Source organism: Aspergillus luchuensis, chromosome 3, assembly GCF_016861625.1.
Source record: "Aspergillus luchuensis IFO 4308 DNA, chromosome 3, nearly complete sequence".
Classification (NCBI taxonomy): Eukaryota; Fungi; Ascomycota; class Eurotiomycetes; order Eurotiales; family Aspergillaceae; genus Aspergillus; species Aspergillus luchuensis.
In genome coordinates this window covers 3,515,472-4,587,647 of record NC_054851.1, presented here as the reverse complement: position 1 = coordinate 4,587,647, position 1,072,176 = coordinate 3,515,472, and the positions used below count along the sequence as shown (strand labels likewise).

Genomic DNA, 1,072,176 nt, shown 5'->3' with positions numbered 1-1,072,176 from the left:
CTTCTCCCATCCCCAACAACCCAGTGGAGAGTACGAGAACTGCTTGCTACTGTTGGCTTTCTTATCAAAATTCTGGCTCACAATGACTTCTGGATCGGCTGATGCAGGTTGGATACATGGAGCGTTTGTGGTAAGTATCAAATCTGAACAGACAATAAAAGCGCACGACATCTAATGAAGGTTAAGAAAGTAAGTAGTTCGTCGAGAAGTAGGATAGGCTGATGAATAATGAAGCTTTGCGTTTGCTTCAGGAGGTAAGTCAAACCCATAGAAGAGTATCTTGGATGCGGTAATAGCTGACAGGGATGTGATATTGGTATAGCGGGTAAGTCAGCCTTCCAAGTAAGAGTATGTTGAAAGCGGTAATAGCTGACAGGAATATGATATTGGTATAGGTGGTAAGTCATCTTACTAAGAAAGAGTACCTTGAATGCGGTAATAGCTGACAGGGATATGATATTGGTATAGCGGGTAAGTCATCCTTCCAAGTAAGAGTATGTTGAATGCGGTAATAGCTGACAGGGATATGATACTGGTATAGGCAGTAAGTTATTCTTCTAAGAAAGAATATTTTGAATGCGGTAATAGCTCACAGGGATATGATATTGGTATAGGTGGTAAGTCATCTTTCTAAGAAAGAGTATCTTGAATGCGGTAATAGCTGACAGGGATATGATATTGGTATAGTGGGTAAGTTATTCTTCTAAAGAGAGTATCTTGGATGCGGTAATAGCTGACAGGGATATGGTATTGGTATAGCCAGTAAGTCATTCTTCTAAGAAAAAGTACCTTGGATCCGGTAATAGCTGACAGGAATATGATATTGGTATAGCGGGTAAGTCATTTTTCTAAGAAAGAGTATCTTGGATGCGGTAATAGCTGACAGGGATATGATACTGGTATAGGCAGTAAGTCATTCTTCTAAGAAAGAATATATTGAATGCGGTAATAGCTGACAGGGATATGATATTGGTATAGGTGGTAAGTCATCTTTCTAAGAAAGTACCTTGAATGCGGTAATAGCTGACAGGGATATGATATTGGTATAGTTGGTAAGTCATTCTTTTAAGAAAGAGTACCTTGCATGCGGTAATAGCTGACAGGAATATGGTATTGGTTTAGGATGTAAGTCATCTTTCTAAGAAAGAGTATCTTGGATGCGGTAATAGCTGATAGAAATATGATATTGGTATAGTTGGTAAGTCATCCTTCTAAGAAAAAGTACCTTGGATGCGGTAATAGCTGACAGGAATATGATATTGGTATAGGCAGTAAGTCATCCTTCCAAGTAAGAGTATGTTGAATGCGGTAATAGCTGACAGGGATATGATACTGGTATAGGCAGTAAGTCATTCTTCTAAGAAAGAATATTTGAATGCGGTAATAGCTGACAGGGATATGATATTGGTATAGGTGGTAAGTCATCTTTCTAAGAAAGAGTACCTTGAATGCGGTAATAGCTGACAGGGATATGATATTGGTATAGTTGGTAAGTCATTCTTCTAAGAAAGAGTATCTTGGATGCGGTAATAGCTGATAGAAATATGATATTGGTATAGGATGTAAGTCAGGCCCGTCTTAAAGCAAGTCATAACTGCCATGGCTGTCCTCTGTCCCTTTTTGTGTTGTTAATTATAACGTCAGGATCAATGGTCGTGCGAAACTGACACTGAAGTCACGAACCTCATTGCTGGTTGTAAGAATAAATTCATCCTCGGGACACGCATGCTTCTCGGCTATCCAAAAACCGCTTTCAGAGTATGTGTATGTTCAATACTTCGGAACCGAAACATTCTGACTTTAAGCAAGCAATATTTCCGTTCTAATCACGATTCTGAAACTATTAGCCATTACTTGGTTCACCGAGCCATAGACAATGCATATATCAGCATAGACCGACGCCAGTCGTCCACATTCCATATCTCCAGCTACTCAGGTAAACAGGCCCTTTTCTTTGGTACTTTCATCTCTTATTAATACAAACCTATGAGCAGATCTGCAAAAAGAATACAAAGAATCAGGATATACCCATCGTTTGCCGATTATCAATCGCTTTGATGTGCTTCGTCAGTGGCTTCGGCTGTGTGACAAGCAGCATTCATGCATGCAGGAAGTGCGTCAGGTCGTGCCAAAGCGCGTCATTTTCGTTGGAACAGATCATTCAGATCAGCTGCAACTCCAGGAGTCCGCACATATAACACAGCCATTTGACTATATAACGCTATCGCACTGCTGGGGCAAGCCGACCGATGAGGAGATGGAGAAATTCCGTACCACACCTCGAAACTACCAGAAACGACTAGAGGGGTTCAGCTATCCCAGCCTTCCAAAGGTTTTCCAGGACGCTATTACAGTGACCCGAGAATTGAACAAGCAGTATCTTTGGATTGATGCTCTCTGCATCATTCAAGGTGACCAGAAAGACTGGGAGCAGGAAGGTGCAAGGATGGACAAAGTATTTGCCTCTGCATACTGCACAATCGCGTCAAGTTCAGCATCCGGTTGGAACGATGGCTTCCTCAATCGCACCCAGGATTTCAGTCAATCAGAGGAAGTCAGCTCCGATCAAAAGATCATTGATGACTTTTGTAAGCTTGTTGATGAAGGCCAACTGCATACACGGGCCTGGGTGTTACAAGAAAGAGTACTTTCCCGCCGAACTATCTATTTCACTGCGCAACAGACATATTGCGAATGTGGAAGGGGAGTTCGTTGCGAGAATTTCACCACATTAGGATGGTAAGTCCGCTTCCCTAAAGTCAGAGAAATATCGGTTGACCTACTGATTATGTTAGTCCCCTTACTAGATTATATCTACTTGACTCACGGTTTCCTGAGCGGCTCGTAATCGCAGGTTATAAATCTGTAGCCTTATTTCTCCAAGAGCTTATCACGGACTACTCTCGTCGTGATCTTACCTTTCCGGAAAAGGATAAGGTAGTTGCATTTTCCGGCATAGCTGAGCGTATTAAGGAAGCTCTAGCTACTGAAGTCAAATACGGTGTCTTCCGTTGCTTTCTTCCTCGGCTCCTCTTGTGGAAGCGGGCTGGAACGGAGAAAGATCGAATCTCTTACGACGATGATCGTGTGCCGTCGTGGTCTTGGATGCTTTATAATGGTAAAATTGACTTTCTAACACAATCGGATCTTCAAGTCCCAAGGCACCAAAGCCTAAGCTTTGACAACTCCGAGCGCAGCATCAATATCGAAGTTCGACAACTTGAAGATTGTTATACGCGAGAAAGGGATGGAGAGCATATAATATTCACCAAGACAAAGAAGGTGGAAGTTACAACGGAAGTCGAAGCTACGAAGGAAGTCGAAGTCGGCGTCCTACATTTCGACATGGGTTCGGCGGCCGAGGTTGAGTCTCGAAACTGTGTCGTCATCGCATTGAGTCGAGATGACGATAAGGATGACCCTAACAAGGAATACTATATACTTGCCGTACAAAGAACGTTGGGAGAGGAAGAGTATGAAAGGCTGGGAGTTGGGCGAGTGCGAGCATGCTACGTCTCGAAAGGAAGTACTTCTGGGAAGCTTCTGTGACCTGGCCGTTTCCCTCTTTTCCCTGTCATTGGACAAAAGCAGCACGATAGTACGATGACTCTTTTATTGCTCAAGTTGAACGAACCGAAGTGGGATTTAGACGGAGCTTTCTGGTCTTCAGCAGATAGTTAGACGAAAGGCAAACTATCAAAGGTATTTCGGGTTAGTACTGTATCTCATCTCTGCTTGTCGTGCCGTCATGAAGTCCACACTTGCTCTGGGTATATCGACGGTTGGGGTATCTCGTATATAAGAATCAAAGCACCGTATAATCAAATCATTCCTGTTTTAGTTCGGCGTCTTTGGTAATCACTGTGTAGAAGAGACCTGGGATCATTAGACTCATTCGCGATTTTACTCTTCTTGCACTGTCTCTTTGGACTGGCCTAACCTATGTTGGGGGTCTCTAGGGATCTGAAGACTTCAAAAAATTTGGGCTAGATGCTTTTTGACCGCCTGCTTCCTGCGCTCGGCAGCTTCACTGGCTTCCGAGCTTGACATGCCGCGACTGACTGCATATCAAAGATAGGCTGAATCTGTCCTGGCGATAGGTGTGGAGACATCGCTGTACTATTTTCTGCACCATGGTATAGGAACTGTGAAGTGGTTTGCAGAAGCCAAAAGCAATACTAATGTGGCCACCTGAGCGTTTTTCCGGACATGGAAGCTTCTAGATTTCTGTCATACATATACACGTACTGTAACATCAAGGAAGTAATGTTATCATACTTACAAAACGGGACCAACAGCGCCAAGGAGTCTGACATACAAACTAAACGTATAAGGACTAGCGCAGAAAGGCTAGGGATTGGGAAAGAGGCAGAGCGTCAAGGGGTAGGCATGGTAGTTTTGCAAACTACTGTATGAGACAGAAAAGTACTGTATGACCCGAAGAGTTGTGCAAAGTACTGTATTGCAGAGAGGACCGTTGAAGAGAGAAATTCGTATATCAAACCATCGTGAGTAAGTGAGGTGTTGTGGCTGTCATTGTGTGCCGAGCGGGCACTAGTCTCGGCCCGATGGCGATCCCGGCAGGGGTTACCGAACCCCATCCCACAAACACCCAAGAAACAGCGACAATTTTCAGCGACTATGACTTTCGCCCAAGGATCCCAGCAGCAAGAAAACGCCGCAGGCGCGGCCTCGACGGAGAGGAAAATGAGCCGATCGCGAACCCTGAATTTGCGACCGGCGGAGAAAGCAACGGGCGGGTGACGAACCAAGACGTCCGACAGTATTTCAACAGCTTCAATGAGGCACTCAAACACCAGACTGAAATAATTGAGACAGTGAGGGCGGAGGTCCAAGAACTGAAAGCTGAACAACAGCTCCTGCGAACCCACAATAAGGAACTGCAGGAAGAAATCGAAGCCCTACGGGCCAAACTGGAGGCACAACCGCTGAACGCCCCCGTGAACAGATCCTGGGCGGAAGTGGCTGCTGGCAACCCTCAGCCAAACCCAGCGAGAACCGTCCCGCGCCCCAGGAAGGAACCCAACTGTGTCCGAATTAGTACCGCACCAACCCTCGATCAAGATGTTGACAATGACCGATTCTCAAGAGCCCTTCCTACTGAAGCAGCGAACACGCACATCAGGACCGCCCTGCTGAACGCAGAGACCACCAAAGAAGTGCAAGTCGCGGGCATTGGTACTACCAAAACGGGGTATGTCATCCGATTCCGGGACACCCAGTCTGCTGAGACAGCCCGGAACAGCACCGAGTGGCTGGAGGAGTTGGGAAACAACACCAAAGTAGTGAAGCCCCGGTTTGGGATCGTGGTTCACCGAGTCCCAACTGAGGACTTTGAACTAGAAGGAAACAAGAAACAGGGAATCGAGAAGATTATGGCTGAGAATGACCTCCATGACAAGAAATTCCGGGTCGAAGATATTGCATGGTTGAAGAAGAGGGACATGCCTTTAGGGAAATCAGCCTCGATGGGGGTCTGGTTGGACTCACCGGAGGCAGCAGAATGGATTATAGATAACGGAATATTAGTGGGGCAAAGGTTCATCGGGAGCGTGGAACCCTACCGGGTGGAGAAGAAGAGGTGTCGCCGCTGCCAACAATTTGGCCACCTAGCCTGGTCATGCAAGGAACGAGTGAAGTGCGGACATTGCGCGGGTCACCACGACCAGCGTCACTGCTTCCCAGGAATAAGACCCAGATGCTCAGACTGCAATGGAGAACACCCAACGGGCGACCGGGCATGTCAGGCATCCCCTAACCCCAGTCCATTCCAATGACGGCAACCCTTCGCATCTTACAGTTGAACATCATGAAATCGAGGGCAGGGATGGAAGCCCTCATCAACGACCATCAAAGCCAAAACCTGGACCTACTTCTGATTCAGGAACCGCCAAAGACAGCATACCACACCCATGTTAACCACAGTGCTTGGCGACTCTACCGACCGACACACCCGGAAATACCGCGGTTCCGCAGCCTCCTCTATGTCAACCGGAGGATCTCCACATCATCACACCGCCAGATCCACTGCAATCACCCAGACGTGGTAGGCATCAAAATCTGGACTTCAGAACTACAGTACCTGGTATTCTCAATCTACATCCCGCCAATAGCGATGCATGAGCCGTTCGAAGCCAGCAGCGCCCAGGAGATACTGGAGGAAATCCAGAAAATTATCCAAGAACATACAGAGCAGAATAGCCGTACGACAAAACTTATCTTAGCAGGCGACTTTAACCGTCACCACCCTGCATGGAGCCATCGCGCGGTCCATCACCGCTTCGCACAACATGCGGAGGAACTGATCAACTTCTTTCAAGCCCACGAGCTACAGTGGTGCCTGGCTAAAGGCGACATAACATACTGGTCCCTTAATCAACCGGGAAAGACATCAGTTCTCGACCTCACGCTTACCAACGATGTAACACGCTTGATCAAATGCCAACTCTACCACGACCACTATGGGTCAGACCACCGAGGAACATATTCGGAATGGAATCTCCAGGCAGAGCAAACTAGAAAGCCCAAACCGAAAAGGGCGTATGACCGAGCTGACTGGGCCCGAGTAGCTCAAGATATACTAAGACAGATCGACCCACCTGTGAATATTCAGTCGGCCCAGGATCTAGACTACGCGGTCAACAACCTAATCCAGACCACAGTAGCTGCCCTAGACCGACATGTGCCGGTGCAGGCCCCGTGCCCATACTCGAAGCGCTGGTTCACTACGGATCTCAAGGCCCAGCAGATTGAGGTTAACCAGATCCGGCGACGGTGGCAAAACAGATGCGCCCTGCTAGGGCCTAACCACCCAATGACGAAGATACTTTTCGAAGAAATGCGGCAGAAAAGACGAGAGTGGACCAGAGCAATTGAGAAAGCAAAAGGTAGACACTGGAAGGAATTTCTTGACAAAGCCGGCGAAGGCCATCTGTGGAAAGCAGCTACTTACACGCGGCCCCGGGATACCTACATGAGCATCCCCACCCTCAGAGTAGGCACTGAAGAGGTGACAGATAACCAAGGGAAAGCAGAGGCATTCCTGCAAGCCTTCTTCCCCATGATGGCTGAACCCGAGCCAGAGGAACTGGTGAACCCCGCGGAGGAGCTACCATGGGAACCGATTACTGAACAAGAGATCTACCGGTCGCTCAGAGTGGCCAAGGGGACTACAGCCCCTGGTAGAGATGGGATCCCCACGCTTGTCTGGAAACACTTGTGGACCTACCTTAAAGATATTATCACCATGATCTTCACGAAATCAGTGGACCTGGGCCATCACCCCAGACAATGGAGGCAGGCGCGGATTGTCGTGCTGCGGAAACCAGGCAAACCCGATTATTCAGCCCCGGGGGCATACCGACCGATCTCACTGCTCAATACCCTAGGGAAGGTCCTGGAGGCAGTCATGGCGCGCAGGCTGTCGTACTGGGCAGAGAAACATGGACTTCTTCCAGATACACAGTATGGAGGCAGGCCAGGACGGAGTACAGAGCAAGCCCTGCTTGTCCTTGCCAATGCGATAGACCGAGCATGGGCACAGTCCAGAATAGTCACACTTATTGCGTTTGACCTGAAAGGCGCGTTCAACGGAGTGTACCAGTCTAGCCTGGACGTTCAACTACGGGCCAAAGGCATTCCGTCAAAGGCCCGACAATGGATCAGCAGCTTCATGGAGGACCGACAAGCTAGTATCACATTCGATGACTTTGAAACAGACGACCTTCCCCTAGGAAATGCAGGCCTGGCCCAAGGATCCCCACTCTCGCCAATCCTCTTTGGATTCTATAATTCAGATCTAGTTAATCAACCGGTCAACAGTAATGGTGGAGCATCAGCCTTCATCGATGACTACTTCCGCTGGCGGATCAGCTCGTCAGCGGAAGAGAATATCAAGAAAATCCAAGAAGAGGACATTCCGCGGATTGAACAATGGGCGCGTCAAACAGGCGCGTCATTTGCCGCTGAAAAAACCGAGCTGATTCACTTGACCCGACGCAAAACGGCACACAGAATCGGACAGATCCGGATGAACGGCCAGGTTATTCAACCAGCCGACACTGCCAAGCTTCTAGGAGTCATCTTTGACAAGGAGCTGCGGTGGAAAGAGCACGTACAGAGAGCAGTTCAACGAGCAAGCAAGGTAAACATAGCCCTGAGTGGGCTACGGCACCTTCGGCCGGAACAGATGCGCCAGCTCTACCAGGCCTGCGTGCTACCAGTGCTGGATTACGCATCCACAGTCTGGCATAAACCACTCCGAGACAAGATCCATCTGAGGCTTCTTGAGACAGTTCAACGGACCGCCCTCATCCGGATCCTGTCGGCCTTCCGGACAGTATCCACGGCAGCTCTCGAAGTCGAAGCCCACATGCTGCCTACCCACCTGCGACTCAAGCAACGGGCACAGATAGTGATAGCCCGCTTCAGCACCTTACCGGAAGACCACCCAGTCCATGATGTCATCAGCCGGGCAAGAGTACGCAGCACCCAGGTCGGCAATAGGGCGCGCTTTCCCCTGGCAGAAACCCTACGAACAATGAACCTCACGCGGCTGCAAGCCCTGGAAAGAATTGACCCCAGACCACTAGCACCTTGGCGAGCCCAATCTTTCACCGATATTGAAATTGAGCCGGATCGGGAGAAAGCACAGACCAATGCTCTAGCAAGAGCGGCCACACCCAACATTACAGTCTTTTCGGATGCCTCGGGCAAAGAGAATCAGCTAGGAGCCGCGGCGGTGGCTCTCGACCACAACCAGCGGATCGTAGGGTCTCGACAAGTCAGCATTGGTTCGATGGAGTTCTGGTCCGTCTACGCAGCTGAGCTAATGGCGATCTACTACGCGATCGGGCTGGTTTTTCAGCTCGCGCAGAAGAACCAGAGATCCAGAGCAACAGACGCAGAACCAGCGACAATCCTTAGTGACAGCATGTCGGCCCTGCAGGTTATCAAAAACTCCTGGAACAAATCAGGCCAGCGTATCATTCAGGCGATTCACCAGTCGGCCGGGGAGCTCAGGGCGCGAGGGATCCCACTGCGACTACAATGGGTTCCGGGTCACTGCGGCAACCCTGGAAACGAAGCAGCAGACCGCCTAGCCAAAGCCACGGTAGGGGGTGAAAAGAGACACCCCTTTAGACATCTTCTGTCACGAGAGAAAAGGTACATCCGCAGGAATATTAGCGACGAATGGCACCAAGAATGGAGGGCCTCTCGAAACGGAGGACATCTCCGCCGCATTGATCGGGCCCTACCGGCCAACCGGACCCGCCGGCTCTACGGCTCGCTCCCCCGAAACCGAGCCTACTTACTCACCCAACTCCGGACCGGCCACTCATGGCTGGCGACACACGGAAAACAGCGCGGGCTCCGAGACGATGAGAAATGTGAATGTGGGGCAACGGAAACCGTGGTCCACGTGTTAATCGATTGCCCGCGGCTTAGTGGGCTACGCCAAGCCCTCCGACGGAAGATTGGAGGGGCATTCAACAATATTTCAGATATGCTGGGAGGAGCAGGACAAGGTAGGGAGGGTAGGTTCCAAGATGGTCCGCAAGACAGTAGCGTCCTCGGGGCGGTCCTGGACTTTGCGGAGGCATCGCAGAGATTCCGAAGTCGCGCGCCACGAGGGCGGCAAAACACAACCCCAGGCACTGGCCACCACAGGCCTTGACGAGGCTCCAAGTTCGTCAGGAAAGTAATAGTCTACGAGGAATGGATGTACATAGAGTGTGGAGATAGTAGTACCCTGCATGTCGCTCAGGCGAGGGGTCAGCGTATGAATCAACAACAACAACTACTGTATGAGACATGTCGATACAGTAAATGCACCACGATTGTCAAAGTAGCGATACGTTCTGTTCGGGGTTTCCTATTCAACCTTCTTTTTCTGATACTGCCGTACTAAAGCAGACTCCAAGAATATGCCAGCAGTGGTCGGACTCAAGGATTGTCGACAGAATAGCGGAAGAAAGAGACTCGTCTGTCATTGAAGAGCCGAAGACAGCTGCCAACCAGGATCGAAAAACTCGTGCCGACAGGGAGCGTGGACCACGTCCACGAAATCGGTTAGTTCCCTGCAAGCCACACACCGTGGTGCTCGCGGTAAATAGTGACCAGCTCGTCGGATTGCCCGGGCAGCGGATTCAGCACACTCAGTTTCACTCTCTGGTGTGTCCAAGTCACGTATAAAGTTGTACTCTTCCATGTTATTGACATTTAAGATTTAAAGCTTAGCTAAAGTCTCGTCAGCCAAAGCCGCTGACTCTGACTCAAGCACACTCGAAGGCATACTGTATTACATCCCATCTTCTGTCCATTGGCTAGCCAGAATCCGGTCTACGAGGCATTCTCTTCTTCAACTTGGGTCGCGGCCGGAACGTGTTCATCAGATTGCACCGCAGCTATGAGACTCATGGTCATTCGCCTATCTTGCAGATACTGAGATATATTTCCCCACTCCTCGTTTTGCAAATGAAAGGCCAACTGCCCATCCGTAGGGTCGCGCGACTTCCCCTTGGAAGACAATAAGTTGTGCTACATGCTCCCTCCTCAAGCGGGAGGAGCTATGGACGCACTATCCCTTTTAGAATTTCTAGTGCTATCCCCACACTTTACACTCCAAATTGGTTCTGTAAGATTCATGAGCGCAGTCAAGGTTTGTAGGCACCGTATGGAAACTGTATGTTATGTGCATCCCCATGTCACAGCCATGCTGATTAGCGGTGGTTTCTCTGGCTGCAATACGATGTTCACTGTGTAGTCAGGCCCACCTAGTACAGGAAATGTTACTGTATGGGTAGATCTTACTTCACTGTAATAGGCGTACACGATTACTATTGTGACATTAGCTAATGCCAAGGAGCAGGGTGTCAGCCTGGCCGTAGCGCATCTCGCCAGGAAGATCGACATCTTGCATAAGTATTCTCCAACCCACACCTATTCCATCCACGTCCACTAAATGCAGGACCAACATTGTATCAAGCCAGTCGGGAGCCAAAGTACCGTTCACCTCACATATTTATTACTGTACCCAATGAACACATTCATTGTGAAAGCATTTTCCCGTTTTCCTTGTGCGATTTCCAGATCTCTCAATACACAACCAAAAGTCGAGAGCCTGAATAGCGTCTGCTGGTTACTTTTATTGGCCTTGTTGGCGCCGACATGTGCGAAGATGATCTTTTCAGAAACGGATGTGTTGTATGGGCATGAGCACTGTGTGACACCACGGCATAGTCAAAAGAGCATCTAATGGATGCAATAATTCTGCTGTATGCACTCAGCAGCCATCTCACTTTTAACCAGTAACTATAGGCCAGCAGTCTGATGACTTGTGATAGATGCATCTGTTCTTTTTTTTTTTCTCCACAGATCCTCCCTAAGTGGTAAGGGCTATCGGCTTCCTACTGAGATATCCTTGCTTCGTGCTATTAGGTTCCGTCTTATCCTCCCGGGGTTAGGATCTGCTTCCCAATACCCTGCATCAATCTTTACATCGGCCGGTGACATTAAGACCTCAATGCCCCGGGGTTCGTAGATACATTGACGCCTTGGCCAAAATCCGAGATGTGAAATGAGTGGTTGCCCTTGGCCATTAACCCGGGCGGACTATTGATAATCAAGATGCAAGGAGGGTGGATATCTATTACCCCATGTAGATCGCGAACCACTACGGCAGTGACAAGTTAAGTGGCTGTGATCCCGCATCTGACTCTCTCGCGAGACCATGGTACTTTGATTCGTCGATCCAGTTCTCGCCCCGCGACTGTTCCCCATCTCAGATAGCCGGCCCCACTGTGATGGGTTTTGGAGGCAGAATACTATTGAATGAACGGTTGAACTATGCTGAAAGCCCTTCTATGCACCCTGGTATGTTCTCAATCGGGAGGAAGGATGATGAGGCAGTGGAGGTGACAGCCAGAAGAGGTAGCGGCGCAGAAGGTCAAAGTTAGAATGTAAGGCGACGGCTAGAGGTACTGGGTAGATAAAGCGAGGACGTAAGCATACAAAAGGGGGAATTCACACGAATAAGAAATATGAAATAGTAAAGCTAGAAACATCAAGAGATATATAGAGGGTGAGACCACCGTCAGATTCTCCTAGATTTACCGTGCCTTTCACCTAATTCCATCAGCGTCTTTGTGGCTATTAGGCTGAATCCTGTCATTGCTTCGGTGGTGCATTGAGTTGCATGAAGCCGAAACCTCCTGCTTGCAAACATACACATCGGAGACACACCTTCCTTCCTGCATCTAGACAAACAACCGACGTATAACGCTGCGGCTGCAGTACGCCCCGTCGCCCATCCTACGCTCAGCAAGGACTCTCATCACCGTAATGTACGAAAGCATGTGCTCCATAATCGACGGCATCCCTGGACGACGTGTCCTCCCGTGAGTTGCCTCCGAACCGTACCAACAGATGCAGCTTCTGACATATTCTGTCTCTTACAGTGTAAGCTCCCAGTCCAATGGGCCTCTCGTGGCAGACATGAGCGAGGATCGTCGCCTGCCTCCGCTCCCGTGCGTGGAGCCCTTGCCCCGCGGACCCTTAGACCCGTTCAGTGCCAACGCCTATGCCTCCAGCGCTTCAAGATCTCGGTATACCTGCTCGGGTAGATCGACACGGCCGGCAGTAGAAAGGTGCGTTGTGGCCATTAGTTCATCGGCACGCTCGGCGGGGTGTTCCTTGCAATCCGACCAATCCCAGCAGGTGTCCATGTGGCTGCAAGACCTTTCCTGTCCTCAAATTCTGAACCTCATCGCCCCCACGAACATCAACCGCAAGCCGCCGTTGCAGCAGCCGTGCGGGCGGAAGCGCAAGGCAAGCACGGCCCCAGCGGGTTCGGATAACCAAAGGGAAAGGCACAGAATTGCAGAGGGGAACCGACGGAAGAACCTCAGCCAGCTGCACCGTGAGCTGGACCGTCGCATTCATGATTTCTTCCTGGAGCAAGCCGGTTGGAACCCTTCCAAGGGCCTACCAGAATCCAAGGAACATATCGTTCAAGCTGCCATCTTCCTCATTGACTACATGGCCTGGTTGATTAAGTACTTACTTCGCCAAGAGAACAAGATGCCACGCCAGCTGTTGGAATACCTAGCGCCCCCGCTGCATACAGCAGCAGCAGCTGGTGTTCAGTCTTCGGGAGCAGAGCCAGACTTCCCAGCAGCAGTTCGGGAGACTTCAGGAAAGCCAGACGTTGATGGAGCGTAAACAGGCGCTCGAGCTCCAGCTGAGTTTTATGGGCACATGTTACGACCTCCAGAGAGCGAACCTTTGACTTCTTAGTCCCTGGACCAATACTGGTCATCATCGCCCGGCTTCGCATACGGGCCACATTCATGCCTGTCTATGGCATTAACCCCTTATTCCCTTGCCCTGAATCGGTGGATATGCTACTTTACAATCCCGGGAGGGTCCTTGTCATCTTTTACTGTGTTTCCCGGTACAGCAGTGGCGTGAGTTACCAATATCTGACTGGAGACACGCAAAACTACTTGCACAGTGGTCTCTGGACCGCCTGGTCGAATTTAGTACGGATTTGATCTTATGCTTCTCGTCTATCACACAGTGGAGAGGAGTGGGTAGTTTTCATTAAAGAAAAGGAGAAGGATAAAAAAGATGAAGCAATGACAGGAAATGGCTTAGTCTGATAATCTTGCTTTGGTATTCTGGCCAGTGTTTCTCTTTCGGGATATTTTCTCTTATATGTAGAAAATTGAGCTCGGTATCTTTATTTTGTGAAACCCAATTCTCTTCCAGAGTACAACGAATCGGAACCCTTGTAACTAACAGTTCAAGGTGAAGTGCTTATGACAAACCCAGCGAACAAGTACACTTAGATTGCCTATAGCTGGCCAATTTAAGTATGATCTAGTAGGTATTGTATAGGGTGTTTAGTCCCTGGGTAAGAATTTTGCCCGATCGTTAGATACAATGGCATCATATTTGCGGGAAAGGCGGCTAAAAGGTTTAAAAAGACGCAGGTTGGGGGGAAAGCTGAGTTGGAGGTGGAAAAGGATTTGTTGGTCTGGCCATTGACACCATTCTATTTCTAGCCATCTAGTCGATTCCGCAGAGGGTCTCTCTCCTTACTCATAGAATCCATATTAGCCAATCGCCTCTTGTGTGATCCTGACACGATGGAAAGCAGGTATGCTCACGGAAAGTTCGCTTTCGTCATTTCATATTCTCGGAGACCCCACTAGAATTCACTCAGACCCTGTTCATGGAAGAGGAATTTGACCAAAAAAGAAAATAAAAAATAAAAAGAAAATAAAAAAGAAAATAAGATAAGAGAAAAAGAAAACACCCCCTAAATCGATGTTCTAAGCAGGGTTAGTTCCGTTTCCTCCGAGAAATTGAGATTGGCGGTAGACTTTGGTTGGGCAATTGCGAGAATATTGTTCTGCTGTGACGCGGTTATCAACGATTAGTCTTTTGAGTTGCGTGTGAACCGAACTCGGGGAGAGCCGGTGCAACTCATCGAATGTCTTAAGGGGAAAGAAATACTATTGCAAATAAATACAGGGATCGTGACACGTAACGACGCTTTTAGTTTCCTTCGCCGGCCTATCGTACTCCTAGATGCTCACCCCTGGTCTGATCCAGTACACACTCCATGACGAGGTCTCTCGGATACAGACATTGGATCGTGACCAATGCAGTCATACAGTAAGAATTCATTTGCCGCTACTCATATATGAAACGCGCCAGCAAACGTCTCACTTGTATGGAAGGGATTACAGTGGCCCTTTGCAACGGTCAAACCCCGCGTTGGGAATCCCGCGAAGCTATAAACATAGTATTAGGCAGCAGAAATCAATGTTCGCATTCCATCGACGAGACTTTGCACAGATTGAATCGATCCTTTTATGGCCCCTAGCATCTACCAAACCCCGCTCGACTGTAATCGCAGCATCTAGTGGCCCATCCGGAACCCCGTCAAAGTGAATCCTGCATCAATCACCAGACTTTCTCCATTGATAAAGGACGCGGCGGGGCTACAGATAAACACGACCGCATCAGATACCTCCTCTGGCATGGCGATTCTCCCGAGGGGACACAGTTTCGCAATTGCCTGCTTCAGGGTAGGGACGTTGCTGGTTGTCTTCTGCATCATGGGGCATCGGTCCATGACGGGCATACAATGTTTACACGGACACGATGCTCAAAATTGTCGACGGCGGCAGTTTGGGCGATCCCGATGGTCGCCTGCTTGGATGCCGTGTAGGGCATCATGCCAGGCACTGAGATCAGGCCATTGATCGAAGACAGCACGACGATCGACCCGCGGCCCAGACTGCGGGTCATGTTGCTCCGCGTGCTGGTGTACGAGTGTGGCTCTTGCAGCGACATGGCATGGGAGACGGCCCGCAGCATAGTCCCGCGGAGTGCACGCAGTAGTCAATACGCCCGAGCTCGCTCACGGCGCGCTGGACCATATTGTCGACGCTGGCCTCATCGGTGACGTCTACCATTAGCGACAAAGCACGGAAGTTGGAGTGGGAGGCGAACTTTTGACACTCCTGGCGAGTGAGATCTGTAGGAAGGTTCAGGTCCGCCAGGAGGATTGCTTCGACGCCGGCTACGGCGAGAGCGAAGCAGACATCTTTCCCAGTGCCTGATGAGGCCTGCAGATTGAGTTCTCAGTCACGTTCAATTTAATATTCGCTTCTGTGGGTTCTTGATACGAAGGAAGCAAAACAGCGACGGCCGACTTACACCAGTCACAAGGGCGATTCCACCGTTCAGTCTGGTACCCGCCATGAGAAGTACAAGGACGGGTTGTGGCGAGGTGGGAGCAATGCAGATAACGGATGACCAGTGGACTGTAGAAGAGGCGAGTTTTCACTGCCCTTTTTCTGGCTCGGTTGTGGGAATGGTGGGAGGAGGGAGGGTGGGGGAAAAGGAGGGAAAGCGCAGGATACTAGTAAATGATCGAGGGGGGAAGGATAGGAGGTGGGAATGGAATTGAATGAAGAGAAGGTGGCGGCGGGAAAGGGCTCTAGCTTGATGCACGCTGGAGGCTGCGCCTTGCACTAGATACAAAGGGGAGACGGACCCCTGTTCACATGCTGTTTCAGGTAAGGGTTCAATATACTATGAGCTCTGAGAAGACGCTGCATCTACGCGACATTGACCATACGAACAAAGCAATTAGAAGGGTACCGACGGTGCGAAGGAGACCTGCTTACAGAAGAGACCTTCGAAGACAAAAAAGAGCCCCGCTTAAAGGAGATTGTACGGAATGTCCGGCTCGTACATCACCGCTATGGAGGGTTGGACCCGATGGAAGAAAAGAACCCTGCAACGCATGCGGCCTAGGGTGGTCCAAGAAGAAAAGAAAAACGCTAGCGTATGGCATCATCCATGAAAGGTAGGCACTATGAGAGGTACGCGTATTATCCAGCTGGGCACAATCAACAAACCCGGAAACTCTAAACCAGCAGGTGTCGATGAAATTACCTTCATCAGACTATGAGGGCTTGATCGTTGCCGATTGCAAATGTGCAGGATCGAATGCTGAGAAGTTTGAGATTCATGCCAAGAACGAGACCTGCTCATAGCCAAGATGGGTAAACCGGTATGGTATGTACCGGCATAGAGCAGGAATGCCCAGCCCGTAGCGCCTGAGTGGCTTACTTTCCGGCTAAAGAACAACTACGATCCAGCATATTTAGTTTGTTTTTGATATACTAGAGTCTATTTCCTGCGATATAGTGCAGCGTCTTAACGCAGCGTTGGATAATCTCAACAGGACAACAACATGTCCGTTCCGTTGCCGGAGGTGCTATCTTCGAAATTCGCTGCCTGGGGGCGACAAGTACGATTTTAGCAGCATCAACCAGGCCTAGAGGGTATATACGTAAATACCCACCTCTGCAGTGAGGGCGGCCTTGACTCCATTCGAAATGGATGCTGTGTTGTCTTTTTCTCCTCTTTTGCTTTGTCCTTTCCTGTTATTTTTCTTCTACCAATCTACCACCAATTGAGCACACTTCCTTAGCCCAGTAACCCAGCATTAGTCGTATGCATATCGTCTATGTTACCCTTTGGAGGCCGAACCGACGAACTGGGGTGGATTAGTAGCTTCAGCATGGTGGGGCGTTATGTGCTGTCCTCCTATAATAGACAGCCAATGGGCCTACCGAGCAAAGCCTACAAGCACCATGACGTCTCCCCTCACCCTCGGTGGTAAGTTGCCAGCGTTGTCCTGAGCTTGCGCGACTAGCCAGCTAGCGCTGAGCCTGTTGCATCCATACATCCTTAACTGTTTCGTTGTATATTCTGATGAGTGTTCCAGCATGTTGATTGGATGTCTAAGTCAAGAATAGCATTTCTGGTTATCATCAATTCTCGTATTATCCCTGTTCGAAGCCCTGTGGAGGGGCTCTCGTATGCAAATTCGGTGGTGTATGTTTTGATGACATTCGTTGCATCGGTTGGACACCCTGGGCGGCCCAGGAGACTCGATCTGGATCCGCAACGGCCGCATAAGCGCCTTCCATCCTTTTAGCTTTTCTTAATGTAACCCCATAAAATATCCTATGCCCCAGGTAAGTGAACAGTCAAATGGCGCATAGACGTGTTGCCCGCATAGAAAATATATACTGTGCGATAATTGACGGATAGCAATTGTGGCGTTTGTAGAAAGGATTAACAGATGCATAATGGTAGAGGTGGTGTGAAGATCACCGAGTCTCGGCCAGTCGAACAATCTAGATCAACAAAGCAGGGTTTGAGTAACACGACCCAAATACGGCATAGAGTAACCAATAATCAGGGAGGGCATTGAAGTCCCCAAAGTTACAAACCGTAAGTGCTTTGTTTCAACGAGTCGAGATTTGCGACAGGCATTCAGTCTGTGCCTGAAAATCTGCGATCACCATATCTGTGTAGTAAAATATCGTCTCCTTGCAGGAAGGGCACAACAGGTCCTTGCACTTTCTCACTTCCAGCCAAACTATGTGAAATGTTGCATGATTCGGATAATAAATACTGACGGATGCGACAACAGAAGCTCGGACTGCACATCTCATTTTCCTTTCCAGTTCATATAGAAATGGAGGGAATCTCTGTGCATATTACCGTTGAATACGCAGAGGCTCTTTCACTGGAACCAGCTTGGTCAATGGTGACCAGGATCAATGACGTTCCAGGTTAGTATAACAATGGTGCGATGTTAATGCCGCTAACGAAATTAGTCGGCTGCCGTATTCTAGATCAAACAAAGGTTGACGGAGAGTGCCTGATCTGGTGGTCTCCTTTGATAGGCATGAGTCCAAACTTTCTCTTCGACCAGGATTACCAGTCAGCCGAGACAGAGTCTGACGCTGATCAATCAATCGATTCGTGTCCGCATCCACCTGACCAGAAGGATGGCATGCCACGACAGGATGTACACCGCCCGGTGCCATCGATACGTAAGTGTAGGCTCGTCTAGATTCAAAGCAAGATTGGCTCACAAAACTGCTGTCGTTAGCTCTGTCCGCTGCCCTTACGCCAGAGACTCAGTGGTGATGGATGGATTGTTTCCGTCCACAGGGCCTGAAAAAGACCTTAACCTGAAGTCCCATGAAGCCTTGATTAAAAAGTTTATGAATGCGCCATACCATGATAAGCAGTTTATTAGGAGGAGTCTTGTTCTGTCGTATTGTGACTTTAGTTGACAAAGTATGAAATCTCCGTCCAGGGAGGCGTCATGCCAAAGCGCCGCTGAGAAAGAACCCGCTTCGTTGTCCCAACCCTCGTCACCAGATGATAGTCCAGCATCTTAAGAACAGACGAATGTTTGTATAAGGGCTTTTTTTCACGGAGCGTCTCAGATGTGCTGGAGCTGAAGGAATCTATTCTCATTATTATACTGCTCTGTGTAATGTATCGCTTGTTTGAACCTCAGTACGATATGTATGGTAAGCTATAAATCAACAGGTGTTATTTGCAGCAATAAGATATGCGTCTATGCCCTTCACCTATATCCTACTCTTTCGATTTTTTACTCCCCAGCCAAAACACTGTAGGGATATGCCTGATATGCTATAAACAAATCCACGCCTATTCATGCAGTAGGCAAAATGCTCTCATCAGTGGCATTCCACGTCGCCCAAGATGACACAGTAGCCCAGACAAAGCGGAAGACACGTTTGAATCAGGCCCTGGTTCGACTACCTCCCAGCGTGAACTAATCAGATGCTACTGCCGCCTTGCCCACCACTGCCGCGATCTTTCCTACCAGCAGGTACGGCTGGCTCAGGATGGGAGAATGCCCTGCGCTACAGCGATCAATTTCCGCCCTGGCCAACTCGGCAAATGTCTCCTAGAATGGCACGGGTACTGCCTGGTCTTCCTCGCATAATGGGTAAGTGGATGGAAGGTACTCATACGCCGCGCGAGTCGTGGGTGTAGTTTGCAACAAGTAAGACTGAGTCGTCATACGGGACTCCCACCAGGCTGCCGCAGCGTCCGGGGGATCGCTGTAGAGGTTTCGGACTGCATTCTTGATGCGGAAGCGTCAATCCGCCTGGTTCAAGGACGAAATCTTTAGTTTGTGGTTATGCGTCAGGAACAGGTGAATACATACCCCGACTTCATTGTTCGGAGATTCGCGGAATGTCTCCTTCACCGATGCACCCCTAAGTAGAACAAAGGCAGCGTAATAGAATAGGTGCAAAACAGCGCCCCCCTTCCCTCTTTCTGACGCAAAGCATGGGTGAGGGATCCGGAGAAAGCTGTGCTGCCCATAATGCCTCCGTAGAAATCCATTACAACAATAATTGACTTTTCCTTCTCTTCTATCAGCTGCTCCAGGGCTTCTGTGTTAGTTCGTGCGTTGTCCTCCATTGTGCGGGCGGCGAAATCACTGGCATTCATGTCGAAGCAGCTGGGAAGAGGTAGATAGTTGGCTGGGTAATTCAGGTCGCGAAGACCGGTCGCCAACTTGGAGTAGACGAGTGGGGCCTGGAAGGAGCCCTGAACAGCATGACCGAGAGCTTTCAGAGGCTATGGTATTGAACTAGACGATGGGCCGATAAAAGAGCGATGGGTTAGGTGCAAGGTTGGGGGAAAGTGAGAACATGAAATTGTCGAGAGGTTGTGAGAGTGAGGAAAGATATAGGCACTCGGGCAGAAGGCGGGTGGGGGATGGGGGTGGTGTATGATGCGCCCCGCAGAGACGCAGTATTCATTGGTTCATTTCCAGGCGTGCCTACGTGCTATTTTTGAATAGCCAACAGTTGGGTTGGCACGAATTGATTGATCAAACAATCAGTCCTCTCTTGTTTCTTCAAGCATAAATTTCGCTAATTCCATGTCAGCTGCCACGGCATCGCGTTCGGTCCTCGAGTTCGGTTTTCACTGCCACCTCGTCAGCCGGCATGGGACCGATTCTATCGGGTACCCTAGTTTACTGTTATAATCAGAACGCACGAAATGCAAATCATGTGAGCCACGGGGCCATGGGGAGGTTGGCGCGGAATTAGAATACCTAGCGACATGAGGCGCGTTTGATTTATCTATTGATGGCTCGGATTCCAGGGCGGCAATGACTATCACGCCCTCATGGACCAAGATCCCGTTAATCAAGGTGATAGTAATCATGATAATCCAGATCCTACATCACACGTACAGTAGAGCAAGTATGAAATGTAATCGCACTGATCGCAAAGCATAACACTCTATTTTCCTCGGATCCCTGTACCACCTTCTAGATTATTGTAGATCCTTCGAAGGGGTTGGTGAGGAGTCGGTGGAACAGAATCTCCTGCTTCGAAGCTACCCAAAAAGATCATGTTCTCTGATGGCAGAAGTTCCGTCTCTCCCGGTAAAATACTCTTCCTGACCCTAGCAGACTGCTTCAAACGCGCGTGCCTACGGGCTGATATTAGCCTCAGCCTGTTTGAGCGATCGACTCCTTCACTTTCAAGCAATGAAGATCCGGTCCCGTTAATTTGTCCCTGACTTCAGACAATACTTCATTGCGGATTTATAATTGGCCTTGCAAATTGGGGGTGTTTCGATACAGTGCTTAAGCATTGTTGAGAGAAACCAAGCTCTGGTTAAGCGAAAGTCGCGCGATATGTTTTCCCTTGCCGCTCATTATTCCGTCTGTCCAAGTATGACTGGTGTTGAACTGACTATGGCAATATCTGGGATTGAGGCCTTCTTCTTAAGGCTAGAGTAAAACGATGCAGAGACAATGTATCTGGAACTGAAGCAGGATATCGAAGCCAAAACGGTCAGTCAGAACTATGCCTAATGTTCTCATCATCCCTGATTGGTTCGCAGCGGGATCTCGACCGAGCTTTGGATGAATTGCAGAAAAAACGGCCAGGTCAGAAAAGGGGACTAAATCTGGGAGAACGGCCGCTCCATCTCATTCGATCAATTCTCACACTGGTCATTCTATACCTCGAGCCGATCAAAGTTGTTCGGCCGGTACTACAGTCATCAGCACACAGAGGGCAGTGCCGATTGCAGGTCGAAGAATCACACGCCAAATTACTAGGTCATCTACTTTGCCCGGTGATGACGAGTCTCCGCCGTCTTGGTCAATCGCCTTCATGGAGTCGAATAGTGTTGTCATGCTGTCGCCTGATGATTCATCGTTTTTAAACCGAGCTCGCGCGGAGGACACGGCCACGGGTGCCGCAAGCCCTCCAGATTCACCGGATGGTCTTCGTATAGCTCCCGCGAAGACAAATATGCTGTATATCAGCTATCTCACCCTATGACCTTGCGGCTATCTAACCAGAAGATGGGCATGGAGATATGCTTGATGTTAACCAAGACTTGGTGTCTTAAAACCCCGACTTCATGGTGTCAGGACATTGATGGCAAGGGCTGACAACATGGGGTATTCGGGTTTGGACCCAGTTACGCCAGGGGATGATCTTTTGCTGCTATCACAGTTGACGTCTCAGCTGGATATCACCGTGAACATGGGCTTACAACCACAAACGTGACCTGAGTTCTGGGTGGAATGGTTGGGTATGTTTGTTACAGCGACCGTCCTGACGTGCCCGCAGGCTTGGAAGCTCCCACTAGAAATGAGAACGTAATCCTTCCGAAAGCTTGAAACGGCCGATGGCTCCCACAGCTCACCTGCATGATAATCTCGATAACAGCGGTTTTTCCGCAAGACTATCGGCTCCGGGTACCCCAACGTCAACCAGGATCGCAAAGAATCTGCACGACAATGTCTCCGGCCTAGAGGACATTAATGCACAGCCTCGGGTGTTCGTATCATACTAGACACCTATGGTGGATTGGAGTCCACATAAACAGTGCAGTTATCGAGACACAGTTGGTTGAGACCAGGTGAGGCAGCCTGGCAGCCAAGATCGCCGGCGCAGATCCCCTCCGAGCCATCGAATATGACCGACTGTGGATCCGACCGGGGGCAGCACGTCGTACGGTCGTACTACGTCACGTCACGTGTTGGTTCTTGGCGCACGCGCTCCCGCTTCAGCGCCAACAGTACCTTCGCCACCCCAGCAGCAGGTATCTTCCTACCCAGGTTCCAGAAATGATTCATTTGTAGCTGTGGTGAGTAATACGAAGGATTTTCTATTCTACAGCTAACTCAGAGCACAGATGCTGGGGTCGCACAAGTTATTGAAGTTGGATTGCAACTTTTGTGGAACAATTTAACCGGCAGGAGCCTCGCCGGACAGTTGCTGCAAGATCACGAAACTCACTTTTCATCAACATGTCGATGACGCTCATCGGTGTTCACTTTGAGGGCCTCTTCACCAAACGTACGGTGATACGCTCGGTCAGAGCCCCTCTAGCGTGATTTTCCTCCATCCGACGGCAATCTGAGCCACCCTCCAACCCAGCCACATAGCTGACAAATGAATCATTTTTGAAACCTGAACTTGCTCCCTCAGGCATGCGTAGGAAACCTTCTTCTGTAGGCAATGTGGCAGTCAAATTCTGACTCGACATCTGGACGCTCCACACCTTATGAATCCTATAGCCTTGCCCGTCTTGGTTTAGGATGCCTCCATTGAGGGTGTGGAGCGGACTTGCTAGCTTTGGCGAACTTCGCAGTCCAAGAGTCGGTCTCGTCCTCAGGCCATATCTCATAGCAGAATTCTTCTGCGCCAGGCACAGTGGGGTGCACCAGTTCGATCTTCTTGACGCAGCACGATCCTCTTTCCCCCTTTAAAATTGGCTCTTCGACTGCTTGGTAGTTTGTCCCTCCATGCGGGTTGAATCTTTCGGGAGGTGGAGGCGTCACGACTGTGACTGTTCCCCCGTCTTGTGCAATATGAGAGGCAAAAAGAGCCGATGCGCCGTGCATATATCTGCTCCAACGTTGCTTCGATTTATGGAGATGCCGACATTGCGGATGGTCATGGACCATGAGAGGGCCCATCGCCGTGGTTAGCGTCTGCATCCCGTGTGCGTCTGCCCATTGCTGAACGATGGCACGGGGTACGCCGCTCCACATCACCTGGCGGCCCGGCCGCCATGCGGTTCCCTGGAACTGTTCGCAGATCTGGATCGCCTCTGCGGTGGTGAGGTCTTGATGGAGATACTCGATGCCCACTGACGAGCACATGTGGTTTTGCCCGACCAAATCCCACGTCCAACGCGGTGTCTGGGATCGGGCTGATGGGCAAGGAAGTGGTCGGTGGGGCGATTAGAGATGATCTACGGTCGCATGTGACGTCATCATGAGAAGATCCACGGGAAGAGCCTACACCTACATCTCACGTCCGCCATCCAGCAAACATGCTATGGACGGCATGGGATCTAGATGTCAGAACATTTATAAAAGCCGACCCACCAGGATGGTCCTCTTATGCTGCCAGTCGTTTAGGCAATGGCGTTGGATAATCCCAGCGAATTCCAAAGATGAGGCCAATTCGGGCTGACCAATTCGGAATGAATGTAGGTAGATTACGTTTTGGCTGACAAAGGCGAGTTGTTGTTTCACCACATAGAACCCCAGTTGGTAATAGTCCTGATTCATTCTCAGGGGTCTTCGCATATTCCCGAAGCCATCTGATAAGAATGCAATGCATTGGACCAATATATAGACATTGCCTCTTATCAATGGTGGAAGATATGGACAATGGCAGTATATTAATTCGCAAATAGCGACCAGCTAGTATCAGCTACTGTCTCTCGCGGGGAACCCAATGCCTATCGGGGAAGCTGGATAATACCCAATCCAGCAGTAACAGCCTCTGGCGTATTCTATCAGGGCAATAGCGCGCACCTGGAAGGGTTAAAGGGCGGTCTGAGCTCCGTTCTTCACTCGCCAGCACTTGCTCTACGCTCCCGCCGCCCTCATGCCCATGAAATCGCCGCCTCATTGTTCAGAAACTTCAGCGATCAACCATAACACCTCCTGACGAAGAGGCCCGGTGCATTTCAACGATGGGTAGAAATAATGCAACTTGTCAAGATCCTTAGCCAGCGGAGCGAAAGGACCTTGTGACCAGATGGGTGTCAAAAGCCCGCTTCCAATCCGCGCCCTTTTCCTTCCGTCACGCATGGGAAAGCAGCGACCACTGCCTACTCTGGAGGGGTCATACACGAATGTTGAGCAACAGATTGCGGACTGACAAACGGCGCAGTGGAGTTGCAACTCCAGGAGAAGGAACCGTATCGGTTGCAGCCCGGCTCTATCGGCAGCAAGAGGAAACCAGTACCATTGAGCCTGTAGACGATTACCGAAGAGCCTTCAAGGTGCTGACTAAGAAACATTGCCGTCCTACGCTCCTCAACCTCAATTGCGACAGCCGCTATCTGCTGAGTTAGCATTGTCCGATACAAGAATAACAGCGCAAGAAAGACACACCTTATGTGTCGTGACAAGGGTACTTACTATGAGACGCTAGTAAGCGGAAAAGCAGCTCTCGCATTGCCATGGTCTTCCAGAGTCGCTGGGACGGAGTATGAGTAAATCCGAATGCGTGCCGATTGTCCCAAGGCAACAAGGCATCGCGCCCGTGAGCACGGCGACTTTGATGGCGAGAAACGGACCTCACTGTGCGATTGCGTGCGGCTAAACAGGTGCCATACTGCAGATCTACCTTCTCAGTTGTCCAACAATGCGCCCTGGGGGGCCGACCCACGAGCTGGGGCTAACCTATTGGTCATTCTTGCTCCACAGGGGCGCTGCTGACAGCTGGCCGTCCATTCTTTACAGAAGGATCCGTATGTTTCAATTTCCAGGGGCACCATAACAACGACCGTGCGACATCCGTGCCACGAAGCAGATGTACCTTCCACACTAAATACAATGGACAAGTTCTCTTCCCACTAAAACCCACCATGTCTGCTCAGGCGGTGTTTTCGAGCTTTTTCGGGCGACCGGAATGGTTGTCCACAATCAGTGCACCAGCTATGTACAGCGCTGTCATGCTGCCGAAGGCCAGTTCTGCTCTCGAAAGACCTAGTACAAAGCCCGCAGTAGAAACGTCTGGGCGTTTGTCGCACGGATGGAACAGGAACAGAGCGGAAGATACTCGGCTTAACAATCTGATTGTCACTAAATAGAATTACTAAGCCTTACAGTCTAGGCGGGTGAGGTTCTGGACAAAGGCACCCCTACCATGTTCTCTTTTCCAATTCGACAACTCGTTCTATCAAAGCCGTGGACAGTTCATACACAAACTCGGGGTATTCTTTTCGAGCGTCATCAAACTGCCGGAATTTCTGAAGCGTACCGAGATGTCGAAGAGCAAAGCGTATGATAATTTCACGTAGGTCTGATCTTGGCGGACACTGAGACCCATACACATCGCTGACAACCGTGAGAAATCCGCAGTCGTCCCAGTTATTTTCCATGTTGGAATTCAACTTTCTTTTGGATATATCTTTCAATCCTTCAATCATATACTTATCGGCTATAATATAGATTTGCACATTGGTCTGTGCACGCCTCCACTGCCTTGAAAGAGCATCTTGGGAGATACGCTCTGTCGGTAATATTCCCTCTTCGTTCGCAGCAGATTCATTATCCGCAGCTGGATCATCCGTATCGTCAGGTGAGTCATCGTAGTCCGCACGGTAAAGAAAATCAAACAACTTGGATACGATGAAAGGGTCATCGTGAATGTTGATGACGCGGGATTCAGATTCCTATGTATGTGGAAGTTAACGACCAGGCTTTGGGTTCTATCGCCAACCCATTTACCTCGAAATTACCATTTGCCGCCTTGTCGAAAAATGGCGACTGTGGGCACACAATGCAACAATGAACGTGGAAGGTTGAAGATTGGCATTTGACCGCGAGATCTGAGAACTTCCCATCCTCTCGCATGCTATAAATCATGTCTTAACCCATGTCTCAATACCAAGATCGAGGTAAATTACCGCGACAACAGTGCTTTGAGGGTATCAAAACCCGCAGACATGGTGCGTCAGGATACCCCCCGTGGAGTTGCTTCACTATTATTCTCCTGACGAACTTCGTGTCTCGTCAAGAACTGTCATGGCCTGTGGGAATGGAGATGGTCACATGACCTGACCACGTCATCATCTCCTTCCTGGCTCCAGGTTTCTCCCGTCTGACCTTGAGTAGCTGGGAGCCGGATCAGGGTAGGGCCGACACCCCGCTTTTTACCGGCCCTAGAATTGTGTTCGGAAACGGATTTACAAGTAACCCGTGCCAACCTGCTCTTCTGCCGTCTGCACACCATGCATGCCCTCCCATGTCTGCCAATTGTTTTTTCTGTATGTGTGGTCGAGCTTTCCGTATCTCCTTGTCTACTTTGACAAAGAAGCTAGTTTATTTATCACTCGGCTCCAGCTGTCTCTGCGGTCATACTTGGATTGTAGCGTGATGGGCCCGATATACATACTAACAATATATGTTACACCATAGGAACGTTCATTAGAAGGGGAGAGTTTAGGCTAAAGCTGCTTGAATTGTCGTTATCTAGGCTACGTACGGAATAGCTGTGCGCGAGCTGAAGTAAACAAAGTGTATATGGTCACGTGATGCCGATAAGCAGCCTTGCCTACTAGGGAGTAGGCGCACCAACATCTTGTTTTCACGCTTGCTATGAGTTTAAATTCCAACTTGGCCTTTTTTTTGACGATTAGCTCTATGTTTACCATCGTGTCCGGACATTTGACTCGGCACACATGGTGTTTGTGCTGGATAGTGGCAGTCAGGTAGACAACAGAACGTCGCACGTGTAGATTTTATATATTGTATGCTTTTCAGTACACGGGAAGTAAACGCATTCTCGCGAATTCGAAAACAAACAAGTGCACCACTGCGATTTGCCCGATCTTCTTGACTTTCTAGAAGATGATCAAGAAGAAGCACAAAACCTTGGATTCCGACCCATCTAGAAACTTGAGGAAATACTCTTCGCCGTCGTGATAAGTCGTATGCTTGTGCGACACCTCATGCCGACTGACGGCATGGACGTGTGCCTGCTGGCACGTTCCAAAAACTATGTTGCAAGACGAGCATTTATAACGAGAAGGAGGAAGATGACATTGCTCCATATGAATCCAAAGATCCAGCGTCGTATCGAAAACCTGATCGCAACGATTCCACTGGCAGAGCATCCTTTCGCTAATGACTGCGTATTAGTCAAGCGTGAAAACAAAGTCTATCAACAGCCAAAGCAGACGGAGTGGCGTTTGCTGAAATGACGGTTGTAAGACAACGCTTGAGTTGACCATCTTGACTTACCCGGCGCTATTGATCATCAGAGACAACCCAAGTATAGATGCTTGTTGTGAGCTGGTTGTGTATAAGCAGCGTGCTAGAGCACCTCTGGAAGAAACTTCGAACCACGATGTGATTCCGACTTTGTAAGATATTCTTAGCCAAGCACCCTGACCTTGATCAAGGAGGGAGGTATGGCCTATTTTTGTGCGGTGCATACCTCTTGTTTTACCTGCATACACTAGGCAGGGCACGTAGAATTGACGTCTAAAATATCTTATGACGAAGTACCATCCTGCATGTGTGTAACATTCCCAAAGATCCGCCTCGCTAGCCTTGTGAAAACCCCTCCATGCCCTGGCGGGTCCACACCGGTGGCAATCCCACCTGCCCGGCAGAGAGATAGGGGTTGCTCAATATATGTGGACTTAGCCTTTCAGTGCTGGACAACTCACCATGGAGAACTGGTAGCTGGCGGAACCAGCAGCACCTGGCGCCAGGAAACAACCGTCAGGACCGGTTGGCTGCGAGACTGGGTGGGTACTTGATCACTTTTAGCACCACACCTACAGTGCGGACACGCCGCCATGGAGGTCGCCAGGAACCATTGTCGAAAGCATAAAGCTAATGCAGTCTATTAGTCTGCTGCTACATTAGCATGAGACTCCAAGGCACTATGCGAGATGGGGCCACATGCGGCGGCACCGCTGTAGGCTAGATAGCCATCCTGCCCGTAAGAGATGCGATACTGAAAACTCAAGCAGCTCAAAGGGCCGACTCAGCAATGCCAATAACAAATCAACGGTTGGGCGGCCTATCTGGTAATCCTATACAAACGATCGTTTTCCAAGCAGAAGATATCTTAACCATCAGAAGTCTGAGCAAAATCAATTTTTATATACAGACTACAAATGATATAAAGAACTATCAGATACTATTTGAAAATCTCTTTAAATATACTTAGTAGTATATTATATTACATTATCTGTAGTCTATCTGTCTTTAATAAAGGTTCAATATATTCCATATGAAGGAGAATTATGAAAATCCGAAAAGGATTATGAGTTATCTACTCTTATATATATACTGTATATGTAAGTTAGAGCTTCTCAAGTCTAGTATTGGCTGAGATATAATAATATCAAAAAGACATCTTCTATATGGGATAGCAGGATGGGCCGCCAAACCGTTGTTTACGTTCACTAGCTAGTTAGTTATTAGTCAGCTGACGTCCCTCTTTCCTACAATAGGAAGCCAGACGACATTGAGCGATAGTATGGGCCGAAGATAAATTCCCTCATTAGACCCACCTACCATTGTATCAATATCGTTTGAAATCCTTTTTTTTTTTATTTTTTTTTCTCCCCCTCGTTATTTCTCGTTAAGACAACAGAACCCTGGGATCTGGACACTTGGGGTCACCGCAGCATCTAGGCCTCAGCCGGCCTATACTCCGGCCAGTATATGATGGGCCTGCTGGGCGGGCGCCTGGAGGGTCATTGTTGCATCTGGCATGGTCTATCTCATTGCCCATAGCAACACGCCTCCACTCCTGCTGCGAGTCCTCGGGCTGTCGCTGTCCGCCGTTGTTATGCTTCATGTCTAAGGGGTCTCTGTGCGATTTGGACCCATGATTGGCGCCATCATGCCCGAAGATGCCGGGTACTGGACCATGCTGGGGTTACACGAGAACTTGGAAGTTTCTGATCTGTTGATCACAATTTTAGGTGATTATTCTTGACCAATCTCGGCTAGTATCAGATCGCTCTAGCGAACACGTGTTCAATAAGCGTAGCTGATATTGACAAATATATCATCGCTTGTATTTATATGCTTACCAATGGAGGAGCATGGTCTTCTCGAACAAATGGACGTCACTTAGTGCTTGCCCCTGCGTCACTACAAGGCATCTGTTGAGTGATTTCCCGCAAAAGAAAACTCTTTTTCGAGACCGGGTATCAGTTAGGGCCCGATCTCTTGTCGCGAACTGCGCCCTCTGCGAGGCGGACTGCTGCGCCATTTCTCTGTTCGTTGCACGGTTCTGGGCCCATTGTTCAAAATTCCCAACCGTCGGACGCTGTGAGCCATCCGATAGGCGCAGCTGATAGCATAGTACTATAAGCTCCGCGGTGTACACCGTTCGGTGGATTCATTGAGCCAATTATTAACCACCGTGATGCCATAATGCTCTGGTCTTGATCTTACCTTTCTGTGTAGCTTCAGTGCAAGGAAACTTCGCTAGCCATTCTATCTCTGTAAGCTGAGCTTGAAGTATGATTTCTTCTTGCTGTATATTTTCAAAGAATTCCGAAGTGTCGGGTAAGTCCCGGTCTTGGTCGCTAATAACATATCTACACATGCCAGATTCTCCTAATACGGAACAAGAACTGCATGACTTCAGTCGATCACTCAATGCCGACCAGATCACTTGTATGAATAGCACAGGATAGATTAAACTTGGTTTTGTATAGATGTTTTGACCATTCAGTAAGTTCATAGCTCTTCTGAGTACCTGCAACAGAATGGATGATTCATTGCCCTGACTTTGCGATTGTGACAGTTAAAGCAAGCGTGAGTTCGTCGTTTCGCCATGCGCTGCTTAGCATTGGTACAGACTTCAGCCCCATCCATTTTGGAATTGTCTGCCAAGGAAGAGAAGCTCACATCACCTGGCACCATTGAAATAGTGTTATGGCTGTTATTGAGTGAAATAAAACAATGACCTTGGAGATTCTTAAAGAGCTGGTAGTGAGTATACGTTTGAATTATCACAGCAAGTGCGATAGGTAGACTGTCCTTTGATCATCAATGAGAGGCCGGTTAGGTGCACTGTCCATGGTTAAAGATAAGTGCTGCTGAGAGTAATGAGTAGCAAATCTTCCCGTTCCGCGGAGCTAGGTGGCAAGATTGACATGAAGGATGCAACCGTACTAAGTTCTCGGGTGCACTCAAATCGCAAATAGTTCGACGGTTAGGTGGACTAGAAGGATGTGAGATGGGAACACGGCTCCTGTGCGCCGCTCCCGGCGGATGGATCTTCTGTACTCGGAAATACGTTGACACGTGCCACATTCAAGGTCCATATAGATGTTATATGAGTAACGATAACTCTTCTGCAGAATGAGTTTTATAATTTGCCAGGTATGACACTTCAACAGAAAGAATGCCTGGAACCCGAAATAGGGATTGCAGAACAGCGATATTGCATAGCTCATCAAACAAACTAAACATCGAAACTGCCATGAACAAGATGATGCAACAAGTTGTGGCCATAAATACTTCTATCGCACCACTTTCATGATCGAAAATACCCGGCCTGGAGCCCTCAGAGGCTGACATCACGATCTATGGCCGCGACCCATGTACATTCCATCTGTCCAGGCTTATCTTCAGTTGATATGAGAAGTGACCGTAAGAGGGGGTACTTACATAGTTAGGAAGCCATCGATTCCATTGTGAAGCTCCTCACGTGTCAACGCGCATTCAAGTAATGTTCTTTCGCGTGTCCATCCCAGATGTTTCGTCATCAAATCAAGGGCGAGGGCCTCTAGACCATCGAGCCAGGTCTTTAGGAACCTCTTTTGTAAATGGGTAGAGTATTCCGACTTTAAAGGAATCCTATACTGATGCGAAGCCACATTGATAAAGCCATGATTTGATAGTTCACTGTCATACCGTTCAGGTAAACTGAGCTGTCTTTCATCTTTATAGTAGGCTGTCTGTAGATCTTTGTAGAAACTATAAGCCGGGCCTTTTCGGTTGTAAAGATCGAGTGTGATTCCGTGAAGCTCGACCACTCCACATGGCATACAGCATCTGTAATGAACTTTGGTTAGCTGGGTATGTAAACATAGCCTCCTATACATACCTAAATGCTCCAGCCAATAGACATTTCAGCAGTGAGATGTCACCGCCGAGGTCATTGATATGCACGAGGCTAACATCCACGTATGCTTCCCACCAGTCAGGTTGTGTAAGATCGATAATGTAAAACTCACAGTTCAAGGGTACCCTATGGATAAGTTAGTCCAAGACTAGATCATTATGCCACAAACATACTCCGAAGGCTGCATATACACAAAATCAAAGCCAACAACCTTTTCCAATCAGCTTGGTCATTATTGACATGGGATCAATCATGATTTACCCGGCAACCAGGGTTCTTGTCAGCTATAACCGGGATTAGTTGTAAGGCTTCAGTGGCAGAGATGAGAGCCATACCAAAGGACATTGCCCACAGACCAAGGCCAGTTCTCAGATCAAGCACATAACCCGTTCGTGGTATGATCGAAGAGTGTTGTCTACACTGCTCTAGATCTTGAAATAGAGAGGCTTGTTCGCCTTTCCACAATCAGATCAGTATCAAGAATAAGAGTAAGTTAGACTTACATTGCCGCGACCCTTCATACTGTTATAATCAGTAATGTTCTATTGATGTGAGAGGAATACCAAAGTAGAAAAGTATACCTCAACGATAGGCCAGGGGTGTCGGTCGCCATGTTTCTGAGGATATTCTCGACCACATCGTGTTTCCCGTTCTTTGTAGTCATCCCCTATAGGTTCGCTAAGCTAGAAGATCTACTATTAGAAAATCATGTAACTCATGTGGGACACTTCTTACATCTCCAAATGAGCCTTAGGCTCATGGGTTCCTGATGAGTCTTATTGGCTCATTGAAGATGAAAGAATAAAGGCTTGGGCGAGGACAGGGTCGGGGCATGTAGAAGAAATCCAGGCCTTATGGGCGGTAGTCCTTAGTATTATTACCTCCAGCTATGTAGAGTCCAGAACAGCCCCACTCTACAGTGAAGATAGAATTTAAACTACTACGTGACAGGATATCGGACGAAGATTCACTGAACGTTATATGGCCCTTTTATATTACATATAGCGTATAATTGAGTTTATACGCTTCTGGCTAAGATGTAGCATGCTTTGATAAGCAGATGACATCCCTGATCTACGTTATCACCCCCTCATATACTATTGGCCGGTGCTATGCAGTCCTACTTCCTGGGTGTTATGTTAGATCACGTGCCTACCCCGCTCACACCACAATAGAGCCAAACGAATCTCTCCGCAGTATTACAAACATACAACACCTTTAGACTCAACTCAATATGGAGGAAGGTGGATATAGTTTCCTTGAAGGGGTATCATCGCCATCTGAAAAATCCATCAGAGATTTAAGGACTGCTCAAAAGGGGGAAAGACCAACGATAATTGGAAACTTCACAGTATGGCGAAATCCCGATTCAAAGTTCTCCACTTTAGTCCGCGACCACATGCATCGAGGAGCTTCGGTATGTTATCCTTTTATGCATGTTGTATTAATCTTGTCTAAAACATACTGAGTATTTTTAGTCCCTGCTCTTCTATTTGGGAAAGGAGCAAAATAAACATTACATAGAGCCGAGAATTGTCCGTTACGACGGTGAGAGCACTCAGCCGCAGACCTTTGTCATTGGTACTCCCAGTGACAAGAAATCTCGGCTTGTTGTCCTATTTCGGCCACTCGCTGAAGAGCTCTGTAGTGGGAATGGATTCTTCGAAATATGCTCTGGCTCCTTTGCTTGGGATGAACATCGGGTATATGATTGGTTCCAGCCGGATACAGATCGGTCTGGATCAAGGTGGGAACCAATTTCAGTCGGCTATAATCGGGTTTTGGTTATCCAGGCAGGCACACTGGTTCGATTTAGTCCGGGTAAAAGCCCGTGTGATTTCGTATGCATGGGCTACTCCGACAGCCAGGCGAACCTTACGCGAAGCGACATTAAGTTTGAATCATTGGTTGCCCCGTTCTTACGACGTATCCCTGAACATAAGAGACTCCAGATACTTTGCAGTCCTGTACTACCAGTCCAGGATCAGGGATACCAGAGCCTTAGAACAATGGAGCACAGCAGTGATCCACATCTCTCTAATCCAAACACGGAGTTCAACCCACCTTTCCGGAAAGACTGGAACACAATTACGCAGGTTATCAATACCCTGCGCAACGAGGAACAACAAATGATTCGTTTCCTTAATGGCGATCGATTCGAGGACATCTTTGCAAGCAACCCACCGAGTAAAATCTTCAGAAAAACCCCCAAGTCTGAGAAGCTTCGTTATTTGCTGGATGTCCAAGCGAAGACCTGGCAGTATTTCAAGGATTACCCAGATTTTAATACCAGAAAAGACAATAATAAATTCTGGGAAACTATCTATCGCGAAGGCTTCCGTGGTGGAATGCAGAGTGCCTTTGCGTCTAAATACCGCTATGACGAGGAGAGTACACGAGCTATACTAAATCGGGGTGGAAAGATCCAGGCTCTCGCAAGCGAGCTTGCGGAGCCTGGAGTAGCTCCATTCCTTCTTCCGGTTGTTGATCGCCTTGGTGAGATTTCATACCCCAGTATTAAAAGACTGGGCGACGAGATAAGGCATCGATGTCCCGAGACATTGCATGCAAGTTCATTGATACGTGGAAAATGGGAACTGTATGCAAAGACATATCAGATGTTTATAACTTCTATGGAGACAGGCATTTATTCCGATTCCCCTACCCGTATGTAAAGTGTTTTCAGCGGTGGTTTTGACCAGGTCGGCGTTTGTTAGGTAAAGGGAAGAAAGAAAGGGGCAAGAAAGAATGATACCCTAGCCAGGGTTACCTATCACCTACCATGATTGGGGGTCACTTGGTTTTTGAGTCTATATTGTGGGGCGGATTCTCGAATATGGGTGCATTCAATTTGCCTTTACATAGTACGACCAGCCGCACATACACGGAGTAGGTAGACCGAACAAGTACCAAGTTTGCCCATCTGACTCGGCCGTCTGCGGCACCCTGGCCCAGGTTGCTACGTAGTACCCTACCCTGAACGTAAGCAATGGAAACAGGATGGTTGCAACCAGATGATATACTGATACTGTATTTCCATTAATAATATGATAATGAACCCTAGCTGTTTCGTAATTACCAAAGGAGAAACCACTTGACTATCACGCCTTGCATATCTCAAGTCTGATCGGCCTTCGCCGAGGATGACCCGGACCTTGGATGGCCCGTGATTACAGAATGGGTAAGAAACAGGCCCGAATTGTAAGATTATTAATGATGATGCACTGGGACGACGCCGGGTAAGGGCCGATCTATGAAAACCTAACACGGATCACTCGAATTACGCAAAATTTAGGAAAAGGACAAAGGATGGGACCTTTTCCCAATCAGAATATTCCTTAATACTAATATTATATACTCTGCTCAAAAGTCGGAAGTCTATCACTTTTTATGATATGTCTCTTAATTCCACGTTAGTCTCTTTGTCCTATCTAAAGTAGGTTGGTCAGAAGGGAAGTGACAGGCATCAATACGTGGAGTACCAAAATGTCTCAACTCGCCCCGAGTCAAAGAACCGCACGAGCAGCTTTATATAACCTCGGGTCAACAGCCTGGCATCCCGGCGCCCTTGATCAAGTACATCTTGTGACCGAGCCAGTGTTCTCGCAATCCAGTCTATTTCCACTGGCAGCCGAGACAACAGCCTGGCACCCTAGGTCCCACGCTCGACTTCCCTTTGCGACCGAGCCAGTGGCCTTGCAGTTCACTCCTTTCTTACCTGCAACTGAGCCACCGGTCTGGCATTCCAATACCCAAGCACAACTTCCCTTTGCGACTGAACAACCAGTCCGGTATTCATGCTCTCAAGAACGAACCCTGTTCGAACTAGCTACTAATTAGAAATCATAGGTCCAAAGAGCAATTATCATATGCCACTGAGCCCCTCCTCACGCATTCTGAATCCCTGACCGCACGTTCCCTGCTGCCGAATTACCCAAATATATCCGATGTCGAACATGAATGCGATATTATAAGTATTATGGACGGGATACACAGCTGTATAGGGAACCTTGACTTCCACGCTGCAGCTTCACTATTAAAATCGATAGAGAGTGCCAGCCTCTATAGTCATCATGCTAGATATTACCCAGATCTACAGTTTGATTACAAACAATACATCCAGCAAAAGGGGCCGGGTGAATTGACAGTACACGAATTCTGGAAAACGTACAATCTTTGCTGGATAGCCTTTACCAAGGCTACAGACATTGACCTACTTGAGGACTTAGGGGACACTCTTATACTTATCTGTGATGGTCTTGAAGGGAAAGGTCTGGTGGACTACCAGATAGGTATTTGGGAAGAAATCATTGTCGCCTGTTTTATTAAAAGGAATAGAGAAAGAAAGCTAAATGTATGGGAGAGAGGGTGAAGGTGCAAGGACAGATATCCGCACGCGACAAATATACAGTTTCATATAACTGGCAGCAATGGAAGATACGCCACAAAAGAAGGTGGAAAAGATTTTGTCTTCTTCTGTCAGTAGTTTATCATAAAGCGATGAAAGCTAATATCAAAATCGTGCAGGTATATATGTGTGCCTTCAGACTAAGTAAGAGGCTGATTTTCTGACTTGACGTTTCCAGGCTAATCCCGTCTCTTCGTGCTCTCGCTATGCCCCCACTCCTCTCATGATTTCATGTAAGTGGAGGCTTTCACTGCTTTGCCTTCCCCGGCCTTGTCAAAAAAGTGCTCCCAACGCGATGCCTTTGCCTTTTCGATTGTTTGAGTCCTTACGTGCCGGTTTTGTCGCATCTCCTGGAAGAGGTATATCAAGTAGATGTTCGTCAAGAACCTTGAGTTTGTAATAGGTGTAGAATCAAAACGTGAGGTAAAGTAAATGGAGAGGCTACATCTTCTGGTACAAAAGAGATGAGCAGACGGGTTCAGAAGGATGCTCTCGGTCCAGTTTCTGATGAACCAAGTTCAGGAGGCATGTATGAAAGCAAGTACCAGTCGTGAAAGAGGCTTAGATATATATATACCAACAACATAAGCAAGTAACATTGAGGACCTGAGCGTCCCCCTCATCAAGACCGAACTAAGGTTTTGGCACTTTGTCCACTCCGATAATGGAAGATTATGGTGCGACGAATATAAATAACGAATGCGCCTGATGTACCACGATCGCTAACATAAGTACATGGTTTTTAGGGCGTGAGGCAACAAGCAAGTAGGGAGGTCAAGAAAGCATGGCCTGTGTGTACCTCTTGAGGCCAGACAACCCACTAGCGTCACGCTCACGCCCCCTCGATATAATTCCGAAATACTAGGGCGTTTACTGCCGGCAAATTTCTGAGACGGGACGTTGCTTCTAACGTATTTAGAACTTTATTGTGCTATGTGGAAAGCAATCGATTATCTTGGCAGTTAGTCACATTGGCCCGTAGCAGTCCATAACCAAGGTTTCGATGTATGGGGGCCACTACGAATTGTAGGTAAACGGATAGTTTCTACTGTAGGCAGGGTGGTAGTGCAAGGCACGATAACTCTTCCTCGAAAGGAAGGACTGTAAGGACTACTATGACCACTTATTGACCAAAATTAGAGCATATTCAGATGATGCAGTACGCACCGCGGCTGCCCCCCAACATTCATCTCAACGTCATCAGACGCTTCATAAGTAATGGAAATCTCGGTTGCTATCATCCGGCTGCTACGAGAAACGGCCGAGAGGTGCTTTCGACATATTGATCTAGCCTGGTCAATTTGCGCAACCGTGATGTAGTGGCAGCCTAGCAGTTTTGCATGCGATGGGGCTCGCAGATATTGGCAAGCCCCGTGACGGATGATCTGCCCTGCCTTTCAAGACCTGAGACATTATCTTTGACACCTGAAAATGTTTCTGCCTGGGTATGGTCACATGACTTGTGGCCCAAATTATCAATAAACCAGTTTAGCCAGATATAGGTCTTAGGCAACCTAGGCAACCCCGCGAACCAGCAATCATTGCACAGACCGCCTTCTCTTGGGGGCCTAGTGGGGCGGATTCTCATTGGTTACGAATCAGCCCTCCGCAGTCGGCTTTGCCATACCTAAGGATTTGCTAATTGGCCTCGTCACCTGACAAATTGGGTCACTACGTACATCCCGCAGTGTCCTCACTATTCCTCGGTCTCTACCGCTGCGGTCCGACGGCAAAGTCACTGCGGCGCTAGTACCGTGGGCCTTGTCACCGTGGCCCATGCCTGCGTTGTCGTGTCGTCGACCTACCAAAGATGCTAAAGTGACGTTCCGGAAGCAGTCTCAAAGGGGACGATCGTGCCCTGTAGTGTGTAGAATTCTTGCGTCGAAATGGGGTACTCCCTCAAAATAACCCGAAAATCGTCTAACTACATACAGGCAAATTAGAAGTGCGTTTAATCGTATTGATGGAGCCAAGCCATTATTCCCGCATTGAACGGGGAAATGGCTTTCTCCAAGGATGGCATTTTGTCCAGCAGTTGTCGAAAGTCAGCATCACCCATAAGGATTTCTATATTTCACACTACATAATCCTGTAGGATCTTTTGGATGCGCCGTGATTGAAAGCGTGCGTTCTCCAACCAGCTCGCGATTGCATGGTCTCTCTGATACCTAAAAGACAGTCTCAGGACAGTCGCATGGAACTCACCCTCTAAATCGCTAGTGATACAATCATCTTTAAAGTGTCCCAAGGTGCTTGTTTATTTCCATATATCAGGAATGGTATCAGCCAAAGAAAATGCTAACCTGGTAAGGGTCTAACTTAACCAAGAACACGTGATAACCTTTGCTAACCGTTTGCTAGTATCATGATCGACATATTAAGCAAGGTGCAGGACTATACGTTCTAAGGTTTTACGGGGCTAACTGCGCAGACTTCTAGGCAGCATGAGTCATCTTCATGCATAAGTGATCTTTGACCAGTTCCTTACTGGGAGTTGAGTATCTGTGACTGCCTCGATAGTCTCCGCATACTAGACATAGTGTAAAGGGTAATCACCGTAACCCATTGTTGGACGGTCAGAGTACCCGAATAAACCCGCAATTTCAACCCCAATGTCCTTGCGTATCTGCCCCAGAGACTGAAACCGTTCGAAGACGATAGCGAGGCCTCCATCCTTGTCGTCGAACTGGATCGCTTCCACTGACGGATGTCTACCTATGCATATGACTACATTTGCGGCTTCAAATGAATCGCAATGTCTGATTGCTATTGAACGCAATGAAGGTGGTAAAGGAGTTGCACAGTGAGGGCGTTGCACTCCACATCTAGTCTCTGAGCAGGGAAGTTCCTGAAGGATCCAAAAGTATCTGGCTTCCCACAGGTTTCTTACGTCACGTGCCCTCCAGTATCTGAATATGTCATGGCTCCAAAATGGAAATTGAAAGAAATGATCTCAAATTGCTCTGCCGAGTTCCCTTTCCCTCAACCAAACAATGCCTACAGACATTCTCTGGCTGACCTGCATTGGCTTACTACGTAATCTTATTGTAAAAAATACATACCTACACATTATCACAAATTGACCCGTGCGCGAGAGAATAAATAGATCACAGAGCAACTTCCCTTTACGTCCAAACACCGGTTGGTCGACGCCACGATAATGTCTATGAAGGTTTGATGAAGTTGCTTTCCAGTTGATCGGTGACTATTCAGTATCTCACATTCATCAAGATATACAGGAAGAAATACCGGCCACGGCTCTACCAAAACTTCCTTCCCTACTTACTTAGTCTAGACTGTCGGCCGAGAGAATGTAAGACTTCTGCCTCGCGAAACGAACGAAGTCCAGCCACAAGTATGTGGTCAATCTCAAACCCTAACTTGTACACAACGGCGCCGGATCCTAGCTCAGATGTATATTTTGTGAGTTGCTTCTTGTTTTTCGAAGCAATGAACGGATTCGCTTTGAAACCGAAGTAGCTTTTGTATTCTAACCAGTGACACAGGTGCCCCTGAATAGATATAGGTCTCAGAAACCGGATATCAGGTGTTGGATGTAGTTGTACTTCTTTCTGCTCTCTCTCTGTCAAAAACTGATAGCCAAAATATCGCAATTGGTCGATAAAAGCTGTTTCGTGGAGTCTTGCTTGCTCCATTTTCTTTTGCATTTTCTTTTTTGCCTCTGCTCTGCCTTCGGGGGTGTTGTCGGGCGGCAGCAGTCGAAGAGCAGCTTCAATGAGCGCCAAAACGATCATACGGTCCAACTGCGTGTCAATACGGCCTAACAGCATATCAACGTCGGGTTTCGCAAATCGGAGGCGACATGCCATCTTGAAGACGGGTTCGACCGTGCCTCGGGGTATCCCAATATACGGCGGAACAGAATCATCAATGACCGCTCCAATCATCTTCACCTGCATCTGTTGGATTCTCTTTTTGCGCTCGTGCGGTGAGCTCCGTAGATGCGTACTACTGTCTGCACCGCATGATGTCTGTGTACGGTGATTATTCGAGCTCCGTATATGCTGTTCTTTTGAACGAGCAGATTTAAAGAATCTGTTGCACTCGTCACATCGATGCCTAGGTGACTGTAAGTGCTGTTTCAGAGAATGCTGATCAGGGAACCGTTGGTCGCAGTCAACGCAAAGGGGCATGTTGGACTGAGAAAGAACTATCTGGGATAAAAAATGAAGCATTAAAATACTTCCACAAGACTAACACTTGCGCACGTTCAAACAGAGCTTTGATCTTAGCACTGCTGAGGAAGAGCTGTGTTTATAGTGGTTTAACCTCATGACAGCGAAGAAATTACAAATTACCCAGGCCCTCGCATTGACTCTAATTGAACACGTCATGTACCTTGAGATGAGGTGTGATAGGCAGAGAAAATTGTTGGTGGCGGCTAGAGCATGCATACTGATTGGTGTGAGAGGGTTCTTAGCCTGTAACTTGCTAGCGCGGGCACATGTATTCGTTCAGAAGTAGTAACCTTAAGAAACGCGAAGACCGTGGAGTAAACGTGTCCAAGGCTAACTGGCTGCTCGGAAGCGGCTTATAAGGCGAGAGAATAGGCACTGGCCTACTAGATGCTATGCGGCCCATCAAAGGAGTGGACAAAAGATTCCGAGTACCGAGAGGCCTACGCTGATTTTGATTTTCAATATCTGAGGGGCTTTCTTGGCGAAATTCATGGCTTGACAATAATTGCCGTCATGGACCTGGAGAGGTATTTCGGGCTTTAAAAACATATGTATATGAATGGTTTGCTAGTTCATATATATCCTGGAGCATGAGAATGCCCACTACGGTAGCTTTAGACGATATGTTATACTACCACAGACTTATCTCAGCCAATCCCGGCCTCAGGAAGTTACTGATATAACAGGACATTTGAAAAGCATAGCTGGCTCACTATCATCTCTAGAAGTAGGATACGCAAAGTTCGAAACCCCCAGCAAGCCGTACCGAAAGACCCATCAATTCATCCCATCATATCCCAGCGCGCCATTACTCCAGAGCATTCTATCAATAAATTCGTTTCTATTCAACACAGCCCGCTACTGGAAAGTATACCTGCTTTACAAAAATATAAATACACTTAAAGAAAACCACCGGGATGCTCCCCACGGTATCAGATACTTAGGCAATGCTTCTCCTTAACATACCTCCGCCAATGCATGTCATGGGATGTTAGTTCGTTGCAGTAATTACAATAACTGTCATTCAAATGTTCATCCCGGAAGTATCGTATCAGGCCCTTGTAGTAGGCGTATTACTTGACACGCCGGTTAGCAGATCCTGCCGGGTCTCCATAACATTAGAAACATGTGCGAGGCATATCTGCAGTTCGGATATCTTCTGCGGCTGCCCGCAAGGTGGCTTCGTGCGGTGAGGGCGACGTAGAAAGGGAAGAGGCGCCTGCAATAAGCGAAGGGCATTCTGCAATTGGAAGACTACAATAGGGTTGCTGAAATCCCAGTGGCAGATATTCCTGGTACACATGGCCATGATGTGGCTGCCGCACTAACCACATGCAATATTGCTGGGCACGTTGTATGTCGACCGGTGATGCGACAATTATGGGCTGCGTCACAATCGGGGCTTGATCTTGTACGGGAGCTGGTGCTACGTACAGGCTCTGGACGGCATGAGAGTCATGAATCGGCGACGGTGTATAAGGGAATTTTGCATGCTGAATTGAGAGATGCGGTTCATTCGAGATGGGAATAGCAACTTGGCCTGGATCTGAATCTTTGGTAATTGCATTCCTTGAGGATGATGGAATTATGGTTTGTGAGGAATGGGACCTTTCTTGATGCTTGGTCAAAGTCGTCTTGCGGCGGAACCTCCGTATTGTTAGAAAATCAGCGAAGCCATGACTGACTGTATCCTTACATTCGTTTACATGTCGACTCCTGAGAGATATATGGCCGAATTCCAGTATGCATTTTCCGATGACGGGCAAGACTTGATGACTCGTGGCGGTCAGCGCTAGGAGACAAAGGTAGGAGGATATAGTACGTACGTCAGAGAAAGCTTCACGGCACTCTCTGTCTTCACAAACATGAGGTTTTTCTCCTGTATGGATCCGCGAATGCACCGTCAAGGCACTTCGCTGGATGAAACTTTTATTGCAGTCCTTGACAGTGCAATGATACGGCCGTTCATTGGTATGTATACGGTAGTGCCTGCACAGGTCTGCTTTGCGGTTGAAGACCTGCTTCCGTAAGCGTGATATTTAGTCTGGCGTAATGGATGATGGGACTAAGATGAAACAGAAAACGATCCGAAGAAAGGGTATACCTTGTTGCAATGCTCCCAAAGGCAGTAATGACGGCGCCCACCACTATGTCCCATGATCCGAGGGATACAGCGCCGGTCCAGGTTTATGGGAAGGTGAGCCGCTACTTAGCGTAAGAGGAAGTTGCCCGACTAGCAATAGAGTAAAACCACGGCGAGGCATCACAAGGCCAGAGGCGCATAAAGGAGCTGAATGAGGAAGTCAGAATGTGGATAGAGGGAACTGATACTTTATAGTGATGACTCGAAGGAAAGCAGGGTAAATGTCAAAGGGGGTGAGAACTATGAGGAATGATACAGGTGACAAAAATGGGAGTAAATCCCCCCCCCCCCCGGTGTGTGGCACCCACCTACGGTAGCGCGGAAATGGGGAAAAAGTGGGTGGGAAAGACAAACAAAGGAGATCTGCAGGGACGCACCGAAACAGAAGTACTACTGGTGTCCAACTCAACAAGACATGCAGTCTCGACATAGAGGCAGGGTGTCTGGACAGACACGCTGATTGGAGGCCGAGTCGCAGGCTGAACGACGTATCATACCGCAAGCACACTGAAGGGTAAATGAGGCGTCCCACAGGACCAATCACCAGCTGGGAGGTATTCGGGGATGGCGTTGTGTTTGTGCTTCCTTAATATGCGCTACTGGATGAGCGGTCTATCATAGGTGGCACGATGAATAAGCTATCCACACGATAACTAGGCTGACTCTGTAAATGAATCCAATTTACATACAGGAAACCGTTTTGGCTGCTACGAATAGTCACCATCAAATTTTCAGATAGTAGAAAGCTTTAACCTGAAATTCTCGCATACATGTAAATGAACTCGGTACGTGATCTATCTCCAGGGCGATTGTCATTGCCTGTGACACCTTGCACATACACTGTGCTCATGAGTCTTACATCTTTGCAATGAAGAAGCATCATGTACTTGCTCTGATGCCAAGTTGAATTAGGGAAAAGTCAGCAGGGGAAAAGCGCTAACGGTCTGTAATATTTATGACAGTACTGTGTATATCGACCTCTCCACTTTCGAAGTGCCAAACAAAGGATTTGAGTGGTACTTCTAACCACCAGCTGCCTGCGGATGCCGATCGAAAATCATTCCATATAATGGGGGCCGATGCACTTTATAGTGTTTGGCCCAAGAAGCATGCCTTATGATACCTAGAGTGTATAACAGATCTGCACATATTAATTGTGTATGTTTTAGTAACAATCAAGTTCAAATTCCATTGCCCATGACAGACATTGGTCACCAATCCAGCGAAGATCGGATGGCTGCCTACTGTCCAGTTAGTTGCCTTATCCCGACCACAGACCCCACACTAATCCAACTCCGGACGTACTTGCATACCGCGGCCTTGACCCGCACAGCGGACGGCTCAAATTGTGGTCTAGGCCCAAATTCTAAGTGGCATATCCTAGCTTCTATTACCCGGCTGCTGCCAGAAACGGGGGGGAGGTACTCTTGCTATATTGAGATGGCCGGATTGATCTGCGCAATCATGATGGAAAGGCAACTCAAGGACTGATCTATATGCGTGAAAGGCTCGCACATATTGCTAAGCCCGTGACAGTTACCGGCAAATTTTATTGAGTGGGTATTTGCTGCCATGCCCCTTGAAACCCAGGCTGGGTAAAAGACAAGTTTTTGTTGGACCGTAGATCCCTATTCTCTGCATCCTCCCGTGGCTCAGATAACACGGTGGAACAGCACGGACAGGAGGATCACGCGGCAGACATGATGTTCGATTTCTGCATAGAGAACATAAGAAAATTTCGGCTCAGCCCCTACTTTTGCCCGTGGGCAAGGCAGTAGCCAGTTCTCTGCAAGGACCTTCATTTGGACGTCGTGCGTTTCCAGCTGACAGCTCCACTAGGGAGTCGGTGCAGCGTGGGCTACAGGCGCTGGCATTCACACGTCTGTCCTCATTGGTTGGTAGCAATCGCCGCCGTGTGGGTCACGTTTGGCGCACACATCCGCTGTAGCAGCTAGCAGCGGCACGGCGGTGTCGCCGAAATAGCATTTCACAGGTGTGTATTCCCCTATTAAAGCCATGCATCCTCAGCCTGCCAGCATATGCCTGGTAGTATACTAAGATCTCTTGGCTGTATTTTCCTAGGTTGTCATTGATGTCTTACTTGGGATGGTATCACGCAGTCATGTGTATCATACTGTTTTGGCGGGCATATGTTAAACAAACCTCAGGCTCTCCTCTGCAGTCCGTTACAGTATGTGCATACTTCGCTGATCTATATCAACGTAGTGCACACTGTCTTGCTAGGATTGTGTAACCTTAAATTAATACAAGTTTTGTGGAACTCATAAAGATAAATGCAGGAAATCAGAGGTAGGAAGTGGAGAGCTGGAAAATGAATGGACTTTCTTCTGGGCGCTTGGTGAGAACCCCAGACAGGATAATGATGAGACAATACTTGAATGGTGGACTTTTCTCGCGAGCTTTGCTTCACTCAAACGGGTTACTGCAGAGTAGTATGTAGTGAGCTACTTCCTGATCCGGCTAGTAGGGCTTATCCTGGTAACTCATAATTTTTTTTTTCCTTTCTTTTTTTTTCCCATCACACCTTACATAGAATTTAATAAATACGCAGTCAATTAAATAAGACATTAGTTTAACGCTTTGACCAGTGGATGAAGATAGAAACATATACGGAGAAGATCCTGCGATGTCTTTTCGGTGACCTATATAAACCTACTTTTCCCAATGCCATGCCCATATTAGTACACGCATCAATACCGGCATTCATTTTATGTTGAAGCGATCAAATGATCCAAGATACTTGGCTCACTCGATCTAAATTGGCGCGCTCTGGTGACCATCAAATCCAGCAAAGGCGACCTAAAATTCTTCCGGCGATGGACTTAAACAGTGAGACAAGTATTTTCCGCTTAATGGAAGAAGTAAAGTCAGGTTCATTGTCTAAAGATTGCCAGTTTTCTAATCATCAATAGATTCAGGATCAGAGCTCTTGGATGCTTCTATTTTCGAGTGCATACCGAGGTTCTACCCACCAAGGGGTCTCACTACCTTCCTCTGAAGAAATAGATTACGCTCTTTCGCTTCAGAGTAGCTTGTTGGCCGCCTTACAGCAGTTGAGAGCCATTCTATTACAAATAGAGCTCTTCTGGGGGTGTGAAGAATGTTTGTCTTGAACGCCTTGCCTGTATGAATGTTATCCCACGCAGCTACTGCATTGGCCAAGCTCAAAGGTCTATCGAGCCCACGCTGAGTGGATACTGTACCGGTATGGAGGTCTATGGTAGAAGATAAGACAGCTTGAGGGGAATTCCTATATTAGCAGTATGCTTACTTCCTAGCTTATAAAATCTTCAATTAAGTGGTGACGATTGACTCCAAGGAAAGACGAAATGCAAGAAATACCGTCATTATCTCTTCCTTGAACCGAAAAAAAAGCATTGGTTTCTTCACAAACCGACCCTCGCGTTCTGGAGCAAGGCCATATCACCAGAAAACCTTTATGTTTTCAGGTTGGTAACTAAAAATTCGTTGGCAGGTAACACACATTAATCTTCCAGTTAGCATCTTTGAGAGATACTAAAGGTCCTTTCCAAGCTTATCACGCGTCAAAACAGCGAAGGGTTCAAAGAACTCGGCGAAAGTCATGGCTGACAATAATTGCCGTCACAGATCTGGAGAGGTACTTCGGGCTTTTTTAAAACATATGTATATAAATAGTTTGCTAGTTCATATATATTCTGGAGCATAAGAATACACTGCGGTAGCTTTGGATAATATTTCATACTACTACAGTGACTTATCTCAGCCAGCTCCAGCCTCGGGAAGTTCTGATGTAATAGAACATCTGAGGAGCATAGCTGGCTCACTATCATCTCTAGAAATGGAATACATAAAATTCAACCCTTCAACCCCCAGCGAACCGTACCAAAAAAACTATTAATTCATCTTATCATATTCCAGCGCACCATTGCTCCAGAGCATTCTATAAATAAATTTATCTCTATTCAACACAGCCCGCTACTGGAAAGTATACCTGCTTTACAAAAATATAAATACACTTAAAGGAGGCCACCGCGATGCTCCCTACAGTATCAGATACTTAGGCAATACTCCTCCTCAACATGCCTCCGCCAATACATATCATGGGATGTTAGTTTGTTACAGTAATTACAGTGACGGTCATTCAAATATTCGTCCCAGAAGTATCGTATCAGGCCCTTGTGGTGGGCGTATTGCTTGATATATCAGTTAGCAGATCCTGCCGGGTCTCTATAATATTGGAAACATGTGTGAGGCATATCTGCAATTCGGATATCTTCTGCGGCTGCCCGCAAGGTGGCTTCGTGCGGTGAGGGCGACGTAGAAAGGAAAGGGGCAGGCGCCTGCACCACCACTCCCTTGGCGGGAGAGTCGTCAGTTCGGACCGTCCTCTCCACGGGAATTGTTCGCTTTCATCGTCGCCCGCGTCGCGGGCCGCCTTCTAGGACATCACAATACAGCCGTACAGCCTCAGTGGCCTCATTGCGTCGCCGCCACTCGTCTTCTACTGACAAAGAGGTGGGCCACGTCATAAGTTTGCCTATGAGGGAGGTTTGTTGTGGGAGAAGGTGCTCTGTGGCTTGGATTTGTTCCTTGGCCTCTTCGTCGGGAAGCGAAGTGCCCGCTAGCTGTCGCTCAATGTCGAGGACCGCCTGCTCCTCGTCGGATTCTTCCCGCACTCGCTGGCGGAGGGCATACAGCAGCCGATTCCGCGCATTCGTGACCTGTCTCTTCAGTTTGGCAAGTCGATCTGAATCTCGACCAGTCGTTTTCCGACGACGCTGAAGCCTCCGGCTGAATGCATCCCGCTTCTGAATGGCTTTCCGGAGCTCTGGATCTTGTTCGACTGTGGCTTTCTGTGCATCAGTAACTTCTCGGGGCCGGCGTTGGTCAATCCATCATCCCATCCGTGTGACAGCGCGCATCATGGCGGAATCTGGCGCAAGGTCCCTCATCAGTGCCTGCATATCGGTGCCGATTCGTCGAGGAAGGTAATGGTTCAGAAACGTTCGGATGTCTACATGCTTCATAATCAAGTTCTGCTGTGCATCACCTACAAGCCCTAACAAGCGTAGTCGACTCTTTGCATTAGTGTCGGATCAAGGAAGGGAGTCCAGGGAGCCATGGGCATGTGCCAGCACTTACCACTCTCATTGAGGATGGTGCCGCCACCGTACCGGAATCGATGGGCGAACAATGACCACTTGAAGCCGGCAATCTCGCCAAAATTCTTGAGCTGTTATCATCCTCGTAGAATTGCCAGTCTCGCTTGATTAAACCTTTGTGGTGGGCCACTTCATGAGTTTGCCTATGAGGTACGTTCGCTGTGGAAGGAGGTGCTCTGTGGCTTGGATATATCTCTCACCCACTCCCGCACACCCTGCCGGAGGGCATACAGCAATCGATTTTCGCGTGTTCGTAACCTGTCACTTCAGATCGGTGTGTTGAAAATCCTTCAATCAGTCCTTTTCCGGCGATGATGAAGTTTCTGGCGGAATGCATCCCGCTTCCGAGTGGCTTTCTAAAACTCTAGATCCTGATCAACTATGGCTTTCCACGCATCAGTATGTTCTCATGGTCGGCTGTTGCCAATCCCTCGTCCTATCCGTGTACGTCTCGCGACATTACAAAATCCAGCTTAAGGCCTCTTTTCATTGCCTGCACATCGGTGCCGATTTGGAAATTCACGAGCAGTTCCGGGGAGCTTCGCCGGACCGCAGCGGAAGATATCGAGTAAACCCTCAGGGCCACTGCGGGATGTGTGCAGTGATGACCCACTTTGTCAGGTCAGAAAGCCAATCAAAATTTGCCTCTGCTACTTGGCAGGGACGACTGCGGTTCAGTTGGAAGTTGCTCCGTGACCATTGGACATCGCATTACTAGACCCGCAAGCAGGAGACCCACTACCGTATCAATTTGTCAGCACCGCTGTGATAACTAACGTAACCCACGGTTAAACGGCCCACACGGTTAGGCGGCCCATCCTACTATCCCATATAAAAGATGCTTTTTTAAATCTATTATATCTCAGCGAATACTGTATTTGAGTGGTTCTAATATTATAGATAGATTATATATATATAATATATATATCTTATACATTCTTCGGATTTTTAAAAATATTTATTTGTACTAATAGATCTTATTTTTACATAATACATATAAAATACAGGTATTGTATTATGATAATTGATTATATATATTTATAAGATTTTTAGAATTTAGCTAAAGATTCTTTATATTATTTTAAATTTAGATATCAAAATTCATGTCTCCTCGACTTTTGATGGTTGAGATATCTTATGTTCAAAAAGGATCTTTTATATAGTATTACCAGCTGGGCCGCCTAACCGTGTGGACGGTTTAACCGTGGGTTACGTTAACTAGTTAACTGCACCCCTTCCGACGCCTTTCTCTCACGCGAGAAAGGACACATCCGCAACAAGATCAGCAAAGAGTGGGAGCAGGAGTGGAGGACCTCCCCAAAGGGAGGACACCTCCGTCAGATTGAGCAAGGCCTGCCCGCAAGCCGCACACGCCGGCTATACGGCTCACTTCCCCGGAACCGAGCCTAACTCCTCACGCAGCTCCGGACCGGCCACTCATGGCTCGCGACACACAGCAAGCGACACGGATTTCAAGACCACGCACAATGCGGGTGTGGAGGAATAGATGTACTGATCGACTGCCCGCAACTGAAGGGGCTGCGCCAAGACATGCGGCAGAAGATTGGGAGAGCGTTCAACAACATTTCAGAGATGCTGGGAGGAGCAGGTCAAGGTAAGAAAGGTAGTTTGGAAGATGCTCCGCCCGACAGTAGCATCCTCGGAGCGGTACTGGACTTTGCGGAAGCATCGCAGAGATTTCGAAGTCGCGCGCCATGGGGGCGGCAGAACACAACCCCAGGCACTGGCCACCACAGGTCTTGACGAGGCTCCAAGTTCGTCAGGAAAGTAATAGTCTACGATGAATGGATGTACATAGAGTGTGGAGATAGTAGTACCCTGCATATCGCTCAGGCGAGGGGTCAGCGTATGAATCAACAACAACAACAACAAGTTAACGTTAAATGAGTTATGCAAGGCCACAATTGTTGCCGCAGAAAGAGCGACCGCCTCGCTGGGACTACAGGCGTTGACTCACGGCCCAGAGCAACCCATTATGCTAGAGAATCAATGTGAAAGAAGTTACTGTGGTCAAGCAGTAGGCAATTGATTCGTTTTAGCGACAGTCTAACAAGCATCAAGCAAGTTTCCTCGGCGCCTTTTTCAAAGTGATAAGGTTCTTTGTCTCACAGAGGCTAGTCGTGTGATGGGAGTATTTCTAGCTTCTTTGTAGGCTTACTAAAAGCCAATCATTAGCAGCTAAAATGACACCTGATCATGTACATGCAGAATAAAAGAGTGTTTGGTCCATCCTATCTGATGAACTATTATTCACTTCCACATCGACTGGAAAATGGCAGTCTCCAAGGATGGTACTGTGCTCTGTCGAATAGTTGTTGGATGTCGGCATCTTGCATAAGGACTTCCACATTCCACGCTGCATAATCTCGCAACATCTTTTGCGGCTTCTCCATGTATTCACGTTTCTCTAATACGAACCCCAGCAACCGCAGACGGGTAGGGGTGATAACGTAACGGGCAGGAGGATGACGGACAATAAGAACTTACTAGTACATCAGTTCGAGTTGATCATACGTGAATGCCAAGATCGTCCTCGCGTATGAAACACATATTTGGAAGGAACCCGATCGAAATTCGCAGGTTCAACCTGGATATCCTTACGTATCATTCCCAGATGCTGATGCTGTTTGATAAAACGACCGATGTGTCCATCCGTGTAGTTGTACTGAATTACTTCCACTGTTGGATGCCTGCCGAAATAAAATATTATATTTGGTGCTTCGGCAGGATCACAACGTCTGATAACTATTGAACGCATTGATGGAGGTAATGGGATTTGTGTGCTGAGAGTGTTGCACTCCACACCCAGTTTGTGGAGAACAGGAAAGTCTTCGAACGATCCAAACCTAGGAGTATTATCGTATGCAACACTGTTTTTACAGACTTCAACAACAAGTTCCTCCAGGCTTTCCTTGTGAGTAAGAAGAGCTGCATGTATGTCTCGAGAATTGAGAGGAATAGGTGTTCGAAATATCGGAAAAGATAGAGGATGGAGATACTGGAAGCTCACTAGACACTTGCAGCTCCTGATTATCAGGCATAAAGATTCTGTGTTGAGATTGCATTCATCGAGCAAGATTTGTTTGATCGGAAGATTAAGTGCAGATAACTGTACTGTATCGCAATAATGTTTCCTCAATGATAACAGAGATAGCCGCGGGAAAAGATGAATAATTTTCCATATTGCAGGCCCACTCTGTACACAGTAGAGCTCTTCTAGATGTTGAAATGGAAAATCACTCAGCATGGACAAGAAATAGAAGTCCCCAGAAATTGCAAGCTGCCGTATATTTGGTATCTGTGGTGATAGCTGGGGCAAGAATTTATATAGATATACAGACTCATAAGGCAGAATCTCCTCAATTCTGTCAAAAGAGACTGACTTCACATATTGCCCGGCATTATTTTTGATGATAGTTTCCAGGAACGACTGCAATCTTCTCCGAAACAGCGATGTCTTGCACTCCACGTGGAATGAAGCAACAAGGAAGGAGAGCGAAGTAGCATGAAGATATCGAGAAACGAGGCAAGTTGATAGAATTGCTGAAAAAGGTAAACTTTGGAAAATCATTGTCAGGATCTCGGGAGGTAGGTCGTAAAGCCCAGCCATAGATTAGATGAACTGATCGGGTAATTTAGCAGCACAAGTATCATGGCCTGCGTAGCTGGAGTCCGGGTGGTTTCTCGGTATTTAAGAACGCATTTGACCCAGGTTGTCGGACTTACGGCACTGATACTAATTACAGATAGTACTAGTAGTGGGCTGGCAGCCAATCAAGGCACCAAGAAATGCAGGAAAGCATGATGTAGCCGCTGGTGGCAACATACATCTTTGAAAATTGTAGCTCCATGAGTCAAACATCTATTGTACATGTACATATGGAGTCGATTTTGTTCGGAATCTTGGGGAGCTTTTGTTATGTGCTTTCATTGCATTAAATATCATATTTTGACTATTAGAACCTCCAGAAGATGGATGGAGACAGTGTCTGACCCCCACACGAAGTCCTTTCGAATCAAAATGCTCGGAAAGACCCAACCAAAGCTTCGCCATTGTGTACCAATTGTGGCAAGAGAGTAAAGAACATATAAATAGTGCAAGAGACTCGTTAGATTAGCAAAACCCTGACGCTCATGTTCGAAGGCCATGGACATCCCCAGCATGCCTCCGCAAGTGCATCTCGTGCAGGACGGACAGATTACAAAAATCACATTTCCGGTCCTTCAAATGTGACGTTCGAAAATGCCTCTTCACTCCATTATAGTCCGAGTATGTCTTGGAACATTGAAAACATCCAAATGTTTGCTCTGCATTCGGAATATGTTTCCCACCAGAGGTATGTTCCTTCTCCCACAACGCAGTCGGCTGCGTTTTCGTCTTTTTCTTTCGAGTTGACGGGGGTAGAACTACATCATCATTGTCGCACCGCGCAGAGCGCTTCGGTCGTCCCCGAAGGGGCCCACCTTCCTGAAAGCCGCAGTATTTTATACCAGCCGCAACGGCTTTATTACGCCGTGTCCACTCATCTTCCAATGAATCGGTGATAGGCCAAGTAAAGAACGTCTCCACAAGAAGGATCTGTTCCGATGGCATTGCAAACTCCTTCCGTAATACCTCGCGCGCGGGATCGTCACTGACAGCTCCGCCGGTCAGCTGTCTTTCTATGTCGGTTACCGCCTGTTTCCGACTGAAATCACGGCGTATTTCCTTCCGCCGTTTATCCTGCAGACGTCGGCGCAGATTGTGGACTTGACGCTTCTGGTCCTCCAGCATCGCCCGCAAGGCTGGGTCATGAGGCCGGTCACCGCACTGGCTTTCTAACTCGTATTGCCAGCGCATGGCCGATTGCAGTTCTGGATCTTTCTCTACTGATGCCCGGTCAGAGTCACTCAGGTATCGTGGTCGCCTCCGATCAATCCAACGACTCATCCGGGTCACAGCCCTTGAAAACTCTTCATCAGGATTCAGACCGCACATGATCTCCTGTAAACCAGTATGCCGACGGGGACGATAATGCTTAATAAACGTGCTGCTAGTGGCGTGATTCATGATCACATTGCGTTGTGCTTCACTGACAAAACCTGGACAAAATTCTTAGTATGCCCGCCATATAAAGGAGAATCTTGGCATTTGTAGTTCACCTACCACTCTTGTCAAGTAAATTCCCTCCTCCGTAACGGAACTGGTGGGAGAAAAAATGATTAAGAAAGCCGTGTATCTCACTAAACGTCCTGAGCTGTGCATCGAGTGCGCTTCCACTCATGGGCGTCTCCCACAAAATACAGGGCTGACCATCGATCACTTGGACTCTTGGGAAGACATAATAATTATCCATATCTTTTTTCAAAGGAAGTGGCATTTCCTGTCGGCCGCCCTCAATAAGCAGTCTCCGTAGGTCTTCCATCGAGGTCAAGTGAGGCGCTTCAAACGCTTGGACATAAAATAATATAATCAGAAGCAGGACATGCGGGCTGAAGACAAGTGATACGCCGTAGACAACTTCGGGTAGTGTGAACGTGTTGCTAAGTAATCAGTTAGTCCGAATGTAGCAGACAAGCCTTGAGATGTGTAGCTAGCTGTGTACGACACCGGGTACTACCTACAGCTTCGACATGCCCAGAACGCTTTTCACAAACTCAGGCTGAAATTCGATCGTCAACACTGGAGGTCCTCCGTGCGGATCCTGCTGAAGCGACAATTGTAGATGCTTGAACTGAAGATCAAGAATTGCGTGTTTCCGGTTGATGGTAAATAGCCCTATAGTGTTGTACAGACACAGAATAATCCGCTGGAACCCCAAGTAGAATCGCTTTTCCCGAGTTGAAAGGATTGTCTCGTTGAATGGGACCATATCTTCAATATACACAGGAACATTTGCCCGTGGTTGTTTCTCAAGGCCACGTTTATCGATCAAGTATCTCATGCCCTGTCCATTTTCGTCAGAGCAAGCCTTGGGTAGGGGATGGAGAAACAAACCGTGCGAACCGCCTCACCCATCTCTTTGCTCATCTCATGCTTAGTAACCCGTGTGTAATAAATTCGAAAGTACTTCCAATCCGCGTCAAGGGCGCTGGCCTTTTTGTAGCCTTTCTGACGGCGACCATCGGGACTGTACTCCAGCTTTAAACACCAATTCAGAAATCGATGCATGTCATTTGGAGACGCTTCACGCAGTGCATCTTCCGCATTCCCCCACTTTAGATCGGCGGACGGCTCCCTTGCTTTGACTTGGCAGAACCTGAGATGAGACATGTCCGTCAGTCAATAGTAACTCACTGTAAGCTTTTAATGATGTCCTGGTCACCTACCAAGCCCAACGCTCTTTCAGTCGATGTTTCAACTTCTTCGTGTCGTTAGACCGGCCGTAATCTTCCGGCACCTGGGCCAGGTCCTCATCCGTGTCATCGTCTGGGACTTGATACCGGGCCCGGTGGATACGTTCCACACCCGGCGAGTCTGCTTCTGACGGTTGTGTTCCAGTGCTTGGACTTGACTTCTTCCGGTTAATCTTCTGAGCCGCTGGAGACGAACACTCCGGCTCAGTAAGATCAGTTCCAGAGGAGTCAGGCTCGAACGGTCTATCATTGTCGGTATCGATGGGAGAGGTGCAAGAGGATTCGCTTGTGACTCCGTGGTTGTTGACATTGGGCCTCCTCCGGCAATGCATGGCTGGAATATTTCGCCTACCATGCGAAGGAACTGCCACACAGCTCGAGATGCTTTAATGCACGATTAAATAGAAGGCAGCACGAGGTAAGACCGGAGGGAGAGCTCTGAAATAGTAGTTGTGTCGAAATGAGGACAGAGTGTTGGACGGAGGGCGGTTGACAGGAAGGTATTTATAACCATGGCGGCTGAATGCTGGCCAGAATGCAGCTAGCAGGATGCTTAAGAACGCCATTTTTGGCGGCCCCCTCCCCTAGAAGGGGACCAGAGAGGAAATAGTGAAGATGAGCCCTCAGGAAACTAAGGATGTAAGCGCGCACGAAATAGCAGCCTGAGGCAGGAACGGTGGGTGAGTGGTGCGTGGTCGAAAGAGACGGGAGCGTGGCGGAGGGATATTGCTGAAAGGCGGCCATTTTTGGCATCACCTGCCGCCGAAAAAGGCAGCGGAATAGCAAACCGCAATTCTTATCTAGAAAATAAAATATTAATTAATAATAATAATTTTTTAGAAAATATCAAGTAAAGACAGTCTATCAATAATAATCTAGAAGATAACTTAGTTTATAGTTAAGAATAAAATCCTTGGTTTATTGCAGGCATTACTAGAAGAAGAAATATTATTAAAACAGTAAAAATATATAAAGATTATATTATTTAAAAAACTAATTAAAAAGAACTAGTCTTGAACAAGAAAAGAGAAGTAAGACTAAATAATACTACACAGTTATTTATAAGTAAGTGCAGACAAGTATTTCTGTAGCTAAGCTTCCAAATATATAATTATTTAAAGATAATATTATTAAGCATTAAGAACAGAATTAGGTGAATATATAAGAAAATATTCTTATATATTCTATTATATATTATCAGATCTGTTATATACCAGTACAGTAGTTATAAATTATATTATATACTTGTCTGTATACTATGATTATATAATATATAATTATTTCAGGCATTGTAAGAGCAATCTAAAATTATACTAAATAATAGTTTTGGTTTTACTTGAGTGCTGTCCTTATCAGTACTTTCTGCCTGGTAAGTCTGTCTTACTAGTAGGTTAACTAGCAGGGGTCCGTAACAATGATCTTTACTTTCTTATAACTAATTCTAAGTATATATATAGATTACTATATTTTAATATTCTTATGAAAAGAAATACTTTTTTGAAAATATATAATTTAGATATAATAAATTATACTAGATAAGAAGTATAATTAATTTAAGCTTTCTAGGGTATCGAATATATAGAATTTTTAGAATTTTAGATAAAAATATTAATGTATTACTTTATATAATACTTATTAGAATAAAACTTAATACTATAATCTTTATTATTATAATATTTATTTTTATAATACTTATTAAACTTAATTAAACTTAGTATCTATAGAAAAAAAAATTAATTTAATTTAAATTTTACGGAGCAGTCTTCTTTGTGTTTCGGGTGACTGGCGCTTGGCTTCAGGCTGGACCTGATCAGCTTCCTCTCAATGTAGTAATGTAGTTCTAGATTCCTCTTGTCGTTGAAGCTTTAAATGGCAATGCTCTCGAGTTCCTTCCCGATATTATATTCGTTTTGTTCCCTCGTTATGAGCCTATTCGTGAGGCCTTTCACGGAATCTATCTCACTTGGCACTTAGCTAGACTGCAATAGCAATGTAGAGAGGATGGTGGTTTGAGCCCGACGAATAATGATGCAACAATGCTTCTCGGTAATGGGTTCACGATGTAGAACATGTGGCCAATCACCAGCACTGGAAGAATTCACCCAACGCCCAAGGTTATATATATTGATGGACTTTCGTACAGAAAGCCCCAGGAAACATACCGATCAGCGCCATGCGCAACCCATTGAAACCCGCCAGCAGGTGACTCCTAACAAAAATCGCGATTGACTTGCGCCATATGGTTTTCGAGGTCCTTGACGTTAGTTGTAGAGGGGTGAGGATTAGGAGGGCGGGGCGAAGAGATAGTCGAGGCGATGTAGAATTTCATATTTATATATAGTGAGGTGGAAATGGGACAATGGCAGCAGTATGGAACATTCCTTGCGCGCTTCAGCAGGAAGGTCGGTCAAAGGAAGTAGTCAAACAAAAGCTTGAAAATGCAACATAGACTTCTCAATGCCTCCAATCATAATACACACACACACACACACACACACACACACACACAAAATTCATTAACGCCCGGCGGCTCAGCCGAAAGGGTATGTCACAGATCCATTTAACACACTTTCTAATGGACTTTATTGCGAATGAGTGGCATACGCATTGAAACGGTGAATTACGCGAAATCAATACCGTGTACGGGTTCGGTGGCGGCTCGCTTGTGGATTTCAAGCCAATGATATGCATTGCACCCAGCAGCCTCACTCTTTTACCCCTCTTTCCAGCCGAAGTGCCTCTTATCACCTTTCCATTTTCACATCTCCTTTCCAGGTAGAACTCTTAATCGCATATAGAATTAGGCTCGTATCCGCTAGCCGGCATGAAGTTTACCTTCTAGGGCCTTTCTGTCGCCTGCTGCCCTACAATGTCAGATCCAGACCAGTACACTGTTGGTTGGATATGTGCCTTGGAGACAGAATACGTCGCTGCCCGAGCTTTTTTCGAGAAGAAACATCCTCGCCCGGAGACGCTTTCGCCAAACGATAATAATCACTACACGCTGGGGGAAGTCGGCGGTCATCGGATTGTTATTGCCGTTCTGCCAGATGGAGAATACGGGATATCATCAGCTGCTGGGGTGGCTAGGGATATGGTCCACAGCTTTCCGAACATCCGATTTGGGCTCATGGTTGGGATTGGTGGTGGGGTGCCTACAAAGCATGACATCCGTCTTGGCGATGTTATCGTGAGCTCATCTCGAAATGGGAGAGGTGGCCTGCTGCAATACGACCTCGGTAAAGAGTTGCAAGGGCAAGAGTTCTATCAAACCGGGTTCTTGAACCAGCCGCCGCCGATTCTACGCACAGCTGTCGCTGGGCTCCAAGCACAGTATGAGGAGGAGGGCCATCAGTTGAAGGAGAGCATTCAAGCCGTGCTTGAAGGCAATAATCGACTGAAACGGAGATATATGCAATCTCCTTTCGAGGCCGACAGACTTTTTGAAAGCCAGTTTGCTCATCTGAATCCCCATGCCAACTGTGGCGAGATTTGTGACAGTTCAAACTTGATTTGTCGACCAAAGCGAACCGATGAGGAATATGACCCTGCTATTCACTATGGCTTGATAGCATCTGGGAACAGAGTGATCAAGGATGCAATATTCCGTGATAAGCTAGCAGCAGAGAAGGATGTTTTATGCCTTGAAATGGAAGCAGCTGGATTAATGAACCATTTCCCTTGCTTGGTTATCCGTGGTGTTTGCGACTATGCCGACTCGCACAAGGGCAAGGAATGGCAAGGTTGGGCTGCAATGATGGCGGCTGCATATGCAAGGGATCTCTTGTATCAAATTGTCCCCCAGCGGGTAAAGGCTGAGCGAAGAGTCAGCGAACTATTGGATGGTTAGTTATAGCTACCTTTCAATAACTTCATCATCATGCTTAAAACCTTTTACTAGGAATCAAAAGCCAACTGGCTAACGTATCCAAGGACATCGACAACCTTCGTTCGATCACTAGCGGATCGGCGCAAGAAGTACATGCGCTTGCCGAGAGCATTGATTTGAAGGATCTACCAGTTGCTACAGGAGCTGAATTTGGAACATATATGGATCAACACGAAGAAGAATGCCTCCCAGGGACCCGAAAAGAGCTTCTCCTCGACATTCGAGATTGGGCTGTATCAGATCAAGGAAAATGTATTTTCTGGCTGAATGGTTTGGCCGGAACTGGCAAGTCCACAATATCACGAACCGTGGCAAAAGACCTTCAGGAGCAAGGGCTGTTGGGGGCGAGCTTCTTCTTCAAGAGAGGTGAAGGAGACCGCGGTAACGCAGCTCGCTTCTTTCCTACTATCATCCAACAGCTATTTACCAGAATCCCGGAACTTCGCGCTGCTATCCTGCAGGCGATTCGGGATAATCCGAGAATCTCAACCATGCCACTTAAGGAGCAATTTGAGGAGCTTATTCACAGACCACTCCACAGTTTAAGTCAATCTAGTCTCCAGAGCTTGCGTCTTGTAGTTGTGGTTGATGCACTTGATGAATGCGATCGTGATGATGATATTAAAGTCATCCTCCAGCTCTTGCCACGAGTTCAGGATGTCAACTCTCTTTGTTTACGATTTTTCATTACCAGCCGACCCGAGCTGCCTCTTCGATTAGGCTTCAATGCAATTGACCATCGTGACCTAATCCTCCATGAGGTACCCAAGCCTATAATAGAACGTGATATCTCGATGTTCTTAAAAGAAAAATTTGTTTCGATAAGGCACACTCGATCCCTCTCTTCAGACTGGCCTGGCTATGTGAATGCCCAACGCCTTGTTACCATGTCAGTCCCGTTATTTATCTTTGCTGCCACGATATGTCGTTTATTTGAGGATTACAATCTCGATCCCGCGCAGTGTCTCACCGAGATCCTCAAATACCAGAATCATGAGTCAAAGTTGGATGGAACATATCTGCCAGTGCTGGACCGCCTGGTCTCTAAATACAATGGAAAAACACAAAAGCAGTTGATTCAGGGGGTCCGAGAAGTTGTCGGCACAATTATTCTTCTTGAGAGCCCATTATCATTTACATCCCTCTCAAAGTTCATGGGAATCTCCACGCAGTCCATCCCTGCCAGACTGAACTCACTGCACTCTGTCCTGTATATACCGAATAATGACATACTACCAGTGAGGCTCTTCCATCAATCGTTTCGAGACTTTCTTCTTGACCCCAGCACTCGCGGAAAAACTCCATTTTGGGTTGATGAGAAGGAAATGAACCAGACAATATTTATCTCGTGTCTTTCTGTCATGCGCGAGTACCTCAAGAAGAACATATGCAGACTTGGAAGCTATGGAACTAAGCGCAGCGATATCAATCACAAGTCTATTGACCACTATTTACTACCAGAGCTGCAGTATTCCTGTCGCTATTGGATTCACCATTTAGCTCGAAGCAACGACCCGATGAGCCAGGTTAATGATATCTTAACATTCCTAAAAGAGCACTTCCTTCATTGGCTGGAGTCAATGAGCATTTTAGGGATAACACCTGAAGCAATAATTGCAGTGAATTCTTTGCTCCAGCTGACCAAAGTATGTATTAGACTAGGTTGTGGCAGCCGACTGACTAACACTAATGGGAAATCCAGGATACATCCAGTAATGAGATGTACGTCTTTCTCTTAGATGCGCGAAGATTTATCCTAAAATTTGCACAAATTGTTGATACGGCACCATTGCAATTGTACAGCTCTGGCCTGATTTTTGCACCACATAGATCCTTGATCAAAGAGAGCTTTGAGAGAGAACTTCCTGCTTGGTTATCCAGAGGTCCAAAGGTAGAAGAATATTGGGATCCAGAGATGCAAACGCTCGAGGGCCATTCTGGCTCGATTCACTCGGTCGCCTTTTCAAATAACGGGCAGCTGCTGGCATCCGGCTCGGAGGACAACACCATCAAGCTGTGGGATGCGGCCACGGGCGCTCTCAAGCATACATTGGAGGGCCATTCTGATTCAGTCATCTCGGTCGCCTTCTCAAACAATGGGCAGCTGCTGGCATCCAGCTCGTATGACAACACCATCAAGCTGTGGGATGCGGCCACGGGCACTCTCAAGCATGACATAAGCACTGACCATGTTGCCACCGACATTCAATTTTCTGAGCAGCTGCCATTATTGATTACTAATATAGGGTCTTTCGATATTCGAAATTGCTATGAAAGCTTCTCAACTTCGTCCGAGAAGGTGATGGAGATTTCTCTGGCAGCAGGGCGGTGGGTCACTGTTCAGGGTCAAAGAGAGGTATGGCTACCTCCAAATTATTACCCTCAGTCGTCAACGGTCAAAGACAGTACTATTGCACTTGGGAGCACGAGCGGCAGAGTTGCCATAATTGCGGTCTCGGTCATGTGAGGTATCCTGTGCTGAACTGCATTCCTAGCTCTCTTATTTTAAGGTCTCTTTTCAAAAGAAGGGTAAGGGAGACCGGGGCTCTATATAGCTATCTGCAGATTAATAGTGTTCGCGATGTTTCGGGCTCTATCAGTAGGTGGTGGCCAATCACCGATACTTTTGGGTAGTGGCGCGAAGCAAGGTTGACGTGCATCCATGGACCTCAGTCATGTGACTACGTGCTGGAATTTCTTCCCAAACGTAAAGGGCACAAGTGCATAAGTAATCACGTGAAGCAATGAAAACGCCCAAAGAAATCCCGTTTAACACAGGTCGTATTGTAACGAATATTGCTCAAATAGTCGGCTTGCGCTAGTCTCTTGGCAGTGGGGCTGGGAAACAATTGTCATGTGTTCGAAGGTCAGAGGAATATCGGAACCGGCTATACGGGTGCGGACTGTATGACTGTATGAGAGAGGACTTAGATTAAGGGGAAGGCTAATTCGTAGTGCTGGTTGATAATGAGCGCGATATAAAACGGTTGTTGTGTGCCGAGCGAGAATTATCGCGATGGCGGACCCACCCACGGGTGCTCCCGAGCCCCTTGGGAACATGACCACACTGGGGAACGACGCGCTGGAAAACTCTGAATCAACGACCACGCGCAAGACACGGAGACAAACACGCGCAGACAACCACCAGGATCAGGCGAACTCACTAAGTATCGAACCAAGCACCGCAGGTACCAACACACCCGGTGACCACCAAGGAAATCCGGCAGATCATCGAACACCTGCAACATACCATTGAGAAGCAAACCACGTTGATCCAGGCCACCAGAACTGAGCTGAGAGAAGTGAAACACAATCAGAGAGAACTACAAACTCAGAATGAGAAACTACAAGACGAGATCCAAACGCTCCGAACTCAAATCGAAGGGCTCGACGCACCGAATCCAACGCGATCGTGGGCCGCCGTAGCAGCGGACACGAACATCTGCGAACCAAGCAAGAACCGACGCACCGAAAAGGACAAGAACTGTATCCGAATCAGCACCCAACCGTTGCCAACTGACACAACCGGTATATACACCAATACTAATGAAATTGGCCGTTACCTCCCCATGCCGTCTGCGAACAACCACATCAGGACCGCCTTACTGAACGCACCATCCACCCACGGGGTACAGGTAGCAGGGGTTGGAACCACCAAAACTGGATATGTGATCCGTTTCAAAGACCCCGAGTTAGCTGAGACTGCCAGGAACAATACAGAATGGTTACAGGAGCTGGGCCGTGAGACAAGACTGGTAAAACCACGTTACGGGGTAGCCGTACACCATGTCCCAACACAGGGGCTGGATCTAGAGAAAGACAAAACAGGAGCCATCCGGAAAATTGCACAGGAAAATGATCTCCAGGAACGTGGGTTCCGAATCGAAGATATCGCTTGGCTTAAGAAAAAAGACAAAGCATTAGGGCCGTTCGCATCACTGGGGATCTGGTTTGACTCAGCGGAGGCGGCGAACTGGATGCTCGACAACGGCCTTCTGATCGACCAACGGTACATTGAAAGAGTAGAGAATTGTGAAATTAGGAAAAGACGCTGCTTCCGCTGTCAAGAGTTTGGTCACCTCGCATGGTCGTGCAAGGAGACACCACGGTGCGGTCACTGTGGCGACCAACATGAGCGAGCGCGATGTCCTCCAGGCGTTAGACCACGCTGTCTGGACTGTAGAGGAGAGCACGCAACCGGCAACAGCCTGTGCTCCGACGCCCGCTATAGCGCCCCCCGCACGATGCTAGAAAACAACCTTCGAATCCTGCAATTGAATATGATGAAATCGAAACCCTGCATGGAAGCCCTTATCAATGATAACCAGACCCAAAACCTGGACATACTCCTCGTCCAGGAACCATCTACCACTATATATCGAAGCCATGTGAACCATAGCGCATGGAGACTACACCGACCAACAGTAACAAGCGATTCTGTCAGATTCAGGAGCCTTATCTATGTTAATCGGAGACTCTCTACGTCCTCCTACCAACAGGTGCACTGCGACCAACCTGATCTAACAGCAATCAAGATCCGGACACCCGGACTACAGATTCTGGTCTTCTCGGTGTACATCGAACCTATACCAATGCATAATCCGGGAGAAGCGTCAGCAAGACGTGTACTATCAGCCATACGTGACACGATACATAGTACTCTACAAAACACAAAAAAGACCACTAGTCTCATACTGTCAGGAGACTTCAATCGTCACCACCCGGCTTGGGGTGGTAACCATGTCCAATCCCGTTTCATCGAAGATGCGAGCGAATTGATCAATTTCTTCAACACCTACAGCCTTCGGAGCTGCCTCCCACGCGGCACGGCAACTTTCTGGTCACTAAGCCACCCCGGTAGAAACTCTACTATCGATCAGACATTGACGGACCGTCCGGGGATGCTTCTCAAATGCCATCTTTACCATGATAATTACGGCTCCGACCACCGAGCAACCTACTCGGAATGGAGCCTCCGAATGCCGCGCAACCCCGACACCAAACCAAGGAAGGCGTACGAACGAGCCGACTGGGAAAAGATTGGATGGGATATATGGGGAAGCATGAGGCCCTGGGAGACGCCAGACACAATTGAAACACTCGATGCCACGGTGGAGAAACTTATTCTAGCGACCGCGACGGCCATTGACAAGGACATCCCGAACCTACAACCGTCACCATATGCTAAGCGTTGGTTTACACCAGACCTCAAAACCCAACAAAAAGCAGTAAACCAAACACGGCGTAAATGGCAAGAGAGCTGCGCAAGGGCAGGACGGGACGACCCCTACACTAAGCTACTCTCTGAGGATATGCGCCAAAAGCGCCGGACATGGACACGGGCAATTGAGAAAGCCAAAACCGCACATTGGAAACAGTTTCTGGACAGAGCAGGGGAAGGGAGGCTTTGGAAAGCGGCGACATACATGCGGCCACGCGAATCCTGGAGCAGCGTTCCGGCTCTCAAGGTCGATAACCGCAGCGTGACTGGAAACCAAGAGAAGGCCGAAGCATTTATGGATACATTCTTCCCGACGATGGCGCCGGCCCAGGAAGAGACACTCATACGAATCCCAGCGGAACTTCCATGGCAACCAATTACAGAACTCGAAGTCTATAGATCCTTACAGGCAGCGAAGAGCTCGACGGCGCCCGGAGAGGACGGACTCCCGATGCTGATCTGGAAACGGCTGTGGGGACACCTTGGAAACCTCATCACGCGAATTTTCGCAGCATCGATTGACTTAGGGTACCACCCCCGAAAGTGGAGAAGCGCCCGGCTTGTGGTTCTACGTAAACCCGGGAAGTCTGATTACTCGATCCCGGGAGCGTACCGGCCGATCTCACTGCTGAACACACTCGGCAAATTACTTGAGGCGGTAATGGCCCGGCGGCTGTCCTACCTCGCAGAGCACTACGGACTTCTCCCGGACACCCAGTTCGGCGGACGTCCGGGGCGAACAACCGAGCAGGCCCTGCTGGTGTTGACTAACGCAATCGACCGGGCGTGGTATGGACAGAGAGTAGTTACCTTGGTAGCCTTTGATCTGAAGGGTGCTTTCAATGGCGTGAACAAGACCAGTCTTGATATTCGTCTCCAAGCTAAAGGCATTCCTAAGGTCGCTCGAAGGTGGATTGCAAGCTTCATGAGCGGTCGACAAGCCAGAATTGGGTTCGATGACTACTGCTCCGATGTGATACCGCTGGGAAATGCCGGGCTGGCGCAAGTTTCCCCCTTATCCCCTATCCTCTTTGCTTTTTTCAACAGTGATCTGGTGGACCAACCAGTCAATTTTCACGGCGGTGCATCAGCCTTCATCGACGATTACTTCCGTTGGCGGGTTGGACGATCTGCTGAAGAGAACTTGGCTAAACTCCAATCCGAGGATATACCCCGGATTGAAGCCTGGGCTCGGAAAACAGGATCGAGCTTTGCTGCCGAAAAGACTGAACTCATCCATATCATCAGGAAGAGAAGGGAACAATGTCGAGGTCATATCACACCATAAACAGCAGCGTCATCACTCCAACAACTGCAAAGCTCCTCGGCGTCATTTTTGACCATGAACTACGGTGGAAGGAACATGTGCAACAAGCTGTCAAGCGAGCTACCAAGGTCAACGTGGCGATTGGGGGGCTGCGGCAGCTTCGGCCTGAACAGATGCGACAGCTATACGAAGCGTGTGTCACACCAGTTGTCCAATATGCGTCAACTGTGTGGCACGACTCACTGCGAGACAAAACACACCTGAGACAGTTACGCACCGTGCAGCGTACGGCACTTATTCGCATTCTCTCCGCCTTCCGAACGGTAGCCACATCCACTCTCGATGTCGAAGCTTATATACTACCTATCCATCTTCGCCTACGCCAGCGTGCTCACACCACCATCACTCAACTCCACATGTTTCCGCGGAAGCATCCAATCCGGGAAGTCCTGCTTCGGGCCCGGAGACGACGAGATAATGTCGGATCACACGCCCGGTTCCCGCTCGCGGAGGCTCTGAAAACCATGAACCTAGAAAGGCTCGACGACCTGGAAATGATTGATCCAGCCCCACAATCACCGTGGCGGACTGAAGCCTTCTCTAAAATCGACATTGCGACCAATAGAGAAATAGCGATGGAGTAGGCGGAGGCAGCACGGTCCGAGTCGGACCTTGTGGTGTACTCCGACGCCTCGGGGTGCCAAGGCCACCTGGGTGCCGCAGCCGCAGTCCTCGATGACTAATCGGTAACGACTGGGAGCCTACAGATACAGGTCGGACCCATGGGTTAATGGTCGGTGCATGCCGCCGAACTAATCGGTATACTTTATGCGATCAATCTTATCAATAAAATCGTGCTGCAACAGCGGAGAGCCGGCCAGAAACGAGCGAGAACAGTCACTATATTCAGCGACAGCATGTCAGCACTGCTGGCTATTCAGAAACCCGGTAGTAAATCAGGCCAACAAATTATCTATGCGATCCTTCAAGCAGCCAAGAATACGAGAACACACGGGGTTACGATTCGATTGCAGTGGGTTCCCGGACACAGCGAGATCCTCGGTAACGACACAGCCGATCGGCTGGCCAAAGAAGCAGCCATATTTGGCAAGACACACCCGTTCTCTCCCCTGCTCTCGCGTGAAAGAGCATACATCAGGCAAGGAATCCTTACTCAATGGGAGCAAGAATGGAAAGAGTCCAGGGACAGCGGCCATCTTCGGAAAATCGACAACACACTGCCAGCAAAATACACCAGACGACTCTACGGAGCTCTGCCAAGAAATCGAGCATACCTTCTGACCCAGATACGGTCTGGACATTTCTGGCTGTCCACGTACGGAAAGTTGTTCGGCTTCCGCGATGATGACCAGTGCCTCTGCGGTGAACGGGAAAGTATAATACACGTCCTTCTAGATTGCCCGCTGCTCAGAGACTTACGTCGAGAGCTCCGGGCAAAGGTCGGTGATGCGCTCAATAGCATGTCAGTCCTGCTGGGCGAATCTTGTCAGGAGGGTGGAAGTAGAGTCAGCAACGCTTCGCGCACTAAGACAGTCGAGGCCGTCTTGGATTTTGCGGAAGCATCCCAGCGATTTCGAAGCCGCGTGCCATAAGGGCAGCTAACTAACATCAACGGCGCAAAGGCCACAATAGGCCCCGACGAGGCTCTAAGTTCGTTTAAGAAGTGGTACAGGACCAATGTTTCTTAAATAGATACATATAGTGGTAGTAGCCTGCATATCGCCTTAGCGAGGGGTCAGGGTAAATGAAACCATCCATCCATCCATCCGGCTATACGGGTGCGGTGGTGGAGATTTTGATTTTGGGAGACTTCAACCGGCAGGACCAACTCTGGGGAGGAGACGACGTGTCTTTGAGAAGACAAGGTGAAGCGGATCCAATCATCGACCTCATGAACGAATGTGCTCTCAGTAGTCTTCTCAAACGAGGCACAGAGACATGGCATGGCGGAGGATACAGCGGGGACTGCGAGTCGACGATCGACCTGGTCCTGGCCTCGGACAACCTAACAGACTCCGTGATTAAGTGTGCCATACTCGGGACGGAGCACGGCTCGGACCACTGCGCTATTGAGACCGTCTTTGATGCCCCCTGGTCGCTCCTACAGCATCAGGGACCACTTCTGTTGAAAAATGCTCCATGGAAAGAGATTAATGCCAGGATAGCGAACACTCTTGCCGCCACTCTGGCGGAGGGCACAGTGCAGCAGAAAACCGATCGGCTCCTGTCGGCGGTATCGGAAGCGGTGCATGCGTTAACACCAAAGTCAAAACCATCAGCACACGCGAAGCGGTGGTGGACCGCTGATTTAACGCAGCTCCGACATATACACACATACTGGAGGAATCACGCCCGCTCCGAGCGACGGGCGGGACGAAAAGCACCCTACCTGGAGACAATGGCCCGAGGCGCGGCAAGACAATACCATGATGCCATCCGGCAACAAAAGAAAAAGCACTGGAATCAATTTCTTGCCGACAATGATAACATATGGAAAGCCGCTAGATACCTGAAGTCGGGAGAAGACGCAGCGTTCGGGAAGATCCCGCAGCTCCTCAGAGCGGATGAGACCACGACCACTGATCATACGGAGCAGGCAGAAGAATTGCTGGCCAAATTCTTCCCGCCCCTGCCGGACAACATTGACGATGAAGGGACTCGACCACAAAGAGCGCCCGTCGAGATGCTTGCCATGACGATAGAGGAGATCGAACGACGGCTGATGGCGGCAAAGTCTTGGAAGGCACCTGGCGAAAACGGTCTGCCAGCAATAGTCTGGAAGATGACTTGGCCTACGGTCAAGTACAGAGTCCTGGATCTCTTCCAGGCGTCGCTGGAAGAAGGCACGTTGCCAAGACAGTGGAGACATGCGAAGATCATACCGCTCAAAAAGCCGAACAAAGAGAACTACACCATTGCCAAAGCATGGAGACCGGTTTCGCTCCTCGCGACGCTGGGCAAGGTACTGGAATCCGTGGTCGCAGAAAGGATCTCACGCGGTGGAGACTCACGGTTTGCTCCCGACCAGCCACTCCGGTGGGTTGAGGCATTCTGCCCGGAACGAACGGCGGCTATCCAAATCAATGGGCAATTGTCTGAGGTCCACAGCCTGCCACAGGCTGGACTGCCGCAGGGCTCGCCGCTGTCCCCGATCCTATTCCTCTTCTTCAACGCAGACATCGTACAACGACAAATCGACAGCCAGGGAGGTGCGATCGCGTTCGTAGATGATTTACTGCGTGGGTGACCGGACCAAGTGCGCAGAGTAACCGGGAAGGTATTGAAGCTATTATCAATGAAGCACTTGGCTGGGAGAAAAGGAGCGGCGCGACTTTCGAAGCAGACAAAACAGCCATTATACACTTCACTCCCAAGGCTTATAAATCGGACAAGGGGCCCTTCACCGTCAAGGGACAAACCGTTGAACCCAAAGACCATGTCAAGATCCTGGGCGTCATCATGGACGCGAGACTCAAGTACAAGGAACATATTGCAAGGGCAGCGTCCAAATGCTTGGAGGCAGCGATGGAGCTGCGGCGACTTCGCGGCCTCTCTCCAGCAACAGCACGGCAGCTATTCACATCGACAGTGGCCCCTGTAGTGGACTACGCCTCTAATGTCTGGATGCATGCATTCAAAATAAGGCCACGGGGCCGATCAACCGAGTTCAAAGGGCGGGAGCGCAGGCAATCGTCGGGACCTTTCTCACCGTTGCAACCAGCGTCGCGGAGGCAGAGGCTCACATTGCCACGGCGCAACACCGTTTTTGGAGGCGGGCAGTGAAAATGTGGACGGATCTCCACACGCTCCCAGACACCAATCCGCTCCGCCGAACTACAGCTCGGATCAGGAAACTCAAACGGTGAAACCGTTCGCCGCTGTACCAGGTGGCAAACGCGCTGAAGAACATTGATATGGAAACACTGGAGACGATTAACCCGTTTACATTAGCACCATGGGAGACACGTATGCAGACCGATGGCGAAGCCATGCCGGACCCACGGGCCGTACCGGGTGGGTCAATACAGATCGCGACCAGCAGCTCGGCACGGACGGGGGGATGGTAGGATTTGGGGTGGCGATCGAGAAGCAGCCACCTCGATATCGAAAACTGAAATTGAAGACCTTTTCCATGACACTGGGCGCAAGATCAGAGCAGAATCCGTTCTCCGCAGAGCTAGCGGCTATAGCTCATATATTAGATGGGCTGGTGGGACTGGAAGGTTTCAGGCTCAGGCTGCTCACAAGCAACAAAGCGGCGGCCCTCACGATGCGGAACCCTCGACAACAGTCAGGCCAGGAGTTCGTCTGCCAGACGTACAAGCTGATGAACAGACTGCGGAGAAAAGGAAACTACATCAAGATACTTTGGGTCCCTGCCAGCGAAGACAACAAACTGCTGGGCCTAGCTAAGGAGCAGGCCAGGGCCGCGACCCATGAGGACGCTATCCCACAAGCACAGGTTCCCAGAATGAAGTCAACAACCTTGAATCTCGCACGATCCCAAGCTGTCACCACGAAAGCCTTGCCAGAGGACGTAGGGAGACACGTCAAACGAGTGGATGCAGCACTCCCAGGAAAGCACACGCGACAGCTGTATGATGGATTATCGTGGAAAGAAGCAACTGTGCTGGCTCAACTCCGGACCGGCATGGCAAGATTAAATGAGTATCTCTACCGGATCAATGTCGCGCAGACAGACCAGTGTGCATGCGGACAAGCAAGAGAAACCGTGGAGCATTTCCTCTTCCGATGTCGGAAGTGGACTACGCAACGGATCGCACTGCTACAATGTACTCGAACTCACCGGGGCAATCTTTCCCGCTGTCTGGGCGGGAAATCGCTTTCCGATGACCAGCAATGGACACCGAACTTGGAGGCAGTACGAGCCTCAATACGATTTGCCATTGCCACGGTAGACGCGCTTCAACTGCCGAGGATAGGATGTTGAACACTTGAAGAAGAACCTTCAAGCCAGTCTATTAACAAAACTACTAACCCACAGGGATCCTACGATATTGACAGTTGAGAGAACATATTCTGAAAGAGTCTATGTATGGGCTCGAAGGAGATACCGCAGATGTACATTAGAACCGGTGTTGATAGATCAGTGATAGTTGCCCCTCCGGCTGAGCCGCCGGGCTTGAATGAAGTGTGTGTGTGTGTGTGTGTGTGTGTGTGTGTGTGTGTGTGTGGGTACGTTCAAGGATGAGGAGCCCCTACATCCGGAAACACCACCGCCAGGGCACATGCTGCGTAAGGATACCTTCCATTGGTGATCCCAATCTGGCGGCGATACCGAACACGCTCAGTAACATTCCCAAGTACATCGGCCGTTGCCTTAACGGAACGCTCAGCCCGACGATGCTGAGAGCACCTTGATATAAGCCAGCAGCACCAGCCCCTGTAATCGCTCGACCGACAGTGAAAGCCGTGGACCTCGGACTAGCAGCACATACTACGAATCCCGCTTCTCAGGTCAACATGGTAGGCACGAAACATGGACTAGTCGTTTAAACTCCCCTTCAAACAAAACAGCGATACTAAGATAAGTTGACTTTGCATCGAAGAGCTGAAACACGTTGCCAAAGGCGGGGTTGAACCGCTGTCATCGTCAGAAGATAGGCTGAGCCATACTAACCCACAATCAAAGGCTTGAAATTTAGTGGAGATACAGGCGGTCTCGAAATTCCTTTGACCTTCAGACACATGACTATTGTTTCTCAGCCCCACTGCCAAGGGCTTAGCGCGAGCCGATTATTTGAGCAATCTTCGATACAATACAGTGTGTATTGGTCGGTAACTGTTAAGACGGTTTGGTTGTATATCATGTGACTTTTACATGCTTATAACCTCGGGCCAGGTTCCAGCACACAGGACAAAATGCAGTCACATGACTTGAGTACCGGAAAAGCTGGGGCAAGTCAATGGGTTTTATCGCTGCTCTCTAGAAGTATCGGTGCTTTGCCACCACCTACTGAAGGGGGCCCGAAATATCGCGAAAACTTTGGTAATTTCTGTAGATAGCTATATAAAGCCCCAGTCTCCCTTACCCTCCTCTTGGAAAGAGATTTGAAAAATAAGAGAGCTAGGAATGCAGTCCACCACAGGGTACCTCACATGACTGAGAACGCAATTATGGCAACTCTGCCGCTCGTACTACCAAATGCAATAGTGCTGTTTTTAACTGTTGATGAGGAAGGACAATAATTTGGAGGTAGCCATAGCTCTCTTTGACCCTGAATAGTAACCCATCGATCTGCTGACAAAGATACCTCTGCCACCTTCTCAGAGGAAGTTGAGAAGCTTTCATAGTAGTTTCGGATATCGAAAGATCCTATGTTGGTAGTCAAGAGCGGCAGGTGCTCCGAAAATTCAATGTTGGTGGCAACGCGGTCAGTGCTTATGTTATGCTTGAGAGCGCCCGTAATGGTATTCCATAGCTTGATGGTGTTGTCATCTGAGCCGGATGCCAGCAGCTGGCCGTCGCCTGAGAAGGTAACTGAGAAAACCGTGCCAGAATGGCCCTCTAGTGTATACTTAAGAGTGCCTGTAGCTATATCCCACAGCTTGACAGTCTTATCCCCCGAGCCGGATGCCAGCAGCTGGCCGTCGCCTAAGAAGGCGACTGAGTAAACCGCGCCAGAGTAAACCAGGTCAGAATGGCCCTCCAGTGTATGCTTAAGAGCGCCTGTGGCTGCATCCCACAGCTTGATGGTGCTGTCATCCGGGCTGGATGCCAGCAGCTGGCCGTTGCCTGAGAAGGCGACTGAGCTAACCGAGCCAGAATGGCCCTCCAGTGTTTGCATCTCTGGATTCCAATACTCTCTACCTTTGGACCTCTGGATAACCAAGCAGGAAGTTTTCTCTCGGAAGTCTCTCTGATCAACGCTTTATGTGGTGCGAAAATCAGGCCAGAGCTATACACTTGCAATGGTGCCTTATCAACAATTTGTGCAAATTTAAGGATGAATCTGCGTGCATCTAATACAAAGACATGCATCTTATTACTGGATCTGTCCTAGATTTTCCACCACCGTTAGTCGGTCAGCTGCCACAAGCTAGTTTATTACTCACTTTGGTCAGTTGGAGCAACGAATTCACTGCAATTATGGCTTCAGATGTCATCCCCATAATACCCATAGCTTCAAACCAATGAAGTAGGTGTTCGTTTAGGAATGTGAGCACTTTGTCAAGGATTCTGGCTGGTGCTGAGCTCTGGGTAAGATGGTAAACCCAGTAACGACAGGCGTACTGAAGGGCGGGTGGAAGATATCTTGCTATAGAATCCAGATGTATTTCTGTTCGGCTGGTCCCATAGCTTGGCAGTTTGCAAATATTCTTTTTGAGATAACGGCCCATAACAGTAACACATTGGCTGGCTATGAGCTCATGCTTTGCCTTTTTATCCACCCAGAATTGAGCCGTAGCCTCTTGGTCTTTCGTACGATCATCCACCAGATAGTCGTGGAAGGACAAATGCAGGGTCCGTATAGGTAGTCTTGCATCGCTGGGTATAGACAGGACTGAATGAAATGAATCCAGATGAGCCCTGATTTGACGTTCTAGACGAATGCGACGTTCCAGATAAATGCTGCTATTGTGTTCTGGTGTGTCAAGCTACAGCTCCGCAAGAGAGTTCAATGAGAGCGGATTAGCAAGAATAATAATTACACCAATGATCTTCTGAAACTTTTCAATCAGTTCATTCCTGCCCGTAGCATCCTGGACAAGAAGTTGGTTTAGAACCGGTCGGTATGTGCCATCCATCTTTGATCCTGTAGAACTAGTGGAAAACTCCTGAAGCCGCTCGTCCGGGTCAAAACGCCTATCCGCCACGAAACGACACACCGTGGCTGCAAAGATAAAGAGCGGACAAGCCATTATTGCTAAGACTTCGATTCTTTTATCTCCAGGCCAGCCGGAGGGGAGATCATGCTGGCGCCTCTGCTGTATTTTTGAGAACTCTTCTCTAAGATATAAAGCGATGTCATGTTTTATAACATCAGCATCCAAACTCTGCAGGACAGTATTTTGGTATTTGCTTTTATCAATTTGGTCGAATCCCAAACGGATGGGTAACTCAGGCAGGCTTGTTAAGAAGAACCGGATTGCCATATTTGTTGCCATTTCAATCTTGGGTAAAAGATCGAGGATGATCTCCACGTCTTTCTCTGGTTCGCATTCATCTAAAGCGTCGACGACAATCACGGTGGAACCCATGGCTTCACCATGATTGACAGCGAGTAATGGCTGTAACATGAGCTTATCAAACTGCTCTCGAAGTGATTTTATTGGAATCGTAGGATCGTTTTCAAGAGCTGTTCGGATTCCAGGGACCATTTGAGGGATGTGGACTGCCAATTGCTTCATAATTGTTGGAAAGAACTTTACTGCTGAGCCCCGATCTCCCTCGCCCCTTTTGAAAAAAAAACTTGCCCCGAGGATGCCATCCTCTTTAAATAATCAGCCTACCGTCCTTGCAATAGTAGACTTGCCAGTACCGGCCATTCCGCTCAACCAGAATATACATCTGTCACCGGACCTACCCCAGTCCTGCACCTGTCGAAGCAACTCGGTTCGTGTTCCAATAAGGCATTCATCCTCATGCTGGTCCTCGAAGGAGCCAAAAAATGCGCCTTTGGCAAAAGGAAGATTTAACATATCAACTGCATCGCGCAGATTTTGGATATCCACGGTCAATTGATCGAGGTGATTCAGAATAGCCTCTGCTTCCTTTTGGCGGCGCACATGCTGGTCCAGGACCAGCCACTGATGCAGGTGGGACTCCTCTTCCTTGATCAAGGCCTTGAACTGCGTAAGTGGCTGGCCTGTTATAGTTGTTATACTCTGCACAATTTCTTTTCCCTTGTTGGATTGTTGTACTTTCCATACTTCGGCAGAGTATCGCAAAATTGCCACATACACACGGACAATTGATCGTTCTTTTTCGATATTCACTATGACATCATCTCTATCCCCATAGAACTGTTCTTCCATGAAGGCACAACGAGTCAGCAAATCCGCCAGGTATCCCGACGAGTCGAACAGAGCCCCTTGGAGGTCTGCATGATTTTTAGCCATCTAAACCATTAGCTGATTGTCTGGCTTGGCTGGTGCAAGGACCGTACCGTTAATCCAAGGGAAACTATCGCCCAAGCACTGGAAGCGTACCCAGTCGGATCAAATTTCACAATGTTATCGAGAACATCTTGGAAAGACAGCACTGAGTTTAATATTTTATCGGCTGTGGCCCGAATGCCATCCTTTCCCTGTTTTTTCTTGTACTGCGCCTTTGTTGCCTCAACTACCTCATCCAGTATCTCTCTCGTTCGTGCATTGCCAGCATCCCCTGACTTTGTCCCGGTAAGCGGGAAAAGGTTCGGGTCGCTCTCTGTTAACTCGTCATACGCCATCTGCCAAAAGCTCTTCGTATTATGGCCGCTGGGTTGGGAATTGTCATATTTAGAATTGGAAGGGCCGCCTTTTGCGTCCGGGTTTGCGGTGACGACTGATGTGCTTGATTTCAGGGCAACAAGAGGTGTATCTTTGTCTCTTTTTCGCCCTTTGAAGACAGTCTTCCAGTGTCCGAAGAAGCCGTGTCTCTTACTATGGATAGAATCACTGGGAGTATCCATAGTCACACCGGCGGAATTGCTTTGCAAGGAGATCTGGTCGCAGAGATGCGTAGTAGATGTGGCTGGAAACATAAGTTAGACTGTAAGAAGGGAAAGAGCCACGGAGAATCTGGCTATTTCCGGGGGAAAGAATAATGGCTGAAGACAGGGGAGTGGTTTTCAGCCAGCCATTAGCTGCAGAGAGGCCCAATTTTGACGCGTCATGCTTGTTTGCTTTTTCTCTAGCTCAAATCTGTGGTTCATGTTTCACACCTGGTGGTTGGTGCGGCTTCCTTGGAGCTCAATTGAGTCAGAGATAGGTGGTTCAAACATCCACCAGAGATGGTTTACCCAATTTGGTGACTACCAGTTCCCATGTCCTCACCAGGATCATGCTTGGAAGGGAGAAGTACCCTCCGAGGAGGGGTGGGGATGAAAAGCGATGCTACAGACAGCATCGTCCAAACAGGGAGAGCCACGATTGAGGTTCAGCAGCTGGTCGGGCACCGGAGTCATTATCGGGCCGTGCTGACAATCGCGGGTTTCGTTCCGCAAACACCACGTAGCAGGTTGTGCTCCCTACCACAGAGCTCCATCCCACATGTATCGAAGATGCCGGCAAATCTGAAAGCTCCACAGCTCGAGCAGATTCAGCATATGATCGAGAACGGGTCGTCGACGAGAGCTGAAATCGCCTTTGCCGCTGGTTGTAGCAAGCAAGCTGTAACATATATCCGTCAGAACCTGGAGGCGTTTGGCAATGTCAGAGCCCCCCGGAATGGCGTCGGCCGCCCTCGAAGTATCACCCCAACGATGCTTGAAGCCGTGTTGGAACGCTTGAAGGAAAAACCAACTCTCTATTTGGATGAATTAGTGGTTACTATATATGATGATTTTGGAAAGCGTGTAACTAAACAGAGTCTAAGCAGGGCACTTGCTTCTATTGGATGGTCGAATAAGGCGGCTCGGCAAAGAGCAAGGGAACAAAATGCAGATTTGCGAGACTTTTACCTGCATAGTCTATCCCCTTACTCGTCAAACCAGCTGGTTTACGTGGATGAGTCGGGCTGCGATAAGAGGATAGGATTTCGGCGAACTGGCTGGTCTCCCCTTGGTGTTACACCAGTTCAGATTTCTAAATTCCACCGTGATCAACGTTATCAGATATTGCCTGCCTACACTCAGAAGGGTGTTCTCTTATCTCGAGTTTTTAGAGGCTCAACTGATGCCGGTATGTTTGAGGATTTCATCGAGCAGCTTCTCCACCACTGCAACAGATGGCCAGCGCCGAGGTCCGTAATCATTATGGATAATGCATCCTTCCACCGTACAGAGCGGGTAAAACAGATGTGCCTGAATGCAGGAGTTAAGCTGCTATACCTGCCACCCTATTCTCCAGATCTTAATCCTATTGAGGAGTTCTTCGCTGAACTCAAACAATTCATCAGGCGGAGGTGGTATGAGTACGAAGATAATCCAGATCAAGGATTCGACGCTTTTCTTGAGTGGTGTGTTGGAGTTGTTGGTTCAAGGGTGCAGAGTGCTGAAGGCCATTTTCGGCACAGGTGTACTGATAGACGAATATATATAGCATTTCACGGCTGTACCACACATATAGGAAGATAGCTTATGTAGATTAACCAAAGACAACACAATTGTTTATCTTATCAATCTGACTCCCCACCATCCGCATGACAATAAAAGTTGTCTACCCAGTATCTGATATCTCTTACGAATCGACGAGCAATGCCCCATTTTACTCCCCGATTCTTGAAGTATTCGGGATCGCTTAACTCATCGATCTGGTCCAAGTCTAACCCATCACCCAGAGCCACGTCACATGCTTTACGAAATTCATCCTTCCACGACTCATTCGCAACCTGTGACTGGCAACAGTCACAGTAGGCCTGGACATTTGCGTCACGAAATCCTGCTATTTAAAGTCGCGAAGCCTTGGTGGAACAGATGGACGCGTCTTCCGAGGTGGGTGGCGATGATGACATACCCGGCTGCGTGGCCTGTGCGGGAAGCACATTTGTGATGGTAATCGGCGGGTAGGCTGACTCTGATGAGAGGCGACTACGACTCTTTTGCCCTTCAAGCCGCCGCCTCTCAGCCCTGTAGATCTGCTCACGGAACATGCCAGGCACATCTTCATGGGATTCTAATCTCTTCCCACTCTTCACGTACCGGACCAGGCTCAAAAGCTCATCTCTGTACAGTTTATAATGTTTCATCCCGTATGGATCCTGCCAACAGTGCGGCCCTAACTCACACGAACCGGGACAGCGCATTATCATGTAGACATGCTTCCAGGCCGCAGGCTCTCCAGTTAGTTCCTCCTCCGTGTTGACCTCCCGATCAAGATCCTGAAGCATACCCTGGGTGGCAGAAGATGCACCTCGCTTGTCAGTCGCCCTGCGACTGGCTGTAGAGTCCTGGTTGTCATCTACATAGTTGAATGATATTAAGAGTTTCAATTTCTTGCCGGCAAGGAAGTGATGGACCCATTCGAGAAGCTGTCTCTCGATATCAGGCCAGTCAATATCTGTTTTATCAAACTGTCGAGTAAGTTTGTCACGCCGAGGAACCGTCACCACAATGGACGTGTCGTCCAATGCAATCTTTTTGTGTGGATATTTGAGGCATAGCTTCTCTCTCAATATTGGTTGGAGGAACAGCCTCCAATAAAATCCAGGGGCAAGAACCAGATCTTGTTCCGTATCTTTGATCACAGTCTTTGTGTTGAGAGTAACCTTCCATTCAATCCAATAGTGAATACAGGTGGGTGGGTCCTCATCATACGTCTTCCCTTCAACCCAGTCTCCGTACTGGAGGAGCGGAAGTTTATCTGTGTGGGAGGCGCGTGGTTGAGGGGCGGGATACTCAAAGGAGGTCGGAGAGTTGGCGTTGACAAGGCTAAGACTTGACGGCGAGGAGGTACGACTGAAATTTCCGGGAGTGGGTGCATACCATGGCGACTCGTCGCATCGCCACGATTCGTTTCGGTATGTGACGTCATCATTTCCAGGGCTAAATAATCCCGAGCTCATCTCTTTAGTGATCGAGACTCCTGTGGTTAGCAATATCGGGTCAAAACTCGCACACTACGCTGCCTCAGCAGCTGTTGTTCGCCGGCGAATAACGGTTAACAGCTGCAGGCGAAGAGGATTGGGAAACGACCGTCTTATTTTGTCACATCAAACAATAGAAAAAGTACTGTGCGTTTATCGACTGCATGAGTTACAACAAGGCAGCGATACGTGGTTGCCAGAAAGGGGAAGTTGATGCCACATGGCCCGTCTGCAAGGGACCAGGAACAGGCGTTCCTAGCTCCCTGAGATCTACGGTGCCGGGGCGGGAGGTTCCATGTACTTCCATGGGTATCTCCCGTGGTTAACTATTGTCGTGGTGGGATTGTGCGGATTTAATAAGCCATTAGCATAAGGGCACAATTCAATACCGTTTTATATATATTTCAGGTATTGTACAATCAAAATTCCTGGCCACCCTCATTCTTAAGCGCGTGGCTCTCTATAACTTCCCCGCTAAGGTCTTGGCAGTGGGGCGAGAAAACAATCGGTCTGTGTTTCAAGGTCAGTGGAATTTCGAGACCAACTGTACTGGGCACAGCGACGCTGACAATTGTAGTATCGAGGACTACCAGAAAATGTTCCACAACACAGAGACGCGATAACGATTGCTAGCCGTCATGTCTCCGTTAGCGCTGTAGTCTGGTATTTTCTACCTTCAAAGTGAACATTGTCAGTTTCCTCCATCGATATTTCAATGTGACATGAGCAACTGGCGATCAACACGCCCAATTGGATACGTAGCAGCATCGGTCTCAGCCTAAGCTGACAGGCCACTTACTATGCCAGCCAAGAAGCATCTTGGATCATGGATCATGCATGCCAGGAGCAAAAGGGGCCACGGAAGGAAGGCTGTGCAGGCAAGCGAGAGGGTCTCTGAATTTTCCCTACAAAACTTTCTGATCCCCTGTGATAAGCGGTAAATGCAGTTTAAAGAATCCATACGAAATCTACTATCACTGAAGACACGATTGATAATACCATCAAATACTGCGCTCTACCTGACTACCTCACCACATTGGGGGCTGAAATTCACAACCCTCATCTCGTTTATGCAACTTCACCCGCCTGCTCTTTACAAAAGGCAAAACGCCTGATTAATCATAGCTCATTGCCCACTGCTTAGCTGCACCATGTCACATTCAGAGATTGTCTTGTAACATTCCGACAATGCTCACAGGGACCACCGAGTCATTAAGACCTGCGTTGGAACGATACAACATCGGATAAAGGTATGCAGGAAACGACCAGACCAGAAAGCTTCCGACCCAGAGAAAACCAAATATCCGTTCACCGCGGGACGCCGTCCTATTGCGAGACGGCCCGCCACAACGAAGTATAACAGAGTAAGCATTGATTGCCAGATCTTCCAATATTAAACCGAAGGCCTGCGTGCAGAAGAACTGCACAGCCCCGGAGCTAGATGGCAATAGCCCCGATGATAAGTCAATAAGAAAGTGCATGAAAGCTGAGGTTGCAAACACCGTTACAACTCTGGCATATCGATCGGCGAGCGTCCACAGCTGGAAGCGAAAAATATCGCTTGCAAAAAATCGAGAGATGGCGCGGAATTTGTGAGAATTTGATTGGTGCCACACGCGACTATTCCGGTATTAGTTGAATACCAATAAAGAAAAGAACAGAGTTAGAGGGGTTTTTACCTCCACAGTCTTCGCAGACTATATGCATCCGACAAGGTTCCGTACAAAGGAGGCCAGTCCTGCGGTTTACTCCACCTCGCAAGAACGCTGGTGAATGCGAAGAGATAATAGAAACCACCCTGACTGGCCAATAAGCCTATGCCAGCTGCAATGCCCGAAAAGACTCGAATGGCGATCTCTTCCGCAGTAATTTCGGAGATCCTCCGAACCAACGGCACACGAGATGCAACGAGGAAGCGAGATCCCACTTCAGGATCGCCCATCGAGCCGAGCACATCGAGGGCCAGGTAACTGAGGAGGATAATTCCCGCAGATCGACGGAGAAATGCGGCTCGGTCGCAGGTGATCGCCTCAGGAACATGATTCACTTGCTCAGGCGTTCCAATGCATCGCGCATTGAAGGCCGCCCAGATACCAAACCGTACACGGGCCACCCAGGTTGCATTTAGCGGCTCGGGCGATTTCGCCGCGGAGGGGTCAGCAAATTCCCAACGCGTCAACAAACCTATGTCGATATAATGAAGCAGTAACATGACCGAATAACCACCTGCCAGGCTGGCCCATGGTGTCCGAACGAAGTATCCCAATGCGGTGGAGATACAATGGCCAGTACATAGTGCGACAATCACCAATGCGCCAGGCCTCAGGCTTGAAGGGGCCGAGGTGAAGCCCAGTGTGGTCACCACCACGGCAGTTTGAAGGGAAATTGATAAGAAAGGATTCAAGGGCATTCTCTATACTCTATTGCTGGACTTGGGGGTTTTTAGCTGTCGCAAGGTTGTAGCAGACAAAGCAGGGAGCCAAAGAGTATCTTATACGTTAAGGGAAAGATCAGAAATTGTGAATAGGAGGAATAGAAGATGGTTATGTACAGTACCTTTGGCCCAACCAAACAAAGGAGCAGGGAAGCTTGGACACCTTCTGGCCTAAAGTTGGGGCTTATCAAAGAGTAAGGGGCGAACCCTTGCACCAAGCACACCCTGGTCCAGTCTACATGGTGATTGAGGGTAGTTACAGTCTTTGCCTACTGCAAGATTTTGACAGAACATAAAGTACTGTATAAGCCGCCATCAAGATAGATACAGTTTAATTCTGGAATAACACTGAGCGTCCAGAACACTGTCACCTCCCTATCTTGCCGCTCTTGTAAAAGAGCCGACTCTACGACACACGCTATCACCGACGTCTCTCCCCCGAGAGGATGAAAGACGTGGATGCTTATCAAAAGGGAAATCCGTGGAAGCAATATACTGAACCATAAGCAACTACAAATTTCATACTTATATAACATGAGTCCTAGTTCTGAATGCGACACGAGCAATCAAGGCAGGCAGCCTCCAGCCGTTCCAGTATCCTTGACGACAATCGTGACGTGGCGTGCTGATTGAAAAGAGCGCTCACCAGATACTCAACTGGGATTCTATGGAACCAGTGCAATAGAACTAGCTTCTTCTCTGTACCGATTAGCCAGGTCCAACATCAAGTCACCGTAATAAACAGCCCACGCTCTCTGTAAGAGACCTTCGTCTCGGCGACAACGCAAACATGTGATATACATACATACCTTCCGTACTAAGACAAAGCGGTGTTTTGCGCTGGACATTGGGAGGCCAATAGTGGTGGTCCTTTCCGAAACGGGCTTGGAGATACTTGGATACCAGTCTCGTGATCACGAAGCATTCCAGTCTTTCTGCGTGGTCGAGAGCGCTTTTGAACAAGCAGGATGTGCCGGGCGTTCTAACATATATGCCAAACGATGGGTTACACTCCACATGGTTTGGTGTCCCAGATACTGGCCGTGAGGCACTCGACTTTTGCGGCAGTGTTTGACATTTGCCTGACCACATGTCAGCATATTCCTGCGGTCAAATCAGGGAACAGCGTATGAGATAGACTCACTAGGCCTTGGGTCGAGGAAACGGCCGCTGTATGCCTGCCTTGCTAATTTAGGGTCATCCTGTGCGGTGTCTAGGCTGGCTATAAACCGCAAACGGCCACCAGCATCGTGGTTCGGTAGGATTGACGGTCGATACACTTTTGTATCTCTGGGGATAATGACCGCCTTCATTGCTGAGATTTTAGGTTGAGGTTGAATCCGGCGAGCCATGAGGATGGGAGTATATAGAAGATGCAAAGTCGAATAGATGCAAATACCGCGGTTGTTCAAGTACTGATGTACTCATGAGCTGGCCCGGTACACGTGTTACCGGCTGGCCCCTTATAAAGAGTAAGTTGTGGATACTGTACTGAACGGACACACGACGCTTAACGTCTATAGGTCGGGCTGAATATCATCTCGCATGGATATGAGAACATGTTTGTAAATCTCCAAAGGCTGAATGTGATTCTGGGCATGGTGGAGTACTGGACGCATGCTGCAGGAGTAGTCCAGGACCTCCTCTACTCGACTTTCGCATGAGACTGTGGCTGGGCTGCTCTGCTATGTGAGACAACATGGGGCGCGAAACATAATGGTTCGTAGGGCATCTGGACAGTGCGCTAAGCTCGATATGCTCTAGCGCACGTTGCGTAGTACGCTAACTCCTTCCAGCAAAGAATCCCATGGCTTACCGCCTCCAGCCAATGGTGGGGGCACTGCCCGGAGGAGCCAAGGGAACATTCGCCGTACAACTACTGGGTCATTACGTCAATTCCTTTTATACCGGAGAAGCAGAAAGTAATGCCAGCAACTATCCCTAGTCGACTTTTGAAGGGAATACAGGAGCCTCAGGAATCATACAGCATCTCACACAGTCACATGACGTCTGCATTAGCGAGGGCAAGCAGCTGTGTTGCGACGCACTGAATGTGATAGTGCAGAAAGCACGGAGCGAAGACTTACTCCTCGTACCGATTCTACCTAGCCACGGTTGCTCAGACATGATGAGTAGCATGAGTGAGCATCCTACGTGACCGGTCACCTGACGCTCACTTGACGGTTTGTCAATTCACCATTTGCCTCCCCTAGGCTCAGTTGATTAATGTGTAGGATTACTACCAGTACAGCATATATTATGGCTGCGGTCCGTTCTGGGACTATTCACTGAGAGCGGCAAAGCCGTATCTGTACTTCGAGATAGAGTTCTGCACGCCGGCTCTACCTAGTCCAGTAGAGATAATCACTGATACGAAAAAGAAAAAGACTATATCATAAGGTCTGACTGGATGAGGCGGGGGCTTCTACGAGTAACATACGCATGCTCTGAGTATTGCATCTAAGTGATTGTGCTCTGGCTAACATCAGTCATGTAACGTAAGTTTCCGAATGATAACATGTAGTACTGTAATCAGGAGTCGCCCGATGGCGATCAGATTACCCGCGCTCCAGGATGCCGGTACCACCTGTCATCCGAGTCTATATGCTTTAAGAAGATCAGCAATTTCTGCATGTCCCATCTCATGAGCGGCCGCCAGTGCTGGTCGCCGGAAGTAATCCCCTTCAATCACGACTCTTCTGTCCTGAAGCAAACGTCTCACAACGTTGAACTGTCCCGCATACACCGCCCAGCACAGCGGACTGCGTCCAATGAGGTCCGCCCGGTTGACATCCAGCTGAGGATCTTGAAGGAGGAGATCGACCACATCATGATGCCCGGCTGCCGCGGCCCGGCATAGTGGGGTCTCGCCTGCCAGGGTTGGGAGATTAATGTCCAAGCGATCCCGGTGCTCGAGGAATAAGTTCACAATCTTGGTGTGGCCTCGTCCCGCTGCCAGGCCCAGTGCCGATGCGTTTCCCGCGCAGATTGGATCCAGCTGCAGATCGTCTCTCGCAAGCAACAGTCTGGCCATGTTAATGTCTGCTTGATGCACGGCCCACACAAGTGGAGTCCAACCGGTCATGCCCGGTACATTGATATCCAGTCTCTCCTCGCAGAGAAGTAGCCGTGCTATGGTTCGGTTCCGGTACTGGATCGCATGATGGAGGGATGTTGATCCATCCCGGCCTACAACATTAAGATCGAGGTCGTCTTCGCATAGCAGCCGCTTTGTCAGAATCTCGTCAGAGCGCTTCGTCGCCCACCAGAGTGCGGTCCGCCCACATGTATCTCCCACATTTGCATCCACCTCTGGCGCAGCGAGGAGCAGCTTGGCAACGGACAGGTACCCGCGGGTTGTGGCTTCATGCAGAGCTGTGAACCCGTCGTCGTTCCGGCCGTTTAGCTTGATGTCTGGTTGGTTGAGCAAGAGCGTGAGCAAATCAAGATCCGCCATGCCTGCGGCTAGATGTAAGGGGGAATTCCCGCTGGCCGTGCGCACATCGGCATCCGTAGGGGCTTCCAGCAGAAGCTGGCAGATGCGGTTCCTGCGGAGGGCAACGGCCAGACATAATGGCGGCATTTCTTCGTATATCTTCCAGTGCCCATCGGCACCGCAAAGCGAGACATCAAGGTCACTGCGTGTCAGGAGCAGGGCGACGATTCGTCTATTGTCTTTGATGATGGCACGATGCAGGGCGGTCATACCAAGACAATCCTGCGCGTTCACATCAAGGTCCTGCTTCTGAAGCAAGAGCTGCACAAGTCCGTCATCGTTGTGCAGAACAGCATAGTGCAGAACCGTCCGGTCCTTCAAGTCTCGTGCTGAGACGTCAATGTCGCCATGCGCTAGGAGCGCGCGACCGCCGCAGCCAAAGTCTTTGCGCATGGCGTACATCAATGGCGAGGCTGACTGGCCCTGTGGATGCATCTCAATTCTCGCATCGGCCAGAAGCAATCGCAGAATGACGAGGTGCCGATGCTTGATGGCATCCAGCAGCGGTGTCTTGTTGTCTCGGCTTCCTGCGTTGATATCCGTACGGGCATCTGAAAGCAACACCTGAACAACCTCTACATCCTCCCTCCGCACCGCTACACCAAGCGGGGTCAAGCCCAGTCCCTCGCCGCGGCAGTTGACATCAATGCCGTCGTACGAAAGCAGCCATCTCACAACGGGTGCCTGTCCGAACATTGCGGCAACATGAAGAGGTGTGTAGCCATGGAGATACACATTGACGCGGGCCCGGTAATAACACATCGTCTGGACAAGTTCCAGCTTACCATAACGCGCCGCCCAGTGCAGCGCCGAGCTGTTTTCGAACCGTACGTTGAAGCGATAGAGCACCGGTAGCAGCTGTCGATGTACATGCGAATTGGTGAGACACAGAGAATGGATGTCCTTGGCCCGCTCCAGATGGTCCATGACACAAAGTAAGAGCTCTCCCGGTAGGTCCAGCAGCAACATGCTGGTCATAGGAGGTGGTAGGTGTTCTTGGGATCGTGCAAAAGAGAGCTTGGCTGAGATGTGGTCACACCAGGAGGTAACAGCGAGGCTCTAGGAAGGTACACGCGCCGAGATGGGCCTGTTGGCTCCTCGAAGCAGCTGGGTTACGATACCTTTATACCGTGGCGTCCGCGTACCTGGCTTGTGGGCCTCGGCAGGAACAAATATATCCCAAAGGATCTCTTGAGAGGCGTTGTCTCTAATGGAGCCAGGCTGCGCTTTTCATGTAGATCAGTCCCACAACTAACGTCTCGAGAACCGTAAATCCATATGATGGTATGCAGCGGCGATGCCCCATATGAGGGCACGCACTCTCTCTGGATGCCAAGGCCGTTCCCACACACATGGCTGATAGCAAGCAACCTTGCAATCCCGTGCCATGCTATCTCACACTACCACTGCATCTAGAATGCATGGGAGTGCCTCTCGGATTTCTACTACCGCGTGCTAGTATAGATTGATCCAGATGCCGGATGCCGCATTCCGGTATGAACAGTCTAGAATTCGGGAAACTCATAGTGGAAGAATTCAAATTCAGGCATGGCTTATAAGGCGCTGCACAGTACGATATTGTAATTAATGCTGCAACATTCCAAAGTATTGGCTGCATCTCACAGATCAATAAGCGTATCAACGCACAGAGACGCGCGGGATGTTCCACGCTCCTCTGCAGGACACTCATTCTAACACGGACCGAGTATCTGAAGCTAGAGCTACAAAGGGCAGGTCAACTTGGCTGCGGGTCAAAAGCGTGGTCGAATTTGCTGGAATCAAGAGGCTCATGCAGCATCTCCTCGTCCATCCATTGTTCGAACGCAAACCGGGCTGCTGGCAGGCGGTTGTACAGGAAGATCTCGAAGAAATCCGGGGGAATATTCTGCAGCAACCGGGGCCGGAACTGCTGCAGGACCGCCTCCATGGCTTCAAACTGGGTCTTTTTCAGCGTGCGGTAGTCCGTCATGGACGATCCCTCCTCGCCGGAGAAGTAGCCCACGCCTTGGGGAAGGAAGCAGAGAATGTTAGGAGACCCAGCGATACGCGCGAGCTGTTTCCACGGCCATGCCCGCTTGCTCCACTCCTTGACCTTCTCCTCCACCTGGCGATAATCCCGAGCGTCCGCCGGGAGGCCCTGGATGATGTCCCCGACGGTCTGGCCCAACGGGTCCGGGCAGCCCCTCTGGCTATGCTGCTGGCGCAGATCGTGGACATACCAGCAGGTCAACGCAAGCCCAATCCGAGACGATTGCTCATTGCTTTTGTGCCACAGGCCCGCCTCAAACACGCCCGCCGCGCTGCGGCCAAAGGGACGCGTCGTATCGTGCTCTCGGGCCCGCAAATGTGACAGCTGGCGCTTGATCCCCACTAAGACCGCAGGTGATGCGATGTTGAATGTCAGCTGAAGCAATCGATCCGCTTGTTCCCATCCCATGGGTACCCCGCCCAGCGGCATCTGTGCCACTCGCTGCCACGTGCTGGTCAGATCCAGAGCTCCACTGCGTCCTGTCACGGCAGACCACCGCCGTTCCGCCTTCTCGTGACGTGACAGGCCGGTCAACCCACCAACCAGTGACGGTGGCTGACTGGTACGGGACTGGAGCACCTCCGCGACAATTGTCTGGGCCAGGCTGGACCGGAAGGTGTCCGGGGGATCCCCCTGCACGGGAAGCCCTCCTGCCCGCTGCGCCATGGTCCAGAGGAAGCGGGTCTCACTGCGATTCACCTCCCCATCGGACCCGAGGCACTGATGGTCTACCTGCCATTCGGGACAGGGTTGCTGGCACTCGCGCAAATGCTGGGACAAGGCAGTTGTGGCGGCCTGGCAGGTGGAACAGGCCTGTGGGCGCGAAACATCGTGCGCGGACGGCTCTTTGGAGGCAAAGGAGTAGTGCACGACGGCCCCGGTGCTAGTCTGGACTTCTATCAAGGACCAGTTGCCGTGCCTGCTGTCGGGCAACAGCAACGTCCGTGGGAGAGGGTACAGCCGGAGCGAACCCCGGTGGAGCTGGTCCTTCCACCCCACGTCCCCGATCCGCAGATTCTGGGCATGGTGCTGCCGGGCCAGCCGCTCCCCCAGGAGGTCAACGCTGAAGTCTGAGAGACCCCCGGGGGTGCGCAGTTCAGCCAGCAACCGGCTCACATGGGCGCGCGTCAAGGATGCTCCGTAGACTGAGATCGAGTCGTCCTCCGACAGGCCGCGCGACAGGGTATCGCGCAGCGCAGCCCATTCACCCTGCCAAGCGGCTCCAGCATCCCGGTCTGGGCTGTCATGCCGGCCGTCCGCCATGGTCGCATTCGTGACCGTTCCCTCGTGAATGCCAGGCGTCACTGGGGAGGAAGGGAATGCATTCAAGATGGCTTGGCTGATGTTTTCCGGAAGGCACCAGCTGTCTGCCAGCCTGGCGGTGTCGGCTGTGGACAAGCTCGGGGAGGACGATTGCGAGAAGGGCGCGACATCACCAGGGTCAATCGGCGTCTGCCCCGTAGACCATGATGGCTGCATCTGCGGCTCCGGCCATTGAGTGTTCTGCGGAACAAACAATGGATCCAGGCGTGCGCGTTCCGGGGCCTCGGCATCAATAAATGTAATTCCGCAGCGGGAGCCGGACCGCCCGGGGACGCTCTCAGATGAGCCATCAAGAGACGGGGTAGGTTGCTGCATGGAGTCCGCGGAGGTCTCGTGGAATTCCCGGAGCAAGTGGTCGAAGGCAGCCCCCGCGCCCGGCTGGGCGAGCGGGCCACCGCACAGATCCGTGGCCTCCAACGCTACGAATGCATCGTCGCGCCCAGACTGTTGCTCAGGGCCATCGGCCGTACTCCTGTCGCTCTCATCCGTATCCGACATAGAGCCCTGACAGACCGAAGCGAGCTGGTTTTGCCCGCAACCTCGATCTTCCTCCCGGCCGCCGGTCCCGCTACCACTACCGACGCTACCCTCATCGTCCAGTTCCGGCAAGACGCAAGTCAGTCCCTCCACATCCCCGCCTTCGTGGAAGCTTGGGATGGAGTGCTGCCACTCGGTGACCAACGGGCCGAGCTGCCTACTGCAGACATGGTCGGCCGGTCCACCGGCGACCGCGTCGACCTGATTGATATCGGCGGTTCGCCGGCGGGCCACGGCTCTCTCGGTAGGAGCTGCAGATGTGTCGATCCACTCCAGCTTGCGTTTAGAACCCGCCAGCAGTCCCGGCAGTGGGTTTTGCGGACTGGTCATCGCAATATCGCTGAGGTGGGCTTCGATGGCCTGGACATAGTCGAGTGGGTTGGACGAGGTCGGAAACAGCGCCATGCAGGGCTGAAACTCCTCATACATATCACGCAGATAATTCAACTACAGGCACGGTCAGCATGCTCTGCTCTGACGAGGCCCGATCCACGGCCTGTGACAAGGTCTCACCTGGACGTGAGCCAAGCGAGCTAGGGCCGTCCGACCTACCAAGATGTTTGCGGTACACGTTGTGCTTGCGCACCCTTCAGTCCACTGGCCGCACAGTTCCACGACCAGAGGTTTCTACCAGTGGCCCGTCAGTTGCGCCCCAAGGCCATGAGACCATCTGGACTCACCGCAATCTCCCAGTATCTCCTCTGTTCCAACTTAGAGGCCATATCTCGCTGGCCACCACGGGTCCGCGTAGGAGCTTTACCAAACGTCCAAACACAACACCCGATATGCAGCTGCCCCGCAGACCCAGAGGTCTCCTTAGATTCGCAGTCCTTTGCTGTGGCATCTGTGATATCAATCACGGCCATTCTTCTGGTTTTAAAGCTGGGTGCATATTCCTGGTCTCGACACAGTCGGCGAGAAGATCGACGCTCTTATAGCGAACCATGCGTGTCTGAGAGAGCTCCTTTTACACTGCTTGTTGGTATCTGTCAACGCCGCCATCGGACCCGATTAAGGGTGCAGGACGCCGCATTATTTCCAGCCGGGGGCGGGGGAGGGACAAGGAGAGTATGTGTACCATGGTTCCTGCAGTGTACCTTTCACAAATCCCGCACCATTATTACATGATTAAAATGGTGAAGTTACATTGGCGAACTTCCTGTCAAGATGGCACTACCTCCAACGGCTCCCTCCTCTGGCACTTATGGAATTGGCCAGATCGGAAATATTTCTTCATCCCAGAACCCCGGCCGTCACTTACAGCATAGCCAGCTGGGCAACGGAAGACATCGCCTTCCATATCTTTCCTGTGCGGAATATACATATGGACGTCAGTCCCCGGTGTCACACACAATCCCTGCTTGTCGACTGCTGCCATTCGCCGCGTTTCAACGGCCTTCGATAACACTGCCTGGGAGACTGCGGGGCAGTAGATGGGGATAAGGTCTGAAGACCCATGCGCTAGTGGTAATTAGCGGCTAGGGCTGAGAAGCCCCAAGATCCAATGTTGACAACCATGGATAGCGTGTGGTGGGAATCCTGCTGCCTCTTGCATCTCAAACAGGATCGGCAGGGCCCACAGATCTACCCGTGACTACGGACTCACAAGCACTGTTTAGTCCGGCATCCGTAGTCTTTGCTCCAGCGTTCATTTTCCGGATACGTTCGTGAATGATGAAACCGCGTGGGATGATGCAGCAGAAAATGTGCCAGGCTATGACGTCTCTTCCAGCCCTGCAGGAATGGGCGTGTTCAAGATCCCTGGACGGGTGGGAGCCATGAAAAGAGCAGTTTCTATCCCGGTATGATAAGCGTCAATGTTGCCCAAGTTCCAAGGCTCAGAAGTGTTGGGAAAAGCTTCTTCGACCACATGGGTGGCCAAATCTACGTCCGGTTCACCGGTCAAGCTCGCTGGCAGCAACGCCGACGTCTAGAATGGCCTAGTTGACAGAAATTGCCCATTGCGCTATTCCCCTTCAAGACATCTGATGGCCAACCCGGGATACCGTAGGATCAGGAAGCAGATCAGCAGCGGGTGCCCGCTCCGCAAGTGGACTCGGCCAGAAGACCACGTGGATCTCGGATTTCCTCTCCGTGAAACTTTTCATCAACAATAGCATACATTGTGTGGGAACAATTGAGTTTTCAGCTGTTGCGGAACGTGGCATCGGACGGTGTCGATCATCTCTACTCGACGACATCATCCGCCGCATTTGTAAGCCATTCATGAGCGGGCCCGCAAATCCCCGTGGGGCTTCCTAGCGACTGATCCATGGAGATTGGTGCCTGCTGCGGTAGGCGGTTAATATACATCGTACCAGAGGTACAGTAGAGCCGGGAATTGATTTGCTTGGCCGCCACTGCAAGCACAGGAGTGGGAACAAGTGATTACCCGTAGCCGGCTAGCTTAGAGAGGAAGTCCCGGTGTTCGCCTCAGCCACACACTAGTGTGAGTAAATTTTCTTGTATAGATTACAGAAGTCTAGACAAACTCTACTACACTGAACGGCATCATACAAGCGACTCGCGTTAATTCTGCAAGAATTGAACGAGAAAGAGGGGAGAACACTCGCTTGCCAAATGACTCAACAAAATACAGCAGTGGGGATTGCGGGTCCGATCAAAAGCAGCACCCAGCAGATCTCGCGGACAGCCGGTGAACAGACTACACTAGAAATTCTTGCAATGAAAAACAGTGGTCGCACACAGAACACGGCCCAGCTCGCTGGTTGGCCTGCCTGCGTAATCCCATTGACACCGAAGCTTCTTGTGCAAAAGGCCATTATTCGTAAGTAACCTGGGCCTCTTCTGCTGCACAAGCTATTGCGTGTGCAATCTGGACCATCCGCCTGGCCTTCAGTCGGGTTACCCGCAGACCCCGCCGCAGCGCAAGTCGGCGCTCACACGCCACGCACTCGTCCCGGGACGCGGCTCCAGGTTCAGTCACGCCGTCTGCAAGCGACAATCCCTGCCGATGCAGAAACCAATCCATCGGGTTAGGGAACCCGCCCACGGGGACCTGTCGCCCGTCGTCCAGCCGGAGTGATAGGGAAACGGTGTCGCTCAGACGGCGGACGCGGAACCGGACAGGGACGCAATACCGCCCGCACCTTGCGCAGGTGGCCCCATCCGTGACGCTGATGCCCAGAGGCTTGCCGCCAACGACGTAGTCCATCTGGCATGCATCGACTCGTTGGATAGCGCTCAGAAAGACCTCGCCGGAGACCCGGCACCGAATGGTTCCGACGCACCAGTACGACGGAGTGCCCGTCTCGCGCTCCGGAACGGAGACCAGTTCGAAGAATAGACTCTGCGCGAGGAGCCTCAGCAGGCACTGGCGCCCCTGTCTCCCCACCCCCTGTTCGACGGTTTGCCGGATGAGATCGTCCATGGCATGGGCTGCATCAAGGCGGGGCTCCGGTCCCGCAAGGCAGATGTCCAGTCGAGACAAGGCGTCCTGGTCAGCCGCGGCCGCCTGGTTGCGGAAGCGATCCCACAATGTCTTGCCGTCCATGGTCTCGAGGAAGCTACGCAGCACCGGCCAGACGAAATGGCTACGGGGGGCAGGTGCGCACGACCGTTCGGGACCGGGACTGTTCGCGCGGGATCCTCGCGTACCCGTGCCGATGGAAATGAGAATACCAAGTGGGGGTTGCCAGGACCACATGTATTGCAGTTCCTGGCGACAAAGCGCTACTGGGTTGTTGTGCCGCAGGCCCCCGTCCCAACAGGCGCCCAGCGCGGGCAGCACCAGCGGGCGAAAAAGCCTAAGGCATGTCAGCCAGCCGACCAGTCTCGCAACCACCGGACCAGCCACTGATTTGGGGTGCCACCTACAGGGGGACGGCAGATGTGGCGCGGGCACTACATCCAGTCTGTCAGTCACGCAGCCTGGGTTGCGGTAGAAGCGGGGATGCTGACCTCTGCCAGAGCAACGGCTCTTCCTCCGGCGTCTTCGCAAGCACACTACGGTAGCCTGGCCGTGACGTTTACTGAGTTAGCCAAGCACAAAGCGGTCAGAGCTACATGAGGTTGCCACCCGGTCAGGAAGGAACTGAGGAACTTCCCGACCGTCCAGTGCAAGGAACACGTAAAACGAAGTCACAATACCGTGCACGCACCAACATTGCGGGGCCGCAGTGTCGCGGCTTTATAATTAGTCACTAGTGCCGTACCGTCTTCAGTGGTGGTGGTGACCGCGACCTTGGTCTCTAACCTACTCTCTGGGCTGAAAAGCCGCTGTGTATCGCTATAGTGGGCGCGGAGAAGCGATTCGAGCTCGTTCGCGTCGTATAGCCCTCGGCCCAGGGCACTGCGTATCATGCGGCGTGGCCATGAGAACAGACGACTGCATGGTGGACCCTGGAAGAAGTGGAATAGCAGGCGCTGAAAAGCCTCCAGACAGTCTGTCACGGATCTGTGCTTGGCAAAGATGTCGAGTATGATCAGCCCGCCTGCGGTACAGGTGTCAGTCACCCAAAACGGGAATGTGCCACGCGCTGGGGACTATGGTCAGGGAAAAGGACAGGTTGTGTTGCCATCCTCACCGGCACTGGTGCCAAATGCGACATCAATCAGCCCCGGAAGGGAGCATTTGGGCCCCAGGATGAGTTGCAGGCCCAGCAAGATTCGGATGGGGATGACGCCACGAACGCCGCCCCCATCCACGGCGAGGGCACGCACAGCCGCGGTGGGAGGCAAGAGAACCACCGATGTGACGCATGGAGCTTGACACAGTGGGCAGGTCTCGACGACAAAGGCCGACTCTCTCCGCGGGGCGGGTCGACCGTAACGCTCGATGCAGCGGTCACACAGGGCATGGCCACAGGCCAGCGGATGTTGCGGGCGGCACAGAAGGCAACCCAAACACGTACGGTTGCTGTGGAGACGTTCGAAAATCGCCCGCCATTCGGCCAGGTGCTGCACATGGAGCGCTAACGGAATCACGTCCTGGTCCAGCAGGCATGCATGGGCGTCAACCAGCCGTGACTCGATCGAGTCGGCGCGAGCCGTGGCTGTAGCGGAACATGCAACCCCCCGCAGCGCGTCCAGGCAGGGCTGTCGGTAGCGTTGGCGGAACAGATCGCGCGGGTGGAATCCTGGATGCGCAAGTCAGCCTTGGCCCGCCCAGTATATGTACTGCCGGGCGTGGTCGAAGAGATCGGGGCATGTGCACGACCCGACAGCCGCGCGTGGGGGGTCTTACCGTGAGTATCCGGCGGGTAGGCGTCCAGCAGGAGACTCGAGGCGAGGAGCTGGTCCTGCGTCTCGGAGCCAATGGCCTGCGTCTGCTCGAGAAAGTCCCCGATGCAGGCAGCCCACTCGGCTGGTCGGGGCTGGGGGCGGCCCGCTGCGATCAGATCAAACGGCTTCTGGTGGTCCTGAGCCGTGTGGCGGATAGCACCCTCCAGAAAGCGGGCCAGATGACACGCCAAGAAAGATGTCTGTGTCGTCACTCGCTCCCGGGTCGCCCGGTCCAGGGCTTTGAGAATCTCTTCCTTTACCGGGCGATACCTCGCCTCGTCGGAGAGCACGTCGCCCCGTGACACCGGAAGCAGATGCACGCTCGCGTACAGCTCTGATCCGTCCAGTTGCTGGAACAAGGCCTGCCCATCCGACTCGGACACCTCGTCCGCGTCAACCAGGACAATGATACGCGTCTGCAGCGACGGCCGCGTGGCATCACGGCCTGCTACCGCCCATCGATTCAAGAGGCGGCGAACACTGGGCAGTCCCCCGAGGTCTGCAGCAAAGATGCATGTGACGTGAGCAAAGGGAAGCAAGCACCTTGCGACAATGACGTCCTGCAGCGGCAGAGCCGGGTCAGAGCTCCAGGTAATGGGGATCGGCTCGTCGCGGGCCAGCAGCTCGGTGTCGGGCAACTGGCAGTCCCGGAGCGGATCCCCATCAGCGAAGAGAATCGGTCGTTCTGTGGGCCACGTGCGGTGATCGACCCGCAGGTTAAACCCTCCGACTTTGCGTGATGGGTTGTCCGGGAACAGGTAGCGTAGCGCTCGGTCTTTCCGGCTCCGGCCCAGGAAGCAAACCAAGGCCGCCTGTGAGGGGCGCCGAGGGGTGCTTGCCGCCGTCAGCTGCCTCGGCCGGGTCGCATCATACAGCAGGGAGGCACCAGCCTCCTCCGCCACGAGAGCCAGCCAGGCTGTCTGGGGCGCGAGCCGCATCGGACCGGACCGGAGACAAACAGACGCACGTGCCGTACAGCATGTAGGCCATGGTCGGATCCTCAACCAGGAGACCGTGACGCGCCTATATATTCGCCCGTATCATGCCATGGCTTGCATTGGCAGCCGCCAGAGTCGTGGTGCTCTGGGTATCTAGCCCGCGTTCTATTTCTGGCTACCGCCGCCGTTCCTGCTGCGTCCCAGGGCACGCCCGACCAGCCCGACCAGCCTCAATCTCGTCGCCTCCATGCCAGGATAGACGTCAAATGATCCGCAGGGTGTCTACAATATCAACTAATGACCGCCTTTGTCCCAAGGCAGATACCACTGGTAGTCGCTATAGCCCTCATTGCATTGTAAGTAGAGAGACTTTTTTTTTTTCGTCCAGGTCGACATCCTATTCAAATTCCGGATCAGCCCATTATAGGCCCGGCCAATCATTCTGATCAACGTTTTTGGCATCAACGGAAATGCCCAATATAATGCCCGGTGAACCGGTGAACTGGTGAATATTCCAAGTCAATGGGGTCAGTCTACAGGGTAGCAGGTTGATAGGTGGCGGATAATCAAGCATCTTGTAATTAGGTCGGAACCCAACAGTCAAACTCACGTAACTGACGCTGACCCAAACAGCATTTCACGTGAGCTCCCAAGGCAAATAGTGTACTACGCGTCATACGCTATTCCGGATCTGATCTAGCGCGGTCTGGCGGAACCATGCTAAGTGACGGGCGGCCGTACGCGCGGGCGCGTGCTTGATGTGGGTAAACAGGTAAACATACCCAGAAGCGTGTAGACTATATCACGAACTGTACTCCTCTCAACGTCCCGTTGTCGGGGCAATCGTTAGGGAGCTTCTGAATGAGTTGATCTGCATTACGCTGTTGCGGCGACGATTACATCTTCCTGGTCTGGGACTGCCATGTTCAGGATACCTTGACAGAGATGGCCAAACAGGTCCCAACCCGGAGTGTACAGTACATATGGACAACAGCGACAATGTACCAATGTAGCATTCAATGTGACGTCATACATGATTTCTGTTGTGGCTAGATATATATATGTAAGTGTGGGGATGATGCTCTTTGGAGCAGCTGCGCTACTAGCTCTGCGACATATATATTTGTGGCCGGTTGCCCTCTCCATAGCCGGACCAGCCAATATATCCTTATTGCATGACAGTCGTGCTACAGAGTAAAATAGTCATCGACTGTAGCAGTGCAATTACCTACAGTAAGAGTCTCAATGCATACATCATCAGGAAGGCTGGAAGGGTGGATGGTAACGTTACAAGCTGGACTATTGTAAGCAGCTCCGTACACGCGGTTGCAAATATGGTGTAAGAGCGTAGTACTGTTGTACCCTTGGTCTAGTTTGTGTAATTGCATGATGATCAATCCAATTGCTTTTTAATCCAGTATACAACCAACGCCCTCTGAGTTCAATACGATCCATATGATTTATCGGAGGCTTTTTACACGTATAAACGCACCCCTTCCATGTCGATGGTCCACGCCTGCCGCGGTTCCAAAGTGAAGACAGGCCCTTGTGTGTGGTCCGCAGCTGATTTGTCAGCATAGCCGACGCATGCCGCCCGGCAGCTGGGACATGTGACTCTCACCAACTGCGTCTCCTGAGCTTGGCTTTCATATGTCCGTTTCACATACTCTTCAAGGCAAGCCCGATGGAAGACGTGCCCGCAGAGAACTGCCACCAGGCTATTTACATGGCTTTCAAGACAGAATACGCAGGTGAACGGACGAGACCCAAGCCGGGTAAATGAAGTATGGCTGCGCTCTCCACTGCAACTGTTCTGTGGGTCCTGAAGAGTTGTCGACCTCTTCGTGAGCAGTCGGCTGCTGAGCCTGGTAGCATCCGTGGTCGTCAGACCCTCCAGGGCTCCTGAAGGTGCTGTAGAATGGGCGGCGTCTGTATGACTTGGTGGTATGACTATCTGGACTGTAGCCGGAGAGTCATTGTGTTCTGGTCGCGCGCGATCGTCCGGCTCGCTGTGAAGAGACAGTGGGCGGAGTTCATGGTCGTGTGAGATCCGTGACGGTTGACGTTTTGGGCCTATGCTCACCGTCAGCACCATCGACAACGTTATCAGAATGCTGCTTACCGGAGGAGAGCTTTCCCCTCCCTTTCTTCGAAACCCGCATGGTACCGTATCTTGGGGAACTGCGTACAGCCCAGTGGTGCCGATTATTCAGAAAAACATTCAGGGCGGCGCAGTGCCTCTGCAAACTGGGAGCAGAGATCTTCTACTCTAGGTTGTACCTGAACGTAAGGCTATTTATGCCGTATTCCTGGATCAACGGGTCAGGACAGTAATATTCGCGCAAGCATCTACAGTTGAAGTGCTAGACCAGACCCACACCCGACGCCGTGGCTTGTACATCCCAGGATGGGGTGTACGGAACAGGCATCCCCTACATCTACGGGAAAGGCTATAAAGGGGGCCCATCCGACTCGTTCCCGACTACTCTCAAGCTCTTAATCCGGACATACAGTATCATGGATGCTACGTGGGCTCAGGTATGCAGACTTGTTCGTTTCGATTCGAACCTTATACTTACCTTTCTAGTATTTGAGAGTTAAGATTGCAGAGATCCTATTACTTCTGCGCATTCATTCAAACCAATTTTCGTGTTTTGTTCTTGTGGTGAAGGGTGTTCTGTTGTACCTAAACCCGCTGTACCCTGGGCTAATCCGGAATGTGACCCTCATTGGAATCAGTATATGTCTGGTTCTCTACCTTGTCCGCAACGACCGATGTATCGACCAGTCGGTCCTATCTCGTGCAGACGGTGTAGTGCTCGCTGGGTTCTACATTGTCACGTGTCTTGTCAGTCTAGTAAACTGGCTATGCCCCGGAATCCTACCCGAACCGAGAGTCGCCACCGAGGCGACGATGATAACGGTATATTTATCGTGGATGGTACAGCGGTGGATGATGTGTACTGCGCTCTGTGCTGCCAGTCATGGCTCCCCAACAATCTGCAAACAACTGCCTTCTTTGTGACGCCTGTCTGGTCCTCGTGTCGCGCCTCTGCATCTATATTTCTGGTGTCGGCAATACATACTGTATCCCGCTGCAGCACATTGTCGGTTTTCTCTAAGACAAGCAAAAGCAGTACTACGATACTGTACTGTACCTAGGGTCCTGTACAAGCCATTCTCTACTCACGAACTTCATACTTAGAGTGCGATGGTACGTTTGGATTAGCGGGCAGGTACTATAAGACTTCCTGAGACTCGGAATGTACGTAGCTGAGCTATAGTATCTTTACTAGGTGCTGGAATAGTGTGCTATGTTTGAGCCGTACTCAAGAGATGAAGGCCTTGGAAAGCCTTTCCTGGTATACCGTATCCTGAGACTGGGGTTTGACTTTCTCATGTGGAAGACGACCTACAGAGGAGCTAGAAAGTGGATACCATATTATTCATACAATGGGCTGTTTTCAAACCCGAAATGCCAATATATGCTACTCCAATACTATGTTAGCACATGGAGGAATGTAAATGAATTCTATGTTGTTATGGCGAGGCTGGGTATGCCCCAGGACACAGGACCAACGAAAAGCCATTCATCACGTGGCCACTAGCTATTTGATGGACGGTAAACCTGCAGAAATATCTTCGTTTGCCATTACCCCACACGGCTCGTATACGTCCAGGATTTGGATATACCAACTCTGTCGGTTCCAATATGAATTCAGCGACAGGTTATCCTGGAGGGGGATTTTTTGGGTATTTTGATACGATGAACGCATTGATGCTCCGTCAGCAGATTCTAGGTACTTAATGCTGGGCCCGGGTTTGGTGGACTAGAAGTTAACAGAGAGTCAATCAAAGCGAATGCGAGAGTAGTATTTCCGGACATCTCTGAAACCGAACTCATAACTGGGAGGGAAACAGTCGAAAAGGAGGGTGATTACGGTCTGTTATCCATCACTTACCCCTCTAATGATGCTAACCTCTTCCAGCGAAAACTCACTACTATGCGTATATAACTTGTCCAAAAGAATCCAGCGGTTCCTTTGATGTCCTCGCTAGGAGCGAATCTGAAGAACGGAAAGGTGCACTGTTTGACTTACTGGAGCTTCTGGAGAGGAAGACATTCGCCATCATGGAGAACGTCTGTGCCGCAAAGGAATCCTGAGAAATGCACAATTGGGCCATACGTTACTCACCATGGAGACCCACCAGGGATATGGGTTAGGCGCTAGAGCCAACAGTTTATAAACACGGTTCTTGGACTTACATGATCTTTCAGGTTCCTTTGTTAGTATGTAGTTAGTAAGATCCATCCTGAGATTGTCGAGTGAGCTGAAAGCGTTTCACGGTGGGGCGCTGAGGTAGCAGTTGTCCGGTACGGTTGACGAAGGTATTGTGGAACCTATGTGGAAAATCGATCCTTGCCTACCAACTTGGCTCTATACGACCTGGAGTTACTAAACTCTCCGTAATATAATGGCCGCAAGGTATAGAAAAGGGAAGAAAGGCATCTCGCTTAGCGGGCTAGCTTCCAACCTTTGAGTGTTCCTAGAATGCTGATTCTGGGCTTTTGGATCTAAGATACCGTAATCTTACAGACGTATTATTACCGGACAGAGCCTACCGGTTATGTGCCAGCGAGTCTTGACAGGCTAGCGTACCACCTGGTTAAGGTTCGAACACAACTCGTCTGACATATAATCTAGTACTGGAACGGTTCAAAACTGTGCAATGCGGGGCCGTAGTACGGATGCGTACTACACTGGCAGTTGGTAATAGAAAATCCTTCGTGCAGTTCAGTATGGATTGCCACCGCCCGGCCGCAAATTGTCCATCGACTTCTTTGGTTGTTACAAAGGACCTAAGATCATAGTGGAAATGTATCTGCGCCAGACAGCAGGATTTTAATAGGACAACGCAGGAAGCCCTCTCAAGCTATGTGTTGTGCAGCTGCTGCGCGGCGCGCGATCTCCCATGGTCCAAGGTGCCACACCAGGGCTTCGATATCGCGCTCGGGAAGACGTGTTTTCTCGCTTACGTGAGCCCAAAGCTCCGACTTGTATCTGTACAAGGCACGAGGATCAGCTCGCCAAGTCAACCGTATCTGGGGAATGACGGGTCACGCACTGCTGATACCAGTACGCTATGCTGTTCTTCCAGCTCTCGTTCCACTCAGGCCGGTGTCGGAGGAAGGCGTACCGGCATTCGCATGCCTTGGGAGTGCGGCCAGGTAAATGCTGACTAATCTGTTCCCACCTCTCTCCATGATCGTGCATGGCAATGACAGCGGCATCCTCATCCAGGGCCCAAGCTGTTGGTGGCCCCTGGCCGGGAGGTTTTGGGAATGCCCGAGCCAAGCTATTCAGCTTTGCCCGTCCACCGGCTCGCCTGATGGATGGATCTCCTGCAGAGTCCGCCTCATTGTTGTTTTTGTCAGTCGGGGCAGCTTCAGGATCGACGCTGTTCGAGTCCACGCTGTCCACTGCACTAGGCGGGGTCGCTTGGGCGGGGTCGCTCAACAGGCACGACACTCCTGGGGGGGTGGTAGCAGCAGTGATCGAAGGCCCTGTTGCCACATTCGATCTTGTGGGGTAGCGGCTGCCTGTGCTTTTCGGGAGCATTGATGTCTATCGATATATTTTGGATTAATCCTAATTGAACTCTTTGGCTTCCAGTTTTATAGTGGCGAAGATGATGAAACCCTTGTGAACAGCTGGGAGGATGGCATTATATAATGGTGATTAATCGTGTTACTGTGAAAACTAGCGCTGTTCTCGCAATTCCCCTGTCCGGGACATTGTAGGATTTGAATCGCAGTGATTTCACATGGAGCATCTGCTCACGTATTCTACCCATGATGAACTAGGTGAACTTTGATACATTGCCAGCTTGGAGAGTTTGGAAATTGTCCTTGGATTACTACTAAGAGTAGAACAGAGAAGGCGCTTCTTGACTCGATCTACTCCACCATTATGGACGGATCGCGACGAATGCCTACTCTGACTGTACTGCCAGTCTCAACTTGGAAACCTGCTTATGGACAGATCAGTATGTACTGTAAGCAGACCAGTGATACAACCAAAATTAACTGGAATAAAAACTGTATAGCATGTCCATGTCGGCCACTGACTCTGCCATATGAGTAAAGGACCAGGGTGGTACCAAGCTGACTCATGGGAGACGGCGGTGGGACGGTCCAAGAGGGCATCCACAGGTCTAATCCAAAATGATAAGATAACCAGGCGCAAACTAACCATACCCAGCCGCATAGTAAACTATAACCTCTGACCGGCCAAGATCAATATCGCATTCCAATGGCGAGTCTGAATTGGGCTCATGTCATTCTAATCATTTCGGGACCTATCACGAGCGATACGCTATATACCCTCGGGAATCCACAATAGCCGAGAAAAGTGACCCACCACCTTCCATGCAGACTGTTGTTATGTGTTATGTAATCGGAGTACTTGGCATGAGGAAAAGCACAAAGTTCGGACCGGGGACTGTTACAGCAAAGCCCACGGTCCCACCGTTCGCATAATGGGCTGGCAGGCTAGAACAAAGCCATGACACATATACAAATGCCTTCTGGGCACAAGTCCAAGTTAGGACGTTAGGCATCATATAGTACCTGAAACAGATGGGAAACAGGGAGGTGGAATCTGTGCTGGTTCAGATAACTTGATTCTTCCATTGTCCTGCAGATATTCGCCTGCGAGCATACTATGCAGTGACTTACTCGGCAATACTAAGAAGGCGACATGCTCAACAGCAATAGCTGCCTTGTTATGGAGTGCCTGCCTTCAGCCATTTACAAGAACGGTGGACCTGTAGCTGATTTGTGAGATTCCAGTATTACTGTAAGAACTACCAAGTAGAACGCCCCATGGCTAGATCTTCCAGTCAATGAGCCCTGAAAAGCCACAGCCGTCATCTCTCACAACGCATTTTCAGAGGTCGATAGCCAGTGAGGGCACCACTCATTCCGTAGATGTAGCGACTGATATGAATTGGTGTACGGATTCGGTTTTGTTTCCCTTAATGGGACTAGGAATACTTTCGTGAGCTGGAATTCTCAAGGATATATGAGCCCATACATACCTGCTGCACCCTTCCTACCCTCTGGACCGCTGGCTCATCTCTCGCTTTGCTGGCATCAATAATTCGAAACCCCAATAAAAAAAATGCTTCACACGAGCCACCTAGCCCTGCCGTTTGTGTTCGTTCTCTACATTCCCTTTGTTTGGGCATGGATCCAGGTAAGCGAACGTCTAGGCGGTAACTATCAAAGACGTCACTAAGCACAAAACAGAGCTTGCAGATTATGGACGCTGTTCACGGCCTACCGGAGGGCCAGCCAGGATATGTGCGCAATTTCAGTATGTTTCCGGATGATACTGCAGCCATTGTACAGTAGACACTGAGGCAACTAGCTCCGGGCACAAGCGGGACCAACCCCATCCTCGACGATAGTCCACAGGCCCTGGTTTGCGGAGACAATCAACGCGTGCCGCTCCAGCAGCGCCAATGGCCTCGGCTTGAGGCACTGCCGGGCTCGTTGATATGTCCGCGCTATGCGCCAGGCACATGGCACAATGGTTCCGCTATGGGGGAGATTCACTGGTACGGCGCAAACATCCGCGACGTGCCTGATCAAACCACACTGGCCGAGCTTCGAAAATCCCCCCTGCAGGCGGGCGAGAAAAGCAGGGTGGGAGATCACGACAGCTCTGCTGTGGATGCTAAGACAGCAGAACTGGCAGAATATGCATTCCCGCCTGACGCCGGTTCGGAATGTCAGCACGCGTTTCAGGTCCCAGCACAGGCCACTGATCTTCTCACGGTGTATTGGATGTGGAATACGACCCAAAGACATCGTGACGGCTTTTTGGTATGACCTATAATGATTTAACCCTGCACCTGGATCTGCACTCATACGGACTCCTAAACACTCGTGATAGATATACATGGCCTGCTTCGATATCCACATTATTCTTGAACACGAATCTGACCAGCTCCCAACATCGAAAATTCATTCCACCAGCCATCCAAGTCCAGGCCAGGCAAGTGCCACGCCACATACCGTACATAAGACGATCGAGAATCCCAGTCCGAGCATGAATCAGGGCGGTCTGGGACCGTCTTTCTCGGCTGCTGACTGGACCGGCAGTGTCATTTCAGCAACTTGCTCTGCGAGCCTTGTAGGCAGACGGGCGGATTGACTGTGGTCTCGCATGTGCTAATGCTTCAGCAGGGGTTGTTCTGCTCGCCCGCTAGTCCGACTCTGCCTAGCGCCACCGCCGCAGGGACAGGTCCCCAGTCAACAAGACCAGCGGATACACCTACGGTGTCCAGCGCCCTAGCAATGATAGCGTCAGCAACATGGCTTCCAAACCCGGTTGGCTCTGACTCGTGGCTCCGTGTACATACCACATCAACGTCTCCTTGGCGTTCCCGGAGCCTACAGGACCTTACTGTTTCGAACACACTGGCTACTGTAACAGAGAGCGATGCTCCCTCGACGGCCGCCCTTGATACGGAGACAGTGGAGACATCTTCGACATCCACGACGCTCCATACAACATCCACAGGCTCCAGAGACGACATAGGTTCGGCGTCTGATACAGGCCCTTCTCAAGTCCGTGCCACTGCCACCAACAATGTTGGTTGGGGCAGCATTGTCGAATCCAGCTACAAGACCATTGTTTATTGTTCTTTTACGGAGCGCTGTGGGCATCCGGGTATTTCCTCATCTTCTCTCCAATCGGCCTGTGAGGCCCTTGTCAAGGATGGGTATGTGGGATGGTTCCCTCCAGAACGGTGGCGGTGGCTAACCTCCAGTTCCAGGTGCGCTAACCCCTCTGTCGAGAGTAACGACTTCTTCGGATCGTTGGAGTTCACTGCCAATGACCAATTGACCTCCTGCACGGACTCGGCACCTTTGACCATCGAGGGTTGCCAGGATGGTTTCAGAGGTGCCGCAAGCTATGTTGACAGCCAACTAGCACGGAGCGGTGATCTTGCTTGTGCAGGCTTCGTCAACATCGCAAATGCCGCAGGCGATGAAGCAGGGGCCGTTACAGTGAGCGGCATATGCATGCCTGATTTTCCAGCATAAGGACCGTGTACACGTGCTGGGTCTTGCTCGGTCATCTACTATATAATGCTCTTGATTATGTAGATTCGCTTTAACAATAGACGAGTCAAGCTCCTGCAATGTGGCTATCAGAGTCAAGGCAACCCTGACACTGGTCTTACTACTGTAACCGTCTATGATATTTCGTAGTTCGGAGCCTGGTGAGGGCTGCCTCTTAACAACATTGTATGTTGCCGTGGAACGATAAAAAGCTTCGAACATGTCCATATCATTCTAAGCAAGAGTAGAGGGTGCGGAAGTGTGAGCTTGAAGGGCGGGCTGGAGCTGGACCGCCCCGTGACATACAACATACCGGGAACGAGAGGGATCATGCCGGGGAACCCGCTCGTAGCCCTTGACTAAATCTCCATTTCCGGCGCCAGTGCGCTCCACAGTGAGCATCGATCCGCTTGCTGCGGCGGGATTGGCTCCATCGCGGTAGTGTTTGTCTGTATTTTGAGCCGTTGCCCCAGGCCGGGCTTCCACGCTTCCCAGCGCGGTGCTTGGCTACGCCTGCGAGGGTTCGGATCCAGTGCCTTCACGAAACTGATCCAATAGTCCATCACGGTGGCGACCGCATTCGCGTTGATCCCGTTGTAGCTCGTGATCTCGCTATTACCGGCGAAGCCGACTCCGAAAATGGCGCTCAGCTCGAAGATATGCGGCACACCCAGGCCTTCATCGACCAGCTGGGGGGCTCGCACGTTGTATCGGTAGCTCCAAACCCTGCCGGACGGGAGGTGATCTGCCATGGACGCTGCGATGCGATTGCCCGGGCACGTAAAGGCAGCGTCACCATAGGCGGCAGACGCGGACGGGAAATAGGCTGCATGATCCGCCACGGGTCGCATGCGAGGATATGCATCACCGATGGCGGCCAGGCTGGCAGATGACAGCCCTGGGTAGTTGGCGTTGAGAAACCGCGACATGTCAGACGCGTCGCTGGCGTTATAAGCAAAGGTCGACCCCTCGTTGGTGTCGTCACCAACGAGCACGGGAATTTTCACGGTCTTGCCCTGATCGAAGAGCCGAGACAACTGGTCTTGCACCACCGCACCGTCAATGACGGGCAGAAAATACCACAGCGGGGGCGGATCCACGGCGGCGTCTGGAAATGGGTCCACCACGTTGCCCTTCTGTATCGCTGCCAGGTCCGCAGACCGAAGACACGCCAAGGCAGACGATGCATCCGAGCAGCCAACGCGATGTACAAACCGTGTGTACTGGAATTCCATCTCGGCAACCGTGCGCAGTGTGGGCCAGAATGGAGACTCCAGCACCGCACCGGCAAAGAGTCCCTCCGCTCGGCCGCCATACGCGGTCATATGATGCGTTACCGAACCCGCGCCGGCGGAATCACCATGAGCGATAACGTGGTCCGGGTCGCCCCCAAACTACAACCGAGCAGGTCAGCGCCTGCGCTATAGCAGTTCGGACCGTGACCTACCTGGCTGATATGCTGCTTGACCCATGCGAGGGCCTTTCGCTGGTCTAGCAATCCCACGTTCAGGTCTCCATCCCGCCGGATCTCCTCGCTGGCCAGGAATCCCAGGGCCCCGACACGGTAGTTGAAGTTGACGAACACGAGGTCGTAGCCCGAATGTTGAATGACGTTCGTCCCGTTGAAGTTGGCGTTGGAGTTGGATGCATAACCGCCGCCCTGAATGTGCACCCACACCGGCAGTCTGGAGAGGGTGGTTGCGTGGGAGGGGGTGAACACGTTGATGAACAGACAGTCTTCCCCCACAAGCGGGCTTATCTCCTCTCCGACGCCGATGCAGGTTGGCCCAAACTACGCCGCCGCCCAGTCTGTCAATACGCGCCTTGATGGGAATGCGATGGAGGGTCGCCTACCTCGAATGCATCCTGAATGAATGATGTGCTGCTCGGATCCCCTGGTGCACGGAACCTTTGCTGGCCCAGGGGTGGTGCTGCGTACCTCATCCCAAGGTATTCATCCACCCCGGCAGGCAGTCGAACCCCACGGTAGCGAGCATAGCCCAGATCGACCTGGGGAGAGCCGTCCACGCTGACCGCGCAGGCCCCCAGGAGAATGACCAGAGAATATTCCCAATGCATCAGAAGCGTAGAGAGAGAACTGCGCAACTATTGTCTGCTACGATGATGCCCCTGTGCACGGCCATTACTGAGCCCCTTCCCTATCCACGTGACCATCGATAGCAGCCAGAGGCGCAGACCTGCTCCGGTCGGCAACCGCGTCACGGGACTAGAAGTCAAGCATTCCTGCCAAGGCGGGTGGAAAAGAACCTGGTGGCTTGGTGGCTGTACGTGGGAGTGATTTTGCTTCCGTAACCCAACGACTGGTTAGCGCTCTGCCTGATCCTGTCCAGACAAACGCAAAGTGGCATTCAGTTGCATGACGCGTACATTTGTTTCTAGACTGGCCCCCCTCTCAACGAGTTTGCACACAATGCGCGATAATCTCTCCCCGCCACAGAGGGTCATACTCGACCGGCAAGGCAAATCCGTCCATCACTATGGAGTTGTCTCTGGGATAGATCGCCAAGAATGACTGCGTCGATCGGGTTCCACTTGCGGAAAAAGCTTGCAACACTGCTTGGATTATGGTTGGCTGTAGAAGATAGATCTTACGGCCGAAAATGGTTACGGGGCGTCCCATCATCCGTTTCGGCGGATCGCTCCACCGACGCTTGTCGGTTTGCCGCTTTGGGCCAAGCTCCACCGGTGACCTTGGGAGTTGGATCTGATCGAGAGGTGTAAAAGCCTTACCACATCCGGAAAATCCCCCAGAACCCACCTGCTGGGCCCTAGTCGGCTGTGGGATTGGGCGCGCCGTAGATCGATGACTACAATACATGCCTTCCGGGACATTGTCCGGACCAGCCTGGAACAGTCCATATGCTCCAGCTGCTCGATTCTGTTGTGGTGCTGCTCGCTCACCGCTAGGAGTTACTATTGTCTCAGGCTCGAATAAGACAAGCCTGCTCCCCCGTGCTTGAACAGTGTTGATCGCGGGAAAGTCCCAATCAAATGCGCTTGTCGTGATCATGTCGTCGGGATCCAATGTACAGCTTGAACAGAAACAGTACCTGCTCCCGTACTTTGAATCTAGCGTCGCGGTTTTGAGCACGATCGGCGTCTGCCTAACCGGAATTAGTCTTTGGGCCATTGCGATCACCCGTTTCAGTCCTCTACATGCGGTCCCGTTGTGCACATCAATCGCCTGTGCGGTCGCAAACGGTCTCTGCTACTATGCTTTCTATACAACCAGTGCACCGCTACCCGAGGCCATCGCTAGCGTCTTCGCAGATATCTTCTGGTTGGTAAGTTCGTGCTCCGGCGAGTGACCGGCCCGGGCGTTGGGGGCGGGAAGCGAGAGCTGACCCAAGCCTGCAGCTCCAGGAAGCGGGGTTGCCGCTGTACAGCTATCAGATCCTGGTGCACATGCTCCATGGACGCGCACGGTGTTTCTACAAGAGCACCTTCTGGACCGCGCTCAGCATGGTGGTGGTCATACGCATCGCCATCGCCACCATGCGCGCGATCCAGATCCTCGACGGGTCGGTGCCGCTGACCAGGGCGATCAACTTCCTTCATATCGGTTACTTTAGCTCGATTGCCATCGCCGAAACATACAGCTCCGTCTTGCTGATCGGATTCCTTCGGAAGGCGTATCAGACGGCGCTGATCGTTTCCTCCATGCGACCGGTTTTGAGGTATCTGTTATGGTCGACTGAGATACGCCTCTCGGGCCTCTGTCTGGTCGGCATTGTGCGCGCTGCGACGTACCCATTCCAGCTTGTTGAGCAGCATGCCGTGAATATCCCTAACCAAATTGACCGTTTTGTCTACTCCCTGGAGTGTCTATTTCCCGTACTTCTGATGTGAGTGGGTTCGCCCCTCAGCCATCGAACCTTGGCTTACCTACCTTGCTGCCAGCATTGACATTGTTGTTCCAAAGGACCGAGGAGCTGGTGAATTACATAAGATTATCTCGGTCTCCTCTCGAGATGTGCACCACGCTAGACGTTCTCTGCCCTCCCCGCTGGATAGCTGGTCTTCAGCCCCACCGGTGCCGGATAAACAATGTACCAAAGGTATCACAACACCCGAGTCGACTGACCTGACAGTCAGCTGCCGGTGCCATGATACGCAGCCCCGCCAACAAGTCTGATGAAAGATGCGTGATCTTTCGTAGCCTTGACAAGCTACAATATGACCGACAGTGGCTATGAGCACCCTGCAAACCACCAAAGCTCATGGAGCGGGATCTGGACGACAGGGAGATGGTAGTCTGAAATTATTGAGTCCTCGTCGCGTAGAGAGCCTATGATAGTAGCTGAATATTCCATGATACGGTCGCGAGCACCAGTCAGGCGGCGTCTTTCGTGAAAGTGACCATGGTCATTGAAACGCTATGGTAAACAAAAACTGTTAGTGGCGAACAGCAAGACCAGAGGCTTGATACTCAGCCTGCGGGGACGAGAAAGCTGAACGGCCCGTTGATCTTCTATTGACAATCGGCTGTAAGCGACCAACGATCTTGAAGAGTGTCCGACAAGATCGCTCAACAGCCATAACAGTCATATGGGAAATTTACCCTTCAGCACCACACACTTTTCACCAATCGGGGATTGGGCTCTATGATATATTAGATGGCCTTCAACATATCCCAAGTTTACTCTCCATAGAGTATTTTCTGTACTGTTCGCGAAATTGGAGCGTTGATGATTGGTCTGCCTAGGTGGACGATACTCAACAGTACGTGGGTAGTTTTGCTCCTTAGGCTTCATATCTCAATAAGATTTCATAGTCCTGCACCTGTTACCTAATTAAACCACTGCTTAACACCGGTGATTGTTCTTCTAAGCCGTAGGATCCGACAAGGAACTTTGCAAGGGTATTATCTACACCCAAGAACTGTTTCCCATGCTTCTATTCTAAGAAGGCAAGTAGGCCCAAGATTGTTGCAATGTTTGCATACAGAGATAGCATGGCCCGTTCCCACACTTGGCGCTTGTGTACAAGCGTGTCTCAAGAGTCAGCACGAACAGGCCAAGAGCTTTCGTACAATAATCTATTCTTAGTGAGTCTGGCCGATTGCAGAGCCCTGGATGGAAATCCAAGTTCTCAACCGATAGCCATGGATAGCTCTTTACTATTTTCTGATGATCACACCAGTAGGCTCTCCCGGGCCAAGGTTTCAGGCTTGATTGAGTGTGTTCCCCTACATCATCTGATACTAATGCAAGTAACATGCAGCATATAGTCTAATCACAATTCAAGCGGCAAGTATGAAATAGCCCAGAATGGCCAAGCGGCCACAGTATCTGTGCAAACAATGACATAGATATGAGGAAGTAGCAGAGAATATCCAGGCAGCTGACCCATGGCCTCTACATAGCGGAAGGTGATACATACCAGAATACAAGAGCCTGGAATGTCGTGGATAGCATACGTAGGAGAATCTGTAAATATAAATGAGGCCTTGTGCTTTGCTACTTAGCCATCTCAACCTTCCAGGAGTGCAGGGCTCTGGGACATCAAGTAATACGCAACTGCACCCGATAAAGGATTGCAATGGTAAGTGGACTGCATGTTCCTAATGAAAACCTCGAGCTTCTGCTATGGCAGTAACTTAACATAATGTAGGACCACATGCAACCCGCATCCAGGGACATCAATGAGTTCGTAACGCTCTCGCCAAGGTTCGGAACTGCTATTAGCTGACACGGGTGCAGGCCCTTTCTGGAATACCACTTGCAGCAATATTTTCCGCCCTCCTGTGCTGCATTCCTTTTGCAACGGTTGCTCAGATGCCGAACAGAGGAACCACTCCCAGTGTCAGTCCCAGAGACTACTTTGCACCATGTCCGACTCCTCATCGGTGCCCACAGTCTGTCTTCGTTCCTCACCGGACTCGGCGTTCGGCTGTGGCTATTTGGCCCGGCCAGTCCAACCATGGCCCCTGAAACCGAGCCTGTAGGCCGCCTGGCGGACTCACTCCACGCGCTAATCCGGGGCACAGATGCTGAAGGAAGTAGCGAAGCGAGGGAGATGGCATTGATACAGCTCTGCCGGAAGGTTTGGTCGGCTTTGCCGGCATCGAACATCTGGCAGTGCCTATCACCCGAGGCTTCCGATACACTGAGGCAGGCATATCAGTTTCTCGCAGTCTGTTCATATCCCATGGAGGCACAAGCAGACCTTCCATGGCCAGAGCTCGATGCTTACTGCCATTCCCGATGCCGTGGGGCCTCTCATGAGGCAGCGCTGGTTAGTGCATATCCTCTGCAAACAAGCACACGACTCGTACTCAGTGACATCGAGTGCCTCCTTCTGCGAACCCATTCGACTTGTGTCCACCATCCATCCGGCATTCTAATCCTGTCTCATCTCCGATCACTCCTCTCAAATCTCACTAACGTGGTCGTTTATCTTTCGAGAGCTTGGTTGGACCGCAGTTTGGAGAGTCAAGATCCCATTTTCCTGGCACCTAGGCTCTACTGGGTTGGCGGAGCCTTCCTAATGACACAGAACTATGCTGACCTGGTCCATACTGGGAAGCAGTCAGCGTGGTGGCCTTTTGTCGCCATGCTGCAATGCCTCGCTCATGAAATCAACCTTTCAATACAGACTCTTGACGCGTTCCCGGCATCATCTCCACCTAGGCGTCTTCCTCGGATGGACACCCCGCTGTCACAGTCACTGAATGAAGTGCATACCAATTTTATTCTGGTGTCCCTTGTGGAGTGGATTGGCCGGACACACCCTCATTAGCTAGTGTCTTATGTGTAACTCCCGGTTATATTATTGGGGTTCACTGGAGGAATGAGAGTCTCACCGCCATGCTCTGCGCGCTGGCAAACCAGACCCTATGAAGCTATTCTGCGTTGCTTGTAAGCATCTGCTGGAGAGCGATTTATGATAGCTTGGGTAAACCAGACTGGGAAACAAGATACCTTTGAGTTATGTTCTACTAGTGTGTAAGGTATGAAATATCTTTGCAGCTTTAGGGAAGATGTAATTTTGCTTGAGCAATCTGTTAATGCTATTCAGTCCACTAGGCTCCAGAGACTTGACACATAAGCAGTTTCATATCACTAGCACTCTTGACTGGAAGAATACGAGCCGATTCAGCAGAGCAGGATGTTGTTGGGGGCTTCACTCATGCATGGGCCATTCTGAAGCAGTGATAGTAGCAGTGCCGGCCGAAATCTGGAAACCTCAAAAGCCTCGCTACTTAAGCTTAGCAGAGACTATGCACAGCTTGCATGTCTTTATATCGCTGGATCGAGCCCACCATAACCAAGAATCGTCTACAATTTCCTGGTATGTTGGCCTGGAGTTGTTGCAGCGTCAAGGATGAGACTAATATGAATACAGTTCAGTATCTTCGGTAGATGGTATTGGCGGAGAAAATGGACGTTACAATGGTGCTCAAGAAGGAACCATCGTTTAAGCATAGAGCCGACGTCACCCTTGGGGAGGCTAATGCGCGCTTTCCAGCGAGCTGTACTGCTAGCTGAGAAATTCAATTTGGCAAGGATGTCGCTGCACAGTAGCAGTGGCCTATCGATTCCCTAAGCAACACATGAGTGCAGTGATTGTTGCTTCGCACTATCCTACCTTCCATACAGTACCAGTCCCTGGTCCATGACTCCAGCTGGTTCATGTCTTTGCCAGCCGGCTTTAGCATTGGAACAGCACACGGCTTCTCAATTTCCTCACTGGCCGCTCCTACTCACCGCCTTTCCCCTTTACCCGCCTGTTCACCCGTCAGTACTACTTACGGACGAGTATCACTTCGTATTCTGGAATTATGGCTCACGCATGTAAGATCAGTATGCAGATTTCCTTGCAGATTTTTTTCTTCAGGCCCAGACTAATCGACCGATGCGTTGCGAATGAACCCGAGGCAGCTGCATTGCATGAACAGCGAAATCCGAGATGATCCGGTGCCTGTTTGCTCTGTTTGTTTGTCTCTTCTATATATCCGGCCGAGTCGCTTGTCTGTTCTCTTAGCTGATCTCCGCTTTCAATACTTTGATAGACCACTATATACAAGACACATCCGAAAGCTCACAAATATTTTCAAGACTTGTAAGCTTGTTGACCCTCTCCTGTATCATATCCACATTAGTCATGGTCACATCGACACGAGAAAGGATTAACATAGACGATCTTCTCGACCCCGCCCATGCCAACGATGGAGAGAAGTTCTGCGACAATCGAAGGTCAGATGCTTGCAGTGAATGCTTTGCTACTTCTCACTGAGATAGAGTATAGACCGTCGCGTCGCTTTTCTGGCAAGACCGAAAAAGATACAATCACACACAAGATTCAACCTGGGTCGAGAGGGGAGAGAATGCTGCCTCGCAAGATTTATGTTTGTCCCATGGTAGGATGCTCCAAAATCTTTCCAACTTATGCCAAGAAAATGAATCATTTTCGCCGGAGGCACCTTCCCAGTGCGACCGAGGACCGTCCTAAGGCACAGTTTTACAATCCACCTAGCCTCGAAAGTCACCAAGCAGCGACCAAAGGCTGCCAGAATAGCCACAGCTGGAATCGTGTTCGCGTGAGTTACCCAAGGCTACTGTCAGTACCACTACCGTCCAATCCTATTGACAACTATTCGTGGTCTACAGAGGGACAGTGGTCAGCATATATTGGAGCCTCATGATTCAAAGCGCCAACCGGAAAAAAAGGGATAAGTGCAGCATATCCCAAGAGATTGAGGATATCTTGCCTTCTGGATCCCGCTTAGCTTTCAGCAGCGCTGGAAGATGAAAGCAATAACCAGTGATTACTGTTTTTAGCTTCATTAGGGGTGGAATTAACGCCGCAGGCTCTTGGGGGCGAAGAAAGAAGAGCTGGACTCTAATAACTTTGTGATTACCGTTCATACAGTATGAATCTCACGCTCCAGCCATGCGGTCATACAGCCATCGCTTTTAGCGCTATGCTTGGTCAAATGTTTTGTCTGCTTCATGGCGCTCATCGAAATATGCACTACAATCGAGTACTTTGGCCTGCTCCAGGCGTTGCATGTGCTTAATGTGTCTGGCGGGAAAGGTAGTTATCATACCTGCTACCTTTTGCACATGAAAGGATTTACCTGCGCAGACTACGGTCACAACCATCGTCTGTTGTGTGCATTCCATGGATTGGGAATGGCCCACAGCTACCTTATCCCGATCCTAGGACTTTTCATTGGCGGGAAAAACACAACGGTCGAGTACTTCTTTCGGCTTGTAGTATACAATAGAAATTATATTCCAGAGGCCGAGCTATAACATGTAAGCCATGACACCAGCACCCCTGGTACGTTGATCGACTTGTCTGTAAAAGCGGCCTGCAACATATAACATGGGTGTCACTAAATCACCTGAGCCTCTTACGAATAATCTGGCAAAACTTTTGGTAAGCTTCCAGTGTCTATTCGACATCCATTCCAATTAAGATACAACAGACGAAAGGTAGTTTATACAACCTGCCCAAGCAGATCATTTGCCACATATGTAACCGCTGGCCACTGTTGAAGCAGTACTAGAGCCAAGGAGTGGAAAGGCTGGTATCCACTTCTGTGAAATCGTATATAAACGCACCAATGCTGAAACGGTCGTCCAATTCTCGATAAATCTTTCGCCGCTGGCTCAAGGGGTTCGACCATATGGCACCTATAGCTTCTTCATCCAATGCCAGCCCCAGCCGCCCACAGGATACCAACAGTCTGGTCCTTGAAGGCTGGGGGCAAGGTTTCATGGTAGGATCCCTAGCCGTGATGACTGTGATTACCGCAGCGAATATGAAGTCAAAGAAGGTCATTCATAAATTCATTATCATTGAGGTAAAGTATCTCATCCACCTGTGAATGATGAGCTTATCCTGAAATCTTTAGTTGCTGCTAGCTGCTTTCCACGGAACATTCATCTTTCTGCATGAACCAGCATATGGCTGGTACTTATCCGCCAGCGCTGTTAGTCTGAATGTATCGGCAGCTTTACACAATCTTATTGCCTGGATGAAGGCTCGATCGTTCTTTAATATTTGGGGCAGTCGGTTCTATCTAGCAACCTTGCTGCTAGCACAGGTATACTGGATCCTGGAGGGCTATGCAAACTTCGCCTTCTTCAACTACAATAAACCACTCTTCATAACAACTAGATATTTTGAGCCCTTGTTCCGGTAGGCCCGCTCTCGGCTGCAGCCCCCATGTTAGACTCGCTTGTTCTGCTGTGCTAACTGTGCGGACGAAGGGATCCCTGGTGGATCATCGCGACCTGCTTGCTGTTTTACAATATTAAGCATGCATATCGATGTACCTTTTGTGACCTAATTCGCACGAGTCCCCGATTCGGCATCATGATATTCCTGCTGGTCATCTCCGTGCTTCTGACTATTGTGGATAGTTTTGACGTCCTCGGTGCAGTCCACCTCGCCATTCCGACTGGCGTGGAACCTATTTGGAAGGTGTGCTCCGCTTATTAACATTAACAAAGCCTGTTCTGCTCACTGACACTCGTGGTGTAAGTTTGCTCTTGTGTCCAAATACCTGTGTGACACAGTCATTCTAGATGACTTCAAGTCTACCCTGGATCGGGTAAGCGCGGCTTTCTTCTCCAATCTTCTCCAGTCAGAGAGCACCCCCTTTCACCCCCGAGGACCTAATGGAGAGGCTCCAACTCGACCCGACTGTATTCACGTCACACACGAAATCCGCACACTAAGCGAGTCGCCATAATATCATGGTAATGGCTCCTGGCGGCGAACAACTCTGATGGCTCCTGCCATCTTGAGGTTAAAGGAAATCAAAAAGCAGGCATTATTCTTGTGGGATTCATTACCATTACGAATATTTCGTGGGATACTGTTCGGAGCACGAGAAGTTAGCTTTGTTCATAAGCAAAAGATAGTTAACTAGTTAACCAACTAATCCAGTGTTCATGTAAGTGTGCCAACAAGCACAGTTCGTTAAGAGATGGTTAGCGGGTGACGCGTAGTAAGCTAAGCCTATTACGGTCATGCGGTGGCTTCAGTGGGGACACGACGGCACCTGCCTGGGAAGCATATCTACCGGGGTAAAGATAACGGGAGACATACCCGACGGGAGAATCCAGAATTCTCCTGATACATACGGCACCGTAGGTACGGCGGGCATTGCGGTCATCGCGCAAAGGTGAACACCAAGAATTAGCATTTGCCCCATGGCTGCTAATTGCCCTATCTGTGGTCAGCAAGTCATCATCAAGGATGTGATGGAAACAAACACAGTTCAGTGCCACGCAGGCGATCTTGGTTGACCATTGAGTCCTGCGCTACTGGTAACATTGCAAACTTCTTTTCTATTTGGATCAATTGGAATGCTGTTTCCCATGGAGAGTACGCTTGATTTAATCGAGTTCTGCTATGAGGGGAGGCTGCTTCGGTTACTACTTATTGCCCGTTGCTGATGCGAGAGTTGTGGTTGATGACGGATATACACAATGCATGCAACATACAATCTGGGTCTGTCCTCATTAAACGCAGGCCATATCAGTGAATTTCCGTTTGTGTCAGTTAAGTGTGAAAAAAGCGTCTGCAAGTCGTTGGCTGCTGTCTTCAATACAATATAGCAGTGATAGATATGTACAATATGACGTTTAGCGCAATGTTTAGCAAAAAAGCACCATTTATTGTTATTATGATTATACAATATATCTTCTATTGTATAGACATATATCTGGTGTGCAAGATAGTTATACTTTGCTTTGTTATTGGAAACCAGGGCAGAGCTTCATTTGGACGAATATTGTGTGCTAATCTCATCTAAGTAGGAGGTCTCAATAGAGTTCTAATCACGTATGATACGCGCATCTTATATGTCTCCTACGGCAAAGCTTGTGGCAGATGCTGTATCTCCAGTTTGAGGGTGATCTGCCATTTGGACTACGGTGATGTTTCAGGAGTTGGCGTATGCGAGTCGATTGAGGAGCTGCAGGAGATGATTTGCACCACAGCGTCATCTAGTTCAGGCTTTGTTTGGATGGGTGAAATTTGTGGCATCTGAGCTTGGGCAGCTTTTCCAATCCCTCCCCAGCCTGTGCAATCGTACGCTTTTCGAGGTTCACGATCGGTAGTACGGGCTGGCGGGAGGCGATACGCAGGGATAGCACCATGGGAGAAACGAGTGCGGACCGATACTCAGGAATTCCTCGAGACAGAAACCGAAGCAGGCGGATGCATGCAATTTGCAGTAAGTACTCCGGCACGGAACAATATAAGGAGCAATCCAGAAGCAGCCACCACGAAAGCCTTGCCGGAGGACGTAGGGAGACACGCCAGACGAGTGAATGTAGTATTCTCAGGAAAATATATCTATCAGCTGTATATTTGATTGTTGTAGAAAGAAGTAAGCATACTGGCTTAACTCAGGACCGGCATGGCCAGCTTGAATGGGTATCTCTACCAGACTAATATCGCGTGATTAGATTAGTATGCATGTAAAGATATGAGGAATATTATAAAGTATTCTTTTCCTTTTGAGATTCATAAATGGACAAGGTTTAAACCCGAGTGTGACAGGCGGTCCTGTGGCGTAGACTCATGTCGTCGCTGATCATTTAATTTGTTCTGTCAGCCGCAGCTTCCCCAAAATGTGACGTATTCATTAGGTGTATTGAGCCGACATGAACATGGCATTAACATTAGGTCGATCAGCGCCATTTATCATCCCGAGGCAATGACTTATAGTCCCTCCTATATGAATGACGATTCACAATTTCAGCAAACCGAACCATGGAACAGAACCTTCGAATATGCCCCTACCCCCGGTAACTGGGGTCGCTCACCCACGCACTACTTCATTTATATATATATAACCGTTTGTTTCGCGAACAACACCATAAATCTTTGAGGGATGTTAGGTGAAACCTCCAAATTGATATTGACTATGGTCTAATAGATGAGAAACAGGCAACTGGGTTACAGGGTCCAGTTGGTTCCTTCGGCTGCAAGCATCCCTAGATACCATATTCCCATTAGCACAGTAAGCTGACCATGGCCTCCAGCTGTCCAGGGAATCGCCGAAGAGACAGCTAAACGGCCGTTTGTATCGATACGTTTGATTGCAACCAGTTCGGTATTAGTAAGCACAAACCCATGGCGCGCTTTGTGTTGGCCCATATAGAAATTCACCTGCGCCAGGACCTGCTTGTACTGTTCTTGAAAGAAGGCGTTCTGCGAATGCCGGTAGTCAGAACGCCATTTCCACGAGACCTTCATGTCTCCTGGGGCTCGGTTCGTGCTGTCGGCGTAGGTCCCCCCCACGACGACGAATGCAGTGTCTGGTCGAAACTGGTCGACGTACGCTGCAGAGCCTCCGCCGTCAAATGTGATCGGCACAAGGTTCAGTTGCTGGAGCCGGGGTGCTAGTTCCTCAAACCCGGCTCGAAGTGCGCGCCTAACACGCGGTTGAAGCAGCTCGGCAAATCGAAGGTGGAAATGAGGCTCATCTCTGATAGCGGCAGGAGGGGACCTGAAAGGATCGGACACGATCTGCTTTGAGTTCAAAATGCCGCCGTATCGTTGAATAATTGTTGCATAATTGAACTCTGGCCAATCGACGACCTGAGAGATGTCCCCCGCACCATAGCGGGGGTTCGTTGTATTCCGCGATGGGGCAGCACCTTGAATAGGAATTGCCGGGAGGGCAACAGAGAGATACTGCAGAAGAGACTGGTTGCTCATATTGTAGTGGTGCTGTATCACACCTGGTGAATAGGACTTAGAAGCAACGGCTCCACGTGGTAGATACCTATTGGTAGCTGATCGTCGAAATAGACAAGAGGAATGGGAACAGAGAATCAAAATGGAAGGCTTGGGGGAAAAGGAAGTGGATATATAGGGAATGAATCTCCAATGTTACATTTCTATTTGATGGGGAAGCAATGTTGAGGGGTTAGCACGTAGGTTGATTGGTGTGGTTGCACAATAGTAAGCGCTCACTTGAGGTGCATATCTTAGCAAAAGCAGAGTGAAAGAAAGCGCTCACTGGAACGTTGGATCAGGACCATGATCGATAGGACCAGAAGCACCCGTATTCTCATTCAGAGTCACAGCGGGCGCTTACATGCAGCCAATGAAACAAGTCCCACTTTGAGATTCCCACCGGCGGCAATGTAGTGGATCTGATTCGCAAGATCCAGCGGTTGGGCCTCTCGCGATCCATAACTAGCAAATTATTCAAAACCATTTAACTTACGTAATCCCGCTATTATTAACCACGACCTGTCCACTTTTTGTTTTCTGACCTGCTCCGACCTCCTTGATAGAAATATGACTTCTCTTAGGACAACAATGCACCTAAGAAGCGCTCTCTTTGAAGAACATGGACATCTCTAATATCAATATTATCAGGCAGATTACGTGCTCTGATTCGTCTGCAATATTCGAGGCAGAGCTGGATGGACAAAAGTATGCATTGAAGCTTTTCCACGACAACGGCGACCCTGGTTATACCGAAAATGGTCGTGATTTGAACAGATTTCGCTGCGAGTTAAATGCTTACAAGAAGCTTCTGGCTTCTGGTGCCTGTGCACGCGGTTTCGTGCCAAAATTCTACGGCTACATCAATCGGATGGATCCCGCAGCATTTCAGCCTGCTTTACAATCTTTCGCCCGAGACAAGCTATGGCCGAGAGCAATATTGCTAGAATATTTCCCAAATGCAGAGAGTTTGAACTGCGTGAACTACTCGGATGCGCTCTATCCCCAGGCAATTGAGGGCATGCATGAGATACACAGGGCGGGTGTTCACCATCGAGACATCTACCCCAAAAACCTTCTCCTTGTCCGTGGAAACCCCGACAGGCTGGTCTGGATTGACTTTGATGTTGCAACGACCTTCACCGATTTTGAACCTGAACAGCTGGCCCGCTGCGACCACGAAATTGCGCTTGTGAAGGGATTTGCGGAAGCTCTGGTATGGGTTTCGTTGCTGTCTACATTGGAATCATTTAGTGTGCTAACTACCGAATACAGAGAGATGACCAGGCTGAGGGACTCCCGCCGAATACAAAATTCTATTAAGGGTTCCATAGGTGGTTATATATCGTGACAATGTTTGGTAGCATTTACGCTTGCTTTCTTGTAACAGATATCAGTCGGGGCGGAGTTTCAAGCAAGGGCCGTTTTGGTTTATTTTACTCCTTTGTACAACCATGAATCATCATCTATATTTCCAAGAGCCGTTCTCGAAGCCAATTGGATCCTACCTTAGCTAGACCATTTGCGCTGCAATCCTCGTCTAAAATAATTTCCGCCAAAACGCCGGGCATGTCTCCGAAGCAGGTAGATTCTCCACAAGCAAAACCGGTATACAGTAAATAAATATGGGCAATCAGCATTGCCATTATCATTCTAAGGGAAACACTGTGATTTCTGTCGTACATTTGTGACCATAGAGGCAGTGAAGGCGGTTGTTGAATTGCAGCATGGCGATCTCGGAGCTCTGCGAACGCCAAGGCTAGGATGTTGATTCTGAGGGCTAAGACATTTATGTATATTGAGGAGTCAATTGAGGTTTGTGTCAGAGACAACAGAGGAGTGTCCAGGGATGGTCAATAAATAGTTGGCATCAAAAAACGATATGATTTTCCACCTGCTGCACAGTGATTGGTTGATCATTATCAAAACAGTTCTGTCGAAACTTGGAGACGGTGATCCGGAACGGGTTAGCACCCATCGGAATTATTTCCGGGGGTGAAGTCGCAAGAGTGCAGGTATAACTGATTTCGAAATTACTGTACCCTGCATTTCCTTAAGGCTGTGCCAGTTCGGAGGGCTTCAGGAAATGACTAAGTTGCTGAATTACATGATCTCTATCGATTCAGCCTGACTAAAGGTTTTGATTTTCTAACTATGCGATACAGCTCGTATATATGCAAACTCTTGAGCTTCAAAAATGATCAATTATTTCATCATAGGAGGTAATTATATTGAATTAATGATAATCGATCCTTTCGGCTTGAGCAAGGCGATGAAATGCCGGCTTAGTCAACTCCCGCGGCCACATCTTCGAAAAAGTTGGGCACCAGGATACGTGATGCACATAACGTAGGAGTCGCAGCCTAACATGTAGTTATTCTGCCAAAGCAGCAAGGAGGCAATTTGGTGTTTCAGAGGCAGGAGGGATCAGGGTAAGTGGTCTCTGTGTCTCTTCTTGTGCTAACAGGCAGACGTACCGCATTATCTTCTGGCCGCGGCTGGCGTCCTTCGGTCGGTAGCGGCAAGGCTCAACGGGGCTGGAAATTTGACCCCTGGGGAGCCGCGCATTTTGCCCCTTCACCCCATGTTACACTACTCCACCTTTTTAGCATATCATGGCGGGGTGATCAGCGACAGGTTGCTTATCGAATAACAGATAGGTTGGTAAGGAGCAAGGACGCCGAAGCGCTCGCGGTATCGCTTTTAGACATGGCTTTCGGCTGGGTACCGGTGCGAGGACAAAAGTACGTAACACTCCTGCACAGACCCTCCCACTGCATTAGCGCATGCAGCAGGATCACAAGTAGCCCAAACTATCCTCCGGCCCCAACCTATAGCCGTTGTGATGATGATCTCGAAGTGATTTTTATTGATAGCCTGGACGAGAGTGACCTAAAGCAAGATGGATGGTTAAATCCCCTGTCAGAGGCAAACGACCCTTGATCTTAATTCCACATTTGGGAAAGATTCCGACGATGCGGTATTTTTGAATTATAATCCGTCAGTACACCACGCTTGGAATTAATTTCAGCATCATTCTAGTGGGATACATATGCGCGTGGTTTTGAGGCTTCTACTACGCCGACTTAGTCCCACCAACTCGCTAACCTTGGCATGTTTTGTTTGAACATGCTATTTTGATACTGCTTTGCATGAATGAACGATGTTTATGATAGAAAATGCTGATGTATTAGCAATCTCATAGTCGATCTATTATCTATTTAATATCAGAACTTCAGTTTCTTCGGCTTTCAACGTCCTTTGCCAAGCTTTTTCAGACTCACAAAGAAATACTTTTGCCGTCCTGGGAACACTTCCTAACGGTTCTTATATCATTAATTTCAATCATCTAGAGTTTCATATAAAAAGCCAAGAAGATATTTACCATATAGGTACTGGTCAATATTGGCATAAAACACCAAAGAGTATTTTTGGGGGCAGGCTCATTTCGCAGATCACTGTAGGACATTTACTGGAAGGATCTATGTATGGGCTTGATTGATTTAGTATGATAGACTATATACATTACGACCTGTGTTTATCAATCGGTGATAATTGTTCTTTCTGCTTAGCTGTTGCGCGTTAATGAATAATGTGTGCGTGGACTCACTGGGTTGCCCCCAATCCAGTTGATGATCCTGTCACAAGCGGGAGCAAGCGCTGAGGTGTCGTGTGCAGAATATATCGTGGGAAACATGGTAAAACCAGGAAAACACGCATAACACTCGGTTCTAAAATATCAGGGCATTTGTTCCTCCTGTGAACCCTGTATCACCTTTGATTCTGTGTGTATTCGGACCGCCGAGAGACAAAGAAGAAGCTGTGTCACATGCCGAAAAGACAGAGACTAGGCCTTACGCTGCCGCGGTAGATCTGAACGGCGATCCGCTTGACCAACAGTTGCACAGGAATCACCGCATGGCAGTAAACCCGCACAGTCAAATGATATAGATAGGTATAATAGTTGAGTCCTGTGTAGTAGCACCTCAGAATAGAAATTCAACCAGATTTAACGTTAGTAAGGCGGACGTGCCAAGAAAAAATCATCGATGACGACGCACGGCCAATAAGGAGTTACGGTAGGAACTGTGATATTTTTTTGTGATCCCGGAGCATTAATAGCAGTTAGGGGCTACGGAAGTCATTGCGTAGGGTGCTCAGTACTATAAAGGTTTACTGTTTTTTAGAACGAAGTACGTATCTAGCAAGCGGCAGTCCCGTTGAACTGATAGGGGACAGAAGACCGTGAAGTATACAATCCAAGACCGGATAGGCACCGAATACAGTAGAGAATTTGGACAATGTAAAGCTAAGAGAGTCGCTGTGTAAATCAAGCCAAATATTGGTCGATAGGACTTCAGGGTGCACTATCACATCTTGGCACCTCATTCTCCTTGTCGGGCTTCACCAAACGCGTTAACAGAAGGTCCAGCCAAGGACCTAATCCCACACAAGCTTTGCTATTCATGGACAACAGCACACTATTGTAGTCGGATACTATGGACCAAAGTTCGACAGGGCTAGCAACAAGTGCTACAGCACGAGCAAAGTTCTGTGCGTGTTAGGCAATGATCCACACGCTCAGCTGATATCAGACTTACCATGACTTTTGTTTGGCTACCAAAATACCATTGTCTTTGTTCTGGTTCATGCTCGCTTTGGTAAGAGACATACTTCTTGCCACTTGAAACATCCGAGAATATACTGAACAGTTCTACCATTTGTTCGTTATCTGAATGTATGAGTGTTACATTGATCGCTGTGCCAGTCCCTGTGATGTATGACTCCACGGGGTGGCCATTTGATATGGAGGCTCTATGAAGAAGGGCGTGAAAATTCTGTCCTCGTGAGATTTACTTGCAGTTCCACAGCGGAATAATACATACCAGAGCCATGTCTACGGATTCAAAAGTATAGGATTTCCCACCAGATGGCACCGTTTCTGAATCCTTGTCTTCGATCATTTCTGGTGGCCTCACCAAAGCGGTCATGAAGTCCAGCCAGAGGGCCAACTTTGATTCGAGGTTGCCCTCGCAAGTGACTTCAACAAAAGGAGGTCTGGTATGTATCCTAATGGAGCCTCCAAGTAGCTCGCGTTCCGCGGCAACGCCTAAAGCACGTGCAAAGTCCTGTGCCGGTTAGGGGAGATAGATGGTTCCCAAGAGCATCTACCTTACCGTGACATATGAATTGTGTTTGAATCGGAGTGCTCGAGTGGTGGCAGCACCGCATCTCTGTTCTTCTTTCCTCCGCCATTTGTTGTCATTTGTAACGGCGTTGATCTGGTGCCACACACGTTCATCATTGCTCAAAACGCCCGCGATTATATCACATATCAAGGCCATATTATGATCACGTCTCGAAAGGCCTTTACTAGGTTGATGAGTCGTCCACACAGCCGACGCAACTTCTCCTGTCTGTAGGTTGGGTTTTCAGCACGTATTTCGAAAAGTGAGACGTCACATTTACCAGCGTGAGGACGGCATGATGATGGTGTGTTATAGAACTCGCACTGACAAGTGTATAAAAGTCCTGAATTGTTAACCGAGAGGCGGGTATACGAAGGCATCGGAGTGCAACTCACTAAGGCGTTGTCAGTGGACATGAAAGCAAAGTCCTTTGTGATGCCATCATTGGTTTCGGTTAAATTCCACCCGTTCTGCAGCAGATGCTGAATATCTCCCGTGAGCTCTTTCTTAGCTTCGCTGCCAACCACATCGCAGCAAAATGTCCATAGCGGTGGTGGAGCCATAATTTTACATGTAGGAGTGGATGGTCTCGCTGGAAAGTGATTCAGGGGATAGGAGATGATGTGAGGGCGGGGTAACTGTATTATGTGAGCCGACAGGTGGGGTCGGTCTTGGCGAGTGTTGTTGGATCGGTGGCCACCCGGCTTTTTGGTGCAATTTCTCAGAAACATAGTCAAACCAAGATTTCTGGATTGTCGGTAGCCAATAATTAGGAGGGGAGTTCTCCAGAAAGGTCTTTGCTTTCATGAACGCGCTATAGCCCGAGTCCCTATCTCCTAATTCAAGACATGCCCAGGCCATGGAAAGTTGACAAATTCCCGCCGCAAAGCCTTCGTCCTCAAAATCGGGGTATTTCTCCACCAGTGCTAACGCCGCGACCCATTCACGATAACCATCCTCAAATCTGGAGGTGAAACAATGTAGACGAGCACGCGCAAACTGACACCGTACGTGCATGAATTGGTCAGTTATATCTTTGTTTTCCTTGTGGAAGTCAAGTCTGGAGTCGCATAGGGTCGATAAAGCATCTATGTAGCATCCATCAGCAAGATAGGCATCGACAAGCGCTAAAAGCAGACGTTTCGCCTTCCGTTGAGGCTGATAATCCTTAATGAGTTTCCTATTTTCTTCCTTTAGGAGCCTGAGAGCTTTTGCGGGCTTGTTCAGGTCACAATAGACATCTGCCAGTCGACACACGATATTGAGGCGGAGGGTCTTCACCTGCTCTGCATACATTGGCGCCTCAAACAAGGTGCCCTCAAAACAAGTCTGAGCCGATTGATGGCGACCGTGAACTATGAATATCTTTCCCATGGTGATACTAATGTGGGGTGAAAGAAGGCGACCCATCTGACAGCGTGGTTGGAAGGGCCGCGCTGTAGCCTCGAGTAACGCGCGCGAATAATTCTCCTGTTGAACCAAATTCTCAAGGTGGGACCGCCATAGGGAATCCTCAACGGCCGCTAGTCTTTCCTCCATTCCTCCTTTAAATAGGTCGGCCATCTCTTTAGGCCTTCGATCATTGGCTGTGGCGATTGCAGTACGTCGTTCGTTTTCATAAGCCTTGGTATCGCAATAATATTTGCTAATCGCCTCTTCAGATTTCTCAGGACTGGAATTCAGTCGATAAAGGTTGCTTTTTTGAAGGGCAACCAAGCCATGCAGATACCGAGGCAGATTACTATGCTCCAATAGGCGGACGGCAAGATCTAAAGCTTCTGCGAATGAGTGGTTCGACTGGACCACGGCAACGATGGCCTCTACTACGGCGCATTTGTCGCGCTCGGGGAGATCAGATGCTCTAACACGACGAGCCATTTCGATGAAGAACGGACCCAGATCCTTTCTAGTTTGATTGACCCTAGTAAAGTCAGCCATGTGGTACTATCTCGGACTTTGCAGTTTGGTTATACCCGGGTTCCCAGGCATTCTCTCGGGGAATCATCCAGCAGAGGAGTCTCAGTATATCGACATCGCTGATATCATTCAGAGCCTGAGGTTGGCTACTCTGAGCAATCTGCTCTTTTGTCTTCTTGACCCATTCTAAAGCCTCCTGACTAAGCCCAACATCTTCTAGCGTCTCCTCAATGACTTCGCCGCTGCTTGACCATCGTTTTTGACTCTCGTGCGCCAATCTGTTGAAAAATGTCTTGGGAGGCTCGATGTGACGTAAGCGTTGACCGACTTCCTGTATGTGTTCGATTATGACATGAATCGAATGACGCAAGGAAAACAATTTGTTTGGCGTAATGGAAATAATAACGATTCTCCCGAGGCGCAAACCTCCGTATTCGTGAGCTTGTACAAGTAGAGCGTTATATAACATGTTCCCGTAGAAGGACCTCCTTTCCCGTATTATCTGCGATTCCTGCCCATGTGCAACACGTTGAAGATACTCAAGATGGCTAGCTCGTCCCAGTGTTATGCGGATAAATTCATCTATGGTCTGGGAGTCTGACTTCAGAACGAAGTCAACGTGTTTATCAAGTTCAGCCATCAATTCTTTGCACTTTGCTCGAGCCACTTCGTCAATATTGATCGTTTCCTTCGCGACCGATTCGAGGTAGCCGCGAGAATTCTCGTACAGACTAGATCCCTCTAACTGGCTAAATGATCTCTTAGGCATGGTTCTCCAATAACAGCTGTCGCATCTGGCGGAAAAGGAGGCCTGGCATGAAGTGAGAGGAGCGGTCACAGCCAAGTAGTGAGCGGCTACGGAGGGCAATCAGTCAAGTGATGGGAGTGATCGCAACCAAGGTGTGAGCGGTCACAGCCAAGTGAAGAGCGGCTACAACCAATCAAGTGCTGGGAGTGGTCCCAACCAACTTAGTGAGCAGTCACAGCCAAGTGGAGAGCGGCTACAACCAATCAAATGGTGGGAGTGGTCACAACCAAGTTAGAGATGGAAGGCTGTCCTTGGCGGAAAAGTAAATAATTAGTAAAATTGGGGAACCCTCAATATGTCAACCATCAGCTCCAGCGCCCACTTCCTTTCGAACAACATGAGGGGAAACGTATGGCTGCTGATCGCTTCGTATGCATGCAGGACATCAAGGATGCCGCAAGGTACATTATCAATTTCCCTAAACTCTACTACTAGTATTTATCGTCCCTCATCTCCTCATCGCTTCTCTTATAGTATTTACTTCTAAATAAAGCTCTTTGTGACTAGCGTTCATGGTTGTTCTGGCATCCTCTTCTCGGAGAGAAGCACTCAGTCAGCCTTAATCAAGGCTCGAGAATTGGAGGTAACAAGAAACTAATCTGAACATCATTGTAGGACGGGAGGGAACCTTGACACTCTCCTCGACTTGCTGACGATTGCATGGACCATGTCTATCCCACGCGAGACCAACACCTCCTGGATTGTGGTACCACCTCTGGAAAGCCACGGCCAGGTGAATGCATCTCCCCTTGAGCGTATAGAGTACGAGGCAGCCCATTCATTACTACATTTCCGCGGAGACAGGGAATTGCCCCAGCTTGTTCACGGCGGTCGGAATGAGGAACCGCAGAGATTGATCCACTCCTTTGGCCACCGTGACACTTTGCTGTCTGGCCTTTCTCGACGGTCCAGAGTCCGTCGCGCGACACAGGTAGGTCACAAATACAGATCGATCGTTATTGTTCCTAACAAGCCTCCGACCATACCAGGCCTGTGATCAATGTCGAGTTCGGAAAGTAAGATGCGATGAGAAAGGGCCGAGGTGTACACATTGCGAGGAGTACGATCTGTCATGCGTCTACAAAATGCCGACTTATAAGTTAGTTGTTCTCCTCGCTCCCTGCCGGGTATTATGTATTTGTGTTGAGATCGGGACAGAAAGGACAGAGAGCTCCAACAGCTCCTGGATCGGATACGAAAGTTGGGCGAGAGCTTCGAGGAGCGTTTATCATCTGTGGAAGATGCGCAGGTCAAGCACAGCTTCCTGGTGATGAAGCTGAACCCTGGTGCCATTCTCAGAGAGCAGCCTCTCCAATACTTGCGCAAGGGAAACCTCCCCGGTACTTTCGAGAACAGAACGTTATCTCAAGGTGGGAATGATAGTAATATAAATCCAGGCGCCGACACCCTCAGCAGTAACCAGGTTTTCGTAACTGGCAGAAATAGCCAGTTAGCCTTTCCCGTCGAATTTATCACTACGGCTGAGAGGTTACTAATATGGCCTTCCATCAGGGAATTCCTACCTGAGGGGTATGACGACGATTATGTGACAGAGTTGGAAGAAAGTCACGGCCTCATCCGCGCCTACGGAAGTGGTGAAGGTGACGAGACCAGTGAAACTCCAAAGGCATTAACCACATCGACCGACCTCAGCACTGCCGTGGGAGAACAGTACATGTACCACCCCTCCATCCGCGAGCCATGGGGTGGCATCAACCAGCCGCAATCGAAGCTCGCGGATAATGGACTAGATGACGCTGGCTGGGTGACAGTCGGCCCGAGTGTGATACGTCGCTACTTGAACAGTTATATGGAGCACTTGTATAAGTTCCATCCATTCCTTTGCGACACAGAAATACAATGGAACGTTGAACGGTTCATCACGACATACTGTCCCAGCACCGAGGACCAGAAGCAGAAGAGTGGGAAGCGGAGGCGCTTGTGCGATGCTCGTCAAGATACAGGTTGCTATGCGGGATCTGCAGTCACCATCAGGCCTGGGTCAGGGCTCAGGAGGGTCGAAAAGTCAATTGACAATGCCATAGTCTTGCTGGTCCTTGCGTTGGGCAGTATCTGCGAAGTCCGGGACCGACCGGTCCCAGGTCCCATCGTGGATCACATCATTGACCTTAGGGAAGAACGGATCCCACAGACTCCGGGAACATTGTCGCGCAGTGTCCTTCCTCCCGGAGAAAGAGACTTGATAGTTGCCTCGCAAATTGATCGCTTCCGTTCTCATTTTATGGATAACGGTCGAAAGAGTACCATCATCGGGAACCATGATGTCATTCCTGGATTGGCGTTTTACGCCTATGCAGCCAGTATTCTTGGAATTTTCCAGGGCGTGAATAGTCTGCAGCATGTCCAGGCGGCATTGCTCGCGGGCCTGTATTCCGGCCAACTGGCTCATCCTTTCCAGAGCTATGGGTGGATCTCCCAGGCTGCTCGAGCCTGTCAGGTATTGGTTCGATCGTATGGTTTACCAGTCACTTCAATGTTGAGAAAAGGGCTAATCTGTACAGACAACGGTATCGGGAGATGCGTGATGGTGCTGTGAAGGACCTTTACAATTTTGCGTATTGGACCTGTTTCCAGCTGGAAAGGTAAGCTCATATCAGTATGATTTAATCGCAAGGCTTAATATCCAATCAAGTGAAATTCTGGCCCAGCTTAATCTCCCTAATAGCGGTATTTCGCTGTACAGAGATGATGTTCTTCTCCCAAGCGGTCGTTTCACTCTAAACCAGCGAGACATTACCACTGTAACGAGGATGATGTCTTTATACTCGGCGCAGATCTTCCTCCAGAAGACTCTTTACCACGTCCATACCGAGTTGTACAAAGTTGAAGGTAGGATTTCTACTGATGTAGGATAAGCAGACTTTAGTAATGGCAAACAGAACATGACCAGGGTTACTGGTCTTCCACTAAAGTGGATATCTTGAGCAGCATACTTGAGCAGTGGCGAAGTATACTCCCCGATTTCCTGAGATGGGAAGATGGGGATCCTCCATCGGACGATATCAAAGTTGCCAATATGCGGTCTGAGTATTATAGTGCCCGCTACCTTATTTACCGGCCTATCCTGTATTACGTTCTCCACCTCGCGCGACAACCAAAAGTCCCTGTTTCTGGTGCCGTAAAGTCCTGCTCGAAGTCGCAGCAGGTCGCTCTTTCGATTACACAAAGCCAGAGTGCTACCAGCATGGCGCGCCTGTCCAGCGAGGTTCGGCCTGCGCTAAATCCGCCGCCCTCGGATCAGGCCGGAGGTGAGGGTCCGTATACGTACCGCGAGCTACCGTCGGAACTGCGTCATGCATGCAAAATTTGCATCGATTCTGCGATTTTAAGCACGGAGGCTTTTGATGGCATCAATGGTCGACCAGTGGTCACTAATATCTTTGGAATGGGTCATGCGTATGCTGAAACTCCGTTCAAATAGTGTATACCTGTTAATCAGATGGCAGACGATGTGGTAAAATGCTGGTTCTGTTAGCAACCCATAATTCCCGCCTATCAGAGTTAGTGGAGCGAAAAGCCCTCCAGCGGCTTCTTCAGGGAGCAATCAAATCCCTACTGCAGAGTCGTTACACCTCTCCTACTCTGCGAATCAACGCGGAAATCCTCGGCGATGTTTACGAAAGGGTTTTCGGGGAGCCCGCTACTGTCTCACAAGTAGGGACGTATTGATCTTCCTTCGCTCAGTGCAACGAGAATTAGTTAGCTTCCCACCGATGATTTTCGGCTCAACGAGCTGTACACAGACAAACCTTCAAACTTGGCAGTTTTGGGACAGCGGAACTAATCAGGAAACGCCAGGTAGTCTAGTCGCAATACGCTCAAGGACCAGACGGTATCAAGTGACCGGAACCATAGAACACCAAAAGCCACATTATACATTCCAGATAGCTCAATGTTGAGGGCACTTGGCGTTTTATCTTCTTCGCGTAGAGGATGATGGTGGTGGTGGTGCCCCTGGTTATTCTAATGCCCGTAGTATCATAGGCTCGCAGGCAGCGTGATAGGACTGAAGGAAACATTACTTCAGCATTGAAAGTTAACCGTGTCAATTTTTTTTCTTCATATTTCTTTGTATGAATAGATATGGAGAAGACTCACAAGTAGAAGGCAGATCTTGGTGACGTGAAGGGCAAGGCAGCTGAACTGAATGAGAAAATTGAATCATGTAAACTGCGTCACTCATCAACTTAAGCTATTTAGGCAGAGAAATCTAATAAGTATTATAGCCGTTCGTTGAATGGATTGGACAGACGGCTACAATCCCCCCTTAGATCAACGGAGGAGGCAAATCTCAAGCATCGCGTAACAAGTGCATATTCTACTTCAAAGCTGGGATCCCGTTCAGTAGAAACTGACTGCACACGGAAAATAACAGGAAATGAATTGACCTAAGGAAGCTGGCTTATTACCTAGTATTACTAGTCTCTGGCTTCAATAGGCTGTGAGTCCGTTCTAGCTAGTGCTCCATAGGCTAGTCTCGACCCCACTGCCCATCGATGACTATCCAGGATTTAAGTTGGCTCAAGAAGCTAACCCCCTGTCCAATCATCGTATGTATCATTATGGAGGGCCTAGTTGATAGTGACATGTCCCTACCACCGATAGTACAGTAGAGCGTAAATAATGGTTACTGGAATTTCGAATTCTTTTCGGTTGTTGAGGGCGCGAAAGTGCATCATTTGAGGGCCATGATTGGATGAGGCGAAACTTACTAAAGTTAGACAGCGTGGTCGCGTTGAGGAATGAATGGCATAAGGTAGTTTAACACGTAATTGTGAGGCGATATCTAAGCGCAGAGACCAATGAGCCAGTATTATGTGCGCCTCTGAAAATGATGCAGTTCAATACATTTACATTGCGGACCAAAATACATCAGAAACCCACATGTCTAATCTCTATAAACCCTTGGGGGTGCTCCCTGAGGCAATGACGCAGCCACCCAGAATAATCTCGGAGGTCCCTCCGACACCCCTCCACCGGACATTCAAAACTCGGTTCAATCAATCTTTCCCTGACTTGGGTGGTTTGCTTGGTACCTTGGCCGGGAGAGATCGGCTGAGATGTTCTAGCAGGACCTCAGTTTAAACACACGATCATTCAGTAGTATAAGATATTATTGATAACAGGATCATTACCTCGTATTATTCTCAATGTCGGTATCACAGGGTTCCATGTCAATCGGAAGAGCAACCGTATTTAATAGGTTGGAAATGTTGAGCTGCCAGGGCTTTGACGACATTTTATGGGAGGCGCAAAGGGCAGGGTAAATAGACTTAACTAGCAGTGAAAGATGCTAGCTCTCTGCGATGTACATGCAGGTAAGAGGATGCTTTTATTTATAGATTGCTAAGAAGAATCGCTGAAGTGTTGCGAAATCAAATGGCCCCATACTCTGTATAACCGAATAAAAAACATAACGCCGCCATGTTCAAGGGGATGTGAAAACATGTAGCGTTGAGTGCCTAGCTGTATTGCCTCCTCGAAAGAACTACATGAGTCCAGACCAACCACAACTGAACACTATTAGCTTACGTAATTTCTAATCTCTACATTGACGTAGCAGGCGCGTATAACACCGCCGGAGTCAGAGAAGTAATAAAAGAAAAAGGGAACAGGTCCAGCGCCTCCACTGAAACGGACGGTCGGGCCGAATTGGCCAAATACATTGACGGCACGTCAGACGCACCTCGAATATATCTGTTAAAGAGGAACTCACGTTGTTAAGACACTGGAACGTGTAGGCGTACGAATTGAAGTTGAACGATGTCGATTGAAGACATACGTCGTAGTTAGGCAGGGCCTGTCTGCGTTGTTTCTTGTGGACTGAACATATTCGGATTGTCTCAATCGGGTCGAGCAAGGGGTGGCCGCCCTGGCCTGTAGGCTCATTTTTGATGAGCCCCACTCAGCGACAAGTGCGGGTCTGCCTGCGACGCCATTCCCTCTTATTGAATGACCTAACTAATTAATCAAAACTCTGACCGGGGGTGACGCATCCATCAGAGGCGCCCGGAGGCGCGAGTGAGCCCAACAACTGACTGCAACCCTCCATAAGTGGAGACCATTCTTCCGGGATTTCCAAAAGTGTTGGGTACCGGTGTATCGAGTCCGGTATGGAGAATACCTCTTCCCAGGTGATATGATCAAGCCGAGACATTACATTCAGGAGGGTAATCCAGATACCTGGCTTTCTCAACGATAACTCTATCCAATACAGCTTTTTACCGTGCCTAATAGTGTTGATTAACCGTGACGTTTTGGGTAATCCGTCCGCCCGGATAAAGTCCTCTAATGTACCACCTCTCGAATGATAGCGCCGAATGAGATATCGTACAGCAAGAGCACGAAGAAACCATTTCCTTAGGTCAGTACCCCGGTCCACGGTGAGAAATGCCAACCTCGGATCTTCACCAGCGGGACAAGCTGCTAGAATAAGACCGGTCGGATCCAGGTTCGTAAAATACTCCAGGATCCGGGAGGTGTAAGGTATCGCACTACGGAGGAACGCGTCCGCAGTGTCCGAGCGATGGTTGCCTGCCATTACTAGCCTCTCTTGCGGGAAAAAGGAGTCGGCTAGAGTTGCCTGGGTCTCTGCTTTGACCAGCCCAGGTGGCACTGTTCGCGAGAGGAATCTCGAGGCATTGTACGCTCCTGCAACGAAAGGGAGGCAGTATTGGTCAATGTGTAGGCCAATGATATCCACCGACACTCCCATCCACATCAGGATGCCGTTTCCGTTACCTTCCTCTATCCAGAGCCCGCCATGTGCAATAAAGATCTGATCAGCACGAATTCGTATTTCAAGAGTGCTGATTTGACTGTCTCGCAGCTCATTATCCGTTCTGATCCCTTGGGATCCGGGATAGACTTTGAATAGACCGTTCTCAGCCCCGAGGCCCCCTCTAATAGGCCTCCAGATGGAGATCCCCTGGACGCAGGGATGTGCCCTCCGGGGTCTAGTACCCGTGGAATTTGGGGCTAGCTTGTGAATGATTGGTCCTTGCCGGACCAATCCTTGAGCCGTACCAAAGTGCCTAAGAAGAACAATATCTAGCTGCATGATTGGGTTAGAAGTTATGAAAACTTCGGCCTATGCTGACACATACGTTGAAGCCATGCTCCATAGCTTGCTGCCACTCCTGTTGATGATCGGCAGAAGTCAAGTGCTCCGCTGAATCTGGACGGTCAGGATGCCCAAGTGCATTCTCTTCAACAGACAAAGAATGTACAGGAGATTTTTCAGTTATTACCCCACTATTAATATATTCATACCCCTGTTGGTCCATGTCCACTTCATGGTCGTTGTGCGTATATTGTTCGAGCAGGTCATAGCTCGACTGCGGGGATGATCGGGCTTCCAGCTTGGCAGAGTTTGAGCTTATGTAATACGGTCCAGGGAGGAGGATGAGACAATCAATGACACATTACCAGTCACAGACTTTAGAGAGGTGGCCTAGAACAGGACATATGCTGGGTCGCTTAGAAACCACCTGACAACACAACCAATAGAATGTGATCAGCTGCTTGGTATTGCGCAATTCCTTGGGAGACTGACAAGCCCCCGTCCACCTCCCTTTATCCGTGTCCGGAATAGTTCAGTGTGGTATGCTCATTTCAGAGCACAGTATTTCGGAGATTGCATGCAGGCGGAGAGACCGAAGAACGGATCATCCACTGTCGAAACGTATCACAACTGCCCAATCATGAAGGGCCGGGAAGAACTTCGCCTGCGGTTGATCTCAAGCCTTCCATGGCTCAGGCCTTGTCCAGGATTCCCTGGCAAAGCTCCCCTGTGTCATACGTCTCAGTATGCCCCGGCGTATTGTACTTTTATCAAGATGCGGAACTCCTGAAGAGAGGATCATGCTTTGGCCGTCATAGTCACTGTACATATGATGCGCTAGTCTTGCGCAAGCGCACACCGTCATTTGGCGGACACTGCATTGCCTCTGTTACGCTGCTCTAAACTCGCTTGGACCATGGCCTACAACTTCTGCAGTGGCTACCGGAGTCCGCTCTTGATGACAGTAAGTTCACGCGGCTACTCGTCCACTGTATGCTCATGGGAACGGTAGGACTCGTCCCAGCGATTGTCCTTAGGCAGTCTATTATCTAAAGCCCCCTCTAAGGCCTCTGACCGCGTGCCCTTCTATACGCTTCCTCCCTCGTCTGCATTGAGAAACAAATTACTGCCCTATGAGGGGCTCGCTACACTGCCCTCCGGACCAGCAAGCCCCGTCTTGACGTCTTCGCCTCGACCAGCGCTCGAAACGTATCACCATCCACGGTGCTCGAAAGGTCCTCCCAAGACTACACTGTTTGAGCGTAGTCGGCATTATAATGAGAACGATCTGAGTGAACCGGAACTCCCCATTCTCTCAGTTTCCCAATACGAGCCTCTCGCCAAGTCCACTATTGAACTCTTGTACCTCAACCATATGAAACTGTCCATATGGCCTCCACGCGATATCTCCGCCAACCGCATCACTGTTCGCAAGTTTTGTAGACGGCGACGGGATGAAGAAGACCTGATAATCGAGTTTCCACAACCAATGAATTTTGTGAGCTGCCTTCTCCTCAAGGACATTCCATTACGCAAAGCCCTCCAGCCCTTTGTTTTGCTGGCTCTAAGGAGCTTTTATGAGCCATACAGGAGCTACAGGAGCCGAATCCGTCTTTCAGAGCTTATTCATCACCTCTTGAAGGACCTCACTGATCTTTATTTTCTCGTTCTTTCTCTTCATGCTTTAAACCTCAACATGTCTGCTTGCCGTTTTACATATCCTGGTGGGAGGCTAATTGGATCGTCGCCAACTGAGCGATCCTCGCTGCGGAAGTTGATCCAGGAACAGCGACCGAATCCAAGTTGGGCCTATTATATGAAGAGATATCCACAGATGGGTGGCTTCAAAAAGGATGAGTTGGAGTCAGCAGCCGTGAAACTTCCAGGGAACCTGATCTTTGTATTTCGAAGTTATGCTGAGGGAGCGTGAGAGTCATGCAATAGTGGGTTGTCTGGCCTCAAGAGATACACACAGGCCATGTTTTCTTGGCCCCCCTACTTGCTTGTTCCTTCACGTCCTGAAAGCCATGTACTTATGTTAGCGATATCTGTTATTTCCACTGGCCGCACCCCTTCATCGTCTCATTCCACAACTCAACGCCTTAATTACCACTTGTAACACGCCAGGTGCGAGGTAGCGATGTGGCCACTAGAACAACATACTTCTTGGCCTCTTCTAGCGCTGCCTCTCGCTCCTTCTGCTGCGCCGCCATCTCCGCCTGATGCTTCTCGCGCTTCTGCTCGTACCTGGCTAGCGCAGAATGTGCCTTTTTGACGGTGCCTTGGCTGATTCTTCCCAAAGGTGTTTTTTGATTCTTCTGAAGGCGATTGACTGAGATCCAGCGAAGGCAATGCCTATTCAGCGTTAAGATAACATGCAGATGGCTTCTCGAGAGCCTCAATGAACACACACGCCAACTACTCAGAGGGTAGAGCGTTTGACCCATGCGCTGATTCCTTGTCTAGCCACTATTCCGCATACATGGCATCCCCATGATGTTTAGTCGGGTCATCGACGATGTGTAGAATCTCGCTCGCGGGCAGGTCTTGGAAGATGTAAAAGGGCACGGCAATTGCGAGAAGAAATCTTTCTTGCAGAGTAGCAAATGGAAAGAGGTATAACGGACAGATACTGCACTTAACGGGGTATCTGAGCCATGCAGGGCATTAGCGAGAGCAAGGAGAGACGGGATCAGCCTGGAAACATCAAGTCAGGAAACTAGCCTCTTTCTCAGGAAAAAAAAAAAAAGCATCCATATACCTGCACACTATTGATTTTACCTTTCAGCTTTATGACAAGGTATTGAGCAAAGAAGACGAAAAGACTCTTCTGTCTTCTTTGTTTGGCGTATCTTCTAGTGCTGCCTGTCAAAGGAAATTGCATGTCTTACGCGTGCAAATACCGGTCTGTGCGTCTTCCGAGTCTCTTCTATACATTTAGCTCTCTAATCCTCTTAATAAAGTAGGAAATAATGATGTCTTCCCAAACACCTATCTGGTAGTCTACCAGACCTTTCTCTTCGAGATCATCACAGAGAAGTATAAGAGTGTCCTCCAAGTCCTCAAGTAGGTCAATGTCTGTAGCCTTCGTAAATGCTATCCAGCAAAGATTGTACGTTTTCCAGAATTCGTGTACTGTCAATTCACCCGGCCCCTTTTGCTGGTTGTATTGTTTGTAATCAAACTGTAGATCTGGGTAATATCTAGCATGATGACTATAGAGGCTGGCACTCTCTATCGATTTTAATAGTGAAGCTGCAGCGTGGAAGTCAAGGTTCCCTATACAGCTGTGTATCCCGTCCATAATACTTATAATATCGCATTCATGTTCGACATCGGATATATTTGGGTAATTCGGCGGCAGAAAACGTGCGGTCAGAGATTCAGAATGCGTGAGTAGGGGCTCGGTGGCATATGGTAATTGCTCTTTGGAGCTGGAATTTCCGATTAGTAGCTAGTTCGAACGGGTTTCGTTCATGAGGGCATGAATACCGGACTAGTTGTTCAGTTGCAAAGGGAAGTCGTGTGTGGGAGCTAGGATACCAGGCTGGTGGCTCAGTTGCAAGTAAGAAAGGGTTGCACTGCAAGGCCACCGGCTCGGTCGCAAAGGGAAGTCGAGCGTGGGGCCTAGGGTGCCAGGCTGTTGTCTCGGCTGCCAGTAGAAATGGATTGGACTGCGAGGTCACTGGCTCGGTCACAAGATGTACTTGACCAAGGAAGCCGGGATGCCAGACTGTTGATTCGAGATTATATAAAGCTGCCCGTGCGGTTCTTTGACTCGGGGTAAGTTGAGACATTGTGGTGCTTCACACATTGACATCCGTCGCTTCGCTTCTCACCAACCCACTGTAGATTGGACAAGCATCTAAATGTAAAAGTCTAAGACATATAATACTGAGATAGAATTCGACTTATGAGAAAAGTACATGAAGATAGTAAATAAGAAGCGATCTGATTGGGGAAGCTTTCATTATTTCTCTAGTACATGAATTTTCGCTGATCCGAGTTATCCGAGGTAGGTTCCTATACATCAGCCCCTACCCTGCGTCCTAGTGCATCATCGTTAATAATATTACAGTTATGGCCTGTTTCTTTCTCCTTCTGTAAACACAAGCCATCCAAGGTCCGGGTCATCCTCGGCAAAGGCCGATCGGACTCGGTTTATGCAAGGCGTGATAGTCAAGAGAATTCCTGTTTGGTGGTAATTTACTAGACCGCTAGGGTTCCTTATCATAAGATTAGCGAATATACAATTTCAGAATATTATCTGGTTGCAACCATCCTGTTTCTATTGCTTACGTTCAGGGTAGGGTACTACGTAGCAGCCTGGGCCAGGGTGCTGCAGACGGCTGATTCAGATGGGCGAACTTGGTACTGTTCGGTCTACCTACTCTGTACGTGCGGCTGGTCGTACTATGTAAAGACAAATTGAAGGGACCCATATTCGAGATTCCGCCCCACATTATAGACTCAACGACTAAGTTTCCTCGAATCATGGTAGGTGATAGGTCACCCTGGCTAGGGTATCATTCTTTCTTGCCCCTTCCTTCCCTCCCTTTACCCAACAAACGCGGACCTGGTCAAAACCACTGCTGAGAACATTTCACATACAGGTAGAGGAATCGGAATAAATGCCTGTCTCAATAGAAGTTACGAACATCTGATAATTCTTTGCATACATTTCCCATTTTCCACGTATCAATGAACTTGCATGCAATGTTTCAGGACATTGATGCCTTATCTCGTCGCTCAGTCTTTTAATACTGGGGTATGAAATCTCACCAAGGCGATCAACAACCGGAAGAAGGAACGGAGCTACTCCAGGCTCCGCAAGCTCGCTTGCGAGAGCCTGGATCTTTCCACCCCGATTTAGTATAGCTCGTGTACTCTCCTCGTCATAGCGGTATTTAGCCGCAAAGGCACTCTGCATTCCACCACGGAAGCCTTCGCGATAGATATTTTCCCAGAATTTATTATTGTCTTTTCTGGTATCAAAATCTGGGTAATCCTTGAAATACTGCCAGGTCTTCGCTTGGACATCCAGCAAATAACGAAGCTTCTCAGACTTAGGGGTTTTTCTGGAGATTTTACTCGGTGGGTTGCTTGCAAAGATGTCCTCGTATCGATCGCCATTAAGGAAACGAATCATTTGTTGTTCCTCATTGCGCAGGGTATTGATAACCTGCGTAATCGTGTTCCAGTCTTTCCGGAAAGGTGGGTTTAACTCCGTGTTTGGATTAGAGAGATGTGGATCACTGCTGTGCTCCATTGTTCTAAGGCTCTGGTATCCCTGATCCTGGACCGGTAGTACAGGACTGCAAAGTATCTGGAGTCTCTTGTGTTCAGGGATACGTCGTAAGAACGGGGCAACCAATGATTCAAACTCAATGTCGCTTCGCGTAAGGTTTGCCTGGCTGTCGGAGTAGCCCATGCATACGAAATCACACGGGCGTTTACCCGGGCTAAATCGAACCAGTGTGCCTGCCTGGATAACCAAAACCCGGTTATAGCCGACTGAAATTGGTTCCCACCTTGACCCAGACCGATCTGTATCCGGCTGGAACCAATCATATACCCGATGTACATCCCAAGCAAAGGAGCCAGAGCATATTTCAAAGAATCCATTCCCACTACAGAGCTCTTCAGCGAGTGGTCGAAATAGGACAACAAGCCGAGATTTCTTGTCACTGGGAGTACCAATGACAAAGGTCTGCGGCTGAGTGCTCTCACCGTCGTAACGGACAATTCTCGGCTCTATGTAATGTTTATTTTGCTCCTTTCCCAAATAGAAGAGCAGGGACTAGAAATACTCAGTACTCTGTATAGATGTAATACAACATGCAAAAGAGGATAACATACTGAAGCTCCTCGATGCATGTGGTCGCGGACTAAAGTGGAGAATTTTGAATCGGGATTTCGCCATATTGTGAAGTTTCCGATTAACGTTGGTCTTTCCCCATTTTGAGCAGTCCTTAAATCTTTGATGGATTTTTCAGATGGCGATGATACTCCTTCGAGGAAACTATAACCATCTCCCTCCATACTGAGTTGAGTCTAACGTTTTGTATTGTTTTATTACTGTGGAGAGATTCGTTTGGCTCTATTGTGGTGTGAGCGGGGTAGGCACGTGATCTATCATAACATCCAGGAAGTAGGACTGCATAGCACCGGCCAATAGTATATGAGAGGATGATAATGTAGATCAGGAATGATATCTGCTCCATTAAAGCAGGAGACTACAACGATGTGACAGGATAACAGACTACGACGTGACAGGATATCGGACAAAGATTCATTGAACGTTATATGGCCCTCTTATATTACGTATAGCGTATAATTAAGAGTTACACGCTTCCGGCTAAGATGTATACGCCCAGAGCACGGTATGTTGCGCTGTGTTCTCGCGATGGAAGGGCTCAACCCAGTTAAAATCTCCCCTTCTCCCTAGTAACCGTAATTCTCCGGTAAAGATGATGCTGTGTGATTATATCTATTACCTGCTTTGAAGCCAGCGTTTCTTCGTTCAACACGATTACTTATTCTACACATTACCTGCTTCACTTTGTGCTGGTACTACGGACGCCTGGCATCTCGGCTTTCTATATAGAAAGCTTTCCCAAATGCCTCCACAGATGCCAATCCAGGACGTGGCATACTGAATGTATTCGGTTCTTTTGGATTTCTAACAGGGGCTTTTAGCCACAATTGTTTCGTTAAGAGAATGCTTTAGGAAGGTGGGGCTTTCTGTTATTGGGCACAACCTCCCAACTACTCCGTACATACACACATTACCGTTTCTATTATCGGGGGAGAAATTATTTGCCTTCTACACATATCACACCCTTGGTCAGAGCTGTGTAACTCCGCTAGAGTGTGTACAAAGACCGGACCAGGAAAGAAGAGTAGCTGGTAGTAGCCGAAGATATCCTAATCTCAGTTGCGGAGTGAGACACAGTATTAGATTCTAGTTGCTCTGAGCTATTGAATGACGCGAGGCAGCCGTCACCACCTTTGTTACTACTGGTGATCATAAGGGATGTGTACCAAAGTGAAGTGGGCTATTACCCATGATGCCCACCAGGTTAAACCAGATACGAGGAGAGAGATACTTTAGATTTGATAGAACCAAATGTACATACACTGCTGCCAATGGTTCTCCTTCCTAATCCATATACAAAACATAGGCGTATACTCTTACATTCAACCGAGCTGTCTTGTTATACGAGTGTCATGCACTGTATCGATCACCTAAAGGTGCGATCTGCTGAGAAATTGGTATGTGTAATCGAAGATTACAGTTAGGTGGGGCGGTTTCTACGGGATAACCCTCATGAAGTCAGAGCCCACTTGAAGGATCTCCTACAAGAACAAGAAAGGGCCCATATGATTGGTGTGAAACTTATGTTATCTGGTAGGCGAGTCATATCCTCTATATGTCGGTCACCAGGCTAACCATAACAATCTAGGTAACGAAGATCCTGGAAATGGACCGTGATGCGGAGGGCTGTGATTGGTCACTTCCTGGCCGTGATCAGAAATATCATGGGCAGTGGTTCGGACGGCCTTAGCTTGAGTCGGGAAATGGTACAATACAGCAAGGGAGGGACGGAGGGAGGGGATATAACACGCCAAGTAAAATAGCCTGTCATCTGGTGTCATGATTCAAGGATTCCTAGAGGCTGTTGGTCTTATAGCTATTGTGGGGCTATTCTTCGAATAGTATGTGTTTCGTTTCTCGTATATATTACATACGAGCCATATGTACGGAGCAGATACCATCAGGTACTGGTATATCATTCCTGGTCCGCAACGAGCAGCATCGGTGGGGCTGTTCTGGACTTTGCATAGCTGGAGGAGGTAATAATACTGAGGACTACCGCCCTTAAGACCTGGATTTCTTCTATATGCCCCGATCCTGTCCTTGCCCAGGCCTTTATACCTTCATCTTCGATGAGCCATTCAGACTCTTCAGGAACCCATGAGCCTAAGGCTCACTTGGAGATGTAAGAAGTGTCTCATATAAAATTACATGATCTTCTAATAGCAGATCTTCTAGCTATAGCGAACCTATAGGGGATGACTATAAAGAACGGGAAATACGATATGGTCGAGAATATCCTCAGAAACATGGTGACCGACACCCCTGGCCAATCGATGAGGTATACTCTTCTACTTTGGTATTCCTCTCACATCAATCGAACATTGCTGATGATAACAGTACGAAGAATCGCGACAACGTAAGTCTACCTTGCTCTTATTCATGATACCGGTCTGATTCTGAGAAGGCGAGCAAGCCGTTCGACTACAAGAACTAGAGCAGTGGGGACACCAATTTTCGATAACAACACGAACAGGAAATGTGCTTGATCTGAGGACTGGCTTTGGTCTATGGGCAATGCACTTTGGTATGACTCTCATCTTCACAAATCAAGCCTTACAATTAATCTTGGTTATAGCTGACAAGAATCCTGGTTGCCGGGTAAACCGTGATTGATCTCATGTCAGTAAGAACCAAGCTGAATGAAACAGGTTTTTGGCGTTGATTTTGTGTATATGCAGCCTTGGGAGTATGTTTGTGGCATAATGATCTAGTCCTGGATTAATTTATCCATAGGGTACCCTTGAACTGTGATTTTCACATTATTGATCTTACACAACCTGATTGGTGGGAAATATATGTGGACATCAGCCTCGTGCATATCAATGACCTCGGCGGTGACATCTCGCTGCTGAAATGTCTACTGGCTGGAGCATTCAGGTATGTATAGGAGGCTATGTTTATGTTTACATACCCAGCTAACCAAAGTTGATTACAGATGCTGTATGCCATGTGGAGTGGTAGAGCTCCACGGAATCACACTCGATCTTTACAACCGAAAAGGCCCGGCGTATAGTTTCTACAAAGATCTACAGACAGCCTACTATAAAGATGAAAGACAGCTCAGTTTACCTGAACGGTATGGCAGTGAACTATCAAATCATGGCTTTATCAATGTGGCTTCGCATCAGTATAGGATCCCTTTAAAGTCGGAATACTCTACCCATTTACAAAAGAGGTTCCTAAAGACCTGGCTCGATGGTCTAGAGGCACTCGCCCTTGATTTGATGACGAAACATCTGGGATGGACACGCGAAAGAACATTACTTGAATGCGCATTGGCACGTGAGGAGCTTCACAATGGAACCGATGGATTCCTAACTATGTAAGTACCCCCTCTTACGGTCACTTCTCATATCAACTGAAGATAAGCCTGGACAGATGGAATGTACATGGGTCGCGGCCATAGATCGTGATGTCAGCCTCTGAGGGCTCCAGGCCGGGTATTTTCGATCATGAAAGTGGTGCGATAGAAGTATTTACGGCCACAACTTGTTGCATCATCTTGTTCATGGCAGTTTCGATGTTTAGTTTGTTTGATGAGCTATGCAATATCGCTGTTCTGCAATCCCTATTTCGGGTTCCAGGCATTATTTCTGTTGAAGTGTCATACCTGGCAAATTATAAAACTCATTCTGCAGAAGAGTTATTGTTACTTATATAACATCTATATGGACCTTGAATGTGGCGCATGCAACGTATTTCCGAGTACAGAAGATCCATCCACCGGGAGCGGCGCACAGGAGCAGTGTTCCCATCTCACATCTTTCTAGTCCACCTAACCGTCGAAATATTTGCGATTCGAGTGCACCCTAGAACTTAGTACGGTTGCACCTTTCATGTCCATCTTGCCACTAGCTCCGCGGAACGGGAAGATTTGCTACTCATTACTCTCAGCAGCACTTATCTTTAACCATGGACAGTGCACCTAATCGACCTCTCATGGATGATCAAAAGGAGAATCTCCCTATCGCTCTTGCTGTAATAATACGAACGTACACTCACTACCAGGTCTCTACGAACCTCCAAGGTCATTGTTTTATCTCACTCAAAAAGAGCCATAATACTATTTCAATGGTGCCAAGTGGTGTGAGCTTCTCTTCCTTGGCAGACAATTCCAAAATGGATGGGGCTGAGGTCTGTACCAATGCTAATCAGCGCATGGCGAAACGACCAACTCACGCATGCTTTAACTGCCACAATCGCAAAGTCAGGGCAATGATCCATCCATTCTGTTGCAGGTGCTCAGAGGAGCTATGAACTTACTGAATGGTCAAAATATCTATACAAAACCAAGTTTAATTGATCCTGTGCTATTCATACAAGTGATCTGGTCGGCATAGAGTGATCGACTGAAGCCATGCATTTCTTGTTCCGTATTAGGAGAATATGCCATGTGTAGATATGTTATCAGCGACCAAGACCGGGACTCACTCGAGAATTCGGAATTCTTCGAAAACTTACAGCAAGAAAAAATCATACTTCAAGCTCAGCTTACAGAAATAGAATGGCTAGCGAAGTTTACCTCCACTAAAGCTACACAGAGGGGTAAGATCAAGACCAGAGCATTATGACATCACGGTAGTTAATCATTGGCTCAATGAATCCACCGAACAGTGTACACTGCGGAGCTTATGGTACTATGCTATCAGCTGCGCCTATTGGATGGCTCACAGCGTCCGACGGTTGGGAATTTTGAACAATGGGCCCAGAACCGTGCAACGAACAGAGAAATGGCGCAGCAGTCCGCCTCGCAAAGGGCGCAGTTCGCGACAAGAGATCGGGCCCTAACTGATACCCGGTCTCGAAAAAGAGTTTTCTTTTGCGGGAAATCACTCAACAGATGCCTTGTAGTGACGCAGGACAAGCGCTAAGTGACGTCCATTTGTTCGAAAAGACCACGCTCCTCCATTGGTAAGCATATAAATACAAGCGATGATATATTTGTCAATATCAGCTACGCTCATTGAACACGTGTTCGCTAGAGCGGTCTGATACTAGCCGAGATTGGTCAAGTATAATCACCTAAAATTGTGATCAACAGATCAGAAACTCCCAAGTTCTCGTGTAACCCTTGCTAGCATGGTCCAGTACCCGGCATTTCCGGGCATGATGGCGCCAATCATGGTTCTAAATGGCACAGAGACCTTGTAAACATGAGGCATTACAACGGCGGACAGCGACAGCCCGAGGTCTCGCAGCAGGAGTGGAGGCGTGTTGCTATGGACAATGAGATAAATCATGCCAGATGCAACAATGACCCTCCAGGCGCCCGCCCAGCAGGCCCATCATATACTGGCCGGAGTATAGGCCGGCTGGGGCCTAGATGCTGCGGTGACCCCAAGTGTCCAGATCCCAGGGTTCTGTTGTCGTAACGGGAAATACTGAAAAAAAAAAAATAAATAAATAAATAAAATAAAAATAAAAAAAAGAATAAAAGAGGAGCAAACGATATTGATACAATGGTAGGTGGGTCAAATGAGGGAATTTATCTTCGGCTCATACTATCGCCCAATGTCGTCTGGCTTTCTATTGTAGGAAGGAGGGACGTCAGCTAGCTAATAACTAACTAGCTAGTTAGTTAATGTAAGCAACGGTTGGGCGGTCCATCCTGCTATCCCATATAGAAGATGTCTTTTTGATATTATTATATCTCAGCGAATACTAGACTTGAGAAGCTCTAACTTACATATACAGTATATATATAAGAGTGAATAACTGATAATCTTTTTCGGATTTTTATAATCCTCCTTCATATGGAATATATTAAACTTTTATCAAAGACAGATAGAATACAGATAATGTAATATAATATACTACTAAATATATTCAAACCGATTTTTAGACAGCATCGAAGAGTTCTTTATATTAATTGTAGTCTGTATATAAAAATTGATTTTGCTCAGACTTCTGATGGTTAAGATATCTTCTGCCTGGAAAAGGATCGTTTGTATAGGATTACCACATGGGCCGCCCAACCGTTGATTATGTTATTGGCATTGGCTGAGTCGGCCCTTTGAGCTGCTTGAGGTTTCAGTGTCGCATCTCTTACGGGCAGGATAGCTATCTAGCCTACAGCGGTGCCGCCACATGTGGCCCCATCTCGCATAGTGCCTTGGAGTCTCATGCTAATGTAGCAGCAGACTAAAAGACTGCGTCGGCTTTGTGCTTTCGACAATGGTTCCTGGCGACCTCCATGGCGGCGTGTCCGCACTGTAGGTGTGGTGCTAAAAGTGATCAAGTACCCACCCAGTCTCGCAGCCAACCGGTCCTGACGGTTGTTTCCTGGCGCCAGGTGCTGCTGGTTCCGCCAGCTACCAGTTCTCCATGGTGAGTTGTCCAGCACTGAAAGGCTAAGTCCATATATATTGAGCAACCCCTATCTCTCTGCCGGGCAGGTGGGATTGCCACCGGTGTGGACCCGCCAGGGCATGGAAGGGTTTTCACAAGGCTAGCGAGGCGGATCTTTGGGAATGTTACATACATGCAGGATGGCACTTCGTCATAAGATATTTTAGACGCCAATTCTACGTGCCCTGCCTAGTGTATGCAGGTAAAACAAGAGGTATGCACCGCACATAAATAGGCCATACCTCCCTCCTTGATCAAGGTCGGGGTGCTTGGCTAAGGATATCTTACAAAGTCGGAATCTCATCGTGGTTCGAAGTTTCTTCCAGAGGTGCTCTAGCACGCTGTTTATACACAACCAGCTCACAACAAGCATCTATACTTGGGTTGTCTCTGATGATCAATAGCGCCGGGTAAGTCAAGATGGTCAACTCAAGCGTTGTCTTACAACCGTCATTTCAGCAAACGCCACTCCGTCTGCTTTGGCTGTTGATAGACCTTGTTTTCACGCTTGACTAATACGCAGTCATTAGCGAAAGGATGCTCTGCCAGTGGAATCGTTGCGGTCAGGTTTTCGATACGGCGCTGGATCTTTGGATCCATATGGAGCAATGTCATATCCCTCCTTCTCGCTATAAATGCTCGTCTTGCAGCATAGTTCTTGGAACGTGCCAGCAGGCATACGTCCATGCCGTCAGTCAGCATGAGGTGTCGCACAAGCATACGACTTATCACGGCGGCGAAAAGAATTTCCTCAACTTTCTAGATGGGTCGGAATCCAAGGTTTTGTGCTCCTTCTTGATCATCTTCTAGGAAGTCAAGGAAGATCGGGCAAATCGCAGTGGTGCACTTGTTTGTTTTCGAGATCGTGAGGTTGCGTTTACTACTCGTGTACCGAAAAGCATACTATATATAAAATCTACACGTGTGACGTTCTGTTGTCTACGTGATTGCCACCATCCAGCACAAACACCATGTGTGCCGCGTCAAATGTCCAGACACGATGGTGAACGTAGAGCTAATCGTCAAGAAAAGGCCAAGTTGGAATTTAATCTGATAGCAAGCGTGAAAACAAGATGTTGGTGCGCCTACTCCCTAGTAGGCAAGGCTGCTTATCGGCATCACGTGACCATATACACTTTGTTTACTTCAGCTCGCGCCCAGCTACTCCGTACGTAGCCTAGATAACGACGATTCAAGCAGCTTTAGCCTCAACTCTCCCCTTCTAATGAACGTTCCTATGGTGTAACATATATTGCTGAGTATGTATATCGGGCCCATTACACTACAATCTAAGTATGACCGCAGAGGCAGCTGGAGCCAAGTGATAAACAAACTAGCTTCGTTGTTAGACTAGACAAGGAGATACGCAAAGCTCGACCACACATACAGAGAAAAACAATTGGAAGACATGGGAGGGCGTCAGACGGCAGAAGAGCAGGTTGGCACGGGGTACTTGTAAATCCGTTTCCGAACACAAATCTAGGGCCGGTAAAAAGCGGGGTGTCGGCCCTACTTTAATCCGGCTTCCAGCTACTCAAGGTCAGAAGGGAGAAACCTGGAGCCAGGAGGGAGATGATGACGTGGCCAGGTCATGTGACCACCGCCATCCCCACAGGCCCTGACAGTCCTCGAGGAGACACAGAGTTTGTCAGGAAAGTAATACTGAAGCAAATCCAAGGGGAGTATCCTGAAGCACCATGTCTGCGGGTTTTGACCCGCTGCGAACCAGTGAGGGATAATGAGAACATCCGGCATAGTTCTGACTGACCATTTTGGCTTCGATATCCTGCTTCAGTTCCAGATACATTGTCTCTGTATCGTTTTACTCTAGCCTTGAGAAGAAGGCCTCAATCCCAGATATTGCCAAAGTCAGTTCAACACTAGTCATACTTGGACAGACGGAATAATGAACGGCAAGGGAAAACATATCGCGCGACTTTCGCTTAACCAGAGCTTTGTTTCTCTCAACAATGCTTAAGCGCTCTGTCGAAACACCCCCAATCTGCAGGGCCAATTTCAAATTCTCAATGGAGTATTGTCTGAAGCCAGGGACAAATTAACGGGACCGGTTCTTCATTGCTTGAAAGTGAAGGAGTCGATCGCTCAAACAGGCGGAGGCTAGTACCAGCCTGTGGACACGCGCTTTCGAAGCAGCCTGCCAGGGTCAAGAAAAATTTACCGGGAGAGACGAATCTCTGCAATCAGAGAACATTTTGCCTACTGCATGAATAGGCGTGGATTTTTTTATTAGGCTCTCAGGAATATCCCTACAATGCTTTGGCTGGGGAGTAGAAAAGCGAGAGAGCAGGATAAAGGTGAAGGGCATAGACGCATATCTTATTGCTGCAAATAACACCTGTTGATTTATAGCTTGCCGTACATATCGCCCTGAGGTTGAAACAAGCAACACATCACCCAGAGCAGAATAATGATGAGAATAGATTACTTTAGCTCCAGCACATCTGAGACGCTCCGTGAAAAACAGGCACTTTACAAACATTGGTCTATAGGAAGAGGAACTGAGTGTGCATTGTCCCATACCAGGAACTCGCCTAGAACACAGTGCAACTAAGCCCGGAATTTTCAGACGTATGCACCTTTGGATAGCACTGCTTTCTTAAGATGCTGGACTATCATCTGGTGACGAGGGTTGGGATAACAGAGCGGGTTCTTTCTCAGCGGCGCTGTGGCATGACGCCTCCCTGGACGGAGATTTCATACCTTTTCTATTAAAGTCACAATCCGACAGAACAAGACTCCTCCTAATTAACTGCTCATCATGGTATGGCGCATTCATAAACTCCTTAGTCAAGGCTTCATGAGACTTCAGGTTAAAGTCTTTTTCAGGCCCTGTAGACGGAAACAATCCATCCAACACCACTGAGTCTCTGGCGTAAGGGCAGTGGACAGAGCTAGCGACAGCAGTTTTGTGAGCCAATCTTGCTTTGGATCTAGACGAGCCTACACTTACGTATCGATGGCACCGGGAGGTATAGATCCTGGCGTGGCATGTGCATTCTTCTGGTCAGGTGGATGCGGACACGAATCGATCGATTGATTAGCGTCAGACTCTGTCTCAGCTGACTGGTAATCCTGGTCGAAGAGAAAGTTTGGACTCATGCCTACCAAAGGGGACCACCAGATCAGGCACTCTCCGTCAACCTTTGTTTGATCTAGAACACGGCAGCCGACTAATTTCGTTAGCGGCATTAACATCGCACCATTGTTATACTAACCTGGAACGTCATTGACCCTGGTCACCATTGACCAAGCTCGTTCCAGTGAAAGAACCTCTGCGTATTCAACGGTAATATCCACAGAGATTGTCTCCATTTCTCTATGAATTGGAGAGGAAAATGAGATGTGCAGTCCGAGCTTCTGTTCTCGCATCCGTCAGTATTTATTATCCGAATTTCATGCAACCTTTCACATAGTTTGGCTGGAAGTGGGACAGTGCAAGGACCTATTGTGCCCTTCCTGCAAGGAGACGATATTATACTACACAGGTATGGTGCTCGCAGATTTTCAGGCACAGACTGAATGCCTGTGGCAAATCTCGACTCGTTGAAACAAAGCACTTACGGTATGTAACTTTTGGGGGCTTCAATGCCCTCCCTGATTATTGGTTACTCTATGGCGTATTTGCGTCGTGTTACTCAAACCCTGCTTCCTTGATCTGGATTGTTCGACTGGTCGAGTCTCGGTGATCTTCACCACCACCTCTGTCATTATGCATCTGTTAATCTTCTCAACAAACGCCACAATTGCCATCTGTCAATTATCTCGCAAAATATTATTTTCTTTGCGGACAACACGCCTGTGCACCATTTGACTGTTCACTTATCTTGGACAAAGGATATTTATGGGGTTACATTAAGAAAAGCTAAAAGGATGGAAGGCGCTTATGCGGCCGTTGCAGATCCAGATCGACTCTCCTGGGCCGCCCAGGGTGCCCGACAGATGCAACGAATGTCATTAGAAGATACACCACCGAATTTGCATACGAGAGCCCCTTAACAGGGTTTCTAACAGAGATAGTACGAGAATCGATGATAACCAGAAATGCTTTTCTTGACTTGGACATCCAATCAACATGCTGGAACGATCATCAGAATGTACAACGAAACAGTTAAGGATGCATAGATGCAACAGGCTCAGCGCTAGCTGGCTAGTCGTGCAAGATCAGGACAACGCTGGCAACCTACCACCGAGGGTGAGGGGAGACGTCATGGTGCTTGTAGGCTTTGCTCGGTAGGCCCATTGGCTGTCTATTATAGGAGGACAGCACATAACGCCCCACCGTGCTGAAGCTACTAATCCACCCCAGTTCGTCGGTTCGGCCTCCAAAGGGTAACATAGACGATATGCATACGACTAATGCTGGGTTACTGGGCTAAGGAAGTGTGCTCAATTGGTGGTAGATTGGTAAAAGAAAAATAACAGAAAAAGACAAAGCAAAAGACGAGAAAAAGACAACACAACATCCATTTCGAATGCAGTCAAGGCCGCCCTCACTGCAGAGGTGGGTATTTACTCTCTAGGTCTGGTTGATGCTTTTAAAATCGTACTTGTAGCCTCCAGGCAGCGAATTTCGAAAATAGCACCTCCGGCAACGGAACGGACATGTTGTTGTCCTGTTGAGATTATCAAACGCTGCATTAAGACGCTGCACTATATCGCAGGCAATAGACTCTAGTATATCAAAAACAGTTTAAATATGCTGGATCGTAGTTCTTCTTTAGCCGGAAAGTAAGCCACTCAGGCGCTACGGGCTGGGCATTCCTGCTCTATGCCGGTACATACCATACCGGTTTACCCATCTTTACCGTCAGCGCGAGCGTGGTGGCGCTGAGACCGAGTTCACCGAGGAGGAGCTGGAGACCACCATGAAGAACCAGTCCCCTGGTTCCCCTCAGCTGTCCATCATGTCCTCATGAGCAGGTTTCGTTCTTGGCATGAATCTCATACTTCTCAGCATTCGATCCTGCACATTTGCAATCGGCAACGATCAAGCCCTCATAGTCTGATGAAGGTAATTTCATCGACACCTGCTGGTTTAGAGTTTCCGGGTTTGTTGATTGTGCCCAGCTGGATAATACGCGTACTTCTCATAGTGCCTACCATTTTATGGATGATGCCATACACTAGCGTTTTTCTTTTCTTCTTGGACCACCTTAGGCCGCATGCGTTGCAGGGTTCTTTTCTTCCATCGGATCCAACCCTCCATAGCGGTGATGTACGGGCCGAACATTCCGCACAATTTCCTTTAAGCGGTGCTCATTTTTGTCTCCAAAGTCCTCTTCTGTAAGCAGGTCTCCGCACCGTCGGTACCCTTCTAATTGCTTTGTTCGTATGGTCAACGTCGCGTGGATGCAGCGTCTTCTCAGAGCTCATATTATATTGAACCCTTACCTGAAACGGGATGTGAACAGGGGTCAATCTCCCCTTCTTTGTATCTAGTGCAAGGCGCAGCCTCCAGCGTGCATCAGGCTAGAGCCCTTTCCCGCCGCCATCTTCCCTTTATTCAATTCCATTCCCACCTCCTATCGTCACCCCCTCAATGAGTTACTAGTATCCTGCACTTTCCCTCCTTTCACCCCACCCTCCCTCCTCCCACCATTTCGACAACCGAGCCACAAAAACGGCAGTGAAAACTCGCCTCTTCTACAGTCCACTGGTCATCCATTATCTGCATTGCTCCCACCTCGCCGCAACCCGTCCTTGTACTTCTCATGGCGGGTACCAGACTGAACGGTGGAATCGCCCTTGTGACTGGTGTAAGTCAGCCGTCGCCGTTTTGCTTCCTTCGTATCGAGAACCCACAGAAGCGAAGATTAAATCGAACGTGACTGAGAACTCAATCTGCAGGCCGCATCAGGCATTGGGAAAGATGTCTGCTTCGCTCTCGCCGAAGCCGGCGTCGAAGCAATCCTCCTGGCGGACCTGAACCTTTCTACAGATCTCACTCGCCAGGAGTGTCAAAAGTTCGCCTCCCACTCCAACTTCCGTGCCTTGTCGGTAATGGTAGACGTCACCGATGAGGCCAGCGTCGACAATATGGTCCAGCGCGCCGTGAGCGAGCTCGGGCGTATTGACTACTGCGTGCACTCCGCGGGCATCTCTGGTAACTCGCGCACCCGCACCGCATCCCTGAACATCGACGCATTCGACCGATCCATGAGAACCAACTCCCGCGGGACTCTGCTGGTGCTGCGGGCTGTCTCCCATGCCATGTCGCTGCAAGAGCCACGCTTGCACACCAGCACGCGCAGCAACATGACCCGCAGTCTGGGCCGCGGGTCGATCGTCGTGCTGTCTTCGATCAATGGCCTGATCTCAGTGCCCGGCATGATGCCGTACACGGCATCCAAGCACGCGACCATCGGGATTGCCCAAACCGCCGCCGTCGACAACTTTGAGCATCACATCCGCGTGAACATTGTATGCCCGTCATGGACCGATACGCCCATGATGCAGAAGACAATCAGCAACGTCCCTACTTTGGAGCAGGCAATTGCGAAACTGTGCCCCCTCGGGAGGCTCGCCATGCCAGAGGAGGTATCTGATGCAGTCGCGTTTCTCTGTAGCCCGGCCGCTTCCTTTATCAATGGAGAAAGTCTGGTGATTGATGCAGGCTTCAGCTTGACGGGGTTCCGGATGGGCCACTAAATGCTGCGATTGCAGTCGAGCGGGGTTTCGTAGATACTAGGTGCCATAAAAAGGATCGATCCCATCTTTTTCAAAATCTCTTCCATGAAATGCGAGCATTGATTACTACTGCCTAATACTATGTTCATAGCTTCGCGGGTTTCCCAACGCGGGGGTTGACCGTTGCAGAGGGCCACTGTAATCTCTTTCATGCAAGTGAGACGCTTGCTGGCGCGTTTTGTATTAGAGTAGCGGCAAATGCATTTTTACTGTAGGACTGCATTGGCCATGATCCAATGTCTGTATCTGAGAGACCTCGTCATGGAGTGTGTACTGGACCAAACCAGGGGTGAGCATCTAGGAGTACGATAGGCCGGCGAAGGAAACTAAAAGCGTCGTTATGTGTCACGATCCCTGCATTCCTTTGCAATAATATTTCTTTCCTCATTAAGACATTCGATGAGTTGCACCGCTCTCCCCGAGTTCGATTCACACGCAACTCAAAACACTATTCGTTGATAACCGCGTCACAGCAGAACAATATTCTCGCAATTGCCCAACCGAAGTCTACCGCCAATCTCAATTTCTCGGAGGAAACGGAACTGCCCCTGCTTAGAACATCGATTTAGGGGTGTTTTCTTTTTCTTTTCTTTTTCTGTGTCAAATCCCTCTTCCATGCACAGGGTCTGAGTGAATTCTGGTGGGGTCCCCGACAATTATGAAATGACGAAAGCGAACTTTCTGTGAGCATATCTGCTTTCCATCGTGTCAGGAACACACAAGAGGCGATTGGCTGATATGGATTCTATGGGTAAGGAGAGAGACCCTCTGCGGAATCGACTAGATGACTAGGAATAGAATGGTGTCAATGGCCAGACCAACAAATCCTTTTTCACCTCCAACTCAGCTTTCCCCCCAACCTGCATCTTTTTAAACCTTTTAGCCGCCTTTCCCGCAAATATGATGCCATTGTATCTTGGCCGAAATATAGGCCTACTTGAGCTCAGATTTACAGGGGCACACAATCACTGGACTTCTTACGGCCATCTCTGGCGGTGCTTTTCGCAGAATGTTACCGTACATTTTTCATTCTCTTTACCCCTTATAGACTTCCCGTTTTCTTGTCACTACATACGTACCTTCAGAACTTAAACATATATATAATTATATGTTTTAGAATCGTACTGAGGTTCAAGACATGCTTGGAAATGACCTACAAAGGGGTTAATAATCTGGCTGGGCTGATATATCAAATTGTTTATACAAACATTTCCCTAATTGCATTCATAAACCTGATACATAAAGCAACATTCAAATTCAAACTCTCCTCGCGCATTCCTCGCCAGATCCACAGTCAGCGAAATCTGGTGAAGGTTTACGCTAATGCGATGTGACGGTAAAATACAACTTCAGGGAAACAGGGTACCTCGAATGGGCTAGCCAGTCGGTGAATCGTCCCAACCCACAACTGAATAATATATATAACAAGAGGGAAAAAAAAAAAAAAAAAAAAAAAAAAAAGAGGAGGGGAAGAAAAATAGCATACGCCTTCTTGTACAAGTGAGATCCATCCCCTGACTATGCTCACTTGGTGTTGATACTGTGGACAGTAAGATTGGTGTCTTCTCCGTTATACAGCCATATGGTGAAGGGGTACTTCCATGCTCGGAGGTTCTCTAAACAGGGAGAAAGCCTACAATCTAACAATTGAAATATCTCTGCCTCTCCAGCAATATTTCAGGCCGTCATGTAGTAGAGGGAGGCTCATCGAATTTGTTCTAAAACTAGCTACCCTCTTGCAGCATGAGCCATTTTCAGTGAGACTAGGGTTCAACTCTCGGATATCTGAACCCTTCGAGTATGGGCCACTTTTACTGTAGTCATCACTTGAGGCAGCATCAACTGTATCAATCAAAATCTAGAACTCGCTCAGAAGTCCCGGCATCGGGCAGAAAGGCACTGATCGAATTACCCCCAGTACCATTCCAGATGATATGCTTTACGTCAAGACGGATTGTAGTAATTGAGAAACCCTACTCAGATAATGAACCCAACTGATCTGTGATCCGGTTTGCGTAAACAGGGTACTGGCTTCAATGAGTGGTATCAGCATTCAAATAAGCAGGTGAGTGGGAGAACTCATTGTTATATTCAATAGAAATTGTGAGTGACCGGTAAGGGAGCACTGATCAACTGCAAGATTCAACGATCGGGCACAATTCTTACCCAGGGACTAAACACCCAATACAATACCTACTAGATCATACTTGAATTGGCCAGCTATAGGCAATCTAAGTGTACTTGTTCGCTGGGGTTTTCATAATCACTTCACCTTGAACTGTTAGTTACAAGGGTTCCGATTCGTTGTACTCTGGAAGAGAATTGGGTTTCAGAAAATAAAGGTACCCAACTCAATTTTCTACATATAAGAGAAAATATCCCGAAAGAGAAACACTGGCCAGAATATTAAAGCAAGATTATCTAACTAAGCCATTTCTTGTCATTGCTTCATCTTTTTTTTCCCTTCTCCTTTTCTTTAATGAAAACTACCCACTCCTCTCCATGTGTGTTAGAAGAGAAGCATAAGATCAAATCCGTACTAAACTAGACCAGGCGGTCCATAGACCACTGTGCAAGTAGCTTTGCGTGTCCTCAATCAGATATTGGTAACTCACGCCACTGCTGTACCGGGAAACACCGTAAAAGATGACAAGGACCCTCCCGGGATTGTAAAGTAGCACATCCACCAATTCAGGGCAAGGGAATAAGGGGTTAATGCCATAGACAGGCATGAATGTGGCCCGTATGCGAAGCCGGGCGACGATGACCAGTATTGGTCCAGGGACTAAGAAGTCAAAGGTTCGCTCTCTGGAGGTCGTAACATGTGCCCATAAAACTCAGCTGGAGCTCGAGCGCCTTTTTACGCTCCATCAACGTCTGGCTTTCCTGAAGTCTCCTGAACTGCTGCTGGGAAGTCTGGCTCTGCTCCCGAAGACTGAACACCAGCTGCTGCTGCTATATGCAGCGGGTGCGCTAGGTACTCCAACAGCTGGCGTGGCATATTGTTCTCTTGGCGAAGTAAGTACTTAATTATCCAGGCCATGTAGTCAATGAGAAAGATGGCAGCTTGAACGATATGTTCCTTGGATTCTGGTAGGCCCTTGGAAGGGTTCCAACCGGCTTGCTCCAGGAAGAAATCATGAATGCGACGGTCCAGCTCACGGTGCAGCTGGCTGAGGTTCTTCCGTCGGTTCCCCTCTGCAATTCTGTGCCTTTCCCTTTGGTTACCTAAACCCGCTGGGGCCGTGCTTGCATTGCGCTTCCGCCCGCACGGCTGCTGCAACGGCGGCTTGCGGTTGATGTTCGTGGGGGCGATGAGGTTCAGAATTTGAGGACAGGAAAGCTCTTGCGGCCACATGGACACCTTCTGGAATTGGTCGGATTGCAAGGAACACTCCGCCGAGCGTGCCGATGAACTAATGGCCACAACGCGCCTTTCCACTGCCGACCGTATCGATCTACCTGGGCAGGTGTACTGAGATCTTGAAGCGCTGGAGGCATAGGCGTTGGCACTGAACGGGTCTAGGGGTCCGCGGGGCAAGGGCTCCACGCATGGGAGCGGAGGCAGGCGACGATCCTCGCTCCTGTCTGCCACGAGAGGCCCGCTGGACTGGGAGCTTACACTGTAAGAGACAAAGTATCTCAGAAACTGCATCTGTTGGTAATGTTCAGGGGCCACTCACGGGAGGACACGTCGTCCAGGGATGCCGTCAATTATGGAGCACATGCTTTCGTACATTACGGTGATGAGAGTCCTTGCTGAGTGTAGGATGGGAGACGGGGCGTACTGCAGCTGCAGAGTTATACGTCGGTTGTTTGTCTAGATGCAAGAAGGTGTGTCTCCGATATGTATAATTGCAAGCAGGATGTTTCGGCTTCATGCAACCAAATGCATCACCGAAGCAATGACAGGATTCAGCCTAATGGCCACAAAGACGCTGATGGAATCAGGTGGAAGGCACGGTAATTTTAAGAGAATCTGACGGTGGTCTCACCCTCTATATATCTCTTGATGTTTCTAGCTTTACTATTTCATATTTCTTATTCTTGTGACTTTCCCCTTTTGTATGTTTACGTCCTCGCTTTATCTACATAGTACCTCTAGCCGTCGCCTTACCTCTAACTTTGACCTTCTGCGCCGCTACCTCTTCTGGCTGTCACCTCCAACATCGTTCCTCCCGATTGAGAACATACCAGGGTGCATAGAGGGGCTTTCAGCATAGTTCAACCGTTCATTCAATAGTACTCTGCCTCCAAACCCCATCACAGTGGGGCCGGCTATCTGAGATGGGGAACAGTCGCGGGGCGAGTACTGGATCGACGAATCAAAGTACCATGATCTCGCGAGAGAGTCAGATGCGGGATCACAGCCACTTAACTTGTCACTGCCGCAGTGGTTCGTGATCTACATGGGGTAATGGATATCCACCCTCCTTGCATCTCGAATATCAATAGTCCGCCCGGGTTAATGGCCAAGGGCAACCACTCATTTCACACCTCGGATTTTGGTCAAGGCGTCAATGTATCTACGAACCCAGGGGCATCGAGGTCTTAATGTCACCGGCCGATGTAAAGATTGATGCAGGGTATAGGAAAGCAGATCCTAACCCCGGGAGGATAAGACGGAACCTAATAGCACAAAGCAAGGATATCTCAGTAGGAAGCCGATAGCCCTTACCACTTGGGGAGGATCTGTGGAGAAAAAAAGAACAGATGCATTTGTCACAAGTCATCAGACTGCTGGCCTATAGTTACTGGTCAAAAATGAGATGGCTCCTGAGTGCATACAGCAGAATTATTGCATCCTTGACTATGCCGTGGTGTCACACAGTGCTCATGCCCATACAACACATCCGTTTCTGAAAAGATCACCTTCGCACATGTCAGCGCAAACAAGGCCAGTCAAACTAACCAGCAGACGCTATCCAGGCTCTCGTTTCTTGGGTGTGTTGAGAGGCCTGGAAATTGCACAAGGTAAGCGCGAAATTACTTTCACGATCACTACGGTCATTGCGCAATGGATCTATCAGGTAGACATTAATTCGTCTCCCGACTAAGTCCATACAAAGTTGGTCCTGCATTTGGTGGACGTGGATGGAATAGCTGTGGGTTGGAGAATGCTTACGTAGGATGTCGATCTTCCTGGCGAGATGCGCTACGGCCAGGCTGACCCCCTGCCCCTTGGCATCAGCTAATGTCACAATAGTAATCGTGTACGCCTGTCATAAAAAAGTAAGATCTACCCATACAGTAATATTTCCTGTACTAGGTGGGCCTGACTACACAGTGAACATCGTATTGCAGCTAGAGAAACCACCGCTAATCAGCATGGCTCTGACATGGGGATGCACATAACATACAGTTTCCATACGGTGCCTACAAACCTTGACTGCGCTCATGAAGCTTACAGAACCAATTTGGAGTGTAGAGCGTGGGGAAAGCACTAAAAATTCTAAAAAGGATAGTGCGTCCATAGCTCCTCCCGCTTGAGGAGGGAGTATGTAGCACAACTTATTGTCTTCCAAGGGGAAGTCGCGTGACCCTACTGATGGGCAGTTGGCCTTTCATTTGCAAAACGAGGAATGGGGAAACATATTTCAGTATCTGCAAGATAGGCGAATGGCCATGAGTTTTATGGCTGCGGTGCAATCTGATGGACACGTTCTGGCCGCGACCCAAGTTGAAGAAGAGAATGCCTCGTAGACCGGATTCTGGCTAGCGGATGGACGGAAGATGGATGTAGTACTGTATGCCTTCAAGTGAGCTTGAGTCAGAGTCCGCGTCTTCAGATGACGAGACTTTAGCTAAACTCTGAATCTTAAATGTCAATAACATGGAAGAGTACAGTACAACTTTACAGGAGACTTGGACACAGCAGAGAGTGTAAATGAGTGTGCTAAATCCGCTGCCCGGGCAATCCGACGAGCTGGTCACTCTTTACCGCGAGCACGACGGTGTGTGGTTTGCACGGAACTAACCGATTCGTGGACGTGGTTCACGCTCCCTGTCGGCACGTGTATTGTCGATCCTGTTTGGCAGCCCTCTTCGAGTCTTCAATGACAGACGAGTCCCTCTTTCTTCCGCGATGCTGTCGACAACTCATAAGTCTGACCACTGCTCGCATATTCTTGAAGTCTGCTTTGGTACGGCAGTATTAGAAAAAGAAGGTTGAATACAGTACAGTAGAGCTGTGCAAGCAAGTGCTAGGGCCCGAGCACCCTGGTACTCTTATCAGTATGAATAATCTGGCATCGACCTACCAGAATCAGGGACGATTGAAGAAAGCGGAAGACCTGGAAGTACAAGTAATGCAAGTACGCAAGTGAGTGCTAGGACTAGAGTACCCTGGTACTCTTACAAGCATGGCCAATCTGGCATCGACCTACAAGAAACAGGGACGATTGAAGGAAGTAGAAGAGCTGGAAGTACAAGTATTAGAGCTTCGCAAGCAAGTACTATAGTCTGAGTATCCTGATACTCTTACCAGCATGAGCAACCTAGCCTTTTCATGGAAAGGCCAGGGAAAGGTTCCAAATTCTCTGGCTCTGATACATAAAACAGTGTGCAGAGCTCCGCCGCAACCTGCTGGGTCCAGATCACTCAGATACCATATCCTCTTCTGATACTCTCAGTGACTGGGAGACAGCGGTAGATTCCCCGATATGGTATAGCTGAGAAAGCATACTTGCGTTTTCTTTCCTTGCCTTTCCTTGTCTCTACTTTTTTCAAAGACCTCCCTTAAATGGAGGGTCTGGGATGGCTGATGTTAATATAGAAGTTGTCTTCAATAATAGATAGTGGTCGATCATTCTAGCAGAGTCATCACCCTGAGTAATATGAATACGTTATAGAAGTATTTTTGACGTCGTGTCGAGAGGCAAATGATACCACCGTTCGTTATGACTCTGTAACACACTTACCGTTATTGGTTAGCATGCGGATTTCAATCTTGGCAGTGGGGCCTCGAGAAAAGAAAACAGTAACACAGGCGGAAGGGGATTCTGAATCTCACGGTAAGGTAGCAACCGCACAGGAGAATGGCTGGCAACGTTGCTTTTCATGCTGGCGAATGGTGGAATTAGATCATGGTTGCAACCATATGACATTCGACGCCTTGTTCCCTTTTTGCCCAACCTCTACATCCCTTTTATATTTGTTGTTGCTGTTGTGATTTGAGTTGTCTTCCCTAAGACTCCAAATCTGACGGAATTCGATAATAGCTGTCGCTGCGGGGCCGAATTCTGCTACAATTGCGGAATGGAGGGGAAGAATTGCCAGTGTGAGCAATGGAACGAGCATGGTCTCCTTGCACGTGCATATCAAATCATTGATCGAGAAGCAAACCAGCCGGCAGCTGCGACGCCCCGGCAAGACGCCGACGAGGCCATTCTGGAGGGTCAGCTCGTACCGGAGGCTCACGAGCCTCGCTTTCAAACTCAGGGGGTGCAAGCTGAAGACGCAATTGTGGCAGACGAGGAATCATCTGCAACTGTAGAAGCTCCTCCTTTCCCCACTGCTCGGACAGCACGAGAATCTTTGGTTGCAAGAACTGTCCAAGAGCTCAGAGACAATCATGACTGCGGGCATAGCAAATGGAAATACTTACGTGGGCCTCATCGATGTGAATGGTGCTTTCATCATTTGCGGGAGTATATATTCGAGTGTCGTCAATGCCGGATTCAAGCGTGCAACCGGTGCAGAAGGAACAGACTCTCACCGAAGTGAATATAAAAACGGGTTTCAAAAGTAAAAGATATTTAACTAACAAAATATGTTGAAAGGTGCCAAGAACGTTTTTTGGATATAACTGTATACAGACTAGTTGCGAGAATGCTAGGGTTTGAAAGAGTTGGGGAGAGTCTAGGTGGGCATGGTGGTTGTGCAACTTATTACTTAAAAAAATATATATTCTTTGGTATTTCTTGATTGTATCAAGGTGTTCCGCTACCATAGGCTTGGTTTCGGGGCAGCTATCCAAAACTGCGAAGTGCTCAAGCCTGGCTTGAGTTTTCTTACAGAGAATGATATGTCCAGTGCTGGTACAGGTCGGGATTATCTGGGGACAAGGTAATTTTTTAGTTTTCCGTTAGTAAAGGTGAGTATCGGGTGTAAATAGGGTAAGATGCTGGTTCTGTTCGACCTGGAAACTGACGGTAAGGGAGGAGTAGGGTGCTAGGATGGGGGAACTGGGAGGCTGGGGTGAAAGGAAATAGGATAAAGGATAAGTACTATCTTAATACAGCATCCAAGTGGTTTGATTCTGGGGAACGCGGGTTTGGCCGCAATGACGCTTTATTCTAGCAGTGCCCTTTTAATTAGATAAAGGAGAACACAGGACCCACTTATTGCATTTAATAGCGCCTATTATCGTGACCAAATCATACTTGGCAAGTGTAGAATAGTCCGGATCAAGGTGTACAAAACGGTGCTAGAGTGCCTTCTCAACTATAAGATATAGGTTGAAAGATACCTGTAAGTAGCTGTAGGAGTGGTAATTCTTGGCGTTTAACTCATAGGTCCTGAGAGTATAGTTATGTCTCGCATTCACACGCTCGGGAGAGAGACTAAGTTGTCTAGGTACTCTAAGAAGTCAACTCTATCCTAAATCGGTAGAGCTTTTGATCCTGCAACTCATACACTAAACGGAGAAGGGGCGGTCTTGGAATAACGATCTGCAGTGGAAAGCGGCATGAACAATGAGTAACTGGCGACATATATGTTATAGCACCGCGTTCTTGGACGCGAGGCTCGGCGAGGAGATCAGGTATTTCTATACAAGTGCGTGACCGGACTCTGGACTTTGCTTCTACTAAGCTCCCTGCCAAGCCTTCTACCTGACGATTCCATGCATCCTCTCTCCTCTGGGCTCAACTGGATACATTCCCTCCGCCGACAGACCAGGTCATCTAGTACTTGGGGCGATTGGGATCATCCTGACCGACCTACATCAGTGGAATTCCAGATCGTACAACACGGTGGCCACAGCTCTGCCATCGATTTGATGCCTTGTCGATTACAGTGGGCGAAGAAAGAATCAGCCAACGAACGGGAACAACTGATACGCGCGGTTTACGAGGCCTCGTACCTCCGAGCGGAAAACGCCTACTACCGGAAAGTACGGCGCGCCGCCATTCTGTTTCAGGCCGATATCGCGTCCATTCTACTCAGTCATGACTCTGTACGGCAGTTGCGCGTGTGTCTTCAGCAAATTCAGCAAGCTACTGCCCAGCAAAGCAGACGGTCAATCTGGCGGCGACGGAGCGTGTTTGGGTCACCAGCAGTATCCAGCGCGAGCCTCCTCTGCACCGCACTTGAAGATCTCGAGCTCGCACTGAACCGGCTTGACGACAACTACACTAGGCTTCAGAGAGCCCACGCAGCTTTCGCAGAAGCTCTGCGACAGATTGATCAAGAGTACGCAGATTTCTTCTCCATAAAGTTAGGCAACGAGCCCGCGCACTTCTAGTTCAAATGCCAGGTACGACCTGGAGTCAAAGCAGAGGCACTACCTGTCAATCGTAACACAATAATTTCCGCAATCATTTATAACATTCCAACGGTACATAATGTACATACGTGACCATAGAAATCAGCTGGCAGAGGCGGTAATAGCAAAAATATCATCAAAATCAAAGCAGTCCCGGCGACGGCCACAGTATTCCCGGGAACGAAGGCATATAGGCTTTTTACACCTGACCAGGTGCATAAACATTGCTTCTTATATGCTGTTATGCTCCTTCTCTTGGAAGCGTAGGTGTGAGCAGCAGTTAGTGCCTTTTGAACCTTGATCGGACGACGTAGTAGTTGATGGGGACCGCCAACAGATGTAGCCAAGGATTTCCAGTATCGTTTCCAGTAACTCATGCTAGCATTCATTCGGTCAGCCGCGCACCAGAATGGTCTATGTCTCGCATACCTCCTCAGCAATAGCTGCATCAATTTCCGTACACGAGATAAGCCAGTTGACCGCCTCGTGCTCCAGGCTTAATGAATCAATCCACCAATCGACTTGGTCAATATCCCAGCGTCCAGTCGTAGTCCGAAGATAGGGGCATTGCTCTAGGATCACCTGCAGCATCTGCCAAACCGCTGAAAGTGGACGCCGATAACCACGAACGTGAAGGATGTGTGAGACAGCAAGATCAGTGAAACCGCGAGATATGAAGTAAATCAATATAATGACCTCTGCATCTGACCACCGATCGTCCATTCTGTGGTGATGGCTGTAATAGCAACTTCTGCGGCCCCAAGCAGACGGAAATGCGCAGTGATGGCTATCCCGAAAGGGGTGCCACAAGAGACCTCTGCATGGACAATAGTCATACGAGAAGCAATGTGAGCTAGAATGGCAGGTCGTTAGCGCCCAATTCAACACTGGCTGTATCATTGAATACACCTAATCATCTCTTGTTCCTAACCCCGCCGAGCCTGTTCCACTGAAGAACGGACAAGGCACGACTAAATCGCCCTTATTGGGGTCTAGTGTACTACCTATTAGTGTATCTAGTGTCGACCATGTCCAGGTGGTTCTCTCAATAGTACGTATACTGTTACCAGCTTTCTCTTGGTAAAATGATGAATATAAAGAATAAAAATTACATTGCGTTGCAAATCCGAGTACGTATCCAAAGGAACGACCCAGGCTTGTGGGTGTGAGACCTGCTAGACGCGAAATCTGCTGATTACATGTACATGGACCACTGTACAGCTCAAAACGCATGCAATCAGCATAAATTAAATTTCGTGTTCGGACACTGTTCATGATATGATGTTCTTAGGCTTGCGCATCTTGTGCACAGTGCTCGTCCTTGTCTTCCATCAGCGCATTATCTTCATCACATAGGGACATTAATTGCTTGGGACCGGCAACCACCACAGCATGTCTCAGATGGCCAGGAACGGCTGCTGGATCAACTAGGCGGTGCCCTGTAGAAGTCAGTCTTGCATAGACGAAGTGAGGATGGCTGTCAAGGTATTGCTTAAAAAGGCGACGCGCGCGGGGCAAAGGCAAATAGTACACAGTTGCCGGTGTTCCCATCTCGTACAGAATGCCTTTACCCTCTGCTCCTGATGATCCTGGCGATGACAGGTCTTGCGGCCTCTTCCGAGTCTTCCACCCTAGAAGCCCGAGCCGAGAGTGCGACGGGCCAGCAACCGGTGCCACCGCGGTTGGAGGACATTTGTGTACTGGTGTATGTTGGGGGTGGGGAGAATTTATTCGTGTGCTGGATGAACTGAAGGGATTACTGTCGCCTATCCGTACCAGCTCCGCCGAATCAAAGAGCGGCCTCCTGGGTGGCTCACCATGTGATGAGGCGGCTGGGGAACCATACCTAGACGGGCTGTAATCGATTCGTTGCCCGGGTGTGTTACCATTCTGCCATACATCGTGCAGCAGCGGCTCGGCACTAGTCCTCCGCCTATCCGTTTCCAGGTGACTGCCATTGGTGGCGAGGACCCTCCTTGGCTCGTGACACATGGAGGGGGATAAGAGATGCACACTGTGATCTGGGCTATGAAAGGTGGCAACATGCTGAGATGGAAGGAATCTATGCTCCTTGTTTCGGGCCTTGTACGTGTGCAGGGACGCATTTGCGACCGGTTCGGATAAGGTTGGAAGGTTGCCAAGGAACGCCTGAAAGATGTCCCGAGCGACCGCATATGGAGTTAGGTCCTCTCCTGCAACACAATCCCGGTGGGTGTCTATATTGTGCAGCGTCAGGAACGGCTGACTTTGCAAAAAAGCCATTTCAGAGGGCATGCCGCACCGATGGCGCAGCTTCCAGGGGCCTGTCCCATTTCGGGTTAAGTGGGGCTCTTGGAAGTGTCCCTGGCGTTGACATTGAACTGGTCGGAACCCCCACTGCTGGAGTATCGCAGCAATTTTGGGTGTACGAAAGCCCTGCGACCACGCAAGATGAGCCAGGGCCGTCCAACAGCGCTTAGATTTCTCCCGCGATCGATGGACGCGTCTTGCTGCTCCACGACGGTCGCGTAGAGGCATGATGCTGACCAGATGGGGGAAGCACCGCATGGTGAATAGCCATAACCGTCGGTATGCGTGGAGGAACGTCGCTCGGCCATTTTTTGTATGCGGTTCGGGTGCGCTGTAATAGTGCCAGAGGCAAGTTTGGATTGTATCCCCAGGAGCATCTGGGATGAGCCTTCGCAATGCCAGCGCACACGGCAGGAGATATTTCGTATCCTCCATAAACGTGCGTAGCGACGGAATGATAGTCGCTACAGAAAGAAGCCGACGGGCAAGGAGCGCACGTCTCTCTGGGTCTGTCACTCCCGGAAAGAGTACGCCTATCGACAGGAGGCGCCTGATAAAATCGTGGTCAGTGGTAGACCATACCGGCGACCGGCCCTGCAACAGCCGAACAGATTCGGCATCCAAATCGGAGACATGTTGGGGGCCCATGATATAGGCCCAGACATTCAGGATGTGCTGGATGTAATGCGCATGCTCCTTGCACTATGTCAGTCTGCATTTCTGGTTGATCTGCAACATTTGGGATGTTGCGGGTTTCCTACATGTGGGCATTTCATACGCAGCAATCGGTTGATGTTTCCCGCCATGAACCCAGGACGGAGCCCAGGAATCCGCAGCGCCTGAAGAAGCATGTTCAGTAACGGCAGGTCCTGTTGCCGGGCCTGGAGCCGCTCAATAACCTGCTTCTCCTTCAGACTCAATCCACTTAAACCTGTCTCGCCATGGCCAGCGAGCTCGTGTTGTCGGTACAACTCTAGAGTATCTTCATCCGGTATGAGCTCCGAAATGGAAGGGCAAGGGTGGTACCTCAACACCATTCCTCGAGGAAGAAAGAAATGTTATGCCCATGACACCGCTTTACTACTCACTAGGAATGCATAATAAGCATGCTTCTAGTGTCAATGGGCGGCAGAGCTTACTCTGAACCGAACTTGCCCATTGCCGTCCGTGTTTCATGTAGCTCTTATATATCTTTGGGAAGACAATTATGATATCCAAACCCAACAATCAATAGGCGCTGATTGTACCCCGCTGTACCAGCCAGGGGCGCCTTACAGTAAAGGAAAAAGTATCTTTTTGCAGCACAAGTTCTCGGAGTTTTAAAGTAATGTGGAGCCTACCTTTCTCTACCCTGGCTATCTCTCCGGTGAGAAGTCTGCCGAGCTTCTCTCAGTACTGTATTCATATGAACGTTCAGTTTAGAATAAATTCTGTCTTTGCAACGGCTTGAAACCCGACTAATTTTCTTTTCTTTCGCTTTTCCCCCCCATTACATTAGAAACCCAGCAGTAGCTTGGACCGGCCGTATAATTGGAAAGATACAAATCACTCCACTGCGATCCTGCCGTAACTTCTCCGTACCTGCTTCGTCCCTGGGTGAATACAAGGCTTAGCTGGCTCAACAAATGCCGGAACTGTACTTCTGGACCAATAATGCGCCGCATACCGGGCTCAACGAGTACGGTACCCATCCAGCCTGCCGTATCACGCCCTTTTCGTCTCCTTAGACCATGCTTGCTGTTTCTATGCTTAGCTCAAGAGCTATTCCTCAGTCTATTCTGGAGCCACTCTTCTTGACGATTCTCGAGATAGGCACAGCGTACAAGGCAAGCTGCCGCTCGCTTGGGGTGCATTTTCTTCACGAGAGTGGCCCAGGGTGTGTTTTGACGACGCAGAGCGAGTAATCTTGAATCATCCGCAGGTGTCCAATGGCTATCGTGACGCCTATGCTGTTCAGCGTACCCTAGGTCCGGGGCTGTATTCGGGATTTCGGCTGTCGACGGCTCCTGTTGGGTAGACCTTTTGGCCTTGTCGGGGATGGATCTCGGCTGCGTGGAAGTTGATACATCACACTGAGATGGACCGGAATGTCTACCGTCGACGCTCATGTTTAGCAATCCACTCGGGTTCCAGTGCTTGTTTGGTGAATTCCTTTCACAACTTTGATGGACGTGATTGTTGGAAGACGACATTATCCACAATGGTGGGGAGCGCCAATGCAATCGGCTTTCAGCGGGGTCTCTCGTACGTAGAGGATGTTCTCAGATACAATGTATAGAATGTCAGGATATAGAAATATGGAGGGAATATACAATCAGTGAAGGGTACACATAGACAGAATTCGCCCCGGGCAGATACTATGGACTGCTCGCTATATTAAATTGTCCGTACGGGCACCTGGGTATTTGGAATAGCGTCTCACCGGATATCAATTTATTCTTGATTCTCTATGTCTGGCTAAGCTCCCCTCGGCTCGGTGCTTGACCTAGTTTCCCGTGCCACTCAGCCTGCTGAACTGTACAGAATTAGTGAAAAGGTTTGTTATGATAAAATGTATGTTCTTGAACGCCCTAATTCTTACTCTAGGTATGTCTAATTATGTTATGTACCGACAGGCCCCACTCTATGCATGATTATGCAAACGTTGTTATTACCACTGCTGTAAGTGGTGTGATTTTACAGTACTGACTCAGTCCTACCAGTACCTGCTCCATCAACTCGCCGTTTGGGCAGATAATTAACACCTATGAACATGTCTTGAGAGTATGATTCATCATTTCACTTGATAGATCCTGTATAAGCTGATGATATTGCTACCTTGGTACTGGATAAGGGGTGATTGGGTATATTCCATGCAGTGGCCCCATGTGTTTGCATCGCGACATGACGTTCTACATATACCAAGAGCAAGTAGTGCATGCATTCACCCCTTCAGACGAAGAAATCAAGGTCTGTGTAACAGGCCGGATATCCTGGAACACTTTCCCCAACCTAGTATGAATGCTTATATAGCCTGGGATGCAAGGCTGCAGCCAAAAGCCACAATAGCACAACACATGGCCCCTAAGCTATACCGGCTCGCGGATCCCCATTCCATCCGAGCAATACCCGGAATGCCACGACGTACCTCCTCCTCAATAGAAGACTGCAGAGTGCCTAGAACACCGGAGGATACTGTGAAGCATACCAGGCCGCACAGACTGGCAACTGCCATCATGAGCCACTTCAGCCTGTGCACACAAGCCCACGACCACCGTGAAAAAATTAGGACCAGGGTCACGGCAACAGATATCAGTACCAGACCAATGGCCATTACAGACCGGGCACCTCTCCTGGCCGTAACAGCAGCCGACTGCTCAAAGTTTTGTAACTGTGAAACAGAGTCCCCCAGCACGAGTTGCATGGAAGGAGGCAGAATAGTTGAAAGGTTTGCCGGGAACGGATGACACACCCGACGGCTTGGACCAGCCTGAAAGCACAGTGCTTGGGTACCGATAGAAATCCAGTTGGATTCACTCGTATCACCTGTCAAGATGCCAGGGCGATCAGGAGCCGTGGTTGCTGTGAGGAGAGGCATATTACTAGCTGCTGTGGTGGTCTCAGCAATATTGTCATCTATGCTGGCCGATGATGCTGTGACGTAGGTCTCGCCCATGGTATGGGCCTTCTTGCCGCGCTTGGACAGGAGGCCCTCCCCGTTTAACTGAGAAACGTGATTAGTTATGTTCCAACTCAGTTGCTGCACATTGTATCACTGCAGATGCTCAGTAGTGGTTACCAACTCACATGAAGAGTGGCCACTCCCGCCTGCTGAACAGGGGGTCTGGTCAAGAATAAAAGAGCCAAAATGTCGGCCACTAGGGAGGCTGCCAGAAGCCCTGCATATATGAAGGTAGCAATTTGCCTCTTCTTTCGGGTCTTTGCTGCGGTGGATGTAATTGGGGCCAGGGCATCTTCTATGGTCAGACGACCAGTGGGTGGTCGTGAAGACATATGCCGTCCTCCTCGGGTGCCGTTGCGTGCAAACTGGATGTGCGCCGGCCTTCCCACAGTAGATACCATATTGTATTGGTAAGTCCTCGTCACTATGTTTTCGAATGACTTGTTTTCAGCTGCGGCGCTGATGTTTCTTCGATAGCATGCAAATACATACAAGTTAGGTAAAATCGTGCCGGTCTAAGCGCCAAGTGACAGTTGATCTTTTATATGTATAGAGCAGGGAGAGTCTCTGCAGATAGCCGGTTTCGAAAAATCTTTGCGGCTGCTAATTCATCAAGGTTAATCGCAGTACCCTGAGCTCTGCCAAGCCTCACACATATCAGTAGGGCTGCTAGGATCCACTGCTGGCTCATGAAGTTTGGAAATGACATGACAATTGTGGGTCCACCAAGACAGTCTGTGGAGAATGGAAAGTGTATAGTCGTACAGCATAATATTGTTCAGGTTGCATGATGCCTGGCGACTTTAATGATATAAAGCCCGCTAATCCTCCGAATGCATTCAAGTGCTTCCATCTATACCTCCTGGACTACACAAACAAGCACCAGCCGCAATACTTACAGGGCTCCAATTCACACGCAGGCTTTTTGCTTTCAAAAACTTCTATCGGCCTCTATTCAAATCCCATGAGCTCATCATACGCAAGGCAGCAGCCTCGGCAAACAGACCTCACGATGCCCGATGAAAATGAACCCAGCCCTGCTCGGCTTGAAGACGTAACCATTCCAAGTCCTGCACGGATGGGATGCAGCACTAGCCCCGATCCGAAGGCGCTGAGCAGTGGCAGGGACCCGGTAACGCCCTCACCAACGAGGGCAGCACTGGATTCCGACGCAATCCGGCCAGCCGCAGACCTGCCTACAGTGTCCTCGGCCAGGATTCATGCTCAGCCGATGCTGTTGCCGAGTCCGATCCCGCTTGGGACCTCTAGATCACCCTCCATCACTGTGACCGATTGGGACGCATATTCTCGCCGAAACGCCGCAGCTCGTATCTTGACATTGCAGTTAATCGGTTGTGTGGACAACGATGACAAATTGCGTGATGAAGTTGCCTCCTGGTACCAAGAGTAAGGCCGAGACTACAAAATTGACTCCAAGCTCAAATGCTGACCAAGTTCCCAGATCTCGATTTCAGATATGGTCTCCACTGGCATCGATGATTGGTATTAACTGGAGACAGGTGGAGCAACTCTGTTGGCAGATGGGGAAGGAGGAAATTGTCCGGCGCGCTACGAAGCGGGTGTAGACCATGATATTTCAAGTTTTGTTACGCACTTGAATTTCGAGGATGATACAACAACATTTATTTTGTCGCTGTAGAGTTAAAAGAGCGCGAGAAAGGCACTCTTATGGTGGATCTAGATTACTGTACATTGAATGTGTCAATATCTCTTATTAGACCTTTTGTAGAAGTAAGTCCTTCTCACAGTCCAGCAGAAATCTCAACGGGGCATGTTATCTCTGCCACAGTGCTGTAACCCTGGAATACTGCGAAGCCCAACATGATGTCGCCGAGAATATGTTCCCGCGCGACGACACGACGGTTCGCGTGGAGCACGCCAGGAAGCGGGCCATGTAAGTTCACGTATGTCGGGCAACAAATCGGGCCGCATGTTCCCCGACAGTTGGCTGGCTCCGCATTCCGGCAACTGGCGTGGTCGGAGGGTTTGGTACCGGGCCTGTCTGCGGCGAAGGGCTGTGTGGTACTCGCAGATCATCAGAGCGGGTATCTGAAAGCTATGCAGCTCGCGCTCGAACCGACAGGATCGCGACCTTTGGCGTGACTGATGCGAGATGCTTCTATATTCGGACACGTAGGTGAGAGGGGCTTTAGCATTTCTCACAGAACAAAGGACACGGTAGCGGGCCCCGAAAGGAGTCTGTATGTGTCCCATGATCCTCAGATACTGTAGGTGCGGCACAACAGGTGTTTCCAGCTGTACTGTTTCCATGACACTCGACAAGGTCTCCATGACAAAAGCTCCTTCAAGGTAGACGTCCATGCCTGCAAGATCATGAGGTTGCCCAAACTATTAGGTCCGCTACTTTGTTGATGTACGAATTGCCTTGGGGCTGACGCAAGAGCATCCTTCTAAAATGTAATTCTTCAGCATACGTTTGCCAAAGATGCGCTGTAACCTCTCATGAGTCAAACACTAATTGATTGTGTATTGCCCCCCCGGTAGTATGACTTGCCTGCATACACAGGCGGCCCAGCCGCTCTGATCCGTAGTGGAGACTTTCGGGTATATGGTTATTCCGCGACCAGTACGAGTGACCGGAGTACATGGCTATGCCGCATCGGGGTAGGGTAATACGTGCGATACGCTTTTCCTGCTACGGACTAGCGTATCTCCCGCGTTCGGTCTACGGTGGATTGTGGCAACCGATGGCGGATTCACCTACTCGCTGCAACCCTAAAGAGAAGATCTTGTCAGATTGGGTTTGTGATTATGCCTGATATGAGTATTAGATCATTCATTTATACCGCGCCTTCATCACAAAGGTATCTATAAAGTATGGCACTGTCATGTGTTGAACGCATTGTTCGTTCCTGCAGGGTTCCAATCAGAAACTGCCCGACATGACGGAAAGAAACAGTACCATCCCAGGAGTACGCAATGTCGCCCGTCGTCGAGAGACCATATTCCGGAAATGCCATGAGCTCAGCAAGTTCGGAGTCGGTGTTTGGGTCGTAATCTGCACCGGGGCGCGCGACACAATGTTCAAATCATCCAACACTGCGCTTTTCGAACAGCTGGACCGCCAAATGGTATGTATGTCGATAGCGCTGGCGATACAGTCTGTATTATAGCCGATGCAGTGCTGATCTACCTTATTGCAGATCCGGGCTTCCCGCCGGCCAGTATGGAAGTACAGCAGTGACTACGATCGGCTACCGCGCGGAAACCGACCACTGCGATTGATTGACCGCCTCAGGTAGCGAAGCAGCATACCATATGGAGGCTGGTACAGTCTACAGCATCGTCTTAGCCCGGACTATGAAGACGTCTGCTTCACTCCTATCATTAAGCGGGAACAAGCGTCCAAAGTTGGCAGAATGGGGTTTCCGCTGTGACACTGGCGATGTGCGAGCGAAGTCATCCAAGGACTAGTCTTGTCTCATTTTTTTTTTCAGAACGTTGTACATACTGTAGTATTTTTTGAAGACGTTAAGCAAACTGGAGGATGACTGACTGATCTCCACAAATGGCACAGATAATCAGGCACGTTATATGTACATGTAGAAGGACCCTTAATTATGGTGACACATGCCGGTACAGTATTGATTTTGATCGCCAGAGCTGGGCAAATATGGATTAGTAACCAGCGAATGTTCCTTTGCCCCGATAAATCCATGCCATTCGCGTATTATGTGGTTAATCTGAAAGCGGGAGCTGCGAGTATCTTTCGTGCCACGACGGATCATAACCAGCAGTAATGGTGACTGAGGACCAACTACTGTATCCATGCTTCCGTAAATTAATCAGTTCAGGCGAAATTCTTTGCCTGTCAAAGTCAAGCTTTCGAAATAGCCAAAGCCTGCCGTAATCGGCATGAAGATATAGCATAGAATATCCTTCCCCCGCGTTCCACATCACAAAACAATCAGATTGACTCTTTCCGAGAAGACGTACTGATTTCCTGATACCAGCGCAACCTACGCTAGGATCTTATTAGGCGGGTATCGAACGCTGCGAGATTACGAGCAGACTGTTAATCATGATAAGGCAATATCAAATAGCACTAGGCGATTGTGAAGCAATCGGGTTTACTGTGAATTGGCCGGTACGTTCTATGTTATTTCGGAGCAAATTGCTCAGGTCAATGACATAGCCCCTTGGCCCTATCGTTTCATGTTGGGTAGGTACTGGCTGTTTAGACCTTTTTTTTTTTTTTTTTTTTTTTTTCTTCCCTCACAATTCAAGGGGTAAGCTTGGTAAATGATGGGTAGATCCAATTGTCCACCACAGGTGATGAAGGAAACCTACAACTTCAAGGAGATTTACCCTGAGGGTAGGACACATCGATATGATCCGAAGTAGAATATGCTCCTCGCCCTTCAATCCTACCCATATTACACCAGCAATGTGATGCATTATAGGGAAAGGCCCAGAAACTGATTGGAGGCGTCCTAGCAGGTTCCACGCTTTTCGGAGGGCTAGTTAACTGCCTGGCGCCTGGTTAGAAGGTATAAAATCAACATTATAACCCGTCACTGGTCTTCGGAATAGGTCTCTAAAACCCCTACAGATTGCCGGTTGCTCATCCAATACATACCTTCACTCTATCAAAATGCCTAATTTGAGTCAGATTTCACGGGAAGTCTTTGATCTCATAACGGCATTACTTAGCCCAAATCCCACCAAGAAGCTGGCAGACGCCCTTCTATTCAGCGAAAGCCAAGAAAATATACTTTGGAGAGCGATTTTCAAGAGCGATGGGTGGATCGATAAAGCTTTCGAGCTAGGGGCCTGCCCTGTTCTTGTGGGACCAAAATTACATGAGATCGGGAGGCCCAGCTGCAGAGGCTCTCATCGACATCACATCCTTTTATCGACGAACGATGATGCAGGCGACCTTCAATATTTCCAAGATCTTCTTTTTAAGTCTCTACGAGAAGGTTATCGTTATGAGCCAAGTGAATTCAAAATTATCCTCCCAGAAATCACTTTCGTCAGCCCAAACAAGCGGGAGATGAAGATCCCAGAGATAGCGCTCTATGTGCATGACGCTATCTTGCCTCAAGAGACCCTCGTTCTTTCGGGGAGAACTATTCGGAAACTCTTTGAGAAAAGCGCTCTACGGACACAGTACTCTTTTGCAAGCCAAAAAAAGATCTGCACTGTACAAAGCCCAGCCATTTACGGTGTGGGAGGGAGTATTTCAAAACCCGAGCAGCTCCTCCCGATATGTGGCATGCACCTCGTTTGTCGCGGAAAGGAGTGGCTGACAGTTTTGACAGTACCAAAATGTCCTTCTGTGTCGCCGGTTACCAATGATAGTCATCTCCGGAGAGGTCGTATCATAGGTTGGGAAAAGAAAAGGCGGTGATCGTGTTGGACGTTTCATAGAGAGTGAATCAGACCACTAACCTTCGACTTATCATAAAGTATTAGCCTTGGATTTCTTGCTGTAATATACTATTATGTACAGTACCAACCCGTAACTGTCCTTTTGAAGCTTTGGTTTTGCGTTACCCCTCACTCGTTCACGGATAACGTTGTTCTGGTTCTTCCTTCGCTTTATGCTCAAACTGTCGCTAGAATAATAAGTCAAGCGTCGCTTGTTAAGATGGACAATCACTCTTCCGTCAATAATGTAACCACTGTAGCGTGATATGTCCTACAATTATTCATTGGTTATTCCAAAAACATGGCTACTGCACAGCGCATTTGCACGTTGCAAACGTTGCACGGGTAAAATCTGCCGGTATAGCTCTCCAAGATCTGGTTAGACTTCGCTGAAGGAGCGAGCTCTCCCATTGAGCAAACAGTGCAGGAGTGCGATAATACCACAACCAGTCCCTATGGTCTGTTGGGACCTTATTACCTCCTTCCGTCATCAGCATTGAAAGTCTTGTCTTCTTGGTTATGAGACGTTCCGGATGCTTTATTGACTGGACAGACAAGCAATAAGCTGTAACAAGGTCTTGGTATCATTGCAATCATTTCAGGTTCGTCGATCCTATAGATACCGGTGAATTTAACTGCTCGAGAGAGGGCTAATCGCCAACCCAAGGCTGACATGCTTTCTGGATTGTTTTCTTTACATTGCATTCAGTTGAGAAATCCCAAAACAACTTGACTTACGCTTACCTAGTGGAGTGAAGCAATTCCCTATAGCACCGTGGGGTGATGACAAGATATATATGGGAAGATCAGCTTAAATTAAGTCGATATATATCGCTTGCCCTGAACCTCAGACTGGGAAGCAGATTTTATGAAGGCGAAGGAGTCGCACTTGGGCTGTGGTCATATACACGAGTCACTGTCATCGGACGGACGGAATAAGCTCAATTGGATGCAGTGCCTTTGAATTGGCACTATTTATCTACTAGCTAGACATGTACCATGGTTAAAGATATCTAATTAAGACTTCCACCACCTAAAGTGAGCGTAATCCATCAAGCCCCATTGTTATTGGACAGGGAGATAAAACTCTTTTGTCTTGTGAGTAATTGGAAATCACATAAATCATATTCCGGTTCTGATGCGGGGTTTCGGTCCCGGTGGGGTTAGATGTTTTCCGAAAAAGGCATGACCCGCTCGACCCCCCTAAGCCTTACACACTCGGACATAGCCGCTGTGACGGAGTTCACACTGCTATAGTAAAGTAGCTAGATTTGTACGGCTAGAAGGAATTTAGATCTCTTGGCCAAACCGCTCTTACACATTTTTGAGTTATGTATTGTTCTTGCTTATTTTCTGGTTTCTTCGAAACGAAGGGCCTCAGATGTATGAGCCTATTGGTCTTAGCTATGTATAGTGTAAACTCTTTGTAATCCCTGGATCGTTCAGTAATTGCCTCTTAGTTCGCCACTTGCCTTCAATTTATATAGTCGTATGTCAATTGACAAGCGATTAAATGCCACCCTACGTAGTACATGTCAACACTATATACTGTAATGTTACACCGAGCCATGCTTCCATCTGATGCCAAGCCTCGTCTAGTGTGGACGCGCGTTGGGGTTGGTGAAATCAAAGAGTGGAAGTGGTGATACCGGTTTCCGGATCAGCTGTAAAGCCAATATCTAAAAAGTCCGTTTCAAGTGAGGTACAATACAACTTTCCGTTGGGGTTACGAGAATATGGTTCGTTTGGAAGGGTGGTGTCGTAGTATTAAGAAGATATCAGATACATCTGGCGGCCCAAGTCATACTTCACATGAAAGTGCAATGTGTCTGACAACGCCTTAACAGATCTGTACAAGTTTATGTAGCCTATTTATAGATCAGAAGAACAGGCGCGGTCTGCTCCGCCCCCAAGAGCAGAATTGACAACTCAGGAAACACAGTACAGTAGGTCTGGCATAAGCTGTTTTGCAGGAGGCAGCATCTTTTATATGTACCGAGACATTCGAAATCGGCTTCCGCCCCAAACACTCTTTAATTCCTTAGAAGCCCCACTTGTAGATCTTTAGCGCCTTGGCAGTTATGATGATGTTTTGTATGTTACCAGCACTGTATAATTCTGGAACTTTCTATTTCTTACACTGACATAGAAGTACAATACAGGCAACCAACGTTAACGACAATACGCAGTCTGAATTCCGTTCGTACCACCTTATTTATGTCGATGAGTCGGGATGCGATAAGCGAGTTGGCTTCAGGCGAACGGCCTGGTCCCCTGTTGGAGTAACACCGTTGCAAATCTCTCGGTTTCATCGCGGACAGCGATATCAAATACTGCCAGCGAATGCCGAGGATGGTGTTATGCTTGCCCGTGTGTTCCAGGGATCTACTGATGCATCCATATTCGAAGATTTTGTGGAGCAGCTGCTTCATCATTGCGGGCGGTGGCCGGAGCCCAAATCTGTGCTGATAATGGACAATGCATCATTTCATCATACCGAGCGCGTGGAACAGATGTGCAGCGACGCCGGGGTGAAGTTGCTGTACCTGCCTCCATACTCACCAGACCTCAATCCCATTGAGGATATGTTTGCAGAGTTGAAGGCCTTCATTAAGCGTAACTGGAAGGTATTTGAAGAGGACCCGAGCTCAATTTCGATGTATATCTAGAGTGGTGCATCGACGTTGTCGGTGCCAGAAAGCTGAGTGCAGAGGGGCATTTTCGTCATGCTGGGATTACTCTGGAACACTGCCCTGCCTCTGAGCTTCGACGGGATCCACCAGTGATCCAACACCCCGCTTTTATGTCGATCAGGACCTCGATGACTAATCGGGACAACCCTGCGTGTCAAGAAGTCAGAGGTATCATTTCAGATGATATGTAATAGCTACGCCCTGATAAAACCTCTCAGAACTCAACTGTAGCTTAGACTTTGAGCTTATCTGGATAACTAGCAAATGATCTTCCTAGGTTTGTCTATAGCGCTTTACGAATATCATGTTGAGAAACTGGCCTTGTTGCTCAATATTAATACACACCACTTCCTCTTTTTGCTTTTTATACGTTCTCGAGACCATGATTGGCCCTCTAACCGCGACAGCCTCCCAGTTACACGTGTCAGATGACCTTTGCAACTCCAACCTCAGATCTGTTTCTTGGAATATTTAATCCTGCAGTTCTAATGCCTCCTCTATCTTCCGACCAAAGTCTCACCACTTTATTGGATTAATATACAAAATGACCTTCACGCACCACGACTATACGGTCGCGTGGATCTGCGCCTTGCCGTTGGAACTAGCAGCAGCGAAGGCCATGCTGGACGACGTTCACCCTCCGCTTCCCCAACCAGAATCCGACCACAATGTCTACACACTTGGGAGAGTTGGCAGCCACAATGTAGTGGTGGCCTGTCTGCCTGGCGGCGTTTATGGGACGATATCCGCTACAAGTGTTGTGTCACATATGGTCTCTACCTTTCGGAATATCAGGTTCGGGTTGATGGTGGGTATTGGAGGTGGAGTCCCGAGCCACAGTGCTGATATTCGCCTTGGTGATGTTGTGGTCAGCAAGCCAACTGCCACTTCAAGTGGTGTTATCCAATATGACCACGGCAAGACACTACGCGGCGGTCGATTCCAGCACATCGGGTCGCTTAATAAACCTCCTCAAGTGCTGTTGAAGGCCGTGTCTCAATTAGAGAGTGATTACATGACCGGGAAAAGGCTGACCAGCGAAATTTTGGACGGTGTGCTGCACAACTGTGATACGATGGGAGAACAGTTTTCGCGACCAAAAGACGACTGGCTATTCCCAGCAACATACAATCATGAGGGTAGCGAACACGACTGTTCGGCGTGTGATCAGGCCCAGTTAGTTAACCGTCCTAAGCGGAGGACTGATGACTCTTGTATTTATTATGGCTTGGTTGCTTCCGGAGACCAGGTCATGAAAGATGCCAAGACTCGCGATTCCATTGCTCGGGATCTAGACATACTCTGTTTTGAAATGGAGGCTGCTGGGCTCATGGACGAACTCCCATCACTAGTCATTCGCGGCATTTGTGACTACTGTGATTCGCACAAAAATAAACAGTGGCAAGGATATGCTGCGCTTGCGGCTGCTTCGTACGCTAAGGCACTTCTGTCGGTAATTCCTACTTTTCACCACAAGGAATCACGTGATCCGAGGAAGCCAGTTTGGATGGTCCCCTTCCGGAGGAACCCACGGTTCGCAGGCCGGGAAGACGAAATCACCAGAATTGAAGAATTGCTTCTGCAACAGAACGGACCTAGCAAAATTGCTATCTGCGGACTAGGCGGTGTTGGAAAGACGCAGATTGCACTTGAACTGGCCTACCGCATGAGAAATCGAGACCCTAAATGCTCGATTTGCTGGATTACATGTACCAGCTATGAAAGCGTGGAACAAGCCTATATGAACATCGCCTCGAAGCTTAAAATGACTGATATAAAACCAGCAGAGGTGAAAGGAAAGGTTAAAGCTTATCTTAGCGAGGAGAGTGCCGGGAAGTGGCTTGTTATCTTTGATAATGCAGATGACATGGGAATGTGGAGCACAAACAATACTACTGATACAGTATTGACAGACTTTCTTCCTGAAAGTGAGCAGGGCCATACTCTCTTCACCACGCGCAGCCGTAAAGTAGCTGTGAAACTAGCATCTTCCCATGTGATCACAGTCACTGAGCCGAACACAAGACTTCTGTTGAAATTTTAGAGAACTCACTGGTTGAGAAGACATTGCTTAATGATCGTATTACAGCTCTGAGCCTTCTTGAGCAGCTGGCTTGTCTCCCTCTGGCGATCACCCAGGCGGCAGCGTACATCAATGAAAACAGCATTGGTCTCTCTGACTACCTTCAGCTTCTACGGGACCAGGAGCCACATGTGATTGAACTGCTGAGTGAAGAATTTGGGGATGAAATGCGCTACAAAGACATCCAGAACCCTGTTGCTCTGACATGGTTTATCTCCTTCCAGCAAATCCAACAACTAAATAAGCTGGCAGCGGACTATCTGTCATTCTTTGCCTGCATCAATCCTCGTGACATTCCACAGGCCTTACTTCCCCAGCCAACCTCGAATAAGGATAAAACCGATGCTCTTGGTCTTCTCAAGGCCTTCTCCTTTATTAGTGAGGGGAGTGGGGACAGTTCTCTCAATCTACACCGACTAGTCCATCTTGCGACTCGGAACTGGCTGAGAGAAAACCAACAGTTCAGCCGGCCATTATTAAAGACTGCTGACCAACTGAGTGAAGTCTTCCCAAATAATGACCATAGGAATCGGCAGGTGTGGCGGGAATACCTACCGCATGCTCTTTCACTAATAGCAGAAGCTGACTTCCGAAAGGAGCAAGATAAATACATCCATTTGGTCGACAATATCTGTAGGTGTCTGTATAGTGACGGACGATGGAAGGAAGCAGAAGAGCTGGGAGTGCAGGTAATGGATATACGCAAGAGGATACTGGGGTCAGAGCACCCAGATACTCTTACCAGTATGGCGAACCTAGCATCGACATACTGGAAAAAGGGACAATGGAAAGAAGCAGAAGAGCTGGGGTTGCAAGTAATGAAGCTTCGCAAGCAAGTGCTAGGGCTAGAGCACCCTTCTTCTCTTACTAGCATGGCGAATCTAGCATCAACATACTCAAATCAAGGCCGATGGAAAGAAGCAGAGGAGCTGGAGATACAAGTAGTAGAGCTTCGCAAGCAAGTGTTAGGGCCAGAGCACCCTTCTACTCTTACCAGCATGGCCAATCTGGCATCCACCTACCACAATCAGGGACGATGGAAGGAAGCAGAGGAGCTGAGAGTGCAGGTAATGGAGCTTTGCAAGCAAGTGCTGGGGCCAAAGCACCCAGATACTCTTACCAGCGTGGCGAATCTGGCATCAACATACTGGAAACAGGGACGGTGGAAAGAAGCAGAAGAGCTGAGAGTGCAGGAATTAGAAATATGCAAACAAGTGCTAGGGCTAGAGCACCCAGATACTCTTACCAGCATGGCGAATCTCGCATCAGCATACTCCAATCAAGGACGATGGAAAGAAGCAGAAGTGCTGGAGGTGCAAGTGATGGAGCTTCGCAAGCGAGTGCTAGGGCCAAAGCACCCAGATACTCTTACCAGCATGATGAATCTGGTATCGACATACTGGAAAAAGGGACAATGGAAAGAAGTAGAAGACCTAGAGGTGCACGTAATGGAGCTTTGCAAGCAAGTGTTAGGGCCAAAGCACCCAGATACTCTTACCAGCATGGCGAATCTCGCATCAACATACTCCATTCAGGGACGATGGAAAGAAGCAGAAGAGCTGGGAGTGCAAGTGTTAGAGCTGCGCAAGCAAGTACTAGGGCCCGAGCATACTTCTACTCTTACCAGCATGGCGAATCTCGCATCAACATACTCCATTCAGGGACAATGGAAGGAAGCAGAAGTGCTGGAGGTGCAAGTGTTAGAGCTACGCAAGCGAGTGCTAGGGCCCGAGCATCCTTCTACTCTTACCAGCATGAATAATCTGGCCTTTACATGGAAAAGACGAGGTACGATTAGAAGTGCCCTCGCTCTGGTGAAACAGTGTGCAGAGCTCCGCCGCAACGTGCTTGGTCCAGATCACCCAGATACCATATCCTCTTCTGATGCTCTCCATGACTGGGAAACCGCGGTAGATCCCCCGATATGGTATAGTCGACAAAACATACTTGCTTTTTCTTTTCTTGCCTTACCTTGTCTCTACTTTCTTTCGAAGACCCTTTTCAAGAGGAGGGTCTGCGATACTTGATGTTTATATGGAAGATGTCTTCAATAATAGATAGCGGTCGAACACTCTAGCAGAGTCTTAACCTAGTAATATGGATACATTATAAGAAAATATGTATGACGTTATGCTCTGGAATAATTGATACCACAGTTCGTTATGCCTCTGTAACACACTTACCGTTATTGGTTAGCGTACGGGTTTCATTCTTGGCAGTGGGTCCTCAAGAAAAGAGAACAGTAACACAGGCGGAAGGCGATTCTGAATCTTACGGTACACACAATGAAGAGAAGACTTTTCTGATCAATGGATTACAGTGGAACAACCAGTTATAGTTTCTATCTACCTACATATCCAGGTTCTCTAAGGCAGAAGCAGCCATAGACGAACAGGCCTAGGCAAGGGAAGTGCTAGGCCCTGAAGAAAGAATAATAAACCGGCAATAAAACGGATCCAAACATTCCCGGGGCTCACAGAGAGGACCCCCGTGTTCAACTGTGTGAGGTGTTATACCCACCAACATTGAGGCCAAAGATTGTCTGATTATCACATTGATGAGGATTATCACTCAAGCTTGCCGAAAACCAAACCGGCTCCCACGAAGTAACCGGCACCTGATAGGATGAGACGATCCCATTCGCTGTGACAGGATTCTGGCTCAGCCGGGGCGCGTGGCATGGGTCTTGCGCCCCAGACCTGTAGAGCGTGTAGGGTCCGTGGAAGCGAAAGACTACAGTGTCGCCTGGTTGAGCTACAATAAGCGATGGTTCGAACAGCGAGTTACTGCGATTGCCGTCATTGCCGTTTATGGGCATAGCCCCCACATCGACGATGAACAGGTGAATGGTGGCTGTGGTGTCGGTGAAGATAATATCGGCGGTGCTGTTCGGCTGCGGACCGGTTGTCTGCGATGCGGTTAGGCTTGACGAGGATTCGGCATGTTCGGGAAGAGGGGCCGTCGAATTTTTACCAGTCTCGGGATTTGTCTCGTCTAACTGGGATGAGTGTTGCTGTGTTTGAGACTCTGGCGGCCGAGAAGTTGTTTGCGATAATGTCTGTGACCGCCAGGACGACCCTGTCATCTGATCCACTGTTGATGCTGCAGTGGCTTCCATGGCGGAGGTGGCCGTCGGCTTCGGATTCAGTCCCATATGTGTATCAGGATTGGTTGTTGCCGCAGCACCGGGGTGGTTAGTTAACCCTACGGGGCTTTGTGTTGTTACCCATACAGTTTGGGTGACGACTGCTGCCGTGGTCCTGCCGGTGTCAACGGTGGCAGTAGATGTGTGTTGCGCGACCGCAGTGCCGTCATGCGATGTGAGGGATGGGGGTAACACGCAGCTAGACCCTGTCAGCATATATAGTCATCCCGACAAGCCTATGCTGTACGCAACCCACCTCAATGCCGGAAGAGCCGCCATGGACAGAAGGGCCGGGAGTAAGGCCACTTGTTGGAACATCATAGATATAGCTCCCACGACAACACTACACGCTCTTACAGAAACTAATACAGGACTTGCAGCAGTTTTTATGCGAACCTTGGTTCTTATCAATATCGTAAAGGCCTTCTACAGGCGCATAGGGCTTTTCTCTTTCGCCGGATGTTACGCCGACTGCCCTGCATACTTTATCGATGGTATTAGTACCCCTATCTCTGCGGTTACTTTGCCGAAACTGCAGCAGTTTTGGCGAATCTGCCATTTCACTAGAGGCGTCAGTTGCTTAGAATTGTGCGCATCTTACTGAACAGAGGACTGATGGAATTGATCTTATAGCTGGGATACCCAGGTGGTGGTTTTTCAGACACTGCCAAACCCTGATATTAGGGTCGTTCTCTGCGTCAGATACTGTGTCCTCGGCGTTAACTGTACCTGCCCTATTGTACTATTGAAGTTGATCAATAATCCAAAATTCTATACTCCTTTATATGGTAGTGACCAAACAGGTACGCCACATTGATCTCTCAACTCCAATAGGAAAACGCGACCCGGCTTAGCGAGGGTTAGGTTGATATGCTATGACTGGGGAATGTATATGAACCGCACAGGAAGCTCCTATGATCAGCAACATATGCATACATGCATTCCATATGCTATCCTTACATTGTGGGATGCACGATCAAAGGTTATTGCATGTGAATACACGTCGTTCTAGTAACGGATATTCTCTGTGAAATGCTAGTACTGCATCTCACTACTGTCCATCCTGTATATATTCAAGCAGCCAACCCTTTGATGTCAGTAGAAGTAACTCTGTTCTTTAATGGCCTGGTTCTGTTGCTGCTATCTTCCCCATCCAGATCAGCAGGTGAATGCTCCCCAGAGATAAGTATCTGTTGCAATCAGATGCATGTATAAGTCTAAGAAGCTGACGGCAACAGTATTCAATCACATGCCGTTGACGATGTTAAACATTAATAAGGCCCAATCAGTGGACTGCCATGATCGCGATACTCAGAGGCGATATGCGGGATATCTTTGGCTTGAAATCTCACTCACGCACCGCCTGAACGAAAAGCTGAAAACCCGGTGGTTACTCGAAAACGAGCATCAGCTTCACCAAGCTCTGATATGTTGCCGTGTAACTGGACCAGCCCTAGAAGATGCACCTTACTTCAGCAATAGTTCTGCGGGGATATACGACTTCCACGGAGTCAGGGCACGCATTCAATTTCTACGCCAGCGACTGGAAAAGGAGCAAGAGCTCATTGACGAGACCAGGCAGCATCGGAAGGCAGTGGGATACGGAAAAAGCATAAGGTTTTGCCATATGTGCATTGATTCGGCTGAAGCTCTATTCAGTATGTCGTGTGGCCATCAAATCTGTTGTCTATGCATGTCAAGTTTCTCGAGTCGGATTGACAGCACCAGCCAGGCACCGTTGTATGAATGTGGTTTGTGTTGGAAAAGAGCATGTGCCCTGAAAAGCCATTCGAAGCAAACTCCTTAAACCCAGCGGAGAACAAAAGCTTAGTCAGCTACCTCTTACTCTGCTTTTTGGTCTCATAGATCAATCAATGTCATCAGCCGCTGGGATAGAATAACCACCACGAGCGTCCTTGACTCTTGATATCTTATTTGCACACTAAATACATATGACCTCATTAGCTAAACTTACATTCAATTTCGAGAATATATTTCACGTTCATTTACTTGGATACCGCCGAATAGGTCGGGATTTATAACTCATGAGTATCAGTCATAATACTATAGCTGCTTACAAGTGTATGGATCATCTATATTCAGGCTCTTACGAATGCGAACTAAGCCAGACACTACTCCGATATATCGCTATCTTAGTAATACTGTATGTAGGTCAGTCTATATCAAGATACAACAATCAGGGGAGAGTTCTCATTCGCAAGTAAACAACCACGCTTTAGCAACGTCCGCCGGTCTACATCATATGGACATCAGATCAGAGCAAGCCAAGTGAGGGGTTGCTGGCATGCATATATTGTAACTTCTGTTTCTCTCCCCGCTCCGCGGGCCTTTATTTTGTTTCCGCGGTTGGAGTCACATAAAGTGGTCGTTGAGAACCACTACCAGGTTGTATGTGTGAAAGAAAGTCGCATTGCTACACTGCTGGGGCCAAACTAGAGGCTGCTCTGCGGCAGTTGGATGCATCAAAGTACTATCACTATATGTCATTGTTGCCATCAAATTACCAGTATATTTCAGTGAACTTTCCCCAGGCGGCTGTCTTCGCCGTTGCGAATATGGCTTATTCGAAAAGTTACCCAACTGGCCAGATCCACTTCCGCGCCACTGGCACAGCTTTGAGATTTCTACTATGCTGTAACAACCACAATTCTTGTCGTCCAGCAACTCGAAACATCTCGCCACAACGCTTGTTGCGATGAAGTTGAGAAATGACCTTGACTAGGCTCAAGGTAACTATACACAGCATAATCTCTACCCCCTACTCCCTTTCAGAGCTATTCTCCAAAATGTTACAACGCCGATCCCCTAATATACAGTATCCTATGGCAGTACTGTACAGACGGCGATTGGGTTCTACAATAACTCAATCTTTCTGTTCTATTATCTCAGCTACAAAATGTAGATCTATAAGGCCAAAGGTATATCTGATTTATCACAATGTCCCAAGGATCACGAAAGCATCCAGTTCGGTTGACAGAAAACGAGGCTTCCAACACTTACGCACAGAAATTTGGAATTTCTAATCAATCTGTTTACAATGGTATATATCCATGTTCAATCCGGGAAACAGATGTATATTCCGCGATATCCACAATCACTAAAGCTACCAGACTTTGTGTGCTGATCACTATCAGACCGTCCTACGGCTAGCGTGGGGAACGCGTCAGAGACATTGCTTTTAGTGCGCGAATGCCACTCTTAGAGATCAGCTCTAGGAGCTGAGTGACTCTGGCTAAAAGCCATAATAGTCAAAGAACTCCCGCTGCCGGCAGGTGGTTCCAGATCAGCACGCAGGACTGGAATGCTGCATGGATAGATCCAATGGCCTCAAAGCGGGAGCAAGAGCAGGAAAGAAAACGAGTCAAAAACCTTCAGGAACGGCTTAAGCGACGAAAAGACCGTCTTACCCAGGGTCTTCACGACTACGCTCTCTTGGCCGACGCCAAGGTATATATGCTCATCCAGGACCGCCGAGGTGGCATAACGGAGTACAGAAGCACCCCAGACCGAAAATTTCCGCCGACATATGCACAGATTGTACGTGAAATACATGCCAGTCAGCTCATTTGGACGCTAATTGATGTATCTATAGAGGCGACTCTTCCCATCAGCCAGCCTCTTGACGCCTGAGAGCTTCGGGGTTGCTGTCAGTCAACCAGCAAAAAATGATCAGTCTAACAAGCCTATCGAGCACTTTCTGGGCCCGACTGTGGAGGCGTTTGCAGACGGCCGAGCGATGATTGGAGAGACCTCCGCTCCGAGCAATAACCTTGCTCATGTCCTGCCGGAACCAACTCTACAAGTGGGACCCACATCGATGCCACTGCTCACGGAGACCGATGTGCAGTCCTACTTCACTTATACAGAATGCTGAGCACTGTCCCCATAACCCCCTCATGGAAGAAGACAAGCGGGATACATTCGGCATGAGAGTTCGAACCCTTTTCTTCGATGTCTTCCCTTCCTAGCTGTATCGCCTATGTTCTGTCTGCAAAATAATCATTGTCCCACCAGGATCAAAAGAAACAATCGAGCACTTGTATTTGGCATTATGGTACATGTTTGGATTCTTAGTAAACGGGACATAATTCATCTCCTTCGAATCTATCCTTCTACGGGTATATAAAACATAGCCGGATTGCTCCTTACCCAAGCCTGGCGGCATCCATGCTGGTATATTACCACATCATGCAATACCTAGTCCAAGCTCAGACATTCTCCCTCTTCTACCGACCCTCTCAACAGCTATAACAGCGGAAAACCTTACATGGTCTTCTATGACAGACTCCTATCGAGTTGGGGTGGCACATTGTCAAGACTTCCGGGTATAATTGTGCCAAGACACCCTAGCTTACCACGCGTCATCTTCTACCACCAAATGCGGCTTAGCGTGCACTTGTAACACGATTGCTGATTCATACTCTCCAACAAAACTGAACTAAAAATAGTTGTGGCCGCTGCACCGAAGTAAGCTCCCTTATTACAGAGAGTTAAACCAATCACATATTACGTATAACATGGTTCTTATTATGGGGATACATTATTGATCATTGTCTTGTTATTGCCTTGTACAATATTCCCCGGAGCGGATTTACCATGCAGCGCTTGGTCTCCTACTTGAAACGGACAAATTTGATCAGGACCTGGCTAGAGCAAAAGCTATAACTGCTGAGTATACTCAGGTGCAAATGACGCAATCTTTGTAAATCACAGGAGGGTCTTGTCAAACCTACTCTAATCGCTCACATGCTGTACGGAATTCATGTGTCTCCCGAGTTTGACTAGGTCGGGCTGGAGTGTCTGGGTTCAGGTCTTGACTGCGGACTTTCATGCCCTCGGGTGCGGTAGGCTAAAAAATAGAACTGTCTTCATTTTAACAGGAGTGATCTTAAGGTCATCTAACATTACTGTGTCACAGACAAGCCTGAGGGCGGGGGCAAATTGATATTTCGTTATCAGGAGAGTCAATGGTGCAAAAGATGTCTTTTCCAAGATAAGTACTACTGCTTCCTGGTTCCACACCGGTCGGGATGTACTTCCACTTTGCCTCAATGCTAGACCTTATTTTGCTCTGGCAAGGCATCCGTAGGCGTTTTTCCTGTTTCTGAGGCACGCAACAGATGACAAGTATGGTTACATTCTGGAGAGACAGGAGTGCATGTCCTGCTCCATCTGGAAGTGGGATATACACCATGCCTGAGAGGCTTGTAGACACATGTAGTCAAAGCAGAACTTACGTTCAATACCAAATGAGAGACAAATACATTTCTTCCTTGTCTCCTTTGAACCAACGCTATGAGCCAATGACTAGGGATGCTGAATACTACAATTTAGTCGCTCACATGCCCTATTCAACATCTGCAACTTCTGCGGGCTATCCAGCGCCTGGTCAAAGGAACTGTAGTATAAAAGCTATGACAGTTGATGTTACATACTGCCCTGCACGAAGACTAGGGAATACTGTGTAAGCCAGTGACCGCACACGCCAGGGTATTCTTAAACCTTGTCCTACGAATATCATATTGTTCTGTCAACGTCATATTGGTATTTGACCACCCGGCGCTCACTAGCGTTCGGCGGCCATGAGTCGAAAGGAAAAATTGCCTAAGAGGAACGTTCCTCGTGGCACAAAAGATAAAAGCAATGAGAACAAGTTCTCACCATTACAAGCCAGGGAAGACTCTTCATCACGTCGGGACGCGGACGGGGATGTACAAATGCATCAATCAGAAGGGGATGCAGCAGAACCTCAAAAGCATAGGGAAAAGCACCGTCAGGGCTACAGCCTAAAGCAGCGCGCGGCCACGACCCGGATCCGGAACTGCGGTGACAAGGATTATTACGGCGTGCTGGGGCTTGAGAGGACCTGTGACGCACGGGATGTCCGACAAGCATATCGAACCTTGGCCCTGCTGATACACCCAGACCATAATAAGTATGATGACGCAGAAATCGCATTTAAAAGTGAGTGTTCAAGTGGTCAGCAACATCGTAATCATCGTCGTGGCTGCCGCAAGGTCTTATTAGATTATCACTGACAAGTCTGCCCGACAAGAGGTTGGCCAAGCCTACCAAGTGCTCAGCAATTCGCAAGAGCGGGCCGCCTTTGATAAACAGCATGACCGTTATGAGAACAAAGGAAGCATCGATCCACATGACCTCTTCGGGGAGGAGTTCGCGGACAATGCTTCGGGCGACGAGTCTAGCGAGGCTCACTCAGCTGATGAAGAAGATGGACCAGAGACCCCTGACCACGCCGTTTTGGAAGTTTACTCTGAAGCTACTACCTATGTCAATGAATATCTCGCAGCGAAAGACACGTCCGTCGTCCACGAGATGCGTGAAAAAATCAACGACCTCAACCGGAGAATTAAAGAAGACAACCGGAAACACGGCCGGCCTGAAAATGACTTTCTGATCAAGATAGACCTGCTGACGGGTGTCCGCAACGAATATAACAAGGCAACTGACATGGTCCAGGATGGAACTGCCAGCGGAAAACAGTCGGAAACGCTGCGTAGGATTGTGAGCCAGTTTGAGAATGCGCGAAAGGGATACGGCTATCCGGAAACCTGGAAGCTCCCATCAGCCATTGGCAACGGCGACAGTAATAACAACCAGGGGCCTGGCAAAACCAACGATGCGCGCCGAATACTTGGCTATCTGCCACATGTGGGCAGCCAGCGAACCATTTTCTTCGTGGAAAGCCAGCCTAATGGAATCGCCATGAAGCGGTCGCAGGACATTGGATATGATGCAACTAGGTTGTACCTGGAGCTCCCTGAGTCACAGAAAAAGGATGTCCGTTATTCGCAAAGCCGCTATGGGAAAGACCAGCGGGGCAATTATGATCAGATCCTGGGATGGGATTGTCGAGTTCCGTCCAATATGTCTCCGTCTGACTGGGAATACCGACGAGCTCTACCTCCTTCGTATGGCCTGGTCCGTTTCCACAACGGTTCTGCGGACATCCTGAGCCGAACCGCCCTGCGCAACGTGCTTGGGAGGGAGGCCGCTGATCGAGAAATTAATACTTTCTATGAACAGCGTAATATGGCTCCGCCGTGGGCTCAAATGCCCTCTCGTGGACGACTCCCTGGCCGCAGTTATGCTAAGATTCAGGGGCCATCAGTGGCCGACAGTGCAATCAACGGACAGCAAGGTATTGAGCCAACAGTGAGAGTTAAGCGTAGCAAAAAGAGCAGATATACAGGTGGATCCCAGGGAGATGAGAATCAACAAGCCAGTTCTTCAGTAGGGGAACGCGGTGGAGAAGGCCAGGGCACTACAGATACAATCCAAGCCGTTATGGAGACGAACCGACTCCAGATGCAGGCCATCACTGATGCACTTGCTCAGCTAACATCGCGGCTTGCTATCATGGACCAGGCTCGGAATACCCTTCCTGGCTAGTACTAGCGTGAATATGTTATGAAGCAAGGCCGTTTTGAGAGGACTTACCGAGTATACTGGGAATGGTCTCCAATAGAGAGAACCCGCTATGTTCGAATGTCTCGAGATACCTGAGGTGGAATCACGTTTGCCATAAGTATGCAGCACTCAGAACTGTTGGTCTTGGTTTTGCGTCAAGCTGGACACTTACGGCCCCTGCTCTGGAAGGTACTTGCATAGTTGTCTTTCCCAGTTTACCATATAAATGTTCGGCGGTGACTTAGAACTGAATGCGTGTGCTTCAAGCATCATAATATACTGGCTTAGCCAGAAAGGCTTTCATACAGTTTGTCATATATAGTGTTTGATATAGAGCCACTCCTTTGATGTATTTTATATATTCCTTCTACCAAACGTCAAAAAGTACTTTGATATATATACTCTGGCTTCTGTAACTGAAATGGCTGTCAGGAACATACACGCCGCTGCACATATTTCAGTATCCCATGTGCCGTTGCAGCAAGTAGCATCAGCAAGACCTTGACATACACGAGAACTGTGTACTCATAGTGCGGGTTCTCGGCTTGCCACAGCATCAGACGTCCAGGCACTGTGTCTTTGAGGATTCGAAGCGGGACGGTGGCCGAGTCATTCGTTCCATTGCCGAAGATGATGGGACACAGATCAACCATACCAACCCTCCTTTTGCCACCAACACGCAGACCTTCTCCCCCAGCCAGAGGGTTCCATCGGTTATTGTTCCAATTTCTTATAGCATAAGATAGAACATCACCTAAGAAGCCACCGTGGTATAGTAGAAACGCACAGCCGAAGACTGATTGCTTCATGTCTTCAAGGGGTACTTCAAAATGCCATGAGCCAGCTTCCATGAGCACCATTGGGCCATGGGATGCTCGCATATGTAGTGTATCCTGGAGTTCCCACAAAATTAGTAGTGTCTTGTCTCATTAATGGGTAGAAGCTAACCCGGTAATCAACGGAACCAATCGCGGCCAAAGGGAAGCGCTCCATCATTGGCTCTATGATGGATCTATTATACTCGGTCCTAATATCTGTGACCGAACGAGAACTAGAAGAGATATCAACTACACTCGAAGAATTGGAATAGAAAACCCTGCAGGCTGTTAGTCCTCTATTCAGGTCATTACTCCTTTATATGATTTCTACGCCGTGTTGCGCATATAGACGGCAGAATTATCTGCCTGTTATGACATTCCCTGCTGTCTTGGGATACATTACCATACCATTTTTCTTTCTCTGAGCCGTACTAGGAGGATCCAGTTCGTTGCCGCATACAAACGTTGGACCCTCATGCCAGGGGGAAGAATATAGCATTTAGAATAAACGATCTGCAGTCTGTGCACTCTACTGTGACGGCTAACGGGCTCATTTAGAAAGAGAAAAATAAAGGGCTATTGCCAGTATAATAAGATATAATCCTGGCCAAGTTCTCTGCGGAGATTTGTACAGTCGAGAGTTGGGTATTCCTTCTATCTATATGCTTCAAAATAGGTGACAAAGACGCTCCCGCTAGATCCCATCTTTCTTTTTCATACTTCAGTATTATTTTGTCTATATTACTTCGCATATTTGTTCCACATTTTCTTATGTTATAGGACCACCTGTAGCCACTTTCCTGCTTTATGGGTCATTTGGTACGGGTATCTGCCAACTGGTAAGGCACGGAACCCAGCTAATAATTGGTATCCGTGTAATTATCCTTCAACCTGCAGAAACAAGTGCATATGACATCGGTAGAGAAGCTTCATTGTGTCTGATACGTGCATCATTGTTCAATCATATTAAGGTAGATTGTGAGAGATAAACAGCGTCATAGCCCGCCTATTACTCCTGCCTGTGGGTGGGTTTCGACCTTGGTGAGCAACGCATGTGAGAAGAGCAAAAGATTTCGTGTCACAGCGTACATGAAACTGTGCGGCAATTTGGATCTCTCTATGACTTATATTAGCGCTAGCTATCGCTTCGGAAGGCTAATAGTAGTTTTGTTAAATCTCCACTCTCATAATATTCCACTAGGTTACGCTTTGTCTTATTCTCATTATCTGGACAGTACATTCATTAGCTTCTGGTCGTGAGGGTAAGCTCTACAGATGATCCTTGGGCGAACATATTTAGAACTGCAGAATGAGGCGGCTAGGGCATAGACGTGCCCCCGTCATCTCGACCTAGCTCGTTAGAGACATTGCTAGACAGCTTGTCTGTCCTAGGCCCTTTGCGCCCACTTTCATCTGAGACCGAGGCAGATGAACTGGATGGACAGGTATATAATTAGTGAACCTCATTATCCGCACGGCGTTAATTGCATTCAGGTGTCAGATGACTTCTGCGACCATCAATTACAAGACTGTGCTCTATTCATTTGTTGACCTACCTCTAATAGATTTAGTATTTTTCAAAGCCCCTAGTGTCTGATATTATCAGTGCGTATGGTCCAACTATTATTGTGGGCCTTATTTCTCGAGGTAGACGATTAGATCAACCTTCAGACTACATCTAAAGATACGTCTTATGCTTCAGATCAGAGTTAGATGTAGGACCTCCTGATAGAAAGAATATACTCAAAGCAACCCGTTCCAGATACACTAGTTGAATTAGTAATAGTCGACCGGATCGCTAAATATCTGTTCATATAAGATTATGTACCCTTAAACAATTCCAGCATCCTACCATATTAGTCTTCTATAATATACAAGGTCCTACATATTAACTCTTTGGTAGGTTGAATCGTTCACTAAATCGGTTCCGTGAATATTCATACTGTAGCACCCAACAAAGCGGTAGACCTAGTTGATGCCCACTTCTTCACAATATCAATAACGTCGCTTGAGGAGAGCCAGGTTTGCCATATGCCTCACATCAGACATTCGGGCTTGTTTGAAGATACAGTAGATCTCGCGAAAGACATTGACAGCTATTCATTCTGCAATTTATTGCCAGGCGATTATTGGCAACCGATCATAATTGGTCTCCTGTTCTCGCTGCCTCGACTTCATGGGCTGCGGTCGAGTCGTCCTCATCAGTAGGAGGATTAGAGTCAAAATCCTTGGCTGTTATCTGAGTCTTGCGTTGGCCTGTCTGGGCCGCTATGTCTTAGCTCGAACAATTCATCGTAGAATCGGGTGAAGAGAGCTGCCAACCTTCAAGTTCGTAAGGAACGGAAGAAGCAGTTTTAGTTGCGGACATTAGTGGGGAAGTCATTCGGGAGAGGCACCGGGTTAAATGGGAGCGATGTTCTTCTAACAGGTGAGTAGGTTGCCTCACACGGAGGGAAGTTCCCTTGCGGTGGGTCAAGCTACCTTGGGCACGGGAAGTTCCCTCCGATGGGCGAAGAGTCCCAGCGCATACGCATGAGGCGGGCGCATTAGCGCTTACAGAGAATGAGTCCTGGCTTTGCTGTCGTGCACGCGCCCCTAGGCCCTGTTGCACGTATCACTCCGTAGGATTTGAGACCAAGCCGATTCGTCACCGCCTGTGGCGGTGGCGTAGTGGTAAGCGCTCCGAGGTAACTTCCAATAGATGCGGGATTGGTCACCTTGCTATTTGGAGGTGGTGGGTTCGATTCCCATCGCCGGCACGACATTTACCACAGCAATGAAATTCGTTGCCACAATAGTACCTAACCCTTCCCCTTATGGCAGGGTGGCGAGGAAGAGAAACAGTCACAGGCCTTGGTAAGGCTCCAGATTTGTCAGGAAAGAAATAGCTTACAGCAAAGACGTGTATCGAGAGAGATCGCTATACAGTGAATACCTGTATTCGCCCAAGGAGTTGGATTCTAAACCATAAACCACTAGGCTAGGTGCGAATTCGTATTTAAGTATAGTGGGGAAACCAACACGAGGCGGATGGGTCAGCGTATGAATATACTACGTACTTATCTGTGGCTCCGCCGTCGCCAATATTGTGGCCTTCGGCCCAAAACTGTGTCTTTTAACGTACTGAGATTTAGAGGCCCTCTGCATTTCTTTTGCCGATGACAATCTGGCAGACTGTTCATAAGGACTTCAAGTTATGAAGGCAGCTACTGTATAAACAATGATCCTGCATTTACTTGAGAATTTTTCCATAATCACATTACTGCCAGTCTATATTATTCATTCACGCGTAGGCGTGCAATTCCTCTCACCTTCATTATTAGACAATACAAAGTCGTTTACGCTTGTGCAGTTCTCTACACGGATGCCTTCCGGGTGGCTTCACCCGCCTTTTCATAGGTCGGTGATTCAGTTTCGAGCAATGAAAGTCAATGATCAGGGCCCGTCCCAGCTCGGCGTTCCACAGAATATTGTCCGACCGGAGGTCCTGGTGTGAGACTCCCAAGGAACAGATCTCCTTCTCAGACCTCGCAATCTCACGTGTGATCGTAGTGTCACGCTCTATCTTATGTATGGGCTCACCCCCCCAGGCCATGATGAGCATGTGGCAGATCTCGCCAGCTCCATGTACGAAGTAGGATTTGGCCAAATCGATTGCCCCCAGAAAAACAGGAACAGCAGAAGCCTGTGCTTGGTCGAGTACACGGTATACGACTTCTTCACGTTTGACCTCCTCCCACCGTCGGGGAGTTGTTCCTTTACCGACCATAGTATATCCATATGCCGTATATGTGACTTTAAATGGGACTCCCGATGCGCCACAACCCCCCATTGGTGTACAGTCTCGGTCGATATTTTCATCTAGTTGCTGTTTGAGTTGCTTGATCAGTGTTTTGGCATTGATGGGGTGTTGGCTGCTGTCCCCCCCCTGTCGGTGGAGCATGACATTTGGGCAATTAACATCCAGCTGACCACCTCGTTGCAGGCTACGTAGACATTTCTGCGTGCAAAACTGTGCAGTGTGCTGCTGACCTTGGCTGCCGATCGGGGTATATTGATCTCCCGCCAGATGTGCTGATCGTTGAGCAGATGGAGACGAAGGAAAGGATGCAACCTGACTGAAGCCACGCTTCCTTCCTCCTGGAGCTTGATCTGCGTCAGAGTCAGAATCATGACGTGGTGTCAGATTCGGCGACGCGCAGCTAGCTCGAGACCGGGTGGGTATTCGACGGATGTCGGCAGGGGGTGGAGCAGGAGACGAAGACGGTATATATTCTGATGTAGTAGGTTCGGAGCTCGTATACTCCGATGCTGTATGTTGTGAATCGGGCGGGTTTTGTTGCAATTCCGATTCTGGGATCTGGGAACGTGTATGATCGAAACTTGTCTTCCATTTTGGCAGCTTCTTTGTGGCATTCCGCCACTCCTGGTCACGATATTGTGAGCGGAAACTCATGAGGCATAAACACAAGACCCGAGCAACAGCTGTTAGCGGCTGTTGTAAAGAACCCAGTTCATCATCCGGGTTAACTTCCATGTTGGGTTCACAGAGATGATAGTATAAGGTGCCCGGATTATCATAGGGGACCCGCAGCAAAACCAATGCGAATCCATTAGTCAGATATGAGTACTCGAGCCCTTCCTGGAGCATGACATGATACTCCTGAACCACAGCCGAGCCGGTTAGCCAGGCCGCATTATATCTCAGTTTCTCGGGCCCCTCCGTGGGAACGGAGTCCGGTCTGACCACTTCATCCCAGAACTGCATCGGTCGCAAACCCGCTCGAAGATTCTCCACGGATAGTTTATGGGGCGGCTTGTACTCAACTGTCATAATAATTGTATTTTTATCACCGTCGACCCGGTGGATACAATATTGATCCGGTCGGGAATTCGCCGATTTATCTGTTTTAGACTGGTCGGCGTCAACCGCATCGAGGGCATTTGCATGGTTATCGAACTGAATTCCATTGCCTAACTGAAATTCCTCTCGAGCAGCACGTATCCTGCAGAGTTCCGTGATAATATCACGGACATAGTTCTCCACCCCGAATCTTTCATAGCTTTGCAGATCCTGCTCACTGCTTATAGCTCTCTTCTTGAACTCTTCCCCAAACCCCTTTAGGACAGTACGCGACGGAAACACTTGTGCAGCAGGTTGTCCAGGCGGTGCTAAATAAGTACAAACGGAGTGATAGATCTCTTGCTGTATGGCTGTGCACTCGGTCCAAGGCAGAAGTTGCAGCGGACAGCGCTTCCCCTTTGGCGCCGGAACCGTTCCCGTCGTAGAACGGGACGGACTTTCGACTCTCAGGCATAGAGAAGTATAGTTGTGACAGTATCGAATTAGCTCTGCAAAGGTGGTTTGTCGTGTTTGCTCTCTTTCCTGGTCCCTTTCCTGCTCTGCTTGCTGCTGATGTTCCTCAGCTTGTCGTTGGCGTTCCTCAGCTTGTCGTTCGCGTTCCTCAGCTTGTTTCCTAAGCTCTGCTTCCCGCTGGCGTTCCTCCTCTGCCCTCAAATAGAGCGCTTGGTAGTCGGGTGGGCTGCTGTTTTCCATTTGCTTGATGGGGGTTATCAAAAAGTGTTCATTCGGTTGACGCTCAACTAGGCGGGCATGCGGAGAGGTCGCTTGGCCTCGGTCGGTCCCGGTCTTATTTTTTGCCGTTCCAGCCAATCATAATTGGTGGCTGTGCGGAACCCTGGCCTCAAGTAGCCACAACATGCATAGTTTACCTGGCGTATTGCCCCTTGCAAATACGGCCGCCGGCGAGTGCAGAAAACTCGCAACTTACGTGTCCAACACTTTGGAACAAGAGTGCAAGTTGTAAACACCATCATTGGCGCCCCATCATTTAGGACCCACCGGTCCCCTATCTTCTTTGAAGCCCCACCGCTTTTGAAACCCCACCACCTTTGCACACCCATCAGCTTTGATTAGCCTTATTTATTGTTCAGTCTATCGATCCGATTGTGGGATCCTTTTCGGGCTCTTGCGCTATTAAAACTTGCATCCCGACTGACCTTTTGTGACCAGCCGAAAATGGCTGCCCCCCAAGAGTGAAGGGTCCCCCGCAGTGGTCATCTTATAAATGACAATCCTGTCTCCTTCCCTTCTGTCCATTGATGCTCCTCAGCCATTTCTTCTTCCCATAACCTCTGCCTGCCGTCGTCGCCAGTCACCTCACGATCCTACCCTCTCCTGGTCTCTCTTTCCAGTAGACCGGTCGCTTGACTCCCTCCCTTGAGCCATGGCCCGCTGTCCACCACATCACAACATTGGCCATAGCAGCGACAACGACGGAACCGATAGCAGTGTGTCTTTCCGCCTAGACTCGGACAACGCCGTCGGTGTGGATTTCCCGATAGACATCACCGATGTCACAACTCCGACTTACCTCTACGGCGAGTGGGTGGAGACAAGGGTCGAACCTGTCGGAACTGCTCTAGGCAGCGGTCTACGGGGAGGAAGTCTCACGGGAGTGAGAAAGGATCTCTTTCTCCAAGCCGCATGAACGCGGACTCAGGCTGCAGCTCTAAAGGCGGTGGTGTAAAGTAACGCCAGCCGTGCCCGATACCCTGAGCAATGGTGTTCCCAGTCGAAGTCCTACTGCTTTAGAAGGCGTCGCGAAACAAAACGATAATTCGGGCACCAGCTCCAGTGATGATGATTGGAGTGACAGTAACTCTGCCAATGACTCTGACACGGACCCTGACATTGGTTCTAGTCGAAAGATTGATCGACTCAGCAATTTGAAGACACAGGTCACAAATACACGGAATCGACCGCTGCATGCCCCCCTGCAGCGTGTGCGGGAGGGGATGGGGGATAAATCCAAGCCACAGAGCACCTTCCACAGCAAACCTACCTCATCGGCAAAGTGATGACGTGGCCCACCTCTTTATCAGTAGAAGACGAGTGGAAGCGATAGAATGAGGTCACTCGAGGCTGCACGGATGTATTATAATGTCCTGGAAGGTGGCCCGCGAGGGGGACGATGACCAAAGCGAACAATTTCCGTGGACAGGACAACCCGAATTGAAGACTCCCAGGGAGGGGGCGGTGGTGCAGGTGCCTCCCCTTTCTACGTCGGCCTCAACGTACGAAGCCACTTTGCAGGCAGCTGCAGATTAGCCTCGCACATGTTTCCACTGTTCAAGCAATACTCTCACCACAGAGGTTTGACATAACACTTTCGATACTTCCCTGTGGTGGGCTGTGTTGAACAAACCCGAGTGTATTTATAGAAAATGCACCTTGGGCAAGCCTTTAGAGTATCTTGCCACGTCCGGTACCAATATTTGTTCTCTCGGAACAATATTGATTATCATCATAAACTCAATAAGCGGAACATGGTCAACGCGCACTATGTATCATCAGAGTGGTCTCAGAGCGCATGTTCTCCAGGCTGATTAAGTCGCACGAATTTGGATGGACGACCGACCAGGTCTTTGGCCTGGAATGGACGCCAGTTGGTGGTCGTACGCCTGTGCCGGTCGTGCGACCAGCGTCCTAAGACTATATGGGTCGGGCGCACAAGGGCTGGCGTACCTGGTGCTCAGTCACAGGACCTACGCATCGCACCGAACGACCCAGTTCGTCAGCACCCAGGTCCACAACTCCAGCTCTCTGTTCCGATGCGCCCGACCTGTATGATGTTGAGACGCTGGTCGTACGATCAGCACAGGCGTACGACCGCCAACTGGAGTCCACACCAGGTCTTCGGCCTGGTGTGGAATGTGATTGCGGATTCGTGATTGAGTCTAATGGGGATATAGCATCAGGCGAGGGGCCAGCGTATGAAAATCCGAGAACGACCGCGACGACGACTATGAGCAATAGCTCCCGAGCCAGCGTTCCATGTCTCGCCTCTGGCCGTGATGACATAAGCGTTGCACCTCTTGGCTTGATATGCCTGACCCAGCAAGATTCGTAGAACATTCTAGAGATCTGTCTGGGCTGAAACCAAGGATCTGAGTGCGTTTGTATGACCCAGGTTGCTAGCACTCAGGTCAACAATAGCAGCCCTCTGCTCTGGTGCACTCGACCCTATAGGTAATCAGACCCTAGGCCTGCGTTGTGTAAGAACCTCAGGCAAAATTTAGAAGGCTCTTCGAATTCCGCTGGTCAGGCGTCATCAAGCAACTAGAGGTATTTATGTAATCACGGCCAGATGCGGGGCAGGGAACGCTGGCTTTGGATAGATGTATACAGCAGCTTACGACGTGTCCCAACGCCATAGATCTAATGCCTAGCATGCTTCAGATAAATAATCTTTAGAATAAGTCAAGGAGCATGGGCATTTGCGCCGTCGTTGGACGGGTCACCGTACGAAATCTTGCCATCATCATCTGTCCGGACTAAATGAGCTGGTAAAACAAAGGTTTTGAAGTCACCATCTACAGAGTTTACCCACCCCCCCCTCTCCGGTGCCTCGCTAGTTCGATGAGTCCCACCCCTCTCAGAAAAAGAAAAGAAAACAAAGAGTGTTCCCATCCACGCTTCACTAGATGCAAAAGTTGGGATAAATACTCTTAAAGCGCTCGTCATCATGTCTCTCCCATATGGTTGCTTCGAAGTCAACAAACAGCGCGTGGGTCTCTGGGAGAAGACTCACATGGTTTTTCCGCGCTGAAAGCTGCAACATGCGCATGAGGCCCTTCATCAGGGGCCACCTGCGGGAACAGGCACGGGCGACTACGCAGAGCTCCGCGAAGGCGCTCTTACGCCCCAGGTCACCGAGCTCGCTTAGCAAAGTGAAAAGCGCCGTGCTCAGGCAACTTACGGTGGTAAGACACATGTAGTCAATCCCCCACTTCGCGCGATAAATGCGGAGGAGCTGAACAACGGATTTCGCCGCGTCCAGGCAGACTTCTCTCGCTGCAAACGTCATGCCTTCGGTGCCGGCCTTAGCAGCATCACTTGGCCCCTTGAGGGATCCCCAAAGATTCATGATACTTGCGTGGTAAACCATGCTGCTTGTTGCATGATTAAGATATCTTGGCACTGTTGGGCAAAAGAGGGTCCACTTACTGTAAAGTAAGAGCATGCGGTACTGTAACCTTTTCCGGAGTAAGACACTCCGGCAAATTATCTCTCCATCCATCTAATCTTGCCCGTATTTTCTGCAAAGTGCGCGGAAGACTATCTGGGGGCGGTATCTGGCCACTGCCAAAGACTAGTGCACTCGCATCCGTATTGATGGTGCTGAGCTCGCAGAGGTTGTTGAACACACAAGCGATATGTGACTGAACGGGACTGGCTTCGCGTGGATACGGAACCCAGGTCTCAGCAGGGCCGTGGTCGCATGGGAGAAGAGGTCGATCTGGCTGAGTAGTTGCGAGATACTTCATCCATGTGATCGAGGTAGTTCTGCGCGCTTTGAGTCAGGACAGGCAGAAGGAAGCCCACTGAAGTAAATTAACACGCACACTGAGATATTATATATGCCCCAGATAGCATTAGTCGCAGCACGACCCTCTGGTGTTAAAGGAGCTAATTCCGAGTATGTTTCTGTGTGATCAGCGGCCAAACTGCGAAGCTGACCTAGATGCCACCATGCAGCTTCGCCCTTTCCCAGTGCAGCTTTGCTGCGGATAGCCAATCAGTGTTATGGATCATAGATGTTGCCGCTGGCGGATGGAAGACCCACCAGATGGTAAACACCCCGCAGCCTTGCAAGGTAGTCAAGTCATGCTGACCATCCATTCTATCGTACCATCGTTTCGCCTCCTCGTAAAAATGAAGCCCCTTTGAATTGAGGTCGGTAGGGTCCGCGTACGCTTCTGGGTGATCTGAATAGAACTATGTTAGGCAATCGGTGATTAGTGTCTGACAAGAGTCCATCATACGGGCAGCACTTACGCATGCTTCTGTAAGAATGCAGTTCATCAGAAACGGAGAACAGCACTGGGAATTGAGATTCGCTGCCTGAGCATCGCGGAGGAAAAGGTCACGATCGATCCAATTATGGAAAGGCTGACTCCACGTAAGCCAGAGTGAGACCAGATGCGATACAAATTCATCGGATTTGGTGACCGACGTCCAGGGCTCTGCGGGGACGCGATAGACGGGAGAACTGTGCAGTCGCTTGATAGTCAGAGCGCGATGTGGGGATGGGCGATGGAAGTCTATGGTGTTGGATGGCGATCGCGTGCGGTCGTACATGTCGGCCCCAACGGGACTCTGCTGCCGAACCCCATCGGTCATGGCATTTTTAATGTAGAGCTGTAATTCGGCAGGGGGTGCTTGACTGCGGATGAGACCTAGCAGCTGCAGGGCCTTGTCATCGGAGCTGTCGCGCAGCGTATTCACCAGCTGCTGCAAAAACCCACGCTCTGCTTCCAGTTCGTTAAGCTTGCGCTTGTGGGATAGCTTCCGTCGCATATCCTCGTCTAGGTCGAAGACACAAAGGGTCTGATTTTTGATGCATCGGTCACACACCGTGGTTCCGCTTCCGATGGAACACTATCTCAAGTTCAACATTACTAGGAAGACATGAGTAGGGAGAAAAGGGCTACTACCTTGCATTTTAAGCGCTTGCACTCGCGACAGGCAGTTGAAGCCTTTTGTTTGGGTAAAATAGGTGATACAGAGACATTCGTGTTGAATGGCATAGGCCTGTCAGCAGTTTCGGGACGCAGGGCGGGGGCAAGAGGCTTATGGAGCAGGAAGACTCGGGGCGGTTGGGAACGGGGAGGAGTTGACATGTTTAGTTTGAGTGGGTCAGATATTAAGAGGACGAGAGGGTTGTTAAGGAACAGCTCCTCGAACACCAATTCGACAGCAATGACGGGACTGGGGAGTGAGGGAAAGATTCATTGGATGGATGTCATCTTCGGAAAGCGGCCATCCTTGGTAGAGCCAATTGATCCGTGGCCGGAAGTCGCTTTCATCCACACAGCCGTTGCGTTTGCCGCAGGGCGACCGGCAGCGGCCACGATACAACAGGGTTTAGTAAGCACGGGCCGCGACAACTACGCGAATCTAGATAGCTAGAATTGTGTCTCCTGCCGCCCGGCTAAGAGATATCAAACACCCTCGCTTCCCAACCACTTGATGGCTGTCTCACACTACCATGTGAATCATTGTAAGTAAACAGATAGCAGGAGGGAATGGTCGTCTTCCAAGTACGTTGCCGGGCATTATAAGCCACCATCTCATATCATCCTATCGGGGTGAGGGATGACGCAGCTGGTATTTAAAAGTCTGTCGGGTATCGAGACCTGATTGGAAACATTGCCGCTTGGAGCAGGCTACACTGCGCTAAAGGTTACACGGGAGCGGGAATGCGCTACCATACTTGATTCATTCCCCGACAACCAGGGAAGGGGCCCCCGGGTTAATGACATCAACGACCGGCGACTTCCAACCTTCGCTCTGATTATCTGGCTACCAAGTTACTTCATGGCCGTTTTTGCGCCACCCCAAATCAATGATGGGATTTGCAAATGATTTCGGCCTCCCTCCGCTTTGTGCGATGGAGGACACGCTAGAGTCGTACCCCTTCGGTGTCGCGGCGCCCAATGAACCCTCCTTTACACTTGCGCCCGAGCATTCGGCCGTTGGGGGAACTGCCAAGCAGCCCTGGGTCCCCGAGAGCCCAAGGGACGTTATTCCCCTGGCCTTTCGCCCGTCTTCCCGGCTGGATTTTGTGGACCGACCGGGCTCATATCGCTATCCATCTTCATCATCGTCATCCCGCGAAGTACAGGGCTCAGCTGGCAAAGTTGCTATTCCCCGCATAACGTGCGACAGCAGCAAGTCGCAAGTCCGGCGGTGCACAAAAGCCTGTGGACCATGTCGGCAGCGGAAGATCAAGTGTGACGGGAACAAACCGGTCTGCCGACCGTGTGTAGACCGCAATGTCAGTTGTTTCTATACAGATGTTAAGCGGGTTCGCGACCGCAAGCAACTATCGGTCCTGCAGAGGAAGGTCGAGCAATATGAGCGGCTGTTACATGATTTGGAGGAGGTCGACGGGAATGTGGCTAGGCGTGTTCGAACGGCTCTCAGGGTAAGTCTCAGTGCGTGGCCATATGTCTCCTAGTCTCAGGCTCACTGCCGAAATCAAAAGGGGTTCGATGCAACGTCTGCTACTGCTGATGACGGCGATTCCGACTCTTCGAATTCCTCAGTCGGGTCGCTGAACGGGCTAGACTTAGTCCAGGAGGACTTGAACCGAAGCGAAAAGTCCGTCGCTACCGGATTCTTTGGGAAAAACTCGGAGGTAGCGTGGATGCAGGGGCTTGAAGATGAAGCAAAGAATCGAAGCTGGAGGAAAGCAGAATCACTGGATTCCGAGGCCAGTAAGGCTGTCAGGATCCGACTGCCACTTCCATGCTCGCAGATGCAGAGCACAGAGATTTCAGCGATCACCTTTTACTTGGACGATATCAGTCTCCCGTTGTTGGACTCGGTTGATCCGTACGAACTTCCGCCGAAGGGTCTTGCTGACCAGTTTTTCACAGCATACGTGGAGTCGGTCCATCCTTCGTTCAACGTTGTCCGGAAGACGGCCTTTGTACTCCAGTACCAGCGGTTCTTCAGTCAACCGACCCACCCCTCGCGACGTTGGCTGGCCATTTTGAACATGATCTTCGCTATTGGGTGTCGGTATTGTCAAGCCGTGAACGGCGGAGCAGACGGCGATTACGACGATCTCGTGTATATGAACCGGGCGCGAAAGCTGGCCCTGGATGAAGGTTATATCTTCAAACATGCCGATCTTCAGCAAGTACAGGTCGAGTTCCTGATGGCGCTATATCTCGTTAGCAAATATCAGATCAATAGGCAAGTGAACACGACAGCCGGTGCTTAAGGGGATCCACGCTGACACTAATATACTGCAGGGCATTTACGTTCTCCGGTATGGCATTCCGGTCCGCCATATCGCTGGGAATCAACCTGCGCTTTGTGGACGGTCAAACGGAATATCCCGCCAAAGAGGCTCGTATTCGGCTGTGGTGGTCGATCTTCCTCCTCGAGCATCTCCTTACGGCGGTCACTGGCCGGGCCTCTTGCATGGGCGAAAGCCTCAGTGCCACGCGATTACCAATACCGTTCGAAGAAGAGGCCTTTGGCAGACCGGACATACTGTCTCTTTTTCAAGACTCCGTATCACGTATCGACCGCCTCAAACTCACGCTCCTTCAGACGGAGGAGGAAGCGCGTGCCAGTGTGTCCTGGCTCGCATCCTGTGAACCCAGCCCGTCACTGTTCTTTCACTGTCTTGTGGACCTAGCTGCCATCGGGCAGGATATCATCATCAACGTTTATAGTATTCAAGGTGTCCACGACTCTGGGAGCCAGATTGAGCAGCGAATCCGAAAATATAGCAGTATTCTAGACATGTGGCTCAGTAAGGTTCCCGAGGCCTACCGATTCACCTCGGTGAACAGCGATGGGGTAGACATTCCGGGTGGCAACAACAGCCAATGGAAGCGAGAACGCATTTCCTTAGCCATGAACTACTACAGCACTCGTATCATGCTTTGCCGCCCGTGCCTCACGCACACTGGTTCGCCATTGAGTATTCGGTCTGCTGATCCAGAAGTTGCCCAGCATTCGTGCCCGAATTCACGCCCAAACTCCAGTAGTTGCACGCAGTTCCGCTCCAGTATGGCCCTCATGTGTATTCGTTCCGCCCGCTCCCTCCTTGCATGTCTTCCTCAGACACCAGACATCATGTGGATCACTGCAATGACTCCTTGGTGGTGCATCCTCCATTACATTATGCAAGCGACAACCGCTATTCTTTGTCATCTTTCCAGCTGGCCATCTGGGCCCAGCGAACACCCCGCTCATCCCGTCTTCTCCGATCTGGGGAGCACGGTCAGGGAGATTAAGAAGGCCATGCGCTGGCTCCACCACATGGCATACAGACATGCGGCTCCCGGACGCGCATTCCGGCAGTGCAACAGCATTCTGCGGCGTATTGCCCCGAGCCTGGGTATTGACCTCAGTGATCTCCCAATTGCAGAGACTACTGGTGAAGATGTATCACATTTGATTGGCAGCATTGACGAACGCAAGGTTAACAAAGTTCAATCTGCCCGAGATGTTTCAGCACCACATTCCAATTGACCCTGCGTACGTCACGATCGAGCCTTATTGAATAGGAAAATTGTTGTTCCGTAGACTCGGCAGAAGCAGGGAAACTACATCCAGCAGGAATTTCAGGAGGACTCTGTGCCAAGATACTAAAATGGGTTTTGGACGTCCGCATGCACAATAAATCGCTAGCAACGCTTCCCAGCCACCTCTATACATTGTCTGGTTTCCAGCAAGCTTTTTCCAATATTGACTTAAATATTCGCAGACTGTTCTTTCATCTGCTGGCCTTGTGTGTTGGATTCAGATAGTTCAACAGCGCTAGATTTAGGTATGGGAGAGTGAAGACGTTCAGATGTTGACAGATAGCCCTTTTGTATGGCACGTGACCCAAGCCATCCACGACTGAAGCGTCTAGATCTCTGTGGGCTTTACGCTTCTTCTACATAGATCGGGTGTAATTCGGAAGGAATCACAGACAGATCGGTGCCTGCTAAGAGTTTCAACTTACAGGCTAACCATATACGGACTAGGTATGTGTTAGGTTTTGGCAAAGGGAGCCAGGGAAGGATCCGGAGTAGACAGGGTGGTTGTGCAATAAAGGATGGAGCTTAAGTTCATGGGTTCATAGTGCCTGCTCTGAGAGCATCACCAAGGAGCTAAAAGACGCAAAAGTGCAGCTTGACATAGGCAGACTCCTGAGTTCCGATCCCTTATTGGCCACTAGAGCGTGTAAGGATCCGCAATATAAACAGCCAGATATCTAATGCTTTTTCAGAGCTACATAACGGAGTCTGCGAAGAGAAGAATAAATGCCAATTCAATACATCGATCGTTAAATAGGTGATGGGATATACTGACAGTCACGTGGCCTGTCTATATCTTCCTAACTACGGGTGTTGATGACCAAGCCCTAAAAAGCCGGAGGGAGAGCCCCAAGGGGGTAAACATTCCTGGGGGAAAATGTCCCTAAGGGAAAGAAGGTGCTGGAGAAAAACGTTCTTGAGGTAAGAACCCCTCGAGGGAAAGTAGGCCCTGGGGGGAAACATCCCTGGGGTGAAAATCCCCTAAGCGAAAGGGGGCCCTAGGGGAAAACGTCCGTAAGGCGAAGGTCCGTAATGAGTACCGGCGCTAACGGCCAAAAGGCGCAAAGAAATCGTGAGAGGATTCATTCTACAAAGCTTTCTTGTCGGGTGTGGGCAACTGCCGCCTCTGGAGTGTGGAGTAATCTTACACCATCTAAACATATATATTCATTCTTTTAGTGCACTACAAAGATATTTTTCCGGATTATACAGAGATTTCAATGTCAAACATTCTTGTACTGTAACGTATCTGAGGTTCAAAGTGCCCGCTACCACCGCCCCAATAGCTTATATCTTGGCCTCCCCCATCTCATATTGAGCAGCTAGCTCGCCCCAAGTTATTTCTCTTAGTTTCGGGTACCTCGTATTCTTAAGAGCTCGTTAATATCACTAATATTACAGTAACAGTCATAAAGGCTGCCTACCAACTCTTTGCGCGACGGATGCCACTGACTGTTAGAGTTGAGTTTAAAGACCTGGCCATTGTGCTTCAGGCGGATAACCAGTGCAATGTCTGCTTCACACAAGTTGCAGTACTCAAAAGCTTTTAAGAACAGGCTGTTCTTTCGTCGAGTATGTTGTTGATATGTGGATCGTTTGCTAGTGGATCTCCGCCGTCGGATGTTTCTCGTCTTCGCTGCCATTATGTTGATCAGGCTTTTGAAATTTCGTCGAGGTCTATTAGAGCCGGGCCAAGGGCTTCTGGATCTGAGGATTATTTATTTCAATATATACAAGAAACTTATCAGACATTGGACCTTTTCTAGAAAGAAGACATGCGCAAAAGCGAAGATGGGCAAAGTGGGAAATTCGCTTTTTGACAAGCGATGAGGGCCACGATTTTGAGCGCTACGCACCAGTCTTTGACGTAAAAGTCTTCATAAAAGTACTGATCTAAGGGCCTAGATACATGAATCCTGAAACTCGAGATCGACTCCATTTTGATATCGCTCATTTGGATGCAATACCTAGCAAATCATCCGCAAAGGCCGCCTCTCAGGTGTGGAGAGGTTAATGGTAACTAGTGGCTTAGATAATGGAAGATAAGTTAACCATCATGTTGACTCTACGCTTTGGCGGCCGTAGCCAAGATGAGGTCAATACGATCACTCTTTTTACTCTACTTCCTTGAGCCAGTGCATGCATTCCGCTGGTCATCGCGGTGTGTCTAATCATAAAAAATAGTTATGGGTCTTCTCATTGTTCTCCCCCTTTGACGTCTTCGGCTGCGGCTGAGTTATCCTCATCAGTTGTAGGATTGGAGTCAAAATCCTTCTCCGTTTTCTCAGTCGGCCGTGGATAGTATATTTCCTATTTGGTGTTAGTTTCCATACCGACAGCAAGCATACCAAAAACGTACTAGTTGCGAGGAAAGGCCTGACCAGAATCCTGTCGAATCGGAGAGAAATGTAGTGACCTGGCCAGACTCTCGAATGCGAATACCCAGGCAGACGTCAGCATCACACAGCTTGCTGTATTCGTAGGCCTTTCGTAAGAGGCTCTTTTTACGCCGGTCTCGTTTCTGTCGCATCATCTTCTTGGGTGAGGTGGGTGACTTAGGTGACTTCTGCTTGTTTGATTCCTTTGACATTGTACAGAGTTCCGCGAGTTACTGTAATCTATAGGTACTGAAGTCCTCTTCTTATCTCCTCATCTCAAATCACAGACCCTCGCAGTGTTTATTTATATTTGACTACTGAAGCGTTTAGGTGGTCTACTAGATTTTTGACCATCATTAAGGAATATCCGAAGTAGTTCAACATGTTCAACTATGGCACCAGATACACAGTTATTCTGTCGCGAGAGCGTTGCTTGTGTTGAACACGGCTACGGTGCAACAGATGTTGAACCCAAAGAATAGGTTACAGTACTGTAATGTTATTACTGAAGAGTTGAGCAAAAGACTCATGGAGGACTGTGTTCAACTGGCCTTGCCCGACTACTGTACTGTCCCATCCTCTGTCCAGATTGCCGCAGTCTCCTTGGTTTACGCTGTCCCCTCAGATTACTACTGCTCGCCTAAAGTGAGTAGATTAGTCTTTTGGATAACCAAATAGAGCCTTTTTTTTTCTCCAAATCTTGATAGCCAGCGTAGCAGCTATTGCTTGTGGCCCTGCTACCCTTGGCCGGGCCGGGCAGGGGGAGGAGGTGGGGGTAAGGGGCAACTACCATGAAGGGGGCCTAATGGGTATGCACCCGTGCTGCGTGCTCACCCTTGGTGAATAGAATAGGTGATCGTGAACTGGCACCCCGTGCGCCGGCGTTTGAGACCGACACTAGTAAGGTACTTCATCCCTGACCTCCACTCATTGGTGCCGTGTTAGCCGAAGCTGAGAGCACCCTTATATTCCATCATTGTAAGAGATGGTCTATGATATCTATTTAGATTGCCTGTCTGCCACCCCGTTTCTCCTTTCGCATACAAATTGGATCGCTGTCACCCAACGTCATCACCCCAGCTCACCCCAGCTCACCCTCTCCGCGCGACCTCTCAGCCGACCGGTCGGCTATAAGAGACATGGAAACTGCACACATCTGTCTCGCGCCTTTACAGGCTTGGATCCCCCATTGTTTGGCAGTGCAAGACAAGACCGATATCCGCCATGGCAGCACGACCGCGAAGAATACAGAAACGTCTTTCGGATAGCCCGAAATCGAAGCGCCAACAACAGAGTCGCCGAAAAGATAACTTGTTCTTCAAATCCTTTGAGTACTGTCACAAGTGTGATGCGGATATATTCATCATGGTCCGAAACAAGAAAACTGGCCAAATCCTATTCTTTAACTCCGACAGCAACTGGCCCCCATCACTGGAGGAGCTGGTACAATATTCTCCTATAACAATATTAAGAGTACTATTTTGATAAGATGATTTATAGGCTTCGTATTATCCAAAGCCGAAACAGATCACGTGGAAAGAACTAGCTGCTAGATACGCGATCAAAGAGTCGCAGAACGTACTGAGTGGCCAGCAACAAGCCCAGGCAACTGAAAAAGTTCATAGTGCTGTAGCGGGGTCGAGAAATGAGAGTGAGGTTGTGGCATATAGAATAGATTGCGAAGGCCCCGGAACCGCGAACGACACTAGAGTTTGCAGTTGAGCCTCAACTGGTACAGTAAAGCAGACATTATATACCCTGATTTATCATGTTACCTAGGTCTTTGTCGCGAGGGTTTGGATTGCTTCGTTTCTACTAAACGGAATAGCACTGATGCTTATTGAGCTCCGAGCCTACTCCAGCATTTCTGCTGTATTATTGTATTGCTCAGTATAGACCTTATTGACCAGATAGCCAAGGCCATGCTGCCTAGTATTTAGCCGGAGATCTCAATAGAGCGTGTCAATAATTCCAGTCCAGCTGTGCTCCGTTTCCTACCTCATACTCTACTCTAAGCTTGTCCAGGTCTTCGGGCTATATTTGCTACACCAGCAAATTATCTGACCAGACTACTTCGTCAGGTCTGAAGATTAATCTGGAATGTGTTTTTGTCTGGAAAGATAGCTAGTCTACAGAGACTCTACATTTCTGGAGGGGCTATGGTAGTCTGCTAAGACTTCATCGGTCCGGGAAGATAATTCTGTCCTTTTGGACCATATATAAAATGCGTTGGATAAGCGATTCTTCTTTGATTTTGGATCATTTCAAACGTGCATGTGAAGTGTAGCTCTAGATCAAAAACACGCGCAGCTCCCCAAATGCTGAGAATCTGGTATTTCTCGATAGCTCCATGACAACATGCATTCAAACTTTTCGCTCCGCCGCCTTTTTTGACGAGACGGATGGTTTAGATGGCATTTGCGGTGGTCGAATTCAATAGGTGGGTCGGCAAGAGGCAGACTCCCGAAAAAGTCACATGATACGACGCCACGGCCATACCCTCACCGGCCATACAAGCCGACCAGTAATTTCTTGGTATGGACACTCATGGGGAGGGAGCCTGTGCACAACCTTACATCGGCTCACGGGGGATAGGGTGTTGAAACGACGTTTTAGGTCAATACTGAAGTCGTTGATAACGCTTGATTCTTCGCTATCTTGGCGCGCTCGAGAGGAGCGGTTGAGGTTACGGAGTTTACGGGTCACGTGACCTCGGCTACTAGTAATCTACTGAGATTACGTCCAACATAGGGTGTGGAGACAACACCCCTCAATACAAAGCCATAGCTTCTTCGGGTTGATAACTCGAATAGGATCGACATAATGCTGTTAAAAATCATTATATAACTAAGCCCTGGCCTTCAGTGGTGTCAGGATCGGCATTTGTTATATTAAGACGGCTGCCTGCTTTCCTCGACATAGGCTTTCCTTTCAACACTACCAGCGGACTAGAAGCCGTACATACTCGAGCCGACGATGGTGGGCATCCTCTATTATTTCCGCGAGCGCGGAGTAGCACAGAAGACAGACAAGCTCCACCTATTCAGAGATATGATAATAGCAAGGCAGCTGGCTCTGTCCATCACTACTTGTGGTTTCAGAAGCACCCTTATATATTTATTAAAAAAACGCTGTATCAGTTTTCTGAAATGTCTCTTTCGGTTTTGCTCCTTGGCTCTACTGTATCTTGAAAATATATAAGTATATTGTTCAGCTCCGCGTCTGCTCATCTTTTCTATTCACCGGCCTCCGTCCCTGCTATATTCTTGATAGTGAGGCCCATCGCACGGATTCTCACTGTAAACCCCTAGGAAATCCCTCTCAGGCACCATACTTCCGGATCCCGAGATATCTTCCGAGACTATACATCCGTGGGGCCGATTGGGGCGGTATAGTCCGCTAAAAGCATTGCCGAGCGAAGTCCCAGCTGTATAATTTCATTTAATAATCGCTTGTGAAATGCTGCTGCGGTGTCAAAGTCCACTACCTCATCAAGATAATATTTGATAGTATTAGACGCATGATCCGCAACTTCATCACGAACAGACAATGGGGCTTGGTCTATTTACAGTATAGAGCGTTTAATAATAAAAATTAACATTCATATTGCTGGAAACATACTGTTGATTGTATTTATTCCACCCCGGCGAAGCACTTTCAGTGTCAGATTACACGCCTGACCCGCCTGAATTCCAAGTCATTTAAGGATGCGACTCCATACAGCTGGTTGCAAAAATGGCGCAAATGTCAATACACTTCATGTTTCCCTGAAGGTTTCGGGCTTTACCATATCAGGTAAAGTCTCGGAACTACTATAATCCGGGTATCCAGATAGTACACAACGAAACTGTAAAATATCGTGATGTTGTACGAGTTATCCGTACCGCCCCAGTATCGATCAACTAGAACTAGAAGCTTCTACACGAACTAGTCAAACTCCCATATCGGTCTGGCAATCACCTTCCACCACCACCTTCCTGTTCCTCTTTACCGTCTGTCGTCGAAGGTGCTCATTGGGGCAACGCAAGAGCTAAATGGCGCAACACAAAATGACACTCATTATATTTCTTTTCGGCCTGCCTGGATCAGTCCCTGGTATAATGAGTAATAAACACATGTGAGAGCTAACACTGAGGGATCCTCGTCCTAGGCTTCTCGGCAGGATTCTATGCATTGATGATACGACGTACCCCCCCCCCCCCCCCTCAATATCAGCAGCTACATTCCTTCTCAAGCTTATACCTGGAAACGCACTTCTTCGTATGCTCCTACTCTCGGTAATTATGACTGAGAATGGACCCCTTCTGAGTATAGTTTATGCCCTTCCTGTGAACGTTCCCTGCCGTTAGTTTCACAGTCCAATCAAGCACGGGCCTTTGATAGTGTTGAACTAGGAAATAGAGTACCTGGCGATGAAAATCCCTTCTATATGCTGTATATTATTGAGTGGAGAGTGACTCACAATATCAGAGTCTTGACAAAGGACATGGAATAAGATCTAGATGTAGTATCTAGTTCATACTGGCAGCAAATCAAGCAAAAGGCGGAACGCGTGTTGCTCCAGAATATACACCGTGATCGCCGAGTGAGGCTTGATGATACTGTGGTTGTGGTTTCTGTAAATGAACGCTCGCAGCGATATTACAAAGCAAGTTTGAAAAGGCTGACATCGATTGGACAGCTATATATAAGTATATTCTCATGTGGCAAGATCTCCTTCATCGGCCCAAGGAAATGCTTATGGTCTCCATCTTCATCAATTATAGGGAGGACAACTCTTCGTACAGGCGGACAGGTAAAAGAGGAATCTCTTCAGTAACTAACAGAATGCTTGCTTCGTCTACGTGACGACCAGATTAATGCAGAGGAATGCTCCGGGCAACCGTGAGTTTGGTGATATACATATCGGAAAATGAGATCCCCAGGGCCTCCTTGCCAGTACGAGGGCCAGTATTGCTGGCAGGGTCCGGTGAGTAAAAAGTATTACTGGATCAAAACATCACTGAGAACCCTTGTTATAAATGTGGAACAAGGGGGTATCCTGGAGACCCATGATGATGTTCTAGCAATGTGCGATACAGCTATATGCAGAAAATTGTCAACGCCTTTCGAAACAAAGCCAGGTTTCCAACAATCTCATGTCAGGCTCAGCTCTTCCGCAAATAAATATCAGTGTCCATCTATCTCAGTCTGCACGACCTTCAAACTCTTCATTACTGGACAATGAAACGGCTCCAACTATTATCCGGAATGAGTTCAACAACATTCATAGACCGCTTGAGGGAGTAGTGGAAAGTTATGTTAATTAGCATCTCTCGTGGGTGGGTACAGAAAGTTACAAAGAGAATATAAAGAAGGCGCGTGATATAGCGTCAAAAGCTGTTTTGATATTGCTCAGATCTGCGGGGAAAGCCCGGACTTTATTTCTTAAATATGGGATGGCAATCGGTGCGGCTCGCAGGTTCGTTGGTCATACTAGGCTTTGGCTCAAGCTGAGGGCCCAAGGCCATACTTAGTGTACATGATAATTCAGTACAGTCACAATGGTCATACTCGTTGCATTCTCGAGGCACGGTTGTGCATAACAGATATCAGGACTTGTTCTAAATAATGCATCCTTCCGATCAGATTAAGCAGTTGTGCGTGCTGGGGTCAAGCTCCCATACCTGGCGCCATATTTACCAGACATCAATCCTTTCAAAGAGTTCTTTGCCGAACTTATTGTTATATAGAAAGGTTTGGCCAACGCCTAAAATGTGTCTCAAGGGGATTACCATGTCTTTCTTCGGTGATGCCTTCACAAAGTTGGCACAAAGACAAAGAGTGCCGAAGACATACCAACCCATCACATGTTGACCCTTTGATTCACCTACCGTTCTCACTTCTGGGTGTCTTCGCGACCCGCCGGTAGTCATTACCCGCTCACGTGAGGTTGAAGTAAAGAATGCTCAAAGCAATCACAGCTCAAGAGATCATGCGATTATGATCGATCCCCTCACATAGCAGGATCGGTTTCCCAGCGAAACCGGCCTGAAAGAATCCGAGGTAGGCATGGTAGTTGTAAAGGACATGGCAGAGGTTTTCAGTCTGTACGGTGAATGAGCGCTTCTACTGCGCCGTCAAAACCCCAGAATTTCTCTTGCTCTCGGTCGCATTGTAGACAGGAGCTGCAGACAGATTCCTCGGTCAACTGTAGTCTTTTTGTAGGGGTATAGAAAGTAGATTGTGGCTGTGATAAGAGCATGCTTGGAGTAAGTATCTGATTGTGATCTTGGCTTCTGATATTCTCGTCTTCTTTCTGCAGCTCCTTTGCCTCATAGATATCCCAAGCTGGGTGTACGATGGGATCGAACCCCCATCCGAACTGTGCCATCAGTAGACGATGCTGTCACACGTTTCCTGATATTTCGAGTTGTTGCTTAGAGGTCTTCCTTAGATAGCTGTCGGAAGTTTTCATATAAGGTACAAGTTCTTGTAATAGTGTGTGGCGAGTGATTTTAATAATTGATCCTGGTCTTCTGACCTCTAAAAGGGTTAGTATGATTCTATGGTATTTATCAAGCCACACCCGTGTCTACTGCGGTTCTAGACATAAGCCACTAATGTCAGTTCTACGTATCGGTTCCATATGTAGAGGAGCTGCTACGGAGCCCCTGGCGCGCCCTCTAAATGAAACTGTACGATGGTGAATTTCACCAGCTAATAACAGAATTTACATGGCTGCCGTATTAGCGACGTGTCAAGCTGTAAGCAAGGAAGTCAGAATGTGGGGGTCCCTCATCACGAGTCGCAGCCCGTTATGTACAGTAATCACACCCGAAACAGTAGCTGACTCTATTCAGCGAGCATATTTGTGCTGCCTTGAGTCGTATGAATTCAGCAGAAGTAAGAGGTTGCGAATGTTAAAGAGAAAAATGGGGGGTGTGATCAGCAAGGAGAGAATTTTCGGCTAGCAAGAATGAGAGCCTAATTATGCCTGTCGCATGTTTCTCTTGCCGATCATGCTTTAAGTACATTGCCTTCAATAGTATTTTACTGTAACACACAGGAGAGGGTCTTCTCTCTTATGTTAACCAATAACATGATTCCCTTAGTTGAGATTACTTACCAGCTCACGTTGTAACAACCTTGACAGTAAAGTCAAGCAGTTTCTGATGAGGCCCTACTCTCTATTACTATAACGGACTAGACCAGATTGTGGCTGCTTATGCGTTCCGCATGACATTTTCCGAAATGCCTCTCAGCCACTTACTGTATGGTGGTAAGTGGTACTAAAGCCAAGAATCAAATCCATCAAAGGACTGATGTCATGTCTTCGGCCCGTTTGTTCTGCCGCGAAGAGATCAACAACGCGTAACGCAGCCATAAAGTGAAGACTAAGCCAAAACACTTGCAAGGTATTAACCTCAACAGAAGCCTTCAGAGAGCCTTTTCCAGAATTAGACATACCATCTACTTTATGCTGCAAGCAATATGGTTCCTTCGCAGGCGAAAGGCTTGAGGATCTTGGCTCCAGCTCCCGATGCAAGGCCTTCTCGAGTGACAGACGTGGCTGTTAGGCCAGCCAAGAGAATATCGAATGCGTGTGATGCATGTAAAAAACGAAAGACCAGAGTAAGCATCAAATCTGCTCTATTCTTTTTTTTTCTTTTTCTTTTTCTTTTCATTTTTTACCCTATTTTTTCTTTTTGTTTCTACACAATTTCTGATTGATATACATCTACAAGTGCCGTGGAGATCACCCATGCGATAAATGCACTCAAGCAGGTACAGAATGCTTGTTTGCCAGAGGCGTCGACAGACGCAAAAAATTTGCGTTGCACAATACTGAGGAGGAGCTGAACGCGATCCGGTTGCTTCTAGATCAGTTGGTGGCCGCCTTCGACAGTGGTAATAAGACAGATATTCAGCGGCTCATCGACATAGCAAGAAATAAATCGAATACTAAGAATGATGCTAAGTTGCATAAGTGGTGCAGCCTCCAGGTATACAATAATACTTCAATAAGTACACGCAGGGTGCTAAATGTTACCCGAGGACCTGCAATCACAGCTTCGCTTCTACGAGCAGCTAACCCATAATTTATCGGTGAAATTCGGTACTGACGTTTCCAACTATATTGCACATTCATTGAAGGTGAATACATCTCTTACGTATTTTCAATGGGCTTACCAACATTAGCTACTATATTAGAATCCATCATTTGGATCACTTCCCCCGTGAACTAAACGTCTTGTCAGTAAAACTTCTGGTTAAATTGCTAGTTGAGTGAGGTTGCGAGGCGAATGAGCACGACAGGTTTATTGATCTATTCCAAATTTCGCAAGGCAGAAGCTTTTAATTTAGTTCAAAGTACAATTCGAGCACGAAGGCACTCCATGTCAAAATGAGTTTATTTATAAACCGGTCCATTATTACCTGTGGTTTCCATGCTGACCTCTAGCCCCAACCGTACCAACGACCCGCCTTCTCACCGGCTTCTCGCTGTTCACTGTGCCATCGCGTGCATTATTAAAACCAGCGTTGTGGGAAGTTACATGGAGAGCTTCCTTCGCGATATTCGTGATGTAGAGTAAACGTAGAGTAGACGACTCAACAAGCTTAGGACTCGTGGATCTTCGGTTCAGTGGCTGCCGGTCAGGTACATTGACTGTCTGCCGAGGCTAGCATCGCATTCTCGTGGGTTGCTTTCCTGTTGGGTCCCTAAACAGGTGGATCACAGTAATTAGAATCAACAGTGAAATTGACTATATTGTAATTTGTGCTAGAAGAGGTTATTGAAGGATCAATACTCGGGTTAATATGTGGTCCTGCACCTACTGTATCCTGTTTACAGTTCATTAAGTGTCAGACTGGATTTCGAAAATGCCCTTCTGCACTTGATTTCCTCGTGCCCATGGTATTAATGTACCAGTCAAGAAAAGAACCGAATCCTTGTTCAGGATTGTCTTCATATGTTTGCTAATACTGTCTTATAAATATCTTAAGCTCTGAGAAGGTCTCTTCGATAGGATTTAAGTCCGGGGAATATAGGATAAAATATACTACCTTTATACCTATTTATAAGTATATCTCTTCTATTTTCTCTGAGTTATAAAAGGGTGTATTATCTACTATAAGTACTGAATTCGATTCTGGCCATCACCCATGGTATTGAAGCAGTTTCTTAGTAGAGTCTTCAAACACAGAAGCGTCAGTTGAACCTCGAAAAATGCGAGATATAATAATTCTATTTCAAGAATATGCCGAAAGAATTTGATACTGCTGATCACGGTAGAATCTAGCTACTTGCATAAGTGTTATTATAAGAAGAGACTAGCTTGTCTTCCTGAAGTCTATACTCTTATTATAGCTGGGTTCATCGACAAACAAAAGATGGTACAAGGAGAACTCTGATATATAGTGAATATAGTTGTCCCGCAAATCTGTATTACACTCATTTGCTTTTTGTAAGTAATCTTTTTAGACCAGCCTTCGCGTTTGAGAGCATGACTGATTCTGCACGTTGAAACTTGTACGTGGGACTCGTTCCACAAAAATATGGCTATTTTATCAGGGCATAAGTACGGCTTTACCAAGAGATGATCATACAGGGTTTTAACCATCTCTGACATGAGATGGCGTGGACGCCCACGCTTAATGGGAGGGCTCTCAAGCCTCCGAATATGTTCAGGTTGTTGATATGCCTAGTGACGGTACTTGGATGGCAGCCAGCTGCATTTGTAATTTGTGAAGGGGTGAGTTCATTGCTCAAGATTATGTCACGGATGACTCTAGAGTGGATGGAGCTAGATTAGGAGCCATCTGTGATGTGGAGGATGATCGACGTTATTCTCTCGGAATAGGATCTTGGTGGGTTCATGGGCTATGACCACGTGGCGGAAGGATGGACCTGTACACTGGTATACAGGTTATGTAAATTTTGCTGAGTAATAAGATATTTGTTACCACCTGTTACTGGCTTTTTTGAAAATAAAATACCGGAAGATCTTACAGAAGTGGCTTAGCGTACCTCGGATCAAGTTTCCGGAACCATTATCAACAATAAAACATTTGCGCCATTTTTGCAACAGCTGTATCCGCGATTTAAATAGTTAACTATCAGATATTTGATAGCCTTCTGCGGTACACTTGGGCTCCCGAAATATTAGAATATCCAGTTTATCTCTCTTTATTTTTATCTGAATATCTCTCCGGTGCGCAGAAATAAACACAGTGTAGATATCCGCCATATTTTTTATTATCGCAACGAATATATCATCGTCGATAGCCAATGCCATCAGCTAACCTAATAAGTCAAATATCAGGTTTTCCTCATGTTCCATCACAAACCTCTTCCTATATTCGTATAGAAAAAAATTAAGATAATCTACTTTAGATCTAGTACTTACATTCTCGGCTTTCGGTCCTCACCTTTCGTGTGAAGGAGGGTTATAATAGCGGCGAGGATATGGCATTCACTAAGAGTCAGATTACGGATAATATAAAATTCAACATATTTTCAAAGAATGGCGTTGGTCTCTTTGTCGCCCTCAAGATACCCGTCATCCGTAACACTAGATGTATCTGACTCGCAGTCGACATCACTCGCAGTTTCCAGATCGGAGTGGTGGCTGAAAATATTATTTAGATCAGATTCTTCTTGCTTGCTCATCTCAGTATCTTTACCTGTTATATAGTTGGAAACCCCAGAGGGCGCCTCATCTTCCGACTCATTAAAGAACTCTTGTATTTCGTATAATTACTGGGATTCTTAGATCCAGAAATTTTCAGGACTCATCCATCAGGTTGAATATTAACAGTATGTCTTGTATCAAACAATGATACTGCTCGGCAGGCGGAAATGCTCGATAAATTGAGACCAGCTAAGACGTATAGTCGTTGCTTCTCATCGGCAAATACCGAGTCGCAATGGGCCATGCGAGTGACAAGAAAATGTAGAAGGTCATCTGATGCTGCTGTAGGCTCGGGCAGAGGGTGTGCTAGTACCAGCCAAGGACTTTTCTATCTTCAGTCAAAGTCTGGAAAGATTTGCCTAACACTTCATATAACTGGCTCCCTATAATAAGGTCGGGTGATATGTTCCGCCTTGATGGGTTTGAGCCTTCGGTATTCTTTGACGGTTGGCTGTCTCCAGTGGTTCTCGGAAGAGAAGATCCAAGCATGAGAGCCAGGTACTCTTCGCCTAGGATTAACCAACTGTACTGAAAGGCTTCGCTGACAGGACTTGCTAAGCTACCTACTGACTAGCAGTCTCTGACTCAGCACAAGGATGTGTGAACTGTGTGCATGGGCAACAATCTATCAGCTACTATCTTACATCGTATTGGTTTGGCATTTCATGCGAAAGGTGTGTAAAGGGAGGAACCATGTGATCAACTTAATCGTAAATGTAGGGCGTAATGAATCATCTGCGCATTACCGCGATCTCAAGCAAGCTCATATCTGGTAATTGTGACACCAAATGTCTCTATCTGAACTTCTTGATGTCCTCCACTCGAACATCTTTGATCTCGAATGTTCTCACCCATGGTCGATACACAGGGACGAGGGGAGCCTGTAGGCGCCGCCTCCCACAAATTGAATCGAGATCTATTTCGAAACATGTCCAGTAGGCATCCTTCAGTTCACGCGTCCATGGTCCCTAAAACGGTTAATTGCAGAATCCAGGTGATTGAAGAGCATTAGACTTACCGAATAATGGCAGAGTTTCCGAAAACTCTTCAAGAAAGTTGTCGCCTCTTGCCAGGATCGAAGTTGTGAACCGCCCCGCTTCAAGTACTCGTCCAGGCGGTAGCCGTGCTCACCCCATGCCTGGTATACCCGGAAACCCTCTCTGCCTATAGCCAGAACAAAGCAGTGTGCAAAGGATGTATAATTCATGTCGCGGCTGTGGCGCTCACCGCGTTCGATCATTTCTACATCGACAAGACTCACGCCTAGCACGGTGGTCTTACCGATTTTACCGTCGATTGCCGCTTTCTTGGCCTGGGAGAATTGCTTTGGCAGATCGGATGAATTCGTGCTCGAGATATCTGCCATGGTAGGGAGCCCACCTAAGGAACGCGATTGCCATTTCAGAGCCATGTGCATGGCTTCTGATTCTCGTGAAGAAGCAGACAACAAAACGAGTGTAGTAGCAAGTTTGCAGGAATTCCAAGGCAAGCGTTCAGCAGCATAAGTCTCCATCACCTAAGGTTTTCTCCCAGGATAATTGTGGATTCTCCACGCAATATGGACTGTTGAAGAGTGGCAAGTTTAGTCGAAGCAACAAGAAGGCCATCGCTAAAGTATGCTTTAACAGCACGGTCTAATTCTTCTAGTGGCGTGTAGGGAAGTCCCATCCTTGCCCGAACGGCAAGTGTTGCTTCATCTTCGCGCTTTCCCCATATTCTTTCCAAGATGTCATCAATTTCAGCTGGTGTAGATGACAGCCGTCCAGTCAGACGGAGAATATCACAGGTCGGGTGATCCGGCGGTGGAAGTGACCGCCCCGTCGAATGAGATCTGTAACTTGCTGTCAGATTATGCCTGTATAAAAGCTTCTTGGGAAAGGATGCTGACCTCGAACTCTCAGGCTTCATAGCTACTCGTTGTCTCTTTGGCCTGGGAAGTGGCATCGTATCAAATCTGACCGAGACCCGTCGAGGACTGGGTATTCACGATGGTACCGGAGAGAAGAGAATTTCGCCTTAATAATTGTATAACGCGGGTAGTGGAAAGAAGCAAATCCATATAGCACGTTTCTGATAAGGCCTCGATTTGGTCCGCAACCCCGCTTGTACGTCTCTGGAATTGTTAGTCATTTCTGGAGCCACGTCGACAACTCTCCCGCAGCGTGCATAAATACAGATTCCATTGGATTCCTTGTTTAGATAAAGCCCTTGATGCTTACATGATCTGACCAGAATCTTTCACATTATTCTCTCTTGCAGGCTAGCCACAACACCTATTTGCTTCCAATATGAGCTTCCGGTGAGATACTATACCTCGAGCCCTAACTTGGCCAGTTTATCCTTTATCTTGGTAACTACTAAGCAACCAGAGTGCTAATCAAATCCAAATAATACAACTGCTTGCGAATGGCCAAGAAACACAGAGAATATCGCTTACAAGTACTGTACAATCCCTGCAAGAAATGCTACCTGTAGAGGTGCAGTTTTTCCATAGACTTTGTGGTATACAAAAAGCGACTGCGGTGTACCACATCATAGCACCTGCCGCCATAGAGCGGTCAATTAAAGAATAAGAAAAAATGGGCGATTGGTGGGATGACACACGTAGCCAGTCAGATCGGGATTACTCGCAATAGCCGCCGAAAAAACATCTTCTATGCAAGGAAACACAGCTGGCTACCAACTTACTATAAACGAGAAAACATTATGAATTCTATTTCCTTCCTGCTCTGACTACTCCGACAAGCTTCATGCCCCAAATGAGCAGCCATATTATAGATTTAGATCGGATCCGGGGTCGGGATTTGTAGGGTGAGTGGGTACTATTCCATAGCCTTTCTAATCTTACTTTGCCATTTCTATTGGCACATTCTGACGGCAATGGCTGATGCATGGCCACGTCATGCGAGACCTACATATGCGATCACACCGGGCAAAGCATCGTACCAGCAAGAGCCTGATAACTGGATCAATTCCTCGGCTCCCACACAGCAGCTCGCATTTGCTTGTTCATAAATAGCGGCAATGATAACCTTTTCTTTTGTTTTCTATAGGACCCACCTTCTCCTACCTGAATAGATCCACGAGCCCTTGATGGTGAAAAAAGGAAAAAAGAAAGGAAAGTCAGCAGTATCCAAATCCGCTGATACAGCTGTTGTACCTACGGAGCCGGTTTCTGCGTTGTCAGAAAAATGAAAGACCTGGTCCTTAGGTTAGATACTACGGTTATTAATCTTATCTCATATAATTACTGACATCCAAATTAGTCAATTTCTCAATCCGAAGTACAGCGATTTGTCCATCAAATGTGGCGATGAAATCTTTCCAGCCCATCGGAACATACTCTGTCCCCAATCAAAGTATTTTGAGATCGCTTGTAGTAGCCAGTTCAAGGTGAGGCACTCCATTTCTTTTCAGCCGTTATCATGAATTTGACGTTAATTATTATAGAAAAGCAACGGTGAGATCATCATTGAGGATAGCAATCCTATGCTTGTCAAAAAGACACTCGAATTCTTGTACACGGGCGACTATACTTATAACGGTTCTCCAAATACCCAAGCTCTTTTGAACTCAAAGAATAGTTCTGAATGCTCGCCCCAAACATGGACAGAAAATGATGAGTTAGATGCAGACACTGAACAATATTCAAGCCCATCTCGAAACCCCAATACCACAAATTTGCAGGGCTGTCATGCCTTCTTTCACGCTCAAATTTACGCACAAGGTGATTATTTTCAGATCAACGAGCTTAAGAAGAAAGCAAAGGACTACTTTATGAAACCCTTCTTGGAACATCCCGACCGACATTCATTCAGCTCCTCCGTCATTGAAGTTTACAGCTTAACAGGAGAGCACGACCGTGGCCTAAGAGATCTTGTTGTCCAGCTCACGACCGATAACCTCAAGACTTTGAGGAGTGGGGGTGATCCTATATTCTGCAACAGTCTTTTGGCATCCGTTCCCAATTTCATGCTGGATGTCTGTCTTTCGACCTTGGACAGGTGTGCTGAATATCAGAGGCAGCAGGATGGAATCTGGGGTAAATAGGAACTTGATTTCGAAGCGCGAAAATATGTCGAATAATCTGCAGCTGCTCAGCTTTCTATTTGTTGTGCTACTTCACCTGTTGGTACGGTGACAATGCAGGGCTTCAAGCACCAAAGCGGAGTAATGGTGATATTGACCTAGTGGGCTTATTGAAGGGCATGCCTCGTCGGAGCTTGTTCAAGCATTGTCTCGTTGACAGAGACAGTGATTGACGCTCTTTTCAAGAATGAGCTATTTTACCCGTAATAGCCCGAACAGACTGGGAAACCTGCCAGACATTTTACATAGGAGATTGATTACAATATTCGATTTGTAGTTATATTTTAAGTCATTAGGTTACGCACCATCCTGTAGCTCAGGCATGGAAGGGATACAGATCTCGGCATGTGCTTCCACAAAAAAGCTGCAGTCGCCTGTAGCACAATTAAAGAATCCTTTGCGCTGCTTTTCCCTGCCACTTTCTCCCCACCTGCTTGGCTGATTACACAGACACCGTGGGTTCTTGCCAGAGATGCCTATCGAATCAGCCCAGCTACGGAATGTTCCGCACCTTCCACTTGAATAATAACTCCGGCCACTGTGCCCGTTTTGGTTCCACGGTTTGACAACTTTAACGAAAGTCGGAACCCTACATATCTTGCTTGAGGGGCTAGTAACGCTGTAAAATAAAGTCGGTCCCGCCACACATGGTAGCAGGAGACCGACCGGGGCAGGTTGCAGCTGAGGCGTTAAAACGAGTCTTGATGGCGATGATACAGGACCTTCCACTGAGGTAGGTTGACTTGTGTTGGCTGGACGGAAGCTTTTGTAACAAGTTGTGTTCGAACAGTTCTTGTCGGACGAGGTTATTTGATGGACTATCATATCGTCAGCGTAGAGGGAAACGATGGCGCTTATGGAGGTATACAAGCTGGGTTCTTCTCGATTCTGCTGGTGGGGGAGGGCCCCTTACCCTTCCTCCTACCAAGACACCAATTTATAAGCTCCATCTTCAAACGCTGGTTAAGCCAAATTTTTGGAAGAGAGATGATATATAACAGGAGGTAAAACACTGAGCATGACCTACTTGTGCTTTAAATATCCAAATTTTGGTAGCCTTCGCGGTCCGCAATTTCTGATCATGCGGCGTCCGGAGTTCGTACTCGCCATTCTGCCTTGTCGATGCCTCCGTATTTCCGAATCAATAATGTCAAGTCCATGATAGGCTGCTTTTCCCTTTCGATTGAGCCTCAAAGCACACGATTCACAACATAGGATTGGTCTTACACAGATTATACAGGCTCAGCCAAATATGCGTTGTCTCACGGCGTCCCGCCCTAAGCCTCATGGCCATAGCTGACCTCATCTTCCTTCCCCCTTCGGGACGTCCAAGCTCCCAGGCGTTTCGTAGGCCATGCTAGACTTTCGTAATTCTGCACTCCAATTAATATTGTAAGCCAGATACACCCATTCAGAATATGTATTAGATACCGACGAACTAGGATTACACAAGAGACACGTAGACGAGGCTATATTTCACGTCAGCTCAGACAACACTAATGGCCGATAGGCTGCCGGGCGGCTTTCAGTCTATGGCAGCCAAAGTAGCACCGAGTAAGCTCACTTTCAGTTGGATTATTTGCCTGCATGGCTGATATCAGCTGAATAATCTCCCTTCCGCCTGCCAAGCGCAAGTTCTATCAAGGCACTTCCGCCGGAAATATATTCGCTATACATGAAATGAAGTAGCACTTGCCAGGCTTTAGAGGGATAGGGTTTCCAATACTAGGAAATTATTGCAACATTGCCCCCTGCACGCGAAGTGGAGAGAATCTTGCTGTCGTGATCAAGTGCGCCAATACAACAGAAATCAAGGGCTTGCATAGGTCGCCTATGCCTTGCGCTATGCCGCATAACCCTTCCTGTTGCCGTAGATTGCATGGTGCTGTGTTTTAGGCATTGGGGTATATGGTATGGAATTGGCAATCAGGGTACTAAGTTGTCAACAACATGGCGCTGCCTTGTGGGCCGTAATCGTGCTTTCTTACCTAGCCACGATGGCTGGATTCACAAGAATGAGTCAAGAAAATCAAGGGAAGAGCCTTTGTAAGCCACTTCTTGAGTAGGGTCACGCTTTCCAAATGAGTCACACATTGATCATAATAAGTAGTTCCATGGTAATAACCCAGTTTCTTCTATGGCCCGGAGGGATGGTATACCGTCTCTACCAAAACAGTATATATAAGTGCGTCCAGATCGTGTAAGGCCACACCACACTCGGGAGGCGGCAGCTGCCCACATCCGAGAAGAAAGTTTCGTGAAATAGATCCTCTCTCGCGGTTTCCATACCAGTCATGCCACGTGACTGACAGTCTATTTTGTCACGTATTTATGCATCGGTGTTATGATGTATTGAGTGCAAAGTCTTTTCTCTAGGCGAATTCTTTCGAGTAGGTCTTTAAAAACGCATTAGACTCCTGACTAGCTATATCTCGGATACTTACCCGCTCTAGTGGGCAATGATGAATCAGACTTTAGAAATATGCCTATGCCAAAATTGCACTTTTGCGTCATTTAGCTCGTTGGCCACTTTGGCCCTCCTTTAATTTTCCATAACAGGCCACGGGGTTAGTTTGTAGTCAATGCTCTGTATTAGTTTCGTGGGGGCATACCGTCGTTCCTATCCGCCTGCCCTGGGGGTCGACCGCTTAGTCAGTATTGAGTCATCTAGAACAGAGATAACGTAATCCACGGTCGCGCGGCCACCACTCTGGTAGGATTACCCGATATAATCTGAATGAAACCTTTGAATCAACAAAAATTCATACATATATACTATATAGCTAATTACTAGGTGGTTTAGAGCACTATGTACGTTTTTGGCTAATACTGAACTATTCTATACAGCGTAGAGACACGCGCGAGGGGCTTTCTGCAGGTTGAGGTAGCTGCTCAACCTCAGCCTCGACCTCTGGATATTGCTTATTTTCAACTTCTTCTAGTTGTATAACTGTCTGAGCATCTTCAATGGTGGTGCCTTTCTCGTAGACTATCTGCTTCTTTAGTAACATCTTTTTTTTTTTTTTTTTTTTTTTTTTTTTTCTCTTTTTTTGAAACTGCTTTGTATAACTACCACGTAGTTCTTCATTTTCTTTAGTCAGTAGGATTGACTTTGTTATTGTAAACCCGCATACTTGAGGAGCTGCCGTAGTATAGATGGTGTAGGTGAATTGGACTTGCTTATCAATTGCGAAGTAGATGTGACACAATATATTGATAATTTATATTATGTTTTATATTATGTGGGGTTTGAAGTACTGAGCCACTTGACTGGCTATCCACACTTTTTAGGTAATATTTGTTTGATCAAGCACTTGATTAGGATCTAGAGGAATTAGACCTGTTGATCTTCTTTATATCGTATTGTGGCAGTCTTACTCTATCCCCCACTTACGCAGGAAAGTGGATTCATACTTGAAGATATACGGCAGCCTGTGTGCATACAATTTGCTGTGCCTTAACACATTATGCCCTTATATCGAGTATTGAGCTATCAGGTGGGATAGTTAACTATACCCGGCCGCTTACTACTAGTCAGGACGACATATAGTCACGTGGTCCGGTGTCGAACTGGATCGTTTTCCGTCAATCCGACCGTCTATCGGATATGAGTGGTCAATTCTGCTTCCGCATTGTCATTATCGACGCAATCTGTCTAACGTGTCCGCCTTGTCAGTACGAGAGCATTACCAGGAACCCGTGAACAACCTCCAAATTAGATGGCTGAATGCCTGTCATCAAGACATCGATAACGTCACTCCGAGTTACCTATTTTATCTCATAGCAGAGGTTGTCAGCTACAGCTACTACTCATTCTTGCCTACATTATCGTGTTGGAGGGTTGTTCTACCAACGATCTTTTCGGATTCCGCTCTACAATTTCTGCACGGATACATTGACGGATCCGTAGGAAGCAAAGCCTTGTCCGACGAATAGACGATTCTAATGTACAGCAGGTCCAGGCGGAAGAAGCAATAAAGCGTCTCCCAAAGCATGTCATGAAGGAACCATTAAAGGCTACGGACGGAATATCTTATCTCTTCATACGTCGTGAAACCTTATATTCCAAGCCTCAGTCTTATACGTACCTCTAACCCCAACGATTTGACTGCTTTTCGTAGCGCATACGTACGTACAAGCACTTAAGTTGACTAACTACATACTAGATAACTCTAAAATTTGTTTTTCAGTCTAAGATAGAGAGGGATGGTTTCTTCAAGGATCTTATACCTGACAGAATTGCTCTGTACCTGTCTATATTCCTATCCTCCGATCGCAGGTATTATCCTACGTGCGGACCTGAAATCCTCATGTGATACGGAAGCAACCACAACGACCATATGCCATCTCCCGTCGGCCACACACGAGTTAGTTTCATCCAGAGAATACAACCAACCATTGGCTTGTTGTAGTTGAGAATGCTCCTTAACGGCTCAAGGTCTCCGCTTGAGTCTGGAATATGACTTGAGCATAATCCTATATGTCATTGCTGGCCTCTTACAAAAATATGTGAAAGACCGCCTCCTATCTGTACGATTTTGACAAGTGGCAGAAAAACTGGTCTCAAAAGGGATACGTCTCGGAATAATCTTATTCCAGGCCGGCTTGGTTATGCCGCGAGGTCCGCCAACATGCAGCCCCTAGGAGCACCTGCACCGGAATGGGTGTGTGGTTTGTACGACACCAAACACTGCAGCTCTTGAAACTACGCCTGCTCCGGCTGTTGAAGAGCTGGATTGCATATTGCTTGCAATGCGTTCAACACCCACAACGACCTACGTAAGCAACAGTACCTGGACTCGGGCGCGCCACCAAGTTCTTCGTGAGACTTGACAGATCTGACCTCGTTGCCAACAGTATCGATAGTGCCGTGTGGTTGTTGTCGTAGCCCCGTAATTCTCAGGGTCATGGATAGCACGATGCTCCTTTAAGCTTCTTTGTAATACTTCACGGCGACTTACATAGTGTGCCATTCGATGCTTACTGTTCCCTCCACTTTTCGCTTATCCTTACTGGCATGGATAACAGCATTATTTCACTGATTCGCAATATCGCGCCTGGAACGCCGAAATCTACCATGGGACAGAAAAGTCGGCTTATTTGGTAGCCCCTTTCTGCCGAAGATGATCTGTCGAGTTTAGCAAGGTAACACCGACGCTGGTTGAGGGAGGCTGATAGGCTGTTCTTTGTTTGACAGGCTTGGCGGAACCAGGTCGAACAGGCTTAGCCCCAGTGTTTCTCTGGAAGCAAACATGCTTCGCTATGTATATAGTAGACACTACTGTGCAATGTAGTCCAGCATTGTCTCTTCTAGACCATCTGTCCCTCCGCCATCTTCCTATCATCACATACCGGATGAGAAGCGCCAGTATCAGCCAATCATATCTACCGGGCAGTTCAATCCATCAAAGCCGCCGATATTCACCATGAACAAAGCGACAACAGAATATCCACACCGACAGCTGCTCCCTAGAGTCTCCCTCGGGAAAGTAGGCCACTCCCACTCTCCCGTCCACACTCCATCCAAGCGCAGATCATTCGCGTGCACAAATTGCCGGGAAAAACACATTAAGGTTAATATTGCGAATTAACTTACATTGATGAGGCTAACTAATTATAGTGCACCGGTCCTCCATCCTGCGAAACCTGTTTTCTTTCTGGGCGAACTTGTGTGTTCGAGCCCTCCAAAGACCGACGAAGAAAAGAAGCTCTGCGACATGCTGAAAGGGCAACAGAAGGATACAGAAACGCCCTGGTGATGGTGATTCAGACATTCAAATGCGGTGCAGATCAGGATGTCCGTGATCTGGTGGATAGGATGAAACAATCTTCTTCGGTTGACGACAGTCTGGCAGAGCTGCAAGAAATGACCCATAGAGAGAAGTAGGATGCGCATTGACCACATGTACTTAGCGTTTGTCGCTGGGAGATGTTCGGCGCCTTGGAGAGTCTTCTCCGAGCAACTGACCAGACCCGTAGCGGGTATTGAATTCATTTTTCTCTGCCCGCGCGGGTGGCTCTTCTCCTATCCCGACTTGTCCACGGAAGTCCCGAGATAATTGCTGTAGCGAAGTGTCTGACATTTGGCCCAACCACTGCGCCGATTTCGAGCCAGTGATGATATGCTTGGCGGAAATCAGATCTCCAATGGTAGATACCACGAGCTGATGTGACTCATCTGAAGATGTCACGTCCTCAAAGATATTCGTGCGGGCTCTGTGTGCCAAGTCGGAGGCCTCTGAACAGACATTAAGACATTGTATAATGCTTTCCCTCTCCTCTTTGATGAGATTCAAGTTTGTGGGATCCTTATACATTATGCCCTGTTCCGACATTTGTCTCAGTCGGTTTGTCAGTTCCATCAAACGGGCCTGGAGTGCCTCCGAGTTTGATGAGACTCTTGCGCCAAAGTCAGTGAGCATAGCGCTGGTCAGGTTCTGGGATTGACCGGATATATCATCATTGCCAGAACCAAACTGTATAGATATATTCTCACCCTTAGAATGGAATTGCGGAAGCTGTTGCTGGAAGTGTGCAATGACTTGCGCAACATGAGTACATATTGTCAGGCATTGCTCAGTGCTTTCCTTCTCCTCCCTTATGTCTTGTAAGTGAAAAGTATCAGACCTTTGAACAGGACCCCCGTGCTGATCGAGCGATTGCAACCTTTCCTCAATGTTTTGTAGATGCTCCTGAAGGTCAGACGTTGCTTCCTCGATCATGGTCTTATACTGGTCGATGACAGTGCTGGCAACAGTGGCTTGACGACTGAGTATAATGAGTCAGAGTCAGAGTCTCATAATCGTTGTAGGACTCATATATCTTACAATGTGGCTCCCCCGAGAGCGATAGAGATAGTTGCTTTATAATCAGCAAGAGTTGTTTTCAGATCACTAATATTCCCACCCATGTACTGTTATCTAGCCCAGCCACGAAAGCTTGTGCGTTGGCCGTTAGAATGGGCCACACAATGGCTGATAAGCTCTGTGAACTCGCTGCATATTTTCCCACATCGCAGAAGAGGTAACTTCAAACTGGCCAGCTCGGCTTCATTGTCCCTTACTGCCGGGATTAAGGTACCGAGGACCTATGTCAAAGAATCCAATTCATATCGTAGCTCACGAACTGTTCGCTGTGTGTTTTTGAAGCCCTCGACTAGAGCATAGAGCTATTTGCTCGCTTCAAAGGCGAAAGTTCAAGCGCAATCAAGCTGGAGGCCACGGAGAGAGCATCCGCCATATTGATTCGTTCTGCTTGGAAGAGGGATTGAAACTGATAGGTAAGACGTAAAGAAATATATATGTTAGAGGTTCTACCATATGCCTTGGAAGCTGTGGTTGAATTTGAAAATAATCCGCTGGCTTCTTCTAAATTCAATCATCATCAGTGGGTGAAGCACGAGGCTCCCTGTGAATTAGTCGGGCGGCTACAGAAACGCTGCGATTGAGAGAGACAAGGTTCCGTATCAATTTTAATGACCGTCCGTTTCACGTCCCATTTGCGATCACAACGGAAACCGGAGGGACAAATATGTTGCGACCCTCATCAAGCTTTTCATGTATCCGTATCTCCTTCATGGAAAATAATGAAGCCCCGCCAAAGTAGAGACCCGTTCACTTGGTTTAGCTGATGATTATACCGTACGATCCGAATGCGATCGTAGCGAAAATACATATGGTAGTACTGAGCTTCGCTACCAGCAGTCCAAGACCCCGCAATAAAATACGCAACTGTCAATACGAAAGTCGACCAGAGCCGCCCCTGGAAGATGACTTATCTCATTCTCCCAGCTAGACCTCCGAAAGAGAAGGCTTAGTTTAGGTTTCGAAGTCAGGCAGCCGAATCAATGACAGATGTATGGTCGTTGGCGCCGTGGTTTGGCCAATCATGATGCTGATTGACGCGTACAGAAGAGGGAGTCGTTACCTGTACTGTCCCAAGCAATCCGCACGGAGACGCAGTGTACGTTGATCAACGCCTGTTGTGGCGATTATCTTCGGTAAACAAATATTACGAGTTGAGAAACGATTAGACAGGACATCTAGACGCTCATCGTGTGCTAGAATCATCTAGTGAACTTGATGCGGAATCCGGTTTGAGCTTTCCATAAAACATAGGGGGTGGGCAAGGAAGGGGGGGTGGTGGTAAACTCTTATTCTAATATGGACGTAGCCTTGTGGTTTTCAGTGGCTTATTCGGACTTCCACCAGTCAGATTAATGGCAAACATTGAAAAATCAGCAAATGTTCTCTGTGATAAGGAAAAGATCTTTTCTTGAGGGGTTAAAAATCTCCCACCTTGACATTCAAGTGATGACATGACACTAGAGCTCGCCAAAGCCCGCCCAAGCCCATGGGTACCCGCCAAGAACCCAACCCATGGGCGGGTTTGGGTCTTAGTCAGCAAACCCGTTGGTGGGTGTTGAAGTGAGAATAGATTGATTGTTTGTTTTTTTGTTATCCTACTATCCTTACAGGGGCGGGATGCCTCATATATATATATCTCTGTTCCCGATCCCTGCTAATGTGACATCACGTGATATTCAACAGGTTTCATGGGTTTTTTGGGTCCGACTGGGTTTTGGGTACCCGCCCATACCCATTCGTACGGCGACGCGGTCTGATGCGCCGCTAATTCGATATATCCAAAATCCATAGTGAGGAAAAAGAAAAGAAAACACCAAAGGCGCGAGACAAGAGCCAGCTCACCATGCTCTATAGCTGGAAATCTTTTTCTAAGCTATCCATATTCATAGAGTTGGGACAGCAAAAACCGCCAGCTATTTATCATGATCTCATCCAGTACTACTTCAGCGAGGCTTATGTCCTTTCCATTTAGCTCTCTGACGCCAATTAAGGCGCCCTCAGATTCTATTCCTTCGTCCGATTTTCCCACTTCTCCTGGAGCATATTGAGAAGTCCACAAGGATTTTGAGCAGGAAGACAACTCCATGGAAAAGAGCTATACATGATGCCTTGCTTGCAGCTAAACAGAAATTGAGGGAATGCTATGACAAGACTTACCGGGACCATGGATTTCTGTACGCCATGGGGACAATGCTTGCCCCGTAGTACAAGCTCTCTGCTTTGGTGATACAGAATACTCGAAATGCCACAGTGAAACATTGAGAACCTACCGAAGTTACCTGAGGAAAGGCTTTCACCAATACCAACAGCAGATCCCAGATCTATCTTTCTATACCACCATACATCGGTCCCAGCAACAGACATCAGAGTTAGACCAGCTACTCGTGCCGCGTATCTCTTTGCCGAATGATAGGAACCAGCTGGACGAGGTTGATCGGTATCTCCAAGAAGGTAAGCTCTTGGTCCGTGTATATTTTGCTTTTGAGTGGCGCTTGACCTCCCAAGAGATTGTGCCGCTTCCGCCCCGGGCGTACTGGAAGGAATATGAACATGAATTTCCTGTTCTTTCACGTTTAGCGCGCGACCTGCTCGCCGTGCCAGCCACCGGTGCAGGAGTTGAACGCCTCTTCAATAGTGCTAGAGATATCTGCCACTATCGCTGAGGATCTCTCCACGTAAAGACCATCCAGGACCTGATGATGCATATGTGTGCCCAGAAGCTCACTTTAGACAGTCAGCAACTCAGTCATCCTGAAAAACGATACCAATGGCAGAAAATCAAGTAACGCGCGAAGAGGAACTGGCCCTTAAGGCAACTGAAGAAGAGTTTGATCTGATTAGTGACTGCGAGGAAGACGAACTGGATGATACGGAAGAGGCCAGAGTAGAGGCTATAGAATTAGAAGAGACAGAGGGTGAGCCAGTAGTAACAAGGATAGAGAGGCTATCCAGGAGTGTCCCTGAGGAGCTAGATAGAGAAGATGAGGGAATGTCCTTGCTTCCACCCCTCTGATCCAGCTTCGTGAGAGCTCACAGAAGAGATCATCTGTCAGGGTTACTGTGCCATCTAGTAGATTGCAATGGTATGAACTGTATTAGTGTCCGGAACTAGACAAGAGGAAGCTCACTCTAGTGTCATGTTATTCAAGCAAAGCTGGTTAATTCTGATGGCCCTCCCCATGTCTATGACCCGGGCCAAACGTAGTGATACAAGAATCTCCCCGAAAATTACGGCACAATTAAACTTGCAAAATCACATGATTTTTATTTGCTTCTGTGGGTTACTTGGCAACCCATTTGGGTTTCTGGGTTGGGTTATGAAAATCCGAGCCCACTGTTGAATATCACGTGATGTCACATTAGCAGGGATCGGGAACAGAGATATATATATATGAGGCATCCCGCCCCTGTAAGGATAGTAGGATAACAAAAAAACCCTCAATCAATCTATTCTCACTTCAACAGGCGGGTTGGGGACCCCGGAAACCCAGCCTGGGTGATCCGTGGGCGGCTCCAGAAAGTGATAACCCAACCCAACCCGCGTTTTGGAGAGGTCTACATGACACATTGGTTTATCACGTGATATAGTACGGGGATCGTAATCTATGGTTCGATCAAACCGCAACCAGTAGCTTTCCCTTCAGGATGTCTATGAATATGACATGGCAGAACTAGCGGAAACGTTTTAGTGCACTTTCGAATGATCTGAGTAGCGCTGATAAGTTCCCGGGCCGCTTGCACCCTGACACGCTGCTATTAGTAATCGAGCTTCGGCCTGTTCAACACATGCAACTCAATCAACCCTCATCACCAAAACTAAGGGGCGCGATCAGAAGTCTGAGAATCTTCTATGCACAGCTCCACGCATAATTTACCATAAAGATCAACTTCGGTACATGGGGGAATCGGGTTTGCGCCGTTGCCCCATATTCCCTCTTGCATAGCGTTCTAACAGTATATTCTATCTTTCGCCCTTCCCAAACATCTAGCCATCTTACTCAAGTAGAAGGTACCTGGCTAGTAACCTGACAGTCCATGTCATTTAAGCCTAGCTATACTTATCAGATGAGATATCTCAACGTACTTCACAATGCTTGAAATTGGAGGTTGGGACGTGTGCCCTTTGTTGCAGATTGTACTTTTTTTCGCTGGTACATAATCATGTGAAACAAGTGCCTGCTCAGTGCTCAGAGCTTATTTAAATTTCGGGCTCAATTTTTCAGCGTATTGGCCGAGAATACTGTTGAGTTGGGACTCGAAGGTCATAATGTAATTCACCATCGCGCGGCCCATCTTGTAATGCTATATTGAAAGCTACCTTTTTAGTACTATGATACATATATAAACAACAACAAGACTTTAGCTCTGTGTCTGGAGATCAGAACTACTTAGAGAAATTTAGATACCTTTTTTGTCAAAATAACTGATTAGTATTATTTTCCAATTGAGATACAGGTAATTTATATTACCGGCTTATTCATATAGGTAGACGTTTTTTAGAGAAGTATAGGTGGTGACACCGCTCTTACAGAACGAATCGTACCTTTAGATATTTAAGAGCGAGCGAACACCATCCACACGGCGAAGCAGACGTACCTTCCTTATTAAGTACAGCGTATAAGACCTAGTCATATGAAAACCCACCATGTCTATTCAGGCGGTGGTCTCGAGCTTGTTTAGGCGATGCGCTCCGTTGATATATTCCCTCTTGGATCACAAAATCATCCTCCGCAGCAGTATCACTTTTCGCAGCGGGATCATCCGTAATCTCTGGTGAGTAATCACAGCTGCACGATAAAGGAAATTAGAAATTCTTGAAATAATGAAAGGGTCACCGGGAATGTATGGACGCGCGATCTAGCTTCTTATGTGGAGGTTAACGACCAATCTCTGGTGCCACTGCTACTACAGTATTCCTAAAATTAACATTTGCAGCCTTGTTGAAAGATGGCGACTGTGGGCACACAATGCAACGATGAACGTGGAAGCTTGATGATGGGTATCTGACTGAGAGGTCTGAGAACTGCCTACTCTCTTGCATGCTTCGAAGTACGTGTCAGTTCATATGCAAACCAAGATCAAGGGGATTTACCGAGACAACTGCGCTTTGAGCGTATCAAAGCCTGTAGTCTTGATGCATCAGGGTTTGTCGTTTGGGATTGCTTCACTTTAGAGTGATGTAGTTGGGCTTTCAGCCTCCGGCCCCTTAGCCGGATAAACACTTAAAATCCAAAATTAATGTTTGCACCAATCAGAATGCCTTCGTGCTGGACTCAGTTAGCGTGGACTGTCAAATTCACTCCTCGCAAATCATCCTAGGAAAAGGCTCTCCTTTATATCGAACCCCTATTGCGAAAAGTATTAAAAACCTCATGATTCAGAATACTTGTACCCCCGGATATTGCTTTCATCTGGGCGACTGTGGAGATCCTTGCCGCGGTTATATTACCTTGGTAGTAGTATTACTGTCACATAATGCACGACGGGTTCGAAATCAAACATATGTACGCAATGGCGTGGCGGAGCTCGACAGAATTAGATTTTATCTTCACAGCGGCATAGCCTGACATTTCCCAAGCAAACGACGGCTGACCCCAGCTCGGGGTATTATATCAACATCTAGCAGCCGTTTATAGGATTACCGCCACAAGGTCTCCGAGCCGACAGCATTCCACCACAAGCCACCTCAACGTACGGGGGAAAAATTATAAGAAATAAAGAGAGAGAAAGGGAAGGAGAGAGAGTAAAGAAACGAAAACAATAAAAGAAACTGCACCGAAAGGCAAAGCCAGTCAAGGTTTCGCTTCTATATGATACTCTGCAACCGCATCGTTGCTGTCACGAAGTATTCCCACAATAACTGAAACAGCCATGGGATAATATTTTCAAGCTAACACAGGTGGTAAGGATCCCTCAGCACTCCGTCAAATCCCACCTATTTCTTCCCACTAGGAGGAGTATAAGTCGAGCCACCATTGCCGTTATTGTAATAAGTGCTCCCATCGGGGTTGGAGTAATAGTAGGACCCGTTACTGGAGAAGGAAACTCGTCAGAACTGGCTTGGCAAATTTGAGGTCGGGCTAGAGGAATAATAGTTTGGGGATGGCATGGAACGGGATGACACGACTGACCTGTTTGAGTAGTGGTAGGAGTTTGAGTTAGAGCTGCCAGAGTAGTCGCGGGAGCACCAATGGTTTCCCTTTTGGACATCATATCGTTAGCTAAGGTTTTGGATCTACAAAAGATGGTGGTACTTACCTTACTATTAGTACCGGAGCCCTTGTAGCTGAAGTCTTTCCCAGACCTGGGCATATTTACGATTTGATCACTGATAAAGTAATGTATGGGTTTGTTGATGCAGTTTATCTTTAAGAAGCTAGAAGATGCGCTGCTGCTGGTGGAGGAGGAAGAGTGAGGGAATGAAAGTGAGAGATGAGAGCGAAAGATGTGGATCGGACAATTCTGAGTGAGGGGTAAGGCAGCAACGTACCCTTGGTCCCGGTCGGTTGTGTTGATCATGCAGGTGGGATTTTTGACATTTCCTTCAATGTATTATGCACACGAGTGGATTCATAGTACTATAATGGTTTTGCTACATATCAGTTATCGACATGGTTCTTTTGATACCGATGTGAGGATATGTTGCTCTATGGACCTACGTTATCAAGGAGACAAATCTTAACTCAGAAATTCGCTAGATGTCTAATCTCAACATAGGAAGCAGTGTAATGCGTTACAAGTTTTAGACCAATGCAAGAAAGTTCACAGCAATGCCCAAAGTAATTAACGTCTTGTGACATGGACTGACCCTAGGACTTCAGTAACCGGTATACCAAGACTGCCCCAATACTTTGAACAGGCCAGTAGCCGATCTTGATATAATGTCCAGTTTTAGGAGATGTCCCAATGTAACTTATCCAAATTCCGTACAACAGAAATATAAAACACGTAGCGCTTAGTCAAGATAGACTGTACTTCAAAAATGGAGCTCTTGCCAGCGCATCTGCCTGGATACCCCAAATATGCTTGCCTAGAACGGCTAGTCTAGGGCCAAAGTTCTTCAAAACGAGATCAATGTCCGGAGCATTGTGTTGGAGCGCTTGACTGTACGTATCGTCCGTCCCAAACGTTGCAATTTCCCACATCCTCTTCCACCCTTGGATTGCCATGGCTGCATCCGGAAAATCATTCCGGATATTGGTTGCAAGCATGTAAAACGAAGATCGCTTGGCATGAAACCTGGGATGCTTGTACAGTTGCACTGAGGCAAAGGTTGTGAATGTATATAGTAATTGTACGGTATGTGGAGATTCGACTTTGTGAAGAAGAACGATCATGGTTCCCCCCAGCTTGACATGCTCCAATCCAAGCGCCAGCTGTGTCAGGGTTAGTCTGCTGGCTTCTCGATGCTCGCGGTAGGTGGCCCTGTCGTGGTTCCTAAGCACCTGACCATCACATATGACTAGATCAAAAGCCTGTCCAGGCTCGAATTGACGGGGTATAAATTTTCCAGCGTCTGGATGATCGTTCGGGATATCCAACCCGCCCATATCCGCAGCTAACAGGGTGATGTCAATGAACTTCACCGAAATATTAGGATGCTTAGGTAAAAGGACATTGTGACCTCCTTCACGCCTTGGTAAGCTGAATCCTATAGCTCGCGCTTTGGGATTAACGCATAAGGCTGTTCCAAGAAAGCCTCCCGGTGCCATGCACATGTCAAGGATACGTTGTTTGTCCGGATAAGGACTATTAATCCGGAAAATATCCGTAAGCTGTTGCATGTCATGTCCAATTTCTTTCATCATTCTGAAGAAATGCTTGGCTGTTTTCTTATCAGCATTGTCTGCTGTTTGACGCTGCTGTTCGAAGAACCGATCACCCGCCGGATTTTCCCAACCCTATCTTACTCGTCAACTCAAGGTCCTAGAAATGATCGGCTTAACCTTACCTTATGTCGAAGCTCGGTTAGTCGCTGAAACTCCGGCACCTTATCTAGCAGGTATTGTGCTATGATCTTGGCGGGACTTTGGATCTCGCTAGCCTGAAAGGCGGATGCCTCGTGATGGTGAACGGTACCCTGAGATGCGCCATGTACGGCAGAGACGTGCTCATACGCCTGGCACCGTTTATTATCTGTCGTTGGAGACATTTCGTGCAGGGAAGCGGTATGTACTGTAGAAGAGAATCTGTACGGAAAGGGAATGGGGAATTGACTATATATGTAAATGCAAGCCGGGCTGATATTGTTGAATATTAACAGCCAATGACCGATCACGACGAAGATAGTTCTCTCGCACGGTGTATTGACGTGGCGTTGGCAGGTATTTTGAACGGCGCGTCAGCCAATAGCGCAGGCCGAGGTGCTATCCAGATGTCATCTGCCGGCGGGAACCAGGAGATACACACTATTGTCAGGCAGCCATACATGACAATGATTCCGAAGTGTCTGTAAAATGGTATATAGTACATGGACTAGTGCGATACGAGAGTGAATGTACAAGGCGACGTGTTGGATTAGAATATCCAGTAACTAACCTGGAAAAGAAAGATTATCAATGTAACTATACAAGCAGTATTGATGGGGCTTAGTACTAAAAACAGCAGAGACTAAGAGACGATCCCAAACTGCGTCGTCGGCCAGCCTTATGACGAAATGATCAGAAAAAGGGCAAGAAGTGACAGACGGCTTTCTTCACTCCTCAATATTTACAAAACCTCATCTTCTCCTGGTGTTCTCAGAAGTTCGTTCTTCCGTCTTGGACTGTGCCGCCCGAGTCAGACCCAGCTACCACGCAATAACGATCGAGTCAAATGGACAACATAATCCAAAGGTTGTTCTAAAATAGAAGTCATACTCGTCAATACCAGAGAACAGCGAGTGTCTGCTAGCATGTTAGAAAATTAACGTGGAAGTCGGCAGGTATAGCTGATTGCAATCTCGTCTAGATGCAGTAACGCAGACTGGTAGCAGTGGCGTAGTCAACTGAACAGGTGAGATTATAATACCTGGGTTTTTATGGTTCTTGGAAAATACTGATCTCATTCAAAATAATACTTGTGCCTACATTTGAGCGTGGAAGAAGGCATGACAACTTCGAAAAATTTGTGGGGTTGGTATTGGTTTTTCGAGATGGGTTTCAATATTGTTCAGTGTCTGTGTCTAACTCAAAATTATTCTCTGCCCATAATAATCATACTATTATTTTTTATAAGTATTTAAATCAATTCCATAATTATATCTGAAAAGAACTGGAGTATCTTACCTTAAAGTAATTACTATTAGTAATTTAAAAATACTCCCATTAGGGAAAGAGCATATTCCGATAAATTAAAAAGATTTAGTTATTATATTTAATAGATTAATCACTGTACTTTAGATTAAAAAATTAACTGATTAGATAATAGTATCATTTAAAATAAGATTATTAATTATAGTATCTAATTTAAGGACCAGTTCTTTTATCTTTCTGATAATTTATTTATTCATAGAAACCAGCTCGGTAGGTACAACAGCTATATTAATAACTATAATCAATACTAACTGTCTTTTCTTTCTTCCTCTTTTTCTTATCCAAAGCTCATAAATTTCTTCAGACAGGAGACGCTGTATTTTATCTTAGATAAAAGAAAGAGTTATCAGTACTCTTATTCATAAATAAGCTAATGTAACCTGCTGTAAAGGAGTCAGGGATTAATTTAATTATCAGCTTTTTATTGATACTATGCTTTGCCTGGTAGAATAATATCTGTAGTCTTGTATAACATAGCCATATACCAGCTATTACTATCAAAATATAATAATATAATAGCATAGTAAGAGCAGAAAAGCCATAGAATAGTACCCGGTTGCTTTATAAATCAGACCCCGAATCCACTCAGGATTCATGGTATAGCTGTTCTATTAAAGTATAAAGCCTGTTGTAGTAATCAGAACATGAAAAAAAAAAGAATTCTTAAAATTATCTAGTTTATGATAAGTTAGTTACCAGCTGGATTTCCTTGTAAGAAAAGATTATTTATTTCATGGCTATTACGAGTAATCCCAAGCTGACCGGCTGCATGTGTCACCACACCAATTGCTCATTTTTCTTTCTTAACTGGTTGCTCCATGCCGGCTACACGTAACTTTATTTGCAGGGATGGTACAGTACTTGTGAGAACTATCCTTTGCGTTTCTTGGCCACCTGCACGCAATCATAGTATTCGGATTTGATCGACACTGATGTTTAGTAGTCACCGAGGTGGAGATTCACTGGTCAATTTAAGGGCTTGAGGTGTAGTATGTCGGTCCTATGAGAAGTTATACCTCAGAACTATGCTGCTTCTTGAGGGGACATTCCCCAGCTATCCGGATACACTGAGAATGTATGTCTATGTTTGATCCCTCGCATCAGCAGCCGACAGTTTCCAGTACCACAACGAAACAGGCTCATCTTAAGCAGTCCGAGGCAGCCATGGCAGTTGTGCAAAGTAGAGGTTTATAGTCTGTGCAGTGATTGCTGGCCCTCCAAGGGTGAAGGGATCCCAGCAGCGGTCGCCTTTCTCATCTCCATTTGACAAGCAAGGTCTGTTAGTGCACAAAAGGACTGGTGCGACCGGGAGGCTTGCGGTCAGACGAAGCGATGACTCCGGTGGACCAGTCACCTCTACCCCTCAGGCCCCACTTGCCTGCAGTGTTCTTTTGTCCGCAGTCCTCTCATGAATATGGCTAGATACCGTAACAATTGGAGGGTAGATGAGCTAGCCTATGCAATAAGCGAAATTTTACACCATTATAGAAGAAGATGCAGTCAAAAGTGTTGCCTGAACGAGGGACTTCTAGGCTACAATTTCATCTAGTCTTAGGTAAGTCAAATCGAGCTGTTCTACTGGCTGCGAGGTCCGGAAAGGGCTCCGAGAAGTTCAATCCCACTACATCGGCGACCGGGCTTTTTCCGTGCGGGGCAAGCGTTCTGTCATACTGTTGTTGCGGAGTTATAGGCTAGATATTGCCCCTCCTCTAATGGGAGGGGGTTCTACTTGGTGATTGTCGCAATCATGCCAATGATTAATAGAGCAAATCCTTTAATGCGCTGCATGGCCTTGGATAATGGAGCCCGGCATATCCGGGCGCTCCGATTAGATGTGCTGGGCCAGTGATCCACAGAAACTATTTTCATTTGAACTGCTAGAGTACTCGGCCAAGTTGGTAGGGTCAAAGCGCCGCCAGGATAAGCGACACGTTGCAAAACCCCTTCTTGTGTTTGCTGAGCTGTAAGTCCCATGAGTCAAACATGTGTTAATCTTTCCAACCCGACTGCCTCACTCTATTTTGGTCAGATATGAGTGGTTTCTAGCAGATCAAAAGCAGAATACTTTCGAGAATCTTATAACCTGCAACCCTGTAAGCAATAGTGCGCAGATGCGCAGTGACAGTACCACAGATGTGGTAACCATACAGACCATGCCACAACAACACTACCTATGGCTTTCTATCAAATGGGCAGTTCAGTCGCCAAACTACTTTCCACTTGAGAGCTAGTAGCATCGAAGAGCTGAACACCAACTATGACAGAGAATGGACAGGGCCCGCGGCTCACTATAAGAACCAAGGTCGCAAACTGCTCATGATTTTGAAAATGATGTACTATCACCGATTCACTCTGTTATCTTAGCAAGGGAACCAATCGAAGCTTTACTGTCAGCAATGCCTTCCGCAACTACAACCGTCTTATCCGTGAAGTCCGAGGCCGAGGCCCAGGCCCCTGATGTTCAGGCATTTTTAGGCTTCTTTGCCCAACTCAAGGAATTATCTCCCACAGTGGGCTTCAATATGATTCTGACAGTCCATGACGAAAACATGACACTGCGGAGCCATCTGAAGTCCAAAGAAGAGCAAGTCATCGATCTTGAAAAGAAGATAAGAGACTGTGATCTGAAGAAGGAGACAGCCATCAACGAAATGTTCCTGATGAATGAGAAAGAAAGGCGGCGCCATCAAGATACCCAAAGTCGTGCGCAAGAGCTTCAAAAGACCCTGCAAGAGAAAGACGACCTTATCAATGCACAAAATGCAGCCCTGGACACCAAAGAAACACAGATAAGAAAAGCAAAGGCCGAGTTCAGAAAACAAACGGAGGTTTTGGTGCAGGCGCAACAGGACATCAGTGCCCTACAGGGTAATCTCAAGGCGAGGGACACTATCATCGACCAACTAAAAGCAGCAGAATCGGGATTAAAACATAGCCTTTCTACTACTAAGGAGAATGCAAAGGCACTTGAGGAGAAGAATTCGAACCTTCAACAACTGCTGGATAACACTCGTGCCAGACTCAACACGATTGAAGGATTTGCCTCTGGGTTTTATGAAGGGGACGAGGGCTCCCTGTAAGTGACACCTGAAATCACAGTAGAAGCTATAGTATACTAATAGCTTACAGGATAGATGATTTCACTGGTCTGTGGCAGTTTGCCAAGACAGAGCTGTACTCCCAGTTCAATGTCGACTTCACTACAGAAGCTATCTCGGTACGTATTGACAGCAAGATATCAATTATGGCTGACTGATCTATTTCCTCAGAACGGCTCAGCGTGGACCAATCTAAAACGCTGCGATCTTGTCCGTAACTACCACATTCCCCTACCTTGTTCGAATACCCCGCCAGCGAAACAAATCCGCTTAGCAATTATTCTTGCTATCCTCGCGAGGGAGATCGACAAATATATCTTCCAGCCATGCTACATCATCCCTGAAGATGCCCGTATTCGGAAAATTCTTGGTGATCTTGCCATGACTGACAGTGAGAAGGAATCATTTTGCCGGTCTGTCCTGCAGTCAATTAATACGCAAGCCCAAGAAAAAGCTCTTTCGTCGACTATACAGACTGTCGTTGGCCGCGTGCTATCATACATTGACGATTTACTGACAGAGGCACAACATATGTCAATGCGCTCTAGTTTGGAAAAGATCGTGCGGAAAGCCGCAGGAGTTTGGCAACCCATACGACATGCCAAGCGAAGATATGAGCCAGATTTCGAACAGCCAGGACCCGACGAGTATTGGCTTCCCTTTACTTTGGACGAGAACAGCCGACCGGAGGCACAAACTGCACAGAACACCCAGGATGAGAATGCTCTAACAATATTTCCGCGCCTTTCAGTCATAGAGAACAATCGCATGACATTACACACCGTTGTAATCCAGCTTAACAGATCATCACCTCTCTTCTGCGCAGCGTCCAGTGAATTACCAAAGGCGACATCCAATTCTAGCGTGGTTCGAGTCATGGCAAAGACTTTACGGAGCAAATCTGCCAACTCCAAAGGTGCAAACCAGCCAGACGGACACCCAAGTGGTACTAGAAAGGCATCTGGAAAATGATGAATGATAGTTACAGCAATACGGGAGGCTAGTTTTATGGGCCCGCATTCAAAATTCAACTCCTTTATTATGTCACCTTAACGCTACCTTAGACTACTTTAACAATGTCCCTTTAACCTTATGCTTATTGCGCTAGCTCATAACCGATTAATAGCAAAGTCTCTTGGCATATAGTGAGAAACTATGTGATTTCGTGCAAGACTTACAGTAATGATCACAATACATGTTATGTCCCACTTTCTCAATTCATGGAGAAACAACCTGTAGACCTGGTATCCTGCTATATGCTCTATATGCTATGGTAGGTATACATAATACACCTAATCAAACACTTTCTGCATTTTTAGTGTCTCTCGCAACTATTTGTGATTCTCTATTTTAAAACATGATGAAGTCCTAGAATCATGAAGCGAAAAGATGTACTCCGCCTCGCTAAACAGGGGAGAGATATGTATATATCTCCATCGTTTGACGTTTATCTACCTACCTCCCCCACCCTAAATCTTGTAGTTTAATATCTTCGATCGTCTTCCTTATATTTGCCTATAGGAAGGCTTCAGCATTAGTTAGCACGGTGGATTAGAGAATGAGTTTTTTTTCGGTAATGGAGTAATTTTTTATTAGTAAATAAGTATACTTGTATATGGTTCAGGCTGTTGATAGATCGTGCGAAGTAGTCTTGTTCCGGTTAGCGCAATGGTCCACGTGTGCTTTTTCCTCCAGCAGACCCCGCGCAAGACCCGACGTTTCACCGCCAGAACGCCTTACCTGTCAGATTCCCTCTTCGCGTTGTTAAGAACTGCCCTAGGGTCAGAGACATAGACCAAGGAGCTTGCCTTGGCAGTTCCAGCAGATACTCACTTTTTGTCTTCATGCTCTACATCGTCCTGTAATACTTCCCTTGCAGATATGACTTATAGGCCCTTTCGGAAAAACTTATATCGCTGTTTCTCGAAGAGCAGCGCAGGAGCGTTGATATACGGTTTGAACCATACTGGTACCCCACTCTCAAAATTTGAGCTTCTATCCAATTTTCGGCAACATAGCATCTTTTACCAGAACAAACCCACGGCCCTGGTCTCCGCCACTGACCGCCCCATCGAAGCCCTTCATCGCGCTTTCGTGAAACACTACCACTCGGATGACCGAGCAGATGGCATTTGGATCGCAATTATTTCGGTCCCAGTGGGAGAAGACGGCACGTTGCCTTGCCATCATGCTAGGGACCTTGCTTTCGAGTTGGGGTATAATCCTGATGATGGAGACAAATTCATGCACGAATACATATTTGAATGGGAAATCGAACACCAGTATGTCGAGCACATGGTTTCTGTCGAGACACTTTTGAACCGCGGGCTGGATCTGGATGCCTTTCTCCAGCACGATCGCTTGCCCAGCCTTCGAGACTTCCGAGACTTGATGATCAATATGATTGTGAATCCTCGCGCGGACGGATATTCTGCTGGAAGAGAACTAGGTCGGATGGCGCGGTGCTTTGGTGCTAGAGCTCCTGTGGAAGAAATCGCACGTAGTTTTTTGACGGACTGTCCCGCAAACATCTCTGTCGACCACGACAGACAGTTCGTGACATGGAAAAGGAGTGGATATGGCTCCGTTGATATGGACTTCGAACACATTTACTGGATAAGACAGGGTATCGACGAGGTCCTTTTTGATTTATGGCTTGCAGACAGCTACTTCATGGAAGATTGTGTTGCACATGCAGAGCTGGCCAATGACTTGACCTCCGAAATGGAAATACTGTGGGAGCTTTACTGGGAGGATCTTTGCTTCGAGGTGCGGAACGGGGTCAAATCGGATTCTGCCACAGATGAAGCACGAAAACTGCGGTCCCGGGAGCAGGAAATCCACGATCTGATTGAGAAACACGCGGTATCTATAGGTCTGTGATTACGAGTTCTCGTAGTAATGCATAAAGAAGTTGGTTCGCCAGGTTTCTATGACCGACGCTTGCTTGAGGAAGTATTCGAATTGCAACACCACGTTGAAATGGATACCTGCGCCATTCCTATCTGAGAGACAATGCCATACCGCCTCAGCTGCGACTACAGCCCACATCTTGGGTCGTGAGCAGGCTACCCAAGTTTCAACCTGTGCCGAAGGCTGCGGACTTCCCCAAGCTAACTGTGATACGATCTCCTCGTCAGAGTGGACACCCTGTCAAACTACGTAAGAATTCAACCACGAAACGCTGTAAATTCGTATAGCAGTGACAAAGGTACCCAGCATCCACGGAATTGACTAGTCCTTTGGGATCAGTAGCTAGCATAGGGGCATCTGCCTGATACATACAGCGTAACAGTAGGGGAACACTATCAGCAACCCCATGACTCTGGGAACTACCCCAATCTGTTATTCATATCGCCGGTCGCCCCTTCGGTAATTGCCCTTGATACGCACTGGATTGAAAGCCGGTCTCTTCTTGAGCCAGGGTCTTATCGCAGTACTCTATATGCTGTTGTATCAAACCACGTAAGCCTAACCAAGTGTTTCAAGTTGTCGGGGCGCAGGTCATGCTGACATGAATACATTGGAATTGACAAGCAGTTATCCTTGCGCGATGAGCTTCTAGTAGGATTGAGAGATCTGTTACTTGCTTAGCCTTACCGGATCCATGGCCAATCATTGGGCATAAAAATCTTCTTTAATCTGGCTGGTTGCATGGGCTATTTCATCTACTCTCCAATCGTTACTGTATCTAGCTATATTCATGCTTTAGTCTTAAAAAGATGATCAGTAATCTCGTTACCTGGAGATATTTTGCTCCGGATAGTCCCTGCGATGAAGCGATAATGAGTGGGTGACTAGACTCAGTCAAGCGAATCTCATTTGCAAAAAAAAAAAAAAAAACCTGTAATGAGGAAGAGCTCACAGAACAGCAATTGGTAGTTGTGTTGCAAGACAACCCTAGCAGTTCAAGCCACTATATCGATTACGCGGAGGCATTTCTACTAAGTTATATTGAAGACTTAATATCAGGTCTGCATTCGCTTCAATGTCAGGGACCTCTCCGCTCGGTGTTATGGTAAGTTCCCCCAAGGATGCAAAAACCGATCTCCAATCTGACAAGCCGTAGAACCAAACAAACACTACCACAATGCTATCGAAGATTGTTTCCGCTATCATGGCTGCGCGTTCAACATGATAATATATGGTCGGCTTGAGAGGGAAATTAACAAGTGGGACGGGATAGACAACAACAACACGGCGATACCTAAAGATCACTTCGAGGGTAATGACGGTGACTATCGGAGATGTGGGATGTTCGGAGAAATACCAGATGAACCTTTGAAGAGGAACTATTCCCGAAGAGCGTTGCAAATGCCTGCTAAGTGAAGATCTTGCCTCCGTAATCGGCGTGCAACACTTCGACAGAGTGGACGAAAATACGAGGGCTCCGACCAGTAAGGTTCGGTGCAGGTAGAGCTATAGCTTATTGACAATATCTATTCTGATTTTATTGCTAAAAATTACATTATGATGTAACAATATCCTGTAACATGGATTCGTCGTACAAATTGCTTGTGCCCGTCAAATTCCTCCGCTTCCGACCCAGAATTTCTCCAAGAGCCGCACTCGCTCTGGATATACATATTCCGGAATGAGTAGTTCCCAGTCCTCATCTCCGGAGCTATCCGCATCAGGATAATCAACAACAGGGTGCGTGATGCTTCGGAGACATGCTTCCATTGATGTGGTGGTGTCCGGTTGCGGCAACGGGGTTACAGTGATCAAATTGCTTGCTACCGTTTCCAGCTGCTTGGTGCTTTTTCCAATGCGTGATAAACTGAGTTAACAGGAGAATTTACCAGCAATTAGAGAATAAAGTGGTGTTAAAATGGTAACAATCAAAGGTTCCGCAAACGGCAGAGATCAAAGACAAGGTCAGTTCGTGTTGAGTAACAGTCTACGGACTCTAGAATATGTAATGCTGCCTGCGTTCAGAATAACAAAAACTTTCCCCAAGTATAAAGAGCGCAAGACGGAGCTGGCAATAAGGTAGGAAAGGAGAACACGAACATCAAGAAAGATAAAAAGATGCCTCTTCCAGTCTCACATGCGAAAGTTGACCACGTTGATGCCCTCACCGGGCGCCTCGCAGCAGTCGAACTGAAAGAAGAAGAAGAAGCAAGGAATACAAGAGGCTTCAACCCATTCGCACCTTACCTCGAGCAAGGCTTGCCCCGTTTTGTGGAACACTTGACTCGAGAAATAATTCCAGAAAGACTCAGCAGTTTGCGACAAACTCGTCAACTCCTGGTGGACGAATCTTGCCCGCTCTACCGGGCCGGACGGGAATTCCAGGTAAAACATGGGATCTCGGAGGCAAGCTTTCAGAATTGGAAAGAATTGCTGTGTGGATGGCTGGACTTCCCAGTGATTCTGTTACTCAACCCCAGTCCATTTGATGTACTGGGGTATGAGCAAATGGTTCAGCAATCGCCAACGCTGGGGTGGTTGGAGAAAAACCTCGAGGTATTGAAGCTTAAACTACACGACGTGATCGTAATGGATACGTTTCCAATGGTCACAGATAAATTGCTGGGGTCAAAACGGTTCGCAGAAGATTTGGCTGAGTTGGTGACAGACTCGTTCGAGCTTACGTGGACGTGCCTACGGTACATCCACCCGCAAATTGTTATTTCGTGCCAATGCAGCAGCAAAGTCAGGAACGACAAATGGGGATCTTCTGGGGACCTTAGGGCGGAGGAGCTGTCTTCTTCGGAAGCCGGTGCGCGACAGGAACTGGTCAAGATGATGGATGTCGACGGGCATCAGATGTTCGTGGTGCAAGGAGTTCACCCACAATACGTGATGCAGCATAATCAGATGATGGAAGAGGTGCTGAAGAAGTTGTTCACGAAAGTTCTGGGACCATTCGGGCGGTGGAAAGAGCGGCGGCTGGCCGAACGGAGGGAGGCGGCCCGGGCGGAGGTTATCCTGGGGAAGGAAAGCGTTAGGGATGGGATGAAATCGTTGATGAAGCAGATGCAGTTGTTTAATCAGATCTGTAGGCAGGAGGGTAGAAACAGGGCCGAATTATCGGATGCAGCGAAGAGGGTGGAGGAATGGCGGAAGCAGATAGAGGGTTGGTTGGATGAGATGGACGACTGAAGATCATGATAGCCGCATAGAAGCCGGAATATTGAGGTACAGAAGGTAGATGATAAATTACGTATATATATAGTAATGACTATGGGACGGCGATGAACTTCTTTTTTTCCTATCGAAGTTCGTCTGCTGGTTGAGTCTCAAGCTCCAGCATACCTGTATAGAATTCTGGCTTCTACCGGGATATTGCTCTGTGAAGCGTCTGGTGACCTCTAGCCAAGATAAAACTCACTTCTTCGTCAATGTTCTTAAGATGCCTGGTTCCTCTTCTGACCACGGCATGCCTTTCCTGGACAATATGGCGGACCGCTTTTTGCCATCTTTGGATGGCCCTTGTGTGTTGCCGGTGATTGTTACACAACAATTGTAGGGAGCCCCACTTGGTGCTCCTTTGACTCCAGCCAGCAGCATATTCAAGAACAAGGAATGCCACATCAAGGGGCTACCACATGACCCACGACATGCCGCTGTTGGGTATTGGATTGGCCGATCCAAATGAGACTCCTTCGTTCGGTGGTAGACGGGGAACAAGACTGGCAGACGAACCCGCACTGGCGGACACTATATTGTGGCTGTGCCGACCACAACGAAGCAGGTTATGAGAATACAACTTCTGCTCCCGCACTATTGCACAGTAGACTACGTCATGTTGTGGCGCAGTAACCAGCTTGCCTAAGCTACATTCCTGATTACCTGGCAGCCTCAGCAGATAAAGGGATAGGGAGCTGTCCCTCAGTCTAGGATTTCCCTCGACCAAATCACCATACTCGCCATCCACAACTTCATGGACCTGGCCGCTGGAGTTGCCGGCTTTGTGAGTCTGGGACTCCAGGTGTCCCAAAGCATCATCACGTATTACAACGGATGGCGACATTGCAGAGAAGATGTGGACGACATCTGCAATTCTGTGGGCGAGATGCGTCGGATGCTAACGATTTCTGGAAGAGACAGTGAAGCGAAAACCTCTTAAGAGTTGCAATGGAACGGCAGACTTCGAGAAGTTGTTGAAGAGATGTGAGAACACTATGCGGAGATTGGACGCGAAGGTGAAGAAAGTCCAAGACAATACAGCGAGCAGTGGCTTTATTGCTCGCGCCAGGTCCGAGTGGGAGAGGGTTAAATACCCTTTAAAGGAAAGCACCATGCTGAAACTTCGAGATATCCTTCAAGAACAGAAATTGGATCTGATTCTCATTATCAACGTGTTGAATACGTAGGTCATCTCGGTACCCTTTGGCTTTCAGATATTCATTGATTATACGATATACTAGTGATGCATCTTCTGCTGAAACAGAGACTCTCGCTCAGCACATGTCTCAATTGTCGTGTAATATTTCTCAATTGGAGGCCGATGTGGGAGAGAACAAGAATATTTTGAAAGCGTCCGTACAAGGTTCGTGTGGCGTTCCATGATGAGAGAGTATACGAAGACAACAGCTGAAGCGTCCACGATCGTCACAGACCTGAAGCGGAAAGAAGTCCTCGGATGGATCTATAGTCAAGATCCATTTATGCTCTACCAATCTCGAGAGTCTAGGAGACATCCCGGCACCTGCCAATGGTTCCTTCAAGGTCGGGAATACCTGCAATGGAGATCTACAGGGCCACTACTGTGGGTGAAGGGTGAGGGTGCGCATCTAAGTGCCCAACTCACTTACTGCACTTGACTAATAATTTTATCTAATAGTTGGTTGCGGAAAGTCATTTCTATGGTAAAACCCGAATACCATCATAGGTGGTTAGTTATGCTTGGAATGCTAGCTAACTTCAAATTTAGCTCTGCAGTAATTAGGCACCTGCAATCCTACTGTACAGCACAGTCTGACAATATCCTTGTACATTTCTTCTTCTCATTTGCCGATTCCCACCGGCCTAATCCGCTTCTGTGCCTCTCGTCCATATTAAGGCAAATGTGTGTGAACGATCGAGTCCTCCAGAATGTCGAGGAACTGTACGAAAAGTTCAACGGATCTACAGCAAGCAGACCTCTGGAGTATCACGACATCGAACTCGCGCTGGATTCGGCCATTGCGTGCCTCCAGCAATGCAAAGAGGTATGTATTATCCTTGACGCTCTCGATGAATTGCCTAATGATCCCGACGAATACCAAAGGAGTCGTGTTCTGAGTTGGATCAAAGCAATTGCTACCCGCTACCGGCATGTGCATATCCTATTTACGAGTCGAAGTAACTCAAACTCTCGAGATATTGAAGATTTCGTAGGTACTATCCCGTCAATAGAGATCGTTACCATAGATGCGATGAGCAATCGTGACGACATGTTCTCGTACCTGGAAGCGCAGTTTAAGAAAAGCCACGTCCTGAACAAAGTGCCTGGCCATTCTCTCTCACAAACCCTCAACAGCATGATCAGTTTGTCTGGTGGAATGTAAGTACCCCGTTTCTTGTCGAAGTACCTGAAACGATAGACATCGCTCACAATGACCTCGCAGGTTTCTATGGGTCCACCTTCAGATGGTAGAGCTCACGAAACTACCTACGCCCAGACTGAAAGATATCGACCATATCCTGAAAACTATGCCACCGAGACTGGACGATACGTACGTCAGAATGCTACAAAATATTCATTACCTGCTTTCAAGTGAAGCAGCAAGGGCCCTCCTATGGCTTTCACTTTCCCTCAGACCGCTTCGCCTAGTCGAGGTCAACGAGAGCTGTATTATCATGCCGCAGAATAGGCCAGTTATAGCAGAAGAAGACAGACTGGAGGGGGAAGGGATCTTGCCGTGTCTATCCGGACTTGTCCGCCGGACCGGAATTGACAACAAGTACCTGGCTCTTTCCCATTTCTCAGTCAAAGAGTTTCTCACTTCTGAGGCTCTTAAGCATGACACCTGTTCATCATATGGGTTCCAAGATAATTCAGCACATGCTTTGATTGCGGAAAGCTGCATTACATATATTAATCATTGCTATTGCAGTGAAAATCGAACAGGCAGTAGAACGGATCTCGAACAGTTTCCCCTTCTTGAATATGCATGCCGCTATTGGTTCGAGCATATGATTTTGGCCGGAGGTGAAGAGCAAATGAGTCTGGCTTCTTTGGCATCCACCCTCCTTCAGTCGGGCGAGAAGTGGAAATATGTCACATTGATATATAACCACATGATTCCCGATGTACCCTTTAGTTGCGCTGCTCGACAATTGACTCTTCGCACACCTCTAGGGTGGGCAGCTGCTCTGGGTCTTGAGTCAGTGGTCCATCTTCTCGCATTACAACGGCCAGCTGATCTTCATATGATACAAGACATCAGATTCGATCCCAAGTGTTTCCAAGTACAAGAGCCGTGTGAGGAGTGCTACATGATCAGATTTTACCCCACTAGCGGTACAGCACTTATGAAAGCTGCGCAATTCGGACATACGTCGATAGTAAAGCGTCTCATAAATGATGGTGCTGATATAAATTCGAGAGGAGAATTTGGTAAAACCGCTTTGTCAATTGCATGCAGATGCGGGAATACCGATCTAGTCAAATATCTTCTGGACAGTGGTGCCAGTCCTTCTGGTGTTCTGACGGAAGCCATACGTGGATCGTCCACCCTGATTTGCCAATTATTATTGGACGCCGGGGCCGTGGCTGATGAGGAAATAAAAGGCGAAATCCCTTTGATAGTGGCAGCTGAATTGGACTATGATCATATTTGCCAAGTTCTTCTGGATTATGGCGCAGACGTCAACCGACTGATAGAGGTCGACGATTGGGAAACGTGGGATCCCGCTATTGCAACTGATGCATTGACTGGAGCTACTATGTTTGGCAATATTGAAACAGTCGAGCTACTTCTCTCTAATGGGGCCCATATCAGAGGTAGCGCTCTGGCATACTCTTTGACTGGAGTGGAGGATGGGCCGTCTGATAAACACCGTGAAATCTGTAACATTCTGATTGAGCACGGGGCTGACATGAATCCAGATCTTGGGGCTTTCTTTAATACACCGCTCGCCATGGCGCTCTATAATGGCTGGCTGGATATTGCTAGATGCATGATCAGTAAGGGTGCCCGAATTGAGCCGAGTGATCCTACTTGCCTTTTAGCAGGTAATATTTTGGTCGCAGCAGTTTCCAGCGTGGACATGACTCGTGAAATTCTAGGTATTGGTGTTGCAGCTGATTCTCCAATCGCAGCTGTTCACCAATGGGCTTGGGGGATGGATGGCGATGCCTGCAATTTTACTACAGCCCTCCAAGCTGCAGCATACCATGGACATGTTGGGACCGTGGAACTTTTACTTGCAAATGGTGCCAATCCAAACGTCCTTGGTCCCCCATACGGAAGCACCTTGTTTTCTCTTTTCGCAGGAACCTGTTATGCCATAGAAAACATTGGGCCCGAGTCACACGAAAAGGAAGCGAAGAAAGCCTATAATCTATCCGTGAGAGACAAGACGATCCAGATCTACAAAGTTCTGCAGGAGCGAGGTGTCCAAAATATCATCCCATGGGGCTCTCTGAATTACGACGCGTATCGTACATGCGTGCGCGGGATCAAATATTCATCAATCAGGACTGCTAATGCTATGACTCGCTCCATCGACGAGGAAAAATTTGCCATTCTCTCCGGAGGAACCTTTTGCAGAGTTGTGCGCAGTTAGAGAAATGAAATTCGCTTGACGGAATAACCATCAGCATTGGAAACCGATCAAGAAAACCTCCAATGTTCTATAAATTAAGGGTACCCAAGTCTTCCGATAACAATCTCTTCACGTCCTGACATACATTTGCAACGCTCTTAGTTTCTTGGTGTCAGATAAGATAGCAGAGAGGTGTTAAATTTGGCTATGGGTCTTCTTACCGCAGTAATCAAATATAGTCTGCCTTCACCCTACCATCTTGTCCTCCTCTAGCACTAAACTCTACATGTATAGCTAGCATCTGACATAGCGCGCTCGATCATTTTAGAAAAAAAAGGAGACTAAACGTCTTGGCTGTGGTACAAAACAGTCTCAAAAGGGGGCAAGTAGATGGTCGGCTTGGTACTTGGTTGGTAGTCACAGCCAGTTCAAACGCCGACGACACGGAGCCGCCAAATGTGCGCCAAGTTGCATTGGTGTTCTGATAAAGCTTGAAGGTGTAGACCATCCAAAGAATAGGGCATGCAGACAATCGGCAGCGCCCCTTTCAAGTATTCCCCATGACAACAATGAAGAATGTTCTGGCGTTGCGAGCACCATACTACAGTCGTCAAATCCCAGTCGCGTCACAGTCCGAGCTCAGAATTTAATTTTAAGGCCAAATTTAATTTTAAGGTCAATACCAGCTTAATCGCCACACAAAACGTCGAGACAATTGCCAGGATATTCCTCGACTTGGTAGATCTGTCCGAAATCATGTTTATGGATGATCCTGCTTACATAGAATGTTGCTGTCGTCCAGCTGTCGCTACTGGAAATGAGCGCCCAGATATCCACTCGAGCAAGCAAGGAGGTATGCAATCAGATTCCTGAGTACCTATCATCGCACTACCCTTCATGAGATCAACCTCTGTGATTTATATATGAGCGTCTGCTTTTGACAGAGATAGGGTATGACTTCGCTGGTTCCGGTGTCGGCTGGGATGGGCTTGTTTAAGTTCACTATTCCCAGCTCTATAAGTCTACCAATCTAATCAGACATTATAAGACGGACCTGCAGGGAGAACAATTTTTAATTTAGACATACTTCCCGTAAGCCCAATTGCGTTATTCCCAAAATAGTTACATCAGGCGCCACAAGAACTCTTCAAAAGCATCAGATAAACCGTACTTTGGACCATTGAAACTATCCAGGTGCTCGCAAAAATCCTGAGCGAGCGTTGCTTAACATCACTGCGGATGTAGTAGGGCACCACAGCAACACGAACCCCAATGTAGGAACATTTTCATAGAACAAGCTCAGTAGGAAATCGGGCATACAGAATGCTGCTCACAGGGAACCCAACGCTGGATATCGCCTCGAAGATGGGATTTGTGCACGGATGACTGTCACCACATACTATTATCTACAGCAAGGAGGTATAGTGACTCACACCTTAGCAGTGGAGCGTATTGATCGAGTTGGGAAGATCCAACTTCTCCTCAGTGCAGAGCTCTCGTAGGGCGTTGGTGAGAAAGTTCTTCAGTACCAGTTCGAAGACGCATGAGAATATTAAGGAAAATAGTTTGTACACAATATCGCAGGACAAGTTGGATAAGAAGAACGCTATAAGTTCATAAGCACGAACCCATCCCGTGTTTCGAGACAAAGAGTTACTCTGAAGACAGGGGCTCAGGTATGTGCTAGCCCTATTGTCTCCCCGTTGCCTACGGGCCGAGCCAGTGGTTAGGCATGAGAATATCACAATGTATACAGGCTGGTCTCCTCGATGGCGTCTGTCTTCAGTCAATTGTGGGAGCAAAGAATTGCATCCAGTGAAACCAGTTTTGTCACGTCCAATTCCCATCGCCGAGATATGGCTTTGGTTGTCAGTCATAGTGGCAGCACTTGATCATTCCTATCTGGGGACCAGCTAAATAATGAGGACTGGCCAGTAGAGGCCCATAACTTTCTCCCCAGCGTTTAGAGGCCTGTGAAGTGGCTAGGTCAGGAATTTGCACATGACGCATGCCTTGCGGTATGTAAGGGATGGAGTCTGTCGGACTCCACCTGTATCCTCTTATCAATGTATTTTTCCACTTCCGTACAATGACATAGCTTAAGAAACATTGCTGGCGCTCTGCTTTCCTCCAAGGAACTATCACAATAACCACTAGTAAGCGGCCTCGTGCCGTACTGCGAGAATGAAAGAATCTACCCGACGATTAGCTGATCCACTGCTATCACTGAAATGGGTAGGGATTGGGACTGATCTAACCCCTCAAAACAGTAATGGAGATACAGCTTCATAGTATCAGAGAGCTGACATACCTTTCGGCTATCCAGTTGTTACCGCAAGCGTTGTGATACCACATTGAAATTCCTGGGCCACGCAACCGCAGACATCTAGACTGCCCTAGGAATACGCCGTGCATGACGATTGTAGGCAAGGAGGGGCCAGTTATGTGCCTGTCTCGAGAGCTCAAGCCTTGCGAGGAACTTACAGCTTCTATCCGCCGGCGATCCCTTGGGCATGACAGCAGGCGAGAACGTTGAATCCCATTTGCATTTGGCTCAGGCGAATTTCACAAAATACCTTGGACCTTTCAGTTGTGCAGAAAACCCACAACGGCACAAGCTGGGTTGAATTTCCGGGTAGAAGATATTGACATGACTATAGAATACAGAATACGGGACGTTACTATCGACGGCATATGCAGGGTGATGTGTCTGTCACACCTGCCGTCCCTACTATGCTGTTACCCCGCATATGCCCGCTGGTCTAAACCCTGGATCGCGTTGGCTACCATGGGATGTCATCATTCGAGAGCGGGGCCTGACACGTGGCAGGTAACTAGATGGCCTTTAACCTCCTCGCAGGTTCAAGCCTTGCATTCCCTTCTTAAAAGAACTGCCTTGGACGCTGGGTGTCTGACCATATGAGCACCGCTGTTTCCTTACCCCGCCTTGATACTTACGTACAACTCCTGCATTGCTAAACCCATTCGACAATGACTCCTGTCAAGATAGCGAGTATCTCTCGCGTGGATCTCAAGGGCTTCGAAGAAACTACACCATCGATCACAGATGTCAAGCACCTGTCATCCTATAACTGGATAGATTCTGAGACTCCTACTATTGCCATCCCGGGCTGCCCACCATTATGGTCACCACCGAAAGGTACCCGAAAGGTACCAAAAGATTCTGGGTGTATTTATATAGCTCAAAATGCAGCTCGACACCCAGAAAGCCCTCTGGAACCTCTGTTCCGTGCTCTATACACAACTCACCCTTCGTTCGATATTGGTGCCGTTGATCTCGTAACAGATCGAAATAACATCCGCAAGCTCCTATCCTTTATCAATCCTAGTCTATCAAAGAATGGGCTTGAGCCTTTCACCATCGAAGTGGAAGTCACGGGCAAGACGGCGGTCTTCTGTCGTGCAGAGACCGAGACAGTTAGATTCCTCGGACCCAGAGACTTTGTGGGCTTTGGTCATGAGTTTGAAAAGGCATACACCCGAGACCAAGTTAACGGAAGTACTGGCCACCATAGGATCATCAGTTACTTTTTTGGTGGGCTCAGACTCATCGTTCGCTATGAAACGGATGGATACATTGATCCGTTATCGGGTTCCCCTGTTGTCGGCATGGATCAGGTTGATCTATCCAGTATGATCCAGTCGCTATCTCTTCGTCCCTCTAAATGCGTCCCCTGTGGCACTTCGGGGCAGTCTAAGTTGCTGCTGAGGCATGAGGGTCGAACTGTGGCAGCTGACTCGATACTTGAGATCAAAACGCGTGTGGCTCATAAACCGATCAGCGTACAGGAGGTCCTTCCCCAGCTCTGGGTATCGCAGACCCCGAATATAGTACGCGCATACCATAAAAACGGGGTGTTTGCACCACCAAAAGTGGAGAACGTCGTAGCTGAGATTAAGAAATGGGAAGAATCTCATCGAGAAGACCTGAGGAGACTAGGTTCACTGTTCAAAAAGTTGATTGACATAGTGAAGAGAAGCGGGGGTAAGGCTTCTGCGCGATATGATCGCCAGAAGGATAGGTTAGAGGTCTGGACAGCTGCTACGGTGAAAATGCTACCGGATGACCTTTACTCGAAACTGGACTATGGTGACGCAGAAGATGCACCCCATGAAAGAGCGCCAGCCGGATAGGGCCCCTCGGAAACCATGCTGAAGATCGGTCATACTCTATAATATGGACATTCAATGATCCCTTACCTAGCGTCATTCGTCAGGTTCGAACGCAATTGTCAGCCACAGGGATCAGAGTTTACTCACGGTGATATCCTCTCTTCGATGTTGTCGCACTACAAGGGCTTGAGTCAGGCTACCGATTCTGCTTTCGGTCTCTGCCGGTTGACTTGGCTCAGTATCACACTCTCTGCGAGACATACGATTTCCTCGGGGTTGATGTGTTGGGGGGTCAGACCATCGACCACATTTTTGTTGATCTTCGAGCCTGCAAAACAGACTACGAGCTCGAATATAAGCGTTACCGCGTTAACAAGGGTGATAAGACCTTAGCGCGAGACGCAGCGTTTTGACTTCTGTTTCTGATACTTAGAGTCGAGTTTAGGGATGAGGCAAATGACAGTGCGAAAGCCCATAATGCGGTGCTATTTATTATGTCCCATCCAGGTACGTTTAAATATCGCACCAGAACAATACTGCGTGCGGCTTATGAGTAACCATTCGTAGTATCTCATTCTAGTAGTGGTCATTATGATGAGGATACGGTCGATTCGGCCTTTATCGAGCTCCTCAACGCTCTAACCTCTATAATCCCTGGGACCCGCAACTGGTGGCGCACGTACAAGAGGCGATTCAAGTTGAGTTGGGGTTCAGTGGAGGGTTTTACTGACAGAACAGATGGGCTGTTCGAGCACCGACACTCAGCTTGTCAAGGTCATAATGGAGTGCAATAGACTTCTAAAGGTTCAGAAAAATTGCGTCATTATGCAAGAAGTGTCTGAATCAGTTGCGAGGATCAAAGGAAATCCTAGTTGTCCGATGTCTGGCCCTATACACTAGTAAGTGCCGGGCTTAGTCTTGAAAATTAAAACCCATAGACTATTCTGCTAACAGAAATAGTCGTCCTTTAGTAAGCCAGTACGAGACTAAGATGTTTATAAGGTTTCTCGAGTATGGATTAAATATATAGAGCGCGGGCGCAAGGAAGCAGGCAGTTTTGCAACTCTACATTCTTACGGTTCCTACGACATGAATGATCCCGTGAATATGGCACATTTTGCGCTGATAATCGTGTGCCATGTCTCTGTTTTACTGAAGATCAATCCATCATCAGCTCTGGATCAGTGGGTGCTGGGGTTATTGGAGTAAGAAAGTGGGATGGGCCAGGATAATCCCGAGTGCTATGCTGTTTTGATTAGCAGCGCGAAATCTTAGGATAGAAAATCATTCCAAAAGTGCTACTTTTCGACCCCAACTCCTTTCGTGAATTATCTTGCCTGATTTTCTCGGTTAATCTGAGCTGCTTATTGCCTTATATGATGGCAAACATTCGCCATAGCCTAATCAATATGAATTTGTAATGCAGCCATCAGCGCTCGCCAGCGGTTGCACCGACTCCAAGCTCACTGAATGTGGTACTGTACATAGTGTTAGCCGATTCCAAGGAAGGTGCGCTCATCGTGCAATCTACCTACCAAGAGTCGAAGACATACCCTGACGTTGGGGTACATCTGATGCGATTTCACCTGGGAGCCCACAACCACAGTGTATTTCCAGATCTGTCTCACCCGCAATTGGGTTGTTTTCCGCCACAAATACTCTCTCGAGACTCTCCCGAGTTCGACATCAAACGCATTGCGGAATGCCGGTGTTGCTGAAGCCTCATCTTCCGTAGGATTCTGGGATTGCTGGACAGCAGTTGGCTGTTTATCCGAGATCGGGATGTTTGCTATAAGGATAGGGGGTTTGGGTGGAAGAGGGCGTGAAAGGCTATGTGGAGCTGGAGGAGCCTTGTACAATTTCCAACGGGAAGCAGACACAGTAGTTTGAAGTTTTGGAGGAGGAGGATGGTAGAAGCTGATACTATCAAAGCTGATATGCATGATTTTGAGGATCTTCAAAAGCTGTATCGATTGGTGAGGGGAGAAGAAAGAAAGAACAGGGGATTTTATGCTGAAATTGCAGTGTATAACTGATTGTCTGAAGCCCAGAGACGAGGGAAGTATCTATATTACAATTGACCTAGCGGATGGACACATTGTTACTTCGCGGATCATGTCTGATATCCATGTAAGCATTTTATTAGCCAGCCAGCACTGTTGAATTTCATCATCGCCATACAGGGCCCCTACCATAATCATTTCAGGACCGAGAGCCTGTATGGTGCATCGGCGCAGATGTGTATTGTAATGCACAGGGACTTCGGAATTGTGGATACTGATGAGCAGGGCATAATCCCAATGGGGAACAAGCATCTAATCTGCTCTATGACCCCAGCTAAAGACGCTCACCGACCCCGCCCCAAAAAGGCATGTTGCGGACGATTTCTAAGTTCTTCTGAAGACCATAGAGTAGCATTTAAGTATTATAATCTTCTCGTATTCAGCCAACACGAAATCATCGACTTGGTCCTCTTTATATAATAGAAGTAGGTCTCTTCCAATAGATCAGAGACAATTATTAGTCACACAATATCAACATGATTTACATCACCCACTCCAGCCAACTAACTGAATTCTCTGGCGAGGAGGTTTCTGGATGGCTGGAAGGCTGAATAGAACTGCAATACCAACCAGATTGTCACAGTAGAGCGAGGTAGTTAGATGATATCCATTCTACAGCCAGTCAGAAATTAGTTTCGAGTCTAATGATATAGCAGGTGACTTGTCCTGAGGTTGATAATAAAATATACTATATAATATATTTCTGCTATTGGTGCTTGGTATTCATGAATAGATCAGGAAATTGCATGTCGACATACTATTCGTAGTCTCGTAGTCTCATCAACAACAAGAACCAGACCCTGAGAGTACCCCACTGGGAGAAGAACGTGCCGTGGACAAGAGATTAATTAGCTATATTTACTAAAAGAAACCCTTTCGGGGGCTATTAACTTAGGAAGACAAGTGGTCTGGTATTCTCCTGTAAACGCTTAGCGATTCTAGCGGTCGAGTTGAGAATGGGGGCCAAAGGGGGCTGTAAACTCATTTCCGCGGTGCCAGGCCCGGAGTAATAGCATCAAAACGGGGCAAATAGCCGCAACCAAGCTGAGCTTTAAAGGGTAATATCAGATGTATAAGGGAGAAGTTGTTAAGCAATGTACTTGCGGTTTTATATAGTTGCTAGAGAGCCGTGAAGACGGACCCGGGTAGTAGTTCCCATTCAGGCATGGCGTGGTCTAGTAAGTCTAAGAGAAATGATACTAATCCACAACAGGAAGCCAGCGGATGGGTACTAAACTCGAAGGATACGGTTGCTGAAAACGGCAGCGCCCTGATGAATATGAATTGTCCGACTAAGTGTGTAGGACAATATCATGGCATTCCCGGCGCCTAATGTCAAGTTACCGCACCTTCTGTATTTGGCTAGGTGTACCTATTAGAACGCTGCAACATTCTTCGTATGGTGCCATGTCATAATCACACTTATTCTTGCTTTCACCAGAACTTCCTGTGTAGCATGCTACACGAGAACATCCTCTCACTTTTACTAACAGGTTCCCAGAAGCTCAATCTAACTTCTAGCTTTCCCTTCATTGCATTATATGTTGAGGCATCTGCCAAAGTAGGCTTAGTCACGTGCCTAGCGCCCAGACCGCCCAGACCGACCACGTACAACACCCCCTTTCTTGCTCTGCGAGAGCACCTAGATAGCGACAATTCAACACACTCTTTTGCGGTAATTCGCATTCGTTTTTGATTGTTTCGTTGCTTTGCCTTACTGGTAATCTCGCGCCTCAACATTATATCATATTTTAACTCAGTGATTTAGTGTGTTAGCGTGGGTAGCTGAGAGCTAGAGCCTTGGAACGTTTTTTTTAGAGATTTCTGAAACTATATCAGCTCCATATATCGAGCTCGAGTATTATGCCTGCATGCTGCGTCACAACCAGTAAGTGCTGCTTTTCGTACCATGCCTCATTTCCACGGTATTTCCATACACCCTCTATTCCAATTTTATAAAGTCTCCTTTACTGACAGATTCTGTCAGACAAAAGTAGCATCTATATGAGACTTGTATCCTTTCACGGCGAAGACCGCTGCTTCAGCTTTTTGGAGGCAATACTACAATATGTTAGAATATCTCATGAATTACGCCACAAGAAGTATACTTATGGTCTTCGAGAATGATGATAAGATCTGATGTAGTCCGAGCAAGGGTACGTACCAGATTCTTCAATGATGATCATTATTTTCAGCCTTTCATCCCGTCCGTAGCTGCCGGAACCAACGGCTTTGCAATGCTGTTGACTTTCGTTGCGGGAAAAAGGGCTCCATTTCCTTCCAAGATAACCCATAGTTTTTCAGTATGACAATGAGCTGATCTTCCACCTTTGTGAATCTTCCTCCTGTTCTTGGGTAACCCAGGTCAAGGCTAGAGGGACTAGCCATATCCGCACTTACGTGAGATTCGTCAAATTCAGGATGATGACGATCTTGTCTCCTGCATCCTGAGCACAGTGAAGAAGGGCGATATGTAAGGGTATCATTGCAATTTCCCGGCAGTATCTCGAGATAGCCACACACCGGTACCCTTCCCCGAGAGCAGGTATCTGGGCTTAGAAGGTCGGACCAACTACCCGAGCTATGCCGAGAGATAGATTGTGATGTGCAATCACATGAAGAGCAAGTGCGGGTAGTAGGCGTGGCAGTAAAGACTGGCGAGATACGTTGTGGATAGCGCCCTGTAGACTCTGTTGAATGAGACGCTGCAGGGTTCGACATCCCCCTTGAAGAGCTGGTCAGATGTCTGATGTGCCTGCGTTTGCGGGGACGCATCCCACAAACACGCTTGCGTGGATTGGTTAACGGTGCGAGGTCCTCTCCCGATTCGCTGGACTCTGTCCGAAAATCTGTGTCGCCAGGGTCATCATTGTCTGAGCCAGATTCTGCTAAATTTGCTTGCATCAGAGAACGGCGGCGTCGAGAGGGCACTACCACTTCAACAGTTGTTCTTCTGGGTCGGCCCGAGATTTCAGTGCTTTTTGCTTGGTTCTCCAGGAAGTGCATGTCGGCCCTTGGTCGTTCAGATGCCAAACACGTATCAGAGTGCTCTGACGTCGGTGACATATGTTTTGTACCTTGACCATTTAAACAACAAGGGGAGTTTGTCAGATCCATGCTGCAAGATCGGTTGCAACCTGGGATCTCGGGTCAATAAACATCTTCAGTTTTCTTGGACCAGAGCGAAAATAGGTTTAATGTGGATTATCTTACAGTCTTCCAGATTGGACGATCCAAGTTTACTCGGACTCCCGGGTTGTTGATCACCGGAGGCTAAGATTAGTGGTGCGGATTTTGCCTCCACTGCCTTGCTCGTGGACCTGAAATTGGAATATCCCGAATGGGATGCTTGTGGTTCAACGGTTGAAGAACTGGGTGCACATTTGCTATTACCACTTTTATTGCGTGTAGAAATGTGTTCGCCTTGTTCTTCTCGTACAGTATTTATCTGTTGTGCATCCGTATCCAGGTGCGCGACCTCTGCCCTTTCTGATGTGGAAGCCAGGAGTGCCTTTACACCTGGAGATATATCTTCAGGTTTGCCTCGTAATGAGACAGAACCCTCATTGGCTGGAGATGTAGGTGGGGGCTTTCTGGGAAGGGGATGGTTACCATGCATTGTAGTCGGTAACTGGGGGGCTTTCGAGTCTTTCTTGTTATTTTCTGTCTCAGAGTGGACATGAGAAGGCATAGAAGTTTCATCTGTGCGCGAGGTGAAGATTTTAGGCTGGTAGAAGCGAATGTGATTCATCCCGGCTGGGTAGAATAAATCCACGGTTGTTGACTGCAGCAGGATGATGTGAGGGCTAGTAGCATATAGACGCGACAGGATGATTCTGGTAGAGGCACTCAGCCAGGTTTGATGCTCAATACAATTTATATCAGGGAGCATACCCTCCTTTATACGACTGGGATGATGTTATCCACGGCAAAGGGACAAGCTTCCTGCGTCATCCTATACTTCATTGCTCTTATGCTGTGGCAAATTGTATCATCGCCCATTCCAATATAACATTCTTCGTATGCTGTATCTCAAGTTTAACTCGGGCTCAAGAGTGACGCAAGTGTTTAGCGCCTCCAAGAATTTTCTATGCGCGTATGGGGCCGTCGTGAAAATTTCCCAATATGTATAATTAGTATCAGTCTCCAAAGTCTAGAAGCAGGTGGTTTCATATCCACGGAAAGGGTAGTTGACCTGCAAGAAAATTTGGCGTAATCAAGTACAACGCGGCTGTAATTCTTTCTGAATATTCTGGAAAATATTCCACCCTGCAAAAGAATTTGTCATTTTGACCAAGCTGTAAATGAGGTTTTACTGAATAGTAGCAATTTCCATGAAGTGAATCTAGTATGTAACTACTGTACCAGACTGTGTCTAGTACAGAAAAGTCATCGACTTTTCTATCGAAAACGAACCATATGTCAGAAGTCTAGTATATTCAAAATCCGCAGATCCTCCTTACCAGCCGATACTTTAAATGTATGTAGCTGGTTATTGATGTTGTCCCCTGCTACAGTAATAACAAAGAGAATATTCAATCCACTGGAAAACTCTATTGTCCGACCATAGTTTAACTGATTGTTCTAGCCAGAATCGGGACCTTTAAAAAGTTTCCAGATCTTGATTCTGTCTGTCAGGCGAACGTTCCAATGACATCACAGATGTTTAAATGAATTATCATAGACAGTTTTTGTGGCCGACGAACTTGTGCGGTATGTAGGAAATTAACAATCCTGGGCCAGACCAGGGGCGGGGGGCGGCGCTGCTGAGTGGGTGGAGAAGAGGGTAATAGCAGCAAGCCTTCTTGCTGCAAAAACAGCCAGAGCACTCTACCACTTTCGGAAGCGTAGTTGCCCCGTTGGGCTAGAACTACCCACCAAGGAGACCATGGTCGGCTTGATGGGGCAGGGCCCACAACCTACCAGAAAGGGAAGCCGCAAAAGCGGCCAGGCTGCACCGGAGGAGAAATTATATTTAAAATAATAATATTCTCTGTCTATACAGAAGTCAGATAATAAAAATTTATAAATAAGTTATAATTCTATTATATTACCTGTAATAATATAAGTAGAAAAATAATATATTTAATTTAGTAGTCTAACTTATAAGCTAATTATATATAGTAAATATTAATAAAATATTTAAAATTATATCTACTTTAAGTAAAAGCTGATACTAGAAAATTTATTTTATAATTAATATTAGCTCTACTGATTCTTCTTATTTTAAATATATTATTAAAAAATTATTTAAGATTATAATAAGTTTCAGACACAGATCTTCTTGCTGTATATTAAATAAGTATAATATCTTAAATATATATAAAATTAATAAGTTAAATATTAGAGAGAAAAAATATAAATAATAATATATTTATTATTAATAAGCTGATAAATAGAATACTGAAATTATAAAATTATAGTAATAGATATTAGACTTTAATTAAATACTTGAATAATTTAATTAAAATTATATAGTTTATTAAAAATAAATATAAAATAAAGAATAGATATTATAAAAATAATTATATTATAAAAAAATAATTTAATAACAAACCGCGATGCCTCTATTAATATAAGACTTTAAATATAATAGATTTTATTATAGATACTAAATAGATTCAAGTTTTTTCAGGAATATTATTAAAGAATAGTCAATACTGAGAAATAATTTTTATAAAAATAGCTAATAGAAAAATAAGTAAATTTAAGATATTTTTTATATATCTAGTACCTGTTCTGTATAAATAAATTTTTTATATTCTAATTATAATTAATACTGATTATATATTAAATATAATTATTATTTTAATAATTATTATATTAATAAAGTAAATCCTAATGATTACTACTCTATTAAGAAATATATTTATTGGCTTAAGTCTGATAATATAATAATATTTAATTCTAAAATAATTAATATTAAGTTTTTTATCTAATATATTTAAATTATTGTAGCTCAGGAAGAATAATAATTTATATTAAATATTTTTTTATTTTACTTGAAAGGCTGGATTCTTATTTAATATATTAAGTTATTTAAAAAGTTCCAGGACTAGATAATATATAAAATTAAAATATAATATATAAAAATTAAATATAAGTTTAGATATCTGGTTATTAAGATAAGATAAAAGATATATTAATTGAAATTTAGATTTAAGAAAATTAATAAGTTCTTATTTATTAATTATTTAATTTAAAAAATATTTTTTCTCTGAGTAGCTGGTACAGCCGATAAAAAAATACTAAAAAATAAAATATAAAAAAAATTTAATAATAATCTTACTTATCTTATCTAACTATATAAAGATAAAATACTTGAAGATTTTAAATATTATTTATATATAGAAGAAGCTGGCGCAAAATATTAATAATAATTATTTAATAAAAAAAAAGACTATTTTAATTTATATAAATATACTAGTAATAAATATAAATATTATAATGAATACTCGGAGCTGGCAGATAATATAATTAATAAAAATAAAAAAATTTCTGTAAAATCTTATAATTATTATAATATTAAATTTATTTAATCCTGTTGTTATTATAGCAGTGATTATTAAAATTATAAATATAATAAAAAGAATAAATAAAAGTGTTCTGATTAAAATATATATTTTATAAAAAAATATATTAAAATAAATAATAATACTAATAAAGATATTAATCTAGTAAATTTATTAAAGTCTAACTTAGATTTTAATATATTTTTTATAACAGAAAACTAATATTTTTCTCAAGGATAGAGAATACTGAAAATATATTTAAACTTTTTTTTATATTTATTATATAATAATAAATATTAAATTATATAAATATAAAGTAAATATTATAGATATTTATTATTTATATAACTATATCTAGCAGAAATATTCTTATTTATTTAGATATTAGTTCTGATTTTATGTATATTTTATATAAATATCTTATTATTTATTTTTTAACTGCTACTGTTTAATATAAATTAATTATTTTTAATATATTAGAATCTGATATTATAATAGACAGAATTATTTCTTTTAAAATTTTACTAGCTGATAAATATTTAAAGACTGATATTCTAATATTTAAGTATATATTTATTAATATATTATTTAGTATTAATATATATAATATAAATAGTATTATTATTAATTTTCTGAAATCATAAATTCAGTTCTAAGATATATATTCTATATTTTTTTAATTTATATATAATATACATCTGACCTCCAGGAAGAAAAGAGGTATTTATATAAATTAGAATATAATAATAAATTCTAATATAAAATATTTTTTATTAATAATATATTTTTATTATATTTTAGATAATATTTTATTATAATTTAAGCCTGTCCTGCAGGTCAAGCAGGATATTAATTTATTTAATAATTTATCTAATATATTTTTAATAAATAATAATTATATACTACTTTACATGAATTTAAAAAAAAGTTAAATTCAGATATATTATGGATAACTTATAAGGTATATATTAAATCCTAGATTAGTAACTATAATAATAACTGTTATATATATTATATAAATTATAACTAAGTTAGAAGCTGATATTAATAATAATTTTTTATAGACTGATTCTAGTAAGATACTTAATAATATTAATCTTGATAATATTAAAATATTTATAATTATTTTTAAATTTAATCTTACTTTGCTGGCTGATACTAATATATTATTTATATAAAAAAAAATATATATTTCCTATATAAGAGCTGTATTAAATAAATATTCTTTATTATTTTAACTAGAGCTTAACTGTTTTACTAGTATAGAAATAATGATTTTATTTTATAATAAATATAATATTAAAGATTTGAAACAGAATCTGTACTTTTTAATATATAAAAATTATATAATAATAAACAGTATTTTAGACTCCTTATAAAAAATAAAATAAATTAAAAAAATATTTCTTAATCAGTTCTTTCTGATATTTTTATTAATCTTTATTATCTAGCAGTATAATAAATCTTGTATTATTATTAATTTATAATATATTAATATATATCTAATTCTGAATACTTATCTACTATTATAATAAAATAATATATTAGAAGCTCTAGACAGCTTTATTATTTTTATATTATTAAATATTATTAAGAATTACTTTTAGTAATCTATAAGGTATAAAGACTACTGGAAGATAATATTTATTATATTATATTAAAAATATAAACAATTAATTATTATATTTATAGAACTTATCTCTTTTTCTAGATTTTTTTAAGTAAAAATAGAATCTATATTAAATTATTATCTGTGGGACTTTATATTAGTATATATTAATAATATTATTATTTATAGTTAATCTTTAGATAAATACTTAAATTACTTGAATTCAGTTCTTGACCTTTTTTAAACCAGTAAAATAATATTATTTTTTATAAAATATTATTTTATATATTTATTAATTAAATTACTTAGTTATTATATTTCATGTCTAAATATAATTATAATAAATAATAAAATTATAGCTGTATATCACATATAATTTTTATTAATTATTAAAAATCTTAAGACTAATATTATCTTTTTTAATTATTATTAATATTTTATTAAATGCTTTGCAGTTATAGCTAAATTATTATATAAATTTAAAATTTTATAATTATATCCAGAGTCAAGGAGTAGCTGTACTTATAAAATATTTATTAATTAAATATTTATTTTTATTTCTAATAATAATAATATATTATATTAGCTAATTATACAAAATATATAAATATAAAATATAATAAGGAATTAACTGATTACTGCCCTGATATTTATATATTCTAATTTTTTTAAATTATTTAAATTCTATATAGACAGAAGTAAGAAATAGAGCTTTAAAATTATTATTTATTAAATTAATATAAATAAAATTAAATACTCTATTATATATCTATTAAAAGTCTTGTTTTTTATAAAATAAAATTATATTATAATAAAATTAAAATATATAGCTTTTATATAGATTCTAATTAAATTACTTTAATATATAAATAAGATTATTTTTATAATTATAATAAATTATTTTATATTAATTAATATATTCTAGTCTATAAATAAACTATGCAGTACTTGTCTGAATTACTAGATATTATATTTAATATTTTATCTTAACTAGATAATTATACTATATTAAAAAAGATAATTATTTTCTAATACTGACATGCTGTCTTACTTTTTATTAGATATATATAATTTTAATTTTTTATTTCTAGATATTATACAGGCTTTCTATTATTTAATTTAAGATATTAATATATATATTACTATTAAATATCTCAGATTTAATCCTGACTTTTAATAGAAATTGTGTAAGTATATTATCTCTAATTATATTTTTATAAAGATTTTTAATTAATTTAATCTTAAGTCTGATGTATTGGAAATACTGATATACTATAATTTTAAATTATATAATAATATACTTTTTAATATATAATATAATTTATCATGCTCTTGTGTACCGCATGTATTAAATAAAAAATAATTTATTATATATTATAATAGATATAATTATTTCAGTATAAATAAATTATATATATTACTTTGTAAAGAGTTTTTTATATTATATATTAAAAAAAACTTTTAATATTATATATTATAATATTTTATATATACTCAGAGTATATATAGTAATTATAAATTCTATAATTAAATACAGTCTATAAAGACTCCCAGTTAATTATTTTATATTATTATTATAGATTTTATAGTCAGCTTATTTAAGAGTAATAATTTTAATATTATATTTATAGTTATAGATAAATTTATATATATTATTTATTTACTGTTAAAATAAAAAAATAAAAATATATTATACTAGATTATAGCTATCTGGAATAGAGTTATTTATAAATAAGATTTATCTATTATAATTATTTTTAATTATAATAATAAGTTTATAAATAATTAGTAGCATAATCTGATGAATATAATATATATCTAATATTATTTAATAATTATATACTACTCTAGTATAAACAGCCAGATAGAAAAAATAAACTAGATAATTATTATTATACTATACTATCTTATAATAAGATAATATAAATTATCCTGGAAATAGTACTTAAGTAAAATATAATTTAATATTAATATATTTTTATCTGATATAACTAGTATCTTTTCTTTTAAAATCTTGTATAGATTCTAACTGTATTTTATATTATATTTATTTAAGTTTTCTGATAATTAAGTTATATTTTTTATTAAGAATTATAATGCTATCTGCCAGATAATACTAAATATTTTATTTTTTATATAAGCCTGTATAGCTGATATTTTTAATAAATATTATAAATTAATTAAATTTAAAGATAAAATATAGCTGAAGATTATCTGAAAAACAGAAATTAGATATATATTATTAAATTTAATTAAATTATTTTTTATTAAACAGGGTCTATTTAATATTATTTAATAAGTAGATTAACTAGTATATAAATTATATTTATTATAAGATTAAATTATTTATTTAATTATTAATATTATCTATTTTAAATAGATTTATAAAAATAACTTTAACTAGCTGAGATTAGATATTATCTTAGTTCTACTAGTCATAATTAATAGCCATAAGAAATATAAAATTAATTATATTTTATAAATCAAGATTAATAAGATACTATTGCGGTGGAAGAATAGAAAATAAATCTAGAAATTATTAGATAATATATAAAAGAATATTTTTAAGATATTAAAAATATATTAGAAGAATCAATAACAGTAATAAATATTCTGCTGTATATAAAAAGCTGCTGTATCTATATTTATTTCTATATTTATTTATTATTTTCTGATTTTATTTATTTCTTTTTTACTTATTTCTCTACTTACTAATTAACCGGTTGATTCTGCTGAGATCTAATATATATTTACTATGAGTCTCTATTTTATTTTAACTCTTATCTTATTTTAACTCTTATCTTATTTTAATTCTTAATCTTACTTTTTCTTATTATTTTATACTTTTTTCTATATTCTTTTAATCTCTTTTATTTCTAACTTCTTTCTAAGTCTTCATTTCATATTTTATTTTTAAATAAAGCAGTATCTTCTTTACTTGTAATATATTATTTTTTAATAATCTTTTTAACAGTAATAGTAAAAGTAATATAATAAAAATCTTATATTATAAAATAACTGATACTGACAGGAAACTTATAAAAACTATTAATACTAGTTTTTATAATCTACCAGTCTAGTATAATAGAATACTATCTGCTTTTAATATTTTATCTAATAAAAAAAATTAGATTTATCTATTACTAGATAATAGCCGAAGCTGTAAGTATACTAATTAATAAATATTAATTTTAATTATAATATTAAATTATTAATATATATTTATCTCACAGATGTATGGGTTTATATTATTTTATATAATAATATTATTATTATTTTTATTTATAGCCAGTATTAAGCAGTTAATTTTATTAAAAAAAATTATAAATTAATTATATCTTACAAGGTCTAACAGTGTGGTTAAAGAAGAAAAATATTTATTATTTTTCTATTATTAATAATTACTATGTACTGGATAGAAATCTTATATATAAAAATAAGAATTAGATTATTAATTATAAATATTCTATGGAATAAATAATTATATATAAAATAGTTATAATTAGTGTTAATACTCTTACTGAGTAACTAATAAATATTTATAATATTAATTAAGTTAAGTAAAGCTATTTCTATATTTTAAATATAATTATAAATTTTTTTATTAAGATAAAATATTCTATAATTATTAATTTTCTGGTTGGTATTATACTGGCTGACTTGAAATATAAAATAATTTTTATAGTTAATAAGACTTTATATAATTTTTATAAGCTGGTTATAGATTTTTTTAAGATAATTAATTTTAATTTTTAGTAATTATAAATAATATGAATATTACCTGGACCTGCCCTGTCTTTAAAATGATTTAGAATATAATAAATATATAATAGTAAATAAATAATTTTACTATTTATCTAGTATATTTCAGGGACAAGTTTTGAGATCTAAATTTATTTTTAATTATAGAAGAAGTAGTCAGAAAAGCTATAATATTATATCTGGATAATATTATTAGTAAAAAAGTTATTTAAGATATCTTATACACTGTTAAATAGAATTAAATTTTTATTTTTATTATTTAGGCCCGCGTGTTCTCTGTATACTCTATTTATGTTTTCTATGATATAAAGTCTCTTGATTTTTCTTATATATATATGTCTTATATGCTTTCTTATTTATTATATATGTTTTATATGCTTTTCTACTTGTTTATGCTTTGTTACTTGCTTATGATATCTTTTACTTGTTATGTTTTTTTATTTATATTTAGATGCTTATTATTATTATTATCTGTTGAGGATAATAGCTTATGTGAAGCGGCAGTTTGTAGTGTACCTTCCTGATTAGGAGGTAATGAAGATGCTTCTACTGTCTCTGTTAGATAGCTCTAGAAAAGAGAGAATTAATTATTTGTTTTACTTGAGGTCTTCTTCTTCTTCTCTGCTTAGAACTAGATTCGTTTGCTCCAGAACGGAGCACGGGCCACCTCTCGTACATGAAACTCCGGTAACCTCTGGGGAGAATCATCAGCAGGGCGAACAACCAAAGGGCAGCCATCAAACAACGCACGTAGGTCTTAACACCGGATCGGGTAGAGAAAAACTTCATTCCAGCTTCGGTCAACTTCACATCTTCAAGGCCGGCCTATCATAGAAGATAAGTCATTTTGTGGGTGATGATGAGCTCGGCGGGCTGCAACACATACAATGGGTCCCGTAGGCACTGCTCGTACTTCTCCGCCAAATGCTCTTGATATAGCTTGGTGGCCCCAGCAGATACCCAGGATCTTAGTCTTTGGTGACTCCCGCGCAGTCCTACGGAGGAAGTCTAAAACACCAAGGACCCAGGGCTCCGAGGATGAGGCATCGGCTTTCCCTCCACTCAAGACGATCAAGTCATACTCTTGAGGATCGGGGAAACTTCCTTCAAACACGGGATCGTACATATCGACTTTGGCGTTTGGTGCAATAACATCAAAGGCATCTTGATAAGACCCGCGGACATCGTTCCAGAACTCATTACCAGGAGGTGTGTTGATGAGGACTGCGATGCGTAGTGGCGATTGGTTGGCCATTGTGCTGGATGCTCTGGTAGTTCCTGCTACACTGCATGGACAATATAAGCTTTCCAGGATGCTAGTCCTTGTCTATGCTAGCGAAAACTGGCGGATACTTATACTCTATGATCTACTGGCTGTCGTCTACGCCGTACCCGAACAACAGTCTTTGCTCTCCAGAGAGACAGTACATCGCACCCGCACACCTGTTATAGTAAGATCTCCTTCGCAGAGCTGATTGGGTCACCAGAAATACAGGCCGCCACGAAATACCGAGCCGTGACTGACAGGGGCAGAGGCAACTGTTACCCCAACCGGGTTACCGAGAGCGATCGAAACTCTGGCCGAAAGTGGATCTGGACCCGTAAATTACCCGATCGGGTGCGCGAAAACGATGCCGAGCGGAGATTTGACATGGAAAGAGGCATAGGACTATAGTCAAAATAGCTGGTCAAATCACATCCTTTGTATTATTATGCTTGGGACAGATAAGGCGAGAATCCTGGATGCTCCAGAACTGCCAGTGGCAAAGCAAATCACGCAGGCATCACATTAGTATAAAGTTGATCTATTCCTCCCCAATACTCTGCCTTCAGTCTTCCAACAATCAACACAGTATACTCTTCCTCCAGTCCATCAAACCATGTTCTTTGCCAGTGCACATGCCGAATCTGATGAGGAGGTGCTCCTCCAATTCATCAAGGAGAACCCTCTGGGTATGCTCATTACGGGCATTGACTCCTCCGCCCAAGACTTTCTCCAATGCACCCACGTCCCCTTCGTGCTAGACCACCCCAAGACCGACGAAAACCCGTCGTCCAATCCGCAACTACGTGCCCATATCGCCAAGCAGAATCCCCAAGCCAAATCCATGCTCGAGCTTGCCAGCGGAGCACCACCGAGCATCCTTCCGCTCGAGCGCGATGTCTTGGTGGTATTCAACGGACGCCATGATCACTATGTGACCCCCAAATTCTACACTGAGACAAAGCCCGACACCGGCAAGGTTGTCCCGACGTGGAACTACTCTGCCGTTCAAGTCTACGGGAAGCTCTCCCTATTTTATGATTCCAGGACCCCCGAGGCGGGCGCCTTCCTATCGAAACAAATGCACGATCTGTCAGAGCAATGCGAGCGACGAATCATGGGATTCACCGGAGGGGACCGACCGCAGCCGTGGAAGGTTGCCGACGCTCCTGAGCGATACATTGAGCTGATGCAGAGGAATGTGGTAGGAATCAAGATCGAGATAACCAAGATCGAGGGCAAGTACAAGATGAGTCAGGAGATGAAGCCCGGCGACCGGGACGGCGTGGTTAAGGGTTTCGCAGCCATGGGAGGAGAGACTGGGAAGGCTATTTCAGCTTTAGTGCAGGAACGGGGAGAGTTGATTGATAGGAAGAAGGCACTAAAGTCTTCGTCGATAGAATAGAATAGCATAAAAGGATATATGCTATTTACTCTGCCCCGAATAGATCGGCGATAAAGCATTTCTTGATCCGGTTTAGCGTGTGAACATTTGACTGGTTGCACAAGTCACGTGCATCACATCAATAGTGACTCAACCCCCACCATTGATTCGGCTCCCATCCGACAGACTGGATGGGTTTCTGCTACTACAGACATCAGAGGTCGAATTAATGGAAGTTAATACGTCTCCCTCATCCTAATTTTATCACATGTACAAGCCTGCGCCACCCAGACCCAAAAAGACAAACATCATCCGCTCCCGCAATGGCTGTCGGAGTTGCCGCAGCCGCAGAACCAAGTGTGATGAGCGAAAGCCCACATGCGGGACCTGCGCACGACTTGGAAAGATCTGTGAATATGCTAGACCAGCTTTCAAATTTCAAGTCGCGACAGTCGATGATCCAAAACCATCACCAAAGCAACTAACATCCGCAACAACATCCAGTGTATCGTCAGAAGAGACAAGACCAATACAGGAGACAAGCCCAATACCGACTGAAGACCAGACATTGGCTGTCCGAGCTGCAGAATATGTCCCCTCCATCGGAAGCCATAGCATTATCCAGTCATTGCAAATGACGGACCGCGATGTCTTCTATACCACCTACTGGGAAGGATCTTGCTTACCAGCCTTGCACCCGATATTCCAGTTTGCCACTTCATTGGCCACTGACCATCCCATCCTCAACGACGCCCTTTTGGCCCTATCCGCGTGCAATATCGGGCGCCTTCATGCTGAGCGCAGAACACCCTCGGCCGGCACGATGTGTTCAATGAGTCCTAGTCTCATCCACCAGACACGGAGTCATCTATACTACTCATCCGCAATCCAGAAGTTGGCCATCATGCAACCACAAGACTACCAACGGAACTCAGTCACAATATTAACTGTTCTTGTTCTGTTCGCTCATCTGGAGCAAGCCATGGGCAATTTCCAGGGCTTTTACACTCACGTCCGGGGGATGATGAATCTTCTTGAATGGCATGAAGACGTCAGAGACGCAGCCACCAAGTCGCTGCTTGCTTCGTGGATGCAAATCCGCTATGTTGTATGGTGGGCTCGAGCCTATTTCAGTTCCCTAGAAGTTTGTCAGCATCTTCCATCGATACCCTTACCAGCCTCTCTGTTAGACGTACCCCAGACACTACATGAGCGGCGTGTGAAAGTCCTTAGCATCATGTGTGAATCACACCGATTGAACTTCAGTGCCGCACTGCAGCAGTTTCGGAATTTTCGGTCAGACGACGTTAGTGGTTCCGACTTCGACGAATGCTATGCATATTGCACTACTCTATTGCACCGAGAAGCGGCAAAGCTGGATGCGTGGGTGTTGCAACTTCCGCCATCCGAGCAGCCAATTTACGAGCTCAACGACACAGACAGCACTACAATCCGCTTCCAGTCCCACGATGCCGCGCTGAATTATGCATACTACGTAGTTGCACGAGCCATGCAGTGCACGGGTGTTCTGCGACTGCTTTATGACCGCGAATCCGCCCTTCACGGACCGAAATATAATGAAGAGGAATATTGGGTTCAGACATTAGTCCGGATTGCACAGTGGAGCGATATGCAAACGTCCATTACCAGAAATAGCTACACTATTGGGTTCTCGGGCTTACTCTTGGCGGGTATTCTCCGATGCCAAAGTCTATCAGTCGGATTGGAGATCCAAGACTGGTTACAGACGCTCATCCATCTGCAACCAACCGAAGAGGGGGCGTTTCCTATCTATCAGACCTTCAATGTGGTCAAGATTATCAATCAACAGAGGGCACTCGGCCGGGATGTTTTTGCTGTCACTCTGCCAGTGGATGATGAAGGTGGAACACCCAAGCTTACTGGATACAACAGCCAGTCGATTACAAGCCTTCATTTCCATGGGAAAGACCATAATCTCGATTGTCTTTTCCAAGATTGCATCTCTCTGGATGTCTGATTCACTCGACAATGGAATAACCCTTTCCGTACATTCAGTCGCATGTTGTACGCATCATTACTGGAGTATGCATCCTCCCTGACAGACGGTCAGGTGGTTAAGCGAAGCACATCCGAAGAGTGCCCTGTCGGCTCCCTCAGAAGAGAATCGACGCTTTCGCGTAGATCCTTGTACAACTTACATGAAGGCCACAAGGAGATCGCCCGCAAACTGGCCTTTCGAACTCCCTCCAGAAGAAATTCCAACACGGCCAATGTAAAACGACAGCCGCCTTGAGCCGGCTTGGGCCGTGAGGAGGCATTATCATACATCCATCCCGCCGCATTAATCCCACCACTCAATGACCGGCTAGGGTCACTAATTGAAACGGGTTTCTAACTCACCCGGACAGTGCTGGATAATTACAAAACGGAATTTTCCGAGCTTTACACACTTCAAAACCCCTAATTATCCTCCGCCGGCGTTGTCCGAAACAGACTTGCTTCTGGTCACAGAGATCTGCGTCGCCAAACCGGAGGAACAATTGGAGGAACAATGCGGGACAAAATCGAAATACGGCCAGGTCGGTTGATTGTTCTTGGACACGGGAAATTCAGCTCGCCCGCCCGCGGTCTGTATGGCATGGGTCGAGCATGTGCCTCATGTGTTGTATGGATTGGATGGGGACCCGATGCTCGGGTTCTCCCACAAGGGAGGAAATAAATGGAAGTAACGAGCTATTCTCGTGCAATGCCTTCTGTTCATTTGACGCAAATTTATAATTTCATTTGCAAAATGCCAGACAATTTGCTACACCTGTACACATGACTCGAAGCGATAACATGATCTCTATTGGCCATTACTATGCGAGCTCTAATCGATTGCATTTAATCATTTGCGACAGAAGGGAGTGCAGGTGGTTGAATGTTAGAAAGGCCTTGATCTTATTTAATTTACCATGTCTCTTGCGTTTGCGAGCGAATTCCAAAGGGGCAATACATAGGGTGATCCACATGGAGAGGCCAGAGCAAGATAGGGCTGAAGTCTGACTTGGTCTATCAATGTGGGTCGTAATTTGCGTGAAAGCGTTATCAGTACGCATCAAGTGATTGGATGGAATACAATAGTTCTAGCTTTCGATAAAGGACAATTGATAAGGAGTATTGATTGCACCGTCTCCTAAAGGATCGATTGATTTGGGGAAAAGAAAGCATCCATCTTCCTATGCTCCTCAGGTTGTGTACAATGTTTGACTACGCTTGGATTTGCTCACTCAAAGTATGGACACAGTTGTGCTTTTATCAGTCACATCAAAGCGGTTCTCACGCTTCTTATCCATAAGTTGCATGCTGTCGCTAAGCTGCAGCAACCCAATTTCGGAGCGATATAGCACTAATTAGTTCATAGCCCTGCAAGCCGCTTAGTTATCTGCCAGGTGGACTACGTATTGCGTCATCTAAGATAAGCGCCCAATCCTTTACCCTGACCATAGCGGATCGTAATACATGCGACTACTAACACGAAATGTCAGTTCTAGACAGCCTTATATTTGAACTTGGCTACAATGACCGTTTCCGTTCCTTGGGGTTCTGATTAAGTTCGAAATGTTCTTGGTAGAGTATGGAAAGTACTGATTATTATCAACCGTCTTCAAGACAAAAAAAGATATAGATATAGAGCACCTACTGATCTATTGCACGTTGTGACCGCTTTGGTATGGATCTAATTACAGGAGCACATTCTATGTCGCTAGGGCACATATCAATCTAGTCAGTGCCATTGGGCAATTTCCAAGAAGTCAGTTGACGTGCGTGCACCTATCATGCAAGTACCCCGCATCTAGTCATGTATAAGAAGCCGAATACCACGATGTCAACCACCTCATCAACATAACCCCTCAGAAAAAATAATAACATTTCATACATCTTCAATTGAATCTAGAGCTCCTCAAACATTCGCTACGATGACAAGAAAAACGACCTCCAAGCTCAAGATTCTTATGATCCATGGTACTATCCTGACTCTAAGCACGGATGCCATTATCACCACTGACCATAAATACTCTCGACAGGTTATACTGAGAGTGGAGAGTTTTTCCGCGAAGAAGTACTTGACCTGGAGAAGGCCCTTATCGAAGCCTTTCCAGCAGCGCCTGCCCCTGGATTTCATCCGGATTACCCGGATGGTGTAGAGCTTGTGTACCCTGATGGCACCTTGAGACTTAAGCCCACCGACTGGGAACACTATATACCGGGAACCGACCCAGGTTATGGATGGTTCTACAAGGTCAGCGATGACGATGAATTTCCAGGCTTGCCCGATGCACTGGAAAAGCTTGGTAATATCATGCGCACTCAGGGTCCCTTTGCCGGGGTGATTGGATTTTCCCAAGGAGGGTTTTTGACTGGGCTCATCACGAGCCTGCTTGAACCAGGCAGGAAGAGTGTCTTCGAAAAAGCCGAAGTCGAGAGTGGAGGTATTCCGTTCCCTAAGTCATTTGATGGAGTCGAGCCTATCAAGTTCTCGATCAGCTGCTGTGGTTTCGCTGGATTGAACCTTCGATACAAAGCCTTCTATTCCCCCAAAATTTCAGGGCCAATGCTTCATATGAATGGGCAGTTTGATGATGTTGTGTACTACAAAAGAAGCCGCACTCTGATTGATGCGACCACAGGTGCTGAGAAAGAGAAAGTGCTCATTCACCCGGGTGGTCATTCTGTGCCGACCAGCAAATTGTATACGGATGCGATGATCATGTTCATCAAAGGGAAACTCGCAGCCTAATGTGGCTCTTATGGGGTTACAAACTGCTATATACTATTTGAGCGGCGAAGCACCTGTATAGCCAGCACTTCAATGGGAAGGGATGGAATGCATCGGAAATCTTAACCATACTATTTCTCAACACTACCCAGGAAATTCTGAATCTGAGTAGGGAGGCCAATTTCACATGGTCTACATGGACAGGCACACAAGAGGAGCTAATGTACGAGGACTGTGGTCAAAAATGATCTGGCTCGGTGTCATGTGGCCTCCAACTAGTGACCGCATGCTTTAGCAATCGTCCTGTGTACCTTTCTTTCACTTTAATTGGCTCTGTGGACCAATGATCAGTCAGAAGCTCCAGCAGTCATTCACATTATAACATACATAACCCATGAATCTTACGTAGCAGCCTGTCAATGCATGGGTTCGAGCGCAACCTAGAAACCTTATTTCAACTCTTCATAAGCCCCAGCTGACAGTGTACTCTTCTTACCTTACCTTTCACTCCAAAGGTCTGCTTAGTTGAATCGTACTACGAAGGCATCCGGTTTTCTAAATGGTAAGCAACAGTCATATTTTCAACCTATCTTCAACAATATTTTCTCGAAATTTTGCAGTACAAGATCGTGGACTTTTTGAAGCCATATGCCGTGGTTCAAGTGGTGGCCATGAGAACCTCCAACCACTTCAGCAGAGCTCGTTCTTGATATAACGTCCCTGCTCGTCGTCGGTTTCAAAGTTCAGTTCGTCTGTTAGACATACGGACCCGACTACTGTGTCGAGTGCTCCTTCACCCACGTACTTCAGGGCTTTTTTGACCAGTGTGTCCTCATCAATGATGTCGGCTACATCATCTATATTGCTTTCTTCAATTCCAACGCTTTCGTCATCATTTTCGTCTTGGTCCTTCTCGTCTTGACCACTCTCGGGTTCCTCGACTTGCCATGTTACTTCCCGAAGGAAGTCTTCGAAGGAGTTCTCGGCGTCGAGAATTGTTGATGACAGCTCTTCCGGCACGAACTCGGGCTGAGGCAATGGTGCTGACGTGCTGGATAAGTCGGTTATCGGCGCGATTTCAGACTCGGGCAGTGGGTCGAACACAGTTGAAGACGAGCTAACGGACCCAAGAATTTCCTCGATGCAACAGGCAGCTGCCTGTATGCTGGGATCGTTCTCGATTTCCTCGTACACTTCGGGCGGAAATTCGCTATTTATCCAGGATAGATGGCCGTCTATATGTTCTTGGTCGTGCTCGAGGTTGAGCGTCAGTTGGTTGTCCCCGAAAATGGACAGATTCAACTGCGCCGGACCCTCTCCCACGAAGACATAAAATTGAGCCAACTGGCCCACTACGATCCCACCGTAGAGGGCCCTTCGGCTTCCATGGTCATTCTGTTCGTGGTACGATGCTGCCAAGCGATTCTTAAGGGGAACCTGCAAAGCAGGCCAATCGACGTCTAGTGGGCCCGTAACATCTTTCCATACGAGCATAATAAAGTTGATCTCCCTGAAGGGGTACTCTCGGTGGCTGACAATGACATGGCTCAGGTCGTAATTACGGAGCCCAACAAGGTCCGTTTGCTGATCGATAACCTCCATGTCAACCTCGCTCAAGCAAGCCTGCATCCGACCGAGCCACGCATTCGGCGAATGAATACGGCTCGGTCGGGGGGCACGGCTAGGCCGAGAGTACGGAGTCGAACGTCTCTGATGCCGTGCACACCTCTTGATGTGCCCCTGTGAGTTGGATATCGTGGAGCTCGCAGGGTCGGAACTTGAGCTGGTAGTGCCGGTGGTAAATTGTTCCAAAGACTGGTGGAGTTGTTTCGAAGCATTGTGTGCTTTAGGATTCAATTCGTCCTCGGGGCTGTCGTCTGGCGTCAATGGATACATTGGCCGCATGACGAGGCTAGGCCTACTCAATACTTGTCTGTAGAAGGCGGGACGAGGCATGGCGGTGGTCTCTTCGGGGCTTAGAAAGGCCTCCGAATCTGCCGACATAAGTGGCGGACATGAGTACCGTCCAGCCCGGCCTTCATCAACTTCATCAATCAGACTTTCTTCGCTGATACCGGACACTTGATTCAGCAGATGTCTATTTGTCTTGGCCCATGTCTCCCTCTCTGATTCGTTTGTCTCTTCGACGTTGCTTTCTCCACGTTCCATGCCGGCGCGTATTGCATGTCGTTTCGTATCAAGCTCAGAGTGCTTGGGTCTGTCCTGTCGCTTGGGGCGTGAGGCAGGCATATTGTCTGCTCAGAGCTGCTTTGCTGCAGTGAACACTTGCTCTGATAATGTCTTGATGCGATAGTATAGTGTCTTGCTACCGATACTGCAGGAGACAGGAAACATCTTGGTCCCTGGAGAGGGAATCGGGATATAAAAGGGAGACTTTCGCTAGCGGCATGACAGTGACAAGCCCGTTGAGCCCTGCCCATTGGTTCTAAGCGCAATGCGATGAATGGCAATAACATTTCATGCATGATAATAGACAGTGCAGTTGTATTCTGTGGCGAATTCCAGTCAGGGAAATGGGATAACAACGGTTAACTCCCTCCTCGAGATTTAGCGGAGGATGCGCCGTCTTTTGATTGAATTGCTGTGCAACCTCGTTATATTTTTATCCAATAGCAAAAAACCCTCATTATGCTACAGTAGCGTGAATGATTGGCTCGGTGAAAGACGGGACGCGTTTCAGGGCAACTAGTGAGAAGCCGTGAATACACTCACTGTCTCCAGTGTACTCCGTACCGGGGATTCACAGCTGTCTGTGAATGTATGGATACCTCAGGCACTGATATGCTACAACTACTATTTTGTAGTCAAAATCAAAGGAAATCAGTATCAAACTTAGCTGAAACAGGTGCTCTGTTGTGTTATTCTATCTAGTATGATTTCATTCCACAGACTTTATCTATCCTACCGCAGTGAAGCAGACATGCCTTCCACCCAGCTTCTTCTGCAGGGCTCAAATCAACTTTTTCCGTTCCGGCACAATCTCAACTGGTCATGTGACCTGCTGGCAGGGAGACGTGCCCCGTTCACAACCCCATTGTTTCCCCACAATCCATCTGGAGTTTACCAGATTACCTGACCAAAAAATATGGGGTTTATCGATTTCATCAAGGACATTTTGCGCCCGGGCAATGGCGTGGATTATCCCAAGCCGGGTGACATGGTAACAGTGCATTACCACGGCTATCTTTACGACCCGGCACGGTCAAGGAACCGAGGGCGTCGGTATGTTCCTAACAATCAGGGAGACACGGCTTGCCGTTTGTTTTACCATTACTTGCATGGCCTGGGCTGTTCTTCATACTGATATTGGTCTCACTATAGATTCGACAGCAGTATTAAACGGGGATTTCCTTTTACTTTCAAGGTCGGCGTCGGCCAGGTGATCAAAGGTGCGTCAGTGCAGCAACCCCTGCAGAATGTTAGGCTGATCAGTTTTAGGGTGGGATGTTGGTATTTTGGGGATGAGTCTGGGTGAAAGAGCCTATCTTACATTCGGCCCGTATGTCTTATTCACCATGGCTATCTCCTTTCAACATGTCCACTACTAACCATTCCATATGTATGACAGTCACTTTGGATATGGCGAGAGGTGAGTTTTATTCTATGGGCCATCATTTGAAATTTGCGCTGATTTGTTTGCCAGGGGAGCTCCTCCGTTTATTCCAGGCAATTCGACCCTCGTTTTGTAAGTTCTTACCCCAAACCAAGGCTTTTCTTGACTCACAGTCGTGCAGTGATGTCCAGCTACTCGCCATCAATGGCCGAGGGATTGAGTCGGATGATTCTGAATAACTGTACACTACTATCCAACTTGCTCATTAATGTTCACATCATATACCATTTCTTTCTTTTCCACATCATTTTGCGCTTCAGACATACAGTGCCTCATCACCTCAATCTTGCTCGATGTATCTTATTCTTGATCACACTCATGTTCTAATTTTCGCTCCCATCAAATGATTGCTGCTGCTGCACGTATAACCTCTGCCACCCGCGATGGCTGACTGAGCTGAGGCATGTGGCCAGCACTGCACCGCTCGATCTGGCTCCCCGCCAGATTAGCTAGTTGCTCTTGGAGGTCCGCTGGAAGAGCATTATCACCCTCACAGACAAGGTACACGCTGGGCACATCCCTCCACCCAGCGTAGGGCACCCTGCCATTCCAATCATCAGCCGGCTGAGGGGCAAGCATAGCCAGCCACTTTGTCTTCTCTGGCTCAGTAATGTCGTTGAGAAGCAGCACCTCAGGATTGACGCAGTACATCGCACCTCCCTGTCAAACCACACGTCAACCAGATATCTTCACAATAGGGGACGAGAACATAAATAGGCGGGATAACCAACCTCAACAACAGCAAATGGCAAATCCTCGTGTTCATGACCTTCCGGGAAAACCGCCGCAGCCAAGAAGACAATCTTAACGACTCCCCCTTGTCCGACAGCCGACTTGCTCAGGCCTTCCATGGCAGCGCTGCCTAAAAACCCACCGGCCGAATGCAATACGAGAATGACCTCTTCTCCGCGGTGCACGATGCTCGTCAGATGGTCGCGCACGGCGGCTATATCATCGGTCATAGCCGGGTTTCCGGGCGAGGTGCTGCCCGTGCTGGGTAATGTGCAAATTTCCGTCTTGAAACCATCAGCCTGCAGGAGATCGCATACGGGAGTGAAGACTCTGGGCCCCTCCCAGAAACCCGGGACGAAGAGGATGGTGGGTGCCATTTGGCCAAAAGGTAATCGTACGGTTGGAGAGGTTACGGTGGTCAGACTATGGGTGATAGGGAGGGGGCGGCTGTGGATTATATGGATTTAACGCTAGCGCATTATGGTAGCCTAGATGAGAAAGGGGTACAAGGCTGTCACTGGGGACACCATATACTGCTAAGTTGCATTGTGTACCTACTGGGGCTCAGCGAGCCAACGACGTTCTATGGGCTACAGTGGCGTATAATGCGTAGACATGGGGTATTAGTTGCTCCACCCAAACAAAGGAAAGCTGAACATCCACTTTAAATCTCACGTCAGGCGGATGGGTAGCGACTCCGATTTCAGCCTCTTCTAAGCATGGACAAGGTCGGGATTAGACGGATAAATGGGCCAATGAAACCTTGGTAGACTGGCTTATTAGTGATGCGCTAATTGCTAAGCTTTCTGATCGCTTATTTTCTTCCGTCCAATCGACTAGCATTAGCTCGTACTCGGCTCATCGCCGTCTGTCAGTGGGTTGTAGAGAGACACAGTACGGAGTAGGCTAGTCTTACTTGTATAATCATATTTTTTGTTTTTGAAGCAGCCTTACGTGGTAGATTAGTGGATCTTACCCATTGACTTGACGTTTAAGCTTACTGTGTCACTGGGTTTTTGGTTCAGTATGTGGTGGTATTTGGCAAAGGGAGTATGTTCGATCGCATATATAGCATTGTGTACACTATGAGACACTGCATAGTAGTTTATTAGTGCTAAATGTCGGCAACAGGGCAGGTAAGATGAAACTTGCAGTTGGATCGCCAGTCTGCAATCCAAAATATGTTGCACGCCATACTGGATAAAGGATATATATCTTGCCCAGTCGAGATGGGGGAACCGTGAGCATATTCGTCCGCGGGAATAAAGGCTGACAAATTAGATAGCACATCATACATGCTTCTTATAATCATATAACCGAACTCTAATGAAAAATCTAAGGTTGACACCTAGATTCGCCGTCTGTTAACCTGGCCAGTCCGTAAAGAAAGCTCTTGTGGAACAAGGTATACTTTTCAGATATAAGGCGAAAGTGTTTGCAACAAATATCAAGTACGGCCGGGTGGCGCAATGGTAGCGCGCTGCCTTCCGGTAGTGGATGTGGCAGTGGTTGCGTGTTCGAGTCACGTCTCGGTCGTTCTTTTTTCTTTTTGCATCTATCCCCGCCTACCAGGAGTGAGTGACGGCATCATTTCTTTTTATTGGCTATAACTATCTTCTTCTCCCCGATTTCCGTAAAATCTGATCCATAGGTCTCCATCAAAGTGCACATGGCTTGCGGCTCCGCCCTCACCATATCGCCATGGCATCGCAACCGTAAGGCACATTATGGGAACAATGGCCTGCATCGAGCATCGCACGTAGCCACATTATCCAACTATCATGTATCTTCACCTTATATTCCCAGTTCTCTATAATGGTGAAAGATCCAGCTGGTCACGCCACTGAGGAAAGAATCATATCAGCAGCCTACAATGCACATATTAGCAGCAGCACCATGCCCTCATGCTCCAATACCTACCTGTTCAGCAACACCATACGTAGGCGCCTGATAATGCGCCGCCAACGGTAGTGGGAATACACCAGAGTCCACAACCCTCAATCGCTCAACCTGATACACCCGACACTCAGTGTCGACAACTTCCCCCATCGCACAAGTCCCCGAGTAGTGAAAGCAACTACCACCACTCCGGTTCGCCCGGACATCGATCGCCTCATCAGACCAATTGTCACGGAGGAAATCGTCGACTCCGAACTCGACAGCATTGAGACCCTCGACGGCCTGTATGGCATGCGCAGTCTCCCGCACATTCTCGTACATCGCCGATCGGTCAATCGGGGATGCAAGGAGTCTGGGATCCAGCACGGGGGCGTCAGCAGGGTCAGATGATCGCAGCGTGAGAGTACCCCGTGATACTGAGTCGACAAGAACGTGCATGAGGCTGATGACGCGCTTACCGGGCCAGCCTTCGAGGGGTTTCTTGCGGGTGGACGTGTCTACGGCGGTGTAACTGATTTGATTAGCAGTGCTTTCTCGTCAGCGCGTTTTGAGGAATAGCGTACACGATAAAGTTTTCGAGTTGCATCTTCCCCTCAGCCAAATACCGACTGCGATCGGCTGAGCTCAGAACTTGTTTGGCCAGCTCTTGTGTCTTTGCATCCGCAGGTGCAAAAGACATCCAGTCGTATGGCAAGCCTGCTAGCCAATGGACTTGATCGGTTTCCATCTCCCCGTCACCTAGGGTAGCATTGTGCTGGTCAATCGTCCAGTAGGTGAATATATGAGGATGGTCAGCATAGTTCTTCCCCACGGGGAGGTCTACGACTGGAGTGATGTTATGTCGCTGCAACTCTTCTGCTGGGCCGATGCCGCTGTCACTGTTATTAGGTTTTTCTACTCCCAGAAGCAGTAAATTTTAACTCACCTAAGAAGAAGGATTTTGGGTGATCCATATGCCCTGCGGAGAGGATCACCTCTCTCCGAGCCCTGACATGCACACGCTCAATCTTATCTCCTACTGATCGCGCAATAACGGCGCCTTCCGCAGTCCTCCCAGTCATGATGAGCCTTTCCACAGTTGAATTCGTCCAGACAGTGACGTTAACTCCCAAAGGGTAGCTACTCGCAAAGCTTCTCAATCCCGCATAGGTGGAACTGAAAGCCTCCGAGTACCCCAGCTGCTGTCCACTATTCATATCATCCACCTGTTTGCGACCGAGCAATTCATGAAACCTACGGCTCTTCTCCCGCAACGGGTAATTGCGTGGCTTGCCACTATTTGTCGCATGGCTGACCTATACAATATCAACAAGTACCTCATGCAGTGGGCGGGTGCGATAGCTACCTTAATCGGTCCACGATCTCCATGAGAATCAATCGTGACACAACCCCTCTCCTTCATCTCCACAGAAGGATACCACGTCTCGACCCTCTTGAAATATGGCAAAAGACCATTCCACGACCATCTCCGGTCTCGAACAAGATCTGCCCATTGGTCACTACACCAACAGAGCCACATCAGCAACAATTTTCGTAACCATATAACCGTCAATAGTATGAAATCTCACTAATCAACAGCCGGCCCGCGCGTAAACACCTGATAATTCACCCCGGACCCTCCCCCGACAAGCTTGCCAGAGGTTAGACACACCGTATCACCCCCGAAAGCGCGCTCCTGCGGCACCGAGCGATGGGGCCATTCGATATCCGAGCCGAATCCTGCCACGAAGCCCATTGCGCCGGATGTCCGATCATCGTTCTCGACGCCGGCCTCAATGAGCAGGATGCGCAGACCAGGACGGCTTTGTGAGATTCGACTCGCTACCACGCAGCCTGTTGCTTATCAGTATGCGGGGGAGATATTGTGATTGGGGGATTACCTGCGACACCTGCCCCGACTATGATGAAGTCGAAAGTTTCTTCTGCCTTCATGTTGTTCATGTGAGGTATGAGATGACTTGCAGACACAGTAGAAGGGGGAGATTATATGCATCTTGCAACGGGTGATTGATATACTTGCAGCTACGGGTGGCCTGAAGGGCAAGATGGTATTGATGATACTTAGACCTCGTCCGCTTGCGGAATAACTGACCAGAGAGACGTGGACGGCTGTTACACGAGGAGAGTCAGCTCTTCGTATAGTATGTCAATCGCCATCCGAAAGGCATCACACGGCCAATGAAAGAACACGAAAAAAAATAAGCATATCGTTACACCCAGCTTCAGCAGGCTTTGGCATTAAGGCGTGCACTATGACCGCATGAAGGCTGGTCTGGACACAGAAAAGAGTTGAACCCGAAACCTAAATGCGTGAGGGGAAACGGCGTCTCCGCATCAAGTTTCCCCGAGTATTAGTGAACAAGAAACACAGTGAGTAGAAAGAGGTCTTTATTCCATCATCATGTAAATCGTCAACATCATCTCATCTATTCTACATCTAAGATCGCAACACTCTTGACGAACCGACGAACCTATTTCCAGGTATCCTCGGTAACCGCCCACGGACCCGGGGGCACCTTATCATTCCACTCACCGCGCGGAGGGCGCCAAAGCAAGAGAATCGCGGGCGGTTGACATTCATGCACCAGCCTGTTCCACTCATCACTGGGATTCTTCTTCGCAAAGTCGATGTTCAGACTGATCACGCGCTTGTATCCGCTCTCTTCATACAGCCAGCGACCGATGGGACTGCCCTCGATCCAGCTCTCGTATCCTAGGGGATCGATCCTCTCGTGGCCCCATTGCATGAGGAGTCGTCCTACGCCTCGACGGCGGTAATCGGGGTGGACGCCCATGGCATTTACGCCTATCCGGTCATCAGTTAGCTCTCTTCAAGTAAAATAGAATAGATGGAAATAAAGAGGGGAGGATATACCAGCATGAGGCCTCTGCAACCAACACTGTCTCGGAAAGAAAGCCTGACTGAGCATGCGACTAGCATATTCCGCGCGTTCCGAACCCTCCGGGTACCAAGTACACGACAGCGGTTGAGGGCCATTGGGAAAGGGGTTCTTGTGAAAGATGAGCCATTCGCAGCCGCCGGCGACGCGACCGGTTTCGGTATCAATCACATAGATGAGATGGGAGGCAGGATTCTTCTCGTGAGCGGCCCAGCGGATTTCCGTGTCGAGGGCTTTGTCTTTTACGCGGTCTTCTGCGGTATGGCCGCTTACAGGGTGAACGGCGGTGAACACTGGGCTGTTGGTGGTGGTGGTGGTGGTGCGACCGGCGAGATTAGTTTGAAACTCTACTGTACGGGGATGGGAGGATAGGAGGGAGGATTGGGGGGAGGAGATTATTGAAGGAAGAAGGAAGCAAAGGAATGAGTGGTGGTAAATTGCGCGCTCACTTACTTGTAAGGGTTGAAGTTGGCCGACCAGAGAACGTCGACTAGACGGGCATATTCCTCTTTGGTGTGGATTTCCCGGACTTCGAACTGCGACTTGGTCATGATGGGCTGGGCTGGCTGGCTGGACTCTTGGGAAAGGATTGAATGATGGATGGATGATTGATTGAAACGGGGAAATTGAGGGGCGCGCGCGGGATGAGGGGAAACAACAAGAGAAAGAGAGAAAAAGTATCTGACTTGACTAATAGAGAGTAGTGAATGGAAAATAGATTAGTTAGATTAGTTATCCTTACTAAATTATCTACCAACTAATGAACTAATTTAGTAGCCGGAAGCCGATGTTACCCTGTCACGGACGGACTAAATGAATCCCTCTTCTAAATTAAAAAAAGGAGTACTATGGTATAAGGTAGACTATTTTAGGGCGACACCACTGGTAAGTAGGGGAAAAGTCCCTGAATCAAGCGGAAAATTGCGCCATTTCCCGAGCTGTTAGTTAGTCAAAAACATCCAACTAGATCTCGGCTAGCGGGCCCTTGTAGTGCTTCCGCGCCCATCCCACATAGTAGACGATACTGATGAGGGTAACTCCCGCGAAAATGACAATGCTGTAGTTAATATTCTTGGGAGCAGGGTGGTTCTCCGGTGGCCAGCACCCGAAGAACATCATGATGATGGAGTAGGCAATGGCAAAGATGTTATTTGCCGTGCCCAACCACCCTTTGACTCGGAAGGGCCCCCAGTTGAGGACACCGCCGCCTTGACCCGGCTCGGTGAGGTCGCCGCGCAATCTACGATAGAGCAGGAGGGTCAGAGAGATCATGTACGAGGCAAAGAAGGCCTCCAACACCAGCGACAGAATGATGTTCAGCACCACTGCCGACCCGATGTTAATCAGGCTGAGCAGACCGGCCGCGATAACCACCACCAACGTGCTGTGGAAGGGCACTAGAGTCCGTTGGTTCACCTGTAGATAGGAGCGATCGCAATTAGAATATTCCTAACAAAACGACCTGAGGGGCGAATAGAGGCTAGGCCCATCACTTACCTGTCGCACCCAGCGCCAGCCGGGAATGGCCTGCTCGCGGGAGAATGACCACAGCATACGACTGCCGGAAGAGATACCCGCGAGTCCTGCACACGCTTGCAGAATAGCCATCATACTGGAGAGAACAACCGCAGCACCCTTACTGCCCGTCGAGCTCGCCAGCATGTACATGAAGGGATACGAGGCACTGGATTCCACAATCTTCAACAGGTCTCCAGCGGTGAAGAGGAAGGCAATCAGAATGGCAAAGCCAGTTGCGCCGTTGATCATGAGGGCCAGCAGCATAGAACGGGGGACCACCCGACTGCTGTTGGCGACTTCTTCGGCCATCTGTAAGGGGTTAGTTTGGCACCTGACTCAAACAGCGGCTAAACACCGAGAAGGAAGCACTTACATGAACCGCGCCATCAGTGCCTAATGAACACAAAACCCGAGTCAGTATATCATGTTGAAGTTAATTAGACGCGAAGTCTGCCTTACCAACAAACGCAGCCACAGTGCCTTTTAACCCGATAAAGGTAGCCAAGGTCAGATCACCCCAGCCGCCATAATCGAAGGATACAGTAAAGATCGATCGCGGATCGGCCTTGGGCCCCAGATAGACGAGCGGAACCAAGACGGCGAAGAAGCCAAGCACATGGACAAGAAGGATAAGCACTTCAATGACCGGCAAGATCATCCCCAGCCAAGTATTGAGAACTGTGCAGATGAGCAGAATCGCCCACATGATCAGCGTGATGTGCCATCCTTTGGGATCATAGCTGGGGATGTTCATGGCAATGGTGCTCTGCAGCACACTGGCGGCCAGGTAGATGGCGGCTGTGGGGGCTGCTGTCCACGCAATAATGCAGACCGAGCCTGGATTGTTTCCTTGCGTTAGCTAATTCGGACCGCGGTTCGCATACTCGGCACATGGAGTCGCACACATACCAGTGACATGACTGAGAAACTTCCTGGCCGACCTGGGGGCCAAGATGCTCACCCAATGATATTGTCCGCCCGCCTGTGGTGAGAAATTAGGCTCATTCTCAGCTGCAGGAAGTGTCGGACACATACCGACGGCATCATGCTTGCTAGCTCCCCCATCGAAATGAACACGGAAATGATGCCCGCCCAGACCCCAAGAAAGCCATACACCAAACCGGCGGGACCACCACTGCACGAGGGTTAACAAACAGTTCTCTTCAAGGGTGATAAGATCATTCCGTGGTAGGCCTTACTTGGTGAGTCCCAAGCCAATGTTCCTAAATATCCTATTAGCACGTAGAGTTCTGACGGGATAAAAAGCAAGGGGGAGTGGGGAAACAAAAAGAGGGGTAAAAGAGAGAAGAAAAAAAAAGAAAATTGAAAAAATATCGCATACATTATAACCGCTTCCCAAGTCAGCATCAAGCTGCAGGCAAACCCGACAGTACTCGTTAGACCAAATCGTCGCTAGCAAGGGTAGATCTCAGCGGCTGATGGTAGTAGACTCTCGGGGATAACGTGTGTGTTGGTTACCTTCAACACCTCCTTCTTCCCGACCCTGGCCAGCTCGTAAGCATCGTTACTAAAGGTAGCCTTGCTCGGCGTGCCAGAATCCCGGTTCGTTGGAGCACGCAGCTCGATCGAATGTTCAACATCGCTGTTCCTGGCCATTTTGGGAACTCGTCACGACCAGTCCAAGACGCAGGCAACTAGACAAGTAAGAGAAAGGTGTGATTTTGAAGGCATGGATTTTAAGAAACTGATTCGGAGTCATTTTATGCAAGCGCGGCCGGATAAAATCCAACGTAGACGGTAAACCCTGCAGGATTGCCACACACAGTCCTGCCATTAGACCAATTATCGGCCGGATTACCCGAAGAAGCAAAGGGTCCCTCTGCGTTATCGGCTGCAGAAACTATCGTGCGATGATTGGGGGCCAGATGCATTGCAAGTTGGGGGCCGTTATTTCGATATCTGAAGGATGGCTGAGTGTGAGGAAACGAAATTGCACCCCCGGTGTGTTAGTAATCTAGACTATCGAGAAATGTTCAACTACTACTAAATTAGACGATCTTGGCTGCCGCGTGTCTCATATGGGCGTAAATTGGAATTGGAACGCGACCAGGCGACTCCGGAAGGAAGAGAGAAAGGAATGAAGGCTGGCAAGCAGGGGGGGTGGAGTTGGAAAGTGGAGAAGTAGACAGGGAGGGGAGGGTGTGCACCACCAGTCCACCACCACAACAATGGGACCATCCAACGTCAGCCCTAGTCTATTAGCTGTCCATCTTGTTCGGGTTGGCCGGGAAAGCCCACCCACCACCACTACGTACCACAACCACCAACACAGCACAAAACCAAGAAGCATATTAGCCAAGGCAGCTCGGCTACTCAAGCAGTCTTGGCCATAAGCAGTAAGGCCGAGACAGCCAACCGTCTCACATGTATTGACTGGAATTTCCCCATTAGGGTTAGATATTCCTGCAGTGTGCAGAGAGGGCGGCCGCTAGAGAATCCAGGCGGAGGGGCGCAGAGCCATAGTGCGACGCTTATAGGCCGACGGCCTTGGCGATCATCGGGCCTCCCCGACTAAACTTTCCGGGCGGCACGCGCCAGCCCCAGTGGGATCCAGTCTTATCCAGCGTATCCTGTCGCTCCTGTGTGTCTCCAGTGCGACCCGTGCTCCATCTCCGCTCGTGCAGAGCATGTTTGCTTGCTGGGCTGTGTATGGGGCTGTTCACGCACTGCTCACAAGTAGGATCTGCCTTCTCTTCAGCCAGCGGTCTTATTTACCTTATATGCCTAAAATCGTTCAATCACGATCAGTTTCGTAGCCAGCCAAAATCCTTCACTACCTGTGCCTTGGAATCCGATTCGGTACCATGAAGGTTATTTTGTTTCACGCCTGAAAGTCATGACAGACCATTCTGCAGCAATCAAGGTCGTGACATGCTTCCTCCTCATCGTCTCCTTCATCGCTGTCGTAGCCTGTTTGACGACAAACTGGCAGGTTCTGAGGAGGAAGGTGTCTAGTGTGGCGCTCCTTTTGAGCACTTTGGTTAGCTAGCTCTCTCAGATAATTTGTTTGCTTCATGCCATCTGTATAGTAAAACTGACTGTCAGTAGATCGCATCAATTGCCTCCGGGGCAGCTGTATCCGTCGCTGCTACTCATGGCTTGGGACAAGATTCCCCTCTCTCAGATGGCCAGGTGGTCGTCATGCAGAAGGCCCTCTATTCCATGGAGGTGCTGTATGTTTTGACGCTGGGACTGGGAAAGCTGTCTGTCATGGTTCTCTTCTACAGTCTGCTCTCGTCGACAGGCCAGTCGAAGTCTGTCCTGGCAGCGACAGGTCTACTTTTGGTATGGGTTGTGGTGATGGCCATCGTGGTATGCCTACAATGCCATCCACCTGAAGTTTGGAATATCGTCGGCGGAAAGTGTCTTGACCTGGTAAGTAAAGTCCGATGTGCTAGTCCAGCTGAGAAAACATTGCTAACATCTACAAGTCCGGGATTTGGATAGCATTCGGAGTCATGAACGTCTTGGTCGAGATTATGATCATCGCAGTTCCATCCTTCATCATATTCCGCCTGCAACTGGGTCTGAAGAGGCGTTTAGTGGTAATAAGCTGCTTCGGTATCCGGATCCTGTATGTCGCAATACTTTACCAAGACTTCGACACTTCTGACCTCTCTTCTAGGGATATCGCGGGCAGCATTGTACAGCTATGCTACGTCCGTAATTTCAAGCTTCACGCCGACTCTCCTCTACCGACCAATGTCTGGCAATGGGCGATTTGCAGTCAAGTGCTTCAAACAGTGGCTATCCTATCTGCCTGTGTGCCATACCTTCGAGAATTTCTGGAGTCGTTCCCTAGTGGTATGTTTAAGCCGACGGAGCTCAAACATCCTACGGTGCAGTCGGCATACAATGCGACCAAGTGTTCGGACAGTGATATAGAATTAATGAGACCGGAATCGACAAAAGATACTTAGTTAATTAACTTGAATTTCACAACTAAATACATAAATCTTTCCATTGTATCATTTATTCTTTGTAATATCCCGCTTAACCGTTTACTTGCTGATGGCGGCAACGGTCAGCTCATCCATCTGACGGACGTTGGCGTCAGCAGCGGCACGCTCAACGTTGTTGGTGGTAGGGAGGGCAAGAGCCACAGCCGAGAAGGCGACGAGGACGAGAGTAGCGACACGCATTTTGTGAGATGTGGGTGTATTGAGATGGTTGGTCTCGAAGTGGAGGCAGGAGTCTGTCACAGAGCTATGTTAACCAGAGGGACACTGCAGAATGGTGTCCGCCAGATTGAGGTGAGCATACCTTTTGTGGTAGGAGGACTAGAAGTGTTAGACTGGAAGACTTGAGGGTTTGCTGCTGAATGAACGAGGAGCGAGGGGGGATTTGAGGGGATTACATAGGAACCAGCGGCGGAGGACCGGCAAGGTCCGAAGACAATTGATCCGGTGGGATAGAAGCAGGCCGTCACATAGTGGAGCCTCAGATAGCGAAAGATTACCTGTTTGCGACGCTACTATCAACCGGTGTGCCGTGCTGACCAGCCTTGCATTAGTTTGAGTTCTTTCATGCAAAGTGAACCCACATCGCCGACAGCCCCATTGCCGGCATCGCATGATGTGTTCCGGAGCCGACGTTCCATCAGAATTGTGACAAATGTGACAAGGGCTCGGTGTTTAAAATCTGAGCATTGCGTTGACCCCCGACGCCCCTCCGGCTGTCAAACCCCTCCATGCTCATTCCCCCCTCTCACAATGTATTCCTACGAGAAAGTCAACCGTGACGACGACAGTGACCAGGGGCTTCTGGCTGAGGACTCGGAGAGAGTCGCACCTCAGCCCAGAGTCTCCAGATTCCCCAGCTGGACGAACGCTTTGCTGCTCTTGGGACTGTTGTTTTCGCTCTCACTGAACGTGGGATGGTTTGTGTTCCAGAAGGGTCACAATGTCCCTATTCAGGACTTGGATCCTGATGCGGCCATGGCTAAGCAGCGGTCTCCTTACAGTACGTCCTTATCTCACAAGCTTCAACATGAAGTTTCATCTCTAACATTGCTTCCTATGACCAGCCGGTCTGGCATGGGATACTCACCTGCCTTACTCCCACCACTCCGAGTATACTAGCGAGAACAAGACCCATGCGGATGAGATGTGGGAGAACCTGAGCATGGACCCCATGGTTATTGCTCCCACCTGGGAATGGGCTCAGAGCAAGGGTCTGTCGGACTCTTGGGCTTTCCCTTGGGATCCGAACCGGAGGATCTACTTCATTAAGGTGTTCCATCAACTCCACTGTCTGGTGAGTAACCGTCGCAACATTTCATACTCGGGGTAGACGCTGACATTCTACTTTTTTCTACTAGAAACTTATGCGCCACTCTTACCATGAACTCTGGTCCGGACAAGAAAGCTCGATCCCCGCTCCTCATATCGAACACTGCCTCGATTCCTTGCGACAGGATCTGATGTGCAAGGCCGATGATACCCCCATGCCATCTCTTCAGCTGCTGAATGGTGGTGGAGAAGGCCAATTGATGCAATGCAAGGACTTTGATAAGCTCGTGGCCTGGTCGAAGGCGCCGGAACGCAATGCCTGCTACAAGCGACTGACCGACTACAAGCCGATCGTCCATAGCATTGAGCGCTATGCCTTCTGTCCTGCGGATAGTGAGCACTACCCGACAATGAGCAAGTATTTCGAGGAACACGGGCATTATGCCGATCCTTTTTCGGAATAGACAAGGGCGAGGCTGATTTGGTTCGGCTGGGGGAGAGGGTGAGAAACTAGCCAAGAAGGGCAGCCGAGGGGAGGGGAAAAGGGACTTTTAGCGCAGAAAACCCTAGTCAGCACCTAATTTAGCTTATTTAGCTTCAATGCAATTAAGAAAGTAGCAACGTTTAGTGGCCAGTAAATCTGCAAGCCCCCCCCTGCAAGCCCACTGGGGGCCAAACAGTACCACCTTCTCTTTTCTGTTAGTCTATTAGCCTGGTCTGAGTGGACAAAGTACTTTATCTGCTTATCTGCTTACTGTCAAAGGAGCATCAAGCCTGATCAGCCTCGGTCTGAGCGCAAACCCTTTGCTCGTCCGATCTTCCCCTCCATTCCTTTCATCCCGTTCCTCTTTTTTTTTTATCACACATCGGCTCCTCCCTTTCAACTTCAGTCTTCCTTCCCATTCCATTAAGTTTTGCATCATCCTCCCTACCTTCTCATTGGCGGTTACTAAACCAGTCCAAAATGGATGAGGAAGATGGCCATTGCAAAGAAACCGAGGTCACCGTCCAGTCGACGAGCCCCGTGGACTCGGCCGATTATGATCCTTTTGACCCCCAAACCCGCTCCACCACGTACAAGTGGATCACCGTCGTCCTTGTCGCGGGTTTATCAACCATGGTGTAAGCTTAAACCCCCATCAATAAACTCAATGTCAAGGTGTCTGACAGTTGCGCCCGGGAAAGTCAGTTGTCCACCATCATAGCAGCTCCTGTCTCCCCTTCCATTCTGTCTCATTTCCATTCCGACAATGCCCTCTACCGCACCCTCATTGTATCCATCTGGGAACTCGGAGAAATCATAGCGCCATTGCTATGGGGACCGCTCTCTGAATTGTATGGCCGACAATGGCCTCTGAATATTGCCAATCTCTTCTTTGTGGCCTTTTTGGCTGGAACTGCTGCCAGTACCAGTATTCAGATGCTGATTGCCTTCCGGTTCCTGAGTGGTGCGGCGACCGCAGCATCAGCCATCGGTCCTGGTATCGTCAGCGATCTCTTTCCCGAGGAAAATCGCGGACGTGCCATGTCTATTATGTCCTTGACCGGTGCATTGGGACCAGTCGTAGGTCCTATCATCGGTTCCTATCTGGGTGAAAAGGCCGGATGGCGATGGGCATTCTGGTTACCGACTATTGCGACCGGGGCTCTGTCCCTGCTCATTCTTGTCGTGTACCGTGAAACGTACAGCGTCACTCTCCAGAAACGCAAAGCCAAACAGCAGGGCCTTGAAAGTGGCACTGAAAGCCCGGAAGATACAGAAAAGACGGCCAGCCACGTATTTTTCAAGACTATCCTCCGGCCACTCCGTCTGCTCATCCGGTCTCCCATGCTAATACTTGTTACCTTGTATCTCAGCGTGGTCTATGGTTACACCTACCTGGTGATGACAACCATCGCAACACTGTTCCAGGATGTGTACGGCTTCTCCGAGGGAGCATCCGGTCTAGCCTTCCTAGGACTGTGTCTTGGGCTCATTCTCGGGGCCTTCCTGTGCAGCTTCCTGCTAGACCGCTATGTGCGCACAGCCCGGGCGCGGTCCGGCACTTCCAAGCCAGAGCAGCGCCTGCCCCCTGTCCTGATCGCATGCTTCATCATGTCAGGCGGCCTTTTCCTTTTTGGCTGGACTGCGCAGTACCATGTCCAATGGATTGCGCCAATTATTGGCACGGGCATCATTGGGTTTGGGCTGGTGTCTACCACCATCACTTTGCAAACTTACGTCGTGGACCTCTTCGGCATCTACGCCGCGAGTGCTACCAGCGCAATGCTGGTTCCCAGAAATGCCTGCGCCGCATTCCTGCCCCTTGCAGGACCGCCACTGTTCAAGCACCTTGGATATAACTGGGGCGGGACACTTTTGGCGCTGATTGTTTTGGTGTTTTCGTTGATGCCCTTGATCTTCATCAAGTATGGCGAGAGACTGCGGGGAAAGAATTTGCTAGATGCTTGAGATGTCGAGGGTGTTTGTATAATATGTTTAGTATGACAAAAGCAAAGCATGAATATGATAGTATTGATGTTGTTTGGGATTGATCCCACTTTCGCAGTTCTTCCCTGTTTTCGACGACCAAGTCACGTTATCCTTCTGCGCGGTCGCAAATGAGGCTGTGCTCCTAGGGCATCGATACAGAAACAGTCGCAAGAGATACCCTTCTTGGGCTCGAGGATGATGCCATGCCCAAAGTCTAACACTACAGCAATGATGCTTGTTGGTGCCCTGTAGGCAGCAGGATTGCGATTCCCGCAGCCATCCGTGACGCTCCACCTTCCAAGCTTCTGACAGGTCCGTGCCAACTCATGATCCTTCCGATTGACCGCGGATAAGTATATAATGCTCTGGAGGTGCAGTTCCAGACCAATGGAACGCCTTGTTCACAACTGTGCTTGGACAATAATATGTGACATGTCGATCGAAGCTCTCGATGGCACCCGAAGGAGTATGGTTTGCCGTTACCATGGGTAAGGCTGTGAACTGCCTCAATTCCTATTCATTGATCGAGGCGGTTAGACCACTAGCTATGCAGATCTGCTCAGCCCAAGTGGACTTAGTTGATCGTGGCGCCTTCACTGTGGATACGAGACAACGAATCGCAGACTCCGGAAACCCGTGGCTGGTGAACTGTCCGCACTATGCGCAGCAGATACTTCTTTTTGCTTCCCTGTTTAAGGGCTTCAGCTGCGCTGGGACGTTACTGCCATTCATACTAATCTAGGGCTGGATATGACGTACTGCTACGGAGTACTGCATACTTGTTTAGGAAGGCCTTGCGGGGGACCGATCACAGCGAGTTTGAATGGGTGGCACTGAATGCTATATGCTATACAGGCAACAACACCTCAATCTGAATATGGTATCCAGTATGTTGAACGCACATTGTTATGTGCATATAATGGTCTGTACCTTCAAGTCTGAAACTCCAACTTTAGCAACGATCTTAATCTTCTTTCAGTCTCAGAACCATCGTTGCAATGCTACCGCTTCTAATCTCAGCAGCTGCTGCCCCTCTTGCCTCTGCCCTGGAACTTCCCCAAGGTTATGCGCCAGATCCTGTCTCCTGCCCAACAAGTTTACAATGGATTCGACCGGCAGTTGGACTCAGCAGAGATGAATTGGAATGGGTCGAAGGGCGCAAGAAAGTCGTCCTGGGCTCACTAGACGCATATCTGGAACGACTCAACCTGGACGACTTTGACACAGATGAATACATCTCGCGTCTCAACTACACAAACCAGACCCCAATTATGGGAATGGCCATCAGCGGCGGGGGTTTCGGGTCCGCCTTCACCGGGGCAGGTCTAATCCGCGCTTTGGATGACCGTCTTCCCGCAGCCAACGAGCAACGTACAGGCGGACTTTTGCAAAGCATGACCTATTTGTCCGGTCTGTCCGGAGGATCCTGGCCGGCAGTGTCCTTCCCATCCTACAACTTTCCTACTGCAGACGAGATTGTCGATTACTGGAAACCGGAGATTGACCGTTTCCTCACAGTCACAAACACCTCTGCTGAAGCTGCCACCGAAGTTGTTATGTTCGAACAGATTGCTGCAAAGCACATGGCTGGCTTCGAGATAGGTATAAGCGATTATCTGGGGCGGGGATTTGCGTATGAGTTCATACCCGGACAATCCGGGGGCCTCAACACCACGTTTTCGGGAATCCGCAATCTGAGCAACTTTATCAATCACCAAATGCCGATGCCTATCATCCACCTTGCTTCAGTTGAACCGGAAGATGCTGAGTACTACGACCTTTTGGTGCCGCCATCTAATGGGACGATTGTAAGTAGCACTCCTTTTAAATAAACGACCAGCTCCAAGCTAATTCGGTTAGTTTGACTTGACTCCTTTCGAATTCGGCGCTTGGGAAGGAGATGTGCATGCATTTACACCCACTGAGTGGCTCGGAAACCAGCTGTCCAACGGAAACCCAGTAAATTCAAGTACATGCTGGAAAGGGTTTGATCGGTCCTCGTAAGTAACTCAGAGTCTTTCGTCTCGCACGCTTCTAACCTCATCCTAGACTGGTCATCGGCACTTCCGCCGGCGCCTTCAACTTCTGGTATCTCGAAAGCGTCTCCAACGGAACCCTTGGCCAATTTGCCAAACGTTCCACCACCCATAAGTCCTCTCTCGCCAAACGACTCAGCAAACCTGCCAACCTGAACGGACTCGTCGAAGCGTTTGCCGACACCTTCGATCTAAACCTAACAGAAGTTGCCTACTCAACATTCCCCAACCCATTCACCAACCTCTCCCTCTCCACCGGCAACGCCCACACATCCCCAACCCTCAAACTCGTCGACGGCAGCGAAACAGGCCAAACGATCCCGCTTTGGGGTCAGATCCAGCCTGCACGCAATGTCGACTTCATAATAGCCTGGGACGACTCCCAAGACGCAGACCCATACTCCTGGAACAATGGCACAAACCTCTACAACACATACCTCGCCGCCAACGCAACAGGACTCCCCTTCCCCGTAATTCCACCCTCCAAGACAATGATGAACCTGAACTACACCCTTCACCCACAATTCTTCGGCTGCGACGCGAACCTCACTACCACAGGCGACGACCGTTCCCCGATTGTGCTGTACATGGCCAATGCGCCGTATAGCGCATACACGAACTTCTCGTTCTGGCAGACGGCGACGAGTCGCGAGCAGATGGAGGACATCTTCGTCAATAGTTTCGACATTGTGACGCAGGCGAATGGGTCGTGGGATGGGGAGTGGGCGGAGTGTATCGGGTGTGCAGCTGTGGAGAGGAGTTTGAAGAGAGTAGGGATGGAGAGGACCAGGCAGTGTGAGCGGTGCTTTGAGAAGTATTGTTGGGATGGGGAGCTGGATGAGAGGGAGCTGTATGAGAGCGATCCGGGGGTTTTGAACCCAACGTTGATTTTGAATCCGGGGGTGGGGTTTGAGGTGTGGAATGCTACGAATCCTTATTGATTGTCGCTATGATGTTAGGCTGAAAAGCTGGCAAGGAGGCAGTTTGTTGTTAAGACTCTATGATTAAAGATGTGATGATTTCTCATGACTACTATATAGACCAAAATGATATGATACTGCTAGTTGGCTCATTTCTATCATATTTGTTCTGATAATAACTCACTGTATCTTCATCATGCGACATATATAGACATCTAGCTACAGACGCAACACAACCTTCCCAACCTGCCTACCCTGCCAAACATACTCAACAGCCTCTTCCGCTTGCTCAAACGGAAACACCTTATCAATAAGGTCATCGAGCTGCGTCTGCGAAGCCGACAGTGCCTCACAAAAGTCCTCCATATCAATCTTCGAGCCCGCGTTAATGCCCCTTTGCAGGTCAGTAAAATTCTCCCGTTTCCACTATCTCGCACAACACTCACCTAAGGTTGATCCTCCGATCAATAAGAGTTGGCACCAGCTCTCGCAGCTCAGACGGATCCTGCTTCCCAAGATATCCCACCTGACTGACCACCCCGCCACGACGAGTACATCGCATACTTTTGACAAGGGATCCCGTTCCGCCATTCTCCACCACCAAGTCCACACCGACACCATCAGTAAGCTTCAACACCTCTTCATCCCACTCCGGCGTATTCCTATAATTAACTGTCAAGATAGCAGAACCAGAATACTTCTCCTTAATAGCCTTCAGCTTCGTATCACTCGACGATGTCAGAATCACACGCAGACCAGCCGCGAGCGCCAACTTTAGCGCAAACATGCTAACTCCCCCGGTCCCTGAATCTTTCGTCAATCTCAAACGAACCCACTACTTAATATAAGAATGAGGACTCACCCTGCACCAAAACCGTCTGCCCTATCCTCATCCCCTTCAACGCCGACCACGCCGTAACCCCCGCACAAGGAATCATCGACGCCTGCACCCAATCCAAATAAGTCGGAAGTTTACACAGCACACTCTCATCATAAACAATGTAATCCGCCATCACCCCGTCTTCATCAGCAGCCAGCCACGACCGCTTCGTCGCACGCTCTGTAATCTGCTCAGTATCTGTGATTGGCGCCGCGCGATCCCCAACAGCCAGGGTCTTCACTTTGTCCCCGGTGGCTATGACTTCTCCGGCGGCGTCGTTGCCCAGGATCCCGTGGGGGAGAACAGGCCATGGGTTCCCGCCGTTGGCGATGTTTGCGTCGCGGTAGTTGAGGGCCACGGCGTGGACCCGGATGAGAACTGCCGTGGGGGATAAGGGGAGGGGGAGTGGCTCTGTTATGATGTTCACTTTGGGGGTGTTGGGGGTGTAGTCGTCTGTTCGGCGGACGGCGCGACGGTGGGTGGGTTGTGTGGAGGACATCTTGTTTGATGGATTTTGATGTGGATGGAGTATCTACGGAAGAAATATTGATTGTTTGTACAGATTCATGCTTTTGTCAGTTGTTGTATTCTTATATACCCCGCGTTCTGGATGCTTTGTTGCTGTGGTTCGGATGGGACAGCCGAGCCGGTGGGAGAAGAGGGCTTATGAATCAATCCATGGGGTATCCGAGATCCGACATCCGAGACAATACTCGGGTTGGTAGGATACCCATTGTTCGGGGTTCACAATAAAAGGCTAAATACAAGGAGGTTAATTGCTCACGAAAAGCTATGATTTCTAAGCTTTCAGGGATCGGGGGCTATGTGTACTTTTGAGCCGTCCCGCGGCATACCCGGACAGATATTATGTTCTCCGCCAGCGAGAGATTGGACAACACACCCCCAGCCCGCATCCTCAATTCCACTCGCAGCATTATGCTAGCGTTGACGTCAATTGCTATATAATCATTATAATAGCGCTGAATGATTATATGTATCTCCTCGGAGCCCAGCATTCTGTCCGGTTTCTGGAAGTGCCAGACATCGTCATTTCCACGTTAACTGGTAACTAGTTTAGTCGGGATGATATACCAATGATGTAATAGTGGCCATTTGCCAGATAAAACAATCAGTATATAACCACCACTTCTGCCAAACATATACTATATCTATCATCAAGATTGTATTCACATAAACAAAGGACGGGTCTTGATCAATTTAGAACTCAATATTCTCCACCCCTTACAGTAATTCCACCGCTATCCATCATGGCCGACCAACCTCCCATGGGCCGCGACTTCATCGACGCAAAGAACGTTGACCCCGTCGACCACAATGACCAGACCGATCCCGAAGACTCCGCTAGCCAGCCTCGTTTCCCGGGCCCCGGTTCGAGCACAACTGCCCCTTCCACCTCGAAGCCGCATTCAAACAAGTTGTTGAACAAGCTCGATCCGCGGTACGACAGTGATGTTTTGGAGTCGGAGCAACAGGAGAAGGAGAAAGTGCAGCGGAGGGGTTGGGATTAATCTTGCAATGATACTTGATATGTCAAGATAGATGGGAGAGAGGAGGATGGCTTATGATCATGTATACATGTTTTCGAATTTCCCGAGAGAGATGTTTCCGTGATAATATTATACTCATCAATCATGCTACTCTGGTTATATATTGTACAATATATGAAGGAAAGGTATGTAAGAGCTCAAGGTATGAAGGATAGGAATCATGCCCCGTTGATAATTGCGTTGGCGATCTTCTCCGCAAGCATATCTATTCCGCGTTAGTATCCGATCCTCATCGAACCACAAGGTAAAAGGTATAACTTACAGACGGTAGACTGAGGGTGTCCCGGCGGCAAAAACGGGAATGCAGACGCATCCACGACTCTCACACCCTGGACTCCATACACCCTAGCCTGACTATCCACCACCGCCATCTCATCGTCAGACGTGCCCATCTTGCACGTACAGGCGGCATGCCAGAGCGTCATGACGTTATCCTTGATCCACTGGAGGATCTGCTCGTCCGACTGTACCTCCAGACCGGGGTTATACTCCTTGCCAATGATGACTGGCGCCATGGCCTTGCTTTGGAAGGCCGCGCGAACACGCTTGAACATGGCGATGGCGACCTCCTGGTCGGATTGGGTGGCGAGCCAGTTGGGATTGATGACGGGGAGGTCATCGGTGTCAGCCGAGCGAAGCGTAATGTTGCCGCGGGAGGTCGGGGTGATGAGCACCGCCAGCATGGAGGCGTACTGGTACCCGTCTTGGGGCTGGTTAGTGAGAAGGTTGGACACGTTGCCCATGTATCCGGCACCGGAGATGTACTGTACTGCATTAGCTTGTCTGTAGTATGATGCATACATGCAAAAAGTAACACATACCTCCGCCTCAGGCCAATCACTCGGGAAGGAAGCCAGTTGTTTGGTAGTCTGGCTGCTGAATGCACTACGCAGGGCCGCCGGGATCTTCTCCCAGGCAAGGTAGTCCGAGATAGGGTTGGTTAGTGGGCCGTTGCCGAAGCCGACCATGTTGATGAACTGGCCGACAATACCTAGGAAGTCATTGGCGATCGCGGTGAAGGTCTGCACGTTGACACGATACGAAGGCGCAAAAAACGGGTGATCCCACATGTTCTGACCCACGCCTGGACGGTTAGCTACAACCTGAATGCCGTGTTCCTCGAGCTGGTCTTGCGGACCAACTCCAGACACCATGAGCAGCTGGGGAGACTGGAAGGCACCCGCGGAGACGATGACTTCGCGGTTCGCCTTGACGGTGAAAATATTACCTCCGGAGCCCTTGACCTGCACGCCGGTCGCCTGTTTCTGGTTGTTGAAGATGATCTTCTTGGCGAGGGTGTTTGCGTACGTGGTCAGTGTGGACGGTTTGTTCGCAAGGAATGACTCCTCGGAACTACTCCGGATCTCGCCGCTGGGGTCAATGGTCGATGCGCAGTACTGGCCGCCCATCAAAGAGCCAAGGTTGAAGTCCTGCGTCTCGTTAATGCCAATGGCTTTCATGCCAAGGTCCATCCATGTCGAGAAGGGCATTGCGTAGTTCGCGTATGACACCTTCAGCGGACCACCAGTGGATTCATACGCGCTGGCATCATAGCCAGCGCTGGCATTCTTGGCCCGGATTTGAGTGTTGGGGGGAGTGAATTTCACGCTGGTCTTGTAGAAGGGCAGCGTCTGGTCGAAGGTGTAGCTGCTGTCATTGACGGCAGTGGCCCATTGCTCCATGGACTCGATGGTTGGCCTGGCAGACCGTTAGTGGGATCATCTCTGAGCTGTTTCTAGCAGAAACACAAACCGTTGATAAATCATAAAGTTCATCGCGGAGCTGTACATGCGTTAGCTTTGTCCCTTCTGAGCGACATGCGACACCTACGATCCACCCCAGCATTTCCCCCGAGCATAGTGAATGGACCGGCCATTCGCACCAGGAACATTCTCTGCGACGAATCCCCAGTCGTGAGCAGCAGCGGTTTCTGGGTCCGATCCAACTGGTAGCACGTCCGCAGCAGGCACCTCGGCCACCGACTCGAGTTCATATGATCCTCCAGCCTCGATCACTGCCACCTTGAAATTCTTCTGCGCCAGTCGAGTTGCAATAGTGTTTCCACCTGTACCGCCACCAACGACCACGTAATCGAATTCCGGTTCACCAAACAGGCCGCGCTCGTCATAGTTGTGCGAAAGAGTGTCCGGGTTGGCAATGGTCCCGGTGACCATGCACTGTAAAGCGAGTGACAAGAGAACGCGACGGATCATCTTAGAGAATTAGTGACACGATATAACACGCTGCGAAAGGACTTACAATGAGTGAATCCGAGGGAGCGACTGGGATGGACGCGGAAAGAACGACGCGCTTGACAGGGAATGGTGTACATTCCGTCGGCATCAGGGGTTAAGTATGCTGCATGATCCCCGTCGGTCCGACCAAGCTGAAGTGCTACCTACCATTCCGAACTAGGTTTCACCTGCCTGACCCCTGTCTGGATGTAAGTTTACAATCACAATCGAGCTCACGGACATAGGGTTCCTGATGCCAGAATGGGGTCAGGATGAAACGGCTATCCGGGCGGGTGGAGATCACCCGGTCGGAGATGCACTTCAATCAGGTATGGCCGCCCTATTTATCGGGCGCGCGGGCGCAAATTTGGGTCGCCCACATGGATTCTCCCAGCAATAAATAGTATAGCTCAAAACCTAATGTTTGTTGCTCCTGAATTCTGGTTATATTTGGCCTACTGCGTTGTTTGTTTTCCTTCCGGTCGGATGATGTGTTAGGGTTCAACGGTCGTCCGTTATAATAGCTTTCTTGCATCGCACTACCGTCTGTTCCGAGTGATTGTCTTGAGATGAGGATCGTCTGCAATACCATGATTGAGATGGTATTCTCTTCTTCAATTCTTTCTGGCAACTAAATTGGCTGTACACCAACCCAATGACTGAAATATCAGGCGTGTAGGTCACTTGTTACCCCTGCCTAGGCAATTTCCCTTATCCCTTTCTGGTGACAACCCAGGACGACGCGCAATGACCTCCAAAGATGTGGTGAATGGTCGTAGATATACTATGAGTCTTGTAAGTGAGGATGTAAATATAGTAGGTCAAATCGTGCTATTGATGCGCTGGTGGCGCCTACACTTTGTTTATGCATAAATCAATGTGTTATAGGCCCACACTTCAGCACAGTCGAGTAAAAGTGGTTTTAGATCAACAACAGTTTACCAAGTATGGGCACAATTCGACAAATTTCGCTAGACTTCGAGATCTACTTCTACGGACTGCTTTGACCAGTTTCAGCAGCGTCATGTTCAGGTGGTTGCCAGTTGCCAATCCCGAGGCCGCTGCCCAGGTTTCCCAATGCGGTAATGGTCGCGAACCACTCTGCTGCAAGCTGCAACTTCGAGTCGCTGTCACATCTGTCCCAACACCATCATTCACTGGCCTGTCTTCAAAAATATAGTTTCGAATTCTTCCGATGCATAGTCAGGGTGTAATTTCCTTCCGGACCTGATCAACCGTACAGGTGTTCTCACGAGCAAGCAATAGGCACCATCATCCAGGATAATTCCTGACGGCTACGACAGATCACAGCAGACCCTGCAAGGCTGACAGGCTGACAGGCTGACGAGATACTGCCAGCCCCAAATAGAACCCATGTGTAACGATGAGATAAGATGACATACTGTTAAGAAGCACCATCTCTTCAGCCCCGTGGCAACTGGCCAAGTGGAGAGAGCAGACATCACATATCGATCAATGGCCGCAATCAGGCTTCCAAGCCGCATGCCACTTCATCCCAACATTCCAGACACAAATCCGAGGCACACCTTATTCCCAACAAGAAGCGACCTTCATGTGTCAAGGATCCTCAGTTGAGTCAAGCGCTGAGCCGCTACGCCAACCAACGACGGGCCTTCTTTTCGAGGGATCTGCAAAGCCGCGGCGATTTCCCCTCGTTAAGCGGCCTAACGAACCCCAAAACTTAACCCGTTCAGAACATCCGATGCCCACATGAACCCCCCCGGATTCTCAATCACATGCGATTGGCAAGAGAAACTTGCCTATTCGCATTCGGAGAGGGCCTCCCGCTGCAGGGTGAAAATCCGGCACTCCAGCAGCCCTATATAGCCCATCCCACCCCTTCCTCCCCCCCACAAGGGTATCCTCGCAGATGAGTTGACCACCACCCTTACCACCCATCATGAGCGGTACACACCCCAATCCTAAGGATTCAATGAAGTCTACATGGCGTCGACTGGATCGCGCCGAGTGGAGCGTCTGGCACTGGTTCTTCGAGATCCTCGGCGTGCACCCCAGCAACCTCGACAAGGAGGTCCCCGTGCATCCAAAGACCGAGAAGGTTCCCTACATGAGATCATGGTCTCAGCACCTCTGGATCCTCTACCATGCCCTCCTCCCCCTCGCCGTCCACCACGTCTACGTCTCCTACACCGGCCACAATTTCACCGCCGTGGGCGCCTTCATCCTCTACTCCGTCGCCTTCAAGCTGATCGCCATCCACCAACTCCAAGTCATGCGCCGCATGGGCCACGTCCTCGGTTTCCTAGACGGCGACCAGCACGGCCGTGACGGCGTCCCCGACGTCGGAGTAGCCAAGGTCGTCCGGTCCCTGCTATCGACATCAACCTTCCGACCCATCATGACGGTCTTCCTCAGCTACCGAGTCAGCCAAGCACCGGCCCAGATGAGCTGGGGCTGGCTACCACTCGAAATCGGACTATACGGCATCATCATCGACTTCTGGTTCTACTGGTACCACCGACTGATGCACGATGTGGGCAGTCTCTGGAAGTACCACCGGACGCACCACCTGACCAAGCACCCCAACCCACTCCTAACCCTGTACGCGGACACAGAGCAGGAGTTCTTCGACATCGCGGGCATCCCGCTGATGACATACTTCAGTATGAAGCTGATGGGAATGCCGATGGGGTTCTATGAGTGGTGGATCTGCCATCAGTATGTGATGTTCACGGAGTTGGCGGGCCACAGTGGATTGAGGATGCATGCGTCGCCGCCATCAACGCTGGATTGGTTGTTGAAGTTGATTGGGGCGGAGTTGGTGATTGAGGATCATGATTTGCATCATCGCAAGGGATGGAAAAAGAGTCATAATTATGGAAAGCAGACTAGGCTGTGGGATAAGATCTTTGGAACGTGTCATGAGCGGATTGAGAGTCGGGAGGAGAATGTGGATTATGAGAATCCGGTTAGGATGCCGATCTTTTAGTCTTGCGGTGGGGAGGTGAATAGAAGGGGGGGAAGGAAGATATGTTCTTAGGGATGGGTTGTATTTATGGATGGGAAAGATTGTGATTTATTGTTCATTCTTGCGGGAGTTGTATATAATGATGACTTTATGGGATGGAGACTAAGTTATGAATATATGCCTTGTTATTTTCGTTAAGGTGTCAATTAGAGTGATAAACATGGGGTGCAGGAACCAGAACCTTGTACTAAAGAATAAGGGGCACTGCCCCGCATGCCTCTCCGCAAGCGAAGGGCACCAAAATAGCCGCGGAGTTATTCCCGGTAAACAGATGAACAAAACATTCCAATCTTCCCACCGATCACTCCACCTAATCGCCAATTCTACCATTGTGTGACATTGCACAATGGCATCCCAGCGGATTCACCTCATCGGACTTGGAAGCATCGGGACCCTTATCGCTCACTCGCTTCGCTCCCTCCCCGCGCCCCCGCCTATGACCCTTCTGCTCCATCGCGAGTCGGCATACCACGGCTTTCTCTCTGCGGGGAGCAAGCTGCGTCTCCAAATTGGAGAAGACGGACCAACACAAGAGAGTACCGGGTACGACGCCGAACTCTTGCAGGGTGAATCGCCCATCCATCACCTAGTTGTAGCGGTCAAGGCGAGCGCAACCATCCCTGCTCTCCGATCGATCCAGCACCGGCTCGGACGGCATTCCGTTATCTGTCTCTTCCAAAATGGCCTAGGGCAGATCGAAGAGCTCAATGAGCGCCTATTCACAGACCCGCTGACACGACCGACATACATGTTTGGCATTATGCGCCATGGGGTCTACATAAAAGCGCCGTTTGAAGCCGTGCTGGCGGGGCTGACCGGATCATGTGCTCTGGGGATCGTCAACGATGGCCAGCAGGCATCCTCATTATCATCTCCATCAACAGCATCCGCCCAATCTCGATTTCTCATCGACCGGCTGGTCGAAGCACCGATCGTCCGATGTTCCGAAATGCCGTGGATGGAGCTCCACCAGGCCCAGCTGTTGAAACTGGCGACCAACTGTGTGGTCAATCCATTGACGGCACTGCTGGATGTGCGGAACGGCTCGCTGTTAGCTAACCCCGAGCTGCAGGAGATGCAACATCAGCTTCTCCAGGAGATCTCGCTGGTGTTCCGTCGTCTTCCGGAACTTCAGGGTCTACCCGACGTGCAGGAACAATTTTCCGTAGCCAGACTTGAGGAGCAATTGATCGGGAACATTGAGAAGACGGCCAGTAATTCCAGCAGTATGCGGGAGGATGTGCGAGCAGGTCGAGCCACGGAGATTGCGTTCATCAATGGATGGATAGTGCGACGGGGCCAGCAACTGGGGCTGGAATGTCCTACAAATCGGTGCCTGACCCAGCTAATCCTGACTAAGACTAGCCAAGGACGCTAAGGCCGGCGAGAAATTGGTGTGGAAAGGGGACACTGGGTCCAAAACAAAACAAGCATAAGCCCCCAGCAGGCTGAAATGGTCCACAGTCCGTTTTCAGTTTGCGGTATCAGGGTTAGACCAGCAATAGACAGTACACCGGTAGTCGCTAGATGACTACTACTGTACTTCTCATAAGCATGCTAACTAGTACTAGTATATATGTCTCGAGTAAATGATAGTCAGGGGTTCATTGATGGATCATATGTCCACATTGAGCAGCATGTTCTTTACCATCAGGCACTTGGGGGCCATTGGGCACGGCGTCCATTACTAGAAGCGGATCGATAGTGCCAGAGTGGTCTGGCTGGCGGATCGAACCAGGCGAAAATTCTATGCAAATCCTGCAGAAAGATTTGCAGGCCTGACTAATGACTCGTGCGCATGACGTCAGGGAGGCGGAGTTCAGCCTTGGCGTGCGAGGGGCTCTGCATATGCTGCCTCAGGCAGCAATCACTCGACCCCTCAGAAATCTGGCGAATATTGGGAATTAGGAATGAGACGTGCCACCATCATACTCAACAGATGCCATGGAAGTCATATACTCCCCGTCAAACTAAATACCCGCCTAGATACCCTCCTGGCATGTCCCCGGTGATCATTCAATCGGCAATCGCAATGAGGAATGGCAGCCGTTCACGGTGGGTCTCCCGAGTGCAGGACGGATAAATCGGATGCTGGCCTAGGAGCCACACCAGTGGAGGCAAGCAAGCTGTTTTCGTTTATTATTCAGGCTAGACCCCCATCGCTCAGTCTTTGTTGGTCCCTGTCGGTCCCTCTGCGTGCAAGCAAATCCTGTTATCCCTGGCTCCAGGGCCCCGTCGTCCAGATCAGACCAGATCCTGCTCCCCGCTGGCTGTCATTATGTCTCCCATCGACGAGCAACTAGAGATGGCGGAGGTCGATGCTCGGCCCCATACTAATGGCGCGAGCAAGGAGGAAGGCCTCGAGAGGCCATCATCTTCAGGCACCACTGGCTCGACCAGTTATAGTAGCTCGATTGAATACAATCCCCAGCTGCACACTCTCCATTCGCGAAACACTGAACTCGACCTAGAGCGTCATCGCACGGCCACTTCCCATGCCCTAAGCAGAATCGAAACCCAACGGCTTCAGCATCAGTTGACCGTGGGTGAAAGCGTCAAGTCTCGCGCCTCCCGAGCGCCCTTACCTCGCATGGGCGCCAACAAGGATTATCCACCCCCTCTTCCCGATCGAGAAGACTATGTCGTCGAATTTGACGGCCCCGAGGATCCTCTATACCCCCAGAACTGGAAATTGGGGACGAAGTATGTCATCGCAACCCCGTCGCGCATAACAGGCATGTTGATCGGCTGAATACTGACTTATGACTCGCCTAGGATTTACATCAGCGCCATCCTCGCCTTCACCAGTATCTGCAGTACCTTCGATTCGGCTATCTTCAGCTCCTCTACCACCAACGTTGCGCGGGTGTTCGGTGTAGGCATTGAAGTCGCCACCCTGTCGAGTTCGTTGTATATCTGCGGTTATGCGTCCGGACCCTTGGTGTGGGCACCCCTCTCCGAGCTGAAGGGACGGAAGCCACCCATTCTGGTGGCTATGTTGGGATTCGGTATTTTCAACACCGCTGTCGCTGTCGCCAAGGATTTGCAGACGATCATGATCTGTCGCTTCTTCTGTGGTGTCTTTGGCAGTTGTCCGCTGGCGGTTGTGGCTGCCGTTTTCTCCGATATCTATAACAACCGCACCCGTGGTGTCGCTATTGCCATGTTCTCCAGCACAGTGTTCCTGGGTCCGCTTCTGGCTCCATTTATCGGTGGTTTCATCAACTCATCGTACCTCGGTTGGCGCTGGACCGCCTACATTCCCGCGTTCATGGGCTATGCCGCCTTCGTGTTGAACATGTTCTTTTTGAAGGAATCCTATCCGCCGATTATTCTGGTCTCAAAAGCTTCGGAACTGCGCCGTCGCACAAAGAACTGGGGCATCCACGCCAAGCAGGAGGAAATCGAGGTTGACTTGCGGGAGTTACTCGTCAACAACTTCTCCCGTCCCCTTCGGCTGCTCTTTGGCGAGCCATTGATTCTGGCGGTGACAATCTATCTCAGTTTCATCTATGGCTTGTTGTACTGCTTCCTGACAGCCTACACACTCGTCTTCCAGGGCGTGTACGGCATGTCTGCTGGTGTTGGTGGATTGACGTTATTCGGCATGGTGGTTGGTTTGTTCATTGCGGCCTCCTATATCATTTTCGCTAGTCGGGGGTACAACAAGAAGTTAGAGGCCAATGGGGGCATTCCCGTCCCTGAATGGCGTTTGCCGCCTGTGATTATCGGTGGTGTGCTCTTCGCTGCAGGGCTGTTCTGGTTCGGTTGGACCGGTTTCACGAAGAGTATCCATTGGATTGTACCCACACTGAGTGGATTGTTCACTGGATTTGGTCTGTTGATCATCTTCATCCAGCTGTTCAACTATCTGATTGATACCTACCTGATGTTGTAAGTTGCCTAGGCTTGTCCCTTGCCGATGAACCCTGTACTAATCAATCTTCCAGTGCCGCATCGGCTATCGCAGCGAACACCTTCTGTCGTTCCCTGGTGGCAGCCAGCTTCCCCCTCTTCTCGCGTCAGATGTTCAACAACATGGGCATTCAGTGGGCCGCCACGCTGCTGGGCTGCGTGGCGTCTATTCTGGTGCCTATCCCGGTTGCTTTCTATTTCTATGGTAAGAACCTGAGGAAGCGGAGCAAGTTTGCTCCGTTTTATGATAAGGTTGCCGAGTCTCATGCGGAGGATCCGGTGGAGGAGAACGGCGTCGCGGAGCACTAAAGGGATCATTAATCAACAAAAGTTTTGCATATAGCTATTTGGGCGATTGCTATTTTTCATACCCTGTACATCATTAATATTAATGTGGATAATCTGAATATTGATAATGATTAGACGCGCGTATCCCGTACGATGTTTGGTAGCAGTGTTGTGTTGTTCGGTGTTGAGATGTTGGCGGCAGATGCTATCAGGACTGCTTGCTTGTGCCTTTACCGCCATCTCTGTACTCTTCAGTTATGTAGGCAATAATATCCGCAAATTTATGTAATCAAGGTGCTGTAGTGTAGTGGTCATCATGAAACGTTGTGGTTTTCCGCAGCGCCGTTTCGACCTGGGTTCGATTCCCAGCAGCGCCAAAACTGGCGACTGGCTTGATTACTTCTCTTTACTTTTTGCGTCTCGATCAGTGATGGTGTCTGTTTCATCTTCATCAGCATCCCCAACTTTTTTTTTTTTTCTTTTTTCTTTTACTTGTTTCTATCGTATTCATACTCTATTCTTTCACAATGGTACATTGTATATATACTAGCTGATCTACCTCCAGCCATTTGCCAAATATGAACATTTGAAATACAACACGCCTACAGGCAAGATAATGCCCACCTCGCACAATTAGAGCTGTCGCTTGGTCCTACTAAACTAAGAGGCCTTTGCTGCCTGATAAATTAGACCCTGAAGATCTCGCACACTCAAACTTCCAGGGAGCCTCTCCGCAGTCCGCACAGGCAGAATCACGTGCGCGACTGGTGCCTGGAGGCCCACCCAAGCTCTGACCAATCACATCACATCTGGCTCGGCAATTCCCCCAGAGCTCAGGCAGCAGCAGCCACGGGAGCCTCAGGCTGGGGCATTGCAGACAAAACAATATCACCTTCCACTAGATCTCCGCCTCATGCTCACCTCTATATAATCATGTTTCTCCCATCTCTCTTGTCCGTCTTCTTCAAGCATCATATCACGAGTACCTTCCGCTATCCGGAACTACTCCCCTCTGCCTCTGATCCTCCTGACTAAAATCTCACGACATTATTGCTCTTATCCGCTACTCTCACTACCTCCTATTCCCTCAATTTCACTGTATCTTTTCTCCCCTTTCTCTCCTAGTTTCATCCTTTCTCACATCTCACATCTCCCATTTTACTCATCACCATGACCGGCCAAGCTTTCAAGGGCTTGGTCATAGCCGTTGCTGGGTCCTTTCGCGGCTATACACAAGGTGAGCATGTCTGACTTCACCGCCAGAAGTCACATACTGACTCTACGCTCTTGCAACAGCAAGTCTGAAGACTATCGTTCAGCGTCATGGGGGAACATTCAGCTCAGCGGTAACAGAAGATTGCACCCACCTAGTGACCACTCAGAGGGAAGTGGACAACAAGAGTGTCAAATGTGAGTACAAGCCGAGCCTGTCTGTACCCCTTCTCCTGACAAATTATAGACACGCAGGCTCGCAAGGTCTACACCTGCAACATCGTCTCCCTGGACTGGCTTATCGAGTCAGACAGTGAAGGAAAGAAGTTGGATGAGAAGAAATTCCTGATGGGCTCCGACGTCAAGAAAGATGATGGACCGGAAAGTCCAAAGAAGCGTACCTTAGAAGAGGCTCTGGGAATCAATGAGGATGGAAGTACGAAGAAGCTCAAGGACGCACAGACGGTTGGCACCAAAGGAATCAACGTTCCTGTTGATGAAATATGTCCTCTTCGAGGTAATAGGCACCAACTCTTGATCAAGTTGGAGGAAAAACTAACCGTTAATAGTAACTCATGCCGTATACATTGATCCCACTGGCCTCATCTGGGATGCGACACTTAATCAGACGAGTGCGACCAATAATAACAACAAATTCTACCGCATTCAGCTTCTCCACAGAAACAACGAGTTCAAAACTTGGACCCACTGGGGCCGGGTGGGCGAACATGGACAAAATGCTTTACTGGGTAATGGGAACTTGGATGAGGCAGAGTATGAGTTCAAGAAAAAGTTCAAGGACAAGTCAGGCTTGACCTGGGAGAAACGCTTGGATCCACCAAAGAAGGGTAAATATACCTTCATTGAAAAGAACTACGAGGACGACACGGAAGACGAAGACGAGGGTGAAGACAAAGTCGTCGCGAAGAAACCCACCAAGCCCAAGGTAGAGGAAGTGAAATGCACCTTATCGCCACCTATCCAAGACCTCGTGTCATTCATCTTCAACAAGGATCTTTTTCAGTCCACCATGGCCTCCATGTCCTACGACGCTCAGAAATTGCCTTTGGGAAAACTGAGCAAGCGCACCCTCCAGAACGGTTTTCAGGCACTGAAGGATTTGTCAGAGCTTATTGCCACACCTGCCCTGGCGAGTACAAAATATGATACTAGCTTTGCTGCCGCAGTGGAGCACCTCAGCAACCTATACTTTACCGTGATCCCCCATGCGTTTGGACGCAACAGGCCCCCAGTGTTGGGCAACGACACATTGCTCAAGAAAGAGATCGAACTGCTGGAGGCATTGACGGATATGGAAGTTGCGAACAATATTATGAAAGAGGCCAAGAACACCGATACAGTTCACCCTCTCGACCGTCAGTTTCAGGGCTTGAATATGCAAGAGATGACACCATGTACGTCTTATTCCTGGAGCCTTGTCCCTTTGACTAGTACTAACTCTAAGCAGTGGAACACACATCAACCGAATTCATTGAGCTGGCCAACTACCTCAACCAGTCTCGCGGTCACACCCATGGCATTCAATACAAGGTTCGCATCTGATGTACCTTCTCTAATGAATCGAGCTAACCGTAACAGGTCATAAACATCTTCCGCATCGAGCGCCAAGGCGAGAAAGACCGGTTCCAATCATCCCAGTACTCCAATATCAAGAATTCCTGTCGCCGTCTTTTGTGGCACGGTTCCCGCAGCACCAATTTCGGTGGTATCCTAAGCCAGGGTCTACGTATTGCACCGCCCGAGGCCCCCGTCAGCGGATACATGTTCGGCAAAGGTGTCTACTTCGCGGACATGTCGACCAAGTCAGCGAATTACTGCTGCTCTTGGGGGAGTGGAAACCGGGGGCTACTCCTCCTTTGTGACGTTGAGGTCGGCAATCCCATGTATGAGCTGGACACGGCAAGCTACAACGCGGGCCAGGAAGCGAAAGGGCAGGCCAAGATTGCTACCCTTGGTCGCGGTCGGTCGATCCCTGGAGGATGGAAAGACGCTGGCTGTGTCAACGAAGATCTGAAGGGGGTGTTGATGCCCGATGTGCAGGTGCCAACCACTAATGCCAACTCGAGGGGGCTGATGTACAATGAGTACATTGTGTATGATGTGGCGCAGATCCAGCAGAAGTATCTGTTCCATGTCAACATGCGGTAGTCTGGCTCTTGTTTTAGATTTCGGTTTTATGGTATGGCGCATATATTAGCTTAGCGGCGGCATCTGGAGCGGATTATGGCGTTGAGCAAGGTCTCGGGGTTTATTTCATAACATATCCGCCCGGAATTAGGAGTTATGGTTTTAGCTGACGCACCTGCATAGCTAGCATCCTACATGGCAGGCTTAATTGGGTATAACAATATGAAATGGATTATTCTTAGCTGACGATGATGAATTATCTCAAGGCAACGGAGTATCTGACTGTATCTATTGTTCACCTCGATCCTCATGATCCTCCAAGGAAAGAAGTAGGTAGGGCACGTAGGCAGCAGCAGCGAAGGATCTGTAGGCTGCTTGGCTACAGTAAATTTCGCGACAAATTATAATGCAACACACATCCAGTTTGCTGACTACTGGTCCCACCGACGATCTTCCTTCTCATCCATACTAGCACTATTTCCCTGACGAAACCCCTCCTAAGTGATGACCAAACAGGCCGCTTACCCTGCCTATATAGGCATTCACAAAGAAGACATCCCCCGAAATGAAAAAGTAGAAAGTCAACTAGATTAGAACATGTAACGAAAAGAAGAGCACGCATGGGGGTCGTAAGGGATAGACGAGACAACGAATGGCCACGCGAAAGAAATATTGAGGATTTAATTTTATTGGATGGACCTTGATGCTTACATGCGTTTTGCGAGCCGCCATCTCAACCTTGCATGGGAAAGGATTCTGGGCGCTTGGAAATGAGCCGGAGTCACCGAGCTTATAAGAATAAACTCCATCCCCTCCAACCCACAATCCCTTACCTCAACCCCGCAAAGGGAACCTCATCTTCTCTCATCATGCTAGTCTACCTCACCAACTTTTTCATAGCATGGCTCGCCTACTTTTGGCGACCCAAACAACAGCCCTGCGACAGTTTAACACTGCCGCATATTCCCGGGGTTGACATCATATCCATGACCCGCCAAGAGGTCTATAACTACAGCGTAGCAGCCTCTCCGCCATACAGTCTCGCAGACATCCACAATCTCAACTTCTGCAACGTATCGCTCACCCTGACTCACCCGGGTGAAAATGACACTGTCGCTGTCTCCGTTTGGCTCCCCCTCGCCAACTGGAACGGCCGTTTCCAGGCTACTGGTGGCGGCGGCCTCGCAGCCGGCATCATCGGCCTGGCCTCAGCTCGCCCAGTCAGCCAGGGCTACGCAACAGCTGCAACAGATGGCGGTCTCACCTTGAATGGAACCAGTAATCCCCAAACGGGGGCCTGGGCTCTGCGTCCCGACGGTTCCATCAACACCGCTCTGCTAGAGAACTTCGCCCATCGCTCCATCTATGACATGACTATCATAGGGAAGACCCTTACCGAGCGCTTCTACGGATCTCCGCCAAAGTACTCCTACTGGACCGGCTGCTCTACCGGCGGCAGACAGGGATACTTTGCCGCGGCAAAGTATCCGAGTCTCTTTGACGGAATTCTCGCCGGTGCACCAGCCCTCAATTTCCCACGTTTAATCGGATATATGTCCTGGCCGCCGATGCATATGTTCCAGTCCGCAGCGCCGCCGCAGTGCGTCTTTGACACATTCCTAAAAGCAATCATCGACAAATGTGATCCACTCGATGGAGCCACGGACGGGTTGATATCAGATTACAACCCACAGAGCTGCCCATTCGATCCCGAAACACTCGTCGGCCAAATGGTACCATGTCCGGAGATGGCCTCAGATTCTCCAGTGACCATCACAGCCCAGCACGCCACCCTCGTCAAGCAAATCCTGCAAGGTCCCGAACTCCCAGATCACCCCAACCTCTGGACAGGACTCCCACCGGGCGCCTCATTCCGCGGAACGGCAAACACCGAAGTAATCAACGGATCGATCGTCAGACCCGTCCCCTTCTTTCCCATCATCGGCTGGATCAAGAACTTTGTCTTTCGGGACCCGAGCTACAATGTATTCGATATGAATCTCGATGACTTTGACACCGTCTACCGTCTCACGCTGGACGCCTACAACGGCATTTTCGGCTCGGATGATTTCACTCTCTCTGATTTCCGTCGCGCAGGGGGGAAGCTGTTGACCTGGCATGGGATGGCGGATGAGCTGATCCCAGCGTCGTGGACGAATGCATTTTGGGATAGGGTTGATAGGAAGAACGGTGGAGATGCGGATGAGTTCTATCGAGTGTTCCTTGCCCCTGGGCTGGGACACTGCTCGGCCGGATATGGGCCGAACCCAGTTGATCCGTTGGGCGCATTGGTGCGCTGGGTGGAGGAGGGAAGTCCTCCTGATCGGTTAAGTGCGGCGACTGTCAGGGCGGATGGGGCGGAGGTGACAAGGGAGTTGTGTCGGTATCCGGCGACGCTGGTGTATGATGGGCATGGGGATGTGAATGATGCGGGGAGTTTTTCATGTCGACCCAGAGAGGCATGATCAGATTCTATATATAAAGACTATATCTTGTCGTGGTATTTGAGAAGGCTAGATGTGGGATTTTTGCACTAGCTTAGGGCTGAATGACTAGGAATAGAATATGACCTTCGGGATTGAGCGTTGTTGTTGTGGCGTATTCACAGATTGACTACTATATCAGGCTTCAGACAGGCTAACATTGCATGATTTACTCCGATTTACGGAACACATACTGGTATGACTTACTTGGTCAGACAATTGCGGCATACATTCTACGAGCCATGACAAATGAGTGAGTACCCTGAAGGAGTAACATGTCTGCATGATGACAGAGGTGAGTCTCGGATCAGTGCCAATCTCAGTCTCCATCTCGGGAGGAGTGGATACTAACTACATTGGCAAAATAGAACAACAACCAAAAGAAAAAAAAAAATCACAAAAAATGGAGCTGCGGGGAATCGAACCCCGGACCTCTCCCATGCTAAGGGAATATTATACCACTAAACCACAGCCCCATTTGTTGAAAGACAGGGGTCTATATTCGCTATATAATATAGGCCATGCCACAAAGTGGATCGAGGGGAGAGCTTGTCGGGGTGTCCAGAACCCTATGGAGGGCGGCTGGTGGTCATAGACTTCTTAGTATTATATGCTTGAGTAGAAAGTGGATGTCTAGGGTAGTTTTTACCAATTGGTGAGGGACGATTGAACGTTGTTTATAATGAATGCACTGTTCAGGTAGACAATTCAACTTTCGGAAATATATTCCTCGGACGTACTGAGTGGTTTGCTCAATTTGGTTATTCAAGGTATTGACTAACCCTAGTCGATCATCAAAGAGAGATACTCTCCCCCCAAACATGAGGAGAGCCGGCGACTTGACCAAGATGTGATCCAGTTTCAACATATATGATACGATGAAAAGGCACTTAATTCCACACCCAATGCAATCCAAGCGCACCTGAGAGAACCGAAGTTCCTCAGTTACGTGCAAAAGTCTTACGAAAACCTGAACCTGTCCAGCCAGATATCCTTACAACTGCGGGGAAGCAGGTAAGCATCAGCAACAAAAAATCCTGCGACAAGACTCAGCCACCAAGAAACACCGGGCAATCACAAGATCTCACGCTACAAATTGCAGAAGCGACCGTAACAGCATCACGATGGCGTTCTGCAACCTTGATCGGAGGCCGCTGGTCCAGGTCACACCAACCACAATGCATACCCGAGAGCTGAGCAGTTGAACTAATGCACCATCCCTGCAGCATCTCTGATTGAAGAGGGAGGCGATAGCGCAAAAGCCAATAAAAATTAGATTAATTATGCAGTAACGGCACGACCCCTCCTTCAGCTACCCTACCATATAAAACAGTCGGGATTTCGCTCAGCTAACACACTGTCCTCCTCGATGCTATTATGTTCGATCTCCCTATCGCCACCATGCCAGTAACGTTGTGGACGGGCGCATTCGTCGCCCTTACGAGCGCATACATTTTCATCTCATTCTTGACTCGCAAGAGCAAGCATCCGCCTCTACCACCCGGTCCTCGACGAAAGCCTATCGTGGGTAATCTCTGGGATTTGCCCGATCCAAACCAGCAAGATTGGCAGCACTGGCTGAAACACAAGGATCGCTATGGTACGATCAAGCACCCAAGTAACCCTGAAGCGAAGGGCTGCATGTCTGACTGCCAACAGGCCCAATCAGTTCCCTCAGCATCATGGGCCAAACCATCATCGTCTTGAACGATGCCCGACTAGCGGTGGAACTACTCGAGTCACGATCGTCGATCCACTCCTCGCGTCCACAGCAACACTTCGCAGAGATGTGAGACCACAAGACCTACCTTATAATATCGTAGATCAATTGATGAATTGTACAGGGCGGGCTGGAACAACGTCCTCGGAGCGGTGAAGCAGCCTCAGCGCATCCGAGCAACGCGCAAGAACCTGCATAGGGAGATCGGATCCAACAATTCGGTCGCTCGATTCAATGAGATCCAGATAGCGGAGGTGGGTCGGTTTCTGCTGAGGGTACTGGATGCGCCGGACAAGTTGATGCAGCATATACGCAAGTGGGTTACCCCTTACCATACATTGTTTTCAACCACTAATACTGAACCAAAACCACCAGAGAGGCGGGCGCAATCATCCTAAAAGTAGGATACGGATATACCATCGAACCTCATGATCGAGACCCATTGGTTGATCTGGCCGACAAGGCAATGGAGGATTTCTCGATGGCCATGCTTCCAGCCACATGGGCAGTGGACTTCTTCCCACCCCGTAAGCCATAGCCTGCAGCTATACAGGAACAAAACAGACTGACTAGTTAATCAGTGAAGTATCTCCCGACCTGGTTCCCAGGTACAGAGTTCATGAAGATCGCACAACACTATCGAAAGAATGTCACGGCATTCAGCGATATCCCTTATGCATTCGTGAAGGAACAGATGCGAACTGGCCGCTTCGTACCGTCTTTTCTCTCCAACCTCCTCGAGAGCAGTGCTTTTGATCCCGGATCCGAAGAAGAGAATACTGTCAAGTGGTCTGCTGGATCGCTCTACGCCGGGGGAGCTGATACGGTAAGGACCCCCCCCCCATCCTGCTTGCTCCCGATCCAATGCCGTACTTACTATTCAATCAACAGACCGTCTCCTCCATAGCCAGCTTCTTCCTCGCCATGGCTCTCTTCCCCGAAGCGCAGCGCAAGGCACAGGAGGAAATTGACACCGTAATCGGAACAGACCGCCTGCCGCAGTACAAAGACCGGGAACAACTACCTTACATCAACGCGTTAGTCAAAGAGACGCTCCGATGGCATCCAGTGGTACCTATGAGCGTCGCCCATGCCTCGACCGAGGATGATGTCTGCGAAGGATACTTCATCCCCAAGGGATCGTCAATCCTCGCCAATATATGGTCAGTTCTTCCCTCTACTCCCTCTCTGATCCATATAATTCTCACCACCAACTAACATCATTGCAACGCATACAGGGGTTTTACACACGACCCAACAGCATACCACGACCCCATGACATTCAAACCCGAACGATTCCTAGGCTCAAAACCGGAACGAGATCCCCACTTCCTTGTGTTCGGATTCGGTCGTCGTGTCTGTCCGGGAAAGACTCTAGCTGACGTAAATGTGTATTTCACCATCGCCCAAGCCCTCTCTGTCTTTGAGATCTCAAAGCCAGTGAAGGATGGGAAAGTTGAGGATATTCAGCCGGAGTTTCTCCCGGGAGTCATCAGTCACCCAGCGCCGTTTAATGTGTCTATTCGGCCGAGGAGTGCGAAGCATTTGGAGTTGCTTCGGTCGTTGGAGGAGAGGTATCCTTGGGAGAAGAGTAATGCGGAGGATTTGGGGAATGTGCAATATTAAGAGGAGGTGCTGGTGGAGATGGTTTCATGGTGGGTGGGCTGAGACGGTGGTGGCTAGGGCTGTTGTATATTGGCTGAGTGAAGAGTATATTTCGTTCAAGTCCAGTTAAGGCCATCGGATATAATGTTACAGTAGTATCTATATAGGTATATTCCATCCATGCAACTGTAAGCAAGGAGATGTCATATACCAATCACCAACAAGCAGATGCGCCCGCCTTATGACTTCGTCTCTTCGGTATTCGGCCGTCTGAGCCCCTCCATCAGCCACTCATCGAACAAGAACTCTGTCGCAGTCGGTCGATCCTCTGCATTCCACTGCAAGGCCTTCCGAAGCCACCGGAAGAACCCCTCTTTATTCTCTCCTGGAATGTCGGCACCTAAACTTTCCAGAGAGATATCCGGGATCGGCGCCAGGTCCTTCCAATTGCCTAGAGATGTCTAGTTAGATTGGACTTGACTTGAAAAAGTATTTCGTCTCACCCTGTTCATCCCAGAAAACATAAGCCAGTTTGCACCGCTCGCGGAAACTCGCCGGAGGAGGTCCCATGAGCGCTATCATCTCCGCAAGGTGTACTCGGTCATCGAAGATGCCATCTGCGTTTCTGCCGTCGAACAGGTGACGAGGACTTACGATGTCCCATGCCTACAATAAAAGATTCAGCATGGAGACAATGTAGAATAGTTCTGAGGGGGTAACTTACCACCATAGCAACATTCCATATATCGACCTTGTAGTCCCAGCTCTCTTTCAAAACAACTTCAGGCGCTCTGTACATATTCGGCATAATGTCGTCGCTGTTTTCAACATCGCCAAAGCGGGCTTCGCCGAAATCACAGAGTAGGGGTAGCCCGTCTCCCCGGGGGTTATAGACAGTAGTTAGGTAGATAGTTCTGTCTTTGAGCACCTTCCTAGGTGATGGATCATTGACTTCCCGTTCTTCGAGATTCTCCAGTGTCTTAGAATCACGGATGGGAAGGAGCAAATTATTCAACTGAAGATCTTTCCCTTGGATTAGTTTAACAGTTAGTGTCGTAGAAGTAGGAGTCTTTACCGGTGTGCACTATATGAGCAGCAGAGTGCAGAAAGTCCAGAATTATCAGTAGCTGCCTGATACAAGACTTCATCTCGTCCAGAGTCATTGTTTTTCCAGGGATGTATTTTTGCAGGAGTGTATCTGCACTCATACCCATGGGTTCATGAACGAGACAAACATGAGGGCCGTGGGGCCCGGTGATGGTGAAATGATCGAAGAGCCTGCGAACGAGATCGCTCCCTGGATGCTCAACTTCTACAGCATTTATGCGGTTGTAGATCTCCAGCTCATGGTTCTTTTTTTGACCAGTGACATAGATTTTGAGAGCAACATATTTCGAGTCACTTCGATAACATACTGTCAGGGATAAGCTAAATGAAGAGGGGGTTATCTGACATACTGCAGGTCGCGACTCAACCATACTGTCGAAGTCACACCATAACCCAACTTGGCTAGTACTTGGTACCTGTTATTCAACACTTCGCCCTGCTGCACGGGGTAGTACTTTTCTGGCCGGTATGTGGGGAGAGTTTCTTCCTCAATCTCTATACTAGAATCAATAAGGAGGTTTGTAGTGGGGAATACTCTCAAGGAGGACATTGATTGAGAAGAGTAGCGGATTGTTTGATACGACGCGCGTGTGAAGATACGGAGATGTGGTGTTGGGGTAGGTACGCTAGGATTACAAGGGATAGGTAACTCGGCGCGTGGTATTCGCAGATAACGAGCGCATTTGGTGATGCGGCTTGCCATGGGGATAATCGTGGTTAAGCTACTATATCTAGATAGATCGTGTTGTTGACGGGTCGGTGGAGCGCGAGATCCATCGGCCATCCAGAAAGGGTAGGGTATTTGTATAGATGACATAAGCAGTATAAATTGTAATGTGCATGCATAACGTATGTGGACATTTCGACCTGATCTGTCTGAGAGCTAGGTGCTCACTATCGTGAATGAGTTATGGGGAGAGAATATGTGAGTGTGATCCTCCTGAAAATTTACAAGAAGAGGTTAATAATGCTATAATTACGCAGTGTTATACAATTGCACTGAGAGAAATGCAAGGACAGCACACATCAGGCAACCGAGACCTAATCAAAGCCCTTACTGACTGCTATATAAATATATCTTAAAGTTCGCATCTTCCTCTCTTTAATACACATACCGAAATCTCGTATTCTCCTTATCAGTCAGACCAGCCCACTTGGCCTCATCCACCATCGAATCCTCCACCTTACCATACCGGCTATCCCGTCTCCGGTTCTCCCACACATAGTATGCGAACAACACGACAGACATGACAGCTGCCGCTGCCTGGGTGGCCAGCACCGCAATTTTCGCGGGACGGTATTCAGGGGCGTCGCGGGCTTGGAAGGTTTGAGGCCCGATGATGTTTCCGACCGAGAAGGAACCGGCGATCAGAGCACTGCTGAAAGCACGCTTCGTATGACCGGCACAGTTGGCCATGGTCCACTGGTACAGGATGGGAAGAGTGGCAACAATGGCATTGACCAGGTAGATACCGATGAGAACACCGGCTTTGTTGCTTTTGGGAAGGAAAGAGAGGAGGCCACCGCCGATAATGCCGGGAATGGTGCAGAAGGCGTTCCATGCCCAGCGGTGGGAGGTTCTGCGAATACCAAAGCCAACCAGGAGGGTGAAAAAGATACTGACGATGCCGGAGGGCATGTTGAGAAGGGCGGAGATGGGACCGGAGTATCCAAATCCGGAGATGAGAGTGGCGGAGTAGGTGGTTACGACACCGCTAGAAACAGAGATCTGGAACGAGATTAGCTTGAAGTAGAGTGCAAGGTGGAATAGGATCATTCCTACAAGTATGGTGATCAAGACCAACAGCCAGAGCTGAATGTCAAGCACGGCTTCCCAGATTTGCTTAAGGTTGATAGTGCTACTCCACACTCCCGTCTGGTTGACACTAACGTGCTGCAGGAGAGCCACCTTTTCTTCCTCAGACAGCCACTTGGCCTTCATCGGGGTGTCGGGAATGAAAAGCAGAGTGAGAACGCCAATCAGCACAGTGGCCAAACCAATGACCAGGAACATGATGCGCCATCCGGCAAGGGTGGCCCCGTGGTGAACATGCTGAAAGCCAAAGGATACCAGACCACCAATAATCTGCGCTACTCCCAAGCCGTTATACCATAAGGTGAAGCGAGGTGCCTGCTCGCTTTTTGTATAGTACTGACTGCTGATGAGCATCAGAGACGGTCCGATTGTGGCCTCGAAGATACCCAAGAAGACACGGGCAGTGAGGAGGGTCGCATAGTTTTTGGCGCCTGCGGATGCTGCAGCAGCAACTCCCCAGAGAGCGACATTCGCACCAAGCCACTTGGCGGCGGGAACTTTCTGGAGGCAGTAGACTGATAGTGAATAGATATCAGCCCGGTATTCATATTTGTTGAGGTATTTAGGTACATGACTTACTATTAGGAGCCTCGGCGATCAGATAGGCCAGGAAGAACCACGTTGCGGTGTTGGTGTACTCATTCCCGGCGAGGTGCAGTTCTGTTTTCATTCCCATGACGGCAGCATACTGTGTTCCCCCTTGCGTCAATGAGGCGTGTGTTGGCGGAAAGCTTGCGACGACTTACGTTAAGCATGACCTTGTCCAAGAATTGCAGTACATAGCAGCAGAACATAAAAGGTATCAGATGCCAGTCAATCTTTCGACGCAAAGCCCGCAGATCGATCTGAGAGCTGTCGGGGCCGGCCGCATGGCCCTGAAGATATTCCACAGCATCGTCAGTGCGATCCACAGGCAGAGCCTGTGATAAGGCACCCGGCAACTTTTCCTCCATGTTGTATCTATGATCTTGTCGCCGAAGGACAGAACAGAAACAAAAGCAAAGAGAAAAGACAGGGGGCGTTGCGGGAAATAATCGAAGAGTTAGAAGCAGTCAGAGAAAGGAATGCTGGGATGGGAGGTTACATGCAGGATCCTGCAGGCAAAAAACCACGGGAAGTGCAACCGGATTGGCCGCAGGGATACCATTGGGTTCCAGTCGTTATAATATATTTGTCAAGATAACTGCCTGGCCACTTCATCTTGCAGAAGTTTGTGAATGCTCTGAAGTCTACGCTAGACCAGGGCTCGAGATTTTAGTGCGCGCGATTCAGCCCGGATTCTTCTGGTCGCCGAAGGATTTTGATTGCGAACCCACCAGGATTCATATCATTGAGTACGGTTTTCTCGGCATGACCGAAGTTAATTGCTGAAGGATCATGATTCCGAACCCTCCTTCAGCTCTAAGGACAATATTTTACCCCTTGTTGTAGGGCTTCAGCATGATCCTGCGATGCCCAGGATCGAAAATCTCCCTCCAGCCAGCGCACATCACGACCTGCATAATCACTACGCAAATATCCTCTCTTCCTCATGCCTCCTCTCTCCTTTTCCTTGAATTTCTACATTTACTGCCAGTATGGGCTGGGTGCACCATGCTTCGCCTGAAGTGGAGGCCGAGTCGCAATACCGCCTGATTTTAGGGGTATGCCTGGGCTTGACCGTGTTGATGGTTATTACTGTCTGCCTGCGCCTAGCAATTCGATTTAACGCCCGCCGATTGGAAGCGTCCGACTTTGTGATGCTGGTGACTATGGTGGGTTGCCTTTGGTGGTAGACGATCCGACCGCTAATTAGTGCCAGGCCTTCAGTATCATATACAGCGCACTGTGCATCGCTCGTGAGTCGAACAAGCTTTCAGTACACAACAACTGCTGAGGATCAATAGAAAGCAGATATGGACTTGGATTGCCCTTGTCGCTGCGCCCCAAAGCAGACCTTCCAGATTACACAAAGGTATGCGATATGCCTATTCCGATTGAAACAGAGTATTGATAGACACCAACAGCTCAATTATGCCGGTCGCCCATTCTATCAACTCGGAATTGCTGGATTCAAAGCTTCCCTCTGCCTCAACTATCTGCGATTGATTTCCGGAACGTCCAAGAATTACTACCGAATCCTTATATGGGCCGTAATAACCATCTCGACACTTGGTCATCTTGCGGGAACCTTGGTTCTGGTATTCGACTGCCAGCCGGTGAGAGATAATTCTTCCCAGTCTCAGGGCTAGATTGCTGATAAGGCGATCGAAAGGTTGAGCGCGCCTGGAATCCGAATATCTCAGGATCCTGTCTCCCAGCAGGGCCAACATTTTATGGTTTAGCCATCTTCACCATCATCTGCGACATCACCATCATTATCCTTCCCATTCCGCTATTGCTCCAACTGAACATCAAGACAGCACAAAAAGCAGGAGTGGTTTGTCTGTTTCTGTTGGGGTTGTTCACCACGATCTGCTCGATCCTCCGCCTCACACAAATCCATCGGGTGGCTTATGGCGATGGAAACTCGACCATGTTGGTGCTGTGGGGCACAATTGAGTTCAACGTCGGGGTGGGTTTCCACGAGAGAGAGAATAGGATGATGCACCGAGCCACTGACAAATTGGATTAGAACATTGTAACTTGTGTTCCCTTTCTCGCCCCTCTGCTGAAAGGTGCGGTGCGCGATTTCCGATCGTACAGTGGTCGAAAAGGGTACGATAGCCGGAGTTATGCTTTGCAGACCTGGTCCAAAGATCCGCGCTCGCAGTTACGGTCGACAACTTCGGCGGCGCCGCAACCCAAACGCACGCCCAGCGAAGAGCTTATCCTCGAAAGTGGGGGCATCGACGAGGGAGGCATTCATATGACGGTGGAGCTGCGTGTGTCGCTAGAGAAGAGGCCAACAACAGAGGCCAGAGAGTGATGCCCATACTCTTGCCATCGACTGATGGCGCCATTCCTTGAAACCAATCTCTTAAACTTTCGTTGTGTATATTAATCACTCACTGGGTCTTCCTCTTCTTCTGTCCTATCAAGCGCAACTTTCCGGCGATTCCTGAATAGTGCAATGCAGGAATCTTAGTAGGTGCTTAGCACGACGAAATCAATAGTGCTTACGCTTCTCAGGATCAAACCAGAGCGGGATCATATTGGGCCGATGTGACAGAGACAAGCCAATGGAGTCGAGCAGAACAGGCCAGACCAACCGCCCCCGACGGGATCTTCCCGGCCATGAAGCCCAGATCCATCCAGGAGGAATCCTGTGCGTCCCGTGAAACCTTAATGGTGGTCCACTCGGGAAGTCATCCCCGGGCGGCCACCGAGCTGTGTTCCGCACACGCCAGCTGGCCTGTTGGTGAGAGACGGATAATCTGGCCGCCTAGTCGAACCAGTAACTGGACATTAGTGTCTGGCCGGTGTGCTATTTGGCTACTAGTGAGTTGACAGCACTATCAGAATGGAATATGATCCACTGCGGACGGACAGTGACAGATTGACACCGGAGAAGGGACCACGGTGGTAGGGCTAGAGACCGGCGCTAAGGTCTCAAGCACGACGCCGTCCCCCACGCGATGCCGGCCTAACATTCTTAGTGCTGTTAAGGCTCTTTTAGGGCCGGCCTTGTTTCACCTCACGCATTAGACTGGCATGAGACATCCAATGTAACTTTATTGCGTCGTTATTACGGTTTAATTATGATTAAATTAAGGTTGGCAAAGGTTTTCATTGCCTAATGGCGTGCTATATCCCAGCTACTGGTCGTCAACTTTACCAACATTGTTCGTTGTCCTCAGCAGCGCAGAAACGAGTCTCTGGTTCCTTGCATATTCAAGGATATGATACTTTCCAGAAGCAACCTATAGTGATCAGTGAATGGGCATCAATCTCATCGCGCACCTACCCTAATCTAACTGTAAAGGATAAGCATAAATTATTCAGAGACAAACACGAGCCTTAGCACCAGCAAGCCCTAAGGCCAGCCAACTAGTATGATTTCGCCGGCCTGACCCATCCCAACAATGTCTTACACTCTCTTCCCATTGGCAAATTCCCATACGATAACGGTTCCACCAATCCAATTCCTGCGCGCCTGCCACATAAGTCACCGTCCGACTCCAACCGGCCCTTTGATTACAGCAGTATTACAGCGATGCGTCTTCAGGTAAAAGAGTCAGGGGATGAACCCGTGTTCCCGTGGAACCGAACATCCGTGCCTCTTCGCTGCCCCCATCATGGCTGATCTTCCCGTTCTCATCGTCGGTGCAGGCATCAGTGGCCTCCTTCTGGCCCAGCACCTCCAGAAAATCGGTGTCCCTTACAAGATCTTCGAGCGCGATGCCGCTATCGATGCACGAAGCGGGGGTTGGGGATTGACGCTCCATTGGGCGCTCCCTGCACTGCGGGAACTCCTCCCGGAAGACCTTGTGCAACGCCTCCCAGAGGCATATGTTAACAAGGCGGCTGCTGCCCGCGGTGACACCGGTCGCTTTTCGTTCTTCGATCTCAAAACAGGATCAGCGTTGTACAGTGTCCCCGCTGCGGAGCGAATTCGGGTCAGTCGCGTTCGATTGAGGCAGCTGGTGGCTACGGGACTTGATGTTCAGGTAAGACACATCTACCTAGGATGGAAACGATTTCATTCTTCACTTTCGGGCCCTCTGACCAAACCTGTAGTGGAATAAAACCCTCCGGAACATCGATTCATCCGCCGACACCGTCACTGCGCATTTCGCAGACGGCACCTCCTACACAGGATGCCTCTTGATCGGCTGCGATGGATCGCGATCCCCCACCCGCGAGATCTTGTACCCGGACAGCCATGAGATGAATCCACTACCGGTGCAGATCCTCGGCGCAGCTACTCTATATACAGCAGAGGAGATGGCAGGCGCCGCGGATATTGATCCGTTCATTTTTCAGGGCTCGCATCCTGAATCCAACGTCTTCCTGTTCTTCAGCAGTATGCATATACCACCCTCCTATCACACACCAACATGTGCACAACAGCTAACTTATAATTCTTCAATTAGTCCTCGACAACCCCAACAACTTCGCAGAAAGCAGCAAGGACAAATACGAATGCCAGATCATAATATCATGGGCAGATTCCAAAGACATCGCAGTCCCCAGCGACAACAGGGATCGAATCGCGCTGATGAAATCTTTGGCCTCGAACTGGGCGGAGCCATTCAGGACCCTGGTCTACGGGTTACCCGAGGACACAGAGGCACGGTCAATCCGCATCGCGGACTGGATGTTCCGACCGCTGCAGAATCGCTCGCATCCTAGAGTTGTGCTGATGGGTGATTCGGCGCATACGATGACTATGTGTATGTTCATACAATGCTGTGCTGTGCTGGGTGGGAGGATTGCATGCTAACAGTGGTATCTAGACCGCGGAGAAGGGGCCAATAATGCCATCGTTGATGTACTGGACTTGACTAGACGTGTGGATATGCGTTCTCTAGGGTGAGTATCAGCGCTTCGCGGGATGTACAACTAGATACTAACTCATCGTCCAAAACAGATCCATGTCGACACAAGCACTGCGAGATGCATTGGACGTCTACGAGAATGACGTCTTCAGGCGCGCAGAGCCCAGCGTGCTCAACTCGCGTCAGGCCTGTGTCGACGCTCATGACTTCACGCGGATCCTGGACGAGAGTCCACTGGTATCAGCCCGGGTGCTGAAGGAGGATGCCACGGAGCAGAAATCCTAGCAGAGAACCTTCCAATTGAGTCCCGCATAGCCAGCATGGCATAATGAACCTGCGTTCAATAAATCCAAGAAAATAAATTCTCTATGCATCACCAAAACAAACACAATGTACGAGTACAAGGTACCAGACCTATTCCACATGCCCTACTTTTCAACCCCAACGAAGCAACAAAGCAACGTTATGCAATATGCCCATGCACGATACCTCCCCTCACGCAACCCACACTTCATATAAAATCATCACCGACCACCCAACCCCTCATGCGGCGCACGACCAACCTTCGGTTCCCCAGGCTTCCCACCCCTAACAGCCTCCCGATCCCCATCAGAGACGAACATCGAGCGCCCAAGTTTATTCTCCCCGTCAATAGCCTGCTGGTCTCCCTCGGGAGAGTATCTCTGCTCCTTGCGTGGCGACTGCATCCGGAATGTGAGCAAGGCGCCGGAGATAACCGCGAACATGGTTAGGAAGGCGGTATTCCGGGACCTATCAATCCATTGGATATCATTAGTATACGATGGTGTAGGTGAAGGGATAGAGTGCGGCTCACTTGGCTCCGGATGACATGCCATTTCCGTAACTTAGACTTGGGTTCGGCATGGTTGTTGGTTTGGGAGTTAGATGATGATGTATGCAGTATGTACCTAGTGACCACCAATAATGGCTGTTGCTGTTGGGAGATAATACTTGCTGTTTAGGTCCTCTTATATTTGAATCCGGACGGTCGCCACGATGACACAACCATGACTGCGGTGGGATGTAGGTTTGGCCAGACTGTGTTAAGCTTTGGTGAGCAGTGTGTAAGGTTTGGGTGGTTGTGGGTTGGGAAGATGATTCCGGCGGCTGAGCTCGGATGCTTTTGATTCATTGGAATTGATTTACTTGCAGGTTTTGTTGATATCTGTAGGGTTAGATGTCCAGACTGGTTTACGCTATAGATGTCTGGGGACAATTGTTGGAATTCTTATGAGCGGGAGAACTGGACCGATCCGTGATGGTAGAGTGGGAGGTGACGATGCTAGCGGTTGGGTGAAGGAACTCTCTAATCCGGATTGTAAAAAAGGAAATTAAATCATTGCATCGTTTTCTTTTGTATCAGTTGAGGTAGTCGTATCGGATGTAGCGGGAAAAAATGCAAAAAGATATGACAAGAGTGGGATTCGAACCCACGCCCCTTTCGAGACTAGGAATGCTCCGAAGAACATGCGTGATCAGATAGCCTGACCCTAGCGCCTTAGACCGCTCGGCCATCTTGCCTGTTGCTTGAAATAGGTTGGCTCCCTTGGCTATAGGAGCTCTTCCACTATCCACTACACAGAGGGAGGTTTAAGTTTCAGCTTGTCGCATTCACATGCTAGAGATGATGTCTGATGCTACGAGGTGCGAGTCCTATTACGAAATAAGATGTGCATATTGTGAGACATAGCGTTGATCTCAATGATTGACAACCTAGTAAAGTGTAATGGTTAGTTCGACGATAGATTGACCAGGCCATTTACTTGGTTGAATCGAATGTATATGTCTCAGGAGCCCTTTCGGGAAATCCCAGCCCCAGATGGTTTAGTACTCTCCTCGAGCGATCATTCTACTATTCAGCCCTCTCCGATACGCATGACCGCAGCAGCGCTATTACTAGTAGGCACCCACGAGTACAGACTGTTATGTAGTCGAAATTGATCGAATGCAACCCTACAAGAGACTATCTATCGGCTGCTCGCGACCGAGCACGATCTCCTACGTAACCCAAAAATTCCCCATAAATGCACCCAGAGATAACATGGCACGCATCGGACCGGACAGCATTGATACCGAGCGGAGATAGACTCTCCGCAGGATGCGCCGTAAAACAGTGATTGTATACCCATTTGGGAAACTCACAAGGGGGATAGTGGGTCGCCGAAGAGATTTGCTGTGCAGGCCGGTTGACGATGACAGAAGGAGAATACACTGTAAATCACATCATCCTTATTGTCAGTAGAAATAGAACATAATATTCATGATCGACAGCACAGAAGAGACTAAAGGGGTAAAGGGGCCAGGAACAGGAGAGTTTCCCTCTCTTTGCTACTCCACCCCTAGGCAGGCGCCGGCACAGTTATGAAGAGTAGTTCATGGAACCCACTCGGTCGGATCATCACCGTATCGTTCTTCTGGCTTGGCCGAATTTTGAGTGTACACATCGAGGTGAGGACCGAGGATCAATGTGGACGGAAACTGCGAGCATAGCCAGAATTGAGCTAATTTCCAAGGGAACAGCTAGCGCACATATATGCACTAGCCAGCTAAACCACCCATACACAATCAACACCTTCTGATTGTAGCTAGTAGCAACGGTGCCGGAAGACTTGGGAAGATGGCACACTAAGTTTCCGATTTGTCAATGGGATATTGGGATGAATGTTGAGCATTATCATTATCCGGAAGCAAGTATGTTTGCTAGTCTTGGCGACGCTGCGAACGATTAAGGATTTTCAGTTTCTCACTGCCAGTGCGAAGAAAAAACCCGGGGAGAGGAAAACTGGCCAAGCAGTGCCAATGTGCGCCTTTTGCTTGGATTGATTCAGACGCGTCATCCCAGTTCTGCCAGTGCGAGATGTGATTTGCATTGTCAAATCAATCGCACCACACTCCAGTCTCCAGCACGCCTAGCTCGGGAACGAGCACGAGCCAACAGGGCCAAACCCCCTCATGGCATGTTATTTAGTCCAACGTTCGCTAATTTATTTGATGCGTCGACGGTCTGAAGGCAGCAATCGAATTGCCAGTAGGCCTGCCTAGCTTGCGCACGAAGGGCTCGTGCACCTCGCGATGCATTCAACGGTCAAAATAAGGGTATGAAAAGGATCAAATATATTGAATCCTGCCGTTCCCACCGAATGTTTTGCTCTTGGCATAAGAGGGGAGGTGAGGGGAAATGAGGAGGCGTGAGGGGAAATACGAACCCGCTGACTAAATGAGCCCCTGAGCTTCCTGGACTTTGAGCACGAGGCGTAGGATGGAGCTATTCATAGATGTCGACGGGGGTGGCCCTTATGCTTTCTTTGGCTTTGTTTCGGCAATTATACCTAGGCTCTTGTTGCCATGGTGGAAGAAGTCCCAACCAATTACTCGGGACGCCGCCTCCCAAATTTCTGCCTGGGAGGGACACTAACCAGTACCCCAGGGACTAGTACTACGCATAAGGGGTGGTCGACGGCAATGGAGCACATGTGATAGGATCCCCCAGGCCTCCCAAGGACTTGGTAATTGAGGCGATCTTTCATAGGCAAGGCGGGGCGACATTCCGAAAGGGAGGTGACCCCCGATGTTGTAACTTGTCTCTCAACTGGCCAGCCTAAAGAACGCCACCATAGTACTAGTCACGCAAGAATTTCACTCCACCGCCTGCCAGTCATTCGAACAAAGGCATTGGGGAAACAGAAAAGGCTATTGAGCTCTGGTACAATTTTTGTGCTTTTTTCCACACTCTCATGACCACCCCCGCCTCGCGTCGGTTCGGGAATCTCAGACGAGAGTCTAAATCTCTTCGCTGTGCCGCGCCATCTCTATATGACACTGACTCGGCACACCCAATCAAGTTATACTACTGAACTCATTACACAGGACATGCACTTAGCCGAGTAGCGTCCACACAGATTGCAGCCAATGCCAAAGATACCATTTGTCGAGAGAGGAGTGTTGGACCACTACAATGGGACCAGGTGGATGTCACTGTGCGGTTTTCTTTTCCAGCTGCGCGCTCCACGAGTGATAGGGCTGAAGAACAGTGTCACCGTGAACAGACTCAGAACTAGCGAAGGTTTTAGAAGGCTAAAAAGGACGCACACCTGACGCACAGAAAAGGATCATCGTGTTTTCCACGAATCTACGGCATACGGCAAGTCCTCCGTATCTAGTCCGGCCCGCGAAATCCGTAACCATGGATCAAGGGCCGTGTCTGACTCTAGTCATCCACCCCCCTGGAGATCCAATCTCCACCAGCTTAGATTGATCCTCCTTCTTAAAGAGGCAAACCGAAGGCAGACCGTGCTTCGAAAGGTTCGAAGCTTCTTTATCCTCCCGCCTTCTAACCGTGGCGCGTCGCGAGGTGATCACCCTAATCATCCCTTTTTCTCTTACCGGGACTCCGCACCATGGACCGACCCAACCCGATAGTGGTTGCGATAAGGACAGGATTGCAATTTGTAGATCAACGAGCACAGGAGCTATTTAGAAACCATCATCGTTGGTGCCTGCGATAGCGCACAACAAGTGCCACCTTGAGTGCCACTCATAAACGTGGCCGGAGGCGGAGATTTTTCTACCTGCGCCCGTTTATCGCCACCACAGCCAAGCGCAACACGGGCAACGTAGCTTTCCGACATTGTCAACAGAGTTTCTTGTCAATGTTATTCTTATTCAACTCCTGGCCCGATACGAGGATCAACACAAGGAACCAAGCAAGACGCGATGAAAAAAAAAAAAAAAAAAAAAAAAAAAAAAAAAAAAGTCTGGAACCAGGGACAGGTCCGGGGATACCCGACCCATGAAGTAAAAAGTAGCAAAAGTAAAAAAGTACTCCGTACTCCTTCCCAGCTGGGTTTCTCGCCTTTTCTTCCATGGCCGAGGATGAAACCCGGAGCCACTTTCTGACTCGCTTGCCGGCTTCCGACTGGCGTTGGTCGCCCCACGTGGGCCTGGCAGGAGGATTACTATTATTCTATATTATTCTGGTCTTATTTTGCATAAGCCCACACACTAGACAAGGTCAACGAACAAAGAAAATAAATGAGAAAAAGTCAAAAAGGCAAAAAGTACGGAGCGACGTGAACCCTGAGCCTTTGCCAAGACAGCTACTGAGATAGCGTCTTTTTTTCTAAGGCAGCGAGTGATTCTGATGCCGAGAAATCGAAACCATCACCACTTGTAGTTGTCTGATGCCCTCGACATAGCTCACGATGGTCCAGTAGCCCCAACCCGAGGCCCCAGCAAGCAGCAGTAGTGATTGTCAACCGGCCGATAGGGATTTTCATGCCAATAACAAGCTTCGGTGGCGTTTCTAGGGTTTTCCTCTAGCGCTAGAACCATTGGGACCATCGCATGGAGGTCGCATTCTGAGCCGTCTCCAGGGGGACTATTGCCCTCTTATAAAGCTTGGTTGAGACTAGAGAGACCCCGTTCGCTGCGGAGGTTCAGATGGACAGCTAAAGGAGCCAAGCTCGCTCCCAAAACCTCCCAGGTGGAGATGGGACCCCCCAGTCGTCACGGAAGATGATAACTCCTTTCGGCACATGCCCGAACCCGCCCCGGTAATTGCAGTGAGTCGTTTCCGTAAAATCCGTCGAATCCACGGTACCCTCGATCGACACTTGACGCGACGTTCCTAATTGGACTTAGAGCGGGTGAGGGCTCCTGGCCACGCTGCCTGCTAGGACCAACCCCAGGGGGTGGAAGGACACAGCGGTTATATAGGTCAAATGCCGTCGGTGGAAAGGAAGCCTGAAACAATTCCACCCCCGGTCACCTTTCCCCATCATGCTGTCCCTGGCGATCCAGTCCTTACTGTACGAGGCAGACGCCCATGCGGCTAATCCGGCCCTGCAGCGTCGCTCGTCCTCGTCGAGTACCCAGGGCGAGGCTGTTATGAGCCCACTGCCGAGTTTGCAGACCAAGGGCTTGATTGTTATCTCAGCGCTGGCCACCGTCTCACTCATTTGTACTCTTTCCTTGTTGACTTTCTTTACCTATCGTTTTATTTTCTGGAAACGCCACTACAAACGTTACATCGGTTACAACCAATATGTCGTGCTCATGTTCAACCTCATTCTGGCTGACTTCATCCAAAGTCTGGGCTTTATCATCAGTCTGCGATGGATCCAGACCAACTCGGTGACGGCCGCAGACCCTGCATGCTTCTTGCAGGGCATCTGGCTGCAGATTGGTGATCCCATGAGTGGTCTGTTCGTGCTCGCCATTGCTGCGCACACTTTCATGCACGTCACCTTGGGCTACCAGATCTCACACCGTCTTTTTGTTTCCATCATTTGTGGGCTCTGGCTCTTTGGGGTTATAACGACTGTCATTCCGATCGCAGCACACGGTCGGTACGTCTGGTATCCGGCTGTAGCCTGGGTAAGTTGATCTTCTCTTTACAATATTTCGGTAAGTCACTAACGTTCTTTTACTCCAGTGCTGGATGACCCCCAAGTACGAGTCGATGCGTCTGTGGACTCACTACTTTTGGATTTTCGCCTCGGAGTTCTTCACCGTCGTCCTCTACGCGATCATGTTCCTTCAACTGCGCAAGAGGATCGCCGAGTCAGCCATCCTGGGCGAGCACAACTCCGAAAGTCTGACCCGACTCAAGCGTGTCATTTTCCACATGGCGTTATATCCCGTTGTGTATATCTGCCTTACCTTACCTCTTGCCGCAGGTCGAATGGCTTCTGCCAGTGGCCATTCCCCCAGCGTTCTCTACTTCTGCTTTGCTGGATCCTTCATGACTCTGTGTGGCTTCTGTGATTCCCTCATGTACACACTGAGTCGCCGCAGCGTGGTGCTGGAGCCCGAAGCCAGGATCCATGGCAGCAGCAACAAATACTCCAGCCGACCGAACAAATCGTCGGTCGCACACCACTATGGCAACAGTATCGATGGCAAGGGACCGACCAACACCACGATTGCGCGCGGCCGCAGCGATTCCACCGAGGAGATGATCGGCAAGGATGGGTTGGAGCTGGCCCCGATGGGAGTGGTGCTGCAGCACACGACGATCGAGGTCACCCATGAGGCGGCCTATGACTCTGCATCAAGCAATCTAAGTGGCCAACGCGAGCGAAGCAGCATCTACCATTAGACTCCTAAGCTGCCCTGATGATTCTATACCTTCTATTTGAGATTACCGGCCGAACACCGTGGCCGGTTTATAAGATTTTAATCCAGTCGCATTGCCATCCTACTACTCGACCAGTTGAGAAACTGTGTTCTCATTCCTTTGCATTTGCGACAATCCCATCTCGCGACAGATATGCGAGCATCGCGCGCCCGCAAGCAATCGTCGCTGACCGATTTGCGACCGACGCGGGCATTGCCTGAAGGTCCCTCCGTACACATTAGAGGACCGAAACCCTCACTGGGTTAGCGACGACCCAGCTCCGCCACTAGTAGCTGGCGCGGTCATACCACATGCGCCGCGAAACACATCGGAGTTTATTCGAAAGCAAAGCCCATGGCGATAAAATGCCACTTACAATGGGCAATTCTTTTTTTCCAACTCCTAACCGATAACCCAAGCCAGACAGGCTTTGCAATGCTTTGACCTGCGCTGGCCACGCAATGAATGAGAATGGCCCCCTTGCTAATAATCCTCGGGGATAATGATTTTGGCGGAGGACAACAACATCTGCCATCTACACTTCACTGTACATATTTCCTTACTGTCATGATACAAGTACAAACGAATGTAAACAAAAAGAATTACCACAATGATGCTGTACCATACATCATAGACTCGGAACATAGCCGACAAGCCAATAGGAATGAACCCCATAATTGAGTTGTCCCAAACCCCGCACGGGGGACAAGATCTAAGGTTATCTGCATCTTGTTCCCCCTTGCTTCCAGCCCGATTGCACCTCTCATCTATCTATCTCTACCCTACTCCCAGTTATACATATGCATACATACAGCCATCATGTACATGAAAGAAATCTACACCGACTCCACCCCCTCAACCCTCCACACCTTCATCCAACAAAACCCTCTCGGCGTACTCACCACCGCCATTCCCTCCCCTCTACACCCGTTACTCCAATCCACCCACATCCCCTGGGTTCTCGACATCCCTCCTCCCACCACCACCACTGATGATACCAACAACAAGATCAAACTCCGCGGCCACATCGCCCGCGCCAATCCCCAATGCGCCGCCATCCTCGACTCCCTAGCCACCCAATCTGAGGCCATCCTCCCCACCGAAGTCCTCATCCTCTTTACCTCCCCTTACCACAGCTACATCACCCCGCACTTCTACACCACCACCAAGCCCCAGACCGGCAAAGTCGCCCCAACATGGAACTACGCCGCCGTGCAAGTCTACGGCCGCGTGCGGATCTATAATCCCCGTTCGGAAGGGGAAGGGGGTCAACAGGCCTCGATGTTTCTGAATAAACAGCTTCGTGATCTCTCGGCGCATTGTGAGGGGAATATCATGGGGTATACAACCACCAGCACTAGTGATACTCATAACAACCCGGAGGAGAAATCATGCCCACGAGCATGGACCGTCGACGAAGCGCCAGAAGCATACATCAACATCCTGAAGAAGAACATCGTCGGTATCGAAGTGACAGTGGAGCGCATGGAGGGGAAGTTCAAGATGAGCCAGGAACGAGGGGAAGGGGATCGGGAAGGGATACTGAGGGGTTTGGATGGGATGGGAGGGGATGTTGCGAGGGGAGTGGCGGGGATGGTGAGAAGTTATGCCCCAGGAGATAGATAGAAAGTAGGTGTGGAATATGAGGGGTAAGTTGGGGGAGGAAATACATCAACGGCAAGATGGCCGAGCGGTCTAAGGCGCTAGGGTCAGGTGTATCTGATCAGACATGTTCCTTCGGAGCATTCCTAGTCTCGAAAGGGGCGTGGGTTCGAATCCCACTCTTGTCATATCTTTTTGTATTTTGTTTTTTCTTTTTCACACCTCCCTTGTATGAATCCGTAGAGTTAGAAGGAGAATAGATTTTATAAATCGTGTTTTTTTTTTTTTTTTTTTTTTTTTTTTTTTTTTTCGCTTGGTTTTGATGTCGTTGGCCTTCTTAATTGGCGATGTCTTCTGTATCATCGCTGGCGAGACTACAAGATATTTATTACCGATAATTCGTACTCGACTCAACCACCCACATTTACACTTTAGAGATCAGGACTAACCACATACGCCCTCTAACATTCATTTTCCTTGCATCGTCATCCTCGAAAGCAGGAGAGATCAAATACTGCTACCCCGAGACCCATATGGTCCCTATTGTCACCGGGCAAGTTTCAACCCGAGAATCCCCAACAACGTCGGTATAGGAACAGCATCACACCGGGCGCTGTATCCTAGAGAAAATACAATAGCCCATATGCTGTCATAAAAAACCAGGTACACTGGTGTTGGCTGCTTCGAACCCCACTGTGGCTTACATGGCATGCTTGGAAAGAGTGCATTATCATTTCCCCACTAGAGCTGCATATATCATGTTGCGGCTTTCCGACGGAGCTGTACAATTTATCACCAAGTTAAATGATTGTTACTAAAGTAGACTAGACCGGCCACTAGCATACCTAGCACTATCGCGAATCATTATATGAATATGACAGATTGGTTTGGCATTTACCAGGAGGGTGGCAGTAATGTCTCGTACACTGATCAAGGAAGTTTTCGACATCGAAATCACACAGAGTCCGACCCCTCTGAGCAGCCACTGTCTGGGATCATCGTGAATGCAATCGACACTCTGCCAAGCTCATCGCCCCCTCGTAGACAGTTTCCTCTCCCACGACATCTCCCGCATCGCCTTAACAAGCTTCGTATATTGAAGGAACGATAGTCGACACTAAAGTCATCTGCTCGTCTAGTTGTCTAGGTATACTGCTCTGCGTCATATCAGTGACTCATATCCGACTGTTGCCTCAGCCTAATTTTGAGCTCGAGCCACCAGGGATCTAAAGTCAGGGCTAACGACTGAAGCGCTCACGGCCGATACGGAGTCCGTCGGCACAATGAACCGAACCAGAGTGATAGATAGCTTCATCTAAAGGATAACCGGATTAGGCAGCTGTAGTAGTGAAAATGAACTATCGTGGATAAGAGAAATGAGAGTATGAGGCGGTTTGTCACTAGCTTGGGTTCTCAATAATAGGAAAATCAGCGGACGGGTGGACTGAGCGCTGGGTGGACTGAATTGGTTAGGGAATTTATCGAGATTGGAGAGTGAGATATAGTGGACCCTGATTTGACTTCTCTCGTAAGGTGAGAATGGCATTTAGAGTTATCGCACTTCTGCTTTTTTTCCGAGTTTGAGTAGTTACTTTCTATTTGTAGAGATCGATTGCTAGGATTGGGTGCCCTGCATCACATCTCCCGGTTGTTCGAGTCCGTCTTAAGGTCAAATAAGAAGTCCAGTAAACTCCAATTACCCCTTTCACCACGAGCACGATAGTAAAAATCTGCTTATGATAACGGCAGAATTAGCCCCTCGATCCACCTTATACGAAGTGGATATAGCAGTTCACGGCCAGGGTGCGAATCAGGGTCTTGCCAAGAGCTCTTCGATCTCTAGGCGAACGGGCCGATAACCACGAAGGAGGCGCTATTGCCAGGGATTAAATTGCATTGTGCTGTGTCAAGGCCCGTTGAACAAGGCTGTGAAACCTTCCAGGACCGACAAACTCAAATGGCCAAATGCTAAACCTTTAATAGCAACTGTCTTATGTTTGTTCCAGTCGAAGGACGGCTAGTTAGCTAACATTAACCGTGACGGCTTATTAACAAACTCCATCGACCGCAATGATTGCAGGCGTGGAAAGGCGCGGATGACACCATGTCATTGGATAGGGGAGCAAGTCCGCGGTGACTAATGAGGGCAAGATTTAGCGCCGGTCGAAGAATCGGGTGTCTCCGCCTGCATCCGAGCGATGCGAAGCCACGCCATCCCACGTTGGGGTGTCGTCACTGCTGGGTTTGCAAATGGTGAACGGCATGCAGTTGTCATCTCAATAGCAAAATGGCTAGTTATGATGTTCATGTTGTAGTTAGTCAAGATGCCATGTCAGAGGCCATGCTTTTGCCAAGAGTCATCATTTCCGGTATGACCGACGGAGTAAACCCCCGTCTAATCCACTAGTTCGAGGGAGGGAATAGTCTCGCAGTTCTTCTTCTTCCTCCTCGGGGTGGCGGATAGAACAGTTCTTCATTTGATGGTTGCCTGCCAACGACCCACTTGTCTAAGTTTCCCCCTTATGGGATTCGTTGGTTGCCAGACAAGAGCCTCTTCACAGCCCAGCGCTTGTCAGCAAAAAAGCAACAGCCCCAGGGTCTGAAGGCTGACATTGGAGCGGGTCTCTGGCGCTGGATGGCTTTCTGTTAAAAACTCAGGAACAGGCCAAGACGAAGCGACCGCGCAAGGCTGAGCACTTCTCCGACTTCCCCGTGCCCCTCCCTGCGCCTCCCATGGGCAACTTTTTTTATCCAGATCCATCGTTTCTGCACCGACCATATAAGACGCTCCGCTCCCCCAACTTCCCCCCGACAGGTTCGCCCCCAAATTACGTGAGAAGGGAAATCATCACAGCACCACCATGAAGAGCACCACCCTTCTCTCTCTGGCCTGGGCCGCCCAGTCCGCCTATTCCCTCTCTATCCATGAGCGCGATGAACCATCTACGCTTCAGTTCAATTTTGAACGTCGTCAGATCGCCGACCGGTCCCGCCGGAAGCGATCGACGGCTTCAGCCGACCTTGTTAACCTGGTATGTTGACATCCCGAGTCCGAATCAGGGGAATTGTGACGGTCGCTAATGCACGTCTCTAGGCGACGAATCTTGGCTACACGATGAACCTCACCCTCGGCACTCCCGGCCAGGAAGTCAGTGTGACGTTGGACACCGGCAGCAGCGATCTCTGGGTCAATGGCGCCAACGCGTCCGCCTGCCCCTGTACCGATTACGGCTCCTACAACTCGAGCGAATCTTCCACCTACACCTTCGTGAACGATGACTTTTATATCGAGTATGTCGACGGCAGCGAAGCCACGGGCGACTATGTCAACGATACCCTGAAGTTTTCGAATGTCACTCTGACGAACTTTCAATTTGCCGTCGCATATGACGGCGACTCCGAGGGTAGGTTCCCACTGTATACTCACCAGTTTGTTTCCACAATTTGCTAACTGCTTTTCATGTAGAGGGAGTCCTCGGTATTGGATACGCCTCCAATGAAGCCAGCGATTCGAGCTACGGTGGTGGTGGTGAATACACCAACTTCCCCGAAGCCCTCGTCGATCAAGGCGTGATCAACTGGCCGGCCTACAGTCTTTGGCTGGATGATCTCGACGAAGGCAAAGGCACCATCCTGTTCGGCGGAGTCAACACCGCCAAGTACTACGGCAGCCTGCAGACCCTGCCTATCGTCTCCATCGAGGACATGTACATCGAGTTCGCTGTCAACCTGACGGCCGTGCACCTCGAGAAGAACGGCAACCCCGTCTCGGTCAACAACAGCGCCACACAGTTCCCCATCCCCGCCGTGCTGGATAGCGGCACTGCCCTGACCTACCTCCCGACCTCCGCCGCAGCCAGCATCTACGACGCCGTCGGTGCCACCTACATGAGCGAGTATGGTTACGGAGTAATCGAGTGCTCCGTCAAGGACGATGACTTCACCTTCCTCTTCGACTTTGGATCCTTCAACATGAGCGTTGACATCAGCGAGATGATCCTCGAGGCCAGTTCCGACATGACCGACATGAACATCTGTACGTTCGGACTGTCAGTGATCGAAAATGAGGCCCTTCTCGGCGACACTTTCCTGCGCAGCGCATACGTTGTCTATGATCTCGGCAACAACGAGATTTCCCTGGCCAAGGCCAACTTCGACCCCGGCGAGGACCATGTCCTGGAAATCGGCACGGGATCCGATGCCGTGCCCAAGGCGACGGGAGCGACGGAACCGGCCGCCACGTCGACGGGCTCGACGGGCTCGAGCGACAAGTCGGACAAGGAGAGTTCGGCTACAGTGCCGCGCAGCCAGATTGCCTCGCTGGTGGCGGGAGTCGTGGTTGGCGTTTTCTTGGTTCTGTAAATATAGAGATTTTACGTTGCATCTTGATGATATACCATAGACCTTCCTAATTTTGCCCCTCACTTCATGGAATGTTTTTCTGTTTCTAGCTTGATATCCCGTTGTTTGATGCTCAGTTGAATGAAACTCGGAATGCAAGATCTGATCGAATAGTTTGTTTCACTGCCGCGTGGCTGGTCCGATCGGCACGAAGCCAGTTAAAAGAGCCAATCATACTTTGTGATGATCTGTCAACCCCCTTGCTACTATAATTATCATATTATGCCGGTGTGACCTATCTCATTGGGCTGTACCCACACCGTTGATGTCGCCCGCGACCGGGGAGTCGGTAGCCTACCAAGATCAGAACGGCTTTCTTGAACTTTTGCCGTACTTTCTTATATGGGATGTGGCTGTAACGAGTCAGTTTCAGTCTCTGGTTACAGGATTGAGTATCTTTATGATCAGTGCATGCTATTCGGATGATGACGTAGTGTAAACGTTGGTAGGGCGTTTAAGGTTTTGTGCCTGTCAACCTCACCAATCTTATCCGACTATCATTTCGAACCTGAAGACCCCCCTCCTCTGGCAGTGTTTCCTTCGTCAATCAGAAAGTTCGGCATTAACGGGCTTGTTGTAGACGGTCGGGAGCAATCTATTGTTCATCACCAGGATTGCATTAAGGAGATCCTACTCGAATGAAAGGAAACAAACTCACGCAGAACCTGGATGGGGCGAAATGAAGCAACACCGAGCACAGATAAGAATCTGATATATCTTCATCCCAACCTTATCCCGACCAGTCTTCTCTTCGACAGTCACCATGTCTTTCCTCCCCCGCCTCCACCTCTTCGAGATCGCCGACCAGCCATGGTGTCCCCACAAGGCGATCGAATATGCCCAGCTATGCCTAACCCACTGCTGGAATTTGCGCCTACCGCCAGTCGCTAAGGTCTCTTCAGCCGTGGTTGCCTGCGAAGTCCTTGCAGATAACTTCCCCGACCTCTCGTCCTTCACGTTTGTCGATCTGGGCTCGGGCGCCGGTGGCCCATCCGCCACCTTTGAGAGACTTCTCAACGCCCGCCTGCGGGCTCAGCACCTCCCTCCAGCCCAGTTCCTGCTGACCGACCTCAATCCTCACCCTCGCGAATGGGCTGCTCTCACCAAACAGCAAAAAAGTATCTCATACATCTCTGAACCAGTCGATGCGTCAAAATGTGGTCGATTGGTCCCACAAAACCGGAAGGAATGCCGAATGTTCAACGTAGCTTTCCATCATTTCGACGACCCGCTTGCTGTACCCATGTTGCGGAGTGCGATTGAGTCGGCTGATGCATTCATGTATGTCATTAACCCCATACCTATGTCTTCAGATCGAGTATCAACTATACTAACAAAGATAATCAGTATTTTCGAACTCACCGCACGCGATCTCAGCTCGATGCTAATATTACCAGGCCTGATACTGATCGCATGTCAATACACCCTGCTGCGATTCTGGCGGTCGCCCTTACATTTGATTTTCACATTTGTGTTGCCTTTGGCACCTCTGCTGATGGTTTTTGATGGCTTTGTGTCTATCATGCGCTGTCGGACTTCGGATGAACTCCACGATCTGGTCAGACGGACGGATGCACCTGGTTTGGAGAACTGGGAGTTTCGGTCGGGGAAGTCGCCGGTTATGTATCCGACTACGAATGTGCATTGGTTTATGGGGGTGAAGAAGACGGCGAAGTAATTTTGCTGAGAGGCAGTCTGTCTTGAGTCAAGATTAGTTCGGTGCTATGTAGTGGGCTGATACTATTCTAGACATCAACATATTCGTACATTGACAGAAGTCGTATGCTAGGTAAAAATTAATAAGATGACGAGATGAAATGATGATTATAGGAATCCTTGCAAATATACTGCGGATTTCCTTTTCTAAAGTGCACAGTGTACTTATTCCGTCATTGTCAACATCTGGTACGCTATATAGGACCCAAGCCGCGTCGGCTCAGGAATTAGCTGCCATGGCCCATTGTTATGCTTTAATGCAAATGTCAACCATAGAACGGACGTCGACCAGGTCCCGACATGGCGGCACTTTGTGATCGAAGAGATGATGTGGCTCTGAAGGTATACATGTCTAGTGCAAGTTAGGCCACTCAACAGCCGATGCCGAGGCCCTAAAACCTACTAGCAGATAGTGGGAAGATAACCACCACTCGGTAAGCCCACGTGCTTTTCCTGCTTGCCGATGAGAACTTAGAACGTTCGAACGTCAGGAGATTTATCTTACAAAGGCTGAGTGGCTGACGCAGCCAAATGCAAGGACCCGGGAAAAGGATCGCATTCAGCCTGGGGTACGACTCGCGTCTCCACACCCCATGTAAGCGAAATGATGGCTGCAGCCGAGACATGACAGATGCCCTATCTTGTGGTGCCGTGGCTTTTTTGAATCAGGGAGATGCCCACGTGCATCGATACTCTGCAGCTGCTGGTACAACCCAACGGTATCTGAGCATGTCGTATACACAATAATGCACAACACAGTGATGGGCATGTATATGGCTTTGCATTTCTTTGCTTTCCCAAGAGCACGGAATGCCTACAAATTGGCATCGCACCCACCTCTTGCTGGTGTTATTACTGACTGAACGGTTTTTTGCCAATAAAGTGGGAGTATCAACATGCACCAGGCTTTCACTACCCTATCTATACTGGCAGTAGCCTCTTTAGCTGATGCTGCTGCCATTGAAGCCCGCTCACAGAGCTCAACTCCACTGACTCTCAATCCCTCATCTACCACAACCGGAGTTGATTGGTTTCAGACCACGCCCGAGAGCTACCAGGGTATGTGCTTAGTGGTTTTGCAGACTTGTGTTAAGCTAACTTCAAAAGGCACGACTGCAACCGGGGTTGCTCCCTTCTTAGCCGAGACAAATCCTGCTCCATTTGGACAAAAGACTCTGTCTCCCAACGACCCGCTGGAAACAAGCGAGCCGATCAAGGGGGCTGCTGGCCGCAATATATTCCATTAAATGGGCAACCTAAGGTACATATCTTAATGATGGATTCCCCATTGTTCTCGATATTAAGCCCGTTACTAACTCACACAGCCCTTACCATGTACCCGATGGCTTCGGAGTTGATGAATATCCTCTCCCGCAAGGATCTAACATCACCCAAATGCATATGATTCACCGCCATGGTTCTCGGTATCCTTCATCCTCAGAAGGTCTGGCCTCATGGGCCCAGAAAATCATCAATTCTACTGCTAGCGGTAACAACTTCACCGGCCCACTTTCTTTCCTGAACGATTGGGACTACGGACTGGGTCTAGAGATCCTCGTCCCCAAAGGCCGTCAGGAGCTCTATGACAGCGGCGTCCTAAACTTCTACAACTACGGTCACCTTTTTAATTCCAGCTCGGCCCATAAGCTCGTAGCGCGCACCACCACCCAGGACCGCATGCTCAAATCCGCAGAGAACTTCCTCGCAGGCTTCTTTGGCCTTGAATGGACAGAAAAGACTAACCTACTACCAATGATAGAAGGTGTTGGCTACAACAACTCCCTAATTGGGACCTACTCCTGCACCCGCGCATTAGAGTACATGGCCTACAATGCCACCACACCCCTATCAACGTGGAAGAATATCTATCTCAAAGAGCGCACCGAAGCACTCCACACTCTGACTGGATCTTATAACTGGACCACGACCGACAGCTACAACGCGCAGAGTATGTGCGCCTACGAGACCATCAGTTACGGCTACAGCCAGTTCTGCGAGCTTTTCACCTTTGAAGAATTCGAAAACTTCAACTACTCCTTCGATATTGAATTCTCCAACATGGTCGGATTTGCCTGTCCCGCAGGCCGCGCGCAGGGAATTGCCTGGGTAGAGGAATTTCTCGCCCGTGTGGAGGGTCACTTACTCCAGACTACAGGCACCAATGCCAACATGACCCTGGACACTAATTCTGTGACGTTCCCGACGGATCAGAATCTCTACCTTGACTTTTCACATGATGCGGGTATAGTCGCTGTTCTCACTGCGTTTGGATTCAGGCAGTTCGCCCAATACCTGCCTCCTACTGGACCTCCTCTATACCAGCAGTTCAAGGCTAGTAACATCGTTCCATTCGGTGGACGGACGAATATTGAGATCATTAGGACGCCTCATAAGGTGGCTGCTACGCGTCCTGCGGGTGATCAGACAAATGCCTATGTGGATGGCACCGGGGAAACGTTCTACGTTCACTTTTTGCAGAATCAGCGCACGCTCCCTCTGCATTCTAGCTTTGCGGAATGTGAGTATCGCGATGATGGTTGGTGCGAGCTGTCTACGTTCATGAATGTTCAGAAGAGGAGTCTGGAAAGGTCTCAGTTTGAGTATGCTTGTTTTGGTAATTGGACTGTGACTGAGTATGGGACTGTGACTGATGGTGTTCCGGTTTGACGCTGCATCTCGGATATCTATTATAGAGTGTGGAGCACAGACGCTAGTGTGGTATGGGCATTCAATATTTGTCGGAATATAAGAGATCCGAGATCTAGAGTAGCAGTACTTGCGTTATATAGTGGCATTACATCGTCTTGTACAGATCAGTTCTCAGGAACCGGATGATCCGCTGCTTCAACGCCCGCATGCCAGCGATATTTTGCAGCTGGATGATCAGCCGGCGGGCCGCTCTGCCCTTCCTTGCCGTAGATGTTTTCGCGGTACGTTCCCTTCTTGACAGTGTAGTCATCCCAGAAGAGGCCTCTCTTACGGAGTTCAGGGATCAGCAAGTCAATGATATCCTTGAAGGAGCCGGGTTTGATAGCATACGCCTGGATCTGTTAGCCAACTCCACTCTTTAGCCCTCTCCAGGAACATACCAGGTTGAACCCATCCACATCCGCCTCATTCACCCACCGTTCCATCTGATCCGCCACCTGCTGCGGCGTTCCCACCGGCGTCGCACCCAGCCCACCAACCGTGATATGTTGACCCACAGTAGCCTTCGTCCACTTCTCGACCTCCGGAGTCGCCTTGGACCAACCCTCAACGGCAGACCTATCACACAATCAGCACTTCTCCCACCCATCACCAAACACAAGAAGCTCCTACCGAATAGCATTACTCTCCACATGCCTCAACTCCTCATCTTCGCCATACCGATCGAGATCAATCCCCGTCCAGCCCCCAAACAGCGCCAACGCACCATCAATCGACCCAAGACTCCTGAAATACCTAAACTTCTCCCACGCCTCCTCCTCCGTCCTCCCAAGCACCGGACACAACAGCGCCAGGAACTTAATCCCCGCGGGATCCCGGCCAAACTGCGTCTTCGCCGTCTCCCGGATCTCCGCGATATTCTTCGCCACCACGGACGGACTATGTCCCGCCACGAAGATCGCCTCGGCATGCTGTGCCGCGAACGCCTTCCCGGCTTTGGATGTCCCCGCTTGGAGGATCACGGGTGTGCGTTGCGGACTGGGTTGGCAGATGTGGGGGCCGGGGACGGTGAAGTATTTGCCGGTATGGTTGATTTCGCGGACTCGGGTTGGGTCCGTGTAGATTCCGCGGGTGCGGTCCAGCACGACGGCGTCGGAGCGCCAGGAGGATTCCCATAATTTGTAGGTCACTTTGATGTATTCTTCGGCTTGGGCGTAGCGGTCGTCATGCTGTGGGTTGTTAGAATCAAGGGTGAGTTTTTGGTGGGTGAGTGAGGGAGGGGGGGTTAGGGTACCTGGGGTTGTTGGGTGTGGCCTAGGTTACGGGCTGCGGAGTCGAGGTAGCCCGTTACGATCTGGGTTGGTTAGTTTGGTGATTGTTATTAGTTGGTTGGGTGGTGCTTACGTTCCATCCTATCCTGGTTTTGATGTTAGTTTTGGTAAAGACGACGATGGCCGTGAAGAGTGACTTACCGTCCCTTAGTGAGATGATCAATAGTAGAGAGTCGACGCGCAAGATGATACGGCTGCTCATATGTCGTTGTGACTGTCACCCCGAAGCCGATATTTTGTGTCGCGGCCGCCATGGCAGGTACGACAGCTAATGGCTCGTTAACGGGCCATTGCGCGCCAGATACAATGGCTGGTTCGAGGTTGCGGGGGCCTTTGTACACGTCGTAGCCGCCTGGGGAGGTTACTATCCATGTATATTCTAGAGGTATTTGGGGATAAGAGCTACCTAGGACATCTGCGATGAAGATTCCGTGGAACTTGGCGGATTCTAGAAGCTTTGCGAGCTCAATCCAGTGGTCGATGTCGTTGAATCGGTGCGATTCGTCCTCTGGGTGTCGCCACAGTCCTGGGGACTGGTGGCCACTACCTGGGGTATGTTAGCGATTGAAGAAGAATAAATTTGGGGGTGCGTACACATTTCAACGAATGCATTGAGGATTAATTGTTTGCGGGGTCGAGATGTAGCGTTGTCGGTAGCCATTGTGCAGGGTAGATAGGTTAGGTTGGCGAGAGAGAGGTGCTGGCTTAGGCTTTTGGAACCGGCAAATGCTGAGTCTTCGATATGAACTATAAGAAAATAAGGCCAGTTAATTATCAAGATATCGTTCAGAGATCAACCGCGAATAAGTATGGACCATAAGTGTGCAATTCAGACCTCGCCGGAGGGGATGTTCAGTAGCATCACAGTGGGCCGGGATGACGTGATGGGGAGATGAGGGGTCGCCCATTAATGGGGAATCACATATCTAATACAGCCCCAAATAAGAGCAGGGATCATTATGAATCTCTTTATCTGGAATCTAAACACAACGATTTCTGGTCGAGAATTACATGACCTCGGTAGTTGGTCGAAAACTTGGCACAAGCCACCTCGGGCTCCCGGAGCATCCACCCCTGCCCTATCTTTGGTCCTCTTCCGCCAACTATCGTCCCTGTCACGCAATAACTTAACTTTATTGACCTTACGCTATACGGACAATCATGCACGTATATCGGCCGAATAACTTTAAATCCAGATATATTATCCCCAGGATCTTGGAACACGGTCCAAGCACCTCATATGCATAGACTATCGTATCATCAGGGAACACAATGTTCGCTGTAGCATACAATGATCGGCGGATAGCGTGATAGTAGCGATAATGTGTGCTGTGTTGTAGATCTTAAAGGTACATTTGCCGGGGTGCCTCCACATAGTCAGCCTTGTCTTTCTGCCGCTGTTGAGTGCTGCATTGTCTAGCCACTGGAGTATCTTGACAAGATGTCAGAAATTCAAGCTCGTGCAGCAGGGGCATCTGTGCAGCCGCCACTGTCCCAGGCTGTTGGATATGTTATTGTCGTGGTGCTAGGGCTCATCATCGCCGGTGGTATGTTCGCCGAAGATAGACAAGTGATGCAGCTGACAAAACAGTGATGATGGTCATCACCAGAATACTCAAAGAAACAACAGGCGAAGACAACAAGAAGACTGAGATGTACGTCCCATAAGGATAATGGGCTCTCACCTGCTAATATATTCAGGTTCATGACTGCCAATCGCACCGTTCGAACCGGCTTAACAGCGTCCGCAGTAATATCGGTATGAGTCTACCCTCGGTAGCGGTGAATTCCTGCTAAGTGAACAGTCCTGGTTATGGACTACAGCAATGCTAGGAGCATCGTTTGTGGGGTACGATTATGGTGTGGCTGGTCCTTTCTGGTTCGCCGCAGGCTGCAGTCCAATGATTGTGTTTTTCGCCTTGATCGGGATATCCTGCAAGAGGAAGATTCCGGATGCACACACATCGCTCGAAGTGGTCCGGATCCGATATGGTAGGATGCAGGGAATTCATGCTTATTGACTTGATACTGATGCATTTAGGTCGCATTGCACATGGGGTTTTCATGACCCTGTGCTTGATTAACAACATCTTTGCCTGCGCTAACATGCTTTTGGGTGCTGCTGCCGTTATATCAGCCATGTGAGTGCTTCACCGAATTCTCGAATCTTACTGACCATATAGAACTGGGATGCACATCATTGCCGCGACGTTCCTGTTGCCTGTTGGCGTTACTGTGTACACCTTCGTAGGTGGCATCAAAGCAACGTAAGTGTCCAACTGGAGGAAAAATACACAATGCTTACCAGAGAAGATTCCTCACGGACTACTTTCACACCGCAATAATCCTCATTATTGCATGCTATCTCTCTATCAAAGCGTTTAAATTTGAAGAGGTCGGCTCGGTCGGCAAGTTATATGAGCTCGTGCAAGCTGCTGCGCAGCGCCATCCTGTGTCTGGAAATCAAGATGGAACATACCTGACCATGACTTCGAAGGGTGTACGTACTATAGGCCATGTTGTTGTCTCTGCTAACAAACTCAGGCTATCCTGTTCGGGATTCTCCATATTTGCTCCAATTTCGGCTTAGTGATTGTAAGTATATACACACCAGTCTCAGGAATGGCTAACATTTCTCTCAGATGGATACTAGCTATTTCATCAAAGCATTCTCCGCCGCTCCCTCCTCCGTAGTACCAGGCTACACCATCGGTGGGATTGCTTACTTTGCTATCCCGTGGGCCCTAGGAACCATTATGAGTTCTCTTGCCCTAGGCCTTGAGAATACGTCTTCCTTTCCGACGTATCCCCGCGTAGGTACTGTCCACCTTTGATCGTCGAAGATGTTAATCAATGCAGCGCATGACCTCCACGGAAGTCAGTAATGGCCTTGTCCTTCCATACGCAGCCATGACTATTGCTGGGAAAGGCGGGGCGGCGGCAGTCCTTCTTATCACCTTTATGGCAGTAACTTCGACCCTCTCTGCGCAAGTCATCGCCGTCAGCTCTATCCTAAGCTTTGATGTATACCGAGAATATATCAACAAGGAAGCATCAGACAGAGACATTATACGTGCCAGTCACTTTGGTGTGATTTTCTTCGCTGCCTTTTCTGCCGGATTCAGCACTATGCTCCATTACGTCGGTATTGATCTTGGCTGGACACTATATATGCTCGGTAAGCCTCCACCTCAATTCAAGTTGGCGCAAATACTTATGAGGATAGGTGTGGTAACATGTCCTGGGATCTTTCCTATGGCATTCACGATCCTTTGGCGCCGACAGAGCAGAGCAGCCGCAATTCTGTCCCCAATTCTGGGAATGGCGACCGGCATCGGGGTGTGGCTTGGCACAGCGCAGCACTTTTATGGTGCAGTATCTGTCAGTTCAACAGGACAGATTCTACCTTGCGTCTACGGAACTGTAGCATCTGCTTTCTCGCCAATAGTTTACTCTGTCGTGATCACTCTAGTCAAACCACAAAGGTATGACTGGGCGGAGTTCCGCAAAGAGAAGCTGGGACTCGAGCGACTGGATAGTGATAGCGATATCACGGTGAATGGTCAAGGTAGTGAAGCACAGCACACTCAGTCCTCGTTTAATCCCCAGGAGTTGAAGAGATGGGGTCGTATTGCTGCATTTTGGTCGATTGCAACTTTCTTGGGCCATTGGGTGTTGTGGCCACTGCCGATGTACGGATCGAAATATGTTTTTGGGAAGAGGGTGAGTATTTGTCACCACTACTCACGCATGATGATCGGTGAAGTGCTAACAGAATGTCAGTTCTTCACTGCTTGGGTCGTTGTAGGAATTATCTGGTTGTGGATCACAATGCTCGTGGCGATATTTTATCCCCTTATTGATGGGGGAGTGCAGCAGATGATGCAAATATCTCGAGGGCTGCGTGAAAGGAAGAATGCAGTCACGTCCTCATCAGTGCCATCAGTGACCAATGATACTCCCGAGGTGTACAGAGTGAATGAGAAGTCTTGATTATAGTGTAATTTCGTGGAACATTCTGAGTCACAGGGGGATGTCTATGGACCCTGCCTATGCATGATCGGCAGCAAATATGAATGTTAAGTGGTGACGCTATTTTTGCGCGTGTAAATGTTCATAAGAGACCGCTGTCGTTTGTCGTTCAGTTTGAAGACTTCATCACTACTATAATCGAGTCGGTTGCTTGTCTACATATATATTGGCCTTTAATATATCATATCCATGTTATCCTATGTTACACATTTCCTCACGCAGCAATTATTTATATTGAAGGATTGCTTGGGCTGTCAGTGCTGGATAGACAGATTGATCTCTCAGTCGAGAAAATCATGGTTCTGCTTTGCGGTGTCTGCAAATCAGGTCTCTCAAGGACATCAGTCGAAAATGGGACTGAACTTACTTACTCAGCTAGGGTAACTACTTGATTATTTGAGACATCCAGTCACTGTAACAAGGCACTTATCAGATCCTCCGTCATATCTGCTATTTATGTGGATTTTCCTTCTGGCCTTTGTCCCGAGGCTGCACTTTTGGGAATCTAGACAGATCTTGGATATAAAAAAGCCTTCCCTCGACTTCGACAGATATTGTCCAGCTCCGGAACTTGGCTACAGACTTGAATGATGGCTGCGACATTGCCACTCGAGCTGCTCCAATTGATTGGAGACAGTCTGAAGAAAGAAGCAGTGCCCCTATTCCCCTGTACCACTGTTTGCCGCTGGTGGAAGGAGGCTTTTTTGAGCCTTTCATTTATTCTCGGGTTGTGGTTTGTAGTACGCATGCCAATGAGAAAGCACCGGTGTCCGGAATACCTATTGATGTTTTTGAGGACATCACTTCACAAGCTGGAGCCGCTCGTCGCATGATGATTCGGGCAATTGAGTATCGGGTATGTGTTCCGTATAAGCTTGAAAATTGGTCTGGCTACATGTATAGCCACTATGACCCAGCAAAAACATTTGGACGAATAATGAACCAAGCCTTCCGATCCGCAATCTTTGAGATCTTCCGTGTGCTCAGTGCGTGGCCCCGGTCCAGCTGTCTCTCTTTCGACGTGGGGTAACATAGCTTCCGCATTGGCCAGCAGGGAGTATGTTACAAGATATCACATTGTACGCAAGACTAAGATGCGGAAGTAAATTATATTCCGATCTGTGAGGCACCTCTCTAAATAGTTGCTCTAGTCCTCCCCACAACTCACCTGATCACAACATGTTGTTGAACTCATCACAAGTTTGTCTTTCCTTAATCCGTCCAGAAAGACCTGTTTCTCTGCCGAGGAAGGATGGGTTTCCGTCTCACAACGCGTCCCCTCTGGCGGCAACTCCCCCGTGCGAAAGTACGTCCTGATATGATGCTCCGTACACACCGAACGGGAAGCATAAGAGCAATGCCGCAGCGAATGTCAATAAACCAAAGAGGATACATGAGGGAAATCGGGATGAACATACACCTTCAGCGTGCTGCTCCAGCACCACGGACCGTTTGAACAAGGCGGACATAGCATGGGCGCTAATGAAGCAGTTAGCATATCCCAAATGACAATAAAATTTACTTCAGACATACTCAGCAAGTGGAGTTACTGGATCCAGAGTATTGCTGACAAAAAGAATAGGCGTAGACATATTTTGAGCACCGATAGGCCCTTGCCGAGAAATTAGCATGCACCTGAGCTAACAGCAATATGGACAGTGCAGTGAGCGTACCTTCGAAAGACCCCGGACCCTGACCCTTCCAACTAGCACATTGCATATAGAAATCTGCAAATGTATCTCCAATCCAGTAGCTGCTCTCCATCACTGGCTGGAGGTATAGTTCTGAATATTCCTCTTGCGTGATATTGAATAATTTCTGACTCAGATCCAGACACGCAATACCCTCTGTGACTTCAATTCGAGAGCCATAGCGGCAGGCTTCACGGCATGGAGCAGAAGATTGGCATGCAGAATCGAGGCAGTGAGCGGGCTGTGTTTCCTCCCGTAGAGTAGCTTTCCATGCTGCCATGCTGCTTGCGTTTCGCTGTTCAAGGTCTGATAGGATCATAGCAAGAATAGGAAATAGATCATTCGGGGCATATAAGGCAGTTTTGAGCAAAGTTTTGACATCGGAGTATGTGATAATCTCAGGACTGGGTTGACTAGTCCAGAGCGGACTGGCTTTTATGTCTGCTAGGATGTCAGTAAGGCGCTTCTGAAGATAGCTTATCGTTTCTGTTTCGCCTTCATCAGTAGACATTGCATTAGCAGACGCATCAGCAAATGCACATCGGGGATATCCGGCTCGATGGCAATAGCGAAAGAAACTGTCTACTACGAGATCTGCATCGCGGAAGGAAGTAGAGAGATGTCCTGAATACCAGCCTAGTGCGTCTACCACTCCGTCCAATAACATCCGATGAACTTGGTCTGGGAAGAGGCTGGCGTAGGTAATCCCTAGAAGAGTTCCATACGAGTAGCCCCAGTATTGTAGCCTTGCATTTTGGTTCGAATCGGGCTGCAGTAACTGGGCAAGATGGCGCAGGTCATGTGCTGTGCTCCAGGTATTCATGTAGGGACCAATACCAGCACTACCCTTCGCGGTATCTGTACATGCGGTACCGATAGCCTGCATGCGAGACCAAAGATAGTCTTCTGCATGCTCGGAGCTATCAACTAGACCTTCGGCCTGTACAGTCTCCTTCCAGAGATAGCTGGACAGAAGATCCGGGAAGCATGACAGAGGGGGCAGGGTGTTTCCGACTCCTCGAGGATCAAACGACACGATATCGAAATACCGCTCTTCCTTATCAGAGCTCTCAACGATGTTCTGGATTTCTTTCCCGCGGTTGAGGATCTCTTGCACTCCTGAATCACCGGGGCCACCTTTTGTGAAAGTGAGTAATCATGACATAAGGTTTTCAAGCTATCTAATGTTGTAGGAGTAATGTGTACCTGGATTGATTATGATGGAGCCACCGTAGCGTTTGTCACTATGGTCGACCTCCGTGGAAAGCTTGATGATGGCCAAAATGACGGTGTCATTCTCAGTGGTATCGGACCAATCTAAGGGAACCTCAAGACGCGCGCAGGAATAGTTCTGGTAGCAGGGCACGAAGTTGAGGGTGGACGCTGGAGTAGTCTGGTAAGTTCTTTTAGAATACGGAGGAGACCAAGATAAAGATATGGAGGGTGTATGCATACGCTATTCCAGGTGAAGTTCCCAACTTGCGCCATGGCCGACGGAATTGTAGGAGATGGCGTTGTCAAAGGAACTAGAAAATAAAAATGAAGGAATTCGAGGCCCGAGAGGCGAGGGCGTAGAGGGCCTGATAGATACCCGAAATTGTGGCTGATGTGGTAACTTTGTGAATGATATCCTTTAGATAGCAGTGTAACGCAGTTATTTATATTTTTATTATTTGGAAAGCCTACTAAACGTCACGACGGGAAATTCAATCAACCTGGAACTGAATGCTTACTGCTACTCGAAATCAGAAACGCAGTAGTACAAACTCTGGGCGGAGGAACTAACCGCTGCGGCCTTGATCGACGGATGCGCCCGGTACGCTGTTGATCTTACCCCCGGAGATATCCCATCCCAAAGGGTCTACAAAGTGGCATTACGCGCACACTTGCCTCAGTATGATACAAAAAGGAAGAAAGAAAGCACAATATGTCAATTCCTATATGAATTTATTGCCGGAAGTATTCTATGGTTATGAAATTGGGAGAGGCAGCCCAGCGGACGACACGAGCCACCAACATCGAACCAACGCCGATTGTCTCTAGCTGTCCTGTGAATACTCTATGCAGAAAGAACCATAGCTCCATGAATTCGCCATCTGAGGCGAACATGCATGAAGGAAGCTATATGCCAGGATCTTGGACTATATCTCTGTGATACAGTGGCTGCTCGGCTTTGTCTTTCTTTTTGTTTGTCCTTGAACTATTGTAATACTAGCCCATTCCACGCCGGCGATTGATCCCTGTAAGCACACCACATATTGACCCTAGCGCATAAAAAGCTGGAGTTGATCAGGGCATAACATGCCAACGGCAAAAATGCTTGAAAGATTGACCTAAGGCCTACCATATGCAGCAAGCCGCTGAGATGGTAGTTCACAACCAAATGAAAAGCTAATTAAAGACAGACTGTTCGAATCAAACCCAACCTGCTGCCTAAAACAGCCCAGCCTCCTGCTTGACCGCCTCCAACCAAACTAAATCGTCGGCGTACGTCTGATTCCACGGATCGTCACCCTCATACGCGAACAGCCTCGCCCGATCCTGAATCATTTGATCCGACGGTCTGCATCCGTTGGCCATTTGCTTGCGAATAAACTCCAACAAGTCGCGATGGACATCAAAATACCTATCCAAAGCAGTCGGTACATCCCACCGAAACGGGATCTCATCCTCCTCTTCATCCTCCTCCCTCGGCATAGGGAACACAACTGACGTCCTCCACGGATCAGGCGTCTGCGCCTCCCTCCCAATTAGATACGGGGGTATCGCATTCTCAACGAGCCTCTGCACTTCCGGCTCAAATCCCCAGTCGCCCATCCACTGCTTCATGTCCGCCCCGTGCTTGAAATGCTCTGCGACATGGTCGACTCTCTCCTGCCAGGATTGGAATGTTGCACTGCAGAACCCGCAGCGGGAGAGAATCTGGTGGCTTCGACTTTCTCGCCAGGTGTTCATTGTTCCGTGGAAGGTATCGACGCGGTGGGTTAGTTTCAGGTGCTGGCGGAGGTTGTCCTTCCGAGTGAAGATGCGCTGCTCGGGTGGTTTCTCCAGACAGATGCTGTAGTTGTGTACTGTTTCGAGATGATCACCATCTACATTGGTTTCCTGGCAGAAGACGCACGTGGGTGTGCCGTTGTTGTCGATAAGCCCGCCTGCCGGAGAACAGCGCCATTGGTCGACGGGAAGATGAAGGGCTTTTTCATGGCGCTGCCAGTCGTATTTCGTTGCGAATGTGTCCGCACAGAATGTACACTGGTAGGGCCGACGAGTCCACTGGAGGCGATTTGCATGGCGGATGTGTTTCCGACGATGACGACGAGATTGTGGGCGATGAAGTGGAGTTGGTGGGCGCTGGGGAGGCCTGTGCGATGATAGGGCGACTGATATCTCGGAGCTAGATGACTGGCTGCGAGCACAACTGCTAATGGAAGCATCTCCCTGGATGAAGGAGCCACTGGAGTCGTTGCTTGACCAGGCGTACTGGGGAACGGTGTATGGCGAGCTGTCTGATAAGGCAGGGATATCGCTATCGGCGAGAGCTCGCAAAATGTCGTCCGTGGCTGCGGCCTCACTTTCTGGTGGCGAGCTCCTCCAACGTTCCATGGGGGATAGAAATGACGGGCTCTGACGGGCAGACATATACCCTCTGGAGCGCTTACGCCGTCGAGCGTTAATGAACCAGTTGGAGACTTGCGCCCGAGTCAGGCCGGTGCGTTGCGCCAACTCATCCTTCTCCTGTGTCGTGGGATACGGGTTCTCCGGGTGGTTGTTTAGCCATGATCTGAGAGCTCTCACGGCCTCCCCGGATAGACGCTGATGAGGGCGGGCAGGACGGGCAGGCCCGCTATCTGGAGATACTGATGTCGCATCTGCCTGGGATTCAAGCGGAGAGAAGCTGTCAGGAAGCTCCGACGGTAGCGAGAAGATGGGATCTACGCTAGCGGGGTATAAAACAGGGTCTTCATCGTACAACGGTGGCAGGGATAAGATATCATCACATAATTTAGGGAGCGCCTGGTGAGCGTGCTCCATCTGGATAATGTGCGGACATGATCACCAGAATACGGACCTAGATCGAGGTGATGTTGAGGTTGCAAGCGGACAAAATCCTCTGCGCCCTGCCATTGACATCCGCTCCACTTGCCGGCTGTCGGCCGCCTTCCATGGATCCTCTTATTCGTCGCTTGTCCCGACTGTAGCCGAGATCGGAGGGCGATAGTTAGGTAACTTAATCATAAAGTTTGTACGGAGTCTTGATGCAATTAGTTTTGACTCACTCAACTGCACTGTAGGTTTCATCTTGGCAGTTAGGGTTATCACCCTACTAGCGTTTATCTTAACCTCTTCTTCAATCCGTAGACATTCATAGCAATCGCGTCACCTACATCATCAATTCAGTATGACTTCTACGTCAACCACCACTGCCGTCGAATGGCAGCAGGGTCCCCCGATCGAGCTTGAGTCGAGGGCTCCCAAAAATGCCGTCGCGCCAGTCTCAGACCCCACTGACGAGGTCATGGAAGCCTCACGTCTGGCCGATGCCGAAGTTCCTGAAGGAGGAGCAGGGTGGATAGTTATCGCAGGTTGTGCAGTAATCACCTGGTGGTTTATCGGGACGTCCTACTGCTGGGGTGTGCTACAGGCAGCGCTGGTCAAGGAAGGAGTGTCATCTGCATCTACTCTGTCTTTCGTGGGCTCATTAGCACCAGCGTGCATTTCGTTTCTGGGAATTCTCAATGCTCGCGTGATCCGCAAACTAGGTACCAGGACGTCGGCACTCCTGGGTATTTTCCTACTCGGGCTGGGAGAGATCCTTAGCGGATTCGCCGTCCACGAGGTTGGCGGACTCTTTGTTACATCCGGTGTGGTGATGGGACTCGGAACGAGGTACGCGCCACTACTCCTACTGATAGCGCTTTGCTTTTGCTAATGAAGTAGTATCTCTTTCATGGTGGTTTCAATCACACCCGCACAATACTTCAAAGCAAAGCGCGGCATTGCCAACGGTATCGTATATGCAGCTGGTGGCCTGGGCGGTGCCGCCATCAGTTTCATCCTGGATGCACTGCTATCCCGCGTCGGCACTGCTTGGACGTTCCGTATTCTCGGATTCATTACGATGGGAACCGGTCTCCCTGCAGCTTTCCTAGTGAAGCAGCGAATCCCGATCCCCCCGTCTGCTTTCGTTGAGTGGTAAGGACATCCATATCCTCACAAATACCTCACGCTGGACTGACTCCCAACCCACCAGGCGTCTATTCCGTGATATCCGCTTCCTGCTCCTCTTCGCAGCCGGAGCCATCGCCACATTCCCGTTGCTCGTTCCGCCCTTCTTCCTGCCCCTGTACACCGACTCCCTAGGATTGGGCTCTGCCGCAGGTGCTGGTGTCGTAGCAGCGTTCAACTTCTCCTCCGCTTTAGGAAGACTGACCTGTGGATTTGCCAGCGATACCATCGGCGGACTCAACACGCTGTTTGTCTCGCTGTTACTCAGCGCCCTGAGTATGCTGATCATCTGGCCTGTCTCAACGTCCATTGGACCGTTGGTCGTGTTCGTGATCATCAACGGGATGGCGAATGGGGGGTTCTTCTCTACTATTCCTACGGTTGTGGGGAACGTGTTTGGGTCTGCTAGGGTGTCTGTTGCCATGGGTATGATTGTTACCAGTTGGGCCGGAGGGTATCTTTTGGTGAGTGCAGTGCTGTCGATATGTCTTGGCATCGGGATGCTAATTGGGATATTCAGGGCTCCCCAATTGCGGGCTACATTCTGGATGCCTCAGGTGGCGAGGACGCCGGGATCCAAGCGTACAGACCGGCCATTCTGTATGCGGGTTTCATGGCTTTAGGAGCATCGATTTTGGCTGCTTTTATACGCTTAAAGACGGATACACGGCTTCTTAAGAAGGTGTAGCTTACATTCGAACCAGAATCAACATAGGATGCCTTGTGAACTGAATCGTATTAATAATTTGTTGGGTTAGGGGGATGTGGTTATATAAAGTAGGATGGTTGGCGAGACAGCAATTGAACAGGACTGCTGGTGCAGGTCCTAAGATTCATCGAGGATACCTGAATAAACCCAGTTTACCATCAGTACTCTTCATTGGTACACCCGACTGCAAAGCTAAGTGCAAGGTGTCGTCCGCCCGTATCATCTACCAACGAACCCACCCCCACTACCACCGGTTCCTTAACCCCAGAGTACCACCAAGCAAACAAAGCAGCAAAATAATCAGGACAAAATGTGACAATAACCACCCGACCAATAAGCCACAATAACAAAGTGCACAAGTTACAACCCCAGGAATGCGACGTTGCCGGATCCGGCCAAAACACCCACCCTCATCCACACCCAAACTACTGCCTATTGGCTCAACATCCAACCCCAGATCCAGTGTGACCTGACACTGCATCACAAATCTCGAGTTTAATGGTAGTTATAACCCTATTGGTGCGTTCCTGGATGGTTTGTTAGGTGGGGACCGTTTCTATGGAAGCATGAGATGCCACATTCCGATGCGGGAATGGGAATGTAGCGTAGATGGAAATCACCGATCAACACAACTCAATCTTCCTTCCTTTCTCTTTTCACTTTGCTGCCGCTCAGTGAGCAGAGCAGATCAGTTTCACCACAGAAATCACCATGTTACTGCGAATATGGCACATCCTGTATACCTTCATCGTAGTCGTGCAGGCCATTGACTACGATGTTGACGATCCAGGTATCACTCCCTTCATAACCCTCTACTTCACGATCACCAATCGACTAATTTGAATAGACTCCATCAAAGCAGCCTGTCACTCCATCGCCCGCCAAATGCTAACCCACTACACGGGCAACCAACCCGGCGACAACCCAGGCAACCTCCCGGACCCCTATTACTGGTGGGAAGCCGGCGCCATGTTCACAGCCCTCGTGGAATACTGGTACCTCACCTCCGACGACACATGGAACAACATAACAACGCAAGGAATAACCTGGCAAGCCGGGCCCAGCGGTTCCTTTATGCCCGCCAACCAAACCCGCACCGAAGGCAACGACGATCAATCCTTCTGGGCGTTCGCCGCCATGTCCGCCGCCGAGAGAAACTTCCCCGACCCTCCGCCCTCCTCAGGAAGTCCAGGGTGGTTAGCGATGGCGCAAGCCGTATTCAACACGCAAGCCGCACGCTGGGACACGAGCACCTGTAACGGCGGGCTACGGTGGCAGATATTCACGTTTAATAATGGGTGGACTTATAAGAATACGATTTCCAATGGGTGTTTCTTCAATCTTGCGGCTAGGTTGGCGAAATATACCGGGAATAGCACGTATGCGGACTGGGCGGATACAGTGTGGGATTGGACGGGCGAGGTAGGGTTCATGACGGATACGTATCGGTTTTGGGATGGCGCGGATGTGAGTAGTGGGTGTGAGGATTGGAATTATATTGAGTGGACGTATAATACGGGGGTTTATTTGTTAGGGGCTGCTGTGATGTATAACTTAGTAGGTTATCCTTCAGTTCTGTGGTATTTGGACAGAGTGTATTGTGCTAACGATGTGGCAGACTGAATCACCTGTCTGGAAAGCCAGGACAGAAGGGATCCTCAACGCCAGCTTTGTCTTCTTCCAGGACGATGTAATGTACGAGCGGGCATGCGAGCCCGTTAACACATGCCAGGTCGATCAGCGCTCTTTCAAAGGGTACCTTGCGAGGTGGATGGCTGCGACGACGCAGATGGCACCGTTCACGTATGATCTGGTGATGCCGAAGCTGCGGGCCTCGGCCAAGGCCGCGGCGGAGACATGCACGGGAGGTGAGCTTCAGGCGACGTGCGGGCTGAAGTGGACGGATCGGAAGTGGGATGGGATGGATGATGTGGGGATACAGATGGCGGCCCTGGAGGTGATGCAGTCGACGTTGATCAGTCGGGTTGATCCTCCTGTGACGCAGGATACAGGGGGCACGAGTAAAGGCAATCCAGCAGGAGGAGAGCCGGGACCCGCGCCGGCGCCAGTGCCAGAGGGTTTGAGGTTGGAGATCACGAAGGCAGATAGGGCGGGGGCGGGGATGATGACGGTGATGCTTTCGATGATTGTTATTGGGTCCACCGGGTGGATGGTTTATGAGTGAAGTTGGTCGAATCTTTTGGGTTTCATTATGTACATGTTCATATTGTCATTCTTTATGGTAACTATGCTGGACACAGAATTACTTTCCTACAGGAATATACTCGTTGATACCTTGGACTGTCCACAGAGCAGGGTGCTTGTCTCTCGCGCTCTCCATACCAACCAACATGTTGTCCAGTGCTTTCGTATGTCCCTTCTCGTAGCCTCTGATGCGGAGGTACTTCAGTTGCAATGGCAAATGATCCACCAAGACGATATCACCCAACTCACCCATCCGAGTAGCGAGATACCACAGACAACTAACTCCCAAACTCAAGCTCCTCAGCGACTCAAACTCCTTCAGCACACTTTCATCCTCAGCATCCTCTCGCACCTCACTTCCACCAGCAGCGACAAACTGAGACAGATGATCATCAAACTCCAGATCCAACACCTCCAACGTGGCCCTGTGACGCAAGACAGCCTTGATCAAACTGTACCGGTCAAAGAACTCTGCAAAGCCCGCATAGCAGCCACCGTGCACAACGGAGTACTTCAGCTCCTTCAAGCACTTCATTGCATGGATAACCTTGCACAACAAATCCGACTTGAAATCGCACCCCCTCAGATCCAAACGCGAGATATTCGTCGAAGAGGGCAGAAGCAAACCTTCCAGCGCAGCACTAGTCGCAGTCCCAAAGCCCTGAATGGCCTGCATCCGTAATGATTCGATGCTGGGAAGGGTACGCACTAGCTCAATGCAGAGACAGAGGTCCTGGGGCGCACAGGCGCGGGATCGCGCAATATGAAAACTGGAGGCTTCTGTAGTTAGAATCTGGAAATACTTGAGATTGGCTAAGTAAGAGATTTTCGTTTCTCCATTTTTGATGAAATGACCCAAACTGGCGCGTTGAAGGAACTTGGCTAGTGGGTACTTTTCAATCTTGGCGGCGGAATGATGGTTGTCGGAAGGGTCATCAAATCGGGGGGATGTGTATTCCCAGAAGGGAGGAGATATGGCGAGAGAAGTTAGGTTTGGGGACGATGCGATGAGGAGGACTGCCAGGGCCTGAGCAATGAAGGGGGATTTGCCGTGATAGGCGTCCTCTTGGGTGCTGACTGGGGTTAGATGTGTCGTGTTCGTAATAATAGTAATAGGGAACATACTTGTAGTAAGTGAGATACTGCCAGTCCTTAGCATAGTCTATTTCCTGCATGGCCATGTTGAGTAGTCTCTCCTGTTCAGGGCCGATGAAGCCAGCCCGGGTGGCGGCAACACGGAGACGCTGCATGTCGCCTGGGTCGACAGGGCGATCGTACTCCCGTGGTTTGTAGTTCAGCGGAGAGCGAACAGGAATATCCATTTCGATGTGGCGAACATAACTGGCGAGGTTACGGTCACGCAGAATGTCGAGGAGGATGCTATATGCATGTTTCAGGTCTGGTGTGCAGGTGATGCGGATACAGCGGTATTTGGTTTTGTTTACAAGGTCATTGCCGTGAATGAGAGTGAACAGTGAGGGACTGAGGAGAGAAAGGGAGTAGACATCTCCGCTGTGATCGAGAAAGGAGATGACATGCAAGAGCACGTCAGCGGGGAGGATGGAGAGGACTGGCATGATTGTGGGGATTGGATAGGAACAGGTGAGGTTGGAATACACTTGCATTACTCGCCGCGGCTGGAGGGGCGGACTTTCGGCGGCGGCACATTCGGGTGGTCCCACTCGCACATGAGGGGGACGTGCGAGTGAACTCAGCTGCAATGGTCTAGGCCCGCCTCTTACCATCTCGCCTGTTCTATTTATTTTAATTTGAAGTTAATATTCTGGCTTTTCATAACAATTAGATCTAGACCTGTTCTTGCGGGGAAAGCTGAATTGGGATAATATAAAGATGGATGTCTGAAAGTTTCGTGGTTCATGCGATTGCTAAATGTCAACATACTCGATGTAGATTGATTCATTCATCATATAGTCTAATTACTTCAGTTTCCTTTTTCATCTACATGTCTAGCAGCTGGTAGGTTATTATATGTGTCAGACTGCAAATTAGAGAGTAGGTCTGCGGGCGCTTTCGAGACCGCATGTACTAGCGTGGTTTTGATTACTAGTCTCGCACTTACACTCACCATATGACAAGCTCTAACCGGTGGAATCATTAGACCTTCAATATACCACGATATGAACCCTTTTCGTGATATGGATGTAACTAACCAGTGCCTATCGGTGTAAGACGCAGGTAACAGAAGCGAAACTCAACCCTTTTCTAATCATAGCTGTAGCAAATGGCCTAATGAGTTATCGGCTTATCTTTGATATTTGACCTAACTTAGAGAGGAAACATGCCCGCAATTCCAAATAGCTGCCTTTGAACTGAATCGGTAAAGCCTTACCAGATCTTTATTCACTCATGATATCTCATCTATTGTTGGTTGACTCCTCCCAAGTTCTCTCTTGAAACGTGACAGACTGTCAAATCTAATTTGTTCGCTAGGAATAGATATCTTAAATAACTTCTCTGAATAAGTCAAAAAGAAACTAAAACAGTAAGCCATATCATTCAGGACTTTTTGCCATCATCTAGGTCGCTGAGAATAAAGATCGTCCGTGTAATTGACTAGTTAAGAGTAGTTCCGCCTTGCAACTCAGCCTTGCATGATCTAGCCATTCACGTACATCCTGCCTATAAGCTCTAATATGGGATATTCAGGTGTTGTTTTCTTGTGGAACCATGGAAATTGAATTCCATTAACAAAGCTACGCAAGATTTGCTCTGCTTCACAGCAGGTGTCTTCATAGCGATCACACGAGGCTACCTCAAGACAGGACCTAACTGACGGATGTTAATATGGAAAGTGAAATGACAGGACTTCATAGCTTATATTTATACTCGGAATTTTGTTACAATGGACTGAGACGAGACAGACTACATAATCGCATGAATGTATAATACTATCGGCTCATTATTCGGTATTCAAAGAAGATGCGACCTAAAAGTACCAGAATTTGTCAGAGACCCTAAGAGCATGATACTGCGAGATCTTCTGGTACTCGAAAAATACCTCCTCTCGTGGATGGACTTCAAGCCAAAATGCGGGTCTATAATGCCTGGTGCTCCAAGACTGCCCTGTATCGGATACCACCCGCTCTCAATTTCTCAAATGCCTCTTCAAGGCCATCTTTGGTAAGAGGGAAATTCATGATAGTCGGTTTGATATCATGTCGCGCAGCAAACTCCAATAACTCTTGCAGATTGCGCCGCGAAGTGATGAAACATCCCTGAATCCGTATCCCCTTCTGACCGAAGGGAACTAGAGGGATAGGAGTAGGTTCCAGGGTCACAGAAATATGATAGATCACACCATTTGTATCAACCAAATCAAGTAGACTGCGACGAAAATTAGTCAGACAATTTGGGCATATCAAGATGATAAATATCATGCTTACGAGGCATAATCAACATTGGAGCTCCCCCACAGCAGAAGATGTTTGATGGGTTTTATACGGACACCCCCCTGGATACTGGGAAAGGGATAGAATTCTGATGCTCCAAATTCTAGCGCTTCTTCACGTTTCCTTTCTGAGCCTGAAAATGCCACCACATTGTATCCAAGTGCCGCAGCAAGCTTGATCGCGAGATGGCCAAGACCACCTATTCCCACGACACCAACACGATCGGACGGGCGGATTCCATTGTTAGTCAAGCAAGCCCAGACCGAAGCACCAGCACATAGAAGTGGTGCTGCATAAGCCGAATCGTATCCATCCGGAATGGGATAGACGGCATCGGCATCTTAGACAGTTCCGTGGCTGAATGATCCAACGTCGAAGTCATGTTGGCCATATGCTCGCTTTTCTCTGCAGTGATTGTCACAACCTTACGAGTCCCATATGCATTAGTTTCAAGTCTGCATTCACGAAAACGTGGAATAATCAACATACCACTAAGACAGTTGTCACATCTTCCACACACACGTCGGATAAAGCCGAATCCAACCCGGTCACCGACCTTTACACTTGTTACGCTGGAACCGATGTGCTTTACCACACCTACTCCCTCATGGCCAAGAGCTTGGTCGCGATGGAGGAAGTGTTCGTCTGTTCCGCATAGGCCGGAATGTGTGGTCTCGATAAAGACATCATTGTCGCCAAGTCGTCGAGTAGTCACCTTCTCCACAATAGTCCCTTCCGGTGATCCACATAGGACTTTAAATTTGAATTCCATTGCGGCCTAAAATGCTTGCTGCTTCGAGAGGGGACAAGATGTCGTTCTTGCGTGTATAAGCTCCTCAAACCAAAGGTGACAGGAGAGCGGGGCTTGGAAGGGTTCCCGGAGCCAACAATCCATGCAATGGCTTAGCAATGGCAATCTAGTTCTGATTTGTTAAATGGAACAAGGCGGTGTGGATTACTTCCTTAAAGCCGTGGGATTGTCGCAGTCCCTAATGGCGTCTTCTGGCTTATTCTGGTCGACTGCATATGCTAGTATCCCTTTTTGTCTTTTTAGGTTCAAGCGAGCAGCGAGAGTGCAGCAAGGGCGCATTCAAATTTAGATTAGATTCGAAAATTTGAGTTACAATACCTTAAGAGAGTATGAAAGCAGAAATTGTAGATGACTAGAGCCGGATGAGATGTGTCTAAATTTACACCTTGTCGTTCGTGTCCCGTAGTTGAGCTTGGATTTCTCTGGTACCCCTAGGTTGCGTACCTCAGTGATCTATGCTCATAGTTTTTGTGCTGCACCGTTACCATATGCTCGACCTCCTCATCTCACCAGCCTAGCGTATCCCCTTTTTCTTACAAATATCGAACGATCGTGTTTTAAATTGGCTGACTCTCCAGGATAGAAGATTATTGCCTTTTTAAACCAAAGGGAGAAAAACACGTTTTCGAACGTGGTTGTCCTGTGACATGGATATTGACGATTGTAATGAGTCAAGCAGTGAGGAGACCGCATGCATCGAAAGTGCTCTGTCTATTACGCCAGTGAGATAACGCACAAGGGTAGAAGGAATTGCCAACCAAGATCATGAATCCGGTAGATTCCATTATGTAAAGGGATGCAAGAGTTCCTGATGTGTTGTACCACATATCTGCACGAACCGTGGCGGTGGAGGCGGAGTGAACTGCACCACGTCATAAGGCTTTATGCATGGTGTATAGACGAAAGATCTTCAGATAAAAGAGATAGAAAAGGGAACGTAAAAAGATATTATCCTTACTCCTTAGTTCAGATAACCTGTTTGGCATTCTTGATGTTACCAGCCATATATGATCTATAACATAAAAGTAATTGTTTCAGTATGCGTTCTGTGTCACGAAAGCTTTTACCGCCACTATCCTTTGATGAATACCTGCTTCACGCTGTTTTTTTCAAGAGTATTCAGGCTTTTCATATGGGAGGGTGGCCCTGTATGCTAAATCTCATACTAGCCACTCTCGCCTCCACTTTGGCAATAGCACCCATCAGTCTTCTGAGCTTTCTTCTCCTCGTCTCATTTACTTCGCGTCAAATCAGATGTCTCTCAAAGCGCGACCAGACCGTCATAGGGAAGCCTTTTCTTTTTCCTGCCACGCTTGACCATACTCGCCTATCACCTATCAAAAACAAATTCACCTTCAATGTCTTATTTGTCGGGATACCGATAGGACTCAGCTGCCGATTCGGGCGACTGCTTGCCATTGATGCAGAAGATGTGCATGAGAATAAATGCAGTGAGGGATCCCTAGTTCTAGCTTGGTTGAGGTCCCTCTTTTCCAGCTGGTTTAGTTTTGACTCGGCAAGATACCTCCACCGTGGAGATGGCACACTCAGCTTACAGATCAAGTTACGTAAATTTTTGAAGGAGCATGTATGCCGTCTGATGTTGTGAGACTGAGAGCTAAGCTGACATGTATTCAGAATGAAGACCCTGTTAAATGGCCTTACGCGTATATGCTAAGCGTACCGCGGTTTTTGTGGTGGGAACGGAGCGTGGTGACATGGTGGTATCTTTATTCACCAAGCAAGGAATTAGATGCGGTGATTATGGAGATCAACAACTCATTTGATGAGAAAAGAAACGTCTTGTTCAGGGTACAGCGTACGAACACGAATGCTGGAAACCCAGCAGGGAACCATCAACAACACGTGAACCTTAAGGAGGAGTACTTAGATAAGGGCGGAAGGGTATGTTCGCTGAACCCGCAACGTGACACTTACGCCTACAAAGCGACCTGGAAGAAAGAGATCTTCGCCAGTCCATTCGAAAAGGTCGGAGAAACCGTATCTAGCACGTTCATGGATCCTGTAGCGCCTGCGTCATGGTTGGCAAATCGTTCTCTCTCAAACACGACCACTCTAGATCCCTCTGGAAGTCCTAGAATGATAGCCAGGGTTAGGTGCAAGATACCACCCATCGACCCGAACCACGCATCGTCTTTCCAGATCTTCCGTCTCCTCTTGACTTGGACTGTAAATATTACCTTGACAACCCCGAGAATTCTCTTTATAGCTATTCGGCTTCACATCATGGACCTTATGAGGATGATGGATCGACCGGATATACGGCCTGGGAGCGAGCCGAGACGGGCGACTAACGGGGAAAGGAAAGTTGCATCTCTCAGAATCCCGCATGATGTTTTGGGCTAGATTCTAACCTATTCAATAGGGCGCTAGAAACCTTCTTCCGAAACTACCTCGAACACATCGTTGCCTCTTATCCAAAGAACTTGGAAGTCACATACATACCTTGCAAGTCAGTATCGAAAACCACAATCTGTCTGAGATCTATACAATACTCAAAAGGCAACGATCCCATGCAGCTGAAATTCGAGGTTATGGATCCAGCCTTCTATTCCCGAATCGTCAATTCTCCAAACGCATGCATTGCTATGGCGAAGGAAACGAAGCCTGGAAGGTCGCCTGCTGATCCATTATCCTCCCCGGTCATTGCCTCCGATATACCTCTAATCATACAGCTATTAGAGGTGACCGTCAAAGACATTAAGAATTACGATAAAGCCAGCTCCGGACTGTCGTCACTAATATTCGCTCTTCGCCGTTGGCTGACTCCCTCATTCATGGATTCCTTTGTTTGCAATGTCCTCCCGCCCCATATGCAAGAGCACTACATCTCATGTCTAATCCAACTATGGGTGGAGAAAGTGACTTGGAACCTTCTGAGTCCTCATCAGATATACAGCGTGATCAGGGCTGCGGTGCTGCAGTGGGCTATTTGCTGGATACTGTTCCGCATGGTATGACAGTTCAGGTGCCTAGTGGTGAAGATGTCACAAGAAGCAAGCTGAGGACACCGGGGCTTCTGGTAAGGCAAGGCCTGTCGCATGAATTCGAGACGACTGTCACACGTGAGCTCATGCAATGTCGTGGAAGTCGGGGTCGACAGTGGAAAAACGCCTCCTACATACAGTGCCATGAGGAATAATTCTTTTGAGGTGAGCACGGTTGCTGCAAAAAGTAAACAAGAGAAATGTGACTTAGGATCTGCGCTATAGGTGGCGTTTTCGCTGAAGGTTCTGCATTATTCATTTCCCATCATCACAAGCACAAATATGGACCAAGATACAAGCCCACCATTCCAAGAAAGAGGCCTAGTTACATTCATGAATGCCCAAGCACAACGCAATGACTATGGGTGTAAGCAGGTCAATACACCCTATAGCTTTTGAAAAGATGAGATCGGGACTAAAGTCAGAGAACACCGCCCAGGCAGTCATCCAATTTTGCGCACAAAATAAGAGCCGTGGGAGAAGCATAGTAACCCAGAGTATGTCATTCATTAAGTGTGTAAGCTTCGAGCCGTAGTCGCTGTAGGTTAAAGCGGCGAGTAGGCATGCGGGCACCATGAAGATGGGAAATCCGGCTGCAGCGCTGGAGAGTTGGAGGTCCGGGATGGCTGGGTTAAGATTGGGAATCAGGCCGATTCGACTCGTAATTGCAGCTGAGTAAGAGACCTACAATGTCTCCAATGTCATGACTAATACACTCGCTACTTAGTTAAGTCTTGTTCAAGTGAGTCAAACAATGAGTGAGAACTCTCTCTGCATCACACCATGTTGCCGTTGGGGAAAATTCCTTGACATTGCCAGGCTGGTCAAGAGGAAAATCGCTACAAAGCCTCCGCAGCTATTCAAGAGATATTGCCATCTCTTGCATGTAAGGCTAGCCCCGAGCCGCGAGTAGTACTTTGAGAGGCAGTGTTAGCATGGAAAATGTAGTGAATCGAGACGAATTATAATAAGTCGCGAAATAGGGAAGAGGAGCTTACAGGACTGAAGTCAGTGTAGTATATGACGTCTATATACAGCGTCTTTCGTCGTTGGATTGTGCACAACCTATGCAGAATATTTGCTTGGTGTCTAGCACGGCGTAGATGATATAATGAATTATTGCTCATGAACAGCTCTTGTTACAGTACAATTACAGCTCAAATCAGATGGATGGTCCCCTTGCCGAAGCTGCATCCTTGCTTCCTCGGCAGATATTTTGTATCGTCCGATGGAACACTCAGCGTATCCCTACTTCTGACATAATCCCACTCCCCTTCAGATACTCTCCCCCAGATAGGCTCCTATTAGAATTTTCTCTGCACACACAGTGCCCCAGCCAATACGATTTCGACAAAGAATCATGTGATCTCCATATATATCAAATCGATACCCTTTTTCAAACGATATATTATGGCAGCGTGGGTATGCATTCTTCAGAAAACGGGAAGGAGGAAACTTCTGTACCCAAGCTAACCTGGCAATCCTTACAAATCCTGTCATACTCTCTTCCTGATTGCATTTCGCATGGTATGACCAATGGCACTAGTCATATCGAGTGCAGAATCTCTCTTCTGCACATTTCCTCTCTACTCCATCTTAGTCTTGGAAGCTTTTGCTATCATATGATTTTTGTTCATTTGTCTTTCACCACAGATTAGTGTGAATGGAGAAGATTGACAATGAATACTTTTATATATGCCTCTGCATTTGGGCTTTTAGCTCTCTATATCGTCAGACTTAGCCACCTCCCAAAGCGAGGTGCACTTCCACTGCCCCCAGGGCCGAAGGGTCTGCCCCTGGTTGGTAATATACGCGATCTCCCGCCGCATGGGAGTAGAGAATGGGAGCACTGGTTAAAGCATAAAGATATCTACGGTAAGTCAATCTCGTACGAGTTTTGGATCCGTCTATTGAAGCTGAATTACCAGGCCCTATCAGCTCTGTGTGGACACCGGGAACCACTCTAATCATCATCAATGATGCTAAGGTTGCGATTCATCTTCTGGAAAAACGATCGTCGCAGTACTCATCCCGGCCTCGCATGATCTTTGGCTGTGAATTGTGAGTTCTGAACCGTGATCATTCTACAACTTAGTCCATTGCTCTAAGAATGTTCAATGTTGGGGATAGGGCGGGATGGGAGCGCATGGTCACAATGAAGCGCAACCCTATCCATGTTCGGGGACAGCGAAGACGGATCCACCAATACCTGGGTTCAGCTAATGCCCTCTCATCGTTCTACACTCAGCAGGATATTGAAGCTCGGCGATTTCTTCTTCGGGCTCTCCAATCCCCTGAAAGACTCGTGGATCATATTAGAAGGTATATATGATGCCCGTATAATCCAGTACCACGTAGCTCACAGATTGAAACAGCCAAACAGGAGCTACCATATTGAAAATTGTCTACGGGTATACCACGCAACCTCACGGCCGTGATCCTCTTGTTGATCTTGCGGATACATCGACGGAGCAATTCGGAAAAGCACATACGCCAGGAACATGGCTTGTGGATAGTTTCCCTCTATGTATGTATTAGACTCTCCGCACCAACAGAACCTAATATTTGTTGTCATAGTGAAATATCTTCCACCCTGGGTGCCCGGAGCTGGCTTTCAAGCTACAGCCCGCGAATGGAGATCCACATTGGATAAACTGACTGAGCAACCGTACGCGTTCGTCCAACAACAAATAAAGAACCGGACGTTCCAGCCATCCTACGTTTCCAAGCAACTCACTCAGGCGGCACCCGACCTCAGTCCAGAGGAGGAAACGGAAATCAAATGGTCGGCAGCGACACTCTACGGAGCTGGTGCAGATACGGTCAGTATGCCGTCTTTAAACATTAGGAAGAAATAGTTTACATTTAGGGTCGGACTGACAAACGTAGACGGTATCCGCTTTATCATCCTTTTTCCTAGCCATGGCCCTCTTCCCTGCCGTTCAGACCAAAGCGCAAGAAGAACTCGACCGCGTTGTAGGGACCAGTCTCCCCACAACAGAAGATCGCGCAAACCTGCCATATACCAACGCAGTCGTCAAAGAAGTCCTCCGGTGGAATCCTGTTACTCCTCTTGGCGTTGCACATGCTTGTACGAAGGAAGATGTATATGAAGGATATCGGATTCCAAAGGATGCAACCATCATCCCAAATATATGGTGAGTTGTCTAGTATCTGCTGTTTTTTTGCCATCCTCATCTGGGGCTCCAGGGCTTTTCTACATGATCCAAAAGTCTACTCAGATCCAATGACATTCAACCCTGAGAAATTTCTGGACACTGAGACCCATCACGCAGAGAATGATCCCCATAACCTTGCCTTTGGATTTGGTCGTAGAATATGTCCCGGTCGTGGGTTTGCTGACTCCACCATATTCCTTACTGTCGTGCGGTCGTTGCAGGCTTTCCGGATTGGCAAGCTTGTCAAGGATGGAAGGGAGATCGAACCCGCTGTGGATTATCTGCCTGGAGTAATCAGCCACCCTAAGGCTTTTGCAATCTCTATCACACCCAGGAGTAAAGAGCATGAGTTGTTTATTCGTTCCGTTGAGATAGAGCATCCGTGGGAGAAGGGGGATATCGTCATTGTTTGAGATAATTGGTCTTGAATACATATCCTTGGGCTCTTTGTTAGTCTATCACCATCATATGCCTTGTCCAAAAGCTTAGGAGCTTTATTATAATCGTTAATAAACTGATGATGATGGCAGCAAAGCTTGAAACTTTTACCATTTAAACTTCATTCTCAGACTGCTGCTTTTTCACAACGGCAAGCTTTCCATTCAAGTGCCACCCATCCAAACATATCAATACCATATTCGTCACGCTATAACGCACCCTGCAAGTAATCGAAATAGAAAGTTGCGCATTATCCTAGAACAGGAAATGGGACTTGCCGCCTTATCATCCTGGATGTATTGTTACCTTTGCAGTAGTTTATGTAGATTTGAATACTTTCCCCTGCAGGTAAAGCCCCCCAGCTACGATACTTCGGGAATGCGAGGGGTTAAAAGCAGCGAGAAACGCAAGGTAGTACGATGACGACATTTTACATGAGAAAAGACAACTGTATGAGCTGTGTACCTAGGCTCTAGAGATCTCTCAATGGCATTTGTACGTAGGGATCTCCGTGGGCATTAGTGTACCAATGAAGATTAAGCAAGGCCAGTGTCTCACAGGATATCCCCAATGGCCCCGTTTAGCCTTTGCTCTGAATTTTTGTCCTATCCAAGAGTATCTGAAACAGACTGCCATGGCTCATCTTCTACGCGGAACAGCCTTCATCACTGGAGCAGGCTCTGGTAGGACGACAGCACCACGTGTATCTACCAGCGAAGCTAAAATAAAACAGGTATCGGAGCCGGTGTGGCTCATAAATTCATTCGGAACGGAATATCCAAGCTAGCGTTAGTCGACATCAATTCTTCCAATCTTCAAAAAGTCTCCGAGTCGCTGAAACAAACATCTCCTCATGTGGAGCTGCTAATCGCATCTCTTAACGTGACGAACGAAGCACAAGTCAACAATGCGGTCCAGAAGGTCGCCACAAATTTCGGTCGCGTGGATATTGGAGTTAACTGCGCTGGAGTTGGTGATTCAGGAAAGCCCACACATCAATCATCCCTAAGGGACTGGCAGCGGGCAGTTGATATTAACCAGACGGGTGTGTGGCTCTCGCAGAGGGCACTTGTTCAGCAGATGCTTACTCAGACGTATATAAGACGATCATAGCTTTATGGGTATAGGTGCTGATGAATTACAGATCGTGTGGTACTCGACGTGGTCGTGGGGTTATTGTTAACGTCTGCTCTTCGCTAGGCATTTCTGCCTCGGCTACGGGTATGTCTTTTCCTGCATATGTATCCTCGAAACACGGTAAGCTTTCCTGAGTTCGTGGTATACTTTGTTTATGGCTTATGCAAATCTATAGGCGTGATGGGACTTACGAAAATGGTTGTAATACCCATTGAATTCCAATATCATCATCTCAGCTAATTAATGGCGTAGGATGCTAAGTACTACGCTTCGAGTGGAATCCGCATAAATGCCATTTGCCCAGGGTATGTCAAGTCTCTCCTTGCTGCTTCCATTGCAGTTTCCTGAAGAGTATACAGATTTGTGTATACGCCAATGATATCGGATGCAGTAGACTCGGGGGTCTTTAAGGAAGAAGTCGAGAGTTCACCGATAGGGAGAGTAGCCGATATGGAGGAGATCACAGACTCGATTTTATTCTTGGCATCACCTATGAGCAGCTACGTCTATGGAGCAGGTTTAGTTGTTGACGGGGGATATGGACTTTAGTTAGAGGTACCTTGAGACCGAGATGATATTTTTTGGCACATTCGCTTTACATTACGTCTAAAATTATGTTTCTGCGCCTCGTAATCTTGTTGCACATTTCTTCACAATCAATTGTAAGATATTGACATATTGATGGCTCAATGCTATGCTTGTTAACATCTGAATGTCTCTTGCCAAACATTATGGATCACAGTCTCGCTAGCCCGAATCTTAATACCGGCTAAATATATCTAATAATACCAGACCTTAGGGCTTCTATCCTGCAATCCTGCCTTGGAACACCATATAGCCCAGAACGGCCCAAATCACACGCCCACCAATAATAAACCCCGATTACAATTCTTCAACAGCCAGCCCTTGTCCCTCAACGGCCGTGCGTCAAGTGACAGATGCCCCGTCAGTGCACTAATGCAGCTGAGCGGGTCGTCAGACGGCACAACTGTGTCGATGGAGGGGGTGGCCATGCATGGACGTTTTAGTGACACCAAAATGTAGCCATCCAACAGCTAGCGTGACGATATTGCTCCTACCACTGTCCATATTAGACTTCCCCACTACCATAATAGGCCTTCCTCAGCCCGCCCGAAGCACAAACTAATGCAAGGCTGTCATTGCAACGTAACCGAGACTCTTGCAACCCCCTCATGAGTCGAGCGGTAGTGTTGAGGAATATCCTTGCGCGTTGTGATCAGAGAGGGGAAGAGTCTACTTAACAATAGTATATAAGAATAGTACCACCTTATAGGCACATCCCCTCCCCAACCTAAGCCCAACTCTAACTCCCCAACCCATACATCCAGCCACACCACAATGCCCACCATCCTCCTCACTCTCCTCGCCCTATTCACCCTCCGCCTCCTCTACGAATACAAACGCGACCGCAACCTCCCCCCAGGCCCACGTCGCCTCCCCCTAATCGGCAACCTGCACCAAGCCCCTCAAACCCTGCCGTGGCGAATTTTCGACCAATGGAGCAAAACCTACGGGCCTATAATGTCCGCCCAATTTGGGCGCCAAACCCTCATCCTAATCACCTCACCCGTCATCGCACGCGATCTTCTCGACAAACGCGGCAGCATCTACGCCGATCGCCCAGATCTCGTCATGGCGAATAACATCACCAAGGGCCTGCACATGCTCATCCGGCAATATGATGACTGGTTACGACTTCACCAGCGACTGGATGCTCCGTTGCTTAGTCCCCGCGCGTCGAATACCTACCACCCCATACAGGATCTGGAGAGTAAGCAGCTCATGTTTGATTTGTTGCGGTCGAATGACTTCGATGCGCATTTCGAGAGATATAGTGGGAGTTTGATGTTCGCGTTGGCGTACGGATTCCGACTTCTCTCGCCAAAGGGGCAGGAGTTGCGCGATATGCGTACCATTCAGGGAAATTTTACCTACGCAGCGAGAGTGGGCACGTGGATTGTGGATGCGATTCCGGTGTTGAATTACTTGCCGGCGGTGGTGGCGCCGTGGAAGAGGCTGGCGGAGAAGTTGTTTCAGCTCGAGGCGAGTGTGCATACAAGACATCTGGAGAAGGGGTTGAGTAGTGAGGCGTGGAATTGGTCGAAGGAATTCTCGGCGTCGAAGCATGCGGAGGGGATGCCGCGGATGGATTTGGCGTATAATTTGGGGATTTTGGTGGATGCGGGGTTTGAGACGACGTGGGCGGTGATGAAGATCTTCGTGTTGGCGATTCGGACGGATCCGCGGTTTGTAGCGGTCGCAAGGAAGGAGTTGGATGAGGTGGTGGGTGAGGATAGGATGCCGACGTTTGAGGATCAGGAGAAGTTGGTGTATGTGCAGGCAGTTGTGGATGAGACGTTGCGGTGGAGGTCGATGGCGCCGGGTGGGATACCGCATGCTGCGAGGAAGGAGGATACTTATATGGGGTATCGGATTCCGAAGGGGGCGACGGTGATTCCGTTGTTCTGGTCGATGTGTCTGACTGATGAGCCGTGGGATGATCCGCTGGAATTTCGGCCGGAGAGATGGTTCGGGGCGACTGGGAAGGAGGATGGCCGGTTTCGCAATTTCTTTGGATATGGGCGGCGGATATGCACGGGTCGGCACATTGCGAGGAATTCGTTGTTTCTACTAATGGCTAGGATTCTTTGGGCGTTTGATATTCAGGCGCCGCTGGGAGATGATGGGAAACCGGTACCGGTGGATGATATGGCGTTTGATTCAGCTTTTGTGTCGACACCGGAACCGTTTGAGGCGCTGTTTGTGCCGCGCAGTGAGAAGACCAAGGCGATCGTAGAGCAGGAGTGGAATGAGACGGAGAAGGACATGGCGGTGTTGATGGATAAGGTGCGGGAGAGCCAGCGGGCGCTTGGGTTGGATATTAGGGCGTGATTAGGGGGGATTCGGCCAAGGAAATAGTATAGCATTAGGTATATGGTATTAAATATGTACGATGAAGATGTAGCCTCTATGCAACATAGTGTATGTATGTGTAGCAGTTATCGATCCAGCAGTCCGATCCGTTTGGCCACCCAGACGAATATTACAGTCAGTCCGAGGATGAAACCTAGAATGCTAAACCACCAAGTGAGTGAGTTGTCCCCATCATGCGTCTTCCCTGGCACTCTGACATTCATTCCGAATAAACCCGTGATGAACTGCATCGGCACGAGAATAGATGCAAGAACCGTTAGCTTGCTGAGTGCCGATGCAATACCGTTGCGCATGCGTCCGGAATCGAAGTGAACCTGGGTGAGGTACTTGGACTGCAACCGCGAGAGCATCTGCTCGGCCTGCTCAAGGTTGGCAATCATGGTAACGACGTGATCGCAGATGTCGCTAAGGTACAGGGCAACCTGCGATGACGAGGTGTCGGAGATATCGCAGTGCCGCGCAAAGGACCGGATGACGTCGATCTTGTCGTGCAGCGGCTGACGAATGTTCATGACCTCCTTGCGCAGTTTGAAGATACGCTGCAAGGCTAGTCCCATGTCGTCCGGTCGAGTGATGGAGACGGAGTCTTCCACCGTTACAACACCATTTTCGACACGACTGATGAACGGGGCAAAGCCGTCAACAATGTCATCACTGTCAAGCGTCAGTAATCATCGCCGTAACAGAGCTACAGGAGTAGTGGGGCTTACATCAGGGCATAGCAAATCCAATCGCTGGTCAACAGCAGATGACTGCTGTGCTCCTTGATACGCTGTCGCACATGGCTAGTGTGCAGACTGGGGTCGAAACTGAAGCTGAGAACGCCGCCCCGGAACACCACGGCGTAGAGGTTGTGCGAGACAATGCGTACCCCAGTGTCCGTCTCGAGTCGGCGCGGCGGTCGCAAAGAGAGAAAGTAGTAGTGACCAAAAAGTTCGATCTTTTCTCTGGTTTCACGGGTTTTGATATCCTCCGTAGTCAGAGGGTGGAGGTTGAAGAATCGGGCTAAAGCTTCAATGTCTTCTTCCGCTGGAGCCGTGATATCAAGCCACCATAGGCCACTGTGGGCCCCTGTCTCCAGAAGGAGGTCAAAGGGCTTATACACAGAGCACAAGTCCTCGATACTGGAGGCCTCAATCGAGGTATTTAGCTGGGAGGTGAAGAAGTTGATGCGACTGACCGCTGCCGGCCGGGGCTTCTCCAGCCGGGGGTCGGGGGTCGAATCAGATGACATGATTGCAGCCAGCAGGGCGGGCTCCATCCCTGGGCGGGGGAGGCCGGATTGAAGATTATGGGCACAGCTGGAATGGAGAAGACATCAACGGGGATCCCAAGGGGGAAGCGCAGCGCATCCTGACGATTTGTGTGTGCGATGCATGAAGCCCGATGATGCGATGAAAGACAGGGAGAGAAGAAAAGTCGAGCCGGAGCCGTGGCGGTGCACCTGCCATCCCGCCTGTGGGCCAATCAGAACGGGATCAGGCCATCCACGTGTTACCGCCCGGTCAGTCTCTCTGGAAAGTTGATCAACGCCCTTGACACTTCACAGTCCATCTCTTGGATCTATCAACTGTGCAAGTATCATCTAAAAACAACCGAGGCTCTAGAGGTCCTCCCTCGCCCTCTCGGAAGCTGGCCAATCAGAGAGGCGGTTCGCCATCTCCTCCGCATCGCCGCATTCGGCATAAACAGCACGTGACAACCAGCTGGACAGAAATCAATAGGACGAACTGGTGATGTCAAGTGAGTCTACTATACTATAGCCTATCTCCAGTAGAGGTGCTCTCTGTGAATGTGCCCTTGAAATTTCGATTTCCCGAGCATGATGAATGCAAAGTATTTCCCCATTACCTCACTCGTAGATGTCGACGTCATTGCCAGAACGACGTTCGTTATCAGTCATTTAATCCATATTATCGTGATCAATGCCCATGTTCCATCCCAGTTCATATACAACGCCAAACCTGAACGCCAGAATCAAATATACCGACTTAGGGTTTCATCGTGGTCTGGCCGCATGCCCCACCCAGCCAATACCGCGTCAGCAGCTGCACAGCATCTGTGTTCTTCCGCGTGAAATCATACAACTTCGAAGCGCGGATGTTAAGCATCGCTCCATCAAAATCGGCCTCTAGAACACGGGCATGACGGGGGCCCATGAGGGAAAGAACCAGCATCTACAATACTAGGATTAGTAGAAGCCTTTAATGGAATCTGGAAGAGAGAGACTGTACCGGAGCAACAATATGCAGTCGTAGTGTGTTGCTTCTTAGACGGGCCCTCATGATGTCTGTAATTGTCATGATTTCGCCACGGAGTAGTCTACCATCACCAATAGCATCATTTTCCACTATTGCCTTGATGTGGGGCAAGTTCTCGTCTGGGTAATCAGTCACCGAAACAGCATACCAGTTAAACTTCCCACACTCCAGTAATTGGCCAAACTTGAAATCTCCAATTCTAGGATGAAATAGTCAGAGAGCCAGCTAACATACCGGAAGAGTGGGGAGAGAAGTCACATACTCTCGGTACACACCATACGGAGGGTTTTGGGGATACTCGCGCTTGGCAGACCCTCTGCAGTCATGGAAGTGGTCAAAGAGGAAGAGCTCCAACGCACGAGTGTCCCACATGATATTATCCGGGGTCAGCTCAATCTGAAGAAATTCGTCTTCCTCAACTGGAAGAGGCAGCTCCTCTTCGTACGGTCTGAAGAAAGACGGCCGGTCCTTGGTACCCTCGAGGGACAAAGGAAAATGGCGGATACCAGCCGCCTTCAGGTCGCTTGGTTCGACATGCATATTAGGTGTTTGCTTGATGCGCTCCTCAACCTTGGCCAGAGCATGCCGCCGAGCTTGTCGCTCAAGAAGAAGCTGTTGATCAGACATGTTGACTGAGTCCTAAGAAGGTGATGATGAGAAAGGAAGAAAGGGGGATAACAATGGATGATGAGAAGGGCGGAGAGGGTAGGAGGGAACTTTAAAAACGGCAGGTACTTGCAACGGGATTGGGTGGAACACTGGCTGCCTGGCGGACGGCGGTTCTGCCTAAGGCATACAGCCTCGTCGGGCTACTCTCCGAGTGGCTGCAGCTACGCGCCAGGAAGTAGTGATATGGTTTCAAATAGCAACAGGGCGTAACTCATGTGTCTAATATCCCATTGGTTATGACTAGTTATCTTGTGCGAGTGACTAATGGTAAAAAGGGGCGTTAGCGCGAGACATAGCAGGACGCCCAACATGATTCTACAAACTCGCCAAAGCCCGCAAGGCTGCTATATAATTAGAGAGAGTCGATGTACTAGCTGAATACTTTAGAACTAAATGCTACCAGTTATAGAACAAGCTTTCAATTTTGTGGGAATTCTCAAGGATGCTGTTAAAATAGAATGAGGGTGGGGCACAACCTTCGACGGTCAAATAAGCTAATACGTACCCACGCCTATACCAAGGGCCCTGTCTTCCTGCCACCTAGTACTAGCTAGCCTGGAAATTTCATTCAATCGATCAAGTCCTTCGTTCTCTCTAGAAAAGCAAGATGAGATAAACGTTGCGTTTGGCTGGTCCAGGCGCCTGAGCGCCTTGGTCCTATCATTAGCGTACCCTCTCGCTCCTCCCCCGTGCCCGTGTCTTTCCTGGGTGAAACAATACGAGTCGTTTCCCTTGCCTCCATTTTACATCTCTCCGGGAATATACGTATTCTTGGACAGTGTCGGAGTCCAGTCAAGATCTGACTTGATACAGTGATAGGCAGCAGCGGTCATAGCCTCCCCTTCACTGGTATCCATGCGCTAAATGAAACCACTGACCTCCACCGCGGCGGTAACTAACCGCTAGACCCTTCAGCCGCTCCATCCACCGTCTTTTACTGGGTGCCTTGCTAGTTAGCTGGTCAGAATCCTTCTGTGCTATATGAGCGTGCCATTGCATTGGGTGTCCACGCAAAATGGGCGCGTAGTAGTGAGCACACCCTCGCTGGAATTGTCTATGCCGGCCTTGTGATCTTGCCATATAAGGTAGGGCAGATGTGACTGTCGAGAATACTGCCTAGTTCCCATCAACATTTACTCTCAAATACACAACAGACATGGCTAGCAACGACCGTCTCCCGAGAAACGAGACTGAGTGGAGGGAGTGGGCCGCTTCGCATGAGGTGTCTAACTCAACTATCCATGATGCTCCGCTCACGTCTGGATCGACTATCAACCACCAGCAATACCTTCTACTTCATGTTCTTTGGAAGTCCTCCATGGCCAGGCAACTAAAACTGGAACAGTTTGGCTTAAAGGAATGGAAACAGAAGGCCGACAAACTTCTAGCAACACTCCAATCCTGGAATAGCTACCACCAGAGCTTCACCAGCAACGCTATCCTCGAGGGAACCTTCGCCTTGGCTAAAAAGTACCAGTCTGAAGCCTCGGGGTCCCTCGATGAGAGGTTTCGTTCAGATGTGGCATTTACTCCTGTTTCCCATCGCACGCGTGGCAAAATGGGTGGATTAGAGCGGAAGATGAGGGATGTACAACTTCAGACCCCGTCTAAGTCAACGGGAATGATACCAAACACACCAGGCGAAGAATCGCCTTTCCATTCACCAGGACCGAGTGAGATCTCGAATCAAATGTATCCCCAAACGGAAGATGAGCAGATTGTTAATTCAGCACTTGTGGACTTTTTGAATGCCCTGAGTATACACTTTCCTGAAGCATGCGACTGGACTCTACATCGGAAATCTTTCAAGGCAGATTTCGAACATGCGTCGTATGAAGCACGAACTGATGGCTATCTCAAGGGAGGGTCTTCTGGGAAGGCGCGGGCATTGATTGAAGTAAAGCCAATGCTAAGGGAGAAAAAGCGAATTCCGATCTGCATGCAGGAGGCTGCTCAGATGGTTGCTTGGATCAAATCAGATCCTGATTCTACTGGTGTGTTGAATCTGCCGGGTCGGTAAGTGTCTAGCTTCTTCTTGGATTGCCATTTCTGTCACTAACCACCGTAGTCGTCTTCACGTGTCACAAGACCGTCATCTGATTTACCTTATCTTCGCTGAGTATGATGACAAGTATATTCAGTACCTCAATAATTCATTGCCACCTGGATCACCACGCCCGTTTCTCAAGATGCATGAATTTGGTCCCTGGAATACATTGAACCGAAGTGACATGGGGAACCTTGGCGGAATTCTTCTTGCGATTGCCTTGCGTGCCTATGCAGAGACCAACTCGAGTACTTGAAACGAGAAGGACTGGCTGAGACCTGGAACAATAGCTGTGAACACTAGCAGTGGTCTGCGTGTGTCACTGGGAGCACTCAAACAGTCATTATCAAGTTACAATGTCTTATCAGTCTTGACAATGGTTACCGACGTGGTGACTGTGAGATTGCAGACGATATCACATCAAGGCACTGAATGCGTTCAATCAGATGTGCCTGACATTCTCATGCTAATGGGAGAACGGCCACCTGCTGGGCAGTAATGTCGCTCACCTGCACTTCCTAAGGCGTAAAGTCCAACGTGGTTATTTCCTTCTCTTCCCTTTCTTTCTTTTTTTTTTTTTTTTCTTTCTTTATTTGTTCCTTTCCCACTTGTACTCAATATTATGGTGTTGTATCCGGAACAGGACATTGCCGTACGCTGCACCATTATTATGCCGCTTCCACGCTCTAGCAATCTATCTTCTTTCTTTCTTTTTTTTTCTTAAAAAAAAAAAAAAAAAAAAAAAAAAAATCAGACACTCATACACCTTCTTCCGCACTACCGGGACAATAATTCTCCCACCCCAACATAGACCAGCGGGGTAAACCCCACCAAACACACTAATCGTAGTGCAGACCCTCGTGCTCTAGCAGTCTACGGGATAGATTCCGAGCGGCGGAGATACCGCCGGAACAGATTCCATGTCCATCAATGCCCGCACCCCACCGGCAAAACACATTATGTAACTGGGTAAGCGCTTCTCCGGTCCTCCCACGCCACCCCAATTACCCAGCACAATGTCAAGGCATAATTTCCACCACAATTGCCCCAAAGCCACAGCCGCATTACTATGCAGCGTCATATGCATCCAGATCCACTCCCCGGTCAGGGACTGCATTTACCCCAGACCAGACCTGAGCAGACCCACCACAGAATCCCAACTTGACTCACCGATATAAAACCACCGATGTCACCGGCACAAAGCCCATCATTCTTCACGCAATTGCACCCAGAAGCCTGTAAATACCATGATTAACATTATCATCGTCGGCGCCGGCCTCATCGGCCCCCGCCACGCCCAATCCGTCATCAACAACCCCTCCACCAATCTTCTTGCCTTGGTTGACCCCTCTCCAAGCGCTTCATCCGTGGCTAAAACCCTCAACACGCTCTACTTCCCCTCATTATCAGCCCTCCTCTCTTCTGTACCAAGCATCCCGCACCCAGACGCCGCCATCATCTGCACCCCCAACCACACGCACGTCCCCGTGGCTCTCGAACTCATCAGCCACAACATCCACATCCTACTCGAGAAGCCCATCAGCGATACCATCACCACCGCGCTTCCCTTACTCCAAGCACACCAGAAGCACCCAGACGTGAAAATCCTGATCGGCCACCACCGGAGATTCAACCCCTACATCACCAAAACGAAGGAAATCCTCGAATCCGGATCCCTGGGCTCCATCCTCGCTCTATCAGGCTTATGGACTCTCTACAAGCCAGCATCCTACTTCACCGGCGCTACCTCATGGAGAAGCGATAAGACCAAAGGCGGTGTATTAAGCATCAACCTCATCCACGACGTGGATCTCCTGCACTACCTATTCGGCCCCATCACGCGCGTCTACGCAGAGAAAACCCTGCCCCAGCGCGGTGGCCCAGATGGTAATGCAGACCACACGGCGGAAGAAGGCGCGGCGATCACATTCCGATTTGCCAGTGGGGTGGTGGGTACCTTCGTGGTGAGTGATTGTGCGCCGTCGCCGTGGAATTTCGAGTCCGGGACGGGTGAGAATCCCATTATTCCGAAGGTGGGTGGTGAGGGAGGAGGGTTTTATCGGGTTTTGGGAAGTCGGGGGTCGTTGAGTGTGCCGGATTTGAAGAGGTGGAGTTATGATGGGGTGGAAGGGGAGAAGGGATGGAGTGAGAAGTTGCGAGTGGAAGAGTTTGAGGTTGATAAGGGGGTGCCGTTCGATTTGCAATTGGAGCATTTTGTGCAAGTGTTGGAGGGGAGGGAGACGCCCAGGTGTGATGCTGTGGAGGGATTGAGGGCGTTGGTGGTGGTTGATGCGGTGAAGAGAGCGATGGAGAAGGAGGAGGTGGTTCAGGTGGAGAGTGTCGAGGAGATTTTGGCTAGGAATCAGTAGTTCATAGGAGGGAGTGAGGCGGAAAGTAGAGATGTGTTAGCCTCGTTGATAGTGTGATATTAAATTAAACCGCATAAATCTACTTATTCGAAACAGACTGCTCAAAACTCGAATGCACCATGATCGACTGATCAGCCGTACTTCCCCGCTCCCTTTCTACCGACTCCAACGAGTGCGGCTTCCTTAGACTCGTACTCGTCGTAACATGATTCGTGAGTCCGATCTCTTCATCATCCTGCCCATCAAACGTATACTTGGTTGACAGGACACTATGCACACGTCGACCGGCTGAAGGCGTGCCACCCCCATTGGCAATGCCGCTCCGAGACCGCCACGGTGTACTCGGATGTGTTGGCTTGCTATCCTGGCTCGAGGAGAGCTTGATATGCGCTAACCGGACCAACGGGGCGAGATGAGGCAAGCAAGCACAGACGATGGAGAGCCCAGGTTCGATGGTCGACCAGATGAAGACGGGACCGAGGGTCCAGGTGACGTCGTTGCGTTTGGTGAATTCGTCGACGGAGTAGATACGGACGATGCTGGCGACGCAGGCACTGCAAGCCAATATAAGTCCTAGTGCAACTAGGTTTGAAGGGTACAGAGGAGAGGAGACTTACAAACTTCCTACGGCCAGGATACCGCTTATAGCGACCTTCTTGCGGCGATTCATTTGCAATTTAGCGATCTGCGGGAAAGGAATCAACAAGACGACGATATCGTTGAGCATGTTGATTATCCCCAGCGCTAAGAAGAAGGTATCGGTGTCAATGCATGTGCCACTTGCACCGCCGAACTGGTCCCAGAAGTAAGAGGCGGGTTTACATGCCGTGGCCATTGTGACGCAGATGATGATCGGGTAGGATAGAGTGAGGAAGAAGCCGAGGTAAATGCCGATGCGCAGAGAAAGGTCTGCGTGGGAGGCCATGAAGACGCGGCGGTAGAAGAAGAGGATCGAGACTTTGGAAGCGGCGCATACAGCTGAGTATACCATGACGTAGATATAGAGGATCTGAAATGTCAGTGCACGAGCTACAGTGCTATGTGTGGTGCTGCTAACCCTGAATAGTGCCATCAGCTTGGTGACGCTAATAGCCCAGACATGTTTGCCGGCACCGAAGAAGCCTCCTGTTCTCGTCAGTTTCAATTGTTACAAAGCAAAAGCTTGCAATGGCTAAGCAGGCCTTACCGGAGATACTCAAACCGGAAGTCGTGCAGATAAACACCTATACACCGAGTACAATTAGCTAATACATTTCGAAATATATTTCTGGGAGAGATGTCACCGCACCAATGCAAGTATAATGACCCAATCATCCATCATAAGAGAATTGTGCAAAACCCGCCGAGCAACAAAGCGCAAGACAACCGAAATGACAGCCAAGCACAGAATAAAAATCACGACTGCATTATCCTGCTGAACCCTACTATCCGTCAAATCAATATTATCCGGAGGCTCGCCGAATATAGCGACAATGGCAGGATCTACGGCCATAATGGTCCGCCGACCGCAACAACAACACAACAACAGCAGCGACAAGAAAAACTCACAAGCAGGTTCATCAACAGGAAACAGTGGTATAAAGGCGACCAGGAATGGCCCCTACGGACGGCTGAGCATCCTGGCAGCGGGAATGGCGCATCCTAAGATCGGCCGACTAGCTTGGGGGCCAGACATGCAACCCAATCAACAAAGACACGGATATGACACCCGTTGCAAGCGGATATTAAGACAAGCCACCGTCTTTTTAGCTCAACGCTGACAGCAGCGACACGGACCGATAATTAGTCGCCGGCGTGGGGCCCCAGAGACACACGACCGGGGGCGGATTCCTTCGCTTGCCCTTAGCCTCAACCGATACTCCAAGCGAACAGGCGATGCAGTAGTATCGGGCCGGAGGACGGTTGTCAGTTACTGAAAAGGGATAATGTGCAATAATAGCATAAGAAGCTATAGTAGTCATGATCATGACAACCTGGAGGAGGTAGCAGTGAGCACAGCTAATTCTGTTCATCCCCACTACTAGCACTCTTTGCAAATCGAACTATCTCCCCTTAGCTGTACGCCTAGATAAACCAGAGGGGCAAGTCCCGTCCGACTGCCTGCTTGCTGCGACAGATAAAAAGTCCAGAGAAGAACGGATCAGCCTTGCCTACTGCCAATCCGACAATCTTTAGCCCCCTCCTCAGCAGACAGCCATGGGTTCCATCGCCCCCGACGTGCCAACCTTCACTCCGCTCGAACTCATCGGCCCCCGAGGCTACATGCGATACGTGTTCACCTTCCCCCTGGGCGAACATTACGTGCTGGACGATGTGTCCAGAGTCCTGAAAGCCGGCTACGACGGCGCAGCCCAGCGCCTCCCCATTCTAGCCTGCAAGGCGATTCCCGACCCGACCGCCAGACAGGACAGTGTAATGCAGCTGCAGATGCTAGGACCCAATGCAGAAGAGACCATTCTAGTTAAGGACCTACGAACGCAAGAAACAATTCCAAGCTATGCCAAACTCAAAGCCCGACACTTTCCCGTGGACGCCTTCGACGCCGACACATTGTGCCGTCGTGACATCTGGCCAACAGACCCAGGCGAGCACCTCCCCATCTCGCTCGTCCAAGCCAACTTCATCCGCGGCGGACTGATTCTAACATGGTGTATCCTGCATATGGCCGGCGACGGCACCTCATTCCAGACATGGATGCAGATTTGGGCGGAGGAGTGCCGTCGCGCACAGGGACTGAAAATAATTCATCCTGTCGTACTCCCGCCAGCCATTTTCACAGACCGTGAGAAAGTCATGCGCTCCTCAGGGCGTAACCCAGGCCGAATAGAAGACCATCCGGAATACGTCGTCCTCCCGTTCAAGCCACCCGAAGGCTTGCCGCCGAAGATGCTGGCAAAGAACCACCGGGCTCAAGTTTTCTATTTCTCTCCGGCGGCATTGGCCGCGTTGAAGAAGGAAGCATCGCCCAAGAATGCATCGGAACCAACAGACGTGCCGTGGATATCGACGAACGATGCCCTGTCCGCGTTGCTCTGGCGAACGGTAATGGCCGTCCAGTGGCCGCTAGAAACCCTAGAGAATGTCAACCAGGATCAAGAATCATTCTTCAACATCGCCCTGAATGGCCGGTTACGAACTGATCCTCCCGTCCACCCGAACACGCTTGGCTGTTTTCTCGAATACATCGGTGTGTCAATGCCCGTGCGCAAGATGCTCACTTCTGCCCACTTGGCCGATCTAGCTGTCTTGATCCGGAAGGCATTGCACCGTGTGAGCGATCAGCACACGGACGACGTCATTTCCTTGATTGAGCAGCTCGACGATATTAGGAAAATATTCCCGGCGTCACTGGTTGATCTGCCTGGGTTCAATTGCATGTTGACATCATGGGTCGACTTTGCATTGTATAATCTGGATTGGGGTACACTATTAGGAGGACATATTGAGTCGGTGCGGGCGCCGCATGTCGGGGTGATCAATGGGTTGCAGGTGGTGTTGCCGAATCCGCGCGAGGGAGGAATGGAGGTTCTGGTTGGAGTGGCGGATGGATGTTTGGAGAGACTGCTTAATGATCCGCTATGGATGAAGTATGCCGTGGCGCGGTGAGGTGATGTGGTAATCTCTACCGGGATATGTATGATGGTAAGTAGGACGTGTTTTTGTACCTAGGGAAACTAGGGATGTCAACGCAGGCTGTATGTAAAGCCTTAGCACATGCAGCAGGTTCAGGGTGTCGCATATTAATTGCGTATCTGGTAATAGAAATATAGCATTAAATTAAATGACATAGGGTATTATAAGAAGATATACAAAGCAAACAGATCCAAAGTCCCTCTGCCCGTATTTGCAACATATTCAGGGGAGGTGTAGATCACCACTCTTGGCGACGCTTACTCGGAACTACGCTCCCTAGCACAGGATAACCATCCAGAGCCTCAACTGGTATAACTGCAGGGTGCCCATCAGGAAGTGTAAGATTGGGGTGATTCATCAAGGAATAGTAACTATTTCCCAGAAGTTCTTTCAGAGAGCTATACAGATTCAACTGTTCCAGCTGACTCTTTGCCTCAACAGCTCGTTTGTTCCATGCGTAGAAGTGGGAAACTGCCATCAACGCATCCGTTTTTCCTATTCGCAGCATGCCCGAACGAGGAGGTCCGATAAGGGTTTTAGTGAAATAAGCGTCGTCAAGATAGCGATCAAAGTGTTTCTTGTCGGAGTTAGCCATGAAAACATCCGTGGCCTTTTGCGCGGGATCTTCGATGAAATTCCCTAGCTTAAGCTTAGAACAGATAAGGCAGCGGCAGTCTATATGTGTCTTGATCTTGTAGTCGGGTGGCACGAGAGGAGGAGACTGGACATAGTCAACCACGTATTTGTTCAGAAAATGTTTAAAAAATCGTCGTTGCTTAGTGGTGGAAGGGCTCCGGGACGTAATGACGTTGTCACAAACACCTTTTGCCACTGGCAACAGAAAGTCGGAGAAAACACGACCCATGTCGTTTCCTCGCAGATTTAGAGCAAACTCCGTGAGGGTATCGAATAATACCGTGGTATCGATGTCATTAATACTACCTATCCGGAGCACCTTAACAACCGTATCCGGTTTAACGCTGAAAGTCAAGGTATGTTTCCGGGAATAGGCAAAGGTATGCTCGTGTACAATATGGAAAGCGCGAGCAAATGGCGGAAACAGATATTTGATCATTGTATCAACCGCACCTTTAAGGTCGAGATCATCAGTACGGGAGTATTCATAGGCCGAGACAAAGAACGAGGCAAGAAAAGCGCTGTTCTCAATCTTAGTTTCCAGGAAAGGGTGGATTCTAGTTCTTGTTAGCGTGATAAGTCAGGAATCAGTAGGCGTCTATCTACCTTGCGAATAACTTCTCCCGGGGCAAAGTGGTTAGTAACATCGCAAGTTCGTGGCCACCACGAGCTGTGTCCCTCGGATGTATGGAAATTAATTTGCTGGCAGTAGTGATGTCCCAATCGAGCACGTCGGGCGATACCTCCCGGTCTTGTTCCTCGCAAATCTCAATATATTCCCGGACCAAGCTATCAAGCCAGGCGTATCGCTCAGAAATCAAATTATGGATCATTGGAGAACGGTGTTGGACCTGAAATACATGCTCCACCCTAGAAAGTGTCAGGACGCACACGCTGTACATGGTATAGGTGAACATACGCTTCGCGGACAGCTTCGAGTCCATGTTTCGCCATGACATTCGCGATGTTAGTAATCTGAGAGGGCGAAACAGTGCCGTGAAGAGATTCAACGGCTTGGCAAAATAGAGCCACGTCATCAACGTCAATGGCTATCTGCATGACCTTGTCAATCATCTCGGATGGCAGCCACTTTTTTTGTAAGGTCATTTTGCAGGCCTGGACCAGATCCCACTCCGTAAAACCTTCATCAAGACATTCTAAGACGGAACGGTGGCACTCATCTAGAATTTCTTCACCATTATCTGTGGAGTTCTTCAACCGGTGAAGTATGAAAGAAAAGCGAAAAGCCTTTGGGACGATTATGGCGCCCTATGACTTTATGAGGATCGAACATACACAGAATACATCAAATGTGGGAACCGAAAGCTTGACTTACTGTCGCTCGATAGAAATGGGTGGCCTGGGCACCCGCATTTCCTGTAAAGCCTTGGTATTCTTCATCATTCGGGTCTCGATTCGAAAAGAACCCGTCTTGGATAAGCAAATCCTCGTGGAATGGGAGATGCTCTGCGACAACAGTTCCGAGCGCATCCACTACCTTTAAGAACTCTAGATTGGTCTCAGTCACGTCTATCTCATAGTAAGGCTTCCGATGACAGCTATCGTATGGTCCCTCAGCTGCGCCAGTTTGGGTTTTCTCAATATTGGCTAAGTATATGTCGAACTTAAGCCTCTGGCACGCATTTTGCAGTTGTGCAAAACGAGCTTGGTCGACTCCTTTCAGTCGATGAAAGCTGAGCTCCGCACTAGTATACTGGTGCTCGAAAGCGTAGACGAGTGCTGGCGGGCAGCAGTCATCGACATAACGATCCCAAGCTGGGTTGTCGGGGTGAATCTTTTCGTCAATGCGACAAGCCCAGTATCCTAAGAGAATGGCCAGTTTGTCTGTCTGGACAACGGGCATCCTAGCCCCAAGCGACGGGCGATGGATCAGATTGTACACCAGAGCCACTCTATATCCAGAGATGACCGGCTTCACCTCATGGATAACATCCGCATACCAAGCAGCCCAGGAAAAGCTAAACTCTGAGGATGGCGCACTTCGCCATTCGAGCCTGGTACCTCGGTGGGATACAATGAGATCTCCGCCTTCGTGCTTCGAGGGAAGGTATACTACTAATGTAGCAAACATGCCATCGGCCTTCTCAGAATCTTGGTGTGGGAGGAAGAATGCGCCTTCTTCGTAAATCAGTAGCTTGTATAACTCCGCCTTGACCTCCTCCGATTGAGCGGTCAGGCCCAGGCCGGTGACGGCGTCATTCACCAGAATACCGATTTGCTGTTGCCAGTGGGGACTTTGAAGGGAGAACTGGCCAGGGTCGAGCTGCCATGTTTTGCGGACGGATTCGTCGACCAGGGTTTCGGAACCTTTCCCGTAGGGACTGCGATCACAACACTGGACGATGGCTTTTGCATCATCGGCTGAGATGGGAAGTCGAATGTTGCCCACGCCTGGAATGTCCAGGCCAGGCAAGGCAAGGCCCAGCGAAGCTTTCCCGGCTAAGAAGGATCCGGAAGATTGGATGGTGTCCAAGGTGAACAAGAGTTCTTGCTTGAGGTCAAGGTGGCCATCATCTTCGAGCAATTCATCCGAACATGAACTCATATTGCCTCTGTTACTTGCATAAGCTGGGATGGTGGGTATTGAGATAGAGGGTGTGGTGTCAAAGTTCAACCCCTTAGACGAGAGGGTTATCCGGTCGCGAGTCGCGTCGCGTTACATGCTGGAATTAGTGGCCATCGGGCAAAAACCAACCATCACATCAATCCCTGTCACCTTGACATTATATCACAATTTTTTTATGACTCGCCCAATAGCGTGGATGTCTGGATCAACTTGACATTCTGTAGTATACCTGCCGGCAGGCCGGACATTCTCTTACTGTGTAGGATACTGGAAGTGGAAATGCGACGACGGATACCATCCACCGACAGCAAACCCAACACTCATCCAGGGATCGTCAAATGCGGTTCCGTGATACTTAATCCTCCTTTGACTCGGACAATATCTCCTTAACTTGTGTGGAGGCGACTCCGGGGAGAAGATTCCGAGTGCTTAGTTACCCCTATTCCTCCTTCAGCCGTCAAGTTCTATATATAGCTTCAAGATCATCCACGCCAATCGACCCCGACTCGAGACTGTGATGCCTGTCGATCAACGGATCAATAACCGCGGCCCGGGAAGATGTAGATGCTGAACTCCGTACAAATCGACTATTTAGGATCAGAGAAAGGGAAAATCCGCGTCTAACCAGCTCACCACAGACGCAGGTTTTTTTTTTTTTTTTTTTTTTTTTTTTTTTTTTGGCTCGTGCCCTGCGCCGCCATGGAGCACAAAGCTTGGTAGCAACATAGCAGCATGCAGCATGTAGCATATGACATCCTGCCCATAGACGACCGACACGAGAAATAAAGCTCTTCATGCAATTTCCCTGGAACAGACGTTCCATGGATCGAATTCGGGTCGCGCGGTCTCCGGTTCCCCCGCCAGTTGTGACTCCTCCCACACACAGCAGCCCCTGAACGCCCTACTGATGGACTAGTAGGTGCCCCTGCAGGAAATTAGCCGCCATCCACTGGTTATCTATGATCCAAGGATAACTAGTAGTGGGTTAGTTTCTTCCATCGGGCAATTAGCCAAAGAGAGGATGTCAATTGTCAATCCCGCGCAGATGGGAGCCGACAGCTCGGGTTCCCCGACTCTTCTCTTGGGACGGATGGAGAGGTAAGAAGTCTATTTATTTGTTTGTGTGCGTAAGTCATCGACCCAGAATTGGATGCCTTGGCAGCTTTCCGGTCAACCTCCATACCAATCGGCAAGAATTCCTTGATTGGCGCTCGGTCGCAAGCAGTGGGGATGAGGGCAATCGGAATTCCCTGATGGCGTTTGGACGGGACAGGCGTTTCCTGTCTAACTGGATGTAGGGAATCGATTGCGAGTCTGTCCTACTGTGTTGCAAGCTAGCAGTTGCCCGACGAGTCATGCTTTCTCCCTGCAGCGCTCGTCGTTTCCTAATCAATTCCTTCCATCCGGTTGGGGGGACCCAGTTTTTGTTGCTTTAGTGCGTCAGACTTGCAATTGCGGGGACTACCTTTAGGGTTCCCGGCGATTATCGGCAATTCCATCTCCCCTTCAATTTTCTCTTGCGAAGCGCTTTCTTTATCCCAGGTTATGTTGCCAATTCAATAGTCAGAATAGCTGGACTCTTAGCCTCTGTGGCAAATACGACCTCCACGCAGTAATGCTCAAATGAACGTGGAGTGGACATCTCGCTTAGAAGCCGCCAAGGCGCCGAAGACCACTTCAGGACAATCGCTATCAGTAATTTCCCCGTTCCTCCCCTGCGGCCAAATGAGGGTCGCAGAATGTTCGACCCTCTCCGTTTTCAGGAGTTCTAGATTGGCAGATCATGGCGACAGCGGTGTGTCATCCGAGGGTACGCATGCTGTTGGCAGTCCTGATCCACCCTCCGGGAAAACCTTTGCATCGCACCAGCGAGTCAGGGCATCGACTTTAGCCTGTCGGACGTTAGCGCAACTGTGGGGACGCATGAATACAGTTAGATGGGCTCCGTTTGTCAAGCCAAACGGGCGATCACTTAAGGTTTAGATAGCAAAGGGGGGCTCTCGTATTCCCGGCTACCGAAGTGGAAGAGATGGCGACTCCGTGCCACGAGCCATAGTTGTCTCGGCGTGCTCGACGATATCCCTAAAGAGTGTTAGACCAGGTACTAGCAGGAATTTCATCGCAGCTGCCATGATGGCGGCGACTTAACATAACCGTATTAACTCCCCACTCATGTCCACTCCCCCATGTTGCCTCAAATTTATGTCTGACACCCATGTCCTTGTCTGCACCACAAGGCTGATATTGACTCTGCTTTCAATCGTGACGCCATGGCCATCTACGGTGGTGCAGCGCCTTCGCTGGCGGGCAGTGTCATCATGTTGACGACGCTGGCGTTATTGACTTATGGCCTGCGGGTTTACTGCCGAGTGACCAGGAAATCATGGAGTGTGGAGGATTGGATCATGACGGCTGCATTGGTGGGTTGGGAGCCTCGAAGGTCTTACTGGTGGCTAATTTTCCAAGGTGCCTTTCGCCGTGCTAGTAGCTGGATGTCTTGGTGGTGCTTTCAATGGCATTGGTATTCGTGATTCTGTATTGGCAGAGCCACAGAATGTCAAATACCAAGGAGAAGGACAGAAGGTAGGAATTGTGCAAATACGTTCAGCTACATAGGACTGACTCTCCAGTTTTTCCTCATTTTCGAAGTCGGTTACTGTTCTGCCATTATTCCCATCAAGCTCAGTATCAGCTGGATGTTGATCCGAGTGGCCGAGGGTCGCAAAGCGTACCTCTACGTGCAATACGTGGTGATTGTTGTCTTTGTGCTGATGAATATCATCGCATTAATCTTTATTTTGATTAACTGCATCCCTGTTGAGTACGACACCCGACCTTTCTGAGCGTAACAACCGATGTTGACTTTACAGGGCGGCCTGGGATACCTCACTACTCGCCAAGGGAGGACACTGCCAACCATCCTACGTGTTGGCCGATGTCTACTACGCCTGCACGGCTGTTAACATTCTCACTGACTGGGTGACGGCTTTCATGTACGGTCACTTCCAGCTATTATCGAATTTCACTGACTAAAGCAGGCCTGTACCTCTCCTATGGAATGTCCAACTGAACCGCAACACCAAGATTTCGATTGTCGGCCTAATGGGCCTGGGTGTCTTGTAAGAACAATTTCTTATTCATTTACGCCCTGGTGAGCATGAACTAACTAATGGTCTCCACAGCGCCTCTATGTCCGCCTGCGTCCGTCTCAAATACACCGTCGCCCTAACCAGCCAATCCAACTACCTCTACAGCGTCACCAACGTGGTGATTTGGGGATTCGCCGAAAACGCCCTGGGCATGATCGTCGGCAACGTCGCGACGCTGCGCCCACTATTCCGCATCCTCCGCGACCGCAAGACATCGTCGAACAACCGATACAACTCCCGGGGATACTACAGCTCTCAGCGCACGGGACCGGCAAACCTGTATTCTCGCAATTACGAGCTGGCTGAGCAGGGAAAGCACACCAACAAGATCACCACTACCTCGGTACCCGATCATACGCGACGACCTAGTCAGATGAGCGATGGAGATAGTCAGAAGCAAATTCTTGCGGGCGGAACTCCTCCGGGCGATACGGATATTCTTGTTAGTCGGCAAGTTATTGTGGCGTATGATTAGCATTGGGAGGTTGGTTTGCTGGATGGTTGGAGTTGGGGTCTCTTATACTACGTTCTTTGCATAAATTTCCTTTATGTTTATAACTATAAATTCTACAAAAAAAGTCACATATAGAGGTTCAATATTTTTACAAGCATGAGTGGGCTCATAGAAGCAGGGTAAGATTTTTAATTTATTGCTGGGCTAAGCAACGCCAAGCCTTAACGGCTGCAGTGGGGGACGCAATATATGCGCGAGTCAGACAACATTTTAACATCACTCGGGAATGTGATACATCATACGATCAGGTTTGCACAGCGTGGTGAGTTAGATTATTCTTTGCTTGTTCTGTCGTCTTCTTGTCCTTGTTCTAGAAGTTGATTAGCCTGTATGGTACTACTGGTACTTTGTGGGGTGGCACCACCGCGAACTGCTCTATATTTGCTACTACTATTGTTACTATCTCACATTCCGCAGTAACAAGTTCACTCCATGAATTGATTGACAACAAGAGATTGTTCTGCGAAGCTTGCTTTATTTATATATTCTTTGATATCCTGCAGAGTATGTATATCATATATACTTGTGTCGATTGGGCATCATACTATTCCTGTACCCCAAATACGACTTTGGAAACCTAATCACACCATATTAGATAGTATAACCAGCCTCTTTTGGACAATCAGCAGGCACTAAACTGGCTCTATCATGATATCATCAGATCCTGCTAGCATCTTGAACTTAGTAAGTTGTTCTCACTTCTCCACTAACTTTCTAATGCATCCATGAAATCTATCCAACCACCCCATAGTATACAATATAGTACAACTTAAAATCCACCCACTCACAAACAACTCTACTCTATTCAACCTCCAACTCCCTCACCACCCCACAACCCACATCATAAACCACCCCATGAACCTGCACTTCCCCCCTCTCCACCGCCTCCCTCACAACCTCCATTCCCTTCAGCACCTTCACCCCCTCCAACACATTCAACTCCACCAACCTGACCCCCCTCTCATACTCCCCATGTATTCCCCCCAACTCACTCGCATGCCTATCCCTAACCCTCTTCACTGGCCTCAACCACGCATCCAGCACACTCTGATCCCCCTTTCCCTCCTGAGAAGAAGAACTAGCAAGGACAGCCCCAACCCCCCCACAACACGTATGTCCACAAACAACCACATGCTTAACCCGTAAATGACACACCGCGTACTCCACCACCGCAGCGCAATTCACATCCTGGCTATTCACCACGTTGGCGATGTTGCGATGCACGAAGACGTCGCCTGGATTTAGATCGAGGAAAGTGGTCTCCGGACACCGTGAATCGGAGCATCCTATCCAGAGGATTTGAGGGTGTTGGGCGCGCGCGAGGGTAGGGAACAGGGAGGGGTTTTGGAGGGTGGTTTTTGCGGCCCAGAGGTGGTTGAGGGTTAGGGCTTTGGTGTATGTATCTCCTTCTTTTTTAGAGGCTTGGGGTGTGAGGTCTGTGTGGTTGGTTGGTTGGTTAGTGAGGAGGCGAGGGATAGATGGAGGGAGGGAGGGAGGGAGGGAGGAGGATGTACCTGTGACGGCCATGGTTGGTGGGTGTATACCTAGTGGTATATTGTATGGAGGTTGACGTTGGAAGTTGGTATAGATGGAATGTGGTGATGACTTGGTAGTATGTAGCAAAAGACTGACGATGAGGAATGAACTAAATACTTATTTACTACTCATACAGAGTGCTACATAACTTTCCTCCTTTCAGAATGGGATACTGCCAAGTAAGCATGCCGTATACCCGTCCCCTTTCCATCCATCATCTATCACCAGATGATCTAGATTGCATGATATGGATCGATATATACACATGACACTACCTTACAGCGCATAATCTCTACGTCCGGCACATCCCATTCGTCCATACACTCAGAGCACAGACTTGTTGCACGATCGGTGAGGCATATACACACTCCATCTGTAGAGATATGATATGCGAAAAGGGATGAGCATGAGGGATTAATATACAGATATTCAAGGGATATACTTCCGAGGTAATTCTGGATCAATCTATCGGCTATTGCGGAAATATAAATAGTAGTTGTGATGCTCTTATCAGGTCGATAAGGAGATGAAACGCTAGTGTTCGGGTGTGTCGGCACTGTCGGGTTGTTTCAGGGTTGATATCTCCCCCATCTGACACAAAGTGTACATTACTCTATCTGCTCGTTCAACCAGGGATCTTTGAGGAGCTCTCTTGCCGTCTTTCTGTCCTCTGGACGCCACTGGAGTATCCCCCTCATGAAATCTAAAAACATCTCCTTATTCCTGCCTTCGAGAAACTGTTCTGATGCATCTAGCCCCCCTGTCTGCGGTATGGTTATGTCTTGTTTCCAATTCCCTGCTTGGTCTTCAGTATCTCACGCTAGACAACTCAAGACACGCAAATGTAACTTACCATCTTCAGTAAAGAATTCATGACTTCGTTTTCCACGCTTGAGCATATCTGACGGGGGAGGTCCTATGAGACCGATCACCTCTGCCAGATGCGCACGGGTAGAGTACCCTTTCCCGTCGGGGTCATTTCCATTGAACATATGCTTTCCTTCGAATAAATCCCAAATCTAGTCAATTCGCGTTAGTACCCTCACGACAACAATAGTAAGGAATGAGAACGTAACATACCATAACACCCACATTCCAGATATCAACGGGATAGCTCCACTCGGTCATCAACATTACCTCCGGTGATCTGTACACATTCGGCTGGGCATCGTGATCTTGCTTCTCATCACCTCGTACTGCAGATCCAAAGTCACTCAAGACTGCGCGTCCAAAAACCCTGGGTAGTTCGAAACGCCGGGAAGCATATACTGGTGCGCTATTTACAAATTTGCGGGGTGAAGGGCTGTCCATTTCAGCTTTGGTGAAGGCTTCGAGTATGGAGCTGTCTGCAATTTCTTGCAGAATGTTATCGCTTTTGATACCTTTTTTAAGTCGTCAGCATTCATCTCCCTTGTTAATAACAGGGCTGGTGTACCTGTATGAACAAGCTTGCATTCAGTGTGCAGGTAATCAAGTGCAAGGAACATCTGCATGAGACCGGCTTTGAGCAAATCTTCGGTGAAGCGATGTGTGGGATTTCGATAAAGTAGATGACGAAAGCTCTCCCACATGGGCTGCTGGACGAGACAGTGATGATTGCCGCCATTGCGAGAAATGGTGAATAAATCAAGAGCTGTTCTCACGTGCGCATGGCCAGGGTGGGATGACTTGTGCTCTTTCAAGTGATTATAGATTCTGAACTCTTCTGCGTTGTCTTCATCTCGAGTGTGAACTTTCAGTGTCACATATCGATGGCCCCTGGATATATTAGCAGATGAATTGCCACATCTGGATCCGACCTACTCGAGATCACGGGCGAGCCATGCAGTTGAAGTAACGCCAAATCCCAGCTTGCCAATGACTTGGTATTTGGAGGCAAAAACATCACAGATATTCACGGGATAATATTGCCCCTTCTTGAATCCATCGAATCGCTCTTCATCAAGTATCTCCGCCGCAGGAATTGTGTCCCATCCGCTGGTCGGGAAACACATGGGACGGGATGGAGCCCTGCGGAAAGAGTTTCTGACCAACCTCAACAGTGACGCCATCTGGAAGTAAGAAGGAACAGAGTGATATGAGAGTCCGTGACTCTGATGAAGAGGATGGGAGGGTGTATGTAGTTGCGGAATAACTGACCCCAACAATGCATATGGCTGCAAGCTAATGCACCACGTGAAAGCATCCCTTCGTCCCGCGTCTGCGAATCCCTTTGGGGGTCATCCAGGCTATTTACAGGTAGATTAGATTTGTGGAAGTTTGGACATTCACATATTTGTGCCAGTTATTGGAATATTTTGTCATGGGTATCAATACATAAAACACCTATCTGTCCAGGAAATCGCCACACATGCTCCGATTCTATCTTGAGGGATATTCCTTCGTGCTCAGCATACAGGACGGCAGCTGCTTATGACTGGTCCCGCGACACCTCAGCCACAAACTCCATCAAACCAGGCTTAGAAGGCGTCTGGTCCGATGTCCATGTCTGAGACTGCAAACTCGGTGCCTTGGTGGCGCCCGATCGGCCAAACCCTTCAAGTCCTCGAAGCGGAAATGTTTCCACCTTCAACTCCTCCCGTGACAAGCTAATCTTCAGCTTCTTACTTCGGCCAGTATTTGACAATGCCAGTAGTTCCCCGTGGTGTGGGTATGCCGCCTCCCAGGTCAATTGCTTATCCCCCTCGGCGCCCTCTTTCTTGGTGTTTTTGGCCGTCTTCGAGCCTTGAAGCGCGATGGCCGACACGATGTCCAATTTCACGAAATGCATGAGAGCTGCGGCTGCTTCATTCTGCAACCCAATCCGACCGGGAGGCTGCACTTCGGGATGGTGAGGAAGGTCTATGGAAATGTCGTAGTGGGTGCCAAAAGGCGGTGATACCGGGTTGGTACGGATTTTCACGCGGAAAGAGCTCTGAGGGGTGATCAAGTGGCCGGAAAATGTCGATTCGAAGGGCATCAGGAACTGTTGCACCAGACTCTCTACCTTCGGAACAGCCTGCACCTTCGGGAGGCTGACAGACGCAAAAGGCAGGGCGTGGAAATCACGCTCGACTCCTGCAGCGCGGAGAACCCGGTATATATCATTCATAAATAATTCCAGCCACCTGACGTGCGAGCTGTGTTGGAGATAGGCCATGACGGGGCGCAAGAGCTGATACTCGGGGGTGTGCCGACGTTTCTGAGAGAGCGGGGGCGGCGGTTGAGTCCTGCGTCGCAGGTTCTGGCGATGTGCATACGCCAGCAGGATCCGAATGGAATGAGAAAGCCCATTGGCAAGGACATCGTGTTCTGTTGACTCAATCTTGTCTTCGTCGGGCGTTTCACGGTCGGCATCTACCAGATCCAGCAAGATCTCTTGCTCTTCGGATATCGGTACACGGACCAGGTTTTGCCGAGTCGTCACACCCTGACTTCCCATTATACGTGCTTCGCGCATCAATTCGTGGAATAGCTCCTCCTCGTACACTGTGTCGCGTGCTTGCAAGATCCTGCGCTCAACCGAAGCCGCATCGGAGATCGGATCCGGCATTTTGGAGCATCCCGTGAGTTGTCCGCGGTGCTTCACACGCACCCGAACAGTTCTCGTCTTCTGTGGTGCCAACCCCTTATCCAGTATTAAGCTTCCATTGTCAGCCCTTCGTAGAGCAGCAAGACCCCGGTCGCGGAATATAGGCGTAGCTATACAATGCAGTCAGCAAAATTCCAACGTAAGGACGTAGCAATCCTACCTTCCAAAAACCCATATTGTACTCCCAGCGCAGTTCTCTCGCGAGGCAACCTGCAGACCTTCCATCCCTTCTCCTTAACCGCCAGCACCTCATCCCAGTACTTCGTCTCCGAAGCGACCTCTTCTTCCAGTCGTGTCGCCGAATTGAGCAATTTATTCGCAGCAGCATTGAAGTTCTGCGCCCTCCAGCCCCGCGACACAGTCTTAACATCCTGCACAGCGGCCTCCGACTTCGGCGGCGGTTCCACAATCTCCGCATTCAAGGACCCCAGCGGCGCAACCTGCTTCAAGAACGTCGACATAGAAGTCTCCGCCTGACGAGGGGTATGCTTAGAAAGCAAAAGCGAAACAAAATCTAAAGCGAACAGAGCTTCCATATGCGCCTGCCTTCACCCGTAGCAAACCATTAGCTCCGTTGCCCACTTATTGTCAACAGCAGACACCTACTTACATAGCGAACTGCAGGATCTCGGCCCGCCGCTTGTACAATGTTTCCAGACGCTCGGTCGAGTCCACATCCTCGGCAGGTTTATCATCCACGTCTTCCTCCTCCCATGGGTCCCGGTTCTTGTCCTCTTCGATCTTGGCAAGCAATGTCTCTTCGTTCACGTCGCGGAAGGATCCCCATCGGGCGTTGATTTGGGCGATCTCGATTGGGAGGGTGTCGGGGCGGTCGGGCTTCTCCGTGAGCGGGCGTAGAGGAAGGCTGAAGGAGTCGGCCATGGTTGTGGTCCGCTGCCGGAGAGCAGGTTGAATTGAAGGTATACTATTGTTTGATAATGGAGTGATGGTGACGGATGATCGCATTGCTGATAGGAGACACGTGACTGCTCTGGAGCTAGGGGCTAGTCCGGATATGGACTGGTGTGGATGGTGGGTCTGTATGCCTCAGGAAGAAACCCCTATGGATATAGTGCCATTGGATATATTTCACTTTAGGGTTTCAGTTGCTTCATGCACTATCACTAGGTTATCTGAATAGAACTTGATGTATCCTGAGCAATGTCAGATAGCCCTTATTGTCTAAACAATGCTCGGGTCCCTCTCCCTAAGGCATAACCGGTGGCAGCTTCATCGGCGATAGCCAACTCGATAAGAATATGATATCCTAAGATGCTTCAGTATAGCCATTATTCGAAAAGCAAAGCCTTAGATATGTTTTCCTCGCTGTGAAATACTGTTTTATATTTTTATGCATATTAATTGGACCAAATCAGACTATGAACAAGCCAATCATATGCGAAACCTAGCCACCCCGATACTACAGCCGGAGAGAGATACCTATAGGTGGAACACACATGCGATACAAGCACATCACATGCCTTCTCGCAACTAACCAATACACCCCGCTTCTGCCTGAACCTGTCAATACATACAGTTGAAGAGCGCTTCACGAACACCAGATCTCCAGTCTCCATCAGCCTGAATATCCCCTTCAAGAATCCCATCAGCAGCCATCGCCTCCACACACACTCACTGACAGCTACACCCGTCCAACATGCCCTCCCGCAAATCCAAATCCAACCCCAAATCCAACCTCCCCCGCAACCGCTGGTCCATGTACCCAGCCCTGCACAGCGACGTCCTCAACCACCTGAGCTCCTCCCTCCCAATCACCTCGCTAACCTTCCATCCCTTCGACGACGCCACCAGCAGCAGAAAAGAATACGACACGAACATCATGGGCCGTTTCGTCTGCTCAAACGACTCATGCACGTCAACCGGCTGGACGAGCAAGAAGATCGCCATTACGATCCGGCTGTACTCAGGGGACGAGTACAATGCAAGGGTGTATCATCAGCGCTGTAAGAAGTGTAATTCGCTTAGTCGGCCATTTTTGGACGAGGACAGCTATGCGGAGAGGATTGCGTATCGCATGAAGAAGTGGTATGGGGTTGATGTGGAGAGGCCTGTGTACGATGAGAGGAAGAGGACTAAGCCGCATAATAGGGAGTTGTGTGAGGGGTGTAAGGCTGGGAGGTGTTCGTTTGCGGAGGGGGTGTGGGATGAGGATGATAGTTGGTAATGGGATTGGTATTTGGTCAGTCTGGTGTTATATCACATTAAGTAGGAGCATGGGATATTGAGCGATATTAGCAATGACAGACATGATACAGTTTGCTTGGGTACAGAGTTCCCAGTAACTATGAAGCAATACAGCGATAAAACATGTACTTCACTGATCCTAATTTTGAAGGTATCGACTAAGCACCTCCAAGCAAATCAAAAACAGATAACAAGAGGTGTCGTTCAATCTTGGGAGGATGCTTGTTCAGCTTCATAGCTGAGAACACAGCCATCTGGGCACCGCGCACGCTATACTCCATACTCAAAGTCGTATCGTCCTGAATCTCAACATACTGTCCCACCAAGGCCAAATTCTTGCTCTGGGAAGGCATGACTTCAGGGCGGAAGTCATGACGACGGGGCATCAGTGGTGCCGTGGCCATGGGCATCAGAACAGGCTTTGTGATCGAGTTCGGGAGTATGTCATCCACTGGCATTCCTAGCTGGGATAGCACCTCGGTTAGAATCTCCTTGCCGGAGCAATGACACATGGGCTTGTGGACAAAGTTTCCAGTCTTCTCGGGATGCAGCCCATAGCCCCAGAATACATCGACGGAGGAGGGCTGGTCAGAGCATACGGGCTGACGCGGAACGCTGATGCTAAGGCCCCAGTTGCTGTCAGAGAAGGAAAGCAGAGCCCCCGTGCCGGGCTTGTTGTTGGTTAATTTCTCGTAGCGTTCCATAAAGTCGCTGTTGCGGAGGGTGACGGTGAAAGACTCCAGAGTCGACTGGTCAACGTTGTTGTGGAAGTTGAACGGGTTTCCATAGTCCGTAGAGGCCTGCATCAGGTCGATCCACAGGGCCCAGTCATCATCCAGGAACTCTTTGTCATGCTGGGGTACAGGATTCGGGGCCTTGTCGTTTGTTCCCCTCTCAGTTGCAGAAGTTGTTGATCCAAGGGTAACCATCACAAGGTCCTCGGGCCGCACATCAATGGTCTTTTGTTCGCCGTTATCTTTGAGGATGATCCCGGAGACGGTAGTCTGGGCCTCTTTCGGGTTCATTTGCAGGCTTGTGACCTTTGCGTTGAAATGGAAGTCGACTCCCTGCGATTTCAGATATGATTCGATTGGCATAACAACTGACTCGTAGATTGTATACTTGGTTCGATCCAAAGCTTTCACGTCATTCAAGCGTTCAATTTCAGCCAGATGTTTACATAGACATCTTCTGAACTCTGCCAGGCTGTGCCATGGCTGCATAGCGAAGCTGTATACTATCAGCCTTGTAACAGTGGTAATTCGTAGTATCAACCTACGTAGTAGACCACAGCGTCCAAAAGTTGGTCTTGAAAAATGCCTCGTCGAAAGCGTCCTGGATGGCTTTCTCTCCGAGAATACGCTCATTTTCAAGCATCAATTTGATTAGTTCCATTCGATACTTAGGTCCAATCTGGAGACTTTTGGAGTGGAGGCATTCTGGGCCTTTATCTCCATGCTTTATGAGACGTGTTGGCGCTGCTCGTTTGGGAGAAGTTGCTCGGTCAAACTCCTTAATGCTATCAAGGAGTGACTGCTTTGGATTGTCGGCGCTGGGAACAAGGGAAAGAAGGTGCTCTACGCATCGATCATGGAAGTAGGGCAGGCTTCCAGTGTACAGAACGTAACCGTTCTCTGCATCGCCGCAACTTTTTATGCCGCCACCTGCGTGGGAGTGCACATCAAGGATATGGATGTTCGCTGCAGGAACACCCGCGTCATGAATGAGGTGGACTGCACCGGCCAGTGATGATATTCCACTGCCTATGAGCCAGGCCTGCGTGGTTTTTGGGTCCCGCTTCAATCCGTTTCCGCGGTTCATCTTGAATATATTGATTACTTCTTATCCTCAGTCGTTGTTGTTCGATGATATAAAAAGATACAAGGGAACTAACTAACTGTGTGAGAATAATTGTACAATCGTAGACTATGTACTGAGCATGTTTGGATATTAGTGGGAAGTGGTTGCAATACTCTTGATTGCTCAGAAGCCACAGTGTCATGATATCATCACGAAGAACCGACTGTCATGAGACGGGATGCAGTATCACGAGAAACCGGAGTACAAACAGCATAATCGGTGCACCCAAAGGATGGTATTTATGACTATTGGCCGGAAGGTGTCTTCCATTTCCGTCAGCCCAGGAGAGCTGTCTAGCAGATCCCTCCACGTGTGGGAAGGGCCCGCGGTTAGGGAAACCTTAAGTTGTGCAGCTTCGTGATCTAGGCAGAGCCATCCATGGCGGGATCAGCCACGTCTAATGGAACGTCGGGGTTGCGGCATGACAAAGCCGTCAAATCGTATGATTTGCGTCAAGCAATTGATACGTTGCACGACTGCAGAAGATGTGAACGTCCTAGTGGCCAGCTTGGAGACGTTTCCATGTCACCTATGTAGGTCTTCTCATCTACCAGCAAAACAGCGACTGTCTGTTGGCACTTGACAGAATGTACAGATAAGTAGGTTCCCATCTCCTGCTGTATGGTTGGGGCTACAAATTCCTTGTCGATCTGATGATTTCCATGGTGAACCAACCGAGGTTGTGTAACCAAAATCTCAGCCATGCCTTTCCTGTCATATGCCCGTGCGCTGGAACTGAGGAGGCAATTGCAAGGAACCAGAGCTGAGGTTATCTGTATCGGGTGCGATGATTATGCGACAAGCATTCGCCGATGGAGTGATACCTGCGAAAAAGAAGCTGTATGTGACTACTTTCACTCTCCTCCTGGCCGCTTGAATATAGTTCTGACCAAGCACAGGGTGCCGTTGTACGTGTAGCAAGTACAGCAGAAGTGGCTGAGGTGGTCCGGTTCTGCCGGAAGCATCACATCGACTTCGTGGTCGAGGCTGGTGGACACTCCACCACCGGGGCTTCTTCGTCGCATGGGGGTGTGGTAATCAGCTTGGCTAAGATGCGCAAGGTCTTGACAGACCCTGCCTCTGAGACGGTGTGTGTCCAAGGAGGCGCGACCTGGGATATGGTCAATGACTCAACTGCTCCTTACGGGCTAGCTGTGGTAGGCGCCATCGCCAGTCACGCTGGGGTGGGCGGGTCAACATTAGGAGGTGGCTCCGGATGGCTAACAGGGCAGTACGGCCTGATTGCAGACCAGCTGGTGGGTGTCAAGGTGGTCCTGGCCGACGGCACCATTGTTGAAGCATCAAACGAGGAGAACCAGGACCTATTCTGGGCGATGCGCGGAGCTGGACAAGCTTTTGGTATTGCTACTGAGTTTGTATTCCGTGCCCACAAAGTCCGAGACACGTTTTTCGGAGGGGTGATAGAGTACGATGTGGATACGCTACCAATGCTTGTCGATTTTGCGAACGAGTTCGATCGACGTCAGGATCCGAACAGTGGCTTCCACTTTGGATTCGCACATTCACGAGATGAGAAGCAAATGGTATTGCGGGCTGTGGTTTTCTACGACGGGTCTGCGTATCAAGGCGGATTATTTTTTGGACCCATCCTATATCAAAACCCTCTGATGACCCCTCTGACCAATCATACTGGCATGAGGACGTATATAGAGATGAATTCAGTTGCTAATGTCGACCCGGTGCCAGAAGGCCGCAAAAGCATCAGTGGTGCCAACATCATGCGACCGCTCGAGACAAGTCTTTTGCAAGATCTTTACAGTCAGTTCGTTGAGGCTCTGCATGCGTACCCTCGTATGGAAGATAGCGTGTTGATGTTCGAAATTCTACCATACAAGAAGACTGTGGAGGTTCCTGTTGAAGAAACTGCGTGTGCCAATCGAGGGCCTTATTACAGCGCCCAGCTCTTATTATGCTGGCATGACTCTGAGCTGGATGCGAAGATGCATGCTCTTCAACGGAGTATTATCTCCAAGATCTTGGAAGCGCAACGAGGCATTCCTGATGATCATGGTGTGGCATGTCCCAATCTTGCAGGTAAGTAGCTATGATAAAGCTGTGCATAAAGAGCTCTCTTGCTAATGTCTGTAGGACATGACGTTAGTGTCGAGAAACTGTACGGTTCTAACCTGCCTCGATTACAGAAGCTGAAGAGGAAGTATGATCCACATAATGTATTCCGCAAGTGGCATGATCTACTTGCACCAGCAAAGTCACATGTAGAGCAGACGGACAAATCTTAGTATCTGAGTTAACCTATTCAAGTGAGGGTTGTGCTAGTCTGGTGAGAATTGAATAACAAGGTCGCTTCATCGTCACAAAGAACGACAACGCCGGTCTTCACTCCCCGGATTGTGTACTATGTCAGGCAACCCAGGATGTAGAGGATCGTCAGTGACTGAAAGAGCAGGCACATTGGTCGGTAATTAAGTCTGTATTTTGCCTCGAGGCCATCTGGAGAGTTAGGCCATTCCTAGCTGCCCTGGGAAAGGCCTGCTCATTTCTCCGCGGGCTTTGTTGATTTCTGGATATACCTCATTTTAATTGTCGAGAGAGGAACTATAACGGACTGCTATAGCCATTTCACTCTCTACTATGTATGATGCTCTCATTGTATGCAAGTATAGATCTCAGGAACATACTTCGTTTCCATCATCAGTCTCTTGGAACTTGCAAGGAATGTATGAAGGCCCTACTCGGCCGAACCAAACACCTACTTCCGAGTTGATGCCGTTGCCGGCCGGATAATACGCGACTGTTCCTTCCAAGCGAGAGGTCTGAATACCGTATGTCGTACTCCTTGTCATACGATAGGCACAAAGCAGTTAAAAGAATTGTTAATAGATGTCATTTATGCGTCAAGCGAGAGGGGGCGTCTTTGGTCCTCTGGGACGCCGAAAGTTTCCCCGCTCCAGGCCCGGCGTTCGGCAACAACAGCCCATGTAGGGTTGTACGGAAAGCAATCCGGAAGGCAAAAGCACGTATAGTAGAGGGTATAAAAGCGTTATGATCTGTTGATTTTCCATGGTGAGTATGATCGGTCATGATAGTATTGATCAATATAAGGTTCTGATTAACAGAAGAAATGAGTTCCATTAGCTCAGATTTCGACGCAGAGTCCTGGTCAGGAAGGCCACTAAATGTAGGGTGAAACATTGCTTCCTAGACATGACCATGAGTTGCTGATGAAGAAAACTACTAGGTCATATACGCTGGACTTACAGAGCTCATCAGCGATAATTCCAGCGGAAGAGTTGCAATTGCTATCCGGAACCTGACCGATCTGGTCGACTTTCTAGTGTGTACTTGGCATGCTCCGCGTCCAAATGTTTCAGACTATGCAACCGACACCATCATCACGGAGCTGAAAAGGTACAGGGAAAAGCATTCCGAAAAGATAATTAGCGCTGCTCTGCATCAGTCTCTTGTCTATAGATGCCCGTCGCTATGCTCGCGACTATGGAGCGAACTCGACATTGTCCCGTTGGTTTTGGACCATAAGGACCGTGAAAGACAGCATAATGACCAGGGCGAGCTGACAACGTTTGCCGGGTGGCATAAGAAGGAGCTCGACGAGCGAGCAGATTCAATGGTGCGGAAGTGTATCCGGTTAGTATGCCTAGGTGGTAGTTGCCAATGCTTACTTGTGTAGTTCTTTTGGTATTGGCCATGTGCTGCACAATCGTATAAATTTCGATGGTTCAGTGGATGTCGACAGAGGTTACCATGTACACCTTGCCAGTGCGGAAGACTATGAGAAGACGGTTGATCCTGTCACATGGTCTTTAGCTCAATGTTTCGCCCAGGATCTGAGGGAAAGGGAGGTGAAGGTCGCTTTCTTCAGTATGACCTGTCAAGGCAAGCCTGATGTTCCGACCAGACATGCCTTGTCAAGGTTTACCGAGAGCGTCGGGGTTCATGTAAAATGGTATGACTCTTATATCCTGGAGCTGGTTACTTGTGATTCTTACATCGTTCTTACAGGTTTGTGCCGAAGCCACGTCCAGGAATGATTCCCCTCATTCGAAAGATGCAGGACACCCTGGAAGGACTAGGTGATTCCCTGTCAGATATCACCATCAACGATGAGCTACTTATCCTCGACTTTGCGTACTCTAACGCCAGGAGATACTGGTTGTGCGAGAATGGGCCCCTCAGACCTCGTGCGGAGGGAGGCGTCGACGTAGTGATTATTGACAGTGCGCCGCTCTTAACATTGGCTCTCCTGTCCAAGCAACAAGATCCCGAGCGGCCAGTCATTTTTGAGAGCAGTCTCCAGCCCCAGGGAGAGTCACTAAATGATCCCAATAGCCCGCAGTCCCGAGCGTGGGACTTCATCCGAACCCGGCTAACCCACGTGGACTTGGTTGTGTCGCTACTCCCTAAGGAGCTTGCGCCGCGTATAATGCCAGAGGAGAATGTTGGTTATATGTCATTCTCTGTTGACCAGTACTGTCTCCACCCTTCTATAGCTTGCAGGCATGCTGATGCAGTATAGACTCGATGGTCAAAACAAATCCCTAACTGACTGGGACATCGGCTTCTACGGTCGTGAGTTCAGCTCTCTATGCAGAACGTTCCAGATGACCATTATACGCTATCCAGAGGGTAAGATCCCTAAACCCGGCCCTTTAGCCATACTAAACTCCCATGCGTTAGAGCAATACATTCTCCACCTATCCCAATTTCGACCCGGAGACGGAACACTCTGCCTTCTCCACGCATACCAGAAGTTCTGCGACATCTACACCAAAGAGCATCCAAGCTGCCAAGTCCCCAAGCTCCTAATCTGCCACCGCGGGCCATTCCGAACCCCCGAAAGTACCGTTTTCTACGACGCAGCAATGTCCCAAATCGACAGCAGTGAGACTCTATCTGCATCCGTCTGCATCGTCCCTATCGGAGCCGTCGATCAAATGTGGAACGTCCTCCTCACGAACGCAAGAGCACTCGTTCAGCTGTCCACTCTTCATGGGATCCCAGAGTTGCTTCTCGCAGCTATTCAGAGGGGGACGCCTGTTGTTGCTGTTCGGGAAGCCGAGCTGTTTCCTTTTGTGCATGAATCGGAGAATGCTATCTTGGTCGACAAGGGGGAGGAGGAGGAAATTGCTCGGTGTATTTTGAGGATTTTTAGTGTTGATAGGGTGTCTCGGGGGAAGGCAGGAGCGGGGTTTAGGAGGCTGTCTGATGCGAATACTACGGTTGGGAATGCGGTTGGTTGGTTGTATTTGGTGTCGAAGCTGTCGAAGGGAGTGAAGTTCAAGCCGAGGGGGAGAGATATATTTGGGTTGGCGAGGGAGGAGACGGAGTGTAGTTACTAACTAGTTTACATGAGGATCTAAGTGAGATCGATATATATATATACTAACTATGATGGCTGTTGAAGGTATGAATATCCCGCAGTGTAGTTAAGATTGATTATATATATTTAAACAGGGAGTTCACAGCCAGGACGATCATGATGTAATAATGTACTTACTATTAACGGTTCAGACCCACCACTTTTGAGGTGTTGCTTATCATTGTCTCATGATTGTAATTTTGTGCCAGAGCATATCCACGATGATCACCACTATTATAGATATCATACATATATAAGAAATTGAACACTCACTAATAGGGTATGAAAATACCAAAACAGTAAATCGCGCACTTCGTAGATTCATTACTAAGGTGGACTTTTTTGATTGTAACTACTAAGCGGCCCATGTGATTGGCCAATGTGTCAGAGGTGGGCCTAGTGGATCCACTACAGCTTCGGATCCAGAAAAAAAATTGTATGCTTTCCCCATCACGAACCACACCGTGAGAGGTAAGAACCTTCAAAAGCAAAAAGTAAAGCCCAACGCGGGGCTCGAACCCGCAGCCTTGAGATTAAGAGTCTCACGCTCTACCGATTGAGCTAGCCGGGCTTGCTCGTTGGAAGATGCTGGGTAAAGAGGGTATAACAGGGGAATGGGAGGGTTGAGTGGTTCGTGCAATGTCAGAGGAAATGTTCACATGATAGCGAAAGGGCCAAGGGGGTTCCGAAAGGTGTGGGAATATGCGGGTATCTAATTCTTAGTGAGAATGTTAGTAGGCATATGTGAATTGCGTGTCTTTGTCTCCGAGCACTGATGGCTGATCAACATGGATGGGTGTCAGCTAGCAGGGTGTTTGCCTAGTACTGGCGAAGGCTTTGTGTCTGGTGTGGTGTATATGGTGGTGCCATGGATCTTGTGATAGTCCAGAATTTCATTGAACCTGGGAATTTCGTTGCAAGATGATTTGGTTGTACTGGCATGCTGTTTGAGCAGGGGTAGAGATACACCGCGCCACTTGCTGTGTACGAATCGTGTCACCCGTGTTGCACCACAGTCTCGGCGGGATAGTGCCACTGTCGAGTGTGTAGCAGCATTCCTTTGACGAACTCTCATGCTCCCGATCAAATGCACAAGGATGAATGAGCAAATGTACACAGTATATGATTGCATTCAGCACTCTATACAGCGGTACTTTGTAGCTGGAGGTGACTATGTTGTCATATCTCCACCGCCAAACCGGGCATTGGGGGTGGACCACAGGGGTCCGGCAGTGGAAGAACTTCAGCGTAACATCATGCATGAGTAAATATCCAGATATCATGCACTCAACACTTTGCAGGGAGTTTTGAGGTGAGATGAAAGAAGCAGGAGGAGTCTTCATCATGCCACCTCTCTCCTGACAATTTTCAGGTACTTAATTGTATAGCAGGTAATCGTTCAATCAGCGACAAGGGATTAGGGGCGTGTCTGCTTGTTTGGGACTAGCGTGTTTAGCTATCACGTGCAGCACGGGCCCTAACCCATATATCACGTGAAATGTCCCGCACTAGTCCCGATCCAGCAGAGGCGGTGACATCAGGTTGTGGTTTTGCAGACTGAAAGAGGAAATGGCCGGAGGAAGAACATTCCCTGCTACTCTTTATTCATTATGACTGGAGTAGCATCTGCCAACATTGCAGCCTGCAGCAAGGTCACCCGGTCGATCGGCATTCGAACAGCATCTAGCCCATTCACCTGCAGACCAGGGAATTTTTCATCCCCCCGGTGGTGGGCAATTAGTTTACTTTTGTTACAAAGGAATTAAATAAGAAAGGTATTTGTATAGCGGGGCAGTGACGGCCGGAGTCAGTGACGTACTGGTTGCCCACACCCGCTTTTTCTCACCGGCACCTGCGCTGCTCTTCTCCCCCACCCTTTCAAACACCAAGTTATCTCTTTGCCTCTCCTCTTCTCTCCATTACTCCATTCTTTCCTTCTCCAGCTTTTGTTTTCTAAATACCTTCTTGTTCAGCTGTTGCTCATCCCCGAACAATTGCTGAACACCCTCCCCCCCCACATAATCCCCATCGCACGATGGCTCCCACCCAAGCTCCCGTGCAACCGCCCAAGAGACGCCGTATCGGTGTCTTGACCTCTGGTGGCGATGCTCCCGGTATGAACGGTGTCGTCCGGGCTGTCGTCCGGATGGCCATCCACTCCGACTGTGAGGCCTTCGCCGTCTACGAAGGTTACGAGGGTCTCGTCAATGGCGGCGACATGATCCGTCAGCTTCACTGGGAGGATGTCCGCGGCTGGTTGTCCCGCGGTGGTACCTTGATCGGTTCCGCCCGCTGCATGACCTTCCGTGAGCGCCCCGGTCGTCTGCGCGCTGCCAAGAACATGGTCCTGCGTGGCATCGACGCCCTCGTCGTCTGTGGTGGTGATGGCAGTTTGACTGGTGCCGACCTATTCCGTTCCGAGTGGCCCGGTCTGTTGAAGGAATTGGTCGAGACGGGCGAATTGACCGAAGAGCAGGTCAAGCCATACCAGATTCTGAACATCGTCGGATTGGTGGGTTCGATCGATAACGACATGTCCGGCACCGACGCTACCATTGGTTGCTACTCCTCCCTCACTCGCATTTGTGACGCCGTCGACGATGTCTTCGATACTGCCTTTTCCCACCAGCGTGGATTCGTCATTGAGGTCATGGGTCGTCACTGCGGTTGGCTGGCCTTGATGTCCGCTATCAGTACCGGTGCCGATTGGCTGTTCGTGCCTGAAATGCCGCCCAAGGACGGATGGGAGGATGACATGTGTGCTATCATCACCAAGGTGGGTTAGATCGGAGACTCGTGAAGAGCTATCAGAGGCATCGCTAACTCCCTGCAGAACAGAAAGGAGCGTGGAAAGCGCAGGACGATCGTTATCGTCGCCGAAGGTGCCCAGGATCGCCATCTCAACAAGATTTCGAGCTCGAAGATTAAGGATATTCTGACGGAGCGGTTGAACCTGGATACCCGTGTGACTGTGTTGGGTCACACTCAGAGAGGTGGTGCTGCCTGTGCCTACGACCGCTGGCTGTCCACGTTGCAGGGTGTTGAGGCTGTCCGCGCGGTGCTGGACATGCAGCCTGGGGCCCCGTCCCCGGTCATCACCATCCGCGAGAACAAGATCCTGCGCATGCCGTTGATGGACGCCGTGCAGCACACCAAGACGGTCACCAAGCACATCCAGAACAAGGAGTTCGCCGAAGCTATGGCCCTCCGCGATTCGGAATTCAAGGAGTACCACTATTCATACATTAACACCTCCACGCCCGACCACCCGAAGCTGCTCCTCCCAGAGAACAAGGTATGTCGAAACATTGGAAATCGTTGGGTACTGAGCTAACAGCTCGCAGAGAATGCGCATCGGTATTATCCACGTTGGCGCCCCCGCCGGTGGTATGAACCAGGCTACTCGCGCGGCCGTTGCCTACTGCCTGACTCGCGGCCACACCCCCCTGGCTATTCACAACGGTTTCCCCGGTCTCTGCCGGCACTATGACGACACTCCCATCTGCTCTGTGCGCGAGGTGGCGTGGCAGGAATCGGACAGCTGGGTCAACGAGGGTGGTTCGGATATCGGTACCAACCGTGGTCTGCCCGGCGATGACCTCGCGACGACAGCCAAGAGCTTCAAGAAGTTTGGCTTTGATGCGCTGTTCGTGGTGGGTGGATTCGAGGCGTTCACCGCCGTCAGCCAGCTTCGCCAGGCGCGCGAGAAGTACCCGGAGTTCAAGATCCCCATGACCGTGCTGCCGGCAACTATTTCCAACAACGTGCCGGGCACAGAATACTCGCTGGGTAGCGACACCTGCCTTAACACACTCATCGACTTTTGCGACGCCATCCGCCAGTCGGCCTCGTCTTCTCGTCGCCGTGTGTTCGTCATCGAGACGCAGGGTGGCAAGTCGGGTTACATCGCCACGACGGCTGGTCTGTCCGTGGGCGCGGTGGCCGTGTACATTCCCGAGGAGGGCATCGACATTAAGATGCTGGCCCGCGACATTGACTTCCTGCGTGACAACTTTGCGCGCGACAAGGGAGCGAACCGCGCGGGTAAGATCATCCTGCGCAACGAGTGCGCGTCCAGCACGTACACGACGCAAGTGGTCGCCGACATGATCAAGGAGGAGGCCAAGGGACGCTTTGAGAGCCGTGCGGCGGTGCCGGGACACTTCCAGCAGGGTGGCAAGCCGTCGCCGATGGACCGTATCCGGGCGCTGCGGATGGCCACCAAGTGTATGCTGCACCTGGAGAGCTATGCGGGCAAGTCTGCGGATGAGATCGCGGCCGATGAGCTGTCTGCATCGGTCATTGGCATCAAGGGCTCGCAGGTGTTGTTCTCGCCGATGGGCGGAGCAAACGGACTGGAAGCGACCGAGACGGACTGGGCGCGCCGCCGGCCCAAGACGGAGTTCTGGCTGGAGTTGCAGGACACTGTGAACATTTTGTCTGGCCGGGCGAGTGTGAACAATGCGACGTGGAGTTGCTACGAGAATGTTTAGCGCAGTAAGCAGCGATAAACGCCTAGACATAGAGTCAGGCTATGATGATGAAAGGTTATGAGCATACCGAATTAAGTACAATACAAAGTAACATTTGAATGATAGCAGTACCCAGTAAAGGTAGTAGTCTATTTAAACACATACCCCTTCGCCTTCCAAATAAAATAATCCCTCCCCTTAGCCAACCACACCATAAAACTAACCAACACCCACCCAAACGCCTGCCCTGTACCGCCAGAACTTCCCACAGGAACCACCATCATCACATCGTTACCTTCATCATACGTCTTCCTCCCACCACCACATCTCCACCATCCCCTCCCCTTAGCCCCCTTCCCAACACCATTAATATTACCAATATCATCCACCAAATTCCCCACCACCACTCCAGCCATCTCATCCGCCTTAAACGACAACTTTTGCGTATGAGTGGTAATATCCCCCGCCGCATACACCCCCTCGACGCCGGACACTTTCAATTCCGAATCCACCCTCACCCAACCACGCTCATCGAGCACTTCCCGGGGTATATAAGAACTATTCGGCAAGACTCCGATAGTCGGGATGTAGATATCCGTCTCGAGAGTGTCCCCGTTGTTAAGTTTGAGTTCATAACCCCCTTCTTCTTCTTCTTTAGAAGAGACAGAAATGACCTTCCGATCTGTGAGGACTCGCACGCCTTTCTTAGTGAGGAGGGATGTGGCTGTTTCGCTGGCAGAGGGTTTCAGGGTAGGGAGAATGCGTGGGGTGGAGGAGATGAGGGTTATTTCTTTTTCCTTATCCTTCTTGTCTTCTTCTTCTCCTTCGGAGGAAGAAGAAGAAAAAGAGGGGGTGGTGATGAGATCACCCAATTCCCCCGCGATTTCTACCCCAATAGGGCCAGCACCAATTACTGTGATTCTTTTTGCGGTGGAGATGGTGGTCTGGGCAGATTTGATCGCCTCCGTGATGGTGGTGGTAGATGTGGGGGATAGTTTGAAGGGATATATCTCGCCATTTTTACCATCCTCACCGGGGAATAATGGTTCCGTTGACGAAGCAGATGGTGTACTTCCCGACGCGATAACCAAATAATCGTATTTGATTTCTCGCAGTGTCTTCTTGTTACTCTCAGTGTCATTGACTTCCTCAACATTTAGTAACTTGTTCTCGAAATTGAGCGATGTCGCCCGTCCTAGGATGAATTCGAAGACATCCGGAGAGTATTTTGCAAACCCATCGGCGATCGGGATGAGGTATTGTGACTCTGTGAACGCGGTTGGTTTGGTGAGGATGCGTGGGGCTGCGATGGCCCAGTAGAAGGATGGGTGAGGGTTGATGAGGAGGATTTTGATTTTTGTGCCCTTGCCCTTGTTGGTGGTAGTATTGTTGGTTGTGGTGAAGTGTGAGAGGAGGGAGTGGGCGGTGGTGAGGCCGGCGATGGAGGCGCCGATGATGGGGATTGTTATTGTGTCAGGTTGGGAGGTCATTGTGGTGGTATACCAGTTCTTAGGTAGTTGGTGTGGTGGGATGTAAAAAAATAGGATTAAAGTAGATTAAAGTAGTAGTGGCTACTGCTAGTGGATTCTTATACTTTGAGAGTTTGTCAGACATTCCCGCTGCTTGATAAGCGCCGTGCCGATCTGCACAACTCAACTAAGTATTAGCAGTAAGATTAACTATTTTCTTACTCTCACATCATCTTAAGTAACTAATTCATATTTAAAATACCCTGATTATATCCCTTGCAGCTCGTCCAGGAGCTGCACTGTCTCGGCGGGACTTGCGATCCACGCTGTCGTCGATGCCAGCCGGGCCTGTTATTATTAGCATCCACCTTAACTTTCATTATAAGGTATTGGGGCTACCTTGAAATCATTCGCTCCCGCCGACAAGAACTGATCGCCGACATGCAGCGTCCGCGCCGGCTCAATCCCCCCAAAGTAGCGCTGACACGCGCGCACACCCCATGACTTGTCACCAATATCCACAAACACATCATTGCCGCCTAAATAGGCGTCAGCATAACCATCACCTACATAAGAAGTAGAGGGGGGAAAGTATACCGTTAAAAGCACAAAAGGGCAATCTAGACCCCACCTCCGACCGCTCGACGGTATTCTGCACCACCAACACCGTCTCCTCCAACTGCTCGCGACTGATCCGCCCTCTCTCCGTGGGATATACCCCGACCGCGCGATCCTTGCGCAACACCGCGACCGGCAGATTCAAATTACTCGCGCATGCGCGCAACGATGACTCGGCGATATCCAACAGCTGCGTGATATCCCCCTCCTGCCACGTCTTCATCTCCTCCAATAACCATTCCTCGCGGGGGACATAACTCAACTTCGAGGGGGAGGCATGGTCATACCGGAAGAGAAAGTTGCTCTCTCCGCCCATGACGACCAGTCCGGCGCGCTGAGCGTCCGTCATTTCGGTTGACTCGTACATCGCATCGAGCAGTCCCTTGAGTCGCTCGTAGTACTTTGCGGCGTCGGTGTAGCCCGCCGCGGTGACGATGCCGACCTTCTGTCCTTGCAGGAGGAGGCGCATAATGCGCAGGATCACGGGGTTGTCGTCTGTGAGACAGGCGCCGTCGTCGTAGAGAGTGACATCTCCGTCGAAGGTGACGAGGTCGACGCCAGTGGTGCGGGCCAGACCGAGGAGTTGGGCTGAGTTGAGAATGAGACGGATGTCGTTAAAGGAGGGGGCCACGAAGCGTCGGCGGCTGATGAAGCGTTGGGCGTCTTGGTGGCGGAATGCGTCGACCAGGTATAAGGGGGTGAAGAAGGTGCCTACGGTGGGGACTAGGAGTTTGAGTTTGGATTTCCCTGGGGCGTCGTCTTCTTGGTGGGTTACTGTTGTGATTGTTAGTTGTGATTGTGTCCATGTATAAAGAAAGAAGGGGAAGGCTACTGTGGTCGCGGATGAGCATCTCGACGTCGCGGAAGATCTCCGCATAGCGCTGGTGCGTGTCGGCCGCTACGGCGATCAGGTTCTCACTGTGTTCCTTGTAGACGGCGGTGGGCTGCGAGTGCAGCACGAAGGGGACGGCCAGAAGGCCCTACATAGTTCAGTATTGAGGTATTTGAATTAATGGTGGCAGGAGTTGTACTTTGATCCATTCAATCTAGGAACTTGTTAGCTATCCACGTCTAATTGCTACTAGGAATGGGGGCATACCAATTGGTCTCGACGGTGAGACTGAGCGAGTTAGCATGAACTGGCAGCAGAGATGACTGCCTACCTTGAGAGCATCTGAGAGAGTAATTAGATGAGTCAATGGGATCTGAAAGGACAATTCAACTTACATTCAACACGATAGCGGGTAGTCATCGCGAGGGGAAGCTTAAAGCTGGAAGCTGTCCTTTGGGATCGGCGGTGAGGGAGATCAATGGCACAACCACGAACGAGGAGGGATCGACAAGATATTTAAAAACTGTCAGTGAATGAATGAGAATGGAACAGAGTAAATAGGGAAAATAACCATGCAAGGAGGGAGCAGAAGAAGCTGAACAGTTGAGATAGGGATGACACAGTGCTTGTCATCTGACCGGGCCAGCGGGGCTGCCAGCCAATCATAGATAACATCGGAGCTCTCCGACACGCCAGTTGGCGGGCTAAGATGCACATTGGGGATGCACAAGCGGTCAGCTATTGCTTCCATTACGGGGATCCATCTGGCCAATGTGCTTCGTCAATTGCATTTAATTCATATAGATCAAGCTCCTAGCTAAGTAACATATCAAGCAACAGTTACACCCGCTCGCGATGCTCCGCTCCTCCGAATCCATCCTCCACCTGCTGCTGTTTATCCGCCACCACCTGGTCCTGCTGGTCGGCATCACGGTTGCCATGCCGTCCGATTTGATACCATGGCAATGCGAACAACCGGTCCATACTCTCCAAGCTTCGTCCCGCTGTCTCGGGCACACTGAACCACACCCACAGTCCACCCAGCACCGTCACAGCTGAGAAGAACCAGAATGTGCCCTTGGGGGTGATGCCACCTTCCCCAGTACCCAGCAACATGTTTGGCACCGCTCGGGAATTACCATACTGATTGACAAAATGCAGGGTCATGGCAGCAGAGGTAGCCAGTGCGCGGATACGTAGCGGGAACAGCTCCGCTGTCAGCAGGTACTGCATGGAGTTCCAGCCCAATGCCCAGCCTACACCGGAGATGTAGATCATAGCAATGGCTCCGCGACTACTGCCCCTCTTTGACTCGGGCAGGACAAAGTCATCGACGATGCCCATTTCCGGCACAGAAGTGAGGAAGCTAGCGACGTAGATCATGGAGATAGCCTGCAACGTGATACCTAGGAGTAGGGCACGTTTGCGACCAATTACATCCACCAGGAACAGAGCGCAGATCACCGCCGCAGTCAGCTTGACGATACCGAACACTGCTGTCACTAGAAGGGACTCGTTGGACCCTGTGATGCCAAGGAGACTGAACAGGTCCGGCGCGTACAGCGTGATGGATCCCGCTCCGGACCATTGGGAGAGTAGCTGCGCCATGGCGGCGAGGTACAATCGGTACAGGTTGCTCGGGACCATGATGGCCTCCTTGACAATACCTAACCAGCCAGCGCCCATGGTAGCCTCCATCTCCGCTTGATGGGCATTCTGGATACCTGTGAACTCCTCCACAACGTATTCATGGTCCGGAGGGAGGTTGCGGAGACGGGCAAGGTTGTTCAACGCTTCTTCGGGCTTGCCTTTCTTGACGAGGAAGCGAGGCGATTCATATTGCACGAAGGATAGGAGGAAGATGAGGCCGGCGAACATAATGTGAAGACTAGTTGGAACTTCCTACGTAGTGTTAGTAGTCTACCATGGATAAGGTGAATGATGTCTTACCCATCGCTTGTGGGTGTGGTCGCCCATGTGCAATTGGCAGCCATAGTTGGTGAAGTAGGCGAGCACAATACCCAGGTAGACAAAGCCGGTGAAGACACAAGTGCAGAGTCCGCGGACAGATGCAGGGGCCTATTGCTGGTCAATTCAGTTCGACGGGGAATAAGATGTGTCACTCACAATTTCAGCCAGGTAGACTGGTCCAACGACTACAGTCTGGCCCACCCCCAGTCCGGCCACGAAGCGACCGGCGTAGACAGCACCCAAGCTACCGTTGGCGCCAACACCCATGAAGATGGCAATTCCCAAAATCCAAAGGACACACAGCTGGCGAGTTGCCCACAGCCGTCCAATACGGTCGCACACAAGGAATGCACTAGAACAGAGTCAGCAGACGGACTTGACGGGTCATTTTGGTGAAGGCGTACAAAAGTGCCCCTCCCACAGAACCAATCTGCACCATGGCAGACACATTCGCCTTGATGTTAGTCTGTTCCACCTCACTGTACGAGTCCAAATGGATCGTGCGCTGAAAGTCCTTGGAGTTGAAGGCACCCGAGATCAACCCCTCATCGACACCACGGGCAGCGCCCATGAGGCCAAAGGAGAGCACGGCAAACCATAGTCTCCAGTTGAAGACCTCCTTGGGGTCAGCGAGATTGCGCAAACGAAAAATGTTAACTGGTTTCTTGGAACCCGCCATGATTGTACACAATCAACAGGAGAAAGGTTGGACGAGCCACGACGGGTTTTTGAACCAGCTAGCCTCTGCAAGGGAGGAGGGACATTTATAACAGTCACCCCCATCAGAACTACGTCGGTTACCGACAGCCAGTCGGAACGGCACCTCTTCATGGTGAGGTAGGACAAACCAGCCGGGGAGGGAATTCACTACGACGAATGTGATCATGCGGGGAAGAATCGGGGAGAGAGCAGCCAATGGATCGCGCAGGGAACGAGATCCACCAGGGAGACATCCCACGTTGGAATCCGACTTGTCGCGACGAGCTTATCACCGCTTGACATGCTGGACAGCTTGGCGAGCTGGAAAGCAACAAAGATCCGACAACGCGCTGGGTTTGTTGTGGGACGGAGCGCCTTGGCTGCGGGGGACAATCCGGGGATCGAGCCTCTTCGTGCCACCCCCCAGACCCGGTCCTGAGAGTCCAGGTGGGACAGACCGACAATCTGGGGACGAGGCTCGGTCAACTTCCGTTCAGGACTAACGGAAGCAGGCCGTCGAGATGCGAGTGAAAGGCTTCGGGGTAGGCTTGGCAGGCGGGAGACCGGAGATGGAATCAGCGCTGGCAGGCACGGGATATGGCTTCCTGGGGAAAGGAAATGAATGTTCGATGGGAGCCACGCGGCGTGAGATTTTGGGGTCATGCGGGGGGTTCAGCCAAGGGGGGTCCCTCGCGCAGGGTCTAATCAACACTAATAGGGCACTAAGAAAGCGAACATGATGGTGGTTGGCTCATCCTGCTGGTCGGTCAAAGCCGATGGGTGGGGGATACATGACGTTGCTGGGCACGATCGATCAGCTGTCTCTCAATCCGGGGTGCAGCGCCAATTGCCTCGGTCGCAAGGAGTTTTTGGTAAAAGATCGTCGCGTTCCAGAGCTGTGATTTAGTAATGAGATATCTCTTACTCTCCCACTGGCACTGGGGTTCCAGCCTAACCTAACCCTACCCCACCTGCAGGTGAGACCCGTGGGATCAGCATCATAATCTTTTCTCCGTCCACATTCTATCATCAGAAGAGTGATAACATGGGGATTTGACAGGTAATTGATGATTATTCCTCAGATAGTGAAATGTTCCAGACCTATTTGATTGATCTGAGTTTGCGATTGGCAGCATCGAGACCAGAATTGAGTCTGGCTGACTACCGGTGGCGAGTGTGATCATGGCTACATCATCCATCTTGCTTGTTTGATTCAGGAACCAAACCAGTTACCGAGCAGGGTTCATGCCTATAAAATTATCCCGGTAGACCATAACTATGTAATATCCGTCGATAGAAAATAGTATAGGTAGAATGTCCTGCCTCATCCAAGATTCCATCCTCGGCCAATTTATCCGCCTTGTCTCGCGCGGCCGGTACTTCCGGTTCGAGGAGCAAAAAGACCCCTCACTATGGCAGCAGTACGTCAACCTCAACAAATCGGGCCGCATGGCTTACTCTGGTCGTCCCGATGCCGATGAGGAACTGCCTGAGCGCTTCAGCGCTGCCGACACCGAGTCCATGACGAGGGTGCCCTCCACGGCATGGTCGCATAATGGCCGTCGGTATCAAGGCATCACTGGGGCCGTCATCGACCCAGAGAAGGGACGCGACGTGACCATCGTCGACTGGTGGAGTGATCGTGACCCGGAGGTAGGCATATACTGTTCTATGCTGAGCGAAAGCTAACTCATCAGAACCCCCAACACTGGCCACTATGGAAGAAAGTCGTGGTGACCTTCGAGATCTGCCTCCTCACCTTCAGCGTTTATATCGGCAGCGCCATCTACAGCGCCGGTATCGAATCAGTTATGTCCGAGTTCCAAATCAGCCAAGTCGCGGCTACATTGGGACTGACCCTGTTCGTGGCTGGCTACGGACTGGGCCCGCTGTTATGGTCACCCATGAGCGAGGTGCCCCAGATCGGGCGCAACTCCGTCTACATCGCGACACTAATTGTATTTGTTGCCCTGCAAGTCCCAGTCGCATTGGCCGGAAACCTCGGCACACTACTAGCCTTTCGCTTCCTGACTGGCTTCTTTGGATCGCCTGCTCTTGCAACAGTACCCCTCGCCTTCCCCTCAATTCACTATCATGCGCTAACATCATCCAGGGCGGCGCCACCCTCTCCGACATGTTCGCCCCTCGTAAACGCGCCTACGGAATCGGCATCTGGGGTATCAGCGCCATCTGCGGCCCCGTGCTCGGTCCCCTAGTCGGCGGATTCGCCGCCCAGGCCAAAGGCTGGCGCTGGACGATCTGGGAGCTAATGTGGCTATCAGGATTCACACTAGTCGTACTAATAATCTTCCTTCCAGAGACCTCCTCCAGCAACATTCTATACCGACGCGCCCGCCGACTTCGCAAGCTGACCAACCGACACAACCTACGCAGCGAACCCGAACTCGCCAGCGAACATCTCACAGCGCGCGAACTCGCCATGATGACGCTCGTCCGGCCCTTCACTCTCAACTTCACCGAACCAATGGTCTTCCTCCTGAACCTATACATCGCCCTAATCTACGGTCTTCTCTACGTATGGTTTGAATCCTTCAACATCGTCTTCGCAGGCATCTACGGCTTCAATCTCGGCCAGCAAGGTCTAGCATACATCGGCATCCTAACCGGCGCCCTGATAACAATCCCTCCATATTACTGGTGGATGCACAAATACCTCGAACCAAAATTCGATCCTGAAACAGGCAACGTTCCCCCGGAGGCGCGTCTCCCGCCCGCTATTGTAGGCGGGTTCTTCATCCCCATCTGTCTTTTCTGGTTCGGATGGAGTGCCCGACCCTCTATTCATTGGATCATGCCGATTGTGGGCAGTGGATTCTTCTCCGTCGGTGCGTTCCTACTTTTTAATCCCGTGCTGAATTATCTCTCCGATGCGTACCCGGAGTATGCGGCGAGTGTGCTCGCTGGGAATGATTTGTTTCGGAGTGCGTTTGGTGCCGGGTTTCCGCTGTTCGCGACTGCGATGTATAAGAACCTGGGGGTGGGGTGGGCGAGTTCGACGTTGGCGTTCTTGGGCTGTGCGTTTATTCCCATCCCGGTTGTGTTGATGAAGGTGAGTTTTCTTTTCCGTTTCATGGGGATGGAGGTGTGGGGATCGGGCTGATTGATGTGGTATGTAGTACGGGGAGACATTGAGGAAGAGGTATAGTCGGCATGCGCGGAAGGATATATAGGGTGGTTGAATTCTTTATATTGTGGCCTAGTGCCGGGGTAGAGGAATAAATGAAATTACTGGTTGTTTGATCTACGTGGCACTGTTAGAATATATTGGAAAATATATCTGTATTATCATATGATATAGTAATCTGGTTCATCTGGCTATATGAACAATTCCAACCAGCGAGTCAGCTTGCATGATTCTTGATACTTCTGAGGCCTGTTCGACAGTTTATCATGAATAAGTTCTTCTCCAAAAGAAACATTGTGGTAAACAGTTCAGCAGTCCCGCACACTTCTTCTCCTATTCTAAGCCTGATATATCCCCGCCAACGGGAGCTTGTCACACAAACGTAAGAAACAGCTTCGATAGACAGTTTGAGATGAATGCAATTGTCATCTTCCTGAGGCGAGTTTCTGTTACATTCATTCATCAATTGTGTACAGTGGCCTGCAGAGTCTGCAAAGACACAATGCTTCTCCGATCGATCTTCGATCCTGTCGCTTGCTCTGCGATGCGCTGTATACGGGCTTCAGCGGTATTGAGTCGCTCCCTCTTTATCACTAGGGCTGGGGGTCGAGGGGCTTTTATACATGGCCCGGCTGGTCCAGGCAGCGACGATGCCATTCAATTATAATTATGCACTGAGCAGTTGTTCATGCTGGATGAAGGGATTATTCGACTTAGTCATTAGTGCTTTCACACTAGGGCATTCTTGATCTGATGATGAGGTGGTCTTCATGCATATCCTTTTAATAGATGCTCTGTGATAGATGCGAATTGCATATTCACGGTTTTAGTAGTAACATTAATGGATCTCACTCTCCAGTATTCTATTTGCCTAGCTTCGCATTACTGGAACGGCAGGTGAAGAATGATTTCTTCCATTGTTTGTAGCTACATCATAGAAGTCGAGGATGAAGTGATATTCTGTATCTTGCCGATGGGGGTGTCTTCACGAAAGCCATCAAGAAATATTTAGGAGTTTGTTGCAACTAGCTAAGATTGAGCACGGCCCTTTGAGTATGTAGATTACAAGCTAGGTTATAGACAGATCATATTATATGTGATTGATAGTAGAAGGAATCAGCCTCACAATAGGTAGTGTTTATGTGTCGAGTAAACTGAGCTCATGGATAGTTAAAGCCTGGTCAGAGAAAGGGCAGCAGCCACTTAAGGACGCTGGGACTTGCTATCCGTACACCGACCAAGAAACACTCGACTCTCGTCATTATACAACCGTACCAACTCATGACGGCTTGCTTGTTCAGTCTCGCTTCCCTGCGGCAACTCCATGCCCTCATCTTGATTTCGATACAGAAACAGCAATGGCAGCGTGTCGTTCTTCCAAGCGGGTACACGAGCGCGACGAGTCTTCCAGAGCGTCCCGAGCACCAGGATGGCCCCCAAAGTCCAGACAAGGACTGGTAAGGCCAGATAGGCCCAGTACACGACAATATAGACTTCACTGACTTTTGCACTCCCCGTCGTCATGGCGGCCGATGCGGGATCAGCAACGTAAGCCGCATCCCGGAAGGTTTTTGACATGGCAGCAGCAACATTATCCATCGCGCAGGACAGCCGTTCGGAAAGAAGCTCACTGCACCCACTAATATTTGCCACGGCCAGCGCCTGGAGCGTATCAGAAGCAGCATACCAGCTAGAATCCAGCGGGTCGAAAAATATTTCCGTCGCGGACCTCGTCGCCTGACCCGAGAAGATGGAGGTTAGGAAGTAAAATATCGATTTTCTGGCATCACCACTGAGTATGAAAGATTGCGGGTTTTGGTGCACACCAAGATCAGGACCCCATGATTCCGGGGTGAAATTAAAACCTGCAGACTGATGCACATTGTACGTTGTAGTCATATTATGCTGAATCCAGATCGCCTGCGTCTTATCACTGTAGTGGTTATGGAAGATTTTAGGACGAAAGCTGCGCACGATGGGCTCCAGGGAACACTCGGTGGCTTCCCACTGCGTGCTATTCGACCAGCGTTTATCGTCGAGCAGCTCCAGATTGGCCCGAGGGGCTATGTATTGAATTGCAATTAATGTAGCATTGGTATAAACCACCGCATCATAACCTAAAATTGAGTTCATTGAGAAAGTAGTGAACGAGAAGTCACCTGGCGTATACGAGGCCGAGAGCCCGCCTTTTGGTAGCGTGACACTGCAGTTGCTCTGTCCCGCGTATACTGATTCATTGGAAAAGCTAGAACAATTGGTTATTAGTGCACTAGTGATGTTGCTGCAAAGAGACCGCATCTCGAGCGAAGCGATCGCATCCCAGGTACAGTTGGTTGAGGAGCAGGAGTATTGCGGAATGGCCCACGGCCGGGTTGGATCCGTGTTGAAGAGCGAATTGTAGACATTTGCCTTCAGAACAGGGTCGACGTATGCAACTGATGTTTCTGTATATTGTCGTTAGTACTCCCTGTCACATTGCCCAAGTAGATGGGGATTTTACTTCATATACATACCCTTATCATACTCCAACTGTCCTATGGTGTCGTATACGGTAGCATTACCGATCAGTGCAGTCCCTGATGGGTCTACAACTAGCTTGTCATAGGTATGTATTAGGAGTTGCGAAAAGGGATCAAAACCCAAGGCAAGAACCATGGCCAAAGCACCAACCCCTGCGAAATGCTGGACACGCAAGGCCCATATCAATGTTAGACTCCCCAAAGCACCCCGGCTGGCTGAGTCAAAAGACCGCAGATGTGACAAAGGTTGCTCCTGCTGAGCAAACCAAACCCACTTGAGCTGTCCTATCAACTCCCCGACAGAAAACATAAGACTGGCTCTAGAAAGTGTACTGAGAAAAGAGATGACCGAATTTAGGGAGATGTGCCACCATTTCGGTTGAGGTTGATGATCGTAAACCTTCAGTATGATGATTATCGCAGCTAGGAGACCCGCTGAAACAATGATGCCTGTAAGTTCCCAGCAAAACCAGCTAGATGCATAGCGCCTGGCTGAGACTATTTCAGGGCCATCCAGCTTCTCGTCTTTGTAGTTGGAAGGCTCTCCTAACGTCGGGGAGTGTGAGGCCGTATCGGAGTTTGACTCACCATTCTCATCTGGCGTGTTGGGAGAAGGCGATACAGCATGTAACCCCACATCTTCGTGCCCTTCAAGATCTTGCCTTATCTCGGCATCAGTAATACTCGATAATATATCGGGGTCGTCGTATTCATTATGTAGTGGCTCGTATGCGGGATATTGTCGCTGGTCAGCATCGCTGGGTGGCATTCTGAAGCGTCGGTACAGAAATGTTATTGATGGGTGTGACACCTCAGTAGCAAGATGGAGGTAAGCAAGAGATTTAAGGGGAGACCAACAAGGCTGAGAGCCTTATCGGTGCACTGCAAGGCTATAGCTCCTTGTCTGTGAGTACCTAAGTTGGAGAGCCGTATCATCCACTCAACGAATCAGAGATGTTCCATCGGTTGCCGGTCAGGAGCCTTTTCCAACCAAAAGCAAGTACATTTTGCTGTGGTGGAGGCTGGAGCGCACGGCCCAAAGAATTTATGTAGTGGTTATAACCGCGAAGTTTCATTGGATAAATTCAGTCCTTCCAAATTGCAAGCAGATATATAGATACCCAGTAAGCATGCCGGGCTCACTCATTGCGTTCCAATCCTTTGGCATGTAACTGATATTGTTAAACCAATGACCATAGGACTTAGAAAGGTAGCCGTAGGAGGGAACTTAATGGAAACTATGAAAGATTACCATTTGTAATCATGATTACCGAGTGATCAGTAACTAGCATTCAGAGGATTGAGACTCCGGTAGACCTGGGAAACGGCCAATCAGAAGTGGCTGTCAGGAACGGTGCATGTTTCTCCCACTGATATTCAGCATTTATTCCTTATATGCGATACGTCATGAGTGCTTGAACTTTCGCTATTTACCGGTGCACAGCGGACATTAAGATTGTGTTTCCGGCTTGCAGCTACTCAGAATTCCGCTGTCAAGCAGTACAGAAAATCAATAGCCTGATGCTCCGAGACATTCTGACACTTAGGTTCTTCTATTGCTCCTGCTGCTCCGCTTCTGCTGCCACAGTAGCTGCATTCTCCCTGACATGGCGCTTAACACTGCCCTCCACACCCAGCCACAGAAGGTCCGGTCGGCTATAGTGTCCACAGACATCTACAAAGGCTTTGGAGTGGTAAATTTGATCCAAATCGAGGTCAGCATAAATAATGCCCTCTTCTGTGCTGGGAATGGGCTGCGATAACTGGCGGCCGTCAGGCCCGAAGATGGCGGAGCAGCCTCCGCCAGGGGTGCTCATCAGAGCACCACCATGTGTTGCCATTCGGTCAACACCCGACTGGCCTATTACTGTCGTGGTATGAAGGACAAAAGACTGGCTTTCGATAGCATATGTCCTCGCAATGGAACTGGTACCTGAGAGGAGACTTGTTAGCATCTGTGTACCTCGTCCAGTTGGCATCCATACCCTCGCTGGACATCGAAAACAAGGAACCGTCTTCGTTGTGAGGGAATAGAGGCGGCCATGCGGCGACATGAATCTGTTCCCTCTGGGCATAAGTGTGATATTTCAGCAGAGGCTGGATGTGCTCCCAGCAGGAAAGAGCACCGACGCGACCGGCTGATGTGTCGACTACACTCTGCAGACAGTCTCCAAACGAGTCACCGAAAATGGTCCGCTCCATGTGGGTGGGCTTGATTTTCTTGCGGGTGGTGAGGATCTTCCCATCACTTCCAATAATAGCCTGCGAGATATACAGGGAGTTATGCAGGTTCTCGGAAAAGCCCAAAACAACGACTATTTTATTCTCTGCTGCGCATTTCTGGATGCTGGCCATCTGCGGGGAATCGATCTTCAAGGAGTTTTGTATATAAGTAGATGACAGGCGCATGTCAACAGGTCGTGTCCTTTGCAGACCGATAATCATTTGTCAGTCTCTATATTCGTTCCACACGGTGCAGTTCATGTACCCACCAAATCCAGGCAGGATATCCCGGGATCCAACACTCGGGAAAAGCAACCAACTGAGCGCCATTCGCAGCTGCTTCCACAATAAGATCACACGTCTTTTTCACGGTCGCATCCAAGTCTAGCCAGACAGGCTCTGCCTGGGTAACTGCGACGCGTACTTGAGAAGACATAGCGGGGTTGTGGGAACTCGGAATGTTGAAACTGATGAGGATGTCCGGGATTTGCATGCAGGGAGCTCTCGGGATTTATATGCCATCTACACTCGCATCTCGGCCGATTGTACGGACTACCCCTCATGCCAAGCCGACTTATCGTATGATAAGTTCCTCCCGCTCGCGATGAGCTTGATAAACTACCATTTTCAGCCGAATTTGATGCTGTTGTGACACCCGTGTACAGACATGCTCACGATCAAGATTACTTGGCAACCAATGCACAACATCACAGTGTGATCCGCGTGCATCTTATTGATGGTTTAAATTGTTGCTGGACCACTTTCCGTGATCTTTTGTACTAATTGTAGTAGAGATTTATCCCTTGCCTTGTGCTGGAACACAACTAAAAGTACTAGAAGCACTGAACGGCCGATAACGGATGTTCGGCAAGTCTGTCGACAAAATATATATTGAGTTGATAGCGTTGACCTCGCTGGGTGGGCCTGGACATGATGATCAATTGCCTAATACCAGCAGAGCCTGACAGTAGAAGTAAAATGTCAAACATGGAAACTGTACGATCCTCTCCAGGATGACAGCAAATATAGTGAGGGTTCCGCAGTGGCTGACTTCAGCCATCTGCCGGATCTGGTCAGCCGGGCCGTGGCTGACGTTAGCCACAATCATCTCCCACGCAGCTATTTAACGCGACCAAGTCAACTGGACTGACGGCTTGAGAAACCATCGCAACCAGCTTATTTGTTAGCAAAGCGACCCTCTCATCAGTTGTATTACTCTCTTTGACACAAACCCAACAAATAACTAAGAACATGGTTGCCATTTCAGAGGTTCGCGGGCAGCTACCCAATATCAAGAACCTGGGTTCAGGTTTGGTTGCTGTGTTCGGTATGTGCATGACTTTGCTATCTTAGACGCCAACTAACAATAAGTAGTGGGCGGAACTAGCGGAATCGGTCTATCGACAGCGAGGGAATTCACTCGTTACGCGACAGCTCCTCACATCTACTTGATTGGACGCAACGAAGCTCAGGCATCGGAGATCATCTCAGAACTACGTGCCGTTAACCAATCCGCAACAGTTGACTTCATCAAGAGTGATATATCTCTACTCAAGAACGTCGACACAACATGTCGCGAGATCGCTCAAAAAGAGTCACAAGTAAACCTTCTCTTCCTGAGCGCGGGGATTTTGACCACTCAGGGAAGGAATGGTGAGTACTTCCCCTTCACCCATCCCTTCACTCCAACTCAACATGAAATAGAAACACCCGAAGGCCTGGACCGCAAGCTCAGCCTCCACTACTACGCCAGAATGCGCTTCGCCGACAACCTCCTCCCACTCCTAAACCAGGCCGCCTCATCAGACCGCCTAGCCCGCGTAGTCTCCGTCTTCAGCCCAGGAAACGAGGGCAAACTCATCGAAGATGACCTCGACCTTCGGAGCAACTACAGTCTCTCCAATGCAGCCGCTCATGGCTGCACCATGACATCTCTCTACATGGCGCAACTTGCGGCGGCACATCCGAACATTAGTTGGGTTCATAGCCGTCCTGGCGCCGTGAACACGAACGTCACGCGAGAATTCAACCCACTTGTCAGGGGACTCACTAATGCTCTTTTTGTGTTGACACCTCTTTTATCGTCGATCGGGCTCATATCTGTTAAGGAGTCTGGAGAGAGGCATGCGTACGCGGCTATGAGCCCTTTGTTCGCGCCACGGGTTAAGGGCGTGGATACTGTGGGGGCGGATGGTGTGAAGGGAAGTGGTGCGTATCGGGTGGATTACGATAGTTCTATTGTTAAGGCGAAGTCTGAGTTGGTTAAGGGGTATCTGAGTAGTGGAGTGGGTAAGAAGGTGTGGGAGCATACGAGGGATATGTATGCGAAAGCTACTGGGAATTAGTGGCTGCGTATGTGTACTATATGAGATGATGTAATAATACTTAGGGATTTATAATGAAGGATTTGTTTTCGATTTATGAGGAGAAAGCATGATGGCCATATCACCGGACAACGCTGAAGGACTAGCATTACAACCATTCGATATTTATTATCAAGGAGGACATCATTGTGTCTGGACCAAGCTCTGTCATTCTATTGGCATATCTATCATCTCTCATTACAATCAACCCACTCCACCCAGCGAATCTATGAATCCTCCTTCCCTCTAACAAAGCACCTCTCCACCTCCTCCAACGACCGTCCCTTCGTCTCGGGCATATAAAACCCACAAACAACAATCGTCAGCGCCGTACAACCCCCAAATAGAAAGTATGCCGCACAACTACTCCTCGCCAACAAGACCGGCGTAATCAGCGCAACAAAGAAATTCGACACCCAGTTACTCCCATGCGCCAGACACGTCGCGCTCGCTCTCGTCCGCTGAGGCTGGATCTCCGCCGCGTAGACCTTGCAACTCACGCCCCACGAGACACTATAAATAGCAGCGAAAAGATAAATCGCGACGATAACGACCCAGCGACCTGCGCCGGTCGAATGGTGCACTGCATCGGCGGCGTACAATGAACCGATCACGAACATGGTGATGGTGAGTCCCAGACCGCCGAGGATGACGTTGGCGCGCCGGCTCCAGGAATCGGCGTAAATGAGGCCTGGGATTGTCACGACGAAGATGACTAGGCCGGAGACGCCAGAGGCTAGGAAGCTGGCTTGGGAGGAGGTCATGCCGGCTTGTTCGAAGAGCATGGGGGCATACTTTTGTACGTTAATTGATGATCAAGATAGTAAATCAGGAGAAGTGGAACGTACGTATAAAACTCCGTCAATCCCAGCCATCTGCTGCATACCCATGAGAAACAGGCCAAGGAGCGTGCGACTGCGCACATCGGGCTTGAATGCATCGAACAGCGAGGCTTCTTCCATCCCCTTACCCTTCGTCCGGCGGGTAGATACGCGACTATGGCGGGAAACCACCTGATCAAGGGTATTCGGCGCAAGGACACTCTCCGTCGGGGCGAGCGGATGCGTCAGGGCCTCTTCACGAACGTCGACTTCCTCTTCCTCTTCGAGGAGTTCCTCGCGATCGGCCTGGCTTACTTGCAGATATTCCCAAGCGCGAGTGGCGTCGTCGACGCGATTATGGAGTGTGAGCCATCGTGGGGAATCAATTAGCCATAAGAACGCAGCGAGACTGAAGACGATGGAAATGCAGGCCAGGACGGTGAATGGCGTTCGCCACGCCATGGATGAAGGCATTTTCTCGCAGCCGTAGCAGGTGAAGAAGCCGACTACGAGGCCCATTGTGACGAGGAGTTGAGGGCCGGTGGTTAGTGGGCCTCGTTGACTTGGTGGGGAGATTTCGCAGATGTATCTTTTGTTGCTTATTAGATATTTGGCTGGATAATGGAGGGAAAAGATGGGGACGTACACTACTAGGGTCCCCAGGTATAGACCCTCGCCGAGACCCTCGACAACACGGCCAACGATAAACATGGCCAGATGCACTGCACCTGCTTCAAAGGCACATCCGATACCGAAAATAAGGGCACCGATTGCGATGCTTCTGGGTCGTCCGATCCAGTCGGCTAGTTTCCCTCCGAAGAACGACGAAAAGGCCGCAGGGATCAGGATGGATGAGACTACTAGACCATGGACGATGGATGAGAAGGAGCCGAATTTCTGCTTGAATTGGTCCATCACTACCACGGAGCCGATGATGCCGGTGTCCATCCTGCATAGATGTATGATGGTTAACGAATTTGTTATAGAGCAGCGAAGCTACATTTTGCGACAAGCGCAGGATATACACACCCGAAAAGAAAGCCCCCCATGGAGCATAGAATACTAGCCCAGACATAGCGAGATAGCCCAGGTATCAGCGCCATGTTTATCTCAAGGCCGAGGGGAGTTATCTAAAGTGTATAACAGTATCTATTGACCAGAAGATAATTTTCTTCAGATCCTACTCCCTTATTTATACCATCTTCGTGGGCCCTAAAAGTCTGTAGGCGTCGTGATCTACAAAGGCAGTCAGCACGATAAACCGCGATAGGCGAGAATCGGCGGCTCGGAAAGATTACTCTCGGGAAGATTTCCTCGTGGTTAAATGGCTGGATCCACTTCATCGGGTATTATCTGTCTGCCCTGTGAGTTGAGGCGCGCGGGAAGAAGCGTAGTGGAGTGATGGATAAGTAGGTCTAGATTTTTCTCGGGAAAATTTCTTCATTGTGGGAGGGTCTCCCCACTATTTGTACTATAGGATGCGGTGATGATAATCTTGCTATCTGCGTCGAATCATGTCTGCAGGCCCAATTGCATCAGATGCATCACATTTGCGCTTCTAAGAAATCACAATGTCCATACTATCTAAGATACACCGCAAGTGCACTGAAAACTACAATTGGAATGATTTGGCTATCTCCCACACCGCAAACCCCCATCCGCCCATTGCTTCTGCAACTCCTTCACCCGATACTCTGTCGCCCATCCTGTATCATTCTCCACACGTCGCAGCAGATCGACTACTAACCGCCTCTCCTCGTCTCCCTCGAAGCACTGTCCGGCCACGAACAATGGCTGCATGGTATGCGAAAGTATCGCATCCGGTAAGCCAGCTAAACTAATCCCACAGATCTCACGCGCATGATGCACCACCAACCCGGCGATCTGGCGATAATGACGCAGTCGCGCCGTGACAGTTGACCGAATAGCAGTGGATTCCTGTGGCATGTTGCTCAAAAGCAGAATGCGGCCCATGTGGTAGGTCTGGATGGTGACGGCACACATGGGGATAGTGAAGAGGATTGCGTCGATTGTACCTACATCTCCGACGTTTCCTGTAGGGGTTGGGTTGCCTCTGTGGTGTGTCGGCTCAAAATTGGATAGACATAGTTGTGTACGACCACACGGGGTGAAAGAATCCGGTAAGGTATCATACCAGGCACTCAGCTCAAACTCTAGTCGCTTCCATCGTTCCAGGAGGTCCTCTTGTGTAGTGCCAAAACATGGTCGCTGGCCTGGAGGGCTTTCATAGTCTCCCGGGTAGATTCCGTCACCGCTCGTGATGAAGTTAGTAATTTTGCCCATTATCCAAATCAAGCCGTTGCTGAGGGTATCTTCCTCGAGCCAGGTACAGTGCGTTGGGACGGAAGTATGAGGATTCGGGGAGGAGGAAATGGGAGTGTTCACGATTGTAGAGGAGACCGATGGAGGCAAGAGATGGCCGTGAGCGGAGATGTTAAGGCCAAAGTTGCGCCAGATGACGAGGTCGGAGAGGTCGAGGCGAGTTTGCGTTTCATTGATAACTGTTTCCATGATAAGTATCCGATGAAACGTAGGACGCAGTCGAAAGAAGTGTAAATGGTTAACCTACATGCAGAAAGACAGTCCTGGCGCACAAGGCTCCAAAAAACCGAGCGAGATATGTGCAGTAGAGAGTTTGGCAACGTGGATGTCGAGCTGAAATCATCTGATGTCCCGCAATACAAGAATGGCAGGGCACTTAGATGGGCTCGCCATTCGGTGCTGGGAGCATCGATCAACTCATACATGCATAGAATGGCAACAACAGCGAACATCTCGTCTCGCCGATTGTTCGGAATTTCTAGTCTGATCGCTTCTTTCAAATATCCGATAGCCTCGTCATACAGGCGTACTGATTCATATTTTAGGTCGATTCCTCCATTGGCCCATTTAAGGGCGCTGTTTCGAAGATGGGGTAACCGCAAGATCCGACGAGGTTCTCCCTGGCACATACGGTGTAGATGTTTGGCGGCAAGGGCACATGCAGCAGCCTTCAACATGGGCCGCGTAGCCACCATGACAGGCACCTTGACGGAGTAGTAGGCATTAGTGTCAAAGCAGTCTAACCTGTCAGGACTGTCAGTTCATCGCTCTTTCAGTCGAACGGGTAGAGATACCATTGACTAGGACCTTCTTTGAAATGCCGTATCAAGATTGTTGTCAAAACCCCATTCTCTGCAGGAAGGGCGGGACTGTGAATAGAACTCGGAATCACACCATGCTCAGTAACAGGAGTTATCGGTGTACTGGCAATCGAGCGATGCTTGTCCAGGAGAAGTATTGGCTCCTCATCGTCAGCGAAAGGGTCTTTAACCTGGATAAAGATGACTATGGAAATCTTAGCATCTATTCAATCCACCCTGGCTGCATCTCCTTCTATATTTTGACAATAACCAGAAGAACAGGAGTATAGCTTACGATCAGATGGTATTTTGACCCATGTCTGTCTCCCCTCCGGATAGGGAAATCCCCTTTCATTGGCAGCAAGATCGCTGGCACTGTAGTGACGGAAAATGCAGTCTGAGAAGACACAATCACGGGAGGACTTGGCACATGGGCCGCAAATAGGCCTTTCCTCGTTGCATTTCACTTTACGCTGTCTACATGTCACACTAGATTGAATGTTATGACGGTTTTCTATGTGAACTGGATTGGGGAAGGGAGAAGGAGAAGGGTGGGTATAATTTGACACCTTACCAGCCAAAATGTGAGCGCATGTCTGCCCGAAGGCAATCATCAAGCCGGAAACAATGCTTGATAGATCGATCCGTTGGTGCAGGAGCTGATAGTGTTTGGCAGCGTACGTAACGTGGCGGGGCGAAGAAGGAAAATCTAGCGAGATCCCGCTAAAAGGAAAAGATTTTAGCTGGCTCGGAAAGTGGCAACGTTAGCGAGGCCCGCCGTAAGCCATCGAATAGCTTTTATGTTCTGCGATGTGATCAACGAATCACAACCATCAATGTCTGGCAAAAGTCCTGATAAGAAATGCCCCCGGAAAATATTGCTCAAATTAGCCTGAAGTCCTGTGCGTTGTTATAACGCGCAGTAAATTCTTCACCCTCAAAAAGTGAACTACGCGGCATCCTCGTCAGGAGCATTGCGCTTTCCGCATATCTTCCACCCTCTCAGTCTCCTTAAAGGATGCTGATGTGCAATTTGTTATACTTGTACCTTTAAGATCGATGTCCATCGAACAGTTCTTGTCACACAAGCGGGTAGCGATGATTGGACCGTAGACTTACAACCCTGATATACGGCCTGCCAATAAAAGCGATTTTCCGCATATTATACTATGGTAATACTACCGGTGTTACCTTCGGAGGCACAATAGTATGCTGTTTAGCATTCAAGATAGGGTGGGTTGTACTTCTGATACTGTAGAGATTGAAGACCAATCAGTGCTCGACCTGAATAAAGCCGGTCAATTTCATGAGTTGATGTGGGCTAACTGACATGGGTAGATACGGCACGGCGTATAGGATATGGAGCATTTGGCAGAAAAAAGACACACGTCTGAGTAAGTGCTTTGTTCAGAAGAAAATGACCCATGACAGTCGAGATCATGAGCGTTTATTTGAGGACAGCCCCTGTCTTCCCCATCCAGGAGGGAGTGCATGTCGTGTGAGTATACTGATAGTGATGTTTGTTCGAATCCAGTGAATCTATCCAATGAAGGCTCTTTCTTCCCCCTAGTTACATACCGAATGTCTCATATACAGAGAACAGCGCTCCATGTGGAACTTCCGAAGCCAATCGACTCCTGAGAGACCTGAGGGTCAATTGCAGGTTCTCGGTTACGAATGAGTGTCCCTTGCATCGTATTGGCTGGGATCAGGTTATACGCTGGGAAGGATTGGAGGTGGAATAGGTTCCATAGTCATTAGTCTGACTCGATACTACAGACCAAGCCAGGGTGCCCAGTGTGCCCAAGATGACTCTTATTCCTTGGACATATATTGTTTGTCAAGTGGATAGAAAAGTAAAATCGATTGCTAGAGTGTAGTATACGGGGAAAGACAAAAGATTGGGACTAAAGATGAAAGCAAGGGGAACAACAGGATATTGAGGTTCTTCGAGAATTTGCTGTCATACAAGGGCATCTTTGTTTTACTGAACAAACGAGTTCGATACATGTTTGAACCGTGCTGAAGATCTGCGCACCAGAAAACCAGTTTCATTTGTCACGTTCCATGCGTGTACATATATCAGGATACAGAGAACGCAGAGTACTAGAAAGTACTAAATTAATGATGATGCCTGATTCTCGAAGTAGGTGTGTGATGGAGTATCCGAACGTGGAAACTACTACCAAGAATGGGACAATGTAGGTATCACATGTATGTGGACCACATTAACCTCATTCAGAAGCTAGAATAGGTCTTGATCGGATGTAGATCGTCTTATCGTGTGACTTCTGCAGGCGAAGTAACCCTCCAACTGCTGTAAAGCTAATTCAACATACCACAAATGGCAGGCGTATAGATCAGCAGGCTTTCAGCTGACGCCCACTAGCTCCGCTGCTAACCGTGGATTTGGACTGGATCTGGGCGATTCATGATCGGCGTTGAAGCCAGTTTGTTTGGGCCAATAGTTACCCAACAATTAGCGGATAGGATGCTTTATGCACGGGCCGCTATTGAGCTGACTTTCGTTCTCTCACCAATTAACGCTGCTGATGATAGTAAACAGTGCTGCAGGGGTAAGGGCCTCTGGCTGAGGCAGCTAGTAAAGATAAGTAGAGTTGTTGGGGCTGTCTTCAAGACATGTTTTAGGCCCAATCAAACGCTGCATTTCCACTTTTATCGTCGTGTATTCCGATCCTGCCTTTTCTGTATACACAGTTTGGTGCATATAAATGCCGCTACGGTATTCCAGTTTGTTGTCCTCAGACATTGGGTTAGTCGTACTATGTATCCAAGCACAATTCTCACCTCAGCATGTGCTCACTTCTGATAGAAATCTGATCATCCTTGTATGGCCCTCACCCTCCCCCCCAAGATATTATTAAATTTAACTAATTGGCGTATTTACAGACTATAATCTGGTGATCAATCCGGGGATTAACATGTAGCCCCTGTGATCGCTGTGATCGCTTGTCATCTGCCTTCCCAATTTCCCAATTTCTGAGCTTGGATAGTTGCATTGGGGTAAATTGCGGCGACAGCGGGATTTTCGCATATAGTATTGCCAATTTCGACCACATACTGGGGACTTCTCAAGGATTCTGAACTTTGGATGTCTCAATATACCTTACCTGTGCCGCAGATCTGTTTGTTTGTGTTACCCGAGATTGGACAGAGGAGGGTTCAAAGTGGGATAATAGCAACTCTTCCTGAGGAGAGTAAGCAAGGACTACCCCGACTAGACAATAAATCCAGCAAGACTCCCAGCTGTATCTTGGAACCTGATACTATAATAATAATTATAATTCATGCTCTTTGCTCTTCAGTAACTTTCACGGGTTCCGTCTACGAATTCAAACAAGGATTAAACGACCACGATCGCAGTGATGAATCAACATTCCGAGAATGCTCTAGTAAGCTCATGGTTCTTAGGACCAAAGGCAGAGAATGTTGAGGAATTCAAGGCACTTATCCTTGATATTGTTACCAAACACGCTGAGAGTCGCAGAAACCTGGACAACACCGGTGCGTCTTTCATCACACGGGAAATGATCGAATATCCCAGTGCTAGGCAAAGTATCGATACCCTACGCGAGAAGCTCACTGAGGTCATGAACAATCTGGCGAATTACTCTATTCCATTTTGGTCTACTCGCTACAATGCTCATATGAATATGGATACCACTATGGCCAGTACTTTGGGATGTAAGCTGACCTCTATTGCGTCCATAATCGCTCAACACCCTGCTAATAGACCATAATAAGACATTGCAGCGATGATGTACAATCCAAGCAATCTCACCCCAGAGTCGGGCCCCTATACCACGTATATCGAACACGAAGTCGGTAATCAGCTGTGTAGGATGCTTGGCTATAACGTTGATTGTGGCGATTCTGAGAAGGCTGTAGGCTGGGGTCATATAACCTGCGTACACCCTCCCTCCCCTAACCGGGGAATTCGTCAGCTGACAGTCCTCAGGATGGCTCTGTTGCAAACTTGGAGGCAATTTGGGCAGGTATGTCATGGTGAAAATGCCCGGAACTTCCGCTCATAAGCTCACAAACTTGATAGCTCGAAATCTCAAATTCTACCCGCTGTCCTTGAAACTTGCAATGGATGAAGGCGGCCCGCTCCACTTTTTGACTACGGCTCAACCCCCGTTCGAAATCCAGGATGCAAATAGAATTCGAAGACCTTTTAAAGACCTTGAAGGATGGGACCTTCTGAACCTTCCCCCCTCAGAGGTGCTAGATCTACCAACTCGTTTAGCGCGGGAATACGGAATCTCACCAGCCTTCCTTGAGTACGCTCTGAAGAATTATTTGGTGCAGACAATTGGTATGAAGCCACTAGAGCGTGCGTTCAATATCCAGGAACCAGCAAGGTTCTTCATCAGCAGCACACGACATTACTCGTGGCCGAAAGGGGGAGGTAGGCACACCACACATCATACCCATCATTTCGTCAATATCTAATCACCTCATCCACTAGCAATTACCGGTCTGGGATCCGATCGGTTCGTCAATGTCGTAGTTGACCGCTATGCCAGGATGGACATGGCAGATCTTGAAGCTAAGCTCAAGTACTGTTATATGAAGAAGATTCCCGTCTTCGGAGTGATCGCCATGATAGGATCTACGTCACATGGGGCGTGCGACCCGCTAGAGAGAATAATAGAGCTGAGGGAGGTGTACATGAAGAAGGGGTTATCCTTTATTGTGCACTGTGATGCTGCATGGGGTGGGTATTTCGCCTCTACGCTTGCACCCCCTGGGAGTCCAATGCCGGTCACTACCAGTTTAGTCTTGAAGCCCTATACCATCGCGCAGCTGCGGTCCTTGGGCTCCTCAGATAGCATCACGATTGATCCTCATAAGTACGTCATTTTCTTGCAAAGGAAGCTACCATGCTAATTGTGTGGCTAGGTCCGGGTACATTCACTACCCGGCAGGGGGCCTGTGCTATCGTGACGAGAGGATGCGGTACCTCATTACCTGGACAAGTCCAATAATTCATCACAACGGGGACGACAGAGAAAGTATGGGCATATACGGTGTGGAGGGCAGTAAGCCTGGAGCAGCCCCGGTGGCTGTATGGCTCTCTCACGAGACCATTGGTCTCAATCCTGGGGGTTATGGCCTGCTGCTCGGGAAAGCGTTATTTGCCTCTGTAAAAGTGAGTTACATGCCATTCTGCGGGGTAAAAATGCTGACTTCAAACTCTGCACTCTAGCTCTACTGCCATCTCGCTACAATGACCATTGGCGATGACGATGAAGGGGACGACGATCTCATTGTTGTGCCGTTCTGCATGCTTCCGTCCGAACAGAATGGGACTGTTCCTTGGACATCTAGACCAGTGTTAGAAGAGCGAAACTGGATTCGAAACCATATCATAAACCATTCTAACTCTGAACTTGCGTCTGATCCGGATACGTTCAATAGGTTCAAAGAAATTGGAAGTGATTTGATGATTAATTCCTTCGCTTTCAATTTCAGAATCAATAGCATTCCGAATAAAGACGTGGTCAGCATCGTAATTTCCATACCTTGTCCACCAACATTGCCCACTGACACAATATCCACAGAATGAAGCAAATTACTTGAACACGCGAATCTTTCAGCGCCTTTCAAACAGAGCTCGCGAAGATACAGGGACCGACGAACGACCCTTAATCCTCACCGAGACCAAAATGTCTCCCAACACATACGGCGACTGCCTGACAACATACAAAGAACGACTGGGCCTCGGAAAAGAAGCGGTCGGAGACCTAACATCCCTCGTCAGCGTCACAATGAGTCCTTGGCCATCTGACCCCGACATTCTCAAAGCCATGGCCGATGGCGTCAAGAAAATCGCAAAGCAGGAAATTGAGGTACACATTATACAAGCCCACGTCCTCAAAAAAAAGACATTGACGTTATGCAGCGATGCCGTAAACGCAACACTCCAACGCCCGATCACCATGGATTCATCATGCAAGGAGACATAACCCTCTTCCTTGTTCATTTTCCCATGTTCAACATGGCCAATCATCGCCGACAGCTCATCTTTGAGGCATCGATTCCCGACCAAGTAATGAAAGAGTATAGGAGACTCCGTGCTGCGTACCCAGACTCAATCTTCACCCTCGGCAATATTGAGAGACACCATCTCAATGACCTTCTTCAAGCCGAACAATTTACTGCCCGTATGTACAGGGGTATACCGAAACTGCAACCTCCAGCGAACGATCCAATGGGTGAACTTGTAATGCCAGATCCGTTGATCCCTCCCTTCACAGTCCGTATTACTCGGAAGATCGTTGACCAGTCGCTTGCATTCGATAATCTTGAGAACGAATATCCCGTGCTCATGCCGTTTTATCTATATGGCTGTGGTAAAGAACATCATATGGATCATATTCTGACAAAGTCCCCTAACGCCCAGTTGACTGCCGAATTGGTCATGGTGGACCCACCGTTAAGTGACGAACAATTGCGGAAAGGTGTGCGAATAAGAATCAATACTGTTTTCGAAAGAGTGCTGCAGCCATTGTAAGAAGTTTGCCATCTTTGAATGTTTCTGGATAATCTAACAAGTATACTTTCAGGCCAACCACGGAAGGGCAAATTGTTGCCAATACCCCGGGCCTCAACTTTCAGCCGGGAACTCGGTACCCGTTCGAGGCGTACGCAGATGGGCAGCGAGTTGCTGGTGGGATGCTTACTCTAGGCGCCCGTTTGTACGCTGATTGGCATGAAGTCAATATGGATGGGGCGGATGAGCACTGAGACGTGATGGAGGCTGTTCTTGGGGTGAGATTTGTGTTTCGGGCTATATGCGGTTTAGGATGAACCCTGACATCCTGAGAACTTTCTCCTCTTCCTATCATATACATTGGAAAACAAACATTATGTCTTTGTGGATCAACCCAAAGAAACAAGTAATTTACTTTTACTCCATGGGCATCAGTTCTGGTTATAGGAATCCATTCGTTACATATAATAAACACCACTTCTCAATGTATAGTACAGAAAAGTAAGGATATGAAGAGTGTTCTAGTTATGAGGAACACCACCCGTACCAAACAACTCCATCTTTATCCGGTCATCGCTCACACCATAGGCCTTCAACGCCTGCTCCATTTGCGTCATGAATGTGTCGGGGCCACAGACGTAATATTCCGTAGCAGGGTTGTCTAGATACAGATGAGACGGCCCGTCAAGCTTCTGCAGGTCAATTCTTCCAGCGTGGTGGTAATCAACGCCCAGCTGGTCACTACCACCTGGCTTGCTGAGGAAGTAGGTCACTTGCATATCAGGTATGTCGTTTTCCAGTTTGCGAACATGACTCTTGAAGGCGCGAGCCTCGGTCGTACGGGATCCGTGAATGAAGTGGATATTGCGTTGCTTCTTCTGAGTGATGGTGTTCAGGATGGACATCATGGGCGTGATACCGACACCGGCGGAGAGAAGAACAATCGGATGGGTAGCTTCGGCAGTGGACAAGAAGAAGTCTCCATAGGGATGAGATACATCGATTTGATCACCCTCCTTGATGATGTCATGGAGAACGTTAGAGACGTATCCAGGGTGTCTCTTGGCACCCGGAGCACGAGGATCGAGTCCCGTTTCCTTCTTCACGCTGATGCGATAGTAATCGGAGCGAGGCGTATCACTGAGCGAGTACTGGCGGGCTTGGGGGTACTTCAACTCTGGAACCTGGACACTAACCGAGATATATTGACCTGGTCTGAATGACGGCAGTGGTTTGCCGTCAACTGGCTTCAAGTAGAATGAGGTGATCTCGTCCGACTCGGGCACCTTCTTGGCGATGCGGAATTGACGCCAGTTTGTCCAGCCATGGCTCTGCTTATACAGTGCGGCTTCGCGGTTAATCATTATGTCGGCCAAAGCCCAGTAAGCGGCACCCCAGGCATCGAGAATTTCATCGGTGCAGGCATCTCCAAGCACCTCCTTCATAGCTTCCAAGAGGTACTTGCCAACAATCTTGTATTCGTCAGCTTGGATGTACAGAGATGCATGCTTGTTGCATATTAATTCAACGGCAGGACCGAGGGCCCCGAGATCGTCGATGTGAGATGCATATGCGAACAGTGCACCAGCTAGCGCACGAGCTTGGTGGCCATTGACCTGGTTGGCGGTGTTGAAGACGGCATTAAGTTCAGGATGCGCTGTCAACATGTTCTTGTAGAAGGCAGTGGTGATTTTGGTCCCATATTCCTGGAGAACAGGGACTGTCGCCTTGATGATTTTGATCTGCTCTGGTGTCAGAGGAGCAGCAGACGACTTGGGAACCGCGTCCTTCAAGGATTGTTGTTGCTGTCGGGCATTGAAGGCCTTGTAAATGCAATAGCCAGCCACTGCCGCGACAGCGACTTGCGATGCAATTGTGAGGCGACGGTCCATCTTGTGCAGTTACGAAGCACTTCCTTAGGGAAAACGATAACAAAGAGGGCACAGATGACAGTTCGGTCTATATCGAAAAAGTCTGTGGCAAACAGAATTCTCTGCTAGAAGGGCACGGTGCCTGAATAATAATGCGTGAAATTTGCGGTGTATGTGTGGAAGAGAGAGAAAAAGGGAACTGCCATAATTGCGAGGTATTTCAAAGTCAGACCCACTGGTAGCCAATTGTAGACCTGGTGGAGATGATATCCCTGTGTCTGGGGCAGACGTCAGAATCGCTGTTAGTCGGAGGGATGAAAAATGGGCTGATTCTGATGGGCTGATATGGCCCACTTGCTGTGGGTCAAATGTAAGGCGATTGGTGAGTGTTCGGCTAGCTGAAGCTTAGTAGGTTATAGTCTTTCCACATCCGTTGACGTGGTGATGCCATCACTATTGTAACATGCCATATTCCTCCGGTTCGACCCACTAGCATCTCTACACAAAGTGTCTCGATGGATACTCGGGTATTCCTAGTTCAGGAGCATTGTCCACTTCTGAGCTGTGCTTCGACTAGAACGATCTTCCGCTACAAACTACAGTAATTTTTACGCTTGAAGCTTAGCAATAATCAGGTGGGACTCTAGAAGGGAAGACAATTATAATCACGTTGCAACTAATATCCGTTATGTCGGAGATTTCAACAAATTAGAGAATAGAAATCCCAATTACGCCCCAACAACATCAATTACATGATTCGTTGAGTTCCTGAGATCGTGATCTGAGCTCAAGAACCCCTTCTCACTCTGTCCCCACCTTGTCGGTCTGGATCAGTTGGATCTCGAGAGGAGACTCGATCCAAGAAGTCACAAAGCTCCGGGTTTTCAGTCCTTGTGGAGTTAGAAGACCTATTGGCTGACCACTCAGCGAGACATGAAACATACGTTTGATCCCATGACTTTTCCCACTCAGCGGGCTCATTACTAGCTTGCTGAGAGTCCTGATCGACGAGGAACTGCAGGCTAGGTGGAACCACAGACGACCGCCGCCGGCCGGAAGGTGCCGGGTTATCCTTATGTTCGTCCTCTTCGGACACGCTCTGTAGGTTTGGGAACATGATGAAACGAGTAATTTCAATTGAAAATGCAAGGTGTATGGTTTGAGTATTCAACAGTTTCTCATGTCTGGCTGTATATATGAGAAAATTGGAAATGCGGGAGTCATCTGACGGATGACTTCACTACTCTTCTCTCATCCAAATTAACTTTCTGGGTCACCGCGCATTGGAATGCCAAGCCCAGGAGTTGAATCAATAGGTCTATTTCCATTAAATGATAGCTCTTTGTACTTAAATTTCACATTAATAGTCATGCTAAGCGGCCTTAAGTTTTGGTTTCCGCTCCAATATTCTCTTTGCATAGGGCATGCTTTCCCAGAACAAATGAGTTTCCTAAGAGAACAGCCAAACCAATAAGACTTTGGCTGTTCAGAGCATAACATGTGACAAAAGGGTAGCAGCAATAACGGGAGCAAATATCAAACAGTGACTCCTTGAATAGTAGCGAGATACATTGAGTACATCGAAAATGTGCCCTCTAGATTGCATTGCATATATAGGGGATTTCCAATATGGTGAACAGGATCATTCACATGACGCTCTGAAGGTTTCACTCGGATAAATGGTGAACCCGAATACTGTAGTCATCTTGAATTCTATAATTCACTCAAGGAAGGTCTACGAAAGCTATAAAGTCGCGCCTCCAGTGGCTCAATCTAACCATCTACATCTCTCCATGCCTTGGCCAAAACCAATATGAGGTTCTCATTAGAAGGCCTTTTGCCAAAAATAGCATACACGAAGCACATCTTACTGCCGTCCTAAAACAAACCCTTTTATCTAACCTTGATTATCTGATTTTTGTATCGGTTAGGTGCTAAATCTTCTCACATTCATGCTTCTTACGTTAGCTCAGCTATAAAGGGCCGAATTTGCAAACCTTCTCATTTTGAACATATGGCATACTGTTGCTACCGCTTTGCACTACGATCGGTCGTGAACGAGTAGTAAATTGGTGTGCGAGAAACGTGACTACTTGACGCGTCTGCAAGAAGCAGGATGGACGTCTATCAGTCGGGACAGCCACTTGCAACAGATCTCCCCACATCAAGAAAAGGGATATGATGCATATGGTACACAGTCACTACCGCTGTGGTTAGCACCTACGAACACTGCCATGACATGCAGTGCGGATGGCCAGTGAGGATGGACAAAAGATGAACCTCATATGTTTCGCTGGGAATTATTAAATACAAAATCTGTCCAATCATCCATGCCTGCTGAAGTATTCGTACACTTCAGTGGCATCCACTTCCGACAACCAGCACCGTCTTATGATACCGCCACATGAGAGGTGACCGACCTCGGGGAATTGGGAGCTCTGGAACAAATACTTGACATTATCGCTGGGCAGGTCCTGATAAGGATGCTTGCCAGTCATTATGAAATAAATGACTGATCCCAGGCTGAAGATGTCATCTGAGAACCGGAGAACGTACCCCTCAACATGTGGATCACGATAGCGGGTACCGGGAAGAGCAGAGCCAGGTGCGCCGAAAACAGAGGAGCCAGCGAAATCCGAGACCTTCAAGTCCAGGTTCGAGTCGACGAGAAAATTGTGAGGCGAAAGATCGGAATGGATGATGTTATGATGATGAAGCAATTGAACACCTTCGGCTGCCTGTCTTGCCCATTTCCTCCTCATGCTATCGGCTATCGATTGGTGATTCCTCTCTAGGAAATCCGCAAGGCTCCCATTCTCGACATACTCCATCGTCAAGCAACAGGTGGTTGGGTCCCAATCCATCAATTTTGGTACGCGCGGATGGTCTTTGAGAATCTCATAGATAATGGCCTCGATGCACATACTTTTTCTGTGACGCTCATGTTCGCGTTGAAAGTATGGGTTCGGCAGCGGCGTCTTGACCACATTTCCTGAGGCCAAACGTTCTAGGACCGCAGTTCCTCCCCAGGCTAGGAATTGCCCCTTCACACGAAAAACAATATCTCCGAAGTTGGGCACGAATTCAAGACCCTCCAGACTGGGCGGTATAAACCTGTAATGTAGGGCTTCTGGATACCCTGGCGCTTGAGAAGGTCCATTTTCCGTGGTCTGGGCATTGCGAAGTTAGAAGCAGCTTTCAATCGATCGGGTTAGACCAATACAAGAAGGCACACGAGTACTGACTCTTTCCTCTTCCATGGTGTTTTTAGCAGTTCACTGGGAGTGATCCACTTAACTTGGTGTCTTGACAAACTTCAACAGTATGTTAATGCGTTGAGAGTTGACGGCGAGATCTCACTACCATCAAATTCACAAGAGATATTACTTCGACGGTGCGACCACCAGATCAAGAGAACGCTACGAAGGGAAAGTCTACACAGAAATAAACTAACACATTATTAACTACTTCTCTCGGATCATCATGGTCTCATACTTCTGGTGTTAGGTCTAGCGTGAAGGCGATCACGAACGGGCGAAGGGTATACATTATTCCGCGCTATTCACTTCATGTTACCAGCTCGCGCTATTACAGCAGTTGTGATTTATTTGGATTATGGAATCTTGTTCATGCAAACTTTAATCATCTATTTCCACACAGAACATGCCTGCCAAGAACATAAACATCAAGGACCAAGAAACTGACTCCACGATACGCCAAAATGAGATTCGACATATGAGACATCCTATTATAGGTGAGTACTAGGGCTAACTGTCAGGAGATTTACGCGATATACTGATTAATATCACCTCAGCAAGCAACCAATTTCAATTTCGCCCGCCTATCCACCGGTACATGCTTGACGGCTCTATTTCCCGACAGCCACATCTCATACAACGGCAGTACATCAGTACTTAAAGAATCGATTGTATTCCCATCATTTGGGTGAATACGGCGAGCAAGGGCTCATGGGTTTATAACTCACTTATACCTGGCAGGACGGGACGGGACATGTCAATGCCACAGACCATGATCGCTGGAATTGAAGCCATGCATCAGCAATGCAGCTAGGTTAGAGCCTCTCCTGGAGGTGCATGCAATCATAGTTTGTCGTTCGCTTTCAAAGGATGTCATTGTTAACATGGGTATATCAAAGACAGTGCCGTCTGCAACAGGAATCTTCCAACGATGCGCCGGGGCACGCAGGTCTAGTTGACAGGACTGTCTGTTGAGACATACCTCTCCATTGGCTGATCGGATAGACGCGATATATCGTTTTCTGTCTAGCAGTCAGCGCATCGACACCCTCTGTGAGGATTTTAATGCCTTGGGTCATTCTCCTTCGAAGTATCGATCATGTATTGCTCCGGCTGTTGCCTTTCACGTCCTCACGATGCAGGCAGACTGTGTCTTGACAATGTCATGGTATCTTCCGAATCGTTATCTGCTGTTAGCATAGTGAGAAAGCCCCAGGTGTGCATAAATACCATGCAAGCACCACTCTTCGTTTGAAGGAACATATCCACTTATAAATCTGCGAAGCTCGTTGATAGCTACCATTTTAAGTATTGCCATTACAAGTGCTCCTCATCAACGTAAGTGCCACATCTCTCCATGAAGTCATGTCAGAACTAACCAGATCATATACAGCACGGCTTCTCTTTCCCCATATCAACATGTGTGAGCGATTCGTCAACACAACCAAGTATGTCAATTGCACTGCACAGCCGAAGCATACAATTACCACTTATGATCCTCGGCCTCCTTGTGGCAAGCCAAACTGCAGCGGATATAAGGATGTGCACATGGGAATCGTAACCAAGAGGTTCGGAATCTGTCCGAAGTGTTGATAATGGATTCAAGGAGTTTCGTCAACTCTGAAGCTTGGCCTTGCGATAGCGACAGAGATAAACGTAAACTTCTGATCAAGCGACAGCATTAGTGTACAAGGAGGAATTGTTGAGCTTTTAAATCAAATCGTATTTGCGAATTGCAATCTATCTATTGTCTTAGTATTCCGTACCAGCATCCTTTGCCGCCTGAATCTGAGAAAGGTCAAAGATTATCTCATCAGCAGACTCGTACAACTGCCTCCAACACTTATCTGTAATATGAGAGCATGCATGGCTATCAGTAGGAAATTGGCCATTTTTGTAACGTTCTTCAATCTCCTCATCATGCTCCCAATCATTCAATTCCGGAAACGGTTCATGTCCCATCATGATATGGTAAAATAGAGATCCCAGTGCAAAGATATCCGTCTTGGCATTGGCAATATCACCGTGAACGCGAGGCATGTATGCTTTAGAATGTTCTCTCGACTCCCCGTCCAGCAATTTTTCGCCATTCTCGGACTTCAACACGCCCTGGAAGTCTGCGAGTAAGACGTCAAGGTTATCGTCCAGTAGCAAATTGCGAACATTGATGTCACAGTGGATAACTCTTTTCTGGTGTATGTATTTGACGGCTTCCGCAGCTTGTTTACACCAGCGGAGCTTTTGGTCGAAGGAAATATCATGACCCGTTGTGAAGCGATCGCAGACGTTGCCGTTCCTTGCATACTGTAGGACTAGGCCATGCTCATTGAGACCTCTCGAGGCGATGATCCGTGGGTGGCTGCCCACGAGATTGAGAAGCTCCGCCTCTACCTCGATACCTACACGATCGCCAGGTATGTATGGGTACTTGAGAACGGTTGATTCATTGAGCAGGCCGATAAAGTGTCGACCGCTGCGGCCGACGATTTCGGACACGCCAGGAGGATAATACGGACGAACAATTCTCACTTCGACGTTGGGAGGGTGAGAGGGAACTTCATATGCAGCAGCTGGGATGGCCTGTGAAAGTTAGAGTGGGTTCTAATAAGAGATATCAGCTATTATGACCTACATCTTCGGGGCTCAAACAGGAAGATGATTCCATTTCTTCGTTATCAAATGTGCCAGGTTTCCACCTGGGCAAAAAGTTGTAGACAAATTTAAACACAGTATCTAGCGGATACCAAAGCAATCGCAGTGTGGTCAGCATCGAGGTGAAAGGCTCTGCATAAGGGTGAGCAATGTTGGAGGATTTGAGATTCACCCGGATTGTTTAGCCAGCCAGTTGCCTAGCCCGTCTATAAAAAAATGTTCGATGATCTGCGACTTTCTTAAGTTCGCTGCGCTTGAAGGAAGACGAGGAAAATGGAGACAAGTTGGCCCCTTTAATTGACTGCTTACATAGCAAGGTTACACCTTTCTAAAAACGTTATTTTTTGGACATCTACGGTTTATCGTGTCGGTCCAAAGGCGCGAATGGTAAACTCCACTACGTAATAAAGATCATCGATAGATTCACGGAGATTGCTCTCAGTAGGAGACATTAATGGTACGGAACCTGGCGAGATGACTTCAATCTTGAATAACTCTTCGTTGCGTAAGACAAAGCCACAGACTACTCTTTATTCATTCCAATAAGCCAGGGACTTTCCCTGTACTGTGTCAAACAACCACCTTAGCCGTCCCGGACAAAGCTTCGGCATAGTTCTGAAACTGAAGAACTTTTGGCGTGAACTACAAAATTTAGAAGCCTTGTTCTGCGGAAGAACCTTGATGAAAAGAGATTGCCGTTGACTTGTGTCCCTTAATCCTCGTCCCGTCTACGGGACCTTCATCGTTCGTGCAACACCCTATAACAGGAACCTTCCAGAAGATGACGTAGACAAGGGATGTTATTCCCGAAACCCATGCAAAGATAATGGTGATACTCGTTGCAGCTATTCATTCTTGAGGGTTGCAGTTGAGCAATGGAATAATTGGAGTCGAATAGTACGTGAACTTTATTTAAATACCGCATGCTAGGTCAGGTTCTCTTGTCAGCATCGCTTTGAAGCGACTTCAATCACTTTCTAGCTTAGAGTTCTCCTTATACGAAGACTTCATGAGCCAGCCCAAGATGCAAGCCCAGCTTTCTCACTTACCTTCTGAGATTATCCACTATATCATCGAGGACCTAGATTTCAAGGTTCTTTGTTGTCTTCGCTTGACGAACAGGAGGCTTGATGGATTTGCTCGTGGTTATCTACTCAAAATTGCAAAGGAAATTGCTTTTCCAAAACAGGAATACTACGATATGGCAAACGTCAAACTCATACCAGACAATACTGTAAGCCATGAATACGATGGGTTCGTAGATATACCTCACCGCTTACACGAAGGTCACGACAGGGACCTGGAGGTTTTTGCGGATTTAGTCAACGGGGGCGCTTATCATTCAGTTAAGCTGTTTCTGGATGCGGGTGTCTTTGCTAATGCGTTGGATCTATGCGGTCGCACGATGCTGCACCTTTGTGTTCGCAATGGCGATGTGGAGCTCGCAAACCTGCTGCTAGATAGAGGCGCGGATCCCAATTGCACCATGCGTTATGGGTTCAGTCCAATGCACTTTCTTCGTTTTGCTCCCCCCAAGTCTCAGGAAGCACTTGCATGGTTACTTCTTGACAAAGGGTATAAAGTTCCGGATAATGTCGGGTGGCTTTTTCGGAGCATTTGCCAGGCGAGTTGTGCTCTGAAGCTTATCCGGTACATGGTTGAGGAGGATTTGATAGATATCAACAAATCCATGGACCTTAAGGGAAAGCGTTGCACGGCTCTTCATATTGCTGCAGAGTTTGCAAACAGTACTGACATTCTAGAATATCTTCTGAGTGTCAAACCAAGTCTTTTGAACATGTACGGGACCAGTTTGCAACGCACGGCCTACGGTTACGAATGCGTTGAGTCACGTCCCAGTAATGCAGTTTACCTTCTCAACAAAGGCATTAATTTTCTGCCTGAAGATGTCGAGCCTACAGTTGCTGCTATAATTAGGCTTGAGAGTGCTGTGAGCCTTAACCGTCTGGATGTTATCCGAGCGTTGTTAGCCCGCGGTGAACTCTGGGGTTGGGGTGATGAAACCTGGGAGCATGACGTGGCCCTCCAACTCGAACCGCTTGAGTCTGCTATCGAGTATCAATATTTGACAGCCATGGAGCTCTTGCTCGAGAATCGCCAGTTTCCATATGACCAGGTTCTCATTGACAAGTGTGAAAAGCTGGCCTCCGCATGGGGATGCCTAGAAGGGTCGCGTTTACTTCAAGCGAAGCAAATCTTACAAAAGTTGAAGCAAGCTATGGGTATTCAGTAGCGTCACAATGGGGTTTTCCCTTCCGACTTTCCCATTGGGACAACTTCAAATTATAAAGTCTTCTATATTTTCTCACTTTGCCATTTCTTCCAGGAACTGTTATAAATGCTTTGGTAGGGACGATCTATTCTTACCTTTGGCTCTAGAGAATCTGTGCGTTGATTCATTTCCAAATATATGCTCAGGGTGTTCCCGCAAGACGTCGGCTTCTGTATAACTTCCCGATGCTCTGTATGGTGCCGCTCTCTTTTACAGTAAGGCTCTTTACCTTATAAAGGCTACCTCCCAAACCCGAAAATGTATGATCTTAACCGAATACAGACACCTCCTCTCCCTTACACCAATCAGAATAGCAAAGTTCAAAGTACGTATAATATCACCTTCGTTCCACATTTGCCCCCGCTTTGAATATCTCAATTAGAGCCCCAATAAAAGATTGTGTATAATAGTTTATCTACCTATCCGACAATATGACAATCTTAGACCTCCTGCATGTCTACATAATCCAGTAATGGTCCAATATGGTTGCGTTCACTGCCCGACAGGCGAGAGGTTGTATGAAGACCATGCTACTCGATCATTAACGAGGGTGGTAGGCATTATCCATTAATTGATGTGTAGGAAATGTGTCGGCTTCGCCTGTTTGACCATAATTCCAAGACGTCGATGCCAATACATTTGCGAGTCGTATCCCGGGATCTCCTACAGTTGTATAATGGATAAAGATGGAACAGATAGTTTATCCGTGCCAATGAAAATTGGGGTTGCGAGTGCCGCGTGCAGAGCATCAAGAAGTGACACCAACTGAGACCCATTCAATAAGTCCATTGGGGCGTATGGGGCTGTTCGGTATCATAGACGCCGAATCATGGTCTCGCACGCAAACATAGTTTCAATGAACTCCTAGTGCCAAGCCACTATCCTGTTTGGCCATGCACTCTATCGGGATTCTGACATTAGACCGACATAGGCCTCCCAATATACTTTTTCGGCCAGGGTTTGTGCCTTGCTACCTGAGTGGCATGAGTGCACACTCTCAGAGTCAGAGTATCCAATGACCTAAATTTCTCGGTTAGTGGGGAGAACCTATTCCCGTTGTCCCCTCAATCTGGGGTACCCCGTGGGGTAGAAACGACGTAGCGCTGTACCCCTCTTTCGAGGTGACGAAGTTACTATATAAATGTCTCTGTAGAAGCAAGTTGTCTTCACACTGCCAATATCTGAGAGATCTTCTGTATTCCCTTTGGACTCCTCCTCCATATAGCGTTAACTCTTCGAGTTGTCGAACGCTACAAAATGGCTCGGAACCGTGCAAACCCTGGCCCGGAGAAGCCAGTCGACGACAAGGTTGAGAGTGAATTGCATCAACTAGAAGCTGCAGATGATACGCAGTTCTACAACGTTGACCCCGAAATCGAGAGGAAGGTCGTTCGAAAACTTGACTGCGTGATTCTGCCTCTGATGGTGCTCGTATATTTCTTCCAATGTCAGCCAATATCCTGGTACTCATTTTCCTTCGAGTCTAATTATTCATCTAGACCTCGACAAGCAGACAATTAACCAGGCCGCGGTATTTGGTCTACGAAGTGACCTCAAGCTCACAGGTCAAGAGTTCTCATGGGCTGTCTCGTTATTCTATCTGGGCCAGCTTTGTTCAGAATACCCAGCTGCGATCATGCTCTCCAGATTTCCGATCACAATCTACGTCGGAGTCACTATCGTAATATGGGGTGGGGTAAATATGTGTCTGGCTGCTGTTCAAAACTTTGCGGGACTGGCAGCGGTGCGATTCTTCTTAGGGTTCTCCGAAGGCAAGACTCACTTCATATACCCTTCCGCTTCCAAGACTAACTATGCCACTAGGAACCGTCTCGCCAGCTTTCATTATTATCACGAGTATCTGGTACAAGCGCAAGGAACATCCGATTCGCGTCGCTACATGGGTATCAATGAACGGTACAGCCAATATTATAGGTGCCCTCATGATGTATGGTATCGGAAAGGGAAACATGTCACTTGCCCCGTGGCGTTCCCTCTTCCTGATATGTGGAGGTTTAACCTCCGCGACTGGCCTCTTATTCATCTTCTTGATGCCCCGAGATACGACAACGGCTTGGTTCCTGAGTCCACAGGAACGAGAAGTGGCAACTCAGCGCATGGCGATCGATCGCGCTACCCGAGACCATGCAGTGTTCAGCAAAGCTCAACTCAAGGAGGCACTCTTGTCGCCGATGACTTGGATCTATTGCCTGATGGGAATATGTATCACCCTGACGACCCCCATAATGAAGGTATGCCAGCCCTCCTCTTCTGGAATACGTCGGTCAGGTATTAACCCACACTCTTCCCACTCCAAAGTACAGCTCCACCGTCATACACGGCTTTGGCTACTCAACATACAAAACAATGCTCGTCGGAACACCCGCCGGAGCATTCAACTTCATCACCGTCTGGATCGGCGCCATCATCCCTCGCGTTATACCCGGAACACGAGTCTACACCGCCATCGGTCTCTCCATCGTACCTCTCCTAGGATCAATATTGCTCATGACGTTACCGTATTCCGGCGGTGCAGACTGGGGCATAGTGGTAGCAACCTGGCTCGGAGGATGCAGCTCTTCGTTGATAAGTAGCACCGCCAGCATTATCGCCAGTAACGTGAAGGGTAATACGAAGAAAAGTATCGTGTCGACTGCTTTCTTCGTTGCATACTGCGTTGGATGCATTGTTAGTCCGCAGGCTTGGACAGAGGACGATGCTCCTAGGTATACGAAGGGCTGTATTCTGAGTATTGCGTCCATGGCTTGCTTAATCCTTACTTTGTTCGTTTATGTGTTCATGGTGAAGAGGTTGAACAGGAGGCGTGATCGCAAAGCAAGCGAGGGGTACTTTGAGTATATCGTTGATAGGGGCGATGGGAGTGGCTGTATGGGGATTTCTGTGGATTCAGATCATACGGATGTTGAGGACAAGGCGTTTAGGTACACTATTTGATGTCTTGATGTTTCCGGTGGATCATGATCGATTTAGATAGCTTATACCAATATGCTATAAATCAATGAAGCTGGTTTAGAGTCTCCACACATTGGCCAAGATTCGAATTCTCCATCTTCTTTATGATTATACTAGAAAGTAGTAACGGAATTTATAAGATAAGCAGGGATATCTGGATAAGTTCTAATGTAGAGCTACTGTAAAATCAAGCAAACACAAAGGCGTCCGGAAATTGACTTGTCTACAGTATGTATGCCATCATTTTGAAAGTCGTAAGCTAACGTAGCCTATAAACCAGAACGCAGATGATGATGGCCAACACTTACTCCGATCTGAGACATTTGAAATCCAACGTCGCTGCACCGAATCCGTTTCAGAAATGAGATTTTGCCATAATATTGATGGGGTTAATTGGGAGACGCAGGGGGTCTTTTGGCAGCTCTTTGTTTCACTAATTACCGCTCAATAGCCGACTTCACTCTTTAGAGACTATGTTTACTACACAGTATCAGTAATAGTCGATCTATTTCTCGAACAGGAAACTGCTATAACACCAACTGTCATCGGCTGGCTTCAAGTTCGCCGGCGGTCCTTAGTACTCCACTCGGGAATGCATCATGTCACCGACGACATAGCTTGGCTTTCCCCAGGCAATATCTCCCGGCTTGGTGTAACGATTACCGTTGTGGTTCTATCGTATCGGCTTTCCTTGTTAGAAAGAACCTAAGTGGCAATACTAGCTGTTGTAAGCAATGCTCACATTCCGGCGGCAATGGCTCGCAGGTGTCCTAATATTAACAGTTATGTACCAGCCTGAATAAGTCTTCGATACAGTCGTTTGAGCTGAAGGTATAAGATTCGCGAATGACTAAATTTAGAAGTAGTGATGAGGTAGGAAACATTAGATAATTCAGTTCGATTAATGGAAGGCAGGTGGGGACTCGGCAAATTGATGCTATATATATTCCGCTAGTAGCAATAGCAGTGGCGGTAGCCCTATGTTGTTGATAGAATCAACTTCGACAAAAATGTCCTCACCTCTGCAGCATAAATGAATTATTACTTGAAATGAATAGATGTTTATGATTAATTTTGGGATAAAATGCGAGAGTCAGGTGCCAAATGCGAAAAGAGACTAAACTAGATGGGGTTCGGAATAACGGATAAACTCACGTGCGATAAATCCGACCGCTCGGGGCTCCAACAGTCCATGACGCAGGAACATCAGGAAAAATAAACCCGAGAATCAACTCGGCCTTGCAACGGATTTTATGAGTATAACGGAGCCTCTATCGCCCTAATTTGCTGGCTGGCTACAAATGGCAGACGCCATATCCCCAGCGCAGCCTTCAGGCTGGCGGATCCCCAAGGCGTGCCAAGAGTGCAGGAAGAGGAAGATCAAATGCAATGGTGTCAATCCGTGCAAAACCTGCGAACTGCGCCATACGCCATGTATCTATCGCGAAGTTATTCGACAGCGCAAGAAAAAGCACCAATATACAGAGGCTCCCGCGAATGATGAGTACATCTCGAATGGGGCCACGCGGGCCGACTACGGCGCACGGCAGCAGTCTCCTGGGGTGATGCAGCCAGCCCGACGGAGAAATCCCTCCGTCAGTTTGACCTTCAACAACAGCGTTTCCGCCACGCATATGGCATCGCCATCGTGCAAAGTCCAATTATACTATGGCTCGACTTCTCACTTTGCACTCATGCACGAAATTTACCGCGGCTTGGTTTCCGGCAACCAGTCTGCGGAGACGGAGGAGCCACAGGGCGAAGTTGAAGAAGCCGGAGCTGGCTTGGACATGTTTAGTTTCCGTCGGATTTTCTTCGGAACTCAGGCTGATTCGCATGATTCGAACAAGGCCCTAAATGGGCCCGATGCGAATGTGCTCTTTCTACCCTACGACTTGGCTAAAGTATTTCTGGAACGCTTTTTGGCAACGTTGTATAACCTCGTGCCGTTTTGGTCTAAGGAAGTCTTCTATCAACAACTCGATCATTTGTATCGTCCAACACCAGATTCGCGCTCAGATAAATGGGCGCGATCACTACTTTTGCTGGGGCTAGCCACCGGCTCGCTAGGAACGCAGCACCATAGCTGGGGAGATATCCTATACGAGCGTGTAAAGGCGTCTATCTCTTCTCTTGACGACGTGGTGAACCTTCAGACTGTACAACTGTCACTGTTCATGATAAGTAAACGCCTGTTCAGAAGCCAAACAACACAATACTGACCCTCTGGCCAGCACGCCCATTTCCAGAATGAGCAAGGAAGGCCCAACTCCGCATTTCTCCTAATGGGCGCAGCTGCCCGAAAGGCCATATCTGCCGGTTTGCACAAAGAAGCTCCCGCCGAGAGTGACGATGCTGCTGATAGTGTCGAGGAACGACGATGCACGTTCTGGTCATTGTACTTCTACGAAGTGTTGGTTACCCCTGAGCTGATGAAATTGGCGCCATACTGATACTCTGAACAGCTGGACTTGTTTCCATCTTGGACGACCGAGATCCCTATCCGCAAAAGATATCGGAATTGCACTACCAAAGGACCCCTTCTTGCAGGTGCTAGTCCACCTATCGAAAATATTCTCCCGATCAGCCGATGAGATGTATGGCCGACGGCATGAATCATTACTGCAGATGTGGAAGATTGCTAAATCAATAACCGATGACATGCGATGTTACGACTCGAAAATGCAACACGCACTAGGGTTTGGGCTTGATAAGCCGGTTCAGCCGGGGACCTTGGGTGTACGGCAGACTATTCTAATAACTCGTATGTTCCGAAATTATCTGGGACCTGGGATCTAAGCTGACGGTTCAGTCTATTATCATACCATTCTATTGACCTTTCGACCATTCTTGATCTTTCGAGGTCGGTGGCAGCACCAAATGAAGATATCCTCGCAACAGCCAGGGAACAGCACGGCCAAGGGACCAACAGAAATCCCCACATGGCTGAATGAAGCCTGTAATCAAGCTCTCAGTGCCGCTTGCAGGACTATCCATCATTTATACGAAGCTTCCATATACAATGAACTGGTTCGGGTGAGTCTTGACGCAGTCCATCTGCCGAATAGAAAGGGGTGCTGATGACGCTCCAGGAACTCCGCTACCACGGATATTTTCTGGGCAGCTCTAGCTTCGCCCTAATTTATGATCTAATGCATGGAGAAAATTTGGCATCCACCCACCTTCCTTGGATACACGCCGCCTTGCAAGGTCTTTCATCGATGCGACATGGCGAACCGATTACCAGCTCCATGTCTGCTATACAAACCGTCCTGAGAAAACTTAACCCATCGTATGAATGGTCGCCAGGTGCAATGCTAAAAGGGAATTCCTATAACATTGACCAAGCTAGTGCCGTGCGACGCTACCCCAGCAGCGTCGCTCATCAACCCCAAGGTCCAATTCCCGACACTCTGCAGTCAGACCTAGCCGGGGGAGGTCTTTCTATGCTATCTGATTTTCAAGGTAACTCCTTGCAGGATGGTCTACGCATGCCAAGTGGTAGCCTGGGTAGTGGAGAGGATCTGCTCGACTTTACCCAGTCCGACATGGGTTGGGACTTTGACTTCTCAACAATGGACCTTGAGGCTTTCTTTTCTATCAATCCGACTCTAGACCCTCCGTTGTTCTAGTAACTGAGTTCCATTGGTCATGGTCTTGCACAGCACCCGCCCAACGGAATTAGAGGGCTCTTATATGGGGACAATTGGATGCCATTACATTCATACGATCAGATGGCATCTGACTGGGTCTGACTGATTATTGTCTGCAAGGTTACACAGCCGGCTATGTGTGGGCGGGTGGGTCTAGAACTTGGACTTGGGCCATCGATCTTCACGAGGACAGAGTAAGCACGCGGGTTTATTGCTCTACACGAGCCTAGATCTGACTGGCTGCTGGCAGGTCCCCCTTGCAGGGCGCGATCCCGAATACGAGCTTTAAAACAGTGATACCCCAAGTATGCGCCGTCAGATTAACGAGCGGTTTCGACGCCTTTAGCTACCCTAATACGTACAATAGTGAGACTTTCCTGAGACAAAATCATTAGCACTTGCTCTGCCTAGTAGTCTCAGGGTTGTTCGGCAGTGGGGAGGAGATCTAGACCGTTGAGACGACTCTGGATGAATGTGACAACGACCGCACGTGACTGGATGAATCATGCCCCAAGTCGATGAGTAATGACATCCGATCCTTTCCCTTTGTGGATCACTGAGGGTCCCTGCAGTAGTAGCTCCATGAGCTGGAGTCGTACATACTCGTGGCATCTTCCATCTTATTTCAATTACTTTTGCGTGCAGACTTCCAAAAGAGTAATAGTATCTGACATGGCTTAGACTTTGATAATTGAGTGGACGGATCGACTAAGGAGGGGGCTCTGCCACCTAAGTACTTTTTAAGCTTCCGGCCACATCCTGCTTACTCTACGAGTAAATTTCCGCCCAATGGTATACGGGAAGAGTGAAGATACCATTTACCCACACGATAGTGCTAGGAAAACTGCCGATTGTCTTTCCGCTGTGTGAGAATGGACAACCCACTGTGAGATCTTACGAGCCCAATCAAGGTCTGCCAGGGCATGTCCAGGTCTGTTCCTGCCTCAGGCAAACACGATCCGAAAGCGGCGCCGGGAAAAGTAACTCCGGACGAATCGCGGCGCGTCACGCGCAAGTCTATAGAGTTGGGTTACATCAATGACCCGTTCACCTTTGCCTTCATCCCACTCTCCTCCTACTTATTGATCTCGGCAAGGCAGTGTTTATGCATCGTCAAAACATCCTTTTTCGATAGAATCTTCTCGCTTCCACCATCAGTGGGCGGTGTTTCCCGCTGTTTTCCCTATACCTAAGCGAGGGAATCGTCGGAGCCGACGACACGGCCGTATGTGAAGCTATTCGGCCGATGTCTGTACGGCGAGCTGGGATATCTGAACCATGGAACACTCCACGGTCGTACCCGGGATTCGGCAGGGCCGGTCATGCAGAGCCTTGCGATGATCCCTTATCCGGGGTCGGGGCCATCAGCCGGCGGGGTCGCCCATCGCTACGGTGCACTAAGAAAATCGTGCACATCAAGCCCCGTGGCCTAGACCTGCATGCATACCGCTTGGCCGGCTCTCGTCAGCTCTAGCACCCTCTTTGCAAGCATCTGTTGCAAAACCGGTGGCGCCCGGACGATAAAACCTTAAAGCCTCTGACTAACTCTGCCGTGGCTAGAGATCTGGGAATATATCTGGTGCTTGTTCTTTCCGTTAATTGTACCATCCCTGGCCCTGAACAAATCTCCGCGGCCATTTGCAATGTCCTAGGCGATCATCCAAACGCTGTGGGTTCGGCAGCTCTTAGTCCCCTGCAGCTGCCCCGGATGACTGCGGAACTTCTCAGGTACGATTTCACGCTAACCATCCATCCCATCTGCATTCGCTATCGTGTCTTATAGAAGCACTGCTCACTGATCAATCATGGCAACAGGTTTTACAGCTCCCAGGCTCCGGATCAAGCCAACGGGCTGCTGCACAAAGTGTTCCCAGGCTCGATCGTCAATGGACATAACCACTCCGCAATGGCTACCCCAGCCTCAGATCCCGCATTGGTGGCTCTTGCACAGTTAGGGACCTACCGCCTAGGGTGTACTATCGCCTTTGTTTCGCTGGTCGATAACTCAGAGACGTATATTATCGCCGAAGCCACGCCGTCGGGCTCACGGTGCGGGAACAAGACATCCGTGAACGGTAATACGATAGGTATGAGCACTCTAGGTCTGGGAAAGAATGCAATCCAAGGCACCCGTTCTTCGAACATCATCAGTGATGGCCTCAGTACCATCATTCGTGATGTTAGTATGGAAGCAAATCTGGCGTCTCATCCTTTCGTGGAACGATTTCGGCCCAGGCTATACGCGGAGGTTCCATTGACAGCATCATGTGGAGAAGTAATTGGAACATATTGTGTTGTGAACAATAAGCCTTGCCATCATTTTGGTGCAGGTGAATTGGCAGAACTGCAGGATGTTGCCAACGCTGTTGCGAGTCACCTTGAGAATGTCGGGGCAATACGGCGTTATCGCCAAAACGACCGATTGCTAGGTGGGCTCATGAAGTTCGTCAAAGGCCAATCACCAACTGAGAACGACGGTTGGAAGAGCCGGAGGAAAAGTACGGCGGCGGGCAGTCTTGTATCGCCCCGTTCATCGGAAGTGCCAAATTCGCCTCGTTCATCTGAAGTCCCAGAGATCGACCGCCTCTCCGTGTCAACAACCGATATTCGCGATGTCTCACCATCTTCCACGCGACATCCACCACCACAACCTCCAGAATCCCCTTTCTTCCAGATACCAGCCTTTGGAACTAATAATTCAGTGCCAAATGGGATACATCAGCGACATGTGAGGAAAAGCTCTGATGAAACGAGCAACCTCGTCATGGGGCCAGAAAGCACTCCCATTTCTGACAAAGCTTCCATACTCTTTTCTCGTGCAAGTGGGCTACTGCAGGAATGTATGGATTTAGATGGGGTTCTCTTTGTGGACGCGTCACGCAGCAACACTCGGGGGTAAGTGTTATGATACTTCTATCAAAAGCTATCAAATGTCGCTAACGGTGACACAGTGAATCGACCGCCAGTGTCGGAGAGTGGGACAAGGAAAGTGACTCCGGGTTTTCTCTCCGCTCACCTAGTGTATCGTCCTATGGCGGCTGGTCTGAAAAGCAGTGTGAACCTCTTGGGGTAGCCTCGTCTGAGCGTGCCCTGGGAAACACCGCCAGCATGTTTAGAATTCCTTTGACAGAAGGTCTGCTACATGACATGTTCACTGCCTTTCCGCAGGGCGAAATAATTCACCCACATCTGGCTTCCGGCTGGCCAGCCCTGAGTTCGTTGCATCAGCGCAGGCAAAGTATACAAAGCAACCAGGGTGAGATCCCTCTGCGGCACTCTATCAGCACCCGATTGGCACACAATTATCCGGAGGCCAAGTCTATGATCTTTCTTCCGTTGTGGAACTGGAACAAATCTCGCTGGCTTGCAGGAACACTTGTTTGGACCTGCGATGACCAGAGGCAACTCGGCAAGGATGATCTGCACTTTCTCAGGTCCTTCGGGGATACAATTGTTTCTGGGTTCTGCCAGATAGAATGGACGGCTACAGAGAAGTCAAAGTCAGACTTGCTGGCATCAGTTAGCCATGAGCTTCGCTCCCCGTTGCATGGCATGCTTGCCAGCACAGAGCTTCTGCAAACTACGTCTTTGGACACCGCCCAACAGGACATGGTCGCCATGGTAGAAACATGCGGTCTCACGCTATTGGACACGATGAATCACCTGTAAGCTCGTCTCCTTCCGTTATATGATGTTTACTAATTCTAAGCAGGCTCGAATTCACGAAAATCAATAACCTTACCCATCTGCGCAAAAGAGGCGGTTCAAATGGTGAAGGGATGGATAATCTGTTGACCGAATTTGACTTGGACGAAATTGTGGAAGACGTGACTGATGCCTTATACGCAGGCCACCGGTCTCTCATCAAGGCTGCGAAGGTGGCCAGTCGCTACCTACCAGGTGGATCTGCCGTAGGTAACAGGCCTACTGGTGCACCACAATCGCAAACCGATGATCTGTCGGTGATCGTTCGGATTGAAGACTTGGGCTCATGGCACCTGCAGTCACTCTCTGGTGCATGGAGGCGGATCATTATGAACATCCTGGGGAATGCATTCAAATTCACGAGAACCGGCTTCATTGAAGTCTCCCTGGCGAAGAAGGTGGAAAGGTCCGGCTACACAAAGAAGACTCTAGCCCACCTGTCAATAACGGACACTGGCTGTGGGATCTCGCCAGACTTTCTGGAACACCACCTCTTCAAACCATTTGCGCAGGAGAGCATTTTGACAGAGGGTGTTGGATTGGGTCTGAGTGTAGTGAAACAGCTGGTGACATACCTGGGCGGCGAAGTGGAGGTAAAGAGTGATGTAGGGGTTGGTACGCAAATGGACGTGTACATTCCCGTGGAGTTCGTGGAAGACACCTCCGCAATGGATTGTGGTGCCCCGGGAACGCGGACAATGACCCGGGTGTCTTTGGTGGGCCTCAACGCATACGCAGACCTCAAAGAAGCACCAAGTGGTCTTTTGAGCACAGAAGCGAAGCGTAAGCTGTCGCTAAGAGGTGCACTCAGCAATGTGTTACTGAGCCAGCCTGGGTGGATGGTATCTTTCGCCGATCACCTAGACAAGGCATCCGGAGATATTGCCGTCATCGAGGAATCTACGTTAAAAGCCCTCTCGGAAAGGGGGTTCATCGACGTGAAATTTAAGGCTGTTGTGGTCATTGGCGAACAGGGCGTCACACTCCCCGGAGAATTCGCCATCAAAGGGCCTGATGTGTTCTATGTTCCCCAGCCGTAAGTCTGCCGGATGATTTTTGAAGCTGTCTGCTAATGTTGAACAGGATTGCACCTCGCAAGATTTTGCAAGCTTTACAGCGGATTACAGACTCGAACCAAGGGCTTTCATATGCGGAAAGCCCCATTTTAGGCCCCCTTTCCGGTGTCCCGGTCCGAGGCCGGAGCTTGTCTGATGCGTTTGCTATGGCGAAGGGCACGGAATCGCCACCCGTGGTTCGAGAAAACGTGTCTGAATTTGCCCCATCGCCTCCGCGAGAATCTATCAGCAAGAACCTCCACGTCTTGATTGTGGATGACAATGATATCAACCTTAAGGTATGCATAATCCATTAGCTGTCTACAATAAGCACTAACATGCCCAGATCCTCGCTACCTTCCTACGAAAGATCGGCTGCAGTTATGAAACAGCATCCAACGGCCTAGCTGCATTAGAAAAGTACAAAAGCTCTACAAAACCTTTTGACTATATCCTCATGGGTTCGTACATTACCCTTCCACTGCTTGGCATGACTTACTGATCGTGCAGATATCTCAATGCCAATTATGGACGGAATCGTCTCCTCGAGTAAGATCCGCGAATACGAAGAACAACATTCGCTCCCACGAGCGGCCATCATGGCGGTTACCGGTGTAGCCTCGAGCGAGATGCAACAGCAGGTCTTTGCAGCAGGCATTGACGACTACTTGGTGAAACCTCTTTCACTTCACGACCTGAAACGAATAATGAATATTGCATGATTTTACACATAGATTTGGACGGGTGGCGCGATATGGCGTTAACGGTTGACAGCTACCATACATTCGTTTGGCGTTAATCTCCTGGGTGTTTACGGGGAATCAAATATTTACGTGACACGGCAAGTACAGGGTGGATAAGTATAGACTCGAATAAGAGTCAGGTATCTCAAAAGTGTTCTCATATGTGGAACAGAGTATTTAAATAGATAATCAAATCAGATCAAAAATAATACATGTCTTCAAAATAACTGCCCAATAACCTAGGTTTCCAAAGTCATCTCTATTCAAGATAAACCACCGCCTCCTATAGTAGCATACCCTATGCCAGGAACCCGCAAAAGCAATCGCTCTGTTCCACATGGGCGTAGTAGTCAAAAACCATTTGAAGTTCACGTCTAGAAGGACCAGTGACTAGACAGATCAGGGAGGGCTCCGAAAATCCGAAGTGCCGCCGAGCCGCTCACTGCCACTTGATTCTGTGCTTGGTAGAGGTTTCCTCCGGTTGCAGGAGACTTTACTTCAATTATAAGGACGGAGAATCGAAGTCCAAGGGGGTGTTTACATGCGAGATGATTGCGGCTTCATATGCTAACTTGTCCTTCGTCAGCAATGAATTGATCGAAATACCCTGTCATCTCTGACTGATAGGTTTTGGACTTTCGCCACTCTTTCGAACGATCCTCTGCTGCCGTTCCCACTAGTTTGTCCTTAGGATCGGCTAACTCATCAATAGCGTCGTCGAGGTTGGTTTTTCAACGATATCTTGGGTAGGTAGAATCAATTTCGATACGGGTTGATTCAAGACGTCTCGCTTGTTCGGGGTGACAGGTGGAGGATTGTGTACTTCGGGTTTCAGATCTTCACGCCAGTCTTAAGTCATTAGCATGGATTAAATATTACAACATCAGTTAATAGCTTGCCACGATTGCTTGCAACTATGAGCCCTTCAGGTATCAAACGATCGATGGCTGAACGTAGCGGTACCAGCCAATCTAATTTGATATATGGGGTCAGTACTAGTGCCTTCGAGGAGGCCCAGAGATCTTTAGCTACAATACTAACATCCTCCGTGTTCGCCCAGGGGTGGGAAAACATTGGTATCGACGTAGTGCTTGACGTCTTAAGCACCCCAGGCTTCTGAAACATATGCCGCTATGTAGATCTGTAAGTGCATCTAATACCTCAGTTACCTTATCTGGATTGAAATCGAGGTTATGATACTCGGGAGACTTCGAATGAGTGCTCTCTCCAACAGGTCCATGCTTCCGTTTATTCCTCCGACAGGTCGTTGGGCTTTTTTCGTTTTGCCAGCCATCTTGCAATTCCTCTTAATTGGTTCTATTTGTAGGAATGCTTAGGGTATTCATGTGACGAGCTAACTAATCTTATGTCCAAGTACATGGAAGTGGTCTGTGTATCTCTCAACAGGTAGCACTACCTGTAAAGACGTATCCAACAGCAGCCATGTCGTGCTCCTAAAGCAGGTCTGTATCCATGCTTTGATGGTTTGACCTTAAGGTTCACACGCATCGACACACAAGGGAATGGTGTGAGATCCCAAGCGTCTGCCAGACCATCGGACCACTCGACCTCTTGGAAATAAAACCATATAACGTATTGTCTCCAAAATCTGGCTAATTCCGTTGTTGGCTGGATTGTATCATCGAAATTATTATTTTTCGCATGTACGACAGTTCATATCTGTCAGCCGTGTGACAATCGAGAAGAACGGGACTACATCATGCTCTTGTCCAACGGTATCTTCCCACCTCGAATGTATCCATAGGGATCCGTTACTATCACTTCTGTGCTCATAAAGTCTGGTAATCTCCTTCTCAACTACCCTCATATGGCACTCCTACCACGAACCAGGGTTCAGTGTAACAGCGAGTTGAGCTTGATAATAATGGTGGTTGACGAATATAATCATGTCTGATCACTGTAGCGGGATTCTCAACTTAGTGAGATAGTGTTGAGTAGAAGACAGCCGTGACATTTTGTGAGGAGGGTATCTGATATTTGTAGAGAACTTGACTTCCCGTAGATGCTCCAAGATAGAAAGGATCCGGGGGGGTAAGATATCCACAAGGATAGTGGAGTGAGAGAATGGATAGGATCCTGCATATACAGACTATATGAGTAAATGACGAAGAGTATGGACAAGCCAGGAAGACTAATTCTTTCGCCCGAAATTTGATCTTGTATTGCTGTCCTCAAAGTCCGCCTGGAAGATTCAGGCGGCCTCTTCATCTTCATTTCTTGGTTGCAATTGCCGGCGCTGCTCTGGGTCTTAGTGCGCTGAAAATATAGAATTAGCATGTATCGTGTCAAGTTCAGAAAATGGAGAGTGGTGATAGGTGAAAGATATTGGCTAAGATTAGATAATGTAGTAACTAGCAAAGAACAAGCAACATCCAATTGAACCAGCGATCAATGTAATCGACATATTCCTGGTCGACGGGGGCAGGCGCAGCACGAGCTCTGGCAGTAGCATACTCTGCCTGAAGGCAATCATGGAGATCAAGACCAGGAAAAGCCAATGATCAAAGTATGCGAGATGGTATAATGAGTCCTGCCTAAAGACCTTTATCACGCATTATGCATTCCATTGGTTTTATAACGGCGTGGGGCTCTGCTCGGATTGTCCTCTGTCAATGAATCCTGTTCGAGCGATAAGGGGTGATGAGGATAACCGGCTCTTTGCACTGGAGCAATATGGGCGGGGGATTGCAGTTCTTCGTCGCCGGCTTGCATCTGGGTTCGGGGATCCCCAACTCCGGGTGACGGTGCTGGTGTTTTGTGTGATCTTTGTAGTTATGGATTTCTTGCAAGATGAATATGGGAATGCGTTGGGCTATCTGAGAACTGGGATGTACATCCTTATGAATGAGAATGGCCCGAAAGCGAGGGAAGCAATATTCAGTTATCTTATCACCTCCAATCCCATCTGGCATATCTCAGACAGCAAGGTCATAGACTTCTTCTCCTGGAAAGTAGATCAATTCTGAAGCGTGAGTTTTAGGCACTCCTTTTGAAGATGATAGAACAAGGTACTGTATGTCCCATTCAAGCTTGCCAGAGCAATAGCAGAGCCGTCGCATGCCCAACAGATGAAGACGGCATTTTACGTCTCGAATTGATGTATCGAGAGTAAATCGAGGTATGTTGTCAGAGAGCAATCGTTCCGGAAATATGGAAACATAGCTCGTTCAATACAGTTGCCTAAAGATGGAGGCAGATGGCTTCTGCGAGCAGACAGAACTAGACCAAGTAGTGTAGGCCTCAAATGATGTTTTTCGTGTGAGAAGACAAACAGATCCCAACGCGCTTTGTATGTTGGAATGTTAGAACCAGCGATGCCATGACACCTTCTGTGGTCTTTAAGTCGAATGTTGAAGTCAAGTTTGCAAAACAGTCAGCTTGCTCTGGCAATGCTTCAGAGCAGATATTTTCTTCGCTATGTTGAGACAGCGCTGGCAATAATCATAAAGTTTTACTTAGAGGTGTAAGGTCCATTTCGATATGGAGGGTTTCTCTGTAAAGACAGTCGTCTCCTTAAAATGTGATTCAGCATGGATTCCTGATTGGAAGAACACATAGGCACTCTCTTTTCCTCGGTATGTCGCCTCTATATGCATAGTAACGTGTTTGCATGCAAACATCCATCTTGGGCTCTTCTGGTGCCGTGGTTAAGTCATCTCGCGCACAGCTGTACGGCTTGCATAGTTATTTGCTTTCGTACTCGGTCCATTGGTTGATCATGTCCTTTTAGAGCTCAAGATACATGGTCAGTAATGAGAGAACGCACTTCTTCATCACCTTCTTCTGCTTTGCGTATATATTCTGGGCTGTCACTGCGGGTTGATATATCGTCGATCTCCGGTAAAATTAAGAATGATCCCGACAGTGCGTATCACTTCCTGCACCCCTGTTTTCGGGGAAGTTAAACCTGACCGTGATACTAAGGCACTTGTACTTATCATTCGGCTGCAAGGGCCAACGCCGTCTCGTCCACCCTTGGGACGTGCCTTCGTGGTGTTTCGTGGCCCCAGTCTGGTCACCAAGATGATGAACGCACTAACGGTAACGAAGAGATGAAGATTATGGAACGTAGAAAGGGTTGATTCGAATGGTTCAATTGGAGTAGTAAACATTCAACTGCAAGCTTGTCTGGTTTATAGGTTGTTTTATTCACCATGTAGTATTGTTCAGAAACGGGTCTGTTGTTGCTCTTCCAGCCTTCCTCGTCGATAAAGGACACTGACCCGCCGGCTTTCTTGGACTGAACAGGACGGACATTGAATGAGAGCTATGAGCCTCTCCAGTGGTAGACATTTCTGTATTGCCTTTTCTCAATTCGAGCATTTTCGAATAGCAACATGGCCATCTGGCATCCTCCACGCATATGACTCATACCCGCGACAGATAAATAGAAAGTGTGCCTCTAACACATTTCCTTTCTGCAAGATTTCTGCTTTTAAAAGCGTCATGTATATATAGAAACGATCACTTTGGCGGGATCATTGCAGGATATTTTGTTGCAGGTGGAAAGGGACACCCTGACAGAAGTTTCAAGTGAATCATGCAACCTTACGCTATCCCGCTCCCCTGTCCATTCATATCCCTATCCCCATCATCTAATGCGCAACACTCATTCAAAGCTAGATATTAATATATTAAGTCGCTTCATTTCATTTGGTCCGCAATTTTGCCCGTGTTCTGAACGTATCTGTCATTCTGTTTGATAACGTTCAACAAAGTTATAGTGCGGGTGTTGGGAAATAGATTGGAGGTTTTCCATTAACACAGACTGTGCGCTTTGAAGCTTACCGGTCAAACCATGAGGCAGGCAATATGATCAATAGAGGAAGCACTTTCGGCTGTATATCGCAACCCCTCCATCTGAATATGAACAACGTAGATATATTGCAAGATAGCGTAAGCTGATATTGTTGAAGTAGTTATAACTTGGCTGTCAATAATACTAACCCCAGCCTCATAGTAGAAGCTTAACACCGTTAATTGGATAGATTTCCGCGTATCTGACGCTTGCATATGTCCTCCAGATATAACAAAGCGAGCGTTTGGAACCGGATACCATGACATACTCAGACTTAATGTTGATCGTAGTTTGTACTACAGCGGTGAAAGTTTCATTTCATGCCCTATAATGCGGACATTAGCAAGCTAAGTGTGAGCCGAATAGAGAGAACTTACTATACTAATTACCAAACCCAGACCGGGTTTTGCAATTGGCGCATGCTCCATCCAATTCATAGGACACAATGTGTCTCTGCATTTTTCTGGGCCCACGAATTCGTGGGACTTCAAGCGATCTCATGTATTTCGCGTCATTCAATTTTGACAAGATGACGATCACTTTATCTGTACTTATATATCCCAACAGCACTATATTGCCAAGCAGAATAGGGCAAAGGCTCCAATGGCATTTTAAAAAAAATTCCATGCGCTTCTGTAGCCACCGGATGTCAAGTTCAGTTTTGTACACATTGTAGTCCTCTTGTGCGGCACAGAGTTGCTGAATATTGGCAACAACCACGATGCCCGTTAGGCTCTTGGGTTGCATACTTTGGTAGTCGGTTCTTCATAACACGCAGGCATGCTTGTGTCATCCATTTCAGTGCTTAGCATCTTAATGGAACGTCGATGTGTCTGGGACGTTTATCTCACGAAGAATTCCGTAAACAATCATCGCGGGATTTGGTATCTGTCGGGGATGTAGAGGAAGCATGAGAAGAAAGCCTTCTTCTTGTAATTTTATTTTCTCTTCTCTGGCTCTGATGCTGACTTTGCCGCGAGTGTTGTGGTGACTGTTGGGCTTGAGTTTATGGGAGGGAACCTTGATGCATCCACAAGCGTTACAGTTTCCTCTTTGTGAGGGAAGTGGTATATGTGTGTAATATAGGTAATGTAGACATGGACCTAGTACTATCTTTGTGGCATCAAGATAGCAGGTAAATAGGGTATATGGAAGAGTTTATATAGTGCTGTAAGCCTGGGGAGTGTAGTGGAAGAAGAAGAACTGGGCGTAAGGAGGGAGGGCAGGAATATATAGTCCGTCTTTCGGAGGCAGTGCATACTAGTGGGTAAATCCCGACTATGAATGAAGATATGGAATAAAATTGACTTGAAGGTGAAGATCTGATTAATTAACTAGCTATCAACATAGTGAAAATCATTATCGTCAATCTGACATCAATGGCAAATATTGAATCAAGAGAATAATATCACAAGCAGACTTCCCTTACCCTGTTAATTTATTTCTTCTTTCCAGTCAAGCCCAGGGAATCCGTCAAGGAAGTTAATCCCAGACTGCCAAGCAATTTATCCAGTCCCAGTCCGCCCAGCAATCCATTCACAAGGGGGCCCAGACCAAGACCTTGCAACAACCGGCCGACCAGTCCGAGGACACCGTTCAATAGCAGGCCAACAGCAGTGATAATCTGACCGAGGGGCTCGCTGAGCAGTGCCCATAGAGGGTTGAGCTTCTTCTTGGCATGAGGCATGCCTGCAATCCTCTTCTTGCCGTTATCAATGGTCTTGACAACCAGATCGGTGAGCTCCTTGAGCTGCTCAGCCAAGGCGTATTCCTCTGAAGAAGCTTCGTGAGAAGCAGCACGGGCCTTGGCCGTGGCGGCAACATGACCATCCGGGTCGAGAGCGCGGATGGCACCATTGCATTCCTGCAAGATTTGGTTGCCCTCTTCAAGGAGCGGCTTCACATCCTTCACCAGCTGCTCCTCGTCAAGTTCGTCCTTTGGTGTGCGGTCTGCCTTCTCGATATGCTATCGAAGGGTTAGTGGTGTCAGGGTGATTATTAGTAACCATACGTACCTCAGAGATCATCTTGCAGACAGGACGAATACGATCCAGTGTCTGGGCAATAATACCGCTCATCTTCTTGGCCAACTGCTTGTCTTCCTCTATCTTCCGCTGAGCTTCCTGCTCCTCGGGGGAGATCTCCGGCTCCTGGGGTTCCTCCTCGGGCTCCTCGGGCTCGGGTTCGGGCTCGGGAATGTTCTCAATCAAAGTGCATTCCCCGATCTTGTTACCGTCATTGTCCACCACGTATCCGTTATCGTCGATCTCCTTGCCGATGAGAGATGGCAGGTTGCCAGAGGTCAGCTTGCCGATGAGATTACCATCAGCATCGCGCACATCACCCTCACGGTTGACCTTACGGCCCGACATCGGGTTAACATCACGCGGCTTCTCCTCGGGCTGCCAGCGCTCAGCTCGGCCGATAGTGTTACCGTTCTTGTCCAAGATGTCGCCATCCTCGTCAACCTGGCGGCCCTGGAGACGCTGCGCATCACCTTCAACAATGCGGCCAATGATCTGACCTGAGGCATCAGTGATCACGCCGTCCTTGCCGACCACGGGATTCTCAAATCCGTAGAAGGCGCCTTCGGGCTTCTGCTCCTCGGCTCCTGGGATGAGCTCAGCTGTGCCAATTACTTTGCCGTTGTCACCCCAGATCTGACCCTTGCCGTCAACCTTCCGTCCAGCAAGGCGCTTGTCACCAGAGGTAATCCGTCCGAAGACGTTACCCTGGGCATCCACAACGTTGCCAGCCTTGTTGACAGTCTTTCCTTCCAAGATCGACAGGTCTGGTGCCTCCTCCTCCGGCTCTTCTACTTCATATGGCTCTGCACGGCCCTTGACGTTGCCGTACTTGTCGATGATCTCTCCATCCTCATCAACGGCACGTCCACGCAAGGTCTTGATGTCGCCCTCAATGACCTTGCCGACGACATTGCCATCGTCATCTTCGACGAGGCCTTCCTTGTTTACAACAAGGTTTTCCAATCCAGCGAACGGGCCTTCGGCTGATTTCTCCCGCTCTTCCGGGGGAATAAGCTCAACACGTCCAATTGGCTTGGGTCCGTCCCAGATCTGGCCGTCATGGATCTCCTTGCCGGCAAGTTCCTTCACCTTGCCTTCCACGACACGGCCAATCGGGACGCCCTTTGGTCCAATCACGTAGCCGAGCTTGTTGGGAGTGAGACCTTCCAAACTGGAGAGGTCAGGGGCTTCCTCCGGCTCGGGCTTGGGCTCGTCTTCGGCCTCATAGTATTCAGCCTTGGCGATGACATTGCCGTTCTTGTCCAAGACGTCCCCATCTTCATCGACGGGACGTCCAAGGACCTTCTTAGCATCGCCTTCGCTGATCTTGCCAACGCGCTTGCCATTCTGGTCCTCCACCCAACCATCTTCAACAACGTGGAGTCCCTCCAACCCGCCAAAGGGCGGTTCATCGGGATGCTCCTCGACGGGAAGGGTTTTGGCCTTTCCAATAACGTTGCCGCGGTTGTCCCAGAACTGTCCCTTGTCATCGAGCTGGGCTCCCAGTCTAGAGATCTTCTTCGCGTCGCCCTCGATCAGTTCACCAACAGGCTTACCGGTTTCCCGATCGACGATCTTGCCCAGCTTGTTGCACTTGAGACCCTCAAGCGTAGAAAGGGGAGGCAGGTCATCCTCTGCTTCTTCAGCAGCCTCCTCGACATCTTCTTCCTTGGCTTGATCGGCGGTTGAGGTGTCCCTTTGCTCCGCATCATCGACAGCCTCACGGCTCAGCTTGCTGGCAGGTCTCTGGGAGCTGGCGACGCTCTCAGCACCTTGGCGGGCTTGGGACGCAATATCGACACGGCCAATTAAGTCACCGTCATCATCCAAGATATTTCCTTCCTTGTCGGGGGCGTATCCTGCCAAGTCCTCGGCATTGCCCTCGACCAGCTTTCCAATCGGCTTTCCTTGGTCGTCTTTGATAGCGCCAGACGCCGACACGGGACGATCGGCCAAGGCCGCAATATCGGTGATTGGTTTCGCTTCGGGAACTTCTTCAGCTGCTTCTTCAGCTTGGGATGCGATCTCTACCCGACCAATAAGGTCACCATCGTCATCGAGAATATTTCCTTCCTTGTCAGGAGCATAACCAGCCAAATCCTCGGGGTTGCCCTCAACCAGTTTGCCGATGGTGTTGCCATTATCATCCTTGATTTCCCCAGACTCTGAGACAGGGCGATCCGCCAGCTCGGCAATATTGTTGATGGTTTTTGTTGCCTGATCGGTTGTGTCTTCGGCCTGCTCCTGAACGCTGCCAACGTCATTCTGGAAGGCCTCGGTAAGGACATCGGCAACTCCGACGAGATCCCCATCCTCGTCGAGGATCTCTCCGTTGTCACCAACAGTATATCCGGTCAGATATTCGGCCTGGCCTTCTGCAAGTCGGCCAATGGCATTGCCATCTTGGTCATGGATTAGACCATCCTCGCCGACCTGCAGACCCTTCAGAACAGACAAGTCAATCTGGCCGACACCTTGGTCTTCGACGCCATTTTGCACACTCTGCGCAGTGTCCTGGGCTTTGGCTCCAAGCTCAGAGGCGGGTCTTTCGATCTGGCTTGCCGATCCGGATGCCTGGGACTGGGCATCATCTGGGACCGGAGCAGGGGAAGCGCGCTGCTCCGACTGCAGCTGCCTGACCTTACCCTTGGGGGTGGGGGTAGAGGGGGCGCTCGGCTCTTCAGCCTGGGAGGCAGATTCCTGGGCCTGAAGCTTGGGAGGGGTCTTCTTCTGGGGGGTCTGCTGGCGGATTTTGGGTGGAGTGCCTCGCTTGGAGTCGGGGCTGAGATTGAGCTTGGAGACTTTACTTGCGATAGGAGAGGCCATAGTTGATGTATTAGATGGGATAGGTTGGTTAGACGTAAAAGGATTAGAGAAAAATGCGCCGATCTTGATTGGATAGTTGTCTTAGTGTAGTAGAAGTAGCTGATTTGTTGTCGCGTTCGTCAGTCGTACAGCCTTTTGTAGTTCGTGATTCGTCAGGTAGGAAAAAGTGAGAACTAAGTAGATAGCAATTGTAAGGTTTGATCTTGATATTAAGGTCAGGTATGTGCAGAAATAAGTTATTGACTAGATGCTTACCATCAGTCCAACGCTTCAAGACCCTTTAAATGCATCTACTATGCAGCGAAGCCCACCTACGTCATTGCGCCTGGATCAAATCTGGGGTGTTATCATCCCCGTCACCGTCGAGCAGATACATGCAGGGCCTCCGTGGCGTAGGAAGCCTGTCACATCATCGCTGCAAGCAGCGCGATGGTGTGCAGGATCAGCCCATCAGATGCACGGAATCTAGAATCGATCACAAAGACAAAAAATAGAGACAAAGGAGATGAAAGTCGACCCACTGCCCCAGTTAGCGCGAAGGGCTGGATCATTCTTGCGTCAGAAGTGGATAGATCATCTCTGCTGCTTTCCTTCTCGAGGATATTAACTGGGGCATTCTATTCTTGTTCGCTGCAGAGACACCTGATATCAGGTGCTTTAGTGCAGATTAGTCAGGAACCATACCTTCGAGCCCTGACAGCTCCATAATATTCACTACGCTGGTTTCCTCACTCTCATATCCTACTGTCAATATCCCAACTTCGGGATACATCTTCAGCATCGCCCGATAAATCCAAGCACCATCACATCCCGTCAACAGTAACACAATGGTACAGAAAACAGGATATCATGTCCGCGGCCGAAAGTTTAGCTCTCAACCACGGATCGCAGGGCATCGCATTGTCGACACGCGGCCGAGCATCGGATAACGTCATCCCGTACCACCTCCAGCACTTGAAGGCGCATTGACTCCCCAGTCAATAGAATGAGATCTGACATGTAACGGCTAGGATCAGATCCAATGAGCAGACAACGTGGCTCGGTTGCGATTCAGCAATGATGGCATTGTGGGCGGATTATCCTCCGATTCGTGTCGCAGATGTGGGGAATGATCTCATCCGTGGACGGGTCAGCTTCAGGCCGGAGTTTGACGCTGTGGCTTGGTCGAAGTTCGGCTTTATGATCGTTATCTTAATATTAGGTATTATTATTGCGCATGAAGTGAATAGAAGCAAATTACAGAAACAGGAATTTGTCTCTTCTACACTCTCATCCTCATCGTGTGTTGCAAATACCTACATTTCAGCAGCTGTTTAGTACTAGCCTGTCGGAGAATTAGCATCTCCCTCTAGCACTTGATCCGGCGCTACAAGCGACTATCTGACACTATTTCCGATCTTCTACACATCAAACCTTCCACTCCACTCACCCGGAAATCCAAGTCCCGAAATATCATACCCTTTGTTCTGGATTTCGCATCATTTACTAAGATATCGTGAGAGATCTACCGTAATCGTATGTTGCGGTAAACGGTCTTAAGCTTTAGTCAATCCTGTGCACGTTTGTCATTCAGACCTGCGTTAAACAGTTGCGAATAAAGGCTAATAATAAGGCATGGACAATGAAGTACTAATCACCACCTTCCGAGCATACTACAGACCACACTCCGGGTTATCAGCCCTCGCGTGCCCCAGCTATGCGCTTGGATCAGTAAGTTCTTAAAAAATATATTTTTGCCTAAGCCAACCTGCACATAGTGGTGGCCTATCGGTGTACTCGAGTGCACCCGTGAGCCTCTCGATAATGCACGCCACTATTAGGTATTATTTAGGGCAGTAGAGAAATTGCAGGTCATCTCTACCGATTAGAGTTCGTTGTCCGCGTGTCTGGTTGCAGAGAGTCGGCCAGAAGCTGAAAGGCCGCGGCACCGCGGACATCAGTTATATGTACATACGGATCCCTTCTCCAATGATGAGCATGCAGAAGAGAAGACCTCCTGCCCTAGTCAGGGATAATCCATTCTCGAGGCTATGTATCTTCGAATCATCTGAGTGTATAGTATGATGGGTTTGTCAAGTTATTAGCGTTGTTGATGTCCACGAGTTACTTTGAGGGAGACTAGACCTGAGCTTTAGTTACCTTTTACCACAGGAGAGGATATGCGATACTCTTGCCTTTTCGTACATTCAAAATAGTATTTCCTGGGTATACCCACTAAACGGAGACTCTATGTTCCACGCTTAGATGAAGTTTGTCCCCATCCCAGTGCAGCCAGGAGTATACAATGGTATAACATGTACAGATTACCAGTTCGGCTCATTTGAAACAGTCCACCCCGAATAGAAATTCAATGAATTAAACCTATGGACCGATCAATCACAATAAGGTACAATCACAATAGCAAACTCTAAACTCTCCTGATCTATTCATACAATGTATTCATCCATCCAGCCACACTTGCGCGGACTGACGTAATAGTCGTTGATCGGGTGGCGTATGCGACGATGACTGGCCACGCTAGCGGGTGGGATATTAATCTATCTTTAATTAATTTTCCAGGGCATTATCCGGTCACTTCAAGATTTGGGGTTTTATGTGGATGTCCTGTTTGAGAAAGTGATCTGCATGTATTATGCTTCTGTTATATGTCCATAGTGGTAAGGCTGTTCAGGGGAGATTTTTCTGGATTCTGCGACGAGTTAATGGAATGAGGAAATAGTATATGACTTTCACTAGTTAAATGGGCCCTCTAATTATTTATGAATGAAAAAGGCCCTGACTTGTCGGTTTTGGTGATGGTAGTGGGGCTTTGTTGATGTGGTTTTGGTCATGTCGACTACTGATCTTTCTCTATTTATAGTGCACTTGGATACAGTACCCCTTTCGTAATCAAGCATCCATATGATAGCTCATATACAATCTTAGTTATTCCAATTGGGGATGTTGTAGTTGCACACAACGCCGGGAACACGGTCTTTTTGAACCCATTACGCATTCGGTCGATGGCAGCTCAATCAGGTATAAAGTATAACAGGTGATAATTCTTCACATTGACTTTGTAATGCATCGTTTTTACTTTGTTTCATATATCACATTTTGGTACAATCTGGGAGTGAGTGATACAGTGGCCCGTCTTCTAGCCATAACCGAGTCCGACACAATACATGCACATCCATCAACAACTCACCTAACAATCCATATTCAATGTATGCTAACTCCATACCGGGTTGAAGTTGGCAAAGCACGGACAACAATGGGTCTTTTATGCAGGAAGTAATGCCTGGCCGGTAGACCCCTTCACTAACAACACTCATTTCGTGGCCCTGGACGAGTATCAACATGATCACACTGGATACAGATGAGGAAGTCTTCAACTCACCGCTTATCTGCCTTCCTCAGCTCCTGCAGTATTCGATCATATTTCTCAAACTGACTTCCGGGGATTTTCTTGATGATCACCTCCTTATGCTTTCTTGTCCATCCCCTCCCGCTTGGGCCCGGTCTCGTAGCACCATGCACCGCCCCTCCGATCATCGGATCAAGGAAACGACTGACTTCCCTATTGCCTGGGCTGACGAACAAAGGGTCATCTAGTTCACCATCGAGTTCGCACTCTTCCTCGCAGGCGAGAACCTCAAGGTCCGGGTCGGTGATAGTGGGATCGTACGAAGACCAGTGATGAGCTGCTTCGTCGTCGGTGCCCGACTTGGTATTCTCGTTATGCTCAGGTCGGAGTAGATGCCGGTCCAGATCGGACTCGAGATGTCTTTCTTTGTGGATGGTTTGGGAAGTCACAAGGCAGCGATGCTGGTAGGAAGATACCGATGGGTGGCACAGCTGACCAGCTCTTGTGGTTATAGGTATAAATGGATGGGATCTGGTGCTGAGGAGTTTCGTATTTCGCAACATGCTTAGCGCACCCTTAGTTATAGTAATATGTGCTGTGAATTGAATTTGGTTAATCTGATCTCGATCGGAGCGATAGTTCAATTGATGCAGAAGTGGTGATGGGAATGGCGGGGAAGATGCAGGGGGGATGCCAGTTGGGGGAGCCGCTTGGACCGTCCGCTTCTGACGTCAGGACTTGCCCTGCTAACAATGGCCTTTGTGAGGAGTACCATTGGTCAGACAGCTCGGATGTATACCTGGGAATCAGGTTCCATGTAACTCAATTCATGTATTAACCTCGGAGGCAGGCTGGTTTGTCTAGCTTGTCTCTATTGGAATATACCCCTACATGTTATTCTTTCCCACGCGGACATATGAATCTGCGATCTGGTAGATCGAAGCAGTCTTGACAAGAGTTATGGTCTCACTTGCTATGAGCATAGGTTTGGATGTGAGAAGAAAAAGAATGAAAATCAAACGAGGAAACTGCAGCAATATCGGCTGCATTAGACGCTGGACGATATCTTAGTCTCAGGACATTATGAGCACCACTACAGCCCAGTTCGAGGAGTGGTAATGAAGATTAGGGCATCTCGGATATTTAGGACTTGGGTATTTAGCTTGTTGAAAGGAATACGGAGCAGGACTGAATGCATACATAGACATTCATACCTCGAGCATAAGTATCAACGCAATATTATATTGCGACATAAGACGATGCGATGGCGAAATGTCTTTGCGTGTGTCAGGTGATTAAGAATCATCTTTTATAGAAGCTCTCCTCCTTCTTTCTCATCGATGTGACAGGATGTGGTCAAAACAGCCTCTCCCACAGGCTCCCAAGTTCTGATTATTCTACAGGCTTTCTGAGCTAGCAGTTGACATGCTAAGCGACATGAATGATGACAACAGATAATTAGGTCGACATTTAGAGATATGACACGGTGTTGGACCAGGTGTCTCGGAACTTCTCAACGTTGGGTTGCATCCTGTCTCCTGTCTTCTTACCCTGAGCGTGCCGCAATTTTTGGTATGCCTGGCTTTCCACCAGTTGTCCACTTCCTGCAAACAACATCGTGAGCTCCTCTGAATTACTAGATTGTGAAAGACACTGTGCTAACAGGTGTTTAGACCTGGCTTCAGTCTGCGCTAGAAGAGTACCCCTCATTCTACCGATGCCTAGCTGCTCAACAACAGCAGAATGTCACCTGAACACTGCTCGGCAATTCCGTCGGCTGTTCCCCAAGCCCTGTCCATATATGCCGCGCTCTAAGCGTGGAGTTATACTAGGCTGCGGCCGGTAGCGAGCGAATGCCCTGCAGCAGCAGCACGATCAAGACCCGAGTCCCCACACGCCACCCCACAGCATTCCGGGGAGATGGGGCCCTAGTATCGCATCAGGAACGATTCCCCTCGGTTTTCAGTAGAACTCGGGCTCTCCGCATCTTATCTTCGCTTAAGCGACCCTGTCGACTTGTCGATCTAGCACGAACCCCCACAATTTCATCGCTTGCTATTACGTTCCGGAACTTCTCCGCATTCGGATATCCCATCATCCAATCCCATAGACAGATGGCACCTCCACTGACTCACTTCGATTTCCCAATAGCTCATAGATATCTGCTACTAGACACATTCAGAAAGGGCATGTTCGGCGAGGTCCATCTCACCCACCGCAGAGGCCATTGCCGAGGATACGCTCGGACTTCTCAAGTTGGGCTCACAACATAGACTACATTCTTTAGCTGGGAGAACGGCAATGTTCACTTTCCGAATCGTTATGCCACAGGGCTCTTCATCCTCTTACCCCGCTGGTGCCCACTGCTTCGTGATGGGATTGCCGATATAATGGCCGAAACTGCATATTATGATATCACATACGAGGACGCTCAGCGAGCTATAAATAATGCCAATTCCTCTGCCACAGCTCCTTGGATACTAAGCCTGTTTCAAGGAATCACAGAACACTCAGAATGCGCCAATTCAGCAGCTACAATGCTGCAAATCTCCTCACTCTCTTCCTCGGCGCAAAAGCTGCCGCAGAGTCCACCTGGCCCCAGCAGACCTTCCGCAGTACCTCTATCCAAGCACCATATCTGAACGTCACCAAGAATGGCAAGACAGAACTAGGAAACCTCTTCTTCTCTCCATCCTCCTCGAGCATGGAATGGAGCTACCCAGCCATATACTCCGACGACGGTCAGCTTGTATGGCAAGGCCCCAATGCCAACACCTCCGCCTACCAGCCCCAAATGCTAGACGGCGAACCCGTCCTCGCCCACTGGCAGGGCGCCAACTACCTAGGCTATGGCTTTGGAGCAATCAGCATCCTTAACGCCTCCTACCAGGAGATCCACCGCATAACACTCCCCGGGACTGATGACCAACACTTCGTCACCACCGCCGACCCGGAAACCTTCCCCTCCTACATCGACATCCACGAGAGCCAGATCACCTCAGACGGCACAATCCTCGTAACAGCCGTGAACGTCACCCAATGCGACCTCTCCCCCATCGGCGGCCCCAAAGACGGCTGGGTCCAAGACGGGCTCTTCTACGAAATCGACATCAAGACCAACAAAGTCCTCTTCCGCTGGAGCACAGTCGAACACCTGTCCGAAATTCCCTTAACAAACACCGAACTCCCCCTCCTAGGATCCGGCACCAGCAAGTCCGATCCCTACGAATATCCGCACCTCAACTCGGTAGCCAAATACGGCGACTCCTACCTCCTCTCCTCCCGCTTCATGTGCAGCATCTTCCTCCTCGACAAACACGGCAACGTAACCTGGCACCTTCACGTACGTCCCTCCCCCCATCACCACACCCACTAACACACCCACTAACAAACCACCACAGGGCCAAAAAGGCGCCTCCTTCACCCTCCTCCCCGGCAGCAGCTTCTGCTACCAACACGACCCACGCTTCATCAACTACTCCCCGAACGCAACATCCCTAACACTACACCTACACAACAACGAAAACGCCAACGTTTTCACCTCCCCCACAACCATCACCACAGGCCTAACTCTCACCCTCGACATGCAAAACCATACCGCAACCGCCGTCCGCAAGCTCTGGAACCCCGACGCCCCCCTCTTCGCCGTAAGCCAGGGCGGCTTCCAGCCACTTCCGAACGGACACGTGCTGCTCCAGCACGGCGCGATGCCGGTGATTGAGGAATACGATGAGAACGGGGCATTGGTGATGACCGCGCGGTTTGGGTTCGATGAGTCGACGCAGTCGTATCGGGGATATCGGTTCCGCGAGTGGGTTGGGAAACCGACGACGAGGCCGGAGGCAGTGGCGTGTCGGGAAGGGGGCAGTGTGGTGGTTTATGTGAGTTGGAATGGGGCGACGGATGTGAGGGGGTGGAAGGTGCGGATGGGGAGTGAGTTGGGGGTTGTGGGGGATGTGAGGGAGAAGAATGGGTTTGAGACGAGGATTGTGTTGGATGGGGTGGTGGGGAAGGATGGGGAGAAGGTGGTTGTGCAGGCTGTTGGGGGGGTCGGGGATGGTGTGCAGTCCGGGGTTGTTAAGGTGGGTGAGGGGTGTTCATAGTATGCTTACTTACTACTAGTCGGTTGTATATAGCTAGAGTAAGGTATATATCGTGATTGAGTTATTTCATTATGCGAATTAATGCTTGGTGAGTAGGCTATAATAATATCAACGGTAGTCCTCACATGCAAGGCTTTAAATATACAAAAGGGTATTAAACGCTACGCTACGCTTCGTCTCATGTGCCTGCCACATAATCCATCTACAGCTTCGAAGTAGGCGTAATGGCCTTCCTCCTCATCTGCCGTATGGAGACATCAACCTCCTCCGCCGCAGCGGGACTAGGGCTTGCGTCCTCGAATAACTTGCGGCCCACAACGTCCGACATGTGCAGAACCCGCGACGAGACTGTTGCGCCGTCACGGCGGTTTTTGCTTCGGAATGTCAGTATACCAGACCAACGGACTCAATCAATAACAAGGAAGAAAAATTATGAGTCAACTCACCCCTCACGTCTGGACTGTGCAATCAGCTCAGTAAAGTCCCAAAGACGACCACGAGGAAGAAGCTTTCCCGTGGTTGGATCCCGCTCGGGCGTCCATTCGGGGGCTAGCTTCATCGTGGATATCTTCGATCCTTTGCTTTTGGCGACTTGGATGATGCCTTCCTCTGCGAAGCGTTGGTAGGAGTTTCGGAGAGTCTCCTTGTTGACGGCTTCGAAGTAGGAGAGGTCGCCTTGGTGGTAAAGTGTTTTGCCAAGCTAGATTATGTGTTAGTATTTACTGGAAATCATTGGTGATGATTTGAATTACCAGTTGGGCGCTGTTTTGAGCCTTGTTCAAATCGATCCAGACATCTTCAGCGCCGTTGAGAGGGGGCGTCAGTCCGAGGAGAGAGACGGAGCCGAGCCAGGAGGCTTCAATGAATGGCCAGACTAGGAAGCAGTAGAAGTCGTAGTTCTCGCGGCCACATTGCCGTTCTGCGTCGCTGAGCTCCACGAATTGTGGCGCGCCGGCGGCGTCTCGGCTCACGGTGATTATGTTGTCTCTTTCGAGCCCACGCAGAGTCTTTTCCATGTTTGTTGTCAGGCCCTCCGGTGGGAAAATGAATTCGCCACGGAAAAGCTAGTTTGGTTAGCAGGGGTTGCCCAGGGTATAATGATTTTGTGACTCACTTGAGACAGGAACGAGACCTGGTTTAGGAGGTCTTGGTAGGATATGCGCTGATAAGACGGCCCGCCGCCTTGCTTAATTCTCGTATACATTCCCGCAGACACCAGCGCCTCCGTGATGAACAAGTGGATGGTCATGTTGCGATAGAATGAAAGCTGGAAACGATCCACGGCGTAGTAAGTCGGTTCGACCAGTCCGCTCACCTCGCCCACAAGCTGCGGCCCCAAGACCTCTAGCGCACGGTCGACAACAACATCCGTTGGGTAACGATAGAAGTGAGCGACCCGTCCGCCCTTTGCTCGAACACGTTCACACAGCCATTCGACGCGCCGGACCATCTCACCTTTGCCGACGCCTCGACCGCGAAGCGTGAGAAGGACAGTGCCAACCAAAGCTGTAGGCATCATTACAGAAACATCGTTGATGTCAGACAAGACCCTGTAACCCAAAGATCTCAATACCCGACCTCTATCAGCATAGTTCAGCTGCGGGCCATCCTTTGCGACAATCTGTTCCGGCATTCGTGTCAATTGCTGGTTGATGAACTCTCTCAAGCTCCATGGTTCGTGAAATCGAACATCAACCCGACCGAGCTTGAGAGAAAGGACAGAGGATGAAGATAAGAAATCAGCCAGGTTTTCCTTTCTCTTCGGTTGACCAAGCAGTTCGCTGATGTAGGACCTAAACGTATGGTTAGAATTCAGTAGTCATTTATCAGGAGAGCACATACTCAGTCTCAATCACTTTATCATACTGTGTGCTGACAGGGCAAATGATGGTGTCCTCTACGCGACCGGAAAGAACACTGTCCAAGATAAAGCTAAGAATGCCAAATTTGGGTGAAAGAAGCTTTCCAGTCCTCGAACGACCACCTTCGATGAAACATTCAAAGTTGAACCCTTGCTGCAGCAGGGTATCAATATAAGCCTGTACAACGGTGTTATATAGCGGATCGTTTCCAAAGCTCCTCCGAATCCACATCGCGCCTAGGCAAGTCAGCAAGCGCATTAGGTTCTGAGGCGTGTCAAGCCATACCTGCATGCTGGAGAAAAGGGCCCAGCATCGGGATATTAAGATTCTCTCCCGCCACTACGACCGGAAGCCCAATTCCAAGGCGATAGCAGATAAGCTGGAGCGACACATAGTCGACATGCGATTTGTGACACGGCAAAAAGACAATGGATTGCTTCTTGGCAGCTGCCTCTTGCGCGAAAGATCTCAGCCGGAGGACTTCTTCGCTAGACACGTGTATTCCTGAGACTTTCGTTAACAGGGTGCCTTCAACACGTCGGATACCCTCCTACCTTGATGGTAAGCGCGCGTCAGGAGCTGCGTGCAGAGATAGTACGCCCCGCGGATGAACCTCTTGCTTTCCATCTTGCAGATCATGTTATCTAGCATAGAATCTACCACCTCCTTCAGATTACTTTGTATCTCATTCCGACGGTGTATCCGTTTCTGCTCCAGGGGTCCTGGTGTCACATCCAACAATCCATCCTTCTCCTCCACTGTTAACCGTGCCTCCGCCAGCTCCTTCACCTTCCCTTGCAACAGGGGACTTGCAAGAATCCGGGACTTCATTCGATCCGTAAAACCAGAATAGAATATGGGTTGTCCGATCACATCATCGTAGGCGCGCCAACCTGTTCCTGACATGTACAAGCTCACTTCTCGTAGGAAATCGAAAGGGTTCTCGCGAAACCTCGCCATATGGCGGACGAGGTTGCGTTCGGTGATCTGTTCATCTTGAGGTTCCAGCCCTCCAGTAACTCCACTGGGATGAATTGTGACTTTGTTTCCCACGATCTCGAGATCCGGTGCGGAGTCGCCGACCGGGGACTTATCGGAAGGCATAGCGTCTCGGGCGGGGAGAGGGGAGGGAACGTTCACTTGAGAGCTCTGTGGTTTGAATAAGCAGGTCGATAGATCTCAGCGGTCATAGACTGCTGGGATGGAGTCGAGCGACATCAAGAGAGAGGGAGAGCAAAAATAGGCATTGTCATGATCGACCAGCTCCTGGTTCCTGAGAAGGCAAGCGAGTGTCCCAACCAGGCGAAGATCCCCGGCTTCTTCCCCAGAAATGCCTCGGGACGATTCGTGCTGCCGCCGCTCACGTGAGTCCCAACGGCCTTGCGCCCCGTGCAACCGTACGCTAGGCTGGATTGGGCAATGGCACTGGACGTCCAGGAACTTCAGTTCACCGAAAGCTTGAGGGATGAGCGCAACGCGGCAGCTCGGAGCACGCTTTTCATGCCCAAATTATCACACCACCAAGCATGCCGTCTCGGTTACATTGGCTTCACCCGGGCTGAGCATCGTCGCAGACACCAACAGCTGCGGTCTCCCTCCTAAAGACCATCACTCTGGCTAATTGGGCCTGAGCTGTGCGACCTGCTCCACTGCGGGACTCTTAAGAAGGCACCTGCGGTACAATTGACAGGGCCCTTCGTTGCAACCTCCCAGAACTCGCATTCACCATGTTCGGCTGGACACGGCGCTTCTCCAGTATGGGCCCCCCCTGAACGCACAATCATTTATCCCCTGCTGCTGCTGAATGACACCTGCTAACTATCCCCTCTCACTCATTCTCACAGCCGCCACATCTTTCCTCAAAACCACCACAATGGCCGTTTCTTCCCGCCAGCAGCACACTTTCCAAGTCTTCCGCGATGTGCCCCCACTTCGCAAGCTGCGTCGAGAGCTCCTCCTCTCCAACCGGACCGTCGGTCTCGTCCCGACCATGGGTGCTCTCCACGAAGGCCATCTCTCCCTCATCCGACAAGCCGCGGCCGAGAACACCGACGTCTTCGTCAGCATCTACGTCAATCCGACACAGTTCGGTGTAACGGAAGACCTCTCCAGCTACCCGCGCACCTGGGACAGTGATGTTGCGAAGCTTGAGGAATTGAATGCGGAGCTGGCCCGCCAGAACACCAACAGCGGTCGCATCACCGCCATTCTGGCGCCCACCTCCAAGGTCATGTACCCGACGCTGCCGCCTTCTTCCGAGGTCGACGGCGACGGTTCCTTCGTGACCATCACCCCTCTCTCCCGGAAACTGGAGGGAGCTTCTCGGCCAGTTTTCTTCCGTGGAGTTGCGACTGTCTGCATGAAGCTGTTCAACATTGTCCATGCCGACCGGGCTTACTTTGGTCAGAAGGACGTGCAGCAAACGGTGGTCATCAAGCGTCTCGTGAAGGACTTCTACATCGACACGGAGATCAAGATCGGGGATACTGTTCGTGAACACGATGGCTTGGCAATGAGTTCGAGGAACGTTTACCTTGGCAAGAGAAGACGGGCAGTGGGTCTGGTCCTTTACGAAGCCATGAAGGCGGCGGAGAATGCCTACAACGCTGGCAAGGTCAACCGCAGTGAAATCCTTGACGCAGCGAACAGCGTCACTGAACGGGTTCTGTCTGAGCAGAAGGCCTTGGCGCCCACGGAGAGGGCTCTGTATGAGGTTGACTACATCTCTCTGGCTGATCCGGATACTCTGGACGAGCTGGAAGTTGTTGACCCCGCTAAGGGCGCCATTCTGAGTGGCGCGGTGAAGATGGCTCCGCTGGAGGAGGCGAAGCCGGGCGAGGACTGCGGCCTCGGTGATGGCCAAGTTCCTGTGCGTTTGATCGACAACTTGATCTTCAAGCCGCGGGTTTAAAAAGAAAAGCTCGTTCTGTCTGTCCATTGCCCGATCCATTCAAAAGCAAGTGTCATATACCCGACGTCATTTACCTAGAACTTAACAGCGTATATAGAGTACTTAAAAGTCTATACCTTCACATAAATTAAGATAAACCATACACACTACTCCAGACCACCTAAATAACCCCATAACAACCCCCTCTACAATATCCAGCTATCACCCAAAAACAGAAAATAGGGCAAGATCGCAGGGTTTCGGAAGCACCCCGGCCCGAGAAAATTTCCCTCTGGAGTAAAGTAAAGTTTCTTCCCGGATCGATCCAGTACTAGAACCTCCCCCAGCAAACAACAAAAAAGGAAGAAGAAAAAAGGAAAAAGAAAGGCAGGCAGGCACCTACCTACCTACCTACCTAACATCTTCCAAAATGGCCGACGACGGTCTCCTCCTCAACTTCACCATCCCCGACACAACCGTCCTCAAACCCGAAAAAACCAAAGTAAAAGGCGGCACATGGCGGGACCGACTCAGCGCAAAGAAAATCGCGGCGCACCGAACGAACAACCCACGCAAAGAGAAATCATCCACAGATGGCGAGCAACAAATTAGCAATCCCCGGAATCCGAATCGCATTCAAGTATCCGGTCCGCGGCCGGTGAAGAGACAGCGCATTGGTGACGATGATGAAAATGGAGGATCGCAGCAGCAACCACGCCAACAGCAGCAACAACAACAACATCCTGGGGGTCCCCGACAGGTCGTATCGTCGCTTTTCTCGAAGAACCCGAGACCTCGAACCGCTTTCGAAGCGAAGAACGGAGCCGAAGAAGAAGAAGACGCCAAGCCGACGAACGCGCCGCTGATTGATGGACTGGACACATTCACGAACCTGGGACTATCGGCACCGCTGGCGGCGCATTTGTTGACGAAGCTGGAGGTGAAGGCGCCGACGGCGATTCAGAAAGCGAGTATCACGCAACTACTGAAGGAGGAGAGCGATGCGTTTATACAGGCGGAGACGGGATCCGGAAAGACGATGGCGTATTTGCTGCCGCTTGTGCAGCGGATCATGACGATTTCGTTGAATCAGAAGAAGAGGGAGGAAGGGGAGCAAGTGCAGCGCGATAGTGGGTTATTTGCTATTGTGTTGGCGCCGACGAGAGAACTGTGTAAGCAGATTGCGGTGGTGTTGGAGGGGTTGTTGCGGTGTGCGCATTGGATTGTGGCGGGGACGGTGATTGGAGGAGAGAAGAAGAAGAGTGAGAAGGCGCGGTTGAGGAAGGGGTTGAATATCTTGGTTGCGACGCCGGGTCGGTTGGCGGATCATTTGGAGAATACGCAGGCGTTGGATGTGAGTAATGTGCGGTGGTTGGTGTTGGATGAGGGAGATCGGTTGATGGAGTTGGGGTTTGAGAAGGAGTTGGCGGGGATTATTCAGAAGCTGGATGCTAGGCAGCGGCCGAGTCGGATTCCTGGGATTCCGGCGAAGAGGACGACGATATTGTGTTCGGCTACGTTGAAGATGACGGTGCAGAAGCTGGGAGAGATCAGTTTGAAGGATGCGGTGCATATTCAGGCGGATCCGGCAGATGAGGATGGCGAGCCGAAGAAGAAGGATGAGGATGATGCGTTCCGGGTGCCGGCACAGCTGAAGCAGTCGTATGCGATTGTCGCGTCGAAGCTACGGCTTGTTACGCTTACGGCGTATATGAAACGGACGTTTATGAGGAAGGGGTCTGTCATGAAGGCTATCATTTTTGTGTCTTGTGCGGACTCTGTGGACTTTCACTTTGAGGTGTTTACACGGAAGAATGGAGATGAGGAGGAGAAGAAGGACGAGAGCGAGGATAGTGATGAGGAGGATGAAGAGGAGAAGAGGAAGAAGCTCGGTGCTTCGGCTCATGGAACTATTGCGCCTGCTACGGCCTTTTCGAATCCCTCCAACCCGGTGACGCTGCATAGACTGCACGGTTCTCTGCCTCAGCATGTCCGGACGGCCACCCTGGGTGCCTTTGCCCGCAACCGCGAACCCTCCGTGCTGATCTGTACTGACGTTGCGTCCCGTGGTCTGGATCTGCCAAACGTTGATCTGGTCGTGGAGTACGACCCTGCATTCAGCGCCGAGGACCATCTGCACAGAATCGGACGTACTGCGCGTCTGGGACGTGACGGTCGTGCACACATCTTCCTCATGCCCGGCTGTGAGGAGGGTTACGTTGACATTCTGAAGAAGGGATACCGTGACGGCGGCAAGTCGCTGACACGGAACACCGCGGACGACATTCTGAAGCGCGGGTTTGGAGGAAACGTCGAGTCGCAGAACGTAGACTGGGAGGAGAAGGCCACCGAATGGCAGCTGGACGTGGAACGATGGGCATTGGAAAACAAAAACTACCTTGAAATGGCCCGGCGAGCTTATCAGTCTCACATTCGCGCCTATGCCACACATATCGCCAACGAGCGGAGCATGTTCAACATCAAGGAGCTTCATCTCGGACATCTGGCGAAGAGTTTCGCTCTGCGTGATCGTCCCAGCAAGATCAACGTTCCTGGTCTGCGCCAAGGACAGGCCGACACCAAGAAGGACTTCAAGGCCGACCGCAAACCAGTCGCTGGAAAGAAGAGAAAGGCTGGTGGTCACGATGACGACGACGATGATGTTCCTCGTCAAACAGACACACTCACGGCAGCTCAGAAGATGAGGGCCAAGATGAAGGAGCACATGGCGGGAGCAAGCGAGTTCAATCTTGCTTGATCAGCAACACACATGTAAATAGTAATTGACGACAAATCAATAGATATCCCACAATGAGATTTTTCCGTCCTTTGACCCAGCCGCTAACCAGTGCGTATTCTGCACCTTCTCGTATCTTTGGCGATGCACCGTTGCAAGCGAGAATTCCGTCTCTGCCTTGCTGGCGAGCTGTGTTTCTTCATTTCCACTGCTATCCGGCGAAACCGTAGACTTTTCTTCATCTGCTTTCTTCTCACGCACATCAAACACATCAACATCCGCAAACGCCACAGCGTAGCATCCATCTTTATGCCACTTCAAGACCGCTAGTTCCTTCGTCGTCTTGCACGAGTAGACTCTGACCCTAGAATCCCACCCCGCAGTCGCGAAAATCTTTCCATCAGAGCGTATCCGCACACCTTGCTGACCCGCATGCTTCGTGTTGATCGATTTGATCGGTGACTCTTCCGGGGCATGTGTTGGGCTACCCAGCGTCGGAATGGGATGCTTCGCCAGTACCGCATCGGCGGATGAAGAAAAGAAGTAATTGCCAGCAGGCGAGACATGAAGCGACAACACTGGTTGCGAGTGAGCGCGGCAAATGTACAACTTCTCCCACTTCCATGGCGTTTTGGCACCTTGTGCCAGGTCTTTCTCCTGCAAGGATCCCCTGCAGCCATGAACCATAACGCGACCATCTTCGTAGGCGGAAGCAACATATAGCTCCCCAGAGGGGGATATGACGAGGTTAGCCGCCATGACCATTCCAGTTTGTACGTCCGTGTCTGCTGGAATGGTGCAGATACGTCTCTCCTGGGGGAGATGAAAGAGATCGATCGCGCCAGAGTTCAGAGCATTGGGGACCGCGATAAGCACTGATGAAAGCGATGTGTTCTCTTTCGAAAAGCCACTGGCATCGCTTTCCATGTTGACCTTATCCTGGGGAAGGAAAACCATGGAGAAGGCACAGAAATTCAGCGCATTCACAGGAAGTGAATGCACCAGCCATGGCTGGCTTGCGGCAGCTGAGGAGGTTTTCTCGATGTCCACGGGGAGGGTCTTTTGAAGATTCTCCTCGTCCTGGACGTTGAATCTCCATACGCGCAGTTTGTGGTCTCTTCCATGCCTGTAGAAAAGGTTAGATGGTTCATGGGAAGAATGGGGAGGTAACACACGTGAACACCTCTGTAACAGCACCGTTTCCAAAGCTAAAACCTTTGACTTCAAGGACAGCGCCGTCATGGGCTTTCCATGTCGCCCGAGGCCGTTTTGATACTAGGTCCCATACAACAATCCATCCGTCTGCGTCTCCTGAAACGAGTGCTAGGTTCTGGTGGAAGATCTGTAGCGCGTGGATGGCAGCGGCATGGCCGCGTAAAATGTAAGTGGGGGTTGCCGGTGGTTGCCGCACCTGCGGGGATTGTGCGCTCATCTGTTGGCTTTGAATTTTCTATCGTGTATTATATTAGTGGACTGTGTCTGGTAAGTCTGTTGCAGTGAGATTATGTGTTCATTCAGTTGCCATGATTCTGCTGTGCAAAGGAGTTAGAGAAGATGCCGAACGGGAATTCAGAATGACAGCGGTCTTGGCAATATGTTTGGTCTCCGCCAGCATAGATGGATGTTACCAGCTACATTGTATTACAGTGTGCGGGTGGTAATGGATGCACTTATCTCTTGTTTCTTCTTGAGAAACTTTGACAAGCACCTTTGGTTTCTTAGTAATTAATGCTGACGTAGACGAGCACTGGTAAGTACTGGCGTATCTACTATTTCAACTAGTACTACCTGGTGAAGTATCAAGAAAGCAGTTGAAGCAAGATCCCGTCTGCTAATAAGAGCTGGCCACGAGCCTTGAACAGCCATGAGATCAGTACTATCGTTTACGAAGGGCTGGCTCCAGCTCCTCAGGAACCGGTCGGTACTCGTCAAGTAAGTGACTTCCTCGCCCGTTCTGATCTTCCATGCTTCGCAATCCGACCTCCTCCGCTCGCGCAACTGTCGCCTCCATTAGCCTCGCCTCGTTCAACAACACTGCGGGATGCCAGATACTAAGCGTGACATTGACGATAAACATAGGCAGCCCATCGAAAAGACAACCTAAAACTTCATATGTGAAGGAATACCCACGCCATCCATTCGGAGACTCCACGGCGCGGTAGGTATCCCGAACCATTAAACAAAGTAAAGCAAACGGAAGTACACCTATCATTTTGATCATTGGCATCCTCCAGATGAGCCGATCTTTTGTACTAACTATGAGGCACTTGAACAACACCGCGAAGATACTAAGCGATGCGAGTTGCAGGAGACTGCCTGCGTACAAAACTTTTATTCCCAGGCTGATTGAGTTGTCAACACTGGAGGCCTTGTGTGCCAGCGAGCCCCCAATGACCTGCAGGATGAGGCTAAGAAGCGCGATAAATATGCACGTAAACGCCCACCGTTTCGGCCTGAACGGCAATCGAACTTGGTTTATAATTGCGTACATGAGGTCTAAGACTCCGTAGATTCCGACGGTTGTAAAGTATGGAGCTAGTTGTATGCTTTAGCCAGGGTTGTTGCCAATGTAAACTCATTGAACTGTATACTTACCAAACATCAAAGCTGACAGCTGTATTTCCCATATGGTGGAGTTGTATGGACAGCGGTAAGCCAAAGTACGAGCAAGCCATCCGATAAACTCAAGGGCAGCTCCAAGTGATAGCACCAATCCTATCCAGGGATATATGGTGTTGCATGCTTGCGAAACATGGGTTGTTAAGACACCAAGAAAAGCAATCGTGAAAAGGATTCCAGCTGTGAGAGAAGGGCGATAACCGAGCAGCGGTGCAACCTCCGGATCGAATGAATGGCAGTTCCACGTTGACATGATGTCCGGTGTGGTTAGGGGAATCTTGCTCGTACTTGTAGGAAGTTCGTTAAGTAGGAGAAAAGGAAGAAGACACATCTTTCGATCGAGACTGCAGAAGGTAGCCTTCGTATCAGTAAAAGGCAGGTGCGTTGAGGCTGACAGTTGCAGCAGAGAAAGGAAGCTGCTCCTGGCAAACTCCCATTCAGCACAATAACTAGCAAATCCATCTACGGTCAGCGTAGGATGTCTAATATATAGTCGCGCACTTCAATCTAGTCTCGGTCAGTGTTAAATGCTGCTTCTGACGGTAGGAGTACCGCAAGGGCGTGGATTTCTCAGGAAATAAGAGACGCTATGTGCCCTGCTCAGATTGATGGAAGGCATCAGATGTGTACACAAAGAGTGGATGGAGAAGCATATGGAAATGAATGACCTCAGGTGTTAGGGAGAAGAGAATAGGGAGGCAGAAGGAAGAACAGAAAGTCAAAGGAGGATAGTGGTGTAAAGAAGGGGAGAGAGTGAGAAGAGGAGACGAAGGCAAAATACTAATGGCAGGCCGAATGTCCCCTCAGCGAGACTAATAAGTGACAGTTCTCTGTAGGTAAGCATAATTTCATAGGTAGCTAGGTGAGGTCTGACTCTATTATCTGAGGTCGCAAATTATAAGATGTAAGAATCCGGTTCCACTCCCAGAGTGTATAGAAATTTCTGTCAGGCTGAGGGTGTACCAGATGACTGTAGTGATGACTTGCAAAAGAAGCAGTATGACAGAGTAGTGCTAGTAGAGTGAGCGAAGAGTAAAGAGAATCTGCGCTCTAAGACTTCCAGCCGGGCAGGATATACTGCCATTATTGCAGCTTTTGACTTCATGATTCTTTCATGTTTGGATGTCGAGATAATATAAAAGTCAAATGAACTCATAAGCAACCATTGGGTTCCCGAAGCCAGGGAACCAGGCTATGCCATGATGCTTCCTTTGATAGGAAATGCCTTTCCGGGTCAGTATCTCCCATAGTTAACAACTGGACTATATAGTAGAAGCTGAAGAAGAGGAAGAAGTAGTAAGAACTACAAATTGTCCCGCAGCGGAGGGAGGATCCGCCAGTTGGCCCGGGCAACACCGCCCTCGTGATTGGCTTCAAGCTGTAACGTAACCGGCAAGCGAGTCGGCCAGGCAAGCCAGTCGGCCACCTGTATATCCCATACTAATCCAGCGATTTTTGAGCTGTAATACTACAGCCAAACTTTATAGATTCAAATTTATCTAATGAAATTGGCATACTAGAATATATCTAAGATTAGTATACAAATATCATAAGATAAATATCAATATTTGATCAAGTAAAATGTATTACGCTGTATTTTTTTGGTAATTTATTTTAAACTTGTATTATATATAACATGAATCCTATTATATTATATATTCTTGATATTTGGTTTCTTAAAGTATATATATAGCTTCAGTTAATATTCTATTATAATTGAACTTACGGTGGGTGAGATATTAGAGTTAGATAAATGTTAGATTAGTATGGGATACACAGGTGGCCGACTGGCTTGCCTGGCCGACTCGCTTGCCGGTTACGTTAATTGCTACTTTCAATTGTCGCATCATCCCATCACCACCAAATCATTCCCCTCTCCATCTGAGCTGTTGGTTTCTCGCCGGCCCTCCTCTCCTCCCCCTCCTCCTTTCCTTTCTTCTCCTTAATTTCTCCCATTCTCTTCCTTTCCCCGTCATCCTCGCACCAACTCTTCATATATCCTCTCCCTCATTCCCCACCTGGGCTCTCCACGCCTGGTGTCCGCTCCGGCGTCTAACTCCGCGACACAGCTACAGCTAAAACCATGCCAAGTGAGTCTGCTATGCTCGTGGCTCCCGCGAAGCTCCTGTGTCTCGTCTTCTTCCATGCTAATATAATTTCTCTATCACAACAGTCCGTCCGCTCGATGAATGGGCCGCGACCCGCACCCAGTCCCTCCCCCTCTCAGCTCTCAAAGGGGCGGTTGTCGGTATCGATGCGTCGCACTACATTTCTCAACACCTCCTCCAACCGTCCACACGCGAGCCCCTTCTTGTCGCCCTCGGCGGCTTTCCATTCGCATTGAAGAGCAACATTGAAAGAGAATTGAAGGCCTACAAGGATCTGGGCGTGGCTTGTATTTTCGTGTTCAACGGTCTCGACTTTGGCAAAAAGGATCAACGACCCCACGTGCAGCAGGAGTCCGTCCGGGCATTCGAGCAGGCTTGGGATCTTTACGATCAACAGCAGGCGGACCAAGTGGTGGATGCGTTCAGCAGCGCCGGTATGTTAATGGTGGAATCCGACCTTCTAGAGCGTCTGGCCCTGACTGTCGTCTGTCCTAGGCACCCCTCGACCCGAGTCGCTATACCGGTTCTTGCAGCGCATACTTCTTCAACATGGCGTGGATTATATCGTTGCTCCCTATAGTGCTGCAGCTCAGGTACGAATGCCGCTGCCTCGGTTGGCCCCATTTGCGCCATTCTGACCTTTGTATTATAGCTTTCCTACCTGGCCAAGGGACCGAATCCGCTGATCGATGCTATCTGCGGCCCCTCCGAAGTGTTGATGTTCGACGTGGAGAAACTGATCACCCGTATTGAGATTGACCCGGCGCAATTTTTCTGGATCAACAAACAGACATGTCTGGAAGAACTAGGCCGCCTATCAAATGATCAGTTCTTGGACTTTTGCCTTCTTTTGGGCTCTTCCTTCCTCCAGCCCTTCCCTGGTTTCGAAACCCATGTCTTCCCCGGAAAGAACCCTACGGTCCGAGATGCACTGCCAATGTTCAACGCGGCAGGACGAAGCGCTCTCGCTCTCTGCGCTCAGTTTGAAGAAGATCGCCGGATGCAGGAGCTTGAATACACGGATCGTTACAAGCGCGCATGCATGACTGTGAAGCACCATGTCTATATCGATGTTGACGGCAGGGTGGGTCCTATGGACCAGGAGAATGCCTCGTCCGATATGCACGCCGTCATCGGCCTGCGCCTCCCAGAAGAGCTTTACTTCTACTTGTCCAAGGGAATTCTGGGCCCCGATGTGCCCAACTACTTGACGTCGGGTGAAGTCCTCATCTCATTGCCGTTGGGCGTCGAGGACACGGAAATTTACCGCCAAGTTGCCGGCAGCACCCTCACACCCATCCGGACTCAGTCGATTTGCCTGCTATCGAACTCCCTCCATCGGTTCTATCAGACCAAGGTTATCAATGTGCGAACATGGTTTGATGAAAAATCCCCTTCGACGATCAACCTCCGAGATCTACCTCCAGTCAAAGATTCAATCCAATCTTGGAAGATTCCCACCGAGCAGCTTCCAGAGAGCTTGCAGAAACTGCAGGCAAGTTAACCTTTGTTTACCATTATAAGCACTGCTAACCAAAGATCAGAGCTCGTGTGGACGTTTCCAATTTGCGGTCCAGAGCTTGAAAGATAGTGACTTTGTAGCGAAGTCCAAGGCTACGAAAGACACTAAGGTAGGCATCTTCTGCCCCAGATCGCAAGCGAGTGGGCTGACACATGCTAGCAATTATCGTCACAAGATGAGCTGCTTGCCAATGTCTTCTGGCGCTTCCTACAGCTTCGCGGCTACATTGATGAGAAACATCAGCTTACCCAGTGGGGTGTTTGCCTTGAGCAAGCATTGTCGGGACTTGATCCGGCGGATGCGCTTGAAGAGCCAACATTCCTTGCCATTGAGATGATCCGGTTTGGCCTGCTCAACTCCAAGCAGTGGTTCTCCCATGTTTCGGGAGGTCCTATGAGAGGATCAGGTAAGATTGAGGTTTCTGTAGCTATGAAACGGTGCTGATTTATTCCACCCCAGATGAGGATAAGAGCCTCAACATGCTTGTTTCCCGCCTTGCTTGCATCGCCAAACTCCAGCACAAGAGCATCGGTTATTCTGGACCACTAAGCCGGCAACTGCTCTGCTACCGATCCCTGATCTCCGAGGTTCGTTCTACGCTACGGACGCTCATCGAGGTGGTTCTGGCCAGTCTGCTCCTGAGCGGCGATGCTGACCGGGAGCGAAACGATTGGGGCGAACTGAGCATCAAGTAAGTGGACATGTGAACATGATGCGCCATATGACGTGATCTGACGCAATATAGGCTTCCGTTCATCGACGACAACGACTGCGGTCTTGGAATTGCTGTCCGTACCTACCTTGATGATCTGCCCTTGCAAGCGGATCCCACATCGCCAGAGGCGCGGGCAGAAGTGAAATCGAAGGGCAAGGAATGGTTCCAGCATAGCGACAGCTTTACGGGCAACCTGGACATGGCGTTCAAGCTGTGGGATGCGGTGAGTCAGAACTATCTATCTTTGCCGGCGTATTTTACTCATCTACTTCCTAGGTATACCGCGGTACGCAGAGCGCAGGCAAGGAACTTAAGGAGGGCAAGCAGTGGGAGGATGCGAACCGCTGGTTGGCCGAGCGGCGGTAAGGGACTGGTATAGAGTATCCTCCTAGAACCAGAGGAAACACTACTACCTGTCCACGATTTCACGAAACATGGCAGTCGTGTCGGCTGGGTGGTCCAGGACCACCTGAAAGCTTCGCCCAATTCTACTCCAACCACGTTGTATAATTAGGAATGGAAGGGGCTGGCAGGCGCTACACCAGTATTATTATCCCCCCGCGTAGTCGGAACCTGCAAAGAGAGCGTAGTGGCGAATACAACGATATCTTTTTAGCCGTAAAGCCGCTGATGGAGCTGGGGTTGATTAGTGATGCTTAACTTACCAAGTGTCCTCTTCCGACCCGCTCGGACTCCGCAGCGCTTCCGCCTTCCACGCCGGGAGCTCATACGACTATATCTACACTCCGCCCAGCAACCACCCCTTCCTCGCTGAACGGACAGACCTGGTATTGACAAGTATATTGTCAATTGCCCTATAGTGAGCCTCTTCCTCAACTCAAACAACACCATCCATCATGGTCCGTCTCAGCAACCTCGTGAGCTGCCTCGGCCTGGCCTCCGCGGTCACCGCAGCCGTGGTCGATCTCGTTCCCAAGAACTTCGACGACGTCGTCCTCAAGTCCGGCAAGCCCGCTCTGGTTGAATTCTTCGCTCCCTGGTGCGGTCACTGCAAGAACCTTGCGCCCGTATACGAAGAGCTGGGCCAGGCATTCGCCCACGCCTCCGACAAGGTCACCGTCGGCAAGGTTGATGCGGACGAGCACCGCGACCTGGGCCGCAAGTTCGGTGTGCAGGGATTCCCCACGCTGAAGTGGTTCGATGGAAAGAGTGATGAGCCGGAGGACTACAAGGGTGGTCGTGATTTGGAGAGTCTGTCTTCGTTCATCTCTGAGAAGACCGGTGTCAAGCCCCGTGGACCTAAGAAGGAGCCCAGCAAGGTGGAGATGCTGAACGACGCGACTTTCAAGGGTGCTGTTGGTGGTGACAATGATGTTCTGGTTGCTTTCACCGCGCCGTGGTGTGGACGTGAGTATCCCTTTTGTTTTTTGCTACTACATTCTAGGAAATTGTTTACTAATAGTTCGGCTGAATTGCAGACTGCAAGAACCTCGCTCCTACCTGGGAGGCTCTGGCCAACGACTTCGTCCTCGAGCCCAACGTTGTGATCGCCAAGGTCGACGCCGACGCTGAGAACGGCAAGGCCACCGCCAGAGAGCAGGGCGTGTCCGGATACCCCACGATCAAGTTCTTCCCCAAGGGTTCCACGGAATCTGTTCCCTACGAGGGTGCCCGCTCCGAGCAGGCCTTCATTGACTTCCTCAACGAGAAGACTGGCACCCACCGTACCGTTGGTGGTGGTCTTGACGCCAAGGCCGGTACAATTGCCAGTCTGGACGAGCTGATTGCCAGCACTTCCGCTGCTGATCTCGCCGCCGCGGTCAAGAAGGCTGCTGCTGAGTTGACGGACAAGTACGCTCAGTACTACGTCAAGGTTGCCGACAAGCTGAGCCAGAACGCCGAGTACGCCACCAAGGAGCTTGCTCGTCTGGAGAAGATCCTGGCCAAGGGAGGATCGGCCCCTGAGAAGGTCGACGACCTCATCTCCCGCAGCAACATCCTTCGCAAGTTTGTTGGCGAGGAGAAGGAGGCCAAGGATGAGCTGTAGATATTGTATGGATATGACTTTCTTAGCTAGGTGACGGTCACCTAGATTCTATTACTCTGTATGATATCGAGAGGCAGTTATGAGAATGTTATCGATGCGAACAGTAGTACATCATCCATCCTATGTGCATGTAGTAGTATATTGTAAATGTAATTATTAGTGTAAGGGGGTATCTTTCAATCCCACTTCAATCCCCCCACACAACCCAGCCCATATGTATATCACCATAAACAACGAAAGAGAGCTTCCTCCGAGTATACACAAAAGCAGCAAAAACTCCCATAACACCATAACCCCATTACCAAACGGTATAAACAGTACTCTATCAATCACTTCTCAGGACTCCCACTCCCAACTGCACTCCCAACCACGGACCCAGACCCTGTCCCCGTCCCCGTCCCTGTCTGCGACGCAGCACCACCACTACCACCCCCGGACGTCGTAGTGGTCCCATCCACAACCGTAAACGAAGCCTCTAACTCATCCAACCGTCTAGCCATATCGTCCACTACACAGAATAAACCCATGATTATCAGCATGCGATCACTCCCACAAGATCAAAAGGGGGGGTGTATGGAACGTACACTTCCCAAACATCTCTCTCGAAACACCATCGAATTTATGTTGTAGCTGGTCGAGGAGATCGTCCACGGCGGCGGAGAATTGGCCTTGTGCGTCGGGGTTCTGGTATTATCAAGAATACCAAACTTTGGTTAGCTGCGCTGTTTGACAGTGTAGGTAGGTTTGCACCAAGTTGGGAGGGGAGGGGGGGTAAGACGTCACGTACTTGGGTTGAGGTTGTTGGTGGGGGAGGGACGGCTTCGGCGGTGGGATCGGACATTTTGTTTTTTGTTCTGTGGTGTTATTTTTGGGGGTGGTTGATTGCGATTTAGATGTGGGAGGTGTGTGAGTGGGTATTTGGTAAAGTAGGGTGAGTCTTGTATATAACGTAGTGAGAGAGGGAGTATAGTATGAGTATGAGTATAGGAGGTAAGGTAAGTTTAATGATGGTATGAATGATGGCGATGCTGCATGCCGGATTAGGTATGGTGTCATGAGTTTACGGGGATGGGGGGGCTTGGCGTTAGGCTGTGTGTATGTGTGCCTGAGGCAGTGATTGTGGTTGTATAGATGGTTGGGTAGTTATGAAGTTGTTATATTATAGTGGTAGTTGCTGCTGTGCTGGTGGGTATGATATGAAAATAGACAATTGATTGTTTAGGTGTACTGCACCTTGGAACTGTCCTTGGTGAATGCAATTGTCTCTGAAGTATACATGTGTCACGTCCCGCGGTATGCATTTGGCGGGTGTTTGCTGGTACTTGTTTTCGAGTACTTTATTTGAACTCCCTTTTTTTTTTTTTTTTTTTTTTTTTTCCATAAAAATAACGATGTATCAAGATATAGTGTGGGTTCCTGTGTTATTCTTCAATTAGTAGTAATAATTAGTGCGAGCATAGTTACTGCGGTATACTAGTCCTACCAGTATATATATTTGCATGCAACTGAACATCTCAATTCCATGACTGACATACATATAACGACCACAGTCATGATACATGCAGATGCCAATTACGAGTCAACAGCACATCCATGTATAAATGGAAGGGCTGCCTGCTAGTAGATATTGTTGTACACCATGCCTGGTGAGTATGACTTATGTGAATGACAGAAAGCACTGATAAACAAATCTCAATTCCATGTCCACATAACCGAATGGTAGCTATGCAATTGCAAGACAGTAGTGGGGCTTACCCTCTTCATTGAGTCATATCTCAAACCCTCTCACAGCACTCACTTTGTATCAAAGTAGGCAGAGTTGAGCACAGAGTTCTTAGTTTGCCCAAACCCGACTATTAGAAAGATATGGTCGTTGGTAACTTCTAGTCTCAAACGTTGTTAGTTGTAGCATAGTCAACTTTAGTCAGTATAAAGTTGAACCCTACATAACTCTGCAGAACACATCCTCGGCAACAGCAACTACTAATACTACAACAACACAGCAATCTGCCAGCCGAATTCGCATTTCAAATCGAATCACCGACATTTAATCATGCCATTGGACCCGATTTGATCGATAGCCGATAGCCACGGCCGCGGACCCGAAGCCTGAGGGTTTGGTGGGCCAATGACTGTCTCATCGGCTCGACCCGCATTCAACTGTATTGCAGCTGTCCGATAACAACCTCGCTTCCATTTAGATATAAAGTCGTAATCTCCACCTTCTTTTAACAGTTTCTATCTCTTCCTTGATTCACCTTGATTCTATCTACATACAGCCAAGACATAGCAACATGTCCGACGTTGGCCCTCCCATCGACCTCCCCGTGCTGGACATCTCCAACCCCCTCGATCCCGAGGCGGGGAAGGCCCTTCTGGCAGCTGCCACCAAGTATGGCTTTTTGTATGTCGACAGCCGGGGGACCGACTTTACGGCCGCGGAGGTGGATCGTGCATTTGAGCTGGTACATATCCCAATACACTAGAAGCAATATATACTAATATATCAAATCACAGTCCAAGAAATTCTTCGCTTCCCCAGTTGAAGAAAAGGCCGCTTGTCGCATTGAACCTAACGTTCGTGAAACTCCACCCACCCATCTATAGCCATAGATATCAACAACTAATCAACCCTACTCAGAACCGCGGCTGGTCCGGCATGCACTCGGAGACTCTGGACCCTGAGCATCAACGCGTAAGCAAACCAATCCCCCATCTATCAACATAGTATACAACTCACTAACTAACCACTCGCAGACCGGCGACTTCAAAGAGTATATCACCCACCCACCTATACCCATCACCATCACCACCACCACCACAACCACCAACTAACCACCCCTCTAAAACCAATGAATAGAGCCTTCAACTTCGGCGAATTCACCCAATCCAACAAAGCCCAACAACCCCTCCCAGCATCCCTAACCCCGCACGAGTCCGAAATCGCGCACTTCGCCTCCCTATGCAACAAAACCTGTACTCGGATCTTGACCCTCCTAGCCTTGGGCCTCGGCGTAAGCTTCCCCCAAACACCAACTAAAAGAATGAAATAATGAAAAAAATCCAGATCCCCCCCACATTCTTCACCACGCGCCACGACCCCACTACCGGCCCAACAGGAAGCATCCTCCGCTACCTCTTCTACCCGAGCATCACCTCCCCATTAACCTCCAGCTACAGCCACAAGACGGACGTTCGAGCCGGCGCCCACAGCGACTACGGCTCCATCACGCTCTTGTTCCAGCGTCCCGGACAACCGGGGCTGGAGATCCTCACGCCGGATGGGAAGGGGTGGGCGCCTGTTCCTGTGATTCCCACCACCTCCGAAGAAGGAAAAGGAAAGGGGGGTGATGAATTCCCCTTCCCACCCATCCTAGTCAACATCGGAGATTTACTCAGCTACTGGACGGACGGATTACTCAAGAGTACGGTGCACCGGGTGGTGTTCCCTACGGCGGAGCAGCAGAGGCCCAACGCGCAGGATCGGTATAGTATTGTGTATTTTTGTCATCCGTTGGATCGGACGGAGTTGGTGCCCGTGCCGAGTAGGGTTGTGGAGGAGTTTAGGAGGAGTAAGAATACTACGGAGGGGGAAGGAGGGGTCAGGGTTGGGTTTGGGGGTGGGGCGGGGATGTTGGAGGAGGGGAAGAGGGCGTTGACGGCGCAGGAACATTTGATGGCGAGGTTGGATGCTACGTATGGGTTTCGGAGGGGGGAGAAGGAGGGAGAGGAGAAATGAATGAAGATTACAGTAGGGTTTGGTTATTTAAGATCTAAAAAATAGTTGGTGGGTGGTGTATGGTGAAATGTCAAAGTGAATAAGTACTAGATCAATAGCCACCGTCCAATTCATAGGGAGGCCACTCGTGTATGCACAGGTTCCAAAGATGCACAACAACCCAACTAAAACTGGATCGGGCTCGGCCCCAGCCCGATTCTTAGTAACAAGCAATAAAAGGTAAATCACAATGCCCAAAGAACTCGCTTCCAGAAAGATTGTGTGTGGGAGGAAGAGGTGGTTCACAATGCTAGATAGATAGGCTGCTACTCACAAAGGAAAATCGTTGGGCGTCAGGACGGGGAGGAACTAGGGGCTCGAACAGTGACAGAGAGGAAAAAAGATGATGAAGACAGAAACAATCCAAGGAAGAAGGTAGAAAGGTGCACGCATTCATGACCGCTAGTATCAATCCATATGACCGGGAATCAGGCTTTATGCCCCGCGTTAATCAAACAGGTGAGAAATCGAAATATGATGATGAAATAAAATTCGACGACATACAAGAGGTATCTTTGGGATGAAGAGCAACGCCGCCAGGTTTTGAAATGCCATGCACGGGTAGACGTGAAACCCTCGGAAACGAAACGGAATGACGAAATGGTAACAGATGACAGATACGACGCTATGCAAGCCGATATGCATTAGAGGTATTAAACAGTTTCATGCGTTCATATCATGGCGTGGTGTGGCACCAGTGACGATGGTACACCCACGCTGCCTTCTGGCAGTCTTTGCTGCAGTACTTGGTGCGCCGGCAGCGCCGGCACTTGGCAAATTGTCGCTGGAATTCCTCCCACTTGCCACACTTATAGTATGCGCACTGCCGGATGCCGCCTCGCGACTCGTCCTTGCGGCAGAGATTCCGCATCACCACACATGCCCAGTATTGCATGTCCTTGGAGTGGTGGCGAACCGTGAATTTCTCCACCAAGGGGAAGATGTTGACATCGTCCGGAAGCAGATATTCATCTTCCTCCTCCGGAGGTTCGATGGGCGACACGCCGTCCTCCAGCATTTGGAGCTCACGGTCAACCTTGAGCTTAGGAACGAGGTGGGAGTGCTGGAAGTAAGAGCGCAGGTTGCAGTATTTGGAAACATATGCGAGTAGCTGAAGCGACATAAGGACATCTTCGTCCTTGGGCATCGTCGTCAAGACGCCCTGCACCGCTGTGGTTGATCGGTCACGCACATACAATGAGTATGGGCTGGGAACAACAGCAGGCGAGTTGGCAGTATTGGGGGCTTGCGTGGGTGACAGGCCCAAGGCCCCGTTCGTGCGCGTTGCGTCGTTGTTGATCATGCTGCCATCCACAGTAGAACGGTGAGTGATATTGAATGTCTCGGCTTCCTGGCTTTCAGAGGTATCATTGACAGTCAAGTCGTGCGTGTTGGAAACACCTTCCAGCACAGTTTGCCTGTCGCCGTCATCGTCGATCTCCATACGGTTTTGGATACCAACAATCGGCTCAGCGGTCTCTCCAGAACCCGGATCGTCACCCAGAGTCGAGCCCTCGCCATTTCCATCATCCGACTCACCAGAGGCTGATTGCTGTTGCCTTAGGGTAGGCCGCGGTCGGGCGGAAGGGGCTTGTGTGTTGCTGCGCAGCTGCGCAGGACCGCTGGGAGTGGTTGGGGAGTCAGGTTGAGACGCAAGGCCGTTCTGGAAACCAGGCAGCATGCTGGGAAGCCTCTCTGTGTCGCGCACGGGGCGTAGGCCAAAGCCATCGGCTGCATCCATGGGAGGAAGGGCAGTGGCAAGGGGCTGCATCACCCGGTAGCGGTGAGCAGCATGGGCATAGCGGGTATCATTGGATCTAATGTTATGGGCATCCTGTCCAAAGGTGCTCCTTTCCGGAGGAGAGGTCACAGGCACCCGAGGGGACGATGTGATGTCCATGGCGTTCGAGTCCGAGGCATGGCTGTCTTGGTAGAAAGGGGGGATTTCAATGTGAGGCGGTGGCGCCTGACGGCGAGAGGGACGTTGCTCGGTGTTCGTCGATTGGTCCACATACACTGGACGCGAAGGGGCGTCGCTGGTGATGGGTGCACCTTTGGTGTGGTGTCGTGATGAATGTCTCTGATTTTCTGAATCCGCCCGTGCGCGGGCTTTCTCGACCACTTTAATATAGTTATCAAGGATGGTGGCAATCACAGGCACCATATCGGCTTCGACGACTCGAGTCCTCACGCTCTCCGAGCCCCGCACACCAATATTGACAACACATTGGAAGGCGAGGCTCCACTTCCACATCTCCATCAAATCCCGACTCCGACCCTCCTTGAGGATACATACCAGCCGTTCGATGCCGCCATCGACGGTCAGAATATCGCGGATACGGGCTGATGATGTGGTGAGATAGGCCAGATGGTTGAGAGAGTTGATGAGTGGTAGCGTTGATGTGCAATCCAAGGCACGCCGGTCGTAGAGGGTGGTTGTGATATTTACAGAGGCCTTGTTGACATTTGGGATGCTGAAGTTGACCTCCCGCATGGTGGGCGAGAGGATGAATATGTGACACGGGATGAAGACCGGTCGGATGAAGAGGAGAATGTGATGTCTCGATCAAGGGTGATGTAGTTCAGCCCCTATGGTGAGATGGGAAGATCGACGGTAGGAACGTGACCGGGCGAAGAAACGAGGAAAGGAGGAGAATTGAGTCTGAGGCGAAATCCGTATCGATTATAATCCCGTCATCAAGTCTGAGTCAGATATACAATAGGTGAACAACGAGAGGGTGCTGTTGCGCAGGCTGATGGACGGGAAGGATGGACAGGAGATCGTAGAACGATAGACGAGCGGCGTGAAAGGGGAGGGAGAGAGGATTGTTCAGGCCAAGACCCGGTCCGTCAGAGCCTGGCGGCCACGATGAATCACGGAAGGAGAGTAGGCGTCGACGAAGACGGGGAGAGCGAGACGCAGGGACTGAGATTAATAGGCGAGGGAAAGACTGCGGGAATACGCCAAGTTAAATTGGATGATGCCGCGAAAAGGCACTTGGGGTTAAGGCGAAGGGTGAATGAAAATGGCGACCGAGGGGGAAGTTGAGAATCGAAAGGAGGAGAGGAGGAGGAGAGATGGTCGGACTGGAAAAGCGAAAGCGGAGAGAGAGACACAGAGAGACCACCGCTGGCCGTGTCAGGCGGTTTCGTCCTCCAGGCTTTTTGGCCCGCCACCCTTTTGCCTCTCTCACACTTACTTTCTCCCTCCCTCTCTGTCTTCCTTCCCTCCTTCGGATTTACTAAAAAAAGGGATCTACTCCAGGTCCTCTCTCGCCCGAAAATTATATCTATCAACTTGGTCCATTGCGGAACTGACAATTAATGAGCGATATTTGGCCGTGTCTTCTTGCGCCCTTACCACCATGATGACCAATTCCCTTCGGTGTTCTTCTCTGCCTCTCGGGGTTTGCCACCGAATTCAGCATCCGACAACCTGACCCCCTTCTGACTGAAGATCTACCTGGTGACTCTCTTGCTACACAGTCCTAGAGATTTTTCGCAGTGGTATTATCCCTGGTCAACCACTCTCCACATCTACAGTAATAGCACCGTGTCGCTGCCCCCCCCCCCCCCCAAAGGTCGCGCGCATAATCCATCTACTCGAACGGTCCCCATTAACCAGAACAAGCGGAGTCCTGTGTAGATCCAGGAGCAATGACCAGCCCGAGCACCCACCGGTGGTCCTGCATATGACCGAAGTGGTTAAGAACATTGAAATACTCATCTTATAGTCTCTTTCTCGGCCTTGGTCACGAGTTCAACCCCCCTTCATGCCGCTGGTGGTACGACTACAACGCTAAGTCCCTCAAGGTACACCGGTCTCCATGACCCTTAGGGGTTAATATCCCAGGGGGGCAGAAGGGTGTTTACTATCTTATTGTATGGGACCGTGCGACATGATCGGTATCCCTTTCATATGAATATGTGTTTCTGATTTTCAGTCATTATTGATAATTTCGTAATAATCCGATCTAGCTATCTTTCCGCAATCTCACCTCCCTATTATGTGTCATTCATTTCCTGATTCTCGCAGGAGATACTGAGATAATCTTTACCCGCAGATACAAATAGATAGGGATATCAATGAAGTAACATACAGACGGAAGTCCTCAAATCCAACATACTCTTCCTGCATAATAACTCTCACAGATGATATATTTAGATTTGCAGAACACTTAAGTATCTGGTAGGTAAGTAGAAGTCGACGGTAAACACCCCTGCTAGACCCCCAAACTAACCAACCAGTCCTCGTGAAGAAATCAAGACCATCCTCACAAAAAGGCACAAATCAACCAGTCAATTACTCACCCAGCAATCAACAACCAAAGCACCCCCCTTACCCCTCTTATCACAAAGCGCACAGACAGTCCGTCACATTCTATGATTAGAAACACAGGGCACAATCTAGCCGCGAACCGCTGCGGACAAGATACAGTACTACCCAGCATTAACCGCCCACGAAGAAAAGCCAATGCCGGTGCGGACGAATCACGCACGATCATGGAGCTTCCAGATACACCCACATGCATCGAGCGGGCTGAAGATGCTGCGAACTAGAAACTAGTAGGCCTGCTTATCCCCCAGACAGTGTGTGCAGGGTTCAAGTTTCATCGTTGATGGACCGGGTTCGAGTCCATGATTGATAGTAGTAGGAATTGAAGTCAGCCTTGACGGCTATATATAGAACGGGCCTTTTTAGTTAGCGCTGGGGGGGGGGGGGGCAAGTTGCTTCTGGAAGGACGGAGTTTGTTTGTCTTTTTTCGCAGGAAAGGCTGACTGGCTGTATCATGATGCGCAGTGATTGATTGCTTGATAGCCGGCATTGAGATTAGTTTGGTTGACGTGCATGATTCGTTCGGGTCTCGCGTTGAGCCTATATCTATTACTGACACAGGCGGCTAGTAGTATACGTTCAAGATTTGTTCAAGTGTCAGAATCAAACCACTTTGATAGTAAGTTCTAACCGGGGGGACTAGAGACAACCGTTCCGTTCACCTTCTACTAATTCTATATTTGAAATCAGGATCGCTAACCCAGCCTTGTCTAAATTGCTTTACTACTACTGCCTATACCTTGGCGCTTCTCGGACATCTAACTCCGCCTGTATGAATTTTGGTACACTGCAGTAAGCGGACTATTTTATCGCACTACATCCTGGGTGCGACTAGTCGATCTGGCACAGCCTCGGCTTAGACATGAGGCGCTGCACCAGGCAGAAATTCAATGTGTAGTATTTCTGCAAAGGGGCCGATGTATTGCTTTATTAGCCTGCAGGCAGTAGTAATCTGCATGTAAAGGGCACTCTGCATGAGATTTTATAAATTATGATGCAGCGGGTCTTTACGATCGGAACTGCCAATAGAACCAATGAAAATACCATTGCTCGGGGAGCAATATGATGGAATTAATATATATTCTTGGCTATGCGATCTTAGAAGGAAAGTACTATAGTATGAGAACAGCTCTGCTTCATTGTAGGCAGAAGCAACAAAGGGACTGGAGATCCATGGTACATCTTGCATGTCCAGGCCGTCAAAGCAGAAATGATGGAGACAAACAAACATGCAACGGATAGTATCCGTACTCCGTAAGGCATCAGGGGACAATTGGCCTTGGCCAGGTATTAATAAGCCGCAGCAGCTCCATTACGAATGCGACTAGACAATATCATTAATAATTCCGATAAATGAAGACCTTCCGCCGGAGGGGCATCGGATGGGCTAGTCAGGCACAGGTTGAGCGATCCTCCTCCTCCAGTGGAGCGCTTTTCTCCAGGTGGACAAGCCGTACGCAGCAATACCCGCCCCATAATCTGCCTTGGTATTGGACCTCCTGTCGATAGTCGATAGGCATCTAATTAGACAACAAGTGGTGACCAATTTCCCTTCCGAAAAGTTAGACCCGCTTCAACGCACACTGACCATACCTATCTAATTCTATTCATCTCCCCTGCGAGTCTCACGAGTCATTGGGGGTGCAACACCCGTATTTTGGACCTTTTGTCACTTTCTCAAAAATAATCAGAAGTAATTCGCCGGGGGCGGCCCTGAATAGTAAGTAGTAATTTGTGATGCATCACCGAGGATGAGCATGCCGAACTTATGCTGTGATAAAAAGGAATGAGTTCTTGCAGCTGCAGCCGGCAATAAGATTCGGGAACCTGACGTAGGTGGATTTTACCGTCTCCAACGCTATAGATTAAATGACCAGTAGGCGCTGCCGCTTTGCGGACAAGAGTTGGCTCGCTGCCGCACAAATGAATTAAAGAATTAGAGAAATCTGAGGAGCAAGTTAGATACTACCCGGTCCGGCACATCCCCCAGCAGATAGGTCAAACCACAGAAGCAAAATGCAAATGGAAAGTAAAACAATAGCATTGTTCCCTGCGGATATACAACTGGATGCAGTAAGTGAGCGGGTTACTAAGCACTCAGTAAATTCCGATGTTTGGCCAACAAGTGGAATGAATGGAGAATAACCTCTGACTTGCATTTGCCCCAGCCATCGCAATAATCCATCCCCGCTTGGCTTTCGGCTCAACGCCTATCAATTCTGCACAAGGAATTGTTTGCTGCATGGTATGCACAGCATGAAGCTGGAGCTGGAACTTACATCGTGATGCATATTTTGCGAAACCGGTTGAAAGACGATATGGGCTCTAATAGTAGTATGTAGTCTTGAAGGATGCGGCGGGTAACTAATCCACTAGATATTCGTCATCACCTATTCGATCTCTTTTTGCAAGGCAAATTCGGAAAAATCCAACAACCTGGCGCATTAAAATAAAAAGATTCAGGCCTTCACGGTCCTTGAGAAAGGGTGTATCTCATTATGAACGGGACAAGCTGTTGATCGAAGCAACATGCAGTACGGAGTAGATGTGGAATTAATCTCGAAGTCCGTCGGTCCCCATCTATCCCGGATTCGATACTCGATTTTGCAGGAGACAGACATGGTGAACCGTAAAGTAGACGTTATCTAGCTATGACCATGATCTGCAAGCAGAGCATTCATTCTCCTCTTTCCTACCCGTTTAAGTAGATAGTCTTGGGAAAGGGGAGGAGGGTCGACTCGTGCAAGGCTTAGATGGACCGCCATTCGGCATGCAGAAAGCAATTCGCGTATTTTTGGTACCAATCCTTGTGGATATGCAACCTGGACTAACCGCGATTCATGCACTGTCGGACTTTGCCCCGTGGGCAAGGGAGATGAAAGTCGGCAGATGTCAAGTGTCAACGGTAGAGATTATGTACTATGTAAGTGTCTAGTGAACCCTGTCCTACGTTGAACCTTCCATGAACATTCCTTTGGATAGATACTTTACTACTCCGTATGGAGGTCCCCTATTTCAGATTCGAAGGAAGACCCGGAAGAATAATCCCAACTAATTCGATGAAATGGACCCCCCCCTTTCAGAAATTCCCCTGTGGTTTTCGCGTCCCGAGCACCTCCACTTGTCGGCGATCTGGCCAACCAGAGGGGAATGGCAGCGGAAATTCTCCACCGGGGTTGACCAGGGTGTAGACCACTTTTCCCCCCTTAGTGGCCTTGATGGAGACCTGGGACCATTTGGCGGAGTACCTACCTACCTGGGCACTACGTACTTGGAGCTAGACTACTGGACTTAGTGGTCGTGGTATCTAGTGTCTTTTTCTTCTGGCTGGTTTCCCCTTAAAACCAACGAGGAGGAGATAAGTTACCCCTGGGTAATGTAACGAGGAGAACAAGATGGACCGGTTGAAATTGAACCGACCAATTCTTCTGCTGGTTTAGCCAATCAGGGATGGCACGTTCCCTTTCTGGTGAATGAAGGGCTGGCCGGGTAAGGTTCTCGTATTGTCACAGGTAGGTAACCTAATCCTCCACCGGATTTGGCTTTTTCATCAGGAGGCTCCGTTCTCTGAGGGAAAGAGGGAGAGAGAGAGAGGAGCTCCCCCTAACAAACTCACTAACCGGTTCTCCGATAATCATCATCTGCTACTGCTGCTTCTTCCTTCTTCTTCTGGCACACAGTCTTATTGTTGTGAACCCATTTGGTGGCAGTGTTCTTTGAATAATTGGTATTGTTTCACCAGCCAGGATCACCAGCCCAATATTATCGCCGCCCACCACCGCCGCAATAAGAGTAACATCAGATGTAATCTCATCTCATCTCATCCTATTCTATCCTATCCTATCCTGAACTCTGGTCCCTGCGGACTTGTGTATTATGTATTGTTGGCGTTGTAGTAGTCCGCGGTCGTAGTCCGTACAGCCGCGTCTAGTAGCAGCCATCAGAGCCCCGATAGAGTAAAGGGCACGACTTACTTTAGTCTGGTGAGGCCATACATCATTATTATTGGCGCTACGACGGAGTTACTACGACCACCTTCCATCTTAACTGCTTGTCATCAACTGGATTTTTCCCTGCCTTTTCCCTCTCTGGCCCTTCCGTCCGTCAGGCTCCTCTCTCTTTTCCCCCTTTCCCTCTTTTTTTATTTTTTATTTTTTTTTTATCTTAATTTAATTTTTTTTCTCTCTTCCCAAGATCGTATCCTATCCCCATCCCGATTACCACTACTACCGTACCTCGTGCTCTCTCTCTCTGCTTCAGCAGTTGATTGCTTGCTTGCTTTCTTGCTTGCTCACTCACTCACTTTACTTACAACCAAAAAACCCACCCCCTCCTTCCCACACTTACTACTTACTGCTACTACTCCTCCCCTACCACTAACTACTTTTAACCACTACTTACTTACTCTCCCTCCTCCTCCTTCCCCCCTGCTGACTTAAACGCCCGAACCACCTCACCATTGCCCCGGGTCGAAACTTTCTTTGCTCTCGCTCGGTCGCTTCCGCCGTGCACTCGCTCCACACCCAATCAACCCCCCTCCTCGTTCTCCCTCTCTCACTCACTCCTTCTCCTTCCCTCTCTCTCTATTCCCATTCCTCCTCCCCCTACCGCCCTCTTCCCGCAACCCCCCTCTCGCGGTTCTTTCAGTCCCCTGGATCTCACGACGCCGCCGCCCGCCGTCAACTCAATTTCTTCCCCTCAGGCCCGTCTTCCGTTTCACAATTGACATCTTCCCTCTCCAGGGGCTCGTTCCGTCAAGATGGCCGACATGTCCGGCGAACAGATGCAGGCTAAGATTACCGCGGCTAGGCGCGAAGCTGAAGGCCTGAAGGACAAGATCAAGCGCAGAAAGGATGAGTTGGCCGATACAACTCGTACGCATCCCTCTTTTCCCTTTCGCATCTCTTGGTCTCTCCCTCGCAATGGGGGAACAACAGCCGTCCGTTGTAGTCATGATTGGCCGTGTGTTTCGATTTGCTGACTCTGGTTCCTTCTCTCCCCCCCCAACAGTCCGTCAAGTCGCGCAGAACCAAACTGAAACCTTGCCTCGTATTGGTATGAAGCCCCGGCGGACGCTCAAGGGACATTTGGCCAAGATCTACGCCATGCATTGGTCGACCGACCGCCGTCATCTAGTCTCCGCCTCTCAGGACGGAAAGCTCATCATCTGGGACGCCTATACCACGAACAAGGTCCATGCGATCCCGCTGAGGTCATCATGGGTGATGACCTGTGCCTATGCCCCGAGTGGAAACTACGTCGCCTGCGGTGGTCTCGACAACATTTGCTCGATCTACAACCTCTCCTCTCGTGAGGGTCCGACCCGTGTCGCGCGTGAGCTCTCCGGACACTCCGGCTACCTCTCTTGCTGTCGGTTCATCAACGATCGCAGAATCATCACGTCTTCCGGCGACATGACTTGCATGCTGTGGGATATCGAATCGGGCTCGAAGGTTACTGAATTCGCTGATCACCTTGGCGACGTGATGTCGATCAGCATCAACCCGACAAACCAGAACGTTTTCGTTTCGGGCGCCTGCGATGCCTTCGCCAAGCTGTGGGATATCCGTACCGGAAAGGCGGTGCAAACTTTCGCTGGACACGAATCCGACATCAACGCCATCCAGTTCTTCCCCGACGGAAACGCTTTCGGAACCGGTTCTGACGACACCTCCTGCCGTCTGTTCGACATTCGTGCGGATCGCGAACTCAACACCTACCAGGTAAATGCTGGCAATCTGTATGGCGAATTCATCTGTAGCTGACGAATGATTCCAGAGCGACCAAATACTGTGCGGTATCACCTCCGTTGCCTTCTCCGTTTCTGGCAGATTGCTTTTTGCTGGTTACGATGACTTCGAGTGCAAGGTAAGACCCGAAACCGCCCAATTAGTTGTAATATAGGACAACCGGCTGATCATATTTCACCTGCAGGTCTGGGATGTTCTGCGCGGAGACAAGGTTGGATCCCTGAGTGGTCACGAGAACCGCGTAAGCTGCTTGGGAGTCAGCAACGACGGCATCAGCTTGTGCACTGGATCCTGGGATTCTCTGGTAAGATTAGCAAAAGCATCACTTTGGTTGACTGGGCTGTGCAGCATACTAATCGTCCTCCGTCTTACAGCTCAAGGTCTGGGCTTGGTAAAAAAGCAAAACGAACAAAAACAGCAAAGATACCCTGTCTCAGTCTTTTGCGACGTCCTCATTCCAAGTTTCTTTTTTCCTTTTTCTGCGCCACTAGGCTAAATGTCCGCCATTGTACGATAATCTTTTTCACCGGGAGCAAATCTTGTCGCCCTTGCTCCATAATGTACTATCTCGGAGTACCGACAAAGTTACCAAGAAACGAAAAATCACGGGGCAGTCCGGGTGCCTAAGCATGTCGGGGTTGGGATTCTGCCGCCGTTTCCCAGCTGGGTGTGATGAGCAAGAATACGCAAAGAGAAGAGCAGAATGCCAACACGAACCGACAATGCTCGACTATTGGTGCGGTGGGTTGTAATAATGCTATTGATGTTTGAGACCTCGGGATCGTTGCACGGATATTAGTGCGTTGCTGGGCAAGAGGCAGCGCATCTCACATGTCATCTTTTGAGCTTCGAAGATTTGCAGGCCCCTGTTCTTATGTATTCGCGGGCTTGATTTTCTTGTGTTCATTTCTTTCGATCTCGTTTTACCCTTCACCCTTACTAACCCTATCCCCCTCTTCGACGTCTTTCCCCTTGTCTTTTTCTTCAATTCCTGACCTCGATTACTACCCTGATCGAGTATCTTTTTCTTTTCACTTTCACCTTTTCTTTCTCCCACCCCTTTTTCTTTTCTCTGACCTTTCTTACTCACTATCTTCTGTACTTTTTGCGGGTGATGGATGGAAAGGGAGGGAATGTTTCCGGATAGGCCATGACGTTTTTCCTTTGACTCTTACTGCGATCTCCTTCTGTTACTAATCATCAGCCTACGTCTTGAAAGTGTCGGTTGTGTCATTTGAGTGTTTTCAAGCGGGCTTTTCCTTTATTATATCTGGTGTTGAAATCGACCATGTTTCCAGCAAATCTTTCCTTTATCCCTCGGGGGGTTCGCCCCCACGATGTCATGTTCCGCGGCACTCTTATGTCCCGGCCTGGTGGTCAGCCAAGGTGTGGCAGAGAGTTGTTAGGCAGCCACTAGTACAAATGACAGGCAATACTTTTTTTGGAAAAGCTCAATAATCTCTTTGGAATATTATGTTTTGTGTCAATTGTTCCCGCTTGATTCACCCTGCTTGGGTAGGGTTCGCTGGGATAGAACCGGGAGTGTCTGTTGGGGAGACCAGGAGGCTATATCCGTGATAGATAAAAGGGCGCTGGGATCGCTTGCAGCGGCCAAAAGGTCAGTCCTACTGGCAATGAACCAGCGTACACGGGACGTCCCAAGTTATTAATAGTGCCCACACGGGTGGGGTCGGCTGATCTATCGCCCTATACTTACTTACGTACCACCCTCAGGATGAAGGATCTGCCCGCGGAAGAGGAGTAACGGACAGGCAAGGCAACGGATTCCGTACTCCACCGGGGACGGGACCAGATCAACAGGTACAGGATGACACTGTCTAAACCGGAAGGGCAGGGCGAGCTTTCAGTGGAAGGCCAGAACCTGGAAGGCCATTGTCCGGATCTCGCCCGACGGCGGAGCCCACTGGATCTGGGCCCCTATCCAAAAGATGTGTCACTTGTTTGTCTCCACAAGGGCGGCCAGCGCGGGCGATGCGCAAACCGTTAGGATCCGAGGTGAACACGTCGAACGCAAAACTTACCAGAAGCGGTGTTGGGAGTTCTTGTTGAGGGAGAGGAGTGACAGGATTTTTTCTCCGTGGATGGCGATGAAACACATCTGATGCTGCTAGATCCACTGGGGAGCTGCCAGTTGTCAGAGCAAGGAGGATCCTGGTTTCTATTTGGAGGTACCCATCCAAGCAAATGGCCCTCTCTTTGCGAAGTTTCCCATCCTTCGTGTCCTCCAGCACACCACGTCATCAGTCGTGTGGACATTGAGTTAAAGGGTAATCACGCGGTGTCATGAAGATTTGGGGGGTGTACAAGGGGAGAAAAGAGTGTGGGAGAGCCAAAGCATTGCCACGAGATCCCACGTCGTTGTGGATGAATTAGAGTGTCGGGTTTTGTGGGCTCTATAGTACGATTTTTACATAGACTTCCAAGTCACATTTGAGCTAGCCATTCGCTTTAATTCCAGCCCTGGTCGATTGATATTTCGATCTTATACACTAAATAATAAAAAAACCATTCTTATTCTTTTAATTGAGCCCGGTCAGCCGCACCATGGCCACAGCCATTGGGGGATCAACCATGGCACCTGGGGCAACAGAATAGGATGAAATGGAAGGTTCTTCGCGGCTTCTTTCCCCGGGGGCTGATCTCCGATTTCTGAAACACCGCCCCTTTTTCCTACTGGCTGATCTTCGCTTTCGGGCAGCCCGTCCCTCTCTCTCTTCCCCTTCCATCCTTCGGGCCTCGATTGTTTCATCTCCCGCCACTTCCTTCTTTCCACATCCCCCCCTCCTCAGCCTCTCTTCTCTCGCCCTCTCTTGCCTTTTGCTGCCTTCCCTTGGATCAACGCTCTGGATTTCCCTCTCCCTTAGGAAAAGCACCGGAGCGAAAACCATAAAAATATTCTGAAACGTGTACTAACACTCTCTGGGACACGCTCCTCTACCCCCCTATTTTTCGTGTTGGATACGACCCTTCGTCATTGGTTTCGCTTCTTTTTCTCGTTTCATTCGCTTTCCCCCCCGCCAGCTGCTCCTTACCAGGCAAATATTTTTTGAATCCGAAAAAATAAACTAGGCCCTTACGGTACCCCATCGTCGACGCAGATCAAGGCGCAGCCAAGCTCTAAGAATATCATTGACATTGTCATCGTCTTCGACCTTGTTTTAAAGCCCGGAACCCCCCCGCTTCCTCCTTCACGATGTCATCTGCTCAAGACGAGTTCAATCAACTCATAAACAACAACCGGGAGAAATTCTCTTCTCATCCTGAGGACCGTGATAACGACTCGGTTCACTCCTCTGACGCATCCTCGGACCACGACGAACCCCAATTCTCCGACGCCGAAGACACTCCCTCTGCCATGCACTCCCGCAACCCCAGCAGTTATCGCGTCCCCAACACCGTGTTCGACGCCAACACTGGCCCCAAGGGTGTCATCGCCGATGCCCAGGCCTTTGAGCGTGCTCGCAAGAGCTCCTTCCGCAGAACTCTTCTCGGCGTCGCTGGTCTCGATCGCTCCCACTACAACAAGTCCGTCAACGACGACGCTACACTCCTCCAGAACTCCTCCCCACCAGATGGATCTTCCGCCAGCGATGATGAGGAACGGTTCCTTCACCAATGGCGCGCGGCCCGCATGCAGGAAATGCAGGCCCGCAGCCTGAGGAAGCCTAGTCCCCGTCGCAAGTTGTACGGGTCTGTGGATATTGTCGATGCGGTGGGATACCTGGATGCTATTGAGAAGGTCACATCCGGCACGGTAGTAGTCGTCTGCGTTTATGACCCAGAGGTATGTTTTACCCATTGTATCATTCGTCAAGAAAAACTGGTCGCTGACCCGACCCTTCTATAGTCCACAACCAGCAGCATTGTTGAAGACTCTCTCAACACCATTGCTCGTCGTCAACCCACTGTTCACTTCGTCAAGCTCCACCACGAGATCGCCGAGATGGATCACATCGAAGCCCCCGCTCTGCTAGCATACAAGGATGGCGATGTCTTTGCTACGATCGTCGAGATTTTGAGACAGATTCCCAAGGGTCGGAGCTGCAGCGCAGACAGTCTTGAAGACCTGCTCAGATCGTATGGTTCATCCCTGTATTTATGACCAATGACCAAACCACTGACCAAATAAACAGATACCGTATCTTGTAAACGAACAAGCACTCTAGAAACGCTAAATATTCCTCTCTTTACGTTCATATGACAGCGATAATGTTCTCTGCACGAACACTTCAATATGCAGCAAAGCGGGCGTCCAGGTCATCTCTATCCTCCTTTCCTTCTCTTGCATCCTCGATTGGCCGGCAGTGTGTCTTGGTTGTTTGTTATTTCCTCTTGTTTCTCCTTTTCATTTGTTCGGGTACATGCATGCATATAGACGGATCTACAGTACATACGTGACAGTACTACTGGTGTTCAGGCAGGCAAGGCTGGGCCTTTGATTTTACATGGTTGATTGATTGATTGTTTATTTGCTTGATTGACCTTGAGCTTGAGATATCCAACACGGTTCTTGGTTTTTCTTCTCCTTTTCGTTTTATCTTCTTTCAGATGCCATGATGTGTTATTATCCGAGACCCCGACTACCTACCTATCTACTTATTTATCTACTGCTCGGAACACTACTTAGTTACCACTCGTATACGTAGCATACACATCATGCCACCGGGCATGAAATCATCTCATACACTAGAGACAAACCGAAACAAACCTAACCGTTACACTGATATCAATTTTTTTTCCACAACAAAAGATACACAAGTGTATAAGCAGAAGACTCACCTCACCTAAGTAACTACCTAGCAAGTACCAAAAGTACTACTTACTACTTACTACTTAGTACTATCACTACTACTACTAAAGTCAAGCCAGTATCCATCCATCTTCAGGCAAGTAAGTAGTAAATAAGTGCAATGCTCTTCAAAATGAGGTAAGTAATTCTCTTCTCAATTCCCGCCTGTTTTCACAAAATACAAGTGTCCCAAATTATTTTCATTTCGATTCGATGTTTATCCCCCAAAATTCCCCCCTCCTGTCTCTGTTCCGCTACTTATTGCAACGATATCATTATTACCCGTCCATCCATCCATCTACCACTCCAATTCTTTCTTCCTGTTTTGATTTTTGTGATATAGAGAGAAAGCATACCAAAATACAGCGCAGGTGCTGTGCTAGTAGGTAGGTAGAAGGAAGCAAGATAGACAATAGACAAGCCCTAGTAGTTGTTCATAGATGCGAAATGTAGCCAGTAAAGTAAGGGTAAGTACTCCGTAGTAAGTAGTTAGTTAGTTAGTGAACTTTGAGTGGAATAAGGGGGGAGGGGGATGGAAAATAACAGAGCCAGAGAGATACAACAAGATAGCAATTGTTTCGCCCAAAATAAGTTTAAATAAAAGAAAAAAGGGAAAATATGGTGGGGTAACTAGTAAGTTATTGTTGTTGTTGGTGTTGTTGTTTTTGTTCACAAAGCGCCTTTCTCCTGCGTGAAATCCCACAGCATCTTGATTAGGGTGTCTGGAAGAGTATATAGGTCGACGTGGAATTCTCCCTCTGTGTAATGAAATTGGATTGATTAGTTAGTGAGATGAGAGATTTCGAAGGGTGGTGGTAGCTTACGCTCAACATCGTTCTTGGTATACGAGTCTGGGGCTTTGTTGTCGTGCACCATCTGTACTACCTGAAGAAGATCATCTTCGCCGAGTCGCTGCAGACCGTCGGCCAGCTTGTCCATGTCGACCTGGGATTGGAGTCATGTCAGATATGTTTCTATTATACTTTTCTTCTTCTTCTCTGAGGCTGAGACGTCGCTTACACTCTTCTCTGTCCGCTTCTTCTTCTTGGATCCCTCCTCTCCGGTTGCGGCGCGTTTCGACTTCACGCCATTCTCGTCTCCTGGGACGGGTCCGGATTCGCGGAGGAGGGATAGTAGGGCAGGCTTGGGGTTCTTGAACGTCTGTGCAGGAGAAAAGAATTAGCACAATCAATGGTGTTTGGGAGTGCTGGGGAAACACTGAGAGCCATATACTCACAATAACGTGCTTGGATTCGTAACGGGGCTGGGCAAAGTTCAGATCGTGCGTAACGAAATGCTCCTTGTCGGCGGCAGTGAGGCCTATCTGCATGTCGAACTCACCCCATCCTTCCTCTGAGATTCTGAAAGGGGGGTTCTTGAAGGCTGTTCCAATGTCAGCAGCTGCCAGTGATCCATCTCCCAACTTTCTTGTGTAAAGTCGACCATCTCTATCGCCCAGGTGCCAATGGCCTGACGCGAACCGAGGGGTATCTGAAGCGCAGAGGAGGTGACGTACTCTGAATGGCTCTGTCGCCGAAACTAGGGTGCAGCGTGTATGTCACTTTGTCAAAGACATTCGCAGGCACCTGCTCGCCGTGTTCGTTGACAAGATAGATCTCAATTGACCATGATCGGAGGGGGAATCCTTCAACGCCGGAGTCTTTATTCCTGTAGACGCGAAGACGCGCACGAGGTCAGCAAAGAGGGACTTTCCTCGTTTCAAGCTTCTGCCCTTGTGCCATTCTCTGCGGAGGTAACCGTGTAGGAGCCCAAGCGCACATCGAACCGCCATCGCGCGAGAACCGACAACGGATGTGAGACGAAGGGGAGAAGGATAGGCAGCGATGACGAGGAAGAGAAGCGGTGGTGTGTCATTCAGGAATGACTCGGGAACCGGAAGGATTAGTAGGAGACAACGTACACGATGTGCTGCTCGGTCACCAATCTGACATTTCTCTTAACCTGTAGAAGCAGAGCAAAAGCGTCACGTCAGTGCCATGCGATCGAGTGGAAAGTAGACCGAGTTTGTTCGCGTCAAGCGCCAGTGGGAAGAGGGTGCCATTGCTGAATCTGGGGAGGGAAGCGGAACTCACGTCAGGCATCTTGAAAGAGGAAGGTGGATCAATCGCCCGTCAAAATCAGAAGAAAAGAATTAGAGGTTATCTTCCCAGAGACCCTTCCCGCGAAAGTCTGAATGGGATGCAGGAGCTATCGGATGTAGAGGTCGCGCGATGCCTAGGTGAGGCAAAGTCGGATGTTTGGCGGGAGTTCCTGTCGGGAATCCTGCAGATTTCGGAGCGGAGTGAATGGTTGTTAGCGGAGGGGGAAAGGGTGCAGTTCAAAAGGTGTCCGACCAGCGAGGGATGGGGTAGACGTAGAAACAAGAGAGGGAGGAGGAGTGAGCGAGAGTGAAGCTTTCCGCGGGCTGAAAGCCGGGTGGGGGATTGGAAGTGGTTATTGACTGCCGGACGGCCTCTTTCTTCGACGCGGCGGCGCGACGACGCCCAAGGGTCACTCACTCACTAACTAACCGCCAGCGTCCAACAGGTAACAGCCACCCACATTCGAGTTGCATCTTATTACTACTAGCTTTTCAAGGGAGGGGTGGTTTTCTGTGCTCGGGCATTTACTTCAAATTTCAAATGTGACATCGCGGGATAATCCATCTATTCGAAGTTTGGGGGAGCGAAAGAAAAGGGACATCCCTCCACTACCATTATCATCAGAGGGAGAGCCAAGTCAAACTCTATCGATCGATTGTATAGGTACAATAGGGGCAGGCAGAGACTTCGTGAATTTCATACGTATATTTTGGGGGCATGTGATGTCTATCTACTGTGTACCAAGTTGTCGCACGACATGCAAGGGACCACATGGCCGAAAACCAAGGACCCATGCATGCATCGACTCATGGTCTCGCCATGACCGGCGTCATTAATTCTGTTTTCTCAAGCAGGGGCAGTGAAAATGGTAAGGAGCTTGATGCTTGGGAGAAGAGAAAGGGGGAAACAAAGATAAGTCGGGATGAAGGTGAAATAGGTCTTTCATGAGCAGTCCACATCAGACTCGTTATGCTGGGGTAAGGGAATCAAAATGTTCATTAACAATAGCCCTCTATATCACTGATGACCGAGAAAATCTGAGGTCAGATACCTGCTTACTGCTGGCTAAGCAGCTTCTCGTTCTCTTGCTGGGCCTTCTCGAAAGCGTCCTTAAAGAGGTTGGCGTCTAGAATTCGATGTTAGCAGAATGAACCTCTCCCCCCTTCTGTATCTTAATGTCCACTTACTCTCACTGTTGGCAAAACGGATGGCCAGGGTCTGCGCCTCGGGCTCACCCTCACTGACATCAGCGGTAGCGTTCCAGACCCAACTGCGGTCACTGCCAACGTTGGGGCTCAACTTCATATCGGGAACAACTGAAAGATCGATTAGCCATCCAAGTCCACACCGTATTATAAGTCAACACTCACTGTAGTGGTTAGCGCAGACCTTGAGGGTCTTGTCGCGGCGCATCACGAGACGGGTCTTCTGGTTCTCCTTGTGCTTGAGCAGGCGGACGTCACCGGTACCACGCTCCTTCCACTCCTTGCTGTCACGGTCGAATCTGAAAAGCTTGGCACGCATCTTGAAAGTCTGCTCCTCCAGCTCCTCGTTGGTCTTGGTCTCCACCTTCTCGGTCAGGCGGATGACAGGCTCGAAGTGAACCTCAGGGGACTCGGGGGCCTCGTCCTATAATTTTGTAACAACATGGTCAGCCACCGGTAGCCAATATAACGGGTCTGTCGTGAGACTTTTGCAGAATCCAACAAAAGGCGGACAAAGGATCAGGGGTAAAGAGGAAAAGTGGACATCAATGGAGGGGAAAGCGGGGTAACGGTTAAACTGGCGTAAGGGGACCATCGACACCAGCATAGCGAAAAATCGGATGCATACCTCATCTTCACCCTTCTGGGCCTTGGAAGAGCCGGAGGGCTCGTCCTTAGCATCCTCAGGCTCCTCCTGCTTCTCCTTCTTGGGGCCACCGCCGAACATGGAGAAGACGCTGTCGGTAGTCTTGGTGGCAGTGTCCTTAACGGCCTCGGCAGCGGACTCAGTCACCGACTTGGACTCCTCGGGCTTCTCCTCAGTCTTGGTCTCTTCGGTGGCGGTGGTGGTCGTCTCCTCGGGCTTCTCAGCGCCCTCAGGAGCGCTGATGGTGGGGTCGGGCTTGGTCTCAGCGACGTCAGACATGGTGGGTGGTATGCGTTGGCTGTCAAATTTATAAGCGGGGAAGTTCCGATAGATATGGATGTTTCTGGGGATGTACCTGGTAAGAAGGAGGAAAGGAAGAAATGTATCGGGGAAGTGGGAGTCACTGAGGAGGGGTGGGAAAATATGGACGGGGTTGTTTTGAGGTGGGTAGGTTCATTGCCTAAGCGCCTAAGGCCGCACTAGCGCCACCGCCCTGCAAGTCTGGCTTTGCTGATGCCGGCGGGCGATCCGCAGTAACTATAACTTTCTATCACTACTCCTTACAGAGAGACATCTAGACCGAATTCACTCTCGAGAAAAATCGAAACGGACATGCACGTGGCAAGTTTCAACATACTCCACTGATACATAATCCAGCATGTATTTCAGGAATTTATCCCATGATTCAGTCCGACCCTGATATCTGACCCATCCTTTCGCCTGCGAGCAACCCCAATAAACCAGCCCAAGAAGCAATCAACATAGGAAATTACATGAAAGGAATGAATGTTATTCTGAAAGAACTACTGCCGAAATGGTAACCGCCAATAATGAGGCACAGCGACAATAGCCCTATTGCGAACACTCCGACTGCTGACAAGACCTCCGCCTCACCAAACTTCGGGCTCTCTTCTGCGCCGTATCCAAAGCCTTGCATTTCCTCGCATCTCGGAGGCGTTCTTTCACTGCACCAAGATCAAGTGCATGTGCATGAGAGCTGATCTTGTCCCATGTGCCACTCATCATCTCTCTGGCTCCTGTATGCACTTTATGGGTCTGAGCCTGTAGGGCAGACGAGACAGCTAAAAGTGGCTGCACGGCACCTTTCTTGACGACTTCAGTAAACTGCTCTGATCGGGACACTACTATGTCCTTCGTTTCGCGGGATATTTGCACCGACTCAGGTCGCAAAGTAGACGCCTCTTTCCGTAGGAAGTGGGCTCTTCTTACAACATCTCCCATGAGCACTTGCAAATCGGTGCAGACCCGACCGTAGACCTCAGACAGTCCGGTCTGCGCAGTGGCAAAGTCTCGCAAAATCTGAGAGGCAATAAGATGTGCTGCGCGTTTCCAGTTCTGGATCTTCAACCATGGCGTCCCGAAGTCCACAGATGTTGTCTGTATGTGGGGTTTCGTTGTAATCGTAGTTAGCGTCACATCCACCTGACCGTATGCATCCGCGCGATCTAGTTTCAGCGTGTACACCCCATCGAATAACATCGAGAGTTCATACTCGAGAGGCTTGCCATCCCGACTGACTTGGACGTTAAACTTTGGCTGTTTTTTGCCAAGTTTGTGAGGCGGCTTGATTACAAGATGACAATCACCGACCACCTGGATTTCAAACGAGTCCGTCATTTCATGCCGTTCGGAAACATACTGTACGCCTTCTATCAGGTCATGTAATAGCGTGTTGCTGCTCACATGGTCCCCTTGCAGCTCGTGGTCGCCAAGCGATGAAGGCAATACGGAAAGTGATGTCACCGTGTGCAAGAAGCTGGTAGCTGGGACACTGCTCGAAACAGGGGTGACAGCTTTGGTTAGTGTATGGTCAGCATATTGTCGAGAAAAGGTCGAGTTAGCGGCCAGCATGGCTGTATGGCCTAAGAATACGAATACAATAGATAGGATACTGAAAGCAATGAAGCGATACGCAGACATCGACACCCCATAGTCGCCAATATAAGGACGAGAGAGGTCTTTATGGATGGACGTGCACCATTCCCAGAATGAGTTGGTGCGAGGGGAATTTAGATTCTCCAACGCCATTTGACATGGTTTTCTGGGACAGATGGTTGCTAGGGACGCCAGGTTTCTGTTGAGTTGCCCGGGTGTAATACTTTCAAAGGTCTTCAGATCGATAGGATACCTCCTGAGTACCTTGGACTTCCCGTCCAGGGCATTGCGGAATTCCAGGCACATGTGGAGACTATGGGGATTAAGAGGAACAGGGTCTCTAGACATCGTCCAGAGCGGCTTTTCCGAGATGACCATAGCCGGAATACCGTGGCGTTCCATGAGTATGCGGGCCATTTTCTGGGTCTCAATGTCTTCGGGAGTATCAGTGCCTGAGAGGAAAAAGATGGCGACATCAGGGAGCGCCCATTGGACCGAAGATGAAATACAATAATCGGCCCCTGACCACATCGAAGAGCATGGCGGCCGACCCTTGAATTGGAGTGTGATTGTGCTGGGCTTGTCCATATGGGGTTCCGCGGTAGCCTCGGTGCATTCGTCCACAATAAGCTGGACATGAATGGGGAGGAGCTCGGCAAAATTGGGAACTGCGCCTGCGCCAAAGGATGTTGGGACGACGTGATACCTGGACGACTCTGTCGAACTGCTCTCGAAACCGCTATAGGTGCTAGATACTAACACATCCCCGATTTTGTCGAGAATGATGTTTCGAAATTCAGGGCTGCCAATATATACCACATGGAAAGGCTTGTCGGTGTCAAGGCTTTTCCTAGTCATAGTCTGCTGCACAGTGGCCGTGACAGTGGAGCCTTCTGACCTGTGTGGAAGCTCCTGCTCCAGTTCTGCTGTGTCAGATCCTTCGAACACTCGGATGGTATGCTTCAGTTCTACCCGTTCAATCTCAGGCCAGTTCTCCGGTTCAATGAACTCGATGGACTCAACCGACTGCCGTAAAGCCGTCTTGGTAGTTAGGTTGCTGTCATCGATCGAGTTTCTTATGTGAGGGAAGGCCGATGCGAGTTCCTGGGACACTGAAACGTTGCTCCTGGACTCATAGCCATCACCATCAAACCCATCCTCGTCATTGGTATCCATGTCACTGTTGCTGGACCGGCCATCGAGACTTGCTACGTCATCAGGACCGGTCTGATCGATCAAAGACCCAAGATCTGTTTGTTCAGAGCGAGTGCCATCTTCTGAGTGTACGTCGGATGCACTCATCGTCGCCCAGCTTTCGCTCAGGGACTTGGAGTGGTGTTCCATTGGAGTTGACGTCATACTGATAGGCCGCGATCGCGATAACCACTCCTCTACAGAGGCACTCAGCGGAGGGAGAGTGGGATATTGTAAGCTCGAAGCGGTTGAAGGGTGCTGGGAAGGCCTGGGGTGAGGCTCTGAAGAGTCAGCCATGGTGTTTGCGAGTGAATGTTCATCAGTAAGGTTTCTTGAGGGAAAGAGCAAGTGAAGAGCTGCAGAGTGGAGCTTTGACCGGAAGCAGAGGACGACGGATAAGCTCAGGAATGAAGAGAATGAAGAGTCAGCGGAAGTATACGTTAACTTCAACAAAGCAAGTTCTGCTGTCTACTACAGGAACACTCTGGCTGGGGAGAGTCTGCCTGGATTGTCCGAGCCTAATAGGCAGATGCCCGATGACAGCCTAGGCGGACGATGAATTGCAAGTGGGGGTGTGAGGCGCTTGATGCTGCTGTTGTTCCTCGCGGCCCGGGCGGAAGATTAGGTCAGGTGCCTCACTCGGGGCAAGATGGATTTAGTTTCATCAACGTGTTTTTCGGAAACTAGCGGTAAGTGGAAGGGGGAAAGCTTTGTAAACAGAAACCGACCGAGGGTGAGTTGTGGAAAATGGGGAGCAAAGGTAGTAGGGAAATGCAACGGTCAAGGGAGATAGATAGATAGAGATGACTGGAGTGACTGGACCGGAAGAGAAGGTGACGGTTATCTTTGCGCGGGGCACCTGACATGGGATATCACGGAAGTCGTGACTGGAGGGCACTCAGTATACATCCACCCTCTCTCTGGCTGGGTCAGGTGGGAGTTAAGGTTTCCGTTGCTCAGGCTTAGCGGTAAGTAAGTAGTAGGAACATATCTCATCAGGTGTTTGTTGGCTGTTTATCATGGCTGCAGGAGACGCCAGTGACCCCAGCTTCCAAACTATCGCCGATAAGGCATCCGTTATCAGGCTACTCTCAGGCCACTACACCCGATCTAGACTAGTAGGCCCCTCCCCCAATCTTGTAGAGGGTCCAAGTCTTGGTCTTGATTCTCCCCTTTGACCCTTTCCTTATTTTCCCGACAACTGAAGATGACCGAACAGATACAAGTACTTCACATTACTAGAACATCCCATGCAACTATGGACAAACAGTAACTTCCAGACTTCGAACCATGACAATATATGAATGCGCGTAAAAGTGGGATTGAAATGAAAGGAATAAAACTTCCCGTTTCAGCAGGAGAGAACAGAGAGAAGCATATAAAGTAGATATGTACATTTCATGACATGATGTGGGAAGAACGGGGCATCGAACTAAAAAGAAGTATTCAAAGGGGAAAAGAAAACAGCAAATTGATGTCAAAACAGCAGAATAGGAACACATGAGGCTTGCGCCAGGTGGTGGGAAGTAGGGACAAAAGACATTTAATAGGTGCTAGTACGGTGCGGATGGCCCGTTCAGCAGGAGGTAAATAAGTAGGCCTCTAAGAGATCTGCAACAATGTCTGGTCGTTGTCGGTCGGCGATCCTTCGCTTGTCCATACAACACCCCCCCCCGAAATACCAACTGGAGATTTGCTGTTCGCTGCCTGACAATGTCAGGGGTAAGCCACGAGGGCGAATGAGAAACCACCCAAGCATGCCCACCACCAGAAGACATTGGGTATCGCAAGCAAACGCATCCAGCCACGCAACCTCACAACGTATGTTGGTGCTCAATACGAGGAACGACATTGCTTCTGGCCTGCCATCGCTCCAGTGAGCCGAGCAGCAACGTGGTCCAGACGAATGACTTGGTAGCCCACTTGGAATCCCCAACAGCACGGCCTTCTTGAGCATACACTTGTTTTCTTTTTAGAGTGATTGCGGCAAACCAGGTGAGATATACGAAGCACGCTAGATGTATTTGTCCATATTGATGAGAATGGTCACACCGTCTTCCACGTAAGAAGCCGTCAGATCCGTATAACGCCGTCCAGAAACCCACAGCCAACGTAACATGCAGGCTCAAGCAAATAACTCCAAGGGCGAACCGAGTAATGCTCATAGTCGAACAAATAGGTACGGAAACCAGGAGGCGAAGATTATACAGCGAACATTAAAGGGCAACAATCCGAATCTATGGGGATGCCCATCCTCCAGCAACTTCGACCCATTCGGCGAGACAACTGCCCTGCTTGCCTTCAACATCCACAATGTCGGTGTCACACCTGCACCTGCAGCCGACACCGTTCTCCTTGACGGGATCAGGGTTCGCCCAATACTCGTCCTCTTCAATGCGCTCCTTTTCGTCCTCGGTTGTCGTCTCCAGCCAGGGGATTCGGGGCAATTGCCGTGCAGGAGCGTTGGCAGGACAATGCTGAATAGTAGTGTGCCGATAGCCGAAGTCACGGAAGTAGTGGATGTCGCTGGGGGACAGAAGAATACCGGCGGCCAATGAATGGATAGGCGCATCACCCCACTAGATCAGTCAGTCAGTCAGTCATATCGAGGACGAGTCAGGTACGCGAGGACATACTCTCTCCATCCAGAAACCTCCACTCTTATCCATCATGTCGAAGAACTCCTCATATTCCTTGCTGCGGAAGAAGTCCAACCGCGCAATTTCGAAGTTACTCCAGAAGTGGCACATGTTGTACTTCTCGCCTTCCATGGCTTCCGGGTCAACATCGGGAACAGTATTTTCACCAGGCTCATTTTGGAGGATCTCCTCAGGGAGTTTCTCTTGCTTTTCCTCCTCGGGCTTCGGCTCTTCTTCTGGTTTCTCCAGGAACATCTCCCACAATCCCTTCGATTCCAAGTTGTGTTTCCGCTTGTAGGCAGATGCGTAACGGAAGATGTTGGGGACGGTTTCGCGAAGCTCCTTGACAGCGATCGTGAAGCCGTAGGTCTTGTTTGCTTCCGCCATCTTGATGAATGGATCACTGATTAGGATGTCAGTATACTACCGATACGCAAGGATCCGTGGGAGGGTCGTACTATGTAATATCGCAGAAGTACTTGATCTCAGGCTCGAGACGCCAGTACCATTCGTATTTCATGAGCAGGGGGTGCTTGTAGAAGTGGCTATTGAACGGTCAGGATTAGTGGCAGCTGAGTGGAAATGGTTGGGAAACTTACCCGGAATAGAATCGGCACATATGATGGTAACTCTCCATGCCTCCGTACATGATGGCGGCGTCACCCTGCTTCCGAACGCCCTCTTTGGCGACTTCATGATCAACCCAGTCGGGGTAACCCCACATGGACTCATCGATCTTGCCAAACTCAACGGGGGCGCTGGTGTAGTTCTTGACCGTCGCCTTGAAGGCGTCATCGAAATCACCATCGTTCAGGAAGACGTAGGGGTAGTGGAACCAGCGGTTGAAGTGTCTTTCAATGGACTTGAGCGACTGAATAACTCCGTCTAATTCCTTGTTTCTGGCAAGGACGACGAAAGCGGCATTGGCGCGCGGGGCGTCGGTTTTCTCGACGGGGAGACAGCCGGTAGCGAAGACTTTGTCATATTTTTCGCTTATTTTCCTGTCAAATCGGCGCGTGGTTAGCTATCGAAAATTTTGTATCTCGTGCCTAGCGAGTAGAACGAACCTGATAGAAGGCGGAGTACCGGCAGGGATGAGGATACCGCCAGGGGAAGCAGGATGTCGAACGAAAAGTAGTAGGATAAGGACTATTACAAGGCATGGAAATAGTAAAACAAATCCCAGGGGTATCGAGATCGAGGAGTTGCCCTTTAACCGTATCCTCCGTTTGAAGAAAGCGAATCTGGACAGATTGCGGCCTTTCTCGCGCGACGAGTCATCTAGGGGCAGACTCGGCGTGGAGGGCAGCCATTTCGTAACCCGTTGAACGAGGCCCATGGGTGCAAAAGATGGGCCACACGGCTGATTGAACAGCGATGGCACACAGTAGTTTTCAAGTATCAGCAGTCAAATGAAACACGTTTCTCAGATCGAGACCTTCTCTTGTCTGATATTAACCCAAAGGGAATCTCGATGACAAGAGATATGTACGTCCGCACGCGAGCGCCGAAGAGCGAGACGCTGGTTTATAATTCACTTTCCAAAGCCGAGCGATATGAGAACACAAAGAAGCGATTAAAGAGTATTATAATCGAGAACGGATGGAGAATCCCGATCTAGACGAAGCGAAGGGTCGAAATAAAGAGCGGCCGGAGGAAAGCCTCCTTTCTCGCCAACTTTTCCCTCTCAGTCGGCCAAGCAGAGGTGGGCGGGGGGAAAGTCGACAGCAACGCAAAGGACTGGTGTCCGGAGCAATGAGGCCGAAGACACGATTGTGGTCGACGAGGTCATTAATCACGATCAGAGGGGGAGGTGGCAGGCTGAGGCTGGGTGGAAGCCGAGAGCTGCGGGAGGGCAACCGATGAGATGAAGGCTTGAGAGAGGATTATTTGGGGATGGGGATGGGTGGAAGTTCCGCCAAGGCCAGGGAGGCGCAAGCGGTCGTGGTCACAGATGGTAATTTACAGCCTACCCTCCAGCTCGGGAGTCGCGGCTCTCCTTTCCAGACTGGTATTTTGGTATTGTATTACACTTAGCCTATTTGCGGTAGTCCAACTTGGTTCTCCCTTTCGTTCTTGTCTCGTTTTCACCCTCTTCCCAAATCCCTCTTTCTCCCAAGACCAAATCACTGGCGGTAAATTATTGCTGACTTGGTCGGTTAGATTGGTGGCACTTTAGTAGAATGACCAAAATTACGTCTAAAAAAGGCACTATAGAAACCACACAACCCTCGTACGGTGGTTATTGGGGGGAACTAAAGGGAAACGAGTCAAGACAGCACCACCGAGAGAAAATTCGGGCCTGATGGGTGGTAAGAACTAGGAATCTATCTGTACCGGCCTTACCGACCCAGCCTTTGGTACTTACATGGAAGTTGGGAGAGTTGGTGCATGCAAAAGACCCTGAAGCTTAACCTGCAAAACACGTCTTCCTTGAATCATTCTTAATTTTGGCCGGGCGGAATCTGGCAGTCGTCAGCAAGTGTCAAAGGGTATTTTTTCTGGGTCCTTTGAGTTTCACGATCAGCATGGCGAACCACCTTGAAGGGCAATTAGAAGTTGAGAGACCACATTGGATTTCTATTTATGTTTAGTGTTTTCCAGAACCAGTTCCTCTCTCGTTCGTTAGCTTGGCGCGACCGTCGTCAGACACCAGAGGGTTTAGATCTCTGGTGGCCGCGCTTCGTAACCGCGGGATGCAACCACTCTCCCTTGACCACGCATGTGTGTCTTGGTAAGTAGTAGTAGTTAAGTAGGCAAGACAAACTTCCCTACCTAACTTGCTTGAAGCTATTGTTTTGTTTTTCTCTGCCTCTACAATATTATAAGAATGAGAGAGCACCTTTATCTTCTTACCTTCATCTTCATACTTTAGCCATGAGCCGATAGAGACAGACGGAGGGACATGGCTCATTCATCGTGTAATCAATGGGCCTGTTAGCAGGAGACTCTTTCACTGTCCTGCAACTTGGGTCCGAGATCTGACTCGGATTCCGGATGCAAGTTCTGCTGGGGTTGATTTATTGTATGAGATTAAGACTGATAATCTCCTACGCATATGGCAGGAGAATAGGAGATCTGGAGTCGACTAATGGTAGCAATTTATCTAGGTCTAGTGTCCAGTTTCTTACACTACTATCTCTTAGGTTAACTCTAGCAAACTCACTACGTGGTTTAGCAGGAGATAACTACTCCATACCGTTAGTTAAATAGATAGAATAGATACTCCTTAGTAGTTCTAGCCGGTGAATTCGGCCCGACTGAGCAGGAGATGTATTGTATGGTAAAAGCGGGCCATTGGTACCTGGTGGTATTACGAGCCGGTAATTTATGCATCCAGAACCCTGAAATCCCACCGGGACCCACACGTGACCCCGGTCCTAAAGGGGGGATCTGTCAAGGTGGCCTTTTAAGGCTTTCATTGCTGGGACTGGGACACGGCAATAGAAACGGATGCCCTCGTTAGGATCCCGAAAAGGAACTCCCGCTTGAGTTTCGCCCAGGGCATGGCAACTGGCCTGATAGAGCTTACTACATACATAGTAAGTTTGATCATTGTCCATCGCGGGATCTCACCAATGACATCACTACCGGGAGAATAACTGCAAGTTCTTTTCATGGCGAGAGGAAGCATCGTGCGGAGCTTCGCGGCTGAGCTGTCACATCATCCGATGCAATCGGTGAAAAGCATGTCGGTCGGTAGATAATTTACCTATCTTTAATATGCTACAACTTATGTAGGTACACGCAACATGCATGCCGGGACGATAACTCATCTCATGCACGTCCGTCTTCAGGCATCAATGCTGGTACGTACTGTATGTAGTGTAGTACTTACTTACGTATTGTCCGTCATGATCTGCAGCGCGGTCAAGGGACTATCCATCTATCTATCTATCTACTACTTACTCGATGCTCTCCGGAGAGTAAGTAATAACTTACAGTACATACATACATAGTCCTATTATTAGCCACCCGTGGGGGCAATCAGATCCGTGGATCTGCCGTGTATAATTGTAGAGATGTAGAGGTCATATCCGTTTCATGATTCACGTAGTTGATGACCCGAAGAATGTCGGGGGAAGAAGACCTGTCTTTGGAAACTCAAAAACGTGGTGGTGGTGTGGTTGTTGCGGGAGGGAGCAGATGATAACTTACTACTATTAGATAGTAGAAATGGGGGTCTGGGTCATGGCTACTACCCACGAGGTATGGGAGCCCGTTCTCAGTCACACTTAATATCATTGCCAATATCATCCTATGATTGTTTCCAGCATCTATTCCTAATATTGTGGTTGTTCTTCCTCCTCCCCCCTTCTCTTCAAACTGAATCAACAAAGGGTTTCATAAAGGGAGTCTTGCAGTCCCCATTCAAGGAAGGGGGTAAGAGAAACCGGTCCATTGCGAAGGAAAAGGATGGCAGAAGGCGCGAAGGTGAAACAGCAGGGGAAACGAGCCCGTCGAGGGTCGAGGTTCCAGCTTCCAACGGGACTAAACCCAGATGATCTCCAAAACAAAAAAAACGTCCATGCGTCCCGTTGAATTGGGAAAATTAGAAAAAGAACCTCCGCCCCCTCTCTCCTCATCTCTTTTCGTCCCCGAAAAAGGATCCCCTTTTTCTCCTCCTAACCCTTGGGATCCGTTTGGTGAGGGAGTTGCGCCTTTTTCACTTTTGAGTCATGATACTTCTTTATTCTGTGTGAACCTAGTACTTACTGGTTGTCGTCACGGCGAGCGCTTCGTTACTTCATCGCATTCCCTCATTGCTTCCCCCCCGTTCGTCGCTTCCCACCCGCTCACCACTCCTTTTGGCACAGCCTCCATGACCCTGTCGGTCGCGACCGACTCTAATCGTCAGCAGCCAGATACTACTACCTGGCCAATACTTCTGCCTACCTTCTTCTAATCTTGCCGAACTACTACCACTCACTATATATCGATCTTTTCTCGTTACAGTTTTGTTAAAGCCGGACGCAGTCCCGGTGTGCCGTCCAGCCGGTATAGATAGCGCTATACACTCCTTCTCTCCGCTCGCGCACCGTTCGAACACCACTTGCACACGACAGCTATTTCCCGACACAGACCTTTGCTGCTAGCACCAGCTTCCTATAATCATGACTCAACCAATTCCCACATCGTACGCACCGGTTGCAGAAGGGAATCCCAAAGCGCCCGCGATCCAGCTACCCGATGGCACCGTCCAGACGTCGGCGCTTCTAGTCCCGAATAATCAATCCGCTCACTATCGCAGCGGCCATGTCAACTTGGATACTTTCTCGCCCGTCAATGAAAATGGGAGTTTCGAATTCGATCGGGTCCTGAAGACTGGAAAGGTGTTTCGTCGCGTGAAGCACAAACATGTTAGTCGTTTGCGCCGTCAGCCGAGCTCGGTCTAGAACCAACTAACTCTGTCAAACTAGGCATTTAGGGCCTCCTGGAAACCGGCATATCTCGTTCTACGTCCCAACCTTCTGTCGGTATACAAGGATGAGGAGGCCACGAGGCTCCGAGCCTCTATCACGTTGTCTGAGGTCACGGCCGTTGCGTCGGTCAGGTCCCCCAGATCCAACCGACAGTACGTTTTTGGCGTTTTCTCGCCGTCGAAGAATTATCGCTTCCAGGCATCTTCGGAAAAAGAGGCCGAAGCTTGGATTAGACACATTCGATCAGAAACCCGCATGGACGAAGACGAAGAGGCCTTCCTCGCCTTATCAAAGAATAGCGACACCGCCGGAAACACCAAGCGCCGCATCTATGATACCACCGACCACTCTGATTTTGATCAGCGCGGACGACCAAGTTCTCCGGAAGTCGGAGATTCATTGTCACCCACTTACCATTCGAGGCGTTTCGCCTCGCCCCATGATCACTCGGGAAACGATATCACGTCATATTCAGAATGGTCCGACGGCCCTGGGAATAACAACGGCGTTCGCGTGACATCGCCTTCCATTCAAAACCAGCCTGCATCAGTTCATAGCGATGGCCCTTCCTCGATTCCGCGCAATGAGTCCGCAGTCCTACGTGACCCGGAGAGAGTTGTATGCAACGGGTATCTTCAATGCCTCAAAATCAAGGGATCTATGCGCCACTGGAAGCGACTATGGGTTGTGCTGCGCCCGAAAAGCCTTGGTTTTTATAAAGATGAACAGGTATGGATTCTATTATTTAGCTATTCCTCTAGCATCAAGTTCTATAGTCATGACTAACCGTGCCATGTTGAAGGAATACTCCGCCGTCAAAGTCATACCCATGGCACAGGTGATCGACGCTGCTGAAGTCGACCCTATGTCACGTTCGAAACACTTCTGTCTTCAAATCATCGCGGAAGAAAAGTCGTATCGACTATGCGCACCAGATGAAGAATCTCTTGCAAAGTGGCTAGGTGCTTTGAAGAGCATTCTCGTCGCCCGCAAGAAACTGGAGCCTGCGCCCGGAGCAGCAGGCCTCCGTTAAAAGAAGTACACTGTATAACAAATTCCGGAACCCTTCGGATCCCGCCCCTTCTATACATTCCTTCAAGTTTTCTCGATATCACTTTGGATTCTGGCTAGTCTACTTCAATTCTTACCCAAATATTCTCCTTTGTGGTTTCCATGTTCGCCGGTATTATATTACTTCGCACTTGCTCCTGTTTGATGATACATACCCAATGTTCTTCATGATATTTTGTCTTAATGTCTTGTGATTTTATAACTGATTGTATGAGATGTTGAGACCCCGCGAGTAAGAGACATTACAAGTTGGGTTAGTCTCGCGTATGGCTTGATTGTCCTGGATGACATGAGAAGTGATGCGGGTTTTGCGTGCTCTTTATGTATTTCTTCACACTTTGATTCCTCCCACACAGCACACCTTGTGTCTGACTGTGGTCATGTAATTCTATCTAGTACCAATAATGCTCTCTGTGCTTCAGACATGAGCACATTGTGTCAATGCTAATTTCACTACCAAATTTGCTTCCATCCTCAGCAGTTTCCTCAATCAGTGATAGTAAAGTAAGCCCCTTGCCTACTACCTATCTAACGTACCAACACCTCCATAGCAGGTATAGATACTTATCACCTATCCCTTCCCAACTCATTACCACCATCCCCAGGAATAGCCTCATACCCAGCACTAGTCTCCGCCCCAGCCCCTCCCCTGCCAACCACCACCACCACAGGCCCCTCCCCATCCACCTCGCGACTCTCCTGATTAACCACCAAGAACGACAAAAACACCACCGTAGCCCCAGCCCAGTACAACCCGCTCGCATACTGTCCCTGCAGCACGATCTGGCCCACGAGCGAGAGCGGGATCGTCAGACTCAATCCCACGGTTACTACTAGTGGCGTGGTGAGGAGCATTGCGTAGGCCCAGGCGATGTCGGAGGCGAGGGAGGCGAGGGCGTTTACCTATATTTAAAAATTGGTATTAGTTATCTGTGTATTGCTGACGTGAGAGAGGGGTTTGGGAATGTTGGGGGGGTAATACCAAGATAATCGTCCAGACTCTCCCCGTATCAGGCATTCCGACAGTTTCTATACCGAGGACGTGAAGAATAATGAAGCCCGGCCAGAGGAGGACCGTGTTGAATAGTCCTACTAAGCCGAAGAATAGTTGCATGTTGACGCGGGATTCGTCTCCCACTTGCTTTTTCAGCACGATGGTGTATACGCCGTATAGGATGGCGCTGAATGCGGCCATTGCGTCGCCGAGGGCGATTTCGCCGGGGGTTTTGGAGGGGAAGGTGCTGCCGCTTCCGCTTCCGCTGGTATTGCTGGGGTTGCTGGGGGGTGACATGTCGACGCGGGATATAAGGATGATGCCGATTAAAGAGGCGATTACTCCGATGAGCTTGCGGATGGTGAAGCGCTCGACGCCGATTAGGGCGCCGAAGATGAGGGTCCAGACACCTGGGTTTGGGGGGTTAGTTTTAGTGGTGTTAATGGTGACGTACGTACGTACCGCTTGTTGAGGTGAGGATTGTGGTGCTTCCTACTGTTGTGTATTGGAGACAGGCCATTGCGAAGTAGTTTGCCTGATTGAGTCAGTATAGGAAGGATGGATAACTCTACTGATCGCTAGTACTCACGGAGAACTAGTGCTTGTTAGCTTTTGCGTCTTTAAATACAGTTTGGAGATTCAGTGTAGCGATATGCTTACCCATAACAAACAGAACTCAAAGCTCAGCTTAGCTGTCGCCTTCAATCCCAGCTTAGATGGCTGGCCTCGAGATGCAGCATTGAACCTAGCACCAGCCCATGTTTCAGGGTCTTCGTCCTCGCTGCGCCAACGCTCCCCTCCTGCATTGTGACTGAGTATACCCCGTGCCTCGACGTTCGTATCATGAGAATCGAGGTGCTCCAATAGGCTCTTGAAAGACCTAACCCGGTAGAGCTTCCCTGCCCGCCATAGTTTCAAGAGCCGTCTAGAGAGAATTGTGAAGAGAGGAAGGATGAATAACGAGGTGTTGATGTATGTCACGAAAAACGGTTTTGAGTATGTATCGTCGGCGAATATTGTCTGTGGCACATAGGTGGAGACTATATTAGCACTACACCGGGTATATCATATAAGGAAGAGTCAAGAGTAGTCAAGCACATACACTGGCGAGGAAGTTCGAGGCCGTCCATAGGAAGACCACGACAAGCAGCAGGCAAATGCCCAATGTCCGTCTCGCGGCGCCGACCAAGATCGAGCCTTCCGTGGTCTCGGGTGCTTCCATGGTTTCTGAGTGCTTTCCGCGTACTTTCTCTGGCTGTCAGTAGCGGGCGATAAGAGAAGGACTCGCTGTGAGTCGAGGCTCTATAGAGTTCCCCGCCGGCGCACGCGATACGAGGTATAATAGACCCCCCGGACCGCGAGTGATCTTCCTAGATCATGGGCGCAAATAACAGGCCGTACACGTTGTAAGACACCACCTGTTCCAGCAGGCGATAAAGAAGGGGGCGTGGACGGAGCAAGATCGGGGGGAATTCACCGGAGGAGAGAGGGAAACCGGAGGCGGAGTGACTCTGCGGTGTAACCCGAACTGATAACGCCGAGCATCACGAGATGCGCCGAGATAAGCACGCGACGCTTGGCCGATCCTGATCTCCTCCACCATACCACTGGTTCTTTGGCCAGCGGGATCCTCCTTGCTTCTCGGGTTCTAATTGGGAATTAGAACTGACTATGAGAAACATAGGTCTTGCGTAATACAACACTAGATGTGTGGTAATTGCCTACTTAACCGGCTATACTGTACAAGCTTTCAGCAGATAAGCAATAATATTCCAGACTCCTACAGAACATGATAGTACCTTCGTACCAGAAAAGCAAAAGGGAAATATTAAGCAGAATCAAGACCATCAACGGATATCCCATGCGAATTGGCAGGCAAACACAAGACAAGGAGCGTGACACATGAGGAGCTCCATAACTGTATAAGTGCAGGTGTTCCCAACAGAACAGCTACGCTCTTCCAAGCTCAAAAGTTCATACGAGGCATTGACGTGCTCTGACAAGCACGAAGTGGGAGCGTTCGGAGGCGCGTACAGCGAAAATGGAGCGGGCTTGAAGCAGAAATATAAAACGTTCGCAAGGCATGTCTAGTAAAGGGGTCATTAACAAGCGCAGCCGTCACGCTCACCATCAAGGTGGATGTTGATCGGGTCGCTGAACTCCCCACTAAACTCTTCTGCCTCTTCTTGTGCCAGAGCGCTCCGGGCGATGACTGAGTGCGAAATTAGCTATGCATTGAAATCGAGTGGACATGATGAGTAACCAACCTTCAAAAGCCTGTTCAACGTTGACGGCTTCCTTGGCACTCGTTTCGAAGTAAGGAATGTTGCCCTTCGACTGGCAGAAAGTCATGGCCCGTTTCGAAGAGATCATCCGCTTGCTCTCTTCCACATCGATCTTGTTACCAATCACAACCTGAACCCTAGTTAGTAATCGTCTCTACCGGCCGAACCATCGCGCAAATCATGCGCCTAGGTCAGGTAAGATTAGAGGAGAGAAAAGTCCTTACAAAAGGGAAGCTCTCAGGGTCCCTAGGGCTGGCCTGGATCAGGAACTCGTCGCGCCAGCTGTCAAGGGCCTCGAAACTCTTCGAATTGTTGACATCGTAGACCAGAACGCAGCAGTCCGCACCGCGGTAGAATGCAACGCCGAGGGACTGGAAGCGCTCTTGTCCTGCAGTGTCCCAGATCTGTGGACAATCAGTTAACTCCCAATTCCCAGCATAGCTCCGTTCGTCTTCGCAAGCCGGGGAGTACATGCCTGCATTGTCACTAGCCGATCATCAACTAGGACCTCCTTGGTGAGAAAGTCGGCTCCGATCGTGGCCTTGTAGCTTGCGCTGAACTTTTTGTTGACCTGTTGAGCGAGATGAGGGTGAGTGGGGATCCGAGGAACAGCTGGGAGATAAGGCCACCGACATATTGGTTCATCAAACTCGTCTTACCGACGCCGCTATCACCCAGAATGATAACCTAAGAGATTCCAAGAGCTATGTGAGTAATTGAAGCTTTCATCGAGGCGGCTTGGCCTGCATGAGTCGGGGGAGGCGAGGTACCTTCAACAAGACCTTCTTCCGTGACGACATGGTGGAGATATGAGGGGGCTGTGAGTGTATGGACAAGTCAAGCTCTGTCTATAGAAGGGGAAAAAGCAAAGAGATGTTCGATAAAATCCCGTCAGCGCAGCGAGGGATGCAGTCAGTTGGCAGAGACACCGAGCGAGTCGGGTAGTTGTTGTCAAGTAACAAACAGGAAGAGTGATGGTTGGGCCTGGACGGTGAACTGAGCCGAGCTAACGGCGACGGCGGCTTTCGATGATGCACGCGGACGTGGGCGGTGGAGATGGCGGTCAGCGCCCCATCCACCCGTCAGTGACAAGATAGTCCATTCTTCCCCTCACGCTTTCATATAGTTGTGCAGGTCGTTGGGGTTGTCGTGGTTTAACTCGTTTGGTTCCTTCATTAACCTAGTAACACCTGTGAATATAGCTATACGTCTCTCCCTCGGCGACTCTGAGCTCCACCATGGCTCCATGATATGAGGGGTCCGCCGTCCATCCGCTAGATAGACTCTCACCTTATCACCACTTGCTATCAAATGGCCCACTGGAAAGAGGAGTACTCCGCCGCGCTGGCGGCTCGTGATCGACGAGAGAAAGCCAGCATAGCTATTTACGATGCTTGTATGTCGATCACCCTCACTTTCTGGGGTAGTCCACATTCCGGAAGTATTCTGACCATTCGCTAACCATCACGATCAAAACTATTAGACACCCAACTGGCCGATCGCACGGTTCAGGGAGCAGCGGCTAGCAACCCACCGAGCTCAGATCCGGTTGAAGCACAGCATGTACCATCCGACACTTCAGCATCCCGCTCCAGCAAGGCGCTATCAGGAGCAGGAGCACAAGACCTATCTCTACAAGAGACTCTCCTAGCAACACGTGCAGACCTCGCCGAGGCGCAGCGGTCACGCTCCGAACTGCAGGACCAGCTCACACGCATGACCGCTGACTTGGAGAAGCTGCGGAAGAGAAGCACTCAAGATAGCAGACGGATTCGCTTATTTGAAAATGAGACCGCCCATCTCCAACTACGCTTAAAGGATCGAGATGAGGAGTTGCGTGGGAAGGCAAAGTTATTGGAGGTATGCTGCTCCCTACCCTCCTTTCTTGGGGTCCTTACTAGTGTCGCTGACACCACTTCAGGATTTCCAAGACGAGCTGGCATCGTTGAACCTTCAACTGAATATGGCTGAAGAGCGGTCATCCCGGCTGCAAAAGGAGAATCAAGATCTTGTTGATCGCTGGATGGCTAGAATGGGTAAGGAAGCAGAAGCCTTGAACGAAGCCTCTAAGTTCTCATAGAGAGGGCTACGCGACGAACCGACACGGCCATGATCTTATTTTAAATTGCCCAATTGGATGGCTTATTGATATATAATACCTTCGTAGAATACATATTATCTGCGAATGATGCTGTGTCTGTCACAGGCACACGAGCAGAAGCTATGAATATCAAGAAATGTCATTATCTACTACGTTTTATCATCCCAACATTATCTTCTCCTACGTATTACATCTGAATCTAGAGGCCAGTATAAGTCTTAGACGTAAGCAGCAAACTGGCCAATGTGGTAGTTCAAGTGCCATATGTTGATATGTTCTGAAGGAGACAGCTTCATGGCCACCTGCCCTGTACTACATCGAACCATGAAAACGAATTACAGTTCGCAATAACAGGTACGTACCCCTTTCACCATGGATATGATACAGAGATCTATAATGTTAACCGGGTATATACATGGACAATGATGAAAAAGATCGCTTCGAGTTCCACAGCTAAGCCCCATCACTAATTCTTCTTCTTCTTGGCAAGGCGCTTTTGAGCCCGGATATCCTTCTTCATACGAGAATCCACAATCTTGTACTTGCCCTTGACACCACGAGGACGTCCAGAGATACCCCTGTTGTTTCCCTTGGCAACCACCAGCTTCACCTGCTGCTTGGGCTTCTTCTTGGTAGCCCTGCTCATCAATCTCGCAATGGCCTGCGACTTGTCACGCTCACTGAGGGCTTCGTCATCTGCCAACAGTGCAGACTTCTTGCGCAACTTCTCCAGTCGCTGAGCGGCCTTGAACTTCTTACGGCCCTTGGCTTCCATAACCTTCTTGATCGGGCGAGCGTTAATGGCGCGCATCTTCTCCTTGATTGCGGCTGCAGCCGCCTTGGTGATAGGACGGTTCTGGACACTGTGCTTGTTCTCGTCGTCAAGGAACCACTCGGGGAGACCATCGCTATCGCGGAACGCAAATCGGTTGAAGCCATCATCAACCACATCAGAAGACTTCTTCTCTCCAGTAGCCATCTGTTGGGCAAGTGCCATAGCTTCCGCAGTGATGATGTCGATATCTATGTAGTAGAGTTAGCATTAATTGTCCAGGGTACAAGGCAAAGATACGCCACATCTGCGAACTTACCGAGCTGCCCGTTCTTCTTACGTGGATCCTCAAGCTCTTCAATATCTTCTTCATCCGAGTCTTCCATCGCCTGAACAGGCTTCTTGGATTCCTTTGCCTTCTTCTTCTCAGACTCCTTGCCCTTAGGCCGAGCCTCCTTCACTTCGATGGCGCTATCTTCATCTTCATCCTCGACATCGTCGATGTCTTCTAAGCCTTGGAATATATCTTGGTCGAAGAATAGCGACGCACTGTTGGAAAGGGAAGCTGACTTGGGAGCTTTGTCGCCGGCGGAGCTAACTCCAAGACCCTCGTCGTCGGAGTCCTCACCATCTTCTTTGTCCTCGTCGGAAAAGCCATCCCAGGAGTCGGCTTCGAAGTCCTTCCTGGCCTTCTTTGCCCGTAGCTTCGTGTCCCGGTCCTCCTTGCGGTCCTGGTATTGCTCGTACAGGTTGTCAAGTTCCCGCTCCAGACGGTCTTCCTCGTCATCGCTCTCCTCGAAATCAGACTCGGAAGCACTGTCCTCGCTATCACTTTCAATCGGTGCTTCATGGCCGGCAGCAAGGGTGTCCCTGATTCCACCTCTCTCGGCGCGCTTGAGCGAGAATGTGGCATCCTCGCCATTAGGTCCCAGTTGCTCCTTTCCGATATCCATGGGTGTCGTCATGTGCATCTGTAACCGAACGATTTCCTTGCGCTTCCTCTCGTTCTCCTTGCGGCGCTCTTTCTTCTGCTTCGAGGTTTCCTTTTCACGAAGGCGCATCAGCTCCTCTTGGATGGCCAGCTCGTCATCCATAGGAGCGACCTCCGCCACTTCTTCGGTCTCATCCTCCTTGGCTTGACCGCCCTTCTTCACAGCGAGACCGAACTGCTCCCGCACCTTCAGTCGCCACCTGAGCAGGTTCCTGAATTCCTTCTTACCCAGAACCTTGAGATCCTCACAGCAGGCTTTGATTTCGTCGGTCGTCTCTTCTAGTCTCTCCAGAGTGGCGAGGGCAAGGTCACCACTTGGGGACTGTTGGAAGCTAAGTTTGTTGCATGAACCCAGGATGGCAATGGGATCAGTGGTGTTGATGAATTCAGTAACCGGGACCTCCTTGAATTGCGTGTAATCGCCCTCTTCGTAACCCTCTCTCTTGCGCTTCTTCTTCTCCGGGTTGAACACCTTGGCCTCGTTGTTGGGGGTAGGGTCCGCAAGTTCTGCAAAGACGTGCTTGGGATCGAGGAACTTTGGGTCAATGCGCTTTGGTGCCTTGTAATTGCGACAAACAACGAAGATTTCTGCAGAAACGTTTCGAGAAGACGGAGGTTTCGTCGCCTCCACGGACGCAAAGAGTTGCTTGAAAACCCACAGGAGCGGATTGTAGTCCTTGGATCTGAAGACCTTCGTAACAAATGTACCACCTTCCGCCAAGAACTCCGTAGCCAACTTCAAAGACTGCAACACCAGCTCTGCCTGAGAGAAAGCATCCTGAACCCAGGCGGTACCGACATTGGGAGCACCATCGTGAAGTACGGTATCAGCCTTCCAGTGCTTGAGGTGCTGTCTGATTGTTGTGCGACACTTCTCGGTCGTAATATCGCTCTGGAAAGTGATGACTCGGGGGATCGGCTTAATAGGCGCAAGATCGACACCGACAATGATACTCTGTGCGGGCATGCATTCTGCAGCAACTTGACACCACGACTGTATTGCGAAAGTAGTCAGCCACCGGACTCGGTGTTAAAAGATCACACTGATGGGTTGTACTCACACCGGGTGCCGCGCAAAGATCGAGAACGACTTTGCTCTTCTCCAAAAAGCCATACTTCTTGTTCAGCTGGATCAGCTTGAAAGCAGCTCTCGCTCTGTAACCCTTCTCCTTCGCCAGGCGATACCACTTATCCAAACGACCTTTACCATGCTAAGTCATTGTCAGTACTGGGATCCCCATGACCGCGGGACAGACCAAGGCCGCATTACCTTCTTTTGAATCGCCATCTTGAGAGATGGGAGGTCGAGGCACACTCGACGAAAAAACGAAACCGCTAAACAGAAGACTGCGGATGCAAGTGGGTAGGAATGGTGAAAGCGGTACAAAAGAATGTATCCAGGAAAAAAAGTTATCGGGCGGCCTGGATGGATCCTTTCCTGGTCTTCTCCACATCGGCCCCGAAAAATAAAAATTTCCCCTTCCAGCCCGGATGCATGTGGCGGTGCAGGAGCACCAGCACACCAGCCACAGCACACCAGTTCACCAGTTCACCGCCTGAGGCGGCGAGGCAAACAAAGACGGTCAGCGGAGAGCATGTGACGTGATGTCAGGCGTGATGCTGGCCCGATTTGGCTGATAACCAACCAAAGACCCGCGCTGATCCTCCGGCTGCCATCGCTGGTGGCTAGTCTGCTGGCCTTCCCCCCATCATAGCATCTCCTTTCACTTGGTCTTAGGCTTTTCCATGCTTTGATCTGCACCTCATCTCGCATTCGGTGATGTTATTAGTTAAGCTTTCATGCCGTCGATGGGATCTCGTAAGAGAGTAAAGCCCAGCCCCCTCGGCGCGGACTCCAAGTCCCCAACAGCGTCCGACGATGGTGCTACATCGCTTTCCGCAGGCGGAGACCATGCAGAATCAAGGAACAGGGGGAGCACTGCGGTGAGTCCGGGCTTTCAGTAGCCCTATATCTTCTTCTGCATCCGTCCCGTATATCTAATATATCATTTGGACTATCAGAGTTGGTATCCTGCTGTCTGGCCGGCAGTCTCCAGAGCATCCAAAGCGGCTCCCGTTACCGAGGTTGCCCGTGAGAGCATCTCCGCTGCTCAAAACTTAGCACCCCGACTCACTTCCCGCTCAACTCCTCAGCTTGATTCTCCTAAACCATTCCGAAACCCCTCCCTCCAGCTTACGCGGAAAGTCGGCGCATCCAGCAGGTCTCTTCCCGCCGACGCTGCGACAACGAAGATAAACATAGCTTCTGATGGCACTACATTCACCCCTGAAGAGGATGCTAAGTCGTGCCCGGCTGGCATAACAACACAACCGACCGAGGAAGAAGTATCGAGAGACCAAGAGACAGTAGCTGCGGATGACGCTGATAAGGGTCAATTGAGTGCTGCTCCCGAGTCTACTACAGATGTCAACCGGGACAGTGCTGACGCAGGCCCGACGTCGACTGTCCAAACGGGTGGATGGTTTTCATGGTTCTATGCCCCGTCAACAACCGATAATTCTGCCCCAAAAGATCCGGTACCAGATCCTGTGCCAGCCCCTGTGCCAGCCCCTGTGCCAGAGCCCAGTGCACCAGAGCCTAGTGAAGAATCACCCGTGAAACCCCCTGTATCGAAAGACGAAGAGCAGGCCACCTCGGAAGATCAGGGGCAAACAGAGCCAGATAGACCGGAACAGGATAAACCTGAAGAAACGCATGATAGTTCGCAGAACACTCTAAAACGTTCTTGGCTTCAAATGTGGTACGGTTCATCACCAAAGGGGCCAGAAGAGCCTGCAAGCAAACCTCCAGATGACGTGGATAAGCCAACCACGCAAGACGTGCAGACGGAACCTGCACCAACTCAAGATCATGATACGCAAGGGGCAAGCAGTCCCGTTACGATATCTGTGAAGGACCCGAAGCCCTCTGGATGGTCATTCTGGTTCAAAGAGTCTTCGAAGGGACCTGATAAAGAGGCCCCACAAGAATCTCAGGTCGCTAGCGCCTCTGTTACGCCAGAATCTTCTTTGAAAAGAGCAACCATTGAAGCCGAACCGGAGCCAGAAGCAAGGGCTGAGATTGCGAAAAAGGGAAGCGTTAAGCTCAAGAACAACAAGAGCAGCTCTGCACTACCTGATAAAACCACATTACGTCCAGAAGCAGGTCTCAATGACTTGGTTCCGGGACCACCTGAAGCTGCAGCTTCGAAACAATTGCGAAAAGTGTTACCCAATCAGGTTTTGCCAAGGTTTCACGAAACTTTTGCTGTGCAAGAAAAGCCCAGTCTGTTGCAGACAATAGGACGATACTTCCACTATGGTAAAGAATCGAATAACAGACACGTCCATATGGTTAAGGATACACCCCCTATCAAAAGGGCATTGGCAATCGGGATACATGGGTACTTTCCTGCACCGTTAATCCGGAGTGTCCTCGGCCAACCGACAGGCACCTCAATCCGATTCTCGAACATGGCAGCGGAAGCCATAAATACCTGGGCTGACGACCATGGCTACAAATGCGACATCGAAAAGATTGCCCTGGAAGGCGAGGGGCGTATAGCTGAGCGTGTCGACCTGTTGTGGAAGTTATTACTTAATTGGATGGAGGAGATCAGAAAAGCCGACTTCATCCTGGTAGCTTGCCATAGTCAGGGTGTTCCTGTTGCGATAATGCTAGTCGCCAAGTTGATATCCTTTGGCTGTCTCAATGCAGCGCGTGTCGGCATCTGTGCTATGGCCGGTGTCAACCTAGGCCCATTTGCAGACTTCAGATCCCGCTGGATCAGTGGCTCCGCCGGAGAACTATTTGAGTTTGCCTTGCCTTACAGCCAAGTCTCCAAGGATTATGAATCAGCGCTGAGAACCTGTCTCGACTTTGGCATTCGGATTTCGTACATCGGAAGCATTGATGACCAGCTGGTTTCTCTTGAGGTAATGAGCCTTACATCACCCCTTTCATCTCTCATACTCATCCTAAATCAATTTTTCTAGTCATCCCTCTTCGCCCCGGTGACCCATCCGTACATCTACCGCGCAGCCTTCGTCGATGGCCGAGTCCACGCCCCAAGCTTGTAAGCCCTTCCCTCCCAATTAACCTGAAGCCCCATCTGATACCCAACCAGTCTCTCTCACCTAGTCGGCTTCGTCCTCAAGCTCCGCAACCTAGGCATCCCAGACCACGGTCTCATCCGCGAGCTCAGCTCCCCCCTAGCAGGCAGTCTATACAGTGGAGAAGGGCACTCCCGTCTCTACGACGACCCATCTGTATACCGGTATGTTTATACACCCCGCCCCACTGTCCTCCCAACCCCAATACTAATGAGAACAAACAAGACTGGCCATCGAATTTGCTCTCGAAACATCCACCATTCACAGCGCCAATCTGCACATCAAACGCACCCAACCGGCCCCCGCAAACCCTTACATCCTCCCCTTCGCGATGCGCGGTATTCTCGAAGAGGAATATGTCCGCCGCGAACTCTACGACGAGACGATGGAACTCCTACGCCAATTCGACGACTGGAAGCCCACAAGCAAGGTGCTCAAGGATGTCAAGTTCCGGTTAGAGGGGATACGGTCGAAATTATGAGGTCTATCTCTTCTCCTATCCCAGCTTTCTCTCTTCCCTTATACACAGAAAAGAGATTCTTCACTATAGATAGCAGTTACTTTATCACTTAAGTACAATAGTTTGCCAAGCTAAGCCAAGCATAGATAAATAATGGGAGGTTCTTTGTTTGATTGATTACTACACTTTACGAGACCATCGTACTGTTACTTAATTTGTATATATATCCTCGTCTTGGCGTCTAAACCAATATCAGTACTACTAAGTACCCAGTCCATCCCCATGGCAGTTCATATCCAAACCCACCTCGACATACTTTCCACCAAAGAACTCACACAATCAAAAGGCTATGTATGCATTACCTTAGACCTAGGCCACTCCAGACTCCCTACAGCGAGTTTATACTCTAACAAGTAATTTAACCCTGTCAGGAAACCTAGTATAGCCCTCCGGCCCCTCCCTGATCTGATCTTTCACTTTAGTATTACTACATAGGGAAATGTAACTTTTTTCCCTTTCGTGCATTTATTGGCTCGTTTCCCGATCTGCATATCAATTTTCATGTCGTCACACATTCTTTTTTTTTTTTCGCGTGTACGTATCAAATTTAGTTTCTTTCTTGGCGGGAATTCCAAATAGCTAGCTAGCTTCTAGATTAGAAATGGCTACGCAGATGGATTAGATAAATACATTCATGCATGTGAGCTAAGTAGTTAAGTGATCCTGCGTGGTTCTTTGGCGTTTTACTTTTCTTTTTACATCGTGGCCTGTGTTATACTTATGTATTGTTATCGGTCATTATGGAGCAGTGGGCATCTACCCAGTAGGAGAAGGTTCAGGGAGCTGAAAGGTACCAAGAGAAAGCGGTATCAGCGTCATCGTGTCATCGTGAGTTAAATTCTTAATAGTGGTGATGTATCAGAATTGGATGGAACTGGGAGTATATTGAAAAGATCACTGGCTCCCGCGCCATGTGTTGCGGATACTATAAAGTAGTAGTATGCGACTAGTCCCATCCTGGAAGACTCCTGGGGAGATAAATAGAACTCTTGAGTCCACCTAAAACAAAAACAGGCCTACGCTTGAGAAAACGCCGTTTGATATGCACACTCAATCTCATCTGCACATCCGTACTAGGTCAGTCATTGTCAATAAATTTGAGGTTGCACTGGACTTACCCCTCATCCCATCTAACGCCTCAAATGCAATAGCGTAATTTGTAACAGTAGCAATTATTCGCTCTAGCCCCTTGCGGATTTCTTCGATGAGTCTGTCCGAGGGGTTGGGGGTATTGTCGGTTCCACTTTCTGGGGACCTTTTCTCCCCGCGCGCTTTGTAATAGATCATCAGCATAGCATAGCTGCCCTGCATTAGGCAGCACGCAAACGACGGCATGGTTCGCGGTAACTGATCCGGTAGCATGTGTAACCCCTGCTGAGTTTGACAATCATCGAGAAGCGGTTGCGGCAGGGGTAGGCTGTAGAACATGCGTGAGATGAGAAGGGATGCTCTTAGACACGTCTTCGCCGAATGCTGAATGCTGTATGGAAAACCTTGAATGAAAGGGTACTGCTGCGTATCTGACGCCACAGAAGACGACGACGATGAGTAGTCACTGGGTGCCTGTTGAAATGGCTCCAGGCTACACGAACATCCGATATTTGCAATACCACTTTGCGATTTGGAATTCTTGGAAGCATTGTTCGGCATTGTGTTGTTCGAATTAGCCGATGTCAGATCGCAGTGTTTCTTGACGAAGATTGGTAAGTCTGAGAATGCCCTGAACCGATGCACTTTGATTTGAGCGCTAAGAAACCATTAGTAAACAATACTGTCATCCAGGGGCCCATGAAATACCCACCTTGACAACTTGATTCGTGATATTGCACGGATACTCTGAGCTGTTGTCAGCTCCATCTCCCCGCCACATGCCATAGACTGGGGCAAAATTGGAAGTAGATTTGATTGTGCCAGAACAGAGCTCGCCCATGCATCAAGTTGCTGCATCCGTTCAAATATGTATGACATGTTGGTTCTCGTGGATAGACATTTATTCAGATCGATGATGAATTGAGTTGCTGACACAAGAACTTGCTGAGCTTGTATTAATACTGACCAGCCCTGTACAGCGTGTTAGAAGCCAACTATCCGCATAACTCAGCTTTTACTTTCAGCGATAGGGACACATACATCAGGATCGGCCGAAAACCGTGGATAAGGAGTGACAAATTGGGGGTCGTTCGCGATGATAGCTAAAGGCTGTGATACGGACATTAGCATTCGCACTGTCAAGGGAGCGAGAAAATACTTACTGTAGTGCTGACGATAGAGCCCTGCAAGACGCAATAATACTGCACACACATAGATATTAGTGACCATGGCGCGAAGCAGAGAAAGGATCCATACAGTCATCCACCAAGCTCTCCTTCGAGCCTCCGCAAACTCGTCGAACTCTTCCCCAAGGCAATGCAAAGACATATCCAACGCTATGGCCAGAGCCTGACCAGCACGGTAACGCATCTTGAGGAGGTTACCTCGTTGGTTGTATTCGTAGATTGAAAGTACGAGAAGCGCGAGCAGACTTTCGAGTTCCACTGGAGTCTTGGGATGAAAGGACTCTCGATCAATGAGAGGCCGTTCGTTCGTCAATGCATCTGAAGGGTATGTGGACGAAGCGTGAAGCTCGCAATCGGTTTCGATAGCTGTATTTGCCAGCTGGGCATATGTGTGTGCAAAAGTGCGACGGCGGATGACGGACGCAGGCCCCGATGGTTCTGGGTCGTTTGGATGTGGTACCAGGGCCAGAATCGCCGAAATCGCCAGACTCAAAGGGGACCTCGGTTTATAGATGAGGATTGGTTGTTCTGACGGAGAATCCGTGAACGAACCAGCACAATCCAGGGGCCGGTCAGGAGTCGGGGGGTCAACCCTTGGTGGAAGTATGGGGAAGTAATTATGGATAAAGTCATAGTATGCGTTAAGACTGTAATCTCAAGTCAGAATGCTGTGAAGAATTCAATGAGACGAGTCAGCACCCACATAGCATCTTCACTGCCGTACGTCCTGACCAAGGCCCGAGACGGTATATTTGATGGGGAAGGGGTCGGCTCTAGGCCATGGGTGTTCTCTGTGCCTGGCACAAAAAGATCCGCAAACATGGCGTGGACATCAGAGGGAAAGTCTAGGCTTCTCAACCCTGCCCCCGGAATTGACAAGACGTCAATTTGTCCAAACAACCCGGATGCTAAAAGTGCGTTAGTGAAAGACCTAGGTATTATAACTGGGGCCTGACCGCACATTCGTCAAATCCCGAAGACACCGGGAAAATCGTAGGATCCTCGACACCATCGTGTTGAGGTTCTGCAGCTGCAGATGGCTTGTTCTTCTTCTTCCTTGGGCCACCCCGCTTACTGGGCAAATAAGAGCAACTCTTATTCCTACTGGAACACTTTAGTCCCAAACAAGCAGATTAGCACACACGTTCTTTGAGTGATCGAGGAAAGTCAAAAGCTTGAGAACCAAGGTGTGGAGAGCCACAACCCGATGAGCCATGGCAGAACAGAAAAGCAGCTGCAAAGGGGAAAGAGGGGAAGAGGGAAGAGAAGAGGTCCACAGCATGAAGATAGGAAAGAACACCCGGGTTAGATGTTGAAAAGCGCTGACAATCCAAAAAATGAGGACATATACCTACATTGGTACACGGGTCTTGGCCATCACAACGTGTTCTTGAAGCACGACTGATAGAATCAGATACCGATTAGTCCCGTCTCGAAAGCCAACCGCATGATAAGATAGGTTTGCCGCAGCAAACAAAGACAAAAAGAACAAGGTGTGTTTCCTTGTCCATCAAGTCACGGAGAGGAAGATAGAAGGAAGGAAAGGGAAGGGGATGGGGGGATTGGGGGGGTCAGTGTACTTACCAGGCCAAACAAGCTACTTTGACGGGAGGTTTGGCGAACTTCTTGCGGACCACCGTGGGTCTAGCGGTCTTGGACTGTGTAACTGCCAGTGCCACAGCCGGGATTCCATTCTTTCCACCAGGCTGTTCGGGATCCTCTAGCACCATGACGGCGGGTTTTGGGCAAACAACAAAGGACGAAACGAGCGACTGCCCGAGGAGATGGTCATGAAACGCCTATCGGAGTGTACTACTGTTACCGTTGGCGTCCGAAGGCAAAGCATTCCTTGACCGACTTGACTTGACTTGACTAGTACTGGGAAGCGTCCCAAGTCAAAACCCGTCTGAACCGCAACGACGACAACAACGACGACGACGATAATAACAATGGCACAGACAATAAAGCCATCGAAGTCCCCTGACTCAGGGGAGCCAATGTGTCAGGCCCTTTTTAATGCAAATCGACGGATGGGGAGGACTGGTATACACAGCGTCAATGACCTCCAGCTGAAGGGAACCCTGCACGGCTTAATCATCAACCCAGGCCCGAAGAGGCAAATCCCGAAGTGTGGCCGTTCGGGATTTGCTTGCTGGAAGGCCAGTCAAATTGCAGGCCAGCGTAAGGTGGCGCTTCAAACTGGGGCCCCCGATTAGTTTAGTCCTTCTAGTGGAAAATATGCACGCCGGGTCGGCTGCATTTCTTCGAATCACGATCGTCGATCCCCTGTCGTTGAACTCTTGGGTGTCTCTGGTATGGCCTACCTTTTCATTTCCCTTTTTCTGCAATATGTATTTGAATTTTTTATTTTATTTTTCTTTATTCTCCTTTTTCTATTTTGATTTGATTTTGAATTTTTTTTTTCTTCTTCTTTTCAACATTATTATTATGGGTCACAGATCTAAAAGAAAGTGTGGCTGTTTGGGGGCAGATCGGACTAAAAGTAACCAGACTACATACAATATACGTACTATACTAACTATCTAGAACTTGCGACAGCGTCTTTATTTTTTTTTCGAGGGCCTGCAGCTACTAACGAGCTGCAGCTGCTGCATTGCTTGATTCGTTACCCTACCTTCGTTTCCTTCTTTTTGTGAAAAATTTCCTCAATCCCTCCTTTTCTCCTTCATTTTGCCCCTCTTAGCCCTCTTCCCCCTACTAGTACAGTAAGTACTACTTACCTACGTACGTACTAACTTACCGTTCGGGGACCATCAGCGAGTGGCGGTGCCTGACACTCGCCATCCGTCTCCTTCCCCATCGGGCGATCAGCAGCCCGTCTCAGCCCATCACGTGATATGAACCGGAAAAGGTCACCGCACCGGATGCACCACTCACATACCACTTGTACCTTCTGGGTACTATTGTCAAGGGAATGGATTGATCTCGCGTCAGTCCGGGTGGATCAGGTCCCCATTCTCTTAGGTTGGTTTGAATCGGGGCGACGGGAGGGGCGGCTGTCTGGTATCCTGGAAATGGGGATTTCCCCTCCCCTCTCCTTCTCCCGAAGCACCCCTGTCACAGACCGGCATCTTTCACCGAGACTATCTATCTACGGTGTAGTCTACTCTACTCTCCCAGTTGCATTCTTGCATTCGTCTATTCGTACACACTCTCTCCTCCCCCCAGACCAAATAGAGAAGGCGGGGGAGAGCAAAATTCGGATCGATCTACGGGCTCCACAGAAACCCCGAGCGACTACTGTAAGTACTTGGCCTATAATAACACCCTGCACTTTCAAATCTTCACACGCACGAAAGCAAGTAAGTAAATAATTCCTTTTGCTGGGTTCCTCACGGGAGATTACTACGGGGATCTAGTTAGGTAGGTAGGTAGCCTATCTGCATCTGTCCCTCCTCAGCATCCATACTAGTCTCCATGAATAATGAGCAAAATAGCCACCGGCACCTACTATCCCTCTCTCAAACAAGGAATATCTTCGGGCGTAACGCGGCCGAGCTCACAGCCGGTTCTCCGTGGCCCATGCACGCTGCAAATAATGTTCAATCGGGGGGAGCTTTCCCGCTCCTACAAGGCAGTCAAGAAATCTTCCTAACTAGCGTAATCTTATTAAACTATGCGATCGTCTAGCCACAAGGCACCGGCGTGGATTCTCCATCGTGGCTTATTACATGTCCCCACTCCTTTATCAAGGCCCGCGATTTATCATCTTCGTCAGGCAGGAGGAAGACCATGGATGTGAACGCCCGATATCCGCTTGACGCTTCCCCACACGCTGGCGGGCACCCTGGGTGGAAGTTTGTGGCCTTTCAGCTGCTGGTCGATCAACCACATCCCTACCACAAATTCCTCTCGGGTCAGAAGACCAATATGTTGCCCGTCCACTAACTCCCAAACCTGTGCTAGCACATGCCGCGGCAGGCGACTACGTGACCAGATGTCAGCGGCCACCAGATTGACCACCATCTCGGAGCACTCCGGCGGGTACGCTTCGGGGACCCTCAAGTGCGAGGGTGGAAGTAACAATCCCTTGTTCGCAGCCCAGACACCCTCGTACCGCCTTCGCTCCTTCTCCGTAATCTCACTCCGCCATCTTCTGCGATCACCTTCGTGATGCTTATGCGGATGCTTGCGAAGCAGATGCTTATGCCTTTGGTACCCCTCATCATCTTCGGCGATCTTCGTCGGCTCGCGGAGGGTCTGTCGTAAATGTGTGGATGGACTAGGGGAATCTGTGTGTTCTCCCTTGGCAGTATGCGGGAATCGCTTGATTGATCGAGACCTCGCCCGGCGCTCTGGCGGTGGGGGCGGTGGGACTTTCCTTTCCTGTGAAGCCCGAATCGATGCTCTGGACGAGGCCACGACCGCATCCGATAACGCCCCTTCCTCCCGCCCTGAGGAGCTGTCCAGCAAACTCGTAGTACTATTGCTCAGTGATGTAGCATACAGCGATGCAGTGCCAGGTGTCGATGGTCGCGTCCGAGACCCATGGTTGGATTCTAAAAGCCGTCGATGATTTGTCAGGTCTTTCCGGGGCACGGACGAAGCACCCGTTCGGGGAGGAAGTGCTGGCGGAGCGTTGGAAGGGATAGTAGTATCCTCAAGGGGACGTGAGGAGTGGTTCTTGGAGGTCTGCTCTGGACTCACTGGGCCCTTGGAATGTACGTTGATAGGAACTGAGGTAGGACCAGTGACAACCGCAGCTGGTTTTCGTGGCACGGGTGGAGGACGAGGTTTCTTCGCCGCCAGCTTTGCTGCCTCTATGGGAGATATCTGAGCTACTGGTCTTCGCTGGAGCGACTTGTCTCTAATTGGCAAATTGGCCTCGCTGTGAAGGAGCTTGTCCAACGAGGCCGAGTTTGCACTTGTAGCCCATACCGGCTTCGGGGCTAGCAACGGCGGACCCTCGTTGTCATCACTGCGTTTTGAAGGCTTCGGCATCGAACCTTGCGTCCTGCTGACGCCCGTATGCGTGGCAATGATTTCACCTGGCGTCGATCGTCCTGCGGCCAGCTGGGCAGCGATCTGCTGCGGAGTGCGTGACCTATTCGCCCCTATGCTGACTGGAGTTTTCCCGAATGCATCTTTCAGACTAGAGGGCTGCTGCTGATAGGCACTAAACTTCCCGATCTTGTCCTTGACTGAGCCACTTTCGGGCAATTCTGGCGTCTGAATGTTGCGAGGCGGAACCATTTCGGGACTATTGTGGCTGACCCCTACAGACTCCATGGGTGATGCGCCAGACCTATAATGGGCAATAGGTGACCGTGCTCTGCTGGCAGGATTTGCATTGAACGCAGCTGTGGCTCCTTGAAGGGCTGTCACGGTACTATTAACATGTGCCGATGATGCATGGCGAGGCAACCGGCTATCCAGAGCTGATGTCGGACTTGCCATTCATGGGGATCCCCCGACCCAAGGTTCTGCGGCGGTCGTAAGAGTGGTAGTTTAGGTTTGATCCGGGGGGCGGACAGCGACCACAGCGGGATCACTTTATGTAATCAAAAGGCACCAACAAGAGTCTTTAAAAGGACAATGGGCACACTTCAATAGTACGTTGTTGAAACTCTTGGACGGGTTGAGATACAGAAAAGGCAACGGACACCCTGACTGCAAGTCTGCTGAGCTAATGGGTCCGTGCGTTCTCGGCCGTCCGAAGTTTAGCGTCTCTTCCTCACCCTAACATCATATAACTACTTGCGGTTAATGGTGAGTAAACAGACAAACCAGATAATATGGAATTTTTTTTTTTTTTTTTTTTTTTTTTTTTGAGAACTAATCCCACTAATTATATACAAGTGCTCTAGTCTATCAGAATACTACCTATCAATCTGTGTAAGTGGATTTCCCGAGTTTATTGAAAATGCTGAATGATGGAGCACTGATATCGGTTTTGTTCGGCCGTACAACTAGTATATTCTATATAACAACTCGGGGAGATGACGAGTGATGACGCTCCCGCATCCCTAAAGTACTAACTTAATAGTATGATTTCAATATAGTACAAAAAAAGGAAACAAGTATTTGTCAAAACTATATCTGACAGCAGAAAAAAAGAATCTGACATATCACCCCATGACACATTATGGTTAAGGCGACCACCATGTGGGTTTGCTAAGCACCGCTATCGATTGGATGGCGCTTATATGCATCGCAATAAACTCTGTCCGACAGTTTCGGTGGTGGTGTTGACATTTGCCTTCACGACTTTTACGCGTGTCATATGCAAGTTATATCCACGAGTCGTGGTTATTTAGGTTGTATGAGGCCATACGAACTAGTGCATATAATGAGAGATTAATTGGGTCTCGGCGTCAACCATGAAGAATGAGTGTTCTTTCCATATACAGTTATGCTCGTCGTTGAGGGATGAGGAGGCAACACTACATGACTCGGGGGAGCAAACCCTATTATCATTATTATTATTATTATTGTCTAAGATCAATAATTATTATTTGGTTTTGAATTTGATTTAAAGTACGTAGTATATACGGGTGTCATCATCTGGCGTACTAAGATTTTCTCTACTATTTTGTGTCTGATGGGGTTCCCTGTTTGAGGGTACATTCACACCAACAGCTTTCCATTCGGTCATCGATCCTCAAAGGCGTAATTAACCGACCTTCGGTCTAAATGCCCAGGATCCGGGCGCAAATTGTTGGGCAAGACATGCAACATTAATCTAAACCTTCGGGACCCCTCCAATCAAGGCGATTGGCGCCCACGCGGAGGACGATGGGTTCGTGGGCCCCGCGAGGAAATAACGGCGCTAAAGACACTAAAAGAGGCTCCTCCGCCAGTCACAAGTCAACCTCCAGCTTCCCCCGCTTCTCCCTCTCCCCTTCTAAACTCCACTAACAGCCAGACCTGGTTCCAATGGTTCCTCCCTCCACTACTAGTCGACTGTCCAGCGCAGACTGTTGTCTGACCACGTTCCGCCGATTCTCGCTTCCCGGTTACCTCTTTCCCACCCCTCCTAACCCCCTGGACCACAGCGACGGGAGTCCCTGAGAGCGACACGATGGTGATTGTCTACAGACTTCCCGGGGATGCTGTTCAGTGTTCGACTCGCTCTTGATTCCATCAGTAACCTCAGGTGCCATGCCAGACTTCCCTCGGTTGTTTCTCGACGGAAAACCGCCCATGAGACGCCATGTCTCCGGAGAACAGCGATGTCGGGCAAGGTAAGAGATCAGACCTGCTTTCATCTGCGGAACAAATGAGGGGATGTGCAGTTGTAGTGGCTCGCTGGCGTGCAGGTAGATTAATGATTACATAGAAACCGTGACCCGCCCTGAGGCCGAAGAGCCGACGAAAGACGATAGCAGAAGCAGCAGCAGCGGCAGCAACCACAACCATGACGCACCGCAGAGCTCGACAGGGGCTGGTCAGACTAAATGCTCCATCTGCCAAAGCACCTTTCGAAGGCCAGAGCACTTAAAGCGCCACTTTCGCAGTCACACAAAGGAGAAGCCGTTCGAGTGTGCGCAGTGTGGCCGACATTTCTCCAGAACGTATGGCCCCCTGCTTAGTCCTTCATAACCTTGTACCCCAATGCTGTTTAGGATCTTGGCAAATCTTACACGACCCCTGATCTACCGGATTTAATCTATTGGATGCAGTATTAACTGACACCGTCGTTAGGGATACTCTCCATCGTCACGAACTCAGTCATCATAATGCTGGAATGGAAGGGGGAAAGGATCGTACGCACCGGATCACCGTCAAAACCTTCCGCGCTTGCTATAAATGCGCCATAGCAAGGGTACGATGCAGTGGGGGCTCGCCATGCGCACGTTGCGAGAGTCGATCCCTGGAATGTCAGTATCCGACCGAGAGACGATCGAAGGCAAAGACGCGGAAGGAGAGTCAGCCCTCTTTTACAAGAAACGACGCATCGTACGATCAATCTTCTCATCTGGCGCAGACCACATGGACAAATGGCACCGACTTGCCTCCTTCACGCAATGGAGAACAATCAATGCCGCCGCCCTTTCATTACCAGATGACACAGTTTCAGCTACAGATGCCCATGTCGAATGCATCCAACGCAGTCTCATCTAAATTGACCGCAGATCACAACAATATAGAACCGGGAAACAGGCGTTCGGATGAGACCAGGATGAATGGGCAAACTTCCAGCGCCGAAGACAATTCTACTTTCTCATCCGTGCGCGATTCTACTAGAGAGGTCAAGAAGATGCGGGTCCCTTCTGTGCAATATGGTGACGCGGGAACACAAGGGTTATACTCACAAATCGCAACATCGACTGAAGACATGACAGAACCCGCTCACCGAACTGAGGGACTCCAGTCCGCCAAAAGCTCTAATAGGATAGCGATGATGCCAACAGTGGGAAGTCAGCAGGTACCAATGGAACTAATACAGCCTTTACTGGATCAGACCACTGCTCCTACAATCAACTGGTTGCCTCAGAACCTTGGTAATGTGTCTAGCAACCGCCGTCATTCGACAAATACCTACCAAAAGACCTCCGGAATTCTAGATACCTCCCTTAATCAAGCTTCGTGGTATCCATCCGCCATTCATGGTGCTGATAGTAGCTCATTGGTGTCAGAAAATGTCTCTCAGACACCATCCGGGTACACGTCTCTAGGTGGTACCACCGAAAGCCCAAGCCAATCACATCTGAACCGGCGTGCTAGAAATCACTCAGTGGATGGTGCTATTCCGAACTCATCGAGCTCTAGACTGAATCAGGACTCTTGGTCTTTATTATGTGCCGCTTCCGCGGATGCGTCGTTACAGCTGCAGCAAGCGAATACCCGGCGTCAATACTTGTTCCCTCAAACTACAGAGACGAGGGACCATGCCACGAACGAGATTAAGAATGGCTATCGCCACGTACTTGAACCATCGACATATGAGAGGATACGCAGTGCATTCAATCAATTGTGCTGCGTGGAGAGTATACTGTATCCAAAGTTTGAAACCGATCACTTGCCTGGTGCGGAGACACTGTCAAGCTTTATTGATTTATACTTTGTGCATTTTCAGCCTGTTTACCCAATATTTCACACTCCTACGTTCGATATAAACAAGTGTCATTGGATAGTGGTGCTAGCTTTGTCGGCCGTTGGTTGCCATTTTGCTGGTTCCCAAGAACAGATTGAGTGCGCACCGGTGTTTCATGAGTTTCTTAGACGCGCTACGAATGTTGAGGTGAGACAGTCCTTTGATACCGGGTGATCCATCATTGGCTAATAATGGTTCTCTAGGAAGAAAAGTATCTTGTCGATCGAGCACCAGTGTGGCTTCTCCAAGCATCAATCCTCAACTGCGTTGGGATACTCTACAGTTGTGATGAACGGGCTAGGCTTTTGGCGTTGAATACCTTTGGCAATTTGGTAGGCTTTGTGAACCGCGAGAAACTTCTTGGTCACAGACCTATACAGTCTTTAAACGGGAAGACGAACGAGCAGCGCTGGGTGTCCTGGGTCGGGGATGAGATCAGAAGACGTACAGGCTACCTGATATGGGTACGTGCTTTGCTTTCGTTGAGGAGGTCTAACACTAACCGGAGATAGCTTCTCGACTGCACCATAGCATACCATTTTGACAAGCGCCCTTTGCTGTCTCTTGACGAGAGCCAAGCAACACTGCCTTCCCATGAAGCTCTTTGGGAGGCAGAATCTCCAGAGGCCTGGGAAGAAGTACGGAGAGGAATATCAGGTATCATTCGTCTTTATCTTCTAGCTCTAATCTACGGCTAATACATTGGCTTGAAGACCAGAAAGAATCCTCCCTTTATGATGCCGTCCTTATAATGTACATCGAGAAGGAGCTTGTACCTGATCTCGGAGAGTTCAGCCAGCTTCTTCTCATTCACGCGTTATATCACCGTATGTGGGAGGTGGGAGACTACTTCCGCCGCCCCTTATCCTTCTGGAACCCAACCTCGAAAAAGCAGTCACGGCATTCTGCACTCCCATCTGGCTCTGTATGGCTACCTGGTATACCATCGTATTCCAAATGGCGCAACAGTGCATGTGACTGCCTCGATATTCTCCATTGGGCTGCTGGCAGCATAGTAAACAGGTCTGCTGGCCTCGAACATCCCACAATCTTGCATCTCCATTTGGCTCGTATAATTCTCCTTGCCCCGTTTCGTGAAATGCGGACACTCGCAACATCTCTGGCAATGGAAGAATCCCATTGGCATGAACGCGAACAGACCCTTGAATGGCACTACATATTACGCTGGGTCAAACATGACCAGTACAAGGCCCGTCTGGCAGTTGTACACGCAGGCGCAGTGCTAAGACATGCCCGCGATTTCTCAAGCCGGTCGTTCCATGAGCCAGTCGCAGTCTTCCTGGCAACCCTACTTTTATGGGCGTATGGCGCATGCTACCCCTCACTATCTGACATGACGAGCTGCCGTGAAGCAGGACACGGCATGCCAGAAAAACCTCTATTTATTCATCTCGACAGACCCTGCGATGATGAACTAGCCCAACTTTTCGTGCGCGAAGGCCATGGCATGAAAGCTGTCTTGACCGGTGTTGGGGATGTATGTGCTCCGCAAGGACCAGTGGAGACCCTCAAAGCTGGTTGTCGGATACTTGCTGGCCTTTCGTCGTGGGGAATCTCGAAACGATTCACCGCAATCTTGGGCAAGCTTTCAGAGATCACATCCAAGTCGTAGACAGACTTATTGAGCACGTTGAAGTGATGAGCGCTGGCGTGTTGTATAATAGTGATTGTATAGTTAGATCATGAAAGAACAGTCTTCATACTTAGATTCAAGCGTTCTCGTAGAATTCTCGTAGCATTCGATCATTGTCATGTCACATGCTCCCAAGGTCTTCCGTCGACAGTATATACGGCTCTCAAACAATTCAATGCATCCTCAGTCCAACACACAAACATCGAAGGGCCAGTAATTGACGAACAGACAGATGACAAGTCAGACAGGCTTCCAACAATTCTCAAAACGTAACCAACTATGACTGAAACTGAAAGTAAGCAGCTGCAGCGTTCCTTCCACAATGGGAAGGAAGGCAGGCCTCCTCCCACCTTCTCGTCCGATCCGTTGCCTCATCTTCTTCCTGATTGTAACTAACGACGAACAAAAAGACATACAAAAAAGGAATCCTGATCATTGCTTTCCTTGCTGCACTCCAATTCACAGTAAGATTATCAGATAGATGCAACGGGAGCTTCAAACCGAAGCGAATGGGGCAGCAGCGCCGTTCTCATCCACAATAATTTTTTTGACCGTCATCACAAGCTAATATTCATGATATCAGTATACTTGACGAGTAATGTGGCCTCTATCACCATACCCTTTGCATACTATAGGATATTAGCACTCCATACTATACACTATTCCGACTCATCGCTGGACTAAGAAAGTATGTGAAGGGTGTCACTGCAATAGAAGAGCATGTGAGTATCATCAGAGTATCCAGAATGAGAAAGCATCTACTACTTGTATTCATAATCATGAGACCTTGATATCTAACCAAGTTGAATAGATACAATATTTAGACCTCCATCAGTGGATCCAGCAGCTATAATTACATCGTGGCAAGCTACTAAAAAGCTTAGATGCTTGCTTTCCACAGAACTAGCCAAAAGTACGCTGTCTAAGAATCTTAGCCTGCACGATGCACAGCCTAATACCACCCAGGTACTTTATCAGTACTTTACCAAGGATAGATGATCCATACCATGACGGTAATATATTCCATTACTTACAAAGACTACATACAGGTTCGATCTATCAACTCCGGCAGAACACACCACTACGGATAGATAAGCAACAAAACCAACAAGGCAGCAAGGACAGGATCGACCGAAATGCAGGGGCTAATCAAACCCCAAGGATTTATCAGCTCGGGTATACACGCAGCCATCGGTGCAACCTTGTGCCTATCCTCGATTCCTCTGCTTGGTTTGGTGTATTGTGATCTCTCAGATGATGGCTGCATGTGCACCGATCAGTCAGTCATTACTCTGTACACCCCACGCTTTACAATCGATGCATAGGATAAACTCAAGTAAAAGAAGAATAATGCATGAAGATCAAGTTGATAGGTAGGTAGGAAGGTGAGTAGGATAGACGGATATGTACCCCATACACGGCTGAACATGGGGTTGTGCTTATCTCTGACTCACGATGGATCACCGGAGAAACAACCTCTCCACCCCACGGGATCTACCCCTGTCCCACCAATAGTCTGACCGCCACAGTCACAGTGAAAAAAACTATAATAGATGAACGAGAGGATGGGGGAGGAGTGTGACGGTCTTATCTCCAGCCAGTCTGGATGGAGCTTTGTTGGCGGCTGTAAAGTTTGTTTTTGTGCCTGTTTGTTTGGGCCGCGACGGGCCGTTTGGCGGGGAAGTTTGCTGGGTTGATATGAGTTGGAGTGAGGTAGGCTGCAAAGTAATCAATGGATTTGATTTTGAAGGGTTTCTGGGAATATTTTTCAGTCGTGGATGAATACTATTCTGGTTCAGTTGACTAGTGATGATATATTAGTGTCAAGACCTGAGAATAGTATATTATGATGTAAGTATCAATCAATTATGGGTAATGATTCCACCGAGTAGTAGTGAGATCACTACAATATAAAAAGGCTTGCTATTGACATGGATTCGTTTCATGATTAGCTGTTGTGGATCGTATAAGCTCATCTTTGATTAATAATGTGGAATGACTGTTCGTGTTATGGTCTTGTGACCGTTTAACTGACGATAATCTTACAGGTAGTTTCTTTTGATGGATTTCGGTGGATAGTGCATAACTCTGTACTGGAGTGGATAGTAGGAGAGAAGAGAGATTAAGGTGATTTGGCTATATACTTAATCCAGGGTCTTGTATTGTTTATATATTGCTTGATTACTTCCTTATTTATCTGAGAATGGGTAGCTAGTTCACAATAGTTCTTACTTAGATGCTGGGGATCATCTCCATGAGACAAAGTACTACTATGTGTATCATGTGATGAAGTGACTGCTTTTGACACCACTGACGACACAGTCGTGCGCTTGATGCTTGGACCAAGAGACTGGCCTTTTATACAACAAGGAGTAGAGTCTCGACCCCAAGTAAAATCTGGATCTCATACTTAACCTGCCTTAAGCGATATAAAAAAAAATGTTCGGAATGTTTCAGATAACATTCGATAACATGCGACACCTACTCTCTAGCAATCGAGCTAAGTTGGTTTCTTTGGCAAAATCAAGGTTAGTATCAAGCATCATTAAGATATGATCTGATTTATGCGAAACATGCCTATCATCATTATAATGAAGAAGGGCCATTGACAAGTATTAGTGCATTAGATGTGCTCGAATAAAAAGTAGTAAGTAGCCTTCACACATCTTTCAACTGTTCCAAGACATGCTTGAGATTCTGTGCACTAGCGCTTGCATGATAAGCAAACTGAGCTATGTCAATGTTAGTGTTCATCCAATCATAAACATGTGATGTGTTTGTATACCATCTGCAGTCCCATCTAGAACAAACTCATGCATTTTCCCATCCAGACACAAAGTCGCAGGGGATATACTTGACTCTGTTTGGCATGGGATGTGCGTTGGGGCGTAGAGGCGGGGATAACTGGGCGTTTCTGATATCGAGTTATTAACATATATAATAAACAGGATGCATGACGACCGGAATAATTGAGATATGCTCACCAAACCCAAAATACTGCGATTCATGGAAGAACATCAGTTTGCATGTTGGTATAACGTCCGCAACAGGCGCAGAGATATGTTCTTTCTTTGCAGCAGCACGGAAAGCGCTGCCGACTTCTGGATACACCAGAAGGTAGGTTCTCCTGGATCACCGGCAATGACAGGGACCTTTTCAGTGACTAGATTCCCTTTTGAGTCGTAGTTCTGGAAGTCTGCCGTAACTCGATGCAAATATCGAGCTGAAGGCGATCGTCTGGCCCTGTACAAGGTAGTCGGGAAACGGTAAGCCGCACGGTTAAACATTGATGTAGCTTCTTGTTAGACAGATAAGACAGAAATAATTTATTTGCGTGCAAGGATGCTAATGAGCTCAATGGTTGCAAGTATACATGTAGCGATAATCCTCCAGTAGTACTTAGTCTAGTAGTGATAAGCAGTAAACGACGATGTGGGTCACTGCCGTCAAGCTGAAGGCAGATAACGGAGCGGAAGAATATATCAGCCGTACAATATAATGACCATATGCTGCTAATTCACTCTTCATTTCTCGTCAGTAGTTTTCCCATACTAGATACTCTGTACTATCCCATATATCATTCAAAGGCTATCCTCTCTATTCTCATATAGATTTGCATAATGTGAGACGTTGAGATACTCACTATAGCCAGGCATTACCTGATCCTCTATCGTCTCTACCTACGTGATCTCTGACTACGACCACCACTGGAAGATCCGGCCGATTTCACATTCTCTTCTAAGCTTACAGGGGTTGCGCTTTCTGAGTCTGTTGACTTACGTTTCTACTACGTAGTAGTTATCTACCGAATAGCCTACCGATACTGAATCCGGAAGATTCAATATTAAAGCACACTAGGAGCGGATTCTGACAATGACCTCTTACCACCAACCAACCACCATCTTGAGATCTCATATACCAATACATACACATTTCGAATCCGTCTCTGCCATTTGTTGTGGGTTAAGAGTCATTTCCGGTTCTATCTATGGTAGCATCCCGAAAACTTCGCGGATCGGGAGAATATACGCCCATTAGAAGGACATAAATGCCACTATTTTATCCAAATCAATCGCATGGATTGGTTACGATATTACTTGTTAGAACTACTAGTATTAAAAACATCCGCCAATTATCCACTAAAGAAAGCAGAAATACCCAGTTCAGCCCTGCAATCTAGCCCTGTATTTGGCCACAAACTACTTACTCCCTACTACTACTAGTAAATCCACTACCTAGACAAACAAACTCAGGAATACGACCAAGCCAGTCAGGCAATCCCCAAGGAATGAAACCTAACACTTGATGGCTGAGACATTCATATCGAAAGAGTCATGGGTAATCTTGATTCCCCATTGGACAGAGATAAGGGAACCCTGCACGGTGTCATCCATCATCATCCAGCCAACCCCGAGCTAGCCATCATACCTTCTTAGGTAGTAGTTAACAATAAAACCGGATTTTTATTTTACCTCTTCAAGCTCTCCTATTCTAATCTCTGCATCGATGAATTTGAACAAGATACATAACATAACATACGAAGGGAAGTATCATACATACATACAGTACATACATAGATACCCCAACATGACTGGATAAATGCGAACAAGTGATGACAATAGGCGTGAACTCTATCCCACCTGTCATGGCGTCATCAGGCCATTATTTAACCTCCGCGTGGTGAGTTTATTTTTCCTATTGACCGTGGGGGTGGAACAATACAGATATAATTTATCTCCTGTGGGTGAAGATCAGCGATCGTATTATTTTCTTGTCTTGTCTTGCAGTGTCCTGTCTTGGGGGAAGTGAAATTCAAAGCATAAATTGTCCTTGTTCGAGTATCTACGTAACTCCAGGAATAATATTCGACTCATCGAAAATACTACCTGGCAGACCCCCCTGCCTAATGACACACAACACACGACATAAGTAACATGCAGCGGTTGGGCTCGGGGGATCAGGGGGACAACGCAAACAAAACAAGACCAAACAAAACAACAACGACAAATAATAATAATAATCACAATATTATCAAGGAATATTATAATAGTAGTACGGAGTAATGCGCCTTGGCTCGCGTGATACCCAACAACAACCACATGAAATAAACTTTCTGTCATACGCATGCTTTCAATTATGATCATCTCCTGTCTTACTACTAATTACCACACATACTAAGGCGAAACATGTTCATAAATAAAAGCTATTCTATTAGCGATGGAATATACAAACCAAATCAAATTACGATGATCTAAATCCATCGGAAATGTTCCGAGAAGGCGCACTTAAGCATCATCGCCAACTAATTAAGCCGAATACAGATTAATCTAGCACGTATCGGGACAGTCTTGCACGGGTAGAGTAGCCTGGTAGACAGTCTTGAGCTAGATGAATTAGGTAGGTCGCTAGAGAAGGACTACTTAGTAGCTGCGTTAGTTAGTTTGATCCGGAATTAGTAGTCTTAGTCGCTGTAGTGTACTCCGGACTCCGTTACTTATCACTTATCGCTTTCTCATCGGTGGTGATAACAACATGGTTTCGCTGTCTGTGTTCGGCTTGTTCCGCACATAAGCGGTGTCTGTTGATGATATTCAAAGTAAATGATAGTAGCAATTGTTCTACCTAAAGCCAGCCAGGTGTATTCTAGCAATATTCCAAATGATAGGTGGTTCTCCCCCCTTCCCAAACGCCTCGCTATGCCCCTTTAACCCAAAGGGGAACGCCTCCAATATCTTTGCAAAAATATGTACAAGAAAAGCAAAGTAAAAAGAATAGCCAAGTCCGGAATCCATGCGCCTCGCTGTGCGCATTGAGTGTGTAAAGCAAAAAGAAGTTGAGGTGAAGTGGCACTGTTTTACAGACTGCTCACGGAGATCCCGACCCAACGAGAGGGAACTGCGTTCTCGTCCTCATCCTCATCCTCGTAATAGTCATACCGAACATAACGGCCCTGACTGCCCTTGCGGGGAGGCAGCCAGATCCGGGCCCGCGTCGGAACATCGTCCCGAAGCTTGCCGCTGCGTCGCATGTTCATCTCCAGAACCACCATGCGCAGGAAATCGCTGTTCTCCCGCGGCTCGCGCTGGCGTGACATGGGCGGGATCTCCGGGTCGAATGGTAGCAGCTGTCGGTCGCGGCCCTCAGAGCGTGCTAGGTGGAACCCGCTCCTGCGACTGCCGCGCCTACCCGAGCGATGGTACGTTTGCATTTGCACGGAAACAGGGCAGTTGGGGCTATCAAGGGACTCGTGTGGGTATTCCTGATAAGCATACATCTCCGCTGGTGAGACCGTTATTGGGTTCAGGTACCGTCGGAGTGCGGGAGATGGCGGCTCGTTCATGGGCGGAGGCCGTCGGTCGTCCGTCATCTCCGGCGTGATCGTAAAGAGCGACCGGGTCAGAAAGTCGTCCGGCTGAACGGAAGGAGTAGCAAAGGCCGAGACACTCTGCGCAGCGGATTTGATTGCTCGCAAAGAGGCCGTTAGGTTAGATTTAAATGTGGATCCTAACCGCGGGAACGTTCGAGATGGTGTCGGGCTCTTCGGGGTCAGATCGGGCAATGAGGCCTGCTCGACAAAATCCTCTTCCGTGTCCGAAACTTCGTTTTCTAGCAAAGGGTGGTCGAAGATGCAGTTCTCACAAGGTGATTGGCGGTGAAACTTTCGTTCCAACGGGCTCCGCTGGCTTGACGGCGTAGACGGTGCCGGGAGACTGGATGGTGAGTCGTAGTCGCGCTCCAACGACGGCGTCGACTCTAGGGACATAGAGCAAGCGGAGAAAGACGGCGCCTCACTGTCACAATCACTCCCAACAGTCGACTTGTCGACCTCATCCGGGGGACTCAGAAGTAGATCCAGCACTGTGTTGCCCGTGCTCTCCATCGAATTATCGCCCACACCGTCCATCAACAGCTTGCTGAATTGCTGCACATGATCCACACGAGGCAGTTTCCTGCGGTTGCGAGACTCTCGAACAGTCCAGCCCCCGCGAGGCACGGGGATTGCCGTGGCTTCCAGGATCGACGCAATCGAACTTGGCACGGACCGGTCAGTCAAAGTGGCCGACGACGACTTGTGAGACACTGTTCTAGACTTCTTCGGCGTGGCTGGTCCTTTCTTTGCGGTCTGCGAATGTACTGAAGTCACGCGAGGAGCCCGCTTCGGGGGTATCACAACCGGACTGGTGTGCATGGTCTGCGGAGAAGATTCGGATGGAAATTCGAGACTCGCAAAATCTTGGACGGGGAGAAGATCCAGGGAGGACTTGGTGACTGGAGTTCTCTCACCATGTTGACGGAGAGAAGTCTTCGGAGACGGAGGTAGGGAACTGAAGAGATAAGCTCTTGGGACCATCATCTTCACAATTTAGATCCAGAGGAAAACTGTTTAAAAAGGCGTCCTAGGCCCGTCGAGGCGCTCTGGTCGAGAGTCTGAACGAGATACATGGATGGGAAGAGAGCACGAGAGCAGAAGAGGAGGGAGGGGAACGTCCAGTGGGCGGTTCCCCAGTGGGAGTATATCTGATAGATATAGGCTAGTACTAGTAGTTTGAGCAGATCGGCTATTAGCAACAACACACTTGCTGTGTTGGCACTGGCGAGAGACCCAGCCGAGCGGAAGATGCCAAAAGCGGAAGACGGCCGGGTCCGTATGCAGGCACGCGACTATTGCAGACGGCGAGAGAGATGGGGACGGAAGTGAAGCAGATGTCCACCGGAACGAGTCCAGAGAGAAGAATAGGGAGACGACGAAGACGAGGAGGTTTGAAAAGAGAGTAGACAAGGGAGAAGATTCAAAGGAACCAAAGAAGCAGGGAGAGAGAGGATAAGGAAGAGCCAAGCCAAGCCAGGACAGTCAGCGGCAAAGGGAATAACTGTGTAGTAATGATCTCAAACCAGGAAATCCAGAAAAGGCAGATAACGGGGAAACACACTAAAAGAGAAAGTGACGGTAACAATTAATCTTAACCTCTGCTGAACCAGTACTAGTTACGTGGGTGGATGACGGTTTGTCCGTAACATCGGGTCCCGGCGGAGTCCACTAGACTGCAAAGGTAATATTGATCGCATAACAGAAAAGTTGCAGGCGCCTGACCGCATCGGACAGCATTAGCGCCTTCGTCGTCTGTAGTCCCCCCAAACAGTTTAGCGCCAGTACCTAACAGTGAGGCGCCAAATGGGGGTTGGTTGGTTTCAGGCGGTAAGGGCGGGTGCCGACTCCCGGAACATCCCTCGTACATCGCAGCAGTCTGCCCAACGCCCACCGTGTGACCCTGAATTGTTCTAGCGCGGTAACAACCGTGTATCACCTCGGCTCACGGTAACTTCTGGAACCGCCAGTGTCCCAAAGAGGCAGCGGCAGAATGTCTCCTTCCCCACTAAAGAATGTTCCATATTACCGAGTGTTACGTACTTCTTCCCCGTCACACCGTAACTTTGGTGGTTTGCAATTACCATCACCGATTAGCATCATTATTATTGTGGGAGATGGGGGTGGTCGGACTTTTGTGTGTCTGCCCAACCACCAACCACCCATATTGATCTTCGTGGGGTGGGTGTCATCTCCTCGGAAATGCTGTCGGGACAAAGGAACATTTGTCCGTCTCCCTTTCCAGGCAAACATACTGACTGACTGTCCCGTGAGATACTGGTAAACATTGATTTCGCCGGGTATCACCAAAGTACCATACACAGTAGGACGGGCACAGCCTTGTGCCTGGCTGACTGCCTGCAGATATCGATTTCTTCCCTAAAGAGGTTCCAACATTTTGTTTTTCCGGTAATTAATAATCCGGGATCCTCCAGACGATCCGTAAGGCTTGGCGCCGAGGATCGCATTTGCTTGGGCCTCATTGGGTCAAGCACGGAGGACGCTTGCGGAGTCTCCCCGATGCACGCTCACTCTGCCGAGGACCAATGCCTCGTCTACTTTTTGAGAACAGCATCAAGCCAAGACCATATATGCGGCTGGAAAGAAGCGGTAAAGCGCAGAAAGTGTCCCTTGGGAATGTCAACATTTACTTCTTGTATTCAATCTGTCTCCGGTTGATCAATGAGCAGTGAAGCAAGATGACTCATCTGAGTCTGGCCGTTCTTGTCAGTGTACAAAGCAGTGGACTTATGCAAGGCCTCCAGCAAGTCAAAGGTCATGGGATAATGCCCACCAGATATCTACTAGAATGTCATTATCGTTTGTTCTAGGGGCCCGGTTTTACTGAGCCCAGCAAAAAGCAACCTCAGGCTATCTGCAGTTACCTGCAGTGATAGCCATACCAGATATGGACAAGACAGCTGCTCGGCCTAAACCATGCTGCTATATATCCTTAGTCATCGAAGGGATCAATTCGAGCGAAACTAACATATTTCTACTAACTAATACAGGAGAGAAGGAGTCATCAAACAGTAATGCTGCATAGTTCTTGGCGATATCCCTTTCTAACGACTTGGAAGACAATAACCAATTAAATAGCGATTAGCGAGAAACAGAACACAGAAAGTAAAGGGCAAAGGGACAAATGCAGGCTCATCCACGAATACAGGAGGGAGTTTCCTTCCGAGTCGGACCTGTCCGCTCCCTTGCCACGACCACGGCTGATGACGATTCAAACGATTTGTGAACGATCTGCCCTTCGCCTCGGCTCGCCTTGCATTTTGGAAACATCTCGTTAGGCTAGGAAAAAGCATCCGTCGGAATTGATGTATTGGGGACATTATCGACATGGTCACCATAAAATGAGAACTTGACCCGTCCTGAAGACGCCGAGTCTCATCGCTTGTGTTGAGCAGCAGTGACTATGTAGAGTGATGCTGTGTGATGTGTGCAGTATATGGACGAGCGTCATGACCTACAATCCCGAACCAGCATTTGTACACCAGCCTTTCCCTTCTGCCAGATTACAGTCGAGACTGGGGCCTAGGCCCAACCTGCATCATTTCCCAGCCCCATTCCATTAACACTCGCGCAAAGCCTCTGATCTCGTCCGGCTTGTTATCCGCATGTAGCATCAAACGGACGCGCTCCTCCTCCTTCGGGACGACGGGATATCGGACTGCATGGGTGCGGAACCTGTATTCCTGCAGTCTCTGCTGTAATTTGTGGCATTGTCCTTGCTCCGTGATGATGGGGATGACGGCCACGAACACCTCATCGTTCTTCGTCTGCTCAATGGAGGGGAACCGTAGAACCCCAGAGTTTGATAGAGCCTGCCGCCTTGGATGCATGAGGATGCACTGGTGGAAGATTTTGATGTTTGCGCGGAGCCTCTGGCGGCGCTATTCATAGTGACCACTGATTAGAATTGGATATACATTGGAGGGTTTTATCACTACTGTTCTTACCTGCTCCCCGTCTGCGCTGCTGAGGGTGGCGATCGAAGCTCTGATGGCGGCGATTGTGGGGAAGGAAGGCGCAGTCGAGTACACCAGGCCTCGTGCGAAGTTGGCCATGTATTCTTTGGTCAAAGGATCGCAAATAACAACACCTGGTGCACGTTAAGCTAGCCATTGACGGAGCCAGAGATTGAAGGGCACATACCACCCAAAGCACCAGGGCCTTTGCCAAAGCTCTGCATCGAAATAATGGGTTCATTCTCCAGTCCCAAGTGACATATGTATCCTGAGCCGTTGGGTCCAACAATACCCGTCGAGTGAGCCTCATCAACTATGAGCACGCCATTGCCAGCCGGTAGAGAACTTCTGACATGCGAAAGAATCTCCGGGATGGGCGAGATATCGCCTTCCATACTGTAAAACGACTCCAGAGCAATGAACACCGTTCTTCTCCCGCAGCTAATATCGGCCGAGCCGAGCTTAACCTTTTCAAGCACATCGTCTAGCGACTGGAGATCATTATGTGCAAACACTTTCACGATGGACGCACGGCCATAGCGGATTCCGTCACGAATGCTTGCGTGGGCCATGAAGTCGTGGATAATGGCATCCCCTGGTTGAGGCAAAGTGCTGTATATGCCAACGTTGGCTTCGTATCCTGAGTTGAAGAACACGGCCTCTTTGCCGTGGTGGAAGTCGGCTAGCAGTCTCTCCAATTTCGTGACCTCGTTGGTGGAACCCCCGAGGCATCGGCTCGCGCCAGCTCCGATAACGAAATCAGTACTCTTTCTCAATTCTCTGTGGAAGATTTCGTGCATGGAGGGACTGGATCGGAGGCCTAGTGTGTCGTTGGACCCGAAGTCAACCATGCCCATTTCGGTGGCAGGAGGGCTCATTTCAAAGTATTGGCCTTGCTGTCGTCGCTTGGCGATGCCCGACTGCAGGGCCGCAGTCAATGAGGGCGGGAGCTGCATCGTGTGAGTTCAGGGATAGAGTTTCTTCCACTGATTCGCAGGAAGGTTAAGCCAAGCGTGAAAGGGCGGTTGATTTCTCGATGAAGTTTGTCGGCGAGATTTTATAAGTCAAATCTTGGAAGACTGAGACTTGTTCCTATCCATGGTAATGTGTGTTCTTGCTGTCCTTAGGGCACGTCGATCTGGACACACAAAACGACACTGGCTGGCATATGGTGGGTAGCACCCAGTGTGCATCTTGAATAGGAAATGCTCAAAGCCATGAGTGACAAACGTCCGGCCGACGCTTGCGGGATAGGACCCAAACCCTAGTTTCCGCTTCCCAATGTAGTCCATTCGCAATATGGGGTACAGGTGGCATGGACAGCAAATGAAAAACTTGTCTGTCAGTCCTTGGTCAAACTTTGAATGAAATGCTATGATATCAATGATTCCTCTTTTTAACAATATAGACACATGACATGTCGATCTAGCCATCAGATCCACTCATCTGACGAAGATTATGCATATGCATTGACTCACGTCTGAGATCAGATTATACGCAATGATCAATTGATTGCCATGCTCCTTTGGACGCCCTTGTCTTCTTGTCACTCTGTACTGGATCTCTCGTTTCTCTTGTGGAGTAAACCTTCATTGATCAGCATGCGCGGGCCAGTAGATTGCCAGAAGAACGGCCTTCGTGACGAGTTGAAAGTCAAAAGTTCGTCCACCTGCTGGATCCGGCGAGTTGCAGTGACTTCTTGTCGACTACATTACCTTATCGCCACCAGTGATGATCTCAGTCACCCGTCGTCCACGCATGGGACGGCAATCAGGTCGCTGTCGTTCCGAACATGGCAGTTGGCCGCGGAATCGTGAGGTTGATGTTGGACTGCCGTGGAAATAAAACCACGAGCGACTTCAGCGGAGTACGTATCGAACGGCGATGTTGTTTGGAGGATACCGTGGATTTATGATAAGTACTTGCCTTGCTGCTTTCCTGTTTGCCCACAGGAAGAACCCACAAATGAAAGCATCGAGACATTTAATTGTCAATCAATACATGTTTCATCAAACCCTCCCTTTGCATGTAGCCGCTCAGTTCAGATACCGCCCCTATATACTGAACTGGATCCAAGTTTCCACTAAGACAAGAGTCCAATTCGAACGGTGGAGTCCACAATGGTTTGCTATACCATGATGGAAAGAGTTCTGGCGCAACATGCTCAAGAACATCCAGACGCTATGGCCGTGCTGGACGGGCATCAAGCCCTCACGTATGGGCAACTGCTAGCCCGTGCCACATGTCTGGCGGACAGGCTTCAGCTGAAAGAGAAGGTTGAGGCGGAAGAGCCCGTCGGTATTCTCCTCAGCCCTGGCCTGAGCCAAGTGGTGGCCCAAGTTGCCGTCCGTCTCGTCGGTGCAACATGCGTCCCTCTCGAGCCGAAACAGCCCCCAAAGCGGATCTGTGAATTGTTACGTGATGTTGCCGTCAGACGAGTGATCGTTGAGGATTTGTGTACCGAGCGGTATGAAGGCTTCGACCTCCACCCGATGGAACACCTCGAACCCGCGCTATTCCGCCACGATAATCACTTGATTACTCAGAAAGACTGTCCCCAGAAAGAGGATGGACGGAGTCACATCCTTTTCACATCGGGGTCCACGGGAAAGCCGAAGCCCGTCCAGATCCAGACAAGCAGCATCCTCCATTTGGCAATGGAGAACAACATGACTCCGCTGTCACATACCGATCGCGTGACCGCATTCAACAATCCTGGGTTCGATCTGAGTCTGTTTGAAATATGGGCCACGCTGATAGCCCGGGCGACTATCGTGGTCCTGCCAAAGGGAGTCGCAACCGACGCAAGCCGTCTTCTTGCCTTCTTGACTGAGACCCGAGCGAGCGTGATGATCATCCCAACGGCCCTCTTCAATGTTATTGCATCGACAGCCCCCAATGCATTTCGTGCTTTGCGCCATGTGATAACAGCTGGCGAGGCGGCGAATCCACGAGCGCTGCGATCTGTCCTGGAGAAGGAACCTCCAGAAAACCTGTGGAATGGATACGGTCCTACTGAGGGGACTACCCTGACAACCTTGTACAGGGTAACCTTGCCGGATTGTCTGGAAGACCGCATCAGCATTGGCCAGCCTATAGGAAAAGCCATTGTTTATTTGCTAGACGATAACCTGGAGCCTATCGAGGAAAGCGGCATCCATGGCGAAATATGCATTGGCGGACCGGGAAAGTCAGCTGGTTATCTCCACAGGAGACGTGAAAATGAGGAAAGATTTGTCCAAATACTCAATCCACACCGGTACACAAAAGGCACAGGCATAACTGACAGCACGACTGACAGTGGTAGTTCAATTGTCGAACTGTATCGTACTGGTGACATTGGCCAGTGGCGACGGGATAAACCAGGATTCTTGGACTACATCGGCCGTCGCGATACACAGGTCAAGCATCAAGGATTTCTCGTCGAACTCGAGGAAATTTCGCGGATTATGGAGTCAAGCCCACTCGTGGAATCGTGTGTGGTCATACAACGACCACCCTTGTCGGTTCTTCACTCGTCTATCTTGATCGCGTATATCATCCCCAGTGGCGGGAATAAGCAGGGTCAACACGCCATCCTTCGATTTGCACAGGCCACCCTGCCATCCTACATGATCCCGGAGCGATTCGAACTAGTCACAACCTTTCCCTTGACGGCCAATGGAAAGGTCGACCGCCAGGCTCTTCTGGACAGTTATGCACAGGGCCCACGTAAAGGCGAGGCTGGAAGGAAGCAGAGGGTCGTTAATGACACAAGCACCAGCCCCAACGACACGGACACGAGGTCAGTTCTAGCGAAAATATGGGAGGAGCTACTCCAAGTGTCCCACCCCACGCCCGAGCAAGATTCCTTTCTCTTAGGTGCCTCGTCCATTCAGGCGGCGGCTCTGATAGCACTCATACAACATCGGCTGGAGCGCCTAATTACCATGGATGAACTACATGCACATGCCCGTTTCTCAAGTATGTGTGATCTTCTTGACACTGGGCAGGCGCCTGGGGAAGATAGATACAAGAACGCCCCAGATCATACTAGTATTTGGGCGAACGACGTTGATATTGTCGATGACATTCCACTCGCTCCGGACTGGGAGTCGGCAGCGGAAGGGCGAGCTTTCCTCACTGGTGCGACTGGATTTGTGGGAGCGCATATCCTCCGCCGACTCATTGAGAGGTCGGGTGTGAAGCAGGTCGCGTGTCTTGCTCGAGCTAGAGACGGTCAGAGCGCCGCTGCTAGAGTGCGGAAGGCCATGGAGAAATACGATCTGTTTCCCGAGCCATTGGAGCTCTCCCAGAAAATTCTGGTTCTGGAGGGAGACATTGGCGACGAGAAGCTTGGGCTTGGACCAACGCAATTCAATTGGCTGGTTGATTGGGCCAGTGTGATCTTCCACGTTGCGGCCAAGGTCAACTTCTGCGAGTCGTACCAGGAACACCACCGCGCCAACGTCATAGGGACACGGAACGTATTGAACGCTGCAGCGCTCGGGCGCCGCAAGGCGTTCCATTACATGTCGAGTATCGATGTATTCGGTCCGTCGGGCATGATTCTAGGCACGCGAAGCATCCCCGAAGACAGTCCCCTGATAAACCACTTGCCTGCCTTGCGATACGACCTCGGGTACGGGCAGAGCCAGTGGACCGCCGAGGCGATGGTGCGCCGTATGCAGGGAAAGGGCCTCCCGATCGCCATCTACCGTCCTGGCTTTATCATCGGAGATAGCGTCACTGGCGCCAGTAACCCTGATGACTTTATTACGCGATGGATTGTCGGGTGCATGGAGATGGGGAGCTTCCCGCGAATAGTTGACATGCGATTTGAGTATTGCACGATCGACTTTGTCTGCTCCTCGGTGCTCCAGATTGCGTCAGAGAACAAGAATCTTGGTCAAGCCTACCACATTCTGTCCCCCGACCGGACCAAGTCCCTAACCGTTGAGGATACCATCACTCTCCTCCACGAAGTCGGGTATCCCGTGCGAATGATCGATTACTCCGACTGGGTGAAGCAGGCAGTCAAGTCGGGTACGTCGGAAGGCGCACTCGCGCCGCTGATGCCCGTCCTACAGGAGCGAGTGCTTGGAGAACTGACGCGCTGGGAGTGTGCTCAGTTTTCGCCAGTATATGAATGCACGAATACTGTTCGTGCCCTTGCCGGTTGCCCTGAAGCACAGTATAAACCATTTACCATCGATGTCTTGAGACGCAGCATGGCATTCTGGAAGCGGAAAGGATTCTATGATGTGTAGAATCGGTTAGGATGGTGAGAGCGTGGAGTGATGATGAAACATATGGCTACGTACGTAGTAGTAAATAGGCCGTTTCCCGTCCTCATGGATCAGGCACATACACTAAACCTCTTCTAGTAATAACCAACCAGCGGTATTTTGTAACCAACTATTTGTAACTGGTCAGATTGTACTATGAAGCATGGAGGGCCATGTGACACAACTGCGATTGTGCCGACCGGAAACGATCCAAATCATCCATTCCTTTGATGGTGGGATGCCCTTCTTTCTTCCAATAGGATATGGCTGATAGTCAGAACAGAGAAAAAGAAAGCATATCATGACTATCTTGCAGATATGAATCCACAGAGGGAAGTACTAGTCACTTCCACGCAGAACTCTAAGATGAACGAAGATTAATTGATAAAGTTTCTGTCATGGTCTGTTCATCATCGCTATAATATCTACCATTGCCCAACTAACATTCATCGTTCTACAGTACTCTTTCTCATAGTTAACTAGTAGTTATCAAGTTGACTCTGGAAGGGCGCATTAGTCATCCACCGTTTCTTATCGCCGCACATCCAACCAACCGGGCCAGATCGTCGAGCTGCCGGCGCGCAGTTGCACAGACTCGCTATCTCTTCCTTTTTACTTAACTCCCCTCCAGCATTGTCCAATCATTCCGTCCAGATCATCTCCTCTTATCATCCTCCGTCGGTTTCCATTCATTCTATGCTCATTGCTTTACCCCGTACAAACCCCCTCCCCGGTTCCATCTTCTACCCAGAGCAATCCGTCGCCTCCACTTGCGGGTCATTTCGTCAACCCATTCCTGCACGTCGCGGGGTAGCCTAATTCTTTTTGTGGTTCGATCTCGGCTTGACTGACTGGACTGATCTGTGAGTCGCCCAACATGCATCTCTCGACTTCCTGACATCCTCCCGATTGCCGATTGCGCAACACCTCCATCCTTCCTCTGCACTAGCTCCTTCTGCGACTTTGCCAATAGTACCGTCCTAGCTCCTGCGCGCTTGCCTAACTAATGCCTCTACCATGGCCTCAGATTCGCTCTCTTGCTGTCGAGCTTATGCCGGTACCCTCGACCCGCGCTTCCCCTCCACCCATTTTGTGCAGGGGCCTTCTGGGTTCCCTCTCCAGTAGCCCGACCCGCTCTTTCCCCCCTCGAGAAGCATGCTTCGCCCTGTTTTGACGCTTTCTCCGAACACTTCTGGGTGGACCTGACAGCGATGGAAGACAGCTCCGCGGAGAAGTCGCAAGAGATGGACGCCACGCCCACCCTGACAGGCTCTCGAGGGAAAGCTTCGACCAGAGCTCAAGCTACAAAATCGGACAATGGCCCGGCTTCGAAAAGACGTTGTGTCAGTACGGCGTGTATTGCCTGCCGCAGGAGGAAATCCAAGGTACGACCGACCCTACCGCTGTACATGCTCTTTGTAGCTGATGGTGTGGTCTAGTGCGATGGAAATCTACCGAGTTGCGCAGCCTGTTCCTCTGTCTATCATACAGCCTGTATAGTACTGCCTTTTATGCTGCTTTCAAAAGATAGAGGCTCACAATACCCTAGGCGTCTACGACCCGAATTCCGACCATCGCAGGAAAGGTGTTTATAAGAAGGACACCGACGCGTTGAGAACGAAGAACACTACATTGTTGACGTTGATACAAGCCTTATTGAACTACGAAGAAGAGGATGCATTCGACTTGGTTCGCCAGATTCGGTCCTGCGATAATCTCGAAGATGTCGCACAATCGATCCTCGGCCAAGGGAGAGGTTCCACGGCAGGCCCTGAGGACACAGCAGCTAGCGGAGATGAAGCCCTAACGCAGACTGACCAGTTCGAGTCGGAGTTAGCAGGGAAGATGAGTGAGCTTGTTTTGGACGGCTCCCGCAAGTTCATTGGGGGCACCTCGAACCTCATCTTTCTGCCTCCCGGGTCGGAGCTGAATGAATTTAGATCATCTTTAGGTGCCCAGGAATTGGATCAGGGCCATGGCGATTATTCCGTCACACGGTGGACCCGTGTTACTCAGGATGAGAGACTGATCTGTCATCTCATGACAATGTACTTTACCTGGCATTACCCGTTCTTCACGACCCTTTCGAAGGATTTATTTTATCGGGACTATATACGCGGGGTGCCCAGCCAGTATTGCTCGACTTTGCTCGTCAATGCAATGCTAGCTCTGGGTTGTCATTTCAGCTCCTGGGAAGGCGCTCGGGAGGATCCAGAGAACTCTGCCACGGCGGGCGATCATTTCTTCAAAGAGGCCAAAAGGCTATTTTTCGAGAACGACGAACACGCGAACGCAAAGCTATGCACCGTACAAGCGCTGGCTCTGCTGTCGGTGCGTGAGGCGGGTTGTGGCCGCGAGAGCAAGGGCTGGGTCTACAGTGGGATGAGCTTTCGGATGGCCTTCGATTTGGGCCTCAACTTTGACTCGACCAGCCTCGGGGCGCGGGATCTGGGCGAAGAAGAAGTGGATGCACGCCGGATAACATTCTGGGGTTGCTTTCTGTTCGATAAGTACGTGACCATACAGTCTCTTTCTTTGATGAGAATCTAACATTCGCAGGTGCTGGTCTAATTACCTCGGTCGCCAGCCTCAGTTGGCGGGATCTAGCATTAGCGTCCCGAAAGTGGATATATTGCCTAACGAGGAAGCTGAATTATGGTCCCCATACATGGATACGGGAATAGGTCGTGAGCACACTCAACCGTCGCGGATCCGAGCCGTTGCCTCTCAGATCTTCCGGCTGTGCGAGATCAATGGCGACCTGCTTGTGTTCTTCTACGACCCGACTCCGAAGGAGAAACCCACCACTAAGCAGGCAGAACTCAAGAAACTCAGCGATCTGCATACAAGGCTTGAAGCCTGGAAGAAGGATCTACCAAAGGAACTCAGACCACAAGAGGGCCAGCTTCCTCAGGCACTTCTAATGCAGTAAGTTTCATGGTGATGGCTGCTGTCGAATTAAGCTGTATCACTGACAGTCCAAAAGTATGTTCTACCAGCTCCTTCTCATACACCTTTATCGACCTTTCCTCAAATACTCCAAAGTCAATTCTCCGCTTCCCCAACATGTGTCTCCCCGGAAATTGTGCACACAGGCTGCTTCTGCAATCTCAAAGTTGCTGAGGATGTACAAACGGACCTACGGGTTTAAGCAAATATGCAACATTGCAGTCTACATTGCCCATACCGCGTTGACTGTACATCTTCTCAATCTTCCTGAGAAGAATGCTCAGCGAGACGTCATTCATGGCCTGCGGCATCTCGAAGAGATGGGTGAGAGTTGGCTCTGCGCACGGCGCACCCTTAGGATTCTAGAGATTTCTGCCAACAAGTGGCATGTCGAACTGCCGGCAGAGGCTACAGCCACTTTCGAACAAACACATGCCAAATGGGGATCCTGGGGCTCATGGGATCAAGCGATATCTCCTCCGCCTTCCGAGGAGTCACCGCCAGCTCCAACCATGCATTATCCGGTTGCAGATCCAAGCAGTGCTCTTTATCCACAGGCTGGGAGACCGATGGGTTCACATGAGCATGGCGGTCCTGTGATGCAGTCGCCACCCACTTCGGTGGGGTCCATGGGATTTTCACACACAACGGGACCTCCAATACCACCTTCTGTGTCGGCTGTGCGTGCAGCGCAGCGGTCATTGAACGTCCAGCTTGCGCAGGGCGCTACCCGGCTTCCTGAGCCTACGTATCTCCGGCCCGTAACCAACGCCTATAATCAGTTCCAGCCCGTTCCGGTGGCCCAGCAGGAGGTCTGGTATGCTCCGGACGAAGAACAGATCCGCGCATTCACCACTGGGCAGAACATTCCTGCAACCACGACATCGTCTCCTGTAACACCCTTTGATGGGCCGGAAAATCTAGTAGAAGAGAGCCAAGACTGGTGGTCTCGTGAATCGAGCGCCATGACCTTTGGAATGGACCATTGGGTGCCAGGATGGAACCCTGGTATGACTGGGAGAGAACCCGATATGCGGTTCGGAAACCATTACGCCAACGTTGGGCAGACATCGGGAGCCGAGAATAACTCTCGACCAACCCCAACGATGAGGTTTGCGGTTGGAGCCCCTCCAGGGAGTGCTAATCCAGAGCAGCATCCAGGAATGTCTGGCTACAGTGGCGTGTGATTGCTGGGACAATCAAAGGTGATAATGCCATTGCAGCCCTTGGCAACGCAAGTTGCACCCCGCGGTGCCTTGAGATAAAGAAAAATAATTACGATGTTACGATAAGTTTGGCATATGTGCCTGAACTAATGTTTGTCTTGTGCTATCTGCTTCGCCTTTCTTGGATATCTGGATCATCCTTGGATGCTGGCATTCGGGTTCCATTTCAGGCTTTTTGTATAGTTCATATGAAGATGGACACTATACCATACCCTTTCGGGCGATTTATTAGAGATATCGATTCAAATAGAATACTGGAAAAAATCATTACAAGAGGATCAGCCTTGACCCTACCTATCGCTAACATCTGCTCGCCTCCTCGCGTTCCAAGAACCCCTCACTCGCTCATCCGGGAGGGCACCTCGGATGCCCAAACCCAACTACCATGAAAACCCGAAATATACAAACCTACCCATCAACTACCTAAACCAGAATAAGTGTAAAGTGTAAACAGAGCCTTAGTCAAATGAATTCGGTCAACCCGATCATACACAAAGATACAAACAAACAGTAACAAAAGGCAATCGTGACCCAATGGCTAGCAGTCATGGATGATGCACATACACACACACACATACAAAAGGCCCGTCCGTCGTTCATTTGCCCGAAATAAAGAAACACAACACAACAGTACATAGGAAGAAAGAAATTAAGAAAGTTAAAGGCTTCAAATTCTGTATGTGAGATGCAAGAAAGCATGCATGTATCATCATGTTAAGTTTCCAGTAAACGGCTGTACCAAGCAACGACAAAACAACTACGACCGAAATATCATAGTTTATAGGAAGATGGCAAAAAGAAGTAAGGGAGAGACAAGTCATGTTCATGCACAGGCCGGCCTATATAAATGGATAGAAGATGCGAGGACACGAGGGAGGATGGGAGTACGGCTGGGACGCAGACATAGGAGGCGCAGACGCAGACGCACAGGCAGAACAGATGTAGATAGATAAAGGGCATAACAAAATGCATTCGTTCATACGGCAAATGGTATCACAGGAAATAATCAGCAACAGGCTTCTTGGCAGGCATGCCTCTGGTATCCTGCGCCGCGGCCTCAAACACCCTATACCGTCTCCCGGGACTGCGGACGGCTGGTTTATTGGTCGATCCCAGTATACCGTTACTCCTTCCATAGTCGCCATTGCTTCTGGCGACGGTGCCACCGTTGCTTGTATCTTCGCCTAGTTCCAGGATAGCGGCGACGTTGCCGCACCGGTAGCAGTAGTTGGGGGCGGACCAGACTGTTACGATCCCGCCGTCGAACATCTCTTTGTAACCTTCCATGACGAGTTGATGCGCGCGCGCGATCAGTGATAGGTCGTTTCGGTAGTTGAAACGTTTGACGATGTCGCCGCCGAAGAGGAACCCCGCGCCGCGTGGACTGAGACCCCAGCCGTCGATCTCGTCGGGGTCGGACCAGAGCAGGTCGCACATGGCGCCTTCGTGTGGCACTTCCTGTTTTCGGTCAATCAGGCGGATCTTGTCGACTGTGTCGATGGCCGGGGAGAGGCCGCCGTGCACGCAGAGCACGGCTCCGGTGCGGCTGCCGTAGCTCCCGCCGGCGTCGCCGGAGGCGCTTGTACCGGCAGCGCCGGAGCGGAAGGGGGCTTGGTTGGATGTGGCGGATATGTCGCGGGGTGGGGAGATGGATGATGGGTCGGAGGAGTGTTGTGGGCGGGGGCGATAGGTGCTCATGGTGACTTCGCCTCTGGAGTTGAGGATTTCGGTCTCGAGTTCGTCATCGATCGGCATGGTGGATTGAGTGGTGTCCATGCTGGGGCCGGTGGGCTCGAGCTCTGAGCTGGCGCCTAAGACGAGGGCCCCAAGCGCAAGGTAATCAAAGACCTCGCAGCAGTATCGCCAGACGTTGGCGCTGCCGTATTTGCGGATGCACTCATCGTAGAAGCCGTAGACGGTGGTGATTTGGCGCGATTCGTGGTTGCCACGTATCAAGGTGATGCGATCGGGGTATCGGACTTTGAGGCAGAGAAGGAGGAGGAAAGATTCGAGGGAGTAGAATCCGCGATCGACGAAATCGCCCATGAATAGGTAGTTGGTGTCCGGGACGTCGCCGCCCACGCGGAACAGTTCCATCAAATCATGGAACTGGCCATGGATGTCGCCGCAGATTGTCACGGGCGCGTCAACGGAGACTACATTCCCTTCTTCGATTAGGAGCTCGCGCGCCTTGTAGCAGAGTTCGCGGACCTGGGCTTCGGGTATCAACCGACAAGCGCGTAATTGCGCGATAGCCCTACGCGACAAAAAGTGGGATGTTAGCTTATCGTGGTCTCAGGGGGAGAGGGTAAGAGGGGTGGGAAGGGAGGGAATACCGGTCAAGGTCGCTCATGGTGCTCGAGCGCAGCAGGAGATAATCGGAATGAGCAACTGAGTTGGAGCAGGGAGCAGGGAGGGTGGGTCCTGACGGCAGAAGAATGGAGGAGGCACTTGAGTCAATGCCGAAGGGGAGGGCGCAAGATGGATGAAGGAGGAAACCGCTAAGCGCAGAAAAACAGAACGCTCATTTTCTCGTCTAATGCAGTGCTCGACTGAAGCAGAGCGAGAACGGGTGAGATGGGAGGAGGGAGGGGAGGGGGCAGAAGAGTGGAGGCAGAGGTCAGAGGTGGGCGATGGCAGCTCAGGCGGTTTGAGTCCCTTCAGTTTCCAGTTTGCACCTCGCCGCTGTCCCTGATGGCCAATCATATGCAGTAAAGATAAGATTAGATCTGATCGCCAAGACTAGACCGAATTCATCCAGTTCGGGAAGTTTGTAGCCTGAATTTGCTGCCTCAGTTCGGTTCCCTTTCCAGTCTCCCCATCATAACTTCTCTCCCCTCCCCGGCTTCCCCGGTGGTCCTTCTATCGCGCTCCCCGCTATCCATCGGTGAGGCCATACCGTGATTGGGGCCTCCTGCCTTGCCTGTCTTTAATCCTTTGTGCACTCGTCGCTACAAGGTTTGACTGGCCCTTTCTTTTCGATGGTTGTTATGCACTGAAACTGACCGATGTCCCCGACCTAGTCAACGCATCATCATTGTCACCGTCACCCTCCGCTCCGCATAATAATTCTCCTTACTCCTTAATTGATCACATCTATCTTCCAACATGCCGCCGCATCTACATCCCCGGTCACGGTCAACGTCCTCCCTCTTCGCCGGGACGCTCCTGGCTTCCTTGGTCGTCGTCGGCCTACCACATGTCTTTCCCTGTCCCGCCCCGCGTCGCACATTCGCCGATTCCGAGATGATAATGTCGGCAGATGGGCAACCAATTCAGAGAATTCGCAGAAGACGTCGGAAAGACGAAGAACTTCTCAGCCAGGATGGCAATCTGCTCGCCCAGACGCAGCCGGCTGCTGATGAGGAGGTGTCTACGTTTCTACAATTAGAAGAAGAAGCACAGAGATTGGCCAAGGCAGGCCACGAGTGTCCAGTTCCCAAGCCGCGAGGAATTCTGGGCGAATTGCTAGGTTTTACGAGTAGTGGAGATATGCCGACATCGACGACGACACAGTCACAACGGGTTGGGGAGGGTCGGTAGCGGAGAAAAGGAAAGCGGGAAGGACTCAATTAAGGCTCAACTTGGCCTTGAGCATGTACAGCGTGAAGGATTTATGGATTACACCATGAAATAAGCCATGAAGCAGTCGTGTTGGTTTCGACGGAGGTTGGCTTCGGAAATTTTCGGCCGGGCACAAAATCTCACCCATGGCAGCAATATACCCATCTTTGTATCGATAGTGTACCTACAACTACTGTCTACTATATGATTATGCATACGCGATTAAATACAATTGTCAATTGATGTACAATTCGCCTCAATTCTATGGTAACGAACCCACCTGTTCTGCAGACATGCGGCCGCGCGGACTTGTGTGTGTCCACGAACGCTAATCCCAAACGGGGCAGCTCTCATTGGCTCTCCGGCACAAAGAGGCCACCCGACATCTACAACTGTAAAAGAATGTAGTCTGAATCAACAACCACACGCAAGATGGACTGGATGCGCCTAATTCGCGATCTCTGTCTCAATCCCCGACACACAAAATGGATGGCCCCGCTCCTGGTCCTGGGTGACGCTTTTCTCTGCGCGCTGATCATCTGGAAAGTTCCCTGTAAGGCTAAAGCTAAGCTCCGTTCACGCCGTTTTGCGACAAGTTGAAGCAATGCCACTAACCTAGCCCCGTTGCTGTTACTCGCAGATACCGAGATTGACTGGACCACATATATGCAGCAGATATCGCTCTATTTGTCCGGTGAACGCGATTACACTCTCATCAAAGGATCCACTGGCCCCCTTGTCTATCCGGCCGGTCATGTATACAGTTATACGTTCCTCTATCATCTCACCGATGAGGGGCGCGATATTTTCTTCGGTCAAATACTATTTGCTGTGCTCTACTTGATCACGCTGGTGGTTGTGCTGTGCTGTTATAGACAGTCGGGTGCTCCGCCGTATTTGCTTCCGCTGCTGGTCCTTTCCAAGAGACTACATAGCGTTTATGTCCTGCGTCTGTTCAATGATGGCTTGGCAGCGTTGGCAATGTGGGTTGCCATTCTGCTATTCATGAATCGGAAGTGGACGGCCGCGGTTGCAGTGTGGTCTACTGGTGTCGCGATTAAGATGACATTGTTGCTGTTGGCTCCGGCGATTGCCGTTGTCACGGTGCTTAGTCTGTCGCTTGGTCCTAGTGTGAGACTGGGGGTTCTGGCCGTCCTTATCCAGGTAGGTCCCCGTGAGGCTGCAGAATTGGCCAAGGGCGAGCTGCGTGGAGACTAGTCTGACCTTGAGCTACAGGTTTTACTTGCTATACCGTTCCTACAAAACAACCCCGCAGGATATCTCTCGCGGGCGTTCGAGCTAACCAGACAGTTCATGTTCAAGTGGACAGTCAATTGGAGGTTTGTCGGCGAAGAACTATTCTTGTCCAAGAAGTTTTCCCTGGCATTGCTGGCCATCCACATCGTGCTGCTGGGCGCCTTTGCCGTCACTGGTTGGTTGAGGCCCTCCGGGTCTAGCTTGCCCGTATTCATCCAGAATCTGCTTGCGGGTCGACAGCGCACAGTATCTCTCTCCAGGCCCTACATCATGACCGTGATGCTATCGTCTCTTGCAGTTGGCTTGTTGTGCGCAAGGTCCCTTCATTATCAATTCTTCGCCTATCTCTCCTGGGCGACACCCTTCCTCCTTTGGCGCGCAGGGTCTCATCCCATCTTGCTGTACCTCATCTGGGCTATGCAAGAGTGGGCTTGGAATGTATTCCCCAGCACCAACCTCAGTTCCGTTGTTGTTGTCCTCGCACTTGCTGCCCAAAGTTTCGGCGTCCTTGCGAATAGCGCCAGCGCCTTTGATAACATGCGTTCGAAACTTAGCGGTAAAGAGCATATCCAATAGAAGTGGCATCCAGCCAATATCGAGATCGGGCTGTGACAGGTGCATCGATAATCGCAATCGGTCTTGTACCCACAAGGAATGAATGAGAAGCGGTGAACAGGACTGCTCTGTTAAGTAGTCTATTGCCCATGCGACAAGGCCCCGACGCCTGAAGGTCAAATAAGATGCCAATCAAGCATCCGACTCATCTGAAGAAGGCATCTTGCCGACATTGGATTCATCCTCCTCGTCCGAGTCGTCGGCGACAACAACAGCCTGCTTGGCGAATTCCTTTGGCCTGCAAAGGGATCAGTAGTAGCCCCAGGCACCGCGATTGAAGTATCCACTCACCAGAATGGGGCTTTGCGCCACGCTTTCTCATCACGGACGATGTTGACAATCTCTCCCTTGAGCTTGTTGTCGCGGCCCTCGAGGGCATTGGCATCGATCACCACGTAGGAACCCCGCTTGATCCAGATGGTCGACCGGAAGCGGGCAGGGAGCTCCACCAAAACCGATTCCTTCGAGGGAAGTTCCACTGAGTAGATGTTGTTTCCGGTCGCCTTGATAGCCCGGGCGATCAGATGGCCCTGAGGCAGCTCATCCGGCGGGAACATGGTCTCTTCCGCCGTAGCGAGAACCTTGCGCCTAGGAGGACCCATATCGAAAGTACACACGAGTGGTTCGGTGGGAGGTTATGAAATTCTGACGTTGATTGAGTATTATGGAGACTGAAGAATGCGCGAGCAGAATGCGAAAACCGTCGACTGCGGAGGATTTTCTCGAAAGATGAAATTCGGGCGGTAGAAAATCCCCGGTGGGGAGTGTGGGTCCCCATCCGCTTCTTTGCCAGTCTCGCTCTCTCTCTCCCTCTTCCTTCCCCCGCCTTCTAGATCTCTTCCTCAAATACCTAGTGCCTTGCTCATGTTCAGTGGAAGCTCGAAAGAAAAAGTGATATTCAAGCCAGCTGCACAGTGTATTACGGAATTCCTCGAAGCAGGGTCTTGCTTGCGAGTCAGGTCTCCTGCACAATGTCTGGGCAAAACCTGGCATCTAGACCACTTGACCTCGTGTTTTGGACACCTCTGCCGGCACTTGGAGTGGATGTATCATATCGTGAAACTTGCATGTGCCTGATTGGCTTCCGAATCCTATCTCTTTGATCTTTGCTTACTGGTGGGGTTTGCGGGGGGATATTCCGCTGAAGCTAATTGATTTCCTTGGATATTAATAATGATCCCGACACGTCGGGGATCCCCAGAGCTCCCTGAAAGAATCCTCTTTCCTAGGGTCCTCACAGTTTTCGAACTACATTTTCTTAGGAATTTCTTTACTGACTGGATACTCCTCTGAAGATGTCGTTCTCAGCCTTGGGTACCCTCGTGGACATCCAGAGTCCGCCGCTAATCACGAGTCCTGCAGCGGTGGTGCGCAAGGATAAGCAAGGGATTCCTCATGCTCCCTCGGACCATGAACTAGAGGGTCTCCGACGAGAACGCAGTCAACAGACCGCCGATATACCCTCTCAGCAGACACTGGGTTTGCAGACGCCTGTAAGCCCCGGGGAATTGGAAAGCCATCCCACTTCGCCGGGAGAAGAAGCTGTGGACTCCATTCCCGCAATACAGAGTCCGCCAATGACTAAATGGCGGCTGTTGAGTGCTTGCTTGATGAACTTCGCCGGGGGACTGAACGACAGCGCTCCTGGAGCCCTCATCCCCTACATGGAGAAAGACTACAATATCGGTTATGCTATCGTGTCGCTGATCTTTGTAACAAATGCGGTGGGGTTCATTCTTGCTGCCCCTTTGACCCAAATGCTGGAGCTAAAGCTCGGCCGGTCAAAGACCTATTCTTTGGCTACAAGCTTGACGACCGCTGGTTATGTCATCCTCGTCTGCAAGCCACCATTCCCTGCCGTTGTGGCCAGTTTTTTCCTGCTAGGCCTCGGCATGGCTGTCAACCTAGCCCTGAATAATGTCTTTTGCGCGAACCTTGTGAACGGCACTGCAGCTCTGGGCGCTCTTCATGGTGCTTATGGCATCGGCGGCATTATAGGCCCGCTTGTGGCGACGGCATTGGCATCTCATGGGGTCCGATGGTCCTACTTCTACAGTATCAACCTGGCCATGTCGCTGATCAACATGGTGTTTTCCGCTTGGGCGTTCCGGAAATATGAAAAGGAACTCCCAACACAATTACTGACGGCGCTCCATCGAACCACTTCTCAGCAAACGCCTGGCCCAGTCCAGCCGGCCAGAACACACCTTCTGAAGCAAGCACTGAAGAGTCGACCCACTCTACTTGGAGCTCTGTTCATCTTCGCCTACCAAGGGGCGGAAGTCTCCATTTCCGGCTGGGTGGTCTCGTTCCTTATTAACTATCGTCATGGGGACCCCTCACGGGTTGGCTACGTTAGTGCCGGGTTTTGGGCTGGCATTACCGTTGGACGGTTTGTCCTATCGCATCCCGCCCACCTAGTCGGGGAGAAGCTATCTGTCATCCTACTGGTGCTCGGATCAGTTGCCTTTCAGCTCATGACTTGGCTCATTCCCAACATCATCGGGGACGCCGTGGCCGTAGCCGTAGTGGGTCTACTACTGGGACCAGTGTATCCTTGCGCCACGGTAGTGTTCAGCAAGCTACTGCCGCGCTCAATGCAGACATCTAGTCTGAGCATTATCAGTGCCATGGGCAGTAGCGGGGGAGCAGTGTCACCATTCTTCACCGGTCTGCTGGCCCAAACAGTAAGCACGTACGTCTTGCATCCGATATGCATTGGATTGTACGGCGTAATGCTAATGGGGTGGCTGTCCCTTCCTCGTATCTCGAAGAGATCCGAGTAAACCGGTCCGCCATCCTGCAGGGTGCAGTCACAATTTGTCATCTGGCGTCACGCTTGATGTCGAAACTTCGTCGTAGTGTGCTTTTGCCCCTTCGCTTCTGATTTCCGTACCGTATGTCCTCCCTATTTCTCGGATATGTGTTCACCTTTTTTTTTTTTTCCTATTATTTGGGGTTGTCCAGCTGTTGCCTTTCCCATTTCTTTTTCGCAGGTTCTTCAGGTGTCTCTCTAGGTGCATATGTCTCCCCAATCGCAGGACTCCAAGCTAGTAAGGCAGCCATGGACGGATGATCCGACGGCACATGACCTGCAAGCAGCGTGGTGCAGACATGGAAGTGGGTTTGAAAAGCAAGGGGCACTAGAATCGCCCCAGCAAACCCCTCATCCAGGCGACAGGAGGAGGGGAGGGGAGGGTGGACCTCGACCCTTTTGTAGACGTCATTCACGGGGACTGTGGCTGTGGGTTTAAGGGGATCATAGATCTCGGATGCCAAGTGGGAGTCAATACTTTTGATGGGGGAGGATCCCATCAGCAGGCATGGAAACAAACCGTTTAGTGCCTTTTTGCCTTTTTTAAGTTAACAGAATTTTTTTTAGTATTATCGGCAGACGCAGGGTGAGAGGAAACGGTCAAGAAGTGGACACCCGAAGGCCGGCACAAGAGGAAGGAGAATCGGGCCAATTCCATCAACACCACGGCAGAATGATGGTAGGAGAGAGGACCGAAAGACAGGGAACACAACGTTATAGTTTAACGGTAGTTTATCTCGCATCTCCGGCGAGAAAATCTCGGGTGATTGGGCCCGAATTACGTGCCTGGGCTGAAGAGTTACTGATGTTGGGGGTTGTTTTTGTTGTTCCTCTGGGCAAATATTCTCCGTGCGTGCAAGATGAAACAGATCATCCATGGATGGACCAGAGACCCTGTGCGGAACAAGCCCCAGTCCAGTCAGTCAGTCAGATCAGTTATCTAGTCAGTTACAGTAGTTGAAGAGGGAGAATAGATTTGATTGCATCATTCTTCCCGGCCGTGTCGTTGCCCCGATGGTCGATCCAGAGATCAGTCCATCAATTATGGGGACAGGAAAAGCAGTGCGGATTGACTTTTTGCCTGATCTCGTTACTAAGTCAGTCAGTCCATCACATTCCGAACCCGCGACTGCTTGCCTGAAGGAGAAAGAAGCGTGAATGTGAGTGAGTGAGTGTGAGTGACTATCGCGGGCGGTAAGAAAACAGAATGGATTGAATAGGAAAAAATAATAACATGAAGAACGAACCTGAGTTTAATCTTTCCTCTTCCTAACTTTTACTATTACTACTACCTCCCTATTATCTTTCTCTTCTTCTTTCTGTAGTGAAACCCTATACTTAACCTGGTACTGGGAGTTCACACCCCGTTTTATCTTTTTTTTCCCACATTTCCACACGGCCTCAGCCACAGGTGGAATATTGGAACTCTGAGCCGTCAAGTTCATCGCCACGGGCCCAACTTTTGTCTCACGTTTTCCGAGTGGCTTAAACCCTGGACTTTCTTGTCTTGCCTTGCTTGCCTTGGAGAAAGCTGACTTGACCTGACATCCCGTCGTCGCGATCGATCGGACTTCCCCCCCCCTCCCTGCAACTGTCAACAAGAGCCCCGCGACGCCTACTATTATTGTTGTTGTTGGCTGCTGTTGTTGCCGTTGCTTTTCTTCTTTCTGCCTTCTTCTCCGTAACCTCACCACCACAACAAACTTCCTTCCCCCGATCGTCGGCCATTTCCCATCTTCATCCCTCTTCCCCCCCCCCCTCCCCTCCCCTCCCCCTTCCCTTACTCTCTCTCTTTCTCTCTCTCCCCACCCTTCTCCCCCTTGTAACTTATCTAGTTACTTCCTCTGCTTTCTTTCTTCTTCCTCCCTCCCGTCTTTTCCTTCTTCTTCTCTTCCCCCGTATTCATAAAGGGCCACACCCCACCTTCTCCCAACCCGCATCCCCCCGGTCGCATTGCGTCGATCCCGTTCCATTCCCCTCGATTCTCCCATTGTCCGCGGACCACACCTCACACCATGGACGGGGACGATCTCATCGCCTCGGTCTACCGCAAGATCGAGCGGGAAAAGGCCCTCATCACCGCCGCCTCGAATATGCGACAGTCGACCGATAATCCCCTAGTGCAACAGCGAGTCGATGCGAATATCCGTGATGGCCGGAAGAACATCGCCTACTTGGAGGAGAAGATGCGGGAGCTGCAGCTCCGTCGCATGGAGCACGAGGGTGGTGGTTCCCCCACCGATAAGCGTCTCCCGCCTAATCCTGAGGCTGGTCCCGTCCCTCCTCAGAAGGATTATGCTCCGGGTTATGGGGGTAACGAGGAATACGGTGATGCTTCCGGAGCCTACCCGCACGGTGGTGCTGGTTCTATGCCGTCAGGGGCCCCATATGCAGACCCGCGACCCTTCGCTCCCGTGCCCAAGGCCCGGCCCAATTACACAAAGCTTGGTATGTACTGTTCTGCAGCTGCTGGAGCTCAGGTCGCTGTCTGTTGCATTAGCTCTTCTCGGACTGACGTCGTCGTTGGCTAGACCTGATCAAATATGACACTCAATATCTCGGACCCAAGATCCAGCTCATGCTGTCGCAGCTCGAATTCAAATTGAGTGTGGAGAAGCAGTATAAGGCGGGTATTGAGAAGATGGTTCGCTTATATCAGGATGAGGGTGATCGGAAGAGCCGTGCGGACGCCGAAGGCCGGCGGATTGAGAGTAACCAGAAGATTCAGTTGCTGAAGCAGGCCCTTAAGCGATATGAAGATCTCCATGTCGACATTGAATCGACGGATACTCCCGATGGTATGTAATCCTGCCATTGAGGTTTCCCCTTATATTTTCCGTCGTGCCACATTTTCTAACGTGCTAATATCACTTCCATAGATGAGAGTTTAAGCACTCCCAATTTGCGCAAGCCACTGACTGGTCTGCTAACCCTCCGCATCCACGCCGTGAAGGACGTCGACCATGCCGCCAGCTCGAGGTTCTCCAGAGGTCCCGAGACGTTCATTGTGCTGAAAGTGGAGGATACCATTAAGGCTCGGACAAAAGCGACACGCATCGACAGGTGGCAGGACGAAACGTTCAACATCGACATCGACAAGGCGAACGAGATTGAGCTCACAGTCTACGATAAGTCTGGTGACCGACCTACGCCGATTGGTATGCTTTGGGTGCGCATTTCCGACATCGCTGAAGAGATGCGTCGTAAGAAGATCGAGTCGGAGTTCAATGCATCGGGTTGGGTGTCTGCGGATAAGATGGAGCATGGAGGTGCGCCGGGACGACCGGACACCGCTGGGGGACCAGGCTCTGCTCACCCATCAGGGCCCGGAGGCCCTGGTGCGGCGCCGAGTCAAGGCTACGGAGATGGAAGCACCGGAGCGCCTGGCGGGAACCAGGTCATGATCGATTCATGGTTCGCGCTGGAGCCAGTTGGTCGTATCTACCTGTCAATGAGTTTCGGTATGTTTGTTCAAAAGCTGCACCCCGATTGTACTGACCCATTTTGTAGCCAAGCAATTGAAGGACCGCCGGCCATTCGATATCGGTCTCAACCGTCAGGGTGCAGTTCGTCAGAAGAAGGAGGAGGTTCACGAGAAGCAGGGCCACAAGTTCGTCACCCAGCAGTTCTACAACATCATGCGTTGCGCCCTCTGCGGCGACTTCCTCAAGTACGCTGCCGGTATGCAGTGCGCCGACTGCAAATACACTTGCCACAAGAAATGCTACCCGAAGGTTGTCACCAAGTGTATCAGCAAAGCCAACTACGAGACCGATCCCGACGAAGAAAAGATCAACCACCGCATTCCCCATCGCTTCGAAGGTTTCTCCAACATCTCCGCCAACTGGTGCTGTCACTGTGGTTATCTGCTTCCCTTTGGGCGGAAGAACGCCAAGCGGTGTACAGGTATGCGGTCTTCCAAAATAATATCCCAGGGATTTTCAATGACGTAATATGCTAACTTTGCGCAGAGTGTGGTCTTACTTGTCACTCGCATTGTACACATCTGGTGCCTGATTTCTGTGGTATGTCTATGGAGGCAGCCAACCAAATCCTGGAGACCCTGATCCGCACCAAGAACCATAACAAGACCGCCTCTGTGAGTTCCGGTCTTAGTGGCCGCACCCTGCGGCCCAGCGGCACGCCCCAGGGCCCTCAGGACAGCGCGGCTATGGCCTACCCGCAGAAGCCTGTCGAGAGCCCATACGGAGCACCTCAGCGGCAGCCTTCCGCTGAGGCTGTGAGCGCAGCGACCAACTCGTACATGCCTCCTCAGTCCCCGACAGCCGCTGCGAGGCAGCAGATGCCCCCGAGAACGTCGTCGAGTGCGGCTGTGGCTGCTGCTACTGTCGCGACGGGAATGCCCTCTCCCCAGCAAATGCCAGGTTCGTTCACGTCTTCATTTTCGAACATGGCTTAGATACTGACTCAAAATGTACAGTGGAGCAGAATCGCCCGATGCAGCCGCAGCTGCCTACATATGACCCCAAGGCGTACGAACCGTACGCCAATGCCCCACAAGGCATGCCGCCTCAAGCGGTGCAGCATGCAGCTCCTGCCGCGTATGGCATGCCTGCACAGCAGCCGGCTATGCAGATGGTTCCACAGCAGCCTCCTGAGGCTCCTCAGCAGCCCAAGGTCCGGATTGGATTGGACCACTTCAATTTCCTGGCGGTCCTGGGTAAGGGTAACTTCGGAAAGGTCATGCTAGCAGAGACGAAGAGCACCAAGAGGCTGTACGCCATCAAGGTGTTGAAGAAGGAGTTCATCATCGAGAATGACGAAGTGGAAAGCACGAAGTCCGAGAAGCGAGTCTTCATGATCGCGAACAAGGAGCGTCACCCCTTCTTGCTGAACCTGCATGCCTGTTTCCAGACGGAGACTCGTGTTTACTTCGTCATGGAATACATTAGCGGTGGTGATCTGATGTTGCACATTCAGCGCGGCCAGTTTGGTCTCAAGCGAGCACAGTAAGTTATACACGGGCACGGTGGCCGGAAGTGAAAGTTGCTGATTATTCTAGGTTCTACGCTGCGGAGGTCCTGCTGGCACTCAAGTATTTCCACGAGAACGGTGTCATTTACCGTGATTTGAAGCTCGATAATATCATGTTGACCCTGGACGGTCACATCAAGGTTGCTGATTACGGTCTTTGCAAGGAGAACATGTGGTATGGTGCAACCACAAGCACGTTCTGTGGTACTCCGGAATTCATGGCGCCCGAGGTGAGTGCAATGCTTGTGATCCGTGTCTAGTCGGTACTAATGCTTGCAAAAGATTCTCCTGGATAAGAGATATGGCCGTGCTGTTGATTGGTGGGCATTCGGTGTCCTTATCTACCAGATGCTTCTTCAGCAGTCTCCATTCCGTGGTGAAGATGAGGACGAAATCTACGATGCTATTCTTGCCGACGAGCCGCTATACCCCATCCACATGCCTCGCGATTCGGTCTCGATTCTCCAAAAGCTCCTCACCCGTGAGCCCGAACTACGTCTTGGCTCCGGGCCTACCGACGCCCAAGAAGTCATGTCCCATGCCTTCTTTAGGAACATTAACTGGGATGACATCTACCACAAGCGGGTGCCCCCGCCTTTCCTGCCTCAAATCAGCAGCCCTACCGATACTAGCAACTTCGACCAGGAATTCACCAGCGTCACTCCTGTCCTGACACCCGTACAATCCGGTAAGATTTTAATAGGCTTTGTGTCTGCTAGTCTCCCCGCTAACATCGTATCCAGTCCTTTCCCAGGCAATGCAGGAAGAGTTCCGTGGCTTCTCGTACACCGCGGACTTTGCGTAATTGCGCCGTCTTCAATGTTGTCCGGACTTCTGTTGTTTGCTCGTTACCTCATGTCAACATTGGCACGATCTGATTCTCGGAATTCTTTATGCCGGCTGCTCGGCATATTTGCGCTGAAAGGATTCCCACATACCCATAAGAGTTTTGAGAGCTGGTGTAAGCGCTATGATGGCATTTGTGAATGTGGAATGAGGGGTTGGTTGGGGAGTATTTTTTCTTTATATGTCTTCAGCATCTTAGGCTGTTTTTAATTCCTGTTCTTTTGCGGGCGAGTCCCCGTTCCTGGAATGTAATTCTGCTTCAGCGTTTCTCTCGACTCACTGTTTAATGCTGTATGACTGAATGGAAGACGCGGAACTGACGAGTGAAAGAATGCATCTGGAATAGCATACAATGTAGACGCTCTATAGAGCCGATTCTTCAGATTTTTTGTCCTCTTAATCACCACAATCAAGATGCGGAGGGAAGGCACTAGATGAATTCTTTGTTTCACCCAGTGACTGCAGTGTTACTTCTCCAAGGTTTGGAGCTTACTCCATTGTTGCCCCCAACCAGCATGTTGTCTCGGCCTCCCAAACAGATCCCCTCCTCTGTTTGTTCTGTCCCTCTTTGTCCAACGTCCAACACATTATCCACAGCTCAACAAAGCATGATCCAAGGAGCCCCTACTTACAGAATCATTGATGCTACAAGACAAAGACATCATGTCTTCTTCTCAACTTCTCTTCGAACTACTCTCCTCACTTCCGCCTCAAAATGCCTCCGAACCAACACCATTAACCCCCGATACCGACACCGACCCGAACCTTACAGAGCTTGATTCGTCCGATTTTAATAGTCTCTTATCCACTGATTCAGGCTTCTCATTCTATTCGCCATATATATCGCCGCTCTTACCAACTCCGCCTTTGCATCGTGATCGCTTTGTCTCAAGTGTGTCCACCGTCGTACAAGGAGCGACGAAACGACGCAATAGCATCAGCGACAGTTTCCCCTCCTTGTTTCATTCTCCGGTCAATAACACACTGATGACTGTTCGTGCGCGATCTGTATCTTCAGGGGGCTCTACGAGGAGAAGCGCACCGGTCCCGGCGGAGCAGGATCCGGAGTACATTCAAGAGAATATCAAGGTCGAAGAGGATGATGAGGAGTTTGTTTCGGATGCGGATGAGGTTGATCCGAGTGAACTGAAGATTGAAGAAGCTAGAAGAGCTAGGAAGAGGAAGAGGGAGGTAGATGCTACATACATTCCCAAGGAAGAGGAGGAGGAAGATGATGTCTTCAACGCAGATACGAATGAGATTGGTCCTAGTGAGCTCATCGACAGGGTTACTCAGAGGAATAGGAAGAGGAGACCGGATGTGGATGCTACATACTTGCCTGGGAAAGATGACGATGGGGATAGCAGCCAGGGCGAAGAAGCGACGGTCAGGGCTTCCAAGAAGAGAAGGGTGATGCCACATCCTGCATTCGCAACATCTGTTGATGCTCGTCGTTTGACCCCTGAGAAGCCGGTGAAGGCAGAGGTTCCTGTTACGCCGTCTGCTCAAACCGATCCTGTGTATCGGCAGGGGGTGACTGGGTTCTCACAGAAGGATCATACAACGACGGATCTAGGTGCGATCCCATATCCGACGCCGGATAGCCTTCGAAAGAAAATTATAACTAAAGCTGCAATCACTTCGCCTGCGCTTCCTCGTGCTCGCCCTGTCCCGAAGAAGGCTCCAAAAAAAGAACATGAGGAGTACGTTCCAGGTGAATCTGTGTCTCCCGAACCGGAGGACACTCCAGCGAAGTCCATTGAAACCGATAATGCAATCCCAGCCGACTTTACCGAGGATGATAACGAAGAATATCAGGACCGGCCTATTCATCATACTGAGAAGACGGGTATTGTCTTTGACTTTTCGGTGGAAAGAGCCAAGCGCTGGGCCAGCGCGATCAATGTACCAAAGGGTCTTTTTAACGAGGAAGAGAAGGATTTGTTCTTTCGCCTTGCCATGCGCGGATTCGAGCCGGTTGTCCCCAGAAGCTGGCGGTATGACTTTCCGACACTGCCTGAATCTTTGTATCCTAGGAGCTCCGAGGAGACTGATAAGCCAATTATCGACGTCACTCGAAGCTCTAAGCTCTATGGTCAGTTTTCACTTACCGCGTTACAAGAGAGATACTAATATATATCCAGCTATTAAAGCTTTGACAAGTCTATTTGCCGTTGGAGGCCGTGTCCGCGACTGCGACATTCTACACCAACAGCCCGAACCCTTGATCAAACAAGCGATCCAGAAATACATTTCCTGGGCTCTCTTTGACGTCAACCTACACACCATGAAAGATGCACTACCAGTCCATGTGATCTATGCTCAAAAGAAACACGAAAAAACCATCACGGCCATCCGGAAGATAAACACAAGGCTCCAGAAACTTACCCGACAGCACCAGGAAGACCTCGGCGTAGCAAGCAACACCTATACAGAGAAACAGATGGCGGAAATACTTGAGAACACCAAATTCCCCCTTCTCACCGGGTTCATTATCTGCGGTCCCATCGTCGCCATCTTGACCCATAGCACTGATCCTCGAGAGATCGGCAACGGCCAAGAAGACGGTCGGTTCATCTCTCAGTTTGACCTGTCAGAACGCGGTCAGGACGTGTGGAATTCCCTGGCTATTGCTATTACAGTGATGCATGTTCGCCGGACTATGTTGATGTTGGCGCATCAAGGGAGGGGAAGTTATCAGCCTGGTCGGAAGCGTAGTCCTTCGGCTTTTGATGTGGATCGTTGAGCTGATCTTTGGGTCTATGAGGAATTTGTTTGTTATGGCCTTGGGATTGCATAGGTAGCGTGATTCAAGTTGCAGTGTATTTAGATGGTTCAGATACTTAGTTGTCTTGAGATGTTTTCACATGAAATAAAATGATAATTCGATGCACAATCACTAGTCCCTGGATTTGTATCTACAAGCGTAGGTCGAAGTTGACCCTACTTCTGTAGTAGTATTACCCACTGTGAGCCCTAGCTGATTAACAGGAGTTGGAGTTTTACAATGGAGGTGATGGTTCCGATGATGATGATCTTCATGCCCTGAGCCTCTCCCTCTCACAAGCTCCTATATCCAAATACTACGGAAAAGAAGAAGAAAAAAAAAAAAAAAAAAAAAAAAAAAAAGAAGAAGAAGAAAAAGAAGAAGGAATCGACGAGCCGCGATAAACTCTCTTCTCGTATATCCCATGCCGAAATCCTATGGAATACTTCCCCCCCGACGATTCGCCAGGGTAATTCGCAGATTCCTGTTATATAAGCTGCAAGTATAACTCACTCGCCTTGGGCGTTCTTGAGGAGGGAGATAATTGATGTTATGGCCTAGACTGGTATGGTGCTGATCGATAAGACAAAGCTTACTGGTGTGGGAACATGAGCGAACCATGGATCGACGTGCGTGTGCTTCCATAAGGCATCTGATATCGACTGCAATTCCCCTCGTTGGGGCCATAGTTATGGTTATCAACTCCACCACATCCCAATCCCACCCCAGTTCTATGCACACGCAAACCACAAACAGAAAGTCAAGTCGACTATACCACGCGTGATGCCAGAAGGCGTGGGACGTATCTCCCAACCAGGCAGGTACTACCCAGAGCCAGTGATACAATATCGGACTATCGTCCAGCCTCATTGCTAACAACAGCTCATGAGATTCAAGCTGTCTAGATCCTGCAGTCATCATTGTGGTTATCTTCCCAGATACCACAGTTCTCACCAAATAAAATCTGTCTCCAGGTGGACTCCAAGGAAATATCCATATCTCCACAGTATCAAGGACTGTAACATCATCCACATTAGCAATGACTGTGATGCTTAAAAGACCATCGAGAAGTCTGCCAGATGGCCATACCAGCCAGCCATTTCAGATAACCCATGCAGTAGCGACCACAAACTCATCTTCAAGATGTAGTAAAGAAGAGAGCGATGATGACATATCAGTCATTATGCCCGGCAGCGCCTTTTCGGTAGCGCCGTTGGTGAGAATAATCTGAAAAGAGTCGAGGACTTTATAATTGAACACTTGAGCAATATGAATTTGGCCGACTCTGCATACCCTGCTAATTACTTGTTTAATGATAGCCCGGGTGAGAGCCACGCTGAAGGGATGAGTATTTCTGTAAATTCACTGCAGACTCAGCTCTGTTGAATATATTATATAGAACATGACGAGAATCGTGTCCTTATTTTGATGCTCATTAAAGTTGTTGTCGAGCTTATGACGTTCGCTGTGATCAAGATCGGGGTGGAGCATCATGCAATCGAAACCCGCCGCCTTGAGAGTCGCAAACACGTAGACTTCCTCGCCTGGAAACCAGGTCCTCACGAGTGCCTCTTATTTCGGAGAAGTACCTGATCACGCTGTATTCCAATTATAAATCTCATCTTGGGCGAGCCTTTTAACATGCCAGCCAGTTGATGCGCATCTTGTTCCAGATTGGCCTCGGGAGGTTTGATCAGCATCCATCCGGTAAAATATTTAAACCTGGTCTTCACCAACGACGACTTCCTTGTCTCGAATTCTCTCCAGGAAAGCTGGAATCAGACGTCCTCTATTAGTTGCAGCAGACGGCCATTTGACAAGGCCGTAGTTATGTTGTCATTTAGCGTAGTGTCACTTCCTCGCTGATGACACTTTTCAATTGATATTAGGTGTGGTATCGAAGGACCTGAGATATGAAGTATGTGTCAGATTGAACACATTGTCGGCGCTAGAAGGATTAAGTGGTGGCCACCACCAACCACCAACAAACCATTCGGCTAGCCAGTAATTCGTCAATACTGTACTGTACTAACATATCCATTCCGTCCTTGCTGGCTATCCTTTTCTTAGTGATGAGCAGAGACGGATAATGTTGGACGATTCTCTTTCACTGGAACTCGGCGCTTTTGCCAGCTAGATATATTTGGTGTATTAAGTTGTGGTATAGGAACCACTGATCGACTCGCAGCAAGCCCCCATTTCTTCGATATCGAGATCAGGCAAGAATTGATATGGTCTCTGTGAAATCCGCCAGTAACACTCTGCATCTGTAGAGGCACATCTTTCATTGTTGTCGCTTGGTGCCTTTTCATGGAAACAATCATATCCTGGCGTTGAAATCATCAGCCACACAGCCACGCAGCGAGGCGGCTAGATCATAGTGGGTTCGTCGTGACCGTCCTTGGTGTCTGTTGTGATTTATTCAAGCGAGAAATAAGAAATCCAGCGTTTTCTTTGGCGTTTTGCGCTATTCGTTCGTTAATTTGACCTTGTCGTGGTCCGGAAACCAGCCAGCCAGCCAGTTCATGGCTGTGTGGTTAACTCTGATATCAAGTCAGAAAGTATGATTGGCCTTGAGCCTCTGTCTGGTGCTATCTATTCATGTCGGATAAATCGATAGATTGAGGAAGATCGAGAACATGGTGCCGGATATTTGTGCCCCTTAGTTATAATGATGACTCACACGCTTTGCGGTCTTGGTACCCTTCAGCGAAAACTCGCGGGTATGAGCGCCTTCCACACTATCAAACGCTTTCGCAAGGACGAGGACCTCTTCACGAATAGTCTGCTTTACATCGCCATCCCAATGTTCTTCATCCAGGACGACAGCGGCCCATTCGATAATCTCAACGAGATCGCGAGCGTTTCCTAAAAGGCCAGTTACGGGCTCGACAGATGTCAGTAAATCGTACATACATAATACGGAGTGTGCAAACCCCACTGGATCACAAGTCTTGTTCCCGTCGGAACAGAAACGACACAGAACGGATGCCTTTGCATCAAGCAGACAGCCGATATCATATGGAGCGCCCTCCTTAGGATCGAAGTTGTGGTTCACGTGTCTCAAACAATGCATGCAGAATTTGTAGCGCGCTTTGATGGGGACATCACGCTTAGGGCGCTCCTTGTTTGTTACCACATTTCTTTCTTAAGTGTTCATGGGCGTGCGTGCCCTCGGCATTGCCAGAAAGCAATCGCTAGCTTATGTGCTTCTTCCCGGATCGATAGCTTGCGTCGTCGTTCCAATGCTCCTCCTCTAAGACCAAGGTGGATCATCACACGATGATCTTCACTAGCTCGTGGGCGTTACCAAATATGCCTGACATGGGTAGTGGTCTCCATGGTATTTGTGAACAATCGATATGCAAGGAGCATACGAAACTTATCGGATCACATGTCTTTTTGCCGCCGTAATAGAGGCTGCACAATACTGGAGCTCTGGCATCGACATAGCCCTAAATGTCCGACGAGGCACCTTCTATCTTGTCCGGATGGGAACATTTCGCTGAGGGCGGAGGTTCTTCGTATCGTGGGATGGAACTGGAAACCATCAACCGACACAGTTGACCATTTATCCAAGCTGATCTTAGAACCCGGGACGTATATGAGGAATATCGGTCCAGACAGTAAGACCCGGGGATGCGTAGTATAGCTGAAAAAGTCATCCTCATCGCCGAATTTTCGACATTTCAATCAGTACACTAAGTGTGTGGGAGCGCGCGAAACCCACTGGCTCGCATAGCTTATTATTCTCTGAACAGAAGCCACACTGAATAGATGCACGCGCATCTATTTGGCACCCAATATATAAGAAACTCCTTGGGCAGATTTGTAGTTGTTGATCGCGTGGCGAAGACAATGCATACAGAGGTTGATCTTGATGCTCACGGGCATGTATCGCTTTGGGCGGCGAGTCCTTTTGGCCATCGTAAAGATCCACCGGATGCTTACATGAAGAGCCTTCTTGATGCTTTTCATGGGGTGCTCACGAGCGTGAGCGGATTCGGCACTGTCAAAATGTTTGTTTCATCCAAGGTCGAATGATAAAAGAGGTGATCAGCATTTAATGTTGTGCTTTGCACGTTTTGCTCGATATTGCGGTCAAAAAAGAGGAAGACTCTATAACCCTATATAGCAGTGTCAAGTAACATCAGTTGTCTTGCATCGCTCATGTCTTCCCAACATCGCATCTCACTCACAAGGACAGTCGATGTTATTCCCGCCCAATACATGGCGTTGGAGTACTTGTGGCGACTACAAGTCGCTGCCTGTGGTGTTTCTTTGCGATATCCCAGGCCTTAATTGATTTTGATGTTGTTAAGCACCAGGTGACCAATGTGCCACGGCTTGGGGATATCTAGCAGATTAGCTGTTGGCTGAGCCGGGGATCCCAGTAACTTGTAGCTTTCCTCCGAGTCACAGAGGGACCCAGCCCCAGTAGTCTCGTGGTTATCTCTCTCAACCCCGACCTGCGGAGCAGAGACTTGGAGTTTGGTGTTTTCGACGCAAGCAACAAATGCGTGGTCTTGGGAAAAAAAGGTTCTCCGTCGTAGAAGAAAGCCACACTTGTGTGGCGCCGGGTAGCCCTGGCCCAGTCTTCCTGGGATAACTTCAGGATGCTACCCAAAATGCCATCTGCTTTTGTTGTTCGTGTCTTGTTTCATCAATCGTTGTGTGCCTAGTGTAATCAAGTTCGTGGACGTGTTCACTCGGTAACACGTCTTCTTCTGGCTCATTCACACGGTGCAGTCCGGGCCCAGGTTCCAAACCCACGTAAAGTTGGAATGGTAGACCGAGCACGCCTATACTCCTCATATCCCAGCTCCTGACTGATACTCTCATTGTACGGTCTGTTGATGTGGCTCACAGGGGTTTCATAACCAATGAACAGCCACTTAGACTATAGTTTCCTCGTTTAGAAAGCCCTGAGCTGGGGAAAAAGGCTTCGAGTTCTGTTCAATAGAGAAACTCTTTCCAATGGAGACACTGCGCCAATGATCTATCAAGTCTCATGCCTCGCTAGTTATTCAATCTACTGATTGTTGGTCCATATGGCGAACCATGCTATGAGCGCTGCTCCAACGAGCCGCAGTCGCGTGGTGGCTCTTTAATCAAGCGAGGCAAGAGGGGCCAAGCACGACCATTTGGAGAATACTAGCTGGAAAGAAGGACAAATCGAAGGATGTCATGTCTCAAGCTCTCACTATGCAGAGCGAGGATCCCACAAGCAGTACGGAATGGTCCAGAGGACCGATTCTAGAGCATTTGATGTCGGCCTTTTGTAAGATAAGGTCAGGAAGGTTCTCTGGTTCGGTCAAATAACTGACATACCATGATCAAAGTGTACTCAACCCATGAGCCAATCTACCCTAATGATACTTTGCAGATCAATATCCTTGTCATCGGGTATGGATACCTTTGTATCTTCGACTTCATGAAGATGCTATCACGTTCTTTCGATAAAGGGTTCATCTCTGGAGTGTCTTTATATCTCATCTAGTAACAGTGGGCATTTAGATAAGCAGAGTGTCTTAAAGCTTGTAGATAATGTAGTAGAGATCCTGTCAGATTATTTTGGGAAGCTGGAGAGTCAGGGTGGTTGAGGCCTTTATATAGACCGGGTCTCTTGGGGACTTCACTGCAATTGCATTGTCACTGAGTCTAATTTACTTTTTATCGTAACTCTGAGTTGCTACATTCCCATGACGAGACATTATTCACAATATTGTGAATCTATACAGCTGGTGATAGTGCTCCAAAATATGATTCATGCAATTCCATGCTGTCTTGTGAGGAATCGTGAATATCATCAACCGGGGTTTCCTCTACATACGTAGATCTGAAGACTTTATACTATATGTAGACTCTGTGTAATTCGCTATTTATCTATAATTTATCTAGTAAGTATATAAGCGCTGGACCTTGATCAATATCGGGGCTTGAGCTAGTACTACCAGTTTAAACCCTTATACTAGTAGCCAAACCGCAAGGCCGACGGAGAGAAATATATAATACTACTACTAGTACTAATCCTAGCAGGCGACATGATTGCCGGGATCGATAATCTCAACAACCAGCTATGTTAAATTAGCTTCAAGGATACCTATTAGAATAAATAATTCGGTATGAATAGGTACTTAGAATCATGTTGAACTGGTTTAAGAAGGATGATTATGCAGTTGGAATCGATCTGTATAATGATGACTAAGCACTCGACCAGCAGATGGAATCCCCGCGGCGACTTCAATCCTCCTGATTCGACGCTCTCAACGCTTCAGTATACTTAGTGGCACTCCATCATGGATGCGGCCGAGGATAGGGAGGTTAAGCTCCAGCGTGCCTCTGGAGACCTCGTCCAAGAGTTTTCCGAGAAGCTGCCATCTCTCCTTTGGAAGACTCGACCCGATCAGCCAAACACCCGCATTCCACGGAGATGGACCCCCGCCGCAAAAACAGAAAGACTCGTCGGCCTGGTAAGCAAGCTGCCCACGCCGTGCCTAATCTCAATGTCTAGTCTACGAATTTTTCTTGTAGTGACAGCTGACCACTGTGTAGTTGGAGCCGTTTCAGGAGTGGCCGCAGCTGTTGGACCCCCACCTGCAGGCCCTTCTACCCCCTTCAGTTGATGCCTTTCTGGCATATTTGCTGAAGCATCGCGATCAATACGCGTCCAAACCCGCAGGATTGCAAGGTCAGAAGACAGCGTATCCTCTTCCAAGAGCGATCTGCAGACTGCTTTATACCTTTTGCAAAGTCCGTGGAGTCAAAGTCATCAGCAGGTTCTTGAACAATGAGCCCAAGTACCTTGATCCGCTGCTCCGCGCTTTCGTCGAATGGGATGCCGTCAAAGATGAACCTGAGCTAGGCCTTGGAGACATTCCCCTGCGACTGGTCTGGGAAGAACGATATGTGATGCTGATTTGGCTGTCGCATTTGTTACTTGCTCCCTTCGACCTGGCTTCGATGTCGTCGGATGATATCCCGGTTCCATATGACAACCTTGGGGCTTTGAAACAGATGCCAAACCGCACACCAGTGGTTACAAAGTCTCTACTTTCTGTGGCCTTGAATTATATTAACGTCTCAGGTAAAGAGCGGGAAGCCGCTACAATTGTTTTGGCACGACTGGTGCTTCGGCGTGATATGCAGGCGCTTGGGCTTTTGACTAATTTGACGGACTGGGCGTTTTCGGTTGTTCAGCCTGCAGGTAATCTTGAACCCCCTTCAGTCTACACGTGTATTGGGGTGTTGTCTTTCATCGCTCGCCTGGGTGCGTCGGGCCAGGTGGAGGACTTTGCTCCCCTGGTGTCTCCCGTCTTTGGACAGACGCTGCAGATTCTGCAGGGCAACTCAGCTGTCTCAGACGTTATCAAGTCTTCTGCGCTGGCAAGGAAGACTATCATCAAAATCTTGCGTACGGTAACAGTTATGGCCTTGTCACTCAGTGAGAGGGGCGACAGTACAGTCTCGGACGACCAGGTTTCTACAATTCTAGAGGATGCAATTGATCACTTCCTCGTCGCTCTTGCTGATAAGGATACCCCTGTGCGCTTCGCAGCGAGTAAGGCCCTAAGTATTATTACATTGAAGCTGGATCCCGATATGGCCGCGGAGGTCATCGAGGCTGTTACTGGTTCTCTGGAGGAGAACATTCTGTATGAGAAGCGGGACGGCACCATCGTGACACCGCTGGAGGCTCGGAGGATAGGCATCAACACGTTGAAACGGAATTTGAGCGCAGTGGACGCTCAGAGGTGGCAGGGGCTGATCTTGACGCTCGGCCATCTCTTGTTTCGCCGTGCGCCTCCTACCCATCAACTCAGCGATGTGCTTCAACCACTTATTTCGGGCCTTGACTTCGAACAACGGTCATCAACTGGAAGTTCTGTCGGTACAGGTGTACGCGACGCCTCGTGTTTCGGAATTTGGGCGCTGTCTCGCAAGTATACCACCCAGGAACTGCTTGCCTTGAAACCGCAGACAATCAGCACAGCCACAGCTCAAGGTGAAGAAGAAAGCACATTGCAGATGCTAGCGATCGAACTGGTGTGTGCCGCGTGCGTTGACCCGTCTGGAAATATTCGGAGGGGTGCTTCTGCAGCACTGCAAGAGCTCATCGGGCGACACCCCAACACAATTGCCGAAGGTATACCGCTTGTGCAAGTTGTGGACTACCATGCGGTGGCTCGGCGCTCGCGGGCAATGATCGATGTTGCCAACGCAACCGCTGCTCTCAGCCTCCATTACTGGAGCCCACTTGTCGAATCATTGATGCACTGGCGAGGTATTGGATCGCCTGATGTAGAGTCTCGCAGGCATGCGGCCAAAGCAATTGGAGTTTTGAGTACGCAGCAGTCATACAAAACAATGCAACAAGTGTTCCAGCGGCTGCTGAATAGGCTATCTAGTATTTCACACAGTGACGTGGAGACTAGACATGGCTGTCTTTTGGCCATCGCGGCTACGGTTGACGCATTCAACGCCCACCGTGAGGGGGATCCCATAGATGCATCGGAGGCAGCGAGTGTCTCGCATTATGTGGCTAAGGCCTGGGAGATATTTGGCTCTCCGCTCGGACCAACCAAAGATGACCTCACCCTTCAGACTTTCCGGCCTGAGCTGACAGCGGAGGCCTCTTCTCAGTTGATCTGTTCTCTTGCTCAATCAGTTACCCTGGCCCGTGAACCACGAATTTCTCAGCCCTCAGTGGATTTACTAACCAAGGCCCAAGAAACGCTCTTGCTATGTATATCACGGAGCGAGGACACCTCTATCGAGAGCTCATCCAATGCAGTATCCGAACTTCTACCTCTTTTACCACCTGACAAACAAGAGAAGATGATTCAGGGGTGGTTTTCCCACATCCATACTACTTGGAACCTGCCAACAGGCCGCGGCCAGATCACGGCCCTGGGCACAGTGTTCAAACGAATTGACAAGAACAGTCCTCTCAGAAAATCTATCATAGACAGCATAATAGAATGTGCAGAGAAAGAAGAACTGATCGAGAAGAGAGTGGCCGCTGTCAAGAGCTTGGCTACCGGTGTTCTGCCGCATATAGGTATGTTTGATTGCCAAAAAAGTAAAGCAGTTGCTGATGCTTCGAAGACGTGACCGATGATATCCTCAATCACCTCGTCCGTTTCCTGAATGATTATACGACCGATAGGCGAGGAGACATCGGTTCTTTGATTCGGCTTGAAGCGATTCAGGCCGCGAAGACGGTCCTAGAAGCAGGACCAAGTCTTCCCAATCAATTGCCTGGGGTGCAAGATATTGTTGGGTGCCTTTGCCGACTTGCAGCGGAAAAGCTTGACAAAGTACGTGTGCAAGCTTGGATTTGTCTTCAGGGCTACTGGGAAACAGCCAATGGCTTTCCGCCGTTGACAAGGTGCGTCTACCATGTGTTTTCAAGATAAGGATACTGATTACATCAGGAAATACGAACACTTCAGTCATGTATCCTCAACGGAGTATCTGCTGCAGCTGCTCCAGTTGCAGAGTATTGATTGGCTGCGCCGGCCTCTGTTCCAAGGCCTTGCAACTTCGGCCGTTGCTGGTAGCGAAGGACTGATTCGGTCGTCTCGCTCAGCTTTGGTACAGAGCATTCAAGAAGCAGAAGATCCGCAGGCTGCAGTATTGGCCATAATCAAGGACCTGGCTGCTATATTGGGCGAGAACCTGCAAGACGATCGGTTCGCGATTCCTGTGCTTGAGGTCTTGGCGTTCCTATTGGACAGCTTTGTCTCTTCTGTGTCCGATGACTCGATCCCAAGGTACTTTTCTCCCATTTGCAGCTGCAATATTTACTAACCGCAAGTAACAGTCTGCGAAAGCTGTTTGTTCTCGTCCAAAGAGCGCACTTCAAATCGTCAAACATCGTCCGACTCGAAGCGGCAGTCCGGGCTTATGCACCCCTGTCGAGGATAGAGCAGCTACAGACGGAAGTGATCAAGAAAATGACGGCGCTGCTACTGCATCCGTTCCCGAGGGTGAGTCTTGCGATCTTTCTGCATTGTTTACAGCTAATAAGAGTAGGTACGTAACACTGTGGCCGAGTATATATACATAGAGACGGAAGTTGAAGTAGTCAAGACGGAAGATTGGTCCAAACCGACCAAGCAGTTGAAAGAGCAGGTTGAGAAGTTGAGGAAGACATTGGGTTGTAATTAGCGCATTTTCGCAGTATTGGATATCCCATGATTTGGCGACTTTTTCAATTTTACAAATATTCTCTAGAAACGAAAAAAGTGACATGCCCAAAGTCTACTAAGAAGTAGCGGCAGAATAGAAATGCAAAACGCAAAAAAGAAATGTCTGTGCATCATCCGTGAATCGAACACGGGCCTCATCGATGGCAACGATGAATTCTACCACTAGACCAATGATGCTGGTGTGATGCCAGAGGACTCCCAATTTTGTCTTATCAAGGAATAGCTCGCTCCACACAGCAGCAATCACCTGACCCGAAGCTCACCCGCTAAAGCGGCACCCATCCACCGGCCCCGTCGCCGACATATCTACAGTTCGAGACCTACTCCAGGTAGGTAATTCCGAGAGCTCTCACACCAATCCTCCAATTCCTCCACCAACAAGGGTACACCCCACAAGAAAACATAGCAACAATGGCGTCCATAACAGCGCCCACCCCGATACCCCCCAACTGCACGTAAGTCCAAGCCATTCCCCCCCATCTCTTCTCCATCCTCCGAACCCGCATCGCAACAAACCCATATAGCAATAACATAAAACTAACCACCAGCCCACAGAGTCTACGTACAGTTACCTCCTCCACCATTCCCCTCTCCACAACTACACCACATCTCTAACATCCCAACGAAACAAAATAGGTCCGCAACCTCGAAGAGCGCATCAAAGTCGACCAGCTAAAAGAAGCGCTGGAAGAGATCTTCTCCGAATACGGCACGGTACTTGAAATCGTCGCGAAAACGAACCTGAAGGCGAAAGGACAGGCGTTTGTTGTCTTCGACACCGTGGAGGCGGCGACCCGCGCCATCGACGAAATCAATGGCTTCGAACTCTTCGATAAACCCATGGTGTTGGATTACGCGAAGACGAGAAGTGATATGACGGTGTTGCGTGAGGGCGGGGAGGATGAGTTGGAGGCGCATAAGAGACGGAGGTTGGCTGAGAAGGGTATGCTAGGTTTCCCCCTTCTCCTCGCTTTTCTTATTGTCTCGTTCTGTTGGAAATGGCTAATGATGGTGGTGTCTGGTGTAGAACGCAAACAAGCGCACGAAGCCCTCGAAGCTCAGAAAAAGCTCAAGCGACCCCCCGGCGCACCTACGGAACCTGGCCGTCCTGCGAAAACTGCCAAGGGCGCTGGTCTCAAGCCTACCAGTGGGGCTGCGGCGGCGGTTATTCCGGACGAGTATTTGCCTCCGAACAAGATTCTCTTCTTGCGCGATTTGCCCGATACTGCGGATCAGGACAGTCTGACGGCTGTGTTTGGTCGGTTCGAGGGATTCCAGGAGGTTCGGTTGGTCCCCGGACGCAAGGGTATTGCGTTCGTCGAGTACGAGAACGAGTCTGGGGCTATCAGTGCCAAGGAGGCGACGTCGGGGATGGCTATGGGAGAGGCTGGAAAGCCCATTCGCGTTACTTACCAGAGACAATGATTGGGGTGGTTGTGGCTTGTTTGGCGTTGGGGTGGGTATTTCTATTTTATTTTTTCCCTCGTGTCTAGTATGTCTCTTGTTTTATTACTATTACTACCTACTTGATTTCTTGGATGGTATCTGGGAAGAAAGCATGTCTGATGTCTCTTTTGAGGTAAATCATTCGGCTGGCGGTGTGATATCTGACAGTGTAAGGCATATGAAGTGACGAAAAAGAACTGCTCCAGGCTAGAAAGTGTAGGTGAGGGAGGTACTAGTTACAGGGCGATGGGGATATCTGAACGGCGCCTAGAAAATCACGTCGGCATCTTCTTGCTCTCCGAGGACGTCGGGTGCTTCAGGTGCCTCTTCTTCCTTCTTCTCAGCATCTGCGCTTTCCTGCAGCCTGGCTGCTTCTTTCTGCCGCGCAGCCAGGATCTCTGCGTCTGCAGCGGCGTTGTCGCGCTGCTTCTTACCGGAAACCTTCTTCAGGCGGTAGAACTCTTCTCTGTCGAGCTCATCCAGCTCCGAGTTGATGTCTGGGTGGTGTTAGTGGGTAGGAGGATGTCAGGGTAGGGATACGAACATTTGATGGTGTTTTCAGTACGAGGAATGATGACGTGCTCGCTGTAACCGGTTAGTATCTGGGTTAATGGGCGAAGCGCTGCATGTCTTACATGGCGTTGACTGTGACAAGTTAGCTTAATGAATGATATAAGTTCGGACAGTAGCACGTACCTCTCCGGTTCACCACCTTAATAACCTCATCTAGAATCACGAATGCGGTCTAAGAACAGTATTAACTCGTCTGACCAACGACAAGAGTGTACAAAACCAACCTGTAGACTCGCCAGCTCCACTAGCGTTTCCACCGCTCTGGCATAGGTCTCCCGACAGCGCTGGACCTGCATACCACCCTTTCCGAGACCCGTCAAGCCAAAGTCGTTGATTCCATCCTCCGTGTAGCTCTCGAAATGAGGGAGCAAGACACCAGAGACGTTCTCTTGCTTGGCCCTCACACGGAACCGGGCCTGCTTGGCGGACTCCTGAATTTGGTAGCCAATATCTCCTCCGACCGCATAGCTGACTTCGGCAAGTGAGAAAGCGGCGATTTGCATGACCCGTCCCATCTTCTGCTTGGCTTCATCGATGCGCCGAGTGATCTCTAGACACTGGGGTTAGTCTCCGACATGGTAGGGAGCTTCAGTGAGGAAGGGCTGTCATACCCCGGAAACGCCTGTAGATCGGGACGGGTTAGTGATAACAAGACCCAATTAGATAGGGCAAGTCAAAGAACATACTTGGTCAAGGCCTCACTCTTCCGCTTCAACAAACTGTGTCCTGTCTCAGCACCCTTTAGTTTACCCTTCATCAACCCCAACGACTGGCGAGTCGGAAAGACTGCCTCACGGCCCTGAATAGGTGATTGTAATCAGTATGCATGCCTCCGCACAGCTCGTGAAAGGAGACCGGAGGATAAAATCTGGACATACCACAGCTCCCGACATGATCGATGCAGACGAAAACAAAAATGAAAAAAGAGGGAACAAGAAGGGCCACTCCAATCCCGACAAAGGCCACGATAGCTGCAGCGAGGAGGGAGGGCCGCGATATGCGATGACGATGCGCGATAGTGAGCTTGGGCCACCCCGTGCCCGCCCGCATGACTGCCGGTCACGTGCACAACGTCCGACTTCATCGCCCGCAGCGCTCGGCGCTTTTCTCCAACCCGCGCGACCAGACAAGCTTTACCCGTTCATGCGACCCCCTTTTCTGCGGATTTCGTGTTGACCGTGTGAGTTGGTCCCGCTCGATTGAGTGGCGCAATGCCAGGGACAATCCTGCCCCCGAGATCCCACCGGCAACACGCTCAGATGGACCGAACGTCGGCCTCAGGGCCGGACCTCTACCTGATTGTAAGTGGGGGCGACGCATCCATTGATTAACCAGACAACCCTGGCTAACTGTGCGATGTGATTACAGGCCGATCAGGATACTGTCTATGAACAGGATCTCCTTCGCAGTCCCGGTAGCATCAAGCCATGGCTTGCCTATATCGAATATAAACAGCAACATGGCACGCTCTACGAGCAAGCCTTTGTACGTTTTCTCTGCCGTCGCGATGACGTCCCGATATACGTGCTAACCAACATCATTTGCAGGTCATGGAGCGTGCGTGCAGAGAATTGCCGAGATCTTACAAGCTGTGGAAAATGGTATGGAACCTTTCTTTTTCTACCTGCGGAACCCCTCATATTACTATATTCCGTGTCACATGGTGGTGTCAGAATACAGCTGACCAGAGGCAGTACCTCGAATTCCGGACACACCACCTAAAGGGCCGCAACGCGACTGTCTATCGGGCCGAATACCAGAAAGTGAACGCGCTCTTCGAGCGTGCTCTCATCCTGCTCAATAAGATGCCGCGGATATGGGAAATGTACCTCTCTTTCCTGCTCCAGCAGCCTCTTGTCACGCAAACTCGACGGACATTCGATCGTGCACTGCGAGCTCTGCCAATCACACAACACAATCGGATTTGGAAGCTCTACAAGACTTTTGCGCGTTCCGCGTCAGGCCAGACCGCTGTGAAGATCTGGGCTCGGTACATGCAGATTCACCCTGAGAATGCCGAGGAGTACATCCAATTGCTCGTCGATATGGGCCAGTACACGGAGGCCGTGAAGCGGTACATGGAGATCCTCGACAACCCCCGTTTTCAGTCCAAGGAAGGAAAGAGTAACTTTCAGCTGTGGACGGAGATGGTTGATTTGTTGGTATCAAAGGCAAAGCAGATCGAGACTGGCCCTCAGGTAGGAATTGATGTTGACGCCATTTTGCGCAGCGGCATTGATCGGTTTGCCGACCAGAGGGGCAAGCTGTGGGCTGGCTTGGCCACGTACTGGATCACCAGAGGCAATTTCGAAAAAGCTAGAGATGTCTTTGAGGAAGGTATCACGACGGTCATGACAGTCAGAGACTTTACCCTGATCTTTGACTCTTATGTCGAATTCGAGGAGTCTATTATCGGAAGCTTGATGGAGTCAGCAGCAACTCGAACTGACAAAGGACAAAGTGACGAAGAAGCCGACTTCGACCTTGATCTGCGAATGATGCGATTTGAGCAACTGATGGATCGACGACCGTTCCTTGTTAACGATGTGCTTCTCAGGCAGAACCCCAACAATGTCATTGAGTGGGAGAAGAGAGTGGCCCTCTGGGGAGACAACAAGCACGAAGTCGTGCAAACATATACAGCAGCTATTGCAGCTATCAACCCCAAGAAGGCCCATGGCAAATTCTCCGAACTCTGGGTCAACTATGCCAAATTCTACGAGAATGGAGGCGACCTAGACACAGCTAGGGTTATCTTCGAAAAGGCTGTTAAGGTTCCCTATAAATCAGTGGCTGAACTGGCCGAGACATGGTGCGAGTGGGCGGAAATGGAACTCCGGAGCGAGAACTTCGACAAGGCCGTAGAGATCATGGCGAAGGCAACACAAGCACCGAAGAAATCGACTGTGGACTATTTCGACGAGAACCTGTCACCTCAGCAACGTGTGCACAAGAGCTGGAAGTTGTGGAGTTTCTACGTCGACTTGGTAGAAAGCGTGTCTTCCCTGGAGGAGACCAAGAAGGTGTACGAAAGGATTTTCGAACTGCGCATCGCTACCCCTCAAACCGTCGTCAACTACGCCAATCTCCTGGAGGAGAACAAATACTTCGAAGACTCCTTTAAGGTATACGAACGTGGATTGGATCTCTTCAGTTACCCAGTTGCATTCGAGCTGTGGAATCTCTACCTGACCAAGGCCGTTGACCGGAAGATTGGAATCGAGCGACTCCGCGATCTGTTTGAACAGGCGCTGGATGGATGTCCTCCCAAATTTGCAAAACCCCTGTACTTGATGTACGGCAACCTGGAAGAGGAGCGCGGTCTGGCCAGACATGCCATGAGAATCTATGAGCGTGCTACCCGGGCCGTCTCCGACGAGGACAGATTCGAGATGTTCGAGTTCTACATCACGAAGTCGGCTTCAAACTTCGGATTAACTTCCACGAGACCCATCTACGAACGGGCCATTGCAGCCTTGCCCGACCAAGAAGCGAAGGAAATGTGCCTCAAGTTTGCAGAAATGGAGCGGAGACTCGGAGAAATCGACCGGGCCCGTGCGATCTATGGACACGCGTCTCAATTCTGCGATCCGCGTACCAATGCGCCCTTCTGGCAGAAATGGGAGGCATTCGAAGTCCAGCATGGAAACGAGGACACCTTCAAGGAGATGCTTCGTATCAAGCGCAGTGTTCAAGCACAGTACAAGTAAGTGATGCCCACATATAGCGAAAAACCAGCTCATGACTAACCTCGAAACAGCACCGACGTCAACTTCATCGCTTCCCAGGCGATTGCCCGCAGTCAACAGCGGACCCAAGACGGCGGCAAAGACAACGAGCAAGATGGCGAGGACGCGGCGGCGGAGCGTGCAGACGCAATGGCAGCATTGGAGCGACAGGCTTGTGCCCCCGTGGGCTTTGTCGCCGCCAGCACCGGACCAGAAGGTGGCAACCGGCCACCTCCAGCTGGCCAGGAACAGCAGCCTTCGGCTGCTCCAGTCAACCCGGATGCGATTGACCTCGATGACGACATGGATGCTGACTAGTTCTCTCTTTCTCGTTTCTCTTCGCTCAATTTACCTGTATACCATTCCTTTTTATCTTTTGAATAGCTGCGCTGCAATCTCAATGACAACATCCCATCATCCATCATCAAATCCAAGATGGAATTGCTGCCAATCTCGTGACTTTTTCATCGTCATCGCCATCAATCACTCTTCTATACTTTCCCACCTACCATCTACCCCAATTAAGCAGTCCACTGTGGCTACTGGACCCTTCTTGAATAGCCCAGAACAACAACCCCTCCAGATCATCTGTACCACTCAACCATCTAACCTCCTTCTCCTTTGTTTCGATCTTCAACCCAACCATTCTACCAGTCCGCGTACACTCACGCGTTTTTCCTTCTTGCCACCTCGCTCTATATTTGTTATACTTATAGGATACCTATTTAGTTAGTACATCCCATTCTTCTCTTCGGCGTTGCTTTACTATATAGTATAGTATAGACACACCCTGAATCGGAGCTGAGCCTGTTTGTCTGTTGCTGATCAATCGTGAGGCTTTACCATTTATTAATATGAATAGATGATACTATGGATGATATGGATGAGTGGCTGTAGAGCTTTGTCTTTCTAGATTAGTTTAGTGTCTACTAGGTAATTTATAGTTGTAATTACCAAGGTGGAAATAGGTGGATTCTCGTTCAATCCTCATATTGTTTAGTATGAATGGTTCTAGTTGTATTAATACTACCACCGTAAAGAAGAGAGAAAATTAACAGCAGGTTCTATACTTGAAGTAGGTAGTTGTTATACCTCGCAAATTTTCGACACACACAAACACAAACACGCAATATGCATGCTTGGGGATAGTTCAGTCCCCGTTAGTAGATTAGTCAATGTATCAAACCAAATAAAGGCAAAACGGTCTTTCTTCATGATGAGCAGTTGATTATATTTACAGGGTACACAGGTAGGTGGGTAGGTATTTTTGCAAAACATGGATGGTAAGTGGCAGAGGCAAAATCGACTATAACCCACGCTATAAAATGCCCGAGGTACATGGAAAACAATGGGTAACATAACAGAAGCTGAAGATTTGATGATGATGGAATTGTCAGACCCAGGTAGGTAGGTCTCATGGACTGATGTGATCAATCCTGTTTAGCCGCCGGTGCTTCGGTCTCCTCTTCTGCTTTGGCTTCGGCGGCAGCTTCAGATGAGGTCGGTTGCTCTTCTGCGCTGGTACTGGCTTGCTCTTGGGGTTCAGCAGGGGGAGTTGGAGTTGACGGGGCAGGGGAGGGAGCCACGGAGACGGGGGCGGATTTCTCATCGGATGCATTGGGGAAGATTTCCTTGAATAGATCGGGCAGGAACCGTTCCAGGCGTTTCTTGGTCTCTGTCCAGATGGGCTCCTTGCTGGGATCCTGGGAAGGAGGGACCAGGTAGCCTCCGTCTGCCATGACGAGGAGGATATTCTTGAGACTTTCGGGAATCGCCTCTTCCTGTTCGGGGTTAGTGTTGGGCTTTGAGTACAGGTTGTAGTAAGGCAACGTACCAGGCTGTCCCCTTGGCCACTGTTCATCATCCGGTCGAGGATATCGAGGATCTTGAGCCACAGATCGAGCATGCCATCACGGTTGGGAAGCTGGTCGAGGTAGCGCAGGAAGATTTTGCACACCAAGATGGCCACTTGCACGCGGGTTTCACCCATTCCCAAGGGATCGGAGTGGTAGACTTCGGGCTTCAATAGCCGGAGGATAAGAGGGAAGAGAACTTGGTCGAAGATGGCTGTCCACTCCTTCTCATCGGTGGAGCTGATCTCAAGGGAAAGGAGAGTTCTTTGTAGAGCTGAAACAGCATGGTGACGGATATCTCTGCATGGGTTGATGCATTGCGCAGTCAATGATTGGAAGATAGGAGACCAGTAGGCGGACCAGGCTATGAACATAAATTAGTTTAAGTTTGAATGTATAGACATCCTCTGAGACGAACCTTCGCTTTCCTCGAGGTGTGACTGCTTAATTAGATTCGGCACACGCCGGGTCAATTGCAGGACGTAACCGATGGCCTTAACGCCACGTGAAACCACCTCATTCTCACTACCAGCATCGTCAGTATTACAAAGTCGGTACAAGAGTGAGTATTCCAAGGGCGTACCTCGGCTTTGAAGGCTTGACAGCTTTGCCACGTCTTCCATGCGCGTCCCGCTGACGCTCTTCAATATAGCCTACGCTACCGGCGCTGATGAAGTCGTTCGCAAGGCCAACGGCAGCCTCATAGTTATCGGCAGTGATTATGGGAGGATTCGAGTCCACAATGGAGTGCAGCAGATCGAACACAAGCGGAGCAGCTTCCTTGTGAGGCAGCAGTCTCTGCAAGATGGACCAGAAATCAGGAGAGACGGTGATCTCGTTCCGCAAAAGCCCGGGGCTCGAGATGCAGCGGAATAAGCTCTTCACTATCGTAACGGCGACGCTTTCCAAGATGTCCTGGTCAAAGCCAGAGATGCCGTGCAAGATTACAGGAACCCTCATGAAAGGCTGATCCTAAACGCTGGTCAGTGTACTAGAATGTTGTAAGGAGGGAGCTGACATACGTGGCTCAGCCGGAGCAGGTTCAGCAGATAATGAATGATTCGGGACAAGGCCAAAGAATGGATGTTTCTCGCGTCGCGAATGAACGCTTGTAATGTGGTCAGGAGTCTCTCCCCGAGAGCCTCTAGTGTTTGCGAATCCCGCAAGGTCAGGATAGTCGCTAGTTCAAGGAGGTACATCATGCCTGGGTCGTAGTTGGACCGGCTGCCATCGGTCCTGCCGTTGGACGCCCTTGAGCCAGCTGAAGGTCGTTCGGGTTTCACGACAATGACTGCCGGAGCACTTTCTTCGGGCATCTGGGCCAATAGCGCTTCTACAACCAAAGTCACCGTCTCCAATGGAAGGGACCTAGAAATCAGGTTAGAGATACGAGTAACAGAGAACCGCGAATGGTACTACTCACTTGATGTTTGCCAAGATGTCGGCTGTAGAACAAGCGGTAATGCAGTCCACAGTGCACAAGGTGTTCTCCAGCTCTTCATCCGACGGCTCCGGAGGCTCATCAGCTGCGTAGCTGGAGAGGTATGACGTGAAAGCAGATAGAAGCCCAGTTTCCGTATTCCGTCCATCGCGGTCCACGACTTGCGATGGAGTCTGCAATGGAATTGGCGAGATATCAAGCTCAGCGGTAAAATTGGAATCCAGCGCAGGAATGAGAGAATTAATGAACAGGTTGCTAAGGATTCGAGCCACATAGGTCCAGCCCTGCTGAACTGCGGCTTCATTGCTAGCCAACACACGGAAGAGTACCACCGCGGCCAGTTGAGCCCTGAAATCCCGTCCAAATTTCACCGCAAGCTCGCTCACCATCACGCTCTTCTGACCGGCCTGCACTTCGGTGTTGAGAGCGGTACTGGGGGGGTTTTCGGTAGCCAAGGTACTGATCGAGGACAGACAGAAGACGATCCGGTCGAAGGCGTCGGTTAAGCCATAACGGGCAGCGATTTGGGCGCACTGATCGAATCCCGTGACAACCCGGGAGTATACTGCGTCATCCGAGGCCGACATGAAGACATAAGATAGAGTCGCGACCACCGGTTTCCAGGTAGCGGCGAACATCTCAGCGTCGTAGATGTTGGTTTCACCAACAACCAACTCTCCGGCAGAGGAGGATTTCAGCAACAATTCCCGCCACGCAAAGTCGAATGCGTGCTGGTTATCATGCTCATCCGGCAAAATGATCTCATTATGTTTGATTGAATCGTAGATCTCCTGCAAGAATTCAGGTGCGAAATCCTGGCCTGAATTCACGCCCCGCAGATTCCGGGAGAAATCGGTGCATGACATGCGATTTTGGGACTTGATGTTGGGGTTGTAGAGCTCTGTATTAAGCATGATGATGGCGTACGTTAGCACAAAGGCAGCGTCTTTGTCGGCGATCTGAGTGGGCTGGGCCTTTTGCATGTATTTCTCGGTGAAGGTGGTGACGATACGCTCGATCAGCGGTGATTCGCCAGGCAAACGGAAAGCACCCAGGAGATCCCGGAGGGCATCTACGATGGTCTTTCCAGAGAAATCGAACAGCTCGACAAAGGCATCGAGCAGCTCTTCATTATTGCGCTTGGACAAATATTCACCCAGCATCTTCTTTGACAACCGAGTCGTCCCCTTCAAGAAACGAGCAACAAGGGCAGGATCACTCGGGTCTTCGATGATACCGTGGGATGCCAGATAAGCAATCCCAGCTTTGGGATCCTCGTTGAACTTCTGGGCGGCGTGAATAATCAGCTTCTTCGTCCTGCGCTGGCTCCGGAGCTGCTCGATGGAGGGGAAACCCTCGTGCGACGGCTCGTCGTCAAGTCGATCATAGATGAATTGAACGTAACCAAGTAGGGCGTCCAGACACAGCGGAGGCACGTTGGTCGTGCTCCACGTAGCTGAATCCGGAAACGCACTACGTGAGAGCAAGCCGACCATGTCCTCGCACAGGTCGGCCCGATCGACATCGCAGTCGTAGTTGATGAAAAGCTCTACCATGAAGCTCGGGATGCGTGCCAGCACGCCAATGCTCTCGACCATGGCTTCCCGGGTCTCCGGCCTCCGCGACCCACCTTCCAGACCCAACTGTTGTCTATCCTTCACGGGAACCGGCGTGGATCTTCCACTATTTGTTTGCGATGGCGACGGCTTCACGAGCTTGGGCACCTGCGGGACACCGTCGTAAAGGGCCGGATTGATGCCGGGCTCTTTCGGAATTTCGACCTTCGGGTGCAAACAGGCGACTAGGTAGGACAGGTAAAGCTCCTGCTGCAACTTCAAGACCGGCCGACAAGTTAGCAACAGAGTGCCGGCGACCCTCAGTGACGCAGTCAAGATTGCGATGTTCTCTGATCGAACCAGCTGAAAGAGGTGCCGGCATAGGTCGTCTTGCGCCAGCGTCGCGAGACTTGGGTGTTTCGCAATCGACGGACCCGCGACCTCCAGGGCAACGTCAATGATCCTCAATGCCATGACCTTCATCGGCTCGGTATGTTGGCGGTTGTGCGGGTCTAACAGGTCGATGAGGACACGGAAGAGCTCACGAATAGACGGTAAAGAGTATGGCTTCACTTCGTCACCGGTGTCGTCCTGAGGGTTTGGTGGGGCGGCAACGGCACTCCCATTCAGCATCTGCTCGGGCGATCCGTCGCGGCTGCCACGATCTCGATCAGTCACCCCGGTGTCGGAACCCATGGCGGATGGATGTTGCGAGGTCACGGTATTCCCGTCGACGGACGGGTCCATCTTCAGGTTGGTCTGCTCGGACTCGGTGCGCAAAGGAGCTTGGGATCCGGCTTCGTCGTCCTCGGAGATATCCAGGTGCGACAGGCGCATAAAAATGACCTGGCACATGTTGACCATGGCCATTTCGGCCGATCTCCGCAACACCTCCGACAGGCGGACCTGACAACACATGCTCAGACCGGTTTCCATCATCTCACAAACACTCTCGTCTCCGAGCAGCTCGCCCTCGGGCCGAGACAGCATCCCTTCCATCAATTTCAAGATCCGCAGCAAGACAATCTCATCGGCGGCGGAATCACTGGCTTCGAAGCGACAATGGGTAATGGCGGCCGAGAGGAGTTGCATGGCCATGGGGAGTCTGGGCGAATCGCAACTAATGATGTTGTAGGCGAAGAACTTGGTCAGGGCGACAAGGGCCAGGGAGGTAATGGCGGCGGAGGTGGAAGAGGATCGGATGACCTGGAGGAACGGGTGAAGCAAGGCAGGAGCGTCAAAGGACCGGATATCTTTGCAGCCCTTGAGGTCGCTCCGCAACCTGGCAAAGGCTGAAATCAGCGGGTTATCTTGCATACTCTTTCCCTTCTTGCCGCGGAGACCCCAGCGGTTCGCGAGGACGTGATCCTCATCGGCGGAGGACATTCTCGATCGTGGACGGGGCGGCGTAGACCCATTGCGGGGGCTTGGGGGCGCCGATGTATCTCGGTCGTAGACACGAGAGACGGCGCCTCCGCCGAGGATGGCAGAGACGGACGAGTGAGCCCAACGGGCATGTTTTCGCATGGCCGAGGTGACTGTGATGCATTCCGTAATGACCAACGCGACCGGATCGACCGCGATGGGTAAAGGCGTGGACGACATGATGAAGAGCAGGGAGGGAGAGGGAACGGCCAAAAGAAAGTCGCCGAATAGTGGGAGGCAATTCAAACCATGGCCCTACTCGAACAGAGCAGCGAGAGGGAGGGGAAAGGAGGGGAGGAGGAGGAATGAGGAGAGGAAGTTGGAGGAGCCGAGGGGAGGAGGCAAGTTGAGTTCGGCGAGCGGGAGGAACACAACAGCTGGTCTTCTTTGGGCTCCGGCGAGCGGAGAGCCTGCCTGAGGTTCTCCATCCCTGCCCGATGTGGTTTAGGCTCGAATCCGTCTCCGGCGGTCAAACAGTAGAATCACTGCAAGTAGATGCGATGCAATTTATTAGTGTCTACATATTTCATATCGGTATATCCTACAACATAAATGATCAGTGTCTTGGCAGTTGATGTAATATATTATGACATTAAGTTCCCTTCAAAATACATCAACCCAAAAGAAAAAAAATTCTCATGGTTACTACGCACCCAAGACTCAGTCGCTGCAGTAACTACTTATTAAAACTCTTGTCACTTGGGGAGGGGAAATCTGCAAGGGTTGCTTCTCCCATTGCAATTTGCTGAGGATAGTTGCGGGGGTTGCATGAGGATGCCTTGCTTGATCCTCGAAAAGTTAAACTTGTAATTGACTAGTTGTTCAGGAGAAGAGCTGATGGTTATGGTAGACCTTCATAATGAACATATATGAAGGAACGGGAGGGTATTCCCGATCCACACCCATAAAGAACAATTGATTGATTGATTGATTGATTGACTAATTGTTTGGTTTGGGCCTGGGTTTAAGGATAGTAAGGATCCATGGTTGGGATTGTGTGATGTTTTGAAGGTATGGGCGGTGTGGCCAGTGAGAGCAGTAGTCTCGATCTATCAATCTGGCAGTCCGCAGTAGCTATGTACCGGTCCCACACTCGGTCTTTCTTTTATTTTTTATTTTTTATTTTTTTTTTTATCAAATAGTTTAGTACTGTTTCTGTTATCTGACTGACGATAGAGTAAACAACTGCTGGATCCCTCCAGGATGATCAACGCATGCACCCTAACCACCCTTACCTGGGTAGTAGTAATTGAGTAACTTCGGCGCGGGTGTGACCCTCTCGTGGACATTCCATGAATCTTCCCGTGGCTTTCTTTTTCCGGACAATTGTTGACAGTTGGCGCACTTTCCCCTTTCTACACGTGTCGGCGTGTGATTCTTCGATTCTGCACTGATGGGAAAGAGGGGAAAATACTAGAAGTAATCCGGACATTTTTATAGATGGGATACTTGGGTAAGTGTATTTACTGGAAGGAAATAAGCTATTAGCATTCCTTTCCCAAATTAAAGAGTTGTCATGCTCCGTACTATGTGTCATTCTTAAATTACTCAAAACTGTGAATGAAGGAAAGAGGATAGTCGATCTGCCACCGATCTAAACTAAACCAGATTAAGGGTTTGCCAGATCCTCTCCCCCGCGTGTCCGAAACACAAAAAAAGAAGAAAAAGAGAAAAAGGCGCGTCACAATCCCAAACCGGCCAGACCCGATCTTCTCTCTGTCTTTCCCCTCATCGTGGAGGGCTGCAGCAGCACTAAATCCATCAGCAACCAACTTTAGTCGCCAGTCGCTCGGTCCAACGCTGCAAATCCCCTGCAAGTCCCTCAACCTGGCTGTCAAAAGACGAAAACAAACACACTTGCAAGCTTATTCCTGGATCTCTCTGTGTCTCTCGTCTCTCTCTCTCGCCTCCCCCCATCTCAGTGTGTCATTGTCTGTGTGTCTGGGCCCTTCCCCTCAGAAACGCGTCTTACGATCCCGATCGATCCATTGATTGATTGATTAATTAAATCATCGCCCATCACCGCCGCTGCTTGACTTTCTCTTTCTCCTCTTCTTCCCTTCTCCTCCTCCGCCTTTCTTTTCCCCAACTCACTCACTCACTCACTCTTCTTCTTCTTCATCTTATCTCTCCTCACCAGTTCCTCCCATGGAGGGGTTTCCTTCTCTTTCCCCTTCCGCTGCATGAGGACCCTCATTCGTTACGACCTCTGACTGTGCGACATCGCCGCTTCTCTCTATTATGTCTTCGTCCATCTACTACATCGACCTTCTTTTGCCATAGTCCTTCCCTACTAATTCTAATCCCCTCCCTGGGACCTGCCCATCCGGTTCTTTGGTGGTTGGGCATCACTGATCGCGGATCACTGGTCACTAACTCTGCCTACTTTTTATTTCCTATTTCCTGCTACTTGCTTGCTTAGCTCCCCTCTTATCGTTTTCAGTTTCTGATTGACATTAAGATTGGCCTTTCCCTTAATAATCTGTCCCACCTATTGGCTATCTACTAGTGCAACTAATCCTTGATCGCTCTTTCCCATCCAACACCCCCGCCACTTTATCGGTCGGTTATTTCCCACGCTTTCGTTGCATGCGATAAACCCAGCTTTCCTTCCTTCCTTCCTTCCTCTCCCCCGCCCGCCATCATGGCGACGGTCTCAACCGCCCCATCGGACCTGCCTCTGGAGCAGCTTTCCTTATACCATGCCTCCGATCCCTATTTATCGTCCATCTTCATCTTCTACGGTCCCGTCGCAACTGCAAATGCCACCGTCAGCAGTTCGCGCATCCAGGCGCATATCCTCACCCCCGCCGGCTTCCAAAGCTACCCGCGCATCACCGTCTCCCCCGCCGCCCCCTTATACGCTGCGGTCAACCACTTGCCCCGAGAAAAGCAAGGCGATGAAGTCAGTCGTGGTCTCGCCGTCAGTATGCTGAAGTACTTCGCAGAGCTGTCGGACCCCGCCAAAGAGTGCTTGCAGACCTTCGCCCGCGCCGGGAAACCGGGGCTCCGACTGCCCAAGCTCTTTGATGAAATGCACGCGGCGGAAATAGCAAATCGCATGACCAAAATAGAACATACCGCCGACATTGTGCGCGACATTCGTGGCGCTTTCCAAGAGCGCAAGGTTCCCTGGGTGGATATCGATGTGGTCCTCCCCGCCGGTGTCATCCAGCCTCCTGCCCCGCCCGATAACGATGATGATGATGTTCATGATGGTAATGCGGATTTGTACGATGCCCCCGATCTTCAATACGGACGCTATACATCTCTGGTACGATCCCTCGGAGCGCCCATGTTCCTCCCCACTTCCCGACTGAAGCGCGCCCCGTCGCAACCGACCAACCTGAGCAAGTCCCGGCTCTTCTCGAAAGGCCAGAAACAAGCTCTGCGCTTGACCATGTGCGAAGTGGTGGATACGGAGGAGAGATATGTGAACAAGCTTTACACTTTGGTGTGTCATGTGGCGGAGGAGTTCCGGTTAAAGGCCCAGGCCAGAGGCCCATCGAGCACCAGCCCCAATGAGTCCGATCTGGCCACGCTCTTTCCACCATGCTTGAATGAGATTCTTGAGGTCAACATGGGCTTTCTAGGGGTGATTCGACAGGTTCTCGAGGAGACGGAAAAAGAAGCCATTGATGACCTCACCGATGATACAGAACTGCCGGGGTCGGTGTCGCAACGATCTTTCTCGCGGGAGGAAACGGATGCGATTGGCGCAGTGGCCTTTGCCAACGCGCTCCTAGACTGGTTTCCCCGATTTTCCCAGCCGTACGCTGATTATATGCGGGCTCATACCGGCTTCACGCAGACGCTCAATTCATTCATGAGAGACAAGCACTCGAGCTTCTCGAAGCGCGTCTACGAGACCGGAGAGCAGAAGCTGCGCTCCCTCCTCATGGAGCCGGTGCAACGTCTTCCTCGCTATAGTCTCCTGATCGACACGATGACCGGGAGTCTCCCTCTGGTTCACCCGGCCGTCCGACCACTACTGAAAGCGCGCGATGTTATCAAGGACATTTGCTCGCTGGATGACGCTTCGTCAACGAACCACGACCAGAGTTTCCGACGGTTGAAAGAGCTGGTGGACGGATGGCCCTCTACGATTCTACCGACCGGCCGCCTGATCACCGCCGTGGATTTCAACGAGCTAACCCCGCCCTATCATCTCGATGTCCCACCCATCGAGCCCAGCGCGGGCATTATGCTAATTTACAAGAACTGTCTGGTATTACTATCGAAGCCAGTGGGTGCGAAGACCACAGCGCGTGGTCTCCTGGCCGATCTGGATAACGCCGCCGCGGCAACCAATACCGCACCCAATTCGCCCGCCTCATCCGAACTCCGAGTGGTGCAAGTATACGACTTGCACACCGTGCGATGTACGCAGTCCACGTGTGGCCGGATTTTGTTCTTGGCCCCGGCATCCGCCACCTCAAGACCCGACCAGAACACGACAGTGGATTTGCTTGCACTCGAGCCGGTGTCCATGTACGAAGGCCGTGCGAGCCGAATCATAGAGGAGATTGCGAAAGCCAAGATCGAGGGCCGATTCTCTGAAAGCGAGCGCGAAAGTGGCAAGTGGTCGCTGCGCAGCCCCACCGGTACAGTGGGAAATCTCGGGATCCTCGCATGTGTGTTTGAAGAAGCGCCGGAAGAGGCCGCGCAGAGAGCCAATCTGTCGAAGATCCGGGTGATTTTCGATACTCCTAGGGCAGAGTGCAGCCAAAAGTTGAAAGAGTCCGACTTGGAGGTGATAGTATCCGTGTCTCTGGCCAATGAAGACCAATACCGGGTAGATGTTGATTCCGTAGTCGGCACTGCCTCCTCAGACATGGTTACCGTGGATAGTTTCGTGCCCGTGCTATCCAAGCGCTGTAAGTACTCGCCAATTGACCGATACTGATAGAAATACTGACTCTAGCAGTGCTAAATGTGCTCCTCCCTCTCCATGGGCCTCGAAATCGAACGATGACGGAGTCAATCGTACATTCCAACTTTGACATTCTTCGGTACCTTGCCGGCCACCTCATGGCTCAGTTTAAGGTTCCCCGTGGCTTCCGCCCCCCTTCGCCATCAAAATTGCTCTCCAGCCTTCTCGGGGGGAGTCAGTCCAAGGACAGCAATGCATCCAGCTCCAAAGCACCGACTTCGGCAACTCTACTGGGAGAGTACCCTAAAATGCCTCCGCCCCGAGGCAACATGTCGCGCTCTAACACACTGCCTTCGGTGTTTCCTGGAAAGGAGGAGAGCCCGGTCAAGATCTCAGTGGTGGGCGCTCCACCGACCAAGGGCGAGGAAAGTCCATTTAGTGCGTTGGAGCAAACATTTGCTGCTTATGCACTCGCACTGCAGTCTCGGAGTGGGAACATTGTCGGACGGTCTCTTCGCGGGAGGGATAATGTCGATCGGTCGTCGGTCAATGAGCTGTACAACATCCTGCTGGAAGACCCTGGACGGATCCAAGCAGCAGCTGAAGTGCCCGTCGACACGCTTTTCGTGGCCTTCGAGACGTTCATGACCAATGCGTGGAGGGAACACATGGGCCCCGTTATCGACTCCCCGTCGCTAAGGATTCTGCAGGCGCAATTTGACAACATGTTCCCGCGGGACTTTGACGAGAGTTTCCGACGATTCTTGGCGGACCAGAGTCCCCAGAATCGTCGTGCGCTGGCTTCCATGATCCGGCTGCTGGCGGAGCTGCTGGATGCCTCGGGTAGTGATGGTGATCGGGGAGCCTTGACTGCGGCCTTTGCAGAAGTTCTAACTATCGACGGCGACCCAATGCAGCACATCTCTCTGCTAGACCGACTAGTGGATGACTTTGACAACCTGTTCGATGAATATATTCCTGGTGGTGCTTCATTGGAAGGGACTCTCAACTGCGACCAAACAAAGTCGGTTTCCCAGACTGCAGGTTCCATGAATTCGAACGCATCCTCCTTCCGGAAGCGTTTCGGCTTCGGTCTGCACCGAGAAAACTCTAAGCTGGAGGGCGAAAGCAAGGTCTCGTCTATCCTCCGGACCCTGAGCAAGGGTAAGGGCTCGGGTGACTCAGAGCCCGGTACGCCAAAGGGGTCGCTTCTACGGTCCAAGTCGATCGACATCGATACCAGTCTAGGATCTTTGTTACGACCGGGCTCCCGAGACCGCCCAGGTGCATCCCTCTCCCAAGAACATCTTCGACGACCAGGTAGTTCTCAGGAGCAACCACCGTCTCTGTCCTCCGTTCGTGGGATCCCGACAAATACAAATGGAGTGGTGAAAGTGCGCCGCAAGAGAAGAAGCTCCCTCTCAGACCTGCGACCCGGCACTGCCTCTTCCGATGTATCTATTGTTTCTAGTGTGGGACAACGACCTGCAACTCCGTCATCTATTTCCAATCAATTCCAGGCCGATGTGGCGACTCCTGCTGGACAGGCGCGACCGCAGACTAGTCATGGCTCAGGTTCTACCGTCCGAAGCACATCACCGGCCAAGGGTGGCTCTCCCACCCGGATGCCTTCGCCAACCCGCCGATCACCGACACGCCCAGTGACGCCCAGCCGAAAAGAAAATATCGATCCCAAAATGCCGCAGACGGAACGCGCCACGAGAAGAAAAGGCGAGGCCTCGGTGTCTCCTACGCAAGAGGCCAAGAGAAGGTCACGCGCTACAAGCATTCCCTCGTCTCGGGCCCCTGGTCTGAAGGAGAGACCGCTTCAAGTCAACGGCTCTGATGCAAGACGCCTGCAACCGACGTCTTCTCAGAAGACCCCCAAACTGCGGTTGCAGAGCCCCCAAAAGGTGAGTTTGTCCATCCCTTGATGTACGATATATGGGAGACATGGCGACTAACATTAATGGCACAGCTTCGGGATCGCCTTAATAGTGAAAAGAGAGCACAGAACATGGCGCAGCTAGGTCTCAAGGATGAGCTCGATCTCATCGGTGAGGAACTACGGGCGATGAGACTTACTCCATCGTTAGTCAGAGGTGACGCACAAGGGCACGAGTCCCTTGACGAGCCATTTGCCTCGCCAACCGCGAATTCGTTCTTGGTGTCGCGCGTCCACAACCTCGAGATGAAGTTTGAAACGCTATCTGGGGAGTTCAATGGCCGCACCACGGCGATTGAAAAGGATCTGGAGTCGTCTCTGGTGGTCAGCGAGAAACGTGCCAAGAAGCTCGACGAACTTTATCGTGAAGCCAGCGCTGAAAACGAAGCTCTTTACGATCGATTCAACTCCGAACTGAGCAAAATCGCTAAAGATGTGAGAGCTGGAAATGTCGAGGATGCGCTCAAAACACAACTGTCGTCGGCCCTGGAGGAGATTGGCCGGTTGAAGAAGGAAAATTTCCGGCTCAAACGTGAAGTGGGAGGGTTACGCGCGCAGCAAGCCGCGGTGGCCTTATTGAAGGCAAGTGAGTGAGCGCTGCATGGTAGCAAAGCTTGCATTATTGACGTACATTTTCATTATTCTAATGTTTTTGTTTCTTTCCTGGAATATCTTCGAACTGGATATGAGTGTATGCCTGTTACTGGAGATGGCCTTTCTTTTCCTTCATTCCTTTCTTTCTTGGAATTTATTCTGCGGTGGTTTTGGCGTCTGAGCCATGGTGATGCTCAGGAGCGTCGTTCATTTATTCCGCACTGTGCATAACACTTCTCTTTCCTTTGTGTCGTGGCATAGCCTGCGGGTCTGCTTGGCTATTCTGGACTGCATCCGACGGGGTTTGCTTCGGGTTGGCGGGTTATGCATGTCGATCTCTTCCTTTCCTATTCTCTGTGATATCTTCACTTATGCGTACATTCCTTGTCTGGAAATCTCTTTGTAGCATAGCTTAGCTAGTTCTTCAACCAACCCATCCGTTCCAACGGTTCCCGATTAATCATCTTATACATCCACTCCCACCGGACACTACATGACATTGACTTTAGAGTATCTTCAGCTCCAGGCAACCACATCTCTATAGTCGGCAACGCCAACGGCACCTCCTTCCCTCCATCTCCAACATACAACAACAACGGCAAAGTAAAGCGAACCAACCCCGGCGCATCCCGTCCCAACCGATCCATCAATACTCTCATCTCCTCTTTAGACGCAGCCATGCGAATCCCCTTCAGATCAGACTTTTGTAACGGCCGCACAACCAGCGACAGCGACATCGGTCCTGCACCTGCCCCTGCCCCTGATGGAGGCGGTATACTCGTCCCTGTAACTCGGAACCAGTACCTGTTATCCCAGAGATGCCAGTCCGATGCATCGGTTGGTCTTTGGGACGTTTCCGTGTTTCCGCTGTGCTGGGTTGAATAGCATGAGGATGAGTAGATAGGCACACTAATGGGCAAAATAGGGAGACGGTTCCGCATGTATGGTTGGCGGGTGAGGAGGTAGGTATTTTTATAGTTTGTAAAATCTGGTGTGGTTGTGGTGGTGGTTGAGGAAGGGGGTGGTGAGAAATCGCATCGAAGAGGCTGGAACATAACCCCTCCTAGCGTGAAAGATTGTTGCTTTGCTGGGGTATTTCCTCGTTCTTGTGATATTGGAGAGGAATGGGGAGAAGAAGAATGAGAAGGGAAAACGCGAGAAACGAAAGGCTCGAAACTCCGCAACGGAAAATGGTTCTCCGGGAATGGGGAGATGAGTTCGGTGATGCGTCGGAGGGTGAGGGATGATGTGTCTTTATTCATTTCAGTTGGGGTGGGTTTCTTTGATGGTGGAGGGAACTTGATAATCAAACACCCCGTATCCGGCGCGAACTCGAGGACCTCGCACCGCTCAAGAATCTCATTTGAGTTCTCCATCACCGACCTCAGAAGCGAATTACTCTTTCTCATCAATGAAAGGATAGATTCTTCGCGCAGCGCACGTGGGAGCTTCTTCTCCGCGAGGAGACTCCTGATGGCATTTCTGGGAGTCAAGGTTGGGTCGAAGTTTGTAGGGTCGTCGACGTAGGGGATGTTGTTTTCTTTGCATGTTGCGAGGAGGGATCGTTTGGGGAAGGATAGGAGGGGGCGGGTTATGGAGATTCCGCCTGTTGATATTTGGTACTGCTTTTGTTGGTCCTGGGTTGTGGGGGTGGGTGGTGATTCTGTAAGTCTTAGTTCGTTGGTGTTCGTAGTTTTGATGCGATAGTTAGTATGATTTGCCGGTTTCGATAATGTCATTGAAGATCCACTCTCCGCAACCCCATATAACCCATGGCATTCCGGAATGCGCGTCACCGCTGGAATACCCGCTAGTCCGGCGCCCCGTGCCCCTGTGCAGAGACGCCAGAGAGTCGTCTCGACGTTGTCGTCTTGGTGGTGGCCCATGAGGAGCGTCTCGATGTTCCGTGCTCGACAGGCCTGCCCGAGAGCTTGGAAGCGCAAGCGCCGGGCGTGGGTTTCGAAGGCGGAGATGGAGTAGGATGGCCAGGTGAGGGGGAGGATTTGAGTCATTAGGCCTGCCGTTGTGGTTAATATATGATGGAATGTTGAGATGTATGGGAGTGATATACCCATATCGTCAAGCCAGCCTGCAACCATGTTCGCTTCGCGAGTACTCTCCTCGCGGGCTTTGTGGTCCACAACGAATGCTGTCACGGAGACGGTGTCGTTGCTTGTTTGCCTCTGGGTAAGTTCCCATTGTTTGCAGAGGTAGGCGAGGGCCATGGAGTCGGCGCCGCCGCTTATGGCGAGGCCTGGTGCGTGTTAGTTTGGGGTTTGAGGTAGGTGCAGGGGAGGGAGCAAACCGATTCTGCGTGGGAGATGAGGGTCATATTTCCGCCCTGTTCGGGCTGGTCGTGACTCCAGCCATATGCGCTGGAAGGAGTCGATGAAGTGTTTGACGGTTAGGGGGCCGGGGGATGTGTGGCGGAGGTGGGATGATGCCATTGGTGATGATCTAATTCATTGAGATAACGACAGGTGCTATGAAGAGAAGCATGGGGTAATCGTATCCGATACTATGAATATTTAGTTCTACTGTTTGTGGATTGTAGGATTATAGACATACGGTAGAGGGGGATTGAATTAAGTGATGAGGACGGCTGGGACGAGTGCCGTTTTTGAACCAGCAACTGGCATGCGGGTTCAAATTGAATCTCTATACGGGTATATACTTTTACAAGAGCCCGATCGGCATGGCTGTTGGGGTAATAGATGCGAAAAGCTCTATCAGAGGGCAGGATGTATATTGATGGTTATCCGGTCGACTTCTGTCAACCAATTAAACCGAAAGTCACGTGATTCCGTCTTCGGGAAAATGAAATTCCGACACTTTCAAGAAGTATGTTATTAGGAAATATAGTGAAGTAATGTGTTGTCGTTGCTTTGTGCTCGACACCTTGCCAAATATAGTATAGAGTTTGAGATCATTTCCCACATTTCTTTGAATAGTGCAACCTAGTAGCGTGCGTATACCATTGTCATGTCGAACTATACCACCTGTTGATGGCCCGAGAAAGTAGTACAGAATATATTTCTGCTGGAGTGATATCCCCGACGACCACAGGCACGGTGTTGATCTCACACATTGGCACTCTTGTCAGACTGGAGTTGGTCAGCTTCCTCTGTACAGTCTACATCGTCTTTCGGAGTCGAGCGAGTATTGACCCATGGAATACCAGCGGCCAGAATGAATGCGAGAGCGCTACCAGCTATTGGAAGATACTGTATTATCATTGTTAGTAACCCGACAAAAGCATAGATAGAACTGGGGGTCAACTGACAAATACAGTCGTAATGGCTTTATTGTATGCATTAATGATATCGACTAAGCGGTCCGGAAATGCTTGCACAGCAACTTCCCGTACCCTTAGGGTTCCAGCATTCAAAAGCATCTCGATCTGCTTATGATCCAACGACGCTTGAACTTGTAGCTGCTTCTTCAGCTCGTTCTGGAAGATAGCGCCCCCTATACTTTGCATTACTGCACTTCCGAAGTATTGCGTGAAAAGAACAGTAGCTATCCCAACTGGAATGTACCGCGGTCTGTCCTTGAATACAAGCTGAACGGTAAGCAAGGGAATCTGGGCCGCAAATCCACAGCCCAGGCCCTGAAAGATCTCATAACCAATCCAAGATGCAGACGATGAAGATGCAGTGAATGTCGTATATAGACCGTTGGCGATGCAGAGAAAGACAGAGCCAACGAAGAGCCACGGATTGTAATATCTGAGGTGTTTGGCTATAGCCATAAAGCGTCAGAAAGAATGTACATAGACGAAGTAAATTATTCGGTGTTTACCTGAAATTCCACAGACAAGTGAACCAAAAACCTGAGTGCACACCGAAGGTAGAAGCATGACTCCGCTGCGGATAGGGCTTGCTGACTTGACGATCTGAAACCATTCCGGTAGATAGTAGACCGGAATGACGAATGAACCCAGAAACAAAAAGGCAAATGCAATACTAAGCGTTGTGGACCTGCCCCACAGAAGTACAACGGGAACCATGGCCTCATCGCCCATGTAGCACTCCCAGCAGATGAAGATTGTCATCGTCACGGCAAAGCCGACAAAAAGTCCGACCACGGTCGCCGAGTTCCAGGAATATTCATCACCTCCCCACTGCAACGCCAACATCACCATTATGACGGAGGGTATGAAGAGAGCGCATCCGATCAAATCAAGTTGTTTCAAGAAGGACACACCTTGTGTCCCAGTGTTTTGAGGAGGATGAAAAAACAAAAGCAACGTCACGACAGTCACTGCTCCTGCTGGAAGGTTGATGAAAAAACACCACCTCCAGGTATGTTCAGCTAGAGCGCCTCCGATGATTGGGGCGACAACAGTCCCCAAAGCATAGAGAGATGTCACCAGCCCAGTAAACAAGGGGCGCTGCTCCGGAGTAGTTATCAGCGCAATGACTGAGAGACCACCCGATACTACCCCAGACCCTCCAGCACCAGCAACTGCTCTTCCGATTATGAACATTTTGGAACTGTTTGCCACACCGCATATCAGAGATCCTAGAAGAAATATGCCATAGAAAGAGAGGTATGTCCATCGCAATGACAGCAGCGAAGAGAGCTTGCCACTGATAGGTTGAAGAGCGCACATCGTGAGTGGATAGGTAGCTCCATACCAGCCGATGTCTGTTGTAGCATGGAATCGAGTCGTTATCGAGGGAATGGCCTTGAGAGCTGATCTTAGTTACCCGAAGAATGGCAATGAAAGGAGCGAGTTTTAGTGAGCTTACAGTAGCAATGATAGAAACATCCAATGATATCAGGAACGTAGCTATCATGATACCGGTCAAGATGCTGTACAGCTTCACAGAACCAACGGCGTGTGTCCTGCACATTAGGTCAAATGAATTTGAAGACATGAGGAAGAAGTCTGATCATGATCAAAGCGTTAGATTTGGTGTTCGTGGCAATCACCTTTTATGCTAACCCTATTCCCTGACAGTTACTGAATTGGGTAGTCTACTGGTAGGGTAGGCCGGCGCCGGTTCCGGCCCCGTGACCGACTCGAGGCCGACTCCGATCCGCGCCGTCATTGTCTGTCTCCGACACTCTACTTCACCGTTATTCACCACCATAGACCAAAGTATCTCTCAACGCAGAGTACAATGCATTCAAAAACCCCGTCAAGGCGGCATGCGTGTATACGATGTATCCAATTGAAAGCGAAATGCGTCTTAGTTGACAATGGACGGTGTCAGCGATGTGCGAGACTTGATCGCCACTGTACTTTCCCAGACGGCTCGCTCAGGAATACAAGCATCAGGTTCGCCCATGACCAGTTACATTATGCCAGTGCAGGCTGTTGGGTAACATTGTACTTCTGTCTCCAGAAATAGCCGGATCGATACCATTCAGCACCAGGTCGACAGACTTGCTGCTCAAGTGCACGCTGATAAGGTATCTACTCCGAGCTGATCCGGGCCCTTGCCCCCCGGAATATTATACATTAAATCTCATCGATAGGACTCGAGAATTAATCTGACACCCGTATCAGAAACGCAAACCTGTTCTGTAAGCCCCACGCCCAAAAGGCGCAACGACTTCATTGATAGAGAACTTCTCAATATTGCGGAAGGTCAAGAGCTCCTCCTGAAATTTCGCACGGAATTGATGCCTCTATTCCCATTCGTCCTTATACATGAAGCAAACTTTGGTATATTGCGTGAGACTTCTCCGTTTCTCCTATTATGCATCATGACAGCTTGTCTCGAGCACAAGCCCGCTCTCCAGCAAAATTTCGAATTGGAAGTTCGATCTGTGATATCTACCCGTATAATGATGAATATGGAGAGGGACATGGACATACTTCGTGGCTTGTTGGTTCATATCGCATGGTCTCATTATCATTGGCGCAACTACCATACCCAGGTGTACATGCTTCTTCAGATGGCTATGGCTATCGTTGTCGACTTGGGGCTTGACAGATACGACAACTTCAGAATGCGACACATTTATGACCATGAGGAAGACACACAGGGTTCACAGGAGGGAGAAATACTCCATCTGACCCCTGACGGGCAGCGCGCATTTTTAGGTTGCTATTATTTATGTTCCAAGTGAGACTTTCGGAACCTGACACAATGTTATCCACTAACGCGATAAGGGCGTCAATATTCCGGCGGCAGCTAAACATGAAACATACGGACTGGGTCAATTATTGTGCTGAATGCTTAGGGCAAAGGGCAGAGTACCCTAGTGACCAGTGCATCAAAGCACTGATTGAAATCCAATTGCTTGCTCGAAAATCAGAGCTAGAGGTCGAAGACCCTACTCATACAATAAACAACGACGAATTGGTTCAATCTATTGACGTACTTGAGGATCTCATAGAGCAGCTTCTCGTACAGAACAAAAAATGTAATACCTGTATGTTTGTCTGGCACTGTTCAGCTTCGTCATTTACTTACTTGAATAGGGGCGCTGCGATTGGAGCTCAATGCAATTCCCGCAATTGTTCTCGGGCATGCACTTAGCCAAAGGGATAGCCACCACCAGTATAATCAACATCGGCTGCTTCGTATTGCGCGTTCCGCATTCAACATTGCGACAGTCTTCCTCGCAACGCCGACTTCAGTCGCACCTAATCTCCCTATGTTCAGCTACACCTCTATCTGGTACGGCCTTCTTGTTCTATCGAAGCTGAGCTTGCTTTCCGATGCCGTCACAGGAGACAAGACAGTCGAAGTTCATAGCAGAGATATCCACAACCTTGGTCTTGCGGCTATGCAGAAGATGGAGACAATGTCACGAGGCAACGATGTTTGGGATAATTGCCGTGCAGTGGTCGGGTCCATGCTCTCATGGTTAGAGAAAAGTCGCACAAGGTCTAGAGAAGTACAAGTTCATGAAGAACAATCAAGGAAACAGGAAGTTGAGAACCCCGATCCATTGCCGGAGGCAGTATCTGAAGATTCCCCTCTAGTCACAGCTGTGACCGAAGATTGGGATGCTACAGTATGGCACCAGATGCTACAAGATCTGACATGGATAGGAGGAATCCCAGTGGAGCAGCAATCAGCTGTACATTTATTTCAGGGGCCTTGAATTCTAGAACCCCTTCCACTGAATGATATATTATGATCGACTGAAAGGGAAGGGTGCATGCCTGACTAGGAGTAGTAGTTGGAGAAGTATGCCACCACCGCCCGACATGGCAAACCACTATTTATAATGTAGTCTCTAGCACTGGAAGACTGTGTACATTAAATGCATGGTGCCCGGACAGCTTAAAGTCACTTGTATATTTTGACTTGCCCCATATCACAGTCTCCGTCACAGCCAACCATCAGTCACAATCGCTGTTGTGACGTTCTGATAGGAGGCTCACGTGGTTTGAGAAGGCCGAGTGTGAAAGCTTAGAGCTACTATTAGTTCAAAAGCTGTGAAAAGTCATGATGAAAGGGACTTGGATAATCTGGAGATAAAGGACAATCTACCCTGAATGGACTCGTCACTACAGCAGGCCAGTTCCTTTCTGCATGGCTGCCGGACAGATATCAGATCATGTGGGGGTCATGTGAGGAGGCATGGGAGGCCTCAGCCTCAAATGCAGTTATCTTTTATTGCTTGTCACCCAAGGGGTTGCCAACACCATAGAACTTCGATGTCCTTTGCACCACCAGAACCAGCAGCCATGACAGCTATCAGCCTTCATGAGATGATCTTCGTGGATCAGATCAGGAAGTCACCGGTATATTGTATTTTCCGCCCGATATGGTGCGGGAAACATTGTGTCGTGAAAGTGGTAAGTGTCATGAAGCAGTCGGCCTAGTATCCTTGCCACGGCTATTGACCCTTTGATTACATGTAGTATCACTCTCCACAGCCATTACCTGTCGGACGTTGAACTCGCCCACGGAATCGCGAGACCAATCCATTCAAATGCGAGAGCACAGCCTTGATGCGATTACGAGAATACGATTTTTGTGACCGAGGAGATATCCCAGATGTCTATGGTCTAACCGAACACATGCTTGTTTGTGAAGGCAGTTTTAATGGAATATATACCAGATGGTCACCGAACTGATCTATCGAATTACTCCACAAAACGGAAAGTGATTGTGAGGTTGCCTTAACGCGCATTTCCAGGATACCTCATTAACCAATTGCGGGAGGCAATCTCGACGCAGAAGAATTTAAGGCGCGTGAAGCGAACCAAATTGCTTGGAGTAAATCGGGTTACAGTGCAGTCCGCCCAAAGCCGTGCCTAACATTCTATCCTGGAATCACTGCAAGGCCTCTGATTATTCTATTACCCACCACTCATCCTATGTCAAAACAAAAGATAACTGGTTGGCGGGCTCGTTGGCCAACCAGGTAACCTTCCTTTTGGTCTTTCTGACGTCGCCGTCGAAATGAAGAAGGAGTTGCAGACCACTAACACGCCAGGTGACTGTTTGTGGCCAGGGTAATCTTCTTGCTATCGGTGAATGAGAAGACATCTTTGTGGAACAGGAAGATGGTCTCACGATGAAGGAAGCCCTTGGTACTGCGATCAGCATCCCTAGCGTGCTTGGGATATGTCCGGACGGTCCAGTGGTACTTTTGGGTGCACAGAGCTCAATCAACTAGTAATGAGGGCTTAACGTATCAAGCAATGAGCCTTTTGTTTGACCAGTCAGTTTGTCTCTGCTTTGCGTGGCACGGATGAGATTTCCAAGTTTCGCGAGCGGGGTAATATTATGGCTGGCTGAGCAAAGTTTGACTAGTTCTCAGCTGCAGATATGCAGGTTAAGAAAATGTGAACGGAAAAGCAGTGGGGCGATTTGCCGTAATGCTAATGGAACATCTGATGGCCTTGTCTTCATCCTTGTGAGGGGCTGTCTGTTCTCTCAATTCTCTGCGTGTGAAGTACTAATTAGTTAGTTTCTCTTTGGTCCTATTTGTTCAGGACTAATGGGGTCGCAAAGACGAAAAATGATCAGAGTACTTCTAACATCACATGCAGCATAGACGCCCATTTCACAGACGTTCCACAGATACAGCACATCTATAAGTTGAGAGCCAGTTTGTTTGAAATGCTAACGCTTTTTACTGCAGCCTTCTCTTCAAATAGTTCACGTCCGTCTCTTCTCCCACTCAAAAAGGATATAGCACCGACTTGGAACTAAACACCTCAAATCATACATAATGTTTTCAAAGGAATGCATGGAAAATGATAAGATTTATCAAATATATTTGTCTGGCTTGCCTCATTCCAACTGGGATTAATACCTTGTGGATAAGTGGCTTAAAATACGTTGGCCTGGAGGAGATGTTACAACGGACCCAGGACCCCAACTTTAGTGGACCCCGTTATACTGGCTTTCCTATTATTGATATTCCTTTGTCATTCTACATGTTGGCATTCGGATACATCAGCGATTCAGCGGTTTCTCCAACAAGCTTACTTACCTTTGCTCTTTACGGAGGCGTAGAGGCAATTTGTATGTTGACCGCGCTCGACAATTGTCGTATCAAGCCATGGAAGCAGGTTCGAAAGGAGTAAGTTCCGCTGCTCTAAAGATACTTCGTCGCTGACTGTTGGAATATACATGGTATTGAGTTGCTCTAGCATGCTCTTTGGCTCTATTTTAACCCTTCCCTTGTACTATGCATCCAGCCTCCCCGCAGCCAAGCCACTGTCACGGGGAAAAGATGGTGGACCAGGAAACAGCCCACCTCTGAATGGCGCGAAGTAACCTCCGACGCTGCAGGGGTGTTAACGTTTGGACCCAGTGTGGTTCGGTCAATGACACACCTGCATGGTCATAAGGATGGTCCGAAACGTGTTGCCCTTCTCAGAACTCAAGCAATCTGCACCTCTTTCCGTACTTTTGCTATCCCCTCCCCCTTCGCTTAGAAAAGCTGACATGAGAAACAAGCTGACATGAGAAACAAGCTGAAAGAGCCGAGTTCTTGTATGTCGAATAAACCTTCTGCTGTGATGTACCGCCCCGTGTTTCACTTGCATATGGGACTCCTTCAAAAGCGAGTCTTTACACACCAGCCCCATCTATCAAACAAGGCTCATGAAAATATATGAAGAATAGTACGTCTACTGGGGTAACTTTGTCCGCCAATGCTGAACATGTGTTGGGGTCTTCCGTAGTCAAGAATAACGCATACATGGAATAGGTTCATTAGACAGTTGTGGAGAAATCTCCGATGATCATCGTACTCAACGATCATTACCTGACCAGAGCCACCTGCTGGGTGATATGAGTTCATGTGCATATTTTAGCTGTATGTGTGCCGACATCATATCTCCGATCCAATCAATTCGCTGCCTTTGTGCAGTCAACGTTATGGCGTTGATCTGAAAAGCTGAAGAATTTGCCTAGCCTTGCAACCAACAACTAATGGGATCCAGTCCAGTATTCCAGCGTGCATTATCATCACATGCAGTACTCCATGCTGATCCGGGCAAATCAAGCGCGGACGACCATGTTTTTCATTCTGATTTATCTCTGTTGAGTTGGACCATAGTATGCGAGCACAGTTGATGGAGTGATGGTCTAAGCGTCAGATTCCTGCGAATCATCCAGGAGGTCACGAAATCTTGCAGATCGGTAACATGCATGAAGCGGAAATTTTCATCACACCTAAAAAATGCAAATGTACCCCTCCAGAACCAATCGTTGCCAACAGGGGAACATGAACTAGCTTCCTGGGAAATTGTGGAGATAGAGACTAAAGTACATACCTACTGTATACATACGTACTATGCTATGCGCTTGTGCTTCTTTAAAAGCAGTGTCGAGGCCAAAGTTGACGTGGTGCTCGCTTGATTCTCAAGTTCTTCGATTTACTTAGATACTCAAGATTTCCCGCAATATTACGATCGAACAAATACTTTTCATACTCTCTAGAGGCTTCAGAGGGTAAGAAAAAGAGAGAAGGACATTTGGCGAACAAATAAGAACAATGGGCTCGGCCACGGATATTGATAGCATTACTACTACTGTAAATATCGCCTACTTGAGTTCTTCTGCTTATCGTACTAATACCCCTGGGCATTTAGATGCATGGTTCGCTGCCCAGTATAGCCAGCCCAATCGCTATCTGCGGAATGGCGGCGAGATTGCCGGGTGGGATTTCAAATGACAAGGAGCTCTGGGATTTTCTTCTGGCCAAACGAGATGCCAGGTCACGCGTCCCCAGCACGAGATTCGAACTTTCGGCCCATCTTTCTGAATCAGGAAAGCCTGGGACTACAAAGACTGAACACGGGTACTTCCTCGATGAATCTGTCGACCTTGGGACGCTTGACACCACCTTCTTCAGCTTCACGAAGCATGAACTGGAATACATCGACCCCCAGCAACGTCAGCTTCTGGAGGTAGTCCGCGAGTGTTTCGACAGCGCAGGAGAGGTCAATTATCGTGGAAGAGATATTGGATGTTTTGGGGCCTCGTTTGGCGATGACTGGTTCGAGAATATGAGCCGCGACGAACAAATGTATGGCAAATACCCACTCATGGTAAGCGGAGACTTCGCCATCCCAAACCGAGTCTCGTACGAGTATGATCTCCACGGACCAAGTGTCAGCGTTCGAACAGCCTGTTCCTCGTCGCTGGTCGCGCTTCACCAGGCCTGTCTTTCAATTGAGCGAGGAGAGTGCTCTGCCGCCATCGTCGCTGGATATAACATACTATTGAGTCCCACGATGACCCTGGTTATGTCTGCAAAAGGAGTGTTATCACCCGATGGTTCTTGCAAATCATTTGACGCAAGTGCCGATGGGTATGGCCGTGGCGAGGCAGTGAATGCCGTATACATCAAGCCTCTTAACGACGCCCTACGTGAAGGCAACCCTATACGTGCTGTTATAAGGGGTAGTGCCGTTAACTCCGACGGAAAGAATGCCGGGTTTACTGTTCCCAGTGGGAGCGCCCAGCAAGATGTCATTCGGAAGGCATACCACGTTGCTGGTATCAGCGACCTTTCCAGAACGGGGTTTGTCGAATGTCATGGAACCGGTACTTCCGTCGGAGACCCTATTGAAGTCTTGGCCATTGCAGAATCTTTTGGGGATCAAGGAATGTATATCGGGTCGGTCAAGCCAAATGTTGGGCACTCAGAAGGTGCGTCTGGGCTCACGTCTCTCATCAAGGCAGTGCTGGCGATCGAGCATCGCATTATTCCACCAAACATAAAATTCAATACACCAAACCCCAGGATTCCGTTCGCGGCCAAGAAGATCAAAGTCCCTGTCGATGCCACTCCATGGCCGGAGGATCGCTGCCTCAGAGCTAGTGTTAACAGCTTTGGTATGGGGGGTGTCAACGCTCATGTGGTAATCGAGTCTGCAGATAGCTTCACTCCGCCGAGCTCACCATTGCTCGAAGAGGGCGTTCCAGTCCCACGTTTGCTTTTCTTTTCGGCCAATACCGAAACTTCACTAGATGCAATGATTGAACACAATCTCGCATATTTGACTAGCCATCCTGGATCCTTGCGGGACCTTGCATACACTTTGGGTGCAAGGCGTGAGCATCTTCCCTTGCGGGCTGCGTCAATTATCCACAGCGACATGTCAGCAACCACAACTTCATTTGGAAAGGCACCCTTGGTTTCCCCAGATATTGTTATGGTGTTTGCTGGTCAAGGTTCTCAATGGCCAGCCATGGGATTCGAGCTCTACAAGTGCAACGCTACATTTCGTGAATCACTTCTGCAACTGGATGGGTTCTTGCATAATCTGCCAGATGCTCCTTCCTGGTCTATCATTGAGGAAATCTCCAAGGACGATGTAGCAAGCAACCTCCATATATCGTCCTACTCACAGCCAGTATGCACAGCGATTCAGATCGCGCTAGTTGACGTTCTGTTCAAGCTCAATACAGTACCCCACGCCGTGCTTGGCCACTCCTCCGGTGAGCTTGCTGCAGCATACGCTGCTGGTAAAGTAACCGCCGGCCAAGCTTTGATTTCGGCCTTCTACCGTGGAGTTGCGGCCCAAAAGGTCACAAAGATTGGCTTTATGGCTGCGGTTGGAATGGGAATCGACGAAACTCGACCTTTCCTGAGACCTGGTGTTGTCATTGCTTGTGAGAATTCGCCTTCTAGTGTCACACTCTCTGGTGACAGCGATGAGTTACAGCATGTCATCCAGGCCATTAGGATGTCAAGACCAGATGTTCTCGTTAGGGAACTTAAGAGTGACACTGCTTATCACTCAGGCCACATGAAGGCAGTGGGCGATGCATACCACTCACTCATTGAACCCTTCTTCGCCGATACTCCGGACCCAAAATCATCCAGGGCCCATTTCTACTCCACGCTCGAAGGTGACATACTACCGGAAGGGACTACGATCGGTTCTAAATACTGGCAGAGCAATCTAGAGTCTCCTGTTTTGTTCCATAAGGCCCTGCAGAAACTCGTCATCGGGAGAAGTAACCGTCAACTCTTGTTCCTTGAAGTTTCGCCACATTCTACACTCGCCGGCCCAATTCGCCAGACATTAGACAAAGCACAAATGAGCCATAAGTATATTTCGTGTCTGATTTGTAAGAGAAATTGTGCGGAGTCATTTCTTTCGGCGCTAGGTCAGCTGTATTCCCAGAAGTGCCCGCTGGATTTTGATGCCCTCACCAACCCGGATCAAAAGGCCAAGGTCCTCACGGATATTCCGACGTATCCTTGGCAGCACAATTACTCAAGCCTTTACCAGCCTCGGCACAATAAGGATTGGCGATTTCGCAAACAACAAAGACATGAGCTGCTCGGAATTCGAGTCGTTGATACCACGAACAATGACCCCTCTTGGAGGAACATGATCTACCCTGAACAGGTGCCCTGGCTTCTGGATCACAGGGTCTCTGGAAATATCGTCTTCCCGGCCGCAGGGTATATCATGATGGCGGTAGAGGCTGTGCAACAAATTGCCCCGATTGGGATTGCTGGATTTGTTGTGCGCAACATGTTTCTAGATACAGCCATGATTCTCATTGAGTCCATACCGACAGAAATCGTGACATCCCTGCGACGTCATCGCCTGGAAAACCGGTGGAGCTTTGCGATAAGTTCACACAATGGGACGTCGTGGATCGAGCACTGTTCTGGTGAGGTTGCGAGGGGACATAGTCTCTCCCAAGCAGAAAGCAGACATCAGAATACTCTGCCTCGTGTCGTCGATCTTCCTAGCTGGTACAGAACATTGAGTCGAGGTGGCCTTCACTTTGGCTCGTCTTTTCAAGGTATTGAAAACATTTCTTGTTCGACAACAACCAACCTTGCTTCTGGCAAAGTTGTCTCTACGCTACATGATTCTACGTACTATCCAATACACCCCACAAAATTGGACGCTTTCCTTCACAGTGTGTATTGTGCCGTTTACAAAGGTTTTGACTGGCAGGTTGAGATGCTTCCTGTTCCAACAAGTATTGCGGAGATTAACATTATTGATTGTGCGTCGGATTTGGCTGTAACGAGCTGGGCTGATGTCTCCAAGAAAGACATGATACACGTTCATGCCGAAGCCTTTGGATCTGATGGTGCCCTCGTACTGAAAGTACATGAGGCAATTCTCAGGCCTCTTGGGGCAAACCAGTCAGAGTTCTCAGAGGATGACAGGAAACATGGGGCGAGGTTAGTCTGGAGGCCAAGTATACAATTTCTCAACCTCACCGACATGATTCACACCCCACCAGATTGGGCAGCGCAGACGATGCTGCTGAATTGCTTAACATCGAAATGTGTTGAAGAAGCACTTTCTCGTCTCGAAGCTGAAGAGGTTTCTTCAAGCACTCTCCACCTCCGGAAGTATCAAAATTGGCTCCGACAACAGCCTAAAACGACATCCAGACAAAACATAGACTGTTTGGTTCAGCAAATCCTCGAAACCTCGGCAGCACCTTGTGCTCGGGCAATGGTGAAAGTGCTGGACAATGTCGTGCCCATATGCAAAGGCGAGATTGAAGCTCTAGAGGTCCTCATGAGCGACGACACTCTGACCGATATATATAATTACGTGAACCAGGTCGATCGAGCCCCATTCCTGAACTCCCTCGGGCACTACCAGCCCCAGCAACGTATTCTTGAAATTGGAGCAGGAACGGGAGGAACCACTGCCAAGGTTTTATCACAGACCAGATACTCAACTTATACGTTTACAGATATCTCAGCAGCTTTTTTCCCGGCAGCCAAGGAACGCTTCAAAACTCATCAAAACATGACATTCAAAGCCCTTGACATCTCCCAGGATCCGTTGAGTCAGGGTTTCGAACCACAGTCCTTTGACTTAATCATTGCAGCAAATGTATTGCATGCAACCCCTTTTCTGCATCAGACACTCACCAACGTTCGGAAGCTGCTTCATCCGCAGGGGAAGCTGCTCTTGGAAGAGGTTTGCGGTGAGGCAAAGTTCAGCAACTTTATCACCGGACTTCTGCCCGGTTGGTGGGCTGGTGAAGCCGATGGGAGACCGGATGAACCTTACATTTCTCCTGATCGGTGGGAGAAGGTCTTGAGAGCTTCTGGCTTCAATGGCCTTGATGATGTGGCTTTCGATGCATCCCCGCCGCTCCACAACTCTGCATTCATGCTTGCTAGTCCATGCTTTCCGGAGACCCCTACCAACAGGCATGTGACACTGATTACTGACACAGCGTCTTCAGAGATTTCCATTCAAATGCAGAAGCAGTTTCGCTTCAGAGGGTATACTGTTGGTATTCAAGGGCTTGAGGAGCCCCTACCTGGCGGGGGAGATGCCTTGGTTCTTCTGGATACAGCGTCTCCTTTCTTCGAAAATCTCAACGCCAACAAGCTGTCAACTTTTCAGTCGTTCCTGCGCGAGCTTCAGCGTTCTCATTCCGGAGCCCTGTGGGCTACTCGATCAATTCAGATAGGCTGCACAGATCCTCGCTTTGCATGTACCGTCGGTGTAGCGCGAACAGTTCGCTCAGAATTTGGTATTGATTTGGCGACCTGCGAGGTCGATACTCTCAAATATACCAGCCTGGGCCTTTTGATCGATGTGTTTGAACAGTTTCACAACAGGGAACATAGACAGGATGCCTACAGAGAATTTGAGTATGTAGTTTGGAAAGACACCGTTCATATAGGTCGTTTATATCCATTCTCTGTGAAAGAGGAGCTCAAACGGATTGAAGAAGCAGACGTGAACAGTCAAGGTTGCAGATTAACCCTTGATGTCGGTGCCCCTGGGATGCTTGAATCCATGACCTGGACTGCTAGACTAGGAGAGCGGGATCATCTATTGGATGACGAAATTGAGATTGAGGTGAACGCCGCTGGCGTGAATTTCAAGGTATGTACACTGCCTGTCCCTTCAGGTCTTTGCCGAACGCTAATAAGCCAAGGACATAATGATTTCATTGGGCATCTTGGAGCTACCAAGCTCGTCTATGGGACTGGAGGCTAGTGGGATTGTCACCCGAGTGGGTAGGCATGTTCAGGATCTTTCCGTTGGAGACAGGGTATTAGCCTTGAGTCCTGGCGCATTTGCGACGTCAATCATTCTTCCTGCATCGCGTTGCATCAGAGCTCCAGAGTCCCTATCACTAGAGGATGCTGCAACCATGCCCCTTGTATTTTCAACGGTGATCCATGCACTGTGTGATGTGGGTCAACTGAAAGCAACCCAGGTACGTATGTCCATGAATCTACGGGATCCGCCGCTTACTTTAACAATAGACTGTCTTAATCCATGCCGGCTCTGGAGGAATAGGCCTTGCGGCGATTCAAATCAGTCAAATGATCGGAGCAACCATATACGTCACTGTCGGAAATGAGGCGAAAGCGGAGTACCTGACAACGTTTCATGGTATTTACCGAGAGCATATCTTCAACTCCCGTGACTCATCTTTCCTGGACGGAGTCATGAGGTCAACCAATGGACGGGGAGTTGACCTCGTGCTGAACTCGCTTTCCGGAGACTTGTTCCAAGCCTCCTGTCAATGTGTAGCCAAGTGTGGTAAACTTGTTAATCTTGCAAAATCGAGTGACTTGAATCATGGCCAATTGTCAACTAAGGCCTTCCATCCCAATATGGCCTACAGTGTTATCGACATCCTGGACTACATTGATTGCAAGCCGGAAGAAGGCAAAAGGTAAGCACTATTGTGGCAGTTAGATATGTCACCCTTCGAAATGGTACCTTTCTGTGCGTGTTATCAGTATCTAATGACGTCTTTTAGGCTACTGGGCACCATTGTAGACCTTTATAAGGAGGGTCACATCAGACCTATCACCCCTGTGCAGACATTCGTCGCAGATGACATCAAGCAATGCTTTGTGTATATGCAAACTGGTCAGCACATTGGGAAGTTACGGCTTTCCATGAAGTCGCAGGACACCCCTATTAAGCCAGTCTTTGTTCCCAAGACCATGAGCTTCCGAGGCAATGCGTCCTACCTCCTTGTCGGAGGGCTTGGTGGGCTGGGCAGTGGGATAGCACGCTGGATGGTTGAGCACGGTGCCAGACATCTCATCTTCCTGTCTCGGAGCGCTAATTCTGAGCATAGCAATCAGCTGTTCTCCGAATTAGAAAGCCAGGGATGTTCTATTACGGCAGTCAAAGGAAGCGTCTGTGTCCTAGCAGATGTAAAGAGAGCCATTTCATCCACTACCAACCTTAAAGGTATTTTCAATATCTCCATGGTTCTGCAAGACACGTCTCTGCTTCATATGTCATTGGATGACTGGAACGCTGCCACCGGGCCTAAGATACAAGGTACATGGAACCTGCACGAGGCAAGCGTTTGCCACGACCTTGACTTTTTCCTTCTTTTCAGCTCAATGGGTGGTATCTTTGGAATACCAGGACAGGCCAACTATGCAGCTGCAAACACTTTCATGGATGCATTTGTCCAATTTCGCCATTGCTCCCGCTTGCCGGCCTCTGTCATTGACATTGGCGCTGTCGAGAGTATCGGCCATGTTGCAAGCAATCCCGACATATTAGAGCAGGTCAAAGTGCTCGATTGCTGTCGCATGACTCAGAGGGATCTGTTTAACGCTGTGACAATTGCTATATCTCACAGCCTCCCTGCACACGATAACGATAGTGACAGCTATTCAAATCCTGCGCAGTTCATCACAGGGTTTAAGGACACAAGTAGCATCCTGGATAGTTCCAGTGGACAGGCAGCCTTTTCGGATAGCCGCCTGGCCCCTTTTGTTAGCAACGCCGCTGACAGCAGACCCATTAGCGAAAAGGCGTCAACAGACAAGCTCAAACAATTTGTTTCTTTGGCCGCTTCAGATCCGTTGATTCTGACTGAACCAACCGCGACTGAATTCGTTGGGAAGGAAATTTCAAAATGGGTTTTCGATCTGCTCATGAAGCCGGTTGAGGATGATTCCGAAATTGACCTTGCCCGCTCTCTCGTGGATGTGGGTCTGGATAGCCTTGCCGCTGTCGAAATGCGATCCTGGTTGAAGGCTTCTCTGGGAGTGGACGTTAGCGTGTTGGAGATAATGGCGTTTCCAAGTCTAGCGGCAATGGGAGAGCATGTAGTTCATGCATTGATCAGGAAATTTGGGAACAAGGAGTGATGGGGATAAGCATTTGGGTACTAGAGCACACATGGTCATGATGATAATCTAGTCTATTGCACTGCTACTAGTAAACATCACAAGAGTACGACCAAATACTAAACAAGAAGACTATGCCAGGTGTGCGAGATAAGTGATATAAGAGTAATACTATACCTGAATCAGAGTTGTCCCTATATCTTATACCAAATGTCGTGTTACTTCGTAATAGCCAAAGGAGAGTGACGTGGGAGACTATCAATATCGAATGCCTTCGGGATGGACGAGCAATATCCCCGGAAAGGAGTAATATTACTCCGCCCAAGACAGATCTATGATTAGGTAAGTGATTTCCCAGGCCCCCCACTTCTGAGTCTAACCCGTTAGAGTTATTTGATCCCATAGTTCATTGGGAGTATGAAGTCAACAATTGACTTTCCCCTATTGCAATGCCTTATTGAACATGGCGTATGGCCCTTTGAAACGATACCAAAGCATACCATCTACTGTTATGGCAGCGATACACGGTCACTGAATGCCCAGGAGCTCAATGAATGCACTCGCGAATTACTTACCCTTTATATACTAGGTTGATCCTAGGTATCCTAAGTCAAAGATCAACCTGCTAGGCGAACAATCACCTTGTTGCTTACTGCTGTCTCTGCCTCCGCTCTGATGGCTGACATTGGCCCGTCATGATAAACTCTGGGTTGAGCTGCCGAATACGAGGTCGGCTGACCCCCACTTCCCCTTCCACGCAGGCATCAACAACTTTCTCGTCATCATCATCATCATCATCATCATCATCACCACCATAGTCTGCGCACCTCCCTACTATCTTGCCCTGCATCTCCACGACCACAATCCCCAACTGACGGCAATTCACCAGAATGCTTCGCAAGAAAGAAGTCTACACCAACACTATCTCCCTCCCCTCCAATATCCCCCGTCAACTAGCCATCGACATCCTCCACAACCACGGCGAGATCATCTCCCTCAACCCCCTCGTCATCTCCCACCACCCCATCAAAGCCCCACGCAGCGCCCCAGCAGACGAGTACTACTCAACATGGTACGAGATTACTGAGCGAGTGCGCTACGTCCCCGGCACAATCAGCTTCAGAGGCTGCTTCCACGACGAACCCTGGGGGCTGAAAACCCACACCTACGCACCCATGGGCGTTGATCTGCGCAACACATATCGCATTGTGGAGGACCCAATCAATGACCCGTCACTTGAACTTGCAGTTAGGGAGTCCGTGAGGAACAATAAAGGAGGACTGTGTCTGCGCGAAGACGTCGAGATCGAATGCAACTTAACACTGATTTCGTTCGTGAAGAGCCAGCTGCGCGCCGCATCCAAAGTATTAGTGGATCGCCTGATCAAGAAGGCCGAACTCCTCGACGCAGGTGTCTTGCATGGTATTATGGAAGACGGAGTGCTCAGGACGTATAACCCAGCGGATCGGACACATACAGCCGTGATGATGCAGCCGGATGAACGGTCACGACGATCGTCATACCAGACGCCGATGTCGCCGAGTGAGTATTCGCGGTCGGAGTCGATGACTTCGCAGACGCCCTATGCCTTTGCGCAGCAGTATCGGCAGGGTCGTAAGCAAGAATTTACGGCGGAATTACCGGCTGATACGTATTACCCCATGTCGGAGCCGGGAAAATATAAAGTACCACCAGATGGAGGATACCCGGCTGAACTGCCAGCAATGAACGAGAGGCCTGGAGGGTAGTGCCCTTCGATGTACACATGTCCCATGATTGATGGACATCTTGGAAGTATTTTGGATGAAAATTTAAGCATATTCTAAGTACAATGATACCCACTGTCCTTCGAGCAGATTTGCGGCGCCACATCTCTTGTGTGTCTGAGCTTTACATACAGTCCGCCAGAACCACCTGCTGGCAGACACTGCATTAGCCCCGACCCATACTGGATACACTCGACAGACCTACCAACCGACAGTCCATAGACCGCGTCGTACTCCACCTTCTCGCACAGTAAGAATCTTTACACCGATACAAGTGACTATTCACCATGCGTGCATGTCAAGAAATAGAACGACGCCATCGCCAATCCTTGCTTCAAAGGGCAACTCCAGGAGCGTTGATATGCTCCGTGGTTATTATCCGACATTTGAAGGCATGGATCCATTGGCGATGTTTCAATGAAGTATCATGCTGAACTTGTGGGATATGAGACATTTGTTAATTGAATATGCACATGCACACGCAATATTGCATAGGAGCCTCTTTTCCTACCGGCTCTATTGTGGGAAGTACTTGAGACCGTGTCATTACTTTCCTATCATATATCCTCACTTGTCACCCTCCTCTTCTTCTCCCTTTCCAGGAAGAGGGAGGGGAGTATTCAGAATGTATAAAGCACCCTGCAGTTTACGATGAGCCGTATGTCTTTCCAACTACCCGACTTGTTCATTGGGCTCTGGTTCTACCCACCTTCGAGAACGCAGAGTAGATAACTGCGACATCCCAGACAGTCATAATGTTTACTGGGCCATCAAATTACGAATCCATTCCTACAACAAAGTGTCCAAGAATTATCGATATCATATAACATGTCTCCAATAGAATAGTATGTCACACTAACCTGTACGTCAAGTAAAGATTCACTTCTCGCACCTATTCTACCACCTATCATCATGATTCTTAGATCCAGATGTTGTGCTACCGCCGACAGACCCAGGAGGATCTTCTAAAGAAAGTTTATTCGCGTCACTGCCAGCATCATTCTCTGGATCAACAAACTCCGAGTAAAGGCCCTCAATGTCAGAAGGCGAGGTCGGCGTATCCTGAAATTCTGGCTCGTCGCTATCCCATAACTGGAACTTGTGAACATGCGCCTCAGGCCCAGAGACCGGCTGGTCGCCCAAGTAAATGTCTATCTGACCATAGCACTTTCGACAGGCCAGGAAGTTCTGGCAAATAGAACAGTCGTAGGCGATTCCATAGATACACTTGAGTTGGAGAGAGAGTGAAGAACGGATTAGTATACCCACTGGGCCAGAAAAAAGCATGGTGCAAATAATGTAGAAGGTTACTCACCGTGAAGCATATTCCGCAGAAATACCCATGAGGTCGATTATATACTTTGCTAGATGGTTCCTGACTGTCAGAAATACTACTGCCTAAAGCCTCTTGGAGAAGCTCGATGATTTCGTCGCCGGCGTCATGGAGACGGGCTAGCTGGAGTGGCGTATATAAGTCATGCTCACTGCCCATCCGGCAGCGTACCGTCGGATCCGCCCCGTTTTCCAGCAAGTACCGAACGGTTTCTGCATAATTCGCCGGCTCGGAGGGCATGTTAGGGTCCCAAAACAACTCTGTGGGCCGAAGTGCCCAACAGAGCGGAGTCCAGCCATCAATGTCGGCTTCATTTAAGTATCGTCGCCGGTCTGCCGGGAGGTGCACATAGCTTAGAATTGTCTCAACGGTTTGTGCGCGGCCAAACTGCGCTGCCCAATGAAGGGGGATTTTCCTGGCTTTATCTGGCGCCATCAGAAACTTGGGAGCGGCGCGGTGTACGGCCTTGAAATTTTCCAGCCCGTTGGTAGCAGCAAAATGAATTGCAAGACGGCCCAGTGGGTCTCGAAGCTGAGGCGAGGCGCCCTTGTAGAGCAGATAATTGATGATACTAACACCTGTCCCAAGACACGCAGCTGAAAGAGGATTGTGGACAATGAAGCCGTGCTCCGCGGCGATGTCGGCTCCCTGCTGTACCAGTTCGCGGACAAGGTGTTCCTGTCGGTCCAGATTTTCTTGGCGGTTCATTTTTCCAGAGGGTCGGGGGTTGCAGATGGAAATCAAAGGGGTAGAATTGGGCCCTGGTACTCGCTGGTTGACATCTGCTCCACGGGATATCGATTCCTTAACCGTGTCGAGTTGCAGATGTTGACAGGCGATGTGGATTGCGGCTCCCCACCCCTCTGTGACGCTATGAATATTCAAGCCTGGTTGGGATAAAAGCAGATCAATGAGCTCTGGTGGTCGCTCCAAGACCAAAGCATAGAGAAAGACCGTCCATCCTTTATCAGACGCCAGGTTGATGTTAGCACCGGCCCGAATGAGCGTTGCAACACATTCAAGTTCATTGCATCGGACAGCGGCCGCAAGAGCAGTGTCCTTCTCACTATCTTGTGCATCGATATCCAGTACATTGCGATATTCAAGCAATATCTTGAGAATGACTATTCGCCCCTTAATTGCAGCCTGGTGCAAAGGTGTTTGCCCTCCGGGGGTTGTGTCTGTCGATCTAGCCCCAGATTCCATCAAGATGCGGACAGCTTCTTCATTGGGAGTCGTTCCGCAAGCATCAAGGAGTGGACTCCACCCCGCCTCGTCCCGGTGGTGGATGTTCACACCTCGCTTGATGAGCACCCGGATAGAATCAACTTGGCCTTGGCTGGCAGCCTTGTTGATCGCGGTCGAACCATCGCTGTCTTCTAGTTCCGGATTGGCTCCCGCGTCCAAGAGGAGCTGAAGAATTGGAGCTTCCTCGATGGCGAGTTGAAGCATTGTAGTCCCCTGCGCGTTCTTCTCTATGAGTGGGGAGCCCTGTTCGAGCAGGAGTTTCACGGCTGCGTCATGATGCCCTTCCACGGCATAAAACAGTGCATTCTGCTTTTTCTCATCAACTAAGGCAATGTTTGCGCCATGCGACAAAAGCCACCTGACGACATCGCGATCCCCAGATGCTGCAGCATACATCAGAGGTGTCATAGCACGGTACCAGCAGTGGTCGACGGCATTGACATCGACCGGGTTAGAGTGGTTAACTAGAACATCCAAGATCTCAAGCTTGGCATCCAGTTGCGTCGTCTTCTGGGACAGAAGCACTGGAAAGGCAGGTTGGTGAAGCTCGTGGTTGGGATTCGCACCGTGGTCGAGGAGCAAGCGAACACATTCTGGATCTCCAGACTCGCAGACAGCCAGCGACAGAGCCGTGATATTGGCGCCCGGGCCCCTCAGATTAGGATCAGCCTCACTGTCTAAGAGGGATTGAATAGTTCTGGGATAGCCATATAAGGCAGCAATACATAGAGGCTGCCACCCTCGCTCAGCATCGTTGCCGTCAAATCGGAGGTCTACGCTGGCGCCGAGCTGTACCAGAGTTTTCACTGTCTTCCACAAACCTCGGGAACATGCCGCGTAGAGGGGTGTGCATGGTCGGGGTGCATCTAAGAGTGCGTGTTGGACAGCCGCAATTGACCGGATGGTGTGATCAGCTCCTTCTGCAGCTGCATTGAACATGATGCCAACATGGCCATCCTTAAGAATATTAACGTCAGCACCTCTTTTCAGTAAGGTCTGTACGATCTGGTAATGGTCCAGCCTGCATGCTAGGTACAGCGGGGAAGGATAGAAGATGCTAGGATCCGGGGGAGGATTGGGGTCCATCCCATACTTCAGAAGGGTATCCACCACGCGTCCCATGTCTAGAAAAACTGCTCTCCATAGAAGCGAAACGGATAAGGAATCATGGGACTGGTTCAGGTAGTAGAGAGCAGCATCTTCATCCCCTACCCGCATGGCCTTAGAGAGCCCTCCTGCCCTGACAGGCAGTTCATGTCCACTTTGACTTAGAAGTTCGTGGAGCCCAAAACTCTGGAGCCCCAATGTCAGAAGGGACACGCCTGCAGGGTCCAGATCACACACTTTCGGCCGACAAAAAGGGTTCTGCATGGCCCAATAAACTTTCATCCAAGCGCTCAACGGTCCATCGGGCTCTAGCAGGACTGGTGCAATTTCTTGAAGTGCTACTGGGGCCTTCGATAGGTGATATGGGAGCGATTCAGTCGCATAATAGATTATATCCCGACCATCTGACATCAGTGGTGGAGTGATATGCTCCTTGGAAGAGTAGACCCTCTCTTGATATTCATTGTAGATGCTCAGGAGCTGCCTCTGAATCCTCGCCGAAGTCAGAAAACTATACAAGAACTTACAGGTCCACTGAGGCCCCACCGATCGGATCTCAGTCCATAGGTAACCACCATCGCGTGCGAAAACATCCAAGGTCTCTTGACGAATGCGAACTGGGTTCTGATCTGGTTCCAGCAGCCCGCTTACCCAGGTGATCATATCAGGCTGATCTGTGCTGGATTCGTCATTCATGTCCGGCTGTTTCGCTTCTGGCTCAGAGTGATAGCGACAGAACATGGCCAATTCCTGGGATGTCAGTGGCCGATATCCACACAAGATCCATGTGAGTGTTGAGCGAAGCCAAGTGATATCTGGGACAGCCCGTAGAATCTCATCGAGGACATTCGCAGCCGTGCTGTGTACAGATAGACGGCTGAAGAACTGATGAAATCGCATATATGTCCGTGATGATGGTATTTGGGGCCATCCCGTATAAGACGAGATAATCTTAATGATGGTACTGAGAACATCATAATTCATCGAGGCGAGCTCACTTAAACGGCCTTGCATGTAAGCTTCTCCGTGCCCACAGGGACACAAACGCGATATAAGCATTTCACTGCGACAGTGTTCCTGTCCGCAGTCATCCGGCTTGTTCAATCCTACTCTGTAACAGTGTAGGGTCATGTTAGGAGCACTGAGCTGGAGCTCTTCCTTCAAAGCGTCGGGTCTCCTAGAAGTTATGAGAAGCTTGGGACGCATGTCTGTAAAGCCATAGGCTTTGGCAATGGCCTTCCAGTACCCCTTCCGACTTTCGGCGGTATCACAATCGTCAGCATTCTGTAGGCACAACACTCTATTTTCTATGTGATCTCGCAGCATTAGGCACAAAATGTTTTGCAGATCCTTGGCGGTCCACCCGTGCTGCAGCAAACTCTGGTTTTCCAAGAGCCAGGTAGTGAAGTTGGGCACGCCTTCGACGAGGCGCGAAAAGCTGTACACCAGAAGGGTACTAACCATGGCGTCCATCGAGTTACGCGCTTGATCATGGCGGGAGAAAGAGAAAGAGTGTATTTCGGCGTCATCTAGGTTTTTATCAAACCGCTCCCGTTGCCATGCTAGAATAACCTGCTCAGCTGCCTTGGTAGTCAACCGTTGGTCTTCACCGTGGATATACAATATCTGGGGGCCTCTGGATGTCTTCCACAATTTATATTCTGAGCTTCTAAAGATTGGATGTGAGTCTATGACGCGTGTTGACAGGAACTGACGGTGCGGAAGGGCCATTGATAGTAGAGATCGTTCAATGGCGATGCGCAATGATGATCTATTCCAGCTGCAAGATCCATTGAAGACCATGTCAGACAACCTAGAGATGAGCGGGCTATGCGCTTCGCCGGTGGGTTCTTCGGGCAGAGCCAACTCAGTACATATACCTAGAACCGCGGTGGATTCATCAAATACCTAGAGTCAGACCTCAAGTCAGAAACAATATACCTCACATAGACCTGTCTATAATGGTGTTTGATCACTCACTGAATCGATCCTTCCCGGTGTCTCCTGATTGGCATAGATGCTAATTATTCGAGTGCGCAAAGTGATGCGGGAGCTGAGAAACAGACCGGTTGATTCCATGGCGGTATTCGCCAACGCCCTGATTGAAGTTGGACTGATGAGATGGCCCCATTCTTCTGTTTTGTGTCTCTCTAGAAACTTCCATATTCGGGCATCGAATGAGGGGGCATCCGTCCTGCGGTGGAAACAGCCCGCGAAAATCTGTCACCATGTCAAAATGAGACCTAGTGCTCGCGTTTCGTCAAACACCGCCATGATCAACTCACAAATCTCACAGTATCGGTGAATATACTGGTCCAAGTTGTTTGATGAGAACCAGAAAGCGCAACAGCCTGTACATCCCTGTTGTCAGAAATATATCCTGATACCAGCGGACTGCTGCTAAGTGTGCTTCAGAGGAGAACCAACTCTTTCCACAACCAAGGCCCCCAGCTCATAAGCGATAAAGATGACAGATCGACTGTAACTAGACTTCTTCATGTATTGTCAGTATATGTTGCCCTTCTGTGAGAAGTGAATACGTATAAGTCCGATAATCTTTGAACACCTACCCCTACGCTTGACGGTCGAAACTGGAGTAACCCAGCTAACAGTTGCAGTGCCTCTTTCTCAACATAGTACCCAGTCAGATCTCCTAAGAGAAAATGACTTGCATTGCTTTGGTATACGAACTCTCGTCGTTCCGCGTGAGAGGTGAAGTGATCACCGAAGACGGCTTCCAAGCTCATACGTTCCGGCCGCGAGATTCCCATTACGTGCACGATACTGTTTTATTGCATCTTAGTAGGCAGGGCATAAATCGCTGAAGGGAATTGTCTTACTCCACATATTCTGATGAAGTATCATCCTCGCTGGCCTCCTCAGGTATAAATGTTGGTAGTTGCTCGGAAAGTTCGAGGCCGTGGAAGGCCTGACCTATCTTGAATGCAACAGGGTGTTTCGATGACTCCTCCATAATCCTCTGAGACGCATAGGGATAATAAAAGTTTTAGTTGGAGAAGAAAGAAGGATAACAAGCAATTTATGGATGTGTTGCCTCTGAGTCATTCATGGACGACAATCTGTAACTGACGGGAAGTCGCGTCCGTGTAACCCTTTCTTCCCGAACCAAATTAGCCTAAGATTACTGGAGAGGGAAAACCCACCCAGAGATATTACAGGTCAGTCTCACTTCCTAGCATAGTACACAATAGCCCGATTCCAACCATGCAACATGGGAAGGGAATACCCGATAGGACACAAAATATCCGATTGGTGGGGACCCTTCAGGAGAGGGACATGCGAGCCTCGCGAGCTAATCAAACACCCTAGGCATTTACTCCATTAGGGTATCACTCACACGGTGTTGCCTTGGAACACACCAGGGGTCAATCATAGGCGTATGGTAGTCATAAGAAGGATCTCCCCTATGTGTCCTCCCTCGGAGGCTTCTAGCAATTCGACATCGAATCAACCTATCATTTTAGTACGCAGCACACGAAACAGTACTGCAAGACAATGAGTCTTGGCTTTCATGACGAGCTCTGGTTGAGCGACCAGACTGAAGAGGACGAATGCGGGCTTACAGATCCACGGTCATTTTCCTTGGAGTTGACATACCAAGGTCCTGCTGGTGGTAAGTCAATTCCTAACAAATGAAAATACTACTCTCTCGTTAGATCCGTGACTTCATTATTCGAATTCGATTTCACTCCCTGGTGTGACTGACATCTCTGTAACGCGGACGGACGGCAATAGACTTCCGGACTCGCAACAGACCAGGCCAGCTACAGAGACCCATGGTGTCCAATTTTGAGATGGGGCGACGACGCAAGTCTGCCTACCAGGTCAGCTGTGAGGCAAAGGCTATGATCCATGGCCGGTGGGGAGGGAGAGGCCAGGACGCGTGCGACTTGGCCACTCTGTTGGTGTATGAGTTCCAGTTCCATTCCTACCGTGGATGCCGACTCAAGGCAGCCGACATTCGCTTCCGATTCGAGCCGATACCAGGTCAATCAAATGAACTGTCTGTCGCTGAGGTTCAGCCAAATGGTGTATTTAAAGTTGCACGCACCGAGCAATCCGAGCAATCCACAACCGGCCTTGAGCTTACGCTTGGGTCCCAGCCACTGGCAGGAGCTGTGAACACTTCAATCGCTGTCACCAATTCGAACAATGTGGAGAAGGTTACAGTTCATCACACGGTTGTCACTGGCGACCGACCTGCAGATATCTACGGCAGTCAGCATGAGGCACATTTTTCGCTGTCAGAGAACGTATCACAGCAGGACGGGATTCCTACGCGACTGAGAGCCTGTATCCTTTTGAAGCGGGGAACGGAGGATGACTTTGCTTGTGTTCCCTACATCCATGTCACTCCAGACTTCAAGACTTGGGTTGGACAGCTGTTCTCGTCTCGGGACAGGGATGATCCTGTCCGATTCCGTCCCTCTGAGCCGGCGTTCGATCAGCTGGAAAAGGGGATTGTAGTTGACGCGGAAAATCTGGGAGCCACCAATCTAGATCGGCTGTGGGGTTGTACCATGTATACAACATGCAACGATGTTGTTGAGTCATTGTAGGGGAAGGCTAAACATAAAGAAAATGCCGTACCCTCAGTTCCCAGACCTTATGAAGACAAACATAGCCAATCTTCAGTGTGAGCGTGGCCTCTATGGTGTTAGTGATGCTACTTTCCGCATAGCTAACGTAATATACGAGGACCTCGATCATTTTCTCCTAGTGGTGTTTGTTGTGGTTCCTGCCTCAATATCTCATAGTGTCTCTCCTAGTTCCCCGGCTATGGACTCTGAGCTGGACGCTACATCTGGCGATGCCGCGTGCAGTGAGGCCGAGTACGAGTGGGAAAGATTGTCATGGGAGGAACGAGTGAAAGATTTGACGGGACAGTTAACGAATGGAAGGACATGGGAAGAAATGGAGTCAATAGTGAGCGAGTTTCGCGATTATGATAACAGAGCTGTCCCAACCATACTTCATCACCTGTCGAAGGACAAGTTTGCACATGGATTCTACGACCTTCCTGAGTCTACGCGCGACTGCATCCTTGATTCTCTCCTTCGAGATCATCTGGAAGAGCAAAGCGCAACTGCAGACCACGTTCAGGCCAGTACAATAGGGAAGGATAAGCACCCTTATCCCATTCTCACTATTGCCCTCGAAAATAGCAATACTGGGTTCCTTAACACCATCGCGACTCGTTTTCAGCACCATTTGCCACACCTTCTCAAGATCTCCCATAAAGGTGATGGTCGCAACCCACTACACGAGGCATTTTCAATCCTTATTTGGTGGTGGCAGAAGGATATGGGTCGGGTTAAGCGCAGCAGCTACAGGCAGGCAAAGGAGACAGAGTTGGAAATGCTCACGCTGATCATCCAAAAGTGGGTCGAACTGGCCCCAGATTCGGCCATCGCGGCAAAAGACGATCATGGTAATACTCCTTTGCATTATGCAATGCATTATAACCTATGCTACTACTTGAACTCGAAAGTCTACCGACCAGTCGTTGTCGCTCTAATCGACAGGAGCCTCTGTCGCCGGATGCAGGTCGAGGATCAACTGAACGGAGTTGGCAAATCTCCCTACCTAGTTTATCTCGAGAGTGAAGCCGATTTCGCTGAGAAGAGACGTACTTCATCTTTTTGGATGCCTGATACAGCGAAAATAGCTTCTGGGTCGAAGTCAGATCGGCTGGAACTCGGACTCGAAGGGAAAAGGGCGGAAGAAAAAAGAAAGACGGGTGAAGATACAAAAAGTAGAAAGACGCAGGAAGTGTTCAAGCCGTCCCATATGCCTTCGCATTCAGAGTTTCCCACATTCGACAAGGTCACAGTGCCGCCTCATTCGACACAAAACCCACAGTGTGCCCAGGATAACAGTAAGGCTACAGGACCGGCGTATACCCCACAGTTCCCATCGCCGATGCCGCGCTCAAGTGCGACCAAAGAGCTGACACCCAATCAAATACAGCTAGATGAAGCTGACGACAAAATCAGAAGGCAGGCTGCAGATTCAATTCGGCAGTGCCTCAGGATGTGGTATATACGAAACATGTCCGACGCGGATGCCAAGAATTTGCTGTATGACAATATCGCATCAGGTAGGTACGCACCATTCGAAAATATCGTCCTGAATACTTGAGAAGTTAATGTTGCTGTTCGTTGCATTCTAGACAAGAATTTGTACTTCGATGCCACACACCTGAGAGGACGGGGGGCAGCGCAGATCGTCCAATTAATTAAAAAACTAACCCGCGCTGGGGGTTTCGAAGACACTCTGTCCTACGTCAGAATCCCCCAAGTGTCAGAGCCAGACGGGCTCCCAGAGGCTGCTACTATATCCAATACAGCCAACGAGAAAAGAGGGATCCATAGTGCATCTGGCCCCAAGAAGGCCTTGATGGGACGCATTTCACTAATTTCCGTCTTCGATGAGCTGGCCCTTGCAGGTGTACGGCACATTGTACGGCTCCAAGTCGAAGACAACGGCGATGTCATGGCCCATTCAGACGCAGCTATTGAAAGGGCTATTACTGGATCGGATCACCGAGGCGAGTCAACCTCCTTCGGTACTAGAACCGGGGCCTTGAATATAGAAACCTGGTAGTCCTCTCCCTCATCCGGGTCAACCTGGACATTTTCCCGGCTCACAATATATCCTAGGGATTGGCGAAAGCCAGACATAAACATTGAACTGATTCACGATGCGGAACCCAGCGTGAAGTCCATTCACTTGCACTGGAGCGGGGGTCAGACTGTTCTTCGTGGGTGGGCGGACGCAATCCTAGTGCTTCACACGCAATTCGAGGAGCTAACCTGTGTCTATCTGCATACATATCAGGTACTAAACTTTGTCCTACGATATGAGTATAAGAACTAACTCCCACATCTCCACACTATAGGGATCTGAGACTAAAGAGCGAACAGACATCATGATAAAGATATTCAAAGAAAAGGTAGAAAGCATAACAGAGAATAGAGTACAGGTGAAAAACGAATTCCACAAGGAAAGGGTGATAGACATACGAAATGATGAAGAGACCTGTAATATTCCCAGCCAGGGCGACTCTACAAACGAGAAGCAATATCTTTGGATAAATCGGCTGGAAGGTTTTCGTGATGCGATGCTGGAGGTGCATAAAGTTTCTCCGAAAGTTGAAGCGGATTTACCACGAGTTAAAGTAGGATCCCTGGCTTGCTTATGTTACTACTTAACCTGTCCTAACCATGTCAACTCTTCAGGTTGCCCTTATCGACGATGGCCTAGATTACGGTGATTTCGACGTTTATCTACACACAAAAGTGCGAGGCTTTAGCTGCTATCCACGCACTGGGCAGACCGAACATCCATGGCACAAGTCGACCAACGGGCATGGAACTGCAATGGCCAATATGATCCTCCGCATAAATCCGTGGATACATCTCTTGGTCATTCGAATCGAGGATGGCATCTCCTACGCGAATCCAGGATCGCCGTCGCGGACCATCCAACCCGACAGCGCTGCCCGCGCCGTCGAGGCGGCCATCAAGCACAATGTCGATGTGATATCCATGTCGTGGACCATACGCAAGCAAATTTCACAACTGCACAGCTCACCCGTTGATTCTGGATCATTGGGGAAGAAGTCAATTGACGAGGCTGGGATCGAGCGACTGGAAAGGGCCATAAGGGAGGCGGCGGTAAACAATATTCTCATGGTGTGTTCTGCAGCAGACGATATAGCACTCCTTGGGAAGGAGAATCTACCCTTCTGTGCAGCGGAGCACAATATCTTTCGCATCGGCTCCTGCGATTCTCAAGCGCAGCGTGACCCCATGACTGAAAACAGAACAACCATTTCCTATTTTCTCCCGGGGATTCAAGTCCCGGAAGCACGAAGACCACACTCCTTGAAACCAACCGTATATCATGACGGGTCTTCGATAGCCACTGCGCTGGCTGCAGGGTTAATATCTATTATCCTCCATTGTGCTCGCTGGGTAGACCAGTGTCAAGAAGCTCAGGAGCCCGCACAGAATGCCTCCAGTGAGAAAAATCCATTTCGGCACTTGGCAAAGAACCTTCGTATTCACAAAAACATGCAGATCGCATTGAGAAATATTGCCAGATCACATGGGTCAGAGGAGCCAGAAGATTCGAAACAGCTTCCTGTGTATCGTCTTTTTGCAGACACAACCAACAAGTTGAACAGTGCCAAGGGGTGGCAGAAGGTTGAGAGGTTGGGGGATTTAGTCAGGTACCTATGTCATGACATTGAGGCCTAGTGAAATACTTTCAGGGCTTGAACGCGGCCCGGCTCAGTCCAGTCTGCCGCTTCAAGGGCTCGCCTAATGTTCGCGTAATACGATTACCTCAATACTTTCAAAGAGTGAGTTATCGAAACACCATGAATTCAATACACCACGATTTGCAACTTGCCCGCGACTGCCTGTCCGACCAACATATATATCGCAAGTACACAATGATATGTATACCCTACATTTGCCTCAAATTTTTAATGGCCTGCCTAGCAGCCACTCGTTATTCTTCACCAGCACCATTAGACGAGCTGCATGCTTTATACCTATTATAGTCCAGCCGCGACAGCGTAAACATTCTGAACCTGATCCCTATCCATAAGCACAGCATTCAGTTTAACCGTGTCCGCCCCCGACGGAGCAGCCGCAGCATACCAAAAGGGTCCACCACCACCGAAGTCCAGGTATTGACCACCATCAGCCAGAATCATTGGGGGGAGGGGCTTCGAGATGAGGGAAATAGTAAGATACTTATCTCGAACATGTACGTCCAGGCAATACCTGGGGGAAAGAAGGAGGAATGTGGGATAACTCACCTAAATATTGGCAAATGAACCCCAATCCGAGGCATCAGCTTAATCCTTTGCAGTCGTAATGACACGGTTCGCATTCATTCTGAGGTAGCCGTCAAACCCTTCCACGTATCCCTCCCCATCAGAGTGGGGGATACCACATGCAGTGACCTCCGCGGTTGTCCATTTGCCGTTATTGGCAAGGCAGCCGATGGCATCTTGGTCGTTATCTGCCGAGTAGATCAGAAAGAAGCCGTTACCTTTTGGAAAGGAATCCAATAGAGGGCTGTGGCGGTGTTGACGAGGAGAGAGATGCCGGCGGCCAGAAAAGGGATCATTGAACGCATGATGTAGGTATTCTTCGTGCTCTTGCAGGAGTAGCTGGCTTTCGTTGTGGTAATATGAGGGTTTTAGTTTCGGTATACCCGGAAACGAACTTGGAATGGGTGGCTATTTATATTTGTGAAGGCTTAGTGAACAGCATGCTAGAATTCGTTTATAATATGACAAAGTCTATCTTATCTGATAGATAGAGGTCGTGATATTAGTGCAATATATATAGAAAAGACAGTCCTAGTATACAGAGTGGTATGCGGCCGGCTATATCAGGTCAATGAATTCTACTACTATACAGAGTGGTAACTTACATTAACGCTAAAGCCGCCATTGTTGTAGTAAGAGCCCTGTTTTACAGCCTAATAGGCGGGGACCTCCATGTGGTACATTCCGGGTAGGGAAATGAGTCAACCCACTCCCGCCGGATTCCCGTAGCTTCAATAACCTTATGGAAGATAGAATATAAGTAGGTTGTCCAGGTCCATTTGCTAATGTTTGCTCAATGGTTTGGCCTTAGGGGTGGGGCGCATCACTAGTACTGATTGGCCGAGAGCCCTCAATTGTGGAGATCAAAGAACTCAAAGGGAGACATGTTTGAACGGCAACGGAGTACTTCAAGAGGGAATGGAGATTTCTTCATAGCCTAAACTTGAATTTTAGCGTAATACTTAATTCCCGCTATCTCTTCATTAAGATATGAGCATATATGCTGTACCCATGCCATTGAGAGCTGCACGACAACCACTTCGGCTTCAAAATAGTACTTTCCTCAAAATACTAGCTTGTTCCGAGATGCGGCTAAGCAGGGGTGTATTGTTCGAACCGGCGACTTATTACCCAAGGCCAAAGTGAAATGTCGCCGGTCCAACACCATTCCGTGCCGGAACCCAAGTCCGCCAAACTGACTCATTTGCCTAATTACCTAAAGTATTTTGCCCCTCTCGTTTCATGAACCAACATTGAGAATTCCATTATGGCTGCACCTGCTCCGAACGAGGCCAGGATAGCCACTAAACCGGAGGATGAGAACGATGCCGACAGCCCTGCTCAGGTTCACGACCAGCATGGCCCAAGCACAGAGGCTGAGCCTGACGCCCCAGAAATGGAGGCGAATCCACACGCCATGCACGGATTCAAGCTGTTTGCCATTTTTGTGGGCATATGCTTTGGCGCGTTCCTCATGTCCTTGGATATTTTCGTCATCGCAACTGTACTACTACCAATCCCTCGTGTCATTTCGACAAGATTCAACCTGAAATTATCTGACCCTCCGGATAGGCCATCCCATCTATCACATCTGACTTTCACGATACGGCACAATTAGCCTGGTATCCGGCTGCCTACTCGCTCACGACGTGTGCCTTGACTCCGCTAGCAGGAAAGCTAAGTTCATCGTTTCCTCTTCGATGGATCTATATATCCTTCTTCTCTATATTCATGGTCGGCAGCCTCGTTTGTGGTTTCGCGCCTAATAGCAACGCCTTCATCGTCGGTCGCGCAATTGCAGGTATTGGAGCATCTGGCGTCGCAAGTGGCGGCTTCGTCATTGTGCTCACTGTTTCTCCTGAAAAATCAAAACCATTGTTGCTAGGCATATGCAGCAGCTGCTTCGCCATGGGGCTTATTCTAGCTCCTGTTATTGGCGGCGCGTTCACACAGGACACGACCTGGCGGTGGTGTTTTTGGGTGAACCTCCCCCCCGGTGCTCTGACGCTGCTCTCTATGCTTTTTCTCTTCAAACCTCCGTCGATACAGCGCAATAAAACAGTTGCGCAGCGAATCCTGGACCTGGACCTCATTGGATGTGCCATATTTGTTCCGGCTGTCTTCATGCTGCTTCTTGCTATGATGTGGGGTGGTACGAAGGAGGCTTGGAACTCAGCGACAACGATCGGGCTGTTCGTGGGGTCCGGTGTGGCTTTTATCATCTTTGTCTCGTGGGAGGGTTATAAAGGCGAGGGTGCCATGGTACCGGGAAATGTCGTCTCCAGACGGACAGTCACATTTAGTGTTTTGTTCTCCTTCTGCCACTTCGGCTCTGTCGGCATCCTGAACTACTATCTCCCAGAATGGTTCCAGGTCGTAGAAGGCGCCTCTCCATTGCAAAGTGGTACTCGAATTTTGGCCTCTGTGCTCTCCCAAATAGTTGGCACGCTCTTTGCCGGGTTTTTAGGTATCCTTCTAGAAACATGTCAGCAAAGTTACATAGACGCTGACATAACAAATTTTTACAGCACGAAAAATCCACTACTACAATCCGTGGCTCCACATCGGCCCTCTCTTCATGTGCACCGCCGCAGCCCTCTACACCCATTTCTCAGCAATCGACACCCCATCCAGCCACTGGATTGGATTCCAAGTCATCCAGGGTCTTGGTGTCGGCATGGCGCAACAAATGCCATCGCTCATTGTTCAGCACACTGTGCGCGATAAACCGGAGCTCATGCCCGTCGCGATATCCCTAAACCTATTCTTCCAATACCTGGGCGCCACCATCATGCAGGCTCTCGGCGGTATTGTGTTTCGCTCTGTCCTGTACTCTGAGCTGGCAGACCATGCTGGCCTGAATTCCGAGCAAATCGCGCTTTTGTCTGCGGGCGGCATGGCAGATGTGCGTGATACCGTTGAGGAGCATTTTCCGGATCTTCTGCGCCTGGTTCTGGAGGCGTATAATACCGCAATCACTTCGACTTTTGTATGTTGGCCTTCTCTTACGGCTATTGTAGTAGCAGTGAGACTAACAGATATGGTCACGATAGTATGTCGCTGTCGGTACTACAGCTACGGCGTTCTTCCTTGCTTTTGGCGTAAAGTGGGAGAGAATTACCGACAAACGAACAGCCGATGCGGAGGGTGCCGATACGGAACATAAGTAGAGCTATTAACGCAGTTCTGATGGGTACAAAAGAAAGAGTCAGGAATCTCGTCGTGGCGGGCCAGAAATTAAGGAGGGAGACGCGATGGGCTATGGAATTGTGTAGTAGGTGACAAATGTCTAGGAAGATTATAGATGTCCTACCGTCGTCGGGGAAATTGTTATCAGCATATTATTCTGAACACCACTCTGGCGAGTATGTAGCATTATCTAGACTACAGAGTACATCCTATATCAATACTTCTTGTGATGGTGCGACCGTTAGTCTGTTGGCGATTTTAGCGCATGGCAATCAATCAGTTACCTATCTAATATAAACTCGCTGCACCTGCTATTGCGGATGTATCACTCAACCATAATAGCTGGTTCCATTAGTAGCAATTTACCCAGAATGTTCAAGGTACGCCCTCAATCATATTGCCTGATCCTGGAATATGACCATGTCACGGCGAACGTGAACTCGTGAACTTGCTGGCGGCTGGATATATGTAACATACGGCAGTAACTTAACCATTATACTACGTCCCATTGAGAATTTTCCATGTCTTGATGGTATCAGAGTATGAAATAATATATAGAGAGGAGAGAGGAGAGTCATAGAAATGCTTGTACGGCGTCTTCTACACAAGTTTTAATTTCGTTTATTATCATTCTCATTTGTTTTATTATATATCTATATATATGTGTATATTCTTCCATCTTTGAGGTCGTCTATGTCTGCTTAGAGGCTACTAGTATACAGTTACAACAGCTCAACCTGACGAATAGACCTTCAGAAATGAAAGGCAACAAACTAATCAGCTATTTCACCCCAACAGCAACCAGAGAAACGGCATTGAGAGTGCCAGGCTCAGTTGGACATAAACGTCTCATCTCCTCTATCATCAGAACCCTCAACGAAGCCTTTTGCTCATCATCCAAGTCCTGACTGGCCGTCATCATTTGAGTCACTTGGGTCATCATCACATCCACAAATGACGCATATGACCGGAAGGGTATATCAACAGCGACCTCATGAACCTCGACATCGCGGAATCCCGCAACTTCAAATTGCGCAGCTAAGTTGCCTGCGTGCGCCCAATCCTCAGGAATGGATGGCGGGCTGCGCGCCGGGTCAATCTTCGTGATAGTCCGCAGGATCTTAAGCCAATCGGTTTCGGCCCACGATGAGGCGGCTAACACACCGCCGGGCTGAAGGACGCGTAGCGACTCGGAGAGTGCCTTTTGGGGATTCCTGGCGTTGAAGAAAGACTAGTTTTTAATCAGTATACAAAGTCCAACAACTATTAGTAGGTTTTTCTTGTAGTCAAGGCTGGTGATACATACCCAACCAGCTGCAACATGACTCATCTCTCCATCGCTAACAGTAGCTAAATCCATGCAATCTAGGACCTCGGTCCTCACACGGCCCCAAATTGACTCTGACTGGTCTGCGACATAGCGTGCTTTCGCTGCGTGAACCTGCTCAACCATCGCAGGTGCAAAATCAGAGCACATCAGGGTACACTCGGCCGGAATATGATCTCCAAACTCTTCGATAATCCGAGTCATGATGGGACCGGGTCCGCACCCATCATCTAAAATTCCGGATGCGGAGGCGAGTGGGAAACGCGAGTTCAGGCATTCCAGCATCACAGTAATGGGTTTCACGTTAAGGCCGCCGGTCATGGATTTGTAGCTGGAAGCTTTCTTTTTCCAGTCATCGGGGGTTGCTGTCAACAGAAAAAACACGCGGCTGTCATGTTAGTGGGTTCTATTATTGCATCCCCGGGGGGACGGAATCGCTGGACGGATAACCAACTTGTCACTGTCATTTTGAGTGATGGGACACACTATGTGATTCTGGGTAGATGCGACGGCCTAGTCCATGCTCCAAAGATTTGGGAAATGGGCATTATGACAGATTAAGCGTCCAATTCATTGAAGAATTACCAAGGTGGCTCTCTGCATGCATGTCAGGTGATATATTATATCGCCGTGTTCAGAAGTTCACGTCGCCGCTGGCGACTTTTGCATCCCGGCAGTGGTGAGTAGGAGACATTTGGAAAAGTCTCCGTGTGGTGGGCCGCATTTGAGGACACCGGCATGGTGCTGCAGACGGCAACACCAAGAAAAAAAAAGAAAAAAGCCTAGACGACAGTCTTAAGACATTACCCGTTGGCTTCTCACTGCGCCGGTAAGGCCATGTGCAGCTGGGACAATGAAACAACGGGGACAATGGCATTGCCAAGCGGCTCCACTGGACCAACCCCTTTGGACGATCAAGCGTCGATCCTTGTTTCAATCTGGCGATGATGGGGACGGTGACGGGTGTATTTTGTATTACGCACAGCCCTCACAAAGCCGCAAGAGGGCTGAGATGGAAGAGTTCACCCGGAGCTATGAGTGCTTGCAGGGGGCCCTCAACTCGATTTCTTAGAACCAAGAGAGTGACGTACGGAGCGGACTCGGTAGATTGGCATTCTTTACGCAGTAGATATCTGTTAATTTCCACGGCTTTGTGTCTTCCGACAGATGGGAAGTTAGGGCCATCTCACCCGAAGCGGGGTAAAAGAGATCCAACGATCTGCGAACCGCAATAATTCAACAGATTGGCCGGAACTTCCCCGAAGGACTACCTAGGTGCCCTTGTTTACCGTAGACAGTAGATGATGATACTATTGCAAAGCCACCGTGGGCGGTAGCCTCAATTGGATTTCCTACTGGTCAAATTAGGTGAGTCGTTGGGGCAGCAATCAGTAGCATGCACTTAATATAGACTGGATAGGGCGGTTAGGCAATGGTTTTCTGGCCCCCACTTGATTGTGGTCTACCGCATGGTACGAATTGCCCGTGTGGGATTAGACTCTCGACCTAGCACCAGCAAACAGGAGAAATCTACGACAGATTTTATTCTCTATGGCCCTTTCAGTCTAGTAGGATATGATGTGCTTTGGCTACTGCCGCCAGACCCGCTTCGAGGACCACCACCAAACTCAATTCGGCGTTCATATCTGTAATCACATCTCAGGCTACCACGCAAACTGCTGAGGTGAGACGAAAGCGGGTAAGAACAGTCAAAAAGAGGGCACAAGACAAATGCACGTATCAAATCAAGTTCCCGGAAAATACTGTTCAGGGCCGTGTGCCAAGTTACCTCCCAAGACATACAGAACAAAAGTGGCCAAGTTCCTGTAATAGTAGTAGATCACCACTCGGTTGCCTCCTGGGACTTGATAGAATAAGTGGCATGATGGTCCTTGTTGAAATAAGCCCGAGTTACAGAGTTTGTTCGCCCGCTTGTACCATGTGGGGCCCCGAGTGCTTGAGAAAGACTAAATTGATATTTGTTAGTTGGCGCTCCAATCACTACATAACTAGTGGAAATCAACTTGAACTACGAGATAAGGATGAGGGGGATGGTCGAACCGGCAAGGCCCGGGCCTTTGCGCCGTTTTCAAGATCGACTGGTCCTATACTTCCGTACTAGTGGTTGGCTTGACATCTACCAGCATCCGAAGTGAAGTGTGCAATTGAGCGGCAACCGGCCGAGAATCTAGATCAGCTTAGGAGTACCGAGTGAACAGCTAGTTAGTCCTACTGGAGGACTCCTAACACCACGGATTCGAACCCCTGTTAGAGGGATGACAGGGGACATTCTCCCAACACAAGCCCAGTCTAAGCGAATGTGATGGCCATGCGTTAATTCAGAAGGCTGTACCAGTTAGTCCCTACAATGAACATGGATTAGAGAGACCTGTGGCATTAACGTACCTATTTGACTGAACTCTGAAAGTCTACCAAGTCCCCAATGATATCTTTTGGTCGCATTGTCGGCCATTCAAGAAACTATAATACGATTTGTCCACGCACTTGATTCATGATCAGGTTGATGATCTCATTGTAACCACAAGACAATGAACAGTGAACGCAAGCTCCGTGCGGCGTGCGACCGCTGCCACGAACTGAAGAACCGATGCACTCGCACCTGTGGGCCCGAAGCTCGGTGCGACCGGTGTGAGAGACTCGACATAGATTGCGTATACAACACCACGGCGCGCATGGGTCGCCCACGACTGCCACGCCCAGTGTCTGAGAACCACAAGGGAGCCTCTTCCGATGGCAATAGCAATGCGAGACACGCCAAACGACGGGCTGTCCAAGCCGAGACTCCACGTGGTACTACTGCAATGCAGATTCCTGTTGCTCGTGTTGATCCGGCGTCTGCAGCTGCACCTGCACACAATAGATCTGGGGGTGCCAGTTCTGGCAACCCCGACAGTGTTGAGCCAGTGGTAGGGTTTCTAGATCCCCTTCTCCTCCAAGAAGGTAGGCCCATGACCCCCCACGCATTTTGCATGCACTAGAATGGAGGACTAAATACTGTGTCCAGCAATTCCTGGTGACAACCTGCACTGGGATATGAGGCTCTACTCCCCGGACTTTGCGCATGTCGCCCAAGATGACCCACAGCATGGATACCCTCACCAGAGATGTCAGCAAATGGAGAGCATGCGACACGTGTCCAAAGGAACTTCCGTTTTATCTGACTCTGGCCTGGGCGACTCCGAGCAAGAGACGGTCCCTTTTGTCAAGACGGCCGGTGCTCAGGAGCTCCTACGGTTGCAGTCTCACCTGAGCAACTTATTAGCATGCGCCAGCGGTCCTCACGCGGAGAACCAGCCGGCCCTTGACGAAGTCCTCGTTGCCTGTAAAGATTTACTAGAGCTCCTTCCAGTCTCCGCAGCCCGTTGTCCAGAACCTGATCTCCAAACCACAAGCAATGGTGGGACTGGAACCGGCACATCATGTGCCCCGACCGGTGTGAATCCTGAAGAACCCGATGGCTGCCGTGGCATCTGTGAATCGACTCCAAAAGAAGGCAGACTATTCGACCCGCTAGGGGTGAACTACATTACTGTCCTACAAATTGCAACATCTTATGCCTGCGTCCTGCAGGTGCTGGACCTCGCCGTGGATAGTCTTATGAATCAGACCGGGAACTTGGGCCCCATTAGCATGGGTTCTTTTAACCTTCCCGCCCAGTCTGCCATGAGTACATCTGTTGGAGCTTATATGATTTCTAGCATGGTCCGTGAGCTGCGTGATGCAATAAGTCTTCTGATGCCAGGATACCAGCAACAGAACGGACCACCGCGCGTAGCAACACCACACAGTGGTTTGCGGCCGTCTTCCTCAGCAGGAAATAGTTCAATACAAGCTGCGGTGAACATGATTTCCGAGAAGGAGGCATCACTACTCGAGAAATTGGCGCAGGTTATGGCCAATCCATAGAATAAGAACTGGCATAGAGCATGTTAACCATCCTGTATATAGAACTTCATGATTCACGAAGGCTTGCTTCGGGATTTTACTTGGGATTACCTTCATACTTGACTTGATACATTACAATAAATCCTGAAGTGCCACCTACGGTCTATGGTATCATATGGATTCCCAGGAAGGCCGAAGAGTATGGCCCCTCACTCAAAGGGTAGGCAGTCTCGCAGTTATCAGCAAATGTCGCCGGTCCGGTATGTTTCTGGGGGTGGAGCCGGGCATTAGTCGATAGGCCCGGCTACATAGTCTGAGATATTCCGTCCGGTGTTTGAAGTGATGACAGAAGACACGGCGCCTTCTGAAATAACACCTTTTTGACACCGATCGCCTAGATAATTCAGAGGCCAAGGGGCTATCCCAGAGGCCAGCATCGGCAGAACCAGGTATCCAATCTATCTAAGCTACTACCATCACCACCAACAACCTAGCTTTACATAGACCTACCACAAATGAATGCAGACACGAAACCGGCCATAATCTGCCTCCACGGCCATGGCAGCAGCGGCGAGATCTTTCGGACTCAAGCTCAGAAGCTCACCCAAGTCTTATCCCCCCACTTCCGCTTTCTCTTCCTCAATTCGCCCATCACAACTCCTCAAGCTGGAGTCGGCGTGCAACCCTACTACGCGCACATGAAACCTTACCGACGATGGCATCAGGACGGAAATACGATTGGGTTGTTTGACGTCACAGCCGAGGACGTTGAGCGGGAACGCCGGATTGTGCGGGACTTTTTGAAGGGTGTCATTGATCATGAGAATGGAACCAGTGGGCCTGGGCCTGGGGTAGTCGGCGTTATGGGGTTCAGCCAGGGGACACGGGTTGCTACTGCGGTCTGTCTTGACTCTGAGCTGGGGAAGTATATCAAGTTTGCGATCATGATCTGTGGGGTTTGTCCTTCTTTGCCGTTGAGTGCTGCTGAGATACGGGTATCGCGACCGCTGGATATCATGTCTGTCCATGTTCAGGGGAGTGGCGATCCTTGGTCGGCGAAGGGGACGAGGTTGTCGAAACAGTATTTTAATCAGACACTTGCGACTGTCATCAGGTTTAAAGGGGGGCATGAGATTCCGGTGAAGACCGGTGATGTGCAGAGTATTGCTAGGGTTATGGTGGAATATTGGGATCGGGACTGTAATGATGAGTACAACTCGGTGTCAGCTGGTGTTGAGATTACGGGTGATATCGCGCCTGCGATGGTGTCTGTTTAGTAGTGTGTTTGATTCTCAGCAATGAACTTTCTCGTTTGTCTTCTATTATAATCCATAGCTTTGTAGCAAACATTGTCACAAGGATATCTATGTCTCTTCTCGGTTTCCTTTCCCCGCTACCGAGAACTTATATGTTGCAAACCGGGTATACAGTCCATCCATCCCCCAAATGGTCTTCCGGTTCCTCCATTCCGGATGATGGACTGCGTCTGGCCAGTCTTGCATCTCTAAAGATATGGCCGCGTGCCGAGGAACATTGCCTGCCCCCTGACCTTTCTTCAACTGAAGGCTACCTGTAGACGATATTAATAGTCACTCCAGATGAGCGTAGGAAGAACATTATGAATACCAAATCTATCTTGATTCCATGTGATAACATGAAGAGCATCTTGGTCAGTATAGAGCTCCATGGTGACACCCGAAATGTTCGAGGAGAGTATAGCCACAGGCTCATCCTCTTTGTCGCCAGACGGCTTGTGGGAAAGAGCATAAGTGACGTCTAATCCGGCAAGGCCATTTTTTATCCCCTCGCCGATAGACTTTTCCGCAGACCAAAAGTCGTGTTCTGTTCCTTCCCTATTACTCTTCAAATCCCCTGTTGGGATCCCTCGCTCATCCACATCAAAACGCATTCCAGCAACGGGAAGCCTCAGCCGATGATCGAGAACCATGCCATGATCGGTCTCATTGATACTGGCATTGATTGTCCTAAACCCGTCAAGGTTGAAGAAGACTTGCTGACTCAAGTTGATCGGACCCGCTTTCAGCAGAGGCGTAACCCCAAAGGCAATACGCCACTCGTATGGCGTAACCGTATGTGTCACGCACGAGGCAAAGATCCCAGGAAATCCGTTCCATCTGTTGTCGAACAACACGAATGTGATGCTGTTGTTGATATGCACTGCAATATCCCAGGTCTGGCGGCCCCAGCCTTTATCTCCGCCGTTGAAAAGCGAGGTGTTGTTGTGTGCATTTGGCATTACGGGGTAGATTGTTCCATCGACTGGGTAGCTGGAGTTGCTTAGGAAGCCGGAATACCGACCTTATATTGGTAAATGCAGCCCAATTAGTATTGAAATTCGAAAAACGAGGAAGAATAATTAGAAGAGCCAGGTGAAAGATTGACTTCGACAACATACCAATAACCCCATTCAAGAATGGATTTGACTGCAGCGCCGGATAGTCCCTCGCATCGTCCAAGCCCAATACCACGTCGATTTCTTCGCCATACGTATTGTTCAGCCAAAGGTTCGTAACAGCTGCACCGTGATTTGTAAAAGCAAGCCGAATGCCTTCGGATTGAATGATGAATTTGCTCTCCTCGTTCGTTGGCCATAGGGCCGTGAGCGCGGCAAATGGGCTGCCGCGTGTCCAGACAGACTTGACGGCGGCGAAGATGCCAACTGAAAGTTTCCACAGGTTCATTTTATTGAACAGATAGAATCATCGCACATTTGGATGTTGCAGAACATTTGGAATAGTTTGCTCCTACTTATGCTGTACGTAATATATTTCCTTTGTCGCTAACCGGTGACTTTCTACATAGACGGCGACAATTCACAATGGAACAGTCACCCTAGCAGGGTGGTTGATTTCACACTTCAGAGGCTGCTGTAGCTAGCTACATACTGTAACGATATCCGAGTAGTTAAGCTTCCACCGGTCTCACCCACGTAAGCTTTCCGTAAACCCCTTCCGCTGACTTTTTGGTCTGCCCGAACTTCAACTTCCCTGCTGTTTGGGGATTCGCAAGGTTGATCTCGAATGTAGTAACCACCGCTGCTACAAGGCACTCAAGCGTGGCTCTGGCAAAGTTAGCCCCAATGCAGTTCCGTGGCCCTGCCCCAAACGTAAGCATCGCATAATTACTAGAAGAACCACCAGACTTCGCTGTCCCTTCGCCCATCCACCGCTCCGGATTGAATTGATCCGCATCAGGTCCCCAAAGTTTCTTGTCGTGATTCGAGACTTCAGCTGAATACAGCACCACCGTGCCCTTGGGTATTGGATGGTTCATAATTGTAGTATCTTGCTGTGCAACCTTCACAATGATCGGAGAGAACGGGTAGCAGCGGAGCACCTCACTGCAGAATGCATTCAGATAGGACAAATTTTGAACCCGGGATCCGAAATCTGCAGCTGCCAGATTATCACTGCTCATAGATGCTCTTAGCTCCTCTCGTAACCGTCTCTGCATCTCGGGCCGGCGTCCTAGTTCGTACATCGTCCATTCAAAGGCTGTAGCTGTGGACTCGTGTCCGGCGGTTAGGAAGGTCATGACATGGTCAACCAGATGGCGTTCTTCGAACACACCGCTTGCCAGAGCGACTGTGATGATATCCTTGGTCCTTCCATCGTTAGAGCCAACCAGCTTCGCGCTTCTCTCCTGGATGACCTTCCTAGTAACAGAACGAAGGTAGTTCGCTGATTGTGAGATCTCAATCAATTTTTTCAGCGGCACCCTCATCAGAAGCCTCATGTCAAAGTAACGACTCAGCAGTCCCACCCAGCTAAATACGCGCGTCGGATCGAGGATCAGCTTCCTGTAGTGGTTGCGAAGGTCATTATCAGGCTGCTTGAGGGTCTGAAAATCGTGGCCCATGCCCGCCAGACCGATATTGTCGAGTGTTGCCCGAGACACATATTCACGGAAATTGATCGGGGCTGAAGGATCTGCGCGCAGCTCGGTTGACATGCAGTGTACCATTTCTTGAGCTTTGTTCCAGAAGATGCTGGTGAGCTCACGGACGTGCGGTACCGCGAATGCCGGCATCATGTTCTTCCGGTGGAGCTTTGTTATCCTCTCTTGTCAACCACGGTCTGGGAGGGAGCAAGGCAAACAGTGGCTATTTACACATACCTTGAAGTCGTCATTGCTGAGGAAACCCAGATTGCTACCAGTGAATCGCTTGATGGCGATTTTCACTAAGTCCTGGTGCGCAAAGTCAAAGGCATTTACTGTGAGCATGTCTCTGATGGCTGGTGGGCTTGTTACCAGGAGAGCCTCGCCGCTCAATGCCGAATAGATTCGGAGGAGACCGTCATTGGGGGTAGTTTCTGCGAGTTTTCTGAGAGGGATCCAAGCATTGTCGGGGAAGAGAACGGGGTAATTTCCAGTAAGGATGCTTCGATTCTGGTGCTTGTGAGCTGACATGGTTTTTTCAAATATGTCCTGCAGAGATTTGATATACGTACTGAAGGAGTAGGGATGTCGCTGAAGGGGGTGAAATATTGGGGGTAGAGCACCATCCAATAGATAGCAAAGCCAATGATTGTAACGATATGCCCTCCCAGCATTTGGAAGAGCAGCGCTATATGCTGCCCCCCTGTGAAGACTTGGTGGACAATCCCACCAGAGGTTAGGGAAAGCGTACATAGCCAGAACTCGAGGAAAGAGATCATCTTGGCCATCGAATATAAGAGTGACTGGTTGAATGTTAACCGTGCCAGCTCTTTCACTCGGTTTTCTGAAGCAAAGGTATTGGCACCCCATCAGAGAGTCCGGTTAAAAGCGATGTTCCGACTTTGAGATACTGGCAGCGTGCTAGCCCCACCGGAGTTGAGCGTATGACGACCGGCGACTTCTTCGTAGATAAAAGAAGAAACCGGTCGGTTGGGAAGGCGGATAGCAATTACTAACATAACTAGGTCGGCACCAATGAGACTGCTCTAGCCTGATCGACAGATTGCCCGTAGATAACGGAGAGCAACATCAACACTGCCCAGTGATAAGCTCATTGCGTCCGTATAGAATATCACCGCGTGGAAGTACGATGAATTGACCATCAATGGGCTACGACGTTTTCAATTCTATTGTATTCGAATGTATGTCTTCACCCATTAGTTCGCTAGGAAGACACGGGCAAGTCGCGAGATACGCCATTTTGTTCCACCTGGATGTCACCGACCTATTTTCCTTGCCTTTGGCCAAGGTTCACGTTGGATTCAATAGGACGATGAAGATGATTGATTGTCCGTAGAACGAAGGAGGCCCCTCGACAAACTAGATCGTGCAGAGAACGGAACTAACAGGCAGAACGTTTATACCGTTCCACCCCACGCCTCGTTTAACTTTCCACGTGTTGTAACCTAATATTCTAAAGTGATACAAAGGAAGCCGATTTCGATCAAACCCGACACACAAGCTTCTGACCGGATACTTGCTTTTCCTCGAGAAGTCGGAGACCCCCCAATGTCTCAGCGAGGCTGTTTCCAACTATCCTATACGGATGCGTCTTCAACTTTCCTTCATCCAGCAATTCTTGCACTTGTTTGAACCATTTGAAGCCAAACTCCCTATACTCTTCAATACCCTCTCCACCGAAAGGCTCTGGCCAACCGAGCCTTTTCCCCATCACCATCGGTCCAAGTACCCAGTCTGGCTCAACTGTCTTTGGCCGTGTATGCAAGAATTCAGGGTAGGGTTCCAATGCGGTGTATTTGCCGCCGGACCGCCCGAGGCATTTATAGCAGAATTGCATCGTTTCTGGCTCTGAAATGCAGTCAAGGACAAATTTGAGTGAGTTCCGAGTGTACTTGCGGATTTCATCTACGCATGTCTCCTGGTGGTAGTCGAAATATGCGGCGGCACCAAAGGATCTCACCAGATCATAGTTTCTGGGTGAGCAGGTCGTGATTACATTCATTCCTGATCTGTGGTTTTGAGTCAGTCTGTCGGGAAGTAGATTCATGAAAGAGAATGGCTTGGCACGTACAACTTGAGGAACTGTATGGCCAGAGTCCCTGTTGCTGTACTCCCACCATAAACTAATACATCCACCGGTTTCTCAGCTGGAAGGCCAGGCCAACCAGGAACATTAAGCGACTTGAACAAGGCAAGCCCTACAGTCCCAACGCCACTGCCAAGAGTTGCCGCTTGTTCAAGCGACATATGATTCGGGACTTTGAGAACAGTAAGGTCTGTCGCACCAACATACTGAGCAAAGGCGCCTACCGATGGAGTGAGACAGTGCATCCCCGGCACTGCACCGCAGACCTGGTCTCCTGGTTTGATGGACGCGGATGTTCGGACATTGGAACCGATGCGAATGACTTCACCTGCGAAATCCATTCCAGCAATTGCGCCGGGGCTTGCAAGCTTGCCGACCATTTTCGTGTCGATTGGATTCAGGGCAACAAATGCATTCTTAACTAGTATCATATCATCTTCCAGGGACGGGATGGGAATTCCGTCGCGTAGGGCGAGTGTGCCATCGTCGAGAGCCACAATAGCTGTTTGATTGGACGGTAGCCCAGACATGTTATGACAAGGCACTGAAAGTGTAAAGAGGAGGGTTGATCGGCAACCAGAACAAGGCAGGAATGACTAGTCTGTCATGCGGAACGTGTGAAGACTTAATAAGTGAAATGGCTACCTCGTGTTAGATGCAACATGATGCCTGCAGTTGAGACAGACTTTAGGTCGGAAACACCTTGCGACCATCATAGCCAAGCAGGGATTAGGCCATTTGGTTTGAACCGGAGAGTTTTGAAGGCCAGGTTAAGTTGCCGGTCCTTCCATGCACCATCCGGGGCTCTCCTCCGGCCTCACGGGCTGTAGCCGGCGTTGACCACAATTCCGCCCCTTATGCCCGGGCACGGTGTACATTGAGCTAGAGATCGCAGGACTCCAACACATTTGGCTGACACATGAGACGCTGTGATTTCGTATATATAGCAAGGTGATCATGGAAAAGGACTTCTCAACAAGAACGCAGGGTTCAACTCCAATCTCCGTGAACATAAGTCTTTATTTTCAACCCATCTCCACTCCCTCACCCAGCTCAGATACGTTCTTCCTCACACAATGAGTCGAAGTAGGAATGAACCCATTGCAATTGTAGGAATGGGATGCCGCTTCCCAGGCGAAGCCAGCACTCCTTCCAAGCTCTGGAACCTCCTGTCCAACCCGCGCGACGTTGCCCGCGACATCCCCAATACTCGATTCAACCTCAACCGCTTCTACCACCCAACCGGCAGTCACCACGGGACCACCAACATCCGCCAGGCCTATCTGCTCACAGAAGACGTGCGCGAGTTTGACGCAAAGTTTTTCTCTATACCCCCTGGTGAAGCCGAGGCGATTGACCCGCAGCAACGCCTCCTTCTCGAAGTGGCTTATGAGGCCCTCGAATCCTCAGGTCATACAATCGCCCAACTGTCAAACTCGAACACAGGGGTCTTTGTTGGCCTCATGTCCCAGGATTACTTTGCGCTCAATGGACAGGATGTGAATGCGGTCCCGACATATGCTGCGTCTGGAACTGCGGCCAGTAATGCCTCCAGCCGACTCTCTTACTTCTTCAATTGGCATGGCCCATCTATGACAATAGACACCGCCTGCTCATCAAGCCTTGTTGCCGTGAATGAAGCAGTCCAGGCCCTTCGGAACGGTACCAGCCGCGTTGCATTAGCGTGCGGAACTAACCTGTGTTTGTCGGCATTTACGTTCATTACGCTGAGCAAGCTGAGTATGTTGTCGCCGACCTCCAGGTGTCACATGTGGGATGTAGACGCAGATGGTTACGCCCGAGGCGAAGGCGTTGCTTGCGTTGTTCTTAAAACCCTACGTGATGCAATTGCAGACGGCGACCAAATAGAAGCCGTCATTCGAGAAGTTGGTGTGAACCACGACGGGAGAACGAAGGGTTTGACGATGCCCAGTGCTACGGCACAGGCGGCCCTCATTAGAGATACTTATGCTCGCGCTGGGCTAGACCCGACGAAGGAGGAAGATCGGTGTCAGTACTTTGAAGCACATGGCACAGGAACTAAAGCTGGGTAGGTTGAACCACATAGCTCTGTATTAACCTGTCACTAGAGTCGCTAACGCACCTTTCCAAGAGATCCCCAAGAGGCAGAAGCTCTGATGCGGGCTTTCTTCCCCGAAAGTGATACAAAGGGTGAACTTTTCGTCGGGTCTATCAAGACGGTGGTCGGCCACACTGAGGGCACAGCAGGCTTGGCAGGGCTCATGAAGGCTTGCCTCGCTCTTCGCCACGCAACGATTCCCCCTAATCTACTGTTCAACAAACTAAACCCAGACCTTGAACCTTTCACAAGCCACCTTCATGTTCCGACAGCCAGACACCCCTGGCCTAAACTGCCGTATGGCCTACCCCGAAGGGCTAGGTTAGTTAGCCCTGGATAAATGCTGAAGGGTAAACCAAGATGCTAATTAACCATGAACAGCGTCAACAGCTTCGGCTTCGGAGGAACCAACGCGCATTGTATTTTAGAAACATACTGTGGTCCGCCCTTTACTGACCCTGCCCCATCACCAGAGGGGGCCTTGCCAACGCCATGCTGTATCCCCACCGTGTTCTCTGCAGCATCCGATCTGTCCTTGAAAGATCTCCTCCACGCTACATTGGCATACCTGGAAGATAATACAGAAGTCAACATCTGTCAGCTGGCATACCACATGGCCAGTAAACGATCTGCCCTCCCGCGCAGACTCGCATTATCTGCTGCTTCTGTTGATGATCTCCGTGGAAAAATCAAAGCCACATTGGAAGCTTCTTCGAAAGAAGACACCAATATACCCTCGATTTTAAATCTGCCTGGAACTGCTTCATTGCTCGGCGTTTTCACTGGCCAGGGAGCTCAGTGGCAAGGAATGGGATCCCAGCTTATATCATCGATCCCACTCGCCCGTATAACCGTCGAAAAACTCGATCTCTCCCTCTCAAGCTTACCTTCCTATCACCGCCCATCCTGGACTATACTAGACGTACTGACCGACGGTACTATGTCTATTGGTGAAGCCTCTCTTTCTCAACCTCTCTGCACTGCGGTCCAGATCATCATGGTTGATCTTTTGCAAGCTGCAGGAATCAAGTTTCGGGCCGTTGTTGGACATTCATCAGGAGAAATAGCTGCTGCGTATGCGGCGGGCTTTATTACCGCATGGGATGCCATTCGTGTCGCATACTACCGGGGATTCTATGCTAAAATGGCAGCCGGGCCTATGGGAGAAAAGGGTGCAATGCTGGCAGCTGGGACAACTTACGAAGATGCCAGGGAGCTTTGCCAGCTTGATGACTTCAACGGAAGGTTATGCGTCGCTGCCCATAATTCCCCTACCAGCGTGACTCTCTCGGGGGATCTTGACGCCATTACCCAGGCACGGGCGGTGCTTGAAGAGGAAGAGAAATTCGCCCGAGTCCTGAAGGTCGATACCGCGTACCACTCGGCTCACATGCTCAGGTGCGCTGCTCCGTACCTTGCCGCATTGAAAGACTGCAATATACAAGTCCAACAACCTGAGCTGAGTGCACCACTGTGGTTCAGTAGTGTTCGGAAGGATCAGGTTATCAGTTCTTTGGAAGGTCTGGACGGCCAATACTGGGTTGATAACATGGTCCAGCCCGTACTTTTCTATCCGGCTGTGGGAGCTAGCTTGAGCCATGAGGCTGTGGAGCATGCCATCAATTGTGGCGTAGAGGTTGGACCACATCCCGCTCTGCAGGTTCCTGTAAAGGACTCCATTTTTGCGGCAGTGAACCAGGAAATCCCATATACAGGCACACTGAGCAGGGGAAAGTCTAGTGCAGTGGCATTTTCTGAGGCACTTGGGTTTCTTTGGGGTCTGTTTGGCCCGACCGTTGTGAAGCTTGGAGCTTTCCAGCAGACCAATTTCCCGGATACGCCAACTGAGATGATCCGCGGTCTCCCCACTTAGCAATGGACTCATGACAGGGGATACTTCGCCGGATCGAGACTCATTAAAACCTTCCACAGCCATCCAGTGCCTTTTCATGACTTACTAGGTATCCAAACGGCCGATGGTGTAACGGAGGAATGGCGGTGGCGCAATATCTTGAAGATGAATGAGCTCCAGTGGCTGTCAGGACACTCACTACAAGGTCAGGTTGTCTTTCCTGCAACAGCTTATATTTGTCTCGCCATGGAAGCAGCATTACAATTGGCACAAGGGAGACCAGTACAATCAATTGACCTTTTCGACCTCGAAATTCGCAAGGCCATCGCGATTCACGACTCAACGGGCACTGAGCTCCTCACGTCAATGACCAATGTGTCTACCCTTAACACAGACTCGTCAATAATTACTGCCGACTATGCGGCCTACTCAACCATAAGCAAAGACGCCGCGAATCTTGCACTCAATTGCTGCGGTCGCGTTCGACTCCTGCTTGGGGAGGGTGAGGATTCAAAATCTCACTTCTCACCTAGATCTCCCCCACTTGGAAAGCTCACCTCAGTAGATGTGGAAACCTTCTACAAGATCCTAAGAGATGATTTCGGGTTCGGATATGAGGGTCCCTTCCGTGCACTCACCAATGTATCCCGCAAAGCAGGATTTGCAACTGGAACAATCCGGTGCGAAGGCTTTCATGATTCCGAAACACCTCTACTTTTCCATCCCGGTATGCTTGATAGTGCTTTGCAGGGCCTAAATGCCGCTCATAGTGCCCCTGGAGATGGCCGTCTTTGGGCGATTGTGGCGCCGACCTTCTGCCGTCGAATCTCGATCATTCCAGAATATTGCGGCAGGAACATGACAGACAATGTCGAAATTGACTGTACCATTACTGATCCTCGGGATACGCATGTTACTGGTGATGTGGAGGTCTTCTCGGAAGGCTTCAAGGAGAAGATCATCGAGGTTGAGGGGCTCACATTCTCCCCGTTTGCCGGTGCAACTGTAGAAGACGACCGATGTCTCTTTCAGGAATCGTTCCTGTGCCTTGATAAACCAAACGCCGATGTTATATTTGGGGACAGACAAGCGACTCCCGAGGAGAGTAGGAAAGCCCTCGACGCTGAGCGCGCGGCGTTCTACTACCTGAAGACATTCCATCTGTCGATCAGCCCTGAAGAACGTGAGACCCTCCCATGGTATCGACAGGCTTTGCTCAAAAATGCTGAGAGGCTGTTTCAAATTGTTAATGATGGGAGACATCCCTTTGCCCCACGATCCTGGGTGAATGATACCCGTGAGGTTATCTTTAATATGATGAACAGTTATCCCCCAACAGATGCCGATTTCAACCTGACCAAGGCAGTTGGGGAACATCTTCTTCAGCCTTCAGTGCTTAAAGGAGAGACCAGCATCCTGCAATACATGACCAAAGACAATTATCTTGAGCAGTATTACGTGGACGCCATTGGGTTCCAGTTGCTAAACTTCTTAATTGCCGGAGTGATAGACCAACTTTGCCTGAAGTCTCCCCGGATGAACTTCCTCGAAGTTGGCGCCGGAACTGGGGGTGCTACCAAGGCCATCCTGGACAAGATCGGGAACTCGTATGCTTCCTATACATACACAGATATCTCCAGTGCCTTTTTCGCTCATGCTGCAGACAACTTCCACCCGCACGTCAGCAAAATGATCTTTAAGACATTAGACATTACAAAGGACCCCGCGGCACAGGACTTCAAACCCCAGAGCTACGACGTTGTCGTTGCCTCCAATGTCTTACATGCAACTGAGTCGTTGAAAACCGCCCTTGAACATACTAGAAAGCTCCTGCGGCCTGGTGGTTACCTTGTAATGGTTGAGATCATTCGTAACGACGTGATGCGCCACGGTCTTGTCATGGGCGGTCTCCCAGGGTGGTGGATCGGCGAGAATGATGGTCGCTACGGGGGCCCGAGCATTACGTTGGGTGAATGGGATACTATCCTTCGAGAGACAGGCTTCACTGGTATCGAGACCAATTCCCCAATGCGGGACCCTGTGGGCGTGCCCGGATCCATCATTCTTTCTCGGGCTCAAAATGATCTCATAAGTCGGTTGAGCAGGCCCCTTAGCTCAAAGTCCAACACGGTGATAGACAAGGATCCACTACTGGTTGTAGGTGGTAGTAGCCCCTTTGTATCGCCATTCAGGGACCAGCTCTGTCTTAGCCTGAGGCCACAGTTTACGGATATTATCAAAGTCGACCTGACAGCGGATTTACCGCCACTCCCCGAGAACTTCCACGTCCTAAGTCTGACAGAGTGTGACACAAGTTTGTTTGAAGACATGAAGGAGTCTGTCTTTCTGAACCTTAAGCTGGTTCTGGCGTCCGCATTGAGTGTTCTGTGGCTGCTCAAAGAACGTTGTTCGAACAATCCTCATGCCGGTACCACACTTGGTCTCTTCAGGTCACTATTTTATGAGGTCCCGGGGACCTTATTACAGACCCTAGACATTGAAGCAGTGGATATGATTGATTGTTCAATAATTGCAACGACAGTTTCCCAGCTCAGGCTTCAGTCCAACCTAGCTAGACGGGGTCAGACGGATGAGTTACTCTGGGAGTTCGAACCTGAACTGGTACTCAAGAATCACCAGCTTCATGTCCCAAGGGTGCGCCCGCATACTGAGCAGAACAACAGATACAACTCGTCCAAGAGAGCGATCAGTCAACTTATGGATGTGAATACGACACCGCTGGTTCTAGATTTGGTTGATGGATCCTACATGGTACGGGAACAGCATGTCATGGAGACAGACTCGATCGACCACGTTACTATTGCTGTGTCGTGCTCTTTCTTGTCGTCAATAAAGACCCCAGTGGGATATGTATTCGTTGGTCTTGGTGAAGACGTAGAGACAGGGGGAAAGACACTTTATTTCTCCAGCCGCAATGAATCCATCATCAAGGTCCCCAAGTCCTGGACGATTTCAATTGATGAGGTCGAGGTTGATGGACAATTCATGTCATATGTCATTGCGGATCTCACGGTCCAGTGGGTATTACACATGCTGCCGCCCACGGGAACTGTACTGGCATTCGAGCCAGATCCGGTTGCCGCATCATTGCTATCCCAGCAGTTGAGTAAGCTCGGCAGGAAGGCTCTTTTTCTCACTTGCAGTCCTGAGATGTCCGCCAGAAAATGGGTATATCTTCATCCAAACAGCACGAAGCGAACCATAACTGCTCTCCTACCATCCGACATTACTTTATATATCGACGCCTCGGGGGCTGAGGACTCCAGTTTCCAGAGCCTCGGGTCCAAGATTGAGAACTCCCTAACATCGGTTTGTCACAAGGTTAGTATGTCTAGCCTAACTGCATCTGAAGCATGCAGGCTTCCGCATGATGCACCTCAATCCATAACGGATCTGCTCTGTCGCGTCGCCTCTTTCGCTTCCTCCTTGCTCTCCGCACAAGCAACTCCCGAGGGCGCACCACTTGACATCTTGCCATTGAGCCGGGTCGTTGCAAGTTTCATGAAACCCAATCCCAGTTCACTCGTTTATTGGAGAGAGGATCAATACGTACCGGTCTCTGTTCAGCCAGTTCTACAACGTGGTGATCTGTTCCGTCCCGATCGCACCTATTGGCTAGCCGGTCTTGCCGGAGACACTGGCCGGTCCTTGGTGGACTTTATGGTCGCTCATAATGCCCGGAATGTTGTCCTAAGCAGTCGTAATCCGATTGTTGATGAGGACTGGGTGCAATGGCACAAGACAAGAGGTGCCACAGTCAAATATTTTGCAGGGTAAGGAACGTACCTGGCACCTCGGGCCTAACTCTGCTAACCACATTGAATCGCTTAGGGATATTACTAGTTTCGAATCGATGAGACAGATTCGCGACACCATCAAGGACTCGATGCCTCCAATTGGGGGTGTTGCAAACGGCGCCATGGTTCTCCGAGACAGTTCCTTCATGAACATGAGCTTCGATGATTTCCACGCAGTCTTGGGACCCAAGGTCCAAGGCACGGTTAACCTTGATCGGCTCTTCTCTAATCCTAAACAACCCCTTGACTGGTTTATCGGTTTTAGCTCAGTTGCTGCTACCGTGGGTAACCCAGGACAGTCTGCATACACGGCCGGAAACTGCTTCATCAAGGGCCTTGTCGACCGGCGCCGCAAACAAGGCCTAGCTGGATCGGTCATTGACATCACACGGCTAGTCGGTCTGGGCTTCATCGAGCGTGAGAGTCATGGTCGTCTGACAAAGGAGCACCAAGAGCGTTTGACTACGCGGTCGGGTACTATTGCGATGAGTGAGAACGACCTGCACCAGCTATTTGCAGAGGCGATCCTGTCCGGTCGGCCAAGCCTCGGTCGCAACCCGGAGATCATTACCGGTCTATCACCAATAACCGTTGAGCAGTCGAAGGATGCATACTGGAAGACCAATGCCAGGCTGTCGCTATTAATCAGGGAGGTGGGGCGGGGAGAAACACAGAGTGGAGAGAAGGGGAACGCAGTTCCTCTCCGACAACTGCTAGAAGCGGCCACGACGATACAAGACGCAGCAAAGGTACTTTCCGGTAAGTCAAATCTAGCTCAACTTGATATACCCCGGTGAATACAATCTCTAACAAGCTCTTTCAGGTGCCTTTAAAGGAAAGCTGCAAGCGTTGAAATTCTTGTCCGATTCCGACAGCTTGTACGACACCACACCACTTGTAGATATGGGTGTTGACAGTCTAGTGGCGGTAGAAGTGAGGTCTTGGTTCTTGAAGGAGCTCACAGTGGATGTGCCTGTCATGAAGATTCTCGGCGGCGCCTCCATCGTGGACTTGGTAGAAGTTGTCGTGCAAAAGCTTCCCCAGGAGCTACTAAGTCGGTTAGATCCCGAAGGTCATCAGTGCAAGAGCGGCAATGACGATGCGCCAGCCACTCCCCTCAACAAAGAGTCCACAAACGAAGTGGCACCAGATTCCAAGGAGCCTATCAGCGCTTGCGGTGTTGTGGTTAGTGATGCCAATGGTGTCAACAGCACTCATGAAACTCATCTGGGTGGTAACACGAACGACCTTGAAACCAACAGCGCCCTAATCATCGAGGACAAGCTGGATCACAAAGACATAAATGGCACAGTATCAATCACTATCAAAACACAGGAGGTGGTCTGATGTTCGAAGACTGGTATCAATGAGCCCTGAAATTTTACCATTCTTATACCTATGTATTAAAACTTGCTCTCTGGAAAGCTTCCTACATGGTTGTGTCATGCATTCTACTACTTGATCCCATCAGGGGGCCAATATCTTCATTCCTCCAATTCACAAACAGTGTTTAGAAGTGATTTTCACCTCACTGTTCGTTGGGGTCATTCTCTGATGCGATGATCATCGAAGTTATAGTAAGTACCCAGGATTATCAACACATCCTAGACAAGAGGATTAGTCTTTTTGTGGCTTTGCTCGCATTAAGATAACAATATTGTCTTTGGGAAATGATAAGAAGCGAAAAGGGGTCAATACACAATTCCCTGTTGTTCTTCAATTGCCAATAATCTCTTGGCTATCTTGGATTCTCAGATATGTTAAAACATTTAGCGCATAAGTTGCGTCTGGGCGGAAGGAGAACGGGGAGCCGGGCTCATACCCGCTCGTGTCTATGTATTTGTCCACCTCCCCTTGTTCAAGCAAGCTTATGACCTCAATACCATACAGGTTTATGCGAAATGGATATCGAGAATTGCCAGACATGTCTGACTAGTACTGGAAGGAGAGCACCGATGGAAAAGCTTCTTATCCTATATTATATATAAGTACTGCAGCCGAGTATACATTCACTAAGATTATCAACACTTGACGTAACATCCACCGTATCCTCCTTTTCCTTTCAATTACCCCATCCTTCCTCACATCCACAAGTCGCGTCCCACACATTGGAGCGCCGCGTCGCTATTGGCCAGGGGAGCAAAGTGGATTTTGGCGATTCTTCCAATATCTCGAAGATTCCTGAGCATCTATTGGCTGGAAGAGTTTGCAAATGACCGGTGAATGCGTCGGCGGAAATAGCTACCATGGAACAGTGACGATGTTGTCATTACTTGTCAAGTAATATCATGATATGAGGTGGTATGACGGAATTTTGTGGGGGTGCTTAACTGCTTGAAGAAAAGAATAATGTACGTATTGCTGTCATAAAAACAATGCAAGGTACGATGTAGCAAAAGTAGTTGCCGTAGCTAAACACAATAAGATATACAAGAAAGCAAAGCGATATAAAACTAAAAGTAAGACTGATATTGCATATGAGTATCGCATTTGATCAGTCACCTGGCTAGCCAGGTATCTGTGATTTACTACTCCCTCTCCGTTTTTTGTCCATACTTTTGCTTTTAATGTATTTGTTTGTTCCATGATTTGTGTCCTTGCCTGCTGACTTTTAAGGAGAACTTTATTTTCTTCTCTCTAGCATCCTCAGCATCTATCTCCACGGCCCTAAGACTACGTGTTCCTGGCTTTGGTCAGGTGTATCCCGGTCTGATTGAATTTCATGATAGAACGTGTTTGCAGCATGAACTCGGCGACGTAGCGGATAACAAGCGGATCTGATATGATCGAATCTTAGCCAGTGATCTTATCCTCGGGGGTGGATCCACGAGCGGCAATCTTATCCATCACATCAACAATCCTATTGAGCCCTTCTAACCCTCACGATAAGAGGTTTCTTATCCCAAAACCACCAAATCCCTTGCTTCTCCCAGGCCGGCACATCCACCCCCGCCAGATCATACCTCCACAACAGCCGTGCCAGAATAAGCCGCAGCTCCATCCAAGCCAAGTTCTGACCAGGGCAATTATGCGACCCCAGCGAAAATGGATTGAAAGCTTCTTTCTGCTTGCTGATATCTTCTCCCAGCCACCGTTTCGGGGCAAATTCGCCCGGGCCAGTGAAATTGCGGGGTGCGCGGTAACTAGCAAACGGAGGTATTGAGACAATCATCCCTTCTGGTACAAATTGCCCGGCCACCCTGGCTCCACCCCGCGGGACCTGTCGTCGCATGGCATCTGGAATAGTTGGGCATAGGCGCATGCCCTCCATCAAAACTGCATCGAGATATGAGAGAGATTTTAACCGGGTGGCTGTAATATCCTTCTCCGTAGGGAAGGTGTCATGGAGCTGGTCTACCAATTCACGGAGGGTCGTCTGGTCCCGCAGAAGATAATTCATGACTCCCGTGATAATGGTCGTAATTGACTCACTTCCAGCTGCGATGATCAGCATGGAGTTCACTTCCATCTCCTCCTGCGTCATGGCGCCCGATGCCATCATTATTCCCACGAAGTCCGGTCGCGTGGCAGTACTAGGAGTAGCGGTGGCTACCCGCTCCGCCACCTTTTCATCCGTGACCTTCCACATCTCCATAACTGGCTTCAGGGCATCCGCTGGTGTGATGGCCATCATGAAACGATAAAGCAGAGGATAGAATTTCATAGAGCCAACAACGATGGCAGCTTTGAACTGGCTAACTGTCTGCACCCAGGAATGGTACCGCAGACCCTCGAGGCACCCAAATGAGCTACCCCAGGTGAGGTCACCTATCACATCGAAGGCGAGGTAATTGATCCATTCTACAAGGTCTAAGTCAGCACTTTGGGTGGCACCGTCACCTCCACTGCTCGCAACCTTTGCGTCCAGCTTAGCAAAAAGCGCATCGATATATTTTTGTAGAATCGGTTCCTGAAGTGCAGTAAATTCCTCCGAAAAACCTGGTGCCAGGTTCTTGCGAAGACGGGCATGTTCAGCCTCCGAGCAGGCAATTAGATTCGGTGCTGTCTTGCCGGGAGGCTGGTCTTTGTATTGATGCGGGCGGACAAATTCACGGTCTGAGGTGTAGATTTTTCGCCAGGCGCGCGGGTCTATGAACGAGAGTTCATCAGGTGCAACACGGACAATGTCACCATATTGGGTGTGGAAGTCATGTATACGATGTGGAAGTTGGCCGCTGATATTGGTGAGAATGAAGGGGGAACGGAATGCACGCCAGAGGGTAGGGCCGGGGTAGCGGGCGAGAGGATGGAGAAAGAGATTATAAATAATGAGGGTGGTGAGATACTGATTTTCGGGTCAGTTTGACTTGCAGAATTCCCGGGAAACGGAGATGGGTACATACGAGGATGAGCAGGATGGCCGCAATGATGAAAAGAGCCATTGCCTTGGGGTGAAGGAGGAGAGTGGTGTTGGACTGGGAGATACTGAGAACAAAAAGGGTTGGCACACACACCCGGCGAGGAAGTGGAAAAGCACGGGGTGAGGCAGCCTCTCTGTACACCGAGCATATTCGGTAACGGCCGCAACATGATTAGCGAGAGGGAGAGTTTACATTCTAAACTAGCATGAGGGCTAAGCATACTAGTTCGCTGACACTAAATAAGATCCGGGGGTTGAATGGAAACTAGAAATTGATGTTGCCCCCACAATAAGCACTAGCCATGTCCCTTAACTACGCCGCATTTTACACAGGGCATGCCACAGTAGGTTCTGGACAAATAGCGCCCCAGAACCGAGGGACCCACATACCCTGTGTGGTTCTCGTCCTACTTCTGACAGCCCAAGCAGAGGGCATAGTGGTTCTATTTGCCCTGCCGCACGGGCCTGCGACTGGTAGCTAATCAAAAGCGGCCCAGGCATGACAGGCTCGTTAGTAGATAGCATCCTACTCCGCACCTGAAATCACAGTTCATGTATTAACCTGCCTGATCAGGCTAGTTGCAGCTCTATGGTGTCAGGGGTACCTCACTCTAGATTGATCCAGACAAGGCAAACTAGATACCGTCCTTCCTCCGCACCTGGGATCACCTAATTCCTGTCTGTGTCTTTTGCATGTAGTATATCCGGATCTGCTAAGGATCTCGGTCCGCTGGTCCACCGGTGCGTCGGGCGGGAAATTCCTGGACCGATCCTCCCATATATGCTATCGGAACAAAGAAATGAGGCGAAGTAACCCCTCTATCTCCAGCTAAAGTGCTTCTGGTGCGTTAGTGTGAACATCTGCTCCACCACTCGGTAAACTCGTCTTTTGGTCACCAGTGTGGCCTGGCCTTTTACACATAACAGCCCTTGTTCCTCGCAACACCTTCACTGCTATTATCCTCACTCTCAATTTTAAGCGCCATTGACCCTCAATTCGCGAGGACGATACACAACAGTTCCAACATGACGTCCTTGCAGCCAATTAAGCTATTCTGGCGAAGTATGTCCCGTCTTCCTAACTTATCTTTGAAAGTGAAATGCACACTACGTCCGAATAAGCAATGCTAAGAACCGGGAACACGGATTCCAGACCAAGTACCCAATCCCTCCAAAGTCCTCATCATCCTCGAGGAACTTAACCTTCCATATGAATCATCATGGGTCGAACTCGACGGCTTGAAGACCAAGCCCTTTACCGATGTGAACCCTAACGGCCGAGTTCCCGGTATGTAGAATCTATCCGTTCCTCCACAACACGCCATTATTACTGCAAGTCCTGATGAAAATCGATTGATAGCTATCATCGATCCCAACACCGGTCTTACCCTCTGGGAATCCGGTGCCATCGTCCAGTACCTGATCGATACCTACGACAAAGACCGCAAGATTTCTTACAATACATTCCCGGAGCAATATCAATTGATCCAGTGGTCTTACTTCCAGGCCTCAGGACAAGGTCCGTACTTCGGACAATCTGCATGGTAAGTTCAAGCGTTCCACCCAGCCGTTTGCGCCCACCAACGTTAGACCCTCTAATACATTTCATGTCCTCTCAAAAAGGTTCAATATCTTCCACGAGAAAATCTATGGTGAATCCCCCGAAAGCGCCAAGGTGCGCTACGGTGCCGAAGTCAAACGTGTAGCGGGCGTGTTGGACTCTGTTCTAAAGGATCGCGATTGGCTCGTGGGCGACAAGTGCACGTACGCAGACCTTGCGTTCGTCATGTGGAATACGCAGATTGCCTTTTTCATGTCTGGCCGTGAAGGCGATCAGGCGTGGCGTCCTGAGGAGTTTCCTCATTTCACACGCTGGCAGGAGGCTATGCTGGCTCGAGAGTCAGTCAAAAAGGTCGTTGCAGTGTTGATGGATAAAGAGGTAAAGAGCTCTTGATCGGACTGTTGTGTTTGATGATAAGCATATCATTCTCACTTCCTACTCAAGGGGACATATCTTGGGTGCTCATCTCAGCAAGGACATTACACAGTACTTCATGTTCTCCTCCCTGTCAACCCCAAGGTGGTAACTAAAATCTGAAAGATTACTTTGTCCGCAGATAATACACTGATGGATTAGTACATCGTACGGAATGTTTATATTTGTCTCTTATTATTCTAGTCCCTCATTGAGAATTGCAGATGTGTAGGAGGAAAAAAGAAATAAAGAAAAAAAAAAAAAAAAATTGCGCTTCTGACTTCCTTATTACCCACCCGTAGTCTCTCTGGGTCTTAGTCCGAGCCTCAATGAGAACTATGCTGATTCATGTATAAAGCTCTTACTAATCATAACCTGCATCTGTGACCCCCTTGCCAAGGGGATCTCATCATCCATGAGTGTGTGTCCAAGCTCGATATCCGACATTGGAAGTGATCGGATCTCTAGCTTCTGCTAATCACGTCGCTGATGGGAAGGATTGCCATTTATATTCACTGGGATGTACCCCCTAGCTGTTTTATCTCCACTTTGATCCCCAGTACCGCCGCTTCGCGAGGCAAGGCGGCTGAACAAACTCCGGATATAGAAGCCCAATTTCTTGCCACTCCCAAACAGGTTGCCATACAGCGGCAGACAAGCAGAGATGATACTGGCATTGGGCTCGATGGTACCCCAGGTAAAGGCGGTGGTGACGACCGCATACCGGTTAGCGATATTTGAAGCGACAAACTGGTGAATGTCACAATAGATATAATAGAAGCGGATAACAGAGGAGACACAGCAACCAAGTATAGGACAGAGCGAAAAAAAAGTCAGATGACAAAATATGTCCAATACTGACGTAGGTCCGAATACTGAGGATGACACTTACAACAAACCAAGCCAAAAAATACCCATAACCTGGAGCTTTTGGCGGGTGGACATTTGTGAATGATAGACGGCTGGAATCGGAAAGCACAGTACAATTATATCGAAAACCATACTCATACCTGCGAACGCTTCAGAGAAGGCGTTATAGTTATATCGCAGAGGATCTACGGCGAAAGGATCCCAGACTGCGTTGATCGGATTCGCGCAGAGTAGTTGTGCCTATTTTCTGTCAGCTCGACCATTACTTGGGCAGGGAGGCGGCGAGAAAGGTTTTGTTTACAACGGCTATGGCTATACCCCAAGATGCTATGACAATGACAAATGTATAGGTTGCGATGCGGAATGGGCGGGTGACAAAGATTCTAGCGTAGAATGACAGAATAGATATCTTCACTAGCGCCAAACTGCCCACAAGAGGAAATCCTTCATACCAAAGGGTCTAGCGTCATAGTTGAGTTATATGATTTCCGAAATGCGCAAAGACAAAGCTTACCCGGAGAAAAGCAATTGTGGCCGAGAGAGCATCCCCTTTAATATAACTTACTCCTCCGATTGATGCTGCTGTAAAGGTATCGATAGATATTCCCCAGGCACAAAGCTGAGCCAGTATGATAATATAATCATCCAAGAATAGCCGCCTTGTTTTAATCAAAGAAGCATAAATACGCAGACAGACAGCAATGGTGCCAAGAACGGGAAAGATAATGGAGACTGTCAAGAGGCTAGTGCTAACTGGTGATGGACTTTTTACCTCCGAAGCGCTCATCTTGATGCGTTTCTAGTTGGAACAAGAAGCCAGACTGGAGCTCTCAGGTGATGGGTCTTATTATCCGCTTGTGCAGGAGTGTGTGCTGCAGGCCGTGACTTATATGCGTTGTATTGGTGCTAATGGGGCCGTGCAAGTGCTGTGGACGGTGATCGAACGACCTCGTCCTGCAAACAAGCAACCAATTGTGGCTGCATATCAGAGAGTTGCAGTCTAAGTGTCAGTTTTGATTAGAAATGTGGGTGTTGGCCCCGGTTGACTTGAGCATATTAGTTCTTATGCTGGCATACTCCAGGATGTCAAAGTTCCTAATCAAGGAGAGTAAGCACTCGTCAAAACGACAGTGCATGGGGACTTAGACGGGACTGTTTGAGAAATCCCATATGAACCTATGACTGACAAAAGACTTGGCCATGTGGGAGGCACGGAATTTCCACCAGCCGCAAGAACAAGGCTGTGAGAAAGATATCGTGGGATAGATCTTCATTCACATTTCTTGCTGTTACAGAAACAGAACCTCGGCTCAAGTCGCTGTGATTAATATGATCACAAATTAGTGACTCGATTTACATGGTTGCTTACGAACAAACTAACAGAGGTTTGTAGAGGCTCACATCCTCATTCGACCAAAATCGGTGGAGAGTACGGAGTGGTAGTCTGCCTAGATTACTACCAATTGCTTACACACATTTTCTATATTGGCCTCGACGGTTAATCTCCGACCGTCCGACATACTACATTGTCACAAACTGTATTTTCTTACTACCTCCAGGACAGTCCAGAAACCGCCCGTGCTTACATGAGATTATAGCCGATATGCAGTGACGGCTTTGACTTTACCAACTCAGGCTAGATGGGAAGTTACACCATCCGAACGATGTAACAGCAGTCAGCACTAGACTACAGTACCCATGAACACTCTACAAAAAAGGCAACTCCCAAAGAGAAGAAAAGATATGACAATATGGCCCCCACCTGCGAGGCTGAACCCAATGTAGGCCCTGTAATTGCTATTTCTGCTCCGACTTTCCTGGTTGTATGCTAGATAGAGCATCATCTCACTTCTGAAATCCACCCCATTGGTCAATCAGTGGAGCCTCGCGGCCCCCTCCCCTTCTGCCCTTTCCCCCTCTTCTCCCCCCCGTCATGGATGTGTTCTTCTGGCGGCTTTTTCTGGGATCCGCCACTGTCCTTGCCGCGTTCACAAGCTGGTCGCTAGTCTGCCTGATCCTCAATGTCCGAGAGGCTCGGTCAACAGGCCTTCCTTATGTGATTTTACCCTGCTCCTTGCTAGGGGCACCATGGCTGCTGAGCCAACCAGTCGTTCTACCACTGTTCAGGGCTCTTCCTCGGACTTGGACTTCTACTTGGCTCCCGCTGCTAATCTTCAATGATGGGTGGCATCTTGGATACACTCCCTTCGAACAGATCGGAGCCGATACTTTTTTGGCAGTCTCGCCAGGGGGATTCGTGCTTTATACCTGCGACCGCCAAGTCTCCACACAGCTGTTCCAAGATGGCAGATTTGGCAAACCAGCCCACCTCATGAAGGTGCTGAATATATACGGACCGACGATGACCGGTACTGATGGGCCCGAATCGCGATTATACCGGCGGCTCACTGCGCCTTTCTTTCGAGAGGATACCCTACGCCACGTTTTCGTACACGCTATCGAAGGCGCACAAGCACTTGGGCTCGCCTTAATCCAACCAGGAGCATATTGCCAGTTACGCACGCTGGCTGCGCGACTATCTTTGAACTTGCTCAATCGCATCTGCTTTCAATTTCAGACCCAAGAAGATCTGATCAAAGCATTATCGTTCGCCGATCTCCCCGCAGAAGGATATCGCATGACTTACAGTGAGGCTATGCACACGCTGTTGGAACATTATCAAACTGTTTTTCTCTTTCCTAGACATTTTCTTGGTAAGACTAGCTTTCAGCTCGAGCACCGTAGTCATGGCATTGCTAACTGGTGCGGTATCAGCATGGTCCCCCTTCAAGCACCATCGTCAAGCAATCAGAGCTTTCACCGAATTGGGCCAATATATGCAAGAGTTGAAGACGACGACGGAAGCACGACTATTGGATAAAGAATATCTTTTAAAACAAAAGGGCACAAAATTGTTGAGCGACCTTCTTATCCAGGCTGGTATCAACACCGGTTCCCCAACCAGCCCTATCCTGCAACCGCACCAAGTGACCGGAAATGTGTTTCTCTTTATGTTCGCAGGCCATGAAGCCAATGCCAATACTTTGACCTTCATCATACTTCTTCTTGCATGTCATCCTACCATCCAAACTGCGTTGCAGTCAGACCTGGACGCGATCCTAGGTAACACTCCGCCCATTCACTGGACCTACGACACCCATTATGAACCGCTCATGCACAGCCTAGTTGGGGCAGTCATCAAAGAAGCTCTTCGACTCTTCACTGTCCTTCCAGTCCTTCCAAAATATGTGTCACCCTATGGGCCGCCCATTCCTATTGTCGTCTCCGGCCAATCTCACCCCTTGCCCCCGGGAACCGTGGCTTTCGTGAATACCAGCGCTACCCACCGCCATCCTCAGTATTGGCCCACTGTTAACGACAAATCAAAGGAATCATCCACCGAAAAAGAACTGAAACTTCGGCCTTATCCTACGACAGACTTCAACCCATACCGCTGGCTTCAAACACAACCGTCGGGCTCTTCCACCTACAGCCGAAGTGGCTCTCTTTGCTCGGAAGGATTTACCCCAGCCCCCGGCACTTTCATCCCCTTTTCCGAGGGCTCCCGCAAATGCCTCGGTCACAAATTCGCCCTTGTTGAGCTCTGCGCGGTAGTCGCCTTGCTTTTCTACCAGGATTCCGTTCACCTTCTGACGAATCCAGAAGACGCCAGTGACACCTGGGAAGCGGCCCGTATCCGGGCTGATCGCGCGCTTTCGGAAGGAGTCAAATTCAACATGAGTCTGCGAATTACTCAGGACGTGCCAATCAAGTTTGAAACAAGAGATACCAAAGCTATCTAACCCTCCTTCGCCTCTTAAGCAGGATGTTCCTAGCCTTTGTCGAGCTCTTTCTGTGATCATATCTTCATCCCTTCTACCCTTCTACACTTCCTGGCAGCTTACATGATATGGGCTTGACATGGCATCAATCCCCAAGGCGGTAAAGGGAGTTGGTAAAAACATACAAAACATATCATCAAGCCGGAACAACCGACCACCCCTCGGCAGTAAATAGTAATTCCCCTCTGACGCGCATCACTTCTGGATCCACATAAACTTTCACCCTCATGCCCTGCTGTCCTAGATTATACACTCGGAAGATCACATACACCATGTCCATGTTATCAGACTGTGTCTCGCCGTTGGACATCTCTTGCATCTGTTATAGGTTAGTAATATGATTGCAACAGATATGTGACTTCTCTTACCCGTCGGTACTGGTGCTTGCTCATGAATAAAGGCGTACGGTTGTCCGCAGTAGAAGATTTGACTTCTATGTAGAACCGAGGTGTCTTTCCCCTCCACACATCATCCCGTAGGTATCCTTTGTCTATGAAGAGGGAGGTGAGAACTCCGTCCTGATCATCGTAGGTAATGTCTGCTGTCTCACGACCATGCCATGCTGTCATGTCGGAATACTCGGGGAGAATTGTGACGAATTTGCGGATCACGCTTTGCCAGTTGTCGCGGGTGAAGGTAGGTAGGGGTGGATCTAGTCGTGAGAGGAGTTCGAATACCTGCTGCGATCAATATATATTCTTAGTGGTAAGGGTATAGGTAAGATGGCTTACGAATAGTTCTCCGGCTGCACCGGCCTTGAAGTCCCGTTCAAACTGGTCAGAGGCCCGCAGACGAATGGTCTCGGAGAATGCAACCGATGTGATTGAGTCGTCCAGACCTGCCATGTCGAAGGTACATTGGCTGGGGAATATGGTATTCCTAGCAGACGCGAGCACAGAGGAAAGCAATTGGTAGTATTCGGGGTCGGCTGTTGTGTTTGTATAATTCTGTAGGAGCACTGGAGATGGGCGAGTTACAGGGAAAGACGAGTACCGGCCAAGCATCTTACCATTGCTGAATCTTTTGAAAAGGCAATAATAACCAAACAATTCTGATTTTTCAAGAAGAGCAAGTCCCAGCGGGCTGGCCCTGTTGGTCCTGGAGAAATACTAAACAACGCCCGGGAAACACGCCCTTCATATTATGTGTTGTGGAATGGGCAGGTGACGGAGACCAAGAAAGGCGAGACAGCCAAATTGAATGCAAAGAACACGGCGTCCACGCATCCGGCTTTCTGCAGAGCCCCTGATACGAACTAATATCTCCTTCATGCAGACATAAATCATTGTGAAAACTTAACAATTGCGGACCGAAGCGGACTAGTAATTCCGGGTTCACACCCAATGACTATACACTTTCGTCTGTTGTTCCACCAGCAGCCCTAGCAAAATCCCTCAAGAATCTCCAAGTCCCCTCTGCCTTGTATCCCTTGACGTCCCACTCATTAATGCTCCTTGGGAAGAAAGGAAGGACATCCAGGAGACTTGCATCATGCGAAATGATAACCATAACCTTGGATGAGCCATCGAAGCGCAGCAGCTTTTCTAGAGCGATCTCAGCATCTTTGAGATCCTCGTTCATTGCAGCGTTCAACTGGTAGAAGGGAGTGACTTTGGCATCTAAGCCTCTTATATTTGCAGAGGAAACTGCTTCGAAAATGGAGCCGGGACATACGGAGGGCGAGGAGATTTCCTCACCGAGTGGCGATGGCCTGATTTCGGTCGGAAGCGGGAGGTGTTTGGTTGGACGGTACTCCCCGGGATGATGAGCGATATCGCCCCCCAGGAAGATGAATCGGTCCTTCGACGTCCGGGCGAGAGCACTGATGTGGTTGTGCGCTATGTTTTTTTTAAAGTATCAGTAACTTACCACCCAGCAAGAAGCATCAAGTTGCGCCAACATAGCGATACTCACTATGTCCGGTTGATTTGAGCAGATACAGGCTTCCATCTTGGAAGAAGTCGATGGCCAAAAAGCCACCAATGGTCATGGCGTTCCAGAAGTCCAGCACGACCAAGCTACGGCCCGAGAAGGCGTCGTCAGTCACCAGAGCATCGGCATTGGTAGGATAACCCGGGAACGTCCTTTTATTGCGGTTAAAGCCGGGTCCAACGATTAAATCCGTGGATGGGGGAAAAAGAGATGGATCTCCTGTATGGTCCATATGGTGGTGTGACCAAATAATAGCGTTGATCGATTCCAGGGGGACATTCGCGTTGCGAAGTTGATCGGCGACGTCTTGCTCAATGTCCACTAGTGCCTTAGCAGACTGGATTTGGTGAAGGACTTTTTGTTCGATCACCATTAGCATATATAGTGGACTAACATTTGCTGCACGGGTGAATAGCCCGGTACACACTATAGATGGGGATCTTGCTCACTAGACGGCGGCAGCTTTTCCTTCCAATTTTTTCTTATCCCAAGGTCAAAGAGAACCTTTTTATTCAGCCTTCTGTTCTCGATTAAGAAGCTGTAGCAAGGCATGTCAAGCACATTATGCCCAGCAATTGGCCTGTCAACCACGTAGGCTGTGGGTACTGTCGTTCGTCCCGCGTGGATAACCGATACCTCCACAATCGTGCCCATATCGTACGGTAGCAACGGCGCCATTGTTGTTCATGAAGCCGAGAATATATTGGGCGAATAGAAATAGTTTGGTCTGTCGTAATGAACCGGAAAGTTTTACTATAGATCAAGTGGTTATGTTTTCAGGAGACATCGGTCTATTTAAACTCTGTGGCAGTGTATAGGAGAAATCCGGCCCGGGAGGTATCTGGGCATCCGGATTGCCATCGAGAAAAGATGATTGTTCATCGTACCCCGCGGGACTTCTCAGAGATTTGAAATCAAATTGAATCCGATAGCTGAAGGTGACCGATGATTATAAATTGAGGAGTAGAACATCACCGATTTGAAAGCAGTAGTCAGTTCTGATTCTGTTCTCATAAGCGGTATCGGCGGGCGATTGTTGATACGACAGGATGCGACACTAATCGACATGCGAACATGACGGGTTCACGCTATTTGCTACGTATGATGAAACTACTATATCTGCCATTGTCTTGGGCTGTTCCACTTCTTGTTGTCGGAACATGAACATGGATGAGGCTCGTATATTATGGCGTTCCGACGGAACCCGTTGCCCGTAGACTACACAACTACATGCGGCGTCAGTAATGATTCGTTGACATCAGCTCCGCCGAGGTGCATAGGTGCGGCTGTACGTGCGGAGTGGGGCGTAGTTTCACGTCTGTTAAGCGGCGAGGGGTGCTCAACAATTTCTAGTCAGCCTCATGCCTTCCATGGACAAGACCTCAAGGTTTATTTCCGCCAGCAAGTTACAAGTTACCGGTACCATTGGGCGGGCCCATACGACTGAGACCGCATGGCCTCTAGCTTCACCAAACGTACATAAAAAAGGTTGTATGGAGCCAGGTTTGGACGCAGGTTGCCTCATTCTGTCATCACCTCGCTTTTTCCTCAGCTACAACAAGACGCTATAGCAAACTCTCTTCATGGCTGTATCAACAACAATTATCTTCATCCCTGGTGCGTGGCACAACCCTCATTGTTTCGCCAAAGTGACTCAACGGCTGGAAGCCGACGGTTACAACACAGACGTCGTTCACTTGCCCTCTGTTGGTCCTAACAAGCCACATTCCGATTTCTTGGAAGATGTCCTTCAGATCAGGGAACAGATCGAGAGTGCTGTCAAAGCTGGCCAACGAGTGGTGGTCGTGATGCACTCGTACGGTGGGCTTCCAGGCTGCGAGGCAATTCGTGGCTTAGACTGGGCATCTCGACAGCGCCAGGGTCAACCAGGGGGTGTCGTTCATCTCTTCTTTTGCTGTTCGTTTATCGTTCCGGAGGGGAAATCATTGATTAGTTCTTTTGGCGGCGATGATCTCCCTTGGTTCCAAGTCTCGGACGATGGATTGCTTGTGACACCGGCTACCCCCAGAGAAACATTCTACAACGACATGAATGAAGTTGATGCAAAAAGGGCTGTCGAAGCACTAAAACCGCATAGTTACCAGACTTTTCATAGCAACATTACCTTCGCGGCTTGGAAGCATGTTCCGTCCACGTACCTCTATTGTTTGAGGGACGAGGCCATCCCACTCTCAGTGCAGAAAACGATGGTGGAGGAGGTTGCTAAAGGGATCCAGATTCAAACTCACCTTGTGGATGCATCTCACAGTCCTTTTTATACAGCGCCAGACCATGTGGCAGTTGCCATCAAGGCCGCTACTCAGTGATCCTAGATTATGTTGAGAGGGTACGATGACTACAATCCGAGATGTTCTGGATAGACATGTCTCTGGAATTGAAAGGTGCGGTATGCAGAATCCTACATCCGGCTCAAAAATGGCCGCTATACCAAGTCACAACTAGAAATTGAGAGTGGTAGATATAATCTCTCTGTAGAGGAGACCAGCTATACAGTCACTTCCCTAAAAGTAGGAATCAAATACTCGGAAGCTACAAGGATCTCAAGCAGAAACCTTAAAACAATACAAGAAAGGCGTCTTCTATATCTATTGCTAGGGAGCGCTCGGTGCAGGTTGAGTACAACCCAGGGGACAACAAAACAACCTGCACGGGTCTGCAGGCCCCTTTCCGCACTGCAAACCACCGCGATCCACACACACATTCTGCGGGCTACCATACAGGCTCTACGAAGACAGCCCGCAGTCCGTGCAACTTCACGTGCCTATGCTCTACCTGTAGATTTACCGCTTTCTGTAGTTGGACCCCGCGTACGAGCGCCACCGCCAGATTTCAACTGTCCTATCCGGGGATGTCGTGGATATCAGGGATGTACTAGACTTAAATATCCTAATGCACTTAGAAATTAAATTATATTAAATGTCACCTCCCATTGATAAAGCTAAGTCCTTCGCACCGCAGACAGGGACCAGGAAGGGGTGACTCACAGCGGTGGAGTATTTTATCAATTAATGGCATCCCTTGGCCGTCCCTCAAACAACCCGACATCATCTTCACCTAATCCAATCTGGACATCATCCATCATGCAAATTTCACTTCAGGAGATTGCGGCTAACGCCATTCAAGCCAGGAGACGCATTCGCCATCACATCTACAAAACCCCTCTAATACCAGCCAGACGAATCGGTCATGATCAGGACGCAAAGGTTCTGTTTAAAGCAGAAAATTTTCAACTAACAGGGTCTTTCAAAATACGAGGGGCACTTTCTAAACTGTCGTCCCCATCAGCACAGGGGCCTCTGATCACAGCATCGTCAGGTAACCACGGCATCGGTGCCAGTTTTGCCGCCAGAGTGCTCGCAAAGAACCTTACCGTCGTCCTTCCCGAGACAGTGGTGCAGACAAAGTTGGAAAATATTAAGTCGTTCGGTGTCGACGTGATCCTGCATGGTGCGGAGACCGGTCTGGCTGAACGGCACGCGCAGCAGCTTGCTTCGTCGGGTTCCTACACTTATATCTCGCCGTACAACGACGCTGAAGTGATTGCCGGACAAGGAACAATCGGACTTGAAATCCTTGAGCAGCTGGACGAAATAGATAACATCTTCATTTCCATGGGCGGTGGTGGGCTTCTCAGCGGTGTCGGATCTGTTCTCAAATCTTTCTCCCCCAAGACGAAGATATATGGAGTCTCCGCCAGCAATTCCAAAGCGTTGGCAGCCTCTCTAATGGCTGGTCATGTCGTTGAAACGGATCATTTCCCTACCCTGGCCGAGGCTGTGGCCGGCGGTATTGACCAAAACACGATAACGCTTCCTCTCGCAAACGCGGTCGTGGACTACGTTATTGAGTGCAACGAAGCAGAGATCCTGAGATTCGTGAAGGCTCTTGCTGCTCAGGAGAACATTATCGTCGAGGGCTCTGCGGCGCTTGCTCTTGCAGGATTCAATAAAGTCGCTGAGAAATTGACCGGCCAAACCAGTGTCATCCTTCTATGTGGTGGGAACGTTGATCATGATTATATCCCGAAGGTAGTATGTAGCTAGCATTTGAATGGATTTGGTAAATGATGAAATCGACGAACCCCCTCACCCTTCCTCCCTACCCCCTTTTATTTTTATCACAAGCGTACTTCATTGGACGGATTCTGGAACAGCCAACAGACGTACTCAGCTCAAGCCCAACCTCATTCACTCCAGTACATGTCTTCCGCGACGACACATGCGCTAGTCAGGAAACAACACATATAGATTTGCAGTTTGCTGACTGCGCCATGTATAAATTTGCGTCACCTAAAGAAATCAAAAGATGACCCGTATGATGCATCCCACTTCAGCCGCGGCTGACAGCAGCTGACAGCAGCAATGTTACCGTCTGTTTCTGCAGAACACGATCGAGGTCAACTTTGTCCAAATGTAAGCTGGGTTCAATACTCTAGAGTCGCGCCTGGTGTGGAGAAGAAATGGGTGTCCAATGGGGCCCGTATTGTGTGATGGGACAATTTTATGGGCTGGTTCGATTTCTAACCATTGGGGTAACAAAGGTAAAGCAGCTGTTCGTCACGAGAGGCGAAATTCGTTTTCACTGGAGACACTGGCCGACTTCCAGCAGAGGTGCCTGATGTAGGGGGTGCGGGTGCGGGTGCGGGTGCGGGTGCGGAAAAGGCGCAGTACGTCAGAGAGTCCGTGGCAACCCTAGTCCGAGCCAAGTCTACAATGACCCGTCTGATTGGGGTTAGATCGCAGGAGGTCTCCCCTGTGCCACGGGCCGTAAGTGAATTAGACTACATTCACTTATGAGACCACTTGTTTTTGCCACACTGTCCCCGTCCCCTTCCCCACCTCTCCTTGGTTACTGTCCCGTGCATCTCCCATTTTCTTTATTACCGGTCAACCTGCGGCCGCACGCAACCGTTATCACCGCCACTAGAAGGATAATGGCCCCGTTGTACGGAGATAACCTTTTCCCGGAGTTAGACATGGACCTAGTTGGGAACTTGATCCGCGGTTTAAACATCCTCGCGTGTTATAAAGTGTTGGTGACGCAGGTCAGTCTAGTTCATTCAGTGAATTGGACCGGACGACAGTAAGAAATCATAGAACGAATGCCAACACTTCCGGTCAGAATGTCGACTCACAAAGCCCTGGTGCTCCACGCCCGGGACCAGCCACTCATCCTTGAAACTGTCCCCCAGCCCATCTCATCAACCGGTGACGCGATTGTTCGCATCCTCGCTGCCGATATCGTACCCTACATGGGAGACGTGATTAGCAACAAGCGTCCTTACCCGCTCTCCGTGCCCATGACACCGGGGAACACCGCCATTGGCCGAATACACGAAGTTGGACCGGATGCCGTGGACCTAACACCTGGCCAGCTCGTCTTCTGCGACATCACCATTCGCGCCCGAGATAACCCGGCCGTCTCTATCCTCTATGGTGTCCATGGCGGCGGATATCCCGCAGCACAGAAACTCATGGACGGCGTCTGGCGTAACGCGACGTACGCTGAGTACGCGCGATTCCCGTTAGAGAATCTGTACCGCCTGGATGAAGCGCTTCTTCTTGGGCCACTAGGATACAGCATTAATGATCTCTGTCTCTTGCCAGTGTGCCTTGTTCCGTTTGGCGGTCTTTCGGAGGTCGGCTTGAAGCCTGGCGAGGTAGTGATCGTGGCTCCCGCAACAGGGCGGTACGGCGGCGCCGCTGTGAACATTGCCCTGGCAATGGGCGCGACGGTGATCGCTGGTGGGCGGAACCAGACCATGTTAGAGAAGCTTAAGAGCATTCATGTTACAAATCGACTAAGAACGGTCCGGATCACCGGGGATACCGCCGCTGATACAGAATTGTTCCGTACAGCAACTGGGAAGCCGGATGGAGCAGACGTGTATCTGGATCTTTCGCCACCAGCAGTTCAGGGGTCATCGCTCCTAGCATCTGGCATTCGATCATTGCGTGCCTTCGGTCGATGCGTTGTTATGGGAGGCAATTCGGGAAATCTCGACTTCCCTTACCTCGAGATCATGTTCAAGAGTATTCGAATCCAGGGGCGGTTTATGTACGATCGCCAGCATGTGCAGCAGATGATCCAGATGGTCGAGTCGGGATTGCTTCCTCTTGGCAGCAAGTCTGGTGTCTCTCAGACGAAGGTGTTTGGGCTTGAAGAGATCCAACAGGCGTTGGAGTCCGCTGCTAAGCTGAGCGGTTGGGGTGAGCATGTGGTGCTCAAGCCGTAGAGTATGCAAAGCCTCACACCAGCCGGAGACTCTATGTGCTATCTCCGTGGAGTGGATGGGCAGAATCCCGGGCTCAGCTCGCAAGGCAGCTGGGTAGTTGCATGGGTAGTCTCATGTGGACGACACTTTGAAATCAATTCCCATTCCATATATGCCGGCTGGATTTCATCCGCTAAAATGTTGGTTGAAATGTTCCGTACTCCCTACACCATATAGAGACCAGACAGCGCAGCCTCCAGCTGGGACCACAGACGGCGGTTACCGATCCGACTTCCAAAGGTTCTCATTCATTCCATAGAACCCAATCTCTAAACATGCTTTCCCAAAGAGCATCGAAGCAATTGAGGAGGATAGAAGAGGATGCAACTATATATCTCCAAAGCGGTTGGGCAGGATGTTTACTCCCAACGAACACGGGTTCTATGCATAGCGTCATCTGAGACTACAAGCGAGCACCTATCATACAACAATGTGTTGTACTAGGCTCTGACAGAAAGGTCTACGCCGGCAGGGCCATGCCATCAGCCCTGAAGTCACTTCCACCTTCAAGAACCGTCTGCCCACCCTCACCATGAACAGCCCGTATGACCTGTCCTCGACCAAAAACCTCTCTATCCCACCCGTGCATCATGCGAACAACATGGCCTCGCCTTCTAAGCTCTTCCACAACCAACATATCTACCCCCTCTTCTATGTAAACCGTTCTGTCATACACGCTCGCCGACCCAAAATGGCCCATAGGCCCAATACAGACCCTTGGGGCATCGAGTGCCTTCTGGGCATCCATCCCGAAAACGAGCATATTGATCAATAATTGCACATGTCCCTGGGGTTGCATGAATCCACCCATAATCCCGAACACCGTATGTAACGATCCATCGTCTGGGTTCGTAGCTATGGCCGGTATAATCGTGTGATACGGCCTCTTGCCAGGAGCAAGTACGTTAGGGTGTCCCGGCACTAAGGTAAAATTGGCGCCACGGCTCTGAAGCGTGAACCCGCAACCACGCGGGATAATGCCGGTTCCAAAACCGTGATAGTTGCTGTTTACCACGGATGCGGCGTTGCCATCTTTGTCTACGACGGCGAAGTACACTGTATCGCACGAGTTGAAGGCGGGACTGCCGTGCGTCATGGTATCTGAAGCCTGGGTCGGACTGAAATGCCGGGCTCGTTCCGCTATATAGGCTTCGGACAAGAGTTCAGGTGTTTTAGAGAAGGTCGGATCCCCTATCCACCACGTCCCATCGGCAAAGGCGATGCGGAAGATTTCTATAAGTGCATGGATGTAGTCTGCGGAGTTGTGGCGGAGGCTCGCGAAGGAAGCTAATTGCTCGGTGCGTTCTAACTCCTCCAACAATTTCAGGGCCATGAGAGCAACGAGACCTTGGCCGTTCGGTGGGTGCTCCCAGACATCGACATTTCCATTAAACTGAACGCGAACCGGGTCGGTCTCTGCGGTACCCATATGGACATGATAGACCAAGTCTGCGTGGGAGAGGAGCCCACCACGATCTTCCACTGCCTTGACAATAGCATCCGCGACTGCGCCTCGGTAGAAGCCATCCTTTCCCTGCGTAGCAAGTGTACGGAATGTCCGTGCAAGGCTTGGGTTTGTCATAATTTCTCCGGCCAAGGGGGCGCGAACTCCGTCCTTCGCTCTGGTGTCGGGTTTGAGAAGTTCGCGGAAATTGGATGACGCCTCTCGCAGTGACTGCTCGTTCTCCTGCCACTGTAAACCGTCAGCTTCACCAGAGCAGTATTAATCCTGGGAAGGAACCACCTTACCAATCTCGCAGAGATCTCAGAAACTGGAAATCCGTCCTCGGCAAGAGAGACGGCAGGCTCTAACACCTCCGCCAGTGAAAGCTTCCCGCTACCAAACCATCCCAAAGTGTCTACCCATCCAGCCGCTGCCCCCGGTGTCGTGACAGCCAATACGCTGTTAAGCGGAATATTACCACTTTGGCCAGGTGAAATCTCCAGATTTCTCCGCGCAATATCAAGCGTGAGATTCATGGGACTACGGCCAGACCCGTTCAGTCCGCGTACTTTACCGGTCTTGCTTTCGTAGAAGAGACAGAACATGTCGCCGCCAATACCGGTTGACCCTGGCTCGGTAACATTTAAAGCAGCCGCTTACGGTGGAAATGTCAATGAGCATAAATGGATAAGCGGTTGTAGCTTACACGAACCTACTGCTATAGCTGCATCCTGGTCGACTGTCATTCGCCGTTGTGCTCGCCCTGGGATTATGGAGGACTAACCGCTGCATTCCCGCCCTTCGCCAGAATGGCCTGTCCTGCACTCGCTGCCAGCGGCTGCGAGCATGCTATCATGCCAGCCACACTGTAGACAGCGCTCCTCCGACCAAGGAAGGGGCTAAAAGGGTTTTCTGGAAGGGAAAAGCCATACTCAATGAGATCGGAACAAGAAAGGATAGCAGATTTGTCAGTGAGTAGGTCTCTATGAGTGTTCTGGAGAGTCGTGCCATCGTAGGACTTAACAGGTTTCTCGTGGACTCGACATATATGTTGTAGTAGCGCTACAGGAGGTTGAAGTAAACGTCACCGGAATTGGTGCTGTCCTCCCCGGCAAGGACCAGCCAAGGCCCACAACGACGGCTGCAAGGCCCACATGGCAACGGAGTACCGGAGTTAAGGAGCGGAGGGGGAAATACAGTAAAACATGGTTATAAGCAATTATATGAGACACACCACCGAATTGCTTATATCGAGGTCTTGCTAATATTGAATATTCTATCTAAAATATAATTTTATTGCGTATCTACCCTTTTTTTTTTTTAATAGAATATTATTTTCCTGATATGCTAGCGAATATAAAAATATTAAATCAATATAAAATTATACATGAGGACTTCGTCGATCTTGAATTGCCACTTACCAAGACACCCACCCAGCATCTTATAGACGATTTCACGTGGGTCCATAGGCTCGGTGATACCAGCAGGGAGGGGATAGTGTGCTGTAAAGGTATCCTTCTCGTCCTGGTCAATGAGAAACCCGGTGGCGACTGGAAACGCGTGCTAGAAATGTCCGAAATGCAGTTTCTGAGCTAGCTCTGTGGATCGGAAGTGAACCAGGTAGAAGCGTACGGGACTTCTCAGCAGCAGCAAGATCATTAGTAATTAGTAAAGCGAAAGAGGTCCAGGGCGAGAATGTCCATACATCTGACCTCCAGGCATTATAATTCCGGCAAATTTCCTGACTCTGCTGCTGCCACCATCACAGCCCACGAGATAGCGAGTTCGGTCTGTACGCGTTGCGGCAGTGCCATCAATGAACGTAGCTGTGGCTCCATCGTGTGTTTCAACATGGTTCGTGTATGTCCATCCAACTTTAGAGGTCACATTCGCTCGGGTAGAAATAATCCCCTTAAGCCAAGCCTCAAAAATAATCTGCGAGCACCGTTGGCCCGGCTCAGCGGGTTGTGTCCCGTCATTATGTGCCTTTATGTACGGTCGAGGCGGGATAGAGAGTTTTGTGGGAGACGGCAGATTAAACGGGAGTTTCACCGCGGAGGTTCCGAAAGGCCCTTGAAGCTGGGGCTGACGGGATGGCTGTTCCGGTGTAGTTTGACTCCTGTACGCCTAGTACACCCGGACAATATCTGATTAAGCTGCGCAGAGATACTAAGTTGGCCAGATTTGCGATATCTGTAAGGGACAGTGATGTGCGTCGGAATTAAAAACTCGAACTGCTTAAAACCGGCTCAGGTGGGAGCCAGGTGGTAATCAGCGGGTGAGACGAACCCACTCCCGGTACGGCCGGTGGAATGACATAAAATCTACACATACCCGCAGTCCTGCAGTTGTAACGGCACCTAAATAATTATTGGGATAAGGACGGTAAGGGAGAATATAGTAAGCCACGAGCATAATCATGTGACTGACAGCCTTGGCGTTAGTCCAAAGCGTATTTTACCCTGGGTCACGTTTTGAGTTGTGGCCCCCCGACCCCCCCCCGCCCCCGGCCCGGAATTGGCACTTCCACTACTTTATCTAAGCAGCGTCCCCGAAATCACAGTCGCTAACATGTCGTCGTCCCACCGAGAAAATGGAGCCGAACAAGAACAGGGCAGAGCTGCGCTGGTCTGTCTGACCTGCAAGTCAGGCAAGCGACAGTGCGATAAGCGACTTCCAATCTGTTCTCGATGCGGAAAGTACGTTTGACGTCCGATTGACACCTTAGTACTGAATACTTAACTTTGACCTATCCTGTAGACTAGACAAGCCATGCGAATACCCAACGGCCTCGCAACCGGGACCTGTTGCTCAGCCGATCCAATCAGGGTCATTCATGGAGAGGCTCTGGCCTGATGCATGTTTCCGGTGTAGGGTGCATAAACGTGGATGTGACCGCATCATTCCAAAGTGCTCCCGCTGTCTGAGGTACGTATAGACTGCTGGGAATTACCGGGCCGCCCCGGGGGGGGGCGGGGGCAAGGGGGGCATAATTGGACCGCCAAATTGTATTGACGAGGAATATCTTTAGAATAGGATCCAGCTGTACATACCGAGCGACGAACCCGCGGCCCACGGTCGTTGTCCCTGGTGATACTGAAGCAGGCACCTATAGAGCCCAACTAAGGATGGATTCCGCTCCATTGGCACAGACAGAACTAGGAGTGGCGTTCGAACCTCCTGTGAGGTGTCGCTCCTATATGTTGCACTTAATACAATTCTGTGGGTCATGTTGCAGAGCCCCATTTAAATACACTAACTACTCACCACCCGAAAGTTCTCACCTCTATAGCTTTACCCTCGGATACAGTGGTGGCTTACAGTCTGGCACATCATCTCCGTTCTCAATGGATGCAACACGCTATGTCCGATCCCTGTCTATTCCATGCCACACTGTTCAGTGCATCCGCATCGATTGACATGCTGCAAGACCAGCAGCATAGCGCACGAACGCTGTACCACCACACCTGGGCTATCCGCTTGATCAACGAACGGTTAGCACAAACAGAGCCAGTCCTAGACTATGGAACTCTGGGAGCGGTAGTACCCTTGCTATATTACAACGTGGGTACACGTCCTATAGGATACAGTATGCAGATAGATAGTACTAACGACTCAAAGATGCTTGCACTTGACCGAGATTCCGCGGTTGCGCACCAGAAAGGCCTGGTGAAGATGCTTCTTGCGACGCCCCAATCCTTTCGAGCCGACATAGGACCCCTGATTGCCATTGTCAAGATGTACGTGGCCATTATTCCTTCCTGAGCTGATTAATTTGTTGCTCATCCTTCTAGTGCCATGCTCTCGTTCGCCTGCATATATGACGTGCTCCCTGTCTGGGACTGCTTATCCTCTGAATCAGTTCGCCCGAACACCATCCTTCGGAATGTCGTGTCGAGGGCCACCTTGGGCAACGATGAGTCGTCTTTCGAGAAAGAGACTGCAGATGCAATATTGGACGTGTACGAAGCCATATCACGGCTTGATTATATAGTCCACGGCGAACGCGGTAGTATTTCTGCTGAAGTTGAGCGTGCGCTCTCTTCCGCAACCACGAAGTCTTGGACTGGTAGGCCCGAATCTAGCCTCCCCCTTACTCCGCCAGAGACGCTTAATGTATGCTGCCAAATCTGCTGCGAATTGTTCTGGAAAGTGCTTCTACGATCATCGCACTCTCAACGAGCACCAGACATGGCTGGAGACCATGCAGTCCGGCAGCTTCTAAAATACCTGTCGCAAATAGAGCCGTTATACTGGATCCGCAACGCTCCGGAAGTGTTCACATGGGCTGCCTTTACCGGCGCGGCTGCGTCGGAGCACCAAGATACGTGCGTTGCTTTCATCAGCAAAGCGGGAACCATATTGACAGCCATCGACGACGGAGAACTGACTCTTATACGGCAAGGGTGGAGGTATTTCCGCCTGCTAAAAGGTCTTGCTGGAGATGATAACTAGCTTGCTGTTTTGGGAGACGGTTGCTACGGATCGACTGGTGAACGAAATGGTGTATGAATTCGCCTATTCATACCCTCGACTTCTAAGGGCCTTCATCGTCCACTCCCAGAGATCCTCCGCCATCTTCGGGTCTGATCCCACTTTACTAGGCGCAGACACCTTTCCAATTGGCAGCAGATATGCTCCATTGTCGCACTCTAGCCGTAGCTTCGGCGACACGGCGGCGAAAAGAATATTCGCTGCCCCCTTCCGTGGACCAGGCGCACCCAGCTCAACAAGAGGCTTTATCAGCCGATAGAGCGGAGTTGACGAGATCGGCCCTGCGGATAGGTTCCTAATAATTGTCACATCCGTGCTTCGAATGGTTGGACAGGGAAAAGCAACGTACGTCTTTACCGTTCCCGGATGCAAGGACAATGTAAGAATGTTTGGATACCTCTTCGCCAATGCTTTCGAATGCAGAACGTTGGCAAGCTTCGAGTGGCCATATCGGGCCCAGACAGAGAAATTATCCTTCATGTTCATGTCTGATAATATTATGCCCTCCTTAGGTGCGAGTTTGGCGTGCCCGTCGCTAGATACATTCACAATACGCACGCTTCCCTTTTCGGTCATTTCTGCTGTCTTCTGGAGTATCGGGATCAGCAATTTTGTGAACAGGAAATGGCCGATATAGTTCACCTAACTGCGCTTAGCTATAGGTCCAACGAAGCTGGTATATAAGGCTGTACCTACCCCTATCTGCATCTCAAACCCCTCCGTTGTCTCCTCGTATGGAACGCACATAACCTGGAACGAGTAAGCCATGCCTGAGGAGGAGAAGAACCTTACACACGCCAGCATTATTCACAAGTAAATGAAGACATGACTCCTGCCTACACCATCTATTATCAGAAACAGGATTCACACATGTCAAAAGTCGCTAATACAACTCACTGAGCAAACATCTTTGCTGCCTCCCGCACATTATTCAAATCGGCTAATTCCAACATCAGAAACCGCAAATCTGCATCTGGGCACTCAGAAAGGATATCCCGCTCTGCAGCCTTGAACTTCGTGCCTGACCGACTGGCAATATACACCCGGGCGCCATGTTTCGCAAGTTCGATGCTGGTGCCGAAGCCGCTGTCAGAGATTGAAGAAATGAGAGCTGGACGAGAAAGAAATTAATCGAGTTAGGGGAAGTGGCATACAGTCCTGTGTGTCCACCCGTTACGATGGCGACTTTCCCAGTGAGATCGGGGATGAAATCATGCGAAGTATTACTCATTGCTTGAACCCGGGGAAGGACAGTGCTGCGTTGTGTCTCGCTCACGCTGCGGGTTGTTCTGCCCTTTTATCTTACAATAATACTTCGACCAGGCAGCTGCAGATGCTTGTCTCGAATACTGGTATAGATGTGCCAGTCTTCGAGGGCAACGGAGGCAAATGACGAGGTGCGGGTGCGGGTGCGGCCGCATGTCACATGCGGGTGTGGGTCGATTATCTGTGCGCTGGAGGATTTTACTCACGGTTACCCCATACCGGGAACGGAGGGTATGGATACAATCGCCTTGATAGGTTGCTCGGTGTAACGTTATGGTTTGGTCCTGTCCATGTTTAAGGCGAGCCTGATGTGGTCTTGATGAAATATGTTGAGACATCAAGTCGTCCCTGCTGCTTTGTAGCCAACGGTATATCGTTTTGGTCTACTTAGTTCTGACCAAATATACTATTAGTGGCATTTGTTTCAACTTCCCGGAGGTTTAGCAATGTAGTGCTGCAGAATCGAAACTCTTCTCATCCCTTCCTATCTGGCCCTTCTTGATTCCACGGCTCAGATTGGGCAATAAATGATTATTGTTACATAGCTGGTACAGGCCACATGCCGCGGCGGTCTCAATTCTAATCTCTACGGGCGTCTTCTGGGTTGAGAAGGTATATAGGTATATAGGCCTCGTCCTGAGTATCCCAACCTTCAACGAGACCTAAACCCAATGATGGACGACAAATTTGCTTGTTTATGCTAAAGCTTCACCACAACATGCCCACCCCAAACCGCTCAGCTTCCCAGCCGCCTCTCATGCCTCTTAGAACCCCTCCGGCCCGAAGTCCGCAGTCTGAATGACGCCGAACTTCTTGACTAGAGGAATTAATTCAGACTAGACCGCCCGGAACTTCCGTAACGCATGTCAGATGCCAGCAGTGACGATACATGGGCCACCAGTGGCGAAAGATCGAGGCACATCTGGTCCATCCGGCTTTCCAGCCGCTACACAGAATAGCTCGATCCCATCGCCGATGATTAGTGAGTCGGACGCCCCTTAGCTGAGGTTACCAATGCCTAGCCGGACGTCCAGAAATGGCAACAATACATGGAAGCCAAAGACGAGTATTGAGGGGTTGCAGATCTCACCACAACTATAGCGGTATCTGACATATTCCTGCCATCTTCTATAGACCGGTTTCCAACTACTCTCAAAAATATTACAATCATCAAACGTATATTGCTTTACTCAGAGAGTACCCTAGGAGGCATGTGGAGAGGCGCTGGGTCTGCAGACTGAAGGAGAAGGTGGAGAATATCCCGAGCACCTTCCCCAGTACGTGAAAGCTCCAACAACTAACACAATAGCTGAAAATACTTAGGAAGTTCAGGTAGAAGTGCGCTTAACCCTGACCACGCGTATCCAGATATGTGCATCCTCCATACTATGTCTAAAGCTGACCCCCGCATAAACCCACTAGAAGCACTTCTTCAACCACTGCGTCTGCGAGTTACAGTATCCCAATAGTCCAGTTAGACCCCATTCAACACCGATACCACTCTGTCTGTACCCACCAAACGGCGCCGTCGGCGAAGCATCAAAATGTGAGTTCACCCAGACCACATCAGACTCCTATTGGTCTGCAATACGGGTAGCGCGCTCAAAGTCCTTGCTCCAAACGGAGGCACCCAAGCCTCTTTCCAGTGCATTAGCCTTTTTGACCACGTCCTCCTCATCAGACCACTTCATAACGGGGAGGATAGGGGCGAACGCTTCCTCTTGAACCACACGCGAGGTGTCGAGCGGGTTGTCGATGATGGTACACCACAACTCTCGGTTGGTAAATCAAGGCTTGCACTACTGACAACAGGTCACACTCTCCCAGCAGTGGCTGACTGGGCACACACTGATCCGACTCTATTGGCATAAGGACGAACAATCCAACATCACTCGATGAGGCTATATGCATGCTGAAATTATAGCATTATCCAATAGGAATCGTGAGTGAATGCCAGTGGGTTTTATACCCATCCCTCTTTTTTGGTTCCACAAAATGGAATCGACTCCTTTACAGGCTCACGCCATTTCAGCTTGGTGTCGTGCGGCGGTTCTTCGAGCCATATACTGCCTGCGTCTTAGCCACACCTCCGAGAAGTTAGTACTCAACCGTGGTGGGAAAGCGATCACTACTATGATCATCGCACGGAGTAGAATTCCTACGCTCCTTGAACCGAGTCATTGATCTTGTCCCAAAATGCCTCTCTCACTCTCTCTTTGTTTTTTGTTTTTTTTTTTTTTTTTTTTTTTTTTTTTTTGTCTTGTTGTTGTTATTGTTTTCTTGTAGGCTTCTTCACCGACACCCTCGCTTTATCTATAATACTTCGAATACCTCATAACAGTTGATCTAATGACATGTTCTGGGTAACCCCCATTGCTCCTGTGTAGTATCTGTGACGATTAGGGTAGAACAAAACAGGACTGTGCTATTTTAAGGAGTTACGTCGGCTAAAATATTACCAAAAAGATCTAACTGACTATCTATTTAGGTCAATGAATACGACAGCGTTCTTTAATGCCGAACCCATTCAACGCTCATCCTGTCTTACAACAACCCAGTCATATGTATGAAGCGCTGCAGCAGCACCCACACAAAGACCAAAATAAAACAAGCGATGGTAATAATCCCGAGACGAAGGGCTAAAGCGTCTTTAGCCAGTTTGTCTCGAGCCCAGCCGGAAACGGCTCCACTAAAGGATGTCCATTTGTTACCCAGACGCAACCAGCCTCGTTCAGTCTCCGACTGGACCTCTTCAGCTCTGAATATCTGTTCCATTGACTCTTCTAACAGATGGCCCATCATAAGCTTATTTTCCCTATCATCCTCGACTGTCTTGGCTCTCAGCCTCTCCTCCCGACGACTCAACAGTTCGCGCTCTGCCTCAATGTTTCTGAGCTGACAAGCTAGATTTTCTTCCAGAACATTCTTGTTGAACTCGAGGATTTGGATCTTATCCTGCAGATCATGATGGAGATTCTCAAGCTGTGAAGTGCGTGGGGTATCTCCAAGAGTTTCAGTCAACTGCTTAGCGATCCCAACAAGATCGCAAACCCCGCGTGCAGTCGTCGGAAGTCGATGTACAGCAGTATGACGCACTTTCACTACTTTCGACAGGATCGACTCAATTTTAAGGTCTGTTGGACGAAGAGCATCTTCTGGGATCTCGGTCGTCCATCGGAAAGGAGGTCTCGTCCACTTGGTCAGTTCAACAGCTGCAGCACAGTCCCATCCGTTCCTTTCAAGATAATTAGGGAGCCACTTCTTCATAAAGTCGAATATGCACTCCTCTAGGACTTGCTGCACATTGGTCAAGATCCGATGTTGGGCATGATAGGGCAGGTACAATGGGAAAAGTGAGGCTGTAGGTCTCTCTGGGATCAATGTTTCATCTGCGAATTCCACGTTATTAATGAACCGAAAAGGACATCTCACCATCTACACGTTTCATACCTGAATCATTGTCCTGCTCAACCTTCACCTCTCGGGTGAAATCAACATCTGCTGGTCCAGGGGCTGGAACTGGAACGGCGTCCACTCGCTCGTCTTCCCCTTCGCTCCCGTGTTCTTCGTACGATTGTGAAACCACCTCGAGCACTTCTTCATTTGAGCGAGACGCTTCCTGTTCAAGCACTGCATTCATCGTCTGCCGTACGGGACACGGGTCAAAGAGACCAGGAAAATATGCTTCAGCCTTGGCCTTCGAACCGAAAAGGCCTTTCTCTAGAAGAAGCTTGGCAATCGACACTACCCTAGTGAGATGGTAACCTGGAATCAGCCTTCTCAAGGAGCTCTCATGCATTTCCAAGCGTGTGCGGATAGTCTTCGTTTTTCGTATGCTTGCATTCGCACCGCTGAAGATGGCCCTGCAGGCAAGAAAGATCTGCCGTTGCTCATATGTTGAAGCTGCTGGCATGACTGGGCTGATGTAATAGGGGCTGATGTGATATGATAGGGCGGGCAGTAATGGGAGGAAAGAAGTATGTTGTAACGATTCTACCGAAGAATAGAACCGAAGAATAGAATACCTAGAGCTGAAAGAATCCGTAGACTGCAGAGAAGAGGCTTTTCAGGCCGGTCACTGGTACGATAATTAACCAGGCTTGTTGCTTCACTATATATTGGACACCCATCTGCAAAGTCTCGTCATTGCTTCTCTCCAGCGCCTATGTGTGGCTGGGGAAGTGGCTGTGCCGGACGAGCCCAAAGGGAACCCTAACAAGGCTGTCTACCATACGAAAAGGCGTTAGCGGTATTCTAGACATCGCTGGTCACAATCGTTAAATTGATTGGACGTCAAGATATTATTCCTTTGCCGCCGCAGCAGGCAGATGCAAGTTGGCGCAGGCGCCTAGCAGGGGTGTCCGGCGGGGTATGTGTACAGCCTCGGGCAAGCTTCCCGGGCAAAGTCTCATAACGGCATCAGTACGTTGGCTACCACAGCCAGCAATATTTGGGGTGAGCTTGCGTCCTTAGCAGATCCAACAGATATCGGGCAACATGATCTGGGTTGCTGGTTAGTGCTGAGCCATCCAACAGCTATCATGGTAACACCTAGATGCTATGCTTCCTGTACTCCACCTAAGCGCTTGGTTATCTGCTAGTCGCTCATATCGATAGGCTCTCAGCTTCTGAGAGTATTTTTTGGAGTCCCTCGAGACACTGTCATCCAATACCCCACCGGCAGAAAGCACGCAAGGCTGAATCTGTTCCAGTTGCCCCAAAATGGAAATACAACACCACCAACAATTTCGTTGTATAGCTCACAGGGTGCTACTGTAGGCAATAGTATCAGCTGGCGCTTCGCAGTTTCATGCTTGGCTCTTGAGCCAAAGATGTATTCCATGCTGCCGCTCTTACAGGCTGCCTCGTTCCAGCACTATAGAACCCCGCAACTATTTTGCATGCCAACACACACCAACATGTCTCAAGCATCGTAGCCTTGCATGCATCGATGGAGTATGACGTGTCAGTTGCGTCTAGAGGCTAGATTCATCCCCGCGGTGGCACCCAAATCCCGGGGCTGTTTATTACCGCGTTGGATCCCAGATATGAAGGCGTCCTCCCAGACTTTCAGACACCACCACCATTGGGGGTCAGCACACTCCCGACACAAGTGTTACCGTGAATAAAAGAAAGATGTTAGAGAAAAAGGCAAGATCTACCACAGTCATGGCGGAGGAGCCTATACCGCCCGCAACTGAGGATGACATGGCCGAGCAACCGGTGGACATAGTTATCCCGGAGCTCGAAGAATATGCGCAGGTTGCTGAGTGGTAAGGGCAATCCCTTTATCCTTCTCCCCATTATTCGCTCTCTGCACATATCGAATGCTTTCTGGTGATTGCTTATGATGAATCATAGTCCCTATACGACTCCAATTATTACTCTTAGGGTTTGCGGCAGCTTCTACAAGATTCCACAGCATTACCTTAAACCCTTCGATAGTTTGCTATGTGATCCCGATTATATGCACCCAGGTTATCCCCACAACGAATGCTATCATCGCGAGCTGTACATTGACCCGCAAAGTGCCCATACCTTTGTCCATTACCTGTACACTGGACAGTATGAGACACTTACAACCCCATTTTATGTCGAGTCAGCAGATGACATTCCTTCAATAATCAACACTCGCGATAAAGAGGAGTTCGAGCGCGCAGTCTACGTATATCAGGCTGCCGTTAAGTACGAGATCCCGGGGCTACTAAGCATGGCGCAGCACTTTATGGCCCGATTTACCGAGAGATTGTCAATAGACGATATTCTACGTACCATACAATGTGTGTACGGCAGCCTTCTCGATGAACATTCTGGACACACGTGGCTTGAGGATTTTGTTCGAGACCAGTTGGATGTGGCATTCAAAAACACGGATGGAAAGTTGCGTCAAATTATCAGGGACTATGGAATTGGAAATAGTGGAAGCTTCGATAATTTCGTTGTTGATGAGGTCTTGGCACTCTACGAAAGGGAGCAAGACAGGATGAAGATCTTGGGCAATCCAAGGGGAGGTCATGAGCCTGTGCCTGATCCTATACTTGAGTCTGACTGTGAGCCTGAGCCTGCTTTTGAGCCTGAGCCTGCGTATGAGCCTACGCCTGCGTATGAGCCTGTGCCCAAGCCTGAGCCTGAGCCTGAGCCTGAGCTTGAGCCTGAGCCTGATCTTGAGCTTCCGTGTGACCAAGCATGTGATCATGAGCCAATATTCGAACCCATTGAAGATGAGCCAAGAAAACCTTCAACTCCAGAACCGGAGCCAGAGCAAGCAGAGCCCACTCCTGAGCCTGAATTTATAGCTCCTGGAATACCCTTTCACCCTCTCTATTCGGACTGGGACGAACTCGGATACAAAGAGAGGAAGAAACGGGAGAAAGCTTTGATCAAAATGGGACATCTCATCCCCAGGAAAGATTTCGAACTCCCTCTTCCGGAGTGTAAACCTCATGCTTCAGGACCCACATCTGAGGATGGTTGGGGAAGTGTATGGCCGTCGGCCTCTTCCATAAAAAAGAAGAAAAAGAAGAAGCAAGAGACATCATCCCTTAACTGGGAATCTTCTACCCCGGGTAAGGATTTCGGATCACCTATCCCAACTGATGAATGTCCTCCTCAAGAGATTGAACCTGAGCTCGTGCCCGAGCCCGAACCCATTCCCAAGTCCAGCTCATCTACTGGGTCCTGGGAGATGCCAAACTCCAGCTACAATGGATAGGCGGAAAGAAGATAATTTACCTCTTGTCAATTGAGGATTAATGGGAAAAATGGAAGGAGAGAGGTAGTAATTGGGAAATTGAAGTCTTGTTCAGTTAGGTGAATGGGCTTGTAGTGTTGTCGGCGCTATCTTCATAGCTTCTAGTATTTATCGAGGTTTACAGGGAAATTATGGCGTCTATTGTCGCTTTATTATTATTCATGCTCGAAAAACAAAGCTGGTGGGGCTTTTATGGGACTGCTTACAATTCCATTTTTCTGGGAATTCCATGTCCTCGCTTTATTGCGTACGCTAGTAATGGTACTCATTGCATGTTATTAAATGTAGCATCGATTTATTCTATGTCTTTGTGCCGTTTTTAAGGAAGTTGACAAGCTTAATCCCAATAAGGCAACCCATATTCATCTATGCTCCTGTAGATGGCATTGAATTCGTACAGGCTTGCATAGGACCGATAAAACGGAAATGTGAAAGTAGACCCCAAATCTACGATTAATGTACCTCTATAATTTTCTTTTTTGACATCCTGGGGCATAATATGACCGCGCCTCGGAATGACAAAATTGGAAATGATTTGCTGAAACCCTTCATCTTGTCGGCTTAGTGGCTCCTCGGGAATGAAGTCTTTGACAATCGCCCAGCGGGCGTTATTCCAGCTTGGGTCATGCCTTTCTCTTCCACTTACTCTTCGAAGCTGCTGGAGTTGGGAATCAGCCAAATACATCCATCCATGGCACTGCACTGCCCAGTGACCATTTTCGTGCAAATCGCATAGACGCGCAAAGGCACGTGCTTCACATGCAAACGGGCAGATGAAGGCCAAAGCTCTTTCTTGGACAGTGTAAGGTGCTTGGTAGTCATAGAACTGTACGTATAGTTGGTCAGGATAATGATTCTTATTTTGGGTATGTTCCATATGAATAGGGAACCTACCAACTTCAAGCAGAGATCTTGCTTGTTGTGTTCAAACCGGAAAACAAACCCTTGCTGGCCCTTGTCGATAAATACAGGCTTAACAAACTCATCTGCATGCCCAGCAAATCGCTTTAGCCTGGGACTTTGTCTCACTACCTCCTTAATGTTGATGATGGAGGAGTCGCGGGTGGTTGTGACGTCCAAACTCTCTTCTGACAGGAATAGGTCAACTAAGAGTTCATACGGTTGTGCTTGTTTATGATTTTCCATGTTGATAAAAATGTCAGCAGTGGCATTAGAAAGATGCTGCGATTACTTGATAAGAGAAGCATCACATTAGGCCATGAATCAGGGACGATGCCCGCAAGAAGGTCACAAAGTGGCTGATACAAGGACACGGCGCCCAAACAAGTAAAGCGCAAGATATTTCCATGTCACGTGTGTGGCATTCCTTGCTTTGGATCACGTGATGCATATGTCCACGAACATCCTCTACCCGATTTCAAAATCATACTGCTTCACACTCTAAGTCCTTTGATCGAATAGACTAGAGGGAAGCATTTGGTCCTGCAATTTATGGAATGATGTGGGCCGACAATTTTGCGACTAGTCGGCCAAGCTGGTCCAACTGTCATCTCAGCCCTATCTCCGGTTGTTAACTCCGTCATTGTTTCACCAAACACAAGTATATTAAAGAGCTCTGTACCCTTCAACCTCACTGAACAGATCACAGTCATAATAGTCTGACATCTGAATGTTGGCGTATTCGTCTCAAAATGGTCAATGTTGCCATTGCGGGCGCGACTGGCGCTATTGGGCGTACCCTCCTGGAGGTGATGGCTTCCCAGACCCGCCATCGGCCGTTCGCCCTGACACGAAGAGTAAGTCGGCTTATCTTAATATAGCCGTGTAGTGCAAAATATCTTATACTTCCTAGGAACCCACAAAAAATGACTATCTACCTGCCCCGACATTCCAAGTCAATTATGAAGATATCAAGTTACTCAAGTTATTCCTAGAAGAACACAACATTCACACGGTCATCAGCGCCTTTGGCATCAACGCAACCTCTCTCGCAGAGTCGCAACTAAATCTCATCAAAGCTGCTGAAACGTCACCAGTAACAAAGAGATTCATTCCTAGCTCTTTCGCAATTCCTTACCCAGAAGAGTGAGGTTCGAACTTTCTGTTCATACCCTGATAAATTCTAACTTGCGCAGTGACGTCTCTGTTCTTCCGCCTCTCGAACACTACTTTGCCTCTTTCAAGGCCCTCGAGAATAGTAACCTCGAATGGGCTCCTGTCTATAATGGCACGTTTCTGGAATACATCGCACCGCCAACACTGAAGTCGTACCATCCCCACAGTATGCTGGTGCTTGATGTGGAGAACAATATGGCAGCCATTCCAGGGGATGGCAATATGCCAGTCACTTTTACGTACACTTTTGATATTGCACGCTTTATTGTTGCTGCCTTGGACCTCGAAGAGTGGCCGCGGGAATTTCGCATTGCCGGTGACGAAATGACATTCAATGAGTTGTTGAAGCTAGCCGAGGAGGTAAAGGGGGTGGAATTTGACGTTGTCCATGATGATATCGATAAGCTCAAGACCTCACAAATCACGGAGCTACCAGGTCATGTTAAATCATACAACAAGTTCCCTAAAGACAGACTTCAGTGGTTCTTAGCCATCGTTGAGACTTGGATGGTTACAGGTCGGGCGCGGATTACTAGGGAGGGGAGTTTGAACGAGATGTTCCCGGAGATCAAGCCATTGACTGCTAGGCAGATGATGGAACGATATTGGAAGACTGGCCTCAAGTGATGATAAAGAGGGATTATTGTACCACACTTCCTCTTGAAATACCAAAAGCTCATAGGTCTGGTTGGGCTCAGCTCGGGCCACTACTAAAGGTCCTGAACATTGGCTGTAGTGTCTCAAAATCTTGAACGCAGACTTGATGGGATGAACTTGGTAATTCAGAGAGCCTAATAGACGCACGAAGATCATTTCAGACGGATACAGACACCTCGTACACTATGTGTTAAGCCCTATGCTTACAGACTTCCACAAAATCCTAACCACAACGGAGAATTCCATTCTGCATGTTTCTAGATGCAATTCCGGAGAATCCCGCTATGTCTGCCTTTTTATCTCTCCTCCATATTATCGTTTATCTCTCCTCCATATTATCGGAAGCTCCCTACACAATCTCGAAGCCTTTCAACGAGCAACCACCTTATAAAATGGACTGCCGTTTCCCCCAGCTATCATCCTCTTCAGCACTGTCTTCGGACAAGCCAATATATATAGCCTAAGACCTTGGGATGGAGAGCGCCCCGGGGTCTTTTGGCGCTCATGAAACCAACAACATGGGGAGTCATGTAGAGGTAGAAGTTCTGTGGGACAAAATAGTCAATCTCTACCCCCAATGGCAACAGCTTTCGCAGAGAGTATGAAGATGAAAGCCCCAAGACCAAAACCATGTGCGGATATTGCAGCCACCACGCATGACTAGCGTTCCTCCTTTATGATCAAAAAGATCTGACCAACAGTGCCTCTTCCACATGCACTATCAGTCATCAGATATGATCAGTCCATATACTATCGCTTCTACGTCTCCAATGTCACAGATGTGAGGATACATACTCACCAATCACGAATTCTTTGACAACTATAGTACCGGGGATATGGTCAATCTAGGGATTAACAGTGTCTACACTACGACATGTGGGTGCTCGTCCCTTGAATTCCAGAGACAATGGATGCGGTCCGTTCTTAACCAGCGACGTCTTCCATTATATACTGAGCCATGAAAAGGCCTTCTCTCGGCAACCGTCATAATCTTGCAGCACACTCGGGCTCTTATACAATGGCCGACTACGATGATGTGTCTCTGCATTAGCCATGTATATTTCGAGTGATCTTCCTCCTACGGCACTCCCTGTCTCGCGCACTGCTTTCTATGCTGCTGAATACATAGAGATTCCATGTCTTCATGTGGGGTTCTCCGAAGGTCTGGTCGGAAAGAATTATATATATCACAAGATATGTTCCTTTGCTGAAACAACATGCGGCGTGGCCGTCGAGCAGCATACAAGGAAACACGCTCCAGTGCCGCTCCAAGTAAACGGGCATGGATATATCGGTTAATCGTTGGTATGATGCTGAAAGTGATGTCTTCTCCCCTGAACATGAAGACATGACACCATCGAACACAAGGGGTTCATTCAGAAAGGACGAGAAATTATAGTCTCTAAGGAAACAGATATATATTACCTCATGGCTGCTTCAAAATCATCCACACACTGAAGACTGACTGCCTAAACAGAATTCCTGAGTCTTGGTAATAGAAAAATAGGCCAGAAAGCCATTGTCTTGCTACAGTGATTCCGACAAGCCAGTAGAGACAACGCGCAGCTCAAAGATATACCCCGTCCTGGGCGAGTTTTGTATGATTCCGGCCTCATCTGAGGATCCCTGTACTCTCCAGGAGGTTCATCGTGCATTATCTTCCTAGTTGAATCATAGGATGGATTAACATTGCTCTATCATCCGTGTCGCAGGATTCCGTGGGCGTCCCCGTTTTCTCAAAATCAGGAGTAGATAACGAGGATGTGGTGATCCTGCAACACTCTGCACGTTTGACTGAGACGTGGACCTATATAAAGCATTTTCGAGCGCTAAGTCTGTACCGGCAGACGCTCCGTGCTCGTGCACCGGTGACTGCCACGACTACTATTGCTGCCATATAAACCGTTAGCACAACTGCTTCTATCATGATTGAAGAGAATACTACCAAGAAGACCAAGAGAAAATTACCATCTACCAGGTCATGGTGTCTCTTGGGTTGTCAACACTGCTATCAACCATCACTACTACCACTACCACCTCCATCAGTACTGTCACCATATCCTCTCACAGTTACATCTACCGCTTAGAACATCACGTAGGGGATAAAATGCGGCTGTTCACATCGACATAGAGACTATTTCGGACCTTGCTGAACCCTCAGCTATGCGATTATCATACATGAGGTGTTGATATCTGGCTGGATTGACAGAGAGAAGATTAGACCTGAGAGGGAAGATTAGGTAGTAGTAGTCTTCTTGGACTAGGATTAGGGAAAGTGGAATACGCGAGGGTCGCTTCAATTGCCACAGTCAGACACCAAACGGCGCACTTGCGCTGGCTACAATAGGATAATGCAGATCGATACCACTTATCCACGCTTTCAAGAACATCCATGTGAGATGAGTAATACAGGGCTTTCCCAGGAGATTACGAATCCTCAAACTGGAAGATAACTCGTGATTTAACCATGCCTCATGCCTGTTACAGATAATAGCATCTGCCTTTTCCTGTGCAAACATGCTCAGATCGGTCTATGCAAGACAAAGAAAAGCCTCACTGGTACCAGATTGAGGATACTACTCCAGCGGCTCGGTTAAAACGCCTTTCCCGTCAAGGGAGCCATACTCATGAGGGGCCTCTAATTCCTCCTGGCTTGGCGGGTTTCTATCAATTCCACCTCTCGTGAATCTTTTCGAGAAGTATAAATCCGATACAGACCATCAAGACGCTTGATGCGAAGCAGACCTCTTAAACTAGACTTTACACAGATCCGCTGCTTCTTGGTAGCCATCACACAGGATATATTGAGGGCTGCGTGCGCAGTCAGAAGCGAGCAGCATATGTACATTCCATTCCCATTACCAGCGTGTTGCTCGCCCCTTACCCTACTCCAATGGTTTTCTTCTTCCGTTGAATTGTGCTGTACAATGGGCTATATATATCTATGGTGATGTTCATTTCATCATCTACAACAGAGAGTGTTTGTTATATGACCATTCTGTTGAGTAGAGAAAATGGGATATCTTGAAGCAAATACTGCCCTTATAAAATGCAGAAAGATCTTGATGTGGTTTTCGGTATCTCCAGCATCTTTTATTATCAGTGTTCGACATATCACCATTCAGGCTCCAGTGCATGGAGAATGAAATCGAAAGTTTGAACTAAACAGCATTTTATCCCCTACTTAATGCTAATCGTGTTGCCGCTTTCTAGCCATGGTCTGCTTGTCTGCTACAGAGGCATTATACTTACTATTGCCTCGCTCAGCTACATAAACTACTCCCAGATTATAAAGACTTGTATGATATATCGGGCTATGACACAGCAAATCCGTTCACCAAAATCAGACTTAATCATCATGATCTATTCTAGTCGTCAATACCCAAACAACGCCCCTAAAGCATAAACAACCAATTCACGAATTCTTACCCAAACTCCCTCCATCACCATCCAACAACCAGCAATCAACAACCCTCCCTCTCCCTCTCCTTCCCAACCCTAATTCTCTCAACCAACTCCCCCACAACCCCCACCCCCTCCTCCAACCCCTCCACCACCTGCACCCCAAACCTATCACAAACCAACCTCACATTCCCACTCTTCCAATACCCCCTGGGACAAACAACCACCACCTTGCCAGGCTCCCGCATACAAAGCCCCAACTCCAACAAACTGATCGGCGCCATACTCGCAGGATCAAAGTGAAACAGCACGATATCAGCCCGTTCCCGCTGCTCCATCTCCCACGAGACCTGTTCCTTGAATGGCGGGAAAGAGGGGTCTTCGCGCCACGAGCTGTCCCAGTCTGGACGGAAGGGATTGAGGATTGTTAGGTGGAGGGTTTGGGGGGTAGTATTGGTGTTGGTGTTGTGTGGTTGTAGTTGTGGCTTTGGGAGGAAGTAGTGGGCTAGGTGGGTGGAGAAGGTATCGCGCCATGTTGGGGGTGGTTGTTGTTGGTGGTCTCGTCGGGAGGAAGAGGAGGAGAAGGAGATGCGGATTGGATTGGATGAGTCTTTGCTGGTGGTTGTGGGTGAAGGGGGAGTGCTGCCGGCGAGGAAGATTGTGATGCTGGTTGGTTTGGGCGGGGTGGTGGAGGGGGCGTGGATGGTGTCGATGGTGAGGTTGATGTCGGGGTTCATGATTTGGGTCTGGGTCTGCGGTTGGGGTTGGGGATCGGGATCGGATATCGTTTCTGGGGTGGGTTGGGTTGAAGGGGAGGTACTATTAAATGTTCGTTGTTTGTGGAGGCGAAAGGAGGGGGTGAATCGAGATGATGATTTGGACATGATGTTGCTAGTAGTTAAGTTGGTATGTGGGTGAGTTGTGAAGAGAAGCGGGGATGAGGGGGAGATAGTACACTGTTATTGTTGGTAGCCATATCAGGATGTGATGGTGCCTTTATATATTTTACAGTGGGGTTAGAGATTGCATGATAATCCTGTTACATTGGAAGTCTCCTGTAGATTTACCAATCAATGATCTTGAAGATAAAAGGAAATGATAGTACTATAATTTGTTTTCCATTCTTCTCTCGAACCTCCTCCCCCATTGAATAAATAGTGTCTAGACCTGTGACACGCACGTGAGAGCTCCGTCAACACTGCAGATAACCAAAATAGTCTCGGAACCCGTGGTCATGCATGAAGATCATCGATTAATGCAGATGTCACGCCCACCTCTTAGTATAGTCTGATGTGCATGCATTCATTCAACATATCCGTAGAACTGGTTGATTTACGCTAACTGGTTATTGCTTATGTACAGCCATACACTCGGTATGCCAACACCAATATACACATAGAATTAATACCACACGCATCAGGTATTGCTGATCGAGGCAGCACCCGACCCTGAGGCTGTCAGCGAGTGGATGCTCCCTGGGGGCACGCTTCCAGCTTCTCCGCCGGCGCTTGCGGGATCAAGGAATCGATGAGAGCCACCCTCAAGGTGGTTGCTCTCTCCGTCGGGAGTGGTCTTGATCTCCTTCTTTCCGTTCGCTTTGTAATACAGTAGCATATCCCCAGACGAGCGCCAGATGTGTGCCCGAATTGTTGCAAGAGTCATGTTTGGCGGGATCAGCTGTTTTGGTTAGCATTCCCACTTGTACATAGACACGAAAGCTACATACCATCTTCTGGCAATACAGCTCCAGATATTCTTCCGGCTTCATCGCATCCTCTTCTGGCTCATCAGGGTTAGGCGGGTCGATCCGTTCTGCAACGTACGCAAGGATCTTCTTAGCTCGAAGCATGCGATTGGCGTTCAGTCGATTGTTGTTCGCGTTTGCGCTCGTAGCCGGCCTGTCCTGGTTAGTCACAACTCTTCCACGGGTACACTGTACATACTCTGGCTTGACCACAGGCGGCAGAAGATCGTCGTAAGGTTTCAGCGTGAATGCAATCTTCACTGGCTCTTTCAATGGCATTTGATTCTACCGATTTTAGCTGGATACCATAGTTAAAGGGGGTATACATACCTTGAGCAGCAAGTCCGCAAGCCATAACGGGATGGACTTCTCCAACTTGTCAATCTCCTGACTAATGCCTGCCACAGTACCCCTGTACAAGTCTGAAGCCACTGCCGTGTCGCCAGATTCCTCTTGGATAAATACGGCCGTGCGAGGAGGTATCTGAAGTTCGGGTGTCTCGTTGTCAGGACTAGGAGCAAAGGCGGACACCAACTCCTGCCCTGGGTTGGCAGACAGCCATTCCTCGTACTCATGCCGGGTTCGCTCGATGAAGCCACCCAGATTGGTTTCAAACACCTTCTCTTCCTTGACAGACGACTTGTCCGATTCTTCGATCTTCTCTTCTTGGATTTGGGGCTTGGCTTCCGACGAGGACCGGCCCATTCTCTTGGGAAAATCCATCCGAAACTTCTTCCCAAATATAGATCCTCCCCTCTTTCGTTCTTCTTTGTCAGGCTCGACCGGTGATTGAGGCAGAGCAGTTGGCGTCGGCTCTCCGGGCGTAGCTGGCGCCTTCTCTGTGTCTAGCGGAGTCAGACCCGGGGGCTTGGACGAGGAGGAAAAGTAATCGCTCGACCGGTCCGAGAAAGATGTTCGAGTCAGGTCCGGGTTTTGTTGTGATGACAGGAAGTCCGAAGTCTCGCCGATAGATGTCCCAAAGTAGCTATTGTTGTTGTAGCTATGTGGTGGTAGCACGGGTGACCCTAGCGTCCCCGGGCTCGTTGCGTAGCCGATGCCGAAGCCGGGCGTCGTAGGGCTACCAAGAGTGTCGTATCCGGACCGGAAGGTTGAGAACGAGGCATCTATAGGAGTCTGCAAACCTAACGGCCGCCTTGAACCATCTACTGACGGTATATCCATCGGCGCAGAGGCGCTCGTCGTGGTCAATTTCGCCATTTCCTCCGCTCTTGCAACTGCCATGGCACGATACTGGGCATCGCGCCGAACGTGCTCATCGACCAGTGGTGCAAAGAGCCAGCGCAATATCCATTTGCCTAGGTTGACTGCTCGTCATTAGCACGAGATCACGCAGCATCTATGGAGTTATGGTCATACTTCTCTGGTCATCGCGGAACTGCGAACTATCTTCTATGTCTGTTTCGTCGGCGTATATCTCCGCGTCAAAGCAGCGTCCTGGCTCGAGAATCACTGACAACCTTCCGGTGCGGATGTCAATCGTGCACCAGTGAGCAATACTCTCCGTGGTGTTGATCTCAGAGGCCACATCATCCATATGCCGCTTGCCAAAGGATTGAATAGGTTTACACTGTAGCCATCAGCATCTGTTCGGTCTCAACCAAGACATTGCATACCTTGAGAAGATCCCATAAGACAACCTCACCCGCAGAATCCTGGGTCAAAGTCCGTTTGCGGTCATTCAACATGAAGTGTTTGATCAAGCCGTGCTGTCCTTCTATCGTCTCCTCTGGCAAGGACTGGACGGGCAGAGTCAATCCCAGCTCATCCTCCATGTCTGAGCCGGAAGCCTGGCCCTGTGCATGTGATGCGCCGCCCGGTGCCGCGTCGTGAGGAACTCTCGAATTAGGGAACGTAGATGTGTTTGATAGTAAGAGTACCGATTCGTATGGTATCTTCTTGGGCATTCCTTTAGCCGCATCCTTTTCAGCGCTGGATTTTCGTTCCCCTGAAGCTGGTGCTTCTATCTCGGCTGTGGTATCGATATCCCTCCACCGATTGATGCTCGACTTCGGTGTTGCTGTCCAGATATAGTCTCCAGCAGCTACGACGTTGATAACGCCCTCGTGCTCTTGCAGCGCTGCAACGCAGACACCTTGCTCGATATCCGCAGAGTGCCTCGTGTCCGTCTTGGCGACCAAGCCGGATCGATCACTCGAATAGAACACCGACAGCTGAGGATGATTCGAATAAAGCGACCAGACACTGTCGTTGTGCATCGTCAAGGTGTGCATGCATCTTCCTGCTGTTAGCGACCAAACCTTAACCGTCTGGTCGGAGGACGCGGTCATAATGGTATCGCCATCTTGATTGATGAGGATATCTCGGATATTGTCGGTATGGCCCACAAACTTGGTGATCAACTTTCCGGATTTCGGATCCCACACTCTGACCACACTTTCCGGACCACCACTGGCCAGGACAGACGATACAGCGCCTAGTGCGTAGACCGACCCCTTTGCCGTCCGGTCCTCCCCGCACGCATCGATTCCAAGGACCTCACCGCCGCCATTCAGATCCCATAGATACAGCTTGTGATCCAGGCCGCCTGATGCAACCCACGAAGAGTGATTACCGGGGGTTGCCAAGGCTTTGACGTAGTCGGCATGTTTGCCGATAGGATGCGGCACCTCCGTGTTTTCCGAGTGTGGTCGCCATAATCGCACAGTGGTATCGGACGATGCGGAAACGAGCGCCGAGTTGTTCTTAGTCAAGACAATGTCGTTGATCCAATGGCTGTGAGCTTGGACTTGGTTTCTGAAGGTTGTTGAACCGGATTTCGACGACGATGCGCCGGAGAGGGGGCGGTTGAGGTCCCAGGAGCATACAACACCATCGCGACCAGCGGAATACCTTTGCAAGAATGTGGAGTTAGAATTGGCGTGGCTTTGACTCGGGAACGGGCGGAGTTTATCACAGCCGGGTTTGCGGAGGACCAACTGGCGCAAGAGGACGGGGAAAGCTCACAGGATGGAATTGTCCGTATCGACCGTCAGACCATTAACGCCTAGTCTATGCCCACCAGGGGCATCAGGCAGAGGGAGGACTAGAGGGGAGAGAAGAAATTGAATGTCAGTCTCGAGTCCACTTTGGCGCATAAGTGGGAGGATCAGATAAGCGCGGAACGCAGCCGTAGTGTAACCAGGGAGTAGATGGCAGTAAATCCCAGCAGACCAACTTCAGACGATAGACATACCATAAGTGACCCTCTGGTGGCTTGGTTTTCGGGCCATGCAGTGGGCGGGGGGAAGAAAATGCAGTGGAAGAGGAAATGCGGAGGTGCAAGGGACGATGCGGAGGCAGAAGCGACGATCGCTCAGGCACGCAGAGACAGAGGGGAGGGGAACATTCCCCGACTGGTAGGGAGTGGAAACAGGCCCGAAGGGGAAGAGAGCACAATAAGGAATGAATATAAGCTGACAGAGAGCAGAAAAGGAGGGCGAGCAGGACGGGGAGAAGGAGGAGGAGGAGAAGAGGGAAGTTTGTTGCCTGGAAGGAAGGAAGATGGGGGATGGAAATGGGAGATGTTACTGACGATGGGCTCACTTCGTTCCTTCCCTTTCTGGCGGGAGGCACGAGCCCCGGCTTCCCTCGGGGATCTGCTCATCTTCCACCTTCTTCTCTTCCCCCTCCTGCTATTGATCCTCACTTGATCTACTGATGAGCAGCCATCCAAATACGATGTGGAAAATACAGGCTATTCCTATTTTCCCTCTTCTGTTCTCACCATGCTGAGGGTCGAATTTGAGTTCCCCGTTACCGGCACTAATCTCCACCATGATATCACAGCACTTGAACTATACAAGAGAAGCCAAATGGCCATCTAGACATCTCAAACCTTCACTCAATGCCCAAAATCAATGAACTACTCAATGCGGCAATAGCCAAGAACCTCTTTATCTTTCTCTGATATCATCTCAATCCACCTTTCATCCACTATACTACTTAAATACCCTGCCTCAACCCGTTCACCAACAAACCGCATACTAACTCCACTGAATACCACCTCACAGCTTACATCCAACAGTCTCCAGCACTCTGAACAAAGAACCACCTCCATCCACATCCCAACCCTACACCACCATAACAATGACCAGAACCCACCCTCCATTCCCCCCACCCTCCCAACCCACCAACGAAACTCCCCCTGCCACCCAAACTATCCAATCTCTCGACCTCCACCCACACCCCGAAGGTGGCTACTACCAGGAGACCTTCCGCCATCCACAAGAAATCCCCATAGCCAACGGCACGGCCACCCGCTCTGCCAGTACCCGCATCCACTACTTGCTCACGCCGGGGTCGCCGCTCGGTGCGTTCCACCGGAACAAGAGTCGGACCGTGCATACACTACATCGTGGACGGGGGCGATATGTGGTGATTCACGCGGATGAGCGGAAAGGGGGGAAGGCGCCGGTAGAAGAGTTTGTGGTGGGACATGATGTGGAGAGAGGGGAGAAGGTGGAGTGGGTAGTGGAGGGGGGGAAGTGGAAGGGGAGCTATTTGTTGCCTGAGAAGGAATATGAGGATGACGACGGGGAGGAGAGGGGCTTATTGATTACTGAGGTAGGTTTTTTGCAATCAGACAATATTCGAGGGGTATAGATGATTGACGTTGTGTGTAGACAGTTGAGCCTGGGTTCGCGATAGAGGATCATGACTTCTTGTCATTACAGGAGATGAAGGAGCTCCTCACTCCAGAACAAGTAGAGGAGATGGCATGGATGTTGAGGGAGAATTCCATAGAGAAACAATAAAGCTAAATGCTACCATCAATCGAAACATAAACATTCTATAGAATCAATCTCATCCATCTAGTCTATAAGTATACCACCACGATCCCCAACAACCATAACCTAATTAGTATACAGACCACCAACACCCACCACATAATTATATACACAATCCATCCCATTAATCACCATCAAACCACCTCCCTCTCCAACCTCTCCCTCTCCCCCTCCCTCTTCCCCTCCAACGTATTCCACGCCCACTGATAACTCCCCAAAAACACCGCCCCACCAATGCCAATCCACGCAACCCTCGGCCCAATCCCCCTCCAAAACGCCCCCAGACCCTCCTTATAAACCTCCCTAACGACATCCCTCACCCTAACCCTCTCCCCATCCCCACCGCGTCTCGCAAGCATAACCCTAGTCTTAACAACATCCAACGGGGTCGTCAAACCGGCAGAAATAGCTCCGGCAACACTCCCAAACATAGCACTCGTCGACGCAGGCACAACCCCAGTTCCATCACCACCACCACTAGCAGCAACCCTCTTCGCATACCCCTCCTTCAAACTCTCCCACATAGTAAACTGCAACACGGTGAACGGAATCTCCCTGGCAATCGTAATCCCGGCACCACGATACAACTCGCCGAGCACCTGGCCCACCCCACCATTCGGGGCATTCCGGAGGGCGAGGATATCCTTGAAGGCGAGGAGACTCGAGCCGCCGAAGAGACCGGCTTGGGCGCGCTGCTTCACGACTTCGGTGGGGACGCGGACGGCGCAGGCGGCGATTTCGCCCATTGAGGAGGCGAGGGAGTGTGTGAGGATGATGTGTGAGCGAGATGGGGTATCCTTGGGGTTAGAGGAGGGGGATGGGAGGAGGTATCGTTTCACGCCATCGTAGACGATGAAGAAGGATGCGGCGGACGGGGCGGAGCCGAAGAGCACGGAGGGAAGGCCGGCGTAGATGCCGCGGATGGTTTGGCGGAGGGAGAGGCTGGATGCGGCTGTGGATGTTGTGGAGGGGCCTTGTGTGCGCGCTTTCTGGAGGCGGGTTTTGATCGTGTCGAGGGGGTAGAGGGAGCAGTCAACGGTGAGGCCGGCGATGGCTCCGGACTGAGTGAGTGAGTGGTTGGTTAGTTGGTTGGCTGGAGGATGGAGGGTGGCCGTGCAGCCAGGGAGAAGGGGGAGGAACGTACAATTAGGGATCGCGTCCATAGGGAGGAGACCAATGGCTCCGGTTCACCAGGTTGAGCCATGATCAGGTAGAGTTGGTGGGTGGAAGGGTGGTGGAAGATGAAGTCCAGGATCTGTTGAGCCGGTCGCGTGGGAAGAAGCCTTTGATGGGCTCCGATTATCGCCCCGGTCTAAACTCCGCAATCTCCGCATCTCCTGCCTTACGTCAACTGCTTCCGAGGTGTTACAGATGCTACGAAACTACAAGGAGCGAAATGAAACGTCAAATTGAGCAGGTATACAGTCACTCGTTTATTTATAGTATCTACTAAAGTAGTTCTTCTCCATGGTTACAGTGAAAGGACAATTTGGGTGAAAAAACAAGGCTCCGAGGCATGACAGATGCGCAAACGATAAAACCCTCCCGAGGCAGATGCGGAAGCCAAAAGCACCAAAGCGAACGAAATCGCAGCAAGGAACATGCGAAACAGCATTTCACAGGGAGAAAATCTAGCAGCCGACCCTCTATAGGGGAGAGTGATTTGCCTGAGCAGCCCCGCTCCACAACACAGTGACCTCAACGCCTAGATCGAATGAAAAAAAAAAAAAAACACCAGAAGTATAGGAAACCCACATCCTCTTTCCAACAGCACAAGCGCATCGAGAAGATAAACAAAACAGTGGACAAGGGAGGTGATTACTGTGGACTCCAGGTGCATATTTGGCCGAGTTGGAATCCCACCGTCGAGAAAGTAACAAGCCAGATCATGATGACAGCCCGCCCAGAAACGGACCAACATCATGGCCGTAGGGAATCAGGTAGAAGGAAAAGTGCCAAACGAGAATGGGAAAAAAAAAAGATGTAGGATGAATCGGTTCAGGGGAATTATAAGACATGATAAGACATAGAAAAGGGGACGGAGATCCAACACTAGCGTATACACCTAGTGGAGGAAGTAGATCACTTGGCCTTGCTGGGTACGGGAACACTGGCGGATGGTGGTTCCAGAACATGGGTATGACCAGGGGCCCGGATGACCTCACCAGAAAGCTCCTGCTGACATGCCTTGATGTTGCGAACCCATTCATCGGTCAGGACGTCATCGAGGGTTGCGCGTTCATTGACGCCCACCTTCAACATGCGCCCGACGATATACCGGCTCTCGCGTGGCAGAAGTCGCAGAAGTCTCCAGGGACCCTTGATGACTTCCTGGCGTTGGCCGGAAGGCTGGGATGAAGCGGGAAGAGGGGGGGCTTCTTTGCTTGTGGTGCGGGTGGGCTTGTGAGTAGGGCCGTTCTTGTCCTCTACCGCGGTCTTGTTGGTAGGTGTACGTTCCTGTGGACTCTCCGGAGGACGGTTCTCTTCTCCAGCGGTAGGCCCTGTCTGAGCAGTACTCTTCGGGGGCTCCTGACGTCCATTAGCCTGCACGGGTTGATCGATAGGCCCCTTCTTGGGGTCAACAACCTGCGGGGCTTTTTGTTCGTGAGCCGCCGATTGGAGATCAGGAGACGATTTGACGACTCGGTGACGCTTGGGGTCTGTATCAGGAACTGGTGTGCCGGGAGTGGGCGGGGAGACGAAGAGTCGGTAAGAGTTATCGCTGACACGGGGCTGCTTCCAGGGAAATCGGCGCAGGGTCATGCAGCAGAAGATGATGGCCAGAGACCAGACGTCCGTGGGGCGGGGATCATATTTCTTTTCATCGTACACCTCTGGAGCCAAATAGGGATCAGAGCCGACGATACCTGCCACGCGTTAGAAGGTGCAAGCCCAAATCACCCATGTCGATCAGCGGGACGCGACTTACCAGAAGCAGGAACAATGTCGTTCTCGAAAGGGTACCGGAAAACTACCGCACTCCCAAAGTCGATAAGCTTCATGATGCCATGTTCATTGACGACCACATTGTCTAATTTCAGATCCCGGTGGGCCAAACCCATTCCGTGCAAGTAGGCCACCCCGCTGAGTATCTGCTTGAAAGCGCAAGCAATCTCATCTTTCACCATCTTTCCGGTCATGACAATCGCAAACAAATCGAACGGGGCATACTCCATCACCTCGTACCAATGGCTGCCTTCTTGGATGATATCCAGTGTCTCGATGATATTGCCGTGATGAAGAGTCGAGCCGATGCAGAACTCCGCAGTCACCTTCTTCGAATACTCCTTCATGCTCTCCCAAGAATGGCGATCACGAAACTGCTTGACAGCGAAGGTCACGCCGTCGCTGTTACGCTTGAGCAACCTAACGGATCCACCTGCTCCTGAACCTAAAACCTTGCCTAGCTTCCCGTACTTTGAGTTGAGCCCATGGTCGTCAGCGAATGGAACACTATCCGATGTGTGGAAAGGGCCATTCTTGCCCGAAGACCGGCTCGACTTCTTGAAGGGTATGGATGAGGGAGAATCAGCACGCTTATGCTTGTGGTGGTTCCGTTTGAAGAAGCGCTTTAGCTCGGACATATGGCCGTGGGGCTTGCTTTCCGGTTCCTGCTGCTTGACCTCTTTTTTGCTGCCAAAAAAGCCGCTGCGCTTTTCGGTGGACCTGAGATCACTTGCACTGGCGGACCGAGGAGACATAGGTCGGGTGAAAGACGAGGAGGTGTTTGTGCGACGTTTCGCATCTCTGCCATTGAAGATAAAGCGTTGGTCCAGTTGCGCGAGGTTCTTTGGCGGTGGGGGCCGTTTGCTGCGAGCATATGGATCATTGGGCTCTCCGACGGGTGTAATCGCACCAGGAGGGGTATAGCTTTCAACCCTCGGGGTCATCGGAGGGCTTTCATCCTGTGCACCTCCATCAGCCGCAGGGCCAACGAAGAACTGCGCCCTATGTTTCGGGGAATTTAGCGGATGGGACGATGTTTGCGCGACGTTATTCTGTTTCGACAGTTGGTCGGTTGAAGAGGGTCGTGAAGAGGGGGCACTCTGGGAGGCTTTGTTCTTTAGGGTCGCGCTTGTCGGAGGGGAAGTAGTGGGGGTCATGGCAGCGGACTGCCCCGGGGCTCCTTTGTCCGTAGTGTTCGAAGTTGACGAGGTATCAGTAGACTTGGCTTCACGTGAGTGAGTAGCGGCTGGTGTAAGCGGGGGTGACTGCATAGCGGACACCGTCGGGGAGTCTCGGGGAGAGGGCAGGCCTGATCCATCGGGTTCGCGACCACTGCGGTCGCTTGACTCTCGCGACGCAACCTGTAAGGGGGGATGCAGCAGTCAGTTTCTATTTAGATCTGGAAGATCTGGAAGATCATGCAGGGCCATGCGAGGAGCCGACTGTCCCGGAGTAGGCGGCATGATCTTCCACGCCACCGTCGATGCTGGATAGCGATACTGGGCCATTGTGAATAAACAGATGAGGTACATACCCTAGAAGATGGAAGAGAAATCGGGTCATAAGAGAACTGTCGCAACCGTGTCTCTTGTAACTGGGATTTTTGTAGGCTGGCAGCCAGGGACCGCAGTTCCTCCTCTTGCTTTTGATCGTTCATCGTGTCATCGGCCGGCGGTACTTGGGGAGGGGCCGAGGAATCCGAAGGTTCAATTTCCTCCGTTATGGTCGAGAACCGGACTTGGCCGGGTTGCGACTTGAACTTATAGTCATTGTCGGCAAACTCGGTCGCCTGTCCAGGAGTCATCTGGGCAGGAGATTGGGCAGTTTCAGCAGCTAAAAGTTGAGAAGTTGCCGAGTCAGAGGGCTGAATCTGAATTGGTTGTTGTGGAAGGGTGGTGCTTACCGGAGTTCATGTTGGCGTTGGCTTGGGCAAAATCCGTCGCTTCAGACGTCATACTTGGTCAAGACCACAGGGTGGGACACATGCCCCTCCACGGGAGATACCGGGAGAATGAACCAGCGATAATGGGGAAACAACAACTGCAGAGTAATAAGAAGAGCGGCAATACTCTATATAATAGCGGAGTCGCTTGGGGGGGAGGAGACAATTCAGGACAGTTTGTGGGACAAGAGTGGGAGAGGCACGGAGGTTTCGGTATGCGAGACGGAACAAATCTTTCGTCGAGAAACGGGTGCGGGAGGGAGATAAGTAGTGGTTGAACTCAGGTCGACGCAGTGCAGGAACTTGGACGGGCGGGAGGATGCTGAGGGGCGGGGAGAAATTCGCCCCATCCAAGAACGGCTGCGTTGGTGAGTCAAGAGGAGGGGAGAGAGACCGACAGTCGCGAAGAAACGAGGAGGAGCGACGACGAGGATGGGGAGAGGGAGAGTTGAGTTGAGGGAGGGAGATAATAGTGAGGGACGGAGGAGGAGGAGCAAGAGCAGGAGCTAGGCTAGTCAGGCAGTTCGTTCTAGTCTAGTTATTGACTAGTACAAAGTAGAGGGGAGAAGGCAGACCGGAGAGGTTCCACCGGGGCAGGGAAGACTTGGAACTCGAACTGAAAAAGAAAAGTCAAAAAGCAAAAAAGCAAAGCAGGTGCGGCGGCGGTCTTGGGGATGGGATTTGGGGAGCCACCAGCCAAATCGACGGCGGCGGCAATAGCGGCGGGATGGACGGGGAGAAAAATACCTTTCTCTTTTGGGGCGGTGGATTAATTATAGTTTTATTTTTCTTTCTCTTGATTACTGTCACCACCACCACTTTTACTGAACTTTCCGCCAACTCAAATACTTGCACCTCATTGAATGTTTGCATTTGAAACGAGGTTAGGTGAGTTGTATAAATCTATCTACATGTTACCACTCGATCCCTCTAGCCCCCGTTCTAGAAGCCTCCTCCACACGCCCGTTTTCTCCCAGAAAGGGATGGATGCCCAGGTCTAGATTACCCAGCTGGTCATTCGGCCTAAAATAGAAAACAGAAGGGCTGGACAGAAAGCAGAAGCATCATCATCATTATCATTATTATTGCAAATCCCAACCCAAAGGAAACAAACGGATGTATCCCACACAAAGTTACATGCAGTCTGTACCGTGTTTACTTGGCGGTCGGTCGGAGCGAAGCGTTCCCCCCGTGCTCCAAAGATTGGATATTGACTGCTCTCCTCATCGGAAATCCGCGGAGAGGAGGGGAATCAAAAGATCTGGAAAAAGGCAGCTTGTGACTGTAATGGTGCGGGAATTACCCACCTCTTATAGTGAAGTTGAAGCAAGCATCTGTCTAACCGAGGATGTGGGATGGGTGTGGATATCATGAATCATAACAGAGTAGCGTACATAAAGTAGGAGTCATTAAACCCCCCAGACGTGCTCTACCATTTACTACAGATGGAGAACAAACAAGGAGACCCGGAGAACCGCTGCCATGACATCAAAGGCACGGCCGTTACGGGTAAGGCAGGCAGGCAGGCATGTAAATACCGGTAACGTCTACGCCAGTTGTCCGAACGGCCGCCCGTCATAAGCCGATGATTAGTGATTCAGTAATTGGTAAATTATATTATATGGCTTGCATACGGGCTTTTGCCATAATCCATTTATCTATTCATTCATTCCACTATCTATCTATCCATCTATCCTATCTGCTCCGGAGGTCAGTTGGCACCGAGAAAGAGGAGGAACAGCAGCTGCCGGTGCCGTCTAGCCGGGCAGTTTGTCATCCGCGAACAGTATTGGACGATGACCCTCCAGATTCCCCGATCCGCACAAGCCCACAGGCATGGATGGGCTGGTCGCTTACCCCGCTAGATTCTTCTGGATCTCATCTGGCGTGGGTTTAATGCATGCAGATTGGAGTGAGGGCGAACCCACGGTCCACTCAGCTGATGAATCGGCCACCCTTTGATCATCTGTCCGTCCGTCAGCTGCCTGCCCTTGTCCATGGACACCCTCACAGGCTCACACACCTCCTGTCAATCATCGGAGCCTTCGGGATCGGAGACGCGTGAAATTATCCGCTCAATGTTCTCGCCGATTTAACCCAATTCCTACTGGACTATAACCTTACTATTTGATAACTAGCACCTCATCTGTCTGTTCAGGTAGGTAACCCGCGCCCTGGTTCGGATAGCGTCACCATGCTGTTTTTGGGTTAGTACTCCTGTGGGGTGTCTCATTCCGCTTTGGGTATCCAGTGGACGGTAAACCCAGCCCGATCTGGAAAGTTTCCGTTTCGATGGAGATAATGAATAATGACGGCTGGGTCTCTCTACTACTTATAGAGTAGTGCGGCTGGGGTATAAAGAGTCAACAATGAAGACACAGCCGCCTCACAAGCACTATCATGAATTCAAGTACAAGGCTGGCTATCCGCTGCAAGTATAACCAGGCTGCTGAAGGCTCCCAACTAATTTATTTTTTCTGATGAGCGCTAGTTTCAGCCAGGAGTGTATATCGCCATTTCCCAATCTGGCCAGCTACTTACTTTTCAAGATAGTCGCCACCTGCCCCTTGTCAAGGATGTTCTGGTACACTTCCAGAAGCACGTATAGAATGTGGGGTGGCCCCATCACATCACATCTGCAGATTATGGAATCATCTTCTCAAGCCATTACCTACCCGCTTCCTGGCTTGCTGCTATTGTCAACCTCTGCCGTCCGTCGACTAATTTACTGTATTGTGAGGCCAAGAAGACCACTGCTGAAGAGTCGAGCGGAGAAGCAGCTTTCATGCCTGCCAAGCAAAATAGTGGGAGAAAGGGGCTTGTCATTACAAGACCGTACGACGATTCCTCCCCCGACCTCTCACCTGGCCGCGTATCCAAGACGTTAGGGGGAAACTTGCGTGTCCTCCGCCTCTTGGCCTTCTCAGCGGTATTTCTGGGCACGCTGTTGTGTCTCGCTCGGTTTTTCCCCTTCGCTCCGATCTCCAACTTGGCGAGGGACCAGCGCCCATTTTGACTGCTCAGCAACAGACTGTCTAGTATTCCTTTTCTAACACTTTCTAACCCGCTGATGAGTATTGGGAGTGATCGAAAACCCCCCCTGGCAAGGGTATGGCACGGATTGGTACTGTGAAGAAAGGCGTGTATAATGTTATGGCTGACTCGCGGGCTTCCCCCCGACTTCTTACTACTTCCTATAGGTATCGTGACAACCAGCCCGCACGCAGGCCCTGGTCATGAATGCATCATCGCCCATCCGCAACCTACGCCCACCCTTATACCCAAGAGCCGAGCCCTTCATGGTCAGACAGTCAAATCCACTTCATGTGATCGCTTGAGGCACCAGCCAACGCTTTCTATACAACATGCAATGCCTATGATACAGATGGTAACAAACCCAGTTCCACATAACGCCAATTTCGTAAGCCCAAGACAAGAAGAGGAGTAACCTTACGGGAGTAAGGGCACAAGATAGTGTACAACGATATCACCAATCGCCCGCTCCGCAATAACCTCATGGTACAACCTGAATGCCAACCGACTTGGCCTGGGCAATGACACTCTTGCACAATCCCTGTAGGCTCAATCCAGACAGTCGCGTCTCAGAGTGCTTGATCTTGGCGATTTCGTAGACATGCTTGAGGGAGATCTTGCCGATGAACTCATGGCCCGGGTTCTGGGCGCCACGGATGCGATTCTTGCGAGGTTCCACGTTGGCCGCTTGCAATAGCAGATAGGTGGTGGTGGGAGTACGGAGGTCGAAGGTGAAGGAACGGTCGGGGCGGACAGTGACACGCGCAGGAATGGGGACACCGGTGTTGATGTGTGCAGTCCTGGCGTTGAATTCCTACAGTATACCATATCAGCCCTGCGCGTCCTTCTAGTGCAGATAGCTCACATTGGACGTCTTGCAGAAGACAAATCCAATTGAACCGTCCATGGAGTGTGCTCTCAGCTTACCTTACAAAAGTCCATACTCTTCACTCCCTTACTACCCAGGGCCGGACCGACGGGGGGACTGGGACTGGCCTGACCGGCGCCCACGATGAGCTTCACGATCTGGTCCTTGGCCAATGCCTTCTTCGCCATGATGATAATATTCGACGGTACGTTTGAGGAAACTGCAGTGAAGGCGAATTGGAGTTGAAGTGAGGGAGCGTATGGGGGTGTCCGGACAGCAACTGACAACAATCAATGCGGCAGTCGGCGAGCGTCTTTTGCGGCCAAGTTTTCTTGGGGTTCTGGATTCGGGATGGCGCCGCGGGGTCGGCGTTACTTTCCGTTTGGGATACAAGCGAAGCCCAAACAGGAAATCCGCCTGCAATTCGAGTGCTGGACGTCATCCGGATTCCTCGCCCAGTTGGCGGTCAGCGCTTCACCTGCCACCAACTCACTCATCTGCTGCACTGAAGTTCGTTTGGATTAATGCTCCATTGATCCTTTGCTGTTGGCAGAAAACCAGCTGTGATTGTTTGTGACTCCCAAGTGAACTTTGGGCTCTTCTTCCCGTCTTGTCCCGCTCGCCAGCTGCTCGTCCCAGCATTTGTCCAGACCACCGGAAGCTACTATAGAACGATCGACCGAACCCCCCTTGTGGCCCCGCGCGCTATCGATTTGATTTCCATCTTTCCTCACATCTCCCATTCTCTTGTTTTCACAACCTCCCTCTGTTCGTTGTAATTCCTCACGACACCTCACATATCGCCCATAATGAACTGGCTCAAGTCAACGTATGCTTGCTCTTCTTTCACTCTGCTGAATCAGCTGATATACATGTTTTTTGTTTGCTAACTTAAATCCCCCGCCTCTAGTCTCGCTTCCGTTGCCGGAACGCAGGAGCCCATCTATGGGCCTGAAGCCATTCAATCTGTCGCCCGCCAGGCCCAAGAGACTCCTTATACTGAGCTCAGCAAGAATGACCTGCGCTGGCGCGCTTACCAGTACACCAATGTCGAGAACAAGGTCTTTTACATCATGGCCGATGATGGTACCTTGGCGATGGTTCAGCTGATCTACAGCAACATCGTGTGAGTTGTACCTTGACTTACCAATATTTCAAGATCGCCTCGCTCTCGTCTCATATTCTAATGCTGCTCGTGCTCCCACAGAGGTCTCCACACCACCGCTCAGTTCACATCGAAGATCTTCAACCTCAAAGGCGATGGACCCCACAACTGGCACTCGGATCCCCTGTCCAACTTTATGTTCGATGAAAGCATGCTCTCCTTTGGTGCCGACAACCTCGCTGTTCAACTCAACGAGGATGGCGATACTTATACCATCAAGTCCGCTGTGAACGAGGATAGTCTGGTGAACCTGACATTCAAGCGCTCTTCCCCTGGTTTCATGATCGGCAAGGACGGCACGTCCTACTTTGGCACGGACCCCGAGAACCCATGGGGTTCGATGAGCCATGCCTTCTGGCCCCGATGTGCCGTTGAGGGTACCATCACGACCAAGGAGAAGACGTACGACCTCACGGGCCGGGGGATGTTCATCCATGCCCTTCAGGGCATGAAGCCTCACCACGCAGGTAAGCTTCTCTCCACGCCGATATCTCGAAAAGCGAAGTTTCTGACATTTGCATAGCTGCGCGGTGGAACTTTGTCAACTTCCAGACCCCTACCTACTCCGCCATGATGATGGAATACACCACCCCTCCGTCGTACGGATCGACAACGGTCAACGTGGGCGGTATCGTCAAGGATGGAGAGATCATTTATGCTGGTATTAACAACAGCGCCACCCACACCGACTCATCGCAAGATGCTGAAAGTGACTGGCCCGAGCCCAAGTCCATCAAGTGGGTCTGGGATGGCAAGTCCAAGGAAGGACAAGAAGTCCATGCGGAGCTTGACGGGGCTCTTGGCAACCGACTGGACCGGATCGACGTGATGGCGGAAGTGCCCGGCTTCATCAAGACCATTGCTGGTAGCGTTGCCGGCACGCGACCATACATCTTCCAGGTATGTGCTTTGAATCGTATATTACTGGTGCAGCATACTAACTTCAGTCTCTAGTACTGCCCCCAGGAGAAGCTCTCTCTGAAGCTCAAGGTCGGCGACTCCGAAGTCACCGAGGAGGGAACCATGTTCTCCGAGGCCACGTTCATCTCATAGACCGATCCAGGTACATATGGCATGGTTATGGACCCCATCGAAGGCGTTCTGAGTGTTGTTTGATATTTTCCCGTTGACGTTACCTATACGCTATGCTACGCAAATATCCATCCCTAATAGTTCATAAACCTCCCAGAGGGTATATCTAATGTTACTCAATCATGTCTTCCTCAACCTCATGCTTCACTGCACAGACCCGCTTGTTGCCATGACATTCCCCTTGGTCCTGTTTGCTTCATGCACCATGCACCGAGCACTAACACGCATGGCAACTGCACGGTGCATTCACTCAGTTCATGATGCAGTATATCAAGCCCTCCAAACACCAAATCTCATCATCCTGTTACTCTACAACTCGTCCCCAGATCACGTTTACAAGTCTCCCCCGATACCATCGACAAGTCGTCTGTACATTCAGATCTCGTTACCATGGACCCGAGACTAGTCACCGATAGAAAGAGCAAAAGATTCCTGCCCAAGAAGCGATTTCGGTATCATCCCTCTGCGAAGTTACGCTGTCCTAGTTCAGTAGAACATACTAACAATGAATCCCACTGCAGCAAGATTTTGCGCAACAACATAGACGGAATTAGTAAGTCAACAAAGTAATCTACAAACGATACTACAAGTCTCCCACTAACACAGGCTAGCCCGCCCCTCGATCCGGTACGCAGGCTCATACAAACATGCGTCTCCTAAGATAGCAACACGTGTACCATGAATAACACCAGTAACACATCACTGAATATAGTCGTCTTGCCCGTCGCGGTGGCGTCATTCGCATCAGCGCTGACGTCTATCCTGAAGTCCGCAAGACTGTGAAGAACCGGCTGACTGAGGTACGTGGATTTGATATGTATATATCGGGAATTATCGACTGATTGTTCAAGATAATCCGGCAAATTCTTCTGGTAATGGAATCCTCCACCACTCCTGGCCACGAACGCAAGGTATGTTTTCGATGAATATTCTACTTTATTAGCTGGCCTTAAGAACATGGACTGACATCACTTCTCCTAGGTTGTCCGTACCGAAGACGTGAGTACCCAGCATATTATCTATTCCAGATTCGTGTACTGACATAAGATGGCGTAGGTAGTTTTTGCGTTGAACAGAGTAAGTAAATCCGGTTACTCGGATCTACCTCCACTTCCAGTCTGGTCAGACGGACATGATTAACATATTCTCAATTTAATAGATGGGCCATACGCTTTATGGCTTCGGTTAGAACCGCTCTTCATGTACAACCACCAACGCGGAGTTCCCATGTTCGTAAGAGCATGTGCCCAACGCTCAGCAATGATCCTTCACCAGAGAAACTTCCTGCTTTATCAGGTGCATGCTGTTCTAGCAGGCTTGAATGAGGATGGTAAAGGTGCCTAGTACGGCTATAATCCAGTTGGTCCATACGAGAGAATAGTGCAGGATAACCAGGTCAACTTTCAACTTTGAATCCCGATATGTCTCGTCATTCTGGTGATGTTGTTGTCGATGACTCCGGGCGGTTGGCATATTATCTAGTCTAGCAAGTGATTGTTGAACTTCCCGGTGTTCATTTTCGTTTAGTTAGTATTTCTGAATTGGTTGTTCGTCGGAAGGAAGAATTGACCTGGTTTACGTTGGGTTATTTGAATGAGACTTGATTACGACCTGCCATGGAAGACATTAAAAGTAATAGTAGTATGTTTCTAATGTAGGGTATGTTGTAATATGTGATGAGGATAGGTATTGTAGTCTAGTTCCTCAGAATTAGATTAGGATGGAAGCAGATAAGTCTCAATGGCTGTCCATCGAAGATGGTCAGTAGTCTAATGAGCACAGACCGGAAGGTCAAAAGCATCGATATATCCATGTGTACCCCTCTTTCCTATTTTCAGAACACAGATATATCCGATCAATGTCAAATATATAGTAGTAAAAGCAAGTTCCAATCTCACCACTTCCCACTTGGCACCAACGACGAACTGACCGCGAAGACAACCCTCTTCCATCAAACTACCTACATACATCAAATATACTACACTACCATCTATCGAAGACAAACAATCCGCCACAGCAAGTTAAAATAAACTTCCAAGCCACCTAAAAACCAACCGAACACGACGCCATTAACTACGATCTGATAAGCTTAATATTTTGCATAGACGAACTAGGCAGTAGACCTCCATTCTTCATTCAGTGATACTGATATATCTATTCCCCAACAAACCTACTGGGAATAGGTTTTGTGAATAGGTAGCATTCTTTTCAATCTTTACACTTCACTGTACTATCCTACTCTTCACTGTGTTAAAAGTGCATTGTAGTCTGTAGCAGCAATATAAATATCTCCTTCCAACCTGTCTTTCTTCTCCTTCTTCTCCATATCCATATCCAGCTTTGAAGCTTATTATGTATCTGGAGAGACTACTAGTATGACTGCTAATATCAAGAAGAATCAATCCAGCTATATAACATAGTATATGTAACTATGGTCCTATACTACAGCCAGAAGTCATGACCTGGCAGGGATGCTAAAGATATCCCGGATGATGAGCTTGGTGCTCGCTATCCTTGGAGAATATCTCATTGCTGTCACATAATTCTGTCCCTTCCTTATTGGTATGGTTAGGCCATCATCTCTAGTATAGCTTCGAGGATCCCTCAACCTCCGTTAGGGCAACAATCAACATAATCATCATACAAACACTACGTGTAGCTGCTACAATTGCACTGGTCTCAAATGAATACGATAACCATATATGGGTCCCAGATATCCTTGCCCCCCCCGCGAAAAAAAGGAATCGATCACAGGGGATTCGACAGTGTGCCAACTTCGAGTACTATGGAAATTTCATTGCGGCTCGGCGTACCCTTCTAGTCCAGGCAATCTCTCACCCTGGCCTCCTCCACGCAACTCTCAAGGAGCGCCATCTTTACGAGAATGTGCATTTCCTGCCCGGTGATACTGGATATATCAGCTAGATTTCCGCCTTGGATAACTTCGTGAGTACCATCAAGGCTGTTGCCGGAATGCAGTAAATATCCCGACATTCGACTGAATAACATCGCAGATCACCGAACCTATATGCAGAAGCCTATCCATATTAGCTAAGGGATTAATCTAGCACGCTGCCTACTATACGCACCATATTGACATATCTGCTACACTAAACCCCTTCCTGGCTTAGGGTAAATTGCTCCGTCTACGGAGTTCCGGGAAGAGATAAATAGTCTTTACACTAGATGCAGGCCAGCATTCTTTGGGATGATTATATTTTATGATAGTATATGTCCTAGGAATCCTCAGAACACATATCGGGCAGGAATCATTGCTACTGTCCTACAGCATAATTATCGATCTGAGAAGTACGAAGAATCCATGAAGATATACAGACATCGTCCTGAAGGAATTTCACACTATCTGAATATCACTCTACAAGAGGTGGCCGAGATGGTAGCATGGGTAAAGCATTCCCCATGTGCGGGGGTCGCCCATAGCTGAATATATCAGATAGGCCAACTGGGAGAAAGAGAGAATTATCAATATCATATATAGATATCGCTCTCTGAATACGACCCTAGATGGTTGAGGTACATGCAGGAGGCCCAGGTTGTACCAGAGCGTTTGCCATGCTGGATTTGCCTACATGGGGCGAAACGAAATATAGAATATCATATCTGCAGGGGGGTTGAAGATACCTCGCTTGGAAATTTATCGCCCTTTTATTGATTTAACTTCTCAAAGATGCATGTTTGATCCAATCTTGCGGAAATCTTGGTAGCATCGGCCTTCTACTATTTATGCATCTATACAACCAAATACTAATACTCACTCATTCAGACTTGGCATCGCAACACATAAGACCTATTCATTCCCCAAAGGGCCATTGCAACGTGCCTACTTAATCGGGTAGTGCCCTCTCCTTTTCTTCTACCTGTTTAGAAAGCATCCTTGGTAGTAACGAAAAATTGAACAACTATCTGCCAGGTTGCCTTCATCATCTTCTTCTGCTGTGTTCGCTTAGAATTAGATCCGTTTGCTCCAGCACGGAGCAGCCATACAAATTACTAAAGTTGCACCTTCAAGAACCCTACGCCATATTACCTTCCAGGACATGGGTTTCGTCAACACTATCTACTAGGAGGTCGACCCCAATAATCTCTAACTTATTCTGCTCGTATGTTTCTTGTTAGTAATGATTTTAATTAGACTATTTGAATTGACTCTTTCTTTGTTCTATAAGCTTTGTTTCTGCTCTATTGTTATCTAGTTAATCAGTATCGTCCCATATTGAAGGCGAACGAAACATCAACATCGATAACACTAAGGGACTGCTTTTCTTGTTCTCCGTTCGTCGAGGGGGAAGTTGTTGGTGCCGGCACCAACACACTTGGGCGAACCTTGCTCGCTTGTTCTGCCGGAAGCAACCACCCGACCATCTTAGTTAGATATAGCAAGCTAGCAACAGAATGAAGATTGACCTTTAAGACACTCGTCTATCCATTTCGTATGGCATTGGCATCACCAGAAATGGTAGCAGAAAACATACAATCAAGAGAATTAGAGTAGACCAACGATCTAAAATTGAACGCAATGTATAATCTATCAGATACAGGATAAACAAGCGATGTCTCACAACCCCAAAATTCTATTATGCCCCTCAAATCAAGCCTCAATCATCAACTGCTCTCCCTCATCCAACAGCGTCGTCACTCTAGACAGATCCGAAATCATCTTATTACCATGCCCGACCAGGAGCAATTTCTCCGCATTAGCCGGCAGACCCAAGTACGTCGGGGGTTCACGCTCCGGTAGTTTATTGACCCATTCGACAAAGTCCCGAATGCTTGTTCCACCAGGCAGGGTAAGACAGTCGTCATTCTCGACACCAGAAACGATCTTGTGCTCGTCCTCGAAAGCGGCCGGTGTAAGAAGATTAGTCACCAGGCTCTCGAGCTGCTTAAAGTCGGCGAAGTCATCGACCTTGCCGCCGTAGGTCTCGGTCACGAGGGTGCGGATCATGTCCCAGGGCAGTTTCTGAGGAGCCACGTTGGATCGGCCTTGAGCGATGGTGTCGACCCAGTAGTCGATGATGTGGGCAGAGCATTCGTACTAAAGTGATCATGTTAGTGGGATGTCCTGAAAAAGGGGGTTGAGGTGGTTCGGCTTACATCACTGTCGTTAAACTCCCAGAATCCCTTCCAGCCCAGGCTCGGGGCGTAGCGAAGTCGCTCCTGCACCACTGCATGCAAGAAGCACAGAAGGAGGTAGACACGAGCCTTTTCGACCGGTGCCTTGGAGGCCCGGGTAGACAACGAGGACAGAGAATCCTTCATGTTGGCGCGCACACCAGCAGGCTGCTCGTACATGAGCACGCGAGAAGCACGGAGGAGGTTGACTGGGATCTTGGGACTTGATTCCATCGAAAGGAAGAGTCTGAAGTCCTTGTGAGGCTTGAGGGACTCGAGCCTCTTCTCCAAGCTTTGCAGCCATGATGGCGCCAGGTGTACGTTCTTGACTTGAACCCAGTTACCTGCGGCAGCTGCATTGCTGATTGCCTTATCAGCACTCTCAAGACCTTCGTTTGAACCCATCGCGATGTTGGCGCAGGTTGCGTTCATGCGCTCGACAAGAGCATCGACCTTGTAACTGGCGTCGAAACCAGGGCTGGAGCTGAGGGCGATTGGTGTAGTTGCTGTGACTTGGCTAACAATATCCTTCAAGTCGGTGCTTCCCTCGAAGAGTTCTCTGCCAAAGACGGCCTCGATGAAGCGCTCCGCAGTTGGCACGAATCTGTCCATTCTGCAGAGCTTCACAAGCAACAATGAGCGCAGCAGCCTGTCAATGTTCTCTGTGGTCTCTTCCCAGACAACAGGGATTGAGTTCTCCGCGAGCTCATCGCTAAAGAACTGCTCCCATTGCTCGGTGGTGATCGCAGGGAAGATCGACTTGTAGAGCGACATATTGGCAATCTTGTTCAAGACCTGCTCCTTGAGTTCAGGTGAAGTTGACAGGTCCACACTCTCCATCGACTCATCAAGGATCATATCGATGATCCTCTTGTCCATAGGGTAGGGGGCTGCTTGGGCAAGAAGCATAGCAAATGTAATGCGGTCCTTCTGGATCAGTCCCAATGAAGTACGCTGGTAAGTTGTCACGAAGAGGTCTCGAAGAATGATCTGCACGCGTGCTGCGTGGTCCTTTTCTTGTGCGAGGCGCTTGTTCTGGTAGAGAACAGAATTGAAGATATCAACGAAAAACTGCAGGGAGAACTGGTAGAAATGGTTGACATGGTGCAGTTGCTCTAGGACTGCGAAAACAGCACTGCAAGAACGGGCAATGATGCTGTAGTTGAGCGTGATATTTTCAACTTCGGTCATGACTCCCTCGGTTTCCACCATCTTCTTGGAGATTTCTGCTGCCTCCTTCTTCAGAGTCTCGAGGGTCTCGATGACATTGTCATCGTCAAGAATGTTACCGCGCGACTCGTTCAGTGCTTGCAAGAGTCGCTTCTCGAGCTGACGCAGGTGGATCTTGAACTCGCCCTGCAACTTGACCAGATCGGTACGACGCGCGTCTACATCTGGACGCTCGAACTTTAGGACCTCGTTGAGAGACTGGGTCTGCAAACTGCTCTGCGTGACAGTGAAGTTGACAAAGGTTGTGCGACTGCATACGTCCGGTGGGAAGGTGGCAGAAGGATCTCTTGTCGACAGGAAGAGCTTGAAGGATGGCGAGAAATCGATCTCCTGCTTTCCGAGTTGAATGAGAACACGACCACCCGTCTTCTGGTATTCCTTGTTGAGAACATGGTTGAGAATAGGATCAAGATGCTCAGCATCCTGGATGAGGATGGGGTTTCCGAAACGCAGAGCACTCTCCAGTTGCTTGACAAACGAATCATCCAAGAAGCTAGTAACAGTGAGCTTCCTGTCGGTGCTCTCCTTCTCCAAGAACTCGGTGACACGGCCCGAAGGATCGATGATCAAGGGGTACCGGTTGTAGCGTTTCAGAACGATGGCGTTCTCGGTGCAAAGGTCATCAACCGGCAGCGAGTGGTCCTGCCAAGCCAAACGTTCATCGGCATTGGACAAGTACTCGGTAATCGGGTTGTGTGGCTTGAAGTTGATGCCCGCTTGCGTCAGGTGAGTGACCCATTCATCAATCATGGCCTTACGGAACTGTTGATCGTAGAAACCAGCATAAGCAAGGAAGGCTGCCGCGATGAGGACATCTCCAACAAGAGTGCTGATTTGAGTTTCAAAAGACCTGCTTCCCTCCTCCCAACGGGTCCGCTCTGATGACAAACTGTCGAGCAAGCGCACACTTCGATCAACCTTGAACTGCACTCTGGACATCTCCGTCTTGATCGCTTGAGTTTCGCTAATAAGCGCAGCATATTCAGCCTTGTATGTAGCGATACTGTCTTCAAGACCCTTGATGGTGTTCTCAATGGTTTGGGCCTCGGCCTTGGTCTGCAGGGCTTGTTCCTCGAGCTGATCAACCTCTTCACGCAGAGGTCCAACACGGTCCAAGATCTCGGAGTAGTTCACCTGAGCTTCGACCCATTGCACCAAAGGACCGCAGGCCTTACTTGCCCTGTTGACTCTCTCATAGGTGAAATCTTCCTTGGAAAGGAATTCGTTCCGCATCTTGATCCTGTGATTCCTAGTCATCTGTCTTTCGTTGTCGTAGTTGACGATGCTAGCAATAAAGTCATCTCTTCTTATAATACCCTGGATCGTCTTCCAGCTGTCGACCTTGTGGCCAAGCAGGGTGCAGACGGCTTCAAGCGCCAGTCGAACGCTAGCAGGAGGATTACCCATGGAACGGACTTCAGTAAGATGCTGGCGCTTAATGTTGCTGACACTCTTCTGAGCCTCAATGACGGCAGGCTCAGCTTTAGCAAGGTCACTGAGCACAACTTCCCTTCGGGAAGCCACTACCTCCTCCTGCTTCTCCAAAGCAGCTTGAACCTCGAGAGAAACTGCTTTACGTTGTTCTGCCTCTCGCTGGTCTGCGACCATCTTCTGTAATTTATCGTTTGCTTCCGTGTCCTTCTTCTCCAGCTGCGTCTTCTTCTGGGCAAGACTGGCTCGAAGATCGCTGACCTTATCGACGGTATCTCTCAGTTTTTCGAGACCAACGTTCAAGTGTCTCTGTTGTTCCTCGAGGTCTTCGCGCTTCTCGTTGAAGAGCTTCACGTACTGAGCAACAAAATCGAGGTAGTGGCGCGGAGTCAAGAAAGTCGTGCGTCCTTGTTGCTTCTGCAAACGCTGGTTGAATCTTTGCAGCGAGTAATGGATGTAAACCATGGCGTTGATGACTGTGTCTCTATGAGAGGCTGGCAGGCTCAACTCGCGGTAGGCCACGGGGATACTGTCAGGAGCAATAAAGTTCGGCTTATCCAAGTCGACGGATTGCGTGAGTTCAGAGCCAACTTGGAAGAGAGCCTGGTCTGACCAATCGCCCATCCAGTTGAGTACACATCTGTTGAACAGGGCAGGACTGGTTGCAGCCTTCGAAGAAAGGCCTTCCTCGGGGGGATTCATCGTGAACACGACATGCAGGTTCTTGACGATCTGGGAAGTGAACCACTTGTAGAGTTCCTCTTGCGTGTCGAGAAGGAGACCTTGGCGTTGGGCTCCCTCCTTGCAAGCGGTCATCAAAGACGAGAATTCGTCTCCTTCGAACAGACCAGGCACCTCCGCGTTTGCAAGCAGAGTGTTCATGCGTTCCAGGAAACCAGAATCGAGGACGTTCGATTCGTCCATGATGAAACAAATCTTTTCGCCCTTGCAACCGGCGCGACGAAGTACGGTTCTCAGATCGTCATCGAAGTCTTCCGATGAATATTTACCATGCACCTTGATCTGGAACACCTTCAAACCATTCATCCAAGCAACGAAACGAGACAGCGTTGTCTTACCACTACCACTAACTCCAATGAGAATGAGGTGACCCTGAGGCTGGCGGAAGACACGGTCGATGCGCAACGCATGCTCCAGGACATCATTGAACAGCACGAGGGGAACGTCGACCTCTTCGTCACAGAATGTCTTCAGACGAGCCTTGACGAAATCACGCAGTCTCTCCTGTTCAACAGGCACGTAGTTCTTAGACAGCCAGTTAGAGAACAAGATTGGACCCTTCAGAGCCTCCTGGTCATCAATAGTGGGGAAATTGTCGAGGGCAATGCGCCGAACAGCGTCTGCGGTCCAATTCCGTTCGTCTTCCGTAACCAGACGATCCTGGAACAGTCGCAGAGCTTCGTGCGCCCAGATGCGAACCAGGCCTTCGACAGAGAGAGTCTCGAGGGGCTTGATAGCTTCATACACACCACGCACCCATCTCGTAAGTTCACGAGGCGAGTAAACATAATGAGGCTGAATCTTGGGTGTGAACCTAGCTTGAGACTCCAAATAGAATTGCACCATGGCCTTAGTAAGGGATTCAGAGTATCCGCGCAACAAAGGAAGGATCTTCAGAATGGCCGAGTTGAACGTTCCGTAAATCTGGTTCAACGAAACCTCTCCTGGGTAGTCGACCATGACCAAAGGAGCATGGCGCAGGAATCTCTCTGCCATGGCTGTACGTCCAGCATCGGTAGGAGGGTTACAGGCGCCCACGAACTGAATGCGGTCCAAGGTAACCCAGGTCTTGTCCGATGTTCTCCAGAAGCCGTTCTGCTCGACCAGTTGTCTCAAGAAGGAGATTGCGCGTTGGGTTCCGTAACGGTCAGGAGCTGGAAGGTTGATCTCGTCACAGAAGATGACCAACCAGCGACCAATCTGGTTAGGGGACATCACGACTCCATTCAGCGTCTTCTTGTATTCACAGTACTGTTCGAATGTCTTGATCAGGAGGTCAGGAGTGGTAGCACTCGAGAAGTTGAGGCCGACCACTTCCATGTTTGGAAGCTTGCGGAGAGCAGCGAACAGAGTCATGGTTTTACCGGAACCTGGAGGACCGCAAAGCAGCAAAGGCTTGTGCTCGGCGAGCCAAGAGTACAGAACATCTTCATGACGAACAGTGTCCACAGTAGGAATGACCACATCGGTCTGTGTGATGGAGTGTGTGTTGATTTCGATAGTAGGAACCTGGGACTGCCAGCTCGTCCATTCGCACTTGGGCAGGGTGATATCGAAGTCAATGATAGATGCTGCACCATCAGGTGGTAGATCGGTAGTAGTCAATGCAGATACGAACTGTCCGAAAGACTGGCGATCCGCAAGGGGACAGTCACCGGTAAATGACCAAACCAGCGCAAGAAGAAGCTTCTTAGAGATATAAGCCTCGATCTGGTCGTAGTCAAGGGGGAAGTCGACATGTTGGATGTTATACTCGAGAACATTGCGGCAGGCCTTGTTCAGAAGACTGAACAAAGTGTTGAGGGCGCGAATGAAAGTATACTCCATAATATGGTTGTACTTCTTGGCCTCCTCGAGGGCCTGCAGGACGAGGTCTTCGGTCTGCAACAAATGCTTCAGGATGGTGGCCAGCATATCCTGGGCATCCTGAGTCTTGATGGCAGCTTGACCAGAGGGAGCACTGTCGTCATCCAGGTCTTCGAAAGTCCGCGTTCTGAGAGACTCGACGTAGTTCGAAATCATCATAGAAGGCGTGACAGTATCGTCATTAAACCAGACCATACCACAACGACTGACCGTGGCCAGAGTAGCGTACTTCAGGGTTTCGACTTCGAACATGATACGAACATTGGGCGGCAGATTCAGACGTTCACCGTTGGGAAGTGTCAAAAGTTTGTTATCATCAAGCACACTGTTCAAGTTTTCAACCCACTCTGGGTCGACATCACCGTCAAAAACGATCCAGTGCCGCTTGGAATCTTCGCCTCTAAGGTTGTCCACGATCTTTCTCAGAATGCCGGTGAACAAACCATCAGTCCATTCTCTGGTGGTGGCGTCCAGGCTACCGTAGAGAGCTTCCTTAGACATGACCTTGGAGTCAATGATGTGGGAAACGCTTTCAACGCCCTCGGTACGCTGCAGAGCCTGAAGGAGTATCTTCCATGCAGCAGACTTTCCGGAACCGGACTTTCCAACCATCATAACACCATGATGGATGCTCTGGATTTGGTAGAGCTGCAGAGCCTTGGTGATCCACATCTCGCTGTCGACAAAATGCTGTTCCTTGGCGATGTCGCGGATTGCCGCCGTAAGTTTCTCGTAGTTGGCTGGCACGTACTCCACACCGGCGAAGTCTTGCTTCTGAATCTCCAGCATCCTGTCCACATCTTCCCGAACCAGCTTAGGAGCAATGGTCTCCCGAAGACTCTGAACGATGATCTGGGGCTCGATAACTTCATCAGGTCCCAGGTCCTCCTCGGAACTGGCAATTCTAGTACGCTTGAGTCCTCCGGAGCTCACGAGAACACTTTTCAAAGCACGAAGACCAAAGTCGTAGTGTGCCTGTTTCGACAGTTGTGTAGAGCAATGGTCGAAGAAGGGCACGGTCTGCTTCGACAACTGCTTGGCTTGCTTGAAACCTTGAGAAAAGAGCATGACTTCGGTGATCAACTCCTTGTCGGGCTTAGACATTGCAACGCTCCTGAACAGTTTCTTCAAGTTGTCGGGAAGGTTGGACCGTCCAGCATATCCAGGGTTCATAGTAATGAAAATACCAGTGTTGGGGTTCACAGACAACCGTCTGCCAACCAGTTCAATCTGAGCCTTTTCATCAGTCTCACCGTTCTTGAGACCAATTTGGATGTTTTGGATTTGTTGGGAAACAGCAGAGAGGATTCTCTCCTCGAGACGGTTGAACTCATCGAAACAACCCCAGGCACCAACTTGGCAGATACCAAGGAAGATTCGGCCCATGGCCTGGAAATCGAAGGTGTCGTCACAACAGAAGACAAGAGTGAAGCGTCCCAGTTGAAGACCGAGCGCTTTAACAGACTCGGTCTTACCAGTACCAGCCGGTCCATAAGGCGAACCACCAAGTCTCTGGCACAGAGCTTGGGTAAGTGTCAAGAAACAGCGATCCGTGAGAGGCGTGCGGACAAGACGTTCCGGGACTCCCAGGTATTCAAAGCCATAGTTCAACTTCGCATTTGCCATATGAACGTACAGTCTTTGAAGGAAGTCCCCTTCGGGTTGGTAAACATAACGCATCTGAAGGAGCCAGAGGTAGTGCATGGGTGTGGTAGCGTTCGCAGTAACAAGTTTGGAAATAACATCGCGCTGGTGAACAAACTCGGTGATCATATGCTCACACTTCTTTCGACTAATTGCATCCAGTTCACCAAGGACAGTGGCAGCGAGCAGCTCCAGAATCCGAACCTGGGCGTCGAACAAAGATTGAAGAGTGCTGCCACCGTTCTCCAGGCTTCTCTGGACAGCGCTGGTCCAAACAACCTGACTGGCAAGAACAACGATTTGCGCCGGGTAGTTCGCGAGGAAGTCGTTGAAAGCAGTCTGGTCAACTTCTGAGGCGTTGTAAAGCGGCTCGAACTGCTCCACGGCTTCAGCAAGAAGCTCGGCCAGCGTCAACTTCATGTTGGTCTCAATAGCAGTAAGCCAGTCGTTAATTCTGGGCGTTTTGACGAGATTGACTTCCTTCTTCAAGCGGACCTCTTCGCCTTCCTTCGAAGTAAAGCCAACGATGTTGTTGTCGTCATCCATGAGTACACCGGACAAACCAGCGAACATCTTCTTGAAGTGCTTCGCCACCCGGACGATGTCGTTGGAGTTACCGATGATTTCCAGAAGATCCTCATCACCAACAAAGTAGAAGCGAGGGAACGATACACGCTCACGCTCAAGATACTCACCCAGCGCCTTCTGGATCTTGTTCAGCAGCTCGGCCAATCTTTCCAAGGATTTCTGTACACCATTGATGGCCAGTACATCCAGTACAAAGGGAGACTTATACACCTTCTTCATTACAGCGAAGAATTCGGAGTTAATGTTTTGGAAGCGACTGGACTCAAGGGGAAGAAGGTGCTTGATGTCCGCGTTACCAGTGAAGACACCTTCAAGATAGACCCACTGTCTCTGGACATCGATCCAGACATCGAAAAGAACGTGCACTCTGTTCAACTTGTCTTCCCAGGATGTAGCTTCTTCCTCGAACTCTTTGTAGTATGGAGAATGCTTCATCGCCTGAAGGGAGTTCAGGTTCTCACTGCACTTTGCGAACAAATCGTCGAACCCGCGAATGAGTCGGCACTTGTTCTGGTAGTTGATCAGGTCCAGCGAATAGTTCTGCCATGTCTCACGCACGGATTTCAAGAACTCCTCCAGTGCCATTTCACCCTGCGCCTGTGCGATGATATCGCGTATAATAACCTCGCTCGCAGTGAGCTGGAGGTCCCACACATCACCGAGAGTCAGCGACACGAGAGAGAATCGCTTGCCTGGCTTCAGGGCCTTGTAGATCTTTTGCCAGTGTCTCTCACGGACAGCCTCAGACTTCATGTCAGAGAGTAAGGGGTTGACCTTCAGCAGCTGACGCAGAACATTCTGAATATGTTCGAAGGCCGCGTATTGGCGCATCCGACTAGGCATTTCCTTGGTCATCTTGATCAAGCCATCGATGGATTGACGAAGCTTTCTCGGTTGCACGCTTGTCCAAAGCATGTCCCTAAGGTCATTGAGGCTCTTCCAGATAGTCGATAAAGCGGCCCAGACAGACATGAAATCCTGGACCTCTTCCAGGATCGCAGGCAGAGAAGATTCAACGCCGGCCGGGAGATCAAGAGCCTCTTTCGCCTTCGAGACCATTTCATATTCGGATTGGAGAGATTCGAGTCGAGACTGGAACATGCTCAAAGTACGAGATGCTTCTTCGGGGGGAATGGTACCAGACACAGGCTTTTCCTCGTTCCACTGGCTGATAACTTCTGTGATCTTGTCGCTGATAACCTTGTCCTCTGCCGAGATCTTTGCGCGCAATCCTTCTGTCTGGTCCTGGACGATCTTGCTCTTTCGTGCAAGCAATTCGTTCAGCGCGGCCCATTCACCATCGACGTTTTCGACGTGAAGCCAATCACTAGGGAACTGATAGCGTTGGCGTGCGAGTGTGGCCTGGCCTTGCCGGAAAAGGTCAACCTCCGGTTCCCAAACCTTTGCCTTGCGTTTGCATTGCTGAACAATCGTGATGAATGAAACCGCATGGGCCGTGGAGGCAGCCTCCAGGGTCTGGCCTTCAAGATCGCGTCGGGCAGCGGCGATTTCAGAATGAACCTCTCTCATCCGGCCACCGAGCTTGGAGCCGAATCTCAGCAAGATCTCATGCTGCCACTGGTCATACTTTGCATTGACCCGTGTCTGAACCTGCTCGTAATCGATCTTAATATTTCCGAACGACTTGCTCACTTCCGAAGTGTCGAACGTAGCACGGCTCTTGCGAATCTCCTGAAGTAGCTGGAGCCACTGAGACAGATCGTCACCCAGAATGTCATAGACTTGTTCGGACTGCAAGTCCCAAAGGGACTGGAACTGCAGCCACTTGTCGACATATGCAGATACTTCACTCAACCTCGATTCGACTGCATTGTAGACTTGACCCAACTCGTTGGTGCAGTGCTGTGGGAGAGTGGCGAAGCATGCTTCAGACAACTGGACCTTCTGTACGTCAATCGAGATTTGATAACGAGATGATTTGATCTTCTCGAGGTTGCAGATCACACCAAGCCAGTTATCAAAGTGCGCGAACCAACTCGCGCGAGCATATTGGAGCGGTGGGTCAAGATGGAGGAACTGGTTGCGCATGGAGATCTCGTGGGTGAGCTCTGGGAATTCGATGTTGTACGAGAGCGTCTCTCCTTCACCTGTCTGCACTCCGCTGGACGTTTGAAGGCTCTGCGAGCTGTGGGTTGCTTCCTGGAAGGAGTTGATCCACTCGCGAATAGCACGATGAAGACGTTCCCGCAAGATGCCTTCGATCTTCTGATTCAAATTGGCCACCCAATAACCAAGGTTAACATAGTTCTCGAGGTTCAGCTTATCGACGGCAACTTGGATGGCGTCCAGGCGCTGCCTAAATGCAGCCGCTTCGTAAGGGCAAGTCTTGAGTTCATGGGTTGCCTTCTGGATGCTTTCGTTTATCGAAGCCAAAACAGCTGTCTTCGACTGGAGTACAGATGCCGACCCAGCGAACTCCCGAACGAATTGAACATGCTTGCTCTCGCCCCTGGTTGGGATGGCCGCGTCAATGGCTCCATTAGCCAATGCTGACTGCTTGACATGAAGTTCGTAGGAATGCACAAACGATTCCCAACGGAGGGGAACACCCTTTATGATCATACTTTGGGTGTCATTGACGTAGCCGTTCAGAAGAATCGCAACTTCAGTCATGGCCGCAATAGAGCGATTGGTCTGGAGCAAGGTTCTGACGCTTTCCATCAAACTAATGGCGTACGGATACACGCGCTTGGCTTCCTTCGAGATGTTGCTCACCGCATGAGGTACCTGGAAGTTGAGCCAGATGAGGTTTCTGACCTCCTTGAAAAGAGCAATAATCTGCGCGTCGAAATTGACGGTCAGCTCAAACGTGTTTCCTGCGGCTCGGTTACGAATGATGTTGAAGAGACGTCCCGAGATCGTGATATGCCGTCTCTGCACGTCATGCAGCCACGATTCAAAGACTGGTCGAGTATCCAACTTCTTCCGGAACAAGTTGCTCTCGGCCAGAAGCTTCTGACCTTCGGAATGCAAGGCCCAGTCCTCTCCAAGCACGTTTGCTACCTTGCCCATATAGCCATCCAACTGATGCTCAATCTGGCGTGCCCAGACGATGGCGCCTGACACGGGGGGCAGATCTCGCAATTGCGCCATAGCATGTGCTTCAGAGTGGCCATACTGTTGCTTGAACCGCTCATGCAGCGAAGAAATGTCCTGCTTGACGTTTTCGATGAGCTGAGTTTGGTACTCGCCGATTGCACCGCGAATCTTTGGGCGGACGAGAAGAGCGTTGAACTTTGAGAAGACGCGGAACATCTCGTTTGCGTTCTTTGCGGTAGCAAGACGATCACGCAGACGGGCAATGATTGAGTTCTCAACGCGGGAGGTACGTTCATTGTACGCGATCTCCTCCTTGATCCACTGCTGAGTTCCTTCGGGAGAAACATCGAGCACATCCACGTTCCGCAGAGCGGCGTAAGCTTGCGCCACCTCTTCAACTGCGTCGACGTCGCCAATTTCCTCAACGATAACGGCCCCGTCAGAACCAGCTCCGGCAGCCGTATCTCCCGCAGACGAAGTCTTCGGACCAAGGACGTTGACGATCGTTCGCTGCAACTGCTCATGGTTGACCCGGAATGTGTTGATATATTTCAATCTTTCCTGCGTCTTCTCATGGCGCGCGGCGATTTTGATGGGGATGAACTTCTCGTTCCGGCGTCTAGTAGACTCTCGAGCGACATTGGTGAACTCCTTCAGGTTTTCGTCCCAAGTCCGCCAAATCGCACCAGCAGTCTTCATAAGAGAACGGAACTCACGGTAGTCCAAGTGCAAAATGGTCCGGCCCTGGAGCAAGGAGTGAATCTGGTTGTCTAGGTCCCCAGAGATGGCTTCCACAAGAGCAAGAGCACGCTTGATCGGGTAGGGACAGATCTTCAACTTTTTGTTCAGATGGTTGAAGATCAAGTTAAGAGACTCTTGCACCTTCTGCAGGGTAGTGGCCGAGAGAAGTTCGTCGAGCGGGAAATCCCGCATGAGCTGGTTGTACTTCTGCACAAGATCAGTTGCTTCGCGAAGACCTGTGTCGGCTACGAAACTAAGAGTGGCCTGATAACGCTTCGCATGTCGGAGGATATCCATCGTTAGCTGAACTCCGTCACCCCGCAACTGGTTCTCGATTCCTTCAAGTGCGGTTTCCATGGATAGCCAGAAGTTGATCTCTTGGGCGGCCGAGTCGCTCTCGGCATCGCGGGACATCTTGGTAATCGTCTGGATGGAGCGGATCCAGGCATTCACGGTGTTCTGGATGCTATTGACAAACGTACTGTTCTCCAGGATGGCAGGGTCGATCAGTTCAACCGAAGGCTTGACGCCGCGCTTTTCTGCATCGACCAGGGCAGCCTGGACCACCTCATGCAGTGGCAGGTTCAACGCCGGGATTTCAACATTTTGCAGCAAATGCCGAAGTCCAAGTTCCAGTTCCGCGAATTTCTTCTTTGTACTAGACACGCCGGTCTTTGCCTCTGTATCTGTCCTGGGCTTTGCGCCACCAGCTGCTTCTTGGCTCCGAGTGTTGGCTTCGAAGTAGGCATTCAGTCCGTGGTGCACCATTAAGTGTAGAATTTCATAGGGCGACTGAGACGCTCCTTGCTGGGATTGGGCATTGCTGAGCGACGCTGGACCAGGGAAGTTCACGACTTGGATCTGCGATGGTATGGGGAGTGATGGGTCAATGGCGGTGGGCCGTTTAATGAAAACTACCGTAGCGACCGTGGTCGAGGAGGACGAGATCTCGGCGGAAAGGTTGTAGACGTATTTGGACGACAGGTCTGGAAACATGAGATGATTCTTTGTTAGCACGCTGTAGTTGGCAGCAGGGTATGCGCGGAGGCAACGTACCTTCACCTGTCTCCGTTCCATTTGCTTCTTCGGAGGCCACAACATCCTTCTGTACATAGAGGGCAACTTGCGACTCCGACGCAAATCGCGTACACCGCTGCACGGTCTCGTTGTATCTTGCTGGGGAGAGTAAACTGCCGGTGCTTTCAAGCTCACTTCTCAGAGCCCCCAAAGTCACCCGCAGCACTTCGCTCAGGTACTCGATCACCGCATTTGAATCAACCAAAGGTGTTTGCGCTGGCGCAGGGACGCCATTTGACACCTCCGCGTTAGCAACCTCCATAGTTGTAACTCTATGAAAGACGGCTCGCAGAGCTCATAGAGACCGACCGAAGGTTGTGACGTGGATTCGCGACAGAATGCTGGTTTGTATGTTGACGGGAAATGGGCGCGGTGTCGGCTTAGAATGGGGAGGATTAACCGGGAGGGTTCAACGGATGGGGGGAAAGAGGACGAAGAGAACGGAAGAAAACAAAAGTTGTACAGGATAGAAAGAAAGTAATCTAAATGTTCATAATAAAGCTCCGTCGTCGTCTATTCCACCAGTCGAGTTGGGTGGTGGTCAGTTGGGGGACGCGGCAGGCGTGTTTTCTGCTGCTGCTGCGGATGCTGCAGAAGAAAGTGGTACACTTCAGGGGGAACTTCCGCTAATCCAGATAGGGCTTAGTGCGTCCCGGACAGCAGCGGGCGGGTCTGACGGCGTCCATGGATCTACCCTTAGACTAGATAGACTACCACCTATCTAACTACTGCTCTCGACTTGGGCATCTACTCGTATTCTGGCACAACATCGGAAGACAGAGGGGAAATAAATATTTCGAATGATATAAACACTGCCGCTAGCACAATTTCATGGCCCCTGTTTACATGTATCCTGAGTCACGCACCTACCATTTCATCTGCTAATGACCCAGGCTGTTTCACCGCATGTACTAAGCTCCTAGTCCCAATTTCCTTCAGATAGCCGTTCCAATGTCGGGTCTTGCCAAGTCTCCTGACTCTCGACAATCACAGCGATATTTTCTCTGAAAAGCTGCTGACGATAGCTCGTCCAGCACTGCGAGTGCCCTCTCACTGGCCTTAACTTTAGCATAGCGACCAGATGATGCTGTACCTTCGGCAATGACAACATCATGCACGATCACGGCCGCTAAAACCCCAGCCGGGGCGCCATCGATGCTGGGCATTTCACCAGCTTTCAGACAATAGTTCATGCAGCCGAATTCATTAGTCAGTCGGTTGTGCAAGAAAGTCTAGTTCGGTTCAGTCATCTAGCCCAGATTACAATCAGTCAGGGTCAGCCTTACCGTAGGGTGCTTATTTGCGAAGCTGTCATAAATTGCCATGTCCTCGAAGAATGGTTTGATGTGATCCCGGAAGAATTCCTCAATGACCTCGAAGTTGAAACCGGAGTCGACGAAAACTGCTCCTACGTACGCTTCAACCATGTCGGGCAAACACTGGTCATCCACGTTAGCTGCGTTCTGCATTGCAGAAGGGCGGCATTACCTTAGGAGGGTCTTTTGTCACAGTCCAATAGTCCACCGCGCTCTCACTCTCGCCCTCTGCTGTCTGGATTTCTTCGGCGTACTGAGTGATCTGAGATTGCAACGGAGCGCTAAAGTATTTTAGATGCGTATGGAGCCCCAGTTTCACGGCTAAAGCACCCAGAAACTTGTTGGATACCATGGCCATCTACAGCAGAGTTATTAATGAATGCTTGGTTACTCATGGTTGAACAAGAGTTCTTACTTTGTGTTCTGTGAGCCACTGGGGGTCTCGGTCAGGATACCTGGCAAACAAGTCTTCCACGCACACCATATCGATCAGTGAATCACCAAGAAACTCCAGGCGCTGATAGCAGGGCACTTTAGCCCATGCGGATGGATACGAAGGATGAGTGAAAGCTGATCCAAGAAGCGTCGGGTAACGGAAACGGTAGCTCAGCTTCTCTTCGACCTTCCGACAAAGGTGTATCTCGGCACCATCCGCCGCTCGTCGCTGATACTTCGGTATCGTGTATAAAGAAATGTAGTCCTTCCATCGCTCAGCCATGTGACTGGGGCTGTTCACCAGAGTAGTCACTGCCTTGACAGCCATGTCGAATCGATGTTCAGGACCACCGGAAAGCAGAGACGCCCCTATCAAAGCTTCGCAAACATCGGCAATTGTTTTCTCTGCAAGGGCATGCTTGCTCTCCGTGGTTGCCTTTCTACTGTGGTCTTTACCTTGTAGTAACTTCAGACCCTCTGGATACCATGTATGTCTTGCCGGAACTGTTAGTCTTCTGGTTCAACCCTCACATACGGCAGAGGAATCCTTACCTCGAAAATCCTCGACTACGAATATACTTATAAATCTCCTTTTTTACGGCTGCATTGAAGAGGTTCTTGTTGCAGATGAGACACATCCGGTTTACGTGATAGTCAAACTCATCATCGTCTGGGTTTTGTGTGAAGAGAGCAATCGAGGTAGCCATCTTCAGGAAACAGTCTCCGAGAAATTCCAGTCGCTCATAATTTCTTCCCATTCCTCGTTGGACATGTATCTGCTGAGCTCGGTGCTCCTCGGTATTATCGGAGTCTTTTGTGAATGCTTCAAGGGCGAGGTCCAGCCTGACGGTGAAATTTAGGCTTTCGCAGCCTTGGAGAGAGATTAAGTATGCATCAATTCTAGAGATGATTGCTGGGAATGCGAGACAGGAGAATGCTGTAGCTGCAGGGATCTTCGCTAGCGCTCAGTGCCTGTTTTTCGTTTGAAAGAGGATAAACTTACAGCAGATACTTTCAAAGGCTCAAGACAAATGAAGCACCTCGTTTCAACTTCTCTCTCGGTGTCTGTCATTCTGTCTAAAAGGTTTCTGCGGAGTCGTACGAGCTCTGCCCTTAAGACAGGTTGGTCCCAGTGACAAGTCGACAAAAATTTCGCCCTGGAGTTCTTGGAGAGGCTCGAGCAGTAGTTCATAATATCTGTCATGTGCCTACGCCGGGCTACAAAGGGTGGTGGAGGAGAAGAGGGAGTCAGACTCTCCTCGATCGCTATTGTGAAGAAGCGGCATCTTCCATCCCAGGCATCAAACACAAATAGATCTACCAAGCTCTCTGGGTGTGTCTCCGTAGAAAATGGAATACTGTCGTTGTCGCGCACATAGTTGAGGCTCTCCCAGTCAAGGATCTGCCTTGGGTCAAATGAAGGGATGCATGGGCTCTGAACCTTTACCGGGGCTAGCCAGTAAGCCATCTTTTCGGGCTCGTTGTCATAAGTCTTGTGAAATACGTCACGAAAAACACGAAGAGTAAACACTGTGAGGGCACCAAGCTCTTCTTTTGAAAGTAAAATTTGCTTTTCCAAGGGAGTCGTGAGTATTGTAGTCTCTATGTCGTCATCGAGGAAGATGGGAAACTGTGGAAAGTGTGGTAGTCTCTCTCGTGTGAACAATAGCAAAGGTCTGGCCTCGTGCGATAGTTGACTAGAGGGCAAGAACGTGATAACGGTGCCGTAAAGCTCTTTTGGAGGCATTCCTTGTTTCCGGCCCCATAAAGATGGCTTCGATATCATGTCATACTCGCTGGTGCGCTTCGATGTTATTGCAAGTTTCGCGTTTCGCATTGCCGGAAGGCGACGATGGTATATGGAATTGAAATGGTCATCGAGCAACTTGTTCTTCCGAAGTAAAAGACATGTATCAAAGGCCGCAGAGCGCTTCGCAATGGACTTCTTCATTGCTGGGCTTCCTGTGAGGCCTCGGATAGGTGACTTTTCCGGTAGAATAACCTCGCAAACAAAGGCACCGTTGATAGGAAGCACTACATAAGTTACTTGGGCCGAGATCTCCTTTTCGTATTGCTACAGACCGCCACTCGTTAGGAATTGACAGTAATCCTAGTTAAATGTCACACATACCAAAGAACTAGCGTACCGAGCAAGTATCGCCGTTGCTGAATGATAGGTTAGCTTAGCACCTGTAGATTTGATTTTGAAAGTCCTGTTGCCCTCGTCTTTCTGCAACACCGTATCAAGGTCGTGGTCAATGCCATATAATAGCCTATCCTCGGGAAGAGTTCTGCAAAAGTTTTGCATCATTTTCTGTCCTGTTAGTTTAGATATAGCTTCTTGTTTTTAGGGGACTCACTTCAGCATCTTGAACCTCAAGTAGCCTCTGCTCATGATCCAGGTTTCCTCTTTCGACCATACTCGCATACTAGAATTCCGGACATTAATTTTTGTAGCACACATCTAGCATCTGGTCTTACCGTTGAATTGAAATGCCTCGCCCGCCCACGGCTTTGCACGTATTGGATCAACGTTTGATAAAGATCAAACCTATTTTATCAGGTTAGACACTCCGGTAGGGAACAGCAGAGTTACCACCATACCTAACGACCAGATTACAATCAGGAATATCTAGACCCTCTTCAGCAACTGATGTAGCGAACTAAGATTGGTTAGCATTTGATACACTGGAAGACAGATCCGAGTACTTACCAAGCAATTGATCTCGCCGGTCCTGAACTTGACCAAGGAAATGAATTGCTGGCGGAACGTTATGTTCATTCCTGCTAAATCCCCAGACCGGACACCAATAAGCACACCAGGCCGAATGAAGGGAATATTCAGGGTTTGAAAAAGTTCGGACAGAATCAAAGCTGTGTAGCGCTTCTGCGTGAAAACAATGCATTTTGTCTCCGTCGGTCGTCCAAAATAGTGGGCAAGCTCTTCACGAAGCACTTGAACTTTGGGGCTAAGTTGGCCAAAGGTCTCAGGACTGCTAAATTCATAGTCCTTCACTATCTCACTGGCTTCCGTTATCCGCAAAATCTCCTTGTAAGCACTTTCGGGCACATCGGATGATGTTTCAGAGTTTGCTGTCTTGCGAACATTACCTTCGAGTTTGGGCAATACATCATCTGCTAAAGCACGCGCCCATGCTCGATCTGAACACCATCGGCCTAGCTCAGAGCTGGCCTGCCAAGCAAATCTGAATATACCCTCCAAGCACGCCATGTCTCCAAAACGATCTTCAAGCTGCTTATATAGGCTAGTAGCAAATGGTTGCTCCAACCTGTTAAAGGACCATACTCTCTCCACTGGACGCCTGACCACCTGCCGTAGAAGTGACATGTTGGAAGTCGTAGCTATCCTACTGTCAAGCAACTTCTCAAGTCTCCTATTTTGAATTAGTACTTCATTTGTTACTCCAACTTTCATAACATACGTAGCTTCGTCGACTATGTCACCTTTTGTGTCGATCGGTGATGCAGTCATCCCAAATATTCGTGGACGCTTTGAGGGGTCTTCTTCAAGGTAAGATTCACGTATGATGCTGAAGTGTAATTAGCTTTTGTACGTGTTTCATGTCAGACCATACACACCGTGCATAGGGATGATCTTTCTTTGTATGGTGCGCTTCATCGAATATTAGGAGGTTAATTTGGCTCATCTTGACGTAGGAGTTGAGCAGGCACTGGTTCAAAATCTCCGCTGTACAGACGATCACCATGTTCTTTTGGAAGTGCTGCTCCCAAACACTTTTGCTCCACAGGTCAGTTCCCATAGCTCCAAAGAAATGCCCGACACTTTGATCCAAGTTATTGCGTAGTACCGCGGCCTGTTGGTATGCGAGTGTAACGCTATCCACCTGTTCCCGTGTTAGAGCATCTATTCCAGGTCAGAAGAAGATTGCGAAACGCACAAGGAAAAAGGCTATTCGATGTTGCTTCCCCTCCGCGCGATCATTCAACTCCTTTTCCAGTGTATGTTTAAGTAGCAACACTGCGATCAAAGTCTTCCCAGAGCCTACATTATCATTAGCTCGCATCAAGTCAACTCATCCTTGTGTGAGGATAGTACCCGTATCAAGTACAGCAATTGTATTCTGCGCTTTCGCCCTCTCAAATAGTTCCAATTGGTACTCTCTTGGGTCCAGCGTACCGATTCCGAGGTCTTGTTTTGCTACCAAGTGAGCAGTAGAAAGCTGAGCATCTGGCAGGTCATGGGTGAGTTTATTCTCATGGATGGGGCCTGTATCAGCACGCTGTGCAAGACTTGATGGATATTAGCGCTCTTGCATGCTCGATTTATGGACTCAAGTACTGACAGGTCGTTGAACTTTGCGTTCTGGGTAATACGTTGCTGTGACACCCCTGCTTTGCTCTGGTCTTCGTGCTCGTCATTGTCGGATTCATCCGATGATCTGTCATCTTCCTGTAGTATATCCTCAGTCATGGTCACGGCGCGCCCTTTTATTGTTTCCACGGGTAGATTCTGATCAGGCCCATGAAGATCGGAATTTACTCCCATATTGAAAGCGTGAGCTGATGACATTGTGGTCTTATCCTACGCTTAATTCTGAAGCAAAAAACTGCTCAATGCTGAATCAACATTCGAAGATGCGAGGAGACTGTGTTTCCCATTCAAAGCAGTAAGTGAAGATAATTAGTTAAAAAGAAAAAGAAGGATGTGAATATGTCACTGGGGGCAGTCACTGGCAGCCGGTGGTTCGTGTCACAAACGGAGACAAACAGCGGAAGATGGAGACCGGCTATTGCTTTCACCCCTGTTAGTTGGTCAAGGTTGATATGTGTGACAGAAATTGGATGAAGGATTGTTAAATGCTATCAAGCAACGAGATGCTTCAACAAGATAATTCATTTCCATATGAGTACTAGGAGTGATAAGTTCTACAAGACGGGTCGCTATATATACTTCCGAGAAGGGAAGGACCGCGGGACAAAGGCTATATACGCGGGGCAATCCATGCATGGATTTTTCCAGATATTGCTTAGTCCTTTTACGTTGCTTTCCTGACTCCAGTAGATATTTCTCGCAATAGTGTAAAATAACCCAGCCATTTCGTAAGTAATCCTCCTTTTACCGATCAAAGATGAACCATGCATTATGTTATGCATATATCACGTGGCACTACTTATGCCGTGCTTAGCTTAGTGAGGTGGATACTGGGCAGTAATTAATGTAAGAAAGAAACGCCGGTGTATGAAACAGCCCTCATATCTGCCGATCGGCAGTCATTCTCCAGCGGAGCTTTTGAATTCATACAAACATTACCCCTCACAATCCCGTGAAGCAGCGCAATGGAGCAGCCGCAAAATCTACGAACCCTTTTTGCGGAAGCGAAAGCTGAAAAGTCTGCTTTAGAAACCCGCCCCGACAGCAACACGGATGCATACCGCAGTGATGTCAACGCAACAATAGCCAAGCTTGAGGAATGCCAGCGGCAAGTGGGATTGCTATCTCTGTTCAGCTCGAACGAACCTTTGGAGGACATCTCCACGACAGATATCCAGTATAGCTATGACATACCTGGCGGAGCTGCATGAGGATGCGCTAATTTCTTGCCTACCTTTAGATACCTTACGGTAGAGTATCATCTTGCGGACCTTCTCCAAAGAACTTACAGCTCGGACCGTGAAGCTCTCCTCCGACGTGCGCTTGGGCAATATGAACGCTTCCTCGCCCGACTAGACGATTACGATGTCCTCAACGAAAAAGATAAGAAGCTCTTTGAACGTTACACCTCGAACCCCACCTCTTTTTCCCTGACTACAACCAATGATGCTGCGACCCGCCGAGAAGTGAAGATAAACAGATTCAAGGAGGAGAAGGAGCTGAAGCAGAAATTAGAGGTTGGATAGGCTTTGCTCATTTTATGATACCGAGCGATCTACTTACACTTTCTCAAGTATTTTGCGAATAACCAAAGCCGGCTACAAAGCGACGAGGAGGATGTCCGGAAACTCTACCTCGCCGAGATCAACCTCTACATCCACCAGTCATTCCAGTCCTTGGATCTGCTGTCGCAAGAGCTGACTATGCTGTCAACCATCCGCAGTGCTCCGCCAAACCCCGCTGAGTCATTGCAGGATGATCCACGTCGGCGGAATCAGGCAAGCGAGTCGAGCTACTCCGAGCGACTAGATCGTCCGATTGCCGAACTGCTGAGAGGAGGGAAGTTCGGACCTATCCTGAGCAAGGAGGGGAAGCCTATGCAACCATTCACGTTGCTTGATCGCCGGACGCAGCTCCAGCAAGGGGTGTTCCGATCGGGACATAATCTACCCACTATGACGATTGATGAATATCTTGAAGAGGAGAAAAGGAGGGGTAACGTCATCGAAGGCGGGGGGGAGAAGTCAGGCATAAAGCCTGAGGTTGACGAAGATGACATGGACTTGGCTGATGAAGAAACAATGAAGGCCAGAGCTTGGGACGAGTATAAAGAGGCGAATCCAAGAGGCTCTGGCAATACATTGAATCGGGGTTGATGTGCATGAAATATATATATATATCTCTCTCTCTAACGGCTGATTGGCCATTCAAGTTGGCCAATATCATGATACGAGTACCAAATGATAGAATAGTACTGCACACCCTGTCATGAATCTTCCAGAAAGCCTACTGGTACTCAGCAAGGCAGTTGTAATGGAGAAGTATCTTCAGCAGACACGTAACATTCTTCTTTTTTTCATATGGGTATCCATCTATATATGTCCATTGTAACATCATATCTCCCGTGAAGGAGAAGACCAGCATCTCCACCACATAGACTTCAGAGCTTCTATATCTAAGCAGTCTGCTTGTTGCGCTGGATTTCCTCCAGAATCTTGCCGGCGCCCTTCTCGACCAACGCCTTAGCCACAGTAACACCGAACTCCTCCGCAGCCTGAGGCGAATCAACAGCCCCATCGATCTCAACCTCAGCGCTCTCCTTACCATCCACACTAACCACAATGGAGCGCATCCTCAAAGCACCATTGACCCATTCGGACTCTACACCCAACGGCGCACTGCATCCACCCTCAAGAGTACGCAGAAGGCTGCGCTCTGCCAAACTAGCAAAAGTGGTCTCCCTATGACCGATGTTCTGTAGCATGTCCAGCACTTGCTGGTCATCCTTCCGGATCTCAATGCCGAGAGCACCCTGACCGACAGCATAGAGCATTCCCCCGTTCTTCGAGTCCAGATAGCTGGTGATACGATCGCCCAGCTCCAATCTCAGCAAGCCAGCGGCAGCCAGGATGAGACACGTGAAAGGGCCATCCTCTGCATCCAGCTTCGACAACCGAGTGCCAATGTTACCGCGCACATCCATGACCTTGAGGTGGGGGTAGCGACGGGCAAGTTGGGCGGTACGACGGATGGAGGAGGTACCGACAACGGAGCCTTCGGGCAGCTCGGCCAGACTTTTGTATGAAAGGCCCTTCTTCATGACCAGGACGTCTCTTGTGTCTTCGCGCTTCATCATAGGGCCGAGGGTGCAGGAGGAGGGGAGGAGAGTCGGCACATCTGCAATGATAAGAGATAAGTCAGTGTTCATTTCTTAAGGCGAGATAAAGAACAAGCGGGGGATATGTACCCTTGAGAGAGTGTACAATAAAGTCGACCTGGCCAGCAATCAGAAGGTCCTCCAGTTCCTGGGTCCACAGGTTCTTGGTCGTGAAGTCACGGAGCGCAATGGTCGTGTTCTGGTCGCCTGCGGTCTCTCGGGAATGGATCTTGAATTCGTAGTCAGGCCATGTTTGCTTGAGCGCCGCTTGAACCAGGTCCGTTTGAAGCAGAGCAAGCTTGGACTTGCGCGTGCCAATGGTGAAGGTCTTGCGCGATGAGGGGTTGGTGGCGTGGGGCGGGGCAGAAGCCATTGCGACGATAGTTGGTGTATGCAGGGAGCGATTGGGATTTTAGGGAGAGAGTTGGACTGAGGTATATTTTGCCGTGATCTAGGCGAAGAATATTGCGGGCGTCGAAGAACTAAACAGAAGAGTGGGCTGCACGGCTCTCAAGCATTGAGGGGAAATGTTTCAAGAGACAATCTTGACATTTGACGCTGGGTATTTTACTCGTATTTTGCGTTTGTCATACGACTCGGCCCAGCCCCCGGCGGTAATTATACAACCGGGTAATGTTACCGGATGAGGAGACACCGCCTTTCTTCGCGGGTCTCGTGCTTCTGGGGCATCGAGTGCCACATCACGCTGATTAGCCCCAGTCAATGTACTTTTCCTCGGAAATTCTGTAGAGAAATATACGGAATAGATTGATCACAATGTCTTCAGGAACTCACAGCCTGCCATGGTATGTTCTGGAAGGGCGGAAGCTGTGCTGCAGGACTCCGGTTTCCGCAGACGGGGGGATTGACGTTGCCCCGTGCGAACCTCGGCATCGGAGAGAAGGGCGCTTATCGGATTGGATCTCCTCCCCAGAGTCACGCCTTCATCTATCGACGGGGTTCTGGAACAGTGGAACCTCACCTCTACTAGTTGCCTTATAACCCGACCGCCACGACAGCCCCGTGCGCTGTCGACCTGATCTACCATCGTTCCCCAGACGACACCAACCTTTCATTTCACCTCTCCATCAACTTTAACCTTGTTATCGCCACTGAGTGTGTGCCTTTGTGTTCTGGAGTACCGAGATGGGTTCCAACAGCGGCAGAACAACCAAGCTCCCCTTGGTTCCGCTGCCCAAAGGATCGGTCCTACTTCCTGGCATTACGCTACGGATTCCTGTATCGAATCGCCCGGATCTCGCCAATTTACTGTCGACAATCGTTGATCGATCGGCCGTGGCGAAGCGCGATGGAACGCCTATCACCTTCGGATGCGTTCCCCTCAGCTCACCTTATCTGAGCAAGGACGGTCAGCGACTCATCGATGACGGAAGCTTGGATGATGACCGGAGGGAGGAGTTTGAGATGATTGATGCTGGACAAGCCAGAAAGGAGGATCTGTTTCGTCATGGTACCGTTGGTAAAGTGATTGGTATCCAGCGCCGTGCCTATTCGGAGCCGGCTCTCGTGGTCCAGGGTGTCCAGCGGTTCACTGTTAGGCGCGTCTTGAAGGAAAGGCCGTACTTTGAGGCTGAAGCTATTGTTCATGATGAGAAAGGTCGGTTTTCTTTTGTTGCTCTGCGCTGTTGTTGCTACTTCTTATCTGGACGAGTGTCTAATCTGGTCATTTCTAGAAACAGTCTCCGGCGATGCTGAAACAGTAGAGTTATTCCAACAGCTGCGACAACTATCTCGCGAGCTCCTGACCTTGCTGCGATTGTCTTCCTTACTACCTTCTCCTGGAAGCCGCCTTTCGCCACTCATTGCCCGGAAGTTCGAACTGTTCATTACCAAGTCAGATGTCTCCCATGCGGGTAGACTGGCCGATTTCATGGCGGATGTCGCCGACTCCGGCTTCGAAGAAAAGCTTCGGATCTTAGCATCGCTTGACGTCAAGATCAGACTAGAGAGAGTTGTCGAGATTCTAACTAGGCAATTACAGAGCATCAAGAGCAATGTGAAGGTCACTACAATCACTACCAACAGCTTTCCTAGCTCTGGGTTCGATATTAACCAGATCGATCCTCGTGACCGTGAGATTCTGGCAAGGAAGGCGATGGCTGGTCTCAGCGGACTGACACCACCCGGGTTGTCAGCCGGTCGAAACAATGACAACGATGACAAGGAATCAAACGAGGTCGATGAGCTGCAGCAGAGGCTGCAAGAGGCCCAGCTCAGCCCTGAGGCTAGAAAGGTTGCCGACAAGGAGCTGCGACGTCTTCGTAAGATGAACCCGGCAAATGCTGAGTACGGTGTCTGCCGGACCTACCTCGAAAATATCGCGGATATTCCATGGACTAAGATGACCGAGGACCAGCTTGGACCGGAGACATTGAAGAGGGTTAGGAAGCAGCTAGACGATGACCACTATGGTCTGGAGAAGATAAAGAAGAGGCTCCTTGAGTACTTGGCCGTGCTCCGACTGAAGCAGTCTACCAACAGAGACGTTGAGCGCCAGATTGAGTCCTTGTCGAAAGAGCTTGAGGCGTCCGATGGAGGCGACCTCGAGAAGGAGGTACCTGTATTGTCCGAAACGGATCGAGTCGCTGTTGAGACCAAGCTGCATATGCTGAAGACTCGTCGCATGGGCGACAAGTCACCCATCCTCCTGCTTGTTGGACCACCAGGCGTTGGTAAGACCAGCTTGGCACGGTCAGTGGCCTCATCGCTCGGTCGCAAGTTTCACAGGATCTCTCTGGGTGGCGTAAGGGACGAGGCTGAAATCCGAGGCCATCGCCGGACCTACGTTGCTGCGATGCCGGGACTGATTGTCAGTGGTCTCAAGAAGGTCGGCGTTGCCAACCCAGTATTCTTGCTCGACGAGATTGACAAGGTCGGAGGCGCCAATTTCCAAGGTGATCCATCAGCAGCCATGCTCGAGGTCCTGGATCCTGAGCAGAACCATACATTTTCGGATCACTACATCAACATTCCCATTGACCTGAGCAAGGTGCTCTTCATTGCCACTGCCAACTCTTTGGACACTATCCCGGCACCTCTACTTGACCGGATGGAAACCATCTCTCTGTCTGGCTACACTACGGTTGAGAAGCGACACATTGCCAAGAGACACCTCATTCCCAAGCAGATCAGAGCGAATGGGCTCTCGGATGGCCAAGTCGTTCTGTCTGACGAGGTGATTGACAAAGTCATCACGTCTTACACCAGAGAGTCGGGTGTTCGTAACCTAGAGCGTGAGCTTGGCTCGGTCTGTCGATACAAGGCCGTCCAGTTTGCGGATGCGGGCGATGCAGGCCGACTTGATGCGTACAACCCCATGGTGAGCATGGACGAGTTGGAAGATATACTAGGTATCGAGCGCTTTGAAGAAGAAATTGCCGAAAAGCATGGTCGTCCCGGTGTTGTCACTGGACTTGTCGCGTATTCCACTGGAGGTCAAGGCAGCATTCTATTCATCGAGGTTGCAGACATGCCGGGCAACGGCCGGGTCCAGCTCACTGGAAAGCTAGGTGACGTGCTGAAGGAGAGTGTGGAGGTGGCTCTGACATGGGTGAAAGCCCATGCGTTTGAGCTTGGACTGACTGCGGATCCCACCGAGGATATCATGAAGAACCGCAGCCTGCACGTCCACTGCCCGTCCGGAGCCATCCCGAAGGATGGCCCCTCGGCAGGCCTGGCACACACGATGGGTCTGATCTCGCTATTCACCGGCAAGGCAGTACCTCCCAGTGTTGCCATGACCGGCGAAGTGTCGCTCCGCGGCAAGGTGATGCCTGTTGGCGGCATCAAGGAGAAGCTGATCGGTGCGCACCGCGCCGGCGTCAAGACCGTCCTCTTGCCCCATCACAACCGCAAGGATGTCAAGGACGTGCCGCAGGAGGTCAGCGAAGGACTTGAAATTGTTTATGTAACGTGAGTATTTCCATCATCCCTACTTGCTGCTGCATATTGCTAATATTTGACAGGCATATCTGGGAAGCTATCCGACAGGTGTGGCCAGATGCCCACTGGCCTGGTCAGCATACCAACTTCATCGAGAGCCGGCTGTAAGGGCTCTCTCCACTCACTCACTATTCAATCACAACACGACACAATAGTCCGTGTAGATAGTACTTGTGCTTTATTGTTTGTTCTCTCTTATTGTCCTTCTAAGCGCAGCGACCACTTTCCTTTACCAGCGTCAACATATCCTCAATTCCACATATAGTTATCTGTCAGTTACAACCAAATACTATTTCAATCACCCAGCTCATCCCAAACACAAAGGATAGTATTGAACACACACACAAGTAGGTAGTAATATAAATATAATACACGACGACAGCCATCAATCACAAACTGTCTAACTTGAACCCTGATATAACCAAACAAGCAACAAATTTCTAAACCAACATATCAATGAATCAATAAAAAAAAAATCACGACTTAACCAACGGCCTCTCATAATGCCCCAACCCCAAAGCCTTCCAAGTCGGCCTCCACGGCTTAGCACCCTCCAACAATTTCTTCGCATCCTCCTTATAAACCTCCCTCTCCTTCTCATCCGCCTTCATTCCCGCATCCGGCTTCTGCTTATCCTGGATCTCCTCCTGGTATTTCTGAGCCTTGAAGAACTGGTCTTTCTCCCATCTGCAAAAAAAAAAAAAAAAAACACCCATATAGTCAGTAATTGTTTCCAAAAAGCCCGCCAGCTCCTCACCAACATCACCAAAAAATCACAAGCACAGAGAAAAAAAGGGGGGAAATAACATACGGAGCCATATCCTTCGGCGCCTCAGGCCAAACAAACGCCTCCTTCATCTCCACCGTCATCTTCTTCTTCGACTGCGGGCGACGAATCTTGCCATATCCATAACGACCCAGAGACTTCAACCTCGTCAGTTTCTGTTGCTCGACGAATGATCGCACGCTGACGACTCCCACGCCGTACAGTCGCTGCAGGTAATCGCGCATATCCAGTTTGTTGAAGTTGAGCGGCACGTAGAAGGTGGCGTAGCGGGGAGGGAGGAACGGCGTGCGGATTAGGGCGATTGTGAAGTCGGGACTATTTTCATTTGAGAATCAAATTGTTAGTTTATTCTTTTTTTTTTTTTTTGCCCCCATTGTTCTTTATGAAGTGGGTATTTGGTATGGGAATTGTATATAGGATGGAGCAGCGTACAGGAAGATCTGCTTCCGTTCGGACAGAGGCGCCGCGGGACCGACCCAGTCGGCGGGCTTTTTGGGAAACTTGGAGAATCGTCGGACCATTTTGGGGGGGGTTGTGAATTGAATGGGTCCGATTGAGGTGATGGTGGTGGTGGTGGTGACGGTATTCGTGAGGGAAGATTGATTTGATTTGATATGCCCCGGCGGAAAGTTCGTCGGGAGCAAACGTGAAATTGCGTGGTTGGCCGCGTCGGGTACCGTAGTGTGTGATTTGGGTGTAGTTTTCGGGGTAGAAATAGTTTCTTGCAAAAGGTCCTGGAGAATATTATAAGTACGAGGATATTGTGATTTTGTGCATTTTGAAATGAAATTGAACGAGAAATATTTTATATTCGTCATGGTCATTACTATCATTTACTAGTGTCCTGTTTACTGTCCTTCCGATACCTGCAGGTTCCCAAGTCGCCGAGCACTCTCGTCCACCTCCTGTGATTGTTCGTTCTCCTCCCCTTCAGAGCCGGAGCCTTCCTCCTCTTCCTCTTCTTCTTCTTCCTCCTCACTCTCCTTGTCTTCGTCGTTGTCGCCATTGGCGCCAACCTCCTTCATATAGTTCTCCAGCTCGCGCGCCATCTTCCTCGAGAATCCTGACGCCTCAACTTCCACATCTAACCGCTTCCCGGGGTTCTGGATGAGCTGCTTCCTCGCATCCTTGAAGAAAGGGCCGGGAGCATCACTAGTGAAGTGGAACTTGCGCTGGAAGTAGCGCTTGATGCAGTTGACATCACGGTCAAAGTACATCTCCGCATTGGGGTGGTCGATCGACACCATCTGGGGGAAATCGATCATGACTGGCACCAACCGGATATTCTCATCATCCTCGTCATCCTCACGGCCCTTCCCCTTAGCATCCGGATCCTCTATTTCCTTGATAAGGATGTTGAACTCGTTGAAGTCACCGTGAATCAGACCAAACCGCGCCAGCTGCACGATCATATCCATCAGCTCCGAATACAGTGATGCGGGATGGGCGACCTTGGAGATCTGTCGTAGCGGAAACGCATCGATCAAGCTCATGACGATGGTGTGGCGGTTCTGGGCAATGGGTTCGGGAACGGAGAAGCCATTCTCTCGTAGGGCCTTCATGAAGGCATATTCCTTCATCGCCGCTAGGCGCGACATGTACATCCACGAGCCAGTGTTACGGTGTCGGAGGTAGTCGCGGTTTGTCTTGACGGTACGGAAAGAAATACGACCGAGACGGTGAATCTTCAAAATGCGCTGTGTTCCATCGTGACCGGCGACGACGATAATATCGGACTCCTTGCCAACGCCAATCTGGTTACCGACGGAGTAAATGCACTTTTGCTTCTGGTGGGCGTTGAGGGCGAGGTAATCGAGACCTCCGTAGGTGAGACGGTATCCATCATCTACCAAGCACTTGTCAGTAAAATCTTCGCCTATGCTCAGTTCCGAGCAGCAACAAAGGCGACAACCGTACATTTCGCATTCTTAACCTTAGCGATCAGGTTAGTCTTGGCGAGATTGGAGATAGACCGGTGCACTCCGCTGCCACCGCGGAGGCCAGCAATCTGCGCGATCAGAGGCGTGGGCACGACTTCATGGTTTCTGCTTCCTTGTTCAACCTGCGACACAGTTCTGTTAGCTGTCAGACAATAGGCTGCGACCAGAGGGCGGGGGAGGGGCATACCGCGGAGAGAACGCGGAAGTCCTCAGAGGTGAGGTAGCGGATCGCTTTCGGATCGAGTTTCATGATGCAGTGTGTTCGATGTTTGAATCGGCTCCCAAATTAAGCTGCCGACTGCGTATAGCGTGAAACGTGAGTCTGCGCTGTCGATAAAGGCGTCGACCATTACATTGATGCGCGGAAAAGTCAGGATGCCGCTGCCCTATGCCCTAGTTTCCTATTTCGGATGTATCCAAGGTCCTACAAAATATACACTTCTGGGTAGTTGGTTGCTCAACGAAAATATCCAACCTAGAATATAACGAATTACTGGCTTAGTTAAATCGTAAAGGTAAGTCTACTTGACTTGTTAGATGCCCATCTATGAATTTAACCGAAGTTGCTCATCCCTTTTCGAACCCAGGGATTTACTAGTTAGACTGCAAAATATATACATCTACTAGTACGGCCGTGTGTCGAGGAACGGCTTCAAGTTTAGAAAATAGTACTAGTAGCTCGAAGAATCACGTTATAGCAGTACTACTAGTATTATTACTACTAATCAAATATATTGGCGAAAGAATCTGTCTCAATTGAGGTTCCTCGGACATATATAAGCCTAGAAGTCATACTAGCATTAATCACCCGTGCCACATCCACCAGTCTAATTGATAGATCGAATATAATGACAATCGGTGCCTGCTATTTTCCAATTCGTGCTGATTACATGAAAACACAGTACCTGAGCAGCAAGCTCCCTGCCCAGCTCACCCACAAAGTCGTGTCACGTCGAAGAACCATTAAACCGAGTCGGAGCTTTCCCAGTTGGGGTTCTGTCATATCATTAGCATCATGGTTTATCATATTACTGTCATGGATTATTTACCTTGCGCAAGATGACCAGACCCTCTAGGGTGCTGCTGAGAGGAATGTACTGCTCGTCTTCGAGCTCTGCACGTTCGCCGTAGGCCAGCAGCACTGGCGTGCTCTGTGTTTGCCAACCAGTGATGGTCTTAGGGCGACCCGCCTGGCCAACAACGTCCACGGCCTGACCGACCCGGACATTGACGGTGAGAGGCTGCAGGTCTTCGTCGAGGGTGACAAGGAAGCGTGGGTACATGGCGGTGATGAGGAAGTAGAGGAGGTAGTGGTGTTCGGCGAGGACGAATTGCTTTGCATCGATCATAGACACCAGGACGGTGAGCAGACCTGCGGCTGATACGCGCGAGAGGACCTGGCGATCTGTGTGGAAGGGGTTCAGGGTCATTGTACCCTTGCCCATGTGCAAAAGACCCTGGGCAATGCGGACCATGAACAAAGTGTTCTGGTCGCGGTGGTAGTAACTGGCCAACTGCCTAAGCAGCTGCGCCAGACGGGCGTTCTTGGTACCAGCACCGCAAAGACCCATGGCAAAAATGGCGTTGATAGCGACATCGTTATCGGTGTCGTGACTGTACCGGGACAGAGTGTCGTAAACCTTCATCTGAGGGTTGCTGGGTGTGATCAAGCCCATGGCAAGGGGGACAGCCTTGCGGATGTTGCTGGCACCGTAATGCATCAGGTGGCCGAACTGCCGCAAGATCATATCCTGCCCGACCTCCTCACCCATAGCAATGAGCGACAGACCCAGAACAGCATACGACTGAACAAGCTCATCACCCTTGTTCTCCTCAGTCTCGTCGATGATATCATTGCAGATGTGAAGGAGCTCCTGAAATTTCAGGACGGTGCCAGTACCCGCCCAGGCGCAGACGGAAGCAAGGACCGAGGTCGGTTTAGCCATAGGGTGATCGACTGCCTTCAGGATGTCAAGGATGACGTCGACCTCTTCCTGACGACCGAAGTAAAGGAGCGCCAAACCCAGGGCCATGAAGCGAGTCCACTTATCCTTGAGCTGCTTCTGCCGCTCCTCGTCCATCAATGTGGTGGCAATGGCCTCACTGACCTGGTGATTCGAAGATCCCACAAAAATAAGACCCAGGGATACAGCTGCCATGGCAGACAGCTGCATGTCCAAGGACCCATCCTCGACAATGGGGAGTAGAACCTCAAGCAACTCCTCCTTGTTCGATCCGGCATAAGCCAGACCGAGACCCATGATAGAAGCAACTCTCATGGGCACACTCTTGGCCTCGAGATTGTCGGGGTCACTGAGGAGAGCCAAAGCAGGGTCGGAGTCTATCCGCACACCCGAGTTGAGGATACCGATAGAAAGCAATGCACCCGCCTTGATCTGATCCTCCGAGGCGTAGGTATACCTGTCGATCTTGTCCAGACCAATCTCGACATCCCTGTGCAGAAGCATACCCATCGAAGCAGTCGTCGACAGCATGCCGTCATCCTTGGTCTTCCAGACCCAGGGGCCCTTGTCACCCTCCACAAGCATCATCTTATCGTTGCCATATCCAGCGTTGGCGAAGGCGTTGACAAAGGCACTGGCGAGGTTGTGCCTGGCGGAGTCAACATTTGTAAGGCCAGCACCACGGCTGCTTTCGAGGTGGGTCTTGTAAATGTCTTCCGGCATCTGGGGATCAAGGATGTTGAGCTCTTTTCCAAGAGACTTAAAGTGCTTTGGAATGGAGGTGTTGTTCAAGCTGTCCATGAAGGACTGGTCTTCCTCTTCCTCAGGAAGGTCAAGCCATATTTGTTGCCGGGAAACAAGGAACGCCATCTGCTTCTTGAGCGACCTATCCTCAGTGGCATTAATATCGCTCTTAATGAGGTCAATGTCGTTCAGACGGATAGCAAGAACAACGGCCTTGGTGAGCTCCTTGTAGCGGACATAGATCTCATGGGCGGTACGAAGGAATTGCTGGTCTTCGGGGTATGTGAGAAGGTTGACCATGCTGACCATGTACAAGCAGACCCTTCCGTATGTGTTTTCGTCCAGAAAGCGCGGGATCTCCTCGATGATCTCGAGCTCACTGAGAAGGTCGACAGCATCGGCTTCGGCGTTGTGGCTCAGGAAGTAGGGAACAAGAGACAGCGACAGATCGATCAAGTCCTGTACATCCTTCTCAGCGTTAAGCCGGTTTTGGTACTCTTGCCCAATTTCCAGCGCCAGGTGTCTGATGTATTCGTGGCCCCAAGAACCGAGGTCTTCGGACTTGGTGAGAAGGCGGTACTTCAGGGTTTCGAGCTTCTCCTCATCTCCGTAGGTCATGCCAAGAACCGAGAGCATATCGGCGAGCGAGTCCTAGAGATACATACTTGGTTAGGTTGATAGGATGGTCTGCATGACGGGCAACGAACCTTAACCGGGCCGGCCGCCCACTTCTCATAGAGCTCCGTGAGCTCATCGTAATGCGGTCTTAGAAATTTCAAGGGCTTGGGAACAGCAGTCATAGAAGATGTCGAGGTCTTGATGAAGTTCTTAATCGCGTCCAAGGCAGGGGCGTACAACGACGTATCGGGCTCCTAGATGGCAGGTTGAGAGTTAACGTCATCGTTCGGGACCCCAACAGAACAGCTTCATCCCCGTACCTTTAACCTCTCCACGAGCATTTCCAGCTCATTCTTCAGCTGCTGATCCTCTTCACTGAGTTCTTCTGTAATATCCATCGTGTTAGCACCTCGATCAGAGCACGGCGTTAGTGATGTCAGGTGCGGCGTCGGGAGGTCCGCGGCCTGACTCGACATGTTCACCTACCTTCTTTCGACTCGTCCTCCTTCTGCTTGCCATCAGCTTGTGGCTTCTCATCAGCCGCTGTCTTCTTTCCTCCAGACAACTCCTTGATATCGTCAACCTTGCCCTTGCCCTTGTCGGCGGGAGCTGACCGCTCGCCGTCTTGCGCCATCTCTGACGGTTATATGGCGAGTAGTCGGGGTGTGTTCGGGAACGCGGATAGACGGAAGATTTTAGAAAACGCGAGTGATGAGGGTGAGAGTGGGAGCTTTGATGTGATAAGCCTCCTCACTCTAGGCGATGAAGTTGGAATTGGGTTATAAGCTTGTTGATGGGAAACAGAGAGAGCTCGCTCTTCGTCGCCGCTCGGGCGTTGCGCTCCTGTGGAGCTCCCACCGCTTATGTAAGACAGCGCCCGCCAAGAGATTAACTAACTACTACAATTTCAGCCTTAAGGCATCGATTGGAATGTTCTACCAATATACTGACAAAAATTTAACTTGATTGTTCAACGAATTACACGGGGTATGAGCCGCAGCTTCTTATAGCCCCAGACCATGCATCATTACATACAGCGAATATCATCCGCCCAGACAAAATAAGCCCCCTGAACCCGTTTGGCTGCTGAGGCTTCCATCGGCACATCCCCCATGTCGAGTGCGGAACCATTCCCTGTACTCATCGAGGTCCCGGCTATAAGCATAGCCAGAGAGCTTCTCACCGCTGTAGGACAACAATGGCAAGTGATCAATGCTAGGCAGCTTGAAGGAAAATCGTTCAAGAAGCGGCATTACTGTTGAGGCTCGACTCAGTGGCTTTTCAACGACTCCGAGCCCTTCCGCAGGACCTGGTGTAAGCGGCTTTGAGGGGTCTGTTATCGCTTCTGGTGACGGTTCGGTGAGCTGAGGTGAATCATCCTCAACAAACTCTTCGGGAACATGATATAGTTCGTTGTGCACCGTAGCAAGGGTAAAACTCCCCTTGGCAGGAAACGTCGGGTAAAGCAGGTAATATCCTCTGCCTCGGATAAACTCAAGGAGGTACTCCATCACGGCTGGGTATTTCTTCGATATGAGCTTCTCCTGGGGTGATTGCTGGCCCATACTTTCCTGAACCATGAACCGGTTTGATAAGAACTCGTGGAATTCGGCCCACTTATCGCCGAAATATAGAGCTGCATTACTGTTGGGGGCCTGCCAAAGAAATAAAGGCAATAACTCCCCATCGCCCGGACTGGAGACATGGTTGCTGTCAGCTTCTGGTGGTTCGAATGGTTTGCCGTCAGTCAAAAGAGAAGACGGAAGCTCAAGCGAGATGCCAATAAGCTTGCTAGACAGCTGTTTGGTGCGGGAATGTTTGTATTTTAGCATGGTATACATCAAATAATGATAAAATGATGGGGCTAGCTCCGTCTGTGGAGAAAGCACAAGCACGTGGGACACAGCCGGGTCCCTAGGATAGAAGGCCTCAACAGACTTCAAGGAGGCCTCGGCGGAGTTCATGTCATGTGGCTGGATTCGACGGCGGAGAGTGACCTTTCCAGAAGAATGAGGGGGCCATTTTATCGACTTAATGTAGCGAAGTAGCTCTGGGTCTACTTGAGGGGGCAACTCAATCGTCAAGCTAGGTGTCCCGCCAAGATAGTCCGCATTTTGCAACGTCCGGAGCAACCTGATCAGGGAACCAGACGACTCAGAAGGAGCATGAACAAGAAATTCAACTTGAACGCTATTCCAGGCTGTAAAACGAATTAGCACGGAGTTAGACATTGACCGACAGAGTCTCGAAGGTTACCTTGAAGGGCGCCACTGTCCAGGGTTGACATCCACATGAGATCCCTTGCTGCGCTAGGGAGAGAGACATGGGGAACACCTGATTTATCTGCCCAACCTTGCACGCCGCGCCAGAAGAAAAGTTCTTCCATCTGCTCGCCCTGTGTCAGGATTACTTGCGGAAGGAGGTAGGAGCGAACATAAGTAAGACCCGCCGCCACCGCTTTCTCCATACGGGCATCTGTTGACCATTGTGCATAGTCTGGTCTAGCATCTGCAGTGCGAATAAATGAGTATTTTCAGGAAAACTATGGTGGATTGATAGTAGCAAAACGTACCATGCCAGTTGACTGGACAATTCGCATCATCTATACCATTGACCCGCTGAATGCCTTCGACTGACACGTCGTCTCTTCCCAGCAGCACCATGTGTACCTCGTTAAGCTTCCTCCCTGCCATCTGACAGGCAAGAGGAAGGAGATCCGACACGCTTTCCAAGCTTGCAGCAGCAAAGACAACGGCGTGACTGGTTGGCTTCTGATAGCGGGAGACTTGTCCCTGAAACCGATGTAGTGACTTAGCCAAATAGTAGAAGTTGATCTTTCCATTGTAATAGAGTTCATCACTGGGCTTTGCGTCGGCTTCATTTCTCTCGGGAGGGCCTTGCGGAGGAGCGCCCGATAGTGGAGGTTGAAGCTCCTGCTGCTCCTGCTGCTGCGATTGTTGTTGCAGGTGCTCTTGCTGGAATCGAAGTGCGGCCTGTCGCGCTTGAGCCAATGCAGGGTTGAACCGCTCCGGAGCAGGAGCAAGATCAGTTGGCATATTTTTGAAGAACAGATAAAGTAAATACAGCGCCACAATGCCTAACACGAATCGTCGCGGCCGTGGTGGTTTCCATTGCTTTGAGCGCCATGGTTGGCTATGGGCTGTCCGAGACCGATGGTCATCGTCCTTCTTCCCAAGCTCCTCATCTGCCAAAAATGGCCGTTTGGAGGGCCACATTATTCAAACATAAGAATAGCTGCTCCGTTGGAGCTGGCGCGACATATGTAAGCATTGAAGAGAGGGGCGGAAGGGCAATGAAATGGATGGTATGGAATCTTGAAAGGGGCCACGCGGTGGAGGTTCGACGGTTGCGGGATGACCGCGGCGACTAATCAGCCATGGACTCTCCGCAGCTTATCCCCGATTTATTCAGCCATTCATTCGGTCGGTCTTTCTCCACCGCCTCCAGTCAACATCCATTGCTTCTAGAAGCCTGCCAGGCCAATACATCTGACTGGCGTCGAGCTATAGCTAATTTCTTCTGGGCTGACAGCTTCTTTGTCACCATCAGTATCCCGTGCTTTCAGTGGTTGGAGCATTGCTTCATACCAACCCCGTGGCTCAGATTAGTTCATATAGTCGCGCACAATACCAGAAAAGCAACATTTTGTGCTGATTCAGTTGTTCCATTCCCTCCAAACCATGGACCCCCAGATGGACCTGGACCATACAGAGCCCCGAGGCACGAAAAGATCTGCCGAGGACAATGAGGAGCCACAGAGACCAAAAAGGATCAGAGTCAGTTCTCATTTCCAGTCGTATCTTCGCTTAGGTATTAACGTTACATAGGCCTTAGACCCCGATGTTGTAAACAAAATTGCAGCTGGGGAGATTATCGTGGCTCCTATGCATGCGCTGAAAGAGCTAATCGAGAACGCTGTTGATGCTGGATCGACCTCGATCGAGATTCTGGTGAAAGACGGTGGATTGAAGCTCCTTCAGATTACTGACAATGGTCATGGCATTGACGTAAGTGGAGCAAGCATGATTCTTTAGCGATAGAGTGGCTGATTGTAAGAGACAGAGAGACGACCTTCCTATCCTGTGTGAAAGATTCACAACCTCCAAGCTTAAGCAGTTTGAGGACCTTTCATCTATAGGCACGTACGGTTTCCGAGGCGAGGCTTTGGCAAGTATCAGCCATATTGCCCATCTCACCGTGACCACAAAAACTGCCGGATCCAGCTGCGCATGGAGAGCACACTACAGCGATGGGAAGCTTGTGCCCCCTAAACCTGGACAAAGTGCTGCGCCCAAAGCCACCGCAGGACGTGGCGGCACGCAAATAACCGTGAGTGAGATACTACTTCATCTTTGAATGTACAACAGCTCAGTTGAATTCCAGGTAGAGGACCTGTTCTACAATGTCCCGACAAGACGTCGGGCTTTCCGATCAGCAAGTGAAGAATATGCCAAAATCCTCGATGTAGTCGGCCGATACTCCGTCCATTGCTCAGGTGTGGCCTTCTCCTGCCGCAAGCATGGTGATTCAGGCGTCAGTGTCTCCACTCCAGCAGCAGCGAATACAATAGATCGAATTCGTCAAATCCACGGCAGCGCAGTTGCCAACGAACTTGTCGAATTCAGTGTCGAAGATGACAAGTTGGGCTTTCGCTCATCTGGCTTTGCCACGAACGCGAACTACCATGTCAAGAGAACTACCATACTCCTTTTCATCAATCACCGCTCGGTCGAGTCCACAGCCATCAAGCGAGCAGTCGAACAAACATACTCCAGCTTCCTCCCCAAAGGAGGACACCCATTTGCCTACATCGACCTCGAGATTGAACCACAGCGTGTCGACGTCAACGTACATCCAACCAAGCGCGAAGTGAATTTCCTCAACGAAGACGAAATCATCGAATGCATCTGCAACGAGATCCGCTCCAAACTGGCCCAAGTAGACTCAAGCCGGACCTTCTTAACCCAAACCCTCCTCCCAGGTGTCACAACAATGGAGCCCGCAAACCGCGACGCCGAAGGCAGCACAGACACCGTACCCAAAACCCCATCCACGACCAGAAAGCCATACGAGCACAATCTCGTTCGCACCGACTCCAAAGTCCGCAAAATCACCTCCATGCTCACCCCAGCCACACCTCACACGCCCACAGCCTCCCAAGCAGACACCACCACCATCCTCGACGAAGGCCTCCAATACGAAACCACCTCCCGCGAACCCCACCGCATCAGCTTCACATCCGTGAAGAACCTCCGCGCCTCCGTCCGCAACGCCATGCACAACACCCTAACCGAGACCATCGCCTCCCACACCTACGTCGGTCTCGTCGACGAACGTCGCCGAATCGCAGCTATCCAATCCGGCGTCAAACTCTACCTAATCGACTACGGCATGTTCTGCACCGAATTCTTCTACCAAATCGGCCTTACAGACTTCGCCAACTTCGGCGTCATCAAGCTCTCCCCACCACCCAAACTCATCGACCTCCTCCGCATCGCCGCAGACACCGAACGCACCCAATCGTCCCAAGAATCAACAGCAGCAGAAGAAGCCAACGAAATCTTCACCAACGCCCCGGACCTCGTCGCCGAAACCCTCATCGACCGCCGCGAAATGCTAAACGAGTACTTCTCCCTCGAAATCTCACCAGACGGGGACCTCCTCTCCATCCCCTTACTCCTGAAAGGCTACCTCCCCAGCCTAGGCAAACTGCCCCGATTTCTCCTCAGACTAGGTCCCTACGTTGACTGGACAAGCGAGGAGGAATGCTTCCGCACGTTCCTGCGAGAGCTTGCGGCTTTCTATACCCCCGAGCAGTTGCCCCCGCCTCCAAACGTGCAGAAGAGTAATGATGCAGGAGCAGAAGGGGAAGTGGAGATGGAAGATGAGTTCATCACGCAGAGACGGGCGCAGATGGCGCGGATGCTGGAACATGTGGTATTCCCGGCTTTGAGGGCGCGGATGGTTGCTACGACGCGGCTGCTGAAGGGGGTGGTGGAGGTGGCGGATTTGAAGGGGTTGTATAGGGTTTTTGAGCGGTGTTGATTTAGCTGGATATTTATATTCGAGTATCTATTGGATGGTTGTGAGAGTGTGTATTCGTTCAGGTGTAACAATAACGGAAGTACATCTGGCTACTATGTTGAAGGATGTGGTGAAGGGTTGTATCCGGAACAACATGGTTATTACTGTATAGTTTTGAAACTTAGCTAACTTCGTTTAGTGGTACAGATACGAACCTTACCAGGGCAGCGATACGAGTTACTATTCATAGCCATACAATGTAATGTGAAAGTAAAGCTAAGCATGTGTTCAGGAATTAGACTTCGAAATGACATTGAACATAGACGACGGCGCGTCTGAGCTGCATAAATATACCAGGATCAAACCCAACATCAATGCAGTAAGCAGGTGGACCCTTTAACGATACACATCATGCCGATTCCTAGGCCAAGCCACGATAACGCCGTCCTTGGAGAAATCCCACACATACACACAACACATAACATATATTTGGATGCGTAATGAAACATCTCAGTGCCATTAGATTAAGTCCCTCGAACGCCCAAAATCAAGAACGGCGAAGAAAGAAAGTAGATCATTCAGCTGTTGTTCGTACCCTCATGTCAAACATATCGGTCATCATCATATCTGTTGTCTTTTGTTGCAGGAGACGCGGTCTGTCTCCGTATACAGGATACCTGGCGGAATGTGGCGTGTGGAGCACAGCTCCCAGGGTCACACTTCTGCAGGCTTCCTGCATGATTGAAGTCGCTTTCACTGTCTAGAATACGGTTTGTTCATCAATGCGATCTCGCGAGCCACGGTAGCCCATTCTAGTTCCCGTCTTGCAGGCTTGTTTCGCTTCTGTAATTGTAACTCCTCCCATTTAAGAAGCTCGTATCTAAAGTATACCGTTAGCTAACAGCGTCCAGAAATATGCTTAGCAGGTGTAGAGCTGGGACCTACACAAATCGTAGATGAGGCTGGATGATTACGTTAAGCCTTCGTGCTCGGACAAAACAGCTGGGGCAAACGTTAGCGTAAGTCGCATGTGATATGAGCCAGTGGACCTACTATGCCCTAGGGAACGATAGGCCTAATGACGCCATCACCTCGGCAATACAGATGGTCGCTGAACGTGAGACACCCACGCGACAATGCACCAAGGTGGCCATTCCGTCCTGCTTTCCTTGTCCTAAGTGACCAGTTCTGATAAGCATTCGTTCTATCGGTGCCAGCAGCATATCAACTTACGAATGAATTCTAGACAGCGATCGAACGCCCGTGTCAACGGATCAATCCCATTGTCCTGAACATCAGTGATGTGCAGAATGATCTTTTCGTCCGCCTTGGAAGAGTCGTTGTTCCACGTCACGGTTTCGCCTATGCTGAGGATGCGCTTGATGCCTAACGCGGAAAGCATCTCCGGGTTGTTGGCGTGGGACAGGTTGCCCAGGTACATGTACGGCAGAATGCGACTTGGAAGGGAACCATCGCAATATCTGAACCAAGCAGGATCGGGAAGGCTCCTGATCTTGTGTGATCGAGTTGCAGGGCTTTCCTGCAATAGTCGTGCTTGTACACCGCTCATGAAGGTAATATCAGAAGGGTAGGCGAAGAAATTTCGCTTCTTCTCACAGTGCAGTCTGAGCCAAGCATTCGGAGCCGAAATGCCCTCTGCAAACATCAAATAAGCTATCGCTAGCAGTGAGCTTTCAGTGTAGCCGTCCGGACAATGGATGAGAATTTTGCGGGCTGTCTTGGTGAGGGGGATCATTGGGATATCTCCATCCGCATCAGCCTTCTGGTCTGGCTCATCCGGGTTGGCCAGGTAATAGATCCAGCGGACCGTGTTCACTAGATCATCGATCTCTCTGGTTTCACCTGAGGGCAAAAGGATCGAACCGGATGAGGGAAACTCCAACTTCTGTGGGCCCTCCTCGAGTTGCTTATTGAGATTCGCCAGGAAGCGAGGGCCAGGAATACTTGCGAGCTCGCTGGCCTCGATCAAGAGGTCGAAGTTCTCGGTAGGTGCAGGCCCGCAAGATCCAGGCCGTAATAGATAATCGGGTGTAGGGCCAAGCCAGACATTCGTTGAGATTTCGGAAGCTTTGGACATCTCACACATCTCCAACCGTTCCCACTGGACTAGTAACATGTTAGAATGACAACCACCGAGCAACCTATATGTCACTTACAGAAGTCCACGACCTGTCCCGTAAGCTGGCCACTGGAATTGATAGCCACCAAGTGTGGCGCTCTCTTCTCAACCTCAGAGAAGGGACCTAGTGATCGATTAGCTCGCGGTTTCCCGTAAGTAGGACCCATGTTACTCACAATCAAGAACAAAGGTGTTATAAGCAGGAAAGTTACGGTCAGGGTCGTTCTTGATTCGCCAATTATGCTGTGCCGTTGCCATTCGCCTTGCAATATCCAGAATCTGTTGCTGGGTTGCACTATTCTCACCGTAGACGATAATGTCAGATAAGGGTGCCAACTTTGCGGTCTGTATCTGGAAGTTGCGCACTGAGAAGCCTTCCCGAGGGTCAACCGCGAGGAATTCCACTCCCGACGGGGCCAGAACCTCCTCTGGAGCTACCGCACCCTTGATCCTGCAGGAGGATAGATTACCGCCGACTTTGACAACGGTGATACCCCGCCAGCACCTCGGAGTCCGACGAAGAGAACGTTTTCCCTTTGTAAAGAATCCCAGTTGCAAGTGATTATCTGGGTGAAGCCCGTGCAGCCATGGAAACATCAATTCAGGATTTGGCAGTGGTTGGGCGGCCCAATGCTCCAAAGAAGCGGACAGGGTTTTGAGGTCAATTGTATACACCGTAGGTGAATTGGTCAGTCGCCGGGATTTATCAGGTGGATATAAGAGCGATGAGGTCTGTTCATTAGAGCTGTCTTTGGCAGCTGGAGATGGTGCATGAGCATTAACTGGAGAGGGACCCGTGGGGCAAACAGGTATATGCTTGTTTGGGATGGGAGACGAAGTTCTGTTCAGACTCAATGCGGGAGTCAAACCGGTCGGGGGAGGTGTTGAATGTCGCAGCGTCTGCTGCTGCACCACAACTGTCGCCATGATTTAGAAGGAGGAATTCCGCCCTCTATACTCCGTGTGCCGCCTGCGATGTATATCCCTTGAAACGGAATTTATCCAATATCTTGACAGTGCAAACGAGGCCAATCAATAACGCATTCCTTATTCTCGAGACCCTGTAGGATAACACGCGCGGATTCGGTCGCTGAAGAGCGATTCTTCTCTGTAATTAGAATTGAATTAGCATCTGTAGTTCAGAATCGAGGCTCAACAACGCGTCTTGTGTTTCCGCATAGGAGGGGAGGGCGCGGTGGGGTGTGGGGAGCCCGATGACATACAAAATACACCAGCAAGACACTAAACTTTAGATGATCTAATTCCAGTGAAAGTATGTCTGGGAACCAAGAAACAGGAATAGATGAGATGTATGAATTTGCAAATCATGAGAAGAGACAGCCGGTGATAAGATGCATGGCAGCGTAGATCGTTAAATGAGAGGGGGAGTCAATTAAATCGGGAACTGGGAGGAGAAGGTTTACCCACAGCAGATAGCAAGCTAAGATACGCCCAACCCCACAATGATAAAGTGAACCAGAAACACAAGCACCCCAAGGCGATCCAGAAACGATCAGGATGTGGGGGAAAAGAGTGGGAGAGTAAAAAGTGTAAATGAAGATGAAGTCAGCGAAAGATAAGGGTAGGAGATAAGGTGAAGTTAAGTAATAACCCAACAAAAGTGAATCATGAGGGAGAAAGGGAGGAATGAAGGGGGGGAGAGACGACTTCTTGAAGAGTAGAAGAGGTGGAAGGGGAAGAGGAAGACTAGAAATTGAGAAGAAGAAAGAAGGAGGAGGAGACGGAGAGGAGGAGGAGGAGGAGGGGAAAAGGGAAGGTTGTAGTACAAGAAGACTACTACTAACTAATTAGCCAGGGAGAGGAATCCCAATAGTTTACTCACTGCAGGTCAAGACCATCCATCCAGTATGGGGGTGGGGAGGGGCTTAAGGAAACGCGCGGTGGGCCTCCGTCACTAGTGGCCACTTAGTCCCGCCGTAGCGCCGCGGCTTCTCTGCGATGGGGCTGCCCCGTCTGGTTTCCATCTTCCTTCTCACCCCCCCAAAAAAAGAAAAAAAAAGAAATTCAAATCATCCATCCATTACTGCAGTATCCAATGCATCGATCTTCCAATCTATCCCAATTGATTGTAATGGTCCTTGCTGCCACTTCACTCCCACTGAACACAGATTCTCGTCTCATCTGCTTTCCATCTCATGCAATCCCTCCCGATCATCTAGTGTGGTCGATAGCAGGAACCTTGGCCCGACCCTGTCGTCACCATCGGCCATCCTTGATTTCGGGCAGAAGGTCCCCACATCCGGCCTGTCCAAGATGTGTGTTTAGATGATAGATAATACAACTTCCCCGTTTGCGGCCAATAATTCCACCCTCCCCCTTCTCCTTCCACACACCCCCGGCGCTCAGACAAATCTCACTAGTTACTACAGCCCAGAATATGCTGTGCGCTGCTACACAATAGGCTGGGCTGCTTCAATAACTCTTGGGTCGTCTCAGAATTCCAACCCCCACACCTCCCCGGGAGTCTTGACGCCAACACCTCTAGTGTAACGCCCAATAGGGCCTTGAAGCAGTGGTCTTCCGGCTGGGGACCGCAGATACGGCGACACAAGGCAAGGTGCGGCACCTGCTCTGCCGAATGAGAGGTCGCTGGTCGACAGCAGTGGCAGGTCCGTCAAACTCAGTCTGACTGGTCCGGCTTTATGATTGGCATCCACGCACGTACCGTACCCTCCTCGCCATTGATCTCTTTGACAACGGTTGCTGACAGGGACCCGTGGTTCTTGTCAAGTCATGCGTCTGCCCACCCCCATCTCCAACTTATCACCCAACCACAGTCAGGGTGCGGACTCATCTGGACGACATGACATCTACATTACCGACCCATTAATTGCTGTTTGTCCTAGTGCAGATGTACCCCTGGGTATATGCGTGACCATCATGGTATGCATGTCCTTTCTTTTGACTTTTCTCCAAAATTTAATGCTGTTTGCCTTTTTCTGCCCCTTTGTTCTAGTCGACGGACCTCATTGCTACTTTGGTCTATTACTGTACCCCTCGATTGCCCATGTACATTCTTCTGTCTCGTGGGGGACCTGCATGTAGTATGCGTTGTAATCATGTAGCGCACTCACCCTGGTTCTACAAAGTGCAGCTCACAGCCATGCAGAGCCATCTACATGCCTAAGATTAGGCACGCGACAAGGAGAGGGTCTGTGGACAAGCATGGTCCTATAAGCCGTGAAATTAAGTATCTTTGAGGCCGATCCAACGTTGACCGGATAAAGTAAGGCTTTCCATGGTGTCGCCTGGACCTTCTGGGTGGGTAAACAGTAATAATCCACCCGATCACAGTATCACGATTTTCTTCTGCTTTTCCATTGATATGGCTTCTACGGTATCACTTGCTGCAGATCGGGCATCGGTCACCCACAGTTAGTCCTCCCGACCGTGTTGCGTTGGCTGTAACCAACCCGAACCAAGTGTCAAACCAGTGAGTGCACGGGCGTATACATCTCGTCCCCACTTCGGCTTTTCCCTAGAAGCCAAGCTTAAACCGGGTATCTCTCCGCAGAACTCAGCCCCTCTTCCCACCCAAAACCGCTCCTCGCTCCTTCTGCCTACTCCACCACCCGTTCACTCGGCGTTACTTGACTCCTCTACCACGTGCCTCTCGCCTTGCTGGCCTTGGAAAGCGGCCCGATCTTCACACATGCATCCTGCCTGCATTGTGAGGCAGTCAGTCGTTGAGGGGTCAGACAGAATGTGCAGTCCCGAATACAGGGCCAGGCTCTGAGAGTCAGACAAGTCGTGCCACCTTGCTCTCAAACGATCTCGTGGCGAGATTGATAGACTGCCAACTGGCGATTAACACCAGCCGGCCAATACAGCTTCCTCGGGTCAAGGCTGGACACTCCGTCCATCTATGCTTCGGCCTTGTCTCTGAGCTCCTTTGCAAGTCTCAGCAAGTAGAAACGAGCCATGTCAGGCGGGAGGCCATCAAAAGACTTTGCCATCTTCTGAAGATCGGTCCTCGCTTTCTCATAGGCTTGCAAATCACGGTTCCCGTAGACATCCCGTCCAGCTGCATATCCTTTCGATAGATTGCGAAAGAAAACATTCACGGCCACACTGACCTGGCCAGTCGGAGATGCAGTGTGTAACCACAACGGGGGAATGAACAGGATGTCGCCACGACGCATAATTGCTTCATGTGGCGTCGTGTGTGGCACCGAAGCAATTGAACCGTCTACCGAATTCTGAAATATGTTAAGGGTGGAGCTTGATGCCCCAGCAGGGACCTGGAGGTATTGAACATCACTAGGTGGGAAGAGGATAAGTCTCTTCTCGCCACGGATCTGACACAAAACATTTGCCATGACCTGGACATAGTCAGTGCCTCACTTCTGCAGGTATCTGTTCACATGCACACTCACATCGTAGTGCAGCCACAGGGTGACTGGTCCAGAGATCCTGAGTGGAGAACTGTGTTCGTTCTCAACAACCATAGCAAAAGGCTCCGGGAGTCTGAAATCGTCCTTGAGATTGGGAAAATCTACGGCTAATTTGGCAGGTTGTTTGGTTGGCTCTTCAGTGGAGATACTTCTAAGATATTGACGACCACCCGCGTGCACTTCATCCAGGAAGGCGCCGAACTCCTTGGTTGTGTAGGAGAAATTCTTCGTTTGGAAACTCATATGGTCGGACTGAGCGTCATGCACGACAACCTATCGAGAGGCTCTTAGCCAGATTTCTCAGGGCAAGCAGGGTCGGTGGCTTCTACCTTGCGGTCCCTGCCAACAGCATCCGCGAGATACTCCTTTGTCCAACGCTCGGTGCACGGACCAAGGTCGGAACCTTCGATGATTACTGGTTTCCCTTCCACAAGTATCTGTTGGAATTGCGCGGCAGTTTCAACCTTAACACGAGGAATCGATGTGACATCCTTGGTGCTTTGTTGGTCCACATTGGATGGCTCCACTGACGGCTCCTCAGCTTTCAACGGTTGCGCAATCTCAGAGACCCGACCCCACTCGTTCTCAAGAGCTGTGTCAATGTTCTTTAGAAGCCAGGTGCCTTCCGTCCAAAAGGTCCCAAAAGAGAAACAAACTGCACCACCGCCCAGCAGCAAAACCTCGTCCGCGTCGATGGCATGAGCCGCATGGCCGACCAGTAAAGGTCTTGGCCCACCAAAGTTTAGCCCAAGCCCTATTGCAGACAGTATGTTACCAGACTGCGATGCAGAGTCGCCAGTAAGGCACTCGACAATCGCTTTCGTATTCAGTAGCATGATTTCCTTTCCATAGGGCACAATCTGTCGAGGGATGATACCACCAATAAGAAGCAACCCCCGGGAGGAGCAACTGAGGGTGGCGCCGAAGCGGCTGAGATATTCAAAGGTGGGTGAAGCTTTCTGCAACTTTTCTGTGCCATCGTGCAACTCCACATAGTACGATCCGTCACTGCGCTGGTGCAACTTCCATGTCCAGAAATCTTCCACGATAGTGCCATCCGCTCCAATTCCTCCGAAGAGGAATCCAGACGTACTGTCTATGCTTGCCAGGCATGCCCCGAACCTAGCATTTGGGCTTCCATTGACCGTTTCAACGGGTTGCCACCCGTCCTCTTTGCTCCATAGCAACCAGGTGTCCAGCGTCGTGCCATTGCTCGTCTTTCCTCCGTAGACCAAGACATAATCTGAGCTCAAGCTCACTTTGATCGCACTATGTCTGAACCGCTCGATTGGGAGGTTATGTGTCGGACGCCACTGGGTCCCCTGTCTTAGCCAACAATCCTGAAGACCAGCAGCGGGTGAAGCCCGGCCACCAACAAGTAAACAATCGCCACCAGATAGCTGTGTTACGGTATGACACATCCTGGCTGGGATGTCGCGGGAAGGTACAGGCAGGGTAGGACCGGTGACGTCGCTTGTGTTCGCGTACAGATCCGTCGTTGCTAGTCGCGTCTGCCGTCCCAGCCCGGCATGGTAACCGACCGAGTTTGTGCCATCTGGAACAAGCGCTCCGAACCTGCGTTGGCCACCTCCCGCCGGGTACTTTGCAAGAAGCGCGTACTGGTTGGATGCGTCGGCTTCCTGTTCGGCCTGCGTGGGCTTTGCTGCGCTGCGATCTATTTCTCCTTGTGATGTAGAGGCGACAAGAAGGAAGTAATGGGAAGCAAAAAGTGCGAATTCTTCCCATTCATCGAACGGTTCCACAGCATCCAAGGAGGATCGCAGCGAACTGGTCACAAATCCGTCATCCGACCATAGATCCCACAGACTTCTGGCATTGGCTTGCTGCCATCCGGCGTTCCTGAACCGCTGTTCTTGCTCGTTAAGTGAAGGGTATTCATGAATCGAGTACAGCGGTGCTCCGAGCTTCTTGAAGTGTTTCATCATGGTCGAGGCGAAAGGATGATCGGGTCCGTCGGGGAAGAACTGCTCAAGAATACAGAACTTGGCATCTATGAGGGTTGACGTTAGTTTGCATGCAATCAGCCACAGAGCTGCACGGAATAGACACCGTACCGTTGTTCAACTTTGACGCCCACTCGACAACCGCATTGGCAGACTTGACATCCATATAAGTCAAGGAAACCTCAGCTAGGAAGAGGACTGAGCACTCAGCGGGCAGGACCTCGGCTCTGAGCACATCGTCCAACTTTTTGAGATTTTTGAGATCGCATCCAATGCCTAGGTATTTTGCGCTGCGTATTTGCACGGCGCTTTCGTCGGATAGGAACTCTACATCCTGGAGAACCTGTGTGATTTCATCGGTCCTTTTGATGGCGGTCTTCTTATTGATCATGAGCTTCTCATAATCGATATCGACGAATTGCGTATCTCTACACAGGGATGGATCTTCACTGAGGAGAATGAACGGTAGGGGATCACTACGATAACCCATCTTAGCATACGATCCAGGTACCAATAGGTTCTGCAACCAAGCGGTTGCTTCCGGTTTGCTACGACTCACAATCCACACCCCAAGTTCAGGACAAACTTGGGCTTTCCCGTAGGCTCTCTCATAAATTGTCGCACCGACTCTGCCATCGCATGCATACGAAGCCAATATCCTCGATTGATCAACGGCGACCGCCGCTGGGGCTTTTTGACGAAATACCGAAAGAAGTGGGGCTTGGGATAGTAGAGCATTTCGACGCTGCGTTTAGATACGATACTACTGTTATTGGTCTAGGACCGTTAGATGTAGCACAGGCAATCGAGAGAGATGTAGGCGCTGGGGGTGGTCTGTGTCTGCGCCAGGCGCATAGTGGGACTCCGTCATAGTATGCAATTGCGACTTACCCCCATAACCAGATCGGCCTCCTTCTCAGCTTTCGTGCTGGCTGTAGCCATGGCCGGCTTTTTCGTAGCTGGCTTGACAGGGCCGGCTTCCTTTTTTGCCGTCATGGTGAAATTGACGTTGTGCGGGGTTAATCTTAGGAGAGGGAAGAAATAAAGTGGAAATTTGCGAAAAGAAAGGCGGAAATGTCGATCAAGATGTGGCCCAAGCGTCAGGTGCTTCGCTTGCCGCGCCTGACGCAGACCGCGGCAAAGGAGAGGAACTGTTGTTCTTCCCCCGGATACCTCCGCTACCAACCAACCAAGTCGGCGTCACCTCGCGGTTGTGGAGGCGCTCGGAGTATATAAACGGCGAACCGTTACTCGAGTGACAGTTGCGCAAGCGAGAGATGCAATTCAAGGCCCATCAACAGTGACGGAACCGGCTCTAACCAGGGATCTGCTAACCCCTCCATACCCGACACTAAAGCGTGTTACTCCTCCAGGCGACGTGATATCACCAAAGCTCATCTCGGATCTCTCGGTTTATTCATCACACAGCATACTGTGCTGTCATATATCGGTCTAATAGGAAAGCAGAGTGGAGTGAGGTGTGGTCGATCCCGGTGATCGACAAAGCAACGATGTCGATGAACTTCGTGACGTTTAACCAGGACTATAGCTATCTAGCTGTGGGTAAGGCTCTTCCTGCCCCAAACACCTCCCTCCTACACTCATGAACCATGTCTTGACACCTGTCAGCGACTTCCAAGGGGTTTCGCATCTTCACCACGGACCCTTTCGCAAAAAGCTATGAGACGAAAGAAGGGAACATAGCTATTATTGAGATGCTATTCTCGACGTCCCTGGTTGCGCTGATCCTATCACCACGTCGCCTTCAAATAACTAATACCAAGGTTCGTAGGAAATCCTTCGCGCATGATGTTAGATTCTTCTTCTTCAAAAATCGCATGATCTCTCCCTGTATTCTGCTGTGCGATTCACGAGGCGCAAATGGTTAACGCTTTTTCTCACATCTGCAACATATAGCGCCAATCGACGATATGCGAATTGACTTTCCCCACGACCGTGCTGGCCGTGAAGCTGAACCGGAAACGGCTTGTCATTGTGCTGGAGGACCAGATATACCTCTATGATATCCAGACGATGAAGCTCCTGTATACCATCGAGACCTCTCCCAACCCCAACGGTAAGGCTGCGACTACCTTTATGGATGTGCTCGATTGTCTAACTGTTGGCAGCACTCTGTGCCCTCTCCCCATCCTCGGATAACTGCTATCTCGCATACCCTCTTCCGCAAAAGGCGCCGCCCTCTACGTTTCAACCTCCAGCTCACGCTCCTCCGGGAACGACACATGTTACACCTACAAGTGGCGAGGTCTTGATCTTTGATACTCTGAAGCTGGAAGCGATCAATGTCATTGAAGCGCATCGGTCACCGCTGGCGTGTATCACGTTGAATAGCGACGGAACGCTTATAGCCACGGCGTCGGACAAAGGAACGGTCATACGGGTATTCTCTGTCCCCGACGGGCGCAAGCTTTACCAGTTCCGACGAGGGTCGATACCATCCAGAATCTACAGCATGTCTTTTAACACCACCTCGACTCTGCTTTGTGTATCCTCTTCCACGGAAACGATCCACCTCTTCAAATTAAGCCTTCAATCACAGTCGCCAGACGCTACACCATCCTCTCCACTTACGGCCGCTGATCGAAGGTCTAGCCAAAGCTCACTGGGACAATTATCCGACGCCGATGATAGAGGTGGAGACATGGCCGCATCCGAGCTTGCGTCGAGGAAACACAATGGAACTCTGATGGGCATGATCCGGCGCACCTCACAAAACGTTGGGAGCACATTTGCTGCCAAGGTTGGAGGCTACCTCCCCAAGGGAGTCAGCGAGATGTGGGAGCCCGCCCGAGACTTTGCCTGGATCAAACTGCCGAAATCCAACCAAGGACCTGGAGCAAACGGGAACAACGGCCCGTTGCGCAGTGTGGTCGCCATGAGCGCCAACACTCCCCAGGTTATGGTGGTAACTAGCGACGGCAACTTTTATGTATTCAACATCGATCTCTCCAAGGGTGGTGAGGGGACGTTGACTAAACAATACTCGTGAGTCCGCTTTACCTACAGGCATGTTAGAACTGATATTGACTGATAAGCAGTGTGCTCGACACAAATGACCGCCTGGGATACTCCGTGATGGACTATTAATCTCGCCATGATACCACTCGTTACGTCCACTGCTGCTACAAGTCGATCGTTACAGCGCCCGTTGCATTCTGTTTTGATTTGAGCGTTCATATACTTCTAATAGGGCCAGTATATGCCTTCCTATTTGTTCTTTTTCTATCGTTTTAGCCTTCTCGAGGCGCTACTCCTATCCGCCTTGCATGAATACTATCATGTGATGACTGACTTCTTCTCATCTCTATGCCTTTACCATGTAACCTCATATGTCTTAGACCCTGGGTATCTTTGTGACGGAGGTCGGTTCTGCATCGAGTGTCACGCATCGCTGATATTCGAGCGCTGTACTGTATGTGGTTGTACTTTATGCATGAAAACTTGGTCTGACACCCACTTGACTTCCTCCCCCTCTACCAGAAACTTTGACGCCCGTAATGCAATCCACAAGTCGTATTAGACGAATATACAGCACCTTTATCGCGGTGAGGTCGTATCATGGGCTAGCTTGTCTTGCCTGTTATATTCGATAAAAACAACCAGTTAAACAATTCAGTCTCCAAACTTGTTTTGAATACCAACGCCAGAGACAACATTCACAAAAGGTTTGAGTGATCAGCGCACGACCACGCAGAAGACCCAGTAGTTGCCTGACTGACACGAAGTGTCCAGCAGGGCACCAATGAGGGAAACCAAGTGACCAGAAATCGCAATACCACTAGCTGTGAATCACCAACAGACTGCTAACTATCAGAGATCCAATCAACTGTGACAACCAACATGTTCAGCCGGATAGATACTTAGTATGATATAGTATAACCGATCATTCCCGCTGGGCTCCACTTTCCACATTATGTGGGTATCTGTGCTTTAGTGCTTATCCATTCTGCCTTGTCATTGCCCCGATCTGGACAGAAACAGGGGGTGGAATTGGGTGAAGCGGGGAGAGGCGCAGTAGGAGGAGAAAGAAAGACAAAGAGAAGATGAGTGAAGTGGATCAAGCAATGCACGTTTGGGCACATCCCTCCTAGTCAGAGACTCCAAGCGAGACTAGGAGCTGGGGTGACAGGCGTCTCTTGTAATATAAAAGCCCCAGACACCTCCAGTCAATCCTGTGCGAGAACTGAGAGAAAGGGAAATATAAAGACAGCTGTGTCTCATTTCACTGCCACCAGCACCTTTCGATATAATATCAACCTGTAACAACAATCCAATCCCCCATCCTCACCTTTTTACACAGAACGAACAATCATGGCGGCCGCTGCCTTGGATCAGCTTAAATCTATCTTTCCCGATGATACCCCCGATAAAGTGGTGATCAACGAATCGGGTGACAAGTACCAAGCTGCTATGACCTACCCCTGGTCACAGACCTGCTGGACTCCTGCGGCAGCATATGTCTACCTGAGTACTGTTGAGGAATTGACCAAGGCCCTGGCTATCGTACAAGAAACTGGTACCAGGTTCGCTGTCCGCACAACCGGTCATAACCCGAATGTGGGATTTAGCAGTGCCGGTGAAGCAGGTGTGGTGTTGGACATCAGGGAGCTTAGGTCAAAAGAACTGCTGTCTGATCAACAAGGTATTGCACGCTTTGGGTCGGGAAATACCTGGGGCGAGGTATATGCTTGGCTGGAGGAGCGAGGGCTGTCTGCCATTGGGGGGAGGGATTCCCAGGTAGGACTGGGAGGATTTCTCTTAGGAGGTATGTGTGCTTTCTTGCTTGCTTGCCTCTCTCTGTGTGACCTTCTATTGTTGGAATAAGTCAATTGACTACTATGCAATAGGAGGTTTGGGGGCTTTGCCTAATCTTTATGGTCTCGGGGCTGATGGAGTGAAGAACTTTGAGGTATGTTCGAGAGTATGTTTGACATTCTTAGTTTTTTGTTCTATTTTGGGCGAGGAGTTGGGTGTAGGGCATGGCAGTACCAACGTTTTATAATTAACGAGTCCTCCAGATCTTACTCGCAGATGGCAATCTCATCAATGCTAATAGAAATGAGAACTCCGATCTCTACCGCGCCCTCAAGGGCGGTGGCTCTAACTTTGGTATGTCTAATGGCATAGTTGTCTCTAAAATATATGTTAATTAATCTCAATCATAACAGGTATTGTGACACGGTTTGATCTTGAAACTCACCCTTTGATCAATGTCCAATATATCATCAATCTCTACAATCCCGACGATCATGTGGCAATCAACCAGGCTACTTTCGAAGTCCAACAAACTATGGAGAAAGATCCCAAGATTGGGCTGTTCACCAATTTCAACAACGGCTTTGTTGCAGTAGGCCTACTCTATGGAGACCATCCAGCTGAGTCTGAGGCCCGGGAAACTTTCAGACCGTTCCATAACCCCAAAAGCTTGATGACAACAGTCCTACCCTCGACAAATGGTACCCTTTTATCTCTAGCCCAAGCTATGGGCCATGCCCAAACACCTCTCAAGTAAGTATTGCTTGCAACCGGAATGCACTCTTATGGTTACTCAAATATATACAGACGATCGATTTGTACAGTCACCACCCGGAACTCACCCGAGCTATACGAAGAAGTGTATAATGCCTGGGTTGAGGTCCGTAAGACCCTTCCAGCTGATACTGTTTTACATTATACCATTCAGCCAGTTGGTACCGCTGCTGTTCAAGCTGGTAAAGACCGTGGTGAGAATATCATGGGCCACGAGAGTGTCCCACAATGCTGTATGTTCACTCTCCATTCTTTGTATATCAGGTTCTGAGGCTAATGAACCTTTACCTAATTCTAATAGGGTGGGTATTCACTTGTGAATGGCCCAAAGATGGCGATGATGTTGCTGCACAAAGTGCTATTGATACCATGTCAGAAAAAGTGCAGAACCTGGCTAAGGAGAGAGAACTACTTCTGGATTTCAAGTGTATGAGTTTTGCTACCGCTTCCCAGAAGGTTCTGGGCAGCTATGGGGCCGATAATGTCAAGCGCATGCAGGAGGTGGCGGCCAAGTATGACCCCGAGGGCGTTTTTCAGAAGCTGCAGAATGGTGGCTTTCTTCTACGGGACAACGTCTAGATATTTGTCTCGGGGAGGTGCACGGAGGCGGACATATTTATAGTCTAATAACGATGGGAGATTTCTACTTCGTTTCGAAGTCTACTTCCAAGATATGTGTTTGTAGAGTGGCACCGGCTGATTGTATACTCCAGGTTTATGTAAGTTAATAGAAATGAGTCGTACAAGAAGTATATAGAGAGAAGATGTAGAGAAATTAGGATAAGAAAAGTAATAAAAGCAATCAATCGATCTAATAAATCCACCATTATATTATTGATCATGACGCATCTACAAGAATTGACTATGAATATTTTAAATACTTCCTAGATGCTGAAAATAGACTTATTCTCGAACTACATTCAAGAGAATGAAAACTAGAATAAGAAGGCTATAAACCAGCAAGATTACGACCGGGTTAATTATTAGTTCGGATTGCGTTGTAGCATTATTATTCCTATCTTTGCACTCTATAGTACCAACCTATGTAACTAGACTGCCCACTTCCGAACCACAATACATTCCCCACTCCCCGCAGATCATGTAATTTTCATCATCGCCCGTCAGATCATTACACTATCAGTAACCACCAAGGTACAATATCTTCCTACATCTACATCTACAGTTTCCACCACGTCTCAACCAGCAATTGGCACTCACCTACATACCTCCCTCGCCATGCTACCACCCCATGACAACCCCGACTCTACCACCGACACAACAACAACCACAACCACCACATCACCCCTCCCCCTCACCACCGACAATGCCATCACCAACACAACCACAAAAAACCATAACAACCAGCACCACAACCACCCCCGCAAACCCAAACCGACGCTCCTCAACCCCCTCCAAAAAGGCATCACAACCTACCTAACCCACCACCACAACAACAATGACACCACCCTCCCCACCTCCTCCCTCCCCAAACGCTTCACAATCTACGCCCCCCTCCTCCTCCTCCCCGTCAACGCCCTCACCACCCCACCCGCCTGGCACACCCTCTACAGCACCCTAACGCCAACCCAAAAGACGACTCTGTACGAATGCATCCTCGCCGCCTTCTCCCGCTACAACCTCACCCACATCGCCATGAACGCCCCCATCGCCTTAACCGACGCACAAGGCACCGAGAACCGCATGCGCAGTCCCGGCGGCCTACTCCCCCTCCACGGAGACTTTGGGCCCGCGCCCAGCACAATCACAAACCTGGACTCGCCAACACCAGAGGACCTGGGACGCGCGTTCTGGGTAAGCACGGTGCAGAACCATGGCATTGAGCAGATCTGGGCGCCTATGTATACGATGTTCTCGAGGGGGAATGTTACGGAGAAGGCGCGGATATTGGGATCGGGGATGGAGGGGTTAGCGAAGGAGGATATTGAGGGGGCAGGACGAGGGATGAGTGTGGTGGATATGTATGCGGGGATAGGGTATTTTGTGTTTTCGTACCTCCGGCGCGGGGTGAGGAGAGTTTGGGGATGGGAGATTAATGGGTGGTCTGTTGAGGGGTTACGGAGGGGGTGTGTGGCTAATGGGTGGGGATGTAGGGTTGTTAGGGTTGGTGGTGAGGATGGGATGTTGGAGGGTGGGATGGGGGTGGAGGAGTTGGTGGATGGGTTGAGGGATGGGGAGGATGGGGATAGAGTGGTGGTGTTTCATGGGGATAATCGGTTTGCGGCGCGGGTTTTGGCGCAGATTAAGGATGTGATGGAGGTGAGGGGCCGGTGGGCGCCTGTTAGACATGTTAATTTGGGGTTGTTGCCGTCGTCGGAGGCTGCTTGGGGAGATGCGTGTCGGATGGTGGATGGAAGGTTGGGGGGTTGGTTGCATGTGCATGAGAATGTGGATGTGAGGCGCATTGAGGAGATGAGGGATCGGGTCACGAGTGAGATTGGGAGGTTGAGGGGGGAGGTTTTGGAGGTTGGAGATGAGGTCGTGGCGGAGTGTCGGCATGTTGAACAGGTCAAGACGTATGCTCCGGGGGTGATGCATTGCGTGTTTGATGTTAAGGTGCCGGCGCTGGAGTTATAACGCTTCGTTTGGATTGGGTTGGCATTATTTCCAAGGTATGACCACCCACGAGGATGTTCGTCTCATCACACATTTATTATGTACAATATCATCATCAACTATAACAACAACAACATAAGAAATCTAATGTACACTCATCTAAGCTTGCTTGAGGAACTTCTGCGGTATGTTGGCCTCGACGATCTGCATGCTCTCGAGCTGCTCGAGGCGCTCCATCGCCAGATCTTCCTCGTCGTGCCGCCGGAAGTGCTCAATGTCTTCCGGGTGGGTGAGCTCCTCCTCTGTCGCATCTTCGCCATGGTACTTCTCGAAGTGGTGGATCTCGTACTCATACTCAATGTCGCCGTGGTGGCCCGGACCGAACCCCAGATCGGGCAGCCGAGTGCCCTCGGCGATGATGCGCATCCAGTTGTCGCGGGTGATGAAGCCAGTATTCGTGGGGTCGAAGAGAGTGAACACTTCTCTTAAGGCTTGGCTCTTGCGATCCTCCGTGGCACCTGCGTTCGTCTCATCGTCCATGCCGTACGTCTTGCGCACTTCCTCGGGAGTCCATGCGCCGGATTCATCATAGTCGTGAAGAGAGAAGAAGGAAGCAGCGTCGAAGGCATCAATGTGATGTTCCTCTGTTTAATTGGGGCCAGATGGTCAGTTCACACAATCAATTGCTTCCCTCTCGGGTCGGATATCAACATGATAGATAATGGTAGTAGTTAAATACCTTGCATATGCCGGGTGGCCCAATCCGACGAGGGCGGCTGGTCGGGGTGAGAACCGTGGGCACTCACCAAACTGCCGCTCAGGGCCAATAGAGCAGTAGCGAGGACGACGAGCATTGTCGGGTGAGGATATACTTATTTATAGAGCCACGAGCGGCCAGGCGAAGATCCGACGAGTCGTAAAATTGCAGAATGAATGAGATCTCGCGAATGTGACAGATCGCCGGGAACAAAGAAAGGGATGGCTGATTCCATTCCAGACCAAATCAAGCCAGTCAAGTCAGTCTTAGTCTTGGTTCCAACAGCTGGAAGTTCCCCCCGGTTTGTTTGGTTTGCATTGCCGGTGGTCCGACTTTCGTTTAGCCGGTTTTGGATCATCATCAAAAGATTCTCGACCTTCCGCCCCGATATTTCCTTCCCCTCCGAACCCCCTTCATCTTCTCCCCCACGACCTCGATTTTGTCCCGCCATTGGTCGTCGGATCCTTGTGATCAATCAATTGGTCACATTCCCCCATCCTCTGATTCTCGTCATTGGAGTCGGTTCACGGCAGAAATGACTTGAGAATGCAAGGTCTTTGGTCCCGCGCCGCTCCGGCGCAATCCACCTGCCGCTGCGTCTCTTGCTTAAGTACCGTCTCCAATGGGGTGGCCTCGAGAGGTACTTCGGCTGCCAGCAAGAAACGCCTCCGGCTCGGAAACTCGGTAACAGCACTATACACCAGCATCTTCGCCGCCGCCGCTTTGGCAGATGCCCAGGCCAAGGGCCAGCGCCGTCACGAATGGGAGGAAAAGATCGCGGCAGTCAAGGAAGAGGTCATTGAGCTGGTGGATGAGGAACAGCGTCTGGTGGAGGCTCTAATGTCGCGTCGGAAGCAGGGATTTCTCAATGGAACGCTACAGACTAGGCAGTTCAGCACAGCGACTCGCCCGGCACCTATGAGATACCAATGGCCCAGGAGGAACGCACCGTTTGCATCTTTTCACTCAACGACGGCCTTTGCGAATGAGAGGGATAATCAGATAATCCGTGATCTGGTCCCAGAGAGCGAGGATCCGCTGGCCGAGGACGCGAATGAGGACTATGGCCTTTCGCTGGAGGATGATGATACGCCCACATGGCTTACTGGGGATGTGGTTCGCCAGAAGGTCATCCGGAAGCTCGCGCTCAAACAGCTGGCCATTAGACTTCTGTTGCGGCCGGCAATTGCCCACAGCTATCAGGGGGTTCAGATGAACTACAGTGCCGACTTCTCAATACCCCAATTGAGAGTGCCGCAGTTGCTAGCGGAACTGAACAGCCTTCGACGCAGGATGCGTCAAGTGAAGGGCTCGGAGAAGGCTAATATTGATGATTTAGCCAAGGACCTCCGCGTGCACTCGGTACGACACATGACGGAAGAGCGGAATCGGCTCGATCGGGACGTCCAGCGTGATACCGAAATCTATATGCGGAATGAGATGCCCTTGCAGGAACTACTCCTCCGGCTAGCCAACAACCTGATGCAGTGCACGGATCCGGACCGGCCAGAAGTCATAAAGAAGATGATTCTTGCGTTCACCAAAACCCGTCAGAACGATCTCTGTGATTTGATCTTGAAGACCATCCTTCCACACAAGTTCCCGCTCAGCGCCTCTCTTATCCTCACGATACTTACTTTCTTCCGCAAATCCAAGAACCTCATGGGTTTTGACATCTTCCTGGAGATGTTGAACGGACACGGCTATCCGGTAGACATGAATGGCTTGGGTCTGTACCAGCGCCAAGTGGTCAATGGAGTTGAGATCATCGTCCCACCAGTAGATTCGGCGAACCCCGTCATCTACGCCACACTTATTGTGTCTTGTCTACGCTTCGACCAGCCGGATCGTGCCGATGCATACCTCCTAGCTGCGAGATCGGCAGGGCATATGGACGACTTTGCTATCCTCAACTCTTACCTGCGATTCTGCGCCATCCGCACCGACTGGGAAAAGGGAGTCCAGACCCTGAAAAGAACACTAGCGTTCATGGTCTCATCAACAGAGCACCAGCTTTTCCGTCTTGAACGACTCATCGTACTAATGGTACACATGTGCGATGCCTGCGAGCAATACGACATGTCCGAGGCCATCATCACCTCAGCCATGAACAGCGGTTTCAACTGGGAAGCAGCCAGCAAGCAACTAGACATCAAGTCTTCCCACGACCCCCACCACGAGAGATGGTCATCGGCAGCGGAAGCCGCACCAAAAGATATGCAAGAGAAGCTCGCATGGGAGAAAGCCTACGCCTTCGTGAACGTCATGAACGAGCGTCTGAGTGCCTACGAGGGCAAATCGCCCTCCAAAAAGTGGCAAGACATGATAGAGCTCTACTCCCAGCAAGTCCTAACCGCCATGCTCGCCGGATCCCCAGCGTCAGCCAACGCTCCTAAAGTTCCCGAGCAAGTCTTCGAAGACAAGGACCGCCAGAGCCTGCTCCAAGAAATCAGCAGACAGGTCGAAAAAGCCAAAAAGGAGAACGAGTCTACAGCCGCAGCCCAGGAACAAGAGATCACCTCCCTGAAGGCTGAAATCTCACAACTTAAGCAGATGGTCTTCGACCTCCACCAGACCCGCAAGCAGGAGTCTACTATACCGTCGCCCCCGCCTTCTCCCCCTCGCTCTACCCACCACCAAGACCACCTCCTCCGTCGAAAACACGAACACATTGCTCCTGCACCGGAACTCGAATCTTCTTTCAACAAAGTCAGTATTCGATACATGAAGTCGTAGACTCAGTTACCTCAGCCCCCTGAGGCACTCTACAGTACTCTCTGGGCAACGAACAACCGCGTTCCTCAGAGCATGCACCCTCTTATTCCCCCTTTCTCTTCCCTCTCCCCCAACTCAAAACTCAGATGGAACATACTCCCTCCGTATACCCATCCCATCCTATACCTACCTTATACCACTCATGTACGGTGAAAGTGTCGATGATAAGCCCGCCAACCTCTGGCCGGCATTGGGATTGCTTTGGATGTTTTTTATATCTCTAGGTGGTTGGTTCATGCTACCCGGGACATTTTGTACAGTATTCATACTATAGCTTGTACCTTTTCCTTTATTATTATTATTTTTTTCTTGTGATGATAAATAAGGGTTAGAATTGAGCGTTGTTGTATTCCTATTCCCTTGGATTGGTATTTATCCGGTTCAGAGTATCGAGGCTTCTTATTCTCTGGTATTATGCATAGGTAGTATACTATTAGCGGGGTCAGTCTGCTGTTCCGTCATTTATTGTACTAGACATGGGGCATTTTGAGAGGTCTAATGACTATAATCTACATTGGGGGTGAAGTTATGTATGTGTACACTACATGTCACGGGACAAAACAATCTCGCTTTCTAATCCGTACCTATATCTTAGTCCGGAGGTAGTATTGGTTGAAATGGTATAAATACTGCACAAAAGTCCCCGGGAAGACCAGAGTCCGTAACCGAGTAAGAAAAAGCCCGGAGACGTGAAGATAATAAAGTGACAAGACGAAAGTATAAGTACTGTGAGTAAAATAAAAAAAGGAAAAAGGAAAAAGGAAGAACCGGATACACCCTTTTTAAATTGAGCTGCATGATTATCATGGGCATGAAGTGAAATAAAAACATGATCTATAGATATCGTGACAACAAAGAATTAACCTAGTCTATCGTCTTCTGCTGGAATCAGAGCGCATCTTCTCCTTGCGGGAAAGTCTCTCGGCGGCGCGAAGGAGGGAGGAGCGGATTTCGCCCTTGGGGAAGCCGGAGATATCGTAGTAGGTGGGTGCGATGTCCTGGTAGGCGCGGTGTTAGTATCGGTCTGGGTATCTGGTTTTAAGAGTTAAGGTAAGACTTACAATGAGCCATTCGGGCTTGACGGCTGTGACAGTCCGAATGTAGTTCTTGGTGGTGAGAACGAATTCGTTGTAGAGAACCCATTCTGCTTCGTGGCCCAGGACGGTCGAGGGGTGCAAGAGAACGTTCTGGTTGTCCTTAATCGTGACATACACGTTCTTGCCCTGAGTCTCCTTCTTGGCGACCTGCATGAAGAAGCCGGCGCACAGCGCACGGCGAATGTTTTCGTAATACTTCTTGTCCTCGAAGGGGGTCGACACCATCTCGAGTTCCTCACGCTCCATGATGCGTAGAAGCTGCATGCGCACGTTGTCTGCGGATTGCAACGATCTCAGAGAGAGGAAGTGATCGTGGCACCATTGCTTCAAGTTCTCCTGAGCTTCAGGGCTCTTGAAAGCATGGTAGACATTAAGCAGGGTGAGGTGGTCACCGTCGGGGTGGGCGAAGAGATCCTTCATCTCATCGGCACGCTTCCGCTGAGAAGCAGGTCTGACGAAGACTTGCGGCACCGAAAGCAGGGCTGTGATGGAAAGTATTTCGTTGGAGCAGTAGAATTCGGGGGAGCTGATCAGCATGACAGCAAGGGCGGGATCAAGAGGGAACTCAGAGGCCAAGCGACCCAGCTGAGTGAGGTTTCCATCATCGTCCAAGCAAGCCAGATAGTTGAGTTCCTCCAAAGCTCTCATCAGAGTCTCCGGAGCAGGAGGATCCATCAGATCGAAGTGGACAAGATCATCAATGCCTAGCTTCTTCAACTCCAACACGGTAGAAGAAAGATTGGAGCGCAGAATCTCGGGATATGTCTGGTCAATGAGTTCCTTTCTGAAGGCTTCTTCGGTGTACAGACGGAAGCACTTTCCGGGGCGCGTACGACCAGCACGACCGGCTCTCTGTTGTGCGGAGGCCTTGGAGATGGGAGACACCAGAAGAGACTCGACACGGATACGGGGGTTGTAGATCTTCTGCTTCGAGAAACCGGGATCGACGACGTAGACAATACCGTCGATGGTAAGCGAAGTTTCAGCGATGTTGGTGGACACAATGACCTTCCGGCCGGGACGGCCTCCAGGACGGCGGGCAGGCGGGGCCGGTTCGAAAATGCGCTGCTGCATATGCGGGGGCAGACTGCCGTAGAGAGGGTAGACCTTGATAGGCCCAGCATCGGCCTCTCTTACCATTTCATCGGCTTCCAACGAGATCTTCCGTGCGGCGTCTTCAATTTCTTCTTCACCAGTCAAGAAGAGAAGGATATCACCTTCGTCTTCTGTCGCGTGGATCTGCAGAACGGTGCGAATAGCAGCTTCGACGTAGTCCTGCTCAGGCTCAGGGGTATAGAAGATCTCGACAGGGTGAGTACGACCGGGAACCGCAAGAAGAGGGGCATCGTTGAAGTAACGCTGGAACTTCTGTGCATCCAGAGTAGCAGACATGATAATGATCTTCAGGTCAGGCCGGCGCAGCACAACTTCCTTGAGAAGACCCATGAGGACATCAGTAGCCATTGTTCTCTCGTGGGCCTCGTCCAGAATGATAGTACTGTAGCGGTTGAGGTTGTGGTCGTTCATGGCTTCTCTCAGAAGCATACCGTCCGTCATGTACTTGAGCACAGTCTTGGAACTGGTCATATCCTCGAAACGGATGCTGTAACCGACTTCCTCTCCAAGCTTGACATCCAGCTCGGCGGCGACACGTTGAGCGACGGACATGGCGGCGACACGACGAGGCTGGGTACAAGCAACCATCTTGCGCTGAGTTTGCGGCATGTCATCGAACAGGACGAATTGGGGAATCTGCGTGGTCTTTCCGGAACCAGTTTCACCGACAAAGACCAGAATCTGCGACTTTTGGTAAAGCTCCAAGAATTCATCTCTATAGGAGAAAAAAATGATTAGAACCCATTTGCGATGTATCAAACCATCTGCACGGGTGTTGAAAACTCACCTCTGAGCATGTACGGGCAGATCGCGACGAGTCTGCAGGATAGAAACATATTTGCTGGAGAAGGGTTGACCGTTGAACGGGTTGATATCGCCATCTTCCACCTTCTTAGCCAGCGCAGCGGTGGTCTGGTGCCTCTTCATCTTCCCAAAGGCGGGGTGAAGATCTGTGGTGCCATCGGTCCATGTGTTGGAGTTGCCGTTGTCCGCATACATGTGAGCCAGGTACGGGTTGTCCTTGGGATCGGTTTCAGACTTGTCCATCTTTTGACGTTTAGCACGCGAGCCGTTCTCAGAATCCGATCGTCGATCAACCATGACGGCTAGCAGAGAGCGAAGCCAGGAAAGAAATTGTGGGGGGGAGAAGAGGAAAAAGTTAGCTGCGGAGCGACAAACGAGAGATGGGATTGTCGCCGAACGGCTTCAGAAAAAAAAGGCGGCCCGGATAGGCAGGTTGGCCGCCCTTCGCCACAACTGCAGTTTCCGCGCCTCACCGCCCTGTATTCTGCCGATGGAAACCCCACAGAGATCGCTTACCGCCGGCAAGGGGCATCCAGGCATCCAGGCATGAAAGAAAGTCCGTCGCGATGCACGTTTGCTCAGGTACGCGGGGCTATCCAGGAGCCCATTGTCGCGCGACGTTCCCACTGAAGGGGCGTTTAATTTCTCGGTTAGCATCCCTACGCGACTGGACCTTCTCCTTTGCTCTCCCATGTTTGTTGCCGTTCTTATATTAGAACCTGCCTGGCCTTGAGATGAAAACTGCCGGGAAACTCAATTGATCTGCGATGCGGGACTAACCAGCTACTACCTAGATAGAGACCGTTGTCAATATTCAACGCCTTTCCTTCCCTATATACAGTCCGATTAACGATTCTCTTCCTCATGATCTCAGCCTATGTGTCTGCTGTTTAGTTGCATTTAACTTTTGTCATATCGCCCCGTCACCAGGTCCCAGTGTCCTTTTCTCGTCTTAGAATATCCGCCGTTGTCGAACATGGACTCTTTCAATCCAGAAGACATGGCTCCTAGCTTTTGCATCGGACAGCATGAAACCAACCGCAAGAACCCAATCACGGCTGCAATTGTACAGGCAGCCCATGAAAGCAATGTACGCATATCTTCGTGCAAATTCCGGCTCATGTGCTAACCCGGATCACTCAGTATGACATGCTTACGGCACCAATCACTACGGAGGCCTTCCATTCTCGCATCCTCACCCTGTTAGGTTCCAAACCAAATGCCCCTTTGACTCCGGCTGCCAATGGGACTTTGATGACGACCGATAATATGCGCCCCATCTTTATTCCTCCCTTAACTCCCGCGGATAGCCACTTGACCCCGGATGAGACGATGTCGCAGATAGTTGGAGTCACCAGCGGTTGGATCGATCTATGCTCCCCGGATCCCCTGATTGCAGACATCTCGCGTCAGGTGTTCATGCGAGAGGTCGCGTATGCAGCTTTCTGTGGCCTTGGGTACCTCTTGATTCCCGGCCCGAAACTGCACCATGGAGAGATCCATGCAGAAGGCGTGAGCTACTATGCGAGAGCGATACAGGATGCTATCAACCTCGCTCCTTACATACAGTTTCACATTTGGATGCCTATGGTTGATAACCCAGACTTGGAAGTAGATGGAATAGCCAATCTGTCTCGCCTTGCCCGTCAGGAGTTCCTTGGAGAACCGCTCACAGGGCAGCCATTGCGAGTGGATCCTTTTGGCACTTGGGATGCTTGGGACATGATACGGAGAACTTGTAAATACCACTCCAGGCTTGTCGTAGGTAAGATAATCTCCCATGTTCTTCATTTGGCGTCTCCTACCAGCTGCTAAGACGATATGATTAGCACTTTCAATGCCTAAGCACCTCCCTCCCATGTCCGTGCAGTCTCGCTGGTATTCCGAGCCTGTTCATATGCTCACATTTGATGCCAACACGTTCATCAAGAACCAGAAGGGTTATCCCGTACTGTCTAAGACGCACCAGGCGCTCATCGGTCGGTTCATGCGCTTACGGACATCCCCATGGATCCTTCTCTGCGATGTTGGCCCAATCCCGGGCGTAGATGAGCAAGAAACTACAGGAACCAAACTCCCCGCTCTGTCCGGCTCTGATTATCCTAGTCTCACTCAGGCCGCGGTATCCAACAAGAAGCATTATGACCCGACCCCTCATCTTTCCTACCTCAGAAATCTACAGCAACGCCAGCCTTCTAGGAGCGCCATGGAGAGGTTTGGAGTTGGATACCAAGACTATCTTCAGGCGCCTTTGCAGCCGTTGACTGTCAACCTGGAAAGCATTACTTACGAGGTATTCGAGAAAGATCCTATCAAATACAAATGGTATGAGCGCGCTGTCGCCAAAGCTCTTACCGACTGGGCAAGTGAAGGGAAGCCAACTTCGAACCCCGACGGCAGAGTGGTTGTGGCCGTGGTTGGTGCGGGTCGAGGACCGCTCGTGTCGCGGGCGCTCCAAGCCAGTGTCGAGACTGGGGTCAAGATTGACCTCTGGGCAGTTGAGAAGAACACCAACGCTTTCGTCCTTCTCCAACGCCACAATGAGCAGAAATGGGGTGGACAAGTCAAGCTTGTGCAGTCGGACATGCGAGCCTGGAAAGGCCCGCAGATTGAGAAGCAGGGTCACTCGGGAGCACAAACAGGACCGGTAGGGCAATCCCTTGGGATCGAAGATTCGTTACTTTACAATGCCAACGAGGAGCAGGAATCGGCACAGACGTCCGAATCAGCAGCCGCGCCCCCCGTCACCGAGCTCGTTCCCACTACGATCGACATTCTGATCTCAGAGCTGCTGGGCTCGTTCGGCGACAACGAGCTTTCGCCAGAATGCCTTGACGGCGTTACGCACTTACTCAATCCTGTTCACGGTATCTCCATTCCGGCTTCCTACACGGCTCACCTTACGCCCATCGCGGCGCCGAAGCTCCACGCCGATGTCATGAATCAATCCGTCTCTAACCCAGCAGCGCCGGAGACGCCGTATGTGGTCATGTTACACGCGATCGACTTTCTCTCCACGAATCAGCCCTCTGCATCTACACTAATGAACTCCAGTCATGGGGGCGCCAAATATAGTGCCCGAGACTCAATCTCCACGCTACCGGGTTCTGGAGAAGCGCCGATCCCATTCGTGCAGACGACCTGGTCGTTTGAGCATCCCAACCGGCATATCCCCCCTCAATTGCCGACCACGTCAACGATCTCCAATTCGCATAACGTGCGCCGGACTCGTCTGTCATTCCCAGTCTACAACCGCGGAGTGTGCCATGGCCTGGCGGGGTACTTTGAGACGGTGCTATACCGCGACATCGAGCTGTCCACCAACCCCGTCACAATGGACACCAAGAGTGCCGACATGATCAGTTGGTTCCCGATCTACTTCCCATTGAAGGTCTGTCTTTTCTACATCTTAGCTTTACGACGCGGGATGCTAACAATCTGCTATCCACAGACCCCTCTGAATGTGCCCGACAATGGCGAAGTGGTGGTGACCATGTACCGACAGACCGACGACCGCAAGGTATGGTATGAGTGGATGGTGGAAGTATTCGCCGTGGAAGGCAACGAAGAGGAAGTGGTGATGAGTGGGGGCAAAGGCACATCTCCAGCGGCTGGCAATCTGCAGCGACAGCCCCAGAGATCACGTGGCGGGCGACGTGTCCGGGTTGGGACGAGCGAACTGCACTCCAGCATCAAGGAGGGTTGCCTCATGTGATGCGGTGAAGTGTAGAAGAAAAGAAGGGAAGGCTGCAGAATCAGACGAATCTGACTAAGATGTGATGATGGACATTTCATTTTTCTTTAAAAAAATTACATATGATGAAGGAGTAGTTAAAGCATACCTATGAATTATTCCGACCGAGAAGGATTATGATCGCCGAAAAAGGCCTTGTAGTAAGAAGTCAGCTCAGCTGCAGCGGATCTTCAGCCGTCCGCTTCGGTCAAGACTAGGTAATGTTGCATCGTAGCCTGGCTGGCTGGGACTTGCACGGATTTTAAGCAACTACATAATAAGCAACTAGCTACTAGATAACTAACTAACTAATCCCATCTGACGTGATAGTTAATCTTGCTTAGTAGTTCAGATCAAAAAGAAAACCTTCCAAAAAAGAAAGTAAGAAACCCCAAACCTAAATCCGAACCCGAACCTACTATCATATCTTGTCCTCCCCCAACAATCCTATTTGTTTGTTCGTGTTTGTTTTGTACAATAGATGGAGGACAAAACCACCCATCCATTGAAATGGATGGATTGACAAGGGCCCAAAACCCACTGTCTGCCTCACTGCAGCTGAAAAGGCTACCATTGGTTCTTCCCCGACCGAGCATAGTACTTATGGAGAGGAAGAAAGGTGCACTAATGTATCAGTGCGTCTTCCCCCCGGGATGGGTACTCGTTAGTAGGAGTAGGACGTGGCTTCGTCCCATTTGGAAAATGTTGAGAAGAATGATGGAACCGAACTTTTTTTTTTCCTCATCTTGCATGACTTTAGTTTACTTGGCTTGGTTACGCTTGTGCATAAAAGTATGCGTTATGTATACTGTAGTACGCAGTACGCAAGTACGGAGTAGTACTCCGTAGATCCCGTATCTATTTAGTAGCTGCTAGGTGCTTAGTCCCATTGCCCTGCTTAAGAATTCTGAAGGGGGTTAATAAGTACAGTATGTTTATCCCCAGCAGATAACGTATTCGCTGTGCATTTTTCCTTCTTACTTTTCCCTTATATTCACATAGATAAGTTACCTACTTAACTAGCTGTAGGTATCCATGTACCTAGATACTACCTAGTAGGTAATAGTAGTAGTCGAGTAGATAGTCTTGGCTTGGCTGGCTGGCTGGCTGGCTGGCTGGACCATACATACATACAGTTACACCAACTAGTACCTCGCAGTAGACAGATTCTATCTATCTATCTATCTACTACCCATCTACCCATCTACTGCCGGGGGGCGAGGCGCAGTACATGCAGTTGAAGGAGGAAAGCCCAGATGTAGATCGGAACATGTAGCCAAGCCAACCAGACGACCACTAGTGCGACAGGACTATTCGGACCAAGAACTTCTTGGGGCGGAATGGGACAGTCAAGTCACTCAGTCCGTCAATCAGTTGGGGGGAGTTTGCGGATCATTTCTCTCCTTCCTTCCTTCCTTCCTTCCTTCTTCCTTCTTCTTTTCCAGGCTAAATTGTGTTTTTAAATCATTCTTGGAACGGAAAGGGGGGTATGTCCGTCTGGGAATAAGGTGTCTACTACTCCGTACTGTTGGGGGATGTGCTCTGCTCGGCGCGGCAGGGCGGGCAGGGCAACGTGATGCAACGGACCCCTGTGGTTGGTGTTATCGGCATGAGGAAAGAATCATTCCGATTCGATTGATTTGAATGAAGCTGCGTGGGCTTATCATTACTGTCTATTTGCAGTGAGTGAGTGATGAGATGGGGCTGGTCTGGGCTGGGCTGGACAAGATTTCCCTTCTTTCAGTTCCCATCTAGGCCGGTGAAGGCGTCATTGATATCCAAGCGTTGAGAGGGAGGGGAGGGGAAAGTATGGATACAGTGAGTGAGTGACTGAGTGGGTGTGGTAGGTAGTTAGTCCACCGTTCTCCGTAGCTTCCTGTAAAGTCTGTAACTGTGATCTGGCTGCTACTAGTATCTTCTAGTGTGTATCGGTTAGAAGGCCCGACTCCAAGCGTGGTGGGAAGTTGGCCGTAGTGTCCGGTTTAGTTATTCTTAGCCATTCATCTTATCTTGGGAGGGCGCTGGTGCCTCCCACACTAAATGCCTATTGAGTATGTACGTCCACCCAAACTTCCAGCCACCCGGGGAATCCACACCGTCTGGGATAGACCTATTACTCCTTCGGCTTCCTGTCACGGGGAAGAATTATAGTTCTGGCTGTCCTCTCCCCGGCTTTCTCTTTGGCCGGATTTTATATTAATGGGGGTGCGATGAGCAGCTGGAGGAGGATAAGCTTGCCGATGATGATGCTGATGTGATGCTGATCCTGTTACTTGATATTGATGATTCAGAGGAACATGATAAAGCCCCCCCTCTTCCAAGTCTCCATAATATTCTTCAGAAATAGTCCGGAGTTAAGCGCACGCCGAAGGGCGGCCGAACCAAGGGGGGGAGACCTCCGACAGTCGGGCGGAAGGGGCCCGTCTGGGAGCAGCTGCAGACCGGTACTAAGTAGATTACCCTCCATGAAATTCTCATGGATGATTGCTTGGGAGAAACTCCGCCGGGGGTGGAAATAGAGTCCCTGCTGGAGACCCCCGTAATGAAACGGTTTGCGTTCGTCTTCCCCCGGTTTGTCTGGGCGTTCGGAGCTCCGAGGGTCTGTCACACCTTACCTTACGGTATCAGCCATTCATGCTCCAAACCCACATCCCGCCAATCCTCCCCCTCCGTTTCCCCCATACACGCTCAGTCCAAAAAAGTAACTTAACTTACTTGCCTCCATCCACGCCCAGAGGCGAAAAAAAAAGGGAAGTAAAAAAAATAAGGGAAAGCAAGTGGGAGAAAAAAAAAGAAGACACCACACCCACCACACAGCCTCTCCCTCCCACACCTTTTCTTCTCATTCATCATCCTGCAGCCTGTCAGCATTACCCTGTCTCTGCGACCGCAACGCACTTCTTTTACTCGTCCTTTTCCCTCCATGATTGCCTGTGTGTCCTGTTGCTCGACCATCGCTTCGGAGGTCGTGGGTTGACGCAGCTCTTTTCCTATTTACCTACCTACCTACTTTACCTCTTTCTCTCTGACTACGACTACTTCAATCTCCACTCCCCCAGCGACCTATTTGACTTGTCTTCGGATTCCCTCCGTCGCGCTTCCGACCGGTTTCTTCTTATCAGTCCCTCCTCCCGCCGATTTCTTTATTTCCTCCCCCAAACCGGAATCAACATCACTCTTTGTATCCCACCCTACAATTGTCGGCTTGTTGTACCCGGCCTGAAATGGTTCACTCTACGAGCGAGGAACGCGCTGTACATTTGACACGGGAGGCTGTTGAGTTAATTGATGCTGGCCATCGTGAGGTATGTCTGCTCTGCTCTCTCTCTTTTTTTTTCTTTATCAGACCCCGCTGGGTGGTTATCATCCGTCGCCAGCATAGGTACCTTCGTGCCATGTGACTAACCACTCGCTCGTGATGTCATTGCAGGCCGCCTCACGAAACCTCCGAGAAGCCCTCTCCTTGGCTCCAGAGCATCCGGCAGTCAAGGAAGCTTTTGTTAAGATTCAGCAGGAAGAGGAAAATGGCCATCACCTGCTAGACCTCTGTCGACGCTATACCGGTGGCAAGGACGAGCCCGCGGGCAAAGACGCCGCTCTCTATCTCCGTACCGACGGACTCAAGCCTCCCGAGGAGGTTGCATTGGAATGTGTCAAGCTCCTGCTGGCGCAAAGGCCCCATGCCTTGTCGTCGCTGCAGGATGACATTATCTCGGGGCTGGTTCGTCAGAACACCAGCGTGCGACGCTACTTCTCAGAGCAGCTCCAGGTGTCGGTGACCACATTCTTCGATGAGATCTATGAAAGAGGCGACGGGGCTGCCGTATGCCTCGACACCGTTGTCTTGGACCCCACTGTATGGCCGTCCGAAGATGCTCGTCTGCACTGTGAGCGCGAGCTTTTCTTGCTTTTCATCGCCAAGCTCATGGAGTCGGGCCACGACATGGACGGTCGCTCCCTGAAAGGAATTGCACGTTTGCTTGCCGTCGATGCGGCGAAGCTGCAAGAATTGGTTGACGATGAAGGACTGGACGTGATCCTGTCCTCTTTGGATAGCCGGCTTCCCCTCGAGTGGAGAAGTCAGGCGACCCTAGCAACCGTCAAGTACCTCGAAATATCCAAGCAGGTTGGCGAAGAGAGGTTCTCTCGGCTCGTAACTGCCAAGGTCGTCAAGGGTCGCAGCGATGATCTCATCGAGGCATTCTCGGCCACGGCTGCAGTCTTCCCCGTGATACCAGAAGTCGCGGCCAACCTCTTCCTGTCGGAGAGCTACTTGGCCGCTTTGGCGCCTTTGACCTCTCGAGACGCGAAGAGCCGCAAGGTCGAGCCCCATTTTCTGGAATTGTTGAATGCTGCGTGCATGAACAAGGCCTGTCGGGAAGCCATTTCAAAGCATCTTTCGACCTGGCTTTCCCATCTTCTCACCAATGGCTGCGACGAGAGCTCCGAGATGGCCGCAGTCATTCTGGCCAAGGTCCGTACTGCTGCTCAAGTTGGTTCTTCCGACTCCAACGGCAAAGTAGAGGAAGAAAACAGCCGGGTCACCGAGCTCGTCGATCGCTTCAAGGACTTGATGTCGAAGCGTAAGACTGAGAACCTATCCAACGTGATCGAGGGCTTGGCCTACGCATCAGTAAAGTCCACTGTCAAGGAACAGCTCGCTACAGACGTGGCATTCCTACAGGATCTTGTCAAGATTCTGCGCGAAAACTGCACCGATTCGTCAGTGCTGTATGGTGGTCTCATGATCATTGTGAACCTCACACAATTCCCACCCACTTTGACAGAAGAGCAGAAGAAAATGTCCCAACTCAAGTCTTATGCCGAGGCCTCTCCTAGCGGAGCCCGAGCCAAGCCAGACCCCCTTGATGACGAGCAACATGTCATCGCACGTTGCAATGCGCTTATCAAGGCTGGTCTCATGCCTCTCCTGTTAGATTGCGGCAAGACGAATCTCTCCTCGGTGCAAGGTCTCATGGGCAAGATCGTCCTTGCCCTGTCATGGGACCGAAAGTCTCGGGGAACCTTGGCACAGCAAGGTGCTGTCAAATTCTTGCTCGTTATGGCAGCCGCAAAGCAGGGGACCCCGGGGACAAACGCCACCGAAGCGGTACAGAATGCGTCGCAAGCACTTGCACGAATTTTAATTTCCGTCAACCCGGTCCACGTGTTCCCGTCTTCTGGCTTCCCCCAGATCACATCCGCTATCCGGCCTCTGACCGCGCTTCTGGTAAGCCCGGAGACGACTAGCATGACGGCGGAACAACCGCGGAATCTTTTACCGGTCTTCGAGAGTCTGCTTGCTCTAACGAACCTGGCCTCTCACCCGGATGAGACTGCTCCTGAAGCTATCGTCCGTCAGGCCTGGCCCGTAGTAGAGGACCTCTTGCTCTCCAGTAGCCCTATGGTTCAGCGAGCTGCCTGCGAACTGATCTGCAATTTGATGACTTGCGAGTCCGGTATCGTCAAATATGCCGATGGGTCGAAGCGCGCTGCGCAACGGCTGCATGTGCTGCTGGCTCTCACCGACACGGACGATATGGCAACCCGGAGCGCTGCTGGTGGAGCTCTTGCGATGCTGACCGAATTTGAAGCAGCCATTGCCGGTATCCTGGAACGGCCTAGGGGTGTCCCGTTACTGCTGGCCATGTGCCAGGAAGAAGATGAGGGTTTAGTGCACCGCGGTGTAGCCTGTGTGCGGAACATGACCTGCCTCGCCACGGGGGATATTGGCCGGCGGGCCAAGGAAGCCATCAAGGCAAATGGAGGAGTTAATATACTGAGCAGTGTGCTGAAGAAGACGAAGAACCCCGCGGTACTCCAAGTCGGGGTCGAAGCCTTGAAGCCATTGGTCGAATAGATAGCCAACAACCGAGCGGCGTGCTTTGCTGGGGTATCTTCCGGCGGTTAATACATTTTCATGATTTCTTTTGGGTGATTTGGATCTGATTGTGATAGCGGTCATTTCGATTTTGCAAGTTCATGGGCTGGGTCTCTGATTTTCTTGGTGTTCTCTCACATTCTATGTTGTTTTTATGAAGATTTCCTTATGGCGTTGGTAGTTTACTTGCCCGGTGTTTTGTTCTTCCTTCTCACGTCACGTTTGTGTGACCGATGTCAATTTGTCTATAAATATGGGTTGTTTCTGAGCGTGGGAATGGTGTCCGGGTCATTGTCGACAAGAATTTCATGAGATATGAGGGATTATCGAGTGGGATTCCCTTTTCTGACTGCGCGATAGACCCGGTCGACAGGATCGTTGCCGTGTCTGATTTACCCAAGTAACTATCTACTCGTTCTAGCTGAATGATACTCACGATGCAATGCGCGGTTTTTTTTGGAGGACCCCGTCCGAACCAGAGTGTCCCGTTCGGAAGCGTCCGGATCCTTGTCTCTGCAGTCAGCCCTGATAGGAATCGATGGATGTTGGGTAGGTGTCGCACTGGCCTCGACACCAGAACACGCCACTTGGCGCGGGGCTCACCATAGCATTTGTGTCCCGTGTAGATGCTTATTATGTTGCAGTAGGCATTCAGGTCTATCTTCCTGGATGAATCCCAGAGTTCTGGAATGGATGCTTTATTGCGGCCTTGTACTACAGAGTCGTTGGGATGCCGCTGATAACCGAGGAATGTCGGTAAATTAATCACAAGCTACGGAATCATATATATACTAGCTCGCGAGGGTCCATAACTTTTGAAGTTTGGCTGATGCTAACCTCCAGTCTAGTAGTATTGGGTAGTACTGTCCTTACTAGTCTACACATCGCGCAGGGTACTATCCGTTATGGAGGGGAGAGGAAAGGAAAGTGACAGATGATAAGCTTTCCCGCTGGTCGATCGTTAGGAAGAGAGCTGAGTGGATGAGGGCAGTGATCAGCAACTTAGTGATAGATACTACATCGGAGGGGGAGGGTGTCGGAAGCAGATGGTCAGATTAGTAGTAGTACATGGTCTGCTCCCCACCCAGTTGATAGGTACTGTGTAGTGACCTAATAACATAGTTTATTATAGACGAAACCTGAGCAATCAGTAGCATTCCCCTCCAAAGACTAAAACCCTCCGACGAGTGATCACGATATGGAATATCGGAGGAAGTAGAAACCAGAAGTCAGGAACCACAACCAGCCAGAACTTTTTTTTTTCGGAGTTTCAAAAAACGAAACCTCACCGACAACTAGAGGAGGAGAGCATGTGACGTGCATCATGGTTGAATTCCCACTTCTTCCATCCATTCCATGCAGGCCAAGTTTCCACCCTTCCGCAAGCCTGAAGTTTCCCCCACACAAAGTGGCTCCCCCTTATGCGATTTTCCCATTCCCCTCCCTTCCAGCCCACCCATCATCCTGCGCCCAAGAGAAAGCGGTGTTGGGAAAGGAGGAGATGGAGAGGAGATGATGATCATGAGCACCCTCTCCCCTTCCTTCCAGTGGCCGATTAATATCTCACAATAGTGACATGATTGGATCCTCTTCAGGCCCTAGGAGTGGGTGGCGGGTCGTCCGGCTATATATAGGGTGGGGATTCTGGTGCTGGATGGGGGTTCCAGACTCATACTAACTCAACTCTGACGGGATTGTTACAGAAGTTAGTGTCTATCACTACTGACGAGTAACAAGTTTCAAGTTGGATGGAGATGAAAGAAGAATCTAGTCTGCAACAATAGTGGTGATCTGTTTGGTCCAGTTACACTTTTGCTCCTTACTCGTGCAGTGAAAGGGATCAGCTTTCCTCTACTGGGTGGTTTCATCCCAAGAAAAATAATCATCAGCAGCATCAGCATCATTATCATCATCCATTCATTTACCGCCATTTGAGCTCTCAGATTATTGGCAATCATCCCGTGCCTTGCAAACTCGAAATTTTGCATTGCTTCATCCGGTGGTTCGAACCGCTCATCCGCGCTGCGCCGCGGGCAAATCAGAGAGCGTCCGCCGGGCAGCAGATCCAGCGTCCGGCGATTAATGGCCGACAATCTGGATAAGTCGAGGTGAGTCGCCTGGACTGCCTCTTACGTCGCCAAGTGGAGTTTGTATTCGAAGTATCTTTTGTTACTCTGTTAGTCACGATGGAGACTGTGTCTAACTAGCGAATTTCGCTAGCACCGCCTTAGACTTAAAGACTATTTGGCCTCGGCCCTTTGCTCGCCCCTCTTCTCCCTCTCTCTTCTTGCTTGCTTACCTGCTTACTTTAGCTGGGGTGCAGCTGCAATTGCTGGACCTTGCTGGAACTTCTCGAAGCTACAAAAACCCTCCCTTTGGGCACGTGCTGATAGGTTCCGTCGGTTGGTCTCCCCTTTATCGGGATTCGCCTTAACTACTACTTGACGATCAATCAAGTAGTAGTAGTAGTATATGAACTGCGCTTTCTTTCATCCTTCCCTCTTAACCACACTAATTCCTTCGCCTTGTTCCGTCTTCCTCCTCTTCTTTCTCTTCTTCAACATCTTCTCCTCCGAAACACGGTTTGTTCTTGAAGCCGCCTAATTCCTCAGGTTTTCACCTCCCATTATTTTCAACTGTCTCTTCTACCATTCTCCATGTCTCCGCAATAAAACTGACACATGGCGCTCTTCTCCTTCAAGCTTCACCTGTCCTTTTCCTTTTGTCTTTTTCGCATTTGCCCGTCGAATAATATTTGATCTACGTGGCATTTACACCGTTGGGTTCGTGGGCTAAAGTCTGTTCTTTTGAATCTCACTTAACCAAAGAAAGCCGTGGTGTCTCAGATCTCAGATTTATATACTCCCCCCTCAAGAATTCTTTCTCATTGGGTTCTCACACAAACCGCTCACAACAACCTGCATACACATTTCTTCGAAAATGAAGTTCGGACGCCAATTAGCCCACAAAGTGGTCCCCGAGTGGAACGATGATTACATCAAGTACAAGGCCCTGAAGAAGCTCATCAAGGCTGCGGCGGAAAAAGTGAAGGCTGGCCAGGAGGCGGACCTTGCTGGTGAGTTCCTCTTCGGATAATTGCGTTACTCATCATAATGCGATCTTAGCTAACTCTGTCGCGTAGGTTTCTTCTACTCCCTCGATCGAAATCTCGAGGATGTCGATCACTTTTACAACAAAAAGTACGCCGATTTCTCCCGCCGTCTAAAGTTGCTGGAGGACAGATACGGGCAGTCTTTGGATGGTGGTCAGCGATTGGATTCCCAGGATGTCGAAGACCTTCTGGCGGCTTTGCTGGAACTGCGGAGCCAGATGCGTAAACTGCAGTGGTACGGCGAGCTCAACCGTCAAGGATTCGTCAAAATCACCAAGAAGCTCGACAAGAAGGTTGGCGCTCAAGCGCAGCAGAAGTATCTGCAGACCAAGGTCGACCCGGCGCCGTTCGCTTCGAACACCCGGGTCACTGACGCGTTGAGGAAGATCAATGACCGCTTGTCCGTCCTGGGCGAGCAGAAGATCGACGACGATGCGAGCTCCATACGCTCCTCCTTGTCATTGAAGAACGGCCCTGCACGCCCCAACCTGAACTTGCCTGCGAGCATGCTTCAGACCGTCGATGAGGCGCTACGCAAGGATGATACTCATGTGCTGTTGGAGTTACTTGAAACTCTCAAAGCGGCGGCAGATGAGTCGGGAGAAGATGTATACCCTAAGGTTCTTAGCAGCCTCCTTCAGCGGTCCATCAACTACCGTTCCACCCGCTGCATCTCGGTCCTTCTGGGTCGCATGGACACTCTGGACGAAGAGGATGATATCAATAGGCGCAATTGTATACATCGCTTGGTGATATCGATTGGCCGGGCGCAGTCTACCACAGACTCAGAGCAGTCTGCGTCCATGGTCCTGGACTTCCCTCTGGAAACGTCCAATTACATCACTCCCGCTGCCCTGCCGACCCTGCAGCCTCCTCGCCCAGTCATAATGGAGGCGGGCCAGCCTAGTCATTTGGATCGGTCCGATCCCTCTGTGTCGGTTCTGCAGCATCTCTTGGACCAGCTCCAGCCCAACCAACGAGGTGCGCTCATCGCCAAGGACATTGCGGGACGCACGCCGCTACACTACGCGGCGCAGTATGGGTTCAAGGTTGTCTGCGAAGTCATCATCGAGCATTTGCAGGCGTGGGACCTGTTTGATGTGACCGAGGGCATTGATAGTCCGCGCTGGCAAGACAACGATGGCTGGGCTCCGTTGCATCTGAGTGTTGTTGGGGGCCACCCGTTGACGACCCGTGCTCTTCTCGAGGCAGAGAATTGGCATGGTGCCAACAAGGACAAGGCGAAGATCCGTAAGCAAGTCTCGCGGTCTAGTGCAGTGCTTGCTTTGGCCACCAAAGCCAACTTTGTGGACATTGTCAAGCTGTTGGTTGAGGCCGGCGTGGATATCAACTATCAGGACGAACAAGGCGAAACTGCGTTGCATGTTGCAGCCCGGTTCGGCCATGATAAATGCGCCAAGATCCTGCTGGAGGGCAACGGCGAACAGAAGGCAGATACAGAGCTTGCGGAAAACACATACTCCTGGACTCCTTTGTTTATTGCTTGTGTTGATGGCGCGCTGAGTGTAGTGGAGCTGCTCATCGAGGCCGGTGCCAATCTGGAGAGATGCGACTCCTCTGGCTGGACCGCGAAGGAGCATGCGTCTCTGAGAGGTCACCTTGACATCGCGCGGTGTCTTGCCAAGGTCACCCCCGCGCCGACTATCAGTGAATCGGAGCCTGTGATCCCTGTGCCTCCTGTGGCCTCTGATCCGCCCTCTCCTCCCCCGTCATCGCTTGCTGAGAGAAGATCGAACGGTACTCCTGTCCCGACCTCTCTACGGAATGCAGAGCCTATCAAGACCTTTGGACATAGGTATCTGACCGATGAATCCATGATTTTGGTGAGCCTGGGAACGATGGACATGCGGGCGCATACGGCAGCAGTTAACCTTGACCGGATCCCGATGGAGAATGCGCATTCCACCCAACTCGACACTGCTCTGTCTTTGGTGGTCTCTGCTAACGGGGCTCATGGGGAGCCGGAGGTGATCGATCTCCCCGTACATGACAATATCTCCACCGAACCCATTGTCTTCCACGCCGCCGACGCTACGAAGGTCAGGCTCCTCTTTGATCTGATTCCTACGTACGCTGGTTCGAAAGACAAAGTGGTCGGGCGTGGTGTTGCCCTACTTTCCAGTATCAAACAATCGGTGGGATCGAACCGTATCAACCTCAAGGGCGACTCCACAGTTCCTATTGTGGCTGCCAACACCCTCGAGGTCATTGGCTCGGTGACCTTCAACTTTCTCATCATTACGCCTTTCAAGCATCCCAACATGACGGTTACGGGAGAGCAGACCTATTGGAGGAGTATGAGCTCAACGATGGTGATTGGACATCGCGGTCTGGGCAAGAACATGGCCAGTCGAAATTCGCTGCAGCTGGGCGAGAATACCGTCCAGTCTTTCATCGCTGCCGCGAACTTGGGCGCGTCCTACGTGGAGTTTGATGTGCAGCTCACAAAGGATCATGTTCCTGTCATCTACCATGACTTCCTCGTCAGCGAGACGGGTATCGACGCGCCGGTCCACACCCTTACCCTAGAGCAGTTCCTCCAGTTGGGCGACAAGGGTCCAGCTCGCAGGCCGGGATCCCCGCTACCGGGTACGGACGGCATCGGAGAGGGGATGACTGCTGCTTTCCGCCAGCGGTCTATGTCTGTAGGCGGTTCCGAGTATGACCCTACCGAACTCAACGAGAAGATCAAGCATACCCGTGATTTCAAGAAGAAGGGATTCAAGGGAAACAGTCGTGGCAACCACATTCAGGCCCCATTTGCCACATTGGCCGAGTTGTTCCAGAAGCTGCCCAAGTCGGTGGGATTCAATATCGAACTCAGTGAGTACCTCTTCCCTTGAAAGAACAGTTACACGACGATCTGACCTAGATCGCCAGAATATCCTATGCTCCACGAGAGCGAGGAAGAAGAGATGGATACATATGCGGTGGAGCTGAACTCCTTCGTGGACACGGTTCTCACCAAGGTCTACGACATGGGTCAAGGCCGGAACATGATATTCTCCAGCTTCAACCCGGATATCTGCCTGCTGCTCTCATTCAAGCAGCCGTCCATTCCGGTCCTCTTCTTGACGGACTCCGGTGCTTCGCCTGTGGGTGATATCCGTGCCAGCAGCTTGCAGGAAGCGATTCGATTCGCGTCCCGCTGGAACCTGCTGGGCGTTGTCTCGCAGGCCGAAGCGCTAGTGCTTTGCCCGCGTTTGGTCCGGGTTGTGAAGGAGTCTGGTCTGGTTTGTGTATCGTACGGCGCCATTAACAATGACCCAGAGAACGTCAAGGTATGTAGCTCCTACCAGTTGTGTCATCTTTATACTAACTGCTTGCGCAGCTCCAAGTGGCAGAAGGAATCGACGCTGTCATCGTGGACTCGGTTCTCGCCATCCGTAAGGGTCTCACAGAGCACGAGGGCAAGAGCGACACGCCGGGCGTCTCGCCACAGCCTAGTCCTCTGGCCAGAGCGACGTCTGGTTCTCTCAAGGAGTCACTCAACATTCCTGTATTGAACCACACGGAGCAGAAAGATGACCATCTACATGTGAGGCCGGAGGCCATCACATCTAACCCTCGATAAATAGAGCGTGATCTACCATTATTTAGAATTTGGATGACATAGTTGAATGCATTGTTATTAGTTTGTCAGTTACCTTACACATATCTCAGAATGTAGGCTTGTATAAGAGCAGTAAAGTTGTATCGGTACATTCCGCAGTATAGATCACGTGGGCCGGAGATCTTCCAGCTCCGTGCGGCGTCCGAAGTAATCGCATCTCTTCTACAAAAACTTCTCGATCGGTCATTTCCACCTCACCGGCCATCGAGCGCAGCTTCTTCACATATTAAAATAGACAGCTTGTCCTGAAAACCCCTTGTGAAATTATACCATTATACCCGCAATCACACAACCACCACGCAAAATTGAAGCTTCGAGCCAACTCCGCACTGCATACACCTCGGAGCTCACCTCCACACGACAATGTATACAGCTTAGATACCAACCAACAGCTCCAGATCTGACCTTCCGTGCCTCAATCTCCCACACTAAACACACACACACACACACACACACACACACACACATATATATATATATATACAAGATGAACACCATCGACGCAACAGAACACTACGAAACCAGCGCGCACGGTACGTCCACCACCCCAATCCCATCCCATCCCACTCCGCCGATCCCGATCCCGTACCCCAATCCCAATCCCAAGATATCATCTCCCCAAACTAACAGCAATATACAAAAATAACAGACCGCCCCCCCTCCCTCCTAACCATCATCCTCGACACAAACCCTCACGCCTGGGCGCTCCTATCCCCAACCCTCCCCCTCTCCACCGCCATCGCCAACATCCTCGTCTTTATCAACGCCCACCTAGCCAGCAACTACGCCAACGAAGTGGCCGTAGTATCCTCCCACACCTCCCAAGCAACATGGCTATACCCAGTCGAAAAATCCCCCAACAGCAACAGTAACAACCCCGACCCCGACGGCGACATTCCCATGCCCACCCAACAACCACAACCCCCCTCCAACACAACAACAACCACAACGAACATAAACAAATACCGACCCTTCCGCATCGTCGAAGAACAAGTCTCCAGCCACCTACACAACCTAATGACCCAAACAACCCCCTCAACCCTCCAATCAACCACCTCCACCATGATGGCCGGCGCATTAACCCTCGCACTAAGCCACATCAACCGACGCACACTGGCATGGAATGAAGCCCACGGAGGCGACATCGACACCTCCAACCCCAACGACCCATCATCTACCACATCCACATCCACATCCTCATCAAATACAAAGGGAACTGCGGAATCAACCCTCCAATCGCGCATCCTCATCCTCTCCGTATCCAGCTCCACCGGCTCAGCGCATCAATACATCCCAATCATGAATGCCATTTTCGCATGCCAAAGACTTCATATCCCGATTGATGTATGCAAGGTATCAGGCGACGCGGTGTTCCTGCAGCAGGCGTCGGATGCCACCAAGGGGGTGTATATGGCGTTGGATGAGCCGAAGGGTTTATTGCAGTACTTGATGATGGCGTTTTTGCCGGATCAGAGGAGTAGACGGCATTTGGTGCTGCCGACCAGGGTGGATGTGGATTTTAGGGCCGCGTGTTTTTGTCATAGACGGGTCGTGGATGTGGGGTTTGTGTGCTCCATTTGTTTGAGTATTTTTTGTGAGCCGTTGGGGGATGGGGTTTGTTTGACTTGTGGGACTCGGTTGGATGTTAGTGATTATGGGGCGAAGCCGGCTGTGGTGGCTAGGAAGAAGAAGAAGAAGAAGGTTAAGGGGAATGGAGTGTCTGCGGCGGGGACGCCTACGCCGACGCCGACGCCGGGGCCGTGAGGGTCCTTGTGGGTGTGGGATTTTCTACGTGAAGAGGAAGTCGTCTACGTATTGGCTACGGGATGGATGGACTGGACGAGAGTCGGCCAATGGATACTGTTCATTTGGTATCGTCGGCTCGAATTAGCAAATAGTTACTCGCCCCTGCATCCATACCCAGAACCCGTGCGGCATCGCTTCAATCTGGACGTACGCTGAAACTCGACAACCAAACGGACGGGGCGTGGCCGGCACTGCACTCGATCATTCTGTCGGCGAACGTCATGGACCCGGAAACAAGCGCTGAAATGCTCACGGATGCCAGATGCACATAGTACAGAAGACGCAGGACAGGCTCTATTTCGCTGGTTTAGGGGCCCTGGGTCTGATGTTGTCAGCTTAGCTTGATCTGTATACTAGCTTCTGTCAAATACCTTTTGGCTCTGCAGGCGCGGCCACCCTGGGCAATTCTGCCGCCCCCGCCATTGCGAGACATGACACACACGGGTTTCTTATCCACGCTACTCATCGACGCGAGGGCCTGACGTAGTTAGCATAGACCTCTCTGAGGCAGGGCTTCTTACAAAAGAGTCGGTATTGTGGGCGAAGTGGAGGAACGCTCCGTCGACCGTCTTCTTGACCGAAAGGATGCCAATAGCCCCATTACAGATACTGTTCTTGACGCCCGGATGTCCTAATCACCTGTTAGCTTGTAAGGTTCGGATGCAGATAGCGAGTAGTACCCATGAAATCGTTGGAAATAACCGCTCTCATGGCCTCATCTTCGGTGACCTCTTCGAATCCGCCATCTTCAAGCTTTCGATGGCTATAGTAGATGCGTGACGCGCAGGTACTGGCGGCCATGGTCGTTGCAATGTGCTCACCGGTCCCCGAAGTAACAGTCGCAATGCAGGTTGCCTCTGGATCATTAGGATCCACGGGGATTACCGCAGTCCCGATGCCAACAAGCGCAGCAGGGCCGATTCGCCCGCGATGCTTCATTCCAATGCCTCCGGAAGAAGAGCCTGCTGCAATGTTTCCTTTACTGTCTATAGCGATGGCACCGACGGTATCATTGACTCGATCAACGTCCATTGCGTCGACGCCATGGGGAGCTTCGGCAATAGACAAGTTATCGTGACTTGTAGACATGTCCCCAACAGCAACGGACCGCGCACCATCGGTTTGCTTGCCATCCTTGACCCTGGGGGCAACAAAGGGTGCTAGCTCCGAACCTGCCGGCGGCATGATACGGCGTGGGTCTGCAGTTGGTGAGCTCTTGGTACTTTGAGTGCTTCCTCCAGTCGCCTCGGCTGGTCCTGGACTCGAAGCCGCAGAGAGCAGCTGGGCTGGACTGGCGGTGGGAGGTCGGCGAAAGTGCGAGCTTAGGCGGGTATGTTCCCCAGACTGCTTCCTCTCCCGGAGAGTAGCGTTTTCCAGATCACGTCTCCAATGAGTCCACCTTTCTCGAGCCGACGGAGCTACTAGGCCATCAGGGGGTAGCACCACCAGCCCGTGTTCGTACGCAAAATCCGTAGCACCCTGTCCCACTAGGAAGTTTGGAGGTACTCGGGCCAGCGAGAGCGGCTTTGAGGAAGCGTCAAGGATGACCCGTGCAAGGGAGATGGGATTCTTGACCTCTACACCAGGCCGTTAGCACTGAATAGTTGACCGTACAGATCAGTTTGAGAAAGACATGAGATACTCACGACCGACGGCACCCACAGCACCACTGCGTCCTAGATGATTGACAACAGTAGCATCACACTCGACAGTGCCTTCAAGATTGAGGTTGCTACCGTAGCCAGCGTTGGTCATCTCACTATCCTCCAGCACCATGATGGCCATCTCAACAGCGTCAACGGCCGATCCACCGTTCTTCAGTAACGACATTGCTACTCTCGCTGCTCTGCTTCTCGTTAGCTCGGTTCAGACTTGACCTGGGAAGGCGTGGGTTGGGCGTGGAGAACTCACTTCTCACAGGTCTCTAGATGCGCTTTCTCGTTGTGCGGGGCATGAAAGCCGGCTCCCGCATGAACGAAAATGGCAGAGATATCTCCGCCTCCTTTTGAGCGACTCATTGTAGAATCCAGTTGCTGGGCTCTCAGGCGAACTGAGAGGTGCAACCTGGAGAAGCACTGGAGAAGACGAAGCAGTCTCGGAGGCCGTGAGTGCTTCAGGGCGGGAGGCCCCGGCAACTCACTTGTTGAGGTTCCCTCCGTGGTTTTGGTACAAGTAGACTTGCAGGGTTGGGTTTGGTATCAACACTGGGACAAAGATGGTAGAAAGAGAGCAGTAAGAGGGAATGAAGAGAGGAAGAAGCGGACTTGTCAACACACGAAAGAAATTATTGACTGTTCAGAGGAAGACGCGGGTCTCTTGATACTAGCTTGCTGCCGGGGCGATTGGTGATTTTCTGATGTCGAGCGGCGTAATTGTAGTGAACGCAGAGGTGAAACGGTGAGTATAACCGTTAAGGATAGGTTGGATATAGTAAAAATGATCACCTAGGATGCGGAGCGGGAAGGGAGGGAGATAGGGAGGTAGGAGAAGAAGATTAGGAATTGAGGTAGTAGAAGTGTTTACAGGTGTTTAAGGATATGGTAGGTATCAATTGTATAAAAGAAGGGGAATGGTGAAGCCCAAACATGTAGATGGAATCATTGGATCAAGTTCCTTCCTCAGCAATTGCATTGGATGTGGTTTCCTGAGGAGGGTTTCCTTTTTTCCCACGGACATCATGAAGATGGAGTCTACATTTCAACTTTGAGAACAGAACCAATTCACCTCCCAATGGGAGATAGTCACATGAGAGGTACACTACAGGAACCAGTATAATCCCCGACTATGCATTGCTAGTTAAGGTTATCACCAAAAGGAGTGAGATCCTATCTACATGAGGAATTGAAGGTAATAAATCATAACATTTGCAGTGTATTGTGGATGCAAGTGGGTGTACCATACCAAACGTGACGTCGTTACCCGTAAAGTATGGGGCAGCCGCAGTATCCAGGCAGGGCATCCAGGCATTCCATCCATCCTGAACTGACTGCCCGCCTTCATCTCCATCTCCGTCCCTTTACCCCCCTCCTCTTCCCCTCTAATCAATCCCCTTCTCGTCATATTTCTCGCCCGTCCCTTCCTGGCGGAGTTTCTGGATGATTGCGCTCTCATTTCTGCAATCCCATTCATTCGTCTAATTTCACCTCTTCCATCTACCACCTCCTTAGTCCGAACCACTGATCAGGGGGAGTGTGCGTGTACTCCACATCATCAATCATGGCTTCCCAGACTCCGGCCGTTGTCATGGACAAGTATGCCCTTCACCATCCCCAAATCACACTTTCCTTGCGCGGTCACTAACCCGCGTCTTCTCTCTGCTCAGCGGTACCGGTTATTCCAAGCTTGGTAGGACTCCTGATAGCTTCCACGTGGAGCTCCGCCGGCAACAAGCTCCAGGCTGACAAGTCTCCAGGTTTCGCCGGTAACGACTCGCCCTCTTTCGTCTTTCCCACCGCCATTGCGACTAAAGCTGGTGCCGGAGGCGCTGGCTCCTCCGCTGCCGGTAGACCTCCTGTTGCGAACAAACCCTCCTTCCTAGCTACCGGTGGTGGGGCAGGCTCCCATCTATCCGCGAAGCGTGGTACAGAGGACTTGGACTTCTTCATTGGCGATGAAGCTCTGGCAGCGGCCAACGGGCCCGGTTATGCTATCAACTACCCCATTCGCCATGGTCAGATCGAGAACTGGGACCACATGGAGCGGTTCTGGTCGAATTCCATCTTCAAGTACTTGCGCGTCGAGCCGGAGGATCACTACTTCCTCCTCACCGAGCCGGTAAGACCTCCGACTCCTCCAATTGCCCTTCGGCGGATGCGATGCTGACCCGGATGTTGTGTGCATAGCCCTTGAACCCCCCCGAGAACCGTGAGAACACCGCCGAGATCATGTTCGAGTCTTTCAACTGTGCCGGTCTCTACATCGCCGTCCAGGCTGTCTTGGCCCTTGCTGCCTCGTGGACCTCCTCGAAGGTGACCGACCGCTCTCTCACCGGAACCGTCATCGACTCCGGTGACGGTGTTACACACGTTATTCCCGTTGCCGAAGGCTACGTCATCGGATCATCTATCAAGAGTATACCCATTGCCGGTCGCGATATCACCTACTTTGTCCAGAGCCTGCTCCGTGACCGCGGTGAGCCGGACAGCAGCTTGAAGACGGCTGAGAAGGTCAAGGAGGAGTACTGCTACGTGTGCCCCGACATCGTCAAGGAATTCGCCCGCTACGACCGTGAGCCCGACCGCCTGCTTAAGCATACTGTGACTTCGCCCAACGGCCGGACCGTGAGCATCGATGTGGGCTACGAACGTTTCCTGGCGCCGGAGATCTTCTTCAACCCCGAGATCTATTCGTCGGACTTTTTGACCCCCCTGCCTAACGTCGTCGACGGCGTGATTCAGTCTTCCCCCATCGATGTGAGAAGGGGTCTTTACAAGAACATTGTGTTGTCCGGTGGATCTACGCTGTACAAGGACTTTGGACGGCGTCTTCAGCGTGACATCCGTCATCTGGTGGATGCACGCATTCGGGCGTCGGAAGCGCGCAGCGGAGGTGCCAGAAGTGGTGGACTGGACGTGGCGGTTGTGACACACAAGAGACAGCGCCACGGACCGTGGTTCGGAGGTAGCTTGCTGGGACAGACGCCGGAGTTCCGCAGTTACTGCCACACCAAGGCAGAGTACGATGAGATTGGTCCTAGTATCGTGCGCCGCTTTGCGCTGTTGGGAGGTCCTGGCAGTTCGTAAATATGTGGTTCTGTCTATAGTTTAACTTGATATGCTCCTGCTTCTGCCAATATCCGGTGATAGTAAATAGATGACGGTTATCTTTTTGTCTTGCTTGTATATACACTAAATGTATGTTACTCTGCTATGTTCAGGACTGCCTTTTCCATTTCCTCAGATCGTTTACTACTTCATACCTCGGAGGTAAATGCCGCTACATCGAAATCAAGAAATAGCCAAGTGTATTTCTAAGCACTACTTGACCACTTGCATTTCTAAGCAGAAACAACAACCCAGGAGTAAGCACCAGTAGCACACTACTGCTAGTATAGTACTAGAAATCACACCATTCAGCATCCAGCAATCCCTACTAGAGCAGCATAGACCTACTCTAAACCGACTAGACGCCGCACCATACATACCCCCCGCATATACCACAATAGAGAAGTGAGTAGCAGTATAAATACCAGCATAATACTTCACCTCATAACTCCCCAATTCCAATCCCCCCCAAACCCATACACCATCACTCACACCGTACCCAAAAGGAACAACCTCCATCAAAATGTACCCCAACACCTCCCTAATCCTAACCAACATCCCCACGGGCCTCCCCACCCCCCACAAAGACCTAACCCCCCTCCCCCGCCCCCTCGACATCACCACCCCACCCACAGACCCCAACGCCCTCCTCACCAAGCTCCTCTACGCCAGCCTGGACCCCTACATGCGCGGACGCATGCGCCCCGCCCACATCAAATCCTACAGTCCACCATACCCCCTCAACACGCCCATCACGGCCTACGCCGTAGCCCAAGTGGTGCACTCCACGCACGCATCCTTCGCATCGGGCGAGATCATCTACGCGCGTCTGCCTATCCAGGAATACAGCGTGCTGGCTGTATCTGCATCTCCTGCCCCAGCCACCGGCGAAGCCGAAGAGCAGCTATGGACGCTCGAGAACAGCCTCGACGGAGGGAACAGCCCTATCCGGAAGATCCCGACCCCACTACCATCTGGGATTGAGTTATCCCAGTATGTAGGGATCCTGGGCATGACGGGGTTGACAGCGTATGCGGGACTGTTTGAGATCGGGGAGCCGAAGAAGGGCGAGACGGTTTTTGTGAGTAGTGCTGCTGGGGCGGTGGGGAGTGTGGTGGGACAGTTGGCGAAGAGGGTTGGGTGTAGGGTGATTGGGAGTGCTGGGGGGGAGAGGAAGAGGAGGTATGTGGTGGAGGAATTGGGGTTTGATGAGTGTTTTGATTATAGGGTTGAGGGGGCGAAGGAGGCGTTGGGGAGGTTGGTTGGTGGTGAGGGGGGGAGTGGTGTGGATGTGTATTTTGAGAATGTGGGTGGGGAGCAATTGGATGCTGTGTTGGAGGTTATGAATAATGGGGGGAGGGTTGGTGAGTTTTTTTTTTTTTCTTCTTCTTCTATTTCTTAGATGTTGGATGTTGGGTTTGGGAAAATATGCTGACTGATGATGGGATGGCAGTGGCTTGTGGAATGGTCTCACAGTATAATCTCAAGCCGGAGGAGCGTTATGGGGTGAAGAATCTGTATAATGTTGTCACGAAGAGGTTGCGCATGCGTGGGTTTATTGTTGGGGATAAGGATATGGGACCTAAGTGGATCAAGGAGAGGGATGAGAAGGTTACTGCTGTGAGTGTATCATTCTCTTCCTGGGTATGAGGATGACTGCTGATGATGATGTGTAGTGGCTGCAGGAGGGCAGTATCAATGCGAAGGAGGATATCACGGTTGGCATTGAGAATGGCCCCGAGGCGTTTGTTGCCATGCTGCGTGGGGAGAACTTGGGCAAGGCGGTTTTGAAGATTGCCGATCCTGATCTGTAGACTGAGCGCCGTTGATTAGTTCTGTAGCGGGTTATCAGAAGAACGGGCATGATAGTAGAGTGTAGATGAAGAAGAGAAAGTTGCAAACTGCAAATGGTATTTGCTCATTGTATGTACGCGAATCTATCGGTCATGTCCCCTTTTAACCACCAACGCCATCAAATATATGAATCTAGGCAGACTCGGGTATACTCGTCTTGTTCAGAATAGCCACTCCCTCAACATGTCCCGTCTGCGGGAAGAAGTCGAATCCACGAATGCTCTCGATCTCGTACCGGATCTTCTTCTCCGCATCGCCCTGCACCATGACAGCCACATCGCGCGCCTGCGTGTGCACGTTGCAGCTGACGTAGACCACCCGGCGCGGTCCAAAGGCCAGCAGCTGCCGGAGGAAGTCGTCACTGCATCCCTTGCGCGGGGGGTCAATGACCAGCAGAGTCTGGTCAGGAGGGTAGGGGACGTCCTTGAAGAGAACGGCTGCGTCCGCGGCGGCGAAACCAGTGTTCGGGAGCTTGTTGTCGCGGGCGTTGTCCCGTGCCGAGGCGATGGAGTCGCCGGCGACGTCGACGCCCAGACTGGACTTGAATAGCGGGGAGAGGGTGATGGTGAAAAGACCGGAGCCGGAGTAGGCATCCAGGAGGTATTTGATGGGTTTGGCGTCTTGGTCGTTGTTCGGGGGCATAGCGTGTTGGCGGATGAACTCGGTGAACCCTGAGAGAATGGAGTTGTTGTTCTGGAAGAATGCGCCGGCTTTGTTGGTGAAGACGTAGTCGTCGACATACTCAATGCTGGTGGCATTCGAGTCGGTCACGCAGCGCTTCTCTTCAATATAGGTATCCTTTTCGACGCGGATGACGTCGCCGGAATCCTGTCCGGGCTTGTTGATGGGCGCAGGAGGGTTCTCGCTGTCCTGCTCTTTCGGCACGCGAGTGGTCGACTCACGCATAAGAAGCGTGGCACCCTTGGTGTACTTGCCGATGGTCTCGGCCACACGCTTGCGCTCGCTCTTCAATCCCTGTCGGACAATATCGGTACCCAACGGGCAGTCTTCAATATCCAAATCCATGCGTCGGTTCTTGAAAGTGAAACCAATCGGGGGCACCTCCTTGTGCGGCTCGCGGGGTCCCTTGCCCCTCCTCTTGTTTCCGCCAGGAGCTGCAAAGTGCGGCGTAAGCTTCGTCCGGTAACCGTATTGCAGCGGAGATGGGAAAGTTTCGTCGATGGCAGGAATCAGTTCTGGAATCAAGCCAGAGAAGTTGGCGTAGGCCTTCTCCACAATGCGCTTCTTGTGCGCGAGTTGGTCTTCATACGACATCATTTGCAGCTGGCATCCGGAGCACCGGCCAAAATACTGGCAACCAATGCCGGCATCGTTGCGCTTGGGGCCCGGCTCAATGACCTTGATAAAATCTGTCATGCTGTAGGACAGGGAGGGGAAGTGCCGCACCACCTTGACCAGCACCTTGTCGCCGGGGACTGTGAAAGGAACCACGTAGACATGATCCTGGCTCTCGGACAATGCGAGACCATCACCAGTTGACGAAATCTCGGCGATCTGGACTTCAATTTCGGTGAAAGGCTCGGGAAGGGTGGGTTGCGGGGGTGTAGAAGCTTCTTCTGTCTCGAGCTCGGTTTCGGGCTTGTGTCTGCGGAGAAGCTGATCAATATCGGCCTGGAGGACCTCGTCGAAGCCGCTGCTCTTGTTATCGCGGGGAGCCTTGACTCTCTTGCGCCGCTTTGCGACGGTGTCGGGTTTCTTGGGGGAATTCTGCATGGTGGGAGGATTGAAGGCTAATTGCGCATTGCGCGGGCAAGCAGATTGATGGAAGAGGGCCAACCGTTGGACCTGTCGAGGGACACTGGTTGGGAGTTTTCGAAGAGTGTATGATCGCAAGGATCGCAAGGCAAACATATATAAATCCCGAACCAGTTAATCAGAAAATGGAGGGATTGAGAAAGTTGAAAGTAGGAGGAAGAAAAGAAAGTTGGGGTGATGGAGGAAAAGGAAAAAGTGAGTGAGCAGGAAAAGGCGGGCGGGGATTGGCTGGAGTTGACCCGCTGAGAATTTCACTCGAACTTCAATGTCCTTCCCTTCGCCGTCTTGAACTTCCCCGTCCATCACCTCTTTTACTCCCCCCCTTCTCCACCACCCCGGATTATTTGCTCTCAAGTGGCCTCTGCTGGCCAGAGAGCTCCCCATCCGCTCCATCATGAGTCTCGCACGTCCGGCCCGATGCCTCTTCTGCAGCTTCTCGCGTGCGGCCTCCGCCGGCCCTCGCGTGCCTAGTCGCCAGTTCCACCTGTCGTCGGTACGGCTCTCCGATCAGAAACCGAAGGTCCCTGAAGTCAACAAGGCCCCCGAGGGAAAGACTCTGGATGAAATTTACCGGGAGGTGAAGCTTGACGACTTCAAGCACTACACCGAGGAGGAAAAGGCCGCCCTCCGGGAACATTACACGCCCGAACAGATCGCCGCCATTGAGGCCGGTGAGAAGACCATTGACCCGAAAGACCTGGCTGAACAGTTCCGTCTCCGTCGGGATCCCATGAGGTTGAAGTATCTCGATGATTTCTCGGTCATTGAGCCCGGCGTCGACAAGCACGTTCGCGCCCCCAAGACCAACTCCGACTACAACGCGACATTCAAGACCGAGGATGATTTCATGGAAGACTTCGCCCGCTTCTTTGCCGAATCATCGGAGGACCCCCAGCCGGCAGACTTCGTACGATTCCTCGAGACCAACCGGGTGACCCACGGCAAGGAGGAGCACGAGCTCAACGGACACAGCGCTCTCTCGCCCAATTTCTTGAAAGACGGAGAAACCTTGGAACACATGGGTGACGAGATAGTTCCGAGGCCGCAATACCGGACCAGATTTGGAGAGCTCACATATCTGAACCCCGAAGAACCCAACGAGGCGGAGAAGAGACTTTTCCAGGTCACGGGCTACGGTAGAGAGTACATCAAGTCCCTGTACATCAAGGACCTCGTTATTCGCCGTGTCAGCAACCAGACTCGACTGGGTAAGGTCCCGAGTATGTCCGTCGTCACGGTCGCCGGTAACCAGAATGGCCTCATGGGAATTGGAATTGCCAAGTCCGACGAAATCGTCGATGCCTGCCAACAAGCTCGCGCTCGTGCTGTAAAGAACATGCAACCTGTTCCGCGCTACGAGAAGCGGACCATCTTCGGTGACGTCGAGGGCAAGGTCGGAGCTGTGGAGTTGAAGTTGATGCACCGTCCCCCAGGTACGATGTCCGCTATATTGAACTATTAGCTCAGTGCTAACATTTGATATTTCCACAGGTTTCGGTCTCCGCTGCCAGCACCTGATCTTCGAAATGTGCCGCGCGGCCGGTATTCACGATATCGCCGCCCGGGTCAACCGGTCCAGAAACCCCATGAACACAGTCAAGGCCGCCTACGAGGCGCTCATGAGCCAGCGCAACCCCGAGGATATTGCCCGTGCGCGGGGTAAGAAGATGGTTGATGTACGGGGAGTGTACTACTCTGGCAAGGGCGTTCTAAGCCGTCGTGAGCGGCGAACAGCTTGAAATTTTGGATTTGAAAGATATATCTCTCTGTGAACACAACACTGCATACAGACAGCAGACATGTTCATTTGCGTCATGGGCGGTGTATATAATGTTTTCCTTTCCTTTTTCTTTCTATTCTGTTCAATCTTGTATTACAGTCTAACTATGTATTTGTATCCAGCATCAAGCAATACTCAATCAACCCATCAACAAATCAACAATCGAAAAGTAAAATCTAGAACATACAAAACGGGGTATATCATATGCCAATCACATCTATCAAAACACCACCACCATATCCCTTCCCCCCTGCAAGGAGAATCATTTAATACCTCCCAAAACTCTCCCCCTCAACTCCATACTCTCCATACCCTCCTCCATCCCCATACCCATACTCCCCTCCTTCGCCCCCCTGCCCCATCATCCCCGAGTACCCATCCCCATCCCCCTCCATCCCCTCCATCTCCTGCTGCATCTGCATCTGTTGTTGTTGTTCCTCACTCTCATTAAAAATCTGCTGTTGGAGAACAATACTATACACGCTCGCCTTGAGCAGGGTACAGACGGTGGCGGTTTGACGTTCTAGGCCGCGGAGGCCGTCCAGTGTGAGGGTCGTGGGGGATTCGGCGAGTGTGGAGAGTTTGGTTGATAACTTTTATCTCCCAGTTAGCACATGCGTGTAGTGTAGTGATGTGTAAAGCGCGTTTTGGAGTAGTAGGATTGGATGGATGGATGAAAGGATTGATTGAGTGTAGGATGATGGGAGGGGGGGGTTATTGGGGTCGCACCTTATTCACATTCCCTAATAGCCGAGTATACTCATCTAGGACTTCTTGTTCCAGGGAGCTGACGAGCGGGTTGGTGGTGCGGAGGAGAGGGTTGTTGTTGTTGGGGGTTGAGTCTGGCGCGGAGGAGGGGGAGGGGTCTTGGTCTTGGTCGTGGAGGGGGGTGTGGTTGTGGGAGTCGGGTGGGGAGGACATTTTGACGGTGTTTATTTCTTGGTACTGTATTCTGGTTCCTTTTTCTCTGTCTCGTGTCTGTGTGTGTTGGGAGTTGTTGAGTTGGTGGGAGGTGCGTTGTTTGGAGTATGTTGAAAGTAGGTAGTATGTTTGGATCTGGTTTGGTTTGTTTGGGTCGCGGCGGATGGATTTCCGTCGTGTCTCATTCGATCAACTACCAGTATCTAGTTCAGAATCTATTATCAGGAAACATTTACAGAGCGGTCTGTAGAGTCTAGAAAATACATATAAATTCATAAACGTAATCATGTCCATAAGGCACCGGGCCTGTCCCATCGGACATCCAAGCATCAATAAGTCGCCCACAAATACAGAATAAAGAACAGAAAGCTTCCCCGACCAAAACTGTCCTGGTGTGAACAAGTCAGCCCACACCGATGTTTTGCTCAAAGATCTGTTTGCTAAGGTACAACCGAAATCGCTAACGCCGTCTGCTGCAATAACTGTGATAGAAACAAAACAAGTCAAACTGTTACATCGCTGCCGCATCAAACCATAAAGTGACAGCCGAATATTAGCCCATGCATGAGGGGACGCAGTCATTGGATATCAGCATATATCGATAACCACCCTGTGTATATGAAAAAGAAAAGCAAACTCCCAATGTCAAACTTCCGATACTCCAGGTAATAGCTGTAAGATGGTGAACTCCGTGTAGAGATCTTTCATGCATCATAGTCGTAAAATAAGCCTCTAGCAAAGCGTATGCTTGGGCAGGTAGAAAGCATGGTGGTGACAATCGGGCCCATTCACATGTCCCCGTCATGATGAAGGGTGACACTGTTGAACTCCTCAAACGGATCGGCTATCTCGCCATTTGGCGTCGCAAGTCCCGAATCCATCGGTACACCCTTCATCTTGGTCGTGCTGGGTCCACCGATATCGACACTCGCGCTCTCCTTAACATTGCGGAAGTTGAGAGTATCCGTACCACGGCTCTGGTGAGGGATCATTGGCGGCTTCATATGCCGGATAAGCGCCCACTGCGTCTGCCGGAAGAAGGGATGGGTCTTGACGTCCGAAGCGCCGGCTCGAGCTCCAAGGCGCTTGGTCTCGTCCTTGATGAGCAGTTTACGAATTAATGATTTGCAGAGGCTGTGAATGTTAGCAACTGTGTGACAAAGCAGACCAAGAGAGCTTACTTGGAGGTTGGCTGGGCCGCTGCATGCTCGGGGAATTGCACCTCATCCCGCAGGATGTTGCCGAAAGTAGCATTCCTATTCTTGCCCTTGAATGGCGTCGTGCCGTACAGCATCTCGTAGATCAAAATACCAAGCGTCCACCAATCGACTGCGCTAGTGTGTCCACAGCCCTTGATGACTTCGGGTGCAATGTATTCTTCCGTACCGACAAACGAGTTGGTCCTGAAGTCAGCAATGCATGACTTGGTATCAATCGTCGGTAAAGACGTCGTGGAGTTGCCACTCCGCGCCGGGATCATTGTAGGTGCACCGCCCGGTCCGGATTGCTTCGACAAATCAAAGTCAGACAGCATAATGTGGCCAGACTGGTGAAGGAGAATGTCTAGAAAAACATAGTCAGCGTAAGTCAACAACTTTGACTATTACAGTACATACTTTCGGGCTTCAGATCACGGTAGATGAAACCCATGAGATGGAGGTACTCCAGAGCAGCAGTAACTTCTGCGGCATAGAATCGCGCAGCATCTTCGGAGATGCACTTTCCTGGGCGGGTTTGAAGAGCTAGAAGAGTCAGCGACAGCCGGTACGTATCGAACGTCTAACACACCTCTGAAGAACTCGCCACCACTGCAGTACTCCATGCATAGATAGAGATAGTCCTCGGACTGGAAGGAGTGGTAGAGTGTAACAATGAATGGATGATTGCTGGTAGCAAGAATTTCCTGCTCGGCCAATGCCCGCTTGATCTTGTTCCGCTTGATCATCTCCTTCTTGCTCAGTACTAGTCAAGTCAGCACACTTCGCCGATAGACAAGACTGCAGACATAAACTCACCCTTCATAGCATAGAGCCGGCTCGACTTCTTCTCCCGGACAAGATACACCTTGCCCACATCACCCTTACCGATTAACTTGATCTTATCAAAGCTCCCCGGTCCTACCTCCACATTGCGCACCTTGATCGAGTTGGAACTATACGTCCTGCGGAAGGCAACCGAATCCCGAATCTGACCGGGAGTAGGAATCTTACTGTGGGGACCAAGTTTGGGCACGGCAAGATTCACATCTTTGTCGGATGCCACCTCCACCGTAGTGACTTGTGGATCTTCCGCCCCAGACGGCTCCAGAAGTTCCTTTCCAGTCTCAGCCGTCTGATGACGTTCGTCAGACTCGCCCCGGGCAAACAGACCCTGCGCATTCGGAGCCGAAGCAACACGGCGCAGCTTACGAGCCAACTCAACCTTGTTGGCAGTAGTCGCCTGCTCGGCAGCAGAGACACCGTCCACCTGCAATTCGGGGGTATCGGGAGGGGACGACGGTACCGAGCCATCGTTCCGATGCTGCAACGAAGGCTGGCCCTGATGGACAAAGTATGGATTGGCCGTTGCGGTCGGGGAGACGCCTTCGTCTAGCGGATTGCCTTCACTGGCAACGGTGGTTGAGCGATTTCGGCCGATAGTGGGAAGGAACCGGGATTGTCTAAAGCCGGATTTGGCATCAGACTTTGCGGGTGGGGAGGTATTGCCATCGCGATCACGCGATTCATTGTTGTGGTGGCTGGCATGGGAAGAAGAATTGCTGCTGGAACTGTTGATGCGAAAGAAATTCTTGATCCTCGTGGGGAAGTGGCTCGAATCGTTGGAATGCTTCTTGGAGGCCAGAGAGAGACTGGGAAAGTTCCCGCGTTTCTCGTTCGTCACGGAGGACGGACTGGAGGCGAAAAGTTGTGTCATGCCGGTGACTGCCTGGATTGAATCCAGGAAGGTGGCCAGGTACTCAAGTTGAGTTTGGTGATAACGAACGGGGCAAGTAGGCGATGAGAGATAATAATTGCGACGGGAGGGAAGGGGCCCCAGTAACGGGCCAGAAGCCGCGGGGGGAAATTGGTAGGCGGTGGTGCTAGTTCGCACCAGAAACTTGGATTTAGAGGCACTTCCAGCCCGGGAACGATGGGGGTTGGCTGTGAATGGGGGGACAACACCTCGGCTAGATCGCGGGCGGGGAAGAACGCAGCGTTCGCAGAGGTCGCAAAGGGATCACCGAAGAAGAAACAGAAGCTGAAGAATTGAAGAATCCCCGGGCCAAAGATGGGCTTTCAAAGAAAAGAAACAGCAGGGGAAGAGAAAGAAGACAAGAAGAGAGAGAGAAAGCGAAAGGGCCGGAGACGGAGTGGAGACGTGGAGGGAAAGTTGGAATGGCACAGCCTGGGCTTAGTCACGCTGTCCCGGCATGATACATCATACGCCTCCATACCGGGTATAGTACAGTTACTAGTTAGTTTTTCTCACCGTCACTAACCATTTGCACTAAACTGTCTGAGTAAATAGTAAGGAATACTAAAGTGAAAGTAAAAGGGGAGCCGATAAAGCCCGATAGATAAAAAATGTCACTTCACTTATCACCGTAGTATCGGGTTGTCGTATCCCATCTTGCTATCAGCACAGCAATCATTTCTTTCAACCCAGCCCAGCCCAGATACCTTCTATCCTTTCCTGACTCGGTATGTAATCGGTATGCATATCCGATGTCACACAGTAACTATTACTTGTGGTATACTGTAAGTACTCATTAGTATCGTCTGCCATTCAGCTCGTCCCTTAAATGCCATCTTCCTCTTTGTGACTAACCTAACTAATCAGTAGTTATAGTAGTTACCTACTCCGTAGTACTTACTCGACTAAGTAAGTTATCTTAGATCCGATCTGGCTCACCACACAAAGCCAGCCAGCCAGTGCTCTTAGAGTTACAGTAGCAGATTGGCCGGTGCCTTAACCAGTTGCCACATTCTGGACTTGTTCGATTCAGCTTTGAACTTCCCATGGATGACTCGCCATCCCCCATGGGCCTGCCAGCACATCTGATAGGACCATCAGGCACTCCGGCCCTCCTCCCAAAACTTGCCCACTTGCCTCCTCCCTCACCGTGGGTCATTTACAAAACATGGAACGAAAAAAACACAGCCATTATCGCCGCTGCTATTATTGCGGTGCCCTTTATTTTTAATGCTACTCCATTTATATTCTTATTAGTGTTTTCCCATTACATACATACTTTTACAGTATCAATCACCACCCACACACAGACACACTCATACGCTTTTATACTACTCACACATCCTGCTGGTCACTTGTCTACTATCTTCATCCACCTGCTCTCTCCCTAGTCAAACCCAAGAATACGAGATGCGACCTCACATCTTTTTTGCGGGGTGTGTGGCGGAGGACCAACCAGTCAGGCGACGGATGCTGGATGTGGGGGAATCCATCATCCACGCAAGGGGAGCTCTGGCCTCCTCAACTATAGAGTAACGATCGACTCTGTCTTTCCCGTCGCACACCTGATTCTCCAGCAATGAAACTATTGACTACTATCTTGGCCTGGAGAAGGTGGGCTGAAGCCAAGTTCTCTTGATCGCTACCGATCGATAAATACCACTCCACACGGACTTACCAGTAACCCAGGTCCGATTGCATCTGCTATTCAACCATCCCCTGGGGGGATCGCAAGTAGACTGATCTTCATGCTCAAAGACTTGTGAAAATAACTTTTTTCCAGTGATACCATACTAACACTATCCCTCATTCTAAGATATACTCCAACCGTAAGGGTCCGACTCTGTGGGACAAGGTGTACCCTTAAATACATGTAATACAATGATGCCATACGGCCATATCTCCAACTGCTTTCCCCAATGCCCTTCGAACCCTGCTCCTAGGACTCACCGCTGATTGCTGGTGGTAATCTCACCCCATTCATCTGCTCCAGAAAGAATCGTATATGTGGACGCCGCGGGGACCTCGCTCTACCCGACTCGATCACGGCTTTCCAGCTTGCCTGGCTGGTCCAGGGGCCTCTTTGCCTCTTTGTCCGGGACCATCCTGCTGCTTCGAGTTCGACATCTTTCCGCTGAGTAGATACATTCCACCTTCGGTCATGTCCGTTGGTGCACTCCTGTTCTTACTAGGTGCATTCCCTACGCCTTCGAAAGGGGGCAGAAATCCATGTGCATTAACATTCTGCGAGACAGCCAAGGCAGCCGTTTTCTGAAAGGCTAGACCACGGTCCTTGTTGAAATACTGCGTCAGAAGCTGGGGATACCGCTGTCTTATTTCCTCCACGCTGGTCTGCCTCGCCGGGTCAGTCGGGTTTACCAATGTTGGGGGGCTGCGTGGCTTGTATATCGATGGTCCTCCTGGCTGGCCCAAGTTCTGCCCTCGAGAACGTTGAGGACCTGGTAGAAAGGCTTCATTCGATACATGGGGATGCTCAAGTGGACCACGGGATCTGCTGCGCAACATCATCAGCTTGGTTGCCTGTGCTCGAAGATTCTTACTACCTTTCGGCCATCTCTCGATTCGCCCGTTTTTCTTTGATTTTCCGTAGCTTTTTGTCACGTCGACGCCTGCAATCTTAGTATTCTCCAGAGTTATACCATTCCAAGACGGATGGTACTTACTCTCCTTGATGAACGGTAGCCCATGAGTCCGTCGTTGACACATACGACGATATAGATTGATGGTCATCACCCTCTTCCATCTCTTTCGCACTCATGTACGGGCCCATTGCGCTGTGCAGTCCAGGCCTTCGCAGCTCCTTCCCAGGCTTCCAGGCCTTGGTTGAGTGTCGCATCAGAGGTGCATGAGCTTCATGCTTGTCTAGTAGTCCCTTGACGGCACCCGCCTCACTTCCCGCGCGATTCTTGCGGTTGTGCTTAGCAGGCACGGCTGACAGCAACCCGCGCGGCTCATGAAGTTCATTTCGCCTTTGTTTAATCAATTTGGAAGTAGCGGCTGATAGTTCCCGAAGAAGCCCATCGACTGGTTCGCCTCGGCGAGTGGCCTCCTCAATTTGATGATGCACCTTTTCAACGTCCAAAGCGGTTATCTTCGTAGGTGTTTTCCATCCAGCAGTTCCGTCAGTAGTTCTCGATTTGGCCTCGCCATGTGTCTGGACCTGTTTGTCTGACCTCTTGGGTTCGATCCGTATCTCAACTCCTCGTGCGGCATGCGAAAAGCTAGCATCCTTGATCGAGTTATGGTTTGGACGTACCTCTGTTGAGCCGATCGTCGCATTGTATGGGTAGGTATCAGATACAGCATTTAGTGGCATTGATGCGTTAACTGTCTCATTGAGAGAGAGCGACTGCGAAAGGGCGTTTGCTAGTGGCAGCATCGAAAAAGCTGGAAGCGCAGAAGCGGAGCTGGGTGTGCACAGCGAAGGTCCCATTAGAGATGGACTACCTGTGAGGCCGCTGGCGACATACATTGAAGCGACGTTCGAGGGATGTTGCCTGATTGGGATCGTTGTGCTCAATCTTCCAGAAACCCATTCGAGATGTTCTCTGTATATTCTAACCGCATCCAATTCTCTCACCAAACTCATTCGCTGGTCAACTAGAATCTTTTTGGCACTTGGGTCGAGATCCCAACTGTGCACAGCCATATACCTATCAATACCGGATAGCTTACTGGTAAGAGACTCATGCTCCTTTGCAGCATCTTCCAAAGACTTCTGGTACGTCGGTGTTTGAGGAGTGCTAACTATCATTGGTTGATCAAGAGCTGGGACTTGTCCACCTGCATATTGATGCCATTGAGGGCCCAGAGAAGGGCAAAGAGAGTCATAGGTAGGTGGAAGCTGACCAAGAAATGAGGTCGCCCTGCCGCTACTTGTATTGCTTTCCGCGGAAAAGTCAGAAGTCGTGTTAAGAGTAGGATATGGCTGGACTGCTGGTATGGAAGGAATTACGGGGCCTTGAGTACCCAGGGTAGGATACAGGTTTGAAGCCCACGATAATGGACCATCTCCAAAGGCATACATAGGGTAGTCCGAGGCCGCTGGTATAGCTTCCGGGGCTGGTAAGGCGATTTGAGGCATTGGTAGGTCACTCATGGCCCATGGAAGACTGGGTTGGGAGAACAGCCCTGTGGTAGCTGCCGTAGACAGAAGAGTCGGTGCTTGTCCATAGTTTGAGAAGTGCTGGTCAATTGCACTACCGTTTTGAGGCAGTATGGTACGTATATCGTCGTGACTTTCAGCAGGCTGCGGTGCAGCTATAGAAATATTAACACTTGCGTTGTTGTCTTGCAACAGCACATGTTTATTTTCGCGTTTGGTTTTAGTGTCATCTCGCAATGAAGGCTTAGATATCTTCTGATCACTGGCTCTTGCACTTATGTTGCGCACCGGCTGCTTCGCCTTGGGGGTAGGGGACTGTGGTTCCATTGGAACGATTCGGCCTCCAGCGGTGACACGCTGGTGCTTCGGGGATGTATGCTCCTTTAGAAACTGAACAAACCCGGCATCGGCGTGTGCGCGGATGCTCTGTGGAGGGTCACTTGGCTGCCGAGAGGGATAAATTACAGCGTGCTCTGGAACTGAAAGAGTTCGTTCGCTCTGGCGTGACAAGTTTGAGGCATTCCTTGACCTGTTGACTGGTTGCTCCGACAAGACACTCGTACTGGTTTTGCGTTGTCGAAGGACGTTATCTAGTGAGGAAGAGACCTGTGTCAGTAAAATCTTTTCTTCGTTTCTAGCATTCACTACTAGAATGAGATAAAAAGGAAAGACTGACTTCCAACGGCCTGCTCAGTAAATTTGCTGAAATCTATCCGTCCGCGGTGGCTGAGTGCCAGCAGAGTGGGAATGTCATACTTGACCATGGCTGTTCCTAGTGGATACAACACACCGGTGGATGCAAAATAGGAAAAACGAGCAAGCAGCTAGTGGCTCTGAGTGAAAGGCTTGAAAAAAAGGGTTAGAAGATTCGGACTCTGTCTCTTGATCTAACAGCGTGCTACAATGAAGAATTGACTGTATCGGAAGTGATGATAGAATATCTTCATGCATGAACTAGGAAAGTGCACACGCGACTCGGGACGTATTGCTCCTGCCCTTGGGATGAGCAGGAAGGAAAAAGAGGAGGAGCCAGTAACCTAGTCAGTCTAGGCATTGGCGCGCCGAAAGTAACCCAGCGCGAGTCTCATGAAGTTTGTTTTGCATGTACCAGCTACATTGCCTAATCGAGTGCAGTGGATCACTGGTTGAAATACATACATAGCTGGGTGGGCCATAAATTGCAGTGATGGAGTCGAACCGCCCAATCAGTTTGGTGTGGTATAGTTTGCAGGAGGAGTCATCAAGAAGAGATAACTCTAGCAGCCAGAAGTTCAGAGTGGTGATGGTAATGGCCAACATATCCGTTGAATGATAGAGATATAGACGCTTGAAGCAGCTCAGCAAGAGCGATACCACAAAAGAGTAAAGAAAAGAAAAGGCATCTCACCGTCTAGAACTTACAGCGACGAAGCATAACTAGTGTCGAACAAGGCTCCAGTGGGTAGTAACCCGGTCCAATGGTGCTTCTGTGTGAGAAAAAGATGAGTTGACGTTCTTTAGACGCTCATCAGGAACTGCTACCCATTGGTAGCAGAAGTAAATGGGATTTTTATGCGATGGCGCACGGTGTACGTTGCGTCGGTAGGATTGGCCCTTGTACGTACTATCTACTGAGTATTTAACTAAGTTGTACTTGATTTACGGAGAGATGATGATATATATTATTTTTCAGAGATCCCATTATTTTTATTCAAATATCTACACCATCGGTCCTCGAATATCTAACATGGTTGTGTAGGACACCAGTATCATTACCTATTCCCGTACCCCAAAGCCACAACCCTGATGGTTCGCTGTTCTAGCATAGCTTATCAGCAACGAACGTGCCAGGCTCACAAAAGATCGAGTCTATTGCATCATGTAGCAACAGGCAAAATTGATCGCAGAGCTCGCAAACGACTCAAGAATATAGGTGCGCGCCACCGAAACATGGCAGAAAGCCGCAAGTTCCAGGGCTCCCACGATGGAAACATGCACAAGGTAGAACACCTGCTGTCTGGACTTGGCAGATGTCGGTTTCAACCAGCGTACCCAGCGAGGCATGGCTGCCGGACGAGCAAAGAAAGCGACCGCGCCCACCATGGTGGCAGCAGCGATACCCCACTGGACATCAGAATCCCAGATACGCTTCGCAAAGAGCGAGCCGAACTCAGGGTGGCTCGACTGCAGGAAGAAAGTATCGTACATGACAGCGTGGGCGATGAGCAGCGGCGCAAGAACAATCCGACCAAAGAGACGATGGTAGGCGTTGATGGTCGGCTGCGGAACGGATGTGATAACCGACACGACGGACGGTGATCCTGGTGAGGGACTCATGTACAGGGCCGGTGACATGAGCACCTGCAAGGGGAGCTGGGAGAGGCTGACATGGGCTAGAGCTTTGGTAAAGTGGAGATAATCTGTTTACATCAACAATGGCTTAGCTTTCGTCTCCACGATGTGGGTGATTTAAAGAACATGAGACACAGGACTGTTGTAGTTCGCGGGAGCTTAGATGAACACAAAGTGTAGATTCTGGCAAATCGGAGCCCAGACAAATGTAATCCTATGCCCCAAACTCGACCATCTCGGGTACTAGTAGTATCAGGGAATATCATAGAGAATATTGACCCACCTTCACCAGAATTCCAGATGCAAAGACTCAGAAGCCAGCCAAGCCAGATGAGACAGACGATGTATTGTCTTCGAGTCTCCATCCAACCAGCAACTGGGGGCGTATCCAACCATGATTTCTCCAAGTTCTTTCGCCGCGAGCGCCTCTCGGCTGGCTTTTCGGTGCCAGGGGCTTCGCTAAAGAACTTCTTATATACTCGAACCAGAATAAGAGCAATCAACACCGAGCACTGCGCGTAGAGTCCACGTAAATCCAGAAGCTCCCGACGTTGCTGCTTCTCAGCGTCTGTGAGAGACGTAAAATGCCACGGCCAAGAAAACGACATTGTATTCACGGCTGCGGATGAATAAACCAACAAGATTAAGGAAATGAGGCGTCCAGCAGCGTCAATGGCGGTTTAGAGATACTGAGCAACCTCTCAGACCCAGGAACCACACGTAGACTAAAGATTAAATAGACGGATGCCTGGCTTACACCGACGGCTTTACGGAAGTAGCGCATCCTAGGCCCTCGGGATCACATGATACTGAATGGGATCTAAGACCCAAATTGCTTGCTGCTTCTAATCAGCTATTCTCGTGAAGTAGCACTTGCGTGCTACACATATGCGATTACATTTTCGGGAAACATAAGAGAGAATATTTTGCAGGAGGGTTGATCATGGACCAAAAGAATCTACATTTAGAACGCCATGAGCATTTCGTACCAGTCAGACGCTCTGACTATTTCTAAGTTTGACAAAACTGAATTCCACCCAAATTAGTGCGAGTGCCGTTGATATCATTCCCACTCACACCCAAGGTGCTTTGCATCAACAAGCAGGTGCTGGCCTACGCCGAGTTGGGAAAGTAGCCTACGGTGAAGTCTGCATGACTTCCTCGTGGCCGCCTGCGGCAGTCGTTGCGAAATACCGAACATCAACGTCTTCGTCCTCCTGCAGCTTCTCCAAGCTGGGGAGGATTCTTTGCTGGATGAGGTCCTGACCCCGCGGGGATGGTGTGGCAGTTTTACCTGCCTTCTCCAGGTCTGTGAGGGTTCCCTCTGTGGGGAGGCGACGCAGGGTATCGATCAGCACGGCATAAGACTTGGCCACATTGAAACGGATGTTGGGGATCTCATCCGAGACAAGTCGATCCAAGATGGGGAGAATTGAGTTCTCGATGATGTCCAGCGAAACAACGGGTGCGAGAGTCTGAAATAAGTTAGCAGGGCAACGTCTGCAGGAACGATCAATCAACATACGGAGATGGCAAAGCAAGTTGTCATTCTGTACAGGTAGTTGGTGTGTTGACCCATCCCCATCACCTTGGGGATGATAGAGCCCTTAGCCCAGTCGACACCAAACACTTCCGTCAGCTTCCTCAAATTTTGAGTAGCAGCCTCACGAATAGAGAAAACTGTATCACCGAGCCAGCCCATGCAAAGCTCGCTGAGCTGTTCGTCGAAGAACTTGACTCCCAATTGGCTTGCAAGCAGGGGAATGTATTCGATGATTGCGAGACGCACTCTCCATTGCTTGTCTTCGGCCAGCTGCACAATAGCTGGGAGAAGTGACTGTGAGAGAAGATCGATGCCGATAACTATAAAAATTAGATTATATTTTCTTTATAATGAACGCGAGTTGTTCGTCTCACCTTTGTTGACCAATTCCAGCTTGGAGATGATATGAAGGCGGACATCGGGGAACTCGTCCTTAAGCATCTGCAAAAACATCGGGAGGAGGTGCGCAATGGTCCTGAACATGACTTGTAAGTAAATTGGTTAATCGGTGTCTGCGAATCGGTGGTACTGACTCCTCCTTTCCGAGTATCGGTGCAAGACCGCTGATCTGAGTACCAAGAGCGGCGCGCACATGCTGAGATGGATCAGAAACAAGGTCTTCCACGCTAGTCATGATTTCGTTGAGCAATGTGTCTCGGTCAATCAGATTGCAGAAGCCTAACGCCGGTTAGCCTTTGTAAGAGCCTAAAGTAGACGAGAATCATACCTGGGATCTGTCCAGCAATGGCAGTACGGACTTCGGCTTCGGTGTCCTTCAGAAGCTTGACAAAAGAGGGGACCATATCACGAGTCACGACCTCTTCGTGCACAGCTTTAGCGATCTACCAACGAGGTCAGAAAAGCACAACACACGGCGGAAGGAGCATCGTTAGGACAGAAGATACCTTCTCATATCTATCGGCAACCATGTACCTGACTCTCCAACTCTTATCCTCGAACAGGTTGCGCAAGGAGGTCAAAAGAACACCATGGCTGGGCTGCTGCTCCTTGGGGATCTCTTCCGCGATCGAGATGAGAACATCAACTGTAAGCAAGCGGACACTGTCTTGCTCGTCTGTTGCAAGGTGCTGAAACAGGGGTATCATCTCTTCAATAACGATTTGGGTATTCAATTCTTTGATAAACTTCGCCAAGTTGTTGCCCGACTGTCTCCTCACCATCGGTGTGTCATCATGTACGAGGCCTCCATAGTATTGCCGAAGGGTCTGCTGTGATGAGGGAGAAGCCTTCCTATACGGAACACAGTACAGGCCGGTCGCGGAAACCTTCGAGGTGAACCAGTCGGCTTTCGACAGGCGTAGAACCATCGGGATGAAATTCTCTTCGATCTGCTTCTCGGACAACTGCTCGCCGATCTTATTGAGGGATTCCACAGCCTGGAAACAATGTCAGCACAAAGGGAGAGTACCACAAGGAAACGGTTGCGGCTCTCTAACCTTTTCTCTGACCAGAGGCTCTTCAATAGCAGCCAAGTTCTCGAGCGGAGAGAGGAGTACATGCCCGTACTCCGGACCCCCGACATACTCTATGAAATTACCCAGCTCTTCACTCAGTGCAGTCAAAACCTCATCTTCATCCTCGACGGAATCTATGGCGCAAGAGTTAGGGAAAACATTTTGACCAGAAAGCTATCCTTCTTGCGTTGACGGTACTAACCATCAAGGAAAGGGATAAGTTCTTCCCGGGTCCGCTCGGGCCCTAAGGCCAAAGCGATAGTAGACAGACGGTGGATGGCATTGAGGCGGAGGAGTACATCGTCATGCTGTGACATTCTCAGGATCAGGACTGCCGATGTTCGTGCGTCAGGGATAGGATGACCACGAGGGCAACTATACCTTCAACTCATCAATAAGGACGGCGATAGGGTAAAGCTCGTCGTTCTCTCCTTGGCCCTCCATTGCGAAAATGATGTATGAGTGTGAGGTTGAATGTTAGGGAAATACGCAGAGAGGCAAGGATGTGACCGGTCCAAGTCCTCGTTCAGGCTACGATCCGACCCGCTCGCACGCGAACACGACGAATATTTCCTAGGAAGAAAGGCAATCCGGCAAAAGGGGGGCGGGGATATCGTGAAGAGGAAGGAGGATGCTAAGAACCTATACAGAGGTGAAAAGGTATTGAGTTAGCGGGGGGGAAGTGTGGTGGGAGGGAGAGGGAGATAGTAGAGGGTGAGTTGAGAACCCCGGAGCGAGGTTTCGTGGGGTTTGGGCCGCCGCAGGACACTTGAGCAACAACAGCAGCAGCAAGAACATCAGTATCATCATACCTCGACAATTGGACCGGGACCAAACAGGGAATATGGTCCGATCTCAGATAATCGTGAAAGATAGAAGGCCCCCGTATATGATGCGCAGGGGTTTAGAATGGAAGACTTGTAAGCGGTGATATCAAGCTAATCCGTGGAGGAGGGGTGGAATTGCGAAGGTGACGAGATGGGCTTGCTGGAGAGGTTGCTTTGGACTTGTTGGAGGCCGGACTGTGGCTGGTGAAGGGGAGAGCGCAAGCAGGCGGTGTACTGTCCCGTACGGAAGCCCGAGTCCGGTGAGGTTCGAACCTCCAAGTAAGAAAAAAAAGGAGGGGTGATGGTCCTGTGGCGGTGCGCTTTCAGTGGCTTTGCCCGCCGCCCTCACAGAGGGTCAAGCCCCAACGGGGAACAAAAGACTTTATGACTCCGACTAGACTAACTGTAGAGTTACCCAAACGGTGGCATACTGTCCGATTGAAGCCCAGCGCTCTTGTTGCCCGTCCTCTTTCCCCCCCTCCGCTGATTACTTGCGGTTGACCTCGTGGTGGGACTTACACAGACTATCCTTTTCCTCAGGCAGTCTGTTGGTTGTCTTTTCCCTCTTAACTTTTCTTATTGCCCTGTCTTGAATCTCCCCCGCTCATCACCATGCCTACCATCTCCGTTGACAAGGAGGCGCTTTTCAAGGCGCTCGGTCGGGAGTATGCGCAATTTATCCCCTTGGATACTCTTTCTTCATACTGACCAACCTCCCTAGTTATACCACCGAGGAGTTCGACGAGCTGTGCTTCGAATTCGGTACGTCGGACATTCTGAACCGGGATTGGCGGGGCAATGCGCTAACTGCTACTTTTCCACAGGAATTGAACTCGATGAAGACGTAAATTCTCCTCCGACCGTTCTCGCCTCTTAAGAGTCACAGTATTAACTCAAACCTAGACCACCAACTCGGACAGACCGATCGTGAACGGCAAGCAGGAACCCCCGCAGCTCAAGATCGAGATCCCCGCCAACCGGTACGCACCCGCGATAACTCTAATGATCCAAAATACACATACTGAAAGGTATCTAGATATGACCTGCTGTGCTTCGAGGGTATCGCCCTCATGCTCAACATCTTCCTGGGCCGTCAGCCTCTCCCCAACTACAAGCTGGTCGAGCCTGCCAATGGTGAACTTCAGACCATCATCGTCAAGGAGGACGTATGTTACCACCGAAAATCTGGCTCGACATGAGTGAAACTAATACATGAGCGTAGACTATGAAGATCCGCCCCCTCGTCTCCGGTGCCATTCTCCGCAATATCAAATTCGACCAAGCGCGTTACGAATCCTTCATTGCCCTGCAAGACAAGCTCCACCAGAACCTCGCCAGGCAAAGAACTCTTGTTTCCATCGGTACCCACGATCTGGACACCATCCAGGGCCCTTTCACATACGAGGCCCTTCCCCCGAAGGACATCAAGTTTGTCCCTCTCAACCAGACGAAAGAAATGAACGGCGAGGAGTTGATGGCTTTCTACGAGGTATGGCCCCACAGGTGTCTGACGAGACGAATAAACTAGGTGCTTACTATGTAACAGAAAGACAAGCACCTGGGCAAGTACCTCCACATCATCCGCGACTCCCCCGTTTACCCCGTGATCTACGACTCCAAGAGAACCGTCTGCTCTCTTCCTCCTATCATCAACGGCGATCACTCCAAGATCACCCTGGACACCAAGAACGTCTTCATCGAGATCACTGCCCTTGACAAGACGAAGGTTGAGATTGTTAACCGGATCATTGTGTCCATGTTCTCTCAATACACCTCCGAGCCTTTCACGTAAGCCCGCTTCCTCTCGGTTCTAATAATAAACCCCTGCTCACTGGACGAATAGGATTGAGCCTGTTAAGGTGATCTCCGATCACAACAACGAGACTAGAGTCGTCCCCGACATTGCGCCCCGTACGACTCAGGCCGAGGTTTCCTACCTCAACCAGTGCTGCGGCCTGGAGCTCTCCCCCGAGGAGATTTGCACTCTCCTGAAGAAGATGGCTTACGATGCGAAGCCCTCTACCGCTTCCAAGGATCTGATTGATGTGTTTATCCCTCCGACGAGAGCCGACGTTCTCCACCAAGCCGACATCATGGAGGATGTCGCCATCGCTTATGGCTTCAACAACCTTCCCCGGTCTTTCCCCAGCAAGTCCGGTACCATTGCTCAACCCCTCCCCATCAACAAGCTTACCGATATTGTGCGCATGGAGGCTGCCATGGCCGGCTGGTCTGAGGTGCTGCCCCTGATCCTGTGCTCGCACGACGAGAACTTCGCTTGGCTCAACCGCAAGGACGATGGAAACACCGCCGTCAAGCTGGCCAACCCCAAGACGACTGAGTTCCAGGTTGTCCGCACAAGCCTGCTGCCCGGTCTGCTCAAGACCATCCGTGAGAACAAGCATCACGCTGTGCCCATGAAGGTTTTCGAAGTCAGCGATGTTGCTTTCAAGGACCTGTCTCTGGAGCGTAAGAGTCGTAACGAGAGGCACTTCGCTGCTGCCTGGTACGGCAAGACGAGTGGTTTCGAGGTTGTCCATGGTCTCCTGGACCGTGTCATGGCCATGCTCAAGAGCGCTTTCATCACTGGCGAGGAGGGCCTTGAGAACTCCGCCATGGCTGACTCTCAGTACTGGATTGAGGAGCTTGACGGTAAGTCAAAAGCAACTAGACATTCCGAGATATACAGGTCACTAACTGGGCGCCTTAGAACCCACCTACTTCCCCGGACACGCCGCCTCCGTCCACGTGCGCATAGCTGGCAAGGATCACGTCATCGGTGCCTTCGGTATCCTGCACCCGACGGTGTTGGAGAACTACGAGTTGAAGTACCCCGTCAGCACTCTGGAGATCAACGTCGAAGCTTTCCTGTAAGCGACGACGTGAGGTCAAAGCAAAGTCATGCGTAGACGATAGATGTTACATAGAAAAATAGCTGATGCCATGATTGATTTATTTTATTGTTACTTCTTGATGTCGTCGTCACCAGGAACGAGATCTGTCAGAAACCAAAAGTAGTCTATCACAGTTTAGTGTGTTTCAATAATACTCATGATATATAGTACAGCAGATGTTGAAAGCTTGCCATCACTCCTTCAGCTCAGCTGCAGTAAATCTTAGTAGTAGGAGTACTATATCTTCCTTGGTCTGGTAATAGTTAGTACTTAACTAGTTCAAGCCCATTGAACCTCATACTAACTCTTCCTGCCGTAAAGGTACAGTGGTAACTTCTTATAGTAAGTAGTACTAGGCTTATAGGGCAAACTTAAAAAAAAAAGATTGTCACACTTAGTTCAGAGTTAGTACTAACCGATAATATATATATACATAAAACCATAGTATGCAGGGAACCCAACTACGTATACCAGTAATTTAAACAAGACTACACAATCCTACGAAAGATCAGACGACAAATTCAATACCAGCAGACCAAAACAATCTCTTTTCCCCACGTGCCTAGGTACTAGTACGTACTACTTTAAGATTCCAGGTCCTACCCAGAACCCAGCCTATGACGTAAGCCAATGAGAATAGGAAGAACAATTCAACTCATCAACCTTTCCATCTTTTCTCATTCCCATTTCCGCCTAGAGTCTCCACTAGACAGGAAAAACAAATACAACCACAGAAGGGCGTCTCGTAACTATCCTTTCCCCCATCATTTATGATAGGAAAAGAGAGAGAGAGAGAGCCGGGAGTTGAATAAACAGCTTAGAGGTCATCAAAGTAGTTGTTTATTTGGATGCGTCATAGGTAAGAGATATAGGAAAGAGGTTTGAGAGTTAGGTTAGGTTAGGTTAGGTTAATGGGCGGGACAGGAGACTAGGTAATGAAGATGATATTCGAGAACAGGGAAGAAGAGAAGCAGGGCCTAATGGAGAAGAAAAAAAAAACCAAATGAAATTTCTTTTGTTTGGGATATGATTTTTTTTTCTTTACTCCTGGGCGTAAGCCTCGGCACCGGCACCCTCCTGGGCCTCGGTGGCCTGCTGCTCAGCCAGACGCTGCTGCTCAGCGGCCTGCTGAGCGGCAAGAGCCTTGGCGCCGTAGTCCTGGCTCATGGGCTGCAGGACGGGCTGCTCCTCCTTAGGCTCGATGATGGTGACGGCATCGGGGAGAGTCTTCTGGGGACCGGCCTTGCCCTCGGGGTCGGAACCGCGCATGATCTTGACCTTGATACCGAGGACACCCTGGCGGAGGAGAACGTGGCGGGTGGCGCTGTCGATGAATTCCTTGGCGGGCTGACCGGAGTGGATCATGAAACCGTCCTATTTGAAAGAATGATTGTTAGTTTTGCTGGTACTTTATGTCATGCATATGATGGACTGGTTCTTCGAATGGTGGGGTGTATCTTCGGTTCGGTCCTTGCACAGTTGCTTCGTTTTCGCAGATCGTAGAGTTGATAATGTTGTCGTTGGATATGCGCAAATTCCACCACTGATTCGGGACCAATCCGACCATTCGAGAAATGAGAATCAATCCTTTTTGATAGACGTACAGTGAACTTCATGGACTTGGCACGGGCAGCACGGAGCTTTCCGGAGACGACAACCTCGCAACCCTTGGCACCGCTCTCCATGATGAAACGGAGGACACCGTAGCAAGCACGGCGGACGGCCAGACCGTTGAGGAGCTTGTAGCGGAGGGACTCGCACTGAGCGACGGCGGAGAGACCACGGTTCTGGACCTTGGCGGCATAGAGGGAAACGGAGTTCTCGGGGAACTTGAAGCGCTTCTGGATGAGGGAGGTGAGCTCGCGGATGCGGCGGCCCTGCTCACCGAGAACCTCCTGGGTGTGGGTGGCACGGATGACTGTAAAGGAAGAGAGCATCCGTTAGCATCTGGCACATATATTCCATCTTCTTTTGCATATAAAAATCGTCTCCAATTCCCCAAACGTTTCCAGTTGTTGGTTGATATATTCCCGGCCGTATTCCGATCACTGTTTTCCTTTTGCTCCTCCCGGATGAACCATTCATTTGTCCCACGTCGATTCTTCAAATCTCCAAATTTCGGCCTTTTCCAACATAACACATAGGGTCTGAAATCAAATGCAAAATGAAATATCGGGCGGACGTACTGATGTCGGTGACGGTGGGAGTGACACGGACTTCAACGCCGGAGTATCCCTCCTCAGCCAGCTCGCGCTGGAAGAACTCGTTCAGCTCGGCATAGAAGACACCGTCGGCGACGAACTTGCGGCGCTTCGAAATAGCTCCCTGGACAGCAGCCATGATTGCGTTTCTGTTTTATTGAATTGGCGAAGAAACGGCCGAGGGCGTAGGTTGGGGGTGTGTCGTGCGAGGGCGAAATGGGCGGCGGCGGTCAAGTCAGTTTTGAGAGAGCCGGCGTTAGTGGGCAGTTTTTGCCTTTAGGGCTTCTGCTGGCCCTTCTGGGCTAGGGCTCAACCTCGCTTGCTGTTCGGCGGGCACCTTCCCGCTTTGGGCCGCCAAGCCCCTTAGTCTACAATCCCGCTTTCTGCCTCAGATTTCAGGGGTTCAGGCATTAACTCTGATTGTTTTCTAGTTCTAGTTACAGTAGCTATGGACTTCAATCCAAGATCACAAACTGAAACTAACACTCCAAGTCCATATCCCGATTCCAGCATCTGTATGCATTCTGCTGGTTCCCGCTCTTTTGTATTCATTGAATCATAATCTTCTGTCTGTCTCTCTGTCTGACTGTAAACTGTACTCTACTTCCCCGGAGATGCAACGTCCCAAGCACGCACTAGATCCACAAGCATACGTCGTAGAGATGATACGAAATTTCTTGCTCGAACCGGGCATACCCCAGATCGTTCACCATGATCCACTGCCTCGTAACCACATAATCACAGCTTTCGTTGCGTGGGCTACTGCATCTCCACTTCCATCCGATTCAAGCTCTTAGGATCCTGCCCGTCCTCTTTGCTCTTAGGGAAGGCTAGATTCGAGATTCCCGCAGTTACTGCCGCCATTCCAGTGGAGGCTGCACTTAAAGTATCTTTCCCAGACGATCCAGCGCCGAGAGAATGATTAGCGGTTTCAATTCCGGTCAACACTGGTGATGGCTGAGTACTAGTCGCATCACGCCCAATGGGTGGCCTAGAACCAGAGGACCGCACGCCGTTCATCTCCGCATCGGTGCGACCAAACGACTCACTCCACCATCTGACCTCGTTGATTCGGGGGAAGATCAGTCGCTCCTGTCCACGCTTGTGGTCGTCGATCTGAGGTTCGTACTGTGGATTGGTAAACTGCTCCCTCCGCGCCAGAAAGTAGTCCCACACGCTCCGCGTTCGTTCCTTCGCGTTCCAATCTGCGCGTTCTTTCTCACTGTTGAAAAGAAAGGTTCCAAATTGGCATGAATAGAGGTGGTATAGAAGACGGCGCAGGAACCGCTCGTTGAATTCGAATCGGGTAGGATATTGGTATAGCAACTGATACGTTGCGTCAAGGAACTGATGGAAGACTGGACTCGTCTCCTTCACCTTGGTAACCTCCTTTTCGGCGGCGGCGGTTCGGGGTATAGCATTGTTAGGCTTCTTCAGATTTTCTGCGTCGTAGCTTTGCATCTCCCCATCTGATTCTCCAATTGCGTCGCGGCTGTTGTTATCTCTATTAAAGAATCCTTTGGCGCTTAAGAACGCATTCTCAAGAGCTCTGCCTGCACCACCGCCTTCGCCAAACCCACGGTTGGAATCACCCCCAATCCGCTCGTTCTCGATTTGGAACCACTTCTCACTGTTCAGGTGTCCTGATCTGTGTCGGAACATGTGACCGAAGGATAGCCAATCTTTCTCCACCAGTACCATAAAGCCTTCCATCGTCCTATAGTAAGGATCGAGGCAGATCTGGCTCAGTGCACTCAACTGACTCGTACGGTCCCATCCATCGGAACAGTGAATCAAGACGTGCGAATGCTGGAGACCAACCTGCCGAGCGATCAACCGAGCACCGTCTAAGATGCCGGAAATGTGCTTTAGCCATCCACTCCGTGCAAGCTGGTCTTTATTTGGGCCCAGTGGGGTTACATCCGAATCCTTGAGCGCATCAATCACTTTGCTCAGAGAGTCTCTCATCACATGGATATTGTCAATTCCAAGGTAAGCCTTGGTGGCAAATTTGTAGTTGTCCATGTTCTCCGATCCAAGTCCAACAGCTTGCATGGCGAAGGCATTGACCGTGGGACGAGCATCAACAATGAGATTGTGCTGCTGGGCACCATAGACTTGGGCTTTTCCCTCCGGAGTCTCGCGGACAGGGCTCAGCAACTCATCTTCCAAGTCATCAGGGACAGTCAGATCAGCGAGCATATGACTGCGTGAGGCGTTCCCTGGGGTCGAGTTGGAGGAATCCGAATCGAAGCCAGGCGGGGTGAAGCTTGCAAGAGGTCTCTCTGAGCGCGAGGTTGAAAAGATGGCCGCTAGCAACGCTTCGTCTTGAATGCTGCGGTTTTGTCGCACACCGACAAGAGGCTGTGAGCTCCGTGTGATTGAGCAGTTGTTCACCGGATGAAGATATGTAAGAACCGGCACTCTCGCTCGGGACCGATATTTTCCAGCGTGATTAAGGGTATTGTCAGATATGGCCGAGGGGACCGGTAGAAGGGCTGGATAAGTGGCAGAAAACTGGAAAGTCAGAGTCAACACAGCAATTCACACGGTAATTTGCGATGGAAATTTACCCCGTAGTCTGTATTCAATTGAGAGATTCTCCATCCAGAACCAGCCTGATCGACGCCTTGTCTAGCCCATTCTTTGCTAGGATTGTACAGTTCCCAACCATTGAATTTCTGTTCAGGAGGGGGAGGGCGGTATGAGAAAGCGTACAGCTTATCAATGCGGCCCACTTTACAGGTCCAGCATTTGATGGTTTCGTAAACATCACGCGCCTTCCTCTCCGTGGTGAAATAGAAGCAGACAAAGGTGAAATCACGGCACCGGAGACGAATGGAGGACGGCTGGCGGGATGCGGCGGGGGTGGGGCGGCAGGTGCACAAGGAAATTATGGGGTATGTGATCCAAAGCTCTTTAGGCCGACCAGAAGGACCCGGAGCCTGAGACGCGTCGGTGGAGGAGGAAGGAGGAGGAGGAGGAGGAGTGTGGGAGAAGATAATATGGTGAGGGGTGAGGTGGAGAGTGCCGACCACTTGCTCGCCTCGGCGCGCCAAGGTCACATCTTCAACCTGAAGCATCACAGAAGTCGTTAGTCGGGATATCTCATCGTGGGTGCGCTCTACTGCTGGATTGAAGCACTCAAATAGCACTGACCTTAGCGACCCGTGTTCTCTCCATGCCTGGCCGGTTACTCGGTCTGCATCAAATTCATGACTGAACGAACACACACCGATTGGGCACCACGGACTTGCAGCACGGTCGGCGACTACTGGAGCTGCAGACCCGTGAAACGAGAAAAATTAAACGAAAGAGGAGAGCGCAAGAAATCAAAACGGTTCACGATATGTAAATGGAGAGGAACGAGGCTTAGAAGTGAAAGATGACAGGCGACATTTTCAGCAGTAACAGCAGCACGGACACTCGGCCAAATGCGGAGCCCCTCGCTAGTCCGAATGGAAATGAACCATCCATCACTTCTCCAAAAAAAAGCCTTAAAGCCAGACTCCAGTCTGCCAACTACGTCAGTCCCGCCCGGGGATCCTATGGTTTGGTCACTCCGGTTTCTCTTCATTCTGTAACCCCCATCACCATGTTTTCTGCCTCTGACTTCTGTTCTCTCCTGCACCCTAGAATTCCCGATTTCACTAGGAATTTTTACGTGGCACTCCATTCACTACCCCCCTGAAATCTCTGAGTCTGATGAATGTTTCCCCTCATTAGGGCAGCTATTGCTTGTGAGGGGTTGCCATTTTGGGAAACTCATCTGATCTTCAGGGTCAAGTGCTGCCTCCCATAACACTTCATCATCCTCTACTACTCATATCATGCTGCTGGCGGAACAATTGCCCTTCATCTGATCTATTGCAGTGTCACTATTTTCCCTTGTTCTATAATACCATTTCATACCACATCCAATCTGTTATTTTTCATAGACATCCCTGTCACCTGACCAGCAATATCTCATACAACCTTTTTATTTTCGAACCAACTAAAAGAACATGCCAGAACTATACTGTCCTATACCGCCCAGGGATAAGGACATATACCGCTTCCGGCAGCAATTTGGAGCGAGTCTGGGATCTTGCTTTGTACTCGGTCCGCGCAATACTGCTGACGAGGCCAATGAACTACAGTTACTCAAAACGTAGGTACTAGAAAACACAATGAAAGCTCCCCACACACACATGATTCCTCCCCTATAGGTACTAAACCGCAGTATGCCATGACCAGATCCATAGCATCCACCGGACTCGAGCAAACCAAACAGAAATGGGAATCCCACTGGCACTCGGCACTGACCGACGAAGACCTTGCCTGGCTCAAGGACGTAGCGCACTGCCGAACCCTCCGCTTACCATTGAGCTTCTATACTCTCGGACCCGTATTCAGTCGGGGAACATCCTTCGAAGGGGATCCAGCAGAAGTGTACCACCAATGCTGGAGTAGCGTGAAGCATCTCATCGAGAAGTGCTGGTTTCACGGGATCGGCATCCTCATTGACTTCCAAGCCAGCGCCAGCGGTATAAACCTCTGTGCGAGTGCCAAAGATCGAACAATAGCTCGGGACTGCGTCGCTTTCCTGGCCCAAGAGATAACCTTTCATTCTATGTCCGGGGTAGTCGGACTCTCCGTATCCTCCGGATGTGAACCCGCCCCAGACATGTGCGAATGCTACGAGGAGATCATTCAAATAGCCAATGCCATTGACGCATCTCTGCCTGTACACATCAACGACAACCAAGCACAATGCAACAAACGGGTTTTCGCGGGTTGCGAGACCAACATTCCTCAATTCAGAACTGATATCTCAAATGGTAAAGTTCAAATACCTAGTCAAATGACCCTACCCGAAACAGAGGTCCGAGCGAAAACCAACCAAGCCAAAGCCGAACGATCGCGGTTCCAGGAGAAGGCTCTGTCGCAAGTCTCGGAGTCTTGGGGCTCCAATAAACGTCAAAGCTTCGTCCATGGCTGGAATTTGGGATACGATGATGCGTTGCGATTCTTTGGCGCTGGTGTTCAAGGTATCTTGGCACCGCGGATAGGTGCGGACAAGATCTATGATATAGAGTTGTGGGTTCAGCAGCGCAAAAGAGATATAGACCCGGAGCAGCTTGAGGAGAATTCGGCGGCATGGGAGGATGGTCTTCGGAGAGGGATTCATGATTTCTACGACTTTATTGGAATTTGATTTCAAAAGCAATTATCGGTTCGTACTACATACTAGAGAGGCGTCTTTATAATTCTTCAATAAAGCGCACTAGGCGCTAGAGATGTTGCTACTTACTCTCGGGTGTTATGCATTGGCTTTTCAAGACCGCGGCGGAAATATATTTCGTGATCAAGAACACCGGAACCATGAGGAATAGCACTTAGCTACTAGTATATAATACACAAAAGATGAAGTAGAGAGGGGCAAAGTCTTCCCAATTACAAGTTATATCATACTGTACATATATCATCAAGATAAATATCTATTTATACAATCGAACACTGCTTCCCGCCAGCTTAACTCAGATAGTATCATTCCAAACAGCTCCCAAGCGCCTCGCTCTATCCAACTCGAAAGCCAGGGCGCAAGCAGTGTTATAGAACGTGTGGAACTCTTCCTTGGACGCAGCAGCATCCCGCGACACATTCTCGGAGGAAACATCAACGTTGGAATCAGCCGACGCAGAACCGTCCGTCATATCCATATTCAGGAACAAGTCTGTGGTAGAGTACGGGTTGAACGGCCCGCTCTCGTAGAAAGCATAATTGAGCTGCTGGCCACGGAAATCGTACTTGTGAATACGAGTTCCCCGGATATCGCTGACGGGGAGGAAGATGTACTCTGCGGAGCTGTCGGCGGCGTCCTGGGGAAGGATATCGCGGGGGAGAGTGACTTGTGTGAACGGGGGAAGAGGGAGTTCTCCGTCTGTTGTGGAGGTGCGGGAGAAGAGGCTTCGGAGGGATTCCTCGATGTTTGAGAGGGAGAAGGAGTTGCTGTCCTGGGACTGGGGGAGGAGCTCCCGGGTGAGTTTGCGGGTAAAGCGGAGGTCAAGTCCGTTCTCGGGGAGGAGGTAATCGACGTTGCTTTCGGAGAGGATAAGTTTTGCGCTGCGCATGGAGAAGTCGGGGGTTGCATCTTCGGGTGTGCTGCTTGTTTTGGCAGTGACTTCTAGCTCGAGTTGGGGGAAGACGTTGGCATTAAGAGCTGATGGGACGAGTCGGAAGCGGTAGGCTTGTTGGTGCTCGTCCACTGGTTTAGGGGCGAGCGTGCGGAGAAATTGCGCTGCGCGAGGGATGTCGGTGGTGAAGGTCCTTGGAAGTGACATTCTGCCGAGCTGAGAAGCGTTGACCGAGCTCTCTTCGAAGAATGGCTTGCGTAGGAAGAGGCATTTGCCGACTGCTGCCGTGATGGATTCATGAAAGTCGGCGCCGGTCTCAGAATGTGCCTGATGAGTGACGGATGATTTCTGTCGAAGTAGCTTGAAAAGCTCGTCGGATACCCGAGTTTGATGGTTATCGAACATTACCGTGTCCGAGGGCTTCACCTCGTCAGACTGCGTTGCTGGTGTGGCCCATCGGAACCACGCCTTTTGCCTCTCGAACCATGACGTGTTGTTCTCAGGATCAATGTCATGGACACTGGCTGGCTCAGTTGAGGGTAGGTATGTGCTGAACGGTACAGCAGGAGCAGTTCCACTGTAATAGGCAAGGTGCAGGGCCCTACGGGCATTATCTGCATCCTGTTTGTCTTCGGCAAGATAGTAGATTTGGCTTGGCGTATGTGGTGTATTTTGTTCGAATGCTACTCTATAGGTTTTGGTCACCCACGAGAGGAACTCTGGAGTGTAGATGCGGTTGTTGACTCTCGTCTTCGTTTCGTCAGGTGGCAATTCAATGCTTTCTTGTCGAACCCTAGCCATGGCATCGTGTACAATCTCACTGATTGATTCGCAGATACGTTGCATTCCTGTGATTCTCACAAGACCAAGCGAATGCGTGACATCAATCTTTGCGTCGTGCATGTTGGCCAATTCTTCGAAAGAGAAATGCTGAGAACTGAGAAGCAAAGACAGTATATGCGTCGGCAGCTGTATATCTAGTTGACCAACTTCATCAAGGACTCCGAGATGCCAGCAGTCACGAAGTATCCTTTCAGCCAGTAGAAATTTCCCCTTGAGACCTTGAGACGCTGCGACCCTATCGGCGACACCTTTTCGGGAAAGATAACTGCTTTCGAGAAACTCGGAGACTCCGGGTGTCCAGCGTGTGGGCGTCGTCTCTGGTGTTCCGTCCCTGCCCAACTCATTCTCCTTCCATTCTATTATATAGTCCAATAACTGCCGGTAGGTAAATGACGACTGGAATTCGTTTCGGAGCGCCGTCCAATCGGCAACGGGCAACTTGTGATGAGGTTCATAATCGAGACGGAAACTATCGACACGAGTTTTGAGCAGCTCGCTATCAACAAATTGATCGTCATTGTCGATTTCCCTCAAAAAGAGAGGAAGGGCATTTTCGTCGGTGACCTCCTTCGGCTCATCCTTGGCTATGCGTAGTCGACGGCGTTGCCGATCCTTGACCACTACTACCTCACCAGGATTTCCAAGCGAGCTCACAGAAATGGGTACTTTTTTACCCAGTCTCCGTTTGAGTCGGTGGTGCTGCAGACGGTTGTGGCCAGGGGTACGGCGCGAAGATACGTGTTGCGGCGGCGTCTCGTCGTGATTCTCATCAGTTTCGGTGGATTCGAACCGGATAGATACATTATGCCGGCGCAAGGAGGGAGGGAGTAAGCTTGCTCTGCATTCTGGGAGCAGCCGGCAGCCTAAAAGACTTGCTGCACTGTTGGAAGATCGAGACAGCATATGGACCACGAAACCAAATGCACCAGACCGGAGTTTAGGAAAAGCCCGGATGGAAAGTTGAAGCTCAGATTGATGCAATCTGAACTATCCGCTAGTCCATAAGTGGACTAGCTCTTATTTGGACCCACCCCGAGCAGTTCCTCGATTATCGATACGGTTATCGGAGACTACGCTTACATGGGCAGTTATCTACCCCAACATTCTGGTGCCATAAGTGAGAAAGCAGATATTCCGAAGAACAGAGGCCGGAGTAAAAGTCATAGGGGTATTATCCAAGAGACTGCTTAACGCCACAAAGCACCATACTGAATCACTCCTTGTTCATGACCTCCCAACTTCGCAAATCCTCGCGCACATCGAACTCGGACAGTTCAAATTCCGAACTACGATTCTTCCAAGCCTTGCCTTTGGGATTGTCACACAGTTGCTGTTCTATGCTTCCGCTTTTCCGTGTATGATCAGCGGCTGGGGCAAAGTCTGTTCCTTTCACATCGTTGCGATAATGATTGCTTGAAGAACTCCTTGGTCGCCTCTCAAAATTGGAAGGAGACAATCGATTGTCTGCTGAAGCTTGCCTTACGCTTGTGCGCCCATGTGGTGCCAGTCGATCTGCCTGATTCTCGACTGATTTCTCTGCACGGGCATCATGCCCATCTGCCCAGCTAATGCCACCGGAGAACAGTTCTTCGATCAGCTTGTCGGCCGGTAAATCGTCCGCCCGCGAATTCCAGGACGCGGCCAGTGTGCGGCGGTACATGTCTTGCATATCTGTCACTTCGCGGCTCTGGGTGTTGATCGAGGGAAGCCGGCCCAGATCGTCGTGTTCGCCCTGTTCTGAGGATACAACCCCAGCGATTCCGCCAAAGACCATGGCTGATTTGAGAGGCGGCCTGAATGTCATCAGCAACATGCTCCTCGAAAGTATTACAGCGCATCCCAGTATAGTATATGACATACGTAATGTAGTTCCGATCCCCTTCGACCTGGCGTGTAGCTATACCAACTTTAAGTGTGCTGTTGATCTTGCTATCCTGCATCAAGTATCTTCGCACGATGCCCTCATCATCGTCACTCTTATCCACATATTCGGAAAGATTGAGTCTAATCCTCCCTAGCAGATTCTTCTCACTGTTCCCCCCTGACGCAAACTCTTGAATGACTTCAAAGTACAACTCGCATTCGTGTAGAGTCTGGTTGCGGTCAATGGTGAGCCTGACCTGCAGGACCTTCTCATAATTCCAATATGCCCGATGATCTATGATGATCGCCTTATCTGTGTGACCATGGTGTTCAGGCGCACTAGATGACGGTAGGCGCCATTTGACGAAAGCGGTACCGCTCACGAGGGGAACATTATTGAGGTCAATGATCTACAACCATCATAGCAGTTAGTTGGTAGGTCATTTGCAATGTGATCAATGGTCCTTACTCTGAGTATTAACTCAAACCGAGGCTGCACCTGGAGTTGGCATCTTCAATACTTCCATGGATCGAGCATGATCGACTTACTCTCCGGTTCTTGGGGACTAGAGTTGCATCATTAGCGCAATTGCCAGAAGACATGTCATCCTACCTGGTGACCCGATTTGTTTAATGAGATATAGGATGGGTAACATACCAAAGGCCTGCATGGTTGGCAAGCCCGGAGCGAATTCAACAGACCTGTATCACCTGTCTTTCATCTATTTGAGTGACCGGGTAGCTTCACGACATCCTGAGAGGCGCTGCCGGTCGAGGCCCTCCCCGAACCCCCACATCCGGAGCAAAGGCGGCGAGCTTCCCCCTGACGGCAGGAACTGACCGCCTGAACGTATCTAATCAGGATCACGTACGCGCTAACGTTCGAGGCTTGCAAAGATGAACGCTTTGGTGGATATTCAGAGGCAGTATAGACAGCATCCAAGTACTAGTCACTGTAAGGACAAGCCAGTTACTGTTGCGAGCCGTAAAGGAAGCTCATTGGAATACAAATGGAGCTGCGGGGCACCGTCTCGGATCAGGTGACCACTAATGGCGGTGAACCGGCAGATGGCAGTAATGGCAACTGACAAAATCCCAGGAACATTCAAGAACTCTCATCACCTCAGTTTCCAATAACCTGCGAAATCTCACTATTTTCTGGCACAATCTACCCTATTGAACTCGACTTTTGTATATGGTCGTCCAGTAAACGCCCGTTCTCAACAGCCTACATCAATATGGATCAACAACTCCCTCTCTCTCCGCCTTCTGAGCCGACGCCTTCTCCCACAGCCAAGGCGGTCCCGCAGGACTCCCCTGTCCGCACCACTGCGATTCACGAACTGCTACCTGAGATTCGTATTCCGGGCGAACCATTACCGCCGCACAAATACCATCCAGTTACTTGCACTCCCATCGACGAAGAAGAAATACGCTCCCAGATTGAACAACTACGCCAGGAATATCCGACACCAGAAGCGGCCCTGAAGGCGCAAGAAGAAGCTGCCAGGGAAGTGAGGCAAAAGCTGGAAGATGCCGAGAAGAAGCGCGAAGAAGTGCAGAAAGCTATGGACAAGAAGATCAAGGAACGCAACACAGAGATGAAGGTCTTGTCCAAGTACCAGGAAGTCAAGACTTCGAACATTGCGTCTTAAATTCTGCGTTCAGTCAGAGAAGCTTTACACAAACCATGCAGACATATTCATACATGGCCATCAACAGAAGGAAACCGCCAGTCTTCTCACAGGGGACAATTACAATGAGAGATGAATCATTGTGCGACCTGGAAGCCCGGACGACTAGCAGATGGCGCCGAGCAGGTTGAACTCCTCTTTGAGCTGCTCCAGTAGAATTGGCACCCAGTGTTGGGATGGATAAGCCATACCGTGTGCTCGGCTTCATTTAGGATCGTTTCTCCTAAAACCGGCGTGATAGATTCGAATACGGTTCGGTTTCGATGGAGATATCTTCTACGGCTCGGAAAACATACTGGCAAATCGAGCTACTTCCTCTCTACAAGGCTTGGAGGCAATCAGGAAGTGTTCATCCATGAACACCGCGATGAGTTGATCTTGCGATTACGGCAAAGCCAGCTCCACGACAGGAATGGCGTTAGGAGGTCTTGTGACTATGGATGTGCTAATATTAAGACGTCGTCTGTACTTGACGTTGAATCGGCAGCACAAGCGTCGTGAACATTGAATGCATCAACATCAAACACATAATTACTCATAGGATTAAAGTAGACTCGTTGTCCATCAGATCGTATATCCTTCAAATATCACGCCTCGTTACATTCACAGCGATCCCAAGACCTTAACCAAAGCGGGAAGCAACTATGAAAAGTTAGTCTGTGGCTCACTGTGCGGTTGTCATATAGAAGGGACTTACCTCAGAAGCGTCCTCAACGAGTACTTGCGTTTCGTTGACAAACTTCGAAGTCAACAAGTCGTTGGCATTTCCAAGGAGACCGCCGATTTCGCCAAGCATTTCGGGTGTAAGGATTGGCGCAACTTCACTCAGAATCGGCGAAACTTCGTCGATGAGGTTGCTCGTCTCATTGACGAAATTAGGCGTCAACAGGTTCGTTGCATTACCCAGCAAGTAGTTCACCTTCGTGAGGAGAGCAGGAGTAATTGCAGGTGCCACACTATCGATCAGATTCTGGGTCTCTTCAACGAACTTGGTGGTCAAGAGCTTGTTGGCGTTGCCGAGAAGTCCGCCGACCTCGGCGAGCAACTCAGGTGTGATGACTGGCGAGAGATCGTCGATCAATCCTTGCGTCTCATTGACAAACTTCGCTGTCAATAGGGAGTTTGCATTGTCGAGCAATCCTGAGACCTCTGATAGCAATTGAGGTGTGATGACCGGTGAAAGATCGCCAATCAAGCTACGGGTCTCCTTGACGAAATCGGTCGTCAGTAGGTCGTTCGCATTGCCAACCAAGGTCTGGGTCTCATCAACGAATCCGGTAGTCAGCAGAGAGTTGGCGTTGCCTAAGAGACTGCCAACTTCCTTTAGAAGAGCAGGTGTCAAGACTGGAGCCACGGCGCCAATCAAGCCCTGAGTCTCGTTGACGAATGTCGGTGTGAGCAGGTCATTGGCATTGCCCAACAAGCCAGCAACCTCTGCGAGAACAGCTGGTGTAAGTACAGGGGCAACGGCGCCGATCAAGCTCTTGGTTTCCTTCACGAAGTCGGTGGTCAACAGGTTATTAGCGTTGCCCAGGACAGAGTTGATCTCCTTGAACAATTCGGGCGTCAGGTTAGGAGCAACAGTTTCGATCAAAGATTGGGTCTCATTGACAAAGCCTGGTGTCAAGAGGCCGTTGGCATTGCTGAGGACCGAGTTGATCTCCTTGAACAGCTCTGGTGTCAAATTAGGCGCGACTGTATCAATCAAAGATGTCGTCTCCTTGACGAAGTTTGCAGTCAACAAGCTGTTGGCATTAGTCAATAGTGTGTTGACCTCCTTCAGCAGTTCTGGAGTCAGGATCGGGCCGACCGCGCTGATGAGCGACTTCGTTTCCTTAACGAAGTCTGCAGTGAGGAGATCATTGGCGTTGTTAAGCAGCGTGCCAACCTCACCAAGTAGGTCTGGTGTCAGTACGGGAGAGACAGCTTCGATAAGCTCACGTGTCTCCTTCACAAAGTCGGCTGTCAACAAGTTGTTTGCATTGCCAATCAGGCCGTTAACCTCCTTGACAAACTCAGCAGTCAAAAGGTTGTTGCCATTATCAAGCAAGGTAGAGACCTTCTTGAACAATTGTGGAGTGACGAGCGGGCCAACCGAGTTGATCAGTTGCTGAGTCTCGTTCACAAAGTTCGGTGTCAATAGGCTGTTTGCATTGTTGAGGAGACCGGTCAACTCAGTGATCAACTGCTTGGTGAGCAGGTTGTACGCAGTGTCGATCAATGACTTCGTCTGGTCGGTAGTCTTGTCATCGAACAGATATGCAAAGTGGTTGAAGAAAGACTCAACATTCTTCAAGAATGTTGGCGACAAGAGACCCAGGAGGCCATCAAGGCCATCACCAATGTCCGTCAAAAGATTTCCGGAAGAGCCGCCTGCGGATGATGAAGAACTCGTCGTTGCAGAAGACGCGGTGTCCTGCGTGGAGGTGGCAGACTGACCAAGACCTGCTGCTGAGGGGGAGGCGGCAGCCGTGCTGCTTGCTCCAGCATTTTGGCTGGAGCCACCACCAAGGATTCCACCCACCAGTCCACCAAGAAGATCTCCTCCTTGTGACTGGGTGGCAGTTGTTTGGCTTGTCGATTCCGGAGCTGCGGCTGTTTGCTGTACGGCACTGGGGGTGGTTTGCTGGCCAGCTACATCGGCAGATGGCTGCTGGTTACCGGTGTCTGTGTTTGTGTTTGCATTTGACTGCTGAGTGGCAGCATTCGCGTTTTGCTGGTCGGCACTAGCATCGTTGTCTGGCTGCTGCTTGGTACTGGCCGTCTGCTCGGATGCACCAGTTGCTGCCGCCGACGCTGCCGTCGCCGCAGTTGCCTCTGCTGCAGCAGTTGTTTGTGTTGCAACATGTTCCTCTGGCGCCGGGCTCCCCTGTGTAGAGATGGCCACGGATGAGGAGACCTGGGCCGGAGTTGCCAGCGAAGTGCTGGAAAGCAAAAGGGCGGAAAGAAGGGCCGACGAGACGCGCATGTTGAGGGTGCTCTCCACCAGGGAATGCCAGCAATTGACGACGGACGGGTCAGGGTCCAGATCAATGCAGACGGCAGGGCTCCTTTTATGCCTGCAGATACACGGCAGCCACCCGCGCTCTCCACATCGATCCAAATATCGAGACAAGGCCGAGGGCTGTCCTTAACCCCACATGTGAAATGACTAGGACGTGCTGGGGCGTCTCATAATAGCCATACTACCGAGACCAGGCGGATTGGCCTCTTCCTAACCTAACGGGGATAATTCCTTTTCGGTCCCTGGTCAAGGACAACGTGACGATCGTCCGTATTGGACCACTAGATGTGTACCCGAACTGGCTACCCACCGCAGGGGAATGCTCCTCTGATCCAACCGAGTAGATGGTTTGATCTGGGGCAGCCTATGCTTGTCGGAGTGAACCGTGCACCTTAAGCTGCGTTAGGGGCACTTAGCCTTGCGGGGGGGCGAATGAATGGGAAGGGAAATTACGAGGTGCACTTAGGATCATGGTTTGGCTCCCGATGTGGGCTTATTTTTCCGCTCTAACTTCCTGGGTACCTCGGTGATCGACACCAAAGCCCATCATTTTGAGTCAAGCGAGCATCTGACAAAATTTGCCCTTGCGGCTATGATGCCATGTCGCAATTGACTCCGCGGTGGGTGTTGACACCCAAACAGTGATTGGATGTGCCTTGGGAAACAGGAGTCCTAGTTCCTGGCTAAGGGGTGTGACCTGGGAGGTCCACTCTTTCGACTGTTACCCAGTGGCAGTGTTCGCCGTTCACGTTGGTTATCAGTCTGGAAGCTGTGGGTGACTATCACCTAAGCCATCTACGGCAAATGTTCTCCGACTTGATTTTGCGGGGACGGGTGGAAACAATAGTAGTTAACCGGTAGAACCTGGGTCTCCAGTGATGGACGCTAAATACAATGTACTCGCACGAGTAGTGGTTGGAATGGCCTCAGTGCAATGGCCAACATAAGTGTTCAACCCACCCGCAGCAGCGAGGTTGCACTCGGAGTCCGCGAAACAGCGCAAGGAGCAGTTGCCGTGCTGCGAGGTTCGGCAAGAGAGATGCTCGGTAACATGTGAAGTAGCAATGGCCCTGGCTACTGGAGTTGGCGAGCGGGCAGCTGGCGATTTAGGTTTCCCCCTCGGACTCGGTCTAAATTAGCTTGATGATCGACGGCGACCATCAAGCGGGGTTGGCGCCGTGGTTCCTCGACAACCACACGAAGGATTTCTTGGTCAAGCTGGGGAAGGAATGGGTCAGGGCACACTCATAACCGTTGATTCTGAGTAGGCTATCATCTATTGAGGGTGGTCCCCTCCCTCACTCCCACATCGCCAGACAACACAAGATCCCCCTCGGTCGCGAGTCATTCTTTTCAACGTCAGGACAGTGCATAGAAAGAAACGGAATGTTACATAACTGGACCTGCATAATAAAAACTTCCACGATGCAGTGTGCGGGCTATTTTCTGCAGATGGTGGCCTCCACACCCGCATTAACTTTGCGTAACTCCGAGGTATTTCCTCTCACCACCCAAACATCTCACCTCATCCTTCATATACGGAGCAATGTCTCATCCTAGGATCTCAAGATTTCAAAATCTGATTTCAGAAAACAATTCATCTTTCAAGTTATCTTTCATGGCCATAAAAGATTGTGATCCGCAGCGACGACCACACCAGCCACCACCGACCTTGGGATGTCAAGAAGATAAGACAACCAAGGGGGGCTACCCTATCTCTGGTAGATCGCATATTGCAGACTAAAACATTGTGCTACATGACACAGTGCAGACCTTGCTTCCAGACTACCACGCCCTCAGAGGCAAAAGCAGGAATCAGAACTGGCAAGGGGAAAGTCATTTGACGGCTCGGGCCCTACTTTCTCGATCAGCAAGGGAGGCCGATCTTGCCGCATCCCAAAACGTGCTGACTTACTTCCATTTCTGTCGTAAATAACCAGATAAGTTTTCTACCAGGATGATATTTATAGACACTCTATAGATCCCATGGAATCATCCAGGTACGAAAGTTAATCCATTGCTATTCTATGTTCTGTTTATTATTTGCAGGATGGTGGGCGGATGTGGTCGTGGTCTGGGTTGGGTTGGGCCCAAAAATCAGACCGGATCTACTTCCGCTCTATTTTGTAACGGTAGATGGCCCAAATATGGAGTCAAGTCGGTTGGATGATCTGCTACTTAGTTTTTCTCCTTAATTCTTATTCCTCTGTTTCGCGGCAAACCTTTTTCTTTCCTTCCTGCTGCACTGTTGGTTATCTGATAGGGGTAGATATAACTTTGAGGTTGTTTCAAGCTGACAATGCGAATTTCAGGGTCATCTTATCGCCTTTTTCATTCTCTCATCTACTTCTACTCGGTTCTAGATGCGTTGTCTATCCTTCTAGGTGCTTGGTCCAACCACTTTACAACTTTAAGCGGAATATGCAACGGATTTCACGGGTCCTGTTCATTCCTTCACCGGGGCTCGTCCGTTCATGCATATCTAAATGGAATACTTAGGAGCCGGTGTTTCACTCATAGCCCTATTACCCGTTAAGGACTCACCTATATACCATCTCAGGCTAGGACACTGCTAGCAATAGCTATAGCGGCCTTTTCGGGGGCAGACGCACTAAATGAGCTCTCCAACACATTGCGTGATTTATTCATCGGAACGATATTTGAGCAGACGGAAACTACTTGCCATTTTTTTGACTGGCCTATTCAGCACTGATATCGTCTACACCTGCCGCAGAATTTTCAGAGACTAGGTACCTGGCGTTGGTCCTTGGAGTCGTCTCATAACAGCATTCTATTCAATTCAATCCATGTTTCACTTTTTTGTTCTATCTGATCGAGCCTGCTAGGGTAAGAAGGAAGGTGGCCGCCGCAGCTAAACAGCATATTAAGAAATGCTAGAAACGAATAACGCAACTGGCTAGCTACCTGCCAATCACCATCATATCTCTCTGTCACTCACTGCTTACTTTTTACTTTCATATTCCTTCTGATAAGTATGCGTAGCCTTTCCACTGACTCGGTTTGTGCGTGTTCGTGTCCTCTACCCAGTGTCTTCAGCGTCTATTCCAATGACTCTGAGGCCTACGTGCTTCTTCCTGACCTGGGGTAGGAATCTTTGGGGTCATTGTCGAATTGGGTTTTACCGAACTGCCTGAGTAGGCCTGTCTGTAATATGTATTCAGCGATATAGTGGTTCGCCTGTGGGACTACCTGCTAGTAATTCCCGGGAAGAGATGCTCTGTCACAGTGTAGACGAGGAAGCCTAAATCTATAATTTACTCTACCTCTTTTTGCACGTTTCTTGAGCTGGTATTTTTGTTGAGACATTCACTGCAGCCAGACAGGTGTCACTTTATCCTTTGCCTCCTCCTCATCTTCCTATGTGGTCTCTGACCACCACCTCTATCCACCATCAAACCCAACCTTCTCGAGACCTAGCTAGATCAAATCTATTTGCCCCCTTGCCTCGACAGCTTTTATGCCCATTTCCTTCTTCTATTATCTATGGTATTCGAGTTTAATTTCTTCAGCGTTCCCTTTCAGGGGCAGATTTATCAACTCGGACCTCGGAGAGTTATGTCTGATAGAGCATGAAAGAGCAAGATTGACAAATACGAAGTGGTCCAGACTTAATCATTACCCAACTGAGCTTTTCTACAGTCTAATTGACAAGTCTTTCAATTTCTTTGCATGCTCAAAAGGTGATAGAAAAAAGCATCGACAGCAGCTTGTAAAGAGATACTGTTTGCTTTAGCTTTGTTGTTCTCTTCCTCTTCATCTCTCTTTCTGCTCTAATAGAAACGCTTCGTATACAGGACTTGCGTCACGAGGATATAGGTAAGTTTGGTATGTTAGTATGATGTTATCGAGGTACTACAAATCAGGCCCAGATTGGTAATAAGTCTTGTTGATCCTGCCTCTACAAGTGTTGAGTCGACGCGATTGATATTTGTTGATGAGAATCCTTTCCCTTCGTCGTCTTCTAGTATCCGTCAGAGGGCATGTCAGAGATCTGCATGTGGTTATATGTCTCTTTTGTACATGGCAGGGACAAGGCATATTTGGAGTCTCATCAAAGAGCAGGCAGCACCAGCAATGGAGAAGTCATGCCCTACCCTTTCCGCGTACACAGTACTAATCAATCCACAACACCTTAGGATAGGAACTAATTCCCGTAAATATTTACAAATAACTGGCGATAGTTCACCTACTTGGGATTTGGGGCTCTTTCTACACAAGTAGATTTGTTTCGCTCAAGCTTCCCTTTAAAGATACCTCAAGCCAACCAACTATATCACGACTACATAATCTCAGGCATTATCTCAACGATTTCGATCGTCTGGAAGAGCTGAGATGGTTCTCTGCACGGCTGAAGGAGGGGCAGATCTATCCCGTGAAACAAGTGGGGGTTCAGGCTGACGATGCATTAGTGGATATTATTAACCGCAATGATTCGATCATGATGGCTGTTCAGCTATTCAGCTGCTCAGCCGTACAGTTCATTAACAAATCCAATCCATATTCCATTTCAACAACCGTGAGGGCCTGAGCGAAGTGGGTTACCTATGATTTGAGTTGACGATCATGTTATCAGTGACAAACCCAGCTTGATGTTGGTAAATACTATAAAACCCCCATTCATCTCCCTCCCGTCACGACAGTGTTCTCCTCTAAACATCAACCTCCTCTACTATCCAAATCGTGGCTGGTAGAAACCCAACTACTAACACCACTTATTCTTACCGTTATCCTCCACCCTCAATTTCAATCCTTATCAATAACCTTTCTGCATCATGCCTGTTCCTGCTATTGAGAGGTATGACCTTTATCATCATTCTGAACATATCCTCATCAACTTCCAAATAAGTAACTGACCATGCTCCTCTTCTACACTATCAGCCTCTCCGACTTCCGAGCCCTCATTGACTCAGGCAATGTGGTAATCATCGACTTCTGGGCTACATGGTGTGGTCCTTGCAGAATGATCAGTCCAATCTTCGAAAATTTGGCCTCTAGTATTGAGTCGAGCGCGATCAAGTTCGCTAAAATCGATGCTGATACCCAGCCTGACATCGCCGAAGAAGTTGGAATCAGAACCTTGCCTACTTTCATGGTGTTTAAAAATGGCCAGAAACTGGACGAACTGGTGGGTGCTAGTCCCCAAGGCCTGCACGCGCTTATTCAGCGCCATGCATGAGTCTGGTAAACTATATACTACTATGTTGTGCTATGTGCCTTTGTGTGATGCAATCTGAGTTTGCTGGATTTGGATTATGTATATATCTTGGATCACTTGGGTGGTTCTCTTTTCATTGTTATTGTTGATAGCATAAGTTTCAACTCTTATAGCAGGAAGTAGACGTAAAGAACATAAGAATAAATAATTTCATTCATTGGTTAACGGAAGATTTGAATATACTAATAGCTGTCGCTAGTGACAGTACAAGTGTAGATGATGCAACTTAGCACTATACACTCCAGTGTCACCTTCAATAGTGAAGCAGTCAGGCAGGCTATAACACTGGTTCTATAGTAGTACAGACATACTATAGACGAGATATATAGCCTGGAGAGTTTCGAAGAGCAAGACCGGTCTCGGAAGACTATCAACTTGCAACTATCCCATAGAAAATTAACCAACTTTGGCCATCTACCCAAACATGGAATCAATGCCTATACCTTCAGAACAGACCCATTTGGCCAGTCTTCCTTCCGATCAAGAGCATCGAGACACTACGATAGTCTAGCTTGCTACTATTGCCGTCACAGTGATAGCCTATCCAGGGATGGTAAAAGAGAAGTAAACTCAATTCTGAGAAATAGGTCAGACACTAATTCAACATAAGAAGGGAATGTTGTCAAAGAAAGCCCCGCTAGTAGCAATCAATGCTAGTTAGACATGAAACATGTCATTGCGGATCACTAGCAGTCCTGACGGAGATGAAGGTCTCACTCTTATCCTTATATTGACCTTCTTGGTGGGGGGGGGGGGGAGTTTTCCGAGGGCATTGGTGTGTGGGTGCGTGTTACTTCTTCATCTTTTCTATTTTATTCTTCTCATTGGCTATCTTAATGATGCTTGGTGTTAGTGTTGGTGTTGGTACTGAGAATGGGATGATAGTAGGTCAAGTATGTTTGAATACGGAGTGGCTTGGAAATATGTTTTAAATGTCTACTCATTTACTAGTAGCACTCTTCACTAGTAATACTGGAAACGATATATGAAATATTTAATAGCGAACTGGATGGGTATTATTCAATTTGGAGGTCTGTTTGATTACTTTGGTGGCCATAGTACTAGTATCTTAGACTAGAATCTATGAATGCAATCATCTCATCTTCTCCTCAAAACTCAGTCTTAACCATTATCTCCCACATCTTTGGCTCTTGGATTTTATTAGAGGTTATTTTTATATCTTTGCTATCCCCACATCTCTGAATTACATCTCGTCCGGATACATACTATTAATTCTTAAAACTTCACGCATGCTTGACTGAGCCTTTCGAAAAAAGAACATCCTATAGATTAGCCAACACGTGATGAATCAGTACTTTATCTCAAACTTTCTTTCGAAGCTGAATTTGAATTTCTTTCCTGAAAGAAAGCGTCGTGTGGCTGTGTAACACTCTATCCGTGACGTTGGCTGTACAAGCTTCATAATGGGATGTAAAGTTTTACCGTTGGTCCGCAGACTTTGTATGCTCAATGTTAGACTTGCCAATCGTCTTGGCAGTTGGTTAAGTTTTTTTAAAGCTAATCGTGAGTAATATGGCTTGGGAGAGAAGGTCAAAAATTAAGAATTGGTGCTAATTGGTTTGGTGTTACTTAGAGAGTTGAAGGTAAGAATGTGGTCTCTATCTGGTGCCATTATTTATTAGCCGATGCACTGGAAGGTGTGTCAGTATGGGAAACATAAAAAGGACAAAGTGGTAAGTACCAGGCAATTATAGCGTGATTTAGTTTCATGGTATCACTTAGCTCGTGCAGACTAATAATGTATTGCAGTCCCTCTGCTCCTTTTTTCCTTGCTCTGCTAGCCATAGTAATTGCCCAACAAAGACTTCAAAGAAAAAAGAGAGATATTGCAACGGACACCAATCAGAACCACTGACATGTTCCGCACATAGGCAACAGATCATACATCGTACAGGAAAAGCAACACAAGTAAACAGGTCAGGTGATTAGCGCATCTGTCGTGAACCAGAGGGGTCGAACTTTTGACGTCCGGTCCTCTTTTCAGAACCTCATGCAGTGTCATCATGATGGTAGTAACCCGGTCGACTTTACCTCAGGTTGTACAAGCTTCAAGCCACTGTTGTGACATATCAGGCATCAAAGACAGATCTCACAAGCGCGTTTACTTATCGGTTTCAGCATTCACAGCAGTTGAAAGAAAGTCGGAAAGCATGTGCGGTGTTACATTAGAGTCAGCTGTCCAAGGTCTCTTCGCTCAATGCAGATGCAAAATAGCCAGCTGAAAGTGATCTCCTCTCTAGTACGTACCAGAGGTAAGTGATAGTGTGACATATTGTGCATATTGTTCGGCTCATTCTCGAGCCAAAGCACTTTGCGCTCAGATGGTCTTGGTATCTATATAATATAGTTTGGCTGGCTGTGGTGGTCTCAGTCCACATGCTATGCCATATCAATAGTGTCGCAATTAGGTGCTGACATCAGCTAATGTGCCCCGGTTCCGACAGACCATGGTTAGAGGGTGACCTGAACCGATGTGATGGGTCTAGATGGCCAAGAGGTGGTGGAGACGAGCGAGGGGTATCTCAGCTGGATTGGGGATTGGCAGTATCGAAGAGGGAAGTTTGTAAACAGTTACGTCAAGTGCGAATGACTGTTGTCTCACAACAGAACTATAAAGGCGATCAGTAGCTCAGCTCGCAAGATAGGGACTTCCTACTTCGGACTCCAGCATAATTAGACCTCTCCAGAAGTACGAGAGTGATGAGTCCAGACCATTATTCCTTGTAGCTTTGACCCCTGGATCAGCGGACAAAGTACGCATACCTATCTCCAGGATGTTTGTGCTCGGTGTCCCCTTAGATAGGAAAATAGATGACCCCAGCTCCCCTGGAGGATGAATCCAAACGAGATGACCTCATTCCAACACTCTTTCGAGCATCCAGGCCAGTCCATTCCCTTCCCAAGATGGCTAGTAGAACAGGTGACCAAACTGGCATGCACTGTCAGCAGAACCAAGTGGGTCGACACCACCATTACACTCGGGATCAGAGGAGGAATAATGAGGTTAAAAGCCCAAGATATCTCCCGGTAGTATGCATGCCCTACAGTAGTACGGGGCCCCCTCCTCTGCCATGGCTGACCCAGTGCCCCCCTGGTCGCCCGCACGGGGATGGGGTTGTCTGAAACACAGAACAGGGATTAGCCTCAGCAAGGCAGCCCGTATTGGCCAGTTGCAGTCCGGGTCGGGGGCTAAAGTCTGACTCTGGTTAAGATGGGCGAGGACTCAGCGCTTAGGCGGGCATGTAAGGTAATGCATGGTAATGATGCAGGTTGCATCTCACTAGCGGTATCATTAGGCTATCTCAGACCTGCCTGCGAGCGGCTTCAATGCGCGCGCGGTTGCAATGTTTTCTTCAAGGCTGCCATGCCGTGTCCCCGTCGTGGAGGTCCGGATGAAATCCGGAATCTTGCATGAAACCTCCGATAATCGAAGCCGCCCGTTGCATCCAGGCGTGTGATGAGTGCGATGGGGGAAGGTCATCAAGGCAGACAATGGGGCGCAGCGCTAATCCAAGGTCATGTGAAGGGGGAGCATTTGCGTTCCGGGGGGTAATTTCTGGGTTAGCAGGCATCGTACTTCGTATACAGTCTTCGATGGATGCAGATGCAGGTAGTGGTTAGTAGTAGACTGCGCAGGAGAGTAAGTTTAGTTAGTTAGTTAACTAAGTTAGTTACTCGTCCCGCTTATCTCATCGCCCATAACTAGTTATGACCCGAGGCTAAGCATGATGTATCTGATAGTAGTGGGGAGATTCTTCACTACCAACTACTATCGACAGGTAACTAGTCAGACAATATTCTTCTAGTCCGACTCTACATTGTTCCAGCTATGCCCTAGTTCCAAATAAATTCTCCGCCCATTATGTCATGGTGGTTCTGCAGAAACTTCGCCACAGTGATGTGGCTCAAAATGACAGCAGCGACGGATGAGGCGCAGCAATCGGCCATCGCCGACACCGCCGTCAAATTCACGTCTTGTCCACCAACGGGGCTTTTCCTGTTGCCTGCCTGCATCCTGCATATCCTTGCTTGCCTACTCTCTGCTGCTTCATTTCTTTTTTTATACCCTTTTTGCCGTCTCTCTATTTGCCCCATGAGGCGATCCATGCCTCTTTTCTTGACTCCAGCCTTGCTAAGTATGTATAGGCTAGGGTCCACGATATGTCATAGTGCGGGCCATAACGGTCGTTCCAGCATTTCGCATCCAATCTGATGGGTCGCATGGTCTTTAGTGCACAGCTGACGACGCGCTGGTTGCTTATGCCGCATTCTTGCGCCAGACTGACTACCTTGCCATCTGGTGCCCGGAACCGACTCCAGCCGACACAGCGATGCGCTCTGCCATTGTTTCCTCTCGTGCCTCCATCCACCCAATCTCTTCCCATGTCTGGTGAGTGTACTCCGCTTTGATTGAGACTACTGCTGGGCGCGTGCTGAGACCGAAGTTTAGCATCGTCTTGCCTCACCCATTGACCCCAGGCACTGCCGCTTTTTGGTTGATGCTCCGGCCCTGGTTGGGTTGATGCCGTCCGAGGAGGGTCGTGCAAGGTCGGCTAGGGGATGACATGACCGCATCTATGGATGAACTTTTTTTTCATCTCCATTTCAGCCAGTCCCGGTGTCGCCGGGCGCCCACTACCCCTAAATACCAGGCTTGTGCATTGGCTTGCCACAGACCCATGTGCTCGGAGTTTGTGCCTGGTCATGGTAATATCTCCAGATTCCGGTGTCTCCTGGATGACACGAGCACAAGCCAGGGCTCTCAGTCAGCCAACCATGAAGCAGTGGGTGGGCGTGCAGACTAGCGACAAGTTCTACACATTAGGGTAGTTCAGGGCAACGCGAGAAGCGCATGCATGCAGATCGGGGGGAGGTTCGACGGGAGAAATTCCCTTTTCGCTCCCTTTGTGCTGCGTGTAATAACGAAGTATCATTTCTTACGAGGAGGCCTCCCGTCCGACTGACTTCCCATTCGAGAAAGTCTGGAGATGACCGTCGACGAAGCCCAGTCCAATGGTAGATCGTAGCAGGGATCTCAGCTGCGGCGTATGAGCCGGACCGTGAGGGTGTCAGCGAATCTGAGGCCAGAAGAGACCTTGTACCAACTTCCAAGGACATTTAGCTCGCCCCACGATGCCCTCAACCCCTCCATGATTCATCAGCTGAGTCTGAGGTCTTTTCCCCTCCGCTACCTGAAGAGGATTAGGGGATCCGAATAATGTTGTGGATTGGAACGACCAGGCCGAGTTCGTTTCACGTTGCCCTTTCCCCATTGCGTGCTGCGTCCATGTTTCGATCAGGGCTTACTTGGAGGAGCGAAGTTCCTCCTATCACAAGTTTATCTTAGTGTTTGGTCTCTCCAATGTTGCAAGAAACATAGAATAAGAGCGATAAGAAGTAGTGCAGTGTGCCGCACAACAATACGCAGCAGGCAGACAGTATCCGTTGGGTCACGATCTTTGGAACCGAGTCGGTGCGACAGCGTACTGGCGGCGGCCAGCGCTTTGTGGACCCTCCTGAACCTTTGGTTGATAAAGCGTGGGATTTCGGGTAGATTATCTGGTTCCTCTACACTTGATCCGGAAAGACCCTCTGTAGTAGTAATAGTTGTTGTTATGGAGTATGTGGTGCTATTGAAGGCATATTCTTTCTACTATGTACACGGCCGACTCCAACGCGCTGCTACTGTGAGTCATGCAGCAAGCAAATGTGGGTTCTATTGTGCTTTTGCCGCGGGCAGCGGTCTGTATAACCCGTTGCGCGCAAAATTTGAGCGCGCGGGGGAACTACTCTTTTTAGTGGAAGATGAAGTTATGATGATACAGTCTTATTTGTCTTGTGCTTTTTCGTATCTATAAATTATGGTTAACTTTCTCCTTTTTGTCCCGTGACTTAATACACTTGTTGGTTAATAAGCCACCCATTTTAACAAATTGAGTGAAAAATGCCCTCTTTGGGTATTTTAAGAATGAAACTAAGCCAGATTCCTTCTCAAAAACCCACCATGAGAGGGCCGAACAACCTACCATAAGCAGCGGTTTACTAGGCAGATGTTCTTCCCAGCTGAAGTTGGGATCCACCAGGTGGCGGAATGGGCGCCGGCTGCTATTGTCTTACTCGATTGGGCATTAGAATTTCCAGGGCAATCGGGTGATCTTCACAAACCAGGATAATGGTGGGGGGTTCAGCGAGGGTATTCACCACGTTCTGTTCATTTACGACAGCATTCAAGATCCATGGAGTCTGAACTAGAGGACAGCATCCAGGATGGCTGCTGAAATAATGCTGTCTGTGAAGGCAACAGAGCAGAATCAGATAAATCGACCCGACCAGTCAATTCTGCCGACCACAGGACCGTTTTCCAGGAGCCGAGAGAGATGCATCCGTGCATGCATACACTCCAGCCCTCCATCCATCCGGAAGTGGATCAGCCATCGGGGCTTAGCCAGCCCTCTTGGTCATTGCAATTGGCATCGCCGTGCCCTGTCTACCTGCACGCCGGACTGAAATGCATACTGTCTTCTGCAGCGCCTCCCACTTTTCCCAGCTGCTGTTGCTGCCGCCCCAGACGGCTCATGCACCATGCATTTTCTCCCTTTACGTCTCTCCCTCTCCAGTGTAACGTCCAACTTCTTTCTAACTCATATGCGTGAACGGGATGTCAGACCTGACGGTCCGTCCGACCGTCAGTCTGGGTCGTGCCTGTGACACACAGACGAGGGTCTAGTCCGACCTCTTATTCCCACCGTCGCACTCCGTAATGTCCAGAGCAGTCCAGACACGATCCCAGTTTCCGCAGGGGGAAAAAATAGGAGTTTATGACCAAAGAGAACAATCAAATGAAGAAATACACGCAACACAATCTATGAGAAAAAAAAGTAAAAAAAGGTAAAGGGGTGGAAAAAAAGCACCTAGGCCCGGGAGGGATTCCAACAATACTACTACTTACTACTACCACTACTTACTTAGCTTTTGTGCTGTCTCTCCCACGCGATTCGACCGCCGAGGAACCATCCGAAACCCTCCAAATCAGGACGCAATGCCGCCAGGGAACGACGGGCGCCTTGGTCGAACTTTCTTGCGATGCCGCCAAAGAGTTGTTTGGGACATTTCCTCGTCTTTTTGTTCCCGGTATTGTTTTGGAGGGGTAGATAAACTAGGGGGGTGTGGAAAGAAAGAGGATAATACTAACTAGACTAAGCGCCTGTTGACCCAAACTTATCCTGTGTGTGAGTTGAGTGAGAGTGTCCACCCTACACAGATTTTGTAGTGGTTTCTACTTAGTGTGCCATACACACTAAGTCACTAACATATGCTACCTACCCGCCCCGATCGTAGTGTGGTCTAAGTTGGCCCCATTTCTTGACTCAGGTGTGGGAAAAAGAGACGGTAGTTTAGGGAATCTCTTAGCAATGACATCTTTGGATCGACCACGCCAGGACTGGTCGGGTGTCTCCACCACCGACGACACTTCTGGACGCCTGCATCCTGCTAAACCCAGCCCGAAGGGGAACAGACCTGACGCCGCCGCTGCTGCTGCTGCTGCTGCGCACCTGAGATCGGACGGTCAATCCGGACGGTGGCCAAATTTTTTTTCTCTCGTACCATACGATCGGGATTCCGCGTCTGCATGAGAGAAAAAAAAAATCCTCACCTCTAAAAATTGGGAGGGAAAATGAGAATAAATGGAAAAAGAAAATAATTCGGAAAACAAGTAAAAACATGAGGGGGAAAGATTAAAGGAAGTAATAAAAAATTCTAAAATAGGAAAACGAAAGTCGCCGGTCTGCACTATTGGAGACTTTTTTCCAACTCCAAGGCAAAAGCTGGATGGGTAAATGTAGTGCGCGCGTGTTGTGTGTGTGCGTGGGTGTGTGTATGGATATGGGTATGTATCAGTGTGTATGCTGCTAGATTTTACAGTTGGGATTTGAATCTTTAATTTTTTAATTAATTTTTTTTTATTGGAGTGACCTCTATAATGTTATATTGAACAGCTTTTATCTCTCTCTTATTCTTCTAATATTTATCCATCGACATCTCTTTTCTTTTTGGTCTGACAGTCGGAGCCAACGTTTCTTGACAGTGGTTGACAGATCTGCCCTTCTCACCTCATTTGGCGGCTGTATAAATCCGCTCGGAACCACAGTTTTGGCTGCTGCTACTGCTGCTCCCCCCCTCTTCATACAGTACTGCCTCTTACTGTATCCATCCTGCATCCCATCCGATCCATCCATCAACTCGCTCAGTTGACTTTTACCTCCATTAAGGATTGACTGATCCATCCCGAAAAGTTGGTCGGGACTCTTGCTTTCCCTTTTGGGTCACCCTCGCCCCTCTCCTCTTTTTCCCTCTCTTCTCCTCTTTCTTCTGCTTCCTGCTGCTTTTCCTCCTCCCTGTCTCTCTCATTCCCCCGTTTGTCCCCGCCTCGCTCTTTTTCTTTTCTTCCTCCCCTCTTCTGCCGCTCGTCTGGTCCTATTTCTTTTTGGTTTATTTTATTTTAAACCCTTTTGCTTATCATCGTTGCCATTCCTTTCTTTTACCCTCACTTCTATTGCGCATTCGCCCACACACACAAACAGTAATTTTGACCTATACAACCCTCTTCCTCCACCACTACTACTACTATTACTCAAGTAGTACTGCTTTCCACTCCACTCCCGGTTCCTGACGGTGGGGATTTTAATATATACTACCAACCTCCTCCCTCCGGGCAGACAACCTTCCTTCCGACTTCTTTCTAGTCTTTCCGCGCTGCCCCTACACGCCTCGGTCCTCGTGACTTCCAAGTTACTTTGCCCGTCACGCTTCGGACTGTATCGGGATATATCACTCGCTGTGGGCGAATGTCGCCTCTATGCTCTTTTTCCACCCTATCTTATCTCTCTCTTTACTGATCCGCCCTTCATTTTTGCGTTCGTTTGTCGTCAAGTATAGCACCATCTTTGCTCGTCACTGCGCAGTCTAATTATGCCAACCGTCTTGCTGCCCTCGTCGGCAGCCGCATTCGCTCCACGCTCGTCGCCGAACGTGGTGTTGAATGCGCGCATCGAGCCCTGGCTGACTGCCACCCTCAAAAGAGTGAATCGAGTCAAGCGACCCCTTAACAATGTTACCCAGCATACCAGATGCCTTACGGAGACGCTGTCATCCCCCGACGCCATCTGGACACTGTGCTCTCTGATGTTTCCCAAGGCCCCCGATGCGGAACTCAAGAAGGACGACAACCCCCTGGTCGAGGCCATGTGCAACTACCAGATGGTCCACATCGAAGCGTACGTCGTGCATGTCGACATGGTTTCGCAGAACGAAGTCGCCTTTAAATTGACTCCGGAGACCATCGAGGCTCTCGTCGACTACCACAAGGACGTCTATTCCGTCGACACGGCTGCCAGCACTTGGGACTGGTCCGACAAGGATAGTCAGCTGAAGAAGCTGCAGGAGGAATTTGTGCAAGCTGTCAACAAATTTGTCTATCGCACAGAGGCGCTCGCGCTGGAAGGGCTCGAGGAGGATGGCGCAGGCGAACTGCTTGGCGGCCGCAGCGATGACGCGAAGGCGGCGATAACCAGTCTCTTCGTGCCTCTACTTCCCCCGCCGCCACGTGTAGTTGACGTCCTCCGGTCGACCCCTATCCTTCCCAGCTCGACCGTACCGGGAACCTGGTGGCAGGAGCCGATGCCACAAACACTGCCTTTGGAGTCGTGGAAGGTCCTCCCATCCAGCCCCGCAACAACCAGCACTGGCGAGCCGAACGCTGGTATGTGGGCAACCATGAACGGCATGGGAGAAGCACAGCTTACTTCCCCAACGTTCAGCCAGCCATATACCACTTCACCATACAATGCGACACAATACTACAGCACAGCGGCGACATCGGCGACCATCGCGGCGCTCCCGCTGCCGAGCATGCTAGTGCAACCGTGCAGCACAGTGGCTGGTCTGGCGGGGTTTGGATGGGAGAACCGGTACCAAGATTTTACACTGCCATACGGGACAACAATGTAACAGGTCCATGGAACCAGACACTTGATGTTAACGGTATCCCTGACTTCGCGTGTCTTTGGAATAGATCCGAGGATCCGTACCGACAATATGACTACGGCTCCATGCCACCGGGGCCCGCGTATACACAGTCACGAGAACGACCGGGGTCCTATCCCCACGGATACCCTCATCAGACTAATTGGCATCAATGACGGCGTTACCCTTGATGATTTGCGAAACACATGATACACCCTCACGTCTTTGCATTGGTTTTTCTTATCTCTTTTCGATATTCGATGACACCAGTTTTCACCACAAGTGCCCTTGTTCTTTTCGTTTGCCTTTGACAGCGCTAGCGTTTTGTTTGATTTTCGTTCTATAGCATCAAGAGCGGCGGGTCGGCTGTTTGTTCTGATTTTTGGGGATGCCCCCTTTCAATCCCGCATTATATGTCATGAAGACCTGGTTAGCCTCGCGGCTTGGGATATGATTTGGATGAGGAATGTTCGCCCTTCGTTTCGTGTCGCGGAGTCAGGAGGGCTACTGTGCTGTGCATGGTGGTCGTCCTGACGCCATCGTCTGCTGGGTACAGGTACCCATTGATGGCAGAGGTGGCTAGCGACTGCTGTGGCTATCTACATCTGGGATGTGATGGCTGCAGAGTTTGGCAGCACAGATGATGTGGCGCAGGTAGCCCTGGGGCGTCTCAGATCTGAAAATCCGCCTGTGGCGGACCTGATCGGGTTTGCAACTAACGGTCTGTGACCGTCAGTGGAACTTTACGAGACTAACTTGGGCTCACTGTCCCGTCAATGTGGCTGTCCGGTAGGTTCATCTCCTATCATCCAGGCTGGGTTTGAAATTACCTGGATACGCCCGTTCACATCCTCACTGGGTGAGACTCTGAGCGGGAATCGGATGCTGGAGGGCTGCGCCCAGTCTTCTTTGGATCTTCGTTCTTTATTCTAAGCATTACTACCATCTTTTTGAATTATTTGGCACGATGTACTTAGTCTGAAATAATGGACCACAAGACGATCGGCACTGCGCAGTAGACAGGATGTAGAGTAAGGCGTAGAATAGTAAGCACTGATCTCATGGCCGCCAGGGGAGAGACGAGCCTTGCTGGATTCATCGGCAAGAACGGTCTTTTTCTGCCCCGGACCGGTGACGTCAGACCCCGAACTCCGCAACACCACCAGAACCGGAGGTACCATTCATTATCTTCCTCTGACGATGAACTTCTGCTCTTGATCGAATTAGCTTTTTATGGATATTCTAGTTTTTTATATCATTCATTTTTATGTCTGCCTAGTTGCCTAAGTCCTCCTGTGACATACCCTCCTCCTATTGCCTCCACCGGGAGTCTCCTCTTTCAGTCTTACAATCATCATCATCATCACCACCACTTCAATAACTCCTAACTTACACACCACCTCACCACCAGTGAACAACAAACTTCCATAAATTCAGAAACAAATATCATCCATATATACTCTACATGACCCACCAACATCAAATCCCACCACATACACAACAATTGAACCGAACCCAACCGACCCGAAACCACAAGCATACCCAACTAAGTCGATAGAAAGAAAGAAAGAAAGAAAGAAAGAAACATGCCCCTCCCCACGCTCCAAGAATCCCTAGAATCCCTCTCTCCGACCACCTGGACCGACGTTCCGAGCACCGACCCCGCCGCCCTACGAGCCTACATCACCGACCTCCGCACGAAAGCGCACCTGATTGTCGATTCCGTCCCGTTACCTTCAGACGACGATATCCAAGCGCAGCAGGCCGCGTATGGCGGACATCCGGCGAGTAAGGTAGTGAAGGCGAGCGGCGCAGTTCCTGTGCATGATTTAGTGGATCATGATAATGGGAATAATGGCGATAGCAGTAGCGGGAGCGGTAGCGGGAAAAGCAGCAACAACAATGGGAAAGGAAGCGGGGTCCAAGCACTTCGGAAACAATGGAGCAAGCCGATACGAGTGACCAATTCTCGGGATAACCCGTTGCAGATCCCGATATATAAGTTGCAGGGGGGAGATGGGAAGGGACATTGGTTTGGGAGGCGGAGCGTGCATGAGGGGTTAGGGTTTGAGCGGTGGAAGGAGAAGTTGTCGGGTGAGATGGGGGAGACGTTGAGGAGGAATCAGGAACGGGTGAGGAAGGGGAAGATGCCGGATCAGGCGGTTAGGGGGATTGGGGCGGAGAGGTTGGTTGAGGGGGTGGAGGTTATGGGTGGTGGTGATAGTGGTGATGGTGGGGATGGGGTGATTGGAAGGGTGCAGGTGTATCATGTTTCGGCGCAGTTTCCGAAACCTACGACTGCGAGGGATTTTGTGAGTTTGATTGTGAGTTGGGATGAGAGTGAGGGTGAGGAGGAGAAACGGAAGAAGGAAGGGAAGGGGAGGGAGTGGATGATGGTGTCGAGACCGTGCGAGCATGATGAGGTGCCTCCGGTGCCGGGGTATATTCGGGGGATGTATGAGAGTGTGGAGTTTATTCGGGAGATACCTGTGGAGGGTAAGCCTGAGGGGGCGATGAATCCGGTTGAATGGGTGATGGTGACGAGGAGTGATCCGGGTGGTAATATCCCCAGATGGATGGTGGAGAAGGGCACTCCCAAGAGTATCTGTACGGATGCTGTCAAGTTCTTGAACTGGGCTTGTCGGGACGGGGAGAGGAAGAGAAGGTCCACGGACAGGTCGGTGGGCAGTCATAGTCAGTATGAGGAGGAGGATGCGTCCAGCAGTGAGGAGGACAGTGACGACGAGTCATACACTGAAGTCGAACATCACGGGTTGATTGCCAGCTTCGCATACCTGGTGAACGCAGGTCTGGAGCGGTATGCGCCGCAGACGGTGCTGGACTACCTACCGCAGCACTCGCGCCAGGTCTCTGCCCAGAGTGTCCCTGCCAGCAGCACGGAGCCAGATGTCGAGGGGGCTAAGGAGCACGAAGACGATGCAGTATCGCACGACAAAGCGTCGATAGCACCATCAGCAAACTCAGGCGTCGAGTCATCACTGGAAGCAGGCCCCGACGTATCCGCGCTGGAGCTAATGGCCAAGAACAAGAAAGGCAAGCTGACCTCGCACGAGAAACAGCTGGCAAAGCTCGCAGAACGCAAACGCAACGTCGAAGCACAGCTGGATAAAGTACGAGCCGACATCCAAGCCCTCCGCGTGACCTCACCAGTCGAAGGTTCCAAGCGCGACAAGACATCCACGACCGCTCTAGCAGCAACAAACGAGGGAGCCAGCAGTGAACCGCCAAGCAGCAGTCCAGCCAGCAGCGTGCACAAAGGCCAAACGTCAAGCAAGAGCCGTCATGCCGATAATCCGGACCACGAAACGGCAAAGATGCACAAGGTTGCGTCCGGGCTGTTCCACGACGAATCCAAGCTGCTGAAACAGCTCGGCAAGATCGAGAAAGACCAGGTCAAGGAGGCATCGAAGATCGAGGCGCGGCAGCAGAAGCACGCAGACAAGCAGGAGAAGCATCGCTCGCGGGCAGAGACGGAGGCGTTGCGCCGCGAGGTGGAGGTGCTAAAGAAGGAGGTGCATCGACTGCGCGGAGAGCGCAAGCAATGGCTGGATTTGATCGGGTCGTTGCAGAATGAGAATACGCGGTTGGCAGCGGCGCAGGGGGGTGGAAATGACAAGGGAGAAATTAGCATGTAATGTAATTGCAATTAGCGTAGCGTTGTACATGATGATAATCGATCGATTTTAACCCATCTTAGTCCATATCCTGAGTATGTAATGTAATGCATGAAACCTCCACGCCAACGCCATTTACCCACCATTGAACTCCAGTAGTATGCAAATACCTGCATGACACAATCCCACAATCCATCATCTATCTCCTTCCACAATACTCCCCCATCCAACACCCAACTCCTTCAACTCATATCATCTCACCCCCATCACTCAAAACCCCACCACCTATCACTCTATGAGCAAGTAGTAATAGATTATTCCTGCGTCTAAAACACCATATCATCAGCCCTATCCCTAACCCCCATCCACAAAAACAAGGAAAGAAATAAAAAGGAATACCAACCTCCGGCGGATTCCCCGCCCCTCTAACCATCTTCTCAATCATCGCCGCGCGAACCTTCTCCTTCGATTCGCCCATTCCCAACGCCATATACGACAACATAGGCGGATGACCAATATACGAGGCGTAGCTATCCCGGACAATGTTCGATACCCATTCGTATTTCGTCGTGTCCGCGTGGCCAGTACCGACGTACCGCGCTTGCATCGCCTCGAGGTTTTGGATCGTGCGGAGTTTGTCGGCCATTTTGATTGATTATCCCTTTCTTCTTGGTTTTGGTTGGTTGTGGTTGCGGTGGAGAGGAGTGTGGTTTGAGTTGGAAGGTAGTTGGAATGCGGTGGATAAGTTAGTTGTTGGACATGGATAAATGGATAAGAAGAATGATGGTAAGTCACGTGATATGCACCCAACTTAATATAAAAGTGGGTTACAGTACAAAGTTAGGTATGTTCATGCATAACTAAACGGTATATCGTAATGGAACGACAAAAAAGAAGAAAGAATTCTGGGGATGATGCACTTGCAGAGAGAATTGCAAAAGTTGTGCACGCGCACTTTGATGCTCTGCCCGCACGCAGTAAACCTATTCTGAGGGATGATGGGACGAGGGAGTGGATTCCTATGTGTGGGGTTGTGGTTGTGAGGGGTTTGTATATTCTTTTCTCTTCTTTCTTGCTTTGGGGTTCATTTTAGTGGGTTTTATGGTTAGGGGTTGTTATGTGTAGTATGCTTACAATATGTTGGTGTAGATAATGATGATGATGATACAGCGGAGGAAGAATTGACCTGTGTGGCTGTTACGTATGTTCACTCTACCACTACTTACCCCTATATAGCGATACAACAAAACCACTTTGACCTAGTAAATACTAAAAAGCATCCAGCTCCGGCGCAAAATGCCTCCCTACTGCACAACTCGCATCCAGCACCGGCCTCGTCCTCCACGACTGGCACGCCGAGATCCTGGCCCTCCGCGCATTCAATTGCTGGCTATTGAGTGAGATTCGCGCGTTGATAGACCATGAACATGAACATCAACGCCAACAATCTTCATCGCCATCTACATCCAATTCCTCCCCCTTCATCCGTCGGCGCCAACAATCCCCAAACAAGAATAACAACAACGAACCCCCCTTCGAACTCCACCCCTCTCTAAAAATCTACCTCTACTGCACGACCGCCCCCTGCGGCGACGCAAGCATGGAACTCACCATGGCAGCGCAAGACGACCCGACACCATGGGAAATCACCCCCTCAGAAGAAGAAGCAGATCTCCTCTCCGGCCGCGCCAACTTTTCCCAGCTAGGCATCGTCCGCCGCAAGCCCGCGCGCGCAGACGCCCCATCCACGAAAAGCAAGTCCTGCTCGGATAAGCTTGCCCTGCGACAGGTATCGTCTCTCTTGTCGAGGGGGATGAGTCTCCTGGTGGCTGTTACGGAGAATGCGTATCTGGCGGGGTTGGTGATGCCCCGTGAGGAGGTGAGTGAGACGGGGTGTGTGAGGGCTTGGGGGGTGGAGGGGAGGATGGGGCCTTTGGTATCGAGGTTTGGAGAGGGAGGAGGAGGGGGTGGGTATGGGTATGGGTATCATCCGTTTCGAGTTCTTTCTGTTGATATGGGAGTTGTGGAGGAGTTGTGGGCGTTTGGGAAACCGAAGAGTAAGGAGGCTGGGATGAAGTGTAAGCCCGGGAATATCTCGGCTGTTTGGACGGCTGCGCCGGTGCTTGGGGGAGGTGGTAGTGGCAGTGGTGGTGGGGTGGATCGCTATGCGGCGGAGAATGGGGCCAAGCAGTTGCCCAAATTGAGTGGTTCTTGGACGGGGTTGTATGAGACAATCATTGGGGGGATGAAGCAGGGGTATAAGGCGTCGGTGCCGGTGGGGAAGGGCGCGTCGGCGCTGTCGAGAGCGAAGATGTGGGGGGTGTTGAGGGGGGTGTTGGGTGGTGGTGATGGTTCTGAAGAGGGGGATGGAGGCCAGGCGGTTAGGGCAGCGTCGTATAAGGAGTTCAAGAGGGCTGCGCTGGAGACGTCTGTGGGAAAGGCACGGGAATGTGCTATGCTGGAGGCCAAAAAGGTGCTGGTGCCGTGGGTGCCGAATGATGGGGATGATGAATGGGGGTTGGAGGTATTGGTGGATCAGAAAGGGAAGAAGAGAAAGCGTGATGACATTAAAAAGAATAAAGATGTCCAGTCTAGCTAATACATGTCATGTCCGATATGTGACTCGTTCAGACGAATAGTATCATACATTAAGAACTTTTGTTCGGTCTATACCCATTATTTTCAGTAAATGCCAGGAATGATCCGGCTCCGGACCAACGACGTATACCGGTCCCAGTCGGCACCGTACTTGCGCTTGCACTTCTCCTCGTCGCGCTGCTCGCGATGGATCAGCAGCGTGCCAAAGTACACCAGGAAGAAGTACGTGAAGATCATTCCCCAGCCCCGGCTCTCGGGGGTCTGCACAGCCTGCTTCTGCAGGTCCCCGGTGGCCGGGTTGATGCTCTGGATAATAGCATAGCCGGCAATGCCCGTAGGCAGACAGTACGACCACGACATGACCCAGTCGCCCAGATAGTTGATGTGGCGGGCGCTTCCCCACCAGCCAGACGTGATCAGCTTGGAGCCGCTGGCCGTCTGGATGTACTTGAGGTGCTTGACGCGGGGGTCGTTCGGGTTGGTGCGGAACCGGTTCTTCTGGTTGTTGGCACCCCGGAAGATCGAGTAGCCAACGGCAGTGACAGCCAGAACGAGCAGGATGCCATTGAAGCCCAGCTCGTACGGGAAGACGGCCAGGTAGCGGGTCTGGAAGTTGTAGATAAACGGCACCCAGACGAGGTCGCCAAACGAGAGCATGAATCCGAAGCCGTCCATGATGATGTCCATTGTAGTCAGCAGGGCAGGCTCCATGTACAGGCCGTCCAGGACATAGAACGCCTGGAAAGCAGTCGAGATGACGATCGAGTCCGTGATGTAGCCGTAGGTGCGGTACTGGCGGGCAATGTTTGACAGGTTCAGGATGATCCACCCCAGCAAGCCGGGGCGCATTTCGAGCCAGGACTTAATGTCGATCGTGCGCGAAGCTTCACTGACAAAGGGAATCGGCAGGCGTACCCGGGGGTTCAGCTCTCTGCCAATGAAGAAATCATACAACGCGTTGCCAGTGTGACCACCCGGAGCTAGCTGGCGGAGCTCGGGGTTGGGCTGCCCGGGAGCCGGAACGGTGAAGCTCTTCGCATAGACGAAGATGGCGATGACAGTGCAAATCACCAGATTGGCGGTGATAACCTGCAAGTAATTGTCCCAGAGGAAGGTCCAGACAGCAAAGTCCGCGCCATAGACGTAGGTGCCCGTCGCACAGCCGGAGAGGATCAGGACGGCCGACAGAAAAGCTGCAGAACGTTAGAGAGGCAGATACGAGTCAATTGAAGAAACCAACCGTTGAACTTGTAGGGCAATCTTCCTCCACATGCCAATTCGGTGCCCTCGACCTCCTGGCCAGGCAGGAACACGTACATGGCCAAGCTAAGCAGATAGTAGCCCAGCACCCAAAGTGTCACGCTTGTATCGTAGAAGTCCGCAAACCCTCCCTTGGGCCAGCCAACCTCTGCCTTCAATTGGTCAAGCGTCACGGTAGAGGGGTGTAGTAGCGAAGGAGCCGGGCAGCCGGAGACATCGTTACACAGGAAGGTGAAGCTGTAAACCAGCACGGGCAGACCGAACACGATCCCAAACGCACCGAGACTGTGGGGTCAGTATGCAATTGCCAATTGTAACAGAGCATTGAACACCTACGGTCCTCCAAATTCATAGCCACGTTTCTCTGGAACGGGCTGAACCCGGACCTTGGTCTTAGAGTCCTTCTTGGGAGCCATGGCGGGCTATACTGGATCTTGATATGGGGATTAAGGAGAAACTGGAGAAGAAGCCGCGGGACTTTTGGCAGAAGCGGAGCCGACGATGCGGGCGGTGAGAAGCTCTCGATGGAATCTCCGCAAGAAATGCGACGTTTCATCTCCGCGCATTACGACGCCTGCTTCATCTGCTGCTCCTCCTTGTCCTTCCCCTCTTTTCTCTCGCTTCTTCTTCTTCTTCACTTTATCTTTGGTCTCTCCTTTGCTTTGCTCTCCTTCGACCTTCCCAAACATACCGATCAGTCCCTACTTCCAGCTTCCTGATCCATCCTCGTTCCCTTCCTCGGCTTAGAACCGTTATCGCCGACCGTCCCGGCTGCCTCCACCGGAGATCATCTTCCCACCATGAAGCCACCCACATCCTCCTTGCTGAGGTTCCTCTTCCTCCTGGCTGCTCCGCTTGTCTCTCAGGCTGCCTCCGATTCTTCTGCTCCGAAGGATGCCCTCTCTCCCTGCGTCGTTCGCTCTCCCACGACCGGCCTATTCTACGATCTCAACACCATCTCCTTATCTCCGCCCCCAGTAGACGGGGACAAACCTCGCAAAGGCGCTCGAGACGAGAGTTGGCACGCCAGAGGGCACGATTACAATGCCAACTTTACGTTAAATATCTGTGCGCCCGTGGTCGAAGATATCAAGGATGTGGTGGGAGTGGACCGCGCAAGGTGGAGGAATGTTAGCGCCTACTACGAGAGGGAGGGTAAAGTCTACTCCATTGGGTACGGTGACACTATCCTTCTTTACCACCTGCTATGATCACTCGACTGACACGATGTAGTCAACAAGCATCAGACCCCTTCTTCCGCGGCCGAAAGCTGGTTATGAACTATACCAATGGCTCCCCTTGTGCCGGCGACTACATCGGAAATGCCGCCCGCACCAAATCCACCATCATGTCGTTTCTTTGTGAGCGCGATACCCCTGCCTCTCAGGCGACAGTCTCCTTTGTCGGCACCATGGACCAGTGCACATACTTTTTCGAGGTTCGAAGCTCTGCCGCTTGTGGCGCGACCGCGCCCACACCGGATAACCCGGGTCTTTCGCCAGCCGGCGTTTTCGGCGTAATGTAAGTGAAGAACAACCTAATATGGGACCGATAGCTGATAAGCATAGTGCGTTGATTGCCGTGGCGGCCTACCTGGTCGGTGGTTGCGCATACCAACGAACTGTCATGCACCAGCGCGGTTGGAGACAGTGCCCGAACTACAGTCTTTGGGCGGGAATGCTCGACTTCATCAAAGTAAGTATATTGGCGTTGATCCCGTTCCGACGGTCCCGGCGGCACGAGCAGGTCCCGTACAAGGAGTTTGGCAATGCAAGGTTACCTGTTTCGAGGATGGATTGAATCTGCTTTGGCTGGTCTGGAGCTCAATTACATCAGGCGTGCTTGCCATTCGTCTTTCCTTACGCTTGTCTTTCTTGCTTGTCTTTGAAGTCACTCGTTTGGACATCTAGCCTTTTGGACATTTAGCCGTGTTGAACGCGGTATATACCGTCATTGCTCGTGCAGGCCTAGCAAAGACGTCCATATAAGCTGGAAACATGTCAATAGCTCGATTGATTGATTCTAGAAATCTTTCCTTGCTTCACACATCTATCTGAACACATACAACTGTCTCATTTGCTATTCTTCGAGGAATACATTCATTATACAGAACCCTAAGCTAACCTCATCTCCTCTCTCTTCCCCTCTAAAACAGGACATGATCATCATCCTCTTCTCCTCCCTGGCCCGCCTCCTCCGCTTAAAACGCTCCCCGACTCTCGGCCACGGCCACACCCGCGGTAACAGCGTCAACCACCGCGGCAGTTTCGGCCGTCGAGGCAGTGACGTGGATGCCGAAAATCGACTGATAGATCAGTTAGATGAGGAGTGGGAGGATTAAAAGGATCTGTTTGTTAACTAGCTTTGTTTGTTTCATGGAATTCATAGCGCAACTATATGATATATTGCTGCCAGCATTGGTTGTATTTGTTGTACAATGGCCGATTATCATATGGATGGTGCAAGCATGCATGGGTTGATTTATTGATCGATTTGATTAAGCTGGCTCTGTTTATATAGCGTCATTGAGTATTACTATTTACTATGGGGTGCATGAGAATATGTTTTGCATTTTACCACACCCGAGGCCGAAGCTTGTACTACTATTAGTAGCATTATATATATTTTACGGTCAACTATGTGTAGTAGCACCCCGTAAACAACTCCCAGGTATTTTAACCCTATTGGCTGGACATTGTCCTCGATTAAGCAATACATGCATTTCCTGGACGAAGAAATATTAGATTAATACAAAAACAAGTAAACCACCACCCAGATGGCATACTACATCATGTCATCATTTAGCTTGAAGGAAAAAGATAATATAGGGAAAAAAAAAAGCAAAAAGATGCATTGTCGGGGAGTCGAACCCCGGCCACTCGCTTGGAAGGCGAGTATCATAACCGTTAGACTAACAATGCTTGGAAGAATGCATCATCCGTGAATCGAACACGGGCCTCATCGATGGCAACGATGAATTCTACCACTAGACCAATGATGCTTCCTTGAAGATAGTCGTCACTAATTTGTCTTATACCCCACTATGCACCACCAATGAACTTAGATGCGGGATTTGCATGGAGTAGGGAGGTTTGAAGTTTAATCTGCGTGCGTCGGAATTAATTATAGTTTATGTTGCATTCTTTTAGAGTATACTGAAATCAGTGTATGGTTATTGAAAATAGTAAAATATTATATATAGTTAGTATGTAATCAGCCCATTTACAATTGCGAAATCGTCCCACGTTTATTTACATTGTCTGCGGTCGGTCGCCTTGACTAATTTGTTCGACCTACATACAAGTACGTTGTGCCGTACACGCTCTATCATCCGATAATAAGTCATTTCCATGTTTCGATCATGTATACTTCCCATTAAGCTCAACCTAGCTCAAATTAGAATATATACTACTCTGCTCATTACCTAAAGCGCCATACCGTAGATCTGACATTAGTAGCTTTGCGGATTGTGAACTGTTGTAAGGACCATATTTCAACTAGCAAGCATTGTTAGTCTAACGGTTATGATACTCGCCTTCCAAGCGAGTGGCCGGGGTTCGACTCCCCGACAATGCATTTTTTGTTTTTTCCCCTACATTATCTGGTTTGTTCTTTTGATTTACTTACTATTCTTTTTCTTTTTGCTCAGATTGCGGGGTCAGTGGGCTATATTGAATCTGTTCGTGGTCGTTTCCATAAATGTGTCCAACCAATATTTGGCTAACTGTATTGATGATACATCATCGACTTATCTACGCATGTGGCCGAAATTCTTAGATTGAGGTATATTTATTCTCTGTCGAATATATAACCATAATATAAATACACAGCATCAAGGCATGACATGACCAGACCAGACTAAAAGCGTCGCGTCGCATATACCACATAGCCAAGGTCGTTCATAAACTCCAAAATCTTTTCCAAAAACCAGACCGTCCGCCCCAAGCCCCGAATGTACCCCGCTGAAAACTAAAAGCCAAATCAAATGATATTTCTTCCTACCCGCAGACACAAAAATATAATTGCTTATGCCTGTGAACCGCGATTCACCCCCAGTCCTAAGTCAAATGCTCCCATCGGTATGTTTCCGAACCCAGAAAGATCGGGACCTCCCACGACGGGGTTACCTGAACCGGCGGCCTGTGAATTTGGATCAAGGCCACCACCGGCGCCTACGGGATCAAGATTGAAGGGCAAAAACCAGGCGCTGGGTTGATAGTATTCACCTGCACCGGACGGGGCATTAGGGTCTAATTGACCGGTAAAGATGGTGGAGGGGTCTTGATTAGGGGGAGCTTCGGGGCGGTTCACGGGAGCGGACATCGCCGGATTCTCGGGTGGGACGAGGGATGCAGACGGGTCAAAGTCGCCAAAGGAGCCGTAGACAAATTGTCGATCCAGCTGCGGGAGTTGATCTGCTGCGGGCATGGAAAAGTCGAAGCCGGGTTGTGCGAAGGGCTGTTGTCCCGCGCGGTTCTGGTTGAACACGGCCGGCTGAGGGAATCCAGTGCCGGTGGTCCCCAGCATGCCCGGAGCGCCGTCCATGGCGATTTCATTCATTGACTGCGGGGGAGTTGGTCCATCGAACCCGCTCACGCTGTCAGCCTTGCTGCTCTTCTTCGAATGCCTACGCGGGGCGCTCGGCTGTGGTGTAGGAGAAAGGCTGGCAAAGAATTCCTCGACGCTCTGAAGGTCTGGCCGTTGACTCATGACACCATCGTCACTCTTTGCCTTTTGAGGATCGGGTTCCTCCCAATGTGACCTCGACATCCCATGGGGATACTTGTCGAACCAGTCACCATACTGGAACATGGGCGCGATCTGCCCACCATTCTGCGTAACCACCGTGCCTTTGATGGCCGCATCCGCAAATTGGCGGTATCGGTCCTTGGCACTTTCCACCATGTAGTGAAACATTCCCCAATACTTCTTCATCTTATTGAGGTAACGGTATGTATGGCGCAGATTTTCCTTGGAACGCGCCTCCAACTGTGCGTTCTTCGAGAATATGCCCCATATATGGACAGTGCTGGCCGAATAAGCGCAGTATCCGGCGAACGGAACAGTGAGAGGGTAAGCGGATGCACGGTCGATGAGGATAGAAATATGATGAGCAGCTTCCACTGCTGCCCGGCCGGCATTGCTCAGGAATGCCTTGGGCATGTCACGGGGAGGTCGTCCTCCCGGTGATAGCGGTATGGCGAATTGATTCAAGAAGAGCATGTTCTGGTGGATGATAATGTGCAGAAAGATGAACTGGTTGGCGATTCGGTCGGCTGCATGGATCTGAAGGTTTTCGTAAGTGAACAAGAGATGGCTAGGGAGAGACGCGGAAAACTCCTCAATCTGCCGCTTGAGGCGCATGTACCCAGACTCCTGCGACCACAGTGGCTGCGTGTCTTTTCTTTTTCCTCCGAGGTTGAGATAATCAACGATGCGGCCCCATATGACAACCGCACGGATAATAAAGGCTGATACACCCATGTTCTCCTTCGCATTAGATAGCTGACCAACATCGTCTGGGACTGGGTTGAGAACATTGCCGTCCAAGTCTTCCGTTGGCCCTGGAATCTCCATCTGGAAATGTGACTCCTTAATAGGGAGCTGTACTTGCAAGAACTTCTCGTTTCCTATCGGCGGACGCTGACTCCCGGATGAATTATAACGATCCATCAAGAAACAAGCCCACATGGTTCGTCTCCGTATCTCTCGATCTGTAAAACTGAGCTGCGACCCATTGCCATTGTTCTGGATTAGTAGGGGGTCATGGTCGAGCTCCCTATGTAATTGCAAGGCATACGCCATGCGCAATGCTTGGCCACCGAAAGACCAACTCCGCCCGCCATGACATGTGCCGAACTCGTGAAGACCCAGAAGCAAGAAGACGGTCAGGATAGTGATATTAGGCTCATCATGGCGACTCAGGGCTATAGCAGCTGCTGGATTGGCCCAGTTCTCGCCACGCAGGAAAGGCGGTTCGGAATTAATCTGTGGATGGGTTGAAAATCGAGCGGAAACGGCGCAAACGGCAAGTATAAGAACTGGAGGCACGGTTCTCGCCTTGAGTCTTCGAATAAAGCTTGGTTTGTGAAGGAGGAGATAAGATTGCCCGTAGACGCAATCGAAGAACACCTCTGCCAGGTGCTCCTGGATCTCCAATGACGGTAAAAACTCGGCACCTGCACTCATTAAGCCCGACGCATCACCTGGTTTACTCTCACGGCGCATCGGGAATGTATCCTGCGGACCATTGCGGCTCTCCCGAGCCCACTCATCCATTTCAGCAGCAAAAGCCTCTTCCGCTGTCCGCTTCTTCTGCGCCTTGTTGGTCTGTCCCGGTTGAGGCGGTCGAACCACCGACCGGCCAATGGCACCCATGTCCCTAGTTTCTTCCTTGGGGATGGTTTTGATGACCCGGTCCTCCATCCTCTTCAAGCGCTTATCCAGCATCGCCATGTAGTCCGTCCGGGGCGCCGCCTTTCTGGTGGTGACCTTGTAAACACATGGTATTCGAGAGCGCGAGCAGTGCTTGCACGCAGGCTTTTCGCCGGAGCATCGGATCTTCTTTCTTCGACAAGCAATGCAGGCGAGGGGTAGGCGCTTTCGCTCCTTGCCGGCTTTCGTCTTCATTTCGCTCCACGCTGGTTTTTCGCCTCCCTGTTGGTCGTGATTGTGTGCGGGGTCGCCTCTGCCGTCGTCCCGGTGGGCATCAATCCCCGACTCGTGCGAGGTACCCGGATCACCGGCAGTAACGGCGCTGCCGGGATCACGCGAGCTGGCCCGGCTATGGTTGTCGAGGTCTTCGGGAAGGACGATATCGTCGTGGCCCAGGGTCAGGCCGGAGGCCAAGGGGGACTCGTCGGACTCCGGAGGGATCATGATGGGCGCAGGTACCCCAAGAACAAGACCCGGATCATCGTTCGGTAGGAAGGGAGTGGATGCGGAGGGAGTTGGCCACAGGGTCTGGTCCTGCTGGTGCTCTGGGGAGAAAGACGGGACGAAACCGCGGGATGAGGCGGTGGTCGAAATCGGTGGGTATGGGGAAGGCTGGCTAGGACGGGCGCTGACTGGAGGCTTGGCACCTCTCGCCGTCGTCATCCTGGGGGAATTTGCCCTTTAGTAATTTAAATGTTCGCCGTCCCCGGATGTTGTTCACTGTAGTAAATAGTTGTAGAAAAATGTCAAGTTGGGGATTCTGGGTGATGATAATGATGCCCATAAAAATAAAGGTACAGCGCCAATAAGGAACCCAGTTTCCAGAACATGGGTGTTGTGAAGAAGATTGTTCAATAGCTGAACGTGCAAGTCCGGAGTGTCATCGGTGGTAATATATATGGGGCTGCGGTCATTGGACAACCATCAACTAGCTCAAACCACCCCAGACCCTTGCGGAACCCACTAGACAAGACCAATTTCTAGGAGAACTAGAACAAATAATATCGAGAAGGGGAATGAGGTACACAATAGCGGTGGATGGAATCGTGCAGCGAGGGAACGTATCGGAAGCCTGCAGCGACGTTGGGTAAATACCAACGAATGCATGGCGTTTCTAGCCCGCAGTATCACTGGCTGCTGTTATCCCGCAATGATCCCGGGGAAAAGTTACGCTATCAACTACTAGCTTAGTGCTGGCTTCTTTGCTGACAGATGCCTCCTTACTCAATTTCCTCGATTGTTGATTTTATCTAAGCTTGTATCTTCGGGGCTTATAGTATTACGGTACGGATGTATAACCCAAATCTTCCGACATGTCCACATCCAAATCTGTCCTCCATTATGCCTCCCACTCCCACTTCCCCCCAATCAGTTCAACCATGGCCGGTGCTCAAACTCCGTGCTAGTGTGGTGCACGCGACTTCCCCTCTCGTATCCTGGTCAAGCGTCTCTAGCCGGATGCAACCTAGCATTAACCCGAGCTTGCTGTGGTCTGGGGCCATCCTACGACGACTTGGGCCGCCCAACTCGCTGACGCGGTGTGGCACTCTCTAGTGACGCCTGAATTTCCGAACCCAAAGCATAGACGCCATAGCTAGGAAAGACGATCCAGAGAGCACTAATGCGACCGTTAGATGAAACAACAACACCATCAAAGAACTGAAACCTACTTGGGTATGATCCACAGGAAGAACAAGGTCCAAGGGTCGTTGCGATCAACATCTGCGAAACCAGAGAAAGCCTCATTCAGCCCTATGCAATATTCGTTAGAGTCATATTCCGAACTAATCCTGACAGCATAATGGCGACTCACAGAATAGGGCCGTCTTCGCAAGAGTCATAACCGAGGCGCTATATGCTACCAGAAGCGCAGTCGCGCCGGGACGACCAGTAACAACCTTGGACTCTTTCAGCATCCACATCGGTCCTTTCTTGGTTTTGCGTTGGCCTCGAGACGTGTTTCCCGCTGTGACCCCATGCGTATACACAATCACCAGGTAGTAGATATATCCAGCAGTCTCGACCAGGTTCAGGATCGTTTGCGCAATGGTAAATTCATTGCGCGCATTGAATGCCGGCCAGCCGTAGAGGTAATCGATTGTGCCGTACAGCGCATACGGAGTCCAGATCGGGGAATGTAGCTTGCTTTCGAGCTTCAGGTGAGGGCGCAGCAATACGTAGCTGGCATCCCATAGTACTAGCGGGACGGAGAAGATCAACCACAGGGTAATGGCACCAGACGGAACATGCACCCATTTTTTCCCGGAGCCATTGGCACCTGTAGAAGATGAAGACGGTGTTGATGGCGGCGAAGCTCTCCCAGTCGCGGGGGGCGGAAAGTCGCGGGGATGGTGTCGCGTGGAGACCATGATGATATTCGTGTAGACAGTGAAGCTTATCGATAGGGAGTTAGGTTATTGGCAGGGCAAAAGAATCACGAGATCCATGTGAGGATAAAGATGTGAAAGACATTAAGAAGATTGAGCGCATGGATGCGAAAAGTGAACCAGTCCTTCCGAGGGGCTCCCAAGTATGAGTGACGGATAGTGACGTCGTCCAAGTTGAGTTCCAGCGCCACCTGTTCGCTGGCATGACGGGTGGGTTCGTTTTCCCTTCTATGAAATTTCCATAGCCCGATCTGGACTGGACCCTAGACAGCTCGGATATATCTAATCTTCGTTGAAAATAGATCCGGGAGATTGAAGATCTCTCCACTCGTGGGGATTTCAGCGGTGCGCGGAAGGGGGATATACTCTCCGCCGCCTGGCTCTTTACGTTTATCCGATAGCTATCTCTTGCTGCGCTGACCTCTAAATAAACACGTTGTTGCATTGCTCGGCTGTCAGTCGATCCTAGACCCTTTGTTTTACCAAAAACGAGATGAATAGAGTGAAGACAAGCTTTGATCTCTACAAAACAATATGTTCTGCTTTGTAACACGATATAGTGCCGTAGGGTACTTAACAGTTACACAGTAGTAAACCTTCCGCTTAGACGTCGCTCTGCAGCAGAATCTGAAAGTCTAGAACCAATAGCCCGGCCATGATCTTCATCTTAGCGGACACCTGGTCCTTTCTGTTCCACGAACCGGTGGGTCGTCGTGGGTGTTGTTGTCCCCTAATCTGACCGTTGCACCAAATAAAGTGCTTATGGCTTCAATGGAGCTTGGGCCGAGACAGAATCCACTCACCAAGCATTGGAAACAGTCCACAGACAAGACCAATCATGCTTTCTACAGTCCCACCGAGAATGTCTTGTCAAGAGATGAAAATCCATCGACCTGCCTCGATCGTTCCGGTTATCCTTCGCTCCATGTATCCCAGTCGGGAAAGATGCCCCGAGGCGACTACGGTTTGCCATAAAAGCAGAGAGTGCAGAAGATATGCCGAAGTCGCCAGAGTAGCAGTAGCTTTCCCCACTAAAGCCCACTCTCTTGGGCAGCATACAGTTACGTTATAGTCGTTTCGAATTGCCAGTTCACGGGGAAGATCACTTGGGGTGAGCACTGATTACATTCTCACCTGGTAAGAGATGGACCCCAAGAAGCACCAAAAGGTTGAAGCTCACCAAGCATGGTTATGATCAGCACAAGTTGCTAACTTGTTTATGAAGGATCTCGATAGACTTGCTCGCATCCGAGAAAATCAGCGGAATAGTCGCGCTAGGAAACAACAGCACACCCGCGAGTTAGAAAACAAGTTGGCTGCTTTGCAAGAACAAGCGCGTCACCGGGATGTGGAACATAGAATGGCCGTGCAGAGGCTTGAGGCGGAGAACAGGAAGTTGAGATATCTTCTGACTCGCTCGGGCTTGTCGTCGGAGTTATTAGAACACTATCTGCAAATCGATGATCCAGCGTTGACGGAGAAAGTAGCCATTCCGAAGCTTCGTTCGACTGAAGCACAATGCCAGTCACAAGACAGTTCGGCCTGTATACCAAAGGCCAGAAATGCTGCTACCAATGCACTACAACCAATTGAGCCGGGCCTTTCTAGTCCAGGACAAAGCTGTGATCGTGTTACAAAGCCTCGTTCGGAGATTGTGCAGGCGGCCTCGGACATTGAAGTGCCCGTCCGAGACCGATCTGTCTGTGGTTGTGGCCCGGGGGAAGCCGTGGAGTCATGGCCGAGCAATGGTGATGTTTTGAATACCACACTTTGTGCCATTGCAGATGAATTGATCGACCAGTACAATACACGTGGAGTGGAGCTGTCAGAGATCCGCAGGAAACTCTGGGCCGGTTTCTCCAAAGGACTCACTACAGAGGAGGGATGCAGAGTACAGAACCATATACTGTTTCAGGTCCTGGATGAAATAAGCAACAGCTGATATTATGTCTATTGTTTTGCGATGGTATAAAATATGGGCTCAACAAGACGGTTAAGGAGCCCACTTTTGTCTTTTGGCAACCCACTTGACCACATATACCAATCCCAGAAGCACGGGGACCTCAATGAGAGGTCCAACTGTTGCTGCCAAAGCCTGGTCGCTATCCACGCCAAATGTTGCTATCGCGACTGCGATAGCGAGCTCAAAGTTATTGCTGGCAGCAGTGAAACTCTGCGTGCAAGACAATCTGTATCCGAAACCGCAGCGGCGTGTTACGGCAAGAGTGGCACCAAAGATGACAGCGAAGTAGACGACCAGAGGAGCCGCTACTCGGATAACCGATACGATCTGGTGGACCACATGTCGCCCCTGTGACGCGAACAGAACCAGGATGGTGAACAGCAAGCCGATCAGAGACAGTGGGCTAATCCATTTCAAGAAATGCTTATCGTACCACTCTCTGCTGATCAGGAACCTAAGGGAGAAACGGGTGACGATGGCTGCTCCCAGAGGGATACCAAGGAATACGCCAACGCTTTTTGCAGCCAGTGAATAGTCGATTGTTAGACCGTGGTTCGCTCCACCAATGACGCGAATGAAAAAGATTGCGAGGGGTGCAAATAGGACCATTTGCAAGATCGAATTTATGGCGACTAGAATTGCGCAGTATTCCCCATCACCCCCTGCTAGCCCTGTCCAAACGAGGACCTATGCGCGTCAGCTTGTTGCACTACTTCCAGCGAGGGCATGACATACCATAGCAATGCATCGAGCAATACCGACAAGGATGAGGCCTTCTCGAAGGCCCCTCTCATCGGGAAGAAACGCCCAGGCGAGACCGAGCTACCTCACATTAGCCCACCATTACCCACAATGTGACATGGACCTACCATGAACAACGGAGCTATGATCCAATTGACGACGATACTGAAGCCCACCTGCACCCAAAGTCCCTTCTCCCGAAATGACCGATGTAGCGTTTCGAACCTCACTTTACACAAGATGGGATACATCATGACCAAGAGACCGATAGCTAGGATGCTGTTGGCATATACTTTTTCATCTTCAATTCAATAGCATTGAATGGACAACAACGTACCAATAGGCACAGAAACGCCCACAAACTTTCCCCTCTCTAGCGCTTTGCTCGTATTAGGGACGAAGTTTCCCAAAATTATACCAACCGCCATGGCAAGGAAGATCCAGACCGCAAGGAAGCGATCCAGAATAGCCAATTGCTGGAAAGCAGACGATGGGCCTTCTTCGAAAAGGTCATGTTGACTCTCGCTGCATGCCTCTACATCAGGATGGTCCTTCTCTTCAGGCGCCATAGTGCGAAGTACTCCTTCGATAATATGATCAATTGCTCAGGCGTAGAATGAGAATTACATTCCATAGTCCTTGCTTTTTGATGCCATACATCGGGACGCCAAGTCGAGCATCCAATCAGAATCGAGCAGTGACATACTGCGTATCACGTGATATACAGAGCCCACGGTACTATAGAGATCCAATGCTCAGCGAACTACCAGAGCACAGCATCATATATTCATCCAAATATCTGCGAACATTATGCCCCCGAGGTAGTATTACCTAGTTACTATCGAGGCAGAAACCCGTGCTCGAAACCAACCATAGCAAGTACACACTGTAGACCAGGTCACAGGAGTTCTAAATGCGAGAGAGAGAGAAAAAGGAAAACATAACCCCCCCAAGAAAAGAAAAACGAAAGTAATGAATCTGTGTAAGAATCGGGCTCAACCGATCCGATGATCCGAAGCGCAGCATCTACTTAGTAATTTTAGTGTCAAAGGAAGAAAGAGAGATTGAGCACGCGCCGTGGATAATGGGGAAAGGTATAGGCATGGATACATTAGTGAACTACTCCGTAGTAGATACATATCTGCAGGGTAACGTCATAGTTGACAGGGAAGAAACAAAGAAATTTTTTTTTTGTCCGACAAGGCAAACATAAATCTAGATATCCTTTGCATTAGGTGGTATAGTGTACTTTTCTGGTTTAGATCTAGTTAGTAGTTCATACACCCTCCAGATTCACATTATTTTGACTGCCTAGTGCATTTGTCTTCGCTCGGACCCCTCTACTAAATGTCTAAGTCGCCGATATATGTCCGGAGGACGTGATCCCGTTCGTTGAATACTATAGGACTACTTATTATTGTAGGATACGAGAACATTGGAATTTTTCTACCGGACATACCACCTGCCCGTCGTACGGGTAATCATCGGCAGGAAAACAGGCTCAGTGTGGATGCCGTTCGGGTTCATCCGTCAATGAGCCTTGGTGAGTTGCTACATGTCCCCGGGTTTGTCGCGGTTGTGGCTGGTGGAGGCCCCAGTTCCGGGATACACCCCCACACGGGGAAGGGCTGAAATTGCGAAGGGTAACTCGGGTGTCTAATGCACTGTTTAATGAGTACCTTCTGCCGGGCTTTGCTTGATTAGTATGCCGTGGGAAAATAGCCCTGGATTCATTTCCAATGCATGTACGAGGGCGTCGTCCTGCTTGTAAGCTTTTAGTGGCTGGGACACTTTACCTGAACCTGTTCTATATCAGTGATACAGATGCGACTTTTCTGGACTTCCCGTAGACATCGGATACCAGGCTCGGGGCTGTCGGGTCGATGTAGCTGATTTACTTCCCGTCTCGAGGCTTTCGGCGTCAAGATGATTTTCGAATATCGGCATGCCTAGCAGCAAAAAGGATGTCAGGCGGAAAGATGCCGTTGCTTGTTATCCTGGGTGTGTGAGACCAGGAGCGCGGATGGTGCGGGGGTGGGAGGCTCGAGTCAAAGCCAGCCAAATCTTGGCAGATGACGCCTGGACAGATCAGGATTGATCCCAGAAAACTAGGCAAGACAAGCGAAAGGCAAATAGTAATGCACGTCGGGCTCAGAGGGGGCCGCAACCGGAGTATTCGGCAGTTCAGAGTCGAAGATTAGAACCCATCTTCGATCATGCAACCTGGTATATCCCGTACCCACAAGCAAACTGGGTCTTTGGCTACCTTTCAAAGGAAAGCGACATATTGGTAAGCAGAAGAAATGGAAGAAATGGCTCAACTTCTACCCGTAATCGGAGGTCGAGCGGGCTAGTTAGTCGTTCAGGACGGAAACAAGACTTTCATCGAGTCTGGATCCCGAATCCTTAGTGTACTAGACTATACGTGTGAGTAGTAGTAGTGAGTACCCCACGGAGAAATTCCCCACATCTTCAACTAACCCCGAATGGCCTGTCTCTGCATGAGCGCATGCGGCACCTGACCGAGAGCAGCCACCCTCCGAGAAATTTCTACGAAATCGATGCTTTTTTAGTAAACCGGTCAAGCGTTATGGTTCAAAATCATTGAACTGCCATTGAACTGCCATGTGGTCGGCAATGTCCGCTCTACCGGCGATGCGTGGACGATCAACAGTCCGGACTTTGTCCGAGAACTCACTGCGTACAAGCAGTGGATGTCTTGACTAGAATTTAGAAAACACACTCACGGTCATGCAAGCAATTTCTCATCTTCAGAAAGTACTCTGACAAGGCCACTATTATTTGGCAGTGGCGCCTCATCACCGTCAGCAGCACCTTTAGCCGAAAGTGGGGTAATTTTTTCCCCCAGGCTAACCGCTAACCTGGATAAATGATGAGCAACATTTGTGTTTAGGCGACACCGAGGATAATCGGAGTCAAGAGTGACGCCCGGAACATCGAGAGCAGTGAAGACGTCCCGTTCTTCTTCCGACGGGATCCCATCCGTGTTGTAGGAAGAAGGAGTTGATTACCTCATCTCCTTCACCTCCCAGAGTGGAGCATCCCTTCGACTGTTGACCGAAATTAAGAGATTCCAAAGGGAGGAGTGCATTGTTTAGAAAGTGGTAGGTATGGGCTGACCCTTGCGGGAGGCCGTTGGGTTGACGTAAGGTGCATTGGAGCCATGTCGGTACGATGACATTTGTTGTGCTCAGAGACCGCGCTTGGCGGTATCTGCTTGTCTGACATGTTTGCCAGGCACCTGTTTAACCAACTGGGTTTATGGTGTAGTACTCTGGTTGTGCCATCGGTCTGACCGCTGGGAAGCTGCTAGGATGATGGAAGGGAAATGCGGGGAATGCTGGGGTGATGAGTGGAAGAAGACGGAATTACACGGTGGATACTGGATACACACAAGAGTGACGGTAAGACGCCCAGCCGGATTCGGACCAACAATAGACTTGACGGCACGGATCCATGGGACTCTGACTAGTAGTAGTACGAAGTAGTAGTACCTGTTGAAGACTAATTCCTCCAATGACGACAGCGCGGAAAAACTCCCTCTGCTTCATGCTCAATTCCCCCATGCGCCATAGGTATTCACGTCGAGTAAGTAGAAGCTAAATGTGCAGGGCCACTCGGGATTCGCTCTGGATGGAGTATTGTTTGGCTTTTCCACCTTCTGTATCGAGTGTTGGCGAGAATGAGCCAGACTTGCCTGGAGATCAACTGCTAGACTGGTGTCTCAGTGAAGAATGTAAAAGTTGATCTGATACACCTTCCAAATCAGACATACATCAACAAGGATGTAGATTGAGAAAGGCAAAATATCATGCTTCTATGAGTTAGTTAATCGCTAACTAATGGTGGTATTGACGTAAACTTGAATGGTGCAGGTAATGATGCCGGTTTACCCACAGCTGCAGGGACTGGACGAAGTACTGTGTAACGTAATTACCGGGGCGACCCCTGGCCAAACTAGTGAACTAAACTAAATCCCCTTCCCCGAATGGCTTCTTTCTCCCCAGCTTTTCGTATTTCCCAATCTCCAAGACCAATTCCAGCTAGGTCACTATTGCCACTAAAATTGGTCAAAGGAAGCGGGGCTCCAGACTTGTCCCAGCGTTGACCACGGACGCCGTTCCCCATGTTGTGCTGGTCTATAGGCTGGGAATAATCCTTACCCCGGTCAACTCAACCTCACCTGACCCTCCGACCTCTTTTGCCAACCGATGTAGAGTTTGTACATGGCTCTGCCGGCCCGAATGCATCATCGCTCGAGCTCCTTTCAGCTTCTCCGACAGTGCCTTGCTTGCCTAATTTCCGACTCCTCCAGGGCCGGTCTACTGGCCTGTTCCACCCAGTCTCCCAATCGGGACATCCCACGTCGATCAACATACCGGACCAAACATCCATCGCCCATGCTTAGCGTGTCTCTCTTTGACACTGCTTGCGGGACTGTGAATTGCATGAGTGGGTAGCTTTGCGGAGACAGCTGCACTGGCATACATCATCGTTGGGTTCCTCAATTCGCATGCCGTGGCGGACGGTCACTTCGTGGCGCTCAGACTATTTAATATGGCCCGGCTCCCCTTTCTCTCGCTGTTTTCGTTTCTGTCCTCCCCAAACCTCCAGTCTCTCCATTGGACAGGTGTTGCACGGTTGCTCACCTGGTTTGTTTTGCTCCCCCTTTGGGCGACCTTGCCATCATGAGGTTCACTTTGATTGAGGCGGTGGCTCTCACTGCTGTCTCGCTGGCCAGCGCTGTACGTGCCGTTCCTTTGTCCTGTGAATTGCAATTGTGCTCAATTAGATTCACTTGTTTGTACCATCATCGCTGACAATGGTCTATTCATAGGATGAATTGGCTTACTCCCCACCGTATTACCCATCCCCTTGGGCCAATGGCCAGGGCGACTGGGCGCAGGCATACCAGCGCGCTGTTGATATTGTCTCGCAGATGACATTGGCTGAGAAGGTCAATCTGACCACAGGAACTGGGTAGGACTTACAAGGCGCAATCTGTATGCTCCGGCTAACAACCTCTAGATGGGAATTGGAGCTATGTGTTGGTCAGACTGGCGGGGTTCCCCGGTAGGTTTGAAAAGAATGTCGAGACAGGGGGCATTCATTGATTAACGGCGACAGATTGGGAGTTCCGGGAATGTGTTTACAGGATAGCCCTCTGGGCGTTCGCGACTGTAAGCCATCTGCTGTTGTTAGGCTTTGATGCTCTTACTGACACGTCGCAGCCGACTACAACTCTGCTTTCCCTTCCGGTATGAACGTGGCTGCAACCTGGGACAAGAATCTGGCATACCTCCGCGGCAAGGCTATGGGTCAGGAATTTAGTGACAAGGGTGCCGATATCCAATTGGGTCCAGCTGCCGGCCCTCTCGGTAGAAGTCCCGACGGTGGTCGTAACTGGGAGGGCTTCTCCCCCGACCCGGCCCTAAGTGGTGTGCTCTTTGCAGAGACCATCAAGGGTATCCAAGATGCTGGTGTGGTCGCGACGGCTAAGCACTACATTGCCTACGAGCAAGAGCATTTCCGTCAGGCGCCTGAAGCCCAAGGTTATGGATTTAACATTTCCGAGAGTGGAAGCGCGAACCTCGACGATAAGACTATGCACGAGCTGTACCTCTGGCCCTTCGCGGATGCCATCCGTGCGGGTGCTGGCGCTGTGATGTGCTCCTACAACCAGATCAACAACAGCTATGGCTGCCAGAACAGCTACACTCTGAACAAGCTGCTCAAGGCCGAGCTGGGTTTCCAGGGCTTTGTCATGAGTGATTGGGCGGCTCACCATGCTGGTGTGAGTGGTGCTTTGGCAGGATTGGATATGTCTATGCCAGGAGACGTCGACTACGACAGTGGTACGTCTTACTGGGGTACAAACCTGACCGTTAGCGTGCTCAACGGAACGGTGCCCCAATGGCGTGTTGATGACATGGCTGTCCGCATCATGGCCGCCTACTACAAGGTCGGCCGTGACCGTCTGTGGACTCCTCCCAACTTCAGCTCATGGACCAGAGATGAATACGGCTACAAGTACTACTATGTGTCGGAGGGACCGTACGAGAAGGTCAACCACTACGTGAACGTGCAACGCAACCACAGCGAACTGATCCGCCGCATTGGAGCGGACAGCACGGTGCTCCTCAAGAACGACGGCGCTCTGCCTTTGACTGGTAAGGAGCGCCTGGTCGCGCTTATCGGAGAAGATGCGGGCTCCAACCCTTATGGTGCCAACGGCTGCAGTGACCGTGGATGCGACAATGGAACATTGGCGATGGGCTGGGGAAGTGGTACTGCCAACTTCCCATACCTGGTGACCCCCGAGCAGGCCATCTCAAACGAGGTGCTCAAGAACAAGAATGGTGTATTCACCGCCACCGATAACTGGGCTATCGATCAGATTGAGGCGCTTGCTAAGACCGCCAGGTAAGAAGATCTCCAATTCTTTTGTTTCTTGTGCAATGGATGCTGACAACGTGCTAGTGTCTCTCTTGTCTTTGTCAACGCCGACTCTGGCGAGGGTTACATCAATGTCGACGGAAACCTGGGTGACCGCAGGAACCTGACCCTGTGGAGGAACGGCGATAATGTGATCAAGGCTGCTGCTAGCAACTGCAACAACACCATTGTTATCATTCACTCTGTCGGCCCAGTCTTGGTTAACGAATGGTACGACAACCCCAATGTTACCGCTATTCTCTGGGGTGGTCTGCCCGGTCAGGAGTCTGGCAACTCTCTTGCCGACGTCCTCTATGGCCGTGTCAACCCCGGTGCCAAGTCGCCCTTTACCTGGGGCAAGACTCGTGAGGCCTACCAAGATTACTTGGTCACCGAGCCCAACAACGGCAATGGAGCCCCCCAGGAAGACTTCGTCGAGGGCGTCTTCATTGACTACCGCGGATTCGACAAGCGCAACGAGACCCCGATCTACGAGTTCGGCTATGGTCTGAGCTACACCACTTTCAACTACTCGAACCTTGAGGTGCAGGTTCTGAGCGCCCCCGCGTACGAGCCTGCTTCGGGTGAGACTGAGGCAGCGCCAACTTTTGGAGAGGTTGGAAATGCGTCGAATTACCTCTACCCCGACGGACTGCAGAAAATCACCAAGTTCATCTACCCCTGGCTCAACAGTACCGATCTCGAGGCATCTTCTGGGGATGCTAGCTACGGACAGGACTCCTCGGACTATCTTCCCGAGGGAGCCACCGATGGCTCTGCGCAACCGATCCTGCCTGCTGGTGGCGGTCCTGGCGGCAACCCTCGCCTGTACGACGAGCTCATCCGCGTGTCGGTGACCATCAAGAACACCGGCAAGGTTGCTGGTGATGAAGTTCCCCAACTGGTAAGTAACAGAAGAACCGAACGATGTTGAACAAAGCTAATCAGTCGCAGTATGTTTCCCTTGGCGGCCCCAACGAGCCCAAGATCGTGCTGCGTCAATTCGAGCGCATCACGCTGCAGCCGTCAGAGGAGACGAAGTGGAGCACGACTCTGACGCGCCGTGACCTTGCAAACTGGAATGTTGAGAAGCAGGACTGGGAGATTACGTCGTATCCCAAGATGGTGTTTGTCGGAAGCTCCTCGCGGAAGCTGCCGCTCCGGGCGTCTCTGCCTACTGTTCACTAAATAGCTCTTAAATGGCATACCATGATGGCCGTGGTATATGAATTAATGATTTATGCCAATAGCAAGACCACTGTAGATGTAGAACGAGTATTGCGTAGTAGCGTGTAGATGATGAAACAAGCGATGCCGACTCATGGTAGGAAGAGTGGCGCTGGTTGGGGCGGAAACCAAGCGACGTCATCCGCTGCCGACTTCGCCAGTCTTTCTTCTTTTCCTCTTCAGCCTTCTTCCTCCGCTTCGTTCAGCGACCATTGCCAATTGCCTCTACAACAACTAATTGCCCTAATACTCTACTCCTATTCAGTACATACACCACGATAACGACATAATTACACCAGCCCGAACAGACGAGCAACCATGCCCTCTCCCGACCCTCCAGCCCCAGCGATACGACCCTTCCAACCACCCATAACAGCGCTCCTCATCTACCCAGCGACCCTAATCGTGGGCTCACTCTTCTCCGTCCTCTCTCCCACCGCACAAGGCACACGCGGCGACGGCTCCAGCACCCTCCACCCCCATGTTGAGCCCCTAGCCCCGTCCATCGCGTCAGACCTCAACCTCTCCTTTCCTCCGCCGCGCCCCGTCAACTACTTCGCCCGCAAAGACAACATCTTCAATCTATACTTCGTCAAAGTCGGCTGGCTCTGGACCACCGCCGCTCTCGCTTTTATCCTGCTCTCCCAGCCCGCCTACACCCTCGCCGCTAGCCACCGCGCCCGACGCACTGGCCAGGCCGTCCTCCGCTACGCCCTCGCCACGACAGTGTGGTACCTCACGACGCAATGGTTCTTCGGCCCGCCGATTATTGATCGCAGCTTTGTGCTGACGGGCGGGAAGTGTGAGCGGGCGGTGCCGTTGGCGGAGAATGAGCCCGCCGCGGCGGATGTCAAGACGCTGCTGACGGCTGCGGCGTGTAAACATGCGGGTGGGGCGTGGAGGGGTGGTCATGATGTTAGTGGACATGTGTTTTTGTTGGTGTTGGCGACGTCGTTGGTTGTGTTTGAGTTGGTCGGGGGGAGTCAGGGTTGGGGGAAGGGGGGTGTGAGTGTGAATGGGAATGGGGAGGCGGAGAAGGAGGTTAGTGAGGAGGTGGATGTTGTGAGGGTTTGGTCTGGCAGATTTGCTTGGGCGGTTGCTGGGTTGGGGTGGTGGATGTTGTTGATGACGGGGATTTGGTTCCATACGTGGTTTGAGAAGGTATGTTGCTGTCTAAATGGGGGTGGAGTGATGATGATGACGATGCTAATGGTTGCAGTTGACGGGGCTGTTGATTGCCATCGGCACGGTTTATACGATCTACATCTTGCCTCGACGGGTCTTGCCATGGAGGAATGTGGTAGGCTTGCCGGGTGTTTGAGTATACATGATATGATTATGGGATGATAGATGGTGTAGAGTATAGTACACGATGAATACATTTCTTACCTTAATACACATTAAGCACCGGCGGTACAACAGGCTCATTGTCGAAGAAGCCCCGACAGAAAGCTACCAATTAGCCCAATTACTACCACTCAAGAGAACTGGAATAAACTCACCTCCCGGAATCAACGCCGCCGCATACATCACCTGCGTAATCGGCCTCAAATCCTCAATATCATCCTCCTCCTCCCCAGCCATATACGGCGCCCAGAAATCCACAATCTGATCCGCATACACCTTCAAATCCACCGCAGTATCCTTCTCGGCCAGCTGCTCCGCAACACACTTGATACCCATCGCGGCGCCAAACTCCCTGAACGCCAACCGATACCGCGGATCACGCTGTAGATAGCGCTTAATCTCAAACAGATCATCTACAACATCGTCAGCCACCATCACCCACACCACGAATAGAATAAGAAAGAAAGAGAGAAGAAAGACATACAAACCCTCTCAACCCCCCTCCCCAACAACTCCCCCGCCCACTCCTCCTCCTCCCCCTCGACAAGATGCGCCGTCCACAACCCCATCCCCAAATCCAACAAATCATCACTAACCCTCTGCCTCCCCTTCCGTCTCATCACCCTCCTATAATCCTCAATCTCCTCCTCCAACACCCCACCATCCCCTGCACCGCCATAGGCCAACTCATAAGCCCTAACCACCCTAAAAACCACAAACCCATCCACAGGGTCCAAATTCCCCTCACTCCCAACAAGCACCCTCCTCAACACCGTATCCAATTTCCACACCATCCGATCCAACCTCCTCCCATCCACCCCTCTGATGAAGAAATGCGGATGTATCGCCCTGCCCAGCTCCACCGCCAGCTTATTCCACTTGCCCTCCCCGCTCGCAACACTCATCCGGTTCAGCGCGAACATCCACAGCGTCAGGTAATGGTGGTATTGGCCGTCGCAGTCGTGGCCTGTCGCGGAGGGTTTGCCGATGCGTAGGCCGCCGGCGAGCGGGTGGGATGGGGATGCGCCGGGGAGGGGTGTGTGCGGAGGATCGCGCGTTCGGCCCAGGGTGTTGTGCACGGAGGTGATGAGTTGGGAGGCGAGCGTTAGGTAGTGGTTTTTGCTGGGGGGATTGGGGTGGATACGGTGCAGGGTCAGGAAGTTTAGGACGCCGATGGCGTCCGTCCAGAGGTACCGGCCGAGGTGGCCCCCGGAGGAGGGGGGTGGGGTCCAGGTGCTGGGGGAGGGGGTGGTGGTTATGGAGGGGCCGTAGAGGGTGGTTTGGGCGCGGAGGAAGAGGGTGAGGGTTTGGGGGGTGGGGGTGGGAGGGGGCATGTTGGTGGTTGTGTTGGGATGCGAGGTGTATAGATGGGGTGGTGGTGAGGGTAGTATGGGTGGGTGTGGTGTAGGTAGGGTTGTGTGAATGGTAGTATAGTGATATGGAAACGGGGAGACTAGTAAGAGCTGTTCAGGTCAAATCAGATTTGGAGTATATACTGAAACTAGCATGGAATGAATTGATTTGTTCGGCAGAAGAGCTCAGTTATTGTACGTGTGATGTCTATGCAGTGAAGTCATCATGAGCGGGAGGTGATCTCATCTAACCCTAACCACATCTATTATACTGCAGTCTCGTACATCCCGATACTCATCAACTACAACCATCATGGACTAACTACAGTATCATACATACCGTACTGGTATAATCTATGTTCAAATTCCTATCCAAAAGAAAGAAGAACATGTCCCTCCAAAACCTCCTCTCCACCGCCGCCCGTCCCCTCCCCCCCATCCACGACCCCAGCTTCGCCTCCCACTTCGACAGCTTCGCAAACTACCGTGTCGTCCTCCTTGGCGACGGTAGCCATGGTACCTCTGAGTTCTACGCCGCCCGTGCCGAGATCACCAAGCGCCTGATCGAGCACCATGGCTTCACCACTGTCGCCGTCGAAGCCGACTGGCCTGACGCTGAAGCCATCGACCGCTATGTGCGCCAACGCCCCGGCCCTCAAGCCCATCTCACCAATGACAAGGACGAGCCCTTTCAGCGATTCCCCACTTGGATGTGGCGCAATCGCGAAATGCAAGACCTAGTCGAGTGGATGCGCGACCACAATGCCAACCTACCCGATCACCAGAAGGCCGGGTTCTACGGCCTTGATCTGTACAGCATGGGGGCATCCATCCGCGCCGTCGTAGACTACCTCGACCGCCTGGACCCAGAGGCAGGCAAGCTGGCGCGTCGTCGCTATGGCTGCTTGCAGCCGTGGGTGGACGATCCGACGGCATATGGTCTCGCGTCGTTGCGCGGCTTGGCAGACTGCGAGAAGGGAGTCGTGGACATGCTGCGCGATTTGCTGCGCAAACGACTACAGTACGCGGAGGAGGATCCGCATAATGGCGAAGAGTCGCATAGTAGTCAGCAGAACGCGTATTTGGTGCGTGACGCAGAGAGATACTACAAAGCTATGTATTATAGCTCTGCGTCGTCATGGACGCTGCGCGATACACACATGGTGGATACGCTGCGGCGCATCCTTCGTCACAAGCCTCCCGGCAGTAAGGCAGTGGTGTGGGCGCATAATTCGCATTGTGGGGATGCGCGATACACGAGCATGGGCAGTCGGCGCAATGAGGTGAATATTGGACAGTTGTGTCGCGAGCAGTTCGGTCGGGATAAGGTTGCGCTGATCGGCTGTGGGACACATACCGGAACTGTGGCGGCTGCGCATGAGTGGGATGAGGATATGGAGATAATGAAGGTGAAGCCGTCGAGACCGGATAGTTGGGAGTGGTTGGCACATCAGACGGGAATTGAGAGCTTCTTGTTGGATTTGAGGCCGACGAAGATTAGTCCGGAGCTGAGGAGCCTAATGGCTGCGGAGGATCAGCGCTTGGAGCGGTTTATTGGCGTCATTTATCGGCCTGATACTGAGCGCATGTCGCATTACTCGCAGGCTGATCTGCAGAACCAGTTCGATGCGTATGTCTGGTTTGATAGCACTGAGGCTGTTAAGCCGTTGGAGAGGGTGCAGCCGCGGACGGCGATGGGTACGGAGGAGACGTATCCATTTGGGTTGTAGAGCAGACTGTAAGTAATGGTAGAATGGACTGTAAGGAGTAAAAGTAGAGAGTGTTTCAAATTAATGATGATGGACGATATAGTTAATGTGATAACTAGCTCATGCACAGCACAACACGCTTAGCTAAGCCCTGACGTCAGCTCACCGCCTGCGGGTGTTTGTTTATTCTTGAATCTCGCCTTTGTCCTGCATTCATTTAATTCATGATCCATCCCCCCACACAATCCAATTCTTCGACATCTCGATACCCAATTCCAACGTCACCCGATACACATTGACCACCACCATGGCGGTTCGACGGTCCGCCCGCCTGCGCAGCCGCCAGGCCACCGAGGTGAGCACACCACCCATCCCACTCAGCCTCCATTCCGATGGGCTGCTCGCGCCCTTGCATGACATTCACTGACTCGACCTTAAGGAGCCTGAGGCCCCTGCCGACCCCGTCGTCACTAACAACAACGCCCCCTGCGACACGAACAATCACAACAACTCCGAGAACACGTCCGAAATCGACACAACCATGGCTCGTCTCGGCAAACAGCCGGAGAGATTGCCTCCCGTCGTGGAGCACGAGGAGCCAGCTGATGCTGCTAAGGATGCCCCCGTGCAGCGGTCGCGGAAGAGGACCAAGACTGAGACCGCGTCTAAGAGAAAGTCCAAGGTTGAAGTTAAAGAGCCTGTTGCTGAGGTGACTCCGGCGATCGCTGAGTCTCAGTCCAAGACGGATGCGACTGAACCAGTTGTTGCTGAGACTGAAAAGGAGCCTACTCCCAAGGTTATGGCTGAGCCCGCTGCTGCTGAGACTGAAAAGAGACCTATTACCAAGGCTATACCTGAACCTGCTTTGAAGCTATCGACTCCTGAAAAATCTATCCCCACTCTCAAGGGCACGCCTGTCAACAGAAATACGCCAGTCCAGAAGAACACACCCGTCCACAGAAGCACGCCCGTCCACAAAAGCACACCCACCAGAACTCCCTCCAGCACCCTCGTGCGTCCGTCCCACCAAGAAATGCACCCCAGCAAGGTCCGCCAGAGCACCACCAAACAGGCAGACTCCGGTCTGATCCTGGGCTTCAAGCCCATCAAGAAGGATGCCGAAGGCAAGGTGATCAAGGACACCCTCGCCGACAACACCCCTACCAAAGCCAAGGCCTCACCCGCTCCTTACTATGGCACACCCGCGTTCGAGTTCAAGTTTTCCTGCGACTCGCAGCTCAGTGACGAGGCGAAGAAGCTCATGGAGACCGTGCGCGAGGATGCTGCTAAGATCAAAGCCCAGATGACCCTGGAACCCGACCAGAACCGCGCCGAGGCAGCGGACCGGAAGATCGTGCAGCCCAAGGGCAAGGCCAGCCGCTTCAGCGATGTGCACATGGCCGAATTCAAGAAGATGGACTCCATTGCTGGTCACGCGTCGGCTTTCCGTGCCACCCCGGGACGCTTCCAGCCAGTGGTCAAGTCACTCAAGAGAACCAACTCCAAGGCGCGTTTGGACGATTCGGACCGCAACTCGCCATCACCATCCAAGATTGCACGTCCATCACCTGCCCTTGCTGCCCCTGCTAGCAACAAACGCGTCAAGCACGACAAGGCCGATGATGCATCGACGCGTCGTCCCGCTGCAGCCAGCCCTCCCAAGCCTGTGCAACCCCGGCCCAGATCTACAGTGCGCAGCTCGTTGATGACCCCGACGCGGTCCTCTGCGGCGCGTGCTTCGTCCGTCACCGCAAAGCCGCCCCGCACCTCGATGATCCCGTCGCTCGTCCGGTCTCCAGCTGCGAAGCCGGCCGATGTGCCGCGCACGCCTCAGACGGAATTCAACCCTCGGCTGAAGAGCAACTTGCCCACTTTGGGTAACCTGAAGTCGATCCTCCGCCGCCACCAGCCTTTGTTCTCCAAGGACCCTGCTAAGATTGCCGCGGGCACCCACGTGGCTGCTCCAGACTTTACCTCGAACCTGCTGTTCGGATCGCGAGGCACCACGGAGGAGCCTGCGCAGACGCCGTCGCCCAAGAAGCGCGTGGAGTTCACTCCTAGTGTGAAGGCCCGCCACGAGGAGGTTATGTTCTCGCCATCTCCATCGAAAGTTCCGGTTGCCAGTCCCTCGCGGACCATTTCCGACGTTGTCTATCCCACACTGCCGGTGTTGACTCCGGAGCAGAACAGGGTCAACACCAAGTCTCCCGCCCAAGCGACCCCTACCATCCGCCATGTCCGCCCGTCAGATGTCCATGCCAACCCTCTGCCTGAGGTTGCAGGCGTGCCGCACGGAATCGGCCACAAGAAGAGGACTCGTGAGAGTGGTGAAGACACCAAGACTAATGATCTCCCTGAGGTCGCAGGTGTCCCTCATGGCATCGGCCAGAAGAAGAGAAACCGCGCTGCCCTCGAGGATGAGACCGACACTGAGAATGTGCCGCCCGTCGACACAACCGCGGACGCGCGCAGTGCTAAACGAATGAAAATGACCTCGCCCTCTCCGATCAAGGCGCCCATTTTGAGTGCCCGCAAGGCTGCGGCCCCTAGCCCAACCAAAGCCGCGACTCCCAGCCCCATCAAGCCTCGCTCGCACACTCCCCTCCGGTCGGCGACGACCAGCCGCATGAGCACTCCACGCATCAGCACCCCGGCCAGTGTGCGCGCACGCAACCGGGGCGTGTTGAGCGTCAGCCGCTTGAACATGCTGGCGCAGCCGAAGAATCGTGGCTAGATTGGATGAGACTAACATTGATTGCATTTCTGAGCGTTGGACGCATGGTACTTACTGCGACATTTCTTGTGATGCTTCTTTTCTTTGGCGGCTGCCGTGTATTTAGTGGTCTGGCTTGGTGTCTCCGGGACTTTGATTCTAGTGAAATTGTAGGCGCTGGGATGCATCCGGTATGCAAGGCGTTCATGATTTGATTGATTGGTGAATACAGAGATTGAGACTGTATCATATTACTTGTTAATGAGTAATTCCCTCAAGTACACGAATGGAGTAGATGGTATCGGTAGTTCAGCAGCTTGTTTTAGCCTTAGGTCTTGTATTGTCATTCAAAAGGAAGGTTGTGATAACACTGCGTGCGTTCGAGGCACTTGGGGAGCAATACATAAGATACAGGCTGAGGCCATGCCAGTCCAAAGGCATCGCTGTTACTGACACATTGCATGTCTAGTGGGGTGGGGATACTATGCTAGAAGCAGCCTATCTGACAGATGAATCAGGTGATCCAGTGGACTACACCTTCCTCTATTCGTCCTCTCGTCTCCTCCATAAATCTCAGAGACTTGCAAATCTTCACCTTCTTCAATATCTGCCACTTACGATGACCAGCAAGTCATCAAAATAGCATCAAGCACCTTTGGAGATCTTTCAGCTCATCCACGATGCTTACGTTCGAGTCGATGATCCATTCAGCACTAAGCACGCAAGTGCCACACCATGCGATATGATTAGTTCGATCAACCACCCAGGCGCCTAAAAGGTGGGGGTTCATGCATTGAGGCAGATCCCTGTCTTTCAGCTCTGCCAACTCAGCAGAGGGGGAATCTTATTGAAATGGAGATAAACTCCACCCCAGCCTCCTCACAACAGACTACAGGCTTGTTCTGTCTGCCTCAACTTGTTGCATCTTCACACTTGAGAGAGACTTTTCCTTCAGTACCAGGTCTTCTTTCTGCGTGGGATACCTCATCAATGGGGTCATCATGGACGGGACTGGGGATGTGAGCCAGCCTGTTGTGAATGAAAAGACTGGAACGTGTTCCTTGTGTTCGTGTCTTGAACGTTTTCAGTATTGGGAGTCCGATGAGAATTATTTAACAAGGTATTCACATCCAAATGTTTTGTTAAAGGCTCAACATTCTATTTTCCATGAGCGGTGCCCAGGTTGTGATGATAGTCCCAATGATATGCTCTGCAGTTTTTGCAGGCATCTTAGGCCGCGGCATTTGAATCATTACATCAATCAAAGCAGAATAGATCTTGACCTGAACTTTGGGACGTTTCGAGGCATACAGCAGCGGTCTGGCAATTGTGTATTTTGCAGCATGGTTATCCAAGAAGGGTACTTGAAGGGTTGCAACGAGCATTCGATTTTGATTATGCGAATTGATTCTGCACATCCATACAAGGATATACACTTGGAGTTCGGCTTTCGCCAAAAAGGTTTGTATCATACTTAGTCATTAGTTCAAGCATAAGCTAATCATAATTGTAAGGTTTTACATGGGTTGGAGCTAAGCGCATTGGTGGTATTTTTGACATCACCAAACAGACAATATGGCAGCAGCCGATGGTAGACTGGAGCTCAGTCCGCATCTGGCTAGAAACTTGCGACAGAGAGCATGGGGGCTCATGCCACAATGGACCCCTAAACTCACCGCCACACGAATTCCGACTTATTGACACGGAAAGAGGATGCGTAGTAATGGCTCCTCCTTCCTGCAGATATGCTACCCTGAGCTACGTGTGGGGTAGCACTACTGATGAATATGCATTGGCAACAAAAAGCACCATCAAGATGCTGGAGGAAGAGGGTTACCTGTTCAGAAACCCTATACCGGCGACCATTAAGGATAGCATCCGTGCATGCATTGAATTGAAGATACGGTACCTCTGGGTCGACAGACTGTGCATTGTGCAAGATGACACTACTGTGAAAGTCTCACAGATCAATGCCATGGGCGACATATATAGCCATTCTTATCTCACCTTAGTGGATTCAGAAGGCGTCACCATGGATCATGGTCTCCCCGGGGTTTCGCAAGCAAGAGCAAGCCAGAATATTTATAAGGTATGCGGAATGAGCTTGAGAGCCATAGAAGATAGTTTCTCTGACCTTCTCGAGAAATCAAAATGGAGATCCCGAGGCTGGACGTTCCAGGAGGCAATGCTATCGACAAGGATGTTGTTCTTTACAGATGCAGGTGTATTGTTCGAGTGCTCCCAAACTTCTCAGGAAGATAGATTTGCACTATTGAAGTCAAAGACTTTACGCTTCACACCGGCCACAGCATACAAGGATCTTGTGCACGAAATTTCATTTAGATCTTTTACTATCAATTCTGATGTCCTCAGGGCCTTTTCTGGCATTATGCATTGGAAATATGGGACGGAGCATTACTTTGGCCTACCGTACTGTGAATTTGTGAGCGGTATGCTCTGGCTTCCCTATGGATCATCTGCTCACGAAACACCTGTGGCCAGGCGTACAGGAACAGGGAATATTTTCCCCACCTGGTCGTGGTCTTCTGTAATGGGGTGCATTGACATTTATTCTTGGGAAGACACCCATACATCATTACTGGGTGTGTGGGGTATCCCATCTTCCAGGACTAACGAAACGGTGCACATCATTTGGCCTCATAATCAACAACTGTCACGGGACGAGGAGGACGGCTGGGTTCGAGAACTTGGTATCGCATTGGCGTGGAAGGAAGGTTGCTTTCCAAGGCCATTACCGTCGATGCTGAATGTCAGCACCACCTGGAAAGAGTATCGGGCCCTTCTCAGATCCGGATGGGCATCATTCGATAAGCTTAACGAGGAGGCGCTTGGGTTAGCATATTTGCAGGGGAAGGAGGATATCGAAACGATTTTCTCCTCGTCTTACATGGAACGTGCAAATCAGCCAGGGGCATTGCTGGGGCATACCCAGTCACTTGAAGCTCGAATGATCCAGGTGGGAGACAAAGAACCCAGTTCCTTTAATGGAGCACTGTATCTTCAGGTAAATTTGCACAGCATGCGTGATGACAGGGTAGACCTGTGGATACACTCTCACCCTGCCCATCGGAAATTTCTGGACCATGATTACAGCACGGATCATGATACTAAATTGAACGTGCTTGCTCTTTCAATGAGTCATCGGTACTACTTCCATCGCGAAGATGAAAGTCGAGACAAACAGGGTCTATGGTATGATTCCGAGGGAAGCGTACTCGGCACCTCCGGTGGCATAGATTTCATTTTTCTGGTCGATGTATTGATTGTCGAAACTCGAGATGGACTCAGTCGACGAGTGACTACAGGCATGGTCGAGCTTCATGACTGGATTTCTGCGTCGCCTGAATTTCGGAACTTCATACTGGTTTGAAATGTTTGGAGAGGTATATTTTCATCAGGAGATAAGTACGCACTGAGCTGCTGTCTGAGTCCATATAATGGAATAGATTGCTGGGTTTTATAGATTATATTGATTACTATTCTTCTTTGCGTGCATAATGACAATCGATGAATTGACAACCAAGGATGATATCTATTAGCTTCCCCTCTACAATTCCCATGCTGTCACTAAGGTACTATGTCCTATAACCGTGGAGGTATTACCTAAGTAAGTGTCTAAAAAGCCTATATTTTCCCACCTAAGCCTTAACAAGAACAATTATTCCTCTTCTCTGTATACATTCAACAGCTGACTCATAACGAGCGGGAAATGAGTCTATCAGCTCATGTTATACAGCGCTTATTGAACAATCAGTCTTCATTCAACAATCAAAAGGACACAGACAAGAGAACTCAAACACATGTATGCGTAATGGGAATATCCCAATCTTCCGTTTCACAACTCTTCAAGCACACATGCATCCCGAGTGCACAACAGTCATGGAAATCATATTATTATCATTATCATTATAACTAACCTTGAATATAGCGCATCTATAGGTATCCTTGCTAAGTCACTACTAACAGCCAAAAAGATTCATTAAGACAGTCTTCTAGTACTTGCTAATATTGTTTACTCTCTATAACTGCAGATAACATATCTTTATATAGATTTCATATAAGAATCATAAGATCATCTCATTATCACATCCCGAATTATTAATCTTTGCTGAGTAACTCCAGTTTATCAGCCTTTATGTATAGATATAAGAAGTATCATAGTAAGAACCACCACACACCACATCATCCATACCTACCACTCCACTACCTGTGTAAAAGTAACCAAGTACCAACAACCCACTCACCAGCCCACACAAACAACTGAGAAACCAAACCTTAAACCAAACTCGAACCCAAAACCACCGACGTAAGAACCTACTCCCAACATCCATCCACCTCATCTCCACATTAATGACCACCAACCGTTCACACATAAAAGTCGGTGAACCAAGCCCAGCCCAACCCAAACCAACTCACCCCCAAACCCAAAGAGGTAAAGTAAAGTGTACCATAAGCACAAGAAAACAAGAACAGGAACCAAGTGGACACACACACACACACACACTCTCTCTCTCTCTCCCCCTCTGAATCAATGATTATCATTCATGGAGAAATGAGGGGTAATTACTAACCCTAACCTAACCATTTACCAACTACTTACTCCGTACACTAATACTTTACTCCGTGTTGGGCCAGTGAGATTAGTATCAACCAACCAAGCTTGATAATTTATTTGATTGGTGGGGAAGAAATGACTCACTCACTCCCTCACCATACTACTTAGTTACTTTTTTTCGAACTGTGGGATGTGGGATTTCGTGCCGGTTGCCGGTTACCGGTTATCGCTTTACTTTCCCTAATTAGCAGAGCTCATTTTATGGGCTATTTTACCGAAGCTGAGGTTATTTGTTAATATTTCATTTAGGTATTTTTAGCTATATAAATATATACTCAATCCAAATATGTGAAAAAGAAAGTCAACGCCGTCCCATGGATCGATTCCCACCCACGGCAAATATTAAACCTAGTAAAGATAATCAAAAGTGGGTATCGTAACGGGTATCTCCGCTAAGGCAACCAAACCACAACCAAACCAAACCACAACAACAACTACTACTACTATTGCACACACAATGTTAGTAGTCAGACGGGTTGTCAGTACTGTACAAAAATAAAAGAAGCAATCATCAATCATCAAACCATAATCATCATCATCAAGATCATCATCGTCATAGCAGCTTAGAAACTACTCCTACTATCCTGCCTTCCGAACGGCTTGGTAAAGTCCAACGGACTTAATTCCCGCTCCGTGGCGGAGTTATTTGTCTGCGTCTCCCCACTCCACGATTGCGAGCCATTTGAGTGTCCCGTGGGCGGGAGATCCAGACTATGGCCATGATCTCGGTCTAAACTTCGATCTCGACCAATCCCACTTTTCAGGATATTGTCCGTCCCCGCACCACCGCTCTCGGAGTGCTCGAACATGGCGATGGAGAGTTCCTCCGAGTCCATGCGGGGCGGGGGCCGTCGACGGGGTGCGGCGCCGGCCGCGGCGTGGTTGAGATCTGAGGGGACGCGCGTGGCATCGACGAAGTCGGGCAAGTCACTGTTATTGTTGAAATTGCCGTTAATGATGTCGCCGTTGCGGCACGGGATCTGCGGCGGGATAGTGACAGGCGAGGCGGCAGCATACAGCGGTGAATCCGGCTTCCAGGTAAGGTTGTGAGCGCTGCGGACAAGAAGGACGAGTTTACCGAGGACGGCGAATTCGAGTTTGAGTTTGACGCTGTAGATGACGGGTTTGATCATGGTTTCGAGGATGTAGAGGTCGCGGTATTCGATGACGAGAAGTCCCAAATCCAGAGCGATGATGATCAGGTTGATGGCGACGAGCTGGTACATAATTTTGCGTTTGCCGCGGTCGGGATCGAGGCGGAGCATGCGGATGGTTTCCCAGATGTAGAGGACGGAGAGGATGAATTCTTGCAGACAGAAGCCGGTCATTTGGATCTTTTCCATGATGTTGTAGCCGGAGATGAAGATGGCTGGGTGGGAGGAGAGGTTGGAGCAGTAGGTGAGCACGGAGGTGGGGATGTGTAGGAGGAAGGCGTCCACGATGATCATGGTGAGGACGTGGCGGAGGACTTTGGGGTTGGGGAGGACGAGATGCAGGCGCGAGTAGAGCACCACGGATTGGCCGGTCACCATGGCGTACCAGCCGATGGTGATGAGGGTGATGGAGAGGGCGGTAGCGGACGTGAGAGCGAAGTATTTGAGCAGAAAGCCGGCCGAGTAGGGAATCAGACCGAGAGCGGAGATCAGAAGAGACCAGAAGTAGGGACCGCGAAACTGGGAAAAGGTCACAAAGACGAGAATAACCAGTTCGATGGCGTTATACCAGGATAGAGCGGCCATGGTAGCGATGACGATGCGCAGGGCCAGGCTGTTGCCTGAGTAGGGCCCAACCACGCCATTGCCGGGGGAGGCGGTAGGGCCGGTGATCATGATGCCATTGCAGAGAGACGATATACGATGGGAAGGAAGAAAAAGGAATTAGAGAAGAGAGGAAGAGGAAGCAGAAGTAAAGAAAGAGGAAGAAGAGGAGAGAGGAAGCGAGACTAAGCGAGTAAGAGCAAGGCTAGACGAGAGAGCGACTAACAAGAGCAAGAGGCAGAGAGAGACAGACAGAAGCAGAGGCCGATGCAGGATCCGGGGCAGGCGGGCAATTACCCGACATGTAATGAATCAAGAATCATGACAGGTCGTCGGGCTCAGATCCTTGCCGTCTGGGGACACTGAAAGGCAGTCAGTGCCCGGCTGACGGGCGGGGGCCGGCGTGACGCGGTGCATTGTTATTTGCAGTTGCCCTTCGCCTGGTTTATTGGGCGGGGAGTGTGTCCTCTCTGTTGTCATTATTATTGTTCACCTGAGCATTTAACCTGTTAGTTTGGTAAATGTTGTGTTAAACTCTGAGATACTTCGTCCTGAGGTGGATACTAGATAGGGTTATGTTGGCATACCTGCTATGCTATACTCCCCTTCCATATGAGATCATATAGGAGAAGAATAAAGGAGAAAAAAACAGTCCTTGCATCCCCACGTGCATCATCCCCCCATTATTTTTATTTTAATCATTCATCATGTTATTTTTATCCCTCAACTCCTTGTCTGAAGAGATAATAATAACTCCAGGGGGCAGTAACAGCAGCAGCAGCAGCAGCCACTGCCACACACAAGGCTGAACTCATTACTTGCTTGCTGACTTGAGTTTCAGTCTAGTCGGCATTGGATTCCGATCATCTCATTCCGTCCATCATCCATCATCACAAATCACTCATAATAATAAATTAACTCCAAAAATAAAGCATGCAAAAAATAACTCCACCCCCAAACTCCATCCCAATATAATTCTATCCCTCTATTCCATCATCACCATCATCATCATAAGCAACTAACCATCACCCCCTGCCATCCCCATTATTATTCCCATTCCCATCACCACCAAATGAAGCAACCACTCTATCCACCTCCCCCCTAACCTCCGGCATCGCCCCCCTCATCTCCCTCGCCAACACATCCCGAAAACTCCCAAACGCCTCTTTCTTCCCCTTCAGATCCTGATTCCCGCGCTGGATCAACTCGACAAATTCTCTCGTGTAGATATCCGGATTCCTTGCTGCATCTACGTAATCGATGATCTCCGGGGGAAGTTGGATGCTGTGGATGGGAGGGTCGTTGCTGTTTCCGGGTGATTGGGATTGTGCGTCGGGGTGATTATCGGAGGTGTGTGTGCTGAGTGTGGAGAGCGCGAGAGTGAGGTTTTTTCTAATACATAACACGTAATCCGGTTAGTAGAGTTCTATAAACATCAGGCAAGGAAGATGGCAGGGATAGCAAGGAAGGGTACATTTTGCGAACGAGCTCTTGTTGGGTTTCGGGACCGAGGTAGCCGTGGACAGCGGATTGGATTTCGAACAGGTGTTGGATTACGTCTTTCAGGTCGGCTGAGGCAGATTTTAGTTTTAGTTGGATTATAAAAACAGGGTATACGTACTGTCGACCGTGCTGAGGGGAATGGGAGCCATGATGTGCTGCTCTGAAACGTGAAGCTTGGAGCTGAAGGGGATTCTTGTTGGATGATGACGAGAGCTGAGAAGAGTCGAGTCCGGGGTAGACTAACCGTTTTGGGTAATACGATGGATGCTTACATTCAGTTCCAACTACGGATCCGCCGCTTTATGATTATGACATACACTCGTTGCTACATTCTACTCGGCTTTGGATGGTCGTGTCCCTGACTCTGAGAAATGTAGCTGTTACTAGCGATAATTGAGTCTAAGCCGATTTGGCTGATTTTGTGCGTCTTGAGAGAACATGTAGAACCCTACGCAACAATCACAATCAATGTTAAGACACGATACACTTCTCTAATCCAACCTTCTATTATCCTTGTACTGATTCAATATGGCAGAAGTCGGTTCATTGTGATTACGATGCTCCTCTACAATAAAATGTATACGACGAAAAGATTTCACTCACTCGACAGTATCACTAAGGACTTGGAAAATGAAAATTAATCAGTGAGCAAAATACCCAAAGGGATCACCACAGTCAAGTTATACAGCATTTCTCAATGATATTCCTATTGAGAACTGAGACTGAAACTGTAAATCACATGCAGTTTATGCAATATACATAAACATTCTACCGTAAACTGCCGGATACTGCAGTATCGCCCAATCCCTTATTCCAAGTAAGTAAGACCCCTGAATTACATTATGCTTGTTGTCCACCAACGGACTTTTACTAGAATGTCCGAATTATAATGTATTGATCCTTTGTGAGCATGTCACGGATGATTAGGTGAATAGGGTTCTTGAAACGCCTTGGTTTAGGTTTTCCTTATACTGTTATGCAAATGCAAAGGCCTCTATTGTAACCATTCTATATGTTCTCTTAGTAGTTCTTATAAGCAGTCCATGAGCAATCATCAGCACACGCACCGACGCGCTCATCCCACAATCCCAGCTGATCCCAGAGCGAAAAGCGGCTAACTTAGACCTATTTTGAAAGGAAAACCGTCGGCTGTTCAGTAATGTATACTCATAGAAACTATGATTCAATGCAATGCTCGCTCGCTGATACAAGTCTACCTATGTATACCAGATTACGCTCTATCTATATTCAACCCTCACATCTGACTCGGCTATATCTCGCGCGTCCGCAGCGGCACCCGCGCCATTTCGATCTCCGTCTCCATCTCTAACCCCGATAAGCTTGGAAATCGCCGACTAAAGTTGGCTTCCCAGTCATCGCCTGCCGTCGTGGCCGAGCTCACCGTCGGACTAGCCGGCTGGCTCTCCGTCCGCGTCTCAATACCCCCCACCCGGAGCCCCTTGGGCTTGGGTGGCAGGGCCGGTCGCGACGACCCGGTGCGCTGAGAGGCCGCATATCCCGTCGATGCCGTCTCCTGTCGGGGCAGTCCGCGCGATTCGTATCGCTCCTGCATCGATGACGTTGTTGTGCCGCTGACCCGGGATCCCCGCGTGTCCGGACGCGCCTCCGTGGGCTTTGCCTGCAAAGCGGCGCTTGACTCGTCCGTGTATCGCCCGTAGCCTGTCGCCGTCTTGGGCGGAACCGGTGGCCGGTTCGACTCGCTCAGCAGCGACTGCACCTTGCTCTGGATCGCCTGCGACCGGGGCCCGTCGCCGCCCTTGAAGCCGCCCGCTCCACCCTCCGCCACCCGCCGACGGTACTCCTCCGCCGCCTTGGCTACACGCTTCTCCTCCTGGGAGAGCCGCCGCCGCTCCAGCTCCCGCCGCATCTCCGGCGAAATGTCCTCACTGTCCATCTCGATCAGGTCGCTGGCAGGCTCTGCCGTCACCTCCGCTGAAGGCAGCACGGGTTTGGGGAACTCTTCCGCCACAGGAGACTGCGCCTTGCTTTCTTGGTTACTATGTTCGAACCGCCGGAACGCATCGCCAAATCGCCCCGCAAACAGCGTCTTTGTGCCCGACAGAGACAGCGTCGACAAGCTCGATCGTTTTGTGTGCTTGGACGTGCCGCTGTACCGCTTCTCGCGCTTCCGGCTGCTCTCCTCTTCGCGTGCGCGCAGATAGTCCACGTCCGACGAGATGTTGCGGTCGTACGGCTGGTCCGTTTCGGTGCGCGCGTGTTGCAGCGGTGCGCCGCCTTCATACGGGCTGCGGGGCAGGTCAAGGGAGGAGCGCGCGCTCTCTGACCCGCGAGGCAACTCGAAACGTGCGCTAGCGTGGACAGAAACAGGCCGGGAGCGGCTGTTGGCTGACCGAGATCGAGCAGGCTCCTCCACATCCAGATTGGTAGGTCGGAGTCCGTCAAGCGACGGCCGTGGTGAAGCAGACAGATCGGAGATGCGGTCGTTCGAGACTCGCGGGTTGGGGAAGGACGAAGAGGTGGGTGACGGAGCTTTGCTTTGCCGGGCTGCTTTCTTGTCCGCCTCTGTCGGCCACGGTTGGCTGGATGGCCGACGCTGATGGTCGCTGGACGGGAACTTGAAGATGGGCCGGCTGGATGGCTTGGAGTTCGGCACGCCAGGCGTCGCCGGCGGAGAGGTCATAGTACCAGTCGAGACCATGGCGGGTTTCTGCGGCACAGGCTGGTACAAGGGAACCTGAGGCCGGGCCTCCTCGCGGTAGGTCTCGATCACCTCGGACGACTTGGTCTTGATCGGAGCCGGCTGGGGACGACGTTGAATGGTCGGCTCCGAAGTTGTCTTGGGAAGAGGGTCATTTTCTGCCGCGGGGTGTTTGGCAAACGCATCATCTGCCAGAGCATTGGTAAGTCGTTGAGCCAAATCGTCATCTTCCGTTTTCTCGGACACGGTGGGTTCAAAATCGAATTTGCCCCCTTTTTCGTGCAGGATCTGGAACTGATCCAGCGACGGGAACCGGTTCGAGAACTCATCCGCGGACTCTCGCTGTCGGTTTCCAGCATCCAAGACGGAAAATGGATCGCCACCTCCGCGAAATGGCGACGGACTCGGCTTGGCCGAGTTGTGCTGCGACGGGGTTGGTCTGGTCGGGCGGCCTCGTCGCATGGGGGCAATCTCGGGGATGATCTGCGTTTCTTGCATTGGGGGAGAAAAGACGGCGCCCACTTGCGGCGTTTCTGTGGGGGATGGCGGCAGCTCCTGGTAACGGCGGGCTTCCGACGTCGAGCGATTGGCGTAAATCTATCTGTGTGAGCCTTCGCATTGCGTCTGCAGGTATCTGACTTACGTCTCGGATCGGCACGTCTTTGCCTTGCATGTGGCAGATCTCGCGCACCACTTCAAAAATATTCGGACGCTTTTGCGGGTGTTCTTTCAACATCCAGGCTGGTGAAGTCAGTATCACGCCTTCCTTTCGCGCAGAGGGTCTTACCAATCAGCATCTTCAAGCGGTCGGAGAAGGGTGGGTAGCTTGGGAATTTGTAGCTTGCATTCAAAATGGCCATCTGCCCCACCTCCTCAAACGGAGTCGTGTAGTAGCACAATTTATATAGGAGGACTCCCAACGCCCAGATGTCGCTCTTCTCATCAATCGGCTGCTTCCGATAGACGTCGATCATCTCCGGACTGCGGTACTGCAGCGTCGTATGGCGCTGCACGTCATCCTCAATCAGCCGGCCTTCCGCCGCCGAAGTGGCCGCGGGGCGCGGCGGCGCAGTAGACCCAAAGTCGCACAGCTTGTAAATCGTGGAGCCTCCGTGACGGGAGATCAGCACATTCTCGACTTTGAGATCCCGGTGCAACAGCGGAGGCTTGAGGTAGTGCATGCATGCGACACCCTCGGCCACGTCCGAGAAGATCTTGATAATCTCCGGCTCGGTCAACCGGTTCTGCAAGCGCGTGTTCATGAAGTCGATCAGTCCGCCGCCGGCGCAGAACTCCATGAGGAGGAAGACCTCGTATCCGCCGCCCTGCAGTTGTGACGCATGGGAGTCAATGTAGGTGACGATATGGCGGTGTCCCTTGAGCTTCTTCATCGTTTCGACCTCCGTGCGCATGTTGGCCAGGGCCGCCTTGTCGGGGACGGCCACGCGCTTCAGCACTGCACGATCGGAGCCATCGACGGGTTGAGGCAGGCGCACGACGTAGACATGGGCGAAACCGCCCTCGGAGAGGTATTTCTCGACCACGACCCGATGGCTGCCCACTTGGACCTTGGTTCCGGGCAGAAAGGTGCCGGCGGGGGCATTAATGGCGGCCATGGGGTTGTAGACGGGGATCGGGAGATGCGGAGCCGCCTGGGACTGGTAGGACATGGTGATGGGACGGGCCCTCGAGGGGCACGAGAGCGAAAGTCAACAAGGACAGGCTATAGCGGCATCAAAGGGAAACGCTGATTGCGCGAGAGAGTAAGAAATAGAGGCCGGGTGAGGCTGAAGCCGGGGCAGGACCGAGAGAGGACAGTTGGCGGCGGGGAAGGGGGCGGTACCTGACAGGGCCAGGGGCAAGAAATTACGCCAACAGGGGGGGTGGAGAGGAGAGGAGAGGAGAGGAGAGGAAGCGGACGAAGGAAAAAGAAAAGGGAATTTCTGGGAAACAGGTCGAGGGGATGGGAAACAGCAGCCAGCAGAGCCGGATGGAGATCAGACTGACCAGCAGCAGGACTGGAGACTGGAGACTGAATGGATTGGATGGCGTCGGCCGGCTTCCGTTAAGCGTGGAGTCACCGCCTGGCAGTAAGTTTGGTGCAGCAAAAGGCTGAAACAAGGCGGATCTCGGATCTCAGGCTGACAGAAGTGGTTTTACTATATACTGGGGGAGAGGGAGAGAGAGAGACAGAAGTTTTGAGGCAAAAGTATCTCCCCTCTTCTCTCTCCTTTCCATCTCCGCAACTGACTTAACGCATCCCGTGATCGCTTGGTGCCTGGAGATCACGGACGGACATCATCGTGATCATCCCGGCTGCAGGCGGTCAGAATCCGGCCATAGCAGTGATGGCAGCGGTCAGTTTAGCTTTACTATCTACTGCGACTGGACGGAGATTTAGGATTAGTGTTATGATGTGACTGGAAGTCATCCGTGAGGCCATCCGACTCGTCTGTTGCCTGAGGCAGCAAAGAGAGGAGATTTACACGTGATAGTCATTAGTCATGAGTTGAACCAACCAGCGAATGCGGAGACATCGACCAATCAGACGACTGCCGGTTCCCCACGCGATGCTCCAAAACAGCGAAACCAAAACAAACACAAACACTCGATATCTGGTGATCCTGCAAAGATATACCTAGCCATATCTGATCTTTATTGTTGCAATCAGCGGATACCACCAGACACCAATGGTAGTCTACCCAGTAGATAACTCTAAGCCCATCCGGCCAGGGTTCTAATTAAGGTTGTGAGATCCCAGCCGGGTTTGCGGCGGATGCTTGTGCTCTATAGACTTCCGCTGGAATGTGGACGTGCCACTGCATTCATCACAACATCGTATAGCAGGATGCACCGGTGCTCATTGGTAGTGCAGTTAGAATTCCAATCGCTCTCCAGAATGTAGTGGACAGCTGAAGCCGATCCCATCGGTATTTCCATTTGACAAGGGATCACATCAGAGACAATCAATCGGTGGTGCTCAGCAACTGAAACCCAGCCATTGATCATCGTTTGTCCCGATTTATTGTCAACTATTCCATCTCCTTCCACTGCCACATCAGCTACGTTACACACACAGCAGATATCCCACCGCTCAACGGGGGAGCTATATTGTATATACATAGTACATCTATCTCATTACGCTGGTCGCCAGGGATCCGTTAGCGTTGCTGCGAGGATCACACAAACGGAGTCGATCCTGATTAGGCGCTCCTCTTGCCGCCAGCCGATCTCTCATCCCACGTCGCCTTTCTTCTTCGTTCTCTTTCTCCTCCCTCGCTATCTTCGTGTCACCTACTATTATTGTTTCACCAGGTATGTGTTCTCACTGACGTTTGCTGTGCTATCTGACCTCCTATCTCGATCTAGACGCGCTGATTCCAGCGCCTGCCGTTGTTTGATCATGTCGCCTCGATCGCAAGTGCGCCTCCACTAGTCATCAACAAGCGATATATATTATATAAACATCAAGCTTAATCATTCTTAACGACCGCCTACCATGGACGACGGTCCTCCTCCACCCCCTCCCCCTCACGGCGAGAAACCACAAACCACCCAGGGCGAATATCGCAAGACTTCCGACCTCCCTCCGGGGAATTATGACATCTTTATCATCCCCCCTCACTCCGCCGGCTCCGGATTCCTCTACCTTCCCTCCCTCCAGCCACAACGTAACAGCTTCATCGCAGGATCCGCCTGCACACTCTTTGCCGTCCTGCTTTGGTCCCTCATATCACCCCTTCTGAAAGCATGGTGCGCTGCCACTGTCGCCAGCGGCAATGGCCTCGCCATCGCCGTGCTGGCTATCGGAGTTGGGGTCGCCGGGTGGGCCGTGGGCTCCTCACAATCCGATTCTGGGGGAGGCCGACGACGGCCCAATTTTGGATTTAATACCGGCGGGGGTCCAGGCGCGGGTGGACCCTCCGGCAATGGCGCCGGAGGTGAGTATGCGCGGGGACAGCAGCATGGGGCCCAAAATCAGGGCCCGAATGGTCATCCTGGTGGACAGGGGCAAGGACAGCAGCAATATGGGGGCAACTTCAATTCGGGTCCGCCTCCGGGTACAGGCCAGTATGGTGGGAACCATCAATACCAGAATACCGGTGGGCCCGGAAGTGGACCATCCCCGCAACCGCCACCGCAGGCAGGCGGATCAAATAAGACAGGTTCGTCTGCCACCGGCTCTGAAAGCAAACCTCAAAGTGGAGCTGATTGGGAGAAGGCCCGTGAAGAAACCCGGCGCAAGGAGGAGCTGCGCCGCAAGATGGAGGAGTTTAAGCGGAAGCGGGAGGCCGAGCAGCGCGAGAAGCAGCAGAAGCGCGAGCGCGAGGCCATGGAGCGAGAGCTGCGTGAGCGCAGGGAGCAGCTCGAGAAGGAGATGGCTGCCGCCAAGGAGGCGGCCGCCCGCGAGGCCCGAGAACGGGCGGAGCGCGAAGCAGCTGAGGCCAAAGCCAAAGCGGAGCGAGAGGCCGCAGAAGCTCGAGCCAAGGCGGAACGAGAAGCAGCGGAAGCGCGTGCCAAGGCGGAGCGTGAGGCCGCGGAGGCCAAGGCTAAAGCGGAGAAAGAGGCTCGAGAGGCCCGCGAGCGAGAAGCACGTCGGGCAAAGGAAGCCCGAGAACGAGAGGCGCGACGCGCCGCCGAAGCCAAGGCCCGTGCAGAGCGCGAGGCCGCGGAGGCCAAGGCTAAAGCAGAGCGCGAGGCTGCTGAGGCCAAGGCCAAGGCAGAGAAAGAGGAGGAAGAGCGTAAAGCTGCAGCTAAGAAGGAAGCGGATGCCAAGTTCGCGGCACTCAAAGAGGCTGCCGCGAAGAAGTATGCTGAGAAGAAAGCCAAAGATGCGCAGGAGGCAGCGGCCAAAGAGGCTGCCAGCCAAAAGGCATCTAGCACATCCACTCCCCGCACACCATCACCCAAGAAACCTGCTTATCCCCGCACCGACACTGACAGCTCATACTCCAACTTTCGGCCGACTGATCGTCCTCGCCGGCCGTACGGCGGTGCCACCTCGGGGTCATCAGTGTACTCGGACTCCTCATACGCGCCATCACAGACAACAGCACGCACAACCCCACCACCATCGAATCGCGGAGCCTATGAGACCAAAGACCCTGATAAGATCGTTATCAAGGGTGTATTCGAGTTCAACAACAACTTTGTGCGGAGCCCTGTGGCGCAGCTCGTTTCAGGCCAAGGCATGGTCAGCGACGGGCTGGTGCTAAGGATCACGACAGAGGGACTCTTTATCGACGACGATGTGCGCGGCGTCGGCCAGCGCGAATGGGACGTCAAGGCGTGGACGATGAACCTCGTCGAGGTATGGTGTCCGAAATTCGGGGTGCAGCGTCAACCCCCGAAGCCACCGCCGGGGCCATTCAATCGGCGGGGCAACGAACCGACCCCAGAGGAATCGGAAGCGTTCCTGGGCAACCTGCTGAAGATGTGCAAGAACACGTGCCGACTATCGACCGGGGGAGGAGAGGATCAGCGCTCGCTGCATGTGTTGCGGGCGTCGGTGCGCGACCACGAGGGCAAACGGTATGTGTTTGTGTTGCAGGAGACGGAGGGGTGGAAGGTGGCGATTGGGCTGCAGCGGTTGCGACGGGGGACGTTGTCGCGGGCATTGGGGGTGATGGGGTTGGGAGTGAATGAGAGTCGGATGATATTATCAGGATTAGGATATGAGTGATGACCCTTGTATATACCAGTACACATAATGAGCTTTCACCAGTACAGCAGTATGCCAGTATACCAGTGTAATATAGTAACGTTAGCCCTAAGCCAGATTCCATCCACACCATGTATACCCATACCAAGTATACACAACATTGACAAATAAATCAACCCAGAAAAACAAAATAGAATCCATCATCACCAACCCCACAATCAATAATCAAGGCATGGATGGAAATCAGGGTCATGACGTCGGAACCAAACAATACTCTCCCCGCTGACCCAACTGACATCAACCCGACAAAACCATCGCAACACCACCACCATTCCCATATCATAATAATTTACTACAGCAACTACAAACAACAGAACAGAACAGAACAGAACAGAACAATGGAATGATACCAGGGAAAGACAGAGAATGTCCCTCTGGACAATCAGCCTCATCACACAGATCCTGTGTCTGGCGCTGGTAACGGGGTTTGTCGCGCTACGGGGGGTTGTAGCATGGAGGTTTAAGAAGGGGGTGGATGTTGAGGATGGTATACCTCCTACCCTCTATATAGACGAATGTGTTGGCTAATGGATTATAGGCTTTTGTTTTGTATCGTTGGTATATACACCATCCTACACTACCCTACCCATATCCATACTGAGTATAGAGAAGAGACTGATATAGTGAATGAAAATGGGATAGATATTCTTCGACGCATACTGCATATTAGTTCTTTTTTGTATGTCCCTATTCCTTCTCCCTACATACTATCTACACCCAATGCATAACATACATACTAACAAAGAAGATAGACATCTTCAACAACGGCACCCAACCCCCCTCAACCCTCACCCCATCACAAACAACCATAGTGTACAAGGTATACCTCTCTTCCTCCCCTTAACGCCACATTACATACAACCTTCCTAACCTCCGAGATGAAAATAATAGTTATTCTATACCCTAACAATAATCTACGTCCCCATGGCCCTCCTCGCAAAACTCACCCTCCTGACCATCCTCGCCCGCCTCTTCATCCTCCGGCGCTCCCAAACCCTAACCGTATACCTCACCATCGCCCTCACAACAATCTACTACATCACCATCCTCTTCATCAAGATCTTCATCTGCAACCCGGTTTCCACATTCTGGACGTCGCCCAACAACCCACACAACCCTAACTGTCTCTCCGAGGGGGCGGTGTTTCTCGCTGATGCGATCATGAGCGTTATCACAGACCTGGCGATCTTACTACTGCCCATCGGGTTGATGTTCCCGTTGCGATTAGGCGTGGTCAAGAAGGTGAAAGTGGGGGCTATGCTGGGGTGTGGCGGGTTGGCTGTGGGATTTAGTATTTATAGGGTTGTGCTGGTGGTGGGCGTGGGCGTGGGTGGGTTGGGGGATAGTCAGGTATACGCTAGAATACTTTTGTCGGGGTAAGCTTTCACTGAGGGTGGTTGATTGGGGGTTGGTTGTGGTTGTGTGCTTGCTAACTGGTTTGGGGGGTAGGAACGCGGAAGGAGGTTTCGGGCTCATTTGTAGCTGTATCCCCGCGCTGCATATCTTAGTCTCGAGGGTGAAGGCGAAGATGAGGAAGGGGTCAAGGTCTTCTGCTATTGCGTCTGGGGATGGGAGTGGGAGTGGAAGTGGTGGGAAAAAGAGGGATAGGGGTGTTTCGAGTAGTGGGGGCACGGCGGCGCCGATTGTTATTACCAGTTCGCCGGAGGATGTGCTTCATGATCCTGGGGGGTTGCTTGCTTCGTGTGATGATGGTGATGATGTATATGATCAGAATGAAGAAGGGGAGGGGAGGGGTGAGAAGAAAGACAGCAGGGATAATAGGGAGGAAGGCTGGGTGTAAATACAGTGTTCACTACTTAAAGATTTACTCAGAAATTACTCTCAGTACAGCATTAGGATCATACATTCATCCTATCCCAACTCATCAGTCATCCCAGGTATATAACGCCTCTGGCATCCGCCAGCATACTATCAATCAATAATCAATAAGACACTCCGTCCACAACGGATGAAGGAAAACCAAAGGAAATAAGAAGAAGAAGAAAAAAAACAGTCTATCGCCCAGTCTGTCATGCGGGTGGGAATCAGAGGAAGCAAATCGAACAATCAACAGGAACAGCAGCAACTTTTAGCATGCACGCTGTCTAAAAGGGAAATCCGCCGGGGAATCCTCCGCGCTGTCCTCCTGCGTGCGCAAAGCCACCGCCGCCGCCGTTCATCATGTTGAACAGCACGCTGGGATCGATGTTGATATGGGTTCCTCCCATACCACCCATGCCTCCCATTCCTCCCATACCGCCCATTCCGCCCATGCCTCCCATGCCGCCGAAGCCGCCGTGCGAGAACATATCAGCGGGGTCCATCAGGTCGTCGCCGTTGTCGTAGGCAGCACGTTTCCTATGCTGGTTAGCAGATGCCAAGCACCATATTTAGCGAGGAACTTACTGAGGATCACTCAAAGTCTCGTACGCCTCACCAATCTCCTTGAACTTCTCGTCACCAGCATCACCGTCCCGGTTCTTGTCCGGGTGGTACTGGATCGCCATCTTGCGGTACGCCTTCTTGATCTCTTGTTCGCCCGCGTCCTTGGACACTCCGAGGATCTTGTAGTAATCCTTGCGCTGCGCCTTCTTCAGCTCAAACTCGGCCTTTCGGATCTCCTCTTGGATGCCCTTCTCGGTCGGGTTCGACTCTGCCACCGCCTTGTAGTCACGCACAGCTTCTTCCCAGTTGCCGGCACCGCCGTGCGCCTTGGCGCGCATCTTCTGCGCCTTGAGGTACCCGGGGTCCAGCCGCAGGGCCTCGTTGCAGTCTGCCACTGCGTTGTCGTACTCCTTCAGGTTGATGTAGGCCTGCGCCCGGTTCTGCAGAATCTTGGCGTTCTGGTCCTTGTTCTTCGGGTCGACGGTCAGCGCCTCACCCCACAGGTCGATGGCGCGACGGTAGTCCCTGGCCTTGAAGGCTGTGTTACCCTCTTCCTTGGTGCGCACCAGCTTCTGCACGGTCCGCAGCAGCTTGATCGCCGCCTTCATATCCGGATCCAGACCCAGGCACATCTTCAGCAGCTTCAGCGCCTGGTCCGTGTCACCCATACCATAGAAGGCCCGGGCGCGGATCATCAGCGCATCAGGGTCCTGGCTGTTCACCCGGAGCATGCTAATAGCAATGTCCTGTGCCTTGCCGTACGAGTTGTCATTGCCCATCTTCAACTGGGCCTCTGCAGTCATCAGTGTCCACTTGCGGGGCTCCTTGACACCTTGTCCGAGGAGCTGACGAGCCTGGTCGAGGCAGAACAGCACCATCGAGACACCACGGTCCTGCGAGAGAGCCTCCTCCGCCTGGCTGACAAAGCGGAGCATCTTCTCTGCGGCCGCACGGTCAGTAGCGGAGGCCGGGGGCTCAATACGAGACAGCACGTCAAGAGCCTCCGTCGGACGGCCCAAAGCGGTCAGGATACGGGCCAAGCGGTACATGATCTTAGTGTTGGTGGGGTCGAGCTCGCGGGCCCGTTCGCAGTCCTCCAGAGCAGCCAGGTATTGGTTGGCCGCCATGTATGCTGCAGCCCGGTTGGACAGGTAGACGGACGAGTTGGGGCTAATCTCGAGAGCTGTACCATCGTTACTAAACTGCCACCAGAATCTGCCTGAAGTCAGGTATTAACCTACCCTTGTTGAATTCCTCAATGGCGCGGGCATAGTTGCCATCCTTGAAGAATTTGTTTCCAGCCAGCTTGAAGGAGTCGGCCTCAGCGGTGTTTCCATTAGACCGGTGAGGGGGCGGGGTGGGACTCTTCTCCGTGTGAGTACCATTCACACCGTTGGTGGCAGAAGGGGAACCGAGGCGGGGATCGTTGGTATCGACGTCCATCGAGCTTCGCATATCATCACGAGCGGCAGCCATAGCGGAAAGACGACGTAGTTCGTCGGGATGAAGGTTGAGCGGGTGAAAGTTAGGGTCGTGCGAGTACCGATAATGAACGGCAGACAGCGACGACGCGGACCGGGGGACGGACGAGGGTTTCGACCGGACCGAGGCTGATTTGGAGGGAGTGGAGGTGGAACGACTGTGCGCCGGACGAGTAGGTTTTCGAGGAATGGAAGGACGTTGAGTCGGAGTAGGAAACGACTGCGGATGGTGAAGCGGCGGCGTAGGAGGAGGATGGGGGTGGCGAGAGGGAGCCGAATGAACGGTCTTTGCCCGGTGAGGAGGGGGCGGAGGTCGAGTCGGGAATGAGTCGTCGGTCTTGACTCTTGCGGATGGACGTGGGGGAAGAGGGGAACTCGCTGAATATGAAGAAGAATAAGGAGGAGGGGGGAGAGGAGAGGAAGACGGAGGGGGGGAAGAAGCAGGAATCGAGCGAGTGGGAGGAGTAGGAGGAACAGGAGCAGAAGCAGTCGTTGTCGGAGTAGATTTAGACTTGGAAGAAGAGGATTTGGAGGAAGAAGATTTGTGACGAGAGAAAAGATGCGGGAGCCCCATCGCCGCTGGGCTGACTGTGATTGGTGGCGCCGATCGAAGGGCAGCGAAGGCGGTGGAATTTGTTTCTCTGCTTTCTTCTTTCTTTCTCTCTCTCTCTCTCTCTGTGTCTCTCTCTTCAGATCCGCGGGTGTTATCCCTCACTTGACGCGGGTCTGCACCTGGTTAATTTATCAATTATTATTAGTCGTGTCGGTGGACAGTCAGTGTTAATCTATCACTGTTTCTGTCACACTCTCTTTCTCTTTCTCTCTCTCTCTCGGTTCTGTTCGTAATCCCGATTGTTATCACTGCTCGTATCGGTCTTAATCCGTCTCAAGCATTCATCATGATCGGTCGTATCTGTTCAGTTGCAGCTTCGGAAAAGAATGCCAGCGCGGAGTAGTATCAAATCAACTTTTAATGTCACTTCACTGCTCGCGGAATAAATAAAACACAAGCAAAGCAACAGCACAGCACAGCAAATGTCACAAACACTCAAGTCAAGTCAAAGTCAACACTCAACAAACACAGATGAATGAAGTGATGTGAAAAAAAGTTCAACGGCGCTGGCCTCCATCTGTCACGCTGCTACTAATATTAAATAGTCTCCATCCAGACGGCCCTCCCAGTCGCTCGAAAATTCGGAGGCTGGGTCACCGACCATCACTGGCTAGCGTCTTGCCTTCGTCATGCGAGTTGCCAACAGCAACACTACGCGCTGCCAATGATTCCCCTCCATCCTACGCCTCTAGTCTGTCATGGCGGTCGCAGTTTGACAAGCTTTTTCTCTTTTTACTATGTGGCCTAGACTATCTTAACACTGCGGTTGGCTTATCGCTCCGTCCACCTCTCTCTACCCAAGCTGGGGCCACCCGCATGTTGGTGCGTCCAGTCCACGTTTACCCTAAGTGCAGACGTGTAACATCGCTTTCCTTCTCACTGCCTCTCTGTTCTTCTCCTGCTCTCCCGCCTTCCATCTGCATCGGTCCTGCCTCCCCACAGTGCTCCACTTTCTTAGGCACGGCTGCTATTCCCCTGTTACGAAGAACGAACTCCTCCCAAAAGGTGTCCCAGTAGCAACTCCGCCTCAGCTTCTTTGACGATCTTAGCGACTTCACTCTTCATGCGGATCTGCTCTTCCGTATACAGCTTGATCTGTGGTTCGATCAGCGCCCTATGGTAGTCCTCTGAAATCCGCTGTAGTCTATTATGGATAATCCGATCCACCTCAGCTTGCTGGCCGTCAAGTAGCTTCCCAAGCTCGTGCTTTGCATTCTCCGTGCTTCCTCGGAGGACATCGTTGGCATGGTCCTCTGCTGTCTGTTGCATCAACGCCCTGATACGCTGTAAGCTTCCTCGTCCTGTCGTGACGAGCATGTTAGAATACTTCTCGACTAGCTGCGATAGAGTCTCACCTGTTTCGGAGGCACAGGCCTGGTAGGTTTCTTTCAGTCGCTCAGCGATCGCTTCGGCGAACGTTCGGTTGATACGCTTCTGTTCTTGCATGGTCCACTTTTCAGCCTGTCGAAACTGCTCTCCCATTGTCTGACGGCACGCGACGAGCGTATCTTGCAGTTGGACTCGGATTTTTTCAGGAACACCTTGCTTGACGGAATCAATCACCTGTGTGTGGAATTGACTGACCACGGCTTCCAGATCTTCCTTCAAAAAATGAAGGCAATGCGGGAGAAGTTCCGTGAAAGTCCTGTTGCGCGTTAGACTGATCCAGAGCATTCCTAGATAGCAAACACACCTCTTCCAGGATGAAGCTATCTTATCAAGCATTGGTCGGGCTCTGCAAGCGATTAGGTCGGTTTGGACTCTAGTGCTTAATCTTTGACTTACAAATCTTGATTCCAATCCTGAATAGCTGTCAGCTGTGTTTATTGCGCCTGTATGGAGGGACTTACTATCTTATGATATACTCCCCGACGGCGACAGATGGCCTTGTATGTATTCCATCGGAGTCCCCCGGAACTGCCTGGGGCATTCCAGCGAGAGACAGCTTCGGGGAATTGGACAACTGCATGTCGCGACGCTCGGTCTGTACCATTAGCGCTGCTAGGATTTGCCATCAGAAGACTTACTTAGTTTATTGAAGATGTTTACTTGGACAGTCTCCCTGGCGACACTGTCGAAATGGTTCATATGCGCCTCCGCAGCCTAAAAGGTCAGAACTGGATTAGGAAGGAGGAAGTGGACATACTTCTGTCAGTCCGCCAAACACACTTTCGAAGTCGGCTTCAATCTCTTTGATTTTCTGCTCTGAGGCGTCGCTTGTTGCCGTGCTCACCAAACACCACAGCTTCATCGACTGCAGGACCTGGTTCAGTTGGGTCAAGAACCTCCGAGACGATTCTTCTCTGGCCTTTTCGGTGAGCCTTACGCAATGGCGCTGTAGAAGTGGTATCTCAGTCTCCTCCAGTTCGGAGAAGCCACCAACGAGCTTTGCCATATCAGCCCGACCCCGGAGACCTTGGTAAGCCCGGGTCGACACGCAAAACACAGGAAGGTTCCTTTCCAGCTCGTCGTAATCACAACCTGCGGCCTGGATTGGGTTTTCGGTGTCATCTTCAAGTTCCTGGTCCAAACTCTGAACCTCCAAGGCAAAGTCGCGTTTGATCTGCTGTTTCGAAAACCTGTTCCTCGCCTCAATGCAAGATTTTATGACAGAGTGCTCCATTTTTTCCTTTCCGTCTTCTAGCTCTTTCAGCTCCTCCACTTTGCTGTCCATTTCCTCATTGATATGCTTTAGCTGAGACCGTAGATCCTTGCGCCGAACTTTGAGGTCCGAGAATCGGTTCTTGAGCTTCTCCACCATAGGAATCTCGGTGGTACCTGCCTCTTGAATGGCTGGCATTTCCAAGGGCTCGCTTCCGTGTGGCTTCTTGCGTTTGGGAGTGATCTCCAATACATCACAGCCGAACTCATCGCCAGTAAGACGTTCTTCAAGTTCTTCAATCTCGGTCTCTACCCATTCCAGCTGCGAGATGATTGTTTTCTTAGGCTTCTCGAAAGCGTTGATTTCGTTCTTCAGCCATTCAACCTTAGCTGGCAGCTCTTGAACTTCATTGAACGCTGGCAAGTCGAGGCCCAGAGAATGGATGACCTCAGTTGGAACTAGGTCGTCGGTTTTAGTACAAAAGAAAGTCATGTCATTGAATGCGCAATCCATTTGCATTTGCAGCTTGTAGTTCTTTCCGAGCAGGTCACGCGCGACTTTATCATCGACAGCCCGGTTGATGGGAGCTACAATCCAATGAGCCGAACAGCGTCTCATGTAATCTTCGGCGACGGCAACTCGCGCGGAATTGGAGTCAAAGATGCCAGGAAGGTCCACCAAAACCGCACCAGTTGCCAAGGCTGGGGCTTTGGTGTATATCCGCACAACACGCACAAGAGGCCAAAGACCAATGCCCTGGTTGGCTGTGTCAGTGTCGCTCGCAGAGTCTGGGTGTTCATCGGCATCTTGTTTCTTAGCAGACTTCTTGGGTCGGCCTCGTTTTCCCTTGCTGTCAATATAGGATTTCAATTTGGTAGAGAACGCTTTAGGGTCGTCTCCCTCAAAGCCCATAGTAGTCCCCAGGAGATCAGTGACTCTCTCGCTCGCCATCAAGTTGGCAACGGATGCGTTCAAAATGTCTTCGGGTGTCAGCATGGGGTAGACGGCCTTGATCTTGTCAAGAGCCACCGCTGCATCGGAATTTTTGGGGATTGCACCTCGAGTCACTTCATCCTGGTGGTCAAGGAGCTCTTCAAACAAGACTTCCAATTCGCGTTCCCACTCATGTCGCTCGATAAATTCGACTTCTGCTCTGTACTTCGTGGCTCCTTGGTTGTAGGAGATCTCCGTTGCAACGGCAGTAGAAGCACGCATGCAGTCTGTAGACAAGACATTCTTCTCATCTAGGATCGCGTTGATGAGTGACGACTTTCCTGCTCCGGTGCTTCCAACTAGTCCGATGATCACCTTCTCCGTACAGGCATATCTTTGGGTCCGCTCAATCTCAGCTTTCCAGTCTGCCTCATTGCCGAAGGCATCCGATCCTGAGAAAATGGCATATAGCTTCTTCAGAATCTCAACTCCTTTACCCACAGCGTTCTCCAAGGCGACGATTTCTTCGTTCGCGGGAATCTTGATATCACACTCTAGCGGGGACTCCTCGACCGAGTCTGCCGTGGCGACATCCTCGTCTGGAAAATCAGCTCTCGGCTCTGGTCTCGGCTCTGGTTCTGGTTCGCCCTGATCAACAAACATGGACTCAGGAACGACATCACGATAATCAACCTCTTCCTTAACCACGATGGCCTGTGGAACATTCGATTCGAAGTCGACATTATCAACCAAAGCTTTGAAATCGGCAACTGAATCCCGTCAGTCAACTCTCAAACCAGACCAGAGCAAAAGCACACTCACAATCAACGCAAGAGATCATCTCAGCCCTTCCCTGATCGACCCCCGCAAAATACCTTTCATACCAGCATTTCAAAGAACCTTCATAGTCCGCATTTATCCAATCCCAACCTTTCGTTTCAACATACTTGACACGATCTACGTACAGCTCCCGCATCCTAGGGGTGATACAAGTCCAGATGGCCTTGAAGTCAGGGCAAGCAGGTCCTTTCACGTATAATTAGCTTCCATACCCAATAACAAGTACAGTAAATCAAGCGGGAGGTGAAAGGAAACACTTACTATCCACCTGACCCTCCCAGCACCGTGCATGTTTTGCAGTCTGCTCAGCCACGAAATGCAACTCAGCGAATTGTAGAACGTCTATCTCCGAATTCTGGCTGCTCTGGGGTTCTTTCCTAGGAGCCCGGGACACCGACCTCGGTCTCGAGACGAGATCGCGTTGCTCCATTGTCAACCTAGTCCAGCGCCCTCACGACGAAACCTCAATGAAGTACTGCAACACAGCATACAAGAAGCAGCAGAGAACGAAGACGGCGATTACTATCAAGGAAATGTAGAAGATCCAGTAGATGAGGAGAACGAGGGAGCGGAACGCGAAGGTCAAGATAGTAAACATGGTTAGTTGAGGGGGTGACGCGGAGCTGATGGAGTGAATTGAGCGTGTCTTGCGAGTATATTCTGTTTGTTGATCCATGGTCATTCACTGCGTCTCTTGGTAGAGTTGTGCTTGTTTTCGCTTTGGGGTTGGCCATGGTGATTGGGTGTGGGGGGGTAGGAAGGGGAGATGAGGTGGTGGTGGTGGTGATGGGGATTGGAAGGTGTGGGATTATAGTGGTATGGTTTGGTTTGTATTGTATCACATGATGGGGATGGGTGAGTGACTGAAGAGAGTGTGAGAACGGGGTGAGATGAAATGAGATGGTAAGTACGAGGTAAGAAGTGAGAAGAGAGGGAAAGGAGTAAATGATCTATCACAGATTGGGTATCTCGAGCGAAGTAGAACAACTACCTAGTAAGCAGATAAAGGAGACCGAAATGAGATAATGTACAAGATGAAAGGCATCAAAAAATAGACAATAAAATAGTAATACACATGCACCCCCTAAAACACCCGGCTATGCTTGATAATTGGCGACGCCACTAAACTAGAACAAGGATTATGTTAAATTAGGATAGCCGGCCAGCAGCTGATAATATCCGTTTCCAATCCATCTCTCAACTCCGCCACTTTCCTCACACACTAAACGGGCACCTTCACCTCGACACAGCCCGGTTGGCCCTCCTCCTCGCAACCGCCGTCCACCGAGATCCGCTCGAGCCTTCGTCTTCGTCGTCATCCGTAGGTAGTGGAGGCAAGGGCCGATCAAGGATGTGCCGCCCATATGGCGGGGGTACATCCCTCCTCTGTGCTAAAGCAGCAAGATGGACTTGGCCATGAAACGAAGAAGGGCGGTAAGGCGCATAGTGAGCATCGGGGGTGGGTCTGGTGGTCACGGCGTAGTCGGGGCTGAGGTGTGGTGAGGGGCATGAGGAAGGTTTCAAGAACCACAGCTTCTCGTGCTCGAGCCAGACGAGACGGTTACCTTCGGTGGTAATGGTGGTGGTCACGGCCTGAGTGGTGACTGTGGTTGTGGTGGTCGTGCTCAGCAAAGGGCTGGGCGATTGGTGAGGGGTAAGGTCTGAAACACTTCGAGTTCGGGAGCTCCACGGGTGAAGGGAGAAGGAGGACGAAGGAGGGGGAGGAGGTAGGTTTAGTGTTGGTTGTGGCCTTGATTGTTGTTGGTACTCATGCTCGTCGGCTGTGACCGGGGGCTGTGGACTGTGGCAGCGTTGGTAGAAACTGAGATTGTTTTCCGGCTCATGGTGGTGGTGGTGGAACAGCGCAAATGAGTACTCTGATTCAGACACGGGACTGAAGATCGCGTCCGTCGAGCTTGGTCGTGGAGGGAGGTCGTGAGGTGTTAATGGGCTGATCGGGCTAACTGGAGTGGACGTGTCCAGACGAATACTGGGAACATTCGCTCGTCGCGGCGAGACGGTGAACCGAGTGTCGGCAATAGGCGGGCCTTCTAAGGATGAAAGGTCCATTGTGAAGATCTGAAAGACGGTATTAAGAGAAGGTAGAAAAAAAGTGGATGTAGGCCAAGCAATTGTGGGCAAATGTCACAGAAAGATCATTTGCACGCGACCTATGTACCGATGAAGGAATTAAAGTCGGTGTGGAAAAGTATGATCGTCAAGAATCGAGTGAAAATATACTTGGGGGTCCAAAAGGGAAGAGCACAGTTCATATATCAGACAGTTGTTGATACTTGAGGCAGTGCTGGAACAATGTCCACTGTGGGAAAAGGGTGGTGTTGTCTTCTGTCTGCACGGCTATGGCCAATTTCTTTGACGGGCACAGCAACAAAGACACAATAATACGAGCCAACAACACCCATGACAGTCAGGAAATCGCCTTGCGCCTCACAGTGGATTCCTCCTCGTAGTTCGTTCCAACCTCCTAATAGTGGACTGCAGCTGCGGAAAGGGCGCAAGCCCTGTTGGCAAAGCTTTCGGCTTGTCCGGCTGATGTTCGCCTTGGTTCAGAAGCGAACAAGGAAACCAATCCGTCGGCTCACGTTAAACCCCGCCGTAGAAGGATCTCCCGGTGCTCGATAGTTTCTTTTTTGCCCTTCGGGATGGGCCCGGAACTGGGGCAGAAGAAGGATTTTGGGGTCCGAGACTGGATGTGCTGTCATCGTAACCATGAAGCTGTAGTTTCATCGTGGAGGCGATCATAAGCGCAGATAGAAGCCCCTATGCATTTAGACGCCTTCTGGAGAGATTCCATGGGTCTGAGCGATATAGCATGTCGTCAAGTGGAGGCTGCGCGATAATGGGGGCATGTGGTTCGTTGGTTGAAGGATTCCGAATGAGGTTGGAAAATCAACACTGCCACATCCTTTGTCGTCCGAGCTTTGGATGAGTCCAATTCAGAGGGGAAAAGTATTTTGCGTAGCACTGGATGCTGCTTCAATCCCTAATCTATATTGCATGGCATTATTCATCGCGATGGCCATGTGGTAGCCTTAGTCGAGTCAGACACAGCGAGGATGTTGCCGCTGTCAACCAAGTAAACAGCACGTGTTGTTTGTTGGTGGCCCCGGGGCTAAAGGAGAATAGCGTCAAACCCGACCTCCAGATCACGGATCTCCCAAACCCCCAAACACAGCCACACACACACACACACACACACACGATCGTGAAATAGTTTACTTACTACACATTGACAGCGTCTACAAATCGACGATCGTCAATCCCTTCCAGAATCGCCCGGCAAAACCCCCCTAAAGAAGTAATCAATATGGCACAAATAGGGCTGAGGGCGACACTCGGATTTTAAGCCAGAGAATATCTGAAACAGCCACCCAATCAATCGCCCGCACTGGCGAGACCAATGTGATACACACCAGTGGGCGCAGACCAGCAACGAGACGAACCGCAAAATTCGGATCACAGCCGGTCGCCGATAAATGAAAGAGATAGAAAAAAAATTAATTCGAGATCTTGAAACATTTACGTTGTGTAGCCCCCAAGATCGAGCGGCCTCCCCGGATTCAGCCCTCCATTCAGCCTCCTGCTTAGTACTTGTTTGCTGAGTTCCTTCCAACTTGCCCCATGTCATCACGGCAATTACTTAGGTGATGGGTAGATCCATCCATTGAGATTCGGGCCGGCCCCTGTTGTCGGACATGTCCGATCGTTTGGCAGTTCTACAGCAGGTGTATGGCGTGGTGTTCTGGACCGGATGGAAATGATAGCTCTAGCACGGCATTGATTTAAATCTATAAACTGCTTCGAATTGGGTATGTGAAAGCTTCATGGGTTACATTAATCGTATCCAGCCACCAATTGCTTCACAAGAGAACTCCGAAGCAATCCGGGAAGCGTAAATATCTAGAAGGAAATTTCGAATAAAAGTGGTATAAGAGAGGATATAAAAAGCAACGAATCGGATTTCTCTCCCAAAAGCAAAACCGCAACTAAGTATGGACCAATCCCCGACACTCTTCACCAATTCACATGCGCCCAAGATCCCCGCCTATAGCGGCAACCGGACTCACGAGTGACCCGGGGCTACTATAAACAAGAAGGGGAATCTAAGCCAGGAAGAAAGCGGCGGCGGCGGCGGCACCAGCGAAAGCGAAGCCGTTGCCGTTGACGGAGCTGGCGGCACCGGTGTAGAGAGCAGAAGAGGGAGAGGGGCTGTGCGTATTGTTAGTATGATTGGTTACTTTTGAGAAAGGGTGTCAGGATACTCACGTAGCACTGCCGCTAGGGTAGCCAGAGCCGTAGGCACCAGCACCGCTAGGGATGACAGGGGAGGAAGACTTGGCGGGCTTGCCGCTGGGGTAGCCAGAGCCGTAGGCACCGGCACCGGAGCCACCACCGATGGTGCTAGTGGACATGATGACGGTGGGGACGCAGGTGGTCACGGGGATAACGGTGACCTGGGGAGCAGCAGTGGTGCCAGCGCCACCACCGACGGCAGCAGCACCGGAGGGAACAGCGCTGGGGGCAGCACCAGAGGGAGCAGCACCGGAGGGAACAACACCAGCACCAGCACCACCAGCAGGGGAGCTGCCGGCAGCGGGGGTGGCGGAGGGAGCCTCAGGGACAGCGCTGGTGACACCAACGGGGGAGACACCCTCAGCACCGCCAGTGGTGGCAGCAGCGACGGCCTCGGGGGTGGAGGTGGCGTGCAGGGTACCGGGGCAGTTGGTGACGGTGGGAGCGCAGGAGACGACGGTCACGTCCTCAGTGGAGTAGACAGTCTCGACATCCTGGGGGATGGCAGCAACAAGGCTGGCGAAGAGAGCGACGGTGGCAGCAGAGAAACGCATCTTGAATTGTTGTGGTTGGTAAAAAATAAAACCGTCAAGGTCGATAAATTTGATTTTTATGTGTGGGTTGTTTTGATATGTGAAACACAGGGAGAGCTGCGTTTAGATAAAGAGAGTGTGGCTAGTTGGGGTTTTGCGTTGGAGTTTGATTTAAAAGAGTGGCTGACCGAAGTCAATGGGATGCTTCAAGCAGGCAAAGAAGTCTGGTCTTGAAAGAGAAAGAACAGAGAGAACCAGGAACGAGCTGAGAGGGAGAGGGGGGAACCGGGGGGCCTTTGTATGAGCCGGGAGATTAACCTGGAGATCGTCTCAGGGACGAAAAGGGGAGAGCGCAACTGCACGCGGGTGGAGTTGATGGCCCCCGAGTCAATCAGAGCGCCGATGCGGTGTGTGAGAGTGAGAGGGTGAGGAGCAACCTTTCCATAGGCAAGTTTGGGGCAATCCCGCGAATTGGCCCCCCTCTCACTTTCCTCTCTCTTCTTTTAGTTCTTTGGGCTCCATTTTTCGTTTCGCGCCTCGTGGGTTCTGCGCCCGTCTCACCCACGTCTCTTGGTTGGTCCAACCAGCCCCTTCGCCTGTCTGACTAGACCAACTAGTGCCGCCAAGTGACTTTCGTCCCTGGCCCTGAATTACTGTCCATGCTGTCCAAGCTGTCCATGCGTTGCGAGACAAGTGCTGTTGATCGGTCGCTCCATTGCTCTTTTCGACCGGAAGAACACTTCGACTAACTCTTCGGCTCAGGGGAGGGGGGTGGAATTAATGGGGTCGGTAGATAGATACTTAGTTGGGTCATCAATGGTTCCCCTACTGGATTTTTAGGTTCGAACTTTTTTGGATTTCAAGCAATAGTAGATAGCAATTATTTACTTTGATGGACCGCGCGGGATTCTGTACCTGCATCGAGTTCAGGCACATCGTCCCGTCACTACTACTAGCAGTACTAAGTCCGGAGTACATCACCACTATGAGTAGTTTACTTCCTTACTAGTAAATATTCTCGGTCTAACAGGCAGTAACATTTAACATCCCAACGGCAAGTAAAAGCGGGAAAGGATGGGCTCAGTTTACTGGTCAACTTTTCTCAATCACTTGTAAATAAACCTTCCAAAAAATTAGGATGTCATCATCATCCACCCTCCCGATAATCAAAAGGAAATAAGTTCAGGGGGCAGAAACCTCGCTTTACTGAGCCACAGGACGTTGAATGCCAACTTAGACTTTGTTTCATGTTTCTCCCTACTGTCCAATCAGGGTTGGGAAAGGTGGAGCCTGCAGGCTGTTCCTGATGCCGTTGGCCACTCATCGCTCTGGCCACCATCCCGCTGTGGCTCTCTCTTCCCCGCTTTTGGCCCAATGGCTGGTTGGCTGCTGGACCCACTTATGCCCCCTGTCTCTCTCTTTTTTCCACCTGGAAACTATCTACTACTAACTAATCTCGTCCTCGATACGTACCATTTTCATCTGGAGGTTTCATTAGTAGGGTCGCTTCGGATAAGTGCGCATGGGTTGGTTGTTATTACTATCGTGAACTGTTTGGGTGACAGGTGCAAGAGTCCCACAAAATTATGATTCCATAAGATAAGGGCGTCAAAATTATATTAAAAATAAAAATGAAAACAAGAGAATAAAAATAAAGAAACAGCAAAGAAAGAAAAAACAAACAAACAACGTGTCGGGTTTAACCGTCTCCCATTGTCATTGTCCAGAAGCATTCGTCAGCGGAAGCAATCTCTCCCGTCGTTTGCGTGGATTGCAGCCGATCTACTACTGTGAGGTACAAAGGCAGTAGATAGATACTAGTAAGTTAGCAAAGTGGTGTTGTCACCCCACGTATGACACTCACCACATCTTCCGATTCAGTAGTTATACCGGCTATTTTTGATGCGAACGCGCTGTTTCTATCCCGAGCAGAACATACCCTACAAGGCAGGCAAGTCAGCACACACACACTCTCTCTCTCTCTTCTTCTAAATCAGGAAGTGAATAATTCTCGGCGCTTTTTGGCATCCCTGTCAGCATCGGTCTAGAAGCTCATCCGACAGGTAAAAGACTTCTTCCATACAGCTCCGGCCCCGTTTCTATTGGTATGGGGGGGCTTCATTTGCTGAGAGCCAGGCCTGGCTCGGCGCCACGGTCGCATTCATTAATTGCTTAATCAAAGCTTAGTGCGTAGTGACTAGGCTGCTCTCTGACTAGTCTGGATGTCGGACATTGTATGAGCTAGTAGTCTAGCTATCATGTTAGTTAGCCATGCTAACTAGGTAGGATAATAATAATAATATATGGCTCGAAATAAGTTGATATTATTATCGCACACTCATTCCGCACCATATGTCTGCTGGGTGTGCGTCAACTTTTGACGCAGTCTTCACGAGTCAGAACCGTGTTCCTTGCTAGTTAGCTAATGGCGCAATAGCAAGCGATGATCTGATTGGAAGAGCCAGGGGGAAAGGGAGAGTGCGAGCGAGAGAGACGGATTGTGTGTGTGCGCAAAGACTGCATACAGTACGTAGGTAGCTTAAGCGCCGAGAAAAGACGGCGGTTGACAATCATGTAGCAATCAGGAAAGTGACCTACATCGGATGGATCTTCAAAGTCGAAATCTATGAATCAAATGCCGTGGCATGAATAATAGGGCCCAATTGCCAAGTCTTGAATTTTTGCCCAGTCTGTCTAGTCTACCAACTGAGTGATGAGCTGTAAGTGTGTATAACAAACACAAAGGCTAAAAATCTGCGTCTGCACATCATGACTATTATCAGCAATGAAACTATTGAAACCCTTTTCTTTCTATTAAAAGCTCAGACTTTGTGCTGCCATTGCAAATATTTGGTTCATACTACTACGTACTTGGTTACTTACTATAAGGGACTAAGTAGTTTACAGTAGGTCTCCGGATTTCTTCCCACGGTACTCCGTAGTTTAGTCCAGTCCCGTTGAGAAACGGAGATTTTCTGGATTCTTTTTTTAGGGCGCGCGCTCTCGTGACGAACTGCGAAAAAGGGGGGATCTGTCAGGGTTTTATGCCCAGTCTTTTAGGGACGACAGGCTTTCCCTGATTGGCAAATCAATAGTCGCAGTGTCTAGTCGTAGTTTATCTCTATATATGGAGTAGTATCTGAGGATATACTATCTTCCGTCTTCGTTCTTTGTTAGGTGAACCGCTATAGTAGGGGAGACTATAACTACAAAGTAGAGAGGAGTTAGCAAGCAAGAGGAACTTACTTAGCAATCATATGTTAGTAACTAGAACCCAACTCGTTAGTAAATCAATACATAAATCCCGAGGAATACATCGAACCACATGCCATCAAACAAAATTATTGCAAGTGAGCCGACGCTGATGATGATGATGATGTGTGCAAGAATTGAGTTTTGATTGCTCCACCGATCAACAGGGGAGAGGCGGGCTGGCAGTCGGCGTGAAATTCTACTAGACTACCTTACCAAAGGGGAGACGCGGACAGCGGACTACATCCTTTACGGTTTACCCCAGTTTTAGGGGCTCCTTGCGATGGATCCATGGGGTGTTGCGTACGTCCAAAAGGCAGGCATTTCCCCCATCCCCTCTCTTAACTCTAGATTGTGTGTGCATCTGTTTGTTATTTTCTCAAATTTGTGGACGAGGGATACCTTTCACCGTACTACATCATCCTATTCCGTGTATTGATCTATTCAGCGGATGGCCCCTATATTGGCTTCGGTGCGGCAAATAAGCGACGCCAGCTGGGGAAGTGTTGGGGTTGTTGGAAGGATGATGATGATGGTATGTATGGGCCGTCTTGGACGGCTAATAGCTAACTAACTGCTTCTACGGGAGGGAGGATTGCCAATGTGCTTGGCTATTTGCCCTTGTCTTGTTCTTTCCTGGGTCATCGCGTCTACGAGATCGCCATATCGATCTATAAGAAAGAAAGAGCAAGGAAAGGGATTGAGTGAACTGCATGAAGTCAACAACAGGCTTGCGACTAAATCTTGTGATATGTGACGAGAACGCACAGATGGTGACGGAACCCTGCATATACAAAGTAGACTACTCCGTACTTTGGGCAAATGCCGGCGTCAAAGCGACAATTTGGCTGTTTGTTACACCCATGACCTACTGCCCTCTACTCCACAGTAATCATCAACAGTAAGCATCCTTGGGGGGGCCAAACCACCACTGATCCAGCAAAACGGCTGGATGATCGGGTGGGGGAGGGCTTGTCCAAGCGAGGATCGTCATGCCGCGCGTCTACGGGAAGATTTTCCAGGTACGCACAATCAACACTTGGTCAGCAGGGCAGGACCCTGCACCAGACTTCCAAGAAGTGTTGTTCATTCTATGGAGCTACTAGCACTAGTTACTTGGTTGACATGGTCCGGGTGGATAGATGATGGGTAGATAGATAGTCGTTCCCTACGATGAACATTGCTAACCCCCCCGTGAACGTCATTGGGTTGACCCGAGCGTTTCGCTTAGATATCACGACGAACCGTTAGGGGTAGGGCTTGCGAGAATTGATTGATTGATTGATTGATGAAGATGATGATTAAGAGGATGTGTTTCTTTCTTTAGTGGTCCCTTTAGATTGGGTGTCATCTTTATTATTGGCCTGTCAGTCGGGGGCGCAGTGTTGCCATTTGGCCCCGTTGCTATGGCGGTGCAAAGGCTTGGGGGGGAAGAAGGATTGCTATTTTAAACCGGTGTGGGTCTGGATCGATTTGTGGCTGCGGAAATCGTCCAAGTTGGCGGGCATCGGGATCGAGGAGAGACGGTAGAGAGATTCGTCACAGATGGACCGGATGATGTCAGTTGTCCCTAACCAGTAGCTATCTATCCATATAGGGGGGGGGAGTGGGAAAGAAGTGTCCGGTTCGGTGTCTGTGAGAGTGAGGGATTTGACAAGGCTGAGAATGGCACGTGTCAATCGGTATCGGTAGCTGACGCGTTGATGCACGGTAACTAGTAGTAGTTGCTTGGTAGTGATGGTGAGGGATCTACCGTTGAGAATCAGACTGTGATAGATTAATATTACGGTGCATGTATAGCCGTGCTATGCACCAGAGTGCTACTAGTATGTCCGATGTCAATGCGATTGTCTGATCATATCGGGCCCGTGTTACTATGATCGGACAGCATCGAGGACCATAATCCTAATGTGTGAGTGTTGTGTATATTCTTAGAACTGCGTAACGGCTGCCGAGATGAATTTCTGCTGAACAAGCACCGTCGGGGCATAAGAGGGTGGAGCCCCGGAGCAAGATGCCGGCGCAGATTGGATGGAGCAGCCATCAATATCGATAGTGGCACCGAATATCAGAGACACTCAACCGGCGGATGATGTAAAACATCCGCACGCTACTAAGTCGTTTTGGGTGAATTGTCCTTCGACATTATCCGGTTGGTATGTTGGACCCTGACACACTAGATTTTATTTTTATTTTTTCTTTCTTGAAAGACAGCAGCTCCCGTCGACATCATCAAGAAAGTCTGTCGGGGTTGACGGGTTCGTAGAATGGAAACTTTGAGGAAACATGGTTCGAGTCAGGCGGAGTCGATCTTTAAGTTCAGAGATTTTTTTGATGTAGGATGCCTGACTGGCCAGGCCAGATGATTCAGGCACCCGAGCAGATTTCCCCCTTCCACTTCAACCCTCAACTTGATACAAAACAATATAGAATGCTACTAGTATATTAAATTGACAAGTATTAGAATAGATTCGAAACAATCACAGCTCTGCTACCCACAGACATCAAAGCTTAGACATAAGGAATGAACTGGAGCTCTGTAGCTGTCAAGAATAGTAGCATTGGATTCCCAAAATATCTCTCATCGCAAGCACTTCTCGTTTTTAGGCGCCATTTTGAAACAGGCCGGTTCCACCAGGCCGGCGACCCTCCAGCGCCTCCATTCGATCCCTCGCCGGTCGGGAGTGCGGAGCATTGAAATTAGTACTGATGACAGGAATGATGGCTATTGAACTATTAACTATTTAACCAATGCTGCAGTGACTTTCTTGTCCTGACTAGTTTATAAATTAGTCTAACTCCTCACAGGCTCACTCACTAAACAACCAACGACAGTTCAAGTCAAGTGTCAAGTGGGAAAAGAAAGAAGGATCTTGAGTGGTCACCCTACGAGCGGTGGAGTCCAGCCGCCAACTGACAAAATCGACACAAAACTCGGCCCCAGTTTCAAAAGCAAGAATCGCTGGCCTCGCCGAGTCACATCTTCTCCTCTTTCTTCCTTCCCTTCCTTCCTTCTTGCTTCCTCTCCTCTCTCTCCTCCTTCTTCCCTATATATCTACTATCTACTATCTACTTACCTTGTCTTCCATTCTTATTTTATCATCATCATCGCTGGGGATCAAACATTCGCTTAGTGCTTTGATTCATCGTTTTTTTTTTTTATTGTATTCTTGTCTTTCTTCTATTTCTCTCTTCATTCTCTCCTCCTCTTCTCATTCCCCCCTCTCCGATCAGCCAACCCCTCTTGTCAGCCAACCGCCGCTTCGTCCAGCCAATTAACCCCACGGCCCTCTTTGTTCCGACCACCTCGTCCAACTCCTCCTCTTCCTCCTCCTCCTCCTCTTACTTATCACACCTTCTCCTCTTTTTCCTCTTCCTCTTTCTCTTTCACTTAATCTCTTTCCCCAGTTTCCCCCCGTCCCTCTTTCAAAGTGTCCCACTCAAACACCGCCGATCTGGCTACCTTGGCTGACCCCAACGAGTTGTTTTTGCCTGGTGAGAGGCAAAACAATCTCGCAATGTCATCCTCGCCGGTTCCTCTCCTCAAGCCGCCCGTACCTGGCAATCGCGGCAACAACAGTGGTTCCCGACCTCCCAAACTCACCTTGGGAATTCCTCCATCTCCAAATGTTCGTCCGGTCACGGGAACCGGCGTTCCTGTCGCTACCGCCGCCGCCGCCGCTCCCGCTCCCGCGCCTGCTGCTCCAGCAGAGGTCCCTCAGCTGCAGCGCCCAGCAGCTCGCCCAGCGCCTCCCCAGCTACGCCTGAAAACCCCCATGGGCAGCAGTCAGAATGTGCAACAAGTAAAGAGTCGACCCGCTCCCCCACCGTTGGCGACCACCGGCTTGAACGAACCGAACGGACACTCGAGATCGGGTAGCTTCACGTACCTGGACGGGAAGGCCAGTGGGCCCGCCTCCGCTTCCTCCTCCAACTATTCAGCCCTATCGTTCGCCATGGGCCTTCGCCAGCCTCACGGCAGCACTCCGGATCCGTCGTCAGCGATTTCTGTCTATTCCGACCGGGAGAGTGGGGTACAGATGGAGCGCGATAGCAGTGTGAACAGCCTAATTCCGGATCTGGACAAGATGAGTCTGGAAAAGGGCAGGCCCCTCGATGTGGATGATTTGGACGATGAGGCTTGGCTTGCAGCGAGTGAACAGAAGAAGATCGTGGAATTGGGTAGCTTGGGTGAGGGCGCAGGAGGTGCTGTCACTCGATGCAAGCTCAAGGAGGGCAAGACGGTGTTTGCGTTGAAGGTGGGTTTCTTTCATTTCGCATTGTCTGGTGGTTGGGATGCTAATACTCTCTCTCTAGATTATCACTACGGACCCCAACCCCGATGTGAAGAAGCAGATCGTTCGAGAACTTAACTTCAACAAAGATTGTGCCTCAGAGCACATCTGTCGCTACTACGGTGCTTTCATGGACAAGTCAACGGGGACCATTTCCATTGCAATGGAATTCTGCGAAGGTGGCAGCTTGGACAGTATCTACAAGGAGGTCAAGAAGCTTGGTGGACGGACGGGAGAGAAAGTGCTAGGCAAGGTTGCCGAGGGCGTCTTGAACGGGTTGACCTACCTTCATAGCAGAAAGATCATTCACCGAGGTCAGTCGAGTTCCAGATCCGCAGTTTCTCATCATTCAGCTAACACGTGTTTCAGATATCAAACCATCGAATATTCTTCTTTGCCGAAATGGTCAGGTCAAGCTTTGTGACTTTGGTGTCAGTGGAGAGTTTGGCACCAAGGGAGACGCCAATACCTTTATCGGCACATCGTACTACATGGCCCCTGAACGCATCACTGGCCAATCATACACCATCACCTCCGACGTGTGGTCACTCGGTGTGACCTTGCTCGAAGTCGCCCAGCATCGCTTCCCCTTCCCTGCCGACGGCACCGAAATGCAGCCACGCGCCGGTTTGATCGATCTACTGACCTACATTGTCCGCCAACCGATTCCCAAGTTGAAGGATGAGCCGGACAACGGTATTCGATGGTCCGAGAATTTCAAATACTTCATCGAATGCTGGTACGTTGAAAAAAAAATCTACTGGTGTATGAATTATACTAACTTTATCGTCCAGTTTGGAGAAAGAACCCCCGCGACGAGCGACTCCCTGGCGGATGCTCGAACATCCTTGGATGCTGGACATGAAAAACAAAAAGGTCAACATGGCCAACTTCGTAAGGCAAGTCTGGGATTGGAAAGACTAGATTGCCTGCCTGCAGCAACTGGATCTCGGCAATCATTCATGCACCTTCCGGACGGAATGCTCCACCTCTAATACGATCGCACATAACGGTCTCTCCTTTGATGCTTACAAGTGGCTGGCCCTTGGTTGACCCGGATGTCAAAAGCATACGAATTGTGATCATGACGACACTCATTTTCTTCGCGGCACTGTCTATCCTTTATTGGAATCATGGAGTTGGGAATGTTTTCTTCATTATCATCACCCGACATGATCACGCCTTCCTTTAATTTGCCTCCCCGCTGGTTCAGCATTTGTCCCGTCCTGTGCATTGCGTCCGATTGTCATCTCGGTTCTTTATTTCTACCCAAAACCGTTGTCATTTCATCCAGCAACCTGAGGTTGTTTCTGTTCAAAACCATCGCCAGCGGTGCTGACGCTTGTTCCTCTTTTCCGGTTGAGACGGTGAGAGATTGGTATCCTTGGTTTCTATCTATCATCTATCCTGTCGAGTTTGTTCCATATATCATCCTACATACATTATCCTTTTACCATCCTCATCCATTGATCTGGTTCATCATCATTTCCGCCTTTCATTCTCCGATTGTACGCATGCAGATACATACATACAGCCACACGGAAGACATATCCATTTACAGTCTGATTAGCCTGTTCTTTCTGCTTGTGAGCGTGCGTTGTGACAAGGCAGGGTCCGCATATTGTGTATAGTGATTGGCACCGGAATAGCGATACAGGAATATCAAGACTGATTTCATTAGAAAAGTTGTCCTCTCTAAATATGAAGTATAGGGTACAGTGGATCTACTACTCACTCAATCCATCATTTCCTAAGACATGATATCATAGTAAACGAACTACTAGAAAATTTGCGTAGCCAAAAACCCTAGCTAGTCCGGAAAAAAAAGGGAAAAAAAAATCCAAGAACTGATTAAGACTTGTAGTTATCCTCTCATTCATTAATATGCTAGATTATGCAAGCAACCTTTCACTCGTTCACTAACTAACCCACTCACTCAGTCATGCAAAGCTATGGAAATATTGACGATATATGTATAGAGAGAAGTAGAAAAGAGCAATGTTGTATGATTTCACGCTCGAAAATAACAGACGAATAAAATAAGATAGCTTCTAGCTTTCTTTCTGTGTTGGATGGGACGTTCCATTTCACGGACTTCAAACAATCGTGTCGTACTTCGTAATCTGACCTTGAATTAAGTGGGATCTGAAGGGGGTGGTGGTTGTAAATGAATCACCGATTGACAGGCTGAGCACCCAACACCCAGCCAATACCACTGACAAGTCCATCAGTGACCATGTTACTGACGACGTCTCGCTTGCGGACGCGACCTTCGCCGTCTGGGTCCTCGTTCGACATCGAGGAGCCGCTGCGGAGATGAGATGCAGAAGGGACGGAGTGGTCGTCCTGGTCGTGGGTGTTTGTCTTTGCAGATGCTGCAGCTGACCGGAGCGGGAAGGCATTCTTCTGCAACGCTAATGCGGCGCCGCGGGCTACCTCGAACAGACCCATGGGAGCTTCTTCATGATGCAGACGGTTCTGTGAGGCATGCGCCCGTGCTCGTCGGGCTTGGTGCTGTCGCGTTTCGAACGCGTCTTGTTCGCTGTCCGTGGGGCCGAAGCCTCCTGGAAGGGTGGTGGAGGTGAGGTTGTCGGCTTTGGTGTCCCAGATGTCCTCTTCCTCGGATTCGCGTGCGCGGAGGGCTGCGAGTTCCTCGTCGCAGCGGCGCCAGGCGCCCAAGATTTCAGGAAGAGGTTCGGGTGTCGGGGCAAGTACAAGGGCGAGAGAGAGGAGTTCCATGCGTTGGGAGAGGTGCGTGATTTGGGTTTGGTTGTTGGGGGTGGCGCTGGTGGCTGGGGCGCGGTAGCGGCCGGCGTTGTAGACGGCTCGCCAGGTGATGTCGTCTTTGGGGGATGTAGGATTGGTGAGAGGGGAGGATGTGGGAAGAAGGGATGGGGGAGTGAGACGGGTGAGAATGTAGGAGTAGGCCGTGCCGAAGTCGTTTGAGGAGAGGGCGGAGGAAATGGCGAGGGACATGATACGGCGTTCGGCGGTGATAGCGGCATCTTCCTGTGAGGGAGGGGATAGGAAGGGGGAGACATCTTCGTCAGATGGAGAGTGGGAGACGCCTGCGAGGACAAGGTTCCGGCCAATGGCTAATAAGTCGTCCAATTTGGTGTAGCTCTTGGGGTTCTGGTCGAGAACTTTCTCGATGAGGGAGAGAGGGTCTGGGTGGACACGGATGCTGACTGGCTGGAAAGGGACGCCGTGCTGCAAAGTAAGGGAGTAGAAAGACAGGGCGTGTGTGGCGGATATGAGAGCTTGGATCTGCTTGAAGGAGGCAGAATCTGAGAAGTGAGGTTGGAAAGCTTGTAGACTGCAGGGCATTAGCGTCTGTCCAAGGCAATGCGCGTTTATTTTTTTCGACTTACATGTCGTATGCTCGCTTCATTCCGCCCCTGGTCCTATTTCCGTTGCTCGCGTTGTCGTAGGCTGTGAAAATGGCCTCTTTGACGGCTTCTTCAACTTGTGTAGAGCTCAGGGTCGAGCCAGAGACAATGTAAATGCTCACAGCAAGGTGGTATTCTGTTGTTGTTAGTAAAGGCAGAATAACAAAGACGTTTTCCGTGCTCACCTTTGGCTTCAAGCAACGCTTTCAATGTTTCTGCCTCGACGACATCCTGCGGAACTCTCCAGAAGAGACCATGGTAGGCGGGATGGTCGCTGGTGTGTTCCGTGTGATCGGCTTGCCAGTCCCGTAGCCATAGCAATTGTTGGCGAGTCTTGCTCCAGTCATGACCCGATCTTGCTTGTCTTACAACAGAGGCTATGACACCGCGCAATTCGAGCAGCTGCGTTTCCTGATTATTGAGGAGACTGATGCTTGCCGCCGTCCTGCACGGAATCGGATGGCCTAACTCGTTTAGTATCCCCAGAGAGAGGCAGATACCACTGAGGAAGGAGATTGAAGAGGCTGAAGGACGCGTCAGAGGGTTTGAGGCCACCAGCAGAGCATTCTGCAACAGAGATACCCTTGATGCCGACGAAATCGGCGCTGGATCGAAGCTCACGCTCGGGAATTCTGAGTTGTCCGGTGAAAAGAACAAATGTTCTTCGAGCTTCAGGAACTCCGCGATGCGCGCGAGTACTCGAACGGAACCGTCCAGCGCCGGAGGGCTGGGATCAGCGTTCGCATATACGACAGCAAGCCCAGTCTGTCCGTACCTCCTTCGCAAGTCTCGCAGCTCATCTTCGGACAGGCCGTCATTCTCTTCGGAATATCCGCCTAAATCGACATCCTCAGGCCCATCCCAATTAACGAAGGCGTTCACCGCACTCTCATGATCAACCAGGCTTCGTGCCAGCAGCCACTCATTGACTTGCTGCCATCCGACACCTGAGGCTGATTTTGGTTGCGCTTCATCCTGAGGTAGAACAATCGAGGTCTCTTGCATCGCTTCATTGAGTCTCCGTCTTTTAGACCGGTTACTGCCATACATCCACGCACCCACAAGGCCGCGTAGGTTCCGCACCAAGTCCATGCTGCTCTTTGTCGCACCGGTCATCGAAAGAAGGACGTTAATCGCAATACTGTTGTCCATAGACTCCAAGATATCCAGCGAGAATGTTTCGTCTTGGCTGGGGTAATACTCGTAGTTCAATCGGAGTAGCGGTAAGAGACTGGAGATCAACCATGTGCGTAAAACTTCCGAGCGTTGGTAGAAGGGGAGGAGAAGATCGAGGACGAGGGGTTGAAGAGCGGTTTCTAAATCGATGCGATGGGCCCGGTGAATGAGGAATTTGGTGAGAAGGTCAGAGGGATCCTGGCTGTCCTCGTCGCCGGGATACTGTAATGGTAGTAAACGGATCTTCCGTACACGTCTCCTCACGACCGCGGCGGGTAGGTCTTTAACGGGGGAGGTATCGATGGTAGCACCACTGGTTTCAGGTAGCTGTTCATCTACCAGCGCCTGCAGCACTGGTGTGTAGGAGCTAGGCTCTGTGCTCTCGGGCAGAAAGGTCAAGATGATGCGCAAGACACGCTCGAGCGGGAGGTGGGCAGGGAACTTTGCCTGCAAGTGCGGAAGAGCAGCCACATTGCCGGTGGCACAGAGATGGGTCGCTAGAAGAATCGCATGAGCACCTGAGAGCCCTTGAAGGACCGCCATGACGTCTGGAGAGGGAGCAGCAGAGAGAGCATGATGGAAGAGGGTGATGTGTTCGGGAGACACAAAGACGTCAGGTGCACGGGCCAGGGTCGGGGCGGAAGGCGGAACAGGCGAATCATCGGCGAGGGAAGAAGAACCTCAATCGCGATCCTCACCTCCGCTCCCTCGCAATCCTAATCCCCTCGTCTTGCTCCCCCCCGTCCTTCCCCACCACACTCACTCACAATGGCTTCCGGTTTCGGTAACAACGGCGGTACGTCTATCTATCCTTTGCTGTCAAGGTTCATTGACAGCCAGAGTGTCCGGGTTGGCCTACATTGGGCGCCCGACATGTCACTCTCCCGCGGACATTCCCGGCTAATCCCAATCGCTCTGTGCAGGTCCTTCCCGCTGCTACAACTTCTGGCAGGAGGTTCTCGGTTGCTACGTCGTTAACGGCGGAGAGGGTGAAGCTGGCAAGAAGAAGTGTGTGCCCGCTCTGGAGGATTACTACGAGTGCCTGCACCACAAGAAGGAGGTACGCCTATCTGTCTAGCTTCATGCGATCAAGTTCATACTCGGTTTTGCGGATCTTGCTAACACTGTCCCCGACGCTTAGGCTCTCCGCACGATGAAGATGCAGGCCGCCTACCGCAAGGCTGAGGCCGCAACCCCCCGTGAAAACGCGCCCAAGGCGGAACAGATTCGCAGTCTGGGACTGCTAGGGAAAGAGGAGGAGGCAGCGGCATTTTTGGCCAAGGCTTGAGGGATGATATGCGCATATCTGGTGCGAATACGTGTTGATTTTTTCCATTGTCACTAAAGCTATGCTGTTTTTTTCTGTTTACCCCTGTGGAGTCCTTCGATGTATAGAAATGGACAGTTTCATTGATCAATTTTGGGGTGCTTGCTGCGATTTCAATGGAGGGAAGGATATCTGATCGGTCGACTAAGCCCTGTAGGACGTGACAGGTATCGGTGGTCTGGGAGTAGCGGAGTTCCACCGAAGCTTGTGACGCTTTTTGCATAGTAGCTACTGGTTGTAGTATAGCTTCAGCAGCGTCTCCATTCAGTAATTGGTTGTATAGCTGTTCATTGATTTATTGGGGAATGGTGTTTGTTCTGGTGATGCTTCCAAGGTCATGCATGGTAAAGCCGCTGCCAACGTACGCGGGGATATATAGTAGCGCACTTTCAATATATATATTTTGGCCTCAGGATCTACATGCCGCCATGAAACGGAAATTCACAATCAATACTAGGTTACGTTACTTTCAAATGTGGATCACAATGCTCCATTGATTGAACAAAACAAATAGCTGCCATTGATCAGGACTAAGAATGGTTGAATAGACCGTTGTGGGAATAGTTCGCGCCTAGATGTGAAGTAGTGGTAGGACTAGTAGTATGTGATCTATATTTTTTTCAATAGGTTTCACTTCAAATACAGACTTTCTGATTGGCGGAATTGACCAACGTCATCTACGCGGGAAATGACAGCTTGGGAGGAATCGAACTAGTAAGTAGTTGGTTGGTTGGTAACTACGGAGTTACCAGCATTTCAGGCAACTGTCAAGAACCTTGTCACAACAAGAGGAGAGGGAATCACCGCCGAGAAAGAAACATTGGTTTGGGGGACGACCGGATTCCGAAACTGAAGGAGGCCATCTGGCATTTCTTGGCGCTGTTGGTGGGCGATCGAAACAAGCTCACATGGCGGACTTGATGAGAAGGTAATTTTTTCTTGCTGCTAACTAGATAACTCCTAGTAGTAGCTATCTAGTAGTAGTACGTAGGTGATACGTAGGCAGATGAAGTTTTAAGGAAGAAGACAAGGGCAAAACCGCTACAAGTACGGAGTAGAGTTTTTTCCATTTCCTTTTTGTTTTTTACATTACAAGCACCAATAGAGGAGGTTACTTCAGCTGTGCTGCGTGCAGGAAACAGGAAGCTGAGAGGACAAAAGAGGGTCAAAACTGGAGCGTTCAGCCGCGAAGGTATCCCGGGCGGCGCAAAATTCCGTGGATCAAACCGACCGGTCAGCCTCATGGATACGCAGGACAGACAGCTTTTGGGGGGGGAGAGAAGGGAACTCGAACTCCAAAGGAAGGAATCGCAGTGCAGCAATTTCGCGCCTGTCGATCCAAGCGGCGGTTTGGCGCAGGGAGGAATCACGTGACAAGTAGAAAACCTTTACGGGAGTGGGGGGCGCTAACCCCGAGGCAGACTAGCGCGCAGGGCCCAAGTATGGGTAGGCGCGCCCAGCCAAAGATGCCCCCAATGATATAAACAGGCTGCGTGACCTCGAGGGGAGGCAAAGCAGGACCGGAGGACGACTTGTTGATACTCCTGCGCATTTACTTTGCAGGCCAGACAAGGCTTGCTCCCTTCACCACCACCTCCATTCCAGTCAACGCACCACCACCACCACTTCTTCACTCCCTGTCGATCCGATTCCATTCATCTCCTGGTCATCCGCAATTTTTCATTTTATTTTTCTCGTCCCGTTTCCCCATCCCGGCATTTGCCCTTCGTGACTTGTTTTATGATTCATTACTTGACCATACTTAAAAAGTAATATCGCCTTGGTCCGCGTCACGTCCAAACCGCTCTTCCCCCCCGATCATCAATACAATCAATACCCGCGTTTCTTCTACTAAGCCGTGATCTCCACTTCTGTTTCCCGATCGCCCTTCAGAAACTGTCCAGCTTTGCTTAATCAGTCACGCTTCGACACTTCTCGATGGCTGTGACGTGGGTGTAACGGTCTTGTATATTTTACATACCTTACCTCTTTCGTCCACTTCACTCTCCTCTCACTCTCTCTCCTCTCTTCGTTATTACTCCCTCTGTCTTACCATACCTTACTATACCTAATAATTCTAGAGAGGTGTTGTGGGGGTTGTGGTGAATTACTTTCTAATATTGTGGATCATTTGCGACCACGTTTTACTTTTTCTTTTTATGTTATTCTCTGCTGATACCCCTTTTCCTTGCGGATTCTGAACTATTTTATTTGTGAAATAATTCGTTCCTCAAAGTTCCGAGGAGTGACAGCCAGCCAGCCATGTCCTCCAGGTAAGTTTCCATCTGCCGTCCCGCCCATTCCGCATCCGTTTGGTACATGACGCTAATTGCGCCGCACTAGACTCGACCGGCTCGTCACGTGAGTCTTACCGCGCCAGCAGCCCGCAGCCGGGATGAATGCACTGACCAATGATATTCTTTGTAGGTTACTCGAGACAGGCAGCACGCCTCTCATCCGCAACACTGCAGCCCAGCAGCTTGCAGATGTTCAGAAACAGCATCCCGATGAGCTGTTCAACCTGCTCGGGCGCATTTTGCCTTATCTCAAGTCCAAGTCATGGGACACCCGAACAGCAGCTGCCAAGGCGATTGGTTTGATCGTTGCCAACGCCGACACCTTCGATCCCAATGAGGAAGATGGTGAAACGATTAAGAAACTCGACGAGGATGATGTAGAGATCAAGTCGGAGGAAGAGCAACCCTCTTCCCCAAGTGATTCCCTCCTCCAGCTCGAGACCTTGGACTTGGCATCAATCCTCAAGTACGGCAAGCGGTTACTGGGTAGCGCGGGTAAGGAGTATGAGTACTCGCTAGCCGCGATGGATCCGGTCTCCCGGTTGCAGCACCAGAAGAAAACTTTAACCTCCCGTCTAGGACTGGCCGGGGAATACATCGAGGAGGACTTGATCGACGATAATGATCTCGTCTTAAAGACCCCCGCTATCAAGGATGAAGCCCCGCAGAAGGAAACAAACCACCACAACTCCGCGCCACCGCTGGCATCTCCCATGGAAAGCGCTAACGGAGAAGAGTCGGGGTTGAGTAAGCGGCAATTGAACCAGCTCAAGCGGAAAAACAAGCAGAGCGCGAGGATGGGAGCCAACAAGGTTCGTGTCGTGGATTTGTCGACGCGAAGGCCCTCGGATAATGTCACCACCCCGTCAGCGACGACCCCCCACCCCATCAAGGCGGAAAATGGCGAAGAGAAGAATGGCGACTCGAAGCAAGACTATTTCTCCCTGGAAAGATCGTCAGGCGACGACGACCAAAAGATTGTCTCGGAGTTCAAAGGGTCAACCGCCCCCGAGAAGCCCTTGATTCAACCAGACACCTCCGATGAAGGACCTAGCAACTCCTGGCCCTATGATCCTATGTGTGAAATTCTCACGATGGACATCTTTGATCCTAACTGGGAGGTTCGTCATGGGGCTGCGATGGCCCTCCGAGAGGTCATCCGTGTTCAGGGTGTTGGAGCTGGGCGCTTAAGAGGCAAAAGCAGGCCGGAGAACGATGTGCTAAACCGTAAATGGCTAGATGATCTGGCCTGTCGTCTTCTGTGTGTTCTTATGCTCGACCGTTTCGGTGACTACATCTCCGACAATGTCGTGGCCCCCATCCGAGAAACAGTTGGCCAGACGTTGGGTGCCCTTCTATCGCAGCTCCCCTCTCGGTCCGTGGTCGCTGTCTACAAGTGCCTCTACCGCATTGTCATGCAGAATGACCTGGGCTTGGAGCGTCCCATTTGGGAGGTGTGTCACGGTGGTATGATCGGGTTAAGGTACCTGGTGGCTGTTCGGAAAGACATCTTGATCAAGGATCGGAGTTTGATGGATGGCGTACTAGAGGCAGTAATGAAAGGGTTGGGAGACTATGACGACGATGTTCGTGCTGTGAGTGCGGCGACGCTTGTTCCCATGGCGGAGGAGTTTGTTGCGTCCAGGCAGAGCACGCTAGGAAGCCTGATGAACATTGTTTGGGACTGTCTTTCAAACCTACAGGACGACCTAAGTGCCAGTACCGGCTCAGTCATGGATCTTCTGGCGAAGCTGTGTACCTTCCGCGAGGTCCTGGATGCTATGAAGGCCAACGCGGCCGTGGACCCAGAGTCGTCGTTTGGAAACCTCGTGCCTCGTCTCTACCCGTTTTTGCGCCATACGATCACCAGCGTTCGCTCGGCGGTCCTTCGCGCCCTCATGACCTTCCTGCAGCTGGAAGGCGAAGGTACCAACGAATGGGTGAATGGAAAAGCACTGCGCTTGATCTTTCAGAACCTCTTGGTGGAACGAAACGAAGGGGTGCTCAAGCTCTCGCTTCAAGTGTGGTCGGAACTGCTAAATTCCCTAGAATCTCGGGGGGTGTTCAAGGCTGATGGCGACCTCCTGAGCTACATCGAACCGCTCATCACCCTCACAATGTCACCGTTCGGTGTCCCAAGATATCCTCTTCCCATGGACGCCTCACTCTTTATCAAGCCATCTGGGGTGCCTTTCCCAAATAGTGCCGCGGCCCCCGCAAAGTCCTCGCCCACCGCGAACAATGCCGCCGCCGATGGACCGAAGAAGCGCGGGCGGAAAGCGGAAAAGAAAGAAGCGCCCCCGCCTTCAGCTCATAATGTGGATGGGCACATGCTTCAGGGCGATATTGATCTGGTGGGCGCAGATACAATGCTGCGATCGAAGATCTACGCGGCCAGAGCACTTGGCAAGTTGCTCTTCCTCTGGGATAAGAATGAACTTCCCAGCCTGTGGCAAACTATCTTGGCTGGTCTCAGGCATACGGCGTCGACGTCGCAATTGTCGACAGCCATGATCGTCGAGGAGTACGCTAGGGTCTCTGGACCTGGCAGTAAGTATGCTTCCCTTCTCACTGAGCAGTTACGCCCAATCATCGAAGGCGAACGCCCCCTGTGGTACAGCGACATTGCATGCTATCTACAGGTCGCCCGCGCACAGTGCCACTCGCTCCTTTATGCGTTCAAAGATCACGCTCATGTTCCTGGGTCAAGACTACCCACGCTGGCGGTCGTTGTTCAAGGAGAAGAGCAGGCTGGGCCCAGTGCGTTCTCCCTTGCCGACGCCGAAAAGGTTGCTGGGCCCGATTTTGAGCGGCTGAAGAAGGGTCTGGCCCCAGCCCAGCGTATCACCGCCCTCCAAGTTCTGAATGACACCCGTGCGACCGCAGAAAGCGCCATCGAGGAAGCCAGAAGTGTCCGGGAACAAAGGGATCTGCGTGTGCGGGCTGCCGCCGCGGGTGCGTTGGTGGCGTTGCACGACATCCCCAAGAAGCCAAGCCACATTATCAAGGGCATGATGGACAGTATCAAGAAGGAAGAGAATGCGGAGCTGCAACAGCGCTCTGCCACAGCTATCGCTTTCTTGGTTGAATATTACACCACTGCTACCAAACGAGGCCCTGTCGACAAGGTAATCGGGAATTTGGTCAAGTATTGCTGTGTGGACACTTCCGAGACCCCCGAGTTTCACCACAATGCGACCCTGGAGAAGTCTATTCTGTCTCTGCGCAAGGAAGAGGACAGGCGCGACCATCCGGATGCGGCGAAGTTCGAGAGAGAGGCGAAGGAGGCGAGGATCATGCGCCGTGGTGCCAAGGAAGCCCTCGAGCAATTGGCCGTCAAGTTCGGATCCCAGCTTCTAGAGAAGGTTCCTAATCTTGCAACCTTGGTGGAGCGGCCTCTAAAAGAGGCTCTTGCCGGCGACCTTCCCCAAGAGATCCTCAATCCCGACAACGAATTGGGTCAGGAGGTTGTGGATGGCCTGTCAACACTGCGCGCCTTGCTACCGAAGTTCGATAAGGGTCTCCACCCTTGGATTATCGGGCTCATGCCTCTAATTGTCAAGGCTCTGCAGTGCCGACTTTCAGTCATCCGATATGCCGCTGCCAAGTGCTTCGCAACCGTCTGCAGTGTCATTACTGTTGAGGGTATGACCATGTTGGTCGAGAAGGTACTGCCGACCATCAATGATCCCTTGGATGTTCACCACCGCCAGGGAGCTGTGGAGTGCATCTACCACCTGATCCATGTGATGGAGGACGGAATCCTTCCCTATGTCATCTTCCTCGTGGTGCCGGTTTTGGGGCGGATGAGCGACTCGGACAATGACGTGCGCCTCTTGGCTACAACGTCTTTTGCTACCCTGGTTAAGCTTGTTCCCCTGGAAGCTGGCATTCCCGATCCGCCAGGCCTATCCGAGGAGTTGCTCAAGGGACGAGACCGGGAAAGGAAGTTCATGTCTCAAATGCTGGATGTTCGCAAGGTGGAAGAGTTTCAGCTGCCAGTTGCGATCAAAGCTGAGCTTCGGCCCTACCAGCAAGAGGGTGTCAACTGGCTTGCTTTCCTTAACCGGTACAACCTGCATGGTATTCTTTGTGATGACATGGGTCTTGGTAAGACTCTGCAGACAATCTGCATTGTCGCGAGTGACCACCATCTGCGCGCTGATGAGTATGCACGGACCCAGTCAGCGGAAGTTCGGAAGCTTCCGTCTTTGATTGTCTGCCCCCCGTCTCTTTCCGGTCACTGGCAGCAGGAGGTTAAACAATACGCCCCGTTCTTGAACTGCGTCGCTTACGTTGGTCCCCCGGTGGAGCGCGCAAAGCTGCAGGGCAACTTGGCGGATGCCGACATTGTCGTGACTTCTTACGACATCTGCCGGAACGACAACGACGTTCTCCGACCGATCAGCTGGAACTACTGTGTTTTGGATGAAGGACACCTTATCAAGAACCCCAAGGCCAAGGTCACAGTTGCAGTCAAGCGGATTGCCAGCAACCACCGGCTGATCCTCTCTGGTACCCCGATCCAGAACAATGTCCTGGAACTGTGGTCGCTCTTCGATTTCCTTATGCCCGGATTCCTGGGTACAGAGAAGGTCTTCTTAGATCGGTTCGCCAAGCCAATCGCGGCTAGTCGCTTCAGCAAGTCGTCTTCCAAGGAACAAGAGGCCGGCGCTCTTGCTATTGAGGCCTTGCACAAGCAGGTGCTTCCGTTCTTGCTTCGTCGTCTGAAGGAGGAGGTTCTGAACGATCTGCCACCGAAGATCATTCAGAACTACTACTGTGACCCTAGTGACCTCCAGAAGAGACTTTTCGAGGACTTTACCAAGAAGGAGCAGAAGGAACTGGCAAACAAGCTGGGTAGCTCCGAGAAATCCGACAAAGAGCACATCTTCCAAGCACTGCAATACATGCGCCGTCTTTGCAATTCCCCTGCGCTGGTCGTGAAAGAGGGACACAAGCAGTACAATGAGGTCCAGCAATACCTCACCACGAAACAGTCCCATATTCGCGATGTGTCCCATGCACCGAAGCTCAGCGCTCTGCGCGACCTGCTACTCGACTGTGGCATCGGTGTCGACCCACCCACTGAAGGTGATCTCGGCACCGGGGCAAGCTATGTCAGCCCACACCGAGCTCTGGTGTTCTGTCAGATGAAGGAGATGCTCGACATCGTGCAAAGCGAAGTGCTGCGCAAGCTTCTCCCCTCGGTTCAGTATCTCCGCCTTGACGGTGGCGTGGAAGCTACCAAGCGTCAGGACATTGTCAACCGCTTCAACTCGGATCCCAGCTACGATGTTCTTCTCTTGACGACCAGCGTTGGTGGTCTGGGTCTGAACCTGACGGGAGCCGACACAGTCATCTTCGTGGAGCACGACTGGAACCCGCAGAAGGATATCCAAGCTATGGACCGTGCTCACCGTATCGGTCAGAAGAAGGTTGTCAACGTGTACCGGTTGATCACACGCGGTACTCTGGAGGAGAAGATCCTGAAGTAAGTTGATCCTACATTGATTGACTGATCTGCCAATACTAACCGTTCTCTAGTCTCCAACGATTCAAGATCGACGTGGCCTCCACAGTGGTCAACCAACAAAACGCGGGCCTAAATACAATGGACACCGACCAACTCCTGGACCTCTTCAACCTCGGAGAAACCGCCGACAACGCCGAGAAACCCAACGAGCAAGCCGGCAACGAAGTAGACATGGTCGACATCGACGGCGAAGTCAAAGAAAAGGGCAAGAAGGGCTGGCTAGACGATCTCGGCGAGCTCTGGGACGACCGCCAATACCAGGAAGAATACAACCTGGACTCGTTCCTGGCCACAATGAAGTCATGACCAACCTCCCCAACCGCCCTCCCTATCCAGGGCATTTCAATACCCTAGCACCTGCAACAAGCAGCGCTAGTACTTACTACCTACATCATCCCCTCCATCAACCTCGCATACACACACATCCATGTACCAAAAGAAAGAAAAATCCAGCAAGGCGTTCGGGACCTCTCCTTTCCTACCTACCACTTTTATCCATCCATTACGCGGTGTTGTGTTAAACTACTTTCTTTACCAGGGAAGCCGGCGTGGAGTTGATTTGACAGTTTGTTTTTTTCTCTCTTATCTACTATGTTATTCTACCATTCTTACTCTTTGTGTTTTTGTCTTATTTTTCTCATTTTTATCAAGACCTAACTCATCGATTGAACGAATGATTCGGAGTGCTACGAGATTAACTTTCCCCCCCTTTGGAACGGAACGGACGGACGGCCTTGAAACTGAAGATAGATTTGTTTTTCTTTTTTCCCTTTCTTCTTCTCCTCTTGTCTTTTCATCTACTACATCTACATCTACATTTACATCTCTACCTTTTACCAAACCACATGTATCCTAGTTCTTTTTCTACTGTTTTCACACACACCCGATTCGCTCCCAGTTATAATGTATTATACCTGTATTGCTACAAATGCCATACTGGGTTTTGAAAACATGTAGTGATTGATGTGATGTGATGTGAAGTAGTGATGAGATGTGGTAGTAACGTAAACGCCAATACATTGTAAGTTGTATGTGGAACAGGTGAATGAGATAGATATACTCTTATCTCATTGATTGCAACGCATGGACATTCATCGCCTCATAATAAACACCTTCAATCAATAGAACAATTGAAACAATAGAACAAACAAACAAGCAAAGCAAAGTAAGTAAGCTAGCCAGCTAGGCAGACAATAACAACAACGATAACAATCACAAATAAATAAACAAACACACAAAACAACAAAGAAAGAGAAAGGGTAGGTATTCACCATTCCCCCATCCCAACCACAAGTAAAAACCAGACTAAATGGTAAACCCCTTCCACCCCTCCACTAACCCATCCGCAGCCTTACTAACCGCCACCCAATTGGGCGCAAACTGTCTGACTTCATCCAACGCGGGGATGACACCCTTTGAGTTGTTGTCACTCCAGAGACAGACTGCTTTGCCGGTTAACTTTCCTTCTTTTTCTTCTTCGCCATTATCATCGTCAGTATGGGTAGTGTTTCCTGACCACGCAACATCCACGACCCACTCATTCTCCCATTCTCTACTCCACAGACGGATCTCCTTCGTGCCGTGCGGAGACGTGGTCGGGAAGCGGGGATCTGTGGCGGAGCCGAGGACGGAGAAAGAGGAGATGGGCGAGTCGAAGAGGAGTTTGCAGGCGCGGGTGTTGCGGCCTGATAAGGTGATGCGGGCTTGCTTTGGGTGTTGACGGTCTTCGTCGTCGTTGTTTTGGTTATCAGTGGAGGTGGTGTTGTGTTGCTGGGAGATGGTAAAGTCGAGCCAGCCGGAGTATGGTGTGTCTGGGACAACGCGCGGGGCGAGGCCCGGCCAGGCGCATTTGGTGCCGCGGGTGGTGTGTTCGGTGCAAGTGATGTTTTGGTTCGTGGTGCTGGGGAGGGTGGATGCGGCGGCGTGGACGTAGGGTTGGACGCCGGCGAGGGAGGCGGTGGTGGAGCCGGTGGTGAGGTCGATGTCTTGGATGAAGAAGAGTTTGAGGCGGTTGGTCGGGGAGAAGGGGAAGGCGACGAGGTTGTAGATTAAAGTACCGAGGAAGACGAGGAGGAGGAAGACGGGGAGGTGGTAGGTGTGGCGGTGGATGAAGGGGAGGAGGGGCGTGAGGAGGTATGTGGTTAGGGCTGCGATGGCGACGTAGATGAATAGGGAGGAGCTGCCGTCTTGGCCGGTTTGGTGGAGGGCGCTGGTCAGGAGGAGAGCGAGGGGTCCAACCATGATGAGGACTAGCGGGGCGATGAGGAGGAATTGTAGGGTCCAGATCCAGGCTGGGAGCGAGCCGCTCCAGCGTTGCTCGTTCTCGTAGACGCCTGGGTAGTGGTGGTGCTCGTCGGTGTCGGAGCCGCGGTGGTCGCCGGAGACGCGGACGTAGTTGGCGAAGGTGGTGCGCTGGCCGCCTCCGAGTAGGGAGGTCGATTCGGTGGGCTCATGTTCTTCCTCTTCCTCTTCTTCGGCGTCGTGGTCGTCCTCCTCGTGGTCTTCACCTGACGCTGTGCCTAGTCGACTGCCGCCGTAGCTGCTGGCCCGGCGGGACATCGGCCGGTTTTGGTTCGCGAACTCGGACTTGCGCGGCAAGGAGAAGAGCTCTAGATAGGAGATCCAAGTGGCGAGGAAGGTGCCGCAGAAGAAGAAAAAGACGGAGTAGCCGCCAGCCAGGCCGCGTTGGTTCTGGTAGACCGTGGAGATGACAAGGAGTACCCAGGCCAGCACGAACATCCAGGTCAGGGTGTAGATGCGGTGCAGCGCAGACGGACGAGCAGTGTTAGCCACCCGCGAGACAAACCAAGCCAAAAAGATCCAGGCAGACAGCATCATGCTCCAGACGGCATACTCGCTGCTGTGGATAATCAGCGGGTTAACCTTAGTCACCAGGTACGCCAGACCAACAGTGACAGCCGTAGGGATGGCAAAGAGGAACGGAAACCGGAAGAAACCACGTAGACCCCGCAGAGGAGTCGAGTCCAGACCATCATCCGTCTTTGCAGTCGTTCTAAACAAATACATCTTGTCCGCGCGGGTGAGCGCAATACCCGTCACCAGCAGAGCCAGCGGCGCAACCACGAGCAGCGTCACCGACAGCGCAAACAGCGTATGCAGCTCGAACAAAACGAAAGTCGTCCCAAACAGATCAAACCACACAGCCTTGGACCCTGACCCGCTCGCAACTTTCGCATCATCCCTGGGCGCGCCATCAAACTGCGCACTCTTATCCGAGACCAACCCCTCCGTAGTCGCAACCGCCGCAGACAACATGTGCCACAGTGAGCTCTTACTTGTATGTCTCGAATCATCCTGCTCCGTATGATACCTAGCCCTCGGCTCCATAAACGCAACGTCCAGTCCCCGCAGGCCCAAATCCCCCTCAAACACCACATAATCCGTCTGACTAGCAATGAGACCCGTCGCAAACCCATCCGCCGCCAACACCGACCCAAACGGATACTTCGAACTCATATACGGACGGGTGACCTCGGTATCCGAGCTGCGAAATAGGATAGCACGACCGCCAGCCCCCGCACCCTCGAGATTGAGGAACGTATGGGGGAACTTGGCGATCGGATGCTGACCGTACACGCGCGCGCCATTCAGATAATCCTCTTCGCCGTTATTCAGCAGCACAACCAAGCCCCTCCGCGGCGCATGGCCCGGCGTCATGAAGTACTGAATCAGCTGCAAACAAGTCACGACACCGACACCATCATCGGTGGCGCCGTATCCCGTTGAAACACTATCGTAGTGGGCATTGACCAGCACGCCGCCCTTGCCGGAGGGCACACCGTTGGGTTCCTCCCACCAGTTCTCGGGATCATCGTCTGTTCCGCGAATGTAGACGAGGATGTTGGTGCCCTCGAAGTAAACGGCGGTGTTGGAGCTGGACAGGGAGTTGCCCACGAAGGAGAGGTTGGATTGCGTATCGTCAAAGACGAAGACGGCGGGCTTCGGCTTCTCCTCATCGACGGAGAGGTACTGGTCGGCCGAAGGTGCGACGTCGAGGATCTCGTGGATGCGTTGCAGAAGCCAGGTGTGGACTTCGTCGTTGCGACGCGAGTTGTACGGGTGGAAACCGTCGGTTAGGACTTGGAGATCGGCCCAGGCTTGGGTGAGGTCGAGACCGTTGGGGTTGGCAGTTGGAGGCGAGGGGACGACATGATGCACGATAAGCAGTGGGATGAGGAAGGCGAGATAGACGACGGTGGTGATCAGGGTGACGGGCCAGGGGGTGAAGGCCAGTGGATTGGCTCGCGATAGCCTGAGAGGAGCCATCGGAGGATTGCAGCTCTGCAGGAGTGCTGGGTGGGTGTTGGAGCAGCGATGCGGAGGAAGTGAGGAGACGCCGATTGATTGATGATCAAGTGGGCGGGAAGGCGGTGGGGAAAGTGACGTTGTACCACTAACTGTTAATTAAGTACTTCCGGTCACTGTATATACTCGGAGATTAAAAGTCACCATAAAAATAAGCCGATGCTGGGATTCAAATGCTGCTAGCTAAAACTCCGTCCATGCACATGGTCGCTCTGCCATCCTTTGCAGATAACAATAGATACTCTATCTAGTCTCTCGCTCCCTTTCTCTTTCCCCCCATACACTCACGCACACCGTGGATTGCTTCTCTACAGCACCATGCCATCGCCTGGTATATATCATTCCGATAAAAAGAAAACCCACAGAGATGTTCGTCCCAACCGAATGAGAAAGAGAAATAAAAGAGAAATAAACCACAGCCTCCCTCTGTCCTAGAAGGCAGCTCCCCGTGAGCCGCGATCCGATGCAAATTTCCGAATAGCCATCGCAACAGCCAGGAGGGAAAATCAACCCTCCCTCAGGGCAAAACGCAGATAAGTACAACACAGGCGGCGGAAAAAAAAAAAAAAAAATAAAAGCAAGCAAGTGCAAAACGATAGGCTCCGATGTGAATAGACTCGCTGTAAGAAGGCGGGGGTATCAACCATGGGTATGTCCAATGTCAATGTAGTCGTCGTCGTGAATGGCCGTCGCGGCGGTCGCATGCATCAAGCCTGTCACTTGGTTTTCCTCGTCCTCTAGCTCCTCATCATCGTCATACATCGTGGCCTCGGTCTCCATGTCTCGCGTCGGCGGAGGAGGCGGGATGATGCGGTTCAGGAAGTCGCGCAGGCGGTTGACGCCCTCGCCGCTGAACACGCAGAACACCTCTCGTTGTTGATGCGTGAACTCCGAAGGTGCCTCGCGGCAGAAGACCGTCAGCTCTTCTCGCAGGAAGGCCTGAACGCCCGTCAGACTCAGGTGTGTCAGTCGCGGACAACTGTTGAGTAAAGCGTGAATTCCCTGTGTGCAAGTCAGCATGCTATAAAAAGCAAGGTAGATGCTCCCTCAGAAACATACATCAATCGTTAGGCGAACGCAGTAACTCAGATGCACCCGCTCCAAGCTACTGACGCCCCCCGAATGGTGGGCCGCCTTGGATCCTGCCAAGGCTTCAATGCTAGCGTCCGTAATATTCTGGCACTTGACCAAGCCAATTCGCCGCAGCTTGGGCAATGTGGCCAGCTGCTTCACGCTCGTGTCCGTCAAACGAATGCAGCAGGCCAGATCGATATACCGGATGCGGTTGCAGGATTTGACCAGCTGAATCACCGCGGCATCAGTGATGTTGGAGCAGTGGCCCAGATGGACGTAGTGTAGATTCTTGCCGAGCCGGCAAATGGCCCAGACCGCACGATCGGTGATGAACCGGCACTTGGCCAGCACCAGATTCCGTAGACGAGGGGCCGCAGCCACAATGCGCTCAACGGCATCGTCCCGGACGCTCTCGCATGACGTCAGGTCAAGAATGCGGAGACTGTCCATCGACAGATGCCGGGGGAGCTCCAGGAAAGCCGTGTCGTCAATTTCTGTACAATGGGCTAGTCGCAACTCGCGCAGGTTTTGGAGCGTCGTCATGAGCGACGTCACCGACGGGTTGGTGACGAGCTTACAGTCGTGCAAGTCAATCTCCAGGATGGCCGGGCAACTTTGGGCGAACGACAAGATGGCCTTGTCAGTAACCTGTGTTACTCCGTTTAATTTTAACTGCGCTAGTCAGTCGAGCCCCCCAAAACATGGTACAGATACACCAGCGAAAACGCTTACCCTTTTGATTTGTCGACAATTCCGAGCCACCGTGATCAACGAGTCGTCCGTTACATTGACACATCCCGTGATGTTGAGGCCCTGCAGCCGCGCACAGTTCCGAGCTATCGTATACAAAGTATGATCTGTAAGATGTTTCAGATCAGAAACATCCAGAGCCTGCAGATGCCGATTGCCTTCCACCAAGTCCGACACACCCTTGTCCGTGAGTTTCGAGCAATTGGTCAACGTGAGACGTTCGATGCGGTTGCACTGGGCAAAGGGCACCACAGTGCCATCACTGACATCGTCCGTCAGCGCGGATAGGTTGAGTCTCCGGATCAGCTGCGAGTAGGGAAAGAAGCTGTCTGATTTTCCCACCGAGGCCGTGATGCTTTTCATGTTGTCCCAGTTGTTGCACGAAGGCCGGTGCCAGAGAATGCCCACGCAGTTCGCTGCCCATCCCCTGCATACGCGCATGCAGCTCAACATGTCGGAGGGCGAGGATAGTTTGGCGAAGATGGCGATGAGAATCTCCGGGGGTAGACGCCCGATCGGCGGCAGGTACAGGTCGGTGTCATGGTGGGGATGGGCATCACGGGTCGCGACGCCGACCGACGATTGCGAGTCATTCGCCTGGGCTGTGAAGAAGTCGGTATCCTCGTCTGCAGTGCGATCCGGAGACGTCGACGAGGTCGAGGATTCGGAGGGAGCTTCGCTCGAGAACCGAGCGGGTTGCCTTTGGCGGGGCATCAGGACCGCCGTCGGGATGGGAATCAAGTGTGCGGGAACGGAACCCTGGTCGTGCTCAGTTGCGTCCTGGTTTCGCTCACCGTGGATATGGAAGGCTGATCGGCATGGAATGTGTCTCATCGACTGTCGTCACACACAGAGAGAGCGAGTGAGATGCGCGTTGGGGTCCGATGCGAGTGGATCCAACCGGGGGGAGGATGTGGTCTGCAGGTGTAAGAGCGGTTGGTTCCTGAGATCGAAGCCGGGTCGTGAGGGATCGAGGGAAAGGGTCGATGTCCAATAAGACCCAAGTCAGCGGAGGAGAATCGAGTTCCACTTGAGCGGACAGCGGATCAAGGGCGCTTATAAAAGAGAACGCGCGTCGGGCGTGCCTGCAGCAGTTGCAGCTGGGAGAGGAGGCGAGCGGAAGGCAAGGAAGGGAGAGAGGAGGGGTGTGGAGGAGGCCCAGCGTCGGAAGGGCATGCGAGGGGAGCAAGAGAAGGCGCCAGTCGTGAAGAGGCAAGCTGGGGGACTTAGTAAAGAGTATCGCTAGGAAAGGTGAAATATTGAGGGAAAAAGGGAGAGGTTTGTGAGGTAGTTGAGTGTTCTACCAGAGGAGGAAGAGGGGAGAGAGGGAGAGGGAGAGGGAGGGATGCAGGCAAAGCAGGGCGGCGGGTAACTATCGCATGGGCGGGTGTGACGATATGTGAAAGGGAAAGAGAAGAGAGTGAGAGAAGAAGAAGAGAGGGGGAATCTTAGCCCCGGTCGGCAGCCCACCGTCACTGTGCCTGGTGAGGTAAGCCCCAGCAGCAACCAGCACTGCCCAATCTTGACTTTCCCTAGTGGCGTGAAGATGATCAATTAACTGAGGGAGATTTATTGTATTGGATGGTGAATTAAGGCATTCCCTTTGACGCCCTGCCCTGTGCACAGACAATGGGCTGGGGTTATTTGATTCGAGGCCTGGATGCTGGCAGAGGGAGCATAGTAAGTATGCCTGCCTGCCAGCCCTCTCTGATGCGCCCAAAGACAGCACAACTGCTACAAAGTACTATCGACGCACTTGTGTGCTTCACTATGTGACGATCTGTGTTCAGTATCCATTTGGGTAGCTTGACCCATCCATCGAGCATCACTTGCATATTCCGTTTCATTGTTGTCCGTCGCCCAAACAATGCCACTGTTGTCCAACTCTCCTCTTCAGGGCATCACCGAGAACCCCGGGGATGTCTGTGCGCTCCGCTCCATCTTCAACTCGCGTCTAAAAATACCTGTACTTTCTTCACGGCTCATAAAGTCCCAAGTTCAGTCTCAGAAGAATCCAAAAAGAGTCCGGATCAAAATATCCAACATGTCTATGCTATCCAAGAACAACGGAAAGTACATGGACCGTGGTAGCGAGTCCCCCTCCCAGTCTATAACAGCTTCACTTACATATAGCCCTATAAATAACCACCACGCAGTTTCTATTCTATATCACACCATCACACCATCCCTCCTTCCCCTCTCCTGGGCACACCCCAACCCAACCCTCAGCTTAGGTTCATCGCGGTGCCCCTTTCGCCCAGTCCCGAAGAACATTCTTCCTGATTTTCCCCGTACTCGTCTTAGGCAGTTCCGCCACCACCTCCACCTCCCGCGGAAGCATGAACTTGCTGATTTGACTTTGGTTCCGGGCCCAGTCGATCACCTCTTTCCCCTCCAGGTGCCGACCTTGCTTCGTGGTTACAAACGCCTTGGGTCGCTCTCCCCAATGTGTGTCAGGCACCGCCACCACGCCCACCTCCAGAATGTCCGGGTGAGTCACCAGCATGGATTCCAGTGCGACAGACGAGATGTTTTCGCCTCCTGTACGACGTTAGCATGCACCGCCCAGACTCCTACAAATGCTACCACAATAGTCAAGGGGTCCTCATACCGCTGATAATGATGTCTTTGGCTCGGTCCAGGATCTGGATCGCTCCATCGGGATGCCAGACAGCCAGATCGCCCGAATGAAGAACGCCACCAGCAAAGAGCTTCCGCGTCGCCTCGGCATCTTTATAGTAACCCTTAGCACAGATGTTACCGACAAACGCAATCTCGCCAATCTCCTTGCCGTCTTGCTTGACGTCGATGATGGTGCCCTCAGGCACATCCGTCTTGATGACCCGCGTTGGCAGACTGGTCAGGAAACCATGGCCTTGCCTGGCCATCCTCCGGAACTTCTCGTCTCGTGGTAATTGATCCCATGCGGGTAGCATATAGCACCTGGTAGTAGGACCATACGTCTCCGTCATACCGTAGACATGCACGGGACGCAGATTCAGACTGGTCATCTGCTCGAACAGATGAGGCGTAGGCGGACTACCCGCCACTTGGACGATAACCGGTGTTGACAGTGGCTCAGCATCCGGATGATTGCAAAGCAGCGTGTTCACCGTAGGGGCCGCATTAAAGTGGGTGATGCCCTCCTTCTTGAACAACTTCCAAATCTGCCCATAGTCCACCTTGCGCAGACAATAGTGCGTACCACGCGCAGCAGTAACAGCCCACGGAAACGTCCAACCTAGAAAACAATATCAGTAACCATCCACGACATGCAATTGAGCTCAACAGTACCCACCAACAGCATGAAACATCGGCAAAATCCACAAATACCGACAACGACCATTAAACACGTTCAACCCAGACTCGACCACATTCCCCAAAGCAGCCAAATAGGCACCCCGATTTGTATATTCGACACCCTTCGGCCGCGACGTCGTCCCACTCGTATATGCCAAAGCAACAACATCATCTTCCGAACCAGCCTGAGCCTGCAGCCCCTCCCAGCCCTTATTTCCAGTAGCTATATCGTACTTGAGACCTTCCAAAACCGCCTCGTCAAAGGGACCCGACAATTGACCCTCCGCGGCATCGGTATCCGTATCAACGATGATGGGAGTCTCCGGCTTCGCCTCCCTATACACGCGCAGCAAGGGCAAGAATTCCTTATCCACAATGATCACCTCCGCTTCCGAATGTGTAAATATATAAGCGATATCATCTTCTTTGAGTCGGTAGTTCACAGCTAGCAGAGCGTAAAGCCGTCAGCATGAAACCCCACATCCCGAATAACAAAAGCAAAACACACAAAACAATCAGAAACTAATGAACTCACCAATATTCACCGCCCCGGCGGCCCCAATCCCAAAAATAGACTCCAAGAAAGCCGGGGTATTGGGACACAGAATGCCGACTCTTTTGAACCCGCGCTTCTTCAAGAAATACGCTAATCCTCTTGCTCTGTCTGCAAACTCGAGGTAGGTTCGTCGGAGTTCCTGACCATCGGATGTGATGTGGTAAATAGCTTCTGCCTACAAACCACCAAAAGAAGACACCATTTAGCCACCCACAATTCGCTAACGTTTTCAATTGCGCCTATTCAGTTTGGAAAACGATATAGATGAAAACTCACATCCGGTTCAATCGCCGCCGACCTCTGTAGGAAATACGCGGGCGAAAGTGTGTGGAAGTTGACTTTGTTGTTCTTGCTATTTTGCCCCTGATCTGTAGAAGGGCCTTGGGGATCGGATGTAGATGGTGCGGAAGAAGAAGAAGAGGAAGGGATCAAATGGCCTAAGAGGCCGGATAATCTATCTTTGGCGGAAGACATGGTTGTGAATTGATTCCAAGGGTGGATGACCAGCCCTACTACTAATTAATGTTTGGAGATTTGTGGAATTACTGGCCAATAGAGAGGAAGAAAGAGGGGATAATCAAGTGTGTGTGTGTGTATGTGACGAGAAGAGAGATGTGATGGGGAGAAGAGAAGGAGGCGGAGGATGAGAGGAGGAAAAGGGTTTGATTTTAGTGAGGGATACCTCCGGACCGAGGGGTAATAAGACTAATTACTACTGGGTTAAGTCGTACTACAATAGACGGTACGTAGTAGTAATAGTAGCCTAGGTAAAAAGAGAGGAACAAGATGCGGGGGAAGGCAGATCATCAATCGCCGTCGGTAAGCGGAGACGGAGAAGGGAAAAGCGGCGGACGGGGACCAATTCTTGGGCTGGGCTGGGCTGGGGCTGGAACTAGTGCCGGGAGGACCATTTATACCCTAACGAAGGTCTGTTCAGCAATACTTGTTGTATGATGAGAACTTTGAATATCTTACAGAAGGGTCACTTTTACTATTATTCACAGGCAAAACTCAATTCATTTATATACTCAATACCACAATCATACCATCATTACCTCACTAGACCCATTGACAGACACTGATACATTAATAAACTGTAGAACTAAACTCACCGGATCCGGATCCGTTTGCACCCACAGTTGCTGTCTGTAGTAGTGCCTGTCTGTACCCACTTAGTTGAAGCAATCTCCGGACCGAGTTCAAACTATGGTCAATTGGTCACACTCTTCGCATGCCCGAGCTTTGAACCCTCTTTATAACCGAGGTATACTGAAGAAAAGAAAATACGTAGTGTGCGGAAACACATACAGGGATTTTGCTTAGTACAGACCGACTGAAGAAATTTCTTTGTGTCAGCCAATGACCAGCCAGTCATATCGCAAAGCAGCGCTAATGGCCTCTAATGATCAATTGGACGAGACCGGTGTTTGAGAGTCTGCAGCTATGTTAGTGCGGAATGATCTGAGGAGGATTATTTAATCTATCTAGATATGAGGTAACTAGAAATCAGACAGATGGTCACTTAATACGCCAGGCCTTATTAAGTGTGTCGGGACCACTATCCTGAAAAAGGTGGATCCCTGAAATTCCCTCCGCTGCCCAGGCGGTGTCGTGATCTATCTCTACTAGGTATTGTCTACTATCTGTATCGGTTATCGTAGGAGTGGATATCGGAACTCCAATGGGCAAGTTGGGGGTTTACTGGGTCACTGATACGGCTCCTAGTGACGTCCTACGCATCATCCGGACTGGCAATCGGTGGCGCTCAGGGCATCATTCTACACAGCAAGAAAATAGGGGCAGCATCGCGTGGGCACGGCATGGTAGGTGATGAAACATGGAGCCTCGTCCGGCATCCTGGGTAGTCGCATATCGCAAATCAAGTACAAGATAGGCAGTACTCTCTCGCTCTCTCTCCGTCCGGGGGCGGGCTAGAAATACACATAATTGCAAGGGGCCAGTAGCAGTAGTAGTAGCGGTGGTAAATGGTGCATCGGATTCGTCACAGCAAAGTCATTTGAACTCTTGAAAAGAAATTCTTGGATTAAACCGCCACGGCGCGAAATAACGGGTCAGCTATTTTGAACAACCTCTCATCCCAAGTGACTCCTGTATTTTTTTTGTAGAAAGAATCGATCTCTCCAGCCTCCATGTGCGTCACAACATAAGAATTGTGGTATTTCATGAAAAGGTAGGGACAGTGAGAAAAAGGTCGATCGGTTTGCTGTCCATCTTCTTCGCAGAGAACCGTTTCGCGATCCCATCCCATCCCATCACAAACACAAGCAACCAGCCGCGCAACTAGGTATCTAGTATCCGAGGGAAGCGAGCTGGCTCTTGGTCTGCTCGTTAACACCCGCCGACTTCTGGGCGTGGACGAGTTGGCGGCGAGCGGCCTTCTTGCGCTCGTAGTATGCACTGCTCTTAACCTTTCTGCGCTCCTCAAGTCTGTACAAGTAAAAAAAAGGAATCCGTTAGCTTTCTGCACCCAATAATTCCAATATCTCCCCATATCATCCTCTCCAATGCAGCATAAACGTACCTGGCAACAACGTCCTGGTACTTCCAGCCAACCTCGTGGCTGAGACGACCAACGGTGCAGTACTTGCGGCCGGGGCGCAGGCGGAGAACACGCAGAGCCTGGGGAACGACAACGCGCTTCTTCTTGTCGTAGGGGGGAGGAACACCCTCGAAAACCTTCAGGCGCTCCATAGCGGCGGCACCACGGGCGGTCTTGTGGGGGATCATGCCGCGGACAGCCTTGTAGAAGATGCGGGAGGGGGCACGGAAGTGGAAGGGACCTGTAGCGATTCAGCACTCAGCCCCAAAAAACAATCAAGCGTCGTCTTTCCCCCCATCGTAAAATGGGGGAAAGTCATCGGGTAGTCTCACCTCCGCGGGTGGGGTTGAAACGAGTCATCTTGCGAAGGTAGGCGTGGTACTTGACTATATCGCGAAATCCAGGTCAGCCCGTCTGTCCACCAGCACAAATGTGTTGCTTGTTCCTCCACAGCTATTCCATGCAATTGTCGATGTCCTCCTCAATATGCCGATGATCGTCGCACAATTCCCCATTCTTCTTCCCAATCATCCCAAAGAGAAATCCATATTGCAAAAGAAAATCGAAAAAAACCGGGTCGGACAGAACATACGCTTCGCGCGGAAGAACTCGCCGGAGATGTTGAGGGCTTCACATCTCACGACGACGATCTTCTGACCGTTGAGCAGCTGCTTAGCAACAGTGCTGGCCAGGCGACCCAAGAGGTGTCCCTTGCCGTCAATGACGACCTGCGAAAAACCCAAGAACTCAAGTCAGCGACAAATTGTACTTTTGTATATATGTGTGAATTCCCCGACTCCAGAGCCCTGTGACGCCCTCTTCCTCTTGACATGTCTTTGTGTGTGTATATTCAATTTCAAGGAGATTGTATGTATATGTGGATGATAGGTTTCGGGATGGGGCGGTACGCACGACTGGCTCGATGGCGGACATCCTGCTCTCTGTCACCGGTTCAAAAAGGATATATCCAGCGAAAGGAAGAGCGCTGCTCTAGGATACTCCCTTGGGATGTATGTTGTCGGCGGTTGTTGTCGTTGGTGGGCTAGGTTCAACGCACACAACGATGTCGGATGAGTTCGCTGGTCGTCGCTAAGCGAGCGGCGCTACTTCCTCTTTGTGCGGGAAGAGCCCCGTTCGAGGGCCACAGCCCTAACGCCCGTGGCTTGTAGGTCACGTGAACCGTTCCGGATCGTCAAGGGGCCCTTTGATTTTCCTTATCTATTATGGTTGTTATTATGCGAGTCCTAATGTCCATGTGGTTTTGGGTTTGGCCATGGAGGTCTGATAGGTTGGCTTAGTATCACATCTACTTATATTGGGTGTGGTGTAACTTTTTCACCCCTTGGATGGTAAACTTCATTGTGACTATGCGTGCCGTCATGTTCCATCGACATTAATGCTAAGTCCACCCCGCAAATACTGTATCGCGACACTAGATAGAGACCCAGTCTTCCCCCAGACAGTCCAGGCACTCCTTATTACTAGTACTTAAATCCAACAATATGATTTTTCCCACGGTCGCATTCATGCTCAAGAACAGCAAAGAAACTCCTATTGTAACTCAAATCAGAAAATGACCTTTGATTAGCATAGGATTCTTCTTATTATCTAAAAGAGTAGGCGCCATATGAACAAGATCTCCGGATCCAGCGAGGGTTTGTATATTGTCTAGAAAGCAGAAATTATTGTATACATTAATATTAATATCATCAAGTACGTTTTGGCGTCTTCAAATGCCGGCCTTTTTTTGTTCAGCGAAAGAATTCAAACAACCCGTAACGCCCAAGTAAAACGAATCCAAAAAGAGGGCATTAGCTATATGTTCTTGGCGTGTATATTCTTGAACATCATGCGGCGTTAGAATGTCCTGTTTCTAATCACATTAAGCGGTGACATTCACCTAGTATAAAGGCTGATTTGCGTCGTAAGTGCCCCTCGCAATGACCTCTTCGAGAGGCCAACGGGGAGGCTCAATAATCCTAGGTCCCTTCGAGCTATCGTGTGCAGACAATGGTTCCCTCAGACCACCTGCAATGCCTGAAGAGAATTTGATCTCCAATGCATCGCCTATTTCATCGCACGCCTGCAGGATGCGATCCAGATCGTCTTTAGTGTGCGCGGCTGAGATGCAGAGTCGCGCCCGTGACAGCTCCAGGGGCGTGGCAGGGTATGTCACAACAACCACGGAGATCTTGCGACGCAGCATTTCTCGAGAGAAGGCGGGCATCTTGGCCGGATTGTACAGCATCAACGGCACAATAGGAGAGTCATCGTGTCCGTAGACGATGAAGCCCAGTCTCTTCAATCCAAGCCGAAGGTAGCGCGAGTTGAAAGCCAGGCGCTGCATCCGCTCGCGTCCCTCGCCCGGGTGAAGAGGATCCTCATCAGCAATGAGTCGCAATGAGGAGTAGATCTGAGCCAGGACAGGAAGCGACGGGGCTTCTCCAAAGATTTGACCAGCGTTTGTGCAGCGAATCTTGTCAATGATGGCTCTGTCGGCCGCGATATAGCCACCGTTCGCCCCGAAGGACTTGGTAAACGTTCCCATCAGGATGTCGACTTCCGCCGGGTCTACTTTGAAGTAGTCGCAAACTCCGCGTCCGTGACGTCCAACAGCTCCAATGGAGTGTGCCTCGTCAACAAAAAGGTGGAACTTGTACTTCTTCTTCAACGCCAGTATCCGAGGAAGGTTGCACATGGTACCTTCCATAGAGAACAGTCCCTCCACGGTAACAAGAATTTTCTTCCACGGCCTATGCGTGCGAGGCTGACCTTGAGAGATTGCCTCCCTGAGACGCTTCTCGAGGTCGGCCATGTTGTTATGCGCGAAGACTTGAATAGCCGCGCCAGACAGACGAGCACCAAACCGGATGGACGCATGATTGAGTTCATCAGACAGGATCAGACATCCCTTTTCCATTATGGAGGGAAAGATAGTCGCATTCGTCACAAAGCCCATGGAGAACACAACTGCGGCTTCTTTTCCCACAAACCGGGCGATTTGATCTTCCACCTCTGCATGAAGCTTCGTGATTCCTCCCTCGGGAGTCGATGCAATGCAAATGCCATCCCGGCGGAGTACCTCCTCGGCATAGTCGGTGCATGGGCCTTCCGACTGAGCAAAACCCAAATAATTATACGAACTCAGGTTCAGCGTATCCGTCGTTGTGCCCGTAAGTCTGAAATGAAGGTTGTCTTCAGTCGTGCGGTCCAACAGCGTAACATGCCTGCCCGGAACACCAACAATCGGCCTCTCAAAACAGTCATTAATCCGTTGCTTCAAGCGTCGCGTGTAGAAACTCTCGAAGTCGCTATACAATGACGCATAGCCATTCTGTGGCTTCAAGTGCCGGTAAGTATGGGAGCGAAACCACTTGTCCACGAAATCATGGAAATGGCCGAGAAAGATCAGCACGAGAAAGCTGACGTAGGTGGTCAGGACGACGAAGTACGGAGGCTCATCAATGACCGGGTCAGGGATCTCTCCACCGGGATGCTCGCTGGTGTAGAGATGCGACGGGTCGCCCAGGGGTCCGAACTCGGCGTGCTGCTTGGCTAGCTTTCGAATCGCTTCCGGGTCGGATGGTGCCTGGTCTTGGGTTACTGCTGTCGTTCTCATGGCATCGGGAGAGCAGCCACTAACAGCGCGAAGGGAGGCCACAGCAGTAGAATGAGCCGTAGGGGAGTCGGGGGATACACCGGGATTGCCGCCGCTGATTGCTGCATCCTTCTCGGGGCGCGCTTTACTGCGCTTCCAGCGAGGCATCATGAAGCAGAGGGGCTGACGGTAAGTTTTCAGCCACAACTAGCAATAATATTGATGCTGAAGAATGCAGCTAAGATAACGGCGGCTGGGCAGGGTGAGGTGAGAAGGGGAGGGGAACAGGGAAGGTTGTATCGTGAGGTCGCTGAAGCGTGATTCCTCCATCATGTAATGGTGAGAGGCGGTTCCACTCGGCTTGTTCGGGGGGTGAGATTGGCGCCCGATCATTGGTGGCTGATGCCGGATGCCTCCGACGGGCCAGGCGGAGACTTTCGGAGTTCATTGGCCAGACCGCTGACTCAGCATGGCCTGATGGCACATGGGCGCAACTTGTTGCATTTCCATCTGCTGCTGCATCATGTTAAAACACATAATGAGAATATTAGCCAGGCTTGTCCTTTTGTCAAGGTGTACAATCCTCGGGGTACCGTGCTAAAACATTCTAGCAAATTCTGTGCCTAGGGCTGACATCCGTATATGGACGGCAGCTGATGTTGGACGACAACTTTAGAGTGACGGCAGCATTTGAAACTACGCCTTTGTCACTGCAGCTATAGTCCGCTCCGCTTTAGGTAACACAGAACGGCTTCGCTAAGCCTTCACTGAAATAGTAACGCCATCGGGCTGTGCTGACAGCTCAACACGAAGGGGCGTCGGGTCAGGAAAAAAGCATGAAGATGCGTCGAAAGACACGTTTTGTCTGTGTCTCTGATACGCACGCCTACACGCCGTCAGAGGCCGGTTTCAAGCTTCCCGCTGGAGATGTCTTAATCCATGCTGGTGACCTCACCAACCATGGGAGCGCTGCTGAACTGCGTAAGACAATGAGCTGGATTGCTACAGCTGACTTCGAAGTCAAAATCATCATTTGCGGTTGGTCTCCCTCCCGCCCAGACTGCTAAATCTTGGGCCTCTAAGTACGGTCTTTGTTGTCCGAGAAGGCCACCCGTAGGGCTGAAGAAGATTGGGAACACTGATGGTCAAAGGATACGTACTGAGTACCGGTAATCATTAGGAAACCATGATATCACACTAGACCCGGGTTTCTACGCTGAACACGGGTCTAGCTTTCACGGCCAACATCTAGAAGATACCCAGAAGTGTCTGGAAATAATAACCCAAGCATCACCGTCGATAGTCTATCTCAGGCACCAGTCAGCACTAATCCGGTTGACCCGGCCTAACGGCCCAAATACCATCTTCAAGGTCTTTGGCTCCCCATACTCCCAGTCACCTGGAATCTGGGCGTATGGATACGAGTCTTCAGATGCTAATGCGCTTTGGAACAGCATTCCATTGGACACGGATATCACCGTGACCCATACGCCGCCTTATTCGCACTGCGATAGCCGAGTTGAAGGCATTTCAGTCGGATGCACAGCCCTGCGGGGTGCATTAAGCAAAGTTCGGCCATCACTAGCAGTATGTGGCCATGTACACGAGTCGCGAGGCTCGGAGAGGGTGCGATGGTATTCTTCGCAGGGATCGTCATCACCAACGGTAGATGTCCAAGAGCATAAGGATCCAGTTATGCTGCCTGCCCCGGGCAGTAAGAAGCAGAGCCTAGTCGATCTCACGGGCAAGAAGGCACCCAAAATCAATAACAATTACTTTGCCGGCAACAACCTTCGAGCGCCAGCCAGTCAACTGTTCCGATCGTCACAAAAGGCCCTGCTGTTACCGTCTTTTGAGTGGCCACCTGAAGGATTCCAAGGCTCTGAAGCCGATCAATCAACGTCATCCTTCCGGCCTTTGTGCTTAGAGGAAGGACACACTGAGAATGAAGACGGGTCTAATCCAAGGCGACGCGAAACATGTATTGTCAATGCGGCCATCGTGGCGACCAGTTGGCCGCATCGGGGTGGGAAACGGTTCCATGCCCCTATTGTGGTCGATCTAGAACTACCAGTCTGGAAAGAGGAGAAGGGAGGAAATGAACCCCACGGCTAGAATGTGTAGCTCATATCGTGTGTCCTGAATGGCCAGGTTAGCATTGACTCCGACGATTGGCTGTGCAAGGTGGAATATCTCTTGTCGTGCAGCAGGCAGCTTGAGCTTTGACCTGCGGTTTGACGTATGGCCGACCGTTACGGGTGGGATGCATCACTGGCTGCCTTGGATTTGGGAGACACTTCAGCCATGTAGAGCACTCCGCCCCATACTGTTTTGAGTATATACACCGGCCTGGTTGGGACTGGTTGTCGGTCATTGTAGAGGAGCGGGCATGAGTTACGCTGTGACTCAAGAGCAGCAAGGCGGTGGTGTGGTGGTGATGCTCCCTAGCTCCCTTGCTCTTTGTCTTGTGTCGGGCCGTCATTTGATGAACCAGAAACCCGGGATGGAACAAGTGGAAGATCGGGAAAGCAGGGGCAGCGTGGTAGCTGAGGGGATGTAAACAGCACCATGATCACTGGGAGCTTACGTTGAAATTAATAAGCAGCAAATGAGAACGGCAGTTCCAGGTGTCGAATGGCCATGAAAGATCATCTGAAACGTGATGTGGGTGAATGACATCCTTTGCTCATTATAGTAGACTGGAGCAGAATCACCAAGTCACTCTGAGACGGGTATGGCAGTACGAGGACTGTGACCAGAGCCAGACGGAGACAGCCATGACCATTCCTTTGAGCATACACCAGTCAAAGTCCAGGAGTAGAGACTGTTCAGAACAGGCCGCGGAATGGAGGCGCTTGATGCTGTCCTATGAGTGACAGTGATGAAGTGTGGCGGGGTTGAGACGGAGCATCGGGTCCTACCAACCCCTACTTAGGCTCCTGACTGCAATGTGTGAGCGGACCCTGTGAGCCCATCTCCCTTATTGCTGCGTGCATGAAGAACATCAGAACACCAGAACAGCTCAGGAAAGTGCCGTGTACTGTGCTGCTGTCTGCGTGGAGAATCAGATCGTCCAGTTATCTGTATCGTTATCGACGCCCCTTACCCACAGTGGGTCTTGGATAGTTCACGATTTGGGAAGAAACCGATCTGCTCCGCTACAAGCGATGATGTCAATCGGGTTGGCTAATCTTTTGATTAACCTCTAAGTAAGGATTCTGAAGCGAAATAACCAACCACGTTACAACTGAACATCCTCGATGGTCTAACGGTCATGATTTCCGCTTGTCAATCCTTAATAGGAACAAGCGCGGGAGACCTGGGTTCGACTCCCAGTCGGGGAGACTTTTTTGCCCTTGAGGCTTTCGCAAGTGCGCCACAAGAACCTTCGACTGACCCTTTTGGTATCGATTGTTCTTTTGGTCGAGACAGCACCACGCATCGCTTCCTAGATGGACTTGATTCAATCGCTGAGACATCCTACGATCGCACAGCACGAGCACCGAGCCACCATCTCGAGCACCTGACTGTGTCGCAAGGTGGCAGACGACTGGTCGACCTGATGCTGCGGATTGAACCCACACCGTCACCACTTCCTCCACTCTTCATTGTAGTGATTAGCTGTGCTAGGCATGAGATAGTTTTTACATCCAGAGTCAGCTGTGAAGGCAGAAGCTGAAAGGGTAAAGAGATGCGTACGTAGGCAGCCCGCCCGTAACGACGCTGCCGGGATCAGGGCGTGGGATGAAACCGAGCAACGCCACAGAACTGAGGTTAGCGCGCTAAAGAGGCCTTGATATCCTTCCATTCAGCCGTAGCCACCAATTTGTGATGGGGCCGGTGGGTAACGATCGATTCTCAAGAAGGCTAGGTAGCCGCCAAACTGGATCGATAAGATGCAGTTGGGTTGATATTCGCCAACATCATTGGTGGTGGGCGCCGTGGTAAAAAACCCCGGGTGCAGCTGGCTGATGAGGGGGGGCCTGTTTCGCAATGCTTACTGCAACACTAACATTGAACGCGTAGGTAACCTCTACCACGAGGCACTTGGGACCTCCACACCCCACATGAAGGCCTGCATTGGCGGATGATGTGAGCCAGCAAGGTACGTACCATAGGACATTGTGGTCAGCAAGTCTCACAGGCATGGGCCTCACAGGAAGCCCCCTGCTTATTGCCTGTCACCCCCAAAGGAACAGGCCGGGATTTCAGCGTTCATCGGAACGTGTCATACGAATGCTGTAGTAGTACACACCTACACACCATTTCGGCTATGGGTAAATGTCGGGGCCGCATCAACCGACTGGCTCGGCCTGGCAGACAAAACAATGGGCGCTTCATCTGACAGCGCGCCCGAGCCGACGATGGGTCCAGAGCCCGGGCAAAGCTTTCGAACCTGAGAACAGCTGCTTTAAGCTCCTGTTAACGTTTTGCATCAATCCTGCACTTGCGAGCCTTGACGAAGAGCTGGAGCACCCGCGCCCCTTGATCCAAGGCTATTGAGAGCGTCTCATTGGATGCGCGGGATCGCGAAAGTGAAGCAGCACCATGCAAACTAATGCCGGGACAATCATTGCATGGACAGCGGGCGCAAATTGTTGGCTGAGCCGTGTAGCAGACATCGGGTGCAGATGACTTTGCACAGGGTCCAATTACTCCTTCGAGAACAATCAGCTCGGCGAGGAACGTTCGGTGCGGCGTGTCATGAGCACGGATAACCTGGGGGTGGGACAGGCGAGATAGGCTGACAGGCCATTGCGTGGTACAAGACAAGCCCTGCAACCACTAGTTACGATCCCAGGATGGGCAAGCCAGCCATATTGCCATGCTCTGTATCAGCCGTTTTTAACTTTGGCCGTTTGATGCCGATCAAATTGATAGATCTACACGATTCGGGGCCTTACCCCGCGAAACTTGCAGGATACACCTTGTGACAAAAGATAACCGTCGCGATGGATGGAAGACCATACCACTGACGAGCATTCATGGTTTTCCTTTTCCTTCCCCTTCACAGCCGTGAGGAACCAGATGTAGTAGCTAACTAGTGGGTAGCACTAGTTTCTAGAGAATCAGCCCAGGGACAGAGACAAATGAAAGGCGGGACCTTCCGGGAACAATCCACGGGACTAATTCACGCGCGCCCGGACCGGATCGATGGATAATGATGGACTGTAACCATGGACGACGCCCCTCCAGGTACCATAACCATTATGTTCCTGAAGTTCAGTCAGCCAGCCGAGGTACCTTTTTTTTCCCTTCTTCCTCTACCCCACGCATAGGAAGAGGTATCATCCCTGTACGAATGAGTCCATTTTGCGATGGGCTGGTTCCACTCCACCGGACTAGTCCATTCAAAGTAGTAAGGATGCTGCTGTAGGAGCAAAAGCCAAGAGGAGGAGGAGGAGGAGGAGGTAAGAGGAAGGAGAGCAGCGAATTCGCTGAGCCAATTCCAGACAGACTGCCGAACCCAGCGCATCGTGTCCGGTGAGGCGACCCCAAAATAGGATGCAGCTAGCAGAGCGCATACGCAGGTGACTGCTGATGTGATTGGATTGTAAATCCCTCCCGGTGAAGGGCAAAGGCTGTGAGCATTAATGGGGTCAGCCTATAAGGAGGCAAAACAGACCCAAGGTGGTGTGTGGGAGTCGATCCAGTCAGTGGCAGTTTGCCAGTCGGCGTTTGGGAAGGAAAGTGAGGGAAGTGAGGGAAGTGGAGGTGGTGCGGGGTTTCTTTTCCTCGCGGCGTCTTTTTGGTGGTTGACAACTCGGCCTGACTGGTCAACTCCCCCCGGTGCTGAGGGAGAGGGTGTGTTCCGATCGAAGCAAACGTCGTTGATTAGTTGGTGCTGGAAGTCTCGGTGATTCAATCAGAGCAATGAGAGAGGAAAGATTTTGTTACGACGTACTACCATAGGTACGGAGTACTTATGGGAGGTAGTACGCAGTAGATACTCCTACTTGCTAGTCATTATCAAACCTAGAAACCAAACAGTAGTAGTACTTACTGCTTAGTAGTAACTAGATGCTCACCAGGCAGAGAGTGCCCTGTTCGGCTACTATTTACTACTAACCTATTACTGCTAGTCAGTTACAGAGTACTACCGGATAGATAGATAGTTTACTCCATAGAGGGACATCTCCTCGTGGAAAAGGCCCCGCAGATCAATCAGGCTGATGACTGACGGTCGCAAAGTCGAATTCGCTCATCTGCCGGGGACCACCAGGTGGATGACCAACAGACACTGGTCCTGCAGACACCCATGGCTTAGTCTCCTCTGCGTCGTAACTTTGACGCTAGCAATGGGACAGGCAAGATGGATTTCTGGCCAAGCGCCCGCCGTGACCGTGATGAAGATGTGACTGAGAACGGCCCAGCATCTCCCTCTCACTCGATGCCGCAGTTGCACATAGGGCTTCAGGGTTTGCGAGAAGACAACATGATACGAAGGTCAACAACAGTCAAGGCTTAGATACTACGAGTTCTTTCTCTCTTGTACCTTGAAGTCTTCTCTCGCCAGGTACTAATCCCTCCAATAAAAATGGTTCCTTCAAGGATCGGAGATAAACCCACGGTCAAACACCACCGGGGTATTTGTACCACATCAGGTCCAGTTTCATTTCCCTTCGTTTGCAGGATGATACGTCTCATTCTCTAGATCACCTTCTGGTGGCTGTTTTATAATAATAATCTTCGATCCTGTATTCCGTATTCTTATGCCTCCTGTGATCTACTTTTTGGACATTGTATGAACCAATTGTCCTGTCTTCATTCCTGCCTTCCTCCTGAAAGGCATTAATGATTGACCGCTCCTTGCCAATCGTTCATCGTTGGTTCTCCATCGTTGCAACTTGCCTGTTGACGGTTGTTGCGGTTGTTCCTCGCAAAGCGGGCCCTTGGGCTTCCTGATTGTGACAAGACCCCATCGTTGGTTTCACTTTCCCACTTCACCGCTGCTTTGCAGTCCATCTGTTGGCTCGCTCTACACCAGGAATTCGAATGCAGAGAGTATCATAATCATACTACTCTCTTCAGAGTCATCCTTCTGCTGCTCCTCCTCATCATAATCATCATCACTCCCAAGACATTCACGAGACGATCCGACTCTTATATCGTCATTGTTGCCAATCAATCCTGTTTGAATCCAGTTGTCCCTCCCTGCTGCTACTCCTGCCCACTTCTTATACCACCGATATACTTCGCATTTGGCCTAAACCCCAGCAAGGACAATCCAACCAGACGCAGCTGGTGGCATCATCGAGCGTCTTCTAGCTTAAATCATCAGCCATTATTCATCGACGTTGGCGTCTGACCAGCTAACTCCCTCACTCGACCAGCAACCCTGACTAAACGTGGTGCCACTTCATCTGACCATCCTTTAGTCTTAGTCGATTTGGCTGCTTTTTCTACTTTTAGCTTACACTCTTCCGGTCTCCAGTTGAAGCAGCGTGGCGCAGTGTGCTTGGGTCCGATTGTTTGGCGGTATTTGCCCGTTGGGGGGAAAATCCCTTTTGATTTTCTCGCATTTTCCTCTCCTTCTCTTGAGTATTTTTGACTTTTTCCCCTTTTGCCCCTCAGCGCTGGTCGCCTCTCCCGACCAGATAGGAATATCCCCCCCTCTTGATTGAACTGGAGTGCATCCACTCTGACTAGTACTAACTTCGGGTCTGGTTTGCTGGGCGAAATTACCCGGGCCAAGTACTGCCCCCAGCTGTTCCCCTCTTACTTTTTCTCTTGGGTACTTGGGAATCTTCCTGCCATACAACTTGGGGATCCATCAGTAACCATACCTAAAACCTACCAACTAATTCATTATTATTTTGGGTTATTTTGCCTCGCTATTTCCCTTCCCCCTCCCCCTCCCCTCCTCCACCCTCTCTGTCTCTCTCTTTGGTTTAAACCCGCTGCACACTCCAAACCAGACTCTTACTAGTGACTTTTATTCTGCATGGTTCATATTCTCACTCATCATACCTAAACTCCCCGTGTCTCTCCTTTTACTCATTATTACTCATTAATTTCACATCCCAATTCACTACAACTGACTCCCCTCCTGCCTTGCCGGTTTCACCCTACCTTTTTGTCATCCTGCTTCTTCCCCTTCTTTCGTCTTCGCCGGCCTTCTCCATGAATTGGCCGCATATCCGATCGGGACAATCCTGACTATGCGCCATTGATCGTCGAGCACCCACGTCACCCCATCGAGCCGTCTATCCGCCCGCCTTGTCCATCTCAGCGTACCTTACACATCCGCGCTATCGCTGCAACCCTCCCGGCTTCGCCTCCCTCCGTTCAGGTACTTACCGCTTCTGCTGTCCTCCACGCTTTCTTATACAACGCCACACCGCGGCACTTGTCGCTTTCTTGTCGCTCTGCATTTATCATCATACTGTCTATTTAAATCATCTGTTGATCCTGCATTGAGGCTGGTTTATATGTTTTCTACCCCATCTTTCACTAGTGTCTTACACAGACCATCATGGCAGCCGCGCCAGATATCGATCCATACGAAGTGTTGGGAGTGACAAGGGATGCGGCCTTGTCGGATATCAAATCTGCTCATCGCAAACTCGTGTTGAAATGTCACCCCGATAAGATCAAAGATGAGTCGCTGAGAAGCAAGGCTCAGGATGAATTTCAGAAGGTGCAGCAGGCTTACGAGACGCTTTCGGATGAGACGAGAAGGGCCAAGTACGATGCGAAAGCTCGGCTGGCTGAGTTGCGTCGCCAAATGCACGAACAAGGCGTACCGGTCAATGGTACCTCGGCCTATGCCACCCCGCGCGCCAGCGCCCCTCGCGAGTATCGCAACGGACGGTACTACGAGGAGAGGACGCCGGCTGATGCAGCCACATATTCCGATGACGACCTCCAATTCTCCGAAGAGTCGCGCTCAACGTCCCGAAAATACGATGAGTACAAGAAACGATATTCCTCCAAACCCCCGAGCGAGAAGAAGAAGAGCAAGAGTGATGGCCCTAGTACTCGTGCGGCGAGGGATATGGCTCGCGACAACTCGAGGACGACCCACAGCAGTCGTGCCAAATATCGTACCAGGGAACGACAACGGGATGCCTACGAGAAGTATGAGCGGGCCGTTCCGTACAGCGACTCCGAAGACGATGGCGGCGCATCTGACTCCAGCGCCTCGTCCACGGTTTATGTGAAAATTAAGCGCCCCTCGGAAAGGCGCAACCGGGAGGCCTCTTCTCGAAAGTCCCGACCGGCGGATCTCCCGCGCCGGCACACGTCGACCCGCTACGACGACGAGTACACGGATGAATATGAGTCGAGGCATGAGTCGAAGCATGACAAGCTACACACCACCGCTAAAGATTACATTGAACGCTCCAAGGGATCCGTTCCGATCGAAATCGACAGACGTCCGCAAACCTCCCGCTCGCCCCCGCGCAATCATGGCTATGAATCCGCCGATCCAGAGTCTTCCTCGTCACGACACTCGGGCCGCACAAAACGACCGAGCAAGGAAAGTGTTCGTACCAGTAGTTCTCGCAATGGATCATATGAGAAGCTCGGGTCCCAGGCCCGATCCTACGAAGTCAAGGTACCTAGCATGCCAACTGCGGCAACTTCACCGTCAGTGAAGATTCCGTCTTCTGTCCGGCCGTCCCTTCAGCCCTCGCGCTCTGCGAGCGCTGCACAAACCCATTCCCGCCCCAGGGGAATGAGCCGCGAAAACCCACTGCATAACATGGTCCATGAGGCGAGTCGGACAGCGAAACTGCGAACGGACAAGTACGATTCGGGCTACTCGAGTCCGGGCACGCCAGAGATGGCAACCGGCGAGAGTCCGCCCAAGTCGACTCGCTACAAGATTGTGACGGAACCGGACACCGTGCTCAGAGAACCCAGCATACCGCTACCCCAGAAGTCCCCCAGATACGCAAGGGGGGGTTCACCGCCACGTCAAGAACGCCCTATGCCGAAGCCTCCCGTTCGGAGTAGCACCTACACCTACCCCACAGAACACATGCGCTATGAGTCTGCTGCTCGTCCCAGTGTGTCCCGACACTCCTCAAGCCGGCCTGTGTATGGCGAGGTTCGCTCGCCCAAAGACAAAGAGTACAGGTATGCGCGAGAGGTGGGGCCAGATTACATCGCACCCCGCGATGCTTACATGCGACAGCCATACGGGGAGTACCCGGTTCCGCCCCCTGAACGGCGGCAATCCACATATGCTGGATGAGCGTCAATGATGACTTGAGAAGTCAGGTCTACAATTGACCGCATCTGTCGAACTACCAGGTTGCTGCAACAGCAAACCACCCTCTTACCCCCACACCCTCCCCGCTCTAGAAGCTCATTTTCTTCTCCGATAGTCTCTGAGCACCCGCATGCCTTGACGTCTTTCATGTCTGACCGTTGGACGTCAATACATGCCATGGCCTCCCAGCTATCACTGTTTTGCGTATACGGTCCATGTTCGATGAGTACCATGTCATAATTTTGTCATTTACCCCCTTTCGATTCTGATATTTTCGCCTCCCCCTTTTTCTTCCCACTACGATATACCTGTTTTTATTACTACTATAACAACATCCGCCACTCAGTCGGCGCACGGACCAGGGCTATCTATCTACCCTGTTGGTTGCATTTTGGTTTATACTTTTTGGATTATTTGGTTTTGTTTTTTTGGATGGTGTGGCCATGAATGAATTTCACGGCGGTGGGACTGAACACATTTAGGAGTACATGATGACGATCACGAATGACGAAATTGATGTTGAAATGTGTGGGTGGGCTTTTTTTGCATTTGCATTTGCCCGCTCCTATTTACTACAGAGGAAAGAAACAAACAGACGAACCATAGACATGGAAATATTTTTTGTCCTTTTTCCGTATTCCTTATTTCTCACTTTAGGTTTCTTAGGCAAAAAGAACTGCCCCGGGATCGGGTATCTATGCAGTTCGTATATTAGTATATAACTATTAGTTGTTCGGACTTCGAAGAGATTCCAGTGTCCCAATGGTTAAGGCTGCTGATGATGATGATGAGGTTTGGGTACATACATACTTACCTATCATTCCACTGATGTGGATATAATATGATGTAGGTAGTAGCATCATCTTCGGTATATACTTCCTGGCGATTCTATCGGTGAAGTCATACATCACACGTTCACCTAGTAGTTCATGATACACGTGAGACGATATGATGATAGAGAGAAGTAGTATGATGGCATCGACTACCTGGATTTTCATCATGCAGACAGACAGACAGACAGACAGTATGCTCTTTCGATTCTAATGTATACACCACCATGATTATACGTACATATACCGAGGGCTAAGTAATCACATGAGAAGCGAAGAAGATAGTATTTCCCAACTACCAAATAAAAAAAACCCCCGATACGAACGTAATCAGACAACCCACAGATAAATATATACATCAAACCAAGTGTCACCTACTGATATATATATATACAACATATCTAATCTACTAACCACCACCCCCTAATCCACCCAACCAACCCAATCCCCCACCCGACCCCCCTCCCCAACGCCGCAGGCACACCATACTTGAACCACGTCGACACCCTCCAAACATCCGCCTCAGGCACAATCACACCTTGACTCTTCCAATAATCATCCACCCCTTCGAACCCAAGATCCTTCCTCCCCAAAAACCCCCCTACAGCCTCCCAAACCAACCCACCCACGACCTCCACCCTGCTCAGAAAAACCGAATGACTAGCCCCCACCACCTCCCTATACACCAGCCTCCATCCCGGAGAACACATCCCCCTCGCGATCCCAACACCCCACCGCTGCATCAGCACCGGCAACCCTCTATCCCCCTCCGTCCCGATATACCAACACGGAACGTCCTTCCACCCCGCATACGAGAACTCACCGCCCTCGAACAGCGCTTTCAGACTCTGCGGTCTGAGCTGCGAGACCCAGTAGCGGGCTTCTTCCTCGGGGAGGTCATGATAGAAGAGTTCGCGGGGGGAAGTGACTAGTTCTGCGAAGCCGGTGGTGTGGTTTGCGCGCCAGGAGGGTGGGGGGTGGCCGAGGAAGGGGTCCATGAAGGAGAAGCCGGTTAGGGTGAAGCCGGAGGCGATGAGGATTAGGCCGATGATGGTACCGGATGTGGGTGTTTGGGGGACTGTGAAGTCCTTTATGGCGCTGTTGGCGACCATACCGCCGTAGGAGTGCGCGATCAGGACGACGTTGCGTCCGTGGTGGAGGGTTTCGGTGGTGATGGCGGCGCGGGCGGCAGAGAGGTCATCTTTGAATGTGGCGCTGGGGTCGCCGGTTGTGGAGGGGAGAGTGATGGTCGTGCAGTTGAGGGTTGGGTGGTGGGTTTGGAGGTGAGTGATGAGTTTGGTGTAGCAGGTTGGGAGGTGCCAGGCGCCGGGGATGAAGATTAGGGTTGGGAGGGGGTTGGAGGTTGTAGTAGGCATTGTAGTTTATATAGTAGTAGGAGGAGGGATAGTATGTTTTCGAGATAGTAGGGGCTCGTGTGGAAGCTGTGTAGTGGTGTTGTTGTTTGAGTATAGTAAGTGACTGACCTTTGAAGATTGAAGCTAATTGATTGTTGTTCTGAAGTGTTAAGAATTGTTTGATGATTTCGAGGATCAGCAGACTGCATCTCGAGAAAAGTTCTGGATTGCGGAACCGATGGTCGGAGCCGACAGAGCGGAACCGATAGCATTCCACTGACGTATCCGCATAGTGACAGGTGAACTATGAGACACACTGTCTATCCATATATTCAAATAGTTCTTGCTAGTAGCGGCATTAGTTACTGAGTAATAGGCGGTTGTTTGGGGAGTTAGAGTGCTTGGCCGCACCTTCACTGCGGGAACAGAGTCCTTCGTCTGGTTAGGATAACAGTAGTAGCATCCTCAACATGATGCAAGTAAGTGCACCTTGGTGATCGCAGAGCTTGCATATTGGCTTTTTCCCCCTTACCACGGAATAAATGTCGGTGGAATGCCCGCAGAAGAAGCACAATCGTGTTTCTAGCTTCGCCCGTACTCATAGCAAACGTCGCATATCGGATCCGCTGTATTTCGCAGGTGATCTAAACACCAGTCAAGTGCTGAAATCAGAAGTCCAGCACTCAGACAGTATATCCCCATATCGCGGCAATAATGACTGCAAAACTCTTGCGGCCGCCTCGGATCCGCCGACGGTCTCACCGAGTGAGCTGAGGCCTTTCAGCACGATATCAATCTGCCGTTGCCAAACTTCGTCGGCTGTCTCTCCGGTATGGAGCGGTGATTGCTGAGAGTCCATCAAAGTTTCGATGGTCTTTTGATAGACCATTGCCGTTAAACTCGGGGTAATGTGATAGGCAACGAGAGGGACTTCAGCATCAAGACCGTTTGCAAGATTGAAGGCAGAGTCTGGCGGTAGCGACAGTACGCGTTCTACGGTCTTTGTGACCGATGCGACTGCCTCGGCCTGATATGAGCCCATACTTGCGATGATAGTGTCGTCAATGCTCTGCCTGCTGAGAGCCAACGCCTCGGCTAGGATGAGGATGCTCAGATCCCAGAATAATACGAGCGAGACTATTTAATTCGTCAGTATGTGGACACATAAACTAGTTTGAGTACCCACCAGAAGCTGTTCTAGAGTGTAATGAAAGACACTCCAGGTTGTCGATGCAGTAATCAATGAACGGGCGGAACTGTTGGTCGAATTTGCTCACGGCTGCCACTGTTGAGGTGACATCCTCTATGCCAGCCAAAGAATGATCACAGTGTAGTAAATTTTTGACCTCAACTATCTGCCTGCATATATAAAACGCCTCCGCGACTGCCTTCTTGCAAATATTTGGGATGTCATCCTGACCGGGAGGGAAATTTTGGTTATTCGACCAGTCGAATGTGGACATGATCGAGCCGGTACTGAAAAGCACTATTCGAGTTTAGCTTGGATATGCAAGACTAATCGCCCATAATAATGAGCCTACCTTTACTGTGACCCGGAATAGGAAGTCTGCATGGACGATTTGTGGTGAGCGACGCCCCAAGGTCACGGATGTATCCGCCCCAATGCACAGCATTCAGACTGGCTTCCAGCAGACCACTGTATATAGAGTGAGTACCCAGAGTAGTACAATGTTTCCTAACAAGCTCATTCAGAGAACAAAGGCTTTGCAGGCCGCTGTCAAGGAACTCGCGTGTTGACTCGACTGGAGCTTTAGTCGGAATGGTAATGCCACCAAAAAGCAAAATGGCATAGACAACCCTGAACGACCGGACTGATTGCGCCTGTTCAAGAATTTCCCGTGTCTGAAACCAAGAATCGTAGAATGCGTTCTGGGATGCCTCGTTCGTGGGTATCCCATAAACATTGTCCTGCAAGATACTATCAGCGGCTAACACACTCTCGGTAGGCAGCCACTGAAGGGAGAACGTGCGAAGCACTGATTTCAATGCAGCATCAGACTGCTTACGTGCAGTCACACTGATGCGATTGCCGTAGAGACCCGCGAAATGATCAAGGAAACGGACGGCCCCGATCACAGTAAAAGTGCAGGAGAGATCGTTTAATGGCATCCCTGAATCCGGAGAAGATATGGCATGCAGCGGAGTATTCGAAGCTGGGGTGTCCGGAAAAGAAGTGTTTGTAGAAATATCCAAAGTTGCAGGCGTATGTCTTTGCGAGGGCTGTTCACTCCAACCTTCCAGTCGGTAGCGTGACGCCGTTGCATACAAATTGCAGTCGTAATCCACAAACCGGGAAGCACATCCCGTGATGATCGCGTGATAAATCTTTGCCAGGCGATCATCTAAGATTGTTGCATCCAGCTTGGAATTCAGCAGGCGGACAGGACTCGTCAGTGAACTACCAGCAAGTAACGGCATCGCGTAGGACACTCTGTCCGTCAGACTGCTGCGAACGGACGTTTGCACCTCGTTTGATACTTGCACTGAAGGCACAAATTCCGACGCCAGTCGGTTCACCAGATAGAGGTCCATGATATCGTCATGGCTCTTCTGTGTATCATGGCCTTCGTTGAGGTTGAGCCCCGGGACCAGGGTATCCCCGGGGGGCGTGGTACCGGCTTGATAGTAACCATCAGGACTACCAAAGCCTAGAAGTGGAATCTGTGGTAGCTCATTGCTGTTTGTCGATGGGGAAGGCCGCACTAGGTCTTGCTTGGGCTTTACCCTCCGAGATCTGGCAAAGTCAAAGGTGCATGCATGGCCTAGACGTTGGCAATTAGCACATTTCTCTCCTCGGGGAGAGGCGACAAAGCAGCGTCGCTTGGAGCGACGGCATGGATCGCAACTGGAAAATTGACGGCGCTGTGACATGCTATCGCATATTTCTAAATATAGGTGCGCAGTGAAGCGATTTCATCTTGATGATGCTGGGTCATGGATATGTTAAGTTTTCGGTTCAATCGAAGTTGTAGATGAAGACTGGCGGAAGAGCAGATTAGTAACGCAGGCCCCTTCCAGAGGTTTATCTTCAATGAAGCTACTTTATATAATATTTGTTGTATGCCTTTCACAATCATCTACGGTGTTCTCTGATTTACTATACCATAGCAGATCGGACGTCTAGACTTACATGATTTTACTATAGAAATATTATTTTTCAGTGTATAACGCTGCATGAAGAGGATACAGAAACCGTGACAAAACACCAGCACCGTTGCTCTAAGGCTGTACAACCTGGATGTTGTTCTTCTTCTGTAAAGCGACAGAACTGTTAGCAATCCATTCATCATCCACATACGTGGACCACCAGAGAACAATCTGCCTACCTTCCAGTTATCCAGATCCGCCTGCTTCGACTTGTACTGCTTAAGTAGCTCCTCCAAGACTTGCTTCAATCCATCCGAGTTGGTCTTGAGAGACGGGAGAACGTCCTCAACTGTCCGCTCTACCAGAACACCGTTCACCATCCGAAAGCATTTCCGGTCCTTAGGGAGGGGGTCGAGGGTTTCGATAACAAGCCTAGTGTTGAGTGTGCGTTAGTTGCCATCCCAAACAAGCGCAAACGGGCACACTGTTGTGCAAAACTTCACATCAGAGGACCTTCCGAATAGGGCAGCTTACTTATGCTCTTCTGCTTCTTGCTCAATATCACCGATCTTCTGCGCCAATTGTTGTAGCGTGTTTTTGTAGTTGGAGTACTGGAGCTGGAGCTCTGCTTCGAATCAGTTTGGCTTCTTCAGACGACAACAAAAAACAAGATAGATACAGGACATACCCTGTTGCCTCTTGGGGTTGACTTGTGCTTGGCTGGCCATGATGTCGAAATTTGATTGAAAGCGCAGTTGTAAAGCCGGAGTTGCGATGCGGGGAGTTTCGATATGGATCCGCGGTGCTTGCGGCGTCGCTTTGTTGCAATTATGTCTGCGTCGCTAACGAACAAACCACTACTAATGCAGGTGCAAGGGATAAACAGTACAATTGACTACAACTAACTAATTAATTATCAGAGCTCTTTTTAATATACCAATGTTTTCCACACCATCTTCTGCCTGTTCTTGGGAGGGGATGTTACACGTGACGAAGCGGGCGGCGATGTTTGCAGTGTTTGCCGCAACTCCGATAGAAACGATGGATTCCGCAATTCGCGGCGATTGCATCTTCTCCAACTATCGGCGGGAGGTGTAGCCCCCTGCGAAGCATTAAGATATTAATTGCTCTAGCAAGCGATCGTGTTGTTCGATCATCAATTACACACCATTATGGCCTCCAACGACCAGCCTCCAGCCAAAAGGCTGAAGAGCTCCAATCTCCCGCCACAGCTGCGCGACGCAAAGCGCAAGGACATCGACAACTGGGAAACGAACCGTATGCTCACATCTGGTGTCGCCCAGAGACGCGATTTCGATGGCGACTTCATGCCCGAAGATGAAGAAGCCACCCGAGTTCATTTGCTAGTCCATGACCTCCGTCCACCCTTCCTCGATGGCCGCACGATCTTCACCAAACAGCTCGAGCCTATCTCAGCTGTCCGAGACCCGCAGAGTGACATGGCCGTGTTCAGTCGGAAAGGAAGCAAAGTGGTTCGCGAACGACGTCAGCAGCGAGAACGCCAGAAGCAAGCGCAGGAGGCGACAACGATGGCGGGAACGGCGCTGGGAAACCTCATGGGTGTAAAGGAGGATGAGGGTGACAGTGCGGTCGCTATGCCAGTGGAGGATGCCTACAAGAGCGGAAACAAGTTCGCCCAACATTTGAAAAAGGATGAAGGTGGGCAGAGTTCGTTCAGCAAGAGCAAGACGCTTCGGGAGCAGAGGGAATTCCTGCCGGCGTTCGCGGTCCGAGAGGATTTGTTGCGCGTCATTCGGGATAACCAGGTTGTGGTCGTGGTTGGTGAGACTGGCTCTGGAAAAACAACACAGCTGACGCAGTTCCTGCACGAGGACGGCTATTCGAAGTATGGCATGATCGGGTGTACGCAACCTCGTCGAGTGGCAGCTATGAGTGTTGCCAAGCGTGTCAGTGAGGAAATGGAGGTGGATCTTGGTGATGAAGTTGGTTATGCTATTCGTTTTGAAGATTGCACAGGCCCGAAGACGGTCATCAAGTATATGACCGATGGTGTTCTTCTACGAGAGTCACTTGTCCAGCAGGACCTCGACAAGTATTCTTGTATCATTATGGACGAAGCGCACGAGAGAGCATTGAACACAGATGTGCTCATGGGTCTTCTCAAGAAGGTCCTAGCTCGACGCAGGGACTTGAAGCTTATTGTCACATCGGCCACCATGAACGCAGAACGTTTCTCCAGATTCTACGGTGGCGCACCGGAGTTCATCATCCCCGGAAGAACATTCCCTGTCGATACCCATTTCTCACGCACACCCTGCGAGGACTATGTTGACAGCGCGGTCAAGCAGGTCTTGGCCATCCACGTGTCGCAAGGTCCTGGTGATATTCTTGTGTTCATGACAGGTCAGGAAGACATTGAAGCAACATGCGAGCTGGTCGATGAGCGGTTAAAGCTACTAAACGATCCGCCGAAGTTGAGCATTCTACCCATTTACAGTCAGATGCCTGCGGAGCAACAGGCCAAAATTTTCGAACGGGCTGAGCCTGGCGTGCGGAAAGTGATTGTTGCCACCAACATTGCGGAAACCAGTCTGACAGTTGACGGTATCATGTTCGTTGTGGATTCGGGCTACTCCAAGCTAAAGGTGTACAACCCCAAGATGGGCATGGACACTCTGCAGATCACGCCTATATCACAGGCCAATGCCAACCAGCGTTCTGGCCGAGCAGGACGTACGGGGCCGGGCAAGGCATATCGTCTGTATACCGAGGTGGCGTACAAGAACGAGCTATACCTGCAAACGATTCCGGAAATCCAGCGGACCAGTCTTTCCAACACCGTCCTTCTCCTTAAATCTCTTGGCGTCAAAGACCTTCTCGACTTCGACTTTATGGACCCCCCTCCCCAAGAAACAATCACCACATCCCTCTTCGAACTCTGGTGTCTTGGAGCGCTCGACAACCTCGGTGATCTCACTCCACTAGGACGTCAGATGACACCATTCCCAATGGATCCCCCGCTCGCAAAGCTCATCATCACCGCCGCAGAGACCTACGGCTGCAGCGAGGAGATGCTCACCATTGTATCCATGCTATCCGTCCCCAGCGTCTTCTACCGCCCCAAAGAGCGCCAAGAAGAATCCGACGCTGCGCGCGAGAAATTCTTCGTCCCGGAATCCGACCACCTCACTCTCCTCCACGTCTACACGCAATGGAAAGCAAACGGCTACTCCGACGGCTGGTGCACACGCCACTTCCTCCACGCCAAGGCCCTGCGGCGGGCGCGCGAAGTGCGCGACCAACTGCACGACATCATGACGGTGCAGAAGATGCCCCTGGTCAGCTGCGGCACCGACTGGGACGAGATCCGCAAGTGCATCTGCTCGGGTTTCTACCACCAAGCCGCGCGCGTCAAGGGTATCGGCGAGTTCCTCAACCTCCGAACCAGCGTCAGCATGCAACTCCACCCAACCAGTGCCCTCTACGGTCTGGGATATGTCCCGGAGTACGTGGTCTACCATGAACTGATCCTCACAAGCAAGGAGTACATGTCCACCGTGACTGCTGTAGATCCACACGTAAGTTCACCCCCACCCCCGAATCCCATCACATACCCCGATACAAGTCAAGTACTAATGACATTCGGTAACAGTGGCTCGCCGAACTCGGAGGCGTCTTCTACTCCGTCAAAGAAAAGGGCTATTCCCAGCGCGAGCGTCGTATCACGGAACAAGAGTTCAACCGGCGCGTGGAGATCGAGACCCAGATGGCGGCGGACCGCGAACGCGCCGCAGCGGAGAAGCAGCGCGAAGCGGAGAGGAACGATCCGACCAGACGCAGAAAGGAGATCGAAGTGGGATCTGTGGTACGGAGGCCTGTCGCGACGGCAAGGCGTGTAGGAGGTGTGACGGCCTCGAGTAGTGGTGGTGGTGCGCGCAATGGCGGAAGTGGAGGCGGAAGCGTGGTGAAGAAGCCGCAGATCAAGCGCAAACCGGGACGGGCTTTTTGATTTATACTAGTAGAGAATATAGGATATACTATACCCAGGGAATATATGAATAGATTATTAGCTGATATTATTGCTATATGAGTGTCGATGCTGAGAGTAAACAGTAGAATCGATATACATTGATACACAGGTATAAATAGTAATAGCTAGCTAACATAACGCAATAACAGATCCTCGACTTGTTTTACCCTTCTCAAACCCGGATAGGAACCAGATAAGAGACTAGGCTACTCCACCAGGGAAACAGCCTGCATGCACCCTTCCTATCCCATCCTATCCTATCCTTCCACCTGTCACTTTATATCCAGCGTTCTGCCTTTCCACTCTCTTCCCATAATATCCGCTGCACACCACCACCCCTTCAAACATATCCCTCCATATTCGACCTGATAGCGTCTAGTTAATAAAGTTAATACAAAAGAAATGCAGAATCAAACTCCCAAAGACATAGTCCGCGAATGCCCTACACAAGAAGATTCAAACCAGTTAGCACAAATTCCAAGCCCTTCCCAAAGTCGATAGTAATGAATGAAGTAAATGTTGAAAACTCACCTCTCAGCCGAAACACCACCACTCCCTTCCTCCGCAGCATCTCCCTTGACAACCTTCTTCCCTCCCTTCCCTTTCGCACCACCACCACCACCCCCAGTCGAAGAAGAAGACGAAGTAGCAGCACTAGTCTGCATCCTCAAACTCGCCGTAAGAACAAACTGTCCTACAGCGGCACAAAACCCACTCAGGAAGGCATTGAACGGCTATACACAAAACAAATCCCCAATATTAGCCAAACTCATTCCCCTCCCCTCCAAATTCATCCATAATCAATGGGGAAAGGAAAAGGTAGTAAACTCACATAATTCCCCCCAACAACACAATAAACAAACTGCACACCACCAACGAGCACCAAGAATCCCATGAACGCATCAAGCAGCATTGTGCGCTGCGGCGTAGTAGCCAAATACTGCTGCCAGACCGTGTGAGCGATGTCGTAGATAGAGGAGTTCTGGGTGAGGGTTTTGGGGCCGGAGGAAAGAAGAGAGGAGGAGGATGCTGCGGGTGCGGAGGATGATGATGATGCGGAGGGCATGGTGGGTGGTGAGGGCGCGGGGACGGGGCCTGTTGTTGCTGCTGGTGCGGCGGTGCGTTTTGGGGCCATGTTGTGTATCTGTATTTTTTCTGTTTCTAATTGAGGTCGGGGTTGGGTTGAGGGCGAAGAAGGATTGGGAAGGGGAGAGGTAGGTGGAGGTATAGTTACGCAAGCTGGCCTGTCCTGGGGCGGGTGGTGGTTACGCGGTGTCACGTGATGTATAGATCGGGGGTGTTGTTATTGTTCTATTAGAGAAATAATTGGCTGGATTATTTAAATTAGGGAGGAGTATGATTGTTCCTATTTAGAGGTTTAATTGGTGTGTTTGTATTCAGTCATTGTTGTTATGCTGCCTACTGTGTAGGTATACAGGTAAAGTAGCCTCGGCTGCATTGCAAGGTACATAGTACATACATACATAATTCATCATTAGCTTTTAGCTCATTCCTAGCTAAATTTCTCATTATCGTGATTGGAGAGGGTTTGGTGGCCGTGTAGAGAGGAGACATTCAGTACAGAGGCATCTTCATGATGCCGATAATAGCCACCAGGGCCATCAAGGTATCAACACTACTGGTATCATCATTAAGCAAGCCAGTCCAGGGCATTGCCAAAAGGATTCTGCGTATTGGACGCTTGCAGGTCCATCTGGAAATCAGTCATGACCTGATCCCATTCTTCCCAGTTGAGATTCGCATTAGGCATCTGCTGGGTCGCGCTCGGCTCCGCCGGCCTCACTAGCGTGTCTATCGACGCGCCCGAGCCCTCCTGCTGCTGTATGCTGGCTGCTGTAGCAGGGTTCAGCCAGTCCGTGTCAGGGAATAAATCTTTGATCACGCTAACTGGCCCGTCGCGCAGATCGAAGTCGAGTCCGCCGTTCTCAGACACACCATGCAAGGGTTCATTCTCTTGGGTTGTTGGTGAAGCCTGGAAGTCCAGTGCTCGGGGCAGGACTGGGGGCTGTATAATTGAGACTCCAGGGCAATTCGGGGCAGTGACATCGTGAGCTGCAATCATGCCGGAACTCATCTGCGCGCGCATCTCCTCTTGCTTGGCTCTGAACGCGGTTGCTCGCTTCATTAAGCGGGAAAGCGGACGCCAGAGCATGCCTTTCCGCTGCTTGCTGTTCTTAATCCACTCTGTATATAGGGTGCTCACGCATTTCCATGCCCGGTCGGTAAGAGGACTGAGTGGGCGGACACAAAGCTCTGACAGCACAAAGGCGATGGCATGCCATTGCATGTTCGTGGCAAAGAGCCAGCTCCATTTGTACGTCTTGACGTCGCCATCCAGCAGTCGCTGGAACTCAGCCACCTCCACTGAAGTAGCAAACAAGCTCTCGCGATTTGCGTGGCTCAACGTTAAGCCCCGTTCAGGTCGGGTCATCGGATGATGAATGACAAGCCAGAGTTTGGTCAGGATGAGGCGACCAATTGTCGCGCAGACCCACTGAATCGGGATATTCATGTCACAGTGTTTTATATATCGGTCCTCAATGCGGTCGTTAATCGCCCGAATCACCTTGGAGCAGTTATCAGGGTTGAGCTGTCGGGTTGCCGAAATGAAAGGGGCGTTCGGACAAGTGTAACTGACTCGACGCACAGCAACTGTAATATCGCAGCGAATCAGGCAAAATGTCATTTCAGTCCAGCCTACTCTCTCCTTAGGAGGCTCCTTCATGTCCGGCGTGATGTCCTCGTCATTGATATTCAGTGGCAGTCGAGTATCGTACAATCGCTCATGAATCTGCGCATCAGATCCGTGATCCTCTGCTGCCCGGATGTCCAACAAACAGATGTGCCACCACAGTCGTCGGCGCATCTCCGTTTCATAAGGCTTCAGGCCGAAGTTCGTGCCGTCACGATGAAGACCCAGCCCTTGCGCAAGGCGAAGAACAAGCGCTGTCATAGACCAGACAAATTTGGTGTCATCTTCTCGACGAACGCCTATCAAGAATATGACCACAGCCTGTAGGAGAGTGATATTTTGAGTATTCAAGAGATCCGCTTTGGAAAGCGCCTGCTCGACTGCGAACCGGTATCGCTTGACAAGCACATCCCTCTCTTCTCCCAGGTGAACTGAGCACTGGCTGGGCGACATGCTGATAATCGCGACCATGCACATTGCAAGGAATAGTGCCTCAAAGTTCTTATCCAAGCTGTTTGGATCTTGGGAAGCTGTAGTGAATAGTTGCCTGGCGCTTGCTTTATGAACGATTGGTATCAAGGGCGCCACATTTTCCAACCAGGTATTCCATAAGAAGGGAATTCTGGGATCTCGGCGGTAGGAAATCGTGTAGTGAGTGTGAAACGGAGTAGAACCCGAATAAAAACCCATCATGGTTGGCCGAATGGCTTGACGAGGTCTCAGGAGACGGATAGTCTTCCTCGTCCGAAGACGATGGATCTAGAATATCTTGCAGTTCCTCGATCTATCGACATTAGCATCATTACAGATAAGAAGAAAACGGGAATAATCACCTCATCTCCGAGACTCGCCCAGAATCGATTGCTAACATAACGGCTTCGACCCTCGTCGATAACCAATCGACCAAACTCATGCTCAATATTCCGCGGCGCTATCGGCCTGGTAGGATCCAGCTTGGCTGCATCCATAAGAAGCGGGCAGCCATCACCATCACCATCAGGCACCGAGGCCTGCGCGTTGGCCGGGGGTGCGGGTGGATTTTGAGGATGCTGTTGTACCCGCGGGGAAGGCGTATCAGGAGATGAAACCGCAGCACCGGTCGCTTTCTTTTCGCTGAGATGCTCAATGACGCCCTCGAGGCGCCTTAAGCGAGACAGGAGCTCCGCATCTTGTGGTCGTTTAACTTTGCGCGGTGCCCTTCCTGGTGGGGGAAAGATACACTGGATCCCGGCCTTGGCGCAGTTGGAGCAAGGGGTTTTCTTGTTGCAGCGAACTTTTCTCCGACGGCAAGTGATGCAGCTGCGCAAGCTGTGGTCCTGTGTGGAATGGGAAGGGATGCCGTGGGTGTCGTGGCTGGTATGCGGGCCAGGCACAACGTCAGACCCGTTCCTGGGCGAGAGGGACGATGGGGCTGAGAGTGAGATCACAGACGAAGTGGACATGACGTGGAACTGTTGCTGATAATGACAGGAGCCCCACCAAACCTCATCCTCACGCAAGGAGAATGTGTAGCAGGAGACGATTGATGGACATGGAAAACAGGAACAGAGCGGTTAGTAAAAAGCAGAAGGAGAGAATAAAGGATTTAACTTCAACAATAATGGGTTAGATAAATTATCAACTTGTCGCGCCTGACTTGGATCTTCAGTCATCGACTCATACTTTAGTGGAACCCCGGGATGAATGGTCTCTTGCTATTGGCTACACCTGGCCTGTTCTGGACCCCCCGTTGTGGTTAAGCGGTTTGTGATTGGTCATGTCTAGCCCTGCTTTACTAATCCCATCTGACAATCACGTGGAGGGGGAGGTGTAGGGCAAGAATTAGTTGAAAAGATAAAGAAGGATAAGATTAGGACGGCGCCTTTTCTCGGACTTTGTTGGCTGCGGGATTTGAGGCGATCATGCAGTGTCCGTGTACAGACACACGTCACTGGAGAGGTGCCGCAAATCCAGATGGTCAGGGCTGCTGATTGTCACCACAGTACTCCGTAGTTATCTGATCAACCTCGGAGTTAACCCCCCAAAAGTCCGCCAAGTCAACACGCTTCTATTTCCGGACGCCCAAGCTTTTTCCGATTGTACTTATTTCAAAAACTGCACCAGTCTCCTTGAAGTCCGCGGATGGTCCGCGGGTGGTCCGCGGAGGAGATTGTGATCCAGTTTAACTTGGTATCTATCTGCAGGTTGATTCTTTAGAAGGAATAGAAGGAACAATCAGTCCCTCTCATACATTCGAGTGCATTAGACAACTTCTAATGACAGATGCTCATGTTTGATCATCTCTTGTTCGTCAATAGGAGATCGTTGTGGTAGTGCTCAAGCTTGAGAGTCGGCTGCTGACAATCGTGTAGAGCCAAGACGAAAACAGCAAGGATGTCACACGAGTAACTTCTATTTCGATCGCAGACACCACTATCATGTACTTGAGACCCACATTCACTATATACATTCACACCAATTGCGTAGTACTACTAGGTAGTAAGTCGTATTATATAGTATGTTCAGAGAAGCCACACAACGGGCTTTGATGCCCAGCAGCCCATTTAACCTATGGGCGACCACATTCTCAAACGGTATTCCATGTCCCATGTCCCAGAGTAAACAAACAAGATCCAGAGTATATATAGAAACATTCCCAAACGCCATATATAGCCAACATGCGGAATTGGTAGCGCACCGAAGGCAAACGCCGTATATGCAAATAAAGTCGAAAGTCTAGGTGCTGGGCCACTTCAAATCGTTACCGTCATACACAAGCCCGACGTGATACAAGCGCATCAAGGGAGCTCCGTCGATATCATACAGTCGCACGATCAACCCCTGAACAGGCGCCCGAGGGGCGTAGTTCGAACGGGAATGTCGGTCTCCCGTCGCCCAAAGTGCCTCTTCCGGCTAAATCGAAACATGTAAGCAAGAATCGCGAATGGCTCGGGCGCATCAAACCTACCTCATCTTATCCCATACTTGAGTCTGTTGGTTGAAATGGTATCTGTGCCACGCATTAGTAAGAGCGAAGAGATTGACAATAAATCGAAGCATACCCTTGGAACACGGAAGCAGTCATCGACTTCGACCCGTATTCTTTCTTTAGTAGACGAACGTATTCGAACGGGATCTTGACCGGAACATCTTCGAAGTAACTGTTCCGCAGTGGGAAGATCTCGGTTTCCTAACCCCAGGTCAGCCACATTGTTGTGTCACCAGTTCACAAGCCACCCACATCAAACCGATGGCCATCCTTGCACATCAACGCCCCAGGCTCGCGATCATTCTCCCTCCGCTCATCATCCTTGCGTACCGCCGTAATATCGATAAACAGCCCAGACGACGTGTCTATCCACCGCGCATCGATCACGTTTAGCTTGTCATCGGTCGATCGGACGACATAGTTCGGGTTAATCTCCAGCAAATAGGTTCGGCCGCCGTCGACGCCTGAAATCTCAAAGTGGTGCTCGGTCATGTTGTAGTAATCGGCAAGAAAATGGATGGTCGGCTCGGAAATTTGAACGTCGAGATCGTTGTCCCAAGGAAAGATCTATCCATCCATTAGCGGGCGGCGCATCGTCAACACCCATGGTTTGTGTCACACCTTCTGGTTCCACCACCAAGCCAGCAAAGTTCCATGCATTATCCAGGTTTCAGCCCCAAGGTCTGCCATTGTCGAGAGATAGGTCCGGATGAGTTCCGACAGGTGCGGAACAGTCTCCGCCTCGGAGAGAGGTTCATCTGCGAAGCTATCAAGGGGATCAGCAATCGTGAAAATCAACTAGTGGTGGACCAGACATACCGTCCATCATAGTGGTAGTGGAAGCTAGTTCAGATTAGAGTTAGTCACAGACAACAAAGGGAACACCGCCCGAGTAGATCCTATGGCATACCTAGATTCCTCTGTAACTTGTTAGACAAAGCCGATAACAACCGCAGCACTAGGCCAGACTTACTGAAGTATTTCTCTCCCGGTTCTCCCCCTTTTCCGGAGTAATCCTTGACCATATCAGGTCGCACACTCATGAAATCGACATCGGCGCTTGCCGATCCAACAGCAGATAATAACCCATAGAGGCCGAGAATCAAACGGGGCGTCGAAGACCACATAGTGGCGGGAAACGATAGACGATACTTGTTCTTTCAATGTTGAGAGACCGTAAAGCGCATGCTCTTATCCGAGGTTGCACGATGCCGTAGATAAGACGGGGAATGTCCGCGCTGCCAATAAAAGCCGGAATGGGCGGGATTTGTTGTAGGGGCCGAAGGGGCCAAAGGGGGAACGGACGAAGACAAGTTGGAGGGGCCACCCAGTTCGAGAAGAGAGGGAGAAAGGATGTATGTATGTGTGTGAAGGAATCAGAGTAGAAGAGAAAGGGAGAAGAAAGATTGAACAAGAAACAAGAAACAAGAAACAAGAGTATAATTATTCAGTGGAAAGCGACGTAATCAGTGCGGCGCATAAGAGGGAGTAATGTGAATAGTCGTCAATAAATTAGGTTTGAGTACAAATGGGGGGGCGCCTAGAAAAAAAAACCACGAATCGCCAGGGCGATCGGCAGGGAAGAGACGTATAAAAAGAATAAAAAGAACCGCCGCCAAACCGGCCTGCTACTTTACTGTGTACTGTTACGGGGGCCCCCCCGGTCGCGTGCTCAGTTACCGTCCAGCCCAAAGAGTGGCAAGGAACCTTGGAAACAACTTGAACAGCCTTGCCAGTCTTGGCGATGGGCTTACTGGGCTTACCGTGCCGATCCGACTGGAACGCCTGGAAGAATCTGCCACGCTCTGTGCTGTCTGACTCGTTGGTGTCAGCGATTTCATCGGTTTCCTTGGGTGTCCAACCTACGGATGCACCCTGGTCGGTTCACACAAATCGTCATGTAAAGACCGTTTTTGGACGAGATCAATAATTCATCAATACATCAATACATCAATACACCAGTCCACCAGAACATCTCGGGTTTGATCTCTCCGACTGGACTAGTAGCACTACATGAATAGTCGACTGCTACCAACCACCGACACTAGAAATCCGCTAGACGCCCGTCTTAGTACCTTGCGTGCGTAGTCTCAGGCCAATAGCATGACGAATCTCGCACGGCCTGTTCCGAATGACTTGGTCCGATGGCGTTTACCTTTGTCCTGGGTTCGCCGGTTTATAGTGCTAAAATGCGTGCAAAGTGGCCCTAAACACTGGGGCCGCGTCATAGTCTGATAGCGGCATTTATCCCCCTCTCCGCCAGAGTCCAATGCCTTCCTTGAATTACCCGCTCTGCATCCATTTGGTCTCTAGTTTCAGGTGACAGTTGTCCTTCCTGCTGCTGTCATCACCCCTAGCTCGGATGACGAGAATGGGTTTTAATCACTGTTCCGGTCAAGCTTTTCCCCCAAAAGCCCCCTCACCAATGTGACGGGGTGACGGGGTGACGGTTTTGTGTTGCACGCAGCAGTTAACTGTAAGGGTAGGGAGGAGTCTGCAGTGTTAAAAGTGGGGGAAGCTCCGCTGCATCGAACAGAACGTTGGCTTTAGAATTTACGGCGATCGTCACTCATCATGCTATTCTTGCTCTCCGCTGTTCCTGCCAGTCTTTTCCTTTATTGTGTCCTCACACATAAATAGAAGCCACAGCCATAGCTTGCCGTCTCGGGCGCTGACCAAGGACCACATTGTCTCAGCATCGACCATAGGAGTTTAGTAAGATTAGCAAATTTGTACTGAATGAACCGACTGAGATCTCTGACAAGATCCTCTGCTCAAAACAATGTGGTATCGGGTCTCCTTGATCGTCAGCAAACTTTATGCACATTCTCTGTTTTTGAAAGCGAGTCATGTACTCGAGACAAGAAATAGGATGCATAACAACAAGCAACATCTAAGTACTTTACCAAACATGCCTTATCACTGCACGAAAGGTAGTATCGCATGTCGGGGAGGCGGGTTTAGGCTGCGGAGACATGCTGCTCAACATGGGACCATGACACGCAGTCGATCCTGAGGACGTTGCTTGTACACAGTCTGTAGAGCCTAAACCTAAAAATATTTCCGGATTACTTGAGCTGTGCTCAACCGAGTTATGACCGGCCTGCGCGCAGTGTCAGCTTTAGAAATGAGGCCATACAAAGGGGTCGATGGCTCGTAAGCACTGAACTACTATGGAAAGCTCACTCAGCGCGGACTGAAAAGCTGCGTACTATGTATAAGCGTAAAACGTATCATTGGTTGCTTGGTGTTCCAAGATACCACTACTGCCTTGGATGGTTGATGCTTGAGCTCACTGCTCTCCTGCCGACAGCTTGCCGGCAGGCGATCATTCTCGACATGTGATTATGTAAATTGTCACAATTACAAACTTGTCAGGTGGTAGTGGAAGATAACACCGGCGAAACAAGGACCGTGAGGTGGATTGAAGGATATTGACCGTGACTTGCATACATCCATTGGCTTAGGATCTATCCAAAGTTAATAGGAGACAAGCAGCTATCTAGGTATAGAGGCTGACGCATGATAAACAGTAAACACGAGCCTCCACTAAAAAATCAAGGATATTCACGGGCCCTTATAGATTACCACATCGGGCCAAGTGGTGCCTTGCGGCGCTCCATACCGCCGAATGTGGCTGCCTGATTGGCCGGGATGTGGAGGAAGTGTGCCGGCGCATCGGGGAAATCGGTTCCGATGATTCGTCAGGTTTGGGATGTCTTCCTTTTCTATCTTTGACTTCGGGGTTATCGCTGCTAATTTGGGGGGCTAATAGTACTAATCAAGTATCGTCTACGGGGTGCACCAAGAACTAGGCTGTCTCTCTCTCTACATCAAGACTTTTCTCCTGCCGCCTGAGAACTTTGTTCTACTGGAGACAGTCATGAACGGTATAGAGAGTCTCGAGCCCGTTCACCGGCATACTTCCACTCCATATCCAGCAACGCACTGGGAGATTAATTCTAATCAGGGACATAGGACTGTAGCTCACATGCGGTAAGCACTCACTGGGCACTAATTAATCTTTGGATCTTCCCGACTACTGTGCACCCAAGATGGGAGACTAACTGTACCATAGTTCCAACTTGATCTAATCTCTCCACTTTGGCTTTCCGCTCGCCAAAGAGAACAGGGGACTAAATTGCACTAGCCTTAGACTTCTTTCCTACAGGCCAAACCCCTCTTAGCAATGGCACCATCTTGGCCCTTAAAAGCACCGAAAAAGGCTCTTTAGCCTTTCCCCCCTTTGTGGCTGGATTCTCACATGACTGAGGCTTGTATGTGTCCCACTGCTTCAGCTGGATTCTGCTGCTGCACCAACTCCGACTACTTGCGGCACCGGGTACATGGCGAGTTCTGCAGTTTCCCCTGCCGGCGGGCGTCCAATTGGATGTCTTCTTCCCAGATTCAACTTTCGATAGACCTGTTGATTTTGTTTTCATTCTTGCGATATCCTCCACGTTATCACTTCTGAGGCCCCCTCAAATCTGGTTTGTCAGACAGCAAAGGACGATGTTAATATCCGTCTTTCACATCTACAATTGATTGCATACCGCTTCTGGAGACGAATAATAAGGACCAGCAATAGCGCCTAGTCAGCTTCAACAGACGCTGTGCACACTTAATCTGGATTTAGTCTATTCTCCTCACACCCTTGCGTCTATCGTCGATCACCAGTGGCCCGGATACTACGCCTTGTAGCAAGGTGTGGGGGCCAAAATGTCGAAAATACCCACAAATCCTCCAGGCGACTCAAATTCGATACCCCAGGCGGCGACCGCGCAACAATTAAACCGGTCATGCGAATCGTGTCGAAGACTGAAAGTCCGTTGCTTACCCGATCCTTCGACGCCCAACCAATGCCAACGATGTGTGAAAGCCAACAGACCCTGTATCTTCGTGGCGCCCCAAAGGCGGCGACCACGCAAGCGGACTGACTCGCGGGTCGCTCAGCTGGAGAGAGAGATGCGACAGATGCGCTCTTTACTCAAAGACAGGTTACGCGTGGATGAAAGCAGTGCCGAAAGCGTCGGCAGCGAAAGAGAGGACTCTCGGGAACCCGACCTGGGGCCGAGCATCAATGATTCGATGCCCGCAGGTTCAGATCCTCCAAGCAGCGCATCGGGATCGGCTAGACCCATGGACTTTTCACCTAGCTTCCCTTCAAACTCTCCATATCCCAATACCTTCGACGGCGGTGCCACTCCCGGCCTAGCTTCCAATCCTGTATCGTCGAGCTATTCGCTTGAAGCAACTTTAGAAAGGGACGTCGTCGGTCAAGGCTTGATATCACTGGAATACGCCAACGATTTAGTCGCCTTCTTTATCACTGAGCTCACAGCCTTTGCTCCAATCGTCGTATTGCCCCCAGATACAACTGCTTACCAACTGCGTTGCTCGAAGCCGGTGCTGTTCCTCTCAGTCATTGCCGCAGCAGCTGTCTCGTTGGATGCCAACCTGGCCGCTGCCCTCAACCGCGAGATGATTCGAGTGTATGCCGAACGCTTCTTCATTAATGGCGACAAGTCCTTGGAATTAGTCCAGGCATTGTTGCTCATGATTGTCTTTTACTTCCCGCCCGACTCTCCTTTGAAACTGCAATTCTATCAGTATACTCATATAGCGGCCACGATGGCCCTGGAGATTGGCTTGGCTTCAAAACGACGAGTGCCCCAAAGCTCCAGTCGCAGAACGAATAAAAAGAGCGCATATGATGAGCCAATGGCGGAACAAGCGAGAGCCATCTTGTTCTGCTATCATTTGACATCCATGTAAGCTTCAATGCGGTTCCTGTTGGGATTGACATGCTAATTAAGAATAGTGTCGCTATGAAAACACGCCGGCCGAATTTGCTTCTCTTTAACGACTGGATGAGCGAGTGTGTGAAGCACTTGGAACGCTCGCCAAATGCAGTCGATAGACACATGGCCACTTGGTTTGAGCTTCAGCGAGTAGTTGATGAGGCGATGACATCCTTTGGGCTTGACGACACGAGTTCGACTGCCCCGCTTACCGAGTCGCGTCTGCAAGCCGTCCTGAGGTGGTTTGACAACCGGATGCAGACATGGAAGAAAGATCTATCCATGGAGATGCATACAGGTAAACTGTTTTTCCAAAACGGTTAATGTGGGCACGTGAAGTAGCTAATATCATACCTCAGTGCCCATGAATTTCGAGTACCATTACACCAACCTCGCGATCTATGAGCTTGCTGTTGGAGAAGGTTACCGAGATCCTGATGCGATCAAGCAACAATATTATACTCTCCCATCACTGGAAAACAGTGACAAGTCAAAAAGCGCGCCACTGAGTGCGGTCCGTGTAGACTTCACGATCAAGTGGCTGAACGCCGCCCACGAGATGCTCGACTTCTTCCTAGGCTGTGACACGGAGATGCTGCGGAAGATCCCCAACCTCATCTACACCCGGGTCGGAGTGGCCATCCTGTCTCTGCTCAAAATCTACTTCTCCGTTAGATCTGGCGCTCTAGGGGAGTTCGTGACTGCCGAGTCCGTAAATGTCGAGAAATATCTGGATGCATTGACCAGGCGACTAGCGGAGGCAAGCGGTGGTCAGAAGTACAAAATCCCCAGCCGATGGTATCTTGTCGTTGCCATCAAGGCTCGAAATTGGTATGACCGCTTTGAGCAGAAACAGATGCAGAGAAATGCTGGTTTCGTTCCTCAATTGAGCGCTGGTACGCCAATCTCTCCGAGTCATGCCGCCCCTCAGAATCAGCTGCCATTTGACCCATCACAGCCAAATGCGTCCCTGGTGATGAAGACGGAGTACTCCTCCATGGTTCCTTTCCAGGCGATGAATGTGAATTACGGCGTACCGCCGCCGACGGATCAGATATGGCAACCCGACCAGAGCGGAGGTTACCAAAACATGGTTCACATGAATACCTTTGCCGGCTATCAGCCTGCAATGTTGCCTCCTCACTTTGGATATGATGTACAGCAACAGCGAACACCGCCAGAGAGCGGTCAGCAAGGAAACCCATCACCGGCCAGAACGGGCATGGAGCTTGATGAGTGGATGCCGGACGGCAGTATTTTTGCGATGCCCAGCTTGCCTGGATTCTGAAGAGCAGTCGCTGAAAAGCTCTCGAATCTAGATAGAGAAGATGGACCACCTGGAAGTGGCCATCTGTTTGCACACATTAGCATAGACATGGAAAGCCCTCCAAATCATTTTCATCCACCTGCCATATGGAGAGGCAGGCACGCCAGAAGGCCAGTATTGATGAACACTGCGACAAAAAAGTCTTCAGGATCGAGAGAGAACTCGACTGAGAGCACACAGTAGGAAGAAGAAAAAAGTAAGAGTCCAAGATGGGGCCGCAGACTTAACAACTCTGTCCCACAGTAAGCGATATGCATGCTCAATGTCTCTCGAGGGTACTCCGTCGGGGGCTCGGTAGACATGAAACCTCCGACATCCAGTTGGGGTAGTATGTTTCGCCCAAGGCCCCAACATCAGCGTCCACACCTGTCGGAATTTTCCGAAAGGGGAATATGTGGAGACTTTGATGGCTCCTCAAGCTCGCTCTTCAATGATGGGTTGCTGGTTTAGACCCGGTCATCATGTGGATTGTGGCCTTGTGCAGCTAGCTGCGAGTTCGACTGTTGGGACTTGGGAGGTAGACTACCACTGGCCCATGTGGAGCTGCACATTGAGCAAGCGATTGACCCACGGAGAAATAACCCATCAGAGAGGATCGCCTGATGATCGTGAGATGTCATGAACATGGGGCATATTGAGATTTATGCGGAACTGCACAACGGCAAATAATTGGCCTGGCTCCGTTCCAGTGTCTCTGGATATCGGCCGACAATTCGGAATCGGGCCGAATCTCTCGTCTTCTTGCCGATGACCATGTTCCCCTGCTATTCTGGGATTCGAGTCGCAGGGAACCTTGAATCACGCATACTGTGCTCACGCCCAAGTATTACCTGTATCGATGCCAGTCTCATGACTTCATACTTTGTACATTGACACTGAGCACATCAGAAGACTCCATCAAGCCACGTGCCGCGCCACGTCCGTCCCCACCAGGCTCTAAAGGAAGCCATTTCCAGGTTACGCACTATGGTTGGAATAATGGAAGCTCTTATACTTGCATATCTATCGTTGTGTTCGCTGAAAGCACTGGAGCTATCTAGTAAGAACCTTCCCATATGGCAGGGTGGCTGTTATTGCTTGTCCAAGATGGGATACGCAAATTGCTATCCAACGTTATAACAGTGGTGACATAGATTGCGGGGATCTTCTGCTTCAATGGTAGAGGACAAGTTTGCTTCTTGGTAACCTTTAAATCATTTACAGGTAGTGGCGACTCGAGGTTCCAGGTAGTTCGACACTTCTTAGTAGATCTCCCTATTAAACAGGTTGATCCGGGACGGTGCGGCGGATGGGACAGCCGCAGTACAACTAGATAGTAGAGACGTGCTCGGTCCTGCATCAGCTGTCAAATATCAAGCTTTGAGCCTTGACATAAACCGTAGTGCTTGAGGGTGTCTTCAGCTCCAATCAAGGTGACGCTGAAGAAAGTGGCTTGTGGTCATCCGATCATGCAAATGGCAGCCTAGTGAAGTTCCGATCCATGCATGTCTTGGGATGACGGAAAGGGCCCCGAGCTATGTAAACAAATTGCTGTGGTATGAGCTGGTTTGAGATTGAGAAAGGCCCCAAAAATGGTCCATGCACGACCTGAAACTCAAAACCTGTCATTCTAGCTCGAAAGTATGTTCAGCTCTATATCTGGAGAAGATGTTGGAGAGGGAAGCTGAACCGGATAATCCGCGATCAACATGAGGGGGATGGATTGCCTCCGCAGGAAGGGGGATGACCGCTTTCAGAGGCCAGCAGAGCGGCGGTTGCCCACTTTCCCTCCCCAGATGCGGCACCACGTCTCCCGGTCGCAGGCTGCTTTCCAAATCGGCCCCGATTTCATCTGGGCTGACTGTCAACCAGCAGGGAGGAAAGAAGAAAAAGGAGCCATCCTTTCAATCCTGTCCATTACTACCTACAGATTCAATCGACTTCCAAAACATTCCCCCTAATTCCTTTCTATATTCAACTGAATCCCATCTCCTCTTGCGCCGTCACAGCTCCGTCCCCGCCGTTCGCAAAAGTACCTTGACCCTTCCCTCCCACCTCCGTCACTACCCCAGTCCCATTCATCGTCTCCAGATCTCCCCCAGCTGCCTACTGGTGACCCCCGACACGACTCAGCTTCCCTGTCAGGCACATGGGATAGAACGAGTGTCCAGGGAGCAACTCAGTGCAAGATCAGCCACAATCACCCAAAGTGCCTTTTCGCATGAATGGGTCATCTTTGGCCCCATTCATGTCGGAACTTGCACGGTGATATTAGGGATTCCCGAGAAAAACGGCACGAGGCAACTGCATGCATTTAATTTGACACGTCAATGAAGAATGAGCTCAGTTTCCAGCCCGGCTGTTGACCATTCTGTCGACCATCCTGCCGATCAGCCACATATCTCACAACCCTCCAATACTCCGACTCCCTCCGCTCCAGCTGCGGCCACCGAAAGCACCACTACCTCCGACAATGCTGCCACACAGAAAGAGAATGTCAGACCGGGTGGAGGACAATCTGCAACAGAGCAGGCCGCTGGTTCGGGCCAGGTTATAGAGTCCAAAGTGGAGGAGTTTGACGACTTTGGTTTGCCGATCCGCGTGCATCCTAAGAGGGAGTCGTCCGAGAGCGAGGAAGTATTTCACGAAGTGGATGAATCACACGGGAATGCGGATGATAGTGGCGATGTGAGCAACCGAGAAGGTCAAGCAACTGCTCCCGAGGGTTCCAGCACGAATCACAAGCTGGAGGAAGAGCCTCAGGGAGCGGCAAACGAAGTAAATAAGGACCCGTCATTGCCGTCTGCGACATCTGTGCCCGAGGATCATGGTCACTCTCCCGAGCAAGTCCCAGAGACTTCCACGGCTAGCGAAAAGCGTGCTCTTTCCGATTACCCATCTCATCCTTCCCAAGAGGAACCCCCACCGCCGTACACGGAGAGTCCTGCTCAGGAGAATCATGATAACAGTGCCGATCGGTCCTCTATGCAGAAGAAGCGTGCATCTGTGAAGCCTTCCGAATGGTCTCATCAGCGACTCTATGTGGCCGGGCAGTCAGATGATGATAGCGAGGAAGAAGAGGACGATGGGGGTTGGAAAGAAATGCCCGCTTTGGGAGAATTCGATTATTATGATGACTATGGCCGTCTGGTTGCCCGTGGTGCGAAGCAGGAGGATAACGAAGCTGTGTACAGTGGTCTAGGTGGTGCAGGAAAGGGTTACACTCGCGTGCAGTTTGACGAAGATGCCCAATCAGCAACTAGCTTGGATGAAGATACAAGCTATCTTTTCAAGGATTCCGCCGACACTGCGGCTGGTGTAGAGGAGGAGCTGCGCGATCGCGTGAGCCAAATGCAGGCGACAAAAGATCTTCTAACTGAGAGCCAGAGAATCGCTTATGTTGGGGTGACCAGGCTGACTATTCATCAAATGACATTGGACATGAACAAGCTCCCCGCCATCAAGGGCACACGCAAGGCAAGGCAGGCTGGTATCGATGCCATGCGGAAGTGGGGGCAAGCAATGATGGCCAGGCTCTATTCTCACATGGAAATCGACACCGCGGAGCAGGTGATGATAGAGCAATTGGCTGAACATGGCGTGCAGCCGGCTGACCTTGTCCGACCGCTAATGAGTAACGCTCGTGTTGCGAATCCATTGGCGGATGAGCCCGATACACCAAAGAAGTCGGTGTCCTCGCCTTCATCCCCTAGACTCAGGGAGGACTACCGGAGTAGCATATCCACCGAAAGGGACAGGTCCTCCCGATCAACTTCCCCTCCACCATATGAAACCCACGAAGGGGAGGACTTGCCAGAGGTCCGGACCCCATCGCAGCTGCCCACTTCCGCGAAGATCGACATTGATCTCCGATGGACTGTGCTCTGCGATTTGTTCCTCGTCCTCATTGCAGACTCGGCCTATGATGCGCGGTCACGGACATTGCTGGAAAGGGTTGGTGCTTCGATGGAGGTGTCATGGCTGCAAATTGCCCGCTTCGAAAAGCGGGTCATCGATGCTCTCGAAATGCAGGAGGCTGCAGAAAAGGAGACATGGGACGAGTCGGAGCATATGGAGAAGCGGCGGAAGATGGCCCTCAAGCGCAAGTATATGGTTATGGGCTTAGCCACTGTCGGAGGTGGCCTGGTGATAGGCCTTTCGGCTGGCTTGTTGGCCCCGGTCATCGGCGCTGGTATAGCCGCTGGATTCACCACCGTCGGGATCACGGGGACGAGCGCGTTTTTGGGCGGTGCTGGAGGTACGGCGTTGATTGCCTCCGGCGCTACCTTGACTGGAAGTACCATTGGTCTGAGGGCTTCTCAAAGACGGACTGGCCCTGTTCAGACGTTCGAATATCGCCCCTTGCATAATAACAAGCGAGTCAACCTGATTATCACCGTCGCTGGTTGGATGACAGGAAAGGTGGATGACGTCCGATTGCCTTTCAGTACGGTTGATCCCATCATGGGTGATTTATACTCAGTCTTGTGGGAGCCTGAGATGCTCCGAAGTATGGGTGACACTATTAACATTCTCGCTACGGAGGTAGGCAGCGACATTATGCTCAGATACGCTCATGCGGACACTAACATGCTTGGAATAGGCTTTGACCCAGGGGTTGCAACAGGTCCTTGGCCAGACAGTTCTAGTTGCCCTGATGGCTTCACTGCAACTCCCACTCGTCCTGACCAAGCTGTCCTATTTGATCGACAATCCTTGGAACGTATCGCTTACACGCGCAAATGCGGCCGGACTGATTTTGGCTGACTCGCTGCGAGACCACAATCTGGGAAAGAGGCCAGTGACTCTTCTCGGATATTCACTTGGCTCGCGAGTCATCTTCTCTTGCTTGAAGGAGCTTGCAGACAAGGGCGCGCATGGGCTAGTTCAGAACGTGTATCTCTTCGGGTCCCCGATTGTGGCCAACCGAGATGAGTACCTCAAAGCCCGCAGCGTGGTGTCTGGGCGGTTTGTCAATGGATTCGCTTCCAACGACTGGATCTTAGGGTATCTTTTCCGCGCCACGAGCGGTGGTATCATGCGGGTGGCTGGTCTTGCACCAGTAGAGGGCGTTCCCGGCTTGGAGAACTTCGATGTCACCAAGATTGTGAATGGCCATATGGACTATCGTGCAGCAATTCCTCGGCTGTTGAAGGAAGTCGGCTGGGAAGTTCTGAGCGAAGAGTTCGCCGAGATTGAGGATCCTGATCCCGAGAACCACGCTGAGCGGCAAAGGGAGCTGATCCGTGAGATTGATGAGGCGCGACGAGAGGCTGAGCAAAAGCCGGAAAAGAAGCGGTTTGGTTTGTTCAAGCGCGGAAAGTTGGCGCAGAAGAAAGGCTGGGAAACGTACGACGTTGAACGGAACAATGCGATACGCCGGGGCTCCAGCGATACCAACGGCTCCGGAACGGTGCTCTTTGATATCGACGCTATTCGAGCCGAGCTAGCCTCGGAAAGTATCGAAGTCAAGCAGCTTGAATCCACACTTCCTCCGATGAAATTAGACTTGAGTTCACCAGCAAGCCCGGCTCCATCTGCTCCTGCTTCCACCGGCAAAGAGCTGAAGAGCCCTGAAACTCCAGCGCCTCCGGCTCGTGCGTCTCCTGGGACACTCCGCGAATACAGCCCTACTCGTGACGCACACACGCCTGCACATCAAGAGGAAGCAGTAGAGATGACCTTCGATACGTCCTTCCACGATACCCCTCCCCGTTCTCAGTCGTCCTTCGAGCCCGCCGCCTCTCACGATGTACACCCCACAAGGCCTGAGCTTCGGTCTTCCCTTACGATGCCGGCCCTTGGGGCCAGCACTTTAGGCGCGATGGCTCTGGAGCCAAATGCTTGGGCCGAGCACGACTTTGGCCACGGCGAAGAAGAGATTCAGATGACATTCGAGTGACGATGAACGAGACGATGGGAACGAGCTTCTGTTTGTTTATAAGCTGTTTGTTGATAGACCGAGCCGGGCCTGTGCCGGGGGTTACTTTTCTTAATATGGGTTGCTATAATTTCTTTTTCGTTGTCATTCTACTTGCTTGTGTCCGTGCATGACGCCGCGGGAGGACGATTGCAGTTATGATAGATTCAGAGCCTGGCATGCGATTGCCAAGTTAGAGCCTTATTCTTTGTTGCATACACTTTTCTGAGACATGATACAGCCAGTCTAATTTTCATGCATGCTTGATTCACCTTCCGGTGTGGCTATTTGGATATCAGGTGTTCTGGATGTGCTGGTCGGCATCCCCATTAGTTTAGCATGAAGCAGACTTTATTACTACCTCTAGTATCAGTTATTCGGAGCAAATCTTCTCTTCCTTGACCGCAAAAAGGAGTTCTCCATCCATTGATTGACGGTCGATGCGACCAGTCGGCATAGAACCCAAGCCGACGGGATCATAATCATAGCAGCGGGTGCGGAGAATAGCGTGTCACCACACGCGTCCCTCCTCATCCGATTCCCCAGCCAATTTGATTCATGACTTTCCTCCTCTTCTCTGCCCTCCACACCAAACGACACCCAGCCCAGACCCCGCAAGCACAGATCTTTCCGGGGCATCTCTACTGTTTACAATCAAGGGGGCGGCCCATGCACATGCTCACACTCGTTCCGTGGTTCACTCCATCACTCAAACGGGGGTCGACCTGCTCTCGTGCTTCTTCATCCAAGCAGCTCGGCCACAGTTGCGACGTGATTATTTATCATTGAAACAAATACTTACTCAATTCATTTGGCTCTCCCTTCCTTTCTATCTGTATCATTTTGACTTGCAGTTCTTCTTCTGTCCCATATCGATATCGACCAGTCTCCACAACAGCCATAGCCAACCCATCCATCTCCACGACCAACTGATCTCCACTACAGCTACGATCTACACACCATGGTCCTGCAAACCCGACCCAAACCCAACTCCAGCTACGCCTCCAACCGACTCACTCGACAATCCGGCCCCAGCCAATCCCTCCTCTCCACCTTCCGAAACAGCAACGGCAAAGATGAGCGTCCGAAACCCCTGAAACCGGAGCCCGCGACGGACGACGAGCCCATTAGCTCTAGCGATGAAGACGATGTCGTGAACGAGGACGATTCCGAGCCGGAAACCCGCACACGAGTCTCGGGCCCTAGCTTGGATGAGAAGCTCGCCAAGAGCAGATCGCAAACAACGCCGCGCGCCCCGCGCCAACAAAGAGGGAGCGATACAAAGAACAGTACCCCAGCAACGGGCCGCAAACGGACCTCGCGTGAGATGGTAAACGATGACGCGGATGAAGATAAGGATGAGGGGTTTTTCGCCTCGTTTCGCGAATTGGACAATGGGAATAAGCGACGCAAGAGTCGCGGGTATCAGTCGAGGAAGTCGTTGGTGAACTCGTCGCAGTCGCCGGCGGGGAGTGTCAGAACGCCGAAGGCTTCGAAGGAGAGCAAGAGTATGAGTAATGGGCCAAAGACGAAGGGCAAGGAGTTCAAGGTTCCCAGGGATATTGAGGACGAGGCGCGTGCGTCGAGCCCCAAGCCTGAATTCAAGCAGCCTCCTCCGATGCCTGAGCCTAATGATATGATCTCAAGCTCTTCACATGCTACTTCGTCTGCTCTGGATGCGGCGGTCTTTGATGATGATGATTCCTCGGTCGGCACGCCGCTTAGTACGGCGTCGTCTAGCTTCATGAATGAGCTCTCGCAGTATGGAGAAGCGGCGCTGCTAGATGAGCCGGCCGTGTGTCCGTGGTGCAAAGCGCCTGTGGACCCGGGGGCGCTGTTGCGATTCCGCGCGCAACCGAAACAGCGCATGCGCGAACAGCGACAATTCTGTGACTCTCATAAGCAGACTTCTGCGGAGCAGGAGTGGAGGGAGAAGGGATATCCGGAAATCGACTGGGATACGTTCGATGAGCGAATCGCTCAGCATTTCGCGGACCTGGAGACGGTCATGGTGCCGGAGAGTACCTCTTTCTACCGGAATAGTCTGGACACGGCGTTGAAGACCGGACAGGCTAAGAACTTTCGCCTTTCGCTGGACGGAGACGGATTGGAAAAGATCTCTTGTGGATATTACGGGACTCGAGGGGCAGGGAAAATGTACGCTTCACCTTTGCATCTACTTGATATGGTCTTCTATGGGCGCAGGCTAATTGAAACAGGCTACAAGCGATCACCTCGCGATACGGGCGGAGGCTCCGTCGGCTAGCGGCCGATGATCAGATTGTGAAGATGGCTGGGCCCGTCGGATATGCGCAGCAGGTGTTGGTGCCAGAGTTGGCGGTGCGACTGGTCAAGGAGGACATGGGGGTGAATGAGGAGACGGCACGGCAGATTCTCCGCGAAACAATTGATATTGGGGAGAAGGTGAACTTTGCCTTGAATGACAAGGTGCCGGTGCCGGAGGAATCTGAAGATGAGGTGCAGTGAGATGCATAGGAGTGGTGATGATGTATTTGAGGATTTGGTCGGACTCTGTTTATTGGGCAGTCCTGGGACCAATGCTGTGTTGTATATAAGGCGATGAGTGATACCTCTCTGTTCGCTAGCTAGCTAGCCAGGCTGTTATGCCGTGATTTTGTCGGGAGAATTGAAAATGAATATGGCGCGTGCAGGAGACGAATTGACACCATTCTGACTCCACAGTTGGTGATGCTTCAGTCCGGCCGAGGTGGAGCCGGCGATAAGATAGCGGAGACTGCTGATTAGCTGATAGCCTTGGTTACGTCGTGCGGAGCTGTCCGAACCCTTCCTTCAATCCATAGTGAGAAAGTACTACTGCTGCTGCTAGTTACTCCTCACCTCCCATCTCTATCTGACTCTTCCTCTTCCATCACACTTCCATCTCCCCTCTTTCATGAGATGGATAGTATCTCAATTTATCTCTAATCCAGTATCCCAATCATGCCCCCCGAAATGCGGGAAAAGGCCGATGCCTATCATTACTCCACCATGCCCAGCGAATCTACGCCTCTCCTCACCACGGTCGGCGTCCGCCCCCATCGACACCGCTACCCACATCACTCTCTCCGCCGTTTCTGCACCATCACTCTCACCTCCATTCTTACCCTCTCACTCTGTCTCTTCCTGACCCCCACCGCCCTCCTCCCCCGCGCTCACGGTTCCATCTGGAGCTACCTCCCCTGGGCGAATCCCTTCCCCCACTCCTCCTGGCCTGCAGGCCATGGCCTCAGCTACGCTGAGCTCCAAGCTGTCTTGAAAGAAACCCCGAGCGCCCAGAAGGCTCGCGAATGGAGCACCTACTACACCGCTGGTCCGCACCTGGCCGGGAAGAACCTCAGCCAGGCGGTCTGGACCAAGGAACGCTGGGCTGAGTTCGGGGTCCCTGAGACAGAGATCGTGGCATATGATATCTTCCTCAATTACCCTGTGGATCATCGGTTGGCATTGCTGAAGAAAGACGAGGTCGTATTCGAGGCAACCCTGGAAGAGGACGTGCTGGAGGAGGACCACACCAGTGGGCTGCCTAACCGCGTGCCTGTGTTTCATGGATACTCGGCCAGTGGGAATGTCACGGCGCCGTATGTGTTTGTGAACTATGGTACTGTGGATGACTTCCAGGATCTCGTGGATCGGAATGTCAGTCTGGGAGGCAAGATTGCTATTGCCAAGTATGGACGGATCTTCCGCGGATTGAAGGTCAAGAGAGCGCAGGAACTCGGTATGTCTGGGGTGATTCTGTATGATGATCCCGAGTCCGATGGGGAGATTATCGAGGAGAATGGCTATGCTCCGTATCCGGAGGGCCCGGCTAGGAACCCGAGTGCTGTGCAGAGAGGAAGTACCCAGTTTTTGAGTAAGTTATCCTATCTTCCCGCTTGGTTGTTGGGTAGAGCTGACTGAGTAGGTATCGCACCGGGTGACCCGACAACCCCCGGATACCCGTCCAAGCCGGGTTGTGATCGCCAGGATCCGTATGAGTCTATTCCCTTGATTCCCTCCCTGCCCATCTCGTATCAGGAGGTGGTGCCGTTGCTTAAGGCCCTGAACGGCCACGGTCCCAAGGCGTCCGACTTGAACGAATACTGGCAGGGCGGTAAGCTGGGCAGCAAGGGCGTCGAGTACTACATTGGCCCGACCCCGGATGATGTCCAGATCAATCTGTACAATGAGCAGGAGTACGTGACGACTCCTTTGTGGAACGTCATTGGTGTCATCAAGGGAGCCATCCCGGATGAGGTCGTGATCATGGGCAACCACCGCGATGCCTGGATTGCCGGCGGCGCTGGAGATCCGAACAGCGGGTCTGCCGCTCTCAACGAAGTTGTGCGCAGCTTCGGCGAGGCGCTCAAGGCTGGGTGGAAGCCGCTCCGTACTATTGTCTTTGCCAGCTGGGACGGCGAGGAGTACGGATTGCTCGGATCCACCGAGTGGGTGGAGGAGCAGCTCCCCTGGTTGTCCAAGGCTAACATTGCCTATCTCAACGTGGACGTGGCGGCGTCAGGAACGAGCTTGCGCCCGAGGGCCAGCCCGCTGTTGAACAAGCTGATCTACGAGGTCACTGGGTTGGTGAAGTCACCCAACCAGACTGTGCCTGGGCAGACCGTCCGGGACCTCTGGGACGGTGATATCGCCACCATGGGTAGTGGCAGTGACTTTACGGCCTTCCAGGACTTTGCTGGTGTGGCGAGCTACGACCTTGGATTCAGCCGCGGTCCGAAGGACCCAGTGTACCACTACCACTCGAACTACGACAGCTTCGACTGGATGGACCGGTTCGGCGACCCGGGCTGGAAGTACCATGAGACAACCACCAAGATCTGGGCTTTGGCAGCGGCCAAGCTGGTGGAGACGCCGGTGATCGCCTTTAATGCTACGGACTACGCGCTGGGCCTGGAGAAGTATCTTGACAAGATCAAGCCGGCGGCGAAGCAACTCCCCGAGGGAGCATCGTTCGACTTTGGGCCGCTTGACGCAGCGATCGCTAAGTTCCAAGCCGTGTCAGCGAAATTCGACGCCTATGCGGCGGATCTGACTGAGCAGCTGGGCGACGATGTGCCGTGGTACCACTGGTGGAGGAAGGTGCGGCTCTACTTCCAGATCCGCATCGTCAACGACAAGTACAAGGGGATTGAACGGCAGTTCCTGTACCAGCCGGGTCTGGATGGACGCAGCTGGTTTAAGCACGTAGTGTTTGCACCAGGCATCTGGACGGGATACTCGGGCGCGACGTATCCAGGATTGGTGGAGAGCTTGGAAGCGGGTGATTTGCTGAATTCTCAGGTGAGTAACCCAGATTTACGTAGCTGATTAATTTCAGCGGCTAACGAGGTCTAGAAATGGCGCGCGATTATCATTGAGCGCATTGAAGCTGCGACGAAGCTACTGCAGTGAGTCAGATGGACGTGATTGGAGATGAATGCCGATTGGCGGATGCCAGGTGACTGCCGTTGGAGCAAGGGAGTCAAGGAAGGAGAGTGTGAATGTATGTATGTCTTATTGGTGTATGTGCAAGTCTTCAAAGTCATTCTTTCGTTGGAGACAGTTGGAGAGCATGAGACGGGAGATTAGTACGGAGTAGTATTAAGTAGATAGATAGCAGTTAGAAGCGGGCATGTTGATTGCTTACCGATTATCTTCAAGTGATTGATTGCTTACTTTCCCCGCCGGCGATCGACCCACCGCGAGGCTATTCGCCATTTTAGGGCCTGCTTAGCGTGTCTTAAGACTGTCTTCTACTGCCGAGTGCCGATTAGTTGGTTGGCCCTGGTCACACGCGCTGCTTGTTGAGTCTTACTCTTGTCTTTTTTCTTTTCCTCTCCCTCTTCTTTTCTTCTTTCATTCCTCTCTTCAAAATATTTTGGGGGTAGTCTGCTCACCATGTTGGAGAAACCCGCCCGGCTGCCTGTTCGGCAGCTGGTCATTCTCTGTATGTACTGCAAATCAAATCTCCTAAAGTTTATAGCTGTATACTGACCGATATACATAGCAATATGTCGCTTTGCAGAGCCGGGTACGTCCACTCAACATACCCTCTCAGTAATGAATCACTTCTAATAAATATACAACAAAAACAGTCGTCTTAACCTCCGTCCTTCCCTACCTGGTACATCTCCCCCATTCCCCCAACTCCAAACCCAAACCAATACTAATAATGTACAGCCCGAAATGATCGACCACGTCGGGGTCCCTAAATCCGAAATCGCCAAATGGGTCGGCATCACCAGCGCGGTGACCTCTTTCTCACAGGCCCTGATGGCCGTCACCTGGGGCACCCTCTCCGACACTCTCGGCCGCAAGCCCATCATCCTGGTCGGACTCACCTGCACCATGGTCTTCTCGCTTCTCTTCGGCTTCTCCTCGTCCCTCTCCATGCTGGTCGTCTCCCGCGCCCTGCTGGGTCTCATGAACGGCAACGTGGGCATCATCCGCACCATGGTCGCGGAAATGGTTCCTCAGAAGGAACTCCAGCCCCGCGCGTTTAGTATCATGCCGCTGGTGTGGACGATCGGGAGTATTTTTGGTCCGGCGTTTGGAGGCGCGCTGGCAAGGCCTGCAGAGAAGCATCCGGGGTTGTTTGGGGGGTCGGAGTTTTTGAGAAATTGGCCGTTTGCGTTGCCGAATATTGCTGCCGCGGCGTTTTTTGTCGTGGGGATTGCCACGGGATGGTTGTTTTTGCATGTACGTCCATCCCCCTTTTTCTCTTGTGTGTCTATTCGGGAGGTTGAAGGGGGTGGTATGTTAATGTGGACGTATAGGAAACGCTGGCGGCGAAGAAACATCAACGTGACTATGGGTTGGTTGTTGGAGAGGCATTGACTAGCTCGTGTACTTCTTCTCGGAAGAAGAAGTCAGAGTCTCATGCATCGGATGCAGAACGAGAAGCATTGCTTCCTCAGTCGACTACTACTCGTCCAGCAACAGCAGCAGCAAAGAAAGCCAAACCAACCTGGGCCGAGATCTTCACTCCGCAATCGCGACTCGTCCTGCTCGCTTACGCTCTCATGTCCATGCACGCCATGGCCTTTGACTCCGTCCTGCCTGTATTCCTTCACAGCCCGGTGCAGCAATACGATGGTAATCCCGACATGAAACTGCCCTTTAAATTCACTGGTGGATTTGGCATCGGTACGTCCTCCCATTCCCACCTCTCACCCTCCCATACTAAATGGACGATAATAGACTCCCAAACCATCGGCATCTACTACACCCTAATCGGCATTCTCGGCATGTTCATCCAATTCCTGATCTTCCCATGGGCCGCCCACCGCTTCGGCGTTCTCAACTGCCTGAAAGCCGTGGTCAGCGTCTTCCCGGTCATTTACATGCTCACGCCATTCACGGTGCTCCTTCCGGTGCCGTGGCTGCGCAATGTGGCCATTTTCCTGCTCATGTTTGGGAAGTTGGCTGCTTCGATTTTCGGGTTCCCGTGCACGACGATTCTGTTGACGAACTCGGCGAGTAGTATGAGTGTTCTGGGGACGTTGAATGGGGTTGGTACGAGTGTGAGTGCTGTGGGGAGGGCGGTGGGACCTGCGGTGATTGGGGGGGCGTATTCGTGGGGAGTGAAGAGGGGTTGGGGGATTTTGCCGTGGTGGGTGTGTGGGGTGTTTGGGATGTTGAGTGCGGTGCCGGTGGGGTGGATTGGGGAGGAGAATGCGTTGCAGGGGGATGATGTAGAGGAAGTTGATGGTGAAGGGGGAGAGAGAGAGGAAGAGAGGGAGGAAGGAGGGTATGGAGCTATTGGGAGGAGGTAAATATATGAAGAGGGGAGAAGAGGGCAGGGGAAAAGAAAAGTTGATTGATTGATTGTTTGTTTGTTTGTTTGTTTGGGATATGGTGCATGCATGCATATATATGATGTGATATTATGATATGATATGATATGATATGATAGAATGGACATGAAAGTGATATATACATAGTTTTAAGTGGTAAGTTGTACATAGAATACATAGTAGAGAGAGTATATAGATGGTAGTGTAAGCCACCAACCAATCAGCATCCACAAATTACACTAGCCTACCTTACCTACCTAGGTACTACCCCAGCTAGATCATGCCATCATCCCAGTCCATATTACATAGCTACTCACAACCACCACCTCACATCTACACCCAAACCTACACCAACAACACAACCCCAAACCCACAATGGTACGTCCCCTCCCATCCCCTCCCCACACCCAACCCAACCCCAACTAACGAAACAAAACAAAACAGTCCACCACAACAACCACAAAAGTAGCAGCCCTCCTCACGATCCTCACCTCCATCGGAGGCATAACCGGCTACCTGCGCGCGCGCTCCCTCCCCTCCCTAATCGCCGGACTATCCGTCTCCTTCCTGTACCTGCTCTCGTACCTCCGACTACGCGCGAACCAGCCTTACGGGGCAGAGATCGGTCTTCTGGCCTCGATTATCCTCGGCGGTGCGTCGATCCCTCGCGCGATTAAGACGGGGAAGGGGGTCCCTACGGGGTTGGGCGTGGTGGCGGTCCTTGGGGGTGTGGTTTTTGGGAATGCACTTCTTAGTGCTAATTAGACTAGCTAGTTAGCTAGCTGGGTAAGAGGGAGGGATGGGGGGAGGATGTAAGTGGGAGATAAATGAGATGGGGGTGTATGACATAGGTTACTACTACTATATATGTATGTGGATGAAATAAATGGATGATGCTGATAATGATGATGATGTGTTCATTACAGGGTATACAGATAGCTAAGCTGTTTCATTATTGGCGTAGTAGTAGTCTGTATGTAGCCTACCTGCTCGATGTTGAACTTACAGTTTTCTTTCTTTCTTTCTTTCTTTTCTGACTCCGTCTGTCCCCTTCTGTGTGCTTTGTAACCTCTCCATGCTACGGTTCGTGTCGCTTGCCGCCCTACACTGTAAGAGACATTTCCAATCGTGCAAGAAACTGAACTTAGCTGCTTGATCCGATCCCCTGTCTCTGTCGCTGCCCCTCCATGTATTTGCATGCTCGTAAAGCTGTTATACCTGTCTGGCGGGTGGCTGGTGGCTTGGTGCCTACCGATCCGCTGCATCCTCCACCGTATCCATCTCGCGCGTCGTGCCCGTCACCACCGACGCCGGTACCTCCTCCAAAACCGTCTCGCCCTTCTGTTCGGGAACAAATGCGTACCTTGCCAGCTGTGCCATCTTCTCTTCTGGACTCGTCTCATTATCCGAGTAAACCAGTCGTACTGCCTTCGACTTGTCCTTCTTGGGCTTCTCCTCGCTCTTGGGCTTGTCTGCTGTGGTCTCCGCCTGCTTCGCGGCCCCCGAGATGAGATCGTCCACCGATGTCGAGATTGTATCAGGCGCTTGTGTCGTCTCGCCTCCGTTCAAGGCCGGCGCTTGGCCCATGTGCATTTGCTGCATCTGATACGCGTTGACCGGTGGCGCTGCCACAGCCGGTCGCTGCGGCAAACCTGGAGGCATAGGCAGACTGCCCGACCGGGGCGGGAATGCCCCGGCCGTCTGCGGAGGGGTGTGGGTTGCGGGAGTTTGTGCGGGGAATGCTGGGGGAGTGGTTCCAAACGGTGCCGCCGGCGTACCCTGGAACGGCTGTGGTGAATATCCCGCCGGAGGGTATTGTGCGGTTGGGGGGAATTGGGGCTGTCCCGGGGAGAAATTGGGATAGACAGGACTGGCGGTTTGAGGATAAGGAGAGGCAGTGCCGTAGGGTTGAGGGTAAGAGAACTGTGAGGTAGTGGTGGGTGCAGCGGCGGGAGCAGCAGCAGCAGCAGCAGGAGCAGGCTGGCCCTGCCTCATTGTTAGTCGCGTCACTAATGTTGTGGGAGAGAATACTCACGAATCCGCCCATAGTCGGGGTCTGTCCTGCGCCCACTGGAGTAGCTTCACCACTACTGCCTCCAGTACGTGCTTCCGCCTTCTTAGCCTTGTGCTCCGCCAGTCGCTTCTTCAGATCCGACACGCTCTCCAGCTTGGGCTTCTTCGCTGGCTGTCCGCCAACGCCGGTTCCCGGAGGCGGATTGCCCGTCACGGCCTGCCGTTCGGCCTCTGCCTGTTGGAACTGGGTGGCTACGCGCTGGTTGTGCGACTGGATGATGTCTTCCGGGACGCCCTCCATGCCGAAGATCTCGACGTCGAGGCTGGATCGGTTGGGAAGAGCATTGTCGACTGCCGAAAGTTGTTCCTTGTGGACCTGACTCATGTGCACCGATAACCCTGTGCTGTTAGTAAATATCGCCACGGCGCATTGGATGACCTACCTCCTGCAGTGTTCAGCCGGCGCCCGCAGCGCTCGCACTTGAAGTGCTTGGCCTTCTGGTGAGATATGAGAATCTTCAAATCATCAAAGTCGCGCTCACAGTAGTAGCACCATGGACGAGCCAGAAGCTCATCCAGCGTCGGTCCACGTCTCTTTTTACCCATATTGATTGAGTCTGTGTTGATGTGAAATGAAAGAAAAGTGATGGGTTGGTGAAGCAGCTCACTTGGTCGCCGACCAGCGCGGAGTTGAAGTGTTGCGTCACGTGGAGCTCATCATGTGACCTGCGTCATCCATCCCATCAAGTATACAATTACCAGCAGTATTATAATCTACTTGAACTGAGATAGCTGAATAAAGGTATGGCATTAATGTATAATACAGCTTTTTATATGCCCAATGTACATCCTACCTGGTTGGCAATATTCACAACCAACCACGGATCGCAAAGCCCCGACGCCTGTCGCTGAAAGCACGCTCACTAATCACAGGAAACAAAAGCACAATAATACATACGAGCGAAATTAGGATACAAGCCAGGGTGGATCACGCAGGTCGCGGATGCGGTGGTGGCAGCCCAGGCGCAGGCGCCCCATAAGGACTGTAGTACTCCGGGTATGGTGTGCGATACGGCTGCAGCGGCGCTTGCTGTAAAAGACCATGAGGCCCTGGGAATGGTGCCACCGCTCGAGGATCGATAGGAGCATATGGCGTAAGTGACGGTCGTGGTGCAGCAATCGGCGCGAGCTGATGATGCGCAGGAGGACCAGGAGCCAAAGGTGTCGATGCAGGCATAGGTGCGGGCGCGAGCCCTGCGTTAGGTCGCGCAGGCTCCCCATACACCCCGCCCTCCGGCTTCTTCTTGATCTTTCCCGGCTTCGGGGGCTCAGATGCCTTCCGAGCAGCCTCCGCCGCGCGGTCGGCCTCGATTTGAGCCTTAGAGCGTTTGGGATTGCGCACGCGACCCTCGCGGTTGAAACGTGCCCAGTGGTTCAGCATGGCCTCTGTTCGCTTCGGGTTCTTTGAGTTGGCAATCTTTTGTCGCCGCGCCTGTTCAGCGGGATCCACCCCATCCTCCAGTGTGCTGCCGGTTTGGATGCTTGCGGGAGGCGTCGGCGTCGTGCTACTAGGTGCCGGTTCGATCGGTGTCAACTGGGCAGTGGCAGGTCGTGCCTGAAGGGAGCTGGCCACATGTTCCCCTCGTCCAGATGACGGCCGTGGTGCTGAGGTCGCAGCAGCCACGGGCTGATATATCTCCGTCGAAGCAATGACTCCACCTCCGCGAGCTGCGCCTCTACCGCGGCCGCGGCCACTTCCACGCCCCCGAACCGCACCCCGAGGGGGGGTCGCGGATGCCTGGGCTTCGTCGATCTCGGTGCCAGGGCGACGGCCACGTGTGCGCCGCTTGGGGCCATACTCTTCGGTGTCAGTCTGAGCCGGTGTCTCGATAGTGGGCTCTTCGGAGCCAGAGGCTGCCATCTCTCGGTTAGCCGCCTCCAGCTCCGCGGCCCTGCGCTTGCGCGTGGCCTTGCCAACAAATTCCTCGCGTGGCGGGTTCTGGAACTTCGGCACGTGCTCGACTCCGAATTTGACGATGGTGCGCCAGCCATCCGGGTTAGGATGATTGGGACCAATCTTGGCCGTCATCTTTCGGAATTGAGCGGGCGTTGGCTTGAACCCGCCCTGCGTGAATGGGTTCTGGTTGCCCACTTTATCCTCCTTGGCCTCGTACTTGTAGCCGTAGAGCATGGCTTCCTTCTTATCCTCAAATACTTGAGGCCTTTGCAACTTCCTCGGGTCGCTCGTCGGCTTCGCATTATGGCGAGTCGCTACCTTGTGCAGCTTTTCTATGGCCATATACTCGTCCTGCCACGCCTTCAAGGCATATGCCACGTTTTCTGTGATAGCATACAGCTCTTCGGTCGAGCGGTGCTCCGGGTCCCGAAGCGGCGCCAAAAACTCTTCTAGGGGAGTCATTTCTAGGAATTCCCCTTTGGCAGCTTTCACCTGCTTGTACGGTCCGGGCCGTTCAGCAAATTCGTTGCCATCACGTTTTTGTGCGCGCTTCGGGCCCCGGAGCAACATGGACCAAGAGTGGTCTAGGTCAGACGACTTCTCGTCATAGTCTTCCGAAAATTTACGGATATCATTGACACTCCACAAATTATGAAGACGTTGATCCAACGAAACTGAGTCTTGACCGCGAGAGAACTCATGAAGCTGATTAGAAAGAGCGTCAGCCTCGGGGCCGTCAGCTTCATCGCCATCGACGCTTTGGTCCTTGTCGTTATCGTAAGCTTCCGTCACCTCAGTCACGCCATTTGCAGCGGCTTCATCTTGCTCTTCGTCATCGGCTTCACTCTCAGCCGCGACCTCTGCATTGTCCTCTGCTTGAGGATCGGCTTCGTGGAGTTGAGACTCTTCATCTTCGTCGGCACCCTCATACATGGAGAATTTGGCAATCTGCGGATGAACGGTAGCAATATGTTCTTTGAGAGCATCATATTGCGACTTGGAATCATTGGCAGACTCAAATTCCTTGCCGCACCAAGAGCATTTAGATTTGTGCGTCATGGGAGAAGGGGATGGAGACGCCTGAGTAGAAGTAGAGTGAGCGTGTAATGGCTCGGAGAATTGTCGGCGCAGCGGAGAGTCCTGGCTGGCCAAGTCCGAAGTATGGCTGTCCAGTTCCGCCTCGTTATGAGGAAGCGGAGCCATAATGGACAGAAAAAGAAGGTGAGGAGAAGAAGTAGTCAGATAGAAAGTAGTAGGATGTGAGAATACTAGCGAAAGGGATATCTGATCCTCCTTCGAGGGGCCCAACGTGGGATCTGGCTATAGTGTTAGTCGACTAACTTCCGGCTGAAAAGTTCGCTTGCGGCGCCAAGACGCCAGAAGTAACTGCAGCGCAATCTTCTACACCAGAGCCCCGAGAGCGTAAGGGTGGGAAAGGGGAAACCAAAACACGGTCGAGCAATCGAGACAAGTGAGATGCAGGAGGAATTGGGCTGCTCTCCACTGGAGGATGGACCAAAACGTTGACAGAAACGTGGCAGACATGGCTTTGGCAGGCACAAGTAGAGCGTAGTATGGGTCAGGCAGGTGATATGTAACATACCTTTGGGCGAGAGAAAATCGCGTCAGTGATTCCAATAAACGGAGAGGAACAAGATTTGAAGATGTGAAAAGATCGCCCTCTGAGGAGCGCGATAGAGCAGAAGTATTGTGGTTGTTGTGCAGAGTCAACCACGGTGGACGCCGCGAACGGTTGGCAGGGATAGTTTAAGAGGTTCGTAGTTCTTGAAGAGGAAAAGTAGGAAGCCGAGCGGGTAAGCAGAAAAACTATGCGTTCTGCCAGCACCGGCAACAAACCAAGAAACCAGAAGCAAGAGATCTAGACAGAGAAGATAGAATGCACCAGATGAAGGGATTGAGATAGATGGCAGGTTATGTATGCTGTGGGGAGGAAGAAAAGAGCTGGGGGTGGGAGTGTTAAAGCTTTCCGTAGCAGTGGAACTATGAAGTCTTGACGGAATGGGGGAAGACGGGCAGATGGCGAAAGAGGGAGGAAAAGGAAGAATGAAAGGGAGAAGATTCGGAGGGGGGAGGGATTAACCACGAGGAACACCACCAACAGCCCAGCACCAACACGGGAAGCGGGCAAGAAGAGGCAAGCAAAAGAGGATTGTGGGATGTTTAGACGCAGTGAATGCTGGGGGAGAAAAGGAAGGGAAAGACTTGGAGTTTAGTTTGTAGAGGCAGCAGGTCGCCTTCACAAAGCGATCTAGTAGGAATAGTAAGTCCCAGTAAAGAAAGTACTTGAGCTTTACACTTACTTACCTTACCTGGCCGGACTGGCCTTTGCAATCAACTTTTCGCACTGGGTTGGTATCGGCACCGCTTGGTGCTGGTACGCGCCATACGCAAGTTACCTTATTTTACTGTATGGACCCACCCAAATAGCCAATCTGGGGCTCTGATCCGCCCGGAAAAAGACCAGCTCCGGATAGATCCCCGTCACGCAGACGCCGTAGTCTTGATCAGGCCAATCAAAATAATCGCAGTGGTCTGCTGGTCTGTTACCGGACAATACCCCCCCAGTCCTGTAGTCCAGGTCGGAGGTATACCTTGAGCGCCCTGAAGATGGACTTGTTGATGGTGAGGGATGCTTTTTCCCTTTTTCTATCAGGGGCTACTCTTGAGAGAAAAAGTACCCCTGATTCAGGTAGAGTATTGACTATCGCAGTAGCCGTCAACTCCACCTGGGGAACCGGGGGGGTAGATCATAGCACAGTTGGCGTCAACTTGGTCTCATCTTTCGGGTTGCCAACCTGATAGATGGACATTCATCGACCGTGTACCTGCCTGAGTCATGGGGCGGTATTGTTACCCCGTCTACGTGACATCATCTACTACGGTACTTTATTGAGGGACAAAATTCTCTAGTCAATAATAGTCAGAATATTCCCTTCCAATGCATCATAGCTATACTTTAAGCTGGAAAGGATCGAATGACCTTTTCCTGTTTTCCAAAACAAAAGGCAATGTGGGCAAATGGGCTGATGGTGTTCGGGAGCGACCAGTCAAATTGCCAGTGGTTGATGAACCATCACGGAATGTTTCGGTAACAATTCATGCTGAAAGCATACTATGAAATGAGACGAGCGGGGGAAGTGATCGAGTTCTGGCAGCTTCTGACATGATCATTAGGTAGCTGCGTAGACGTTGGTGGGCCCAGTCTTCCTCACACTCATCATTATCATTGACAAAGTATTATTATGATGGTACTATTGTTATTATAGCGCAAGCTAGACCTAATATCCAGCTCACCTCGACTGATTCGGGCTGCTCCTAATCAATTGATCCCTGTGTTATCTCCCGGTCTTATCAGGCATAACACCACCACCCCGGAATTCTCTGCTGTCTGTCCCATCGCTATTGTTCAGCAAAATGTTTGAAATGGTCCATAATATCACTGTGGCAATCAATGGCGTTTTAACACCGGAGAAATGATCATATTTTCTAGAAACTACTGGCTTAATGATACAGATTTCGCTATATCCCTGCCATTGAGGCATTAAGTTACTTGGCCTAATATACATTTTTATGGCGTCGATATACTTCAGGCGCACCCTTTTAAAGCTTGTTGTGAAGCATGCTGTATATTCTGAGACGTAGTTATATTTATCACATCATAGATAGCCTGGCACTGCTTTCGTGCTCTCTTTCCTTCTTTTTTTCCCAGTAACACGCGCTGTTATTCTTTTGATAGTGAATCACAGGGAGCCGCCACGCGGCAGCGTATTGTAATGCTAGCACGCAAAGCGTGTTTCATCCCTCGACTATGAAGGACTGGGGCAGAAGCGCCGTCTCCGGTAACAGGATTGCTGCTGGGGTCATCAAACCTACAAACTGAGCGAGGATGTTGTCTTCCTTCCGGATATTGGCAAGCAAGGGGGTGAAAACTCATGGAAGATCGACTTGCAGCGCTGACACTCACATACCCCTACGTTAACATCTAATCATAACTCGTGTCGAGCATGAAGTCAGATAGGTAAAATATCTTTGAGAGTATTGGCCATACATACAGACACATGTTGCGCAATAGGTATAGCGGCGGTCTGTTTGTTTGAGGATTGAGTTTTGAATTTTCATATGCAGGACGGAGTGAGGTGGGGAGGCCTTTGCTTCTTTTACTATAAGATTAGCAGGAGGTACTATTGGTGTTGCTAAGTTGGACTCTCTCTTGCATTATTGGGTAGCAGGTAATGCATGTTCATAAAAGCACCAGCTGCCGTCCCACTCAGCGTTATATATAAGCTATTGTCAAGTGGGTTATCGGGTGTGACTGCCAGTATTAATACTAGTACTACGATGCTAGTATTACCATAATGTAGTCGGGAGGTGTACTTTGTTGAACTGGATATATAAATGGGAACTTGAGGGGGTGGCTGATCATGAATCAGTAGATTACACTCGATAGGCAAAATCAAGTTAGTTGGTAGTACCGTATAAATGATGGCTCCATGATCTGCTATGTAAGTAGTATAACTAGCTAGTTGACCATGTATATATATTTAACGTGAGCAATGCACTACTAGTCGGATTGTCCGTCGAATATCTATTTATAGCTTAGTTTGCTGCGACTGCAGTATCCTGCAGTGCTTCTAGTATACACGCGTCGACGGTTCTCGCCAGTCGATTCATGTGAGACAAAAAGCCACTGCGAGAAAGCCACCCGCCATCTATATTTAGAGTAAGTATGGCATTGGACGAATCCCTCCCAAAGTAGAGTAAGAAAGATACTTCACCCGCTAACGCCTCCTGGGCCCTTGGCGCAGGTCATCCGGGCTCCACCGCCCAACCTCGGATTCCCCAGAGCTCCAGCTTGCCGTCCATTCCTCCCCCGATATTATTGTCTTCCTTCTTGACTGTTATACCTGCCCGCCATCTTTCAATATAACATACCCTCACTCATAAGGCATCGCTACCATCTGCACGATGCGCCCCAAGTCTTCAAAACCCACCAGCGATGAGCTGCTCGCTCAATTTGACGACCTGGGTGTCGACTCTGCCCCCGAGCAGCAGCCCTCCAAGGCGGCTCCCAAACCCACCACCGCACAGTCCGAGCAGGACATCCTCGCAGAACTGGACAGCCTAGCCACTCAGCGCCCCAGCAGTGGCCCAGGAACCCCGCGCGTGTCTACAAACGAACCCAGACCTACGATCAAGTCGCCCAAACCGGCTGCAACTGCCACAACCCCCTCCACCGGCCGTTCCAGTGAAGAGAAACAGGCGCCTCGTAAGTCGGAAGAGAGCACCAGAGCATCCGTTACAGAGAAGAAGGCTGCAGATGCGCCGAAGCCGGAGACTGAGAAGCCAGAGGCTCAGGAGAAACCTGCCTCGAGCGGTGGGGGCGGTGGATGGTGGGGTGGCATCTTTGCAACCGCCAGCGCTGCCATGAAGCAGGCTGAGGCGGCAGTCAAGGAGATCCAGCAGAATGAAGAGGCTCAGAAGTGGGCTCAGCAGATTCAGGGCAATGTGGGAGCTCTCAAGGACCTAGGTATGTCTTCTCCAGACGGGCTTGTTTCGCTATGAAAGATCACTAACGACAAACCACCAGGTGGGGAGCTGCGCAACATGGCTATTCCTACGTTTACCTCTTTCATCCACACGCTCGCCCCTCCCATCTCGTCCCATGAACGTCTTCAAATCCACGTAACACATGATTTGTCTGGCTACCCCAGCATCGACCCTCTGGTGTACGCGGTGTTCTCGCGCGTGATGGCGCAGGTCGAAGGCGGGGACCTCCTTGTCATCCAGCGGGGTCAGGAGTCAGCCCCGAAGCGCGGACTGGATATCGGCGGCGCTCAGTTCTCTGGCCCGGGCTGGCATGATGGCCCATGGTGGCGCACCGTGACGCCCGGCAGCCCTCGCACTCTGTCGGCCATCCGAGGCACAGTCGAGGCCACCAAGCTTGCGCGGGCCAGCGCCGAAGCCTACGCTACTGAGTACTTCTCGGCCAAGGGCGGCGTCGAAGCGGCTGCCAAACAAGCTACCCAAGATCTGAGCGAGACCAACCCGGTTCGCAGCAGCGACATCTTCCTCGCGATCCAGGCCATCAGCCAGACCACCTCCACCGAACTCTTCCAGGCGGGCCCTACAACCGACCAAGCCACTCCAGCAGGCGTTGTCGATGTGCCCGAAGCCGCCGAGGAAGAAGTCGTCTTCGCACTGTACCTCCACGACCCCATCCACGGCATCGCCTTCCACACGCTCTCCCAGGCCATTCCTCAGAAATGGATCGACTGGCTCGAGACCCCCGCTATTCCAGTGGAGGACCCTGAGTCCGAAGACGCCAGCGTCCCTCGTACCACCATCCCCGACGACATCGCCGACATCATCGAGAGCGGCGGCGTCGACCCCCGAGAGTGGGCAGCCGAGTGGATCGAGGAGAGCCTGTCCCTGGCTGCAGGGCTGGTTGCACAACGCTACGTGGCGCGGAGAATGGGCGTCGGCGAGGGCGGACCGGCCAAGGGCAAGATGCGTGCTGAGCAGGCATCCGTGGTGGACAGTGGCGCAGGCGAGGCCGCACGCGCGATTTAGAGTTAGGTTGATGTGGTGGATACGTCGATCAATCCTGTTCTTATTCCTTATCGTATTTGCGTCTTCTACTCTTTTATCTTGTCTGCCTTCTTTTCTCTTGGGGCGTTTGTCAACCCTTCACATGACCACATGATACGATACGATCCCCCCTCTCCCCTTACACTTTCCACCCCCACATGTTCTTATCTTTGTTCTATTGAGCCACGACATGACAGTTTCTCCATATTCGCGCCATCTGCGGCGTCTTTAATACCATATACATACATACATACATACACACAGACAGATATACTAAACCCGTATCCACTCAGTCCCATGTACATATGACAGACACATGATAAAACAAAAACAAACAAATACAATCAACGCAGTCTACGCCATCTAACTACACGTGGCCCACATCAAAACTACAAAAAATGACAAACAAAGTAGCAGATCAATCATATATTGTATTCCAAATTCTCAGGGAACATAAGTAGTAACAAACACAACCTTTGCGGGTATCTAAGGTAGTAAGTAGTAGTAGGAGTAGTAGTAGTAGTAAACCAGATAGTAACAAGCAGACAAGACACATAAGTCTCCTTATCACATCATCTTCAATCTACAAGGTCGTTATTCCATTCCGTTTTGCGTTACGCACACGCATCATGCATGAATCAACTCGATTTTCAATCCAGATGCAGCAATTGCCCTTCCAGGCCAGGAACATGCCAGAAGTTGGCGCGGAGGGCGGTGACACTACACATTATTGTTAGCATTATCCTTAGAATAGGTTCCAAGCAGGGACAATGAAAGCCATAAGATGGGGCATACTAACCTAGTACACCCACTCAAAACCGTATGAGCATCCGTCCCCTCGGGACTCTCCTGCAACGCCCTCTTCATATCAGACAATTCGGCCGCCCAGGCAAAGTTCCGTTTCTTCAAACCACCACCCGCACTCTTGGGTGTGACCGTCTTCGTGGTACTACCATTCGTGAGCTGCTGCTCCTCCTCCTCCCCGTTAGCAGCAGCATCAGCAGTAGCATGTCCATTGACACCAACAACAGGCGCGGCCTTCTCCCCAGAGACCTCCGAATACAAGTACCCTCTCGCCCAGTAATACGGGTAAGTGCGAGTCCACAAGACCGGACGGGACTCGACGTCCAGGCGCATGGGCACATTCACATTATACAGCTCGACCTGGTCATCCCAATTCTGGATGAGATGGTTGACGACTCTAGTGGCGAGACGAGCCGCAGCGTGGATGATATCTAGGGGCTGTTCATCTTTGCTGCCGAAGGAGATGGCGATGCCGCGTTTCCCGCATGTAGCCGCTTCCAGGGCGCCGCCGACGGTGCCGGAGGAGAGGTTGTAGATGGTGGAGGCGTTGCGGCCGTGATTGGGGCCGGAGATGACGAGGTCGATGGGGCCGCGGTCGGGGAAGAGGTTGTGGAGGCCGAGTTGGACGCAGCTGGCTGGGGTGCCGTTGGTGATGATCACCCAGTCGTTGGCATTGTTGTTGTTTTCTGTGGTAGGATCTTGTTGGAAGGATTCATCCCATGTGCCATCACCGCGAAAGGCAGCGGGTGGGACATAAGTGGCTGTGAGTGAGGCTTCGATTAGATGGGCTTTGCCGATCCAGGAGCGGGAGGCGGCGGGAATGGCCACGGAGATGCGGTGGCCGGCGGACTCGAGTGCCGTCACTAGTGGCTCGATGTATGGGGAGAGGCGTCTGGACGGCGGACCGTCATCGTTGACTACCTGATTATTTTGTTTTTGTGTTAGTGTGTGTCTCCATGTGTGTGTTTGTTTAGCTAATTGAGACTAGTCATGTAGCTTTTCGTGCTCCGTATACGGAGGGAGGGTAGACAGGTAGGTAGGTAGGGAACATGGGGGTTGGCAAAGAAGCGGTGACATTGGGCAGCACATGTAAAGTTCAATTGATGATGACAAGGAAGGAAGATGTTAAAAAAAGCAAAAGCAATAAAAACATACCAATATATGCATGATGAAGGAAGATCTAGTAGATGTCTTTGACTCGTGTTGGGCAATAAGAGAAGAATAATGGTATATTCTTTTTCTTTTTCTTTTCTGGAATCGGATTGGATTGGATTGGATTGATTGATTGATTGAATTTGATGCTTCGGACTTTTGAAATCGGAATTTACAAAAGCAGCGACCTAATATTTCCCAGCTTTGTTTTTTTCTTTTCTTCTCTCAGATTCCCACACTCTCTCTCACACGCACGCGCGTTGCACTCTTTTTTCGCTCTTCTCCGATGGGAAAAAAAGTGGATGGATCCGCACTGGGATTATTTTGGGGCTCGGGGACTTGGACTCGGGTTCAGGGTTCAAGTTGCAGTTTGTATTGCAGTGATAGTGTATTATGATATATGATAATTGCTTCTCCAGATCAACATCTGCCAGCTGTTCCTTCCCCCCGGTATTTATAGGGACGATTTAGCTGGGTAATCGTTGAGCCCGACAGCCATTTTCGATCACCGTTTACCCCGACCTCGAAGAGAAACCGGGGAGAATCTGGCCTCCATCTCCATTTCGGTCACGGTGAAGCTGTTGTGCTGCGGGGGGGCGTTGCTCTGAAGACGTCAACTGTGGTTGCGAGCCTCCGTTATGACGGTGACCGGACGGGTATGGAACAGTGATTGAACTATGGAATAGAAAGTATCAAGCACGTAATATTACCGTATGTGACAGAACGGGACGGAGACCAGCCGAGGGACGCCGAAAAGAGGCTGCGGTGAGGAAAAGCAAAGCCTGCGATTAAGTCACACCTCGTGGGGATTTCAAGAAGACGAATCGGACCATCCAGAACGGGTGCATTTCCAAGGAGGGAATTCGTCCGGCCTGAGAACTCGGCAGTGAGACGGTCAGCTGAGGAGAAAAGAAGAAGAAGTGATTCGGGTTATTGTTTAGATAATAGATTGATTTCGTCAAGTAGATCTTTGAAGAATAGTATCCCCGTCGCATGTCAATAGTAGGTAGGGCATTCATCGGGGCCTCCCTGTGAAACGACACTATGTCGGTCATGGCTTTAAACTACTACGAACTAGCCAGATGTCTAGTAGGATAAGAGGGTGATCCGAGCATGATGGAAAATACCCCGTAGAGTAAGGCACCAGGAGGTGCAGGCAAGGTGACTGACTATGGGGCTCGGCGCAAAAAGCAAAGAAGGGGGGAGAGGGGGGAGAGAAAAAAAAAAAAGGAAACAAGAGAATCATCAGGCGGCGCACGTTCAATGCAACACAACGATTGCCTCAGATATCCTAGATTAGACTACAATAAGGTAGACGGCAGAAGACCAGATAAATCCGATAGGGAGATTGGGGTCACCAATCAGTTGGGATACCAAGGGAATGCTACTCTTCCGTACATATGCACTGAAGACCCCTAGTGTCTGCATACTTCTTCACGTAGGGGACATTAAGACACACACACATATTTACTTAGATCCTGGCATCATTGTACCATGTAGTGCTGTTGGCTTATCTACGGAGGGTTTTGAACTCTTCGGGGTAAAAGAGGTCATGTGTGTATGCATATTCTTAGGTAAGATGATCATACTGATCGATAAATTATTGCACATCACTCATGAATAATCGGTAGAACAATTATCACGACACCCATCTAATAATACTAACTATCTATCCACACAAAAGTCCAGAATGGCACACGGGTGTGTGCGGCTATTGCAGGCTGAGAGTGGTCCCGTGCCCTACTGATTATTAGTGATTATTGTTGGTTGTTTAGGTTTTCTTTGCTCTTTGTCTTTTAAAAAATTTTCTTTTTTTTCCAGACCCTGATGGGGCCACACTATGAATTTTTATATGCGAATCCTGAACGGGAAATGCAAACCCACGTCCACTTCCCAACCAGCCATGGACAGGCTTCTAGAATAAGAATCAGGACTACTGTGCTAGGCCGCAGGACCACACACGCTGATTGCTCAGGAGCGCCTTATTCTTAGTTGCAAAAGCAACCACGGTCCCATCCCACCGGCGCCAAGTTGCCAATCATTCCTCTCGGCGGGTCTGTTCTATCCACGCTTTGCTCCATGGCGTTGTGGTTACTCCGTGGTAGCCGCGAGTCAAACAGCCCCTCTGACCACCGGCACCTGGACCGACCTTTTCTAGCAATAATATCGATCCATCCGCGGAGGACAGCCCCCCGTAGTCGGTTTCAACGGAAATGATTTTCTCGCGTAATCCTCGACTGTCATGTTGGGCCATAAACGCTATCACTCACCAACCAGGATTGGGGTGGTCAGTAGTGTGTTAGTGTGTGTGTGTGTGAGTGTATGCACCTTGCACTGGCTTAATGGCTGCAAGTGGTCTGTTGTGTCCGTCGGTCCTCCTTGTTCATCGTAGGTTGCAGTAGTTTCAGGCGCGAGGGGACGATCCACGGCTTGACCCCTCTTTGTACCGCGTTGGTTTGTAGGGAGGACCCCTGAGGATCAAACTCCGACGGACATGAATAGATAGAGAGGTGTACGTAGTAGGTGTGTGTGTGTGTGATTTCCCCTCATCATGGTCAGGGATAGACGCTGGACCAGCTGCAAGATAGATTAAGATTAATATAATATGTGATAGAACAAGTCAAGTGGCAGGCAGCTGCCATCGATGAACGAGGCCGCGGAGGAGGAACCCAGCTCGTGCGTATTGCGGACCTGGTCAGTGCGGAACTTATCAAGAGGAATTAGTAGAATTAGTAGAATAAATCCAAGTATGTTTAATGCAAGCAGCACCTCGGAGGCCGATCGTCGCAAAATCTTTGGTGGGGAAGACCAAGCAGCGCCAACCCAGTCGGTCCAAGTCAGTCAGCCACGGACGCCGATTTTCTGCTCGCTTCGTCAGTCCAGCACTGACTAAACTATCCATCTTCTCCCTTTCACTCCTGCTTCGTGCATCACTTTCATCATCGCCTTTACGCTCATCATCTCCATTTATATATCTAGCGGTCCTTCCCCCTCTTCCCGATCACCACCACCACCAACTACTACATAACTCCGAACCTCCGCCAAAACCCACCCAAAACCCACCGCCCGCTTCGGTTCCCAACAGACTCAGGAACGCGCCAAAGACCTGCTCCGGCTTCTCACAAAAGGTCTTTCTTACATCACCATCCCCCTTCCATCTGCCCCCCTGTATGGACTGCGGGACGACTGGCACGGCTGCGGGCATCGACCCCAAAATTCTAGATAACTGGCAATCGGATACTTTTCCGATCTATTCCGCTTACGACCAACCGCTGGAGTGGGATGCGAGCCAGGACTCGAGTCCAGGCGATGCGGATGTCGTGGATCTGAGCAACCTTCGTGGTCCGCTGTCGCGGGACCAATCCACCGTCCCGGTGGTAGGTCATGCTGGCGATTATCGAGGTAGTGAGAGCAGGTGCGATTCGTCTCATCTTCCCTAAACCTTGGAGCTTCCCGCTGACAGGTACCCCTCCCCGTGCAGCAGCAAACATGGTGCCACTTCCCCCGGAAAGTTCAGCATCAACGACGGTCCTATCGAAGGCACCGTGAGTGGTACGATCAGCCCGAGGACGCTGCCCTCTTCCGCCGACGACAACTTCCAGCTGGATGAGTCATGGCCGCCATTCCAGCTCTTCAACGCCATGACGGCTGGTCTTCCAATGGAGGCGCCTCTCATGTACCCGTACGCTAAGGAGCCTGCCTCTACCAACACGGTTATTGTAGAGGATACCGGAGAGTTGCCGCAGGGACAGGGCTTGTCCGATCTTCCTCCCGATCCGTTCCTCTCCTTCCAGAATATTCCCCAGGCATTTCCCTTCTCGACCGCTGAGACTTGGACGGCACCGACTGCGCCCGCTCCCACGGACAACCTGCCTAACCAGACCCCGGTATCTCTGTCGATGGGTCTGCAATCAGCTGCCAAACGTCCAGGACACATCCGCGACTACCAGGGTTCGATGCGATCACTGGATTCTCGCTGGCTTGAAGGTCTGGAGTCTCAGCTGTCTTCCAACATGACATCGCCTGCATCCTTGTCGATCCCCCAGGACGCGACGTTCTTCAAAGAGGAGAGAATTCAAAATGACGGCTTGCAATACAAATCGGAGAGTTCTTCGGTTTCTGGAGATTTTCCCAGCGTCTACGAACCGTACCCCGCTAGCAACGATGAGATCCCCGCTTTTGCCGATCGCCAACTCGAAGACAATGGACTCTGGAAAGATACACAGAAGGAGAGCACTTCTTCGGAGACATCTCAACCCTTACAAAATGCGACCGCCTTCATGGTCAGTGAAGACCCATCGGAGGCCTACTTCACGCCGGTCTCTGCCAGACCCAGAGCCTCGTCATCTGCGCAGAGGGCGCCCGCTCGGCCACAAGCTCTTGCACTACAGACAGTGGCCACGGTCAGAAAGCGCAAGCAACGTAACTCAAGCGTGCATCTGGACCAGAACCTGCCCAAGCCTTTGCAGATCGTGCAGGAAGACGGCCAAGGAGGATCTATTGCTTCGGCAGATTTCATATCACCACCACGGGGAGCGCGCCGCAAGGGCCCTCTGAGCATGGTCGGCAGGGCTAATGCTGGACTGCGACGAAAGAACAAGGACACATGTGTCCAGTGTCGACTGAACAAGCGCAAGGTATGCACTGAGCCGATCTAATTCAAAGTTTGCATCTAACGAAATTGCAAGTGTGATGGCAACGCCCCGTGCGATGCTTGCCGCCCTACGCTCCACGAGCAGCCATGCGCACGCGCCTGCTTTGCCAACATCGTCGAGTACGGTACATGTAACTATGTTTGTATGTTGCGATCTCTACGCCGCTTGTATTGGTCCTCGTTGCTAACGAACACCAGCTCAACGAGCCATCAACCATCCCACCACAGATGGTGCTAGACGCATCCGGATGGACATTCCTTCTGAGTTCGACCTCAACGATCTGATCACATTCCTCGGTGAGCGACAAGGTCGATTCAACATTCGTGCCAAGCAATCCTGGGGATCCCTCTATGTCCTTGACCTCGGGGAGACCTACAAGTTCCTCCGCGGACTCAGCGAGTACAATGGCAACTCCAAGTCCAACTTTCTCGACTTCATTGATCGGCGCATTGTCGAATCGAAGGACAAGTCCAAGAACTGGCTCACATGCGTGAAAGACTGCGACCCGATGAACAACGTTTATGTAAGTGATCATCGATGTCTGCTTAATGCGAAACAATTACTGACTTTAATAGTCCTTACTCTCGCAATGGAACAACATGCCTAGCCGTGCTAGCTACAGCTTCGTTCCTCTTCAAGCCGGAGGCCAGGAGAGAACCATGGACATCAACAACCCTGAGGACCGTCGCGAAATTCTCCTTGCAGCACAGTTGTCTCGCATCATCTGCCGCATGCTCGAGGTGGAGGGATTCCGAAAGCTGGAACGCGACTTCTACAACATCAAGTGGAAGCAGATCTCTCAAGAAACCCACCTGCGTTTCCTGAGCGAGCTCGGCCATATCCTGCTTACCCTCCGCTGGCGAGTCTCCTGGTGGCGGCGTCTCGGTGACGGGGGTCGCGAACCCGACCCCAGTAAGCAACATTACGTGGATCGGGTTGACCTACTCTGCCGGATTCTCTACGTCTACTACACCTGCGTTCTGGCCAAGCTTCCTTCCTGGTGCGCCGCCGATGTTCCCAAGGGCATCTGGAACACATATGCCGATGCCGAGAATGCCGTGTGGGATGACTTCCCAGTCGACCCTACCGACGAGGGATTCCGGCGGTGGATTGATCGCGGCCAAGAGCTGGTCGAGCAGTCCGGTGCCCCGACCTGTGTTGCGAAGCTAGGCAAGAACGCCTAGACGAGGCGACCTGGAGAAAACAACTCAAAAAAGACGGCGGATGGAATGATACTGAATTTGAGATACCCTTTGAAGCGATATAACTTTTGTCTCATCTCCTCTACTTTTGCGTTATTATGAGTGATGATCCGTGCTAATTTTCGTGGATATAATTATTATTTGGGCTGTGTATATGTCATCTTTCTCATACATAGTTTTAGATTTCATTTTACATTCTATTTCGGTTCTACTTTCAAATATAGACAAGCAAAAAAACTTTTGCAGTAATGTGTAAAAGGGTATCGTATGTTCATTAATCATATACTGAACAGAATGAAGTAATAGCAACAGCAATCGCAACACCTCCTTCCCTCTATTTAATCACAGGATCCATAATTATACCCCCCTTCTCTATTTCTTCACATTCCCCTTAGTATCCTTCTTCTTATCCTTCTTTCCTCCCGCCAACAACTCCAAATGTCCCGCCTTCTCTGCAAGATTCTTCTCCGTCCGGGCCACCAATCCCGCCGTGAGTTTCTACACATATCCCCATGATTAGTATTATTGAACTACCAAGATAAATCACCGGAGGAGAAAGAAAGAAAGAAAGAAAATACCTTAGTCAACTTCTGCTGCTTAACCAACGTCGTCTTCTTAGGTGCGATTTGTCTCGGTCCGCGCTTGGGGCCGAGGGCTGAGGGACTGCACAGTAATTCACAGAGGTTAGCCTTAAGTGCTTGATAATACCATCTTGTTTCCTGGTGTATGTGAAATTTGTCCATCAAGTTCCCCCATATCTCAATCTTAGAAAGATAATTGGATGGATGGGTAGGTAAATAGGTATTAACGTACCGCTTCACAAGATTCCCACTGTTGCCCGCGGGCTTCTTCTTGAGGGATCCTTGGACCATGGTTGCGATTTATATTATATTATTTTCCTCTGGTGTAGAGTAGAGAAGGTAGCTAGCTGCCTGCAGCAATGGTTGTGTATGTATGTATGTTTGAGGTGAGTGGTCGCAGTCGGGTCGTCGGAGAAAAGAAAATTGCTTATCGGGGGAGGAGGCGGGCGGAGTTGTGGTTGCTGGGGGGCTTATCGATATATCACGTGACTTGATCTAGCTTACTATGGACGGAGTGCATAGTTAACTACGCTAAGCTTTGGGGATAGAATTCTATGGTGTGTATGAGTATGTAATATTTTTTTGGGGATTGTGTATGTGTATAAGGGAGCTATGCAATAGTGTTATGATCTGCATATGCATGTTGGATTGTTGGATCTTGTTTTTGTCATCTGTTGGTATGAGAAAGGAAAGGGGGGCGGCATGGGATGGGGTCGGATTCTTTGCAAGTTTCAGTTTGAGATGCGGATGCGGTGTAAGCCGTTGGTATGGATACATACGTAACAAAGAATTAAATAGGGCGGAGATTTAGATTAGCTTTGAAGATGAAGGGATGGATGGAAGGGAAATTGGCATCTTAGATTATCGGTCATTGATAGGATCGAAGGGGGTTCGGTCCATTTAGATGAAACATTAGTGGGAGATCATTTACTTACTGTGTAGGCTGTCTATCCTACGTTACTGTGTGGAAAGCCTTCTAAGGCTGATTTACGATATACTAGTAGATGTTCATGATTATTGCAGCTCTGGTATAATACAATGCTCTTATTATTACCCTTGCTCATTAACTATGGGGGTATATTGTCATAAGTAAAGAGTCGACGAATCGAATCGAATCGCTGCAAACGTAAATACTCTCAACAACTCACTCGCGCTCTTGCGCGTTCTTGTACATACAACTGTCTCAGCTAGGTACAAACCTCCATCACTTTACAAATTCCCTAAGAATGCTGGATTGCTGCTCCGCTTAGAAAGCAAGGACGGCAGCGACACCGACGGCGACGGCGCCGAGGCTGATGGCGTTGCGGTCAGCAGCACCGGTGAAGACGGGGGAGACGGAAGAGCTGCTGGCAGCAGGGGTGCCGGAGGGAGTGGCAGAGCTGCGGATGAGGCTGGCAGAGCCGGAGGCAGTGGGAGCAACGACGAAGCTGGAGGGCTTGTTGCCACCGATCACAGGGACGGAGGTGAAAGTGGGTTTGACATCGGCAGTGGCGGTGGCAGTCTCAGGGCAGATAGTGCTGGTGATCTTGCTGATGATGACGCTGGTCTCGGAAGCATCAGAGCTCACAGCAGCGGCGGCAGTGGTGCTAGTAGCAGCGGCAACAGAGGAAGAAGAAGAGTAGGCAGGGTTGGAGATGCCGAACTGGACGGAGTACTGGTACTGGCCAGTGCCCTCGACAACGAGAAGGATGCCGTAGTGGGTGGTGTCAGGCTCGAGGGTGGTGCTGGGAGTCCAAGAGTAACTGCCAGAGTTGCCGATGTCTTCGACGATGGTCTCGAGGGGGACAACGTTGGTGCTGGGGCCGCGGAGAAGGACCAGAGACACGCTACCCGAGGTAGTAGGGTCCCAGGTGATCTCAAAGGGCTTGCCAGCAGGAACAATCTGGTTCAGTTCGGGAGTGAGGATGGCATTGCCGGTGGGGCTCTGAGAGTAGTCGGGCTGAGTGTAGGCAGAGGCCAGGGCCGCAAGGGCAGAGACGAGGGCAGTGGTGAAGAAACGCATTTTTTCGATTTCACTTTCGTGTCTTGTGTGTGATGTAAAGAATGATAGTAGGTAGGGATATTGGAGAGTGTAATTCAAAGAGTGACTGGAAGTAAAACTTCGTGTATGTAGTGCAAAGGAGTGACTACCGTGGGAGAGGGCGAAAATGCGAGGGACGTCAAATCGTGAGAAGGGAACGAGAGAAAGAGAAGGAGGAGGGGGGGGAAAGGAACATTCAAGTATATGAATGATGGGGATGTGACAGGCGTAGGACAAGTCCCTTCACAGCCCCCCTCTCTCAATTCCCCCCTATGGAGGGGATGACATTCACTACAACCTACCAGGCTCCAAGCCCAACATCGCCAAATCTGCGGCTCATTTCCCGGTGGGTCAAGGGAAATTATTCTTTCATTCAAATTGCTGATTGGGAACTTGCTCAGGAACAGCGTTCAAGACTACTGCTAGTTACCTACTATTGCATGGTTAGTCTAAGAGATGTCTGGTAAACTTTGAGAACGGTGGAATGTATGGGGCCTACCCTTCCCCGACTAAACCTTGCGAAATGAATAGGCGATGTCACCTCAAGCCAGTATGACTCTCTGACTGGCTTACACGGCGGTTTAGTCCGCTGTTAGTCCGCTTGGATCGCTCCCCTCCATCGTGGATATGCTCAAAGATACTCGGGAGGCGTGGGCCACTCAGAAATTGAGATAAATTGAGACCGCAGATACGAGGGATGAGCGGGGGTTCATCTGCCAGGGCGCTAACAGCCTGGCAATTTTAGGAGAGACATCGAATCAAGGCTCTGAGCGTGGGAGCCTAAGAGTAGTGGGAGGAGGTATTTACTGAATGCTACCTGTGGGTAACAGTGTATATCCGCCTAAAACTAGGCTTGTTATTAGTACGGAATAGATCAAACTAATGCCAACGGTACCATAATCCAGAGCGTAAAAGTAAGAGAACTAGCCACGATATCGGCAAAATGGTACCATTTGACTCAGAAGAGGGTCTCAGCTCTAAGCCGGCGAAGCCGTGGGACAAGTGAAACAATCATAACCTTATGTCAGACCAAGTCAGGAACAACGGAGGAACCCCGAGAACGGAGAAGGGAGGATGTTGTTGTGATGGAAGGGAAAAAGAGTTAGAAAGAGAAGTTTGTTGGTGGAACTTGGCCCGCAAGGGATTCGCGCAAAACAAACAAACACCATCATTTACCTCCTTTCCTCGTCTGCTCGTCCCTCTCCTTCCTCCTTCCAGCTTTGTTTCACTTCCAGAAGCTCGAGCGTTTTTTTTTTTTTTTTCCCCTCTCACACATCTCACATTTCTGGCAAATAATATCCGGAGACTTTTCCATTCTCAATGACATAGCCCGCAGGGCAAATTACCTGGGAAATTACCCTCATGTAAATTTTACGATGGATGGATCAGTGCCCCTCATAAAGTGGTGCTTGATTGGCTTCGCCTTCCGGAGCCTTGCCAGCTTCTTCCGGTCAGTCCTGGTCTGGCACAAATGAGACATAGACACGCCACGAGGCCGAAGCGTTAATCACCGAAGTGGACAGGCACAGAGTTTAATTACCACTTCCGAATATTGGGACCAGAGGCACCCAATCCATCTCGTGTCCTCTCCTAAAGTCCAAAAGGCACCAAGGAACCTGTCCGGTGTCCCCACCCCCGTGTAATCGGATAGTCGCCTAAATTGCTACGGAGAAACACAAAAAAGTCAGGTTACTACTACTACTACTACTACCCACGTAGTCCCTCCCTTTTTTCCTCCCGCTGGCTGCAGATCAACAGATTATCAAGGGGGTTCGGAACGAGACATTCATTCTGCAAACTGACCGTTCTACAATCAAGTCCCGCAAGAGCGGTGATCAACGTCCTCAATGAAGTCATCTATGGCTATGTTGGGTGAAGATTCTCCGGTTCCTGTCGCTCATTCCTCGTTCCTGACCGGGTTAGTGGACCCTCGTTCCGACTGCCAATGCCACTAACAAGGCACGATAACTGATAACATGCCTTCCTTTCGGTCTTCCGTACCAAGGGAAAATGAAAAATGACCCGTCATACTGCGAACCTTCAAGGGACAAGCACTCCCGCAAGTATGTACCTTGCAGATCAACCAAACAAAAACAACGGGATGGCTTTCCATGAGCATTGAGCACGCCTGCCAGTGACCTTCGTGTTGGCAAGCTATCTCCGCTCGAGGCCAAATTCCGCTGCCCACACAGCAGGTAGTCGTATCGCTTACCACGTGTGGGTGAGTGCAGGAATTTTCCCAGTGGCGTCGGAGACTAGTTCAAATGTCTCGGACTCCAATACCTGACATGCAGTCTGACTGCTCATGATCCATCTGCTGTGGATATAACAGGTGGCGGAAGCTTTCTAGTTTAGTTCACGCGATCACCAAAGACTGTCGGTGAAATTGTGATCAATTGCATCCCGGATTGGACTTATCCGAAGATGTGCATGCAGTGTTCTACACAATCCTCCGTGCACTTGCAGTCGTGCACAGTATACGACTTCCGGCGCTTGACAAAGCCTCCCAGGATACACGCTCTATTTACAGTAACAGTCGGTCGCCACCCATCAGCGAGCAGTGATAAGACTACTGGTCCAGACTTGAGAAAGGCTTGGATGCAACCGGGAGTGGCTCTTCCCGGTATCGCTAAATAAATTAAAAAAAGGAAAAGCCAAATAAGATGATGTGCTTCGTATTGCTGGGCTTTACTGAACCCTGCATTGAGTGGGTATTTCGATCAAGGGTCCAGTCCAGTCCAGTCCAGTCCCCTTCGCTGTAATAATGCCAGCCATGGTCCCAATATCGAACTATTGGCATCGGTCTACTTCATGTGGCTTCTCATTCGTCCTCCTAGTGGACGACAACTTCCCAAAGGCCTCCAATTACAAACCCGACCAGGGATCGTTGAGCGCTACGAGTCGGTGCAGTCTGCGCTCTTGCCTTATTCTACCCAAGTAATCGTCTTGGTTTGCAGCCACTCGTCGTAACCGGAGGTTCCTCCGAAGCGACCGTATCCGCTGCTCTTCCAGCCGCCATGGGGAAGAACAGGTTCGTCGTGCACGGTCAGAGAGTTTATGTGTACAGCTCTATTCATAGTCGAAAGGGGTCAGCAGATGGCACTTTCGGATCAGACGGAGAGTGATCTCGACCAACATAAACTTACCCTGCTTCAATCTGCTTGGCAACCCTGAGACCACGGAACAGGTTACCCGTAAATACCGCCGAAGTAAGGCCGTACTCCGTGTCATTGGCCAGTGTCACAGCGTCTTCCTCGCTGTCAACGACAATGAGGGATACAGTCGGGCCAAACGACTCCGTGAAGTACATGTCCATGTTCTTGGCGACATCTCCAACGATCACAGGTCGCATGCTGCTGTTGTTCAGGTCAATGGCTGCGGTGTCGCCATAGACAAGGTTGGCGCCTTTGGCAAGCGCATCCTCTACCAGCTCCTTGTTCTTTTTGACTGCAGCAGGGGCAACGAGGACCAATGCCGGCCCGTGCTTGCCAAATACTTTCTCCACCGCCTCCGCCATCATTTGCTTGAACCTGTCTGCAATAGACCGCTGTACTATAACGCGTTCCGTCGACATGCAGATTTGTCCGGACTATGTTCGAATCAGCAGGCAATTCCAGGCTAAACTGTCCAACGTCAAAGCTCTTACATGCATAAAGGATCCCAGTGCACAGCACATGGCGGCCTTTTCCAGGTTGGCATCGTCCAAGACGATGGCCGAGGCTTTGCCTCCCAGTTCGAGGAGTACCGGCTTCGTATATTTGCCGGCAGTGGACGCAATGATTGAGCCCACTGTGGTGCTACCGGTGAAATTGATCTTGCGCACAGCCGGGTGAGCGATGAGGGCGTTCGTGACCGCCGCTGCGTCCGAGGGACGGTGGTAAAGGACATTGAGACATCCCGCAGGAAGACCAGCTTCGCGATAGATGTCTCCAATTGCCCAAAAACACTTTGGGGACAGCTCTGATCCCTTCAAAATCGTTGTATTACCTGCGGCGAGGGGTAGAGCAACTGCACGGGTTCCAAGGATGTAGGGAGCATTCCTACCGAGGTGATAATGTTAGCGACCATGAGACTGACGCGGAGCAAATGCCTTGTGGAAATGGAGATAGGTAATATACCAAGGCGCAATTCCTAGTACTACGCCATATGGCTGCTTGATGACCATTGCGCACTCTCCATCTTCCGAAACGGACGGCACTGTACCCTCGATAGACGGGATTCGCGCCGCGAAGTCCTTCAGGAACCCGACTCCCAGCATGAATGTTTTCTCCACAAACATACGTCCCGCACCTGTCTCCTCCATCTGATACCGAATCAATTCTTCTTTCCGGGAGAGCATAATATCCGCGGCCCTAATGAGGATATCTCTGCGGTCGTACGGCTTGGTCTTGCTCCATCCGGGGAAGGCGGCCTTCGCGGCCGCGACAGCACGGTTGGCATCATCGACTGTTGCTCCGGCGCAACGGTCAATCACCTCACCCGTCGCGGGGCTCGTGACGTCAAATATCGTCTCGGTCACAGAAGACTCGTTGTTGATCAGAAGCGGGATAACCGCGGTATTTCCGTTAGGGTTTTTGGCAATCATGGCTTCTTCGAAGGTTAATTGGAGATAGAAGGGGTTGGTCTATAGGGCATTAGATTTAGAAAGGACAAGAGAGAGGGAGGGAGAGGGAGAAGAGGGTGAGATGAACAAATAGATAGAGAAGTGGAGAGACAAAAGATGAGCAAGAGGGTATGGGGTTAAGTTGAACCAACAAGCCAGGGCAAAAAAAATGAATGAGGGGAAAGGGTCAAACAGACGGGGTCAAAGACTAACAAATGGCGCGATAATGGAACAGCGCGAGACCCCAGTAATCTAGTTAGTCGCAGACACTGGTTTTGCTTGCATCTGCAGCCACAGAAGTGAGGGGGCAATTTTCGGGACTTTTCCCGACGTGATGGAGCCGAAAGATTGTCAAAGATTGTCAATGATATTGCCCTTCCGGCGCATGGTTTGGAGGGCCCTCATCTGTGACTACGGAAGCTTCTGCATGTCTGCATACTAATTGGCAGGCAGATGTGCGCGTCTGTTGGAAAATGTCATCATGACTCGGTTGTTGAGTGGGGGAGACTTCCCGATGGCACATTGTGTGGATAGTCCCCCTGGATCACTCTCCCACGGTTGAAGTCGCGACTCACAACTTCATGTGTGCGGACCGCGGAATTCCTCCTTTTTCCTGCACTCCCCCCCACCCGGAGATAAGGTTGACGGTTGTAACGCTTTAGCCCCCTGTCAGCGCCGCCTCGGCTGTCACCCTCACTAGTAGTTGCAGCTGGACAACCCACAGAATTGGGTATACTACTTCAAACATCGTTGTTGTAACTGAGAGTTTCAAAGTCCTCTCACCCACAGGACGATTGCGTTAGGATCCTGCAGGTCCCATCCTCTTTTCCCTTGCTGCGAACGTTGGAGACACCAGATCGTTTGTCCCAAAGAAGTGTGTGGGCCTTACTTTCAACGAATCCAATGATCGTCAGTTTTTGGCCCCCTAGCGCAGCTGCCGCAACAGAAATTTGTCTGCTTATCGGTAGACACGGCTCGTGGCCTCCACTCCGGCAGATGCCTCAACTCGGGGTCGGTTGGGATTCAAACCAAAGTGACAGCGATGGTCTACTTGGTAGCTAAGGTGCTGACAAAAAGCAGTCGGGGACCTCTGTGCGCAGTCTCAAAAGGGACACCGATCATATTCTAGACTGCCGAGGTAGGAAGGGAGCGTCCATTACCTTCTGACTGATATACTTTGTTCTGTTCTGTTATAGACACCCTAAGAGAGGTAAGGAGAGGCATAGCCTCGACACCGAGTATGGACGTGCAGCGGATAGATCTGTCCGAGAACTGCAGGAGAAGTGATGTCACAATATCTAAATCTGGATATCTTTAATTACTATATCGCCTGTGTGAACCCCAACACCATCCATGCATGCTCCAAGATACGAACGACTTGTTTAGAAACGACAAAACCAGGAAACAAACAAGATACCCGGAACACATATGCCTGACGCCCGCTATGCTCTTTAAACCTGTATACCATCCGTGACGTTCTATTACCATCCAGACAACCGACTGTTTCAGTTAGACCCGGCCCAAATCTTGGTTTCCGACGCCGGCTTCGCCATATCTGCGAAGGGGCATGCCAGGGTTGAAGTAGGGACCGTGCCACTGTGAATGCTTGAGCGGTCATCCTCACTCGAGCTTGCAGAGGTGCTGCTGTTATCGCCCAGGATCTTCTTTTCACCCAGATATCCTTCTTTTTCGTCAACCATTATCTCCGACATCTCATCGGCATACTCCTCGCCATCTCTGATTCTCCACTTGGCGAAGAGGTCGTTCTGGATCCAGATGATTTTGCTGATGGCGCGAACCAGGGCGGTCTTGCGAGGGAGAGACAGGTGAGGATGTGACATGAGGGCTTCGGTGAAGATATCTTGAATAAATCCGAGGCAAGCGCCGATATGGATGTATTCGATGTTGAGCGAGTACAGACGTTCCTGGGCAGTGTGCATCATTCTATGACCGTTAGTGTCACATGATACTTTGTATACACTGACCGGCCAAGAGATAGGAAGACATACCCAACTTTGTTCAAGTACCGCCAGAATTCCATCTGGGAAGGGTCGGAACACAGCTTAATCAAGTACCAACGCAAAAACATCTTGCGACGTTGGATCTGGGGGCTTTCTTCTGTGAAGAACTCCTCAACTGGGGTATCGTCGGCGGTATCTCTAGTGTGGAAGGCACGAGCGGTGATGTCGGACTCGAGAAGTTTCTTATAAACGATGTTGACCACGGCAGGGATCAGGGCCTTGATATACTTGGAGCCTGCCACCAATGCCTCGACGTCACCTACACCCATGCGGTTAGTTGATGATTGAAGGCAACGAGGTTGCAAGTGGACGAACTTGAATTGAAGTCCAGGAAGTCTCGCAGGTACGTGATGCGCGCCTCTAGGCGGGTGTACAGGGCTTTGCGGTCGACATGCTTCATTGGTCGATTGGGCTCGCGAGTGAATTCCATTTTGGGAGCCTCGGCTTTGCAGGAGGGGGTGTATGAGTGGATATTCGAGGAACAGGTAAGATAAAAGATGTCTCGGTTAGATCGAGAGGGGCGGTTGATTGCTTTTCACGAACCCCTGGGGTCAAATCGAAGCTTGGAAGGTCGAAGATGGAAAAATGGGAGGACTGAGATTTTGTGGGAGGCATGGAGACATCATGCGATTATATAGGGTTGGCTAAGGATGCATGGCCACTGGACTGGATATCAAATGGGAGACCCAACACATGGATGTTAGTCAAGCAAGTCCGACATCCGACCCTCCTCCACGCGGGAAGGGGGGAGGGAGAAGAGCGGACCCATCGTGATGGTGGGCACAAGGGAAAAAAGCAAGACAACGGGGTTTCAGGCTAGGAGAGGAAAGAGACCCAAGTTCCAACATCAGCCCAGACAGCGCGCAACGGCCACGGGGGATCCCGAACCTTGGCGATATTATTCCCTGCCGTCAGTATCTGGTGCCTTGAGGAGTCTTGGTGGTCTGATGCGGCCTTTAAACCGACTTAGTGCACCTGATGCTGATGGTTTTTATTTTTATTCTTATTTTAATCTTTTTAGTTTGTTCGTCCTAACACGCTTACACAGTATCTATGAGATTATACCACCTTCTGCTTCAATTCTTTGATCACAGCCTGCTGTTCTGGCCGGGACAGAAACAAGAAAAGACCACTCAACCGGCAGTGTCGGGCCAGACTCTTCATGACAGTCTGGAGCCGTGGGGCAATTCGACGCAGCTGATTGACAGCCTACAGATTTTCTCAGTAACCACGACACACCAAAGAGGAACAGAAAAAAGCAAAAATGCATCAAAAAAAAATTATGATGAGCAAGAGGGTCGTCTAATTCAAGGCTCCAGAAAATTGACTTTGGAGAGAAGATGCTACTAGTGCAAAGGAAGCTGCCGAATGACACGCTCGCCCAAAGGTCGATGGCACAACCCAGTGAGGGTCCGCTAATTGATGGACAGCTAATCGGAATGGCTGCAAATAATCTCGATGCTTCCCTGTAAGGGCGCTTAGGCGGGAAGAAGAGAGGAAGAAGGGGCAAACGCCTCAGAACATCGGGAATAACGCCCTCTCAGTCGTCATCTGGGCTCCAACCCTTTCTCCGCCGGGCTCAAAACGAGTCGGAGCCGATGCGCGACCGAGTCTAAACATGGACCGCGGTGGTATTTCTCATCTTCACTACTAGTTTACTACGGAGTACCTACGGAGTACTGCGACTTTCATCTTCGCTCGTGACCCATACCCCTGCTCCGTCTTCAAGGAATGTCTAGATAGATGAGTGAGTCTGTGGTCAACCGATGCATCAATTTGATTAACCAGAATTCTGTCTCTCCTTGCGACCTAAGTCAGATATATTGCCCCGTATATTAATGTGAGGTATCTCTCTCTTCAGTCCAGCCCAAAAAGTGTCGAGGATGTGATCTGTCGGGACGGGTGACTAAGCTCGTATCCGATTGGCTGTGCTGCAGTTGATCGCGTCGAACCGGGTTCTCCTTAAAACATCAGGCCATATAGACATATTCCATCCAAACTCAACCAACTGAGGTCTCCCGTGGATCACACGACTCTCGGATTGCCTTTCCGTTGTCCTCCTCACTCTGAGTGCAATCGCTGCTTCACCAGTATGCTATCGTCATCGTCATCCTTAGATGGAGTCTGACCCCTCACATCATCGCTGGGCACTTTCGCTTACCCGGCAGTTGAGAAGATCGTACGAAGTAGTAGTCAATCTTACAACCTCCTCCTATCTTAGTCTACTTACCTTGCCATCATCTGGCCTGAGACGCTCCACTACAAGCTATGATGTCAACCTGACCAATCACTGGTTCAGCGTGCGTATGGCTCTAATTCTGCTCCAACGCCATAATAGTGTCTGCCAGTGCAGGCAATATTCTCTTCCTCCCTTCCTGTGGAGTCCGTAATGCTAATGGAAATGGTGCCCCATAGTAGCCGACCGCGTGGGCAAACCATCTTGGGCAACCAAATCATTCCCAGCTCCACAGATTACAAGCTTTCCGGATGGTCTTTTCCTTGCAGACCGTGGGTAGTCATAGTACTCACATCCATTCGCTTGAATACAACTTCCTTGAATGGCTACAGGGCCGTGGGCAACATACGAAGCAGGAGGTTCCCGTGTGTTCGAGGCCAGCCTCACAGACTTCCGGTCCGCTGCGGTCCAGTGCCGTTGAAACGAATGGGTCGGTCCACCCGCCAAATGGATACCTGCTACACAATTCGATACGCTGGTTATACCCGGCAACTGGATTCCACTGACGGGTATTGTTTCCCCTTGGAAGTGGAATGGCTAATTTGGAGAAAAATCCCGTCACATCTGCGCCGACTCGGCCGGGCACCAAAGGCCTGATGTCCGAATATGGTTATCTGACCCTAGTCCACTAGACGCTACGCATCAGCACATCGAATGTTGATTGCTTCCGAGATGCAGGCGGCCGCCAAGAACCGTGTGGTACTCCCTACCGTTAACTGCCCATCTTAAGTAAAGATCCATGGTCATTATTCGCTGATCAGCAACAGTTCCGTTCGCTAGATCCAAACCAGAGATCTCGACAAAGAACGTCGGACTCTTTTCCATTTGCCTTCCATTAGGGGTCCGCCTCCAATCACTTCTTGCTCTGTCATCCCAGTCCACCTACTGTTCTTGGTCCTGGGCTAGGTAAAACGTAGGCGAAATCACGGATTTGATCTACAGGCACATATTACAGGAGCGTCGGTACCGGAGAAAAGAGTCGCTACTCGCGTGCGCACTGACAGGTACGGTCACCGCTCTTTCTTTTGTTGATACGTACTCGTGACTACAGATGAAAGCGCCGCTGTCGCCACGATCGGCATTTCTGAAACCACCGTTAGGCATGTTTTGCCATTGTCTTGATGGTCCGACTGATAGCAGAAGCGGAGTAGCAGTCGTACGTAGGGGTTATGTTACTATGGGTCTCCAATGCGTGGTTCCGAGTTCCGAGAGACTTGGATCTGAGCTTTTAGTAATGTCATCTACGGTATTCGAGGGTTAAGGAGAGCAACAGCAAGCAGTCACATAATCTATCTAAATCGAGAGCGGAAGGGTGGGTAAAATGAGACATGAAGCTTCCATCCGAAAGTTCGTGAGGTCCTACCACAGCCTCCTCAACCACATGGTCCATGTGCTCAACCTTGACCTGCGTAGGCAGAAGTCTCATCCGCCGCCCTGTTCGAGAAGCCGGTAAGTAATGTCCATCTGAATATGGCAAAGGAGTATTCGCTAACCAAGTTGGCACAAACAAGGCCACACTAGACGGGATGGCGGCGAGGCGGTCCGGATCTCTGAGCCGACTTAGCGTCGGCAGTTGGGTTGTTCATCGTCACCATGCTCAGGGGCAAGGGCATTTCTCAGATGTGGTGGCTCTCTATTCCTCCGTTCTCTTCCGTATAACTAGCAGCATTACTTGCTCCATAAGTGGCTCGGCCTGGTCCCCAGCCGCATACGTCTACCGGGCAATTCTCCGCATTAGTATCCGCCCCCTAGCCTCGAAGGAGAAAAAAACCGCTTCGAGTTCTTTATCCGAGTCCAATGAAGTTGACTCGAGCTCATGATTTGTCCAGAAGGCTTGTTAAACAGGGCTTCTAGATGATAGGACTGGATTCCACCATTTAGTATAGAAGTGGGCATTGGGTCTTTGGGGGCCATAGTTCCCCTGAAATATAATCACAGTCCCCATATTGATTCGATTGGTGGTAGAGTATGAAAGGATGGAGGATGATTCACCCCTAATCATTCAGGTGTTCGTCCACTTCAAGACACTATCGACCGTTGGAATCCACTGCGGCTGAGGTATGGAGTCCGGAGGAATAGTTAACCAAGGGAAAGCTGTTAGTCATTTAATTGCTGTTGCCTGACGCGAACTCCTGGGGCGTGCCTGGGAAGGAGGTTGAAGTAAGTTCCTTGGCAGGGTGATGAGCCGGTCACTCGTTTGAACTCCTGATCTCGTACCATGGTCCAATTGGGGAGATCTATGCGTCGTAATGATGAAGACGCAACTTGTTTCGGATTCCAGATTCAACTTGGATGCGCGGGGGAGCAAGATTCCAGCTTGGAAGGGGGCCACGTGATGGGGTGTCACCGGATCCGTCCCCGCCATGTTCTAGTTCTTCTACTTGCTCTTGGGCTTTTAACCTTTCCCTCTTCATTCCTTTCCTTCGATACTTACTTTCCTCGTCTTGGCTCGGCACTATCCTCTGGTAATTGCCTTCCGGATCTGTATCCTCTTCCTCTGGATACTCGCCGGATCGAGCATCACACAATGACTTGCCACGTTGCTCACGCGGAGATGTTACCCACCCCCAGAATAGTACGCAACAATAGACATCGAACAGCTCCATGCGGATGAAGACGACGATGGTTGCTCTTGACGATGATACCGCAGGTCATGCGCACTGCATAGCAGTTGCATTGACCCCTGGCTACATGTAAGGCTACTGCAGCTATTAGCTGGGTTATTGGTGAAGATGTTACACCGCGGCAGAGTCTCTCTACCTTGCCTCCCCTGGCCGACAGTGGCTGTAAATGCCCAAAACGATGCAAATGCCGCATCTGTGCCTTGAGAACGAGTCTTGGCTGGGCCGTTCCTTCCTCAACCACGCGAATTGAGTGGTAGAGTCCTCCCATCCAAACCATAGATGGGCGAGGACCTAGCAAATCTTGACTGCGAGTGTCCGGCTCACTCTTATATCACCAGTGCTCAGTTTCTGTCCTCCTTTCCCCTGTTTATATTCTTCAAATCTATTGCACTGTCAGAGTGACTTCACTGCGCCTAAGTCCACGTATCCTGTATTTCCATGCAGCCGGCCTGAATCGATATCCAACACATCAATAAGTCTTACTTCAGTGCTAAGTCTAGACAGCTTTCTGCTGTCATTGCGGTGCTGTAACATTGTCGACGACACGGGAAAGTAGAGACAACCAGTTCTCCACATTTTCTATTGTGGATCATTCTCCCTCAACCTTATCTACTATCCTTACGAGCACCGCTTTGTCGTGCATCTGCTTTCGGTGGGTCTCATCTCACGATCAAGTGCGGAGGTCGTGGTTGACTTGGAGATCGGCAACTGCAAACAGACCAGTTGATATTAAGATTTCTGCAGATCATTTGGCGATCCAGATCTGAGAGACGGCTTGTCGTTTGCTTGCGGTCGATTGACAGCTAGCGTGTTCAGCCTCTTCTACTTAAAGCAGGCGAATTCCATCCTATCCGGTGCTGGCTTCCCATAGACGGCATTATCCTATCCCAGCCTTCTGATATCTTTCGCTGATTCTTCATCCGAACCGTGTCTCAATATGTTTGTGGAAGGTGTAAAGAAGGCGCTTTTGGCGTTGTCTCTTTTGGCTGCTAGTGCACAAGCTGTGCCGCGAGTGTGAGTTGTGCCGGATCTGTCCAGCTTCTCCCTTCTGTTTGTGGTCTTTGACTTAATGTTGAGTATAGGCGCCGGCAAAGCAACGCAAGCTCTTTCGATTACAAGAGTCAGATAGTCCGAGGTGTCAATCTAGGTGGCTGGCTGGTGACCGAGCCATGGATTACACCTTCACTTTATGACAGTACGGGGGGTGGTGCGGTAGATGAATGGACGCTGTGTCAGACGCTGGGCCAGGACGAAGCTAAGGCCAAATTGTCGTCTCACTGGAGCTCGTTCGTCACGCAAAGTGATTTTGACCGGATGGCTCAGGCAGGACTGAATCATGTCCGCATTCCTATTGGATACTGGGCCGTTGCTCCCATTGATGGTGAGCCATATGTCAGCGGTCAGATCGACTATCTCGACCAAGCGGTCACCTGGGCTAGAGCTGCTGGTCTCAAGGTTGTCGTTGATCTGCATGGTGGTAAGTTGTGAGATTTCATGCGCAATTCATTTCTGGGTTGCTGACAGAAACATAGCGCCGGGCTCTCAGAATGGTTTTGACAATAGTGGACACCGAGGCCCCATCCAATGGCAGCAAGGGAACACGGTCAACCAGACCATGACCGCATTTGACGCCCTTGCAAGACGTTACGCTCAGTCCGATACCGTCACAGCGATCGAGGCCATCAACGAACCCAACATTCCTGGTGGCGTAGACGAGGGTGGCCTCAAGAACTACTATTACGGCGCTTTGGCCGATGTCCAGCGTCTCAACCCCTCTACTACCTTGTTCATGTCGGACGGCTTTCAGCCTGTAGAGTCCTGGAACGGCTTCATGCAGGGTAGCAATGTTGCCATGGATACGCATCACTATCAAGTATTTGACACCGGGTTGCTTTCTATGAGCATCGATGACCATGTCAAAACGGCGTGTTCTCTCGCCACACAGCACACGATGCAATCAGATAAGCCCGTCGTCGTGGGTGAATGGACCGGTGCTCTGACTGACTGTGCCAAATATCTCAACGGTGTTGGTAATGCCGCTCGCTACGATGGCACATACATGTCCACCACCAAGTACGGTGACTGCACGGGCAAGAGCACGGGTTCTGTAGCTGATTTCTCACCTGAAGAGAAAGCGAACACCCGTCGTTACATTGAGGCTCAGCTGGAGGCTTACGAGATGAAGAGCGGATGGCTCTTCTGGACCTGGAAGACCGAGGGTGCCCCGGGATGGGACATGCAAGACCTTCTGGCTAATCAACTCTTCCCTACCTCGCCTACTGATAGACAATACCCCCACCAGTGTTCTTGAACGGTCAACTTGGTGTTTGAACGTTTGGATTTTACTCCAAGATGTCCTTGGTCATTCTTTCATATTTGTCGTGATTCATAAATGGGCTTAACCCGTCTGGTACTGTTGTTTACTGAGTCTTGCATTCCTTATTATTATTATTACCTTTTCCTCTACACTACTTACTAAAGTCAGACTCGCATGGTAATTCCATTGCTCAGCTCTCAAGTCAGAGCTACTATCTATGTAAGGGGTATTCAACTATGTAGAGTATGCTATCCCATAAAGATGCAAGTTACTGTCCAGTAGACGATATGACACACGGGCGAACACAAATGTCAAGTCACCACTCTCTCCCTTCCATCCCTTCCTACCATCCACAAATCTCAACGTAATTCCAGATCTACAACAACCCCAAAGCCCCAAACGACGCAACCACCTCCCGATCAACATTGAGCAACCACTCCTCCTGAAACCTCTGCTCCCCACCACACCCGACAATCAACGAATGCAATCTCTCCCGAATAAAGTCCCGAATATTGACCTTATGCAGCACATCCTCGTTATCCCATTCCCTACGCCGCACATTCTCCGGCGGCTCATGCTCATCAACAGCCCCCGTCTGGGCATTATTCCAGTAGATCAAGTAATCACTACCCCCACGAGGATCATCAGTATTACCCCCACTACCATCGTGTGCGCCTTCGGCGAGTTCAGTGACGATGTCGGTCCACATGGTTAGATAGGACTGGAGGTTATTGAGAAGATAAGGCGGGGGCTGAGAGTCCGGTCCGTTGATGGTAAGGAGTTGAGTGAGGGCCAGAGCGTGGAGTTTCTTCTGCGTGGAGCTGCCGATGTTATCGTAGTGGAGGAACCATTCTGTGAGGAGCCATGAGAGGACGGATTCCTCGGGACTGTTGGTGGCGGCGGAGACGGCGGACGTGAAGATCTTGGGGTAGGCGAGGGCGAGACGCGCCAGGACGGAGAAGTAGTCTGTTTCGACGACGCCGTAGACGGAGGTTTGTTTGCGGTTCGGGCCGGTGGTTTGGCTGGCTTCGTGGGCGGAGTGGAGGCCTTCGAGCAGGGCGGGCAGGAAGGAGCTGTCGAGGAGGGAGCGTGTGATGATGCTGTAGGTGGTTTCGCTGCCGTTGTCGACGGTGTTGGCGCCGCGGAGGAGGAGTTCGACGAGGCGGGGGACGACGCCGAGGCGTTGCTTGGTGGTGAGTTTCAGGAGGGTTTCGAAGGAGACGAGGAGGGGGAAGCGGATGCGGTCGCTGAGGATTTCTTGTGGGGCGAGCAGGATGTAGGATTCGGCGATTTGGAGGGCCTGGGGGACGCTGTCGGTCGCGGCTTCGAAGATGGGGAAGAGGGCTGGGATCAGCGAGAGGATTTCGGGGGACGCGGGGGCCGGCGTTTGCATTAGGATGGCGGACCAGAGGTCGAGGGCTTCGTCGAGGAGGTAGATGAGGGTTTCCTGGGGTGTGGCGGTTAGATGGGTTGGGTGAGGGATGGATTGGAGGGGGAAGGGGGGATGCTTACAGAGCCTGGTTCCACGGAGTTCTGGATGAGAGGCAGAATCAGGGAGTGGTATCTGACGGATTCCTGCTTAAGGGAGTGGATCAGGGATGAAAGCAGCGTTAGGATGGCTTGCTTCATCAGATGCTCCTCGCCGGAGCTCTCCCATAGCGGGGGCAGTAAGGACAAGATTTGGTCCGAGAAGGGTGCGATCTACTCGGTTGTTAGAGGCGTGGAGCAGGTAGGGTGAGGATGGCACTTACGTGGTCTTCCATCTTCACAACTGCCATTCGGACTGTGTCGAGAAGTCCCATCTTGGTCTCTGAAAGCTCGACTTCTTGGACAAGAGACATTAGGTCTTGCAGGATGGCCGGTGCATACGGCAGGAACTCAGTAGGGGAGAACTCGAAGGGGTCAAGCACGTTCTTGAGCTGCCGTCCGGCGGTAATGCGGACCACCAGGTCGTTCAACGGATCTTGCTTGCTGAGAAGATGCTGGAAGATCTGGTAGATGGCGTTCCTGTTGAGCTCACTGGATTTTACGGGGACCCACTGGCCCAAGACGATGGCTATACGTCTCCGGAGGACATTGTATCCCTGCTCCTGGATTTGGACTTCGGGCACAAGTGTCGTCTCAAGGAACTTGTTGAAGTCCAAATGTTGCTCCAGACTGGCTGCAGACAGGCCAATGGCGGCGTACAAGGAATCCTTCAACAGGACGTCGTGATTATCAGGGCCTATTGAGATCGTTAGTGATATGCTTCTGGAATGGCTCGGTGGAGGTTGCTTACTTGCGAAGTTGTAGAAGACGGTCAAAAGACGCGGAATGAGCAACTCCTTGAAATGGATGACGAGGTCAAGGAAGAGCTTCTCGGAGCACGACCGGATGGAGAATTCCCAGGCCTCGGCAATATCCTCCTCCTTCCTCTCCCACTCTTCAGGATCTTCCTCCCACTCCTGGAAGTCGTTCTTCCTGAACCGGAAGAACTGGGTGACGAGAAGCTCCATGACGTTGACGACGAAATCATGGGTAAACAGCTGGGCCTTGATGAGTTCCACGGACTGTTTCTTCTCCTCCTTGTCTTGCGGTGTCTGGTACTTGAATGTCTGCGCCGGGTTGAAGGCCATCTTGGAGCAAGCCCTGATCAGAAGGAGAGCCCTGAGGCCAGTCTTCTCCATCAGGGACTTTCCCTCTGGCTCACCATCCCCGCCCAATTGACTGTAATTTTCTCCCAACTTGACTACTAGGGTCCAGTAGGACTGGACAAGCGGTATACTGTCCGGGAGCAACGCAAAAGATGCCGGGCGATCCTTGGCCATTTCGACGTGAAGCTTGGAAAGTTGCAACAAGTGTTTCTCGACTGCCCTATGGATTGGCTCCGACATTGTGGCGGGGCCATTGATAAATCCCAGGAATCTACTGAAGTGCGTATGGGTCAGGACCCAGAAGTCAGAGACATCCTTATCGCGATTGGGGTGTTCATATCCGGCGATAACGAGACGTCGGATGACCTTGAGAGAGACCAAGCTTTGCTCGATCACCTCTAGCAACGATGCCTCATCAAAGCCCCCTTGTTCCAGGTTGACAGCCCAGTTGTTCACCTTGTCCACGTATATGCTCCCCAACAGATGAAAAATTTCTGGAGAAACAGATTGTAGATTCGCGCGGGTTCTCTGCAGACGGGCCGTTGACAATTCTTTGATGATTTGTAGGAGGATGATAAGGGTCCGGGGCAATTGCAACGGGTTCGCTCCAGGCTGGGTAGACGAGCGGAGGAGGGCAATGAGTGAGGTGATAGCATCCGGCCTAGACAAGATCAATAACAATGCAAGGTAAATTCCCAGCGCGTCCGCACTCACCAGTCCTGGGGGAATTCATAGCGCATGATCTTAGCGATCATCAACGCATTGTGAAGAGCCAGAAGAGGAGCCGGCTCGACAACACCCGCTTGTAAGGCCCTAGTCTTTATGCGTTCTTTTTCTTCCTTTTTGATGGCACTTGAGGAGGTCAGTCTGTTGTTGCACAACGTATCGATCCGAGGGGGGTAAAAACGCGCATACTTTGTCGCAGTCTTTCGCCAATACTTGTCGATGCCGTTCTTCAACTGGATGATGGAGAGGTAGCGAACTTCAGGGGGAACAGAATGGTCCAGAAATACATCCTGCACTGCGTGAGCATAGAGTGGTAGAGAAAAGCACAAGGTGGAGGGAAGATGAGGTATATACCTGAAGCGAAGTATAGTAACCCTCCTGCTTCTCCCAATTCTGGAGTTGCTGGGTGCCCGATTGCACCTGTTGCTGAGTTGAGCTAGCTGCAAGAACCAGTGCATTGAGAACATTATGCGGGGTCAGGGGGTTGGCCTCCCCAGCCAACTCGACGATTGGGGCCATTGTATGGGATGTATGATTGTCGGCAGCTTGAAGCTGTCAAGGAGGGGGGATGTCACTACTACTACAAAGTAGTAGCTCGGAAGGTAATTGGATCCAAACCGAAGAACGGCCAGAACAGGGCCTCTGACCACTTGATATATAGATGGGACAGAGAGATAGGCTTGGTGTCTCAAATCCCGGCTGTCGACACGAAATCGGATCCTTTGACGGGGAAGGGAGCAAAGCAACAATGAAGGCCAAGGCAAGCTTCGCCGCCAGTCATCGGGCTTCACGGATTCTCTCCTTCGGGTTTCCCCGCCGAGGAGGGACCGTCCGGGTCATGGTTGTTCCTTTCCGAAAAACCCTAGGGCCGGACCCTGGCAGCTAGTCCCGATCGAACATGACTACTTAGGGCTGGATTTAAGGGTAGAGCCTGAGGTTTGATGTAACGGGGGTGATGATATCATATCCCAACTGGCCACCTCTTTGGGTTGGATGTCGAGACCAGGTTCCAGCAGTAAGAAATGGGGTTCGACTGGAGACTCCTGCACTGCTCGTTACATATCTATGATGTAGGATGATGCAATACTCATAGTGTCCCTGACGACGAAGACACTGAAGATGGCACATATATAGTTCGGACTATTTGTTGCTACTTACTCTGTAGCGCTCACCATTAAAGAAACTCTATCAAGTCTCTTGTTAAGCACTCAAAAACAAACTCTACTATCACTACCACAATGAGCGACTACGACAAGGTTCGCATTGCTTACGATGCCGAAAAGGACCTCAACTCCTACCAGGCCAAGCAGGGCCTTGGTCCTAAAAGCGATTCCAGTATGTCTATCGTCTAGAGATCACACACCACCCTTTGCGACAACCTTGTACTGAACAATTGCAGCCCTTGAGTCTGGAGTGAACGAGATGGTGGACAGGAAGTTCGAGACAGGCATTCGTACTGGCAGAGAAGCAGGCGCTTCCGGCAGCGACCGCAAGCCCATCCCAGAAGAGGAGGGAGGCAGTCGTGATGATCGCGGCCGGTGAGTCTTCTGTCACCCACACAGTGTCATCCATCAAGTATGGGTTGTACTAATATGATTTGGCTTTCCAGACTCGCAAAGGCTGGACAATTCAACGGCCCTGGTGGCCCTGAGGACAAGGTGAAGCTGGACTCTGAGCGTCGCCCTGGTGATCAGGATACTTTGGGTATCCAGGATTTGAAGCGTGAGGGACTGGCTCCATAAACACGCTATGTATGATATAATGAAACCCTTTATGAGATATCAAAAGCAACTTGGATTGCCTTGTTTAGCCTTGCTTTTCCAGATAATCAATAGTAGTGTTGTCCGAGTTGATCGGGGGTGGCGTTTTCGTACCAGGAAGTTGAGAAAAGTTACCTGGGACATTGTATGCCACCTCGACAACGGTAGAGCTTTATTGCCCATTTCTCCAGATACATAGCAATATTCACGTGAAGTTCCTTGAGACGCAGGTTGCTTCCATGCTATATGTGTAGATGACCTGCTTTCAGAGCCCTGTACGCGTCAACAGCCAAGCTAACTTGGTTACACTTGGTATTAGAATGAGTCAACTCTACTGCCAGCATGGCTATGACATGCATATAATGATTGATTTTTCGAACATACTGAAGTCATTGTGCTAGATTCTGCTAGGGTGTAATTGTGCTTTCCTAGTCGACACTATCACTTCATGATGATTGATGATACCCAGACTCCAATCGAGACGCGGCTTTTCATCAACGGCGAGGTAGGGTCGATGTCCTGCAAATGGTTGTTTCCGTACTCATTGCAGTTTCAAATCATAGTTTCGACCCTCGTCAGATGACAAAACTTTTCCTGTGATCAATCCCTTTACTCAAGAGCTAGCTGCGGATGGTATGTTAGCAAGGCTATATCAAAGTCCAGCAGAACTTACACACTGTTAGTCCACGAAGCAAACAAAGCCGACGTGAACGATGCCGTTGCAGGTGCGAAAGCCGCATTCCCTGCGTGGAGGGATCTCTCACCTACCCAAAGAGGCAAATACTTTCATAAACTAGCCTCCCTCATCCGTGAGCACGAACAAGAGTTCGCCCGCTTAGAGGCATTGTCTTCCGGGAAGCCAGTGTCCCGCTACATCGATGCGAGCGTGGCAGCTGATGCATTCTCCTACTTTGCTGAAGCGGGCTGGACCGTCCAAGGGTCATCTAGCTGGAATACCCCCGGCCAGCTCAACATAACATCTAAGGAGCCATATGGTGTGGTAGCTGCTATTATACCTTGGAATGTCCCGTTCGCCTTCTTCGGCATCAAGATTGCTCCTGCGTTGGCAGCTGGGAACACCATAGTCTTGAAAAGCAGCGAGAAAGCGCCCCTTACAGTAAGTCAATCTCACCAGATATCCCAAGACTCCTTTCACTGGCAGAACTAACACTCAGCAGTGTGCTTTTGGAGCAAAACTGATCGCTGAGGCCGGCTTCCCACCGGGTGTGGTCAATGTGCTTTCAGGCTATGGTCCAACCACCGGTGCTATTCTAGCCTCACACATGGAAGTGCGCTGTCTCAGCTTCACAGGCTCAACATTGACGGGGAGAAAGATCCAGTCATATGCTGCTCTGTCCAATATGAAGACAGTGCATGCGGAGTTGGGAGGCAAGACACCCGCCATTATCTTCCCCGATGCAGACCTTGAATCTGCTGCAGCACAGACTTCATTCAGTATCCAGATCTTTAGTGGACAGACTTGCAATGCTAACTCGCGTATCTACGTGCACGAGTCTGTGGCAGACAAGTTTCTGGGTTCATTTAAAAGCATGTTCGGAGCCGCGGTTCTGGGAGACCCTCTAGACAAGGAGACTACCCTTGGTCCACAGGTCGATCAGGTCCAGTATGAGCGAGTCAAATCATACTTACTCGCTGGAGAGAAGGATGGTGAACTGACACTCGGAGGTGATGCCAAGAATGGGTATTTTATCAAGCCAACGGTGTTCGAGAATGCTCCAGAGGATGCGCAGATTATGAAAGAGGAGATCTTCGGGCCTGTAGTTGTCATCAACACATTCCGGACGGAGGAAGAGGTACTCGCCAAAGCCAATGATAGTGAGTACGGCTTGTATGCGGCTGTCTTCACGAGGGATATTGACCGGGCTGTGCGAGTGTCGAAGCTGCTGGAGGCCGGTACTGTCGGTGTGAATTGCACGAGTCCTTGTATGCCGAAAGATATGCCCTTCGGTGGCTTTAAGGGAAGTGGAATGGGCCGTGAGAGCTTTCTGCATAGCATGGATGGTTATCTTGAGACCAAAGCTATCTTGATCCAGGCAGGATCTTGATAGCTGGTGAATAGATAGCATGTTGTTTACTTCGACTTAGGGTTGGCGTTGCCGTTGCGCGTAACCAGTTGTACTAGCTGCACTAACTCTACTCGAAACAAATTGACTACCTTGATGACATACTGCGCAGTCACATGTTTTGTAAGCATTTACGAATACCGGCTTCTTCTGCGGGAAGGAAAATATCAAGAATTTATTGAACTATTCAGTGCTGTTCTCCATTAGCGGAGCTTTGAATTCTCATTTCGTGAGTGTCATTACCATTCATAAAATACATTAAAGCCGCTCTTCTGCATGATTCTGTCCTACTCCATATCGCCTATGCCCCAGTTCTATTTGCAAATGCAACTGGCGCTTTACAATTAAGCCCAAGCTCGAGTGCAGATCACCCTCACAACAAACTGAGCATCAGTCCCATGACGAGACCGGACAGACCAGTGCTGGGTGACACAAGGGAGATACCGGCGTTGGTGGAAGGACTAGGGGAAGAGGAAGAAGAGGTGGAGTTAGTGCTGGAGGTAGTCGACTTCTTGGTCGCTGTGACATTGATGTTGTAGCCGGATTTGGTGTCATAGGGGTAGGGGCTGGTGTAGTTGTAGGTAGGTTGAGTGTTGGCGTAGGTCTCCTTCACAATGTCCAAAATGCCATGACCGGCGGAGCAGGTGGCGTTGGTTAAGGGGTTGGGCCAAACAGAAGAGTACTTGGAATAAATGCCAGCAGACAACGGGCCGGGATAGGTCTCGTTGACATGCAAGTTGGTGGTGTCAACGTTATAATTGACATAGCCAGTCTTGTTCGCAACAATCTCCAAGATGTTAGCACCGCAGTCCCAGCGTCCAAGAGAAGGCAAGCCCCAGTTCGCGGAGAGGGAAGCGATGACAGAGTAGTGGGTGTAGAAGGTATCATCCGTGGTACCCTTCAGGTGATCAGGAATGACACCACCAACTAAAATGCTGAAGATTTTGTTGTGCTTAGCGTAAGTCTCGTCCTCGTCAAAAGTCAGAAGAAGCAGTGTATCATTCATAAAGTAGGAGTTGTTGAGCAAGGGAGTAACCCAGGTGCGCTCCCACTTCGCACCAAATGTGATGTTGGTGTCGTGCGCATCGTTAGTCATGTTGGGAGTAACGAAGCCGTACTGAGGAAGCTTGTGGCTGGCCAAGTCGTCCTCAAAGCTGGTAAAGTTCTTAATCTGGCGCAACCGAGTACTGTTCTCGGCGATGGAGTTGAACAGGACGAGAGGGTTGTGCTTACGAACATAGTCGGGGTCGTAAGTCTTCTGGTTGGAGTAGTTGAATCCCTGGAAACCGGGGTAGGGCTGGTGCTCCTGATACTCTCCCCAAGAAATGCCCTTGGTGTCGAACAAATCGGCAATGGTTGACACGTTGGCGGGAATCTGAATGAAATCATCGTTGTCCATGCCGAAGGTGTCTCCAGCGGCGGAGGCGCAGTAGTTCGGCTCAGAAGGATGAGTGACGGCGTGGAAGTTGGTCCTATGAAGCGTTCAATATCTGCTTCACTCTGGGTGGTCTCATTTACTGGGCCTAAGACTTACAGTGTGATACCCTGGGAGGCGAGCCACTTCATATTCTCGTCGGCGGCCGCATCCGTATAGTCCTGGATGAGATGACAAGTCAGAGAAGAGTACACCCAAAAGTGATCGGAAGTCTGGCACATACGATGTTCTCAAGCCAAACCTGAAAGAAGCGGTTGAAGGCAAGTCCCTGAACGTTCGACACCGGCGAGTACGGCTTGATGGTGGCAGCATCCTTCTCAATTGAAGATATGGAAGGCTCCGACACATTGGTAACCTGGGCATATGCCACCGAGGCTGCCGCCAACAGAAAAGCGACAGTAGTCTTCATCGTGAGATGACTTTCTCTGACGGTAGTAAGCTGGCAATCGTCAGGTGAGAAGCGACAGATGAGGAGGATGATCAGCAGTCAACTACGAGAGAGACAACTTCCAGTGAGAAATGAGCGGGTTGCGACTTCTTATACTGCCAGGGGAGAGGAGAAGAGCGGGCGTTGGTACTACAACTAGAATAGCAGGCAGCAAGGTAAGCAGCAGCACGCGAGGCCATGTGCCCTTTCCATGGGCTGACGGCGCAAACGACTCGGTACCCTGGCAGTGAAGAGCGTATCCACCCAGATACACGATAACGCTTCACCAAGCGACTACAGAGTGAGGGTTTAGAGAAGCACGCGGCCAAGGCGGATGTTCCTATTCGATGACAGTCTGCCCTTTCTTGGCTCTGACTGGGAATAACTACTGGATAGTGAATGACCGTCGACAGCAGGATCGTTCCTAATCCAAGGCCAAGGCCAAGACCAAGACCAAGGTGCCATCGTCCGATATTGTTGGGAGTGTGGTACGCCAAAACCTTAGCAAGTGGGGAGATGGAATCGAGATCCGTCCGAATTCCGGCATACCACTTTTTCATTCATGTGCGGAGACAGGGGGAAGGTAAGACAACAATAATTGCTCGACTAACTATGAAGTAACGAAATTATAGTATAGTAGTAGATATCTCCAGCCAGGGATCTCAGCTCCGCAGGCACTAAGGCTTCCCAGCGGCTTGGCACCGCAACCCCAAGCGGGGCGTCAGAGGCAGTCGAGGGCCGCACGTGCACCTCTGGCTGGCTCTGTTTAGTCCGGGGAGCCGAACACCCTGCAGCGTGGTCAAGGGGACTGGCTAGGAAGTCTTTCGGCCCTAATTCGGAGGCCAACCAACCAGGGCGGACCGAACGTCAGTATGCTCGACCCTCGTGCAGCAGATGGAACATTACTAGTCCCCTTCGGAGGATTTCACCAGCAGGAGCTCCATGTCGGTTGAACACCGACATAACATCAGTTCAGGGCGCCGGGGATTGTGGTCGCATGCCACCTTGCTCAAGCTTGGCACATATTATTCTCACTCATAGCTGAACCGAGCTCTGCTCTTAGTTTTCGACTAGCATTCCATTGCTGACTTCGATAGCAAGTAGGGTAGGGTTGCATTCAACTCGTTCACAACTTGTGAGACTGCAGGCTGGTCGGCTTGTGTAATGGGCTCAAAGGTGAGGGGTAAGTAGACTCATGTCTATCATGTAGTCAAGTGATATGCTACCTTTTCTGGCACAGGGGATAGTAATCACAGTGGAGCCGGCAAGCAGGCGGGAAATTAAGATGATGAAGATGGACTCCTATCTTGCTGCATTGCTATCGCCATGTGACTATGTGCATGCTCTTCGGTAGGACGGCATGCATTGATACGTTTTTTTATATTAGAACAACATAGGAATTATAGTATTGTCCAACGGCATTAGCAATTGTCCTCAATATTCTGCTAGGAGCAGCTGATCATCGACCACTTCTTGTATGCACCTATCCAGTACAAAGATAACCTGATAGTTAGACAGGAAGGGCTTATCATCGGTCTAGTCACGTGTTGTTATCTCAACCTCGGCTGTTTCTCTTCCGAACGGACAACCGACTGAGCTGGAGCCGTCAACGAACCTACTATGATTGCCAGCACTGCGACTTCGAGGTTGTCGCCTTGACCTTCAATAACCTTCTCCAGGCGCCCTTATAGACCCTCCAGATTTGATATCCCGACAATGATTCAACGATGAGTTCTACAAATTTCGCCGCTGCCCAGGAAAGGGTTCTGGAACGTCGTCGTCTCCGCGAAGCGGAAGCTCGCGCCCGGCTGGCGGAGCAGCAGCGGACGTCGCCGCTCAATCATCCCACTCTTCAGCGACTTCCTTATCCCCTGAATAAACTGCCCCAGTCGGGTTTCTCGTTATGGAATACAATTAGAGGCCGAGAGGGTATCAGGCCTGCGTACCGCGTCGGCCAGGTCGATGCCGAACTGTTAGATGAAGAATTACTGGGACTGTTGAAAGGACAGGTGGGGGACGCATTGAAATATTACGGGGTTAGTCGAAATCCAGATAGGAGATTGGGCGATATTTCGTGGATAATGCTAACGTCAATCTGCATCAGCCCCAACTACGTGAAGACTGGTCTCATGAGATTCAATTCGCCCTCCGTGCGATCCTTTTCAAGCTCTCGATATGGGACCACGATGCCTCCTATGGCGCAGCACTGCAGAACCTAAAATACATCGACAGTCGCAGCAAAGGACCCGTGCATTCGGCACCAACAAAGTGGCAGAAATCCCTCTATGGTCTGCTTACAGTCGGTGGCCGCTACGCTTGGGGGAAATGGGAAAGCTGGCTGATTAACCAAGAGAGTGGGTACGAGGAGGTAAGAATACAAGTCTATCGGATCCTTGTGCATGGTGCTCACAAATCCAGCCGTCCCAGGAAGTACGCATGCTCGCCCGCATGACAGATCTCGTTTCCGCCTCTCACTCGATCGCCGCCTTCGTCTCCTTTCTTGTATTCTTGGTGAATGGCCGATATCGGACCCTGGTCGACCGCGTGCTTCGTATGCGCTTGATTCCACCTTCCGCGCAGGCGAGTCGTGAGGTGTCATTCGAATATCTTAATCGTCAACTTGTGTGGCACGCGATGACGGAGTTTCTCCTCTTCCTCTTGCCGCTTGTGGGTATTAGCCGGTGGCGCCGGTGGCTCTCCAGGCTGTGGCGCAAGACACTGTCCACCCTCAAGTCCGGCAGCGAGGACGAAGAACAGACCGGGAAGCAGGGTGAATTGTCTTTCCTTCCGGAGAGAACCTGCGCGATATGCTACAAAGACAACAACCCCACGTCCACGACGGAGGGCGAAGCAATAGCCGCGTCAGCCTCGTCGGGAGGCATCGTCGGGTCAGCCCAGACGGATATAACTAACCCCTATGAAACTATACCCTGCGGTTGTATATACTGTTTTGTCTGCATTGTGCAGAAGCTCGAAGGGGAAGAGGGAGAAGGCTGGGTCTGTCTACGCTGTGGCGAGATCGTGAAGAAATGCAAACCCTGGAATGGCGATGTACTGGAAGAAACACGACCCCAGTCAAGCTCGGGAAAGATGGTAGGGTTTGCAGTGGATGGCGATGACAGCACTGCAAACGAGCTGGGGGCGGAGGATCGCACTGGGAAATCAAGCCCCTTGGAGGAGGTTACGTCGGATGAGGCGCTTCACCACTCAAGCCAATGGTCGACCATCGAGAAGGATGCACTGGAAGAGGTACATGATGAGGAGGCAGAGACGGACGGTTCAGTACAGTAGAGATCCGGCGTCCTGATTTGATGTTACTGGAAGATAGCATTGTATCGTTCTGGTACATTGCCAGTCTACAGTCGTCGGTGTCATGCATGGCTGATGATGACAATTATTATTTGGAGTTGGCTCTTAATGGAAGATACCCAGCAGCGTATGCTCCTCTTGACCTCTTTTGGTGCTCGCAATTAGTGCAGTAATAGTACTCTGTAGAGATATGATGCAGTAGTACTAATCTCGCACTGTACTGGGAATGACGGCTGGCCCACTCTTTACAAGCGGAACCCCACCCAAGCTGCCCGACTGCTCGAATCACAACCAGCGGTTCCTCCCCCCGAGCATCAAGTGCAGCTAATCACATCGAGGATGATTATACCGCGGATCGTGTCTTCCCCGCAACGGACTGCTCGCCGACTGAATCGGGGCACTCGCTCGCCGTACCTCCGAGTCTCCAGGCGAACGAGGGGCTTTGGGACTGCAGACCGCACACATACAGCACGGAGTTCGGTATAGCCTCTCATCACCCCTCATCCTCCATCCCCTCCATATATGGCCCATTGGCCAGTGCAGCTGTTCAATACCTTCTGTCCACTCCACTAGCCCTATTCTCTCTCTTACCCTTCCTGACTCTGCACAATGAACCCCGCCAAACCTGCCGTGACATCCACCTTGGGCGAGGCCAAGTACCTCGAATTTCCCTGCGTGCCAGCGGGCACCAAGCACGAAGATGGTACCCCTGTCTTGAACCGTTGGTCTTCTACTATCACCAGAGGCCATGAGTTCCCTGGCGCGAAGGTTGGTAATCAGTGTTTCTTGTATATTTCTTTCCCTGCAGATTCTGGACGAGTGTTGACCTCATGCGAACTGGACAGGCTATGCTGTACGCGGCAGGCATCCCCGATCACAATGCCATGACGAGGAGTCCCCAGGTTGGTGTTGCGTCTGTGTGGTGGGAAGGCAATCCTTGCAATATGCACCTGTTGGACCTGGCCAAGACGGTGAAGAAGGCGATCACGGACCAAGGCATGATTGGATGGCAGTACAATACCATTGGTGTGTCGGATGCGATTGGCATGGGTAGTGAAGGTTGGTGCTGAATAAACACCAATACGCTGGCCGTGTCTAACCGGATGTTAGGTATGCGGTTTTCTCTCCAGACCCGTGAAATCATTGCAGACAGCGTTGAGTCTGTAACGTGCGCTCAATACCATGACGCTTGCATTGCCATCCCCGGATGCGACAAGAACATGCCTGGTGTGGTGATGGGTATGGCGAGACACAATCGGCCCTCGATCATGCTCTACGGTGGTACTATCGAAGTTGGGTATTCCCAGCTTCTTCGGAAGCGTGTAAGCGTTTCGACATGCTTCGAAGCTGCTGGTGCCTACACATATAACACTCTCCGTCAACCGGATGATGGAGGTGATACTAGCAAGAGCAAGGATGAGATTATGGATGATCTGGAGAGGCATGCCTGCCCGAGCGCGGGAGCATGTGGTGGTATGTTCACGGCCAACACCATGGCTACAGCAATTGAGTCCATGGGCCTCTCCTTGCCCGGCTCGTCTTCTACCCCTGCATCCTCCCCAACCAAGATGCGTGAGTGTGTCAAAGCAGCCGAAGCCATCAAGGTTTGCATGGAAAAGGACATCCGTCCTCGGGACTTGTTGACCAAACGGTCTTTCGAGAATGCCCTGGTCATGACTATGGCCCTGGGAGGAAGCACCAATGGTGTGCTCCACTTCCTGGCTATGGCCCGCACTGCCGGCGTGGACCTTACTCTAGACGATGTCCAGCGGGTCAGCAACAAGATCCCTTTTATTGCAGACCTGTCCCCTAGTGGGAAGTACTACATGGCGGACCTCTACGAAGTTGGAGGCATCCCGTCGGTCCAGAAGTTGTTGATCGCAGCTGGTCTGCTTGATGGCGATATTCCCACTGTGACCGGCAAGACTCTGGCCCAGAACGTAGCATCACACCCATCGTTGTCTGCTGACCAGGTCATCATCCGTCCCCTGGACAACCCTATCAAGGCGACGGGCCATCTTCAGATCCTGCGAGGTAACCTTGCACCCGGCGGTGCGGTTGCTAAGATTACCGGCAAGGAAGGGCTCCGGTTCACGGGTAAGGCGCGCGTGTTTGACAAGGAGCATCAGCTCAACGAGGCCCTGAACCAGGGCAAGATCCCTCACGGCGAGAACCTGGTCATTGTTGTTCGCTACGAGGGCCCTAAGGGTGGCCCGGGAATGCCGGAACAGCTCAAGGCCAGTGCAGCGCTCATGGGAGCCAAGCTCACCAACGTGGCACTGATTACGGACGGTAGATACTCTGGCGCTAGTCACGGATTCATTGTGGGGCATATTGTCCCTGAAGCTGCCGTAGGAGGGCCCATTGCCGTTGTTCGGGACGGCGATGTGATCACTATTGATGCCGAATCAAATGCCATCACTATGGATGTATCGGATGAGGAGGTGCAGCAGCGTCTGCGGGAGTGGAAGCCCCCAGCACCGCATGTCACACGAGGTGTGCTGGCCAAATATGCCCGGTTGGTGGGAGATGCCTCGAACGGGGCCATGACGGATCTATTTTAGGTGGATTGGTATGAATGTGGCTCAATTCCCAGTTTCTCAATAAAATTATTTGTTTATTCCAAGATGTATCCATACTATAACCCAACTTGGCTGTGGAGACTGTCTCCAATGACGCAGCTGTCCTGTCATGGTAGTACTCTGGAATAGTTTGACACTATGTACACATCAGGAATCAAAATGCAGAATGATAACAAAGGACAGTTAGTAGTGATGCTCTAACCTTCTATCATAATCATTTATACAAGTCTCCTATTAAATTAATAGAAGATGGTCTCGTGTTTGGAGCGGCGAGAACTCCGGCATCCGAAAGACCCCAAAGGGACTAGCGCGGGATGAGTCATCCAGGAAGCTGCAGCGTGACGCCATGAGTGGATGTGAATCACCGCCGGCAAATTTGCGACAAACCAAAGTATCGCAGATCCTCCACGGTCTTGCCTCCGACCCTCTGACAGGCCTGTTGTTTGTCGCCGCTCCCTGTCGTTGTCCGCCACCATTTCTGCTTCTCTTCCGAATTCCGCTCCGCGATCCAGCCCGCCTGCAGTTACTCCAGTTAAGGTTTGCGTTCCTCAGTCGCAAAGTGTGGTTGCGATTTTCTATTGTTGGTGCTGCACAAAGCTAGGTATGAGTGTGCCCACCGCTGCCAAACTCCGCCCACCATTCACTCTGAAAGTTGACGCTGTACTCTCATGAGTCCCCTGTACGACTGGTTTTTGGGTGGCTTTGGGATCATAGCTGACCTGCCTCACAGTTCTTTCGCGACGTCAGGCGCATCATCCTCCGCATCACTCTGCCGCCGACTGGAATCTCCGCGCAAAACGCTCCATGTGACCCGGAGGTTACTTGGGTCAACCAACAATTGAGATATCGTCGTCATTCGGTTGGAATCAATCCTTAAAACAAATTGGGCCGTCGTCCTCCTTGCTTTGGTTCAAATAAAGCCCTGGTGGATCTGTCAGATTGTCCGGAACGCCTAGGCGCAGCCAGCAGACCAACGTGACGGATACCCAGCATTCATTGGTCCAAACTATCCCGGGGCGCAGTTAAAGTCGTGCCTAAGAACAAGCTCTCCTTACCTCAAAATAGTCTACTCCAAACTCGTTTCCTCATAGCGCGCTATCGTTGGGCTTCCCGGCTGCTGAGTGTTTCGATCGACCCGCTCCGTTGCCTCACTATCGATCCCGGAGACTCTCCTGACCCGCCAAAGAGGTGCCGTTCTCTCGGCTCGTGTGAACTTCGACTCGCATTCCAGAACGGATCCTCTTCGCTCCCGATCGTTGGTCCCTAAACGGAGGGATCCCTGACACTAGGTGTTAAGGCGTGGGCGATCGGTGAGCGGTAATAAGGTTCCTGTTTAGGGGCGACGCAGCTTCGCGCCTGGACCAGTCGGTAGTCTTATAAGTATCCCCAACATTGTCTTCGTCGCCGCCGGGGATGGGGTCGACAGATGTCCCTCTAACCTCCCCTACCACCTCTCGGTCCGGTCTTGTGGATTTTGGTGCTTCTCTACGCCTTTGGGACTCGACTTACACTGCCTTCACCAATTCTGGTGCTTTTGCTTCACTCGCCCGTCTTTGTCAGGCATATAGCTATGATGGCACGGTGAATTGGGGAAAGGTCGTTTTCCTGACTACTTGTTTCATCACTATGCTGGGTTGCGGAGTCATTTCTTCCGTCCTGCGGCGCAAGGCCTGGGGCCAAGTCTCAGGAAAGGCACGTTTTCGTCGAACGCGCAAAGGCTTATCCAAGCGTTCTGAAGGAATGGTCACTTCTTCAGATGAGGAAGACTACGATAGCACGGGATCTCTACGCCATGGCACAGAAGGCACTGTTGCGGAGAAGACGGAAGTGCCTCAACAAAAGCAGAGCGAGAATGGTTGGTACCCTCTCAGTGTTTCAATGTTGGATACTGACATAGACAAGCCCATGATACAGACCCAGGCCTCCTGAAGAAGCACTCATCATACCTGTCATACACAACATCTACGGCGACATATCCTTCTATCAGAACGTTCTTTCGTCCGCATCCTCAAAAGGACAAATTGCCCACTAAGCCCTCGCCGATTCCGTTGTTAGTCTTTGTGCATGGCTTGGGTGGATCTCTTGCGCAATTCAATCATCTGCTTACGAGTCTTTCCAATGTCGGGCCTTGCTTTGGGATCGATCTCCCTGGGTGCGGCTTGTCGTCTTTTTCGCCCACTTCTTGGGATGCGTATACTGTGGAAGCGCTGGCAGAGTTGCTTGCTACAGCCATTGAGCAGCACCGGGACAAGGAAGCAGGCCAAGAAGTTGTTCTAATCTCTCATAGTCTGGGCTGTTCGCTGTCTGCTTTATTAGCATCCTCCACGTCTTCGATAGGCGCTGGTTTGAAAGAACATATTCTTGGTCTCATTGCCGTCTGCCCTCGCGCTGCACCCCCACCCCCACATGATGTTGCCAAATTCCGCCGGCTTCTTCATGTACCCAGCCCAATCTTCGACCTCTGGCGCTACTGGGATCGGCGGGGCGGTTTACACAGCACCAGCGTGAACAGGCTTGTCGGCGCAGCAGCAGATCCCGATACCAGAGGCCTCCAAGTCCGCTATAACAAGCAGAGCAAGACGGCCGTGTGGAGACGGATGGCATGGGGAACACTGCCGTCGTATGACAGTAATGGCAAGGCCGTCGGAGGCATCCCGGGCGAAGATGTATGGGCAGGCGTGCGCACGCCCGTTCTCCTAGTGGCTGGTGAAGCGGATGCGGTGAACAAACCTGCAGAGCTAAAGAAGATCCTGGAGTTCTTTGCCCGAGCAGGGTGCAGCGTGGATGACGACGCGGATGGAGTGAGCTCCATTCCCGATGCATCCGCAGTTCACGATAAGATGCCGGCATCGTATGATCGGCGGGCACACGAAGAGGAATTCGGGGTGGAGCCACAGATTGAAGAGAAGGAGATCACGAGTGAGTCTGATCAGCCGGGATCTCGGCGGTCGGTCAAGACTGTTATCTTGCCTGCTCCGGCGTCTCATGCTTTGATCTACGACCGTGCGACGTACCGCACTCTTGCCGGGATCATCCAAGACTTTCTCAGCCAGCACATCGATAACCGCCTCAGCATGGGTTGGCAGCTGCAATATCTCAATACGTCAGGAAAGTGGGACGTGAAGAACCTGGCGAAGTGGAAGAAGGTTGCTCCAGTGTCAGAAAGAATTGCTGACACCTTTGCGGCGCTCAAGATGCTCCGGGAGGTGGACGAAGAACACAACCCTGTGCTGTTTTCTCAAGCTTACCGCGACAAGATTTACGCTGTGATTGATATCAGCTACGAGAATCCGGTGTACAATCCCGCGTCCATGGAGAAAGGCGGCATCCACTACCACAAGCATCCCACGGTGTCAAAAATCCCACCTACTCCAGACGAGGTTCGCGACTTCATCGCACTAGTAGACCGACTACAGAATGAAATCACTGAGAAGATGGAGAAGTCCGGCAACCCCGCGGGTCCACGGCCGGTGGTAGGAGTCCACTGTCATTACGGATTCAACCGCACGGGATTCTTGATTGTCTCGTACTTGATCGAACGGCGCGGATTCAGTGTGCCGGAAGCGATCGAGGAGTTCGAACGGCGACGTCCACCGGGCATTCGTCACGAACACTTTATTGATACCCTATTTGTGCGATACTGCGTTGGCCTGAAGCGGGCGCCAACGCTGTAGGAAGAATGAGTTAGATTTGGCAGGGCAGGCGTTGGCTGGGATATTTCGGGTTACTTTTTTTCTCTCTTCGTAATGGAGGATAATGGGTTTTCGCTTTATGAATCACGATAATTATACCATAGACTGTACAGTAGGGTTGGAGAAGAAATAGAGAAATACGTATGCTGAATATGCTCCTTATCTAGTAGTAATTGCTCACTAATCACGGATCTACATGATATCAAACTAAGGCATCAATATAGTTCATGCCTGAACGCACGACCCCAGTCACATGACCCATCAAAAACTC

At 49.9% G+C, this 1,072,176-nt stretch overlaps 363 protein-coding genes and 8 non-coding genes across 371 annotated transcripts; 184 read left to right on the top strand and 187 right to left on the bottom strand.

Moving 5' to 3' along the window:
- Positions 1–1,725: 1,725 nt before the first annotated feature.
- AKAW2_31543A (HET domain-containing protein) lies at positions 1,726–3,549 on the top strand (the record flags this gene model as incomplete). Its single annotated transcript, XM_041688180.1, has 4 exons — positions 1,726–1,758; positions 1,810–1,936; positions 1,995–2,739; positions 2,796–3,549. The coding sequence occupies 4 exons, from the start codon at positions 1,726–1,728 to the stop codon at positions 3,547–3,549; spliced, it is 1,659 nt and encodes a 552-aa protein (XP_041541990.1).
- An 8,814-nt stretch (positions 3,550–12,363) lies between these two features.
- On the top strand, positions 12,364–13,242 carry AKAW2_31542A (uncharacterized protein; the record flags this gene model as incomplete). The annotated part of the gene is made up of 2 exons (XM_041688178.1): positions 12,364–12,419; positions 12,480–13,242. The coding sequence occupies 2 exons, from the start codon at positions 12,364–12,366 to the stop codon at positions 13,240–13,242; spliced, it is 819 nt and encodes a 272-aa protein (XP_041541989.1).
- A 2,096-nt stretch (positions 13,243–15,338) lies between these two features.
- Positions 15,339–15,798, bottom strand: AKAW2_31541S (uncharacterized protein; the record flags this gene model as incomplete). Its single annotated transcript, XM_041688177.1, has 2 exons — positions 15,339–15,662; positions 15,754–15,798. 2 exons carry the CDS (start codon positions 15,796–15,798, stop codon positions 15,339–15,341), a joined length of 369 nt encoding a protein of 122 aa, XP_041541988.1.
- Positions 15,799–16,123: 325 nt separating this feature from the next.
- AKAW2_31540S (uncharacterized protein) lies at positions 16,124–16,503 on the bottom strand (the record flags this gene model as incomplete). Its single annotated transcript, XM_041688176.1, has 3 exons — positions 16,124–16,157; positions 16,227–16,441; positions 16,498–16,503. 3 exons carry the CDS (start codon positions 16,501–16,503, stop codon positions 16,124–16,126), a joined length of 255 nt encoding a protein of 84 aa, XP_041541987.1.
- A 1,591-nt stretch (positions 16,504–18,094) lies between these two features.
- AKAW2_31539A (uncharacterized protein) lies at positions 18,095–18,552 on the top strand (the record flags this gene model as incomplete). The annotated part of the gene is made up of 3 exons (XM_041688175.1): positions 18,095–18,191; positions 18,237–18,455; positions 18,515–18,552. The coding sequence occupies 3 exons, from the start codon at positions 18,095–18,097 to the stop codon at positions 18,550–18,552; spliced, it is 354 nt and encodes a 117-aa protein (XP_041541986.1).
- A 2,733-nt stretch (positions 18,553–21,285) lies between these two features.
- Positions 21,286–21,642, top strand: AKAW2_31537A (uncharacterized protein; the record flags this gene model as incomplete). Its single annotated transcript, XM_041688174.1, has 1 exon — positions 21,286–21,642. One exon carries the CDS (start codon positions 21,286–21,288, stop codon positions 21,640–21,642), a length of 357 nt encoding a protein of 118 aa, XP_041541985.1.
- A 1,360-nt stretch (positions 21,643–23,002) lies between these two features.
- On the bottom strand, positions 23,003–23,596 carry AKAW2_31538S (uncharacterized protein; the record flags this gene model as incomplete). The annotated part of the gene is made up of 1 exon (XM_041688173.1): positions 23,003–23,596. The coding sequence occupies one exon, from the start codon at positions 23,594–23,596 to the stop codon at positions 23,003–23,005; it is 594 nt and encodes a 197-aa protein (XP_041541984.1).
- Positions 23,597–25,596: 2,000 nt separating this feature from the next.
- On the bottom strand, positions 25,597–26,405 carry AKAW2_31536S (BTB/POZ domain-containing protein; the record flags this gene model as incomplete). Its single annotated transcript, XM_041688172.1, has 3 exons — positions 25,597–26,130; positions 26,186–26,312; positions 26,365–26,405. The coding sequence occupies 3 exons, from the start codon at positions 26,403–26,405 to the stop codon at positions 25,597–25,599; spliced, it is 702 nt and encodes a 233-aa protein (XP_041541983.1).
- Positions 26,406–31,101: 4,696 nt separating this feature from the next.
- On the bottom strand, positions 31,102–31,907 carry AKAW2_31535S (uncharacterized protein; the record flags this gene model as incomplete). Its single annotated transcript, XM_041688171.1, has 5 exons — positions 31,102–31,492; positions 31,545–31,688; positions 31,736–31,773; positions 31,824–31,846; positions 31,898–31,907. 5 exons carry the CDS (start codon positions 31,905–31,907, stop codon positions 31,102–31,104), a joined length of 606 nt encoding a protein of 201 aa, XP_041541982.1.
- Positions 31,908–32,796: 889 nt separating this feature from the next.
- AKAW2_31534A (uncharacterized protein) lies at positions 32,797–34,237 on the top strand (the record flags this gene model as incomplete). The annotated part of the gene is made up of 2 exons (XM_041688170.1): positions 32,797–32,979; positions 33,041–34,237. 2 exons carry the CDS (start codon positions 32,797–32,799, stop codon positions 34,235–34,237), a joined length of 1,380 nt encoding a protein of 459 aa, XP_041541981.1.
- An 811-nt stretch (positions 34,238–35,048) lies between these two features.
- Positions 35,049–35,934, top strand: AKAW2_31533A (uncharacterized protein; the record flags this gene model as incomplete). Its single annotated transcript, XM_041688169.1, has 2 exons — positions 35,049–35,353; positions 35,412–35,934. The coding sequence occupies 2 exons, from the start codon at positions 35,049–35,051 to the stop codon at positions 35,932–35,934; spliced, it is 828 nt and encodes a 275-aa protein (XP_041541980.1).
- Positions 35,935–39,248: 3,314 nt separating this feature from the next.
- Positions 39,249–39,890, bottom strand: AKAW2_31532S (uncharacterized protein; the record flags this gene model as incomplete). The annotated part of the gene is made up of 1 exon (XM_041688167.1): positions 39,249–39,890. One exon carries the CDS (start codon positions 39,888–39,890, stop codon positions 39,249–39,251), a length of 642 nt encoding a protein of 213 aa, XP_041541979.1.
- A 1,397-nt stretch (positions 39,891–41,287) lies between these two features.
- On the bottom strand, positions 41,288–42,327 carry AKAW2_31531S (C2H2-type zinc finger protein; the record flags this gene model as incomplete). Its single annotated transcript, XM_041688166.1, has 4 exons — positions 41,288–41,816; positions 41,866–41,945; positions 41,996–42,187; positions 42,274–42,327. 4 exons carry the CDS (start codon positions 42,325–42,327, stop codon positions 41,288–41,290), a joined length of 855 nt encoding a protein of 284 aa, XP_041541978.1.
- Positions 42,328–45,059: 2,732 nt separating this feature from the next.
- AKAW2_31530A (uncharacterized protein) lies at positions 45,060–45,446 on the top strand (the record flags this gene model as incomplete). Its single annotated transcript, XM_041688165.1, has 2 exons — positions 45,060–45,194; positions 45,246–45,446. The coding sequence occupies 2 exons, from the start codon at positions 45,060–45,062 to the stop codon at positions 45,444–45,446; spliced, it is 336 nt and encodes a 111-aa protein (XP_041541977.1).
- A 1,278-nt stretch (positions 45,447–46,724) lies between these two features.
- AKAW2_31529S (uncharacterized protein) lies at positions 46,725–47,612 on the bottom strand (the record flags this gene model as incomplete). The annotated part of the gene is made up of 4 exons (XM_041688164.1): positions 46,725–47,168; positions 47,229–47,374; positions 47,458–47,542; positions 47,592–47,612. The coding sequence occupies 4 exons, from the start codon at positions 47,610–47,612 to the stop codon at positions 46,725–46,727; spliced, it is 696 nt and encodes a 231-aa protein (XP_041541976.1).
- Positions 47,613–49,992: 2,380 nt separating this feature from the next.
- AKAW2_31528S (F-box protein) lies at positions 49,993–51,108 on the bottom strand (the record flags this gene model as incomplete). The annotated part of the gene is made up of 1 exon (XM_041688163.1): positions 49,993–51,108. The coding sequence occupies one exon, from the start codon at positions 51,106–51,108 to the stop codon at positions 49,993–49,995; it is 1,116 nt and encodes a 371-aa protein (XP_041541975.1).
- A 522-nt stretch (positions 51,109–51,630) lies between these two features.
- Positions 51,631–54,166, bottom strand: AKAW2_31527S (DUF3435 domain-containing protein; the record flags this gene model as incomplete). The annotated part of the gene is made up of 5 exons (XM_041688162.1): positions 51,631–52,580; positions 52,645–53,021; positions 53,103–53,425; positions 53,476–53,737; positions 53,808–54,166. 5 exons carry the CDS (start codon positions 54,164–54,166, stop codon positions 51,631–51,633), a joined length of 2,271 nt encoding a protein of 756 aa, XP_041541974.1.
- A 2,537-nt stretch (positions 54,167–56,703) lies between these two features.
- On the top strand, positions 56,704–59,462 carry AKAW2_31526A (uncharacterized protein; the record flags this gene model as incomplete). Its single annotated transcript, XM_041688161.1, has 2 exons — positions 56,704–57,679; positions 57,736–59,462. The coding sequence occupies 2 exons, from the start codon at positions 56,704–56,706 to the stop codon at positions 59,460–59,462; spliced, it is 2,703 nt and encodes a 900-aa protein (XP_041541973.1).
- Positions 59,463–70,348: 10,886 nt separating this feature from the next.
- AKAW2_31525S (WD40 repeat domain-containing protein) lies at positions 70,349–71,041 on the bottom strand (the record flags this gene model as incomplete). The annotated part of the gene is made up of 1 exon (XM_041688160.1): positions 70,349–71,041. The coding sequence occupies one exon, from the start codon at positions 71,039–71,041 to the stop codon at positions 70,349–70,351; it is 693 nt and encodes a 230-aa protein (XP_041541972.1).
- Positions 71,042–71,852: 811 nt separating this feature from the next.
- On the bottom strand, positions 71,853–72,605 carry AKAW2_31524S (uncharacterized protein; the record flags this gene model as incomplete). Its single annotated transcript, XM_041688159.1, has 1 exon — positions 71,853–72,605. One exon carries the CDS (start codon positions 72,603–72,605, stop codon positions 71,853–71,855), a length of 753 nt encoding a protein of 250 aa, XP_041541971.1.
- Positions 72,606–72,698: 93 nt separating this feature from the next.
- Positions 72,699–73,870, bottom strand: AKAW2_31523S (uncharacterized protein; the record flags this gene model as incomplete). Its single annotated transcript, XM_041688158.1, has 2 exons — positions 72,699–73,316; positions 73,364–73,870. The coding sequence occupies 2 exons, from the start codon at positions 73,868–73,870 to the stop codon at positions 72,699–72,701; spliced, it is 1,125 nt and encodes a 374-aa protein (XP_041541970.1).
- Positions 73,871–75,786: 1,916 nt separating this feature from the next.
- On the bottom strand, positions 75,787–76,902 carry AKAW2_31522S (uncharacterized protein; the record flags this gene model as incomplete). Its single annotated transcript, XM_041688156.1, has 1 exon — positions 75,787–76,902. The coding sequence occupies one exon, from the start codon at positions 76,900–76,902 to the stop codon at positions 75,787–75,789; it is 1,116 nt and encodes a 371-aa protein (XP_041541969.1).
- A 1,181-nt stretch (positions 76,903–78,083) lies between these two features.
- Positions 78,084–79,135, bottom strand: AKAW2_31521S (wax synthase family protein; the record flags this gene model as incomplete). The annotated part of the gene is made up of 2 exons (XM_041688155.1): positions 78,084–78,543; positions 78,603–79,135. 2 exons carry the CDS (start codon positions 79,133–79,135, stop codon positions 78,084–78,086), a joined length of 993 nt encoding a protein of 330 aa, XP_041541968.1.
- Positions 79,136–79,898: 763 nt separating this feature from the next.
- AKAW2_31520S (uncharacterized protein) lies at positions 79,899–80,709 on the bottom strand (the record flags this gene model as incomplete). Its single annotated transcript, XM_041688154.1, has 3 exons — positions 79,899–80,056; positions 80,167–80,439; positions 80,502–80,709. 3 exons carry the CDS (start codon positions 80,707–80,709, stop codon positions 79,899–79,901), a joined length of 639 nt encoding a protein of 212 aa, XP_041541967.1.
- Positions 80,710–81,947: 1,238 nt separating this feature from the next.
- On the bottom strand, positions 81,948–82,814 carry AKAW2_31519S (ankyrin repeat domain-containing protein; the record flags this gene model as incomplete). The annotated part of the gene is made up of 1 exon (XM_041688153.1): positions 81,948–82,814. The coding sequence occupies one exon, from the start codon at positions 82,812–82,814 to the stop codon at positions 81,948–81,950; it is 867 nt and encodes a 288-aa protein (XP_041541966.1).
- A 1,774-nt stretch (positions 82,815–84,588) lies between these two features.
- Positions 84,589–87,608, bottom strand: AKAW2_31518S (uncharacterized protein; the record flags this gene model as incomplete). Its single annotated transcript, XM_041688152.1, has 3 exons — positions 84,589–87,189; positions 87,295–87,369; positions 87,423–87,608. The coding sequence occupies 3 exons, from the start codon at positions 87,606–87,608 to the stop codon at positions 84,589–84,591; spliced, it is 2,862 nt and encodes a 953-aa protein (XP_041541965.1).
- A 1,916-nt stretch (positions 87,609–89,524) lies between these two features.
- Positions 89,525–90,409, bottom strand: AKAW2_31517S (uncharacterized protein; the record flags this gene model as incomplete). Its single annotated transcript, XM_041688151.1, has 1 exon — positions 89,525–90,409. One exon carries the CDS (start codon positions 90,407–90,409, stop codon positions 89,525–89,527), a length of 885 nt encoding a protein of 294 aa, XP_041541964.1.
- Positions 90,410–91,254: 845 nt separating this feature from the next.
- Positions 91,255–92,924, bottom strand: AKAW2_31516S (uncharacterized protein; the record flags this gene model as incomplete). Its single annotated transcript, XM_041688150.1, has 2 exons — positions 91,255–91,841; positions 91,949–92,924. 2 exons carry the CDS (start codon positions 92,922–92,924, stop codon positions 91,255–91,257), a joined length of 1,563 nt encoding a protein of 520 aa, XP_041541963.1.
- Positions 92,925–94,398: 1,474 nt separating this feature from the next.
- Positions 94,399–95,086, bottom strand: AKAW2_31515S (uncharacterized protein; the record flags this gene model as incomplete). Its single annotated transcript, XM_041688149.1, has 2 exons — positions 94,399–94,997; positions 95,047–95,086. 2 exons carry the CDS (start codon positions 95,084–95,086, stop codon positions 94,399–94,401), a joined length of 639 nt encoding a protein of 212 aa, XP_041541962.1.
- Positions 95,087–96,636: 1,550 nt separating this feature from the next.
- AKAW2_31514A (uncharacterized protein) lies at positions 96,637–97,089 on the top strand (the record flags this gene model as incomplete). The annotated part of the gene is made up of 3 exons (XM_041688148.1): positions 96,637–96,724; positions 96,783–96,866; positions 96,914–97,089. The coding sequence occupies 3 exons, from the start codon at positions 96,637–96,639 to the stop codon at positions 97,087–97,089; spliced, it is 348 nt and encodes a 115-aa protein (XP_041541961.1).
- A 765-nt stretch (positions 97,090–97,854) lies between these two features.
- Positions 97,855–98,545, bottom strand: AKAW2_31513S (SANT/Myb-like DNA-binding domain-containing protein; the record flags this gene model as incomplete). The annotated part of the gene is made up of 2 exons (XM_041688147.1): positions 97,855–97,987; positions 98,052–98,545. The coding sequence occupies 2 exons, from the start codon at positions 98,543–98,545 to the stop codon at positions 97,855–97,857; spliced, it is 627 nt and encodes a 208-aa protein (XP_041541960.1).
- A 1,563-nt stretch (positions 98,546–100,108) lies between these two features.
- On the top strand, positions 100,109–102,042 carry AKAW2_31512A (uncharacterized protein; the record flags this gene model as incomplete). The annotated part of the gene is made up of 6 exons (XM_041688145.1): positions 100,109–100,183; positions 100,237–100,303; positions 100,358–100,815; positions 100,886–101,125; positions 101,179–101,717; positions 101,772–102,042. 6 exons carry the CDS (start codon positions 100,109–100,111, stop codon positions 102,040–102,042), a joined length of 1,650 nt encoding a protein of 549 aa, XP_041541959.1.
- A 377-nt stretch (positions 102,043–102,419) lies between these two features.
- AKAW2_31511S (uncharacterized protein) lies at positions 102,420–104,139 on the bottom strand (the record flags this gene model as incomplete). The annotated part of the gene is made up of 3 exons (XM_041688144.1): positions 102,420–103,454; positions 103,508–103,852; positions 103,915–104,139. 3 exons carry the CDS (start codon positions 104,137–104,139, stop codon positions 102,420–102,422), a joined length of 1,605 nt encoding a protein of 534 aa, XP_041541958.1.
- A 950-nt stretch (positions 104,140–105,089) lies between these two features.
- Positions 105,090–106,216, top strand: AKAW2_31510A (uncharacterized protein; the record flags this gene model as incomplete). The annotated part of the gene is made up of 3 exons (XM_041688143.1): positions 105,090–105,365; positions 105,439–105,926; positions 105,982–106,216. 3 exons carry the CDS (start codon positions 105,090–105,092, stop codon positions 106,214–106,216), a joined length of 999 nt encoding a protein of 332 aa, XP_041541957.1.
- A 3,971-nt stretch (positions 106,217–110,187) lies between these two features.
- Positions 110,188–110,535, top strand: AKAW2_31509A (uncharacterized protein; the record flags this gene model as incomplete). Its single annotated transcript, XM_041688142.1, has 3 exons — positions 110,188–110,279; positions 110,332–110,443; positions 110,503–110,535. 3 exons carry the CDS (start codon positions 110,188–110,190, stop codon positions 110,533–110,535), a joined length of 237 nt encoding a protein of 78 aa, XP_041541956.1.
- Positions 110,536–111,718: 1,183 nt separating this feature from the next.
- AKAW2_31508A (uncharacterized protein) lies at positions 111,719–112,789 on the top strand (the record flags this gene model as incomplete). Its single annotated transcript, XM_041688141.1, has 4 exons — positions 111,719–111,895; positions 111,947–112,233; positions 112,305–112,518; positions 112,580–112,789. The coding sequence occupies 4 exons, from the start codon at positions 111,719–111,721 to the stop codon at positions 112,787–112,789; spliced, it is 888 nt and encodes a 295-aa protein (XP_041541955.1).
- Positions 112,790–115,008: 2,219 nt separating this feature from the next.
- On the bottom strand, positions 115,009–115,773 carry AKAW2_31507S (uncharacterized protein; the record flags this gene model as incomplete). The annotated part of the gene is made up of 1 exon (XM_041688140.1): positions 115,009–115,773. One exon carries the CDS (start codon positions 115,771–115,773, stop codon positions 115,009–115,011), a length of 765 nt encoding a protein of 254 aa, XP_041541954.1.
- Positions 115,774–116,413: 640 nt separating this feature from the next.
- AKAW2_31506A (uncharacterized protein) lies at positions 116,414–117,114 on the top strand (the record flags this gene model as incomplete). The annotated part of the gene is made up of 2 exons (XM_041688139.1): positions 116,414–117,007; positions 117,067–117,114. The coding sequence occupies 2 exons, from the start codon at positions 116,414–116,416 to the stop codon at positions 117,112–117,114; spliced, it is 642 nt and encodes a 213-aa protein (XP_041541953.1).
- A 3,034-nt stretch (positions 117,115–120,148) lies between these two features.
- Positions 120,149–121,396, bottom strand: AKAW2_31505S (uncharacterized protein; the record flags this gene model as incomplete). Its single annotated transcript, XM_041688138.1, has 6 exons — positions 120,149–120,343; positions 120,393–120,629; positions 120,678–120,920; positions 120,969–121,208; positions 121,261–121,323; positions 121,376–121,396. The coding sequence occupies 6 exons, from the start codon at positions 121,394–121,396 to the stop codon at positions 120,149–120,151; spliced, it is 999 nt and encodes a 332-aa protein (XP_041541952.1).
- A 151-nt stretch (positions 121,397–121,547) lies between these two features.
- Positions 121,548–123,666, bottom strand: AKAW2_31504S (uncharacterized protein; the record flags this gene model as incomplete). The annotated part of the gene is made up of 2 exons (XM_041688137.1): positions 121,548–122,901; positions 122,954–123,666. 2 exons carry the CDS (start codon positions 123,664–123,666, stop codon positions 121,548–121,550), a joined length of 2,067 nt encoding a protein of 688 aa, XP_041541951.1.
- Positions 123,667–124,056: 390 nt separating this feature from the next.
- Positions 124,057–127,395, top strand: AKAW2_31503A (Zn(II)2Cys6 transcription factor; the record flags this gene model as incomplete). The annotated part of the gene is made up of 8 exons (XM_041688136.1): positions 124,057–124,106; positions 124,321–124,636; positions 124,695–124,804; positions 124,864–126,177; positions 126,228–126,308; positions 126,359–126,555; positions 126,606–127,122; positions 127,173–127,395. The coding sequence occupies 8 exons, from the start codon at positions 124,057–124,059 to the stop codon at positions 127,393–127,395; spliced, it is 2,808 nt and encodes a 935-aa protein (XP_041541950.1).
- A 2,296-nt stretch (positions 127,396–129,691) lies between these two features.
- Positions 129,692–131,012, bottom strand: AKAW2_31502S (uncharacterized protein; the record flags this gene model as incomplete). The annotated part of the gene is made up of 2 exons (XM_041688134.1): positions 129,692–130,780; positions 130,833–131,012. The coding sequence occupies 2 exons, from the start codon at positions 131,010–131,012 to the stop codon at positions 129,692–129,694; spliced, it is 1,269 nt and encodes a 422-aa protein (XP_041541949.1).
- A 693-nt stretch (positions 131,013–131,705) lies between these two features.
- Positions 131,706–132,719, top strand: AKAW2_31501A (uncharacterized protein; the record flags this gene model as incomplete). Its single annotated transcript, XM_041688133.1, has 2 exons — positions 131,706–131,753; positions 131,802–132,719. 2 exons carry the CDS (start codon positions 131,706–131,708, stop codon positions 132,717–132,719), a joined length of 966 nt encoding a protein of 321 aa, XP_041541948.1.
- Positions 132,720–135,392: 2,673 nt separating this feature from the next.
- Positions 135,393–136,831, bottom strand: AKAW2_31500S (uncharacterized protein; the record flags this gene model as incomplete). The annotated part of the gene is made up of 2 exons (XM_041688132.1): positions 135,393–136,589; positions 136,649–136,831. 2 exons carry the CDS (start codon positions 136,829–136,831, stop codon positions 135,393–135,395), a joined length of 1,380 nt encoding a protein of 459 aa, XP_041541947.1.
- A 1,908-nt stretch (positions 136,832–138,739) lies between these two features.
- AKAW2_31499A (uncharacterized protein) lies at positions 138,740–139,996 on the top strand (the record flags this gene model as incomplete). Its single annotated transcript, XM_041688131.1, has 8 exons — positions 138,740–138,792; positions 138,846–138,948; positions 139,008–139,026; positions 139,084–139,194; positions 139,246–139,268; positions 139,319–139,356; positions 139,404–139,547; positions 139,606–139,996. 8 exons carry the CDS (start codon positions 138,740–138,742, stop codon positions 139,994–139,996), a joined length of 882 nt encoding a protein of 293 aa, XP_041541946.1.
- Positions 139,997–145,635: 5,639 nt separating this feature from the next.
- On the bottom strand, positions 145,636–146,408 carry AKAW2_31498S (uncharacterized protein; the record flags this gene model as incomplete). Its single annotated transcript, XM_041688130.1, has 3 exons — positions 145,636–145,930; positions 145,990–146,209; positions 146,255–146,408. 3 exons carry the CDS (start codon positions 146,406–146,408, stop codon positions 145,636–145,638), a joined length of 669 nt encoding a protein of 222 aa, XP_041541945.1.
- Positions 146,409–148,750: 2,342 nt separating this feature from the next.
- Positions 148,751–149,687, top strand: AKAW2_31497A (SDR family NAD(P)-dependent oxidoreductase; the record flags this gene model as incomplete). Its single annotated transcript, XM_041688129.1, has 2 exons — positions 148,751–148,795; positions 148,887–149,687. The coding sequence occupies 2 exons, from the start codon at positions 148,751–148,753 to the stop codon at positions 149,685–149,687; spliced, it is 846 nt and encodes a 281-aa protein (XP_041541944.1).
- Positions 149,688–152,586: 2,899 nt separating this feature from the next.
- AKAW2_31496S (uncharacterized protein) lies at positions 152,587–153,465 on the bottom strand (the record flags this gene model as incomplete). Its single annotated transcript, XM_041688128.1, has 2 exons — positions 152,587–153,349; positions 153,410–153,465. 2 exons carry the CDS (start codon positions 153,463–153,465, stop codon positions 152,587–152,589), a joined length of 819 nt encoding a protein of 272 aa, XP_041541943.1.
- A 5,106-nt stretch (positions 153,466–158,571) lies between these two features.
- Positions 158,572–159,192, top strand: AKAW2_31495A (uncharacterized protein; the record flags this gene model as incomplete). The annotated part of the gene is made up of 1 exon (XM_041688127.1): positions 158,572–159,192. The coding sequence occupies one exon, from the start codon at positions 158,572–158,574 to the stop codon at positions 159,190–159,192; it is 621 nt and encodes a 206-aa protein (XP_041541942.1).
- Positions 159,193–159,444: 252 nt separating this feature from the next.
- AKAW2_31494S (uncharacterized protein) lies at positions 159,445–159,804 on the bottom strand (the record flags this gene model as incomplete). The annotated part of the gene is made up of 2 exons (XM_041688126.1): positions 159,445–159,591; positions 159,643–159,804. The coding sequence occupies 2 exons, from the start codon at positions 159,802–159,804 to the stop codon at positions 159,445–159,447; spliced, it is 309 nt and encodes a 102-aa protein (XP_041541941.1).
- A 696-nt stretch (positions 159,805–160,500) lies between these two features.
- AKAW2_31493S (uncharacterized protein) lies at positions 160,501–162,539 on the bottom strand (the record flags this gene model as incomplete). The annotated part of the gene is made up of 2 exons (XM_041688125.1): positions 160,501–162,198; positions 162,264–162,539. The coding sequence occupies 2 exons, from the start codon at positions 162,537–162,539 to the stop codon at positions 160,501–160,503; spliced, it is 1,974 nt and encodes a 657-aa protein (XP_041541940.1).
- A 717-nt stretch (positions 162,540–163,256) lies between these two features.
- AKAW2_31492S (uncharacterized protein) lies at positions 163,257–163,610 on the bottom strand (the record flags this gene model as incomplete). The annotated part of the gene is made up of 1 exon (XM_041688123.1): positions 163,257–163,610. One exon carries the CDS (start codon positions 163,608–163,610, stop codon positions 163,257–163,259), a length of 354 nt encoding a protein of 117 aa, XP_041541939.1.
- An 896-nt stretch (positions 163,611–164,506) lies between these two features.
- Positions 164,507–165,564, bottom strand: AKAW2_31491S (uncharacterized protein; the record flags this gene model as incomplete). Its single annotated transcript, XM_041688122.1, has 2 exons — positions 164,507–165,205; positions 165,289–165,564. 2 exons carry the CDS (start codon positions 165,562–165,564, stop codon positions 164,507–164,509), a joined length of 975 nt encoding a protein of 324 aa, XP_041541938.1.
- Positions 165,565–166,127: 563 nt separating this feature from the next.
- On the top strand, positions 166,128–166,749 carry AKAW2_31490A (uncharacterized protein; the record flags this gene model as incomplete). The annotated part of the gene is made up of 2 exons (XM_041688121.1): positions 166,128–166,570; positions 166,626–166,749. The coding sequence occupies 2 exons, from the start codon at positions 166,128–166,130 to the stop codon at positions 166,747–166,749; spliced, it is 567 nt and encodes a 188-aa protein (XP_041541937.1).
- A 196-nt stretch (positions 166,750–166,945) lies between these two features.
- Positions 166,946–167,506, bottom strand: AKAW2_31489S (uncharacterized protein; the record flags this gene model as incomplete). Its single annotated transcript, XM_041688120.1, has 1 exon — positions 166,946–167,506. One exon carries the CDS (start codon positions 167,504–167,506, stop codon positions 166,946–166,948), a length of 561 nt encoding a protein of 186 aa, XP_041541936.1.
- Positions 167,507–168,087: 581 nt separating this feature from the next.
- On the top strand, positions 168,088–168,447 carry AKAW2_31488A (uncharacterized protein; the record flags this gene model as incomplete). Its single annotated transcript, XM_041688119.1, has 2 exons — positions 168,088–168,276; positions 168,349–168,447. 2 exons carry the CDS (start codon positions 168,088–168,090, stop codon positions 168,445–168,447), a joined length of 288 nt encoding a protein of 95 aa, XP_041541935.1.
- Positions 168,448–173,815: 5,368 nt separating this feature from the next.
- On the top strand, positions 173,816–175,315 carry AKAW2_31487A (uncharacterized protein; the record flags this gene model as incomplete). The annotated part of the gene is made up of 1 exon (XM_041688118.1): positions 173,816–175,315. One exon carries the CDS (start codon positions 173,816–173,818, stop codon positions 175,313–175,315), a length of 1,500 nt encoding a protein of 499 aa, XP_041541934.1.
- A 206-nt stretch (positions 175,316–175,521) lies between these two features.
- Positions 175,522–177,381, top strand: AKAW2_31486A (uncharacterized protein; the record flags this gene model as incomplete). Its single annotated transcript, XM_041688117.1, has 1 exon — positions 175,522–177,381. One exon carries the CDS (start codon positions 175,522–175,524, stop codon positions 177,379–177,381), a length of 1,860 nt encoding a protein of 619 aa, XP_041541933.1.
- Positions 177,382–177,848: 467 nt separating this feature from the next.
- AKAW2_31485S (uncharacterized protein) lies at positions 177,849–178,820 on the bottom strand (the record flags this gene model as incomplete). The annotated part of the gene is made up of 2 exons (XM_041688116.1): positions 177,849–178,698; positions 178,756–178,820. The coding sequence occupies 2 exons, from the start codon at positions 178,818–178,820 to the stop codon at positions 177,849–177,851; spliced, it is 915 nt and encodes a 304-aa protein (XP_041541932.1).
- A 3,021-nt stretch (positions 178,821–181,841) lies between these two features.
- On the top strand, positions 181,842–182,394 carry AKAW2_31484A (uncharacterized protein; the record flags this gene model as incomplete). Its single annotated transcript, XM_041688115.1, has 2 exons — positions 181,842–182,057; positions 182,113–182,394. 2 exons carry the CDS (start codon positions 181,842–181,844, stop codon positions 182,392–182,394), a joined length of 498 nt encoding a protein of 165 aa, XP_041541931.1.
- A 1,708-nt stretch (positions 182,395–184,102) lies between these two features.
- Positions 184,103–185,933, top strand: AKAW2_31483A (uncharacterized protein; the record flags this gene model as incomplete). Its single annotated transcript, XM_041688114.1, has 2 exons — positions 184,103–184,484; positions 184,576–185,933. The coding sequence occupies 2 exons, from the start codon at positions 184,103–184,105 to the stop codon at positions 185,931–185,933; spliced, it is 1,740 nt and encodes a 579-aa protein (XP_041541930.1).
- A 3,488-nt stretch (positions 185,934–189,421) lies between these two features.
- AKAW2_t30026A lies at positions 189,422–189,528 on the top strand. Its single transcript has one exon. It is a non-coding gene; the product is annotated as a tRNA-Gly (tRNA).
- A 560-nt stretch (positions 189,529–190,088) lies between these two features.
- On the bottom strand, positions 190,089–192,326 carry AKAW2_31480S (uncharacterized protein; the record flags this gene model as incomplete). The annotated part of the gene is made up of 1 exon (XM_041688112.1): positions 190,089–192,326. One exon carries the CDS (start codon positions 192,324–192,326, stop codon positions 190,089–190,091), a length of 2,238 nt encoding a protein of 745 aa, XP_041541929.1.
- Positions 192,327–193,017: 691 nt separating this feature from the next.
- On the top strand, positions 193,018–193,281 carry AKAW2_31482A (uncharacterized protein; the record flags this gene model as incomplete). The annotated part of the gene is made up of 1 exon (XM_041688111.1): positions 193,018–193,281. The coding sequence occupies one exon, from the start codon at positions 193,018–193,020 to the stop codon at positions 193,279–193,281; it is 264 nt and encodes an 87-aa protein (XP_041541928.1).
- A 1,008-nt stretch (positions 193,282–194,289) lies between these two features.
- Positions 194,290–194,703, top strand: AKAW2_31481A (uncharacterized protein; the record flags this gene model as incomplete). Its single annotated transcript, XM_041688110.1, has 1 exon — positions 194,290–194,703. One exon carries the CDS (start codon positions 194,290–194,292, stop codon positions 194,701–194,703), a length of 414 nt encoding a protein of 137 aa, XP_041541927.1.
- A 570-nt stretch (positions 194,704–195,273) lies between these two features.
- AKAW2_31479S (Zn(II)2Cys6 transcription factor) lies at positions 195,274–197,476 on the bottom strand (the record flags this gene model as incomplete). The annotated part of the gene is made up of 6 exons (XM_041688109.1): positions 195,274–195,742; positions 195,801–196,139; positions 196,199–196,357; positions 196,420–196,571; positions 196,632–197,234; positions 197,291–197,476. 6 exons carry the CDS (start codon positions 197,474–197,476, stop codon positions 195,274–195,276), a joined length of 1,908 nt encoding a protein of 635 aa, XP_041541926.1.
- A 725-nt stretch (positions 197,477–198,201) lies between these two features.
- On the top strand, positions 198,202–200,852 carry AKAW2_31478A (uncharacterized protein; the record flags this gene model as incomplete). The annotated part of the gene is made up of 3 exons (XM_041688108.1): positions 198,202–198,783; positions 198,844–199,559; positions 199,619–200,852. The coding sequence occupies 3 exons, from the start codon at positions 198,202–198,204 to the stop codon at positions 200,850–200,852; spliced, it is 2,532 nt and encodes an 843-aa protein (XP_041541925.1).
- Positions 200,853–203,101: 2,249 nt separating this feature from the next.
- On the bottom strand, positions 203,102–203,495 carry AKAW2_31477S (uncharacterized protein; the record flags this gene model as incomplete). The annotated part of the gene is made up of 2 exons (XM_041688107.1): positions 203,102–203,215; positions 203,265–203,495. 2 exons carry the CDS (start codon positions 203,493–203,495, stop codon positions 203,102–203,104), a joined length of 345 nt encoding a protein of 114 aa, XP_041541924.1.
- A 4,700-nt stretch (positions 203,496–208,195) lies between these two features.
- Positions 208,196–208,510, top strand: AKAW2_31476A (uncharacterized protein; the record flags this gene model as incomplete). The annotated part of the gene is made up of 1 exon (XM_041688106.1): positions 208,196–208,510. One exon carries the CDS (start codon positions 208,196–208,198, stop codon positions 208,508–208,510), a length of 315 nt encoding a protein of 104 aa, XP_041541923.1.
- A 2,246-nt stretch (positions 208,511–210,756) lies between these two features.
- On the top strand, positions 210,757–211,506 carry AKAW2_31475A (Zn(II)2Cys6 transcription factor domain-containing protein; the record flags this gene model as incomplete). The annotated part of the gene is made up of 4 exons (XM_041688105.1): positions 210,757–210,897; positions 211,011–211,268; positions 211,321–211,419; positions 211,477–211,506. The coding sequence occupies 4 exons, from the start codon at positions 210,757–210,759 to the stop codon at positions 211,504–211,506; spliced, it is 528 nt and encodes a 175-aa protein (XP_041541922.1).
- A 3,247-nt stretch (positions 211,507–214,753) lies between these two features.
- On the bottom strand, positions 214,754–215,376 carry AKAW2_31474S (uncharacterized protein; the record flags this gene model as incomplete). Its single annotated transcript, XM_041688104.1, has 2 exons — positions 214,754–214,927; positions 214,978–215,376. The coding sequence occupies 2 exons, from the start codon at positions 215,374–215,376 to the stop codon at positions 214,754–214,756; spliced, it is 573 nt and encodes a 190-aa protein (XP_041541921.1).
- A 95-nt stretch (positions 215,377–215,471) lies between these two features.
- On the bottom strand, positions 215,472–215,903 carry AKAW2_31473S (uncharacterized protein; the record flags this gene model as incomplete). The annotated part of the gene is made up of 2 exons (XM_041688103.1): positions 215,472–215,790; positions 215,848–215,903. The coding sequence occupies 2 exons, from the start codon at positions 215,901–215,903 to the stop codon at positions 215,472–215,474; spliced, it is 375 nt and encodes a 124-aa protein (XP_041541920.1).
- A 1,247-nt stretch (positions 215,904–217,150) lies between these two features.
- AKAW2_31472A (BTB/POZ domain-containing protein) lies at positions 217,151–218,009 on the top strand (the record flags this gene model as incomplete). Its single annotated transcript, XM_041688100.1, has 3 exons — positions 217,151–217,170; positions 217,226–217,352; positions 217,410–218,009. The coding sequence occupies 3 exons, from the start codon at positions 217,151–217,153 to the stop codon at positions 218,007–218,009; spliced, it is 747 nt and encodes a 248-aa protein (XP_041541919.1).
- A 5,948-nt stretch (positions 218,010–223,957) lies between these two features.
- AKAW2_31471S (uncharacterized protein) lies at positions 223,958–224,958 on the bottom strand (the record flags this gene model as incomplete). Its single annotated transcript, XM_041688099.1, has 2 exons — positions 223,958–224,816; positions 224,876–224,958. The coding sequence occupies 2 exons, from the start codon at positions 224,956–224,958 to the stop codon at positions 223,958–223,960; spliced, it is 942 nt and encodes a 313-aa protein (XP_041541918.1).
- A 1,960-nt stretch (positions 224,959–226,918) lies between these two features.
- AKAW2_31470S (uncharacterized protein) lies at positions 226,919–227,278 on the bottom strand (the record flags this gene model as incomplete). Its single annotated transcript, XM_041688098.1, has 1 exon — positions 226,919–227,278. One exon carries the CDS (start codon positions 227,276–227,278, stop codon positions 226,919–226,921), a length of 360 nt encoding a protein of 119 aa, XP_041541917.1.
- A 3,571-nt stretch (positions 227,279–230,849) lies between these two features.
- AKAW2_31469S (uncharacterized protein) lies at positions 230,850–231,226 on the bottom strand (the record flags this gene model as incomplete). Its single annotated transcript, XM_041688097.1, has 3 exons — positions 230,850–230,946; positions 231,046–231,113; positions 231,173–231,226. The coding sequence occupies 3 exons, from the start codon at positions 231,224–231,226 to the stop codon at positions 230,850–230,852; spliced, it is 219 nt and encodes a 72-aa protein (XP_041541916.1).
- Positions 231,227–231,873: 647 nt separating this feature from the next.
- On the bottom strand, positions 231,874–233,066 carry AKAW2_31468S (uncharacterized protein; the record flags this gene model as incomplete). Its single annotated transcript, XM_041688096.1, has 2 exons — positions 231,874–232,815; positions 232,866–233,066. 2 exons carry the CDS (start codon positions 233,064–233,066, stop codon positions 231,874–231,876), a joined length of 1,143 nt encoding a protein of 380 aa, XP_041541915.1.
- A 2,973-nt stretch (positions 233,067–236,039) lies between these two features.
- Positions 236,040–236,438, top strand: AKAW2_31467A (uncharacterized protein; the record flags this gene model as incomplete). Its single annotated transcript, XM_041688095.1, has 2 exons — positions 236,040–236,170; positions 236,237–236,438. 2 exons carry the CDS (start codon positions 236,040–236,042, stop codon positions 236,436–236,438), a joined length of 333 nt encoding a protein of 110 aa, XP_041541914.1.
- A 165-nt stretch (positions 236,439–236,603) lies between these two features.
- On the top strand, positions 236,604–238,277 carry AKAW2_31466A (uncharacterized protein; the record flags this gene model as incomplete). Its single annotated transcript, XM_041688094.1, has 3 exons — positions 236,604–237,283; positions 237,337–237,424; positions 237,477–238,277. 3 exons carry the CDS (start codon positions 236,604–236,606, stop codon positions 238,275–238,277), a joined length of 1,569 nt encoding a protein of 522 aa, XP_041541913.1.
- A 909-nt stretch (positions 238,278–239,186) lies between these two features.
- Positions 239,187–240,188, top strand: AKAW2_31465A (uncharacterized protein; the record flags this gene model as incomplete). The annotated part of the gene is made up of 1 exon (XM_041688093.1): positions 239,187–240,188. The coding sequence occupies one exon, from the start codon at positions 239,187–239,189 to the stop codon at positions 240,186–240,188; it is 1,002 nt and encodes a 333-aa protein (XP_041541912.1).
- A 2,148-nt stretch (positions 240,189–242,336) lies between these two features.
- On the top strand, positions 242,337–243,413 carry AKAW2_31464A (uncharacterized protein; the record flags this gene model as incomplete). Its single annotated transcript, XM_041688092.1, has 1 exon — positions 242,337–243,413. One exon carries the CDS (start codon positions 242,337–242,339, stop codon positions 243,411–243,413), a length of 1,077 nt encoding a protein of 358 aa, XP_041541911.1.
- A 1,022-nt stretch (positions 243,414–244,435) lies between these two features.
- On the top strand, positions 244,436–248,027 carry AKAW2_31463A (uncharacterized protein; the record flags this gene model as incomplete). The annotated part of the gene is made up of 6 exons (XM_041688091.1): positions 244,436–244,623; positions 244,682–244,803; positions 244,872–245,039; positions 245,098–245,122; positions 245,188–245,799; positions 245,864–248,027. 6 exons carry the CDS (start codon positions 244,436–244,438, stop codon positions 248,025–248,027), a joined length of 3,279 nt encoding a protein of 1,092 aa, XP_041541910.1.
- A 2,970-nt stretch (positions 248,028–250,997) lies between these two features.
- AKAW2_31462A (uncharacterized protein) lies at positions 250,998–252,161 on the top strand (the record flags this gene model as incomplete). Its single annotated transcript, XM_041688089.1, has 1 exon — positions 250,998–252,161. One exon carries the CDS (start codon positions 250,998–251,000, stop codon positions 252,159–252,161), a length of 1,164 nt encoding a protein of 387 aa, XP_041541909.1.
- A 1,442-nt stretch (positions 252,162–253,603) lies between these two features.
- On the bottom strand, positions 253,604–254,083 carry AKAW2_31461S (uncharacterized protein; the record flags this gene model as incomplete). Its single annotated transcript, XM_041688088.1, has 2 exons — positions 253,604–253,618; positions 253,694–254,083. The coding sequence occupies 2 exons, from the start codon at positions 254,081–254,083 to the stop codon at positions 253,604–253,606; spliced, it is 405 nt and encodes a 134-aa protein (XP_041541908.1).
- Positions 254,084–256,402: 2,319 nt separating this feature from the next.
- Positions 256,403–258,095, bottom strand: AKAW2_31460S (uncharacterized protein; the record flags this gene model as incomplete). Its single annotated transcript, XM_041688087.1, has 2 exons — positions 256,403–257,340; positions 257,417–258,095. 2 exons carry the CDS (start codon positions 258,093–258,095, stop codon positions 256,403–256,405), a joined length of 1,617 nt encoding a protein of 538 aa, XP_041541907.1.
- An 8,622-nt stretch (positions 258,096–266,717) lies between these two features.
- On the bottom strand, positions 266,718–267,341 carry AKAW2_31459S (uncharacterized protein; the record flags this gene model as incomplete). Its single annotated transcript, XM_041688086.1, has 3 exons — positions 266,718–266,780; positions 266,837–266,911; positions 266,973–267,341. The coding sequence occupies 3 exons, from the start codon at positions 267,339–267,341 to the stop codon at positions 266,718–266,720; spliced, it is 507 nt and encodes a 168-aa protein (XP_041541906.1).
- Positions 267,342–267,966: 625 nt separating this feature from the next.
- AKAW2_31458A (FMN-binding negative transcriptional regulator) lies at positions 267,967–268,755 on the top strand (the record flags this gene model as incomplete). Its single annotated transcript, XM_041688085.1, has 1 exon — positions 267,967–268,755. The coding sequence occupies one exon, from the start codon at positions 267,967–267,969 to the stop codon at positions 268,753–268,755; it is 789 nt and encodes a 262-aa protein (XP_041541905.1).
- A 613-nt stretch (positions 268,756–269,368) lies between these two features.
- Positions 269,369–270,733, top strand: AKAW2_31457A (uncharacterized protein; the record flags this gene model as incomplete). Its single annotated transcript, XM_041688084.1, has 1 exon — positions 269,369–270,733. One exon carries the CDS (start codon positions 269,369–269,371, stop codon positions 270,731–270,733), a length of 1,365 nt encoding a protein of 454 aa, XP_041541904.1.
- A 1,942-nt stretch (positions 270,734–272,675) lies between these two features.
- AKAW2_31456A (alpha/beta hydrolase) lies at positions 272,676–273,496 on the top strand (the record flags this gene model as incomplete). The annotated part of the gene is made up of 2 exons (XM_041688083.1): positions 272,676–272,721; positions 272,784–273,496. The coding sequence occupies 2 exons, from the start codon at positions 272,676–272,678 to the stop codon at positions 273,494–273,496; spliced, it is 759 nt and encodes a 252-aa protein (XP_041541903.1).
- Positions 273,497–274,165: 669 nt separating this feature from the next.
- On the bottom strand, positions 274,166–275,725 carry AKAW2_31455S (uncharacterized protein; the record flags this gene model as incomplete). The annotated part of the gene is made up of 1 exon (XM_041688082.1): positions 274,166–275,725. The coding sequence occupies one exon, from the start codon at positions 275,723–275,725 to the stop codon at positions 274,166–274,168; it is 1,560 nt and encodes a 519-aa protein (XP_041541902.1).
- Positions 275,726–276,581: 856 nt separating this feature from the next.
- On the top strand, positions 276,582–277,288 carry FPR1 (FKBP-type peptidyl-prolyl cis-trans isomerase; the record flags this gene model as incomplete). Its single annotated transcript, XM_041688081.1, has 6 exons — positions 276,582–276,718; positions 276,818–276,885; positions 276,935–276,995; positions 277,065–277,085; positions 277,140–277,181; positions 277,231–277,288. The coding sequence occupies 6 exons, from the start codon at positions 276,582–276,584 to the stop codon at positions 277,286–277,288; spliced, it is 387 nt and encodes a 128-aa protein (XP_041541901.1).
- Positions 277,289–277,448: 160 nt separating this feature from the next.
- Positions 277,449–278,218, bottom strand: AKAW2_31453S (alpha/beta hydrolase; the record flags this gene model as incomplete). The annotated part of the gene is made up of 2 exons (XM_041688080.1): positions 277,449–277,769; positions 277,841–278,218. The coding sequence occupies 2 exons, from the start codon at positions 278,216–278,218 to the stop codon at positions 277,449–277,451; spliced, it is 699 nt and encodes a 232-aa protein (XP_041541900.1).
- A 1,078-nt stretch (positions 278,219–279,296) lies between these two features.
- AKAW2_t30025A lies at positions 279,297–279,377 on the top strand. Its single transcript has one exon. It is a non-coding gene; the product is annotated as a tRNA-Arg (tRNA).
- A 299-nt stretch (positions 279,378–279,676) lies between these two features.
- On the bottom strand, positions 279,677–280,467 carry AKAW2_31452S (GMC family oxidoreductase; the record flags this gene model as incomplete). The annotated part of the gene is made up of 3 exons (XM_041688078.1): positions 279,677–279,709; positions 279,762–280,251; positions 280,304–280,467. The coding sequence occupies 3 exons, from the start codon at positions 280,465–280,467 to the stop codon at positions 279,677–279,679; spliced, it is 687 nt and encodes a 228-aa protein (XP_041541899.1).
- Positions 280,468–280,559: 92 nt separating this feature from the next.
- Positions 280,560–281,672, bottom strand: AKAW2_31451S (uncharacterized protein; the record flags this gene model as incomplete). The annotated part of the gene is made up of 5 exons (XM_041688077.1): positions 280,560–280,612; positions 280,666–281,035; positions 281,086–281,239; positions 281,309–281,573; positions 281,621–281,672. 5 exons carry the CDS (start codon positions 281,670–281,672, stop codon positions 280,560–280,562), a joined length of 894 nt encoding a protein of 297 aa, XP_041541898.1.
- A 539-nt stretch (positions 281,673–282,211) lies between these two features.
- Positions 282,212–283,191, bottom strand: AKAW2_31450S (GNAT family N-acetyltransferase; the record flags this gene model as incomplete). The annotated part of the gene is made up of 3 exons (XM_041688076.1): positions 282,212–282,546; positions 282,616–282,938; positions 283,094–283,191. 3 exons carry the CDS (start codon positions 283,189–283,191, stop codon positions 282,212–282,214), a joined length of 756 nt encoding a protein of 251 aa, XP_041541897.1.
- Positions 283,192–284,089: 898 nt separating this feature from the next.
- Positions 284,090–285,775, bottom strand: AKAW2_31449S (uncharacterized protein; the record flags this gene model as incomplete). Its single annotated transcript, XM_041688075.1, has 8 exons — positions 284,090–284,467; positions 284,532–284,551; positions 284,618–284,995; positions 285,068–285,140; positions 285,194–285,293; positions 285,358–285,381; positions 285,501–285,571; positions 285,638–285,775. The coding sequence occupies 8 exons, from the start codon at positions 285,773–285,775 to the stop codon at positions 284,090–284,092; spliced, it is 1,182 nt and encodes a 393-aa protein (XP_041541896.1).
- A 1,240-nt stretch (positions 285,776–287,015) lies between these two features.
- AKAW2_31448A (uncharacterized protein) lies at positions 287,016–288,099 on the top strand (the record flags this gene model as incomplete). The annotated part of the gene is made up of 3 exons (XM_041688074.1): positions 287,016–287,159; positions 287,228–287,554; positions 287,611–288,099. 3 exons carry the CDS (start codon positions 287,016–287,018, stop codon positions 288,097–288,099), a joined length of 960 nt encoding a protein of 319 aa, XP_041541895.1.
- Positions 288,100–288,891: 792 nt separating this feature from the next.
- On the top strand, positions 288,892–289,874 carry AKAW2_31447A (uncharacterized protein; the record flags this gene model as incomplete). Its single annotated transcript, XM_041688073.1, has 3 exons — positions 288,892–289,141; positions 289,206–289,435; positions 289,500–289,874. The coding sequence occupies 3 exons, from the start codon at positions 288,892–288,894 to the stop codon at positions 289,872–289,874; spliced, it is 855 nt and encodes a 284-aa protein (XP_041541894.1).
- A 500-nt stretch (positions 289,875–290,374) lies between these two features.
- AKAW2_31446A (MFS transporter) lies at positions 290,375–291,862 on the top strand (the record flags this gene model as incomplete). The annotated part of the gene is made up of 2 exons (XM_041688072.1): positions 290,375–290,532; positions 290,596–291,862. 2 exons carry the CDS (start codon positions 290,375–290,377, stop codon positions 291,860–291,862), a joined length of 1,425 nt encoding a protein of 474 aa, XP_041541893.1.
- A 1,019-nt stretch (positions 291,863–292,881) lies between these two features.
- AKAW2_31445A (uncharacterized protein) lies at positions 292,882–294,860 on the top strand (the record flags this gene model as incomplete). Its single annotated transcript, XM_041688071.1, has 3 exons — positions 292,882–293,691; positions 293,744–293,883; positions 293,933–294,860. The coding sequence occupies 3 exons, from the start codon at positions 292,882–292,884 to the stop codon at positions 294,858–294,860; spliced, it is 1,878 nt and encodes a 625-aa protein (XP_041541892.1).
- A 198-nt stretch (positions 294,861–295,058) lies between these two features.
- AKAW2_31444S (zinc-dependent alcohol dehydrogenase family protein) lies at positions 295,059–296,218 on the bottom strand (the record flags this gene model as incomplete). The annotated part of the gene is made up of 3 exons (XM_041688070.1): positions 295,059–295,233; positions 295,286–295,643; positions 295,702–296,218. The coding sequence occupies 3 exons, from the start codon at positions 296,216–296,218 to the stop codon at positions 295,059–295,061; spliced, it is 1,050 nt and encodes a 349-aa protein (XP_041541891.1).
- Positions 296,219–296,987: 769 nt separating this feature from the next.
- Positions 296,988–297,248, top strand: AKAW2_31443A (uncharacterized protein; the record flags this gene model as incomplete). The annotated part of the gene is made up of 1 exon (XM_041688069.1): positions 296,988–297,248. One exon carries the CDS (start codon positions 296,988–296,990, stop codon positions 297,246–297,248), a length of 261 nt encoding a protein of 86 aa, XP_041541890.1.
- A 197-nt stretch (positions 297,249–297,445) lies between these two features.
- AKAW2_31442S (GMC family oxidoreductase) lies at positions 297,446–299,500 on the bottom strand (the record flags this gene model as incomplete). The annotated part of the gene is made up of 4 exons (XM_041688067.1): positions 297,446–297,492; positions 297,550–298,985; positions 299,040–299,069; positions 299,118–299,500. The coding sequence occupies 4 exons, from the start codon at positions 299,498–299,500 to the stop codon at positions 297,446–297,448; spliced, it is 1,896 nt and encodes a 631-aa protein (XP_041541889.1).
- Positions 299,501–301,442: 1,942 nt separating this feature from the next.
- AKAW2_31441A (sterol desaturase family protein) lies at positions 301,443–302,492 on the top strand (the record flags this gene model as incomplete). Its single annotated transcript, XM_041688066.1, has 1 exon — positions 301,443–302,492. The coding sequence occupies one exon, from the start codon at positions 301,443–301,445 to the stop codon at positions 302,490–302,492; it is 1,050 nt and encodes a 349-aa protein (XP_041541888.1).
- A 385-nt stretch (positions 302,493–302,877) lies between these two features.
- On the top strand, positions 302,878–303,909 carry AKAW2_31440A (ketopantoate reductase family protein; the record flags this gene model as incomplete). Its single annotated transcript, XM_041688065.1, has 1 exon — positions 302,878–303,909. One exon carries the CDS (start codon positions 302,878–302,880, stop codon positions 303,907–303,909), a length of 1,032 nt encoding a protein of 343 aa, XP_041541887.1.
- A 900-nt stretch (positions 303,910–304,809) lies between these two features.
- Positions 304,810–306,755, top strand: AKAW2_31439A (MFS transporter; the record flags this gene model as incomplete). The annotated part of the gene is made up of 3 exons (XM_041688064.1): positions 304,810–305,234; positions 305,307–306,425; positions 306,482–306,755. 3 exons carry the CDS (start codon positions 304,810–304,812, stop codon positions 306,753–306,755), a joined length of 1,818 nt encoding a protein of 605 aa, XP_041541886.1.
- A 272-nt stretch (positions 306,756–307,027) lies between these two features.
- On the top strand, positions 307,028–307,111 carry AKAW2_t30024A. The gene has a single exon. It is a non-coding gene; the product is annotated as a tRNA-His (tRNA).
- Positions 307,112–307,904: 793 nt separating this feature from the next.
- On the top strand, positions 307,905–310,115 carry AKAW2_31438A (putative poly(ADP)-ribose polymerase PARP; the record flags this gene model as incomplete). Its single annotated transcript, XM_041688063.1, has 6 exons — positions 307,905–307,971; positions 308,031–308,144; positions 308,194–308,463; positions 308,516–309,361; positions 309,415–309,497; positions 309,546–310,115. The coding sequence occupies 6 exons, from the start codon at positions 307,905–307,907 to the stop codon at positions 310,113–310,115; spliced, it is 1,950 nt and encodes a 649-aa protein (XP_041541885.1).
- An 848-nt stretch (positions 310,116–310,963) lies between these two features.
- On the top strand, positions 310,964–312,559 carry AKAW2_31437A (uncharacterized protein; the record flags this gene model as incomplete). Its single annotated transcript, XM_041688062.1, has 1 exon — positions 310,964–312,559. The coding sequence occupies one exon, from the start codon at positions 310,964–310,966 to the stop codon at positions 312,557–312,559; it is 1,596 nt and encodes a 531-aa protein (XP_041541884.1).
- Positions 312,560–313,954: 1,395 nt separating this feature from the next.
- Positions 313,955–315,923, top strand: AKAW2_31436A (cytochrome P450; the record flags this gene model as incomplete). Its single annotated transcript, XM_041688061.1, has 7 exons — positions 313,955–314,177; positions 314,237–314,366; positions 314,422–314,613; positions 314,673–314,824; positions 314,879–315,123; positions 315,189–315,460; positions 315,536–315,923. 7 exons carry the CDS (start codon positions 313,955–313,957, stop codon positions 315,921–315,923), a joined length of 1,602 nt encoding a protein of 533 aa, XP_041541883.1.
- A 444-nt stretch (positions 315,924–316,367) lies between these two features.
- On the bottom strand, positions 316,368–317,712 carry AKAW2_31435S (uncharacterized protein; the record flags this gene model as incomplete). The annotated part of the gene is made up of 4 exons (XM_041688060.1): positions 316,368–316,568; positions 316,627–316,925; positions 316,978–317,303; positions 317,360–317,712. The coding sequence occupies 4 exons, from the start codon at positions 317,710–317,712 to the stop codon at positions 316,368–316,370; spliced, it is 1,179 nt and encodes a 392-aa protein (XP_041541882.1).
- Positions 317,713–318,111: 399 nt separating this feature from the next.
- On the bottom strand, positions 318,112–319,778 carry AKAW2_31434S (putative MFS transporter; the record flags this gene model as incomplete). The annotated part of the gene is made up of 3 exons (XM_041688059.1): positions 318,112–319,340; positions 319,405–319,513; positions 319,572–319,778. 3 exons carry the CDS (start codon positions 319,776–319,778, stop codon positions 318,112–318,114), a joined length of 1,545 nt encoding a protein of 514 aa, XP_041541881.1.
- A 624-nt stretch (positions 319,779–320,402) lies between these two features.
- On the top strand, positions 320,403–321,733 carry AKAW2_31433A (uncharacterized protein; the record flags this gene model as incomplete). The annotated part of the gene is made up of 6 exons (XM_041688058.1): positions 320,403–320,579; positions 320,627–320,663; positions 320,712–320,779; positions 320,832–321,023; positions 321,080–321,379; positions 321,440–321,733. The coding sequence occupies 6 exons, from the start codon at positions 320,403–320,405 to the stop codon at positions 321,731–321,733; spliced, it is 1,068 nt and encodes a 355-aa protein (XP_041541880.1).
- A 1,255-nt stretch (positions 321,734–322,988) lies between these two features.
- On the top strand, positions 322,989–324,190 carry AKAW2_31432A (FAD-dependent oxidoreductase; the record flags this gene model as incomplete). Its single annotated transcript, XM_041688056.1, has 3 exons — positions 322,989–323,414; positions 323,485–323,770; positions 323,841–324,190. The coding sequence occupies 3 exons, from the start codon at positions 322,989–322,991 to the stop codon at positions 324,188–324,190; spliced, it is 1,062 nt and encodes a 353-aa protein (XP_041541879.1).
- Positions 324,191–324,769: 579 nt separating this feature from the next.
- On the bottom strand, positions 324,770–325,130 carry AKAW2_31431S (uncharacterized protein; the record flags this gene model as incomplete). The annotated part of the gene is made up of 2 exons (XM_041688055.1): positions 324,770–325,016; positions 325,081–325,130. 2 exons carry the CDS (start codon positions 325,128–325,130, stop codon positions 324,770–324,772), a joined length of 297 nt encoding a protein of 98 aa, XP_041541878.1.
- A 4,914-nt stretch (positions 325,131–330,044) lies between these two features.
- On the top strand, positions 330,045–331,365 carry AKAW2_31430A (uncharacterized protein; the record flags this gene model as incomplete). The annotated part of the gene is made up of 2 exons (XM_041688054.1): positions 330,045–330,641; positions 330,700–331,365. 2 exons carry the CDS (start codon positions 330,045–330,047, stop codon positions 331,363–331,365), a joined length of 1,263 nt encoding a protein of 420 aa, XP_041541877.1.
- An 837-nt stretch (positions 331,366–332,202) lies between these two features.
- On the top strand, positions 332,203–333,135 carry AKAW2_31429A (FMN-binding negative transcriptional regulator; the record flags this gene model as incomplete). The annotated part of the gene is made up of 2 exons (XM_041688053.1): positions 332,203–332,979; positions 333,097–333,135. The coding sequence occupies 2 exons, from the start codon at positions 332,203–332,205 to the stop codon at positions 333,133–333,135; spliced, it is 816 nt and encodes a 271-aa protein (XP_041541876.1).
- Positions 333,136–335,846: 2,711 nt separating this feature from the next.
- Positions 335,847–337,347, top strand: AKAW2_31428A (pepsin-like aspartic protease; the record flags this gene model as incomplete). Its single annotated transcript, XM_041688052.1, has 3 exons — positions 335,847–336,017; positions 336,080–336,389; positions 336,452–337,347. 3 exons carry the CDS (start codon positions 335,847–335,849, stop codon positions 337,345–337,347), a joined length of 1,377 nt encoding a protein of 458 aa, XP_041541875.1.
- Positions 337,348–338,149: 802 nt separating this feature from the next.
- Positions 338,150–339,064, top strand: AKAW2_31427A (uncharacterized protein; the record flags this gene model as incomplete). The annotated part of the gene is made up of 2 exons (XM_041688051.1): positions 338,150–338,667; positions 338,734–339,064. The coding sequence occupies 2 exons, from the start codon at positions 338,150–338,152 to the stop codon at positions 339,062–339,064; spliced, it is 849 nt and encodes a 282-aa protein (XP_041541874.1).
- A 934-nt stretch (positions 339,065–339,998) lies between these two features.
- AKAW2_31426A (uncharacterized protein) lies at positions 339,999–340,349 on the top strand (the record flags this gene model as incomplete). Its single annotated transcript, XM_041688050.1, has 2 exons — positions 339,999–340,161; positions 340,210–340,349. The coding sequence occupies 2 exons, from the start codon at positions 339,999–340,001 to the stop codon at positions 340,347–340,349; spliced, it is 303 nt and encodes a 100-aa protein (XP_041541873.1).
- Positions 340,350–340,497: 148 nt separating this feature from the next.
- On the top strand, positions 340,498–341,769 carry AKAW2_31425A (histidine phosphatase family protein; the record flags this gene model as incomplete). The annotated part of the gene is made up of 1 exon (XM_041688049.1): positions 340,498–341,769. One exon carries the CDS (start codon positions 340,498–340,500, stop codon positions 341,767–341,769), a length of 1,272 nt encoding a protein of 423 aa, XP_041541872.1.
- A 146-nt stretch (positions 341,770–341,915) lies between these two features.
- On the bottom strand, positions 341,916–343,743 carry AKAW2_31424S (LLM class flavin-dependent oxidoreductase; the record flags this gene model as incomplete). Its single annotated transcript, XM_041688048.1, has 7 exons — positions 341,916–342,143; positions 342,192–342,369; positions 342,424–342,980; positions 343,046–343,105; positions 343,156–343,168; positions 343,224–343,629; positions 343,677–343,743. The coding sequence occupies 7 exons, from the start codon at positions 343,741–343,743 to the stop codon at positions 341,916–341,918; spliced, it is 1,509 nt and encodes a 502-aa protein (XP_041541871.1).
- A 780-nt stretch (positions 343,744–344,523) lies between these two features.
- Positions 344,524–347,075, top strand: AKAW2_31423A (sodium:solute symporter family protein; the record flags this gene model as incomplete). The annotated part of the gene is made up of 12 exons (XM_041688047.1): positions 344,524–344,629; positions 344,674–344,737; positions 344,784–344,841; positions 344,888–345,074; positions 345,124–345,223; positions 345,266–345,349; positions 345,396–345,582; positions 345,627–345,677; positions 345,725–345,895; positions 345,942–346,260; positions 346,309–346,805; positions 346,866–347,075. The coding sequence occupies 12 exons, from the start codon at positions 344,524–344,526 to the stop codon at positions 347,073–347,075; spliced, it is 2,034 nt and encodes a 677-aa protein (XP_041541870.1).
- Positions 347,076–348,379: 1,304 nt separating this feature from the next.
- On the bottom strand, positions 348,380–349,691 carry AKAW2_31422S (uncharacterized protein; the record flags this gene model as incomplete). The annotated part of the gene is made up of 3 exons (XM_041688045.1): positions 348,380–348,593; positions 348,648–348,726; positions 348,788–349,691. 3 exons carry the CDS (start codon positions 349,689–349,691, stop codon positions 348,380–348,382), a joined length of 1,197 nt encoding a protein of 398 aa, XP_041541869.1.
- A 1,547-nt stretch (positions 349,692–351,238) lies between these two features.
- AKAW2_31421S (uncharacterized protein) lies at positions 351,239–352,837 on the bottom strand (the record flags this gene model as incomplete). Its single annotated transcript, XM_041688044.1, has 1 exon — positions 351,239–352,837. One exon carries the CDS (start codon positions 352,835–352,837, stop codon positions 351,239–351,241), a length of 1,599 nt encoding a protein of 532 aa, XP_041541868.1.
- A 367-nt stretch (positions 352,838–353,204) lies between these two features.
- Positions 353,205–354,654, top strand: AKAW2_31420A (uncharacterized protein; the record flags this gene model as incomplete). Its single annotated transcript, XM_041688043.1, has 3 exons — positions 353,205–353,692; positions 353,744–353,998; positions 354,057–354,654. The coding sequence occupies 3 exons, from the start codon at positions 353,205–353,207 to the stop codon at positions 354,652–354,654; spliced, it is 1,341 nt and encodes a 446-aa protein (XP_041541867.1).
- Positions 354,655–355,451: 797 nt separating this feature from the next.
- Positions 355,452–356,925, top strand: DCW1_2 (glycoside hydrolase family 76 protein; the record flags this gene model as incomplete). The annotated part of the gene is made up of 3 exons (XM_041688042.1): positions 355,452–355,530; positions 355,588–356,297; positions 356,359–356,925. 3 exons carry the CDS (start codon positions 355,452–355,454, stop codon positions 356,923–356,925), a joined length of 1,356 nt encoding a protein of 451 aa, XP_041541866.1.
- A 78-nt stretch (positions 356,926–357,003) lies between these two features.
- AKAW2_31418S (uncharacterized protein) lies at positions 357,004–358,570 on the bottom strand (the record flags this gene model as incomplete). The annotated part of the gene is made up of 2 exons (XM_041688041.1): positions 357,004–358,018; positions 358,071–358,570. The coding sequence occupies 2 exons, from the start codon at positions 358,568–358,570 to the stop codon at positions 357,004–357,006; spliced, it is 1,515 nt and encodes a 504-aa protein (XP_041541865.1).
- A 1,431-nt stretch (positions 358,571–360,001) lies between these two features.
- AKAW2_31417S (uncharacterized protein) lies at positions 360,002–361,127 on the bottom strand (the record flags this gene model as incomplete). Its single annotated transcript, XM_041688040.1, has 3 exons — positions 360,002–360,290; positions 360,350–360,695; positions 360,845–361,127. 3 exons carry the CDS (start codon positions 361,125–361,127, stop codon positions 360,002–360,004), a joined length of 918 nt encoding a protein of 305 aa, XP_041541864.1.
- Positions 361,128–365,853: 4,726 nt separating this feature from the next.
- On the top strand, positions 365,854–367,766 carry AKAW2_31416A (cytochrome P450; the record flags this gene model as incomplete). The annotated part of the gene is made up of 7 exons (XM_041688039.1): positions 365,854–366,049; positions 366,103–366,235; positions 366,305–366,496; positions 366,550–366,701; positions 366,752–366,996; positions 367,064–367,332; positions 367,385–367,766. 7 exons carry the CDS (start codon positions 365,854–365,856, stop codon positions 367,764–367,766), a joined length of 1,569 nt encoding a protein of 522 aa, XP_041541863.1.
- A 659-nt stretch (positions 367,767–368,425) lies between these two features.
- AKAW2_31415A (SDR family NAD(P)-dependent oxidoreductase) lies at positions 368,426–369,276 on the top strand (the record flags this gene model as incomplete). The annotated part of the gene is made up of 5 exons (XM_041688038.1): positions 368,426–368,474; positions 368,525–368,885; positions 368,936–369,048; positions 369,104–369,129; positions 369,181–369,276. The coding sequence occupies 5 exons, from the start codon at positions 368,426–368,428 to the stop codon at positions 369,274–369,276; spliced, it is 645 nt and encodes a 214-aa protein (XP_041541862.1).
- Positions 369,277–370,287: 1,011 nt separating this feature from the next.
- Positions 370,288–371,841, top strand: AKAW2_31414A (cytochrome P450; the record flags this gene model as incomplete). Its single annotated transcript, XM_041688037.1, has 1 exon — positions 370,288–371,841. One exon carries the CDS (start codon positions 370,288–370,290, stop codon positions 371,839–371,841), a length of 1,554 nt encoding a protein of 517 aa, XP_041541861.1.
- Positions 371,842–371,948: 107 nt separating this feature from the next.
- Positions 371,949–373,144, bottom strand: AKAW2_31413S (magnesium transporter CorA family protein; the record flags this gene model as incomplete). Its single annotated transcript, XM_041688036.1, has 2 exons — positions 371,949–372,537; positions 372,594–373,144. 2 exons carry the CDS (start codon positions 373,142–373,144, stop codon positions 371,949–371,951), a joined length of 1,140 nt encoding a protein of 379 aa, XP_041541860.1.
- Positions 373,145–373,874: 730 nt separating this feature from the next.
- Positions 373,875–374,771, bottom strand: AKAW2_31412S (uncharacterized protein; the record flags this gene model as incomplete). Its single annotated transcript, XM_041688034.1, has 3 exons — positions 373,875–374,060; positions 374,118–374,343; positions 374,407–374,771. 3 exons carry the CDS (start codon positions 374,769–374,771, stop codon positions 373,875–373,877), a joined length of 777 nt encoding a protein of 258 aa, XP_041541859.1.
- A 1,198-nt stretch (positions 374,772–375,969) lies between these two features.
- AKAW2_31411A (uncharacterized protein) lies at positions 375,970–377,116 on the top strand (the record flags this gene model as incomplete). Its single annotated transcript, XM_041688033.1, has 2 exons — positions 375,970–376,829; positions 376,882–377,116. 2 exons carry the CDS (start codon positions 375,970–375,972, stop codon positions 377,114–377,116), a joined length of 1,095 nt encoding a protein of 364 aa, XP_041541858.1.
- A 991-nt stretch (positions 377,117–378,107) lies between these two features.
- AKAW2_31410A (Gfo/Idh/MocA family protein) lies at positions 378,108–379,229 on the top strand (the record flags this gene model as incomplete). The annotated part of the gene is made up of 1 exon (XM_041688032.1): positions 378,108–379,229. The coding sequence occupies one exon, from the start codon at positions 378,108–378,110 to the stop codon at positions 379,227–379,229; it is 1,122 nt and encodes a 373-aa protein (XP_041541857.1).
- A 79-nt stretch (positions 379,230–379,308) lies between these two features.
- On the bottom strand, positions 379,309–380,721 carry AKAW2_31409S (uncharacterized protein; the record flags this gene model as incomplete). Its single annotated transcript, XM_041688031.1, has 5 exons — positions 379,309–379,783; positions 379,847–380,238; positions 380,287–380,354; positions 380,416–380,452; positions 380,518–380,721. The coding sequence occupies 5 exons, from the start codon at positions 380,719–380,721 to the stop codon at positions 379,309–379,311; spliced, it is 1,176 nt and encodes a 391-aa protein (XP_041541856.1).
- A 704-nt stretch (positions 380,722–381,425) lies between these two features.
- On the top strand, positions 381,426–382,835 carry AKAW2_31408A (uncharacterized protein; the record flags this gene model as incomplete). The annotated part of the gene is made up of 1 exon (XM_041688030.1): positions 381,426–382,835. The coding sequence occupies one exon, from the start codon at positions 381,426–381,428 to the stop codon at positions 382,833–382,835; it is 1,410 nt and encodes a 469-aa protein (XP_041541855.1).
- Positions 382,836–383,100: 265 nt separating this feature from the next.
- AKAW2_31407S (2OG-Fe(II) oxygenase) lies at positions 383,101–386,064 on the bottom strand (the record flags this gene model as incomplete). The annotated part of the gene is made up of 4 exons (XM_041688029.1): positions 383,101–384,055; positions 384,105–384,368; positions 384,418–384,767; positions 384,835–386,064. 4 exons carry the CDS (start codon positions 386,062–386,064, stop codon positions 383,101–383,103), a joined length of 2,799 nt encoding a protein of 932 aa, XP_041541854.1.
- A 2,291-nt stretch (positions 386,065–388,355) lies between these two features.
- On the top strand, positions 388,356–389,709 carry AKAW2_31406A (uncharacterized protein; the record flags this gene model as incomplete). Its single annotated transcript, XM_041688028.1, has 6 exons — positions 388,356–388,505; positions 388,552–388,668; positions 388,716–388,906; positions 388,956–389,078; positions 389,124–389,204; positions 389,268–389,709. 6 exons carry the CDS (start codon positions 388,356–388,358, stop codon positions 389,707–389,709), a joined length of 1,104 nt encoding a protein of 367 aa, XP_041541853.1.
- An 840-nt stretch (positions 389,710–390,549) lies between these two features.
- Positions 390,550–391,275, bottom strand: AKAW2_31405S (carbonic anhydrase; the record flags this gene model as incomplete). Its single annotated transcript, XM_041688027.1, has 2 exons — positions 390,550–391,184; positions 391,263–391,275. The coding sequence occupies 2 exons, from the start codon at positions 391,273–391,275 to the stop codon at positions 390,550–390,552; spliced, it is 648 nt and encodes a 215-aa protein (XP_041541852.1).
- A 617-nt stretch (positions 391,276–391,892) lies between these two features.
- Positions 391,893–393,278, bottom strand: AKAW2_31404S (uncharacterized protein; the record flags this gene model as incomplete). Its single annotated transcript, XM_041688026.1, has 5 exons — positions 391,893–392,080; positions 392,138–392,303; positions 392,365–392,666; positions 392,720–393,042; positions 393,088–393,278. The coding sequence occupies 5 exons, from the start codon at positions 393,276–393,278 to the stop codon at positions 391,893–391,895; spliced, it is 1,170 nt and encodes a 389-aa protein (XP_041541851.1).
- A 416-nt stretch (positions 393,279–393,694) lies between these two features.
- On the bottom strand, positions 393,695–395,821 carry SRB4 (mediator of RNA polymerase II transcription subunit 17; the record flags this gene model as incomplete). The annotated part of the gene is made up of 3 exons (XM_041688025.1): positions 393,695–394,965; positions 395,016–395,401; positions 395,466–395,821. The coding sequence occupies 3 exons, from the start codon at positions 395,819–395,821 to the stop codon at positions 393,695–393,697; spliced, it is 2,013 nt and encodes a 670-aa protein (XP_041541850.1).
- A 691-nt stretch (positions 395,822–396,512) lies between these two features.
- AKAW2_31402A (3CxxC-type zinc finger protein) lies at positions 396,513–397,040 on the top strand (the record flags this gene model as incomplete). Its single annotated transcript, XM_041688023.1, has 1 exon — positions 396,513–397,040. One exon carries the CDS (start codon positions 396,513–396,515, stop codon positions 397,038–397,040), a length of 528 nt encoding a protein of 175 aa, XP_041541849.1.
- Positions 397,041–397,218: 178 nt separating this feature from the next.
- On the bottom strand, positions 397,219–398,881 carry AKAW2_31401S (oleate hydratase; the record flags this gene model as incomplete). The annotated part of the gene is made up of 2 exons (XM_041688022.1): positions 397,219–398,290; positions 398,340–398,881. The coding sequence occupies 2 exons, from the start codon at positions 398,879–398,881 to the stop codon at positions 397,219–397,221; spliced, it is 1,614 nt and encodes a 537-aa protein (XP_041541848.1).
- Positions 398,882–399,622: 741 nt separating this feature from the next.
- On the top strand, positions 399,623–401,181 carry AKAW2_31400A (uncharacterized protein; the record flags this gene model as incomplete). The annotated part of the gene is made up of 3 exons (XM_041688021.1): positions 399,623–399,760; positions 399,820–400,975; positions 401,030–401,181. 3 exons carry the CDS (start codon positions 399,623–399,625, stop codon positions 401,179–401,181), a joined length of 1,446 nt encoding a protein of 481 aa, XP_041541847.1.
- An 842-nt stretch (positions 401,182–402,023) lies between these two features.
- AKAW2_31399A (putative heat shock trehalose synthase) lies at positions 402,024–404,259 on the top strand (the record flags this gene model as incomplete). The annotated part of the gene is made up of 6 exons (XM_041688020.1): positions 402,024–402,080; positions 402,141–402,547; positions 402,591–402,866; positions 402,923–403,387; positions 403,437–403,546; positions 403,598–404,259. 6 exons carry the CDS (start codon positions 402,024–402,026, stop codon positions 404,257–404,259), a joined length of 1,977 nt encoding a protein of 658 aa, XP_041541846.1.
- Positions 404,260–405,078: 819 nt separating this feature from the next.
- Positions 405,079–405,411, bottom strand: AKAW2_31398S (uncharacterized protein; the record flags this gene model as incomplete). The annotated part of the gene is made up of 1 exon (XM_041688019.1): positions 405,079–405,411. The coding sequence occupies one exon, from the start codon at positions 405,409–405,411 to the stop codon at positions 405,079–405,081; it is 333 nt and encodes a 110-aa protein (XP_041541845.1).
- Positions 405,412–406,314: 903 nt separating this feature from the next.
- Positions 406,315–408,772, top strand: PFK1 (ATP-dependent 6-phosphofructokinase; the record flags this gene model as incomplete). The annotated part of the gene is made up of 3 exons (XM_041688018.1): positions 406,315–407,055; positions 407,113–407,574; positions 407,624–408,772. 3 exons carry the CDS (start codon positions 406,315–406,317, stop codon positions 408,770–408,772), a joined length of 2,352 nt encoding a protein of 783 aa, XP_041541844.1.
- A 128-nt stretch (positions 408,773–408,900) lies between these two features.
- Positions 408,901–410,241, bottom strand: AKAW2_31396S (NAD(P)/FAD-dependent oxidoreductase; the record flags this gene model as incomplete). Its single annotated transcript, XM_041688017.1, has 1 exon — positions 408,901–410,241. The coding sequence occupies one exon, from the start codon at positions 410,239–410,241 to the stop codon at positions 408,901–408,903; it is 1,341 nt and encodes a 446-aa protein (XP_041541843.1).
- Positions 410,242–410,487: 246 nt separating this feature from the next.
- Positions 410,488–411,689, bottom strand: isn1 (IMP 5'-nucleotidase ISN1; the record flags this gene model as incomplete). Its single annotated transcript, XM_041688016.1, has 4 exons — positions 410,488–410,568; positions 410,620–410,759; positions 410,818–411,612; positions 411,671–411,689. The coding sequence occupies 4 exons, from the start codon at positions 411,687–411,689 to the stop codon at positions 410,488–410,490; spliced, it is 1,035 nt and encodes a 344-aa protein (XP_041541842.1).
- Positions 411,690–412,510: 821 nt separating this feature from the next.
- Positions 412,511–414,320, bottom strand: AKAW2_31394S (putative MFS quinate transporter; the record flags this gene model as incomplete). The annotated part of the gene is made up of 4 exons (XM_041688015.1): positions 412,511–413,572; positions 413,621–413,749; positions 413,798–413,993; positions 414,046–414,320. The coding sequence occupies 4 exons, from the start codon at positions 414,318–414,320 to the stop codon at positions 412,511–412,513; spliced, it is 1,662 nt and encodes a 553-aa protein (XP_041541841.1).
- A 1,334-nt stretch (positions 414,321–415,654) lies between these two features.
- Positions 415,655–417,531, top strand: AKAW2_31393A (MFS transporter; the record flags this gene model as incomplete). Its single annotated transcript, XM_041688014.1, has 4 exons — positions 415,655–415,993; positions 416,038–416,403; positions 416,454–417,410; positions 417,478–417,531. The coding sequence occupies 4 exons, from the start codon at positions 415,655–415,657 to the stop codon at positions 417,529–417,531; spliced, it is 1,716 nt and encodes a 571-aa protein (XP_041541840.1).
- A 1,157-nt stretch (positions 417,532–418,688) lies between these two features.
- Positions 418,689–420,773, bottom strand: AKAW2_31392S (DUF3176 domain-containing protein; the record flags this gene model as incomplete). The annotated part of the gene is made up of 2 exons (XM_041688012.1): positions 418,689–419,929; positions 419,999–420,773. 2 exons carry the CDS (start codon positions 420,771–420,773, stop codon positions 418,689–418,691), a joined length of 2,016 nt encoding a protein of 671 aa, XP_041541839.1.
- A 784-nt stretch (positions 420,774–421,557) lies between these two features.
- NIT2_2 (carbon-nitrogen hydrolase family protein) lies at positions 421,558–422,720 on the bottom strand (the record flags this gene model as incomplete). The annotated part of the gene is made up of 3 exons (XM_041688011.1): positions 421,558–421,937; positions 421,990–422,429; positions 422,497–422,720. The coding sequence occupies 3 exons, from the start codon at positions 422,718–422,720 to the stop codon at positions 421,558–421,560; spliced, it is 1,044 nt and encodes a 347-aa protein (XP_041541838.1).
- A 758-nt stretch (positions 422,721–423,478) lies between these two features.
- On the top strand, positions 423,479–424,572 carry AKAW2_31390A (uncharacterized protein; the record flags this gene model as incomplete). The annotated part of the gene is made up of 3 exons (XM_041688010.1): positions 423,479–423,554; positions 423,602–423,880; positions 423,932–424,572. 3 exons carry the CDS (start codon positions 423,479–423,481, stop codon positions 424,570–424,572), a joined length of 996 nt encoding a protein of 331 aa, XP_041541837.1.
- A 245-nt stretch (positions 424,573–424,817) lies between these two features.
- On the bottom strand, positions 424,818–426,359 carry AKAW2_31389S (uncharacterized protein; the record flags this gene model as incomplete). Its single annotated transcript, XM_041688009.1, has 3 exons — positions 424,818–425,384; positions 425,439–426,000; positions 426,058–426,359. The coding sequence occupies 3 exons, from the start codon at positions 426,357–426,359 to the stop codon at positions 424,818–424,820; spliced, it is 1,431 nt and encodes a 476-aa protein (XP_041541836.1).
- A 684-nt stretch (positions 426,360–427,043) lies between these two features.
- On the bottom strand, positions 427,044–429,148 carry AKAW2_31388S (Zn(II)2Cys6 transcription factor domain-containing protein; the record flags this gene model as incomplete). Its single annotated transcript, XM_041688008.1, has 5 exons — positions 427,044–427,933; positions 428,002–428,498; positions 428,549–428,759; positions 428,850–429,043; positions 429,129–429,148. The coding sequence occupies 5 exons, from the start codon at positions 429,146–429,148 to the stop codon at positions 427,044–427,046; spliced, it is 1,812 nt and encodes a 603-aa protein (XP_041541835.1).
- Positions 429,149–431,940: 2,792 nt separating this feature from the next.
- Positions 431,941–435,328, top strand: AKAW2_31387A (pyridoxal phosphate-dependent decarboxylase family protein; the record flags this gene model as incomplete). The annotated part of the gene is made up of 10 exons (XM_041688007.1): positions 431,941–432,259; positions 432,320–432,483; positions 432,534–432,570; positions 432,627–432,986; positions 433,047–433,431; positions 433,481–433,730; positions 433,788–434,081; positions 434,143–434,430; positions 434,484–435,091; positions 435,148–435,328. The coding sequence occupies 10 exons, from the start codon at positions 431,941–431,943 to the stop codon at positions 435,326–435,328; spliced, it is 2,886 nt and encodes a 961-aa protein (XP_041541834.1).
- Positions 435,329–435,595: 267 nt separating this feature from the next.
- AKAW2_31386S (uncharacterized protein) lies at positions 435,596–436,966 on the bottom strand (the record flags this gene model as incomplete). Its single annotated transcript, XM_041688006.1, has 1 exon — positions 435,596–436,966. One exon carries the CDS (start codon positions 436,964–436,966, stop codon positions 435,596–435,598), a length of 1,371 nt encoding a protein of 456 aa, XP_041541833.1.
- Positions 436,967–437,732: 766 nt separating this feature from the next.
- On the bottom strand, positions 437,733–438,062 carry AKAW2_31385S (uncharacterized protein; the record flags this gene model as incomplete). The annotated part of the gene is made up of 1 exon (XM_041688005.1): positions 437,733–438,062. The coding sequence occupies one exon, from the start codon at positions 438,060–438,062 to the stop codon at positions 437,733–437,735; it is 330 nt and encodes a 109-aa protein (XP_041541832.1).
- A 1,207-nt stretch (positions 438,063–439,269) lies between these two features.
- On the bottom strand, positions 439,270–440,205 carry AKAW2_31384S (uncharacterized protein; the record flags this gene model as incomplete). Its single annotated transcript, XM_041688004.1, has 2 exons — positions 439,270–440,115; positions 440,191–440,205. The coding sequence occupies 2 exons, from the start codon at positions 440,203–440,205 to the stop codon at positions 439,270–439,272; spliced, it is 861 nt and encodes a 286-aa protein (XP_041541831.1).
- Positions 440,206–441,954: 1,749 nt separating this feature from the next.
- On the bottom strand, positions 441,955–442,867 carry AKAW2_31383S (uncharacterized protein; the record flags this gene model as incomplete). The annotated part of the gene is made up of 2 exons (XM_041688003.1): positions 441,955–442,782; positions 442,835–442,867. 2 exons carry the CDS (start codon positions 442,865–442,867, stop codon positions 441,955–441,957), a joined length of 861 nt encoding a protein of 286 aa, XP_041541830.1.
- Positions 442,868–443,878: 1,011 nt separating this feature from the next.
- AKAW2_31382A (uncharacterized protein) lies at positions 443,879–445,108 on the top strand (the record flags this gene model as incomplete). Its single annotated transcript, XM_041688001.1, has 1 exon — positions 443,879–445,108. One exon carries the CDS (start codon positions 443,879–443,881, stop codon positions 445,106–445,108), a length of 1,230 nt encoding a protein of 409 aa, XP_041541829.1.
- A 1,296-nt stretch (positions 445,109–446,404) lies between these two features.
- Positions 446,405–448,102, top strand: AKAW2_31381A (uncharacterized protein; the record flags this gene model as incomplete). Its single annotated transcript, XM_041688000.1, has 4 exons — positions 446,405–446,594; positions 446,647–446,919; positions 446,972–447,399; positions 447,467–448,102. The coding sequence occupies 4 exons, from the start codon at positions 446,405–446,407 to the stop codon at positions 448,100–448,102; spliced, it is 1,527 nt and encodes a 508-aa protein (XP_041541828.1).
- A 1,319-nt stretch (positions 448,103–449,421) lies between these two features.
- On the top strand, positions 449,422–451,752 carry AKAW2_31380A (Zn(II)2Cys6 transcription factor; the record flags this gene model as incomplete). The annotated part of the gene is made up of 5 exons (XM_041687999.1): positions 449,422–450,300; positions 450,358–450,533; positions 450,586–450,884; positions 450,933–451,156; positions 451,213–451,752. The coding sequence occupies 5 exons, from the start codon at positions 449,422–449,424 to the stop codon at positions 451,750–451,752; spliced, it is 2,118 nt and encodes a 705-aa protein (XP_041541827.1).
- A 1,729-nt stretch (positions 451,753–453,481) lies between these two features.
- Positions 453,482–457,255, top strand: AKAW2_31379A (uncharacterized protein; the record flags this gene model as incomplete). Its single annotated transcript, XM_041687998.1, has 7 exons — positions 453,482–453,501; positions 453,589–454,668; positions 454,725–455,438; positions 455,486–456,514; positions 456,562–456,832; positions 456,880–456,994; positions 457,044–457,255. The coding sequence occupies 7 exons, from the start codon at positions 453,482–453,484 to the stop codon at positions 457,253–457,255; spliced, it is 3,441 nt and encodes a 1,146-aa protein (XP_041541826.1).
- A 6,278-nt stretch (positions 457,256–463,533) lies between these two features.
- Positions 463,534–466,948, bottom strand: AKAW2_31378S (LEA domain protein; the record flags this gene model as incomplete). The annotated part of the gene is made up of 2 exons (XM_041687997.1): positions 463,534–464,061; positions 464,111–466,948. 2 exons carry the CDS (start codon positions 466,946–466,948, stop codon positions 463,534–463,536), a joined length of 3,366 nt encoding a protein of 1,121 aa, XP_041541825.1.
- A 3,310-nt stretch (positions 466,949–470,258) lies between these two features.
- AKAW2_31377S (uncharacterized protein) lies at positions 470,259–470,857 on the bottom strand (the record flags this gene model as incomplete). Its single annotated transcript, XM_041687996.1, has 2 exons — positions 470,259–470,271; positions 470,328–470,857. 2 exons carry the CDS (start codon positions 470,855–470,857, stop codon positions 470,259–470,261), a joined length of 543 nt encoding a protein of 180 aa, XP_041541824.1.
- A 1,952-nt stretch (positions 470,858–472,809) lies between these two features.
- Positions 472,810–474,397, top strand: AKAW2_31376A (arylsulfotransferase family protein; the record flags this gene model as incomplete). The annotated part of the gene is made up of 2 exons (XM_041687995.1): positions 472,810–473,637; positions 473,696–474,397. The coding sequence occupies 2 exons, from the start codon at positions 472,810–472,812 to the stop codon at positions 474,395–474,397; spliced, it is 1,530 nt and encodes a 509-aa protein (XP_041541823.1).
- A 202-nt stretch (positions 474,398–474,599) lies between these two features.
- On the bottom strand, positions 474,600–477,363 carry AKAW2_31375S (lysophospholipid acyltransferase family protein; the record flags this gene model as incomplete). Its single annotated transcript, XM_041687994.1, has 7 exons — positions 474,600–474,771; positions 474,844–475,097; positions 475,150–475,461; positions 475,512–476,190; positions 476,240–476,495; positions 476,545–476,763; positions 476,814–477,363. The coding sequence occupies 7 exons, from the start codon at positions 477,361–477,363 to the stop codon at positions 474,600–474,602; spliced, it is 2,442 nt and encodes an 813-aa protein (XP_041541822.1).
- Positions 477,364–477,678: 315 nt separating this feature from the next.
- AKAW2_31374A (uncharacterized protein) lies at positions 477,679–477,861 on the top strand (the record flags this gene model as incomplete). The annotated part of the gene is made up of 1 exon (XM_041687993.1): positions 477,679–477,861. One exon carries the CDS (start codon positions 477,679–477,681, stop codon positions 477,859–477,861), a length of 183 nt encoding a protein of 60 aa, XP_041541821.1.
- A 125-nt stretch (positions 477,862–477,986) lies between these two features.
- PAN6 (pantoate--beta-alanine ligase PAN6) lies at positions 477,987–479,170 on the top strand (the record flags this gene model as incomplete). The annotated part of the gene is made up of 2 exons (XM_041687992.1): positions 477,987–478,014; positions 478,104–479,170. The coding sequence occupies 2 exons, from the start codon at positions 477,987–477,989 to the stop codon at positions 479,168–479,170; spliced, it is 1,095 nt and encodes a 364-aa protein (XP_041541820.1).
- A 409-nt stretch (positions 479,171–479,579) lies between these two features.
- On the top strand, positions 479,580–481,907 carry dbp7 (putative ATP-dependent RNA helicase; the record flags this gene model as incomplete). Its single annotated transcript, XM_041687989.1, has 1 exon — positions 479,580–481,907. One exon carries the CDS (start codon positions 479,580–479,582, stop codon positions 481,905–481,907), a length of 2,328 nt encoding a protein of 775 aa, XP_041541819.1.
- Positions 481,908–481,943: 36 nt separating this feature from the next.
- Positions 481,944–483,318, bottom strand: ASA1 (WD40 repeat domain-containing protein; the record flags this gene model as incomplete). Its single annotated transcript, XM_041687988.1, has 2 exons — positions 481,944–483,012; positions 483,062–483,318. 2 exons carry the CDS (start codon positions 483,316–483,318, stop codon positions 481,944–481,946), a joined length of 1,326 nt encoding a protein of 441 aa, XP_041541818.1.
- Positions 483,319–483,762: 444 nt separating this feature from the next.
- On the bottom strand, positions 483,763–484,836 carry AKAW2_31370S (uncharacterized protein; the record flags this gene model as incomplete). Its single annotated transcript, XM_041687987.1, has 2 exons — positions 483,763–484,421; positions 484,482–484,836. 2 exons carry the CDS (start codon positions 484,834–484,836, stop codon positions 483,763–483,765), a joined length of 1,014 nt encoding a protein of 337 aa, XP_041541817.1.
- Positions 484,837–486,588: 1,752 nt separating this feature from the next.
- Positions 486,589–489,216, top strand: AKAW2_31369A (MKT1 family protein; the record flags this gene model as incomplete). Its single annotated transcript, XM_041687986.1, has 9 exons — positions 486,589–486,595; positions 486,679–487,047; positions 487,109–487,206; positions 487,266–488,108; positions 488,158–488,244; positions 488,295–488,541; positions 488,595–488,826; positions 488,881–489,073; positions 489,127–489,216. The coding sequence occupies 9 exons, from the start codon at positions 486,589–486,591 to the stop codon at positions 489,214–489,216; spliced, it is 2,166 nt and encodes a 721-aa protein (XP_041541816.1).
- Positions 489,217–489,707: 491 nt separating this feature from the next.
- Positions 489,708–490,858, top strand: AKAW2_31368A (uncharacterized protein; the record flags this gene model as incomplete). The annotated part of the gene is made up of 2 exons (XM_041687985.1): positions 489,708–490,218; positions 490,290–490,858. The coding sequence occupies 2 exons, from the start codon at positions 489,708–489,710 to the stop codon at positions 490,856–490,858; spliced, it is 1,080 nt and encodes a 359-aa protein (XP_041541815.1).
- A 329-nt stretch (positions 490,859–491,187) lies between these two features.
- On the bottom strand, positions 491,188–491,699 carry AKAW2_31367S (heat shock factor-binding 1 family protein; the record flags this gene model as incomplete). Its single annotated transcript, XM_041687984.1, has 3 exons — positions 491,188–491,366; positions 491,443–491,542; positions 491,646–491,699. The coding sequence occupies 3 exons, from the start codon at positions 491,697–491,699 to the stop codon at positions 491,188–491,190; spliced, it is 333 nt and encodes a 110-aa protein (XP_041541814.1).
- Positions 491,700–493,152: 1,453 nt separating this feature from the next.
- Positions 493,153–494,597, top strand: AKAW2_31366A (putative oxidoreductase, 2OG-Fe(II) oxygenase family; the record flags this gene model as incomplete). Its single annotated transcript, XM_041687983.1, has 6 exons — positions 493,153–493,323; positions 493,376–493,435; positions 493,500–493,553; positions 493,616–493,632; positions 493,719–493,872; positions 493,926–494,597. 6 exons carry the CDS (start codon positions 493,153–493,155, stop codon positions 494,595–494,597), a joined length of 1,128 nt encoding a protein of 375 aa, XP_041541813.1.
- A 715-nt stretch (positions 494,598–495,312) lies between these two features.
- samB (MYND-type zinc finger protein MUB1) lies at positions 495,313–497,130 on the bottom strand (the record flags this gene model as incomplete). The annotated part of the gene is made up of 1 exon (XM_041687982.1): positions 495,313–497,130. One exon carries the CDS (start codon positions 497,128–497,130, stop codon positions 495,313–495,315), a length of 1,818 nt encoding a protein of 605 aa, XP_041541812.1.
- Positions 497,131–503,731: 6,601 nt separating this feature from the next.
- On the top strand, positions 503,732–505,117 carry GPB1 (WD40 repeat domain-containing protein; the record flags this gene model as incomplete). The annotated part of the gene is made up of 5 exons (XM_041687981.1): positions 503,732–503,846; positions 503,983–504,695; positions 504,751–504,840; positions 504,907–505,026; positions 505,097–505,117. The coding sequence occupies 5 exons, from the start codon at positions 503,732–503,734 to the stop codon at positions 505,115–505,117; spliced, it is 1,059 nt and encodes a 352-aa protein (XP_041541811.1).
- A 2,819-nt stretch (positions 505,118–507,936) lies between these two features.
- On the top strand, positions 507,937–508,892 carry AKAW2_31363A (phosducin family protein; the record flags this gene model as incomplete). The annotated part of the gene is made up of 3 exons (XM_041687980.1): positions 507,937–508,527; positions 508,591–508,820; positions 508,877–508,892. 3 exons carry the CDS (start codon positions 507,937–507,939, stop codon positions 508,890–508,892), a joined length of 837 nt encoding a protein of 278 aa, XP_041541810.1.
- A 1,309-nt stretch (positions 508,893–510,201) lies between these two features.
- Positions 510,202–511,634, bottom strand: AKAW2_31362S (putative transcription initiation factor subunit (TAF30); the record flags this gene model as incomplete). The annotated part of the gene is made up of 7 exons (XM_041687978.1): positions 510,202–510,290; positions 510,357–510,477; positions 510,553–510,693; positions 510,770–510,915; positions 511,049–511,200; positions 511,454–511,494; positions 511,626–511,634. The coding sequence occupies 7 exons, from the start codon at positions 511,632–511,634 to the stop codon at positions 510,202–510,204; spliced, it is 699 nt and encodes a 232-aa protein (XP_041541809.1).
- A 1,055-nt stretch (positions 511,635–512,689) lies between these two features.
- SBP1 (Ran GTPase-binding protein YRB1) lies at positions 512,690–513,764 on the bottom strand (the record flags this gene model as incomplete). The annotated part of the gene is made up of 4 exons (XM_041687977.1): positions 512,690–512,760; positions 512,822–512,950; positions 513,005–513,263; positions 513,468–513,764. The coding sequence occupies 4 exons, from the start codon at positions 513,762–513,764 to the stop codon at positions 512,690–512,692; spliced, it is 756 nt and encodes a 251-aa protein (XP_041541808.1).
- A 573-nt stretch (positions 513,765–514,337) lies between these two features.
- On the bottom strand, positions 514,338–516,872 carry AKAW2_31360S (uncharacterized protein; the record flags this gene model as incomplete). Its single annotated transcript, XM_041687976.1, has 1 exon — positions 514,338–516,872. The coding sequence occupies one exon, from the start codon at positions 516,870–516,872 to the stop codon at positions 514,338–514,340; it is 2,535 nt and encodes an 844-aa protein (XP_041541807.1).
- Positions 516,873–518,812: 1,940 nt separating this feature from the next.
- Positions 518,813–520,553, bottom strand: KTR5 (glycosyltransferase family 15 protein; the record flags this gene model as incomplete). The annotated part of the gene is made up of 5 exons (XM_041687975.1): positions 518,813–519,154; positions 519,212–519,617; positions 519,673–519,759; positions 519,814–520,215; positions 520,282–520,553. 5 exons carry the CDS (start codon positions 520,551–520,553, stop codon positions 518,813–518,815), a joined length of 1,509 nt encoding a protein of 502 aa, XP_041541806.1.
- A 3,162-nt stretch (positions 520,554–523,715) lies between these two features.
- On the top strand, positions 523,716–524,120 carry AKAW2_31358A (uncharacterized protein; the record flags this gene model as incomplete). The annotated part of the gene is made up of 1 exon (XM_041687974.1): positions 523,716–524,120. One exon carries the CDS (start codon positions 523,716–523,718, stop codon positions 524,118–524,120), a length of 405 nt encoding a protein of 134 aa, XP_041541805.1.
- Positions 524,121–524,328: 208 nt separating this feature from the next.
- Positions 524,329–525,670, top strand: AKAW2_31357A (PH domain-containing protein; the record flags this gene model as incomplete). The annotated part of the gene is made up of 3 exons (XM_041687973.1): positions 524,329–524,574; positions 524,635–525,366; positions 525,440–525,670. 3 exons carry the CDS (start codon positions 524,329–524,331, stop codon positions 525,668–525,670), a joined length of 1,209 nt encoding a protein of 402 aa, XP_041541804.1.
- Positions 525,671–526,275: 605 nt separating this feature from the next.
- Positions 526,276–527,222, bottom strand: AKAW2_31356S (DMT family transporter; the record flags this gene model as incomplete). The annotated part of the gene is made up of 3 exons (XM_041687972.1): positions 526,276–526,611; positions 526,691–527,112; positions 527,165–527,222. 3 exons carry the CDS (start codon positions 527,220–527,222, stop codon positions 526,276–526,278), a joined length of 816 nt encoding a protein of 271 aa, XP_041541803.1.
- Positions 527,223–527,270: 48 nt separating this feature from the next.
- AKAW2_31355S (DUF3955 domain-containing protein) lies at positions 527,271–527,924 on the bottom strand (the record flags this gene model as incomplete). Its single annotated transcript, XM_041687971.1, has 3 exons — positions 527,271–527,297; positions 527,363–527,722; positions 527,805–527,924. The coding sequence occupies 3 exons, from the start codon at positions 527,922–527,924 to the stop codon at positions 527,271–527,273; spliced, it is 507 nt and encodes a 168-aa protein (XP_041541802.1).
- An 880-nt stretch (positions 527,925–528,804) lies between these two features.
- Positions 528,805–529,787, bottom strand: rab7 (Rab family GTPase YPT7; the record flags this gene model as incomplete). Its single annotated transcript, XM_041687970.1, has 6 exons — positions 528,805–528,914; positions 528,970–529,117; positions 529,212–529,391; positions 529,463–529,558; positions 529,621–529,674; positions 529,758–529,787. The coding sequence occupies 6 exons, from the start codon at positions 529,785–529,787 to the stop codon at positions 528,805–528,807; spliced, it is 618 nt and encodes a 205-aa protein (XP_041541801.1).
- Positions 529,788–530,298: 511 nt separating this feature from the next.
- On the top strand, positions 530,299–531,067 carry ATG16 (ATG16 family protein; the record flags this gene model as incomplete). The annotated part of the gene is made up of 3 exons (XM_041687969.1): positions 530,299–530,383; positions 530,471–530,847; positions 530,909–531,067. The coding sequence occupies 3 exons, from the start codon at positions 530,299–530,301 to the stop codon at positions 531,065–531,067; spliced, it is 621 nt and encodes a 206-aa protein (XP_041541800.1).
- A 487-nt stretch (positions 531,068–531,554) lies between these two features.
- spb1 (rRNA methyltransferase spb1) lies at positions 531,555–534,139 on the bottom strand (the record flags this gene model as incomplete). Its single annotated transcript, XM_041687967.1, has 4 exons — positions 531,555–532,111; positions 532,180–533,845; positions 533,913–534,062; positions 534,122–534,139. 4 exons carry the CDS (start codon positions 534,137–534,139, stop codon positions 531,555–531,557), a joined length of 2,391 nt encoding a protein of 796 aa, XP_041541799.1.
- A 512-nt stretch (positions 534,140–534,651) lies between these two features.
- Positions 534,652–537,445, top strand: AKAW2_31351A (uncharacterized protein; the record flags this gene model as incomplete). The annotated part of the gene is made up of 5 exons (XM_041687966.1): positions 534,652–534,795; positions 534,874–536,787; positions 536,848–536,927; positions 536,979–537,128; positions 537,190–537,445. The coding sequence occupies 5 exons, from the start codon at positions 534,652–534,654 to the stop codon at positions 537,443–537,445; spliced, it is 2,544 nt and encodes an 847-aa protein (XP_041541798.1).
- A 1,055-nt stretch (positions 537,446–538,500) lies between these two features.
- On the bottom strand, positions 538,501–541,490 carry AKAW2_31350S (uncharacterized protein; the record flags this gene model as incomplete). The annotated part of the gene is made up of 10 exons (XM_041687965.1): positions 538,501–538,544; positions 538,603–539,231; positions 539,286–539,545; positions 539,615–539,683; positions 539,737–539,775; positions 539,831–540,407; positions 540,464–540,668; positions 540,722–540,872; positions 541,116–541,161; positions 541,345–541,490. The coding sequence occupies 10 exons, from the start codon at positions 541,488–541,490 to the stop codon at positions 538,501–538,503; spliced, it is 2,166 nt and encodes a 721-aa protein (XP_041541797.1).
- A 2,005-nt stretch (positions 541,491–543,495) lies between these two features.
- irs4 lies at positions 543,496–545,178 on the bottom strand (the record flags this gene model as incomplete). Its single annotated transcript, XM_041687964.1, has 1 exon — positions 543,496–545,178. The coding sequence occupies one exon, from the start codon at positions 545,176–545,178 to the stop codon at positions 543,496–543,498; it is 1,683 nt and encodes a 560-aa protein (XP_041541796.1).
- Positions 545,179–546,934: 1,756 nt separating this feature from the next.
- Positions 546,935–550,451, top strand: AKAW2_31348A (putative C2H2 transcription factor; the record flags this gene model as incomplete). The annotated part of the gene is made up of 6 exons (XM_041687963.1): positions 546,935–546,965; positions 547,061–547,295; positions 547,426–548,965; positions 549,022–549,282; positions 549,331–549,475; positions 549,532–550,451. The coding sequence occupies 6 exons, from the start codon at positions 546,935–546,937 to the stop codon at positions 550,449–550,451; spliced, it is 3,132 nt and encodes a 1,043-aa protein (XP_041541795.1).
- A 5,875-nt stretch (positions 550,452–556,326) lies between these two features.
- On the bottom strand, positions 556,327–557,826 carry AKAW2_31347S (uncharacterized protein; the record flags this gene model as incomplete). Its single annotated transcript, XM_041687962.1, has 1 exon — positions 556,327–557,826. The coding sequence occupies one exon, from the start codon at positions 557,824–557,826 to the stop codon at positions 556,327–556,329; it is 1,500 nt and encodes a 499-aa protein (XP_041541794.1).
- A 2,537-nt stretch (positions 557,827–560,363) lies between these two features.
- On the bottom strand, positions 560,364–561,772 carry AKAW2_31346S (aminotransferase class I/II-fold pyridoxal phosphate-dependent enzyme; the record flags this gene model as incomplete). The annotated part of the gene is made up of 3 exons (XM_041687961.1): positions 560,364–560,741; positions 560,808–560,950; positions 561,004–561,772. The coding sequence occupies 3 exons, from the start codon at positions 561,770–561,772 to the stop codon at positions 560,364–560,366; spliced, it is 1,290 nt and encodes a 429-aa protein (XP_041541793.1).
- Positions 561,773–562,936: 1,164 nt separating this feature from the next.
- On the top strand, positions 562,937–566,065 carry AKAW2_31345A (putative NRPS-like protein biosynthetic cluster; the record flags this gene model as incomplete). Its single annotated transcript, XM_041687960.1, has 1 exon — positions 562,937–566,065. One exon carries the CDS (start codon positions 562,937–562,939, stop codon positions 566,063–566,065), a length of 3,129 nt encoding a protein of 1,042 aa, XP_041541792.1.
- Positions 566,066–567,294: 1,229 nt separating this feature from the next.
- AKAW2_31344A (putative C6 transcription factor (NirA)) lies at positions 567,295–570,219 on the top strand (the record flags this gene model as incomplete). The annotated part of the gene is made up of 5 exons (XM_041687959.1): positions 567,295–567,468; positions 567,523–567,577; positions 567,633–568,593; positions 568,643–569,011; positions 569,070–570,219. 5 exons carry the CDS (start codon positions 567,295–567,297, stop codon positions 570,217–570,219), a joined length of 2,709 nt encoding a protein of 902 aa, XP_041541791.1.
- A 1,032-nt stretch (positions 570,220–571,251) lies between these two features.
- Positions 571,252–572,611, bottom strand: AKAW2_31343S (serine/threonine-protein phosphatase; the record flags this gene model as incomplete). Its single annotated transcript, XM_041687958.1, has 2 exons — positions 571,252–572,515; positions 572,595–572,611. 2 exons carry the CDS (start codon positions 572,609–572,611, stop codon positions 571,252–571,254), a joined length of 1,281 nt encoding a protein of 426 aa, XP_041541790.1.
- Positions 572,612–573,366: 755 nt separating this feature from the next.
- Positions 573,367–573,801, top strand: AKAW2_31342A (uncharacterized protein; the record flags this gene model as incomplete). The annotated part of the gene is made up of 1 exon (XM_041687956.1): positions 573,367–573,801. The coding sequence occupies one exon, from the start codon at positions 573,367–573,369 to the stop codon at positions 573,799–573,801; it is 435 nt and encodes a 144-aa protein (XP_041541789.1).
- A 453-nt stretch (positions 573,802–574,254) lies between these two features.
- alg3 (dolichyl-P-Man:Man(5)GlcNAc(2)-PP-dolichol alpha-1,3-mannosyltransferase) lies at positions 574,255–575,655 on the top strand (the record flags this gene model as incomplete). Its single annotated transcript, XM_041687955.1, has 3 exons — positions 574,255–574,375; positions 574,463–574,986; positions 575,059–575,655. 3 exons carry the CDS (start codon positions 574,255–574,257, stop codon positions 575,653–575,655), a joined length of 1,242 nt encoding a protein of 413 aa, XP_041541788.1.
- Positions 575,656–575,826: 171 nt separating this feature from the next.
- On the bottom strand, positions 575,827–576,296 carry AKAW2_31340S (putative eukaryotic translation initiation factor eIF1a-like protein; the record flags this gene model as incomplete). Its single annotated transcript, XM_041687954.1, has 2 exons — positions 575,827–575,932; positions 575,986–576,296. 2 exons carry the CDS (start codon positions 576,294–576,296, stop codon positions 575,827–575,829), a joined length of 417 nt encoding a protein of 138 aa, XP_041541787.1.
- Positions 576,297–576,989: 693 nt separating this feature from the next.
- Positions 576,990–578,480, top strand: AKAW2_31339A (putative MFS efflux transporter; the record flags this gene model as incomplete). Its single annotated transcript, XM_041687953.1, has 1 exon — positions 576,990–578,480. One exon carries the CDS (start codon positions 576,990–576,992, stop codon positions 578,478–578,480), a length of 1,491 nt encoding a protein of 496 aa, XP_041541786.1.
- Positions 578,481–580,524: 2,044 nt separating this feature from the next.
- Positions 580,525–583,764, top strand: pkcA (protein kinase c; the record flags this gene model as incomplete). Its single annotated transcript, XM_041687952.1, has 7 exons — positions 580,525–580,957; positions 581,041–581,307; positions 581,389–581,970; positions 582,020–582,415; positions 582,481–582,894; positions 582,951–583,479; positions 583,533–583,764. The coding sequence occupies 7 exons, from the start codon at positions 580,525–580,527 to the stop codon at positions 583,762–583,764; spliced, it is 2,853 nt and encodes a 950-aa protein (XP_041541785.1).
- A 1,249-nt stretch (positions 583,765–585,013) lies between these two features.
- AKAW2_31337A (uncharacterized protein) lies at positions 585,014–587,096 on the top strand (the record flags this gene model as incomplete). Its single annotated transcript, XM_041687951.1, has 2 exons — positions 585,014–586,445; positions 586,495–587,096. 2 exons carry the CDS (start codon positions 585,014–585,016, stop codon positions 587,094–587,096), a joined length of 2,034 nt encoding a protein of 677 aa, XP_041541784.1.
- A 2,683-nt stretch (positions 587,097–589,779) lies between these two features.
- Positions 589,780–590,035, bottom strand: AKAW2_31336S (uncharacterized protein; the record flags this gene model as incomplete). The annotated part of the gene is made up of 2 exons (XM_041687950.1): positions 589,780–590,004; positions 590,030–590,035. 2 exons carry the CDS (start codon positions 590,033–590,035, stop codon positions 589,780–589,782), a joined length of 231 nt encoding a protein of 76 aa, XP_041541783.1.
- A 3,381-nt stretch (positions 590,036–593,416) lies between these two features.
- Positions 593,417–597,290, top strand: AKAW2_31335A (tubulin-specific chaperone D; the record flags this gene model as incomplete). The annotated part of the gene is made up of 6 exons (XM_041687949.1): positions 593,417–593,590; positions 593,673–596,178; positions 596,226–596,508; positions 596,555–596,893; positions 596,944–597,109; positions 597,156–597,290. The coding sequence occupies 6 exons, from the start codon at positions 593,417–593,419 to the stop codon at positions 597,288–597,290; spliced, it is 3,603 nt and encodes a 1,200-aa protein (XP_041541782.1).
- Positions 597,291–597,437: 147 nt separating this feature from the next.
- Positions 597,438–597,508, bottom strand: AKAW2_t30023S. The gene has a single exon. It is a non-coding gene; the product is annotated as a tRNA-Gly (tRNA).
- Positions 597,509–597,742: 234 nt separating this feature from the next.
- On the top strand, positions 597,743–598,756 carry AKAW2_31334A (U1A/U2B'/SNF family RNA-binding protein; the record flags this gene model as incomplete). Its single annotated transcript, XM_041687948.1, has 4 exons — positions 597,743–597,786; positions 597,887–597,893; positions 597,968–598,274; positions 598,359–598,756. 4 exons carry the CDS (start codon positions 597,743–597,745, stop codon positions 598,754–598,756), a joined length of 756 nt encoding a protein of 251 aa, XP_041541781.1.
- Positions 598,757–599,044: 288 nt separating this feature from the next.
- Positions 599,045–600,243, bottom strand: VMA8 (H(+)-transporting V1 sector ATPase subunit D; the record flags this gene model as incomplete). The annotated part of the gene is made up of 8 exons (XM_041687947.1): positions 599,045–599,274; positions 599,322–599,362; positions 599,413–599,422; positions 599,474–599,522; positions 599,575–599,900; positions 599,962–599,972; positions 600,037–600,149; positions 600,229–600,243. 8 exons carry the CDS (start codon positions 600,241–600,243, stop codon positions 599,045–599,047), a joined length of 795 nt encoding a protein of 264 aa, XP_041541780.1.
- Positions 600,244–600,561: 318 nt separating this feature from the next.
- Positions 600,562–603,396, top strand: SYF1 (mRNA splicing protein SYF1; the record flags this gene model as incomplete). The annotated part of the gene is made up of 5 exons (XM_041687945.1): positions 600,562–600,651; positions 600,719–600,835; positions 600,898–600,951; positions 601,045–603,056; positions 603,111–603,396. The coding sequence occupies 5 exons, from the start codon at positions 600,562–600,564 to the stop codon at positions 603,394–603,396; spliced, it is 2,559 nt and encodes an 852-aa protein (XP_041541779.1).
- Positions 603,397–604,508: 1,112 nt separating this feature from the next.
- GEA2 (Sec7 domain-containing protein) lies at positions 604,509–609,533 on the bottom strand (the record flags this gene model as incomplete). Its single annotated transcript, XM_041687944.1, has 6 exons — positions 604,509–604,859; positions 604,913–605,295; positions 605,350–605,456; positions 605,515–605,903; positions 605,954–606,299; positions 606,355–609,533. The coding sequence occupies 6 exons, from the start codon at positions 609,531–609,533 to the stop codon at positions 604,509–604,511; spliced, it is 4,755 nt and encodes a 1,584-aa protein (XP_041541778.1).
- Positions 609,534–611,997: 2,464 nt separating this feature from the next.
- AKAW2_31330A (putative Rho guanyl nucleotide exchange factor) lies at positions 611,998–616,765 on the top strand (the record flags this gene model as incomplete). Its single annotated transcript, XM_041687943.1, has 3 exons — positions 611,998–614,230; positions 614,281–616,139; positions 616,205–616,765. The coding sequence occupies 3 exons, from the start codon at positions 611,998–612,000 to the stop codon at positions 616,763–616,765; spliced, it is 4,653 nt and encodes a 1,550-aa protein (XP_041541777.1).
- Positions 616,766–617,181: 416 nt separating this feature from the next.
- AKAW2_31329S (tRNA lysidine(34) synthetase) lies at positions 617,182–619,212 on the bottom strand (the record flags this gene model as incomplete). The annotated part of the gene is made up of 3 exons (XM_041687942.1): positions 617,182–618,782; positions 618,837–619,019; positions 619,071–619,212. 3 exons carry the CDS (start codon positions 619,210–619,212, stop codon positions 617,182–617,184), a joined length of 1,926 nt encoding a protein of 641 aa, XP_041541776.1.
- Positions 619,213–619,845: 633 nt separating this feature from the next.
- Positions 619,846–621,648, bottom strand: AKAW2_31328S (uncharacterized protein; the record flags this gene model as incomplete). The annotated part of the gene is made up of 4 exons (XM_041687941.1): positions 619,846–619,989; positions 620,049–620,506; positions 620,567–621,455; positions 621,520–621,648. The coding sequence occupies 4 exons, from the start codon at positions 621,646–621,648 to the stop codon at positions 619,846–619,848; spliced, it is 1,620 nt and encodes a 539-aa protein (XP_041541775.1).
- Positions 621,649–621,894: 246 nt separating this feature from the next.
- On the top strand, positions 621,895–623,833 carry AKAW2_31327A (Zn(II)2Cys6 transcription factor domain-containing protein; the record flags this gene model as incomplete). The annotated part of the gene is made up of 5 exons (XM_041687940.1): positions 621,895–622,052; positions 622,120–622,186; positions 622,253–622,845; positions 622,893–623,155; positions 623,205–623,833. The coding sequence occupies 5 exons, from the start codon at positions 621,895–621,897 to the stop codon at positions 623,831–623,833; spliced, it is 1,710 nt and encodes a 569-aa protein (XP_041541774.1).
- Positions 623,834–627,694: 3,861 nt separating this feature from the next.
- Positions 627,695–635,293, top strand: AKAW2_31326A (type I iterative PKS; the record flags this gene model as incomplete). The annotated part of the gene is made up of 5 exons (XM_041687939.1): positions 627,695–627,733; positions 627,792–633,044; positions 633,097–633,381; positions 633,431–633,846; positions 633,934–635,293. The coding sequence occupies 5 exons, from the start codon at positions 627,695–627,697 to the stop codon at positions 635,291–635,293; spliced, it is 7,353 nt and encodes a 2,450-aa protein (XP_041541773.1).
- Positions 635,294–636,162: 869 nt separating this feature from the next.
- AKAW2_31325A (uncharacterized protein) lies at positions 636,163–637,020 on the top strand (the record flags this gene model as incomplete). Its single annotated transcript, XM_041687938.1, has 1 exon — positions 636,163–637,020. The coding sequence occupies one exon, from the start codon at positions 636,163–636,165 to the stop codon at positions 637,018–637,020; it is 858 nt and encodes a 285-aa protein (XP_041541772.1).
- A 915-nt stretch (positions 637,021–637,935) lies between these two features.
- Positions 637,936–643,700, bottom strand: AKAW2_31324S (uncharacterized protein; the record flags this gene model as incomplete). Its single annotated transcript, XM_041687937.1, has 7 exons — positions 637,936–638,265; positions 638,354–642,634; positions 642,707–642,946; positions 643,012–643,077; positions 643,154–643,219; positions 643,297–643,510; positions 643,567–643,700. 7 exons carry the CDS (start codon positions 643,698–643,700, stop codon positions 637,936–637,938), a joined length of 5,331 nt encoding a protein of 1,776 aa, XP_041541771.1.
- A 542-nt stretch (positions 643,701–644,242) lies between these two features.
- Positions 644,243–645,306, top strand: AKAW2_31323A (uncharacterized protein; the record flags this gene model as incomplete). Its single annotated transcript, XM_041687936.1, has 2 exons — positions 644,243–644,360; positions 644,483–645,306. 2 exons carry the CDS (start codon positions 644,243–644,245, stop codon positions 645,304–645,306), a joined length of 942 nt encoding a protein of 313 aa, XP_041541770.1.
- Positions 645,307–645,328: 22 nt separating this feature from the next.
- On the top strand, positions 645,329–647,353 carry AKAW2_31322A (uncharacterized protein; the record flags this gene model as incomplete). Its single annotated transcript, XM_041687934.1, has 2 exons — positions 645,329–646,847; positions 646,920–647,353. 2 exons carry the CDS (start codon positions 645,329–645,331, stop codon positions 647,351–647,353), a joined length of 1,953 nt encoding a protein of 650 aa, XP_041541769.1.
- A 620-nt stretch (positions 647,354–647,973) lies between these two features.
- AKAW2_31321A (S8 family peptidase) lies at positions 647,974–649,011 on the top strand (the record flags this gene model as incomplete). The annotated part of the gene is made up of 1 exon (XM_041687933.1): positions 647,974–649,011. One exon carries the CDS (start codon positions 647,974–647,976, stop codon positions 649,009–649,011), a length of 1,038 nt encoding a protein of 345 aa, XP_041541768.1.
- A 1,854-nt stretch (positions 649,012–650,865) lies between these two features.
- Positions 650,866–652,768, top strand: AKAW2_31320A (MDR family MFS transporter; the record flags this gene model as incomplete). Its single annotated transcript, XM_041687932.1, has 4 exons — positions 650,866–651,102; positions 651,171–652,065; positions 652,127–652,587; positions 652,652–652,768. 4 exons carry the CDS (start codon positions 650,866–650,868, stop codon positions 652,766–652,768), a joined length of 1,710 nt encoding a protein of 569 aa, XP_041541767.1.
- An 800-nt stretch (positions 652,769–653,568) lies between these two features.
- AKAW2_31319S (class I SAM-dependent methyltransferase) lies at positions 653,569–654,581 on the bottom strand (the record flags this gene model as incomplete). The annotated part of the gene is made up of 3 exons (XM_041687931.1): positions 653,569–654,018; positions 654,094–654,479; positions 654,569–654,581. 3 exons carry the CDS (start codon positions 654,579–654,581, stop codon positions 653,569–653,571), a joined length of 849 nt encoding a protein of 282 aa, XP_041541766.1.
- A 2,082-nt stretch (positions 654,582–656,663) lies between these two features.
- AKAW2_31318A (Zn(II)2Cys6 transcription factor domain-containing protein) lies at positions 656,664–658,041 on the top strand (the record flags this gene model as incomplete). The annotated part of the gene is made up of 2 exons (XM_041687930.1): positions 656,664–657,075; positions 657,140–658,041. The coding sequence occupies 2 exons, from the start codon at positions 656,664–656,666 to the stop codon at positions 658,039–658,041; spliced, it is 1,314 nt and encodes a 437-aa protein (XP_041541765.1).
- Positions 658,042–658,535: 494 nt separating this feature from the next.
- AKAW2_31317A (putative oxidoreductase) lies at positions 658,536–659,297 on the top strand (the record flags this gene model as incomplete). Its single annotated transcript, XM_041687929.1, has 1 exon — positions 658,536–659,297. One exon carries the CDS (start codon positions 658,536–658,538, stop codon positions 659,295–659,297), a length of 762 nt encoding a protein of 253 aa, XP_041541764.1.
- An 87-nt stretch (positions 659,298–659,384) lies between these two features.
- Positions 659,385–660,722, bottom strand: AKAW2_31316S (putative aldose 1-epimerase family protein; the record flags this gene model as incomplete). The annotated part of the gene is made up of 3 exons (XM_041687928.1): positions 659,385–659,590; positions 659,647–660,339; positions 660,437–660,722. The coding sequence occupies 3 exons, from the start codon at positions 660,720–660,722 to the stop codon at positions 659,385–659,387; spliced, it is 1,185 nt and encodes a 394-aa protein (XP_041541763.1).
- A 223-nt stretch (positions 660,723–660,945) lies between these two features.
- Positions 660,946–662,451, bottom strand: AKAW2_31315S (cytochrome P450; the record flags this gene model as incomplete). Its single annotated transcript, XM_041687927.1, has 2 exons — positions 660,946–662,088; positions 662,158–662,451. 2 exons carry the CDS (start codon positions 662,449–662,451, stop codon positions 660,946–660,948), a joined length of 1,437 nt encoding a protein of 478 aa, XP_041541762.1.
- Positions 662,452–663,424: 973 nt separating this feature from the next.
- Positions 663,425–664,557, bottom strand: FSL5 (zinc-binding alcohol dehydrogenase family protein; the record flags this gene model as incomplete). Its single annotated transcript, XM_041687926.1, has 2 exons — positions 663,425–663,950; positions 664,013–664,557. 2 exons carry the CDS (start codon positions 664,555–664,557, stop codon positions 663,425–663,427), a joined length of 1,071 nt encoding a protein of 356 aa, XP_041541761.1.
- A 546-nt stretch (positions 664,558–665,103) lies between these two features.
- On the top strand, positions 665,104–667,980 carry AKAW2_31313A (putative polyketide synthase; the record flags this gene model as incomplete). Its single annotated transcript, XM_041687925.1, has 3 exons — positions 665,104–666,077; positions 666,141–666,428; positions 666,489–667,980. 3 exons carry the CDS (start codon positions 665,104–665,106, stop codon positions 667,978–667,980), a joined length of 2,754 nt encoding a protein of 917 aa, XP_041541760.1.
- A 6,657-nt stretch (positions 667,981–674,637) lies between these two features.
- On the bottom strand, positions 674,638–676,159 carry AKAW2_31312S (cytochrome P450; the record flags this gene model as incomplete). Its single annotated transcript, XM_041687923.1, has 2 exons — positions 674,638–676,062; positions 676,121–676,159. The coding sequence occupies 2 exons, from the start codon at positions 676,157–676,159 to the stop codon at positions 674,638–674,640; spliced, it is 1,464 nt and encodes a 487-aa protein (XP_041541759.1).
- Positions 676,160–677,163: 1,004 nt separating this feature from the next.
- On the top strand, positions 677,164–678,091 carry AKAW2_31311A (glutathione S-transferase family protein; the record flags this gene model as incomplete). Its single annotated transcript, XM_041687922.1, has 4 exons — positions 677,164–677,200; positions 677,291–677,425; positions 677,498–677,681; positions 677,761–678,091. 4 exons carry the CDS (start codon positions 677,164–677,166, stop codon positions 678,089–678,091), a joined length of 687 nt encoding a protein of 228 aa, XP_041541758.1.
- A 2,824-nt stretch (positions 678,092–680,915) lies between these two features.
- AKAW2_31309A (cytochrome P450) lies at positions 680,916–682,785 on the top strand (the record flags this gene model as incomplete). The annotated part of the gene is made up of 2 exons (XM_041687921.1): positions 680,916–681,696; positions 681,758–682,785. 2 exons carry the CDS (start codon positions 680,916–680,918, stop codon positions 682,783–682,785), a joined length of 1,809 nt encoding a protein of 602 aa, XP_041541757.1.
- A 175-nt stretch (positions 682,786–682,960) lies between these two features.
- Positions 682,961–683,669, bottom strand: AKAW2_31310S (uncharacterized protein; the record flags this gene model as incomplete). Its single annotated transcript, XM_041687920.1, has 3 exons — positions 682,961–683,143; positions 683,193–683,501; positions 683,556–683,669. The coding sequence occupies 3 exons, from the start codon at positions 683,667–683,669 to the stop codon at positions 682,961–682,963; spliced, it is 606 nt and encodes a 201-aa protein (XP_041541756.1).
- A 502-nt stretch (positions 683,670–684,171) lies between these two features.
- Positions 684,172–685,434, bottom strand: AKAW2_31308S (MBL fold metallo-hydrolase; the record flags this gene model as incomplete). The annotated part of the gene is made up of 3 exons (XM_041687919.1): positions 684,172–684,662; positions 684,739–685,110; positions 685,206–685,434. 3 exons carry the CDS (start codon positions 685,432–685,434, stop codon positions 684,172–684,174), a joined length of 1,092 nt encoding a protein of 363 aa, XP_041541755.1.
- Positions 685,435–686,339: 905 nt separating this feature from the next.
- Positions 686,340–687,083, top strand: AKAW2_31307A (alpha/beta hydrolase; the record flags this gene model as incomplete). The annotated part of the gene is made up of 1 exon (XM_041687918.1): positions 686,340–687,083. The coding sequence occupies one exon, from the start codon at positions 686,340–686,342 to the stop codon at positions 687,081–687,083; it is 744 nt and encodes a 247-aa protein (XP_041541754.1).
- A 702-nt stretch (positions 687,084–687,785) lies between these two features.
- On the top strand, positions 687,786–688,820 carry AKAW2_31306A (threonine ammonia-lyase; the record flags this gene model as incomplete). Its single annotated transcript, XM_041687917.1, has 1 exon — positions 687,786–688,820. The coding sequence occupies one exon, from the start codon at positions 687,786–687,788 to the stop codon at positions 688,818–688,820; it is 1,035 nt and encodes a 344-aa protein (XP_041541753.1).
- A 1,058-nt stretch (positions 688,821–689,878) lies between these two features.
- AKAW2_31305A (uncharacterized protein) lies at positions 689,879–691,012 on the top strand (the record flags this gene model as incomplete). Its single annotated transcript, XM_041687916.1, has 1 exon — positions 689,879–691,012. One exon carries the CDS (start codon positions 689,879–689,881, stop codon positions 691,010–691,012), a length of 1,134 nt encoding a protein of 377 aa, XP_041541752.1.
- Positions 691,013–691,511: 499 nt separating this feature from the next.
- Positions 691,512–693,351, bottom strand: AKAW2_31304S (gamma-glutamyltransferase family protein; the record flags this gene model as incomplete). The annotated part of the gene is made up of 4 exons (XM_041687915.1): positions 691,512–692,744; positions 692,801–693,150; positions 693,208–693,226; positions 693,280–693,351. 4 exons carry the CDS (start codon positions 693,349–693,351, stop codon positions 691,512–691,514), a joined length of 1,674 nt encoding a protein of 557 aa, XP_041541751.1.
- Positions 693,352–695,066: 1,715 nt separating this feature from the next.
- On the top strand, positions 695,067–696,950 carry AKAW2_31302A (Zn(II)2Cys6 transcription factor domain-containing protein; the record flags this gene model as incomplete). The annotated part of the gene is made up of 6 exons (XM_041687914.1): positions 695,067–695,194; positions 695,256–695,423; positions 695,527–695,717; positions 695,773–696,059; positions 696,117–696,235; positions 696,290–696,950. 6 exons carry the CDS (start codon positions 695,067–695,069, stop codon positions 696,948–696,950), a joined length of 1,554 nt encoding a protein of 517 aa, XP_041541750.1.
- Positions 696,951–697,013: 63 nt separating this feature from the next.
- On the bottom strand, positions 697,014–698,220 carry AKAW2_31303S (uncharacterized protein; the record flags this gene model as incomplete). Its single annotated transcript, XM_041687912.1, has 5 exons — positions 697,014–697,577; positions 697,686–697,739; positions 697,786–697,825; positions 697,887–698,060; positions 698,144–698,220. The coding sequence occupies 5 exons, from the start codon at positions 698,218–698,220 to the stop codon at positions 697,014–697,016; spliced, it is 909 nt and encodes a 302-aa protein (XP_041541749.1).
- Positions 698,221–700,799: 2,579 nt separating this feature from the next.
- Positions 700,800–702,168, bottom strand: AKAW2_31301S (uncharacterized protein; the record flags this gene model as incomplete). The annotated part of the gene is made up of 2 exons (XM_041687911.1): positions 700,800–701,644; positions 701,706–702,168. The coding sequence occupies 2 exons, from the start codon at positions 702,166–702,168 to the stop codon at positions 700,800–700,802; spliced, it is 1,308 nt and encodes a 435-aa protein (XP_041541748.1).
- Positions 702,169–703,391: 1,223 nt separating this feature from the next.
- On the top strand, positions 703,392–704,967 carry AKAW2_31300A (uncharacterized protein; the record flags this gene model as incomplete). Its single annotated transcript, XM_041687910.1, has 2 exons — positions 703,392–703,528; positions 703,617–704,967. 2 exons carry the CDS (start codon positions 703,392–703,394, stop codon positions 704,965–704,967), a joined length of 1,488 nt encoding a protein of 495 aa, XP_041541747.1.
- Positions 704,968–705,343: 376 nt separating this feature from the next.
- On the bottom strand, positions 705,344–706,152 carry AKAW2_31299S (uncharacterized protein; the record flags this gene model as incomplete). The annotated part of the gene is made up of 2 exons (XM_041687909.1): positions 705,344–705,832; positions 705,901–706,152. The coding sequence occupies 2 exons, from the start codon at positions 706,150–706,152 to the stop codon at positions 705,344–705,346; spliced, it is 741 nt and encodes a 246-aa protein (XP_041541746.1).
- Positions 706,153–706,658: 506 nt separating this feature from the next.
- AKAW2_31298A (uncharacterized protein) lies at positions 706,659–707,709 on the top strand (the record flags this gene model as incomplete). The annotated part of the gene is made up of 3 exons (XM_041687908.1): positions 706,659–706,763; positions 706,820–707,052; positions 707,103–707,709. The coding sequence occupies 3 exons, from the start codon at positions 706,659–706,661 to the stop codon at positions 707,707–707,709; spliced, it is 945 nt and encodes a 314-aa protein (XP_041541745.1).
- Positions 707,710–713,179: 5,470 nt separating this feature from the next.
- On the bottom strand, positions 713,180–716,136 carry AKAW2_31297S (WD repeat protein; the record flags this gene model as incomplete). Its single annotated transcript, XM_041687907.1, has 5 exons — positions 713,180–714,210; positions 714,263–714,473; positions 714,520–715,756; positions 715,871–715,949; positions 716,100–716,136. 5 exons carry the CDS (start codon positions 716,134–716,136, stop codon positions 713,180–713,182), a joined length of 2,595 nt encoding a protein of 864 aa, XP_041541744.1.
- Positions 716,137–716,992: 856 nt separating this feature from the next.
- Positions 716,993–717,660, top strand: AKAW2_31296A (cupin domain-containing protein; the record flags this gene model as incomplete). Its single annotated transcript, XM_041687906.1, has 2 exons — positions 716,993–717,469; positions 717,529–717,660. The coding sequence occupies 2 exons, from the start codon at positions 716,993–716,995 to the stop codon at positions 717,658–717,660; spliced, it is 609 nt and encodes a 202-aa protein (XP_041541743.1).
- A 167-nt stretch (positions 717,661–717,827) lies between these two features.
- Positions 717,828–718,897, bottom strand: PET8 (putative mitochondrial carrier protein (Pet8); the record flags this gene model as incomplete). The annotated part of the gene is made up of 2 exons (XM_041687905.1): positions 717,828–718,754; positions 718,838–718,897. The coding sequence occupies 2 exons, from the start codon at positions 718,895–718,897 to the stop codon at positions 717,828–717,830; spliced, it is 987 nt and encodes a 328-aa protein (XP_041541742.1).
- Positions 718,898–719,775: 878 nt separating this feature from the next.
- HRK1 (putative protein kinase) lies at positions 719,776–722,594 on the bottom strand (the record flags this gene model as incomplete). The annotated part of the gene is made up of 4 exons (XM_041687904.1): positions 719,776–720,560; positions 720,623–722,000; positions 722,174–722,472; positions 722,543–722,594. The coding sequence occupies 4 exons, from the start codon at positions 722,592–722,594 to the stop codon at positions 719,776–719,778; spliced, it is 2,514 nt and encodes an 837-aa protein (XP_041541741.1).
- Positions 722,595–726,095: 3,501 nt separating this feature from the next.
- AKAW2_31293S (mitochondrial 54S ribosomal protein uL11m) lies at positions 726,096–726,670 on the bottom strand (the record flags this gene model as incomplete). Its single annotated transcript, XM_041687903.1, has 2 exons — positions 726,096–726,428; positions 726,542–726,670. The coding sequence occupies 2 exons, from the start codon at positions 726,668–726,670 to the stop codon at positions 726,096–726,098; spliced, it is 462 nt and encodes a 153-aa protein (XP_041541740.1).
- Positions 726,671–727,291: 621 nt separating this feature from the next.
- SVF1 (survival factor 1 family protein) lies at positions 727,292–728,700 on the top strand (the record flags this gene model as incomplete). Its single annotated transcript, XM_041687901.1, has 5 exons — positions 727,292–727,311; positions 727,393–727,608; positions 727,690–728,114; positions 728,171–728,547; positions 728,602–728,700. 5 exons carry the CDS (start codon positions 727,292–727,294, stop codon positions 728,698–728,700), a joined length of 1,137 nt encoding a protein of 378 aa, XP_041541739.1.
- A 429-nt stretch (positions 728,701–729,129) lies between these two features.
- AKAW2_31291A (histone H4) lies at positions 729,130–729,928 on the top strand (the record flags this gene model as incomplete). The annotated part of the gene is made up of 8 exons (XM_041687900.1): positions 729,130–729,191; positions 729,261–729,292; positions 729,351–729,366; positions 729,452–729,539; positions 729,591–729,650; positions 729,721–729,738; positions 729,796–729,816; positions 729,899–729,928. 8 exons carry the CDS (start codon positions 729,130–729,132, stop codon positions 729,926–729,928), a joined length of 327 nt encoding a protein of 108 aa, XP_041541738.1.
- A 3,420-nt stretch (positions 729,929–733,348) lies between these two features.
- On the bottom strand, positions 733,349–746,512 carry AKAW2_31290S (dynein heavy chain; the record flags this gene model as incomplete). The annotated part of the gene is made up of 3 exons (XM_041687899.1): positions 733,349–733,795; positions 733,855–746,159; positions 746,230–746,512. The coding sequence occupies 3 exons, from the start codon at positions 746,510–746,512 to the stop codon at positions 733,349–733,351; spliced, it is 13,035 nt and encodes a 4,344-aa protein (XP_041541737.1).
- A 673-nt stretch (positions 746,513–747,185) lies between these two features.
- DCL1 (putative RNA helicase/RNAse III) lies at positions 747,186–752,529 on the bottom strand (the record flags this gene model as incomplete). The annotated part of the gene is made up of 16 exons (XM_041687898.1): positions 747,186–747,482; positions 747,537–747,689; positions 747,739–747,924; positions 747,982–748,495; positions 748,554–748,954; positions 749,005–750,075; positions 750,133–750,315; positions 750,362–750,430; positions 750,483–750,552; positions 750,606–750,664; positions 750,715–751,396; positions 751,445–751,552; positions 751,602–751,867; positions 751,922–752,025; positions 752,080–752,273; positions 752,327–752,529. The coding sequence occupies 16 exons, from the start codon at positions 752,527–752,529 to the stop codon at positions 747,186–747,188; spliced, it is 4,560 nt and encodes a 1,519-aa protein (XP_041541736.1).
- Positions 752,530–753,320: 791 nt separating this feature from the next.
- On the top strand, positions 753,321–754,511 carry AKAW2_31288A (IGBP1/TAP42 family protein; the record flags this gene model as incomplete). Its single annotated transcript, XM_041687897.1, has 3 exons — positions 753,321–753,532; positions 753,596–753,872; positions 753,930–754,511. The coding sequence occupies 3 exons, from the start codon at positions 753,321–753,323 to the stop codon at positions 754,509–754,511; spliced, it is 1,071 nt and encodes a 356-aa protein (XP_041541735.1).
- Positions 754,512–754,810: 299 nt separating this feature from the next.
- Positions 754,811–755,885, bottom strand: HEM3 (porphobilinogen deaminase; the record flags this gene model as incomplete). Its single annotated transcript, XM_041687896.1, has 2 exons — positions 754,811–755,532; positions 755,603–755,885. The coding sequence occupies 2 exons, from the start codon at positions 755,883–755,885 to the stop codon at positions 754,811–754,813; spliced, it is 1,005 nt and encodes a 334-aa protein (XP_041541734.1).
- Positions 755,886–756,658: 773 nt separating this feature from the next.
- On the top strand, positions 756,659–759,583 carry AKAW2_31286A (putative LON domain serine protease; the record flags this gene model as incomplete). The annotated part of the gene is made up of 3 exons (XM_041687895.1): positions 756,659–757,130; positions 757,207–759,445; positions 759,499–759,583. 3 exons carry the CDS (start codon positions 756,659–756,661, stop codon positions 759,581–759,583), a joined length of 2,796 nt encoding a protein of 931 aa, XP_041541733.1.
- A 368-nt stretch (positions 759,584–759,951) lies between these two features.
- On the bottom strand, positions 759,952–760,783 carry AKAW2_31285S (mitochondrial 54S ribosomal protein uL23m; the record flags this gene model as incomplete). The annotated part of the gene is made up of 3 exons (XM_041687894.1): positions 759,952–760,162; positions 760,287–760,577; positions 760,695–760,783. The coding sequence occupies 3 exons, from the start codon at positions 760,781–760,783 to the stop codon at positions 759,952–759,954; spliced, it is 591 nt and encodes a 196-aa protein (XP_041541732.1).
- A 327-nt stretch (positions 760,784–761,110) lies between these two features.
- AKAW2_31284S (protein kinase RIO2) lies at positions 761,111–762,452 on the bottom strand (the record flags this gene model as incomplete). The annotated part of the gene is made up of 3 exons (XM_041687893.1): positions 761,111–762,108; positions 762,180–762,324; positions 762,390–762,452. The coding sequence occupies 3 exons, from the start codon at positions 762,450–762,452 to the stop codon at positions 761,111–761,113; spliced, it is 1,206 nt and encodes a 401-aa protein (XP_041541731.1).
- Positions 762,453–763,165: 713 nt separating this feature from the next.
- RPN1 (proteasome regulatory particle base subunit RPN1) lies at positions 763,166–766,162 on the bottom strand (the record flags this gene model as incomplete). The annotated part of the gene is made up of 5 exons (XM_041687892.1): positions 763,166–763,198; positions 763,252–765,561; positions 765,618–765,782; positions 765,849–765,913; positions 766,015–766,162. 5 exons carry the CDS (start codon positions 766,160–766,162, stop codon positions 763,166–763,168), a joined length of 2,721 nt encoding a protein of 906 aa, XP_041541730.1.
- Positions 766,163–766,571: 409 nt separating this feature from the next.
- AKAW2_31282S (uncharacterized protein) lies at positions 766,572–768,764 on the bottom strand (the record flags this gene model as incomplete). The annotated part of the gene is made up of 3 exons (XM_041687890.1): positions 766,572–767,728; positions 767,785–768,036; positions 768,101–768,764. 3 exons carry the CDS (start codon positions 768,762–768,764, stop codon positions 766,572–766,574), a joined length of 2,073 nt encoding a protein of 690 aa, XP_041541729.1.
- Positions 768,765–769,229: 465 nt separating this feature from the next.
- Positions 769,230–771,594, top strand: MLH1 (mismatch repair ATPase MLH1; the record flags this gene model as incomplete). The annotated part of the gene is made up of 4 exons (XM_041687889.1): positions 769,230–769,325; positions 769,377–769,556; positions 769,612–769,878; positions 769,933–771,594. The coding sequence occupies 4 exons, from the start codon at positions 769,230–769,232 to the stop codon at positions 771,592–771,594; spliced, it is 2,205 nt and encodes a 734-aa protein (XP_041541728.1).
- A 732-nt stretch (positions 771,595–772,326) lies between these two features.
- On the bottom strand, positions 772,327–774,640 carry pps1 (tyrosine/serine/threonine protein phosphatase PPS1; the record flags this gene model as incomplete). Its single annotated transcript, XM_041687888.1, has 6 exons — positions 772,327–772,453; positions 772,519–772,575; positions 772,627–772,747; positions 772,807–773,700; positions 773,751–773,837; positions 773,890–774,640. The coding sequence occupies 6 exons, from the start codon at positions 774,638–774,640 to the stop codon at positions 772,327–772,329; spliced, it is 2,037 nt and encodes a 678-aa protein (XP_041541727.1).
- A 2,957-nt stretch (positions 774,641–777,597) lies between these two features.
- PPM2 (tRNA methyltransferase PPM2) lies at positions 777,598–781,088 on the bottom strand (the record flags this gene model as incomplete). The annotated part of the gene is made up of 6 exons (XM_041687887.1): positions 777,598–778,056; positions 778,111–778,401; positions 778,458–780,139; positions 780,204–780,568; positions 780,652–780,869; positions 780,984–781,088. The coding sequence occupies 6 exons, from the start codon at positions 781,086–781,088 to the stop codon at positions 777,598–777,600; spliced, it is 3,120 nt and encodes a 1,039-aa protein (XP_041541726.1).
- A 515-nt stretch (positions 781,089–781,603) lies between these two features.
- On the top strand, positions 781,604–783,200 carry ATG18 (phosphoinositide binding protein ATG18; the record flags this gene model as incomplete). Its single annotated transcript, XM_041687886.1, has 5 exons — positions 781,604–781,655; positions 781,722–781,876; positions 782,010–782,169; positions 782,222–783,098; positions 783,152–783,200. The coding sequence occupies 5 exons, from the start codon at positions 781,604–781,606 to the stop codon at positions 783,198–783,200; spliced, it is 1,293 nt and encodes a 430-aa protein (XP_041541725.1).
- Positions 783,201–784,424: 1,224 nt separating this feature from the next.
- Positions 784,425–786,221, top strand: AKAW2_31277A (FAD-binding oxidoreductase; the record flags this gene model as incomplete). The annotated part of the gene is made up of 6 exons (XM_041687885.1): positions 784,425–784,878; positions 784,961–785,034; positions 785,132–785,222; positions 785,282–785,621; positions 785,676–785,875; positions 785,944–786,221. The coding sequence occupies 6 exons, from the start codon at positions 784,425–784,427 to the stop codon at positions 786,219–786,221; spliced, it is 1,437 nt and encodes a 478-aa protein (XP_041541724.1).
- A 657-nt stretch (positions 786,222–786,878) lies between these two features.
- On the top strand, positions 786,879–788,237 carry AKAW2_31276A (tRNA(Phe) (4-demethylwyosine(37)-C(7)) aminocarboxypropyltransferase; the record flags this gene model as incomplete). Its single annotated transcript, XM_041687884.1, has 1 exon — positions 786,879–788,237. One exon carries the CDS (start codon positions 786,879–786,881, stop codon positions 788,235–788,237), a length of 1,359 nt encoding a protein of 452 aa, XP_041541723.1.
- A 138-nt stretch (positions 788,238–788,375) lies between these two features.
- On the bottom strand, positions 788,376–789,070 carry AKAW2_31275S (nucleobindin SSP120; the record flags this gene model as incomplete). The annotated part of the gene is made up of 2 exons (XM_041687883.1): positions 788,376–788,860; positions 788,956–789,070. 2 exons carry the CDS (start codon positions 789,068–789,070, stop codon positions 788,376–788,378), a joined length of 600 nt encoding a protein of 199 aa, XP_041541722.1.
- A 449-nt stretch (positions 789,071–789,519) lies between these two features.
- Positions 789,520–791,709, top strand: AKAW2_31274A (uncharacterized protein; the record flags this gene model as incomplete). Its single annotated transcript, XM_041687882.1, has 1 exon — positions 789,520–791,709. The coding sequence occupies one exon, from the start codon at positions 789,520–789,522 to the stop codon at positions 791,707–791,709; it is 2,190 nt and encodes a 729-aa protein (XP_041541721.1).
- A 908-nt stretch (positions 791,710–792,617) lies between these two features.
- On the bottom strand, positions 792,618–795,062 carry PRP43 (DEAH-box ATP-dependent RNA helicase PRP43; the record flags this gene model as incomplete). Its single annotated transcript, XM_041687881.1, has 3 exons — positions 792,618–792,746; positions 792,810–794,676; positions 794,749–795,062. The coding sequence occupies 3 exons, from the start codon at positions 795,060–795,062 to the stop codon at positions 792,618–792,620; spliced, it is 2,310 nt and encodes a 769-aa protein (XP_041541720.1).
- A 679-nt stretch (positions 795,063–795,741) lies between these two features.
- Positions 795,742–798,480, top strand: SKB1 (protein arginine N-methyltransferase; the record flags this gene model as incomplete). Its single annotated transcript, XM_041687877.1, has 5 exons — positions 795,742–795,855; positions 795,909–796,530; positions 796,595–797,412; positions 797,470–798,156; positions 798,217–798,480. 5 exons carry the CDS (start codon positions 795,742–795,744, stop codon positions 798,478–798,480), a joined length of 2,505 nt encoding a protein of 834 aa, XP_041541719.1.
- A 3,242-nt stretch (positions 798,481–801,722) lies between these two features.
- Positions 801,723–804,358, top strand: AKAW2_31271A (UNC45-central domain-containing protein; the record flags this gene model as incomplete). The annotated part of the gene is made up of 2 exons (XM_041687876.1): positions 801,723–801,803; positions 801,929–804,358. 2 exons carry the CDS (start codon positions 801,723–801,725, stop codon positions 804,356–804,358), a joined length of 2,511 nt encoding a protein of 836 aa, XP_041541718.1.
- Positions 804,359–807,319: 2,961 nt separating this feature from the next.
- GDE1 (glycerophosphocholine phosphodiesterase) lies at positions 807,320–811,086 on the top strand (the record flags this gene model as incomplete). The annotated part of the gene is made up of 4 exons (XM_041687875.1): positions 807,320–807,455; positions 807,522–810,335; positions 810,393–810,793; positions 810,844–811,086. 4 exons carry the CDS (start codon positions 807,320–807,322, stop codon positions 811,084–811,086), a joined length of 3,594 nt encoding a protein of 1,197 aa, XP_041541717.1.
- A 526-nt stretch (positions 811,087–811,612) lies between these two features.
- Positions 811,613–812,889, top strand: TFB4 (TFIIH/NER complex subunit TFB4; the record flags this gene model as incomplete). Its single annotated transcript, XM_041687874.1, has 2 exons — positions 811,613–811,658; positions 811,775–812,889. 2 exons carry the CDS (start codon positions 811,613–811,615, stop codon positions 812,887–812,889), a joined length of 1,161 nt encoding a protein of 386 aa, XP_041541716.1.
- Positions 812,890–813,225: 336 nt separating this feature from the next.
- Positions 813,226–814,949, bottom strand: AKAW2_31268S (threonine aspartase 1; the record flags this gene model as incomplete). The annotated part of the gene is made up of 6 exons (XM_041687873.1): positions 813,226–813,253; positions 813,303–813,409; positions 813,453–813,562; positions 813,612–814,508; positions 814,578–814,777; positions 814,843–814,949. 6 exons carry the CDS (start codon positions 814,947–814,949, stop codon positions 813,226–813,228), a joined length of 1,449 nt encoding a protein of 482 aa, XP_041541715.1.
- A 1,198-nt stretch (positions 814,950–816,147) lies between these two features.
- On the top strand, positions 816,148–817,673 carry ARP3 (actin-related protein 3; the record flags this gene model as incomplete). The annotated part of the gene is made up of 4 exons (XM_041687872.1): positions 816,148–816,182; positions 816,254–816,276; positions 816,344–816,705; positions 816,774–817,673. 4 exons carry the CDS (start codon positions 816,148–816,150, stop codon positions 817,671–817,673), a joined length of 1,320 nt encoding a protein of 439 aa, XP_041541714.1.
- A 544-nt stretch (positions 817,674–818,217) lies between these two features.
- AKAW2_31266A (MDR family NADP-dependent oxidoreductase) lies at positions 818,218–819,344 on the top strand (the record flags this gene model as incomplete). The annotated part of the gene is made up of 2 exons (XM_041687871.1): positions 818,218–819,058; positions 819,148–819,344. The coding sequence occupies 2 exons, from the start codon at positions 818,218–818,220 to the stop codon at positions 819,342–819,344; spliced, it is 1,038 nt and encodes a 345-aa protein (XP_041541713.1).
- Positions 819,345–819,680: 336 nt separating this feature from the next.
- Positions 819,681–821,420, bottom strand: TRM2 (tRNA (uracil(54)-C(5))-methyltransferase; the record flags this gene model as incomplete). The annotated part of the gene is made up of 1 exon (XM_041687870.1): positions 819,681–821,420. One exon carries the CDS (start codon positions 821,418–821,420, stop codon positions 819,681–819,683), a length of 1,740 nt encoding a protein of 579 aa, XP_041541712.1.
- A 298-nt stretch (positions 821,421–821,718) lies between these two features.
- Positions 821,719–823,063, top strand: MRPS5 (mitochondrial 37S ribosomal protein uS5m; the record flags this gene model as incomplete). The annotated part of the gene is made up of 2 exons (XM_041687869.1): positions 821,719–822,757; positions 822,816–823,063. The coding sequence occupies 2 exons, from the start codon at positions 821,719–821,721 to the stop codon at positions 823,061–823,063; spliced, it is 1,287 nt and encodes a 428-aa protein (XP_041541711.1).
- A 307-nt stretch (positions 823,064–823,370) lies between these two features.
- On the bottom strand, positions 823,371–824,025 carry AKAW2_31263S (DASH complex subunit DAD3 family protein; the record flags this gene model as incomplete). The annotated part of the gene is made up of 2 exons (XM_041687868.1): positions 823,371–823,697; positions 823,834–824,025. 2 exons carry the CDS (start codon positions 824,023–824,025, stop codon positions 823,371–823,373), a joined length of 519 nt encoding a protein of 172 aa, XP_041541710.1.
- A 788-nt stretch (positions 824,026–824,813) lies between these two features.
- NRC2 (putative serine/threonine protein kinase (Nrc-2)) lies at positions 824,814–826,938 on the bottom strand (the record flags this gene model as incomplete). The annotated part of the gene is made up of 5 exons (XM_041687866.1): positions 824,814–825,159; positions 825,207–825,588; positions 825,642–825,767; positions 825,814–825,987; positions 826,041–826,938. 5 exons carry the CDS (start codon positions 826,936–826,938, stop codon positions 824,814–824,816), a joined length of 1,926 nt encoding a protein of 641 aa, XP_041541709.1.
- A 2,082-nt stretch (positions 826,939–829,020) lies between these two features.
- Positions 829,021–831,867, bottom strand: AKAW2_31261S (uncharacterized protein; the record flags this gene model as incomplete). Its single annotated transcript, XM_041687865.1, has 4 exons — positions 829,021–829,492; positions 829,542–829,607; positions 829,662–831,693; positions 831,780–831,867. The coding sequence occupies 4 exons, from the start codon at positions 831,865–831,867 to the stop codon at positions 829,021–829,023; spliced, it is 2,658 nt and encodes an 885-aa protein (XP_041541708.1).
- A 1,084-nt stretch (positions 831,868–832,951) lies between these two features.
- Positions 832,952–834,042, bottom strand: AKAW2_31260S (putative metalloreductase Fre8; the record flags this gene model as incomplete). The annotated part of the gene is made up of 2 exons (XM_041687864.1): positions 832,952–833,502; positions 833,718–834,042. 2 exons carry the CDS (start codon positions 834,040–834,042, stop codon positions 832,952–832,954), a joined length of 876 nt encoding a protein of 291 aa, XP_041541707.1.
- Positions 834,043–834,570: 528 nt separating this feature from the next.
- On the bottom strand, positions 834,571–836,896 carry AKAW2_31259S (protein phosphatase 2A structural subunit TPD3; the record flags this gene model as incomplete). Its single annotated transcript, XM_041687863.1, has 9 exons — positions 834,571–834,909; positions 834,960–835,297; positions 835,352–835,452; positions 835,511–835,655; positions 835,705–835,819; positions 835,883–836,374; positions 836,435–836,586; positions 836,655–836,760; positions 836,834–836,896. 9 exons carry the CDS (start codon positions 836,894–836,896, stop codon positions 834,571–834,573), a joined length of 1,851 nt encoding a protein of 616 aa, XP_041541706.1.
- A 995-nt stretch (positions 836,897–837,891) lies between these two features.
- FRS1 (phenylalanine--tRNA ligase subunit beta) lies at positions 837,892–840,153 on the top strand (the record flags this gene model as incomplete). The annotated part of the gene is made up of 9 exons (XM_041687862.1): positions 837,892–837,944; positions 838,001–838,041; positions 838,104–838,123; positions 838,183–838,259; positions 838,316–838,445; positions 838,502–838,768; positions 838,826–839,067; positions 839,123–839,931; positions 839,990–840,153. 9 exons carry the CDS (start codon positions 837,892–837,894, stop codon positions 840,151–840,153), a joined length of 1,803 nt encoding a protein of 600 aa, XP_041541705.1.
- A 1,061-nt stretch (positions 840,154–841,214) lies between these two features.
- On the bottom strand, positions 841,215–842,513 carry RPS3 (40S ribosomal protein uS3; the record flags this gene model as incomplete). Its single annotated transcript, XM_041687861.1, has 3 exons — positions 841,215–841,547; positions 841,778–842,091; positions 842,360–842,513. 3 exons carry the CDS (start codon positions 842,511–842,513, stop codon positions 841,215–841,217), a joined length of 801 nt encoding a protein of 266 aa, XP_041541704.1.
- Positions 842,514–843,133: 620 nt separating this feature from the next.
- AKAW2_31256S (phosphatidylinositol-3-phosphatase YMR1) lies at positions 843,134–845,557 on the bottom strand (the record flags this gene model as incomplete). Its single annotated transcript, XM_041687860.1, has 3 exons — positions 843,134–844,891; positions 844,948–845,448; positions 845,534–845,557. 3 exons carry the CDS (start codon positions 845,555–845,557, stop codon positions 843,134–843,136), a joined length of 2,283 nt encoding a protein of 760 aa, XP_041541703.1.
- An 821-nt stretch (positions 845,558–846,378) lies between these two features.
- EXG3 (glucan 1,3-beta-glucosidase 3) lies at positions 846,379–847,571 on the top strand (the record flags this gene model as incomplete). The annotated part of the gene is made up of 2 exons (XM_041687859.1): positions 846,379–846,524; positions 846,611–847,571. 2 exons carry the CDS (start codon positions 846,379–846,381, stop codon positions 847,569–847,571), a joined length of 1,107 nt encoding a protein of 368 aa, XP_041541702.1.
- A 322-nt stretch (positions 847,572–847,893) lies between these two features.
- AKAW2_31254S (putative respiratory complex assembly protein Rmp1) lies at positions 847,894–850,236 on the bottom strand (the record flags this gene model as incomplete). The annotated part of the gene is made up of 1 exon (XM_041687858.1): positions 847,894–850,236. One exon carries the CDS (start codon positions 850,234–850,236, stop codon positions 847,894–847,896), a length of 2,343 nt encoding a protein of 780 aa, XP_041541701.1.
- A 310-nt stretch (positions 850,237–850,546) lies between these two features.
- AKAW2_31253S (N-terminal C2 domain-containing protein) lies at positions 850,547–851,867 on the bottom strand (the record flags this gene model as incomplete). The annotated part of the gene is made up of 5 exons (XM_041687857.1): positions 850,547–851,126; positions 851,194–851,606; positions 851,666–851,689; positions 851,746–851,762; positions 851,855–851,867. The coding sequence occupies 5 exons, from the start codon at positions 851,865–851,867 to the stop codon at positions 850,547–850,549; spliced, it is 1,047 nt and encodes a 348-aa protein (XP_041541700.1).
- A 567-nt stretch (positions 851,868–852,434) lies between these two features.
- Positions 852,435–852,851, top strand: AKAW2_31252A (uncharacterized protein; the record flags this gene model as incomplete). Its single annotated transcript, XM_041687855.1, has 1 exon — positions 852,435–852,851. One exon carries the CDS (start codon positions 852,435–852,437, stop codon positions 852,849–852,851), a length of 417 nt encoding a protein of 138 aa, XP_041541699.1.
- A 642-nt stretch (positions 852,852–853,493) lies between these two features.
- On the bottom strand, positions 853,494–855,858 carry AKAW2_31251S (uncharacterized protein; the record flags this gene model as incomplete). Its single annotated transcript, XM_041687854.1, has 2 exons — positions 853,494–853,532; positions 853,588–855,858. 2 exons carry the CDS (start codon positions 855,856–855,858, stop codon positions 853,494–853,496), a joined length of 2,310 nt encoding a protein of 769 aa, XP_041541698.1.
- A 4,829-nt stretch (positions 855,859–860,687) lies between these two features.
- On the top strand, positions 860,688–861,091 carry AKAW2_31250A (uncharacterized protein; the record flags this gene model as incomplete). Its single annotated transcript, XM_041687853.1, has 2 exons — positions 860,688–860,710; positions 860,794–861,091. 2 exons carry the CDS (start codon positions 860,688–860,690, stop codon positions 861,089–861,091), a joined length of 321 nt encoding a protein of 106 aa, XP_041541697.1.
- A 4,142-nt stretch (positions 861,092–865,233) lies between these two features.
- Positions 865,234–865,536, bottom strand: AKAW2_31249S (uncharacterized protein; the record flags this gene model as incomplete). The annotated part of the gene is made up of 1 exon (XM_041687852.1): positions 865,234–865,536. One exon carries the CDS (start codon positions 865,534–865,536, stop codon positions 865,234–865,236), a length of 303 nt encoding a protein of 100 aa, XP_041541696.1.
- Positions 865,537–870,121: 4,585 nt separating this feature from the next.
- Positions 870,122–871,159, top strand: AKAW2_31248A (uncharacterized protein; the record flags this gene model as incomplete). The annotated part of the gene is made up of 1 exon (XM_041687851.1): positions 870,122–871,159. The coding sequence occupies one exon, from the start codon at positions 870,122–870,124 to the stop codon at positions 871,157–871,159; it is 1,038 nt and encodes a 345-aa protein (XP_041541695.1).
- A 1,601-nt stretch (positions 871,160–872,760) lies between these two features.
- On the top strand, positions 872,761–874,830 carry AKAW2_31247A (uncharacterized protein; the record flags this gene model as incomplete). Its single annotated transcript, XM_041687850.1, has 1 exon — positions 872,761–874,830. The coding sequence occupies one exon, from the start codon at positions 872,761–872,763 to the stop codon at positions 874,828–874,830; it is 2,070 nt and encodes a 689-aa protein (XP_041541694.1).
- Positions 874,831–875,123: 293 nt separating this feature from the next.
- AKAW2_31246S (splicing factor 3B subunit 5 family protein) lies at positions 875,124–875,455 on the bottom strand (the record flags this gene model as incomplete). Its single annotated transcript, XM_041687849.1, has 2 exons — positions 875,124–875,135; positions 875,213–875,455. 2 exons carry the CDS (start codon positions 875,453–875,455, stop codon positions 875,124–875,126), a joined length of 255 nt encoding a protein of 84 aa, XP_041541693.1.
- Positions 875,456–875,686: 231 nt separating this feature from the next.
- AKAW2_31245A (tRNA-specific adenosine deaminase) lies at positions 875,687–877,408 on the top strand (the record flags this gene model as incomplete). The annotated part of the gene is made up of 3 exons (XM_041687848.1): positions 875,687–875,855; positions 875,959–876,010; positions 876,094–877,408. The coding sequence occupies 3 exons, from the start codon at positions 875,687–875,689 to the stop codon at positions 877,406–877,408; spliced, it is 1,536 nt and encodes a 511-aa protein (XP_041541692.1).
- Positions 877,409–877,491: 83 nt separating this feature from the next.
- erg24B (c-14 sterol reductase) lies at positions 877,492–879,083 on the bottom strand (the record flags this gene model as incomplete). Its single annotated transcript, XM_041687847.1, has 3 exons — positions 877,492–878,600; positions 878,648–878,952; positions 879,004–879,083. 3 exons carry the CDS (start codon positions 879,081–879,083, stop codon positions 877,492–877,494), a joined length of 1,494 nt encoding a protein of 497 aa, XP_041541691.1.
- A 384-nt stretch (positions 879,084–879,467) lies between these two features.
- Positions 879,468–881,008, top strand: MRL1 (putative vacuolar sorting receptor (Mrl1); the record flags this gene model as incomplete). The annotated part of the gene is made up of 4 exons (XM_041687846.1): positions 879,468–879,841; positions 879,901–880,188; positions 880,236–880,362; positions 880,823–881,008. The coding sequence occupies 4 exons, from the start codon at positions 879,468–879,470 to the stop codon at positions 881,006–881,008; spliced, it is 975 nt and encodes a 324-aa protein (XP_041541690.1).
- Positions 881,009–881,516: 508 nt separating this feature from the next.
- On the bottom strand, positions 881,517–881,588 carry AKAW2_t30022S. Its single transcript has one exon. It is a non-coding gene; the product is annotated as a tRNA-Gly (tRNA).
- Positions 881,589–881,597: 9 nt separating this feature from the next.
- AKAW2_t30021S lies at positions 881,598–881,668 on the bottom strand. The gene has a single exon. It is a non-coding gene; the product is annotated as a tRNA-Gly (tRNA).
- Positions 881,669–882,171: 503 nt separating this feature from the next.
- AKAW2_t30020A lies at positions 882,172–882,243 on the top strand. Its single transcript has one exon. It is a non-coding gene; the product is annotated as a tRNA-Gly (tRNA).
- A 450-nt stretch (positions 882,244–882,693) lies between these two features.
- On the bottom strand, positions 882,694–885,765 carry AKAW2_31242S (putative C6 transcription factor; the record flags this gene model as incomplete). The annotated part of the gene is made up of 1 exon (XM_041687844.1): positions 882,694–885,765. The coding sequence occupies one exon, from the start codon at positions 885,763–885,765 to the stop codon at positions 882,694–882,696; it is 3,072 nt and encodes a 1,023-aa protein (XP_041541689.1).
- Positions 885,766–888,633: 2,868 nt separating this feature from the next.
- Positions 888,634–889,431, top strand: AKAW2_31241A (bZIP transcription factor; the record flags this gene model as incomplete). Its single annotated transcript, XM_041687843.1, has 2 exons — positions 888,634–888,657; positions 888,715–889,431. The coding sequence occupies 2 exons, from the start codon at positions 888,634–888,636 to the stop codon at positions 889,429–889,431; spliced, it is 741 nt and encodes a 246-aa protein (XP_041541688.1).
- A 51-nt stretch (positions 889,432–889,482) lies between these two features.
- AKAW2_31240S (uncharacterized protein) lies at positions 889,483–890,061 on the bottom strand (the record flags this gene model as incomplete). The annotated part of the gene is made up of 1 exon (XM_041687842.1): positions 889,483–890,061. The coding sequence occupies one exon, from the start codon at positions 890,059–890,061 to the stop codon at positions 889,483–889,485; it is 579 nt and encodes a 192-aa protein (XP_041541687.1).
- Positions 890,062–890,501: 440 nt separating this feature from the next.
- AKAW2_31239S (uncharacterized protein) lies at positions 890,502–890,762 on the bottom strand (the record flags this gene model as incomplete). Its single annotated transcript, XM_041687841.1, has 1 exon — positions 890,502–890,762. One exon carries the CDS (start codon positions 890,760–890,762, stop codon positions 890,502–890,504), a length of 261 nt encoding a protein of 86 aa, XP_041541686.1.
- Positions 890,763–894,902: 4,140 nt separating this feature from the next.
- Positions 894,903–897,837, top strand: AKAW2_31238A (beta-glucosidase; the record flags this gene model as incomplete). Its single annotated transcript, XM_041687840.1, has 7 exons — positions 894,903–894,959; positions 895,052–895,194; positions 895,243–895,287; positions 895,342–895,394; positions 895,446–896,637; positions 896,695–897,553; positions 897,604–897,837. The coding sequence occupies 7 exons, from the start codon at positions 894,903–894,905 to the stop codon at positions 897,835–897,837; spliced, it is 2,583 nt and encodes an 860-aa protein (XP_041541685.1).
- Positions 897,838–898,194: 357 nt separating this feature from the next.
- AKAW2_31237A (putative inositol phospholipid biosynthesis protein Scs3) lies at positions 898,195–899,197 on the top strand (the record flags this gene model as incomplete). The annotated part of the gene is made up of 2 exons (XM_041687839.1): positions 898,195–899,037; positions 899,096–899,197. The coding sequence occupies 2 exons, from the start codon at positions 898,195–898,197 to the stop codon at positions 899,195–899,197; spliced, it is 945 nt and encodes a 314-aa protein (XP_041541684.1).
- A 69-nt stretch (positions 899,198–899,266) lies between these two features.
- AKAW2_31236S (uncharacterized protein) lies at positions 899,267–900,557 on the bottom strand (the record flags this gene model as incomplete). Its single annotated transcript, XM_041687838.1, has 3 exons — positions 899,267–899,328; positions 899,379–899,636; positions 899,708–900,557. 3 exons carry the CDS (start codon positions 900,555–900,557, stop codon positions 899,267–899,269), a joined length of 1,170 nt encoding a protein of 389 aa, XP_041541683.1.
- Positions 900,558–900,931: 374 nt separating this feature from the next.
- Positions 900,932–902,305, top strand: AKAW2_31235A (putative erythromycin esterase; the record flags this gene model as incomplete). The annotated part of the gene is made up of 1 exon (XM_041687837.1): positions 900,932–902,305. The coding sequence occupies one exon, from the start codon at positions 900,932–900,934 to the stop codon at positions 902,303–902,305; it is 1,374 nt and encodes a 457-aa protein (XP_041541682.1).
- Positions 902,306–902,591: 286 nt separating this feature from the next.
- Positions 902,592–905,018, top strand: AKAW2_31234A (uncharacterized protein; the record flags this gene model as incomplete). The annotated part of the gene is made up of 2 exons (XM_041687836.1): positions 902,592–902,639; positions 902,724–905,018. The coding sequence occupies 2 exons, from the start codon at positions 902,592–902,594 to the stop codon at positions 905,016–905,018; spliced, it is 2,343 nt and encodes a 780-aa protein (XP_041541681.1).
- A 980-nt stretch (positions 905,019–905,998) lies between these two features.
- On the top strand, positions 905,999–908,388 carry AKAW2_31233A (HET domain-containing protein; the record flags this gene model as incomplete). Its single annotated transcript, XM_041687835.1, has 3 exons — positions 905,999–906,458; positions 906,512–907,086; positions 907,141–908,388. The coding sequence occupies 3 exons, from the start codon at positions 905,999–906,001 to the stop codon at positions 908,386–908,388; spliced, it is 2,283 nt and encodes a 760-aa protein (XP_041541680.1).
- Positions 908,389–910,196: 1,808 nt separating this feature from the next.
- On the bottom strand, positions 910,197–911,462 carry AKAW2_31232S (uncharacterized protein; the record flags this gene model as incomplete). The annotated part of the gene is made up of 1 exon (XM_041687833.1): positions 910,197–911,462. The coding sequence occupies one exon, from the start codon at positions 911,460–911,462 to the stop codon at positions 910,197–910,199; it is 1,266 nt and encodes a 421-aa protein (XP_041541679.1).
- Positions 911,463–912,415: 953 nt separating this feature from the next.
- On the bottom strand, positions 912,416–913,042 carry nut2 (mediator complex subunit NUT2; the record flags this gene model as incomplete). Its single annotated transcript, XM_041687832.1, has 3 exons — positions 912,416–912,782; positions 912,865–912,961; positions 913,012–913,042. The coding sequence occupies 3 exons, from the start codon at positions 913,040–913,042 to the stop codon at positions 912,416–912,418; spliced, it is 495 nt and encodes a 164-aa protein (XP_041541678.1).
- Positions 913,043–914,163: 1,121 nt separating this feature from the next.
- On the bottom strand, positions 914,164–917,243 carry AKAW2_31230S (putative serine/threonine protein kinase; the record flags this gene model as incomplete). Its single annotated transcript, XM_041687831.1, has 3 exons — positions 914,164–916,170; positions 916,217–916,314; positions 916,361–917,243. 3 exons carry the CDS (start codon positions 917,241–917,243, stop codon positions 914,164–914,166), a joined length of 2,988 nt encoding a protein of 995 aa, XP_041541677.1.
- A 1,829-nt stretch (positions 917,244–919,072) lies between these two features.
- AKAW2_31229A (uncharacterized protein) lies at positions 919,073–921,256 on the top strand (the record flags this gene model as incomplete). Its single annotated transcript, XM_041687830.1, has 1 exon — positions 919,073–921,256. The coding sequence occupies one exon, from the start codon at positions 919,073–919,075 to the stop codon at positions 921,254–921,256; it is 2,184 nt and encodes a 727-aa protein (XP_041541676.1).
- A 963-nt stretch (positions 921,257–922,219) lies between these two features.
- AKAW2_31228A (uncharacterized protein) lies at positions 922,220–923,096 on the top strand (the record flags this gene model as incomplete). The annotated part of the gene is made up of 2 exons (XM_041687829.1): positions 922,220–922,671; positions 922,745–923,096. The coding sequence occupies 2 exons, from the start codon at positions 922,220–922,222 to the stop codon at positions 923,094–923,096; spliced, it is 804 nt and encodes a 267-aa protein (XP_041541675.1).
- Positions 923,097–923,400: 304 nt separating this feature from the next.
- AKAW2_31227S (DnaJ and TPR domain protein) lies at positions 923,401–925,735 on the bottom strand (the record flags this gene model as incomplete). The annotated part of the gene is made up of 3 exons (XM_041687828.1): positions 923,401–923,653; positions 923,702–924,863; positions 924,922–925,735. The coding sequence occupies 3 exons, from the start codon at positions 925,733–925,735 to the stop codon at positions 923,401–923,403; spliced, it is 2,229 nt and encodes a 742-aa protein (XP_041541674.1).
- Positions 925,736–926,752: 1,017 nt separating this feature from the next.
- AKAW2_31226S (uncharacterized protein) lies at positions 926,753–930,579 on the bottom strand (the record flags this gene model as incomplete). The annotated part of the gene is made up of 9 exons (XM_041687827.1): positions 926,753–927,075; positions 927,130–927,419; positions 927,468–927,509; positions 927,560–927,576; positions 927,625–927,758; positions 927,802–927,877; positions 927,921–930,079; positions 930,132–930,335; positions 930,411–930,579. 9 exons carry the CDS (start codon positions 930,577–930,579, stop codon positions 926,753–926,755), a joined length of 3,414 nt encoding a protein of 1,137 aa, XP_041541673.1.
- An 806-nt stretch (positions 930,580–931,385) lies between these two features.
- Positions 931,386–932,219, bottom strand: AKAW2_31225S (uncharacterized protein; the record flags this gene model as incomplete). Its single annotated transcript, XM_041687826.1, has 1 exon — positions 931,386–932,219. One exon carries the CDS (start codon positions 932,217–932,219, stop codon positions 931,386–931,388), a length of 834 nt encoding a protein of 277 aa, XP_041541672.1.
- Positions 932,220–934,273: 2,054 nt separating this feature from the next.
- Positions 934,274–935,017, bottom strand: AKAW2_31224S (GPI anchored serine-rich protein; the record flags this gene model as incomplete). Its single annotated transcript, XM_041687825.1, has 2 exons — positions 934,274–934,379; positions 934,437–935,017. 2 exons carry the CDS (start codon positions 935,015–935,017, stop codon positions 934,274–934,276), a joined length of 687 nt encoding a protein of 228 aa, XP_041541671.1.
- Positions 935,018–941,766: 6,749 nt separating this feature from the next.
- Positions 941,767–943,467, top strand: MKK1 (dual-specificity mitogen-activated protein kinase kinase; the record flags this gene model as incomplete). The annotated part of the gene is made up of 4 exons (XM_041687824.1): positions 941,767–942,507; positions 942,566–942,857; positions 942,913–943,282; positions 943,338–943,467. The coding sequence occupies 4 exons, from the start codon at positions 941,767–941,769 to the stop codon at positions 943,465–943,467; spliced, it is 1,533 nt and encodes a 510-aa protein (XP_041541670.1).
- A 209-nt stretch (positions 943,468–943,676) lies between these two features.
- Positions 943,677–944,174, top strand: AKAW2_31222A (uncharacterized protein; the record flags this gene model as incomplete). The annotated part of the gene is made up of 1 exon (XM_041687822.1): positions 943,677–944,174. One exon carries the CDS (start codon positions 943,677–943,679, stop codon positions 944,172–944,174), a length of 498 nt encoding a protein of 165 aa, XP_041541669.1.
- Positions 944,175–944,715: 541 nt separating this feature from the next.
- On the bottom strand, positions 944,716–947,651 carry AKAW2_31221S (secretory pathway Sec39 family protein; the record flags this gene model as incomplete). Its single annotated transcript, XM_041687821.1, has 3 exons — positions 944,716–945,859; positions 945,915–946,068; positions 946,118–947,651. 3 exons carry the CDS (start codon positions 947,649–947,651, stop codon positions 944,716–944,718), a joined length of 2,832 nt encoding a protein of 943 aa, XP_041541668.1.
- A 225-nt stretch (positions 947,652–947,876) lies between these two features.
- Positions 947,877–948,396, top strand: AKAW2_31220A (uncharacterized protein; the record flags this gene model as incomplete). The annotated part of the gene is made up of 3 exons (XM_041687820.1): positions 947,877–947,904; positions 948,032–948,168; positions 948,250–948,396. 3 exons carry the CDS (start codon positions 947,877–947,879, stop codon positions 948,394–948,396), a joined length of 312 nt encoding a protein of 103 aa, XP_041541667.1.
- A 2,434-nt stretch (positions 948,397–950,830) lies between these two features.
- Positions 950,831–956,574, top strand: MOT1 (DNA-binding ATPase; the record flags this gene model as incomplete). Its single annotated transcript, XM_041687819.1, has 2 exons — positions 950,831–956,226; positions 956,280–956,574. 2 exons carry the CDS (start codon positions 950,831–950,833, stop codon positions 956,572–956,574), a joined length of 5,691 nt encoding a protein of 1,896 aa, XP_041541666.1.
- A 999-nt stretch (positions 956,575–957,573) lies between these two features.
- AKAW2_31218S (M28 family metallopeptidase) lies at positions 957,574–960,555 on the bottom strand (the record flags this gene model as incomplete). The annotated part of the gene is made up of 1 exon (XM_041687818.1): positions 957,574–960,555. The coding sequence occupies one exon, from the start codon at positions 960,553–960,555 to the stop codon at positions 957,574–957,576; it is 2,982 nt and encodes a 993-aa protein (XP_041541665.1).
- Positions 960,556–961,233: 678 nt separating this feature from the next.
- On the bottom strand, positions 961,234–963,252 carry GRR1 (putative ubiquitin ligase complex F-box protein GRR1; the record flags this gene model as incomplete). Its single annotated transcript, XM_041687817.1, has 3 exons — positions 961,234–961,596; positions 961,654–962,340; positions 962,401–963,252. The coding sequence occupies 3 exons, from the start codon at positions 963,250–963,252 to the stop codon at positions 961,234–961,236; spliced, it is 1,902 nt and encodes a 633-aa protein (XP_041541664.1).
- A 1,402-nt stretch (positions 963,253–964,654) lies between these two features.
- Positions 964,655–966,748, bottom strand: AKAW2_31216S (putative AMP-binding domain protein; the record flags this gene model as incomplete). The annotated part of the gene is made up of 5 exons (XM_041687816.1): positions 964,655–964,959; positions 965,030–965,659; positions 965,717–966,163; positions 966,254–966,449; positions 966,551–966,748. 5 exons carry the CDS (start codon positions 966,746–966,748, stop codon positions 964,655–964,657), a joined length of 1,776 nt encoding a protein of 591 aa, XP_041541663.1.
- A 1,835-nt stretch (positions 966,749–968,583) lies between these two features.
- On the bottom strand, positions 968,584–969,767 carry RPL16B (60S ribosomal protein uL13; the record flags this gene model as incomplete). Its single annotated transcript, XM_041687815.1, has 5 exons — positions 968,584–968,722; positions 968,817–969,075; positions 969,167–969,220; positions 969,427–969,562; positions 969,747–969,767. The coding sequence occupies 5 exons, from the start codon at positions 969,765–969,767 to the stop codon at positions 968,584–968,586; spliced, it is 609 nt and encodes a 202-aa protein (XP_041541662.1).
- A 967-nt stretch (positions 969,768–970,734) lies between these two features.
- Positions 970,735–972,603, bottom strand: LCB2_2 (putative serine palmitoyltransferase 1; the record flags this gene model as incomplete). The annotated part of the gene is made up of 2 exons (XM_041687814.1): positions 970,735–972,423; positions 972,478–972,603. The coding sequence occupies 2 exons, from the start codon at positions 972,601–972,603 to the stop codon at positions 970,735–970,737; spliced, it is 1,815 nt and encodes a 604-aa protein (XP_041541661.1).
- A 665-nt stretch (positions 972,604–973,268) lies between these two features.
- On the top strand, positions 973,269–974,547 carry AKAW2_31213A (metallophosphatase domain-containing protein; the record flags this gene model as incomplete). Its single annotated transcript, XM_041687813.1, has 2 exons — positions 973,269–973,470; positions 973,613–974,547. 2 exons carry the CDS (start codon positions 973,269–973,271, stop codon positions 974,545–974,547), a joined length of 1,137 nt encoding a protein of 378 aa, XP_041541660.1.
- A 1,139-nt stretch (positions 974,548–975,686) lies between these two features.
- On the top strand, positions 975,687–975,776 carry AKAW2_t30019A. Its single transcript has one exon. It is a non-coding gene; the product is annotated as a tRNA-Asp (tRNA).
- Positions 975,777–980,908: 5,132 nt separating this feature from the next.
- On the top strand, positions 980,909–982,636 carry AKAW2_31212A (uncharacterized protein; the record flags this gene model as incomplete). Its single annotated transcript, XM_041687811.1, has 1 exon — positions 980,909–982,636. One exon carries the CDS (start codon positions 980,909–980,911, stop codon positions 982,634–982,636), a length of 1,728 nt encoding a protein of 575 aa, XP_041541659.1.
- A 1,249-nt stretch (positions 982,637–983,885) lies between these two features.
- On the bottom strand, positions 983,886–984,860 carry AKAW2_31211S (alpha/beta hydrolase; the record flags this gene model as incomplete). The annotated part of the gene is made up of 1 exon (XM_041687810.1): positions 983,886–984,860. One exon carries the CDS (start codon positions 984,858–984,860, stop codon positions 983,886–983,888), a length of 975 nt encoding a protein of 324 aa, XP_041541658.1.
- A 634-nt stretch (positions 984,861–985,494) lies between these two features.
- On the bottom strand, positions 985,495–987,731 carry AKAW2_31210S (Zn(II)2Cys6 transcription factor domain-containing protein; the record flags this gene model as incomplete). The annotated part of the gene is made up of 3 exons (XM_041687809.1): positions 985,495–985,976; positions 986,026–986,325; positions 986,381–987,731. 3 exons carry the CDS (start codon positions 987,729–987,731, stop codon positions 985,495–985,497), a joined length of 2,133 nt encoding a protein of 710 aa, XP_041541657.1.
- A 348-nt stretch (positions 987,732–988,079) lies between these two features.
- Positions 988,080–988,675, bottom strand: AKAW2_31209S (putative prefoldin subunit 2; the record flags this gene model as incomplete). Its single annotated transcript, XM_041687808.1, has 4 exons — positions 988,080–988,112; positions 988,187–988,379; positions 988,482–988,572; positions 988,636–988,675. 4 exons carry the CDS (start codon positions 988,673–988,675, stop codon positions 988,080–988,082), a joined length of 357 nt encoding a protein of 118 aa, XP_041541656.1.
- Positions 988,676–989,119: 444 nt separating this feature from the next.
- On the top strand, positions 989,120–991,938 carry PRP16 (putative mRNA splicing factor RNA helicase (Prp16); the record flags this gene model as incomplete). The annotated part of the gene is made up of 2 exons (XM_041687807.1): positions 989,120–991,507; positions 991,582–991,938. The coding sequence occupies 2 exons, from the start codon at positions 989,120–989,122 to the stop codon at positions 991,936–991,938; spliced, it is 2,745 nt and encodes a 914-aa protein (XP_041541655.1).
- A 396-nt stretch (positions 991,939–992,334) lies between these two features.
- On the bottom strand, positions 992,335–993,094 carry OST2 (putative oligosaccharyl transferase subunit Dad1; the record flags this gene model as incomplete). The annotated part of the gene is made up of 3 exons (XM_041687806.1): positions 992,335–992,401; positions 992,491–992,693; positions 992,792–993,094. The coding sequence occupies 3 exons, from the start codon at positions 993,092–993,094 to the stop codon at positions 992,335–992,337; spliced, it is 573 nt and encodes a 190-aa protein (XP_041541654.1).
- Positions 993,095–993,610: 516 nt separating this feature from the next.
- On the bottom strand, positions 993,611–995,365 carry AKAW2_31206S (putative C6 transcription factor; the record flags this gene model as incomplete). Its single annotated transcript, XM_041687805.1, has 1 exon — positions 993,611–995,365. The coding sequence occupies one exon, from the start codon at positions 995,363–995,365 to the stop codon at positions 993,611–993,613; it is 1,755 nt and encodes a 584-aa protein (XP_041541653.1).
- Positions 995,366–997,485: 2,120 nt separating this feature from the next.
- Positions 997,486–998,767, bottom strand: AKAW2_31205S (putative mannosylphosphorylation protein (Mnn4); the record flags this gene model as incomplete). The annotated part of the gene is made up of 8 exons (XM_041687804.1): positions 997,486–997,564; positions 997,620–997,661; positions 997,714–997,841; positions 997,893–998,207; positions 998,262–998,406; positions 998,460–998,483; positions 998,551–998,560; positions 998,614–998,767. 8 exons carry the CDS (start codon positions 998,765–998,767, stop codon positions 997,486–997,488), a joined length of 897 nt encoding a protein of 298 aa, XP_041541652.1.
- Positions 998,768–1,002,359: 3,592 nt separating this feature from the next.
- Positions 1,002,360–1,004,729, top strand: AKAW2_31204A (uncharacterized protein; the record flags this gene model as incomplete). The annotated part of the gene is made up of 3 exons (XM_041687803.1): positions 1,002,360–1,003,411; positions 1,003,462–1,003,739; positions 1,003,801–1,004,729. The coding sequence occupies 3 exons, from the start codon at positions 1,002,360–1,002,362 to the stop codon at positions 1,004,727–1,004,729; spliced, it is 2,259 nt and encodes a 752-aa protein (XP_041541651.1).
- A 1,761-nt stretch (positions 1,004,730–1,006,490) lies between these two features.
- AKAW2_31203A (uncharacterized protein) lies at positions 1,006,491–1,007,081 on the top strand (the record flags this gene model as incomplete). The annotated part of the gene is made up of 1 exon (XM_041687802.1): positions 1,006,491–1,007,081. The coding sequence occupies one exon, from the start codon at positions 1,006,491–1,006,493 to the stop codon at positions 1,007,079–1,007,081; it is 591 nt and encodes a 196-aa protein (XP_041541650.1).
- Positions 1,007,082–1,007,084: 3 nt separating this feature from the next.
- Positions 1,007,085–1,010,649, top strand: AKAW2_31202A (uncharacterized protein; the record flags this gene model as incomplete). The annotated part of the gene is made up of 2 exons (XM_041687800.1): positions 1,007,085–1,009,292; positions 1,009,351–1,010,649. The coding sequence occupies 2 exons, from the start codon at positions 1,007,085–1,007,087 to the stop codon at positions 1,010,647–1,010,649; spliced, it is 3,507 nt and encodes a 1,168-aa protein (XP_041541649.1).
- A 979-nt stretch (positions 1,010,650–1,011,628) lies between these two features.
- AKAW2_31201A (RTC4 family protein) lies at positions 1,011,629–1,013,154 on the top strand (the record flags this gene model as incomplete). The annotated part of the gene is made up of 2 exons (XM_041687799.1): positions 1,011,629–1,012,824; positions 1,012,887–1,013,154. 2 exons carry the CDS (start codon positions 1,011,629–1,011,631, stop codon positions 1,013,152–1,013,154), a joined length of 1,464 nt encoding a protein of 487 aa, XP_041541648.1.
- A 474-nt stretch (positions 1,013,155–1,013,628) lies between these two features.
- Positions 1,013,629–1,016,079, top strand: AKAW2_31200A (M28 family metallopeptidase; the record flags this gene model as incomplete). The annotated part of the gene is made up of 3 exons (XM_041687798.1): positions 1,013,629–1,014,541; positions 1,014,593–1,015,968; positions 1,016,023–1,016,079. 3 exons carry the CDS (start codon positions 1,013,629–1,013,631, stop codon positions 1,016,077–1,016,079), a joined length of 2,346 nt encoding a protein of 781 aa, XP_041541647.1.
- A 774-nt stretch (positions 1,016,080–1,016,853) lies between these two features.
- Positions 1,016,854–1,018,442, top strand: AKAW2_31199A (uncharacterized protein; the record flags this gene model as incomplete). The annotated part of the gene is made up of 3 exons (XM_041687797.1): positions 1,016,854–1,017,366; positions 1,017,444–1,017,813; positions 1,017,868–1,018,442. 3 exons carry the CDS (start codon positions 1,016,854–1,016,856, stop codon positions 1,018,440–1,018,442), a joined length of 1,458 nt encoding a protein of 485 aa, XP_041541646.1.
- Positions 1,018,443–1,018,838: 396 nt separating this feature from the next.
- Positions 1,018,839–1,019,228, top strand: AKAW2_31198A (TMEM14 family protein; the record flags this gene model as incomplete). Its single annotated transcript, XM_041687796.1, has 2 exons — positions 1,018,839–1,018,841; positions 1,018,908–1,019,228. 2 exons carry the CDS (start codon positions 1,018,839–1,018,841, stop codon positions 1,019,226–1,019,228), a joined length of 324 nt encoding a protein of 107 aa, XP_041541645.1.
- A 483-nt stretch (positions 1,019,229–1,019,711) lies between these two features.
- On the bottom strand, positions 1,019,712–1,021,082 carry AKAW2_31197S (putative C2H2 finger domain protein; the record flags this gene model as incomplete). Its single annotated transcript, XM_041687795.1, has 3 exons — positions 1,019,712–1,020,449; positions 1,020,499–1,020,875; positions 1,020,920–1,021,082. The coding sequence occupies 3 exons, from the start codon at positions 1,021,080–1,021,082 to the stop codon at positions 1,019,712–1,019,714; spliced, it is 1,278 nt and encodes a 425-aa protein (XP_041541644.1).
- A 382-nt stretch (positions 1,021,083–1,021,464) lies between these two features.
- On the bottom strand, positions 1,021,465–1,023,636 carry AKAW2_31196S (uncharacterized protein; the record flags this gene model as incomplete). Its single annotated transcript, XM_041687794.1, has 1 exon — positions 1,021,465–1,023,636. One exon carries the CDS (start codon positions 1,023,634–1,023,636, stop codon positions 1,021,465–1,021,467), a length of 2,172 nt encoding a protein of 723 aa, XP_041541643.1.
- A 3,783-nt stretch (positions 1,023,637–1,027,419) lies between these two features.
- On the top strand, positions 1,027,420–1,029,024 carry AKAW2_31195A (DUF5427 domain-containing protein MTC1; the record flags this gene model as incomplete). Its single annotated transcript, XM_041687793.1, has 2 exons — positions 1,027,420–1,027,981; positions 1,028,042–1,029,024. The coding sequence occupies 2 exons, from the start codon at positions 1,027,420–1,027,422 to the stop codon at positions 1,029,022–1,029,024; spliced, it is 1,545 nt and encodes a 514-aa protein (XP_041541642.1).
- A 668-nt stretch (positions 1,029,025–1,029,692) lies between these two features.
- Positions 1,029,693–1,031,013, bottom strand: AKAW2_31194S (5'/3'-nucleotidase SurE; the record flags this gene model as incomplete). Its single annotated transcript, XM_041687792.1, has 3 exons — positions 1,029,693–1,029,762; positions 1,029,842–1,030,767; positions 1,031,002–1,031,013. The coding sequence occupies 3 exons, from the start codon at positions 1,031,011–1,031,013 to the stop codon at positions 1,029,693–1,029,695; spliced, it is 1,008 nt and encodes a 335-aa protein (XP_041541641.1).
- Positions 1,031,014–1,034,168: 3,155 nt separating this feature from the next.
- AKAW2_31193A (uncharacterized protein) lies at positions 1,034,169–1,036,837 on the top strand (the record flags this gene model as incomplete). The annotated part of the gene is made up of 5 exons (XM_041687791.1): positions 1,034,169–1,034,413; positions 1,034,480–1,035,635; positions 1,035,687–1,035,795; positions 1,035,851–1,036,176; positions 1,036,229–1,036,837. 5 exons carry the CDS (start codon positions 1,034,169–1,034,171, stop codon positions 1,036,835–1,036,837), a joined length of 2,445 nt encoding a protein of 814 aa, XP_041541640.1.
- Positions 1,036,838–1,037,227: 390 nt separating this feature from the next.
- Positions 1,037,228–1,037,727, bottom strand: AKAW2_31192S (DUF2462 domain-containing protein; the record flags this gene model as incomplete). Its single annotated transcript, XM_041687789.1, has 3 exons — positions 1,037,228–1,037,353; positions 1,037,434–1,037,518; positions 1,037,669–1,037,727. The coding sequence occupies 3 exons, from the start codon at positions 1,037,725–1,037,727 to the stop codon at positions 1,037,228–1,037,230; spliced, it is 270 nt and encodes an 89-aa protein (XP_041541639.1).
- A 955-nt stretch (positions 1,037,728–1,038,682) lies between these two features.
- Positions 1,038,683–1,039,438, bottom strand: AKAW2_31191S (GPI anchored serine-threonine rich protein; the record flags this gene model as incomplete). The annotated part of the gene is made up of 1 exon (XM_041687788.1): positions 1,038,683–1,039,438. One exon carries the CDS (start codon positions 1,039,436–1,039,438, stop codon positions 1,038,683–1,038,685), a length of 756 nt encoding a protein of 251 aa, XP_041541638.1.
- Positions 1,039,439–1,042,380: 2,942 nt separating this feature from the next.
- Positions 1,042,381–1,044,582, bottom strand: AKAW2_31190S (aldehyde dehydrogenase; the record flags this gene model as incomplete). The annotated part of the gene is made up of 5 exons (XM_041687787.1): positions 1,042,381–1,042,525; positions 1,042,603–1,043,045; positions 1,043,103–1,043,496; positions 1,043,575–1,044,080; positions 1,044,499–1,044,582. The coding sequence occupies 5 exons, from the start codon at positions 1,044,580–1,044,582 to the stop codon at positions 1,042,381–1,042,383; spliced, it is 1,572 nt and encodes a 523-aa protein (XP_041541637.1).
- A 982-nt stretch (positions 1,044,583–1,045,564) lies between these two features.
- Positions 1,045,565–1,046,510, bottom strand: AKAW2_31189S (protoglobin family protein; the record flags this gene model as incomplete). The annotated part of the gene is made up of 3 exons (XM_041687786.1): positions 1,045,565–1,046,003; positions 1,046,069–1,046,339; positions 1,046,396–1,046,510. The coding sequence occupies 3 exons, from the start codon at positions 1,046,508–1,046,510 to the stop codon at positions 1,045,565–1,045,567; spliced, it is 825 nt and encodes a 274-aa protein (XP_041541636.1).
- A 5,367-nt stretch (positions 1,046,511–1,051,877) lies between these two features.
- exg1 (glucan 1,3-beta-glucosidase) lies at positions 1,051,878–1,053,251 on the top strand (the record flags this gene model as incomplete). The annotated part of the gene is made up of 3 exons (XM_041687785.1): positions 1,051,878–1,051,954; positions 1,052,023–1,052,417; positions 1,052,473–1,053,251. 3 exons carry the CDS (start codon positions 1,051,878–1,051,880, stop codon positions 1,053,249–1,053,251), a joined length of 1,251 nt encoding a protein of 416 aa, XP_041541635.1.
- A 382-nt stretch (positions 1,053,252–1,053,633) lies between these two features.
- On the bottom strand, positions 1,053,634–1,057,135 carry AKAW2_31187S (putative importin 11; the record flags this gene model as incomplete). The annotated part of the gene is made up of 6 exons (XM_041687784.1): positions 1,053,634–1,054,704; positions 1,054,770–1,054,958; positions 1,055,009–1,056,551; positions 1,056,605–1,056,742; positions 1,056,806–1,056,906; positions 1,056,971–1,057,135. 6 exons carry the CDS (start codon positions 1,057,133–1,057,135, stop codon positions 1,053,634–1,053,636), a joined length of 3,207 nt encoding a protein of 1,068 aa, XP_041541634.1.
- Positions 1,057,136–1,057,854: 719 nt separating this feature from the next.
- AKAW2_31186A (uncharacterized protein) lies at positions 1,057,855–1,058,358 on the top strand (the record flags this gene model as incomplete). Its single annotated transcript, XM_041687783.1, has 3 exons — positions 1,057,855–1,057,951; positions 1,058,016–1,058,154; positions 1,058,226–1,058,358. The coding sequence occupies 3 exons, from the start codon at positions 1,057,855–1,057,857 to the stop codon at positions 1,058,356–1,058,358; spliced, it is 369 nt and encodes a 122-aa protein (XP_041541633.1).
- Positions 1,058,359–1,058,824: 466 nt separating this feature from the next.
- AKAW2_31185A (aldehyde dehydrogenase family protein) lies at positions 1,058,825–1,060,442 on the top strand (the record flags this gene model as incomplete). Its single annotated transcript, XM_041687782.1, has 4 exons — positions 1,058,825–1,058,881; positions 1,058,940–1,059,009; positions 1,059,060–1,059,493; positions 1,059,555–1,060,442. 4 exons carry the CDS (start codon positions 1,058,825–1,058,827, stop codon positions 1,060,440–1,060,442), a joined length of 1,449 nt encoding a protein of 482 aa, XP_041541632.1.
- Positions 1,060,443–1,060,833: 391 nt separating this feature from the next.
- Positions 1,060,834–1,062,304, bottom strand: AKAW2_31184S (acid phosphatase PHOa; the record flags this gene model as incomplete). Its single annotated transcript, XM_041687781.1, has 3 exons — positions 1,060,834–1,061,932; positions 1,061,995–1,062,056; positions 1,062,119–1,062,304. 3 exons carry the CDS (start codon positions 1,062,302–1,062,304, stop codon positions 1,060,834–1,060,836), a joined length of 1,347 nt encoding a protein of 448 aa, XP_041541631.1.
- Positions 1,062,305–1,064,049: 1,745 nt separating this feature from the next.
- Positions 1,064,050–1,065,613, top strand: PEX2 (pex2/pex10/pex12 family protein; the record flags this gene model as incomplete). Its single annotated transcript, XM_041687780.1, has 3 exons — positions 1,064,050–1,064,358; positions 1,064,427–1,064,690; positions 1,064,741–1,065,613. 3 exons carry the CDS (start codon positions 1,064,050–1,064,052, stop codon positions 1,065,611–1,065,613), a joined length of 1,446 nt encoding a protein of 481 aa, XP_041541630.1.
- A 627-nt stretch (positions 1,065,614–1,066,240) lies between these two features.
- ilv3B (putative mitochondrial dihydroxy acid dehydratase) lies at positions 1,066,241–1,068,195 on the top strand (the record flags this gene model as incomplete). Its single annotated transcript, XM_041687778.1, has 3 exons — positions 1,066,241–1,066,399; positions 1,066,477–1,066,690; positions 1,066,742–1,068,195. The coding sequence occupies 3 exons, from the start codon at positions 1,066,241–1,066,243 to the stop codon at positions 1,068,193–1,068,195; spliced, it is 1,827 nt and encodes a 608-aa protein (XP_041541629.1).
- A 1,431-nt stretch (positions 1,068,196–1,069,626) lies between these two features.
- On the top strand, positions 1,069,627–1,071,887 carry AKAW2_31181A (RNA 5'-triphosphatase domain-containing protein; the record flags this gene model as incomplete). The annotated part of the gene is made up of 2 exons (XM_041687777.1): positions 1,069,627–1,070,068; positions 1,070,116–1,071,887. 2 exons carry the CDS (start codon positions 1,069,627–1,069,629, stop codon positions 1,071,885–1,071,887), a joined length of 2,214 nt encoding a protein of 737 aa, XP_041541628.1.
- Between the last annotated feature and the right edge of the window lie 289 nt (positions 1,071,888–1,072,176).